The following is a 1009054-nucleotide window of genomic DNA, read 5'->3' as shown; positions in this document are numbered from 1 at the left end:
GTATTGTGTGTAATGTAGCAGGGCCAAAAGATGAGAAGGTGCGTAACTGACAAGGCTTGATTTATGGCTGTGTTGCTTATACTTGGCCTTGCTCTGGTAGAGTCTCTGCTCTTTTCAGTGGGTCAAATCTGATGCTGTCATGACAGATCTTACCAATATATCTAAGTTTAAACCTGGCAATGAAATTGGAAATGCTTTCAAAAGAGTAACAGGCACATGGGCATGTCATTTTACTGTTACTAGGGGACTGGTGGGATAATTTACACGCTGTAGTTTGGTTGCATAAAAGTGTTGGGAAGATTTAAATTTCAGTTTGTGTGAGCACAGGTTGACTTGATGCATATTGGACTATACTATCTAGGGTCAGTCCACCCATTTAACAAATCAGGGTTGTATCTAGAGAAAATACCCAAAGATATTCAGTGAGAATGTGAGAAGTTTTTCTGTGTCATGTGTGTTACAGAAAAGCTTCACATTGAGAAGATACAACCACTGAATATTTGGTCTTTATACTTAAAAAAAAATGCTTAAAAAAGATTATTTGGTTATCAGAATAGTTGTTGATAAATTTTCTGTTGATCAATTAATTGGATAAATTCAATTGGGGTGCATAACACTGCTGCATAGCCTTCATAATAATTCAGTCAACACTTATGCCCAAACACCTTGGCAGACAGAGTGAGTCAGGTCAAGCACTATTTAGTCTGAATTGCCTCATTTTGAGTCCAATGAACTAAAAAAAAAAAAAGTTGCAAAATTCTCTTTTTAATTTATTGTCTTGAGTTACACAGCTGGAAATGGATTTTGCAGGTCTCAACTTTAAGGTGACATTTAAAACTTCATCCACATACCCCTGCAGATCTGAAAACTTTGAATATAAAGTTGTAATTGTTTCTGTGATAATCCAGACCTAAATATTATTTAAGTCTCCTGTCAGGCATTGTGTGTGTCTTTGACAAGCACAGCCAAGACAGACAAATGAGGTGAACGTGAGATTAACACTCCCTGGTGATGTTAATCCTGGAAATATCCCCTGGTGTGAAAAGGCTGAGGTAAAGTGAAGTTTGCCAGGCTGTATTTACATGAAGGAGTGGGGAATATATATATAGTTCATACCACTGCACTATTAGTTGCTTGTTGTGGCAGGAGCTGTCTGACTCTTCTCCTTCTCCTCCTCCTCCTCCCCCTCAGGAAAAAAGCGAAGCAGAATTGGATTGTCTGGTCTTATGGTGTTCCCTAGCAACTGCTATAGTTCCCCTTCTCGTTTACAATCTTCTCAATATATGTGTGCCCACGTTTGCCTAAAATTGTCCCTGATCTGGCAGAAATGTGTTACACAATCAACCTATTTTATTTGGCTGCTCTAAGTGGGATTTGAAATTGCTGGAGAAAAAAAAAGGTGATTACATTTAAGTTGGCTGTCAATATCTCCGGACTTTTTCTCCTCTGGTTTTCAAGCTCCCACAGTCGGCGTGTTCATCAGTCTTAACGTCTGCCAAGAATGTGCCATCTTCTTATGCAAACAACATGTGAGAAGAAGTTTGTACAAGTTCGCCTTGTTTTGTCAATGCACAGCAGCATCGGCGCCTCACCCGAGGCAAATATATAAACACATTACATAACAAAAGCCACCCCTCTGAACGTGTCATCATAATTTATGAACTTACAGCAGCTCCAATAATGCAAGTCAACCAACATATAAGTCTCTTAGGGATTAGAAGTGACAGTTACCCAAAAGAGCTTGAGGAGAATTCACATAAAGTCACTTTAGCATCTTTTTACCCCTGATCTTCTTGCAGGGGTCATCTCAGGATATGTAGTGTTAAGAGGCTCATAGCCATCAGTGACAGGAAGAGATATGACCCCAAGCTGCTTCATATCAGATGTAACTCTCTGACCAAGTTAGGTGTAAACAATAATGGTAAGGAAGCAGGTATCTGGTTGCTATCAAAGTGACATTGTCTTACCATAATATATCCTGGCCTGTATAAACTGGTTTTAAAGTACACAAAACCCCAGAGAAAGTTTGGAGAAGGTGTCGGAGCCTGAAAATATAACATGATACAGCAACATGTTGAGTGTTTTGCCTCGTTACTGATTTTAGCACAAAATTGTCATGCAGATTTAAAGGGGATCATTTTAGAGAAATTGATCAATAAGCTAGTGAAATTATTAGGCAGTAGACACACAGTTAAAGATATAAAAACATGTTCAAAGTGCACGGGAGTATTTCACACTCAGCAGCGGTATGTTCGTAATGTCACGCTGTAAAAGACACATCTGTCTGTCTCCTCAATGAAAAGAAACGACAGCAGTTTACACACTGGTGCGGCTCTCCACAGATCTCTGCCAGTCGGTTAGTAAGGGAGGAGGACACACCTGCACACACAAAAACACACACACACACACACATCCTATTTGTCCAACAGCCCTGCATGAATGTCAACACTGTCTGCACTGCACAGACTGCACAAACTCTAGGTCAACATCGAGTTGTTTGAATATAAAATGCGTACTATTGTCTTTTCTAAGTTACACCCATTGAAAGCAATTATGTATTTAAATCTGTGAGATGGTGCGTAACTTTGGTCTCGGGCATACACACACATTTTTATCTCATGTTAAATCATCCATCGCCAAAACTCTTTGTTTTGGCCCCACTCTCCCCTCAGGACTTGTCAACATTATTAGGAGCAACTGCACATGACTCAGTTGTGAATACCCCTCGGCCTGGACGAGCGTTACTACATGTATTTATCACGTGTCTACCCTTTTTTCACACAGTGCACGGACAAGCCTTATGGTGAGCTACAGATGACTAATCCATGGCATGTGAAAGTGCAGCTCAGTGGTTGGATTCTTTACACTTTTCATTAAAAATGATGGTAAAAATATGTGGTCACTGACAAGGAGAGAGAGACAGAAAACAGTCTGGACGTGATGAGTGCTGTATTCATGACGAAGTCTTAATGTGTGGAAGACATGATTGGTCTGTCCTGCACTGGAACTGAGTAATGTGGGAGGGGTGAGGGGCGTTGTTCACACACACACACACACACACACACACACACACACACACACACACACACACACACACACACACACACACACACACACACACACACACACACACACACACACACACAGAGCTGTCATGTTTGTGTGTGTGATGTGGATTGGTGGGCCAGTAATGATAATGTAAAGTGCACTGGGGCGTTCGACACCAGCGCTGCTGTGTGTGTGTCTATAGGCCACCTGTCCTGTGTTGATGACAGAGAAACACCTGTGTCTCATATTGGACACTGGAAGACATCTAGAACCATCCGCTTTTATCGAAATATAAAATCTAATTATGCATATTATCAGTAGAGTATAAAATAATCCCAGCAAATTTACACAAACCATCAGAAAAAAACCCATGAACATAAATCTAATTTATTTTGAATTCACAAAGTATACAAGCTATATAAAATAAAAGTAGGCCTACTACCAACTAAACTTAATAATGATATCCATAGACTTACATGGCTACAGGTGACTATATTTTGGTTATGTATAGTGTTTTATTAGATACAATGGCAAGATCACATGGTTCTCTGCAGGGTTATTGTTGAAATTATTTCACGTCTCTGTCTGCAGGTCCCACTGCTGCCGCTAGTTAAAACGGGGTCGCTACTGTTGCAATTTTTTTGTCATTTCTGCACCGGATTGGCAGCGACTGAAAGATAGAAGGAAAATAAAGATGTCTCACTCTGATGGGATCTCTGCTTACCACAAGCAACATGCTAGGTACCTCAGTGTAGTCTCTATAAAAACTGTATGGCTAATCCATAAATTAACCTACTTCCAAAAAATGATTAGACAGTTCTCTATGTTAATTCACCAGTAAATCATCTACCACCAGTAAATACACCTAGCTGAAGCACATTATATTAATATTAATTAAGCAAATGTTTTATTCATTGAGTGAATTAATTTTGTATGCATAAAAGAAATGTGCATATCCTTGCAGGATGTTGAGCTGACACAATATAAGAGAAATTAAATGCATTTCTGTGTGTCCTATTTAAGTAATTCTTAAATAAATAAATAAAGCCAGTGTAGACTATAAATATTACCCTTCATTGCCAGATCTGTTTCCACCAAGACGGAGCATCGTCATCATAAGGTTGCTGCAAAATTGGGAGTAAAATACACCTTCATTGTTCAACTGTAAAAGCTGCAAAATGATGTCAGTTTTCACACCAAAGACAACATCCATGACACAATCTCGTGTAAGAGCGCATGCGTCGACGTCCACGGTTATCGCCGATGAGTGAACCCGTGTTCTCGAAAGCCTAATAGACGATCTTCGGTCGCTGCTGGTTTTGACAGCTGCGGGGGAGCTGGTGAGGAGAGCGAAGGATCCGTGTGGACCACAGCTTGCTGCTGCAGCGGCTGAGTGGGGGGACGGACACACCGGCCGGGAACAGTCCCTCAGACACACACACACACCTCATCATTTCCTACAGCACCAACACACACTCACCGGTCGGCGGAGGAGACAGCAACCGGTTCACAGCAGACGGTAAGTTTGGACATTCCTTTAAAATCTTTTTCTTTTTATGATGGGGGGAGATTTTTTTTTCTCTCCTGTTGTCTTCTCCATCATCATTTGTGGCTTGAGAATAATGGTGCAGTGGATGTGTCAAATCTGTGCATATTCGTCTGCCATAGCAATCCAGTGATGCTGGGTTCCTCATGATGACCAGGTGCAAATAATACAGCAATATGGAGGCGCCTGACGCCGATTGCGGTGTTTTTTATCCGGATTCTGGTGGAGCATCAAAAGGCAAAAGACCATTGCAGCCTGTGCACTCACTCCCCGCACTGCATGCACCGCATCTTGAGGAGCGACCATCAATAGAGGGAGGGAAAGCCGACGAGTTGATTTGCTGTTGTAGTGAATGATTTTTTATTCACTGGTGGCTGCAGCAGGGATTCTGCTTATTGTTGCAGCCAGGCCCGCAGACAGCGCTGAGCCGATTATTTGATGTCTGTCAGTGATGCTGCCAGCTGTAGCTCAGCTCTTCTGTGTCATTCTAAGTGTTAAGACTGAAAGGCAGGCAGGAAACCCACCTAGGCCTCGGTTTCTGATTTCAGATTTAAAGATGTGAATAGTCAGCAGGTGTCTATTGATCAGCGGGGAGGAGAGGGAGGAGGGGGCTTGGGGCAGCAATTCTTTTACTGCTCTTTATTTTTTTAAAAAAGAGGACAAAGCATGTTGGGAAAATCACTGTAATATTCCAAGCACATTGGAAAGGGTTCATCATCTGTTGGGTTCAATGATTTCAAGATTATTGGTGTAAACATATTAAACCCAAGATTTAAGAGAATCAGTCTCATTTGCATTCAACATACAGAACACAGTTTCTGTTTATGTGCAGATAGTATCACAGTGGTTGTATTTGATATGATGATATGGACTGTAGGGCCAAATTCTGTGAGTGTGTATGATTAAGTGTGTGTGTGATGAAATATACAGATAACCAACAGGCTTGTGGTTTATTTTCCATTGTGGCCACATGATATTCTGTTCTGTTGCAGTGCTTTTAGTATAAAATATGTTTTTGATTATGGATATAACAGATACTTGGTGTTATTGTTGGACTTGTGTAGTATCTAGGCACCAGGTATCACATTTGACTGCAAAACAATCCATGAATAGGAAGAATTATTTTGATGATAATAAGAATCCCACTATCTGAGAGTGTGAGGTTGAACGTGTCAGTTTATTTCATGCCGTGTTAATATTTACAGCCAGCATGTACTGTTGTTGTAACACAATATGACGTGATGTGTTGTGTCCATGCTGACCTTCAGCCACACCTCATACAAACAGATATATATATATATATATATATATATATATCTAGATTCTGTGAGTTTATATTCCATTTGTAAATTCTGAGTCAGTTTTGCGCCTTAGCTATTTTCTCTTAAATAATGTAGAGCGACTCTGCCGTCTTCTCATTTAGTTGGTAAATGTGATCGGTTGCTGTGAACTGGAAACCCACTGTTGTGTTGTGCGGACTCGTAGATGCGCCAGAACGCTTATATCAGGCTGTTAACCCACATTTTGAAAGTTCCAGTCAGCATTTCATACTGTATCTCTAACAGCATGCAGGAACACCGTGAGAGCTGAGATGAAACAGGAGACGTGTCTTACTATCTCTCTCTGATTTCTGTGTTTTCCTCTCGAAAAATGTTTCAACCTTCAGATGAGGCCGTTATGAATACAATACTGACTTCTCGTTTTAGTGGAAAGATAGTACTCTGCATTCATTTCATAGTATTGCTTTGCAAAAGTGGAACTCCACTACAGAACAGGCCTTTCTCATAGAAGATGTGTCAACATGTCACAGTAGGAAAAGCATGTGTAAATAATAAAATTAACGAGGGCTGAATTAACTGCTGTCAGAGGGACACATTAATGTTACAGAGCCATCGTAAATGTTATTAGTGCTACACATGCTGTGAGAAAGGCTTACTGTCGTCTATGTATCATTACAGTATTCCCACATTTTAAAAACAGTGAATATTAGATGTTAATTTTACCAAAGACTTACAAAAAGCCATTAGTTATTTCAATTTGTTTCTGCTATTAATCATTTAGTAAGATTAGGAGTGATTTTCTCAAATGCCGACTTCTCTTTGAAAATGAAACATAACATGTAATGCAGTGGCATGTCATGGCATGGCAGGTATTATGTGTTGGCACCATAGTCACCATTGCGAGTTCTTCCCCATGACACGTCACAAGACACGACTTGAGTCTCCATGTGACAACTCCCCAGACTGCTGCTGCAGAGCCAGGACTGAACCATTACTCATGCCAGCTGCAATGTCATCGTCACTCTCCCGCTCTCCCGTTTATCCACGGCCCATTAGGTCCAAGTCAGGTGATGGAGCTTATGGTCGGGTTTAGGTGCATTCTCATTTTGATGACACAATTATGAGACAAGGCAGATGATGCATGATATTGCTTTCAGACCGTTTGGGGTTGAGACCATTTACTGGAAAAGACCACACAATATTCAATTATTTAATAATAATAATTTCTAACATAAGCTTTTGAGTGAATAGTTTCTCTTTCTAAAACATGGGAGGAAACCTTTATTGAAGTGTTGATACAATATTATTCCAATATTATTTTTATTGCTGATATTTAATTAGGGCTGCAACTAACGATTATTACAATCTTTTTCTCTAAAAAAACATTAAAACAGTCAAAAATGTCCATCACAGTCTGTGGTGATGTCATAAAATGTCAAATTTGAGAACCTGAAACCTTCAAATTTGGGGCATTGTTTTAAAAAATCATTAATTGACTATCAAAATAGTGGATGATTCATTTTCTGTCAATCAATTGATCAATTAATTGAGTAATGGCTGCAGCTCTAGTCCATAGCATCCTTAATACACTGAGGAAATGCTGTGAGTCCATCTGTGTGTGCATCTTAATAATGTTGCTCATGTTTGTGTTTTTATAACAGTGCATACTGTACTGCAATTAAGGTTTGTATTCTCCAGCCCTGCACTGCTTCAGGCTGTGCTGCAACACAGAAACAATGCTTCTTTTTTTTTAAATTCATCCCCAGAGGTTGTTGAACTCTCTCACTACATAAGCAACCACCAATGAAGTATGCAGCTGCACATGTTAATGAAGTCATAATAGGAGGGGTTTTTGTCTCAGTGTAGATTTATAAACTCCTGGCTCACATCTATGTGGAAGCTGCAGCCAAATTAATACAATTAGCATCATAGATTCTTCTGTATCCTTTGGGTTAATAGCATCAGCACCCTGTGGCGATGATGGTGGGTTGGAAGGGTGGGGGTGGGAGGGGTATAAACACAACCCCCGCACCCCGCTATAACCCGCACCCTTGGCTTACATCTGGACATGTTTGGGTGGCTGTTTTCATTAAGGTAGCGGGACACATTAAATTAGCATGACTGGCTAAAGATTGATGAATTGGAAAATGGGGGAGAGTTAAGGCTGGAGTGTGACATTCTGCCACTGTTGGTTGATTTCTTAGAGAGCCGGAGAACCATGGAGCAGATGCTTTTGTTCTCTGTGCCTTCCATAGAAGACAAATGGGTGTTTGTCTTTTTTTTAAAACTCTTTTTTTGGAAAATGATGTAATTGCTTGGAGATGGGCGAGACCCAGTTTGTGCACAATGAAGGCGCTATGAGGACTTGAAGTGTTAGGCATGATTTCAGTAAAACAGTTTAATCTCAGGTAAGATAAGGTCCTCCTGGAGGTTTTTCTACCAATTTGATTTGGTAAAGGGGACATATCATGCTTTGTGATTTTCTGTCATTTATATATGTAAAAAAATTAGAGATGTATTTTTTTTCACTTCCAATCCAATTCTGATACCTGAATTTGGATATCTGTTGATACCGATACCAGAGCTCTTTTTTCTTGATTATGATTATGATTATGATTATGATTATGGTCATGATTATGATTATTATTGTTGTTGTTGTTGTCGCTGTTGATATTATGTGTAATGCATTAAATTTAAATGTATTCCAAAGCAATTTATTTGAACTGTAGGTTAAGTAGGCTTCACATACAAACAGATGTAGGAGTGTGACTTGCTATGGCAACTCTTTTAATGTTTTGAAAAACTTGAACAAATCAAGTGTACAGCAATGCATTATCAATTACTAGTAAGTAGATATCCATACTTTTTTCTGTACCAGTTGTGTTCGGCTGTAGGGCGTTGGCTAGTGTCTGCCATTTTAGCTTAGCTTCTTAGCCAGGTAGGGAAATACAGGGTTTTTGGGGTTTTTTTGCTAATTGTTCTGGTTTATTTCAACGTTCTTTCACCGTATGGTCACCACTTCCGCTGCTTATTCTGAATGTGAGAGGTTCCCTTCATGGTCAGTGTTAACCTTTCCTGCTTCAGCGTCCAGCCCGTAGGTGGAAAGCACAGGGGAGACTGTGTTCTGCACCGGGGTTGAAGTTGTCGCTAACTTCGGGGCTAACCCCCTTCACTTAAACCAGCAGGTGGCAAGCACGACACAGGAACTTGGCTTGGGTATTGAGGAACTGTAGCATTTATTCATTGACAAATAGGCTAAACTGTACATACATTGCTCTGCTACATCCACTGCTATACTGCTAACTTCATACTCTGCTCCGGTCACCTGCCTCACCGTCACATACGCTCTCTCTCTCTCTCTCTCTCAAGCGCACACTCGCTATGCACACAACCTATGCACTATCCCTCAAAGGAGCTACAGTACTTGTAGAACACTATGAAATCTGGATTGGTATGTGGATTGGTACGTGGATCGGTAATGTCAGTCCGATATCCGATGAGTGAATTATGTCAGTATCAGCACCTGATATCGATACTGGATTGGACATTCCCAACTCTAGTAAATATGCTCCCTGAAAGTCAAAAGCCGAGGCTTCAGCCTGCTCTGAACACTCCGTTTGCAAAGTTACCTCTACTTCCTCCTTGTCATGACATTAGATTGTTTGCGTGTGCCCACAAATGGCCGTTCGGTGTGTAGTCTTTTTTGCTAAGGTTGTTCCACAGGTTGTTTGCATTGTCCACTTGCACATTTTGGATTGGATTCAGGCTGGAAAATGTGCAGATGTATTTGAGAAGTTTATATTTGAGTAAAGAACGCAAAAAATAAGTGAAATCCTACTACTAATGTTTGTTGATGTATCCTCTGGAACCACCATTGGTCGAGGAGCAGCTTCCAGAAGCTAACCAATCAGAACAGAGCAGGCTCATCGGGAGGAAGGCCTTAAAGAGAAAGGATCTAAAACAGCCTCTTTCAGACAGAGGCTGAACTGAGGGGCTGCATAAAGGGCCAATCTAAAATAAATAAAGAGTTTTTTTTAACAGTAAATCATGGAAAGATATTCCAGGAGAGTCTTTGAATAAGAATATGAACCTGAAAATGTGGACGAACCTGTACAGCACCTTGAATCTACTTCTGTATATGAAACGTGCTTTATTAATAAAACTGCCCTGCCTTGCCTTGTCATGACACGTCCCCTTAAAACACTAAAGTAGAGCTGAAAAAATTAGTTCACTAATTGACACTGGGAAATTGTGGCAAGCTTTTTTTCTCGATTTTATAGACAAACAATCAATTGAGAAAATAATGAATTGACAATAAAAATAATCATTAGCTCTAGCCCTCCACTACACACCTAACAGAGTGTCTCGTGATAAGAGTATATACAGTTTAAAGTCCTTCATTTAACTGTCTTGATTGAGTCATTAACTGAGGTTTATAAACCAAGAGAGGAGAGGAGAGGAGTAAAAAATGGGAAACTAGATCTGCAGTGAAGAGGAATAAAGTGAAGAAGAATGGAGAGGAGAGGAGCGACGTGCTGCTGCGATCACCAGCTGTGCTAGGCCACATCTGAAGTAGAGCAAGAGACTGGAGATTAATAAAAGGAGACATAGCGTGTTGTTATACCACATATACTCATTTGTGTATACACTCGCATGATAAATAAGCTCAGTAGGTCTACATTCCCACTTTTATTCACTCCTTTCACCTCTGTTTTATTAGGGGATTGATGACTTATCAGACTTTTTATTTCACATGTAGGCTTGAGTCTATTTGCAGGCCGCAGAGGATTTGTTTGTGTGGATCAGGTGGGCAACAGATGGGAGAGTGGGTGAAAGCAGAGGAGCTGCCAGACTGGTAGTAGCTGTCACTTGCTGAGTGTAAAAACAAATCAGCATATCTGTCTGAACAGGCGATTTAATTTTATATACTGAGCCATATGCAGGCATAGATGTTTTGTTTTGACTGCAGTTTCATTTGAGTCTTGGCTGGCATATATTTTCTGTATATATTATTCTAAATATCTTTATGTGGTTGAATTTTTCAAAAGAGGACCTCACATCTCGCTATGTATTTGGATGAGAAAGAAAAAAAAGTAAACTTATATTGAGGGCGTATATGGTCATATATATCCTCTTTTTTAATCAGTGTTAGGGAAACAAAGGAGGAATGTTCAAATCCCAGTGGAGGGAGCTTAATTCATCGTACAGTAGGCTTAAAAACAATATTACCCCCATCCACCAGAATCTTTGTCACAGCTCTAAAATGATTAGTGAGGATTTAGGTCAAAGAAGCCATTAAAGAGCTCCTCTTATCACACCCAACATCCAATTGGTTCAAGGCACCAGCATCACATGATGGGTGTGAACCAACCAGCTTTAACAATAATTATCAAAGTTATTTTTTACAGGGCATAATTGAATTTGTCAGCTATTACAGATTTTCTTTTTTTTTTACTTTACTTGCTGCCATGGAGAACCACATCATCACTTTATATGGGAGGATAAAAAACTAATCTTTAAGCTCATTTTTTTCATAGGTAGATATCTCTTTTTTCTAACCCCCAACCATAAGGAGAGATAAGTTGGATGGAAAATTTATCCAAGGGCTTTCACACATGATTTGTAGAGTGTGTAATTATGTATTGGTTTTTTGAGCTATTGCAATGGCCAGAAGCAGACAGTGTTCACACCTCACTTACACAGGACACTAATACTCCCTGTGGCAACACTGGTGTCATTTCAGGTGCAATATTCTGGCAACACTCATGATTGTGTGGTTGCTGTGGAGTATAGTGATCATTGTGGGAAGAAAGGGTATGATTTGTACATGTATGTATATTCATGCATAAGTGTCCAATTTCTGTGCAATTCAGGGATCTCTTAGAAACAAGACTTGTCCGGTCTCAGTTGTTCAGGGGACACTTTGAATCGAGCATCTGCTAATCATCAATATGTGTATGGTGTGGGAAGAGCGGCTCCAGTTCAATGGAGCCTGCATGTGTCCTCGGTCCTACTCGTCTGACCCCGGAGAGAAGGCCTTTCTGAGGCCAGCCCGCCCTCAGTAAGAGCCCTCTGGTTGTACTGAAAGAATGCCTTTGTAGAAAAAGATAAACTGTCCATCGAGCGGATGAGGAGGACGGAGAACAGAGCCGGCCCTCAGTGTGGAAAAGTCATCTATCAGCTTAAGATGTGTCTGTTCACTGATAAACCAATTAGACAGACAGACCCTCGTGTTTACAGGCCTTGAAGCAAGAAAGAGAGGCATCTAACATCTGTCTCTTTAAACATGTTTTGTTTATTCCGACATTTAATTTTATTTGAACCGCTTGACCCACATGCACACATGTCCAGAATGTGCAGGGTGTATGGAAACCACCCTTATGCAACAACTCAGATCTTTCATTATTACACTAGCAATAGTATTTTTTAATGTGTATAAATGCTACACACTGTTCAGTTTATCAGTATTGCATACTGTATTACATAGAGAAATACCTAACTCTTTCAACTCTGAGACATGTAAGTAATGTTTAAGCATTACTTATGTATATTTTGCTAAAAATATAAAACTTTTATCTGTTTTTATAGTTTGATATTTCAATAATAAAAGGCTGTAAATCTGTAACTTTTATGATTTTGTCAACATCCTTTAAACATGTATAAGTAATGGATAATTGATTACAATTTTGTGCTATCAGTCTTCTTGTGTTATTTAGGATGTTGGAATCCTCATTTGAAATCACATGTACATATATAAGATGCTGCTCTAGGGGATTATGATGAAATTTTCAATGGGTTATATAAAAAGATGCACATACCGTGTGTGTGTGTGTGTGTGTGTGTGTGTGAGCATTTACATTCTAAAAATAGGCCAAACTGTGACATTGTATAACACACATCTCCCCTGGTGTACTAAATGCTTAAAGCAAAAGATATGTCATCAAATATACTCAGGAAATTGCTAAATATTAACTTTTTGCCCCAGATTACAAGGAGAAATCTGGCAGGGATGCTGTTTTTAGCTATAAAGATAACCATGTGAGGAAATGCTGAGATACTCACTTTATCAGAGGAGATACATCTTATATAAAATTTTTACAGCTATCGGGACGAATAGATAATGAAGATTACTGAATACATTTTAGGGTAGAATACTCCTGTAAGTCATATCTGGAACTATACTGGCCACTACAAATGCAAGTGTTTGGTTTATATGTTAAAAAGGGAATTTGATGATCATTTGCCCTTTAGATGTAAACAGTAGGCTACATTAACCAATAGCATGTATTTCATGTCAACAGACTTGATGCAGACCAGGCTCTGGGGGAATGTGACTTATTGTAAGAATAACTCATTTTCTGTTTGTTCTTACTCAGCATCATGGACGTCGGCTGATAAAAGTCAGTGGTGTTTTACATCAGTGTTAACGCCCCACCCTGCCACTCTAGCCACTCTGTCCTCTCTGTCTCTTTCACCCTTAAAACTGCTGAGCTGAATGTTTTTTTTTTGGGTCGCCGGATATTCTGCATTGTCCTATCAGAGCCAGGGTGCTTTACTCACCTTGCCTTTTTGCTCCCTGACGTAATGCACCCATGGCTGCTGTTGTAGCACTTTAGCTTATCGCAGTTGCACGTGAGGTATGAGACTACTGCGTTCTAGATATAAATGTCTCATAGAGTACGTAGAGGAAAATCCAGCATATGTTACAGAAACAAGTGTGTTTTTTCTCGATTCTATTAGTTATTTTCTCAGTTATGATAATGAATATCATCATAGTATGAAACAAAGTCTGAGTGATTCTCTGTAGCTGGTACTGATCAAAAGGAGGAACAGATAGCGGTCAGGCTTTTCTATCAAATTGGTTAATGTCTCTCCTACTCTGCTACTCTGCTCTCCTGGTCTGTTTTGAGAGGAAGAGATAACCTTGGTGTCCCTGCTCAGATTGCTAAGATACACAGTGATGATACACTCAGCTAGACTGAAATCAGGCACACTGAGCATGTACATGCAGACATGTAGGGTCAAGATTTCTACTCCGTGTATATTCAGACATCAGTCATCACCTTGTCATTTGTTGAGAGGTTTTTGCTATTTTTGGTCGTCACTACAAATTTCCGGCTCAGATGCAAAAAGAACTTAACATGACATCTTCCATTTTTGTGATCATGTATCAGATCAAAACAAAAAAAAATTCTTTAGTTAATATGTTATCTGCATAACCCACTTCTTAATGATGGCACTGTTTCCTAACATCGTATTGCACTAGCATGCAGATAATTAACTGTTTTAATGACTTGGCTCGAAGCCAGTAAGTACAGTTTTGGCGAGACAGCCATATGTCTCACTAACAAACGTCTGTTATATAGTTTTTCCGCTCTCGTAAAGGGACACAGCAAAGGAGGGAAATTGTTGAGTGTGTGACTCTGTTGAACTCTTTGTTGTAGCTCAACTATCTTCACCAGCTAGTCGCTAACTTTGTCTGTCTGATGATAGGTGCTAGTAAGGTAGCATACAGTGGGTATATTAGTGGGGTTTTTTTCAGAAAACAACTGACACACTGATGAGAGCTGTAGTGAATCGAAACAGTAAAGTTGCAGGCCATAAAACCAAAATAATGAGCTGAAAGATGCACACTTCGTAGAGCTGAGGGAAGCTGCCAACATTATGACCCCTTTCACATTTCACATAGCCATTTTATCCATTGTAAATATGAAGATATTGATTTTGTTTTGCGGTGCAAATGCTATCCAACATGTCATTTGAATGCATTTACATTCTTTAAAATCGTAATCACTTCCTTGCCTGGGAGGGCCGCACACTGCTCTGCGCTATGCCTATTTACCCAGCTCCCCCCCGCCCCAGTGTTCTCCCAGCATTTTCCCACCATATGCACACTGCTGGTATTGACCCTCAACCCACTCCATCTCTCCTCCACTCTCTGCTCTGATCCATGACTCACAAAGCCCATTTAACCTTTACCCAGCTAAATGCGAGCCAGCACTCAGTTACTACCCACTGGCTGCAAGCATCAAATATCACTTTTTTGTAGTTTCTGCTATTTTTTATTGAATTGTTGAGAAATATTGCTGTTGGTGGACCTGATATTTTCATCTATGTCTTTATGTATGCCTGTCATGTGCAGTATTTATGTAAATTTTTGTTCATAACATATGTACCTCTTAAACCCTAATATTGTTTTTTGGGAAAATACTGTGTATAAGAAAATAAAGATTAACCCTGAAAGAAAGAAGAGGAAACTGCCTCATAGAGTTGGTATTGATGACTGCAATGTACCACTCAGCCCTTTCTGAAGCATAGGAAACCCCTTTGCTTTGTTATTTATTCATTCAAGCCACTCATCCATTACAGCTATGTGATACCTTAGCTACAAGATATTTACTCTACAAAAGGTCCATTAATAAGTGGAAGAGCAGCTACTTTTCTAAAATAGGTATCACATACATTTCCCACGGTGGTTTCCTCTTTGTACATACTCACATAACCAGGTAGCACAAGCTATCAGATGTCAGGGGAGTGTCCCGTAACTGTTGGATCACATTAACTGTCACATGTTTGGTCAGCAATGATACAGTCAATACTGTCATCTCCTGTTATTTTCCTACAGTTTGGAGCTCTATCTATCTATCTATCTATCTATCTATCTATCTATCTATCTATCTATCTATCTATCTATCTATCTATCTATCTATCTATCTATCTATCTATCTATCTATCTATCTATTTGTCTATCAATGCATATGTCTATCATCTATCCATCAATGTACATATGTATTGATCTATCTGTACACCAGTGTTGATCAATATTTCTGCTCATTTCCCCCCCTGTTCCGATAACTGAGGAATACATGCTGGCATACAGGCTGCTGTTAGAGTGGTGGTTGCCCACCACTCTATCAGTTATCTATCAGACCCACCCTTCCTCTCCATCAAGAGTCTTTGATGATTTCATAGAAGATCTGAATGATGTTTAACCGCCTTAAAATACACTATACATCAAAGAGAATATAATATAGAATACATTTCTTTGTGCCCAGGAGGCTGATAACAATGGAGAAATACTTTTTCCATGTATGAAAGAATTTCGTGTCAGAACTGTTGGTCATTTTTAGATCATAGATTGTTTTGTTAAAGTGTTAAGTATCTTCCAAAAAGTACTGGTGAAGGTCAGGTTAGTGGCCATTTTTCCTCTTTGGTAATGCAGTTTCCCTCCATGGTGACAGTTTTTGGACATATTTGTCTTCCCATATGATATAATTTTGCGGCGTTCAGGTAGCAACTTAACTCACAATCATAAATCACAGCTACAGAACCTCCTACTTAATGGAATATTTTTTGACAGCAAACTGGCCCCAAACATGGGGCTCCATAAAACAAACTTTGAGTTTCCCTTAATTGCCATTTACTCCTGGGCTGTTACATTGAATTATATCGTACTGTGTTTTTTTCCCATCCAGACTCTTGTAAGTGAAATTCTGTGGCAGTAGGGTGCACATTTGCCTTGAACTTTGATGAGTCTTCAATCAAGATTATTTTTGCATCTGAGAAACGTTGCTGTAGCCTGCAGCTCTAAACTGATCAGGCTGCTCCTAGCTCACACTCTGTGATGTGAGTGGGATCAAGGTTTAGATAATGTAGCCTGTTACACTCTTGACTAGTTTGCACCACAGGTGCTGTGCTACAAGTTACCTCCTGTAGCAAGATTGATCTTGAGGTTTTGTAGCCGTAAGAGATGACTCGTGCTTGAATAATTGATAAAAATTCTCACAAATATATGCGAAAATATGTTTCTTATCTTTTTTCTTAGAAGCACCACCACTGCTTTGGTGTATCAAAGCCAGGCCACAAAATACTATATTGAATCCTTTTCCTCTCTTGGCAGGGTCGTATTTGAGATGATTGGTGATATACTGCACTTATTTTGTCTGAGAAATAGGGGAGGGATACAAGATTAAAATAAAGTTTAGGATTTGTTTATGGTTGTTAAAAATCAGTCAATGAAACCAAATTGAAGAGATAACAAATGCGTCATTCAAATTAACTCATTTGTTCAAACACAGGGTTTTCACACATTAGACCCAAACCAGAACATTCACATTAACACACTAATTGATAGTGTGTATCAGGTATCACCGATCCATAAGTGTCAGCACATGAGAGTTGTATTGACACCGAGATTATTGATCCTGGGATTAGGGTTGGGGACCCGGAGGGCATCAGTGTAGCTGAAAGCAGACGCCCCTGTTTTTAGACAGCTGTGTGATCCTTCACAGACTCATTAAAGCAGACTGGATGGAGTTGAGTGGGTTAACTCTGTTTATCTTGTTTAGTCAAAATCCCAGCGGTCAGATGAGCCTTTTGTTAGACACAATCTCCCCTAGCAAAAGGACAGAGGTTCAGTAATCTTAATAGACCAATGATTTCCATGGCCAGTCATGTACGTTATGTGCTTTTTTTTCTATAACTATACAAACTGCAAACAAAATACACCAGGGGAGGCAAAAGATGTGTTTTTCTTAAATGAACAGTGAGTTAATAGTATTATGGAGACCACAATGTTAATATCCCTCAAAGAGGCGCAGCATTTAATAGACCAGTAAATAAAATAGACACATTTGCACAGATGGAGTTGTGGACTGTCCCAGAGTAAACCCTGGGCTGCTTTGCTGTGAGGTACATTCATTAGCACAGACAGCATGTTTTTAAAGCACCAAAGTGCTGACAGCAGCCTTTGTATAGAGATAGCTGCAGTCTCTCTTTTACAGCTGGGTCCATGCTGTCTGGCGTGCCACGAGCTCAGCACCGCTGGCCAACAAGTCTGTAGAGTCCCACGGGTTGCAGTGAATAGCCTGTGTGTATGTGTGCAATGAGAGATTGAGTGATAGCAAGCTGCTAGGGTCTGCTACTTTGGCAGGTCCAGTACAGACCCTCCCTGTACATGTGATATTTTTTCTCCCAGTATTATTGATCTTGGCTCAGATTTTTGGTGAACTGTCATAAGATTTTATTGGACCACTCATCTTAATGGGTCATTTAGGCTAGTGCTGAGGCTTAAAAGATGATGTATTTTCTGAAAGAAAGTGCCAATGTGGTTGGAAAATTTTTTGTTAAAATGCATATTTTATGATCTAAAGGAAGTAGAGCTGAAACAAAAATCCCCTGGTTCAGCTTTCCAAATGTGAGGATTTTCTGCTTTTATATCAATTTATATTTAATATCTTTGGACTGTTTGTTGGACAAAACAAGATAATTGAAAACATTATCTTTGGCTCTGGGAAGTTAATGGACAGTTTTTCATTGCTTATTGACAAAATGTCAAAAAGTAATTTGTAGTTGCAGCACTACAGGAAATACTTGGAGCCAATTCAAGGACAAATGTCTTTGTAGATATAGGGTTATGGTCTCTTGGTGACATATTTTCATATTGATCACCTTAAGTTGGTCTGAATTTTTGGTATGGCACCCTTTGTCCCGCAAGCATAAGTCTGAATCTGTTTGTTGTTCATCTGCTCTCTCCTGTCAGCAAAGGACTGCTCCTAACATCATTCACATTGGCTGTTGTTTATATTGGTTACTTGACTTGAAATTGAACACCAGTTGGATCTTTAGTCTGCTCACCAGAGGTGGAGAAAGGAAGAGGTGTTGACTAGTTTTTGAAGAGCTGTGAGAAATTGGCAGGTGTGGAAGGAGCAACCCTTGAAATATTGCTTTCTCCTGCTTCAAAAGCCATGTAAGGGTGTCAAAGAATAGACATAGTGAGGCCTCCTTAATTTCATGATTGGTGTCAAATAATGAGGTTATTGGGACACACACACAGACAATTTTCTCAGCGGATTCTCAGCTAAGGTGTCCAATTAGCACAAAAGCAGACATTTTCATCTGAAAGGTTTTACTATAGCAAAAGTGTGGTATTTGCTTGCATTAAACCTTTGAGCCTTTCAGACTGACGCAACTGATTTTGTTGTTTGTTTTGTTCACTGGATTTGACTGCAGGTCACCAAATGTTGTTTCATTGTGAATTTGTTTAATGAAAATCAGGGCAAAGGTGGGAACCAAATAGATTTGTGTTCACGTGTATGAACTGCAGTATAATAGATGCATGTGTGTCCAATTCATGCTACAGTGATCCTACGAACCGCAGCAAGGAAGCAACAACATCACTGCATTACTGAACCATGACAGCATCCAAATAAGTCTAACCGAGCTCATTTTGCTGCTCAGGTAAGGTCATGAATCACGTTCAGTCACATCATTCAGGAAGTCCTCAGGAACATTTGCATGTGGCTTGTTTTGCTTTATTAAGGCTTCTTTTGTTCGCCCACAAAATGTAGCTGCATTAACAAAGTTGAGAGCTACATGAGCGAAAGCCATGCGATTGAGCTATTGAGTGTTTATTTGACTTCTAGGGCCATTAACAAATACAGCACTTAAAAATGCGAAAGCACACAGGCATGTTCATTCAGCTAACACGAGAGCCCTGGTTACATTTAGATTAGAGCAACTGTTTTGTCTGTTGGTATAGCCTCAAGTCCTTTTTCAGAAGTGGACTGTTAATGTCAAGTCTAGCCATTCTGCTGAAGTGCTTGTTTTAGAGCTTTCACATTCAATCTAGTGGAACTGCAACGTGGAGTGTAATTAGTCACTTTGTGTTAAGCGAGTGCTTTCACAGACACGCAGGGATTATCACATCTCACACCAATCCTGTACACCCTACTTATTAGCAATTTTACACTCACTGTTAACTTATGGTCCCCAAACTGTTCATGCTGTCCCATCTGAAATGTTGAGAACACGTTTTTCTTTTAACGTTGATATTAAAATGTATTGGTCTGTTTGTGCATTTCTAAATACATTTAGGAGGAAATGTAATTGCTGCCTGGTTTACAGTTGCTAGAAATGTTTGTTTTTTTTCAATCCTGGAAGTCTTTTTCCTGTACAGAAGTCAAAGGGAGGCAGTTGGAGCAGTTGATTGGTTGTCCAGAGCACAGAACATAGACATCAGAGATTGGGGTTTCTGTTCTGTGTCTCACATGTTGTTAGGTTTAGGACAGGGGTTAGGGGTTAAATACAGAAAAAGTCAACATCCTGTCTGTTGACTTTTTCAATACTTAACTATGAGGATAAGCACTATGATGATACAATGTGGATATTATGTATATTGCAGATTTTTTCATACCATTTATACCATGGCACAGTAGCTATCCATTCAACGTCTGTGGGTATATGAGGCTATTGTGGGCAATGTTGTAATTAAAGGAACAAATTTCTATATAATTTTTGAATCAATATGATGAAATAACTTTGTTTATTGGTATTGAATTTGCTGAATTACACTTGCTGATATTCCTGTCTGGTTATTTAAGTTTTGAACAGTTTCTCAATTGGTTTTGCAGAAAATGTGCTCCATCATGAATTATGGTAAAAGTGTTTATACCTTAATGGCGGATTATCATGCTTTAGTTGCCGGGTGCAGATATTGAAGGAAAAATAAATTGAATACATCGGCATGGAATGTTTTGCAGATGTGTTCACTACATTGTGTGTTGGTTACTGCAGTTTAGTTTTATGTAAATGTAATTTTTAGGAGACAGAGTTGAATATTCAGGTGCTTTCACCTTTGGTGGCAGGGCTGGTGTGTCTGAAGTATATCAGCAAAACCACCTCAGTTTCAGTGCATTTAGATGAGAATACTGCATAGGTACATATTTAATAATGGTGATTGTTTAGGATCATAATTTATGCAAACATGCTACATTTTTCTTGATTGGGTAGACCTAGCAGTAAGAGAGGTCATACGGTATCTGAAAAATAGTTCATGGTTGTTCACATCTGGGTTAATCTTTGTCAAAGTGCACTTGGGTTGATGGTCAGAGCATCCCTTCAAGCTCCATCAAAATATTTAGTTGAGAGTGACATGAAATATCATGTTTGATATGCTGTGAGAAGGACATATGTCCATACTAACATACACACAAGCACCCTGAGGGAGGTTTAACTTCAGTCCTCATGTTCTTTGATCTTTTCTAAAAATAGCGGATTTAGTAATGTCATCTTCTGTCATCACTCATTTCTAGTTTTGATCTCCTTTCAAAGAATCTTGTGTCGCACGATTGCTGGAGGGTATACCAATTAAACAGCCGTGAGATGCTTTGTTTGTCTGCTGTGAGACGAGCAGTGGAGTGAGAGTCACGAGTCAGTGTTGTCTTTTCTCAATAACGATAAAGCTACAATCTGCCATCGCTCTTCATACTGTGGCTTTGTTGAACCATTAAGAAAAAAAAAAAGCGATATTCCATTTACAGCAATCTCACTTGGTTACAGCTGCACTGCCAGACAGAATGTAGTAAGTGTAATATGTGCACTTCACTGTCATAGTAAGCCGTTGTGCTGTGACTGTGCAGCCTTTGTGTTTGCTTGCCGCCTCCTCATCACAGCTTTAAGCCTGAGAACAAGGTTTTGTGAAGAGTCCTAAATTAATGAGATCACACAGAGAAATCCCTCTCTACTGCTGTTACTAATATTAGGAGGCCTCAATCCTCATCTACTGTGTTAGGTGGAAGATATGCAGTCAATATTAGGTGTCTCCAAGGCATCCTATAGGTCTATACCCTCTACTGTTTGCCCACCCTTGTCAACAGCTCTTTGTCTACCTCCCTCTCATTTCCACATTTCCATTTCTCCTCTCATTTTCACTCTCATTGGTTTCCCTCCATCTTTGTCTTTCCCTTGACTCCCTTTTGTGTCATTCCCTTAGATAAGATGGTCTCTAGGGTGCCGGATGACATTTTTCCAGCGCGTCTTTGACATGTCATGTCACTGATGACCAAGCTCTGCTCGGTTAAGCGCTCTGGGTCTTATTCTGCTTCTGACTCTCTCCATGGTGATAAGAGTTACAGCCTCTCAGATCTTGGTGGATTTTTAGCAGTGTTGGTCAGGCTCAGGTCTTTTTGGGAGGATAGTTTCCACTTGTACTTAATCATGTTTGTGTTAGTAGTGTGTAAGTATTAATAGGCCTGTTTTTTTTTAATGAATCATTCAGCATCGTTACTACATATGAAGGCTTTCCTCTGTTTTCACTTCTGTTTACTACATCATGCGCAATGCCCCAGAGGCCAGATGTTGGGTTTCATTATGTTGGCTAAATCAGTATTAGGTTCACATTAATCTTTTGAACCCCAGGCAGGTTTTACTCGCTTTTCACTCCTGTTATTTATAGACTTATGCTATAGTCACTACAATTCTTAGCTAGGCATGCCATTCAAATATGTGTTTCAGGATAAGAAATAATAATTTAGTAAGTAAGTTTCAATGCATCAGTTGGGCGATGTTAAACTTTATACTCTTCTGTGATTGTAGATAATGATTCAGGATACAATGGTCACCTAAAAGGTTGCATGAGTATTTCTGCTTCTGTATGCTTTGGGGAAGTTGTTTGATTTAAACTTAACAAAACCTATTATAGCTACATAATATTTCTTTGGAGATGTTTGATTTTACATGACAGAAACATCTATCCAAATCAGTATCAGATGTATTGTTTTTCTAAAACCCTTGCGAGGGTATATCATCAACATCCAAAGGTTGGATAGCATAATCTAAAATATATACAGTAGACCCTTTTCACAGCAGACATTCTCACTTGTCATAGTAGGAAAAGCACAGGTGTTACTAATAACATCAACGAAGGCTCAGTTCTATTCAAATGTGACAACGAGCCAGTGAACACACACAACACTAGGACCCTGACACCAAAGCAGTTAAATATAACTCAGCCATCATTAATTTGTCAAAAGGAATTCTGTTTAAAAGGCTTATTGTCAGATTTATCTGGGTAAAAATAAGTATCACATAAAGTGTTTATTATAGAATAGATAGCTGTTCCTGTTTCATGTTGGCTTACTTTAGTTCATTCAAATTTATCCAAAAGTATTCTTACCAGATACAGATCCTGCATTTCTGGACTGCTCTTTGGTCTTATTGGTCGATTGGAGGTTTGGTTAGGGGTCACAGGTTGTATCCATCCTCAGTTTAATTATATGCAACATTCAGACTGTTTATTTACTGAAAACTGTGGTGAGAGTAAATTTAGGTCGCTAAGAGATTCACAGTGTGAATTAAATACATTTGGTTTGCTGTACATCCTTATATGTACATGTATATGTAATCCACAGCCTTTTTCAATATTGCATTTGTATTTAAATAGAGTGTAAGATTAACCACAGCAGCTTTTATCTCTTGTGGAGCGCCAAGGTAAATCCAAACACCCTGCTTCTTAGCATAGGGCTGCTTTCTGTAAAGTTGAACAGTTCTTTGTTCTATCTGTGTGTGTAGGAGTGCATGTTTGTGTTAAATGAGGTTTTCAAGTCCCCCCATGTAGCCCTGGGAGGCGTTCCCCTGCATAGCCTGCAGAAATCCTGCATTAACATAGAAATCAAACTCAATGGCAGGCCCCTCTCTCGCTGTGACTGATTGAATTGAGCCAAGTGTCACAGGAGAAGTATTTCATCTGCGCTGATGCTGGCCAAACTGCCCGTATTTTTTAGCTATCTCACAAATCATCTCCTTTTCTACAGTCTGTTTCTTCTTCTGTAGCTTCAGACCTCCCACTCCTCTGCTGGTCCTTGTCATGTTCATGTTTCCTCTCCCTCTCTGCCTCACTCTCGCTTTCATAAACTCCCTCCTTCAGGGCTGCAAAATGAGCCTGATGATTGGATCTAGTCCCCCGAGAGCTCTCATACCTGGACGTTTTTACAATATGCTCCCCTTCAAATCCAGAACGCTTAGCAGAGGATCAGCAGCAGAGGAATGCTACTTCCTACTGTTTCCTAATCTCGATTTATCTTTCTTGTTCTTACCGTCTCCGTGTGCATGTTTGACATTGTTGATGACTCCATTGTGTGCATTGTGTGGTGTCGAGTGGGAACAGCGGGGATGGGAGAGTTGTCCCTTTAACCTCTTGAAGGAAGGAAAAAAAACTTTCTAGCGGCAGTAAATCTCTCTGATTAAACTCAGCTCTGTCTGACTGCTCTTTTTGTATGGACTGGACTGTGTGTGTGTGTGTGTGTGTGTGTGTGTGTTCTCTGTCATCTGAATGATGTTCACAGACTGTTAAAATTAAAAAAAACATTCAAGTAGCCATGGTAACCAAGCTTCCTTCTTTGGTTCTGTCTCTACACACACATACAAACACTTCAAGGGAATGTCTGGGTTTGAACTGTTCAAGAGACTTAAAAGCAGCTGGAAAGGCCAACCTCACATACCTTGAGAAAAGTGTTTAAAATCACACTATTTCTGCTACATTTGCTATTTTTGCCGAGTCACTGTCCAAATAAATCCATGTTCCAAATGAAATTTGGTGATTTTTGACTTTTCAGATAAACTGAATTGTATAAGCATTCCTTTATATGTTGAGAAAATCCACTTACTATTTTGGCTAAATTGGATTAGCTGAAAAATGCATTGTCAAAAAAAGAGCTATTTTTCATGAAAAGCTGATGTTTAGGAGATACAGTAAAAGCTGAAAACTGTTTTCACCATTGAAGAGTGAAAACGACTAGTTTTAACAGTGAAGGAGCACAGTGATAGATCAGTGATTTAGTACTTTCCAACCCCAGGAACTTTTTTAAGTTCTCAGATACTTTATCATTTTAACTGCACGAATCTATTTCCAGCTTCAGTTCCTCAGCTTTAGTGTCCAGAAACAGAACAGAAGCCTCAAAACGGCAATAATTTTTATTTAAAGAACAACATAATGACACCTTTTAGTTGTCACGTTGCAAAAAAAATATTCATGTGGTTGCTTTTTAATGTCTTGTGGTGCTGTTTGGCTTATTCACAGATGCAGTGAAAATGCAAAAACAAATTCTTCATGCTTCATTCTACATGCCAGGTGGTTTTAGGACATTGTATCTATATGACAGAATGACACGGTGCACTAAACCCAACCTGGCAACTATTTTAATGAGGTCATTTGTCATTTTCTGTGACTATAGGAACATGTAGACAGATGTACGCCGGCACAGAACACACACACACACACACTCACACACACACAGTGTAATAAACAACCTCTAGGCCTACCAAAATCTTGTCACACACAGATGTCTGATACTCGATGAGCAAACAACCTTCAGGCTCTTACAGACAGTCGTCACTGTCCAGGTGCTACTGCGTTCTTTTTTTTTTTTTTGCTTGTTCTGCTGATTTCATTAGAACCAAGTCACTGTGGGCACACTTCTTACCATCGGAGTGTGTGGCAATTTGACACTGCACAACTCTGTGCTTTTAAATATGCAAGATAGTTTTCTCAACTTGAAATAAAAAGGCAGTTGTGAACACCTTCAACCTCTTGTCTTTGTTGATGTGGTTGTGGATTTTCTGTGGTTCACATTTACCAGCTCCAGGGCATCTGCTTGCTGGAAATCAAATGTGTTGAAAACACACTCATTCATACATACACATTCATACGTGGCGGTTTAGATAGCTACTGTCTCCTCTGGTATTGTTAGTGGGAGAGAATGGGCAGATAAATGAGGACAGAGACACTTGGATGGAAGCTTACACCTGCTTTTGTAATGCAGTTATAATGCTCCAGTTGTACTGTTAACTGAAAACTTTCCTCAACAATGATTGCAATACCATCAAGCCTGCAGAAGACAACAGGCAGTAAAGAAATGCTTTTACATATAATATTGGGATGGTCCACACTGACTAAAACTTCACAGTTATAAGATATTGGGGGAAAAAAATGCTTATTTTCCACATGGACTTTGATGTAATTTTAGGATGGGGTTTTAACAAGCTCCATGATTGTGTAATACTATAACTTTTTGTCCAAATATCATCAAATTTTCCCTAGACATATTTATTTTGATGTGAGGTTGAATGAGTTGACACTGTAGTTTGGGCCATAATGCCTTCACAAGCTGGTTCACAGTACAAATACACATAGTGTAGTGAAAGCTAGATAGTGCATCTGGTACCTCTTTAAAAAAAAGTATGTAATATTTATATATATATATATATATATAACTCTGATTTAAGAAGTGCTTCACACATCAAAAAGTATTTTTGATTTAAAAATCGAAAAAAAGTCAAAAAAGTATTTTTGATGTCTGCTTCAGATATCAGATATACCACTGAGCCACTGTGTGACACTGTCAATGTCTGACAGCAGACATTGCTGCAGCACTGTGAGGCTCCTCCACCTGCAGCTGCTGATGTTCTTCTTTAGATGAGAATCATTAAGGTAGTGAGTATACCTGCAGAGAAAAGCACGGCCTAGAGAACATCTTTCCATAAGCTGTGGGAGGCTGCTTTCTTTGCAAGTCGAGCAAAGAACTCTTTGATGTGAGCCTGTAAAGACTGCACAATGACTTTTTCCACAGCTGGATCGTGTAGTAATATCACAGACTCCAGCAGGTGCCTCCCACAAAACTTCTTTGCCAGGTCTGTCAGCACAGTCTTGCAGACTTTCTTTGTGTTCTTCACGTCCGGGCAGAAGCCTTCAGTTACAGCGAGTCCCTCCAAAGTCTGGTTCACCAGCCTCTTTGTGTGGGTGACCCACTCCTCCTGGCTCTGGTTCTGGAGAGCGTGACACACTCTCTGACCGTGAGCAGGGTAACGAACAACCAGAGCTGGTTCTCACTTTCTGCCTCGGGTGTAGACTCATGACCTAAGAGACAATGTATCGGAAGACTCCATAGTTGGTTGTTGTTGGTCCACTGTGACAAGTTGTTTTCCTTCTTGAGGATTTTCTCTGAATGTATAAATACTGTTTCAAAGCCTGCCATGAAGACAATTTTAATGCAAAAATCCTGAATCCTGCATAGGACTGGGTAATGACTCATACTTACTCAATACTTTCTGAGTATAGAACAAAATGTGTCTGTGGCACCAAGTATCAAAACATCTCATTTATCGAAAGTAAGGTATTGAATGTCTTGTTTTAAACTGGGTGTTTTTTGGAGCTGTAGAGTCAGAGGGAATATTTCCTGCACATAAATAGGTAGCTGTGGTTGCTGAGGCACTTCAGCACCAACCCCGGATTCCAAATACTAAAACTTACTATGAATTAGATCTGGTGGTGTTGTCATAGTTAAACCAATAGTTAACCATCATAGACTGTATATAAAGTATTATAGATTGTTATATTGGTATTTTACTTACGTAACAGATCTGAAGGAGGTATGGAAAGGAGGTTATGGGGGTGAGGATGGTGGTGCCATGTCTACTAAATATTTTTAGTTTTAAGTATTTCATTTTTTTGTTGTTGTTTTGTTTTGTTTGCACGCATGCGCTTTCGTGTGTGTGTGTTAATATTGTCTAGGAATTAGGAAGGTAGAAGTGGATGTACAGGCCAGGCAGTCAGGTTAGTATCTTAAGTGTGTTTTTTCTGGCAGCTGCTACTGTCGCTGATTGCTGAGGCCCCTCAGCCTAGGGGATTACAGCAGGCACACACACACACACACACACACACACACACACACACATTTCTATTCACGCCTGGGGTCAGTTATTTTATCAGTCTGCAAAATACCCCACACCCCCCGCGCCTCGACCCCACACCATACACACACATACATGCACACACACACACAAACATTCACTCGCGTGCAGTGTGTTAGTTCCCAGTTGATCCATAAAGTCAGGTAGCTAATTGAAATGGAGATAGATAGTAAGTTTAAGTGGTATTGCACTGGGCTCAGCTTTACTAATCAGACCTACAGTATAGTTTGATGATACTTTAGTTGATATAAGGACATCTAGGGAAACACTGGACTTCATCACCAGGGAATGTTTAGATATTCAGAGTTTACATTTCACATTCACACTGTTGTGATAGAGATATTTGAGTTCCTTGCTGAAGATGTGAACAAATCAGATCTATTTTTGTTTCATTAGTTCTTTGTGTAACAGTGTTCAGGATTCATGCTATTCAGAATTAAAACAAGGACTTTATATTGTGATATACTGTAAAAGACTTGCCAGGTCCCCACTGTATTGGTTGGTAAGCAATGCCATCAAAATCTGTTCAAAATGGAGTCAGCATACTGGATTTTGCGGTAGCAGATTCAAATAACACCCAGTGTCCACACATTTATATATTTTACATTATGTTTTAAATCATGTTGTGAGTGTCGAGACCTTACCAGAGCATCTGCCATGTGAGCAAAAATATTGTAGCCTTTGTTATCTTTCTCATGTTCCACTGAAAAACAACACATGACCATATATCAAATTAGGTCAAGAAGAATGACGATTGTTTGAATGGCTCCGATTGGACTATATATATTTCACACTTTGCTGGCTCACTAGTTCCCAACTTTGCAATGGCTGATTCAAATAAACTGAAGGCTCCCATTTATTTTTATATAAATACATTCTATGTTATCAGGACTGTTCACTTGGTCATTTTAAGTAATTTTTTGGATCCTTTTGACCAGTACACCTGCAATTTGGACAAAGAGGTTGTGGCTTTTCTGTCAGTTTTCTTATGTTGCTTTAAAAAACACAAATCAGTTCTTTCACAGCTACTAACAGGCCCTCAACGTAATTTGACTCACATGTATTGCAGTGAAGTTACTTACGATGTTTGTCCATTAGCTCTTTACATCATTTTGTCCACTCTTGTCTCTTACTTGCATACACATTTTTGTTTCACAGTTTATATCTTCATATTGTCCAACCCCACCGTGATGTGTGATGGTATCGATGCTCTTGGCTCAGCGTGGTTTATTCATACAAAAAAAATAAGAAATAAGAATGTCAGTGGTGCCATTTCGTTAAATATACAATAGAACATATTAAATGAAGTAAATTGCATTTTTGTTTTAGTGCCCAGGATCTCTCTTTTTTCCGTCTCCATGGTAATGTGTTGGAGCTTAGGGTCAGGTCTGCTAGCTTTTCTCTCCTTCTCTCTCTCTTTTTCTACTCTGTCTCTGTATGTCTCCTCTACCCCCCCCTTCTCTTTCGCTCTGATGATAAAGCGCTTTTAGATTTGCCCGTTAATAATGCATGTTTCTGATTCCCACTCGCCTTTTCACTTTTTCATGTCTTCTCTCTCTCTCTCTCTCTCTCTCTCTCTCTCTCTCTCTCATTCTCTCTCTCTCTCTCACTCTCTCTCCCATCATCCTCACTCTGCCTCTCCTGCCGGGGTTTTCTGATGTCTCGGTGCGTTCCTGTCTCCGTTCGTTAACATCTCCCCCTCTTTTTCCCTCTCTCAGCCTCATCTGTGTCTGCCCTCTCCGGTCTCAGTTCGGCTCAGTTCAATTTGCTTCAGTTCAGCAGAGATCAGATCAATGCTGCTCAGTTCAGATCGGTTCAGTCCAAGTTATTCAATTTTATTTAATTCAACTTGATGTATTTCAATTCAGGTCATTCAGTTCTCTCCTTCATTTCAGGTACACTTGATTAAATTCAGATTCAGTTAAATTCCAATGTGCTGATCTTATGTAATGACAAATAACATCAAATAGCTGCCGTCTTCCCTGTGTTTGGCTCCCTACCTCTTTATCGTTCTGTTTCTATGGTAACGTGTCACAGCTTGGGGTTGGGTTGGGTCGTTGGCGTTCCTCCAATCTCTCTCTCTCTCTCTCTCTCTCTCTCTCTCTCTCTCTGTGACAGCAGCTTCTCACCCATGTCATCGCAGGGAGTTAAACAAAAAGACCCCTCACTCATCTTTTACATCATCCAATGAGTTCAAACAGCTCGACCTCGGCTTATTAATGGCTACTCGCATCTCTCACTATATTCACTATCTCATCTGAGCTAACTACATTTTTAATGGCTTCATGTCTAAATGGGCTGGCGTTCTTTGTCTGTCACATTTGTTTTGCTAATGTGAGATGAATGGAGAGGCTCTCTGGAGATTATGATAATGCATTCACGGTCACGGAAAGAGGCCTGTTTGCAGGAGGTGGGGGTCACTGTGTGTGTGTTTGTATTAGTGGGTAACCATTCATTTGTGCATGTCCCCTGCTGGAGGTAAAAGTAATAAAAATGACTGGAGACATTTCGGTTATTGATGGAAGAGCTTGTGTTCAGCAAGACGCACTCATTTACTGGGTATTCCCTGGAGAGCTAGGAGGTTGTGCCCATGTATTCATGTAGCGCTTGTGTGTGACACCTGCCTGATATGATGAATGAATTGAAGTCTGTTAGCTTTGAGGACCAAATATGTCCCTTTGTCTATTTCATTACCTGCTCTCATGAAAAGAGCTCATTCCCAAAATAATGGATACATCTTTTGAAAATCGTATTATTTCTGTCAACCAAGGACAGTTTTTACATGTTTCACCTTTACACCAACCCATCATTTTAAGTGAGCACTATTTTTTCATCTGGTAAATGTTTCATTGAACTGCTTGGTCATGTCTTTCCATCTTGCCTGATGCTGATCAGGGAAGGAAAGACACTCATCCAAATTTGCATTAAAGTAAGCTGTACAAGTATTTCTTTGCCAAATGAGTTGCAATAAAAACTCCAGCATTGCATAATATCAAGGGAAATGGAGCAGTAGTAGCACAGTCGTTAGGGATGTATCAAATTAGATTTAAATCAAATGTGATTAAAGTTTCAGATGGAAATAAGATTAGGCGATTTTGTGGACTTTGCATCAATATAGTATCATAAGTACACAGAGTTTTAGTCTCATTCATTAGCATGTGTGGTGATGCCTGATATCCTTCATTCTGTTGCAGGTTTGAACCATCTTCTGGAGACAGACTGTACAGTAGCAGGACAAAGCTGAGATTTAATCCTCACAGGTAGGTAAAAAATTGCTCATGTTAATCCACTTTCTCTTCTTGTTGGTAACCCCTTAGGTGATTGTAATCGGTTCCGGGTATGGCTAATGCTCTAATGCTGTATCACTGAATAAGTTGGCCTATTATCTGTCAAGTTCTTACTCACTCATAATGCCACTGTAGCTGGTTTTGCTTTTGGACACATTGCTATCAATGAATTTGTTGATCAGTCTTTCACTCCATCACCCCAACCTCCTCCTTTGTAGTTTTTGATCATGTCTGGCCTTTTGTATTTTTCATGTACAATGTCTGTATGTATTCAATATCATCCTAATGGGATTATCACACTATATGCAGAATCTTACACAGTTGCCTGGATCCATATATGCACTAAATGGTCATCGATTATATACTGTGTCTGTAGGGCTGTGACGGTATGGAATTTTTCTTACTGTGATGAAAAAGCAATATATCCTCACAGTTTGGTGGCTTACCACGCGTCTGCTTACTCAGGCACTGCTTTCGGCGTCCCCCTATGTGGTCGTTCTCGTGTGGTGATGCAGAGGTCTTGTGGCCTGGTGCCTGGAGCAAGCCGAGGCAACACAGATTCTCCAGTGTATCTCTATCCGGTTGTGTTTTTAAAAACCATTTTTAAAAAAAACGGTGGTGATGAGGTCAATTCTGCGGTATGCATCACATGACCACGGTATTGTGGTAATGCAGTTATCGTCACAGCCCTGTGTGTCAGTGTAAATTGTCACTGACAGTGCTAAAAACATCTTTGGCATTTTGTCAGTTTTTCAAACACCATGGCTGTACTTCAAATAAGAAGGTCAGTTAGCAGGTATGAAAAGCGCTGAATATTGAGGCATGTCTTACAGCTGGCAGTGACTGATGTATAACCTGCAGTCTTGACTGTGCCTACTTGATATTTGCAGCTTGCACACTCACCAGGTGGTAGGTCAGCAAACCAAGGACAGCAGCATGATGCTTTTTACAACTGCCTTATTTAGATGAAGTTTGTTTTGTGGCTTGCTATGAGGATGATAACACAAAATAAGTACAATTCCTCGATGCAGAAAAATAACTCATAAGTTGACAGGTCAGGCTTGTGGTTTGAAAGACTATCCTGTCGGTGAAAGAGGTCAGGATTAATCCAATGTACTGCTAAAAGCCATTTGTGGGATACAATGAAATATTAAGACACAAAAATCCTTAAGCCCACCTAAAAACACTGAAAGTAACAATATACCCACATAGAGAAAAATGAGAGCACAATGTCATTGCGTAGCTTGTGTTTGGACAGAGGAGTTTGCTTGAATATGATTGGGTAAATGAGAGCCACATGTCCTGGCATCACCTGCTGCTGAACATGCGAACACACACAAACAGAGACAGGAGGGAAGTGCTCAGACACCATTTTATACACCTAACTGAACAATGCAGTGCAGCTTTATTTCATATTTAATGGACATTTATAGAAAAAAATATTAGTTCAGAGACAGAGAATGACAAAAAATATATACAACTGATTATATTTTGGGATACAAAGAATTACACATACACAGGGAGCTTTCCCATCACTGTAAATGATACAGCTGGAGGTTTGGTACTACTTTAGGACAGCAGCAGCATACATAGCTTGTATCAATGAACACAGATAACAGGACTAGTATACTGCATGGTGCATTTGCCTTGTGGAAAGCCCATAAAACATATTTGTCAGTAGGGAGCCATGGTCCCTAGTAAGTAGAGCAAGTCAGCAGGCTCTGCAGCACAGTATTACATAACACACCACTACAACGTTTCTATCTCCTAGCACTATCATTGTTACCTAAATAGTCCCATGAGAACACTCTACTGTATTGCCTATAACATAATTTTTACAGTGACTCATCATTATAGCAGTTTATTTTCCTGAAAAGATAAGATGGAAAAGTGGTTTTGAATGCGGTTATTGTTGGTGTTTGATTGTGAAGATGGATCTCCTCTCCTGTTGTCTGTGCCCTCCTACAGTTTCTCCATCCCTCTCTGTGAGTAATTCTGATGAACAGATGGATGGAGGAGGGAAAAAAAAGGGGGGGCATGCCAGCTTGTTGCGCCACTATAACACCGTCCATCTCACCTCCTACCCCCTTCCCATCATGCCCCTTTCTCTCCTGTCAACATTGCAGCCTGCTCTCCCTCAGTCTCCCCCCTCACACTATCTCTCCTTCATCATTATGTCCTCATATCTACCCCGCTAGCTCTTACGGTGTTATCAGTCAGTCCATCGATCGGTTTGACCATCTGTCTGATCGTCCATTTCTACCATCAACTACTGGCCAGTTTGCCATTCCATTTACTGCATATTATCCCTAGACAACCACTCTTGACTCTCAATGAGCTTTCCTCTACAAGAGGCTCTAAGAAAAGAAACATCATGCTGTGAATCCTGTACACCACTTTTTAAGGGTGCAATGAACATTTTCACCATCTATGCAGGCCTAAATATCATGTGTCTATCTGTTAGTTGTATTGAGAGAGAAGAGAATGCAAGTTTGACTTTCTTTATGTGTGTTTGTGTACAAAACAAGGTCTTCATCAGATGGATCAGGCCTAGTAAATTGGTAAAGACATGTAGGTCCCTCAGCTATAAAAAGGTATAGCATTCTTGCCCTGAAGGACATACAAACATAAACACACACACTCATGCACATGCACTCACACACAGTCAGTTAAGTCATAGCCCAGAGTCACGTACCAAGGCCACGTGCATCTATCTGCTCATCAATACCCGTTACCTAGCAATAGCACTCAGGAATACCAATGAGACTTGGCCAGTTTACAAGTCCAGTTGGATTTATGTGGTCATGCGCCGTCACTTTGTCACACTGTATTACAACGAGACCGACTATTGATTTTAGCTCCTTTTTTATCCAACATGCATGCTCATTGCATTACTCTTTTCAAACAGACTTTTTCACACTCAGGTGAACAGCTGGTTTCTGATAAAAATTGTAGTTGATACTTTCTGTAATGGTTTTGCATGGTTTAGCCCAGTTGTCCGTATTTTACAGGTGGTATTCTTTAGGAGGTTGGAAGAGAACAAAGCAGGATGGAACTCAACTGTTAGTTCAAGCAGTTTAATGAACACACATGAAGGTGAATACAGCATTCATACACAGCATTTGCAAAGAGTCCACAGCATTTCTCCACACATATATTCTGTTTGTGTCACTGTGGATGCATGATTGTCTATTCATTGGTCCTACGTGTCTGGCAGCAGTTCATCAATGGAGCCCAAAAGACCTTTACCTTAGTTTTAACAGTGTCAGCAGATTTTACCCATCAGTCTAGTCTATAGAATACTCCCTAGACAGTCTTTGTACCTTCCAAAACCTGAACAACAATATTACTTTCCCTATATGTATTTTAATATGGAAGGTTAATAATGAAAATAAATTCTATCAACAGAAAATGAGGGGAGAGGGAGATGGATAATGATGCAACAAACAAATGTTTGTTTGTTTGTTTAAGGAATGGATTTGGGAAAATAGGGATATAAGCAGATTGGTTAAATGAGCAAATATTTAAAGAGAGAAATACACTGATTGGATAGAGGTTGTGGTAGTAGAAAATGAACATAACGGGATCAATGGAGAATAAACTCATTGGATAAACCTCAGTTCCTTTCATTAAAAAAGACTGAATAGGTGATAAAATAATTAACCACAAGATTGTGTTGCCTAAAGATATTTTTCAAGGATATTGTGTGTCCTGTCTGTGTGTGTGCGAGCATTTGTGTGCATTTTTGCATAGAAGGACACATACACATATACACAAAAACACATTTCCTTATGGATTGAGCCGCGTGGCCCTCTGCTCTGGCTCAGCCCACAGCTTTTGACGAGATGACCTTAGACAGGCGAGACACGCACTCACAAACACACACATTTACACACATACACACTTACATGCAGATGGGCACACACCCAACACCCAGCCAAGCCGCCTGCAGCCAACAAACCAGTCCATACGCCTGGCAAAACGTGTGCAATTGTCCAAATATCACAGCGCTATAATTGGATGTCAGATGAAACGAATTGTAATGGCAGCTATCAGAAATGGCTTTTGATGAGTTACACATGGATGAGCTTTGTTTTTAAGTAATTATGTTCTCACAGCTATTGCGGTTTAATCATGTACTCTCGGTTTATTAAACCACAATATGCAGTATTTGAAGTAGATAAACCACATTGGATCTTTGTTACACATATTTCAACATAATCCTTATTTTGTCAAATGCCAGTATTTTTAATATTTATTTTGTATCATTTTCTCAAAGCAGGTGTTTGTTTTTCTTTTTTACAAGATGAATACAGCAGTTTGTGTTAACAGACCTTTTATCAGGCTGCGGGTGTGACTGTCTGCTCTTCCCATTTTCTCACCTTTTGAGAGAGGATCACTCCAAATGTGCCCGGAGCAAAGCAGTTCATGAAAAGGCGGGACTGCTCATATTCCCTTAATAGAAAAAAGGAAACAGGAAATGACAATAAGACACTCTTTTTTTGTCAGGGTCAACCTATTCATATCATGGATTTGAGGGAGCTGTGAGATGCATGGGAATTCATTGCAGTGGGGTTAAATTTTGGGTTGGTTAAAGGGGGAGGGTGTCTGCAGAACCCTAGTCTGAATGGGGTCTAAGTATCCCTTGATAATAAGAATTTTAAAATGAACCTCAAGAGACAAAGACATACACATTCCTTCATAGTTTAAGTCTCCTTTTTGTGTGAGAAAACTAGCGCTCCATGTCATCTGCCGCATAGCGTAGTCACATAAAACAGCAGAAGCGAAGACTAATGCATTCATAGGATTTATCGACACAAGGAGTTAATGGGAGTTCTGCCATAGATCTGTATGGTGTAGGTTTTGATTTATAACTGAGTGTTGGATTTCACCCACTGTACTGTACATGTATTATACATGATCAGGCTGTATCGTACTTTAATCATCTTTCCCACAGTAGCTGTTTACATCCTGTGATACACAGTAGTGTGGGCTACACACATACTTGTATAACTGGAGTTATATCCATGTAACTTATAATGCTATTTTGCCACGTCTAATGCTACATGTGTTTATATTCATTCCTTTAAACTGAGGGCAGTCATCATAAACAGGTCTGCAGTGTGATGCTTTGCTAGATCTTTTTGTGGTCTCAACTGTCCATCTGCAACAGAAAACTTGAAGGAGAAAACACTGCTAACCAATCACAGTTCTTGTGGATTTTCCGTTACAGCCATAGCCACGATGTGTAGTTAGATTTTTGCCTTAACACAGAAGTATAAATCCAGATTAAATTCTCATTTGTTTCGGTTTCTTGAATGCAGTTACTACTTTTTTTGTAGTTGAAAAATATGTGATTAAATTCAATGTTTATGGTGGTTAATATGTCACCAGACTGCATTTCCCCTTGTAAAGATCTGGCTAGCGTGTGCATTTGTTTTGGAAGTGAGTGAAAGAAAGATGCAACTTATTTTTAATACTATTTTTCTTTTTTAAACACAGCTGTTTGCAGGATGCATAGTGATGAGATTAACGATTATTATATGATGATGGTGAAGCAAAGTAAACGTCTGATTCACTACTTTGTTCTCGCTAATGCAGCTCCCTCTCTTTATACACTCTCTAGCGCGCTCGACCAATGCTTCTCTCTCTCTCTCATGTTCTCAGCTCGCTTGCTCTCTCTCTGTTTCTCTCATCTTTTTTAAAATGAGTTGGGAAGCCAACAAGTCTAACTTTACTTTTAACGTTATCAAACAAAGAGAAATGTCCTCTCCATGTCTTTGTACTCCCTCATGCTACAATGCTAACATGTCATGTAAACATATGCTCTTCCGGTCTGCGTGCCATACTTCGTTTCGTCTGATTTTGCAGGGAATCTGACCCAGTGACAGGCATTTAGAATAACTATATAGAAATAGCCCATCTTCTCGCTGATTGTCTCATTTGCTTATGTAGGTCATGTAGAGACATCAGTATTAAATTGAGACTGTTTCAAAACTAATTAAAAACTCCTTGTAGTAACTTTTACTGCTGCTCTGCACTTGAACAAACAGACTCAACCTTACAGGATATGTCTCATAGTGCCCTTGAGCAAGATGTTCAAGCTTTTCATTGTATAGCGCCCTTGGACAAGAGAGCACCATCTAGGTTTACTTTTCGGTTTTGAGACCACCTACTACTGTAATTAGCAATTAGTCATACTTAATATTTTTTTCTAAATATGCAAATGACACTGGCCCTTGCCTGTAAGCAATTTTTGACAACATATAATTGGCTAGAAATGCATTTTAGAGCTGAAATCCAGTCAAGTGATTCACTATTTATAAACCAAACAAATAACTGAGGAAAATAACCTGTAGATGAATCAATAATGAAAATAAATGTTAGATGCATTTTAAAATAAATATTGCATGAGTTTCAAAACCAGGATTCAAGATTCAAGATTCAAGATTACGCACAATGCACATGTGCTTTTCCACTATTACTGCACAGCTCATATTAAGTAAAGAACTACACCCAGTCAAGCTGTGGCCACATCTTTTATTGCTGGAGGTGTCACCTTGTGCCCTAGAACACCCCTGCCGTTTCAGCGCTATCCCGGTGGTAAACAACACAGAAGGACAATAGCCCCCGTGGGGGGGTTGGAGAGGTGCGGAGTGGGTGGAGGCATGGACTGGCGCATGCTGACCATCAGCACTTCACAAAGCCTCAGAGAAAAGCAGGCAGTGGGGGATTCTGCGGATGGTGCTAGAATAACTGACCCCAAAAAAGGAAAGCCCTGTGTGTGTGTGTGCATACGAATGTGCACGAGCAAAAGAGGCTGAGATAGTTTGTTTTGATTAGGTGGCTGTGTGTAATCTGATTTAGGGGCTATTGGAGACAAAGAGGCTGCCAGCTCTGTCTTTTGACTGCAAAGAAGTGGTGTTAGTGTAGGGAAAGCTTCTCTTACAAAAACTTCCAATCTAGCGGACAGCTTCCGATGATGTCAGCAGTCAAATTACAACGCTCTCTAAAAGTAAACAATTGTAATTTATTCCAATCCTGACCATGAAATCTGGGCAGGAGAATTGAGGAAAAACCTGCAGAAGTGCTCTTGATACTGGCAAGAATATACTGGCCATCTTCCAGGTATGCATGTTTGTAATTTGTGTGTTAAGCATACAGTGTTCTCCTTGGTTAATGGAATCAAATGTACTAACTGATCCATGGAGGATACTATGTAAACATATCGCTAGAAATAACAAGCCATAAGTCTACACCTCACCTCTGCATTTCTCAGTATTTGTTTAACCGAAAATACACCTTGAACAGTATGAGATAATTTAGCTTCACTTTGGTTTTAGAGTGAATGCTTTATTCCTATCCCTCCTACCTTCCAAGGTAATAAAAGTGCAACATTATTCACTATTGTCTGCAGCATATGCGCTTCAGTAAATAATACTTAACTGTGTAAAAAGATATGAAACGAGCATGAAAAGCACCCCGTATCTCTCAAAACGGATTAGTAAGGCAATGCGTCCCCTTGTTTCCTTTATGATCAAAAAGTACAGTCAAGGCATTGCCCCAAAGAAGTAGAGCCGTTTTCTCACCTTACAATGGGCTTTGTTCACGGCTTTATGGGGTTTGTCAAGGAGGGGGAAAAAAAAGAGAAAACGAGAACAAGAGACAGTGCAGCCACGCCAATAAAGTTATCAAATTGACAGAGACAGAGAGCAGGTTGGAGTTTTCTACTCGGGGTCAGCCCTTTCTTCAGAGGTTTACACAGAACTGGCATGTTAGCTAATGGTGTCTACTCTGGTATCCACTGACAATGCCCTTCATTTTGCATTCCTTCTCTGCAGACACTAGAAGTGTCTTTTTTGTGTTCAGGCCCCAAACCTGGCTCTTTAATGTTGTGTGAAAAAGCTTTGAAAACTGACTGTTGTTTGGAGCTAGGCAGTTAGCACACAAAGTTAGCTGCCAGCTGGTGAACATAGTTTAGCATTTAGCAGCTAAAGAGCCAGACATTTCCCTCGGGAGTTAATGGAGACTTAAAACAAAGCTGAAAGGAGAATGAATATTGGATTTATATTCATCAGGTAGCCAGAAACACGACGCCAAATGAATGTTAATGTTGCTACATATCTGTTAGGTGCAGAAACAGGCAACTGTTTGCCAACAATTTTACCGTTTCATTCTAAAAGTATGTCAATGTTCACAGACTGTTTCTACTGCCCCCAAATGACCCAAAAATTAGTTCAGTCTCCAAGATTGTAGTATCAAGGGCTTATGCTAGAATAGTGGATATTCCCTGCCAGACTTCAACAAGCACCTACTTCTCACACATGATTGCAGAGGTGGTTTTAAGAATACTGTTAGACAATGAGGTAAAGTTCTCTCCTCAGGCACTGGTTGCACAAAGGCTTTGTTCAGTGTTATAAGCAAAGGTCTGTGTGTGGCCTTGCTGATGTATTTTTTACAGGAGGTTGTCTCAGTCCTCCGTTTTCTTGCCCACTGTTGATTCAGAAGCAGGGCTATTGGAGTTTTCAGTTTTTCTATCCAGCTTCAGGTTGGTTTTAGCTTATTCTAGTCTCAGTTTTAGAGGTTCAGATTACACAGTGGAAAAGTGTTAAATCTACTTTCTCAAATGTCAGCAGTTACAGTGGCTTCACATTTAGGCTGCAGTTCCTTTTCCTTACCCACTTCATTTGTGAGAACTCTCATGGCTCAGAGTCCCTATTCTAGTGACCTGATTACTGCAGACACACAGATTGTAAGAAGGCCACTGCAGTTCAGTGTAGTCTAGTCACTATGTCTGTTCAAACAAATGAATATAATGGTAATGTAATTTCCCAGACAAAATATTCTCAAACTACACATTTAATCGTGGCATCTATGCGTTTATGTTCAGATACTGCAGATGAGAAACCCTGCATGCACTCCAGTCCAGAAGCTGAAAGCGGTCCGACTCGGTCTATTGTCTCAGAAATGTCTCTGTCACTGTGATTTGATGTGACTGAGGATGACTGTGTTTTCATCCCTCCCTCTAATGCTTGTCCTTCCTCCCTTCGCTTCCTCCCTCATCTGTCTAGTCAGGCTGTCACCCCTCAGTGTCTTTCAGTGTGACTGAAGGCTGTGGAGTGACCAACTTAGTAAGTTGCTGCAGGGTTTGCAAACTGAGAGACGGAAACACTGTTGGGGTTTGTGTCAGCAGTGGGCCTCACATCATTTTTTTGTTGTTGACGAAAATGTCACAGAGAACAATATATTTTAAGAGTGATTCAGAAATCCCTTTCACTATTGTAACTTTACATTATATTGAATTAGGACTGTACTTCCCAAATCTCAAGGTCATGTCTTCAAATTTCTTTTGTCTGAGGTAAAACAAATATTTTCCATTTAGGTATAAAACTGAGAAAAATAGCAGATCCTCACATTTGAGTTGTAACCAGTGCTTCATAATTGACTGAATGATTAATTGATCAATTGAATAATTTCAGCACTATACTGAAGAGTCTAACCAAAATTATTGAATGGACAAACTGGTGTCTGCAGGGATTGAACACATTATGTAACAAACCACCATCCCATGTTGCTGCTAGGAAAGTCACACAACAGTGTTGCACACTGATTTGCACACTTAAAAGAGTGAGTTGTTTCAGGCCATAATCAAACAGGATGTTGTTTTCTTAGTTGCAAATGCAAAGAACAGCTGTGTGCATGAATTAACAAAGCACATAATAAAAGTAATAAAATTGTTAAAAGTGAGGAAGACAAATTTATTATTCTATAAAATTATTTTTTATTAAAATCAAAGGCAACTCATATGGAGACAAGTCATTCCTGTGCCAAACTCCACCATCAACTGACAAAAGAAAGACAAACTTGTTTAATAAAGAATCCTTTGTAACCACAGGTTTCTTTGTTCACGGGCCACATAGACACCATCACTTATTATAAATTCAGTTATAACTGACACATTGTTTAAATTTAAATCCACAGCCATTTACTTGAATTCGCCCATTAAATGTCGAGTGCTCAGCTCAGTCCACACACACAGTTGATTTATTCAGAAACTTTGCTCTTGAACGACTGCACCACTGACTTTAATTTTTATAGGTGCTTATATAATGCTGCAGTCTTACTATATGGGATTGTGGAATATTGATTGATTGATTAATGAAAACTCACACTATTGAACTGAAAATAGTGACAGAGGTCAGGCATTATTTGAAGAATGTGTGAGGATATAAGGGTTCTCATTGACTCTTTGCGGGTGTACTGTATCTAGGATGGGATAGTGGACTGAAACAGTCAAAATTTCAACCTCCATATCCGTCATTATGATTTGTTAAAATGTCCCTCTAAAACACTGAGCACTTACCTGCTCACTCGTGCACTCTGCAGTAGATGAGTGTCAGCTACTGTAAATGCTAAAAACATCAAAAATATAATTTTGAGGTTTATATTAGCATGATCAGTTTGATGTCCAGACTGCACAGACCTCATGGGCTCTTTTCAAGGAGGCACAATGACACAATATGATGATAGATAGAGAGGAGCAGAGGAAATGAAAGAAAGAAACAGACAAGGACAGACTGATCAAGACAGAGTTGCAGAGCTCGAGGGTGACTCTTTGACCTCTGGGCTCTGACCTCTGAGTCAGAGAGGAGAGGGAAAGAAGAGGATGAGAGATGACCTACCCACAAGCCAAACTCATCCCACTCCTCCTCCTTTGAGTCCTCTTTGTCATCATTATCATCATCATCATCATCATCTGTGGATTTTTGTCTGTGGCCTGTGAGAAAATAGGCAACGGGAAGTGATTTTTGCCCATTTAGCTTTAGGATGAATGCTAGACTGTGTGTAACTGTTGTTCTGCGAGAGCCTCTCTTTGGATAATATTGCTGCCATAGAAATGTCTTCCACCACACTGCACAGTACAGCCTCGCAGCACAGCCTTAAGGTAAACTAATTCCCTCAGACTTCAGACTACACATAACATATTCAGTATTTGATCGTGCTACAAACAGGTATGAAAGAGTCTTTGTCCTCTGTATTAAAAGAGGTTAAAAGTTCAGTTAAATGGTGCATGATGATCATGCAAACCAAAAGTGGTGATGAATTTCCAACGTGAATGTCTGAGCAGTTTATGCCGCTTAACGCTCAGTGACATTCTGGTTGTTGAAATATGGAGATGTTGACATTTTGCACACGGCGGCTAATTTTGTGTATGTGTGTGTCTGTTTTCTGTTTGGGTCCACACTTGGGGAGTCATCTGTGTTGTCTACTGATTTTTTTTTTTTTTTCATTTTTACCCTGGGGCAGTTAATCCCTCCCTGCCTCTCTGGAGATGTGACCCAGGTCAGATATAAAAACAGACAAGGACGAAAACCAGATGACAAATTAGATTAGAAATATTATAATATTTCCATGCTGCCAGAAATGTTTTTTCACAAGTTAGTTATTTTATACTCATCTGTGTTTAGTAGTCTGTCTTTAAAGTAGAGCCTGACTGATATACAGTATTGGTTGGCTGATATACAAAGGAAATTTAAGAGCAGTAAACTGCAGTAGTAATATTTTACTGTCAGTATTTTTATGTATAAATCAGTTAGATACTGTATACTTATGTCAGCCAATACGGTGGAAACGCCAAACATACCGTATGTGTGAGATCATTTCAGAAAAAGGATATGATTGAGGTGATGCAGATATCAACACCAGAGAAGATTGGCAAGATTATTTTTCTTAGTTTATCACTATTAGCCTAAAAAAAATCCAGCATTGATGCAGAACGTCATACAGTATTACACTTTTCTCTCAGGCTATGTGATTTCACTTTCACTTCCCTCCCCGTCCCCTGTCCTGTCTTGAATATCTTCTTCATTTCTGCTCGTTCTTTCTAGTTCCCATCATCTGTCTCCCCTCCTCTTTTTGTCACTCATTACCTTTTAGACAATAGTCCCACTTATAAGCAGCCTTACCAGGTGTCACTGTCTCTCTCTGTGTGGGAGAAAATGGCCTGAGGTCCAGCAGTGCTTAATATGGCCACTGTCGCGGTGGAGGAGGCCAATTCTGCTGTAACGGCACGGAGCATTACTGTAATTAATCTAAAGATGGGCTATTACATTTGCATAATATCACATTGCATTTTTCACAATGAGATTAGAAGATTTAGCATGCATGGCCTGCATTCAGTTGTGTTGCTCTCTTTTTCTCTCTCTCTTTTGTCTTTCCTCTCGAACTAGCGAGAATGATATCCAATAGGACGCGTCGGCGTAATTAGCTGTGTCCTGGGGTTGTATTAGCTCCCACACTCTGCCTAGCACAGCTGGATAAAATCTGATACACTACTTTCTGTGTGTGTGTTCATGACCATACTCTCCCTATGTCATCAGACATGGTTTGTCTCCAACAGACAAGAGGTGCCCTGAATTGAGCAGCGAGCTTGATAATTTCACCTTCAGCTGCCTCTGAAGACTTCACTCCCCTGTGTATGTGTGTGTGTGTGTGTGCCGTGCCTGTGTATGCACATGTGTCTGTGTGTCTGCAATGATCCATTTACCTGACAGCAGCAAAGTGCTCCACCACGAAATTCATTTCAGCCTGCTGACAGGAGTTACTGTCACCCTTTGGCTACTTTGATTCAGCCAGCTTATACAATGCAAAAATACATCCATCTCAACAAGTCATTTAGTCTGGCACTGAGTATTAAAGTCTAGTCTTTGTCAAAGCATGAAAAATATGCCAGTTGATTTAAGAATTTAGTTGAATAAAATTAAATGTCAATAGTAATGGAGCTGGAACCTTGCAGACATTTTAAGATTGAATATTCCATTATATATCGCAGCCATCTACCTGAATTATACAAGCTCAAATATATAGTGTTGAAGACAGAGACATTCATCAAAAACATTACAGTGTCTTGATGCCATTGGTGAAGTGATATAATGCCAGTTTGCTAATAAATTAATGCCAGCTAATGCGACAGGACCACACACCCTGCAAGATAAAGGACATAAAATGAAAAGAGCACACCCACACACCTTCTTGCTCCCCGTGGTGCAGTTTACAAGAGCCCATTAATGCCAACATGGTTCTTTGTGTTTGTGACAGCTGTGCATATCAATCTGTGTCCCCTTGTAACGGACTACGGTATGCACTCATGTAGAATTCAATCCAAATGACACACTGATAACAAGGATGCTTCCTTCTTCCTCTAATATGGTGTGTTTGTGTATGCATGTGCCAGTCTGTGTGCAGCTGAATACGCAGCTGAGTTGTGATTGTTCCAGCCGAGTGCACTCACCTGGCATATGTTTACAGGCAAACACGTGGGATGTGCTTGTAATCAGTGGTTACTTTAGCTATGTGAACTCAGCCGGCACCAAATAACTCCACAAAGACTGCCTGGACATTCTTTCTGGAAGACAAAAACCTTAAAAGAAACAATAAGGACATGGATGTTGACAGCTCCTATGCTTAGAAAACCTAGGATGCAGTGAGCTGCAGGCTAACACTACAGTGTACAGCTACACAGCTGCTGTATTGTTATGTGGTCTTGAACACCGGAGAAGGTACATAACAGTCTGGACAGACAAGTGCACAGTCCTTAAGTTGTTTAAAATACAAGGTCTGAAATCAACTTTGTTTTGACTTCTCCTCCTGCCAATTTTTTTGTGTTGGCAGGATGAAGAGCTGTCCAACAGACAAGCCTCTTGTGATCCATGACTTACTGTATACACCCTAGTTTGGATACTTAACTGTGAGAATGTCAGCAAACTTTGTAGAAAAATGCAACAGAGTAAACTTTCCATTGTGGTCCAGATTAAATATTTGTGTCTGTGTACTTATATAGTTCTTTTTTATGGACTAATCTGTTATACATTACTTGTATTTGAGACCTTTGTGTGTACGCTTCTCATTTTATTACTGTGAAATATATTGAGACCCTATTTGGTGAGCATATGGTCTACATAAATCAATGAAATGAAATCAAAACATAGTACCGTATTGACCCAAATATAAGACGATCCTGAGACGGACCGCCCCTTTTCAAGACTCTCTCAGACTTACTTTATTTTTTTTTTTTTACTCACAAAAATTTTATTGCACACACACACACACACACACACACACACACACACACACACACAAATACACAGATAGAGAGAGTGCTCAGCCCCACCCGCGGTGAAACAGAGGAGAGGAGAGAGACTTGGTGCGACCATAAATGACAACAAAACGCAGCAGAGACTATGTTTATTTGTGTAATTCACCTAATTTATGTGCACTCGTTTCATTTCAGCTCAGTGTGAGACTCTATTGCATTTTGTTGTCATTTATGGTTGCGCTGAGTTTCTCTCCTCTCCTCTGTTTCACCGCGGGCGGGGCTGCCGCTTCACGCACGCATGGAGCTCCACGGAGCAGAGGAGAGACAGTGAGGTACAATCGTTACGTTACTGTTACTCAGTTGTTGGTTAACATGGTCAGCTATTGAGCCACTTTGTTGGAAACGATCACTGTGTCTCTCCATCTTTCACCCCCCCCTGGCATTGTAGGCAAGTTGTGAGGGATGGTGGCTTGCTTCAGTCTGGAGGGGAACACTCGTTTTGCAGATTTTTTGCACCATCTGTTGTTGTGATTGTATATTGCCATTTAAAAGTCTACACCCCGGGAAAACCCCTGTCTTATATTAGGACCAATGCGGTATAGTGAGCCTTTTCTTTTTCTTCTTTTTCTACCTCTCTGTAGTGTGGATCCAGACTTCTTCGCCCAAACATGGACAGGAATAGGGAATGGGTGCCGGGCATCACAGCTGTGCTATTGATACTCTTCAGTCACGTGACTTCAGCGCTGGAAGTGCCTCTTGATCGTAAGAATTATCCTTATCAATAATGTGGAATTAATTTTAAACCAATTATTCCAATTATTGCATTAACACTTCATGTTTTATGTAAAACTGATGGAAATTCTATTCAACACTTTCATATTGTGGGGTGTAATGAAGATTACAGTTTAATTATATAGAAAAGCAGCGGTTTACTGGGAAAATGTGGTTTTCTTGTTTTTCAGCTTTGCATGTTTCAGCATGGGATTGAGTTTGCGGTTTTCAGTTATGAAATGCAATAAACCTCCGAGGAACCCGTTTTACCTGTATATCACACATCAGGTGTGAAGTTATAATGTCTTCAACTACTTTTTTGGCATTGATTGCGCCTGCCTGACAAATCCAAAACCATTGATATGTTTTCTAAAAAGTGGTTAAGCTCATCCATGCCAAACTTTTGGCAGGCTCAATAAAATGCTTTAAAGTACTTGACAAGTGCAACTATTTCACCTGAACCTGTGGTTTACTCCCTGCAAAAACTAACACCTTTCCTCAATATTCTGTTACTGTGGTTCGACATGTCATGGTGGACAAAAAGCTAAAGTACTGGAAGGATGTAAGTTTGCTGCTGTGACTTCTAGTGTGCAGTTTTTGCTCTTAAGACTTGTTTTAACATGTTTTTGTGTGGATTTGAGCAATGTTAGATGTGCATGCAGTTATCTCATAACAGTGTTAGCACACAGAGTGACTTGCTTGTTTTGGAGTGGTGCTTGTGTCAGTTCGTCGAATGGTAAGTTGTCTGTCATTAGATCAGGGCTCTGTTTGCAGTGAGTGTTTCAGCTCCAGATGGTTTTACACTTGATTGCCAAGTTTGACTGAATGTGAATCCTTGTTGCATGCATATCCTTGCTTGAATATATGTAAGCTCCAGTATGTATATCTGTAGCTGTGTTTACATTGCACCATGTGTGTGTATGAACTATGCTTCTATTTATATTTTTCCAGTGCCCCAACCCCCCACTATAACACTACAGTCCCCAAAGGATTACATCTTTGATCCGCGGGAGAACATCGTCATCAACTGTGAGGCCAAGGGGAAGCCTCATCCCAGGTGAGAAATATCACCCTGAGCGCATGTTTGTTGTCTAAGCTTATTAATTAGAACATATGCAACGAAAGGCCAAAAGTGTGTGTTTCACCCCTGTTAAATACTATTCCAACATATTTCACTGGTGTAATTAAGGAATAAAAGTTGCTGAAGTGTGCTGAAAATATGCTAAAGATAAACAGCATTTGACAACTTGCTGAGAGTTTCAGTCATCAAGAAGAACAAACTGACCTCCTGTCAGTTTTATCGTCCTTACTGTGAAATTATAGATCTGTTCCTAAGGACAACCTAACCTGGAGCAGTGTGGAAATATGAATCGCCATAGTGACTGTTGTCATGGGGACCAACAGGCTGAGAAAAACACCTGGCAGAGTGAATGAGCCACAGTTTAGATTTGCCAAATGAGTTAGAATAAGCCAAAACTCCCTCCTGCTATGAAATCAGTGATTTAAATCAGTCTGCATGACTCTTAATGATATACTGTCATTTCCTTTCTTTTGTAAGTTTCCTCATGGCTTCTAGCCTAGTAAAACACAGTGAAAATGGTTGTTTTTCTTGATCTCAGCTTTTCATGGACAAGAAATGGGACCCACTTTGACGTCGAGAAAGACTCCAAAGTTCTGATGAAGCCCGGTTCAGGAACTCTGGTCATTGACATCAGTGGGGAAAAGGCTGAGGCTTATGAGGGAACATACCAGTGTACAGCTCACAACGAGCATGGCACAGCTGTATCCAACAACATTGTCATTAGACAGTCCAGTAAGGCTTTTTTATTATACCTCATCTACATTATATCCAATAGTTTTTGTAAAAATGAAATTATCTCTAATGTTTTGAGCTGCAGCTACAGTATAATACGTTTTTCACACTTCAAACGTACTCGAGTAGCTGAGTACATGTGTAAAGTTCATTTTGTAATGGAACTCTTCAAACAAAACAAAAAACTGCTGATTCCTAGTTTCTACATTCCAACTGGCGTACTTCAAACTTGCACAATACTAAATTCTGGGAAGCCTTCAATACCTTTGTTTGATGTTTGTGACTCTCAGGGTCCCCCTTGTGGTCGAAAGAGAGAAATGAGGCCATCACGGTGCAGATGGGGGTCTCCCTGGTGCTGCAGTGCCGACCCCCCGCTGGGCTGCCCCCTCCCGTCATTTTTTGGATGGACAACAGTGAGTCATTTGAACATGTAGATATCTGCAAGAAAAAGGCTTATGTTCCATCCGACAGGACAACACAAGACAAACATTGTTCCTTCCTTTTGCGCATTATAGTGCACATGATGAAACTATATCGGGTATTTTCGCATAGAACTAATGGAAAATGGGCTTGATTGTTGACTCTTGGAAGGGTTAAGTTGACTTTTCTTGTAAAGTTAATCCAAATGGCTCTACTAACTTGCTTGAATTTGCTTTTACTCCAACTCTTTGGGTTTCCATTTCTCTCCATATCATTCAGATTTCCAGAGGCTGCCGCTGGATCAACGAGTATCCCAGGCACTGAACGGAGACTTGTACTTCTCCAATGTTCTCCCAGAAGACACCCGGAGTGACTACATCTGCTACGCCCGCTTCCCCCATACACAGACCATCCAGCAGAAACAGCCCATCTCAGTCACCGTGCTGGAGAGTAAGTCAAGACACTGAAACTCCTCAATTGCTTAGATTGATTTTTGGACTTCAGATTATATAACACAGTTAAGTATTTTCTCATGATTAATGCTTAACTGACATTTTCCATTTTACAGTCTCTTATTTCACAGATGGGATCTTGTTTTATAGTTAAATGCATGAGATGCTTGTGTAAAACTGTCTTAGCCTTTAATTAATTAATTTTTGTTGCTGTTTTCTACCTTTCCTTAGCTTCTGAGCTTCTAGCAATATTTTACAATGGCCATAACTCAGTGTCACAGTGGTGTTACAACATTATTTATTTTTTAAATTAAGTTTTTGCAGCAACACATTTTTCTGTTCTCACAACATATATCCAAAAGCTAACGCATTGTTTAATACACTGGGAGAAAAAGCCATTGTAAATGATAGAATTGCCTGTTGTCTTTCCTAGTTTTGCATGCTTTATGATTTTCTGTTATATTACAGTGGATACAATGAATGAGACTCTGGCTGCTTTATACAATATCACTGATTTCTATAGTGGTGAGTGCTGCTGGTTTATTCCCATTCAGTTCCCTCAGTGTAAACCCAGACCTGTTTTTACTCCCTGGCCTAACCATACCTGGCATACACACTCACCTGTAACTCAGCCTCAATCCCCTACCCATAATATAAAAACTTGTCTGGTTTCCTCCCTTTTTTAATTGGGGTTAGGTTTTTGTGGGGCATTCAAAATAAGGGTTAAGTATAGAGGGTCATATAACTAAATTGGCTCGACTATAATGCGTTATACAATATTTATTACATGTACTTTATGTATTAAGGTTAGCCTTAGATCAAACATAGCATTAAATATCAGCCAACGGCATCTTCCCTGAAATCATAAATCCACATACAGTATAATTTACTCACATATTCATCATCTGCTCCATCAAGCACATCCATAATGATTCTCCAAGATGGCCAGATATTAAGCATGCCTCATGGCTTTATTCTAACATGCTGGCATTGGTCTTCTTCCACCCTCTGACGTGGTGGATGATCATTTGACATCTATTTTCTGTTGCTTCTGGCAGATGAATGATAAAGAGAAGTTGATCGTTCCTTGAGTAACTTCTGAGAGGGGATGTATGTATTGTATGTGCGGCTGGGGGGGGCGAGGGGGGGGTCTTTGTGAAGAATTGCTGCATTGTCATAGCAACAAACTGATAGCTATTACCCCTCTCAGGGAGATTTCACCTGCTCCCTATTTTCTCTCACATACTGCTCATACCGTACAGTATGTGATGGGTCTTTCTATTACATTGTGTTTGGTCACCACTCACTCATCTTCCTTCCCTCCTGCTCACTTTCAAAAATCACTATTCATGACTCTTTACTTGATAATCTATATTTGAGTCTGTCCTTAATGAGAATATGAATGGTCCTCTGAGCTCATGGCTTTACTTCCTAAACTCTTCCTGGGTAACACTGTGGCAATAGGAGCCTTCAAGTTTTGATTTAGTCTTGTGTCCTCATGTGTTCAGACAGCCCAGTGGGGGAGCGCCGTCCTGGTTTCATGACGCCTCTGGGCATAACCAGCACCAAGATGGTTCTGAGAGGGGAGACTCTGGAGCTGGAATGCATCGCTGAGGGCTTGTAAGTAGGCATCTGCTGGAGTTTGTATCATAATTTATTTCATTTTCAGGGTTTGTGTTTAGGTTTTTTTGTATATTAGTTTAATGTTACAGTTACAGAATGAGAAAAAAGTAATCAACTATATGGGTAATCAAACTTGTGGCAGTGGTCTGATTATTACAGTTGCTGATTTAAATAGAATCAAAGCTCTCTTTCTCCTAAATACAGCATGCCGTTATGCCCCATGACTGCTAGATTAGCTTATTATATTCATAGAAGTATTTATATTATACAACAATGTGCTTAATAAGAAATTGCCAGGGCATCTATAAATCTTAAAATAGGATAAAATAAAATGCAGAAATAGCACACACAAACATCCTGTTGTAATTGTTTTCACGACAGGCCCACTCCAGAGATCTCCTGGCAGAAGGATGGTGGTGAGCTGCCGAACAGCAGGAAGACTTTCCATAACTTCAAAAGAACGCTAAAGATTTCTGACGTGAATGAAGCCGACGGTGGCGACTACCGCTGTACAGCCACAAACAAACTGGGCACTGCACACCACATCATCAAGGTCACTGTCAAAGGTATGCACTTCAACTTATTTTATTGTTTCACTCTATTGGTGCAGTGGAGTCATTTCCTTTTGTCATTACATCAAAATGTTATTTTTCTTTATAGTTTTGGAGTTTAAAGTGCATTAATTCGAGTTTGACAACCACAGGTATAAAAAGAGTCAGTCTTGGTTTGGTCTGCTGCTGTGTTGAGACTCAAAACTGTAGACCTGGGTGTTGATTCACAGTGGGATTGGTAGTGCAACCAACACTTAACAATTACAGAGTCATTAGATTCAGAGTTAATATAAAGATTTTTTAGTGAGTCAGCTTTAACTGACACCTTTTTAAAAACTTACACAATGTACAGTACAGTTACATTAATGCGAATATTTCTGTATCCTTAAATCAAGTAGCAAAGTTGGGTTTTTTTTGCTTTAAAAGAAAACCAGTTTTGTTTGTGTCATTCTCAAGAATCTCACCCTTCTCATCTTCTTCATTCTTGTTCATCATCCCCAGCGGCCCCTTTCTGGATCAGTGCTCCCAGGAACCTGATCCTCGCCCCAAATGAGACTGGCATCCTGACTTGTCGAGTCAGTGGAGAACCCAAGCCAAAGATTAGCTGGTTTGTCAATGGAGTCCCCATAGAGAGTGAGTACACATTTCTATTCAAAGCACCAGACAGCAATAAAGTGTATAAATCAGCATGCAGAGTTGCAATGAGAGTTTTCTACTGCATGTTATTCTATAAGGGTTTGCATAATACACCAGCATTCTTATGTGCCGATTTCTACATGCACAGACTTCTAATAGTGCAATTGAAAACCTCAAACTACAAAAATAGATGGTTTAAATATCATTTGGACCATACGTCCTGTCTCTCGTCATGTGATAGATGCGCCTGAGGATCAGAGCCGCAAGGTGGATGACGACACTGTTATTCTCAGCAATGTGCAGCCAGGGTCCAGTGCTGTCTACCAGTGTAACGCATCTAATGAATTTGGCTACCTGATGGCTAACGCTTTTGTCAGTGTTCTTGGTGAGTAAAAACATCAATTGCAATTGCCTTTTACAATTTCTTATTCACTTTACAAATGTTCACTATGTGGATTAAAAGCAGTTTTGCAAATTACTAGCGAGTTCAACCTAGCATCATTTCAACGATCTATTTTAATCTAGCAATGTGTTTAGCTGAAAATATAAAAGAACGTGATAGGGAATTTTGAGTGTGCAGGCCAGACAATAAGCACTGATCAAGATACTGCTGTGCTTCTTCCCATAGCTGAGCCACCAAGGGTGCTCACTCCACCCAACAGAGTGTACCAGGTCATCACCAACAACCCTGCCTTACTACACTGTGCCTCCTTTGGCTCACCAATACCAACTATCACATGGTAAGATTCAGATGACTTTGAGTCCATTTTCTATTTGTAAAAATGAGAAGTTTAAAAACCATGTTGGAAAAAAATTGTCTTGTTTTTAAATTCTGCATTTTGAACAAAGGGTTATCAGATTAAGACGTCAGAACCGAGACATGTGTCAAAAAACAACTGTCTTGTTTGCTGTTTCCAGGTTCAAAGACAGTCAGACCAGCATTAAAAATGATGACCCATATGTGATTCATGAGAATGGTACTTTGGAGATCCATGTGGCCCAGCCACTTAACAGTGGAAAGTACACCTGTATTGCCACCAACAACTTAGGCATCAAAGAGAACCATGTCTTCCTGGAGGTTAAAGGTCAGATATGGATCAATCACAACTCATTTCACTACAGATACAGATATCTCAGATACATGTTTGTGCTGAAAGGGGATTTTGACACGTACTAAAGAAGTAGTTGTACTAAAAAGCATAGAATTGATTGTATTGTGTTTACTAACCACTATAGTTGAAAGTGACATGCAGACTGAATTAGGATCAAATACACCTTTAATTGGCAAGTTTCCAATTTGCTTCAGCTTATAAAAGAGATATATTAAGCCTCTTGAGGTATTAGGTCATGTGGCCATCAATATATTATTTATTAATAATATAAACTTCTATGTTTTTGTCTCTTCCAGAGCCCACTCGTATCCTGCAACAGCCAGAGTACAAGGTGGTGCAGAGAGGCATGAGCGCTATGTTTGAGTGTAAAGTCAAACACGACCCATCTCTCATCCCCACGATGATCTGGCTCAAAGACAATGGGGAGCTGCCTGATGATGAGAGGTACAAAGTCTTTGAGATTGGACTCACATTTTTTTAATTAGAGATGAACTTGTTATTTACACTAAAAACATGACAGGATTTTGACAAATCAAGAAATATCAACCAGCTTGGCGATAACTCTGTTATTAGGTTTGAGGTGGACACAGACAGTCTGATTATCAAAGATGTGACAGATGAAGATGAGGGCACTTACACCTGCATCATGAACACCACCCTGGACCAGGACTCAGCCAGTGCCATGCTGACTGTTGTTGGTATGTTCACACCTTGTGTGCAAAGGTGTTTGTGCACTCAACCTATTGACAAAGGTCAGAGATTGTGAGTGTACAAATCATAGAAAGTGCTGCTGTTTCCAAATGTTGTGTCCCTTTTACAGAAATAGTGCAACATGGTAAATTATCTCACCCTATTGAAAAATATATTAATGCTTCAGATTCAGCACAAGCTCACACAAACAAATAAGTGCATTTTTCTCCTATCGTGCTATTCTGATTACTTCTGACTATTTCTAGTAGATTGACCACAGCAAGCATCAGTTCTATTTTAACTTTAAATCACATTACTACAGTAGTTTTCCTGCTTTTCTGCTGTTTCTAAAATATCTGTCACTAATACTAACCTCTTCTTGTACTCTACTCTTGCTTCTTGCTGTCTCAGAGGCTACTCCTACTCCAGCTATTGTCTACGGTAAACAAAAGCTGTCTACAGTGTAGTATTTTGTAACAATTTCTCTTCTCCCAGCCATTGACTCTGTAGAACCTGTAGCTTCCATTTTGTCTAACAGTTATTTTTCAGTATGTGGATTGATCTTGTTCTCTGTATTACATATTCTACCTATAGGACTAGTTTAGTTTTGTTTCATATACAGATATTTCATATTTCATGTATAGAATTTAAAGAGTTTTATTTCATGATTAAATACACAGCCCCTGCACACTCACACAGGTGTTTTCACTTAATCTGACTGATTAGACCTCTTGGGCTCTGCTCTCTAACCTGAGCAGCTGCCTAATCAGCCAGAAGTGAAAGCACCTGCACTTTAAAATGTTTGATAGCACAAAATAACACAAATAACACTATAAAGTATTTCACTATAAAATATATGATTGAATAAAGATATCACTGGATGAACATTTAGTACTGATTTGTCCATAGAAAAAACAAACAAACAAACAAAAAAACAACCTTGCTTTTCTTTCTTATTTTAGGTCATTATTACAAGTAGCCATTAAGAAGGATCAAATCCTAACTAGAAAAGCCCATCTTATGCTCAAAAGCTACAGTATGCATCAAAGTAGTGGATTTACTGTGCATCTTCATTTACTTTAGATCTGTAGAAATGTTTAATTAAGGAAAAAATACAAAAACATTCTATAAATTTCTTGGATGTCAAGTATTACAGTCTGCATCAGTAAGTACTAGATGTAACCAATAGCAGATGAGCAATTCTCGTTTTTCTTTGGTCCTGAGCTGCTTCTTGTGTTTGCAGAGAAACCTGACCCTCCGACTGCTCTGGAATTGACTGACCAGACAGAGAGGACCGTTAAGCTCACCTGGACCCCCGGAGACGAACACAACAGTCCCACAGAGAGTATGTCATGTTTTAACGATGATGCTCGGTTGTTTGGCAGCAATGTCTTCAAACTAAACTACATTTTTCAGACGCTACATTTGAAATTCGACACTGCAGTTGCTGACAACAGAAACACATTATGAATTATTTCCACAATTTCAGAATGCATTTTCACATTGGTAAATTATTATATTCTGTAAAGGAATTTGGTACTTTGCATTAGTAATGAGCCAGCAAAGCTAAATGCACACAGACAGCTTTGAACTACCTGACAATGACATAAATCATAAGTAGAAAATGTTTGCCCTGTTTCTTTGAATCAAAGTTTACTCTACAACAAAGTCTTAAACCTGGAATCATCGTTTCCCTTATCTTTCTCAGGGTTTCTGATCCAATATGAGGATCTGCTACACCAGCCAGGTGTTTGGGTCAACCTAACAGAGGTTGATGGTACAAGCACCACAGCACAGCTGAATCTCTCCCCATATGTCTACTACTCCTTCAGAGTGCTGGCTGAGAATCAGGTGGGCCACAGCCAGCCTAGCCAGCCATCACGCCAATACAGAACCAATCCTGCAGGTAATGGTCATGGTTAACCCCCCAGAAAAAAACAATAGAAATTTACTGCAAATATTCAAAGCACTGATTGATTCTTTCCTTTTCCCAGCTCCTGATGAAAGTCCATCAGATGTGCAGGGAGAGGGAACAGAGCCTGACAACTTGGTCATCTCCTGGACAGTAAGCCATCTTTGATTCTTTGATTGGAAATCTGGGTTAACTATGAGCCTAATTCTAGTTTCTGTGCATGATGTTATCAGCACATGGACTGCATGTAATTGTTACTTTTGTTCTTTCAGCCATCTGGCAGGGTTTTAAATAAAAAATGTCCCTTGTATTGTGGATAGAATATACTGCAGAGTCTGATGCCTGTATATGATACACCCATCAGTATAATTGCTAAGGTTTGGATTAAGATACTCCAAATTATCCCTAACCCTAGCTTTTTGTGCTGGAGTGAACTTTTTGGGCTGGAGTATTTTCATTCACCACGGCAAAGTCAGAATACTGCAGTTTTATTTTTCAGCAACTGAGGAAATTTAAAAAGAAACTCTTGTTAGCCACTGACAGGATTTCAAGCCAATGGGCCTGGTTTGGAGTACAAAGTGCAGTGGAGACAGAAGGATGTGGATCATGAGTGGTCTTCAAGGACCGTGGCCAATGTTTCCCAGTGTGTCGTGACTGGAACTGCCACCTACGTGCCCTACGAGATCAAGGTTCAAGCTTTGAACGATTACGGCAACGCCCCAGAGTCTGAAGTGGTAATTGGATACTCTGGAGAGGATTGTGAGTGAACTTTTTTATTTACTTTTTTGATTTAGATTTTTGTTTTGTAAAAAAAATATTTTAAAACACTTGGTCACTCATGGTCTCACTCATGAAACAGACAAATGATGAATGTGAAAGATGATGCAGATAAAGCAAATTCTGAGAGAGAATTCTGCATTTGTATGTATTGTATGAGGGTTCAGTCAACATGTTTTGCCATTGTGTTTTCTGAGAGGGGTGAAAGTCCACATTTTCCATTTTCGACTACTGAATCTGATCCTTTTTAGTCATCTAAAAATATTTTCATGAACATGCAGTAGGTAAGGCAGAGGTAAATTTGTAGTTTCACATCATGATACTACTGTTTGTGTATAGATTTTGTAGTTTGGGAAGACAGCACTCCATCACAGCAGTGACTTGAAACTAGATCTTGACTAACTCTTTCTCTTCCTCATTGCTCTGCAGCTCCTTTGTCTGCTCCCGAAAGTGTGCAGGTCACGGTTCGCAACAGCACGCTAGCAGAAGTTCAGTGGGAGCCTGTGTCTCCCACCACGGTCAGAGGAAAACTACAGGGATACAAGGTATGTTTTGGCACATGGTTATTTCTATTACAAAAGTTGTTCGCACATTATAATTCTGTATGATTTTTGCATTTTACAGCTTGTGCACTTTCACGCTATATATGAAAGATAACTCAGCAGCACTTTCTCTTCAACCCCCACATTTCAGCTTGTAGTCTTTATCAGTGTTTTTTACAGGAGGAGTGAAAGCACAGCCTATATATACACACTACAAGATGGCCGATTCTGTATCTTTATTTAAAGGGAGAAAGTTTTATGTCAGTCTTGGGGATCATGTGTCTGAGGAACATGACAACTGCTTTGGGGTTCTACAAGCGAGCTGTCTTGATCAATTATTATTCTCACTATACATGCTGCCACTTGGTAACATCATCAGAGAGCACAACTGTATATCTCCACTGAACCAAATGATGCTGCAGCTATAAACTCCATTACTACCTGTTTTCTGGCAATAAATGAATTGATGAGCAATCATTTTTTAAAGTTAAATGAGGACAAAACTGAAATCCTTCTAGTTGGCCCCAAAACAAAAAGAGAAATGCTGTTTAATAATCTGGGGAAATTAACTCCCTGGATTAAATCTGAGGTTACAAGTCTTGGTGTTGTCTCAGACTCAGATCTAAGCTTCAGGTCCCACATTAACAAGGTGACAAAACATAATTTTTCCACCTTAGAAACATAGCTAAAGTATCACGACTTATAAATCAAAAAGATGCAGAAAAACTGATTCATGCCTTCAATTCGAACTCACGAGATCACTGTAGTGCACTTTTTACTGGCCTCTGTAAGAGACTGGAGAGACTCCAGCTCATTCAAAAACTCTGCAGCTTGGCTATTAACCAGAACCAAGAGGAGAGGACACATTAGTCTACTTAAGCTGCTCTGCACTGACTTCCTGTGACATTTAGAATTGATTTTAAGTTCCTCCTCCTCACGTACGTTAATTGGCTAGGACCTAGCTACATTGCTAACTCCCTTGTTAACTATTTGCCTTAAAGAACACTGAAAAAACTATGGAAAACACCACTGATAGATATCAGGGAAGCCAGTTCACTAAATATTTTTAGAAGAAAGCTAAAAACTTCACTTTAGCCTTTAACTAGCTTTTCTCTCAGTTAGCTTCACACTTATGCTTAATTTTATTTGATTTTATACTTTCTATGTATCCTGTTTTAACTTATTATTATTATTATTATTATTATTATCATTATTATTATTATGTATTCTATCTTATGTCAGTGGGTTTTATCTTCCATCTTATGTTACACATGGCAAAATACTTTGAGTTTTCGCTTATTTAGTGTCAAATTACCACCACTGAAGTACACATTCTGTGTATTGTATTTTCACTTTATTTTATCTTATGTTTAACATTACCAAAAGGGTTTTATTTTCCCTCTTATGTACATTTACATGTTTTTATGTTCATTTTATGTCTTTTATGTCTTTCTTGACGTGAAGCACTTGGTGCATGTAATGTAATAATTTTTCAATTTTTTAATTTGTTATGAAGCACTTTGAGCTGCATTTTTCTTTGTATCAAAAGTGCTCTACAAATAAAGTTATTATTATTATTATTATTATTATTATTATTATTATTATTATTATTATTATTATTATTATTATTATTATTATTATTATTATTATCAGTTATCAATGAGGAGTAGACACATACATGCCCACCTCTCAGAATGTTGTATGTCCAACTCAGAAATGTCAAAACAAAAGTTCAAATCAAGAGGCTATATAATACACACTATAAATACAACCAGAAACATACAAGAAATAAAAATAACTATGAAATGACAACAACAACTCTAATTTAGCTGCTCAGATGAGAGAATGCATCAATTCAATGAAAAGGGAAGACATAAAACACCAGTTGGTTTATTTTGGCATCTGTGTTGGGAGGGAGAATTTCCTTAGAGGTTGGCCTGCTATGTGTCTACTCCTCATTGGATAATTGACAAAGAGTCGGCCATTTTGGGGTGTGTATATGTAGGCCATGCTTCCGTTCACTCTGTAAAATCTGTGCTGAAGGATGTGTGTTGAATTGCAGTTGTTGGAAGAGAAAAAACTTGAGTTCAACAGTCGTTGCTGAGTTTTCTTCATGAATTTTTGCATGTTTGTCCCATTGTGTGTGACTTTTGAGGGGGGTATTTTATAAAGCAAGATTCCCAGTTACTGAATTGAAACACAGTGTTTTATCCAGAGTTCCTCCCATGTAGTCCCTCAGTCCTGCTGCACTGTGAAGATAGAAGTCAGAGTGACATTGCCACACATGTCAAATGTATCTCTACTGTAGGATAATGTTGTTGCCAACCTAATATGTAGAGCTCAGACTTTTAGCAATCTTAAGTACTCAGTATTCTAGTCAAAATGTAATTATGAGTGAATAAAATTAAAGAAATGAAAAAGACACCCAAGAGTCTTATAACTGCAAATACAAGAAGGGCAGATAACCAGTCTTAAGACTATTTAAACAGTATTTTCCCTCATACAAACCAAGTAGCAAAACATTTTGTACAACTTAAGTTTCTAGAAAATGCAAATTCTTTGTTGTGCTGTTTTGTGGCCTGAACCATTGCATTTTTCTCTTCTTCATTGAGAGTTGATGTGGTGATGTCTACCCTACTTACATACATGAGGGGGGGTCAAACTATAAAAACACCTTTTTAAATATAATGCACTCCAATACAATACCATCACCTCAATAATAAACAAAGTACAATTATGACCTGTCTGTCAGTATCAACAAAAACTGAAAGTCTATTTTTCATACAAGTAGAATGAATGGGAGAGCTGTTGAATCGGATAGCCTTACATTGTACAGGTGTACCCAATGAAGTGGCCAATGGGTGTATGAGACAGATAAACATCAAATCCTGGTGTGTTTCCTGTAGGTGTACTACCGTCGCGAGCGGGGCTTGCAGGAGACAGAAACAGAGGAGACAGAGGAGGAGGAGCAGGTTTTGACGTTCACTGGGAACCGCAGCGAGGGACGTCTGCCAGGCCTCCAGCCGTACAGCCTCTACAACCTCTTCGTCAAGGTCCTTAACAGCAAAGCAGAAGGACCCCCTAGCCCTGGCAAGAAATTTGAGACACCTGAGGGAGGTGTGTAAGGATGAAGTTATCTGACATGGTTGTCCTGCAGGCCTAGAACTTTCAGCCAAAATAATCTTCCCATAACTCTAGCACAGGTTTACGGATAATTTGCAATAAAGCTGGGTTTTCTTTTTCATTACAAAGAAATGGGTTGAGTGACATGCCTACACCCACTAAACCCCAAATTATACAACTTTGTCATACTTAAAGTTTAAAACTACCCCCAAATGTTAAATGGGTTACCACACTTTCTTCTTATAGAATTTATTTTCATTATTATCAATGTCATTATGAACTTAACTTTTATGTCATATTAATCATATTAGACATCATGTAATCATATTGTGTGTTAAGGAGTCCTGACTTTGTGACTATTAGAATATGGGTTCGTTGAGTTCAGAAGAGCTCTGAAGTAGATGTCCTTGAGTGTGTGAGTTCTTTGAGTTCGTATCAAGAAAACCATCCATATCAAAATACATGTAAAGAAAGGAATTTTGTTGCTCAGGTTTTGGAAGGAATAAAGACTGTCTAGGGAGTATTCTATAGACTAGATGGATGGGTTAAATCTGCTGAAACTGTTAAAACTAAGGTAAAGGTCTTTCGGGTTCCATTAATGAACTGTTGCCATACACATAGGACCATTGAATAGACAATCATGCATGCACAGTGATACACACATAGTATATATGTGGAGAACTGCCGTGGAGTCTTTGCAAATGCTGTGTATGAATGCTGTATTTGCCCACACATGTGTAAATCAAGCTTCATCCTACTTTGTTCTCCTCTAACCTCCTGAAGAATACCACCTAACAACTATGATAGCTTCTCCTATTAGTGCTACTTCTGTGACAACACGCTAGCAGTACTCACTCAGAACTGCCCAGAATCACCCTAGCCACTACCAAAGCTATCCTAGCAACCACTCAGAGCATCCAAAGAAAGCATCCTAAACAACTTAGCAAACAGGCAGCTACAATCCAGCAACCACCTTGTAATACCCTAGCCTGGTAACCCCCTTGCAACCATCTACTTTAGTGACCATCTAGTTAAATCCCTGAAAACTCATTGAACACCCTAACAATGATGTGTAGGAGCCCTATCTCTATCCAGTGAATGTTTTGTGTGCCACGTCCCCATTGTTGACTTTGGCTCTGGTTTTGTTTTCAGTCCCAGGGCCTCCTGCTTTTCTGAGCGTCATCAATCCTAGTTTGGACTCTCTCACTCTGGAATGGGGCGCACCACTGAGGGTCAATGGACGCCTCGCTGGATACACATTAAAATACCAACCAGGTAGACTTACCAGCTGCTTCACAGACTGCCTGTTGTGTTCTCCACGGAGTTGTCTGTGTGGCATTTGTGCATAGGAAAAACTATGTTTTGCATGATGAGTTTTCTCATAAAACATGATATCCCTCTTCCTAACTTCAACTATTTCTCCTTTCAGTTTCCACATATAACTCCTTTTCAACATCCTCTTCATCCTCTTTTTCTTTTTTAATCATTCACCTTTTCTCTTTTTTCCCAGTCTCTGCAGTGAACACCACCACTGAACTGGGACCAGTCAAGGTCATGACCTTTCTCGGCAATGAGACCACCATTACCCTGGGCAACCTGAACTCCAGCATGCTGTACAAGTTTTATTTAAGTGCAAAGACAACCAAAGGCTCTGGCCCCATCGTCACAGAAGAGGCTTTTACAGTCATGGACACAGGTGAGTTCTGTGTACATTAACTTACAGTTTAGCTTTATCCATACAGGTAAATAGGAAGAAAAGGTCAAAGTCTTATATCAGAAGCTTTAAAGCAATGAAAATAAGGAGTGCAAGGGTCAGAATCACAGTACCCTGACAGATATTAGGGGATCCCTGTGAGCTGAAAATTACAACCATGCGGCCCTTCTGCATTCTTCACTCAACCTCTTATATCCCCTCTATCTCTTTCTCTTTTTTTCTCTCTGAAGCTCGTACTCAACCCACTGTAGAGACGGGCAAAGGTAACCCAAGTTTGCCAATGGAAGTACCTGCATGTTGCTCATACCATCAGATATTAGAAACAGAACTTAGCATAGATTTTGTCTTTTTTTTCTTGTATTATCCCTGCATGTTACTAAGTTAGCATGTCTGAAAACTCCCCATGTGGATAAATAGGTAACAGACTTCCATGGCATCCACAAGCAATCAGGCTTGTGTCCTATTCTGATAGAATAGGCTGCATTTACTGTAACATAATCTAAGAATTTTAATGTATTAAAATTAGCTATGCTTCAAATGGACATGTTTTCATTAGAAGCCTCATGCATGATGCTTGTGAATGTGTTTCAGTTCAGTACTAATACATTTTGTTTATCTGCTGATGCTTTAGACTGATGGATCATGTGTATAAATTAAGTGGAATTTGATTTGAACTACATAATATGCATGCTGCAGTGCTGGGACTCAGAGTTGGTCAATAGAAAAAGGATTGAGAGGCATTGCAATCAGTTTTAACCCAGCATGTTGGGGGCAACTTTCTCTGTAAACATTGGCTCTGCAGCTGTTTTTACTGTATGTTGTCTATAGTGCTGTGTATGTGTGTTGTCTCACTCTTGTCCATATTCTTTCAGGCCCCACAGAGCCCCCTCACACAACCTCCCCCATCACTCAGTCTCCGCATCCCCCGTTTCACAAGGGTACAAGCACTCCCTGTGTCCCTAATACCTCCCTAATGCTCTATCAAGAACTCAGTACTGCAAAAATGGTCCATCTCAGCAAATATGTAAATCTAGCGTCAAAGAAGGTCTTAAAAATTAGAAAATCATTACTAAGGTAACAACATCGCATGCTACTCTATGCCTCTGGCTTTCTTAAGATGATGGTATTGAAGTATAGTATGTTTGCATATTTTTACTTCAAGAAAAGTTGATTTCTCTTGGATTTCGGTCACCTAATTGGCACTGTAAATCCTTACTGAGATGGAAATTTTTGTGGCAGTGAATGTAACCAATGTGTTTTCTTTGTTGTGGCAGGATCTGACACTACACACTGAAAGTTCTTTTGTCATGTAACCAAAAACTGTGTAGCCCTGTAATGTATAGTGTGAACGTGTTCTTAAACTTTCATGCTAGTTGAGACAGTCAGCAAGCAGCCAAAAGCCAAATCCTGGAAAATGTAGGCTCTGACCTGCTGTTTTTCTACCATCCTCTAACTGGTTGAACAGATATGAAGGTTCTTGTTCATTCTTGACTTGAATTTGACTGCTGGAAGACCTCAAGTCACAGTAGCTGGTGAAATGTTTTCGTTTTTTTTTTTTTTGCCCTGACCCTATGTGTTCAGTATTTAACCCAAAATTCAATAGAGTGAGTTGTAGACACTGTTAGACACCATCTTTATCCTACATACTGAAATATTATCACGGAGATGTTTATTTTTATAAAATTCTATCTCTATTAGCTCTTGTACTTTAGCTCCTTTGCAATATTTGAAAGGTTTTTATTCTATATTAAGGTGTTTTAATTGGTTAAGAAATGTAGCTTGCTTTGTAAAATTTTGTAAAAAAATTTTGAATTAAAAAAAACATTTTTCTTTCTTCTGTATGCTCAGTGCCTCCTGTAGGCCCTGCGTTTGGAACGGTTAACACATCTGTATCAGAAGACGGTGCAGTGATCAATTGGGAATACTTTGGACACCATAAGAATGTATATGTGGAATATATTGTAGAAAACAGTAAGGCTTCACTTTGTATTTGTAGTCATATGTACTATAGTGCTACTACTATATACCATTTCAAATGTTTTAAGCCCTCAAAATATACATCATCTCTTTTGTAACCTTCAAAACTAGTGTTAAAATATCATCATCCAAGTAATTATTTTTCCCAAAACCCCTTTTCCCCTGAATCTCATTCCTCTCCATCCATAACTCCGATTTCAGGTAAAGAGGACTGGAAAAAGGAGTTGGTAAATGGTTCTCACTCGCATATGATAAAAGGTTTAAAGCCGGGGACATCCTATAGGGTGCGTGTGGTAGCTAGAGACCCGGCTGATCCGACAGTCCACAGCACAGACGAAGTGTTGGTTACAGTGCCAGGTGAGGCGGCATGCCTCAGGATAGATGGTCTTTGTATTTTTTTTTTTTGTCTCGTTTTTTTCCATTCGCCATCTGTACTGTCTCATTAGAGATGCAGTGTAACATTCAGACATGAATATACAGTAGCATAGTTTCCTAGTTAGTGTCCAAGCATGTCAGAAGTTACCATCAAGTTGGTCTGATGCATGTCATGTAAAATCATTACTAAAAGGTCCATTATTTTACTGTTGTGGTTTTTGTTTTTCTGTCTTTTTGTTGTATTTCTTGTGCCTGCACAATCATTACATATTAACCCATTTTAAAATTCAATTTCAGTGTTTACAGCCTCTGTTAATCTCTGCTGCCCTCAGTGTTTCTCGGCATGAAGAATACAGATTTCACCATTTTAGCAGCATGGAATGAGATTTGGACCAACCATTACGCTTATCCTGTCTCCATCTTTCTCTCCCGACCTCTTTCTTGGTATGGTGTGTGTGTGTGTGTGTGTGTGTGTGTGTGTGTGTGTCCAGCTGTACCCAGCCGGCAGGTAGACATCGCCACCCAGGGCTGGTTTATTGGCCTGATGTGTGCCATAGCTCTCCTCATCTTGGTCCTCCTCATAGTGTGCTTCATCAAGAGGAACAAGGGTGGCAAATATCCAGGTAATGCACACATTATCAGTATTAGTATATACTGTAATTTGAAGGTTACTGACATGGATGGATGGAAATTTAAAAAAGAAAACCATTGTAATCTATAGTGAAAGAGAAAGAAGATGCTCACCAAGACCCAGAGATCCAGCCAATGAAGGAGGATGATGGGACATTTGGAGAATACAGGTGAGAGAGAAAACACAACATTCGTCAGTCAGAAGTCTAACATGTCTGAGATAGGAGCATGACATAGTGTGTGATTTTTTTTTTTTTTTTTTTTTTCTTCTTTTCCACTCATTGTGTCCTGACTTGACTGTCTGTATGTAGAACATTTTGCGAGGCTGCAGAGACACTCTCCCCACCAGACTCCATTACCAAACACTCCATAGAGGCAAGGCAAAATCCACACTACTCTGTGTTGACCCTTATAATGACCAACTCATCTGCAAACTGCCCATCTAATCAACAAAAGCTTTCTACAATACACAATTCATCCATTTTAACAAATAATCTCATCTCCTGTTAAGTCACAAATTGTATGCTTATTAACAAAAAAAGTTTTGAAAATGCCATTGAGGTGACATTGTTTTAGTTTTTTCATCCCGTTTTCACCTTTTCACCTCATACCGAAGATTTTATGACTAAGGCTTCTCAGGAATTTAGAGGACTAAAAGTTGAAATAATGTTGTTGCTGTGATGTTTTTTTTTAACTCAATGTGTGAATGTCATCATGCTTTAAATGTTTCCATATGCATGCTTTGTTTTGTCTGTGTCTGAAACAAGAAGTGCATAAAAGAATACACCCATTGTGGCTCATGAATTGTTTTTCATGTGTACTCCATTTTTATCTTTGTTTTTTGGGGGGGTTTAGGTCTATAGAGAGGTAAGATGAGATGTGGTTAAACAAGCATGCAATTCACACAACTTTTAGTGTATATATAGTACATCTCAGGCTGACTAAAGGTTTGTGTTTGCTATGTTTCTGACTTAAGTGAAATGAAAGGCACTGGTGAAAAAACGCACATCAACTGATCCAACTTGCTGTGTCATCATACTCAATATAGTCAACACCATAACCACAGTGACAACATTATCACTAAAATTTAAAACTAAAAATAACTGCTTCTAACTCTACTCTGGCTTCCTTCATTTTTTTCCTTTTAAACACAAATGCATTGAGCTTGAAAGTACAGTTGTAATGTATGACCTGGACTGTAGAGCTTGCAAAGTATAGAAAGGGCATTTTTAGATGGATGGAGCATACAGATAGGAGGTAAATGGTAACAGGCTTTATCTTTTGAAAATGGGACTGTTTGTTTGCATTTTTGATTAATGCATGAAAAGTGAAAGCATATTGACTGAAGTCATTTCAGAAATTGCAATATTGCAAAGGCCTGAGCAGCACGCATTTACAAACTCTCCTTTAGCAGTGGTCACTAACACTGAATCTTTGCAAGGTTAGTGACTGGCTTAAACCACCACAGCACTAACACTATAGATAATTATGTGCTATAGGTGTACCTGAGCTGCTCCACTGGATAAGTACCATGAAGTATAATGTACCAGGCTTTCCATTGTTATTGTGCATTATATAGTGAGCAGCTTTATATATGTGTGTGTCAAGATGATGATGCTGCCAAGGCCACAGGGGCCCTACCAGCACATTTGTCGTGCACCTTATCCAGACTAGTATAAGCAGTAGGCTACACTTGTGCAGTGGAAAAGCCAGATTACTAAGAGTCTGTCCTTTTTGTGGCCCTAGGGTTTCTGACCACTGCAGAGGAAGTTTAACAAACTGAATAAAGTATTTTCTGAATAACCTTTCCGCCAATCTTCTCCTCCCTTTATAGTGACACAGAGGACCACAAGCCGCTGAAGGGCAGCCGGACACCGTCCAATGGGACGGTGCGCCGTGACGAGAGTGACGACAGCCTGGTGGACTACGGGGAGGGCGGGGACGGACAGTTCAATGAGGACGGGTCCTTCATCGGTCAGTACAGCGGCAAGAAGGAGAAAGACACACACGAAGGCAACGAGAGTTCAGAGGCCCCATCACCTGTTAATGCCATGAACTCATTTGTCTAACAAAGGGCCACGGCCTGGCTGCAACGGGTTGCTATGGCCACTCCTTGTCACCTTGGCAAATGTGACCATGGGGGCCCATCTCTGTGGTGACAGTTGCTAAGGTGACAGTTGTTACGGACACCTTACTTTACCATGGTGGCTGTCACTTAGGTGGCCATCGCCATGGCTACCTGTCACCAAGACTGCTGACACGCCCTCATCTCCACACCCGCCGCCCTGACACCCCCCCCCCCCCCCTCCCCTTAGCCCCTTGTCACACTGTGACCTCCTCCAGATCAACACACAAACACTCAACATGGCAAAGACGGACACCACATCCCCCACAACCACTGCAAGAAGGTGTTAAACGAGGGATGTGAGGACTCTGAGAAGAGGGAAGAAGAGAGGAAGCAATATAGAAAAGCAGAAGGAATGTACCAGAAGTTTTACCACTCAGACTGAGCAGAGCAGAGTGTGGCTAAGTTTATGTGTGTTAGTGCCATTTGATATCCTTTGCAAACATTTCTATACAAAACATAATGTATCCAAATATATATTTTATCAAAGTACATGACCCGCAGGCAGGCAAATATGCATTGAGTCACATTCATAAACATCTGCATGGAGTAAATCATTGTAAGCATTGTACCATCGTCAGATTTGCTATTTGTTGCAGAGGTGAGCTGCATTTTGAGACTGTATACTGTATGGTGCACGCCTACTAGCAACTGGGTATGCCATTTTCCTTTTTCTTTTTCAGTGGTCAGAAAGTGTTATATGGCGTATGATATATAGAGAAAAAAAATAGCAGCAATGTCTTTGTGGACACTGCTGTGAAATGTGTGACTCAAAGTAGAAGCTAGCATATGTCTTTTTGAGACAAATGAACTGTTTGTACATATGTAATAGATTAAGAAAGCTATATTGACTATTTTAGGTCAGGGATGTCCATTTGTAGTTATTGGAAACCCGGCAAGAAACACTTTGAACTCAGCGTTCGGTCACTCCTTTATCACACCAGCCAGCCAGAATTCCCACACTGATTTGAATCGGCCTGTTTTTAGCCTCATGTTTTCTCCAGCTTGTTCTTTGCTTGCATTTTTTCTCTTCCCGATCTGTTTCTTAACACCGAGCCTATGCTTCTTGTTACCGAGCACTAACTGAACACAAGTGGAAGTGTGATTGATCCAGTGTCATTGTCAAGTGCTTCCGCCCCCAAATCGTGGCCCCTGTGCAAGCCTGTCTTTTAGATCATTGTGGTATTGTCACTGCGTCCAGAACTAACCAAACCCAACCCCAACATTGTTTCCAATAGCATTTCCACTTATCTGCAGTGTATAATAGCAGAACAGAGAATGGATGCAGTTGCATACAATTTAATGCACATGAACAGGGCACATACTACAGTTTCTGGATATTTATGATCAAGAACCTCTCAGCACGGTTTCTAGTGCCTTTGTAGAGAACAGTGACTTCAATCCATATAATTACATCCCTCTTCATTGACGGGACAGACAGTGTAGTTCACATAGTCCATTAATACAGTACACACAGAATACTATCCCACTTTACGCTAATAAGAAGTGTAAAGGATACATGAGTATTAAAAACACACTAAACGTTTAAGCTCTCGAGGTTTCTGCTGATGTTTGAATATGTGTTCATAAAGGTACATTTAAAGTACTGTAAGACTCCCTATTGTGAGCTATATGGTCACTAAGTTTCTTAAAACATCCATGTGAGCTTATTGACTCTAAATAGCCTCATTGTGTCTTATTTTTGGGTTGAAAAGGGGCTTAAAAGTCTCAAAAAAGGAAACTCAAAAAGACCTTTTCAAAGTTGTTCACCCACTGACATCAGCATCAGTTGTGAGGAATCATTTTCAGCTATAGACCTTGTTGACAATCATATTACCCAGCTATCACCAGCCCATAAGGTACATAAACATTGACCGCCACATCATACAATCCAGCTAAGAATTTAAGGAAAAATATCGTGGAATATTAAAAAAAGGAAAATGTGTAGGAAACCTGAGGACAGAGCCTCATGAGATGTCATGTCTTATGTATTCATTTGAAATACTCTCTTCCAAACTCATTCATGCTGAGGAGGAGCCGCTGCTCACTGTAGCAGCACTAAACTACTGCCAACCTACTCGCCAGGTAACTGCCAACGGAAACCGGACTCACTCTCTGGTCTAGACAGTTATGGGACTTACTGTTACTGGTAGCACTTAAAGAGCTGAAATGAAGGGGTCGGAAATATTCGTAATGATACTGAATGTGGAAACAAGTGGATTTATCTGTTTATGTGAATGAAAATATTGCTTGTTTCACTGCAAGTGGTATACACACTGGTGACTTTGGTTTATGCATTTAACCTTATATCTGTGTATGTTGTCACGTTCTGCTGTAACTCAGAGCGCAAAGTGTGTACAGCAAGCACTCAGTGAGTTTTATATTACTGTAAATGAATGAAGCTTGTGTGTGAATGTTTGGGTGCATGAGTGTGTGAGTGCGTGTGTGTGTATGTGTGCAGCACATGCATGCTTCTGTGTTAAAGCGTGCGTGGTGTATACTATCGCTTTCTATTTCCATGGATAACAGTCTGTAATTCTGATGTGTGTCGAGCAGTCTACTCTCAACAGGAGACTTTTTTTTTTTTTTTTTCAAGAGAACATTTCCATGTCTTAGGTTTATCATAACTTGCATCAAGTTTTTAGGTTGCAATGTGTCAAGCTTTCCATGTGTAGATATTTTTGTAGTAATTTTTTTTTGTAAATAATGGCTTGAATTGAGCGTAGACGTGTTGAGGTCGGAGGTGAGAGCCTGACCTCGATCAACCCTGCTGAATTATGGGTAGGTGGGGGTATAATGGTATTGTGTGAGATGAGACTATTTACAGTTTTCACTCTTTTTATTTGCTGTGACGTTTTTATTTTATTTCTTTTTAATATTTTTTTTGAACCTGTCAGGTGAATTTGCTAGCTCAAATGTTTAGGCTATCAGGTATCAAAGGAGATTATTTAACTTGTGACTGAGCTCTTGTGACACCTGTATTGTTTCTGTCTCTGACAGTTCATGCACCTTTTCTGTATTTTTTATAAAAAGCACAGGCTTTAACAGGATGTATCATTTGAAACACATCTAGTTAAGGACAACAGGAAAGTATACTAATGTGCATTGTCCTAAACCAGACATCTACTGAAAATGACACATCCTTTTTAAGTGTGCAGTTAAAAAAACAAAAAAACAAAACAAAACTGTAATTTGGAGTATACAGAAGGATGGCCGGCATAGACAGATATGCAGACTGGCACATTGGAGTGTGGAAACAACGTTCTAGTGACTGGTGAACATAGGATATACAGTATATGATATGATATAATATGACATTCTGGTTAATGTTGATGCTACATGAGAAGCATGAAAGGCTGTCAAAAATGGTTTACTCTACAATATAATATTGCAAAATATTTTGTATTTTAAATGAAGTTTAAAAAAAAAATCAAATAAATGTTGGTTTCAGGATTTCAAGACGGCACTGTTTTTCTTTCATGCATGCAGTGCAACATGCAAAAGTATATGTGGGTATGTAGCGCCACCCGGTGTACAAAAATGAGAATGATGTTAGAGTATTTTCTTATTTGGCAAATAGCTCACAGAGATAAACCTCAAAGTTAATCCTCGGAAAGATTAACATACATCTGGTGTGTGCATGCATGTCAGTCTGTCTGTTTTTTAATTCTCATACTGGGAGAGTTTCACTGGTAATGTCTCCTTTCAGAGGAATATATCCACCTAAATAAAATACAGTATATGACACCTGCAATTTAAAATGATCATCCTGCAACCTGCCTTCAAGCATCTATTCCAAAAACAGTCACACTGTAAAGGATCAAATCATGTATTTCATTTTTTTTTATACATCTCATGGTATTGTAACTTGTGTGTGGAATCTGTCATTAATAATTGATCTGAAGGTCATTTATTATGCACAGCACATGGTTGCAAAATGTGGACAATGAACTTTATTATTTTGTAGTCCTGCTGTATTTGCCTAAGCTCAAACTATTTTAATATTCCTATTAAATCCTGTGTGTGTCTGGGTATGATTTGTGGTAATATTTGTACTTGATTGGTCATAATAGATGTTAAAATAATCCAATACTATTCTTAAAATGATTCCTCCTTGCTGAGCACAGTTTCTAGAAAGAAAAGGAAAAAAATAACAGCACGTCAAAAGATTTGCCATAAATTCAATATAAGGTTTTATTTCCTCTGGCCGGGATGCGCAATATCCCTCCCATCCTTCCTGTCTCATGGACCAATCGCAGCCACATCAGCACAGCCACCCAGAGGTGCCACTCACACGCTTTCCTCCAATAGAAAAGTTCAGTTGAACGGGACGCTCCGGCGGGTGGGCTGTGGGATGATGCGGTTCGGGTCCAGGTGTTCCATGCGAACTGTGTACTGATATTTCCCATTCTGCCGCAAAGGTAAGAAAGAGACCACATGAGAGTGTGTGCATGATCTAATTAGCTCTTATGTCTCGACTTAAGTGAGGATAAATCGGGGGTATGTTCAGCCCTGTGGCGCTGAAATGGACCGGCACAGGAGTACCGCAATGCAGAGCAGAGAATTACCGGTGCCGCTCAGTCGTCATAGGGGTGAAGTGATGTAAGGGGCGCTGCGCAGTTTCTTTGAGAGGATTTCCGTTTTTGGAAGGACTGCGACAAAGTCAGTATTGTATGTTTAAAGAAGGCTTTAGATACCCACTCTGCAGTTTTAGTCATAGCAGTACATGCAAAGACAAGAAAGTGTCTCTCTGTGGATGCAGGGAGGAGACGCAAGGTGAAAGTGACAAATACTGAGTGCGTCAAGGGCGCAGAAAGCTGCAGGGTGCTCCGTGACATCGACCTGGTGAAGAACTAGCTGTCCTTGATGGGAAAGAGGGCAACTCCCATATTAATCAAAACTATTCTGTGCTCTGTAGGACTACTTATTCAAAAAAAACTTGCAGCTATGGAGTCCAAATCTAGTTTTTGATTTGAAAGAAAGTGAGAATTGCGGTGATATAGATTCACATATTCACTCCTTATACTTTGAAAAATATCTGTATCTGTAAAGTGTATCACAAAAAGGCAACATAGTCAGTTTAGTAATGTGCTTCATTTGGGATTATCACCATCCCGTCTTCTACTTTTTTTCTCTTGTATCCTGGAATGTGACAGAAAAAAAAGCGAAACATGTGGGCTGATAGAACAATTAAGCCCAACCCTTTCCAGATGTGAGCAGATTCAACGTTGTTACAAGATGGCCAGAAAAAAATGGGGTGTCTCCGCCCCTCAACATTTGATCCAGAACAACATGTTCACTCAAACAATTCAAATGCAGTTCACTGCAATCAATCCACCACTAACATAGTAACCTCTAGATTAAAACATTGTTGGGTTATTCCTTTTGTTGAATTCATTACTTTGCAGCCACAAAACTACAGCAAACATTATTCAGGCAGTCACTAAGACACTGGACATAATACATGTGCTGACCTAAATTCTGCTGGTCTGTCCAAAGAGGATCTGTGATGGGATTACTGCCAGGGGAAATGCATGAAAACACACTCTGACAGATTGATCAGAAGTAGAGGTGGAACAGATTGCTGCAACGATAATGTAAGTGTTGCGGAAGCTTGTGAGTTAGTTTTGTTAAAAAAGGCCCATTTACATCAAGTCTCGCTTTCTACCGTTCTTACCCCACCTCATAGACAAATAGTTTGAAGAAATGAAGCTGTACAAATGCAGGATAGATGCAGGGGAACGGTAGAATGGTGCTGATATTACTGTTGAGTCATCAACAGTGCACAAGAATGCTGCAGTCTCTGCATGTGTATGTGCTGTATAATGGGTGTATGCCTCTGTTTTCTGTCCCTCTCAGTGGTTGAGGCAGGCATGGCAGCTGACAGAGGCACATAGGAGGTGGCTGTCCGGCAGTGTTTTCTTCTTACATTGTGCCCTCTCATTCTCCTGCTTTCCCTTTCTTCTTCTCACATTAATTTAATGAAGAACTGTGAATAGATTTGACTTTTAGCTAAGTGCAAGATTTTTTTTTTTTTTTTTCAAAATGAGAGGCCCATCATCAGCAGTGTCGGAATGGGTGGTACATTAAATGTTTGTTTTTTTTTCTAGGGAAGGGCTGCTGTTTGATTTCCTCCTGATTTACCATCCCTGCTCACAGCTCCACGGCCTGTGACATTATAGGAAGATTATCTGCTGCAGTTTGAGCTTTAAGCTGACTGTTTGTTTGCTGTGGTTTTAAAGGCAGTTTCGCGCATCTCTGATGCATTTTGCAGCTCAAAACACGACTGGTGGCAGAAAGAGCGTCCGATACTGTAACTCATGCTACTCCCATAACAAAATTAGTCATACTTAAAGAAAGCCAGGCTGTTCCTACAGTAGTGTCTACTGTAAATGCCTGAAATTTAAACCTAAAATGTAAATGGAACAACTTGACAAGTAACAAGGTCATATAATGTGCTGGAGGTGTTGGTGATTCAATGTGTTCATGTCATGTTGGTGAAGTTGTTGCTACAATGTGCAAGTGTTTATCTCATTAGAATGCCCACATCTAAAATAATTTTGATGTATTAATTTAAAATTCAACATACTGTAAATGGATTTTAGCAGCTTTCATTCTATAAGTACAGTTGTTGGTGTATAATACAATGATTTTGGTCTTTTGGACTGCTGACATTAGTGTATTCAATGTTTGCCACCTGATTTTGCACACTTGACTCAAGTGGGAGATACTGACTCCTACAAACATTTCCCCTGCTATGCAGCTTGCCCTTATGTTAGGCCAGATATTATACAATGATACACACTGCTGCAGTGTTTACTTGATATAACCAAACCCACTATTTTCCCCTCATATGGTAAGATCAATGCTCTCTCTCTCTCTCTCTCTCTCTCTCGCTCAATCTCCTCCTTTAACTCTGCCTCTCTCGGTATGCCCTATTTAACTATGAGAGTTAAAATGCTGCAGTTGATCACGGCAACACTGCCATGTCATCTTGCAGAAGTGATGTGTAAGCATGTGTGACGGATGAGCAGGAGCTGTCCAGGTACTGCAGTGCTACCTTGTGTTTTGTGTACAGGCAGTCGTGGTGTTTCAGCGTGTTAGAGAGTGCTCACACGGTCCAGTCTTGTGTTTCTCTGCAGGTGCACTGTGCATGTCCTTGTTGATGTGCGTGCACTCTGCCCGAGTATTTGCAGTGTTCTGCTGAGTCATTCACATTCTGAATCATTTATATCCACAGGGAAGATTCCAGCCAGTTGCAGATATAACATTTCTGGTGTGGGAAGTCATGCACAGTCATCAGGCTATTTTATCTTTAGGTTCACATAAGTATTTGATTATACACTACACTGTGGAGATCATGTTAAACAAAATAGTATTATAAATTATTGTTTGTATTGTCCCAAACACAGATATCTACATTTCCTTTTGTCTTCCTTCCTTGTCTTTTCCAGTTCATGTTCTGTCCGTCAATTTCTTGTCTGTGTCCTTCTGTCCATCCGTCTAACTCACGAGGCTTTAGTGAGTTAATCTATCGACTGTGATGGCTTTCTCGGCTTTACTGCTACTGGCCCTCTCCTCCTCTGTCTCCCTCACAGGTGAGAAATACAGTGATTCCTGAAAATATACCACCTGGTCCTTCAAAATCATAAAAAAAAATGTCAGTGGTACTGTAGGTGCTTTTGTCATGCAGTGTAATTCAGGTCAGGTGTGAACCGTGCACACAATTAGCTGACACAACTATGTTCCCGTTTTCCAGTGGGAGTCCTGTTTGGTGAGCCCAGAATATATGGAGGTGAGTCAAGTTTTTCTAAATGAACTATAACAAAGCATGCTGCATGTAAACCATGATGTTTCAGGGTAACAGTATGCAATAGTGGGGTATATTTTTATGTTAGCTAATTGTTATTTCAAATGTTGAATTTGTCAGAGGATGCTACTGGCTATGGCCCCATCTTTGAGGAGGAGCCTGTGGATGTGGTCTATACTGAGGACTCACCCGATGGGAGAATCTCCATGAACTGCAGGGCACGGGCCAACCCACCAGCCTCATACAGGTTACACAGTGCACTGCATCACATCTTTGTATGTATACAAATTCACAAAATGCACAGCACAAGTACTGTATATCAAGAGGTGTGATTTCATATGCAGGTGGCGCCGTGATAATTGGGAGATCAAACTGATGGAGCAGCCAGACGAGCACTACAGCCTGGTGGGGGGGAACCTGGTTATCACCAACCCTAAACGCAAGAAGCACGGTGGAACTTACGTCTGTGTGGCCCGGAACATCTATGGCACAGTCATCAGCAAGGAGGCCAGGGTCAAGTTTGGATGTGAGCATGGTGCAGCTTGGGCATTGTGTGTGTGTGTGTGTGGGGGGGGGTTCTTGACATCTTTTATATGTCAGTCAGATCCATCTCAATTATTTTTTCCCTAGAAGAAACTAATATAATGCCCCTTCATTAGCCATCATGCATATTTTAGAATAAGACATGACTTATTCATCTCAGTCCTTACCTGAACTCAGTTAAAACAGGGAAACTTGGAATGAAACTTGACTATGCTGTGCCTCACGACATCCCTTGTTAGAAGGGCTGAGGCTTATATTAGTCATCCCTCTTATTGTTCTTTTCCTGAAAGTTGCTGGGAAATAAAACTGACAGAGAATATATCAAACGCTCTGTGTTGAAAGAAGAAACTCCCACTCTGTTGACTTTAAGGTCCCCGAATGACTAAAGCTGATTCATCTCTTGGAGTGTCAGGTGATATTGAATCAAATTATGTACAATTTTGCAGTGCAGGCTGCAATGTGTTGTATAAACAGTTACACTTGCCACTTTTAATAATGTACCACAATGTTGTGAGGAAAATGTTCTATCTTATCATTTTCCTCATGTTCTGCTGTTTAGATGTGGAGGAGTTTCCCCAGGAGGAGAGAGACCCTGTGTACGTCAAAGAGGGACAAGGGGCAGTTCTGCTGTGCCGCCCTCCAAAAGCCTGGCCACGTATGTACATTTCATCATTTCACCATCAGACATCTGTCCATCTTTTCCCTTGTATTCTCAATGGATTATCACTGTATTCTTGATCCATACCTGGTTTCAGTCTGAGGGAGGAATTATTTGGAAACAAGAACGTTATATATTGTATGTTTAACATTACAATGCAGAAATTTGAATCTTTTCTGCGAGAAATTTGTTTTAAAGAACTGGTGACTTCCATCTGTTCACAATTTCAAAATGTATAGGGACTTAAAGAGCCCTGGATACATTGCATGAATTATAAATCATAGGTTTTAGTCTAGAGTACAACTACATGTTTTGCTTTTCTTTATCTCCATTTAGAGGAGGTGACCTACCGCTGGATCTACAATGAGTTCCCAGTGTTCCTGCACACAGATCATCGTCGGTTTGTCTCTCAGAAGACGGGGAATCTTTACATCTCCAAGGTGGAAGCTCAGGATGCAGGAAATTACTCTTGCTTTGTTTCCAGTCCCATCATCGGGAAGAGCGTCTTCTCCAAGTTCATCCCCCTCATCCCATCACCACCCGAAGATGGTTAGTGACTGTGGTGACGCGTATTTCCTCATCATTTGTCTAATATCTGACATTCAAAATTTTCAATATAATGAGCTTTTTTTTGCATCAGGTGAGGAGAGAAAATACCCAGCAGACATCAGGGTCAAGTTCCCAGACACGACTGCCATGCTTGCTTCTAATATTACATTGGAGTGCTTTGCTCTGGGAAAGTAAGTTTTCATTCATTTCTGCCTTAGGTTCACCATCTAGTTACGATATATTATTTCACTGAATCCAATCAATTACACTTACACTTCCAGTTAAATTCAGTCATCAGAAAGCAAAGGGCGGAACTAAGAGCAGGAGAGCGAAAATGGCGTAAATCCATAGAGCCCACTGACCTCAGTGACTATCAGGGTCTCCTAGCATCATTCTACTCCAGTTTAAAAATTGCTAAGTCCACTTACTATCAGAACAAGACCTGTGGCGCCACAGACGCGTGGAAAATGTTCTCTGCTTTTAACTCACTCCTCAATCCGCCTCCTCCTCCGCCCTCCACTCTGCTCACTGCAGATATGTTTGCCTCATTTTTTACTGACAAGGTCTCTGTAACCAGTTCTCTGAACCTGAACCATTTCCCCCGCACTTAACCCCACAGTCACACACATCATCAACTCCTCCCTTACTAGGAGTGTTTTCCTTGTGTCATTTAAGCAAGCTCGAGTCACCCCGCTGCTCAAAAAACCATCGCTCAAAAAACCATCACTCAACCCAGCCCAGGTTGAAAACTACAGACCGGTGTCACTCCTGCCCTTCCCATCAAAAATACTTGAGCACACAGTCTTTAACCAAGTCTCTGAATTCCTTTCTGAGAACAACCTGTACAACCTAAATCAGTCTGGCTTTAAGCAGGGCACTCTACCGAGACTGCACTCCTATCGGTTACGGATTCACTACGCTCAGCTAGAGATGCTGGTCAGTCCTCAGCCCTATTGCTTCTAGATCTGTCAGCTGCCTTCGACACAGTTAACCACCAAATCCTCCTCTCCACACTCACTGATCTTGATATCTCAGCATCCGCCCTCTGCTGGTTCATGTCCTACCTCTCAGGGAGATATTTTAGAGTATCTTGGAGTATCTTGGAAGTGTCTAAACCGCACGGCTTGTCCACAGGGGTTCCTCAAGGGTGAATGCTTGGTCCCCTTCTTTTCTCAATATGCACCACCTTACTTGGCGCAATCATCCTCTCCCAATGGTTTCTCATACTATTGCTATGCTGACAATACCCAGTTCTCCCTGTTCCCACCGAAACCACACAGTCTCGACTTGGATCTCGTCATGCCTTGTCAATATATCAGCACGGATGAAAGAACACCATCTTTAGCTAGACCTCTCTAAGACCAAGCTCATTGTCATCCCAGCCAGTCCCTCTATACAACAAAACATCAGTGTCCAGCTCGAATCAACCCAAATCATGGCCACAAAGTATGCCCAAAACCTGGGTGTCATGATCGATGACCAACTAATCTTTAAGGTTCATGTGGCCTCAATCACTCGGTCCTGTCAGTTTGCCCTGTATAACATCAGGAAGATCAGACCCTACCTGTCTGAGCATGCAGAACAACTCCTGGTACAGGCTCTTATAATATCATGCATTGACTACTACAACTCCTTACTGGCAGGACTCCCCACATGTACGTTCAGACCTTTACAGATGATCCAGAACGCGGTGGCATGGCTGGTCTGCAATCACCCCAAAACAGCATGTCACCCCGCTGTTCATATACCCCCACTGGCTCCCAGTTGCTGCCCGCATCAATTTCAAAACCCTGACACTTGTTTAAACAGCTCCTGCCTACCTGAACTCCCTCATTCAGGTCTACACTCCTTCCCCCTTACTACGTTCTGCCAATGAAAGGTGCCTGGTACCACCACAACAATAGAGCCCTAAGTCACTAGGTAGACTCTTCTCTTCTGTAGTTCCCCAGTGGTGGAACGAGTTATTGAACTCTGTTCGATCTGCAGAGTCCCTCTCAATCTTTAAGGAAAGACTAAAGATCCAGCTCTTTCGCGAACACCTCTGCACAGATGGACTGAAGGAAGAGAAAAAACAAAAATACAAAAATAAAAAAAAATATGCTTTTATGCAATCTATGCATTCTATGCATAGCCTCTGTGCACTGGCTGTTGGCATCTATGTCCTGTCAGACTCAGACTTAGCTTTATAACAATTACTTGTGTTGTGCTCTCCTGACTAGATCCTTACTTGTGTTGTATCAGCTCTCAGATGTACGTCTCTTTGGATGAAAGCATCTGCTAACTGAAATTGTAAGAATTGTAAATTTTTTGGTGTGTGTCCGTTTAGCCCCATTCCTCATATTGTTTGGAGAAAAGTGGATGCCACTGACCTCCCGCCAAATCATGAGATCAGTGAATCAGGAGCTGTGCTTCACCTGTACAATGTACAGTATGAAGATGTGGGAGCATACGAGTGTGAAGCCATCAACACTAAAGGAAAGGACTGGCACAAGGCTTGGCTCTATGTGGAGTGTAAGTGAGCTCATTTGAGTGTGCTTTACCAACATTAGATTGTAGAGTGTATACTATGAAACATTTATACTAACAAGTACGGAGACAAGGGATATTACTACTCACAATAAAATTTGCCGTGGTGTGAGATTATTACAAGATAATTCATCATAATTTTCCATAAATAGTTATTGTCCATTATAAAGAGCCCTGGAAAGAAGTGGTCAATGCACTTCCAGATCATGGTTTGCAAAGTTCTCCGTAAAAAAAATGTTTTCTCAGAAAAAAACAAAATTTGTGAGAGATGGAAAACTTTTGCGAGACAGCACAGTAATTCTTATTTTTTTCTCCATATATCTTTCGGTCCTTAGTGTTGCAGGGATGGGGCAATTGGACATCAGCATCATCACATTTATGCCCATTTTGTTTTTTCAGCTGCTCCAGAATGGGCAGAGACAATCAACAACACTCAGATCGACATCGGCTCAGAGCACACCATGCGCTGTGTGGCATCAGGGAAGCCCTTCCCTTTCATCCGCTGGTACAAAGATGGATATATGGTAAAAACTCATACTTGTCAGTTACCATTAAAGCAGTTGGGGGGTATGTGGTATCAACTCTGCTTTTGTGGTGTGTAAGTATCCTTAAAATAAAGTTGGAATTGTATATTTGGATTGTGTGTTTTTTTCCAGTATGGGAAAGGGGAGCTGAAGTTTTCCAGTCTGACTTTCGATGACTCTGGGATGTACCAGTGTATCGCTGAGAACTACTGGGGCATCAAATATGCCAATGCTGAGCTGCGAGTGATTGGTGAGCCCTCTTTAAATGGTGTTAGAATACATTACATTCTGTTGTACAATACTATGATTTTCCTTCCGGCTGGAATGTACAATATCATGAATTTGGGGTCAATGATGACTAAACTCACACTATTTAATCTGCCTCCAGCCTGTGCTCCAACATTCGAGTTTAACCCTGTGAAGAAACAGCTTCTTGGGGCTGAAGATGGCCGTGTGGTGATCGAGTGTAAACCTCGAGCAGCTCCTAAACCTCGCTTCACCTGGACAAAGGACAAAGAGCTGCTCTTCAACAATTCACGGTCAGAACAACTTACAATATACTCAACAGTAACTTTAAAATGACCATGAAACACTGATGTATTGTATCATTGGAGGGCTCGTCTATTGACAAGCAGCTTCGCTTTGTTAATTCTGTTCACTTGCAGCATTTCCATCATGTATGATGGGAGTCTGGAGATCCTCAATGCCACCAAAAAGGATCAGGGCCTCTACACCTGCTTTGCTGAGAACGACAGAGGAAAGGCCAACAGCTCAGGCTATCTCAAAATCACAGGTCAGGCCAACAAAGTGTGTTTTTGGGGACGTTCTTATGATTCACAATCTGTGAAAAAATTTCTTAATTTTCTGTCCCTGAATTTTATTTGTGATTTTTCCTAGAGGCGACCTCCATCACAGTGGCTCCTGAAGACACTGAGGTTAAGGTTGGTGATGAGGTGATTCTTAGCTGCACAGCTAAATTCGACCCCATGCTGGACATCACCTTCATCTGGGCCATAGACTTCAGAGTCATTGACTTTGACTCCGAGTGGCAACACTACGAACGCGTTGTGGTAGGGTGATGGTTTATCTTACAGGTGTCTCACAATCAGTCAATTGTCAGTTAATGAAGGATACCTCAATTATTTGATATTTTCTGACTCTGCCTTGTGCTCTGATTCTTTTCCTTCTTCCTTTCTCTCTCATTTCTCTCTGTCCTTTTCTCATCTCTCCTCTATTTCCTCTTTTATCTCCTACTTTTTGCTACCTGTTGTAGAGTGAAGACGGTAGTGGGGACCTGAGAATAAAGAACGTGCAGATCTGGCATGAGGGTCGCTACACCTGCACAGCTCAGACTGTGGTGGACAGCGATACAGCATACGCCGACCTCAAGGTTGTAGGTGAGTCCAGCAATTTTTTGCCTGAGAAGTGACCGCTACCACTATATCTATTTAAAGCTGCTGCTCTACATATGTACCTTCTTTCCATGCATCTATTCTCCCTGTCCTAGGTGTTCCCGGGCCTCCTGGTGTGATCCGTGTGGAGGAGATCGGGGACACGTGGGTGAAGCTGTTGTGGACTAAAGGAGCGGAGCATAACAGCCCCATTCTCAACTACACCATTCAGACCAGGCACTACTGGGCTCTTTACGAAGATGACTGGAGGGACGCCAGCACCTGTGAGTACTGCTTATTGCCAGTAGAGGGCCAACTCGCTCCACAAATCTGATCAAGTTTGACTCGGGAGCCCTTTGTGTCTCCTTCAGCTCCAGCCTTTCTTGATGGCAGTGTGGAGAGGGCAGAGGTGACAGACCTTTACCCCTGGATGGAGTATCAGTTCAGGATCATTGCCACGAACGAGTATGGCTCTGGAGAGGCCAGCATCCCCTCCCTCAAGATCAAAACCTGGGATGCACGTAAGGAGAGAGATAGAGAGCATTCATATTTTCCATACCATAATATATATGGCAGAAAAAAAACTGATAACCTTTTCTGTTTTTCCAGCTCCAGTAACTTCGCCCACAGATGTGGAAGGTTATGGAGGTAGAAATGGCGAGATCGTCATCACATGGACAGTAAGTAAGCCCTCGGTTGTTTACATGACAGTCATCAAATCCCTGCAGCAACAAAGGCTGAATAAAGTCCTTTCTTTCCACCTGTTCTCTTCATTCCTGATCCTTAGCCTGTGCAGCCATGGTATTTCTACGGCAAGAAATTTGGCTACATCGTGGCATTCAAGCCTCATGATGCTTACGACTGGTGGTACGAGACCATCTCAGATCCAGAGACGAGGCGTTATGTCCACAGAGACTCCTACTTCATTCCGACTGAGGAAGACTTCCAGGTGCGAGAGTTTCAGGTGAAGATCAAGTCCTTTAATGTGAAAGGAGACGGACCCTACAGTCTCACCAAGGTCATCTACTACCCACGAGATGGTGAGGATTTTTTGTTGTTGTTGGTGCTTCAGTTTTAGAAAAATTCAGGATGTGACATTAAATGTTTTTTGTCATTTTTTTCTCATTCATCTCCTCCAGTACCTACAGAGTCTCCGACAGACGTCTATGCCAGGCCAGTGTCTTCCACAGAAGCTCTGGTGTGGTGGCTGCCAGTGGTCGACACTGGAACAGGCCTGCAGCAGTACATCGAGGGATATCAGGTAGAGAGCTTTTACAAGTTCCATACACCAACTGAGTATTTCTGTCTCAAAAACTTAACACATACTATGCAAACAATACATTTTCTTTAGCTTTAAACATAGGCATACTAGCACTATAGTCTATCCATGGGTTTATTAGATTCTATAGCCACTCAAAACTATTAAAAAGTATTAAACTCTTAACTTAACTTAACTCTCAACATATTTAATGGCAGAGATAAATTTGCATTAACATTTTTGCCCATTATGGACAGCCAATGACTCAAGATTCTGCCCTTAAAGGCGTATCATGACATGTTTGCAGTTTTATTTTTCTTGTCAACTACATTACACATTATTACTCTTGCTACCACATCATCACCCCATTTTGGCTGATAACAGAATATTGTTTCTTGTTCATCAGGTCAAATATTGGAGAAAATACGATGACCCCGAGCCAGGAGCCAATCGTATATTTGTTTCAGCTAAAGTCAATCAAACCAGGTTGGAGAACATGCTGCCAGACTCACACTACCTCATTGAGGTCCGTGCCTTCAATGGAGCCGGCCTTGGACCCCCTGGTGAACACTGTGAGATGTTCACAAAGAGACCACGTAAGACCAATCCCAATCTATGAGCAATAAACACCTGCAATCAAAAGGTATCTCATTATAATGATACAGTTACAGATTTTGTCTTAAGTCATTTTGTTTCATTTACAGCACCACCTGAAGCTCCCAGGGTGTGGCGCTATATCAGCTGGACCGGAAAGTGGTTGTACGTGTGGTGGGATCATATCCAGTACGACTGGTTTGGCAATATTTCTTTCCCACTGTACTACAAGGTAGGTGTGGAAAGCTTTGTAAAGCTTTGCTACTATCTATTTAGCCTAATATTTTTTTTCTCTCTGAGTTAAAGGGGACATATCATACTTTTTGTGATTTACTGTCATTTATATATTGTTATAATGTCGAATGTCTATGCTAAACATGGTCAAAGTTCCAAAACTTGAGGTGAACGTATGTAAAAATACTTTCTGACAGTCAAAAGCCAGGGTTTTCATCCTGCTCTGAATGCTCTGTTTGCAGTTACCCTTACTTCCCCATTGAACTACTGTTTGTTTACGTAGCCTCCGGAGCTGCTGCAAGTCTGCTGAGGGGCAGCTCTGATTGGCAGCTGACCAATCAGAATAGTGATCATTGGGAGGAGGACCTTAAAGAGAAAGGAGCTAAAACAGACTGTTTCAGACAGGCTGAACTGAGGGGCTGCATGAAGGGCCAGTATAAGATAAATAAGGAATTTTTAAAACTGGAAACCATGCAAAGATGTTCCAGTAGAGCCCTAGAATAAAAACATAGACCTGGAAATGTGTATGATATGTCCTCTTTAAGAGAAATTCCACAGGTCTGCCTGCTGTACATGACAATAAAAGTTGAAAATGTTGAAAATCTCCCATGTTTCTTGTTTCTCAGGTCATGTTCAGAAAGACTGGCTACATCTATGGGAAAGTCTACATCACTGGTTGGCACTTCATGGACTTCCCCATGCCTCAGCTTGAAGACTATGAGCTGATGGTGCGCGGCCGTTATGAAGGAGGAGATGGTCCAATCAGGAAGATTAGTATTCTGGGTAAAACTAACAATTTAATAATTGGTTAAAGATGAAAGATTTTTGCCCTCTATCCATTTGACTCACATTGTTTCTGCTTCCTCAGGTAAAGCATCCATGACCACGCCCACTCTAAGCCTTGTGTCTTTGGTGCTGCTGGCGCTGTGCATTGTGGGATTGGAAATGTAAGCCTGCCACACGCAACATGTATATAATAGACTCTGGGAAACAACTGTGTGGACCTAATAAAAGATCAAGTTTTCACCTTCAAACACTTCAATTGGTGCATCCTTCCTTTGCACTGGTAGTTATGGTTAAGATCCCACATCCCACATCATGCATGTGTCCTGCGTTTGTTCTGTTGTTACACCACACTGGAAGATGTTGCTCCACAAAAATAGAATTGGATGTTGGCCCCACCACTTTTTATGGACTTACTTTATCCTTTAAATGAAGAACAGAACAGTGCACAGGACTGTAGGATAAATGCAGTCAAACATGGGACTACTACATTGGACACAACTGTTAAAGAGAAGATTCAAAATTCCCTCTTTCAAATCCAGATGTTCTTTATCCAAGTCACTCCAAAGTCAAAATGAATGAAGACAGATGTTAATTGTTGGATATGATGATAAGAAACTTCATTCTGTGAACAAGCTCTCCACAAAGTCATATAGGGATAAATGCATCAAGAAAAGTCATTTTTAAGTTATGTTTGTTAAATGACAGTACTATCACCACAGCAATATACCCTGTCCTTCTCTCGTCATTCAACTTTCATTATTTTCTAATTGCTCTTGTTTGGAGTTGAATTAAGCTGGACATACAGTACACCATGGTAGAATTAAACCCAAAGATTAGGCAAATATTATTTATAATGAGCACTAGCAATCTCTCAGATGGTCCAAGCGATGAATAGTATCTAAAGAAGTATATAATAATCACTGCATTAGGTTTGAAATGAGCAGAGGAGGATGAGCGATTTGTGTGTGTGTGTGTGTGTGTGTGTGTGTGTGTGTGTGTGTGTAGATTTTATGAAGGTGCAATGCTTATTTGCAAATTCTATCCTTGAAGTCCACTCAATATATGAAATATTTTAAATAAGATTATTCTTCACAACCACAAGGACACTGCTGTACATTCTACAATTTCCCTTTTTGTTTAGTGTTTTTTAGATTTGAAATTTTCAAAAGGTGCTGTGTGACAGATATATCACTTTGATCAAATCTTCCTTTGAGAGCAATGATGACATTTGACAGTCACAAAATGGTACATTTGAAGGAACTGTGAGGCCAGGGTTGGACAGAAATTGCTGTATATCAAACATATCTGTATGTTAATTTCCTTTGGTCTGTCAGGCTGTGAAACCATTAAACAGAGTACAAAAAGAATGTTTGAGAATTATTACTATTTTTCTAAGTTTTAATCCATTCCTGATTGGCCACTTACATATACATCTTTTACCTAGTGTTTAACTTGTAAATCCATCTTGTCCATTTCTGAAATTGGCATGTGTAGATGAAACCATTTGACTCTTTGGAGTCAGTTTGGAATCATAAAACTTTCCTTCACAATGTTAGAAAATATTTAATCCACCTTTAGATTTCTCTAAAGCAGCAATAGTATTCATTTAGCCCTCTTTTTTTTTTTTTTTTTTTTTTAAAAAAAAAAACAATTTAAAAAAAATGGGAATAAAAACTGTTGTTTCAGGCAGCTTTTGCCTGGGCTTTGGTGTTTAGTCTTACTAATATTTAATGTTAAATTTGGTGAACAAGTAACAAGCTTGTTCTCTTGGTTTTTTGATTTCTCTCAGAGCCTGCAAACTAAAGTGTGATGTGGGATTTTATTCAGCAGATGGCAGTATATCCTCATGCCTTTAAACAAATGTTTGCGTTATCCATCAGTCCAAACAACAGTCACAAAAAATATACTGTAGAACTGTTGTTAACCTGAATTGTTACATACTCATCTTATCATCTATATTCCTATATTAATTGCAATAAAATCCAAAATGTGCTAATTAAAAATAGATTTTTTTCTGTCTGTATGGGTTCTTCTTTCCCTTTGTTTACCTTGCACTTGTCTAACATCACAGCAATATTAATCATGTCTACCATCAGGTTTTTTTCACAGTGCTATGTGCTATTCTAGTTTTGGTTTACTCTGCCCTTGCTCATTCCATATAAGGTGAATAGAGCATGATGTCCAACCATAATTTCTTGTGAGGCTTTTACAGAGAAAAAGGAGGGGTTTTTATGCCTCCACGCCGGCGACAGCCGTGCCCATGAACACGATATCTCAGGAACACCTGGAGGGAATTTTATTACATCTGGTCGATGAACTGATTAGAATTTAGTGGCCAAAGATCAAGGTCACTGTGACCTCACAAAACATGTTTTTGGCCACAACTTAAGAATTCATACGCTAGTTATGACAAAGTTACACATATATGTCTAATAAGATAAAATGATGACTTTTTATATCAAAAAGGTCAAAGGTCAACTTCCCTGTGACATCATAACGTTCTGCAAAAACACTTTTCTGGCCATTATTCAACACCGTAACTCAGGAACAGAAGGGGAGACTGTGACCACATTTCACATTTGGATACTGTATTGGTGACACTAATCTTGGGTCTCCACCTCGAAACTGTGGTGATTGTATAGATCTTCTGTGCTGCTGGGTTGTAGATGTGCGTGAAGCATCCATGTTTCAGAATTTGTAGCTTCTTTGCAGCAACACCCATATCTGAAGCTTTGTCTACTGTCACGGTTACAACTTTGTGTTCTATCAGAATCAGCTTTATTGGCCAAGAATGTTAACATGTACAAGGAAAATGCACTTAACACCTTTTATTAAATTCCTTCAAAGTCTTAACGACAAATATTTTGACTCTGGACAGACATGGATGTAAGCTGCAACTTGACTGGTTGGCAGAGGCATACAACCGCAGGGCAGCATTTCTTGTTTCTGCTTTGTTTACTGTATAGTAGTCTCTGTGTGGGTGGCTTTTATCTCCCCTGTTTTACACCTCCATTACCAGTATTTCTCCTATTTTACCTCCTTCCCTTCAAACAAATTACAGAGACACAGAAAATCCCATGTGAGGCTGAAATCAATGCTGCCATCATTTACAAACAATCACAGCAGATGCACAAAGGTGAATCTTCCATGGCAGGGGAGTGATTCTTCCTCCAGAGAGGGATATTGAAGGGTCTGGTTGTTGTGATAGACGGTTCCCTTTGCTTTTATTTACAAGCTCCGTCTGTCTCTTCTGTGGATGATGAACAACAACAGCATAGTGCTACTAATGGCTATGGCAGTGGATGATCCAAATCTTTGAATAGGATGAAATCTCATATTTTTTAAATGTAGCTCTGTCTTTATAAATCAGATTTATCTGAAAGCTGAGTTTTCTTGGAGGTACATGGCAGTGGGTTTGTTTTGCCAGCATATTATTTTCTTACACAGATTTATGTTGGAAGTGAATTTAAGATTAGACATTTGTCAGATCTAATGTGCCCAGAATGTGATGTAAAGTACCCCTCCTTCCAGTATTTCAGAGTGAGATGCCATTTAGCAAGCCACTGAACCCCATATTTGATCAGTAGCCTGCAATGTAAAACCAAGCAAACCTTTTCCAGGTGTGTACAGTTAAGGCTTACTGTGGTAGTAGAGTGGAGTCAGTAGCAGAGAGGACTTTGTGCATGCAAAACGTGGAATGCTGCTATAATATGATATTTTATCAGTGTGTGGATTTTATTTGTGGTGCGTCTGACTGATATTGTGGATTCCCTCTGAATTCCCCTGGGCCATTACTGTAAATAAGGAAGGTGATGTGGTCAACTCGCTTGAACAAGCATGAGTATGCAAACTAAACTCTGGCACCTTCTTACCTGGAAAAATAAAAGAGAATACATTTATGACAATTATAGCTTTCAAACACATATATGCTCTTGGAAAGGTATTGTAGCCTATATAAGAGTACACTTCAGTAGCCCAGCCTATGATATGTTAATAGTTTGCATTTCAAATCATAACATTGATTACATCTCATTTGTCTCAATTGTCAAGTGTAGTCCCTGTTACATTAACATACTAGACCACACATGTGGCATCTCCTTTGCATATTCACTGCATACCCTGCTCGAGCTGTCCTGTGTCTTTGAAAATATGACACTAAGGTGTACATAAACCCAATAAACTCACTTGTTTTCATCACACACAAAATATAGTAAGCCCAGGTGTCAGATACAGAAGATCATCATGCAGTGGAATGCAGGTGATTATTTACATATTAGATATTCCCTTTGCTGTTTTCCATTTGATCAGAAGAAGCTCTCTTGCTGTCAAGTTGGACCTGTGATGGTGGGAGCACATAAATGGGTTTAATAATAGAGCTGGGAGCCCGTGCTCAAAGCAGGTTCAGCCTGTGTGGTTTCCTACCTCTCACATGCACCCATTGCATTTTTATAAAAATCCTCTCAACCCTTTTAGACCCATTTCCATTCCCCCAAATTATCCCCATCGTTATCCATATACCAGGGGATGTATTTTTACACAACAGTGCACTATTAATTTAGGGAATGCTATAAATACTGTAGGCGTCAAAGGTATGAAAAATTTTGAAATAAATTCTGGATAGCCAACAATGAGTCAAACCAGGACAGCAGCCTGCATTAGCCTTAGCACTGGCCCATAAATCATACACGTACATTTGGCAGAGCCCCCCTGCTTGCTAGCTAGTTATCCCAGACTAGAGAAGCCACTCCTGCTGGTCCCACAGAGCAGAGTAGCCTATTGAACAACATCAGATGGCTCACGGGGTTTGGAAAGAGCCACACTAAATCTCCCAGACCAATTTGGCATGGCAGAGCTGTCCGGTGTTAGCAGCGCAGCTAACCAGGTTAGCAGCCTGTAAGACCACAGTTGGAGGCCCCTCCTGCTGTTCGATTGGCTGAAATGGGTTACTGTGTCAGATCAAGAAGTAATTGCCTCTTCTATGGATAGTTTATGACCCTGTTTACCCTGTGAAGAATAGCTCCTTCACATATCCCTGTTTCTGGTGGTGGTACTTTGTCAGGCTGGTGGTTGATGTAGGTGTTCCCTCACTATTAGTGAACAAAAAGAATGTGCACCTTGAGGCCAAATGAAACAATTTTAGCTGTATTGTGTGGCATTGAGGGGGAGTTGATTGCTTACTGTGCATTGTATGCTCTCACAGAAAAGGCTTTTCCTGTCCATTGGCTAAATTGGGAAACCTCATTGTAGAAATATTCCCTAGATACGCAGTACCCGTCAGCGGTGTGTAAATTCTGAAATAACATCAGACAGGTTGTACTATTGTGTGACTTGGTTTTGTGTAGCTCACCAGCCCCCTGCCAGATTTCTGCTCCCTCTACACCAGGACCCCCCAGTCTACTTTGGCAATCACACCAAATCCTCTTTCTTCTCTGTCTTCTACTGGCAGACCTGATGCTTGTGAACGCTGATGCCAGAAAAACAGTTTTCAATCCTCTTTGAGTCCAATTAAAGATTAACAGCAGTATGTCCACAGAGCCAGGGAACCTTTCCTGTTGTAAACACCTTGTCAGCATTTGCTTTGGAGATGTTCACTCAGTGTGATCACTAAAATGGCTGAATTTGCAGTGCACACAGAACACACCATTGAAAGTGTCATTGTTTGACATCTGAAGCAGAAATGGTAATCAGAAAAGACAAGGATGTGATGAACTAGGTAAAATTTATTCCAAGATCTGGATCAAATACTGTATTAATGTACAAGGTAAACAAGGACAATGGAGTAAAACAAAGAAATATTGTTCCTCTTTATCTGTGAGGACATCTCCTCACTTTTTAGCCCTTGAAGCTAATGTTAGCTAGCATACTACGGTTGACAGATATTAAAACTGACAGTTAAAATCTCCCCAACCATTTTTTCATCCTGACTCATTTAGTATTCTGCTTTTGTGTTTGTTTTGCAAAGCATTACTAAAGAAAGTTGTTGCACCATGTCAGTCTCCAATTTGTTTACATCTGCTTCCCCATGAGATCAAATGAGGTGGTGCATTGCTCCCTCTGGCTGGATAATCTTAATAATTTCCTGTAGTGTGTGATGCACCATTATTTTCAAATCTTGTAGTGTGTGCATGTTTGAGATTAGAGAAACAAACTGAATCTGTGAAGGTTCTCCTTATGTGCGTGATGCAAACCAATTTCAAAATCGGTTAGGATTTTAAAACTCCAGAAGTCTGAGCCCGGATTAAGATGGTGAACATCTTAAACATACCTACAAAATATCACCATGTCAGTATTGTCATGCGAGCATGTTGCTATGCTTGTGTTAGTGTTTAACTCAAAGCACCACTGTGACTCACATAGTAGCTGCTATGACTGTAGACTCTTAGTCATGTTTATGTATTATCAATATGTGATCTGACTTAATCTATCATTAATAATTGAAGAGAATGACGCAGTACAAGGTTGTCTGTGCTTCTAATTACTGAGGAGCATGACTATCAGTCACCAGCATTTGCAATTATCCAGTTAATCAGGAAGAGAGTTAAGGAGAAAAACTGGTCATATTATTCATCACTCTTCTTATATTCACTTTCAGTATAACATTTTCTTAACAAGTGAAACCACTGGTATGAGATAAATTCATTCAATTATTTGCCTTATCCATACATAATTTGTATGTGATGAATTAATTTCTGATGTCGATGAAAGAGAAGGACTTCACTTTTAATTAAAAATATGTATATTGTTGTATCAACAAGCCAAAAATAAGTGTGAAATGAGAAAATCCTTGAATTTCCTTTTCAAGAAATAAATATTTAATCATTTGATAGCACAGTGACCTTGATTGTAAAAAACTGTTATGACCTGGTTCAAATGGCCACAACAAAGAGGAGACACTCTGAGGCTGAATAATACTTATATTTGTAGATTAAGACAAATAAGAATTTAAGATTCCAATGTTAAATAGGATTATAAGATTTATGTATTTTTGCAGAGTTTTAAATATCTGCTCTTGATGCTGCCCTGGTGTAGACAGGAGAGAAACAAGTGTGGCATGCTCTCAGCTGTCACACAGGAGGCCTTGCAGTGAAGGATGGATGTCAGGTTGATGAAAGAGGAATGTGATACGTGCACTGTCAGGAAGGGGAAGCTGGAGGAATTGAAACACAGAGAGACAGAATGTAGAGAAAGACTCCAGCTGGGGAAAAAAAACAGAAGACAGTGAGGGGGAAATAGAGGGATAGAAGGAAAGAAAAGATAGCCTTTGAAAGACGCCGCAAAATGATGTGGCATCACTCAGTGCCCGTGAGGCAAAATCATCACCTCCATCCTTCCTCACACCCTCAGAATAATGGCAGGATTCATCACATGGAGGATTTCTCCAACAGAGAGAAGATGAAAATACTCAAATTAAAGTTTAGAAGATGCTCGCAGCATGAAAGTACTATTGCTGAGCTACACCCAATAAAAATATGCTGTTCAAACTCCCCCTGAAATGCTCCAAGACATCTGTTTGGCAGCCATGATGAAAATGTCAACTTCAAAATTTTGAAACATTGTCCTCATCTGAATCTGAAGTGGGAACAGATGCATAGCAACATGGGCCCTCTGTGGTATCTGTCTATGTCTGCATATGCATCTGCACTGTATGTGTACTGTGTAGTCCTTTGTCTCAGATTTAAAGCAGTTCAATTGGGAATTTGCCTTTTTTTTTTTTTTTTTTTTTTTTTTTTACTCCTGACAGGAAGCTAGACAAAATCCTTTTCACGCACACACTCTCACATCATCTCACACTGGTGTCAGTAAGGCTGGCAGATTGCGTCAGGTGTCACAGGGACAAACGGGCTCAGGTTCAGCCACAGAGACAGGCTTTATTGTCAACACAGCACTTACGTAAAGAGTCATTAGTGGTGTTGCCTTGTTTAGCAAGGTGACAGATCCAGTCTGTCATGTGTCTTCTTGTGTTACATGCATCTGTACACAGCAGAAATTGTCCACCTTAACAAGAAATTTTATCCTCTATCCACCATAAAAGTTTATCTCCACAGAAAAGCAACACAACAGTAAATATGTCATCCCATATAAATGATGACTTCCCTGTGTCGGCCAAACAGTAACAAAGATATCACATTGTGAGCTTTAACAATGGTTACCCTTCTTTGTCTGAGTATGTGACACTGATAGCAAACAGGTTGGGCTGATAAGTGTGACGTGAGCACATGGTATTATGCTATCTAGGTAATTTCCTCTAAGTTTCTGCAAAATCCAACAGATATGGTAGTGTAATGCCCCCCTTAAACCAAGCGGTGTCCTTGTCAAAATAATGGAAGAGAAACAGCAAAAATGCATCAAAATTCAGGCAGAAATTCCTACAAGAACACTTAAAAGTTAAAGGGACACTCCAGATATTAAGAATTGCACTTCAAAAAGTTGAGGGACTCTCAAACATTTAAAAAAGAAGGGTCAAAATCATGTGACGCTCCTCACGCTGTCTATGAAGCTGCCCTGAATTGGCTGACAGTGGAGCATCGTCAGTGTAATCTGATTCACCTGGACCTTCCAGGCTATAAAAGCTGGCCCATGTGGTCACTCTTTCTCCACCCTCCTCCTGCTGATACTTACCCTGTGTCTTTTTTTTTTTTTTTTTTTTTTTTGGTTGTGCGCCTTACTCTACACAATCTTTTGTTTATTTGTGTCAGCTTTAGTTTTCATGAATTACATTTCTTTTAAGTATACTCTTGCATGGACTCCTGAGCCAGTTTGTAACAATCAAAATACACTGACTCTGGATCCTACACTCCTCATAATGCAACTAGACAGCATCATCTTTTGTTAGATCCTCCTTGCCTGGTGAACACACACATATTTCAAACTCCCAACACTCAGTTTGTAACTCAGAATTTCATGAAGAATTTGTTGTTTCCCAGCCCAAAAAAAAAAAGCCAAAAACACATATGATGTTAATTTTGGTATTTCCTCAGACTTGACAAAGCTCTTCCTGAGCCACAGAACACATTATACAATTGTTTTTACAAGCACTGCCTTTAATTAGTAAATTCACACTCTAACATGATCATACATACATACACACAAAACAACAAATGAAGCTACATGCATAACACCATCCAAATAACAGAAACAAACATTTCTTTCTTCCACAGAGGTGAAAGTGCCTTGTATAGTAAAGAGTTAATGTGTTATCACCTTAATTGAGGCAGATGCATTTTTAATGACCAGTCTTAGCTGAAAGCAAGAGAGGCGTCAAATTATGCTAAGTAAGGGAAAAATGCTAATGGCCCGGCTATAGCTCAGGGTGGCTACTGAAAGACGAACTTTGCAGTTTTTTTTTATTGTTCTCTCCCCCTTGTGAAATCCTTAAACCTGCATTTGTTTTATTCCTGAAAAGCTGAGAGGATTCATCTGTAATTTAGAGGACACTGATGCAGCATTGTCAGTATTCCACCCAAACACATAAAGCTAAGACATATGACATTTTCATACTTCTAAAAATCTGTTTGGTGTGCTTGCTGTTTAGCATGTTTTTTTTTGTTTTTTTTCTTGACACAAAGGCTTTTAGTATATACAAACTGTACGTGGTTTCACAATATACAATAATATTCACAATCACCAAACAAAACATCTGTTTTCCTCCACAGTTCAGCAGTGTTTATCTCTAAGCTTCAGCTCTGACTGCACTCCTGAGGTAGGATTTTAACTCTGTTGCAACACCTGGAGTGAACCAGACAGATATCAAAGTGTTCCAGGGCCCAAGTGTGAGACACACACACACGCAAAACATGGTTATTCAAACACAAGTACACAAATTTGTTGGCACATATGCAGATGCAGAAAAATGTGCACATACCCATAGAGGCACGTAGACACTGACACAAATAGACTGATTTCCTTTCCTTTCATCTCTGAGTTGTAGAAGCCTCAGGGGAGTTCCAGTAGGCTGCAGACTGTGCCACAGTTGGGTGCTAAAATGAACAGTATAGCAGATGTTTGGGTAGCTTTTTACTAAGTTCCTTTACCCACCTCCACAAGCAGACTGTCACATGAGGACACATAATGTTACTTATTTAATGACACCCCCACAAAATGGTTGGAGAAACATCTGTGCTCTGTTTATGACTGTCTTTGTGAAGGACAGGCTGCATAAGCTGAAGACAGCTATGTCAAGACCTATGGAAGACAACCCAGCAAAGACAAAATGTTATTTCCACACTCACAAATGCTACTTCCATCTGGAATAAACCTTTGGATCACTTTTGGATTGTTCTTATATTAAAAAAAATATTCTTATCACTTTTTTTTTTTTTTTTTTTTTTTTAATAAAACTGATACATGCAGAGTGTCCTTATCCACAAAATGAAAATGTGACTCTTAACTTATATCTATGAGATTTTGATGTTTTTTCTATGTTGCTGAAATACCAAATAGCAAATTTCTAATGTTTTAGAGTATTTGTCCCAGTAGCAGCTGGCCAAAGACCACTGCATCTCAAATAAGTCCCCAAAAAGAGCTATTAAACCTGCATTCATTTAATTTTGGCCACTTGGGGGCAGTGCAACAATCTGTAAACATAACACTGACATAATATCTTACTAAGTTGTTGAGGCAAACCTGATAGCTATCTCTTAGCTAGCAGCTTTAACATTTTAAAACTAATCAAAATTATTGTCTGCTGCAATGTTATGATTCTTCCAAATGGTGAACCACTATAATTTTGCCTAGAATTCAAAAAGACTTGTGACTTTGCTGGTGGTCCATCATTGTAAGGGGGGATGGAGAATAATGATGTAGCGAGAAAAGGTTTCACAGGTTTGACTTATATGCATACACTATGACATCACCACCACATTGTTAAGAACATCTCTCAGACAATAGGAACCATGCCCTATCAATTCCCGGTAGCAGTGATTCCACAGCATTGCATTAGTCATTGATGGATGACATAGTGAAGCCCCTCTCTCTATTGTTCCTGAACATTACATAAATTAGCTGAGTCTCTAAGCTCACTCGCTGCTGACGTTACCAGCGTTCCTCTGTGAGAGCAGATTAGTTGCTAATAACATCTGTTTGATGGAATAAGCCCTTAATAAGCCTTAGTGATATACAGTTCTACTTTTTGATCGTTCTGTTTGGATAAAAAAATCGTATGAAGCTTGAAGTTGTCAAAGAGTGGGGGGTTCTTTACTTTTTAGATCTGGAATTTAGCTGTCAGCCTGATCCAGACTGAAGTGGAGTGTATGAGCAAGTAGGGATTTAATGTCTTACTCAAGGACACTTCACAAGGACACATTGTGATTTTGAATTATTTTCCATGTATCTTGGGAAAATTGTAATATTCAATTCTCAAGTCCTTCAACATCTTGGAACAAAAGATCTTTACATTAGTTGATATCTCTATCTATAAAATATAGACTATCCACTTTGTAAATATGTTCTGGTTTTGTCAAATTAAGTAAGTTGCCCACTGACTTTCACTATACACCATCTATCTCGATTTTGTGCTCAGATATATTTAAGAGGAGATTGTAAATCTGTCTCAGTTTGGAAAAACATCTTCAGAAACACCAAACTGTTAATGGATCAGCTCACAAAAGCACATTGTATGATGTGTTATGAATGTTTCAGTCCATGATTGGGTTCACATGACTATGTTTTTGTCTCACCTCTGCTGTCATTCTCTACTGTACACTGTCTAACATGAGCAAAATAAATCCTAAAAAGAAGAAATGTACAATTCCCTGTCTCAACAAACCATTAACCCCTTGCACAGTTAGGCTTGCCCATCGATCCCTGACTACCTTTTGTCAGGTTTGATTTCTGAACCCATTTCTCACTTTCTTAAAATGTACAGGGGGCACTGTGTGGATCAACAGACGTCGGTCAGAAAGAAAAGAAAAATAATCAAAAACTGTCAAAAGGGGTAAAAAAGAAACTAAATTACTCACAACAACTTTTCACTATAAAAAGACAGGCTAAACAAATAAAGGTTAACAAGCGATGCTTGTCAACCTCCTGTGACCAGTACATGGTTTCCTTTCCGTGCAAAGGTTAGAGGAGTGACAATTGTGGACAGAGAGCATGACCCTGGTGTGTGCGGGAACGTCAGGATGAGGTTAAGGGTCAGAGGGCAGTGGCTTTGGAGCAATAAGGTCAGACAGTGATACATTACTGTAGCCTCTTCAAGACTTGATAGGACCAAAGACAAGCTGGGAGAACTCATATTATCTTGAGAGATACAGGTCATCAAAACAGGTGATCCTCAAGGTTTTCCTCTGAATGAAAATCTGCTTCTCATTAATTGGATGTATATTATGTGCCATGTTTATTCATCATACTTTAAACTTTTGGTTTCAGCATTTATTTTGAAGTATCGACTCTTTTTCAAATTTTGTCCTTTTAGTTATTTCTGCTGTTTGGAAAACAAGACGCCATAATACATAAAACACTTGCAGAAATCAGTTTTCATTCACCTTTGACAGATAGTACTACATAATTGCTATGTTGTTTCCCTTGTTTCTTACCCAGAATGCAACATTATCATTCAGCTGAACAAAATCTAGAATCCCTGAGCATTTGCACTCTGTTAAATCCCTATTTGCGTACTTTTAAAAATACATGGATGTCAATGGGAAAAGAAGCTTTTGACAGATGTTTGTTTTTTGTTGTGTAGTCATGCAATCACATATTTCAAATTCTTTCAAGTTGTATCATAGCACATGCTTCATTCACAGTTTCTCCTTCACTTAGAGATGATACCCTTGTGGTGTGAAAAGGATGCAAAAATACCAGCGGAGCATGAAGATGATTTAGTGACCTTTTAACCTTTTAGAATGACCCCAATCAAAGCTGTGTGTAATAATAATGAGTAATTATGGTTGTTAGCATTTGCTAGAGAAAGAGAGAAGAGAGAGACACCTAGCCACTGATCCATCTTTCATGAATAGTCTGAAGTGAAAAGGTGAAAAAGCTTTAGCATGGTAAAATACACAAAGTTATTATTTATCCCCAAACTTCTGCTTAGCAAGCACAATCTGACACACTTCACAGGTTGCTTTATCTTGTTGTTTATGCCTGACACACTGTCACACATAATTTGTAGATTTTTGTTTGCAGATAATGGCACAACCTGCCAAATACAACGTGCAGAGCTTGTCACTGAAAATCTGACATGGCACATAGCTGATGGATCCCATTTGGCTGCTTATAGGTACAAAGCCGCTGCGGTGCATCTGGAGCTTTTTGAAACAGTTCTTAATTAGAGGTAGCATCTGGTCTAACCAGCCTGGAAAAAAATAAACCATCAGGAAGCTATGACATCTTTTAAAAAGCTTTACTTACCAGACAGAATTTTGACAGATTAGTGTTTTTGGTGTAGAAATGTGCATTGGTGGTGAACAAAAACTTTTTTAATGCGAAACACAGTCCGACCTTTCATTCTATAATGAATGACATTTGAAACCTCTGCCTCAACTAAAGATAGAAAGAACTGTTCAAAGGGGAGCATTTGCATGTGTACTGAAGAATAAAACTGTGACCTGAAGACCCTTAGACTGATGAAAGTACTGAGCTCTGGTCTGGTGTGGGCAGCCAGACTGCCAAGCCTGCGTATGAGAACTAGTTCCTCACACAACAAGGCATGCAATTATCTCCACCGCAGGCCAATCAGACACACTGCGCTGAAGCAAGAAGACCGCAATCAATCTCCAATGCTCCAATGTAACATATTTTTCTCTGCCAGTGAAAAGATAATCAGTAGCTGAACAGAAGGGTCAACAGGTCCTCTCTACAAGGATATAGCGAGACAAATAACACAAATCTCTATCAGCCTCAACAGCTCCATTGCTGAATCCTCAAACAAGGTTACCTTCAAACCTGCAGACCCTTAACACAGCTGCTGGCTGTGGTATCGATCAATGTGGGTATGTGCATGTGGGTGTGTGTGTGTGTGTGTGTGTGTGTATGTGTGTGTGTGCACAGAAGTATCTGAGCAGTTCTCATATGTACAGAATCTAAAGTGTGCATTGATTTGAATAGGTGATATAATACCATACACTGGTTCACCCTTAATAATTTTCAATGTTTCTGTCTTTAAATTGCACACTGGTGCGACCGAGGAACAGAATGAAGGTTACTAAATGCTGTCAAATGTGTTGAAGGGAGTCATACATTTTTACATAATTACTAGGATTAATACATGTACAACATTTCTAACAAAATCTCCACATTTTGGTACAAAAAGCACTGCTTTTAAGATTGACTGTAAGGGAAAATATTGTAAAATTATTCAAGGGAATACATTAGAGCCACATGTTAAAAATCAGTGTTTTGGTTCACTCATTATTCTGTTCAGTGCCTTTTGAAGTACATATGTGCGTATGGCTACATAATTTAATACTTTAGGTCATTATACGAGTACAATCAGACATGCTTATTTGTCTCAGTGAGCTCTTAATGAGAGATTACTTTTCAAAATGTGCTTTCTACCATAATCTTAGGTATAATACTGTAGTTGAACACATTTTTCTATATGTCTTGTACTGTTATGTCAATTACAGCTTTTCAGTTGTGTTTGAGTATACTACCTTCATCAGATACTGAAACAAGTAGCCACCCATTGAATCCTACTATGCTGTTTAATTGATGATCTCATTGCAGTGTACACATTTCTTTGTATTATTTAATATTTGAAATAATTACTTTAATTTGTAAGGTTATCTCATCCCTGTGGTGCATCTCCGCATGTACACACCTGCTGTGCATGTATGTCTGTGTGGATGTGTGTGTGCCGATGTGTGGTTGTTAATGGAGGTTGTTTTATTTTGTCATTGTTTGTGAGATGGAGGTGAAACCAATTTCAGATAATTGGAATCAGTAATTGAAATTTATGTTGCCATTTAAATTCCCTTCTACAACTTTTATTTGCCCAATTAAAGGAATAATTGGCTGCCTCCAAGTTTGAAAGTGAAAAACATTAAATCATATAAAGTCAAGCAGAAAAACATGTTAAATAATACAACAAATCCATTCATTACGCTCTTGTGTTTCTTTTTTTATTGGGTGAAAATTCAATATCTCATTTCTCATTCCCTGCTGTGCAGCCTTTGAAGCTTATATACGTTTTACTGCAATTGCAAGGTGGTCTATTTCCTGAACAATTTTAAAGAGTCTTCAACTGGGCTACTGGAACACAAAATCAGAATTTTTCCTAAAATAATCTTCCAACTTTTTATCTTTGAAATATATCATCAGAGATTTTTTTTAAAGTAGAGATAACTCCAATCTGTACTTTTCTGGGGACATGTTTTATGTGTAGGTAGTGAACACAAACAGTCACATATATTGCGACAAACATTAGATGTAGATGGGATGTGACTTGGGGTGACCTCAATGTTGATTTGACCTCTTGTGACTTCCAGTTTATGACCTGTGACACCACTGAAAAGATACAGAGGCTTCTGACCAGAGACATAAATCCATATTAGGCACTGTGTAGGGGATAATTGGACCAACTACATCATTCATTATTGAAGGTTTTTGAGATGCATTTGACACTTACTACATAGCCAGGACAAATAGCTCTTGCATGTAGATGCATTAGCAGTGACAGGGGTTAAAGACCAGTGAACACCTATTTTCTCAATCACTTTCTTATTATGAGCAATGGGGTCTTACACTGACACAAAATTTTCTGCCAAAGTTAGAACAGTTTTGGTTGTTCCACATAAGAGATTTTCTGTAATTCTGTTTTTGTCCTCATTTTCTCACTGCTGTGAAGTGGCACGGACTTAGTTGGTCTCTGGTGATGTTACACAATCAAAGTTCAGCAACATTTGAGCCTAATGTGACCGCAGTTAATGGGTTGTTTGCTTATGTTGCTTATTTATTTATTCAAGAATATTTACTGTTGAAGGGAACTACTTAAGATTGGAAAGTTTTCAGTTGTCTCTCTAAATCTCTATTACTCCTTTCCCATGTTATAAGTGGTCTTACACATTATTGTTTTGAGTATCTTAAAGTCCCCTGAAAATATTGTTCTTGCTGACCTCCAGTGATGCACAGTTGTACTCCAGTACACTGTGACATCACTGATGGGTGTGGCTTGAAGCTTTCAATCAGAGAGAGAGTGAAAAACAGTTTATTAATCTGGAGTTAAGTTACTCCTTAATGATGGAGGGATAATAAGCATGTACACCAAGCCACTGTGATGCCCGTACATTGCAGTCACTCTGACACCAAATCTTCAAGACGAATTGCTGGCACAAAGCCCTTACTGACAGCTAAAGTTTGTGCAACAATGTTGGCATGGTGTCATCTCATGGAGCCTTGTTTTTCATTGTCCATACAGTCTGGAGTAGGATTGTTATGCATTGGAAGCAGGGGAGCATGACTGGCACAGATAGACACAGAGACACACCATATATATACTGTAGTAGATACTGACAGTGCTACTGTCATTTGTCTCACTCAGAGTGGGATAAGCCAACCCTATCCTTTTGATCCTGTTTTTTGATCACTCTGCCTCTCTCACCTTTACCCCTCACATAGCCTACTGTCTGTCCCTGTCCATCTTTCTTTCTTTATCATTTAATTTTGTCCCACCTTTTTTTTTATTCACTATGTCCTATGTCTTCTCTCTTCACCTCTTCTCTCTTTTTCTGCAATTCATACAATATACTTTTCTTTCTAAAGCCTTTGTGCACCACCCACTGACCTGGAAACCTTTATGCCAGCTGTTATGTGAACTATAGTGGTCAGTATGGTTGTAAAGTACATAGTGTACACACAGTGTACAATCAGGGGGTCCCGGTCCTGTGGGCAGTACTTCCAAATCAGAATATAGTCATGTATCAGCCACTAGCTAATACTAGTAGAAGTATAAAAGAACATGCGCGTTTGCATTTTTTTTTTTTTTTGTGATACAAGGACTGTGTAAGGACATTTTAAATGAGAAACTAATTTTAAACTAAATGAGTTCACATTTATTGGACTTTTTAAATATGCAGAGAGAAGTGGCACAGAAATCAAATGTATTAATTAATTTGCCTATATTTATAAATTGCAAAAATTTGAGCAGTTGTTTGCTACATATTATGTTTACATATTTATCACATTATCATATTTGTGGCATTTTGGCATTTATACACAAGTAACTTTGTATTTCAAAGTTTTGTTGTTCTCTCTTCAGTATCTTGCATTTTAATTTGTTTGCTATTAGGGCCAGCTGTCAGACCATCAGACTATGAACCTATGTAAATCGGTTGATTGAGTTTTAAGAGTTTTCACAGCTTTTACACAGTGTCTCGCCTTCAGAAAGTATGGACCAGAGAGGCCTTGGTTCAGCTGCTGTGCTGGTTTCTGTCCAATGACGTTGAAAAGCGTTATGTGGTAGCTTCATAGACTGTATAAAAATAATGGACGTAGCCACTGTGACGACACCAATTAATTTGTGGACTTGCATTTTGAAGCCTCAAGTTTGGCATTTTGACTGTCGCCATCTTGGATTTTTGGAGCCAGAAGTGATGAGAAGTGACCATATTTGAGTATGAGAGGGTGGAGCTGACTCTATTGCTAGCTGCTAGCTTGATGTTACAGTCTGTGATTAACTGTGATAATGCTAATACTAAATTTCACTAGCTTAAAACCATTAAAACAAAATGAACTTACTGGAAAAACTGACATAGAGGGTCTTTTAGTACAATCAAACGCTGAACAAGACTTTTTTAGGTGACCAAAATTTTACAATGAACTGAAAACGCACTGAAATAGCAATGACTAAGGCTACGCCTACTCTGAATCTGGGGTTACGCCATGTTGATGTTACTTAATCAACGTTGTCACCATGGTAGCGACTTGTCAATCACAATGTAGCCATGCCCTAAAGCATACCCTGCTTAAATTAAATGGGACCATAATTTACAAAATGAACATCATGCTGTATTGAAGAGGACTTAAAACTAGATATTGTGACCATAAACTCATTAGGAAAGTGTTTACTGAAGTAATAAATCAAGTGAGAAGAAGGGTCATGTTCTCATAGACTTCCATACAAACTAACTTCTTTTTGGAGCCAGTAGAGTCGCCCCATGCTGGCCATTAGAAAGAATGCATCTTTAAAGCATTTCTGCATTGGCTTCACTTTTCAGACCTGGAACTTCCTGCTTGGGTAAAAATTTAGTGGCATTTCCCGCTGAATGGTAGCTTGTGCTGTGTGACAGCGCGCCACAGTGGAGCCATTGTATTGCATTCAAATGCCGTAAATGCTTTGGTTACAATATATTTTTAAGGTGTTATTTAAGAAACGTTTTAAAAGATTTTGAAAGTTGCATGAAAATAAACCATGCTGTGTAGATAAATAGAAAAAAATCAGGCAGACTTTTGAGATCCATCTAAAAAAAAACCCAGGACCATTTGTATTTCACGCACTGAAAGTACATTATACAACCCTCTAAATCTGAATTTTAAGTGCCAAGCCATTTCATACTAAGTCCTTTGCTCAAATGTTGGTCATATATGGTACTACTATACAGAACATAGGGTGTGATAACATGTAGTGTTACAGAGAGGAAAGGTTATGATTACCTTTTGAGAAACTTGATTATATCCATGATTGGAGCCATTAAATGTTTCATTAGTAGACTGACAATGGTGATTGTATTATACTGAAAAACAGTCAAAATGTGCAGGAAATTCAGTCTTTGTATCTGATGTTTTTATCTAAGGCAACTCACGGTTAGAGAGCAGTTGAGTGTTTTTCAGAAGCATATGTCTTTTGACAAACAGACATTAGATGAGGTCTTAAGCTCAGGCAACATTGACTTTGAACTGTAGACTGAGAATCCATTAGACATGGGTAATTTCTGCATATTGAAGCCCTTATTTTGTCATCTGTTTGATTTTGTGTTCAGATTGGTTGTAATGTGTCTTGCTAAGATTAACTGGTCAGCTATTCATCTGGCCGTTGTTTGTTAACATGAAGACCTAATAAAATTACATTTGCTTCCTTACTTTCTTTGTCGTTGTTGTAATGGGCTGCTGAGACCAATAACCGTTAAAATACCAAGAGGATACAAAAATACCATGAAAAAACAAATATTGTTTGTTAAATGGGTGTGTATTAGGATGCAGAAACAGTTGGTTTTTTTGCCTCTTGGGGTCCAATATTCACTCTCCTATCTCTGAAAATGAAAATGAGAGCTGTATAAACCCAAACAGTAAAGTTGCAGGCCAAAAAACCAAAACAATGAGGTGAAAAACTTTAAAAAATGAAGAGGAAAGCTGAGGAGAACTGCATAGTCGGGTGATAATTACTTGTGGGTTTGTCACGATGAGCGACACCTTTCATGTACACATTGTTATTTAATCCATTGTTAGTATGAAAATAGTGATAATAGCAGCTTTAAGTTCAATTAGTCTAGGTACTATATCACCTGTAACATTTACCAAAGATACACCCAAAACTATCCATCTTCTTTCTCTTTCTTTCCCTGTTTTCTAGCAAGATGTGGCTGCAAGGATATTTGTGATGCAACTCCTGCTTTATGAATATGTCATGCCTTTGACAGGTAACTGCATATTAAAATTGTTGTGATCTGGTTACAGCTCTAGTCCTGAGGTCACAATCATGATGAAAAAATATTAATCTAAATTAAATATATTACAGGTGTTTCTATTATTTCTGTCATCATATGACATCATTTCATTGTGTCCATTTTTTCTGTCTCTGTTTGTTATGACAAGTAACAATTTATTGGGAATGGCAAGAGCAAGACCTGATGGATGGATGGATGGAAGCAAAGAAACCTGAGCATAGAAGCGCCCTGTTAAATGCACCTAATATTCTACCATTAAGACCTAATACATCAAGCTATGGTTATGTTTGGCATCACTGGAAGCTGGGACCTTTAACAGGGCTCTTCATATTTTTATCCCACATGCTCTAAAAGCTTTGAGTGGTCTTGGTTGCCATTGCAGCACTTGAAGACACTCATGAAAGCTGCGAGTTCAGACCGAGTTGAAATTATCATAAAACCCAAACATAGCCTCTCAGGTCAAGTAACGACAAAAATAACACAGATACTCAGAAATGTGGCTTGAACAAGTTTCTAAATTTTAAGGTGCTCCAAACCTTGTGATTCACTATTTATAATTGCTTGCATCATATTGTTCACACAAGTATTGCTATATTTTCTCTCTTATCTGAGAAAAAAAAAGTTATCGGAGCAAAAAAGGTCGAGATGAGTCGGACCTAGTTCAAATACTGTGCTACACTTGCACTGCAATGTCAAATATGTCTGAATGTGTTAGTGGCACACTTCTTGTGTTCCTGTACTCAACTGAACTGTACACAAAACATAAAAGGGGAGGAAAAAAACTTACTGCATTGCACCACTGTTGCTACAACTCAGTAGACTTGTATGAAATGGAAAACACAGCAATAAATCCTAGAGTGATGGCTGGTGAGAGGTTTGAGTCTGCAGAGAGCTGTGGAGTCAGTCCTGTGACCATGAGCTATTTACCATTCTGGTAGATTTACCCAAGACGCCCATACTGCGTGAATACATCCTCAGGGCTGAACTTTTTGGAATAACTCTTTCTCTTCTAAAAAAAAAATCACCTGGTGAGATTGTTTGCACAGAACTTAGTGGAGGAAGAAAGAAAACTAAAAAGAAAGAAAGAAGGTTGAGTGGTGCCTTTTGAACTCTGACACTTTACTGACCTTGTGGCATCGTGGATCCACTGAACAAGTCTTCCTCTCATGAGATTAAGCCTCTTAACCATTTTGATCTTTTTGACCAAAGAAGACCCCCACTGGGACACAGGGTGACCCTAACCCGCCCTTATGCTTGGCTCTGATGAATTGACCACTAAAGGTCAACAAAGAAGAAAGTGCCTCTTCATGACAAGAAGGGTGCAGATTTATCTGAAAATGCTCAAACGCGTGATCCGATATGTCATCATCACTTTAACTATATCACAATTTTCTATGCTGTTGAATCCAAAACGTCTCCTCACATTGGTTTGGTGTCATGGTTATCCGTTCAGCACCGCTATGTAATTTTCCATTAGCAAAGAGAACAACAATAGCCCAATTTATTGATAGGGCAACAGGGTATGGAATGGGTCCAATGGACAGTGCATTCTTAGGAACGCCCCCTGTTGTAGTATAAAGGAAAGCCTGCTGTGCTCATGGACTGAATTTTGAATTCAATAAAATTTTAATTAGCGACAGCCCTGATTTTTGGTTGAATGAAATGAGTGTGTAGACATCAACAACATGCAGTTTTACAGTTTGCAATGGAAGCTCAGTCAATAGATTCAATATGCCTTATTCATATGTATGTGACTACCCCCAAAAAGAAGCTCTTGGTAAGTTGACTAAAGAGTGAGCACTAGTAAGTACTGAAAAAGAAATATTAAGTAATGTTGCTTTTTTAAAAGGTTTTTAAAGTCTTTCTGCAGGTTACTTTTTCTTCTGGTTGGTCTCTCAGTCAAGTACAACCAAACTGAAAAAGCTTATTCTTTTTGTGTCTGCCATCAATAAATGACACACAATCCAAACACACATGACATCGGCCCTTTGTCATATTTGTGATGAGAGGAGAACTCCCAGGTCAAATCAAACCAAAAAGATTTGGCTTTTCTGTGGACAAAGCAGAAGAAGAAAAAGTAATGGTACATCCATGTGTGTGTTGATTTTCACACAGACTCACACACACAGGTACACACATCATTATAGCATGGCTCCACCTTATGAGGCCATTTCAGTGACAGATCTCTGCTTAGCACTCCTCTGTCATCAGCTCTGTCATATTGCATGGTTGCTATGACAACCACAGTACGATGTCAAGTCAAGAGAGGGAGGTAAAAAATAGGTCTTAGTGCCTGGCGCCCGACTATTTTTAAAGACTGATTTGATTAAAACATGTGGCACATGCTGTACGTTCAGGTGAGACACATTAATTCATGAATATGTGACAAGTCCATTCATATCTGACAGGGTGTCTTTAATAAGCAGTTAAGTGTTGTAAAATGCTTTTGACAGCATTATGACTTTCACCATTGGTATGTACCAATAAAAACCTACACTGTGACCTTCTGTGCTTTTCCCCTGTCCAGGGTGGCTGTAAAAAAATGGCTTGATATTGGATCATAAACAACTGACAAGCTGCTGCTGTATTAGAGAAACAAAGGATTTCATAAGACACAAAGAGAGCTTTAAACCAGTGTGTGGATGTTCTTGTTGCCCTGTCCTTGTGAGAATAAGACTTTTAGATTTTAGAGGTGAATAAGGTGAATAAAATTATTTTGACTGATCCTCACTCCCTTTAAGAACTAGTTTAAGTACGTTTTCAAACCTATAGTTTCTCTGGTCTGAATCAGTGGATGTTTTCACACACACAGAACATCAATACTGGAAGAAGGTCCTGAAAAAGATCCTCTGGCCAAATGCAATGTTCTTCATTGCATTATTCCAGGTCGGACTTCAACTCATTATCTGGCCACTTGCTAGCAACTGTTGATTTTGCTCATCCACATCCCAGTACACAAAGCACACCTGGCTACAGGAGCTGTTTAGCTCAAATTTGCAGAATACACCTATTATTTGGGTCGGATCGATCACGTTCCCACCACAAACAAACCACTCCAGAGTTCATCTAGGACAGGACTGACACCACATCTACAAAGGGTCTCAGTATGGTTGTTTTGTTCCTCACCCAAGTACGATTACTGTGTTCAGACCTTCCCAAACAAATTTGCACCAAGGGGAAAAATGAACTAGAGTCCGATTCAACCAGACTAAACAGCGCAGGTCTGAAAATGCCCAAAGTTTGAGCTTGGGTTCAGATTTGAGTTTTAAATTAGAATTTTTTGCTTAAAGTAGGGTGATGAAAGTTTGGGGTCAGTAGAAGATCCTCATTGAGCTAATAATACAAAAATGTGTGTGTGTGTGTGGGTGTTGCAATACCCGGTCCTTGTGAAAGAGGGGTCCTCTACAATCCTCATTACCATTGTAAAGACTGAGGCCATCTGATCCTTACATCCCTTTGACCTCTGGGGTCATCATGGTGCTGGTGTTAGAGCTTTGTGTGTGTGTACCAAACGGTCTGTGTTCAGGCTGGTTTGAACCATGTCCCATCAGTCTATAATCTATGAAATGACCTATACCTCAATGCTAAACAGATGGTTCACAATGTTACATAAAAAGCACAGACCTATGCTTTTTGTCTTTGAATTTGAATTCAATTTTATGAAATTGTACTGTATGAAATCTGAAAAATTCATCCTCAATTAAAACATTTAACACATATCACCTCTGACAAAATTATTACAGGCACGCAAGTAATACTTTTCCTGTTGCTGTTTCATGTAGGTAATTTTGGGCTTTCGAGATCTAAATGGTTTGTTGTTACAAATAAATCCAGTATATTGCAGAACGAAATGAAACCATTCAATTGGACTGCGATGGGTCATCTTCTCCTTGTAAAGCCATTTTTCCCTCTGTTGTACAGCCATCAAGGGGACAGTAAATTTTTTATTGGTCACTTTGGGACCAGCAGGGTGCTAAAGGCATGCCTAGTCAATCAAGCAATCAATCACATTTATTTGTGTGTAGATCATTTCTGAGGGGAAAAAAACCCATTCTGTCTCAAAATATCTGGCAGTTGTGTGAGCATTAAAAAGCAAGCATGCCAACAGGGAACATTTGTAGACCCAGACACCTTGTGGCTTTACAGCAGATGCAACCAAATAAAATGCACTTCGGGATAGTTTGGTTAACAGACCGCTGTGATGCAGGGCTGTTTAGATGTGTTTATCTGGTGATTTTTGATGAAGCACCAACAACTTGAGCAATTTGTAGTTTCAGGTCTTCTTGGCTACAATGAATTGATCTTGCAAGGCCACAAGATGAGCTTTCAAGACTATCAATACACACAGGATTAGGCCTGCTATGTTTTGTGATTACATACTGCAGGGATCCATGTTCACTTATGTATTGCACCAAGGTGATGTTTCGAGAACCACTGCTCTTCATCGGACTAAAGTGACAATGCACGACGCCATCTTAAATATACACATGATACAGTCACATGACACAATCATACATATAACATATATATATATATATATATATATATATATATATATATATATATATATATATACATATATATATGTGTGTGAACAAAAATGAAGCAGGACTGGTAAAAGTTAATATCATCCTTCTTGTGATTTCTGTTTTTTTTTTTTTTTTTACTATTATGATGTTGGACATCTATGTTAAACATAGTCAAAGGTGAACATATGTAAAAATACTCCCTGAAAGTCAAAAGCCTAGACTTCAGCCCACTCTGAATGCTTCATTTGCAAAGTTACCTCTATTCCCCATCAAAGTGATGCCATATTATTCACCCATGCCCACAAACGGCCAACTGTTTTTTGTTGCTAAGGTTGCTCCATGGGTTGTTTGCATTGTCCATTTGCATATCTTTGGATCAGGCTCACACATGTATTTGAGAAGTTTATATTTTGTGTAAAGAATGGGGAAAGACGCAAAATCTGACTACTATTTTTTGTTTATGTAGCCTCCAGAGATGGTGGAAGTCTGCCAAAGGCCACTTTCCAGGAGCTAACCAATCAGAACAGAATGTGCTCATCAAGAGGGGCGCCTTAAAGAGACAGGAGTTAAAACAGCCTGTTTCAGACAGAGGCTGAACTGAGGGGCTGCATAAAGGACCAGTACAAGATAAATAAGGACTTTGAACTGTAAATCAAGCAAAGATATACCAGTACAACCCCAGAATATAAATATAGACCTGGAAATGTGCATGACACGTCCCCTTTAAGGCTCCGCAATTGTATTTGGTTGCAATATTATAATAATCATCAGGGTCAAAATGCATACAGTAAAACAGTGATATGCACATCATTGGTTTTAAGTCCCACTGTGATTAAATAACTGAAGAAATTACTAGATGACATGTTAAAATGGACATTTATGTCTGTGTAATAGAAAGCCCTCGCTGACCTGTGTATAGATTTGCCTAACATATGTAACTCTCTCGGTTCCTTGGGATTCATCAAATTACTGTATGGTGAACAATCTGCACTTTATTGAGCATATTGACTCTAAGGCCAACTGCTGCCAGTTAGCCAACCACACCCTCAGCCACAGAGGGCCCCGAATCAATACTGTGTGTTTATTCACTACATGAGCTCTGGCCCCTGTTGTTATGGATGCAATGTAGCGCACACAAGGCATTCAAATGGAAACTCAATGTGGCTCCTCCTGCCACGTAAAGGAATTGATGACAACAAAATGTGTGAGTCCATGAATAAATGAATGCCAACATTTTCTTCATTTCTCCTGTTACTGGATCAGAAATGTTGCTCTTCTGCTGGTCATGGCAAGCATTTTTCCAGCAAATGAACATTTTGTAAGGTAAGCCATGATCAGAGGTAGGGCGGATAGAAAATTATTAATTCAAGAATTGAAAGTGAAAAGGCTGCTTTCAAGGGGAAAAAAGACAACTCATTAATTGAAATCTACACAAGTTATATTCTTAAGTGAAGGATGCATCTCAGGGTTTTTAATACAGGTTATTTTCTGTGATGTGTAGTTTCATTTTCTCCCTTCTGTCTTTGTAGTAGGTCTTTAAACATGTGTCTTATCCCTTTTTTAAAAAACTTTTTCTTCCAGATGGAACCTTTGTGTTATCTGCCTTTCTTCTCTGACCACACTTCAAGTTAGCACATTGATGTAAGTAACACCATAATATACAGACATAAGGAGGATTAGGGAGACAATGGACACTTCCTTATCTTCTGGACAGGCAGTAGCGTGTCCTGCAGTCAGGATTAGACAGGAAGGGAGAACCAGCAGCTGGAACCAGGAAGTGAGACGGCACGCGACATTGCGGGCCCCACTTCGAGCTCAGTGGCGTATGACTAATCTTGTGTCCTCTGACCGAACACGGTCTGTCTCTTATACTGCTTTATCACCGTGTGTAGGGGGCCAGATTAAGGCCACATTAATTCACAACAGGGAAGCCCTTTTAAACCCAGCCGGTGCACTGAAGGAGTATGCTCTGTCAGGGGAGGATGTGCACGCGAAAGAAGAGAAAGCAGACATGTGAGAGGCAGAAGGAAGATCTAGTGACCTAAAGTCTTACAAAATAATGAATGGCATTACGGTTAACAAATTATTTTGTTTTTTTGTTTTTGTTTTTTTGCATAGCTGGCAACTGTGCATAATTCATAAATGCTCTGTTGACAAAATTACAGCACTCTCACATATTTGATACCATGTATCATTACATGGTAAACCACAAAAAATCGATTGCGGCCTCTGATAGCATCATGAATTGTGCATCATTTGCAACCGCTATCTGCCCTGTCTCAAGGTCCGATTCACAAAAGATATGATATGACAATGCAAACACGCCCATAAACTTTTGCAGCTGAATGCAATTTGCCCTTGTTTTGCATCTCAGTGAGTGGAGCGGTTTCCAGTGTTTCAGGCTTTTCTCCACATTTCAGCAGAGCACAAAATCTTCAAAGTCCTCAAATTGCTTGATTAGCAGAGGTGCACACACACAGAGCTCTCTACAACCACAAACCAACTTTCATGTATTTTTTTTTCTTTTACTTCTCTAGTACCCCCCCATGTCTGACTGAAGATTTTGCCCTTGATATTATTCCATATCAATTCAATATCATTCAATGCCTCACAAGCTTTAAGATTTGAAGAGAGAGAGAGACACAGAGAGAGAAAGAGTACAATTCAATTACCACCAACTCTCTGAAGATACTAATAATTTCACTCTAACTGCATGTGGCTATTAGTGCTGGTCTTTATGAATTGGACCTTTTTTTTGCAGTAAGGCTCATTTGCATAGAAAGGGGCCAATTTTGCGCCAAATGTATGCCTATTACCTAATTTAAATACATGCAAATAGCAAAGGGGCACTGAGAACACTATTTGCTTGGCAGCGCAGTTTGGGGTGCAATTCACCCTTTGAGGGTGCTTTGTGAATTATAGTATCTTTTTGTCTCATTTGCGCAGGTTTATCAGCCACCAAAGCTGCGCAATCCTTTTGTGAATTCGCCCCTTAGTTTCTTTAAGTATTATAATTATGGTAAACCTCAGTGAAGAAGGTTAGATGTTTACACCGTCATCAAGAGAATAGAGTATTTGTTCAATATAAAGCGCATAACGACTCCTTTAGGCCTTGGCACTGATACAGATCAAAAGGGCTCTAGCCAGGCAAGACTTTCAGGACACAAAAAAGAAAAACAACATGAAAAGAGAGAAAAGGGTTTCATGCTGTTGGGTCAGAGGGAACCACTACAGTACACTACTCTAGTGTAGTGAATGGTAGAGGTAGTGAATCATCACACTTAAATATTTTTAACTAGAAATAATGAAAAGATAAATATTGAATGCACAATCAAATGACTGAATTTTAATTTGTTGTATATATTTTGCAATGATGTATTTTCTTGTGCTTCTTTACACTATTTCTGAAACACTGAGCATCCCAATAATACAGTATCTGCATGCTTCGCCAAGCATGGCTCCAGTCCTTGTCCATAAAGCTGAGGGATGATGTGTCCTAGTGCTTCTTGGTTTGCCTTTGAAGTTTTAGGTCAAGTCTGTGTGTAGAAGTGTCTGTGCGTGTGTGTGTGTGTGTGGGAGGCTGGCCTTGTGCCCCCCCTGTAATCCTGTTAAGCACCTGGACAATAGAGGAACAGCTGGCTTGGCCTTCCTGCGCTCAGCAGTGTGGAGTGGAAGAGAGGATGATGTGCACGGCATTCAGATGGAGAGACGGAAATAGAAAAAGAACGACAAATCTATTGATCTACTTTTCTATCTATCTATCTTCTATTTTTATCTGTCTATCTAGCTTATCTATCTTGTCCCCTCCCTCCCTTGGGTGTTGCCGGTGACACTGTCTTGGCCCTGGTGCTGCATCCATCCTCATGGTTCAATACTGGCACAGTTGTTGTGGAAAGTTTAAGAGGCCCACTTGTGCCATTAGTCCAGCAGCAGGGCCTGGGAGCAGCAGGGGAAGACTTCTCTAATCAGTTTTATTGGAGCTGTGCTATTGGGTTAACACAACAGGGTCAGGCCCAGAGCCCAGCAGCACTCCACTGTACGTGTGTGTGTGCAGACAGGGGGTATCTGTGTATGTTTAAACCCTGAGGCTATAAGCACAGATTGTAATGTCTCTCTGACTCTCTGTCTCTTTATGCACACATATACACACATTGGTCAGGGTGAAACCTGAGACCCAGCTGTGTGGCAGATGAGGTCTAGTTTGTTCAGATGCTGTAATCAGACAACTGCATGGGATGGCAGCTCTCTGATATGTTTTTGTTGGTTTTGATGATAACCATACTACTAGTATGAATGAGCAAAAGGCAACAAGACTAGGCTGCATTCAGACCGAAATCAGCTCTGCGTTAAAACAACAGTGGGGGCTACGTTGGTAGTCAAATACAACATTCACATTACAAAGTAATCCACCAGGAATGATGATAATGTTGACATAATCTTTAGCAAAAATAATGTTTACCATGTTCACTATATGAGTTTAGCTTGTTAATGTGCTAACATTTGCTAATTAGTACTAAACACAATAAAACAATACAGCTAAGACTAATGGGAATGTCATTAGTTTTACAGGTATGTGGTCATAAGACAAAGTACTGGACAAATTTTGACCCGATGATGGCACTCAATTTAAATAAAATATCCTGAGGGGGACATAACTGTACCAAATTTCAAGACAATCAATCCAATAGTTGTAAAGACATTTCACTCATAACTGAAAATGTCAACTTTATGGTGGCACTAGAGAAAACGTGAAGGGATCATCAAAGTCATTAGGATACTTTATCAGGGAAACATTAATGTCGGTGCAAAAAATTTGTAGCAATCCATCAAGTAGATGTTGAAATATTTCACTGGAGATGTGAAAAATTTGACCTGCTGGTGGCGCTGGAGGAAAAGTAAGGGGATCACAAAAGCCATTAGGATTCTTCCTCTGTGGATGATAGATATATGTACCAAATTTCATGGCAATCCATCCGATAGTTGATATATTTCAGTCCAGACCGAGGCGGTAGACAGATTGACATGCCATGCCTAAAGCCACACCGCTTCTTGAAAAAAATGGTTTTGGTTTTGAGCTATGAGTCATTTTGTCACGGTAACTGCCACTTCTTTCAAGAGTGAAATGTCTTTCAGTGGAACAAAGCTCCTCCATGCTTCATAGGCTGATTTTGTGTCAGTGTTGTGTATTCAAGCTGCTCAATAATCAAAGTAAAGCTGCTGAGGGGAATCTGAACCTGTGCCCAAGTGCCTGAGGACATCTCCACCCTTATGGGGTACTTGACCCAGCACGGCCAACATGGTTTAAGGTCAGCTGGTCAGACGCCAGTTTGGCTGCTAGATTATCGAGTAAAGAGGCTGTCACGGTTTCATATTACCCCTGGTCATGCTGCAGAGGTGGTAAGTTGAATAGTGAGCTTAACCAAGGAGGGGTTAACACAGCCTCTGGGTGTCTGGTCACAGTGTTTCAGATCCTGAAATGTTGCCATTTGCTTTCCTAAACAGCCTTGTTCAATGGAGCAATGAAAACGAAAGTGTTAGAGTCTGATTCAACAGTAATTTGACTTGTTTTAATGGCTGCCTCAGTCCGTCTGACGCCAAGCTCTGGATGGCTTCATTGTCACACACACATTGTCACACGCATGCATCAGACTCACTTTGCCTGTCTGCTCAAAGGGGACATAACAAAGATTGGACATTAAAGCACACTGTTTCTACAACAACTCACTAATGAATGATTTTTGCCCAACTGGCAGTCTGCAAATTATGAACTAAAGGTCCCTCTGTGTTTTGTTGAATAGATCCCAGTTTAGTGGTTTTGTCTTCTCCTTACTTTTGTGGCCTGACTGCCTTTTGTTTCTCTTATAATTTTGCTCATAATTTGATAATTAAATCATCTCTTTTTACAGAGTCAGTCATTTTGCTTCAACAATCAGGATGATTGGCGGAGATAGTCATTATGAGAACTGGATCTGAATGTTGGCCTCCTGCAAAAATAATTAGACAGTAATGAATAGTTACAATGTAACTGCTAGAACAAAAAAAACAAAAAGGACGCTGCTTTTCAATTACCATCACGTATTATCATTTCCCCTCGGCCTTTAGCTTCGTGCTGTAGGTAACACTCTAATCGTGTTTTTACCTTGATGAATGGTTCAGGGTGTTAAATAATGTATGGGTTATGGCTATTGAGAGCTGTGTGTGGGTCGCCCTGGGGCTCTTCTCACGCCACTGGCTTTGAGACGTCTAGCTGTCTATGCTAGCAGAAATGCTTCTTTGTATTGATCTTTCTATACATGGCATGACATATAAAAGTCACATTACAAGCAAACTTTTATTACTAAACACCTACAGATGGTTCAGAAATGGTTCAATCTTTTGCCAAAACAAAAAACCAACAATACCACAGAATAAATCATAAATTGGTATCTGATTGTCAAGACAGGCATCCGTCCCTGTTTTTTTTCAACTTTGGTAAAAAATGCACAAAAAGCATCACAGTTCTCTGCGACTTCTCCGCTGCTTTTTGCACATCATAACTGTCATCTTAAAGACTCATAAATGACATTGGATAAAGGACACTCTCAGATCATCATAAAACCAAGATTTATGAGCCTTGGAGATGTTTTTAGTCTGCCTGCGCTAACATTAAAGTCACACCCCTCTGTCGTGTCTACACTGATGTGCTTCAAAGCAACTTTGTGGGAGAAACAGAGAAAAGTTTGCACGTATAACTTATTTAACAGCAGTTTGTTGGTATTCTGCAATGCAGGCTTCTGAGCACAGACCGAATGCGTGATCATTGTTCCTGATTAGATCGACTCTGACGCACTGCTCAGTCTGTCGTCAAGGATACTGTGGCTTTTGAACATCTTGGTGAAGAATTCACACAGTTGTGATTACCAGCTTTACTTGAGAACTTTACCTGTTGTTTATGGAACGTTTCTTTTTAAAGGTTTACACTCAGATTTAGATTCAGCACTGAAATGGTTCAGAGCTCACCTAACTAGTTTCTTTTTGCAGAGAGAAACGTGCAAAATGGCCCATTTTCTTTCAATCACAGCCATATAGGACATTATGCAAATGTTGCGTTTCAGGCTTCCTTTGAAGTGCAACACTTTCTCCCTGCAGCAAGCTATTTTTGGTTAACCTTTGACTGACTGGCATATCACACTGACGGACATTACCATAAAATATAAATGACCAGTACAACTGTCTGAACCCACCTCAGCCTACCTCTTCCTAAAGTTAACTAGTTGTCTAAGAACATGCAACCTTGCAGGTATGACACCAAACTGCTGCCTTATTGCCAGTCCAGTTCTCGAACATCAAAGACGACGAAGAACAGTTTGTGCAAATATGCAATATTCCTCATACGGTTACGGATTTGTAGGGTTCAAATCCCACGTCTCTTAAAGTTATATGAGACTCTTCAATATTATATGAGAACATGAGCCACACATCTGTCCGGTGTCAGTGTACAGTGCACACGGGCAATAGAACAAAATGATGAAATGGAGAAGGAGAGATGATGGAAAGCGGTTGATATGAACAATATAAAGGATGGCGATAGGCCATAAATGACCACAATGATGATGTCACCTTCTGCAGAAACACCATGAATTTCAAATTTACTTCCCTTTCAGTGAAAAGTGGGGGAATAAGATAGAAAATTGTAGGTTTTCAGTAACTGTATATGTGATGTGCAACTGTGTGTGTTTGTTTGTGTGTTCTTAGAGTATCTGGACACACTTTAGTGCTCTATGTGTGCATGTCTGTCAGCAAATCTGAGCTTATGGGTGATCATAGTAGCGGTTTAACCAGAGCCCGCTAATATTGTTAATCCCATACTCAAACTGTGAAAATCAGCACTGGAAGAGAGTGAGGAAGAAAAAACAACCAAGAGAAAATAATGGAAGGAAGAGAAGAACCTTAAAGTTCATTAGTTGGTGATGTCACCCCTGAGAAGTCACCTTTAGGGGTCAGCAGAGACAGCGGTGACCTCATCAGAACACAAGAGTGGTCGGAGAGAAAGGGTTAAGCGTTATCTTGGGGGCTGTATCTGGATCTGCACTGACGCCCTTGACTGAACCACTATGGTCCTTGTACCTGCATGACTGGTGATAAGGAGGATGACGCATCTGTGTTCGCTTCTTATAGTCTTAGCAGTGACGGCTATTCGTCATGCAGACGTATATATATGGTGTTTCTGCCTCTTAACTAGAAGTTTTCAGTTTACCATAACTGTTTTCATAAAAAATTAATTAATTATATATATATATATATATATATATATATATATATATATGCTGCAGTATGAGCTGTGTTAGCCTCTTGTAAAGAAAGAATGACTCACAGTTATAATGGAAAAGCTACCACTAGAGTTTAGAATATATTGTTACAATATGTTGTTCAGCATTGAGTATGGTCCATGATGCCTATTGTGGCGCTGAAGGTTGTCCTTGCAAACTGTATACTGAACTGCTCTCAGGTTATTGTGCACGCATAATAATTTCATCCTGCATGTTCAGTTTATTTCATTTATACTGTCTCACTATTACTTTCAATTTATCTGCGCAGCATGTGTGGTATGAATCTTCCATCCTTTTCTCTCCTCCTCTTTCCATCACCCTCTCCGTCCCTCACCCCCATAGAGAGGGGCCAGTTGGGCTGGAAGCTAATATAAAGCCAATCAATACTAGTCTGTGTTTCTTCCTGTGTGTCAGCCCAGTCCAGTGCCCTTGTCTAACTGCCGGCAGAGAGAGGGAGCATCTGTTTGGTGACTATCGCTCTCTGACTGTAAATCTATGGCAGCCACTAAACACCACTTCTCCGACCATTGTACTGAGTGCAAAAGGCTATCTGATTGAATCCAAATGAGATTGATTTCCATGACAAATCCAGTTGTCAAACGTGCGCACTGACAAATAGCCCTCACGGTAACTTGATTAACTGTGGGGAAGGCATTTTCAACTCCTGTTTTCTTGTATTGAAATGTAGAGATCTGGGATTTTGCCTGTTGTGGGAATGTGTACACAAAAACACTGAGCAGACAACAAACAGTTGCACTCATGAGCATACAAATACAGATAGAACCACTAGTGCATTCACACACACACACACTCACACACACACATATATGCAGCCTGTCCTTCACTTCGCCTGCATGCAACAACACTGATGTTTAGATACTGAATCTGCCTAAGATAAGACAAGTCCCCACCCTCTTCTCCCAGCCCCTTTCCTTAAACAGCCAATGAGGACTCTGTCTATTCATGAGCCAGAGTAGGAGCAGGCATGTGTAGGCAGCCTGCCACAGGAGGAGGTGTGTCTCCCTGAGCCAAAAGTGTGTGTGCGTACGAGTGTGTGCTCACACTGAGAGAGGAGGTGGTGGAGAAAGAGAGTGGAGAGTGTATGTAGGCATGCAAGTGAGAAACAGGGCAAGGAGTGACAGGCAAGAGGGAAAGAGAACCCAGGTGCTTTTACTCATCTTACCACTGATACAATCCCCACAAACACACACACATACACAGACACTGAAGGGACTACATCCACAGCCTCTACTGAAACAGTGAACTGATACACGTGTGTGTGTGTATGTATGTGTGTGTGTGTCTGTGTTTTGCGCTCGGAGCGACAGAGGGAGATCTCTGAGGATACACGGATGAGAAAGAGTTGTGGGGGAGCCAAGGAAAAGGAAGCCCGAGTGTGTTTTGCCCCTGGGGGAGCTCACACACACCGCAGACAGCACACACACTCCAGCGGGCACTCGGCACTGTTTCCCTGACAACTAGAATGGGCTGCAATTTGTGCACCTTGCAGAAACGGGAGGAACACTACAAACTGCTATATGAGATCGCACAGGTAAGTGAGACTTAAAGGAGGAGGAGAGGTGGTTGATGGTGAGCTGTGATAAACTTAATGACAGCAGAGGCAATGATGGGAATGATTTGGTCTCTGAAAAGAATGTAATTTCTCTCCGATGAGCAGGGAAGGTAAAAGTGAGACTGAATAACAAGAGAGGATGACAGTAAAAGAGCAAAGTCAAAGTAACAGAAAAAGAAGAGGAAAAACCGCAGACAGTTTTAGTGGGAAACCAGGAGAAAAATGGGAGAAGGACATGTGAGAAATGTACAAAAAATGAGTTACTTCCAAGCAGGCAGGCAGAAAGCCTGTGTGTGTGTGTGTGTGTGTGTTTCTCTCTCCATCAAAGTGAGTGCAGCTAGTTATTTCTCCTCAGTAGCAGGAGATGTGAGAACAAGTTCAGCTCTTCTTCCCGCGCTGGCTCCAGGGGAATTCATCACATCTCCTCTGCCTGCGACTGTCTAGAAGCAATACAGTTCAAAGAACAAGCAGCAAATGTGTTCTGCTGTTTTCTGCTCTGTTGTTTGTCAGAAATGGGATTTGTTTTTTTCTTCTCCTGACCTGATATGACGGTTTTCAGATTGCTGCTGTCACATCAAAATCTAGCTGCAGCAATTTTGATGCCTCTTATTGAAATTATATATTTCCATTGATTTGTTGAATGATTTTATTGACCACTGGTGAAATTTCCTAAATATATAGGCAGTCATGAAACATAAGAATTATTTTAAGCGTTGTGTTTACACTTCTTTTAACAGACAACAACCATATATTCTTATGAAACTTCTACAAACGATTATATTGTCATTATGAGCTGTGAAATGAGGTGAATGTTTAACTTGTCATATTGTACTGGGCTTGGCTGGAATGTGTTGATTAGATAGGAAGTGTTAGGAAGTGTGAATCTACTGAAAAAACACACATATCTCCTCATAATGTCATTCTTTCTGGATAGAAGGAAAACAATGTTTATCGTCTTTGACCGCTTTTTGAAAACTGTCAGCTATTGATGCAGTTGTTAATGTGAACTTTAAATTTAAAGCATGGAGGAAGATAAACATGTAAAGTGTGGTTACATGGCTCTTACAGCAGCGATACGGCTATGTGCTGTGCTGAATGTGGGAAACACGTGCTCTGGGTTTTCTCTGTTGTTGAGTATCGCACAGGTGAACGCCCGGCCAGCAGCAGCGAGGATTCATTCATCATTTAGTATCTTACACGGTTACAGACAGCAGGGGAACTGGATACTGCATAATGAGAATGAGCAGTTCTGCTGAATACTTCTCGTTAGTTGTGAAATGTAAAATATTCTATCATCCAAAGTGTCTAGTCATATATCTTTTGAGCACTGATGGAAAATAAGCTAAAAGATGGGGACAATGGCTGCTTGTTTTCTTCTTATGGAATCTAACAATGTAAGGAATACATCACCCTAACCTTTCATTGCTGCTTTTATGAATGTCATTCACAGTGCTGCAGTCACAAGCTCATTACACTCTCAGACTAAATGCCCCCATGCTTTAATGAGACGGTGAATGTCTGAGTCGTCTGCCTGGGTGGAGTGCAAGAAAATTAGCCATGTCAATTAAAGGAAACCCTAGGAGGCCATGGCTCTGTTGAGGAAAATTATATATACCAAGCAAAACAAAGGGATGTCTACAGTATGTTAACCTGCTGAGCAATTTAAATTGTTTAGCTATTTAAAGGCATCCAACAAGTCTAGCTGACTGAATTACGGTGATACTAAATATTGTTTTAAAGTTTAAAGGAATATTTTGGGAAATACACTTATTTCCTTTCTTGGCAAGAGTTAGATGGGTTGATTGATATAACTGTCAAGGTAAATACATAGCTGGAGCCAGCAGACATCAGCTTAGTTTAACATAAAGACTGGAAACTGGGGAAATAGCTAGTCTGACTCTGTCCTACCAGCCTTTAAAGAGGACATAACATCCACATTTCCAGGTTTATATTTTGTATTTTGGGGCTCTACTGGAATGTCATTGCATGATTTACAGTACCAAAAACTCCCTATTTAACTTATAGTGACCGTCTATGTAGCCCCTAAGTTCAGCTTCTGTCTGTTTTAGCACCTGTCTCTTTAAGGCCCAATTCCTGATGAGCCCACTCTGTTCTGATTCGTTAGCTTCCTGAAAGTGGCCTTCGACAGACTCCACCAGCTCCAGAGGCTATGTAAATGAACAATAATAGTAAGATTTTGCTTCTCTTACCCGTTCTTTACTGGAAATATAAATTTCTCCAATACATGTTTGAGCTAGAATCCGATCCGAAAATATTCAACCGTAGCAACAACCTTAGCAACAAAGGCTACAGTGTGGATGGCCTTTTGTAGGCATGCATGATCTGATGTCAATTTGATGGGGAAGTAGAGGTAACTTTGCAAACAGAATGTTCAAAGCAGACTGAATTCCTGGCTTTTGACTTCCAGGGAGCATTTTTACATACATACATACACTCACCTCAACCATGAGTGTCATGTTTCTGGACATTTTGGAAAAAAAATGTAACGTCATGGTGTTGACTGTTACCATGACGAAGAAGGTTGTGTAACTTTAGGGAAGTATAAATCACTTTTCAAGTGATCATTTTAACCAAAACCATGATCTTTCCCTAATCCTAACAAAGTGTTTTTTGCACCTAAACCTAACCAGACCTTAACCACGGCATTGTCACACCATAAATTATAACTATTTTTTAACAGTGGTTTGTAACGATTTAGAAAGTAGTGTATTATGGTCCTGTGGGTCATTCTGGAAGTCCTCTGTTGTTCTTACTATGGCTGCTAGATGGTGTAAACGTAATAATAGGTCATTTTTTGATGGCTGAATTTTAGACCTATATTGTCATTTAATTAAGAGGATGTGCTGATCATAACGCATGGCGTTTACAGGGAGACTGGCTGGAACATCAACCAAAAAAAGACCCTTATGGTTTCCTCCTATTTCCGCATTACACTGTTGGTGTCCTGGCACTGTGGCAGACGTCCAAGAATATTGAGTGTGTGTGTGAGTGAGCACACCCGCTTACTGTTAAATGCTCTGTGGTGTGTATGTGACAGTCGGTGAACACCTACAGTTCTCATTACCACTGCAAGAGAAAGCAAGAAAAAGGAGGAGAGACAAAGAAAGAGAGCTCACCAGGCAGTAAGTGTGTCAGTGTGACTTTGTCCCGAAACTTGAGGCTGAGGGGATTCTGCAAATCCAGAGAGACTCCTCAACAATCCCTCTGTCTCTTTTTCCTTTTATCATCCCAGACTCATTTCTTCTCCTTCCTTTTTCATACTTTCTCCTTCTCTAACCTTCATTAGTCTCTCTCTCCCTTTGTCTTTGTCCCTCTAAGCAATCTGTTTCTCCTCTTTCTCATTCTACTTTGGCACGCACACAACACTACAAATTCTAGATGTGCTTTTGTACTGCTGTACTTCCAACAGTGCTACACAATAGGACACCACCTGCTCATTATACAAGTGGAAAACTCAAGGATGCTGATACTGTACCACAGAGCTAAAGCTGTGCAAGAACATGGATTTTTTGGCACTGGACTGGTGCTTTGGAAGAACTGCCACCCTTTCATTTGTCCCTATTGCTCTGGTGCTGTATGCTTTGTCTCTCACTGGCTTGTTTCTTGTTAGATAATTCCTGACCAATGTGAAAGCCACAAGATATTTTGACAGTTTAATGTTACTGACATTTTTTCAAATAGATACAGTTTGATTTTGTTAATTTGATCAAGTTTCCCCCTTATTCTGAACAGCAGAGAAACAGTCGCTTAGTGGCATCATCAATTCAGATCTTGATGCTCTGACTTCCAACTTAGGGAATTGCCTGAGTGTGTAGACATGAACTTTACTTTCCAAAATCTAAAATGTCTCTCAGTGAAATCTTTTTATTCTAAAAAGAATCACTGCAATTAGTGGATTTGCTTGTGGTGGCAAAGTAACATTTTTCAACTTTAATAAACTTTAAAGGGGACCTATTATGCTTTTCCTAATTTTCAGTCGTGTATAAAGTTACAATGTTGGATGTTCATATTATACATGGCCAAAGTGTAAAATAATGAGGTAAATGTATGTAGAAGTAATTCATGTGAACAAATAGCACTGGCTTCAGACTGCTCTGAATGCTAGGTTTCCAAGGGTTTTTTCTACTTTCAGCCTGAGCCAACATCAGCTCGCAACAAAGTTCACTGCTCCACTCCACGAACATTATGGCATTTTTCCACTGTTTTAGGGCTAGTCATGCTGAGCCATGACTCGAGTCGAGCTGACATGCTGTGAGTATTTTTCCGTTACACAGCACTGCAAAGTAAAATAAGTAGTTTACCTGTTGGAGGTGCACTGGTTGTCTGCAGCTCTTCATCAAATATCATCGTCTTTGGCTGTTTCTGCTTGTACTATTTGTCCCGACATTATTTCCCACTGATCCGTTGAACAAAGAGCCCCAAATTTCTCAATATCTTGTTGTGTCGACTCGTTAGCACTGCTAAGAAAGCTCTGCTAATTCAGAGTGTAACACGTTATATTTCCTGTAAAATCTTCCCATTATTTAGTCATTTAAAAGCTTTTAATATGAAACAGTAAAGTAGTAGTGTTTAGTTTGCATCGGTGATAACTTAACACCACTCTGATACTGCTGCACCTCGGCAGAATCAGAATGGAGTGGGCTCATCAGGAGGGGGTCCTTAAAGAGACAGGAGCTAAGACTGCCTGTTAGAGACAGAGGTCGAACTGAGGGGCTGTATAAAGGGCCAGTATAAGATAAATAAGGAGTTTTTGAACTGTGAATCATGCAATGCTACTCTAGTGGAGTCACAGAATAAAAATATAGAGCTGAAAATGAGCATAATAGGTCCCCTTTAACCCACAAATTTGTGGCGTTTACCAATTTTGCTTACGTTTGAGAGAGTGGAGAACCGGAGAGTCCAAAAAGTAATTGTACCTTATTATCTGTGTTGCGCTATTATAATCTGCTCTCTCAGAGTATAAACTGTTTCACAACTGGTTTGCAGACAGTTATGAGACATGAGTTGATGATATAAATACATCTTTTGAATAAACTATAACTTATTGTCCAAGCTAATAGCGACCAAGCTAATGAGGGGACTCATAGCTTGGGGAGCTTTTTTACCTCTTCAATAAAACTCTACTGAATGATATGTACAATCCTGAGAGTAACATGGGGAGTAGATGGCACAGTAGAGAGAAAATAGAAGCTCTGGGAGCTATTGTGACTAGCTAGCGCCAACATGTTCCTGGCTGGCTAGCGTGTTAGCAGTTAATTTGCCACACCTGCAAGTAGTCACTACATTACTTCTAGAACCACATATTTTGCAAGATTCATTTCACTGTGACACTTTCTGGTGTGACCAGGCCTTAAGGGTTTTCTTTTTTGTTTTTTTTTTAAAGATGTTAAATGTCTTGTGTAGATGAAACAAGGACACTTCTACAAAATGGACTTCAGCTATTTTGCAGTTCTGGGAATGTTTTTCCCCCAAAATGGGATACATAGTATTTGAAATAAACCTGTTCAGCACATTTCATTTTGAAAAAGTAAATGAGCATTTCAGAGGCCAATTCCAGTTTTCAGCCTGCAGGCCTGCCGTGGTGTCTCCGCACACCACAGCGGCTATCTCTGTTCTCACAGCTGCACTATTCTGACAGGACTGCTGGCTGCCCGAGCCCAGCTGCCCAGCGGCCACTGAGAGATTTATGACTCTCGTCAGACCATTTACATTCAAAGTTTCATCTGTGATGACGTGTGTGTGTGTGTGTGTGTGTGTGTGTGTGTGTGTGTGTGTGTGTGAATCTCTGTGTGAACACTCACACTCAGCCCGTGCATATGTGTGACTGCAGGGCTCCATTCTGGCTGTAGCCATTGCTGTTCCATGTATTTTGCTTGTGGCTGTGTTAAATTGTCACATAGCCTCTGGCCCTCAGAGCCTCATAGGACACATGATTTGTCCTTTCAGGTGTACCAAAGTCAGCACTATTGTACACAACACTATACAACAGTCCATATCAGTCCATCAGCCACTACCCTTTGTGGAAACTTCCTCTGCATTCTGCTAATAAAACAGTATTTGTACTCTAAAGAATCCCCAATTAATCAAAATGTAATCTAAACAGAAGCATGGCTTGTTGAGTGCAGTTTAGTCAAGTCTGGTACATTTCATCGTGTGGTTTCCTAATATGCTCAGCTACTCAGTATATTAAACCTATTTCTTATTGCTCTCTATGGCTAACATTTTTCAACAATATGTATTTTTAATTGTACAAACTGCAATTAGTGTATTGAAGTAGATTTTTCATGTGCTTTCATACCATATACATAATGCACAGTAGGGAATTAAAAACTTTTACGTTTAATATATACCACTTTCACCTCATACATATGTGTGTGTGCGAATGGGTGTGTGGGTGTGAACAAGGCCAATCTCTGTGGTGAGGCTCTGTCCTCCGGAGACAGATGCTTTGCCACATGTCCAGCCTGTTAGACAGCATGAAGGAAACCCCTCCATCCCGCCACCACTTACAGTGTCCAGCGAGTGCCACACAGAGCAGGGGTAGCTGTGGTCAGACCCACACAGCCGTCACCTCCATATGGCCACCTCAGACCTGGACCATGACTTCATCTAGATGGGGATGTAAGATATATTGGGGATATCGGTTATATTGGTTGAAGTTGGGTGGAAAAATCACCTAACTGCAGTTATCACACAGCAACAGCAAAATATTCCTGTGATCCTAGAGTGAGCATGCATGACAGAGAAGTCTGGGACTTTGAGCATGTGGGAATGGTGACAAATATAATCTTCTGCTCCCAGATCTCTCCTCTGACTGATGTATTTGGGCCATAAAAATGTACTACAGATGACCAACAGGGGATGAAGGGAGGTGGTATTACCTGATTCAACTGTCCACTTATCAGAGAAGCACAACACCGGTCTAGAACTTGTTTCACTCTCTGTTTGTCTCTCTGATGGGATTTTGAGCTTTGCAGAAAGAATTGAATGAAGTGACCTTTCCTTTTTTCTTGCATTGTGCGGTCCAACAAGTTGTCTGTCTGTCAGTGAGTTTGACCTTTTCACCTGTGAGTGTAATTCCACTTGACAAGTCTCTCTCTTTCTATCTCTCTCGTACACACACTCACACACTTGCTGTGTGTGGTCTCGGTTGGCAGCTTTGTATTGCCTGTCAGAAAACAGAATCATCTTTTTTAAATCAAACTACTATTGTAGCATTGTAGCATCACGAGTTCCCTCAGATAGACTAAATTTATCAAAACTTATGCATATCTTTATATTTTGGAATGAAAAATGGAAGTAAAGACCATTTTTTCCTACTACAAAATATTTAAGAGGTGCTAAATAATAAAACAATCACACTTTCAAAGCTTAGAGGTGGTGAATAATGACCTTAGGTAATGATTTTTCCCCCTTAAAAATGTTAATCGAGTGATATGGAAATGAACTCTGTTGTTGAACACTGATCATCTGGTGTCTTCCATCATGGTTACAGTTGCTCGTTGGAGCACAGCATGGTGATAATACCCCATGATTTAGAGGTGCATATGGCCTCGTCACCGGCACCGTGGGTAGCACGTCTTCTGGTCGCCGGCCAAAAATGGAAACAGGATATGGTTGATTATTTAGTGACAGGTTAATGCCAGGTTAACATGGAAAACTGGTATTGCTGTGTATGTGCTTGTAATTAAAAATAGTGAACACAATTGAAATTACACAATTACACAATTGAAATAGTGTATTTGTTTGTGTGTGTTCCTTCATATGAGGGAAAGAGCTGCTGGGAGATTGACAGATAGACAGATGATGACAGAAAGCTTGTCAGTCTGTACATTGATGTCCATGTTTCACTGTGTCTTTCTTTGTGTGTGTTTGACTGCCTGGCTGTAAGCAAACATACATACACACCACTTTCTGGTTGTGTTTGCGTGTGTGTATGTGTTGGGAGGGAGGGGGTCAGGGGAAAGACAGGTCCAGCATGGAGGGGGGAACAGCAACAGTCGCCGTTTCGCTCCACCAGCCAACGATCTCCCCCTGCGTTGGCTCTGATAAGCCCAGGATGAAAGCCCTTTCAGTGGGGAGAGTGACACTCCTCACCCACCCACCCCCCACCCCTCCTTGTCTCCCCTCCAGACAAGGCAAAGGATGCAACAGCACACATGATGCATGCACACACAACAACATGGAAATGTTAAGAGGTAGATATGCCTATTTGCACATACTAAGAAGTCACACACGCGCTGTCCATTCATCAGCTTTATGGCATGTTTTCCTTTTTTTATGACTGTGTAAAAATGTCATTCAGGCTCTCAACACCTGACAAGAGGACTTATCAGTGGTTATCAGCCTCTTGCTGATTACCATACTCACCAATTGGCCAAGTGGCCTGGACAAGATGATAGGAGGCAAGAGAGAAAGAAAGAGAGAAAAGGGGAAAGAACCAGTTGGGGGGGAGGGGGAGGTCAGTTGGATGAGAGGGAAATGGAATGGTAGAGAAGGTGTGAGACAGAAAGAAAGCAGAAAGAGGAGATAGTACAGTAGCAAAGCAAGAGAGGAGAGAGAACTGGAGCAAGGAAAGATGAGGCGTGTGCCATCAATAAGTCTTTTAAATCCACCTATTCTCCTGTTTTTTTTCCCCTTAACAGAAAGTCTCGCCCTCCTCCTCCTCCCATCACTTATCAGTCGCCAGACACTGTTCCAAGTCCGTTCCATTTCACTGCCCCTGTCTGTCTTTCTGCCTGTTTGTCACTGTCTGTCTATCCTGTTCATTAATACACTTTGGCGTAACCCCGCCCTCTGAGGTGCCATGGATTTTCCCTGTGCGTCAGAAAGACCCTGGAAAGAGAAAGATAGTGACGGGAGACACGGAGACAGGCTGTCATTCAATATGCACGAGTGTATATCTGTGGGAGAGACAGACACACACTAATTTCGTCTAGTCTCAGTGTGTGCGCTGTCAACCAGTGACTGTTATATGGTTGGAAGCCAACCTTGTGCCAGAATAACCCAATAATATACCTTATGGCCACACGCTGCAGGCTATGTTTTGTCAGGTTAGACAGATGTTATGACCAACCATCTGGAGCTGTTATGGATATGTTGTATGCATTTGCTGCTACACACTACAGAAAAAATGCACACATACACACACCGCACATAAAATATGCACAAAAAATTCCCCAGGATATTTAGTTGTTGCAGGGTAAAAATTCTAAAACACAGCTTCTGAGACATAAAAGCTCCTTCACATTACCATAAAATTTCTCTCAGTCAGATCTTTGGCTGAGTTCTTTGGCAGCGAAGGTGCAATTCTCATCTGAGACCAAATGTCAGTTAAGCTATAAAAAGAAAAACCTCCACTTTTTTCTTTTCTCTTTTGTCTCTTTGCCAAGAATTTCTCCATCATGCATAATCATCTAGTGGAAACAGGGGTATTTGTTACAACTATTTTTCAGAGAACCGCAGTTCTGACTCTTAACCATTGTACAGCTGGTTGCTTGTAATGTCAGTGATGATGTTTTTCTCTGACATCTGCTCTGCAGTATGTTGTCAAAGCTGAACAAGTCTGCATATGGTATGTGTCTTGATATGACTAAATTCTTAAAATGCACATGTACTGTTGTAGTGACACTGCCAAGTGCGTTTTAAACCCACAGGGTGGATCCTGGGTCCAGGTGGTCTAAAGGGAGATTAGGTTACAGCAGGACGCTGGTGTTGGATTCCCACTTAACCAACTTGGGTTTAGGAGTCATTAGGCCCACTCAGAGCCTGGCGTCGAGTCCGGTTACAGATAGAATAACACTAAACCATCTGCATAGTAGGGGGGATGATTGCATTTAGAGCGGGGTGTAACCATAAGCCTTGTGCTGATATGGGAAATGCCCTCAAGATGGAGAGTGGTCCAAGCACTGTGGATGGGTCTTTGTTGTTGTTGTTGTTAGTGTAAAGAAATGTATTAGATTGTCTTTTCTGTGGCACAGTTTCATTAAATCATGTTAGGGTAACTTGTTCAAACTCACATCGCACAGTCTTGCACTGAACAATAAAGTGCTTTTTCTCAGGTAAATGTAAGAATTGGTCATTTTAAGTATTTAAATACATGACCAATGGTCTCATTTTTTGGTTTTTGTGCTTCAGTGTTGTATCATCCTATGGTTGTCCAAACCGGGATCACATTTTTCCCCTTCAAAAAGATCAGACGTGGGCCACAAAAAGTAAAAAAAGTCAGTCTTGTCTTTCTGAATACATCCAGCCTCAGTCTGTCATCATCATTACAACATGCTTCACGACCTTGTTACGTGGAAACTCACACAAATTGGGCCTGTGACCCATTTTGAGAAACAGTGGTCTGATTTAACGAGTCAATCTGTGATATAGTCTGAAAATTACAGAAAGGCAGTCACTAATCATCATCTGACTGATAGTATGTCAGTAGCAGATGTGATTAGCCATTCACTCCGTCATATTCTAGACTATTCACAGTTTCAGGCAGCAAAGAAGAAGTGTTGTTTGAAGCGGGTCGAATGGGTGGTAAATTGCACCACAGTGTGTCTCTCACTTAACTAACCAACCATGCCTTTGGATGAAGGTATTTTTCATTGCAGGAAGAGCTCTTCTCACCCGCTTACAGGCCCGCTTACAGTTAGTGGAGTGTGAAGTTGTTTTTCTTCTCCACCAAAGGGCGGACTGAGGAAGCTTCGTGTTATGAATAATGCTAATGGGTTAGGTGCTTCCAGTGAGCATAAACATGCATCACTTTAAAATGAAAAAGGCAAAGGTTTGGTGGTAGGAGAAAAAAAATGTTAAGTTCACACTCTAGGCTTCTTAATTTTATGCAAAAAGCAGCACATAAATCTTTTATTTTCCTGCTTCCCAGTAAAATGTTTTCACTTTCCAAGCTTTAGCATGTTTTGCTAATTATGCCCCTGCATCCGGAGATGGCTCTTTTTGCCTTGAACCAAATCTGTGCTCATGTGAATAACAAAGATTCATAGCAAGACTGCATCCCATAAGAATGTCTATCTCTTACTCAGATTATTTAAGGTAAACTTTATTCAACTGATTGATGATGAAACTAATGTAGAATAGCTGATTTCTGAATGATTTAAGGTCCGGCATCCAATCATTTTCCCTCTCTCAATTCCTGCCAATACAAAGACTAAAAAAAAAGATCAAGAACTCAAGAATATCTTGCTGTTCCATAGTTATGAGTATACAAAGTGCTCCAAGCAATGAGAAGCTATGCTAATTTCCCACTGATGTTTTCGGTTAGCATTTATTCAGTCTCAGGCAACCTTATATCTCTCTTTGTCTCTTTACTGGGGTTTGTCATGTGGTTTCACTTTCATGACACTGTTCAACTCCCGTAGTGTGTCTGTACAGTTTAGCCACAGAAACTGAAACTGTATACATAATTATCTGAGGTCTCTCAATACTTTCAGACTCTTAACATATAGTGTAATTCCTCAAAAAGAAAAAAAAAACTACTGGGCATGGCATGGTAATGAAGTCCAACCCAAAACTGTGACTCATTGATGTGTTTTTGGAGCACAATGGAGCTCTATGACAAAGAAGAATACACTATATTCCTCTTATAACTCTACTGCACTTGTTAGTAGTATCATATTGTTGGTTTTATTTATTTTTTTAATGGGATTTGTTGACTATATGAAAAATGCTGTCAACCAGCCTTATTGTTTAAGCTACAGTACAAGAATAAATTACATACTTGGATGGAGATTGTATGTTGTTCAGCTTTCCCATATAGAGGAGTAACACCTAACCTCTTTGTGAACTCAGCCGTCTGGATGAATTATGTGGGTCTAATCGGTGACCCCCGAGAGCCTAATTCAAACTCATTGCTACTATGTGTCGGGGGGCTGGAGGAAGGGCCACTCTATTGTTCAGCCCAGCTCACTGGCTGTTGTTTTAATGGCAGATGAGAGATTAATGGCGATCTAATGACTGTGGGGAGGACACAGTGCAACAATAGAGTCCTGGTACCGTGCAGACCAAGTACATTAGTCAGTCAAGACAAGTATCTGCATGAATGCACACACACACACACACACACACACACACACACACATACAAGCATACATGCGTAAAATGTACACACAAAACATTCTATTTATCCCAGGACACACAAATACATTGATATGTACAGATGCATGCAGAGTGAAAATTACTTCTGTTAATTTGTCAGTAAAGAAGTTTTTCAGTCATCTGCCACCAGTGCACCCTGTCTCATCACGAGCAAAACAAACTGAGCTAATTCTCAACCCGCCAACCCCCCAATGTGACAAAAGAAGGCTAATTTATGCATTGGCAACATGGAGTGCAAGGAATAAGAGTGTGGCAGCGGGGCTGGATGCTCACTCGTGGATCGCGGTAATTGTGATTTGGTTGCTAGGATGTTGAGGGTAATGAATGTCTTGTTGATGCAGTTTGTCATAACCCTTGCCATCCATGGCTGCTTGAGGATACAGAGCCTATTAGTTAAACACAGACACATTGGCCTTGCCATGATGTATGAGACCACCAAGCTGAAGGCATTAGTCATTTTATGATGAAGGAAATGAAGGAAACTGCCAAGCTACAGTAGATGTTGAATATGATTGTGGATTAAACTAGGCAGTATGATGCAAACCTCTTGACTTTTGCCATCGGCTTAATTTGAGTTCATGTGCTTTGGATTTGGTTACTGTAACCTCAGTGTAGATACAGTTGGAGGTTGTTTTCCCCTTTAAAGTATCACTAGCACATACACTGTTTGGGTTGTCTTATGAATAAAAGAACATACCCATATTGTATTTCCAAAAAGCAGAATACAAGACAAATCATGTTTCATTCCAAGGCTTTACCAGTGGGAAGGATCTGTATTCATGAAGCCTAATTGAAAGGCAGCCTGCCTTGCATATGGAAGTGGTACAAAGAGCAGGAAATGAGATGGTTCTTAATGCGTTCACTGACAGATGATAACCTTTGATTTCCCCTCACTTACATCAGAAATGGCTGCTTGGAATGACAGTCACAAGTCAACAGTCTCTGATGTCTGCGTGCATGTTTCAACCGCTGGCGTTGTTATGCCAGGGTGGGGAGAGATAGACATGTGAAGAGCGAGAGGGAGAAAACCCTTGAGACACACATAAAAAAACAGATAGGTAGAAACACAGAGAGATGTAGTGTCTGTTTTTAGAGTGCTTTGGCAATATAGAGTGTTTTTTTACAGACTGAATCAAATTGAAATGGGCTGACTTACAGTGACAATTACAGACAAAAAGGTAAAAAACAACAACAAAAAAACCCCACCTAGACAGCAAGACAAAGAAAAACACTCCACAGAGAGGAGACTGAGAGAAATAAAAGTGCTCATAAGATCCATGAATAATTTTAAAGGAAATAGAGACATATGCATGCTGTCATAAAATATTAGCAGGAAACATCACAATTCAACAGAATCAGAAGTTCAGTGGTGTCCATCTGGCATCCAAGTACAGACACACCCAAGTGTATGAATGTTCTAGAGATTCTTGGAAGTCATTCTGGATAATGTAGGAAATGATCTTTTGTTTTAGCCCTCTGCAGGGAGATAACAGTGTACGGTCAGCTGCAGAGCATCAGAGTCAATCTCGCTGAAGGCCACTTCAGCAGCGCAGATGCTTCATGATGAGGGGCTCGAATGCAGGATAACCAGTTGAAGGACAGTACACCAGCCTGTTAGTTCAGCAGGTATCATCGGACAGGGACATGTGGGAAGCGCTGGCCTCTGCTGTTGCTACGAGACTGTGCAAAACATTTGAAGCATGCCACTCTGCTAAAAGTTCATACATTTTTTAACTTTTAACACTCTCTCTGAAGCTAAGATCTAAGAGCTGAAACAAGCCAGCCCTGTTAGAAGCGTTTCCTACAGGAAACACAGTCTAATCTACTGCAGACAGAGACTGTGTGATGTAGAAGGGATTGACCTGAGCGTGCTACTTAACTTCCGTCTCGACAGAAGCTATTTAATCCATGTTTCATGTTGTCATGCAGTCTTCCTCATGCAGCACTAATTGGCTGTTTTCGTCTGTTGTGCAGGGGCCCATGTCTGTGAAAAACTGTGAAGGACACTCATTACAACTTGTACACGCACTCGCGGGCGTGGACATAGATGCAATCACGGGTGCAGACGAGCACATAAACGCAGGCAGGGAGAGCTGAACTCAATTCGATGAATGAGGGACCTAATAAGAGCACTGAGTGGAATCTCCTTGAACCTGTTGCCATAGCTTATCAAACATCCTCGTAACACACACATACGCACAGCCCAAGTCGCCGCCACTACTACCAACACGAACACACATCTCCCGCTCCCTTTCCCCATCTGATTTGCATTTTGGTTAACACTCTAATTGCCTCTCATTAAATACCTTGTCACTTTGATTAATTGGTGCGATACAGAAATGTAAAACAGCAGAGCCTTACAATGCATAGTGAACAGTTGCTGATTAGAAAAGAAGAACACGCCTGGCTAAAAATGCAAAACAGAGGTGAAATTTCTTTCTGCTTAAAGTTGAGTCAGGGTATTTCTAATCCTGAAGTGAATATTTTAAAATTTTCAGTAAATTGCACAGTAGGTAAGGAGAGCTGAATTTTGCAGATTGGCTAAAGATTCAGATTCTTAGAATGAACTCTCTGCACCTCACAATTTTCCCCTCCTGCAATCTATTTCCACATTTGAGGAGAAGATAAATGCTAAAGTTCCCATGAACAGATTCAGCCATGAAGGTAATACTCTCAGAGATTCAAGGCAGTCAGCATCAAATTGATGTAATGACAGGGATTAGTACAGATTAGCTATGGCTCTTTCTCTCTGGTTTCTCGTTCTGAAGTTGGGTAGTGGCCTAAAGGTTACTAAAAGTGAGATGTGACTGAAACTTTTGAAACAGTGCACCAATGCATGCTGTCTCCTCACTAAGGTGTCCACAAGCAAGCAGAGATGCCCTTCAACTCTTCCTCAGCTGCTCTAGCAAAGTTGGTCAACACAACTTAAGGCCATGGCTTCTACCAGCTCTAAATGAGTGGGATGTTGCTATAAAATGCTCAGCAAATCCTCTTTAGCTAAATATAGGTTAAAATGATTGCGATCACAGCATGACAGCAGCCATTTATTCCAGAGAGTCATCTTAGTCAGCTTGAAAAATTGCTATAATTGTAGTGAATTATATATTTCAAACATTCTCAACCACATCTTACATAAAGCTATGGGATTCTCTATCTCCTTTGAAATGGCAGGTGCTGTAATTGTACAGTAAATGAGAGGTATTAGCAGAGTTGGGCTATTTTTCACTTTCTGACTTTAAAACACTTCACAAAAACATTTGAAAATGTTGCTTGCAACCTTACAAAACTGTAATGTTCAAAATTTCTTAACCTTCATCCTACCAACACATTTAACATACAAGGATTACTGACTGGGGTCCATGGGGACCCCAAGAATAAACTACTGTAAGAAACAACCATCATAGCAAAATGTTATTTCTTCTCAAAACATTATTAGTTATGTAAATAATGAAATCTGAAAAAAAACACAGATTATTATTATTTTAGGGTTAGGGTTAACCCTTTCCCAGTGCACCCCTGGGAAGAGCAGTATTTAGGGTCCTCAACAGAACACATGAGGAAATCTGTGTTTGCTGCGTCTGTGTCTGTCTCCTTCAAAATGACTGACAGAGTCCCCCCCCCCCCCCCCCTTTTAATTTAGGACCCATGGCAAACATGAACTCAATAATAGTTCTATCTATTAAAGCTACATAGGCGGAATTGGGTGCTTTTGACTGGGGTCTCCCAGGACTGTAATACATTAGTATTTTTAAAAAGCACTAATTAAAACAGAAACAGAAAACAGTGATATGAAATCATTAGAAACAAATTGATTGACAAAGTCATGAAAAACCGGAATGATAGAATAAATGACATGACCCATTGTTGTTGTCATAATTGTGAGAAGTTAGCATAATATGGAAAATGCTAACTATGAACTTGCCACCTCTGCTGAAGAGATTTTGGAAATGCCAGCAAAACAACATATAGTGGGCAGCACAAGCCCTCTAAAGCTTTCCAAATAAACTTCACTTGTGTCCTATGCCAACTGCATAGGAAACTACTTCCAGGGAAACATGATGGCTAAACAAAATGGCTGCCTTTAGATCCCTAATTTACCATTTGCAAATAGTTTTATGGCAGATATATAATGCTAAACTTTAGTTGATGGTATAGGAAGTTTTGAAAAGACAGTCTGAAAACAAAGAATGGGGCGAAAAAGGCTTATTTCAACCCCCTCCATTCTGTTTTGCTAGTTCGCCCTGGGTGCTTGTCACATATGCATCAATAGCATTATGGTCTTCTCATCCTGCACAAGGCAAGGGTCAATGTGATTCAGTTGACCGAGCATGGCCCACCAGTTGCACGGCCTGCCACTCAAATTTATGAAACCATCATCTTCTTTGCCGCTGCTGCACAAGGTGATATTGGATGTCAGAGACTTTTATTATTGAAATGAGACATTTATGACAGTGAGCCCTCGCCACATGAGAGCAGCCTACTGAGTCATCTCAATGCAGCTAAAGGAGGAAGAGAAATGAGATTTGGCAGATTATTGGAGCACGCCACCTGTGCTTCCGCACTCATCACAATATGCCAATTTCCATGAATGTAAAAACAATCTTATTTGTATTCTACTAAAGTTCACAAAAATCATGATCTTGTGGATTGTAGAAAAATGCCCTCCGATGATGTTGAGCACTGTGATTTCTCAGGGGCAGATGGGGTCAGGTATTGAATAGCCAAGGGGGGTCTCTCCTCTGCAGCTTATTGTTTCGTGGTCCATTGTAAGCCTATTCAGAGTGAGACACCGGCATTATGCAGTCAAACATGGTTAATGCAAACAACTGCATTGTAGTGCTGTTTTAAATCCGTCGGGAGCTGATGTAATGTTTGAACTGTGTCTGCATTTGTGTGTGTTTGCTTTCATTTGCTCACAATGACACCATATCTGTCAGATTTAGCTGTGAGGTTGAGTGGTTTCCATCACGCTCTTATCCATGTGCAACAAACACACCAGTTTACATCCCCCACCCCCCCCCCCACCCCCCCACACACACGCACACACACACACAAATACACACAAACAAACACTTGCTCTTATCTCTGGGCTTTCCTTATCGCTCCTGCTTGTATTCAAAAGTGGAAATAACATTTAGCCATGTTAGTGGCTAACTGATAAAACCCTGTGACACATTTAAAGGTTGACATGGGCCCTCTCTTGAGCATATTGAAAGCCTCAGGCCTGGCACTGATTGGCTTTCACTGTGCTACTTTCAACCCTGTCTCAACACATGTAATGGCCATTTCCACACCATGATCTGCCAGTAACCCCCTCATGGTCAATGATGTGTGTAATTGGTGCATCACAGGCAAACGTTGCATTAGTAGCTGATAGCTAACCTTAAAAGTCTGTATGCAGCCATGTCAGGACATCAAAGCACATTCAAAACCACTGGACTTCAGAGCAGAAGAGGAGAGAGAAGATAGTGCTGACATTGAATGATTAACTGAGGTTGTCTACCACAGTATTCAGCCCTATAAAGTCAAAATGCCGTAACCCAACGTTTGTTTTACCATATAAAAATGAGAAAATGTGTAATGTTAACATTTACAGTAACTGCAAATCAGAGCTAAAAACTAGATGTACCTACTTTTTCTTAAATGTTTCCTGTTAGTCAGAAATCAGTTGATCCAACATGTTAGTAACTGAGTATGTTATACAACATAAATTAGGGAGTGGCTAAATCCAAACGCGATGAAGAAAAAAGTGACACCAGCTAAAAGCTCAAAGGTAACTAGCCTAGCTTAGCTTAGCAGAGTAGCTGTAAATACTATCAGCTACTGACTCCACAGGGGAATCTGTGTGATTTGATGTGGTAACCTTTAATCATATATTTAAATATATTAAGTTGTGCTAGTTAATTAGTTCAAACGGATAAGAAAGCTAACAAATTTCATTTGAAGGTAACATTAGTACTACATTTTCCCTCTGCCCTTGAGATTGTCCATAATTTTTAGATCTTGAGTTCTTTGACATTAAAATTCATAACATTAAGGTATTATCTGTTACACAATAGCCTCAAAGCTTCAGGCCCTCTTCACTCATCTGCTTCTAGTTACTGCTCTCTGCTTTTTGTAGGGCAGTATAGATAGAAAAGTCAAAAAATAGGCATTTAGTATCTCAAGGTGTCATACTGAGAATACAAAGCAGCTGATAACAAGCAAATGACATTTTTACTAAAGGCTGTAGATTGATGACATGCACACACTGCACTCACTGGCCACCCACAGTAGGAAAACACATTCAGTCCTCCCAAACTGTAGCACTTTGAACCTTGACCTTTAGGAAGGAGTGTATGGACAGACAAGAGGCTTTGGTTTAGGGCTACTGGGAACCATTTTTTTATTGGCAATAGTAACCTTTAACTTGAAAGGTATATGAAGGCTGTGCTAGATTGTTGGTTCATTACAGTCATCCCTATGGACCGCCATGAACTCTGACTATTTTTAGTGTTCTCACGGAGCTTCAGTGGGTTATATCAGATGATGAAATGACTTGATATTGTTTCTCCGTCAGCTTGGTCACGGGAGCGCAGTTGAGTAATGAGAAAGGGAACTTGTAATCAAAATGGAATTACTGTTTGATATTGATGGAATCCACACACCTACACGTCTCTGAGTATGTCTATAGTGCACATGCACACATACTGACAGAAATAAAGATCCCGTGCAATGATAAAATGAAACTACAATCCCTATCAGGAGACTTTGCAAGAGTAGAAAATAAAATGAAATGGCAAAGATGAAGATTCTAAACAACATAGAAAATGAGCATATTATAATGAAAGATATTGAAGGTATAGTATGTTACTGAACATTTAAACCAGATTATATGTGATTAGAAAAAACATACCAACTATGGTTTACAGAAATGTTAAATTAGAGTTGCAGACCCTTTTGCACAATCCACATCTTAATTGTCTTAAAGCTTTACAGCTTCTTCTTTAATGTGTCTGCTTCTCTTTATCTCCTCATTTGTGGTTTAATTATCCCTAATGCTTTGTAAATTCAGTGTATGTGATGTACAAAATGCGTGAAACACACGAACACATATTCGCACACATAAAACCTGCACGTTCTGAGCCATTATCCCCAGTCACATCTGCTGGCTATTAATCAGCCCCCAGTTAGATCATCAACAGCCAGATTGAATAGAGGGACAACAGCAGGTAAACACGCTGGCAGGTGTACCCAGACAATCACTTCCTGCCTTCCAGAGCACTCCTTCTGATTGGAGATTAATGTGTCCATCTGGGCCTCATTACAACTTTAAAAAAAGTTGTGGAACTTTCTCGATACTTTTTCAGAGATGCACGTAGGTTCAAACGTAATGGTAAAATGAAGTTAATCCGTGTAGAGGACAACTAACTAACAAAAAATTAGCATGGGTTGGATGCAACCATCAGTTAATTGCCATCAGCTGCAGAGGGCAGTAGGGTGCTTGCTGGTGTGTAGCCAAAGTTGTTGCAACACTTTCTGGACTTCTGCCACTCATAATTTCAAGAAACTTATGTGAGGGTCCAACATAATGGTATATTTGTTCACATACCCCCTTTCAGAATGTAGCTCTTTATGTATCTAAGTTGTTCACTCAATATTGATGCTGACATTAGGGACATGCTTCCACATTTTAAGCCCTTGACAAACACATGGACTCTCTCTGACATCCAAAAATCAATGCAAACAATCAATTTCAGGATGTGACAGACTGAAAATGAACTTGAGCACAGGCTTGGTATAGGGAGATGTTGTAATTGGGTTAGCCTAGGGAGCCAGAGATGGAGTAAATGCATATAGGTGTGTCTCTGTGTGTGTGCATTTTCACATTTCCGTAAAGGTTAGTTGACAGCTGTCAGTGTGATATCTTAGGCAAGCATACTTCTTCCCCACTTATTCCCTTGTGGCACAACCTTTTCTGATCTTGCAAATTGAGTGCTGCTTACTAAAAGTGATGCTCCCTATGGAGCAAGATCTACCTCCTGCTGCTCCTCCCCACTTTGCCACTCATTTGCCTAAATCAGAATTATTATTCCTCTTCATCTAATGGGCTATATGGCATTGTGTAGGAAAGAAATGTAAATAATGCATCCAAGTTAGATTGATTTGAAAAAAATGGAAGTAAAACTGAATAAGATAAAATGAGCTCATTAAAGCATGCTTTGGGAGTTTTCCTCCTTAAGCAAAAGCTGTATTCTAGTACATTATACAGTCTCCATAAATTTGTCAGTAGCCTAAAGGTTAGAGAAGCACATTTGTGAAGAGCTGGTCAGCAGTTAAAATGTCTGAACCTGCCTGGAAAGTGTACTGTGTAGGTTAAAAAAAAGGGAGAATATGTAATGTGCTCCCTCCATCGTGAATTACTGCAAAAGTGCCCTTTATAGAGGCACTTAACTCGTAGTTGCTTTACTGGAAGCTATTCAGTGCCTAACAGTGGAGATGTGGAGATGTACTGTGAGGCTTCCAGGGGTAAATGTGGAACAGGTTGTTGCTGAAAAGAGCATGCATGTCTGCTAGATTGTCCCTGGCAAAATGAAGGTTAATAAAAGGCACCGTGATCTTTAATAAGTGTGCAAGGCCTTGTTGCACTTTCCACTGACTAGTCTCTTTTCTTCCTTAGTGACAGTACATTTAATTGTATATTTTGTCACTGACATGAGGGAATTCAGATGTTGCAGAACAGAATAGGGTTTGCATCTTTCCACCATAACATCATGGAAGACAGTATGTCCAAGTGAAAGTTCAGTTGCCAAATCTCTGTCAAGTGATACAAGCAACGTTTCAATTGCAGTATACTCAAATCGTGATGAGGCTCTCTCTGCTGTTTGCTTCCTCCAGGTGAACGGGCGTGACTTCTCCAAGGTTGAACATGATGAGGCAGTGGTGGAGGCCATCAGGCGAGACCCCATTGTTGTCCAGGTTATCCGGCGAACCCCCACCAGAGGCATGACTGCTGTAGCACACAACCACAGTGGCACACCACAGGAAGTGTGTGTGGTGGACGTATGCACGCAAACGGACATCACCTTCGAGCACATCATGGCACTGGCAAAGCTTCGGCCAGAGACCCCACCCGTCCCTGACATCTGTCCTTTCCTTTTGTCTGACAGGTAAGGTGCAAAAACTTCCAATTGTTGTCACTAGTAGGCTGAAAATCATTACTCTGAAGCGTCCCTAAAGCTGCTTGGTTGTTCTCCTTCATTTCACGGTAGTTATAAAGCAGCTGTATCATAGTGTGGAAACCCCCAGCATAGCTAAGTACTATGTCCCTGTGATATCATTATGCAGAGCCAAACCTGCATGCAATAATTGCTTCTGTGTGCTACATCCATTTTCTTTAATGGGAGCTTTTGCTGGACGATTAAAAGCCAATGGGCTGATAGAGCAGGCATTCTGGCACTGTGTCCATTCTGTGGCTATTTATAGGGCTTTGCTGGGCAGCAAATGAAATCAATTTGTCCTATAAAACTACAAATCTGCCAGTCTTGGTCAGTGATTACAGCGAGGTACTTATCATGGTGAGAATTTAAAGAGGTCATGCCTTTAATGGGGGAATGGTCGATGTCTACATTGCTTGTTTGGAGTTTTGTAGCAAAATGAGATAACTATTATTAAGAAATGTGACACATATACAGAATAAGCATCAATAGCATGTAACTTCCCTTGCCACAAAATGATACAACTTTGTTGTACAGGTAACATATTGTAACTGCTCTTTTCTTTTCTTTGTAGCTGTCATTCAATCCACACCATGGAACATGAATTTTATGAATGTCCAGAGTACCTGTCCAATACCCCAGCAGAAGTGGAGAGGACTGAAGAGTATGAGTATGAGGTATAGTTTTATATTGATCTGATTTTCTGCTGCATAAGTATACTGTTCTGCACTCATTACTGGGACAGAACAAAATATTTTTGACCAGTCAGTTTGTCCATCCAGCACTTTGGTCCAGAGTACTGGAGCATTATTTCCATTTTTTATATTTTTTTATGCAGGAAAGAGTTCTATTGTTTTATTGTCCTCTGTATAGATTATTTCCAAATATGAAGGTCAAAATGTTGTTGCCTCTCCACCAGTAGGAATAAAATTTTTTGGAGACATACTGGATTCTTAATTTTTGGGGGCTTAAAAAGTCAAATTTAAAAGTACTGAGGCTAAAAATACAGTAACGTGCCTAAAAATACCCATCATAGGTGAATTTTTTTAAATTGCAAAATGTTAACTTCCTCCCAGTTGCTAAAACTCCAAATTTCTGGAATAAAGACAGAAGGCATGATCTCAGGATCTGTCAACATAGCTCCAGTCCTGCCTAGTCCTTCCCTATGTAGTGTCAACATCAATAGAAATATCAATATCTAATGGCCTTAAATCAATCGATCACATCTACAGTCCCGAGAGGATGAGCTTTTTGCATTTTGGACACTCTACAAACTTTCCTCTGGTGCTTTACTCTTGCTTTCTTTTAATGAGCGCTGACAAAGATGTCTTCCATGTAATACTGACATGCACGAATCAAAATGATCATTTGGCTGTTTGTGGCTTCAGATTTCCAAGCTATTGTAACTACATTGAGTAGGTTTACATTTTTCTATTGACGCAGTTGGACACGTTGTGACAGTATTATTCAATTCCAGGAGATAATCCAAGGCTAGCCTGATGTATAACATCCACAAGACAAACAATAATGCCAGAAAAACTGCCTACAGTATCACAATATACAAGAAAATTGGCCACCCCTTGTGAAAGCAGCACCTACTCTTTATATTGTTCAATGTAGCATAGCAAAGTCCCTGAGTTTTAAGATGGAAGGCCATTCTTCACATAATAGTACCAAAAGAAAATCCCACTCTGAAAGGCTTCTCTGTTGAATTACCAGTGTTTCATTCACAGGCAGTTAGTTTCTCTTTCATCATGCACTGTCCTTCAGAAATATTTGCATGCCTTCTCAGACTGCCATTTCAAGCTCATTAGAAATTGTGAATATGTTATGTAGAAGAAGCAAGCACTCACTGAATCAGTGGAGGAACTGACACGTGGCGTCTAAATTCGAAAACAGTGATAGTGATGATATCACAATGGCTTTGTTGGGGATTCAACCCATAACATACACAATAGTTATCGACAAGACTAAGAGTTTACAGTCAAGGGCTAGCGGCTGAGTGAGGCTGTCGGACACAGTGATGGTTTAAGCTAAATGTTAATGTAAGCAGGCTAACATTAACATACTTGCAAAGACAATGCTAACATGCTGATGTTAAGCAGGTCTACGCTAAGGCTAATGAGAATTAGTTTTGCAGGTATTCAGTCATAAACCAAAGTACAGTAATAGACATTGAAATTAAAATTTTGACCTGATGATGGCACCAGATGGAATATTAGGGAATCACTGAAATGATTACAATTTATCCTGAGGGGGACCAAATCATCATCATCATGGCAGTCCATCCAATAATTGTTCACACATATCACTTAAAATCCAAATTGTCAACCTCATCGTATTACCAGAAGGAAAACCTGTGAATCTCCAAAGTCAGTAGGATTGAATATCTGCTAACCATGAACGTCTGTACAAAATATTGTGGCAATCCATCTCACAGTGTTTCAGTCTGAACCAAAGTGACGGACCGACTGACCAACCAAATAACATTGCCATCCTTAGAGCAATAGTGCTAGCACGGCTAAAAAGTAGTTTGGTTGAGCAAGGTTACTGAATGACCTTGCATTGATTAATGAAGTTGGCTAATGTTCAGGATTTAGCTGTGATTGTTGGATCATTTTGCCATCTATAGTATGTGTATGATTAGTTTAATCTAGACCTCATTCCAATTTTTGGTAGACAGGACTCAAAATATTGTATATCACCAATACAGCAAAACCTCAAATCTAAATAGGAAACTTGGCCAGATTGGTAGTGTGGAACATTACAACTTGTGCTTATTTCCAATCCAGGATTTTTTTATTAATATATTTTATTACCATGTTTTGAAATTCCATATTGTCCCTTATTAGATGCACAAATGTTTTGAGGATATAATTATAAGTTTCAAGATTTATGTTATTTCAAGATATATGTTGAATACCTTCTTGTTTGTAGCCATACTACTATGAAAGGGAGAGGAAAGATACAGTGGGTGTTAGTCAAGGAATGTAAAAGTTATTGCTTAGGTCTAAAAGTAAAAACAAACAAAAAATTAAATCTCAAGTGGTTTATTCCAATGTCAAACAACTCAAAGTAGTTTTATCAACACTTTACTTGTCTTTTTGAAACCATCTACAGCTGAATGACATATAAAAAAATATGCATTGAATTTTGTCATATCAGTGAAGAATAATGCCAAACTTTGTTTAAAGTGTTTTTTTTTTTCAAACCGATGATTTTTTGTTAAATCTGGTAAGTCAGTAAGAAGCTCAGGTGATGTTTCTGGAAGTGTGTGCGTGCCATAGGTTACTTTAAGAGAAAAATTTCAGACTAAAGACCGGTTAACTGGGGATGGCTTGTCCAATTGGGGACGAAAGCTGTGTCCCTAATATAATTGGGAGAAAGCTGATGTTTGGGTTAGTGCCTAAGGTTAGGGTTAGGTTAAGGTAAGGGTAAGGGTTAAGGTTTGGCAAGCCGTGGTTATGGTTAGAGTAAGTCTCCAGGAAATGAGTGTAAGTTGAGGAAATGTCCCTAAAAGTGAGCCAGGACACTGTGTGATCTAAAGAATACATTATGTGCTGCGTGCATGTGTGTATGTGTGTGTGTCTTGTGAGACACTGGTCTGTGTACCCACAAGTGTCTCGATTGAAACAGATGCACTATTCCGGTCAGACAGTGGACCTCTAGGTCATGCTAGGTGACAGTGATGGGTGATGTTTGCTATTGTCAGTGGTCCTCCTTGGTTTAATAGGCACTTCCTGGTTCAGCGAACTGCATTGTGGGTCATTAGGATTCCTCTGCTGCCAGCTGTGGCCCACCTTACAGTGTCATCTGGATGAAAGATTCTCTGGGTGTGTGTTGAGGGTGAGGTGAGGGTGGAGGGCTTGTGTGCGGTAATAGCAGTAGAATCAGAACAAGGTCAGCTTTACAACATACACACACAGACACACAAACTCCCACCCCCCACCTGCCAGACGTACACACACCAAATCAGCCGTCCTCAATTACCTCTGTTCATCCATGTGTATCTACTGTAACAGAAACATGAATGGCTTTCCTCTTGGATGAAACCGAATAAGGCTGCCATTCCCAGGAACATTACTTCTGACTGACAGGTTTAGCTTCACTTCAAACTGATTGTCCACATGGGTATTCCTGCTGTCATAATACTCCTGCCGAATCTGTACCACACAATAATATTGCACAACTGCAGACATATAAACTGAGTTTCAGAGCCATTGGTTACATTTAGAGACACTTTGATTCTTAGGGTAAAAAATAAAGTTCAGAGTAGAATAGTAAACCAGTCCAATTACAATCACAGTTCCCCAAGTTATGAAAACTACTCTAAAGAAAATGTGAGTTAATAATGTTCTCAACAGTATGGATATTTATCTACTTCCCAGACAAAGTAATGTTGAATAAAGGCAGATTCTAATGACTGCTCTGTTTGGACACCATACAGTGCGGTTAATGAAGTGGCAGCAGTCGGCCAGAAAGCAGCCAGTTATCTGTTTGCCAAATTAGTCAAAATAAACATGTCTTAATTATGGATCATCAACGAGTGCCAACCATCAAAGGCTGGATTTTTTTTTTAAATCCTCAAACCCCAAATAGTAAAAAAAATATTGGTATGCAAAGGATGGTACAAGAATAAAGAGTCTTAATGAGCTTTGTCTGTGCAAGTATATAATTAGATAAAGATAAAATAAAGTGACAAACTCATAAGTGACTCTACCATTATTGCCAATACACAATAATTTGTATTAATGTGCTAAGAAATTGGTTGGCATAGAGTAGTAATACCCCAACTAGGGGTATTTGTACCCAAGGGGGTGCTTCGGCAATTACTGGAGGTACGTGAAAAGATTGTGGAGGAGTCCAGCTAGGTTGACACAATAAAAATAATTGGATAATTTACAGAATTTTCACATATAAACACATAAATATGATTACAAATTGGTGTGATGATGATTCTTAGTATATTTACTGTATTATCACCTACAAAATACCAAATATGGTCGATTTCCCATGAACCTGAGTCACTTGTAACATCTTTAAGTGCCAAAATCCAGCCATATCAAAAATTCAACAAAAAGGATTATGATAAAATGATAAATGGTTGAAACGTCCAGTTTCTGCCACCCTAAATGGTGTAGTATGAATGCAAATGTGACTGACTACTGAAAAAAGAAAAAGACACTAAGCCCCATAATTCCAGGGTAAAAAAGTCACCAGAGCAACTGTGAAATATCAAACAGCTCCATAAAGCTATCCATCTATTCAAGGGTACATTGAATGTCTACCATGTAAGCCTATCTGATAGGGCTGGGGGGTGGCAAGTTGAACAAAAAAAAGGTAAGAAGCAAAAATGTTAAACTTAAGTATCATCACTACACTTGAGAAAACTTTGCTAGAAAACAGTGACAGCTGAAAGGATGTCATCATCTGCAATGTGGAGACAATGAACCAATGAACATTAGGCACATTTGTTCTGAATGAAATGATACTATAGTATAGCAGATGTTTAATGTGGCTCTAAAAGACAAAAAGCCACCTATACTCAATGTGTCTTTATTTCTCATATGCCTTAGTTACATTTGGTAAATGTGGTGTTTCCCATTTGAAGAAGTGTTACCACATACTGTAAATTAACATAAATCCCATCAGTCGTCACAATGCATTGCACGCCCGATGTCACTGCTGTGCCATAATTTAAACTCCATAGTGGCACAGATTATGATCCAATCATCACTAATCGAGCCTCTTTGCAGTTTCAGCACCCACAGCTCCACACATCTGGAAACCATTCACTAGTGGGCTTCACACCAAGATAACTGACTCTAGTAATCCACTAAAGGCAAGCACACCACCCAATGTGCACTGACATAAAGGTGTTAGTGCTGTCTGATCCTACTGCATGCAGCTGTTATTTCCCTGTCAGGGTTTGTACAAATCAGCCAGTGTACTGAACTAGTGAGGAGAGTGGGTAGTCAAGACTAGGGCACGGTGTTACCATATGATAAACCCCTTGCACCACTCAACCTTTGAAGGTCAGGGCTGTCTGCAGGGGGTTAAATGCCACAGAAATTAATTATTTCCCCTGTCAATCTCTGCTATCGTTGTTTCCCATGACAGAAAAAAAGGGGGCTGGGGCTTAATTCTTGCCCCCCACCCACATCCCCATTTTACCCCACGTTCTATCCAACACTCCTTCTTTCACGACTTCACAGCGTTGAAATGAATTTGGCAGCATGGGGTTAATAAAGATTACCCCTGGAGTTATCTTTATGTGATTACCTTTATACACAGCAGAGATCAAAAGGAGCCAGTAGCGACTCTGGCTAAATTTAGAGAAATCTCCTGTGGGAGGGGCTCAGCGAGTGAAATATCATCACTATAGCCATCAAAGACCTGCCCTGTATGTCGCCCCATGCTGGGTTCAGTTTGATACTGACAGCCTTTCATTTCATTGATGTACAGAGCTCACGCTGGGCCTTGTGTTTGCGTATGTATACGTGCTTCTATATTTTATTTACATTCAAGGTTAAAAAAAAAAACAGTAAGGAGTACACTTTCCCAAAGCCTGCGGTCCTCGGACTCAGGACTGGTCTCCATCCCCCGCACCTACCGACGCACTTTTGGAGACAGAGCTTTCAGCGTGGCAGCCCCCACCCTCTGGAACTCTCTCCCCTCCGAAATACGCAATGGTCCTACCCTAGACTCTTTCAAATCAGCCCTCAAAACCTACCTGTTTACTCATTCTTTTGGCCCACAGTTAACCTGTTAACCTCTCAGTTGTTTATTATTTAAGCTCGGCTTAGTTTTCTTTTTTTTTTTCCTTTTTCTGTAAAGTGTCCTTGGGTATTATTATTATTATTATTATTATTATTATTATTATTATTATTTACATTATTGTACTTTACATTGTGCTGTGTTGCCTTAGGTCCAAATCTAAGTGAAGTTGGAGCAGCAAAGTGTGTGTGTAGGCGAACAAGTAGACCAAGACTCAAAGGAGACTAAACCCATCTGGAACTGAATATTTTCTCAGTCTATGTTAATGTGCACACTCGACTAGAAGTCTTCATCCATGATCATTTTATTTACTATAATCTTTCGAGTATGGCCTTCTTGAGGGCAGCAGCTTTGTTCTGGTCTTCATTGAAGTAACAGAAGTTTAAGATGAATGTGCCAAGCTTATCTTTTACCCAACCTTAAAGCTGCACTCATAAATATTTTTAATTTTTAATTTTTTTTTTTTTTTTTAAAGTGACTGAGTAATGGGAAAGATGTTGTTTCCCTCAGCTTTGCAGAAAATGAACGTCTTTTAGCTAATTGTTTTGCTTTCATGGCAAGCACCTTTTTAACTTTTTACTTTTTAAAATCACTATCAATGTTCTCATCAACCCCATTTCCACCACAGCAGGAAGCTGTTTTAATGTAAAAGCTCTGATAAACAAACTGTGCACTACCTGCCCAGCACCAAACTAACTGCTAATTGGAACATTTAGCAGTCAAATAGCTGAATATTTCTCTCAGGAGTTTGGTGGCATGTAGTCATTGTCAATGTTAGGGATGGGAATGCACTATGACAGTAACAGTTAGTGAGGGAGGTACACAGTCCATCCAGTCCATGGGGAAAAACTCAGCGCATAACAGGTGTACCATGGGAAAACATTAGTTTAACACCTAATATTTTGTTTGTATGTATTTAACAGGAGGTGGAGCTGTGTAGGCAGAACAGCCAGGAGAAGCTGGGCCTGACGCTGTGCTACAGGACTGATGATGAGGAGGACACTGCCATCTATGTCAGCCAGGTAGGGACAGTTGTGTTAAACCGCGTTAACACATTTAACTGTTTTGATGTTGGGACTTGATGGCAGTTTCATCTTCTCCTCACTTGTTTACAGACCAAAAATGCATGTTTACTCTACTGTAAAATAAAAATGTTACACTTTGAAGAAGCACTGGAGTGTAATGAGGTCTAACAGAAACAAAGCAGGCTGTGCGTTAAATCTAACTCATGGTCCCATGATCAGTTACCTTTGGAGCAGGAAGTTATTAAAAGATTGCATGAAATCCTATTTGAATTGCCATCTTTACATACTGGAGCAGAGAGCAACTCAGACTGAATTAGGGGAGGAAGAGGAAAAAAACTGTTTGAGTATTTGCCAGTGAAATATCAACTGAGAGTGAGCCACGCATGGACAAAGAGGAAGTCGGGTTTGAAATGTGATTCCCGTCCTGCCATCCTCATTCCTCCTCCTTTTAACTTGTTATAATTGAAGGTTTTAATTAGCTCTGAGAGACAACCTTCTCTTCCCCCCTCCACAGTATGTTAAATGACATATTTTCCCCATCTACTGCACCCCGTCTGAATACCAAACACACAAAACAAAGAGGGAGCATTTTACAGATTCCTTTTAAAATTCAACTTATATGCAGCTCGGAGAAAAAATACTTCCTCTTGCAAAATTGTTCATGAGACAAAATGAAAACAAATTATTGCACTTTGTGAGACAAACCCCAGTGATTGATAGAATTATGAGGGGTTTAAGCACTACAAACTGAATTAGAAAAATGTGTAGTCTGACTGCAGGTGCAATTTCAATCCCATTATGAACACAAAACCAAGGGTGTGAAAAGTAAAGGCTGCTATGAGGACTACAAGGCAGCCATACGGATATAAATAGCAGGATTACAAAGACATGCAGTATATTTAGCTCCTATGAGATTTTATAAAAATGACTTGTATAGTATAAAACTCTTTCTCAGCTATTCCTCTGGTTTTTCACCTGTTCTTCTTGAACCACATGGGGGATCTGAATGTTAAAACCACAAACAACACGGGCACCTGCTGAACCTCAACAGATTGTGAAAACAGTCACCCACCAACTAAGCGCATCTATTTTTGTATGTTTGATAAAATGGATAAAAATGCTAATTTACCTCATTAAAATGTATGTATGGATAGTGTTGGTGCAACTTTGGGAAGTGCGTTATTTTTTTTTCTTTTCAACATGTTGCAATCTCTCTTGATCTTCAATGCAAGAACAACAAAGTTTATCAAATGATTGTTGAGGGATTGTAGTGTTGTTGCAGCTTCTGTGCATATCCACTGGGATACATTTTGAAAAATATGAGGTGTTGATTCATTCAGCTAGAATAGAATCATGTCTCCGCCATAAATATTTGTGACTTTTAATGTCTTCAGTTGTTTTTTTCCCCCTACTGTCTCTCATTGTCTTTCACTCATGTTTCTTATATGTCAAAGACTTACATGTTACCTCAGTCAACGTCTTTCACCAGCTACTACTGTAAGGATGAATGTGAAGTACTGACACATACCAGCTCCATGGAACTAATAAAAACCCAACTGTATCATTAAAAAAAGACCTTGCACTTTATCTTCATGAAAAGGCAGATGTCTAACTTATTTTTACCTGACAGCAGAGAGGAGAGGACAGTAGTGAGAGAGTGATCGCATCAGTAGTGTTATCTCCTCTTTTGGAGAATATAGAGACACACAATGACCAGATGTCACTGTCAATTCCCATTTCCATTTCTTTTGTGCAGGTGGAGCCAAACAGTATAGCAGCAAGAGATGGACGCATCAAGGAGGGAGATCGTATTCTACAGGTGAGTAGTTTCTTCTCAGTGACCAAAGTACATTTACACCACTTTATATTATGAATTCATTCCCATGTCTGCCTCCTTGTTATTTATTTTTAACCCTTAACATACTCCCTGCCACCAGCATTTATTCCGAAAGAAAAATCATACATTTCCTGTTTCTTTTTTCAGTGAGGGACAAATATTCATAGATATATATGCTCACTTGGCTGACTTTTAAGAGGGCTGCTAAACTGCTGGTGTCCTCAGACCCGGACAAGCATATGTATATTTAATCACCACATTTTACCAGGGAAATTAAAGTCCTTAGTCGTAGTCACACCAAGCACTACATCATCTCTAGCACTGCTCTTTGTCTCAGTCTTGCTCTGTTTCTCATTATGCAGAAACAGCTATGGGGGTCACAGATTGTGGATTGCTCTCTTTCTAACAAATGTCCCTCGTTCTAAGTCTTACAAGAGCTATAACAGTAGCATAGTCTGTGCCTATTGTAGAGGGCTGTGGGGCAGATGGGGTGTCTGCATGTGTTTGCCTTGTGCATAAATGTGCAAACAGAAACAAATGCCAGTAAATGTTGTAACCTTGCATACACTTTCTGAAACATACATACATTTTCATTTTTTTTTCTGGCATTGGATTGTATCTGTACTCACTCTACTAGAAAAACAACATAGCTTCAGTACCCATTGTTTTCCCATTGGAATACTGAAATAACAATGTGGAGACGTTTGCACTCTTAATTCCAGACTTTGCTTAGCCAAGGTGAACAGCTGCTCATTAAGTCTTAAAAAGGAGTTGTCTGTTTTTATTTGCTTTTTGTAACTTTTGCCTAGAGCAAGAGAACTTTTTGTGGATATTACCCTCAACCCTGTGGTCTTCTGCTCTCCATGTTGCCAGCTCTTTCTTGCTAAATATACTTTATTATTATTTTTTTATTATGTGAACCATGTCTAGGATATTTATGTAATCCAGCTCATCTAAACATGTATATGCAGCTATTTAGTTATATATGGGTGTGCATATGCGTAGGAATGTGTACATATATTGTCTATGTATTTATTAAGATGACCCTTCAGGTCTGACTTCCTGACTTCACTCAGCTAGCTGATGAGTTCATTGAAAACACCTGCTGCCTATTAGCGCCTCCCTCCTGACTGGCTATTGCTGTTTCCTGAAAGCCAATTTCTAGTGCTATATAGGCTGGAAGTTGTGCTGATGACTCACAGATCATTCTGCATCTGAACAGCCTTTTCTAGTTCTTGACATGTTGGCAAGTGTAATTTGTTTGTCAGTGTATCATTTACAAACATCGTGCATGCAACCAAAAAGTGTTGTCCCTAACAAGATTAACAGAAAATATAAGTTTGGTGTGATCCTACATTCAGTCAGAAGTAAAAAAACAAAATCTTAATATGCAATATTTTTAATGTAAAATGAATGTCAGGAGTGATAGATAAATGGTAAATGGACTGCATTTATATTGCGCCTTCCTACTCTTCCAAACACTCAAAGTGCTTTACACTACATTTCAACATTCACCCATTCACACACACATTAATTCTAGACTTAGGGGCTTAGCAAAGGTGAACAGTTGCTCATTAAGTCTTAAAAAGGAGTTCTCTGTTTTTATTTGTTTGGAGTATTTTTTTTGTAACTTTTGCATAGAGCCCTATGTGTACACAGCCCTCAATATTGTGGTCTTCTGTAATTCTTTGTCTTCTGCTCTCCATGTTGCTCTAGCTCTTTCTTGCTAGATATACTTCAATATTATTTTCTATTATGTCAGCAATGTCTATGTGAGCCATGGCTAAATAAGCACATGCATACACTGATGGCAGAGGCTGCCATGCAAGGAACCAACCTGCTCATCAGGAGGAGTTTCTAATGCTCATTCACACACACATTCACACACCAATGGCACAGCCTTCGGGAGCAATTTGGGGTTCAGTATCTTGCCCAAGGACACTTCAACATGCAGACTGGAGAAGTCAGGGATCGAACTTGCCGATCTTCCAATTAGTGGACAATCTGCTCTACCTCTGAGCCACAGACGATGAAAACCATAATGCACATTTTTTAAAAATGAAGCAACATTCCAACTTGCTTCCAATCTGAAGGAACAAGATTTACCAACTATATCTTTCCATATTTATTGTATATGGCTCTCTCCGAGTACTCCGCCACTCTATAGTGTTTGTTTCCCAGTTCTGTGAATGGTTGTGAGGAGAAAGGCCTGCTGTACTCCTGGCCCTATTATCTCCTTCTGACAGCCCCATTACTCTAGTGAGGAAAAGATGAACGCCACCTGTCAAAGAACAGTTAATTGTGTGTCTGGATGTGTGGTGAGAGCAGACTCTCGTGAGGTCGGACTACACACTCGCAATTGACTCCCCTTACCTTACCGAGCGAGGAGCCTGTCCATGCCTTTCCTATGGATTGTGCGAATTTGGAGGAAGCGATGGCAGAAAAGAGGGAAGACAAATGGCAGAGACAGATGGAGAGATCTAAGAAAAGTGAGAAAAAGAGACTAATGGGGAGAGAAAAACAGACAAATAGGAAGAGAGAGAAAAATGTGTCAGAGTGACTACTCAAGGTGTACCTTACAAAATAGGAACAAGGGTTAGTTGTATTATGCTCCTGTCTTAGTCCTGTCTTGGGTATGTGGTATAGAGTACAATTTTCTAAAGATCACCATTTACACTTGTTTTTGATGTACAGATAAATGGCTGTGAAGTGCAAGACAGAGAGAAGGCTGTTGCCTTGTTGTCAAGTGAAGATGCAAGGAGCATCATACTACTGGTGACAAGGCCAGAAATGCAGGTAAACACACGTACACCCACACAGGCTCCCTGCCTTATCTTGACAACCTATGTCATGTCAAATAACAGCTACCTGCTAAGTGCCTTTTTCCTTCCTTCCAACTGTAAGCGTGATTGTCTGGGACGGGCTACACCAACTGGTCTTTACTAAGCCTGTTCCTACCCGCTAAGTTGGTCTTTGTTAAGACCGGTCCTTTGAATGGACTTTATGTTGGTTGCACAAACCAAACTTAGGCTTTGTCTTAGTGATGTGCGACTATGGCTATTGCCTAGCAGCATGCATTGCTAGGATACATTGTTAACAATCTCCCGCTGTCTTGCTAATTTGTAGCTAATCATTTCTAATTTGTGGCAGCATTATGGAGGATCAACGAAAAAGAAAAGGTAATTTCACGGACATTGAGACAAGAAAATTAATAGAGCTGTACAGTCAGCACCAAGATAATGCTGACTGCCAAGCAGTCCAATGTAATAACTATTAAAACGAAGCAGTCAACTTGGAGAGAAATAACGGAGGCCATAAATGATTGTTCAGACTTGGGCAACCTTCGTTCAGAAAATGATGTACGGAAAAAGTGGAAAGACCTCCTGAGCAAGGCAAAGACTTTGACTTTATGCTTGCTCCTGACTAGGCGTAAGATTTACACCCAGTCTTAGCAAGAAGAAGGCTTAAGCCCACAGTAGATGGTGCAACCGACGTAACCATTAAGTCAGACTCAGAACACCAAGTTATGACTGACTTAGCTTAAGACCAGGTGCAACTGGCCCCAGGGGCACACACACACACACACAATTCACACACAGGAGGAGACAGGTTTCTGACAAGATGTTGTGATTTCAGCTGGAGGAGGAGGTATGGCTTGATGACGAACAACAGGAACTTGTGGAGGAACTGAAGATGGAGATCCTGGAGGAGAGGAGGAAGCAGAAGGAACATAACTTTGACAGGCAAGATGAGGTAAGAGCGAATAAGCTTAAGAGAATGAAATCAAAAGGAGAGACAAACATGTCCAAATAGAGGCAAAAGGATACAAGGGAAAGAGAAGGAAGGAAGACTAAAGAAGACTAAAGAAAGGAAAGCACCAGAACAAAGTGAGGAATAAAAGGTAATGGGGAAGTGAGGGATAGTGAGAGCATTTGATTTACGTAATTTCATCATCATTCTCTCTTACACAAGTTACTGTGTAACCAAATCATGAAGAGTAACAAACATAAAAAGCTTGTGCAAGTGACTGAAATTACCCCTGAGGAGGGCTAACTGTTCATCTTTCTACATTCATCAGAATCAAGCTGAAGAAGAGATGACAACAGACACTGCTACCTGTTCATCCAACAATCAAGACAAAGACAGTGGGTTTGGACGTAGTACAGACAGTCCAGAGCACCAGCCCCTGCTGGCCAGACTCCACAGGAGGAGTCCAGCACATTGCCTTAGAGAAAGATGGCGGGCAGATCATCCACACACGAGGCGAGGGGCTGTAATGCCACAGGACACCCAGAGTCAAAGGACATTGTCCAAAGGCCAGGGCCATGAAGGTGTAGTGAGTATTCGCAATAGTGGAGGTGGGATCCTAGGTTTAGAGAATCGCTTCCAGCAACTTCTGGAGCTCAAGTGTCAAATCCGGAATGGAGGCGAGTGCGGGGTGTACTCCATTCGACACAGTATAGAGTGTAGCCTTACAGAGCAAGGAGGGGGGGATGGAGATGCCATAGATGGTGTTGGAGGAGGGGGAGGGGTGGAGCAGGAGTTGAGGATGCTAAATGAGGAACTGCGCAGCATTGAGCTGGAGTGCCAGAGCATCATGCAGGCCCATCAGCTCCGCCAGAGCCACCAGCTGGACCCCTCACAGCCCGCGTCCTGCACACCAGTACGGAGCCCCAAGGACGGACACAAGCGGCACGGCAGGCTTGCCGACATCCACGAACACCCAGAGAGGTCGGACAGCGATAAGATCCGAGAGAAGGACAGCTCCAGTGCCTACAACACTGCGGAGAGTGCACGGTCAACGCCGCTAGGTATGGAGAGATCTCCTGACCACTCCCTGCAGAGACACATCAGCATCACCAACCAGAAAAACCTCAGACTGGCCTCAGCCGCACCCTCCAGCCCCATCCCTATCCCCAAGCCACAGGGCACACCCAGCCATGGCAGACCAGCAGACCCAGGCCCTGTTATCTCCAGCAGCCCAGACCAGAGTAACCCTTCCCGGTCTGAGTCGGACCCTGCCCTACCTGCAGACGATGAGAGGTGTGAGAAAAAAGGGAGGTCCAGAGATTCAAGAAGAGGGCTTCCCTATCCCTCTTCATACCAAACAACCCCATATCAAGGCCAGGGAGGATCCAGGCAACTTCAGGTAGATATAATCAAGAAGAGATGTCAATTGAATGCTGATATGCCTTTGAGTAAGGCATTTCTGTGCTAACAATATTTTGTGTGTTTCAGAGCTACATGCAACTGCTACAACAGCACTCATCCCTGGAGTATTCCCAGAGCCAGCTGAGTCTGCTCAGTGTCTGTCGAGATCCCATGCACCGTAACGGGCGCCCTGGGGAACCCCGTCTAGAGTGGAAGGTCAAGGTTCGCGCTGACGGCACACGCTACGTGGCCCGGAGGCCTGCTCGCGACCGCATCCTGAGGGAGCGGGCGCTACGAATCCGAGAGGAGAGGAGTGGAGGCATGACCACAGATGACGATGCTATGAGTGAAATGAAGATGGGCCGCTACTGGAGCAAAGAGGAGAGGAAGCAGCACTTGGCACGGGCCAGGGAGCAAAGGAAGAGGAGGGAGTTCATGCAGAAGAGCCGTCTTGAGTGTTTAAAGGAGGGACCAGCTAGTGGAGCTGAGGGCAGGAAGGAGATTAACATCTTGGAGCTTAGTCACAAAAAGATGATGAAGAAACGTAACAAAAAGATCCTGGACAACTGGATGACCATCCAGGAGTTGATGAGCCATGGGGCAAGAGTTCCTGAGGGCTCAAAAGTACATAATGCCTTTCTTTCTGTCACGACTGTCTAGCGGACGCATACAGTACAGCATATTTTCTAAGTACTGTACACGTTTATATCAGGTAGCCTGTGTTTCAGGAACTACTGCTTTGTTTAAAAAAAGTGTCAGTTTGTGAAATTTAAAAATGTCACTGCTGAGGACTTGTAGCATTCCTCTCCACTTGAAGAATGATAATCTCTTTAAATGATTCTCAGACTATATACAAGAGCTCAGCCATTCAAAACATGACTTTTTACTGTGTTTTTACATTGGCTTTTCGTAATGCGCTGGATTCTGATGGCAGATGAGTTTGGTTAGCATGTTGGTTTAGATAGATCCAAGCAAAAGTAATGAACCAACCTGATTACTTCATGTATACTATGTATTGTGTCTCCATACTCTCCATTCTTCTGTTTCATTGCATATGAAGCAACTTCACTTGCCTCGTTCAAGGTGGCATTTTTTATAATGGGGAAAATACAATATTTTTCACACTTTGTAAACTCAGTAATTTTTGTAAGGGACTTTTTACACTGAATGTCGATGTATTGTTAACATTTTATTGTAATTTCCTATTTATGTTTGTACCACCAAACCATCAAGGTCAAGTGGTGACGCTATTTGATTGTAGCCCATACTGTATGCCAGAGCAGCATGGAGAGGAATGAGAAACTTTGTGCAATTCTAGGAGGACAACACATCCTCCATCTCATAAAACACCCTCCTTTCATCTTGTTTATAATGTCACTTGAGTCAGTTGTCAGAAAAACTTAAAAGCACTCAATTAAAAGCACTGAAAATATCAATGCGCCTTCTCAAAGACTCATATTATTCATGAGCTTGGAAGGCTTTTTTTAAACAGTTTTACCTCAACTTACGATATTGGCTAATTGAATCACTGGAACCCTTAAGTCAACCCCAAACCCTTAAACCATAAATGTGTGAATTATGTTAAAAATGTTAAATAGATTCATATTTATATTGTTTACTGTTATTTCTATTTATTGTAAATTTTTATGGTCCATCTGATAAATGTTTCACATTATGTGGCTACCCTTTAAAGGCCAACACATTTCAAGGTGTTGTCAATAAAATGTTTTCAACTCAAAACTTCTGCTTTTCACAAAGAAGAGGCTTCGAGCTCAGTATTTGTTCATTGGGGGGGGGTTTCTTGGTTGACTGCCACGAAATTTGATAGATAATGACCATGATGACGTTAGTGATACCCTTATTTTTAATCTAGCACTACTAGCAGGCAAAGGTTATCACTCATCTAGTGAAATATCTCAACATCTACTTAAAGGATTGGCACAAAATTTGGTGTAGACATGCATTTTTCCCAGGGGATGAATCCTAGTATCTTTGGTGATCCCCCAATTTTTCATCAAGCGCCATCATTAAGTCAAAATTTTAATATGTCCAAATACCTGCAAAACTGACATTCATAATGCTAAGATGGCAGACATGGTGAATATTACCTGTTAAACATTAACATTTTGGAATTGTCATTGTGAGCATTTTAGCATGCTGATGTTTACCTCAAAGCTCAGTAGCACCTAAGTGCAGTCTCACAGAGCTGTTAGCGTAGCTGTAGACTCTTAATATTCTATGCATTCTATGTATTAATATTCTATTGAGTCTATTTATTGTCTTGCTTAGGGAATCCCCATTATGAGTGGACACTTGGCAGTTGCTGATGACCTTATCTCTTGTGGAAATACAAAAACTTTCCTGGCAAAATCCATATCAGTCAAATTGTGTTCCTCCACACAAAGCCCAGAAGTTCTTAGTGATTCAGTTTGAAGTCAGTAGTGTTAGATACTGAAGTCTGCATCTTACACGCCTTGCATTAAAATAAATAAAAATCTACTCTTTGTGAAGAAAATGTGTTGTTTCCTGCAGACACCACACATTTCTTCCTGCGTGCACATAAGTAGAGTCAGACAAGGAATACATGAGAGCAGGCAGACAAGTCTTATCTAAGATACATAACACAGGAACATCCTTGTGGTAAAGTGCTACTGCTAATCAATACTGCGCAATCAACTAGACCCTAAAACATGGAGTCTATTTGTGAGTGATTATAAAGAAAATGATTGCTAATTGAACACATGGGAGTATAAAATGGGAGATGCATTGATTGCTGCACCTGGATTACAACCGCATCTGCCTTCAGACTATAACATACCAAGCCTCCTGATCTCCATATTCACACTTGCAGGAAGTCATAAAGTACTTTGATGTTTTGTGGCTTGATAGCACACATAATAATTTACCATGTCACTACAGTTTACAGTATTCATGTATTCACAGTGGGATGACTGACTGGCTGTGTATGTGGGGGTAGGGATATGGGTGCAGGGAGGGTGTGTGTGTGTGTTGGGGGGAGGGATGGGGGGGGGGGGTTGCATGGCCATTTAGCAATAGGAGGCATCAAAGCTAAACTATACTCCCATTTCAAAGCATTAAGGAAACGGTGGTGAAGTCTCCTCATCCCCTGTCAATCTGCTGTGTCTGTCCACAGCCCACTGAACTGAAGAATTAATGAGAGACATCAGACTGGCATCCCCATTGCTGGCGCCTTTATGCATAATATTAAATCAGGTAAGCACTGCACCCACTTTTCTCACAGCTACCCATCTCCCTGTATAATATCCAACCAGTCACTATATCTTGTGACAGAAGTGGCACAGGAACTGAGGAATAATTCGTTGCAGTCAACCTCATATTATAAATGATTAATCCCAATGTGCATAGCAAAGATAATTGAATGTATTTGAATGTTGATCTGTTTCACACCACTAATATCATGTGGTAGCATACACTGAAATAGGCTTGGATTTCCATACATCTATAAAACACAATGGCATGACCAAAATACTCCATAGCTTAATGCTAAGGCATTGAGGCTTCAGGCTTACAAGACATGATATAAAGAGAAAATACCACTATAACCCTAGAGAATGTGGAATAAGCTGGATCCGAGGACCACTGGCTTGGCTTCAATGTTTCATAACTATGAAGTTAACACAGAATATCCACTCATTTGCTGGGGCAAAGCAGAATATATGAAATGCTCTACTGATACATGCTGGATGGAGGAAAAAGCAAACTGCTGGGTATTTGCCTGATTGTTCTGGTTCAGTTTGTTCAGTTAAAACAAATTGGTGTGTTTTCCTGTTTAGGCTGGTGTGGAAGCTGTTAATTGAACTCTGGTGGTCCAAACAACCATATTCATGCTCTGAGTGGACTCTGGTGTGTAATGATGTAGCGATCCCACTGCAAGCCCCCTTGTAATATTGCCATACAAGATGCCTCTCTTTCTTTCTGTCTCTACCTGTTGGACATTATTCATAACGTGTTGCCAATTTGCAGTCTAATGATGCCAATAAAGCTCATAATCAGTTATTTCTTTGTGAACTCTTTGTGACCCCAGACAACATTATAATAAGTATAAGAAGCATGACTCATTTGTGACATCCTTATAGTGACAACAATGTAAGATGGCCCTGTTACCTGTCAGTCTGTATAACTTCCATATTTACAGCTCTTGGTCTGTTTCTAAAAGAATAGTGTGAACACAAACCAGACCACAACTAAACAATATATGATTTTTACCTTGGTCCAGACCACAGATGTGCCCTAAGACAACTTTGGAGGTAGTTGCATTTCATCTCTTCCAGTAGAGGCTAAATGCAATGTGTTACTGCCCAGCACTGAATCTGACATACATAGACTTTTTGAAGACGAAAATATGAAGAAACTATCAGCAGTGCCAGCACACAAACAAACAAAAAATACTAGTACAGAACATTACGTGCAAAAAAAGTGGGATGAGGTGTTCTATCCAGCTATTGATTTCTCCTCATTAAAAAGTGTACAGTGCAAAGGTACTGCAACTCTCTGAGGAAGACATCTAAGGGATTTTTTTCATTCAGTAATTAGTGTTTGTGGTGGAGTTAGATGTTTATCGGTAATGTTAAAACTGTTAATTCCAGCTATCCTCACAGCGGTATATGCCCGAACACATAAATAAGAATATGTGAGATCCATACATCCTGACTTCTCTTCAACCATTCTTCTCATCTAGATCTGTCTCATTCAAATTCCAACAGCTGAAGTGAGCAGAGCAGGCCTAGTGTTGCAGTGAAGCACAGATGAAAAAGCATGGTATCCTGGCTCTCTTTAATCTAATGATGCCTTTGAAGCAGCAGTGAGTGAGCGGGACTAGAACAAAGTCAGGTGTTCTGAGACGTCAGTTTAGACGACGTGACGGGAAGTGGGTGACACTTTGGGTGTGTGCGTGTGTTTGGGTGTTGACTGTGTGTGTGTGTGTCCTTGAGTGTGATCATACCTACTGTGTCATTATAAATAAATAAATAATACAAAATAAAAAAACTTGGCGAATGCTCCATAAGAAGAGAAAAATACAATCTTTGTGAAAAAGCATCTGTTTGTGGCTTAATTATTGAAGATTTGACCATTCACTAAACCCCTCCCCTGAACAGCAATGGTCTAAATATAGTTTATAGGTGGTGGTAGGCAAATAGCGGCCCATGGGCTGCCTCCTGCAAAAATATTTGGCACCCTGATGTCAGCTTCTGTCACAAATCAGACAACAAAATAAATACATGGCTCATGTAAATCCCAATGAATATAACTGTGCTTTTTGAACAGTGCATGCTGCTAAAAATTAAGTTTAATTAATACCAAAAAATACATTTTAATGAGTGAATTCTTACCCCTTTTTAATTCCACAACTTCAGCCTGTTGGACCAGAACAGATTTGTTTTTCACAAACACAAATAGATGGCAGTCGAACAGAATTGTTGATGCCTTTTTTTTTCTAAGACAACAACAGTACTTTCAATCAATCATAAATTAAGCAGGCTGCTGTTTATTATGTGTGAATAACCAATAAAGTATGTCTCTAGTCTCCAAGTGCAACAAAGAACATACATTCACTTATGAGTCATTTTTTGTCAAATGAGTATGAGTTGTAAGTTGTAACTTACTCTCCAATACAATCCAAAAACAGTATATATCTATTTTACTCTTAAATGAGTTAAAATAAGTAAACTAAACATATAGGCCTGTGTTTCCTCTGCACTGGCCCCCAAATGAAAAATCCTGAAAAAACTAACCGATGGTTGAGCCTTATTGCTGACCCCTGGCTTATAGTAACCGTAACTATAGGCACAGCAGGCCTGCAAAGCTTTGGAGTTCTCCATGTGCATGAGGTGATACTCGACATTGAAAGACTTTCAAGGGTCATGTCTTTTTTCATTTTTTTAAAAATCTATTTCAAAAAAACAAACACTCAATTAAACATTATGTTTGTCTGCTCAAACATAGAATGCAAAAGTTAGCAAGTCTGGCTATTTAGCCAGCTATCTGTAGTGATGACCATCTGAAGTGTTTCCAAAGTCAAGGAGCGCATCATGAACTAAGTGTATTAGTTTGTTACATGTTACATTAGAAAAGAAGCCCTGTTCAGGTCTAGCACATTCACTGTATTGTATTTCTCCATGGTGTGAAAGCTGATGCTGGATGCTACTGTTTCAGAATAGGGTAACGTTAGCAGGTCTTGACTGGATTTAGGGAAGTTTATACACTTCAGTAACCCCAGCCAATGTTACGCAAGATAGCATTATCTGCCAAAGACTGATCCTCAGTCTAAAAGTCCCCTTTGTTAAAAGTGAAGACCTAGGGATTTAAGCTAAGCAGCCCAGTAGTCTTTTAGCCTGGTATGTAAGTATGTAGCCATCAAGTGCATTTAAGCTTGTTTTAAAATCTTCTTATTTTAAAATAAATCAGCTGAAAACATTAAAAAGTCAGTCAGAGTTTTCACTTAACTCATGGGGTTAACTGCAGCTGATAAAATCTGCAGCAGCAGTTGTCACTTCAGCCCAATCACCACTTAGAAATGAGAGGCCTGTCTAACTCTATCTTAGATTTCAGACGCATTGTTTGAAACATTTCTAAGAATTTCAAGTTGTAAAACTGCTAGATTTATCTTTGTAAACTGCATATATGCTGTGGGAGAATAGGAAAGTTCCATAAGCAACCTAGGGCCAGAAATCGCATTAGCAGTATCTCTAAAAAGTGTTTTGAGAAATTAGTGATTGATCTAAAAATGCATAAAATTTTACCTTTAAGAGATGCTGGATGATCAATGAATGAAATAGTCCTATAACATTTTTATAATCTTGCTTTAGGTGACTTACAGATAAGGATGTGGGTGGGATATTGCATGTATTTCATTTATACATCCTGTTTCAACTAATCAGGGTGAATGTAGCCTAAAGGTTGGTTAAGCATGCCTCTATATGGTAATTTGCCAATTTGAATCTCTACACCTTTTGGGAAAACCCCATGCTGAATGAGTAATCGTCCCTCCTACCTCAGCAGCTACTGTACCACTCATTTGCCCTTGAGCATGGCAATTAGCCCCCAATTGCTCCAGTGAAGTCAGTAAGTAGTAAACAGTGTAAAGCTGTGGTTATACTGGGTTGCCTCCAGGTATTAATGTGTTTCACTGTATAATGTGGGGAGGGGCAATGCAGGGGAAAAAAACAGGTGTGCTCAGCAAAATAAGGGGAAACAAAAACACTCCCTTTCCGTCACACTCTGTGTGTTGTGTGTAATTGTAGAATGAATGACTTGCAGATGTAGATTTGATCAATCAGTGTTGTTTGTCGTGCCAACAACAGCCAAGTCTGTCATATATTATACTATGCAGCACAATCAGGAGTTATGTCTTATTATGGAATAAATGACTGATTGGGATGGGGTAATGACTGATAATTTTCCATTCATTAAACCTCTATTCATGGCCTCAATTATATACTAATGGCTCATTCAGACTTCTAATTAACAAAATGGATATTTTTCACTGTCTTTTCCCCATGAAGGACAACTACCTGTACTCCTGCGGAACTTCAGCCAGTTTCAAACGCAAATCTTTTTTTTTTTGGCTTTGCTGGTACGATAATTACTCTTCTCCCTTTCTGTGTCATGTTGCTTTTGCACAAAGCCTTTACTTTCTGAATGTCTTGTTCTTTTGCATAATACAAATTAACCTTTTGGAACTTTTGTGTTCTATTTTATTCCCTTCAAAATACAGCAGAAAAGTTAAGCTTCATGTCGAGGTTATGAACCACCTAAACATGAGGAATGGCATTATGAAAAGGCAAAATACAAAATGTTACTAAACCTCTAATCTTAATCCTAAAAGGTTATATTTCTCTGTGGATCAGTGGTCAGACAGATGTAGTGCTCCTTTAAGCATCCTTAGTTACAATAATCAATATTTAAGGCTTAAAATCTAACCTTTCACAAGATTACATCATGCGTATTTGCCTATTCACATGATTAAATGTACTATAGGTCATAAATGGTTCATTTTTAGTCATGTGTCAGTGCCACTTTCATCCAGACCTGCCACATGTGAGGAAGTAGATGTTCAATGTCTTGTTCAAGGTCAGTATGGCAAGAAATACGGTGCTGATGGGAACATCGGAGGGAGGAGGGGGCATCTGGGACCAACCCCTGTATCTTTTGCCTCTAAAACACCCTGTCACCCTATTTCCACTTACTGGCTTCTCTGTTTGACTGTAACAATTTGCAGTTTCAACCAATAAGCTGTTGCTTTATTTTAACCCCGCTGTCTGTAAACCTCTGTATTCAGAGCCTATGCAGCATAAAGAGCTGCTATTTTAGACAAAAATCAGGGGCTTCATGCAGAGCTGTAGGAGCAACAGTATACTGTAGGTGGCTTAACTCATGGTGAATGAGCAATATAAAATATTTAAGATAATTGGAACAGAATACGTATAGAAGAAATGGGCAACAGAAAGGTTGTAACTGTTCCTCTGTGGGATGATGGAGGGAGAAAAAGATGTTATATGAATGAGGTATGAGAATTGCCAATGAATTTTGGAGAGTATTGCATTCATGGCTGGTATAGCAAATTAGCAAATGGTGAGCTGTCAGCCATCCGTTCATTATTTCATTTCTTTCTACATTAAGTCCCCCTCCACTCAAAAATATGTTTGGCTTATTGTTACTTCATCTGGATGTTTGGTATTCACTGTGCACATCATGTATGTGCAGAGTGTGACACTAGAAGGGTTTTTTTTCATATTCATCTGCTGAGAGTGTCTGTGTTCACCTCAAATTGGAGTTTAAGGTGTGTATCTACCAGCAGGATTTGTGACATCACAAATGGAAGTAAGTGATTCATGTTCATCTTTTGGTTATTTTCATGTCAACTGAAGGCATCTTTGTGTCAATCAACACAAACTAAAAAATGTATTGTAATATGCAGGGGGTTTTTTTTGTTTTGTCCAAACTTAACCTTTACATTCTATGAGATGCCAAATGAGAAATACCTCCTACATAGTGATTGATTGTTTTCATGTTATCAACACTAATGTTGAATCCCGTTAACAAAATGAACATGTAATATGAGTAAAAACACCCTTTTCAATTAGTTCTTCTTCTGTATCAGCAGTGATAATGGTGGATGGTTGCAGAAGGTTTCATAAAACAGCAGATTTGGCACCTGGTTCATCCTGAGAGACAAACATATTCTGTTGCAGTCTCTCCTGTGGGATGAAGGCTTTGATTAGCCAGTGATGTGCTCAACTATTGATCTGGCTGACTGCTCCTTATCTTGCTCACTTATTACTGGTTTTCTGCAGGCGCCCTGGTGGGCTCAGTGGTTTAGATTATTGTGCTGGAAAAAATACTTTTTCCGCAAACTAGTTTTCTCTAAAATATCCTGTTAAAAGGCAAGTTAGAAAGGACTGTCTCTTTTTTGCATATATCAGGTATCTCAAATATATCCAGGACAATATCTGTTCTGTCAAACAAGGACTAGGCATCCATTGTACTTTAGATGATAAAACCTCCCTTTAATTCATGCTCATTAAAAGTTGAAAGCAACTGATGTATTTCCACATGCGGAAGCTAATACTTTGTCTTTTTTCTACTGCTTTTGTTTTGCCTCTTTACTGCCACCAAACGAATTTAACAGTGTGAATTAATGGAGAGGGTGAAAATAGTTCCATTAAACATGATAATCTGCGAGATGGAGTCATGTTCGGGAAAAACTGCAATACACACACTGTTCAACGCGATGTATTACATTAGTTGAGGCAGCAGTACATCTCCACTAGCTGTTTTAATGGATTTGTTAAAACAATGGGAGTCTGTGACTTCCAGGAGTTAAGTAACAATCATTAATGGCTTCTCACTGTGGCAAGTACAGCAGCAGGTTTGAGAATTTTGCCATTCATGGTGACAGGAATAAAATTATACTAGTTACACTACCATTCTATTTTATTTTATTTTTAAACTTTTTTTGTAGTGAAGGTACATGATTTCCATTATCCTGTTGATTAGCATTCTTACAAATGTGTTTTGTACAAATGCATCTAATCTATAAAATAAAGTGTGTATGGAAGCCAGGAAAAGGAAAAAATATATACGAAAAGTTAGTTATGACAAAAAAATAAGTAAGCAAGTTAAACTGATCAAAAGTCCAAATTTTGACTTATTGTGAGCATTTTTATTTATCATCTTTAACTTTTTATCTTTTTCTTTCTTTTCCTGGCAAATCAGCTTCCATAACATGGTTGCAGCTACATTTTATAGAATACACTAAACAAATGAGTTTCTTGAACATTAAGGACAACGTACAATTCAAATAAATAAGTAGAAACATTGGTAAATAAATAAATATTCCTTCAATGTACAAGGGATGTAATCTTTTGGTTTTAAAAGCAGCAGAGATAGAATTAGGGATGGCAGTTCTTTGATCCTTTGAGAGAAGTCTATTGACCATATGGATTGTTGGATCCTTAAGTTACTTTATCCTCCATGAATAGCTCCCTGAATGGCCTGCTCAGGAATGGGAGCTCTAACCAAGTGTCATTAAGCCTGATGAAAGCAAATTGATTTCAATGGCAAGATGATTTCCAGAAGAACAAGTGCTTTCATGAGATTATCTTAAATACAGAAAGGATGTGTTTCTTTTATTTGTTTGTTTGTTTAGGCAAAGGGACACAGATGGTGCTTCTTGTTGTCTCTGTCCCTGTAAAGCTGTGAATATTGAACACAGGAAATGAGACAAAAATCAGGTCACACTAGGAGCGATTGATCTGGCTTTATGAGAAGCTGTCTGTGATGTTGTGGTTAAGTCACTAGGGCCAGTGGGCAAATCATGCTGAGAAGAATTAAGTGAAAGGCTGCTTAATTAGCCTGTGAATTAACAGACAAGCAGTGAAACCTGTTTGGTATCAGCTTGCGCTTCATTTGTGACAAAGTACATGCTGAAATAAGGAAAAATGTATGTACATTATGTAAAAAATATGTGCATTCTACATATTTAGTGATGTAGGAAAGAATTACAATTTCTTTGAAGTGTCAAGCTGTGCTCCGGACTGAAAGCCCCACAATGCTCTTATAGTTCTTACAATGCCATGACAACCAAACTTTCCTTTCCATATAGTTTCTTTCTGCCAACTTTCATTCATAAGGTTATTCAACAATAAGAATGTGTTATAATAAGATGTGTTATATACTGTCAATACTGCTATATGTTGTTGACTTTTGTGTACCATATATCTTATTGAGTAATACATGGTTGAAAATAGGATCTTATTTTTCAAAACATAAAGTACACCTCTAGACTTTGGCAGCAAAGGAAAGACAGTGTTTTGAAGGTTGAAATCAATAAAAGATTCATCTAAGCAAGGAAAGTTGGAGTGCAAAAAAAGAGAAAACACAAGAAACAGGAATATCAATAAAAACAGCTTTAGACCAAAGCAGCTTATTTGACAGCATGACAAAGAAGTGTATGCTTTGGGATTGATTTTGCTAATTAACTGTTTCACACAGCAGAGCTTTGTAAATATCAACTGAACAACCAGTCAATAAACACAAACTGAGTACATTTTACGTGTTGAATTTGTCTGACTTACATTTGCTTCACACACGAACGATCGATTGAGCCACTATTATAAGAAAATTTGTCATGTAAGTCATCGCCACTCACTTGCATCAAATTTCGGTTATTGCTGAAACGGGCCCTCTCATGATCTGATGGAGTAATAGTCCCGTAAGTAATTGCCTTTTCTCAAGGTGATGCTCAGCCTTGGCTGAGTGGTAAAAAGAGACCAAGTTTGGCCTCCACAGCTTCATACGTGGAGTGGATCAATTAAGTCGCTCTTGTGGTTTTCGGGAACTTCAGACATGCACCTCTCTCATGTAAATGGAGGATGTCAAATTATATATTATTATGGGATAACTATGATTATCAGTAAAGGCTTAGGTTGAGGTTATCACTCCCAATGTTCTAGTGGTTTGGTAACTCTAAAAGTTATGGTTAATAACAGTTGGAGAACAACTGAGTAATTATTGACTGAACCAACTGGAGGAAATACATGTAGATTCATATACTGAAAATTAAAGGTGATTTAAAGATTCAAAAGAGACAGAGTGCACGAGAGGTGAAAAGGTTAGAGGTCTGCCTTGGTAAGCAGGGAAAAGCGGGCCTAATGCATCACTACTGTATGGCCAATTTGCTCACTCATGGTGTAAAACGTCCAAAGCGATGTAATATAGTGAGTATATTCACAGTAACCTGAATATTGGCCATTGATTTGTATGTTAGGAAGATACAACACAAGCTTTTAAACCATTTACTGGGAAGCTAAAAGGATCTTATTTGAAATGCTATGTAAAATTAAGTGCACTCAACTGTGGTAAGAACATTTGGTTTAAGTTGAACCAAAACCAGGAAGTAGCTAAATAGATTGATAGCATCTATGTAATCTGTCTAGATATACTTTTGTCATCCTGTTTTTTCATGTCGGATTATTGTTCTTTTGCTATCTGGTCTATTTTCTACACATAACATCTATTGCATGTCTGTCCGTCCTGGAAGAGGAATCCCTCCTCTTTCTCATCCTGAGGTTCTTTCATTTTTTTCTCTGTTAAAGGTTTATTTGGGCAGGAGTTATATTGCTGTACAGATTGTAAAAGCCTCCTGAGGCAAGTTTGTGATTTGTGATATTGGGCTATATAAATAAAATTGACTTGACTTGAAAATTAGCTTGCTATGCAACATTGATATAACATTTAATGTGGTTTATATAATATGGATTAAGTGTGGATTTTACAATCTTAGAGCCACACTAATCAATATCTTTATTCATAAAAGGAGTGAAAGAAGTGACAAACCTACAGAGAGTTATCACCCAACTCTGCAGTTCCCCCCAGCACTACGGAGTGTTTTAATGTCTTTCAGCTCATTGTTATGGTTTTAAAGCCTGCATCTTTACCGTCTCCAGCTGTTTTTAGCTCTGAACATAGTGGAGTGTTTAGCAGCTGAGGAGTTTCACAAGTTTGACATATCAACTTACTGCAATAAGGTGATAATATACCAATGTTTTGTTTAAAGCTTGTTGCACTGCCCCAAAGTGGCCAAAATAAATCAATGAACTCAGGTTTAAAGTCTAAAAGTTTAAAATCTGTGAGGTTGTTAAGCGAAATGTTATTATAACCAATAGGAATGATGGCCAAAACTATATGAAAATGAGTTATCTTACAGTATGGTGAGAATACATGCCAACATAAAAGTTTCAAGGTGTCCTCCTCCTGTCTCTCCTCCTCTGCTTTACTGTATTTTCCTGTTTTTTGCATTTCCCCAGCTGGTTGCCTCTACTAACATCAAAGTCTCCCTGCAGGGCTCTTCATAATCATGTAATCCATCCATTCACTAGACGGAACCTCCTTAAATCCCTCTTATATTTACCTCCATGTTCTCCTCAGGGTATTGAGGCCTACTAATAAGCAATAAGCTACAGTGGAGCTTATACTACCAATCCTCCAATCATTCATCACTGATATTAGGGGAAAGACCTGAGGAAAGCCATGGGGGTGAGAGATACACATGGCTATTAACACTGGACCACCTCAACCGAACACAAACACCCCCATATGCATAAACTCACACATAAACATACTCCGGGCCCCCTTGTCTGCCTCTGCTTCTCCCCTATGTCTGATTCACAAGGGCCATATGTCTATATTGTGTGTCAACACATAATCTAAATGCAAATGGTTAATCGTCTCGTCTGTAGCCCTCAGCATCCCAGGAATCAACGATTACCCACCAACAGACATTCATGCTGTTATTGGGTTAGCAGGGAAGCGATCACAGGTACGATCAAATAATTAAACCTGCATTTTTAAAACCCTCTATTTCTGTGCCTTGCCTCCAAGGGACACTTTTGCTACATTTCTGTATACACCTTACCTCCGATAAGGCATGCTGTTGTGCAACTATTCATTTTGAAAGCCTATTACAGTACATGCTGGTGTCTAAGGATATTTTGTGTTGTATTTTGTGCTTTTTTTGTCTCTATAACTAACTGCATTTGTAGCAGCAGTGTAAATAAGTGTTATTCAATACAGGTCTGTGTTGCTTTCCTTTTTCCATGTTGGGAGAAAGGCTTAATTACATTGCCAGTGCAGGCATTTAACCTTTTCTGACACCAATACATTAGCTGCTCCCATTGTTCACTATAAGCATCAGGGAATAGATCCTCAGAGCCAGAGCAATTATTGGTGGGTAGTTTAAGTCTGCACTCTCTCACACATTGTGGGAAGAGGAGAAAGCCTCACATACTGGAGTCTACATGATAATGAGGAGGGCAGAATGCTACAGCAGCTGCTGCCTTTTGGTGGGTTTAACATCAAATCATATTGATATCTGAGGCAGAAGTTTCTTTATATGTAACCTCAAACACTTGATGCTCATTAAAAGTAGTTTCCATTACACTGGACTGAAGGATGATGAGTCCAACACTTATAAATATTTTATATCCTCAGTATTTTGGTGAATGTATCTTGACAATAACGAATCATTCATCGTGGCTTACTCTGAAAGTAAGCACGCTCCGGCCTATTATGAGATGAATAACTGAATAATTCTGTGTTTCCTCTTACTGAAATCACTTTAGAGAAGATCTGGGAATATAACAGCTATCTCCTTTTGCATATCCTTCTGACTTATAAAGGTTCTTGTTAAGGGCACATCATGCTGCTAATAACCTACATTTTTCCCAGACAATTTTTGGCGAGTTGAGAGGTGGTGAAGTGATCTTGCAGGGGAGGGGAAATGAGTTTAGTGTTCAAAAAAATTCAGTTCTTGAGCAATCTCTTGTGAACATATAGTACATGTATATCTCAAACTAAAGGCTTTAGTATTCAACTTATGGCTTGCAGCCTTTTTCTTTTTGAATAATTTCGCCCTTCCTGCATTAATTATTGCTTCCATGGTTTCGCTGGAAAAAAGTGCAGGCTATCATAAGGCTGTCGTGTCAGAAAAAACTCCCAGCATTTGTCTACAGCTGATGGGAAAGTGTTTTCGAAGCGATATCAGGCTGTTTCAAAAAGGCAGGGAGGCCACCCCCTCCTGTGATGGTGTTTTCTTGCATTTTGGCTTGAATCCCTAAAGACTGCGAAAACTGCTGGCTTAGTTAAGGAGCTACCGGAGGGCAAAAGAGAATTATTGTCGAGAGAAAGAGACAGAGTTTAATGTACTTTGAAGCACACAGAAAACAAACCAGATTGCTGCTGTAAAATTGCTGAGACGCCTCGCCATTAAGCTCCCCGCTGCTTTGTTTAAACAACTCATCGCATCACAAAGACGACTAATTCACCTCAAGGCGCCAAAAGCGTCTTCCAGTCAAGGCCCCGCCCTTTTTTGTGTATGGTACACATTCTCATGCAGAGCATCTGTCAAAATACATATTCTCCCCGAAGCATTCCCAAACACCTCATCCAAGGACAAATCAATTAGCAGTGAACGACAGGCAGATGGTTTTGAAGGACGGCTGTGCCTCTGCCTCAGGTGAGAGGCATCGGATGGCAGCGAGCAACTGTCAAGAAGAATACTCGTCTGAGTGATTCCCACATGTCTTCCACACGCGCACACACACACACACACATACATCTCCCTGAGAGCCACTGCCAATATCAGACACATGCTGCCATAAAGAGGGAGCTTGCAGCTTACTGTAGGATGCAAAAATCAACGCGGTGAAAGGGAGAGAAGTGTGAATATTTCATATACATATTATCAAACTGAATCATAGATTAGCATTCCTTCAAAATTACCCCTGGTGATGATAAAGAGGCTCTGTAGGAGAAGGGCAGCTGAATTTTTGTGCACCTAGAGAGACAAAATGGGAGATCAGAATGTAAATAATTCAAAAAGATAACAAAAACACAGAAAAAATCCAGTGTGTTCTTAATCCAGGTTTTGAACAGCAAGCTAATCTTTTTGCTGATCGTATACTTACAAAGGGACAATACATCAAAGTGGCTAATTAGGTGATTTCCCAGCGTCTTTCATTTTACTTTCCGAATGATGAGATAACAAGCTAACTGAATTAGGGTAGCTGCTTATCTGCAGGTAACCAGTACGACCGTTTGGTTTGTTAATAATTGAGGTATGGGGGGAAGCAGGTACAAAAGCAGCCATTTTGAGAACCTGTGGCGAGGAATGATAGAGAACCTGGAAGCGGAGAGAAAGGCCTATCAATTAAAAGGCCCATTGTCTCCAATTCATCCATAATTAAGGCAGACAAAGAGAAGAGGATACAGTACACAGTGGCTAGCATGAAGAGACAAAGGGCTATAGACAAAGCGGGAAAGATAGGAAATCATTAATTATAAGACAAAAAATGCAACAACAACAGCAGCAGAAGCTCAGAAACAAGACTTTTCTTCAACAGTGAAGGTGACAGAGGAGGGCTGATTTAGTATAAATTCAGTCCAGTCTGTAGATCTTATGATGTCTGCCTAAATCTCTGAGAGAAATTTACTTCCAAAGTGAAAAATGTTGGTTATTACTAACATTTTTCCTAAGTTAAATTAAAATGTCATGCAAAATAATATACTTAATACTATTTCAAATCCAAATTAACATGTTATCGTTCATATCTCATATTTTCTCTAGCAGTTTTCTAAATATTTATGCAGTATGTTAACTTGGGTTGACAGACAGACAGCGTCCAATCATGGAAATGGACCCCGCATAACTGCCAAAAAGATCCTAATGCTTGCTAATTAAGATTCATGGCTTCAAATACCAATCAGATAAAGTGATTAAGTCTTAGCTTGTCCAGATCTTTAAACCATAGCTTCCTCCCAGCGCATCATCCTCTGATAGCCCATGTCTCATCATTTCATTATTAATCTTTCTTTGTTTTGGAGCAGTGTTGTTCCCTTGAGAGCTCAGACTTGGCACAATTAGAAGATGTAATTATTCCTCTGCAGAGCTGTAAATCTAAACAATCTATATCTGTCTCTTGTCTTCAGTAAGCTCGCATCATGTGTCTGAGTGCCACACAATACAGTGGTGAGCATGTAGTAAGATCACTGTGGAAATCTTGCCTGTGTGCATATTTGCAGCATAATTGCTCAATTTTGAGTGAGATATTTGACTATTGTCACACAATGCAGCATGAAATGGCATTGAAGACACAGCTGGGAAACATGAATAAACACTTAAAAAAAAATGGAAGAACAAAGTAAGAAATCCTTGAGAAAAACATTTTTGTAGTTATTTGTGAGGACTGACAAGATCGCACACTTTGTATAATTCCATCTTAATCCTGAAATTTTAATTCATTGTATATCCTTCCAGTAGTCCTTTGTCAACATTTCTGTAGTGTATACAACAATATAAGGCTGTACATGATGAGATGAGACACAAGGATGAGTTGTACTGAAGTATGTTTTGTACTGGCAACATATTGTAGGCTTTCCAAAGCACAGACTGGAGCAACTGCATCACAATTACATGCACAACAAACAGAAACAATCATTGACTAAAGCTCAGCTTTCTGTTGTGTGTAAAAGCGCTCTAAATGGAAATATGAACATCTGTATTTCCATGACAACTTGGCAAAAACCACTTGCTGATGAAGATCATGTGATGTGAATGAAAGTGCTAGAACAGCTACTAAACTGACAGTGCGGTGAGATTATTTTGTCTGCTGTGAAGAACGAACTTTGAAGCTCAAATAAAATACTTATATCTGTGGTTATGTTATGTTATGTTTTAAAATGAGAAAGGCTTTTCTTGCCAAAGCGATATACCTGAAGCACTGTTCTTCATATGGTTGAAAAAGAAGACACGTTCTTTTTATGATGTGCACTAATGAGGCAAATCCAGATAAAAGCCAGTGTACCTTTCTTGATTACTGTCATATTTTGATATTACATTCTTGGCATTTCACCTCTATTGGATCACAGAGGTGAAGAGAAGCAGGACAGATTGCACAGGGATGACATTCAGCAAATTTCCTGTTCCATATTTGGACTTACATTCCTCTTATTAAATATGCAGCAGTAACAACTGATAGGCGGTTAAAGAAAATGGCTCAAAAATGTCCCTCATGTTTGTACATTCAGTATATTTAATACATGTGAACTAGTTGCCATTAGATACTGAAAACACATAAACAAATGAAAGGCAGTCTGCACTAGGAAAGCGGAAATGACCTTGCCCTGCAGTGATAGCTTAATCACTGTTACCAATATTGAGTGCTTCAATCACCAATGATCAAAATTTAAAGCTTTAATTACCATTAGCCAATATAACGCTGACAGTAAGCCAGTAGCCGCACTGACAACTGAAATAGTGCTCACTTCCACAAAGAGTGTGTCTTTTTATGATGGCACTGAATCAAAAAGGAATTAACCACTTTGCAAACACAACATCGCTGTGATGAGCTCAGAGTAAATTATGATTAGAAACTGTCATTGTACTGTGTACATGGATCATTTTAGTTGCCATCTGGTTTTATTGCTCCCCTGTGAAAGAAGGAATGGAAGGATTTTTTTAGTTACCAGTGCAGTGACAATAAAGGTAGTCTTCCACTAGCTGTCAAGTGTGGCTTCATATATGGCTCAGTCAAATAATATAATCATCTCTAAGTCAAAATCTCTGAGCTTTTTTATTCTTACTTTACCACATCCATAAATACATCTCAGGCCAGCTGTGCTATTGAAGACATGACTGTCTGTTTGGTTCCAAAATGTTAATTAAACCATGAATTGAATCTGGCCATGAAAAAAGCAACAGCCCATGTATGATAGAAATGGAGATCACGAAGAAGGGAGGGGTCCATTCATCTTGACTTTTAAGAACATTAGGCTGATGGCTGAGTGCAGTCCAACCCTTCTCATACACACTTACAGGGAATGTTTCATTGGACGTTAAATTAATTTCAGATTTCGAGTCATTAACCTCTTAATGAATGAGTCCTTCGAAAGTGGAATCATTTCATTGGACAGCTAGAGTATTCAGGACATTTATTTCACTTCCATTTCACCATCACAGCAGCAGCACGTACAGATTTAGAAGTCATCGCTCTGTGAATGACCTTGACTGCAGCGTGACTGTGGTGTTATGTTTGAGATGTCCGAGACCTCTTCACCAATCTTCTTCAATTGAGATGTTCCGCTCTCAAAAACCCAAAAATGTGTCAGTATCTTATTCTTTTGCTTTGTTACCCATTCTCACAGTGTTGTTTCCACGTCTGCATACTCGATAGCGTGAGCCGTTTCTTTCACCCAAAGTGGCGGTGATGTGAGCGACAGGCTGGGTTCTGCTGCTTACATAAGCTGTCAGTGCTGGGAACTCTGTATTCCCAGATCAAAGTGAGGCCTGTCTGAGCAGCTGAAGTGCCCTTAATATGTTCACCTCAGCAGGAGGATCCACAGGCTGGTTCTGCCTGCCTCACTGCCGCTGGTTCCATGACTCGGAAAAAGAGACTTTTTTCATCTCAAGAGGGATAGATTAAAAACCATAATAGTATTTCCTTGAACGCTTTCCTGAGTAAATAGGTAATTCATAGTAAAGTTTGAAAGGAACTAGAAAATGCAATTTCTGAAGAAATTGCAATGTGAATGCTGGCTTTTGAAAGACTGACTCTAAATTGGACTGCTGGCTTTAATTTGGATAAAGAAGCAGCTGAAGGGGTATGAATGAGTTGGAAAAAGTGGGAAATGGGTGGGTCAAATTAGGGAATCTCAATCAATATTTTCAAAAAGTATGGATAGGATTTAAAAGTTGAATAAAACTCCTAATGTATGAAAGATGTGGAACATTTTAAGGTTTGAATGGAGTATGAATCAGTAGATAAGAGTTGAAAATGCATGAAAAGGCAGCTGAAGAAGTGTGAAGAAGTTGGAAAAGTGGGAAAGGGATGAAGCATGCAAAATATAGAGTAAGTAATGAAAGAAGTTCAAATGGGAGTTTTAGAGCAAGGACTTAAATGAGCTTAAGTGCACTGAGATGAAGTTGAGGTTTACTCTAATTGTGTTTGTTGGAATAAAGATAAAACATCAGCTGAGGTCTAAACCCTGACAAGAGTTGAATTATAAGCACTTTTATTTTTGAAAAACCATCCCTGTTAACACATACAAATGACACTGTGTGTGTGTGTGTGTGTGTGTGTGTGTGTGTGTGTGTGTGTGTGTGTGTGTGTGTGTGTGTGTGTTTATGTGTCTGTATGATTTGAAATAAAGGAGCTGTGATAAATTATACAGTATATCACCATCATCTCTGTTTTTGACAAGTAGCTTCAGAGATGCTTCAGATAACATGGGCAATAGAGACTTTTAGACAGCACTCTCTACCCGTTTAGACAATTTATTCAAAAACCCTGAGTCCTATTTCGATGGAAGAAAATTGGATGAGAGAGGACAAATTTGTCTACATTTTGATGTATAAATTGTGCTTGTGAAGTGGAAGCTGTGGGAGTACAATGATAATGTGTTGAAGATTTTTGATAAAATTTGAAGGCCTGGACCTATAGCACATACTCTGGATCTGAACATTCCACCCAATACACACAAATATGAAGATCTGAGAAGGGCTATAAACTTTATGAAACTTGAACTGCCATTGTGTAAAAAGTATGAATGATATGAAAATGCTGAATTAATGTGAGAAAGTCCCAAGTGTTGTGAATTGTTTAAAGCTTGAATGAAGTTTCTACGTGAGTGTATGAATGATTTGGAAGAGGTTGAAAATGAATGTGCTTGAATGTTTTTCTGATTGACTTCCATTATAACTAAGATTCAAACAAAGTTGAATATTTTAAAAAGTTTAAATGGGATTCAAAAGTTGAATAATACCTTCAATGTATGCAAGATGTGGAACATTACAAAGTTTGAATGACGTTTGTAGCTGAAAGCATGAATGAGTAGATAACAGTTGAAAATGTAAGAAACAGTGTGAAAATGCATACATTTTGAACATTCCGTCCATTCATGATTTTTATCAGGTATGATGTTTACTATGTTCACCATCTTAGTTTAGTGTGTCAGCATGGTAACGCATAGCTGCAAATGATGGGAAAGTCATTCGTTTTGCAGGTATTTGGTCATAAACGTATTAAACAAATTGAAATTTTGGGACATAACTGTCTGCTGCAAAGTTCATGGCAATCCAATCAAAAGTTGTTGAGACATTTCATTCAAAAAGGAATGAGGAAAGTGCAAGAGAAAAAGTAACGGGAACACCATAGTCTGTAGAATTCATCCTCTGAGAACCATGAATGTCTGTATAAACTGTGAGCTAAACCATGTTTTAGATTTTGTGAGACATTTCACTGGATGAGTGAAAACTTTGACTATCTGGTGGCACAACAGGAAAAGTCAGAGGACCACCAAAATCATTAGGATTCATCCTCTGGGCACCATGAATGTTTGTACCAAATTTGATGGCAAATCATCCGGTAGCTGTTGAGACATTTCCCTAAAAAACAAAAATGTCAACCTCATGATTGTATTACAGGAAAAGTCAGGGGACAACCAAATTCAGTCAGCTTCATCCTCTGGGGACCATTAATGGCTGTACACAATCTCATGGCAATCCATTCAACAGTTGTGATATTTTAGTTCAGACTGAAGTGATAAACTGACTGGTTTTTGGACCCACCTCAGTATTTCTAAAATCCTGACTATGGCTCTGTAGACACAAGAAATCCTTTGGGATCAATATGTTCTATCTTATAACAGACAGCAGGTAGACCCTCAGTTGTCTCTCTAGGATTCAGGATACATGACTTTTGATGGACAAGTCAAAGTCAAACCAGTGAATATCCTGTCACCAATAAATCTTTCTATCCACTTTGCTGCCTGCTATTGCTATTGACCTTTTTATTTCACTTCTTCCTCTCCTCACTTCCTCCTTCCCAAGTCTCCCCAGACAGTATGAATCCATCTTTGGAGGTAGATAATCACAAGTTTTCCCAATTATATCCTATTTCCATGTTCCGTCGTTAGGAGACCTTGTTAGTCCCGTGTGATGCTATCAGTGATTGATCACAACCATCAGCCTCATGTCCTGTCTCACATCCTCCACCCGGAACATCAAGAACGCTAAGCCCGATAAACACGGCTGATAAACTCTGAATGCATTTGATTACGGTGACTTGGAGCCCCGCCAAGATGCCTAACCATTAGTCGCTATGCATTTTCCTCATTGACATCATTTGGGAGCCACAAAGCAGTCAGTGATAGAACGTATGTGACGACAAATCATCTTCATGCGTCACTGATTTTACCTGGGGAAATAACAGAGCTGTAAACAGATTGAGAGACAATGGAGCATTTATAGTCTTCCACTTAGTACATCACATTACTAAATTATGGTATTTGTGTTTATGTGAGTGTTTGTCGGTGCGTTAGTGCATGTGCAGTATGCCTAATGGAAATGTTCACACTTTAACCTGTCCGTCACATAGCATAACCAAGATGTAGAGGGCTTTAATTAACGGAGTAGATCCTTATCGTCATGGGAACAGATGTGATAGGGCGTTACTGACGTGTTTTGCCACCTTTAGAGATTTGAGAATTATACAGTGTGAAACACTGGACGCGCGTGCACACACACACACACACACATGCACATATGTTATGCTGCCATCAATTCGTAGCAAACATTTTGCCTTGTCTTAACAGAGCTTTAGAGCCTTACATGTGTGTCCAAGCAGATCAATAGGTGCTCACTATAAAATGGACACAGGCGTAAATTAACACACAAGGGAGCTGCCAAGACACCACCACAAGACCCACCAGGGTGTAATTTGGACAAATACATATCTGCTGCCTGAATGGACAACAAGTATTTAATGGTGCAATTTGCTGTACTGTTTTTTATTTAAGACAGAAAGTGAGCTTTTATTTAATATGTTGAGTAAAGAGTGCATTATCATTAATTACTAGATTCAGTCTTACAAGTGAGCACAGTTACTGTATCATGTAAAAGAGCACAAAATAAACTCAAAAACCTTTGTTCTTTCCTGGTACATCTTAACTTTGCACTTGACTGTTATACATGTAAGTATCATGGATTATCAAAACATTTAAAACATAATCCTTACACTTCATGGTATTTGCAGAAGGTAACTGGTGACAAATTGCAAAGCATCTTCCACTTATTATAATTACTGTAGATATAATGTTGACAATGTTCGTGTAAGCTTCCACTACACTCATCCAATGTATTTTTGAAACAAAGCCAACACATTGAAAGTGACACATTTAACACCAGACTTGTATGTCTCAAGCAATGACATCAAGAACGCAACTAGTAGCATCACACTACACAATTAATGCAAAGGGAGACAGCAGGCTTTCACATTACCTTTAAATTTAAAAAAAAGCGATGGATGATGGTTTTATTTTTTTTATTTTTTGGTTTTATAATTTAGTTACATTTACTAGTTATGCTTTACATCAAATGAACAGTGTATACCAGCTCTAAATATGATCTGAGAATTGGTAATGAACCAACGAATAACAAAATTAATCCAGGAAGGAGTTGAGCATAAAGCAAACAGTAATAGCAGTATGAGAGGAAGATATGAGTTTTAGGGACAGCAGTTGCTGAATGGGACAAACTAGTAAACTTAACAACTGGCCATATTAATGGTGACTGGGCCAATCACAGGCTGGAAGTAGGGCTGCAAGCAACGGTTATTTTCATTATTGATTAATCTGTCAATTATTTTTGTGATTACTCAAACAGAAGATGGCGAAAAATCTCTGTCACTGTTTCCCAAAGCCCAAGGTGACGTCCTCAAATGTCTTCTTTTGTCCCAACCAACAGTCCACAACCCAAAGATTTTCAGTTTACCAGAAGGCTAAATAAACCAGAAAATCTGTTCTTTCTATACATTTGAGAAGCTGGAATCAAAGAATTTCATTGTTTTCTTAAAAAATGACTCCAAACAATTAATTGATTATCAGAATAGTAATAGTGATTATTTCAATAGTTGGCAACTAATAAATAAATCGACTAATTGTTGCAGCTCTAGCTGGAAGCAATCACTGACACAACTAATCACCACAATGCAAATAGCTAGCTATAGCAACAGAACAAATACAGCACCACACAGTGACATGCGTCAGATTTAAAAAACAAATAAATTTAACTATTCTCCCCTTTTCAATCTTTCCAGGACTTTTAACATTTCTATTGAGCATAGCTCTTGCGGCCTGGTATATAAGTGTATATAAGTGGGAGCAATTTCCTCAAAGCATTCTGTAATCACTCCAAATCTTCTCTTTGCCTCTCTCCACTTACTCTCTTCTCATGCTAAGAAAAAACCCACTATGGTTTGCTTCATAGCAGCCCTTAAAATGTTAACAAAGTGTTTAACAATGTGGTGAACGTGTCATGCTCATAGGAGGCAGCGGTATCTTAGCTGCTCCAACCTCCAGGCAAAATCCTGCTGCTCCACTCCCACGGCACGTCGCTTACATACCCTGAATGTAGCACAGGCATTTAACATGTACAATGCACATATTCACGATGAAAAATAGGTTGAAATTATACCGGTAAACATGAGCTCAATAAAAAACTAGACTTTCTAAAACTTCCTCCATTACTGTCACTGAATATGATTAATTAAGTGCAACCTCGTCTTGAACACACACATACACGCACACACAATGGACTCTTTCATGCTGCAAAGGGTGTGCGCACAAACACACCAGCTTAGATGCACATACTGTACAGTACATGCACAGGCTGAGCTGAGACATACAGACACAGCCACGGATTCTCACATACACACACACACACACACACACACACACACACACACACACACATTTATATGCACACAGACAATAGCCTGCAACTCCCCTCCAGCCTGGCAGGTAATTGCTGTCTATGGGGGGACAGGTGCTTCTACAATAGAGCTCTATTCACTGCCACTGTAATTACCTAATTGAAAAGCTCACAGGGGAAAGAGAGAGTGTGTTGGTGTGTGTGTGTGAGTGAGGGACAGTGGAGAGTGGGGTAAAAAGAGGAGAAAGGGAAAGATAAGCTCTGGGCTTTTGGAACACAATGAAGCTATACACTTCACACCACACACACATATGACTGTACACATACCCAAATACTGTACCCGTAATCGTACATCGTACACATCCGTGTTTCTATGACAATATTTTTGCAACCATGCACAAAATGCTCATATGACCAGACACAGAAGCAGATCACTCTGGGGGTAAATATTGTCGAGCTGTGATTGAGGGATGGAGTGAAGGAGGGAGCGGTAATGGGAAATCTATTGTTGTACGATGAGGATGCAGCAGGGAAAAAGAGGAGGAGGGTCAGGGTACACTGGGATATAAAAGCGGCAGGGTCACTTTCATTTCTGATGTCAGCCCCTCTATCTCAGTGCCCTTCTGCTTTGGCTTCAAGTTTTATGTGGGATCTATAGACAGGGGAGAGCAGATGGGGTCTGTGTGTGATGCGTGTGTATTGTATGCATTTCCTGTGTGAATGCATGCTGTGCACATGTGCATCTGATTGTATTCCCATAATATATTTTTCTATTCTATGTTACTTTATATCACATCAGCGTAAAGCGCACATTTAAAGAAAGTCTTAAAACAGGAGTGACTAAAACTCTGTGGAGAATCATCTAGCTTTGCTCTTTTAACACTGATGCTAGTTTTTATAATAGCAAATCCAGATACTCAAAGCACTTCAAAACCCCACTGAACATCCCATTTTGTTGCAACCTGGCAAGCAGCAACTCAATAATCTGTCATGCTTATGAAGACAATAGCGTCTCGTTATTGTCCTTGGATACATTTGCCTTACTGTAGCAGCCTTGTTTTGGCTCTCATGTGCGCCTGCGGTCTAGTACAAAGGTAAGGAGCTCATATCCCCAAGGCTAGCATTTCTAAGCAGGCACAGCCTCACATTGGGCGCTCTTGAAATGTGTGGAGGTGAGAACTTCTGCAACAAAATCCCTCTTTGAAATCATTCAGATGCTGTTTCTCGAGCAGCAGAAAAAATATGAGCATGTTTGATGAGCGCATTGGGTATTTTTGTATTCGCAGTGTGGTTTGTCTTTGAAAGTTTCCATGCCCTCTGATGGGTGCGGGGAAAAAAAAAAAAGAAATGCACATCAGGTATGAGAAACTGGGTCAGACACTGAGGTGGATTTCAAAGGTGGATTCTTGTGGCAATAAAGTGTGAAGATAGGAATTTAGGAATGTAAAAAAGCAGGCAGGACAGAAGATGAAAAGGGGGTAAAGAAGGAAGGAACATGCAGACAAAAACAAGGACATGGACCGTATTTGGCAGACGGCCTGATAATGGTGGGAGATTCCTGAATGCTGGCTCCCTTGAAAGCAGCAGGATTTTGCAGAGAGCTGGACAGACATCCTTTGGCTTGGCTTTGTGGCATCTGCAGTGTCGGGTCTGACAAACACACACAGAAAATAAGCTGTGAAGTAAATAAACCGATCTGTTGAAATACCCATCACTCTCTCTCTTTCTCTCTTTTTATGTGACGTAACGAGTGGATCACTGAAGCGAATTCTGTGTCAGTGTGAGCAAAGATGTCATATTCCATCTCACTGGGCATCAAACGTACCCTGTAGTCACACTCATGTAAATAAGAAGCTCTGAATATGACATTCTGTTTGTGAGGAACACTCAGGCCTTCATGCTTCTCTCTGTCTCTCTTATCTCCTACAGCAGTGATATGTAGACCCTATTACAACATGTAAATGACCCCCTACTGTGCAATCTAGAAGTACGATATGACATACATGCTCAAATGTGCGGAGAAGAAGTTGTATAAAGTATGAGAGTGACTGTGTGTATGCATGTTTGAACACCTGTGCATTATGCATCCATATACAGTACTGTATGTGTGTTAAGACTCAAGCTGTCATAATCAGACAGATGCTGTCTTGTCTTTTTATATAGGCAAGTCATTTGAAGAGGAGGAACATATGATCAAAGCATACACTCACTATAAATGACAAATATATACAAGCACAGCCAAAGCTCACAGAGCCCATAGATGTACAGAACCAATCAAAAGTTTGGACACAGCTTACCATTCATTTGAATGAGAAAGTGTGTCCAAACTTTTGACTGGTACTATCTGTACCACTTTCTAATCCGACATGCTTTATATTTGGTTAATAAATAATTTATTAATGTTTTGATCAGTAATACGCTTCAGTAAGGAACATTTAGATTTCTGGATTATGAAAAATCTCTTTTGGTTGGTGTTATGTCTTGGTACTGGCTGCAAATCATAGACCTAAAGAAAAAGTAGATCAAGGTTTTTTACGCCTACATCGGGTGATTACACCCCTCATGATTTATGTCCAGTGCCAATGCAGGAAGTAGTGTGCGTTTTACGTAGTGAGGTGGAAAATTTGTGTGTGGAGGTCGGGTTGATGGATGGGCATGTAGCACATATCTGACCCTAAAACTCACATTCACCTTTTTATTAATTATGACCGCAATCTTTTCTAATTTTAACCAAGTGTTTTAGTTGCCCAGCACTAACATATCTTAACCATAGTTTGCCATAACCGTGTGTGTTGTGTGTTTCCCTAACCATAGCATAGTTGTCATGTGCAGATATTGTAGAGGCAAGATTTTTAAAAATGTTGTGATTAGGCATTGAATATATTCCAGGGTTTTGGGGAAATGTCCAACAATTGACATTCATGTCTGTCGATAAGGGTTAAAATTGGTCATACAGGAAGTTCTGGACAATGGACAATTCGACAACCAAAATCAATTCAAGAATTTAATTAACATTAGTTACAACTCATAAACTTTTTATAGTGTATGCCTTATACACTGTGAAAGTAGTGAATTATTAGTTGTGAATCTATTTAATCATACGAGCAGATGTTGCAACAAAATGGCTGGAGGGATGGTTTGTTAGTCCATCATGCATCAAAACTAATGACATTCCCAATTAGCCTCAACTGCACTCTGTGTTTAGTTGTAATTAGCAAATGTTAGCAATCCAACATGCCCTCCAAACATCCAAATATAAGCATTGTCATTGTGACCATGGTAGCATTTAGGTCAAAGTGCCGCTGGACCTCAGTACAGCTTAGCACAGTATAGCATAGCTGTAGATGCTCGTTTTGTTATCTCACTGCATTTAGAGGCATAGCATCAATGTAGCTCGTGTTGATGGATGCAGCAAGTTTCCCCTTGACCTGTGATCTAAAAAAGGATTTATCAAGCTTCACTTATCCACCTCTTTAGGTTCTTGTGCTTTCAGTTTATCTAAAATCCTTGTCCTTCTGTGAAAGAGAAAATGAGTTCCTCCATATTATATTTAAAGCCCTCTCTAGCTCAATAGGTGTTTTGTGGCATATATCCCTCATGGTTAAGGTTGTTCACCCTTTGTAATCAATGAATACAGCTCATAATCATCATCACTATATATTTACAGCTACAATATAAAGCACATCTATATGAGCTTCCACCATGAATATTTTTCTGTTTTCTCATGATGATATCATTGTGAGGTCTAACTGTTTTCAGGAGAGCAATATCCAAAAGATAGAGAACCGAAGCAACAAAATGCCCTAATTGCTATATTGGCTATGACAGCCTTGTTCTTTCCATTGCTAACACACTCCATCAGCCCTTTCTCTGTCCTCCTACTATGAACTCTTCAACATTATGCCCTGTGACAATGAGGAAAAATCTCCAACCTTTCCTGGAATTTTTATGTCTCCCTTTTTTGACCCTCACAAACACAGACACACACACACACACACATACATTTAATTATTCTGTGATGTCCCCATTTTTCCCCTCATCTTCCACTCTACCCACTCGAACTCGCTCTAAATGCTGGAGGTCACGTATTTATTTTAAATAGTTTCTCTTCCAGCCGTGGTGGCACAAAAGAAATAAAAATCAGAGTTATTTATTATGATATAAAACATGTAGTTTCAGGAAAATGAAACCTTGGAAGGATGGACGATATTGAATTTTTCAACATGGTGCTCAATTCAAGCCATTGTCTCACTCTCCCTGGGGACCTGGCCTGTTACATGTTGCATTTAAGCACACAGGTCAATAAAGGTAATTGATAAGCTCTCATATGGATATATAGTGATGAATGAAGGATATTTCTGGTGCAATGAATCAAACTACCTCAGGAGCCATAAACGGATGGTTGTATCCCCCACCTAATGGGAATAAGCATAAACTCATTCCCTATAGTCAATGCCATACAGTGTCACAGACAAGCAGCTGTATACTGCTGTGTTATTGGTCCATCACTTACACTTTATGAGCACCAAGAGCTGAGGCAGAAATGGTGTAGCACCTCGGGTGGGCTAGTCATACATTATTGGCAAGTCCATTGATCTATCCAAGGAGGCGATAGAAACATAGCATCAATCTTCAAGTTGGAAAAAAAAGGTGCCTTATACTGGTTAAGATAGAAAAATCAAATGTGAGATGTTTATATTTGGCTGATCCAAAACCATGTGACAGCAAACAATGTAAAAATAAGTGGAATTTTGATTAAAACCTCAGAAATGGCTTATTTGTAGAATATCTGAGAGTTTTATCTTATCATATTTTATCTTTTATAATAAAATAACATTTTCCTTCTTTAAAATACACTTGTATAAATATAACAAACCTTTTGAGAATAAAGCTAAAAAGATATTTTCTTCACCCAGCACTAGTGGACATATGAAAAAACGCTACCCTCTGGTGGTTAAAAATAACACAATCTTACAAAACTGAAATGATCTTTAATATAAAAAAGACACATTTTTTACACAGACATATAAACCAGTAAACATGGAAATGTAACAAAGGATATTCTAACAATACAACCATACAATACATGAAACTGATAATGATAACATTTTAATTTCAACCCTTAGCGTCCAAAATACATTCAAAGGTGCAAAAACCAGTTACAGTAAAAAAAAAAACAAAAAAAAACAACACTTTGGTATCAGGAGAGGAATTTGTAGCTTATTCTCATGTTCAACAGCATTTTTCTGCACGAGTGTATGCTGATAGACTGTGTATCAAAACTAACTAAACAGGATTTTAAGCATACTTGTGTGTCTTGATTGACACAACACATCCTTTAAAAAAAAAAGTAGTAGTTAATATCTAATTATGATCATAAACATTCAGGCTCAAACCGACAGATGAAAATGTAAAAAAGTTTACTTAGAACCTGATATCACAAAAATGTAGACCAACATAGGACATAAAAACAATATTTTCTCAGCAGGGATGGCACCTACAGTACATATGTGAACAGTGCAGTATGTGAATCATCCTGTTTAGTCAAAATATGAATTATATAACCTGTGCACCAGTACTCTAATAGAGGTTTTATAAGGTTATCCCCTACTACTGTAGAAATAACATGAAGAATTGCAGAAATCATTTATACAGTCTCTTGAAAATTCACAATACAGTACCTTATTTTTACATGCATGACCATCTTGTTGCTAATCAAGTGGTTTCTGAAGGTTGTAAAAGTGGTCCAGTGCATATATCTAAGAAAACGGGCCCTGGAGAAAAAGCCCATTGTCCAGTTCTGATATGGTTTTGTCTCTTTTAATAATAAAAGTTTTTCACATGGTTCAATAAATTCTCCAATATGGAAAGTCAAGAGCTCCTCTTCCAAACTTTTACAGATCTTTTGCAGCACAAGGAATGATCTCCTTTAGTCAATAACCAAAGGCACCAGAATACAACGACACAGAAGAGAAACTGTTGGTTTAAAAAACAACTCCCCAGTTCTCAGTTAACTATAAAAATATTCAAACTCTGTGACAGAATTGAGCCAAATCATTTAAAAGCCTGCGTGTACACCTGTAGCAAACATTTTTGTGTTTGCTAAGTTTAGTACTTTGCTCCAAGGCCAACTGGCCTACGCTTCATTTAGATCACGCTCTTATCCAGAGCAATTTACAAGAAGTGAGCAGTTAGTCTTAAATCAGTTTGTCAGATAACAAACTGTTTACTAAGCTATAGTGGTTGTGTTTCAGTCGAAAAAAAATGTCCTGCTGTTCAAGCAGGGTTTCAAGATTAGATGTTAGGCATTAAATTTCTTGATCAAGGACAGCAAGTACGTATGGCCAGCCACAATTAGCACCGTTCCTTGTCTTGGCAACGAATCTTGTAAAACTGAGGCTAAAAAGAGTCTGTTTTTGGGCCTCTATTCCATCATTGTCATTCATTTTTGTCACCGTCCACTTGGGGCCTTCATGTTGATGTTTGCCAGGCTGTGTGCCAGCTTCTTGGTGAAGAGCGCGTGGGATTTACCACAGTAAGTATGTGTCGTCTTCAACAGTTCGTCCTCAAGAGGAGTCAACAAAGAATTCAGTGGGTCCGCGCCAAATGAATACTGGAATGACAAAACGAGTCATAGGTTAGATTTAATGTAGCGTAAAATATTAATTCCAAAGCAAAGAATATCCAATTTGAAAATCCTACATTTTTTTATTTCTTATTTCTCTGTCCCGGAAATGTGATTTCAGTGGAAGTGCAGTCCAATTCCTCAGGCAGTGCTTGGAGCATTCACACCCTCCTGAATGATGATGTCAAGGGTGATGTCTGTGAGGATTTAGGGTTTAGAGAGGACACTGGAACTGGCCTGGAGAGTGGCTGCCCACCACTAATTTATATGGACCCTAACCCTTCCCGAAGAGACCAAGAAGTTCTCTCCTGAGTGTAGTCATCCACTGATAATGAAGAACTTTTGAAATGTGCTTCAACAGTGCAGAGTATCAGAATATTTAATTCATGTTCTTTTGTGTGTCCAACTAGTCTCACTTCGCCAGGCAAGTTGACTTATATTTTTCTACCCCTTCATGTTTTCGGAAAGCTGAAAATGTGGGTGGTGGTAGCCTAAAGGTTGCAGAGCTTAAACCGAGCAGTAGAAATCCCAAACTACTGTCAAAACAGCAAAGTAGTGCTTTGGGCAGCATTTGGGCGTGGAAGATATCTCTCAACTGGATAAATTAAAGACTAAATCCGCAAGGCATGCTGAACTCAGATGGGACTCCAAATCTAATCTGATTGGTCAGCAGGGCAAAACATAAAGCAGTCAGCACTGTTGAAGTCACTTTTATGCTATAGGCTTACCGTCCGGTGATAACCGAGGATTACAGAAGAAATTTCATGTCTTCCCAATAATGAAGGAGCCTTTACAATGCTCTGAGGAAATCAAAGGGGAATTACCATTTTTATGCCGGCTCATTTGCTTCTGGTTGGGTTCCTGATATTGGGTAACAAAGAGAATGGCGTTTTTATGAGCACATACTTACACGCACACACATACACACCCGCCGGTCATAAAGTTGCATTTACAGTTTGTGTATTGATTTTGTGTGGCTGATGGGGCACTGTTGATGTGCGGACTCCAACTCTAAGTGTACCATCGGCTGTAAAATTTAACTACAGCTTCCTGGGCTCAGCTTTTGCAGCAGAGGGAGGGCGGAGATTCTTAATGACGGACAGACCGCTGCGGTCTGTTTGAGACGCACACATACGAACAGACAGACAGGAGCAATACTGTTTGTATTCTCATTTCTTTGTGTGAGGGTGAAGAGCAGAGCCACTGATTTACATTAGTCACCAGTTTATTAAGAGTGAAATTTTAATTTTAAAGCTACAATTAATAGCTTATTTTGACACAAACATAATAAACATAATGCAGGGTTGAAACAGTTAACTAATCCTTAGCCCTTTTTCACAATTTAATTAATTAATCAGAATAAATTTAAAGGATTAACCAAAAATGAATATAAATGGACATGTTTATTAGCCTTTGTCTCACTGTGGTGTGTATTGGTTTTTCAGTGACGAGTATGACATTTTAACCATTTTCAGTGGGTGAGCATTATGTGAATTTGGTAAGCAGCCAAGCAGGTTGGGTTTGTTTGTTTTGTCCCCTCTGTCATAGACTACATATAGATATGTGTTCATATACATGAGTGACACATATCAAACTGTGAATAAGAAAGCTGAGGAAAGAGGAAATGCTACTTTTTGCAATGGTTTCATTCATCATCAAGTTAATCATCCCCTCGCTGCGCTTCTCCTGCATAACTACCATCTCCTGTCATTTTCTCAGCTGTCCACCAGTTTTCTTCAAGTGTGTTTCCCTCAACATATCACCTTAGCAGTCACCTGACTACACACCTGCTCCCCATTAGTCATCAGCTCCAGTATATATGTGCTCTCCAACCAGCATTCACTCTTTTGCTAGATTCCCTACGTAACCCCAGCTTTGAACATGCCTCCCTGTCGGACACTTATAGACTTGCTTGCCTGTCTGTTTAGTTTCTAAATGGCTTCTGTGAAAGTTGAAGTGTTCTGCCTTTGCAAACTTGCATATTAGATGAAGAGGAGTTGAACTTTTTTACCCAATTAGACAGTAGATGGGAAAATAGGGCAGGATTGCACATTGGGTCATTACTACTGTGTCTGTCCCCCACATGTGGGTTAAATCATGAATTACTATAAACACTCTAAAGTTGAATTACTTCTTGAGACTTTTAAAATGTCCGAATAACTAGGATATATTTCAACATGGAGTAAAAAAAGTACCCGTAAAGACTGTTTTAATGTTACCACTATGTTTTCTGTGTGAGTCTGTATTTAAATCCTCTTTCCTGTGCCACTTTTTTGGACCATCACACTTTTACCAAGTTCCCAATGTGTTACTGTCCTTGGTTATTCACTCCACACAGTAAACTGATATCCTGAGGCGCTGCTGCAGAGGAACAACAAAGAAATGGATGATATGGTCTGTCCAGTGAGATTAAACACACAGACGACAAATCTATACTCCTCCATCCTCCAGGCAAACCAGACTTAATCACATATCTATAAAAGCATCAATACCTACTATACATAAACTATTGGAAAAGCAGTGTACATGCATGGTGTGTGTTCATGAATGCTATGGGCCCTTGGGTGGGGTTAGGGTTGGTGTGCCAGTGCATACAGTGCAGGTACATATGTGTCTACTGCTGTAATTGATCTTGCCCTATAATGCTGTAGTCTTAACTGCAGGCCATGGATAAGGTATGGATCAGCCAATGCCTTGATCTATGTTCAATGCTTTGTTAATAGGAAAGCAATGAGACTCCCAATGTTGATGTCTTCATTAAGTAAATGCCACTCCTGTCGTCAATATCATTACACTGCCGCTAAACAGCCCATAAACATCCTCACGGGGGGAATTAGCTTTCCCTCCAATCTTCTGCCAATGGTGGAGATTTGTGTCTTCCAGTGCAGACAATCAGGTGTCACTGACACTTAAGGTGCCCACACGTGATCAGCAGTAAAACTGCTCTGCGCTGGTTGTGCCATTGTTTTCCCACGAGGAGAGCGGTGTGCCCAACTAGGCTGAAGTGCTACCCTTCGTGTGGTGCACCACTCGAAACTGCCACCAAGCACTGTGCTCAAGGTTCAGATTATTTCAACTTTGACCGCCGTTGCCACTGACCTTCCAAGGCCCAACAAATGAGAACACAGCTGTATGTGACTTAGCCAGAAGTGACACATGCAAGCAGGGGAGGTAGAGAGTGATGGAAGAAAAGCCGCACTATGCTCTATGCCCTACCTCGTGGTGAGCAGAGAGCAAATTTCTTATCATCCGAAGGCAGCTTTGCGGCCTTTAGGGTCAGCACCAATCCAAGATCTCATCTTGGATGGTAAAGAAACAGCAGAGGTGTGTCACTAAGGGTTATAAAAGGCCTCCATCCATCAGATGTTCCTCTAAATTACACCTGCAACACTTTCAAAAGGCTCAGCATGCCTTTTTTTAACCTTGATTATACCCGAGAGACATTTAATGGGGTGCACTTGTTCCTTTTCAATCACTGCTCTGGTGGACAGCTAATTTTAAACTCAGATCTGAACAATGTGCAAAAATCCCAAAGATGTGGGCACAAAAATAACCAGAGTCCTGTAATGCATATCATAAAACCTAAATATGGAGGAACCACTCAAGCACTAAAACACACTGAGGCATGCTCACCTTTCGTATGGCCTCATAGACGGCTCTGAAGGCAGGTTGTTTGTGGTCGTGGTAAACCCCTCTGTTTCCATGCAGTATGTAGATGCCATCTTCCTCAGCTGAGGCACAGTTGCTGCCGTAGATACAATGGTCTGGACGATAATTCCACTGGCACGGAAACTCCAGCAAGCTCTCTGGGGATGGCGATGCACAAAGACAAACAATTTAGTTGACAAATGAATGCCACAAAGTGGGGTATCCTGTGCACTTTTACAGGTGTGATAAACTAGCAAATTTGGAACTGTCAATGACAATGAATCCAACTTCAATATATCTATGGGGGCTGAAAAGCATTATCGATCTCTATGCACATATGGACATATAAATGCAATATATGCACTTACCAGGGTTATGGTGGAAGATTATATTAAGAAGGTCCTGGTCTCCCCAGGTTATGTTGAGTTTGTATTTTTGAAGTAGAGGCATCAGCAGCTCCTCCCAACGGAGCCCCACCAACGTCATGTCATTCTGTCAGCACACACACATTTATACATAAGTCACACTTACATCCTGACACATAAGTGTCAGGATGTAAGTGGTTAAGCATTGGGAGCTTTGCATTGCAACAGGATCAAACTGAATCCCTTCACAAACCTGCAAAACAACTGCAGCAGAAGGGGGACATCCTGTGGCCAATAAGGGTAGTACACTTAAATGCCACTACATAAATGTGTCTTCATCAGTCCTGAGTACCTTAAAGAACATATTCCTCATCCTTGTCATGTTCATGATCATGACCCCTGAGTTGATGCCTGTCCTGCCGTAGAAGGGGTGACGGGCGAAGCGGGTGTACCAGGCGATGCGGGGCTCCTCGTGCTCCGGGGCCATGGCCGCCAACTGTGAGGAGTTAAACTGGGACAGAAACGCCCATAGCTTGTCTACAGGCTGCAGGAAGAGGATGTCTGAGTCCACGTACACTATCGAGTCAACATGCTTTAGGATCAGCTGCAGAGATGGCACAAACACAAAAGGACATTTGTCACTTAATGGAAAATATGTAATTATGTGAATGCTCTCGAAAGGGTGCATTATGATGTTTGCTGACCTTGCAAAGGTAATATCGGCCAGGATAATAAAATGTGATGCATCTAAATTTAAAATGTAGCTTTTTCTTTCAAAAAAAGCCTATATTACATGATTTGAGAATGTCATGTTGAAGACTTATTTCTGCTGAGTTTTCTATCTATAGGAAACTCACAGGTAAGAAGAGCCTCTGAGAAGCGCAGGGTTTGAAGAGTTTTTTCCACTCGGCTGCGTTCTCACTGGGGAAGCTGATGGAGTACACTGTGTAATTGAACCTGGAGCGAACAAAACCAGGCCAGGACTCCAACTGAAACACAAATAACATTAGTTTGCTGGTAGTAGAGACTTACAGTTTTGCAGTTTAATAGTCGGTTTCAAATATTTCCTACTCACAGCTTCCATGAAGCTGGCATGTAGCTGATCTTCAGCAAAGATGTGCAGGCAGAGGCTTTTGATGCTGAGAAGCACAGCGGATTTGATCATGGTGAGGGTCTCCTCCAGCCTCTCACCACAGGCCACCACAGCCAAGTGCATGGGAGGTTCAGGTCTGCTCTGGGTGCTGCCACCACCTGCCTCGACCTGACCTCGCTGACGCATGATGTACCTGAGTGAGAGGACAGAGAGTCGGACAGATTATTTTATAATAAGTGAAGAGACCAAATTTAAGAACATTAGTCCTAGTGTGGCTGATATCAATTCAACCTTCCAGACGTTCAAGTTTTCATTATGTTTTTACCTCTAACTATGCATTTTCTGAGTCGGATTCATTGATTCAAGACCATGGTTGCATGAGCCAGAAAAGATTAAATTCAACATTTCCTTTTTGTTTTAAATTACTATACTGGGATTAGTGTTTGGATACAACACCACCGTGTCTTTTGTCCTCCTGATATAAATCACAACTTATGAGATAGAACTACAAAAATGTTGGAGAAATTCAAAAAAGTGCAATAAAGTCACTATGACCTGATCATTATGCAGTAATATCCCCTATGGATCTCAACTCACTAGAGGAAGGTGCACACAGGTGTCAGGTGTGGAAAACAGATCTGGGTTTGCAACTGCATCATATGTTGAAGTTTTGACTATATTTGTGAAATTATGATGATATATGGACTTCAAATATACCTTCATGGTTTTTAATCGATTTTTAAAATGACAAATTGTATGACTGATTTGGGCTGTAGGAAAAGGCATGTTTTCCTATGACAACTGTAGCGTAACCTTGGTGAAGCAGACATACTCATTAATAAATCTCTGAACTTGCAAGCAGCACTTGAGGATTTTTTTTCCCAGGATGGCAAAGTCATGACCCGCCCTACTCTGCCTCTGATTGGCTTACCCATATTCTTACCCTAACCCTAACCAATCCCAGTCCTCATGCCTTAAGCTAACCAACCCAACCAACGAATGCAACAACTAATAGTATCCAATCAGAGGCAGAGTGGGGCGGGTTATGCCTTCACCATCCTAGGAAAAAAGGCATCCAGTTATAGCTATATATTTTGCCTGCACAGAGCCAGCCAGCGTCACATTCCTACACACCACACGAGGATGAGAAACCCACATGTGTGCCCATGCCTACTGTATGAAATGCAATTATGTGACCTGTTTCGACATTTAAAAGCGGGAAAAGACGTGAAAACCCCAGACCTACCTATTGTACCAGTGTGGGCTTTGGGGCCCAGTTTTGTCCGCGGCCCCTCGCCTGGCTCCGGGGGCTCTCGGGGGGATGAAAATCCTCTTCGCTCCGTTTCCCCCGTTTCCGTCCGAGTCAAACAGTTTACTGTAAACATATAAGCCCGAAAACACGGCGAACACCGTGCACAGCATTAGTGCACGAATGTAACGCCGCATTATGGAGTTTGAAACCGCAACTCGGAGGTACAGTCATGACACAGAGGCGAATAATAATAACCGTGAAGTGTGACGCAATGGTAAGGCGTTTCCGGTCAAATTTAAGAAAATAAAACTCTTGGAGGTTTCGCAGTTGTAGAACTATGCCCTCTGGCGGTCGCAATATGTACTGCATTCATTTTTCAAGCTTTAAAGGTGCAGTATGTAGAATTTAGTGCCATCTAGCAGAACGGACTTGGCAGAAGTTGAATATAATATTCATAAGTATATTTTAATTTTTTACTCAGCTGTACTTGTCCTGCAAACTCTCTGAATCTGCTAAGTTATGTTCCCTGCATAATTGCCTTGCTGTGGTTAAGGATTGGATGGCAGAAGATTTTTTTCAGCTTAATTCTTCCAAAACGGAAATCCTTATTATAGGCCCTGAGCACACTCATGGCCAAGTTCTGCCTGCTCTTGGCTCTCTAGCTCAGCATGTGGTACCCACTGTTAAAAACCTTGGAGTTATTTTAGATCACAACCTCATTTTCGAGTCCCATGTTAAAAGTCTAGCTCAGTTGTGCTTTTTCCATTTGAGAAATATCTCTAGAATTAGATCTTTTATTTCTTTTAATGATCTTTTAAGAGTGATTCATGCTTTTCTCACTTCTCGTCTGGATTATTGTCATACAGTGTTAACATGCCTTGGCCAAAACATGATTGTATGGCTTCAGGGTGTCCAAAATGCAGCCTTTTTACAGACTTTTAATCAAATCACGAAAGCATGATCATATCTCCCCTATTTTAGCTTCCTTTCACCGGCTGTCTGTCCATGTTAGAATTGATTTAATTTGAATTTTACTTTTGACCTTTAAGGCCTTGAATGGTATGGCACCGAGCTACTTGGCAGAGCTTTTAAATCATTACTCACCAGCATATAGCTTGAGATCCTCTGATAAGGCTCTGCTAGCTATTCCCTGGTCAAGGCTGAAGACTAAGGCTGACAGGATTTTTGCTGTCAGGGTGCCAACCCTTTGGAATAGCTTACCAGAGGAACTAGAAAATTCACTGTATAATTTTAAATCTTCTCTCAAAACTTACTTCTACCATAGGGCTTTTTATTATTTTATCTGTTTTTTTTAATTTATCTTATCTGTTACTCTAATGTCTTACTCTATCCATTCTTTTTTATGATTACTTATAACTGTTTTATGTGTTATTTTGCTTGTTGACTGTGAGTTTGGATGTGATTGTTTTCTTTTACTTTTACTCATTCTTGTTTGTGAAGCACTTTGTACTATATAAAATTTATATTATTATTGTTATATAAGTACCGTATGCTCGCAAAGACTTTTATGGAGCACAAATCAACTGAATAGAAATGGCAACTAAAAAGTTGTTTAATTACACTACACTACACTACACAAAGCAAAAATGGTGAAAAGGTAGTCCTGCTTACTGTTGACTGTGTGCTGCTATATTGCTGTGGCTTCAGGTGTCTTTTTGTCAGCAAAATCAGGCTCGATGGATCTTGCCTGAATTTCCGACTTAAAATTCCAAATTGAATGACCGCTCCATTGCACTGTCAGAGGTCGTTTTTTTCTGAGTTTGGAGGACAATGGATTGCAGCAATACTGTAGATAGAGAGTGAGGGGTATTCGATTTGTTACAATCTACAACCCCACCACTAGATGCCACTTAATCCTACACACTGCACCTTTAAAAAACAAACAAACAAAAAAAACTTCAATTATATTTTTCTTTATTTACTACCAGTACCTGTCAAAAGTTTGGACACACTTTAATGAGAAAGTGTGTATGTATTTTAAGTGTCTCTGTTCAAAAAATATCGGTGGGGTAGAAGAAACTAAAAACCATAATTTGAATAACAAGATTACTTGGTCTATGTAGTCACTTATGACTTTTAAGACCCATTTGTGCAGGTACGCACAATAAAATTTTGCCTTTTCTCATACATATCTACATCTTTTTCATTTGCTTTCATGATAATACTTGAAGGCAAGTCTCTCAGCCTGAGAGACAGATCTCAGAGATGGCACACGTTATCTCAGAGCTGCTGAGATATATCCTGTGTGCATTATCAGTCTTAAGGACTCAAATATTGAAGGGAACTATTTGTTATAACAGTTTTACTTTAGCCCTACCCTGTCAATTCAATAACTGACACTTTACAAAATCACTCTCAACTGCTCTTAAACAGATGTCAATCCTGGGACTGTAAAGTAATAATTCAGTTTATACTTGATTTTATTGTGTGTAATAATCTTACACTTTTATAACAAAATGTCGTGTTTTGATGCTTACTTTGTTTAAGGTGAGTTTGGAGGCGCTCGGTCTCTGCAGCTTCTGTGCTTTTTTTCAGTGATTTCCAAACGTACAACTTCACGCTTTTATGTTGAAGGCGATAACAAATGTCCGGATGTTGTCTTTGTTCTCTAAGTTTCACTTGACGCAGATCATGCAACAGAACCAGCAGGTCGGGACCCTAAATGGGGGGAAGGGTGGGAGCGATAAGCAAAGTTGTCCCCACTCCCCTCCCCTCAGGCTCTGTCTGCTGCAACTTTCAATTGATTCCACCTCTGAAAAGCCCCATTCATGGCTTTAAGTGACTAGTCGTCTTTTATTGAGGTGGCTGCTCCAGACAAACAGATAGGATAGGATAGAATAGAATAGAATGGAATAGAATAGAATAGAACAGAACAGAATAGAATAGAATGTCCATTGCATTTTCATTTAGTGTGGGAAAACTTAGGTTGTTGACTGATGTAGTTCATTAGCGTGTTAGCAGGCAATCAGTACTAATGTTAAGTAATTTGATAATTTACCCTCCCATCCAGGTACATGCCGGAGCTGACATTTTTACTAATGAAGCTGCAACTCGGTGGCAAGAAACACAATGCAGCCTCCATGCCATGTCATGAATATGGCTTGCCCTGCTCAATGTAGAGCACCTAAACTGAACTATTAGGTGGGTAAACACTACACAATTTTCATGCATAATTGTGCATTATAGACTTAATCTGTACCTGCATGTATTGTGGTGAATAAACAGTAGTTATTGAATCACTCACCAGATGGAGCTAAAAGGTGCAGCAAAAAATACTCACTCAGCAAAAGGCTAAATAAGCAAACCAGTGTGTAAGCATGTGATCGAGAACCAAGGAGGTGGCTCATGAAAAAAAAGTATACCTGTGCATAAGAAGAGTTGTTGTTTTTTTTTTTTTCTTTTTTTGAATTTTGTTATTTTCTTATTCAGACATGTAATAAACAAGTTCACACATTTTAAAACAATAGAGCATGGCAAAGCAAAACAAAACAAAAAATTATCAACAAGTGACACCAACACATTTTTAAGTGTCTTTCCATATTTGCCACAACCGGATAACAAAATGTCTCTCTAAACAGTTCTCACGAGCCCACACACTTAGTCCCAGCTAGTGTAGTGAATCTATGAGAATACGTCTCTGACACATTAAACGATACTAACAAACTAAGAGACATAGCCTGTCCCACATTATACCGAGACCATATATTATCATGCCATGACAGTTCTCAGGATCTGTGCTAAAATGTTAAAAGAATCTTGACAATAACACTGGTATGATGGATAATACAACCACATCAAAACATTGTAGTACAATATTTTAGAAATATCCATTTTATCTGTGTAATTCTACAGGTTTTTATAAGTTATTGTGTAGTTAGGTTGATCTATAGTTGTTCTGCTGGGAGTTTAGTATATTCTAAAGCTCCTCCACTTTGCTACATCAAAATGGAGGAATTTAAACAGTTTCTGAAGTCCTTCACACTGTAAGCCATCGCCTATACAGCAAATAGATGTGCATGTCCATAAGTCACAACTCTTATTTCCATTGTACGAGCACCACGTTGTATCCAAAAACTGGGTCCACTGTGGGTGCAGAGCAGTATCAGCACCTCCTGGGTTTCCACTGGGACGCTGAGCAGGTGTAGCCCTATTTGTGCAGCAGAGACAGAGTAAAAGGAGAATACCGGTGTCATTTACAGATACAGCCCCCCCCAACTACCTTCTATATTTAGTTGACATTTCCTCAGTCATTGTGCAATCTAAAGAGTTTTTCAAAATGTTTCTTTTTTCATCGTTTTAACTAATTTCACTGTCTTACACCTGGCTTGAAATTAGCTCTTGAAAAACAAAGTAAAAACAGAGACATGATGATACACGTTTGTGAGGACTTGTGAGGAAGTTTTTGAAGACTTATTATAGTATTTGCAGAGACTTGCATTTTGTTCCGCAGGTGTCAGCCCTGAGATACTACCAAATTTAGCTGTTAAGGCTAATGTGTTTGCTATTTATTGCCTATGTGCATATATAGCAGACACATACCAACCTAGGCATCTCTTAACATTTGTGTTTCTTGACTTTTAGTTCCTGTTGGGTCTCTACCAACGCTACTAGTTTCAACTTTAGCACCTACTAGTTTACTTTGACCCTCTGTTTTTTTGGGTGGTAGCAGCAATAATACCATACAGTCCATGTATAGGCCAGAAAACCATATCAAAGAGCTCAAAGATGTGTGGTAATTCTGTGTAGGCTCAGCTTCTCACATTAAACTAGGTCATTTGATTCTATGTTTATATAAAACGTTACTTAATGCAGATTTATGTCTGCGGTAGTTGTGTATATACTTAAAAAAAACTGCAGCCAATATAGAACAAGACCAAGAGTCTGCTGCCACACTAGCAGTTCTGTGTAGCTGCACTTAGGCACACTGGAGATATGAGCTAATTGCTAATGTCAGCACGCTAACAGGCTCACAATGACAATGCTAACATGCTGATGTATAACAAGAATGTTTACCATGTTCATATTAAGTATGTTAGCATGCTAACGTTTGCTAATTAGCACTAAACAAAGTATACAGTAGCTGAGGCTGATGGGAATGCCATTAGTTTTAACGTATTTGGTCATAAACGCGAGAGCTGGACAAATTGAAATTTTGACTTTATGATGGTGCCAGATGGACTGTCAGAGGATCACCAAAGTTATTTAAATTGATCCTGAGGGGGACATGAATGTGTGTATCAAATTTTATGTCAATCCATCCAGTGGTTGTTGAGACATATCACTCCAAGCCACAATGTGAACATCAAAGCCCTATGACTGTATCACCAACTTGCTGACAAAATAAGAATAATGTAGCCTACATTACTGGCACAAACTTAAAGCAAAAAAAACACCGGTATTATCCTTTTAGAACCACATACCGTAACTTCCTGCACTATTGAAAGTGGGCTTTTCCAAAAACTACCAGAAGCCTTTATGTGGCCAAAACAAGCATACCTGCACTTAACAATCTGCTCCAGACATTATGGATAAACACCAAATGGTGCCGGTAAGAGTACAGCACTTTATGCTGTGTCAAAAAAGTCACTCTAAAGTTCTACAGCAGAGGCAGTCCAGAAGTAAAAGCTTGGGAGTATCAAGATCAGGAGTAAAGGTTCGCTGTGAGGTTGAAGGTTCAGTGTCGGGACACTGACTGTAATATATGGTTCAGGTTTATAACAGGTAGGTAAAACCTTCCAGACGGAGGCTGAAAATTCCACATGGGGGAGGAGTAGGTCACTCTGCCGGCCACTGAGGATAGCGAGGATAGGGCTGCACATTTCATTTAACAAAAATATTGAGGGGGGAAAAAAGAAAAGTCATGAAAGGCAGGTGCATCTGAAGGAAACGATAGAGGATTAAAAAAAAAACTGAGACGGTCCAACACATTGTCCAAAGCTTGTACAAACATTTATTCATCTTTCTCAGGTCCTCAGGTCAGCCCTGAAGCAGATTAAAATCATCTTGTGAGTAAATATACTCACAAGCTTTGGACAGTGTGTGTCCTTTCCACTATACAAAATATCCAAATGAAAATGTGGATTATCACAACTTCCAAGATGGAGCAGAGGATGATTCATATTGCTTTCTAAATGATGAATTCCAGAGGTGTGGAGAATCTTTCAACTGATTAAACTGGCCAAATATGATGGGTTGGCACCTCGCTCTCTGACAAATGGGTCACAATTCCTATTGAAATGGAAATATCCGTAAGAGCAAAAAAAAAAAAAAACATTTGTTTGCCAGTATTTTGCAGCTCTCAAGTAGAGGCAGGATGTTCCTCCAGTAACCTGTGGACTTGCAAATGAGATGTGTGTGGAGGCCGGGGGTCTTGGTGAGAGGAGGTGGGGTTCGAGGGGTTGACTCAGTGGGACTCTCCGTTTACTGAGCTGCCCTCTCCTCGGGGTGAGGAGGAGCGGGAAAGCCCCTTCTCTGTGTTTTCTGAGCTGGAGCCGTTCTGGCTGTGGTGGTCGGCCGCCGACGCGGAGCTGGAGGACGTGGCCGAGGTGGACGAGGGCTTGGCCTTCTCCTTAAAGTCTGTTATGATGACTGTCAGGTCCCCAACCGTCACCTCCAGGTGCTGGGCGCTGCTCCGGTCGATGTTTTTTAATCGCGGCCTGATGTGTGGGCAGAAAGTGAAAAGTGGGGGGAAAAAAATAAAGCTGAAAAAGTATATAAAGAACCATATCGCTGCCACAAATAAAAGCAAAATACTGTCTTAATTTCCTAGCTAACTCAAATACCGCAGCAATTTTTTTGCTACAATGTCAGTGAGAACTCCAAAGAACATCTTCCAGACACTACTTTGAAAGTTATTTCTGGTGTTTCCTAGTCTCTTCACTTTAATCTTCTGAAGTGCTTTATGAAATATGACAACACATCAACCTAACTTCAGGTGACAACATAAACACCATCTATAGTTTCTAGTGTTTATTCATGCATCCCTGGAATATCTGATTCCTGTTGATCCTCCACCCCACCCGCCACCTTGGTGTCAGCTTGTTTACCTCATCTTCTTGTGACTGTTCTTCTTGAGCGCCGGCTCTTTGTCGCTCTTCTCCCTCTCTACTCTCTCTTTCTTTTCCTTTTTGGGCTGCGAGGGCAACACGAACTGCTGAGTTACCTGCTGCTGTGAGACGAGCTGGGAGACAGGACGAGGTTTCCTGATCAAGGGAGAGAGGGAGGAGGGGAGGGGGGTGGGGGGGGTGAGAGGGGAGATTGGAGGGTAGGAGGGAGACATGAAGAGGGAGAGAGGAGGAGAGAGTGTGGCAGATTAATGAGAGGGAAAATCACAGTGAACACATGGCTTCATGCTAGCGTTCCACCATAATCAAGAGCCAATAATCACTGCCAGTGCTGGTTACGATGGCATTACTGCAGTGTTCTTTACACTGGCAGCCAGTGACAACACACACTTGGTGCATTCCAAATAAAAACCTGGTCTGTGAGATATGTAATATACCTGCACAGGCTTGTTTTTGCGCTGACAGGGATACACATTGACAAGATGAGATCTGTTTTGGTGAACACAAAGATTTAGTTGGAATTGTAAGTGTGCAAAACATACTGAATTTTTGTGTGCATGTTTGTACTGTTTTCTTTTAGCTGGGTGTTTTTTTTTTTTTTTCCCAAAAGCTTGAGGCTTACACACAAAGAAATGATGTGGGTGTTGCATAAAAAGTAGAAAGGTGATGGCAAAGAGCTTCACAAGGTGTAACACGTACAGCGGTTCACGCTATCTGCTCCAGATTCCTCTCCATTCTGCTGGCGCCCCGACTGATCAGTAGCAGTCGTTAGAGCAGTAACAAGGACGTGATCCCTCACTGGCTTCCCACCGTAATCACTGACAATTGTATGGTGGAATATGTGACCAAGGTGAGTTGCCTGCATGCAGGGACTGGACTTGGGTCTCAAGAATTTAGTCCACCTGGACCCACAAGGGCTTAATTCATTAATATGTCTTTTTTTTGGACAATAAAAACATTGTCTGACGGCATGATTATCTGTCAAACCAGGATTATTCACCTTCATACACTGATTCTACAAAATGCTAAAGATTGATCCAATATCAAATATGTTGTAACGCAGTAGAACATGGTTTACTAAATGTTTCTCATGGTCACATTTCCATCCTCCATGAGTATCTGCTGTCTCAAAAATGATGCATTATGCAATTGGTCTGGCAGCAGTTTGCAAGCATGAAGGCTGCAATCATATTTCTGTGCAGGAGTGTGTGCGTGTGTGTGTGTTTTGGGGCTGGCAAGAGCCCTAGCCGAGAGGCAAGTGTGTTGAAAAGGCCATCTGTTGAGAGAGTCTACACATCTAGTGCCTGATTGTGCATGCACGCACACACCTACACACACAGTTATAGGTATGAATGCACAACCCAGCATGCAGATACAGTACCAAAATCCGTTTATGTGTATACAAATCAAAACCTGGTACACATGAAACCGTATGCATGCTTTATAAAAATGCAATCAACAGACCACACATACACCGAGGCACATAAAGGCTCATGAAATGACTTCACACATGCATGCATGCAGACACACAGACACAACAGTGAGCAGATGAAGCATGAGGGCCTGATGAGAACAGCAGAAGAGCACAGTGTGTGGGTTTTTTTTCTGAGCCCTAATCAGATCTGAAACTTAACACTGAAAACAAATTTCATAATTCATCAGCCAGTTTCACTGTTTTACTAGTTTTGTGACGTTATTAATAGATTGGGACCTTCCAACAGTGGTCGGCTGCGACGAGACTGAAATACATCCTGTTTCTAGTCGCCTACCTTTCCTTGCTCACAAAACATAAAAAGTATAAATGCTTCAAAAGCCCTGCTGGTAACACTATACAAAAGCTTTACTCAAGTGTACTAACCTGTGTATGAACCCTTTGAAAAGTACTGCAATTATCAAATATTGGCCTCCAGGTGCATCATGAAAAATGGCCCTTTGCACTTGCCTAATGTAATTATAAGGGTGTGACACAGTACACGTACAGAGTGTACAAATGTACTGAGCTCAGTAGAATCCATCCACAAAATGGGTTTGAGCACCTGGTCAAGTGTTGCTGTGCAATACGCCAACATTTTCCCTCAAGCCTCGGTGGCCTATTTAGTTTAATTTAGAGGAAATGCATAAGCCAGAGCTGCTGGTCTGCTGTCTTGTTCTGAGGGCAAAGCTGTTGTTTAACAATTCTAGGATGACCTAAATTAGGGCCCTGCTTCAAAGAGTCTCTCTCAGAGTCGGTTTTTTTTTTCTGAATTATCATTGCCTTCACAGAACATGCAGTGATGCTAGCAAGGCTAAAGTGAAATGCAAATGGGTCTCTTGGCCTACATAACTGTCTGATAGTGAGGAGATGTAGAGATCCTCTAACATATCTGTCTTGTCAGCAGGATGCTGCAGAACCGCTGACACCTTTTTTAAATAAAATGCGGAGGCCTCTCGAAGTCCTCTGTTCCCAGCTGAAGTAATTTGCTGCTCTCCTTGACATCTTTTACCCCGATACTCGTCCCACAGCAACAAAGCGCTGTCTTGTTTTCTGGATTGCGTTTACTGAAGCACACACAAAACACAGACTGTCGCATCCAAAGTGACTTTCCTGTCCCGAGGCCAAATGTTACCAGCTTCCAAAAATAAAAACAAGACAACTGGCCTCCTCATTCATAAGCTCCTTTTAGTTTGTGTTTTGGCTGATGCCTTCAGTCTAGGATGTTATGTGCTTTATATATTTGTGGGTTCCTGCTTGATTTACTGTGTGAGATGAATAAATTATTTACTATTGACTGATTAATGCAGCAAACGAGCTCTGTATGTTTTGCTTTTGCTGACAATCCAGAGGAAATGTCACCTGAGGCTAATTATGATCTTTTTCTATTTAAATATGAAAGACTGGCTGTGCCGGAGAGCAACGGGGGCAAACTATAAACATATTTTGTACATCCTATCTTCCTCATGTTTTACAATGAAGTCATTTTCACTAATAGAGCCAGCTCAATAACCTGGAGGTGAAAGAGGAGACAGACAACCTAATATTACGGTGAGGCAAAGCAGCAGGCCTAAACAGAGCTGCCTCTGTTAACCCAATCAAATGGTTATTATCTTAGCACTTAGGCCTTCACTAGTGGCCTCCATCTGGAAGCTGTGTGTGTGTGTATATATGTGTGTGTGTGTATTGATTCCAACAGGAATTTCTGTGCCTAATGTAACAGCCTATTCTTTCTGACATTAATACTGCGTGTTGGAACTGTTGTTCCAATCGATATTTGCTCCACTCATGCCATCTATTCTACAGCAGCTAATGGAGTCCCGCACTGGGAAATTAGGACGTTATGAGCAGCACTTAAACACACTGAATTCTATTTGCTTTTTAAAAAGGGAAGAGCAAAGAAAACAAGTGAATATTAATCACAGTTTCTTTGTTTTTGGCTTTAATTCACTAAATGTGATCAGGACGTCTTAGAGAAACTAAGAGGAGAGAATATATAGGCGTGTTTGTTGGTCCGTAACTTTAACTTTAGATTAAACAAACAAAATAAGCCTACATCACACTCTCACCCTCTCCGGCTCACAATCTTTTACAGCTTTTGCTTTTAACCTTAAGCATTAGTCAAGCTCGTCCCATCCTGCGGACTCAAGGGGCTGCGAAGTACAAATGCTGCCACTGATCCCTCACACATACACACACTTCACTGACAAGGGAACTCTGGCTGACCCCTACCCAACTACAGTATGTCATAAACACACACACACACACACACACACACACACACACACACACACACACATACACACAGCGTCTATCGCCATCTCACTCCTCTACCCTTTCACACTCTCTCTCCCTCCTTCTGATGCACCCACTGACCTCACACTCCTCTACCTCTGGCCTGCGCTCAAAAACAGAGGAAAAAAAAAACAAAAAAAACCAAAACAAAACAAGAAAGCAGCTGTGAACCAACATGACCAGAAAACACGTTCCTCCGGTTCTGATTTTTCACAAGCTGATAGTGAATGTTTGTCCGTAACGGATTCAGTAGATGGCGGAACTGTGAGTCACAATGGCTTGGCCAGAATGTCATGTTTCTGCCACAGTGGACAAACAGGTCATCGACACCACTGCTCTGTGACTCAGCAATTAGGGGCGGTAGTGTGTATGAGCCAGAATCTGTTTATGGACAATTATGATAATAATAACACTACTTCGCCACCATAAGAGGCTATGTATGGTCTACTGAAACTTGTAGACTAGGTTTTCATTCATTTCCCCATCAGGATGAATTGTAATAACTTTGGCAATTCCTTAAAGGAGACATGTCATATTTTTTTTGTGATTTTCTGTTATTTTTATACTGTTATGACGTCGGATGTCGTTGTTAAACATGGTTAAAAGTCCAAAACTTGAAGTGAACTTATGTCAAATGCTCCCTGTGAGTCAAAAGCCAGGGCTTCAACTACATCTACTTCCTCCTTGTGAGGAAAAATTGTTCGTGCACGCTCACAAACAGCCGTGAGTTCCGTAATCTTTGTTGCTATGGTTGTTCCGCAGGTCGTTCACGTCGTCTTCTCGCATATTTCAGGCTTGAACATGAAAGAATGTGTTCAATAAGTTTCCATTTTGAGTGAAGAACGAGAAAAAAAGAAGTGAAATGCTACTACTGTTTGTACTGTTTGTTTACGTAGTCTCCCCAGCTGCCGGAAGTCTGCCGACGGGCCAATCAGAGCGGAGTGGGCCTTAAAGAAACATGAGCTAAAACAGCCTGTTGACCACTGAGGCTGAACTGAGGGGCTACATAAAGGACAAGTAGATAAGCAGTTTCTTGAACTGTAAATCATACAAAGATATACAAGCAGAGCCCAAGAATATAAATTACATGGCACCAGGTCAAAATTAGAATTTTTCCAATACTTAATATGTCTGAACATTTACAAAACAAATGATACTCTTACCATAACAATGCATGCATTGACAATACAAAATCTCCGCTGCAAAGATTTCCACAGGAGTGAGTGTCGAGGTGCATTGATGAATGCGGGTTTCATATTTCACCTAGAAAAGCATTTATCGATTGATTCTAATTTCCTCAAATCTATCTCGAATGTAAGATTTTCAGTGCTTGAAAAGATGTTCTTAATCATAACATTGCAGCTCTGGCTGTTCTTGCAGGCATTTGCTCTTTTACAGTTTTAAACTGGTAATGAGCTAAATCCCACAAAGAATTCTGCAGATGTTTGGATTGCTTGCTAACATTCGTCAAGTACACTGTGTGATGAGCAAACAGCCCACGGGACTGCTGCTGGACTGCAAATACTCACTGGAGTGCACTGCTATGAACAAATCTCATGTCACTGTTCTGTGATGATTGTAAGATCATTGTGAAATAGCTTATTTTATGCCCTGTTGAACACCCTCAGTCCAGGTGTGTGTGTGTGTGTGTGTGTGTCAGGTTTTCTATCAGCAGTTAGTAGGCTGCTCCTGGGGGCTCCTCCAACCTGATGATTAATGTCTCTCCTTGCCTGTACATGCTACCGCCGCGTGTGTGTGTGTGTGTGTGTGTGGAAGAGAGAGAGAGAGAGAGAGAGACAGATGGCTCTCTACGTCCTGTGGTTTATGACACCTTCTACAGCCCGCTAGCCACACTATACCACATTTTCCTCTCTCTCTCTCTCCGCACAGACCCTCTCGCGCACACACACACACATACACACACGGAGCAGTATGTCATGCATCAGTGTCACTGCAGTAATTACAGGCTTATCACGTAGCCATAATCTTGAGCCACAGTGACGTGATAACAGCCAGCTTCATTGTCCCTGGTGTACATTCGGCGTTTGTATGCTGTGTGAGCTCTAAAACCAGTAACCCGCACAACCGAGCAGACTGCATGACTTATAGAGGATGTAATAACTGCGACAGGCTGATCAAACATTGATTGGTGATATAAAGCCCGTTTTACATGCGCGATACCTGTTAATGGATGCCATTTGTATCAATCATTTCACTTACGTTTAAAAAAATGTCTGACTAAATAAAAATATCCTGTTTATCAGAACCTGCTGAACCTCGTATTTGACATAATCGCTCATAACCCAAGTAGAATTCCCAAACTAAAGCATCCACATGACCAAGATAGGCTGGAAAAAATGAGCAGCTGGGTGAGTTTCGCCATAAATGACTCAATATTTAGCATCAAAAGGTGTTGCGCAACAATACTAACGTAGCCTTTCAGTTATTGGCACATAATGGTGGATGATAACACATGACTCTCAGGTGAGAAACAAATGTGTTGCTCTCTGCTTGTAGAAGGTTTTGTGTAATCAGATCAGGGAAATGAACACAGCAGCCAAATTAGGATCAATTTTGGTTGCTTTGCTCTCACACAACTTCAAGGAGTAACTGACTGACTCTTGTATAAATGTGAACACAGGCGGTGAAACGATATTCCCCGGTTTACACTCAATTCCACATGGATTCGTTTTTTTTTAAAAACAGGGTTCTTTGCGCATCTTCCAGCAAAGTGCAGCTGAATCAGGTGCCTCTCAGTTTGAGGACAGCAAACTTCCAGAGAACAAAAGGGACTGGAGCACACCGATTAATTCACAGCCTTTTAATTGTGCAAACAGCTGTTTGCACAATTAAAGGCTGTGAATTAATCAATGTGCTCCAGTCCCTTTTGTTCTCTGAATTCATTTTTTTTTTTTTTGCTCAGGCAGCATTGGATGTATGCATATTTAGTATTGTATATTACTATTCCATGCCGGTTGCACACATTTTTACCAATGCAGCTGTTTTGAGAGAATAAACAGATTGAAAGGAGAGATAATGAATCCTTTCTTTTTTTTTTTTTTGCTTTAGAAGAGATTCTGCCTGCAAGTTTTGGAATCCACCATCCACACAAACAGCAGGCTGATCAGTATCTTAGATTTATAATAGATTATCATCTTAAACCAATCATTGGCTGAACTAATAAAATTCATGCATAAGCTTTACATGCAACTTTTCTTAACACCCTGCCTCTGTTTTATGTACAAAAATAACTCTAAAAATGTTCAATTATTGTACCAGATATCGTCGACTGAGTCGTGTTAAAAGCTACGTTTTTATAAACGACTGCAATTGAGCAAACTGGCACAATTACAGCTCAGTTTTGATGTTTGCACTGCACATGAACTGTGAGGGAGAGCTTCAGCGGAGGATGATAAAAACAACATCTAACCAGTCAAATGCTGACAGGTTCCCAGCCAGCCAGAATGGCTCATGCTTGTTTATGCGGAGCTGATGAAACCTGCGCATCATTCAATCTGTCACCAGAAGACGCCCTAGGTTAAGTTCAACTGCCGGGGAGAGCGAGGGAAACACGGGAGAAAGGAGAGAGAGCAAACAAGAATTGCTGAGACAAAGTGAGAAAGGAGGGATCAAGGTATGGAGAGAGCGACACACACACACACACACACACACACACACACACATGCAAAGAAAAGCCAAAGGCAGAAGTAGAACTAATAGGAACATGATCAAGCTCACTGTCCTGACCTGTAGAAATATAATGCCGCCAAACAAGCTCCTGAACACACAGAGCATGAACATGGTGAGTGTTTCCCTGGTGGGCTTGACTTGTCAGAGCTCACCTCAGTGAGCAGATGCATGTGGTGTAGACTAGACACCAGAGAAGGTCACACACACACACACATTAACACACACACACACACACAGAAAGCTCTCTTACACACAGTAGCACTTGGCTATTGTTTAGGTTTAACGGCTGTCTGTCAGCGCCGCTCCACACGACATTTCACTCCGAACAACCAGGTAGCAGCGTTAACGTTTCTGATCTTTCGTCTTCTACTTTAAACGCTAAGATGACACTTTAATCCAGGAGAAGTCGTAATAGGCGCACCGGGAGGCGTTGGGTGTCTTGCTCAAGGACACTCTGACTGGGTGTTTCAGCTGATTTAAGAAGCAAACCTGTGACCTTGCACTTATCAAACAGCTTAAGTACCACATTGGACACTGTATCGTGACTTTCATCGATCACAAGGGTTTTCAAAAGGCTGGGACCGAGCCCAAAGAGTCACAGGAAGATAGAATAGCTCACCCACTTTTTTTTTTTTTTTTCCTGCTGCAAAGTACTATGCTAATGAGGCTGCATGATGTGTTGTGATTCCAAAGCTCCTTCATGTCTTTCTACAGACAGCTTTAATTAAATACTGTAAGCTATCAGCTTCCCGTGCACATCAACCTATTTTTCCATATTAATCTGCACTAATGCTTGTGTCAGGTTTGTGGCAAAGAGCGATGTTTTTAACACGTCGTCGAAAATGTGGGGAATATGCGATATGACTTTTTGCTAATATGGCCTCGTGTGTGGACAATGCAGACAGGCTCGTCTTTTGAACAGAGCGCTGGTTCCGGGGTTGAACTCAACTTTTCAAATTTGACTTCCCTGGCTGCACGAGTTTCAGAGCCGCTGACAGAATTAGCTGAACGCCAGCCAGCTTCCCCCCCAACCCCCTCACCCACCACCTTTGTCAATCTTTTTCTCCTCTAATAAGTGACTACAATCCTGCTGATGTATCCCCGTCTTCAGTCAAACTCGCAGCCACGATGGCGTGCTTTCAATCAGCTGGCGGCTTTGGGCCCCTGCAGCAAGATCATCTCTCTCCACATCAGAGGGGATCTAGGCGGCGAGATCTGCAAAAACCTCTGCATCATAAAACATTGATCTTCGTCTCCTCACGGCTATCTACATGCAAACTCTCTCTTTCCTCTTACCTCCTAAAATATTTCTCCTCCTTGTCATAGGATGTTCCTTTTTTTTTTTTTTGTAGCATCCATCATCTCTAGTACATGCCAAAAAAGACATGGATCCTGTCAGAAAAGGTGACATTTCATGCATTTGGTTGGCGCTTGAGGCTATCTCAAGTGATGAGATGATTTAAGCTACTTTTCGAAGAGCGCACACGCCGGCTGCTGTTGGCTGTCAGATCCTGTGACCTTCAGGTTATGGGACACTTCCTGTAACCGCTGGACAGTACATGCCTGTGTCACGCTTTTATTCATTACTTCACAGCAATGGCTCAGTCATGCTTGTTTAGTAACCAGCGAAGGAATGTGCTGTGCCCTCCATTTATATTCTACATGTCGTTTGCCCTGTAGCACCTTCGTCTTGCTTGCCGAGAGATCCGCGTGTCTGTTTTGTTCGGTCGTTAACAGCTGCGACCACCTGTGTGACCGTTTTGCTGCAGTATTAGCCTGTGTTTGGCATCTATATGTGTGTGTGTGTGTGTGTGTCCCCTACTGAAAGCATGACAACTAATACTACAACACTTGTGCAGCACTGCAGTTGGGAAGAAAGGGGGTTATTAACAATAAATAAGACCTTCTCCTTTTCGAAATGCGTTGCTGAGTGTCAGGGATGTAAGCGAGGAATTCTGGGTACTCGCATCCTTGCCAAGTTCCCCCCCAAAAAAATGCCCAGATGGGGAAGACAAAGGATGTCATAGCTTTTGGTGACGTGAGGACTCAGACGGGCTCTTGGCAAAGCTGCAGGCCGCTTCTTTCTACGGGAAGCGCGCAGAGTCACTGGAGTGTCCTCTGAACAATCAACGCTCAACTGCAATAATCTGGACCCTATGACAACAGCATGCCCGCTACTCAGTCTCTTTGTTTGTGCAAGCGGTAACTGTGCGCTCGAATGTGTGTTTGTGTACAAATGTGTATGCAGCCATGTGTAAAATTGTTGTCACGTTGAGTGCATCTGCACGTGTGCATCTCTGATGACAGCAGGCTGATTAAGCTGTTGCATAGTAATGAGCTACGGCTGTCTGTCTGGCAGCTGCTCTGACAACCTCTTTTCACAACTAGCCCTCCCACACACACACACACACACACACACACACACACACACTAACACACAAGTGCACAAACGTGGAGGCATATACTACAAGCTAAAGCCGACACCAGAAAATGCCACATTTCTAAAAAAAAAGGTATCAAAGCTAACAGCTGCATGTTTCTGTTTTAGTTGGGGAAAGTTGCGCTAATGCAGAAGAGGATAATTGGTGATGCATTAAAGAGTGAGATCATGTAACAACACACACACTGTTTCCCAAAGCCAGAGATACACGTCCTCTCGTTCACCCTTTGTTGTGTTTTCCTCCTGATACTGACTGTCACTCAGGAATAACACTCATTTCCTGGCTCAAATCGCTGATGTCAGGACAAATATCAGCCACAGCACAGAGGGCAATGAGTGAATGTGTGTGTGTGTGTGTCAACCTACATGCTGTATATTTATATGCTTGAGCACCTGTGTGTGAGTTTGTGTGTAAGAGGCATCTAGTCTCCCCCCCCCCCCCCCCCCCTCCACCCTCACATTACAAATATCTCTGGGGCAACAAGATGGATGTGTGTGCTTAAAAGAGCAAGCCATCCCTCTCCCTCATTTCACTGAGGTCAGTGTCAACACCCTGGCAAGAACACAGAGACTAATGCACTGCTTACAAGATACTTGTAGTTGAGGAAAATACTGGCTAAGTATGTCATCTTTTCTCTACAACACAAACATACATAATAAATGCAATTATCACCAGAAAACTTGGGCTGGGTAATATATCAATATATTGTGATATGAGACTAGATATCCTCTTAGATTTTGGTTTTCGTAATATCATGATATGGCATAAGTGTTGTCTTTTCCTGGTTTTAATGGCTGCCTGAATTACAGTAAAAGTGATGTAATTTTCTAAACTTACCAGACAGTTAAAGCTGTTCTATTATTTGCCTTTACCCACTTAGTCATCATACCCACATTACTCATAAAATTACTCACAAAATCTCATTGTGTAAATATGTTGTGACAACACCAGTAGCCATAGTAGCCTACAATATTGCAGCAATATCGATATTGAGGTATTTTCTCAAAAATATCATATTTGATTTTGTCCATATCACCCAGCCCTAGCAGAAACTACTATCTCAGCTCAGCTGTAGCTATATTCAACGGTAACATTGCAGAGTCATATAGCCTACAGTAGTTATGGGAATCAATTGTTTTATGGTACAAAATAAATACATGAGGGAGGGGGGAGGTTATAGTGAGATTAAACTAACTCCTCAGTCCCTAAAGACCCCCCCTCCCCTCCCCTCCCCAACACACACCCCCTTGGGACCCGCTAATATCCGCTAACAGACCAAAGGTACAGTATCCATCGCCTTACCTTGTTGATGTCCCTTTCCTGACATCACACATCATGCACTTAAAAGCCTCTGCTGTGTTCTTGTACGTGCACACGCTGCAGTCCCAAAACCCCTCGTCGGAGGAGGGCTTCGGTTGACGCTTCGGCCTTTAAAACAATAAATGGAGAGAAAAGATTAAAAAAAAAAAAACACAGAGAGAAAAAAATAAAAAAAATTAACGCAAAGAGAATGTGGGTGAGAAAAGGGGGAAAAAAGGGGGGGCGAGAGGAGACAAGAGTGAGTTCAGTTTGCATCCACGAAGGCTATCGATGGCAAACATCTGGGGTAAGCCTATAGGATTTAGGAAATCATCTGCAAGCGCGCTGTGATCCGACACTGTAATTGGCGATGAGGTTTTAACACCCGCGCGCGTACACACACACACACACACTCACAAACACACACACACACACACATACACACACACACACACACACACGCAGAGAGAGAGAGAGAGAGAGAGAGACAGAGAGAGAGAGGGAGAGAGAGAGAGAGAGAGGGAGAGAGAGAGGAGAAAACCCATTTTTTTTCCGTGCGCTCGCCGATGTCCGTTCCTCCCCCGCCCCCTCAGCTTGAATATCTAGGACGCTTCAACTCGGTCGTTACCTTGTGGGACTCCTCTTGTCGCCCATGCCAGACCAGGGTTTATCTGGAGGTGCGGAGACGAGCAGAATTGTTGTTATTTCTGGTAATTTTTAGCAAAGAAGCGATGCGCCTGTGCCGCACGGCTTCCAGCTGTCGTGGAAACTCCGCTTGGGAAATAGTCACGTGATTTGCTCTGGCCAATCAGAGGCTGGGTTACTTCCCGAGGCTGACATTCCTCTTGATGAATCCATGCTGCCTTCATCACTTCCTGTAAACTCGACACTCCCGCACATTCAGGGTGTTAAATATGCAAATTATTGAGGTATTATGACAAACATGACCTTATATGTGTAATATACGGCCAGATATTCAAGCAGGTTTTCACTAACCAAATGATTATTTCACCTATTCGATGAGGGAGGGAGTATTTACAGAAAATCACATTCCCATTAAGTGTTTAATTTAAATCATAATAGTTAATTGTCTTCCTGGCATGTTATTGATTATCTTTATCTCCAGTTATAGGGCAGCATATGCACAGCTTTTATCTTTTTTTTTTTTTTGGAAAAAATAATGGAATATTAAAACAGAAATTACAAGAAATACACGAAGCTAAACATATGATTGATTAATTAGGACATATATAATTTAAGTGCATGATTTTACTATCAGTTGTCACATTTAAGAGAAACATGTTTCTTTACAGCCAGTAGTCTATTTCTCTGATGAGCTTTTTAATTTCCGACAGCACTTAAACGCAGCAAAAGACACAGTAATGTTGCGTCTTCAGCAGTGTGCTGACAGGAGTCCCACGCACATTAGCTCACCGCACATCCTTTCACATGTATGCCTCTTCGCCTTTGGCTGGCAGATTGCAGAAATGTCGCAGCTGTTTAGATCAAAGGCGCATATCATCGGGGAATCCCTGGCTTTATTTGCCTGCTGACGCAAGAAGCGACCATCAAAAATACAATCCTAACAGAGCAGACTGAGGCAACCAGGGATTCCCAAAGCTTTTCATATGAAGGACAACCAACTGGATCTGTATTTTCTCCCGGCGATGGGATCTTATAGCTGGAAACCTTAAATGCAGCATGCTGGCTGTTGCATGATTTTGTGTTGCCAGCTGAGCCACTGAAGGTGGTTTAAAATTGGTCGTAATGATTTTGATAGTTTGACCCTGTAAGAAAGAGGTTACCCAACATTATTACAAAGACAATACGTTACTTCATTTTCTATCTACTGGACATAATATTATGAATATCACCTTCTATTGTGTTGATCATATAAAATACACAACCTTAGACTCAACGGATTATTACTGCAGGAACATGTTATAGAGAAAATAATCATCATATTATATAAAAATCTTAACAGTAAATTATACAATGATAAAAATTAATTTCCAAAATCAGTTGTTTGCTAATTTTCATTCATAGACTTAGAAAAAAGTTACTAAATAAACCTCTTTTTAAATGCTGATGAAGATCATTTGATTGAACAGCTGCTAAACAGCCCATGAAGTGAGTTTGTTTTGTCATCATCTGTTTCAAGGATCAAGACTGAAGTTTGAGACCCTCTTTTCATTTCAGCATTCCTTATCTAATTTTCCGGTTAACCCTGGAATAACCATCACATTATCTGGTCATTAAGAAACAAGGTTTTATTAACTGACAAAAACACATACACACACACAATCCGTCCACACAACAATCATACTGTGAATCTAGAAACATAAAAATGACTCAGCTCTCTGTACAAGAAATAAAAATTCATCAATGTTTAAAGAAGAATGTTTTAACACCCCCACTGTGACAAAACCAGCTTACAAAGCTAAATCTGTATCTGTGTAGCAATTGTTGCTGAAGTCCAAATTGTGTATTATTACACATTAGTCACTGAGTTCTTCTTCGTCACTGAAGTATGCGCTCTTTTTGATCCTTGGTTTCCTGGAATCCGAAGATGTAGAGGGATGAGCCTCTTCCTCCTGCGACAAAACTGCCTGCCTCTTCTGCTTCCCTTCCTCTTCCTCGATACGAGCTTGCTGGAGGGATACAAAAGAATAAAGAAATATGTCAATGCTAGAAGAGTGCAAAATCATCCATCCTCTTTTTGAGGTAATATGTATGCCTTTGAATACTGATGCTGCAAGTTATGGTTTGGCCACATGCATACACATAAGATGCAAACTTTCCAGAATATAGTTAAGTAAATCATAATGCTATACTTGTAACAATGTAGACAAAAAATGTCTACATTGGCTATTTATTTACCTGAAAAGCTATCGCTTGGCTTAGACTATCTAAGGCTGGGTCCTCTCCCTCTTCTTCACTTTCTTCTTCACTGTAAGAAAAAAATAAAAGGGTAAAGATGAAGGAATTAGAAATAAATGACATCTTATTATAAGGTGATTTCTCACAATATCTTAATACTTACATCTCCTCAGGTTCTTGAAGCTTCTTCTTCTTCTTCTTTTCTTTCTTTTTTGGAGGTTCCCTCTCTCCCAGCATGTTTTTGGGGCATGCATAACTCAGATGTCCTGTATCCTGTGGTATTTTGTTTAAAAACACAGAAAGAAATCATAAAATGTCCGAGATACATCTGACAACTCTCTGTAAGTGGATACAAAATGAGATAACTTATTTAGCATAAATGAAAAACTGAGACTCTTACTGTTTTTTTATTCAGGAAGGACAGTTAGACATTACATTGGGTTACATTAGCAAGCATCATTTTTTAATGTCTCACAGGACAAAGACTATTAAATATGTACTCACCCCACATTCATAACATTTGGACTTGTCTGTGTAGTTACGTCTCCTTATAAACTCAGCTGCTCGTCCGTTGTCGATGGCAATACTTGCTTTCACCGTTCTGCCAAACAGCTGGGAGGCAAACACAAAGGTAGAAGTCCTTAAAAAAAAGAGTCACTACAGACAAAGACATCTCAGTGTTTTCAAACTTTAGCTTATGCTCAGTGAAATGCACTATTTGAAAATCAATTAGGATAACACAGACTCACCTGTTTGTTATTCACTGCTCTTGCACAATTGTGAGCTGAGTCTCTGTCCAGGAACAGAACGAACGCAACCCCTTTACTCTTGTGAGTGTCTTTATCTTTTACAATTGTAACCCTGAAATAAGCATGACACTTATTAATATCTGTTTTACAAATTGTAAATGATATTACTGAATTTAAGTGTTCAGAACCTAATTGTGGGTTATGTGTTCTTGTTTATGCTGCGTCATAGTCTGTTTCCCCCAACCATTCATCTTTGTGATGTCTTACCATAAACTTATGTTAATCTAAATAAAACCCTAACCCAAACCATCAAGGTCAGCACTATGAAAAACACTATTTGAAGGAATAACATGCTTCAGCACAAGATATGGTTTACACATTATAATAACGATATAAATAGGTTATGACGGAGACATTACTCACTTGACAACTTTTCCATATTTGGTAAATAGCTGAAATGAGACAAAGTGGTCGGTTTCAGTTTAGGTTGCTTCGATCCGGGGTCCATGGTGGAATTTCTCATTTGTGGGTTTTTTTTGGCCATACAAGAGCAACTTTCCTAACATTTCATTTAACATTCCTAACTGTTAACCAATGCAGATAGTTAAATTACCTTGTGCAGGTCATTGTTGGTCAGAGAGAACGGCAGGTTGGACACATACACTGTGCTTTTGCTTGGTGCCAAACCCCCGCTCATGCTGGATTCATATAACGCACTGGAAGACAAAATAAGACAAGTGATCATAACAATATTTTACTAGTACAGGAAACTAGTTAGCTAGCGAGTAGTAATCTCTACTTAACATTGCTTCAACCAGCTCAGTACGGCAACCAAAGGACTTACCACCACAGCCTCCACCGTCAGAAAAGTATCTATAATCTGTATTTTTTACATTTGCATGAAGCTAATGTTTAGCGAACAGAGACAAACGCCATGTCTGCACGTCGCAATGAGATGACGCATTTGTTTCCTCCAATAAAAATGCCGCTGTCCATGTAGCTACCGGGGAAAGCTAGGCTAACTAAACGATAGAAGAAGGTAAGATTGTTTTGGCATAAATTTCACGTTAATGTTACAAATGTTTGTATATATACGGCTACAATTCACAGTAAATATTTATTTGGGATTTTTTGTGGCAGTAACGATTAGTTAACCTCTCCCCTCATTAAATAAAACGTGTCTTTGCAGCATATATGAAGGCTAGCTAATTAGCAACGCTAGCCATCAGCTCTCCACGGATCTACATTAGTTTATGGCAAATTCGTTTAAACTCAAAATGCTGTAACTATTTTAACTTATGTAGTGGTGTTTGGGTGCTACATAGTTGGTGCTCTGTTGAGTATTGTTGGTCAACTGGATTTTCACCCGTAGGTCAGTCTAGTCTGCAGAAAGTAACCTCAGCCAGATAACATCTCATGGTTAAAACGGTGCTCCTTATCTTACTTTTTTTTTTCATACATTGTCGAGTCTGCTTTTGTTTTCCACGTAACTGACAGAAGACACGTTTTTGTATCTTATTTTTTTTACCTTTTTAAAATATGAAGGAAAATATTATCAAATCAGTTGTCTGGAAACTTTAAGGGTATAGTATTAACACTATTTTTGAAATCTCTTTACAGATTTTGTTGAAGATCTTATTTTCTCTATATCAAGCCGTTTCAGAGAAGTCAAAAAGTAAGTTACTGACTGACACTTTACTATATAGTGCACTAATGTAATACTGCACATCTAAAATGAACACATTTACCTCCTATCAAATGGCACATGCAAATAAACATTTTATTTTACTCATTGTAAAAGTATTTTAACAAGAGAAGTTACCTTGAAGCCAAAACTAGAATCAATATGCTTACACTCAAGGAATGAGTGCAAATAATCGAACACAAAATTGTGTAGTGGTACTCCTATGTAATCAGCTTGAATATACAGTATGTAGTGATTTATGTTTTACTGGAATATTGATGCTCAAAGAAGTTTGCTGATTACCTCAACAAAGACACAGCCAATGAATACAGAAACGTTTTTGTATTATTTGTTTTGTGGCACCACCCTTGGATGATGACATGTACAACGCATACTGCATCTTTTACTCTTTCCCTTTTGCAGTGACGTACAGGAGAGAGAGGAGTATACGAGAGGTGTATGATGAACGCTTTTTAACGGAGAGGCCGGTGAGAGTATGTTTGTGCATGAGTATATAGTTTTATTGTTTCAGTGAAAGGTCATTTCATGGTATTATTTTCTTCTCTTGATATCACTGCTGACCTTGTATCAAATTCAAAAGTACACAAGTACAAGGACAACTATAAAGAATGTCTGTCTACCAAGTAGCTACTGGGTTCAATTTGTTTCACTATCATCCAGAAAAATAACTAGAAACAACTTGATACTAGCTGAAATGAACATCTCATTAAAATGGCTCCTGCCTACCTGAACTCTCTCATTCAGGTCTACACTCCCTCCCGCCCACTACGCTCTGCCAACAAAAGGCGCCTGGTACCACCACCACAACAGGGCCCTAAGTCACTAGCTAGACTCTTCTCCTCTGTAGTTCCCCGGTGGTGGAACGAGTAACCAAACTCTGTTCGATCTGCAGAGTCCCTCTCAATCTTTAAGAAAAGACGAAAGACCAAGCTCTTTCGCGAACACCTCTGCACTTGATGAACTGTAGGGAGAGAAAAAAAACCAAAAAAAACATACTTCTATGCACTCTTATCATTGCCTTGTCGCACTGCCTGTTGACATCTACGTCCTATCAGGCCCAAACTTAAGCTTTGTGGCACTTACTGGTGTTGTTGTCTCCTGACTAGATCCTTGCTTGTGTTGTATCAGTCTCATATGTGCGTCTGCTAAATGAAAAATGTAATGTAATGTAAATCTATTTACAGTATCTACTTTGGTTAGCAGATGTCTATATATTATGTAATTTTAGTTAATCATTCCACAATGAAGCAGTGCAGACATCAGTTTGCAGTTTCGTCAGCATTACCGTCAAGCAGTTGATAAAAAAAATAAAACTGGGCATGATGTTCACTGTCCATGACATCGGTTGCATCATTTGGAAAAATCTTATCAGAGGTTCAGAGGTCAGACAGATTTTCTGGCAGAAACATAACTGAGAAGTTAGCCCAGCCCAGCAACATTTTTAAAAACAGTTAAGCTGAAAATGTCAAATCATATAATGTACCCACCCTGTGTAGGGACCCTACCCACGAGGAGCTGGAGGGGTGGAGAGGAGGGGCCCCTTTGGCAGGCCAGAAGATGACTACAACCGTGGCGGGTATGAATACGAAGGAGGTCCACGCTTTTTCCCGAATGGAGGTGGTCCTCGCAGTTACCATGGCGAAGATCAGAGGGGCTACCATGGTGACAGCCTTCATTTCCCAGCTGAACGCAGAGGTGTCCCGCCTTCAAGGAGGGTGAGGACATCGATGTCATACAATTAGCATTGTTGTTTAGCATATAAACTAAGTGGATGAAAAGAATGGTAGATGATCTTAAGAACTCCCAAGGACTGCCTCAACTCTGAAGAAACAGCCACAAACAAAAAAAGAAATTCAATTTCATCATTTAACAAACTAAAATACAATGAAATGAAAGAAATAGAAGCACATGTTCAGTCACTGTTTGTCCAAAATTTGATATGGGCTAAAGAGTGAGTTTTAAGGTCAAATCTCAGCACAAGTCCATTTTGATATTCAAACTTAAAAACTTAAAAGTCAAGTTACTTCAACAAACGTAGTCATATGTTTTTTTTAATTAATAAAGGACACTATTATGTAGTACTTCTTCGAGTACAACCAACTTTGCAACAGTGCACACAGGTATGATTAGTCCATAGACCTCAAGGCAGTGCAAAATGTACATAAGACTGACTGACTGAAACTTTTGATATAGTAGATAGCTATGAAAACAAAGGTAATGCAAGTAAGTATCATCATACACATGAACCACTGTGTATAGTTGCAAACATTTTGCAACAGCATAGAATAATGTTGTTTAAATGTACACATGTAATTAGCCAGCTGAGGGCGCTATAGTTGATGGTTCAAGTTGAAATATTTTCAAATCACATCTCAAACACTGTGTATGCTGCATTACTAGTTGATTTTTCTTTATAGCTAATGGACATTTTCCTGAGAGTAAGTGTGTTATGAAATTTAGGCAACCATAGGTGTATTCCAGAAAGCGGGTTTAGTGAAAACTCTGACTAGAGGGAAACTCTGGGTTTTAAATTCGAGAAAGAGAGGTAACTAAAACTCTGGATTAGTTACCATGGTAACGTACTCTGTGAACCTGTAAACCTTCACATTCATTAGATTCATTAGCAGAGGTTTAATGTCTATCAGAATCAAAATCCTGGTTGGATATGAGTTTTAGTTACTCAAGAACTTTTTAAAGTTACCGCTTTTTATGCGCATCAATCATTTCTTTGAACAGTGGTTTTTGCCCTCACATTCAAATATTACACATCGTGAATTAGAATAAAACATCTGCATGTCCTTTTATAACACTGTTTTGTAACACTCTGTGCACACAAGACAGCTGTCAGTTTGTTAGAGCAGCTCCTGCACTGAAATGTTTATTGCACATAATGTGTAATCCCAGTTTAAATTTAAAAAATTGGTATGAATAATTATCTCTATCACTCATGATGTGATTGGTTGTACTTAACATAACATAATTCCTATAATGTTGGAGATTATATGTTAATATTTTTGAGTGAGCAGGATGGAGCAGCATCACTGAATGCTGTTGAGCTAATATACAAATAGATGTCTAAAATGTTAAAATCTACTGTATTTTAACCTTGACGCCTTTTTTAAGTGCACATCACCAAACACATTAATACTGGATCAGATTTCTATGTCTTTGATTTATATATCTCTTAAATCTTTAACTATATTTTTCATCTTCAGCTGCTGCCTCCTGTGTTTTGCCCCCGTCAGGTTAAAGCAGAACAAATATGTTTAAAATGTGATGTAGGCTACAGCCTGATACTGTCAGATTCCACTTATCATCCATTAAGGAAATGCAAGTCCGCTAAATTATGAATTAATGGACAACACTGAATAAAACTTTGTCTTAACTTATTGACACTTTTCTCCACTCTGACTCAGGCTCTTTTTTTTTTTTTAAATATAAATGTACAACGTCCACATACACATGCATTAATATCTCTATGCCTTTTATTTACCTGTTGCCATTGTCAATTGTGGTTATTGAATCTCTATTGATGATGGCTTTTTTTCATTCATCACACAAGCGTTTAACTCAGACTGAACATACTCAGAGTTGATTGAACTGACTCTGATCAGCTTTTCTCGAACCGAAAACTCAGAGTTTCCCACCTCAGGGTTAATCAACTGAGAGTTCAGGGTTAGACTCAGAGTTTGTTGAAGCTGCTTTCTGGAATGGACCCCATGTCTTGACATTCACATTTAATATTTTTCCAATTTGTTTGTTATTATTAGAGCTATTATTACATAAACTGCAGGGGAGTCATTTTAGATTTTTGTTTTATATTATTATATTATATCCTAATATTGTAGGACTCGACCAAATCATATGAAGAAAAAGTGTCAACAAAGGTCACTTTGACTACTTGTTGTATGTTTACATTTCTTCACTCTGTGTCACAGGAGGACTATCCTTACAGAGTACCCAGGGAGGATCCACACACAGGACGACCTATGGAGTTTGGGTAAACTGCTTTTGCCTCTCCTCTATTGCTTGCTATGCTGTTTTTTTTTTAAGGGAGCTAATGATTTGTGCAAGGTGTACTTTATAAGTAATATCACTCTTCTCTGATGAGAGAAGAGTGATATTCTGATGTTACCATTTTGGACAGCCAGGTACAATCAAGGAGCAAGTCCTGTGTTGAGGCGGGGGGGGGGGGGGTCCCTGTTTACATGGTAGTAATCATAAATCACGGTCTGCTCTGAACTATATTGCCCTGTCTCGTATTCACAATTTTTGCAGTCTCAAGGCTCGCCTGGCTCTGCACTGTTACTGTTGCAGGTTAGACGACTGTTCAGAATTCTTAACTGAACAGCATCCGTTTTTAGGCTACAGATTTGGTTGCAGAAGTTTCAGTTTCAGATCTTACTCATAAGAAATCATTGCCTTTGGTTTCACTGTTATTTTGGTACAAGTATGTTTATATTGGGGCAAAGCCATCGCTAACTGACCATAGATGACATTAGCAAACCGCATTTATTTCACCTGCTTGTAAAGTTGGTGATATAAAAATTTCAGCTCGTCACTCTAGAAAATGGTGTCCGCTACATCAAACTACAGTCAAATCAAAACAGATGATGCTCCATATTTTCATATCATTTGTTGTTGTTTTTTTATATTAAATCTGTAGAAACTTGGAACAATTTGGAGAATTTTTTAAACATGATTTGGGAGTTTTTCGTAATTTTTATGAATTCCATATACAGTTGTAGTTCAATGTCAGCAACATGTAAAAAGTTAATTTCAGCTATTATACCTTTTTGATAGTATTGGCACTGGAAATTGGTAGGGGGTTACAACACCTACACTTAGCATGATTTTATTTTCAGCTGTTGTATACAGTAGCAAAGTCATGATAGGAAGTAAACTGACCAGATTCACCACTCAGTAGGGAGACAGGGAAATTAAGTCTTTCAACTCATGATAGAGTGAGGCAGAAATGTTTATGCCTTCATTTTAAAATATTTGTCTGGCTATTGGATGAGCTCCACCTCTACCTATAAATAACTCTGGCAGAACTGTATGTTCACTAATGGTATTATGAGACCAAATTTGATTGTTGTGTTAAAAAATCTGTTTTTGTTTGGCTACCAGTAACTGAGCCGCATTTTCTATTTTTTATCCCCTCAGCACCCGTGCACCACCTCCTCATAGTGTGCGAAACCAGGGCATCTACCCAGCACCCAGATCGCTCCCAGAGAGTGGGGAAGACACACTAGTGCAAGCCATCCTTAACCTGGACAGAGGGTACGGATGAAAAAATACTTTTATCGCTGCTTAGGGCATCATTATCAAAGCATTCTTTGCCCAAGTGTTTGCAGCTTACTCATCAACGTTGCTTTAGACATACTGAGGGTTACAACAGCAATACAAGGACTCACTTGTGTGTCGTTGATTCTGCACAGTGATCTTAAAAATGCTAGATGGCAGCATTGTGCTTTGTTAGCACAGAAATAGAAATGGTTGAAGACCTTGTGTTTACATTCTCTGAAATGGCAAAGTACCAGCTGTGGAGAATATTGCCTTGGAACTGGCTATGTCAGATAGGGAAGAGAAGCTAATTTATCATTCATACAGCACCTTAACTTTTAGACGCTTCTCACATTCCCTCTGCTTTTTCAGGGAGGACAGAGACCATTACAGGAGAAAAGCAGCTCCATTCCCTCCCCTCAGAGAGCGTTCTCCTGTCCGCCGTGAGGTGGCCCGCTCCCCCCACAGTCGCTCCGGCTCCAGCGTCAGCAGCAGAGGCTACTCACCAGATAGAGCCAAAAGCCTGCCATTTCCCTCACAACAAGGCAAGAGTATGTAGAATTCTTACAGCTTACCCTCCCCTGATGCAGTGTGGAGCTCTTTTAAAACCCCTTTGTGCCCACCATGGCACAAGAGGAAATCCAAAACTATAAATTAGCCTGATAATTGGTTTAGATTTGTAGGTGCAGTCGGCACCTACAATAGTCTTAAAATGGTACAAGTCAAGTATAATTTTTTTCACAAAACTTAACACACAACAAGTGCTGAAAATATCAATTAACATTGATCACAAAATATTTTGGCTATTGATTTAATGCATAAGTCATGTATCTCAAATGGCTGACTGGTTCCAGTCTCTCAAATGTGAGAATTTATATATCACAGAAATACTGAAAATTTTTGTGTTTTTGGCTCTTACTCTTACAAAATAGGTCAACATTTTAAGACTCTGTGGGAAATTGTATTTGGCATTTTCTTTTATGATTTTTAACATCTTATAAACTCAACAAAGTAACATAAAATAGAATAAATAGTTGGTTCTGGTCTCTCTAACAGATGGACTAGGTTGCAACCTGATGTATGTAGATGTATAACTAGAGTCAAAATAGTCTTATTCATGACTCATTTCTTTTCTGACAACTCACAAAGAGGACACACACTGAGTGAAACTAGTCATTTTAGAAATTAGTCATTTTAAAAGCAGCACCTCATGCAGATGATAAACAGCACAAAAATAAATAAGAAAAAATTAAAAAAAGATCAGGTAGGCCTTGCTTCATGTGTGTGTGAATAACCACCCTTAATGTAAATCCTTTGTTTAGTGCCAGGTCTCTTATTTTTCATCCTCTATTTATTATTTTCTGTCTATCCATGATTGATAATCTGGCTGAATGGCTTTTCAGGTGTGGACGGTTCAGAGGGACACGCAGGTGTTTCTGAGCACCTTTGGGGGGCGCTCTTTCCTCAACAGAGTGGACATGACACTTTGGGTCTGTACATTGAGCCGTGTGAACAAGCCGGGACCTGGGTGACAATAGCTGATCTGTTTTTACTCGCATATGTCCTTGCATCCTTGTCAAGTCAGAAAAATGTTGGAAGGAAACGATGTCTCCCTGCACTCCAAAGATGTCTCCATAGAGGAGTTTCTTGAGAAGGATACAAGAATAGATGACAAGAAAAATTAAAACCTGTAGACACTTAAAAGTTTGAACATACTTTTCTTATTAAGCAATTTTAAAACAAAAAAGGCCATACATTTTCCAACCACAATAAACTCAAGTGTCCTTTTTGACACTGATATTCTGTCACCCAGGTCCGAATGAGGTTCCCTCATGAATTTAGTTTCTTAATTACCCTAGAGGTGACTGTGCTGGGATGGGTTTCTTGAATGCTATTTTTACTACCTGTTTGTGGAGGTACATTAGCACTTTCAACTGTTCCTACACTGATCTGTAAATGTATTACATTGTTTTTATTAGGTCCAAGGAAATATGTGAAGTTTTAAAAGTTATTGTCAAGATCAAATGAGGAACACACTGGTGTAGTTATGGATCCATGATCTATATTGTTCTCAGTGTAAATAAGGATAATGTGTAGGAACAGTGGATTTTACAGTCCAGGTCAACATTGTACAATAATGTACTTGCATGCAAGCATTAGGACATACAGTAAATCTACACTGCTAACTAAGAATAACACCTCCTTTTTAATGCCTGTTTTATTTCAGATTTATATTTTATATTTTTGATACTGGATATATACTGTGTGTCAACTTTGCACAACTAATTTCCCAGCAGACCAACAATAAACCTTAGATTAACTGGACTGTAAAATATGGAAGTGCTGAAGTATCTCCTTGTTTACCGCATGTTGTTTGTAGGCTTTGTAGATCTTAACCTCTCAAGCTCCATTTTTTTTCACAATTAGTACGGTTTCATTTGGGTATGTTACCATGTTCAGTGCTGGTTATCTCCTTTCTTAAAATCTCCATTTTGAGTGCTGCTTTTTCCTCACGAAGTGAGCTCATTGGACCTGGGAATGTCATCATGCTAATGTGGCAAAATGACATGAGTTGTTGCATGATTGTAACTTAAAAACAGCATAATGTTAGTCATATTTTTAGAGAAGCATCAGGGCAGTGAGTTTGCTTGCCAGACTGCTGTGAGATCAGAAAGGCCTAGTTATTGTGATGTATACAGCCAGTGACCTTAAGGTTTGGTCTTCCTACAGGGTATGAAGAGACTTATTCTCAGAGCAAGATGACTGGTAAGTACAGTTCAGCATAGTTGTTTGTCGACAGGTTAGAAAAGTTAGCTGCAGTCCAGCATGTGGTGACTTAAAGGTGGTAAATATTACTTTGTTAGCCACCTTGGCTGGTAAACAGCCATCATGTGGTGGTGGATTTCTACTTTTTTATCATGTTAGCTGGAGAAATGGACGATTTTAGCACTTCTCTCACCTCATATTATACATTGTTATTGTATTGTCTCTGTACCTTTTCCTCCAGTTTTTAGTAGAAATGAATAAAAGCAAGATGAGATGACACGCAGAGAAATTGTTTCAGAAATATATAAAGGTTACAATCGTTAAACTTAACCTATTCCCAGTCTGGGTAACCTGAGAGAGACAGAGAGCGTTTCTAATGTGTCCAGCAGCCAGCCTTCGTCCCTGGTCTGTCTGCCACTTTGTCAGGCCTCATAAAGATGCCACTAGGTCGTGTGTGGAAGAAGAGGGAACGGGAATTGGATGTCTGATGGATATTCCTGAAGGGGAAACCCTCCACATCAACAGGGTGTTTTAGTTTCATGGCTGGGTTTTAGAGTTCATAATTTGTTAGTAGACTGGGTTAGTTAGTATGAGAGCCGCCAAGTCTCAAACTATTGTTATTGTCGATCTTTTTTTTTTTTATTTTGCCTTTTTTGTTGTTGTTGTTGTAGAAACTTCATTTCAGTGTCTAAACTTACATATTCTGGAGATTTATGCTATTACTTTTGTTTATTCTAACATGTTTCAATGATAATTTTTTAAATTATTAAAATTTATAATGGAAGTCTATGGGAGGAATGTTTAAAAGTTGAAATCTCAACAACTGCAATTGCTGAAGTATTCATACTTCATGAACAGCTGCCCCCTGTGAAAATGCTTAACATATTAAAACAATATACCAATAGCGCCACCATGTGGTCAGCTATCACATCTTTTAAAGTTTAGGTTAATAACTTATGAACAATTTCATAGCAAAGCACATTTTGCTTCTCTTGGCACATATTTCATCTAATCTTCACTAAACTTGGTATATTTTGGTATATTTAGATGACCCCGAACACAACTTATGAGTCCGTTTTTGGGTATCACTTACTATTTGTCTGTAATTGGTTACAAAAAATATGAAGGCATGGCCTGATGCACTTAATGGACCATAACTCTTTAATGCTAAATTCGATTGCAACCAAATTTGGGAATGTTCTGCAAACAGCAATGTTGCATAAGTGTTTAATATTTCATACAATTCTGCCCAGAGGGGACACTTAAGTAATATTATAACATGACATTTCTGCAATTCTGTTGTCTTTAATAAAATGAAACATGGTACACAAGTTCTCCACAGCACAGCAAATTGAAGCATGGCACCAATAGCCCCACCTGCTATTAACCAACCAATGAAAACGGGGTCAACTAAGACTTTTCTCATAGACTAATGGTTTGGTTGACTATTAGGGGGAAGCTCTAGTAGCATTCGATACAGTTTCATCTGTTGGTCATGCTAAAAGATTTCAAAAATTGCTGCTGGAGCAGCAGTGTGCAGCAGTGGCAGCTGGGAGCAGCAGCTAACAGCTTCCAGCTCTCACATGCATTTTCTTCAAATGCACATTCTAGTTGGCTATAAAGCCTTGTGTGGTGCTCATGCTTATAGCCTGTGGCAGGCAGGACTGCTAGAGAAGAAGTTAGAACAAATTGAAAGTGAGTGATTTGATGAGAGAGGATGTGGTATCTCATTGATAAGTGGAAATCTGCAGTGAATCCACTCACTGGAGTTTGGAGCACGATAGTGAAGCATCTGTTTCTTGATTGTTCCAGATGTTCTAGTCTAGGTACCTGTCTGGATCCTGGAAGCAAACATCAACACCTTTACAGAGCTTTGATTTCTAAAAGCACACACAGTACATACTCACTCACTTTCCAGACATACTAATTGACATTTTTTCCCATCGAATTCCTGCTTCCTGATGTTATCCTCCTCCTTTCTAGTTAATCGTTTTCTTTTTTTTCTCACATTAATTCTGCCCCTCACTCAATTCTCACTGTGTCAAACTTTGTCTGTTTTTCATCTCTCCAGACAAAATTCCTGGCCTGTCAAGAGAAGGCTCTCCACACAGTGCAACCTCAAACAAGGTGAGCTCACTTGGATGAAAAGAACGACTTTATAATCATAAATATCTGACTGCAATATTGTGTTGGGGGCTTTTTGTTAATTTTTAGCCGACATTTTACTCAATTTGTCTGACAAAATGTGCGTTGTCATACTACATCAGATTCGGTGAGAATATAACTCAAGCATTGGCCTCAAGTGTGGTTTTTGTCTTTAAAAAGCATACAGTCTGAAACATACCATTTATTGTATACCATGGACTCCGCCCTGTCACTGTACAGCAGAATGCATCTGGAACTTCTTAAATTCCATCCTTCTAATAAGTGTTTAGTCCCATTGAAGTATGTTAATGGGTTTTAAAGTGGCCCTCACGCAGAGCATAAAAGCCATAAGGCCTGTGCTTTGTTTACCTGTGGTATAAGCAAACTTCAATCAAAGAACTTGTAATGATGGAGGGAAAAGGGCTCAAGTGTCACCAGAAGTACCTTAAGTGCTCTTGTTTTAATTGAAAGAAAAAAATTTTTTTACTGTCTTTAGTACATATTGAATGTAGATATCTCCTGTCTGCTTTGTAAATAATAGTACGTTTTGCTGATATCATCCATCTCCATCCATGCAAAGGAGTGTAAATAGAATCAGATGTGATTAGGCACACTGGGTTGGGGTACGGCCACCCAGGAGTGAAGAGGCTAACTCAGTAGCCCGAGTCATAACTTTATCACAAGATCTTAGCCGCAAAACTAGGAGAAGTCCCTATGGAACTCATTGGGATGTGTTTAGACCATTAACAATGAACAATCGTTTCCTTTCTCTGTTTAAGGGTACGACTGACTGTGTTTGGTAGCTGAGACTGGTAGATGTAGCAGGTCTCGTGCTTTTGAAAAATTGATGTATAACATAGGGGTCATGGGAAAGGCCTTTATATATGTATCAACAGCCAGCATGTCATGTCCAAGTAACAAACTAACAAATGTCCTTCAGCAAATCCCTTTCTGGTTAGTTACTGTGTTCCATCCCGAATAAGCACATCAGCTCATTGCATATTTGGTCAAAAATGAGTTAAGACTGGAAACTGATTTCTTGGTGTTTTATATGGTGCTAGTAACTACAACCTGGCTTGGTAATCTCGTAGGAGAGATAGCCACAGCTAGTCCTAGCTAAAGCTAAAACTAAATTTACTTTTTATTTTTCCCTAGCTGTTATCTATAATTGAAAAATATCAGTTTTAATTAGCTGCCATCTTGATAATTTAGTTTATTATTCCACATAATTTAATGACGCAACAGTTAAATCCAATCATGAGGAAAAATTAAAAACCCAGCTAAACTCCTGCTAAAGGTAGCTAACTTCACAATGTAGCAGTTACTGACATGTCAGCTTTTAAGTCCAGTTGAATACATGCGACTTGGTGGGTTTAAGCTACTTTCAAAACATGCATGTAAATCTATTGAATTATGAATTAATTACATGTTGTTTTGATTTCAGTGTGTGTGTGTGTATATATAATTGACAAATAGACATAAAATTAGCAAAAGAGAGATACATTGAATCTATGTGAACTGTAAACCAGTTTATTTTCTTAAAATAAACTAATTAAAATGCTTTTGGTGGTAAAATATGCACATAACAAGGTTGTAAGCACTTTAGGCTGTTATGCTGTTTACCAGCCCTTTTTTTTTAACCCCCTCTTTTTTTCCCCCTCTCATCACTGCTCCTGTAGTTACTGTACTTTGCCTTTGTAGGATTTTTAGATTTGCCGAAAATGAAATGGAGAGTCAATGACACAAGGCATTCTTATGATGTGCCTAACTTGTAAATTTCACGCATCGATGAAAACGCCTTTAGACCTGTATACTTAAATGCTTAAATGTCCAACCAACCAAGTCTTGTTGCTTAGTTCATTAGCAGATCCTTGAGATAGCCTAATTTTAATGTTTCCATGTTTCACTGGATCATCCTTTTCGTTTGGCATCGAGGGCACTTGGATGTCTTTGTACATGCTTATACATCACAAATTACAAGATAAAACATTGAAGTCCTTTCCTTCCCTCTTAATGTGCATGTCTGTAAGAGCCACCCAATCAACCGCTGTGATGAAAGTTGTACAAAGCGCTCCACCCCTCCACACACGCATACACACTGCTGCTTTTGCTTGTAGTGTTTGATCTAGCCTGTGGTGCATTGTTTCTCTCTGTTCTGGGGGCACAAACCCATAACCTTGGCCAAGATGAAAGGCCTGTGCTGTGCCCCCAGTAAAGCTTGCACTAATGGCCCCAGCCACTGCCTGCTGTGGAGATTCAACAAACACACACACAGGCTTTCTGGAGCCATCCCAGACAGAGAAGACCAAAGAGGGGACCCAAAGAGCAGCTCCGGCTCTGGCTGCGAGCCAGGGTGGCCTACAGGGTGGAGAGCATGTCCTGTAACCGAAAAGGTCACCGAAAGGTTTCATCTCTGCCCGAGGCAACAAATTCCTGTCAGTTACGATAATATTTTACCAACCAAGATTATTGCTGCAATCTGGTGATGTGGAGGCATTGCTACAACAGTGTCATGGTCAGACGATCACACAAGTTGAAAACCTGTTGTGACATTTGTTCCCGTATTGTCCCGTCCTAGTTGGATATCACTGATTTGTGATATTTGGCGTGTTCCAGGAGATATTTTACTTTTTTGGTGTATCAATTTCTACGTCTTACAGGCTTACTTGAGTTAATGAAGACATAGGCATATGGCCAACTAGCTCATAAACATTTATTTGTTACTGGTTGAGATTGTCACTGGGCAGATTGGTGCCTTTTCTACTCTACTGTGGATTTCTTCATCTATGGTTGTTGACTGTTAGTGCAAGATAATGAGCCCTTGATCCTGAGGAAATGACCCCAAAATACTTCTTTTTCCCTGTTGTGCTTGGTTGGTTATCACAGGGAGACAGAAAAAAGGAATGCCACCAAACAATAAAAAATACTGGTTGTTCAGTGGGTTTCTCTTCTAACATAACACAATTTTTAAGAGAACTTTTAAAAAGCACTCATAAATTTAAATGCTAGTTTATGGTCCAGCAGTTAAAACTGGTAGGAATAAGTACTGAGGGCCTAATAACTTTTTTATTCGATTTTAGTTTTGCAAAAAAATATCCATACTTCTAGATTGACATAATTTAATAGTAGTCCAGTTTCTATAGAAAATATCTGCCAAGCTTTGTATTGAGATTCTAGCATCCCTTCCAGGTTGAGTTGTGCCCAGTAAGCTGAAGTGAAAGACTCAGACAGGGATATTTTTTTTTCGCTGAGACCAAGGAGGCTGAAGACTGACAAACCAGATCCTTCATACGTGCACAAAGCGCACACACTAGACTTTTCCCAAGCATAGCTTCGGGGAGGGAAATGGAAGGAGGCATAATTGGATGATGCTTTATGAGTTGTGCTTTTATTTTAGACCACACTCGGCTTTGTGATGTACCATCTCCTGTAATTTCTTTCCTCAGTCATCTAGAGATTTAATGTGACTTAATGTATGAGTGGACTTTAGTCATGGCTGGGCAGTTCTGCTCCCTGGCCTTCAAACTCTAATAGTATCAGGAAATGAGCAAAAGAAATTGAGCAGTGATCCAAGTTGGCCTCGTTTCTCCCCTTTGCTCTTTCTTTTGGCGTTCATAGTAATACTTAAGGGTACTAGAGTTTCCAGTCTACCCATTAGATGGCTCATCATGGCTTGTCTGGCTATACTTCCTATACTCTTAAGTTATAAAAACAGCTGAAATGTCCATTTCTTCAATTTTGCATTTAACTGATAACTTAAGTCAATACACAGGATTTGATGTGTGCTGTTTTTGAGAATTCCTATTTCCAGTTCCTTGACTAAACTGCTAATCTAACTACAAGTCCCGAGCACCCAGGTTCCACAAAGTATACACTGGCTTTGTAGCTTTAGCCACTACTTCAGTATATCTTATCTTCATCCTTTGACATGCCTCATCAACCATATCTTTCCTTTGAAGTTAAACAGTCAGTAGGTCAGGTCATAGTATTGTGCTGACTATCTGTGATGCTGACTCATGTCCTTTCACATTTCTTGGTCTCTACATCATGTCGAATAGCACTGTGTTACTTCATTTTTCATCATGGTTTATTGATTTTGTTCAGGAAATGGTTTTGAGTTGGCTTTAATCAGCAATGGGCACTAATGGAGTTGGCCTTCTCTGTATGATGGTATTGATGTATTCATACAAAGCATTTTGTAACTTTGTCATGAAAACAGTGAGTCCACCACTTTGGTCCTGATTAAATAGGGCTGCAGCAATTGATTAATCTGTTAATTATTTTCTTGATTAATCAATGAGTTGTTTGGTCTATAAAATGCCAGAAAATGGTGTCAATCACTGTTTCCCAAAGCCCAAGGTGATTTCTTCACTACTTTTGTCCCAGCCAACAGTCTACAACCCAAAGATATTTTACTATCATATACAACTAAAGAAACCAGAAAATATTCATATTTGAGAAGCTGGAACCAGAGAGTTTGGACTTTTTTAATAATGACTCAAAACAATTAATCAATTATCCAAATAGTTGCTATTTAATTTAATAATTGGCAACTAATTGACTAATGGTTGCAGCTCTAGACTGAAATATCTCAACTACAGGGTGGATTGCCATGAAATTGTGTACAGACATTCTTGGTCCCCAGAGGATGATTCCTAATGACTTTGATGAACCCCTGACATCCTCTAGCGCCTCCATGAGGCTGACATTTGTGGTTTGTAGTAAAAATATCTCATCAACTATTTGATGGATTACCTTGAAATTTGGTGCACACATTCATGTTCTCCTCAGGATGAATTATTATCACTGAAATGATCACCTGACTTTTCATTTAGTTCCACCATCAGATCAAAGTTATTTTTGTCCAATACTTTGCTTTAGGACCCAATGCCTGCAAAACTGACTTTCCCATCAGCCTCATCTGTACACATCATGTACTAAAATGCTAAACTAAGAAAACAATAATAATAATAATAATAATAATAATAATAATAACCACCTTTATTTGTATAGCACTTTTCTTTAAAACAATTTTTACAAAGTGCTTTACATACAAGAAAACCCAGGGAGACAGTGATATACCACAATTAAATAAATAAAAGCAGATAACGAACATTGTAAACATTATACCTGTTTAACATCAAGTTAGCTTTGTCGTTGTGAATATATTAGCATGCACTCATTAGCATTTAGCTCAAAGTATTGCTGTTCCAAAGTACAGGCTCAGTACGGATGCCAGCATGGCTGTAGACTCTTTAAAACTGTTTCATTAACTGTTGTTTAAAATTTTCTGTTGTGCCCACTTTACTTAACTTCTAAAAGCTAGCACTCACCTTTCCTCTCGTCTACCTTCTAGGAGGAGAACCATCCTCCAGAAGGAGAAAAAGAGGAACTGTTGGTGGCTCCTGTCGTGGAGGACAGCCAAAAGTCTACGGACAACTTTCTAGAGCGACGAGCTCTGGCCATCGCAGCTAAAGCCCAGGAGATAGAAAAGGTACATTTATGTTCACTGGATAAAATGTCTCAGATTCTTTACAGGTATTCATGTAGCATTTGTCAAGGAAAATGTATAAATTAATGTTTTTTGTCAGTGACACCCAGTTATCCGTTTTGGAAAGCTTGTTGCATTTACAGTCTTCTCTTTTACAAGTTTGTAATTTGTAAGACTTTTCTATAAATGTCAGCTTGGTGCATGCATGGCATACACTGTAACCTTGGCATACATTTCCAAACATATGGTGGCCTTGAGTTCTTTGACTCACACATGGATCATTTTACTGGATAGGCATTACTGGAACAACCACCTATTATGTTGCTAACAAGACAGGAAATTAACTTTTCTGTCCACCAGTCACAGTGGTAGGTACATCCTAAAACACACCATCCACTCTCACTGCTCCCAGCCAGGTATCAGTTTAAGCACATTATTTAAATGTTGGTTAATTATCTGCCAAAGTAGCTAGTTGCCAAATTAACCAGGATTTTCCTGTTGGCTCTTGTAAGTCTCCCATCCTGATTCCCTGACTGGCATAAATTCAACTCCTCATTTTGCCTAACACCAGCTTAATATCCCACATGGCTCAGACATCACAACTCTCCCCTAGTGTGACTGATCTAAACAAATGCACACACATATAACAGGCCAGCATGCAGGGTTATGGAAACACTTTTCTAATGTACATGGAACAGGAACATATAAACAAAAGCAGAAACACAAGCGCACAGCTTAGACAGCACATAGGTTTGTGCGTACAATAAATTGGGAGGTCGACAGAGCTAAAACCACCCCAGGCTTGAGGCTCCAGCTCTGCTCAGTTATCTAATGAGAGCCATTCCTGCACCAGTGAGTGCTACCGCTGCTTTACTGGGACCATTAAACCTGAGCCAGTTCTACCCTGGAGCACACACTCTGTGCTCTCTCATTGAGCTGCACCACAGAGCCTATAGGCTGTCATAATAATGTTGCTGACGCGGCAGCTTCTGGCCTGTTTTATAGCCTGTGTCTTTCTATCCCATCTGTGTCTCACTATAACTATATAGCATTTTAGCTCTGTTGTGTAAGCTTTAGTTTGTATATCCAGGTATGAGGAAAAGTTTTAAAAGTTGTCATTGGGTACATATTTTTAGAAATGTCAGATGTAATATATTTACATCTGACAAAACATCTTTTTGGCTACAGACATAAATGATGAAGAATAGTCCTACAGTATCTTAATATGGCCTTATTGATGATGTTGTCTCACCATTGTCAGTATAACTCATGCACTCCTGCTATAACCTTCAAATATAGTCATGAAATTAATGTCTGGAAAAAGTATAATAGTTTAAAATGAAAGGGATGAGAGGGAACAGTGTGTGCCATTTTCAGAGGGATATGAGTTTCAGGTTTTCAGGATTCTTACGGGACTGAAAAGCTGGAATTGTCAGTAGAAATGGATGGTTATCTAATTTCTGTCTTTGGCTTTTATGATATCCAGATCACATGCACTGTATGAATTTTATTTGCGACTTGGCAGTCCTCACTCTGTCTTTCATGAAAGGCTGGATTGTTGAGTCACCACATAGCATTGTGAAGTGAAGTCAGCCTTTTTTCTGTCACAAACAGGTCAGAAAAAGCAGTAATCAAATCTATTCGCATATACAGGTCTAAAAAGAGAAAGATGGATTCAAATAGTCACAGTTCCATAAACTCTTATTTCTTAAACATTTTAACCTGTTAGACACTAATCAAAACCTGAGAGAATTGCTTTCACATGACGGTTGGTTTCCTGCCGGAGTGGCTCACAAAGTAGACAAACCAACCAGCCACTGGAAAATATATAAGAAACTGGCTGGTATTAATTTCCCATCGTGCCCAGAATACATAGCCGCAGTCTTAAGTTAGCCTTTCTTTTTCAATCTGAAACAACAAAGTCATTTTCACATGTGCTCTGAGAGGTCGCAGCAGCGTTTCTGTTGCAGTAGGCACTCGTGTTTAGCTGCTTGACAAGTGTGGGCCAGATGTTTGGCTTTCTGCACCCAATCTGGTCTAGCCATCTCTTCTATACATACGGACACAAACACACACAGTCCAGTAGCTCCTGTAAAGCACACTAACTGTCTCTATACTTCTCATATAGATCACAAGCCGAGCTTTCCATCATCGGCCAGACATCGTGCTGGGCTGCGTTATACCATGTTCCTCAGTGTGTGTTTGTGTAGTTAAGTGAAGTTGGTCTGCTGAAATTCAACCTGAACCCGTTCTCATTGTCCAAGTTGACTTTGGCTGCAGTACAGACTAACTGGTTATAGTGAGTGACAAGGCATGAGAGGCAATAAAGGGTATTATGTTTTACTCCTCACGGTGCAGGCTGTGATACAAAGGGAGTTTTATTTCATTTGTCGAGGAATATAAATATATTTGGCTACAAGACCGAAAGCGAGACAGTTCCAGCCTTACTCACCTTTTTTTTTTTTAAGATACAAATATGGCAGAGGCACCAGCTCTTTTATCCTTATTCTGTTTCTCTCCCTGCCTTAGCATAATAGTTTAAAACCCAGCCACAATCAACATACAGTTTCAACAGGCTAAAATGGATTAAAAGTCTAAAAAAAGGATAGGTTTAGAAATCGTAAAAAACCCATAGATAGTAGCACTTATACCAGACTGTCCCCACCCAGTCAAGAACTGTTCCTTTCCTTCCTGATTGGATTACAGGGTAGGGCTCTCAGGAAGTACGTTCAAATACAGGAAGTACATTTTCAGCACATTATTTAGAAACAACTTTCCCTGTATTCATAGAAGTTGCTGTCAGCACACTAGATTGGATACTTCCTCCAATAAATAAATTCACTGTCATCAGCTGTTAAAACATGACCATAGGACATCAGTTAAAGATTAAAAAGACAATGTGTTGTTTCTAAATTCAGCACAGTGGCGAGAGTGGCTATCAAGAGTTTACGTTTTGTACAGATTTGTTAGTCTGGCTGTTGCGCAACAACATCTTCCACTTGATCATTTATTGTACATGAGGAATGTACAGTATATGTGCTACAGAAACGCCCAGAGGAGATGGCGTGTTTGTTTTACGTTAGCACAGTTTCCTGAAATTGTTTGTGTCCTCACGTTCACTGCAAATTGTCCTATAAATTGGTTTAGTCTATTGTTAGATTCAGGTCAACTAAGGAAGAACTAAAAACTGGTTGCTGCTGACAATGTGCTGATAATGTTTGCTGTAGGTCAAGAGGGAGGCAATTAAAAAAACAAAAACCTAATGATCATTATATAAAGACAGAAACGCTCTCATTCACTAGAAATCTTCAGTGAAGTCTCCTGATTAGTAATATCAGGAGAAAATGACTGTGCTTAAGAAGTATCATTCACTTTTGATGAACTCACTATTTGCCGATACAGTACGTTGCTTTTGTTCAACAGCGGAAATAATTTTGTTTAATGCAGATTTTGGAACATTGCCGTCAGCTGTTGCAAAGCACATTAACTCCGTTTGACAGCGGCAAATCTTTATTTGTGGTCTCTCCTCTACACCAACCAGGCTTTCGGCTCGAGCAACATTGTGAAAAGCTATAAATAAGCCAATGAGTTAGAACGCCCTGCAGCAGAGAATCCACTGTTGGTATCCGGTGAATGACTGAAACTCACTCCTTCCTGTCCTAATTTTACACACACACACTCACACACACTCACACACACTCACACACACTCACACACACACTCACAAATTAACATGTGTAAACACACATCCGGCCTGCACACTACGGAGTCAGGACAGAACATGGTATAGAGAGACTGACAAGAGAATGAAATGTAATGAAATAGTGGAGGGACAGATGGAGAAAAATGGGAGAGAGGAGAGAGCAGCGTCGCTCAGTGAAACTGAGGTGCAAGTGTCCCTGAGGTCTTTCTGTGTCATGTGGACTTCATTTGTTGAAAAATGGGACATCACACTGTTAATTTGGAAAAGGTCCTTATGTGGGATAATGTGCATATCTAAGCCTCAAAGATCTTTTTAGGTCAAACAATATCCCTGCATTTGTAAAGAAACACTCATTTGAATATTTTTTTTTTCTTCAATCATTGCTAAAGTGTAGCTTTTATTCCTGATAGTGACCCTCAAACCACTGCACCTGAATTTGCAAAATTCATAGGCATCAAAATGTTGTTCTAGCATGACTTGGACACATGCACATTTAGATTTTGAAGCCGCCATCCACAGTATGTCTGGACCTTTTACTTCTTTTACAAGATGTAAAAGGACACCAAAAAATTACCATCAGTTGAACTGAAATGCAATCCCAGAGGGGTAAAATATCATTGTAAAGGATCACATGTTCACTGTTGGTATTTTGCAAACTGTCAAATCAAACCACTTTGTGTGGAAGAGGCAGGCTCTTTCCATTGTTTGAGACATTTGAGGCTCGGTGTGAAATCGCAGCTCCCAAACAAGGTTCCAGCACCTCTTCCTCATTGTGCCTCTAACACCTGTTATAAGCCTCTGAGCCACCACTAAAGTGGAGTTTTTATTGCTTCTTCAACTATAGTGTCCTATATAAAGGGCCCTTATTAAACTGAAGAGAAGATGTGTTTATCTTTTCACACTACATGATGTGTGTTAACACCAGAGTGATCAGCTCAGGCGCGTTGACACTTGAGTATTTACACCTAGGTGGCAGGTAAAGCAGGAAGGAAATAACTTTTCATCTCAAATTTAAGACCTTTTCTCTCATGGCTCATGAACTTATCTTGTCAAAACTTGGTGCTGGGGAAGGCAACACACTTTTACCTTGTCTTTTTCTATATTTTTAATTTAAGTATGTAATCCTCTATGCTTTTTTTTTTTTTTTTTTTTTTTTCAAACTTGTCCACTCCCAGGTGTACCGACAGGACTGCGAGACATTCGGCATGGTGGTGAAGATGCTGGTGGCAAAAGATCCCAACTTGGAGAAGCAGCTACAGGTTCCCCTCAGGGAGAACCTCGGGGAGATCCGTGAGCGTTGCCTAGAGGACCTCAAACACTTCATCAGCGAGCTGGATGAAGTTGTCCGGCAACCAGAACCCTCCGTCTGTGACTCGACCACCCCCTCTGCATCCCTGACCAGTCATAAACTTTCAAAGACGGGGGTCAATCACAGCTCAAGTTACTGACACGCTGGCCTGATCTGCTCCATTTATGCGAGACTGAGCATCATAGGATTGACTGCTGAACATGATGGATACCTTGGATTAATTTTGGATTGCTGGAAACTACTCTACAACCTAAAGACCAACTCGACCTGGATAGAGGAGGTAGTGGTGCGTTGTATGTGGGGATAAACAGTGTTAGTTTTGAATAGATCATTTTACCTTCACGTTCTCTGTTGAAAGCTGTTGATTATTAAATATTTAAAATTTCTCAACTAGAAATGATGTTAAAAAAATGGCTACCAGTCTCGCATCACCATGGAACTGGTCAACATGGGTTTCACTCTCTGACCTTTCCTCAGTTGAGAGAATAGACTTCCTCCAGTCCTCCAGCATGATCATGATCATTTTTCAATAAGAAAAGCCAGATAAGACAATATTTTTGTTGTGTTTTCAGCTATTTAAATTTAATTTTGTAGCAGTCAGATATGACTTGGTGCTGCTAAAATTTCAACAGTTCCTAAGTTCTTGTATAAATTTGTACTGTTTAAAAGTGCCAGTTCGGTTCCTTTTCATTGTGTTTTGCTTTTCAAACTTTATATCCTGACCCCCCCCCCCCACCCAAACCCAAACTTTGGTTATTTTTATGACACTGAGAAAAAGCTTTGCACAAAATGTGTCTGAAGGTTGTAGTAAACATGATTTCTGTTAACTTTGTTGGTTTTATTGTGATCTATTAACACAAGTTAAATGTAAATATAACATTAGCATCATAGAAATCAGATACTAAGATAACTTAGTTTCATTGCATGTCTCAACGAGACATGTTTATGTTGATACTTTTAGTATGGTATCAGACTCTCATAACCATGAGACAAATGAGTTGCAACTTCTTGCAGGGTTTGTATAGAAACAAATAAGTACTCCTAAGATGTACATGTTACAGATCAAGAAATATAAAGGGAGATTTTGACAATGTCCAGGTTTTAAACGAATGCAGTACCACAAAAGTCGTCGATGCACCTTACTGTATGTAAAAACACCACTAAATCCGAGGGTTACAAAATATGTAATTTGAAAATGAATATGTCAAAACTCAGGGAAACAGAACGACTCCTGAAGCTTTGGAGAAAAATATTTATTACAAGCGTCTTTACATCACAAAGCAATTGGTTATGACAGAGCAAGGGTAGTGAATAGTTTGGGCTGAATATGGAAAATGCGGGTGTTACTGCCATTCATATAGTGAATAGTGAGCATTGTGGAATACATGTTATAATAGACATTGTTACATGGCACTTTACTGTGAAGAACACAGTTTATGAAGTGGCACCTTCTTTGTTGTTTCTCATGAAATATTAACGAGGTCTGTTTGTTTACAACTGCCATTTTCTTTTATCATACACTTCAAAAACAATTCTTTAAACCACGGATATAAAAATACCAGTATTCAAATCTTAACTTAGTATATACAATGTCATTATGCATTATTAAATAATTATTTGGTTAGTTTCTATTTTCTACTTTAATTATCAACCTCTGTGTACAATAATATTGCCATTTTTACTGTACACAAAGGTATTGCTGCAAAACTTTTAACTGATCATAAAACATTTTTAAAAAACTTAATGGCAAATGCTGAATGAAAAAGTTAAATGTCTTCACTCCGACAAACTCTGTGCACAATTTCAGTCTGCACTGTCCAAAGGAAGGCCTCCAAATTTCCCAGTCCATGCATCATATTAGTGCTAAAATTCAATAAGTCCCAGTATCTAGGCCAAATTTGCACAAAAAAGTTACTATATGCACACATCCTATTTTCTCTTTCTTTCTTTGCTGTTTCAACAGTTCAAATCAAAGATTTCTTCTTTCCATAGATGTGGGCCTAAAATATGATATGAATCCTGAAGTGTTTGTAAGGTTGTTTTGTGTAGTTGTTTTGAACTGTCTTTCAAAACCTAGATTTTATCTGTGTAAACTATCATATGATAAAAAAACTTAATTGCTTAGTGTGGTGTGGGTTATAATGTAAATATAGTCTGAGCTTTTAAGAGATGATACAGTTTTTGGAACGGTGGCTCTTTCGGCGACCAGTCTGTGAGCCATGACTGTGGGGCGAGAGGGCTGTCACCCTAGTTGGGTAGTCCTCAGCATAGTAGCGCCCAGCAGGTCGAGGTTGGGGGATTGGCTGGCCCAGGAAATAACCCTCCTCCTCAGAGTCCGATGATGATGAAGAGCAAGTGGAGCACCACTCATCTTCATCTCTGTAGAGACCCATGAACTGGTCGACCCGTGGGTCTCCTTGAGTTGAGCCCTGAAGCATATAGTCCGATCGAGTTTGCGAGTAGGCCAAAGGCAGCCTGTGTGGGGGATGCTGTAGGAGCAGGGCACCACAAGGAGGGTTTACCAGACCCTGCTGCTGGGGCTCATATGGCCTCTGGGCCTTCTCCAAAGGCACCATGTGAAGGGCGTTGTCCGAGCGGGTTTTGCGACTCCTGTGGTGCCTGCCTTGCCGGCGGTGCTGTCTGTTGCGCCCATGGTGGCTCGTTGGGCGGCTTCTTTCTTTGCCCATCTCATCTGGGCAGTAGGCCCTCCGCTGTGGCTTCTCACTCATGGGATGCTTTCTAATATTGACCTCAAATCCATCATTATATCCATTGTCCACAGTGTCTTCTGAGAACTTGACCATCTGAGGAGGCCTTGACTGTGACTTACTCCTCCTCAGAGCTGGAGCATGGACAAAAGAGGGAGGGAGGCCATCTGAATGTGGGGATAATGAGAGAAGTCCTCCGGCTGTGCCACCCCTCATTGCCAATGCTGCCTCCTCTTCTCCCTTCTCCATGTTAAGGTTGAGAGAGTTGGTACTGTGGTGAATATGGGATGAATTAAAGGTTCCCATGTTGCTCATCTTCTCACAGTCTTCTGCCACCAAAGGATCCTGCATGGCATGAAGGGAGTAGACTATAGGTCTTTCTCTGTCATCTCCGTCCACTGATGCACCTAAGGAGAGTGAGCAAGAAAGACACGTTTTAAACAGATGTTGGCTATAAAAAGAAAGCACATTTTCCACTAAATCCATGTAACCAATATTGGCCTTACCAGTGATGTTGGAGAGTGCCAGGGAGTCCATGGAGTCTCGAACACCCTGCTCGGCCTTCCTCAGCTCATCAGCAATACACTCTAGCGAGTCTTGGTACCACTGCCTGGTGTCTGGCCATAGGCCCTGCCTTCCTGTGCCAGATTGGTCCTGATCTTGGTCCATCTCCAGCTCTTGGATCTTTCTGGCACTGGCAGGACCTGGATGACTCCCATAAGCTGAATCTCCCAGCCCATCTTGGGACTGGGCCCAGTACATTTCAGGCAGGTGCTTCTTGCTCATCAGTCCAGGGCTAAGGCTGTTGGCTCGGGATTGATTGGAAGTCTGGCTCTGGGTAGGACTGGCAGGGGTGGGTGAGGAGGGGGTAACCCCCATGGATGTACTATCAGGTTTTAGCCAGGGGTCAGAGACACTTATTAGCCTGTTTCTGTCACTGCTAGGGCTGGGAGATTTTAGGGGTGGCTGCTGAAGTTGGTGCAACATCCCGCGGTCACCAAACTTAAGCAGGAGCTGAGTCATGTAGTCCTCATGCTGGGCCCACTCCTCTGGATCCTCCTCTCCCCCAGCATCCTGCTCCTCCCGCTCCCTCCAGAACCTTTCCTCCTCCAGGCCTAGATGGGCCAGTTTCCGCCCTACAATATCAATGTCGCCATCAGCATCTCCATCACCCTCGCCGTCCCCAAACTTGTACTCAAATGAGGGGACAGTAGCAGGTGGGTTAAACAGCTGTGACTGTCTCCACTGTTCTGCAGGCCTGCTGCTCTTCCCCATGCGGACACTGCGCCGTGACTCACGTGAGCGGGCAGACTGGAAGGCAGAATCGGATGAGTCAGAGGCATGAATATCTTCCCCCTGGCTGCAAGCCTTGGAGCAATAGATGCGGCCTTGCTTTGGGAGGAAGGGACAGCCCAGCAAGGATGTCTTACACTGGGCACAGCAGAAGCACTGGTCTGTAGCATGCCAGTGTACTCCTTCGTAGGTCATCTGGGCATGGTCAACACCTAAAGGATGGTAGGATAAAGACAAAAGGAGCATAGTATTAAGAATAGTAATTTTACAAAAAATAATCAGTCAAAAAATCACTTCAAAGCTGGAACATGTTGGTTTGTTACACAAGAACCATCTGAAAAGTTGTTAGGAAACTGGAAAAGGACAGGCACTTTCAAAAAATACTTGGCAGGTGATCTGTCTATCACTGTCTATCACCGTCTTACCTTGTGAGGCAGCTGGATTCACAAGATCACTCAAGAAATCCTCATAGGACACTGATTGGTCCGAACTACCAGTGGTTCAGACACAAGCGCATAACTTAAAGCCTGACAAGATGGATTCTCTCATGATGTCGCGAATCCAGCTACCTTGCAAGGTAAGGAACATGGGTCTTGGGTATAAAAACTTTTGTTCTTGAAACAACAGGGTGAAATCAAGACCTCATGCACCTCACGACTAACCAAACTAATCATTTACAACAGTGGGTTATCTGACAACACAAAAGAAGACATTGACTCACCAATATTTTCACCACAGGCCTCACAGTACTCTGCATACAGTGACTCAAAGCAGCCACAGCAGTAGGGCCGGCCATCTTTCATGATGTAGCGTTGCCCCCCAAGCAATGTCTCACACTCGAAACAGGCAAAGTGCTTCATGTGCCAGTGACGACCCTCTGCTTCGGTGCACTCGTCCGCAAAGATGATCTGAGGAGAAATTCACACAGAGGGTTGACTTTGACAACATTAGCTTTGATTTGGGGGGTTAATAAGCAAGTTAGCCATAGTTGGTACTCAAGACTGCTACTGCTACTTACCTCGTCACAAGAAGAGCATCGTGGTTTGAGAAGCTCAGCGTGATGTCTCCCACAGATGATCTTCCCATTTTGGTAGAAATAGATCAGATCTACCAGCAGTTCTTGACACGTGGCGCATACAAAGCATGCTGGGTGCCAGCAGGGGCTCGGCCCTGCCCTAGAGGCAAAAATTGCCATCTCCCCTCCATTGATGCCTCCGCCACACTGACAATCAAACACAAACAACAGATGATCCATGAGATTTATATTTTAGGCATCTTGTTGATGCAGTGCCTTACAGTGAAAAGCCTTTAACCTTGCTTATGGGATTATTAATGAATCTGGTGATAAGTATGCTGCCTTGAGAATGAAACTAAACAACAGTGTGGAGACGAATGCTTAAGGGAATGACATTGGAACATAGATGTGTGATACAGTTGATGCCTGTGACACATGAGGAATGCAACACAAATAAAAGAGAGCTTATGGAGATAAAAATTCAAAATATATCATGTATCGCCTGATGTTTCATTGGCAGTGATGCTAAAACAAAGAAGGCTAAACAACAGGTGATCATACTGCAAGTGCCAAAGGAATATGATCCATTCAAAACACATCAGTGAATCCTGCAGTGATTACAGTCATAGCAGAAATACAGAAATGGATGATAACATGGGCACAATGCAATGTAATCTTTTCACGGCAAAAAATAGATATTATGGCTTATGCTGTGCAACACTCACTACACCAGAGCTTTGCTCATCTAAACACTGAGCTTCCTACACGCCTTACAGTTATGTTCTGGCTATTCAATTACTTTTGTATTCTAACTATGTGATCTACCATTTTGTTGCCACCTAAAGCTTCACATGCTTACAACAAACAAGTAAATGAAAGGCTAGAAGATATCTCCATGTCTTCTTGGAGAAATGATGAAGCGTTTCAGAGAGGATCCTCTATTTAAAGGAAGTTAATGATAAACATCAATTACTACTTTTCCAAATGAATTAATTTGAGAAGCACTCTTTGTTTTAACAAGGGGGTAGATATAAATCACGTTAAGTACCAATCAAGGGCTCATTTGGAAGTAATGAATTTCAAAAATACTTAAATCTCAAATCTAACCCTCAGAGCATAGCTTCTGTACCAACAAAAGTCATAGAAAAATGCTAACCTAAATTAAAAGTGATTAATGTACGAGTATGTGTTTGCATTCCAGTTGGTGTTTGTCCCACGTTGGTATAAAAAGTGTGTCTCTGAAGAATTGGTCAGCATTTTTGTCTTGTAAGCCTAAACATAAATCACTAGCATTGGTTCTGAGTCAAAAGATCATATGACTCCATGGAGATTGTTAAAGTGTGTCTGAATGTGCAATCACAGGTCTTTATATAACCCAGCAGAGCTATGAGACACCCACAGGCAGCTATGGGATGCCCAGCTATTAACCATTATTACCGGGTTGGACAGACAGGGGCCTTGGATACAGGGGTGTTGTGTGTCCCTGGGAGTTATGGCAACAGGAAACTGGAGCCTGACAAATTGTGTGTGAATGTGTGTACATTCGTGGGTGGATGTTATATCCTTTTGAATACATGAGCATGTGTGTGTTTTGCGGAGCATAAACTGTATGAATATACATGCATGTCCAGTACGTGTAAGAATGTAAGTGTGTTCCTGTTGGTGTTCCTCTTTGTCAGTTCGGACTGTGTGACCTTGAATGAGTGGTGACAGGCTACATCTGCCTGTCCAGAGGAATTAACATAGCTGGCCTGTTCTTCCTGGATGCCTGACAGAGGATGTGGTTTGCTCACTGGTCAGGGCTGAATTTGCCGAAAGCCACATAACACTAATATTTATGTTTATTGTATTGAAAGGAAGTTTTTCGGAAATATGATTGAGGACGGCTTGAATGCCAGTAGATGTTGTGTTTTATAGCACCATCACCAAATCAAAATAGGAAACAGAGGACAGGTTTTAGGATAGTTTCCAATGTTGTGTTTGTTCGTAGCTCACAATGGCTTTAACCAGGATCTCGAAATGGAGGCTAGATGTCAGAAAAATATCCTGTATCTCGAAAAAACATTGAGGATTAGGATACTTTCCCTTGATGGCACATATTTACATTACACTGTTGGTGTGTTTAAAAGTCTGTACACTGTGTATAATCCAGTTAGAGTTTCTATTTTCCCTCTGGGTACATCTACAACTTAAGTAAACCCACTTAGTGGAAGAATTTTCAGAGCCAGATGAAGAATCTTGCCTTATTCTATAATTCGAGTTGTTTCCAAAAAAGGTCTTAAAACAAGCTAAATGCGCTGTGCTGCATGCAATTATGTGGAATCATCTGCCACATACTGTGACCTGTTTGGAAAAAGTTGGATTTTAAGACTCCGAGCAAGAATTACTTATTAACCTGTACATGTTTTTTTTCTGCAGTCTGTCATGCTGAGATATAGATGGGTGGCAGGAAATTGGCCGAATTCCTCCTGGGGAACTGACTTCTCCGCTCGGTTTGAGCATGAGCCTCCCAATTTCCCTGCTTCCTCCCTCGCCCTAATGAGGAAGTTTATGTCCATGATTAAAACCCTCGCATTAGCCAATCAGATTTGTGCCTGAGGCTGCCACGTGCTGGGATGGGAGAGTGGGTGTTAGCTGCTCATGATATAAATAACTTAAGATCCACCAGTTGGTTTCCTTGTAACTACTAGCGAACCTTATAGCTATATGAGAACTAAATGACGCAAGTACTTTTCATGAGTGCATATGTGTGTGTGTGTGTGTGTGTGTGTGTGTGTGTGTGTGTGTGTGCGCTCATGGGTATCAGCACCTACATTTTCACAGCGAGTGTGTTGCAGAGCTCGGGGCAGGATCTTGGGTGTTCCTCTCCCCAGTGCTTCCCTCTTCCTCTGGGCACTGAACGTATGCAGCTCCCTCTTTTCCTCCTCAGTCAGAGAGTGGCAGTAGCGCACCTGGTAAAGAAAGAAGAAGAGATGAGTGGAGAAAAGAAAAGAACAGAGAGGCTGATTTATGACTAAGAGGGAACCAGTTGAGGAGAAAGCGAAGCAGCACTTAAAAACATCCACCCATTACCGCTGATGGTTCAGCTTTCATCTTTGCATGCAACTTTGGGGAAGTGAATCAAAAGAAGTCCATATATGGCTGGAAAATTGTTTAATTAAAGCTAATTCCCCTCAAGGCTGCGTTGAAAGGATGGCGTGAGTGATACACAAACCCTTCCTCTGTGTTTAGAGATGGTGATGAAGGCTCAGATAAAAAACCGAGACTATCCTTACAACCAGCTTGCTTGTTCTCTAAACAACAGTAAATGATGCCGGCGTGTGAGCTCGCACACACACACACACACTGTCTCTGTCTCTCCCTTTCACACACACAGAGTGCTTATCCTTCCTAACCACAGTTACGCAAGGAATCCTCCTGCAGTTTGCTTCCTCAGCCACCAGGTCTGCCGACAAACATCATAAAACCGCTCGGTCAAACACTCTGTGTGTGTGTCCGTTGAGTGTTCTTATTGTGTATCTTCCATGTGTGTATTCAGAGACCACCTCTGTCAGACAGTAGCCCCCCACCCCCTCCCTCTCCTCTGGTGATAACCCCTCTACCATATCTCCTAATGTAAACTCTATTAACACAGACGTGAAAGGAGTGCTGGTTTACACACCATAAAACTATTATACGGAAGAGGCTGGCATGTGCTTTACTGTCACAGAAGGGTTTTTTGTTAAAAGGCTGAGGGAATGTGGCCATTGTTCTGGTTTTACTAGAAAAGGCAGGAAAGCTTGTCTTCACTTTACTCAGCTGCTAACTTAAGTTTAGTTAGAGTTGGGTATCATTTGAAATTTGTTATTGCCAATATGATCGCTTCATAGAATAGTTTCAGTACTGATACAAAAACTATACTTTGAGAACAAGTTGTCCTCTTTTTTTTTAAACTTCTTATAAGTTAAATGTTTGTCTAAGTACAAGCAGCCTTTGCCTGAGTCTAAAACAAGAAAAGGCAATTTTCTGTGTGCTCACTTTTGCTGAAATTTGAAGGTTTAAAGACTGTAAACTGGTTAAAATGTCTTCAAATGTTAATTGTTTGCATGTGGGATGATGTGTGCAGTTGAAGCACTTAAAGTACTTAAAGTAGTTGAAGTTAAAGCACTGATAAAGTGTCTGTTGAATTTTATGAGTCAAAAGCAGTTGATATCAGCTGATTTGTAATTAGTGAAAGCATCAGAAAGTTGAAGCCCTGTAGGCAGTTGAATTGTCTGCAAGAACCGAAAGTAGCTGAGGAGTGGAAGAACTGGAAAAAAGGTGAACTGTCAGCGTAAGAGATGAAAGCAGCTGTAATGTCATTTCAAGAGTAATGAAGAGATGAAAGCACTGCTAGAGACAGATGGAGTGTGTGCTGCAGACACATTTTGGACCGTACCAAAAAGAGAACTAAGACTTGATACTGAGCCCTAAGTTCAGCTGAGTTCAAGTCGACTTTTTCTTCTCAATCATTCGTCCTTCAGCTGCAATATCTCTGACACAATGATCAGATTTCGACTCCTTTGCCTTATTTAGTCTAGATTAACTGTTTGTATTGTCAATTTTTAAATGTTTATTAGCTTAATTTAGCTTTTTGTGATTATGTGAATATTGTAATATACCATTATTGTTGAAAATTTAAGTTTAATCTAGTGTTGCAAATCTTAACTCCATGGTACAAACTTCTGCCTCTGTCTCTACCACAGACTGTCACTTTCCCCATCTCTCTCACTCTCTCTGCTATGCTATGCACCCTGTCACCACACTGTCTCTCTCATTATCTTTACCTCGTTGTCGTGTGGCGGCAGCTGGTAGAGGAGCTGTCGGATCCTGTGCTTCTCTCCGGGGCTGTTGACATATGGCACCTTGTCCTCTGGCAGACATGAGAAATACATCTGGACCTGCAGATGAAGACAGATGAATGAACTTTAGATGACATTTCTTGCAGAAACAAATATCAGACAGATGGTTCTTTGAACAATAGATATAGAGAAATGTATTTTTGTGTCTGTCTCTCATGATGTAGCATTTAGGACTCTAATGGCATTTTATTTTGTTGTATGATCAGTTAAATCACATAAATCAGTGTAATATGTTGCAGTCAGGAGGGCAGCAATGTTATCAGTATGCTTGAGAGGAAGGGAGGAGGGGAGAAAGTGGGAAGAGGAGGAAAACACAGGTCCAAAATAGAGAGGAGAGGAGAGGAGAGGAGAGTGTCTCGTCTATTGCTCTCAATCAGGCAGAGGAGAGGCAGAATGGATATCAGTGGGGAGTGACTGCTGCTATGTGTGTCCTTATTTTGTGACGCTGTGGGCCAAACATGTCTATCTCAATCCAGTCACAGGCGCCCGACTGTGACATCTCTTCACACACAAGAGACAGCTGGGGGGGGACTGCAAATGTTAAGCTAATTCTCCCTGATAGGAAAAAAAGGAAACATGAACAATTTTTTTTTTCTTACCATGCATTTCTCTGAGAAAATATGGAAAAAATAGGTGCAACCTCACAGTCATTTCTGCCAGAGATGTGCTGCACATGTGTATCTTAAATACACACTAATGAATGTGAAAAAAAAAAAAAAAAAATCCATAGCCAGATGTTGGGCCTTAGCCAGAGGCCAACATGCGGTGCTACTAATCCGCTAGTGTGGCATAGGGAACAGAATGTCTGCTTATTTGAACTAAAGCCCCACGCTGTTAGCGTACAGGTTTATACTCTTATCCTCTGAAGAAAAATTCCATCTTCAGATACTCTGACACCAAACTGTAATGTGCAATAAATTTATTTTTTCCAGCAAGTTATTTTGTGCTGGAATTTACATTTGCATCTTCCCATTACCTTAAATTTCTTTTCTACTCATACAAATGGAGAAAATGTACTGAAATATACTAGCATAAAAACGAAATGGAGTGAGTGAGCTGAGGCCTTACCTGTTCAGGTCTGAGTCCTGGTGGCACCCAGGCATACTCCTCCAATGCACACCCGGAGTCATCATCTGAGGTGGAGCTCCTCTGGAAGCCCACCGACATCTTTCCCATCTTTCCCCCAGCACGTGGCTCCATCTCCGGGCCTCGATGCAATGGACGCTCCCCTCTCTCACTGCGCTCCAGGTTCATCACACACGGGCGCTGTGAACAAAAAGGAGGATTTAAGAATTTACAGTGCCAACTTTTCATTTTTTCCCCTCTGATCCCTCCTCTGTTTGCTTTATACTTTTTTCCTAATTATAGCTAAAGCTCTGGCTTTTACCTTTTCACTCCTTGTCACTGATTGGTTAGTATACTGCTGATTTAGGATTTTTGCGCTCACTGTTAATTCCTTTGCATTTTGTAAAAGCCTACAATCAATCAATTACTTTAAATCTCTAAATTTCTCCACAAGATAACTGTTTTGATCCCAGCAGTGTTATAACAGTTAGACATAGCAGCTACAAAAGAATAGAGCAGGGATTGTTCCTCTGTTGGACTGGAAGGGAAAACAGGTTTCTCTTACCATCACACCACAGACTGCCATCCTTTCACAATTCAAGTAACATATGTTATTTTCCACCCCATTAGTGCAGCATGTCATACTTCCTTTGTTTATCCATTACAGAATCATGCTTGATAAGACACCGAAAATAACACTTTCCTACTTCCAAGAGGCACTTAGGATGATATATAATGGAAAATCATACCAGGCTTTCTCAGTATGTTTGCACTTATTCAACAGGCAACGTGACTTTTCCCTGACTTAACTGTACTTATCTCACATTGTGAAGATACAACTGCAGCATACAGAACATCAAAGGCTATGTATTTCGGTCAAAATTCTATTATCTGCGTACAAAGGTACATTGGATACAATGAGACAGTTATTTTAAGCTAGGATTGTAATACTTTGACATAACATGATGCAGCAGATGTTTCCAGCTGTTAACCCAGCAAACATCTGTGATGCTTATTCACTGTGCTAAAAGCACTGAAGGTTGGGAAACAAACTCATGCATGAACGAAATTCAGGGAATCACTATTGCATAAGTGGACAATGATGATCTGGAAAATGCAAAAAATAACAAAACGGTGTAAAAGTCTTACCAATTAAAAGGTAGCCGCAATCTTAACAACAATCCACATATGTCCACTCAAACTGCAGTGTGAATCCTACTACTGCATTTCAAAGTGCTTCTTTTTCTTCCCTTTACAAGCTGATAAGAGTTGGACTGGTGGACATGAATAGGGATTAATCAGTCTGATCCTTGCGTGCCCGCCTTTAGCAGTAGCCCTCTTATCTCTGACATGCAAATCTGGACCGGGTGGGGGGGTGAGGTGGGGGGTTGGCAGTCAGAAACTTCACACAAGTTCTCCAAACTTCATGTAGGTTTGATCTATTACACAATAGCAGCACTATCAGGGTCATTAGGGTCCTGATGGCATCTATTGGCAAAACATTATTCCAGTTAAGTGACTGTAAAGCAGTCAGTTGAAATTCATTTAGAGCAATTGCTGTGCCAGGTGATAGCCAGCAACTTATCAGATAGTCTGTAAATAGAACATTATATCAGTTGTTTGGGTTGATTGTAGCACTTTGAAACTTCTAGTCATAATTTGTGATAATGTACAGTACAGATCTCCAAAGAAAGACACTACCCCCCCCCCCCCTTCAAAGGTCAAAGGTCAGTTGCAACTGAACTGAGAATCCAAACACTGTTGGAGCGCAGCCCCATCCTCGTAGAAATGTCAACCCTCAAGGCTCCTGACACTTCACCATGTAGTCAAACTCCAGAACAAGAATGTGGAAATATTAGCATTCCGCTATTAGCATACAGTTGAGTTCCATTTAAATAAAGCCCAGGGCCTCAAAACACTGACTTTACAGATTAGAAACGCTGTTAGAAGTCAAACTAAAGCTCTTATCAAAGGGAACAAAAGCGTATTTGGTTGTTGCTTTGTTCTTCAGTGACTAATCTATCAGGTTTTATGGTAGGACAGATAATGTTATCACCCACAAGCTTTTCTTACCTGTCTGCTTTATCTCACTTAACCTGGTTAAGACCAGTAAGTGGTGCAATTAGATGAAGTCTTTTTTTTTCTCAAAGATTTTTTTGTGCCACCATATCAATGGCACTGTTGGTGTAGTTTGAGGTTAAAGAATAAGAAGCCAGTAATGTTTTTTTTTTTAACTGACAACTTGGACGCAGGTACAGTTTCAGGGTCACACACAGTAAGTTATCTGGGATGTTTGATAATGCACACACGTGTGCTTTTGCAAGGGATGCAACATGTCACGTCCAAAGCTATAAAGTTACCAAACATCATAAAAGACCTGAACTATCTGATTTATTTCACATATTTTTGGTCACATCAGCACAATATTAACTGCAATTCTTTGTCCTATTTAACGTAACATTAGGAAAGGCATGTTCCCACAAAATCTTGATTTTTCAAATTCCGGGACTAGCACTTGAAACTTTTGGTCTCTGTCCTCCTCTGCCCTTCAGCTCTCCAGCTTCTCATCTCACAAGCTGCAAGGAAAAGGTGACTGCAGATTCCTGAGCCAACATACACAGCAACTCACATTACACCATGTCACCCCTTGGCAATAACACAATGGCCGTCTTTGTCAAAAAACAAAAACAAAATGTCTACCCGTTCCTCCTCTCGACCCGGGCCGCGGTGGAGACGTGACGGGGGGGAGTTTGGCAGGGGTTAAAAAGGGAAACTCTTTTTTGAAAAAGGCATTTAAAGAGTCACAACATTGGGTCCTGTGTAAACATGGGGCCAGATGTAGCCAGCTAAAGGTTAACCGTGTGCTCCTCCCCCGCTTAACTGACACTTTTTTAAAGGGGCTCTCCTTTACCAGAGAGGCTGGAGGAATTAGTAAGTCAAACACGTGTTTTTTTCAAATGAACACAACTTCGGGCGAACTAAAGGAATACATCCTAATCTACTGGAAAGTATGACTTTTACAGATTGAGCCAAAGTGTATCAAATTCTCCCAATGTGAGGAGATATTTATTAAAATATCAAACTGGTGGTGGTAGTGAAATAATTACAGCTTTAGTTGCCTGCAATGAATTTTGGGACATATTTGGAGAGTGTTTGTTGGGAAAAAAATAGTTAATATAATGTTAAACTGAAAAAAGCTACATTTTTTCTAAATGTCATGTGATTTGCTTTAGAAAAACCATTAAATTGTGGAGTTCAAAGGCCGAGGTCATCGCTCTTTGACTCGCTAAGAGTGTTATTTTAAGGCCAAATGGGTGTCAGGGGGTGCACAGAAGACTTAACACAGCTGGAGCAAGACCACCTGCACACACACACTATCACCTCACTGCTGTCTATACACACAAATACAAGACCTAGATGTACCACCTCTCAGACACACTGCACTTAAATCTTCAACCATTCATTCTCTAAACCCAGGTAATGTCCCACAATCCATTGAACGCCTACTCATCTACAGATCTAAACTTTAGTTGGTGCAAACATTTTCCATGGTAAAAATGCGAAAGCGCTTTTCATTCAACAACATCTTTCATCATTTAAAAGGTTCACAGAGTGCACTTTTTTTTTCACTCTTACCTCCAGGAAAAGCATCTCTCTTTCCACCTGCACATAAAGCTCTCATTCACTTCCACAGTCTCCTGGTCACACAGCGCTGCAGCTCTGGCTACATGTCTGCTGCATCAAGCTCAATGGATCCTTGCTCTAATCAGATCCAGATCCAACGTCTCAGCCTTTGGAAGTCAACGTCAGCTGTGAGGGAGTCCGAGAAGCCGCAACTCTCACTCCACAGCTGAGGAGCACCTCATTTAGTAATCCAAAATTTAGAGGTCTAAAGAGCAAGGAGGAGGGCAGAGAGGTGACGTCTCTATCTGGAGTGTCTCCGATCTCAGTGAGTGTGTGGGAGTGAGTGGGTGTGTGTGTATGTGTGCTCTTGTGGCAGCCAAGCCTTGCTTGCCCCTCCCTCATTCCTCCCCTCCAGAGCAAATCGCCTGCCACTGCACTTCAATCACACACATATTTCAGAGTCAACACCCCCCCCCCCCCCCCCCCCCCCCCCTCCATCTCCACACCCTTTCCTCCACCAGAGTGACACCCAGCCCCTCCACCCTACCCCCCTCAACTTGGCTGCAGGATTCCTGAGAGCCAGATGACATGTCTGCTCTACTCTCTCACTCCTTCTCTTTGTCTTTCTTTCAGACTCTTTCCCTCTTTCACAAATGTTTTGTTCTACAAGCCAGACAACTGTCTCATAGGAGAGCAGTGGAAGACAAAATCATCTCAAATTCAATTTCAAACTCAACTTTAATTGCAGAAAAAAAGATTTGCTTCCTTCTGAGGCAGGCATGTGTAAAAAACTGATTTGCATAATTATTTTGACTAATTTCCCTAAAATTAAATTTCCATCTATTATGCAAATGTGTGCACGCTCTGCTCACGCTTCGTCCGTTATTCTGTCATTAAATGGTTCCTGGAGTTATCCAGGCTGATGCATCTCATGCCATTTGCTCTAATAATGTCACATTAATTTATTTGTCACAGATGCAAGTGTTCATGGCCCAGCTGCTCCATTATCTCAACAGCAAAATTTATCATTTGTGCACAAATCAATGCAAAATTATAGTATTGTAAGGGTTTAATCTTACATGCTATTTGAAAATGAGGCATTTTACAAAATGATGACAAGCACAAAGCTGAGACAAATTATGGTATGTTTTGGAGGTTTTGAATTATTTAAAAGCAGCTTTCCTTTTTCTGTTTAAATATTGACTTTGCATCCTCCAAAGTCAACCTCATCCATCTCAGGAAATTCTCCCGAATGGGATCTGTCTGCTCACCCTGTTACTGACACTGCTACCCCCCCTCCCCCCCAACTTTCTATTTTGGTGATCTGAATGAATGGAAGGAGAGAGAGGTCCCCGGTTCTCATCCCTCACATCGCCAGCCACACTGATGTCATTGTCAAAGAACACTTCACTTAAAGAAACGTCAGACAAGCAGTCAGTTACAGAAGTGAAGAGTTTTTTATAAAATGAGATATCGATATCTACATTATTAATTACAAAATATAAAAAAAGTTGCACTTATTGTCTAGAAAGAGTTTCTAAGGCCAGTGCAGAAAAAACTGCCTGATACAAAACAGTGGACAACATACAAGAATTCATTTGATATGCTGGCAAAGTTTGATGTGATTTATTTGGACAAGGTCTACACCATCCGTCATTGTGAGAAGCTGAAAAGCAGCAACGGCTTCATTTAAAGAGTCTAAAATGACAAATGAGTTTGCTCAATTGTCCAGCAGACAAAGACGCCCTCTCCCCTGACAACCCCACAAAGTGACTTGCAGAGAGGGCAACAGAGCTGTTTGTCACATGCCAAATTACCTGCTACAAATGAGAAACGACTCAGTTAGCTAACTAGCTTAGGAGAGTGAGATAGAGCTAAAGATTCTGTGTGCACATAGAGATGGGAACGTCTATGTGCTTTGCCAACACGACCTTCTTTCCTGGCATGCCAGTGCATATTTGAAATTGAGAGAGAGAGAAGGGAAGCTTGGCAGTCCAGTCAGAGGGTAAACCTTTCAGAAAAGCTCTCAAGTTTTCCAGGGGTCTTGGCGCCACTCTGCAAAAGCCACTTTGTATTTAACCCTCAGAATGATGTGCATTGAGTTTCCTGAGATATTTATCTGGATATGCATTCAGAAAGCTCTGGAAAATTTCTTCGACAGGTAGACAGGCAGAGAGCAAAACCTCTATATTTGTGACAGATAAGTACTTAATTCAGATAACGAAAAGTGACAATGAACGGGTAAGGAATGCTCTGGCGTGAATAGAGGACAGGTCCGAGGATGAGTGGCTTTATCCCAGACAATAGGCAGATATCGGCCTTTCAGATTGGGCCTGGGCTTGTGGCCAGAGATCCACGGTTCTTTAGAAAACACAAGAGGAAAGTTGACCTTGCAGTCTCCTCTGCTTCCTCTTAGAGGAGAAGGAGCGACAGTGCAAAAAGGTTCAGGAAATTCTTTTTAATAAGCTCTTGTTGTTAGTGTTGTAAGTGTCAGTCTGTTATTCCTTTAAAGCCAAGGAACATAATGGAAAGAGATCTTTCACTTGTGTTTTTATTCATTTTTAGATTCATTGAGGCTTTTAAATTTGTAGAATTATGACTTCACTGCAGTCCTTTAAGTAGACCAGATCACAAAAAGACAAAGAAACAAAATGTCGCCCCCAAACTTGACAAGCGATCATCCTGCAGCTTCCTGCCTACACAATATAAAGTAGGTTTTTAACGGGTCTTAGCCATTATAAGGCAAAGACATCATGTATCAGCTCTCTGTAGAGCCATTTGGACATGTGCTGAATGGATGATGCCTTGGTTGCTTTCACATGTCTGAGACTGATGAGCAGGAGCTAACTAATGGAGGGTTTATGCAGTGACTTTTGACCCCAGCGCTCACAAATAAACACATGATGCACACACAGTGCAAGCACACAGTTCCTCCAAAAGCTGGGATTTCTTACATTTGACCTTTTTAATGTTAGAAAATGGCAAGTATTTAATGTTATAATTATATCACTTTTCACAAGCAACTATTTAAGATTCATTCCCACCACATATTCTATGACAGAGAAACTGTAAATGGATGAATTTACTGCAAAACAACAACTGAACAAGTAAATTTAAGGATAATATTGGCCCAAAATATCAGTCTAACCCTAAACTCAGTAAAGTCAGAAGTAATTTGGGAAGAAACCTTTTGATAAAGTCTCTCAAAGAACTTTCTGAGCAGTTTTTTTTAACTTGGCAAAAGCTTTGGACTGAGGTTCTGACAAGATCTAGTGGCCTTTTCTATTCTTGAAATCCTAGACCAAGTCTAGACAACACATTTACTGCTCACACACCTGGCACACTTACTCTTTCTGGCCACACATTTCATCTAACTGAGAACTCAACTGGTAATTTGGCCTTTTCTTAACCTTTATTGTGCAGGGAAGCCTTGCTGAGTACTCTTTTTTTCAGCAGCACTGTGCTCTATTCTCATTTATGGCAGTAATTCACACCTGGACTCTACCACTAGCACTGTGTTTCATCCCCAGGAGGCAAGAAGGGGGTTTAACTGATCCCTTACAATGCAAATATCAGGGAGACATCCCTCTGGTTGTTCAAAACAGAAATCAACATAGGACAATGACATGTCTCAACTTGTCGCAGGACAGTTCATCATAAAAAGCTAAAAAGCCAAACTCAAACAGAGCATGGAGGCCATTCCTTATGTTAAAGTAGCGTAGAGTGCAAAGACATGACAAAATATGCAAGATTTTCCAAATAGCTTTTCAACAGACCCAGTAACCCAGAATTCTGTTTCCAATATGCAACTATTTTGCACAAGTTATCCGCTTTTCAGAGCCAGTCACAGGGCACAGAGCTGCAGACAGAAATTACTACAAAGGAGATGGCACACAGTGATACAATTTTTGACGATATACAACCTGTCTATGCCATTTGACACTAACCTGCCTCAATTTTTGCCACACCACAACACAACATCATCCAGGAAGGTGTTGGGTTGGCCAGACATGCAAGCACATTCCTGGTGGATTACTCTTTAATGTGAACACAGTATATCTACTGTTTAGCTCAGGATCGTTGTTGATTGATTAATTAATAGTTTTCCAGAGTTGTGATTTTCAGTTTGTTTACACTTCAGACTTAGTGTGGGGGAAACAAATGAGATACTATTTATACAGCGTGTCCTTAAAAGGCACTGGTACTGGCTAGCTGTTTCTCTGTGTTTCCAGTCTTTATGCTGAGCTAACTGGCTGCTGGCTGTAGCGTCATATTTAGCATACAGACATGAGAGTGGTATCAATCTTGCGTTTACCAAAATGTTTTACTACTCTGTGAAAAGGCTGCTCCTCTCCCTATTCACTAGGCCTTATTCCCCAACATTATCTTTGTTTTGTGTGAAATCATTGTTATTATCAGTCAAATATTTCCATAATAATAATAATTTGTTAATTCAACTGTTTTTTCTAAAATAATTGAACACATTGGTTCATATGTGTAGTGTATTTTTGTTGACAGGTTTATGGTCTGTTAGACAGGGCAGGCCATTCCGTACGTTTCTTTGAGTTATTGTTCCACCTGTGATGTTGGGGGTAGATCAGCTGCTCAATCAGGGATAGTGGCAACAGGTTTGCATCATTAGTTCCTCTTAGCAGTGAGGGACTAGGCATTGTTAGGGTGTGCAAAGATAGGTAAAACTGTTCTGTAGTGAATTACATTTGGTTGAACTTGGCCCACTTTCGACTGTTTGTGTGCCTATGTGAGATTGGGATTGTCAGCAGTAACAGAAAAATCCAATGTTAATAATGGTGTGGTGTCTTGTATGCCTCGTATTTGTTTAGCTCACCCCCATACTTACCTGAACAGATGGTAGGTTCCAGTAAGGTGAGGCTGAGAAGATAAAAAACCACTCAGTGGTCAGTAAGGTAGAGAGTAGGTGGCAGCTTGCTGTGAGGCTGCAGATTTGATCTGTTTGTCTTTTTGCTTTGCTTAAGTTATTTTTGCTGAATTTGCAGGGGTTCATTTTTGCCTCTGATTCATTAATTTTTTTGTTAATAAACATCCCCTCCTGCCTGCTGACCTGCTTCATTAACATCCCTTTAAAAATATCCAGTGCTAAACATCACGACCTTCATATTGGGTGGCAGCACTATACTCCTTCAAGCAAGACATTGAACTTCTTTGAACTTGTTGTAAATTCTCCTGAATAGTGTGAAGAGTATTAGCTTGAAAAAAATACTGACAAGTAACACAACTGAACCAAAGTTGGCAAGCCCAGACAAATAAAGCACCATGGGGGCATTTCAAACTCTGAAAGTGAAACTTGTTTTTCAAATGAAAAAATAAGTCCTCTGGTACTTATGATGCACATGATTATAGCTAAGAATGTTTTAGTTGGATAATATATAACCTCCTGTCTCATGTATTGCCATGCATCACATGGCTTAATCTGTTGTTAGACTTGCAAAATAAAGAGACACTGTATCCATTTCAGATTTTAATCAGCAGTGTCCTGGGCCAAATACACAATGGCTGACAAACCAGCTCGCACACAAATCTGCTTGACAAAAAGACCTCAGATCCACGTCTCAATTCACATCCATTGTGATTCCCCATTCAGCCCCATTCACACTGACAGATGCCTCTCAGCAGCCTTTCACACCAGGAAATGGATCTTTAGCCCTCTCTAACAAGGCCCACCAGCTTGACTTGCTGCCTCATATCAGCTCTGGTGGAAGTTCCGCTCGGTGGTCTTGTCAGTTCAGTGTTAATATTCCTTGACACTCCTTGGACAAGTGTGATTTAAGTTTCTGGTCATAAAACCCTCTGCTGAGATTTGTTAACCACCACAGGGTGTTACTTACGCACCTCTGGGACAATAGGAACAGCAATAAAAGTGCTGTAAAATGCAGGAAATTGTCAGCTAACTGGGATGGGAGCTTCAGCAGGGATTGGGTTGGAACTGCTGGCCTCAGTTTAGATTCTTCTTGTTCAGAGTTGTACAAATGATCTCTTTGAACATGGAGCTTCTGTCTGCAGTCAGTGTGATTTCTCACAAGATCAATAAAGCTATATAGGTTTGCTTTGGGTTTAGAACGAGAAGCTGGCTTCAGTTACCAGTGGCTGGTATTTCTAAACTTGTAATCTGGATCAGCATGATCCAGATAATGAAATCTTTTCTCAGTTAAGGATCAAAATGATCTCACTGACTTTGTCCGAGTATTTCAAAACATTGGAGGGTTGGATCACAGTGATCGCGATATGACCAGATAGGGTTTTCCAAATCTCGAGTCCCGGCCCCTGTATCTGAACAGAAAAAAAACATGGTGGACCATTTCATGAAAGAAGCAAGTGGTAGCACAGTGTTGGCGTCCAAATTTAAGTAAACTCCAGGGTGTGATTTGCTGGGGAAATGGTGCAGATTTGCCCACCTCTGGTCTACATATCCCTGCCTCTGCTGAGTTATTTTTATCCCCCTCATTGTGATTTACGCTGCTTCACCAATAGACCATATAAAATATCTAAAATAAAAATAGGCTATTTAAAAAAAAAAAAAAAAAAAAATCTATGGAAAGCGCTACAATGTGACAACAGTCTATCGTGCAAACAACAATAAAATCACATAATGAGATAATCCATGTTGCTGAAATTACCAAACTAGTCTAAATACCTCAAATGGACAATAATGAGCCATAATAACAACAACAACAAACAACCACACAGACAGCTTTCCTGCACTTCAGGCACTTGGAGAAGGTTTTCTGGTTTTTCAGTCATTATCCTCTGCTCTTTTTATCATTTAATTATGACTTGACGCAGTAGTCAGAGCACTCCGATGAATGCCATTGCACAAGAATGTTTAAACATAAACCGCAGGAAAATGAATGCATTTCATATACAGTTACATTTTACCTAGTGGCGGTTATAGGTATAAATGCCCATGTTTTCAATCTGGATATATCTTCATTATTTTTAACAATAGGGGATGCTACACTATTTTAGGAAAAGTCAAAGACTGGGGGACATGAATAGTTCATTAAAACATTGTAATGTACAATTGGAAAAACCACTATGGGTAAATTTTACCCTGTGGCGGTTCTAGTGTTAAATTTTGAAATACTCAAATGCAGCATTTTGTCAGGATTAAAGGTAGGATTGGATTACCAAATCTGAATCCAAATCTCCAGGATCAGAAATCTTTGCATCTGCTTTGAAATACCCAATTTTAAGATCAGATCAGAATTTGATCCAATCCAACCAATATAATCCTGTGAGATCATTTTGAAATACTGGCCGCAGATGATGCCACAGATGCTAATGAATGTTGTTCTGTAAAAAGCATTACAAAATGGAAATAATCGCTGCTTCAGTACAGCTACTGTTCAGCCTTACATGTGTATCTGTCAATCTTTGTTGTGCTTCTGGTCCTGTCTGTATCCCTGCATATGTCGACAATTATTCTGATGTTGAAGCGGATTTTCAGTAAATCCCTTCACTATTCAAAGGCTGATTGGCGTATGTTGAAGAATTATTCTATTTCAGGGCTAAATAGGGCTGTCAAACAAAGCACAGAGGCTTCTCCTTATGCATGTGTAGAGGTACACTCTTTTATTATTATTGTTTTTTGTGATTTTGGCAAAGTCTACCTCACTTAAACCGCTTAATACATGTCGTTACCTGAATCATGAGTGCAGAACAAGTCCAAGATGTCCCTGTAGGCTAAAATGCCTTGCCAAGCCAGAGTATCCTCTTGGATATAAAATGTTTCATCAGACAATTGAGGGATTATAAATCCACTGTGGAAAAACAACTGATAATAGATGATGAAATGGGTTACTCTGCATTTCAAAAACAATGATAATCTCAGGTTAGATAATGTTCTGCAGAAAATGTTAATTGCACAATATTTATTCTTGCAGTACTGCATTATTTATTGATATGCATTTAAAACAAGATAAGCTCCCATACCTGTATTTTTTGAGTGAATAACTGATGATCCCCTGCCCATTGTCCTGCTAGGAGTATTTTTGTTGTTCTTCAGACCAGACTTCCTCAGTGAAATAACAATATATGGTGCTGATAATAAATGATACACAGTGGGAGCAGTGTTCTTCTGGCTCTGTTTTTATCTTGATCGAGCATATTCAAGGATTTCTGATGTGCATGTCCCCCCGCCCCCAGGACAAATTCTGGCATACGCTTGACCTGCCAAATCAAATTCAATTTTGATTTTTTTTTACTTATATTTTGCAGATTAGCCTCCTCCATCTTGCCCTCAATGTTGAGCGAAGTTCAGTGAGCAGAGCTAAAACAGGCAGCGACATTAAACTCACCACAGTGTGAAGATCCTTTATAATACCAGAAATTAACATGAAGTGAGAGAGTACTTTCACACACTCTTACCACTTGAGTGAGGAACTGGAATATAAGTGAGAAACGCACCATCACAAAACTGTAATACCTATTAGGAAACAATAGACCTATAGTCATTATAGTACTGTGTGTGTGTGTGTGTGTGTGTGTGTGTGTGTGAGAGAGAGAGAGAGAGAGAGAGAAAGAGAGAGAGAGGAGAAAAAAGAGTCTTGTGAATCCCATCCAACGCTAATTTGATATTGTTAAGTGATGCATTCCGTCTTTAATAAAAGCCAGGTCACTGTAACCAGCATTGTGAAAGAATGTGTGTGTGTGTGTGTTTGAAGCTTCCTAATAAAAACCCAGGCCAATGCGATCACATTTCATCACACAGTATCTGCGCTTTAAAATGATCCTCTACAGGCGAGAAAGAACAGGCAGATATTTACAGCTGGAACAGAGGAGAGCAGTGACAAAAATGGAAAAAAAACATCAAAAACCAGATTGTCTTGTTCTTGTTGACAGGGAGAATGTATGTACCACTTCAGTTTTGCTTCACTTGAATGGTAAGAAAAGCAGAGGGTTCATGATTACGTCAAATATTGAAGGCTTGCAAGCTGTAATAATTTAAATAAAAGATTAAAAAAAGCTTGCTTAAAGTGGAAATAATGAAATATTAAAGCTGCTCTTGTAAGAAAAATAAATGCACAAATCAACTCATGTAGGCTGCAGATGAAAAGCAAACAGACTGCAATAAAAGAAGAAAGCAGTTTCTCTTGCTGTTGTTGTTAACAAGAAATAAAAGTGACACACTCCAGCTGCACCTGCTAGGAAAAAATGTTCTTTATTTTTACTGGCCTCCATGATGATACTTCGACTGAACTAAGAATGATGCAGCATTGTCAACGACTTTACTTGAAGTAGCTCTATCAATCTAGATACCTGTTTGACTTACAGTAAGTCGCATGTTTCAGCCAAAAGAAACAGGACTTTTAATGAGCTGTGCCACTCAAACTAGATGTGACCGACGGGTATGAATAACAAAAATAACAAAAAGAGAGAGAGGCAAATGTAAAAATGGCTACATCTGATGACATATCGTGCAAGACGAGCAGGGGTGTTGCATCACATTTAGTATGGGAAAGCTGTGGTTGTGTTGTGTGTGTATGTGTGTCTATGAATCCCCCCGTGAATTTTGTATAAGAGATAGATGTAGGCCAGGGAGTAGGGTTGTGTACACAGAGGCGTAATGACAGGACCCTGGGGGGATGGCACATCAGTCAAGCGGAACAGACACACACACACACACACACACACACACACACACAAACTGGCTATGTATTACACAACGGGTACCCTCACTTTCCCATAATTTATCGCTGGAAACACAACATGAGCTGGGAATGGCGGGTCTGACCAAGTTTGCAGCTCCGGGCACTTTGTCACACTTGGGCCGCAGTTTGGCCTACATGGCCTGGCACAGTTCTCAGGGCAGCAAAGTGACGGAGAAGGGTGTGTGCATGAAACCATATAGCCTCCCCAAGGCGCTTTTTGTTTAGTGTTATATGGGTTACTGAGCCAGCGATAGAGGGAGAGATTTTGAAAAGGGACAGATAACAAAAACAGCTGAGTGATATCAGCTTAGCTCAGCACGGCAGCTGTAACATTTTGGTGGCGGGTTTGGATGCCACGAGGGCGACAGATATCGAGGCTATGTGTTATATGAGAGTCACTTTGAGCTTGGCGCTCAAATAAACTAACTATCACAGGGAAAGTGGCGTGACTGGCCATTTTGCGGGGTGTTTGTCTCCCTCCACTCCCAGGGACTGTGGTTGAATTTGGCCAGGCAGCCGCTGTTGGCATTCCACACCGACCCTCGAGTAGCGGGCCTGAGGTTCATGGGTAAACAGACAAACCGTTTGGTGGGCTCGCTGTGTAATTTTGGAGCCTGTCTCACCCTCACGCTGTCTGTCTGTCTCTCTCCCCCAACCTCCCCCCTTGTCTTTCCAACCAGCCATATCCTCAGTTGGCCTCTCTGTTAATTCAGACCTACCTGACAGTTCTGACTAAAACCTTCTGGGTTTACTATCAGTCCCGCTCGGCGACTGTCTCAGCTCTCTCTAAACACACACTGAAGACTAATCTGCAACAGATGGGAGAAGGACCAGGGATGAAGTAGTATAAAAGGATATACAGCATATTTGTACCCCTCTGAACCAAACGATAGGGTTTCAGTGAAGTTCCAAGAAAAGCCGGAGGAGGGTTGTAATGATGTGCACAGCGGCGGCTCCCAGGGGCTTAACTGGACATATTACTTGGAGAAATAAGCTGTCCATCCGCAACCAGATGTCTGAAAGGCCCTGAGGGGGATTCCAGGAGGGCTTTCACTGAAGGGAACATGCTCACACGCTCATTCACACACTCTAACAGACACATGTAAAGTGATGAATAAATAAAAACCCTATGCAAACAAACAAATGCCTATGTGCACGGATACATACAGTACATGTGCACATGTTGGATTTCACGGGTGGCTGGTTAGAGATAATGAGCGCCTTAGCCCCCAGTTTACTGTCTGGTTTTCAAGGTCATTAGTATAAACACAAAAGACGTTTATTTACTACCTCATTAATGCAAGTGTCAATTTAAACTCGCTTTCACAAGGAAAAAAAAAAAAGGGGGGGGGACGAATGGATCTCACAGCACCCAGACAACAGTCAAATCACTGTTTGTATTGGTTTTGCGTCAAGCACTTGGAAAGCCCCGAGCTTTCATCAGCTAACAACTACCGGTGAATATCTGTTACATTCTCCTGCTCTTGGAGATGAAATTGTCCTAGCTGAAGGATACACTGCTGCTTGATTACATGCCACAGAGCACAAAAGGCAGTTGGGGACTTGTTTAAGGTGGTTATATAAGAAGACGGTACACCTCTTATTAGAATGTGCAGGTTTCGCTTTGAGGATCACTCACCATCTAGAAAAACCTGGTGAGGTTTGTGCATGAACAAATTGATTTAAACCTGCATTAACAGATTTTTTTGGCCATGTGGGGGCAGTGGAAACAAGCTGTCAACACAGCACTGACATATTATCATCTTTAAAAAAAAAGGCAACGTTAGAATTCATTTGGAGTTGTTAAAAGTAAGTTGGTCAGTTTCTCCATTAACTCCTAAAGGAAATATCTGGATTTTAAGCTGCTAAATGCTCCACTATGTTCACAGTCTAGGTGCTTACTTTGTCTTTCTGCCATTTGGTGATGGACCCAAAGAACACCTTAGGTTTTTAGAGCTTTTTTTTTGCCCCAAACAGCTGAAAACTACACTATGAGAGCATCGACAGTCGACCAAAACAGTAATGTTATGTTCTGAAAAACCAAAATAATTAGCTGAAAGATGCTATAAAGCTCTTTATATCGTCTTTCAGCTAACTGTCAACTCAGGTAATCATTTTCTGTGCGTTTGTCACTAAGAGTGACCATTTTCACATAATCATTTGGTCCATTGTTAACATAAAAATATAGATTAAATCAGCTGTAATGACCACTTCCTGCTGGGAGTAAGACTCACGCAAGTGCTCAAGCAAAGAGCAAATGTGCAGCTTTTGGTGAATTTAGTCAGATTCGGGTCTGTACTTTGCTCCCCACCCTCATTTACACAGAATTTATCTCAACAAGCCATTTCCTGACTCCGGGTGGCATCAGATTGGATGGAATCATTTCCCTTCTGGGTGAATTAAGAGGCTGGTATTCCTCGGGGATGGTGTAAGGCAACATGGAGATAGATAGGGAAAGTCTCCAGAGACCCCTACAGAGACAGGCGACCACCCAACAGCCATTCGTGCCATAGAAAGATTGGGTAAATGTTAACTAAATATTTCATCATACAATTTGTTTCTTAAATGAATCTTCTGTTTACTGGAGAAAAACATATTGACAATGTTTAGAACACGGAAAAAACTGCGAGGTGCATCTATGAAAACATCCTGTGCCATCTGATGATTAGTACATATTGGGGGAGAGTTGGAGAGGTTAAAGAAAGGGGGTAAGCATGTGCAAAAAAGGAGAGAAAAGATGGAATTGCAGTTAGAAGAGGAAAAGAGCAGACTGTCCCAAATTAAGACCAAGTTTAGACATTCAGCTCAGGAGCTCTTCTTCGCCTCAGGAACACAATGTCCAACACATGAGACCACATGAGACCAATTTAAGGAGGGGAGGCAAGAGCTAAGTCATGAAATCCTGATGCACACACCCAAATGTTGTTCCCAAAATCACAAAGAAAAGGTTTCCCTCTATATCCATTTTGGAATATTCATGAAAAATGACATGGTTCTTCCCTTTATTAAATATAGCTATTTTTAGCCAATGGTGTCTCCATAATTGTTATTATTCATTATATACTTAATCTTCATGACAAAAAAGTAGGTGTCACCTACATTTTAGAGCAATATTTTTCAAAAATAAGCTTTGCATGATGCAAACAGTTGCAAGTTTAGCTGTTTTCATGGAACCATGGAAAACCACATTTTGATTTTTATTCACTAGGCTCACAACATCCCTGTTGCATGTGAACCACGTATCTCTGAAATGTCATGACATTAGATCTGTGGCAATGCATTTTTGACATTATCCAATGGATTTAGAAAAGGGTTTTATGGGCCCCAGTGGTCTGACAATCTTCTCAAACTGCAGCGCAGCATGTGATTCTTCAACTGAGGTGAAAACATCAAATCACGAAAAACATCCAACTGTGTAACACGCAGCAAAATTGGGATTAGGAGGTTTTCACATCACAACAGCAATAAGAAAGGCAAATTGTGTGAACGATGTAGCACCCAACAAACCAGAATCTGTTATGGAGACCTTTTTATGTTTTTTTTTCCCAATCAAAAACAAAACTGAAAGCTATCATTTGTGTAACTTCTGCCTCAGGGTGGTCATTTAACTGAGAATAATTACGTGGTTGTTGTACAGCGATCCTGTCTTCCTATATAAGACTCTGCTTCTATCTATACTGTTTACCTTAACTAGAGCTTTAAAGCCTTTTAATTATTATCATCTAATAATCATCACCTTTAATGTCTCCATAACTGCTGCGACTGGCGACTGGCAGTGTCTGGGCAAGTGTGTGTGTATGTGTGTGTGGGTGTGAGTGGCTTTAATCATCATCAAATAGAGCTGTGTGTACAGGTAATTAAGCTGGTGCCAAATCGACTCTCACTCGCAGGCACGAGTCGGGAACTCTCAACAACACCTCCGCTTTGCATCGCTTAGCAAGTGCTGGGGGCAACTTTATTTAAGCTCCACTGCAAGTTTTGACACAGAATTCAGTTCAACTCCCACTCTGAGTCCATTACTCAGTGTCTGATATTCTTCTAAGCTCTGAATTACTTTTCCTCCCCACAAACTGACCATAATACTAGGTTTGTAGAGCCAGTGCGGCCTGCAGGGTTTGGTCTGTAACCACTCAATGAGCACAAGGATCACGGCTAGTGTTCGTATATCAAGGACTGCTGTCCTCACCCCTACACCCACACACACACACTTTTACACACCGCACCCTTCACCTCCTCAGCATAGCCATGGTTTATGACTACTGTGGGCCAACATTAGCTTCCTTTTCACCATTTATAGAGCAATATTTACATCCAGCATGAATGACCTGAAAAAAGCTGATGCTGGACGAACATTTCCATCAAATGTAGTGAAAAACCAACAACTATTTGCATGTTGGGCCACAACTAATGTATCATTTGGTCTATAAATTGTAAGAGTGTTGGATGTTCAATACGCAACATGCTGCAACATTTGAGAAGCATTTGTTTGATAAATGACCTAGATGATTCATCGAAATTTGCATGTAATCTCCAACTGCACCATTTATATTGCTCCAGGTTACTGGTAGTTTACTGGTGGTCCTGGGTGGTTCACATATAAAATGAAGAATATTACCTTGAGACTTGTTTTGTTTCTGTGCTTCCAAGAAATGTCTGTTTTTCATTGTGCACTGTTCTGTTTCTTCCGTTCAGTGATTGGCCCTTCACACACAACTACAGGGGATAGCTGCTTGGCAAGCGTGGGTGTGTGTCTGTGTGTGTCTGTGTGTGTGTGTGTGTGTGTGTGTGTGTGTGTGTGTGTGTGTGGGTGTGTGTGTAGGTGTGTTTTCTGAGGTTTGGAATGATTTACACAACCCCACACTCGATTAATTCCAGTATGACAGCACAAACTTGCCTGTGTGTACACACGTTGGTCTGAGGTATTAGGCTGACAGAGGTGCACAGACAGAACAGTGTTGACTTACTAATAACTGGAGGTCTCTCTCTCTTTTTTTTTTTTTTTTTTTTTTTTTTTTTACAGATGCACACACATATGCAAACACACACACACACTTCACATTCATGTTTATGTTTCTTATTGGTTCCATTTACTTAATCTGATGCCAATCTTTGCTCCAACTCAAACACCAGGACGCAAGAAATCTGTGAATGCTACACAACCCCCCTGAACCACAGTCAGCCAGCAGCAAGCCATCCTAAATGTATACACCACTAGTTTATATTTATAAAATTACGCACTGGAAATGTGAAGCAATGCTCCAAAACACTATATTTTCATTTTCAACAGGACAAAAAAACATTAATTGAAGTCCAAGAATTTAAGTCATTAAAAAGTTCCAAAATTTGTCTTCACGTTGTTTTAAAAGCTGTTAATTTTCATCTGGACTGAACCTCTTGAGCTTCAAACAAAAAAAGGTGAAACATAGCACATCTTGAGCTCTTCAAACAGTTTTTACTGCCGTGATCAGATGAGGTGTTTTAGCTGTGGAGCCAATGGCTCTAAATCCAGAACACCCTTGGTCGCTGAGCAAAAAGGTTTTCCAGGAGAGTGTCCAACAATATCAAAACAATCTCTAGGCTGGATTTCCTCTCTGGCACTAAAACCCCGCTGGAGAATGAGAATCTGGGTTGCATATGAGAAAATGAAGAAGTGTAGGATGAGGCCTTGTGCTTCTAATCTAAAGATACGGTTCTGAAAAAGAAAAGATCTGCATACATCTTCTGCCAAAGCTAGAGTCATAATAGTGTGACGTTAAATGTCGAGTCACTCTCTGTCTTTTGTTACATCCTGAAAGGTCATCTCTTCAAGGGCTGCTTCACATCTTCCCCTCTGATTCACATCCTCCTGAGAACATTTTCCTCCCCTCTTCGCTTTGACATGTTTAACAAAAACAGCCTTTTCACCTTGGCTCTCATTTGTTAGGCTAGGAACAGCATTCTATCAAACTTTATCATTATGCAAACAAACACTTCTACTGTGTTGACTTTAAAATCATTCCGCTGCACACATGTTTCTGCGGGTGACGGCATCAATAAGACACAAAAGACACTGTTCAGCATCCATTAAATGCATAGAATCAATGTTATGTCCCTTAGCAGTCAGTAGTCAAGCCAGGCATACCAATCATTTCAGCTACTGCTTGGCTTGACTCTCCTGTGTGGCTCAAATGGCTGACCAATTAACAGCAGCTTAACTCCTGGGTCCAAACACCTATCTGACACACAGGCACACACACACACACACACACACACACACACACACACACACACACACACACACACACATATATAAGCAAGGACAGACACAGAAACACACATGCATGCACACACGCACACAGGAAGCTCACAAAGAAATAGACAAGCAGATGCACAAGCACACCAACACCTAGTACCACACACAGACAAGTACACACACACACACGCACACAGATACATACTCATTAACAAAGGCTTAGCATTGCAGAGTGTATCCCCCCAGCAAAGGCAGACTGGCCTCCCACAGAGGGGGAATACACCTCAGTCATCTGATCCTCATTCTTGGCTGCTCTGATCCTGGATCAGCTAACGGGAGTTTGCCGTTTATTTCCAGTGACCCAGTCTGCACGGCATGACAACTCCATGTATTGACACAGGAAAGTCTACTTCAAAATATCCCCAATATAAAAATGTAAAATTTAAGCCACAGATCAGAGTGAAGAAAATGAAGTAAACAAGCTTCCTTCAAGTATTAAGAGTTTATTCTGAGTAATGCTCCAGGATGCTTTTGAAATCACAGAATTTGACCATTTATAATATATAAAACGCAAACAACAGGATCCAAAAGCCTGCTGCTCTCACTGCAGCATCTTCACAAATCTCTCCCACCACTAGGTGCCACCACTGGCTTCAATACAGATCACACCACACTGAAAAGTCACTAGGGCTCTTATTCAGTGTTAAAACATTTTTCCTTTGCTATCTACATTTATTTTCAAGCAATTTGATGAGTGTCTCAGAATTAACCCACGTAACTGAACTTATACGAAGAAAAACAAATAAATCTAGAAGCAATTTCACCACTCTGGAAAAGACCAAAATTAACACCCTAAAGTTTTAACACCTGTTTTAAAAGTAGACTAAAGTTTGAAGCATGATTGGATATGAGATAATGAATACAGACAGTCTTCCTCGCTCTCTTGCTCTGTGTGGCTGAAGTGATGTGGCTTCACTTTGTAATGTTTCTGTGGATTTGGGCTGTGGTCTGTCAGCACTGATGTGATCCCGAAGAGTTCAAGAGCTCGTAAACGGAGGAAAAAGAGGAGACGGAGAGAGGCAGAGAGAGGGAGACCACCTGAGTGACAAGCAACAGCTGAGTTCACACATCTGGAAACCAAAATGCAACCCTCCATTAAGTGCGTCTTTACACACTCTCTCCAAATCCCCCCGACTCAGCCGCAGTTTCACTTTTTTTTTCTCTCTCTCTCTCTTTCTCCCTTTCGGATAAAATGTGTCACAGAGCCTCAACTAACTCTTTTTCTCCTCGCTTTGGTGTGTCTGGTCATGAAGTAACGGACAGACAAATCATCTCTTGTTGTTTGGTGTATGGTCGTTTCTAGAAGATGAAGGCAAACAAGCCTCTCTAGATTTGAGCTTCAGCAGATTTTTCATAGTCTTAAATGTAATGCAAACCCCTACTTTCACACAGTACATTTAAACAGCATTTAGAAAATAATAAAATATTCGCAGTTTTTCTGAGTCAAAAAACTCACCAGAGGCAACAACTTGGTCCGGAGTCGGGCTGAATATTCCGTTTATCAGAATAAAATCACGACTGTGGAGGCATCCGGGCGTGCGGCAACCATCAAATACAACTGAATGCCTTTTGGAGTCCGGAATCAGCTCAACAGATGGGTTCTTTCAGTGCATGATCATGGATAGAGGGAGGGAGAGAGAGAGAGAGAGAGGGAGAGAGAGTGACGCTCATCAGGGCTGAGCGCTGCGCGGCTCTGGCACCAAGTTAAAGCGTCGAGAAATGACATTTGCGCTGCTCCATGCCTATTGGCTTAAACACGAAGCTCCCCCCCTCCTCTCTCCCTCCTCCACACGCACACACATCTCCCTCTCCCTCTTACTTGCAGACAGTATGCAGTATTGTGTACATCTTTATGGATATATGTTTGGAGACAAAATAAAGTCAACTTCATTTGTTTTTCTAAAGGATATGAAGTTCCCATTAGAATATGAGTGTTATGAATACAGTAAAGCATGATGAGGTCACTGTAAACTCATTAGTGACAGACAGAGGGACACTGCAACTGCCCATAGGAATAGTGCAGCAATTATGTCATAAAATGTCCTTTGGGTTCACCTTTTCCTCACAAATTATACACAAGAGTTTTAGTCCTGGGTTAACTGAGAAATGAGCAAAATCAACAACATAACAATTTCCTTTCCTGGCTTTGACATGTGTGACATACTGTATGCTCACATACTGCATGATTGCGCCACACAGTAGCCTCCTGAAACTCAAAACTGACAGATTGTCATGATGCTTGAAGGTGTTATGTACTGTACAGTATGTCATTTCAAGCTCTGCTGGACATATGAGACCGTGAATGCGTTGTACTTCAATAATCCAAAGTGGCTTCCTTTATGTACAGTATCTATGACCATTAGTCAATATCCAAGCATCATAAGTTAACTATAGCTGCATTCTTCATCTTCATCAGTAGCTGTTTGGTCCTTCAGGATGGTCCAGGGGCCAACAATGGGCACAGGAGAGTTCAGGTGGAGAATGAAAGTGAAGGAGGGAAATGCTGGATATTCTGAAAATCCCTCCCTGGGCAGAAAAAGGTTAAAAAATAAGTTTGTCCTGCCAATTACCCTAAGAAGTTATATCGTGTTTTACCCCTTGATCCACTAAAACATAGCTCTCAGCAATTTATGATACTGAAACGCTTAGAATGTGTTCCCTTACTTTCATATATTTTAAACATTATTGGGTCACGGAGACATTGCAGGGTGGGTACAAAATAGATGACAGTGTAGTACATATCAGGTGCAATTGACAGATTTTGGGGTGATGGCATGCATTTTTTTTTCTGTTTCCAAAGAAGGCCATGACAAAAAAGTTTGAGTGAGACTGATCTACAGATCAACAATAAATGAACCATATTCTCTGAGAACGTCAGTAAAAATGCTTACTATTGAACCTTTAACTTAATGTTTGGAGTAGAACAATAAAGCTGCTGTTTGCACAAATATATACCCACTGGAGGTAAAAACCCATGACCCATTGTGAAGCCAGAGTTATAAAAAGTGACTCCTACTGGCACAGAATGGACAAAAAACAAACTCATGACATTTATTTAGTTCACGGTTGACAAAAAGGTAACTCTTTTGGACGCAGCGGTGGATAAACCTCAAGTAATAAATGGCAAAATGGAGCAGATCCCTGATCTGTGGAGCGGAGCATTTGGATTGAACTTTAAGTCTCAGCTGTGGAGTCAGGGGAGTGAAGAGAGCCGTTTGAATGTCCGTGAACCTGGCAGTGGGACAGACAGAACAGGTCAAACAGTATGGCTTATTGTCCCTGCCAGCCAGTCGGCCCACACAGCGAGGGACTAGGACGCCCTCGTTCACCCTGCTGGCTGCTGCTCTGACACTCTGACAGCTTGATTTACAACTTACATTTACATTTCACATTTTAGTGTTTTCGCTACGCTCTTATCCTGAGAGACTTACAAAAGAGTGCAGCAGTAGAATAAGCTTCAATTCATCGATCACCAACATTGAAAATGAGTAAGGGTATGGCTGCTATTGCCCTAGCAACAGATGTAAACAAATATTTCATTTGTGCTTAGATGTACAGAAATAGCTCTTAGACCAGGTCTGTTTTGCCTGTTTTCTTTGTGTAATCATCTGTTCTATGCCACATCATATACACATATATATGCAACCACACACCTTAAACACACACATAGTTATAGAACTTTTTAAGGGGAAATCCGATCATCTTCTGTGTCCTGATTGCTCTCTTTCCACCTGTTCTCCTCGCCTAGACGCAGAATAGAGCCCGTCTCTGTGCTTGGCCTCGGCTCTTTGTGCTCGCACACAGACATCTGTAACATTAAGCCTATTTACAGCAGACAGAAAGAGAGGGAGAGGGGTATAAAAGGTAAGCCTATAGGCCTACACATGCAGCCAGAGAGGAAGCGAGGATCAGTGCAGCGTGGAGAGCACAAAAGGGGCCTCTGGGTCAGTAAATCCTGCCCCTGTCACCTTCTGGTGCATGAAAACACGGCACGGTTGATGAAAGTGTCAGAGCCAAGCACAGCACGTTGTACATCCCTGATCCCGTCTTTTATCTCTGTCCTTTTCTCCTCCTCGCTCGTCTCTTTTCTTTATGGAACACCGCTTTGAAAACAATCCAGATTGATGTGGGCCTGCGCGCTTTGTGAAGGCAGCTTAGATGTCATGAGCAATGAATGGCAAACTGCTGCACGAGGAGGTTATCTTCCTATCAGTGTATCTGGTTGTTGGAGACAGTAAAAGGCATCTTATCTGAGCTACACTGTAGGCTCATCTGACATGCGGTGGCCTGGTTAGTTATTCCAGATATTGTCATAACTGTTGGAATTGTTCCTACATGGGAAAATATTGGTGGATTTTGTTTAGTAGTGTATTTTAAACATATCAAATGTCCACATCATCCATATAATAGGATAGATGTATCTGAGAGTCAAACTAAAAAAATGTGGAATATGATTTCAAGACTCGTCTGAAAGGTGATATCTGACCATTAAAAAACTCCACACACCGTGTCGTTAACGTGACTAATGAATTTCTGTGTTTTTAAGTGGCATTTAACCCTTTGACACTATGTCAGATCAGATAAGTTATACCTGGGTCACGACCAGCTGGAAAACCTGCAAATAGCCATGAGCCAAGTGCTGTGAATCCAGAAGTTTGGCAATAAGCTAAAATTTAGCTTGCTAGTTTATGGTAAGTTCTGGGATTCAAAAACTACTACTACTATGAGAAGGGGAAAAAATCCTTTCCTGGTCATTACCCACCATGCCAGATTTGATTCCTCCTTCTCTCTGTGACCCTATATAACCCAGCTCCAAAACCTCCAACCCCCTTTGTGAGAATGAGGTAAGTGGTTCCAGACTTGGCCTAAAGGAAAACTGTCAATCAAGCTGTGGGAATCTGGGCTGCGTTTCGTCATCGTCCGGCGGTCCCCAAAACATCACCTGGAGGAGACAGTTATCAGGAATGTCGTCTGAATCATCCTCTGCTTTCTGACTGTCTCACTAAAAATAAACTTGGGCCAGAGATCTTTTTTCTCTTTAAGATAAAAGCAGATGAATGTTTTTGGAATGCCCTTTCTTTGGATTATGAACCTGGATATTTCATGGAAATTCCACAGAGGATTTCACAATGGCTGCATGTCCGCTCACCCACTGTCACTCATCGCATCTATCTACCTGCAATCTGTTGTCTTTCTCCCCTGTCATTTGTCTATCTGCCTGTGTCATCTCTGTCATTACCACAGGCAGAATGAGGGTTGGGGGGCAATGTTATCACTGTGCTGTCATCAGATGCGTCAGTTCACTTCAGTCAGAGAGGATTTGGTTACATTTACTGGAAGGACCTAATGGTAGCTGCACAACACGGTCGTCCATTTTTCACATTCTGTTGTGACCACACGTACGTGCATGCATGGGCTGTTTTTGTTGGGGGAAACAAACTTTTTTTCTCTGGAATGAAGAAAGTAATTTTGTATTTTCAACAGTCAGGTTAAATCATACATTGAAACAAAGTAAATATAAGTGTCACTTAAAAATAACAATTGTGGAAAAACGCTGACAAAACTATCTGAACTCCAGGTTCACTTATTCAGAGCAGTCTGTAACAGCAAATTGGGTTTTCTCAGCATGGAGCTGTAGATGCTCAAATTTTTCATGATTCTGAGCGTCTCATCTATGTTGACTTAAAAATTAAACAGACAATATTTAAGCTTGATGAAAATTGCGGTTTTTCAGCTTGTACTTCCAAGGCAAATTTCATAATATGGCATTTATTAGCATCTAATTTTTCCCCAAACTGGTGTGAAATCTGTATCTGGTCATGGAAATAGGGGGAAACAACTAGCCTGGTTCTGTCCAAAGGTAACAAAATCTACCCAGCAGAACTGAGCAATTAACATGTTATATCTTATTTGTTTAATCCGTACAACAACCCAAGTAATAAAAACACATTTTGTGGTTTTACATGGGGTTTTGTGCCAGACTACAACATGTCTTTTTTGGACAGAGCTAGCTATTTACTCCTGTCTCCAGGCTTTGTGCTAAGCTAAGTTGAATGGCTGCTGGTGGTGACTTCACATTTACTGTGTAAACATTAGAGTGATATCAATCTTCTCATCTAACTCTTGGCAACAAAGCAATGAAGTGTTATTACAAGCATATTACCAGAAATGCCAAACTGTTCCTGTGTCAACCACTTTTAAAATAAACATCTTAACAAACAAAACAATCACCTAATTTATAGAAAGCCCAGTGGCCTGTTCAAGTGTAACTGAGCACAGCACCTCACCCCTACCTGCACATAAGTCACTTTACAGAGAAATACATAACTCAGAATGACAAGTAGACCTTCAAGGGTGAGATGTGGTATGACACGAGAGAAGCTTAGCCAACTAATTCAACTAATTCAGGTATTTTTATGAGAGGAAAAGCTCTGAGTGAATGGAGTGGAACACAATCTTTCCTCATTTCTGGAATTCCTGCCACCTCCAAAAGGTAATTGTTGAATGAAGTAAATCAACAGTTGGTGCCCCCCTGCAGGGACGCTCACATATACACACAGTTTCCCATCTCATTGGTGTGGGTTTTTTTAGACTGGTGTGTGACACGGACTGAGTACACTGGTTAAATGTTAATCCCATTAAGTGGATGCACATCTAACCCCTCCACTCACACACAGAGGCACACACAGAGCACAACTCCTATGGTGATACCTCTCAAACAGTCCTAATTAGGCTAAGGACACACATCACATCCGGCGTGCTACCTCCAACCTGCACAGGACCTCCAGCAGTTAAGCTTCTATTGCCGGCATACCTGAGCACTTTGTCAGGCACTCAAACCCCTGAGAGCTTCGTTGTTTAACTCTTGAGTCTTTGACCATATTAGGTTGGGTGGTCGTTAAGCTCAACTCAAGTGGATGGAAGTCGCCACATCACTGCCTGCGGCTTCCTTCCGCATCCCCACTCCTGAACACAATTACTGAACATGTCAGTCACTGCCTGGCCAAGAGACACTTACATAAATAATAATAACACATTTTATTTATAGAGTGCTTTTCAGGGTACTCAAAGGATCATAAAAAACAACACACTAAAAGCACAAAGTAATGAACGACATTAATCATGCATTAAAAGCAGTTCTGAAAAGGTGAGTTTTGATTAGTGATTTGAACATGGACAGATTGGTGCAGTCTTGGATCTTTGTAAATGATTTAATGGCAGCCCTTAAGCAAGGTGTACACTCGTCTGTAAGTCAGCAACATTTCAATGTAAATAAATGATGCTATCACTGGTTGATGTATAAATGCTTTTGCTTTTAGTGCTAATTACCACTAAATCTAAGGCTGAGGCTGATGGGATAGTCATAGTTTTGCAGATATTTGATCATAAACAAACAAAGTATCAGACAAAATTTGACATGATGATAAAAAAAGAGGAAAAGTCAGGGATCACCAAAGTCAGTAGAATGGGGAGCATTAACATCTGTACAAAATTTCATGGCAATCCATTCAATAGTTGTTAAGCTGTTTCAGTTTGGACCAAAGTGGTGCCAACTAACTGACCAACATTGCCATCCCTAGAGACGTGTGGTTAGCGCTGATTATTAATCAACAAAACATGTTCTGCAATGTCAGTAATACCTTTTCACACTTTAAACATTTGAGTGATGCTTTAATTCATAGTGAAGTGCACATAAAAGTTCACCCGGGATCAAACCTGTCATCATTTAGAGTCACACCTCTGGTCCACATTTCTTTCTGATCGTGTGCCATTATATCCAGTATCCACCGCCAACACAGTCAACACTTTACTCCTTAGCTAGTGTTTGGCCCTTAGAGCAACTTCATCCACATCCGCAGAGCCATTTCATTCACATCTGTGGTGTAACACCTGACTGTGTTTATGGAGTGGAGTTTCCCCCTCAGGGCTGTACTGTAAGACAGTGAAATCCCAAACTCAGCAGAATGTGTTGGTTTGTGATCCAAGAGATCATCCTGTAACTCGAGTTAGGGTTTGGATCCTATGGCGGCTAATGGCAGCACTCATTTCCCATTGTTGATAATGAGGTTTAGGAAAACGAAATACAGTGAACAGATGGGCAAATCAATACAGTTTAATTTTGGAGGTGATCTTGACCTCAGATGACACTGTTTTTGTAACTATTATTTATGACTATTAAACAATAAAAAACCCTCTCCAAATTCCAAGTACAGTATATATTTGCAAAGTATAATATATACTGCGCATTGTTCTTCCTTGTCAAAACCTGATGCCTATATTACTCACAATGCAACTTGACTGCTGACAGTTCAGTCAGAGATTCGGGTGTGTTATGCTAGTAGCAGCTAATGGTAACCTAGCCTCAAGCTGCTAGCCTCAGGCAGAGATGAAGAGTGGGATACAGAGGTGTGATAACCTCACTTCTTTCTAACTCCGCACTCCTTGATTTTTTTTTTTCAGTTTTAGACTTGTAGTCTTGAATCCTGTCAATGCCGCCTCACTTGATGTAATTCATCAGGCTTCGCGCTGCTCTCTTGGGTGTCACAAAAGACTTTGTACAACTTTTTTTCATGTATGCAGTGGTACTCCCAAGACCTGTAAACAGACTTTGATGTGTAAAATGGTGGGAGACATATTTGAGTGCAACCGCTCTCAGATGGTTGTTTAGCGTTGGTAGCGGTTTGAGCTTTGAGACTGTGGGGAGACAATTTATATTTATTTTTTTAAGTGTATCGTCACAGGACGGTTTCAATTTGTTTGAAAAAGTTAAACAACTTATTTTATTAAAATTTCAGATGCATGTACTAAAATTCCTCCTTTCTTAGGTATATCAGAATTGACATTGACAGATCTACCATGCATATGTATTAGCTGTTGCCTGGATCCAATCTGTGACCATGTGCTGCTCCCTTTCTACTCCATCTCTCGATCTTAAAGTGATTACCTCACTCTTTAGGTTAATGCTAAACTTCTCTTGTATGACATTGTCTAATCTTTAAGCCTTTGTTGGCCCAAACACCACCATACATGATCAACTCTCCAAAGCACTAAAAATGAAAGGGTGTATTTTAAATGGGTGCATTTTAAAGTTGCAATATGTAGCTCTCTGTATATCTGCACGACAACACAGATGACAGATTCATTTTATTTACAGAGGTGATGAAGTTAGATTACAGTGACATTGTCAAGTGGATCAAAGAAATATAACCAAAAGCATCATGGATTTCAGCTAAACTTTATGTATACCAGCAGTAGTCATGCACAAGTATGTGAAGCATGTGAGCGATGAAGAGTGAGATGATTTCAAATTCAAACTCACTTCTCTGACAGTTATGTCATTTATTTGTTCCAACACAGTTTACGAGAAGCAGCTATCCATTCCTACAAGTACACACTAGAGTCTCTCTCTGTGAGTGCATTGGGGGGGTTAAACAAATGAGCCTTTTGGCTTAGAGCTTACTGAGGTGAGCTAAAAAGCAAACAGCAGGCATTTAGGCAAGTCGCAAACACACACACACACACACACACACACACACACACACACACACACACCTAGCAGATAGAATGACGAGGGGTGGGCCTCACTGGTATGTTTCAGTCTAATAAAGGAAGTAGCTTGTCAACTGTGCATGATATCACATTGCCAATCTTTAACATTCATCAAACACTTGTGCTCGCTGGAGGTTATGTTCAATTCTACAGTATATGTGCTACTGTGGATGCTCTGTGGATGGACAAAGGTTTTGCAGTTTTGTGTGTATACCTACCTGTGAACATTTTATTCATTTTAAAACAGTATTTCAAGTACAGAACCAACCTCCCTCCTCCATCTCCTCCATCTCCTCCTCCTCCTCCTCAGGGTTCTGGCCTCAGGGAGGAAGTGTGTGACAGCACGTAGCTCCTGGACCATACTGAGGAATGTCTCACACAGACACACATGCGTATGCACAAGCAAACTCACACACACAATCCGGGGGCTATGTCAGCCAAGGGCAAGACAGGAGATCGGAGGGAGGAGGCGGCAAGCAAGGAGAGGAGAGGAGAAAAGAGACCTCGGCTTGCACTCTCGCCTTGGGAGGCCAGGGAGAACAAATGTCTTTGACAGTCCAGAAATGAATTTTCCTGCCGTTGTTGCAACTGCAGCCAAATACGTCAAACCCTCCCTTCAGTCCCCAGACCACAGCACGTCAAAGACAGATAAAATATTGGGAAAATACTTTATTTGAAATCTCTTTGAAGGTTAGCAAACAGAGGTGTCCTATGGGACTGTGGTGTCTTTCTCTTTCAGATGAAGTGTTCACTTCCAAACCGCTACATAAAACATTTGATTTGATATTCACTTGGTAACAGTACAATCATTTTGTCCATCAAAGACTCATCAATTAAAACAACTTTTGTGATCAATCATTGAGCAATAGCTGGACAGTTTTGTTCCAAAACGGTAGATTATCTCCTTTTTGCCTGTTTGTAGCTTAATCCCTGACCATCTTTTTGTCTCTGCCCACTTAGAAGACTCCACTGGGTGGTCAAAATATGGTGAATACTCCTCCAACGTCGCTGTCATGCGCTCAGTCATACCTACATACATGTGGTCAGAAGCATTACATTACTTTTCTTTGCATCTACCAGGTCCTGTAACATTAGAACGATCTATTTTCCAACTTTGTCTCATATCTCCCTTTGCACATAAACCCACAGGCTTTAGAGGTGAGAACCTGGCTCAGATAGGCAAATGAAACCCAATGAGAAACACATGTTACACACATGGACTCTCTCTGTCTCTCTTTCTCTCTCTCTCAGGCACAAATGAACGCACTTAACCACACACACACTCCTCATAGCTGTGTTATGTTTCAGATGATATATGCACAGAATGTGTATACACACGGTGTAATCAGCAAACCGGCCCTCATAACATATAAGTTATGATCTATACTGTGATGATGCAATGCTTTCCTGTCAAACTACGCCCAGTGGAAAGTGAACGGCCCTTAACTAATGTGCGCACAACGTTGTCCAGCAGAAAGCCTGGCTCCCACAGGCTCAAGAGAGAAAACAAGTGCAGATTTCAGCCAGATAATGCGGTCATTATTTTCTTTGAGAAGAAACAAAACACTTTGAGGCCGCACAAATGTGTCTGGCAAATTCACAGAGCCCTGTACCAAATCATATTGATTTAATATGTATGGTTTGGAGTTCAATGAGTTAGTTTGATTCATCTTTTTCTGCATTATGTCCATTGCTTAACCGTACCCCAGAAATTACCATTGGCTCCAAATATTTTTAAAAATATTTGCATTGTGGATATAAGTTGCTTGATGACAGCAAACTTATTAAAAAGTCCAGGACTTTCCAGTGTTTGTGTGTTTAGAGCTCAATAGTTTGAACCTATTGCTCAGACTTGGTCTGTGCCTGACGCCAAAGGCAAAGTTACAGGATATAATCCAGATAATGAAGAAAAAATATTCAAAGAGTACTATTTCTCTCATCTGCATGATCATATTATCACAAGGGGACACCCACTCTCCGAGCAACATGAATCATAGAAAAATCTAGAATGTAGAAAAGAGCTCAAAACCAGATGTATAAGCATTAGTTGCCTCATTACAACTGCTTTAAAACTGACTAGGGACAAGTTTAAAGCTGCACAGCTTTGACCCTGTCCACACATGGCAGTAAAATGCATTTTGGAGGATCCATTAACAACTAGGAAAAATTTTTGTTTTGGGCATTTTTTGCCATTATCTGAAAGTGGACAGCAGAGAGGTGACAGGAAATGAGGGTGAATGACATGCAACAAAGGTCCCACATTATCACAGTAACTTGATCACCAGGCTATCAGAAGTCCCACCACTAGACAGCCTTGAACCCCAAGATTAATACCTTGTGATCAGATCATAGACATAATCACATATTCATCAGATATGCATTTGTTCACAGCTGTAGTGTTATGTAAATGTAAATACATACCTCAAGGATCGCCAAGTCAGCCTTTTAGTTACAGGACAGTATCTTTACATGGTTGTATTTTTCATTTTTTAGTTTGTAAAGATTTATCAAGTTTGCACAGACTGACCTTATTCTGTCAGTTTTCTAGCTGTTTGTGCATAAATCTGCATTTTTTCCCGGTTTTATCTGATGCCAATATAAAGCTTCAGCCATCCAAATTAGTCAAAGTGATGGATGGGTATCTTTCAAAGTTGCGGTCTTCTTAGCACCAAATTCCCTCTTTTTAAAGATCCTTTCACCACAGCTGAACAGAGAAACATAAAGAAATTTCACATTAAAAACTGTTACTTTGGGAGATATCCACTTGATTTGACTGACTGTGACGGCTGAACCCTCATATTATATTCAGATAAACTTTTAAATGGACTTTGGCACAAAACAAGAACTGCAAATCTTTTAATGACCAGTATAAACAAGAGGAGTAATTACAGAAAGCAAAACTTGTCTCAATTTTCATATGGGCACCTGACCATTGTTTTGGAACAGACAAGTTTTGGCTTGATTTCAAGGTTTCATCTAAGGGCCACAACATGCACAGAAGTGAAAATAAATGAATCATTCTTTATGCTAAGCTAAGCTAATTGCCTTGGCTATGGCCTCATATCTAGCATGCAAACATGAGAGTGGTATTAATCTACTCATCCAACTCTTAGCAAGAAAGCAAACTAACCTATTTTGCAAAATATTCCTTTAACAGGAATTTGTCTCAAGGGCACAGATACTCTTTGCGTTACAGGACAGAAGGCCACCCTGCTGCATATTGACAGCTAATGCATCACTACATATATATGTTACAGAGACAGCAGGACCTCACAGGGACAGAAGGACCTCACAGAAAGGCAGTAAGGAATCTTGCACTGTAAGACATGTTAACTGACTGTAGACTCTACTATACTATATGTTCCACCGTCGTCTCTTCAGCCCAGGTGGGTATGGTAAGCTTGAATTAATCCATTCAACATGTGTTCTGTGTATGAGTGTGTGTGTTGGTGTGTCTAGAGGCTCTGGAGGTTTATCTGCGCAACACGTGCCAGGGAAGTTCTGTCATCACCTCTGTGAATAGTGGAGAAGAGAGGGAGAAGAGGGGAAGGAAAGGAAGAGCAGAGACAGATGGAGGGATTTCAGGGGAGGGAGAGCTATAAAAAGAGTGAGAAGGAAAGAGGGAGAATACGAGGAATACGGCTGGGACATACAGAGTCGAGGGGAGGGGCTGAAACTCTCTGGGGGGGTGGATCTGAGAAAGCTCTCCCTGTTGGGTTTTAGCCCCTCGGACAGAAATCTTGGCTTGTATCCACTTAACATGCCTCCTCTGTGCCTAGCCCATCTATCATCCTGTGTCTCCCACTTTCTCCCCCTTCGACTGCTGCCTCTCTCATCCATCTCTAGGAAGCATCGAAAGCAGCATTAAGCCAAGTCCGGACACCCGTAATCAGACTCTGAATCGCTTTATTTGCCAAGTGCAATAAATGTGCAAGAATTTGTTTTGGTTTAGAGACCGTTGGAGAGACACATCAACAAATAATAAATTAGATCGAGTAAATATTGAAACACTTGGCAGGGGGGCATCCGGGTAGTGCAGACAGTGTGCTATATATCACTCTAAAAATACAAACTTAAAAATTCAAACACTGTTCTCATTTAGTCAGTAGTTGTGCAACTGCAGAGAGGAAAGTAAGTGTCACAGGTAGCACTGGAGATGATTTTTTTGTCATTTTTTCCAGCAGCGTTGCCTCTCTTGAGATGGGAGCTCGTCTGTGTTCTCTTGCATTTTACCAACTGTGCACTGACTGCTCTAAACTCTTTAGGTTAACATACACACAAACAGAAAGGCTACTTCAGGGATGAGGGCTAAATTCATTGCCCATCACAGCTGCAATAAAAGTTTTATTTTACTCTGCAGCAAGCCAACTTTCTTTTTATAGGAATAATATATAATAATAGAATAATAGATAAGACCCACCCTCCAGACATTGTTAAATTAGATTTAATGCCATCTATTCTCCCCCAACCTGCACACGAAACATTACATATCACCATACCACAGTTTCATAAGTCAATAACATTCAGAACTCAACTTACAGTGAAGTAATACCAACTCAGCAGAGAAAGAGTAGAACTTCCTAAACAGTGATTAGTGTGTAGAGAAGCACCACTTTATCCTAATGAGCTGTGGCTAATGGTAAAGTGTGTCAATGATGTAATGCTACACCTGCCGGAGCTCTCCTGAGGCTGCCGCTGGGTGTAGAATAACACACTCAAAGAGCGGGCTCAGGTGTGTGTATGTGTGTGTGTGTGTGTGTGTGTGCATGTGGAGAAGCAAAAGAGACGGAGAACTGTTCGAAAGGCTGTTTTTCATTCACCCACAGTCCCATAGAGCACTTCCTGACAAACTATCTGTAAGTAAAAGGGCCACCCGCGGGAACCCATATGTTGTTTACAACCTCATCGCTGCAGCACAAGGAACACAAAATACTTATTAAACTGACTCTACATCTTGTTGGATCATTTAACGTCAGCTCAGCGGGAATCAAGAATTATTTGCATTTGTACCGTGGACGTTCTGCTAAAACTCCAATTACAGAGATTTACAGCGGATGAGCAAAGTAGCCAAAACAGCTCAAACTGAGAGTGAAAACTTGGCTCCTAATGGCAACAAATGGGAAGCTGTATAGCTTGAACTTGTGACCTGTACAGTACAGTATGTCACAGGAGAGTCTGTTTGACCATTTGTCCACATAAATTCTGATTTGCCATTTGTTATTTAGGTCAGGCTATTTAAAATGTTCATTCATTGCTCAAACACATAATGATTACAGCCTCTAACGTGATATTTACTAATGTCTAAAGCATACATACTCAATAGATGTACTCCGGTCCATATCTGGCCTGAATAACAATTTACCGGGACCGAAATTTAACCGCATCCTCACCCTGACTGCTTTTGAGTGACACATAGCTATCACATCACCTCACCTGTCATCAGCTGTCATCATTCAGTCGCAAACTAGTTGCCACAGTTAGCAAGGCTGTTGTGGAATGTAGGAGCTCTAGTTGTTAAAGTCAAATGGCTTCTTCAAAACTAGCCGATACAAAAAAAGAAAAGTTAAGAGTGAAAAACATGCATTTTAGGATGACTGGAATGACATAGGTGTTAATTTTGTTTGTTTTGAACAAAACTATCCCAAAAATCTGGAGGTAAGAACCATTTAAGTGAACTTGTTGAAGTTATGATATCAAGGCTCCAGCAGGATAATTATAAAATCATGTTCAACAATGAATACAATGAAGAACTCTGCAGTAGACTCATCAATAAACACTGATGTCTCCAACTGGCCATCACATCTTTTTATGCTCAAGTTTAAGGACTTGTTTAGAAAATGAAGGTGTCACCTCTCACATTAACACAGACATGCTGTTCATGTAAATAACATGGATTTTTGTACTGAAATATCATATAATGCACCCTTACTGGACCTTTGATGAAGTGGAAATGTATTAAGTGGATCTCTAAGACTTGTATTTGAGTACCACTGGTCTAAAGGGTTAAAAACAGTGGACATTTTACCCATTAATCACAATTTTCAAATAATGACTATCTGATTTCGTACAAAAGTTCTCCATTTGTGATAAGTCCATTCCCACTACACGATCTGCACCGCTGCTAATTACGCTACATTAGAATCCAGTGAGGCATGTAGCCACCAGAGCAGTGCCATGCTGATCTTTGCTAACCAGCTGTGCTCCCCTCAGCTGATATGTACAGGTTGCACAAGCTCTCGGGAACAGACAATGAATGGAGAGAAGTCATCAATTCCTCCATCTAATCATGTCTCCAGATCATTAATGGGGGCTTTTAATGCAAACGCTGACGTCTGCATGCAGGCGCACAGACATAAACAGACGTATTTATGCATGTGGCGCGCCACCATCAATTTCTGCACCCAAGCACAGCCACCTCCACCACCTCCTCATGTATGTGAAAAAAATTCACAATGAGACTAAATGCTGCTTCTGCTGAGGTTATTTCACACGCGGTTTGGTTGATCATGCGCCCGACTTTTTCTATTTTATGAAGGCAAAACTGGGTTGTTTGACAATGCTGAGGCCTGGTGTGAGATGGCTTTTGTGTGGGTTTGAAGTCATGGGACTTTGAAGTGAGCGCAGATGAAGAAGCAATAAATACAGAGAGTGAGAGAGAAATATACAAATAGACAGAGATCGAGAGGAGGAAAACCCATCAGAACTAATGAACATTCTAACTTGAATCAAAGAAACTACTGCATCTGCACTGCACCTGGTTTCTTCCTTGTCTGGACCCCTGGTAATGTGTGTGTGTGTGTGTGTGTGTGTGTGTGTGTGTGTGTGTGTGTGTGTGTGTGTGTGTGTGTGAGTGTGTGTGTGTGTGTGTTGTAATGACTGGGTGCCATGGCTCCTTGCTGTGTTCTTGCTAGCTATGACTCACTGTCACTGCTGCACCAGTCTGCTGCCTTTGCATCACACACAGTCAGCCACCATGGCAGCCAACTCCCACAGAGTCTTTTGTGTGTGTGTGTGTGTGTGTGTGTGTGTGTGTGTGTGTGTGTGTGTGTGTGTGTGTTGTGAGAGTGAAAGATATAGAGAAAATGAATTTACACAGAAAAAGGAAAAGAACTGACAAAAATTATGTTTTTCTTGTTCAACTTTTATGAAAGGTGCTTTTTAAATGAACCTTTTAAACTCTTTGAAGGAACATAACCATCTTTGTGCAGCAGCAGGGAGACAGGAATTGAGATAAAACCTGCTGCTCAGATCAATGAGTCCCTGAGGACCAAAGGTATTAGAAGACGCCCCTGTAGATAAGATCTTAATTTTGTCCCATATGCTATTCGGTCTCCTGCACCCTTTGGTTTATATCTAATTCTGGTTCATTTCCTTGAGAGGTGTTTAAATTTTCAGAATCAGTTTGTATTTTTTTGAGCAATCAACATGAAAGGAGACAGTGCAAATAGTTAATTTTATGCCAAATAGAAAGGTACTTAATTAAGATGCAATCATGAAGAGAAAATATACTTAATTTTTGCACTGAAACCGTAGATTTAGTAATATATAAAAGAACAGCTTGAAGCACAGCTTGAAAAAAAATAAAGGTCAGAGATGGTTCACTGCAGCAGCAGGACTTAATGATTAATTTACCAACAGATGACAAGCCTACAGGATATACAAGGATTACATAAGGTTAGAGATCCCTCTGACTACACACAAACACTGAGAAACACATTGCGTTAATGATGAACTGTTGTGTTGTCTGCAGTTAATTAGCTGCTCTGTACCGACAGTGCGTGTGTGACTGAGAGACTGTTTGCTGAGATCTGTCATGCCACTGCAGACTCACTGTAGTGTCATGCACAGGCAGCTAAGCAGCGCATGTGGGCAGAAAGCATTGCTCGTATTAACATTTCAGTGTGATGTATAAATTAACATTTTACAGAGGAGGTTTTGTATAATATTCATGATTCATAGTAGTATTCATGAGGAAGGTGGCCTATAAAAAGATGCCTCCATACGAAAAATAAATGAGAAATGTGCTGTTTGAAGAATGTGACACCTTTCCTGTAGTTTGAAATAACTTTTGCTATATATGAATTTCTAAACTTTTATGAGGATTTTATGACAAGATGAAAAAGGTGTGCAAAAGCCATGATTAGAAGATATTCTCAAGTCAATTAGTCCAGTGTGGAAATGTGCAAATTTAGGTCAATCTCACTGGTTAACATATCATCAACTTGTGTAAAAATGGCATCCATGAGTTAGTCTGGATAAATATGAACCATAAACTGTATATAAAGATGGACGTAGCGATGTGTGATGTCACCCATTGGTTTGCATTGAACCTGGTTTGAAGCCCAGAGTTGCTGCTTATGGTCGGCACCATCTTTTCCATTTGGAGCCAGAACCTTTCAAATAAGGAGCGCAGGGTGTTGCGTTTCACGGTCTGAAATCACGCCCCGCTACGCCGGAACATGGAGCAGTGCACACTCCTTTTTATCAGATTTTGATTTTTTATCATCTATTATAAAGCTGGACAAGGTCCTAATGGTTGGGCATTTTAATCTTCATCTTAATAACACTACATGAAATGCTGCCTCTGAATTTCTTAATCTCACTGAGTCCTTTTGATTTTACACAACATGTATCTGGCTCAACACACACTGGTGGGCACACTCTGGACCTTGTTTTTATACATGGTATGGATGTTGAATCTGTGGGCTCTAAGGACTTTTATGTCAGTGACCATAAATATATCTTATTTGACATTTGCTCTACATTGGACTCTGACCCCTCTTGCCATATGAGACACACCCGTATCATTAATGAGGCTGTGGCTGTCATTTTTTGCAGTGTTTGACAGAAACATTGCTTTAACGGACGGAGACGTGGGCACCTTAGTCAAATCATTTAACACTCACTGCTCCTCAGTATTGGATAAAGTGGCTCCTCTGAAACTCAGAAAGATCTCAAAAAATCCATCCCTGTGGATAAATGAAACCATCCGGACATTCAGGTGCAAATGCCGAAAGACTGAGCGCCTGTGGAAAGCTACAAAGCTGGAAGTTCACAGACTGTATCTCAAAGATCTCATGGGTACCCTCAATAACATGGTGAAGGCTGAAAGATCCTCTTATTTTGCTAATCTCATCTCTGTCAACAAGAAAAACGTCCTGTTTGATACTGTAAATCACATTGTCTCTCCCAACATCCCTAAACTTCCAATCCTATCAAACAGTGACTGCAATAACTTTCTCAAATACTTTATAGACAAGGTTGCCAATATCAGGGCAAACATTTCACCCATGCCCAGTCTGCTTACTAGTGGCCCCTCAGATCCAGCCATCTTGGACTCTTTTTGTCCAGTGTCCATGGAGGATATAGCAGCCCTGGTAGGACAAATGAAACCCTCCTCGTGCCCAGTAGATGTCCTACCAACCACTATGTTTTTAAAGGTCTTTAACTGTATCGGACCCTGCATAGCCAATATTATAAACAGCTCTCTCCTATCAGGGTGTGTCCCCAGTTACTTTAAGCAGGCTATTGTTCAGCCTCTTTTGAAGAAATCAAACCTGGATCCCTCCCTGCTGGAGAACTACAGGCCCATTTCAAAACTCCATTTCTTTTCCAAAATTTTAGAAAAGACTGTGGCGAAACAACTGGTTCAAAGACTAGAATTGCACAGGGTGTTTGATACATTTCAATCTGGTTTCCGTAAACTGTACTCCACTGAAACAGTTCTCCTGAAGGTCTCAAATGACATTTTAATGGCTGCAGATGCCGGAGACTGTTCTGTTCTAGTACTATTGGACCTTAGCGCAGCGTTCGATACTGTGGACCATCACATTCTGATCCACAGGCTAAATCACCTGGTGGGCATCTCTGGGTCTGCATTGGAGTGGTTCTCCTCATACCTCACAGATAGGTCTTTGTCAGTCTCTGTAGGTGAATTTGAGTCGGACACTGCAGCTTTGTCATGTGGTGTCCCCCAGGGATCAGTCTTGGGACCCATTCTATTCTCCATATACATGCTACCACTAGGACAAATCATCAGCAGTTTCAAGAACATCTCCCACCATATGTATGCTGATGACATCCAGTTGTACTTTTCATTTAAAGCTAATGAGCTTCACAAACTCTCTGTACTTAACAACTGTTTAAATGCAATTAGGAATTGGATGGCAAACAATTTTCTGCAGTTAAATGCAGACAAAACTTAAGTCCTGATCTTTGGCCCTGACAATCTTCAGTCAGCAATCAGGCAGAACCTCGGTGCCTTGTCTTCATCCTCCCGGTCTTGCCTGTGCAATCTTGGTGTCATTTTCAACCAATCCATGAGTTTTGAAGCACATGTTAAGACGCTAACTAAATCATGTTTCTTTCACCTGAGAAACATAGCCAAACTCCGGTCTGTGGTATCAAGAAATGAAATGGAGATGTTAATACATGCTTTTATCTCATCACGTTTGGACTACTGTAACTCTCTTTTTACTTGTCTCAACAAATCTTCCACACAACATTTACAAACTGTCCAAAACGCTGCTGCTAGGCTTTTAACACAATCCAACAGATGGTCACATACAACTCCAATTTTAATCTCATTGCACTGGCTCCCAGTAAATTTTAGAATTCATTTTAAAATTTTGGTGCTCACTTATAGAGCCCTACATGGCCAAGCTCCACAGTACATTAGTGACCTTCTGCACCCCTACACCACTAGTCGAGCTCTTAGAGCCTCCACCCAGGGCTTTCTAAGTGTACCTCTTACACATTTTAAGACCCGGGGGGATCATGCCTTCCAGTCAGCAGCCCCTAAGCTTTTGAACACTCTTCCAACAAGCTTAAGGTCCTTGGATAATGTAGACTCCTTTAAAAAGCAGCTAAAAACCCATTTGTTCAGACAGGCATTTGGGCAGTATGTGCTATTTTATCTTAGCTTGTCCATTTTATCTGCTCTACTTGTGTATTTTATCTGGTGTCTTTGCTTTCACTTCATTTTATTTTATTTTATTTTATTTTATTTCTTTGACTGCAAAGCACTTTGTAACTTTATTTTACTTCTTTGACTGTGAAGCACTTTGTAACTGGTGTTTGTGAAAGGTGCTATATAAATAAACTTTGCTTGCTTGTTTGCGTGCACACTTAAGCTTATGTTAGCTACTTCAATGTTAGCTAAATTGTGCTAAGGACAGCTTAAAACTTTATGTGACTTCATATGAAACCTTTGGCTGTCTCTGTTGACAAGGTTTGATGCGGTCTGGTCTTCCTTTTGTCCTCTGGCTCAAAGAAAAGAACATTTTCTGTTTAATTTAAACCTAGTTGTTGTTTCATGGCACAAATTGTGTTGTTTCTTAACTGTAAAACACACAAATGTCACAAATATTGCGACAAGCCGGGGAGGGCAGCAGGTGAGCAAACTGTCAATCACAGCTGTTGATCAAAGCCCACATGGTAGGTATCAATACCATACAAAAGAATGAACCAGTATGACCTATATCAGACATGATGGAATAAAACAAGCTGAGTGTTGTTTAAACTATGCACAAACTCATCTCCATTGTTTGTTTCTGGCTACAAACCTCTTCTATGAGAGTAATCATTTACAGTTTACAGTAAGTGTTTATAGGAGTACATTATTTACTGGAGTTTGATTCAAGTTGGATGAGTACACCACAAACTGGCTGACATCTGAGAGCACTCAGGGCAAAAATATTTAAAATAAAAAAATGAAGTAATTATCATATTCACCTTGTAAAACATTATTGTGTAACATCACTACAGAGAGGCACATTGCACTTTCCCAGGCTATTTGTGAAGCCGGGGAGAATCATCAAAGTGAAAAAAGCATGTAATGATGAATCAATTGGATGCAGCTTGAGGACATGAAAATATGTAAAACTGGTACACATAGGTAAATAAATGTGTTTGAAATGGGAAAAGGGCAGTGAAAAGTCATGCATGGTAAAGAAGAAATGCTGCTTGTGTAACGTTTTGAACTTCTACTTCCCACAGTGAAATACGAGTTCAGCTCTTATTTGAAGGTTTGGTGGGTGAACGTTTTGGAGGGACAAATGACAGAGAGGTTAAGATGACAAGAAGGGAGAAAACAGACTTGGGTTGACGGATCTTGTTGCTTGTTACTAAATACAGAAACCCTGATGAGAAGGATACAAACAAAGCTAAATAAAATGGCACAAATATACAAGCATATGCTACCACAACAACACAAACACAGACACGCACACATACACATGCTTATTATCCTCGCACAACCAATCCTCTCAGATTCCTAATGAAAGGTTTCATTATGTGTATACGGCCACTACTTAGAGCGTCTCGCAGACTAATGATACCTACAGTATTTTCACCACTCTAAACTCTGACACCAAAGACTTCGGCTGTAAATCACTCGCTACTTGTTGCGCTAATTAATAAAGTCTTGCCAGACTTTGTGACTCTGGGGGAAACTTAATAATGTGCACAGAAAAAAACCTTCAAAGTCAAACTTGATTATTAAAAAAAAGAAGGAGTTTGTTTTTGCTGACTCAGCGGCGGAGCACAGGAGCTTGGTGGTTGTTCTGAATGTGTTTGTGCTTGCGAATGTGTGCATATGTTTGTCTCAGTGTGTGTGTGTCTGTGTGTGTGTGCGTTTGTGGCTTTGGGGGTCCAGCCCTTCAACCTTCTCAGTGGGAATGCACCCTTGTAACTACCGAGGTCAAAGCATGGTGGCCCCTAGGCTATCAGGGGGTCAGAGGTCATTTGTCCTCAGGGGAACCGGTGGCGACACCCAGACCTACAGGCTCGACTTCAGTGTTAACAGTCTGATTGCTTCATCGAACTTGACAGCCCAAACTTTACACCAACGACGTCCAAGGAAGAAAAAAAATAATCATTTCACTCATCCCAACAGATTTATTAATTGCATAAATTGTATCGTGCTGAACAATCAGCTTTGAGACCCCTTCAGACAGACTCTTGCCCTCTCTGCAACTCGCCAGGCTCATTTAGCCCGCTATTAGCCCGAGGACACAACACAGACTGACCTCAGTTCACCGCAACCAAAACAAAGACATTCACAGGGTCGCGTGTGTTACATTAAACGGTTCTGAAATGTTTTGGATCTAACAGAGACTAACATAGAAAATACTGAGGTAGCAGTTTCCTGTTTCTTGCCAACAGTTCTCAGAAAAAGAAGAGATTTAAAGGTCTCATTCCAAAACTTTGGAAAGCTTTGGAAGACTTATTGCTCTTTATGTTAACAGCAGAAAAAGTGTTGCAAACTTCAACTGACAAAATGCAGAAACACAAAAGAAAGCTACTTAACAGCCATCACGTGCAAATTTGATTTGGTATCGTCCTTTCACAAGTTAATCAAATTAAGCACAATTTAAAGTGTTTAGTCAGAGACTAAATAAGTTGCCTGTTGGTTTGATGGATGAGCATTTCCTGCCAGCAGGCTCCTACTCCAACGCAAAACCATACATCATGTTTGATTATGTCTCACTTTGTGTTCCCTACATCTCTGACACCTCAACTACTTAAACTGATTGATACCGAGAAGCGTCACAATCATAAGTCTGAAGCTTTTAAAGTCACATTTACGTGCCGACCAACAGTCTGGTAATTGCATCACAGCCTTCTAATGTTGTTACTGGGCTCCCTCCAAATCCAGTTTTCAAGGCAATCTGAAACAAGTTTCCTGCTTTATGCATAGCTAATCTCGTCCTTTTGAATAAAAAGACAAGATTTCAGGTCTATAATTCACTTCTTCTCCGGTCTGCACTTGAACCGAGACCACCTAGGAGATATTTTTCGAGTAGATCCTTGCTACAGCCATCAGAGCGGAATAAAGACACTATTCATTGACTTACTGGCCCGATTACTGTTGACTTAGGCAGAGGGGGAAGAAAACACGAAAACATGTGCTGATTTAGACTGCTTCATGGCCTCCAGCCCTGCCTGAATGAATTTAAATGTGAGTCTCACTCAAAAATAGTGAACACTATCCATTTAAATGAATGTGTAAAAGCATAATGCATAAAACAGCATTTCCTAATACTGAAAAGACTTAAAGAAGAATGGCTTCTGGCTGACACAAAACCCAAGATAATCCTTTCTTCTCTGACCTCTCTACTGTACAGTGTGATCTTTAATTATTGTGAAAACCTCTCCAGTCTCACACAGTTTGTCCCTTGCACCCTCTGATCCATTGTTTACCGCCAGATCATCTCTTAATGCCCAACCGTGTCCTGGCGAAAGCCCATGCGTGTTATTCACACCCCATTGACTCACAATGAAACCTAACATCAGGCCAAGCACACGGTCCATATAGCAGCAAAGCCACTCTCTCCAAGCACAGTGGGGGGTTAGTTATGGAAAGAAGGAAGGAAATCACTGTTGTGGATAACGTGAGGTACAGCCCCCTCTAGTTTCAAACTATCATACCCCTTTCTGTCAGGTGGTACAGCTCGGAGATGAAGAGGGCCTCTTGGGAAAGGAGTAATAGAAGATTGGTTACAGAAACTGCCTTGTAATCTAAATGTAAAAGTATTTGCCAGATGCTCAATTGATAATGCATCATTCCAGGAATATATGTGTTGTAATTATACTTCATTGTAATCTGAATATCACATCGCAAGTCTGTGAAACAACCACAAAAAGGAAGATTGAAGTATCAGCTCAATTTGTGAGGTGTAAATATGCAACTGTGAAGAAGAAGGCACTCAAAACAACTACAGCAGCTGAAGGGGGGGCTGAATCATGCTAGCTTGATTAACCTCGTTTGCTTGAGTGACCATGAGTTTGTGCACACACATACATACATACATACGTGCATGTGTGTCCTCTTTGTGTGTAGCCTATGTATGCCATCTTTTGTGTACATGCATGTGTGTATTTGTGTAGGTGTGTGTAACTGTTAGTGTTCATTAAAGCCGTACTGGTGGCGTGGCCTCCTGCAGCTCCAAGTTTAATGTAAATATTAGAGCCAGGGACTAACAGGGCTGTTTTACTCAAGCTCTTCAGAAGTCAGCTGAGGTGCAATGCACGTAGCTAACCGCACATCCATCACATCAAGCCAGGTCACATTTATTTATAAATCATTTAAAAAATAAACGGGTTAATTATAAGAAGGTCCGCAGAACTGCCTGGGGGACTCTGCCGGCCAACATTAACCACATTAAGAGAGTTTTTGTAAGTAATGTGGCTGAAGGTACAGTTGTGAGAAAGTAGTCGCAGTGTTGTACAGTAAGCTCATTAATACAAGGAGCTGCTGTACATTAACCAGTGATGCTCCCCATTCTGCAGTGTCCCAGGATAAACCAGCCCTTTGTCTTGTCATCTTTGCATTCAGGATTAAGTGTGACACACACTCATTATGTGGATTTACTGTACATTGAGGACACAAAGACTTAGTTTGTTTTGATTTTGTATTCATCTTTACAGACAGAAGTGTTTACGTATTTCCCACCAGCAAAATAGGTCACAGCCATGTGGTGGGCACTACAGTTAACTTAAATGAAATGTGTTGATTTGGTAACTATCAAGGGTGTTGCGATATGCCGGTATTGATGATAACTGTAACATTTTAAAAAAAATGAAATATTGATATCATGTTTATAATACACATATGATATTGTGTAAATAATCCAGCGCCTCTTAAATTATTTCCGTTTCTTTCTGTTCTTGCTTTGTCTTCCTCCCCCGATCCCCCACACATACACACACACACACACACACACACCTTGTGGGTCTTTTGTTTTTCAGTTCATCTGGTTGCCTTTTGTGTAATTGTACTTTTTGTACGCTTTTGTACAGTTATGGTTACAGGCTCTCTCCACCTCTCTACACTTGTATTTTGAGTGTAATTCATTTGCCAGAAAAGAAAAAAAAATCACGATAAACATAGTTAAAGATGAATTTGACTTAATGTGATAATATCATTATCCTGAATTCTTTTAGCCATGATAAATCTGATATCATGACAGCCCTGGTAACCACAGAAATGATAAGATCAGCTTCCTTCCAAAGACATCCTGTGTTTGAAAACAAAAAAATCATACTAATTGGGTTACTGATGGATTTTTGCATTTCTTTTCAAAAAATAGTACATCACTTAAAGTAATTTTAAAGATGTTGAATATAGAAATGAAGGTTTAATGTACGAACTCTTTGAATCAATTGAATGAATTGTTAAAATGCCTAAAACCACCAATGTTTATATTTTCCTGTCAAGGACCTCTGGTGGCCATGCAAATCATGACTGTTGTTTTTCAGAGGTAATAGAGGTCATGTGATATTATGCTGCCATGAATCTTCCTATGACCTCGCTCTACCTAACATTAAAGGGGACATGCTTTTTGTGATTTTGTCATTTATATACTGTTGTTGTTACAGGGTCGGATGTCTATGTTTGATATACAGTAGTCAAAGTTCCAAAACATGAGGTGAACATATGTAAAAATGCTCCTTGAAAGTCAAAAGCCAGGACTTCAGCCTGCTCTGAATGCTTTGTTTGCAATGTTACCTCTACTTCCTCATCGGGATGACGTCAGATTGTTTGCGCATATCCACAAACGGCCGTCTGTTAATAGCCTTTGTTGTTAAGGTTGATCCATGGATTGTTCACGTTGGCCACTCACATATTTTGGAATGGATTCGGGCTCGAATACATACAGATGTATTTGAGAAGTTTATATTTTGAGTAAAAAAATGAGAAAAAGAAGTGAAATTCTACTACTACCAGGCTAACCAATCAGTTTTATCGTTTAGTTTGGAGGGTTTGTTGATCGTAAAAGCTACTTTATTTGCTTTATTCCAGCAAGGTTCTACTTTCATGCAACACATTTACATGTTGGATTGAAGTGTCCACCATGAGGAATGTGTGCTGTTGAATGCTTTCAGATGGGCAGCAGTGTGTGTGTGTGTGTGTGTCAATAACATGCTTGTTAAGATCAGATAAGTCTATAGTATCACCATGTGAGCTATAAGGCCAATCAATCAACTTAGTAATGTCAACTCAGGGATGATGGAAACAGGATGACCCTATTGCTCTATGTTGCTGGCCTGCAGAAATGAGTATTAGTAATTATTAGGGGATATATGCAGACTATCTGTATCTGTGTGTGTATGTGTGTGTGTGTGTGTCCTTGACAGTCTTGCATCAGTAATCATTTCCTCCACCGTACCCAGTTATTACAGTCTTGCTGTGCCCAGTTGCTGCTGTTATAATAGTCAGATAATCACATCTTGGATTGGCAAAATGTCAGTATCACGCCATGGTGTTTGCATTCCCGGCTCACCACCTTCAAACTATTTCTGGAGTCATGCTGGGTGTGCTGACATTTATTCCTTTCCTGTGTTAGCTGGATGTTTGTCTGGACAGGAAGGGGACTAATTGGGAGAAATATTTTATAAATTTTCTTTCCAACATGATATGCATTTGTAGAAAATATAATGATCTAAGTTTCATCACGTCGTATTAAAATATGCTCATTGAATATCCGGTCTTCAAAGCTATTCTAAGAGTATTCTCCTTCATATTTTAATAATCAATCAAATTAATTTGCATTTCATTTTCAATTCATTTTATTTCTAAACACAGTGTCTGACATATTCTCTCTTCTCATGTTGGTACTAAATATGACACAGTTTTTAAGTTTAGTAATTCCTCAGAGGTTGATAGAGGTCACACCAAAAATATAAATGACTTCTGCCATTTTACATTCTACAGAGTTTTCCTATTTAACCTTTTCAGCCTTTTTAATTCGGGTGACCTTAGTGGCAGTTGAATGCCAAAATCCACAATATCAATGCCACAGTGGCAGACACTGAGCTTGAAGTTTAAAACCTGGTTTTTCACGTTCAGCGGTGCCCTTTCTGGCTCCCTCCACTGAGATTTTCACATTATGCAGAAAGACACTTCACATCGATCAACTGCCAGACAGACAGACAGATGGATAGACATGCAGCTGTGTCTGAACTCTGGGTGACTTTTCATTCGTCCTCAAGCAAAAGCCAATCAGTCTTAGCTTGTAAATGTCAAACTGCAGCTTCACTCGACCTGTCAGACGTTGAAGTACATGTGCACCTGTGGCAGTAATAGTTTATTTGAACATACCTTAACCTATTGGTACAGTTTTATCCTACTAACTTACCACTTTTATGGATTTAATGGGATTTATGTCCAAATACACACCTGTTGGTTTTGTTAAGATTAAGTAATGCACATATTTTACACTCTCATTCCCATATTCCCACTTCATTGTCTCAGATAAAACCACTGGTACTGCAAAAGACATAAAAAAAAATGTGCCCCAGGGCTGATGGCATTTTATTCATAACTGTATTAAATTTTCAAAAACATTTTCTTTCATTGAGTGTGACCTCTTTTCTTTGAATAGACTTCCTACATTAGGATAATGGGCTGGCTAGTCTGACCACACTGGCCTCTATACAAATGATTTGTGACAGGTGCACCAGCCTCTGCTTTACTGATTACTCATCTCATTACCATGTCCTGTATGGTAATTCTCAAAATATGTGAAATGTGGGCAAAAATACCTGAATTTTATTTATTTATAATAACAAATGTTACCTGAACCATGTAAGTCAGTTGCTACAGATCTTCAACTTCATCTCAAGTAACAGAAACAATAAAACTGAAGATGAAATGTGTTTTAATGAGTTTGAATTAAAGCGCAGGCAAGTAAGAATTACACAATCATAACATCATCAGATAAAGACCAATTGAGATCAGATCAGGGCAGTGACTCCTCAGGTTCCAGGTCACCGTGGAGACTGTATGACTGTAATTATGTATGTAACAGTGTGAGTTGGCATGCTATTGACACTGTGGCAGCGTGATACAGGAGGAACAGGCCTGCGGCAGAGATCAGAGCTGTGAAAGCAATTATAGGTTTATGTAAAGCACATTTACATTTACAAGTCAGTCATGATACTGCGCTCACACACAGCAGAAAAAAATTCAAACTACAGCCTAATGTCAAAATCATGGATTATTTTTAGAACAGAGGTTCTGACAAATACTACTTTTTTTGTTCATGCCAGCATGTAAAAACGTCAAAAGCAGCATTTAGACCATAATCTACGACTTAAACGTAACCATTTCAAGACTCAATTCAAGAGACAATAGTTTATTGCCATATCAACATGAGGGATTGGAATTTGTTTTAGTGAGCTCACTTAAACATAAACAGAAAAAGACGAAAATAGTAAAACCACTCACTCATAAAGCACATAATACATTAAACGCATAAAGTATAGTAGATAGGTAATATCCATCCCATAAAATAATCATAAAAGCATCAAACAAATGGGTAAAATAAAATCCAACACATGAGAACACCATAGATAAAACACTAGCATCTGTAGGGAAATTAGCAACAACATCAAACGACCCACTAGATAAAGTGCCTCAAGTGCATTAAAAACATCTGCCCTATTGCACAATTCATCTAAACCTGCTGAGTGGCCTGCAGTTCTATGTCTGGAGTGTTAAGGAGGCGGACAGCTTCAGGATGTGTGCTATTCTGGAACCTGGATGTTCTGGTCTTAATGCCTCTTAGTGTTTTGTGAGGAGGAAGGAAATTAAAAAGGTTGTTAGCCATGTGAGGGGTCTTTTAGAATTTTAAGGCCATTCTTTTGTATTCTCGATTTCTGCTAGGGGTGGGAAATCTATGAGGATAGATTACAAAAGAAGAGCCTTAGGTTAGGACATTAGGTGAAATTAGAACCATGGGTGAAACTCACAGACTTTTAATTGATTTAGACAGCATCATTTTAAAACTACAAGGTGTGAAGAAAATTACAAGGTTCAAAGAATGTTTTGATGTGGCTGATAAACTGGTTTAGTCTGCGTGAGAACTGTAATGGTTTAAAAGGGATAAACCCTGAAAATAAAGGAAGTAGTCCATGTTACTTATGCAAGGGGGGAAGTTTCCTGAACTTAATACCCATTTCCTTTTTACATGCAAAGAGAAGAGTCCCTATTAGTCTCTGGGGATTTGCTGTCAGACACGGCTGAAGCAAAAATCCATCCACAGGCCTGCGTCTGCTGGGGCCATCATGGATAAAAATGCAAATGTGCATTTACAAAATGACTTTATGTGTATCTCCTTATAATCACATTTTACATTATTAGACATTTTGCTGATACTTTTATCTAAATTCAGTGTTTGATGACATGTCCAAATCTTGCTTAAGGACTGGCTGGATATACATTGAGGACAGTCTATCTAATCACTAGACACCCCCTCCCCATCCCTACATTATTATCTGCCCTTCATCCTAATAATATACAGACTAAGCTTTAGCCTTATTTTGACCCCACTCTCATCCCAACCCCCCACCCACCCCTGTCTGCATGTCCAGATGATGTGGGACAGCTTGAGAAACAATAGAGAAGTTCTTGAATCCCTGTCAGCTTAACAAATGTAAAAAACACATTTATTGGTTATCAGTCATGTTTTAGATTAACTCCCAAGGCTGGCTGGCTGTCAGTGGAGTTTTGACAAGTCGTTAATGGTTCATAAAAGGGATCGTGATTGTCTGAATAATTAATTAATTCAAGGGTCCATATTTCAAACTGACACTTTATTTTTAAATTTCCCATTTACGACACAAAACTGTCAAACTTGAATGCATCATTATAAAGCAAAGTATGATACATTAAGTTGCTGCAGGCTCTTTTAAGATAATCTTATCGAGGAAGTAAACAGTCTACCGAGGGGAAATGGATGATTTTAGTGCCTGTGTTCTCATCCCTCAACAGTTACGCTGACCAACCTAAGCATATTTCTTAAACGCAGACATGCATCTCTGCAGAACCTCTGAGGACTGGAAATTAACGAGGAGAGAGGTTGAGTCGGAGAGGTTTTGGTGACAGGGCTCTCTATCTCCATCTCGCTCTACTCGACCCCCTGGAGTCTCATAAAACTCAGAAGGGCCTCCAGCTGGGCCCAGGAACTCGCTTGAAGCCATACAAGCCAGACACACATACTGTCTTTTTCCTCTGTCAGCTTTGATTTTAGTTGGCCACTTTGCTCTGGCCAGTGTTCATGCTCTGCCTGTTCTAGAAATCAATTACATGTGTGGAACATTTGTAGCCTAATCCTCCAATGATCCACTTTACAAATGTGTAAATATGGGATTTCAACTGATCCCGGGACAACTTTTTTCTGTCTTTAGAAATTATTATCAATAGTAGGAAAAAGCATCATTTGGGGGGCTGTGTTACATTGTACTGTTGGATATAAACTTTTGAAATATTTGTTGTATTATACAACTTTTCCTATATTGAGTTTAGCATGATATTAGGATTAGTTTTGTAAAAATGAGTCTACTCACATTAAAATGGGGCAAGCCATCCAGACAAAGTGTAAGTACAGCGAAGCGAAGGGTGGATGAGGAGTAAGGGTTAGTGTTGGGCTCCCCACTGGTGGCTTGTTCTCTTGATCTTTCCGGGTGAAAGCGGCAGTGTGTGGGTGTGGAGCAGCAGCGGAAAGGATGTCGCTCGCAATTACAGAGCTGGGATTGGACTTGGAGAGAGTAGCTTGTTGACGGAGTGACTGCTCAAGAGAACGCAGCAATGAACTTGCAAGGGACTCTGTGCCATAAACCTCTATTTCATTTATTTATTTATTTATTTTTACCTTTTTTTATCATTTTCACACAAGGCCTTGTTTTTATGTTGCCACTTTTAGTAACCTTGCATTGTGCATCATAGTATTTATTGGATAATTTGTGAATAAATTATTCAACTTGAGTCTGTCTTCCCTTAGGTAATTTCTACTGCTCATCCCTGTTAGACAAACACATGAGTCCTAGGCTCTCTTCTAGTTGGCATTGTCACAACAAACCTCTTTTCGGTCCACATTTTTATTGTACATTTGTATTGTCTACCTTTCCAGAGTTATTTCACTTTGCCTTTTCTTGTTTAATATATTAATGTAATTTTAAATTGCTGTTTGTTTTATTGTTACTGAATAAGAACATTGAAATATACCAGAAGACTTGGAGCCAGTTTGAAGCCCAGAGTTGCTGCTTATGACATTGTGTCATTATGTCTGTTTGTAGCCAGGAGTGTGGGATGTTGCTTTTCACGCTCTGGAAATACGCCCTGATACCTCGGACCAAAGGCTACATTACTGGGACACAGAGCAGTGCACGCTTGGGCTGACGTTAGCTTCTTTAGTTAAATTGTGCTAACGGGGCAGGTATCATAATCAAGTAACATTTTACTCACCGACATATTGCAACAATAGTCCGACTCAGTGTGAGTCCCCAAGTCAGGGAACAATAATTTTCAGAATGACCACCAGCACACTTATTAATGGGCCCAATTTAACAACTGACAGCATAATGACTCATTGAGAAAAATATTGACTTAGTATTTCTAAAGAGAAATTGATGTTTTTTAAGTGGGAGTCAATTGGAGCCAGGCATTTTTTGGAGCCAGCATCTAGCGGCCGTCTGTGGCATTGCACTTCCGCATTGGCTTTAGCCTCAAGTTGTGGTAGTTGCCACTTGGTGTGTAGTAGTAGTGGCGGTAGTATTAGTGGTGGTAGAATATAACATATAGTATACATTCCTCAACCCCATCACAAGACAAAAACATCAATATCGGGCAATTCTGCAAAACCTCAGATTATATTCAGTGATGTTATTTACATCCAATGCAAAAATTTTAAACTGTTGCTTTAGCTAGGATATGGTTATGGGTAGGCAACTAAAATACTTGGTTAAGGTTAAGGAAAGATCATGGATATGGATAAAAGAAGCAAATATTAATTGCAGATTTTTGAGAGGATGAGAACTCTTGCATGAAAGCCATCTATACCCTAACTTCCTGTTTTGCTACATACAGTGCACACTACTTTCTGCATAGGTACTGAACATTGGTTGGAATAAACACAGTTCCAGGGGATACTAGACATACTGTATGTATTCTTGTTTAGTACTAGAAATAATAGCAGCAGTGGAAGAGTTAGAGGAAAAGTCACTGAATGTGCAGTGAACATGTATACAAGTTTATGGTGAGGTCTACGTACATGGATTTGTTCCTGTCCATGTGCTTTAAGTGCTCGGATACAGAGAGAGGCTGTTCTCAGGCCCCTCCCCATTCCTCTACAAGTCCACATGTGTTTTATTAGCAGACAGGCCCATCGGACTGTAAATTCCAACGGCGTTCTGGCCTGGGGATACGCACAGCCCGAGGTTGAGAAAGAAAGATCACAGAAAAAAAAAAAAAAAAGACAGGCATGTGAGGAATCACCTCGCTCTTGTCCTCTTTCCCTTTTCCATCTATCTTCCTGCATCTCTTCCTCTTTGTGTCTCTGAATTTTCCTTAATTTTAACTTGTCTCTGCCCTTCATTACATGCAGATTCTCTCAGTGCTTTAAATCTCTCTGTATCTGTCTCTCATTGTCTCTTTGTCTCTCTTTTTCTTATTTCCGACTCTGGTTTGCATGCAAAGTCTTTATGGCTCTTTCTTTCTGTCACCGACTCTCTATATTTCTCATGTCGTCTCTTTTCTCTGCAGCTCTAGCTCTCTTCTTCCCTCCATCTCCCCTCTTTCCTCCCCACTTTGTTTCTGTTTCTGTTAGTGTCTCACTACGTTCTTGTTCTGTGACTCCAAAACCGCAGCATTCCCACAACAGCAAACACTTATGAGACAAGAGCTGTGGCTTAAACAATGGTTTCCGTTTGCCTCAGGACAAAATAACTCACTCTCCGCCACCCCTACACACACAAACTCACTCTCTTTCTCTCTCTCACACACACATACACACACCCTCAGAAGAATACAAACGGCCCAGTTCCTATCATTAAAATTTATGTTAGCTTGCTAATTTTCCAGTCTCTTTCCCCTCCATCAACATGACAATCACAATTAGAGCGTGACATGATGGGTCATGACCTGCACCCCTCTGATGCCCCCTGAACCCTGACACCCTTCTCAAGGGTGATTGGCTTACACACACACTGAGAGCCTTGAGGTGCAACGATGGGCTCTCACTTGGAGTAAGGAGGTGGAAAGTGAAAGTGATACAGTTTAACCCAAAATGACTTGTCTATTATTTTGACAAATTCATAGAGGGAACATTTGATATTGATATAATGGGGGACATTTACAGTTTTTACTACTTACCCCAAACAGAAAAAGTCATGGGTGTCTTTTTATATCTCTATGTACAATTTGAAGATACTGAAATCATCGACCTTAGTCTTGCTTAGCTGAATTACTGGGATGTCTGTCTATTCAGAGGTAGCAAGTGGTTTAACTAAGCTAAACGTTGTAATTTACCTATTTAAAAAAATGAATAATTTAACTGTTAACAAAGAAATGAAATCAAATTGACTTCATCCATTCCCTGTGTCCACATTGCCTCTGTGAATATATATTACAATATAGTATAACTCTATTGCCCACCTTGGTGTAAATTTATTAAAATTGGGTGTAAATTTATTATGACATATAAAACACTAGAACCTTAAGCAACAAAGACATTAAAGCTGCAAGTTTTTGCCAACTAAGGGGCTGTAGAATATTTCTGTCAATGTATTAGCAAACAGTTGCTAATCTAGTAGATACAGACCTACATTAGCATTCACTGGTGTCATGTTTCTGGCCACCTGATGAATGTAAGTCCAATATTCACTCTCCTTACAGCTCTGTTTTGGTATTAACCAACTCTTGACAGAAATATCTGGCTCTTTAGCGGCTAAATGCTCCACTATGTTCACCAGCTATCTTTGTCTGTCTACCTTTTGGTACTAGGAAGGTAGCATATAGTAGGTTTATCAGAGCGTTTTCGATGAAAGCAGCTACCTGCTGCATACTTGTGAATATGTTTATTAAGAAAAACTGTAAAAAAAAAAAATTAAGCCATCAGATCAAATATTACTCTGCTGATATTCAAAGCTGCTACTTGACATCAAGCCCCCAGGAACAGTGCTGGGCTGTGAAGCCAATTTGACATAGCGGCCGAATTTGATTTAATTATGTCAAGTGATGCTATTGGGCCTATGGGAATAAGTCTAAGGGATGAGTCTATGGGAAAAGACTTTTTCCCATAGACTTATATTGTGAAAGATATGTCTGTAAATCAGCGGATAATTTTTTTGAGCATCACAACCCCTAAGAAATGACTCGTCTCACTATCAGAATTTGATCTGTTCGGTCCAATCATATTTCAAAAGTCTAGAAGAGTGGCACGATTGAATTGTTTTATCCCCATTCAAGTTAGCTGGAGGGCTAAACTGGAAGTAGCCAGCTTGGCCAGCGAAAGTCACTAGTGTGCTTGCTCTATGGGCCCCACAGATGCAGAAGCAATGAGGAAGAAGTTGAACTTTTTGGGCTTTCATAGGAATGAACGGGGCCCCGCCTCCAACGCTGTATCCAGTTCTCTTTATACATCCATGCTTGACATGCTATATAACTTTACTAGACACTCACTAAGCTAATTAGATGAGTTTAGTATTAAGCTAAACTCGACTAATCTCAACCTCAAACATTATGCTTCCAAAAACTAAATTGCAAGCAGAGACATTTAAAAACAGCATCCATGACTTCTGACTTACAGTACACAGTAAAATGAAAAACCAAAGTATCTTTTTAGGCTCTTTATTGGAAGATATTTGAATATGTTTCCTCGTTTTACCAAAAAATAAAATATGTTGAAAAAATATTGTGAAAAATGAAATTCTATAGTGGATTTCACAATATTAAAGGGCTTAAGGTGAAGGTTAATGTTAAGTATTCTACAATTTGCATATGATTATTTACACATCAAAGATATCTTCTAAGGATGATATATCTGACGATCTGATATCTATATTGTGAATGTCAAGAAAAATTTAAATCAAAAACAATAGCAGTAGAAGTGGACATCAAGCTAAACCTAAATTATTAGTCCAGGGACATTACGCTTGTTTTTCCAAACTAGTTTTGATGATAATGAACTTAATCCTGTCACCAAATTCAACTTAACCACTTTTTTACAGATGCTTGGATATACAGGAGTTGATAGGAAAAGAAAGAAGAGTTAAGAAGTAAAAACTTCTCTTGAAGAGTTTATGAGTGGTGACGCCATTGAGCTGTGCAGTTTAATTACTTCTCTACCAGCAGGTCTGGTTCCCATTATGTCTGCTAACAGCCAGCTCTCCTCTGCGCTGCTTTCCTCCCTATTGCCTTGTCCTCAGTTGGCATCTCCTTCACCACAAAAAATACTCATCTCAACTAGTATTTCACTCTGGCATTAAGAATTACAGTCCTGGTTTCACTGCAATAAGTGAAAATGTTTGCCAACATAGTTATAAGGTTCTTTCAGTTCAATTCAGTTGGTTTGAAGAGAATGTCAGTCACAACGGGATACCTGCATTAATCAGAACCGTGATACTGGCTCATGAGTGTTTTTCCATATGACAACCTTGGCACCGGAAAAGGCATTGCATACCTTAATGCTGTGTTTGAAACTTTGACAGTGCTCTGGAACCGACCCAAAAGATGTTAAGATGGACAGTGTGTGGCTCCAGCATTCATGCATGTGGTACTGAACGGCATCTTCATCCATCTTTTTCTTTCTCTCTCTCGGTCTCAGCTTCAAAGACAGGATGTGGACACAGTGTTATACCACTAAGCTAAAGACAAACAGCAATGAGGGGTAAAGTCAAGCTGAGGGGATTTAACACAAGCCTTTACTGATGAGAGGATGTGGTCACAACAGCCCTTCTCTAAAACAAAATGGGATTATTGCATACAATATCTGAATGACGTGTGCATTGACGTATATAACACAACACTCTACAAAAGGGTGCTTTTGTTTTCTGTAGTGTGGGACAATGCATGTTTGTGTTATTTTTCAATGCATAGACCTGTGTTGTCTTGCATCATGCTGAGTGTGTGGGTCTACAACTTTGGTCCAGACTGAAATATCTCAACAGATATGAGATAGTTTGCAATAAAATTTTGTCAGCCATTCATGGTCCCTAGAGGATGAACCCTACTGACTCAGGAGATCTCCTGACTTCTCATCTAGTGTCACCAGCAGGTCATTGTTTTGACTTTCTGTGAAATATCTCAACATCTACCATCTACCACCTTCATGGTCCCCAGATGATGAGTCCTACTGACTTTGGTGATCACCTGACCTTTACTTTTAATGCCACCATGAGGTTCACATTAGTAGTTTTGAGGGACTGCAACTGTTGCATGAATTGCTATCAAATTTAGTACACACATTCATGTCCCCCTCAGGATGAACTGTAATGACTTTGGTGATCCCTTAACTGTTAATCTAGTGCCATCATCAGGTCAAAACTTTAATAGTCCAATACTGGTTCTTTATTCTTCAAAACTATTGACATTCTCATCCGCCTCAGCTATACTTTGTATTTAGTGCTAATAAGAAAATGTTAGTATGCTAACACACTAAACTAAGTTGGTGAATCTGGTAAACATTATAGCTGCTAAACATCACCATGTTAGCATTGTCATGGTAGTCATGTTAGCATGTTTACATTAGCATTTACTATGATACAACTACAACCTCACAAAGCTGCTAGTATGGCTGGAAATGCTTGTTTTTCTTTACCCTTTTCTGATTAATAAGAAAAATCTGAGTTAGAGGATATGTAAACTCAATTGATTAGGTTTAATACATTTTCCAGTATCAACTCATGTGTGTTTAATATTCATGTCATGGCACAGGTGTTGCTGGTAAATGTTTTGTTGTTAGGTCTAGAAGATTTAATTACCGCTAAGCCTTATGGCTGCATAAACTACTAAAAGGCCACATCATACGATTACCTGAACAACGGTGAACTCGATTAGCTTTCTGAGGATGCTGGGATCTGCCCTCAGACTGTTTTATATTAGGTAAAACCTTAAACTAATCAAAAATGACAAATGACAACCTGTGACCGTGACATTCACACTGAGGGATGAAACTGCCATTTTAGGTAATCAGTTGTAGGCTGCGATCACTCACTCTCACATGACAGTAACTGGATGCTCAGTGCTTCTGTAATTATGTGCTTGCGGCTACCCAATCATGTTCTCATATTCAAACAAGTGTCGTCGCTGGCAGCATTGTCTGCATGCTTGAATGGAAATCAGATTTGAATGAAGTTGATTGAGCATCTTGATTCTGCAGCTGAGCACTCACATATGCATGCAGAGGTAGGGCTGAACAACTGAAGCCAGCATTCAATTGGATGACACAGACCACAGCGCTCCATTCAGCATTTGTGATAACACACATGCACAGAGTAACTGTGTTTCTGATTAAGGACTTAGCTCTCAGCTGGGGGCATCCAGCAAACAGTAAAACTGTGTAATTACAAAACTTCTCCGCAGGTTAATACATAGGTTAATTAACTGGAATAAAGCCACCAGTTAATATACTGTAACAAATAGAGAATAAAGCCCTTGTCTTTACAAGTTTAAACATGTGTACTCTGCCAAAAAATTCTTCATATAGTAGGAAGGGATGTTTGTCCATGCCATCTCCTGCTGCCCCTTTAAGAGGTAACACCCCCACAGTCTCATTACCTGCAGGGCTTTAGGGTGAAGAGGATGTGGTCTGCTTAGCTAGGATTTACTAATGTTTTCCCCCCAACACAGTGTGCAGACTCCAGCTGTGGGCACAGACACACAAGTTCATGCACTTCTTCATGTACACACACACACACACACACACAAACACACACACACACACACACACGCACACACACACACACACACACACACAAGTTTGCATAGCTATCCCTGTTGGGACCTTGCATTGACTTCCATTTATTGTGGACAGTCTAACCCAAAACCTAACCTCAACCATAACCAATTCATGCCTAACCCTAACCTCAACCTAACCTCAATTCACACCTGACCCCTAACCTTAACCTGGACCTCAGAAATGATGTTTTGCCTCATTAGGACCGGGCTTTAGTCCCCATGAGGTCTACTGGTCCCAACAAGGTCGGTGTTTATACCAGAAAAGGCCCCAAAGAGGTAACAAAAACGCACACACGAACACAATTAGTCCAAGATGACCAATCAGGCATTTGCATGCCAAACAGTGACCTCACAGTTACCTGTGGAGGAGGTAAAAAAAAGAAAAGAGAAGATAAAAACCAGAGATAGAGAGGGAGAAAGCTAACGTGCCACCATGTCCTGTCCTATATAATCTTATCACAGGCAATCTCACACATCACAGTACATTATTATTCATCTGTGAATGTGCATTTAACACTAAGTGTGAGTAGACGTGCATGTGCTGGCAACCATTAGTTGCTGTACCTTTACATTACAGTATGGTCATAGTGGGGTCAGCCAGCAATGTGTGGGCAGACACAGGGATATAACTCATATACCCACATGAGGGGCTGCTCCTATAACAAGAGTTACTGTGAACAGATAGATTTACACCGTGAGTCAGGGTGTCACAGGGCATTTCCTGGCTCTGTCTCAGCTAAACTGAGAGTGGGAGAAAGACACAAAACACATGAAGGAGGTAAAAAGGGCAAGAGAGGACCGGAGCAGGAGCGTAGGATGTGAAAAATGGGACAGAGAAATAAGGAGTACAGTGTGGGAAGGAGAGGGGGAAAAAGACACGGATATGATTAGTGCTTAGCCTTAGCTCTCTCTGTAGCCTGTCCAGGCCGTCCCCTTATCTGGGTCGATGCTACATTCCAGACAAATGCAGCACTGTGTCTACTCTCTCTGTCTCCGAGATGCTGCTAATGTAGCCATTATCTCTGTGATTTGGTGATAGTGGATGTCCAGCAACACTCTTTCCAGTTAATTACTGGCCAGCGAGCCTCTGCCAGGTCAGTGTAACTCAGCTGTCCTGTCAAATCCATGAATCTGAAGAAGTTTGCCACAGACGTCATGAAACTTTCCTAAACAAACAAATACTCAAGTAACTGCTATAAACTCCCTGAATATGAATTATTAGCAGCAATTTGTATGAGACACCATATATGCTGCCAAATTTTGATAAAGGTCAGATGTGCCTAAGGCAGAATTCAAGAGCTCATCACTCATTTCCAGGAGGTGAAATGAAGCCATGGGCAGAAAGACCAGCTTGGCCCTGCAGTCGTCTGAATAATTGCCAGAGTGAAACATGTCTGGCTTGATACTTGGGATGGAGGGGGACAAATTATCTATTGTATAAAAAATGTTGACTAATGTCACAGAGAGAAACTGTGAGAAAGAAAGAATGAGAGGCAGAGAAAGATAATGGTCTAATGGAGTGGGATGGGCTCTAATAAGTCTGCAGGTAGGGCTGATACTATCTCTCTGGCAGGCATTTCCTCACCGCAGTATACAGTAAATGACTCATGCTGACTCTGAAATGCCTGAGGAGGATGGACTTTCACAAAAGTTAAATCTTTAACAATGCAGTGTGTGTGTACAGTGTGCTATATGTGTAGAAATTGGGCATACTTCGCTGTATACATTAAAAGTGAGTTTCAAACAAACTGCAATAAGCATCTGTAGCTCTTCCCTTCAAATATTCACTATGTAAAACTGTTTTTTTGGGAAAATACACTTTTGATGAGGAAAGCAATTCCACTCTGAGTTTGTTTGAGTTTGACAGAAGATGAGGGGACGATACTGCTGAAGACACTAACCTGCTGGATGACGATGGCACAAGTTGCAACATGTGACATTTTGCTGTCATGCATGATTCAGTAGCCTAATCCAAAACACCCCAAACAAACAAACAACCCCAAGCAAGTTGGGGCCATTCTACTCTGAGTTTGTTTGTGTGCTAAGTATAGAGCTGAAGCCAAGAGATGGTTAGCTTGGCCTAGCATGGAAGCATATTTCCCAAAATGTCAAACTATTCCTTTAATATACTGTCTTCACTAAAGGCTTTTATTGTGAGACACCTGCAGCAAGTAGTCTAAATCAAAACCAGGGTGGTTCTATTTTATATTACACTTTGAAACAGTCTTAACAGTCTCTATTAATGAAAATATGTAATTGTCTAAGTAAACTGTACATGCTCACTGTCATAGAAAAGTTCTCATAGTTTTAATTAGAGTGCAGTGTCAGTGAGACTGTAGTTTTTCAAGGGAACTAAAGCCTTTCATGGATGAAATTAACCTCTAATCTGTTTTGCTCTTGTACCAGAAACAAAATCATGCCAAAAAGCAAACCAAATCAGATTGGCCGTGTGATTATCATGAAAAATTCCGTTTGTACCTGTTTTGTTTTTTTTTCAGCTGAACTTGTTAATTGTCCACACATTGGCTGAGTTTCCCTGGTCACTCATCAGTAGGAACTTAGTGGACTTCCGCTGACTTGCTGGTGGTGTTGCTTGCACCGTGAACATGGCTTGCTGCCTTGTGTCCATCATCAAGCACCTCTTTTTTTAGCTTGCAGTGCAGATGCTTGTGGGAAGTGTAAGTCGATTCTTCTTGTTGCAAAGTGCCAACTGAAAATCTGTTTGAAGAGTAGGATTCTGGTTAAAGTTGTAAAATAATATTATACATGACTTAATTTTGTATATGCTTTGTGTTCAGTGTTTAGGACTGTCAAGAACGAGCAAGTGTGCTTACTTTTGATTTAAAAAGAAAGGGGGGGGGGGGGGGAGCTATAGCACTGTATAGACTCCTACAGTCTCACAGGGGTTTATCCCACCACAAGATTCTGGCTTCGAACTGGTTCTCATTGTAACACATAAGTGAATAAGGACACAGTTGGGTGACCAACATGTATGTGTTTTTTCAAGAGCCATGACTTGCAGGAAAGAGTTGTGAAAATGCTTTTCACGTTGGCCCGGACCTCCTGCTGATTTTCTGAGTAAGTGTGGAAAGGCTCATTGCAAAACACTTTGGAGGGCAGTATTTCTTCCTTTCAGTCAGCTGTAAGTGCTAAACTTCTGGCCAGAAAGTTCCAGCTTGTGTGCAAAATTAATAAAGAAAGAGGGAGGGAGATGGGATGAAGACAGAATAATATAATATAGAGCAAAAAAAGGAGGAAAAAACTGACGTGAACTGATGTGGAAAATACAAGGAGCAAGACAGTCAACTTTTTATTGCTTTGATTTAAGAGGCGGTTATCTGTCCAATGGGAGGAGGATGTGGTTTTTATAAGACAGAGCAGTATAAGTGAGCTGGATACCTGAGAGCACTTTAAATCAGTAAAGTGATGTTTGTTACAGAGCACAGAGGATGAGGGGACGATACTGCTGAGGACACTAACCTGCTGGATGACGATGGCACAAGTTGCAACATAAAATGTCACATTTTCCTGCCATGCATGATTCAGTAACCTAATCCAAAATACCCCAAACAAACAAACAACCCCAAACAAATGGGGGCCATTTGGTGCAACTTTCCAACTACAAATCCCTAAATTCGCCAACAAAAGCCATGATACAGAGGAAACTTTTGTGAGGAAGAAATGAGCCAGTGAAATAAGCACGAACCATAAACATTGCAAGCCCATACAGAATGATCGTGGTACAACAGAAAAACACCATCTGATTCATGTAACACGGCAGTAAGCACGTAGCAGGGCTGGGTAAGACATACAATGTCAGCTGCGCCTTCCCTATACGTTGTTTTATAGCTTCACCATTCATCTTCCCGTTCACACAACTATGCGCTGCCATTTGTCCCTGTTATGTTGGAGGATGTCATAAATCTCACCACTGGGAGTCTGTGCGCTCATATAAGTGTGTTTGCATCTCTGGTTTAAGTTACAAAACAGACACGATAGGACTAAAAATGTCTTCTTGGATGTTTTGAGATCCTGTTTTCTTACATTATTCCTATCAATCAGTTGCCTAGCAACACTTTGGATGAAAAAAAAAAAACAAAAAACAGGATTATGCTTATTTGTCCATTCAAACAGCTCATTTTTAACGCTGAGGCTCATAATTATTTTAAGATGCTCTTGTTCTTTCTGGCCATCTTGAGAGGCTTAACAATGAATATCCTGTGAGCTTTAAGGAGCGCAGAGGGATTTGGGGAATGAAAATGGAGGGGTTTTGTTGGAAATTAGAGAGCAACCAAATAAAGTGCTACAGAATGGATTGATTTGTGGCATGAAATATAACCATACAGTATATGCTACTTCGTGCTCCTCAAATCCTTGCTTGACAAAATTGCAACACTTGCTTAAATTCTGAGTAGGCAAAAGTTTTTAGAGAGAACATTGTTGTCTTGAATGATGAATATTTGGTCATCTGAATCTTCTCTCTCTGAGGATTTGGTTTCATCACCAATCTATCATGTGTTTCCTCCTCACTTTTTTCTTTTTTATCAAACATACAGTATCTTAAGCTAGACAATGAGATGGACACGTTGCCCGCTGCAGAGATCAAACCTGAGACTTTCAAGTTAGAGAACAGGCGGGCTCTTTAACCGAGCTGATCTCTCCCGCTCCTTTTTTCTCCCATCACCTCTCTACTCTACTCTCTCCCTCTCTCTCTCTCTCTCTCTCCCTCCTAGTCTGCGTGATCGTCTGGTATGGCAGGAATGTCACACATCACGCACGCAGACGCAGCAGCCGTCGCGGCGACCACACACTCTTGAGTTTACGGTCAGTTGACAAGTGGATTATCGGACCTTGAGGTACAGGGACACCAGGCACGTACACACACACACACTCACAGTGACACACACACACACACACACACACACACACACTCTCAAAGCTATATATTGTGATGGGATCCATCATGCAGTTAAAATAATGTGTTTTTGTCATTTGGATATAGGTGTGTGTTTTATGTAAAGGTTCCTTATGGCTTTATTCGGACATGCCAGCCACATGCTCACATAATATTTAGCACCTGGAGCTCCAGAGGAAGTGGTATCACTGCTGGACGACAGTGGTGAGCTGTATTATGACAGAAGAAGAGTGTTCTCTGTTGTCTCAGGCTGACGCACTGATGAGTTTTAAACCTTCTTCTTTGCTGTTGAAGTCTTAAGTAATTATCGCTGTGGTTGCGAGGGACACTCAGCCCAGCCATGCTTCTCATCAGTTTCATCGTATAGATGGAGAATTCTGCTGCCTGAAGTCTGAAAGTGCTAAGGCATATAATGACAGGGCCTTAAGTTGGGACTCTTGTTCAACGCTATTTGCTCACATGCTTTATGTAAAGCGTTTTGTTGGATATTCATTTATTCATCCATGCACTCAGAAGAATCTCTATAACAACGTAAAATCGGCTCATTCACAATGTTTTGCAGTTTATTAAACCAATGTTAAGCATAGGAGATGATGCATATGCAAGAAATATATTACAGTGACCTTAATGTTGTTTATACCAATAAGTCCTCCACATTAAGTGACATAATACATCATCTGTTGACTGGAAACCCACATTAAGTCACGATAAAAAATCACTGATGGAAAATAAAACCACTGTCTGATCTGACACCACTATGATTAAGGTTTGGTTAAGTTTATGCACAAAAACAACTTGGTAAGTGTCAGGAAAAGATTGTGATTTGGGTTAAAATAATGACTTGGTTAAGGTTAGGGAAACATTGTAATTTGGGTTCAAATTACTATTTTTTTGGGGTTAGGGGACCTTTGTCGTCTTAGTAGAATAATAACCACCTGGTTCAAATTACAGCATCATTGTGGCAATGTTTAAAAGAAACTTTGATGTCAGTAGGAAATGGGAAGCCAACAGTGGTCTCCCATGTCGAAGTCCACCATTTGGTTGACCCATCCAACCACTCGCGCTTCTTCCATCTGAGGCTGCTTGTTAAATGTAAAAATATGTCAGTAGTAGGCATTTGCTGAAATGCCAGATACTGCAGTTTTTCTTAGAACAGTTTCATTTATCTCTGTCTTGCTGTAGCTTTTACTTAAATCTGCTAGTATTTGCCATGTTAAAAATGTTAAGCAATTGCTCCTAGGTCCGACGTTTTAAGACTGCTGTCATGACTTTTACATAAAAGTAACTTAGATGCTTATTCAGACATGAGTATTACATGTCAAATTGCCATCACATTTATGTATAGAGTTGCATTTCTGAAATGGCCTTTAGTCAGCCACACTTGAACACTCACCATCCATCACGGCACACACAGATCCAAAGACCAACAATCCCTTCAGCCAGACACTTCAGATGATAACTATCTTACTCTCAGTGTGCTGTTTGGCTGTTAAACCCCAGACGCACAACCCTTGGAGCAGGTCAGCAGACAGGGGTTAAGGTTCAGTCTGTGAACCGAATGAGAGACGAAGACTGATAGAGTGACATTTATCCAGAGTTTTACACAGTTTTACACACGTTGGGATTAAAATATTTACTAAAGCATGGACATGTTTTAGGTTATTGTAGATGTTATTTCAGGCTATTTTAGATGTTCTTTCTGTGATGGGACAGTCTGTTCAAAAGGCCACCCAACTGGAAGTCGAATGTACATGTATTCAGCCGGAGGAAATGTCATAATGATTAGTTCAGCTTATATCTGATGAGGAGGTGTGTCTAGCCTCACGTATTAGGTTAATGTGATTTCAAGAACCACTTTAATAATATGGAAGTGGACAAAACCATCACAGCTGCTTAATTGAAGAAAGATAGAAATGTATTTAATATAGAGAGCAAATTTAAAACAGTAAGAGAGGGAGAGATCAAAAGGGACCACAAAAGAGAGAAAACAAAAGACAGAGAAGGGAGAGAGAATTAAGTGACATGAAATGAATTCAAAGGGACGGTCAGAAACTACAGCAGAATGACAAACTGTGGCTGAAGCCGCAATATGACATTTAGATGAGACTATGAAAATGGTTTACCCATTCAGTTCTGCTTTTATGGCTTTGTCTGATATTGCATTGCATATTTCCTAATTCCCCCGTCTCTTTTTCCACTGCAGACAAACGACTTAATGTTTTTCACACCAGACATGCTCCTTTAAGCCATGAGAACATCATCATCTTTGATGCAGAGTTTCCATTGTTGGTGCATCAATTCAGAAGAAAGGGACTGCACTTGGACTAAGATACACACAGTTGCATACTCTCCTCACCAAAACACTCCATTGATGAAGATAATGATCATAGCTGCACTAGATGAAGTTAGATGTTAAAATGTGCATTGTACAATATTCAGGGTCCCTAGAGAATAAATTCTAATGACTCAGGTAATCCCCTGACCTTTTATCTTTTGCCAACATCAGGTCAAAGTTTTAATTTGCCCATTACTTTGGTTTATGATCAAAAACCCAATGACATTCTCATCAGCCTTGAGCTATACTTCGTGTTTAGGGCTAATTAGCAAATGTTAGCATGCTAAAAAGCTAAAGGAAGATGGTGACCTGGTACAGTACATATACACAGTGGTGCTGTGCACTAAATGATAATCTTGCCATGTGAACATGTTTCCAATGCAAACATGCTTATGTTTAGCAGGTATTTACTGTAGAGCCTCACAGAGCAGCTTATATGGCTGTAGACTCACTGTCTTGTTTTTCCATTTTTAATAATATTCTTTCCCCTCCATTGGAGACATTTGTCATTTCAAAAAAGAAATACCCTTTTTAGGATAGTTTGGTGCAAAAGAACTACAAAAGCCACAAAAGTAGCCAACAAGATATTAAAAATGATTAAAAGATAATAGTTTTTCTGCTGTCCTTGAAAAGGTCTTATAGATTCCCATTCTACCTAAACACATGTACAAACTGACACAAATGCAGGTATGCATTTATTTGTAATTCATATAGCAGCAGAGAGAGATAAAAATGCATCACTAGGAATATTTGTAAGGACGTGTCTGTTTGTAGGTGGATGTGTGTGTCTCTGCGAAGACCTTTGGTCCTAATAGGAAGTGAAATACAAGTATAAACACACAAATTAAAACTGATTTATCACTAAGAATGTTTTCATGTTGGAAAGATGACAAAGGAAAACATTTTCATTTAACATAACCATTAACAATATCAGTGATAATATCAGCCATCTATTAAAACACAGCCATGCTGCTACAAAGTTATTGTGTCTGCCACTGAAATAATATCCAGTGTCTAAGCTCATGGCGGATTTATGACAATGGAAAGAAAAGGTTTTCTGGTTCACCCGGATACGAGGAGGAGTGGAAAACTGCATTGTCGTTTATCTGCATATCATATATGCTCACACAAATACATACACACTTGGGCCTCTTTCGGTGAGATCCCTCCAGTCTGTCTGTCACGGAGGAATGAGTTTAGATTGATGAAAGTGGAAGAGAAACTCACATTAGAGGGCTTGTCATTATATCACTGAGGGAGACACAGGAGAAGAGAAGAGACAAGGAGTGGGGAAAGTTGGGAAAATAGTGGAAGGCCTGGAGAAGAGGAGACTGAAATAGCCTTGGGGCATTCCTTAAACATCTATCATGGCAGCAACACATGATTCACAGCATCGCCAAGAATCTCTCCCACATTAAACAAAACCCCCAGCAGCTGCCCAGGAAAGACACTAACAGACAGGCGAGCCAAAACCAGTTGCATGGAAGAGTTTGACAGGCAGACTTACAGACAGAAATGGGTTAAAGGGAAAAAAAGGAGTGGCAGCGGTTAACAACTGTACAGACAAGCTGACCAAATTGACTGGCAAAGAAAGAGGTCAGACAAATAGAGAGCGTCATGCAGAGATTTACAGTTCAAATGATGACTGATGAGATGACAGATGGAGAGGATTCAAAAGGTAAAGAACTTAACTTTGTTATTCTCATCATGTGGTCGTTTGTCAAACATGCAGAATACTGCAAAATTATACTTTCTTAAAACCAATTTGTGTAGAATGTTTGTGTGATTATTGCATGAAAAGTGAAACAGTATGTGCTGCTTGAAACCCTTCATTTAGTGGCTTTAAAGCTGCTTTAATCATTTTTTTGTATATTAGCAATGGATCAAATGACTATGTGTAATGAGAAAGCAGTCGCTAGTAGTGATGAACCCACAGAGAATTATCACCCAACTCTGGAGTTCCCCTCAGCTCAGCTGAGCGTTCTAGCGTTCAGCTCATTGTTTTGGTTGTCCTGTCTGCAACTTTAACTTACTATTTTTATTCACTCCCACTGCTCTCCAGCATAATTTCCAGATGCAGTAGGCAACTTTTTATAGCGAGAAAGCTCAAAAATTCACTTTACCTGCCCAACACCAAACAGCAGACAGACAAAGTTAGCTATAGCAGAGACAGGACAGCAAACCAGAGCTAAAAGGAGAGTGAATATTCATCAGGTGGCCAGAAACATGTACCACTCCCAATGAACGCTAATGTTGCTCCGTGTGCCAGATGTGTAAATAAGCAACTATTTGCTTGTCATATCAACTTAAAAAGGTGATAGTATGTCAGCTGTGTTGTGTTTACAGTTTGTCTCCGCTGCCCCCAAGTGGCCCCAGAGATTAGTTTATGTATCTTGCATGTCAAAATAGTGATTATAAAATGGCATAGCTACAACTAAAGAATGATGATTAAAGGATAAAAACTGTTATTTTAAAAATGTTGGTAATAAATTAACAGAATGATAACAGCCTTGATAGCAGGGTTTTTGCAGTTTGCCTGAACAGCTAATGTATTAACTGTACAGATGTTAGCTGTAGCTAGCTAGCAATTTCCATAGCAACCGTGTATGTGTGTTTGTAAGATCTCACATCTCTAGTCTAACTTTTTTCCTTCAGCCTCTCTTCTCATTCATCTCATCCACATATGTTCCTAAATTGTATAAGCCCCTGAATAGCAAACATTTTTAGCTCAAACTGAAACATTTTCAACAATTGAGTATTTGCGTTACCCCAGGGAACTCGTGACTATTTGCACCCACTAGCATCTTTGCACTGAACTCATAAGCAATTGCGTTGACACTAAAATTCCTTTTGTTTTCTATCTTAACACACATTGAGAAACAAAAGTTCTGAGCAAATTATAAATGAACAACTCATGAGTGGACATATCATTCTGCATCTGACTTCAGTATGAAGTCTTTCCGTTGGGAAAAGAGAGTTTCTGGTATGCTTATGGCTTCAGAGACCTAGGCGCCGATTTACAGATTGTGTACACATGGTGAAATACTTTGAGTTTTCGCTTATTAAATCTCAAATTACCACCACTGACATATGCATTCTATGTATCATATTTTCACTTCATTTCATCTTGTGATTATTAACATTTTCAAATAATAAATAAACATCTTATGTACATTTGTATGTTTTCATGTCCATTTTATGTCTTTTATGTCTTTTTTGATGTGAAGCACTTGGTGCATGTAATTTCTTTTGTTGTAAAGCACTTTGAGCTGCATTTTTTTGTATGAAAGGTGCTATAAAAATAAAGTTATTATTATAATTAGTCAGTGATCATGTTGAAAGCAAATCTCAACTGAATTGGATAAATGTTCAACATTGAACACAAAACCTAGATGTACTAGAATGTTGCAATGAACACTGTGAAAAAAAGTCTTTGTGTGAACTCCTGCCAGTTTTTTCATTAGGCCCTACATTTCATGCAATTCATTGCAACTTTGTATTATTTATATAAACATTTACATCTAAGCCATCTCCCTGATGCTCTTATCCAAAGTGACTTACGGTGAGAGCAACAATAGAGTGAGCTTCATTTCCCAGATCACTAAGTTTCTTGCCAGCCAGTGAGCTGAAAGTAGACAGAATAAATAGCCCTGTTTCTCTGGAATGATGAGGAAGGCGATAAAATAGATTATGGTAGAAGTGGATATTGTACATCAAGAACATATAACGATTAGAAGAAACCAAAAATAGAAGAAAAGTTCAACCGAGAGAAAGTGATGAAGAAGAAAAGAAAAGAAAGGAAAACAAAAGAGGAAGGAAAAAGAGAGTTAAGCAGAGCTGAGCCACAGTCAACACAACCATGTTGAAATGATCAGATAGACCTCTCAGCAGACATCTTATCAATCAAGGACAGGAGACCGCAGCGTGTGTGTGTGTATAAGAGAGAGAGCGCATGTGATGTGATCTGCCAAGAGATGTTTGTCTTAAGGCTGAGTACAAAGAAATGCTAACAAATGCTGTGGCAGAGGTCCGAGTTGAGTGTACACAGAGAGTGAGGCTGAAGACACACACGAATACAAACACACACACAGAAAAAACACACACACACACACACACACACACACACACACATAAATATGCAGCCTGTCCTCAAAAGAAAAACGACAGTATAGGTCGAAAATTTAGCCAGCAAACACGACCTATAGTTACGTTTGAGTGACAAACGCCATCTAGTAGCCATAGTAATTATGACCCGGAGAAATGACGCAGTTCAGATAATGTCAGTGTAAGGTGACAAATTTCCATAATTGCAGGTGGCTGGTTGGATGGATGGCTGGATAGATAGATTGCAAAAAGTGGACTTAGCTGGAGGAGACCACTGTTCGCTTCCTGCTTCCAACTGCGAGTGTCATGTTTCCAACCGTGAGTTGGGACAGTTTTTTAAAAACCGTAACTACGATGGTGGAGGTGTTTACTGTTGCCATGACGACGAAGGTTGTCTAATTTGAAGGAAGTAGTGAGTTTAACCCACACCACCTTTCAAATGATCATTTTAACCCAAACAATGATCTTTCACTAACCCTAACCAAGTGGTTTTTGTGCCTAAACCTAACCAGAACTTAGCTGGAGCATTATCACACCATAAAACATAATTATTTTTTAACAGTGATTTATAAAGGAAGGTTTTGGAAAGCACCAAAAGAGACGGCATGTTAGAAAATGCTCCTGTGGGTTGTTCTGGTGTGTGTGGCAGCATATTAGACAACACTCCTATGGGTTGTTCTGGAATGGATGGTACAATCAACCTATGTGGTCGTTTAATTATGAGGATGTGTTGACATATGTGCACGTGTAATCACGCTGAGAAATTGCTCTCTGTAGGTCTGCAAATTTGATAAAGATCTTGCAGATTCAGGGCACTTAGCCTTGGCAGCTGAACAGACAGAGTGATTGCATCTGTGTGTGTGTGTGTGTGTGTGTGTGTGTGTGCCTTGCTGAAGACACTTCAGAACAGGGAGAGATGATAAAGAAAAAACAAAAAGATAGATGCTCAGAGTGATCTCACAGCTGGAACAACGCATGAAGCCAAGGACAGGCCTTCACTCGAAAAACATCTCTGCTTTTCTTTTTCACCGCCTCCGTTCAGGTCCTGCAAAAGTCCCGTCAATTTCTTCCATTAAATGCGTCATCTGTCCTTGTACCACTTGGAGGTGAGCGCACAGAAAGAATATGTCATCCGCCAGATCTTGCCAAATGCTCTCTACCACTTTGGGAATCAGTCACTCTGACACAGCAAAAACAGAGATATTTAATCCTGGGATTTGGGGTTTTAACTCAAAATCCATGGCTTCAATTTATCCCAGTGTGGAGCCACACTTGGCCAACCATTCAACAAGGAGCCCCTTCTTCATGAAGAGGAATATTTTAAGAGTGGATGTCTGAAATGCAATGGATAAAACTCATCCACCTGAAGATCGTTATTCGGTATCTCAAAATAAAGACCTACACTTAAAGGGAAACCTTGTTATTTTTCAACCTGGACTCTATTTCCCATCTTTTATTGTCTAAGTGACTAATGGGGACAACAATTTTTGAAATTGGTCCAGTATTGAGCGGGAGTGCTGCAGCCAGCAGCTGCAAAATGGGCTGCCCAACGGGGCAATAGCACACCATCAATGTATGTCCATTAAAAGTGCTTGTTTTTGCCACTAAGATCGTTCTTTTAAGTGTCAACATTATAGAAAGGACCCTACAGCGAAATAAAATCAACCTTTTGCTTGATCTGGTCTGTTTGTTACTGTGTCCAACCAAGTCTCGCTCAAGGAGAAGTCTCGTTCTGAAATCTTGCGAGAGTTCAGTTGTTGAAATCAGCTACATTTTCAGCCATGTACATGTACATGACTTTTGTACAGTCTACTGTAACTATTTTATTTTGTGCTTCTTAGTTGCTTACAAATAGAAATAGTCCCATCATAAACGACAAAAAACCTCCATCCTTTTTGGAACTTTGTCTCATGTTAAAACTTATTCTTGCTTATTCTTGTTATTCATGTAAGATTTTAAAAGTAGTATTTTTAAACAATTCAAAGAAGTGAATGTGAAGTAAAACATGAAAAGCAGGCGTGGTATTATATTCATTTGTATATTTTCTACTCTAGGTAAAAGCTCCCACCTTTTCAGATATTGTCTTATCTCCGTTGTCAATTTTTTTTCACCATTATTGTTATTTTTACCAGTTTAATGTTTTTCTTTTATATGAATTCTCTATTCCAAAAATTAAGTTTGTATATGTGAAGATATATAATGTTGAGATTCTGAAGTACTAAATAATGGAAAGTTTGAATTGTATGATATAAATAAAAAGTTCCTTTAAGATAAAAGGCGTGTACACCATCGAAGAAAAATAGTTCCCTCAGATGCAATGAATTTCATATCCAGAAGGTGACGATATGAAAGGTCAAGGTGAAGGATAGTGTGTGAAGATGAAGTATACACATGTGAATAATAAAACAAATGAATGCTGATTTCAGTTTCATGCTGTCGTGGCTTACAGGGACACATGAATGAAGCCATCGTTAATCTTATTAGTGACACCTGTGCTCTTCCTGCTATGACAAGTTGAAATGTTTAATGTGAAAAAGGCCTGTTATTGTTTTCTCTGTATGTGCTTATACATGTGTGGACATGCAAAATATGTATTGGTGAATACATATGTACTGGTGAATGTCTTGTTTGTTTATGTTTATTCAGAAACACATGTATTCCTTTTGAGCACACCCAACCATTTAATGAGTTAATTGAAAACACCTTCTGCCTCCACCACTTTCCTTCCGCCTGATTGGCTGTTGCTGTCTGTCTGACAGCCTATTTAAGTCCCCAGGGTTACATGGTCTGTAAGTTGTACTGAAGACTGTCTAATGACTGAAACAGTCACTTCCCTCCATTTGTCATGTTTTTGCATACGAAGTTAACTGATCCTTGTATGCATCTGAAGAGCATCTTCCAGGTTCTTTTATGTTTTTGAGGTTCTGTCTTTAATTATGTAGGGACTGATCACATTAGCCTTATACACCTGATATCACTTCCTGATAACCCTTGACTCAACAGCATCCAAACCTTTCCTCATTGTCAGTGAACTCAAGGAGAAGAAAACCCGTAATCTACTTTGTATTTAACACAGCATTAAAAGAAAGTTTTAACATTTCACTCTCATTTGTGCAAGTTAATGGGTAATTTTTAATTTGCATAATCTCAAATATCACTTTTAGAGCAAGCATGCCAGTGTTGCCAAGTCATCAAAAATAAATCTAATTTCCCATTAGCTTCAATCACCTTGAGATGATTTGTTCCACCATTTGACATGTCAAGCTAATTAAATCAATTTTTCTTCTCTCTCAGCATATTTTGTCAGCATGTCTGACCATGTCTCACCTGCTGCTGCTGAGCAGATTGATTTTTGCTACATAGCTCGTCACCATGGAATCCATACTAAATAGATGGACTTAATGTAATCACAGGTGGCCTCTGATGTGCTGTTTATTATGGAGACAAGCAGCTGTCATGGATGAATATTGTGAAAGCCTCTATCAAAGTCACTGATCCACCTTTAAAGCAAAGCTGCTCTACATAATTGATGTGGTGTGGTTATCTCATCTGGCTGGTCTGATAGCACACTAAGCCAACGGCATGAATGAGGAAGAGGTTTTTCAGACAACTGGACAAGGAAGCAGACAAATGTAGAGTAATTACCCTGAAAAAAAATGGCTCTGTTTGTGCCGAGTTACAAATGTGTGGAGAACCCCGGCCACTTCCAGCCAGGATGCCACGGTTTATTGAGGCCTGAGCTGTTGACACAATACAGGACTGTGATTTGACCATCTGCAGATCAGACTGTCTTTATTTTCCAGCACTCACGTGGATCCAGCGATTCTCCACACAGCTAAATGCACCCTCATGTTCCCCCAAAACAGAACCATACTCCCACCACATTGTCTGTTTCTTTCTGTGTCGCTCTTTTTTTTTTCCCCCCACATCTCAGAAAATTGCAGCCATATGTCCGAGGGGACCCCAGGTTCAAACACACACCTTGAGAAACAACGCTATTATCTACAATTGACTTTAAACTTTGGAGTGTATAAAAAGAGCAAGCAATCGTTCAGAGAGAGAGAAAGAAGGGGAGGAAGGTGGCAGAAGGTGGATGGAGAGATTAAAAAAAGAGAGACAGACGAGGTTAAGAGGGGTGATCTCTCAATGTGTGTTTTTTTTAATGTGTGTGTATGTATGTGTGTGTATGTGTGTGCACGCTTTGGCCCCCCTGCAGTCGTCTAAATCCCAAGGAAGATTGATTGCCTTCCAAGGATAATCTGTCCCAGACACTTTAAAGCATTTCCTCCCCTCCTCTTTCTCCTCCTCCCATCCTCTTCATACGACTCTCCTCTGTCTCCCCTTTCTCACCCTTGTCTACCTTCCTTGCCCTTTGCTCTCCCAGTTGCCGTAACCTCCTCATCCTGTCTGAGCACCCTGAAACCTTCTGCCCTCCCTTTTGCCACTTTTCTACCTCCCTTATGATTTTGTTTTCCTCATTTGCACACACAAACATTTACAAAAGAGGAAGTGTGAAAAGCACAGTCCAGATCTAACAACGCACCTAAATCTTTAAGTGAAACAAAGATTTATTATGTGACAGGTTACATGGCCAAAGGAAATGTATCAACTTCTCTCTTTTTCTCTGCCTCTTCTGCTGTCTCAGAAGAAAAATATCACACTCTCTCTCCATGGTCAGTGTCTTTATAACCCTTGAATTCCCTTCTCTCCATGCCCAACCCGAACCTATGTCTCAAGAATTTATATGACAGGCTGCGTAACAAACCTCTTCCATCTGGCTTTAAGATACAAAATGAATAAAACATCTGACAGACAGAGAGGCACCTCCTCCTTTTCTTGTCCTCTTCACCCTACCACCAATAAAGCAGTAAAGAAGAGAAGAGAGCACCTTTGGGTGATACATAAAGTTGAGATAGCAACTGAATATTTGGGGTAAACAAGACTAATCTACAGCCATGCTAGAGGCTCTGTGAGGCCGTACACAGTGCTTTGAGCTAAATGCTAACGTCAGCATGTTAACATGCTTACAATGACAATGACTTATCAAGTTATTTAGCCTGTTCAGTCTTTGATTAGCATATTAGCTAATTAAGTAGAAGCTGATGTTTTGCAGGTACTTGGTCGTAAACAAAAGCATTTGACATATTGATGATGGTGCTGGAGAATAACTTAAGGGATCAGTTATTACAATTCATCCTGAGGAGGGCATGTACCAAGTTTCAGGGCATCAAATTTTATTAGAGTTTTTGAGATATTTCACTCAAAACCACAAATGTCAGCCTCGCAGTGGCACCAAATGAAAAGTCATGGTACATCAAAGTCAGTAGAATTCATCATCTGAGGACCATGAATATCTGTACAAAATATTGCACCAATTCATTCAATAGATGTCGAACTTTGACTGGCTGGTGGGGCTAAAGGAAAAGTCAAAGTCAGTAGGATTCATCCACTGGGGGACATGAATGTTTTTTCATGGCAATCTGTCCAATAGTTGTTGAGATATTTTACTCTGGGCCAAAGTGGTGGACCAACTAACTGACAGACATTGTCATTGACATTGTCATCCATATAGCCACAATAGCAGTGGGAAAAAATAGAATGATGAAAGCACACTTTCTATGCTTTATCTAATTAAAAATGCTACAATTTCTGTGTGTAAAACGCCAAACACACAGTCTGTCACAAGTAAACACATGCAGATATGCAAGCACACAAACCACCTGAAGCATAGTTTAGCCTATCATTAAGAAATTAAAGAAATTAAGCAACAGGAACTGGTCAAACCAGCTCTGATTCAGTGATAATGGAGCTAATAAACACTGAAGTCAAAACCCAAAGCCTCAATCATGGCAAGGGCCTCAGTACTTACAGCAAGGCTAATTGTGAAAATGATGCCCTGCTTCCCTTGAACTTCTCCTGAACCTTTCTTACAGCATCCAAATGATGCCCCTGTATTTGTGTTTGACCTCTGCGTGGAAATAACCTCCTCAGTTATCCTTGGAAAATTGCAGGGTATGAGCAGAGCTAGCCGGGAGCGCACATGGCTATCGGCTGCGGAGGCATCTGCAGGGAGAGAAAACACATTGTTGCTATTAGCGTGTGACTCTGCCTTTTAACAAATGGCTGATCTGTTGTGACATGCTCTTCCTTTCCCCAGTGGATCTGTGACAGCGTTGTTGCAGAGGTAGGCCATTGTCGGCTTGGCTCGGCGAACCACAAACTGTTGTCATTGAGATTTGTTAAGGAGGAATTTAAGCTTGGATGATTATCAGTAAGCTTTAGGTTTTGTTTGACAAAATTACAGCCACAAACTCAGTCGTATCCACTTTCTTAAGGAAGGAGTGGAGGAACTGAGTCTTTGTGCCTCTTAGGTTAAGTTTACTATTGTCCAGTGGTGTAATGTAACAAATAATACTTTGTTGCAGTACTTTTTTGGAGTATCTGTACTTTACTTGAGTTTTTATCTGTCTTTATCTTTCTTTAACTTTTACTCTACTACATTTTCTAAACAAAATGTATGCTGTTACTCCAATACATTTACCCTATGCATCTCCGTCACTTCATTACTGCAAAGTAAAATTTGGTAGCCTAATGAAGTTAGAACAAAGACTGCAAGCAAGCAGGTTTGGTGAATCAGTGGTCTTAGCTTGCAAGTTTGTTCACAGTGGTTAATCACGTCAATGGGAAGTGCAATCAAGTGCTCTCAAAGCCACGGTTAAGTTTCGATTTCCACTCAAGCCCAGGCATGTCAGATGGTAACAACTACATGAATACAATTCCGCTTGACGATGAGACTAAGCAGGTAGTTTCGGGTCTGAAAAGTGAAGCCAATGCGGAAGTGCCTTAAACCTGCATTCTCTCAGGGGGCAACTCCACTGGCTCCAAAAAGAAGTTCTATTGTATAGACGTCTATGGGAAAATTACCCTACGTCTCACTTGATTAATTACCTCAGTAAACACTTTCCTTACTTATGGTCTCAATTGTTTCAAGTCTTCTCCAATACAGCATGATGTTCATTTTGTAACTTATGGTCCCATTTAATTACAAGTTGATGGTAAAACAGGGTATGTTTTAAGGTGTGGCTATATTGTGATTGACAAGTCGCTACCACAGCGATAATGTTGGTTAGGTATGGTAAACATGCCATAACCCCAGATTCAAAGTATAGGCATAGCTGTTGTTATTTCTGCCTGTTTTTAGTTCATGAAATTAATTGTAACATTTTGGTCGCTTAAAAAGTCTTGTTCAGCGTTTGGTTGTACTAAAAGACCCTCTAAAGAGTCGGATGTTCTGTTTTTTCCGTTAAGTAGGTTATGTTTTGTTTTGATGGTCTTAAGCCCGCTTTTTGCCAGTGAAAATTAGCATTAGCATTATCACAGTTAACAATAGACTAAATGCACCGTGCTAACCAAGCCACCAGATAGAGTTCCACCCTCTCATCCAAATATAGTCACTTCTCATCACTTCTGGCTCCAAAAATTCAAGATGGTGACAGTCAAAATGACAAACTCAAGGTTCAAAACGCAAGTCCACAAAAATGGGTGATGTCACGGTGGATACATCCATTATTTTTATACGGTCTGTGGATGAGACTGATTTCATGATGGAAGCAGAAATAGCAACAGCACCTGCTACCCCAGCAACAAATGACAGTGGTGATGAAGACAAACACCAGTGGCCATACTTGCAAGAAATGTTTTCTCATGTTGGAGTGAAAGATTCTTCATACAGGACGAAGTGCCTCTTATGCTTACCCAAAGATACAGAAATATTGGCATTTAAAAACTCCCCGTCCAACCTTAAAAAATTCATTGAGGTAAATTAAGATTAATCCCATGAAGCTACAGTATTAATGTTTAGTTATAACTAGCATTAAGCCTGGTCAGATATCTGGCTAACGTGATGGCTAGCTAATGTTGCTGATTACATCGAAATCACAGATATAATGTGTTCCTCTAAATTTTATCTGAATTAATTCAACTCAGCTTTCCCAGGTTGTTCAAATGTAAACGCCCACTCAGTCGTTAGCAAAAAGCAGTGACGTGGGGAGCACTGATGCTGCCCATACTAGCTTGCTCTATGTTAGAGCATAAGAAATTGTCCAGATATACTACGAGCGATGTCGCAGTGCTGAGTCTGAGTGTGTGAGGAGAGAGCCGGGAGCAGAGCTGGAGCTTCAGGACAGATAACACCCACTTCGGCCAAAATTAGAATTTTCAGATTTGAATACATACGGAACACTACTGGGAAGCTACAGATTGATATAAAAACCTCAAAAATAATGGACCTGTCCTTTTAAATGTACGTCTGTTGCTTTCTTGTACGACTTTTGGAATAAAAGGACAGTCAGTGTTTTCTTTTACTGTAATAGCTGCATATAGTAGTTGTATAGCACACTGGCTTCCCGCCGGTGTGCTAGAGGAGAAAACGACATCACCTTCATGACTCATGAGCAGAAATCTAGCTTATCGCAAAAAACAAGGACCTGAAGTAAGTTTTATTTTAATGATGATATTATTACCTTGAAATTGAATTGATAAAGTCATATTTGCGTCACAAGAATACGTCTATGATAATATGCTTGGCTTTCAAATGTTCATTATGTGAACACTGTTGCTAGGAAACTAACAACAAAATGGATGTTGCCATGTTTCTTTTTTCTATCTGTATTTCATTGTTTACGAATGGGAAAAGTACCAACAGCAAAAGCAACTAGCTAACACATTAAGACAGTGGAAAACAAAAGTAACTTTCAAAAAGCAATGGTAAACAGCATTTGAAGAGAAGAAAGACACTTCAATATACACAATACACAACCTCACCACTGTTTTAAAAATGTAGTAGCTCATTGAAGTTACTTTTGTTTAACACCAGAACTGTGTCTCAGAGGTCCATTGACAAAGCTGTCGTGAAGTATGTGATCCAAGAGCTCCAGTCTTTGTGATGGTGAACAAGAACCATTTAGAGGTTTTGTGAAGGAACTGCTGCCTAATGCAAAAATTATGTCAGAGCTGACCCTGTGCTTCATGACTGAATCCTCCAATGGAATGAAGAAGGCAGCGATTGAGGCCATGCGGGCCATATCGCCACCACCACCGACTGCTGGTCTGTCAGAAGGTGGAGCTTCATTGGTTTTACTGCCCATTTGATTGATCCTGACCGTCTCCAAAGATGCTCAGCAGCCCTAACCTGTAAACAACTAAGAGGTTTGCACACATTTGATGGGTTGGCAAGCACCCTGAATGACATCTATTCTGAGAACAACAACAGATAGCAGCTCTAACTTCATAAAAGCTATCCATGTTTTTGGTGAAGATGAGAACAACACTGCAGTCAGAAGTGATGGTGATGCATCTCAACCAGGAGAGGATGAAGTGGATCAAGAGGGGGGTGAAGAAGTGGAGTTTTTTGATTTGTCAATGCTTCTGATTGAAGATGATGGTTTCAAATTCCAGCTCCCAAAGCACCAGCATTGTGCTCATCACCAACTCAACCTAATATGTACAGTTGATGCCATGAAAGCAACATCCAATGAGACTTGCTAAAGGTTTACCATACAACATTTGGTAGCAATGCACCCTGGAACAAATGTGGAAGATCCACACTTGCAGCAGAAACTGTTGAAGATGCTTGCTCCTTCCAGCTGCTGTGCCCAAATGCTCCCAGGTGGAACTGGTTGTTCCTGGCCATGGAAAGACTAATGTAAGTAAGACCACTTATCCACTTATCATTGGGCCATTTTAGTTAATTACTCATCCAGCAATTTTTTTGTTGAATCCAATGAAATGGTTATGTAGTGTTATAAAATGGTGTTGTTTTTGTTTTCATCACAGGTTTAATCCAGCTGAACTCTCATTCCTCACAGAGTGTGCCACTGCTATGAGCCCAGTCATCCAGGCAGCCAACATCTTGCAAGCAAAAGCAAATGCCCTGATGGGGTGGCTACTTCCAACAATCAACTAGGTGACCGGTTTGAAGTACTGCAAGCCTCTGGTGGATGCTCTACATGTGGGAATAAAGAATCGTTTTGGCCACATGTCAGGAGACCCTGAGTTGATTGCAGCTGCGATTCTTCTTCCACAATTCCAAACAACTTGGACAAAAGATGATGCCACAATCAGAATGAGTAAGACAACATGGAGATAGTGAAAAATAAGTATATGGGAGTACCTTTTGACACTTTTCATAAATTCACCTTTTCACATATAAACCTCAAATTAAAACAATATTTAGTACAAAACCTTAGGTTGGGGTCATGACAGGATTAATACACCTTTCTAACATATTTATGTCTTCATCCTTACTATATTTCGGGAATGGACCACATCAGCACATGGAAGAACCCTCCCTGCAGCTAGGTGATGCCACCAGCTCCAGTTCATTTGATGAAGTTGACTTCTTCTCTGCCCTGCAATTGTCTCAAGCTCAAGACAGCTCCAAACAACTGGACTTGGCCTGTTCAGCAGATCACATGGACTTTCTGAAATCCTTCCCAGATGTGTGCAAGCTGTCTGTGAAGCTGAACACGCCTCTACCTGCCTCAGTGGCCCGTGTAAGGCTATTTAGCATTGCAGGACCTGTCTTCAGCCCAAGAGGAGAGAGAATGAATTCTCACAGTTTTGAAAACCCACTTCTTTTGAACATGATCAGCAAATCTTTCAGTTCCAAGTAATGACTGGGTTGTTACTGTTGGGAAGGGAAGGAGGAAGGGAGGGATGGATGAATGAAGGAAGGAATGGGAGGGAAGGAAAAACTGGATTTTGTTCTTCAAATCCTTGTTGTGAAGAACTTGTTTTTCTTCAAGTGTAATGTAGGCTAGATTTTTAAGGTGGTGTACATGTTTAATCGAATACACTTCATATTTCTCAAAATTCTAACCTGCTGCTTTTTTAAATTGAGATTTACTCTCAATACTTAAGTACACTTAATATCAGAAAATTAGCTTTCATACTTAAGTACAGTAAATATCAGATACTTCAAGACTTTTACTCATCAAAATATTCTAATAGGTGACCAAAGTCATTTTCTGGTAACGTGTACTTTTACTCAAGTGTGGCTTTCAGGTACTTCATCCACCACTGCTATTGTCTGTATATCCAATTTACTAGTTTTGGACAACATACATTATACTGTATGTCTTAGTCACTCATGACTACATAAGCTATGTCAATATCTCATATTGAAAGAGTTGCACACATGCATATATATACATATGTATGAGAGATATATGAGATATATATTTAACTTTCACTTTACTGTTTGAACATTAAACTCCGCCTACCAGGTGTGCAGGATGAGCCACCTGGAATGCATCTTCTGTCATGAAAAATCCATTTGAGGAAAAAAAAAGTGACAGGTGCTCTTTCAAAATGATTTACACTGTAGCATAAGTGAAAAATACACTGAGGTTACTTAAGTTGACAAACCAGTGGTAATTTTTATAGGTTGATGATAAAAGGTTCAACAAAGATTTCCTTAACAGGAATGTTAATGTACACACGTGTTTTCAATCTAAAGGGAAGATGTTGGACATTAACTTTAAAAAATGCGTTCTTATCTCAAGTGTCAAGTGTCTTCAACCACATCGTTAACTAATTTTACTACAGCAAGCACTTAAATGCCACAAAGTATTTTCAAGTGTAGGTGTCACTTGTCAGATGGAGGATATCTCGGCTTGGCATGAACCTGGTTTTGTCTAAAGCAGACAGGCTCAGAGGCTTTGAGAGTCAGGAGTCGGATCTCAAGATAAAGCTTTGTTTTGGCCTCAGTCTGGGAAGCCTGGAGTCTGGATACACTGTAAAAAAATTTAAAAAGTGAAAATACTATGATGAGGGTAAGGTAATTCCATATCTGTTCAAGTCAAAACAGCTTTTTAAATGAAATTTACGATTATTAAAAACATTATCATCTTTAAAGTGTTATTAATTGATTTTATTTTATTTTTGACTACTTTGGGGGCAGCGGGACAAGCTGTAAACCAAACGCTGACATTTTGCCACCCTATGAAGTTGATATGATGTTAGCAAACGATTTCGTACTTACACATCCAGCAGACATAGAGCAATGGTAGCATTAATTTGGAGTCGAGTTTCTGACCACCCCAACCAATGTAACTCCTGAGGGACACATCTGACTCTTTAGTTGCTAGATGCTCAACTATGTTTGGCAGTCTGTTGTTTAGTGCTTGGCAGGTAGTGCACAGTGGGTTTATCAAAGCATTTTTTGTTGAAAACAGCTGCCACCTAGAGACACACTTGATGAGAGTGGTGAAAGGAAACCAAAACAGTAAAGTTGTGGGCTATAAAACCAAAACAAAGAGCTGAGAGAAGTTAAAAAGCCCTGTAGAGCTGAGAGGAACTGCAGTTAGGTGATAAATTACTGGGTCTTCGTCACTACAAGTGACCTATTTAACATTACACAAAGTTCTTTGACTCATTGTTAATATAAATATTATTGACTGGTGCAGCTTTAAACATCTGAAGTGATATACTTTTGCTGAAGTATAATCACTGAAACTGAAATGAAACAGTTTTGGGATCAATTTAAATCCCCTCCATCCCCGGATCCATTACATGATATACCTAAATACTACTAGACTAAACTACTAAGTAAGAACAAATATTAAAAATATTTTTTTGCAGTGTATGGCAGGTATCCTGCAATAAGTTTCTGCCCATCCCAATTCTCTAACACATGATAGAGCTTGGCAGTGAATTCTCATATTACTTAACAATAACATCCATTAGTGACGGAACTATCAACCTGATCCAGTTTGTATTGGCTGGCTGCACCTTTCACATGGCCAAGGAGGAAAAGAGCAGGAAAAAAATGGCAAAGAAAAAAATAAGTCAGAGGCATTAAGGCACTATCACACGCTAATTTAGACGCATTTCACTAAATCCTGTCGTACGGAGTTTAGTCTGAGACATTGCTCAAGCTCTTTAAGGAGGTTTAATCCAGGCTAAAGGTGATGGCCTGTGACACTAATGACCAGCCACCCAGTGACACAGACCACCACTTTGAAAAAATGTCCATACACTTTTTCTTAAATTCTGTCTGATTTTTTTGCGCCAGCAATGTTTGCCAGCAAGTGAGATCATTTCATTTGTTTTCCAGTGCAATTTGACTTTCAAACAATGGTTCCTCTCCATGGACAAGAGGCTATTGATAGCCCAAGACCAGACCACCATCTAACTGCTCTGAGATGAAGCCATGGGTGGAGGTGTGCAATCAGGGTAGCAGTCCCTTCGGGTTGACGAGGGTCTGATGGCCAAAAATATGGAAATTATTGTTTTTCATCACATATATCCCTGAAGTCCTACTTAATGTGGGGAATGTAAAGTTAGGCAAGTAAGACGGATTCCACGCCTCAGGACTATACAATACAATCAGTGACATATCAGTAACATACAGCCTAACCAGCTCCTTTGCCATATTTCCAACAAAAGCCAAAGCCCTTGTGCTATTTTAACAACAGTTGGGCTGTCTTTTTTTTTTTCTTGGATCTTGTCTATTGTTACAAGCAAATCTGTCCTTAATCAGCACTGTGCTCTGAGGGGTGGTTCAACAGTACTTTTTCATGATGAAATTGTATGCTCAATGCTAAAACCTCAAGCCAGAGACGATAAACATCACAAACACATGTTTGTTTACTCGCCAGCCAGCGCTGAGCATGTGGATGTGGTGTCGTAAACCGGTGATACTGAGATGTAGAGAGCCTGATGCATGTGGGAAATGGATTAGTTACAGATTTAGTGTAAGTCCTTTTTTTTTCTCTCTCTCTCTGTCTCTCTCTCTCTCTCTCGCTCACCCACACACACACACACACACACACACACACATACACACAGTGACTAAAGGCAGCTAAAATCTACCCTCAAAGGTATGTGTGAAGCTGTTCTTTCCGACTGTAAAATGTCAGTCTATTCACGTGACAGTGCTGAACTCTGACGCGTAATTCTCACCCGTTACTCCTTCGACCTGAGGAATACGAGTCCCATGGGGGTGTTGTAAAAGCAATAGGGGGGGGATTTTTTTTTACAACGAAGGGTCACAGTGGGAGCATGAACATCACAAACGCTTCGCAAAACTCAAGGACCTCACAGCAGTGTGATCAGACATGTAGTCCATCACAGCAACCTCAGTGTCTGGGGTTAAAAGTCAGTCACTGCTTACACTGTCTTGAAGTCTGAGCGTTATATCTTCTCTGGTGCTTTTATCCCCCTCTCTCTCTGCCTAGAAACCTTGTTGCCCATTTTCTCACAAAGATTTGATAATCATCTTAATCTGGTCGACAGCCTGAGCTTGTCTCGTTTCTTATCTCATTGTACATGTATGTACAGTATGTGTGCGTGCTTTTCCATTTCTTGCATATTTTGCACGCTGTGTACACGTGAGTGGCACACACGCACAGGGACGTCAATGTGGCTTATCTGCGTAGGTGTCTGCATCCCTGTCTGCTGTATATGAGCCAGTCCTGACAGAGGCAGTGAGGCACGTGTGAGGCCAGATATTGCCCACCCACCCTACACTCTCTCCCATGCCTGACTGGGAGTGTGGGAATGTGTCATCCGATATCATACCTCCACCAAGACCTGTGAGGACAGGGAAGGTAATCCAGGGGGAGAGGGGGAAGGAGTCAGAGAGGGGAGTGTCCTGATCTGATCTGATCTGATCAGATCAACACAGCAATGCAGATGGGAGGGAAGTTAAGGGAGTGATATATGCTGCACTGCAGTGCAATAATTCATAACGTTAAAGTGCAGTTAGGTCTTGTTTTAGCAAGCTGAAACAAAATATGCCCAGCAGATGATGTAGGAACTTGGACTATGCGTCAATTTAAATTCTTCACAAAGGGATAACAGCTGCTCAGGTGCTGCAACCTGCCTTTTTCAGCTGCAATGGAAATACCCTCAACCTAAATGAACACCACTGGGATAATTTAAATTAGTGTCACACCCTTAATATTGAATCAAGGCCAAAGTATACTGAAGCTGTTTTGCCAGTTTATAATGAGTCATACACACGTATGTAGGTTTTTTCTTTAATTTAGGGATTTCCTTCAGTCCAAATCAGGATGTAACACCATTAGTTTTTCCATGGTGTAAGTGTTGCATGCTTTACGTGCAGTCTCACGTCAGTCTCTGTATAGTATGTTTGTCATCAGAGTGACCGTCAACCATTCTGGTCAAAGTGTAAGTGAAAAACGTCCGGCTGAAGACTTTCATATCAAAAACCAACCTGAATTAATTAAGAACATACACAAAATATACAAAGTATAAGGACAAATCTTCAGAATTGAGACACTCAGACAACTAGATTGAAGTGAAAACCCCATTTTGTGGATTGAATCGCTGAATTATTCAATATTCAGTATCTACATGAAAAATATTCCATCTGTTCGAGTTTGGTCATTTTATAACTTGGGAACATTTGTGTCATAATGAAGTAAAACATTTCTTTTTAGATGTCTTACAAGAGTAATAAAATCCACATTGTAGTTGCATAATGTAGATGTGTGACAGTACCTCAAACGCAGCCTGCCTGACCATCACATGGTCTCCAAACCACAGAGGTCTGGCTTTGAAAGCCATTGAAACTCTATTAAGTCATTCGCATAGCAGAGGGGAGAGGAGAAGGGGGAGAGCAATAGGAAAGACAGACAAACAAGAGAGACAGAAGAAAAAACTAAAGTGGAAAAAAAACAGAGACAAAGAGAATCTATTGTGAGTGAAATTCTACAAGAGAGAAACTAGAGACAAAAATGTGGAAAATTATGAATAATTTACTATAAAGTTTTGAAGGCATCTTGAGTTCTTTGGCTGTCCCTTATTTTAGTTCATAAACTAAAGTTTGAAAAGAATCTGTATACTTTTTTTTTTTTTTTTTCCTCTGAGGCCTTCAGCAGCACTAATTCCAATTGAACTGTTCACAGGAGAGCAAGGGAATTAAAAAAATTAAAGAGTTGAGTTATGAAATTGCTCATAAACCTACTGTTTTCTTTTTCTAACCCTTATCGGCCACATCATTTAGATAATGTTTCTTTAACCGGTGAGTCTAAATATATACCCAAGTAGGGTAATTTCCTTCTCTCTCCTCCTCTGTCTTTGCTCCCAGTGGAGATACAAGAAAACACATGAAAAGGTTGACGTAATAATCCAGATGTGACAGAATTAAGGAAAGCTTGTATTATACACAGTCATACTGATTCATGTCAGAATCTGCCTTTCTGTTCCATGAGTGCTGGATATTCCCACACAGAAAGTGTTGACTAAAGAATGTTTCCTTGATCTGCTCTGACAGATTGTGCATTAAAAAAGAAAAACAAATACCTAGATGCAATAGATGACTCTACACAGCCACTCAGCCCTTATCTTGATAAATTGCACAGACTTCACATCAAATCTGTGTGTCAGAGTCAAGAGCATCAGCCTAGAGTCATTCCTGAAATCCTGGTGAACACAATATGAGCAGCTTTTTTCCACTGCCATACACATGATTGTACAAAGTAGTACAATCAACTGTGCTTTTGAAATAGTCTGATGAATTTCACACCGTGTCCTCTTGCTAGTGTGAACACATCTACATAAACAGTCAGACATTGGAGGCATGGATGGAGTTTAAAGAAGCACAGCCATTTTCTTTTTGGGGGGGAGTCATAGGCCCCCTTTACGCCTTGCATTAAAATGCGTTTTGGGTCATTGGAGTGCAATCGGATAGTGCTTGACCACATGAAAGTACAGGTGTAAATGCACCCAAGATGCACTGAGGATGGATTGTGATCCAATAGGCCAAATCACCTCCAGAGGTGGTCAGGGATACATTGTGACCACATTGAACACAAGTGTAAATGCAATTGTGTTGTCAATCCATATACAACAACCACGTGGGCAGAAATATGTAATTGCACTAGACTGTTCCAAACCAGTAAGCTAGCAGCCATTAGCAAGTTAGCGAGTTAAGCTACTAGCAAGAAAGCAGCATGAAAGTTAAGGATATTCAAGACACTCGTGGATGCAGTCAAGACAACACCAAGTGTCTGCTTTCAGTTAGGTCCCACAAAAGTATACAAGTGAAATTTGGCAATTCATATCGCAACAGAGCCATTTATGAAGCAATCGCTAAGCAAATGGTGGAGAATGGCTACAACCAGTCTGGCTGCAATGTCGATGAAAAATTAAACACATGAACTTGTTTTATAGAAAAGCCAAGGACGACAACAAGAAAAGTGGCAGGGGCAGGGTAATTTGTGACCTTTTTAATGAACTGGATGCAGTACTGTGTGATCGACCCATGTTTTGCCCTAGTGAAGGGGATGAGGAGGATGTGACGTTCGGTTGTTTGAGCTGGACAGAGCGATCGGAGAGCGATCTCAATGTGGACACTAGAGAAACATATAGTACCAGGTGTAAATGTAATCAGGTTTAATCATATCTAGATACAATCTGGATACAAGACACATTTGAATGCAAGGTATAAAGGGACTCATAGTGTTTCAGCAGTGCCAGCTTGTTTCAGACAACCTACCGGTAAAATCTGGAGCCTCTGCTGCCCTTTCAGTACAACAGTAAATAAGTAAGTAAATAAAGTTTATTCAAATTCAAATTCAGTATAGTCAAATGCTCTGGGTCACCAGTTAGCCGATTCCAGTGCTAACAATTCCAGATTGTATGAGAGGACTTCATTTCCATTCTGACAGAAAAAAAAAATGGCCTACTTCAACTAATCATTTAACAATCCTGGAGCACACAGTGTATCAGAATCATCTTTTTTTGTCAATTATAGCGTATTTAGTTTTCGGCAATAATAACAGTAAATAGAAATGATCATACCAAAGTAACAAACCTCACAGAAATATATTAAATAAATTATAATAGATAAATGTAGAAAGCTACAAAAGTAAAAGACAAAATAAAAATAGATTAGTCAGTTTTACATACTAACCATTTACTATTTGTAAAAAAAATTAATAGGATTTTATCTGAATAGATGAGTCTTTATAGATATCTTGGATAGAGTCCCTTTCCTCTTGTTTGTTCTTATCTTTGATGTAGTTCACTTCAGTTCAGTTCATCTAAAAAAAATACATTCATTTAGTCACCTTATCTTTTTGGTATTATACAAACTGTCTTCACTTTGAGGAAACAGTGCTTGTAGATAAACGGGATAAAGTGTCTTCAGTTTGTGTTAACAATGGAAACGCTGGACATTTTAGTCTCTGAACAACAGGGCAAAACCCTTCAGCTGAGTGGCTTATTCAGGCCATGAGTCATCCTCGCGTTTTGTTTAGCAATTCCAGAAATATTTCACCATTCTTAGTCCTGCGATCATGAGCCTTTTTAATGCTGGAGCAGTGAAAGTTTTCCTCCATTAAAACTGCATTTCTCCCCCTCTCATACACACACAAACACAAAGGCATGCGTGACTACTTTAACTCAAACATCCAGTCAAAAGTCAACCCCGAGTCTTGTACTCTCCCTCAGACGAGACTTCTTCTGACAAGTTGATTGTGTTGACGTAGGAGATGAATCCATTTGGGATAAATTGGCTGCGACAGATGTTCTCATTTTTCTATCTGAATGTGTTGAATTCTCATAGGAGATCAGTGAGACATGCAGGCTTTTTGTGTTCTCCCAAAGAGCCATGTCAGTGAATAAAAGTGAGAGCATGGTGGTCCATTGAACCTGTGTGTTTACACAAATCATAGCAAGGAGCTGATAACAGAGTTCAACAATAGAAAGAAAATGGTTGAGATGTTTTGGATCACTCATGGTATAGTTATGTGGCAACAGAGTAGATACGTTTTATCATTTCAGACATCTACAAAAAGCTATGTTCATATCTCTCTTAATGACCTAAACGTATCTCAGACCAACCGCAATGCATGTCATCCAGTCTGTTGTGCTTGGTTGTTTCTACTGCGCTAATTCAGTATTTTCACGTTCATTTAAGATGATGACTGATTTTTTTTTAAAAATACAACCATCCTTCCTCGGCTAACCTTATGTCCTTTCAGTTTAACTTTGTCTTCACAATCCTATCTTCTTCTAACTCAATCAAAATCATCATTACTGCTGCAATGGTTTTAAAAGAACCACACACACACACACACACACACACACACACACACACACACACACACACACACACACACACAGATGCATGTCAGGTTTTTCCAGATGCCCCAAACAATGGCCCAATTCAAATGGCAAATTCCCCTCATAGTAAATTTGATTTTACATTCTAACTTTATGTCCTTGCTTCTCAACCCCTTTGCCCTTCGCTGTCCCTCCATCTGTCTCTGAACTCCTCACTGGTAGTTGGTGTCATTTGGGTTTAAGGAAAAGTCAGAGTGCTTGTTCAGTTTTGTGAATTTAACAGATATATGGAGGCTGACAAGAAAGAAAACTATGAAAGCCTGAGTAAAGTTTCACACTCTGTGGCTTGGGTCTGGTGTAATTTTATATGTTACAATATATTGTAGGTCATATATGAGTATCAGTGTCCATACTCTTGCTCTGGAAACAAGCCCTGCTACCTCGGACCGAAGCAAAGCTTAATGGCAACACTGAGCGGGGCGCATGGAGTGGTGCCGGCTAACACTCACTACTTCAGCTAAATTGTGCTAACAGGGCAGGTATCATAGTCACATAACAGTAAACTACAGTCCAACTCAGTGCAAGTCCCGGAGCCAGGGAGAACAAGCAGGTGAGCCAACTGTTGATCACAGTTGTCAATCAATGCCGGCAGGCATCAAAGTGTTACTGTACTGTACTTACAGTGTTACTGTAAGTCTTCAAATCTTATCAATGGAGCAGTAATTTCCAAAATGACCACCAGCACACTTATTAGAGGGTCTGAATTTAGCGCTTAAGATCGTAATGACTTGCTGAAAAAAAATGATTGACTTAGTATTTCTAGAGAGAAGTTGATGCTTTTTGAATGGGAGTCAAATGGAGCCAGCATCTAGCAGCTGTTGGTAGTATTGCAGTTTAAGGTACTTAAAGCTTCAGCCTGAAGCCGTGGTTGTTGCTGCTTGGTTTCAAATTTTAAGAAAAATGGGCTTTGCAAATGTGTTATGAGGAAAGAAATGCATTCAACACATTTGTTAGACCTCAAGGATACACACATTGCCTTTTTGTTGGGTAACCAGAAACTTTGTTTGTTTAAAGGAAACTCCACAGGGTACCTTTTTAAAGAGTTCTGATGTAGATTATTCTGGGAAAACAAGTTACAAACTTTGTCTTAAGAAAGGCAGCTCACACAACTACTTTTTCAGGTAATGACTCAACATTCAATGAAATTTCTGTGTCTCACTACATGGGCAGACTGTTTTAATGTATGTCAAGACACTGGATACTGTAATTGTTTGTTAAAAGAATAGTTAAGAATAGCATAAAGACTGGAAGCAGGGGGGACAGCTAGCCTGGTACCAAAAAAACTGTCTGCCAACACCTGTAAAGCTCACTAATTGACCTATTAATTCAGGTTTGTTTAATCTAAACTCAAGGAAAGTCACTGTACATGTCCAAGAAATACACTAGCAAATAAACCCCTGCTTGCGATCTGTATGCTATGTTAAACTAACAGTCTCTTGGCTCTATCTTCATATTTAGCATACAGACATGTGGTATTGATCTTCTAACTCTTGACAAGAAAACGAATAAGCATATTTCCCAAAATGTCAAACTATTCCTGGAAACCTTTGCTACAGTGTAGACATGGGACAGAAAAGAAAAAGTAGTGAGAAACAGAGAAAAAGAAGGAGAAAAATGAGAGTGAATCTGGAGGAGAAAAAAGAGAGGGAGTAGACAAACACAGGCGAGATATACTAAGTGCCATATGCCCAATGCTTGACTGTTTGTATGGACAAAGAGAGAATAACAGCAGAAAGTGTATGCCATATCCAACTCTGGCAGGCTATAAGAGTGTCTGTTAGCCCACAACTTTGATAAATAGTGCTTTTACTTTCCTCAACATATTATCTAATGGTCTAAGCACGACTGGATGTGAGATAGTGTATAGATAATTTGGTGTATGGAGATATCAGCAGTCCGTATGTAAACAATATCTGTCATTCCTCTGTAAAACAAGAGGGAGAGTGAGGGGAATGGGGGATCTGTTGAGAGGAGGGTGACGGAGTGAGAAAGTCAAAGCCGGGGTAGAAGGGAAGGAAGAAAGAGTCGGAACAGGATATTTAGCAAAATCTGTTTGTTTTTTTTAATTTATTTATGTATTTAATCATATATTTCTGCATCCATTTATTTATTTATGCTCCATGTAGGACAGGAAGCTGCTCCGTCAATCACTATGAGGACAGCTCTCTCTCTCTCTCTCTCTCTCTCTCTCTCCTCCTAAGGCATTGTATCCGACAGACGCACTGGTGCAGCTGCTCCAAAAGTGGCCTGCCTCCCATTTTCATTCCTATCTGTCTATGAACACAGACACACACACACACACACACACACACAGCTGGGATTTAGTCAACAAGGTAATTACAGGACTACAGTCAGGCTCCAAACTAGCTACACCACTGAGACACTGATTGATGTGAATAAGAAAGGTTGATGGCAATGAAAGGATAAAGGGGGACAAACTTCAGCTATGTGTGTGTGTGTGTGTGTGTGTGTGTGTGTGTGTGTGTGTGTGTGTGTGTGTGTGTGTGAGAGAGAGACAGAGAGAGAGAAAATAAAAAATCTCCTTTGACACAGTAGACTAATCAGAGAAAAAATAAATAAAAATATATCTGTGAAGATATGAAGTGTTTTAGCTGAAATACATGTCATTTATATAAACAAAAAGTAGATGAGATCCAGGCCTTCTTTCAGCCTTTCACACTTTCTTAATCTTTATCTGCAAGATAGTATTTGGAAATCATGTTAATGTAAGACTACTTTAAAGATAGATAGATTCTTGTACTGGTGTCTTAACCAGTGGTTGAATGTAACTAAATACATTTACTGAAGTACTCAAGAACTAAAGTAAAATTTTCATGTAACTGTACTTGTGTATTTCCATTTGTGCTACTTCATACTTCCACTCCACTACATTTCAGAGGGAACTATTGTACTTTTTACTCCACTACATTTATTTTACAGCTATAGTTAATTTTCAGATCAATATTTTATATGTAAAACATGATCAGTTTGTCATGCATTGTGATAGATTAGACTATCCAACAGTTATAAGGTGTTAAAATTAGCTCCACCTTGCCAACATTAAAATGCTGCGTACATGTACACATCAATGAATCCGTATCAAAATTCAAATAATATATATTTTATATATATTGTACATTTTGCATAATGAGTACGTATGCTTTTGATACTTCAAGTACATTTTGGTGGCAATACTTATATACCTCTACTTAAGATTATTGAATGCAGAACCTTCACTTGTAATAGAGTATTTTTTTTCATTGTGGTATTGCTACTTTTACTTAACTAAAAGATCTGAGTACTTCTTCCACCACTGGTTTTAACTGAATAATATATATATAATTTATGTGAAGTGTAATTCAAGTGAACTAATTGGAAATTTAATCTTAGGCACTATTCATTCTGTCAGTAAAGAGATGATGGCAATGGAAACGCATGGCAAGTACATGTTTTTTGTTTTTTGTACAACAGTACAAGCTCGCATAGAACTCACTGTTGTAGTCTGGACCCAGCTTAGGTAGTATTATGGTCCATCTCTCTCTCGCTTCCTCCTTCTCTCAACCAGGGGAGAGATGCCATTAAAAATAATGAGCTTTCCTTCACCTCCCTGTGCTTGCAGCCAGTCAACAGATTCTTCCACTCTGGCACAGAGTGCTCACTGTACCCAGGCAGGGTTTAACAGTTTTTTTTCCCCTCAACTTTTAACAGTGTGAGAAAAAATCCCAGTTGTAGCGAGTAACCCATTAATGGCTTATGCGTAGGCAGTTTTACCGCTATCCCTCTGGTGTTGTGCCTAAGAGTGTAAAAAGTTGGGTTTTTTTGTTGGGTCACAAACAGGGCAGGAAATTAAGTTTTTCCATTGACTGGACATGGCGCCTGATAGGATCCAAAATACGACAGTCACTTCTTATATTTTAGCAGCCAGATGTTTTATGGCTTTTTATTTATTTTATAATAGAAAGGAGCTGTGTTGGATTAGTGCTTCATTCACAGCTAGCTACAGTTTATGGTTTTAGCATCGGTTTTCCACCACATTGTGCCACAGTTGCTGTTTGGAACAAACTATGTTTGTGATCTAAGACAAAATTTGGGGCATCCTAAAGCTTTAATTGGGCTCAGGCACATACCACAAATTAGTCATGTTTTGGTTGATCATGACCTTTCCAGTGAAGGCCGCCTGAGCATGCGCTCTGTTTTTAACCAGCGTCTGATTCAAACTCATACAGTAAGACATACTCACACCTGGGGGCTTTCAAGTGCAACTACAGTTTTTTTAATGAGGGACATGGAGCTGCTTTATACTGTCTTATCTGAAAAAGTGAAATAAAATGTTCTATATAATGTTGTATAATGTGCTTTAATCTAACAGAGTGGACCAAAATGATATTTTTTTATTTTGGTACATGAATTTAAATGTATCATTTCACTCTGACACATGCACATTATGGATTGACATCATGGGAACATCTCATTTCACTTTCACATGCTCTTTTTCTATCCTATGGATCCAGCAGCTTTATAGGAACCAGCAATGCTCCAAACGCAATGCAGCACAGACTCAACATTAACTTTATCCATTAATCAATCTCATTTCACACAGACATAGTCTTTTTTTCTCTTTCCGCTTGTCAATAGCTTCCCTGCAGTTATCAGGTCAGTGTATTTTCCACATGCAGGCCTCTCGCATGTGGGACACGGACTGGAGTACGCTAAATAGGTGACAGAGCAGCCTCTGGGCAGCAGAGGTCCAGTAGTCCAGTAGTTTTACTGTTGAATGACTATCCCATAATGAAAAGGTCACATGTCAAGTCTTGGACATGGCTCATGTGTCCACTCATGTGCTTTTCTAGAGTTACAAACACCCTGTCAGCTCATTGTATGACACTTTAGAAAAGCTTAAAAAATAATAAATGTGTTCCCTTCACAGTGACACACTTCTTTAACACACAAAGTTTATTTTTACCTTATGTTCTTATTGCATTCATTTTTGCATGAAAGTAAAGTCAATAAGGAGTTACTGCAGTGACAATTCTTACAATCAGTTCAAACAAAAAAAAGTTCTGTTTTCCATGAAAAGAGGCATCTGTGTTAAATGTGAACAGAGTGTGGTAAAACCATTTCCAAGGTTGATTTCAAACTTTTCCTTTAGTTTCATTCCTTGCAATCAAAAGTAACTGAATCTAATCCAAGTGCCTTCTTGCACCTACTGGCAAACTCAGAGAATGTCACTTAGGTGTGTCGGTTAGATAAATCACTGAAATAAATGCCAACAAGAGCTCTTAAAAAAACAGGCAGCTTAAAAGTAAAAAGGCACATACTGTAAAAATAAGTCCACAACAGTGAAGGCAGTTGTTTTCTTTTACCGAGACTAGTCAAAATGCTTTTTGACACTGTAACAACAGTATTGCTTATGCTTATTCAACCACTCTTGACCGTGCTCAGCCACCTTGTATACACAGACTGTCACGTCTGGACAATACTCAGTGGTGACTCTTGCAACAACACGGTTGACAGGGCCTAGAAAACACACACACACACACACACACACACACACACACACACACACACACACACGCATACTCTATTTCTCTTTCTCTTTCACAGGCACAGACAAGCTCATAAACAGACACATACATTTTCAAAATTTCCACACGCACAGTCCCATATCGGTGTCTGCTCTTGTAAAAACACTGAGCTACTTGCCAATCAGATGACAGGAGGAAAGACAGCTCAAAAAAGGTCAAAGGCCGCTGGAATGTTTATATGTCTAATCAGAAACTGTGGGCCGGCATGCATGTGTGTGTGTATGAACCTCTTAGTTGGAAACACTTGACTTTAAGTCCTCCTATTTAGCATTTATAATCAATATACAAACTTTCTATCAATGGTTACTCTTTAAACACAGTATAATGAAGCTATAAGTAGATATAAGGACATTTTAAATGTTTATTATGTACAGTCTGACAATTATAATTTCTCCTATGAACACACATTTTATATTACAACTGTGTTTTACTAAATTGTCATTCATTATCTGATTATACACCAGCCTCCACTATGGAAATACATTAATAAACACTTATATCTGTTATAGTGTGTGTATATAAACATTTATTAACTGTTTATGAAGTGCTTATAAATGTTAAGTAGAAAGGTTAAAGTAAAGTGTTACCTCCTAGTTTGCCATAAGCACCAAATAGGCTGGTTTAATCAAACCAGAACATACTAGTGTGCATTGCAAAAGTCACAACAGTCATCACATTTTTAAAATGAATGAGAATGTAGGAATTTGGTGGTTTGGTCAAGGATGTTCTGGCTATACAGCCTATTTTGCCTCTTGCATCTCTATCTCCATTTTTATCAGTTTCACACGGTCTATACTTCTCTCTATCCATTGTTTTATCTTTCCTTTCTTTTCTATTCTTCTCCCTGCCTCCATTTTCTTCTTCCTCAGTATGACAGGTGTTGCATGACTACTAACTGCAAGCTATTATTTACATGCACTTTTATGGCTCCCACACAAAGTTGGTGTTGCATTATTCGTTTTTCTCTGTGACGTTAAATATTCATGACTGATAAGCAACAACAAAAAGTTAAAGTTTTGAAAATAGCCTTCTTAATTATTATTTATCAAGGTTTTAGTGTTCAAAAACTCAGATAATCTGCGAACTGAGCACCCCGCCCACTTCAAACTAGCGAGAAAAACACAAAGATAGAAATCTTGTAACTGAAACAACCAAAACTGTTCAAACTTTGCCAGAAAACTTTGTCTTCATGTAGGACCCCATCACTCATAGTAAGAAGCTGATTGAAAAAATATGTTTCTTTAAAGGGCTGAAAAAAAAACAGGGGCATTTGGCCAGAGAAAGCTATACAGTTCCTCCATTTCATGGTAAGTGTCTTTCATAACCCTCGGTTTCCTCCTCTTCCTCCGACTCTCTTTCCAAGGAAAATACATATTACGGTACGTGCATGGTGAATATCTTTCATAACCCATGACTTCCTTTTCATTCTCAAGCCTTTGCTCTGCTTTTCAACTAAGCGAGACATGTAGTAAAGTTGTCATCTTTGCCGCTGAAGTGGGTCAACATTTATCTACAGCCGGCTGGAACGGGAATCAGCCTAGGGATGCAGAGAAGTCATTCACCCATGTCTGCCTGTGTAGGGGAGTCACAGATGACAAGCCAGCCATTAGGAATTATGGACAGGGGGACAAAATTTTCCAAATTAGGCCCCTCATCCACACCCATTCCAGCACCATGCTCTGTTTTGCATACCTATACTCAATATGATTATAAAGCACAAAGAGTAAAGCCAGTTAATTCAAAACACAGAGAAAAAAAAATCAGGTTCTTATAGAGGGTGATATCATAGGAACAGTCTGATTATTTTCTTGCTGACTTTAGGCCAAACAATTTTTTAAGTCAGGCTGCCGTTTGCTTTACATTCGCGACACATGTTCTGCACATCTGACTGCACAAGTGTTTTGACCACGCCGTTTCCAAAATAACAGCAGGGGGTGGGGTATCAGATAACAAGCTGAAATCTGTTTTAATGATAACAAGACATTTATTTGTCATGTAAATATATATAAATTGTATTGTCAGTGATATAAGTCAGTAAGTAAACTATTGTACTTGATCCCATTTAAGGGTCAACCATAGACCTTTCCATGGGTCCCCCTTAGGCCTTGGGCCAGGGTCTCCCCCCCCTCTCCCCCCATGGCAGAGCTGATTGCTGAGCAAGATACAGCCCTGTTCTAGATAGATAGATACTTTATTATTGCCACACAAAAATCTTGATGGTAATTATTTGGTAGAGCATGGTAGCTCATTTCCTGTGTGAAAGAATCTGCAATGTAGAATCTGACAACTTGAAAGTACCATGTTGTTTCCTCTGCAAATGTACTGGGCATTTTTTCTGTCTTCTGCTGGGTATACATGATCACTAAAAGTGTGATGTTAATATTCACATCATTCCTACTATCATCAAAGAAGACACTTGATTCAATAAAACTCCTTACACCAAAATTATGTTACCTGCTGACAAAAATTTTCCCTTGTTTTACAATAAAATGTTAGGACTTCATCCTTGACTTAGTTAAGATAGAGCTAAAAGTGTGAAGCCAGTTCCTCACTATTGATGCTTCACAAAACATGTAATTGAAAAATAACCGTGAGTGATAGAGAAAAGGTATGAATGTAACCTCGGTGACAAATTAATTGCGTTTGGTGTGGCTGCTTAACAATAAAAACCATCCTATTTTTCGCTGGTTGAGTGCTGTCAGTGTGAAGCAGCAGTAGAAAATGTTGGCTTTGCATTAGCAGTAGAGCTGCAGCAACTAGTCAGTTCATTGATTTGTTGTCACTTATTTTAAAAATCGATAAATGGATTTGAGTCAATGATGTGACATCTATGAGTTAAAATCAGTACGTAGTTTGATGGGAAAAAAGGCAAATGGAGAACATGAAGGAAGTGCTGTTGGGATGTTTTCCTTAAATTGCGTCAGATTAACAACTAACTGCCAAACGGACAGAATGACTCAGACACAACATGACAGGCTAAACTGTCACAGTAACCACATACAAAATTGAGAGAGACCTCTTAATAGAGGTGCAATTCACACAGAGTCTCATCCTTTTATGGTTAAACATCATGGTTTTCTGGGATAAAAATTGTTGCTTGAGACATTCTGGGAATGTTTTTAGTCAAAACATCTGTAATATTCCACCTAAGCGTTGAGGATGTAATGAGACTGTAGAGAGGCCAGAGATGCTCAAAACTACTGTAGATGTTCACCTGGGGGGGAGGGATATGGGGAGATATGTGAGAACTAACAAAAAAAATCATTATATTATTATGAGTGTAAGAAACTCAAAGCATCATTCTGAACATAAAGAACAAGTCATCTGTCAAGGTTTTAGTTTGATTCCTGAGGCATAAAAACATTAAAACTCCTCTAATATACAGTGGGATTCAATCTGTAAGTGTTACAAGGATTTTAATTATCCACTCTCCTTTCTGGTGGATAGTATGTCATTTTGTAACAAAACTCTTCAAAAAGTGGAGAAACTCATTATTACTAATGGTTCTCTTTGGCAGACAGTTTTGCTTAGAGGCAGGTACTTTATCAAACAGCGCTGATGACAGGTTGCATGTCAGAACCCACCTCCAACCAAAACATCCATACAGTTACTTTTCACTTTGCTTACAGTAACAGGTATTAAAAACAGCCCAGTGGAATCCAATGCGAGTTATGCATGAGGGAGGAGGTTTTTATATGCTGCTGTCTTTAAACATCCTCATCAAAAGTCCATAAATTAGTCACAGGAGGAATAGCTGGCTCAATTTTAATACAGATCGAATGCTGCCTCTCAGCAGTATAATTACACCGTGGTTTTATGCTTCATTATATTTTATAGTGGTTCTTTAAATGCCTCTCCTTCTGGTGTATAGTTCGTTTTTACACAAGTGTGTCTCATATGAACTGGCATGGTGGATTAAGTCTCAGATTAGGAGTGTGATCATCGTTAGTCCTTTAGCCATGAGGCGCAGATGTTTTCTCTCCGATAAGGAACTCAATATCGTGCCAACATGACCAAGGGTAATTTTTGTGGGCATTTACACAAGTAAATAATCACACTTTAACAAATTAGTTAAAACTATCTTTCTATGTGACACTTGGAGCAATGAGTACCTGTGACATGTGCTTGACAATCTTTGCCTGTTGTCTCCACCTAGTTGTGATTAGTGGAAAGTACATTAACCAAACACGAGTTGTGTCCAATTTCAACACCACACACACTTCTTGTATTCTTAACAGGCTTTGAGTATGAGGTGTGTTCACAATGGAAAGTGACTAAATTAAGTATAGTGAAAGCAGTCACTAAGCACACGAAATCCATTGAATTTGTCCCACAATGCAGCACACAAAGGAAATAATCACAGCTGGAAAAAAGGCAGATGATGAAAATTGCAATGATGGCGAAACAACTCCAGGGAGCTACTAGGATACCAAAATGTAGCATTTTTTTAAAAAAAGATTTTGATTTAATTTTTCTTTAAAAGACACAGAGGAGCACTTACAAACACCACACCTGATTACTTATTTTACAAAGTAATGTTTGGTCTTATCTTGGAAGAGAAATGCTCATGGATATTATCAAAATTTTTGCTATGTGAAAAATTTACCATAGATAGACAGTGGACATATTTTTGAGGATTTTGGGGTCCTTTTTTTCATATTTGGAAAATTTGCAGTTATGGGGACTTGTAGATTTATCCAAATGCGCAAATTGTTAGGTACCTTTCATTCTAGTTTAAACAGTTGTTTTGTTTTTGGCTTTTTTTTGCTTAAGGATTTGTATTTTTTATGTGACAATACATACATATTATTAGTAGTATTACTAGATAACTAAATTTATGGGTTTTTTCGTTCTTTTCCCTTTTTTATTTGAAAAAAATCTGAATGTTGCTGGACTATTCAGGAACTTTGTGGAAATGCTGAGTCTTAGTATCAATTATGAAGTTCCTTTTTAAAAAGCAGAGAACATTGATGAAATCTACATCATTTCAGGGGGATGGAGTTCAAACTACTGTTTTGAGTGGGAAAACTAAAAGTATAGAAAGTTAATTAAAAAGACAGAAAAAGAAAAAAACATAGTACATTGATTCCTTACATTCTAAAAGTTTAATTAATGGCACAAAACACAAATACAAACTTTGCACACTTGGAAGTAAACAATGGCGATGTAACTTATTGGCCACAATGTAACACAAAGCTAAAATGAAATGTTTCTTACTCAGGAGTTTTAACCAAATCCAAGCAGCTTCAAGTGCTATCTCATTAAGACTTGTTCACATTTTGTAGTGCCGTCTTTTTATTATGAGTTATATCAACTAGACTGTATGTTTTCTCCATGCAGGATGAGTCTTGTGCTCAGTACTTTAACGACAAATGCTACTGACACTAAATCACAACCACCATGGGGTCAACTGAGGTACAAAACAGTGTCGGTAGATTACAAAAAGCTGTCTCTTTGAAAAAGAGAAGAGATTCTCTTTTCTTTTTTTTTTTTGAAGTGTATACTAACACAACTGGGAACATGACATCTGACCTCTAGGGATCACACTTCATAATCTCTCTGAGGCAGATAGTGGCATAGCAGGAGGTGTCCAGGTCGAAGTTTAAGGTGAGTGTGAGCAAGTCTGAGTCCTGCTTTCCTTCTATCGCTGTGACATTCAGGTGGTTGTCACTTTTTCTACTGCTGTTTCCTGTCATCTCTCCCCCTCCCTCCCCACTGGCAGCCGCTCTCTGTAGCTGGTAGCTGAGGTTGTGTAGAAAGGCCAGCAGGGGGCGGTAGCAGCCTGGCAGATTCAATTTGAGGCTGCTGACTCTGAAGCGACAGTTCTCCAGTCCGTCTCTGGCCAGTCTTTCCTGGTACCAAGTCCCCATGGCATTTTCTGGATACTTCACTGTGTTTCCTGGCATCGGTAGTAATACCTGATGATAAAATAATAAACACTCAGTAGCAACAGTAGTAACAGAGAAAATAGTAGCATTTTTGCACATGTATTTGTCTAAGCTCCATACTTGTCCCAGAGAGTAGACTCCCTCTTGTTCCTCTTGGTCTGTCACCACATGTATCTGGAAAAGCAAAGAAAGGAAAGATCAGCAACACTGATAGGATGCTTCCTCTGGTTAACAGCAGCTAAAACGCCCAATATGAAACTATACTAAATACTGTGTTAGAGTATAAGTAAGTGTTAAACTGTTCCTTTAATCGTTGATGGCTGAAAGATAGTTGATTGACAGTTTGTATCAATAATCTTGTTTCAACTCCCCTGAAATATGAGTTCAGCTGCTTGTTTTTTTCTATTTTCTATTCTATTTTACCTGAGCGCTGGATTCCTCGCTGTCCTCCAGTTTGTTTTGCCCTGACTGGATCCACACCAGGTCTCCTTGCCTGGCACTGTGGCCCAGAGTAGCCAACCTGTGTGCCACCGCCTCGTTCCACACTCTGTCAACCGCAAGCAGATGGATCAAAAGTTGGCAGCTAGCTTTCATTTTTAAAATGAAATGAATTCAATTGATCATGACATATTTAATGATAGTTTTTCATGATTACATCTAATCCTTAAGAAAAAGAAAGAAAATCACAAACTCAAGGCAGGATTTGTTTATGAATTGAAAGGATGAAAGCAAGTGATGCTGGGTTAAACCCCAAAACTGGAACAATCTGATCAAAGTCTTTATCTCCCAGTTGTGTCAGCAAACAAAAGAGAGCCATGTCTGGTATATTCTTGCTGCTGACCTGCTGCAGTAGGCATGTGGGTAGAAGACTCTCATGCTGTGGGGCAGACTGAGCCAGGCTTGGGCACAACCATCTGGACCAGTACCGTAGCGGTTCAGGGCCCGCAGCATCAGCCGCTCCCTCGCTTTGGACAAGGGCATCAATGCCAAAGACTCCTTAGCATTATCTGTTATGGAGAAGCAGGAAAGACAATAAAGAGTGAAAGAGAGATTAAAACTCACTTATGTTATGTGAATTCTTACATCAATAAAATTGCTATTTGTTGTTCTGCAAAACAATGGGGTTTTCAACAAAAATCTTTGGATTTCAGCAGTTTCTTTGAATCAAATAGAGGAACTGAGTATTAGCAGCAAGGCAGAACAACAGGAAGAAACACATAGTTCCTCCAGTTCCAGACAAAAAAGTTCATGGGAGGCAACTTTCACATCATCTTTTATCTCTTTCAGAAAAAATGAAGCTGAGACTGTCCATGTTGACCCAGCTCTGACCTGTTTGAAGGAAATGTCTCTTCGCCTGGCTCTGAGGATCATCGCCGTCTTCCGGAGTGAAGAACAGACGCACAGCATTCACCTGACCCACGAAGAAGAACATACATCACAACGCAGTACTGTACAGCCTGATAGTGTTCCCTCTGGATTTTCAGGAACAATGCAGTGAGCGATGCCAACTTTGAAATGCAAATGGTCTGCAGAACTTACCATGTCTTCTTTGAGTAGAGCCAGCCCTACTTGGTCAGACTGAACACTCTGCCCACTCCCAAACCTCTGAGGCCCATAGTAGTTGACGAAACCTCTGGCCTGAAAAGAAGAACAACGAAGGTGAACGTAGCAGTGGCTGTCTACTGGTATTGTAGCTACTTTGAACATTAAAAGTGAGACAGAAACAACAGGTATCTACTATTTTAAAGATGAGGCTGGTGGTGTTTTATATTTTCCTTACTGTCAACAAATTACATGAAAAGACCAAAACCAGCAATGTGCTTCTACTGAAGATATATACATATAATTCAAGTTTTAAACAAGGCTCAACGAAGTCCTCAAACAGCTGGGCACTGTAGTTTTTAGCAAATATTACTCAAAAAAGAGGAAATGGTGCATTTGTTGGGGACTATTTTCAGTTGTGCATTAATATACATTTGGTGCTCAGGTGAGTATTTCTGGCAGTAGGACAGTGTATGTGGGATTTACTCAAAATAAGCTACATCATTATGAAGAAACATGTCTCCCTGTGCAGCTGTGTGGCTCATTTATGTGCTTTTAATAACTTTTGGACAACAATGGAGGGCTATGTTACAGAAAAATAAGCTGTGTCAGGCTTTGGCTACATAGGCAATACTTGTTAGTGGGATCAATTCATTGATGGTTGTGGTCTTTTCATGAAATAAGAAAAATATAAAATATCACATCGTTTAAAATTATTCTCATTACATATTATATAATATAATGATGTGATATAAATGGTGCCTTGTTCTGATCCTCAAGTTGTTAAGGCTGTACCACTGGCCTCATCACAACCGTCAAGAGAAGAATTGTAAAGGAAATAACAGATTTCAGCCTCATATGTAATATCCCTTTTATAAATTTATTAGAATTTATTTTTATTTTAGGATGGGGCCAAATAAATGCAGTACATATAGGGATAGGCAGGACTTAAAAGGAGATCCTTTATGGTGGTTTCTATATAAAGAATTCTCATTTGTATTATAGTAACAAGAAAAATACAGGAGGTAATGTGTCTTGTCCCAAACTACAAAGAAATAAAAATGAGTAGTACCTTGACATTCTCCACTGCTTCCTTTACCAGCCCTACCAGGCGAGTGTGTGTGTCTGCACCAGAGGGGTGTGTGTCACCGGCCCCGTGTGGCCTCAGGTGGCGGACCACCAGGTCAAAATGGTTCCCCTGCAGTCGTCCGAGCCTCAGAGGCTCGCTGACAGAGCGGACCTGAGAGACACACATCCCTCTCTTCTCGAACTCTGCTGTCTTCTCTTTCAACCTAATGAAAAGAGACATTAAATGAATGTGTTGGAACAGATATTAAATGGCTTTAAAAGGAACATAAACTGTGAATTTCAGTATATAATTCCCAAACCAGACCCATGAAAGAAACCCAGCACTACCGTTGAGGTGAGACCTTCTTAACCACCATGGACTGGTAGGTGATGGCTCTCTTATCCTTGATCCCAGCGTAGGTGAAATCTGATGGTAGGACGCCGAGCGCTGCTGCCATGTAGCTGATGGCCTCCAGAGTCTCCAGGTTCTCCTTACGCAGAGTGAACGCTAAAAGGGAGGACATGTGTGGGACAATAATGTTTTTCTTTATAAAAACCCTTACTTCCTACATTATTTCAACAAACTAACTTCCTATACCTAATCAGTTGGTGTGTGACTTTGTTTGATGATTTATGCTGAGTCATCCTGTGAGAGTCAACTGACTGAGGGCCTAAATGAACAGTAAATGTGTTCTCCTGTGTTTACAGAAAGTAGCTTTTCCATTTTTCCAGATTTATGCATATCAGAAGTGCCAGCAGAAATGATCAGAGACAGAACAAATTGGCAGATACAGTGATTTTTCTGATATGATTATAACCATACCGGTGTAAACTTCCTCTTCCTTACGGTCCTCCGCTGTCCTCTTCTTTGGCCTGCCTCTCTCCCTCAGTCTAACCGAGATGGCTGTCCTCTCCTGCTCGTTGAAGCTTTTTGTCTCCACCAGTTTGCCAAACCGTCGGCTCAGGAAGTGGTGGACAGCAGTCCTGTGCTCCTTATTATCATCAGGTTGAAATGTGTATGATGAGTCTCGCACTTTGGCATCTATGAACCTGAAGAAGTCCTCCGCTTCCTCCTCTGTAACCAGCTGGGAGAGCTCTCTGTAATCGGGGTCTTCTCTCACCCTGATCTCAGGTTGTATGGTGACGGTCATGAGGAAGGGGAAGCGGTGTCTGACAGCACGGTGGACATTAGCTCTCTGGTGTTTGTCGGCAAAGTATCCCAGAGATAGCTCCTTGTTGGCCGGCTTTTCATCTTCTTCCTTCTCATCTCTGAGACTCACCACAAACTGCTCAAGCTCCTCACTGACTGACTGGCCTAAAATCATGCTCAGGTCAAAACTGCCTGGGCTAGGTATGGTGACATCCACCCTACAATCAGCTGAGCCATCAGTATCCTGTATGACCTGGAAATCATAGTGCTGCTTCCATTCTGTGCTGGTTTCACTGGTCTTTTCTGGAAATGCACAGTGTGGTGTCTGAGGAGCGTGTGTTGCTGCTGGTGTATTGACTTGCTGTCCATTTATGTCTATTTCAGTCACCACAAAGTCTCTGATAAAGTTCTTGATGCTTCCAAGAAAGCCTTCATGGCTGGATATGAAGCATGCAGGGACGTTCACAGCATCACTGTCCTGCTTCATGGTCACTTCATCCACACACTTAGTCCTGTTGCGGAAATGGACACAAATCAAATGTTACTAAGGACAAACGTAACGTTAGGAGGATTAGGAAGATGACAAATGCTTATTTCTGCTGCAGAATAGGTATTACATGTAAAGATAGCCCGCACAATAACAACAGCGTCCTACACGTTAACTACCTCGAGTTGGCGACGCAGAGAGCTGTGCAGAAAAGTAAAGCGCATTTCTCTCTGTAAAAGCGAATATACAGTAGTTGTGAATGAATAATGACAACGTAACTGCTTGTTTTCGTGATGAACCCGCCTGTAGCATTTAAAAACAACCACGCTGAAACAATTCAGTTTACTTCCGCGTCACGTGACGTAACCCACCTGAGTGAGTTTTCTTAAAGGGGACGACGAGCGTTTTCTTCTTCTTCGTGTCCCTTGAAAGCCTTAAACCCGTGTCCCTTGAAAGCCTTAAACCCTAATACAGTACAGTACAGTACAGTATATTCTTACAGCTAACAGCAGAATTCAGTTCAAGTTTTACTGAAGTTGCATAGCCTGATATCACATTCGTTTTAATTTATTCACATTCAATGTCAGTGTGTCAACAGGTTAATACTGTCCACAGTGGTTAAAAATTGGATAAACTCATAAAGAAATAACAATAACGTCACAATAATAACAAGAAGAAAAAGAGGAAGAAGAAGAACTCTTCATTCATACACATTCATTCATTTGCTGGAAAATCTTTCCAGCAAAGAAGACAAAAAAACAACTTTATTTAAACGAAACAACAACAACAAATGTTTATTATAATTATTATGTTATCAATTGTTAACACACAAAATGGCTTTACTCACAGAAGGCTGTTATTGAGAGAAAATATCATGAAACATATCAGAAATTAACCAGATCCCATTCCTTATCCACTATTATTTGTACAAACGTGTCCTTCATTTCAAAAGGACAGTTGTTTTAAAGAATTTGAATGTGTCTTGATATTTGTAGAATGGGTAACTTGAGGCAAAAGAGACACATGGTGAGTCATGATGCACCACAGCTCATCTTTCTCTAGAAACAGCTTGAGAAATTTCCATAAATACTTTATCAGTATTTAACAGGATGTGATGGTGTTGAATCATGTTGAGTCATACCCTTGTATATCACCACACTGCTGTCTGCTACAACGAAGCATCTGTACATAAAGGATTATCTTGGCTACATGTAAGCCCACTCTTAAATCATGTACAGTTATAAGCAAAAGTTTGGCCACCTCTTGACAAATAACATATTTTGGTGATTTTTTTTAATTGAAAAGATGTAAACAGTGTCTCTAGGATATGGGGAAAAAACATATTATTTTCAGCAAACAATAATGCATACTTACTTTTTATGCCGTAAATTAAAAAACATCATTGTAGCATTTGCAAAAGTTTGGGCACCCTACATAGTCAGTAACACCCCCTCTGGCAGGTATCACAGCTGGCAAACGCTTTTTGTAGCCAGTTCAGTTCTTGTATTTGGGATTTTCTCCAATTCTTCCTTGCAAAAGACTTCCAGCACTGCAATATTCTTGGGCTGTCTTGCATGCACAGCTCTTTTAAGATCTACCCACAGATTTTCAGTTATGTTTAAGTCAGGGGACTGTGGGGGCCATTCCAAAACCCTCAGCTTGTGTCTCTTGAGCTAGTCCATGGTGGATTCCTAGTTATGTTCCTAGTTAGGTTTCATTATCCTGTTGTAGAAGCCATCCTCTTTTCAGCTTCAGCTTTTTTACAGACAGCGGGATGTCTGCTTCCAGAATTTGTTGGTATTTAATTGAATTCATTCTTCCCTTCACCCGTGGTGAAGGCAAGATGTTTTCATGAAATGCTACTCCTTTTTTTCTCCAAAAACCTCTGATTGTGGCCAAAGAGTTCTATTTTAATATTATCAGTCCACAGCACTTCTTTCCAAAACGCATCAGGCTTCTGTAGATGTTTCTTTGCATACTTCAGATGTTTGATTTTATGATGAGGACACACGTAAAGTTATCTTCTACTGACTCTTCCATGAAGGTCTTGTTTGTGCAAACATTGTTGCACAGTGGAACAGTGCACCACCACTCCTGTCTGCAAAATCTCCCTGCAGATTTTTTGCAGTTAAATGGGGGTTTTGATTTGCCTTCCTGACCAGCATACAAGCAGTTCTCTCCGAGAGTTTTCTTGATCTTCCAGATCTCATCTTAACCTCCACAGTTCCCTAAACTGCCATCTCTTAATTACATTTCACACAGTGGAAACTGCTGACTGACAACACTTTGCTATCTTTTTGTGGCATTCTTCTGCATTGTGGACATCAATAACTTTTATTTTCAGAGTCTTACATAGTTGCTTTGAGGAACCTGTGGTTGCTGAGTGTTCACATAAGGTTTGAGTCAGACTATTGGTAAAGCTTTTATTTGGTAAGCCCTTCTTCCCAGAGGGGGCAGGGTAAAGGGCCCAGATCATTGCATCACAGAAAAGTCAATGAGCAGACTAAAAAGGACCCTTCATTCTTAAAAAGGTGACAAAGGTGACAAAAAATGCTTATCCCCAAGATTTTCTCAGAAATACAAAGATCAGAATGACTGAACAAAACATACAAATTGTGATTTGTTAGTTGGACTAATAAACAGTTTGTCTGGAGATCACTTACTATCATGAGTGACTGTGGTGGTGTGGTTATGACAGCCAATATCTCAATTTATAAAGTGTGGTGTATTGCAACTGTTTTCCTACACCATTATCACTCTCCTTTTGCATCTACTATAAAGACTTTAAGTGTGCAGATAGCATTTTTGACCAAAACATCATTTGACAGTGCAGAAATAGGAGGAGGAGAGGGATTTACAATCATACCAATTATGTGGAAACCTGACTTTTCACTGGTTGATTATTAATGGGAACATGGGGTATATAGAAAAGTAGAGGGAATGCATTGAATATCAAAAAGGTCAAGTGTTTTTTTTTCTCATAATCACTGTTAGCCTTTTCACAGTTATGGTTACATCACTTATTAATGTATTCATGACTTTATACATAACATTCACACACGTAGACAAAGTGTTCACTGTCAGTATAACATATCCCAGTGCCGGCAGGTCAGTGTTCTCGTTTGTGATGGTTTGAAGCCAAGAAACAATGTCATCAACTTGCCAGGAACCTTATTGGACATTAAATGTTATCATCACCTTAAACTAATGCCTGCAAATATAAACTTGAATATTACAGGCACATTTATAATTCAATGCAAGAACCACTTACAGCTTTTGCAGATACTTTTAATTACATAGTGATATGATACATTTCATATATCTGTTTTAACCAATCAGAGGTATTATGATTGAGACTAGAAGTTATTTATTTTGTAATTATATTCCATTATAGGTCTGTGCAAGGATAATCTAAGCCATTCAACAACTTTCTCTCATGACGCTACATTCCTACATTCATTTTTTTATCCTTCATTAATATTTCTTGAAGTATTCCCACATATATTGAAGATGTTGCTCCATGAGAATAAAAACCACCGAATATTTATCTCAACAAAAACAGAATTCGTCTTAGCATCTCCAGTAAAGGTTTTTGGCCCCTCACTAGTTCCTTTGTTCTTTCAAGACGACAACAGACAAAAAGTGCTTTAAAAACACACACAATCTAAGAATTTGATGCTCCTCCTTCATATTTCTACTTCCTCTGAGCTCAAATTAAGCTCAGTCTTCTTTATTATCAGCACTCCTATCAGTCTCAGTTTCCTCCTTTTCCTTTAGTTGGATGTTTGAGCTTCACTGTGCAGAATGATATATGTGACACATGAAGGCTGTTTTTACATAATTGCATCTGCTGAAAGGGGAAGGTTTCTCTGAGCTCTGAGCTCTGAGCTCTGAGCTCCTGCCAGTGAAGTAGGAGACATCATGCATCCAGCAGTTAAACTTTCCAAATGAACAATACGTGCATAGTCACAGATTCTGGACTGTTCAATGAGAGAGAGGAGTAGATGTAATTTTAAGAATTCTTAACAAGGTATTTTTTTGCAGAATAAACACATCAGACACAAATTATTATTCAATGCAGGGTATTGTTTTACTTAAAACATGTCTGGAGGGTATCTTTAACACACCTGTGACTGAGAGCAAAGGCGCTGGAGGTAAGGGGTCCATGGGGCCATTCCATATAGATGGAAACGCATTTGATTTGTCACACAAATCAAATGCGTACAGGGTACACTGCAACCAATGAAATTGTTTCAATGATGTGTGTTACATTGTTTAAGTCTGTTTCAGCAGTTAACTTAGCTAGCTGAACTAAACTTAGATAGGATCATATCTGATGTAATTTGACAACATGGAGCAACCACCCAAGCCTATGTCACTGGCACAATCAGATACTTTGTGTAAACTTTACATGTCAATAGACAGAACGCAGGCTGTGGCAGCTGTGGCAGTAACACTTTACTATAGTAAAATGTAGTTTACTATAGGAAGTTATAGTTTGACTCATATTCACACTCTAAACAGGAACAAGAGTTTCACTGAAAATGAATGATGTAATTTTAGACTTAGAAAGAGGTGTCAGTCACAGTGTATAAACCTAAGACTGCTTAGTTTTCAGCAGCAAGCTTCCCATCTGTGCTCTGTTTATTTGCTGCATTCTGCTCATATTCAAAAAGACAACTTGGAAAATTAAAGTGGCAAGTTGATTTAACCCTAACCCCCCTCCATCCCCACTAAACATCCATTCATCAACCCACACACCCAGCCCATATTCTCAGATGGGAGGGCCTTTCACCAGCAAAAGCAGGGGTCCTCCTTCCCACATTTATAATCATCAAGGTGCTGAGTGCAAGAAGAAGGGAAGTTTTTTCTAAAACCAGGATCATCTCTCTTAAAAGAACTTAAGTAAGAAAGCTTTAAATATAGCCTATTGCTGCGAGTTCAAGCGACACAAAATGGGGAAATTGAACATCTATGTGAAATGGAGTTACATTATCGTGGCGAGTTTGATGGCGGTAAGTGATTTCCTTTGCTGCTTCGTAAGACAGAAAGAGTAACAATGAACTCAACCTGGAAGGAAACCCAAGATACCAAAAACATAAGCACAGATGTTAGCCTACTGTAAAAAAAATACAGTTTTGGGTTGGTAAGTGAGCCGCCAGTGGAGGAAAGCAAGAGGAAAAGGGTACCAAAACAAAACTCTCTACAACATGATAAACAAAATGATTATTAATAATAATGCATAAGCAGTAAAAGTCCCTTTTTGTAATAACTCTAACATTTGATATTATCGTGTGATGCAGCAGGAAGTTGGCATATGTGTATGTGGTTTCCTGCTCAGTATTATGAATTACCAATAACCCAATTACACTTGTCCTAATTATAATAACCAAAATATTTCACAGTATTTTCAGCACACATTTAAATAAGATTCTTATATCAACTCAAAGTTTAATTTTAAAACTAAACAAGAACAAGAAAAATAGAGTGTTTAAAATCCTATAACTAGTAATAAATTCCAACCTCTTCTTCTTCCTCCTCACAATTGCACAATGTAGATGGGAGCTAGGTTATGCAATATGTGGTCACTTTTAACAGTTCCTCTTATTCTAAGATGGTTGCCATCTTGCTGTTTAGCTCAGTCTGACTTTATGTACATGCTGTGTGAGCAACACAGTTCTCCTCATGATTTGGCCCGAAGCCCTTACAGTAGAAAAAGACTTTGTGATGCCTCACTAATAGCAACACTGGCACTGAGGTAGGCCTGTAACAGCTCAAATGGAATACATAGTCAGTACAGTGTACAGGAGAATAAATAACTTATTTCTCAACAAGGTAAAGCAGTGATGTCTATCATAAACTTTCCCTGTATCAATAGTTAACTGCAGTAAACCCCTTAAATTAGTTTTCCAATTCCATGTTTTGATGAGCAGTGGTGGGGCTACCCCCTAGTTTATGTTTAGGTTACAGAGTTTAAGGCCTTAAAGTAATGAATAATGCATAATGTGTTGCTGATGTTGCAGATCGTCAGTACCGTGATATTGGCAAGGACTCTGTTTTACCACGGATATTTACACAAGCATGAAGAGGTAACACATTTATCTGTCTGTCTGTCAGTCAGTGTATCTATCTTAGCAGTTGACAAACATCTTCTATCATCATTTTTTTTATCACAATATTGAAATATGTATTGTGAAACAAGCAATTCGAGAAAATTCAATTGAGAATCCATTGGATGAAAATATATAAAATAAGCACATGGAAGTGATAACTGGGTGGACACATCAAGGTTCCTCATTCAAGAATCCAATACTGCTGCAAAGCATTCCTGCGAATTGATATGCTAAACTGTCCACAACGATCTAATACAACCACAGATATTTAAGTATAGCAAAATCTCTCATATTTCTGAAATTACTGTTGTCTCACGGTATAGATCTTATATCACCCAACTCTGACCTATCTGTTTGTCCTCTCAACTCATCCATCTATATGGAAATGATCAAATGAAATCAATGAGGCATTGTCACGGAAAAAATGGAAGATATAATTCCATGTCATACAGTATATTCATTTTGCAAAAGATTTCCTTTCTTAAGATGCCTCATACATGTACAGTATACTCATACATGGTGGTAATTGTTGTTCTCAAATGAGTAATTTGGCTGACTTGGCTTTTTTTGTTTGTTTTCTCCACAGATAGACAAGATGCTCCCAAGTTTCATTGTGATGTATGTTATTTTTATCATAACCCTGCTCTTGCCCATCATTGGTGTGTATGGTGCCCGCAAAGAGAAGAAATGGGCGCTTATTGTGGTTTGTAAAGAAAAAAAAACATTATTTTATTATTATTATTAGTTTTAGTAATCCTTAGTCTTTTTTCCCCAAAACTGATTGCCCATGCCTGTATGTGTGTTTCAGTTTACAGTTGGAATGATCCTGTGCACTCTGGTCATGCTTAATTCTGAAAGGCAACAACTGACTATACGACCAGAGGTATCACAAAGTTGACTTTGAAATGTGTTGGTCTTTTCTGTGATATTTCTCACACACAATATATAAACTTCTTAATCTCAAACTATTCAAAGATAGCAAACTGAACAGAAACATCACTCTGGGAAAGGTTTTTATTGTGGTCAAGTAAATCAACATGCTTGTCTGTATGTGTCTTTGAGATAAAGAAAGCAGCTTCCCAGTGTCTAATAGACAACCTCCTAACCAATGCCAACACCTTCTTCTGTTCCAACAAAGTAACATTTTTAAATTGCTACTTGGCAAATGTTTTAATATGTTGTCATCAGACATTTCTTCATTTTGTTGTTCAGGTAGCTGAGAGAGTGAGGGCCAATTACCTGGGATTTCTGCCACTGAGTAATGCCAGTATGAATGACATAGAAAACCTCAAGTATATACAGATGGAAGTAGGTAACTTCATGTGTATGTGTGTGTGTGTGTGTGTTCGTGTGTTCTATGTTCAAGTTCATTTGTAGAGCACAATCTCATATAAAAAACTAAACTAAATGAAACTACTTAAATTGGCTCCCTGTGATGCAGAAAACCCTTCACAGAAGTTTGCCAGATGTGGAGGATAAAACACATGCTCCCCTGATAATGTGAGCACGTAAGGCTCATTGTTCAGCTGCTTGAAGGACATCATTGGTTGTCACAAAATGCCCCGCAGTTGAACAAAGGAAAGACTGAAATTCTATTGTTATCGCAGTAATTTAGTCTGCAGATGACAAAGGCATGAGTGTATTCTGAGGACAAGATTTGACCAACAAATGTTTGCAATTTTGGTGACCCATTGATGGCAACTCATATGTGTTGTGACACACATGTTGATAAGAGGCTGAATATATTAGTAATAGGAAGAATACAGAGTCAGCAATCAAAGTCGAAATTTGTTTTGATATATTCTAATTATTTCTTCTGGGTTCCTTCTCAGTTGCAGTGTTGTGGACTGGATCAGGGCTACCAGGACTGGGGCTACAACATCTCAGAATCTTGCCTGTGCCTCCAAGACTCCACAAATCCATGTGTGAGCATCAAAGCTACTCTCGATTTACAAAAAGTCAGAATTAACAGACGCTTTGTGATTTCCACCAAACAGCTCAAATCCAAACTGCACACCTCCATCACTGTGACATCTGCTCCACTCCAGGTAGAGCGGCACCTGTTACTATTTGTTAGTCACTGAACTAATGATTCGTGTCTATGTGTATTGTAGGTGGAAGCTCCTAAGAACAGCAGTCTGTCTCATCGGAAGCATGACCAGCCCATCATGATTTATAAAGAGGTAAAAAAAAATCTTAAAATTTTCATTCCTAGGTTCACAGGTTGATGTATAAACTGTAACTCAAAAGCTTGCAGCCTTTCATACTCTAGTGATTTTGCTTGTCATGTTCATAAGACAGCAGTGCAATTGTTGAATTTATTTGAGCTGATTATAAAAAAACAACAACAGGTCCAACAAAGTGCTGTTTTTCTGTATGTCTGCATAGGGCAAACCCTACTATTAAAAAGAAGGGTCATATTTTTTATTTAATCAAGATGTTTCCCAAGTAATATCCCTTCAGTAGTCTAAAAGATATTATTATACCAAGCAGCGAGATCAACCACAGATCTTCCCTGCTTACTGAAGCAGTCTGAGAACTTCCCTACATCGCTTCTAAACTCAGATGTCTTCTGTAAGACATAAAGTATGTGAGTTATCAACCCAGAGCAGCAGCTGGTTTCACGAAGTTGTTCTCTTCTTCATACCCATATTAACACATTTATTAAATCAGTTATAATTTAACATTAAGGTGTGATGACTTAACCCCAGATGTCATAAGAATTCAGTCTTGCGGATGCTTGCGACAGACAAGGCTGGGCATTTACAATATCCCCGCTTTCTCTTCCTGTTTTTCCTCTGGAAATCATCTGCAAGAACTTTTTTTTACTATGTTTTTGTCATGAAGATGACGTATGAAAATGTGTTCCTAATTACACTAATGTAGTATGAGCTGTTCATTGTATGATAAATTGCAGTGATTGATCCTCTTCTGTTTCAGCCATGCCTTCGATACTTGATCCAGTTGGCCTTGGCTGCCATAAATTTGGTAATTGGCATAGAGTGGGGACTCATATTAATCTGGGTATGTGCTCTCTGTCTGTATGTCCATTTTTATTGTGTGCACCTACATGCCTCCATCTTCTATGCTGTATCTTCACTTACACTTGCTTTTTGTTCATCCTTCCTTTTTCTGCTCTTTCCACACACAATATGCACTGATTGGTCATGACCGTCATTCTTTATGCAAAGCCTACATTCTGCTGTAAACAAAATTGGCCTTTGAAGCTCTTATTAACAATAATTCACAGCTGTTTCTGTTTTTATAAGTCAGAATCATTAAAATAATTTATCTTGTTATTCTTTATTTAGCAATACTTTCTATCATCTCTGCAACTCAGTGTAACATGTCAATCTGTCACTTGATTTTCATTGTCTTTTCCGCCACCTACAGTCTCTTTCTAAAATTGCAGCTCAATTTAAAGCAATTTATTGGCTGAAACAACAAAAACACGAATGCAAAGTATATAATTGTCTCTTTCATTTTCCTCTAGACGTTGTCAGTAGTACTCTGTATTATCATCCTGTGCCAGCTGAGACAGAAGGGAGATACCCCTCCAGTGGTCTACAGTGCAGAGGCAAAAAGTGGCAACTACAGCATCCTCACAGAGACTGCAGACTACACCTGAATTCTTTGTGTTTTTTAACTTTTGGTTGCTCTTCACTATGGTGAAGGTCACCATGTCTAATATCCCCCTCCACTCAAAAATGTGTTTTGCTTACTGTTACCTCACCTGGAAGTTTGACCTTCACCGTGCAGGATGACGTATGTGCAGAGTTTGATGCTATGGTGCTCCTTCTGTGTTTTCCGGTCGAATTGGATCATTTTACAAGTTTATACTATGAAAAATGTAGTTCATTTAATTAATTTTGATTGTCATAAGGTTCCATGACTTTGCTCACACAGGGCATCTGAACACAAAAAATAAATTTTGATAATTTTCATAACATTTTGGGTGTTTTATTTAACTTTTGTACAGCTGTGGTGGTCCTGGTCAAAAATGACTGGTCATTAAAAATGAATAGGTGAGACTACAATTAGTGTATAAAATTGAGCTTGGGCCATGCCCATTCATCAGATGGACACACTCCCTCTCCTAAACCCCCACATGCATGTGTGTTTGAACACACACACACACCTCACTCCCCTTCTTGGCTTCCATGGCAACCCCCACGGGAATCTTTCTCCGATAGAATCTTTCCCCCACAGGAATCACAACTGTTGGCATTCTCACAAATAATCACCACATTGACTTCATTTACATGCACAAAAAATTCTGGGCTATTCTGAAAGAGGCAATATTCCTACTGAGCTGTTGACATGGTTCATGAAAATGAATATTCCACTAATATTCCCATTTACATGCAGAGGGTTTTCAGGGTTTCCCTCTGCTCCAGTGGGAACAGGAATCACAAGATCTTTGTAGTTGATATCATAAATTTATAGTTACAGGCATATCCAGTATCTAAGTTGTCCAGTGATGTTAACTACACTGCAGAGTGTTTTTGGTGCATCACAGTGAGTCAATCACCGTCAGTCAGGATAGTAACCAAAACCTTCCGTCATTCATTCTGTGGCAGCACAATAACCAAAAGATATACTGTATGTGGGGTTCTTGATCATATCTTTGATCACGACACTGGTGTGGAGGAGAGAGGCCAGGAAACTGACAATGAAGATGAATTAGAGAAGGAAGTGTCAGAAGTTGAAGACAACACAGAATATGATCCAGACCAAGAGTCAACTGATGTGGAACAATCCAGTGATGAGAAGAGGGCCCTGCTGAGGTTGTTGTTACATTCTAGTCAAAGAATGGGGATTTGTCCTGGTCTTCATCACCACCTAAGAGGAGAGGTTGGCTGTCGGCTGAAAATGTAATCAGGATGACCCTAGGGCCAACGAGATACGCCATATCCTGGGCTGATGACATAAAATCTTGCTTCTGTTCCTGACAGAGTCAATCAAAATCACAATGATAAACATGACCAACTTGGAGGGGAATCACGTTTACAAAGACAACTGGAAGAAGGTAGACTGGACAGACGTCCAAGCATACATGGGTCTCTTGATTTTGTCTGGTGTGTACAGATCCAGAAACAAATCTACCATCAGTTTATGGGGTGCAGAGTCTAGACAGGCAATTTTTTGTGCCGCTATGTCACTCCAGACATTTCACATGTCCCATGAGGAGATAATTTTAATCTTGTTATATATGATTTTTGTGGTAGGCTATCATCACTAGACACTCTAAGAATTTTACACCCTCATGAAACCTCTTTACTTTGTTCAAAGCAGATTTAACACAAAAATCCCATTTAGAGTGGTGGCATATTTCTGACAATTTGGCCTGACAATTTGTTATGGTTCTGTTCTAATCTGGCTCTATGTTCCTTAGTTGCCATTATCCTACAGTCCACCAGAGGTCCTCAGGCTTTTCTCCCTCTCATTGTCCTCCAGTCCACCAGTGACCCTCAGCTTTTTCTCCCTGTGATGTTAAATCTAGAATGAATGGGAGAATTACAAATACTTTGAATATTTAAATGAAATGGCTGTTTGATCCTACGTTGTGTGCTTTTATTGATGTGTTCACTATCGATATTCATAGATAGATTGAAGGGGAATCTGTAGGTGGACAGAAGGTGAGTGTTCTATAAATATCTAACATGCTCAAATGAAGCAACAGTATGTCTGTCAGATTTTACTTGTTCCTTATGTTTGTTTCACTTGTATGTTTGAAAGTTTAAATGTTAGTGTAACATATTGAAGAGAGGATTTTTGGTTCGCTCTGTGTTTTTCTCCTGGTGTCCCTAGCCTGCTGTTCCCTTCACATTTTCCCTCCACACCTGCCCTGCATTAGTCTCGTTAGTCCTGCCCTGCTCCCTGTGACTTTCCCAGCCTGTCAGCTCCTTTCCTGCTCTCCTGTTCCACCTGCACCTCATCCCCTCGTCAGTTTAGTTTGTATTTAAGTCCTGGTTTTCAGTTTAGTGGCGTTGGATCCTTTGTACTGCATATTTCTGTTTTTTTCTGCCAGCTTTGCTTTGCTTTGCTTTGCTTTGCTTTGCTTTGCTTTGCTTTGCTTTGCTTTGCTTTGCTTGTACAAGTCCAGAATAAAGAAGTTATTCTTCAGCCTTGCTCTGCCTACAGTCTACTGTATTTCGGTGGAATAGATGCTGGAATAGATATTTCTTTCTCAAATTCAAATTCTACCCTTCTCAACAAACCTGGATATTAGAAATTAAATTCTTCTTTCTTCTGCAACAACCAGCTTATTGCTTGGGTATTAGGCAAATTATTATTAAATTCCAGTCAATGTCTGAAGTTATGTCCAGTTTAAATGGGGAGGCATTTAATTATGAATGTCAAAGTTTCTCAATACAATTTGGGAAGCGGCATTTAAAAGATCAAAAGAAGGCTTATGACAATATAAAAGATTTGAAATATATACTAAAATATCTTTTACAAGCAATGATGATAAAGAGAGGTTACAGTCATTAAGGAAAAAAATAGATCTTTTTTCCAGACAAAAGCAAAAGGAGCTTTCATAAGATCTCGAACCAGATGGTTAGAACATGGGTAAAAACATCTTTCTTTTTTAATCTGGAGAAAAACACGGTGATGCAAGGAACACTTCTGCATTATATATTGATAAGTCTTTCTAAGAATGAGAAGGCCATCTGCTCATTTATCTCTAACTTTTGTCAGAAGTTATACACCTCCTCCTTTGACCCTCATGCTTGTTGTTACAAAGTAAACCCATTTATCCCAGTAATCTCCAGAGAAAATTGTGAGCTCTGTGAAAGTCAAATTTCATTAGAAGAACCAGAATCTATTACAAAAATGCCACTGACGAAAAGTCTCGGTCCAGGTGGTTGCCTTATGAATTCTGTATGACCTTTTTGGGAGGATTAAGAACACATGTTGTTGTTGTTAACACATGTTGTTAATAATAATAATGTTTATTTAGTATAGCACCTTTCACAGAAATATAATTCATAAAGTGCTTCACAAGAATAAAAGTCAAAAATAAGACCATAAAACATACAAACAATAAAAACATAAGCCACAAGTTAAACTTAACATACAAACAAAACACAGGCAATAAGGTGCCCCAAAAGAAACACACAAAAGAACAATCACTAGACATCTTAAGGTGAGACAAATGCCAATTTGAAAAGATGGGTCTTCAGTTGCCTTTTAAAAGCTTCTACAGAGACTGCAGAGCCCTGGTCAGAAGACCTGAGTGACCTACTGGTGATATAGGGATGGAGAAGGTCACAGATGTACTCAGGTTTCTGTCCAGGCAGGGCACTATATGTGAAAACAAGAACCTTAAAATGAATCCTAAACCTGATTGGAAGCCAATGTAAAGAACTTAAAATGTGTGTGATGGGAGTCATTCTGCTGGATCTGGTTAACAGCCTTGCCGCAGCATTCTGGACCATTTATAGATGGTTCAGAGATGACTTGCTGAGACACGTGAAAAGGGAATTACAATAGTCCAGCTGCGATGATATGAAAGCATGAATAATCATCTCTGGCTCCGGTTGTGGTACGACAGACGAGATATATGGTATTCCTTAGCTGGAAAAACATGTACAGGTCAATGATTTAATGTGCTGACCGAAATTCATTTCCTGATCAAATATAACACCAAGATTTCTTAAATTATACCAAACAGCTTAGGAAAGGGACCCAATACTCTGAACAACCTTGGGAACTATACTGTCTGAAGCTATGATAAGAACCTCCGTCTTGTCTGTATTAAGCTGTAAAAAGTCCTTAATGGCAGTTGGACAATTGTGCAACACAGACAGTTTGTCGGAGATATCAGGCTTAAAGACATAGAGCTGAATATCGTCAGCATAACAGTGATAGGATATATCCCTAAATTAGCTAATAACATGACCTAAGGGAAGCATATATAAAGCAAATAACATAGGACCCAAGACGGAACCTTGAGGCACACCACAGAAAGGCCCACAGTTTCAGACATGTAAGGACCAAGTGACACAGAAAAAATCCTATCTAAGAGGTAGGAGGAAAATAAATCCAGGGCGCTCCCTGAGACACCCACACACTGCCTAAGCCTTTCAATCATTATTCTGTGATCCACAGTGTCAAAAGCTGTGCTAAGATGCAGCAGCACCAAAACGGAGCACTCACCCACATCAGAAGACGTCATTATGTCATTGGAGACTCTGAGAAGAGCAGTTTCAGTGGAACGCTTCTGACAGAAACTTGATTAGAACTTCAATATTCGTCAAGACGGCAGTGAGCTGTTTGGCAACAACTTTCTTTAAATTTTTTGAAATAAAACACAGCTTGGATATAGTTCTGTAGTTAATGGGAACGTACAGATCAAGGTTCTTTTTTTTTCAGGAGAGGCTGAACAACTGCATGTTTGAAGCAAGCTGGGACACAGCCAGATTACAGGGTGCTGTTTATAATAAATTCTGTATTCCAGATTGTTGGAAAGCACCTGTATGCCAACTCTGTTTAAATGGAGACCATCTGCACTGAAGAGATGACCATGTTTCCCGAAAAGGTTGAAATTGTGAACAAAGTGCACGTTGTTGGTGTTGCAGGCAGACGAGAACCAGGTGTTGAGGCTGAGCAGCTGCGTGAAAAGTCCTATGCCGCAACCATGAGCGGGGGTTGGTTTGGACATGTAGACATTGCTGTGTGACTGTTTGAGGATGTTACGGAGATGGGTGAAGTCTTGGTATAACAGCTCAGACTGCTGTTTTCTGATGTCATTTGTATCAACATGAACAAGGAACCTGTCAACCTCAGGATAGGAATTTAAAATGCCTGGGACTTTGTCTTGTACAGTACATAATGAGAGTTGATGGGGGAGACAGCACCTGCTGATGGGGGCTGTGGGAGCGGACAGCAGCTATGCAGGTTACTAGACTGGTTACTGGCTTGGTATGACAGTGGTTGGATGAAGCCTGGCACTGAGACCTCCATCACTGGACAGCAGCTGGTCCTGGCAGGGCAGCCAACTCCTCCCCCAGGGCCTCCAGACCAGCAGAGACATGTCGGGATGGAGACAAAGCTGCAACTTTATCCCTGTTGTGAGGCAGACGTGCAGTGAAGATGCCCTGTGCTGGGCCTCGAAGACTATTGTGTCCAAGAGTTTTTTTAGCCTCTTGGATTATGTAGAGGTTGTGAATTCTTTGCTCCAACTCAGCGATCTTCTCACTGAGACAGAGACAGTTTTGAAGGTGAGGTAAGTAGAGTCATGTTGTTTGCTCAGCCTGTTGTTCTGAATAGCCTAAAACCAGGATGTCCAATGGCTAAAATCCTATTATCCAATAAAAGATATTGTTAAAAACAACCAATATCTAAAAACATGAGGTGTAAAAAGTAGCTCAAAGCCTGATAATTCTGTTTAAAAGTCAGTTTTTTTGAGAGAGCTTTCAGGTGGCCAAACACAACACCAACAAATGCACAGTTCAATCCAAATATGATACCAAAATTAACAAAAAATGATAATAAGTTATTTAATATATATGCAGGACAAACTTAATGCAAAATTTATATTCTATATTCTCTCTATATATCATATTTTCATCATCATGGCTGCCAATTTATTGAAAAGGTTCTTTAGATTTTATGATTTTTATGACCACATTTTGGCGCAGCAACTTCTACATTTCAGTAGTTGTTGGAAACTTCTCACTTTGACAGCTGCCTCTGTGTCTCTCTGCAAGTTTCTGTCCAGTGTTATCTTGTGTTGCAACATCACCTACCGTAGTCTAATATTTTCCTCTAATATCTCTGTGATTGTCACATGACCCCCTCCCATCAGGAAGGGCTTTTCTGTAGAAAGATGTTTTTGGCTTGACCGCAACAGCTGAGCCAGCCCTATACAGGAATGTCTGTCCGTTACTCACTGACTGACTGACTGACTGACTAAGTTGCTGACTGATGAAGTTGGACCATTGGTCAGCTGGCCGAGTGTTGGAATTTTCCCATTGGCCCATTGACACATGATGCACAACAGCTCATCTTTATCTAGAAACGGCTCCAGCAATTTCTATAAATATTTAACAGCAGAGGGATGTGATGGTGTTAACTGCTACACTGCTGTATCCTACAAAGAAGTATCTGTACATAAAGGATTGTCTTGGCTATATGTATGTCCACTCTTGAATCCTGTATATGGTTGCTACAAATCACAAATGAAAGAATGCCACAAACAAACTCATCCACATTCTCTGGCATTTTATTTGGTAAGCCCTTCCTCCCAGAGGGGGCAGGGTAAAGGGCCCAGATCATTGCATCACACAAAAGTCAATGAGCAGACTAAAAAAGACCCTTCATTCTTAAAAAGACCTGCTGATTTCAGTGATCGCAGACAAATAGACTGACCTCTTATCTAAGAGCTTTGAGCAACATACCAAAGATCTAACAAAAAAAACCTTTTCATAACCCTAAATGTAAAAAAAATAATAATTCAAAAGTGATACTCTTTCTTCCTCCAATATAAACATAATAACAAGTGGACTAGACAATGTCCTTGCTACCTAGGACGGCAAAAGATTATCTGCAATTTGTACAAAAAAAAACTATAGTAGTATAGTAGTAGTAACTATACTAGTCTTGAATGGAATGAAAAGAGTGAGACCACATTACTCCAAAGTGGAGGTCCCTTTTCTGCCTGTTGAGACCCAGAGCACTTACATAATTTCCTGCAAAATGTGGACCCAATGACACCACACTACATGTTGCTCATATTTATGGTTTTTAGAAATGGTGTTGCTCCCAGCTGCTTTGGACCAAGACCCTGAAAGAGTCGTCCCGGGAACAGGGCAGGAATTACATCTGCTGAGACTTTGGAAGGCCATGTTTAAGGCAGAGAATACCTGTTTTTGACTTTAGTTTTTCACAGATAGGGTGCCGAAAACCCTTGTTTCTACAGTAGCCATGTAAATACACTTCTGTATAAAAACTTATTTCATAGTAATTGGGAATAAATGAAAAAGAAATGAAAGTTGGTGACATAGTTGGTGACAAAAAATGCTTATCCCCAAGATTTTCTCAGAAATACAAAGATCAAAATGAATGAACGAAACATACAAATTGTGATTTGTTAGTTGGACTAAAACAATTTGTCTGGAGATCACTTACTATCATGAGTGACTGTGGTGGTGTTCATGATACTCTGATTATGACAGCCAATATCTCAGCTTATAAAGTGTGTGTGTATCACTCTCCTTTTGCATCTACTATAAAGACTTTAAGTGTGCAGATAGAATTTTTGACCAAAACATCATTTGACAGTGCAGAAATAGGAGGAGGAGAGGGATTTACAATCATACCAATTATGTGGAAACCTGACTTTACACTGGTTAATTATTAATGGGAACATGGGGTCAAGTGTTTTGGGTTTTTTTTTTTCTCGGGATAGTGCAACAAAATAATCACTTTGAGCCTTTTCACAATTATGGTTACATCACTTATTAATGTTTTCATGACTTTATACATAACATTCACACATGTAGACAAAGTGTTCACTATCAGTATAACATATCCCAGTGCCGGCAGGTCAGAGTTCTTGTTTGTGATGGTTTGAAGCCAAGAAACAATGTCATCAACTTGCCAGGAACCTTATTGGACATTAAATGTTATCATCACCTTAAACTAATGCCTGCAAATATAAACTTGAATATTACAGGCACATTTATAATTCAATGCAAGAACCACTTACAGCATTTACAGATACTTTTACTTACTTAATGATATGATACATCAACAACTTATAGCTGTTTTTAACCAAACTAAAACCAGAGATATTAAGATTGTAGGAGACTCAAAATTATTTATTTTGTAATTATATTCCATTATAGGTCTGCACAAGGATAATCTAAGCCATATAACAACTCTCTCTCTACACTACACTACATTCATTTTTATCTTCCTTCACTAATATTTCTTGAAGTATTCCCACATATCCTGAAGATGTTGCTCCATGAGAATAAAACTATGCAACATTTATCTCAACAAAACAGAATTTGTCCAAGCATCTCCAGTAAAGGCTTTTGGCCCTCTGCGTCTTTCCACCCACCAACATCCTCTGCACCACAGAACGTCACTGTGCATTGATTTCCTGTGTGTGTGTGTGTGTGTGTGCGTGTGTGTGTGTGTGTGTGTGTGTGTGTGCGTGCACCAGCTGTGCATATGTACACATATGTGTGACACATTTTGTGTCAAGGATGTGCACTAAAACATTTGGAAGCATGGAACTAAGAAAGCTGTATAGATATGTGTGTACAGGGATGTCTGCATGAGCGCATGATGTGTGTGTGTGTGTGTGTGTGTGTGTGTGTGTGTGTGTGTGTGTGTGTGTGTGTGTGTGTGTGTGTGTGTGTGTGTGTGTGTGTGTGTGTGTGTGTGTGTGTGTGTGTGTGTGTATTCATCCTGCTCACCAGATGTTCGTATGCTCCAACGGGAAATGCTCCACTCTGGATCTGTTTTAACAATTGAACCTTTTTGTTCTTACAGGGAACTCTAGGGATCAATAACATTGCAGCAATGTTGTGTGTATGTGTGTGTGTGTGTGGGGGGGGGGGGGGGGGGGGGGGGGGGGTGAGATGGATGGATGGATGGATGGATGGATGGATAGATGTATGTGTGGAACTCTGAGAGGTCATGTGATGCAGCCCCTCACTAGTTCCTTTGTTCTTTCAAGACAACAACAGACAAAAAGTGCTTTATGGGGACTGAGCTGAAGGCAAGTTCAGTCATACAAAAACACACACAATCTAAGAATTTGACGCTCCTTCCTCATATTTCTACTTCCTCTGAGCTCAAATTAAGCTCAGTTTTCTTTATTATCAGCCCTCCTATCAGTCTCTTTCTCTCTTCATTAGCCACATTGTCGGGTTTTGTAAATCAATCTTTCTCGCTCACACACGCTTAAGACAGCAGCATAGTAAGTGAGCTCATCCATATTAATCTATTCTGGTTGATCCAGAAAAGCTCCCCACCACTCAAAAATCTGTTGTTCTTCCTTTTCCTTTAGTTGGATGTTTGAGCTTCACTATGCAGAATGATGAGCTCACCTTTAATCAGAGTTTGAAGTGTGTACCTACGAGCAGGATTTGTGACATCACAAATATTTTGGAGTCAATCATGTTCCAGTATGCAACTTACACAAATGTGATGTGGGAAGCTGAAATTTCCAGAGACTTCACAGTGAAGTGAGAGACATGTTGCATCCAGCAGTTTAACTTTCCAAATGAACAATATGTGCATAGTCACAGATTCTGGATTTTTCAATGAGAGAGAGGAGAAGATGTAATTTTAGGATTTTTTTTAACAAGGTGATTTTTTGCAGAAGAAACACATCAGACACATTATTATTCAATGCAGGGTATTTTTATGTCTTAAAATATGTCTGGAGGGAATCTTTAACACACCTGTGTGTGGGAGGTTTGCAGTGCTAGACAGAGACAGTCCTTCAGGAAAACTTTTACTGCATATATGACATTTATCTCTCACTTCTTGGATCAAGCCTCAAAATCTGTCTGTGACCAACAGAAAAAAAATATAATTACATTTTAAAATCCCTTCTACAGATATTTCTGAACAAACTGTTTTCCCCTCCAAAAACGACACTCATTATTCCCTCATCCATTCTCACTACACACCCACCCATCTACCCACACATACTCGGCCAGTCTGCCCAGATGGGTGGGCCTTTACCAGCAGAACAGCAGGGTTCCCTCCCTTCCGCATTTATAATCATCAGGCTGCTGATACTTTCTAGCAGGAAAGTTTCTATGTAAAACCAGGATCATCTCTCTCACAAGATCTATGATTTCTTAAGCCTGGAAAATATTGCTGCGAGTTTAAGCAAAGGAAAATGGGGAAAGTGAACATCTGTGTGAAATGGAGTTACATTGTCGTGACAAGTTTGATTGGGGTAAGTGTTTCTTTTGCTGCTGCTTTAGACAGAAAAAGTTAGAAAGCTGAATATCTACTTGTATTATCAGCCACACTCTAAAAAAATACAGTTTTGGGTTGTAAAGCAAGAAGAACAGGGTGGTGTTGTAAATTCAAAAACAAACCTCTCGTCAATATAATAAAAACACATTTTTTTAGTAATATTAGTCCCCTTTTGTCATAACTCTAATGAAAAACTCCTCTTGATAACATTTGTTATTATCATGTGATGTAGCAGGTTTCCTGTTCAGTATTATTAGTTACCAATAACCCAGTTACACTTGTCCTTATTACAATAACCCCAATATTTCACAGTATTTTCAGCACACATTTAACTGAGATTCTTATATCAACTCAAAGTTTAATTCTAAAACTAAACAAGAACAAGAAAAGTAGAGTGTTTAAAATCCTATAATTATATAAATCTCAACCTCTTCTTCTTCCTCCTCATAATTGCACAATGTTTATGGGAACTAGATTATGCAACCTGTGGTGTTTTTTAAATGTTCCTGTTATTCTAAGATGGTTGCCCTCTTGCTGTTTAGATCATTCTGACTTTATGTACATGCTGTGTGAGCAACACGCTCCTCATGATTTGGCCCGAAGCTCTTACAGTAGAAAAAGACTTTGTGATGCCTCACTAATAGCAACACTGGCACTGAGGTAGGCCTGTAACAGCTAGAGTACATAGTCAGTACAATGTACAGGAGAATAAATAACTTATTTCTCAACAAGTTACAGCAGTGATGCTTATCATAAACTTTCCCTGTATCAATAGTGTTGGGAGTTAACTGCAGTAAACCACTTAAATTAGTTTTCTAATTCCATGTTTTGATGAGCAGTGGTGGGGCTACCCCCTAGTTTATATTTGGATTACAGAGTTTAAGGCCTAAAAATAATGAGTAATGCATAATGTGTTGCTAATGTTGCAGATCATCAGTGCCCTGCTGTTGGCAGGCACTCTGTTTAGCCATGGCTACTTCCATGAGGATGAAGAGGTAACACGTCTATCTGTCTGTTTGTCTGTGTATCTATCTTAGAAGTTGACAATATTGATAACATCTTCCATCATGGTATATGTCATTTTATATCACAATATTGAGATATGTATTGTGAAACAAGCAATTCAAGAAAATTCAACTGAGAATCCATTGGATAAAAATATATAAAATAAGCACATGGAAGTGATAACTGGGTGGACACATCAAGGTTCCTCATTCAACAATCCAATACTGCTGCAAAGCATTCCTGCGAATTGATATGCCAAACTGTCCACAATGATCTAATACAACCACAGATATTAAAGTATAGCAAAATCTCTCATGGTTCTGAAATTGCTGTTGTCTCATGGTATAGATCTTATATCACCCAACCATAACCAAACCCTGACCTGTCTGTCTAGCTTGTTGTCTTCAAATGAGTTATTCAGTATATAAGTTTAACCCGTAAGTACAGTTCTGGCATGCTGACTCAGTGGCTGGACCAATCTGGACCCAGATTTTCTCCTTTTCCAGCTGAACTTAGCCTGCTGACTTGGCTTTTTTGTTTGTTTTCTCCACAGATAGACAAGATGCTTGCAGGTATACATTTGATGTATGCTATTTCCGTCATAACCCTGCTCTTGCCCATCATTGGTGTGTATGGCACCTGCAAAGAGAAGAAATGGGCACTTATTGTGGTCAGTAAAGAAGAAAACATTACTAGTTTTAGTAATCCTTAGTCTTTTTCCCAGAAACTGATCGCCCATGCCTGTATGTGTGTTTCAGTTTACAGTTGGAATGATCCCGTGCACTCTGTTCATGTTTGATTTTGAAAGGCGAGGACTGGCTATGCGACCAAAGGTATTACAAAGCTGACTTTTGAAATGTATTGTTCTTTTCTGAGATATTTCTTGCACACAATATATAAGCATTTTAACCTCAAACCACCCAAAGATAGCAAACTGAACAGAGACATCGCTCTGGGACAGTTTTTATTGTGGTCAAGTAAATCAACATGCTTGTCTGTATGTGTCTTTGAGATAAAGAAAGCAGCTTCCCAGTGTCTATGATCATTAGTTTTAGTCAAATGAGCCATACAACTGTTGAACCTAATAGATAACTTCCTAACCAATGCCTAATCTGTTCCAACAAAGTAATATTTTTAAATCACTAATTCTTCATTTTGTTGTTCAGGTAGCTGAGGATATGAAGGAGCATTACCTGAGTTTGCTGCCGCTGAGTAACGCCAGTGAGCATGAAATAGAAGGCCTCAAAGATGTACAGATGGAAGTAGGTAACATTGTGTGTGTGTGTGTTCATGTTCAAGTTCACTTGTATGTATGTGTGTGTGTGTGTGTGTGTGTGTGTGTGTGTGTATGTATATGTTTGTATGTGTGTGTATATGTATATGTGTATATATATAAATTGGCTCCCTATGATGCAGAAAACCCTTCACAGAAGTTTGCCGGATGTGGAGGATAAAACACATGCTCCCCTGATAATGTGAGCACTTAAGGCTCATTGTTCAGCTGCTTGAAGGACATCATTGGTTGTCACAACTGCCCCGCAGTTGAACAAAGGAAAGACTGAAATTCTATTGTAATCGCAGTAGTTTAGTCTGCAGATGACAAAGGCATGAGTGTATTCTGAGGACAAGATGTGACCAACAAATGTTTGCAATTTTGGTGACCCATTGATGGCAACTCATATGTGTTGTGACACACATGTTGATAAGAGGCTGAATATATTAGTAATAGGAAGAATACAGAGTCAGCAATCAAAGTCGAAATTTGTTTTGATATATTCTAATTATTTCTTCTGGGTTCCTTCTCAGTTGCAGTGTTGTGGACTGGATCAAGGCTACCTGGACTGGGGCTACAACATCTCAGAATCCTGCCTGTGCCTCCAAGACTCCACAAATCCATGTGTGAGCATCAAAGCTACTCTTGGTGTTGTGTGACATGATTTACAAAAAGTCAGAATTAACAGACGCTTTGTGATTTCCACCAAACAGCTCAAATCCAAACTGCACACCTCCATCACTGTGACATGTACTCCACTGGTAGAGCGACACCTGTTACTATTTGTTAGTCATTGAACTAATGATTCGTGTCTATGTGTATTGTAGGTGGAAGCTCCTAAGAACAGCAGTCTGTCTCATCGGAAGCATGACCAGCCCATCATGATTTATAAAGAGGTAAAAAAAATCTTAAAATTTTCATTCCTAGGTTCACAGGTTGATGCATAAACCTGTAACTAAAAAGCTTGTATCCTTTCATACTCAGTGATTTTGCTCATCATGTACATAAAATAGCAGTGCAATTGTTAGGCATGGGCTATGTTCCACACAGCCCAGCTGATCTTGCACCTAACCAGGTTGGGGTTTGCAATCAACTGAAAGTAGAGCAGCCCCCAGCCACAGGTGGAATATCTGGGGGTTGTGCTCAACTCATGCAGACTTCTGTCGAAACTCAGCCCTGTCACAAGGAACACCACTGGGACGAGTGACCTCTTACGTCACTGTGTTCATGAATGTGCCCCTGACGGGGTGGGGAGGGACCTGCATGGGGAGAGAGATAGGTGGAGTGTGGCCTCCAATGGAGGTTTGACACATTAACCTCCTCAAGCTCCAGGTGGTGTCTTTTGGTCCTCCAACACCTCAAGCCCCGGGTACAGGGGAACCGCGATGGCCTGCATCAATAGGCAAGGTGGAGTTCGATCCACTCCTCTGTTGAGGATGGCGAAGAACCTGTGGATGTGAATGTCAGAGCATCCGTTGTCTCCGAAGGCTCTCTATGTTCCAGGGCTGGAAAACAGGGGGCTCAACCTCATGTTGAGGGGCGGACACCTGCCAGATGACTGAAGGCTTCACCCCGAGGTGGTGACACAGATTTGGACCCAGTTTGGGGAGGCAGAAGTGGATCTGTTCGCCAACCGGCCTAACACCCACTGTCCACTGTTGTTCACTCTGATGCCACAAGATGAACCACCTTTGGAGGTGGACACGTTTGCACGTGTGCTATGGCCAGGAAAGCTGCTTTATGCCTCTCCACCTCTCCGTCTCATTCCTCTCCTGTAGGAGAGAGTGAGACAGGAGCAGTTGTCAGTCATTCTGCTGGCCCCAGGTCGCTGCTGGGCACTGTGGTAGGTAGAGATGACTCAAATGCTGGCGGCCCAGCCCTGGACCATCCCCCGGTTTTGGGGGGCTCTGTCTCAGGAAGCAGGGGGAAGTGCATTGCCCACTCTGGGCCAACCTCTCCAGGCTTGGCTCCTGAGAGGGACAAGCCGATGTGGGCTGGGCTGCCTGTACAGGTTGTACAGACTATCCAGGCAGCAAGGGGCACCCCTGCCTGTTACAGGGCAAAGTGGTTGGGGTTCCAATGCTGATGCGAGGAAAGGAGGTTAGATCCCCTGAACCGTGCAGTCGGTTCTATCTCTCCTTTTTGCAGTGTTTGCTGGATGGGGGCTGTGTCATGCCACTATTAATGTGGCAGCATTAGCAGGAGGAGACCCTCCCATTGTGGTCCGCGCACACTACACAGACCATGGCAGTGTTGGCGGCCTTACTTAGTGGATTGAGTGTTGAGGACATATGCATGACGGCATCATGGTCTACGATAGAACTGTCTGTTCATAGAGTTCAACAGTTCTGTTCCTTGAATATGTCAGACTCCTTTTCATGGTCTGTGGAATGACTCTGGACCGGTGAAAGGGGTAGGTATGTGTCAGTTGTGTTTCACCTGACCCCCCCTAGGCATGATTGCCTAGGGGGGTCAGGTGAATTGAACCCATTGAACCCCTGTGAGATTAGGCCATGGCTTTACCCAGTTCAGTTGCATACTACCTGGGTTGGCTGGGACCCCCTGTTTCTCTGCTGAGGCGGCCTAGGTTATAAAAGATAGGTGGGCTGTGGCGACTAACCTTTTGCCAGTCAGGAGATAGAATGAAATAGAGATAGATGATAGATGAGATAGAATGAAGGTTACTATTATATATTATATCAGATATTGTAACTCTAGTTCTATAAGCACAGCAGGGCCTTCCACCTACAGGCCCTGTTGCTCCTACACCACTCAATAGAAGAGGTTGTGGGATGGCAGACAGTGGTGATGCTGCTGCCTTATATACTGTGGGCTCCACACATATTCAGGTAGGCCTTTCCTGATTGCCCAGCTACATTTCTGCAAATTTCAGTGAGAGTATTACCCATAGAGTCCAATGGAGGGCTCCGCCTGTGCCTATAGAACTAGGTTTACAATATCGTAACCTTCATTATAATTTAATGTTAACGCTTGATGACTTAACCCCAGATGTCATAAGAATTCAGTCTTGAGGATGCTTGCAGCAGACAAGGCTTGGTGTTTACAATATCCTTCTCATCCTGTTTTCCTTTGGAATCATCTGCAAGAACTGTTTTTCTACTACAAATATGTTTTTGCTGTATGAAAAAAAATGTGTTACTAAGTATGCTCATGTAGTATGAGTTCTCCATTGTATGATAAATTGCTGTGATCCTCTTCTGTTTCAGCCATGCCTTCCATACTTGATCTCACATGCTTCAATGGCCATAAATTTGGTAATGGGCACAGTATTGGGACTCACATTAATCTGGGTATGTACTGTCTGTCTATATGTCTATTTTGATTGTATGCACCTACCTGCCTCCCTCATTATCTTCTATACTATAGTTTCACTTACATTTGTTTTCTTTTGGTCTTTTGTTTATCCTTCTTTCTCTCCAGTTTCTGCCATTTCAACACACAATATGCATTGATTGGCCATGACTTTCATTCTTAATGCAAAGCCTCCATTCTGCTCTAAACGACATTGGCAAGTGTTTTTACCTGTCCAATGCCTTTGGAGCTCTTATTAACAATAATTCACAGTTGTTTATGTTTTCATAAGTCAGAGTCATTAAAACAATTTTTAAATAACTTCTTTCATCTTGTTATACTTTATTTACCAGTACTTTCTGTTATCTCGGCAGCTCAGTCTAACATGTCAATCTGTCACTTCATTTTCTTTGTCTCCTCCACCACCTGCAGTCTCTTTCTAAAATTGCAGCTCAATTTAAAGCAATTTATTGGCTGAAACAACAAAAACACAAATGAAAAGTATATAATTGTCTCTTTCATTTTCCTCTAGACATTGTCAATAGTGCTCTGTATTATCATCCTGTGCCAGCTGAGACGGAATAAAGACACCCCTCCAGTGGTCTACAGTGCAGAGGCAAAAAGTGGCAATTACACCGTCCTCACAGAGACTGCAGAATACACCTGAATTTTTTATTTTTTTTTATTTTTGGTTGCTCTTCACTATGGTGAAGGTCACCATGTCTAGAAGAGTTAAAGCCACCCCTCTAATCAAAAATGTGTTTTGCCTCACTGTGCAGAATGATGTATGTGCAGAGTTTGACACTAGCAGATGGTCCGTAAATCTGAGTTTGATGCATGTATGTATGAGATGATATTGTGACGTCACAACTAGTTTGGAAAACAATTGTGGTCCAGTTTGCAACTTCCACAAGTGTGATGTGGAAACTTGAAACCTCCAGTGCTGAGAATAGACTTTTCAGTAAATTACAAGACATCTTGTGTCAAGAAGGTTGAAATGAAAGCTATTTTCCATATTCATAGATTATGTATTTTTCAGTGAGGACAAAGGAGTACATGTCATTTTAAGAATGTTCAACACCATAGTTGTAAGGTGACTTTTTGTGCAAAAAACATATCAGAAACATTTTAAATTACTTAAAGCAGAGTTTTTTTAAATTTGTTGTAATACATTTCTGGAGGGGATCTTTAAGTAAAACATCACTGAAGGAAACAAAGTGTATTTACAGCATGTCTCTTTACTGTTCATTTCTTAAACAGTCCACATTGCATCAACAATAAAAACATGGCTGCATTTTTATTATTTCTTAAATTATACTTAAAATATACCGTCTTTATATTAGGGTTGGTTCTCTTACATCATGAACATCTTTTTGTCATCCGTGCAAATACATTTTTTTGTCTCACAATGGCAAAATTGTGGGCTATGCAAATTGGCCACAATTATTTTTATTATTTCCCTTACTTTGCGATAATCAAAGAAGATGATGGAAAAACTAAGTTATACAAGTTGCATATTAAATCTGAGACCAGTTAAGGCAGAATGGATAATTATGTAATCAATAAATTACATAAAAGTTGCTTCACCCTCACACTCCTGCTGTCTCAAAAAGGTGGGATATAGTATTGTAGAACTGTTGCCTCCACTGTCTTCAATAGGCAGCAAAAAGCTCAAATAAATGTCATTTTTTCATATGACGTGTCTTAGCTAATAAATACATTTTTAACTTTCTTGTCATATTTTCATCCCAGAGTCTAATCATGAGCACATTTGATTCAAGATTGTAAGCACTGATGAGCTGCAAACTGAAGCATAAAGTATGGAAAATAGGCATTAAAAAATGAGATGGTTCAAGAAACCGCACTGATGAAGATATGACTGTAGAAATATTTACAATATGTGGTTGCAATGCATATTTATTAAGAATGTTTGATATCTGTGAGGGTTTTTTTTAGCTTTCTGAAATGTTCTGTATCATATTCAGCCAAATGTTAGGGTAAAAACAAATGATCAATCACTTTTGAATTTAAGAAGCTGCGTGAGTGATTACTTGGGCACAGTTTTATGGTCCTAGTATTTCCAGAATCAGGTGCTTGTGTTCATGGCACTGTAGCAACTTAGGAAAAGACACCGGAATACAGATGAGAGGAATGGTGCGACCAGTGAGCTGACCTCTGTATGTTTTGGATGCAGTTGCCAATCAATACCGGTCTCTTCTTTCTTAAGCATTGCCGTGTCACAGCATCCTGTCACTCCCTTATCTCTCCCCCTCCCAATCAGGTGTCAACTGTAACCTTCTGTCTGTTGGTACTTGTAGAGACAGTAATGAGAATTCCTGTGGATACTTTGAATTGTGTAATAAAATGGTTGTACTCATTGTCATAATTTGAAATGCACCACAGAAACTAAACATCAGGACATTTTAAAACAAACAAAATGGACTCAATATACTGTCATCAAGACAGGAGAGGACATGTTCAGTCACCCAGTATCCACTGACTGTTTAAAATCATGTTAAGCTTCAAATGAAAACAAGTAGTGATATTTAGATGTTTTCATTTTCTGCTCCTGATTTGGTTTCTTCAGAGCTCACTGAGGTTATGACGACAGAAACTGCTCTTTCTGCTGGCCAAATTTTCCAATTAGGGGGAAAAAAGTTGTCACCTTTAAGTTGCACACTTACACATCTATTGTCAAGATACTTGCTCCGACCCTCACAGCCTATATAAACCAAGGGATCCCTCCTATGTTGCTCTTTCTTACTTCCTATTTTTCCTCATTAAAGGGATTTATGGTAATTTTTTCTTATCTGAACAGATTGTTAGAGTGTATATGCTTCACACATTGTAGGATAAAATTTGTGATTTTGGGCTATTTAAATAAAATTGACATTTACTCTTGTCATCTGTAGCCTCCATACTGTATCACACCATGAATTACAGGGACGCAGCTTTAGTGAATGCAAAGTTTCTAAGCTCTCGGAAACGACAGTATTTCAAATGAAAAACTACGACATGAAAGGAACAATTATCACATTTTTATTTTTGCTATTTACAATATATTACACAAGTTCATTCCACACACTGAAATAACAGTATATGACAGAAAACAAACAAACAAAAAAAACATACATTGCAAGAACATATTATATTAGGCATTAATGGTTAAAGTGCACAGGTAGACATTGGATCTGCCGTTTCAGATGAAATTAATTTGACAATTTAGCCAAGGAGCCATTTCAACTGCTGGCAGCTCATGCAGCGAGTCATATTAGAAGTGATGTGGCATAAAGGCTACTTTGGTGAGAGTGGCATTACAGTCAGAATTTCTGTAAGAATATAGATGATCCATTGTCCTACACAAGCCTCTCACAACCTGTCTGGCCTTGACGAAAGCTCCCCAAACCTTGACATAAAACTATATATGAGAAATGAGACAAAACAAATGAGGTTTTACTGCATGTCTACTGTATGTGCAACCAAACAGAATCCCCTTCAGAACAAGTGGAGATGAGCAAACATCGTTTACTCAATGAATGTGCTTTTAAGAAAGTCTGAATGAGGTTTCAAAATATACAATGTGCATATAACAAGGCATCAAGACATTCTGGTGTCCCAATATGAACTGTGACTCATTCCTTTGTCTAACCTGATTATTTACCCATGAAAATCCATTGCTTCATAATAAATAGATATCAGTTTTTTTAATCAAAGTACTTTGTAAACACAGTTTAAGAAAGGTGCTACATAAGAGTTGTTAATATTATTATTTGCTTGTTCAAAGATTATTAGTTGTTGTAATGCTGAAAAGCTTAAGACAAGTACAAATATTTAAATATGTGAGTTCAGATATTTAATTACTTAAACCCATTAATTGAGTAACTTCCAGTGATATTTTGTGTTTTCACTTATGTGGAAATTTTAGCATCAATCGTTCATGTGTTATTGTGATCATTACACATGATGCTGTGATGTAATGCAGCTGCTTCTTCACTAATGTCAGAGTTGAATTGGATACTACAGAGTCATAGTACAGATTTTGTGAAACATGATGATGGAGATATGACTGTAAAACTAAATGCAGCGCTACATTCAACCCAAAAGAAAATAAATAAACTAATAAATAAATTTGTGCGAGTGTCTTAAGTTTTTCTGTACAGATTAATTGGATTAATACCTGTCTTTTAAAAGACTCATTGAGGTGTGAAGGAAATGTGGATGAAACATAATAAATAAGACAACACTATACAATAAATAACAAGTGTAAATGGGGCCAGTGTATTTAGCCCTCAAAACAAACTGGCGACCTGTCTGGGCTTTTACCTTGCCTTTTACCCAATGCATGCTGGGATTGGTTCCAGCCACTAAGACCCTCGACCCCAAACAGGAATATGCAGTTTAAGAAAACAAGCAGTTGGTTAATGCTTGGTAAGATATTCTTTTTAGATCATAATTTTTAAGTGAAAAACTGTGAATCAGAGATATGACAAAAGCATGTGAAAATGTGACGATTATTAAAGATTACTTCATTTCATTAATTTGAGTTTTCACAGCAGTAGGCAAAAAAAGATTAATCTGAAACTGATCTATGCATGTAGAGTACTTTGCAACATCAGTTACATGCATTAACATATTAATAGAAAATAATATTGTCAACATATGTTGCTATAGCACAAAGTATCCAGGTTATGGTATACAGCATCATGTGTGCAAATTTAATCAAGTTACGCCCAATAATAATTTGCAGTGTCTATGAAAATATATTTTGAAGGTGACTAGAAGGCACCAGGAACATATCTGTTGGATTGAAGAAGAGCCATGAACTCCTGTTTCCTTTCTATCTGGATCATCAGCTTGATGCTCATAACAAGTAAAACCACCTGGGAATGAAATCACAAGATTTCAAGATCACAAGTGTGTCATGTGCAGTAATAGTTACAATGATTTTCTGCTGACCTAGTATCATATCTGATCATATCTGAAGACCGGAGCCCTTTCTCTAGTATCTATAATAATATTTCTTCTTAATTTTAACCTTAGCAATTTGGTGTGTAAATACAATAAACCTGCAAAAAATGTGTTAAGTGCTATATATTGTATGAAATTTGTGTCCAACTTAATAGCTGTATATAGTCCTGTCAAATGTATAGATGGGTAAAAATGTAACATACAACAAATGTGACATGGAAAAACACATACCCAAAACACTCCACTTCCAAATTTTATACCCATCGCCAGAGAGAATCCACGTTTCAGTGCGGAAACATAGATCGGTAGGCAAGGCTGTAAATAAACATGTAGGTTTACTTTACAGGTGGTCGCAAAATAATTACACTGTGAATATATGTAGTAATACTTGATCTAAATATAGTTCATATGGACATTTTGTCATCCTATGTGTCAGACTGTCTACTGGTTCACAAACGCTATGAGTTCTTGAGATCTTTTACCTCTTGATAAACATACTGGTTCTTTGGAGCCCCAAGTGTTGCGCTGCCCCGCAGTCGAATCTGAAGAAGGATACAAAATCCCATTACATTTTGACAAGTATGCCATATGACAATGAAAATGAAGTTGCAATAACATTTTTTAATTTTATCAAAAATCTCAGAAGAAGGCATTATAGCCTAATTTTTATGTCAAATGTGTTTTTCCCATTGTGGAGAAAGGTGGACTATTTTTACATGATTAATATGACAGGCCTAGACCACTCGAGAATTTTGTTTGTACCTTAGAGAAAATTGGTGAATGCTGCAAGTTCTCTTAAATCGTTCGCACATGCCCCTTCAAAACAAAAGTGTTGGTATAAGTGGTTCTTGCATGAGGCCCAGTGTGTGGCTTTAAGACCAGTAATCCTGATGAGTCACCTTCACTGGTTATATTCCATTTATATGCCAGTGAAATTAGATACTTACACATTTTCCTGGATATTGACAGTGACAGGAAGCAGGGAGTGTGGAGCCCCAGTCTTTGTAGCCTTCAACAAGACCACAGCACTTAAACTGGGGGTGACACACACAGAAACACACATGCAGGCCAAGTGAAAACCTTAAAGATCTGGTATTATGGCCTTTTTTGACTCATTTTTTCTAAATACTGAGTGTATATTAAACATATCTGTGACATTTTATTCACCAAAGTTGTTTAGATTTCTCTAAATCCATCTTTCCTTACATCCCAGATTCCTCTCTGTCCTCCAGCAGGCTGTTTCGGAAACTATTTACATAAAACCAGTACTATTAATGACAACCTACTCCGATTGGACTGAGATGTGGTCCCCACCTTTACCCCAGCCAATCGTAATACTTCCTAATGAATAATACAAGTTCCCTTACACCTCATCTTTACCTTTGAGTAATTCCTGCAGCTGTCATTTGAACTGGACTCTAATCCTGAATGGGAAGGGGAAGAGCCTGCTATTGCAGAGTTGAGATAAAGTTGTTTCAGAACGGGAAAATCGTGTCTAAGTTTCCTAACAAACTAAGTCATTTTTTCAACATAAAGAAACAATGATTACAAGTGTTAAATCTTCATCCAAAGACTGAAGATGAAAAAGTTGAAACTCTTGAGAGGTTCTGAGTCTGGTGAAGGAGACAGTCAACTGTAAGAAGTGCGGAACAAACACACAACCACTTGCCGGAGGGAAGATTGTCTCCAACAATGAATTTCAGCCATTCCTGGCAAAAATTTCCATTCTCTGGAAGGCTGAAAAGACTTTTTAGCTAATGAACAACCAGCAACACTTCCAGTGCCCTGCTTTGTTTGTCATCCAGCTGCAATGCAAACTCCGACTACAGAAGTTACAGCAAGGGTGGGGTCATGCTAAAGCTAAAGCTAGCATATTTGATTTGACTTTCTTGTGTGACGTTTTAGTGGGTTCCACCTCAACACCACTCCCTCTTGAGCCATGAATTTCAAAATTTCAAATATTTTAAAAAGACCAAGGAGATAGAATTGAGTGATTTTACAGCACAGGAGGGCCCCACTATCACCCTAATCCATCCCAAAGCTCATTTTTCTTGTTTTCCACAATGCCAGCTCTTTAAGCCATCCCAGATCAACAAATAAAACAAGACAGAATGCATTGCACAATATAAAACACAACAAGCACATCTGCTTGCATGAATGACACATCCTCCCTTTGGACCATTCAATAAAAAGTTGCACAATCCCTTCATCACCAACAAGTGTAGCAATCACACCCTCGTTTGTGACCTATCACCATCTTCTCTCATTTGAGTTTCAATATATTCTCTACTATATCTACAAACATATGCATTACATATTCAATATGTATGAGGAATGACTCCCCCACGTTAAGAATAAGTGGATACTTCTTTAAGATAAGACACACCTACTTGTTAAGCCACGCCTCAGAGGCTACATATACTGCAGGTGTGGCTTCATCACTCTTTGTTTGCCACCTGAGTGCTATGCGTGACAACACAGCATGAATCCACTGACTGTTTTTACTGTCTTTTTTGCTTTTAATCTTCTAAACCTGCTGTCTTAAACCAGCCGTGCAGCTCTGCTCCTATGGCCTCCTGCTCCTGCTGTTTCTGCTGGCTTCCATTTGCCTATTTGCTCCTATCTTTAGCTGCCGTTTTCCAGTAGTGTTCCCAGTTTTAAAATGTATTTTGCCGGCAGACACCTTGAAAGAAAAAGTTCTAAACAACCCCTTAGATAACACACTCAGTGGAAGTCCGTGTTGAACGCGGTCAAAGTCAGCTAACACCTGACCTGAAACTGTGTAAAGCTAAGCTAACCCCACTATGCTAACTGTAAACAGAAGTCTTTAACAGAGCTGTCAAGTATGAAAAGCCAGCAGGGATAATCTGGTGTGGGTTTTGCTGTTTCAGTACCATAGTAAAATGTGTGTCATGTAGGCCATCAGCAGCTGAGGAATAAGCAAATAATCCCATCCCACACATACATGGACAGCCTTTTCTGAAAATGTTACCTAGCACATCATGGATATAACAACAGTGTGGAGAAATAGTCTCTTCACTGAGAGAACCACGGTTAATATAATAACCCAATGTTATGGTGTTGGACTTACACATTTTATTAACACCAGAATGTCATGTGACAAGGCCTCATCTTTCTAAATCCATAGATATTTATAGACATTTTTATAGATGGACAGATGGTCACAATGCATAGCTGCATAGGTAAACAACAGTATGGACTCGCAGTGATCCAATGTAGTGCTGAAATCATAGAAATAAGAGCTACTTCCATGTGGTAGAAATACTACTCCTCTTCGGAAAAACTTCCCCTTAATCAATCAACTTAAAAGTAAATATCAGTTGCTTACATGTGCTTGAATACTGTACAGTAAGGTCCTGTTGGCTTTATTGGTTCCAGTAAGTGGCATCATGGCCAGCAACTTGGACTCCTCCCGGACCACACCTGTCTGAAGAGAGAAATCAGAATGAGCACTGCTATTTTTAACAGTTTTTAAGGTTATGTTTACACTATCAAAATGAAATGAAATGCTGCAAAAAATTAGATGTTGCAAATGCAGAATACTGAAGTACTGTACCTCATAAACATCTTGGTAACTTAGTGCTGTTTTAACAATTATTGTTTGACTGGCTGCCGCCATCCCAGCTGCAAACTACACACACACACACACAAACGACTGATAGTAAGTGAGAAAGAAACACACAGTGTCCTACACAAATAAAACATCTTGCAGGAATTGTACACAATATTTTTTTTCTCAACACATTCCTCCTGACCACAAAGATACAGAAATACATGCACAAGAACACAAACAGACACAAGATTTTTTTTTTTTTTACCAGAATCAAACACCATCTCTTTCCTCTACAGGCTCCAATCACACCAAGCACTGACAGCAGCAGACAGCCAATTTCTAGGATGTAGAGTATCACTACAGAGACATTGGACACCAGCTGAGGAGAAAAATAACACTGATGTTAAAAGCAATACATTGACTTTTTTGGGGGGCATATACCCTGACCAACTCACGTAAAGATGACAATTGTTCTGCTATCATTATTCAATGTAAAAAATAATCTAAGCTCAAACATCCACTTAGTTATTAACTCATTTATTTACATGTATTGTATCGTGATTACTTGTTCTCAAGGATGGAGCAGGATTGCCATGATAACATGGCTGTAAAAAGGGTCAAAGGCCAGGGTCAGCTACAGAACGGTACCCTTAGCACCTGATGATAATTCACAGTCTTGTTCAAGGACACGTCACCAGGCAGATGCTTGCCGACATGAGTGGGCTTGAACTCTTGTTTTCCAGAGAAAGGACAATATAAAAAGGTGCCGCTGTAGTGGGTGGCGGCAATACTGATGGAATACAAAGTATGTAGGTCTATTAATTATTCCCTGGGTGTTCTTGGTTATCTATTCACTTCTATTATCTATCATTATTTTCACCCAGTGAGAAGTAGAAGACAATCTTACTTGGCCAGCTTGTAAGAGGTCCCTATGACCAGCCACTGTCATTGTCAACATGAAGAAGCACAGTGCCTTTGGAGGAAAAGAACACAAAACATTAGGTCCACAAGTTAAGACATGAAAATGCTCAAGACTATACAGACATTGAAAGAAAGAAATATCTCTGTCACCACAAATGTTTTTACATTTGTGCTGCCTTTTGGTGAACTCATAGGTGTCACCTCTTGCAGGAGGAGGAGTTGATTTTGGAGGAGATTAAATGGTAATAGCATGCCATCTAGGATGAGCCAAAACACTGAAATAACTATGCTATTACATGACAGTTACATCACAGCCAAGTCCAGGCCTACTGAATGTGAGTCTAAACTCACAGATGACAACAAAAACATACTGACAACATTAGCACCATCAGACAGTTTGAAGAGGGAGGAAAAGGATGCTTGTCCTTTGTGTAAATGCAAATGTATACGCATTTTGGCGGCTTTTTGAGACACAGAACCATGATTGCATTTCTCATATTTTTATGTGGAACGTTAAATTATCATGGTAGCTATGAATTGGACTGCAGACGTTGCAACATCATACATAATTCTGATAGAGGAGATTCGTCACCATCTCTGTCTGTTAGTCGGTCATAACATCTTCTTAATTGGATTAATTATAAATTGAGTAGTAATTTAGGACAAATTAACAGTAGCAAAACACAAACAAGTATTTAATAAGGAAGACAGACTCTATAAAAGGCAAACAGATAGGCCTCTTTGGCTTAACTTGCATTCATAACCAATGAAATCTACCTACCATATTCACAGCACATGCGAAAATAAACGGCCTTTTCAGACTCGTTTTATCCGCCACCACGACCACTGCGCTCCGCTGCATTCTGCCGCTGCTCTGCCAGGCTCTAAAACGCCCTTTTAGACACAGAAAATATTACGGCTATGTAGACCTGTGATTTTAACAGTAGAGCATCTATCCGCACAGGACGTCACTGTGATGTACAGGACGAGGGGGTCTGTGCCGCCTTCACGTACAGTCGGAAGTGTTGGAATTCAGGGGATTAGAGCACTGGAATGACGATCAGGTATGATGGCTGTATGCAATATTAGCAGGGTACCCGACACACCCCTCACGATCCTCTGATTTTTTTTTTTTTTTTTTTACTTTATTTTTTATTTTTCATTAGTCATATTTTAATTAAACATTTCAGACATGTTTATTTCCCGACATGAAGATGTAGATGTTGTTTGAAAGTATTGTCAGTAATAAAATTGAACAAAAATTGTAGAACGTAAACAGGAAAAGACACAAATTCACAGACGAACAAAAAAATGTAGACATGACCCCAGTTTCCTTGAGGCAGTCTCCCTCTTTTTATGCAGCTCAATGATTTGGTTGTCCTATTCCTTTCATCCCTTGGTTATTAGACTAATATGAGCATCAGTTAATCATCACTGGGCCATTCAGCCAAAATCTCTCCCACCCTGCCTGCTCGATTGTTTACATATTCAAACCAAAAATGTTACTCATGAGTAGGGCAGCTACTCATGTTGCATTCTTCTGAATAAACAACCTAAGATCGTAAAATGAAAGCTACAGCATTATTTCATTTATCGACATTCATCTGCAAAATATTAGCGATGGTTTCACTGTGTTTTCAGTGGGTTTCTCTTCACAAACATATGTGTGGCCGTTTGTTCAAAGCCGGATAAGTTCACTTTAAATTCTGGGTGAGATCCCAAAGCTTCTCTAATGGTGTGTTACAAGGGAAAGGAACACATAATGATACTCAAAACATCTAAAATAATTTGCTTTAATGGTGCATTCATACTGTATAAAAACGCAGATGCAGAATGTGATATTATGCAGCATGGGAAAAAATGTTGTTTTAAGGGGGGGGGGGGGAATTTAGTTTTTTTCTTAGGGATGTTGTAACATCCCTAATGATAGAAATACCATGTGTAAGCAGAAACTCTCTATTGACATTAAATCTGATTTCTAACTAATGTTCATCATCTGTTCGTAACCTCCTGTTCCTTGTTGGCTGTCTGAGTGGGGCTTTATTCTGCCAGACCACGTGGGGGCGTTGCTTAGGTGTTAATACTACATATTGTACATTCCTTTTTCCCTTAAACTGCAGCATCACCGATAGCAGTTTTGCCCTTAGAATCTTGTGGTCATTGTTGTCTTGTTATTACTTGAAACCTCCAAATAACATTTTCCCCTACTGACAAAACTTGTACATATGCAGGTTCTATATCTGCTCATTTATTATTGTTATCCTGAGTGGAACATTGAAATCTAAGTTGCCATTTTATGACTATACCACTATTTAAAAACATGTATTGTCCCAGAGAGTCTGTGAGGTCTATGAGGTTAACTGAGATCCTTATAAACTGACTGCATTTCCCACAATCCCTCAGCAGTAAAGGGGCTGGGCCACTATTCCAGAACAGGTAGGGCAGGATTCTATTGTTTCCACAGGTGCTTTAAAGAGAGGAAGAGAGAGAGAGAGAGAAAGAGAGAGAGAGACAGAGAGAGAGAGACAGGAGCCTACTATACAAGTCAATAGGACCAGGAAAGACCGGTGGGGCAAAAAAAACTGAAATGTGTGAAAGAGAAGCAGGTGGATCGGACAGCACCCTGGAATTACTGATGAAACAGCAGTTTTTCATCCTTTTTTACTTCCTGTTTTAGTTAAAGAAAATTCCTCTTTTCATTGACAGACAGCTCACCAGAACCCGTGCAGGAGGCCAACAGTGATGGGATGTGTATTCACGCTTTCTGTTGCCAGGGGCTATGAAGTGGGTCAACACCTGAGAAGGAGCTGAAAGGAGCAGCAGCAGCAGCAGCAGCAGCAAAACTGAGACAGTTTTTGTCCTGCTGAAAGAGTACAAGAGGGGAGAGGCAGGCAGGCTGAGCGAGCAGGAGACACAAAGCAGAAAGAATTGGAGAACACAACTGAAATCAGGCACACTTACTTACTGTTGCTTTTAAATTTTGAGCAGCACCATTTTTTTTTTAAAGGAATTTGCATCTCGACAAACTTTCCCACAACTTCAAACTGGTTTTACAAGCTACATGTGGACTAACCTAACTAAATTTACTCTGCTGTTAGGAATCTAGCCTGAATGAATGAATGAAACTTCTCAAATAATAGCATTTTGGGTTCCATTTCCCATCCTTTAAAATTCTTATTCAAGCTCAAGGGTGACTTAGCATCTCTCAGCTCAAAGGCCAAACATTCCTTGTGATCTACAGGAGAAGTCATTTCCTCTTTTCTCACACGTTCAGAAACTCTGCTCTACCTCCGCCATGCAGACCCCAGGACCTGAACATGACGATTCTTTTGATTTCCTGTTTAAGATCATCCTGATCGGAGACTCTAACGTAGGGAAAACCTGTGTGGTTCAAAATTTCAAGTCAGGGATTTTCTCAGAGAAACAACAGAACACCATTGGGGTGGATTTCACTGTACGAACCGTGGATATTGAGGGGAAGAAAGTGAAGGTTAGTATGTAGTGTGTTTAAGCATTTGTGTGTGTGTGTGTGTGTGTGTGTGTGTGTGTGTGTGTGTGTGTGTGTGTGTGTGTGTGTGTGTGTGTGTGTGTGTGTGTGTGTGTGTGTGTGTTTGTGTGTGTGTGTGTGTGTGTGCAGTGGATTTTGTGGACATAAAAACATTGATGTCAAAGAACATATTTGTATGTGGGGTCTGTCAGGGTGTGTGTGTTTGTTGCAGTGATGTTAAAAACATCAAGCAGCCAACAGTAAAACCCTGAATGCCAAAATACAAAGCTGCATACATCTGTGCAACCAGCCGTAGGGGGAAGTAGAATTTCAGAATTTCCATTTTAAAATAAAGTCAACAGAGTAGATAAAAAAACAGCTTTAAAAAGAGTTTTGACATCTTTATACATTTCAGAATTGATAGATTTCAGAAACACTATCAAAATTGAGCATATACCTGCATGTGACTGCAGTTTAATTTAAATGTAAAGATTTGGCATTCAGAAGGGCTAAAGAAGGACCATAAGAGGCCAGAATTCTCCAGTGTTTACTGCTAAATGCCTTGATCATTATCATGGAGACTTGCTGGTGTCAGTTGGCTCTGACAATGACAGGCTGCTCAACATGGTTGCAGGCATTTTGGTGAACTTTTGAATGGAAAGTATGAGAACAGTAGGAAAGTAAAGGTAATTATTTGTCTTTAAGAATAGCAATATTTTCTGAGTGAAACTCCTGTCAAAGATGTGAAAGGGGCCAATCATGTGTGATGGACTTTTCAGGGTTTAGGAGTAAATCACGCTACAGTGTTGTGTCCCTTGGTTAAAATGTCAGTTAGACTCCGTCCAAAACAAGTTAGACCAGCTGTCAGCATGAAGGACCCGTACTTCAGGTTTCTCCACTCTGTGTTTTGTGCTGACAAAAACAAGCCTGGAATAACTTTTTTTTTTCTGTATCGAGGCAGGAAAGGAACTAAGTGGTTTAGGTGCACTCTGATTGGTTCTGTATACATCAAAAGTCAACATGTCACCACCTGATTAGTGGCTATTTACAGTGTCATGTATTCACTACTAAAATCGGATTAGTCCCACCACTGCTCACTTGTTTGGGAAAAACAACAAGGAGGAAAAAAAACTACTTTACAAATAAAATTAGGCTTGAACGCATTTTATTTCCAATACTGAGAACGAACAGAAGGGCTTTAGTCTGAAATCCATTCAACATTTACTTAAACATATTCAGGCAAATGGTTTATTTTCCTATCACCTCTCACTAATAAACTGTTCGTTTACTGTCAGGTGTTGTGTGTAAATATGCCCAGAAAAAGCACTTTCTGTAATGATATATCAAAATTTAACACAAAAGTCTCACTGTTCTCTCACTAGGTTTATTTGTAAATTTGTTATAGCTATGGGCAAGATAGAGTCTGTTACACAACACACACACACATACATACATAGAGAAACACACGTATAGTAACTGTATTGTTCTGTGGATCAGCCAGTTAGATGGTTGCAGGATAAAAATTCATGGCACACTTTATTAAAATCAACACATTATCAACTGAACATAAATGTGGGACAGAATATTCCCTCTGGTCTTTCTGTCTTTATGTTTAACATAAATATAATGTCAGACCGCAGGCAGGCTGTTAGCTGCATCTAACAGTCTAGAAGCATTACATTTTAACTTTCGAATCAACAAATCACAATCATTTTAAGCTTGTAAAAGTAACGTGATGAGTTAGATTACTTGGTAATTTTAAAGAGTTTGGGGTTCAAGCAAGTCAAACAAAATGACAGTTCCTGTTTCTGTGTTTAACTTCAACCCCCAACTAACATTTCAAGCCTGAGGCTGTATATTTGAGCCACCATGTTTAAGACATTTCACTTCTGGGTTTCTTGGGTAATCAGCAGACATTAGTGTGCAGGGTGATGGTTTCCTTGAATTTCTGGTCAAAATGAAGGTGAGTTCTTGTAAGTTTCTTTGTCTGTTCAGTTTAACAAAGTGAATCAGTCCACTCCCTGCTGTTTTTTTAGTTTTTCTGTTTGTACATGAAGGATTAAGCATCATTAAACAGGGAAGAAAGCACAGGACCTGTTTAGGAAGATGATCTGGTTTAGAAGCTTATTCAGTAAAAGTAGACGTGGTTCAAACCCTTCAACACTGCTGCTGAAAACAAACAGGTTGAGCTGACGAGTCTGAATCAGTTGCTATGGTAGCCGTTACCACACTAACACGTGGTCTGTGCTGTCAGATGCTCAGGGACTATTCTGCAGTGGGAGACCAAGGAATCACTATTTCCCCAGAGAGAGTGTGTGTGGTTTGTGTGTGTCTGGTTTTGCGTGTGTGTAAAGCATACATCCAGTCATTTATATTGCAGTCATATAGCTGTGTGGATGTTGAAGCTGATTCATTGTTTTCACGTGTGTGTATGTGTTTAACAGATGCAGGTGTGGGACACAGCAGGACAGGAGAGGTTTCGTACGATCACCCAGAGCTACTACCGCAGCGCTCATGGCGCCATGATCACCTATGACATCACACGACGCTCGACCTTTGACTCGGTGGCCGAGTGGATCCGAGAGGTGGAGCTTTATGGGGCAGCCAATGTGGTGCTGGTTCTCATAGGTGAGTGTGGGTGTGACTGTTACACGTGAGTGCGTGTATTTTTGAGTGACTTGTGCACAAGGACATGTGGTCAAAATAACAGGAACATCTGAGAATATGTTGTAATAAGAGTGCACCAAACACAGTAGGTGTGAGTTTAACTCAATGGTCATTTTTTAGGCTGTTTCTGGTGTTGCTGTAGTGAATTGGCTCATATTGTCAACTTTCCTGGTTCAGATTTTTTTTTCTGTCTATCCAAGTAATTAAGTGCTGAATGATTTTTTCCACTAGCTGAGGTGTTTCAGTTGTCAGGGAATACTTTGATGTTACTAACACTGAACAAATGATTTCTTCCCAGGACACACTGGATGTTGTTAGAGGTAATAATTTGAACTTATGCTCACAGGTGTGGTTTTTTAAATGCCTCTAATAGCATAGGTGGCAGCAGTAGAATCAATATTTTGAGAATGTGGTGGATATACGCAAAGCACTAAATGTAAGAATCAAACCAGGGTTTTCAAGTCCACTCAGCTCTTTTCACTCTTGGTATGACAATTGCACTCAGCCATGATACTTTATATTGTTTTGTAGACCAGTCCAAATAAAACCTCATAATCTGTCAAACAGAGGGAAAGAATTTAAATCAAAATTTAATAATTTTCTAACCAGCTTTTGTGTGGTTAAAGTGACTTTAAGCCCAATTTGGTTTCTTTGGGTCTGTGACTAATCCTGTTGTGCCTGTAGAAAATTTAAATTTTCAAGTCAATGGATCAACTTTGTCTTTTTGTTTACACTGTTGGGACGATGGAATTAGCATGTAAATTGAGTGCACTGGTAACAAAACTTTAGCAATACAGACTCTGGTTTGGAATTAAAGTTGATTTTAAGTTTAACTGGTGTCTTGAGGTGTTTGTCTACATCTCCTAGTTCCCTGTTTCTCTCATTCTAGGTAATAAATGTGACTTGGAGCAGGAGCGCGAGGTTCTATTTGAGGAGGCCTGCAGTCTGGCAAAAGACAGAGGCGTCCTAGCTGCTCTAGAAACATCTGCTAAGGTAATGAGTATACTCATGCACATAAAGCACTCATAAGAGAAATTGGGTTTGGTTGAAATTGCAAACTAAAGTTCCCCTTTCCTGTGTCTAGGAGAGTCAGAATGTGGAAGAAGCCTTCATGATGATGGCGAGGGAGCTGCTGTCTCGTAATGGCCTTCACGTCCAGCAGGGGGACGTGGAGAGCAACAGCAGCACACCCAGAGTTCTCCTCAGGGCCAACTCTCGGCCGGTGAATGGTGCCGGGGCCGTTTACGCAACACCAGAGAAGAAGTCGTGTTGTTGAGGAAGAAAAGTGATGGAATATGGAAATAAAGAGTTGACAGTGGATGGATGATGAGACGGGGGGTAAAAAAGAGGAAGATCTTGAGGATACATAGATGCATGGATATGGCTGGCAACGCCTCAAGAACCGAGGAATTCTGGGCCATTCATTGGAAAGTATTGAAAAATCTTGAAAAAAAAGAGTACTATTCTGTGGCTGATGACTTACCTGGTGCAAATAGAATTGTTTTGTACCACAAGGACATAAAAGTCAATGCAACAACCAGGCATGTTTACTAATGGGGGAGTAAAAGACAGTGATCAGTGGTGATGGGTGTGATCAGTGTAAGGGGAAGGTTACATTAAGCAAATGTCATTTATATCAGCCTTACCTGCACTGTTTTATTCCCCTATTTAATGTCATGTCATCTGCACAAGATGCTGTGAAACTGTCACTACTCCTATTTTGGAAATGTTTGCACTGCCAAAAATGAAACAATGAATGAATGTAAGCAATCTAATATCAGATACAGCATATCAGAAACATTTACAAACTAATGCATTAATACAGCAGTTAACACAAAAAGTAACATCATGTGAAACAATAACAATAAAGTTATGTGCTGTTATCCTTAACACAATCAGTGCAATTAAGTACAAACACAAAACAGCTCAATATCTGGTGTGTTTTTGTCAAAATGCTGTAGTCATAAAACTTATTATGAAGCAATTCATATTATTGTAGTTGGGTGAGTATTTCACCCAGGTGAGTTCATGCGGTGCCTCTGTGATGAGCTGTGATCCTCTGCTGCTCTGCTCTGGATGAGACTGTCCTGGAGAACCGGTGGGCTCAAACCTGCTGAAGCCAAAAGACTGTGAATTATTACTTTTTTGTTTGACTTTCTCTTGTTACAGTTATATGCACAGTGATGTCTCACATTGTTATAAATGTATTTATAAGGGCGGTTAATGTGTTATTACATGGATTCCCTGTCTGATCAGCTCATACAGTATGATGAAGGAGCAGAAGCGAGGAAACTGTTGGCTTGCTTCCTTGCTTTTCCTTAGAAATTGGTGTTCCATACAGATTTTGGTGGAAAATTAAAGGAAAACCCAACATGAAGTGTAAGGTTTTGGGCCACTGCGTGCTGTCAGAACAGTGTCAATGCACCTTGGCTTAGGTTTAACATGTCTTTTAAGATATTACCGGAGAACACTGTCTAACATGTCAGTCCAAAATCCTATAGGTGTTGAACTGTGAGATCTGTTAACTGTGAAGGCCATAGCATCTAATCTGTTCTGTCACACATACTCTGTAACTGCACGTCGATGCTCATTGGCTCAGACAATAAAGACCAAATTAATTTAAAACATCTGAGAAGGCAACTAAGAAACAATCAACTGCTTCCTGTTTGCATGCAACCCAGTAAACAGGAAATGGGTCTAATCACCTTGAAGGCCAAATCATGCCAAGCTCACTGTAAACACAGCAGCCAAACTAAAGGCTGCTGTACTAAACTAACTACTAAACTAACTGAAAAGGCTTACAACATATAATCTTTCTTGGTTTATTGCCAAGTTTGCAGGCATTATCTTAACACCAATCTAGAGGTTATTTAGCTGAACTCAATCTGCCTCAATATTTATTTATTCGGGGCAGTGCAGTCCAAGCTAAAAAGCAAGGATTAGCCAGGTCAGTGATAAAAAATGAAAATGTGGCTCCATCTGATAAGCAATAAATGATAAATCTGTGACCATAAAACCATTTTATTCCTCATTAGTTAATTCATTTGAGTGCCAAAGAGTAAATTGTAATCTGGTCTGTCTTTCATTTCTTTTTGATTTGAGTACACATGACATTTGTCTTGGGCCCCAAAATATAAAACACAGACAACTAAAATATAGAATGTGCATCATAAGAGAGATTCAAGTTTCAGAGAAGGAACACGGCCATTGTGCATTGGTTTCCAGTCCACTGGGTGGCACTGACTGATCAGTGAAAGCTGTGTTTTCCTGCCTTTGGCTTCCAAAAATATAAAACCTCATCCACAGGACCTCATCCAAATTCCTTGGGTGCATGTAATTTCTTTCTTCTGGTGATATGTAGCCTGTGAACAGCTTTGTTGTGCAATTTTAGGTGTCAGTCATTTGTTCACATTCCAAAAGGAAACAAAAGTCATGGCACACCTCCAAGTAAAGTGAATCTGAAACTTACCCAACTTCATGAAAACAGTGGGTCACTGTATGACACTAGTCATCTGCTTTCTGTCATATTTTGTGGCTAACTGGTGGCACTTGGAAAACAAGTTCTGTGTGTATGTGTGTGTGTGTGTGTGTGTGTGTGTGTGTGTGTGTGTGTGTGTGTGTGTGTGTGTGTGTGTGTGTGTGTGTGTGTGTGTGTTCCTCTCCATCCCTCATGCCTGTCCATCATTCAGTGAAACAAATTTTCAGAAAAAATAAACCCAGTTTTATTTCCATAAATCAGGTCGACAACATCATACATTAATTAACACAAAAAAGACCAAAAACTAAGTATATCCTGAACTCAATATCAAAATGACTAACAGAAAAAAGAGATCACCTGCAGTCAAACTCAGAAAGAAGTTTTTTTTTTGTTGTTGGGGGGTAGGGATGCTGGGGTGCGGGTAAGGTAGATTAGATCTGATACAGACTAGATTAGGGATTTTCTGCAAAAAAGATAAAACAAAAGCTCAAATACCATCTCCTAACTCACTGTGTAAAGGTTAACTCAGCAATATGACATTGCAACTAATTATCTCTGAGGAAGATGTTAACATCCCAAAATGTGCTCCTCTGTTATCCACACAAGATTGAAAATACTGATTACTAAAAAGACATCTTACGACTGAATAATTATCCCAGAATTGTACTTCAAACTGGTCACAGTGGCATTTTTAAACGTAAAATCACTGAGTCTACCTTTATTAATCCATTCTTCAGCCTGTCCACAGACCTCCATTTCAGTCCAACACTCTTGCATAAATTTCCCTCTATACTAAACCATAACAATCCACAGAACTACCTCCATTCTAACTCAGCCTGATGATCTCAAACCTATTCGGCCTCTTCTCCTTCAGGGGCCTCGGCAGAACCCCCTCAGCTGTCTCCTCTCCGGCCTGTGCCTCATTTTCCGTTCCCCCTTGTTCTGCCTGTCCTGTATCCGTCCCTCCTATTTGTTTATCCTTGGGACATTCCCCGTTGTAGGTCTTCACGTAATCCACAACGCGCCAGCCCCGGAACTCCTGCGGCTCGGAGCAGATCAGGCCGGTGTAGGAGACGCCAGGGTGGTGCTTTAGCCAGTAGGTCAGGTAGTGGATGTTGTAGTCGCAGATCCAGGGGTTGTTGTCCAGCGTGAGCTTCCGTAGGAAGTAGAGGTCCTCAAGCACACCGTACTGGAAGTAATGGAGGCTGTTGTTGGACAGGTCGAGCTCATGGAGGTACAGCAGGCCTGCAAATGCAGCTGGGAGGGGGAGAAAAATAGAACAAAATAAGTTTACATTGCATTGGTTGTGTGTTTTCTTTAATATAATTTTCATTTTTGTTTATTCTAAGAGCATTGAATGTACATTTTTGGGATAATGCACCTTTTATGTTATATTTTAATACAGAATGTAACTCCAGTACTCATTTGCAATATTCTGTTCAATTAAAAAGAAGTATACCCAAAGCTTTTCAGGAGTTAAAAAGAAATAGTTTTGACTATGACTTTCTTAATTCCAAGACGTCATAAAATGTCTTCAGCACACAGAGAAGCATGTTGTCCTTCAAATAAAGTGAGAACATCACCAAAATGCATGGTTTTAGCAAGTGTTTTAGCAAGCGCTGAAAATTAACAAAAACTTTCTGTGGACTATTTACTATGAAAATGATACCTTCTTTCAAAGATTATTGGGCAGTTGCACCTGCTGAATGCATCACATGTAAATGATTCAAGTGGATTTCATAGGAGAACTTAAGAATGGATCACAGATTTTATCTGAATTGAAATCATTTTGATAATAATTACTTTCAGTTGTCTCTCATACAAGTTCATATGAATCAGCTCACATAAACTAGAGTAAAATTGGCTGACACTTTTAATAGGTTGCAGACATTGTTAGCGGTCTGCACTTATGTGTGCCTGTGTGTGCGTTTGAGTGGGAGTAATGGGACAGTGGAGACTGTTTCACACTGTCCAATGGCCTTGGGCTTCACTTTGATCTTTACACCATGGAAGAGTGGAGGGGAGGGAAACAGGACAAGGAGGGAGAGGAGGAGAGCATGTGTGGAACATATAGGAGTTGACAAATATGGTGCAAATAAAGAAATCACAGTGATAGAGACAAGAAGGGAAAAGAAAAACGTACACTATGAACAGAAATCCTTGCATTTCCAATAACTGTAACAGATAAGTTGCTGACACAGATAGGACACCAAGGGGGGGGGGGGGGGGGGGGGGGTTCATTTCCTTTTTTTGAGCCACAGCCAAAGCCCAGTGTGATCTACTTTCATCAAAGTGAAGCAGAATGAGCTTGGGAACTGTGTTCAATTTGCAGATGTCATCAGATTATTAAAAAGACAATACTCATACGAACATAAAGTTTGATGGTGCTACCAGATGTTGCCTTAATGACAAATCTTTCTTCAGCGAGTTGGTGTGAAATATCATTTGTTTTTTTTCCATCTGTTCACCATCATTTGAGACTATTATCCATCTTTTTTTTTTTTTTTTGGAATAAACAAGCAGAGAACTCTAAATAACATCCTAATTTCCAAGTATTTTCACCAGCACTCCCATGCAATCCGCTGAGTCTGCAGTTTTTAGACCCTGTCAGCAATTTTTCCAGCTGTAACACATAGACAGATTAAAATTATTTGAGCTAACAAAGAAACAGACGGTATGGCATGAAAACACAACCCCATCCAACTCCGGCAGAGGTGATAAATTAAGGATTTATCCCACTCAGCTAGTCCCACTCTGGGCTGACCTTGGCTACATGCCTCCATAATAAATAAACAGAATTTCATAATTTCTTTTCACCATAACTAACAGATATCACTGTTGCATGAGTCACACTATTACATACTTGTCTGCTGCTCCATTTTTGCTTCACTTACAGTAATGCTGATGAAGGAAAGTTGGATCTTCTACCTTCTGCTTTTTTTTCTTTGGAGTCGCAGATAGGTGGTGCCTCCACACTGACAATTCCTAAAATTTCAAGTCGTAGGAAAGTGTGCTAAAATGACTCTCAAATATACTCTTCTTTTGTGACTGTTTATATCATTTTGACTACTTTTGGGTTTGCCCAGCGTGGAAAACCACAGGCGTCTGGCACACAAATTCGCTAGAACCAACAACGAAAGATAATTGCACATAATTATTACTATTATTCCAACTGTACTGGAGTCTGGAGTTTTGCTTTCGTTGTTCATGTTTTTTTCTCACTCTGGTCATCTCACAAAAGAACAACGCAAATAAACAACCTCCTGAAAATGATTTTTAACATTTTGTTTTAATTTTACACCAAATGTGAGCATGAATAGAAATAGCGACCATGATTGAGACCGTGTGTCATTGGCTGTCACAAGCTCTCAGAATTTATTTTTCAGTTTCCAAACACTGGAGCAAGCTACAGGAGATTGTTTTCATGTGTTTCTGGCAACACCCTCATAATTAAACAACCACATAGGTCTATTGTACCATGAACTCCAGACCAAATCATAGCAGAGCGTTTTCTAATATTCCGTCTCTATGAGTGCTTTCCAAAACTGTTACAAATCACTGTTAAAAAAGTAATTCTGTTTTATAGTGTGACAACGCTGTGGTTAAGGTCTCGTTAGGTTTAGGCACAAAAACCATTTGGTTAGGGTTAGGGAAAGATCATGGTTTGAGTTAAAATAATCACTTGAAACGTGGTGTTGGTTAAAGTTACTACCTCTTAAAAGTTAAGCAACCTTCGTTGTCATGGCAACAGTTACGGTATTTAAAAAACTGTCCCAACTCATGGTTGGAAAGTCCACTTTTTGCCATATATCTATCTAGCCATACACCCAACCCGCTTCCGCATTCCGCGAAGACCCACCCTACTCTGTTTCTGATTGGTTGGTGCTCATTGCCTTCGTTGGTTAGGTCAGTTGGGTTAGGCATGAGGAGTGAGATGGTTAGGGTTAGGGTAAAAATCAGAGTCAGAGTAGGGGCGGGCTTTGAAAAAATAACACCAACCCGCCACCTCCAATTATGGAAATTTGTCACCTTATATAGACGTCATCTCAACTGCGCCACTTCTCTGGGTCATAATTACTACAGCCGCTAGATGGCATCTGTCACCCAAATATAACTACCGGTCATTTTTGCTGGCTGAATTTTCGACCTCTGCTGTCATTTTTCTTTCGAGGACAGGCTGGTTTCTAGGTAATGAAAACTACAGGTTTTGTAAAGGGCTTCCCTCCTGGGCAGGAAAACATGGCTGGAGAGAGTAATGAGTCTGCACTTTTTTAATGCTCCTCTGGTGCTGAGTAGAAAGAGAGAGAGAGAGATGTTCAGAACAGCTGTTCTGCCTCAGCAAAAGTGATCTTTCGAACTCTAAATTGTGTTTTTTTCCCCTCGATAAATGGAATGGAAGTTTTTCATGCAGCCTTCGTTAATCATTGCTCAGTGTTGAGATGTGTATTTGGTTACGTGCGTTCTTAAATGCACTACATGTTAACTGCACCTTATGCATCTTGCCTGGTGAGTTGAATAATGATACAGCCAATGTGGGATGACTTCAACAGTTTAACCTTGATCGACATGAATGTCAATGATGAAATGAATCCCTACATAGGAATAACACGTCAGTGAAGCTAAGAGATGAGCCGATGAATCACACACATCTTCTGTTGTCTCAGGCAGTCCTCGGAGTAGTGGTGTAGAAATGTGTTATTGTATTCACAAGTGCTTCTGCAAGGTTTTTGTTATGGCAATGTGTCATCTGATAGGCATTTTCTCCATCATATCATCCATGTTTTTCTCCCTTCTACAATGTGTGCTTTCAACTGCAATCTCTTCTTATAAATAATCCTGGATTAATGGTCGACCTCAGAAAATGGGTAAACATAGATTGTTACCATGAGTACGCACATGTCAAAGGGTTGTATTGCTAATATTTGTTTGTGGCTGTGAGTGTAGGTTCATACACAACCTGTTGTGCACAGAGTGGATGTGTTTGCATGACTTTTGTCACCAATGAGGTCTCAACTTGAGATAGAAAAATCCTTTTTATGTATCAGGACATGTAGTCTTATTTTGGTCATTTATCACAGCTGAAAACAGAAGCCAATCTATCATTTAAAAGCTTATTTGTAGTCAACCCATCGTTAGACTAAATTTATCAGTAAGACTCAACTGCTTATGTCCCAGTAGCAAACTCACTTTATAGTTTAACTTTTTACCAGAATGTTACCAAGGACCCTGTTGTGTGATTTTACACAGACACCTAACAGCTCATCAGAAACAATGTGACCATGGTATTAAGTATTTGTTACACCAGATGTATGTGCACAGCTGTGTGAGGGGATGTGCTGTTACCTGTGTCTATATGCTGCAGGCTGTTGCTGCTAAGGTTAAGCAGCTTGAGGTCTTTGGACAGCAGGAACTGCTTGGGCCTGAGATGTTTGATGGTGTTACGGGACAGATCCATCTTCACTATGTCAGATGGCAGATCAGATGGGATGTTATTCAAATCTGCAGGAAGAGAAAGACAGAGAATATGAGTTATTCCACTCTCAGGGGAGCTGGCAGCAGAGAGAATGAGGGAAGAGAAAAAGTGTCAAATGTAAAACTTAATTCTCGCCATGAGGTAACTAGGTTTTTGCAAAGATTTCAAATAGAGAGAATTAAATACAGTGCTAGTATTTATAATATTTGCATAAATATTAGCAAACATATGCATTTCCGTATTCCTGTTGATAGTTTTATATGTTTGAGGCAGATGTGTGTTATAAATGAAATCAGAATACAGAATGTAGAGCACCAAAATCAACAGGAGCACTGGAGATCCAATCTGGCTACATCGTTATACATTCTCAAGATGTTGTGTGGGTTGTGTACAACATTTAACATTTTCAAGAGGATGGAGTCAGCTGTGATAACAATATTTGTATGTATAAGAATTTTTCACTTCTGTGCCAGGTACGAGGGTTTCCACTCATTTTCAGTGTTTCCAGCCTCATACATTTCCCTCCTGTAAGATTGTCTGTGAAGGTCCTAATGCATGCAACAGTGATTCCCACATAATCCCATCTCGATAACAGATCCTCTCAGGAGTTTTAAGCGCATTTTACAAATGCTGTACCATCCCTGCAAGATTTGTCAATGTCCATACATTTTATCCCAAAGCAAGACAGTTGAAGCTAGAATCTGGTGTCAAATCAGTGGAAAATACCTGGAGTTTCTTCACAGATGATAAATGGATCCAGATTTATAATAAGTCAAATTCTGCTTCTGGGAGTTTTGCTGTTGGATCAGTGCCTTTTTAAAGTAAAAAAAGGCATTTTAATGAGTTTTGAACTGTTTGTGTGGTTCCCACAGTTATTGGATTTGTTTCACCTGTCATTGTCTGTAAAAATATGACAATGATGTAAATTGGAGGTTGCATCTGCTGTGCCAATCATGGTGTAGTTCTGTTTAAAACTGTGAAGGTGGCCTCCTCGATACATGCAGACCTGCATCATCAAAATGAACATGGCTTATCAGTTTTGAAGCAGTTTGCAAAATGGTTGCAGATGAGAGGAAGTGAATATTTATTTTGATATATAATCACTTCTTTATTTTGTCCAACAAAAAAAACAGATTGTGTACGATATGTGTGCACACACATACTAAAAGAGGATGCATACATGCATCTGGACTAGTTTCCTGTATTTATTTACATGGACTGTCTAATTTGGTCCGAAGAATGTTTATGGCTACTTTTACAGCACAGATGTTGCAGTCTTTAAGCACACACTTAACTGGCCACAACATCTGTAGCAGTAATCATGGAGGTATGGTGCCATAAATCATTACTGACTTTAAGAAAATATAATTACACACGCACGAGGACATGGATAAACAACATGCTTACAGATGTAGCTGATACACTCAGGACATGTAATTATTGTTCAGTGATGTGATTAGGTGATGGCTGATGAGTGCGCAGCAGGCAGAGACATTTACAAAGGAAGTTCCATTTTACAAACCGTCAGTCCTCAACAGAGAGAACTTGAAATTTGAAGAGATTCCCACTCTGTTTTAGGTGTACATGTGTCTGCATCTCTTTCCAAACAGCTTTTCACATTTAGCTGGAAACATCAGACTAAAATTCCCAGGCTCTCTTGTGAGAAAGCAGACATCAAGCCTTTGAGCCAAATCCTCCCTGTCCAAGAGAGATACATCTGTGGTCTTCGGTGTTTTACACTGAGCGAAGATAATCTCCTACACAGTGACAGTAGACTGGGTCATTGGTGTCTGTGACCAGGAGAACCTATGCTCTCCTGGATAAAGGAGAAAAAATAACTTCCTTTAACAATCCTTTATTCAGACTTATGTTGTGCCTCTGCTCTTTTATTGCTTCCTGTAGCTAAACGTGTTGCCAGGAACAAGCATTTCATCAGGAGCCTTTGGGGTATCTTTTGATTTTTAATGGGGCAAATCTTTTAGATAAAGTGTTAGGCTCTCTCCCATTTGAACATCTGTGTTATATGCCTCTACAGAGACAGCCGCTGAATGAAGAAACATACAAAGAGAGAAGGGGAGAGAGAATATGTCAGGAAAAGTGAGAGTAATTCAGTCCTAAATGGGTTTGGACTGGATTTTTTGGGGTTTATCTTATCTTATCTTTTTTAGAAATCCAAGTGTTTGACCTGATTGCAACAGCACTGTAAAAAAATATTCCATGGACATTAACGCATCTGCTACATATCAAAGTACCAGCTTTGAAGAACCTTTTTACAGCCATTAAGTTGCTCATTTGCAAAAATATCCTATGGAGGTTCCATTATTATATAACACATGGATCTTGCATTGAAGTGAATGTACAACAGCTGAACAACAGGTCTTCAGTATTTACTTAGTTTAAACAGATAGAGCTATAAGCCATATCCATGATTAAGTAGGGGTGCAAGGCATTAATCTGGATTTTCATCTGCATATCCCACTCCAGAGGCTACGGGTTAGCAGTGAATGATTTACAGAAAAAGTAGTCTATGGTCTAATTGTTTTTCTCTCCTTTTCTCAACCATATATTACATAAGTTGTCTTGCAATGGTGCCATTATCATTCTCATTTTTCAAAGGGAAAAATATACATCTCCATCTGCAGGATATATTTCATCAGAGCATTAATACTGAGTCTGTTTGGAGCGAGTGGTTCTATATTTTTATACTGTTTAGACAGTAGAAGGGGAAGCAGTTAATTTTTTTACTGAGCTGACATGATTACTCTGGGGTCAGCTGTGCATAGTGCAGTGAATTTTTGCGGTTTGGACCCACGCCCCAGGCTTGACAGGGGGAAAGATTTCTTGAAGTGTTTTCTGTGTGGTAGTATTAGATAGAAGTACTGTATATTGGCTTATATGAAACCTGTTGCCCTCCAAAATTTAACCATATTTTAGGTAAGATGTATTGTGCACTAGTTGCCCAACATACAGTGTATGAGCCACGACCAGAGACACAGGCATAGATTGGGGAGTGGACAACCAATGTCAAGGCACTACTGAATTGTATCTACCAATATTTCGAAACCTTGGATGATAATGTGATTTTAACTCTGTGTAACATCTATGCAGAGTTTCCAGGTTTGTAGACTCCTTTAATATAGAGTTATCTAAGGAGTTCTTAACTTTATCAGGAAAATTCAGGTAGCAGAAACTTGACCAGCAACGAGGCACACAGACTAAGTTAACAAGCTGATTAAAAAATAAATATAAGCTCAAGTTTTTGAGATAGTTAAAAAATATACTGTAAGGTGATGTTTGGGCATTGCATTGGCTCTGTCATTATGCACTACTTTATTAGCTGCTGGAAACTTTTTGAGTTGTGTAGTCAATTTACACCTCAGGGAAAGAGGTAGGACTATTCTGCATACCTGTTTCAATCCTAAACCCAGGCTGAAGCAAAAGTCTGAATGAGTTGGAATCACTTCCATCTCTTCCTGTCAGCATCCACTGCGGTTTCCCCCTGTGTCTCTAGGGTCTGGATTTTGCATGCAAGTAATATTTGGACTTTACATAACACAACACTTTGTCATCATTCAGGCAGAAGATAAAGATGCTGAGGTGAAGCCTTTTCTAAACATGCTGACAGCCCTGTTTATATATCACTATTACAACGACCAGATTAGTGCAAGGAATCATGTCCTCCCTTACAGTCATAGTCTCAGTGGTTTAAGTCATACTTAAAAAAATGTTTATTGCCTAACAGCTTTAACTTACAGTAATAGTGGATGAATTAAAGAAAAGTTTCCAGTATTGGACTAAATTCTGAGGTGTGCAGAGAAGCTGCTTTGTGTCCCAGAAAATAAACAAGGTCTTTGTTTGATTAAGGCACATTTCAGACATCTTGTCGTAGAGGAATAGTTGTTCATTTTGGGTGAGAGTCAGATGAGAATAATGATACCACTCTCATGTCTGTACACAAATATGTGAAGCTACAGCCAGCAGCTGGTTAGCTTAACAAACCCCTCGTAAAACCTTGGCATGTCATTTTAACTTCAGTTTTTGTACAGAAATAAACAAACGAGATATTACTTCTTAGTTAGTGAACTTAAGCCAGGCTAGCTGTTTCTCCCTGTTTCTAGTCTTTGTGTTAAGCTAAGCTAACCAGTTGCTGGTGGTAGCATCATATTTATTTACTTATTTATTGTGGGGGTACATGAAGTTTTATCTTTGTTAACATTGATAAAAACAAGTATAAAGCTTGTAGTGACATATGTGAGGCAATGCCATATGCTAAGCATTGTGGCAGTAAAAATGTTTAGCAAACGTGTGATGTGTGGATTTGCAGTTAAAGATGCATTTATAGTTCCCAGTAGCACTCCCTAAGCGGCTCTTCATGTTGCTCCTTAAACTCACAGTTGATGCTTTGAAGCTGTTTTGCACACATAATCTGTGCAAAAGGGCTTTTCTCTATTTCTGTCTTGGCCAGGACTCAGTACATGAAATTGCCTCTTTTTGCCCTTGTCACTATGACAACAGTGTCTTGGGGAATAACAAGATAAAGAAAATCATCTAAATATAATCACTATAACTGTTTTCATCCAAGCTACTGCAAATCTTGTGGTTCAGTAAGGGCCAACTTGCCGACAATGATACCATAATAATTAGTTTAAGTGGAAATTCTCAGTATCCCATGGTCTGTTCTCACAATGTTTCGTTGACTTTTTCACCTCAGCATGAAAAAATGATTTGGGAAACTCTAAACCCCAGTAGTCAAACTCTGGTTTCTTAACAGTTGCACAGTCCTCAGCGTAAACAGGACCTGCAGGGAAACTTCTTGGCACCTGGCAGAGTTACTGTTGCTGCTAAATCCAGCTGTTAGCCAGAATGATGTTTGATACTGTCCTCTTTCTCATTCATGCTCTCTTCCTCTCTCCGTCTTGCTCAAATGACATTATGGAAGATATTTTTTTTTCTGCTGACTAACAGCCCACTGTCTGTGATCCAGGAAGTCCTGTGAGAGCCTGACATAATATCATGCAGGAGTGTGTATGTGTCTGGGAAGTATCCAACTCACCATATACATGAGTCACTTTTCTGCCTGCTCCAATGGCCTGAAGTTTTTATGGAGGATTTATGTTACTTCTGAAACCTATGATTTCTTCACCTTATGAGTCACAGATGCCCAAACAATCCAATACCAGCTTGTTTAAGATTTATTTTTTGGTTTAGAAGTCTTGAAAATATTAGTTTTAATCTAATAACTTCACTACATTTCCAGTACTGAGAATATATTCTCAAACATAACTCTAGTGTAGTGTTATTCCCATCTATGAGAGACGCAGCCTTTAAGAACTCACATATTGCCTTCAACCACTCTGTATAGCACTGATCTCCAGTGAGAAAGATGTGGAGCCTGAAATCTGCTGTGGTTCACCTCAGAGAAACAGCCTTCAAACCAGAGGAAGGGGGACATGGAGACATGGGAAAAATGGAGAAAGAGATAGACAAGAGAAAAATATAGGGTTTGGAGACAGAGGGAACAGAGTAGGTTTCCACTCTGCTCTGGGTTTTCTACTTCTTGCTGCCTGCTGGCTTTCCAGTCCTGTGTGAAGAAAACCATGTTCCACATTTGTTGCGCCTACCCACACTCATGTCCACCCTCTCAACAGTTTGTTTTCACTACATCTTTATATTCGCATGTTTGTCTTATTCTTTGTTTCTCTTAAAGTCTTAGCTAATGAATTTTTAATGCTGCAAGTCCTGTTTATCTGCACAGACCCAAAGGGGCCCCAAAAGCCCCAGGTTCATTGCATGTCAATTTGTTTTGGTAATATTATTAAATGCAAATTGCACCACTTAAGTAGAATATCAAGCAAGGCAGGACCAACATTATTTGCTAATTTTGTAACCATGTCTTGTAAAGAAACCCTGTGTCAAAGTCTAGTTATAATGTAATATATATAATATTTATTTTTTTGTTTATATTGTGCTCACATAATGCATATTCCTAATCAAATTACCATATTCCATTGTGGAGTTTGTGACCTCTAGTAAGGCTATACACTATCCTACCAATCATGTCACACTATTCCACTGATCTACACGTGGCTGTGATGCACCGAGAAACACAGCAATGCACCAACAAAGGTAGAGAAGAAGAAGACTGCAAGCTAGTTTAAATGGATGTAAACAATGCAGGATTTAAAATGCTTGAAAATCAGTTGTGGAAGGAAATGGATTCAACACATTTGTAGATCACAAGGTTACACACAATGTGTTTTGGTGAGTAACAGTGACCGTGAACATAACTTTTCTTTGTTTACAAGAAAACTCTACTTCCATCACAGGAGCACTGGTTGCTCTTGATTTAATGAGATAACAGGAAGCATAAACGTGGCACAGAGGGCAATAGGTGGGGCGTCACAAGGGGCCCAATGGCAAATTTCTGTCCCGTGGCCGCCTAAAGTCAATTCAGCCAGGTTTCACATTATCTGAAAGACATAGAGGGTCCTCAGATAGTAATGAAGGTTGACTAAAAGAATGCAAAACAATATGTGTTTGGGTTACTTCTGCAATGTGATATCCAAAAGTTTTCAAGGCTATATCACACAACAGCGTATCAAAGTCTGCCAGCATCTGCATGTGTTCAGATTGTTCAACAGACAATGTAGAGAAAACCTGAATGCATAATGATATACTCTACCTGTGATTAGATTTCACTGTGACTGACAGCTTAACAACCAGTGCAACTAATGAAAACATTGGTGCTGAAAACAACAAAATGAAAAGTCTCCACGTCTCAACTAGTATCAGCTTACAGCAGCAATATGGGCGTCTTTACGAATCAAACCATGTATTGAAGGTAATGCGCAACAGCTGTAGTCTATTAAGCAGCATTCACACACATCACATATCGCTTTCATGGTGGGGCACAATTTAGGAAGTAGGATGGTGAGTTATTAGTGTTCATGAAAAAAAAAAAGATGGAAAGATGGATGGGAGAATCAGCCAGTGAGAAAAACATAGAAACCTCATAGTGGTTCAGATAAAGAATCAATTCAAAAGTTCTACTGTAGAAAAAATCAGGAAAATATGCAAAAAACGTCTTCAAGCATTTGCACAACACAGTCGCTGCATTGTGTGGTTTTGGCTTGTCTGTGCTCTGTGAAAGATTGCTTTCTCTGGAGGGCATAAGCTCTCCATTTATAGATGCATCCAATTTCTCATTTAAATCTGGAATCTCACTTGTTCTGAATCATGGACACAGACAATCCTTCGGTGCTTTGAGGAGGACGGAAATAGAGGAGTTTGTTGGACAGACAGATGAAAGGGAAGAAGATGAGAGAGCAAACCAGATTAAAGAACCCACATAAAAGTAGCAAAAAGTGATCTGTCTGCACAAATTCAGAAATCATCATCCTTTTGAAAAGCAACATTGAAACAATTTTCTATGGAGAATTGGGGACATTACAGCCACTACGATAGCAGCTGCATAGTGGCATTTTTACTCAGAGAGAACCAGATGTGAAAATTGGAAGAGGTAAAAGAAAATTGGCAAAATTGTCCCATTCCCTCCCCCCTTTCTCTTTCTCTTCTCCTGTTATTTAGACTGATAGCTGCCTGTTTTCTATCTTTACTGCTGCCTTCTACCCAGGCAGTTTGAAAACCAAAAACACAAACAGATTGAGATGCTAGTCATTACCCCCTTTTAAAAGGAAAATTACTGAATGCAGGATTTATATTGGAATCAAGGTTTGACATTAACTTTTTTACTCACCAGCCACTGTGGCTAGAGGTTTTTCAAAGTTACGAGCCACTCAGCATTTTCACTAGCCACAATTTTGTTTGATTAAAGTTGACTATGGTGTGCAACAATTTACTTGAAGAGCTATATTTACAACCCTTTTAAATATAAATGACCACCATAAACACCCAAATCAAGACTACATAAAAATTAAAACACTACAGTCATCAAATATTCAGCTCTGATAAGGTTCATATAACTGTTCATATAACATTACCAGCAATTCTCGACCTGACCTCCACTTTTCATTGAACAGTCTTTTCTTTTTCTTTGTCTCTTCTTCCTTTTCAGTTTCATCATCAAGTTTTCTCTTGTGTTCTCTGCTCTCTGGGCTTTGTTACAGTTGTTATGTGCTGCCACATCATAGCCTATGTTGGTCACTGGCGCACAAGCACAAGGCAATAGGCCTAACACGAATGAACCGATAGAATGAGCAAACACTGTGTGCAGGTATGTATAGGTATATATTCTATCTGCATTTGGCAGGTGGGCTGGTGCTAATGTCAATTCCTAATTAGAATACAATAGAGATGTTGCAAAGATTAGAATAGTGCTGAGCGCCACAAATAACCACACGAAGAGCATAAATAAACTACCCACAATGCAGCTGATCAAAATGCCACACATAACTTACACAATATGATACATTGCAACAACAGCAAGTAGCCTGAAATATGATAGAATAAAGTGAAATGAAACTACTACCCCAGCTTTAAACTAAAAGCTTCTTGGTGCCACTTTGGGTAAAAAAGAGCAAGAGTTTGAAATCACAGACTATGCCCAGCCCAGAGCTCCTGGCCGTCCCGCATGGCAAATTTAACAAAAACAAATACAATTCTACCTGTTCAGCCTAGTTGTAATCAAAACATCAGACGGCAAAATTAATTCTGGCACCCAGTTTTACTGAACAAGCGAGTCTAAGTTTAGACTGGAGAGAGTCTGTGGCTGAGTGTCCACTGGGCAAACCTAACAAATGTACCTTTTTGTATGCAAGGTACATTTCTGCCAGGCCTCTCTATTGTGTATTTGCCAGTAAAATTAAGTCTCGTCACACTTGACAGCCATCAAACAAGTGGCAACGCTTTTAAGTAGCTAACTATGATTTCACTTCATAGACCAGAGTTTGGCTGCAAATGAACTGAGGAGATGTAAATAGAATCTTTGTATTTGTTAATGTTTCTTCAGTATTCGGTTTGTACCATGTCACCACTTTTCTGTGGACATAGTAGAAATTTGATTTCACTTTACTTTCTCCAGGAAGAAAGGTTGGGATGTTGGATTGCTATGTTTGATTATTACTTTCTGAAATTCAGTTTATAAAAAATACCTACTACTGACAAAAAATGTTCACATGAAGTTGTTTATGTGATAACCACTGAACCAACTCCGTGACAACAAAGTAACTCCATCCGCTTGAGATGGAGATGTGTCTGAAAGATTTGGATACAAGCAGGCTAGGTTTACCGTGTGTTGAGAATTTATTGTTTCTGAGGTCAAAAGGGAGCCAAATTGTGTGGTCAAATTCGCATTTTCCATTATCCTGGAATAGCATTCAAAACATGAAATTTGTGCTTCAGAGTTTGTGTTAAGTTCACAAATTATATGAGGTTGCATTTTTAGCATGACATGAACAAGATAAAGATCCAGAAATACAGAACTTGACGGTCTCACCTTTGTTGCTGCAGTCCAGCTTAGGTTTGGGGAACATGTAGGTGTGACACATGGATGTAGCTTCTGGCTTCACCTTGATTGGTGGAGGTCTTGGTCGCCCCTCCTCTCCACTCCCCGGCCTCCTGTCCACCTGGTTGTCATTAGCGCACAGCGAATCCACATTCACCTTCTTCAGTTTCTGGCCCCTCAGCGAAAGGGGCTCTGCGCACTTGGCGTAGTTGCCCAGGTTGCGGTTGCTAGGCACCTGCAGGGTTGTGACCAGGCTGTCCAATGAGCAGTGGCAGCTCCAGGGGTTGTCATAGAGACGGAGGTAGGTAAGTCGGGGCAGAGGGAGCAGGACCTCCTCGGAGGCTGTTTTCAGTCTGTTGTGCTGGAGGAGCAGGGTGGTGAGCTGGGAGAGGCCGCTGAACGCTCGCTCCTCCACCATGGAGATGTCGTTCTGCTGGAGGTCCAGGCTCCTCAGCTGGGTGAACTGGGAGAACATGTTGTCCCTCAAAACCTAAAGGGGGAAATGTGAAGCGTTAGTTTTGTGGGTTTGCTGTCATAAGATATCTTCGGCCATGTTTGTAATGCGTTGTTTCTGATAACTTGACAAATTTAAGTTCAATATTCACTCTCCTTAAAGTTTGTTTTTGCATTTTAACAACTCCTGAGGGAAATATTTGACTGTTCAGGGCGTGTGTCCATATAGCGTTTTTCTCTGTCAGGGCGCTGGCAAGCACAGAGATGAAGCGCATGTGCAGTGAGAGAAAAAAACACTGTGCGTGAGTTTTGTGTCTATGACAACAATATCTTGGCAATTTCTATGACAACATATCACCACTCTAACTGCTGTTGTAAGATAGACTAGCATCACTAGCAGTTTTTCTGTCTGCTGGGCAGGTTATAGGCTTTTAAGAGCTTTTTTAGCTGAAAACATCTGCCAGCTGTTTGTGGAAGCTGGGCTTATGAGAGCAGTGAGAGTGAACCAAAACACCAAAGTCTGTGCTGTAAAGCCAAAACAATCAGCTAAAAGACGCTAAAACACTCTTTGAAACTGATGATAATTCTCTGCGGGTTTGGAGCTATGAACAACATATTTAACATTTCATGTAATCGTTAGACCCATTGTTAATTCAAAAATATTATAAATAAAATTAAATAAGATTGCAGGTTGTAGCTTTAATACTCAAATTGCAGCTTTAATTCATGCATTTTGAATATTTCATGATTTTATGCCAAATCCAACAAGGTCAATGACACAGCTAAAAATAAAACATAATGGACTTTCTTCATTCTTTCCCTCACTGCTAATTCATTCAACAATTCAACTCTTTGAACCTGAATGGGAGAAAGTAAAGCGTAATTATACTCATTTTTCACTAATTTGTCCAGTGTTTATAACTCATTTGTCATTATTTATTACCTTGCTGGCAAAGCATTTTGTTTTGCTGCTCTCAAAACCAGAGAACACACATCCTGTATACTTGCTCAAGACATGGAAAACCCTACACACACACACAGCAAAAAATTCTGTCTTTGATCCCGACACCAAATGAATAGTTCACAGATGCTGATGGTATCAACAAACTGGCTGCGTTTAGAAACTGGGTAAGAGGCTTGAGACACTAATTTGCAGAAAATTGATGCAGACAGCCTCATTTGTTACAAAACGCTATACTGGACATTCTCAGAATCTGTTAGTTATGGTTAGTTGAGTCTTATATCTGGACTGTAGCAGGTGGTCTGTGTCTTATATATTTATATTTACACCATGCATGTCTACACTTGCCTGAATCTTATTTCTGGCCAGCAGCAGGTGGTGAATATCTTTGGGCCAGTCTTGCATCACGGTGGTCAGCTGCCTGTCTTGGCAGTCCAGGTACTTCTCTCCTGCCTCCATGTACTCCTTACACTCCAGAGTTTGACGCCTCATGACCCCGGCCCTGCCTCTGCCCCGTACACGGCCCCTGGTGCCCCTCTCCACAGCCCTTGACCTAGGGCCTCTCCGGGGCTCAGCTGACCGGAGGAGCAGCAAGAGGAGGAGGGTGGTGATCAGACGCATGATGGGAAAGGAGAGATGAGGAGAGGAAGGGAGGCCTCTTGGTAATCAGGTCAACCTTTGAAGACTGCTGTCGGAAGATTGGTGTCACAGGACGTAGGAGGCCAGTCACAGCTGTTTGTATGAGGAGAAAAATAAGGGAAGACAGAGAGGGATGTGAATTTTCAAAGGTTGCCAGTAGCCAATTAGCAGAAATAGACTCAAATTTATGCTTGCAATTTAAACATTTGCTTGACACTTGAACCACTGCAGGTGAATTGTTTTATGCTTTGAGACCTTTTGCAGGAATAATCGAAAAACATTTTATTCACAGATACAATGAGGGATTTGTCTTGGTGACATGCTGACAACTAAAATTGTAAAACAAAGCACATGTTGAAAGAATTAGCAGAGAGGTACAGAGAGAGGAAAGTGGGGAGAGAGGGACAGGAAACAGGAAAATGGGTTTGGAGGAAAAGAGAGAGACACATTTGTTACATGTTTAAATGTTATATTATGGTAAAGTTCTTTTTTCTGGTTGAATGTTTTCTACATTCGACTAAACAGACCCTGATGTTTCCTGTCTCTGCCTCTTCCTCCAACCTTTTAAACATGCTATCTTTCACTACCTTTATGTTTCTCTACATTAACTCTTCCACCTGTGTTTTTCTCTCTCAGCACCTTCCTCGTTTCATTTCTCTCTCTCTCTCTCTGTTTTTTGGTTGTTTTTATCGATTAAAACATTCACAAACATCCATCCACTTGCAGGATGTTTACATTTGTTTGCGTTTGGGAATGCTTGTGTGTAGTGTAGCTTATGTTTGAACCAGTAAGTTTTAACATGTGTTTCAGTACATCCCTTGCAAAGAAGAGAACGTCAGAAAATCGTGTTTTCCTATGTGAAATATTGCATTTAGCCTATAAAATGTCCAGGATCCACATGTGGTTGTGGTATAGTTAAATGTAGGCAACAAAGAAACTAGGGAAAGTTGGAGGAAATTAATATCAACTGTTAGTAGGAGACAGGATGCAAACTACCATCCTCAGTGTCACACCCCATCCCATCCTACTTCCTAGAGGTTTTGAGGTGGAAAAACAACTTTTACTACTGAGAGAGGACAGCCAGTATTTGCATGACCACAAGAGGCCATTTGTCCATAAAACCTAAGCATAGATTGCTCAAAGCATTTGAACTAACATCCAGTATCTGACTCCTCTTTCCTGATATATTGCCTGTATCTTTTCTCTCTCCTCGTTGCAGCCTAGCTGACCTGCCATTTGTGTGGCCATGTGAAACTATCATCAGCTGAAAATATGAGAACTCCAAGAATGGAAATATTAATATTTATAGCTTAAGAATAATGGCGATTGTCATTTATTTTTGCCATACAGCCACTTGTTTTGGACTCCCTGCTCCTGCTGCTGACTATGTGAACACTGTCTGTGAGTGTGTGCACATTTTATGTTAAAATAAGTGAGTCATGGGTCTCTTGTGTGATCAGAGGCAAAAAGGCAAGGCCCACAGGTCTGCCAAGAAACACCGTGCACACACACACACACACACACACACACACACACACACACAGAGAGAGACACAATGTGCACACTGACTCATTCCAACTGTACCAAACCACAGCCCCCTTACAGTCTTCCAGTGTCTCACACAGTGGAACAAGCCTGTCAATGCAGATGGTGTCGTTCCATTGAAATTACAGACTGGGCATGTTAGCTAACTACAGACAGAAACAGCTGAGAATGTATCTGGGGACGCACTTTCCAGTCATTGTGCGCTCTTCAACTGTCCAGCGATCAATCATCTCAAATGAAGCACACATGAAAGTTCGATTTACTTGACTGCAGCTGACGCACGCAATAAAACATTTCTAGCGAGCTGTTACTCCAAACCCAATAGAAACTGAATGAATATGTTATTTTCAGTCACTACTGTAGCTGACAGGGTGTGTATATTTATTTATATTCAAGCATGCCTTAAAAGATTGCGTGTGTGTTGTCGTCTTTTTGTATGCTTGGATACGGTACATGAAATGCAAGTGCATGTTCTTGCGCAGCTGATGAGAGACATGTTTCAACACAAGGTCGATACTTGTGCCAGCCCAAACACCAGACTAGACCAGACTCTGAGGTGGAAAACATGGGGAGAGGTCTTGAGTAGACCCAGACACAACCTGCTCTCAGTTCAAGTACTTTTGTCTCATAAAGGTGGTTGATATACAACACTGGGATCCTCCTGTGCCAATTTGGTCCTGTGTACCTCATTGAGTGAGGCATGGCACTAACATAGAGATTCAGCTCAAAGCAAACACTCACTCCAGAGCAGCGTAGCCACATCCTCCAAAATACCATTAATGAAGAAAGTATTATGAATGCCTGGATGACAAATTTAAAGAAAAACCAACATAAAGTTCCTTAGTAAGGCATTGAGCCACCACCAAGTGGGTAGCTCCCAGTCTGAAAAGTGACAGGGGGTGACTCCACTGGCTCCAAAAAGAAGTCCAATTGTATGGAAGTGTATGAGAGAATGACAGCACTTCTCACTTGATTTATTACCCCAGTAAACACTTTCCTAATGAGTTTATGGTCTCAATTGCTAGTTTCAAGTCTTCTTCAATACAGCATGATGTTCATTTTGTAAATGATGTCCCATTTAGAATAAAATAGACAATAAAGCAGGGTATGCAGGGTGCCTACCTTGTGATTGACAAGTCACAACTACGGCGACATTTATTACGTAACGTAACCATGGCGTAACCCCAGATTCACAGAGTGTAGGCATAGCTGCTGTCGCCTAAAAAAAGTCTTGTTCAGCATTTGGTTGTACTAAAAGACCCTCTAAGGACATTTTGTTTTAATGGTTTTAAGCTTGTTTTTTTGCCAGCAAAAATTAGCATTAGCATCATCGCAATTAACCATCGACTGTAAATGCACTGTGCTAACCAAGCTAGCAGCTAGCACTAGGGTCAGCTCCATCTTCTTGTCCAAATTTGGTCACTTCTGGCTCCAAAAATCAAAGATGGCAACAGTCAAATCCAAGATGGTGAAGGTCAAATTGCCAAACTCAAGGCTTCAAAACAGCAGTCCACAAACCAATGGGTGACATCACGGTGACTACACCACCACTGGCCACCACAAGCCTCCTGAACAGCTTCAATTCTCCTCTGCAAAGATTCTCAGAGTATCTGGAATTCTATTGGAGGGATGGACACCTTTCCTCCAAAAGATATGACCTCATTTTGATGGTCTGATGATAATGAAGAAATGTTTTCATTTATACAGTAATGTTGTGTTGGTGTAATGGAAAAGGCAGAATTCAACAGTGAGGATCATAATCAGCTTTGCATTTTTCCAAGATTTTGTATACTATCGCCTAGACACTAATGTTCATAAAACTGAGCACCAATTTAAGCACTTGTTGTGTTCTGTGAGTTGTTTCATATTGCAAATGGATATGAGTGAATAGTTTGGCACACTATTTTATTGAATTTAGAATCTATTTTGAATCATGTCGTGACACCAATAATCTGAATCAATTCAGATCATGAGAGTCCCAAGGATTCCCACACCTGAGGGAGAGCACTCCAAAAACATATTACTCCAATTGGGTCCAATTAGATGGGTTGAGATCTGGCCACTGCGAAGGCAATAGCATTTAATTGACATAATTTTAATACTGATTAAACCATTCAATGAGCCTTTAGATATAGTCTCTCTTCTTGATACCAGTGAGGAGTCTAGCTGCTGCATTTTGAACCAGATGCAGGCGAGATAGGGCTGAGAATTGCAGTAGTTGAGGCGAGAGGAAATCGGTGCTGGTACTCCTCAGCTCTTTTCTACATCATAGCTGTTAAGCAGGAAAAGTCCAGCTCTGTAGAAAACTATGGCCACGGTCAGGAGACAAATTCCAGCTATGACCATAACAAACTCCCACAGGCCGAACCCAACCCTGTGGTTCACCTCATGCCCATACCGACCTGAATTAGCCATTCCAGTCTAGTATTATGTCTTCTGGTCAGTCCGGATGCCAACCCAAAGAAGTCTCAAAGAAAAACTGTCTCCCCAGCATCTGCAAATATTTTACTTGGGTCAGTTATTTCCTTGGGGGCATTGCCCTAAATATCATACAGACAGTGTTTTTCTGCCACTGACATTTGGCCTGAACCAGCGCAAAGTTCAGTGTGGATATAAAATGTGGTAGCAGCATGTCTCTCCTCTTGGACCATGGAAATATAATTTTAATTTTATAGGAAGAATTTTAGGCCTTTTTGAAGAAAAGATGGTGAGTGATTTGTCTCCGCATGATGTGTTTTTTGGGGTTGCAGAATAAAAAACTTTGATGATGAAATACATGTCCACAAAATGTAAACGATGTAATATAGTATACTGAATTATACAAAATTTTTAAACTACTGCAATGATCAAAATCCTCTCCTCCTCTTGAGTTCTATTTAGCCATGCTAGCTGCAGGATGCTAATGTTAATGTGTCCATTGATCCACCGTGTTTGCTAATTATCAAATGTTAGAGTGCTAACACAGGAAACTCAGATGGTGAACATTACAACTGCTTAACATCAGCATGTCTGCATTGTCATTGTGAGCTTGTTGCATGCTAATGTTAGCATTTAGCTTAAGGCTAAAGCTAATTGTGCCTAACTACAGCCTCAAAGAGATGCTAGCATGGCTGTAGACTCTAGTCTTGTTCTTTTGAATGCTGTGATCTATCTCACAAATACTGCAAAGCTTCTATCGCTATTTTAACATGTTCACCATCCTAGTTCCATCATTTGATAGTCATCATTTAGCTACTGTAGGTGTTTCTTAAACTCGATAATGTTTTCATTGTCTGGACTCCAAATTAAATAGACCAGACTGAAAAAAGTGAAAGTTACTCCTGTGTGTCAAAGAGATTTATAGTGCCACATTTTTGTCAGTTTTATCAGTTTGTTCACAGTTAAGTGAAGGTCCTGCATATTAACCAGTAGTTTATATGCCTCAGGGTAACACAGTTAATGGTATGTTGTTTGGTTTTTATATTGGGTGCTAATCATTAGATATTCTATTTTTGTTAACGTTCCTGGCTCAATACTCAATACTTTCACATTTCAACCACATTAGGTGAATTTTACAGCGTAACCACAATTCAATAAATCTTTATTGTCTCCGGAGGACAATTCTGGTGCAGTTTAAAAAACATGGGGGAAACACACTATCAACAACAAGTAACAAGAAACATACTGTACAGTCAGCAACAAAAAAATACTAGGCTATAAATAACAAGTAACGGCAAATGTCAAGTTTACAAAGTGCAATGAGTAAAGAAGTGCAAGCAGTAGAATGTACAAAGTGCAACAATAAAAGGTGGACTTTAGTTCATGGTTAATGCCAGCAATTGCCTTATGAATGAAGGAGCGTTGAGCTCTGGAGCTCCCGAGCCAAAGGACCCAATACCTCCACCCACAGGGCAAAGGTGGAACTCCTCGTGCAAGGGGTTGGGATAGGTTGGCCAAGATGGAGGTGGCCTTTCTGACCAGGTGTCTGTTGTACAGAGCGGAGAGACTGAGCTGGGACACCACTGTGATCTTAGAGCAGGTGTTCACCACCCTCTGTAGCTTTGTTTTACTTCTCACTTTAAGATTCCCAAACCAGCCATTCAGGACGACAGTTGAAATTGATTCAATAAAAGATCTATAAAACAGAGTCATAACCATTTTGTCCACATTAAAATAGTTAAGCTTCCTCAGTAAAAACAGTCTTCGTTGTGCACTGGAGTGGATGGTGCTTGTGCTATCTTCCCATTGCAGTTTGTCATCAGTGATTGTGCCCAGGTATATTTGTAGGTACTAACAATCTCAACTGTGTTGTCTGCTATGACAATCTGAGAAGGAGTGGGTGGGTTTTTTCTAAAATCAATCAGCATGTCCTTCTTTTCGCAGAGAACAATCAGAGAACACTGCCAGTAAAAACTCTTTAGAGAAATGTAACAGCAAGAGTATGATTATGTCATACAGTTGGGATAGATATTAAATTACCAGCATGCACTGAGCAGACTACTACTGCACCATTGTTTCTGAAACTGCTGAGCAAATGGAAGAATCATTATTTGGTCATTTGCGTTAAACCTTTCTGATGGCTGTGCAAACCAAAACAATTTACAAAGTTTGAAGACAAATAAAGGACTGAGTGCTGAGAAGAAGTGTGTTCTCGATCAAAACAAACTACTGAATAAATGCTGAAATCTGTGGTGTTTCTCTGTGTGGAATTTGTTTTGGGAAACAGTGTGCAGGGAGTGAAGACTTAAAACTCCTCTCCAGCTGAATTTAATAGTGCGTGTCTCCCTATTGTACCATCTTTAACAAGCCTTAATGTCGAAATAAAACAACTATTTTTCATTCTTTTAAGTCCTTACTCTATATTTGCCGTTGTAATTTTTGTAATTACTCATTGTAAGTTAACGTTTATGCTAGAAATATAACTGATTTAGTTACTACATGCAGTAGCACAGTAACACATGTATAATACATATATAATTCAGGGTAATGTGTGTGTTACATAATGAAATGGAAAGTATAATTTAATCAGGTGGCTTGGCAGGAGTTCAGTGTCAACATTAGCCAGAGAATTAGGAAGGTCTACTGCTCTGCCAAAGAGCCAGAGGTCAGAGTGTAAATATGTGAATGAAGCAGCAGAAACATCCACATAGCAACCACACATAAAACATTACATTATAACGATTTTTATGCAGATAGACCCAAAGACAGATACATACATGCATACTGCAGGAACGCTAACACCCACACAGGGACAGAAGACAAAAACAGACATCCCAGCACACGTCGCGTCTGCGTATGTTTTCTGAAATGTCTGTGGGCTCAAATGGGTCATTTGACCTCAGCAGACCAGGGGAAACAAAGACAGGATGGTCTCTAACACCATCACATACCACCTACATGAGGAAAAGGGGGTGGTAAAGAGACAGTGACGAAGATTAAGAGAAGTACAGATGGAGGGCACTTACATATCTGAAAAACCATTTTCAAACCATTTTTCAGACTGTCTTGGCTTCAACAAAAGAGAGCTATTAAAGGTAGAAAGACAAGATTAATGTCAGAGGATGAACCTGAATGAGACAGAAAATATCATGATGTCAGCAAAAATTCCATATGGCAAATAGAACGGGTTGTTTATTTGGAGGTGTTGCTGCTGTGCTTCTGCAAAGCCAGGAACACACAAGAATATTTTTAATATTTTTATTTTTAAGGTAATTTAAGTCCTATCAAACTGGGGGAAGATGCAGCACCACATATAAACAACAGCCCCTTTCAAATTACAGTTGGGGGTCCATCTAAAAAAGACACGATCACTTTCAGATTTGAAAGCTGAATGAATCCTAAACTACTGGTGACCTCCCTTATTTTTGCAACCACTGCAAGGTTATTACATAATCAAGCTAAAACATATGTATTCCTGGCTTAAAGCTGCACTAGTCAATATTTTTATATTAGCAATGCATTGAATGACTATGTGTAATGTAAAAGGGGTCACTCAGGGACTATCGCAAAGAGAATCATCCAACTCTTCAGTTCCCCTCAGTTCTATGGAACCTTTTAGCATCTTTCAGTTGATTGTTTTGGTTTTGCAGCCCACACCTTTACTGTTCTGATTCACTCTCACGGCTCATTACCTTGTTTTTAGTGAAAAGGTTCTTAAAAACTGACTGACTGTATGCAACCTGTCCAGCATCAAACGACACACTTACAAAGTTAGCAACTAGCTGTTGAACATGCCTTACCAGAGCTAAAAGGGGAGTGAACGTTTGATGTACAATAAACCAGACTGAGGAATAAGCAAGCAAAAGCTAAGCAAATCTTATCCATACATCACAATGTCACAGCCTCTCACCCAAAAAGCCATGAGGCTGCACAGTCTCTACCTGCCCACAGAGGCTCTTCATGCTCCAATAACACTGGACAGAGCACTGGGGATGGAAAGAGTACAGACCTCCAGAGGAAACAGTGAAGAACACAAGGGCCACTCTGTTGCAGGATAAAAGTGAGAACCAGCAAGAGAAGCTGCAAAAACAAGAGCGAGAAACTGAAAGAGCCTTTTCTCCTCAATAGAAACATCTGAAAAATTCAGCTTCCATCCATGCATTTATATGAAGAGATAGAGGTGGAACGTCAGTCAGTCAGGCAGGCAGTTAATTACAGAAAAAACTGTAACAGAGAGCTGGAGAGCAGGGAAAGTTTAAAGGTGAGGGTGTTTTTATGGCACCGGCTACGGAACCGGTGCAATAATTTACCGACTATTGACACGGAACTGGATTCCGTGTCAATAGTCCCCAGGCTGTTGGTCCGGACTGGTTTTCCATGCCAATAGTAGTTTGTTCTATTGGTACTGAATGGGCTTCAGGAATTTATTGCTGGACCTCTTGTAGACCACTAACCGATGTTTTTTACCGTCACGTCAACATTTTAGTGTCGCTAAACGGGAAATTTTTACCGGACATTTTGACCATCACATCGGGCATTTTAGTGCTGTTAAACGAGACATTTTTACCAGACATTTTTTACTGTCACGTCGAGCATTTTAGTTACGTTAAACGTGAATTTTGACCGGGCATTTTGACCATTACATCGGACATTTTAGTGCCGTTAAACGGGACATTTCTACCGGACATTTTGACCAACACGTCAGGCATTTTAGCGCCATTCAATGGGACATTTTTACTGGACATTTTTTACTGTCACATTGGGCATTTTAGTGCCATTAAACGGGAAATTTTTACCAGACATTTTTTACCATCATGTTGGGCATTTCAGGGCAATTAAATGGGACAGTTTTACCTCATTTTACTGTTTTAACCCAAACCATGATCTTTCCCCAACCCTTACCAAGTGGTTTTGTGCCTAAACCTAACCATTTTAACCCAAACCATTGGAAGGATTGGCGTATTTTGAAGTTGATCACGTGATCTTGCATAATCAATACCAAAGTGCATGCATAACAATTCCGTACCAATAATAAATGGACTATTGACACAGAGGAATCCGTACCAATAGCCACTTCCCTTTTTTTTTATTTCCGCTGCCAGCCAGCCTTCCAGTTAACTGACCTTACTTTGTTTCCTTTGGGCTGAGTTTCCAGTATGTGTGTGTGTGTGTGTGTGTGTGTGTGTGTGTGTGTGTGTGTGTGTGTGTAGAGAACTGTGTGCTCCACCATCCAGCTGTAACACAGACAGAGATGAATACAAGAAAAGAGTGACAGTTCAAACTATGGGAATGTAAAGAGACTTAGGGGGATATAGTCTAACCACAAACCTTAAATCCTAAACTAGAGGATGAGACTGTGTATAGAGAGAGCAAGCGAGAGAGAACACTCACACATCCCTGAGAGCCTAATTGAAACCAGACCCGTTCATTTCTGCAGAACAGGAGAAGCATGAAGGACTTTAGAGAAAGAAAATGACACTTGAGTTTTTTTGTCAGAGCGGGTCAGAGGTGGTGAACTCAAAAAAATAAACATTAGAAAGAGAACCTTTCAGTTGGAAACAAGCCAAATTCTGTGCATTTTTGTGTGTGCTGTATGCATGTGAAATCAGTGTTTTTCTTATTCTCCAGAGTCCAAACAAAACCACCAGAATAGCAACAATGACTCGAGAAAAAAGAAAAAAAGGTCACTGTCTCATGCAAGTCCTATATGTGTTTCCAGCCAGCTTTTAGATGGTGTCATGCAGGCATCAGTGTGGTCTCCCCCTGTTTCTTGTCTGCATCTAATCATGTCCTGAAACTTCGAACGACGAAACACTCAGCCCCATCATAAAACAATACTTTGGAGCTGAAATGTGTCAGGTTTATAAACTTGAACCAGGTTTATAAACAGAAAAATTAAGAGATGGGGAAGCAATTCATTTAACTGTTATGCAATTTTCTATTGTTTTCAGTTTTTTATTCTTCTCTGCATCTGTTCCATGTTTCACACAAATTTTCACAAATCTCAGTAGAACTTGGGGGTTAAAAAACATTCATGAGATGTGTAACCCACCACCCACCCCACACCCCCCTGCCAGCCAGCTATGTTGATTGGCTTGGATTGGCAGCAGACACAAATTAAATACATACACACATGCACACACACACAAGCAATCCTCCCACTCACACACTCGCTCCTCTGACTACAAAGTGTTCCACTTAAACATAACTGCGGCAAGCTGAAACAGCAGAAATTTAAGTAAAAGGGACCCATGCACTTTGTAATCAGAGTAAACTTGCAAGTCAAGCTTTTTTTTTTCTTCCCCTTTTTACGGTGCAGGATTCCAGAGGGAAACCGCACGCTGCTCCGCTCCGCTCCGCTCTGCACTGCGTGAGTCTGAGGAATTTTACTGAAACTTACACTTCTTTGTGCAGATGTACATATAGCTGCACACACATATAATACAGATGCCTTAACCAGCAGCAATTATACACACAACCTGTACACAAGCTGTGCTGCTCCTGCTTTCCTCACAGCTAACACCAAATAGCGGGTCCAAGTGGGTAAATTAGCCCCTCACTCTGGCAGAAGTGCTGCTTAACTCGATCCAGTGCACTACATACAGTAGGGAACTGAATGCCTCATCATGGCAGTATAAGTTATGGTGCATGGAGCCACCAGACCGTTACATAACAACAGCAGTAAGGAAGCGTCTAAAATTAGCAGTTGAATGTTTACATTGCTGCAGAATGTATATATGCCTTTAAGAGGAAATCAGGATCAACGTGAGGGTCCAATAACTCCAAAAAGCTTACTTCAGCAATTCCTCAACTACTGAACTGTAACAATATTCAACTTCAACACAGTATAACAAAAGAATAGTGTGAAGTTTTTTGCATCTTCAAATAAGTGCCAAAAAGCCAATGTGTGTGATGAATTAATAAGCTTCTACATGTTTTGTAAATAAGCCTCCTATCTTGTAGCTCTGTTCTGTCCATTCATTCATCTACTGTACATACATGTGTGTGCAAGCACATCTTTGCAGTGTCATCATACTTGTGCAAAAGACGTACAAGCTGCAAATAAAATAATACCCCATATGTTCTGATGTTTTGCTGCTTTTGCTCTTTCAATTACTCATCATAAAGCACTTAGCAAGTTTTACATGACCATGTTGTATTCACTCTTTTTCTCTATATATTGGACTGTCAGCGCATGCCTATAATGTCTACGGAACAAAGGAGTAAGAAAAGGGGGGAAGTCATAAATAAAACAAAAAAAATTTAAATGCAGAAATAATCCTTTGGTGGAGTTTATTACAGCGCACTCTCTAACCTTATAACCCTCACAGCAAGATAAAAATAATATGATGTAATCTTTTCCAAGTCTTCAGGGAAACAGATTTTTATCACCAAGGAACTATGGTGCCAAACTATACTTGCCAAAATACTTCTTGCATATTGAATATTGTGTCAAGGCGGATTAGGGATTTGCTGTTGCTTTCGTCTGAATAATCTTTTGTAGATAGATGGAACTGATGTAGGCTACTTTAGTGCATCAGATGTGAAGGTTCCAGTCCTACCTGTGCAGGGAGAGAATCTGGCTCGGTCTCGTCCACTAGGACCTGCAGATCTCCGGTTGGTCCCGCGTCCCCGGCTCCTAATCCTGTCATGAGCGCTGCGTCCAAGCCAAGAAAATCTGCCTGGCTGCCTGTAAACTTAGCCAGGACTGAGGGAAAAACGACTAGCTGCTTCTCCAATCTCTCTCTCTCTCTCTCTCTCCCCCCCTCTTTCTCTCTCTCTCTGCACTGAGTGATTGACTACTGCCTTATACAAGCTGCCTCTCTCTCCCTCCCTCCCTTGTTTTTCACCCACTCAGCTGTATCACACTGAGAGTGTGAAGTGTAAAGAGAGAGACATGGAGACTGAGCAAAGTAAAACTGATTCTCAACAGAGCCACAAGGCTGTGTCTGGTTTTGCATTACACACACACACACACACACACACACACACACACACACACACACACACATGTAGGAGGGTTGCAACCCTGCACTGGTCCCCTCTGTTAAAACCAGTGGACCTCCTCCAGGATGTGCTGCTAACATTGGACATCTGGGTGGCACGAAGGCAAAACACTACCACCACCACCACCTGGGTACTCGTATGTTTGTCTGTCCGTCTGGTTCTGTGTGCTGTCATATGCTCCGAGCAGACTGGAGAGCCTGAGAGATGTGAATCTTAGCAGGTTTGTTCCCAAATGACCTTGGTCCACTTCCAACATCTGCCTTTGATCACTATTTCAGTGGAATATCTCATTCATGTCCCATTCAAGATGAATTGTAATATCTTTGGTGATCCCTTTACTTTTTATCTAGCATAATCATTAGATCCAAATTTCATTATGTCCAGTATTTTGGTTCATGACCAAATATCTGCAAAATTAATGACATTCACATTAACATCAGCTATACTTTGTGTGTAGTGCTAATAAACAAATGTCCTAACATGCAAAACTAAGATGGTGAACATTATAACCGTTCACCACCATTATACCATGGCTGTCAACTCTTGTTCGATCTTAAAAAATCATTTTAAATTTTTTATTAGAATGATGTAAATTAGTTTTGTGCTGTTTGATTTCTTTGACAAAATCAGGTTTGACCATCAGGTCTCATGTTGGATAACATAATTACTTATGTAGCACTGAAGATTCCCACAGTGGCTGGATACTCTCTCACACTTGTTGCTAACGTGAACCATTCGGTGTTACTGATACAAAACAGCTCCCAAAGGAATAGTTTCATCTACTAGTAAGGGGTATCCTGTGTAATTTTATGGTGCCAGAGGACATCCCTGCTAATCAACACAATGCTGCCTCCTCCTCACTTCTCTCCTCTCCTCTTCTCTTCTGTTCTCTCCTCTCCTTTCCTCTGAGTCAACACTGAGTAAACAGCTCCATATTAGGACCACCACTCTGCTCTGTCTTAAATGGATTGTTTACTGCCAAACCCTTCAAATGGCTTAAGGGCACTTACACCAGAACAGCTGTTTTAAGTAAGTAGGATGCGCTGGGATGGAGACCTTGGGGCTTTTCTGCAAACACTATAAAACAGTCAACCTGTCTGCTTAGCAGCAGACAATGGAACAATGGACATACAGTAGCGCCACCCCCAAACCCCCTAGAAACATACAAACTCCTATTGTATACAAACATACATCAGACATTCAGTACGACTGAGATAAAAAACAGAACATTAAAAATGCAGTTTCTTCTATTAAACCTAGCATGCATGTTCCTGAGTGTGTGAACATGTAATGCTGACTTATGAGAGGGGCTGTTCATATATGTCAGGCCAGCTGTGGTGCTAGCGGGGAGAGGAAGGATGTGCCTTGTTAAAATGCTTCAGACACATTCTTTAAAGAGCCAGGTCAATGTTTAGACCTAATGCATCCCTTTAAGACATTTTTATAGCTGCTTTGTATGATATAAATGTCTGATCTGATTAATTTAATCTTTGATGAAAGAAAAATGTGTGAACATGTCTAATTTGTCAGACTGGTCAGTTTGAATGCTTGTTTTTGCTTTGTTATATCTTTAAACATCTACAATATCAATTGTGGATCATATATCTTTGACAAAAGAACAATCTCAAGCAAGTGAAGTCTCTGCAAGTTCCTGCATTTAAATGTATGGAAAAACAATGGCTTCCTGGGAGGTAGAAAACCCATCTAGATGCCATACTAATTCATTCTAATTGCATGCTTCAGAGACTGTTTGGCTGTAATGTAAACATGAAACACTTTAATTAGGCTAAGGATGCATTTCCTCCATTTCCAACCGTTACCCCATTGCATTCATCACAGAGAAGATAAGTTGTGAATGGTGGCTGCAGTGCTTTCCTGCCCCAAGAGTCAAAGAATAACTCCCTAAATACTCTTAATGTATACTTCATCATTCCTTCAGTCTTTTGGTATCTCTGTTCTCATTTCTTCTCAAGGGAGATGAAATGAGAGCAGATGGGTGTGTGCAGACTAGATGTACTGCAGATTTGATGTCAGACGTGGAACACAATGGACCAAATTCTTGGTTTTATATACATTTTGCAGTTTTATTCTGTCTTATGTCCTAACCCTCCTTAAAGCTGATATAATTCGTATTTTTGTATTAACACTGGATGAAATGATGTTTACAGGCTGATCTCGGAATCTAAATTGACTGTTCTGAGTGAGATGAGATGAGAAATTTTTATTTATCATATCATATGTCTAACTCTGCTCCTGTTTTTCTTGTCTCTTTGATTGTGTCGTGTCTGTCTGCATCTCTTTTTCTCTGCGTCCCAGCGGCTTTCTACATGGCCACAATCCATAGCAGACTGGAAAAGCATTGGAACAGCACATGTACACACAAACACAGCCATACGGATGCAACTATTTAGACAAACCAGATGACCCCAATACCTCCATCTGCTAAACGTAAATCCTTTTTAATCAAAGCATCGTACACTGAATCCCTGAATCAGTCTACAGCACTGATTCAATCCATGCTCTACAGGTAATTACTCACATAAGAAAACCAGCATTAATCACAAGATCAAGAAATCATGTCATCTTTTTTCCTTTCTCTTGTCATGCTGTATTTTCTCAGCCTTTTTCTTCTTGCTCTAATATTTTCAAAGTTTATAGTGTTCGATCTTGCTGTCTGTGTGTCTTTTTCCCCCCTATTTCCACTCCATTTGGTAATTTATTTGTTTTTCATGATTTCTGTCTCTCTTTTTTTATTGTCTTCTCTGCTTTTCTGCTCCAGAAGTACGACTAGACACTGTGAAAGATGCAAACTGGAATAAGAGTTTATCATCTAACTGTGTTGCAATCTGTCAGAGTCTCATGTTACGCTGTGTACTGTGGAATTTAATGTATGTCTGGATTGTGTCTGTGGATAGACAAATTAAGGATGGAAGTATGAGAAGAAAAAAAATACATGAGGACACAATCAGAATTATCTTTGTGTCTGCAGGATCAATTATGTATCACATAATAAAATGGGTGTGTATTACAGTCTGTTTGTCAGGGTGTCATGGTGGATTAAAGGATCGTAGCGTAGGACTACAGTGAAGAGCAAAGACAAATGAAGGCTGGTTGTAGAAACAATAAATAGAAGGAGACATTAAATATATCTGAATAGATGTCAGTGAATGAATACCACATGTCTGCTTGTATTTCATTCAACTGTGATGACTAAGACTTTACTGTAACTATGTGTTTAGATTAATAATGACCATTACTCCAGGCTGACAGGTGGGTGGAAAGGAGGATAATAAACAAATAAGAATGGAACAGAAGTGATTCTGTTGCGTAAGCCCATGTAAATGAGAAATGTACATACCGTAAGGCTTGCAGTTGATTTAAAAGGCATTTTATATTGGAGAGATGAACTTGTCTAACATCAGATGAGCTTGTGGCCAAAAAAATGTTGTGTTTCGAAACTTAAAGCTGCTCAAAACAATATTTCTACATTAACAATGAATCTAATGACTATGTTAAAGAGACTGTTTGTAGTGAGAAACCCACAGAAAATTGTCACCCAACCCTTTTCTCTTTTAGAATCTTTCAGCTCCTCGTTTTGGTTTTACGACCCACAACTTTACTGTTTTCATTCACTCTCATTTCATTCATCACAGAAAAAAAACAAAACCCCATAGAACACCAAGACAAATTATGCAATACAGTAGTTGGTGAACCAAGTGGAGCATTTAAGTGCTAAAGAGATCCCCTCGGTAATTGGTTGAGACCAAAATAGAGCTAAAAGGAAAATGACATCATCATGAAAATTCGTCAGGTGGCAGAAGCACAATCCCAAACTGATACTAACATTGCTCCATTTGCAAACACTTTCACCATCTCTTCCTTATAAAGAAATATGTCAATGTTGTGTCCTACAATATATCCATTGCCATCAACCACTGTATTGCAGTTCAAATAAATCAGTGACTAAACCGTTCATGCTCTTGCTTGTTCCTCATGAACATATTCCATTTCAGAGTCAGCATTAGATTGCTCTTCTCCCTACTGCGATAAAAAATAAACCAGAGAGAATGTGTTCATCTGTCTTATCTGTGCTTAGACATTTTTCTCACTAAAGTGATAAAATTATGCAGAACAAGAACAAGCTCACATGGATAGCAACATCTTAAGGCAGTACTGGGGGTAGAGAGGAATTTCCTCTAGGAAATTCTGGCTACTGCCCAGCTTTGCTGTACAGCAGTTCTTTAGCATTAGATGTCATCCTGGTTTTCTACATTGACCTCAATATTTGAATCAACAAACTACTGGTGTGTGTAACCCTTAGCGGACAGAGGCTATATAGCTGTTGCCCCTGAGGGGAGTGCAGAGTGAGGTCACCAGGACAAGTTATCCTGCACCGGAAATTTCCCCTGCCAAGCAAACGTTAGTCTAAGGAAGCACAGTGTTTTCAGTGGCTGGAAAAAAAACAGAGATGTATTCATGTAAAACTCATTTACATAGAACATTTGGCAGCTTCTGGGACTTTGTGTTGAGCTGTTGAGTCTGGAGGAGCTTTCTTTAAGAATAGCCCACCAGGAGACTTTGCAACACAGCAGGGTGTGAAACTAATTCACTTTATGAGTGTGAGAGAGCTGCTCAACAAATTAAAATCAAGACAAACAAGTGTGTAACAAGTTACATTTGCTGTAGTATGATCACCTGTCTTCTGTTACTGTATCGACTCCCCATCAGAGATCAAAGTCAATCAACCAGGAAAACAAATGCACTTACAATTAATTGCAAATGTGTACTCTGGAAATAAGCTGTCTTTATTGTCCCATTTCTTCTATGTTTTATAACTGTAGTTTTCAAACAGAAAAAAATCAGAAGAAGATGCTTATGTTGGCTTGATCTATTCATCTAATATTCTGTAAGAGCAACTGGGTTTTTGATGAATCCAGTGGTGCAATTTTCTGAAAATAGATGGCTTTGTCTTTGAGGCAATCGGGTCAATTGCTTAAAGATGTTGAAATAAATTTCAGCATTGTTGTCTAGTGTAATTACAACACATTAAATTGTTTTAATCAGTAGGAGAGTGGATAAATGTTGCTTTCATGTTGTGTTTTAAGTACCCTTTACATTGCGTAATGAATGTGGAAATATTATTGAGATTTTATTATTTGCTGTGGTTTTGTGTATGTAGAATGTTTGCGTCTGTAGTCTGTAGAGTCTCCACAAGCCTGGCCTGTGAGTGGTCTTCATGTTTTATTAATGTTGTGAATGTAATGAAAGTTGCAGCCACACAATCTTCAATCCACTTCGTAATTGTCTTAAACTTTAAAAATATATCTCTATGAGGATTATGTGTAACCCACATTTTAGCTCAAGATTTAAGCCTGTATGATTCTGCTGGGAATACTTTTTGCATAGTTTATGTATTTTCTGTGTAATGGAACAGAAAATACACTGAAAGACTGTGAGACAAAAAAGAAAAGAGACAGGAGATTCTTTTGAGAGCAGAGACTGCAAGTGAATGAATCCAACAAAAACACATTTATATCATGCTCTGTGTTGCTCTTCTGTCCTTCTGTCCCATCTGTTTTATAAAAATTATTTTTCTCTGTATCTAATTACTCACACAAAACTGATAAACTGACCATCCGGACACAGTAGTTTCATACAAGCTTTTCTGCGTAGTGTAAGTATTGTGGGCCTGAGTAACTCAAGATGACACTACTGAAGGTTTTTATGGGTTGTGTTGTAAATATTTACCATGTATTAAAATGCTATAAGATATAGTTTCCAATGCTGAAAGAAATGATGTCATATATGCCAGAGTTTAATTGTACCATCAAGGTAAAGAGGTACTCTGAAGGCACAAATACGCCATGTTAGACCTCAACACAGGTAACTAAAGATCAGGAAAGTAGGCAAGACACACAATAGAACAGGGGTACTCAAATACAAGTCTTAGAAGGCCACTTACCAAATTTCCACCACATCAAAGGTCCAGTAAGGGTGCTTTAAGTGATGATATTTCAGTACAAACACTCCAGAACCATTTACATGCACAGAATTTCTGTATTAATGGGAGAAGTGACACCTTAGTTGATTTTACAATTATTCGGCTGAAGGCTTGATAGGACGACTTCAAATGTTTCAGTTTTGTGGTTCTTATTTCGTGTTTTTGAGATAGTTTTGTTTAAATTGGGCACATTTGGTGTTGTAGTGGCGTTTTACGTTACAACTCTTTATGGCCACTGTTTCATTGCCAATGAAGCAAATAAGTCTCGTGCTTCCCTCAGGCAAAATTAACGTGTATGCACTGCACGATTTGCGCCGTCAGCCTCTCTTTTTTTATATTGGATAGTTTTGGCCAAGCCATTTTTCTTTTTCTTCCGGAGCTCCTACATCCAACAATAACCTTGCTAACTGTGGCAACTAGTCGGGGGTTGTATGATGACAGCTGAAGTGATGTGATAGCAATGTGTCACTCAAAAACTGGCTGGATCAGGTTGCAGGGGAATTTTGTTTCCCAGTCTGGATTAAATTGAGTATGTATGCAATAGAATATGTGTGTATCATATAACATGTGGATCATGAATAGCTGGTTTATTATTGAATGAAAAAGAATGCTGTCCATTTTGCCCTTTAGCGTAAATATTAACTTTTATTCAGCTGACTCTTTGTAATGTGAAATGGTTGCCAGTACTGCTGATCCCACTGAGAACCAACAAGCCACTGTGCAATTTTCTGTTGTTTTTAAATCCTTGTTTTGGATTGCTGGTCTGGAATGGGTGAGCCTTATCAGTTCTCACCGTCCATTTCATTCCTAGCACACTAGCTCACAAGAATTCAATGTGCACTATCATCCCAGTGTGAAATTACAGAGAGCTGAAGTACACAAGTCGCCAATGAAGACTGTGGAAGAACCTTAAACCTGCCAGTTTACTGACCTAAACTGTGAAAACTTTACCTGGTTCTGCCCATTAACTTTAAAAATCAGATTATTTCAGCAGCTCCGTCTCAAAGAAATGTGTGATTGCTAATATCCTATCTGCCCCTATTACTTTTATTACACATCTGCATACAGAGTAAACCCACATGACAACATTCTGGAAAGAGTGAAACTGTAACATCTTGGCAGTTTCTCCCAAGCATAATTGCTTTGACTAAAGAATATTCTATCCCTCACTGCAGCAAAAGATGATGTGTTCGTTAGGTATGAGTCTGTATGGAGAATATCAGGGGTAGATTGGATTGAATTAGATCTATAAAAATTTCCAATACCTCAAGTTTTTCATCCCACGACCCATAGTCAATTTTTCTTATACTAAATGTATCCAAAACTAGTTTGGATATCTACAGTGTAGTCTTTGTCACCTACTGGCTGAAATAATGTGTTGCTAGATAGGTTGCTAGGTATTCTATGTCCAGGGATTTAAGCAGGATTTGGCTATCGCTACCTGTAGTCATGAGCGCCAGGCTACAGAGTATCCAGTATATACAGATGTGCTCTCTGGCACTAAATTGTCTTACAATTAAGCTGAAAATGTTTCAGTCACGTTGAGGATCCTAAACTTTCTTCAGACCCAATAAATTCCCTTATGTGCTAAATATCTTGTTTCGTCTCCAAAGAGTAAATCTAATTTAGCAAACGACAAACTGTCAGTTGTGTTACTGTTTGTGAGGATCCAGTTAAAGAAATCGTGTGACCCATTAGAAGAGACATGAACCTAAACCATTTGCCTGAGCCCGTGCAGTGCAACAAATGGAAAGTGATGTCATTTTTCTTTTTTTGACTGGAAAATGAATGACACACAAATTTAAAATATTGAATTCTATGTAAATGTTACAAAGCAGAAAGACACAACTAATTGGGATCTTGGAAACCAAAACTGAAGCTGGATAATGTTTGGATCAGAGAGGGATCCTCTGATAGTTATGAAACAGAGACTCAAAGTACTCTTTAGTCTTTAAAAGCCTTTTAATCCCTAACACAATCAAGCAATATACTGGCAGCATGTTGGAGTGGAAAGCCAGTGAGGAATCATCCCTTTTTTGTTGTAATACTTACTCCTATTTTTTGGCCAGGATGCCTGGAGAATAATGTAAACCTCCATTTCTGACTTCTATGAACCTCTATCACTGACTAAAGGAAGAACTAGGTTTCAGATAATTTACAACAGCATTGACTAGTCTGTGACATGTTATAGTGGCTTGTAACAGACAAAAGTAATAAAATCACGTTGTTTAAATGGAGAAAATGTGGATTTATAGATGTTTAAACGGAGAGAGTAAGCTAACAAAGTAGAGCAGAGCATCTAATGGAAACTTCAGGTAATATTGGATGTTAAAACAGAAAACGGGTTCAAAAATTTCAAAGTTGTGTGACAAATGTTGAGTAACTGGTATCAGAAACTTAGTCACATACCTGGAGATTTACTATGTTATGGTTGCTTTCATCACAACCAACATCATTTAGCTACCTTTATGATAAGAGTTCTCACGTTACTTCTTTCTTACTTCTTTGTAACTATTGCTAATGTGAATAATAATTAATAATAATTCATTCTTCTTGGAGTTAGCCAAGGCTTATTAGCTGCGTTTACATGGAGCCTAATATTCCAGTAATAATTGAAATAAAAGCCCAATCAGAATAAAAAGGCCTCATGTAACCACCTCAATCGGAAGAGACTGGCCTCATCCAGCCCAATCAGTAGGAATTTTCATTTTCATCGGGTTGTGAGGGGTGGTGTAAACCTTTGATAATCCAATAGGAAAATATTAGCACTTAATAACCATGTAAACACTTAATCAAACATTTCTCTCTGGTAGGAGTAAATATATTGTTTCTGCACATGTTTGCCTCAAGTGGGGGTAACATCAGATGATGTAAACAAGTTTCTGGCAGGGACAGAAACATGGCTTGATGAGCTGTAAAGGTCCTCTTGCACTCTCCTCCCTGCAGGAGAAATATGTGCTGCTTAATTAGAAAGAACAGCAGAAATGCAAATATTGTTCCCAGGACACGATGCGGGTCCATCTTGAAAACAGGCGGAACACATGGCGGAACCACTTCCTCTTCTTCTTCTGTTATATTTCAAGCAGATTAGACGCTACACAGCAGGCAGAACCACTTTGTATATGTCAAAAAAGTCATTTTGATTAAATGCTTTGGGGCATGTAAACGCACATCTTATCGGATCACTTGATTTAGCGTCCATATAAACAGTTAAGTTGGAATCTCTAATTAGAATGATTTAAATCGAGCTTAAGAAATATTGTCCATGTAACCGCAGCTACTGACAGGGCTAAGACCTTTTCCAGCAGCTCTCCTGTTACTAAGGAGACCGTAATGTGAAAACTATTATTACCACTCTCCAAAACTGTTGCCCACAGCTGCTCACACATCACAAGACTCCTCAGAACCCCCTGCCATTAATGGACAGAGGGGGAGACTTAAAGAGGAAGAAAACTGCTGTAATGAAAGTGGAGCGAAGAAACTGTCACCACAGAAGTCTGTCAGGGAATAGTACTGATAAATGGTGTTGGGCTTGGCAGAAGAGCGAAGTGTTGATGAAAGCTATTGTCTACTCAGATAAAACATTGATCAGCCTTGTGTTATGGAACTATTTTGTTTGTTAAATAGTAATTTGATTCATGAGTGACAGTAATGGAGCAACTAGTTTGGATTCATTTTTTGATTAAATGCTTCCCATCTCTGGATGTCTGTGAGTTTGAAAAGTGAATATAAGATTTTGATAAAAAAAAAATTAAACACACCTTTACATATCTCTGCATGTCCATATTTGATCCTGTGAGCCATCTGGCCATTCCCAAATCTTGTCTCCTGACCAAAAGACGTCACTATCTGCGCCTTTTAGCTGTGCAAAGCGCTGTATTTTGAGACGTATTCCATAAAAATGTCTAAGTTTATGATATTTTTGGCTTATAAAGGTGAGCAAATTTGATGTGTTTTCCTTAGTTGCCATTTGGAAGTAATGTCACGGGAACTTTTTCTAGCAGCTGTCACCATTACCAGTACTTTTCCATTATACTGTCAATCCCCACAGACATCTCTGGGCTCTGGTTTTGCCCCATTTTCCAAATCAAATCTCCATTTGTTGCATCTCCATTGCCTCAACAAGTTAGTTATGATACATCCGTAGTGACTTCTGCAGGACTAAAATTAAAGAACACATAAATATAGAACTACCAGGTGTCCCCATAATCACAGATCACGTACAAATATGCATGCATGCACTGACCTGCTAATAACAGACCAGACTCAGGCCTCTCTCTCTTTCCCTCTCTGTTTGTAGCAAATATTTTGTGATGTATCACTGCCCTGGAGAAAATTATCTATTGTACAAGATATCTCATATGTCATCTTTACCTGAATTTTCCTGGAAATCCGCACGAACACACACACAGTTTTTGGAAGGGAAGCAGTAATAATCATTTGCAAATGTAACAAGATTCTTTGTAACATCACAATCATAACTAGCACTATAGTTTCTGGAGTAAAAACTACACTTGATATTTTGCACATGTGTAAAGCCTGTTTATTGGAAATGAAGCAAGACTAACCTTGACAGATGTTTCTTAGCAATCCATTGTGATATGCAGGAAGGGGTAATGAGGGAAAAATCTAATACAGTCTAGCTTTTTTCTTTGGCCTTAATGTACACAAGCTCTATCAGTGTTCACCATTTAAACTACGTAACACCTAATAATGTGTTTATTCTAGTTTGTGACTATCAAGTAACATTTTCATAGTCTTGTCTATCCTCATAACAAGTACAGCACTAATAAAACAATATTTAGCTTCAAAATGATGGTCGATTGAGCTTCACTTTCACAAAGCAAATACTGTAGTCAGTTTTATTAAGCTTTAAACTGATCAAGTCAAGCGGGTATCTTCCAAAGTTACCGTAATTTAGTACAAAGAAATACAAAGTTCTTTCTTTGTTTTTCCAGACAGTGTTTTCTTGCAGAGCTACAGTGGAGGGATAGTAAAACAAACAAGGAATTTGAAATTAAAACAACTGTAACTTAGGAGGATACCCATTTGATTTATCTAACTCAGACTGCTGAAGCCTCATATTAGCTACAGCTGAACTGTGTCATGCATTTCTGCACAAAAAGAGGACTGTGGATTTTGTCCCAGATCTCTCACACTGAAATACCTATAAGAAGGGATTTGTTCAGGACCAGCACAAACAAGGAGCAGGATCAATTACAACGACCAATACCTGTTTCAATGTACATATGAGCCTGTGAGTTGTTTTAAGATAGACTTGAAAAATGTGAACCTATCCTTTGACTTGAGAAAGTTGTTTAAGGATCCACATGATTCAATCTATTTTAATACACTGAAGAAGAAGACTTTCTGTGCTAAAACAAATGCAGTGGGGGAGGCTTGTTTAAGGTCAAATGTCGGGATCAGATAGAGAGCATCATCTGAAGGATCAGTGTCTTCAAGGTTCTTGTTCTCAGTGGTCGGGGGTGTAAATGGAGAAGAGATTTAGTTATTATTTGGGAGAAAGATTTATATTTTGCGGTTAAGTTTCAATGTGTTATTTCTTTAAAAAAAGAAAAAGGATCTCGAGGTTTCTACAATGACTTGGATGTTCTTTGTTGCAGCCTCAGTTTGTGTTTCAGACTGATAAGATTTAGATAGTTTTAAATCTAGAAATACTAATCTGATCAAATAAAACAAAGTCTCTCTCCACTAAGGTTAACTGGTCAACTCTATTTAATAACTTAATTGCAAGGAAAGGTTGCATTATTTCACTGAAAACTCATTACAGACTCATAGATCTTCTACTTTTGATGAGTTTTCACATCTAAATCTATCTTTAACCTGTTTAACCTACAAATAGAGTGTCTCCTAATTTCTTTTGCAGCTTTGGGATGACCACTTGCCTTGGAATTACGAGTAAGCAAAGTTCAATATCCATTTTACTGCATGTTTCTTTAATTAGATCTTCTCTTTAAAGCTGCAGTCTTTGATTTAATGGGATGACAGCCCCATAAATCTCAGCCGCTAATAGAGGCTGCGGTGTGTCACTCTGCTCTGATGTGGTGCCACTCTGTGGGCCAGTTATTATTGTCGGCAGCTGTTTATAGCAGCTGTCACACAATACTGCACCAACAGATACAAATGAACTCATGGACAGATATGCACGTCTTCTGTCAAACTTTCCGGTGCCCTTTCATTTTGATAATGTCTCTGACCTTCATGACAGTAAGTGCATTAACTGACTGTGTTGTCAAACTGTGATAGTGATTCAGGATTAGAGTGAGTCCAGTCCCTTCCCCTGGCCAAGCTTTCCATCCTTTACCTCCCATGTTCCTTCTCACCCTCCAGAATTTCTTTCACAATTTATCCTCCACCTTTTCTTTCACATGTCTCTCATCTGTCAGCCATCTTCTCATCATGCTCTCTGGAAAAGACAAAGTTTTACAAAGAGACAAGATAAGTTTTTGTCAAATAGGCATATTGTACATGTATGTCTGCAGGTCCATCCTTAATTCAAGTAATGTAGTAGTTAGTTCAATAACAGGATGATAAATGATTATCTACAAACTAGAATGAAAATGTAAGTGGAACAGGGACATCCCAAGGACCCATTTCACCATTTTGAACAAATCAAAAGAAACAGTATACTTTCAACCCATGCATGAGCATATGAAAGGATCCCTGTCCAGGATTTTTTCATTTTATATGGTATTGACTATAAAACCAGTTTGCTTTGGGAATTACAGCTCCCAAAAATGTCCAATTGCCCTCCATTAAAACAATGACAGTACAGAGTTGCAAGTGGGTGGCCATTTCAACCGCAAAATACAGGAACAGCAGCCAGCGGTTTGAATGAATAATGTGACATTTTTAATATATTTCAGTGACATTTTGCATTGGAACCACAGCTCTACGCTGCAGCTGTATCTTAAAAAGTATGTCGTGAATGCTGTGTTTGAACGGTCTATCTGATCCTGCCCTCACCGTCCTGCCACAGCAGATCCATACTGACTTTCTCCAGCTAACAGATCATATTGTCATAATGGATAGCTGTTCACCTGTTAAACTTATCTAAAATACATCACTGATTTAAATGCTTTAAATGATTGGCAAGTATTCAATGTAAGTTGAATAATGTAGATCAGATACTGATAATATCTGTACCTCAATCCAGAAATTACTTTGTGTAAACTGTTTTGACAACATGTGATGAGTTGCACTAAAAACGGAGGGTGATGTTGAACGATGATGAACATGATGATGATTAACATGTTGCTAACATTCCTGGACATGTGAAACATTTATGTTTTAAAGGTTATGGTGGTTGGGAACAGTATTTTGCACATGAGGGTTTATTGAATGAGCATGATGATAAATGTGCTTGAGAATAATACAAACCATTAGAAAAGCAGCGCAATCCTCTTTGGCCACCAAGGCAAAGTCAACTGCATCATGTTGTCAAACAACAAGAACTGTAATTTCATATCATAACTGTAATGGACCCTATAAAATTCACTATTATTACTACACTATTATTATTTATTGATTGATGTATTGATATTTTGATTAAATATGCAGAGTAATTGACAGTATCCCTCTCCTGGACTGAATGATGTCTACATGTCTCCATGTCACTGTCCCAATAACATGCACCACTGCTGCTGCTGTTGTCCTCCTGACTGCCTCCCTTCTTCTTGTTCTTCTTTGATCCCAGGATGAGGAATATATCAATTCTGCCCCACACTGAAGGCTGCTGGGAATTTCTCTGGAGTTTGCAGCTGCAGAGTTCAGTCTGATGTTGCTGCAGCTCCTCCTCCATCTCCTCTTCGGCATCCACAACACAGAGATTCTCATCCATCAGGAGCTTCTTCCTTTTATTCTTCTTATTTATTTCCTTCTTCTCCTTCTTCTTATTCTTCAATCCCCATGTGGGAAAACCTCCTTCAACCTCCCACATCGTCCTTTAATTGCTTTTCCTTTGTGTGCAAGGACCTCATGAAAAAACATTTATTTCTGCTTTTCCAATTTACTACATTGTCTCTCTAAATCTTTTAACAGACGAGAGTTTAGAATATACAGACAGGTTTGGACAGCTACTTCTCCTTTTTCTTATTCTTCAATTCCTGTGTGAGAAAATTTCCTTCAACCTCCCACAACATCCTTTAATACCAGTTCCTTTGTTTGCAAGGACCTCATTAAAAGAACAATATACTTCTGCTTTTCCAATTTACAAATTTGTACCTCTAAATCTTCTAACAGACAAGAGTTTAGAATATACAGACACGTTTGGACGCATTCCTGCTCACACATAAATACACACTCTCATCTATGTCATAAAGTCTCTTGATAGTTGATCTTTGAATAAATGCATAGTGAAGCTAACAAATCCTGCTGTTTCATAATGACCATAAAGCATACATCCAGGTCTTTGTGATTTATGGTGTTCTGTACAGTGTAAGTGTGCATGACCATGTGTTTAAATGTTGGAATGAAAAACGTTGATGGTGATTTACCATGAAGGGTAAGCTGTCATTGGAACATCTGCTTCCTACACATTCCTACACACACTGCAATAAAGACATATATATATATATATATGTGTGTGTGGGGGGGGGGTGTGTATGACTTAAGTCATTTTCAGGGACACACATCAGACTTAAGACCAGTTAAATGGGGATGGCTTGTTGGAGACAAAAGCTATGTCCCCAGTTGGTAAAACGCTGATTTTTGGGCCAGTGGTTAAGGTTAGATTAGATTAAGGGTAAGTGTTAGGGTTAGGGGTTAGGGTGTTAGGGTTAAGGTTAGGGTTAGGGTTAGGGTTAGGGTTAGGGTAAGTCTCCAGGAAATGAATGTAAGTCTATGTAATGTCCCCAAAAGTGACCATGACCTGACATGTGTGTGTGTGTGTGTGTGTGTGTCTGTGTCTGTGATGTCATCCTTGACAAGTATTTAAAGGAATATTACCTTTTTTTTTTGCAATCATCTGACTGCTCATGTTACGTGTTCTGCGGTGTTGCTGTGACAGAATTTGTTATACAGCTGGTAACTAAAATGCTATGACCTGTTACGACCCCTCCCTTTCTGCCTGCAATGGTTTACCTGGCCACCTCATGCAGGAGCTGGCAGTCAGGGAGGGCCGTTAGGGTAATGCAGGGACACCTGGACATCAAGGCTATAAATACCACTCTGATTCATTGTCTCTCTCTCTCTCTCCTAAGATCCACATCTCTCCTGGTTTTGGTTTGTTTTGGCATTTTTCTTTCACATTCAGCAGAAGCATATACACGTCTCACTCATCCACACACTACATATATGTCTGATGCAGTTACTCTCCACACCTCCCGCCTTTTGTATATAGTTATGTTTGTTTTAGTTTCAAATAAAACAAATAATTGGCACCTGAACCTGATTTGCTTCCCCTCTTTGTCACATTCATTGAGCCTTTTTGTGACATGACCAATGACACTGATGGGAAAATCTTTTGATTATGTTCTTTATTAGAATACGAATAACAAACAACGTTGTTATCATGGACGCAAACTTCACCTTACCCTCGCCAACAAATAACACAAGATTAGAAATGGCATGGAATGGATTTTCGTGACTGATGCTGATGCACGCTCACTTCCTATTTATTGTATCAAGTAAGGTAGTAAAATTACTAACGTTTTCCTCGAGGCATAGCGGAAACATCTGTGTAATTTTTCCCTTGTGCTGAGCTTGCATGCAGAAAACTGAAGTAAAGGAGCATAAAGGTTGCATGCCACCTTTTTTTTTCTTTTTTAACTTTTTGACTCTTACATGCATCCCAGCTACTTTTTTTGTCTTTGGTTGAGTAGCAGGTTTTTCTCTTCTGCTTCTATTTTAATAAGACTGGTAAGCAAATAACCTTCTGGCACTTTATTTCCAATCCCCCCAACCTTGTGTTCAGACTGGGTCCAGATTGTTCTTTAAAGCCAAAACAGTCCAAAGACAGTGCTGGGTCAGAGAGACCTAACATTCCTTTATACAGTAATACAGATGCCTCCATATTTGTGGTCGATCAAAGACACCACAACAGAGCAGCTGATTGGTCAAAGGTCACAACTGTGCCATCACGCAAGTTTCAGAACAAATAACAACTATATATGAAGTCCAGTGATCCTCAATAAAGTGCTGTCAGTTCATAAGTCCAGTATGTTCCAGGGGAGGCGCTGAGATTTATCCAGACTTTCCACATGCACCAATGGAAAGAGATATAAAGAGGAACAGAGCAAGAGAGACCAAGAGCACTGGTGATGAGTACCAGTCCTCTTGGTTTCTTCGCCAGTCTCATTTTGTAGGCATCATTGTGTCATCATTGTTTAAAAAAAGAGGCCCCATCATTTAGTGTGCAATTCTTATTCATGTGTCACTGTTATTCATGTGAGTAAAAAGGAAAAAAAAAGAATGAACCTCAAACAAGAGAGCTAATTTTACAAAACAATCTTTCAGAGGGTTAGTAGCAGTAGTTAAACAAGACTCATAAAAAGTGTAACTCATAGAATGTGTTCAGTTCTATAGAGGCATAACAGACACTACCACTGTTTATAGTTTTATAAGGTTGCAGCCTAAAAAGTCTAAGAACTGAAATGATTCTATAAAGTCTCTGATCCGAGAGTGCAAGCCAAGAGATGAAGAGAAGTTGAAAGTTGGATTCTCCAAAGGGTTTTCACAGAGGATCTGCACTACAAAGAAAAACAGTTTTACAAAGATTCCAAGAATTTGACCCATTGTCTCAAGAGTTTTTTATTGAGTTGTTGGTTCCAAACTCATATCCTCTGACAACGTCATCAAAATTACAGTCTTGCTAGATTTAATTGAATTTGTGAATACACAAAAACAGACGCACATGCACACAGTAAAAGTTTATAACCTCTGTCTGCATCTGCTGAAGCAGTGAAACTAGGTTATTGTTCATAGATGTGTGATGTCATCTATAACTCTGAGACTCAAATTACAGACCTGATAAGATTTACATTTTTGTCCTTAAGAGACATGTAGAGTTTCACCGTAAAAGTTAGAGAAGTGGACCTGTGATCAGCAAGGGTAAACTGGACAGAAAGTGAGTCAGAAAAGCAGATATGCTCTCCAGAGACTTTACATAATGCAATAATAATGTAGATCTAGACATGCTTGAATTTGTTTTTACACTAGCCAACATACCACACAGCTGACTGAGGGTTCAAAGGTCACCAAGGGAGCCTGTGGTCAATTTTAGAGCTGCATATCTTCACCATGATCTCAGCGTCTGCTCGTCCTCACTCACCTTTACTAAGCACATGTGTTAACTTGTTGATTCACACATAAGCTGTGTTTCTTCCGTTAACATTTTTTCTGTCTTTATCACTGTCTTAAGTCTTGTTGGTTTAAATCATCTGATCCAGTGGCAGGTCTGTGCCTCTGTTCCATTTCTCATCACTTCCTCTCACTGTGGAGAAGTTTTAAGACCTCACTAAACTGGCAACTAAATAGTGGAGTCTGGAGGATTTGAAAATGCATGTAGCTAAGGGAGGACTGGGTCACTGTGGGGGGTCGATTTCCAGCTAAACTGTAATGGTGCAGAGACCCGTGGAGACAGAGAGACACAGTGAGTCAGGACTTCCCTTAACAAACATTCTGGCAAATTCTCGTTCTCTTTGTTCAGAAGTTTGGGACTTTCTTGAAGCCAATCTGATTTTATTTTCCATGAATTTAGGATGGTTTAAGGACCTTAATTGTCCTTTAGAAGGTCAGTTGTTTGCCTCTCTGTAGTTGTACATTTTCTCCCTCTCCCTCAGTCTGAGCTCTCTGCTCTGTAATTTTGGTTTTGGGGTGTAGGCAAAACTCTCTGAGGACCAAACAGAAAACCTTCCATACTACATAGAAACAGTTCCAGCCTTTTTTCTTGACCACAGGCGGGGGAAAAAAACACACAAAAATAAGTTGTGGATAGAGCATATCATGCAATAAAACTGAACTGTGTGTCCAAGATGGCACCACCATCCATGGAAAATTATAGCCTGTCTCTGTGGTTTGTACATCTAGTAAAATAGAAAGAGAAACAAAGGAAACTAGTAGTTTGGGGATTCTGGATGTAAAATAATTTAAGTTAAGCTGAGTGCTAGAAGAAGGTTGCTGGTAGGTATTTAGTTAGGAAAGTGAAAGAAAGTGAGCAAAAACGTGTACTGCACACTGTTACACTGGACACCTGAGAGAGCGGCTATGACTTGGTCAAGTTAAAGGTATTTTGTTTAAAGGTATAATGTATAAAAAAATTAACATGACAAAACATTCTAATTTCATTTTTTTAAACTTAAGACATTGGTAGTAGTAGAAGTAGTAAAAGGAGGTGAGGGGGAAGATGCTGTTCTGTGATTAAAATGATATCATACACATATATATAAGTATAATCATATGATGGTATCCTTCCTTTAAAGCTGCTATGATCAATATTTTCATATAAAAATCATTGCATTACTACCTGTATGTGAAAGGGGTCACTCATAGTGATGAACCCATGAAGAATTATCACCAAGCTCTGCAGTTTCCCCATGCTTTCGCATCTTTGGGCTCATTGCTTTGGTTTTCTGGCCCACAACTTTATTCTCATTGCTTTCATCAGCATCATTTACACCTGCAGCAGGCAGCCATTTTCAGCAAAAAAGCTCTGATAAACCCACTGTACGCTACCTGTCATAGCACCAAACAGCAGACGGACAAAGTTAGCAACTAGCCAGTGAACATAGTGAAGCACATAGCAGCTGAAGAGCCAGATATTTTTCCTCAGGAGTTAGTGGAGACTAAAAAAGAGGCAAAATGATACTGAATTTCAGACTTAAATTTGTCTGGTGGCCAGACACCCGACTCCAAATGATAACGTTGCTTCATCTCTGCTGAATGTGTACATAGGCAACTGTTTGCTAACATATCAACTGAGAAGGTGAATATGTCAGTCAGTCTTGTGTGCCCCCAAGTAGCCAAAATACAGTTAATGAAGGTTTGATGTCACTGGTTCAGTAAAAACCCAAGGGCTATTTAATGCTGTTCTACTGAAAAAACCTCATAGCACACTATGATTTCATTTAATGAGAGGTATTACTGTATCACTGTGCAGCCACTGTGCTGAACACACACACATATTTCCACAGAGCACCAGTTTTCCAATAAAAACATGGGTTTTTTTAATGTGAGCCTAATATAGCTACTCATATGAAATGCCTCTCTCTCCCTCAGAGATTATATTACTATTATCATTTATTGGTGGTGATGAGTGACTAAGTTCACCAGATGTCTGTGTGTGTATTAGAGACAGACAGACAGAGAATGATATATCATGATATGTTCAAAGACACAGAAAAAGAGAGAAAAACAAGATAGAAGGTTCAAGATAACAAAAAGACAGAACATAGTAGACCAAAATAGAATGACAGACAGAAACCAAACCAGAGAAAGTCAGATTTGATTTTTCTCATATATTCGTCTCGTCTTAACCATCTTTACAAGGGAGGTTTGCAAGGATGTGGCTGTCCGTGGATGACTGTGGTTGGGATGAAAGGGACGGAAGCAGGCAGCCCTGGAGGATCCCTTCCTGAATCTGTGAACACACACACACACACACACACACACACACACACACACACACACACACACACACACACTCACTGAACATGTATGTAAATAAGAGGCTATCCTCTGGATCTGGTGAACAGATGATGTTAATTGTTTCCATACTTCTCAGCAGGCAGTGAGCAACTCTCAGAGAAATTAAATGGCACCACACTGACACACATCGAGGAGTCTTTCTTTCTTTTTCCTTTTCCACTCTTTCTTTCTTTCTTTTTTCTGTCTTCCTCTCTTTCTTTTACCAGACATTCCAGTGTTGTCCATAAAATAGGTTAACGCCCTCAAAGATGGGTCAGCTACAGATGTTTGGTGATGATTAAATCTCCTGTGACATGATGAAACCTGCATGCATGTCTTTATTTTCCAATAACTTTCTTTTTTCTGTTGTTCTGTGTTTTCTTTTATTCATTACATTGTAGTGAACAGACAATGATCCACATGTTCCCTTCACACTGAAACTTGCATTTTTATATTTATTTTTTATATATATTCATATTTAGTTGCTACTTTGCTGATTGCAAATGCAGTATATGATCAATTTCTGTAGGTTAGACTATCAAAAACTATATAAAATGATTAAAATTAGCTTCGCCTTGAGCAGCTACAAAAGAAAAATGCAGCTAATGTCAGTCATAGTAATTCAATTTCCGTTAAGGCTGCATCAAACTGAAAGATGTTTATGTAACTTGAGTTTGTCTCTGTGAGAATCACTTGTGACAGACTGATTTGCCTTTGCAGGAGTGCGGTAAGACAACCTGACCTGGCCTGTTTATTTGGATTCAACTTTTTAACTATCCTCTTTAAAGTAATATGACCTGGACGACCTTTCTAAGGTATTCCAATTTACCTCCAAATCCTCGACCATGAAATCCACAGAGGTTTGTGGAAAGCAGTAAAATGGATACAGGACTCTCTATCTTTTCATCACTAGAAACAGGAAGGTGCTGGTAATTTAACTCTAATCTCCCTGGACATTTGTTGGGTGTCCTTGGATAAATTCCACCTGAAAGGTCTTGGAAGGTCACATACCTGGAATCAATTAACTCACTGTAGTCCGAGTTTAACCCACAAGTTTTCAATCTTTAAAGATACCAGCAGGAATTTATCCGAATGTATTCAAACTTATAAAATACTTTGTTTCTCACTTGTTGTTAACAGTGTTTGGTGTTTGCCACAATATTCTCCTCTCTAAAGACTTTTGGGCTCCACTTACTACTTATGGCTCAACTTTCTTCTAATAGTGGCAATCCAATATCATCCATGCGAACAAAGACAGTGATTCAGTATGTTCCAGTAAAGTATAATTGGACTGGGCGTTGAAGGTGAAAAACATTAACTAATGTTGACTCAGTGTTTCATTTAGCATGGAACTGCTGGTATTTCTTCCCAAATGATTTGTAATTATCTTTTAAAGAACTTTTTTTCCCATTTATTTTTTCCAGGGACATTGGATACAAATACAGTCATTGTTTTATGTGTCAAGAGTAAGAATAAACTTAAATATCTCGAATAAGCTAAAGCATACTGTAAAGATAATTAGAGCTCTTAAAGTAGTCCTTACGCTAAAAGTACATGATAAAATGTAATTGTAACTGAAACAGCTGAAGCGCTCATTGTGTATTTGACAGTGAAGTATTGTAGAGGCTCACTGTCTCTCAGCGTGCAAGTATAAATGCAGCATGTTATTCATTTTATTGGACATCAGCCTGGTGCACAGGCTCGCCACAGATGATAAGTTACTTGGTACATGAGCAGCACGACATGCACATGGGTCCAGCTCTGCAAAATAAGAAGAAAGACCATATTAAAGTTAGAAACAGGAAAAGGTGCCTTTTTAAATGGTTTGGTCTCTAACTTGGGACAAAACTACCACTGATACCATGGAGAAAGAGAGAGATATGAGTTAAGTACAACTTTATCAGAATTTTTATACTACTATGTAATCATTTTCATGACCTTTGCACCTATTTCTTCTCATATTCCTTTTAGGACACAGCTATGTATTGTTTGAATACCATTAGCAAAACTACCCCAACATTTTAGATAAAAGACTCTGATTCTTTTTATGTCCTTGTCAGATTTCCTGAAAGAGGGAAAGTATGAAAACATTACTTCATCCAAGAGGCCTGCCCTGGCAACAATCAAAGGCTTCAAATATCTAACGTCAGCCAAAGAATTTGCCCCTACATACACACATGGTCACAAAAGTACACACACCCTATTTAGACCAGGTGTTGTTCCAACAATGGTGAAAGGAATATCAGTCTATAAACCTGAGGAAAGCAGTAGAGCAGATTGTAAGTTTGATTAACTTGCATGGTTTGACCCAAACAAACCAGAATGGACCCCAGTACATCCTGCATGACATATTGTTATATGCACAGTAATGTTATCATAGAGTGTGAATAACAATTGCAAAACAGTTGAAATAGTTAAAGTGACCCATAAATAGCTGAAATAGTTAACTAAAAGTGACAGATAAACAGCTGAAATAGTTAAAGTGACAGATAAATAGCTGAAATAGTTAATTAAAATCGGAAAAGACTCAGACTAAATACTGCAGTTGAATTGTATGAAATATAGCAGGGTTAACAAGATCCACTTTTATATGATTAATACTGTTAAATAACATTCAGTTTAAAATCATTCATCATCAACTGAACACATTTGGAACATGACGCGTGGTGCCAGCGACAGGTACTTGAGTTAATCTGACAGGTCTATTGGAGTACATCAGACAAAAAAGAACCACTGCTCCACACACCTCATTGTAGTCAGGCTTGTAATCCTGTGACTTTGCACCCTAAAATATGAAATATTTATCACAAGCATATGCATCTGAATAAATTGCTTTGAATACAAACATCTATTGTTCAAGTTATTGATGATTTAGACACTCTTCAAAGATCAGGATATGTTCCAAATGAGGCGAGATCCTTCAGAAAATGTGTACAGCTGTTGCTGGCTTACACATATGGCTTTAGTTGACATTTCTTGGAGACATGGTTAGTGAAAACACAGACATGGATACCCAGTGTGTTTGGTTTTTTGTCTGAAATAACACGTACAGTGGTGTGTGTGAGAGGAGCCAAGCTGGAGGGGGTCCTACAGTCAGCATTAAAGTAAAAAGAGTTTTCCTCTGGACCTCTGGTGTGTACACTGACACAATGAGGAACAATGCCCTGGATTCCCCACAGAGATCATGTAGAGACTCTGAAGAATGACTCACAATAAGCCAAAGGCAGTTCTCAATTTCTGATGAGTGATTTATGTTTTAGTAGTTCACTAAACTCAGATAACTCAGATTTGATCATGCAAAATATTTATACAGAAAGTCGACTGAACAGTACGGAGTCTCCTTTTAACTCTTCTTAGATCCCATTCTTTCTTTTGAATGAAAAGTAAAATATTTCAAGGATGCACTTTTGATTTTAAAAGTGCACAAAGCATTCAGCCTGAACTTGCATAAAAGCTGGTTTCAGGGTTTTAAGAGACTTTAAACATCTGTTTATGAACTGTCTCCAGACACTTCGTCTGAAGGACAAAGTCTTTGACGGGAGAAATTGTAACAGCAGATTACGTGTATGGAAAAACAACACAGCACAATGTGTGTGTGTGTGTGTGTGTTTGTGTGTGTGTGTGTGTGTGTGCCTGCGTTTTAATTAGAGCATTAAAACAGTCTCCTAACACCCAACCACACATGAAAGAGAGGAACCTGAAGGTGGGGGGGAGTTGTAAAATTACCCACAATCCCCAAGTTGCGTTTGCTGTGACTACAATACAGCAGTAAAAACAGAGATCTGGACACTACATGCAGAGAATACAGTAACTTTTTCCAAAGGCCTGATTTGTGCATGGCCTGGTGAAGCAACAAACACATGATGGACATTCACACACGCTGTGTGTCACTGGGGTTTTTGACCTTTTTTTACACTGAGTTCACAAAACCAGGGTCACAATCAGAGCAGTATAGAGGGTACCCCTGAAATCTACATCTTTATAGAGATAAATGGTTGCAATAGCACATAGTGGGCAAGTATTAAAATCAGTACAATACAATGTGTTTTCTGTTACTGTCAGCAATCATTTTGTTAGGGTACATTTCACATTTTTAAAAGGAGGATATCCATTTACTCATTTGTAAGTTCAATGGATCTCTGCTCTACTAACCCAACTAACCCAAACCATAAAACCACATAAATCCCAAAAATGATTTGCTAATAATAGTATTTGTGCAGCTGAATTTTAAGTCAACCAGAACTTGAGCAAATTGTTATAACATTTATTCCAAGATCAAACAAAACAAGCAAATGAGTCTAATTTGATCTTGACCACTGACACCCACCAACCAATCAACATATTGTATGATCCCAATTTTCTGTCCTGCTAACTGTCCCTGGAGGGTGATTCAAAATGCATTATGAACATCTGTTGTAGATTGTTAAACTTTACAACACTTACTGTGAACTTCTGCATGCCAGAAAATCTGGTTGGGTTGACAGGAAGACATGGTGAAACAGATTTTTATCCACATAGAGTCAGCAGATTTGATCCATTTGCATGGGATGAAAGGCTAAAGCAATATCTGCAAAATATGAAGATGGACATGATGGACACAGTTTGCATAATAACAGCTGACTCAGCAACAAACATTAAGAGGGAATAAAATCTCTTTTTTTAACTCTCAAAACTTCATGATTCACACATACGTTAGCAATCTTGACTTGCTCTTCCCCCAAAATAGCTATGAAACTGGGGCTTATGTTTTATTTAACCAAAAATGGTAATAATAAGTGCACATGTAGAGGCGTATTTTCATCAGAAAATAAACTGGAGTCTGCCAGAATTGAGAAGTCAGCATATCCAGACTGTTGGAGTGGATTCAAGGTTAATTTGGGAATCTGGCTTCCACCAAATACATCCATCCCAAGGCGCCGGGGGATTTGTTCAGATTTAACAAGGGGTGGTAAAATTAGATCTACATAATTAACAGGTTTAATTAGAGAGTCAGTTTAAAAAGCCTCATTTGTTCTTACAAGGAGGATAGGCCTTCATCTACCCCTTCTTTTTATTCATCCTGACTCACATGGAAAAACAGAGGGTTATGCTTCCATCCCACATTAACTTTGGATCTCAAAAATTTACCCTTATCATGTTGTGACTGATGCTCTCACTGGAAAAATCGGTTATTTCAGCTATTGACTTTATGTACAAAAACTATTAATGTCCTCTGCCAAAATAACGTGATAGAGTCAGTTGGCCAGAAATGGTTAGAGTGGCATAGAGCTGAATAATACAGAGAATATACAAATCCATATGTATGGTAGGGGTTGTGTGAGCATGTGTGCTGTCATAGCTTTTGCATACAAAGTTACATAACCTCATCATCACCACTAAAAGTGGAACCACTTTCGAAAGAGTCATGGTATACAAATACCTTGGTATTTGGATTGATGAGAAGATATCTTTCGGTGAGGCAAAAGATTGGCTTTTTCTTTAGAAATAAATCCTGCTTTGTAGAAAAACCCTTGTTTTTTTAACTTCTTAAACTTTGTTATCGGTTTTAGACTATGGTGACATCTTGTACAGGCATGCGTCAGCAGTGACGTTAAAGCGCCTTGATGCTGTCTACCATTCTGCACTTAGGTTCATTACTGGTGATGCTTATAACATTCATCACTGCATCCTTCACAAAAAGATTGGGTGGTCTTCTCTCTCTGAAGGGCAGGATTTGCATATGTATTTGTTTATTCACAAGGCCCTTACTGGAAAGCTGCCTTCTTATATTACTTCCATACTAGTTTGGTCCACTGGACCACATTAAACTAGGACTAATGACTGGCTTATGCTCTATGTCCCTTGTGTTCATACAGAGCTTGGAAGAACTGCTTTTGGCTTCTTTGCACCGTCCACCTGGAACACACTACAAAGCACTTTAAAAATGAATTCATCAGTAACTCTTAATCATTTTAAATCCACAATCTCAAATCTTTTGACTTCTCTTTGTATCTGTTTTAACTGATTTTGTTGTTACTTTATTTATTAATTGTATCTATATGTTTGTTTCAATTGATTGTCTTCTTTCTTGCTTAACATCATTGTCATGTTTGAGTTTAAATAAAGACAAATATACATACCTTTCTTCCTGGTCCACTTAAAAGGTACCCAACCTGACAGCATGTTAAACTATATGGTTTTGTGAAATTTTGTACAAGAGTTAAGTAACACTGAAAACAACCTTTGAGGAGGAGGTTATTTGTATGACAGTGAGTTAACCACAAAGGTGAATCAGGAACATACCACAGAGGAACACACAATCTAAAATTGTCTCCCACAGTTCATCATACACAGAGCTTCAGTGCCTGAGATGCAGTGACTGTACGATTAAGGAGAGGGTTAAAAGTAATTCTTTACACTATTCAGCTGACCCCTGAGTAGTGTTTTAGGAGTTATGTCATGTTAAAGTCTACTTTTACTACCTAATGTTAACACTATGTTCATACAGATTTTGTGCACACACAGAGGCGCAGAGAGAGAGCGTGAGAGAGAGCGTGTGCATATACATTACTGAGATAACCCATCTCTGCAGCTGTCATGGATGTATGGCAGCTGTTCCAGGGAGAGAGTAAGGTAATGGGCCATGCCAGCTCCCAGAGTGCATTGTGAGAAACAAGCTTATAACAGAACAGCAGCATTGCATCACCATCACCATCATTTTTTACCCTGGATTAAGGTCAGTTGAACCCAGTTTCATTTAAGTGCTTTCACTGAAAGCATTGAAAACGTCCAATGCGTGATGATGATTATCTGCTGTAAAACCTGCAGTAAATTATTATTTCCCGCCATCTGCTGGACAATCACTGCAAGTGTAAAATATGATTTTGGCCTGTGTGAGTAAACATGTTTAAAACCTTTACATTTCTGTATATTATTAACTGAGTAACTTTAAAAAGCTAAATAAAAATATAAACATATACATAAACAATGTGAAAATAAATATTTATTCTTGGCTTTACTGAGGACGTAAGGCGTGGTTGCTATGGCAACCACAACACGCCATTCAACCAATCGGAGAGAAATCTGTGATTGGGTTTTGCTCACTTTAGCAGTTTTTAAGTTGGTTGTGACGTTTATTTTTGCTGTTTTGCAGGATAAACGTAGGAAGTCTTGAAAGACGAGAGAAGACTGAAGTTTTTTAAAAGGTAGGACAGTTTCACAGATGTGTTTGTTTCTTTGTTTAGGAGACAAACACTGACACTAGAACCACTTATCATTTAGCTAACTAACCAAGTGTTAGCGTAAATGTTAACTCGTTAGCTTCTGCGTAGGTTGTATGAATGGGCGATGTTTTTAGCGTCTTCAGCACACATTTCAACCGTATGTATGCATATTATACCATATCCAGAGAGCTTCATCTAATCAAATCGCGTGTAATTATAGCTAATCAGCTAACCTGGTTATTGTTGGCTTTTTGAAATGAGCTAATTTAACCTGAACTTCTTAAATGTAAACGAGAAATCAGGTTATTTGGGGTGAGAGATTAAGAACAACAAAATTTATCCCAATTTTCATTTTCGATGGGGATGGGAGGGTTGCTAGACACAGCTGTAATCTACCATCAGCTAAAACTATGACTTCAGGCCAAACCTTATCATTTATTACCTCTGTTTTGAGTAGTATCATTTTATCACACATCCTATCTACTGAAAAGCTCTTTCTACCCCTGCTGTCTCCCTTTGCTCCATCCGTCAACTATCTGTCTATTAGTCCATTAGATTATCTGTTGTGCAAACAGTATCTCTCTGTTTTGTATCAGTATGAGTCTACCCGAGGAGCAGCAGGCCAGCAGACCTCCCAGCAGAGAAGAAGTGGAGGCAGATGATCAGGAGGACGAGGAGGAGGAGGAGGGAATGGAGGAGGACACCCCTCTAGTGGCCATTGCACCTAAGGCTTCACTCATAGAGGAGCTGCCCTCTGTTGGTACTGATGTTTCTGCTAGTCCTGCATTCCAGTGCCTGGATGAGGTAAGACTCATAAATGTCAAGTGTTTTCCCAGGCTGTTAAATAATCATATATCTTGTGCAGGAGCACGAGGCTTCTTGGTGGCATTTTAGAGGTTTCATCGGAAAGGAAAATGTCATATTTAGAAATTGCAGTGGTAGTATTTACTCTACCTGCTTAAAACATACAAGAGAAGATTATGAATGCTTTCAAACGTTTATAGAGTCTATTGTGATCTGATGTTTTTATCTTCAATCAACAAAGGCTTGTGTAATAAAAAGGAAAAAACTCTCACTATTTATTATACTATTTTCCAGGAAAACTGTTTTCTTGATTAGAAATTGGTATTGTAGATGAATTGTGTGCCTTACAACCAAATACAAATGAATACTGGGAGCTTGAAACTGCCATGTGGATGAGCATGAATGTTTTTTTTTTATTATTAATTTAATCATCATATACAGTAAACAGACAATAAGTCACAAGTTGGGAATTTATGTAAGCATGATATGAATCTCATTCTTCTATTGAATTACATGTACACCTCATTAACCCATTTATTATGGGCAGGCAGTTTGTCCCTCTACTTTACTGGCATCAAATAACCCTGGATTGTAGACCTTAGTGGCATAAAGTGTGTGATTATTGTATTTCTTTGTATGCGAGACATGTATACAGTTTTGTATACATTCATTGTAAGGTGCTTTAAATACAGAAGATGCTTTTAAAGATGAGCAGGCATCAGTATGATTTTAAAAAGGGCCAAAACACTGCAATGTACACAGCCATGTAGTTGGAACTTTATTCTTTTTTTTTTCAATATAAAAAGTGCATCATTTGGCATGACAGTTGAATATGAATGATAGAAAAGATCAATATTGTACACACACACACACAAAGCTCCAAATACACACATAATTACTATGAATGGTCACAATAATGCACAGTCTTTATCATTGCTCAAATATCAACAATCATCAGACCTGGTACTGCATGACCTATCTATTATATAAAAGCTATCATACCTCCACAAAGTAAAATAAATACTGTACACGTCCTTAAAGTGAAACATTTCTTTCCCCATCCTTCCCATTCACAGTGTGTATAGAATGGATTAAATGATGCAATACAGTTTTTTAACATTAGGTAGCAGTATTGTACAAGTGGTGAGTCAGAGAATTTTTTTTTTTTTTTTTTTTTTTTTTTTTTTCCTCTGTGTATGGCATCAAGAGATGTGCAGTAGTCCAGTGCACCCAGAGCTATGGGTGGAAAAACAATTGGAGTTTTTTTTTTTTTTTTTTTTTTGCAGCAGTGTCCTGCTTCCTCGCTGCTGTCAGGTAGAATTTAGGAAAGCATCAATAATGCTCAACACACTTGGGTACGACCCAATAGAAATTTATCTCAGGTTGCATATTTATGCAGGGATATTTTATATTTTATAGGATGATGATACATTACCAAAGTGTCTGAGTATAATTAATTTAATTAAATAAACAACACAGAAGCCATTACTTGTGCACTCCGGCCCAAAACATGAGTACATGTATGACTACCTATACATTTTTTTGACTGTGACCCCGGCAATGAAGTCTTTCACAATAAATTTCAGACCCACTCAAAACTGTATCATCAGCTCTCGTATACCTCACTTGAGTGGCTGCTGTTAATTATGAAACCACTTAGAGCAGAGAAATGATAGCTCATTAGTTTTTACTACCACTGTGTGCTGTGCTCTGTCTCAGCTGGTTTTATAGCAGGAGGCAGCAGGACAGAAAGTGGAGAAATGACAGAAAAACAGTGAAAAATCTCTCATAGTAACCCTCCGTATAATATTATGGCCACTGCAGGAGGCTGGCCTTTACATTGCATGTGTGGATTTTTTTTTATAGTCCGTCATTGTTCATAGTCCATTGTCCTTTATTGTGATCATTTAAATTCAACATTTTGAAGGCCGCACTCACTACAGTGGAAAAAGCAATAGCACTGTTAAAGTTTTCTCACAATTATTTTCATTATTACTGCATTCAAACTGTCTATAGGGCTTATAGTCTTTTTCTGTGTACACGTATGCATGTGTAAATGTGTGCAAATGCATGACTATGTGCATGTGTGTCTGAGTCTACTGTCTGTGTTTATGTTTATCTGTCCATCTCTCTACAATCATGAATATTTACCTGTCCTCTTAAGGAGCGTAATTCTTGGGCCGTATCATCATTTTGACAGTTTTGAAGGCCTGCCTGTAGTTGGTGGGGTAGTACTCTGTCGACATGTTGTGCCATGTTCCCCAGAAGATCCCGTTCCGGACTCCCTTGTACCTTTTGTGGTAGTACTTCCCGTTGAGGTTGGCTGACATGCAGGCATCAAACCACCAGCCGGAGCTGTAGTAGGCGCCGCAGTTTCCAGAGGGGTACATGTCGTTGTCGCGGTCAGGCGTGGAGAAGAATTTCTGGTCGTGGTTGAAGTGCTTGTTGAAACTGATGGCGTTCCCAGCAGTCCCGCTACAGTGACACATTAATATATTCAATGTAATGTTCAAATTCAACATGCAGTAGCACCATACTATAAATATTTGATCATACTCGCATGCACACACAGAAACGAATATACCTGTATCCACTGACAGACAGCCGGTAGCGGAGAAACTCATTGGCCACGTAGAACTGGTCGTACTTTGCATACTCCCGGACACCCTCAAAGTCCTCCAGCTCGATACGCAGGACCATGTCTTTGCCTTTTGTCAGCAGATGGATATGGTCATTGCCCAGCCAGAACTCACCTCTACAGCAGAGGAGAAGATGGTAATAGAGGAAGAGGGTTGGATTGGAGCGAAATGGAAAGAGAGATAGATTATAAACAGGCTCATATACTTGTTCACTTGATTAGAAAATGGGATACAGTTACTCTAACTGAATTTATATATCCCCACAGGGGTGGAGATGAAAGGAGGAGATGCTAGGGGAGAGTATGAGACAATAAATGTAGGACGAGAGGAGAAATCTTTTCAGTGGGAGGTTATACTAGATCTGTAGGTTTGGCTATCAACTGGTAACCATGGTTATTTCCCATATAAAACTCATTCCTACAGGCGCAGAGAGGAGATGAGAGAAACTGAAATGAATTTTGAACCCAGTTATAGTGGAGGTGCTGTGTTAAAACACTGTCACTGTGAAATGGCTGCTTCCCCGTGTCTTCCAACATTAACTTTTTTTTATTGCCTTAAATCATTAATTTCAGCCCACAAAGTTTCTAATCTGTTAAAATTACCATCCCTGTTGTGGGATGCTTATGTTTATTTAGTTGTTTTACACATGACATTCAGTCATGTAGTAAAAACAGGTGGTGAACAATCAGTGATAGTGAGAGCAGGTGTGCATTGTTAGGCCCACTAAACAAGAGTGACTGGGCACTCTCAAATGGTGGAAGGAGGGATAAAACTATTCTGTAGCAAATTAAATTCTGTTAAAGTTGGCACACTCACGGGCGTGCATGGGTGCCTGTTGATGAATTGCGAATGTCAGCAGTAACAGAGGAATCCTGAATTAATGCTCTGTTTCTTCTTGTGTATTCGTGGGAAGCTTTGCATCAGTATAACTCACCCCGCGGTTAACTGAGCAGATGGTAGGTGCCAACTAGAGAGGGTAAAAGGCCAGTCACTAGTCTATTTGTAATGTAATGGCAGAGAAGATCGCAGTTTCTTGTGAGGCTGCAAGTTTTGGCTGTTGAGTCTTTTCACTCTTCAATTTTGAATTGTTTTTGTTGAACATTTTGTTTTTGCCTGCATTTTATTAGTCTATATCTGTATGTATATATATAAAATTGCCCGACTTTTTTGCACTGACTCCTGTCTACAGTGCTGCTTTTTTTCAAAATCCAATTTAAAGTTTTTCAGTGGCGCATGACATCTGCCCTTTACATGAACAGATGAAACTCTGATATAACCTCTCTGTGGTGGTAATTGAATTCAACCCTCTTATCTTGTATACCAAATGGCAGGATTTTTTTGTTTTTTTTTCACTCAACTTTGACTTTCACTAACCTCCTTATAAATCCATACATTACCCAGTCATCTCCACTATTTTACACAGATAAGACCCAGAAATACCAGTCAGTTATAACTGGTTGTCTATGCAACCCTCTAAGCAACATCCGAGCATTTACAGGCTTTAGTTTCCAGCAGATGTTTTATGTCCCCATCTTGTATGAGGAAGACAATAAAACATGTTTAGAGAGGAACCCAGGAGAGATTGATGTCCAATACCTGGGGTTTCCGAAGCCCGCCTTATATTCTGTCCAGGTGCGGTTGAAGCTGACAGACCCATTGAGTCGTTGCTGTATGACCGTCCATCCACCTCCAAAGGACTCCATGTCACAGAAGACCTCAAATGTCCCGTTCCGGGGATCAGGGGTCACGCGATACACACCGTTCTTCCTCGTCTGCAGCACATTGTAGTCTGAACAGTCCCGAGGGGCTAAGATGACTGCTGGGAGACAGGGAGAAAGGGGAAAAGAAGAGAGGGTGTTTGTAAGGGGATGTCACAGAATGATATTCAATAATCTTTTACTTTGTGGCTGGCTTTCTCTCTCTCTCTTTCTGTCTCTCTGTCTCTGTCTGTCTGTCTCTCTGTCTGTCTATCTCTCTGTGTCTCTGTCTCTCTACCCAGCCAAGAGACTGTAATAGAAACAGCCCCCAAGGCTGATGAAGGCTGAAGAAAGGGAAAGAAAATGAGATAAGTTAGTGGGGAAATTCGGCTTTAACCACCGTGGAAGTTTTCATTCCTGCATTAATTTCTGGGGCAGTGTATTCAAACACAAAACAGTTCACGGTATTCTTAAGCAAACCTGTTACAAGGCGTTTTCCCATAACTTAACAAAACAGTTCCTCATGTGAACCAAAACTAAAGTTTAGCACAAAACATGAGATATCTACAACAGTCACGTGTTTATCACTGAATACCTGCTTCTCAACAATGTGTCCTCTATTCTGGAAATCATGTTGAGAATCAGGACTCCAAGGACAAAGGCCACTGTCAAGAGGATAAGTCAGTGACCTTCCTCTGTGCTTGCACCACAAGCCCATTTTATCCAGCTCCAATACTTTCTGAGCTCCCCCCCCATTTCTTTCTACCCACTTATTACTCCAACGCTTTCTCCAGTCCCCCGTGTTGCACTGCATGCAGCTGTATAGAGCTCTGTTGTGTATTGACCCAACCCAAACCAGGGTCCGAAAGCCTCTGCCAGTTAGCATTTGGGAAATGAAAGGAACAGACTTGTCAAAACGTGGGAAAGTGTAAAACTGGATTAGAGAGGCGTACCCCCTCCCTGCACGTTCGGCACCTGGGGCCTAAATCATCCTGACACTGGGCAGGCAGCATGTGGGACCCCTCCTGAGTTTGTTTGACGCACTCCATTGCTGATACAGTCTTGTTGTGCTGTTAAATCTTTTTAGTGGTTTGGTAGATTATAATAGAGAAAGAATAAGGGAGACCCATGCTGAGTACAGAGGGCCGGACATCAGGTTTCTTGAGCTATAGGGAGGGGAAGTCTAGACTGAATAGTGTCTGTGGAGTGGAGTGGAGAAATTTTCAAGACTCATGGTACTTCTTGGTACCATTAGCGCAAAGTTAGCCGTATGTTTGCTTGCTTGATGGTGCACACTGTGTCGGTTGCTTTGACTCTAAAGCAATTTTCCTGTCAAATTACACGGAATCCTTCAGGTGCAAAATGGCTGCAAATGGTAGATCACTCCCTATGGAAAGAAGTGAGAGTAGAGTGTGAGGTCAAAATTTATCCTTGTCACGTTAACAGTTCTGTCTGCTCTTGGCATTGAGAGTATTGACCTGTAAATTCTTTCACTGTCTCCTTCACTTTAAGTGTGCGGCTGTGTAGTTTCTCCACTTCACCTCCTCCACCTCCTCCTCCCCATCCTCCCCCCCCCCTTGTCTGTCCCAATCTGTCTTTCCTGGGCAGCCGGTGTCCCTAGACAGACAAGAACCATCTCTCTCATCTCACTACCTCTGGCTCTGTGCCTGACCTAAATAACTCTAATATCAGTCACTTAACTGAAGTCAAAATGACTGGTGGCTGATTGGCTGTCTGACTGTTGAGTCAAATTAACCATTTATATCTGGCTGATTGTTTTGACTGATTCCATAAGTGGCAGCCTGCTCTCTTATAGGCTGATGAGTCAGATGACAGACTGACTGACTGACAACCACCTGCTTGAATACCACAGTGCCTGTTTTGACTGACTGCAGCTAGATAAATTATCGGCATAAAAGGAAGATGTCTGTTATCACAGAATGCTGTGCCTTGTGACAACCAGTCCTCATGTAAGATTAGCACCTGTGATGAAAGGAAATGTGTTTCCAAAGTGATAGGATAGCCTCTGCCCACAAAAACAGCTTACTGCTGTCAGTTTTGACAGAAAAAAACTCATCAAAAAGCAACACTCTTCCTTTAGGAAGTTGTGTGTTACTATATCGCAGACAAGCAGTTCCTGACAACAGAGGACTAGGCATCTATTCTTTTTGTTTATAAATGAGTTAATGTAGCTGAACAGCTACATGAATCTCTGTCCATTCACCTCGAGGCCCCGATACGTCTTGCAGGAGTGAAAGTGAAGGTTAGTGCTGGCAGCAGACATGGACATTGGCAAAGAGGGTGAAATAAATGCTTACACTGTGAGCTGCAAGTGATCAAAGCATCTAAACAAAGCTACTTGATGTTGAAATTGCAATTCTGTATTAGATTATAATGTCTGGGTATATTTTTTTTCCAATATTATTTGTATGTACAATAATTTGGGGGGGAAAAATGGTGAAAAAAACTAGAAAATGTACTTTTAGAGTGTCCTTAGATGCCTTTTTCTAAACCACAGGGTATAAATGTAACTGTGTAGTTAGTGTAGTCTAATGAGCTGTACCAGTCCTGTATGGTTGGTTTCTAAATCCCTGCACACTTGTGAGAATTTCACATCTGCTTGCCAATGCTTGCCAATCACCACAGCTTCTATATAGATACAAACACACAACATACACATCTTGATAAGGTTTTCAGATGATGTGGTCCCCTTACAAGTCTGTGTTTTGCATTGGTTGAAAGCAGAAGTGGAATTTTCTTCGTGAAAATATCATCAGGGCTTTTCCCTTTTTAAAAACCTATAACAATTATTCTGTGACTTACAATTTGGCAGCTGGATAGTTTATTCAGCACTCAAGGGAACCATGTAACCATGAATTGCTTCACAAAGCACTTTTGACTTTGTCAAAACAACCGGAAAACATGTTTTTCACTAAAAGTCCTTTTTATTACTAGGAGTAGTGTTAACAAGTGGAGGACCATATTAATGTAGCATAGAAGTATTGTCACTAAGTGCTAAATTTGGATAGGATTGGTGTTTATATAAGAATAAGGAAAGCTTTCCAAAAAATCTATCAGTTCTAAATTTCTTTTTAAAAAAACAAATATCACTTGATTAAAACAACAATTAAGACATTATTTATGCCCATGTTGGGAAAGAAGTCGTATCAGGTTTTGGTCTATTGCCATGGTAACAACAGCTGTGACTTGTCTGTTTCTTTTGGATTCAATTCAGACACCATCAGGCACAATTTCCTAACTTGCACCAGAATAATCGGCTGCTTCTTGAGCTTGACATGACAGATTGATGTACAAAGACAAGTGTTACTGACCTCATCTGCCATCCGTGACTAATGTTAGGAAAGCCGCCTACATTACTTCTTGTGTTGTTGGCAAGGGATAATAAGAATTAGTTGTTTTATGCAGGAATGAGCACTCAAGAGCATGACCTCAAGAGGAAGAGAGAGGTAGGGTGAAAGGCAGACAGAAATGGAGAGAAGGCACTGGGAAAGGGGATTAAACAGAGAGGGAGGCAGAAAAAGTTACAGCAAAAGAGAGGGGGGGGGAGAACTGTTAAACAGAATGGAGGACTTACTGTGAGAGATGAAGTACAGATGCACTCTAGATAAATGTGTGATGGGGGAAAGAGGACGGGATTGATGTGGAGTTTGAAGGAGAAAGAGGCAAGAAGAGAAAAATCTGGGATTCCCTTCACACCACTGTCCCAGCTAATCTACTTAGAACTAAGCTCACATCTGTTTTCCACATAAAAGCCCCAATACAGTGTCACATTCTCTTTCACTCATGCAATATCGGGATAAAATTCCGTTTCAGACTGAAAAGTGGCCCGCATTTCAACTGTGCCATCATCCGCATAAGCTTTTGCATCAGTGTAAAGTAGAATGTTTGTTATGCTTAGCTAGTTTGCAGTCCCCATTGATACGTTTTTTTTTTTTCAGTCTCCATCATGAGATTACACTCTCCATAACCCCTATCAGTCTCCGTATGAACCTGTTGCCTTTTTAAGCCAATGTTTTAAATGTTCATGCTATCTAGAAGTAAAGACGCCAAGTATGTGTCCATCTTTAACTCCCCCCCCCCCTTTTTTGAGTTTGTGCATATGGAGAGTAGTGAAATGCCAGGGCACTTGAATTAGTTATATAAGAGGTCATTTGAATTCTCACTTTGACCCTAGTCTTCATATTGCTTCACTCATGTACAACATGATCTCACCCTAAAACTATTCTGCTATGGGGTTGTTTTTTTTGCTGTAGCTACACTGAGGCTGAGGCTCATATAGAGTGAACATGGGCAGCTTTTAAAAAAAAAAAAAAATTTGGCACGGTGCTTTCACTACAAACATTTGCCATATTGATTCATCTTGAGCACCCTTTTGTATTAAAGGTGATGGAAAATCCCTTCTCTCATGATTACATAAATCTCAACAAAACACACAGTGTTGTTCATGTTGGTAAGGGAGGAGGCATGTTGCAACAGAACCACTGCGTTTTGTCAGCAAGGTCATTGTCACCCTGGAAGATTTCATTTCCCATTTCCCAGAAAGAAAAGCCCTGCTGGGTGAAGGTGACCACCCAGACTTGGGTTGTTTGTAGTGATTAAAATTCGCCATGTCCACTTAGGCATGATTGGATGGATCCTAAGCCAGAAAATTCACCTCACAACGACCTAAACCGCTGGATGCACTGTGTTTTTCTGTGTGTGTGTGTATGTGTGTGTGTATGTGCTGTTTTCATCTGTGCTGAGTTAAAGGGAACAGAAGAGAAGAGAATAGAGAAGGGACTTTTTGATCAAGCTCAGAGAGATTACAGCAAATAAGATACATGAGAGGAGAAGAGAAGAGGAGAGGTATCTTTGAAATAGCAAAGATGGAACAGAATAGAATATTCTACACATACAATAGAAAACACAAAAGGTTTTCAGCCAAAAAAAGAAATACTCTATACAAGCAGCTGAGATGATGGAGAGGAATTTCAAAGGACAATATAAGAAAATGGAATAAAAATAGTTGGAGAAAAAATCTTAGTAAAAGCACGCTCACACTGAGGGGTGTTCTGCGCTGCACAGTGGGTCGTGCAGGAGCTCAGTTTGTTGACCACTCCAGTGATGTTCTCCACCCGCCTGTCCACTATAGCCTGCACGTTGTCCATGTTGAGCAGGTTGAGGCCCTCCAGACGACCCTGCAGAGACGTTATCTGGCTCCTGGCGTTGCGCAGACTGGCTGACATCCTGTTCAGCTTCACCTGGGAAGGGCCAGAGCCGGGGGAAGGAAATTATTTCTGTGCACAGAATACAAAGCAGGTGGATTACCGAAGTCACCAACCTCCTTCATCGTTTTTACCAGCCAATTTGAATTTTAGAATAGAAAGAGTCTGCGTGATGGTTGGCCGTCTGCCAGAGTAGCTGTGAGAGTCAACACGCTTACCAGACAGAGCAAAAATTTACCGCCATTTGGCTGGTGTCTAATGCTGATTCCCCACCCTGTTTACAGTACCAGGAATTTTCCCTGGTGGATTGGTGCCAGGTAGGACTTTCCAGGTCTTTAAACATCTGTTCAGTTTACGTTCCAGCTGGTTAAATTTGACATGGGCATATTTAGGTGCAATTTTTCTACAGTGTTTATAAAGCACATTTTAAATCAGTTTTAGACCAGATTTCACTATGATTTTCACAAAGCTTTGCAGGTTTACTGGAAATGTTACAAGGTTTTGATGGAAATACACAAATATGCCATGTTCTCTTCTCATCTGACTGTTGCCTACCCGATTTTAAACTGGGCTCACACAGCATACCCTTAACTATTACTGACTTGAGTCATGAGAAATTCTAAAAATGTTTCCTGAATATCAACCTGGAATTTTCATCATTGCACTGAACTAAGTGTTTTCAGAAAAATAGCTTTCATTCCTTGGTAAAATCCTGAAATTTCCACTTAAATGTGATTTTATAAAAAATTGCCTCTTTAAACTGAAATGTGCCTCTTACCTGCATATCCTGCATACTGTTCGGGCTTGGTGTGATTTTCCCAAAATTAGAACCATGCGACAGTCCTGTACTGTCCACAGTAGCACCAGGGACCATCCCATCTCCCCTCTGCTCTCGGCTGGAGCCACCTTGCACCTCCTGTGCTGTCAGGTCCTGTCCACCTATCGGGACCTGCTTGTGTCCCTGGTCAGCTTGCTGCTGTCCAAAAACTCCACTGCCCCGTCCACCGCGGCACTCCTGGCACCCGCTCTTCAGCTTGTTCACCACCTCCTTCAAGCTCTGCAGCTCCTTCATCGTCTTCTCCAGCAGCTTGAACTGCTTGGGCAGCTGGATGGTGAGGGGAGGCAGGGTGAGCTGGTAGGGACAGTCCTCACCCTCCTCTGCTCCGGAACTCCCGCACTGACCTGAGGGTCTTAGTTTCATGGGACAGGAGACGGGGGTACCAGATTCAGATCCCAACGTGTATCCTCCTCTAGCGTCCCATCTCTGGTGCGAGTTCACGGGGAAGTCCGCTGCCCGGCTGGTGCGCGGCACCAAGGTGGCTGTAAGCAGGAGACTGGCACAGACGCAAAGCACAATTGTCCTCATTTTCTTGCGTGTGATTTGTAAAGGAGAAATAAGTGTGTGTAAAGTGAAAGAGTGTCCGCAACTGCCTCTGATGTGAACTTAAAGAGGATGCATAGGTGTGTGTGTGTGCAGCTGCAGATTGTAAGTATAGGAGTATGTGAATGGGTGTCCAGTATCCTACTGGTCTAAAAGTGTGTTTGTGTGTGTGTATGTATGTATGTGTGTGTATGAGCGCTGCCTGCAGGAGGGAGAGAGTGCAGGGAAACTGCCGCTGCCTCAGATAGCTGTGTCATTAATATCAGGACGAGTGAGGGAGAGAGGCAGAGAGAGAGAGAGAGAGAGAGAGAGGGAGGGTGCTGAGTTAGGATGAGGATGGGAGGGGCAGCACTATTGCGTAATGCAAAACACCATATCAGCAGCACTGTGAAAAACTAGAGAGATGCAGACGGAGATTATGTGTATGAGTAGGGGGGGAAAGAGAAAGAGAGGGAGAGAGAAAGAAAAGGTTGGTTCTTCGCCTGCAGTCGGTGCATGATGCCGTCCTGCCTCACTCTGAAGTCGGCTCATTTCCCTGAGGAGTGAAATGACTCAGTACATAAGAACTATTCACTCAGCTGACATTTTTTTTTTTTTTTTTTTTGTTCCACGCATTTTTTTTTCATTCACGCTTTGTTTTCGGGGGGTTCAATTCCCGCAAAATTTAAAAGTCTCATCCTCTGACCCAGTTCAGTTTCCAAAGCCTTACTGAAAACACATGAGCAGCTCTACCAGTCACTTACGTGGGTGCAATTACTGTAAAACCCATGATTAGGCAGCAGCCACATGAGAAAACATTTGTTTGAATTAGCACTAACAAGTTGTTTTTCCAAATGTCTCTGATGTACAAGGCTTGCTTAAGGATGTTGCAAATTTATCCTTAATCCTGATCCACGTCCTTGGACATTGAGCACTTGCTGACGTATTCCACTCCAATATTTATGTTTTACGTAATACAGCTACAGAGTGCACATGTAGCACACACATTAAAATAAGTAAAGCCAGTCAAAATTAGATATGTTTTGACAGTTAAATAACAGTTTAATTAAGAAAACAAAGCTTGCATTTTAGTTTTACTTTCATGGTGGTCTACATTTATTTGCTATGATGTCCTTTGGTGTTTTTGTATGTGTGGAGAGACGAGTGAAAGTTTCAGGCTGGATTTAGACAGCCTCTCTTCTCTAACATGAACAAAATATGGAAATTCAAATGCAATTTTAAAGGAACAGCAGGCGAGGTACACCTGCAACATGTCACTGAAAAACAATCCTTTTTTTTTCCCTCAGAGTGGCTCTACTCGCCTCACTTGCTGTCAGTGTGGAAGTCATTAATTGAAACTGCTGGCTGCTCTTTATTTACTTGTGCCGCTTAATGATTCTCTTGCATTTAACCGCTGTATGCTAGGAATGGGTTCTGGTGTTTTTTAATGAAGGGAAATGGGATATTTTAGCAGCACAAATTGTTACAACAAACACATTATAAGGAAGTCAAGCTTCCTAAATCGGACGCTAATGTACTCAGCAAAGCCTTGTTTTGGCATTTCAGCAGACGTTATGAAGAACTTTATGTGCCTTGCTCACAGAATGGGGCAGATGTATGCTGACAGGATAATTTAAGTCCTCTGAGTGACAATAGGCTCATCCTCGCTACTCCATTCTACATCTGCAGCTGTTAAGTTGCACAATGGTTAACCAGAGATTAAAGTCTGCATTGGTTTTTACACTTTGTTTAGATTTAACAACCAAACACATAATTAATCAACAACAATGCAGTTGTTTTTGCATTTGATGATGATGTGGTCATTTTTTTTGTGGTTTTTAGATTGGCAGGATTCAAATTTTACTCATATTTTCCCACAAACATTATTCAAACATTATGCAATTTCATGGAGCATCTCATAGAAAGTCTGAAGCCATACAAGCTATTAAAATTGTTTATTCTCTGGAGTTGGATCCTCACCCAGTGACTTTTGCAGTCTGGATGTTACCCTACTTAGACTCACAGTAAGCTCATTAACTTGGAACTGATGATTTGTTTTTGGGGCATAGTTATTACTTCAGTGTGCTAACAGAATCTTTTGTGATTCATAACCATGGGTCACGTAATTAGGAGGCCGACGCTCCCTGGCATCGAAAGTGCGAGGAACCTATTGTTTTTGTTATTCTTGTACGACATTGCATTTTTAAGGGCTTGGGATGCTCGAAAACTCATGAAAATTGGCACACACGTCAGAACCGGCGAAAATTGCGAAGTTCTGTAGTGACTGGGCTCAGCCGTGGCCAGCAGGCTCTATAGTGCCCCCAAACACAGGGCTATGTTGGGATAAATGTTACTTTATGTTCATGAAATTCAGTGGGATCATTGTTCTCATCATCAATACATTTTTTTGAATTTTTTTTCACCTGGCAGGAAGTCATTTTGGATCTTGTGTGTCAATTCTCATTTTACGAACACGTTTTAAGCCTTAAGAGTGCACAAAAACTCACAAAACCTCGCACCCATGTTCAAACTAGTAAATATTTCTATTTGATATCGCAATTGGGCTGGGGGCGACAGTCTTGTACCACACATTGGCTATATAGTGCCCCCTAATTAGTTCTGGGATTTTTGAGGTGCTAGGGGTGCTCGAAGACTCACAAAGCTTTGCATGCTTGAGGATTTCTACATTTTAGTACGGAGTCATAGTCATTGCACCACCTACTGGCAACAGGAAGCAAGCCTTATGTTACAAACTTCCTTTGATTTGTGTACAATAATAATAATTATTTGATACATGTTTTCTAGCACCACATAGTGGACACAGGTAGTGATATTTATCTCCGACATGCAATGTCCAATATTCATAAAAATGTATATCCATGTCAGCTGCCCTCTGGTAAATGTATTGCTACATGTCATAGTTCATCAAATGTATACACAAATTCCAATATGTCACCTCCAGCACCACATACTGGCACCTGGCAAATAATATTTTACCCATTCACACAGTGTTCGATAATCATGAAAATTAAAAGAAAAACTACGGCTGCCGCTCCCTCCGACGCACGATAGGTGCGAGGGCCCATTCATCGCTGCTTGAGCAGCTTTAATTAGATTTCTTTTTTTTTTCTGGGGCTCCAATGGCTCCAACACATGTCATATTTCTAGAGAAGTGACACACTTTCGTATAATTGATTTCATCTCCAGAAGTGGCGCTCAGCCCTGATAGAGGAGCACTCCAGAAAGGAAAATATTACCGCACAAAACATCCCCTTACAAAGTGATTCATTCTGGCTGTCGGCTCAGCTCCAATTCAAACAGTCAATATCGGGACATGATGGCAGAGATACACACACACGCGCACACACACACAGGGAGAGATGGTGATGCAGTGCTGTGCCTCCTAGCGATGGTCATTATTTTTCTCCCTGAGGGTGCAGAGTATTAAAGCCCAGAGCTTCACTTTGTTACACATACCTGCTGCACTACACACTCATATGACTGGAAGGTTTTTAGTGCTGTTCTGCAGTACAGACCTGTCACATTTGCATGCGTGTGTGTGTGTGTGTGTGTGTGTGTGTGTGGGTGGGAGGGAGGGGGAGTAGACAGACAGTTACTGTATGTGCTTGCATAAATATATTTCAGTGATTGTCTCTATCTCCCTTCAAAGATGGTCCGCCACATGTGAGCCTCAAGCAGCCATGCCATAAAAAGCTTCCAATACTCTACTGCTGAAGATAAATCTTGGCACCAGAATTAGAGAGGCTGCCTGAAACAGCTTCAGGCTATTTCTCTCGGATAAATGTCCTGTGTACGGCCAGGATGTCTGTCGCATCGCTCAGGATGTCTGTCGCATCGCTGATTTGGCATCTGTATTGGCATCTGTGTTGCTGAAAACACAAGGCTGACCTGATTTGATGTCTCATTTAACCCCACATTGCTATTTTTGTTTCAGAAAGATGAGATAATTGCACAGGTTCCTGTAATTTACTGTTTTTTAGGAGTGAATATTAGATTACATGACTAATGTTGTATCATTGTTGCAGTTAGAGATCAATTAGGACCAGATGAGCAGCTTAGCACTTCAAGATGTACTGTAAGACTTAATCATACTTTAAATATTTTAAGCACAGATTGTGTAATACTAGTCAGGTGTTTTTGCTTGTAGTGATGTGACCTTGGGTGACTGCTAATGCACAAACATCTGAATAAATTTTTATTAACAAGAGCCCTAATCTGCATCATTCACAACATTCATATCTCTGTCCTTTCAGCCCTTGGAACGTGGTCGGACAGGCACTTGCGAGCACATTTGACAATAACCCAGATAAACAATATAACGGAATGAATCTAAAAACATAATCGGCTATCCCTAATGTTTGAAGTCAGGGGAAGAGATATCGGTCTGTGTTTGTGTGTGTTCATTGCCATTAGATTACCTGCTACACAGTCCGACCTGAGATATATTCAGTCCTGCAGCTCTTTGATACAGACAAGGCTATCCCTCATTACACCCCGCTCTACCAACCTGGCTCTGAAGATAAGAGTGTGAACACCTGTCCTCTGTTTCTATCACCGTTACACACACAGAACTACCTCACCACAGAGAAATTTAACAACTCTTACAGATGATTATTTTTTTTTGTTGCAGTGCCGTTCACCTGATATCTTTTTTCTTTGCTGTTGTTTTTTGTCTTTTCGCCAAGGTTTCACAGCTGCATACTGTATCTTTATCAGCTTTTTTTAATAAATCATTCATGGCTAACGGTACCTTTTTTAATCTGGAGAACTGTAGTTGTTGTTTATGGGCCATTGTCAACAATTTTTCTTCTCCTTTTGCGATTACAGATAGCGGGAGGTTGTTTTTTATACTGATCAGGATAAGGTGTTCTGATTCTGTGATATGTGCTGTGACGATAAAAGTTTATTCAGACCAACTTGGGTTAAATCCCATTTTCAGGCATCAGGGAGTTGGGCTTTGTTGTGCTCGATCACACTTTGTCGTGGCAAGTCAAGACAGATATAAAGGAGCTTTTTGTTACAACAGTAACTGAAATTTGAGCAAATTACAGCAGAAACAAAACAATTTTTGTCAAAAAGTTTGGACTATTATAAAATTTGAAACTCTGTCAGAGTCTTCAGGGATTTAGTTTTCAACTTCTGGAACTTAATTTTGTCACTAAACAATATTACACAAAACTGCTTACTGGTCAGAATTGTATCTGGTTCCTAGCAGTATTGCCTTATTGAATATTCTATGTGGCGGGAAAATGGCAACAAGAGATTTCCACAGTCTGAGATATTCTATCAATATCTTTAGCTTTTTATACAGGCAGCAGCTCTGGGTCAGATCAAAGTGAAACCTGAGCTGGCAAACCCATGCAGGAAGACTTGTAGCCAACTTAGTTGAATAAAGCCAAAAAGTTTAGGATGTCTGGCTGTAGCTGGACTCTTTAGATGTGGATGATTGACAAAGGGGAAAATAGTAAATCCCAGCCACCAGTCATGCTGATAGGATTTTGGAAATGTGGGTTAAGTCTGTCTACCATACAGAAACAGATCCCACACACTTGAAGTTGTCATAAACTATGAATAATCTTTTTTACAATCTGTTTTTCATGTCTATATAATTGGTAATATTCCTTTTTTGTGCTCCCCAGTTGTTGTCATTGGGCAAAATCAGCAAAACCAAAGTGGCCACATTGAAAGCCAGCTACAGGCAACTCCATGACACTCTGAAGAGGTAAGTTTTCCTTGGTGCAAAAGTTATATTTTTTTAATGTTATATTTTCAAGCTATATTTTGACTGCAAAGATCCTGACAGCACAGCGCAGCAGTGAAGTGGGGAGACATCAGACTTGCGTTCAGTCCTTGTGACAGCCGGAATCCGTCCGACTGACGTGTCCTTGAAAAAGACTTCTTATCAGATCCAGTTCAGTCAACCACTTGCTTCTGAGGGGACATTTTGAAGCTTGGACTGGGGTTATTTCTCAGTTAATTGAGCCGAGAAATCCTAATTTGAGAAAAAGGGGTGAAAGCAAAGATGTAGCTGAGGTGGTACGAGGAAGTTAGAACCACTTCAACTGGCTGCCCCAAGCTGTACTTCCCTTTAAGTTTTAACACTTAAGTCTAAACTTAATTGAACAATGAGTCTGAAAATCCTTACCAAAGCACAAAGTAGAAGTGAAATTAACTTGAGTCTAAAAAAATCTAAATGTGCACATTGAAATTCATTGGCTCAGTGCTTAGGAGTCAGAAAGATAAGTGGCTATGATTACACACGCATGATACAACAGTCTTTGTGGTACAATCCAATTCAGACAATAGTTAAGACTCTTTAGACTATTTCTAGTTACAGGATTTGTATATGTGGCTTTTTGCCGGGCAGTTAGTATCTGTACATTGCATACCGCACACTTAAACCATTGTTCCATCCAACAGTACTCAGGATTCAGAGATCCATCTCTTGGGAGAGGCAAAGAGGTATCGTGCTGAGTTGGAGAAGCTGCAGGCCGAGGTGGAGAGAACAGAGGAGCAGAGTACCTCTGAGGAGCCTGAAAGTGAGGTCAATGAACTGAGGCAACAGCTCCTGCAGGCATACAATGAACTGAAAGCAGCCGAGGACAGAGAGTACAAGATGCAACACGAACTGAAGTGGTGAGCTGTACAGGATGTTAACAAACAGGAAGCTAACGATCATGAATATTGCATTCACTCATGCTACAACTTTCATTTTCAGACAGATATTAAATTAAATGTCAGATGAATCAAAACAAAAATGGCATTTGATACAAGAAAAGAAATATATCTACTACAAACATATAGTTACTGACAATACTACAAACTAATACAACTGTAGCTTTGTCTATGTAACGCACACACACACACACATATCAGCTCATGGTTACTTTTGGGGACATTACATAGAATTACATTCATTTCCTGGAGACTTACCCTAACCCTAACCTTAACCACTGACCCAAAAATCAGCCTTTTTCCACGGCTTTTGTCCCCAGTTGGACAAGCCGTCCCTAATGAACATCCCCAGTTAACACACACACACACACACACACACACACACAGGCGTGCCTCACACCACAAAGAAGAGCCCAAGAGACAGAAGAGAGTAAGGACAAAACACAGAAGTGAAACAGGAGCGGCAAAGAGAAAAGTTGTGTACAGTAGCAGATTTTACGCGTGCATGGACACATACACACTCATGGGTATACGGGTACACACACACACACACACACACACACAGTCACAGATGAGTAACTAGGGACCAAACGCTGGGGTGAGCTTCATGAGGCAGCATCTTCACAAGTTTTTATTGACTTTAGAGGGAGGTGAAGGTGAAAGAGTACAAGAGGCGCGCGCACACACACAGTATTGGCACAGTGTGTATTGCTTGGCCCTGCAGAATTAATCTTGCCCGTTGAAAGTAGTTCTTTCAATAAGAAAAAAGTAGTCACAATGACTGAAAGTAGTCACAATGATAAGCAGAAAAACTTTTGTCACTTTCAGTGTTAACGTAAAATAAATGTCGTTTCTGTTTCAGTAGCCACATTTCTTCAAAATCACGTGTTTGCTTGTCTGAGCTTTTCTGACGTCAGCACTGGTATTCGTTTCTTTTCCTCTCCTCTAATCCTTTCCTTTCGCTCCCATGAGCCTCTTTTTTTCATCAGAACCAATTTTCCTCCTTTCTGCTGCAGGTTTCTCTTTTCCTTCCTCCAGCTCACTCAACACTGCTATCTGTGTGTCCAAAGGGTCAAGCACACCCACAGAAATGGAAAAGAACGCACTCACTCAAGTATCTCCCTCTATGCTGTACACAAACTCTCTTTTTTATCAAGGGCCAAAGGGAGTTTATTGGAACATTGCTAAGCAACATGATAACGTACACCATGACCTTTTTTTTTTTTAAAACAAAGTAATGTCTACACTGGTACCCTTGCATATATCCAAGAGTTGCAAGCAGTTCAACTAAAGAGCAATTTTCAGAAGCCCAAACAGGAAGCACAAACTCTGTAAACAGGTTAAAATGTCTTCAAATGTTTTCATAAGCATTGACAGTATTTGAAATGTCTTTTGGAGTGTTTCAAGTTTAAGCCCTGTAGGCAGTTGAGTGGTCACTTTGTATTTAAGCACCGAATGAAGTTGAACTATCATTCAAAGAGCGAGAGATGAAAGCAGGTGAAATGTCAGTCGAAGATGAAGCACCAGAGATAGTCTCAGGGTGTGAACTGTAAATAGTTAAAGTGTCAGTTGTTATGAAAGCAGTTGAAATGTCAATTAGAGTATTTGAGCTGTCAGTTGAAGAGAGAAAAATGATTTGTTTCACTGTCAGCTGATGTGTAGAGGGCTGAGAGGAGCTGAAATCTCTGTTGAAGTAGAAGCGCTAGAAATAGTTGAGGTGCGTGCAGTGTACTGTAAATACTTAAAGTGTCAGTCAGTTCAACAGCTGAGAAAAGTTTGAGGGCGGAAGAGGGAGAGAGTGCGTGATGAAAATTTTGAGAGGGTCTGAAAAGAGCATGAACTCTGATTACTTAAGAACTATGAAAGGCGGAAGCATATGAGGAGCTAATCTGGTGACTGGTTTTAAAGTGTAAATGAAGTTTCGGGGTGAAAAATGGGAAATGAATATGAAGAAGAAGAGTTTTAAAGGTCTAAATGAGAGGAGAATTATTTAGCTTAAACTCTATGCCCAAGGATCATTTCTAGAAAGTCGAATATTCCTCATACTCCCTATTTACTCAACAGTTTAGTCCTTTAAACAGATCTCTTTTTTTAATATCTCCTCTGAATTACATTTGACCCTGGATTGCTTCAGCAATATTAAACCACTCACTGCACATAAGCTCACAACTGTACTGCAACGATATGATCTGTAGGATACAGTGTTTTTTTTTTTTTAGTGCAGAGCACACACGCTGAGGCAGGGAGTTGGAGGCCTAGCAGTAATTGAAATATTAAATGAAAACCACTTACAGAGCATTCTCCCAGGATGCAGGAATAGACAGTATTAGACGGTGAGTGTGCATATTATTTGTGACAGTAGTGAGCTCTCTTGTCCTTTCATCATCTCTGTTTCTCCCTCTTCTCTTTCATCTCCTCCAGCTTAAATATCTCCCCCTCTTCCTGACTTCTGTTCTTTTTTTTCCGCCCCCCTTTCGCCTCTCCCTTTGTCCAAATGGCTGACAGTCCGCATATGACAAGCAGATGCTCGCCATGCAAATGTGCTTTTTTTAAAATATCTTTGCGTCCTTTATCTTCAGCCAAACAGATACATGGAAATTCAGCTTCCCCCCCCCCCCCGACTCACATACTTTAGCATTCATGCAGTTTAAATATATCCGTTAATATCCGATACATCAACTTGTCAGGAAGATAAATATCATTTACTTTGTGAAACGTGCAGCTGTACACTGTACATCTGCTATTGTAAGGTTTTTCACAATGATGGAGTTGACTTGGAATTATTTCATGCAAACTTTAATCAACTGTTTAAAAAGCGCCTGCCGCAGGGAGATGAAAAATTCATAGAAATTATGCTTTTAAATGCACATTTATACTGTGTTGGGGTGATTTTCTGTGTTTATGTATGAGGAGCATATAGGTTTTTTAATTCACTTACTATAAGGTTCCATACCTTTTTTTTTTTTTTTTTTATTCGAACTTTTCGATAATAAGGGTTCTTCATCCTTGGCTTTTCAATGTATTTTTGTTGCAGTAAGAAGAATTTATACCATTTAACAAGAGTTTGGTTCACAGGAAAGTTCACATCAATGTATTTTTAAACACCTAAAAAGAGGTTCCGCTGAATGCATTCCTGATTCTGTCGAACAAGGAACTGAAACATGTTGTTTTTTTTCTCTTCATAACTTCATTAGTTCGGTTTTCTTTTTCACATTTCATTCACACTTCCTCTCCTCTCCTCACCTTACCTCACCCCGATGCAGTCTCTGGGAAGAGAAGCGGTGTCTGGAGAGAGAAAATGAGATTCAGCCGAAACCTGCTGTAAGTTCATCATTGCACCTTTCCGGTCTAGTCTCGGGGACGTGGATTACAACTGCAACAATGGTTTTCAGAGAGGATAAATATGAGTTTCACTTTAAGCCTCCATCCAGGTTTAATCCCTCAATATGAAGACTTGCACTTGGCGGATAGAACCATGTTAAGAAATGTGAAGCTAAAACATTTTATATAACAGTCTCCCATTCAGAAGAACAAGTTTTAATCCTTGTGTCAGATAGAGAGAGGGGTTTTTAACCTTTGTTTAAGCGGGAAAATCAAGTTAGTCAATAGTGGCTGGTAATCATCCACAAAGGTTACTGATAGCATGAAAACATCTTCACTTTCACATTATAGAAATACACAACAAAGGAAGTAAATATATTATTTAAACTTGGTAAAAAATACATCATAAAAATCTACACTCAGACTCTCAGAGCCAAATATGTCTGGTCAGTGGGCAGCTGTTGGTAGCATACTTGATTCCTGTATGAATGTCTACTCCCACTCCAACTCAAAGAATTACATATACTGTAGTAGTGCCCACACTATATATAAGTTATATCTCACGACTAGCCGTGGGAGGAGTATTGTGTGGAGGGCCGACAACCCCCTTCTCTGTGATATAATCACAATATACCACAGCTAGTCGTGAGATATTGCTTTTATATAACAGTTACCAAATATTACAATACAGAAATTATAGACACAATCCAATAAAAAACAGTTTTATTGAGTAACAATTACATGACAAGAGTCATTTATAAGGAAGTAGTTCCTGCTGCCTGTGGTTGCTATGCAACATTAGTAAACTGCTAAACTAATGTTCAAGCTAGTCAGCAATCTAACCAGAGTTTATTTATTCACATTAATTTGAATGTTCCCATTAATTGTACAGCCATGGAAAAACGTCCAGCATCATTGGGTCACAACAAGTGTTTGCAATTAAGTTAGGCTGACTAACTTTGTTAAGGGAGGCGTTGCTTGGTGTGGCGAGGATGCTGCTCCACCTTCTCTGGACACTGAGCTTCGGTGACCAATAGTTCTGGAGAGAGCTCTCACATTTGTGCCCGTTGACAAGGCATCCGAAAGCTTTTGCGCCGTGGTGCTGCAGAGACAGTGGTTGGTGGAGCTCTGCGTCGTCCCTGCTTGCTTACAGATTGCGGGCAACATTTTAACGGTAGCCATAGGGTGATAATTAAAAATAGAACTGTAAAAAGGACATTAAATGTCACAGCTGTAGTATATGTTCATTATACTATGCCTATCAACCAATCAGATTGCGAGATGTTAACTACCAATTTTATAAATAATAATATACATGAATCTTTGCAAGTTGCTTTAGAAGGAAACACAATAAAAATATGAATTTTCAATTCACACTAAAATCCCAGTATCTACTTGATGCTGTGAGATGTCTACAGTATTATAATGCTATGGGTCATTTTAATACTATATTACTCTGTAATGCTGTAGGAAATTTCAGCACTGTATTACTTTATTATTTACTCAATCAGAAGTCTGCACCACCACATTATATAGTTCAGTTTGAGCTTTTCTAACACATGGACAGACATGGAACACTTAAGTGGCTGATGAAAAGTCAGCACTAAAAATTGTGTTGAAAATCTGATTAGAGGAACAAGAATATGCACATAACAACGTTAGAGTTGTCTCAAGGAGGATTGCATCAACAATAATCCACTTATCAAACTTAAAATTCTGTTGACTGTGCCGCTAATGGCAAGGGAAGGTTAGAGTTTGTGCTTTGTAGAACTTGATTCATTAATCCAGCAGCTTGCATCAGTGAACTTTTGGATTTTGGATACTTCTTGGCTCAACTATGCAACTACGGATTTATTACTGATTGCAGCTACAAAACATTCCAAATTTGCTACAACTCTGCTTTTGTACCTCTGGTTAATGTCATTTCCAAAACTACAGTGTCCATGAGTCAGTATTTAGTTACATTCAACAAACCAAACAAACAGGAAAAAATGTGATTTTGAAGAAATGAAGCTAAATTATCAGTGGCTATAACATAACCAAATCATTTAGTAGACCCACATGAGCCATTGTGTTGAGTAACATAAAAGGTAATCATTAAAAGTGAATTTACATCAGCAAAATACGCTGTAGGGAGCCGTTATTGCAGTAAACCAGTTGTAGCAATTGCTTAAGTTCCACAGTGTAGTATTTTAGTAATATTTATAGAGGTACTTTGTGGATAAAAACATTTCACTTCCACTTCTTTATGAGAACACACAACCTTAGGAGACAGATGAACCAGACTTAATATTTACAACAGAGAGAGAAGTGGTACTTGTTGTTTGTTAACAGTCAAATAACATTCAAATACCAAAACACAAGAAGGTATTAACAGAAGCTACTGCATTTAACAGAACAGTTCAAGCCAGTGATTATGTTAATGTAATGGAGTGTATGTATGAAAGGGTCATTTTCTGTACAAGTCCTTTTCCCATTGTTATGGAAACAATGTGTCTCATTGGATTGGGCCTTCAATCTAATGAGTCATTCAAAGGCGGCTGGGAGGAGTTTGCATTCTTCTCTCTCTGTCACACACAAACACATACAGCCTTGTCAGACATGATTAACAGGGTACAAAAACAAAAACTAGCTTTAAAGGAGATGACATTTATAAAATTGAATTGAGGACAGCTGGTTTACAACAGTTGCAATTGAAGTTCATATTCATGCTTGTAAAATGATCTCAGTGTAATCCAACATTTTTTCCAGCAATGTTTGAGTGTCAAACAAGTCTTTGTTTCATGGTAAGGAGTGATGACGATTCAATTTCAGGAATCAAACTAGAACTTGTTATAAAACTGTAAAATTCCCCTAAAACTGAAACAACGTAAGGACTTGACTCAAGCGTCATAATAATCTGATTTAAAATCTGAAATACGCAAACCTCACTCAGACACAAGCAATACAGACAGATTGGAACAAAAATATGTTCATAACTTTCAAGAAATAAAAACCGAAATGCAAAGGTTGAAACCTACTCTGAAAAAATAGGATCAGATACTAAGAAAAGAGAGGAGGGGGGGGGGGACAAATGGTATTTTGGCTGTGCAGCCTGTGCTGAATTAAATTCTCATCATTGACCCGATATTCTTGATATATGATCTAATATTCATACTGCTGGTTGATCCTCCAGGAGCTGGAGAGCAGAACAAAGACCCTGCAGGACAAATATGAGGATCTGAGAAAAGAGGTGGCTCAGAGACAAGTGGAAGTCAGGTATTTCAATTTCAATTATCCAGTTGGTGCACAAGGAGCACATATGTAGTTTTTTTTTTTTGCATTGCCCTGTATACTGATACTCTCTTTATGGCGTTGTCTTTATTTATGTGATTCCTCAGAATTATTAAACTGGCTCATTTTAATAAGAAGCACTGCAGCTGAATCTAATCCCATTTTTTTTAGAACACAAATGTACTTTAATGTGTATCTTGCACTCATGCCCTGCACAGAAGTCTGATGGAAGATGTGGAAACCCATGAAACGCAGCTATTGAAGGAACAGAAAGAGCTGGGAGACAAGAAGAAGATCATAGAGCTCAGAGAGGTCTGTGTGTGTGTGTGTGTGTGTGTGTGTGTGTGTGTGTGTGTGTGTGTGTGAGCACAGCTTACAGCACACCATCAATAAAATAACAAATCATCTGCTTTCTTTCACATGTTTGTGTGTCTCTGTCTCTCTTTCTGTGTTACAAGGATGAGAAAGCACGGCTCATCAGCATACCTGACCAGATTTCAAAGGAGATAGAAAGGAAACGCTCTAAGAGGGAGTAAGTACATTCAACCCCTTAACAATCTGTATTTAAGAAGCGCAGGAAAGTTAATGTTCCAAACATTGGGGATAAAAGCCCAAAATGAGCTACTTAAGGTCCCTTAGTGAGACAACACTGAGAAGAAAAGACAACAGAAGTACAGTTTGGAAATTAATTCACTCCCTGATTTGTACAATCCTCCTGTCGGTTAGCTCAAATCCCTCTGTAATCTGTCTCCTCCGGTTCATCTTGATCTCTAATACAAGAAAGTAATGGATGAACTGAGTTAACATACTGTAGTTTTCATAGCAGAAACAGCATGTGCTGTGATTTGTTTTTGCTTAGTGTAACTTAAGGTCAGACCTGATATGAAACAAACAGAATTTGTGCAAAACTGAAGCTAAAGATCAATTTTTTTCATTCAGTTTCCTGCAGGAACCATCGTTTTCCAGATTTATACTTGTTGTTCACTTCTGCAAATTATCTCTGCGCTCCTCTGGATGTACAGTAGAGTTTGCGACTCTGTGGCAAGGCGCATTTTAGTTCAAATGAGGAACTAAAAAACAGACTACTATTTGTTTCAACATTCAAATGATTCACAAGGATTTGAAGATGTCCAGCCTTTTTAAATTAATAGAAATTGCGACCACATGCATCAGCCATCATTCATTTCATATTCAAGTGCAGCCTCGCTGCAGTCTCTTTTATGTTTATTTCATATTAACATTTGGGTTGCAACTGATGCAGTGAAATTGACTGTATGAGCCACGCAACTTGAAATTCACAAAGCTGAGGGGTACTGGGGGGATGTATGTAAAAGATTGATGCATATGCTGTTATTTCATAAGACATGCACTTTGACAGTGCCAGTCTGGAGTAATAAACAGATACTGACACTCTTCCTTCTGTTTTCCCCCCACAAACACACATCAGAGCTGCAATGAAGAAGATGGAAATGATAAACACAGAGATTTCAGAAATAGAGCAGCAAGTGAAGGAGGTGGAAGAGCGTAATCATTCCCTCGGATCAAAGAAGAAGGAGGTGATGAAGGAGCTGGAGGGTGTCAGGGCCCGGGTAGAGACCGGTCAGAGGGAGTGCAGGCAGCTGCTGAAAGAGCAGGAGGTCAAGAAGGAGGAGGAGGTTGAAGTCATGGGGATCAGGTATATACTCTTAACAAAATCACAGTCAAAAACAGACACTGGTGAGGGCAAATGTGATTTAATGAAATAAACTTTTGGGTTGTTTTTTTTTGTTTTCACTCATGTCGCTGTGTTTTTCATCACCAGGGGTATCCTGGAAATGAAGCTGCAGAACATCATGTGTGACAGAAAGTACCTGTATGAGAGTCAATCTTTGCAGCTCAGGGAGAAAAACAGGTACAGAATGTTGTCAAACTGAGCATCCATCCCACCACTAAATGAGTCCCCACATACCAATAAAACTTTATTACACACTGTCTATGAGAAGGTTTTGCAAACCTAAAATAAACAGTATATACATCGCGGCAAGAAACATTCAGCAAAAGAGCTTATTGTTTTATACCTTAATTACTACCAAATGTCATTCTTGCCAACTTGTTGCCGCACTCTTCAGTCTCTGTGCATAGTACTTTTTAAACACTTTTATTATTTATTTGAACAAAGAGTTCCCAAGCAAGAGTTCAAATCATTTCTTTAGTTGCATTCTACTGTTGAAAACTTGAATATTTGACAGGAATCTGTGTATAATGAGCCTAATTTGAGAAAATACATTTCCTGAGAAAAGTGTAGCCTTATGATGATGATACACATTTCAAAAGGTAGCTGTGTTTTTCCTCAGGCAGATGCAAGCCCTCAAGAGGATGGAGCGCGCGTCGACCATGTCTGCCGAGCAGCTCCAACACACGCAATCTACCTACGTTGAGTTACAGGCACAGGTGATGGTGATGTTACTTTTGATGCGTAAAGAAAAAGCATCAGCTCAAATTTGAAGCAATTTGAGTGTTCTTGAGTGATCTGGCATTTTTTTAGCATCTGGAAGCTTTTGTTAAGTTCCTGGAAATCTGCTCAAATTATGTGAAAAACTTTTTTACATGTAGGGTGTCTGAAGACATGCAGATTTTACCGGCAAATCTCATAATGTTAAACATTAAATATAATCCTTGTGGTTTGCAACATTATGTTTTTACTGCTACTGGCGATTGGTTCGGAAAAGATTCCAGGCTTAACAGGTGTGGGAACATTTTCAGTGTAAATGTCAGCATGCCAGTAATCGAGAAGTCGATAATCGCCATTACATCAGGAGCATTTTTTTAAAAAAAATAAAAAGTCCTGTAATTTTACTGGTGTGCAGTTTTTAAAGAGAAAGCAGATGGAAGAAGAAGAAGAAGACGCATAGGTGAGTCATGGGAAATGTGTCAGCACATTTCACAAGCACACAACAGTATGAAAGGAAATCACTGTGACACATTAGAGATTTCCCACATTTAGGAAATATTGAAATCAAAGCAGCTCTAAGAAATGATTCATTCATTTCCATTAAACTGCCAATCATTAATAACTCTCACATGAGCTATTACTCACAATGAATGTGACTGTGAGGGCTGCTTAGATGAGGATTCACCAGTGTATGAGTTTACCACAAAAATGTATCTCAAAGAGGATGTGATTGATAGTTTTATTTACACAATATGTTGTTATGAACTTAACACAGAATGAGAGCTAATAAGGACTTGAAATAGTGATGGTATTTGGTGTAGTGCTACATACATATATATATATATGTATATATATATATATATATACATACATATACATGTAGCTGAAGTAAAAAAACGTGGACTTGCATCGTCTCTTTAAAACATCTTAAATATATTGATTTAGTCTTCTTCTTCTTGTGACTAACATTTTTTAAATATGTGGCAGCGTAGTTCTATCACTGAGCAGAAAGCCTGGCAACGCTGCAGTGAGGGGCGATCCTCCGCCTAAAGGAATTCATTCTTTATTAGTCTGGGTGAACACTCTCAGTGTCACAAGATCCAACCGCGAGCAGAGAGGCCTGAAGAAATTTATGATATATAGTACTAATTATTTTGCATTCAATGTTTGATGTGGGATTGATTATGCACTGACTGAATTTAATAAGAAGTTGTGGTGATCTTTGTGCTGGATCCTCATGGTCTTTCCTTTCTCAGTATGTAAAGTCTAATGGTAATTTGATTTTTGACATTCTGCCTGGTATTTCCAGTTGGATGCCGTTCCCAAAAGAGAGGCCAGTATCCAGCGGAGGATGGAGCTTCAGAAAGAGGTGGACGCTCTCAAAGTCAGCTTTGAAAAACAGGTGGGGACGTGTGGGCACAACGTGGGTGGATACAATATCATTAGTGCCTGCAAAATGCAATGCAGTCTACTGCCGTAGCCCCTTAGAGTATGTTTACGGAGTTTGTGAATTAATTTTAATTTAGACTGTGATTGCAAAGTGTGCATCTTGTGTAAATAAATGTCAATTTTATGGATAAGATTTCTCCCTTTGTGATTCTTTATGCTCTTTTGGGGGAAAAGCTTGTGAGTTGTGCCCCCGTAGTTTCAATATCCATCCTCTATCCATCTTCCTTGTAACACAATCAATAGCACATCAATATCAGTCAAACTGGAATCAGGAGACTTTTCAACTGAGAACATTGCTAAATGTGTTCCCTCCTAGCTATCAGTCACTGAGGAGGAGAGCCAGAAGAAGCAGCAGTATGAGATGATTCAGGAGCTGCTGAGGGAGTCAAACTGCCTCCGAGAAGAACTCCACAACCTCAGATGTCTGACACAGATCAAAGCTGAGGAGAGGGGCCAGAAGCACCGTGAGCTGCTCAGGGCTGAGGTGCAACACACACACACACACACACACACACACACACACACGCTAAGGCAAACAACAGCAAAAGGATGTATGGAAAGATATAATTTCACCAGGTTTTGATGTGTTCAATGGTGCATTTGATAACATGCAGACATGCATATTTCACACATAAATATGCCAACACATCAAAGAGGGACTAAAGAAGTTTTATATTTTGGGCACTCTTGTAGTTACAGTAGCAAGAACACAAATTCATGGAGAGTAAATGTCAGGACTTTATTGCCTCTAACGGTATTGCTGTGAGTGATCATTTCAGTGTGATTTGAAAAAAATACTGTATATTGAGAATACCATGCAATTTTAGTTCAGCCAAATGGAAAAAAAGAGTCTAAGGGGGGCAAATTCTGGCAGACATGACATTCATAAGTGGTTGTGGACTTCATTAAAATCAGATAAACTTGCATTTTTGAAAAGGTTATGATATCACTAATGACTACACTTAAACCCAAGTCATCAATATCCAGCTCCAAAATGAATTAATGACTTCAGAAAACTCCTAAACATCAACACCAATGTATAAACTGACTGCTACTCTATGGATGTATTTTTTTCTTTTGTTTTTTATTTATGCAAAATATCAAAAGGAAGGGAAGCTGCTAATACTGAAAAACGTGTCCCCTCAAATATGTTTAAAGGTTGCACTCACACACACTCACACACACACAAACACACACCAGCAAAAAGGTGATGATACTGTAGTTTCTCCCTGTGTGAACCTATCTGCAGCAAATGAACCAAAACATCCAGCAGGAACTGCGAGAAAAAGCCCTGATCATCATGGACCACAACAAGCTCAACGCTGTGCTGCAGCGCAGGTGTCACTGTTGTTTTCTCTTCTCTCTTTTCATTGTCAGCCTCCTTTCATGAAACGCAAAGGTGCGTGTCATGATAAAGAGGATTTCGGTTACAGAGAAGCTGCTAAGCTGTTAATAGGTAGTGTTAGGGAAAATATAATTACCTCATCCTCTGTCACTATCTTCCTGTCTCCTGTCCATCTCTCTGTCTTTTACTTACTTTTTCTTTCTCTTTGTTTAATATTGAGATTATTCAATGTCAACAAGTATCTGTATAATAAGTAAAGCAAATTAAATTCTGTCTTTGATTTGGTAGAAATTCATAAGATCATCCTCTGCAGTAATTACCAAGCTAACATTGCTGTACGCCTGTATACAGTACATTGATGTTAACAGTTTCACAACTGATAATTGATTCCCTGGTTATTTGTTTGGCTCCTCTGATGTGTGTAATGGCTGGGAGCACAATTAATTCAGACATCTGCACATGTTGCCTGGGCAGAAAACCTTATCTCACTAATTGGTCATACTTCAGTGTTCCGAGTTAGACAAATGCATCTGGTACCACCCAGTACGACAGGAGGCTCTCAAAATACATTCAGCTAGGTCACGACCACACACCGGAGTCTGCCCCGAAAAAACTTCATCTAGTCAAGCAGCCACAGGGTGGGACGGTAGTTCATTATTGTGTGTCTTCTCACCATGTAATTGCAATATGAAAAAAAATATCTCATATTTAGCTAGCATTGTTAACAACTCTAATGTATTACATGAATGATAATAATTTGAATAAACTCTTGGTGACACATTTTCTAAAACAAATGTAAACAATGTAGAAAAGAAAGCTGCTCTGATTGCAACCAGACTTTGTAATGAGCACCAAGTTTGTTTATGCTAATCAGTGTGTTTCTTTTTCCTTCAGAATATTACAGTATTGTAAACTGTGCGACATGATCATGGAAGAAAAAAATAAGTATGTCAAGCTCAAGCAGATCTCCTCGCACACGGTCACGGAGTTGATGGAGCAGGTTAAGGTCCTTGAAAACGAGACAGAGATCCAACGCAGCATAGTCATCAACAAGGACAGGTGCGTGTGCATGTGTGCAGTGGGGAGAAGGTTGAGTGTATGACATGTTAGTACAATGAAATAATACATCCTGATGCCAAAAAGAAGACATAGACATCCGTAGAACAAAATACTTTTAAGAACATTGCAACAAATGCTGCCTTTGTGAAGTTGATGATGCTCAGTTTTTCAAATAACTTCATACTTTTTCTCAACCAGTGCGTTTGTTAGTACGTATCAGTGGTGCCAAATCAGCATTCCTGTCAGTATATTTCTCTTCTAGCAGTTTCTTCTTTGTGTGTGTGCCCATTCCAGATCACTCACAAAGGCTCGTATGAAGATCTCCAACAGCTGCAAAACAAGGGACAAACTACACAACGACATGTCCAAGGTCCATCTCGTCTGCTATAAGCTAACACATTTACGTTAACAGTTTACAAAAAAACCAGTATGTTACAGAGAAAGCCTCAGGGGTCCAAATTTTAACAGAGAAACTTGTTTAAGCTGGTTCGAGTGAGCTAAAAAAGTTTCTATCTGGGTACTTAAATGTTGTTTTTGAGGCTTTGTATTTATCTTTGTGTGTTTCATAACACGACAAGCCACACACAGTTCACCACAGTTTGTGTTGTCTCTTGTAAAAGTCACATCTTAGGGCTAAAGCCATTTAAAAGAATAAACATATGCCTTAAGGCTTAAGTGGTTGGTTTGAATGGTTTGGTTGGTTTAAATACATGTTTGTGCATCTATATTTAACTGTTTTTCATCCAACATATCCCTACATCATTCATTTGTGTCTTCTTATAAGTCTAAAAACATATCTCGTAGGCTGCTTGGAAGCACCGTCAGATCAGTCAGGAGTATGAAGACAACAAATTGGAGTTGATGAAGCTCACACAAATGAACAACATGCAGGAGCAGGCACTTCTGGAAATAAACAAGAATCACGAGACGGCCATACAGCGTCGCAATTCCCTGTATGTTCCTAATTTGAAGCTTACATAATGTTGCCTTAGTTCAAGTTAACTATTAATGTCAAATAATGTGTATATGCGCCTTGCCGTGTGTGTCACTTACAGTGGCATTCAGCTCCTGGAACACGAGGAAGTGTTATTCAACTACCATGAGAGGGTGAACATCCAGGAGGCAGCAATCACGAAGGGTAACATGACGCTGGAGACCCTGGAGAAGGAGATGAAAGACTTACAGTTGGCCATTAGCGAGGAGAGAAGACAGATAGACCTGAAGAAGAAGGAAGTGCCCATCAAGAAAAAGCTGGAGGCAGAGATCGCCATGCTGCAGATAGAGGTGGGGGAAGAAATATGCATATAAACCAGCACACTTGGCAGTCTGTAGTTCAACCAAACTTGCAGAACTGCATACTGATTTGTTAGCTGTAGGTGGAAAAATTGGTGTGTATTCATGAGAATGATTTCCTTAAAACCTTGGATTTCATGGAAATCATTCGTACTGTTTTGTAAACACTGATGACTGTGCCTGAGTAACTCCCAAGACCCACGTCTACTTCTTGTTTCTTCCCCTTATTTCTTCCAAAGAAGAAACTCTTTCTTTTTCAAAGTTGATTAACTAATATCTGCTGTGAACAGAGTCTACTGTATAGTTACTGAAGATTACTGCGTAGTTGTTTTAGGGCCTGCATTAGGTATATTCTGGTACTGAATGAGCATTGCAGACAGAAGCTCGTTTTGTAGGCTTCTGTGTTACCTCTACTGTTCCCCTCAAATAGCTTTGCTGATATAGCAACTCATTTATGGAGAATTTGCCTCCAGTATGCTGCTGCGCACATTTCCCCAACGTCCAATCACAGTGTGACCACAACTACATCAGGGTGTAACTCGCCTCATCAGATTCAAAACGCTATCTGGAATCAGTTAGACCTGTCAATTAGCGCTTCCTGGTGTGATCACACGATAAAAAGTTGCACTCAGGAGACAGGATTAACCACAGGCTTTGTGTACACAAGCTAAGCAAAGTTTTCCTTGGAATCCTCTGGCAGTTTTTGTGTTTATGTGTGTGTTTGTATGCATGTCCATAAACCAGTTTATCCAACAGTGCTGCAGGCCATTGTCCAGCAATGTGTGTGTGTGTGTGTTCCTCTACCTCCTCATGTGATCATGTGATGTCAGTAGTGGAGAGTCCTTGTAGGATCGTGTGAAGCATGTAACAACACAGACAGAAAGATTCACCACAAATGAGCAGACGTCTCTTTTGAAATACTTGAGACTAGACTTTCTTGAATAGACTCATTATTTATATTATACTTGGCTCTTACACTTAATTTCAGCAACAAGTGTGTATTTTGACCTTCCTCTGTGTGATTTTACTTGTGCATTTCAAAAAAAAAAGTCTCTTAACCCTAAGACAAAGTTTTTAGAAAAACAACATTGCAAAAATCATACTCTGCTGTCTTTGATCACTTATCAAAAGTGGTCATTTCAAACCTGGTTTTCAGAGCTGATCCTTTCACTGCTGAGGTGAACCAACTGTTGTTGAACACTCTCAGAAGTTCGAACAGACAGAAGCAGCGAGTTCGCTAACTAAACTCCGAAGACAGACGTGCACAAAGAAGATGAAGATCTAAACCAAGAGAGACAAACCCAAACAACCAGACACCGCTGCGAGTTTCACAGAGACAGACGTAGACACACATGAATAAATAAAATGAAAACACAAACATATTCAAGCAACTTTGCAATGCATATTGACAGACACGTAGAAGGAGAGAGATTTGAGCGACACCTAATACACACACACACACACACACACACACACACGCACACACACACGCATACACACAGTTTCCCTGCCAGCGGCTGCGTTGTGGGATTGGGTGTGTTTCTGCTGAGGATCAGAGCGACTGGTTTCGAGTTGCTGCTGGACCAGACTCCTCTCATCTGAGCCTTGTGCTCTTTTGGATGAACGCAGTGTTGGAACAGACTTCATCATGTGATGCTTTCGGAAGAAAAAAAAAAGCACCCCTTTCCCCTTTTTTCCTCCATCTGTTTACTCCTTCTGCTGTTTATCATTTTGCTACAGTGGGCCTCTGTGTTGCTTTCGAATTCATTTCACTTTTATTTTCTATTGTTTTCTCTCATTATCATCATAAATTCCTTCCCTCTTGGACTCTTCACCCCACGCACCCCGCCTTTGCCTGACCACACTTCCTCCCATTATTCTCTTGAGCTACTCTTAAGGTTTTTGTTTAATTGGAAGTAACTCTATCTGATCATCCTCCCTTCCCCCTTCCACATTTTTTCCCCAGTTTATCTCCATTTCCCTCTTCCCCTTTCTGTCTGACCTTGCATTTGGCTGTACATGCAGCCTTTAAATTCATAAATTCCTTTTTCCTGTCCTTCCTTCCTCCTGTTTTTAGCATGGCTTTAGGGATGGCAATGTCAGCCTTATGGTCAGTCCACCACATTTGTCAGGACTGTAATATCTCAGCAACTATTGGATGGGCTGCCAACCTTTGTAGAGACGTTCATGGTCACAGAAGATGAATTCTACTGACTTTGTTGACCCTTTTTCCTTGAGCTTCACCATGAGGTTGACGTTTGTGATTTTGAGTGAAAAGTCTTGTAATAACTTAGGTGATTATTAACTTTTCATGTAGCATCATCATCAGGTAAAGTTACGTGTAGATATATTGTTTGTTGTTTAATTGTGTTGTCTAGTAGTTATTGGAATGTCTGTTGATATTTGATGTGGAAACAATCCTACATTTTCCTGTGGATAATTGGTTTCTGCTGTCTTTCTTGTTTCTAGAGTGGGTGCTCACTGCTTGTCATGTGTTTGATTACCTCACCAGGTGCAATGCTAATTACCTTGAGGGGACTCACTTGTGTGTCTGCTACTTAAAAGGCAGCTACACTGCATGACTGTAACACTGATGATGGCTGGACAGCCGAAAATGTTTTGTCTTCTGTGACTAAAGGCATCTCTTGTCATTGAGAGCAATCCTCCTCTGTCAGCATCAGACCAAACTTTTAATTTGTCCGATACGTTGGTTTATGACAGAATACGTGCAAAATTAATGACAGGCCATCAGCTTCAGGTGTACTTTTTGTTTAGTGCTAATTAGCAAAAACCAAGATGGTGATGAAGTTAAACATTAAACCTTCTAAACATCAGTAAGTTAATATACTGATGTTAGCCTTAAGCTCAAAGCTGTGTTCAAGTACAGCCTCACAGAGCTGCTAGCGTGGCTGTAGACTCTTACTGTTGTTTGGATGCACATGCAACTTCTGGAACTTTCTAACAACCAACACTTACATCCCTGATTGGTGCAACAACCCATCTGTCTGTTCATCCACCCAGTCATTCCGTATATTCTCCTTCCTGTGTAAATAGCAAATCATCTTCTAAATCGCCGTTTTCCCTCATACAGCCGTATAGCTCCCCTGGGTGCAAAAAGTGAAACACAGGGGTCTCTCCTCTTGCAGGAGGCTTGCCAGCCCAATTCATTCTCTTTGCAAATTCATCCTCTGAGCGAATTCAATTTCCATGCAACTGCTTTGCTGTCAATTTATCATATATATTGTATATTTGTATTCATCTGTGACCAGTTTATCTGTTCATTGCAGACGGACCCCCCCTCCCCCTCCATTTGATGGGGAATTTTTGACAAAGATAGATCGGACCATCTGTGAGACTATTGAAGTTCAATATACTCTGAGGCTTTCATTTGCTCTGAGGAATTTTAATTGCCGCAAAATAAACAGAGGTTGTTGTTGGATTCAGGATTTACAACTTGTTTGAGTTGCTGGCACATTGACATCTCAAACACATACAGGCACGTACACATGAGCACAGACACTGACATCAGTGCAGCGTTTGTGAAGTTGTGATAATACCCTCGCAGCAACAACTGAATATTGTTCAACAGTCCTCTAATGACTAGCTACACTTGTTATACTTACCCACATGCATGCAAAATATCACAAACATACAGACAGTGAGATATTTACAGAACACAAACAGAACGATGGAGTGAGATTCATGACAGGATGGAGATGATAACACACTGCATCGTCCCTATGGTAGTGAGTCATATTGTTTGTCTGTCCCTCTCTTAAATCTTTGTCCAACCTGTCTAGAACTTATTATCATGGGGAAACCCTCTGTGAATTGTGTCTTCTGAAAGACAGTGTGTGTGTGTGTGTGTGTGAATGTGTGGAAGTGTATGTGAATTGTACTGTACGTGAGAGACTAAAGGCAGACTGGTAGAGAGCAAGAAAGAAAATAAAACAAACAGAAACAGAAACAGGCTGATAATACTGTGACATGCTGTAATTTCAATTGTGTTGTGTGTGCGTGTGTGTGTGAAACTTCATGCTACAATTCTTAAATTCGTTAACTCACCTCTTAAATCTGACCTCTCTTAAAACACTGTCTTTTTTTTGCAGGACTGACTAGAAGTTAGTTTTGCTCAAAGTTCAGCACACAGAGAGCAGATCTCAAAAGCAGATCACACAGCAGATCTCAAATGGAAAACAACTTTTACTCAACAAAATATTCTCTTTTTTTTTACCATATTTAAAGCACAAAAACCTTAAATAAAAAGATGACATTGTGACAGACATATTTTACCACGACCAACTAAAAGACGAGGCCTGCGTTGGCATTTCTTCATTAGTTGCCCGCTTTATAATTGATTTTGGGATCTTACTGATTACTTTTACCATCCTTTTATTGAGGTCCTGAATATCGTCTTGTTAATTCAAAATTTCTATTTATAACAGTATTCCCAATTAGCTTTGCATTCCTAATTTTTTGCACTGTCCACCTTAACTGCTAATACATTATGGGAACAGTAACTCCAAATCATATCCAATTACTGATTATGTCTAAGGTTACGCGTGGCCTCAGTTATCTTTCTTTTAATGTCTTATGGGACTCTGTGTAGCCTGAGCTTCTCTGCATGCAGGAGCCTTAATTTATAACCATTCCTGTCTCCCAGGAAGAGACTGAAAGGGAGGGAAATGGTTGTCAGGAGCTTGAAGGCTGTTAAATGATTTGAGAATCACCATCATCTTTTAAATCTCCTCTAGAAACATACCTACATAAGATCTTTTATACCCTTAAACTTGTGATCATTATGTGCCCCAGTTGCCTTATCTGACATTGTGTTTGCAATGTCTGTATTTATTTATTTATTCAATGTTTTTATTCATTATAATTGTTGTATTTATGATTTGACTTTGTTCGATTTTACGAGGTTGTGAATTAGATTTTTTTCCATCATTGAACACTGAAAATCCGCCCCATTGCTGGTATTGCTGTCACTCGAAGGAAAACCAACAGCTGACATGGTTTTTCTCTGGAACGGATCAATTTGACATCAACAGTGTGAATCTGTTTACTAATATTACATGTGTGTTTTTTAATATTGTGTGCTGTTAAATTCTAATTTTGAAGACAACTTAAAAATGCACATTTCCAAATCAAATTAAAATTTATTCCTCATTTGGGGCTTCTGGAAGCTTAAGTTCAGCTCATTTGTTCACATGTTCTGGTAATTTAACCTCACATAACCTTATTATGATTATGATTTTACTGCTGTTTTACTTTACTGACCTTTCTGCTTTACTGATCTGTCCCTTTGTCTTTTGTCATGTGAGGCACTTTGTAACCTAATTTGGCATGTGGTATATAAATAAGGTCATTATTTTTTTATTATTATACTGTTAATCACGCAGTGTGCCATCCATTATGTGGCTTTTTAAGCCATCATGTCAACTGCTAACTGAGCTGAAATAATGTAAATTAGATGCAAATTGTATTCTGCGTGGAAGCTGTCATATGTACAATGCTTTACAGCATTCATGAGCCAAGAAAGAAGCTATTCTTTGTGACTGTCAGATGAAGAAAACAGAGGCAGGCAGGCAGGCAGGCAGGCAGAACAGAGACACTGACACAGAGACAGATGAATACAAAGAGAAAGACAAACATCAGCGCATACGAACAACAGAGAGAGGACGGGTATAAAAATGTTAAGAGCAAGGGCACAACAGAGGAAAAAAAAAAAAAGATTGATTGAAGAGTGGCAAGAGGAGAAGGAGAGTGACAGAGACGCGCTGTACCACATCCATCATGCAGTGTTTAAATGGCTTAGAGTGGTTATGTATGAGGGTGGAACACAGATCAATCAGACTCAGAAGTGAGGACTGGGCACACACTCCTCTCAGTCGGGCATTCGCAGAGTCTGACGTCTGCAAAGTTCATCTTCATTTAAAGCGTTGAAATTAATCAAAACATCTTTATGGCCAGTGACAGGTTTCTTGACGCTGATGTTTTTTTCTTTTTCCAACCATTACATAATACACTTTAATACACTTTCATAAGAACAGGTAAACAAAATTAATTTTTCTAAGCAATCAATACATGTATCCTCGATGTTTACTTTGACTTGTGTAAAGTTATTACCAGAAAGAGGGCATTTATTTATAGTGCAATTAATTTTTCTGTCATGACAAAGAGGTTTACATTTTTCTACCAACTGACAATATCAGCTCTTGTTTAATTTGTGTAATATCTGTGTGGGCTGGTACTAAATATAGTTTACTAAAAAAACTACAGTTCCAGCAGCCACACAGGCGTTTAACCAGCAGGAGGGCCGACATGTTGACTGTTGCTTCATCCACATGTCATTTGATGTTACCCTGTGACTGACTGTTACTCTGTGTTGTGATCCGAATCACAGAGTACTGAAGGAGAGACAGCTGTAATGCTAGCTTGACACCCCCTCCCCCCCCCAGTGTTTTGTGGTGTCACCATGATCACACATGATCCTTTACAGTTCCATGCCCTCATTCGTATGTTCAAAAAATAAACAGAATCATTTTTCCGGCTTCGTCGCTTGATTTTGACTTTGAAACGATCCTAATCGTGCATTCGACTGCTCGCGCCGGGCTTTTGTTGTCAGTTATGTTCTCTGTGAAAACTGCAGATAACACTGGTCTGTTGCAATTCCTGTTTTTCAGCATTTCTTGTCTGTCTCCAATTCAGTCTTTCTTGTCTGCTTTCACATCCTATCGCTCCCTCCTTTTCTCACGCTGGTCCTCATGCTGTCTTTTCTGCTTTGCTTTGCTCTTTCTCACTGTATCTTCCTCGTCTCAGTCTTTTATCATTCTCTCTGAATGCATCTCCGCTCTCATCTCTGTCTCTGCTTTTCAATCCATCAGCTGCTTTTACTGTATTTTCTGCCTCTCGAGTTTTTTTTCCTCTACTTGAGTATCTGTAACTTTACCCTTACAAACACCTCCATTCATCACATGACAGGCTTACTATTAAGTTAAAGCCGAAATCATATGACGGTGAGGGAGAAGCAGCTCTATTTAAGGGGCTGAACCTCTTTTTAAAGTCTGTTTTAACCAGGCTTGCTGCCTGTTTGCATGAGCGAGGCTTCATTAATCTTGTCCGTGAAGGGAAGGGGGAAATGGGAATCATCACTTTGTTCCACGCTGTCACACTTTCACATTAGATACCAACACGTAAACATACACAGGTGCATGTACGTACACACGTATGCGCTACATGGTTGGATGGAGAAAAGCTGCTGTTTCATAAGCGAGGTCATGTCAGGTCACACCCTGTTTTTCTCCTCAGTTCATCCTCACTCCTGTCTTTACTCTTTGCTGGCTATCCAATCACTTCTTCTTCACTTTCTACTTGTCTCCTGCTCCGATCTCCTCAGGCATCTATTAATATTTTCTCCTGTGGTCTCTTTTTTTTCACTTTTTTCTTTCTTCTGTCATTTGATCTGTGTTTTTTTTCCCTCCTTTCTATTTTCTGCTTACATCTTTTTTTATGGTCCCTGTCATGGCTCCTTGATCATCTCAGCTACATATATTTTTATATATAGACTACTTTTATTTTGTTGTGAAGGGTCCGTTGGGTATTTGCATTAACTTCCCTGTCGTAGCTACAGTATCATTTCCATCTGCAGTCTCTTTTCAGGTGTCTTCGTAAATCGACATGAAATACTATTTATTATAATGATCTGTATTTTGCATAATGATTTGCATTTTCATCTTGACTGACATGGTCAGTAAAAGTGAAGCTGTCTCATTTAGGGCTGCAAATAACAATTATTTTCATTATCAGTTAATCAGTTGCTTATTTCTTCAATTGGCTGATTAATTGTTTAGTCTATAAAAATCGTGGAGCAGTTTGAAAATTCCCAGTGTGTACAGCTTTTTTGTGGATAAACAGTCCAAAAAAAAAAGAGATTCACTTAAATCAGTGTCCTGAATATTTTAGATGTTTTCCTCTTCCAACACACCTGATTCAAATGATCAGCTCGTCATCAAGCTCTGCAGAAGCCTGATAATGACGCATTCATTTGAATCAGGTGTGCTGAGAGTGAATATTAAACTTACACTCACAGGGTGGCCAGAAACACAACTCCAAAATGAACGCTCATGTTATATCAATTTATATCAACTTAAAAATGTTCAATGTTGTGTTTAGCTGTTTCTGTTGCCCCTAAGTGGCAAAAAATAAGTGAATGTAGTGTGAACACATAGTTTCCATGAATTTTCCCTAAGGGTCTTTTAAAGGTGGGAAAAATAACTTTATTCCACACAGTCCCTCAGTATCACATGAATATTTCACATCAGCTAACCTTACATTAGCTGTACCGTAAGTTACCCTCTCTGTAAGACTTTTTATTTCTTCACAATTGTATCAAATGCAGTCATACAGGATTCCCCTAAAATTCAGCCTGAAGTAGTTGTTTGGGATTTCAAGAATTAAAACTAAAGTTCTGTGCTTTGAACCATCAATCTTCTGTCATTCATCTAATTAATTAATCAACTAATCATTTCAGCACTAGATGTTTGTACGTGGCCTCTATTTCTTCTGTTCTTTAAGGCAGCAAGGCAGCCTGCGTAGTTAAAAGAACTCATAGCATTACCAAATCTCACAACAGCCAATGTACTTCAATGAAGTATCCTATCAAAAACTCCTTTAGAATAAGAATGTCAGCTTACGGCATGAATCTAAAATGCCTTCGCTCTCCCCTCACTTAATTTTAATGTCTTCTCTTATCCTCCACCCCGCCTTTTGTCTCTCTCCGCTCTTTTAACTCAACGCCTTTGTGCTTTCCTTACCTCACATTTTATTTCTGCTGTCTTGCGAGATGACAGAAAATTAAAAGAATAAAAACCCCAGTCCCTTGGAGGGATCCTGTGGTGTTTTTTTTTTTTTTTTTAAATTTTGGTTTCTCTTATCACATTCTACCACTTACTTGTCACCTAGCGGGAAGTGGCTCCTATATAGGCACTACATTTAGCTTAGACATGTCTCAGGTTGGGTTTTTTTTAAAATCCCCAGAGCAGTAAGTAACTTGAATGCCTGGAGGAAAAGACACTGGAAACACAGGCGGTTTTTGCTTTTATGCTTTAATGTTTGTTTACACATTCATTTAAGTGAAGAGTGCTGTCCTGTGGGAAATAACTTGTATTATTTTCATTATGAGACATCGATGACAGTGACTTGAATACAGTCTGGCCTGTATCTACAGTATAAATGTCTATATTATATAACTGAATACTTTATCTGCACTGTTTTTTCCTTGTTTTTATGTTAATCCATCTCATACTCGTACTCTTTGTGTCTCTCAGTTGTCAGAAGCCAGAGATCAGAGTCTAGAGGGTCTAAATCGAACAGCTGATTACAAAGAGCTAAAAGGCACAGACCCTTCAACTGCGGAACTGGTGAAGAAGATCGAGCAGGTACACTGTAACATTACAAGGTGTTAATGCTTGCTTGTGTGTGCAAATGTAGCAACATACATGTTGTCTGTTTAATGAATTTAGATCCTCTTTTTGTCATTTTTAAGCAAATATCGCAACAGTTTTGTGGTGAAAATGTGTGTGTCCCTATACGTGTAGCTGGAGATGAATCTAGCAGAGCGTGAGAGACAGTGCCTGGAAAAAGAACTCCTCATGGACCAGGTGACCCGGCTCTCGAAGCCGCTCAGAGAGCAGGCAGACAACTGCCAACAGGACCGACTGTCACTGGCAAAGAAGGTAGATAAGAAGATCCACTTACAGTACACACAGACAGAGATAAGGCTCAGCACACAAGCGCACACATCAGACAATACGGACACAAACACACGCTTCCACACAAAAGAATACACACTCAGACTAACTAACATACACAAAGGCAATTGTATCATTTTTCTCTCCATTTACAATCACACTAGTGTCTCTTTTTCTGTTTTTCCCCTCTATAAACACACTGACACGTCGGTTGCAGAGCATGTGCGCTCCATGTGAGGAGCCCCGCAGAGTGGGCATGAAACAGTTCACTGACCATTATAAATGTGTCTTACTCTCACTTGCTGTCTATCTTCTTCTCTCCTGGGCTGTCTTTATTTGTCTCATAAGTTGTAAATAGTGTCAGATGTGTGCAAAGAGCTACAGTGATTGAATTGCATTGTAGAGTGTAGCGGAATTCATATTGAATCATCAGCTTCACAAAATGTATGTTAGTTGCATCACAATGTGTTTGTTTTTTTTCCAGATCAGTGTGAGAAGTTGAGATTTACCTAATCTGTGTGTGTGTGTGTGTGTGTGTGTGTGTGTGTGTGTGTGTCGTCTGCCTCCAGCTGAATGAGCTCCGAGCTCATATAATTGACACCAGTCACCGTATGATGGCTGTCTCAGCGGAACTGTCGATGAAGCAAGCTGCTGCTTTGTCTCTCCAGCAAGAGATCAAAGAGAAAGAGCTCCAGGTCAGAGGTGGTCCCAGTCGCTCATGCCTTCACAGCACATACCGCGCACAACAATGTGACTCTGGAGTCCAACCTGCGATTTCGGTTGCACATTCTGCCCTCAGCCTCCCCACTGTCTTTCCCATTATTCCTGTCACTGTTCACTGACCGCGATCGAAGAGTGAAAAGTGTCTTCGAAATCATTTCTCACTATGTCCCATTTTTTGCCTCAAACTCATTTATTTAGCTTATTTGCAGAGTAAAACAAATCAAGAGGTAAACACAGGGGACCAAAATAACATTCAGCCATTTATTTTCATAAATAATAGAGGAAATGAAAGCATCAGGGAAACACAGTTATGTTTAGCAATTATGTTAAGCATTCACAGGCACCACTGGTCCTGCTATTAGAAGTTAGCAGACTTTTCTGAAACAGATTGTCCCTATGCAGTTATATTGTTTGTTTACTAGAACTGAAAAATAGCTGTGGCAGCTAGCAGTTAGCCTGTTATGAACTGCAGTATATCCATAGCAACCAAGAGGAGTTCCATTGCTGTTCTTTGTACCAGAAGTATCACCTGTTGAAAAGTTTAAATACTGGCTAACTAACTTCACTGTTCATGTGTTCAAAGGACTTTTAAAGACTTTTAATTTGCATCAACAGTAAGTAAGTAAGTCTTTCAGATGGTGGTTTTACGTAGTCTTAACTTCCTGTTCAAATTCAAATGTTACATCTAGTTGTGTAGCATTCTTCTGTTGATGTTTAAAACTAAATACTGTATTTATATTTTATACTTTTGCCGATATGTGAGCTAAATCCATCTCTGCATAGCTATGCTCTTACTATATAAGGTATTTACCTTTTAATACATATACCTTTTACTTTTTATTTCCTATCTCCTATCTGTAGACAAGACAACTAGTCAAGCTAGCTAACTCCTGGGTGTAATGTTTGGCTCTTTAGCTGATTAATGCTCTACTATGTTCACCAGCCAGTTGCTATATTTGTGTGCTGTTTTGGTGCTGGGCGGGTAGTGGGTAACTTACAGTGGGATTATCAGAACTTTTTCACCAAAAACAGCTACCTGCTCCAGCTGGAAACGACACTGTTGAGAGCTGTGAGAGTGAACCAAAACAGTAAAGTTGCAGGCTGGAAAAACCAAAACAATGAGCTGAAAGACGATAAAAATTTCTGTAGAGCTGAGAGGATGATTACCTTCTGTGGCTTCATCACCATGGCCGACATTTCACATTATGCATAGTCATTCATCCATCGTTAATCTAAAAGTATTGATTTGTGCAGCTTTAAGGTAACATTATTTTTATTCATTTAATATTGTCAGTCATATCTTGCATAACTGCACTGAGAAAAAACAGTTCACACCACCATCTTCAATATAACTAACAGAAACATATATGTTTATTTACTTTGTAAAAATTATATATTTTGATAGCTTCACGCTTTTTCAGTATTAAGTCCTCCCAATTCCAACACCAGTCTGCCCAACACCAGTCAATTCAACTTTGCAAGCATCACATCCAAACATACATTTCCATTCAGATATGAAGTGACAATGCTTAATCATTCATATTACATGTTTTTCATTGAAACCTTTAATGGTTAACAACTCATGTATAGAATAGAATATTCAAGCTCAATGGTTTTGGGATCTAAGAGAAAAATGACAGACATCAGCTAAACCATCATTTAAGCGATACACTTTGAATTCAGAGACTGATTTGAACAGCTTTTTGGCTCAATAAAAAATACAAGTTCTGAGCAGATACCCCACATGCGTTCAGAATGTTTCAAGATATGTGTGTTAATAACCTGAAGAGCCCCTGCAGCTGATGTATGCCTGCAGCAAGACTTAGAAGTAGAAAACGCAGGGGCATAACTTTGCCCAAGTTCTGACACTAATACGACCATCTGTTTTCGGGCGCAGTTTGAATTGAATCAGGCCAAGAGAGTGCGAAGCGGACCGAGTGATAGGAATGCAAAGTGAATATTTCTCGCGCTGCCCCTGTGTTTCCAGATGGACAGGTGCCAGCAGCGGTTGGAGCAGGACCTGCCACTTTACCCTGATATAGAGGAGGAATGGAGGAGGATGCTCCGGGACAAGAAGAGGAGACAAAGGGACAAAGAGGAGAGAGAGAGGGTAAAGAAATACAGACATACACAAAGATCACTGGTCAGGAACTGATTAAAGCACTGAGGGGCAAGAAAAGAAGGAGTGACAAAGAAAAGAAGCGGAGCGGGGGGACATAACACGAGGCCGAAATCGATTAATATTCGGAGGCACAAAAGGGCCGCTGTATACCTGAACGTGCACAGGCTGAGACAGTAGTGAATAGAAATCCTCCACACACACACAGGCTAGGCAGGAAATAGAGTAGTTTTGTCAAAATGCACAAACACAGGACAAGAAGGGCAGACAGGAGTCGAGCCCGTTTACACAAGAAAGGGATCAGTTGTGTCTAAAACCAGTCCAGCTGCCTGCAGCTTGTTGTTGTACCCAGTTTATTCCTGTTAAGAGCCCCAAAACACACCATAATACTCTACATGCACAATGCCAAACAAAAAATAGGAAGAAACTTGCACAATCAGAAGTTACATTTGGAGTCATTGTTAATCATCCGTTTTAAGCTTTTTCCATAAAATGTACTGTATTTGTTTTTGTGAACTTGATAAGAGAGATATGTTCTTTCCTGTTTATTTGTTGGCAGTTCTTGCATTTTTTTTTTTTTTCTTTTGCATTCAAAGCCATTATTCATTGTTTTGTGTGCACCCCTTAGATCACATGCCAGGGTATAAACTACTGTTCATATGCATGAGAAAATCGCCGTCTCTTTGAAGTCTCTGTGAGATTTAGGCACAGTTCATTTGCATGCCGTTGTGAGGTGAAAGTCAAAGGCGTGACTGTAGTGTCACGAGGACGTGTGCACGCTGGAAGAGGTTGTTTTTTTTCTCTCAGCGGGAGTCCGCCATGGTTACAAATTGATCCATCAGCCGTACTGAGTTCAAATCAATTTTGCCAGTCACTGTCCGTATTCTACAGGCTATATTTTAGTTTTATTAGAGGAATTTTTCTGGATTTTTTTTCCAGCCACAAATAAACTGTATTCAATTATTTAGCAGCTGTAGCTCAGGTCATAGAAAGGGACAGATATTAAAGGAACAGTCCGACATCTTTGGAAATACACTTATTCACTCCCTTGCCAAGTTTTAGATGAGAAGACCGATACCACTCTCATGCCTGTTTGCCAAACATGAGGCAAGAGCCAGGAGGTGATTAGGGTTAGCTCAGCATATTGGAAGCAGGGGGAAACGGCTAGCCTGGGTCTCTGCAAAGTTCAACATCTCTAAAACTTAGTAATCAACATATTGTTTGTTTAATCCATAACAGAAATATAAAAACAACAGTTGCCTGGTAGTTGCCTGGCAACCACAACGAGACAACTCCTAGATGACGTAACTCCAAGTGTTCTTTGAGCAAATAACTGGCCTCCAAATCGCTCTTGATACTGTGTGTGTTGGCAAAATGAGGGGAAAAGTCTTTCAAACGAATGTCACGTAAATTAGCTTATGTTACAAAAGGTAAGAGAATTATTACAGAGAGAAATACGTGTACCTAGTCACCTTTGGAATATAAATAGTGGCACTTGCATTATCAATTGAATTTTAAACAACACCTCTATGTTCACCGTCTTAGAAACGTCTTAGGAGGAAAAACACTGAACATCATGTCAGCGAGTCGTCTTTGTGTCATAAGCTGCATCAGATGGATTCACAGGTGCAGTTTATTGTCTATAATCCTGCACATCACATCCTACAGAGCATCACTACTATCAATAATCTCTCTAATGTGTATTTTCAAGTCCTGCAGATAAAAGAATCAAACTCTAGTCAGCCTTGTGATTCTGAGCTCATGAATTCTCAATTGTTCACGCTGCCCTATTTGTCTTGAGATATAAAAAAATAAATAACTAAAATTAATTATTCCATTTACATGATTAAACTTTGGGAAAATTAAATTTTAACTATTGAGTCCAAGGTCATACATTATTATATATTACATTAAATATTAAACCTGCTGCTTGGTGTGTGTGTGTGTGTGTGTGTGCTTATGTGCTGCAGCTGGCTGAAGAAAACGAGTGGAACCAGTTGCCTAACGGAGAGTACACCACAGCTGAAATCCGTCCCAACGCGTACATCCCCCAGTCCGACCAGCTCCCCCTGCCCAAACCCTACGGAGCCCAGGCCCCCTTCAAACCCTCCCAGCCAGGAGCCAACATGAGACATTTCCGCAAACCGACGCTCAAACCTTTAGAGATATAAAGAGCAATATGCATACATTCAGATTAAGACCACTGTAAATTCATGAACTTGTGGGTGTTAGTATGGATTTATTTTTGTAATCCACACAGTTCACATCAGTGTCCTTCAGGAACATTTCATCTCCACTTGAGGAATCAAATAAAAATTTAAAAGCAAATGCGCATTTCAATTTTAAAAAATATTTTCCTGTGCATTTTCACTGACTTGGCTCTTTCCTATCAAACACTTATTGATCTATCTGCTCCTTCCTCCAACTTCTCTCTGCTTCTCGTGTTTGTTTCCTCACTGTCTAGCTTACCACTGCTGTTTTGTCACGTGTGTGTGTGTGTGTGTACTCCTGAACTGCATCTGGTTGTAATCTTGTTTCCTGTTTTCTTTTTTCTTTTTTTTAATTTACTGGAAAGAGCTTGTTTACACTCTGCTTGCAGCAACACCAAATACTGTAGAGGAGTGGAAGGGAAAACAAGAGAGCACACAGGAAAGATGGAATTTGTAAGTGTGTGTTGTTACATCATGTCCACCAATAAAACATTTTGTTTATTTCTGTACCCAGCAACATATCATGATCGTTTAACTGCTTTTCTTAGATAAATCCATTTCTCGGGGACACTGGAATATTTTTACATACTCTGCCTTGTTGCCATTTTAACCCTCACGCTTCTAATGTCGCTGTTGATGAATAAATTGGATTGGGTTTAAGCTCTAAGCTAGGTTAAGAGTGTCTGCTTAACGCCTGAAATGATAAATGTAAATATAGAGGGGAAGATGAGGCAATGAAAGAGCATAGAAAATGACAAAGAGAGAAGAGAATTTAAATGAGGAGGAACGAGAGATAGATGGCAGTCAGAAAAGACGGCAGAGGAGAGTCAAAGGAAAATATGGAGCTCTAAATGAGGTGGAGAGTTCAGAGTTGGTTACTTGTGACAAAAAAACAAAGTCACATGCTTTCAAAGCTTCTGGAGCTCCATCTGCTGATCTAGCTTGATATCAAAACAGTTTTCTCGTCAGTAGGCGTGTTCTGCTGCTCGTAAGCGTGTGTGGGTTTGCATACCAAGTTTATGTGGGGGCCATTACTGTGTACAGCATGATTCCCAATTACCTCATCTACTTCTGCAGTATAGCCAGGGAGTACATGGAAAGATTTTGGAGTAGCTCGACTAATTTGAAAGCATAGACGTCATGATTTGATACAAAAATATATCCACGTTGTGTTCAGGAGAAAAATAAACATCCATAATAAAATTACATATTGGTGTCATAGTGAATTTATTGTCACAGCACTACACAGAAAACACCTCCCACTAGCCTGAATTGGTTGTAATGGATGAATTATGAATAATACATCTGTAGTTGTAATAACAAATTACTGTAAAGCCACATGTTGCCACAGAAAGTGTATGAAAACTAGTTAGCAAGCTAACAGAGGTCGAATTTGTTAGCTAAAAGTAATACATCATTTAAATAGTTAAAGGATAGAGTAATTTATAAACATGAAATAATGAGCTAAAGTAAATGGCTAAACAGCTAAAAGCAATGGATAAATGGTTGAGCTAATCAGCCTACCTAACATTGATGGATAAAAAACTGAAATAGCTCAAAGTAATGGATAAACAGTTGAAATAATTAGCTATAGACATACCTAAAAGTTTTAGATAGATAAGTAGTTAGCTATGAGTAAGGATAAATGGTTGAAATAATTAGCTAAAAGTTGGACAATAGATGACAATTCTCTGGCTCATACAGTTCTTTTTTCTGTTAACAAGCATTGTCCCTGTCAACAGATGAAAATATAGCTAATGGATAGACATAATTACCTAAAAGTTTTAGATAAATAATTATCTAAAAGTAAGGATAAATGGTTGAAATAATTAGCTTAGCTAATCAGCATCTCGCCAGGGACAATAGATGGAAATGAGCCTTTTAGGCTAACTCTGGCTCATTTAATTCAATTTTTTCTGTTGATTAATGAGCGTTGTCCCTGTCAAATAAATAAAAATAATAAATATATAAAAAATAAGTAATTAATAAACAGTTTAACATAATTACCTAAAGGTTATTGATAAATATCGGTAGTCAGCTAAGTAAGGATAAAAGATTGAAATATTTTGCTAAAAGGAAAAGATGAGGGTACCAAGTGGTAGAAGTAGATACTCAAACTTGACCACACCGACCTAAAGGTTGACAGTTCAATTGTATAAGAAATTATTTGAACAAATGTTACTTATGAACTTTAAAATCAATTGAAATTAATACATTTGGAACATGACGGTATTGATGAAGGGGTACTTGAACTAACAATAGGGATGTTGGGGTACAGACAACCGAACCACTGGTGTATACCGCGTCAAGCTTAGTTTGTGATACATGCTGTGTGAGTCAACTTCTTAAAAGGTTCAAAAAGGCAGCAGGTTGAGTTTATCTGATTCTGAGCAAAACCCTGCCTACCCATGTGGTGATGTGTGTGTGTGTGATCATCAATTGCAGGCTGATGCTGAGAGCTGTCAGATTAATTTAGCCCCTCACTGTTTGTGCTTTATTAGTCGGCTGCATAACACTGTCTGCATAACAGAGTGTGGAGGAGGCAATCAAATGGTGAATGAACAATTTGTTCACATTTTAAAGAAGCATACCCAGAATAGAAATAGTGTGAGCTGATTCCACCCAGGTGGTGGTCAAGGTTTTGAAAAGATTTTGGCATTCATGTAGATAATCCAAAATAAGCATGTATGTGAGCGTGATGGGTGTGTTCCTTCGCTAAATGTGACTCAGCGTGTGATGACTGATGCTGACATTATTTCCTGATTTCTGTGGAACTCTGCTGAGTCTGTCCAAAACACTCTCTTCCACCTCTGCACTAGTTTTTCTATTTGAATGTGAGTTGAGATCATTTCTAAAGTTTTCTCCAAGTTCCACATTGCAATTGGCTCTCAACAAAAAGATTGAAGGAAATTCATTGGAAATTGAGTTAGCCAAGGCCTTAGTGTTACCACAAAACTTGTCAGTGCACCATGTTCTTCAAAAGTATGGCAATAGGAAAGAAAAGTACAGTAATCTTCAAAAAAAAATCTCTTTATTTACAATTCATCATACAAAACTCTTTATGTAAACATAAGAAACGAGTGATTAAGAAATCCCTTTATTTAGAGGAATGTTTTACTTCTCAAATCATATGACATGACATGTAAATATGTAGTATTTAGTCTTAGATGGGGCATAGGGTGCCAACATTCAGACACTATAAGAAGGATTATGAACGAATACTGCACACACACACACACCCCACTGTAACTTCACCACTTACAGTAAAAGCTCCGTCATGATTGAGGGCACACGGCCACCTTATTTAAACCAGACATTTGAGTGTGTGTGTGTGTGTGTGTGTTTGTGTGTTTGTGTGCAGACAGCTAAGCAATGTTGGCGTCTTTTCTTTTTGTTTTTTTATTTCAGTTCACATTATTAACCCTGCACTGTCTGGTTTGGTTTCATGCTTTTTACAGCATTTTGTAGATTGATTTTTGCTATATAAACAAAGTCCACTGCCTTTTTCATTATTTATAACCTAAATTATAAGTAGGGTTAGTAATGGAACATGAATACCTTTTTGATACCAACTAAAATGTGTCAGCAGCACAGAGTATTGACAGCTGTCAACTACCAAAACCTGGTATCATTATCAGGCAATGCATTTTGTTCCTTGATTAGCTAGTTTCTGTTTAAAGTGAGCCTGTATAACTTTTACTGAACAGCTGCCACAACCACAGGTGACAATTACAGGATAATGGTAAATGCTAAAATGCTAAAACATAATGTAACACTAGCAAAAGTAGAGAAGAGTAGGCTCAGTAATGCCATTATAGACGAAAAACCCCTGAGTGTGTTGAGTCAAGCGAGAATGTGTTTTATTGCTTATGAATTCCACTTTTTATGTATAAGAGTAAGAATATTTATTCTTTATAAAGTTTAGTCAGTTTAAATCAGAATCTTAGCCAAACTTCATACAACATTTAACATTTGAGAACTTTGGCTAAAACATTTCAAACGTTTCAAAGTCAGGTATTGTTTGTGCTGTACTGAAACTCAGCTAACATATGTGATTTTCCCTCATACGAATGTCAACATGACATCTTCATAATGATAAATTGCAGTCAGTTTTGCTTAATCCACATCGAAAATATGTCAAATCTTGAAAATCCGTCTACCTCATCTGCTACTCATCACATAATCTCATATATATTTGGTACGAAGTATTAATCAGCGTATCTGTTCATTTGTATATTCAGTTTACAAAAGCTAAATATCCGGCTGTAATTTAGCACTTTAAAAGTGCCAGTTAGTCCCGCTGAGTTATCCCTAAGCCCCTTTAAAAAGTCAAAATCAGATTTAATGCACAGCAGCCACCGAGCAACTGAATCAAGCTACTGTGTCTGCAAAGCTTTTGTCAGCATGTAATCAAGTTGATGGGGTGCAGCAATACAGGAAGCACAGGAGGATAAACAAGTGCGTTTTGATTTATAAATACCGTTTGCAGTATAAAACACCAATGTTCATAAATTGTATAGGAGAGAATGTGGAGAAGTTGCGGAGACATGGGAGAGAATTGTTGCTGCTACAGAAATCGAGTTAATATAAATAGCTGCAGTGAATAGCTACAGTTATTGATTTTCAATAAAAAAAAACAACTTAAAAGCATGTTTCCTTAAATTGAAGATCTGTGTTCCCTATTGTATTAAAGTTTTGGTAGTTTATAAACGGTCTGAAGCAGGGTGTTCCTCTCCGCCTTTCCTTTTTGGGTGTCTCCATCCATCTATCCCTTCATCTCACCCTAATTTGTCAGCAAACAGTGAAAGCTTGTTTATGAGCGCCTTGCCTTTCAATCTTTCCATTCATCTTTCACTCCTCGCCCTCCGTCATCCACCCATCTGTTACTTGTCCTCAAGGCCCAGTCAATGACTGCTCTCTCAAACACATTTTCCCCCTCATCTGTTTCTCCCCTTCAATCCATCCATCCTCTCTCCACCTTTCCTCCCGATTCTTCATTTTTCCTCAAAGCCCAGCAGGATAAGTGTCTGTTTCAGAGCCGTCTCCTCCACAAACCTGGCGTCCACGTTCTCCTGCTCCTCGAACGGGTTCAAGGCTGGAACACAGGAAGAGGAGTTAGACGGAGATATGCGGCATCTTTTTAAAGGATATAACACCAGAAACATCAACAGACACACTTCCTTCCGAGACTGCTGCATTTTGACCAAGCACCCACGCAAAACGTGCACAGAATACACACATTCTGTCTTAATCCTCCAAAGGCCTCTGTATCTAAACCAGGCAGGATATATACAGACACGCGTTACCTTGTTCCTCGATATCAGAGAGCATTTTCGCCAGGTAGGTAAGAGGCAGAAACTCTGGTCTGAAGCCTGGCTTGTCTCTGCTGGTGAATGCAAAGCCCTGAGGAGCAAGGGAAAAACAAAAACACAATTCTGCAGGTTTTTTTCCGGGATACACTCAGTCGAGACAAATCTGCAGCAAAATCCAGAAACTAGTCACCTTAACTCACTTGTCTCCTCTTACAGATAAAGTTGGCCTGCAATTAAACTTTCAGGCAGCCTGCCCTTCCTGTCACCGCACAAAATGCCACTGGCTCTCCACGCCAGTCTGCTACCCAATTAACTGACTGAAAGCAGCCAATAGCATAATGAAGCGGATAGATGTTATGTTAGCTGGGGTCACTGTTTTAACATGTTTAATCAAAAAGGACAAGTAAGACAAGGACAAGGAAGAAATATAATGATTTCTGGAGTTGTTATGGCCGTGACTATTATTCTTATTGTTGATTAATGTTTCTGTTGTCATCATTTAGTCTATATGAGAAAACATTGCAATTCTCCAGAGCCCAAGATGACACCTTGAAACGCACTACATCCTCATATTCTTGCTTCAAAAATGACTTATTGATCAATTAACTCATCATTTAAATTCTAAAAATTTCTGAAATGTCTTATTTTGGAGGATTTTCATGTGTGTCTGGGTGATTCCCCACATAATGGGGTTATTCAGCCACATTGTTTGCTTTTCCTGTAGTGTTTCACGTGTGTGTGTGTGTGTGTGTGTGTGTGTGTGTGTGTGTGTGTGTGTGTGTGTGTGAGAAAGAGAAAATATGTACCATCTTACCTTGTTTTTGTTGCGTTTCTCAAGCAAAGTCTTAACATAATCTCTGGAGATCGAAGCTGAACTGACAGGATGATCCCACATATGGTAGATCCTCTGCTCCATAGGCTTCTCACACACACACACACACACACACACACACACACAAAAACACAAGAGATTACATTTTGGGAATGCAGCTCATGTTGTCTTAAAGCATTATCCCTGGAGCATGTGAACATCTGTCCCTCTCTATTGTGCCAATTGGAACTCCAACCCATTATTGAGGAGTTGACTGCTAATGAGGGATTCCAGGGAGGTCGTATCCTGTCAGTGTTGCGAAATTCACACCGCGGTTATAACAAACACTTACTCAAACAGATTCGACAGGCGTGACCAACAGTAAGAAAAAAAGCAGCTTTTTCCTTAAGTCTGTCTTGCTCTAAACATACTGCCAAATTGACACAGAGCTGCTGGTTTACTGCAAAGATTATTCTTGTATCAAAGGTGAGAAGAAACAAATGGAGCCAGCAACTCACAGAGGAATTTAACTTTTGTACCTCAGCTCATTAATACACATCTTTTCACACTGCATCATCAGGGCTAATATAACTCTGCCTGAGTGTTTCTTTAGGTGTCAGCGTCAGAGTTGAGTTGTTCAAGAGCAACAGCTGTTTTAATTAATGATGGTTACTGACAGTGGGAATCTTATATGTAATTATATGATGATATACAATGTGATATGGTTCTTTTTTCTGGAAGTTAAATAGAGAGGCCATTCATAATTGTGATATTCTATCAACATGTAACAATATAATATGTGTTTCTATAAGAAACACTTTCAAAATCGCTTGACAAAAAAGCTTAGAGATTAGGGCCGCAACTAACGATCATTTTCATTATCAATTAATCTGTCGAATATTCTTTCCATTATTCGATTAGTCGTGAAAAATGCTCTTTATAAATTCAATCTTCAAATGTCTTGTTTTTTCCAAAGACATTCAGTTTATCATCACAGAAGACAAAGAAAACCATAAAATCATCACATTTGAAGAGCTGGAAGCAGCAAATGTTTGGAATTTTTGCTTAATAAACAACTTTTTGACTATCAAAACAGTTGCAGATTAATTTTCTGGCCATGAGATGTGAATGAACTTTCCAAAAAGTAAACAGACCTTGTGATTAGAATTGTTTTGTCATAACTGCTATTTCCAAGGTCAAGAATAAACCTTCAGAGCTCAACTTTGTAATAATGTGTGCAGTGAATATGATGATCATATTGTGCTAGAACATTCAAATAAGCTAAAAAAAAAACCATTTCAATACCTCAACTGTAACATGGACTAAAAGACCTGGAAGAAGCAGGAAGACATTTATGATATATATCGATATTACAATAACCAAATCCATTGCTGTGGTTCAGAAAACTGACAAAACTACTGTGAACTTTTGCAGAAATGTGATGAAAACTTATCATGGGACGATGAAGTATGAATCTCCTACAGTGGGCCGACATCTCCTGTTTTCAAATTCTTGTGTGTGTGTACCTGCTAAATCTCTCCTGCCTGCCAAACTCACCCAACAAAGGTCTGACGGGCAGGAAACAGAACAGAGACACTAAACACTCAACATTCCTCTGATCACAATGCGGACGGAACACACACACACACTCATCAGCCGGTTACACAAGTGCTTTGTGATTGGCTTGAGGGGGGCTTGAGGGAGATGAGACCTAAAATAACTTCGAACTCTTAATTGGACTAGAATGGGAAGTTTCGGGCGAGAACCATTCGAGAGAAGATCAAAACTTCCCCCTCACTAATAGATGGGATTATAATAGCCTTGTGCATTGTTTTTACTCCTCATAACATCCAGGTTGAAAAATTCACTCCAGTCGAGCACTGGTGCATTTCAGCTCAGTCCTCCAAGTTTGTCCACACTGCATGTCATTATCTGGATGGCTGATCTTGTGCGAAGAGTTAAAAAAAAAAAAATTGGAGTAATTACATTGGATAGAAAAGGTTGAATGCTTTTCTTTTTCCTTTAATCATTTCCTCTTAGACAAAATCTAAACTACTCCCAACCCTGCATGAAAAAACTTGTTAGGACACACACACACACGGAAGTACCTCAGGGAGCCTCTTGAGTATGCTGAACTTCAGTTTCTCATTGGCATCACTGTTGTCCAAATCTATACGCAGAGAAAAGAGAGGAGACATGGTGCTAATTACTCTTCTGACCAAAAGTAACATCATTTGGGACATACTTTCTCTCTGCACTTGTATATCTAAATTAATTGCTTAAAATACTTGGAAAGGAAAGATCAATAAAAAGTCAGTAGTTGCATTTTCTGAAAACACTCCTTGAAAAATACAATCAGCAAAATCCCAGATTGCTTACTGGTCAGCAGAGAAAGGTTATGTTTGTAGTGGGCAGTTCCTAGGTGTTAAGAGTGACCTATAACTGCTATTAGCAAATGCTGCTGCAAATGAGATAATTATCTTGATGGATTTCCATGAATTAAAAGAAGCATTAGAGTAATATTTCACTTGGACAGTGTATTGGCGCACAAAGCTTCATGATCAACCATGCAAAGAGGACTATGAGTCAGCACATGTTTCTTGTCTTTACGTTAAAGTCCAACTGAAAACATCATTTAATTATCACTCTTTGCAATCAAAAATAATGTTTTTTCAATGTATTCCAATGTAAGTTCTGGAAAAATATCAGAAATGCTCCTTTTTGTCTCAGCTGCATGAGGGTCGTGACATTCAGTAATTGACATTAGCTGGCAGGCTAGCGGTGTTTCACCATACAGAAGAGAGACAAAGTAAACAAACTGCTGTAGCTACAAGTCATGAACAGACAGTGTGTCGCTAAAAAGGATTCTGAGGAGCAATGATCAAACCAGCATCTAACGGGTCCAAAGCAACATTTGCATGTATGTTTACATGTTGTTTAATGTGCTGCAACTGAGCAACGAACTAGCTTTCTAGCTAACGTAAGTTAGCAGGGCACTTTTCTCAGGTGAATGTTTGTGTGGTAGCTCGTTCAACAAGCTAAGGTGCAGGACAAGATGTGCATTCTGGTTTGTGAGTTAAAGAAGAACGAGACTTTAGCAAGAAAGCTAATGTGGGTTGTTGCTCACAGTCTGTGGCTCTTGTGTTGTGTAGCAGGATGCTATCAGGCTCAGTGTGACCACATGTTCTGCCTGTGATTGAATGCCACGTTATCGCTTTATGCAAGACTTGATTTACTGTATTTAGATAAAGACAACAGGTCACCACCCCCCACTTTTTGCCACACCATGAGAGTAAATTCTGCCTGGCAAATTTTGGCCTGACACCAAATAAAACAGACCAGGATCTTGCTTCAGCTCCTCTTGGATGACTCTCAAGTGCTCCTAGGGCATACTGGGAGATGTAGTCCATCTAGTATTTCCATCTCATTTCTGACTGTATCCTTATGAGGAGGAGAATCTGCCTGAACTCATTCCTCAATATATGGACCAACAGAAGATAAACTCAAAGTTCTTCCAAAACTTAGGCACCATTACTGCAGCTGCTGCACCTAATCATCTTTTTTGCCCATTAGTACTTGAACTAGCACAAGTTGTTAACCCATTGTTGGATATCACAGACTGAATTACCATTTAGTTTTTTTCTTTTTCATCATTTGTGGGCAGCATTTCAGACGTCTGGAACAAGGCTAGGGATTATTTGGAAATTCTAGATGAGAATATATGTTTGTGTGTGTGTGTGTAATGAGGCAGAAAGTGTACACCTATCCAGCCAATTACCCTGGCTAAAAATAAAGGAGAATTTTAAATAGATATATAGATATTTGATTAATCCCCAGGGAGAAGTGACGCATGAACCCTTTCACTTCAAAGTCCGAAACATCCTTTTCTCTCACTTTGAAGTTTGAAACTATTTGGATTCAGTCCCTTAAATAATCTTTTCATCTTCGAGGATCTTTGTTTGTCCTGTCCATGAGAAAGAACCTCGTAAACTACAACAAGATCAAGAATGTCAAGGAAGGCCAGATATTTTGGTTCGGTTGATCTCCATGCCAAGTCATGATTTTTGGCCTTTGAACAGTGTATTGTCTGTGGTATGAAATCCACACCAAGGCATACAAAGTATTTTAAGCAGGACATAAGAATTTACAGGTTCCATGACATACTGTATCTTAGCATGTATAGATGAAAATAAGTGTCATATTACAGTAAATTACATATTATTAACTGCGCCAGAGCCGTTCACATCTGTTCATCACAGTTACCATCCTGTGGGTTTGGAGGGTTTCCATTTTCTGGGGTAATTCTGAAAGTAGTTCATTACAGGTGATGTATCATAAAGTATGAGCCATCTGGCTGACTGTGGTAATACTAAAAATATCATATGATTTAGAGCAGTTGAAAAAAACAACTAATTTCTTCTATTACTAAAAAGAAATACAAATGTGTTATTTTTTGATTGTGATTTAAAGGCATCAACTAAATGGAGAGTGTTTAATTAAAATAGTTCATTTTCATTTTAAATATAATTCTGTTATTGCTGCGTATTTGCAAGTAAGATGCCTGCAAAGTGACGCTGAATCAGAAACAAACTTCTCAGGCGTCTATTTTCAGCACATCAGAGACCCAATTTCCACCAAAATACCAAGAACCAACTTTGCACAGCCTCATTTTGATGAACCTCTCACCACTTTATCGTGCTTGTCCTCATGCAAACCAAATTTCAAAGTCAGAAAAATACAAAACTCTGCGCTGGTCGTTGAAATGAAAATAGGGCCCTAACAACCACACTAGCTTCTCTGTGAGGCAATACTTAGGCACAGCAGAGCTTTGCATGCCAACATGCTCACAGTGAAATAGATAGATTCTTTATTATCCTTCAAGGAAATTTGTTGCCACAGTCTGTACAGAGCCTCACATGAATACATAGATACACAAATACAGTACACATCCACAACATAACTACATGAAAGACATAGCAGAGGGGACAAAACTCCTGCCATAACTTTTCCAGCCCATTTCCAGGCCAAGGATCTGTATCTGCGACCAGATGGAAGCAGTATGAAGAATGGGTAGAGGGGGTGCATGGGGTCATGTACGATGTTGTGTGCTCTGCATGTGATAGCTTTGCTGTTGAGGTCTGAGAGGTTGGGGGTGGGGAGGCCAATAATTTTGGAGGCATTTTGTATGATGTGCATGAGTTTGCACATAGACACAACACCATGGTCATGTTCCTAGAAACTCTGATTTCAGTATTGATCCTGATATTTCATATATTCCAAAAAGTGGGAGTCAAATGTTCACAGCAGGTATACTGTAGTTTTGATAGAACTGAAGCTGACTTCTTGGAAACAGCAAACCTTCATACACACCAAAACCACAGACCAGTAGAGTGTAGGTATAAGAGCTAGGTAGTGGGTGTCTTCATCTCAGTCACAGAAAGGGAAACCAGGACACACAGCCTGGGCTCGACACAAGAGGAGGCATTACTATCTTTTTAGATTGACTTCAGTCTCGTCACTTCTTCATCTTTTTCCATCACTCCCCTTCCACGATGACCGATGACGGCAGCTTCAACACCTCTTTCTCCATCTTCTGTAACTCCTCTACCAACTGCTCCAACTCCACCTCAGGAATACCTTCAACCTCCGACCTCTATCCCTGGTACACTGTTGCTGGTGTGATTATTGCAGTCAGTTGCCTGTTGGGTGTGCCTGCTAACATCGCCATAATAGTAAAACTCTGCCACCGTCTGCACGGCTCATCCATCTCGCAGCGCCTCTTCTTCAGCCTGGCAGTGTCGGACCTCCTCTGCCTGCTCTGCCTGCCTGTTGCTGTTGTCATTTTCTATAATGGACCGCATTTGACACATGAAGTCTGTCAACTTCTCATTTATTTCTTCTTTTTCTGCATGACCTCGGACTTGAACATTCTGGTGCTGATAAGCATCCAGAGGTACTACCAGGTATGTAGCCTCCAATCCCACAAGGTTTTTTCATTTGTAGGCACAAAGACAGAAGTAGCACTATGTATTTTTCTTGAATTCTTTTTAAATGTCTGATTCAAGATGTTTCCAATCAACGGTGATTTTAACCAAAAATCAGTCAGTACAGATATATGTAATGACAGAGACATGAAACTAAAACTGTCCATTTTATTTGCCAGGTTCTTCACCCCAAAAAGTGGGACGAGCTTCGCCGGAGATGGCAGCGGGTTATACTGTCCAGTGTGTGGCTTCTCGGAGCCCTTGTAGCTCTTCCTGTTGTGTTTTCACTGATAGACGCGAAAACCGTGACAGAGCAGAACGACGGTCGTTCCTGCAAGAATCAGAGGATCACACCTGTGCTCGAAGCAGTGTATATTTTATTCATAGTTTTCAGCCACCTAGTCTTGTTGACCTTCTACCTGCTACTCGTTAGAGGGCTCAAAAATAATCAAATGCCTAACAAGAAAGACCCTAGTGGTAGATTTACTAAACTTTTCATTCGAATAATCGCCGTCTCCCTGGTTGTTGCCCTTCTTCCTCTCATTCTCCGCGTGCTGTATGTGGCCGCGCTCTTCACAGCATCAGACGACCTGATGCTTATTAGTAGGAAGTTGACGTTTGTGGAATGTTTTTACTTTTTCGGTCACTGTCTGAATCCATTCCTGTATTTCTTTTCCTCACGGCATCAAAAGAGAGACAGCGACATGAAGAGAAAGACTTTTATTGACCCTTAATGACATCTAATATCACTCCTGTATTGCAGTATCATATTTTAAACTTCTTCACACTCTGTAAACTGAATATCTTTGGATTTTGGAATGTTGATCAGACAAAACAAGACATTTAAAGACATCGCCTTGAACGTTTTTCTCTATTTTCTTATATTTTGTCGGCAAAACGATGAATTGAGAAAATAATCAGCAGATTAATTGATAATGAAAATAAGCAGTTGCAGCCCTACTTCAGACTGTGGTGTCATAGACATTGAAACAAGGATCTAAATGATGGACTTGGAAATACTGAATGCAGTACATCCCTTTTTGTATTTACTCTTGTATAGAAATGTGTTATTTTCCGGTTTATTGCAGCTGCCTCTGTTATCTGTTATATCCACACTGTGTTATTATCTCTATACTTTTAATTATTACAGCATAACTTATTGTATATCCTCCATTTTCACTATGTATTGCTGTTCATTTCAAACTAATAATATTTTACATCATACTCTCTTTGCATCCATTTTTCTTTTCCTCTATGTACAAAACACACATGATGTACAATAAGTAATACAACCACATCCACTGGCATAAAACATTTAAGCAATGATTATTTGATTGAAGTATTTCAGAGGAAAAAGCTCTAAAAACCCACTGTGCACTATCTGCTCTGTACCGAACGGTAAAAAGACACAGTTAATGACTAGCTGGTGAAGCTAGTGCAGCATTTAGCAACTAAAGAGCCAGATATTTCCCTCATGAGTTGGTAGAGAGCAAAAACAATGCTAAAAGAAACGTTATTTTCACCAGAAGGACAGAAATATGACTCCACATGAATGAAAATGTTGCTAGATGTGTAAATAAGCAACTGTTTGCCAACAAGTTCAACATATCAACTTAAAAAGTGATGATATGTCAGTGTTGTGTTCACAGCATGTTTCCGCTACCCCAAGGTGGCCAAAATGCTTAATGCAGGTTTAAAATGATAAACATTCTACAAAACTCAACAGATTTAATTGACTGAAGAAAATAATTAGCGTGTTTAGTGTTTACTGGGTATAGTTTTTGTTGGCTATACAAGTGGATTTTATGCTGATGTTGCTGCATCTGCCATCTGTGTGTGTGTGTGTATGTGGTTTATGTGGCCACTGTGCCAGGCTATGTTCAGGTGTCATTTTTAACATTACTGAGCATGGTCCTGGTTAACCTCTATCCATACACTTGATTAATGATGCTGTTGCGTCTGTTGGCTGATGGTGTGTGCGTGTTTGTGTGTGCGTGTGAATATGTGGTAGCCGCCGTGCCAACCTATGCGATGCTGTTAATGTGCGTCTCGGTATCTGTAACATCACCAAGGCTTGTATGATTAAACTGTGGTGCATTCAGGCAAGTATAGTTGTACTGGCCTATTTTGGTTAACATGCGTTTCAGAACCTATTAACAGCCTATGATTGGTCTTAGACAGGCTAGGCCCACCTGATTTTCTCTATGCCCTCCCACCCTGTGATTATGCTACAAGCCTGTGCTACTGACCAGTACTCTTTTCTTCCATTTCCATATCAGGTTCTCTGGGAGATTCGTAATAGCCCTAAATAAAATACATTACCCAGGGGGCACTACGTGATGCTCACCTGTTCCCACCTGCGTGCTTTTCTCTGTCGGCACACAATGAAGCTAGTTTACATAGTCATTTTTTTTTTACTCTAATAATTGAAATGGTCGTCCCCTTGATTAAATAAATATATGTTGTGAACATCAGCAATATTTCCTAGTATACACACGCCAACATGTAAATAAGGGGAGCACTGAGACTTATTTTTTTCTATTTCAAGCGATGCATGCAAATATTTAGCACTGTGTTCATGTTTACCTGTCATGAGCCGAGACACAAAGGTTTCAGTGAGCTGCAGGAAACCGTGGTCTATGTACTGCAGGAAGGTGTGACGAGGGAGGCAACGCACAGCAAACACTGCTAACAGGGTGTGATAGCCTGGACAGAGACAGAGAGAGATAAAGGTAGGGCAGAGGCAGAAAAAGAAGAAGAGACCGAAGCTTTTCATTTTTCCTCAAAACATAAATAACAAAAACCAAAAATAAAATAAAGCCACCACCCCCCCTTCTGTACTGTTAATACAAATGTACACCTGGCTGCACAATCTCTGACAGCAATGTGTCAGAGATTGTGCAATTTATATTTACCAAAGGGAACTTGACTCAGCTTGCCTGCAGTTCGTAGTGATGAAGCTACTGAGAATTCACACTCACATTTAACTTGCCTTTCTTCAGGGCATTTCTCGTTTCCTTTTTTCAAACAGTTTAGGATTTGAACCCATAAAACTTTTACTCATGAGCAGCTAAAATTCAGATAAACTGTCAGGCAACGTCATGGGACTGCGTTACAGGGGGTTTCTTCCGCAAATATTGGAAAATGAATTCAAATTTTTGAAAATGTATTCACACTCTGCTTTACCCATGTCTGCACTATGCTAATGTTTAACATATTTTTGGTTATATTAGTGTTGAAGAGAGCAAGTCTGTTGTCCCTCAGTGCAACAAACACACATTGTTATTCTGGCTGAGATGGAGACAGACTGGATTATAACAGCTAAAAGCGTGTGTGTGTGTGTGTATGTGGATCGTACCAGGTGGGAGGGGCAGGCACAGACCCCTCGTGGCTTCCAGGATCCGAAACATGAAGTGAAACACGGACCATTCTGCTGGACTGCCCTGCTGTGTGCTGTAACACGCACGCACACACACATACACACAGAAAAATTCAGGATTGTTACATAACGATCACGAGAAGAGGGGTCGTGGGCTATCTGCACATGTGGACACACACACACAGCGGGGAGTGCGCACACATGCATGAAGATGAACACACACATTCTGTCAGCGCTTTATACATTACATTACGTACATTAGTTGGAAACATGACTGAAGGACTTTAAAAGGAGGCGCACACTGATGAGAGAGGGCTACTCACAGGCACAAAACACGGGGGCCCAGTTTGTACTTCAGCCAGACTGACTCCAGCATGTGTCTGATGAGCTCCAGCTAAACACACATACACACACATTAGTGGTTTGGAAAGGAGATGCTCCATTACATTCAAATGAAACATTTTCTTCGACTTGCAGCTGAAGGCAAAAGCCTGGAAATTTTGCACATTTTGCATCTTATCTGAAAGATCTGAAAAAAAAACACATAACTTATTCAGTTTTCTGGCATTTCTGTTGGTAGAAATGCACACTTGTTCCTCACTTCCCTCTTTTTATTTTCCCTACTTCCCATTTTCATTTCCACCGAACAAGAGTAACGCAGTGGATCACACGTTACGGCATGCACACGCTCGACCACATCGTTTCACCACACATCTGTCAGCATCCGGGATCATTCGACTGCACTTGACTCATCTGAACCGTGCCCGCTGCATGCTGGAACACACACACACACACACACGCCTCTTTCCACGAATGACCACTCTTTCATCTCGTGTAGAATAACAGGAAGACGATCTGCCTCATTCACATCCTGCACATCAGTGGGAAACCCTCCTCCTGCCCCCTCACAACTCCCCCCCCCTCCCCCCTCTCCCCCCTCACACCCCAACACTCTCCAAACGTCGACAGTTAAGTCCTCCCGTGACCTCAGTGGGAATTTTAATTAGATTCACTTATGTAACAGACTTGCATACAAGAGGTGTTGAAGGCAGAGGTAATAATAGGCTCCTCTGGGTTTTTTTTAATTCTCCTGCACAGATGCATGTCTTTACATTTTTTACATTGTTTCAATATATTCTTTTTTAAAGTGCATCACTGCAAAAATCACAAAAAATAATCTTATTTCACACTGTCTGTGTTTAATTTGTCTTATTGACTGTACATAAGAGAGGGAATGGATCCCCAAAACACACAGCAAGACACACAGATGATCCTGTATCCCTCCCTGAAGTCTTAACTTTGTTAATGGTGGTGACAGGCTGAAAAACTATTAAACAGAGAAAGTTTGGATTTGTGATATGTATGTCAAAGTATATCCTACTGTAATGATCATACTGTATGTTTGTAACTGTGCAAACCAATTTCCCTCTCAGATAGACATATTAATCAATATTGATTCATTTATTTTTCTGTTTAATTGTATTTTTGGTTCTTTTGTCATTATATTTTATTTCTTTTTTCTTCAATTTTTATTGATTACTTATTATTTATATTATATATGTCTCTATTATTATGTTACTTTTTCTTATACTGTTTCAAAAAATCCATGTGTGTAAGTCTTCATTACTAATATCTGTGATTTATAAAGTTCAATCTTTAAGTGACCTGATTACATAATCAGTGTAATGAGTGGAGCCAGATGTTGCTGTGCAGATTCACATGTGTGTGGTTGAAACTTATGTTTATATTCACTTTGTCTGTGTGTGTGATTGTTGGACCCTGAGGAAGACCAGAGTTCGGTCTTGTTTTTAATAATCTAGCCACAATAATAAAGGTTTTTTAACTTATGTGCTCTAACACAGCAGTGTTCCTTGATTTTTCAGGAGAATCCATCCCGTCTCTCATTGACAGTGGTTGGTTACCTGTGCCTACCTCCCTTGTTTTTTTATTATTTGTCATATTGAATTTGTCACAGGGATTTATTTTGGCTGCTCTACAATCAAGAAAGTAATGCTCCAAGAGTCAAAACTTGCTGTTCAGTTCTTCCACTGGTCTGTTAACAGGTAGCGACTTCTCAAGCAAAATAAATTATTCAAAGTCTGATTTGATTCTTTTTCAGCTTACATCTCTTGTGCTTGTTGCTGATGTAATCCGGATCCCTGAAGATCAGTGAAAAGGATAAAAATATGTAGCTGAGATGTTTTTCAGCTGAAAAAAAAAGGCAAACAAAGGGCAAACAAGTGATTTAAAGCCACAGACTAATACATAGTATTCCCCATGTGGCTTTCTATTAGAATAAAATCTAGAATCAGTGATTTCTCTTAATGAGCCTTGGCTCCACAAAGACTGGATTTACTCAGTGTGGGTCCCCTGCTGAGGAGAAGTTTAATAACCTTGGGTATAGAATAACTAATTAAAAATATTCCATCCTATTTCAATTCATTTCATTACTTTAAATATATATTCCTGCTTTCAGCAATTCATATTCTGTTATTAACAGGTTGTTCTTTGTCCTAACATCGGCTGTGTTATGAAAAGGGATGTATCTCAGTTGTCTGTAGCAACAGGGAGAAGAAATAAATAACTATGACGATAATGTACTGCGGAACTGTAATCTATCATAGCAGAAGTTCCCTGGCTCTTAAAAGCTGTAATCTATTTCACCTCCAATTTCTCCCCTGTGTCAACGCAGCCATTAGTCTCAATAAGCACTGACAAGAGGGGGAGATGTTCTTTATTTGTGGAAGGGAAGTCAGCCGTCTTCACAACAGTACCACCCTGAGTTTTAAAGTATGAGTCAGTTTGATGTGGAGGCACATCACCCGGCCGGTGGGTTAGTCGACTGATCTTTAAGTAAAACGTCCCTCAAGGCTGTTTCTTATGGGTCCTTGTGTGGGTATGTTTTAATAAGTCTGCCTCCCAGGATGAGAGACTTTTTTCACTCTCACAGGGCTGAATAAATTTTGAAGGCTGAAGGCTGAAGACTGAAGGTCTGAAGGCGCAGGTTCAAACTCATGATCCTGTCACAGCGAGCTGAGCCATCGACTGATCCAGCTGTGGGCAGGGAGGATTTCTTTAGTCTTTTTTTTTTAAAACTCTGTCATTTGCAATTCCATAAAGTCCCCAAACGTGGTGCATCCTGCTTTCTATTCAATTCCAGCCTTACCCTTGGCCTGATTTAATACTGTTGTGTTGATATATGCTCTACGTCTGCTTTCAGTGACTCCTAGCTGTGAGGGGATTTACCTCCCAGGAATACTAAAGACAGGCTTTACAGAACCGACAGCCTCTATAGGTTACTGAGACGGAGAGTGGTTACGTCCTTCTACTTGGTTATGTATCCCACCTGCTGCTCTTAGGGCGGATACCAAAGGCACAGGTTTAGCTAGAAGTAGGGACATAATTCTAAAACCAAACTATATATACACATTTAGATAGTATAGCAAAAAATATGTTTATAAATGCTATGTAACCATCTGTATTGTTAAATGAATGGTTCAATATTTTGGGAAATATGCTAAATTTGCTTTCTGGCAGAGATTTAGATGAAATAATAAGTTAATATGAAGCTACAGCCAGCAGCTGTTTAGCTTAGCATTAAGACTGGAAACAAGGGTAAACTGCTAGCCTGGTTCTGTCAGAGGGGAACAAAGTCCAACTTTTAGTTCCTTCAAAGCTCACTAATTAACACATTAAATCACATCTGTACAAAAAGTAAAACAACAACTCTCTGCCAGAAAGCAAATAAGTGCATTTCCCAAAATCACTGCCTTAACTTGGACTGATGCTTGATTCTAGCATCTTTTTTGGAGAATATTAACTGAAAATAAAAACAGTGATGATGATAATTCTTACAATAATGATTTTTGCCCACAAAACACACAAAAGTACTTGTTTCAGTACCTGCCTTCTTCCTCTCTGGATACACACCCTAAAACTTAAGGCAGGACAGACTCTATGTAGCCTGAGAGGCGAAACCCACAGCTGAAACAGTCGCTGCATCACTTGCTGCTGCTCTGAACTCATGGTGATAATTGAGGGTATCTTAGATGAGCATTTGAACAATTTTATCAGCTGCTCTTCAGACAGTCAGACCACACTGTTCAGAAGGATTTTAGTGAGAAAAAAATCTAACTAAATTAAAGTGGGTGGGAACAAAAATAGGAATCCCCCTTGTGGAAGCCATGCCCTTGGTGGACACACAAAGCTAAAAAAACAGAAAAAGAAAAAGTCACTGAGTGGTTGAGGATTCCTGTCAGAGCACTGATGCCTGTTTTACAGGTCTGAACCAGAGGCAACCTGCTGACTTCCTGCAACCTCTCTTAGCTGAAGAGCACACATCCATCTGTGAGCTCTGTCAACCATTTAACTAAAGTGGAAAACCTGCTGCCTTTTCCACTGACTGATCTTTGCTGAGAGCGTCATTTAACCTTCCCGGAAAAAGAGCAAGGGGAAACATTAAATAAATATAACTTGAAGAACTATGTGCCTTTAAAAGAAAAATTGCATAGGGATATAGAGAGCTCCTGGACCTCTCTCTATCTCCTACCAACACACACACACACACACACACACACACACACATACACATACAAATACAGTGTACCAACCAGCTTGGCTACATAGCTGACAACCAGGGAGTCGATCTTCTTCTTCCCCAATCGAGGCACGTGTCTGTTGAGATGCTCTCGCAGCTTGTCCACTGTCTAAAATGCAAGAAACACACATAATATTTTTTTTTTTTGTACATGTATGTGTGTGTGAATGTTTTTAGCATACTTTGCTGTGCACTCAGCAGGGTCAAAATGAGTTCACCTCGACTTTTCCCTCGACTACAGTGTCCCAAAATTGATTTAACCATGGAGAGGAAAGAGGAGAGGAGAAGGAGAAGAAGAAATCTGTGGAGAGGACAAACAGAAAAGAAGAGGAGTGAAGGTCTAAAAACGGTGTCAACTTGACAGAATGACCTGATATCCTTCAGGGAGGAGGAGGAGGAGGAGGAGGAGAGGGGAGTGAGGATAAGAGAGAAGGAAAGAGAAAAAGGAGTGATTACAGAAGAGGAAGATGGAAGCAAAGAGAGGGAGGGAGGGGTGAAAGAAAGATGGAAGCAGTAATGGAGGGAATAAAGAGAGAATGACAGGAGGACTGGGTCGTTCTAAGAATAGCCAAGAGACTGCTACCATCTAGACTGAACTCCATTAAATTGAAGCTATCCGCTCTTTAAAAACTATGCTGAGCACAGGGAAAGCTGGAAGATATGAACATGTCCATCAAACGGCATACAGCAAAAAAAAAAAAAAAAGAACGCAGGACAGGGACCTTAAGATGCCCTTTTTTTTTTAAAGTGTCGACTCATCTGAAGCATAACAGCAGTTTCACCTTAAAAGGTGACTATGGAGAGAAATAATCGTCTGTCAGCATTTCACCCATGAAGATGTTGTATATCAACAATCTGGGATGGTTGACTATTCACACACTTTCTTTTCATTCTGCCTCATCTACCTCTATTAAAGTTTGTGATACTGGTGTCAAAGTAAGATCTGTATCTTACAAGCTACTGATAAACAATCCAGCCTCAGGCTTTGTTTCATTCTGTTCTGTTCTGGCTCTTTGATTCTGAGCAGTTGGATGTTTGATGTTAACGACTGACTTTTTGGAAAGTTTCTGCTTTTGAAATATCAGCATGTTTTAGTCATTTTTACATTTTTAAAGGGAAAGTCCAACAGTATTCTATAGTTTTTCTTATCAAAAGTCTAAAATCAATAATGTCTTTGTCCATCTCTCAGTACTTTCCACCTGCCCCACCCTCACTGGTTCCTACTAAAGACATAAATGTTTAAGAAGAGGGCTCAAAAATAAATAGTTTCATGTCCAAGAAGTTCACCTATTTCCTAAAACAGCTGGACACTGTAGTTTTTAGCAAACATTACTCAAACAGGAGTAAATAGTGCATTTATTGGGGACTACCTCCAGCCACAGATTAACCCGTATTTGCTGCTTAACCCTCCAATTTTGTCGTGTTTTAGATGTGTGAAACATACCTTTTTTCTGATCAAAACAAGCCTTCATTACATCCTCTACCATGGCCTACTGAATACAATAAAACATATTTTGATCATTTTTCTTTTTTTTTTAAATGCATATTAAAAAAAAAAGTTACATCTGTTGTGTTATGTGTCAAATTTGACCCAGTAGTAGTTATGGGTTGTTTATGCAGAGAAATACAAAGATAATGTTTTCCAAATATCATGAATAACAAAAATTTAAAAATTACAACAAAACAAAAATAATAGTGATACAATCCTAAAATAATAGTATAATAATATTGTGTAATTATACAATTAATAAAATAAAATAAAATAATAATTATGTTTCAGAAAAGAAGAAAGCATATAGACTTGAATTCAATTGTAGAGTGGCATGCAGCAAATATGATCCCAAACACACACACACCACTCTCTCTTTAACTCACCCCCCCACCCCCCCACAAACACACACACACGCACATGAGTTGACCTATGTCACTTTTTGGGACATTACACAGACTTACATTTATTTCCTGGAGACTTACCCCAACCCTAACCATAACCTTAACCTAACCCTAACCTTAAGTACTGACCCAAAAATCTGCTTATTCCCAGTAGGGGACATGGCTTTTGTCCCCAGTTGGACAAGCCATCCCTGATTAACTGGTATCTAGTCTGAAATTTGTCCCCAAAAGTAGCCTATGACATACACACACACACACATGCACACACAGACACAGACACACACACACACAGACACACAAACACACACACACACATCTCCTGTTTCCCAGCTGTATATCATTATAGGTTGGGGCTTTCTCGCGCTTTATTTTTATTACTGTTGTTTTTGGAAATTAAATTGACTTTTCTTCTTTTTTCATAGGAAAGTATATGCGGTCAATTTTGACCCATAATACAACAGATGTAACAATAATTGCTCATTTCAACATATACGAAAATACAAACAAGTTATTTGGGGAATTGTTTTGTTTATCATTAGTCTCTTATGGTCTTATAATATATTTGCCTGTTCTGTTCATCATAAGCAGTAAAATAGATAAATTGTGCCTATTTTAAACAAAAAACGATTTGTACATTGTAAGTTAAATGTGGTCTAAGATACATAAAATATAATAATAAGTCACTTAACATTTTACTCGATGATAATTAGTGCATTTTTCAGTGCCTGTTAATGTATTTAAACACGACTCAAATTTGACCCGCAAACACTTAGGGTGTGAACCCTTTTTGAACACAATAGGAGGGTTAGGTGACTATTTACAGCAGCAGTATGGTTTATGCAGGATTGACTCAAAATAAACTACAGTGCCCATGTTCATGGTAATGTAGGAAGATTTCAGTCAGTGGAGTGATGATGATTTGTTTGGTTTCCTTTGCCTGTTCTGCCTCTGTCCCTTCCTTCAGCCCCACACTCTCTCTTCCCTTGGTTTTACTGTTCTCTACCTGTCCACCAGATACCCCCGGACTTTCTTGCTTGGTTCCCACACCCACCTGCTCACCTGTTGCCACTAACCAATTATGCTCACCAGCTGCTCATTACCTTATCAGTCCCAGAAGCTTATATACCAGTCCTCTGGCATGCATTCCCTGCTAGATTGTCAATGTTGCTGTGTGTCTTTGAATTCAAGCCATCCTCTTACCTGTTCCTGATTTCCCTGCCTCACCCCTATGTTTTTGTAAGCCTTTTGAATTTTACTTTGACCTAATAAAGTGTGTTTGGGTCCTCCCCCTGTTGCCTCATACACACAGTCATGACAGCTGGGAGGCTGATTTTGTTACCTTTGGACAGAGCCAGGCTAGCTGTTTCCCTTTGTTTCTCGTCGTTATGCTAAGATAAGCTAACCATCTGCTATCTTTATATTTAATGGACAGACATGAGAGTGGTGGAGAACTCTTCCCTTAAAAGGGAGCCTTCACTCCTCTGGGAAGGTTTCCACAAGATTTTGGAACATGGCTGCAGAGATTTCCTCCCTTCAGCCACAAGAGCATTAGGAAGGTCAGGCACTGATATTGGGTGACAAGCATTGGCATTCCTCTTGTTCCCAAAGGTGGTGGATGTGGTTGAGATCAGTGCTCTATGCAGGCAAGTCAAGTTCTTCCACAACAAACTACAAAAACAATTTTTTAACAGAGCTTGCTTTGTGCACGGGGTCATCATCATGTTAAAAAAAACCCTCCCCTTTAAATGTTACCACAAAGTTGAAAGCACACTATTGTCTAATCTATCATCACTGTACTAAGCAGCTTGGCCCAAACCATGAAAAACATGCTTGTGTGGTGCAGTCATTGATTTGTTACTGCTTCTCTCTCTCTCTCTCTCTCACCAGGCCTATGAGCACCCTCTGTTGGCGGTCCTCCTCTTGGAAAAGTGGCACCAGCTTCTTATCTAGAGGAGACCAGGCAATAGTGAGAATACGCACATAAAAGAGACGTTTGAAGAAACCTTTGATGCTGCATCTACGCTAGACTGAACACTTCAGGTAGCCTCAGGTATGTCAGTGCAGTAACATCATTAAACAGGCCATCAGTAGGAATGGAAGACTGACTTGTTTACGACTTTAATAATAATAAAAAAAGGACCAAACCTATTATAGATTCTTTTTGGGTGACTTTTCACAAAGCTTCGGGGTTATAAACCTAATGTGTGTGTGTGTGTGTGTGAAAGAGATGCTGCGGTTTCATGTCAGTCAACCAAAAGTGGTCTGCGCTTCAACTTGGGTGCTTTAGATTAATTATTTCACACTTGCATATCCAAACACACCCCATCTTTTTTATCACTTTTACACATTTGCAAGAAGCTGGCTTTTTGATGGTACAGCGTAATATGTAGCAGATAAATAGCGTTTGCAGGGTGCAGCTAACTGACAGACTGCGCTGGCAGATTCTCTGTATGCCTGTTAGCAGTTCAAAGTTATCAACTGATTTAAATTTATGTATTTTAGGCATTTCGCTGATGCTTTTAATCAGAGTGAGCAGGTAAATGTCTCTTCATTCACATCAACAAGACACAGCAACTGATGGATACACTGGCTCTTAACATGTATTAACCAAGGGCAGCGTCACTAAGGAACTACTGTGAATTAGTCAACCACAACTTTGATTGTGATTCATTGTTTAAGTCAGTTACCTTGGAAAAATACCAAACTAGTTCCAGCTACACAAAAGTGAGGATTGCTGGACTAAACTTTTAATTGATTAACTGAAAAAAACTGAAAAAAATACAAATAGAAATAACTGTTGATTGCAGCCTTAAACCAAGCTCCACACTTTCAGATGGCAGAAACAGATAAGTCTCACATGTCTGAAGTCTAAACATGGATAAATTACATGCTAACAAGACTATAGCTACGCTAGCTGCCCTACGAGATTGTACATAAGCACAGCGGTGCTTTGAGCTAAACGCTAACACCAGCATGCTAACATGCTCACAATGACAATATTAACATGCAGATTTTAAGCAGGTATATACTGTGTTGACCATCTTATTTTAACATGTTAACATGCTAACATTTGCTAATTATCACTAAACATAAAGTACAGCTGGGGCTGATTTCATTAGCTTTACAGGTATTTGGTATTAAACCAAAGTGGACAAATTAAATTTTGACCTGAAGATGGAACTGGATGAAAAATCAGGCGATCACCAAAGTGTTTACAATTCATTCTGAGGGGAGATGAATGCCTGTACCAAATTACATGCTAATCCATCAAATACTTGAGCCATTTCACTTAAAACCATAAATGTGAACGTGGGTAGCGCTAGATGTCAATAGGATTCATCCCCTGGGGACCATAAATGTCTGTACATATTTACATGGCATTTTCATCCATCAAATTTGAAATATGTCAGTCAGGGCCAAACCAAATCTCCACACTTTAAGCCATTTTAGGCAATGCTAGCAGCAGACGAATGATCAGGAAGTCTGTTCATGGATTAAAATACATAGATATCAGCATCTTCAGTACAAAATAGCTTGTTTTAAAATGTCCATTCAGTCCATTTTACCCTAACATAGCTGCAAAATCCCCCAGCCTCTTATTACTACCAATGAAATTCATGTGATACAAAACCACATAGCAATTATGAAATCAATAATTCGCTTTTTGCATGAGTGCTACCATCTGTGAAAAAGGGGCTGGTGCAGGGAAAGTGATCAAAATACTATGTGTGTGTGTGTGTGTGTGCGCGCTTTACAAGTTAATGTGTGGGAGGGTTTGGGTGTATGAGATCATCCATGTGAATTAAGTGAGGTAAGGGAAGATCCCATGTTGTGGTTGATACAAAACAGCTTCACTGTAGTCATGAGAGAGACGGACAGAAAAATAAATAAAAGGAGGGAGAGAGAGGCGAGGAAGTACCAAACTCCCCGCTGTTATATAATTGTAGCATTCTTCACCTCTGTGTCTTTGACTGTATTTTTCCCTCTCCCTTTTTTCCCCCTCCATTCTCCCTCTGCCTTCCTTCATTTTCTCTCAAACTCTCCCTCCATGATAAATTAGTGTGGTGGTTCTGTTCAGCTGAATTCTCCAGTGGGCATAAAGAATGCAACCTCAGAATAACTCACAAACACACAAAACCCAATACACTTGCTCAAGGTTTTGTTATTTATGGCAATCACACTCTGTGTGTGTGTGTGTGTGTGTGTGTGTGTGTGTGTGTGTGTGTGTGTGTTCAGTGTGCTTATGCCGTCTTACCAAGACACCAGGTGTCCACCATTGATAGAACTCTACAAAATAAGAAGAAAAAGCTTTGTGTGAAAACAATCCCTCAAGTCAGCATTATAATAAGAGTCTTACTCCTCATGCTGTAAGCCAAGGCAGTATAATGTTACACTGCAGCAGTCGGGAGCAAAAAACATATCAAAATTATAAAAGCAAAAACTTTGTAAGCAGGTGCTGGAGTTAAGCCTGGGGGAAGAGAAGCTAATTATGAACCAAACAGGCTGTTGGTTTGGTCCCTGGCACAACCAGGACAGAGTTCATTTCAATTCAGAGCAGGTATTTCATCAGTGGTGCATCATCAAGTCACTTGATCATAAACTGTCATCATAAAATGCAGCTATAATCTCATGTTAAGGTATTTCAATCGAACGTGGTTATTTTATATTCAAGGAACAACCGGGTAACTGTATTCAAAAAAGAATGAGAACTAGATTTTGTCTACTTTTAAAAGTTGTGGGAGTTTTTTTGTGCATGTTGAAAATCAAAAGTTCAAGTGGTATGACAGAGAGCCAGAGAGATAAGCCTCCAAGCTCAAACTAAGTGAGCTGTGACATTTACACAGTAAGAAGACACTGAACAGATGTCTCTGTCCCGTGTAGTCTCTGTTTTCCTGAGTGGTTTACACTGACTTTGGTTATAAAAACCTGTGATCACTCTGCCATCCACAATCCTTTACCACAGTTATATTAATACCACCTTGGGGAGAGTGTGTAAGGACATACTGTATTTATCAAGTTTTCTAACAGGTTGTGAAATAAAGGGAATTAGTTTTATTTGAGTTCCAGATTGGATACATCAAGATATTTGATGATGTTTTACAAGCATCAGAGGGTTTAATTAAATGTCTTTTCATAGGATGCATCTGATTGTACAGTACTTTTAAACTAGTTTCACAAGTTTTCTTCTTCAAGTGATTTATTATTCTTCAGATTTTCATTCATTTAAACATTTTTTGGGTGTGAATACACTGTAAAGGATAAGGCTGATGATATTCTATGTTTTTCTTATTGCTAGAACAGACCAAAACCCACCAACAAGTATTGTTTGTGTAGCCTGATATATCTTATTTCTCTGTGCTATGGACCTTTCTTTGCTGTGAGCCACACCGTTACACTGGATGAAATACCATTATCATAATTTATTTTAAGTCGATCCCTCATATACCATCATGCTGCTGTAAAATGTGTATTAATTTGCAGCTGAAAATAGTTCCCAACAAATGCAAAATTCCTGTTTGAGTAAGGGCTGCTAAAAACTGCAGTACTCAGCTGTTGATTTGTTGACAGTAAGAAAAATATAGAGTACCACCAGCCATACCTTTTAAGGATGGATACAGCTCAGTGTGCTTCACAGTCAGTTTTAGACTGACTCAGTCAGAAGAATATAGACAAAGAAGTTGTGAAGCAGCTCAATAGTTCCCCTCTTTAAAGTGTACAAATTCAAAGCCACTGGAAACCCAAATCCACAATAGCCTTCTAACTATGTAATGTAGGGTCTTATGTACATAATAGTAAGCATCTAAAAAGTATTAGAAATTAGTTTCAGTCCTGATACTGGGTTTGAAGTGGGTGTAGTTATGCTTGGACATTTATTGCAAAAATTGCCCAAGTAATTCCACGAACCCATTGCTTCGCACCCCCCTTCCACCTCCCAATGCCCTTTGTGTTCTCAGTAATGTGTTGTGAAACACAGAGAAAGTGGCCCCTGAACACACAGCTCACAACTCTTCTTTTACTGCGTTGCCTATTTGCTGCCTCAAATGTTTTCAGAAGCATATTTTAGTGTACTGTTAAGCTGTAATATGAGAAAGTTTGTGACCCGGCCGCCATGTTGAAAACAGACGAGCCAAAACCGAGCAGTAGCCAAGGAGATGTCAATCAAAACTTATCTGCTACCCTATACAGTCTTGAGAAATGGTCTGAACAGCAAAATTAGCAGTTTTTTAACTAGGTTTTCTAATGAACGTTATGAACGTTTATTTTCACTTCTGTGGATTCTTAATGAGACACTCAACTTTGACTTTATATATGCTTTTTTACTATTTCAAGCCAAATTTCCAGAAGCTTTAAGACTTTTCTAAACCTGATTTTGACATCTAATTACTTTTAAAAACTAGTACACAGTGCTAGAGGGACTCACTCTTCAAACATTTATCAAAACACAATCAATGATGTAATTTGGACACCATACCACCCTTTTAGAATAAATAGTGTAATTTTCCGAACACTGGAACACAGTGTAGTGGTACAGTCATGCCCTCCCTCCCTGCAGTTTCAGGACTGTGTGTCTGTTGTACTTTTCTTAACGAAGCTCCAGTGGGAGGCAGACCTACTTCTTTGTGTTCTCTTCCATGTGATTCATGTGGCTGGACGGTCTCCTCTCGGACCTCTGAAACAAGCAACACCATCATGGGAGGGCTGAAAATATGCTGCCATTGTTTGATCAAGACCCACAGGTATGCTGACAAGGACACACATACAGTAGAAAGACACACATATTCTCCCCTCTCCCGCCTCAACTAGCACAGTCAAACAATTGCCATAAATTGATTGAAATTTCCTGTATGGAAATTTAGATTTGTGTCCATTAATATACATGGAATGTTCTTGCTGTTGGAAATACACACTGACCAGTTTATCCCAGTCGGCCTGTATGTGGGAGGTTCTGTATCTGGGGTTGGGAACAGCTTCCAGATATTTTGTCCTATCCGTGTTCCACTGCAGCTCTGACCAGAAACCCTGGAGACTCCTGGCCTGCATGCACACAAACACAAACACACACCCAAACACACACACACACACACACACACACACACAAACAAACAGTAACACCACAGTGACACAGCAAGGACGTTGCTGCTAAACAATTGAGGATAATTGTGTCTGAATTGTATCTAAAATCACACTGTTTTACATATAAATGCCTTTTTAATGTCTGAATGAAGTCGGCTACAGTCATTTCCCACCGTTGTATCACATTACCGAGCATCAATGTGAGACAGAGTTTTATTAACATGCTGTGGAAATACAGCAGGAAACAGACTAGGAGGAAGACTCTGCGTGATTGCGATGAATAATAATCGCTTGCAAGCACTTTTAGGGTAATAAATGTGTTTTAAAAATGGATGGACATGTTACCTTGTCTTTGAAGACAAACTCAGTATGCATTTCAGTCGTACACAACACACCAGGTACCTCCGATAGACATGTTGGTACCTCCTAGAACACACAAAGACATATTGAAGAATGTGTGTATGTGTGTGTTTGTGTGTGTGTACTACTTAAGGTGCAAAGAAAGAAATTGAACTTCAAGTGTGTCCTCTTTGCATTCAAATCCATATATATGGTTTATTTTCAATGCATTTATGGGCGTGCAAATATATGTAAAAGTGTGCTTGGTACCTTCTTGTCGAATACAGAGGAGTAAGGCAGGACTTTGTCCATGCTGAGCACCTGCTTATAGCTTATTCTGTACAAAGAGGCTGTGTGTGACAGAGAGAGAGAGTGTAGTCAGACTTTTATTTCCTTGTTTTAAATCACAGTTGTAGAATTCTTATCTTAATGCGGCAGTTCAGCCAATGTCCCACCATAATCACTATGATATACTAGAGAGCACAGGTTACTGACATATTATTTATTAGGTTAACATAATTGTCCTTCAGCAACATCTGTATTAATATCTGTATCCAAACTCAGTATTTTAAAGCAAGTTAAAGTAGCTATACAATGGTGATTTAAGGGGGTGACCTGGGGTGGTCACGACCACCCCTGAAATCTCACTGGCCATCCCAGATCTGATAAGTCGTTCATCAACACAATAAGGCCGGTCAATCACTGATGACAGCTAATCACCTGATATACGGCCAGTTTGCCATTTCCCTCTACTATAGTTATTGTGGGACTGAGACTGTGACAGCTGATCTCTAGTCAGCGTACTTTCGACCTTGAGTCAGAAAAAAAGCAGGTCTTGAAATTGTAAGTATGTGCTGGCCATCAGGACTCAGGCAAGCTGAGCTAACGCCACAGTGTTATGAATAACATTGCTGACAACTGTTTTAAATATGTTTTGCACAGGTAACCCCTGTAAATAAATGTGTCGCACCAGAGATTCATTCTGAACCTGTAGCATAACATTTACTACACTGTAGAGAAACGGCTCTTAGAAAATGTGTAGCTCATCCTGAACAGAATTACTGATCGAAAATAGACGTGTTTAAATAACCACTGCTTCCCAGAGACTGTGATAGGTAGAAATGGAAAATGTAGCGTACATGGAATAGAAAACTGAACAGAATGGTAGCTGCATGTTAATGCTGTTCTAGGTTATTAACTTTAGTTGCTGTAGGTGGACAGCGTGGCACCTTAAGTTTAATGCTATATTATAAAATGTAAAAACATCAACGTGGCCTTGAGTACAAACATTACAATAGATGCTAACATGAGTTTTGGAATTCAATTATGATTGATCTGTGCATAGGTTGAAGCAATGCATTGCACTGAACATCTGTATTGACATCACAATTTGATCACCACGTCCTGGATACGCCACTGTAGCTATAGCAGCACCAAAAATGTGCAAATTTAGGTAGCAAGGTGCAATGTGATCCTATACTCTCTAGGTGATGGCTGTTTTCCTAAATACCAAATTAATATCATGCACTGTGATGGAGTGCCAGATAGACATGCTGGGACATACAAATGTGTTGCTATGTTTCTACTAGGACCATATTTTTCTGTGCAAGCTATGAGTCTCCAAGGTCTCAAAATAATCAAATTTATTTTCTAACTTTCCAGATATGCGTGGGACAATTGGCACAAGTCAGCGAGAAGAAATTTGAGAGCCGAACAGAGTTGAGGGAAGAATTTGGCTTTGTGCATTAGTGATGTAAGCAGCTGAGAAACCAAGCACAGAAGGGGACATAAAAAGGCAAAAGAGAAGCCGCACTCTATAAGGAAGAAGAAGTGATACTCAAGAGGCTTGTGACCCCCTGCTTCAGCTGGCACTGACCTAGAATGAACTCCTGGATCTGATCAAAGGATTCAAAGGTGTTCACATTGTCACACAGCCATTCAATAATCTAGAGGCAGGATAGAAACACACAGAATATAGGTGTCATAGTGCTGGGAGCTCAACATTACAGCTGTACTTCAAGCTTTTTAAGAGCTTTCCTTATAATGTGGATAGTTCACTCAACAAAATTACTGAATTAAAAGACTTGAGTTTAGCTTTTACCCTTTACAGAAATAGTTTGACATTTTGGGAAATAGTTAGCACCAGGAAATGGTTAACCTATATTAGCATAAAGACCAGAAACAAGGGGAAACAGCCAGCCTGTCTCTGTCCAAAAGAAACAAAATAAAAGCACTTCTAAGTCACTAATTAACACCTTATATCTCACTTGTTCAATCCAAACAAAAGTGCAAACGCAACAACTTGTGGTTTTAGGGGGGGTTATGTGCTGTACTACTTCTTGGCCGGGTGCAGTGACTTCCTGGAGTGTCCTTTCCTGGCAACTTCACATTGACAACAAAAACAAACTAAATTTAACCTGTTAATTAGTGAGCTTTAGCGGTGCGGGTATGGAGACTTTTTATATTTGGACAGACTAGACTAGTTGTTTCCCTGTTTCCAGTATTTATGCTAAGCTAAGCTAATTGACTCCTGGCTGTAGCTTCATATTTAGCGCACTAACATGAGAAAGGTATCGTTCGTCTCATCTAACTCTCAGCAAGAAAGTGAATAAGTGTATTTCTTAGTATGTGGAACTACTTTCAGTTCAGTTCAGTTGGACCAAACTAAAATATCCCAACAACGACTGGATGGATTGCCACAAAATTTGGTAGAGACATTCATGGTCCCAAGATGGTCATTCAAATGACTTTGGTGATCCCCTGACTTTTCATGCACACTCATATTAACATTTAGCTCAGGTACCGCTGTGCCTCACACAGCCCCGAGCATGGCTGTAGACTCTTGGCTCAAACAGTGGATATCTTGTTATAAAACAGATACCGATAAGAATTTTTGAGATGATGCAGGTTCGATGGATATAATGTTTGCATTACAGAAATGTGAAACATGAATGATGCCCTCACAGATAGGCTTTGCGAATCTAACAGCCACAATGCATCAGAGTGAAAACTCATTTTCTGCTGCCAATAGCAGCACTGTTTGAAAAAAATATCTCTTTGCCAGAGCCAGTTTGAGTCCTATATCCAGCAACATAAACACAACAATGACCATTATATGGGGGGGAAGAAAAAGAAGCAAAAGTAAGATTGGAAGAACTGAATTTGCACAGCATTCTCTTAAAGTTGCAAACTGCTGTGAACAAAGCGAAAAATGTTAACAAGCAATCATCTTTATTAAAGTCAATACTTTTTGTGCTGTTGGCCCCATTAACAGAGTCTACAAAGGATACAAAAGTTATGTCTGGCGTCCAATTTCCCAGCTCTAGCTGCACTAATGAAGCTGGTGACTCATTTAACCTCTAAAGAAAGAACTTATTGCAATCTATCAGAGCAGCTGGAACATCTTAATTTAGGTGTACTTCCAATATAGTATGACTCACAGTGAGCAGTCTGCCTTAACAAAATATCTGTCCTTTTCTTTTTGTCTTTGTTTGATCTGTCCAATTGTCGTCTCTTTTCTCCTGTTTTATTAGTGTCCTGTCTTTTCTTTTTTTTGTCTTCTTCCCTCCATCTGCTCAGTGCCATCTCAAGGTTGACACCTACTGCATTTACAAGGAAGTGCAGAAAGGCTGTCATCTATCTTTATCTATTCACTTCTTCTTAGCTGTACATCCATTTTCCTACAGGAAAGTACCTAACAAATTGCTGCATTTTCCACTTTTTTCCGTCTTTATCCTTCCCTTGTTTCTTGTTTCAGTCTCTGCCTTCCACAAGGAGAACTTACTGATCTTGAGAGTTTGTGTGTGGGACATTGATAACAACTTATTGATTTTATGCTCTACGAAAAAATAATGATATATTGCTGTATATAAATGCAAAACTGGATCAAAGAGTATGTTCTGTGGGTCAAGATAGTGTCTTATGTCTATTTGGGGGGGGGGGGAACTCAGGCTAAACTTTGACACAAGAACTCCCATTAAATGTGCTTTAAATGTCAAAATCTCTGCCTCCTACATCTATTCCTGCCTCCATCTGTATTGTACCTTCAGCTCCAGGTTTGGGTCATTTCCCATGTAAACCAGCAGGCAGTGAAGGGCAGCCAGGCGCTGAGGGTCAGCCTTACTGCTGGGACACCTTGTGGGGTGGATGTGACATACAGCAAATTTACTTTTATACAACATAAGCATACACAAACAAAGAGACACAGAGGTAGAAGGGCATGTAGAGAACCAACAGTCAGTGGTTGTACTGTGCTGTATGCGCCCTTTCTACCAATGAATAATGCTTTACAAATTAAAAATGAATGAACAGATCAGACATTATTCGCTAGAAAAATTTGAGAAAAGAATCACGGATGCATTTCATTTGTGCAGATTGGTACAATCCAAAGACTTCACTGGCAAGTATTCAGGTTAAAGTTGTTAAAATTATTCCCAAACGACTTGCAGGTGTACGCACTCAAAAATAACTTTTCAAAAAATAACCTTTCCTTTCCACTTGTCAGCTTTCTGCCTACCTATAATCCCCCATGCTATGTATATAAACACGACCCAAATAATAAGCCCTATATACACAGGTGCTTTATTTCCACATGGTGAAAAAGTTATAAATCATGCTCACTTAGAGGGTGTGTCTGATCGCAGTATCTGCAGCAAGTAGGCAGGGCTAAGCTCAGCAGTGTGGATCTTCCCACCGGCCAGGTCCAACAGAGCAGTGCTGGACTCCTCCTCTGCATGCAACACTGTGATGTTTACTGACTGAGACTGCAGGCCCAAGTCCACATCATAACCTTGAGGTTGAGACAGACAGACAGGGAATAAGACAAGGAAATGAAACCAAAACCCACGAAAGCTGTACGTTTGTACAGATCATGTGTCAGGAAAAAAGGAGAACAGGATGTATTGTAGCTGAAAAGCAATGTAAACAAACAGCTTTATAGCCATCAGTCATCTTAGACATAACCTTACCAGAGAGAAAGAGGGAGTGACAGAGCATCTCCTGCTGCCTGGTGTTGATACAGTGGAGAAAATAACCCTGCAGATATACCACGATGTAGTAACCTACATACAAAAATAACACAGTGTCACTGTCAGGGTGTATGTTGATATGCTGTATGCACATCAGACATTTATTAGACTGAATGAGGAAACACAATCTCATTTGTATTTGTGTGTCTGTGTTTCTGTTTTGAATGCAAAAGCAGGAAATTGCATGTTTGGCAGTCCAACGTGCAAACCCACACACTTGCTTGAATTCATAAGCATGCTGATATGTGTGTGTATGTGGGTGCTATGACCTATGGGGATGAAGAGCGGATGGAGATGCATGGCTTTCTGTGGTGACTCGTCACTGCCCAAAGTTACTCTGAAAGTCTTGCTGCAGTCTGTAGAAAGTAAGGAAATCAAAAATTTGTCACCATGTGCAACACATTTAGGTACTATATATATATATATATATATATATATATATATATATATATATATATATATATAGCAGTTTGAATGGACAACATAGACAGCAGTAGGTAGCGCACACACACACCTTTGTGAACTAAAACCACGCTGTAGATCAGTTCCTGTTTGTCATTAAGAGGTTGGCTGTAGCAAACACACATGCTCCCTAAAAACAAACCACAAGACAGAGCAGCTGTGATGTCAACATATCACAAAGAAATCCATGGATATATTAAAAAAATTGTTGAATTATTGAGAATTTGTATTTAATTCTGAAATTACAGATTCAATCAACACCTTAATTAATCAATTAAATTACAGTATCATTCTAAAAATGACACACCCCTTGTATTATGGTGATGAATTACAATATGCCTATAGCCATGATTTTTAAAGGCTGATTCCTCATTAAGCACTGGTTTGTGTTATATAATAAGATATTATGTTGCATCATTGCATACAGCAGATTATAATATAGTTTGTGAACCGCGAGGGACTTACTTTCTTGTTTTCATAAAGAGAAATAAAAAACAAACAAACATAGAGAATTAGGGAAACTGAAATGTCAGCTTGTTTATATCCATTTTGTGTGAGACAATATATACAGTATATGTTACCTATTCTGTTGGTGAACACTTCCATCCTTACAAACTCCTTCTCTGGACTCTCGATGTGATAATGGTCAAAACCCAGATTTACAAACCTGTTTGCCACACATACATCCCAATAAGAAATGTTACTGTGAAGGATATTTATACATATTTGTACATAGGAACATACTATCAGAATGTTTGGGGAATTTTCAAACAAAGAAATACTTAAAATGTTTACAGGGATTCACTTCTTTTTTTTTTTTTTGATTTGCAGGTACATTTCGACAACGCACAAAGAAATGCAGAATACAAAATGAATTGCCTGCTGAGACGACTTATTTCTGTTTTTATACTATATTAGTAGTTGCCTTACTTGACTGTGCGGAAAGGATTAGCAGGCAGCTCTAATGGGAGCTCCAACTGTAACATAAAACAACATAAGTTATTGTCAGGTGTAAGCACAAATAACCATATACAGTGAATAAAATGCAACAATGCAACATTTTATTATGAGACTGTGTGCAAAAGACTGATAATGTCTCAAACTGTAGGGCATAGGGATGACTTACCATAGTTTCACAGTTGCGGTTGGGGTAAAACTGAACACATCGCAGCAGGAACTTGTCCTGAGAGAAACGTGTGATATGCATTTTGTATTATTCTGCATATCCTGCCTTGAGAAAATTAGTTTTGTGCTATTGAGTTATAGAGCTTATACCTCTGAACTGCTCATCCCCTATTCCACCTGCAGAGCCCTAACATCTGCTGACAAATCACTTCTCTCCAGTCCACACACCCAATTAAAAACCAATGGTGATCGAGCATTTTCAATGGCTGGCCCTAAATTATGGAATAGTTTGCCACTAACAATTAGACCTTTCCTCTCTATTGATATCTTTAAAACCCATCTAAAGACCCATCTCTAGCCTCTTAACTGTCATCTTGAAGACATGCCTGGCTTTTATTTGTTTGTATTTTATTGGTCGTTTGTGCAATGCTGTTTGTGTTCAATATATCACCATATCCTGTGCTTTTATTAATTTACTTATATCCTCTTATTTATGTCTGTGTTTTTATTTGATCCTTCCAGTGTTTCTGTTTGATTGTAACCATCAATCAAATTCTATCAACACTTGCTGTTTTTAAATGTGCTCTATAGATAAATTGACTTGACTGTAGCTGTCTTTGCATGAATAAATGTAAGTCAATGCGATGTCTTCACAAGTATAATGATACAAGTCTCTTGTGTGTTACCTTGTGTGTGAGATAGTAGAGTCTTTGTGTGTGACCGTCCCACTGGACCCAGCAGAGGTCTTCTACTATTCTCTCTACTGTTTTGGACAAACGCTCAGGATTCGCCATCACCTGGTTCACACAAACACATTCATATTCAGCTTTGTAGAGGCACTGAATTCTTAATGTAAAACTCCCCAGGAGGATAACAGTATAGTTTATGGCTTGAGAACGAGGTCGAACCAATATATTCTTTTCGTTGGGTTATGTAAATATATTCCAACTATTTTACTTATTAATTACTAGATATGTGCACTCTGGCAGAGGATTCATACATCTAGAAAACTGCACAAATCCTCTATGCAATTTATATTTTAGCTGAGGCCACAGACGCTTCCTTCAAAAAGGAAAAAGAGCAGGAATAGAGAGCTAAAGCCAGCAATGCGGTGAATGTAGAGTCCAGCTTACCACTCTATAACCTTCCTGTCTGGTCAGTAGAACATGGTACAGATCCACATCTGAAACACACACACACATAACTGCATAACTGTAATCACAGTACATCTGGTAAACCACTATAGCGGTCGAAAATGAGTAAGAAATGTTGTTTTGTTCTCTACAAATGCAAGGATTTGTTCTCTTTTGTAATGGATGAAAGAAAGATCGCCTTTACAGATAAACATAACACACAGACTCACATCCATCTTCAGTCAGCAGCAGCAGGTGGCTCTCCAGCACTGATCTCCTATCAGGTTCTGAATGGAGGAACTGCACAGAGAAACACAAGCTGGTGTCTAAATGAGTGGTTTATAACAGTACCCAGATGGAGAATTTGCTGATTTTTATATTTTAATGCAATGATCAAACATTCTTGGCAGATCTTTACATTTGTGGCTTGGCAATATGGCGAGCAACAAACAGTAAATAGTACTTCAGTCATAGCCACAGTGGCTTAATACCATATACAAACCAGTTGACTTTCAGCACAATAAACACACTGTAAGCTCTGATGCTCCATAATTGCAACGTCAGCTCGTGGTCGCAGTAAAAACCTGCGTGACAGTGGCCAAGACAACACACACCTACACACACCTTACCTGCACTTTGACCCTGCAGTCCACTGCCTTAAGGACTTTAGTGTTATTAATAGGATAGATCTCAATCAGGAGGGTTAGACACTTGGATACTGCAAAGACAGGCAGGGTTGAAGAAGAAATTAAATATAACCAGAGAGATGAAAAATGCAATGCTTCAAGTATCTGAAACAATTAATGTTATAGTATAAATGAAATAGAGAGAAAGAGAGCTTGTGTAAATGTGTGTTACTTGGTTTGAGGTGCGCCTCTTTGCTGGTATTTTGTGCCAAACTAACAGCTGAAAGGGAAAAAGCAAAGGCAAGGTGTCATGTGACTTAATTTTCACAGACACTAAACTGATAACATTCAATCAGTGTTTCTTTAACTATGATTTGAACCAGTGAACTGCTTTCTAGACACATGAAAATGTTGTTAATTCATCTCTGAGTCTTACTTAATTGCCTCAGTTTGGGTCATGAACACAGCATTGTTACTGTAACAATGTCTGTTGCTGTTAATCATTATCTGTGCATTACAAAGACTCACCTAACAGTGTCTCCTCCTTGTTCAGCGAACAGCTGCTGACACACACCTGCTCGTCAAACGTGTACAGGAGCTGTTGGAGAGAACACACACGGCCGCACAGGGACGGGTGTGCTGAGGTAAAACTGTGCACAAAACAAACACCAGCGCGCGCACACACACACACACACGAAAAAAGAATCTGCAGTATTGAAGAGAAGGTGACACACACACAATACCTTGTTCTGCTTGGTGTTTGAGTCATATTTCCCAATTCTGGTGGTCCCGGTTGCTCCCTATTAGAATAGAAAAGCACAGAATCCTTTAGTTAGGTCATTAAATCAAACTACAGAGATGGATAACCCTAATCTGTCACAATCAAGTAGACCTACTTTCCCACTGGGGTCTTCCACCACACTGATATGTGTGGAACGTCATGCTTGACCTCTTCATTACTCTGGCTGACCTTGCCTATTATTCCTGACTTGGCCTGCCTCACTTCAAACCAGTGATTCAACACTCTTTTTAGTTCAAAAGATTTAAAAGAAAAAGTGTATTCTGAAACCCAAGGCACAGGCAGGCATGCATAAAACTGTGAACCCAGCACTAAAAAAAAAGAGATTATGTTCTCTTTGCAGGGTGCACAGTGTCTTTAACCTCCTAAACCCACAGGCTCTTTGGCGGGTGTATCATTAAAAATGTATGCTGTGCAGAGAGGCACGATTTAACACACAGAACTTAATTTCACATTCTTGTAAGGATCCCAAGGTTTCGAAAAATACCAAATATGTCAAACAGAATTACAGAGAAATCTGTATAAAAGAGCATAGAATTTTCTGTTTGATGGTGTCCATTTGATGATGAATGCTGCAGACGTATCAATGGCATCTGGGAATATTTTGAATTTCTCACTCACTATACTTTGTATAAAGGACTAAAAATAAGCAGCAGAATAGTACAGAGTAATAAAATCCACAACACGTATATGCATAGACAAAGTTACACTGAACATATGCAAACTCAAGGTACATTATAATGGTGAAATTACAAACATGATGATGTTTAATTATATGCACATGACATGGTGGTGACATGTGAGCATAAGTGACATGCGGTGCATTTAGTATGGATTTACCTTCCAAGAGTAAAGAATGCCCCCATCTTTCTCAATGTTCAGGATACGAGCGTCCACTGCTCCAGAGTATTCTGCAGACACAGCATCATTATTATGAATCCATACAGCTTATCACAACTACAGTAACAACAGTGTGCCCTAACAAAAAATGGTTTTAGTATCCCTGTCAACACTCATGTTGAACATGACAAGTGTGATACTAAAAGAGTATATAGTGTTTTCTCACTGTACAATAAGATGTTATTACATGCAAAAAGTGCCCACACAAGAAGCTGCTTTATGGTTTAACACATAATGATATGTCTGACGCATTGCGGAGCTACATAATCACAACTTTCAACACATTTTTATTGTATATATGTGTATTCTGTGACAGTTTATAGTGAAAATCAGGGATGCACCAATCTGACTTTTTCAGTCCCGATACCTGGGGTTTGCATATTGGCCGATACTGAGTACCGATCCGATACCAGTGCTTAATTAATGCGCTGTATGCCTCACTGTGTGTAAGAGACTGGGTTCATTCTTTTATGTGTAAGGCAAAATCAGGCTTGACTTAAACATTGTTTTCCTAACTTTGTAAAACAAAATGTAACAAATAAATACATAGATATAAATTTACTGACTTGTTATTTATTAAAATAATTGTATCTGATACCAGATTGGCCCATTGTCACCGATACCTGATCCAGCTATCTGAGTCAGTATCGACCAATGTGAATATCGGTATCAGTGCATCTCCAGTGAAAGAGTGTTTACTGCATCTTTTCTGTAAACTAATGTTTAGTAGTTGCATGGTATTTGGAAGACTCGCCATGATATTTGATCCTTCAAGAAATAAGCAGTCTGTCTTTTCAGTCTTATGTTCAACAGTAACTGGTACTTAGGTTATAAATATATTGACAGGAAGTTAGATGAGCACGGAAATTATGTATATTTAGGAGTTTTCTCTCCTTCGTTTAGATCTATCTTTAGGACGTTTATGTAGTCATGCAATCTGTTTCAAAGTTAATGGCTTTCTTTATGTGGCTACAATATTTAGAAAGGAAAGTGAAAGGTGAGTAGCGCCGTCTGGTGATCAATATGTAAACACCTTCATATCACTGTAGGAATTCAGATTTTTCTACTTACTAGCTAAAGTTCAGCTCGGAAATTCATTTTTTAAGGACTATTATGCAGTTTCATCCACACTACACACATGTGTAATACAGATAAATGCACTAAACGCACAGATAGATTCTGTAATAACGATGAAGGGCTGAACCTGATAGTGTTAGCTAGCACTGTGTGCTATATATTGGTCAAAGCTATTCGTTAGCAATAAGAAACACTGAAAAAATGCTGCTGACCGTGAACGCCTCACCTTTCACCCTGCAGACCGACGCCTCCTTCCTGAGGATATCACACACCACATCTCTGTGCAGGTCAAACTGAGGCTTTAACTTCAACATGTGTAACTTACAGCTCAGTCTGCACCTTTTTAGATTCAGCAGCTGTTAAAAAAAACTTCCAAATGTATTGTTTCCTTGAGAGGAGGCAGCACCTTGCAGCTGATGTCTCTTCAGGCTTGACATCATGTGACCGAAACTCTTCACATGTTACTTTTGGGCACTTGTATAAGTGAAACCAGTAGAGCAGCCACCAGCCACATATCCACATTAACCATCTTCCTCTTGACTTCACAAAGTTACTTTTATTGACATGCGGAAATGTCACGTTGTCCCGCAGTTATTGTAGCTCCTCCCTCCTCCGGGATTTAACAGCCGACAGATTCGCTACCATAGGCCGAGGAGAGGATCACTCCAGCGGGGTGGAATCTCTCACCCTCCCGCCGAAGGAGTGCGCCATCCTCACTCAGCCAGGCACTTCACAATGGAGTGTCATAGTTCATATATCACACCTTTTTTTCATACTGTAGGTCCCCCTGGTTGGTATCAGGCAGATAACTATCAGCTGCTGAAAAATTTGTTGAATTAGAAGCCTTTAATATTTAGTTTAAACTTTTTATGTATAATGGAAATGTGCGACAAGTTTAAAGATCCCCTCCAGACATGTTTTAAGATATGCAAAAATACTCTGATTGGAATAATAATTTGTGCGTAATATTTCTTCCCCCCAAAAAAGTTCAATGTTAAAATCCTTAAAATGACATCTAATCCTTCTCTCTCATTGAAAACTTAAGAATCTATGAATATGTAAATATTTTTCATTTCAAAAGTTGAACTGCTGGACACAAGATGTCTCCTACTTCACTGAAATCAGTTCTCAGTCTAGCCATGGCATATGTGCACTAGAGGTTTCAAGTTTCCACATCACACTTGCATAAGTATTGGACCATGATTGACTTCAAACCTACTTGTGATGTCACAAATTGTGTGCCTAGGTACACATCTTAAAATGAGATTTAAGGTGAGCTCAGAGAAACTTTTCCTCTTGATGATTGCTTCATTGTTTCAGTAATTTTTCATTTAAAACCCCAAATAATGTGAGGTTTTGCTGCTTAGACTCTGGGAAACTGTTTCTTTCCATAGACTAAACTATTAACTGATTAATTGAGAAAATAACCAAAAGATGAATTTAAAAAAAATTGTTAATTGCAGCCCTATAGTGCATATAGAAGATTATGAAAATCCATTAATGTAGTGCAAGTTTAGTAGCATGCAGAGTTTATTTTCTTGGTTCCAGTCAGCTACTTCAGTGACACCTGCAGGAACTTCTAAAATACACTGATCTCCGTCTCAACAGTAGGAAAAGGGGAATAAAAGAGGAACAACTCTAGACAACATACCACTGACAAAAACTACAGAAATTTCCAGAGCTGCCAGACATTCATCATCTATTTGTTTAAAATAAAATGTGGAGAGCTCTCTTGATTGTGAAGAAATGACTCAATTGAAATTCATCTCAATCAATCTCATCAAAATAACCAATTTGGAATATCACTGAAACCACACAATGTTTCTGTGGATACTAAACTTGATGCTATCACATGTTATAACCATATCAGTTTCCTTCCAGTTCAGTAAAAACTGTACGTGTCATGACATTTGTGTTCCCTCCAGGAAACAACCGAGTAGGAGTGCCACTTCCTCTTTGCTCGTTTTTATTGCAGTAATACTGTACGCAGTAATGGTTTCATCAAGATCTAAATCTATCTGTTGAGCTCCAACAGCAACATTTTGTCATAAAACAACACACATATTACAATATACACATACATTCATGCAACATCCCAAATTTAGCAAATAATCAAGGAACATATTAGCAAAAAGAAATGATGTCTGACTGTTTTAAGGGTGTAAAAATGGAAACGGTCAGTGTGTGAATTGGCACATTGAGCAGTTATAGCATCTTACAGAAATACACATTTTTCTGATACCACTTCACAAATAAGGCTAAGGCTAAGAAAACATTTTTAAAAGTTATTAATAAAGACTTCTCTGACAGTTTTAACCATTTATTAATGAATAACTCTTGAAATCTCTTGAAAAAGGAGTCTTGCAATGCAGACCATGCTCCATCAACACCTATAGTAAGTTCTTAAATAACAAGACACTGTTAACATATGCTTGTCGACAGGCAGTGCACCACCAATGAGCCTCTTATGTGCCATTTTTGATGTTGTAGCAGCATTTAATGACCCACACTGCCCCTGTCTGTTGAGCCTGAGAGCTGCACATAAAGGAGCTGTTCACTATGCATCACTTCTGAGAGGATATTGAAGCAAAGAGCTCCCACTCTGACCCTACTTCCTCATGATATCATAAACTGGATAGATAGATATAATCTTCATTGTCCCACAGGAAATTTGTTTTCACAGCCTGTTCATAATCCACACAGAAACATACAGATAGCCACACCGCAAACATACTGATACACATAACATTCATCACCCCGCCTGTATCCTAACACGTATACATATCCGCATAGACACTCACAGATGACTCTGGATCTATACACTGTGGCAGTGAGGTAGTTTGTTCAGTGCTACTATGGCAGAAAGGACAAAACTTCTGCCAAAGCAAGCCCTTCTTCATTTTAGAGCCCTGTATCTACAGCCTGATGGCATTAGTGGGGGGTGTGGGTTGAGGGTGTCATCAGTGTCATTCGCTATTGTGATTGCAAGGTGTGTGATTTCTCTGTAGCTCATGTCTGAGAGATTGGGGTGTAGGGGAGTGGGTGATTTTGGAGGCAGCATATGTGAGATCCTGGTAAACTGATATGTTGATCAAAGCTGTGGATGGAGGTGGGGTTCAGTCCAGTTAGGGGTTGTGTTTGACGTGTTAATGAACGGTTATTTTCATTTAGTCCACGTTCAGTTGGAGATAGTTGTCAGTGCACCACTTTGTGACATGAGAAATGTAGTGTTAATAGGCTGTGATGGAGTTGTCACTGAGTAGTCCCAGTATAGCAGTGTCGTCAGAGTATTTGTAGCATGCGGTGATGGGTGAAGGGCTGATGCAGTCATTTGTGTAGAGGGTGTAAAGGACGGGGCTGAGGACACAGCCCTGAGGGGCTCTGGTGATGACGGTTGATGATGTAACTGTGCCTATTCTTACAGCCTGTGATCTGTTGCTGAGGACGTTGTGGACCCAGTAGATGAGGAGTGGCGGGATCTTGAGGTGGTGGAGTTTCTTTATCATCTGGTGGCATTGAATGCATCTGTGACTACATATTATAGTTATATATATTTAAAGGTGCTGCAACTGTTTTTAAACACCAAATAGGTCCTTAAATCTTTATGTGTGTTCATTGGCTGGCTGCCTTTTTAGTCATTTTCCCTGTCATAAACTAATTCAACCGTTTGCCTGATGGCACACAGGTACAGACTGCCAGTCCAACAGTGTCATTACATTGCAGTAATAAATGTCTCACAATTGACATGATGATAAGCTTATATGGCTGCTTTGTGTTGTACCAATCACTATTTCATGTATGATATGTCATTCTTGGTGGGCCTTGCACTTTAAATAATCACCAAAACATTTACACTTGCTACACTAAGTTTATCTACAAAAAATATGTTTGTGAATATTTCATCTAAAACAATATTCACAAATATTATCTCCTATAAATTATAGAAACACTTGGAATTGTGACAAATCCATTAGGGATGAAGAAAATTCAAGAAAATGTGTCAAAAAACATGCAGATATTTTACATATCATTATACTATATAGTATTAGCCTATATATAAATATATTTTACTATATTATTATATCATACATTATTACACCGATGTATGCATTTAAGTATCCAATTTGACAATGTCAGAAGTCATATAATAAAGAGTTAATTATGTTAAATCTGAATTTTTTTGTGATGGGTAGAAATTTTAAAATCTTTATTGACCTTGGTGTCTCAAAAAAGACTGCGATCCATAAAAACCTCTTTCTTTCCAGAAGCTGTTGCTCTACTAAATAGCTGATCTGTTCTGTTATCAAACTGGACTTTACATGTCACGCCCCTCTCTTAATCCCTGCACTGGTCACTTTAATATATTTCATAAAACTGGACTTTAGATTGTGCATTGCATTCAACCTCCACTACTACATAATTTAATTATTTACTTACTTGGTACAGTGGCTTGGCTAATAAAGAGATTCTGAATCATTGTTGAGTGACTCATCTTTTTTATTATATACAATCTTCGTTCAAACTGGTGTTCCTGATTGGCTGTTTGGTTTACAGTCTATGCTCACGATGTTATTTTTCCTAGGATGTCGAAGTCATGACCCGCCCTTTTCTGCCTCTGATTGGCTTACCCTAATATTCTTACCCTAACTCTAACCAATCTCATTCCTTCTGTCTAAACCTAACCAACCCAGCCAACGAAGGCAACAAAAACTAGCCAATCAGAGGAAGAGTAGGGCGGGTCATGACTTCGCTATTCTAGGGAAAAAATTGGCATAACGTAGCCGAGTAGAACCGAGTATACCCGGGGGGCGCCGGAATTTTGATGACGAACGTCCGCCCGCCCCTTCCCCCGCCCGGCCCCCTTCGCTCGTCCTTCCCCCTTTGCTCAGCTCCACTACCAGGCTGGAGTCCCGGCAGCACGGCGCGCAACACAACACACTGACAGCTGCGACTGACTCACAACCAAGGGGGGAAAGATGGAGCACAGAGACGCCGACTTCAACATAATGCTAGCGACGGATTCATACAAGGTACCGTGCGAATGGCGGTTTCAGACGGGGGGTTGGGAGGCTGGCTTGGGTGGAGGGGAGCGGCTGATGGATGAAAATTGATAAAGTCAAGGTGGTTTCATCATCAGTCCCAAGGCCATCACACTGCTCTGTGTGGCCGGGTCTCCGTCGGTTCACAGCAGGCCTGAATGAGCTGCTGGAAGAGGAGGAGAGGGCTGGCTCAACCTAAATTTAGAAAGAAAGCATCCGTCTTTGAGCTGGCTAACTCACACCCAGCACCGCTGATTATTACGGAGCCAGTTTCTCACCGGCTTCGCTAGTCACACTAGCTGAGTTAGCTAGCTTGCTAGCTCACAGACAGAGGGGATTGATATTAAAAAAAGAAGCTATTATTAGCCACTAGCTAGCAAGTGCTCTGTGGGTAGTCGGGTGAACTGCACATGGGCAAAGTCTCATTCAGTGTGCGAGGAAAAGCATCACTTTCGAAAAATCAAAACCGAAAGTTAAAAGCATTCCGGGTATTGACCTTCTGTGACACAGCTAGGTTATCTGGTACAAATTACTACATTGATTTTACTCGTTCGGGGGCCTTTAAACGCCATTTAAAAGTTAAACACCGACTCTTAAGCATCGGTGTAATTGTAAATATAACGTTATCTTTGAGACTGACTTCTTGGAGAGAACATAAACACACGGTACAACAAATGTATTTGCAGGAATGTATTATGGCACGTAGCAAGTGGTTGCCCGGGACGGTTGCCAGGTACAGCGGTCATGTGACAGCACTCAGTGATGGTGATGATGGGACAGAGAGGCAGCGAATATGGAGGGACAAGTGGGAGGGAGGGAGTTGGGGGATACCGGAGAGGTTGAGTTGAAAGAGAAAATGTAAGTGATGAAGATTGAAAGTAAAAGGTTCAGACTGAGATCATATTACAGCTCTGTACGTGTACAATGAATTTCAGATCCCCTCCAGACGTGTTTTAAGACATATATAAAATAATCTACTTTGAATAATAATTTATGTCTGATATGGTTTTTCCACAAAAAAAAAGTTCAATTATGTTGTTAAAAGGCTTAAAATTATATCTACTTCTTCTCCTTCAATAAAAATCCAGAATCTATGAATATGCAAATATATTTCATTTCAGACATTTAACTGCTGGACACATGATTTCTCCTACTTCACTGTAAAGTTCATTCTCAGTGTTTGTGCCCTGGAGGTTTAAGTTTCCACATCACACTTGTGTAATGGCATATTGGACTAGGATTGGCTTCCAAACTAGTTGTGATGTCACAAATCCTGCTTGTAGGCCCGCCCCATAAAATTTTGATTTTCAGTGAGCTCAGAGAAACTTTCCACTCTCAACAGATGACTGTGAAAACAGCCTACTAGTGTCAAACTCTGCACAATCATCATTCTGCACAGTGAAGCTCAAACATCCAACCGTAGGAATAAGAGGAAATACAGATTTTTGAGTGTAGGGGGACTTTAAAATGTAGTCTGGTGTAATGAGGTAAAAGTAGTAATACAGATAAGTAGCAGATTAATCTTATATTGTTCTGACCTTCTGTAACTCGGCACATCAGTATATTTATACTATGTTTGGAATAATTGATATATAACCATAAAGCTCCATTATAAACATTAGCATTTTGACCCCATTATAAGCTTAATTATCATAGAAACTGGAAATGATCCTGTGCACAACATAAAATTTTTGTATTGTGTGGATAAATTAGTTTTCATAAAAAGCCCACTAAGAAAAAAAAAAGTGCCCAAATAATAATATGGTTTTTATTAGGATGTAGACATGAAGTATTGCACTATCATGTAATGTAGCCACTTACAAGAAAACTACTATATCTTTCTCCCAGAATCTCCTTACAGGGTGTAGGTAGTTTGAGTTTTTGAATTTGACGTAGCACTTAGATTTTTTTAAACTGGAAATTCCTAGTTTTCTTGAAAACGTCACAGTTAAAAATGTCAAAGTTATGACGAGTTTCACACTTACTCAGTGTTTCCCCTAGGTTGAGTGGTTTGGCCTGGCACCAGACCAAACCTGCTAACCTTTTCCTGTGCTCCGCACGCAGTCACCGTCATTTTCTGCCGCTTGCTTAACCACTGATTGCTTACGCGCTGCCCTGTTCCTTTAAAGGAGTCATCCTACCTGCAGTTTCCTAGGCAACGAAACAGACGTTAACTCACGTTTCGAGACAGCACTGCTCAGCAGCTCCCAAACGCTATTGATTTGCAAATGAATGGATATTTGTTGTTATTTTTGACATTTAAAAAATTATTTTGTGGCCTGGCGGGGGTTCTTGTTGGCTGTATTATTATAGGGGAAACACTATCACTGTTTTAATTTAGATTTGTACATTTGGTTTCAATTCCAGGATACAGATTTTACCGCATTTCTATCCATTTTAGTTCCCATTTTTTTGGAAATGATTAGTTTTGGTTTCATCTATTTTATTAGTTATAGTTTGTGGTTTTCTTTTCCATGGTAGAAGGCCTTTCACAGGGAGAGCTAAGAGCTCAAAACGTATCTTTTCTTATAACGATCGTCTGTGTTTCTTATCTAGACCGTTCAAGTCATGCACACACTATTGATCGTGAACAGTCAATACCGTGTTCACATCATTCATGGTAATAACACTGAGTGGTTGTGAAGGGAGGTGGTTAAGAAAAAGGGACTTTCACAGAAGTGCTCTTTTATAATCAGGTGACATTGCTTCTGTTCTTCTTCATGACCTTGTTTATAATTTCGGTGGTTTGAATTATTGGATCATACCGTTGTAGCCTAAGGAAGCAAACACTATAAACCTAAAAAAATACAAAATGTAGACACAGATTAACATCTATCCTTAACAAATCATGTGTCAAGTATCTCTGTGTATTATCACTGAACGATTCTTGTGGCTGCTTTAGAATAAACGCCATAATCTGACCTGATTAAGAAGCCTTGAAGTGTGAAAAGCAGCTACATTGTAATTAATGTTATATACTGTAGCTACAACATAACTATGAGCCCTGAGCAGCATAACAAATGAAAATTTCATGAAATACATCTCCCTTATACAATGGCTCAACCAGCATAATCTACTTTTGCACACTATATGTCATGTTAAGATTGTTGTACACAACAAATTGTGCAAAACTCAACCATCACCAAACTGATACATATCAATACCACTTCTCCCCTGAAGAGCTGCTCAGTGGCAAACAGAAGAAGGCGGCGTTTGCTCCTGGTAGCTACCGGGTGTGAGCGTGTCCAACGTAAAACAGATCATTGCTGAGTGTGTTTCTTCTCAAGTCCAGATACTTAAAGGCTCATGAGAGACAGCAAAGGTCAGTTAAATGAGGGTAAAGACAAAACATTTGAGCCGACACTGATCCAATATCATGTTACGTCTTTGCCAGACGAGGTGCGTCTGTGTTGACATACCGGGCTAAAGTTACTGTTGTCGTCTCTTTAAACAGCCAGTCGAGTTACACAAAAGGTGAACCAAACAGTCCTGTACTGACCCTCTTACATCTGTGTTTGCCATATATTCGGGTGTGCGCTGTTGTTTAATCGAAAGCGAGTTGTATGTGTGTTATCTTGTCTGTGCGTGACTGTGTAATAACCTTCGTCGTACATGTCTTGTGTGTTAAAAGAGTGACTCACAGACCAACCAGAGGCATACACTTTGTTCACAGGATATAAAAACAAGCTGCACCTGAATGCCTTTGTGTTTTGTCTGTTGGGATTGTAAAGAGAAGCTCAGCCCCAAAGCCAAGCTTGCCTATTGTCTGGAAACACACAGACACACACACACACACACACACATGTACGGGTTTATTGTTGGTATGAGGAGTCTGTCAGGTTTAAGAATACCATGGCTGGAGGTGTACAGCGTGTCATTGTTAGGTTTTAAAGCAATACCACAACACAAGTTTGTATGCCGTATGACCACAATTACGTAACATGACATCTTCTGACCCTTAAATCCAAAGAGAATTACGGTGAGCGAGTAGGTAGGGGTCTAGGATTTTGTTGGAGGGGAAAAAATTCCCAGAGCAGAATAACTATAGTGAGGGTGGCATTTAGATAATGGGATGGCCCCATTAGGCATTATAATGCCACACTAACAGCTGTTGCATGCCTCAGATGTTGTGCTGTTTGAAGAGAGGGGCAGCACCTGCGTTACTGGTAGCCAGGTTTGGGTTTTCTCTGTCAAAACCCGAAGTCTGTAATCTCTCACTATTCACAGCAGTTGACAAGGTTCAAAAAATTCTGCAAATTTTGTTGATTTTATTATCCGTGTAGTTGCTTCCCCCACTGTCAACAGCTGGTGTTCGATACATACATAGCTGATAGTCTTGACAGGGCAACCATGAAATAACTTGTTTTATAATGACAATCTGTGTGCTACAATGTATTAATATACATAACACACTGAAATATATTATATACACATAGCCAAAACTGTTTGTATCTGCACTGCACTCTCAAATTCTGTATCTCTCCACCATCAGCGTTTGAGTGCAGACAAAAGGAGGAAGTATGTGTTATATCTCAGTGAAGAAAAAAAACACCTCTTTACACATATCATTGTGTCAGATCAAAGACTGAACTGAACATTAATCTGTAGACTCAGATACACTCAGGGCAAACATTAAAGCTGTCAGTGAGTGTGTTTCTCATTTAAAACTTAGCAGAAATTCCCATCCAGCAGACACGGAGCAGCATTAGGATTCATTAAGAGTCAAGTTTCTCGCCACCTGATAAATGTAAGTCCATTATTCAGTCTCCTTGTAGCTCCATACTGGTCTCCACCAACTCCCGAGGGAAATATCTGAATCTATAGCAGCAAAAATGAACCATTGTGTTCACTTGCTAATCGCTAACTTTGTCTGTTTTTTACATGCTGGGTAGGTAGTGTACATTTTTCCATAGATTTTGTGCCAGAAATTATTGAGAATGAGCCAAAACGGTAAAGTTGTGTGCCATAAATCAAAACAATGAGTTAAAAAGAGGCTAGATGATAATTCTGTGTGTGTACATCACTACAAGCATCCATCTGATAAAAAGAAAATGCTCACAACTTCTAATATTTGCATAACAGTAGTGGATGGAAACGCAATTCACAGCATTTTTTTTGCAGATGATCTGGAAATTTTGTAAGAATTTGCGCTACATTTAGATGGAAACTAGACTTCAGTCTGTGGGATCATCAAAAGAGGGAGAATAGTGTTCTGAGTCTTGTGGAAGAAACGTGAAGAAAGTATGAATACACTGAAAAAGATGCTGACTACCAGATCTCCTTTTGATAAAACTATATCATAAAGACTAAATATAAAGGTTTCTTTTTTATGAACAATACGTTTGCCGTCTTTGTAATATTAGAAATGGTTAATATCATTTTAATGATGAGAGGTTCAGGTAGTGTGCCTTTTAAAAAGTTGACTGATGCTGGCTTTGTGAATTTAAAACTGTATTTGTGTGTATTCATCGGCATGTCTGGCAGTAAATGTGTACACACACGTGGTCGGGACTAGTGTCATGTGTGTCTTGACTCTATTTTGAGTCCTCGAAAGCTCAGAGGGAAGGACAGAGATGGGGTCAAAGAAACTGAGTAGGTCATTGACATTTATTTCTTCTCCTCTCACCTTCTCTTGTCCGCTTTGTTATTCTGTCTATAGATAATGTTTGTCTTTCTTGATTTATGATCTAGCCTTAAGGTAATTTTCACACGTAATTATACCTGTTATTCCAGTGTAACCTTGGCAACAATGGCGAGAAATAGTTTGCCAAGGTTGTTGTCAAATGAGAGACAAGCCCTGTTAAATGGGAAATGCTGTTCATTTTTTTATTAAAATGCCATCCCTTACCCTTGAGGGAACTGTAACTTAATTCTTTTTTTAGAATTGATTGACATGGACCAACGCTTTAACCACAGTTGTCAGTGAGTGACTGACTGAGTGAGTGATGAAATTACACCATTGGTCAACTGCCGCTGTTTTGGCGTTTCCTCAACAGCTGACGCTCTTTCAAAATGAACCTAATACCAGGACGCAAGCTTTTTTTTTTTCTCTGACGTTTTCACATCACAAACAATGAACAACAGCATTAAAACATGAGTCTTGCAGGTAAAACACACGACTCATGTAGCTGTTATATCAGCTTAGCGTGGGGGGGGGGGGGCTGCTCTGGTGCCTGTGATTTGACTGTAACTGCAGTTACCAGGCGGAGATAAGCCTCCTGAATTTGCAACCAAAATGCTGTTGTCAAAACCCTTTATTCACAAGTTCCACCGCAGCCTCCGTGATCATCGACCGGGAAAAAGGCAGAAAAAAGGCACATGCACAGTTAAAGCGCTGCAAATAACAATCATTCTGACAAAATACTCAACGCAGAGTGAAAACAAGACATCCGCAGAGTCAAACAGATGAAAGAGCAGGGGGCGTTAAGAGATAGAATAGTTAAAATTAAAATAAAGTCTCTTTCAAATCAAACATCCTCAGATATGAGTGGAATGTATTGTTCTTGCAACCGCATTTATACCTGTTTTATGACCATACACGGTCCAGCCATATACTAGGTTTTAACCGAGTCTTGTTCCACTTAGAATAATATTTCCTGAAGTCATCTGACAAGACTTCCAGTGCTTTACATTGACATTAGCTTATTTCACAGACGTGGGTCAGATTGAACCTGTGTTATCCCAAGACTCCCATGTAAATAAGTTGATTACATTTTATATGCATGTTGAGAAGACAAGGTCAGAAGCTACAGTCAAATGCTGCTTCATTTCTTCCCTAATGTCATGATACATGAATTGAATAGATAGAGCACAGTGATGAGGGTTACATCCTCAAATGCCCTAGTGTTCCCAGTGGAAATCCCTGGAGTCATCTGGGATTTAATTGATGGCCGGATGGCTACAGCTGACACTGTATCTTTTCTTTGAAGCAGTTTATTCTCTCTGTGTGTGTGCGAAACATGCCTGGACATGCTTTCAAACTGTTTGCCCTATTGCACAGTCTTGATTTTTAACTGTCAATGCTCCCGGTGTCCGTCAGCTGACAGCAATAGAGTAGACGATCACTACACACACACACACACACAACAGTCGTAGAATAATGGAGAAACGTGTATCTGTGGGGAAAAGTTTGGCATGTCTCACCCCGATTGTGACATTTTAGTACTATGTTATTTGATTTATTTCAATAGATGTGAAATGTCACACAGAATTGATTGGTGGGTCTTTTGTTGAAGTGGAATGTTTGCTGTAATCGCAGATAAAACACCATGATGGCAGCGCTCCTTTAACTTTGGGTTGTGACCCTGAATAACTCAGACTTTGTGTGTAGGCTAAACTTGCAGTTTTCAATTCCACACGTTGCCTAGCAATTTTAAAGCAAGACTTGCCATGCAATAGAAAGGTGTTTCAACATTTATCTGTGAGATTTCATCAGTTCCCCTGAAAGCTGGGGCTATCCAGTATTTTACAAGTATACACTGTGAAATGGCAACCACATAGCAGATCCAGTTGCTCCTGTTTACCAAAGCCATGATATCACAAGACCTGGATTCATCCAAAAACCTGCACATGCGATTCAACATGAATAATTGTATATATCTGTAAGAAACCTTGTTCGGGAAATGGACCTAATCTTGAAAACGTGTGTGTGTGTGTGTGTGGTGGGGAAGGGCTCAACAAGAGTGATGTACTCACATCGTTTGGTGTATATTAACCTCATTAAGGAATCATGCATTTTTAAGTCTCCTTGCTTGTGGACATGGAGAGCTCATTTCCTTTAATAAATGATTTGGCACCAGTTCAGTAAGAGCAAACAGATAATGATTATGAATTTTCTCACAGTTGTGTGTATGGAGGTTGGAAGGCATATAAAGTACGAGCCCCCCTTTTTACACTTAACTCAGTTTGAGGCTTAGCCATTTAAAAAAAAAAAAAAAAAAGGTCTTGTGACTCTTCACACACCACACTGTGATGTGTGTCTAGGAATTATGTGACGTTGCCTTAAGTTGTGCTGTTAGTTTAATGTGTTATTTTAGCATTAACTCAACTCATTTGTCTCCATTCTCCGCAGGTAACACATTACAAACAGTACCCCCCCAACACGAGTAAAGTGTACTCCTACTTCGAGTGCCGTGAGAAGAGGACAGATCCCACCAAAAGCAGAAAAGTCAAATATGACAAAACCGTCTTCTACGGCCTACAGTACATCCTCCACAAATACCTAAAAGGTAAGTCTCGACTCAGAGTTGAATCACGTTCCTGTGGTAGAATAGAAGTGCCTTTGACTGAGTGACAGTGAAGCTCCGACCCCCAACCCAGTAGGAGCTTCTCGCTGGTAAACACTGCCAAGCTGTATGACTTTGCAGCTGGCAGGTTTGATGCTGTGAAGTCACCACCTCTGCTACAGCCGTTTGTGTAAATAAAAATGTGTTTTCAGTCAACTTACCAAAAAAAATAAGGGTGAAATTCCAGTACTTGGATTGCGTAACTCAGGCGTAGACTTTTTTTTTTTTATTCTTTCATTTATTGAAGTCAACTATGCATGTAATGTTTTCATCCTCCCCTACTGTGGGAGCTGCACAGTACAACCACTGTTCTACTGTTATCCAGTTGAGGCTATATATAAAAAAATATTTTCAACTGTAATAACCAGGTACTAAGTAATTGTAGGTAAAAAAGTCAACACTGCAAGCTTTGTAGAGCTGTTTCTGATACTTAATTGCACCCTGTGGGAGAACATTTATCTTTTAGCTCTCTCCCTTCCAGAGCGAGGTTAGAGTACAGAGTCAGCTGCAGAACAGCGCGCCTGGAGCTGCTCAAGATTCAATGCATTGCTCAAGGACACTTCAGCAGTGCAGGTGTTTGCTATTGTGGCCTGCAGCAACATTCTCTTAACCCACAAGGTTACAAGGTGTTTCACAATGATTAAACCTTACAGAGAATAACACAAAGCCAGCAGGTTAAGAAGAAAAAGAAGAAATTTAGTGGAAAAAGGTTGAAGTAAGACAGTGTAATGCATACAATATATTCTGTACCCTAGTTAACTCAAAGTTTGTAAAGGTAGCTGTTTAAGTTATTTAGTGTGATCCCGAAGGCAACGAAAGAGAGAGCGACATAAAGAAAAAAAGAGAGTGAAAGAGAGAAAAGAATTCATCTCCCTCCTGTCTCTTAAAAGGATTTCATGGTGCGGTAGCAGAGGTGCGGGAGGGATAACAGAGAGGGGGAAGACAAAAGCACAGCTGCTCTTTCACCGTATGAGGGAGAAAGGCCAGCTGTCTGCGCAGAGCGTCCCTCTGAGCGTAATGATTAGACCAGCTATCAGAGATGCATCCGTGTACCTCGAACTTATGAAGCCTAAGTGTACGTCATGAGCGCACTTAAGTCATAAATTATCATTTAATTGTTCCAACTTTACTTTTATTGGGGGAGTGATACAGCAGAATTATTAAAGCGAAAGCATCTGTTTACCCAAACCAGTCTGTCAGATATGAAAGGAGACTTTTTGGACTTTTAACCATATATTGTGACATTAAATGAGACCTTTTTTTAAAAAAATAATTTTCCATTAATTTTCCCAAAATGTATTTCACTGAAATCAAACGGCTAATATAACTCAAGATATCCTCTTACATTTATACTTTTTTTTTTTCCTGTTATTGTTTGTTGTGTACAACTGTTTCTATGGTCTTGAAACAAGCCAAACTTGAAATGAGACAAGGAAGTGGCTTCTTTATGTGTGTGTATGTGTGTGTGTGTGAGGACAAAGACGCCTTGTCAGCACGGGATCCTTCTAATTTAATTACAACAGCGGACAGTAATGTAGCATTCCAATGCCTTCTGTTTAACGGTGTGTGTTTCTCCAAAATCTCTGCCTGTACATCACATCCTTCTGATTTTTTTTTCTTCTCCCTCCACTCCCCAACTCCTCCCTCTCCCTCTCCCTCTCCCTCCCTTCTCCTTCCTCCTCTCCAGGAAAGGTAGTGACTCCAGAGAAGATCCAGGAGGCAAAGGAGGTATACAGAGAACACTTCCAAGACGATGTTTTCAACGAGAAGGGATGGAATTATATTTTGGAGGTAAGAGACTGCTGAAAATGTCCAGAAAAACTAATTTTCAACATGTTACTTTTGTAGATGTCCGTGCATATTTTTAGTACATACCAGGAAGTAGTTGCAAGGAATATTTTCAAGGAATGCTTCATGAGGAAAAAGCTGAAAGTGGAAACAGACACATAAATACAGGCATCAGCACATGCTTATGTTTACACATGAAACATGTTGAAGGTGATGCCTCTGTTATCAGAGAGACTGAAGGTCTTTCTTATACATGTATACACACACTAACGACACACAGTGTTCTCCTGGTAAACACACATATTACACATAAATCAAGCTTGCAATCTCATTACTTGGCGGATTGAATTTGTTGCAAGATTTGAGTTTGAAGTGGTCTGAAGATCCTCAAAAATTGTGAATGGATAAAACCAAACACCATAAGAGGAAAGACAGGCTCAGCTAATTCAGATTCAGTTACAAGTCAGATTCAGCAACTAACCAGCAATTAATCACAGACAATTTAAGGTTTCTGATTGTTGAGAGGTAACTGTTAGCTTCAGTTTCAGCACCTTGGAGAGAGCACGGCGCTCTGTACTGACACTTTTCCTCAAGTGAGAAGAAGTGTTAATAAACCTTTAGAACACATTTATACGAATCAGTTATTTCTCTGTCATCTCTTACCACATTGCTTAATCAGGTCTCGACGTGCCAGCTTTGTTTTTTTGCAAATCACTGCAGAAACCCGCATCCACAGTGTAGCGGAGAGAGATGAATGTACAGTGTTTTTCCCAGTTTCATTGTGTTATAAAATCTACCAATAATGTAAAGATTTGATCATGATCATCAAGATCAAGCATACAAATGATGCTCAGGTTTTGGCACTAAGGTATGGACTATGATCTACTAGTTATAGATTACATTTCTTTCATCTAATGTGCAGTTTGTTTTGTTAGTTTTTTTAAATTTAGTTAGTAATGCAGCCCACATATTTGCTCCAGACCAGTTAAAAAAGCATGCAGGAATTCTATATGTATGTCTGTATTTTTTTTTGCAGGTCATCTCAGTATAGATAAAGATATTAACACTCTGCACAAGCCACACAGAAGAAGCCGTGACAGTGTAAATCTGATTCTGAGTGGGATATTTGTACCTTTGTGTTTGCAGAAATACAATGGACATCTGCCTATTGAAATCAAGGCAGTGCCAGAGGGGAGCGTCATTCCTCGAGGCAATGTTTTGTTCACAGTGGAGAGCACAGACCCTGAATGCTACTGGCTCACCAACTGGGTGGAGGTAAGTCTGCTTTGTTTGTCCTCCGGGCCCAGAAGCCATTTCCTGTGGGTCCTGACGTGATACAAGTGTATAATTCAACTAGAGCGCTCTGGGCTTCAGGCCCACTGGTAGATGAAAGTAAAGCTTTTTAATCATATTTTATATTATCTTGAAAGTGTTGCTTGTCACAGAAAGCTTGTGCGGGAAGGATCTAACTCAAAGATACTGTTGGTTGAATTCTGGGAAACGTAGGATTTTATTTTATTTATTTTTTAAAATGTGTCTCTTGTGAGTCTCTCAGCTTTATGAATTGCAATACTAAATCGCTGGGGTGCCGCTTTTAATGGCATCAGTGTTCAGTTCTTCGACATGTTAAACACCATTGTGAATTTGGCACTGCTATGACCTCATAGCAGTTTCATGTGCTACTTGTCTTGCTACTAAAACTACACAGCTAGGCACATCATTAGGATTTAATAGTTTGCTTTATTTGATTATTGATTAAATACAAAAGATATTAGTAACATTTATGCCCTTTTTATTACAAGGGAGAGCTAACAATTTTATAAAAGCCATAAAGAATTAAGCTTGGCAGCATGCCCCATGGCACCTCTCACCTCTTCTTAAATCTTACTGAACTACAGTCCTGTCATGGCTTATTGCTTAATCACTGCAGAGAAATGTGCTGTGACTGCAGCAAAGTGATTCACACAGGTTGGCTGAAAAGGACAAGAGCAGCTAGTCAAGTACCAGTAAAATCCTTCAGATGCTTGTTTGGTGTCTCTATAGATGACAACATGATTGAAGTCCTAAATCAACTCCTTGCCCTGACCAATGTTCTGTTCCCTGAGGTATCACATCACTGAAATTATTCTCAACAGAGTAGAGAATGTCTGCCGGCTTCATTCGGTTACAGTGTGATTCACTTTAAGACTGTATCAAAGGGTGAGGACCATTAGTTTCACCTTTTAAGCAATTTCATTTCAAAACTTCTGTCTTCTGAGTTGTGGTTTTTACATCTTTACACGGCACAGATTAAACGAACCAAAAATAACGTGTTAATTAGTGAGCTTTAGAGGTGCTGGTAGGTGGATTTTTTCTGTTGCCCTTGGACAGAGCCAGGCTAGCTGTTTCCTCCTGTTTCCACTCTGTATGCTAAGCTAAGCTAACCTGCTGCTGGCTCCAGCTAAATATTTACTGCACACACACAAGAGTGGTATCCATCTACTTATCTAACTCCAAGCAAGAAAGCGAATGAGTGTATTTCCCCCAAAAAATACTGAACTGTTCCTTTAATCATCACACTCATGTCATAGTAATCAGATGAATATAAGCACCTTTGATGGTCTGTCATTTAAAAGCAACACAAAATGTAACAGAGTGTGTGTTGTGTGACAGGAAGTACAGCAGAATTTGATTGATTTTAGTGATGTGAGCAGGCAGTCTGGAGTTTTTAATGGGGCGGCCTCAGTAGCTAATGCGTAGTGTTGCTCCGCCCAGAGATCAGGAAGATCTCATGAACTTAATGCTGCATGAACAGACTGTCCGCAATGACTCGGCAGAACTAAATTCATTTACCATGAGCAATATCCTCACTCTGACTCCGTCTCTCTCTAAGTCACTTCCACTCATGCGCTCTCTCTCACCATGTCGGCCCCATTCATAAATACGTTGTTTCCGTTGCTTCCACAGTTAAACCATGCAGTGTTTTCTAAGAATATGATTAAAGCAACACCACAACATGCTTTCTTTGTTTATGTCGTTTGACGCAGAAAGAAAGCAGTCAGCTTTTGAAAGTATCTGAACAGATTTATTAAGTCCTATGTCTTCTGAATGGCACAGTGACCCCCCCTACACACACACACACACACTCTGTCCTGATAAATTTGGATACACCACACATACACACACTTTGCCAGTCTCCTCAGCTGATATAAATACACGCATAAACACACACACGCACACATGTTCATTCTTCACGGCTGATGTAAAATTAGACATTCAGCCTGGTGTCCTTGAGCTGCGTCATTAGGTTAAACTCTGTTTCTCTTTTCTCCCTCGCTCTTTTTACTTTCCGTCACTTTGTCATACATTTGTCATCTCTTTCACATCCTTTTCTTTCCAGTCTTTATCGCTCTCTATTACTTTCTATTACCCCCTACCTTCCTCATTCTCGTCCCCCTCTCTCATTCCTTATCTCCCTCCATTTTGTTCTGGGACATTGACCGAGAAGTTATGTTGGCACGTGTGTATGTGATTGTATGTCTGTGCGTGCGTGGGTGCACACATTCTTTCCCGAGTGTTGTTTTTACCGTTGTGCGGACCCATTATCCCTGACAAACTGTCACATGATCATCACAAACTGTCACATGATCATCACAAACTGTCACATGATCATCACTTACTGTATTTTAAATCATATAAATGTCACAATCATCGTAATTCTTAGACACTGTTTGATTTTACACATTTAGATTTCTCTAGATCTCATGAAAGTAGAACAAATTGTGCAACTTTGAATGTGTTTATATCTACATTCAATCATGTTGCAGTTATTATATATGTTAAGTGTTACGTATAGATTTCCCACAAAAAGGTCGACATGCAAATAAGGCAAAGTGTGCGTCTTTGTGTGCGCCCTGCTCTTGCAGTCACATGAGTCCATATTATGGTTTAGATTATGATTAGTCTGAGGAGGCATGTGACCCGCTCAGGGTCAGAGGGAAAACACACACTGCATAGTTTTGAAAATCATGTTTACTCATTATCTGTCTATTGCCCCTGAGTTTTGACACACGTTTACTTACTTTAGCTGTCATTCCTGTCATATTAGTTGTGATGCAAACACAATGTGTAATCACAGTAAATATCTGCTGTTTATTGTAGTAGGACAAAGTGGTCTCTGTGTAAATTTGATTTCTCTTTCTAGGAGTAAATGAATCAAAAAAATCAGTGTAGAATATTAAGCTACATGTGGATTTTATACCTCAGTGCCTTTTCCTAGAAATGAGTGTTTGTACAGAAGCATAGATAGGCGGACCTTCACAAACATGCACTGTCCACTTCTGATTGTAGAAATGGTGCATTCATAAAATTTTCCAGGTGGCGGCGAGTACAGATAAGCCACTTGTTTTCATATTGAAATCTATGACTCTGGTCCAGAGTTGACATGGGGCTTTGAGGAATGTACTATTCCCAGAGTTTGCTTGAGCCCTTTGATCCCTCTGAGCCTGTTAGCTTTAGGTTTTAGTACCAGTTGAATACTTAAAAAAAAACAAGAAAGTTTGGACCAGTCATTCACTTGTCTTATCAGCGCTTAAAAAAACCTACTTTTGGTTCACTTAAATTGAATTTTCACATATGGGACTTTATAGGCATTTGCAAGACAGTTTTTCCTCGTCTTTCCTGAAAAACATTAGAAAACATTCCATTTTTTTAATCATAGATGCGTTTGGGAAATTAGAGGAAGTGAAGCTTTCCACTGAATATCACTCTGATATAAAAACAAATCTGTTCTTCCTCCATCAGACCATCCTGGTGCAGATCTGGTACCCCATCACAGTGGCGACCAACTCGAGAGAGCAGAAGAAGATCCTCGCCAAGTACCTCCTAGAAACCTCTGGGAACTTGGATGGACTAGAGTATAAACTACATGACTTCGGCTACAGGGGCGTCTCCTCACAAGAGGTATGAAGTAAATTACAGTAGACGTAGTAAACAACTAAAATAAAATATCTTAGCGAGTTAAAAATAAATAGATGGATTAATAAGTGATGTCTTTGCCATTTATCCCCCATAACCTTTCTCCTTCCTGTTTGCAGACTGCAGGTATCGGGGCCTCCGCCCATCTGGTCAACTTCAAGGGCACAGACACGGTCGCCGGCATCGGAGTCATTAAGAAGTACTACGGCACCAAGGACCCCGTGCCAGGCTTCTCAGTGCCTGCTGCAGAGCACAGGTACCTATCATGCTTAATAAGAGATAGAGGATCTCGCTGTCTAACCTACTTTTCTTAGCTTTGGAGTGTTTCCTGGCTTTTACAGAAGGTTAAGTGGCATTGTTTTCAGCGTGATGTAGGGCACTAGTTCACCACCTACTTTAATTATTACACCAGTAGCATAAGACCTCCAAGTAATGATGGGTGTCTGCCAAAGTGTCCAACACTCCTTTTAAGGGATGTACAAGGTTCACAGAAACCTCAAGCATAAAATTGAGTCCCTAGAGGTTTCTAAATTCCTGTGCTCAATGTTAATTAACATCATAGGCCATGCATTCCCACATATTCCCAGAAAGCACAGCGCTACAGAAGGCACGTCTATTCATCTCCAGGGCTCTCTTTAGTGAGATAGTCCACGTTTTGGCCAAGAGCCAGGTCTGGAAGCAAACTTTTTCATCCACAAGCCAAATTGATTTCCAAAGTAGTAAACTTGCTCCAAATAATAGTTGGTTATCTGCCAAAAGTAGATGGATTTTATCAGCCGGAGTGAAAATGTACCCATCATTTGGCTGAGATTGGTGTTAATTTGCTCCCCTGATTAGAGCGCGGTCACCCTCACACTCATTATGTGCTTCATCTATCTCGGTTTCATGGGGCTGTGATCGGCTGGAGGTGAAGATTTGGATTGGCTGCTGCCCTGACTCACATGTCCCTGGCGTTGTTTTATGGAAATGATCCATTTATCCTGCATGCACACACACACACACACACACACACATAGTCACCATTTCTGTTTGGCTCTCATGCACACAGAGTCGCCTCTTCCTCACCACCAGGGCATTTACTGCTGCTCCAGCGCACCCTTCTTTCCCGCGCCAGTGCATTGTGGGATGGTGGCAGTGGTTGTCATAGCAACCGTTATGTAACGACCCCCTCTTACAATGTGTTTGGTTTTTACCTCAGAGGGGAGGAGTCACAGTGAAATTCCACTTTGATTTCCATGTAGAGGAAAGGGAGGGAAGTTGTCGTAGAGCAGGGGTGTGTCACCTTCAAACCTTGTGTGCAAAACTTTTGAGTCTCTTCCAGTGTTTATTGTACGCTTTCAGTGAAACAGAAATGCCCTGTCAAGAAAAATAAACACTTTTCAGAATTGATGTAGAGAAGCTAATGTTGAAATAAAAAAATACCAAGCAGTAAATAATCAGATCTGCTCTGTAAAGACCGAATTATAAGTACAATTCAGAGCAAGTCTTTCTATTGTGTCAAATAGTATTAAAACATACCATCTTTCTGAGTTTGTTTTGTTCTTGATTGAGTGCCAGGCAGCTTTGGTTTACTCTGTGTGGGCTGTGAACAGGTTACACAAGGGCTATTTCTTTGGAAGAAGTACTTCCAGTGAAATTGGGCGGCAGTACAAATCTCAGAAACCTCAAAACAAAAGTATTCAGTATCAGGCTGGAAAGATATGTTTTTTGTAGAGTGGGTGAACTAACCCTTTAACTTAAAAATCATGAAGTAATTGAACATAGTCTTAATGCATGCCCTAATGTCTTAACTAATAACATAAATATGCATGTATGGTATCTAACTAGGCTAAAACAAACCTATTAAAACCCTTAAAAATATAATTTGGCCCAAGGCCGGTTTCATCAAAGACTAAAACCTTGGTTGGACTGCCCTCTTCTGGACAATTTGTGGAATTGCAACATGATGAATGTCTTATGACTGCCTTCAGCTGTTCGTTTCCTTATGTTGCGCAAACATTTTTACCTGTTTAATTTCTCTTTTGCCCTCATAGGCTTCCTTTAAAAACTACTTAACCTCAAGGTCTCATCAGCCTTTCTGATTTTCTCATTTTCTTCATGTTTTTAATGGATGGTGGAAAATTATTCACGTTTATTTGCTAGTTTAGGTTTTCATTTCTAAAATCAACCAAAGAAGCTGTGTATAATATGTTAAATTGCTGATTAGTCATATGGGAAGAGAAAGTATTGTAATATCTCTGCTGCTCTCTCCACAGTACCATCACAGCGTGGGGGAAGGACCATGAGAAAGATGCCTTTGAGCACATCATCAAGCAGTTTCCCAGCGTGCCCGTATCCATAGTCAGCGATAGCTACGACATCTACAACGCCTGTGAGAAGATCTGGGGCGAAGACCTTCGGGGGCTGATAGAGTCGCGCAGCGCAGACGCCCCACTGGTTGTCCGACCAGACTCAGGAAACCCGCTTGATACGGTTTTGAAGGTGCGTTCAAATGACGTTTCAGGGATCTTAACTCAAACCAGGAAACTTAGATATGTGTGATGACCATATCTGTCATCTCTTCCTCTTTTATTTTACTTCTGCCAGGTTTTGGAGATCCTGGGTAAGAAGTTTGCTCCAGTGGAGAACTCTAAAGGTTTTAAGGTGCTCCCACCTTACATTAGAGTCATACAAGGAGATGGAGTGGATATCAACACACTGCAAGAGGTATAGACACACAAACACACTGTTCATTAGGAGACTAGATGTCTTGCTTCTTGTTTTGACTGTTTGTTTTTCCACAGATAGTGGAGGGTATGAAGCAACACAGGTGGTCCATTGAGAACATTGCCTTCGGCTCTGGAGGGGCTCTGCTGCAGAAACTGACCAGAGATCTGCTCAACTGCTCCTTCAAATGCAGCTATGTGGTCACTAATGGCCTCGGGGTGAGGACTGAGGCGCTGGGATTAGAATCTGTTTTAAAGCATTGTAGTTACACAGAGTAAACCATGCATTTAGTTTGTTTTCAGTCTCTTTATATCTTTAAATGAGTTTATTTCTGACGTAACCTCAGATGAATCTGTGCAGAACTTCACCTCAACTCTTTGTCTAAATCTTCTATTTTTGTGTATTTTTAAGTACAGCGCTTAGCATAACAGTGATTTTAAAATTCCAATTCCCATGTTTTAATGTGATATTGTTTTTTGCGCTGCGGTTCAGGTGAATGTTTTCAAGGATCCAGTGGCAGACCCCAACAAGAGGTCAAAGAAAGGCCGCCTGTCTCTGCACCGGACTCAGAGTGGAGACTTTGTGACCCTGGAAGAGGGCAAGGGCGACCTGGAGGAGTATGGCGTGGTGAGTTCAGTAACCCACAGTAGCACACAAAGTTTTGTTTACAGTACCAGTTAAAAGTTTGGATACAGCTTCCTGTTCACTTGAATGAGAAAGTGTGTCCAAACTTTTGACTGTATTGTATATAAATGCTTTAGCACTCAGGAATGAATTTCATCAACGCTCACCTCCACATTTTCTGTTTCCTTTGCCCCTCTCTCTCTCTCTCCCTTGTCACCTTCCTATCTTCTATACTCCCTTTTCTCTATATTCACCCTAACTTGTTTTTCTGTTCATCTCCAGGACCTGCTGCACACAGTCTTCCAGAACGGGAAGATTGTGAAAACGTACACATTCGACAAAGTCAGAGACAATGCGAAGCTCAAAGACAGTGAGCTTGAAGAGCTGCTGCACTGAAGCACGGCGCTATGAATCCCTTTCCTACCACCCTATCCTCCAAACTACCCCTCCCTGTCATCCTCTGAACCCTTCACCTTCTGGCCTCCAACGTCACCCCAAAATACGGAGGTAGCGTACACTGCTAATAGACCCCACACCCGAAGCCTGAAAACTCCCCCAAAATGTTCCTAAAATCTTAAAATTCACAGAAATTCACCCTCAGCTCATAGTTCTCCACCGGAGTGGGGAATGAGAGATTTGGTAACTCACACACCTCTGATGAATGGCAAAACACCTCAATGAGTTTGAAAGGGGGGAAAAAAAGAGAAAGAGAAGATGTGTGAGAGGTACAGTAAGCGGCAAGAATGACAGACGTGTAGAGGGAGAGAAGCTGCAGATTATGACGATAAACCATGCGTTCACATCCCCGTGCTGCTGCCCCGCCGTCAAATCCAACTACGACATGTTGCACTAGGCTGGACATATGGCAAGGTAAGAATGTGTTTGGCTGCTGATAGGCAATGTGTCAGCAGACTTTTCCATGCCGACACACAAAACAAACAAACAAACAAGATGATTGTAGGAGTTTCTGGGCGCTGCACGCGGAGTGAAGCCATGGTGAGTCAAAAGCGAGACATGTCGTGAAAGAAAGAGACGAAATGAGAGAAATATGAAGCCACACCCACACCAATGACCGTGCCCCGTGTATTGTGTACAGAAGTGTTTAGAAAAAAAAACTACATGTCTGAATCTACTTAGCTTTGTCTTTTATGTGAAGAAAAGAAAACGATGATCACGGTATATAACGGTGCACCGATAACATTGACTGACCACAGCTAATATTGTATGTTGCTTCTACTTTGAAACAGAAAATTATGAACACTTAACTTAACTATGTATTTTACCGTAATTATGGGTGATGAAGGTATTCTTTTTTTTCCAGCTCTCTTACTTTTTAATCAGTAGTTATGGCCAAAATTATAAAAGGCCAAAATGTATCAAGTACTTCCTGAATATTTTGTACTCTTACTCTGCCAAAAAAAAAAAATGTTATTGGTGCATCTCTGAAGGTATAGAAATGATCATCTGCTTGCCATTATGTTGCCCGCAGAGCATTCACATCATAAATGCCCAATCCACAATCCAATCATACCACAAAATCATAAATATCGTACATGGAGGAAAGGTTTTTTCATTCTCAAAGTGATGTGAAAAGCTCAATTTCCACCAATAATTTCAGAGTCCTGGAGAAGCCCATAATCTTAACAAAACTACTGTAAGTGAGTTAGAAAGATGAGATTTTTCTGGTTGACTAGGAAGAGTCAAAATTTTTGGATTGGGTCTTCATAGTGGCGAATGCTCTTGAAACCAGTCTTTGCTGTATAAGACCAAGAGTTGATGTAAAAAAAAAAAAAAAAAAAAATACATCACAGAAATTGTCTTCACTGGAATGAAGATGACCTAACTATGTGTTTATGGAAGATTAAATATGTGGCTTCTGGGCTGAAATGTATGTTAAATGTTGGTTCTGATGTGTGTGTGTGTGTGTGTGTGTGTGTGTGTGTGTTTGTGTGAGTTTGATTGGATTTGTGTGTGTGTGTGTGTGTGCTGACATCTTCTTCCTTTAAAGGATCGTGTAGTATTCCTTTATGCAAATGTACTTGTCGATCGGGGGAATAGAGAAACACTTTTCCTTTTACTTTACCGACTTTTCATTCTGGAGGGAAACGCAGTTTTGTGACAAACAGGGAGCGATGAGCCGTGTTTCTCCTGAGCAATATTGAAAGAGGCAGAAAAGTAAGGCTCTGCATTAGAAATATTTCCCGACAGCAACATGTTCCTTTGTGATTAAAAACCAGCCATGCTTTGGCAGTTGGTGGAGCACAGTTTCCCTTGGTATCACTGCCTTAACTCATGAAAAGCAGGGAAACTTTCAACAGAAGTGCTTCTGGGGGAAAAAAGTGTGAATGTGCCCACGGATGGCACCTTGCACTCTTGCATGGATTTTACAGTAGAATTTACTGCCTAGGTTTAAATGGGATCTTACTGATGTTGATGCCTTTTTGGAGATAATTATCTTCCCATTCAGAGCATCTCGGTTGAGAGTCACTCCTGTTTCCAGGTGTGTTTTCGTCACATTGCTGAGCTGGCCTTTTCAGAGTGATGGAAATTTTTCTTTTGCAGAGCTAGGACCGACTTAATGAGGAGCTATGAGCCAGTGACATCACAGGAATTTTGTCAAGAGCATTGGCAGAAGAAGATGCTCAATGGATGCAACATTTCTCCCATTTAAGTTTTGACAACATATACTGTAGACAAGCAGCCAGTACAGGATCACATGTTGCTGAGCAGCTTCAAACATGCGGAAAGATAAAGAACCTAAAACGGTTCCTCCTGAAAAACCGTTAAATCAGTAGTTTAACCTGTGTTATATTTAGCCATGCTAGCATCTTGGCTCAAGGGATAGCCTCATTATTACATTTGTGGTTTTTGGTAAAAATTTCTCAACAACTATCAAGAAATCTTCTCCAAGAAATGTAGTACTGACATTCACACTCCCTTTAGGATGAACATAATAATTTTAGTGGGGTTCCCTGGTGGCCTAATGGTCAAGGCGCATACTATATAACCGCAACGTTCATGCTGCAATTCACAGCCAGGGAACCCTCGCTACACTGACTCTCAAATGAAAAAAAAACTTCCTCCATTCATCTAGCATTTCTACTCTAGCGCCATCATCAGGTCAAACTTTTAATTTGTCCAATACTTGCAAAACTAATGACATTCACATCAGTCTCAGTTTAGCAAACATGCTAACACGCCAAACCAAGATGGTGGTCATAATCAACATTATACTTGCTTAACAAAAACGAGTTAGCATTGTCATTGTGAGCTTGTTAGCATGCTGACTGTTAGCATTTAACTCAATTAACCGCTGTGCCTAAGTACAGCCTCACAGAGCTGCTAGCCTGGGTATAGATGCTCAGTCTTTTTTTTAAAACTCCAGCTAATAGTTTGTTTTCTGGCTGCGCAATATTTTCAGACATTGTGCTGCTTTACATCAACAGCATAACAAGTTGTCAGCTGGAGTTTCCCCAGTGCTACCACAACCTGTGATGTCACTGACTCCCATCCCCTGCCTCTGGCTCAGACCATCCACCTTGGACACTGACAAGCTGATAAACCTCACAGCCAGTCACGTACGGAAACAAATGTCACGCTATTGTAATTCCCCCCCCCCCCCCCCTTTTCTGTTTTTGCAACTGTCACTAATGTTACTGTACCTGTCAAAATCATTTGTTATCCAATTGTTCTAGACACAGTTTGGCTTTTTCTTTTTCCAATTATGGGGTGCATTTTAGTAAAAATTTTGATTTTACTATTTTGATACTGTCTCTGTTCTTACCTCAGAGAAATATTATTTTGTATGACAAAGGAGAAAAATAAATGCCAGAAATATTGCAGTAAATATCCTTACTTGCGAACAATGCGGCCATACTGCCTTCTCACTTGTACATACAGCGACTAGTTTGACCGAAAGCAGAGAGGGCAGGTTAGGGAGATGACCACACTAGATAATATTATTATTATTTTTGTCAAAACGACCATTTTTGTACCAACAGAAGAATATCCAAAACTGCTTGACTGAATTGGCAGTATGAATGTTTTTTTTTCGTTTTGTTTTTTTTTGACTGTCAAGCCTTTAGCTTCTGTTTGTGTGTGTGTGTGTGTGTGTGTGTTGTCATGTGTGAATGCCTCGTGTGTGTGTGTGTGATGGATGAAAACGTGTTTGTGAATACTTTTTTTTCTTTATGTTGTTGTTGTTTTACTTGTATGTATATGTTGGTTGTCCCAAATTCTCTCCCAACACAACTGATATTTTAACTAACCTAACTTGCTATATTGTCAACAATACATCAATTAAAGATGCCACCCTGTCAGTTTGAAATGTTTGATTCATTTTTCCTTACGCTGGTGTATTTGATTTTAAAATGTCATTTCTCTTGTTCTGTATTGACCTTTTCTGACCTTTTTCCAGTGTTTTTGACAACATGTATAAACTATACACATGTACCAAAATGGCAAAGTAAAATCCAAATAACATTTAGGTAACATGTTATTTTATGGGTCTGTAATTACCTAATAATTTCATAGGAAGTTTAGAGAGTTAACTATGTAATTTGGTGCAAATTATAGGAAAAATAGGAAATTCTTTTAATTATTTACTTCAGTTAAATAGGAATTTAGAATTCACAATTATTATTCATATATTTGTTGAAGCGTATGCTCACTTCACATTTTTACATGTTCAGCTTCACTGCCTAAGAGACTCTCCAGGTTAAACTAGCAGTAAATTTAAATGAAAGTGTACTAATTGAACACTGTCAATATTTTTGTCCTGATTAGTACCAAATTACAGAGTTGATTAAAAAATTACAGACCCATAAAATGAAGCATTACCAAGATTTTGCCAGTTTTTACTCATTACTTTGAAAGACATATCTGAAAACATGTAGAAACACTATTAGGAAAATGCAGGTAGTTATGATTTAATCAAAACAATCTTTGTTGTTTTTGTTTTATTGTAACCATATTTCTGTGTTGCATTCACACAGTCAACACTTTTGCAGTCCCTGAAGTCCATTTCTATGTACTGTTTGTTTTCATCAGACAAGTCAGCCTGCTGTTGTTTAAGAAGTTAATCTGGATTTAATATTGTACTTCAATAAAGTTTGGGGGATTTGCGAAAAACAGGTTAAAAAAAAAAGCAGAATGCTCAAAATTGTTCCAGCACAGACCGATATATCCTGACTATATCAGGCTAAATAGCATTCCTCATGAGGACTAAACTAATTTTCATGTGTAAAATTATCAGAATGACCCGTTAATCTATTAAGATGAATTTAATTTCTGTCTTTCTTATGGAGAAATGTAGTGTAATTTTTAAAATAAGTGCAGTAAGGATAAATTTAACTTTAAGCTGTCTCATGTTAGACACGTAGCAAGTCAAGCAGTCTTGTCTTTTTGGGGTGAAATGACCCTTTATTAATTTTAACTGAGTTCATGGCTGCAGCTGGTGTTTGAGGTAAACCTCTTTCCTTTTTCTGCGTTGAAAGGATTTTTGAGAAACTGCTGTGTGATCTGAATCAGTCATATGACCCAGTCAGCAAGCAAAGAGGCGTCACACACGCAGTAACTGCAGCCTGGTCCAATGAAACCTCACTGTAGGACACTTCCGATGCCTTTTGCCTACTCGAGACTTGTTAGAGTCCACTATAACTTTCATGTGGATCCGAATCCCCTTCTGCGCATGTATTGTATTTGGTAATCAACTGCTTACATAGTAGCTGCGTATTATTTTAAGCTGTCTTACTGGTATTTGACAACTGGACTAACTTTTTTTTTCCAGTCCAGTAAAAGAAAAGACAAACTTTCTTGCAATAGTGTGAAACCCATTGGATAAGGTGACGCTTTTTCATTTAGCATCCCTTTCCTGTAACTAAACCTACATGACGCTTCTCACCGAAAGCAAAACGCAAATTTGGCACACTTTCCGCGCTTTATCCGCTACATCGCCTGCGCGCATCACCAACCAAGCAGAGCTTCAGTTTTTCAAGCTACACTGCAAAAAATATCCACCTACCACTTATTATTTTTCCGTTAACATCTTTTATGAAAAGTTCTGAAACTGTATTTTCATGAAGTGTGGTGATTTCACATTCATAGTAGACGTTTTCAATCTATTTGGCGCAAAGTTGGACTCTAAGACTCACTTTAAATAACTTAAAGTCGTCATTTTTTGCAGCGTTGGCAGTAAAACCACGTCATTCTGTCAAAAAAAAAAACCTCCCCCTTTTTCCTCCCTGTTGGACCAACATCCACAGTTAAGAACAACTGGATAAAGATTTTGGACCTGAAGCAAAACCATGATGACCGGATTTCGGCTGAACTTGTCACCGCTGAAGGAGCCGCTGGGCTTCGTTAAACTGGTGGAGTGGGTAAGTTAGATATATATGAGTGTGTGTGTGTGTGAGTGAGTGTATGTGTGTGTGTGTATATGTGTGTGTCATACCCAGAGGACAGGGAGGTCCACTTCTTTTCTTTTGGTCTTTTTTCCCCTTTCCTAAGCGATTTTCATCACATTCCTTCAGAAAAGTCACTGAAGTCATCTGTGTTGGGGGTATTTGTGAGAAATAAAGATGGAAAAATTGTTAGTAAACACCCCAAAAATTAAAATAACTTATATCACACTTTCATACAAAGGATAAAAGCTTTTATATATCAGCTTACAGTTTTCTGCAAAACTATCTATGACCAATTTAGGATTTTCTCAAAAATATTTTCATTTATCTTGACTTGTCTGTCTGCATCTGTTTACTACCTTGAACATTGTGAATTTAGAGCTTTAATATTCATAGATTGAATTTGGTTGGACGAACAAAAAGTTAGGGTAAAGGTAAAGTGTGTCCACTGCAGATGGATTTGCTGGTTGCATGGGCCTGCCCTTCAAATAACAAACAGTTATAGATTAATGCGTCTCTCACTAATAATTTACCTCTGAATAACTGTGTAGACAGTTGATATATTTTGTCTGCTGACACACACACACACACACACACACACACGCACACGCACACACACACAGTTCATCTGTCATGAGAGAACATGTAACAGTTTCTCACTGAAAGTCCAGTAATCAGCAACTGGGTCAGAGGAATCCAGTGTGGGTAATGCAACTCAGCTACAGTTTCTCTCAGCTGTTCTATTTTCTCATAATACACACACACACACACACACACATCCAGAGCTATAGAGCCACAGAAACACCCAGTCATCTGACTCAGGACAATGCTCTGTGTGAGTGAGTGAGTGTGTATAACTGTGTTGGCCTTATGTAACACTTATTTAACACAACTTATTTTCTTATTCAAAAGGGCATAGATGATAAATTGTGTGCACACATCCGCTCATTTAATGCTCGTACTGCAACCGTTAATTGATTGAATCGATCGAATGCCAGAAATTTGCTTGTTTCTGCTTCTCAAATGTGAAGATTCAGGGCTTTTCTTTGTCATACATGATAGCGAACTGAATACTTTTGGGCTTTGGACTGTTGGTCAGACGAAACAAGATATTTAAAGATATTGCCTTTGACTGAGAAATTATGATCTTTTTAAAAAATATTTACTGACATTTTACAGACAAATGATTAATTGATTAGAGAAGGAAATAATCAGCACATTCACCGATAAGGAAAATAATTGTTAGTTGCCGCCCTACTTGGAATGTCCTGCTGTATGTGCTAATACAGGGGTCCAACCCACACAATAGTGCAATAGTGTGTAGTAATATCTACTGTATATAAACTATAATCAAGCACATCCAAGAGTTTGAAACATCAGCACAGATGGATACAAATAAATAGTTGAGCAAACATAAACTTTTTATTGGTACAAAATATCGCTTTTAAAAATATGAATTCTAGACTTGTCTTATTTTTGTTAGTCGGTTTATCCAACTGATAAAAATTTCTTAGAAAATGTATTATTTAAAAAATGTATTTTATTGCATTATCTAAGTTATAATCATCACATCTATACAACAACCTAAAGGCTGATTAGCTACTATTAGGTTGCCATGCCATATCTGAGATACAAATAATAATATAGATATAAAAAAGTGATGCATGGGCACATTTGTTTCATTGCTGCACTTCATACTTTTTTTTAATATCTGTACACTTTACTTTCAGTTACAAACATTTGAATATAATCTTCAACGTAACCAAGATAACAAGCTCAACTTGTCACTGCAAAGTTTTTAAAATGAAGCAGGTGTACACATGCCTAGCAACACTTTCATTAGTAAATAATGTAACTGTAATAATGTTAAAATAATGCACTACTGTGGAAATGGAAGTTAATGATATTATTTCTGAGTTATGGCTGAATGGTTCGCCACCTCCACACTGGATCACTACGTCCATCTAGCTTGTACATTTCTGAGTGACCCAAATGAAAAAGCTTGTTTACATGGCACAGAAGTGGTTTGGTTTAAACATTCATACCTCCAGAGATACTATCTTAAACAGGAAGAAGGGCTTTGGAGTAACAAACGCTGTGAGGCTGCGTCCTTTACTCAACATGCTGGATTGTGATGATGAAGCTGTTTCTCTGTTTTTTGGAGGGTGAGCCAGGTTTTTCTGGGTTTCTGAAGGAAACTTAGTGGCAAAATGGACACAAGCTCTGCTGGATTTTTGGTTTGGTCGGACTGACCTGGACTCAATGACCTCTGTGTAAGAACTAGAGGGAACACTGCTGATTATTCTGGTTGTTATATTTCAGTTAGATGAGGATATTTGTCTTTTTTTTTACAGCTAAAGTCAGATTACAGGTCCTTATCAGAAGCTATCCACACATACCTCTAACTTCTATCACAGACTAGTATTGGAAGCATGACTGAATACTCTAGTGTCAGACACTGTTTGTGCTTTCTGTTATTTATGCTCAGTTTAAAATCTGTGTGTGTGTTTGGTTGCTGCATGCTTGTTACAGTTGTTCATGCTGTGGCTCCATGACCTCGTAATGGAAGTGTTACGGTGAAACAAGAGCGCGAGCAAAGTAGCTTACTGTGGTGTCTCGCCAGAAAAACAGGAAGTGGCAGCCAGTGACATCTGGAGAAACATCTGGAGAGAGGCCTCGAGGTGTGGGTGTGTGTGTGTAAATGTACAGTATGTGTGTGTGTGCACGTGGGTCTTGTGGTGTAAACCTTAAGGCTAAAAGTTGAGCCGCCCCTTTGTAAGCATTTTATGAGTATGTGTGACACAGTTGTGCTGATGAAACAGAATTTAAGAAGCCGGTTGAAATGTGTTTTTTTTTTTTTAGAGATTATTTTGTGTGTGTCATCACCTTTCAATGTGTGATCTCAATCAAATATCACAACCTTTGTCATGCTATGTGATCTTGTCCACTGCCTGCTGTCTGCTACAGTATAATAAAAATACCTTAAAGCATTTTCAAGTGTTTAGGTGCGCATCGTGTCATGGTAGCCTACTAGTTAAGACACATGCCACGTAACCGCAACATCTGTGGTTCCATTCCAGCTGTGAATCTTTGCCCTGACTTTATTTCCTGTTATCCCTCAACTGTCACTGTCTGATTAACACATAAAATGGCCAAAAATATATATTTAAAAAAACATTGTTGCAAGAGTTTTCGCTGGTTTCCTGGCAACCTCACAGTGACAACAAGACTCCAGGAAGTCACTGCCTCCAGAGAAATAGTCCTGCTCATAACCCCATGTAAAACCACAACTTGTCATTTTTACACTTTGGTTTTTGTAACAATTAAACAAACAAGATATAAAATGTTAATTTGTGAGCTTTAGAGGTGTCAGTAGGCAGATTTTTTTTACCTTTGGACAGAGCCAGGCTAGCTAGTTTTTCCGTCTTTATGCTAAGCTAAGCCAACTGGCTGCTAGACCCAGCTACACTCTGCACCAACAGTTATGAAGACAGTGTTAATCTTCTCCTCTAACTCTTGGCAGCGAAGCAAATGTTGAACCCATCCTTTTTACATGATCAGAGACACTCTTTTCAGTAGAGTTCTCAAGGCAATGTGTTAAAAAGAGTTCAAGATAGCTGCTGACTTAAGCAAGACAGTTGCTCAGTGTTTGGCTCAATTCTGTGATGGTATCTTTGAACTAGTGTTGCTCTGTAGTGCAGCTGTCTGTTGCACTGATATGAAGATATGAAGCAATATGAAGCTGTGAAAACTGTTGACAACTTTAATCATTTCTACAGAATACTGTAAACTAAGTTGCACATTTTCTTGCCAGATCTTCTTTTCTACTCTTAAGTGTGAGGAAATCGATATCGGTGTGAATCGGACTGAGGTTAATACCCATCAAATTATATGATCAGTGTTTCACCCACTGCAGCGTGAGGGTTAAGCTTAGTCGCAGCCACTCTGACTAAAAGAATTCAGCATGTGTTGGTTTTAAGGAGAGTATTAGTGTCACATGGCCTACACGCTGAATCAGATGCTTTTCTGCCCCTGCAAGAAAAAATTCAATAGCTGAATGGCAGCATTAGAGTAGCCACTCTGCAAGCCTCATTTTATTGTGTTTTATTTCAATAGATTTGTTTTTATCTTCAGACAGTAAAAAGTTAATTCATTGATTCACTCATTAATCAGGATTTATTAAATCCTTGAAAATGTTACCTTCCTATAAACAAAAGATCTTTTCAGTTGCCGTCTTTGTTCTGGGTGTTAAGTTCTGGTGAAGTTATACTGTGCTTTCAAACTGTGCTGTCCAGTACCTTTGTGTAGTTATGATTTGCTTAAGTATGGTTTGCATTTAACAATCAGTCTGTCGTCATAAAATCACCCCTTCCTGTTTAACAAATCTCCTTATCTCCTGCCCTCTTTTGTCTGTCCAAATAGCTCACAGCCATATTTGCTTTTGGAAGCTGTGGCGGGTTCTCAGGGAGGAACATCATATCTCTCTTCTGTGGCGATGGCAGGAACGAAACTCTCAACGCCAACTTTCACTACCCATTTAGGTGAGAATTCCAGCACGTTCCGTCACGTCGGGCTCAGCTTTGAAATGTCGCTAGTCATCTGTTAACTGATTGATTTCATCTTCACAGATAATAAATCAATTCTAGGGCAGTGTGTGAAGGAATGACCGTTATATCACAACAGTAAATGATTATTTAAATCTTCCCCCCTTGTGTTGTGGTCAGGTTAAGCCAGGTCCCACTCATTGAGGGAAACACCACTATTTGTAATCACTCCGTCACGGCGACACACATGGTGGGAGACTCGGCCTCCTCGTCGGAGTTCTTCGTGGGCGTTGCCATCATCTGCTTCCTGTATAGCATGGTGGCTCTGTTGGTTTACTTGGGCTACATGCACGTCTACAAGGACTCTGACTTTGGACCCATTTTTGTGAGTATTGATCTAAATTTAAATCAAATCCTGAAACGGATGAAGTATTAAATCTGAAATTTCTCACGCATCCACTCTTATTTCCAGGATTTTATGATCACAGCGGCCCTGGTGTTCCTGTGGCTGGTGTGTTCATCCGCCTGGGCAAAGGGCCTGCAGAACGTGAAGGATGCCACGGACACCGATGGCATCAGCGCCACGCTGGCACTCTGCAAGGGGAGTAACATCACCTGTGAGGTCACGGAGTTCGCCAACATGCGGACGCTCAACATCTCAGTGGTGAGAAGAAACAAAAAAGATTAATTCATTTCCATTTAAAACCAATGCTGATGATGAGCTCATCTGTTTGGTTCTAGCCTGTGAATTTGACCAGTTGAAATTATAGAGTCATTGATCATCTGGCAGTGTCTCATCACCCCAGTTTATGTAATAGTATGCTAGCAGACTGCATCATAAACATCAAGCAGCCTGACTCGCAGTCATGAGACACTGAGCAATAACAACTTTCATTTTCCTCAGACACTATTGCTGTGCTCTACTCGGTATTTCCTGTGTCACAAGTCCAAAGCAAATTCATTGGAATGAACACAAATGTGGCCACAGTGTGAGTCCACACACTGTCGGATATATTTTCTTTTTGTTTTCAAGAGTTCAAAAAAATTTTTTTTTAGTATTATTTAACTATACTTTTTTCCTGTTCTCATTCTTCTAGGTGTTTGGCTACCTCAACATGTTTGTGTGGGCAGGCAATGCCTGGTTTGTGTACAAGGAGACCCGCTGGCACTCTCAGAAATTCTCCTCCCCACCCGGACCTGGAAGGCAACAGGTCCCTGCGCCCATCTAACAACACACACTGCAACACACACGCACACACAAGTAACCACAGACACAGAGGAGACAGACACAAGCAGACTCGGAAACAGACACAGTTAGAGCACAGGTACACACACACATGCACACACACATAATGCTCTGTGAAGACAAGGAGATGAAAGATAAATTGGTAGATGATCAATATAAAAGCTGTTGTCTTGGATTTGGACCTTTTCAGCACAGTAGCAGCTGTCCTACAATGCTACAAGTCATAGAAGAGTTGAATTGGCATTTTAGAACCCATATCATGCCCTGCACATTCATGGTACACTTTAACTGTTAAGAACAGTTCTGAAAGACATGTAAATTTCCCCAAAAATATTCTCTATAGGGCGAAAGCAACCCTGCAGGGGTGGCAGTACAAGGAGAAGGAGGCATGATACCTATATTTCATGTGTAGATTAGCTTTTATGTTTTATTTTTACCTGTTCCATGTATACCATAGCAACACCAATGCAATTAGTATGTCAAAACCTTTATTTGTGCCTGCTTACAACAACACCAAGATGGTTTCTTATGCTTTAGTAAGCAGATAGACGTGCAGAAAATGACCAAATGTGTTCACAACTTGAGCTTTATAGCAGCGTTATGGCTCACAAAGTCTAGCGGTTCTCTCACTTCCCTGTTCCCATTTTAGAATACTGGTTGAAATTGTTATGCTTAATTATATGCTGATGAATGTAAGGTACTTTGTTGATTTAATTTTCTGTCGCAATAAGTATATAAATGTGATCACGATTTTCAGGGTGACAGAGAGGTAATGTTGTCTGTAGTGCACTATGAATCTCTATACCTTATTATCATATCAGAAAATTACATTCATTGTACTGTATTTTACTGACATACAGTATATTGCATAAATTTGATATTGGCCTTAATATTGAGCCATACATTGCGTATGTCTTAAATGTGTGGACTTATTGCACGTTTTGTATGTTTTTAGATTAAAAGCGTTTGTGTATGCACTCAAATATTCATTCATTCATTCATTGACTCTCTCACAGTTACACCGTTTGCCACCTAGTGGCTAAAACAATCACATTTTTTAATTTTCCTCCTGTCTGCAATAGTGTGAGTGCAGAAATGTATACACTGATGAAGGCATTATTCTTTACTCATTAAAATAAGTATATATCAGCTAGCACCAAGGATGAGATGTAGATGAAGAAGCAGACAAGTTAGTGAAAGATGTTGAAGTTGTTCCTCGTTTGTACATTCTGCTCTCATATGGTGCTTAATATGCTTTTATGATGCCACTCAAAGCACTGTGAGTGTGTAAATTTCTAAAGAATACTTGATTGAGAGTTGGGAACTTAATTAGTTCAGGAAAATCTTGCCATGTGAGTGCCTCCAAGGTTTGAAATCTTCCAGTTTCAGGCTTTGAGTTGTTTAGTCTCTATTAAGGTACCAGCTGAAGGTTAAATCCTTCCATGATTTAAAAAAAAAATCTTTTTTTTTTTTTTTTTGTCATCATGTTGAATGTATTAGTGACTTCTTTACTTATTTTCCATTACTGTTAAACACTACAATCTGCCAAAGCTCTATTCTTTTCTTCCCAAATTAAACTCATTAAATATCGCCATGTGGTATTAAATGAATTATTTTGTTGTCATTCAAACCAGTCCGTCTTCATTTTCCGTTGGTATTTTTTGTTGTTTTACTTTTCATTTTCAGTACATAGTATGTAGAAGGTTAGTTGAAGTAATTCCTGATTGTGTTTTTCTTTTATGTCTGTTGCCTTTTGATATTGTAAAAATGTAAGCGGGTTGATGTAGATCCATTTAACTTTACCCAAGGACAAAGTTAAATGAAGCAACGAGCATGCGGGGTGTACTGGTTATGCCTCTGCACTCTTGTAATCATCATCCAACCAGCTATAGCTTTGTCAATGATTCATACGCATTTAACCTGCCAAACCGTCTCATTCAAGAGATATACATCCACTCTGTGACATGCAAAATTTCAATGTGCCTTTGTTTTGTTTTTGCAATAAAAATGAATGATTTTTTTTTCATTGATCTCTTTGGTGATTTCCCTGTTTGTGTGTGATTGTATGTACTGTATGTGTGCACATACATGTATTTTATATTTGCAGATTTAAACATCTAAAGTTAAATATACAGAATTATAACTATTTGGATTCAACTGGTCTGTAGTGATCAAATCTGGTGGGAATAAAAGGTTAAACAAGAGTGAAAGCATTTAAAGGTGTAGAAGCATTTATGATAAAAAAAAAAAAAGATTATTATTATTAACAGTACTTTTTATTTTTAGGTTTGTCAGAACATTGTGGTCGAGTTATTCTGTGCATGTATGAGAGTGACAGAGAAAGAGAGAGCTGAAGAATAGATAACTGCTGGTTTGTGTACAATATGAGGAAGACAGGAAGCATTGCCTTCAACCACAAATGATTATAAGTGTGTATGGACTGGTGTGTGTGTGTGTGTGTGTGTGTGTGTGTGTGTGTGTGTGTGTGTGTGTGTGTGTGTGTGTGTGTGTGTGTGTGTGTGTGCGCACATGCGCAAATATGAATCAGACCTGATTTGACACAACAGCATAAACTAATCAAGGTCATTTCCTTGCCCTAATTTAAATCTATCATTTCCTCTGTACTGTATCTTCACCCTCATATGACTCTCTTGCTCTCATTCTGATAAAGCTAAAAAGAAAATGTGCTTGTTGTGTCATGTGATCATTTGCGTTTATGCATTAGATTCTTTAGTTCTGTTCAGGGTTTATAACACCAGACAGTAATGCATTTGCCATGAAGTGGGACATTTACAGTATGTGAGAGTGTGAGTGAGAGAGTGAGTGCTTAATCCCACCTGGATTTTTTTTTTTTCCTAGATTTGTGGTGATTATCTGCACCTGTGGACGTTTCATTCAGATGAGGTAAAGATATGCAGCTGTACAATATAACTGCTGTGGTGCATCTGTTGAATAAAAATGGTATCCAAAAGACCACTTGCTTCAATATTATCAGAGAAACATTGTGGTTTACGTCAAGTTTCTTGAAACGTAGATGGTTCCATGCGCTACCACCATTCAGCCTGATTTTGCACATGAAGTGCAGCTTCTGTTTTCAGCCGCAAGAGGGCAATGTAGTGCCATGCGCTTTACTACTCATGACACTCAAAGAAGCCTGCTGTATAACGTCTTGGGGAAACCTTGAGCTCAATGAAACTGATTGATCAGGAGAATTCAGAGAATTTAGTTTCTCAATTAAAGTCATTTGTCATATCTATACTTTTTTATTTACTTCAACATCCTATTTATATGACCGCAATGTGTGGTAGGATTTAAACACATTTTGACATGCAGCAGTAGGGAAATCACAGGTGTAAATCATATAATGAATTAACGTTGGCTGGAGCCTATTTAGCTGCTTAGTTTTAGAGTCTTGCTATTGTGCATGCTGACTCACTGACACACTGTCATGACTTAAAGACCTATTTTTTAACAGAATGCATCATTACTTGTCATAGCAGGAAAAGCACAGATGTTACTAATAGCATTATCGATGGCTCTTTTCCATTTAGGTGTCACAGAAAGCCATCCAGCGTGCACAACACGAGGGTTCCTGAAACCTGCCCACATAAATGGAATTCAGCGATGACTCATGTTATGAATTGCGCCTGTGCTTTTCCTGGTATGACGTTAAAAAGGTCTTCCTTGAAAAGGGTCTTTTGGGACACTTGAATAGAACTGAGACATTGTTATAAGGTCTATTGACATGTCCCAAGAATCCCCATTTAATGCTGTTAGTTATATTATATAAAGTTATATTTTGGAAGCTACAATTAAAATCAAACTATACATTTTGTATGGGATTAAACTTGTGTCATAATTTAAAAGAATATAATCCCATACATTTTGCTAGGGACATCTTGTAGCTTCTTGAAAGACCCCAGTCTCTGGGCACTTGTGGTGTCCAACCTCTGACCTCACATGCACAATGTTGCTACACAATTCAGACTTCACTTTTAGTGAATTTTTAGTGACATTTTAGTGAAACTAGCATAAAACAATAAACTTTTTGCTGTGTGCACAACTGAACAAGTCACTGTAATGCTGCAGCTTTAACCTTAAAATGTCATCTGGGCTACTAACCCCGTAATGTTGGTAAAGCAGTTTTACTGTTATTAATAGCTTTGACCTCCTCTTTCCAAAATCCATTATTACTTTGCAACATTCTGGCAAGCGTAATAGTACTATATTGTTTTAATGAAGCAGAAAGAAGAGTTAAATCTAGCACTGGTGCGTTTCTTTCTTTCTTTTTTTTTTTTTTTAACTCAAACAAGGGCCCACGTCTAATGTTTTCCGCCTCAAGACACACCATAAAAAGGCACAGCAGTGTGCAGTTCATTCACATGTTAATTCCAGCCACTTCATATTTATTTTTATATTTATTTAAAAAAAAAAAAGGCAAATTGCCACCTTATTTCACAATAGTACAGATAGCATAGATCCCTTGCAAATTAAGGACATTTGCCTGGTATACTGTATGCTTTGTGCTGAGACCAGACCAATTAAATCAATACCAATATTAATATTGCTACCTTCATTAAATAACAACATTTTCCAGTCATAGCAACAGGCATATGGCCTGCAGTCTCCATTCTGTATAGTCATCATATCCAGGGATGTGCATAAGATCTGTGGACACAAAAATCAAGCCATGATGCTGATACTGTGCCCTACACAATGTTATGCAATACTATCAATTGTGTCGTCAATCCTTCTTCACCTACCAAGCATGTATTTTCATAGAAAGATCATAGACATCAGAGCCAATGTTATTCAACTGACTTACACTGTCTCTGTTGTACCTTCAAAGCTGCCAGTTTTCTCTAACTTTGAGCTCATGTCTGTTGTGAACTTAAAGGAAATGATAAGAGGGATAAAATCAACAACCTGCAATCTAGATGCACACCTGACACATGATCTCAAATAGATTATTGATCCTGTGAGTCCCTCCACTGTTTCTATTATTAATAGCTCTCTAATCACTGGAAACTTTCCATCCAGTTTTAAACATGCTGTGATACAACCCCTCTTAAAAAATCTAACCTTGACCCTGTTAATCCAGCCAACTATAGGCCTATATCTAAGTTGCCATTTTTATCAAAAGTTTCAATCAGTTTAAATTTCAATTAGGCTTTCATTTTAAATACAGCACAGAGACAACTCTCCTTAAAGTGACTATGACCTTCTTTTAAACACAGATGCAGGCCTCTGTTTGATTTGAGTTCTTCTTGACATCAGCTCTGCTTTTGATACAATAGATCATGAGCTTTTCTCTTTTAAATCATTTGAGGGATTGAGTAGGTATCTCAGGTCATGCTTCTAACTGGTTTAAATCTTATCTTTCTTATAGAACACTCTCAGTACTGCTTGGTAACTCCTCATCTTTCTCTACTTACATTACTTGTGGGGTGCCACAAGGTTCTATTCTGGGTCCAATCCTTTCCTCAATATATATGCTCCCATTAGGTCACATAATGCAAAGACATAATGTGTCCTACCACTGTTATGCAGACAATACCCAGATATACTGTATATACCCATCACCCCAAATGACCCAAATAGCCTAATCTACCTGCAAAACTGTTTAAGTGAAATTAAAGAGTGGATGTATCAACACTACCTGCAGCTTAACAGTAATGAAACAGAGGTACTACTAATTGGTCCACGCTGCGCAGCTGAGCAGCTCAAGTACCAGCTGGGCTCTCTAGCTCCCTATAAAACACATTCTGCTAGAAGTTTAGGGGTTATATTTGTCTCTAACCTCACCTTTGAGGAACAGGCCAAGAAAGTTGTCCAAATGTGTTTCTTTTTACAATTAAGAACCATCTCCAAAATTAAACCTTTTCTGTCCTTCAGTGATTTGGAGAAGGTCATACATGCTTTTATCGTTTCCAGACTTGACTATTGCAACTCTCTGTACTCGTGCCTTAGTCAGAAGCAATTGTCACGCCTACAACTGGTCCAGAATTCAGCTGCCAGGCTTTTATTGGGTATTAAGAAAGGGGATCACATTACACCTGTTTTAGCATCATTGCACTGGCTCCCTTTACATTTCAGAGTTGATTAAAAAATTTTATTACTTACTTTTAAAGCCCAACTTGGACTGGCCCCAGAATATATAACAGACCTCTTAAAATTCTATGAACCTGAATGTGATCTTAGATCATCTAAGCAGTTACTCCTCAATGTTCACAGGTCCAATTTTTTAACCAAAGGGGATCAGGCTTTTGCTGTCAGGCCCCCCGAAACTCTGCAATGCACTTCCTATAGACATCAGACTGTGTTCAAATCTGTGAACCTACTCTTTTAGGATGGCATTCTTGTAATGTACCAATGTTGAGTGTGTGTGTGTATGCTTCTACACACATATATTTGTTTCTGTGTAGATATGAATGGGTGACAAATTAAAGGAAAAACTGATACAGGTCTGAATGCTTGACCCCTACAGTGAGGGGATTAGGTGGCTCTGTTATGCTGTGGGGGGCATTTTGCTGGCACGGTTTGGGTCCACTTGTCCCCTTAGAGGGAAGGGTCACTGCAAATCAATACAAAGTTGTTCTGAGTCATCACCTTTATCCTATGATGAAACATTTCTATCCTGATGGGAGTGGTCTCTTCCACGATGACAATGCCCCAATTCACAGGGCACAAGGGGTCACTGAATGGTTTGATGAGTATGAAAATGATGTGAATCATATGTTATGGCCTTCGCAGTCACCAGATATCAACCCAGTTGAATACCGATGGGAAATTTTGAACTAACGTGTTAGACAGCGCTCTCCACCATCATCATCAAAACACCAAATGAGGGAATTTTTTTTTGAAGAATGGTGTTCCTCAACCTTGACATTGATTCAACAAGTCTCTCAAACTCTTCTGGAGGGATGAACACCATTCTTCCATTATAATTTATATTTATAAATGGATTTTATCACCTTGTTTCACCTAAGTAATATTCTACTATTTTATTTGTTCTTGATCTACCTTAGCACTGTCTTAATAGTTATTCTTACTGTCTCTACTCATTTAATCTGTTCTATTTTTATTGCCTTGTGAAGCACTTTGTAACATTTATTTTGACAAGTGCAATATGAATAAAGATATTATTATTATTATTATTATTATTATTATTATTATTATTATTATTATTATTACACACAGGCCAAGTACATTATGACTGTTTTTGTATTCTTCTCTTTTTATTTTATTTAAAAAAAATGTAATTTTTAATCTTTCCTAATGTGCTCTCATGTGACCTTGTTACTGTCCGACGGTGAGCACCCTGTGTAATATTAAGAGGCTTTCAGCTGTACCTGCAAACTGAACTTTTGAACTCGTGAATAGCCGCCCTGTGTCCGACCGATGCCGAACGAGCCCGAAGCGTGCCGACAGTGACGTCAGCGTATCTCGTTCTTTCGTTTTTCGCCTGCTGCTGCGTGCGAGAAGGAGAGAGAGGAAAAAACGGCTCTCAGCAAAGCAACAAGAAGGAAGAGCAATGGCGACACTGGATCGCCAAATACCAAGTCCGGATACCTTCCTTTGCGAGCCTTGGTCTTCCTTCGTCAGTGCGGCTAAATTACGTTTTGTTGACAGTAAGTTCGCACGTCGGTAGCGTTGTTGTTTTTGCGGACAAACTGTCGGGAAGTGCGTGGTCCAACTGTCTGTGATTGAGTTGAGTTAAGCTCCTCCACCATGCAGGGTCTGTCAAAGCGCAGCAAAGTAACTGTCAAAAAATATCACCACGAAATGCAATATTAATAGGTTGCTTTGGCAGACATGCACAGACGGAGTGGACAAAGCTAACCGTTACAGTGCGGAGTTTGTGCGGTTGACGCGAGCAGTAAAATGAAACCCGCAACTGTCCAGGTGTAAGTTTGTTAGCTTTGACAGCTCCACTTGATTCAGGAAGCCAGCTCAGGCGCTAGCAAGCTAATGCTAACCCGACAGCCAGCCTCAGACCAGCATGGCTCCAACGCATGGCCCCAAAGTTTGTTGTGAATGCTCCTGCGTGTTTGTAAGTGTCTGTTTTTGTCTACCCAGACGCAGACACGTCCTTGGAGAACAGCGACAAAGAGCTTTACTGCCTCGGTGAAGCCGTGAAGCTCCGCAAAGAAGGTGAGGAAGTTACATTAATACACACAACGCTGTCACGATGATGGGTTGTTGTTGTTGTTGTTGTTGTTGTTATTGTTGGGAAGAAATACCACCCATGCGCTACAGTATTAAGGATGACAGGATATTTCTGTTTTAACTACTTTTCACATATATTACCAATTATTAGTGCTGCCATTCGGTTTTTCTTATCAGTGAGGTCATACGTATTAAATAAACCTGTAATGAGTGTTGACAACTACGATAGGTATCCTCTATTTAGGTTGCAACTAACAGTTGTTTTCTGTATCAATTAAGTTGGCCGTTGATTTCTCTATTAATAATTTTGTGTACAAAATGTCATAAAATAGTGAACAGTGTCCATAATAAGTTCTCACAGCCCAAGGTGACATATTACTTGATATGGTTGACCTCTTGTTCAAAAGCTAAATATATTCAGTTTACAATTATATGTGACAAAGAGAAGCATCAAGTCTTCACATATAAAAAACTGGAGTCAGTGAATGTTTGATATCTTGGTGTGACTGAAACGATCAATCGATTGTAAAAAATAGTTGCCAATTAATTTGTCGACTGCCAATCAACAGAACAAAAAAAAAAATACTGTTCATTAGAATGGCATCAAATATTAACCAGTAGTTGTTACATACATCTTGTGATGTGCTGGGATATCTTAAATATCATGGAGCAAGTGAAATGTGATGAATAGGATGATGGAAGTTGCGGCTCTATCTTTGAAGCAGAAATTGCATATTTTTCCTTTTTCGGGTGTTTTGCTGGTGAAAAAGACTGTGTTTGTCACTGCTGCTTTGCTGAATTGCCATTTGTGAAAGAATTGTGCTAGTTTCAGTACCAGTCTATCATAGTTTCAGCAGAGGGCCAAGTAAAAACTAGTGGGCATCAGAAGTATATTATTTTTTTTGTTAATGTTGTATGTTAATGTAACTTTAATTAAGCTATTGTGCAGTTAGCTGGAGAATAGAGGTGGTTGAATTCTGTTTTTCAGTGTTACCTGTTGTCTAAGACAAACTGTAGTCCCGTGATCTCTGGATATGTTATCTACATGTGTTTGATTGGGGAACGTTATCAGAGTATTTTTGATAATTTCAGTCAGAGCCTGAGACTGAACAGACCTAATGGGCTCTGCACGTGACTGCCCGAAAGTCTTTCTTGTTTTTGTCTTAACTGTGTTGTGTTAGGGCTCTTGTTTAAAAATTCAGTTTATGTATTTTGTTTACAAGGAGGAGGTTGTGGGGTGTGGAGGATTGTCCTTAAGCAGTGAGTGGGTACCTCCGCCCCCCCAACCCCTCCAGGGACAGAGCCAGAGGAGTTCCTCCTCACCTCACCACGTATAAATACCCACAGGAGCACGCGCCGCACGGTTGAGTCATTCCTGAAATTTTGAGCGTGCTGCAGCCCTCGTACAAACGCACACAGCTAGGGAAACTCTTCACACTCTCACTGGTCGAATACCAACCCCTCCTCCCACACACACACACATACGCACACACACACTCACATGCCTCATCTTCCTCTCTCAGAGCCAGACTGGAGCGCTGTTTCCAGAATCGCTGATCTGTTGGCTGGCAACTTGACACTAAGGCCTGCTGAGAGTGATATACACACGCACACACACACACACACACACACACACACATAGACAAGCCTAGCAAACACACGAGGACACACATTTTAAATGCTTTATTTGTATATTTGTATGTAGCAGGAATAAAGCGTGACTCATATATTACATGTTAACTCACTTGACACTTCAGTCCACACACATACTGAATATTTGTAGATGGTGCAACCAGGTTGGCAATAATTGTTGTGTGTGGTGCAGGATGTGATTGGTATCTCTGTCTTTCTCACACACGCACACACGCATACAGTGGAGATGTTGACAGCCAACAGCAACATAGTCCGACTAGACTGGCAGCCACTGTCATCGTCTCACTAGAAATAGGCGGTGCTGTAATACAGCTATGTGTATGATGACTACTCTTGTTAGCAGGAATAGGGATCAGCAGAAACTTCCTGATATGATAGTGATTCTTTAAACACAGATTCAGTATGTATTGATATTCTTTGAGTGTATTCTGAAGTATGAAAAAACAGCTGATTGATACTTGAGTGATAGTCTGTATCAGCTATATGAGGTAAGGTAGATTCAAATAACATGGTACAGTGCATTATTACAGATTACTTCAATGAAAAATGCATTAACAAAACAGCGTAAAATGAGCTAAGTAAAAAAACAAATGAATGAGCCAGTACTTTATATTGTCAGAATTGAAGCACAATCTGGAATAAAGGCAATTTATGGCAAAAAACTAACTTTAAGATAAGTGTACTCAGTGAATTGAGGTTTTGTTGCCTCATGAATAGAAAATATTGAAGTTGAATTGGCTTGTTCTCGCAAAGGAAAACTTAGAGTACACTTGATGTGAATGCTTGATTGTAACGACAGTATCGCCTTCTGTGATCGGTCACTGAAACCACTCTTAGGGTTTATTTAATAAATGGCCTTGTGCAACAGTTTACCTGGCAGGAGTTCACTTTTTCAGCTTGGCTTTTTATATTGAGCCAAAACCACTACACGATCAGATGACTCTGATCTTGAAAACATTTTGCAATGAAAGCCCTCTGATAACTGGAAACTTTATACAGCGATCAGTGTGTGTACTTGGCAAGCAAGAAGAACAGTGGGTTAACCTTTTAAAATGATGAATATCACATCATCCCACAACACGTGTTGCGTTTCTACATGTGACATACCGTTCTAACAGCTTATTGTTATTTTGAACCACTTTACCTACAAGAAAACCCCTGCTGCCTACTTTTGGGTGCCGACTGCAAACCCTAACCCTAACCCTAACCCTTGGGCACCACCATCTTCAAGTAAAATCCGAGAACTAGCTTGAACTCTAAGAGTTAAATCTAGTTTTGTATCTATCAATCATTATTATAGATGTCCATTATAATCGTGCATGCTGGCACCAATGACATCCATAATCAGCAGTCTGAGCTACTTAAGTCCGACTTTGTGCGCTTATTCAAAACTCTAAACAAATCTGGGAATCACATTTACATATCCGGTCCAATCCCCACTTAGAGCCGTGGTTACGGATGTTTCAGCAAGCTACGATGGCTGCACACTTGGCTCTCTGCGGCCTGCAACTTCCATAAGGTCTCCTACATTGACAATCTTAACCTTTTATGGAAACGCAGACAACTGTTCTACATTAAAATATTCAGGGGGCTAAAATGCTGCGTGCAAACATTTGATACAGTACTGTCCACCCACGTGTTGCTCCATCAGGCAGCCAAAACAACCCCCCTTCCCGCTCACAGTGACCAGTCCATCTACTATTGACATCCCCAGTATCCTGTCCCCAGTGACAGTGGTCTTCCCTGGAAGTTTTCTGCTGCAAACATGCTAGGACCTGTCATCTGTCCTCTTACTCTCCCTTCTTTTTTTCACAACCATTTCAAATAACTCCTACACTGGACTCGACCATCCTAACCCCCCTCCTACGTTATGTGAGGCAATGTCCAATACTCATTTGGTCAGTTCCCTCTCGCCATCCTCTCCCCCTGGTGCCGTCCCTTACTCCCCCTGCGGGCCATCTGCTATTTCCACTCTCTCTGTGATTTGCAACAACAGATCCCCCCGCGGTTTTTCTTGAAAGCCTCGTAGGGGAGCAAATATGTGCAATTCACGTCCTGTTTGCTGTATGCCCGTTTCCTTTCCCTCTGCCCTGTCACCAAACAATTTTGGCCTCTTGAATGTGAGATCTCTTAGCAATAAGTCCTTTATCATGGATTATTTTATTGTTTCTAATAATCTGGACTTTTTTTATGACTACTGAGACATGGCTGTCACCAGGGGACACTGTTCCTGTACACTGTGATTTAGGCTACACCCCCTGATTTGGCATATTCTCGTATTCCCAGGTCTTCTGGAAGAGGGGTCTTGCTGTTTTTTATAAGTTTAAGTGCCATCCTGTTACTTGTGATGATTTTCTTTCCTTTTAAGTGTTAAGTTTCTTAATCACTAGCCTTGCCCACTTATTCTGCATCTTAATTTATAGGCCTCCTAAATCAGTTTTATTTCTGAGTTTTCTGAGCTTTTATCTATTGTTATGCCTAAATATGCCAGGGTGCTTATTGTTGGTAATTGTAATATTCATGTATGTTGTCCCTCCCAATCCCTCATCTCTCATATTTTAGATCTTATAGACTCTTTTAACCTCATTCAATCTATTAAAGGGGCCACACATTCTATGGGTCACACCCATAGACTTGGTTCTCTCATCTGGTTTCTCTCTCAAGTGTCTTAATTTAGTTGATATGCTAGAAACTGGCCATGAAGCTGTTGTTTTTTAAAGTTTACCTAGCTCTCTATTCCTAGTCACCACCTTACAGCGCATTCTCAATGCTGGTTCTGCAGCTAAATTTTATGATGCTTTTAATTAATTCTGCTTTAATTCCACCATATTTCTTCTCAATCCAGATGCGCTGTTAAATTCATTTAACGATCAGTGCTTATCCATCCTCGACCAAATTGCAGTGCTTTCAAACGAGGAAACAAAAATCAAATAACCTCCCCTGGTCGAACGATCACACTCAAACTCACTTAAAACTGTAGAAAATTTGAATGTCATTGGAAGGTAATCGAGTCCAAATGAGCACATAACACTCTTAAAAACCGAATGTTAATTTATCAGGAAGCAGTTAAGGATGCGAGATTGACCTATTTCTCTGAATTGATATCCAGAAATCACCACAATTATCATTAGTGGTCCCTCCACTTCTCTTTCTGTACTTGATGGTGAGCTGTCAGAAAAATTTCTCTCTCATTTTGTTAATAAGGTGGAGAATATCAGGTCCCAAATCCAGCCTGATCCTCACACTCTTTTTCTCATGTTAGTTCTGCCTCTTTTTCCCAGTTTCAACCCATCACAATTTTAGTGTTAGAGGATACAGTCTCCCATATGAGCTCCTCCTGTATCTCAGATATCATCCCCACTAAACTGGTCAAGGAAGTTTTTTCCACTGTTGGCCCTGTTATTTTGCAAGTTTTTAACAATTCCCTGGCTTCTTTTTCTTTTCCAAACAGTTTCAAGCATGCTATTATTCACCCATTGCTAAAGAAACCTAATTTGGACCCCCTGTCTTGAAGTAACTACAGACCAATCTCTAAATTGCCTTTTGTCTTTTTTATCTAAGGTTTTTGGAGAAATTAATCTCATCCCAACTGATAAATTTTATGAATGATAATAGTGTTTTTAACTGTTTCCAATCTGGTTCTAGAGCACTTCATAGTACCAAGACAGCTCTTGTTAAGGTTGCTTATGACCTACTGCTGACAGAAGTGACTGCTTGATTTGAGTTCTTTTAGATTTAAGTGGCGCATTTGTTACAGTTGATCATGTTATCCTCTTACATCACTTTACAAACTTTCTCTCAGCTTATTATACTCATAGCTCTCCAACAGAACTTTTCTGTTGCTCTGGGTAATTCTGCTTCTTCAATGGCTCAGTTGAGTTGTGGTGTCCCTCAAGGTTCCGTTCTTGGCCCCCTTTCTGTTCTCTATATACATGCTGCCTCGCAGCCATGTTATTCAGAATCATTATGTGCTTAACCATTTTTATACTGATTATTTGCCATTAAAACCCACTGATCCTAGCAGCCTAGCAAATCGTACTGCTTGTATCTCTAATATTAAATCCTGGATGTCCCGAAATTTCCTTAAATTTAATGATGATAAGTCTGGGGTCATTCTGTTTGGTCCCCCGAATTCCATCAGCTCTTTTGGTGCTAATCTTGGTGATCTGTATAATAATATTGAACAGGCTCCTAGGAATCAAGGGATAATATTTGATGCAAACCTCTGTTTTGATGATCAAGTCAAAAATGTTTTTCAGTCATGTTTCTTTCAGCATAAGATACTCTAAAATTAAGTAATTTTTATCAATTGTACATGCCTTTTGTCTATTCTCGGCTTGATTAGTGCACTTTACATACTTAACATACGTGCTTCACTCAGGTATCAGCCAGGGCTCCCTTCCCCGTCTCCAAATGGTACAAAACAATGCTGTTCAACTTATTACCCCGACGAAAAGGCATGAGCACATTACCCCCAGTGGTTGTCTCCCTACACAGGCTCCCTTTTAGATTTTGCATTGATTTTTAAAATTTTATCGCTCACTTCAAAAGGCTTTAAATGGCTTTGCACCTACATACATCTCTGATTTATTGACCTGGTATATGCCCTCTTGGCCATTAAGATCTGCAGATGGAGCCCTGCTGGTTACTCGTAGGTCACGGTTTGTGACTTAGGGTGATTGGGCTTTTGCTATAAGAGCTCCCATACTATGGAACTCTCTGCTTGCTGAACTCAGACACACTAAATTGCAGCTTTTCTCTCTGTGAAAGCTTTTGGAAATGTTTGATATATGTTTTTATTTATTTGATCTATTTCATTTTATTGTCTTTACTTACTTTTTGTCTGCCTTGTCTGGTTTTATTTCCTTTTTGTTAAGTACTTTGTAACATTTTTAAGAAAATTCCTATATAAATAAAGTTATTATTATTATTATCATTATTATTTGTATAGTGTTTTTTGGGGGAGGGGGTGGGGTAAATTGATGCATGGATGATGGACATGAAATGACAACAGTTGCACTATTACTTTGGTGTTGGTCAACCAAACCTCAGTTTTTTTAGAGCAGGGCTGAGAACACTTACTGTTCACTTTTTCCTCTCGCATTGATGGTTCGTGCTTCCAAACCTTTAAGTTCTTCTAAGTCGCTTTCAAAACACTAATCCCGCAATGGGAAGTTTTTTCGCTAACTCCAAATGTAATCAGTGCCCAGTGATAGATTGTTTTAGTAGTTCTAAACATGCTTATTCACCAGTGACTGATTGTTTGTGTAGTTCATTTTCTGGCCTGTCAGTCATTTGGCAGGCTGCGGCAGTTGGCTTGAGACACACGCACACAATTCAGGCTGCAGAAATAGGTTACGCACTTAGTGTGCATTTGCCTTGGCAGACGCAGAGGAAATTGCATTCTTGCTTCTTTTTTTTTTTCAGTATTCCCACTAAAGTCCATTTCTGTTTCTCTTACCCTTGGAATTTGCCATTTGACTATAAAACAAATCTTTTCCCATCATACATTTGGATGGGGTTATTAACAAGGAAATATGCTCATTTTCCTCTGAAAACAATCACAGGAATTACACAGGCTTTGGTGATCAATTTTTGGCTAACCTGCCAGCAGTGCTCCTAGTCTCTGTTAATTGTTCTCATTACAGAGTTATTAATTCTTACCACTTCATAGCCTGTTGACTGCAATGGCAATATACAAAAGTTGTTTTTCACACCGAGTCAAACCTTTCTGTTTGTGTCCATTTTTGCAGCTTAGTTACAGCTTAAATCCAGGATCATGCCTGGGAAATATGGCCATGGAAAGTAGATGAGAAAGTATCTCATCTGTATTGACAAGGTGGACTTAGGAAAAGCATCTTACCACTTACTGCTTCAGTGGACCTGCCAATGTAGTTCTGATATGATGCCCTTTTCCTTTTAAGTTTAACTTACATTGCTCATATTTTATGCTAATACCAGTTTTATGGTGCTGCATGGTACTGCTTTGGTTAATACTATATTGACCTTAATTAAATTCACTTTCATTACTGTTGAGTATTTACAGTATTAAAGGGGACATCAAATGCTTTTTGTGATTTTCTGGTATTTTGATACTGTTATGATGTCAGATATCTATGTCAAACATGGTACCAAAACCTAAGGTGAACATGTAAAAATGCTCCTAGAAAGTCAAAACCCAGGGATCGGCCTGCTCTGATGCTTTGTTTACAATATTACCTCTACTTCCTCCCTGTGATGACATCAGACGTCAATAGATAGCCCTCGTTCTTAAGGTTATTGCTAAAGTAGTTTTGTTTGTGTGTCCATTTCAAGGAAAGAATGAGAAAAAAAGTGAAATTCTACCACTACTGTTTGTTTATGTAGCTTCCTGAGCTGCCAGAACTCGGCTGAGATGCAGCTTCAGAACTAACCAATAAGAACAGAGAGGGCTCATCAGGAGGGGGGGCTTAAAGAGACGGGAGCCAAAACAGCCTGTTTCAGACAGAGGCTGAGCTGAGGGGCTGCATACAGAGCCAATATGAGTGAAATAAGGACGAAAGTGAAATAAGGAGTTTTTTTTTTCGTTTACTGTAAATCATGCAATGATATACCAGTAGAGTCCCAGAAAATAAATATACAGTTAGACCTGGAAATCTGCATGTGCCCCCTTTAATACAACTCAATGAAATATCTAGTGATCATGACAACCCCAGTGTGCCAGTGTGCAAGTGTCCTTGGAAGAGTTCATGAATGAGTAACGGTACCAACACACATTCTTGAATGTCAGATTCAGCATTACACACACATACACACACTGTATATCGATGTGTATAATGTATAATGAGGTGTACTTTGACTTTGAGTGACCTAGTACATCCTTTTCCTGCACACAAACACTCTGATGGGCACTAAGCGTTACTGTCAGTCTGTTCTGGATGACAGAAAACTCGCCAGCAATGCAAGGTCATGACGACATGCACCCATACGCAGACACCCACACATACTCAGATTTTTTTTTTCCCCCCTCATGATCTTACACAAACACACACATCCCACCTCCTCTCAGTGAGTCTGGTTAAGCTCCTTGCTAATAAGTGCTGTGATTTCTGTCAGCGGAGCTTGTTTGGGTACAGGAAGATTAGCTTCTCAAAGCTTAGCCAAAAGAGATAATAGCTGTTTTCCATTGGACATATTGGTTTTTCTCCATATTTGTATTAATCATGAATATTTGTTGAGTGGGCGGGGGTTGTCTAGTTGCATGCATGTTTATTAACTCAAGGCACAATGTTTGCAAGCACACAGGATGCTAGCTAGTGTGAATAGATTGCCAGTTTTAGTTGTCTCTTTCTGACTGTGTGATTATAGCATACATAAAGTAATCATCCATGTGTCTGTAGTAGATTGTGCTCCAAGCCAGTGATAGTAGTGACAACAGTGTGACAACAAGTGATATATTTTTGCACCTGAAGCAGCTCTAAACCTACATTTTGATATTGAGCACCATGCCACTATAGCTGGCAGTTGTGTGTAGGAGTTGACATCAAATAGTATACACAACATGAAACATTGTAGACTGTTAGTCTGGCAAACAGGATATGTCAAGATATTCCGTTTAGGAAATTGTGATCTGCATTTGTTTACTACTTTCTGCAATTTAAATAATCGATTCATTGAGAAAATGAAAAGTTAATTAATTGAAAATGAGAATAAGTTAGTTGAAAGATACTTGTAATAGGGACCAATGTAAATAAATTTACTTTTAACTGTTTTCCATAGTATGTGAATGTGCTTAGGAATGAGAGACTGTACTTAAAATGACTTAAAACAATGAATCCATGACTGCTCACCGGAAAGAGTTAATAAGTAGCAAATGTTATCCAGCAAAAAAAGTTGCATTTAAGGAAATCCTCTCATTATGTATCTTTACGTTGCATAATGCTAGTTCCTCATTGTGTTAGCATGAAATAACTGAACCAATGATCTGTCTGATGATGTAAACAGCTAAACTGACCAACATGCCACTCAAAAATATGCTCCATTCGTCTCTGATTATGTTTGTGTCTGTTCTGGAAATAAATCTTGGTCTCTGCTCTTCGTGTCTGTTTCAGAGATGCTCATCCACAGCCAGTTTCCAGCGCTGGAGGAATTTTGTCTTGTTGTCTGCCATGTCTGCAATCAGGTGGTCACTCCTCAGGGCTTCCTCACACACTATGGTAAGAGATGCATATGGAGACCCCTCGGGGCATACTCACATACAACAGGGTTACATCATACACTTCAGTGAAATACATATAGACCCACACAAACCTCAGAGAATCACCAGTCGTCATGCAGAGATGTGGAACAAGCATGCTCAGACACATTCAAATCAATACAATACTTCCTATTTATCCCTGCAGGAGACTTTGAAACATAACCTCCCGGCAACTTGTACTCAATGTAAACAAACACTGCACATTGATGCCTGAAAATACTCAGGCTGAGAGCCGGCTGATAATAGCGGGAAAACACTAAATAATTTATAGAATATTCAACCAGATGTAGAATTGTGCAAAAGCCTCTTTATCTAAGATATAAGTATATGAACAAAGCCAATTATGAAAATAGCCATCGCTTCTCTCGGGATAATGTAACAAAGCTTTGAAAATTGGAGCTCTTGTACTCCTAAGCTAAAAGAGAACAAAAAGAATTTTTGACAAGCTGTTGCTGCAGAGTTTTTACGTAGAATTGTTGTGAACATATATATATATATATATATATATATATATATGTATATATATATATATATATATATATATATATATACAAGATATTTAGAAAGAAGAGTAATTGTGGACAAGTCTTCAAAAATGCTTTAAGGGACAAATATACATATGATACACACACACTGCTCAGCGGTATATACTTATACACTTATTTATATGCTGATATCTTACACATTGTGACATTTGTTGCCATGGAAACTATAATCTTCAGCTACAAACTTAATTGACCTAGTAGACGTGTTGCTCAGACACTCATCAGTGGTTATCCCTTATATTAAATGTCAAAGCAAAAGTACTAAAATTAAAATTTAGATTAAAGTATGGATTTTTAAAAAGGAAAATATGTAGGAGGCATTCATCTTTAAGAGTGTTTGTTGTTGAAACGGTTGCGCTGTTATCCTGACTCTCATTGGCTCTCCACCCTGTCCGTCTACCTCTTGTTTTTGCTTGATTGTGGCTCCACTGAGCGCGCTCGCATCTGCCTGCGAGCTGCTGCTGCTGCTGCTGCTGCTGCTTCCTTCTGTTTGCGGCACGTGCACCAGTCTGAGCCGTCTGTTTGAGCTGGGGGGGCGGGGGGACGACACATGGTCATGCTTTAATGAAAACGCACACACACACACACACAAACACACTCTGCTTCTCCCTGAGAGAAGAGAGGCCAGCGGAGTTGCATGCACACACATTCTCACTTTCTGTTTCTCAGCAGAAAGAGGTCAGTGGTATTGTGAGACTCACACACACTCACAGGCTCCTGGCAGCCACTGTTGTTTTGTCTCCCCCCCCCTCCACCCCCCTTCTCTTGTTGGCAGCATTTCTGCTAACTGACACGCACACAGTCGGGTAACAACAGGTCTAAAACATGCACACACTAATACAGCCAGTAGTAGTGGGAGCTCCTCATAAAACAAAACAATCCTCAGGCCACAATAAGATAACAATCAAGCATTGCATGCCAACTAGTTGAAAAGTTTCATCACATATTTTTATGTTTATTATCATTTTAGTGCAATGACCTAGAAGTCATAATGTCCATCTACTATAGTTGATTCATTCTTAAATTTGAAGCATTATATGCAATACTACTCTGTGTCAAGACATGATAAAAGCTCCTCCTGACCCCTGCTGAGTGCTTTGCCGCTAGGAACTGGCCCTGCCAAGATATTCTTATGATGATTTATGCATTTCCTCCCATTGTTGCACATTTCCATCATGTCACTGAAGCATCCTCACAAGTATAGTGCCATTGTTCCCCACTGGGGATTTCACATTAGATGTTGTGACCCTGTGTAGCATTTTTATTCATTGCAGTGGCATTTGTGTGTATCCATCATGAATTTGCTTTCATGGTTGACCTGTGCATCGAATCCGCAGTGAGGCCTTACATATACAGAAATGCATGCATGCACAAACTCACACAGACACACACACACACACACACACACACTCATTCAAGAGGGGGTTGTAGGTGCCTCAGGGGGTCAGTGGCTCCTAGTTATACATGCCCAGTTTGCTGCTCAGTGTGGCTGTGTGTGAAGAAGAGGGTGGTCCTAACTTGAAGCTAGGATTTATAGCAGAATAGATGTTTAATATGTGCTGTTCAAAAATGTTAAGATATATGTTATACATCAGAGACTTGTCCCATTTAGTGGACTTGTTTATTTAAATCTCCATAGAGTAAGGGGAAGCATTTATATTCTTAGCATAAGTTGCCCCAGTGGGATGCCAGATAAATCCCTCACCCTGGCAGTGTCGCTATCATGCTCCATCCAGTGAGTTTGTAAAGAGAAAGTGTGCAAAGAAGTAGTTTTTAATGCTTGTGAGTGAACCTCAAAGCTCATTATGGACAGACTAGGATGTTATTGTAACAGTTTACCAATGTAGATGTATGATGTTTGTTACATTGAACAAATTGCAGTCAAGGAAAGATGGATAGTACCACAACTTTTGAGCAATACGTTCAAATGATTTTCTCTTGCTTTTGAAGCCTTGTGTTTGGATAAAGCAGCACTCCACACCATGTTTCACATATTTCAGCATTTCCTTCCAATTCTCTCATTTGCTACGATTTCCTCTCTCCGGTCTCAGTCTGTCTCTGCTAAACACTCTCTGCTGGTGGCCTGCTGCGTGCGAGTAGGTCCAGCACATGATGAAAGGGTTGCGGTTTTGCTCGTTGGTAGGAGTGTCTGCCTCTCTCTGCTCGACCTTCAACTTTTCTCTGTAGCGTCGGATTAATTGAGCTCAAAGGCAGATCGAAGGCACACTCGGCTTCCTTTCAGTTTCGTTTCACTCCTTCACTAACTTATAAGTGTTTGTGCCGCTCGGTGCCTCCGTGTCTGAGTCTGTTGTTGTGTAAGTACGTGTGTTGTTCATTTTCACATGATGTTTAGCTGTTGTTGGAAAGTTTTGCTCTTAACCACAGAAGTTCTGCTCAGTTTGGTTTGCTGGTGGTAGTGTTACTCATTCCACTGTTGTGTTATTGTTATTGTGGTTTGGCTGTGTCTGAACCATTAGTTGAGGGTAGGGGCCAATTATAATGCCAGCTTCTACTGCACATCAGAGGTAGTATCTTTACTTTTTAAGTTTGTATTAGTTTTAGAATGGCAAAGTAAGTAAAATGGCACCAAAATATTTTATTTACCTCATCTCACTATCAAAGTTCAGTCAGAACACATAATATTTTGCATATATAAAGAAGAAAATGAATATACAGGTGATAGTGGAAGGCCCAATTAATGAGCCAGTGACTGAGAACAAAGCAGGCCTTATTAGTAGTGTTTATATGGATCCAAAACCCTTTTTTTTCTTTTTTTTTGCTTAAAAAATGATAAGCAATTATTTATAAGTACATGATAATAACACTGTAAAAACTCTGCTAAAGTTTTCACTGCCATGTCAATTGCACATTGAACAAATGTGAGGCTACTGGTCTCTTGTAAAATTTTGAAGCCTATGCATATAATGGCAGCAATACCAAACTCAGAACAAATGTTACATAGTCTCTTATCTGCAAATATTTCCAAAAATATTGTTTACCTGTAAGGCCTCAAGGCAAACATACTGTCTTTGTGCAGATAGATTTTCAATAGTACCACTAGAATGCTCCACTGCTCACAATACACTCTTGTTTTGCCAGTACAACTTGCAGCATGGATGGCTGAGAGTTTTCATACACGTTTCTTTTAATTTTCTCAGATCTGTTTTTTTCTCTCTTCCTCACTCCCCTGCTCCTCTCTCAATGTAAACAAACCCAGCTGAGCTCTGAGAGCCTCTGCTTTCTCCTCATGCGAATAGTCCACACACAGGATGAGCCAGCAGCCAATCAGCAGCCAGCTGGGCTGTCAGCATTGCCATAACGACAGGCAGGCAGGAGAGCGTAGTAGCAAGGGTGCCCTTGTGGTCGAGTGGCTTAGTGACCTTGCCTGGGCAGCCGTCCATGTGTTGTAAATCAGTATGGTTAGCTCCCAACTGGCTCTTTACTCACTGGATGAGGTCTGTTCCAAAACACAATATATCGGTGTATGTATGGGGGGGGAGAATAACTCTCCCATCAGAAGTTGTTCAGAACAAACTGTTCTAACCCTATCAATACCTGAACTTTTATATTTTGTCATTTTGCAGGATCGCAGTCTTCCTCAAATAGCAATTTTCATTTTGGAATATAAGTCATTTTTCAAAAAGCAATTTCTGCTTTTGTGCTGAATAAAAAAGAAACAGTAACAGGAATCCAAATGAAGCAAAGAAAACAAAACATGCAACAGAGGTTGACTTTGGACCCAAAGTCACAAGTACATGATGTATTTGGCATAGCCCTTTAACCACAAGAGCACATTTGAGATCATATTTCTTTAGATTTATTGTTTACCTTGTTCCTAGCTGGCAAAATATGGAAATGCTGAAATCACACACATACAGGAAAACACACACAGGCAGTTTTCCACAGTCCATTTCTACAGTGCAGCTTCATTGAACTGTTCAGCTGAGTTGACTAAAACGGTGTGTGTCTAACGTGTGAAACTGTGTGAAATAATTTGTGATTTAATGTGTGAAATTGTCACCATTGTAGCTGCATACCTGCGAATGTGGCTTCGGACTTTGATCCTGATACTCTGTATACAGCTGCCTTCCAGTGGCCTATTTACACACCTGCCCCACACACACACTCACACACACACTCATACGCAAATTATCCTCTTACAAAGTGCTCTTACATAGACGTACTACACACAGAGACAGGCACGCATATACAAAAACACACGTACACTTACAGTATATAAGTTCTCAATGTGATATCATACCCACACACACCTGTTCGACATATGCATGCATCAGCTAATCTCTTAAATACACACAGACACACATTGTACACAGACTGTCTTCCAGTCACCTGCAGCACACTTTCATGTAAACTCATGCACTCAGTGCAAACACACGGTGTCGGTCAGTCTGTCGCCCAGCCCCTGCTGTTCCAACAGGCTTGCTGTTAGTAGCCTACTACTACACTCATTAACAGGGTTGTACGACATAACACACGCACACACTTTTAGTCCCTCATGCTGCTTATTGGCTAAGCAGGACATCAGCGCTACTTGGTCAGGAGTTTTTTACATTACAGTACACTTAGGACACCCGTATTAAAATTATACTGCAGGTGTTTTGAGTTTTATTAATCTTCTCATCTAGCTCTGCAGTAAAAGATATATAGAGACTGTTTTTTAATTTTTTTTTTACAGTTATGTAAGTTTTCTGTGAGCTGTATGGAGGAGTCTGTTTCCACAAGTGCACATTTGTATACTACATAGTTTGTCAGTGAATGAGCCTCCATGTACATATATAGTCATGTACAATAATATTTGCATATATATCTTTCCAAGATGAATGATAATGACCCAGACACAGTTATCTGCCGAATGACACGTAGCTGCATTTGGTCTGTTTTTCAAGGTAAATCTTCAGAGTGTCAGGACTTAAATCTGACCAAGTTTTTAGTGACTTTTCAGTTTAGCTGTCTCTATTTTCTACCTGAGCTCTTATCATTTCTCTGCTCCTCGCTGTGTAAGATTTGCTTCTTATCAGCGGGCAGGAAATTCAACATACCACAAGGGCCGGTCTCATCCCAAAATTAACAGCTACTTTTCACCGCTTTATCTATCAGTTGAAACTTGCTAGGTCTTGCAGCTGTTAGATGATAAGAAAGGAGCCATAATGTTTGTTTTGAATCATGAACACAATTATAAATAAAGTGTTGCATATGATTTGTGTGCACTCTTGCAGAGTTTTTTTTTTTTTTTTCCCCCTACCTCGTTTCTCTGTGTTTATGACGTGTTCAACCCTCTGTTTTCATTCAGGTAGCCGGGGTGTAGTTTCCCTGTGAGACAGACAGAGAGAGAGACAGACAGTCCTGGACCACAACCCCCACCCCCCCACATTCCCTCCCCACTTTGCTCCCACAAAGACATGCATAGCAAGAACCGTAAGTGTGAGCTCCTTTCCTCTCCTCCTTTCTCCCCGTAGCCTCGTAATTTATTCCCTCTACGTTTTCCCTTCTGCTGTGTCTCAGCATCCGTTCACTTGTGTATTCTGATCAGATCTGGGTCAAAAGGTATTTATAATTGTTGGCTCTTGTTAGAACGCGCATAGTAGCAGATTGGTGGATGTCTGAAGTTTCTCAGTCATCCAGGTCATCGTTATCCAAGGAGGGTAGGGTTAGGACTGATGAAGTCCCTCGGATGAGAGGCGAAACACCTTCAAGTATCTTCAACCAAGTCCAGTTGCCCTCGATTCAACCCTCCTTGGACAGATTAGTGGAGTTTATCGGACAAGGACACCTCAGATGGTGTCGGGGAAGTTGCTAATTAGAGAAAAGTACACTTAATTGATTTGTAAATACTTAATAGCTTTTTGTGAAAAAGTTCTGGCACAGATTTGCTCTCTCTTGCGCTACAACACATCCATCTGGCACCTAAGCAGAGTACAAAAAAACAAGTAGTTGTAAATACCAAACTGCATTACACTCATTACAAGGTGCTAATCAGATGCAAATGAGTTCCAAAAAAAGTACCCAGATCCAAAACGGACCCATTAGCATTGCATGATCTTGATATTAGGGGTGTGTTTTGATTATTTGAGTGTGTGTTTTTCAGTGTTGGTATGCGTATGTGTGTGTGCCTTGCAGGTATGTGAGCTGACACATAAGTATGTATTCAGATATGTGACTCTGTTTCTTTCTGTATTTCAGAGAAGCGCCACGGCTCCCCCGTCCCCTCCAGGAGCCCCCTGGTGCCCATGAAGCCCAAGACGCCCGCAGTGGCCCCCGCTGTGGCTCCCAGTCCTGGGGACACACTGGCCTTCAGGGTCCCTAAAGATTACCCTCACTCCCGGTTCAGCAAGGCGCCACTTGCTGTCTACCCACCAAAGGGGGCACGGAACAAGACATGGTGGGTACATACTTTTTTTTTTGTTGTTGTTGTCGGAGTGTGCTGCATACTGCTTTCGCTGCTCCCAGAACAATTACGTACATACAATGACACGAAAATCCTCTTCCTTCCTTCATCTCTCCAGCGTATCACTTCCAGTCGTAAGCCTGGAGAAGATGCCCTGCCTCAGCCGAGCAGACTCCGCGTCACACGTCCGCCTCACTTCCTCCTCCTCCTCTTCCTCCCCCTCTGCCTCCTCCCTCAAACCCCCGTCCCTCACTCCCCCGGCCTCCCAGCGTTCCGGCGAAAAGCTAATGAACGGTCGAGGCACCGGCGGGCCGTCCACACCGCGCTCCACTGCGTCTCCATCCTCGCTGGACGGGCGGCCCAGTCCGGCACGCTCTCCGCTGGACAGACGGCCGGCATCTACACCTTCTCCCTCCCCGCTGGACCGAAAACCCTCCCCGTCGCCTTCGCCTTCTCAGCGGTCTGGAGCTCTGCCGTCGTCGTCGTTGTCGTCGTCGCCTTTGGAGAAGAAGCAGCAAAACGGAACTAAGGCTGCCTCCAGGTCGCACAAAAGACTCTCAGGTCAGTCATAAGAGATGTCCATTTACTGTCCTGGAGTTAGTTTGGGATCTTCATCTTCCCATCAACCTACAGATCACAAAACTGATTGTATAACTTTTAGCCAACTGAAATTCCTGTGCTTGAAGAGTTAAATATTTCTTTCTTCGCTCCTTAAATTACTCTCTTAAGCTTTACATAAGAATTCCTATGTTTATTCATGCATACACTCTCACAAGCTCACACACTCACTATTTCTTATCTCAGTATCCTTTGGAGAGCTTCCAGGCTGAATGTTTGGCTGCAGACAAGACAGTGGTGGGGTTAGACTGTGTGTTTTGGAAAGGCAAAGACTCCTCCCTATAGTTTTAACAGCATTCTCTCTCTCTCTCCCTGTCTCTCTCTTACTTACTCTGTTGTTTTCTCTAGCCCTTCTTCCTCATTCTAACTTCCAAACACTCAATTGTTTGTTTTTTCCTTTTTAAATTAACATTGAGGCGCACAAGGAAACCGAATGCTAATCTCTTAAGTAAGAGAGGTGAAAAAAAAAGATTTGTGATAGATGCTTCAGGGTCTGGTTGTTGGTATCATATCTCTATCTTCCATCTTTCCTGTCATTCCACTCCTCATTTTTCTCTTCTTTTTCTTTGTTTGTGCTGAGTCTTGCTGCGCTCCAAGCCACTGATTGACACCCTCTAATTCAGTAGCTCCCGCTGCCAAAAAGCTGCTTGTCTTTAAGAGAGATTTTCCCCACCTCCTGCGTCTCTATATTTCTTCACCCTCTCACACTCCACCTCCTGCCTCGACCTCCTTGTTTCTCTCTCACACACTCATACTCTGTCCTAATTTTCTCCCCCCCCCCCCCCCCCCCCCCCCCCTACACTCCTGTCTCCCATTTCACTCTGGCTTTCTCTCTCTATTCATCATCGTCTTATTTATTCACTCATCTTGTACTTCTGCTTCCTGTGTTGTTCGGTTTCCTTTTCTCATCTGTGTCTTTCTTCAGTCTGCAGTCAACCGCCTCATCTTTCTACCTCTCTCAACTTCCTTTTTTACGTTCGTGTGAACTTGAAATTGAGCACATGAGTTTGTTTATGTCTAAGCGCATGTTCATTGCTGTCGCACGTTTGCATGTTTCTGTCCATCTGCATCCATTGAAGCTGTCTCATACTGCAAACCCAAAAAGATTACAGGGATTATAGCAAAGGCCAGCACTAGATTACAGCCCTCTGACAGTAACACTGTTTAAGATGACCTGCTGACTGGAGGTTGTTGTTGGCCGTCTAGTTTGCGTGGAGCAATGAAGGTCTGTCTGTGTTTCTTAGTGGTGCTTTTGCTATTAGTATCAGCATAGAAAAGTCACAAAAGTTTGGTTTGAAAGGTCTCCATGACTGAAGATATTTTCAACATTCAACAGTTGACACAGGATGTAGAAAATGCAAGCTCTACATGATTGAAAATCATTATTATTTTTGGCATCTAAAATTAAATGTTTTTTTACACCTTAGTACTTATTTCTGTACTGCTGTATTACAGTAGATGCAGCTTTATAAATGAGTGCATTATGGAAAGCAACAAGAACAATCACACAATTTTTAAACACAGGTCTGGTGCAACCATATTGTATTAAAGTGTTTTTTGAAAGAGAAACATCCAGATGAAAGGTAAAGGTCATTAGCTAAACTGAATCTTGTGAACATAGTTCCTGGATCACATTTGACCTACCATACTTACCACAGCAGACATCATTTTACTCTTGTATTAATGAACAAAGCTCTGTTTGACAGTGTTGTTGCCACCCATCCTGCAAGCTATTAAATGTGTGATTTAAATTGTTATCACATCAAAAACTGAAAATAGGAACCAGGTTTTAAAAAAAAAAGTATATTTCTCTTTAACTGGTTATCATTTCAGCACTTGTGAGAAACCAGCAGACTAATTAGCATCTGCTTGTTTTATTTGCTGTTTACTTACTTTGAAGATGTTTTAATTGGTGAAATGGTGACTGAACCTTTTAAGTCCCTGAAAAACTGTGCTTTAAATCTTCAGTTTTTCCCTATAACATTAAATATTCATGACTTAATATAAAAAAAAACTCTTTGTGTAAAATTTATTAAGAATTTAACATTTAAAAAAATCTTCATTAAGACTGTGTGAATGTGGTCTGATCACATTTGATTTACAGTGACCAAACGACCCCACCAGCTGTAATCACATTCTGATTCAAATGTTGCTGAATCCTGATTGGTCCGTGGAAGTATTCAACATCACCTTCTTCCAACTGAGCCCCGCCGCCTTTTTAAACCAGTGAGAAGATAGCAGAGAAAAAAAAAACAAACTCACAAATCTCTCTTGTGAAATAACCAAACTTTGGCAGAAAATATCGTGCACATGTCAGTTCCCATTACTCATAATACAGAAATGATTGAGAAAGTAAGTTTTCAGAGTCTTGAAGAATGTTCGTCCGCTACTTCCAACACCTGAGTATTTTTCTCACGTATAACATTCTTACCGTACAAAGAGGCTTTTTTACTTTGGCTGCCACCCGCCACTGTCTTTTAAAGTTAATGGTTATCTTTCATCTTCAAGTGTATTTTCTCTTCAGATTTGACTCTTTAAAGCAGGAGAGAGTTTCCTGGGCTGTCAGTCACTGTTGACTCTTGCCAAGCTGCCAGTATCTCCTGTCTGGAGTGATTTGTCACAGCGTGAGAGATCTGTACAATTTATCCATTTGAAACTGGAAGCATTACTAATAATGTCACACAGAACAGCACTATTAGACTGCGTTAGCGTTAGACCACGACTGAATGACTGAAAGAACAAAGGAATATGTGAAGAGATAAATGTCAGTGAATGAACAGCTGCCTCAAAAGGAGACAAATTAATGCACTCGTGGCATTGTGAGGCTCCCACTCCCATCAAATGTGATTTCATACTGAAAACAGGGAAAGAAGAAATTACCAAATGATAGTCTTTCAGTACCAGACTTGTGTGTGTGTGTGTGTGTGTGTGTCCATGTTTTACAGGGAGGGTGTTTGATCCAAACAAGCACTGTGGAGTCCAGGACCCAGAGACTAAACGACCTTGCACACGGTCTCTCACCTGCAAGGTAACGCACGCAAATACACGATCACGCACACTCTCAGAAGAAGAAGAAGACAGAACTCACCACCTTTGTGTAGTTTGTGAAGAGACAATAATAGTTTCCTAGTTGTGTCATGACTCTCCTTCCTGCTTCCTGTGTAAGATCGTCTGACCAGGAAATCAGCTTTGTTTGTTTAGTAATAATAATTGAAGGGTGCACTGATGTCACTATCGCAGGACTCCAGCTACAGCTGTGACTCTTGTCTGCCTCTGTGATATCTCTGCCCTGCCCATTTTTCAGTTAATGCTGGGTAGCAGTGCTGAAGCATTACTGGGCCTACACTTCCCTTGATGCGGTAATTATAGATGTTGGATGAGGCCACAACATCTTTCAGCAGTAATAGTCCGTTTTACTGTCCTTACCTCCAGCAAGCTTTACTAATCACTTCAAACTGGTTATTAAGCAATTAAGGATGTATCAAGCTAATGTGTTGATTTTTATTTATTTTATTTTTTTTAGAAGTGGATGGTGATAAAAATCATTTAACTCTCTACCATGTATTCATTAAAAACAATGAAAACAATTTAACCTTAATTTATACCGTCCCAATGAGATCCACAATTTTAAGACAAGGACTGGGCCCCGTTTCCTAAAAGCATCTTACGGTTTAGCTCTCCTGGCAATCAGTTTTCATATCTCCGTTTTTCTTTTTATCTATGTTATTTTATACATGCAGCAGAGCTAATACAGAAATGACATTTACAACAGGTGACCTGCATATTCATGAAACTCTCAGGAGCGATCACTGCTTGATTTTACGTTGAACATGTGCTTCATAGTGACATCTGCTTCGAACAGCTGCTAAATCGATTTAAAGGTTAGTTTCGTAAACCGACTTCCACCCACTAACATAAATGACAAAAAGTATCGAGCTACAATCTGGAGACATTTAACTACACATTTAGCTGTTTTCATACTTAACAATTCGAAAGGGACGCTTTGTGATTCATTTTGAATACGGCACAGCTCAAGGTCGGAAATTAACTGGGGCTCGGGGCAAAATGCCCCTAAAAGAATGTAAAATTGCCCTTGGGATTGGGATCGCGGGGTCTTTTTTAATTGCCCTCGTAAAATAAACAGTTAAACAAAGACTTAATGCTTTTTGCAAAGTGTGTCTGGATTTTGCTCTGTATTCAAAGTGCAACTCAGATGTCTGGGACAGCTAGGCTTCCATATCTGCGGTAACGGTAACGTTGCCAACATGGAGCATTTTTTAATTCACAAACCTGTCGCACTTTCAGCTGAGTCACTATCAGTTGGAAATGAAAGTAGGTTAGAAATCTGGACAGCCACTGACCCTCTCCCTGTCTGGCCTGTGCCTAAAAAATCTACTGAAGCTGTCACAGTGCATGTTATTTTAAACCATAGAGTGCCGTACCTAACATGACAGCAATGTTGAGATGTTGAACTGTGACATTGTTACATAACGTCACGTTTATTGTTCATACTTAAATAAAATATGCATTAAATGGGTAAAAATACTCACACAGTTATAATCTGTAACTGGGATTATAACTCAGTGTCAGTATTTACACATGAAATGTTCTTGCATTATAAGTTCAGCTATCGGTCTGTTATGCAACGTAGAACTAAGGTATTTCCCATAATTTTCAAAAATTGCCCTGGAAATGATCCAAAATGCTCCCAAAACATGTTTCATGAGGGCAAAAAAAGCTCTAGTAAAAAAGGGTTAATTTCCTACCCTGGCACCTCTTACAAACTGTTAAATATAGCTCTTAACAGAATGCACATGCATTTACTCTAAAGTGCTGCTTTGGTAGTAAAAATGTAATTGTTCATAGAAATACTCTTACAACTCATAACTTCTAGGGAAGATTGTTATCATTTAGTATCTTGACAAGTTGCAGCCAACATGGGCAAAATTACAAAATGTTGCAGAAATTACTTCAGGCAAACAGCAGCTCACATTTGTGCATGTTTTCTCCTGCTGTCAGTGTGAGTGTCTGCTGTAGATTCTCATATCAGGACATGAAGACAAAGTGCTGGCATTGGCCTTTTTTTGCTTCAGCTTTTAAGGGGAACTAGTGATTTAGTATTGTACTTGCATACAATTGGGGAAACATAAGAGACAGATTTTAAAAAAAAAAAAAAAAAAAAAAAAAAATTTCAACTGGTCCTCCATTAGATCCTCCATGCCTGGTAAATACTCATTTAATACTTATATACTCATACTTTAAAACTCCACATGTCCAGTTTGTAATTCAGGATTTCTGTTTATCCAAGATAACCCTGGTGACATCACTGTGACATCATCAGGGTTATTTTCTCAGCTCCCTCCAGAGTCACAAAGATATTATACCACTGTTTTCACAGGGTGGTTAGTACTCTCATTCACCCCAACATTACAAGTAAACTGAACTTCTTGTGTAAAACTGGTGGAGTGCCCGTTTCAATTGTTGACACTCTTATTCAGCAGTCAGGATGTGTGTTCATGATCAGGATGTAAGATGCACATCTCAGGCCCTTAAAGCATTTGAAGAGGCCGTCACCCTCAATATGACCTTTGAATGAGTACAGGAAACTCTTTCCATAGGCTATTTTAACCTGTTTAAACCAGCAATTCAGCAGCCTCAGATTGACATTTTTTAAAAAACGATTGGAAAACCAAATGTTTGACAGCTGGTTACCTTCCAAAGTAGTTGGAAGGGTAGACAAGCTTACCATGCACAGGCAATATTTACCCGCGTTAGTCTGGTGTGACGTGGGCAGCAGCATGGTGCAGTGATTATGGAAACTTTCCTGAAACCACAAAGCCATGATTTAAGCCCCCGAGACTTCAACCATCGGCCCTGCTGAAGCATGTTTGAGCTATACTCTGAATTCTTCACAGATCAATACTTTCATTAGCAAAGTCTCTCTGGAAATAACCTAATATCTCTTGACACTCAGTGCTTATTATCCCACAAAAAGGCAAGGATGAGATAGCAATTAACTTTTTTTTTCCCCCCGCGTTTCTTGCCGCAGACTCACTCCTTAGCCCACCGCCGAGCCGTCCCCGGCCGAAGGAAACATTTCGACATCCTCCTGGCCGAACATAAGGGGAGGGCGAAGGAGAAGGAGGGAGCAAAGGAGAAGGAGAAAGACAGGGAGGGAGTGCAGGGAGGGAAAGAAGGCGGCGGCCAGAGCATCGCATCACAGGAAACCACATGTCCCAGCAAGCCTCACTGCCCCAACGGTCGACCCCTGTCCTCACTGAAGCTACGGCTTGCTAATGCGCACATACCCAGGTAGGACTCACACACACACACACACACACACACACAGTATGGACTGTGCATGTCAGTTCAAGTCCACAATTCAAAATTATCCAAAACCTATGAGTCAGATGTTTTGCCTTTTTTAAATTACTACAGTAGATAGTTTTCCTAACTGATTTTGTATTTTAAGTATTCAGTTTCTTTATGTAAGTTGACTATTTAAAGTTTAATCTGTACTTCTAAGGACTTCTAATTCGTCACAATTTACATTTATTTTGGATAATTTAGCATTTTTTCATACACAATAATTTAAGCATTTAAAATTTGAGCAGTCATTTTTCTTTACTTTTACTTAAATATGAATTCTGCAGACTTTTCAAATCTGTACTGGACCCAGACAGATACATGTTAAAAATCTTTGTCTGTTCATGTTTTTCCCACCAGGGGATGCTGTAAACAAGAGTGCAAGGAGTGACAAACAGAAGTAGACATGATAGTAAAAGGATGGCAAGTCTGCCCTTGAGAAAGAATGAGAAACTCATTTCCTCTTCCTATTTGGAAGATGATCCTCTGTTTGAAGAAGGGAGTTATTTGGGGCTTTGCCTCTGTGGCAAACATTAAGCAAACATTGATTGCAGTGTGAGCACAGATATGACATAAGCTTTTGTGTTCACAAAGTTTTCTGTGATTCTCACACTTTCTTCCTGTTGCCCTTTTTATTTTTTTTTTGCCTCTTTCTCTCAATCTTTTTTATTTGTTTCCTCTCACATTCTTTTATCTTGTCTCTATCACATTTCTATTTCCTCCTATCACTTCTTTCTCTTTCACACTTTCTCTATCTGCTCACCTCTCTCTTTCCTTCTCTGCGTCTTCATATTTCTGTACAAACGTTTCTTATATTCTCTCCCTTCCTCCTCTTCTCCTCATTATTTTTGGTTTCTCTTTCTCTCCACGTTCTTATGTCTGTCTCATCTATTCTCTGCGATTTCACTCTCTTCTGTTCACCCTGATGTATTTTTTAACACATCCACTCCAGGGTTCCAGGCTCCACCACCTCCACCTCCAGTCCTCTGACTCCAGCACCAGCGCCTGCCACAGCCCCAGCCCCAAACCCAGAGCCATCTCCCCACATCTGGGTGACGGCGGCGGGAGATGGTGGTCGGCTTTCCAGTGACGAGGGAGACGCAGAGACTGCAGAGGACACAGACAGACCTGGCTTTCACTACTCCAGTCACCACCCACAGCCTTTAGGGGTAAATAGTATGACTAACGTTGCACTTGAAGGCATTTTAGCAGTTCATAACCCTGGGAGACCAGTTTGAACCAATATAATAAAATCTCTGCTGTATCCCTCAGTGTCTGCTTTTATATGCCATATAGAGCCTTTTGTTGTTGTTCAGCCTTAGTTGTTGGTCTTTTCTATTGTTTTCAGTGCAAAAAAGAGGTTGTGTGTAAGTTTGATTTCAGAATCAGAATAGTTCAATATGTAGGGGAATGCACTTATTTGCTTTCTTGTCAAGACTTACATGAGAAGATCGATGCTACTCTGATATGTTAACTTTAAAGATGAAGCTACAGCCAGGAGATGGTTAGCTGAGCTTAGCTTAGCATGAAGACTGGAAGAAAGGGAAACAGCTAGCCTGGCTCTGTCCAAAGTGAAAAAACACCTCTAAAGCTCAGTTGCTAACACATAGTATATTGATAGTTTAAATCCATGTAAAACCAAAGTGTAAAAACGACAAGTTGTTGTTTTATAGGAGATCATGTGCCAGACTGTATTTCGTGCCAGGAGCACTAACTTCCTGAAGCTTTGTCGTTGCTGTGAGGTTGCCAGGCAAGCAGCAGAGACTCCAAATAAGCCAAACCTTGTCTTTAAGAACGGCAAACAAGTGCTCACGATATAATTAAAATAGATGGACACTTGTTTTGTATATAAACAGCTAAGGCAACTATGTTTAAATTTTCATTGCTGTGCTTTCTGCAGTTAAAAGCCTTTCTTGCCAAACTTCTTTCAGCCAGAACTGAACACCTCACCGTACAGTTTCAGCTTCTGTCTGAAACCATTTGGCTGATGGAAAAGATGTTTTTGTTCAGAGTCTGTTAAGACCGAAAAAGTTAGCACAGGAAGGATGTATGACTCGATTTCCTGTCTAATTAAACTGTTCATTACATATACTGCATTTATTGCCATTATGCCACTGAAAATCAGAGTGAACTGCCCACTCACGGTGGATAAGCATATTTCCTCTTCAAATCTAAAAATAAGCATTGATTAGTAATATTAAGCTCGATTTGGAGATGGTTGGGGTTTTTTTATTTCGCGATGCCTCATCTTGCATTCCTCTCACTTTCACCCTTCTTTCTCCCTCCAGTTTTGCGTATTCAGCAGCAGGCTCATGGGACGGGGCCACTATGTGTTCGACAGGCGATGGGACAGGATGAGGCTGGCGCTCCAGAGCATGGTGGAGAAGCACCTCAACGCACAGATGTGGAGGTGAGTATGTGCTTTTGTGTCTTGGGATAGAATCAATAAAATCAATGTGTGAAAATGATACAAGTACCAAAAAAAATTTTCCTTGTTGTTCCAGGAAGGTGCCGTTGGCCGCTGAGAGCCTCCTCTCCCTCCCCTCCTCTGGTACCTCCTCCATCACTTCACAACACCCTTCCTCTCCCACCTCCATCACTTCCCCTCTCCTCACCTCCCCCTCCAACACCTTCTCCTACACTGCCACTTTTCCTCAGTCCGCATCCAAGGCTGGGGTGTTCAGTATCCGAGATGCCCAGCAATCCCTCGCCCCGGTTTCCACGCCAGGAAAAGCCCGTAACGGCACACATAAAGCAAGCCGACCATCCAAAGAGATAGAGGACTCTGTAGCGGGCTCTAAGAAGAGAAAAAACCCTTCCTCCTCCTCCTTTTCTTTTTCTTGCTCCCCGTTTCCGCCTGTGGATAATCACAAGAGGAACGGCAGCAGCTATCATCCGACATTACAAGGTTCAGGGGGGGCAGCTGCCACTCCAGCCAGGAAAAAGGGACTTGGCCGTGGGGGAAGCGGACGTGGAGGAAGCGGGCTTTGGAGTAGGGACGAGGACTGGTTATCTAGAGCTGATGGATCTCAAAGCCACAACTTGCAGAACAGGTGAGTCCAGGGCTGCAGAGCTCATGCTCATGTCTGGAAAGTTAAGAAAATATCTGAAAACTCATTTGAACAACCACAGATCTTTCATCATTATTGTATCTTTGAGAAGATCCTGAAAGAAGAACTTGTTAGAAGTCTATTCCAAGAGCATCAGTTAAATGTGTTCAAGATAATGGTGTCAAATAAAAAGCTTATTTAATTCATATTATCTTTATTGACATTTTGATTGTAGCCAGGGCTACAAAAGGCACTGTACAAGCTCAGCTCAACACATGACATAGAATGTAGGCAAAACACATCAGAGCATGATTGATTAAAAGTACAGCATTGTGTAAACAGAGTGCCTGCAGTGCAAACGCTGTGATGACAGGTGTTTGGCTTTCTTCTAAAATACACAGCACTATAAAATGTGTTGTGATGATTTTATACCAGGCCAAATAGATCCCGCTGTACAGTGAGGGTTCAACTAGAGTGTATTATATATCACACTTCTTGTCCTCTCCAGCCGCGATCTTGGCACCACCAGTATATCCCACTCACCCAACAGAGAGCTGTCCTCCGCCCCCCATCAGTCACTGGCTCCCCCATCCGGACCCCTGGCTTATGGAGGAAAAGCAGAGGGGAGGAAGAGGAGGAGCCCCAGCTCTTACAGAGGCAAGGCCAGCAAGCTTAGCAGGCCGGGCGGACTGAAGAGCCTCTTCGGGAAAGGGAACGACAGCGGGGGGATACTGGCCTCCGCGCCTGAGTCCCCGAGACAGGTAGCTGATACATACAGGCTGTGTTTCTTTATTATCCAGTACGCTGATTGGTGTGCTCAGTTCTAAATCATCAAACCAGCCTTATAGTTAACTGAAAGTCCATTTTTATATGCACCTGCTGTTAAAGGATCAGTGTGTAAGATTTAGGGGGAATCTACTGGCGGAAATGGAATATAATATTTATAAGTATGTTTTAATTAGCGTATAATCACCTGAAAATAAGAATCATTGTGTTTTCGTTAGCTTAGAATGAGCCCTTTATATCTACATAGGAAGCAGGTCCTCTTCCATGTAGCCCGCCATGTTGCACCGCCATGTTTCTACAGTAGCCCAGAATGGACAAACTCTAGAGGCTCTAGAGAGGGCAAGTTTCACGGTCACTGTAGGTTCTCCAACATGCTTGGAAGGGGAAGGTGAGGGTATTCAGTTGGTTGTACAACCTCAGTGCTAGATGCCACTAAATCCTACACACTGGTCCTTTAACTATGGTATATAGCCTATTGTACTGATAACTGATATTTCAGTCTGACAACAAAATCCTAACTCAAGGTCTTCTTATTAGCTTTTCTTGCGGCTTTCAACCACAAGAATGAAACTCCGGCAATGTGATAACAGGTTGTTCTTGAACAGAGACAAGGGTTATGTTATCCCCCTACATAGGACCACCTGTTATCACATGAACTAACTTTTGTCATATGATAATAGTTGAACCATCCCCATGACAGCTGAACACTTCATCCACTGATGAACACCATGACATGTGGTTGAAAGTGCCAGAAAAAGCTATTAAGTGTAAACATTTTTTTAATCAAACTACTATGTCCAAGGTCAAGAATGAATTTTTCTCAGGTAAATGTCTGTAGGAGTGTTTATTGCTGAAACTACAAGAGCAAACACTTGTAAACTCTCAGCAGTCTCTGTTAGGGTTGCAACTGATTATTTTCATTATTGATTAATCTGCCAGTTATTTTCTCGATGAATCATTTGGCCAATGAAATGTCAAAATCACTGTTATAATTTCCCACAGTTAAATGCGATGTCTTCAAAAGTCTTGTTTTGTCCAACTCACAGCTGAAAACCCAAAGATACCAGTTTACTATCATGTATGACAAAAAAAGCATTAAATTATCACGTGAGGAGCTGAAACCAGCAAATCTGCATTTTCTGTCAATCGATTAATCGAGTCATCGTTGCAGCTCTAGTCTCTTATAACAGAAATGATGCTAAAATCACAGAGCTGCTGAAGAAAATAACACTCTGTTTTTGTCAGTTTTCTCAGGAAACCATTTGTACTATTCTGTTACTGAGATTTAGAAAATAAAAAGGCAAAGTTAACTGGAACATGAACTAATCCATCACTGCTGTAAAAAAATCATATGAATTAGGGCTGTCATTTAAAAAAAAAAAAAAAAAGCTTGAATGAAGTCACATGTCACACATTTGTTCAATTGCATTTGAAAGCAACCCACATAGCTTAATCTTAAACTCACCTGGATGACAAGCTAACAGGCGACCCCTAAGATTTGTTGCATTTTATACAGTCGCCAAACAGCTTTAACTTTGTTCAAGATTTTTGGCATCTCTCCTGTACAATCTAAAATGCCTCCATTCATTTCCTCTCAGGTGATTTGCTGTGCAGGAAGCCTCACTAGTTTCCTTCATTTTGTTATGGGCAGAACAAACAACAGTCTAATTTACTAATAGGGCAAAAAGGCATTCAATAGATTACAATGACAGTGCATTTTACAAACATCCCCTGCTGCATTTATACACAATAAATCATTACAGAAACATTCAAAAGATAATAATAATTAGATAATAATCTACTTTTGAATAAAATGTGGGAAAAGGCAGTTTAGGTTCAAATCTTGAAATAAGTATAAGGGGTAAAGAGCAGTAAAGTATCTTTTCTGAAACTACTAAAAAAAAAAAAAAATCTCTCAGACATCAAAGCAATCATGAATGGAAGCAAAAAACAAAACGTTTCCGTGTTCCTCTCCCCGCAGGCCAAGTTGCATCACTGACAGAATGTTGGGCAGCTGTGCGGGCCACCACCGTTTGTGACCTTTGACCTCACCACTTCTTCCACTGACAGCACCAATCAGACTGCTTCATCTCGGCGATGTCACCCCTATTTACCCAGTGACAGTTCGGTCAGACAGTTCCTGCTGAGACATCGGGGGCTCTGGGGTCTTTTGGCCACATTTTGGACCGGCAGTTACTTACGCTCTCCACCCCTGATTACGGATGGTTTTGATGGAAATCTGCTGCGTGTCACGGTTGCGGTCGTGGTCTTTTCAGAACAAGACAGTGGAATCCAAAAACTTCTCCTCTGAAAAGGGAATTTGCCTCAAGTTTGCAAAGTTTTTCAAGGCATTGTTAATCATACCACCACAGTACAATTTTGGGGAGACTTATTTTTAACAGTTGGAGTTTAATTCCGGTCAGCTGACAAGGAAAAAGTCTGATTGTTTTTGGAAGTTAGATGGTTGAAGGACCTACTGACACGACTACTGTAGGACTCAGACTACCCCTATTTCTGTCTTTCTCTCGATTTTAGCTTTTCCTCTTCCTCGGTTATGGAAGAGACAGCAGCAGCTTTGGTTGGGTTTTATCCAGCTTTTTCCCCTCTCTTTCCACCTACTCCTTTCTCTTTGTTCCTCTCACTCTTTTCTCTACCCCTTTTTTTTATATCAAACAACTTTATCTTTTACCTATCCATCCCTTTGTGTGTACCCAGCATGCCTGTGTTCAAAGTGCACTTACTGCCCTTGCCTCCCCTTACTCCCGTCTCCGCTGACTCCAGAGCAGTTTCCAGCAGTGCCACACACACAAGGACCTGTCTGCACAAGGGAAGAAAAAAAAAAAAACTTCTGTGTTACCAACGACGCCGCTCAATGCATTTTATTTCAATATAGGAAGAAATCCGATTCTTATTTGAAGATTTTTTTTTTTGTTTTTGTTTTTTTTTCTCTGCGTTCTGGTTTAAATGTTGCAAGAAACACAAACTCCTGTCTGTGTGTCAGGACTTGCATCCAAAATGGAATTATTACTACGGTGTTGGATGTGTTTTTGTATAATAATTTATCATTCTTAAATTTTTTTTTTTTCTAATTGACCATTAAGGTTTGAGACTTTTTGAGCAAAAAAATAATTTCTATGGCATTTTGAAGAAATGTTGAAAGTATTATGATGTTGAAAATTTGTACATATCTGTTATTATTTTTGTATTTATTAATAATTGTCCCCATTTACTAAATATGAGCTAAAGAGGGAGTGTTTTTGCCCTGCTACCTTGGTCTGTGTTTAATAGTGTTGATGAGATTGGCCTGGTTTCTCAAAACCTTCAAGAATTTGTTCATTAGCGTGTTTTTAAATTAATACTCACACTGTTTATCATTTTGATTATTCCAGATAACAACAGCTAGTGGGCACTTCTAAAAGAAATATTTTATTCAGTTTAGTTAATTCTAGCTAATTATGTTGAGAAAAAACCACCTCAACATACACTCGCTCGCTTTTAACCACCACTCACACGCTGTTTCCCGATTCCATAAGCTACTGATTATGTATACTATATACTAATCATTACGGTATACAGTTTTTTTGCTGTTGGCATACAAGACATCAACATACTTTACTATTTTAACTGTTAAAGAGGAAATGATACAATGCATGTGTTAACATGTCAATAAAACGGTCACTTTCTACTGCTAGTTAAACTTCACAAAAAGAAAGTAAAGTGTTTTCACCAAAGATCTAATACTTTGGATAAAAGATATTTCTTTTTCTTTTGGTTTCCAAAACCTCTCTGAATCTTTTTGCACCACCTCTTTCATTTCCTCTGTGCTTAGTGTTCTGTGACAATTGTGTCACGTCCACAGCACACTCAGAAATACATTTTTTTACTACGCTTGCTGACTTTTTTGAGCCTACTTAATTTAGTCACTTTTCCAGTGTGAATACACTACACACTCAAAACCTGCTTAGAACTAGTATTTAGTATGGAGTCGGGACAGCAGGCATGTGAGGTCATGTGATGACAACATTGTCATTTGTCAACTCATGACGTAAGTATTTCAGTCATGTGATAACTGGTGGTTTTATGTGGGGGTTTCTTTTTTGTCAAACCATTATTTCATTGTTGGGTCAAGAAAGAACCTAAAAGCCTATTTCGTATTTTGAAGTGTTTCCTTCCATTAACCCTGCATAGCCTACGTCACATTGTCAGTATGCACTATTGTTCTATCTTTACACCAGGAGCGTGGAGGTTCCCCTCATCACAGAAGCTCTGTGGTTGATCAGGATACAACCAATGAGAAAAGACCCCAAACTTATTTATCCCTTTCAATCAGTCCAAATATATCAAGATATTTAATATACATGTGACCATGTAAAAATATGATTTAGGTATCTAAGTAGGTCATGCTGTGAGCCTAAAAACTGTCAAGACTTAATCATTTTTAGATCTTGTCTGACTCAGTGGACAGTATTTCTCATAGGTACAGGCCCCGTCGCACACTGTGTATCTGTCACAAGCTAATGGACAAAAAGTAGATTTTGTGACACCAGGCCCTGGTGAGTGTTTTCATATAAAGGGCCCCACATTCCTGTTTAACTGTGGTTCCGGCCTTTTTCATACTTCTTCCAATGTTTGAAACTAAAGCTATATTTTGAAACTGCCTTTATCTTCCAAGACCAGTGTATTGATTCATGCTTGGTTGCTCTGTTGTGTAAAATCAGACCAGGATCAAAATGCTTTCACTTACTTCTCAGCTGGACTCAGAAAGCCACCGGTTAAAATCCAGTGTTGCATTACAATGGATAAGACCTTGTTCTCAGCAGTTATTTAAAATTCTTTGGTACCATTTCTTCTTCTATGGCAATAGTTCACTGTGATGTAAAAGCAGAATACTCATTCCTGTGAGCCTGTGATGTCTTTAAATATTTATAGATTTATACATACACCATCAGGTAAAAGTGCTGATTGAACAGACAACATGAGTTTTGTTTTATGGGTGTAGATTTGGGTCTGGATGGTAGGGACATGCCCCTACCAATATTTTTATCTATCTCAAACAATCGAGCTGCTTTAACTCCACGTAATGTTAACGGTAAGATCTCTGCAGAGTTGCCAGGTTTGTGTGGTTTTCTGCAAAAAAGGGCACTATTATGATAAAGAGTGACAGAGCAGGATATGGGGGATACTCAACCTGATGATCTGGCAACCCTCAACTTCAAGCTGTACACATTGTTGACTTGCAGCAGCCTGACAGCAGCAGCAGCAGCAGTAGGGGAAGCGGTTAGTATTTATAGTTTAAACGTTCCAAACGTCACAGAATTGTAAACAAGGTTAGGTGTCGTTAGCTAATTTGTGAATGTTGCTCAGACATGCTGTTTAATTAAACAACTTTATTACAGCTGGTGAAAATTCCTCCCAAAAGCAAATTAAGACATCTGGTCCTTTTTAAAGAAGAACCGCAGTGTCAGCAACAGCTGAGCTCAGTTAATAAGAAGGTTCTGTAATCAATCCAAACATTAATCATTGAAATTAGTGGGAGAAATATTTACCATTTAATGTAATCAAGTGCAGAGTTATTATTGCATATGTCTCATTAAGACATGGACATTATTTATAAGCTAAATTAGCCACAGCTTGTCCAACTGATCTGTTTGTGACTGTCACACATCATTTTATTATGAAAATCCTGTCAGCAGTAGCCTGAGCAGCACAGAAACACACAGACAGGTGAGCTGCAGCCTATCAGGTGAGCTCTGATGTCACAGTGAAAGATAGCCAATACCAAATCCACAAACTGAAAGAAGGACAGAATCTCAGGTGAGGTTTGAAAACCTTACAGCAGTGAGTTACAGAGCAGCACGTTATCTACAGGTTTCTATACATTTACATGTTATTTTTAAATATCAATTTTAGTCTCAGATTTATTGTTAAGTAGCCTATCAATAAAACACAATGTAAAAATCAGAAAAAAAATCATGATACAAGTGTTTCAGGCAAGTCAGGAAATGCATGTTCAGTAAACATTTTGCAGAGTCAGGCTCTTTATGTGTGTATGTGTGTGTGCACATGTGTGCAAGTACACATACACAATTATTTTCGCCGTCCAACAAAAAATGTCCCTACCAAAGTTAAAACCAAACCTACGCCCTTGGTTAAAATTCATTATCAAAGCCCCCAAATTTTATGACCAAAGGGACACGTGATTAAACGTAAGTGAAGACATCACATAGGTGCAAGAAATTGCTCTGAAAAGCGTTGGTCATGAAATGTGAGGTGATTTCCTCGGCTTCAAGTGGTGACTCATGAATGTAGTACCTTTAAAAACACCTAAGGAGGTTGATGTGGCTGCCGTAATACGTTAAAAAATACCAAATGATAAACCCTTAAAAAGTCCCGCTAAAGTATATGAAAGCATTTTGATTCGCTTGATGGCAGCATAAAGCTGTGAGCGATGCTCCCATCTGGTACTTACCAACTGCTTCAGTGGGAAAAGTTTCAAGGATTTGTTTTTGTTTGTTTGTTTTTTGTCTCAAAAGCATCTACGCACTAACGATGAATGAATTGTACATATTTAGTAGTATTTGTGTTACGCTTTTCCAAGTACTCAAAGTGCTTCCCATGATGACACTTTATTCATCAGTGTGTGAGATCGTCTTAACAGCTCTTACTGTAGATCAGTTTATTGATGCCGGTGTTACACCGTATTCTGTGACCCGGCAAATTCTGTGACCTAAACAGGAATTTCAGCTGTATTTCCACACCAGATGTAGTTATCATGCATAAACATTGTATTTAAATAGTGTGACACATTTTCACAGTTGTTAACCAAAACCTGTGAGCCAATATATTCAGATAATATATATGAACATTCTGTTTATACATATTAAACTGTAGTGTATAGGTGTGTGTAGAGCACTAAAAAGCTCACCTATAAATCTTGACGTGTCACAAAATTTGAACCACAGCCATCAAATTCTGTGTTCTTATCCATATAAATACAAAGGGGCTTCATGTTTGCTGACAGTTATCAAATAAAGCATGCCAACAAAGTATTATAAAAACATTTGCAGTGGCAATCCTGCAGAAACTCCTGTTCAGGTCACATTATCTGATGGGTCACAGAATACGGTGTGACACCGGCTTGTTGGTCTTTATTTTTACTGGACATACACATGTGCTCAGTGTACAGTTAACTGTTGGTTTACAGGTTAAAATGTATGGTTAAGGTGGGAATTATGTTCAGGGGACAAGACTTTTTTCTTTTTTTTTTTCACGTGTACATTTACAGAGCAAAGTGACGATCTTAGTGCTAAGATGTTTTTGGGGAAATGCCACCCCTGACTTACTGTTTGTAGTATAGGAATGGGAAGTTTCCGTCTGTTGCAGCTAAAATCAAGACATGGATGTTGATTTTCGGAGCAGTTGTATATTGTCTTTGCTGTTAAATTTTAAGGAGGTATTAACAGTTTCTTTTTTAAAACCCTCCCCCCCTTCCTTTTTTGCACTTTGTTATAAAGCCCAGATCTTTAATCAACTTCTATTTATATAAATATTTGAGATAAAAAAAAAGTCTATATCTATATATTTGTAAAAGTGTCTCTGGCAACTACAGCAAAAGAAGATGAAGAGTATATTCTTGGTGAGTCGGTAGAAGGCCCTGAAAACCAGCGCGCTGTTGTTTGTTACATCTGATCCAAACCGTGGTGAATGTTGCCTTGTAAGAGTTGGAGTTTATTCAGTCTCACCGCAGTTGGATCAGAAAATGGATTTCCAATCAAAACAACTGAACACTTGCTGTAAAAAAAAAAAAAAAAAAAAAAAAAAAAAGAAAAAGAAAAAAAAGGTCTTATATCCAAGCTTTTATTAAATGATTGAAAGTGGATGTTGTGTTATTTGTAAATCAGAGGTGCAGCTTTTAAAATTTTGGGAAAGATCCCACTTCTGCTGAATGTTTTCTGTATTTTACCTGTCAGCAGTGCATGTTTTCTGGCTAAACGACTCGTCAACTGTCAATTTGCAGAAGCTTTTTGTGTATTACGTGATATTTCTGTTTTGCCGGAGAAGAGTAAAAATGTCTTCTGTGGCTGTCACTGTTTCACAAAGAAGTTCAATTATATATATTTTTGTAACATTTGTAATATTTTGACACATCTCAGTGCTGTAATTTTACAATGATGCTTCTGTATTTGTCATTTTATGTATTGAGAAAGCTGAACTATACTGAGCCCTGTCTGCTCCCGAGGCAAAATCTGAACCCAATATTTTCACTTCAGCTCAGTTTTAATGTTTTTTTCATTTTTATCCATCACTTATTACCCAGATGATTAAACACTTATCACATAAGTTAGTGACTTGCACAGTGGTGGATAATAACAACTTATATTTACTTGAGTACTGTACTTAAGCACATTTTTAGGTACTTGAATATTTCCATTTCATGCTACTTTCAACTTCTACTCCACTACATTTTTCAGATTAGGATTTTACATAAAAAAAACATGATAAGCTTGTGGTTCCCAACGTTTTTGCCTTGTGACCCCTGACACAAAAAGAGTGATTGTTTGGGGCCCATTGTCACATGTTTGAGAAAATGTGTACAACTTCTCAGCAGTTTTACCAAAGAGACGTCTCTCTTCTAACCTTCTGATATGGTTTCTAGCTGTTTTAGGACCGAAGACGTCAACTTATTCAATAAATCACAAAAAAACAGCAAATAAACCAATTTTTCCTTCCCTACCTCATTAATCACGACCCCTCAGATTCATCTTGTGATCCTTTGGCGGGAGCCGACCCCTAGGTTGGGAACCACTTGACTAAACTACCAAACTGTATATAAAGTAGTTCAAATTAGCCGTAAAATGCTGCTTTTACATTGATGCATCAGTATTGATCTTTTAGTGTCATATATAACAATGTATTTTTCTGGAGAATGAATACTTTTACTTCTGCTACTTTACTGTAAGTATATTTTGCTGATAAATCTTGAGCAGGAGAGTAAAGGATCGAAAAACTTTTTCCACCACCGGACTTCCCGCACCAGTCAGACCTTTTGAAAACTCTCCGTTTCTACTGATCAAGGTTAGTGGACAACTCATATACAGTATATTCATTTCAAGACACCATGTGTAAATATGTGATTAACTTCTATTTTGGTGTATGCCGACCAGATCCTTTTTAAATTTAGAGTAAAGAGCTCTCTTGTACTTTGAAAGAGGATCTTCTTCTCCACAGCTGGGTGACTTTCCAGGTTAAAGTCGGACTCTAAAGACTGATAACACAAAAGCCTTATTTGTTCTCTTGACACTTGTCACTGCAGGCACCTATGTTGGCAAGGAAATTAAACCTAAACCAAATTTTGTGGAGCACCTAATTAAATACATATCAAGTGATCTTTCGAGAGTCCCTCTTTGTGGTTGTAATAAGAGCTACGCCAATTCTTTCTTCAATCCTTCATCAACCCCTTTGGCACTGCAGACTAGTTTATTAGTTATGGGTTTAGACTCCCGTGTTGCTTAACATTCACCATCTTTGAGCAATATGTTAAATCCCAGACCAAGCCCCAATGGTGCTGACCTTTGACCTCCCTGGAAAACTGTTAGAAAATCTCCCTTTGGTGATAAAGTTTTTCATGATTCAACAAAGTCAAGATCATCTGATAATATTCGTCTAATGTGTAAGTATGATGAAACAGGAACCCATGATTGAGAACATTTTGTGGTGCCATTTTACTGCCCTTCTCCCTTTATAGCACTGATTTGATGTTGTTATTGTTCACAGTGGAAAGCAGATTATTGTGACATCATCTCTGCTCCAGCCAGTCATTCAACAGAATCCCCACTCAGCCTGAGAAAGGACACTGCGGACGGGGATCAGACATTTTCTCAGCACTGAGCGTTCACTGTCTCCTGTGCTTTGTCCTTACCTGTGAAGCTTTGTGAAAGAGTTCAGGAAAGTGATAATAACACATTGTTTTTTTGTCAATGATACTGCCAGCAACGGTCTTGACCAAACTTTAGCAACGCATTCCTTCTGTTCATCATTTACAGACTGTGCCAGACCATTGTGGTCGACTCAAAGAGTGCACTTCTGTAAATTCACTCAATCAATTTGGTATCCAGTTTTTCTAGTTTTGTTGCATCTTTTCTAGATCAAGAACCTCAAGATGACAGTGTTAATCTTGTGTTAGAGTTCACAGATCAGTCAGAACTAATTGAGTAAAGGAGAAAATCAATTAGATATAACACAGATGTTAAAACAGAGGCTACTTCTGGTCTTATACTGATTAAGTAAATGATGCGATTTGTAACTCAAGAAAGATATTGCAGAAACATAGATTTTTTTAACCATATTTGCAAGGTTTATAGAGCCTTATCAACGTAATTCATCTACATTTATTTCATGGTCATTAGATTGATTCAAAAAGAGCATAACTTTCTCTTTGATTAATCTGGTTAGCCATTTTTATACATATATTTTCAAATATATGGTAAAATAAAAAACATGGTGTTGAAGTGATTGATTTTTACCAAACATTCCTAGCATAATTTGTGCCTCTGATCTTTTCTTCCCTACATTTTCTCAACAGTAATGACTGAGAGTTTTTTTTTCTGTTCAGGCCTTGCAAGGTTGTGGAGAACAGCTAATCTGTCCTCAAGACTGAGTCAGATGTGACTGTACACCCCAGAGAGACTAGAGACTGAATTAAAACAAAAACAAAAGGGAAACACAATGACCGTGAAGAGACTGCAGATCACCATAGAAGATTGACTAATGCTGTCCCCCAATTTTTAGCACTATATGACATTTTGTAATAAAATCTAAAGCAGAAATATGTTGAACAGCAGTCAGTGTCCCTGCAAGTTAAAGCACCACAAATAGAAAAAGTAAAGTGAACTGACTCGGTTAATGTAGATTAAACATCAACCTCATTAGCTGACATTAGCAACCATCCGCTACTGGTTATACCAGACCAAGTAAGAGTGTATACAATTGGGGAAAAGTGTCTTATTTCTTATGAATTCAACTAAATGGATGATTATGTTATTTCTTCTTTGAAAAGTTATATAGTCTCACTTTAAAATTTCAAAATTTCCCTCCAAAAATGCCATTTTGAAAACATATATAGGTAGGTTTTAGAGGGATCCTTAAGTCTGCCATTCAGAGACAAAGAGTATACTTTAATTCACAAGATCAGATCAAACTTCAACATTTCACATAATGCGCATAATGACTGCAACCTCTTGAGGGCTATTTTCATGTAGCAGCTTTTCTGAGTTGTCTGGATAACTGGGCTGAGAGACAAACTGGTCTTTTTTACGCCAGGTTTTAGTCAACAATGTTATCCAAATAACTTGTGTAAACTTGTGTAAACTTGCTATTAGAGCAGGCGCATGGATGGATGTCTTGATCACAAAGTCTCTCTCTCAGCTGAAATGTGGACATTTTGCTCTGGTCAGCATGTGTATTTTCGCTGTAAGGGTTTCGTCTAAGTCAAAAATGTCAGTGGCAGGCTGCAAACTTTAAGCTACTTTGATTGATTTTACATTAACAGTCGGTTCGTCCGCAAGGTCTTGCGGTTCAAGTGAGCTAATTCTCTTATCGGAGAAAAGGAGACAGCTTGTGACAAAGTTCAGAACGGAGCAGAATCTCAGTTGGCAGGAGAGGAGTGGGGGGGGCGAAAGTTAAATTACACATGGAAAACATGAAAGCAAACACTGCATGAGCACGGCTGCTGCCTGGATGTGTAGCCCCACAGATTTGCGTCTTGGAATGGAGTTTGTGAGGTTTTTTCTACAAAAGGAGCTGCTGCATTATTTTTTCATGATCACTGTTCTGCACAGCACGCCATGATCTCACTTGTAATGCTCACCCCATTTCCAAACATCATTTTTCTTTTAAAAGGAGAGATTCAGCCTTATACATACCATATGTATTGTATCCTGTTCCTATGATACTGGGCAGTTTAGTGTATTTAATTATGATTCAATGTAGTATGAAGCTATTCTGACAATAAAAAAGTAAAAAAAAAAGGTGAGGGATCTATAAAAGAGTAAATAAATTTCAAGAAAATAATTATGATTTGATTGTGATAGTGAGCCCTCACTCCTAAGGCTGAAAGCTAGTATGTAAAGCCTGAAATACAGAAGTCTGTGCACAGCACTGAACCAGTGTACAGATGGCTCAACTATTACCGCTCTCCAGACGAATCGCTACATCCAATTAGATTTATGTGAGCATGACATCCAGCAGGCATTTCTGCCCACTGTGTCTCCTCAGTGCTTTTTTACATTAATGGACTGAAATGACAAGACAGACATTCCCGACAACATTGACACCTTGTGGTCAGTTACCTAGAACACGAACCCCCAAATCTCATCAGTCACGAATCAGATCAAAAAGCACTCAGAGAGGCAACGCGGTGCAGAACAAATTGTGTTAACTGCAAAGTAAGGAGCTGCTCCTATTTGTCCTTATTTATTCGGATACTCCTGCTGAGATGAACAATTACTGCACAGGTCGTCTTCTGAATTCATAATTACAGCAGCTGCCAGACGACTTCCAAGGATGTCACATCCAAAGGAGGCTGATTGGCAACGTTGGTTAGTAAAATAAATATTAAAAAATGTGAATGAAAATACTTTAATTTTTTCACTGATTTGTAAGAAATATAAAAACATAACCTTTATAAAATGATGAGTTAAAGTATTTGAACCCTAATCCTAACCCTAACCCTAACCCTAATCCTAACCCTAACCTTAATATTAGATCCCCTATAAGTGAAACCCAAAAATTTTAGCAGTCTAATCTATTCATCTTGTTTGTCTTTTACTAAGTGGATCCTGCGGGAGTCAAGTTGTACCCTAATCTCCAGCATCTTCCCCCAGTCCTTCAAAAACAAGGCCCACTTGTAGCTTCTGCTGTAATTATAAACAGGCTATTTAAATTACCAGCATAAACAAATTATTTGTCATGCACAAAAAGTGTCCAAACATGTCAGTAGGTGGTGTGATAAATGCGGCCTGCATGTAATTGAGAAGATAAAAGCTCTCGGTCTCTATACGGCCACATCCATGAATGCCGAGGAGTTTCTCCCCCCTTTGCAAAACAGCATTCTTATGATAATGGAATAATGCTGGTGCTTTAGTTAATTGTGTATAGACGATAGTGGTGGGCACCTTTTGTTGTGAGCTCTCATGAGCCTCAAGGAAAGAGCTGGCAGGGATTATAACTCTTATAGAACTTGAATTCTTCCAACGACCACACTTTGCTTTCAGTGAGTTGAGTGTTTTTTCTTTATTTGATGCGGTATAAGATTTTGTAGGGTGAATTTAGGATAAGACTGTGTCAGACTGTGTATTTTATATTTTTCTGTGATATCTGTCAAATGCTGCCTAATCTGGTGGCCAAATTAAATATGTTTAAGAAATGTTCAAGATGGTATAAAAGTCCAAATAAGACAGGTACAACACTTTAATCTGAGTGTCCAAATCAAATTTTGATCTTGTCGCAGGTAAACAAGAGCAGCATTTTAGCATAAGTGGGACACTTTTATACCTAAATACTGAAACTCAAGCTCTTATTCTAAAACAAAGTTGATGGATATTTATTGTATTTACATTTTGTGTTTTAAGCCACTTCGGTTTTCTTGTAAAAATGAGTTACCAGACGTGTTTCACTGTCTTGCTCAGTGGCTGGTTTGAAAGGATCTTACCTGACATCCTTTTTAATGACCTCACCAACTGCTAAGGACATACTGCTGTCCTGAGTCAGTAAGCCCATATCCTAGACTTAACAAACACCAAAACAAAGAAACAAGCAAATTTAAAATACGCAAAGCACACTATAGAAAAATAACATATATATAATAAAACTTAACATGTAAAATTATTAAATTACTGCAGGCATGCACAGTGTTTTTTGTATGAGTCCTGGCTTCAGGCCACCAAGGTTGTTACACTACTGCTCAATACTAATCTATTATACTGGACTCTTATCATGTTACACTACTACACTATGGCACCACTTTTACTATTTATATTATACTTAAGTACTATAGATAAATAGGTTGTACTAAAATGTTGAGTAATACCACTTCTACTGAACAAGAGTAGGCATTTCCATTAGGCTATAATAACCCTATTAATTCACTTAAAAGTAAACTTGTTTTGTCACTTAAAACTAAATAGTTATTACTGCTAGACCTAACAACTATTGATACTAGGACTATGCAAAGATTAAAGTATACTATACAGAGTTGTATCACTACATAATATCCCAACAATTTACAAATAATTTAGTACTTCTGTAACAACCTATTTCATTTTCTGTAAGAATATGAGTAGTAGTCAATGAGAGGTCATTTTAAACGACCTTTTGCTTCCATTAAACTGTGATAAAACAGAATAATAAGGAATCCAAATAAGTCTTTTAAATTTAGCTCATTACTAATGCACTGATACACTATTACAGCTGTATTATTTTACAGTGCAATCTGTTTATTCTGCATCCCTACCTCTCTTACTTCCAAAACTTTTATCCAGTTGTTACTTGTATCTCTGGCAGTAATCATATTGGTTAAATAAGCATATTTGTCCTCTTTTCCCCCCCCCCAAGGTCACCCAAAGACAATCACAACCTCCCACTCAAATGCATGTAGGCTGCACTCAGTATGTTTGTAATAGTATTTCCATCTCCTACTTGACCTTCAGCTTCATCTCCACACCTGCACTGACTCACCTGCTGCACCATACAGTTATTAACCCACAATATGTGAGCCAGCTGCTGCCAATTAACTCAATCATCTGATACTTTCTCATCAAACAAAGAGAGCAAAAGTTAGTTAGTAAGCTGTCTGGTTAATTTTAGCCAAATAACCTGGTTGCTCAGGAGCCTGTTTACTCAGGGTGGCTCATTAATATTCATCTAAGTTGTTATGAGGTGAAAAAGAGTTAATTTATTTGACATTTTACAGATTTTCAGTGTTATTCTGTGGGGGAAAACTCATGGCTCGAACAAATAGGTTACTTTACAGCAGTCTGGAGGTAAGGTAGGTTCAGGTAAGTAGGCTTAGCATCCTAGAAAAGAGTATTTTGTTAACATTTACTGCATTTATTAGTTTATAAAATATTGTTATTAGCTATATGTTTGAAAAATAAGCCACCTCTCGATGTAAAAAATTAGCTAGCCTTATATTAAGTTGTGAACAACTGTCAGACGTTGCAGAGCTCTATGCTAATCTAAGCTAGCTAGCTTTGGTAAGAAATAGCACAAAAGTTGACTTTTTTTCTGCTAAAATATCCACCACACTTTTCATTTTATTATGAGAAAGGATAATACAATATTGGGCGCCACCACTGTTTGGTTCCCTGGGTTGTTTATGAGATACTTAAACTTAAACGTAGCCAGTTATTTGACATAAATTAGCTAGCATTACTTTTGCTGCTGCCTCTGAGCCAGTTAAGAGATTCATAGAGTTAATTACTGTTGACATTAGTAGAATAGATATACAGTAAATTAGGCATTTTTTAATTAAGAATACGTGTCTTTATCACTGCCTTCTTTTGCCAAACAATATAAAACATTTAAATATGTTTTTGGATGTTTCTACCTTTGTTTGCTCGGTGATCAAACTGTGTTATCACTAAAATATAACCTAAAACAAATAGTCAGTAATAATTAATAATGTTCACTACTGGCCAAAATGAGTCTGTTTTGTCAATAATTGATTGTCTCATGAAGTTAATTGGCTTTCCATAATCAGCATTAATGCTTATGGGGTTTGGCAACTAGATTCAAAGCAACTGAAATGATCAACGTGATGAAACGAAGTTATGAGTTATGATACCAAAGTGTGGTCAAAAGGTCATGAAGGATAGTTTATTCACACTCAGCGCTGAAAGACCTGTTTGATAAGTTTTTCATGATATGTTTAAACAAGGAAAATAAACTTTGGACATCAAATGTGGCTCCTAAGAAAAAATATGACTATACGTAGGCTCATGTGTGTAACTGTGGATTTTCCTCTAAGAAAATTGTGATTTCCTGGACTATATAATGTGCATTTTATGAGCCACACAATTCTGAATATCGCGTTTTGTTTGCTTCTTTAGTTGTTTTTTGTCCGAGAATGGTAAAGTATCTTATTAAACTTGTGATATAAAGTATTTTATCTGTGGCATTAAGTTTTGGATGGGTGTATCCACCCCTGTTTTAATTTGCGTTTTGCGTCGTGGACTTGTGGAGAGCTGTGTGTCCTCAAAAGGTTGCGCGTTTTGGGGGATAAATCATCGCTACAACTGTGGCCTTTGGTTAAAAGCTGGAATATTATGAAACGTTTCTTTGTGAAAAGAGGCCATGTCCTTCCTTTTTTCGCAATGTCGACCTAAAGTGCCGGCATTTCCAGCTGAAATTGGACGTAGAGGGTGCACCTTTGCGCAGAGACTGGTTTAATGCTGAGAGGCTCCTCTGGGTGCACAAAGACAGCGGCTCGCAGAGGAACTTGCTCAGAGTGAACCGGGGACGCTGGGAGGCGAAATAAACAACCTCCGGACTCGAAGTAGCCACGACCGCGCAGTTTCACCCCTTCAAACACACTATTCCACCCCCCGTCCATCAAATAAAAGGTAAGGACTTGTTTTTAGTACGTTTCAGCGGCGCTGGAGGGCTGCGGAGCGGGTTGAACCTCCTTCGCGTTGGCTTCCCGAGCATGGTTGTTTTTGCAGAAAATGGCGTCATCGCCCTCTTGTTTCTGCCTGGTCGCGGTGGGGAGAGGAATAGTTTCAGAGACTTGTAGCAGCCTCTGCGTGTGGCGTTTACCTCCTCAAAGACGCAGTCAGCTACGACAATGTGTTTTATTCAACAATAGATCGTCAGAATATGAGATAGTTCTTGATTTGGCTCGGTAGAAGGACGCGCAAAGATGGAAGGGTCACCGGTCCTGTGCGCCAAGCTGCTTCTTGGAAAAGGTGGCACGGAGCCGCAAAACGCAGCGTTTAACATTCATAATAATGCCATCCTCCCCGGCTCTAGGCTAATCCAAATGACCGAGGATGGTTTAGTGTTATTACCAGCGTGGTGATGGACGTATTTATGGGAGTGCTGCACCTTGTCTTTGTGTGTATTTTATTCGGGTGAGCTCGTTTTTACGCCGCACTCCCCTGCCATGCTGCAATCGTTATGAGGGGCCTCTTTTACGGCTTGAAAGGTGCATTTTGTACTTGGCTTTTCCTTTGATCAAGTTAAGCTGCCCCTTTGTTGCTCTAAATAGTGGCGTTTTTAGGCTGACAATATAACCGTGTAAAAAGAGATTTTCGGGGATAATGGGGGCGATGCAAATCGTGCCATGAGAACGGCGACTGCCCTGCGCTCTGGTTCGCTGGTTGCCAGACGAGGAGAGCCTGAATAAGATAAAAATAAAAGTCTTTTGGACGAATCACATAGTTTGCACAAAACTGGGGAAGTCCGGCGCTGCGCAATGATTGTGCTGCTGCTTTGCGCAGAGCACAGTGGCAGCTGCTGTAACCGCCGCCACCATTTCGCCGCGATATTTTTTGTGTGTGTTGGCCAACCTTTTGTAAATAGTTGGGGACTCTTGGATAAAAGAGCACAATAGTATTCATGCGGGCCCTTTATGGCCTGTGAATGCGGTCCTAAGTCCCTCTCCGGCTGTCCTGTCTTTCCCCGTCAGCTACGTGCATGCGTCCTAGCACTGGCCACTACACATCCACCATAGCGAGGCCACTCGGTTCCCTGTATACGCTCTGCTTGGTTCCTCCTGTGACCAAAAGTCGAGGACAGATCGCGTGCTGAGTGATATTGTACAGGCCGTCACGATCAAATCGAAACAACCACAAAACATCAGCCACGGAGACTGCACATCGCTCGCTCCGTGCACATTTTTATTAAGTTTCCTGAGTTATGCAACCGCATCCCCGTAGAGCGAACTGCTCATCCGCCTTTATTTACTCGTCACCCACCATCGGATGGATATATATGCGTGTAATATCAGGTGAATTGGACCAGTGCCTGCGGCGACGACACTGAATTAGGAAGATATGTCATTTGCAAATCACCCAGTGCCATTTGCGTCACAGCCCGCGGCCTCGCACGCCCATGGGGGGCGATGGAGTTGCAAATGGAGACTGTGTGTGTGTGTGCTGACGCTGCCCCAGCTGAAAGGGAACCAATAGACACGGACCCGGGCGGTAACAATCGCCGTGCGCTTCCACTCTCCAGTGCACCGACTTGGGATTCTGTATTAACACGGACGACCGCGCGGTTTATTCGGGATGGTTAGGTTTCCATCGCCCTGCCTGGGATGCGTAAGTGGATGCGTACACACACACACACACACACACACACACACACACACACTGGTGAAACCTGCTTAAGGGCTCGACAGGCCAGCCGGAGAGGAGATCCGTCTGGTGCTTCCCTCATGGTGCTCGGTGCATGTGGCTATTGTGCAGTCGCTCATGTGTGGATAAATGTCTTTTTCCACCAGATCGTGATGATATGGCCGTAAAGCTTTATTAACAGCGCACAGAATAAGGTTGGATTACGATTCGGACATTGGATAAACACTCGCGTCGGTTTTTGTTACATCCATAGCGCGCCACGCGTTTCTGGTTTGGAGATGAGCAGGGCGTTTATCCAGGAACGTTTTATTTGTTGCTGCTGCGCTTTTGGGCACCGTGCGTGGTTTCACCCACCAGAGCTCAGAGAACTTATTCACAAGGCAGAAAGTCCTGAAACTCTGAAACTAGAAAGTGCAGATTCAGTCAGGCCCATGGTGTTGGCAACAGATGTGATTTATATTTTTATCGATGATATCTGATGATGTAGACCTCTAATGATATAATCGTAGCAAGCAGGTAGTAAGTATTACAATATAAAAGTAGGTTTATGGCTTTTAGAGGATCTAATATGACTAAAACAGTTGAATGCTGCAGCATCGTTGCAATATTTTAATAGGTTGAAATGTTAGAATAGTGTGCAGATACATAGGATTTTAGTGTGTGTTTATATTGACATTTAAAATAATCTTGACTGAAGATGCTTTGGTGATATCGCCAGGCTTCGGCTATGTTTACATGTACTTTAAGACAAATGATAGTGTCCACTTAGCGTGCTTTGTTTATCACACTATGCTATCAAGTATTGTTAAGGGTGCAGGTGTTAAACAAATCAGGGCAAAGAGACCAATACTTGCACCCTAGAACATGTTCCTTAAGGCAGATATTCACCCTAATCAGACAACCCTGCTGCTATGGACTATTTTTATCTTTGATAGTTTAAGGTTCCCAAATTACTGCACAGCATGGTACAACTTTGAACCTGCATGTGGCTGTTTAGTATGTGATTGTTCAACTGGAAAATTATTTTGCCATTGCATATTGACCGAGGACCTGCGGTCCACGTTTAGATGCAGGGATGATTCTGCTGTACGCACGTGGTAAAGTTCATCAAACATCAATTCAGATTAGGCCTAATTACCATCACCACCTCTGAAAGCTACAACACTGTACCTGAATAGCTCAATAGAGATGGCCAGTCTAACCTTGAGGATGAATATGAATGAGTAACTAGGACATTAGAACAGATAACAAAGTGGGTTATACAGAACAAAAATAAAATGGAGAAGAAAAAAGATTGGCCTGAAGTTGACAGAATTGCCTCTTATATTTCCACAAAAAAGTTGCATAGCCTTATGACAGATATTATTTCTAAAACATAATATATATTTTTCCATATTGTCCCACACATTATTATTACTGTCTCTGTTCCCTGATAAAAAGTGTTCCAGGTATCATTGGCCTTTACCAGAGTGGCTTTTAAGTGCAACAGTTTAATGATGTCACTGTATGATTCAGTCAGTTTAATGATGTGTCACTCTATTCAGTCACTGAGTCAGCTCGTCAAACCAATGTGCAAGTTTGGTCAGTCAACAAACCCATTACCTTGCCAGTCATACAGCCAGTCAGGTGGCAAGATATCCATTCAGTCATTAATACATCCTGCAAATCAGCTAGCAAAGTCAGTCAGTGATTGTACAGCCAGAAAATCAGTGTCAGGTAGTCAATACTCAAGTTAGCTAGTTATGCAGTGATTCTGTGGACAGATATGTTAACGGAAGCCACGAACCAGCTATTAAGTACACCTGTCTTAGCTAAACAGATGTCTTGCTGTGTCAGTGGTGAAGGTGAACGCCATGAGTTTCCAGCACAGCTCGAGCTGTCAACAAAGGCCTACTTTCTGTATTTTGTGTTATAAAAGGCAGTGACGATGTACAGAGGATCTCTTCAATAGGTTGTTATCGTTACAGTCGTCCCTCAGCATAGATAGGATGGGATTAGATGATTGTTTTTTCATCTTTTTTCAAGGATTTTTGCCTTGCTGTTTCATGTTGACATCACCATTCACTGTTCAGTGCCAGTGTTCAATTATACGTTTACATGTGGTTTTAGAGACTCATATGCTACGCATCCACACCTGGCCTGAAAATGCCCATTATGCATCTCCCATGGCTATATTTATTTAAATCTATGTTCGTGTCCCTCTTCCACACTCTGCTGCTGCTGCATCTCTTTACATGGCTTTAATGAGTCTGTGTGCCTGTAGTGTACAATGCAGGATTTACTTTGACATCTGGTTTTGAGGATCCAGTGTCAATTTTAGCCAAATCCAATTGTTGTGTACACTGTGTGCTGCCACAGGGCGTGTTCTGGCTTGATTGGGTGATGAAAGTTATCACAGCAAAACACAAGTAGAGCTTATTGCAGACCTTGAAACAGCATATGTTTCAGTCCAGTAAACTTTGTTGGGCAATGAAATCTGGGCAGAAACTGAAATGTTGGTGTTGGTAGACTGAATGGTATTTTTATAAGTTGGTGTAAAAAAAATCTGTGTAATTTGTGTGTTGGTTTTCACCTCTCAGATATTTCTCCATTTGCAATCACGTATGTGTGGAAAATGATTTGTCGCCACAGTGATTAATGTTTGGGAGTTATCCTAATAAGGACCAACTGGTATGTGTTTGTAAGTGAGATCACATGTCTTTTCATGGGCACATGCCTATTTATATGTTGCCACATAGGACATTACAGTCCCCAACAGTGAGATTAAACAGTTGCCTTTAAAAGTCAGTGTGGTGCCACTGAAAACTCTCCTGAAGTGGTTAAGTCCACCCATTTTATTTATGATTACATTTATGTTTTTACAGGTAGTCATCTAAGTTAAGCATGCATAACTTTTTCAAGTGTTGTTTGACATTTGTATGTCATTCGCGCTGTGGTTTATCTCAGGAAGTCAGACCTCAGTCCTGCCAAACTCATATTGGTGTGCAGAAAATTGAGAATTGGGATAGTGAAGCCTTTTCAGAACATGAGGCAGCCAATTGATTGGATGAAAGTTTTAAAAATGCCCGCTTTTGGAAACAACTAATCGGGTTGTTTTTTTGTTTGTTTGTTTGGCACAGAGAAGCCATAATGTAATTTCAGTGAATGCAGGGTAAATTTGTTTAAGATGAGATGGATATGCAACAATGCGTCAAGACTTCACCTTGCTCTCCGTTAACCTTTAGCATGTTTTTTGTGACACATGCTTTTAATGCTGAGTTGAAGATTTTACATACTAGCACATGTTAGCAGAACTTACACCATCTGTTTTTATATTTCAGTTTACTACAGTTTCTAAAATGTCAGTGTGTGTATGTACTAAATGCTAAAACACTGGCATTTTTATCATGTGTGACTGAACACTGACAGAGTACAGTAAGCTTAATTTCCTAGATTGACAACATTAGGAGAACCAGAAATCACAGCACATGAACATTATCATTCAGTGATACTGTGTGTTGAAAATGCCCTAAAGAACAGGTGAAAAGGTACGTTTTTAACCACTGGGGAACTCTGTCAGTAGGCCACATCATTGTGCACATCCTCTCTTGTGGTCAGGTGATATTACTGGTGTGTCGACACAGCCAGCAGTCAGCATCATGTCCGAGAGTGTGGAGTCCCTCCATTAGGAGGAAGTCCTGTCATACCGCCTCCGTACAGCCATCAGAAATAACTATGAGAAAGCAGTGGCTGGTTGTAGAGTCAATAGGACTGTGCTGCATGTAGACATTTGTTGTCATACATATATGCTTACATACACACATTCTTATAGGGTGAAACATGACAGACTAATGTTTCTTTATTGGTTGAGCAGCAAAGAAGCTGAAGTCTGACTTCGTGACAGATGAGAAAGTTTCGCTCTTTTGACATGGATTTAGCTCATCTGTTCCCTCTGAAAGAGCAAATGAGGATTTGTCTCCAAAAATAAGAGTTGTTCCCATATGGGAAAAGCTTTGATAAACTGATTGCTGTCTGGTACAAACAGAAATCACTATGATTTATCACTGAAGATAGAACTTAAACATATTTGCTTATAAAATATGTAACATGAGAGAAGATATCATCAGGTGCATTTGTGAAATATTGCACTATATTACAGCAATGGATGTTGAGTATCATTTGTAAGGAATGTCAGGTGGTGTTTTTCGCTGAAAATGGCTTTTATGTAAAACTCAACTTTTCAAACATGACAGGACTGTGAATGTTTTCTATGGGAGAGGAGAATATGATGCCTTATTATCAGAATTTTTGAGATATCAAATTCGGATTCTTTTTCAATGCACTTAAGTATTTTGGTCACATCTCCTCATTTCATTTTTTAACAGAGGTTCATATTCATATTTTTTCTGCCGTATTAGCAATTGTTGCAGTGTTATGCTGATCTGCAACAGTTGTCTATCAAGTATTCTACTGGGAGGTGAGGAAGGAAATGTCATTTTCAGATAATATTTTTTTATTGATCGTGTGAAATTGGTCTCTCAGCTTGTGGAGATCAGGCAATAATTTTCTTTCTCAAAAAGTGCATCATGGGACATCCAGGACTGCTGTAGGCCTCTCTTGTCTGTGAGATGAGAGGTCAAAGTGGATGTGTTGATGCTTAAAATCAGCGGTCAGGATATCAGTAATTTCTGTTTGCTTGATTCTTATTTAACACCTATACAAGAGTAAGTTTAAGCATGGAGCAGAATATAATGGATATTCCATTGTCCACAGAAGACTTAGGCACATTTTGACATTTAGTTTATCTAGAATAACTAGAAAACCACACAGAAACAGAGTAAAACTTTAATTAATGATCTGGCAACATTGGAAGCCTCCAGCAGTAAGCAGTAAGTGAAGTGTAGATTTGGAGGCTGGACCGAAGAGCCCCAGGACACCTTTGCTCTCATTACCTGAGTCAGAGTAGAAGTCACTTCACAACTACGTCTGTCTGTTGCCACGGAAACGGGAGAATCCCTGGTGCCAGTGTGTTATTTGTGCATGTGTGTGTCTTGTTTAAGCCCTTGTACTACATATAGCCTGTTTAGGAGTAAGTGAAGAAAGTGGTCTGTATATGTCAAGATAGTTATGCTACACTGGGGTTTTTAAACCCGAGTCCACACTGGCAGGTTTTTCTGAAAGACTTCTTAACAGAAGTAATTAGGCTGCTGTTGGTCCTGGATTGGGATTTGCAACCGTCTAGATGCCATAGCACGCTTTAAATGAGACTCAGAATCCTAAGAGAAATTTAGTTGTTGATTACCCTATAAAACATAGACCGTAGATGTAAATTGAGGCAGTAAAGAAACTTTTGTGTTGTGACTGTGACCTATACAGAGTCATTCACCTCTGTAAAAGCTCAGTTTAACTGAGATTTTCCCCTAATGCATAGAGCTTTTCATTGGCAGTTTTTCATGTATTCAAGGTAATCAATTGTCTAAAATTACTGATCTGTATGTGTTTCCCCTTCCCTGCTTATTTCTATTCAGGTTGGCAGGGTGCTAGGATGCATCCCAGCATGCATTAGGTGAAAGGGCCCCAGAGCTAACAGATGAGCAAAGATAGACTGTCAATTTCTCTCAAGCTCACAATCACAACTAATTCCAGTGTAGAGCCTTCACCACAGCTAGATGTCTTTAGACTGTGGAGGGAAAATCACACCAATAATCAGGGAGAACATGCAAACTATACACAGATTTACTCTTTTACTATGAGAAGAGAGGGGTAAGGGAGGGATGAGTACACTTGAGTTTAAGTATTATACCAACTAAAATTAACATAACTTTCTTGAATGATGGAATTGGACCTTTTAAATGAGGTTGTTTTCTGGCTTCAGTAGTTGCTAGGCTGGACTGACTTTCCGGTCCCAATTTCCCATTATAGTTAATGGAGAGTGTTAATCTTTCCCCCTGATAAAAATAGAACCTGGAAAGGTGGCAAATGCATTAATATGGATTCTCTTAATTCTGGTTGATTATAACTTATTTTTATCTAACAGCTCTGTTTCAGATGAATTCTGTCTTCATGACAGCTAAATTTCAACAAGGAAAACATCATGTGTTCAGAAAAGGTTTAGGAATAAAGTCCCCCAATTATACTCCACCTGTAGCTTACTACTTCATCTTCATCATGTCAGCCCCTAGAAAAACCTAGGAAGGATAAACACAACTTCTTTACCCATATTTGATTTGGACTGGTTTTGTATTCTACTCCTGACAGACTGATGTTCCCCTGTCTATTTGACTGCAGTTTGGCTCGTCTGTAAAAGCTAAAAGCAGCATCACAGCAAGTCGCCTCTGCTTTATTGCGCAGTTCTTAATTGGTTCATTGTCAAAAGAAGGAGTTCAGAAATGTCAACCGGAGTTTGAGGATAAAAGGACTCGCCAGGGTTCTTACAGAGGCCTGGAAATCTGGAAACGTTTTTGTCTAAATTCAGGAACAAACTATGCAGTTTGAAAACGTGATTATAAACCTGATTTGTCTACACAGTCTGCACTGGTCTGTGCAAAACAGGCAAATCATTACAGTCGGCTTACATCTGGTAGTACAAGGAGTCTGATGATCTCTTGTGTATTTGTGCCTATAACTGTCTACAGTAATATCAGACATGTTCAAAATTTTGACTTCAGTTTAGGAAAAGTCATGATCCTGTAGTTTGAGCTGGTTAAATTGATTACAGTGTATTTGCCTGTGGCTGTGCTCTGCAAAGGCCAGTTGTTAATTGTGTGATGGTGAGTGTTTTCATACTCGGCAAGACTTAAAAAATCTACTCCTGGCTTTCCTGAATATTACTGCAAACATTATTAAAATTATGCAAAAATATTGTTGTTTCAACTTGATTGACAGTTTAAATAGAAATAACTTTTTCCAGTCTAATTGCCTTGCTACTATGACTGAAGATCATGTTGAACACTAACTAAAATCGTCAACTTCAGTCAATAGAGAAGCTGTGAAAACCAAAACACAATTTCCTTCAAGTGACTTTAGTGAAGAAGATGTGCGACCCATAGATATGTTCAGACAGACAGATCACTAAACACAGGAGCAGAAGCTTTGTTTTGCTTTTAATTTCACGCAACACCCTATCTAATCACAGTGATACCTCTGTATTCAGGCCCATACCTGTGTGATAACACGATTTACACAGCTGTTACCTTGAAAGGTATTTAATTTCCCATTACAAGGCCTTAAGAGCAATCTGACCTTTGTCTCTCACACAGTGGCTTCTTGTTGACATTGTTAAGGCAGACAATCTGGTTAATGAAGTTGTTCATGTTTCGAAATATAACCATCTCACCTGTGGCTCTTGTTTTGAATACTTTAAATACCAAGCAGGACTCCATTTATGTCCCTGAATGAAACCCAAATCACATCATTTTTTTTATTAAGATATGTGTTATGTTGGGTCAACCCTTCTGTGGCCTCTTTTCTATGTTGCTCTGTAACCGATGTCTTGTTTTTTGGAGACATCACTAGACTACAAAACTTTTCAAATAGAAAAACATTTTAAGTACAAGCTTTGTCTCCCTCTGCTGGAGTTTCAGTGGAACTACAAATTTACTCATGTGGGCAAACACACTGTCGGTGTTGGTGTAGGCTCAGGCTCTGCAGATCAGTTTCTTAAACCATGAATTAAATAGAGGCATTTTTTCTATTTCTCTCAGATTCTCTGATATATGAAATTTTAGGTTCCCCATAAGAACATCTTTTCTAGCGGTTAGCCTGTGTACTCACTACCCACTATGATAGTTTATCATAAAGTCACAAGATAAACAAATGTTTGTCAGCCCTAGGAAGATGTTAGGATGAGATGTGATTTAATTTCAATCAGATAGCAATGCTTTACCATCATACTCTCATGTTCTGTCCAGTTGTTTGGTGTCTTACTGTCTGCTAAGTGTTGTCTGCTTGTGCATAAGTCAGTCCATACATTTGGGACACCCGCGGCATGTCGCACCCAAACTGCATTAAGCAACTATCATTTGCAGCTCTTCATCTTACCAGGTCACTGTTCCACTCTTGCGATGATTTAAGCTAATTTACAAACAAAAAAAGAACCCAAACATGTCTATATTTTGAAGTTTATAGGTAATAGTTGTTTTTTTTTTATATTGGTCACAAGTAAGGCTGCACGTATTGTATATAGTAGATATATCAAAGGAGAACAAATCAGACAACATTGAGGCTGCTCTGCATTTCTCAGTGCATATGATACATATTATACCGAGCTGGTGGAATGGAGCAGTGTGGTGTCAGGTGCATGAGGCCGAGTTGGACCAAACTGTTTTAACTTAGATCACCACTAGAGGGCAACAACAAATGTTATTCCACCATTGATGCTGTAATAAAAAGTTAATATTAAAATGAAATAAAGAATATAATTTCATGCATTTTTTTACTTATCAATAGTTACATATACAATACTTGTTACATGTGTTTTTAAATGCTGATCCACATGCAGTATAGGCTATATGCAGTAAAAGTGTGCCTGGCTCTGTAAGGTGTTGTGGGAAAAGCATATATCCATCAGCATAAGCTGTGTTAGGGAAGCCAGAGCACTCGTTTTACATGCACACAGAGACAGTGTGCCTCATGCAGAGTAATGGTGCAGGTAACATGAGTTTAATTGTCCTGCCAGCTGAATTAATATTGTGGGAAATGTGTACGAAACGTTACTGTGACCTTAAAATATTCACTTCTGTTTTATATTTAGGTCCAGGGTTTGGCCTTGTGGTTTCTCAGCACTCTACAACCAGAAAAAAACACACAAAGCTGTAATGTTTGCTGTGTGTCTTCTCATGCATTATGCATGTGTCAACATCGCATAGAAATGTTGTTGTTGATTTTAGTGATAGTTCTCCATTTCATCTAACTTATCAATTTTATCTTTTTAAACAAAAAGAGATCTGGTTGTTGCATTTATGGGTGTTTAAAATATAATTAATACAAGGCAATTTTTATTTTGTATAGTCCAATATCACAAATCACAGATTTGCTTCTGGGGGCTTTACAATCTGTACAGCAATACAACATCTTCTATTGTTAGACCTACAATTCGGACCAGGGAAAACTCCCCAAAACTCCCCAAACTTCCATGACAGACGTGCAATAGATGGCGTGCACAGAATAGGCAAAAATAGCAAAATTACAGAAATACAGCATGGAAAAAGTAACAGAGCAAACTAAAACTTTCCCAGTTACCTGCAGTAAGCAAATCATTGTATTGGAATATGACGTACGTGCTGACCAACATGCAAGGACACTCACCCATGTCTGCACAATATTTCCAATCTTTGAAGTTTAGGTTTGCTACATAGTTCTATAATATCTTCTCTATTGCACAAAGATATGCATGTCCGTTAGTATTGCTATTGTCAAAAAGGATCTATGTGGGGCATTACTTAATTGTTGCCTTATACTGTATGACCATTATTATTCTCTTAACTGTAAGTATGAAAGTATTGATGCAGCCAATGGGTTGTGTGTACATTCAGTTAGAGTGCAGCTACATGAAATGTACAGACAGACTGTCTTTTAATTAAAGTGATGTTGTTGCAGGTGACAGCAGGTAAAAACTGATGCACACAAATAAGCATTTACTGTATATACATCCAGAAGAAATGGTGCTTCATGCAGTGCAGCCCTTGGCTCATGTGGAGTGTTGTTGCAGGTTACAGCTGTGTGCTGGTAGTGAACGTGTGGTGCAGCAGGCCAGTCTTGGCAGCATGGTGAAGGCCCAGAAGTCAACTGGGAGGAAGAGCACTCACTGTCTCCGCAGAGAGGTACTGAAAAAAAAAAAACCCATCAATGCCTGGATGTTATTGTCCAGTCTTACTGCCTTCATCGTGAGATTGTGGAAAACACATTTCCTTTATGTTAAGACACAACTTGACCCCCTGTGCACTTTGTCATTTTAACATCACCATCAACTTGATGCTCAGCTGACCAGTATATCCCACTTAACACATATAATGTTACTAAAAAGGTATCATCTGAATGCCATTATCCTACTTTACCAGGCACTTTGCTTTCTATTAGCATAAGAAACCACTAATTCCAACCACCCACATGTATACTTAGCTCATTAGTAGGTGGTCGGAAAAACAATCTGTGACCAGTTTTCTGGACAAAGACAAAGCCTAGTCCTGGACTTTTGACATTTTTCACTGGATATCTCCATGGAGCTTTATTTAGTCCAGCACTAAACTTTATCCCTGTCCTGCAAACCTACTCTAAATGTCTTACTTTTATATGCGCAATGCATTTTGAACTGTAATATAATAGAAACAACAAATAAGGAGAATAGTTTGATATATTTAGATATGAATATGGATGATATATCATGTTAAATAATCAATCATAATAATTATAATCCACCTCTCTTTCATCCATGTTTCCTTGTCTAATGCACTGATCAAACTATTCATTACACTTAGTTTTATAGAGCACAGAGTGGAAATTCACACCTTGTCCACCTACTCTAATCAGTCCCCTTTCTCCTGCTATAAGCTCACCTCTTCCCAATGAAATATGAAATTGATTCATGAATAGTTCAGTGATTGATTGACTGTTAAATTGTTAACTGAATGCTATTTCTTTTTACATGGTGTTTTTTCTGGCCACAGTCATATAGAAGTTTAGTTTTTAATAACTTTTTTTTCCTCCCATCTCCTCACACTTTCCTAGAGGGCATGACCCACTGGTTGAGATAAAAACAGTCCTCTATGGCTGTAATAGGTTATGTGTGTGTGTGTGTGTGTTGTCCTGCACAGATGGCTTGTGATGACATGTGTAACACTATTAAGCTATTTTTTGGTCATTTGATTATGCTGCAGTATGCAGAGTGTGTTAGCGTGTGTGCATGGGGATAACAGAGTATCCAAGTGCCCCACTTGTCCTGCAGTGATGTGCTATAATGTGCCTGAATAGTGGAGTCATTTGTCCCTCTTCAAGGGCAGCAGGGACACGCGGAGTGAGGGAGACAGACACAGACAGAGAGAGAAAATGAGGATAAATTGGTGGGCGGAACGGGAGAGAAGATTGGGGACTTAGAGAGGAAAGGAGGTCTGGTCAAGAGACAGAGCTACATACACACACAACACACAGACAGATGTATGTGCACACACTCAAGGGTTGGTTTGGAGTCACTTATCTGCTTGAGGGGTGTGTGTGTGTGTGCAGAAAGGTTAATGTTCCCCTGTAAAATCTCTGAAAGCTCAGGAGACATGACAGCCACACACACACACACACACACACACACTATTTCCCCTCATTCTGTCCAGCAATATGAGCACCAAAAACTAATTTTATTACAGATGGTTATTGTTTAGTTTAGAGTTTATTCCATTAGTGCTTCATTTCTAATCAAGTTTCCTTGTGTGTGTGCTTTTTTTTAGTATTTCTAGTGCAATAGTCAGTCAGTCAGGTAACCATTTCTTGTACAGATTTACTTATTACAGATGTCGTTTTAAGTAAGTAAGTTAGTAATTTCCTGAAGTGAAAAATCAAGATATGTTTTTTTCTTTAAGTATTATGAACCAGATTGTTCTTGTCCTTCTTCCTTAATTTTACTTAATACAATTAAGTAATAGTAATTTTTTTCCTCCCCTTTGTTGAATTTTTCTTGAGCTTCCATTTTCATTTCTGGTTTTGGTCCCACAGAGTGGTGGTCAGACGGAGATGGAGGAAGGCCAGCTCCAGTCAGACACCCAGCCCTCACCAGAGGCGAAGCCCCATGGAGTGGAAGAGTCCCCTGATCAAACCCAACTCCAGACTTCGGCCTCAGCTGAGGAGCTGTCTGAGAACTGGGATCAGACAGAAACTCCAATGGACATCCAGGAAAAGGGAGATTCTGCTGCGCAGCCCAAGGGCAAGCCTCTATGGAAGCCCATCCCCCCTCTACTGGAGCCATCTGATTCCAACAGGAGCACTACCACTAAGACCAGAGACCAGAGCTGCCAGACTGAGGAGCAGCTTCAACAGTCCAGCGCCAGCTGCCATGGTCATAACACAGGTGGGTAAAGTTTGCTTCCCTCCTGCTGCTTTGATTCATCCACCTACAAGCTAAAACTGTCTGTCACCTTCCTATTTAGCTTCAGTGCCAATAGCACTGCATTAGGTCAGCACTGCTGGTTAGCCTTATGATTTTTTTTATTTCAACGTTAATATATTACTATATACTACTAACTTATATTTCTCCCACTTTAACTGATGGTTGGGTTGGCATTAAATGAAGCAACCAGTCACTCACAATATGAAATTGGTCCTAACTGACCCAAAAGTTTCAAAAAGGTTGTACCCAGTAAGAATAGGATTAAAACTTCAACTGCATTAACTTGGAAAAGAAATCGTTTATCTGCCAGTATTCTCAAGAAAGGACTCAAGAAATGTCCATATGTCTGTTTCTTGGAGTTTTTGGTTTGTAGCAAATTACATGGAACATGCACAGCCTGGGAGGCATGAAAATATAGAATGTAGAACATTTTATATGAAAAAAACAAACTATATTGTGTGTATAAAAAGATTTTCTAATAGTTTCTTTCTGAGATGGAATTGTTTCATCCACAGAAATTTCCTGGCCCCAAGTTGGGCGACAGCTCAGGTTGACTCCTGAAACCACAAGCACGCAGTACTGCCAATTTGGGTTTATTACTTAAGTTGACAGCCAGCATGTTTAATGACCCTAAAGCCAAGCTAACACGTTGATACTGGATTGTAAAATGTACTACATGGCCATAAAAGCTGCCGTTATGATGTTAGAGTTTATGCATAGTGCTGACATGTTTGTTTCCTTCTTTCCCTCCATCATTTCAGCTCCCTCGCCCATGTTTCTCTCTGCCTTTTCATCTCCTTAACTTTTCTGCTTCCTTCAAAAACAGACGCAGATTTATTGATCTAAATGTAAAGTCTGCTACTGTGAGTTAATTTCTAACTTGCTAAGAAAACAGTTGCACCACTCATAGTAAAAAGAAGCTGTTTGTGTCAACTGATGTTGATTGGTTGATCTTCGACCTTCTTGTAAGGGGGGGGTGTGGAGGTCGGGGGGGGGGGGGCATTGACCTGCCCTGCTGGGATTATAGCAGTTTGCCTGAGAGAGGTGTGGGGGGATGGGGAAGAGGAAAACACATTCTGTCACACATTAATACATGCTCTCCTTCTCTCTCTCTGTCAAAACCTCTCACACAGTTGTCAGTCACATGTCTAGCTTTCTTTCTGTGTGTGTCTTTCTGGGTGTGTCCCTCTGTCTGCTGGCCTTTTTTACTTTCTGTCTTTCCTTCGGTCTGTGTCTCACGGACACACACACACACACACATCTGCCACTTTGCACTACTTACAATGTAATATGTGTGTGTGTGTGTGTGTGTGCCAACAAGGCCAACTTTAAACATTCAAGGTTTCTGCCTCTAGTCTTGTTATCTGACTAGAAATAACTTAGACATAACAAAACCACAAACAACCAGAAAGGCTGTGTGGTTTAAAAAATCAAACAAAAACACATCTAACATGTATATCTATTGTCATGAGTTATTTTTCTGATTGATAACAGTGCATCTTGGCAAACATAAATTGTTTCTGGGCTGCGATTCAAATGCACGCTTCACTTTGCAAAACCCGGCCAAACTGTGGACATTTGTCACAGCTGGAGACATTGATAATGTTTTATTTAGAGCTTTGTCCCTGTCATCGCTGTTACAAAATGCTCTTTTTGTTGCAGCAGAAATGATGTTCTACCTGTCACCTTCTTTCACATCAATATGATGTGAGAAATTAGACTTAAGCAACAAAAGTGATTACAGGGTCTGCAGTGGCATTTGTCAGTGTAATTGGTCTGCTCTGTGGTTGTTTACCTCCTCTGTTGTTATGCCCATTACCATGAAAAGTTAGGATTGTACTGATGTAAAAAGTTATTGGGGGGAAAAAAAAAAGAATGAAATCAGGTACAGTGAGAGCACACGGCCATCTTGCATCAATAATGTAGGAAGCAATGCCTCACTTCTGTTTTATATTTCATGGTTTATACAAACAAAAAATAAAGTTGAGATTAATGAGTGAAATTAATACTTTACAGGCTTATTATATTGTTATTGTTTTTTTTCAGTGTCTCACTCTTTTCCAGGGTAGAAGCATGTGCTTTGGACCTCCTCTGTGTTTTAGGAAAACAGAATGAGTCTGTTCTCTGCAGGATTATAGTCAGTATTGTCAGATTTGGCAGAGGAAAAACCAACCTGTTTTGTTTAGAAAATAGATTTAACACAGATTTGAAGTTAAAAAAAAAAGTCTCTCTGATCTAAATCGCATTGACTTCACATTCAGTATATTGTGCTACATTGTGTTACAATGAGTGCATTAGTAGAATTTGTTGAAAAGAATAATGAGAAGGGTGGATGGGTGAAAGATGGCTGCCTTAGTGCCCCTAATAGCATTCCTGCGACAATCTAATGATTAAAAGTAATAAAGAAAAAATACTGTAGAATAAGAACAGGCCAGTAAATCAAGCAAAACACTGAATCCCTACAAGCATCAGGATTGCTGTGCTCTCGCTGACCCTGCACTCCCCGGTGATCTGGAACACTTTCCAATACACATCAATAAATATCCTCCTGGTCACGTTCCTGCTTTGGCTGATAAAGTGTCACTGTGTGAAACTCAGGCTGAAGTATCCGATGCTGTGCTGGCTCCGACCACTGTTGGACTAAGCACAAAAATTTGTCATCTGCCCCCCCCCCCCCACTGCATTTTTTTCCTTTGAGTCCTCTGAGCAAGCATCACTGAGAGATATCATTTGATTTTTCCTGTTATGGCCTGTGTCCTCATAGGCATCCTTAAACATGTGTGTGTGTGAGAGTGTGTATGTGTGTGTAATGAGGTCACAGTGGATCACTGTCCCATACAGACCTCATTGTCTGACTCTGATTGTGTGTGCCCTTTTAAGGACACTGCGATATACTTTATGTCTTAACGGGTCCCCAGAATTCCCAGGTGATGGTGTATTTCTCAAAGACTATCATACTGTGATGTAATTATATACTCGCTTTGATAAAATACAATCTCTCTCTTTTTCTCTCTCTAGGTCACTGTGTGGAGCCTGGAGACCCTCCTCTGCTCCAGCAGCCTCTGCAGACCTCCAAATCTGGAATTCAGCAGATAATTGAATGCTTCCGTTCAGGTTTGTGTGTGTTTTGATTTCACTCATGTCATTCATTCATTTCTTATTTACCGCGTCTTGTCATATCTTCCTGCCTTTATTTTGCATTTGTGAGTCGATTGTTTGCTCCATGCTGTGCCGCGAAGCAGCAATGGCTGCATCTTCTTTTACATTTTCTCCCTTGATATATTAAAACTGAACCACCAACGAAAACTAGAGAGTGCTTGCCCTACAGTATATGTGAATTAAATGGACTTTTTGATTAGATTTTGAGAGACTTTATCTATTGTTTTGCCTAAAAAAATGTAGAGGACTATCCAAATCTAGATGTAGACCAGATTTTATCAGACCAGAGTTTCCAGTCAGGTTGGGGCATACAGTCATGCCACAACACATCACGGCTGCATCTATACTGAGCCGGTGGAAAAAGAGCAATAGATGCTTTGGGTATACAATTCAAGAGGGAGAAGGCAACACGGGGGGAAACAAAAATGCATGTTGTATGTGTGTGTGAGAGCACACAGCACAGCTCCATTTGTGCTTCCACTTTAATGACAAAAAAGCAAGTCCCAGTAATGTAAGTCATTAGATTTTAGTTTGAAAACTTGGTTTATGGTCAAGGTTAGTTTAAATCTGCAGGAAATGAGTGTAGGCCAATGTAATGTCCTCTGAAGTGATGGAAAGGTGACTGTGTGAGTGTGTTTTTGTGTGAGAGCCAATTGTACAGCTAGTGCCTTTCAGGTGTGAGTCAGCCTAAGAGTTCACCAGCTAATTTTGCATGAAGTGTGTGTGTGTGTTTGTTTGTGTGTGTGTTTGTTTGCGTGAGTAACATATTCAACAGAGAAATCAGTGTTTTTGTCATGTTGTGTACAAATATGAGTCAGATATCAAACAAAGCACTGAATACTTCTACAAACAGAATTCAGTTCACTGAATGAGTCACTATGTTGACAGCCATGACGCAAAAGTTGCTGAAATGGACAAAACATTTTCATTAAGATGAGGCAAATCTTCTCTGTTTACCTACCTGTCCTCATCTCCTGTTTTCTTAGCAATATTGATGAGATCATATACATTCCTTTAGTTTACAGTTTTTTTTTTCAGATTTGAGGCATTTTAGCAAAATATTGGTGCTTATACATTTGTGTTTTTGAATTGTGCAGCCTGAAACTGGGCTCAACACTACAATACAATGTTGAAGACTCCTTTTCAATAACCACAAGACTAAAAATATGAATTGCGCTTTAATGCATTAATTTAATTTAGATTTTTGCAGTGAATTGTACATACAACTCCATGCAAAGAGCATGTCTTTAATTTCCATGGTAACCTGGAGCCATCGGGTCTCGGGGGTCACTAGATGGGGCATCAGAGCAATGTGACTCTGTGTGCTTTCTACTGCAAAGCATCTCTGTAATGGAGCCATGATTGGGTTTGATGGCATTTTACCATATGCTGTCTTCACACTGTGCATGTCTTCTCATTCTCGCTGAAATCAATAAAGGTAATCACTGCTTCTCTTTGGCTTGCAGGCACCAGCCAGCTGAAGCACATGCTGCTGAGGGAGGTGGACACGATCTTCGAGTGTAAACTCTGTCGCAGTCTGTTCAGAGGCCTGCCCAACCTCATCACGCATAAAGAGTACTACTGCTTATCACGGCTGCCTGAGTCCGACGGTTAGTGTCCCAACACATTAGCATGCAGACGCGCATACACATATAAACATGGCTAGAATATTTATACATAACCTGTTCTTAAAAATGATAAGTGCTGGAATTAAAGCACAAAAAGACATAAATGTAAAAAAAGAATCCCCCAAAAATCAATAATAAAATCAATAGAACAGGTAAAACACAAACTCCAAGAGCTGGGGCCAGAGCTTTCATGCATTATCAGGTTATGCAAATGCAAACTTGTACAGATCACACAAACAAACAGAGACTCCCTGAACGAGGCAGGAATCAAACTGGCTCGAACTAGACACACCCAGTTTAGTTTGCACACACACGCACACACAGACACCGATGCACAGAATCATTGATTACTTCAACCTCTCCTAAGGCTCCTCCACATTTTACTTTACATTCTGTCGCTCCAAGATGTCTTCTCTCTCTTTCGCACCATCTGCCTCCTGCTCATTATTCTCCTCTCATCTCCTCTGTGTACACACATGCACGCACACACACACACATACTCAAATGTATGTTGTAACATGTTAAATCCATCCATCATTTCCTTTACTCAGAGTACAGTTTCTCTTCTGCTCTCATATCACGAAGGAAATTGACTTTGATCTCGCAGCATTTTTGTTTTATCTACTTCTCATTAGCCACTCTATGTCTCAGAGACCGCTTAGAAGTGTTTTAAAAGTTGTAGGAGACTCATGAAAATGATGAGACTCCAGTTCTCTTGGCCTCTCCCTTCCTTTTAAGAGAAATAAATCTTAACACAAATGGTCAATTATGTTTTGCTCATTTTTATCCACTGTAATGATTGCTTTTGTAAAAAAAAAAAGAACTTTCACATCACAACCTTCTTTTCATCTGCTTGTGGTCTTAATTAAGTTGTTCTGCGCACCAATTTTTCTCAATCAAGACTGCATTACCAGTTTCTGAAAGTGTATTGTATTGTTATTTTGATAAATGAGTTAATTTGTGTCTATTTCTCACCATTGAGACTCTGGGCATTAATTGTGTGGTTACTGGATAAATTGAGTGTTTTTCTTTATAAACACTCAATTTTTCACCATCCACCTGACAGTGGAGCTATACAATCTCCGATGGCAGTATGATGATTTGTAGTTAATTTCTAAAGTGCCTGAAATTTAATAGCTCTTTCTCAATCTCTTCTTTATCTCCCATTGTAAAGAATTTAATTAAAGAAACTTATATATATAGAATATACACATCAAGGAGGCAAAATAATTACAGTACCGTGTAGTTACTGGTAGTGTATTGTCACTGTAAAAGACACTCTGTGTGAATTAAAAAAATGTGCCAAACTGAGAGCATTCAAACAGAAAATGTTTTGTAGACGTAAAACCTTCATCTTTTCAGTTCATAGACAGAGTTACCCAACCCGTCCTCATTCTAACCATATTAAGCATTTTTCCGTTTTATGTCTTCTGTGAGCTTTTAAAATTTGTTCAGTAACACAAAAGGAAATTGAAGAGAATGGGTGGCTGGCTTCTGTGAGATGATGTTGTCTGTTTAGATTTTTGGGCTTTTATCTATTTAGACATCAGTAAAACATGACTCTGCATAACCGAAGTGGGCCGAAGACGCATCTCTCTCGCTCTTGCTTTTGTATAATGAGCTGCTCAAGCGGCCCACAGAGCGACCTGCCCACTGGGATTTCTCCCGGTGCTCCTTATAGCCAGTCCAACTATGCCCTGTAGTCCCCTCCACCTTTCAAATACTACACTAGTGCAAAGCAGGCTATGGGTAGTTCAGGGAACCTGGGAGATTAGAGCATCCCAAAAAAAAGTGAACTGGGCTGAGTCTGCCTGTTTAGAAAGACTGAAATCCCAGCAGCCATTAAAATGATAGACATATTTGGCATTAATCAGAAACTCTTATGATAACCTTGTACAAATTACAGTGGTTGTTTTTTTTTGGGTTGTTCCTTTCTAGGTTCACCGGGTGATGACAGACAGAGTGTAGCTATTAAGGATTTGTTGGATGCCATCTATCCCAGAGTCGACCGGCCAGACTATGTGGTGCGACTGGAGCCCATCCAGACCACCACCAAGGCAGTTTTTCAGTACCTCACCACAGAGGAGGAGCTGGCTAGATATCCATCGCACACAACCAGGTAGTATAACCTTTAAAATGTAAATGATCTCCTTAGTATTTACATTTCTCTCTTTCACAGAGCAACATTACATTCTTCATCTACACAGGGTGCAGACTTGACTTTGTGTTTTGTCCTGATCCAGTCACTCTAGCCCCTCACTGGGGTTTTCAACTACTTCCATCCTCCCCTAGTCTCTGACCGTATGTGTCAACATGCTTCACAGTGCTAGAGAGAGCCCGGTAGTGTGGGAGGGAGAACCAGTGGAGGATGTTGACAACAATCAGGCCAGCCAGCCAGGAGGGCCAGAAAGCCCAGGACACAACCAGGGACAGAGAAGATGGGAGGCTGAAGAGGCAGCTAAAGAGGAGACGCCACAGCCTGAAGATGAGGGATCCACTAGTGGGGTAGGTGGCTTGGCAGGTCAGGAATCACAAGTGAAAAAAGTAAAGTAGGGTGGAAGTCAGTGCATGTACATCTTTAAACTCATTTTGAAAATACCTGTCATTGTTGAGATGCATCATATTTTCATATGCTAACTGTCTTTGTTTTTACCATCCAGGTTGAGGATGTGACAATCTCTTGTTGTCTGTGCGGTCAAGACTTTAACTCACGCCGCAGCATTAGGCGTCACTGCCGCAAAATGCACCAGACTAAACTCGAGGAGCTCCGAAAGTTCACAGAGACACGGACAGTTCCCACAAGCCTGCTCTCTATGGTGAAAGGTGAGAGTTGACTGAAAAGTTACGGCATAGACTTTCCAAGAGAAACCGCCTGAAATAAACAAAAACAAAACTGTCTTTCAGTATAACAGTTCTCATTTCTGTGCATGCACATTGGATGTTGGGGCGGTGCAAATTTTGGTTATGCATGAGTTGAGAAAAGATGACAATTCTTTTTATTAGTGGTCCATTTTTATAAATAGGGTGAACTCTATATAAGTGTTCATTTGCTGTTAGTTGGTCCTTTTGTAGTATTTCACATTGGTCTTTTCAAAGTAAACATAAAATGACAATTTCTCTTGTTGTCATGAAGGTCGGCAAAGGACTCTGAGCACACCTACTGGAAAATCCTGCCCAGTGTGCCTCAAAACCTTTGCTACCAAAGCCAACGTACGCCGTCATTATGATGAGGTGCACCGTGGTCTGCGGAGGGACACCATCACACCCAGCATTTCCTCGCGACCTGGCCAGCCCTTCTCTCTGGAGGTCACACCCCCCAGGAAGAGCAACAATTCCTCTCCGACACGCGGCCACCACTCCAAGTCCACCCCTGTGAACTCTAAAACAACGCCTTCAAACCAAAACCAAGCCAAACCTCAGAGTCCACTTCCAGCCTCTCCACAGGCGAACCCGGCTTCATGTCGCTGCACGCTCTGCAAGAGGAACTATAGCTCTCAGGTTTGCTTTGTTGCCCCACTGTTATCTTTAGACTAATCTAACTGTGGGAAATTCATATAGGGAAAGGGAATAAAACCAGAAAGTATTAGAAACAATATTTAGCAGTTGATTAAATTAATATGGAAACTGTCTTTTGTTTTGGTCTGTATTTCAGCTCATGTTGAAGAGGCACATGCGTATCGTCCACAAGATCTACAGCATCAAAAGTAACAGGTCTGCCACCACGTCAACCTCCACTACTACAGCAGCCACTCCTAACAGCAGCAGCGCCAGCTTGGGCCCCAGCAACAACATCCGAGTGAAAGAGGAAGCGGTCGAACCCTCAGAAGAAGACGACGATGAGGACATTGACAGCAGCCCGGCCCCGTCTCCCAGTGACAGCACTGGCACAAGTAAAGGTGTTTCTGTGGCACACAACGCCATGAAGGTGAAGGAGGAGGAAGCCCCGTCGAGCCCAAAGCTGACATCACCCTTATCCTCATCCACCTCACGTGCGGGCAACACGTGCAGCGGGGGAATGGTCAACAAAATGACTAAACTGTCTGTGGGTTTTGACTTCAAGCAGCTCTTCTGTAAGCTGTGCAAGCGACAGTTCAGCTCACGTCAGAACTTATCTAAGCACATTGAGCTGCACACGGATGGCAACGACATCTTCATTAAGTTCTACCGCTGCCCTCTCTGCCGCTATGAGTCACGTCGCAAACGTGACGTCCTGCGCCATGTGACTGTGGTCCATAAGAAGTCATCTGGGTACCTAGCCAAGATCATGCCCAAGCTGGAGAGCAGGGCAGTGAAGAGGCTAGCTGAGGTCGTCCTCAACAACACGAACCCTAAGCGAGCAAGCGGCACCGTCAAGGAGGAAGTGAACGGACGCCACACCTCATCGTCCTCTTCCTCCTCTCCCTCACCTCCTGTCACTCGCAAGCAAGAGTGCGCCACAACCGCCCCAACCGCCGGATCAGCCTTGACCTCCTCCTCTTCTTCCTCCGCACCGCCGCCAGCTCCCGTCACTCGGAAACAGCAGGACCTCTCGTCCGCAACGTTCACCCCGTCCCCTCCTGTAACCCGTAAGCAGGAGAGACAACAAACCCATCAGCACCGCCCCGTCACCCCACCAATGACCCGCCGCAGTGATAAACACACACACCAGCGCAACTCCTCCTCTTCCTCCACCTTACCCAGCAACCAAACTCCACACACCCGGCGGCATGACACCCAGTCAGAGAGCAGCAGCACCGGGACGTCCTCCACTGAAGTCAGGGTGACCAAGAATTTCTCCCTGCACGCCTGCGACCAGTGTGGACGGGCCTTTGCTAAGAAGGTATTGGATTTTAAATTCATGACATCAATTTTCTTTCAGAGAAACACCTTGTAGGCTTTTCCCAATAAAGAATAATACAAGTTACAAAGGTTAAAAAGAACTACAAGTCATCGTCAGGGCATACAATGTGATGGATAACTATCTTATTCATCACACTGTATGCCCTGATGAAGACTCTACACAAAGAGCCTGCCTTAGATTGCTTGATTTATGTGACATTTGACATTTATTAACATCGATTGAGTAAGCTGGTCACTTGCTCCCTAATTTCTTAGAAAAAAACACATAGTTTACTGAATCTATGTGAGAGAAGTCATTGTAGGAATCCCATATAATAGATGTTTTTTTCATGGTTCCTCCACTTAAGTATTTGTCTCACTCTCCCTCTTCCTCATAACTGTCATGCTGAAAATACTTTGAAAGCGCAGTGTCAAAAGCTAACATCATATTTGCATCCAAACCACTGATTAGGATGTGTTATAAACTGTATATGTAAGACATTAGGAAATAACAGGGTAGGAAGGAGTAATTCTTATTTACTTTGATAAATTATTATCTTTAGTTTGTAGCTGCATACATCTGGCCAAACACAATTTGTATCAAGTACAGATTAGTGGATTAGTGGATTAGTTGATCAACAGAAAGTTAATTGGCAACTATTTTGATAATCTATTAATCCTTTCCTAGCTTTTTCCATCTCTTCAAATGTGAGGGTTTGTTGCTTTTATTAGTTTTGATATTACTGTAATTTGAATATGTTTGTGATTTGGACTGTTGGTCTGACAAAGAAAGACATTTAAAGATGTCACCTTGGACTCTTGGAAATTTCAAGAGGCATTTTTCACTATTTTCTGATGTTGTAGAGAGCAAACACTTGTTAAATAATCAAGCAAATTATCTGTAGATTAATTTATAATCAATATAATTTAGTTGCAGCCCTATTATCAAGACACATTAGCTGAATAATGACATCCTGTATTTACATCCAACCAGAATCAGGTGTTCTCATTATCTGCATTCTGCCTGCAGTGCAATATTAAAGGTATCCAAACTAGTAGTTTAACTCCATGTAAAACTTACTTCTTAAACTTGTATGTAAATTATCTTTTCTTTCAATTTATTTTCATCAGTTGTACCTGGAGTCTCATAAGCGAAGCCATCGTAACGCAGCAACGGCAGCAGCCAACAGGAGGAAAGGAGTCAGCACCCGCTCCAAATCCCTGGTCTGGTGAAACAACACAGTGTAAGAATTCAAAGGGTTTACCTACAGCACAAGGACTCTGCCACTTCATCGCTATCTTCTTCTCCTGCTCTCATTTTGCATTTCTTTTTGCTTTTTTCTCCCTTCCTGTGAGTTGCACTGGATTTCTTCCTTTCTTGTTTCTTCTCTCCTTCTCTCTTGGCTGCTGCTGCATATTCAGAAACCACAAAGACGCGCTGCTGTGTGGTGTGTACTTGAGCAAATTTGTGAATGTCTGTGTGTGTGTGTGTGTTGGCTTCTGATATATGAGTTTCCTTTTTTGCCAAGAGAGGTGTGTGTATTTGTGTGTGCTTATGTTTGTGCAGAAGACCATTCCCTCGGGCAGAGATGAGAAACCACCGTCATTCTGCAGCCTTTAATTGACCGCTCAGCACGTTTACCAGCTGTTTGCTACGTTCTCCCTCTGGCTGATTTCTCTGTGTGTCTCTCTCCTCATTAGAAATCTTCCTCTTGTCTAACTGTTATTTTCTGCTTCTTGCTTATCATTACCTCTTTCTTCCCTCCTGCTTCTCTCTCTTGATCCTTCCTCTCACTTACTCTGTTCTTTCTTTTGTTCTCCTCTTTCCTCATCATTCTAATCTCTCTCTCTCTCTTCCCACAGGTCCACAGGGGATGATGGGCGAGCGAGCCACTAACAATGAAGAAGAGAAAACTTTTCAATCGGAAAAAAAAACAGACGGATGGAACAAGCACAGACAAGAGATGAAGGAAACAAACAAAAAGGAACAATGGAGCATGATAGAGGAACGAAGGAAGTATGAAGGATTTTCCACCTTTTTGCTTAAGAACCAAATATATTATTGGAGATTTTTGTATAGATTCATTATGAAGCCAGCCAGCTGTAGTGCACAAACTGGCCGGACGGTGGCGCTGCTATCCACGGAGAGACTGTAGTGAAAAGTAAATTCACTACTACTGTATATATCTGTATTTACTTACTACAGTATGTAAATATAGATCCATACACAGATGACTGACTTGTACTGCTTTGCTCTTGGTAAACAAAGTTAACAAAAAGGATGAAGACATACTATGGATGTGTGTGTGTGTGTGTGTCTGTCTGTCTGTCTGTCTGTCTGTCTGTCTGTCTGTCTGTCTGTCTGTCTGTCTGTCTGTCTGTCTGTCTGTGTGTGTGTGTGTGTGTGTGTGTGTGTGTGTGTGTGTGTGTGTGTGTGTGTGTGTGTGCATGCGTGCACAAGTGTGAAAGAAGGAGGGAATCAGAACTGGATTGTGTCCTCCAAAAAACTGACTGGAAACAAACGTTTTTTGTTTTTTTTTCCCGATAAGAAAAAGCAGAATTTGACCCTTAACAATCCCACACCGATGCAGAAAACCTTGGGTCCTTAGCTATTAGCATTTCAAACCAATTAATTTTCAACTTGTACTGTATGTATAATCCCACCTTAAATAGTGTGCTGAGAGTGAAGAATACAACAGAATATCAACAGAATATACATATTCATCCCCTACTTTTCCCCTGACATAGACAAGTGTTTTCCTTCCTGTAATTCTTCAGGAGGGTAGATTCTCGCCTTAGAGTGGAAAATCACTTTCATCTTCTCGTGTAAGAGCTTCCTGTTGACACAGAGGAGCAAACAGATCGCTGCACTGTAACATTCGTCATGCTAGCAGTCCATAGTCTGATTTAGTCACCTGTTGTATTTGCTTTACTGTCTGACCAACAGCAGTCTTATAAAAGAGGATCAAAAAGTTCATAAATTACAGGGTATGGTCAAAATAAGAGAAAACCAAAAGTGCATTTTGCAGTTTTCTTTAAAAACTGCTGTTTCGTATATCACTTATTTTCTGTTCTTTTCTGCTGGACTGATTGCATGCTTGTGAAAGGTATTTCCTTTACTTTGACCGTATCCTCTTTTACCTTCATATATCAGACAGGTGATCAGCCTCAGCAATAGACTGGTTGTAAAAAAAAAAAAAAAAACCCGCCAGACTATGGTCATCAGTCTTTTTTTTTTTTTTTTTTTTTTTTAATCGATTATTTTCTTGGCATTTCTGCTTTTTTCGACAGCGACAGCCAAGGGTGCTGGTCGCAATTGAACCCGCGCCACTGCGGTAATGATACGTGGTACACACTCTACACAGTGAGCCACCGGAGCGCTGCTATGGCCATCAGTTCTGTGTAGGTTTGCTAGGACTAAAGGAGTTATGCTCTGAAATGAAGCAAAGTGTCACCTTTGCTCACAGAATAATCAAAATCCTACAAAAGGCACTAATTATGATGATATAAAACAATATGTGGTAGCACAATGATAATACGTCTATGTTACATTAATTTTCCTTTAAATATGGATTATTTTGGGACATAACAGCTCAGTTCAACTGTTAACTCTAAGGTACAGTATGCTACCACTGGCGAAACATTCAAACTATCAAATTAATACAATCATTAAGGCCTACATGGCAGATCATTTGTGTTAATGCATGAGAATCCAATTAACAGTGAGCAGGAAAGATAGACCTGCCCATTGATTGAGTGGTAATGTGTGAATGCACATTTTTGCAGACAGGCAGCTTTTGGTTTTACTGTAACAGCCGTACTGCTTCAGACATTACAAACCATTAACTGGAAAACTTCAATTTCTGCATCCAGCGACATAATTTTGTCATCTTGCTTGTTACAAACTTTCAGAAAGCAGTTGCAACACAGCATCACTGCACTGTACTCCACTTACTGCTGTAATCTACTGTTGGTGGTGCTAGTCATGATCATAATGGGCCAAAATATGGGAGATGTAAACACACACACATAAAAAGGAAAGCTACATGCCTGAGTAAGAAACATCATTTAATTCTCCTAACGTAGAAGTTTACATTCAAGTTTTTGTTCCATTAACAAAATATGCAGGGGCTCCTTAAATCAACTTTTAAACTATTTTATTTTTAAACCCGTATAATCGCCATTTATTTGAACTACACTAAATGCTGCATCAGTTCCATTCAAAATGTGCTTTCATGTACTCAAACTTGAGGGGGGCTGCGCTTGTTGGACACACCCCGAGGTAGTCTTTGAAACACTGGCACATGACAGGAGGAGGGAGGAAAGGAACGGAGGAAGACCAAATGTAGATATGTCTTAATGTTCAAACAGAAAGCCATGAAATGGAACAAAACCAGAAAAAAGGAAAGACCAAACTCTATTTTTATAACTGAAAACGCTAGTGCAACAAGGTCTTGAAAACGTGTATTGATTCATCCCACACGGATGGTATAAATAATAGTTATAATAGTCACAATAGTTATTGACTTGTACTTAACTGTTGGTTGACCATATGCTTCAAACATGTCTGACTAGTTACTACTCTGTCAATGTTTAATACTGAGGCAACTTTGCATTGTTCCAGGATTAGTTGTCTTTTTTTTTTTTTTGTATCTCATTCCTTTTGAAGGACATGTTTTTTGTTTTTTTGTTGGAATGTGTCAGGAGGAGAACAGGAATCAAACCTCAAGAGATTCTTAAGCCTTTTTTTTTTCTCCTTTACATCTTGTCATTTCCTTCATCGTCAGTTGTAATATGTTATTAAGCTCACCTTCTAGAGAACCTGAGAGGAGTTAGAGAAGCCTTTCAAATGTGACAAGAATGTTAAAACCAACCACTTATGTACTAAATAAAAAATGTACTGCTTCAAAACCTCGCAGGGGAGTTGTGTGTGGCTCCGTTTTTGTCCTCAGATATGAGTCATAAACTTCAATCAATCAATCATATTTGTTTACTGCATTTGCAGAGAGGAGATTTCATTTGCCTTCTCAGGAATTGCTTTTTCGGGTATTTACAGTTTCACTTATATTTGTGAGATTTTTCATTTCCCTTCCCATGTTATTTCCTGTGGCACAAAACGTCATTTCTTTTCATGTCTCCAGGAACGATACTAGGATTCATCTTGATGACGTCAGTAAGAGACACGTATAGTGAAAAAGACCAGTGCAGGATATATTCCTGTGATATGTTGGACTCCAAAACAGCTTACGAACAAACAATAAACTGATCCTACTAACTGGTGTTGTCTGCTGCCATAAATCCGTACGGTTCACCAAATCCAAAGCTGCAAATAATCCCCAACAATTACACTATTTACTTAAGCTTTAAGTAATGTTTGCCAAAAACCAGAGAAGCCAGCTGTTTCGGAAATAGTTTGGCCTTTTTAAAAATGAAAGGATATTTTCGTAACCTGTTTCTGGTTGGAACAAATGGGTTTGGGGCTGAGTGCCAGAGATAAGTCAGGTAAGTTGAAAAGTATCACGATTTGGACTAATGCACCATTGGTTTTGGTCTTTTCATTGTTATTGTTGCCAATAACAAATATATAGAATATCACCAGCTTTATCAATTAAACCACACCTCTGTATTTATTAGGTAAATATCTCCTTTGAAAGGATGCTGGACTCTTCAGTCATATCATTGTTCTGGGGACCCTGGAGACCTCAAATGACCCTGATAGTCCAAATACCAGATGCCACTGCAGGTAGTCCTTTGGTCCAGCATTAGCAGCTCTGATTTCCCCAAATTTTAAAACCCCCTTATGTGCCACAAAGGACAGTTCTTGCATTGGCTTTTTTTGGTTCACAACAGTTGAAAGACCACCGCCTCCTATTCCTCTGTTGCAATGACAGTATATTCGCCACGAGATGGCGCCATTGCTCCGCGTCCCTACACGTCGCCGCAGCGCTAAAGCCACAAATTGGACATGTTGCGCACATCTTCCACATTGTCACATGAGAGAACACCCTGGTCTGTTTCGATTGCCTGGTTCCTCACTCCACACACACAGCTTATCAAATTGTTATTACACAGCAGATGGGATGCGGTTCATTTATTTAATCCCATTCACCGCAAAGAGCCACGGCGCTTTGGTTTTACAAGGGGGGGAATCAATGGGCGCAGTAAAAATGGATTGAAGTTCAGGCAATTAAGAGTGCGGCGCAACGCCTGTGTGAGCGTATTTTTGATGACTTATTAATGTGTTGAAATAACCAAAGCCCTCTATTGTGCAAACTATCGATCCGATTGATTGGTAGTAAACTTGATTGAACGGACTGCCGGACCACACTGATGCAGTTAGACGATGATTTGGTGCGGGCGGGTTACCTGAAAACACACACACACACACACACACACACACACACACACACACACACACACACACACGTCTCTCGCGCGGAGTGTTTTTGCGCTTCATTTGGCTGTGGAAGTCGCGCGCTGCCGCTGTCCCTTTCAGCACCGAGGAGCGGTAGAGGAGTGTACGTGTGTGTGTATGTGTGTATGTGTGTATGTATGTGTGAACGCGCGCGCGTCTGTGGAGCACTTCACGGGAAGGGTCCACGCGCGATGAGCTTAAAGAGAGGACTATGGATAAAAATCAGGTGGGTTTTACCAACATTATTGATCATGACTGACAGATTCCGCGTATGATGAATTCCTCTGCACCTCTCTCTCTCTCTCTCTCTCTCTCTCTCTCTCTTCTCTCTCTCTCTGTGAATGTCTCTCTCTCTCTTCTCTCTGTGTGAATGTCTCTCTCTCTCTCTCTCTCTCTCTCTCTCTCTCTCTCTCTCTCTCTCTCTCTCTCTCTCTCTCTTCTCTCCCTGTGTGAATCTCTCTCTCTCTCTCTTTCTGTATCTCAGACTCATTCTTGGGAATCGACTTCATTACAGCCAGCCTCCCTCTATTGTCTCCTTTAACAAGTGCGGGGTTAATAATTGCATTTTCTCTTGTATTAAAGAAGCTCTTCTGGTCACGACGGAGCACTTTTTTCTATTGAAAAAACCTCCACATCGGCTTCATAGCTATATCCTGTATTCTTCTCTCCAGCTTGCGGATGGTCTCATTTTCTTTTTAATTTTGCTGTTGTGTGGTAGTGGTGGTGGTGGAGGGAGAAATAAACTCACCACTCTCCAGGAGGACTGATATTTTTTTGGGAAGGGGGGGGGGGGAAGGAAAACTGCTGAGCTCCGCAAGGAAGTTGCCTGAGGCGGGCAAGGACCCCCGAGGAGTCCGCGGGAAAAGAGGCTGGAGACGGTTCTTCTCACACCTTCACACACTGTCGGATGAATTAGATTTTCTGAGGTATCTCATATACTATCATCCCGTTTTCTCCATTCACACTGAAACGCTGTTGCCTCTTTTTTTTCTCAGCGGGTGTTTTGCGTCTCTCTCTCTCTCTCTCTCCCTCTCTCTCTCTCTCTCTCTCTCTCTCCCTCTCTCTCTCTCTCTCCCTCTCTCTCTCTCTTGTGGCATCCTCACATTCCTCTGGTGATGGATTTCGGGGGCAATCTTGTCTTATTTAGGCTGTTGTCTTGTTTACTACCGACTTGTCCTGCTGCTTATTTCTTCTGTGGTTTTTATTGATCATCATTTTTCATTTCACATGGATTCTGTGCGATAGAGAGGTGAGTAAAATGTCTTAGCAGCACATGGGAAGAGATATGTTTCACTCAATAATGCGTGGGTATGGAGTGTTTAAAAAAACACAGATCAGATGAGGAAAATAAGTAATTTTTCTCCCCCTGAAGAGATTCTTCTGTGCATGGCACTGTCTTAATTAGGGTGCAATCTGAATACCACCACCGCTGTGCAGAAGCCTATAGGGCTGCATAATGAGCATACACCCATAGACTTTGATCTCATATAGTCGTGTTTCTGAACCTGTGGGCTGTGAGCTTTTATCACCAGACACATGACTTTATCACGTCAGAGGCATATGTTATTTAAAAATGAGGCGTCTCGTGGCAATGTGAGCTGTGGCTTTATGCGTTTATCCATATATGGGGACAATCAGGATGTGTTCAGAGATGTGTTTAAAGATGACAGGGTGAAAGTGTTTTGACATGGCAGATTATTTGAAAATGATATGATCTGCATGTGTGCGCCTGCACATTTAATATTTATTTATTTTCAGTCTGGGTAAGCCCATAACACTGAATGGAGGGTGAATCCAGATTGTGTGTGTGTGTGTGTGTGTATGTATGTGTGTGTGTGGGAGGAGGGAGTTGTACTCAGGGGGATATCACCATCCGAATGCATCTTTGGCTCATGATCTCACAAAATCAAATGTCATATAGTTTGAGAATGCTGCTGGAAAGTGGGAGCTGTGAGATCGGGGAAGGTTAGGGAACAGGTAGAGAGAAAAAATTCTTGAACGAGAGACTCTGAGAAACACCTACTTATGGAGGGAGAGAGAGAGAGAGAGATAGAGAGGACGAGGAGGAGAAGGCTAGGGGAGAGAGGACAGGGCGGCATGAAAAGCTATCACTTTCTGAAAAGAGCAGTGCGCTCCCCAGAGAGAAGTGAAGGCCTGCAGAAGGCGATTTGTTAGAGCAGAGAGAGAGAGAGGGAGAGAAGGAGGGAGAGGAGGAGAAGCAAAGGAAGGTAGAAATAAAGGCAAAGTGGAAGGTAGAGAAGGCAAAAGAAAGGATGAGGAGGGGTGAAGGAGTTGAGGAGAGAGGGTGAAGAGAGGGAGAAGATAGGAATGAAAGAGGAAAGGAGAGGAAGATAAAAAAAAAAACCAGAGTATAAGGAGTGGGCAACACTCACCTAGACAGCCAGCCGTGGGTGTAAATTAAAAAGAGTGATGAGCCAGTTGCAGCCTCTTGGGGTCTAACCCTCTTCATCTTTGAGCCACTAACCAGCACAGCAATGTCTGCGGCCTGCTTTTAGGTGTCCATGTGGGAGAAGAAATCTGGTTTTGAGCCTTTTGTGAAGCGTCCTAAAGGACAAGGACTCTTATGGGAGCATAAAAGAGTTCAGATCAGGTGGTAACTTGTTAAGAATAGCATGTGTAATACAACATGCAGGCAGGGGTGTCACTTCTTTTCGCTCCTTCATGAAACTTTTAATAACCTCGGGGCCTCAGCTTAGTCACGAGAACGGAGAAAAGACATTCACACATTGCCCTTATCTGCTTTTTTTTGGGGGGGGGTTTCCCTCTCGAGATGTTTGCATGTAGTTACATCTTGCATCAGGCCAGCTTAAGTCCTTGTGGTCGCTCCCAGTTTGAGATACAATTTGCCAAATATTCAGAGCACCACAAAGATGAAATATGTAGCAAAAGCAAGGGAGATGATCAGTAGAAGCTGAGTCTGTGAGCTTTACTGGATCTTATTAGACTATATTCAGACAACGAATTTCAGTCATAGAGAGATTGTGTTAAAGGCTTCCCCTGTCCCCCATGGGACCTTATTTCAGAAAAAATATGTATGGTAGTCAACAGCGAGGGACAAATTTTTGATCCTGTTTGAATTGCGCCATTAATTATACATAAGATGTTTGTCAATTTATATCTCCACAAAAAGTTCCCTGTTTAAAAAACTTAAGTGCAAAAACAGTAAAGTACCATTTAGTTTTGGGTGAAACTGCTCAGTGAACGACATCTCTCATCTCGCACAAAATATGCGTCACCAACACCAACATGGTTGTCACCATTTTATTCAGCGACTCCTGGTCCTCTTATCAGCTGGGAAGCAAAAAAATGAGCAAGACACGTTGCTCATGTGACTCCATCCCGCTATGAAACACACAGGCATCATGTCAATGTTAGCTCCAGCGGCTCTGGGAAGCTTGTGGAGACACTTCTGAATTGATAAACATCATATGTGTAATTCATAGCACAATTCAAACGGGATCAAAAATTTATTTTTTAGTCTCTTGCCTGTCACTACTGTGTATATTTTTTTCTGAAATAAGGTCCCATGGTGGTCCAGTGGAAGGGGAGAGACTTTGTCTCTCTATATTGTATATATATATTTATTTGTATGTATTAAAGCTTAATTAAAGGGGCCTCAAGCTTCATTTGGACCCTTTCTGCGCCTGAGGGAAGTGGAGCTTGAATCCAAGGAAAAAGTGTTGAATAAACAATATTGCGGGGAGTAGAATACATGGTGTTAGCAGATGAATCAGAGCTGGCTAACCAAAGCAGGGTTTTTAATCATAGCGGGGGCTTGGCTGTGTATGAGTGGCTTTGACCTAATTCCATTTAGAGTGGAGAGAAACTGATGAATTAATTGGAACAGAATCGAATTATAAATGGATTCATCGAGAGAGCAGTTCATGCTGTGTTTAGATCTGAGCCTCGCAACCTGTTTGAGGCCCTTGTGGGTGAAATCCAGCCGGGCTGGTGAATATTTAGAAAAGTTAAAGTTTTGTAAATGATGCTTTACTTATAATATAGATAGTCTATTTTTGTTGTTGTTCCCTTTTAAAATCATCAGTTTTACCTAATTCAGCATCATATAGGCAGGACGGGACAGAAAAAATGAGCCGTGAGAGCGAGTAATAATGCAGGTGTTGCCTCAAGGCCCTTATCATATCAGTTTATAATGTGATTTAATGATGCATATAGTATTGACAAACACATCTGCTATGGCTGATATTACCACAAACTAATTAGCCACACGTTGAACCTGGAGCCTTTGGGGCCCCTGAGGGTCGAGGGCCCAGGGGCAGTCGTCCGCTTTGCCTGGTTGGTATTCCAGCCTTGAGTATAGTTTTATAAGTGGGCTCAATTCCACATTTAAATGTTAGAAAATGGAAGCTGAGTGCATCTTCGGGATCAATACGTGGACATATCTTCTCATTTGCTTTTTCGCTAACAGTTAGATGAGCTCTGTATGTTTTTGAAGTAAGCTAGATTCATAAAGCTCTGCGATATGTGTACATTTTTCACCCAAGTTGAAACACTTTCAACTCATGGGGACATGTCTTTGTGTCAATTAGCGCTGCTCCGGGCGAATTCGCGTCCAATCAGGTCTTTCCATCGACTTTGTATATAATCACGTTGTGTCCAGAATCCTCTTTCGCATTCTGTTTAAACACACAGTAAAGTTCACTGATTAACACATTATTTCTCATTTGCTTAATCTATGCTGGACTATTTCCTCGCAACCTCACAGTTATGAAAAGACTTCAGGAAGTCACTGCTTCCAGCCAAGAAATAGTCCAACACACAACCCCCCGTTAAACTTCAAATTTGTACAGATTAAACAAACTAGATAAAATGTGTTAATTAGTAAGCTTTAGAGGTGCTCACAGGCAGATTTTGTTACCTTTGGGCAGAGCCAGGCTCGCTTTCGCCCCCTGTTTCTAGTCTTTATGCTAAGCTAAGCTAAAGAGGTGCTGGTTAGGTCTATATGTGTTGGAAAATGATTCTGAAAGGGAAAATAAGCAATTTAATGAACAACAAAGCTAATAAATAGGCTAAACTGTGTGATATGGGCCATCTCAATAGCTAAGCTTGTGTGTATTGAGGTTAGCAGGACACCTATAATAAAGAGAGGTGTTTCAGAGTGATGGCCTAAATATCTAGAAATGATATCATAAAATGAATACTGACCAAACAGCCTTGAACAGCATTATATGGTGCTGAATTTAATGCAATATCTGATGTAATTTCTGTTCAAATTTCAGTTTCTAGGAGCTTTGCATCTTTACTAAGACGGGCTAAATATCCCTTGATAGCAAATACACTCAGACACTCTATTTGTTAACTACGTTTCTGGGGAAAAAGGTGAGGAAGAGGCAACAATTAACCCGCCTTTAAATACTTATTTAGAGATCAATTTCCTCCTCCCCCTAAACAGCTTCCATGCAAAAAATAAAATCAGGGATTTCAGATCAGGGGAGCTAAATGAGAAAATAAATCCCCGGGGTCTTGGCTAATGAAAGCACATTAGCAATCGTATCATGTTGGAGCCAACCAGTTTGTCACGAGCAATTTTCAGTCCCGGCCCAAACCAAGTTATAGCACTTCTCAAGGATATGGCTGCTTAATGTGCAGCTCAGTGGGTAGAACATGACATTATAACTGCCAGGGATCGAGGTGCAACCTCCCTGCGGTGGGTGATGCAGAAGTGTCATATCAACATTTAATACTGTAAACATGAAGAAACAATGTTCAACATTAAATCTACCTGTTGAGATTTCAAGTTCTGGGTGTGTGTGTGTGTGTGTGTGTGTGTGTGTGTGTGTGTAGAGTGTAGTGGATTTAATATGTTCATTTAGCTGCACCAGAAACAGCAGGTGTTTGAATGATGCAACACACTTGCTCCAAGGCATCTCTCTCCCTGTCTTTTCACTGCTGTCTCTGTTTCTCTCCCCACTGTCTCACATGCTTTGACTTTCTGTCTCTCCTCCTTCTCCTCTGTCTGTCTCCCACCATCTCTCCCTCCCTCCTCCTCCTCCTCCTCCTCCTCCTCCTCTTCCTTGCTCTGTTCATTTCACTCTCGCTCTTCCTCATCTCCACTGCAGCAGGTAGCGTGCGCCTTCGTGCGAACAGCCTGAGGAGCTCGCCAAGGTTCACTGCTGTCATTTTAACAGCTGTTCCACTCATTGATATGCCAAGAGATGAGTGTGTGTGTGTGTGTGTGTGTGTGTAGAGGTGATTACAAGCTGACAGATTTGGGTTTTTCAATTATAGAATGGTAGTGCAATTTTTGACAGGTCTACTGGAAACACCATGCCTATGTGAGTGTGCGCTTGTGCAGCCGAATGAGCATGTAGGTGTGCGTATTTGAAACTTGTTATTTGTATGCTCGGTTACATTTCTTGCCTTGCCCGTGATTGGTTTACACATGTTTGTCATGTGGACCGTACATCCCTGCATCTCATTGGCACTGAGGCATCCTCTCTCTGTCTCTTCCCAACAGGCTCTTCTGAAGATGTGACTTGCGGATTACAGGATCTACTCCCTGACTAGATTTCTGCTACATCACTGCCACACTTCCACGCAACCACTCTCTTTGTAACGCTGTCTCTTTTGGAATATGATTCGTTCCTGGGGCTCAGCTAGCTCCACCTCTGGGGTCCTTTACCCCTCCCTTGTTGACCAATAGGAAGGCTTTCATCTTTAATATTCCCAAAAGCGCATCTTCAGTTTTGGAATACCTAACCCTCCTCTAAGATTACCTTTGTCTCAATCGCTGATCATGGAACCTCAGTGGAACCCGACTTCTTACCCCCAGTCTCCTTCTGCCATCTTCCTGCTCGTGGCGACTTCTTACACTTGGCTCCTACCCGTCGCCTCCCCTCAGCGGATCCCGACAGACCCCCAGGCAGCGCCAGAGTACGCCCACTCCATCCGACTGGATGGCGACATCATCCTCGGCGGATTGTTTCCCGTCCACTCGCGGGGGGACCGCGGCACCCCTTGCGGGGAGCTGAAGAAGGAGAAGGGTATCCACCGTTTGGAGGCCATGATGTTCGCCATCGACCTGATCAACAAGGACCCCGAGCTGCTGCCCAACATCACGCTGGGGGCCCGGATCTTGGATACCTGCTCCAGGGACACGTACGCGCTGGAGCAGTCCTTGACTTTTGTGCAGGCCTTGATAGAGAGGGATGGCTCTGACGTCCGCTGCGCTAACGGAGACCCTCCGATCTTCACCAAGCCGGATAAAATTGTAGGGGTGATAGGAGCCGCGGCGAGCTCAGTGTCCATCATGGTGGCCAACATCCTGCGTCTGTTTAAGGTAAGATTTGACTCTTTAACCTCACCTCAACTCTCCTCTCCTCTCCTCTCCTCTCCTGAATGATTGCCACGTAAGGCACGTTCACCCGCCTCCCCTCACTCATCATCGCTGGCAAGATAAAGTTCAGTGATGACAACCAATTAAAATGTAGTCAGTCTTCCTGGAGTTTTCAACAGAGAGAAAAAAAAAAAGGAGTGAGAGATTACATTTTTGCCTGTGCGTTTGCTTTGAGAAGCCTAAAGTGTGATTTTAATCTCCCATGTTCTGATGTGTGTGTGTGTGTGAGAGAGGAGATGTGTCAAGATGTGTCAAGTCATGCTTGTAAGGAAGGCTTTTGTGTGTGTGTGTGTGTGTGTGTGTGCGTGTGCTGTGGAGCTTAGATCATTCCTGGCTTGTGGTTGAGCCAAATAAAAATGGCTGCCAAACACGGGTATCAATTACTGCTGAAATCTGTCAACAGCCACTTCATTCACTGCGGCGTGCGCTTGTGTGCGCGCGAGTGTGTTGCGCCTGTTAGGACATTTCTCTGTGCAAGTGTGTTTCCTACTACATGTGTGGGCCTAATTGAGCATCCTTATGAGTGCTCATGTGTATGCATGCGACAGTGTTTCTTCTCTTTGTGCTGCTCGTGTTTGTGTCCTTGCAGAGGCACTCGTATCTGTGATAGAATACTTGTGTCTCTCTAGGCGTGTGTGTGTGTGTGTGTGTGTGTGTGTGTGTTGGCGTTGTCATCATTAGCTGAACAGGGCTGATGGATAGCCGTATGATTATGAAATATGAGCCCAGTAATGACGCCCATGGCATTTCACATCCACATCTATCCCACGCTCTTTCATAATGTGTGTGTGTGTGTGTGTGTGTGTGTGTGTGTGTCTTTGTGGCCACACATTCTGTGCCTCCCTCTGTTCAGAAATCTATACCCTATGTGTGTGCATGAGAGCATATGGGAGTTTGTGCATGTGTGTGTGTGTGTGTGTGTGTGTGTTTGAACGCACTTGTTAACAACTAGCTTGCGCTTTGAATGGAAGATTTGCATATTAAACAACAACAACTAAACATGATTTATGCCAGGATCTGTCACAGCAACAGCACTCGAACAGAGCGCCTTTCTGGCTCCGCGCTGCCTCGTTCTCATTTGCCTAATACGATTTAGTGTGTTGTGTACACACACACACACCGTTTGCACATGTGTCTACATGTGTGTGGATTGCATGTCAGTGTGGGAGTGAATCTTGCGCGCGTTCACCGATATACTGTATGTTTGGGTAAGTTTTCCAACAATTGTTTGTGTGTGTGTGTGTGTACGTGAGTCTTAAGTATTTAGTGTATGTGTGTGTGTGTGTATGTGTAGGTATGTGTGTGTGTGTGTGATGATATCAACCAGAGGCCTGTGGCGGTGGTATTATATGACACAAGACGGTATCTTTCTCTGCATGGTTTAACATGAATAATGCAGCATGCGTCACAGTCTGAAAATAGTATGGAGGATACACATGTACACACACACACACATACACACACACACACACACACACACACTGCTATAAACATATGTCTTTTTTAAACAGGCTAATCTGACAGTGGCAGTCACAGCCAGTCGCCCACTCAACACAAGGGGCTCAGAAAGCAAATACAGCCAAGAGAGGGGTGTGTTTGTGTATGTGTGTGTGTGTGTGTGTGTGTGTGTGTGTGTGTGTGTGTGTCTTTTAATCTAGCAGCAGACAAAAGAGATTCAAACAACAGATTGTGTGAAAATTCCACATCCAAATCCTGAAGAAAACAGCCGCTATTTTTATTTATTGATATGTTCCCTCCTCGTGCTCAGCCGTGGAAGGAGCCTTGTGCTGACAATCACAGCTGAGAGAAATCGAGTCGAACAAAAGTTGTTGGTATTTCTTTTGTCACCGGCTCCTCTTTTGAAGATTATCTTTAAACCGTCTCTGCTTTGTGGAGTGATACGGAGAGGACAGAGGGGATGACATAAGATATAATAAGATGAAACTTTGTTAATCCTCGTGGGTGGAAAGCGAGCCGCGGCGGCAGCATATTTCAGAGGAAATTCCAAAGGAGTTTTGTATATAAAAAGAATAGAGCAAAAAATGGCTGTCATCTAAACGCAGTAAAACTGTCAATTTCACCACTGAGTCTGACGGAGCAAGAAATGAGGGGTCATACGCTCGCAGAGGTTGTAGACAAACCAACAGTTTAGCCAGATAATGTAGCGGTTCGTCGGGTCAGAAGATATATCTGAGGGGTCCAGACTTGCCTCTGATCTCTGCTTTTATGTGTGAATTACTGAATAATTTAAGGTTTTCAGTTTTTTTTTTTAAATATTCAAATAAAAAAAAGGAAAAAAGGCGAGTAGACATACTGTAGCTTTGTTTTACATGGTCAGGGGCTAAAAAGATAGTACAAATGGTAAAACCATAAGAAAAGGCACCCAAAATAATCCCTCACTGCTCATTTTACTGTTCACATATGTGTTTTCTTCCACATAAGTTTTGCTAACTTTAGGCTTGTTTAAAACCTGTAATGATCATCTAGCTTTTTGCGATTCATGCTTCCTTGTTTTGTTTGTTTGCTGATGTTGACGACGGCTTAAACTACTAAAATATGTCTCAAGTGCTAATAAACAGAATTATCCTTTAAATAGTCATCGCTGCAGCTGTTTCAGGATGTGTGATACAGCAGCTGCAACACTGTCTAATGAGTTCATAGTCAAACATTGTGTTTTCAGTGTGCATTGCTCCTTGGATCTATGGGGAATTTAATTAATGAGGATGCTGTGGATTCATAGGAGGAAGAGCGGGTAGGTCATGCCTGGGAGTTTCACAGATTGCAAGTTCAACATGGAGAGCACATACTTTATCTGAAACATCCTTGCCATCGCTAACATGTTGTCTTTTTTTATATTTTGTCTGTATTCATCTCTTTAACCACTCTTCCTGAAAGAGTAACTGTTTCACCCTTGAATATTGATTGTGTTTGTTCATGGTCGGTAATTACAGCGACATTATGGATCGGTGAGCCCCTGAGACTTTTGATCACCTCTTAAACCACCTTGAGGCAAACCTTGGCTACAGCTACAATCTCATCTTTGCACTGGAAAACCTAATAACACATATAGATACCAGACCTGTAAGTTAACTCTATCAATTGCAGGCACTAATAAAAACTGAACTCTTTTTTTTTTTTAATAGAAAAGAGGTGATAGCTGCCTTCACATCAGTGCTATCGCTAATGGATTGTGTGTGTGTGTGTGTGTGTGTCTTTTGTCTGCGCCGTTCCCAGGAAGTCCTCACTGTCGTACAATGAAGTGAAAGGCGCCTTTCACCCAGTGACACCCGCATGCTGTGTGTCGGAAGCCAAAAATGAAATTCAATTCATAAATTGATAAGTGGTGGCTGTCCCCCGTTGAGCGCAAATGGAATGACTTTGCCTCAGGGAATTTAGGAAACACTGCTATTATGCACACACACACACATACACACACACTGGAGTCTCTCCCCTTCATTCAATCAGCTTCAGTTCCACTTGATTCCGCTTGAGGCTTTCAAACACACACTCACACACTCACACACACTCACACACACACACCCTCTTGTTTCCTTTGAGGAGACAACTTATTATCTGTGTCTCCGCTGGTGGTTTTTATGAAGTTGTGTGTTCCAAGGCCAAGGTCAGAAGCAGAAGTCTTTCCCACGCTCCTTCTCACACTGTCTCACATATGTCCAGCTGTGCTCGAGCTGCCGCTTGAGCTGTGTGTTCACCATAACTCAAGGTTTAGGATGTCAGTAAAGTGCATCTTACATATGCGTATATGTGTGGATAGACGTATGCATGCACATGTATGAGGAAGAGCAGCCGTGGTCGAGCCTTCCCAATTGCTTCCATAATTCAGCCTCCTCTCCTCTCCTCTCCTCTCCTCTCCTCTCCTCTCCTCTCCTCTCCTCTCCTCTCCTCTCCTCTCCTCTCCTCTGCCTATGTGATATATTCATCTGCCTGTGTATTACCGCCGCCGTGATTGCTTCCCCGGGGATGTCTCTCTCTGTTGTTTCTGGTGGATTTCTGCACCATACATTGTGTGACATGAACATCCCAACTCCCAGGAGGCACTTAGTTAGACTGTAGTCTGCACAGTACATAGATGTATGAATCTTTCTTTCATGTGTACACGGCATGTCTTCAAACAGAGCGCACACGTGCCCATGCAAGTAAAATCACACACTTTACTGTTAAGCAAATTAGCAAGAGCAAATGTTTGCTCAAACCCTTGGAACATACAGTGGACTGCGGCTTTTTACGCACTTACAGGCTTTTTTTGTTGTTTTTTTTACAATTGTTCACATGAATTTCTCTATACTGAGCTCATTTTTTTCTTAACACAGTCGGCACAATGTAGAATAAACATTGTGCTGACTGCGTGGATAATTTTTGATTGCTTTGACACAAAATGCATTCAATGCATACATTTCATGCACTCTTTTCACACTCAAACACAACCACCACCAAAACGCTGCGTTTTTACAGTCCATTTTGCATGTTTACATATTATTTTAAAAGCTGTAAAAGAACATGTTCTATAAAAAGAGACTGCAATTTGCTGCACTCTGCTACATCTAAAAAAAAAAAAAAAGGAGAAGATAATGCATGAACTCCGAATTGGGACATACAACACTCAGCGCCTCATTTCATTCCTTGATGACCTCTGTGAAAGACTTGGAGAGGGGTCAGATGAGGTGAATCCAGAACATGTTGTAAACGTGTGGGATAACGAGTTTCACTGTTCTCATCCCGGGATGCTCTCACTTTTCCTTCTGCCTCATCCTCCATTCCTCAACCCCACAGAGGAACTCTTCTCCTCATGGAGGTGGAAAGTTTATGACCACCAGTCACATGATCGCAAACTGTTTACAGTAGTTTATAGTATGGTATACACACATGTGTGTTTTGCATAACTGGAATTACTCTAGCTTCATTTTGTGCACTTTCCAAAAACACAGCATTTCAGATGTGAGATGAACTGTTGTGTCGAACTGCATTTTTGGTAAAGAGAGCTATGTGTACCATTGTGAAAAAGTGAACTGAGTATAGAGAAATATGTGTCAAACGGTATAACCAATGTCTACATGATCTGTGGTCTCTTCTGGATGCAATGAATGCTGGACTCCAGGACATATGTGCAGGAAATGTATTGCCAGGGATGTATCTGGCATGCAAAATGATTCTTCTCTACGTGTATTGCAACAGAGGATATGAGATGTGATGTGAACTTAGCAATACTATTGGTTGGTGGTGTTTTTAGGTCATTGTGTTATGAGTTTTCTTGTTGGAAGACAAATGTTATAGCACAAGAGCTGACCCTGAGACGTATATGATGTGTTTTGGTTGTATTAGTGCATTTCAGATGTTGGATTGACTGTTGTGCTGAGAAATGTGAGAAGCCATTTTAAAAAAAAAAAAAAAGCCATACTAGAACAAACTGTTTTTCCGGCGCAGGAACATCCTCTGAATTACAAATTAATTTGGCATTTAAGCTTCACAAGGATGACAACAGCTGCATCAACATACAATTAAGAGGATATGCTGTGCTTTTTATTCAGACGCCAATTCAGACGCGATTGTGACGGATTTGCTATTATCCTCAAGGTCAGGCAGAGTTTGGGCTATAGTCCTGTCCTAATCCTGCAGACTGTTTGATGGAATAATGACAGGAGAAACAGCAGAGAGGAGAAACTGTGTGAAGGAGACATTGCATTGCGAGAAAAGAAATAGAAGCTGCATAGAATAGAAGAGAAAGAGGCAAAGCAACAGAGTAAAAGAGAAGGGATTTAATAAGAGTCCGGGGGTCAGAAATAAAGACGACAGGACAATGACACAGAAGGAGAAAGACAGAAGGATAAAGGCACAAGAGAAAGATAAAAAAAAAAAAAGGCGAAAAAGCTAAAAAAGACAAAGCGAGCAGGAGAGACCGTGGCATCCTCTAGACTATAATGATGTGGCGTTGATTTCTTTCATGGAGGCATTATGCATTAAGAGGGGGATGATAATGAAGCCACAGAGCACACTGAACAGCAAGTAGGAAAACTCATTAGGACATGAGTGGGTCTCCATTTTGTGCCGACTTGCGCGTGCCAGCACTCCTTGTTTGTGACTGAGCGCGCCTCGTGTGTTGCATTGCTTCACTCCAAATCGTCTGCAGCAGGGAAATATCACGGCCGCCACAGACGCGCAGGACACGATCATCCAACCTCAACTAACGAAGGCAGACTTAATGAGCAAATGGTTAATGAAGGGAGACTTAATTGTCCTTCTGAAATTATTTATTACTTTCATTTGTTGAGTGTTGCCTGGAGATGATTCATTTACAAGAGCCATATGTAATGTGTGAATGCCGACTTAATTGGATTTGTTAGCAGCTGTGTAGTGCAAATCCTTTGAACCGGGTATGAAAATAACAAGCAGGACACATAAAATAGCAACAGTAACCAGTTTTTACAGGTATTAACCGGTAAAATATGTGAACGTAAAGCTGAACATTACTTCAGTATAACTGATCTTCCTGCAGCAGGAAACTCTTGGGTGCATGATATATAAGATAAAAAAGTGTAAATTGGTCTAAATTGATCTGCTTCTTTGAAAGATTTGGGATATTTACCAGAGAAAAAGTGTAAAAACCAAAAATGATGAACCTCAAGTTCAAAATCTACCACACATTCACACACACGGTCGCAACATACATACACACATACATTATGTGATGTGATAGGAATTCAATTTAAAGTTTAATCGAGTTTTCTGATGAGAAACATGAGGTCATTACAATGGTGTTTAATGAAACTGCTGACTGTACGTGTTAATGTGTAGATTTATTTGTGCCCACTTGACCATGAATGTGTGCGTACTTGGAAGAGAGGCTTGTCCTGAAATGCATTAATTGAATGAACGTGTGTGTGAGTTTGAGAGAGATGGAGAGAGTAAAAAAAGAGATAGAGGCCGGTGTGAGCATTATCTGCACGTGTGTATGTGTGTGTATGAAGAGAAGGAGAGCATTGTATAGAGTACATTACTGTAAAGTGGAATGAGATTCTATCTCACCGCTTCCTTTCATCAGGTTTGTGCCTGAATGGAAGCCCCCAGATAAGGGACAAGTGAAGCCAATACACACAGGTAACGGTTTCACACATCACATCACAGCTGGACAGTGCAGACCTTTTCCTATAGCAGAAACTTACAGGTGTAACTAATAATGTTAAATGATGACTCTGTCACACAAATGTCATGTTATACTTTATAGGTCAAACACAAGTGTGACTGATGACATTTTTAATGGGTGCATGGAACATCTTAATGGTTAGTTACAAGTCAAAATGTCCACTGTAAGACAGGCTGGTTCCTCCCTGTTTACTTGATCCACCCTAAATATTAAGGAGCAGTTGGCAGCCACAGTTCAGCGCCTGGGGGTTCAACTCCAGGCAGGAGTACTCCTAATACCTAACATGCATGTTTTCTTTGGAGTGGAAGAAAAACCTATGTGAACACGAGCATAACTCTACACATAAAGGGCTGCACTAAGCCCTGGGGGGGCTTTGGGTTTTTCTGTGAGTTGCCAATGCTTCCACTGAGCCAACACCCTTTGGTAATTTAGGTAGCATTGCCAGGAAGCCGTGTGAGTGGAGCCAGCACACACAATACCAGAACCCAGACTTTATTAGTGCTATTAGTCACACCTCGGTTTGGCGAGACACAATGTCCCCCATATGATAAAGTGTGAAAACATATATTGCCTGCAGAAGGAACAGTATAAAAAATGTAGAGTTTTGTGTAGAGTTATGGACTGCAAAAAAAGGAAAAAAAACATCCATGATATTTGTCAGTACCTTCCATTTGTGTGCTGCTTATATGTCATAATCTTAACGCTACACTTGCATGTATATTAAGGACTTAATCACGGTGCAGACAGTGCACCTGGGTCTGTGAAAGGATACGTGGTTCAAACACCAGGATGAGACTTGGCTCGTCATTACAACACGAATTTCTGTTGTAACTTTGGCTCCCTGATGAAATGTTTTCAGCACGCATGATTTCACCACTTCACTTCGGAAGACAGTGTGTCTGCGTTGGGATGATGCCGCTGTAATGGATTCTCTCATTTGAAATAAATGAGCTCGACAAGGAAAGAAAATGAGATTGAGGGAAGACTCGCAGGGTGGAAACCGCTTTCTAGAACTGAGGAGTTTCATTCCAAATATGAGAAATTCACCACTGCGACGCCTGTTGTTAGTAAACGGTTGCTGCCCTGTGAATAAAGCTCATTGCAGGCTTTATTGAACTTATGTATTCAAGGGAACTGTGACAATTGTGGCACTTAAAATGACGTTCTCTCACAGGAAGCAAAGACTCTGTCAGTGAATAAAAACATAGCTATCACAGCTATTTTTATTTTAACATTCATTCAGTTATTATTCTTCACTTTTTATCGAGATTCCTCAAATGGTGACGCTGATTGAGAAGTTAGTATTACACCATCAAATGAGGTCAATGTCAATGCTTTATTCAAAACTGTGGACGGACAGCTAACTGGAAAAGAAACATATGAGTGAATTGTGAAGCCAATCTGGCCTCAAAATGCACAAAAATAAAGTCAACACCATTTAAATGTAAAAGATAAAAAAAATAGCTAATGTTAGTTTTCCTGTTACTTTGTTGTTGTTGGACCAGTTTTAGTTGGCAGCTACAGAAGTCTGTCGAGGGACATACAAGATTACCACAACATTAACTGCGGGTCGCTGCTGGATATTGTTGGATATGAACCATTTCACGTCAATGAGAGGAAGGATATGGGCTTCGACGTCAAATACAACCCCCCCGTCTGTCTGCATCTATGTCTTTGCTTGCTGGTTTCTGTCATGATGGTTAAATGTCTTTTCATAGCTGTGTAGCTGCTGCTGTTAAAGGCGTTATACATACAGTACTTGGATTGAAACTGTGTGGAGTCTACATAGACAGTTTCAGAGACAGCAGTTGTGCATTTCTACAGCAGTTCAGTCACCTGTTTATGTGTGCATAAGGTCTGCTACACGCTTGTAAGAATTTCTGTATTCTTGTGATGTTTTCAAGCTGAGTTGTACAAACAGTCATTAGCTTAAATTAATTACTAAAATGCTGGAGCTGCTGAAGCTTATTGAAACGAGTGTTAAAGTCATGTATTTTATGCACGTATTATGTAGGGCTGCGACAAATGATTATTTTCATGATCAATTCATCTGCTAGTTGATTTCTAAACAATTTCTTGAAGACCAAACTTTTGTCTGACTTACATTCCTAAACTCAAGGAAGTCAATCAACATGTCCTCATGATGAACAAGCTGGAATTAAGCTTGGAAAATGATAAATTGATTAACTTATTGCCTAAAAATTACTTGTTTCAGCTCTACTTTACATGCATTAATACTTTCTAAATCAAATTTGTGATTGTTTTTAGTATTTAATTCTGATCTGTACCTGTGTTGGTGTAAAGGCTTTGTAGTACAGGATATTTTTGTATGCTAAAGGTTAGACACAGTCATGCATTTTTTCAGGGATTTTTTTAATCAGTCGTCTAAATGTCATCCTTCAGGTTACTAATTGAGTGTTATGAACGTTGGAGTATTCCTCTGCAGTGAAATGGTATTACAAACCTGAATTTGCTGGTAAAATGACCCTTTGTCCTACTTAATGCCTTATTTCTGTGACTTGGCTGTTGAACCATGCCACGGCTAAAATGAGCACTTAGTTTCAGTAAGTTAACCGGTCCTGCTAAAACAACCGCTGGCCCCAGTCTGACCCCTGTGGTTTAAATTACACCAGAACCGCCACTGGAAGGGAATCCAATAATAAAACACAGCTGGTGAGATCTATGTGGCTAACAAGTGTGTGACTATTAGTCTACATGTGTGTTTCCTGTATTTTGGCTCTATTTTGTTACATTTGACCGTCAGAGAGTGACAGTGAGACACCAACTCACAATTATGTCACGCTGTAAGTAAGGAGCGTGTGTCGTATTTGCACAGTGAGAGCGCTGTGTGTTACATGTGGCAAAACTATTTGGGTCATCTTTCAGTCCTGTTAGAACAGCCTTAACAGATACACACTCCACAGGTGTGAAATTTGGTGTTTGAAACAGGAAAAAGAGGTTCGGTTGAATCTATTACCAACAGTCCAGGAGTATTGACTCACTACTGTGTCTGCTAGATGTGTCTGTTAGTTAAAAAAAAAAAAAAATGTTCTTGTTGTTCGTTACAGCATTTGTTAGGACTCTGTGCTGTAGAGCTGCTTCTTGATTTGCTTCTACTCTTACAAATAATCGGATTGGTTCCTCGCTGGTGTCACTGTTATTGATCTGTGCGGTTGCTAAATGATCTTATTGCTTTGTGTACGAAGGATGGGTTGCCACTGTAAGTGACAGAATGAGCACTTTGGTGATAAGTTCAGCACTGTACTGTGGAGCGACACGGGTGGGGACCATGTTCATTATTAAAGTTCAAACTCTCTTAGCTGTTAAGTAGGTTTTGATACATTTTAAAAGGGAATATATAGAGATTTAAATGCAGTGTAATCTGTATCACAGTGTAAAACTAAAGAATACAGCATGAGGTCTTTAAAATTGAATGACACATGGATTACTTCTCAAGTCTGTTACTGGCACATGGGGAGGGGGGGAATGCATTTGAATTCATTTTTAATATTTAGAATTGAGGGGGAAAAAAAGCACCTCATTAAATCTGATTTATCTTTCAAGCAGCATTTCCAATGTCGAGGCTGGGGACGACTTAGGGAAGTTAAAACAAGATTTGAAAACATATTCCAATAATAAAGTAGCAGGATGAGCGAAAGTAGGACAGATAAGAAGAGGAATTGAGACTCGGGGGTGGCTAAAAGAGCAGGAAGACAGGCAGTAAAGATGACCAGACAGAAAGACGGAGTGCAGTAAAGACCATAGATAAAGAGAGGGGGAGGCAGTAAAACAGTAATTGTCAGAGTAAAAGAGTTCAGTAGAAGAGCAGCGGGAGACTCGAGGGAGAAAGACGGGTTGCAGGAGGGTGTTTTTACATCTTGCAGCGATGTTACATTAGATCAGAGAGAACAGGTGGGAGGAAGGAGGAAAAAGAGGTTAAGTGTTTGGCGTTTCCACATCCCTGCTTTCCTGCTCTTGGCGTGCCTCAATCTATCTTTCTTCTTGTGATGCTTTCTTCTTCTCTTGCTCGCCATCTCCTGTAGCCTTTTCTGACCATGTTAATAGCAGCGGCATATTATTTATGAAAGACAGGCGAGAAGACACGGAAAGAACATTAGCAGAAAGCCAGGGTCTCCCTGCGAGAAAAAAAAAACAACAATATCTTGTGAGGGGGCATTGACAGGATGCGTGTACGCCTGGGTGTGTGTGCGTATCAGTGTTCGTGTTTTAAAATAGATGTCCTCCTTTGGAGATTTATATAGAACATGACATATGCTGGATATGACAATTTTTCCCTTTCTCATTCTCTCTCTCTCACACACACAGTATTTCTACCCCCTCTATCTGTTTGTCTATTCAAATGGCTGTGATTGACACCATTGATTTATTGATTGACAGAGAATGAAATTGGAAATGGGAGCTTATTTATGGGATAATGGTGTTTTTTATGTTGTCTGTGTTTTATTTCTGTGTGAAATTTGTTTACACAGGGTTGGACGTATGCGTGTTTGTGTGTATGAGAGAGAGAGAGAGAGAGAGAGAGGGGGGATGAAGGGGTGGGGGGACAGAGAGAGAGAGAGTGCATTACTTGCAGGGTTTTGCCAATTACCCCCCTAAGCTTGAGGTCAAGGAGGAGAGAGACAGAAAAAAAAAATTCTTTCTTATTTTCCCTTAATCCATATTCATTGCCTGCCAGGAATAGTCTCCCTTTCTCTCCTTCACTCTCTCCTCTCCTCTCCTCTCCTCTCCTCTCCTCTCCTCTCCTCTCCTCTCCTCTCCTCTCCTCTCTTCTCCTCTCCTCTTGAGCTGTTTTGTGATTTAGAAGTGCGGAGAGGTCACACAGAAGAAAGATGGAGGGGATGATTTTCATGAACTCCAACAAAGAGGAATGAACTGGAGCCAGAAAGTGAGAAAGTAGCCATTAGCTGAGTTTGAACAATGAGGACACGTGTCGTGGTTTGTAAAACCAATGTGAAACATTTTGTGGGTGCTGATATGAACTCTCTGCAGGACATTATACTGCATTAACTGCCTTTTAGGACCGCACATCATGGAGAATATATTGTTGCATTATGATTAGCTAATTAATGTTATATTCTGGGACATTTAATTCAGTTTTTCTTGACGTGATTGGATAAGAAAGATACCAGTTTACATATATCACTGTAAGTTAATGTGGGTAATAAATAAATACTGAGAAGATGATTCTTAACAGTCCGTGAGAACGATGCTGCAAATTGTAGTTTGGTTGTGTAATTCACAATAGAACGGTAACTGTAACTCCGACCTGAGCTGGAGATCTCACTGAACCACAGACCACATGCTGGAGCTTCAACTGAAGTGAATGGGAAGTTAACCATACCTATACTTTGTTTGTTCTTTATTTCCTCCCTTTTCCCACCTTTTCCCCCTTCCCCCCTCTCTTCTCATCCTCCCTGGCTTTTACTCTTTCGCCCCGGCTACTTCATCTCACCACCCATCCTCCCTCTTCCTTCCCCCTTTCCCATCCCTCTCTCTGCCCTCGCTGCCCTAGCCAGTGGCGCTTCTTTTCCGAGGTAAGGCAGCACTAAACGGCCTCGGCGCAGCGTCCCCATGTATTTTTAATGGCCACGCCCGTCATGCTGGAATCTCAGCTTGAATTATGTATAGAGGATGAGTGAGAGAAAAGAGTGAGGGGAGGGAGGACACAGGGAAGAGAGGGATGAGTGATAGAGGGAGTAAGAGAGAAAGGAAAGACGGGGATAAAAGGGGGGGGTGGGGGATCAGTGAGGACAAAAAACACGCCGGGAGAGCGAAAGAGATGGGATGAGTGAGTGATGCGCAGAGAGAGAGAGAGATAGAGATGTGTATTTTGGAATAATCACATCCCTGACAGAAGAGAGGAGAGCGCGACCTCTCACCTCCCTCCATCAAACCCTCATTTTATCTCTTCCACCCCTGGATCCAACTTCACCTCCACACCCCGCATCCCTTCATCTCCCTCTCTTTCTCTCCAGGGTTCCTTTTCTTCTCTGTCTCGCTATTTCATCACCTCTTCCCCCCTCCCTCTGTCGCTATCTCTCTCTTTCACACCCTCCCGCTCTATCTCTTCTCCACCAAACTTATTACTCCTCTTAGTCCTCAACCCTCTGTCTTTTTTTCTTCTCTTTTACTTTTTCACCCTTTTCATCTCCCTGCCTCTCTCTCTCTCTCTCTCTCTCTGTCCTCTACCCCAAATTATTTTTGTGTGTGTGAAGCCGCGGTAATGGAGCGCTTGAGGGAAGGTGGGGGTGAACAGAAAGGGGAGAAAAGTGAATGGAACTAAAAGAGAGAGGGAGTAAAAGGCAGGCAGAGATGGATAAAGTAAAGTACAGGTGTGGCAAGGACCTTAAAGTATTGATTAGCATCGTTCACTCTTCCTTTCATTTGCACATTTCTTTCTTAGTACTGGACATTGGAGGGTGGGGGGGACATGCACACTATTAGTTAATGGAGCAGATCTGTGACTCAGCTATTCCTCTCCTTTATTACTTTCTCTCCCTCTCTTTATTTAAAATAGCTGAAACCTTCTGTGTGTATGTGTGTTTATTCAGAGCGTCTTGTGTACAGTAAAGGATGCGCATCCAGTGAAAAGGCCAGTTTTGTCATTAGTGAATCCAACAGAAGCCATTACAGTCCAAACCGTTTGTCTTCCTGCCTCTACAGTCGGAGGGAAGGTCAGCTGTAGTGCTTATAGGTGGTGCATATAAGTGTGCAGTGCAGTCAGTTACACAGTGCTATTATTTTATGTGCATTCATATTATTTTTATTAGGACAATATACTATTATATGGTCCAGAGCTATATCATTGGTAGTAAATGTTTAAAAAGGAATAGATTAAACAATTCAGTCATTATCTGCTCATTTCAAGTATGTAGAAGAACCCAACACCTGCACTTCCATCACAGCCCTCTCCTGCACTATTATGTTTAATGAGGCTATCTTGATACAACCCGCCCCCCAAAAAGAAGCCTAAAATCAGGTTTTTACAAACATTTCATGTAGCAAAATCAAAGTGTTGCAGTCTGGGGTCCAAAAAATCACATATTATTCCCTCACTGACCATTCATACTATGTACAACAGTACTATAGATAAAGAAAGAGCCAAATTTTAGTTGGGGGATTAATTATTCTTTTTATGGAACTGACAGCCCTCCCTTTTTAAAAAAAATAAAGGTGCATTCTGTAATTTTTCAACAAGTTAATCTTAAATTAGATTCATACATAATTGAAGAGTTTCAAAATGTAGCCCTGGCAAACATTAATGATGTAAACAAACCTTGTAAAGCATCAGAAAACATTAATAACCTAAGATTTGGTTGGTAGGTAGTTGTCTAAAGGCCTCCCACACCTACACAGGTGTTTTTAGTTAGTTTTTTCGGTCAGGTTTAATTGGGAGTCATGCTGGAAATAGACATGTGTTACTAATAATGTTAACAACATCGTTTTCATTAATTGTCCCAGTAAGCTATGTCAGTGAGCCAGCATGTAATGTACCAGGATCCTGGAACTGGCTTACCTAAATGTAACGCAGTTGTTCCTGATGTTATTTATTCTACCTGTGCTATTTATGATGCTGTGAAAAAGGTTAAGTGCATCTGTTGGCTGTGTCTGAAATCATATATGGCTTGTAAAAATGAATTTGACACTACCTAACTCATTATGTACAGTGCATGATGGTAGTTGACTCCCAGATAATCGATTGTACACTACCAGTCAGTTGAGTCCACTATATAGGATGTCATAATTCTCACTAGGCATTCAAACAACACTACAGTATAAAATGGCCAACAGATTATATTGGACTGTATAATGAATGGTGAACAAATGTCTTGCTGTTTCATGTGATAATTTTTTCAGTAGAGCCCCCCGGTGTTTAGAGAAAACTGCTACGGACAAAAAAGCCTCTGTGTGAGCTTGTAGTGCTAGCATAAGCAAAGCTTTAGGAAAGTATTAATCAGCTACAGTCCGTACACAGTGTCCTGAGAGGAGGTCTAATCAGGAGGATTAAGTGAAAACACCTGTAGGGAGGAACCGTGGACATGTAGGATTAGTCGGTTAGGGTAGAGGTATCCAACCCCTGGGCCTTGGCACATTTGGTGGTATTTGGCAAAAAGAGATGAGTAATAAATGTGTATCTTTATAAGTTATTATAGGCTATTTCTGTGGTAATTAACTTGAATTTGATACAGTCTGTGCTGCCGTTTTCATCATCCCTCCCTGTCACATCCCCAACAACAGTATAGGCCACTGATTTGGAATTAGTCATAAGTACATGAGACCTCATGTACGTATCGTCACCTTTCAGTGTTCAGCAGTACATAAAATCTATGTGAGGACAGTAACTCAGTATTACTAAAATGTATTTAATTTAGTAAGTAACCCAAATGAAATACTGAGCAAATAAATGTAAGTTTCTGTTTAAGTTTTTATGCTTGCCTGCTCTCTCTTCCTTGTGTGCTTTTTTTCCCTCTCTCTGTCATTTTCTAACTCGGTATCAGGGGCTACAACAAAATTGTCAATATAGAAATGGATGATGAACAGATGAAAGAAAAGCCTTATAATGCAGGTAGCATTAGTTTCTTAACAAGCCTATTAGTAATGGATGTCGTAGTAATGGTAATACTAGAAGTAGTAGGCATAGAAGTAGTTATTCTTTGAAGTCAGCAAAGTTTTCACCACTGTCAGTCTGTCTGTCAGTCAGATGTGAGTCACAGTGAATCACAAACACTCTCTCAGCCTGACTTCCTGTTGACTTCTCTCCAGCTATGATGTGGCTCTGAGAGCGGAAGATAGACTTTGAGGGGTTACACGATGAGGAAAAACCTCGAGGCTTTGGTATTTTGGTATATTTTTGATATTTCAGCACGCCGTCCATGATAATTAGGATGACATTTAGAAAAGCGTTGATATGTTCTGGTCTGTCAGGAAGCACCAAGAGGAACATGTGGAAACAAAAACTGTTTCCAATGTCTTCCAGTCATTCCAGTAAAGTCCATTTTCTGGGCTGACCTTATACTTTTTATGGTTTGTGGAACTGGTGATGAATCATTATCTTTTCTGCAGTATTTTTACATTACAAAATATTAAGAGCTCATAAATAGGTGCCTTGTCAACTCATTAAATTACCTCATGCAGTCTTAACCTGTCTGTAGGGAAACATTAGCAAAACTAACAAACAACTCCGTCTGCTGCAGCGTGTTGATTTGTTTTCTTAGTTGGATAAATGAGCCAATATTCAAGCCAGAGATACAAAGTACAAGCAGCCATCCCTGGTGTCAACGACTGATGTGGAGAATCTCACAACAGTGACTGCGAATCGAATTTTAAAAAATTACAGTGTCAGGAGCGCGCTGAGCGGCTTCATATGACCTCGCGTAATTAATTACAATCTGTACTATTAGTTTCACACCGGGCGGTGTGAGAAGAGGAGGTAAACTGATGAGTAAAGCAGAGGTGGAGAGAAAAGAGGAGAGGAGGCAAAATGAGACGCAGATCAATTGCAGTATGAATGCAGGAAGATGCACACACATGTGGGATAATAGACAGAAAACTTTAAAGAAGGACAGATATCAAAGAAAAAACGCACACACAAGCAGAGAATACACACAACAGTTACCAGATATCAGTTCTTAGATATAAATATCTTTGATAGGATATCTACTGTGTCACATTAAGTTCACTCTGGTGTTTCTATTTGTAATTATTTATAGTTTATTGCACTTCTTTTCAGGATAGCTTCGTCCCAGCTGCAAGACTGTCAATCACAATACAACAAAGACAACATAATATGATGTCATTGCAAAAACCATAAGGTTTGCTCAGGCCCAGGAAAAAATACATAAAAGACCAGTTTGGAAATTCTGCTGTAAAACAGTGAGACTTCTAATTTAGGTGACGCTTTTGTTATTTGCATGTGTACACAAGGAGGCCGGACTGGTGTTTGTGAACACACCAACGATCACACCTGTTAATAACACACAGTTATCACACCTGTTAATAACCTGTTGGCATCGTCCAGAGTTACTGGGAGGTTCAATTACTTTTGTGAGACCTGTGATTAAATGTGTGGCGTAAAAGAGAACATTTACACTAGGACGATTAAATCTGTCGAGCGATGATCCTTTTGATTTTGATATTATGGGACATCGTGTCCTTTCAAACCACATGCTACCAGCTGCTCTGAAAATTTGGACTGGTGACATTTTGATCACAGGCTTGCTCTTCAAACCACGAAGGTGCTGATGCCCCCCATTCGCCCGGTGTTAAATAGGAGTGTTTCCTGGTGTGATTGTTTGTTTCAAATCCCTCTATGCTTTAGCCTCTCCTTTAGTCAGGGTTAACCTTCAAAGAGCATCCTTAACAGCAACGACTCCCTGCTGAACACCTGTGTTCTCTCTCTTTTAAACACACACACAGAGCCTGAAATTTAAACCTTTTACACCTGCCCAGGTGTCTGTAAGGCTATTTATTTCTTAATAAACACCCTTTTTCTTTAAATGACTTTTTGTGCTCTACCTGCTCTACCCACCTCTAGAGACATATTGTTTAAAAGTCCAGAAAATGATGGTTAAATAGCTCCAAACTTCTTGTGCAGCATAACTGTGTTATAAAGTGTGTCATAAGTGGTATGACACTAAACAACATGTTGAATATTTACTTCACCAGCTTTTGAATTTTCCCCAGACACAAGTCCCTCCTACCAGGAATGTGCTGGTAGAGTGCTGCTATTTGCACACACTCCTTGTAAGCTTTTACTTCAACGCTTTGAAGTCCAAAACACAGATTGCCATGTCATCAACTACTAGTGCTGTACCCGACTCAGAATTTTGCCAGTCAAATCAGATTTTGCTTTTCAATACAAAGATTCGACTATTTGTTCCTTTTTTTCATATCTGGCAATCAGAAAATCCATTGGCATGAGTTTCAGTGATGATTTCAACCACATTAACATAGTCAAATGCAACAGAGTCATGGGAACATATTTTTGAGCATTTAAAAATCAATGAAAGACAGCTGCATATGATGCAAGATTTGAATTGTGACCTATTTGAATTGCGGACATATACTGCTGGGCTACCATATGGAATTGATGGAATAATGAGACAGGCAACACACATGTATTTCTGTTTAAATCAAGCTCTTATAGCCATTTAAAAAAAAAAAAAAAATTACTTTAAACATTAAAAACAATGTGTAAGTGAATAAACAAATGAAACAGTTTAATATAAATTCTGACATCTCTTCAACATAATAGGCCTACTTCTTTTTTTTTCTTTAAACATAAAACCTAATAAATAAATCGAAACAAGAATAAATTAACAAATGAAATAATTTATGATTAGAATCATTTTTAGATGAAAATTAAAACAGTAGGCCCGAAAATTTTCAATAAATTCATGCATCGTACACTTTGAAATCATAGCTTCTCGTCTTCAACAGGATAGGCTTATACTGTATTTCTCTTTAAACATAAAATAAATACATATTTAGTGTAAATGAATAAATAAACAAATTAAACACTTGCAATTTAAGATTTAACTGACATAAAACAAAAACAATTAAAGCTGCCTCCACGACGCAATCGAAGGCCTTCTGTCACGGGCATGTAGATGTCTTCAGACCCGGGCTGTTTTCAGACAATGCAAGGAGATAAACAACCTCCGGGGCTGCAAAATGAAGCCAATGCGGAAGTGCCAAAAACCTGCATTCTATCTAAAGACCGGCAGGGGGCGACTCCACTAGCTGCAAAAAGAAGTCCGATTCCATGGAAGTCTATGAGAAAATGACCCTACTTCTCTCTTGATTTATTACCTCAGTAAATTGTTTCCTAATGGGTTTATGGTCTCAATTGCCAGTTTCAAGTCTTCTTCAATACAGCATGATGTTCATTTTGTAAATTATGGCCCTATTTAGAGTAAAATAGACAATAAAGCGGCGTATGCTTTAGGGCGTGGCTACGTTGTGATTGACAAGTCGCAACCACGGCGACAGCGTTGGTTACGTAACGTAACCATTGCGTGTAGCTGCTGCTAGTTTAGTGTGTTTTCAGTTCACTTAAGGTAATTGTAACATTGTGGTCGCCTAAAAAAGTCTTGTTCAGCGTTTGGTTGTAATAAAAGACCCGTTAATGAATCGGATGATCAGTTTTTCCGGCGAGTACATTTTGTTTTAATGGTTTTAGGCCTGTTTTTCGCTAGCGAAAATTAACATTAGCATTAGCACTAGCACTATCACCATCACTATCACTGTTAACCATGGGTTGTAAATGCACCGTGCTAACCAAGCTAACAGCTAGCGCTATGGTCAGCTCCGCCCTCTCGTTCAAATATGGTCACTTCTGGCTCAAAAAATCAAACATGGCAACGGCCAAATCCAAGATGGCGATGGTCAAATCGCTAAACTCAAAGAAGGATTTCTGCTGTCCAGGCATGGATGTATCCAGGATGGACCGGCGGCGGGACTAAGGTGGCGTGCTGCTACTCTGAAGTGAGCTCCTCTCGTCAACAATAGAAATTTAACAACATAATTTAAATGAAACAAACGGGAGAGTTAGCTTGCTTGTCATCGTTGCTAATAATATCAGACTGGTTAACATACAAACAAGATGACTAATAGCCACAAATGCAGCGGGGACGTTATGACGTGGATACTTCATCTCCATGAAAGAAAGAAGACATCAGATAACGTGAGTCAGATACAGCCTCTCTCTCTCTCTGTCTGGTCGCTAATTTCTTCTCTGATGGTGAAATGTTTCACTGTGGCGTGTTATCTCCTTAACAAGAATGCAGCAGAGATCATATAATGTGCTGTAATTAATTTGCTGGACACTGAAGCTGTTGAAGAGTTAACGTTACAATGAGCTGTCTGGACTCAAGCAAAGAGTCTGATTCATTTGGAATTGATCCAGTTTTTAATTGAGTTGTTCAATCACCTGTTGATGTTGTGTGATTTGTGAATGAGTGTGCAGGAGGTCTGGCTGCTTGCTTGTGAGAATTTCTTCATTGTTTGTCCTTAAGCTGAGTCGTATATTGAGTAATACGCTTAATTTAACTAGGATTAAGTCTTTTTAAATACTAAAAGTCACTAGACTAACGCGGTTAACATGTCAGCTTTGTAGACTGTATTTTGTATGTCATGCATATAGATAAGAGTGCATTACATGCATTAATACTTCTTGATGTGAACCTACACTTTTAGATCTGTGAATGTTTTTAGTGTTCAGTCTTTCTAGTATTCCTGTATCAGATTATAAGCTTTGTGGCACTTTATATATTTCTGTATACTAAGAAAATACTGGGTGGGGGACAATGATATAGTATGATACGGTTTGTTGTAGTATTCCATGTTAGATTCTGTTTTAATACGGGATGCTATAATTCAGCAGGTTATGCTATAAATTATGTTGCTGCCCCTCTAAAGGTCTCTGCACAGCCCTGCATTTCAACATAAGAACATAGCATAACTTGAAAATAAGAAAGTTGAGCTAAGTAGCCAACTAGTGTAAAATAAGACACCGTAGGTTGGTTTTCCTCCTGTCCTTCCACTTTTTTGAGTCAGTCTTTATTTGTATTATCAGACTAAAGTTGGATTTCAAAATTGGAAGCATAGTTAAGGGATAACATTAAGGAGATAATGAGAGAACACACAATCCCTTGCTTCAATAAGCTTTCATCATGTTAAAACAAACTATTGGCCACTCATTACTTTGGAAGAATGGCTATTATGGAAGTGTGCGAACCTGTCTGGGTATATAAGAAAACATTTTTATTTTTTGGTTGAACTACTCCTGTCAGTTCTGGGGAAAATGTGAGTGGTGCTGACAAGACTGTGTTGACTGATGTTGTTTACTTCAAGCAGAAATCATCCTCTGCTTCAGTCTAATATTTATGTCCCGCAAAAACAATATATACTAACCCTACACAGGTAGAATACACAGAAAGAATGAGGAAAAGATATTCTATTAAAAAAACTTCTCCTCTTCTTTTAAAGTTATTACTCTATTAACTGCTCAGATGAGTTCATGTAGAGCCAATTTAAAATTGCATTTGCATAATTGGAATTGAAATGTACGTAATTCTGTGCCAATAATTGAATTTGCATGCATGCAACTTATAAATGGACAGATAGATTTCTTATCTAATTTATTGAGTGTTTTGTTCAACCAATCCTAATGTAGTATGGCTAATTTAATTTAATGGCAATCGCCTAATCCTCTGCAAACAGTTGACATAGCATTTCTCCTGATGGTCTGACAGCAAACTTAAGCCTTTGTATCATAATACCTGTTGGCAAGGCGATTGAGAAAGCCTTTTGGGGGTGCTTACCCCTGCTTAACTCCATAAAAAAAGCAGCTTCGTAACAATACATAAAACTCTCGGAGCGTGTTTCACTCGCCGTCTCAGAGGGGATTTAACCACTAAGACAAGACAAGTCTTTCCCTTTCTCACACTGAGCTCTGTCCAAGTGGAGCTGGACACCTGCCAAGGTTTATGCACGGAAAAATGTGTTTGGTGCACGCATACAGACACACACACACACACACACACACACACACACACAGGCAGACATGTATGCACGCTCGGGCAGGGAGACACTCAGACACACGCTTTTGCCGTTTTGTTGTGGTTATGGGATAGTTATATAGAGAAGTAAAACCTCTTGGTGCGGCTCCAGAATCTTCACTAGGTTTATTGTTTAATGGTCCAACTGGTGCAATCCAAACAGTGCCGGCTGTCATTTTGTCATTTTATTTCTCGGTTTTGTGTCAGAGGCTCTGCAGATGGAGGCAACGCTATGATAAAATCACATCATATTGCCTGAATATCCAAAAAAAAAAAAGTGCTGTGCTCTTTATCTTTATTTAAATCTATTTTAAAACTGCAGCTCACGACTCAGGGAACTTTTAGGGACTTTAGGAGAGATGAAAACTTCCTATTCAAGAGCCATAAACTCATTAATCCAGTGAAGGTTAAGTGTTCAGGGTTATCTTACTAGATAAGAACACTGCACATCTAAGCCCTACTATTCTGTGAGAAAGTCGCTGCGAATCCTCAGGAATAAAACACATAAAACAAACACCGCTGAATGAAGGGCTTCCTAAGGTTTTGGACTAATACGCTCAAAGACAAAGGTCAAAAAGTCAAAGCTAATATGTAGATTAGAATTTGAGAGAAAGATGTGATTTCTGCATACGCCATAACTGGCAGCACCGGCTATATTTCATCATGTTTCCATATATCCTGCATTCTCTGCCTCCGCATAACGGCGCCGCTGCTGTGAACGCTGTCAACTAAACATGATTTATTTTGAGGATGAAAACAAGATTTATTTATGTTAGTAGCATGCCTAAATGTTTAAAAAAGGGCTGTAAAAAATCGCAGCAACCCGATTTACTTTTTGACGCACACATAAAACTCAATTGAACAAGCTATGGGAATAACCTAAAAAGAATCAATTTCTGGTTCGGGGAGCTAAAGGTGGTGCTCAGTGTCAGCTCAAGTCTGCTACTAAAAGACTGCTAAGAGGGGGAAAGAGGAAGTAAAAGCCTGTCTTCAAAAGACACAGAAACATGCTTTGAACTCCTGTGCGTCCCATTGGGGGCAGCTCTGTTGGCTAGCTTAAAGGGAATTCACGCTTTAAAAAGAAGATATTTGTTTGGGGGGGGTGGGGTGGCAGTGTTTTGTTGGTATGTCTATTCCCCGCAGTGAGGGTTGCATGTTCGTTCAACTGTTTAAAATATTATTTTTGCCCTTCACAATTGAACCAGTGTTTTTTAGTATTCACACTTGATTTTTGCAGGGGCAGTGGGTCAATGGAAAAAAAACAAAAAAAACATTTTGAAATATAGTATTACAGAAAATAATCTGAATTGAGCACTAATGTAGTGTATATGTTGATCCATTACCACTGTGGTTTATTCTGGACAGGTTAATATAAACACTTTTAAGCATTGATCAGGCTGAATTCTACTTATGTTTCAAGGTTTTGTAGTACCTCCATCACCTCTGTGCTCTATTAGATGGGCCTGTTGTCACCAACATGCAACATGCATCACATAGAAGCTATGCAGGCTGCAGAAGTTATTACCAACCTGCTTAGTCTACTTAGTAGTTCCTTTTTATCATTTCTGTCGCCTGTAGCGTTGGTGAAGGAAACCAGTTGAAAGATACTCTGCCATCTTCTAGTTATTCAGCAATCTAGCAAAGCCATTTCTGGTGCATACTGTGTCACCACAATCACATCACTCTCTACCAATAAAGCAAGTACTTCCATCTGGTGTTGTGCTTGTGCTATGACAATCAACAGGTAAACTCCATCTCTATATAAGGCACCCTGATGTAGAAATCCAGTCTGGCTTTAACAGCTCTGTCAAGCTGCTCATGTTGGTGTACATCTTGTAATGTACAAACGTCTTCCCTGCTAACTAAGGATGGTCGTTACAGCCTGGAGGCTACTTTAAAGCCTGTCTGTGCATATGCATGCGTGTGTCTATTGTGCTACTAATGGACTAGGCCCATTATGCCTAAGTGAAGAGTTGGTTTTAATAGTTTTAAACCACATGGCCTTTGTAAACAACAGGGCGTTACTGTGAAGTCTACTGTGAATAATGTCTGCTATTAGCACAGAGGGAAGCAAAGAGGAAAGCTGTATAGGGGAGATTTTTCTCTGCACAGGTACTCACTCTGAAACGAATGTATAGGAGGATTTTATAGTGAAACATGTAGCTGTCATGATAAATACATAATAAGCTCTCTTAAGACCAGACGCACACTTTTCCATCCACCATAAAAGTACCAAGTTGTTTCTGGTAGTTCACGGCACAAATTTGTACCAATTCAGCCTGATCTAAAGTACACTCATTAAAGTTTCTTAAGGTAGCACATTAACTATGTTGCCCAGATGGTGCAAGGTAAAAACTAGAGACGGTGATTCAGTTCCTGGCAGCTGTGCTTTCGGCTCAGCCCCATGAAACACGTTTGGCAGCGTTGGCTGGTGGGAGGCTGGTGAGGGATCACGTGTTTGTAGACTAGCAGCTCCTTGTGATTTGTTTATCTACATCACTGTATCTGTCTTCGCCCACGGCTTTCTAGTAGTGGGAGTTGGAAGTCCATGTTGGGGAGAAAACAGGAAAAATGAAAAGAAGTCTGCACACTGATTTTTCTTAATGGTACATGTTTCGTTGTAAACTGCCATCAATCAATAATTCTTATATTAATAGTGAATTATATTACTTTAATGTGAAAGGGTTCACAAATAGTGCTGAACCACCTACTCAAGAGTGATCATATTGCAACTTGGTGTTGTCGTGGTGGCTTTGTATCTTTCAGCTTGTATTTTTCTCCCCTAGTGGCCAAAAGAAGGTAAATGCAGCTTAAAAGTTACATAATCGTCGGGGTAGGTGTACTTACAGATTGTATATGTTTGTTTACCAAAAGGTACAATTCAGCTGTGCCTTTTCCTCAGTGTGTTTGTGTGTGTATTGGTACTGTAAGTGTTTTGTGTATGTGACACTGAACAATGTACTTTATGAGAGTGAGGATATTTGAATTGTTTTTGACTCTTTGGGGGCAAATATATTTGTGTGCTTTCATATATCTGTGTGTGTGTGTGTGTGTGTGTGTGTGTGTGTGTGAAAAAGTGAGAGGGAACAGGAACGGGCGTTTCTCAGTCGGAGGTGCCATTATGGAAATAGGAATTAGATTTACACTGCTGCAGTGTGTGTGTGTGCGCGCGCACACAAACACGTGCACGCACACACACACACAGATTCCACAGTAATTTCCTCCCCCTCTGTGCTGGTAGCAGTGGTAATGTATTCATAACTAACCTAGTGACATGTATTTCTGTTCTCCACAGAGAAAAACACACATCACACACACACACAAGAATACTGAAACACGTGATAACTGTCTACACACACTTGAATATTTTTTGCCTATACAGTAGAGGCTCTTTCCTGTCTTTCTAAGTTTGGTCTTATGCTTCTTTCTTCTTTTCTTGCTCAACAATTCATAGCGAAATAATAAACAATAAGTCTGTTTTTTCTTTTTCTTTTTTTTTTTTTTTTACAAAGTTAAGCTTCAATTCCTGTGTGTTTGAGTCTGAATGCATTTGTTTATGTGTGAGTGTGTGCGTTATAAATCTCTCACCTGTTCTCAGTATTTCTCCATGGGGTGCTGTTGGGGCAGTTTGACTTAGTGAGTGATGCCTCTGCAATATTGTGAAACATATGAGTGGTGTGTGTGTGTGTGTGTGTGTGTGTGTGTGTGTGTGTGTGTGTGTGTGTGTGTGTGTGTGTGTGTGTGTGTGTGTGTGTGTGTGTCTGGGGTCTGATCAAGAGGCCTGAGGGGTACTGATTAATTTAACAGGCTATTGGTGATAACAGACTGCCTTGAGGTATGATTCTCTGGGTATAACAAACACACATACACACACACACACTCTGATGAAATGTGCTCATACATAAACAGACGTTCATCGCAATCAGAGACAGCAACACGTGCTTATACACACACATTCGAGAGACATATAGAGATTGAAATGTCGAAATAAACGGACACACACGCTCACACGCTTCTTTGGTAGGCAGCGCAGTGTTTGTGTGTGTGTGTGTGTGTGCATCCTCCTTTGAGAGAGACATGCCGAAAAACAAAAAGAGAAACGGAAGGAGAAAAAAAAGAGAAAGGAAGACATGTCAAGTTGAGCCCTTGTCAGGTTTCTGCTGCCATAGCAAGTTTTTGGCAGCCAGAGAAATCAAGGGTTGAGTATGCGTGTGTGTGTGTGTGTGTGTGTGTGTTTGATTGTGTGTGTGTGTGTTGCCATAACCAACATATTTCACTGCTCTTACAATTTCACATTAGCTGCCACCTCATTCTAACCTCTGCCAGGAAGGTTTGCATATGTTAAAAAAATAGTAGAGTGAATATAAAACAAGTCAATTCTCTGAGCTCTCTGTGTGTGAGAATAATAGTGTCAATTCACTTTCAGTTTATTTTAGCCCAAACCAATTTCAGTTCAGAGCCTGTTATATTTATTTTTCTCAAGATGGTCAAATTGCTAGATTTTGCTTCTTCAAATCACCAGACACGCGTCAGAAATTGAATTAATGAAGTAGTTAAGAGTAAATGATGATTTAAGAATGACTTTATCAAAACCGTACATAACTTAATCGTCAGTGTCCACTGGTAAACTGTCGTTCCATCAAACAACACTTCCAGCATTCTGGTAAAATGTCAACTTTTAATAAATGGATTCCTAGTTCTCGCCGCCGCCCACACGCTGTATTTTAGCGGAAGAAGACTACCCGAGATTATGCAGCCAATTTATACAAGTTGACATTTTACGGAAATGAGTGCTGCCTGGCGGATCTCATCCACTGAATGCTGAATTTACCCCGAGCATTCAGAAAATGTCTCGAGTCATGTCGTCGTGAGACATGGCGACGGTCATCTGTAGTATTTCACAGTGGAGTTTGGCATGGCGTCTCATTTAAAAAGAGTGAAAGAGAGAGTGGCGTAAAGATGAGACAAAGACCACCCACCTGTTAGATATCGGTGACGGTAATTGTTTTCAGCTCTTACTAGTATTTACCACCCCTGTTGTTTCTTACTGGTGCACTAGTATGTTACAATAAACCAGCTCTGCTTGTGGTGAGGACAGAATAAACACTGTAGAGAAGAAAAAAACAATAGAAGTGCTGATTATACCGCAGCCACGGATCCGAGGAGTAATTAAGAAACTACAAACGGTAAATCAAAGAAGTTTTCACAAAGCGTTTCATTATCATCTGATGTCCACCTAAACTTTATCCTTCATGTTTTTTCCCAACAATTTTCACTAGTTTTTTTTTACATTAAATAAAATGTGACACATTCCTGGATCCTCTGGACATGTTGATGGGTCTTGTGAGGGTGAGCCATCAGACGATACAGTGTAACGGTAGAAATACTGTCATAACATTATGAAGGTGACAGCATGGAGTGGACTTTTTTTATAGTTCAGAGGAGCTGGAATGTCAAAGTGCTAATTGCATAAAATACATCTTGCTCAAGGACAGCTATTGATAGACACACTGACCATAACAGTTAATCTATGACCTTCTAGTTTCAGGGCTGTCACTCCAACCGCTTTATTAGCCTGGCAAGGTGCCTAATTATATCTATAAAGCAGATAAATGTTCAGTGTTTATATTTCCTCTATTTTTGGATATTTTGATATTTGGCTCCGTGTCTGTCCGTGTTTTGGCTGCGCAACAAGCACTAAATGTTTCTCTGGGGATACTTCAGAGAAATAGCAGTTCCCACACATTACTGCCTCACTTGGTTTCATTTTGAGGCAAATTAGTCGAAATTATGCTGTTTTTTTTTTTTTAAATCACCAATTTTCTCAGGGTGAGGTGGTGACATTCTTGCTTAAGTGTTTGCCGCTAACTCTCTTCCTCCCTGTTGCTGTGTTTTCTAGAAAAAAAAACACAGAAAATTAGACGTGCACTCAAAGAAATAGAAAGTCCCAGCGCAACATCTCCACAGCCAGTATGTGCACTTACTCATAATGTAGCTGTACTCGCATTAGTCCATGAGGTTTGAAGGATTATTCATAATATTTCCTTTTTTTTTAATGCGTGTGTGTGTGTGTGATGCATGAATTTTTAATGGTTATGTTGCTTCTTCTAAATTAACTACTTCAACAACATAAACACCCATTAAATATCTGCCGCCTCCTCCGACGCACTCTTTCCCTCCCTCTATCTCTCACACGCATTTCTAATTTGCTCCTCTCTCTCTTTCTTTCTTTTTTCCTCCCTCTACGTCTCTTCCCTCTCCTCCGCTCTCATCTCTTCTCTCGCTGTCTGTCATGTTTAGGGACGTTAATGCAATGAAATATCTAGTCTGGGTTAAAAAATGGATGCTGTTTTCTATTCCGTCCTCTCATTCCTGTCTGGCAGTAATTATGGGTGTCTAATTGGGCCTATGGAGGCTCTGAGAGAAAATGTGTGTGTATGTGTGTGTGTGTGAGGGAGAGGGAGAGGGAGAGGAGAGAGAGCACTGAGAGCGGGTCTGTGCATATGTATGTAAGAGAGGTTGTGCATGAGTGGAGCAGAATACAAAGCGAAGCCGCCTCACGACCACAGAGAGGGTTAGTTTAAAATCAAGAAGTGTCTTGTATCAACATATGCATATCGAGCATGAGATCCAATGAGCAGACAATGAACAATAAGTAGAAGCCCGTGTGTGAGTGAGCTCTTACTAATTGCCTGATAAGTCTATTATTCATTTAGGTGCAGCAGACTGTTGTAAGATGACATAGATGGAAACGCGGACGTTTAAAACGCCTTTTTGTGTTTGCACAAATCGGACCTTGACTTCAGAGACTTGCTTAATTGGCACAGACTGTAACATTAGCTTACGTTTCCCTTTATAACACTCATTTCTGGCCTCTAGCGTCGCTTCATAGGTCGCTGGATGAGTGGGTGGATGCGGGAAAGTGGCACGTGTGGAAAGGAAGGAAGGACAACACATGCTTTTTAAAAAATTCATCAGTCGTCCTCGAGTATAGTTTAACCTCACCAGAAGGTAAAGACTCAAGGGGAAACGGCTTTCACATGCTACGCCCGCTCCCTCGCTCGTTCGTTCACTCACCGGGTCTGTTCTAGTCTTGATTAGTTAGTGTTGACATTCAGGAGATAAAATAATACAGCGTGTGGTGTTTAAGGATTCTAATAATTTGCTTTTTTAATCCAGTGTCTGCCCATCTGTTCATTATTTTAAAAGTGTTTGATTTTTATTACTGGTTTTCAGACCGTCCAAACGTTATGTCTATGTGCTGAGATGATAATTATTTTAAAATCCAGTTCATCAGGTTTCAGTGCAGAGCTTACTTGTACTTTACAGTCCCTCTGCCAATCCACCATCTTATCCCAAATTTTGTGTTTTTCCTTAGTTTCTTGGCTTTTTTTTGTGTCAATTGCAGTAAAAATTAGCAAGTCAGGGATTGGATGCTGATGTCACTTTATCGTAGTCTAGCTGTTGACCGGCGTATTGTCTTCTAGATTCACTCAGCTGTTCAGGACATGCTCTTATCTGACTGTCAAGACTGATAAATCTGTGTATGGTGGCGGCAACAGTTGTGAGAATAGGGTCTGTTCCCTACATCGGATTTATACAGCAACGTAGACCAGATTACCATGTTGTTTCCCACCCGGATCCGAATTTAAACAAAAGTTTTATTAACAAGAGGAGAGTTTAAAACTTCTGCCGAACGAGTTCACACAGTGCTGATTAAGCCTATCATTGCCAGATAAATCTCTCTGTATTTCACAGTACACTGAGTTTTTAAAATCTCATGTCAGGTGCGACGTTCCCTGTGGCTATTTGGCCGTTAATCGTGCGGCTCTTCTAGACTTTCCAAATGTTATCGGACTGAATGGATCAAATTTTGAAAGTGAAACGAGTCATTTCGCGGGGGTCGTGTGACGCTCAAAACAATTTATCCACTGTTTTACAGCTGCAACAGTTTTGGCATACTGGGACCTGGTGGGCCGCCAAAAAATATGTTTTTGGGCTGGTGGACTGTTAAAACATATCTGTTTTTACTGTCTTTGTACTCACAGCTAAGCATCCTTCTTTACTCCCACTACCAGAGGGGGGAGACAAAAGTCCTGCACTCCAGATTTAAATCACGTTTTTGACATTTCAGCTCAGAACAACATGAGATTAGAATAAGAAATATTGTGGGAGTGAGACAGTAAGGAAGTAATCCATGTGGGGCTGGTTTGGTACGGGAAGAGCTTGTTCTAATAGAGTTGGCGTGCACACACACACACAAACACACACCTACACACACACACACACACTCGCATTTAAACTCTCTGCTGGACGGTAGTATACGCTGCCCATAGGCAGGCCTCCATAAAGCCAAAGGGCCAGTACCAAAGCCACCCGTCTGTGACACTAGTCTGGAGAGAAGGTCAGTCTCTGCAGACACACACACACACACACACACACACACACACACACACACACAAACACACACACACCCCATTGGTATGTGAGAAGGTCTCTTGGCGCCCACGGCTTTTAATTCTCTCCTCCTGTCATGCCTGACTGGCACCACCGAGGCCAACACACAAACAGATACACACACACACACACACAAAGACCCTGAAACACATCCATACACAGACGCAAAAACACTAGCATATAGACCTCCTGCACACACACACACACACACTCAAGCAACCTCACTTCTGTCACTCAGTAATAAATTGGGTGATGGTTATATAGTCCAATCCAGGACAGATGTGCAAGTACAAAACGCACGCACACACACACACGCACACACAGAATTTGACATTGGCCTGCAATATTGCAGTTTTCTATCTCATACAGATTTTAACACACACATGCTTGCTTCACTGGTTCCTAAGTCGGCGTGGCATTGAGCCTTCAACCTTCAGGCACTTGAGTCCTATCAGCTCCTGGTGTCTTCATTCTGTCTTTATTGTTGCCCCAGACATGTAGTTAAGCTTTAGAGGGGTAAGTAGATTGAGTGATAAACTTTAACTTCTGTCTCTGTTAGAAACCATCTGAGCCAGATAGATAGATAGATAGATAGATAGATAGATAGATAGATAGATAGATAGATAGATAGATAGATAGATAGATAGATAGATAGATAGATAGATAGATAGATAGATAGATGGATGGATGGATAGAAATGTAGAGAGAGAACTTCATTTATCCTCAAAGGAAAGTGTTACAGCATCTATCATATAAATGACAAAAAACACACATAGCTTAAAGTAACACATGAGATGTGTGTGTGTGAGAATTACCAAAAAATTATATATAAATATACAAAAAGTACTGTACTAAATGAAAATAGAATTTTAAACTTTAAAGCAAGCTATTGCTATTAAAGTGCAAATTAAATGTAAAATGTGTATTGTGCATTGTCATCCAGTGGAGGAGTCTCTCTTCTCGGCACAGAGGGGAGTCATGTAGATGGCTGTTGTGGTGGGCAGGGATGACCTCCTGTAACGGTCCTTGCTGAAGGAGCCTCTGACTGAAAGTTGTGTAGGGGGTGTTCAGTGTTGTCCATTATGATATGAGGTTTTATAAGATAATAGGGAGGAGGAGGGAAGGAGCAAGAAAGACAGAAATCAGAAAGATGAAAAGAGAAGAAACAAAGTGAGATAGAGGCATATTCATCTAGTCGTCTGCATTTCTATTTCCAACCTAAGAACAAGCAATATGGTACTTTTCACTACTGCAGTATTCTGACAGGATTAGTTTCACTTGAGAAGGTCCTGTTTTTTAAATCTTTAAAGAACAGTTGTGGTTTATTTCAAGTCTTGTTTTTATTAGTTTTGGCCATCGTTTCTATCAGTCATTATAATGTATTCAACAAAGTGAATTCTTAGATCTTGACATCACTATGACACATTCCCTCAGGGTAAGAGGTCAAACTCAAACTGTGTATGCTCACAACTACAGCAAGTTAAGTGATCTGTAAATATGATGGATGTTTACAACAGACAATTTGGGTAATAATTTCAACTATTGACTTTATTTCTCATCCAAATAAGTTTGGGTGATTGGCTGTTCCTTTAAAACCTCTCTGACCATCTGGCTGCTTGTGTTAAGTGTGTTAGATGTCAGGAATGAACTTGATTAGAACAGTGTTGTTATCACTGAAACAAACTATGGCCCAAACTACAAAAATAAGATAAGACCACTCTCACACGAAGGGCTGCAACTAACGATTTTCATGAATTAATCTGATTATTATTTCCTCGATTAATCAGTTTAGCCGCTTGGTTGTAATGGAGATGAAAATCCCTGCCGTGCTGGACTGATGTGCCGAGTCAAACCGAGTCAAGCCAAGCCAGCACATGTGTAAGGAAACCTCCCATAAATGAAGCTACATTAAGGAAACGGTTAGCATGAAGACTGGAAGAAGCTAGCCTCGTTCTGTCCAAAGGCAAAGAAAAATCTGCCTTTTTAAAGATCACTAAAATTATCTAATTTGTTTAATCTGTTCAAAAGCTAAGGGGTAACCAGTCAGCTTGCTGGTAGGTGTATTTTGTTAGCTTTGGACAAGGGTTTAAGTGGGATTTTGCAGGAACCCTAAGATCCAGTGTAGTGGTGCAGCCGGGAAAAATGAATCACCTCAAAATAACTCCGAAATTGATTTGTACTGTGAGCTCTGGTGGACTTGTTTTCTTTGTGGACAGGCTGTGTGATCCTCTGACCTTCTTTTAAGCACCATTTCTCGACATATTTTTCTGGATCCCACTGGTCCAAACGAGGCCCAACCAAAGAAATAAACGTCAGTGCTGAGAACTTCGTGTCCGTAGTGGCGTTACTATATTGTTCATTTCAGAGAATCTTCTTTCGCAGTCAACACTGCTAACGGTCAAGACAAAACACAGACAAGCAAAATAAACGTGACTTAACTAAAAACAGCTTTAACAAAATAACATTGCACTATGAAATAAACACAAATGCATATTTACTTGACGAGCAGCATCAGGTCCACTGACACCGATCTCTTGATGATGTCACAGAATTATAGACGTACCCGTTCGCTGTGATCACAGAGAACCTTTCAGTACGGATCAGCTGTGGAAAAAGCATGATGCTGAACTGAAACTGAAACTCACCCAGTGTGCTATCCTCATCCTCATTGTGGAGCCATCAGACCTGGAGGATTAGAGGCCCGAGTGAAGACCGCTGCTGCGGGTCAGAGGTGATGACGAGAAGACTGAGCAGGTATCTGCTGTTTCTGTAGCTGCAGCTGCTTCATCCTGCTGTCTGTGACTCTGCTTTTATCGAGAAAACATGTAGTCACAGATATAAAATACATCATACATTCACAAACATATTCGTCAGTCCTGCTGCTCCATATGCTGCCTCATAGTTCTTTAGCAGCTGAATGGGTTTCAGACAGAGAAAGGCAGAACTAAAGAAATCTGGATTTACTGAACTTGCAGCCTGTTATCACAACACAGAAGACAGACAAGATTAGAGGGCAGGGTGTAAGCATGAGAGAAATGAAATGAAAACAACACATTTCAGTGTAAAAGGTCAATAACTTAATGAGATCTCAGTGTGCATGTGTATTCCAAAAAAGGAAAAATAAATGAACTCTTCTGTCTTGCGTCAATATCAGTCTGGAGAGATTTCAGATCCGTTTCTGACAGCTCAGACAACAAGGTGCAGAATTCCCACACAAGTCATTTATATAACTCACACTTCAAATATCACTGAGTCATCATTATCATTTATTTATTCAATTACATCGTGCACATCTGTGTCTCCTGGTTATCAAACCCTGGTGTGGCTTTATTGACTGACTACATCAGAGACAATAAAGCAGTGCGGTCATTTATACCAATTATGTATACCAGTTAATATTACCAGTGTTGTTGTGTGGAGAGATTATCAACTATGTTACATTATGAATATGACAAAAATTCAGAGATAAGACGATGTTATCTCTTACCGTTCATCCAGTTCCACAGCACAGAAACAGCTGAATAAATGTCAGGAACAAACTAACTGAAGGCCAAGCAGATGAATATCAGCTCTAACAAAGAAGAGACTTCCAAGTTTCATTCATCACAACCAAACCAGAACATGAATATGTCATATTTTGGCTCATATTTTTCATATTTTCAGCAAAGTTAGTCTTTGAATTGGTGCTTCTGCAGTCTTCACTTCCTGTGGAGTCAGTCAGTCAGTTACGTATTAATTGAAGGTGTCGGAACATCGTTCTGGATTGTTCCGGCCCATTTTAACCCCCGCCTTTGGTTTCCAATCTTTATGCTTTAAGCTAACCGGCTGCTGGCTGTAGCTTGAACTACTCCTTTAAAGTGGTCTCTCATTTCTCGTGGAATTAGTAGTTCTATAAGGTTGAACTTCTAATTACAGGACTTCCTTTGGCAGAAGTTGGACAACAAGTTCTCCAAACTGAATGACAAAATGCATTATGTGTAACGGACCTTTAGCACGACATAAAGTGTTTTCTTGATCTGGCAGCCATATCAGCCACATCGTTAAAGTCAGAGAACGATCGTGGTCATGGTTACAAGAAACCAATGTTGACAGTCAGTAGGAAACAGGAAACGGTGGCCTTCCGAGTCAAAGTCTGATGTTTTCTTCTCGTACGTAACTGCCCTGTCTCGCACCCTGTAGTATACTTGACTCTCCTCAATTCTCTTTTAATCTATATTCGTTCTCCTCTCCTCTTCTCTTCTCATGATCCCTATTTCCTCTGTTTACTTTGTCTTCCACTCCCCTCACTATTTCTGTCTATGTCCATATTACAGATGATATTGGCAGGCTGTCCTCCTCTCAGAGCTGAGGCTGTGTTTATCTGAAGCTGTTAGGCCGTGAACATCAACATCACCCAGAGCAGATGAGCCTTGAAATTCATTTCGGAGGAACAAGAAATAAAAAGTTTTTTTCTTCTTGTTCATTTTCCTCTCTCCTGTCCTCCTCTATACCTCGCGCTTTGTCTTCCTCTCTCCCTTTACCCCTCCGTTCACTCGTCGTACATTTCTTGTTTTGGCAAATGAGAACGCCCGCTCCCAGAGATATATACGTTTTTTCCATTCAGTGCGTGTGTGAATGACAGTGATGGCTTTTTGTGTTCTCTTCTTTTGTCACAGCTAATAAATTTGAAATGGAGAAAGAGAGAGAACTATGGAGAGATAGGACAGGAGGGAATGGAGAGAGGGAAAGGATGCAGGAGGAAGAGAGAAGTTGAAGGTCACCTACACCCTGTGCAGATGTAGGTTTAGGGTTGGATATTAGATCTTGGATATTGGATGTATGAGAAGGGCACAGGGGTATAATAGAGGTACACTTGGGTCTACCAAAGTTGCACTTACATGTAAATGGACTGCATTTATATAACGCCTTTCTAGTCTTCGACTTCCGCTTTTACAATACATGTCATCATTCACCCATTCACACACACATTCATACACTGATGGCAGAGGCTGCCATGCCAGGTTAGGATCTAATCTAATGCACATTCACATGCACGTTCACACACAACTGACGCAGCCATTGGGAGCTATTTAAGGTTCAGTATCTTGCCCTAGGACACTACAACATGTGGACTGGAGGAGCTGGGAATTGCACTGCTGATCTTCTGATTAGTGGATGACCTGCTTTACCTCCTGAGCCACAGCTGCCCCACTGCTGTACTAGCTCCATTTTAATAGGTGATGCTTCCAGTGGGGCACTCGGCCATCGTAGAGGGGCATCTTAGTGTCCCAGAGGGGGACGTGTGGACTTACTAGAGGGGAACTTGGGTGTGCCATAGGTGCACCTGGGTGTCCCAAGGGGAGGGGCTTAGGCGTACATGAAAGGCACTTTGATGGACAAAGGGGCACCTGGGCTTTTTGGAAGGAACTTGGGCATACAAGAGGGGCACTTACATTCCAAGCGGTACTTGGTTGGGGGGCATTTAGCTTGATTAGAGGGTCATTTGAGTGGCATCTGGTCTGCCCAGAGTTGTATTTCCTTGGGTTGACCATAAGGGCACATGGGGAAGACAAAGGTTGTGACAAAAATGAGGAAAAAAGAGAAACGAGAAGAATGGAAGTTGGAGCACAAACATAGATAAAGGTTTCAAATAAAGAGGGCACTCATAGCAAAATAAGAAGCACCACCTCAACCCCTGTGTACAATACCGGGAGGTTTCAACAGAGATTCAGAGGATGCACTTGTGTATGATTCTGTTTCTCTACCTCAACGTGTTGTGCATTGTGCCGTGGTGACTTGAGAGCTGCTTGCATCCAATCCACAGTTTCTATTTATGCAGCTACACAGGATGGAGGTGAGAGTTGAAGTACATTTGTGTGCTTGTTTCTGTGTCATCCTGTCAGAAGGGACTATGCACACGTGCACAAAGTGCACATAGTACACATACACACACACACTCTCTCTTCCTTTGTCTCTCTCTGCATCTGCAATCATCCACAAACATGCAAAAATATGTTACACACACAAACACACACGAAAGGCCATCGCAGTGTTGCCAGCTAACATGTGGGCAGTGTCTCTAGGGGGTTCCAGTGTTGATTATCTCTCCAAGTCAACACATCACAGCTGCTTGCGTTAGCTGGAAGAAAAGTGGATGGGATGCTAACAGGATGGTGTGGGTGTGGATGTGTGTTTGTGTGTGTGTGTGTGAGCGAGAGAGGACGAGAGGCTTTCTCCACGTCAAGTGTTTGTGGTCAAGAGTAAGAATGAGACTGCAAGTGTGTGAGACTGAAAAAGACAGCGTGACAGAGAAATGGAGAGAGTGAGGATCTCATCAATTATGTATGGTTGAAATTTTGGCTCAGTTTATGCTGTAAGTGCGAGGCCAGAGGGTGTATGAGAATCTGTTTTACAGTGCGCATTTACTCACTGTCAAAAATAAATCAAGCAAAGAAGATGAAATTGTTTTAATGCAATACGCTGTACCACCCCGAAACTGAAGTCAGTTATTTAAAGGAGCACACCGGTGTTTTTGGTAGAATGATTAGTCAAATGATGCAAACTGAGACACAAATGTCAAACATGTGTCCACACAGCAGATCATTCATTAATTCAAACACTTCAACATACAATATCTTATCAAGTGGTAGGTAATAAAAAATGTAACTGTAAATTCTAGGTGATCTATGTAGCTTTCAGTGAGAGACTTGTAAACAAACCACAACCAATACCAGCAATTTCTACTTTGGTATGTATATCTACTTTCAGACAGTGCTACTCACTTATAGCTGCTACAGGTTTTCATAAATGAATGTTTTCCTGCAAAGATAAGGTTAATTGCATATAGCAGTCAGTAGTTAAGCAAATTATCTACAGTGGACATACTTTATTGATCTTTATGGCACGTTAGATTATAGATACTATTTCTGTACCCATGTTTACTCAACCTTTATATACTGTTCATATACTGACCCTTCACAATATCCCTTCTATACCCAACTTCTCAACTACAAATCTATTTTTCATTCATATTTACCTCATCAGTCATTAATCAATGGGTGATTAATCCTTAATTAAACTTTCAGAGAGCAGAGAAAGAGTATTATTTAGGCTTTACACTATTTGTTTATGGAGAAAAGAAACATTTACACTATATCATGGTCCTATCTTACATATACCAGAGAGAAAAATAACAGCCATAATGATTTCAATGAATGTTATTGAATGTGCAGAATACAACATCTTAGAATGATTTTTGAATAAACACAGGACAGATTTAACCCAGAAGACAATATAACAATGTGTATCAGCTGCACAAGATGAAACATTTCTATTTTTGACCTGAGCAGCGTGTAAGGGTTAAAATAGACATTTGCATAATACAGCGAGAGAAATATGAACCTTGTCAATAATACGCTACAAGCAGCCCTCTCGCATATTATGTGGCAGAGTATAGAGTGAAAATCATGAAAAAATTGGAGCGCAAAACAACACTGATACTGACCGATATATACCCATAATTTGATCCTTGTGCCTATGGTCACAAAATGACCATAATTGAAATGACAAAAATGACTCGGTTACGCTCGAGTGCGCTCGCACCTCGAACGTCTATCCACATCGCATTCTACTCCCAGGCTGTATGAATTTATCAACACCTAAAACATGACCTTTTTAAAATGTCAAATCGAAAGACATAATGGATTTATGTAACTTTTCGGAGCATGAGTTTACAGGCTGTGATATCACTGTTGTACATCACTGTATATTGTTAAGCCAGTAGTTGGAGAACTAACAGTATAAAAGCCTTTGACCTATTCCGATCTTCAACCGTGGTTTGAGAAAGCATAGTCAAATTTCCATCTTGATATCAGAGAGAGATTGAACAAACTCTCTGCGGTTTTGCGCGTCTAGGTTTGCATTCAGTACGCTTGTGAGGGGATTGTTTTATATTCGACTATCTGCGTCTGTATCTGTGTACGCACACAGAGGCACCAAAGTACTTAGAGATATTGTGAAGATTACACATTCTACTTTAGAAAAAGGTCGCTGTCAAGTTCACGGTGGCAAGTGGAAGAAAGCAGACAATTATTTTTCCGTATTGCCAGATTGTGAAGTGTGTGTCTGCATGTGTGTGTGTGCGTGTGCGTTTTCGCACGCCGGGGTTAGAAGTAAAGCTGTTCATTTCGCAGGGTTCACATGTTTTGACCTCTACACTGCTAATCACCTGCAAAGAGGGAGAGCCAGAAAATGAGATGGAGCGAGTAGGAGGAGGGAGGGAGGGAGGGAGGACGGAGGAAGATTTCAAGAGAGATAGGAGAAGATAAAAAGGATGAGAGGACTTGAAGGTGCACCCTAAGGTGGACAACAACCAATAGTAGCAGATAGAGTGTGGGTGAGAGAAGGGTGGTAAGAGATTCATTTGGATGAGGATGGTTTTAGGCATAGAAGGAGTGGAAGGGGTGGAGGTAAGAGGGGATTGAAGTGCACTAAACTGATGAACAAGAGATAGAGGGAAGAAGATGTAGAGAGAGAGAGAGGGAGAGAGCAATTAAAGATGAGCAAGAGAGAAGAAGAAGAAGCGATGAGGGAGCTGGAATGGAAAGGAGTGAGTGAGGGAGGGAGGGAGGGAAATTGAGAGAGAGATGCTGAGGAATAAACCTTAGCTGTCAAGATCTCATCAGAGGAAAGTACAGCCTCAGGGCATCACCACCTCCTACTAGTAACACTGGATTAATCATTAGTACACACACACACACACACACACACACACACACACACGCATACTCTCTCGCTCACACACACACACACACAAGTTCATAGAGAGTGGAACAGTTTATCTACCAGCACATTAAATGGGATCTGTAGGCTTAGTGGATGGATATAGCTGCTTTGTGTTTGCACGTGTGTGTGTGTGTTTGTGTTTGTGTGTGTGTTGGCCTTGATTCATGAGGGCTTTAGATTTGGCACCCCTTTCTGTCAGCACACTTGGCTAGGGCTGTGTAATCAAACCTTTAATACTTTTTTTTGGTACTTACCCAAATGTGTCCTTATCGCCGAGTATTGAAAGCCGTCAAGTATCCAAAGCTGGCATCAAATATCTGGTCACTTATTCTTTGTCTAGATAGTTAATTTAGACTATTTGTTCACTGTTTTACGTAGGAAAAGTTCTTAATTGGTCTTTTTAGAGTTGATATTTCTACAGATAATCATATCAGCACTAGTATCTAACAATTTCAAAGATCACAAGTATTTGCTGGTTCCAGCTTCTCAGATATGAGGATCTGCTGCATGTTAGCATATATGATTGGTTTTTGACTGTTGGTCAGATGAAACAAGCAATTTAAGGGCACTTTAAGGGCTTTTAATTGACTAATCGAGAAAATAATCTGCAGATGAATCAGTAATGAAAATAATCATTAGTTGCAGCCTTAAATGTCACCCAGCCCTCCACTCAAGAGTCACGGGTTGAGACTGTCTATTCACTTCTGCACTGTGGAATTTAAAAACCCCTTTTGGTTCAAGCTTTTCTTTTTTTTCCCCCCTTCTTTTATCATCACTGAATGTGGCAGTATATCTGCAGAGAAGGCAAACTAACCTAAACCACAAAACACACCCGGAAACACATCGCCGCATACAAGTACGTGTATCTACCTGCTGTTGCTTTGTATTATTTGTTTCCTGACACTTCTCACCACTTGGCGCAGATAAAGATTTATCTAGCACGGCGCGAACACAGAGGGGTAAAGAGAGGCGGTCAGCCAGAACAGGGAACGGAGACGCTGTCCCACAAGGCAACAACAACAACAAAAAAAAAAAGAAATTGTGATATTTTAGACCAGACGTGCACTCGCTGAGGACACGTGTTCGAGTTTTTATTTTCCACAGTCAAGCCAAAATTAGTTCCCGCAGTAGGCGTACCTGCAGCTCCTGATGTCTCTCTCCCTGCTCACTTCTTTTCACTAATCTGTCCTCTCTACTCCTTTAACATCTCTTTCATCCTCGCTCCCTCACCGCCACCTCTATCTCTTTGATTATGTGTGTGCGTGCACGTGTGTGTGTGTGTATTACGGATTGCCACTTCTGTTGAAACGTCCCACACTCTGTTGTATTACAAGCTGAAAGAGAGCCTCCATACCTGGGGAAAGAGGGGAGGCAGCTGCACTCCTCTCCAGCAGAAGTCATATTGTCACCAAAGACTTTGAAGTTATAAATAATATCTCCTGTCTTTGATTCTCTTCACGTCTACTTGCCTTTAATTGGCTTGGCTACACCCTTTAGAATGTGTGTATGTGTGTAAGTTGAGAAAAAAAAAGTTATTTTTGCGCCATTTTTCTCAGAGCCTAAGAATAAAAGTGAGAGCTTTAAGCAGGTCTGTCTAAGTGCAGTTGGTACTCTGAGGAGATCTAGGTGTGTGTGTGTGTGTGTGTGTGTGTATGAGAGCTTCCTGTGTATGAGTGAGTGTGTATGTGAATGAAGGATAGGACAGATTCTGACGGTAAATCCGTTCATGTTTTGAAAGGAGGGATTTGTCAACTGTCAGCCTGTGATTTCTGCCTGGAAGTTAAGTGACTTTTTTGACAAATGTAGTCTGTCTTAATGGAAATTCTTCCTGTCCATCAATGACTTGGTGTCTGCCCACCTTCTTGATATATACAGTATACCCCCCCCCGCCCGCTCACTTTGTTTGACACAATCTGCTCTGTGGCTTTTTGATCGTCAATTTTGCAATAAATGAATCTCCATTTCTGGCTTTTCTTGACTCCCTTTCTCACTTTGTGTGTTTCCTCAACACCGCTTCAAACAATACATATAATTTAGTCTTCTTGCCTATAAAATGTACTCTCACTATTTTAGTTTTAAGTCTTCAGTAAGTTTCTAACTGCACAGACGTTCTAGCTTTCTGTGTTTCTGTTGCATATCCACATGGACTGCCTGTATGTGCTCATGTCTCAACCGTATATGGGTTTCTTTCAGAATATCTCTGCTTGTATAAACAGGCAGTATATTGAAATTTATATTGGCTCGTTCTCATAGGCAACATGTTTTTTTTGGGAAAAAAAAGCCCTACATTGGGCTTCAATCGCTGACAATTTACTGGATCCAAGAACATTATAACAATGCTAATGCTAACTGTATATTCTAAAGTTGACAGCAGATAATCCCATTGGCCCATTTATCATGGCTGTACATATACAGCAGAGACATTAAAGAACAATGGCAGAAAGCACACAGTCAGTAGCTGTACTACACATTTCTGGTAGCCCAGATTGTGGAAAATTATCGGTAATCATGCCACACATGTACAATACAAATGCTGAAATTTAGTGTTTCCATGCAAAAATTACACCACATTGATTGAGTCGGGAGTGTTTTATTGCTTTTTCAGTGTGATGGATTCTTTGTTAAACATGACTGATGCATGGGACAATAATTTTAATGAAAGCGGGCACTCATTTTGGAAGATTATCAAACCTGCTGGCGCGTATTCACCTCATCATCCATACTCATCATCTGCTGCTAGAAAAGAATAATCTTTCAATCTCTTCTCTTTCTTTGGTTACGGGAACAAGCATACCATCTCCTTTTTAACAACTTTCTTATTTGACTTGGCAGCAAAATGGTAAAACTGTATCTGTGATTTATTTGTGATGGCTTGAGAAATTTGTTTTCTTCTTTGGTATAAGTTGTATTTGATGTAAGGTGTCTTCATAGAAGATTGTGTATGCCATTTTAGTATTATCCTGACTCACATTAATACAGGCTTTTATTTTTGCAGCCACCTTTTTACTTTTTTACTATCCAACTAGTTTAATGCACATTTTGGATTTGCACATAACTGCCTGATTAAAAAAAAACACGTGTCAATCAATTAAAACATTTAATTGCAAATAATCGCATCACTGTCCGTAATTAACTGTCAATTAATCACAACTTAATCACACATTTTTTATCTGTTTAATATTTACCGTAAAGGGACATTTGTGTTAATACTCTTATCAACATGCTTGCTTTATGCAAATATATGCATTTATTGTTGGAAATTGATTAACAACACAAAACAATGACAAAGATTGTCAGAAACCCTCACAAGTACAGCATTTAGCTTTTTAAAAATTAACTTATGGCAAACTCAAGCTCAGTGGGCAACAGTTGGGCACATTGGCCAGCTAAATTTTCCATTACTTGAGTACTGATTAAAGATCACTCCCTGGATCCCTCACTTCAAAAGCAAATCACACAATGTAATGATGTCCATTAGCTGTGTGCTTAGCCAGCAAGTGGTATTTAAGACTAGATGTACTCTGGTGGTAACTCAGTTCACATCGACAGTAACTACAAATGACTTTGGTCTCGTCGATCATAACAGAACCTGCATTAATGGCGTCAAAAAAATGAGCGGTGTTCAAACAAACTTGCGTTATTATGGCGTTAACTTTGATAGCCCTAGTTTCAAATATGTTGGTCCCGCTGTATTCATATACAAGCTTTCCAGTTAGTTTTTTCATGTTGATTTCTTTTTGTACAATGAACAAATTTCGAAACATACACCGAAGCAAACTCTGACATGTGTGTGAGACGTATTTTAGTAGTATCGAGAGCTCCTTATCTATCAGTGTATTTCCCAGAACGATCATTGTGCGAAGCAATTAGAGGTAAAAGACTCACACAGGTTTATAAATCTGTATGCAAGCGCTGGATTCTCTTGTGTATGAATGAAAGTGTGTTTGAAATATGCTGGATTGTATATATACAGTAGATCCAAAAAGCTGTCTGCAAGCTATATATGTGTGTGTGTGTGTGTGTGTGTGTGCGCAGTGCCAGAACCCACTCAATTAGCCTGGGCCTACATCAGATACGGGACTGAGTTCTGCCCTGAGAGCACCTATCGGGTAACACATAGACACAAAAACACACATCACCATCACCCTGCTGCTCACACACACTCATACAGCCACACACACACACACACACACACATATCTTGCAGCAGAACTACCAGGTGTGCTGGGGCTTGGCTAATTGAAGAGACCTCATTGATTGGTTGGTTATCTGAGATGGCAAGTGCTTGGAAATCTATAACCACTGGCCACAAGGAGATGGTGTGTGTGTGTACGTGTGCAGTACAGGGAGACAGATGTGTGTGATTTTGGACACTGACAGTGAGACAGAAGTGAGCTGAGTGTGTGTGTGTGCATGCCTGTATGTCTCCATTCCTACCTATTAATTTCAACTCTTGTTTACTTGGGAGTTCGAAAGGCAGAAGTATTTTGTAACAGCTTTACTGATAACAAACACCTGTGCCAACCCGTGTGTGTGTGTGTGTGTGTGTGTGCGAGAGTGCGTGGAGAAATCATTAAACTGCTGTCACATTGTACCACCCTGTTCACGGTGTCTGTTCACGTTCTCGATGTGACTCATTCCACCTCCAAAATAGAATTTGAAGTATTTTTCAGCCCGGGTTCTGAAGTTTTCAGATTAAACCTACTTTACGGTAATGGAGTGATGACAGCTTGAATCCGAAGACCATCCAAATGGTTTAGGAGGCTTCTCCTCTCTTATGCTTCACACTAAGACACAGCCCTACTCAGCTTAACTCCTCTAATTGTCAACAATCGATTGAACGTGTACAGGACAGCCCTCTGGTGTGAATTTATGGAACTGTACTAACTTCTCCTTAAATAAAGTTTCATCTAAAACCATTCCTTACAAAGAAGTACTCCATTTGCAGACTTCAGCAGGGCATCCTACTGCCCTCATTGCAGTGTGATATTACCATTATATACTACACCTTTTAGATTATCCAGACAATCCTATTTCTTTCTCCCAAGGGGAATAAAAATTTAGCTGTTGTCCTGGGACCGAGTCTCAGTGGGATGCATCTTGTGGGAACCCACCAGAAGTAGGTTTGTGTTCTACCACTGAGAGCTTTTGCCACATTTGCTTAAAACAAATCTTTTTTTTTCAGTATCACCAAAACGGCTGCTTAGCATCGTTGCGGTTTTTCAGCAAAACCAGTAGAGGTACATACAAACTTTTCCACCCAGTCCTTCTCCTACTCGCTCTGCATTATGTGAATATATCCATGGTGCTGTTTTTATTTGTCTAAAGAGATGATATAAAAGCCACTGGAGGGAACTTCCTCCTTCCTGTTTGGTGACACAGTAAAAACATTCACAGCAGGACACACACATACACACACATATCTACCTACCCCCAGGAGCTCAGAGAGACAGATAAAAGACTATCTCTGTCTAAGTATCCGGAAGTGTGTGTGTGTTTGTGTGTGTGTTGTATATATGTGTTTGTGTGCGAACGAGTGGGTGGTGAGCTCCGCCGATGGGAACAAGGGATGGGAATGAATGAACAGAGGGGTTGATGAGAAGCATCTCTCTGCAGATTAGGACAGATTGTTTTCCCAATAAAAAAAAAAAAAAAAAAAAAGGCAAGAACATTCTCTTCTTTCTCTGTTATTCTCACTGGGAGATGGAAACAGACTTTGAGGGTTAGCTGTGGGTGAGGGACTGCAGGCAGCGTGTGTGTGTGTGTGTGCATCTTTGTGTGAAACATCTTTTGCATATTCAAAAGGGAAGAAAAAAAAAAGTTGCTGGAAGTCTCATCACTTTTGCAGTTTGACTCATACACATTTTAAATTCTTTTTTTTAAATGAGCTAATGAATACTGTATTGACTAAACAAGAGTCAGAATGCAGGAGATTCACAACAAACATGCTCATGCACGCGCACTATTATCACAATCTCTATGTTTCTATTATTACCCAGATAATCCATATTATCAAAGGAGGACAATGACCCTGGTTATCTCAGTTGCAGGGCACTGGGGGTCGTACATGTATGTGTGTGTGTGTGTGTGTGTGTGTGTGTGTGTGTGCCCCCTAGGGTCTCCAGGTTTAGTATGCAGGATGTGGTCCTCAGCTTTGATCGATCCTGAGGCCTCTGTATATTTTTGATTATTCTCTCAGTTACATGCAAACACACACACACACACACATACACAGTGGTCTCTGCGGCCATGATTACTCTCTCCTCTCCGTTCTTTTCCTGTGCGGTGCTTGGGGGTCACGATACATGATCTCACCCTCCCTAACAGAGCTTTAATCAATGCAGTGATCAGTGTGTGTGTGTGGAAAAGACAATGATGCATAACAGTATGGACAAATACCTGTTTCCATGCACACACAGTTATAAGAGTGTAAAACTGACAGAAATTGCAGCCTCACATCAAGGTGCAGCGTGCTAGGAGGGAGTGCTGGTGTACTTTTTCCATGTCCTTGTGGGACTATGGGATGGACACGGAGACGGTGTGGGATTAGGGAGAATCCATTATCTGCATTATCAGTGGGTCACATCAGCTCCTCTCATCACCTTTAAAAGCAGCACTCTCCCCACCATGGCATACTGACAGTTTGGTAATGGAGTATAGAACCCAGAGGAGCTTCTCCTGAGAGGAAATTAATATTCTCGTAGGGGGAGTGGAGAGTCACAACTGCAAATACGCAGCAGATTCACATTTCTGGACATATTTAAAGTAAAGCCAGTCACAATAAAAGTGGGAAAAAAAAAAATACTATTGTGGACGTTTTATTAACAAAACTAGTGAGTGATCAAGTTTTAAAAGCATGTAAAGGGCAGAGTCAGATGTGCACGACATGTTTTGAGAGCAAGCAAGGACAGAATTAAAAGCGGGAAATGTTTCGAGGACACAAGAGGAACGCTATCTGTGGATTATAGCAGGCAGCGGGGCTCCCTTTGCTCGGTATCTTCAAAGTTGTGCTCGCTCACTTTTGTCAGCTTAATCATGCAAACTCAAACCCAGAGCAGAGTAAACAACAGGCTCTGTGTGTATGTGCATGTGTGCCTCGGTGCATGTCCTATACTGTATCCTCAGTGTGTGTGTGTGTACTGCAGGTTGTGATATAGGATGTACTCGCTTTTAACCGTGTGTTGGCATGTGCGTGATGGCTGCCTCGTATGTCCTGCGTCCGTTCGGAGCGTTGGTTGTGCACGTCCTCGGAAATGAATGCTACATGTATGCAAGATGCAACACGTACATGAGTGTTAAGGGAATTGTAGGGGCGGTATGGGGATGTGGCAGGGTCAGGGGTCAGTAAGCAAGGCATCAGTAGCATCAGTAATAGACCAAGTCCGCAATTACCTGCGTCTGTACGATGTGTTGTTGCCGCTGTACAGTGACAAATAATGGCGCCGCAGTCACGTTTTCTGCCGTGATCTCAGAATTAACAAAATAGGAACCTCCTTGAGTGTCGCCATGTCTGTTGTTTACATTATGCAAAACCAGAAGTTCTATTTATATCCTTAGATCTCTAGTGCGCTCTCTAGTGGAATCCTCCAGTAACACGCAAACTAACAGGCAAGTATGTGAACAATTCTGTTCACGATGCAGCTGGTTGTCTTTGCGAACATGTAGTTATAGAGCAAGTTTATCTCCAGCCTTATTTTTATTGTAGTTAGTGTGCTTAGTGATTTCCTACAGATCCCAGAATGTATTCCCTGAGTCCAGAGAATGACTTGAACCTGATACATTCAGCTTTGGTGCTAATACCTTTACAGCAAAAGCAGAAGTGCAACAGTTTTTTCTGGTACACATCAAAGCTGTAAGTCTGTTTCGGTAACTGATTGTATCTCTAACAATATTCCCCCCTGAAATGTGAAATGCACTCTCACTTTTTGTGCTTTTTTTTTTTTCCTGTCAATGAATTTTTTCATTTCAGTTTAGCCTTTGAGATGTAATGAAATAATTCTAATACATAAAAGGATAGAAGGAGCAGGTTGTATTGTGTGTATTCAGTCGTTTCTACCAGGAGCATCATGTGAAGCAGCGGTGATATTGATGTTTATATCCTAACATCCTGCCAACTCTGGAATATCGCTCCAACTGGGCAACGCTTCTTCTTTGTGTACTCCGAGTAAAGCCTCTTGCCAAGTGGCAACTGCACGAAAAGCATTCAATCCCTGGTAAACAACTCCTGTTTCAGTGCTATTGAGCAAATGGGCTCCCACAGAGAGGCCCATTGGAGCAGGTCAGCAGCAAAAAAAAGGAAGACTCCATTCTCCAGACATGTCCACGTTTCAATTTTTTTTTTTTTTTTTGGTTTTCCTTCCTAGTTCCAGCTTTCTAGGATGTAGTACTCTCACTTTCTCACATTCATATTTTATCAGTATCCATCAAAAATGAATGTAGTTTTCAAGACATCACTACATGCCCACAAACAGACCCACATCCATTCTAGTGCCAAATCAGTGTCAACCTGTTAGCACGTGTTCCCACCTCCACACATCTCTTTGTAGAATTATGATTTTTAATACGGTGAATGGAAACACACTGACTATTTGAGCCCTTGATACATTTTTAAAGTTATTTTACTTTCTTGGCCTTACTCTTTTATTATTTCTCTACAATAGACAACCGTTCTAACTTTATTCTCCATCCATCCATCCGTTTTCTGCCACTTATCCAGGACCGGGGTCGCCGTAACTTTATTTTCTCCCTTTATTAAATTACACTAGATCAAATAAAACATAGTGACAGTAGACTGGCTGCAGTGGAATACCAGCTCTGTGTGAATGGCGATTTCTTCCACCCGTTTATAAATAAAATATTCCCTCACTTTATTTTGATTGAACGCTTTTATTAGAGTTCCACATACAACATAGCAAACTGTTTTCCCTCCCTTGTGTCTGCAATTTCTGTAATATCCCCCTAGATGCCTGAGAAGGAATCACTTATTAGTACTTTTTATTGATTTTCTTTATAAAATATTTAATTAGAAGTGCTTGAACGCTTGTAGACGCATCACCCCAGAATGTTTGCCAAGTTGTTCCCCCTTGTTATTCTTGCCTCTCACTATGAACACGTTCATGTTTTTCTATATCACTTCGCTTTACCCGGTACGCAATTAGACGTGTTTATACGGGCACAAGCGCACCGCTGCCAACTCTTCGCCGGCTCTCCGGTGCCAATATGTCAGAGCCAATCTTCAGCGATTCCCTCCCCGCTGCCATCTTTGTGAACAACTTTATTAGTTTTTTTCTCCTACTTTATATGATTTTATTTTAACAAATATACAATTAGGGCGGTTTGTTACAGGCTTATAAACGCAGCACTGGCATCTGTGTACCGACTCTGTGCCAGGCTAGCGGTGCCAAACCACTTCTTGTGATTTAGCCCAAAAGAATATGTGCATTTCTCCCATGCCAATATCGTGCTTCAAATCCTTTTTTCTCCCCCTCCTCTATAATTTTTATACCTCTCTAAGGAGTTCATTTTAGTTTTAGTTTTCTTTATGTACCTACTGCGTAAGGTAAAGTGTCTTTGAGTATCTAGAAAATTGCTTCTTAAGTAAAATGTGTTATTATCACAGTGTTTGCCTTTTTTACCTCTTATATTGATTTTCTTTTCAGTGTATTTTAGTACGGTACAGACATATTTAGCTCATATTTCCATTTTCTAAGAAATCTGTTTCCTAAAATGGAAAGAAAAAGAAAAATCCTTCATATGCACATGTTTGTAACTCATTCACAGCACTTCTAGTCTCCTTTTTTAAAAGCTGCTCTGCATCTCTTGATTCATAATAATTTCCCATCACCTCGTGTCACGTGAACAGTCACCAAAAATAGAAAAGTAGATGTGAAATAGATAATTTGTCTCTCTCTATCACTTATCTACAAATAAAACAGTGTCTGGTTGTTTTTCAAAAAGAATCTGACCTCATTTAGCTGTTTATGAATGGAACTGTGATACTCGGTTTGTAGTCTGTGTAGTACTCGCTGTTTCGGATAACAAGAAAAGAAATGCCACAAGCGAACACTCAATAGTAAAAGTAGCATATTTATAGACCGTTCACATTGAACGTCATGCAGCTTGTGGTTACTATGTCGCCTGGGACCGTTTTAACCAATAGGAATTGTCAGAAAATGTAGCAGGGTCCGAAATCTGGGAGCCACAGACTGAAGTCATAACAAATGAAGTTAAACAATGAGACAGAAACAACATTTAGTGTTATTTACTCTCTCTCGCCTCTGTTCTCCCATCTCCCTCCTCATTCATGCAAGCAGTGCTCGGGTTCTGACTCACTATTATACCCTCTCCCCCGTTCACAATCTCCCCCTCATTAATTTCCCTCATTCTCTGTGCCGCCCCTCTCGAGGGGGGCCCACCCCACAGGTGATTAAGAATCTCTGGTGGAGCTCAGGTACTCCCGCTGCAGAGGGCTCCGCAGGGCTGCTCTGCATGATCCGACTGTAGATCTACTGGAAGATCCTCTTCTGTTACGGATGGTTGTACATTTTGAATTCACGGTGTGGCCGAATCTTTTTCTAGTTTCACTAAGAAGCAAGAAATAATGTCATTGAAAACAGAGAGCTATTTCCACCAATATTATTTTCAGCTTAACAGATTTTTATTGCCTGTGTGTGTCCGTGTATCATCGGGTGCCAACTGTTTACTCTCCGCGGTGTTCCCCTGTGTCGGCTCTGTACTTCCTGTGTCACACACTGAGGGCGGTGTGCCAAGGGGATATCCAGCTTTTGCCAGCTCAGTGACCAGTCAGTTATTGGTCATTCACCACAGGGTTGTCCCCGTATTTGTAGCGCGTGCACACACACACACATGCGCGCTAACCACAAAGTTGTGTCAAAAGCCATAGGAGGTGCAGACACAAACACACTCCGTGGAGCCGGATGCAGCTCATAAAGAGCAGATTTTCCGCCTGTTGAAATGAACGTGTGTGGGTGGGTGTGTGTGTGTGTGTGTGTGGGGAAGCTCTGAGGGTTTTGTCATACTGCAGTGCGGCTGTTGTGTCGTCACGATGTGTGGAAATGTATTCACTGTACTGCCACATTGTACTGTAATTGTCTTTCCAATAACTATACTATCCATTTGAGTGTGTGTGTGTGTGTCAGTGCGTGTGTGTGCGCGCGCAGTGTGTCCCACTCATGTAAAACCCCTTCACAGCAATTTTAAAAGAGAGAAAATCCAATACGAATATTGTGTTCAATGCTCCTCTCTTCAGCTTTAGGAGAGGAAAACAAACAAATAAAAATAAAAGCAAAACAAGAGCCAATGCATCCTAATGCCTGCCCTGAGTAGCCGACACGCACACACCGACACACACGCACGTACACACTCATTCACTCTCTCATTCCCTCTTGTCTGCCAGCCTGCCGGCAGAAGTGTTTGTCTGCAAAGGAAATGGAATTTGATGATGAAAGTACCCTTGAAGCGGAGAGACACACACGCACACGCACAGATAAACACACACACACACACGGCTCCTAAATTTCACTGACATGGCAATATGACAGAAAATGTGTTTTTTCCTCTGCGTGGCGGCAGGCATCATTGGCTGTGCTCTCTGAGAGAAGAGTGATGGAGGGATAGAAATGCTGTTGGAGGAGGGAGATGCTGCTGGAAGAGATATTGAAAGGGAGAAAGAGGGTAAGAGATATCAGTAGAGAGAGAGGATAGAGAGGGAGAAAAGTGGAATAAATGGATCGGTCTGACAGCAAAAGACTAGAGGAAGGGAAAATTGGGGAGGTCAAGAGGGTTGAGGCAATGTTTAAAGAAAGTAGGAAGGTATCTTAAGTGAGGAATAGAAAGAGGAAGATGAGGTAATGAGAGATGAATGGTGTGAGATAACAGCGGTAGTTAAAAAAAATCCAAAGGCTTTACTCCAGTGTAACAAATGAAGGGAAATACTATGTTAGCACTTACGCTATCACATAATGTACTTAGAGAAAAAGGATCTATATCACAATGAAGGAACACAGTGTACAAATAGCTTTCTGTCACAAAATCATCGAGAGAGAGAATGTGAAAACGTAGCGATGATTATGTTTGACAACTAAATGGGCTCTGAATAAAGTTTGGCTCGTTTGTGCCAGGAAAAGAGTTGCACTGTGAAGAGATCGCTTTAAGGACAGCATATAGGAATATTAGAGCTGCAATGATTGGTCGACTGATGATTAGGCAAGTGACGGATAATTAATCAACTGTTTTGATGATTGATAACTCAACATTTTTCAAGCAAAAATACCAAACATTTGATGATTCCAGGTTCTCAAATGGGAGAATTTTGCTGCTTTGAGTGAAATATTTTTGAAATTAGATTTGATGAAAATTTAAAAAGAAACAGATTTTGGACTTTTGTTTAGACAAAACAAGTAATTTGACAACATCAGCTTGGGCTCTCGGAGCACTTCTCTGTTTTTACTGTATTGTCAAATTAAACAATAATGAAAATAATGAGTTAGTTGGAGCATTAATTACAGTGACCAATAGCTCTTTGAATGATCATAATACTGTGTTGAGATAGACTTAAGAAAATAGCAGCCACTGTGGCCACAAGTAGCAATTACAGGATAATGGTACATGCTAAAATCAGCAAATTGACTCAGTAACTTCCTTTATGCAGCAATAGCTAGCTAAAGTTCGCTAACATGAGCCACCAGCTACTAGTCATAAGAGACCATGACAGTCTGTAGCAGCAAAACTCATCAGTGTATTGAACTGAACAAGACTTTTTTTCTTTTATTAACGTAACTTTTCATCTATAAGAGGCAGAATGTGTAATTTATTCTTTCAAAAGTTCAGTGTCACAAAAAGTCTTGCGCCTATTTTAAGTTATGTTATAGCGTTTTTCTGGCCCACATTATGTTTCCACACCCGTGTAAGTGCATATTAGCAAGATTTATATGAAACGCTTACACAACATTTTTATGCACTTACATCCCGGCAGATTAAGACTGAAGATAAAACACTAGAATAAGGACGGGAATCCAAAGATAGCAACCCTCTGAGACAATGAGCCAGAACCCCCTTAGCATTCAGATCACCAAGTGGTAATAACATGTTGCGCCGAAGGCAGACTTCTCTCCTTCAGTTGGAGGATTACACCACTCGCGTGTCAAGAGCAAACTTCAAGTGGGCAAGGTGATGTGATGTCCGGCAGACAGATAAGACCTTAAGGCAGCAGAGATTATTTTGGGCTTCAATTGTGTCCAAGACAAAACCTTTCCCTAATTCATTTTATTTCTTTTCTATCACTCTTAGTGCTTCCCCCTAAATAGCTTTTACAATGAAAGCTTTCCCATTTTGATCAATAATGCACTGTTGCCTTTTTAATGTTTGGCGGTTAAGCTCGAGCCAATAAAAAAGACCATTATAAGATGTAATAAGATGTAAGTGTTACCGGAGGGAAAAGAGGGGAAAAAAAAGGGAAGCTTTTTGGATAAGAAGGGGTGGAGTCAGAGAGAGGAGAGGAGAGGAAGAGACAACTAACCCGAAGAAAAAGATAGATGACGAAAGAAAGCAACACACACACACGCAAGTATGCAGGGGACAGGAGGTGTTATTTTGTACTCGATCATAACACTGTGTACTAGCCGCCGGCTTAGCCTAACTCTCCGCAGACGCATCTGTTTATCTTCTGTCTCTGTCCCTTTATCCCCTCTTTCACCTCTCCAAGACCATATGCATCTCTTTTATCTACCCTCTTCTGTCTTTCCTCGCCTGAATCCATTTTTGCTCACTGTTCCTCCTTCCATCCTGACAACCTCTATAGCCTTAACCCTTAAGCACTCGGTAATCGTAGCCAAACACACAAGAAACACTATCATTTTTCAGTGAATGTTCAAAATATTAGCTGCAAATCCCCTAGAAATTCCTCCATGTCGTCCACATTTCTTTTTCTACGTCTCCTAATTTGTAACTGATTTTACCATAATAAAGGAAATCAATAACGCGTGGTGTCATTTTCCTGAATTGACCTCATCAAATAAAACGACTGCTGCATAGTGCCGCAACCGCACTGTCCTTTTTTATCAAAGTGAGTGTATGACGTTGCTGTTGGCCTTTTCATCAATAACAGTATCAGCAGGCGTGTTACCGTTGGCTCTCCCAATTATGAGTGTCAGCTTCAATTAGCTGAGACAACACACTTATTGATCAGAGTCCGCCGGCTGTTTGCACTCAGACATCCACGTCCTCAGAGGTCACTCGACAAGCATCGCTTCAGCCCGAATTAAATACTCCCACACGACTACAGACTAATTTCGGTGCACTTACGTCACACTCCTCATCCGAAACTTATGGTTTATGATAATTCTTCTCATTATCGATCACGTTTATTGATTAACTGATAAATTGTTTAGCCTATGAAATGTCAAAGAGATTGAAATGTTCACTACAAGCAACTAAATGTTTCAGCACCAATGAAACATGGAGATTCATTCTTGACCTTGTGGATAAACGCAAGGTTCATTCACTGAAACTTTCAACCATCACCAGCCTTACATGACCTTAGTAGTTTGGTCATGTGATGGTCAGGTGGTCATACAAGGGGGCGGATCATAACCAGGTTCCAATTCCACCTGCTGAAGAAAGCTGTAAGATATGGTTGAAATCTCAGGGAACAGCTAAGTAAGTGGACCTTGCGTTTAGAATATACAGAGCATTAATGAAGCTGAATCATCTTGTCACCTTTAGAGATTTGCATAATTTAGTGAGCCCCACCTGTATGTGTCACAGTACTGTTGCACACACACACACACACACACGCACAGAAACACGCTACAGACTCTCCTTTCTCCCCCTCTTCCTCCACCTTCCTCTGTCTCTCTCCAGAGGTCAGTAACATCCTCCGATCCTCTCTAGATCATTAGGTCATGTCATTACGCTGCCGGTGGAGTTTCAACCACGACCCAGCACAACCTCTCAGGACTATCTCTGCACACTAATGACCACAAACGCACACACATATACACACACACACACACACACAACTTGAGGCTATATTTCGTCTGCTTCTTTCAACGTACATTTTTCTGTCGGAGTTCATGATAGGTCACACTAATGACCACGCATAGACACACACACACACACACACACAAAAATAGGGCAGTGTTTTGTTCGGTGAGACCATTTTCACTTTTTAGCTCGCGCATGTCTAGACGAGTTCACCACCAGTCATTCAGTGATGCTGACAGCACTGGGAGTCCACAGGACCCACTGGACACATTTGTTACATTTTTCTATTAAAACGTGTGCTTACAATGCAAACAGTTTTAGGTAGTTTCAGTTTGTAGCATCACCTCAGATCAGATTAAATATTTTGAAAATGTGACTCATAAAAATGTAGTAAAATATCCGACTGAAGTAAATATTAATAAAGTCAATATTTACCTTGAATGACTCAGAATGGCTGCACTCTGAAGCTGTGACATTAAGTGCCAGATTCGCACAGTAAAAATTTATAAACCGGTTGCTTTTATTTAGTAATAATTGAGTAGCAAACAGACATTTCAGATGGGACTCAGTCTTGTGACTGTAAATTAATTTTATACTCACAGAGCTTCCCATGATGGCTCTGGGTTTGTTAATTCAAGTAGAAATAAGAAGGGGAAGGAAAAATATCAAATGAAGAGTTTCTTTCATGCAACAGTGGAGATAAATTGCGTAAAAGGCAAAAACAGTTTCATTGCCTGTATCGACCCTTGGCACTGAGTTCAGATGCTGAATGAGAGCGTGTTTAATGTGGAAATGTTGATGTTTAATCCCAGTGCTAAGTTGTATTAATGTTTATATCCATGCTGATGAACCGAGAAAGAACGGAGGCAGAGGCGGGGAAAAAACAAGACGGACGGCAGCAGCAGCAACGTGTCAGACAGAGGTCTCGCACGATGCGCCGGCGTGGGTCCGCGAAGGAAGTTTCTGCTTTTTAAAAGGTGTTCCAGCCCCCTCCCTGGAGCAGACTGAGGTTAGAGGGGTTTCTGCTGGGGGAATCACCAGCCAGGCTGAACTAATGGCCCCTGACAGGGAGGAAAGAGGCTGAGAGGAGTTGAGAGAGGTTGAAAAGGGGTTGCGAGGGGGGCGACGAGAGGCGTAAGGGGGGCAGGGGAGGGTTGCTCAGATGGGAGAGAGGAAGAGGATGGATGGAAAGAAGTGGGTTTTGAGTGGAGAAGAGAAAGTAGAAGATGGGATGGATTGATGACAAAAACCGGTAGAAAGAAGAGTAGGAGTTAGAGGATTTTTTGCGAGAGAAGGAGCATCACAAGTGGTTAGATTGGCAGTTTGTTAGCAGAGATGGGGTAAGAGGATTTGTGTGGGTGAGACACTGAGAGAAAGTTTCAGTCATTGAAATTCCAAGAAGGATTTTGCATCTTGCGGCGTCATGCCTCAGTGTGCCTGAAGAAACAGGACAGAAAGCAAGTCCACCCCACTGTGCTCCGCAGTTTACTTGACTACATCTGAAGATGTTCGCCCGGAGTCTTACAGTACCGCTCCGTTTTTTTTTATCTCTCGCAGTCTTGCCGTCCTCTCGGTCTTCTGTTTGCTTTCAGCTGCAACACAAAAATAAGCACATTATCGGGGGGGGGGGGGGGAGGCTTGTTGATGGCGCTGAGCAAGTTCTGTGTTTTTTTTATTTTCTCCCATTTCCCCTGTTGCTGACTATATAATCCCATCCCTCTGTCTCTCTCTCTTTGTATCTCACTTTTTCCTGCTCTATGCAGATTTCTTTTCTTCACCGCGTTTGACAGTCAGCTCCGATGACGCAGCGACCTCTGATCTGCCTCCAGACCTAAGGGCCATTGTACTGCATGTTTGTGTGTGTGTGTTGATAGAGGAGAGAGCCATGCCTATCCTTTGAAACACATGTGTGGTTGTTTTGTGTATGACACTCAAAGAGTCTGTTTCTTGTCACATCAATCACCCTGTCGCTGTGTCAGCTGAGCTCTCTCTCTCTCTCTCTCCCCTTGAACCACCACGCTGGGGGAAAACACAGTTCCATTTCTCACATTTTACAAAATTAACCATAGCTTCTCCTGCTATTTGGTACAGTACATTGTGCTTGTGGTCAAAAGTTGTGGCATCAACTGCGTCGTTGACTTTCATGGGTTTTAGTTTTAGCCAGGTCAGTTAAATCTGACGCTAGTTTCATTTGAAGTAAATAATACATGAGGAAGTAATAAAAGAGATGCATTCCTAAAGGTGGATAAAATGCTGAAAGGCTGATATCAAAATTTAATTTAACCTATATGGGCCAGCTTTACATACCTTATGAAACACCTCCTTCAATCCATGAAAAAAAAAGTGCCTTATGGCAAGTTTTGCATAAAAAGTAATACATCTAATTTGAGTTATTTTAAGAAATATCTGTCTTCAACATGCCATTCCTCGCCTTCCTAACATGTTACACATCGCCATCCGTTTCGTGGCGTTGTCGTCACTTTTTCACACTCCTCTTCTTCTCATCATTCATCGGACTTCTTCGAAAGCCTGTATCAAAAGTAGCACCTGTATTGTTTTGTATTGCTGTCTAGTGTTGCAGCGCTAGACAGCAACATCTGTATTACAGAGCGTCACTCTGCATTGACAGCTGTTTTAAATCTGTGCTGTATGTTTGTATTCAAATATGTTAGCGGTGTGTGTGTGTGGTTGTTGAGCATGACAAAACACTTTGTGTCGTGATCCATCCTGATAGACAATATCATGAAAAAAACCTGCTGCTGCCCTTGATAATATAATAGACGTGGTCAAGCTATGTCTGTTGTGTTGTGCGTGTGTGTGTGTGTGTGTGTGTATTCTGTCCATCACCCATCCTGAAGCGTTTATAGTCTTTTTCTTGTATCTCATCCTCTGTCATTATCTGCTCCTTCCCAAGAAGCAGATAGAGCCGTAGGAAGCCGAGAGGATTGCAAGCTGTGAGGCTGCAGGCAAAGATCTTTGTCACTCAGTCCCCTGTCGCTGTCTCTTTATGTATCTCTCAGTCTCTGTCTTTTCCCTTGAACTCCCCCCCCTCCTCCTCCTCCTCACTATCTGTCTCTCTGTCTTCTTGCTATTGTTCAAAGAGATGAATAAGAATTCCAAAACATAGAAAACAGTCATCATTTATTAGGAATAAGCAGGTGTTTTCAGCCCCCAAAATCCCTAAAGGAAGCCAAGTATGTTTATTTTTTCTTTGTATTCTTTGATTTTTCTCTCAGTTTAACTTTATATGCTGTTGTGGTGAATAAAACGTACGTGTCAGCTTACAATCCCAATAACCAAGCGTCCTTAAAGCCCTCAGCTCATACAAAAGTTTCCTTGTAGTATAGCGTTCATCGAGGGATCACACATTAAGGCGTCTGTCATCATCATTTTATATTGATTTTAAGAAATGTCACATTGACCTATACCCGGAATGAATAAGTACTGCAAATCCACAGCTGTTCTAGGAAACAGTGACAGGCCTTGGCACTGATGAAATCTTAAACCGACAGGCATTTGTCGTACGATAATGACAGAACCGTCTCGGGGTTTAATCCACGCTGCAATATATTATATCGACTTGACCCAAAAATTTAACGCTGACCTCAGATTATCACAACGGTTCGTTGCTATGACCTGGCAACGAACTGAGAGCTGTCATCTCGCATAGAGCCAAACCGGACCCAAAATGAGTACTCCTGCCCTGAAAAGCTTGGTTCCTTTCCATCTTGGCACTGATATGAGAGGAATCAGTAATAAGTTATTGACAGAGATATCTCATGCCAGACTAAATCCCCTTTCAAGCAGCTAATATTGACCTTCAAAAAGGCAAACTGGCTGAAAATGAGCGCCTCTGTTTCTCGCAAATCTGATGTACTCTAGACTCATTGACCGCTGGTGTTCATCCTACTGAAGTGTCCTTGAGCGAGACGTTGCGTCTCTGCCAGCTCGGAGGTTACATTGACAGCTGGCGTTAAGAACAAGAAAAAAGGTGAAAAAGACAAACTTCACCGTACCTGTGAACACCGCCTGACTTTCAAATACAAGAAGAAGAAGAATTCATTTATAGCCGAGCTGCGACAAATCTGCCGCGAGAGTTTGATAATTAATTTGTAAAGAAAGGATCTGGTTTTGCAGAGACATTAAAAAAAAAAAAAAAAAAAAAAGTCACATCTCTCCTCATCAGCAGCAACACCTGGTGAATTAGAGGTTGCATTTGGAAATGTGACAGCATCATCATTGCACACATGGAGGGTATGACACAGCGGTGTTTGCAAATTCTCACAGATTATGATAAAAATGTAGACGTGGCCTTAACCAACAGTTCAACAAGGCTGTTATGCATTGCCTTTTTTAAAAGCCCTCTTATAAATAACTCTTCATTTAGCTTCTATTTTCTTTCACACATTTATTTCCTGTCACTGTTCAGTCACTTTAACCTGGTTTTGTTTCTCTTTCTTCCACTATTCTCCTTCTCTTCTTGCATTCATTTTTTCACCTTTTTCTTATTATACCTAGCACTTCCATATCATACAGCCATTCTTTATCAGCACATACATCTGGTAATGCATATAATGACGCTTATTTCACTGTTGAAGTGATTCTACTTTGCCTCATGTGGGTAAGTCAGAAAGTCAGACAGTGACACCTTCTCAAAACTCCGTTCCTTTAATATGCACTTTTCCGATTTAATATTTTATATGATTTTTTTTCCACATTAGGGATTAGTAAACAACTTTGGGCATCCATTCCTATTTGATCCTTCTTCCTCCTGTCTTGTTTTTTGCATTCTCACCATCTGTTTCTCAGATGTACTTCACACAGCATTCCCTCAAGCCCCTGTTTCTCCTTCCTTTGTGAAGGACTTTTGCTTCAAAAAAATATTCACTACGTTGGGGAAAATAATAATAATAAAAAAATCAACAACACAGTAAGCCCTGTTGTCTTTCTAAAAATAACTCAAGTCACGCTTATGAGCTATGCGTGATGCAGAGCAGTTGAGGTATACATGCATGAATATGCATGCATGCATGTGGCTAATGTGCTGGAAGACATATGTCAGAGTGTTTGAGCGTGCGTGTGGGTGTATGTGCAGGTGTTTGAAACGTGGGAGTGGGAACTTTGTCTTGGCCTTCGTGTAACCTTTTTAAGTATTTGGCATTCTTACCATCTCCTGTACAGTGCATTCTGTTTCACTTGCAGTAAAGGATGTGATGCTTTTCCTATACAGTCAAAGGCTGGATCCATTCTCCTTGCAATATTTTCTCAAACCCTCTCAAGTTTTTCTTTCTTTTTATGCATCATGACATCTGAACACAGATGCTTTAATGAGGCCTCGGGCCTGAATATTGACTCTCCACACAGAAAACCCTCACGCTGCTATGAGCAAAAGTCAGATGTGACATGCTCTGCACACTGCTGTCTTTAGAATAAGTTCCACAATGTAGAGATACAAGACAATAGTATTAACAATCAAACCAATGTATGATTTTTTTTTTTTTGTACTGATATATATTAGGGGTGTAATGGTTCATGTATTTGTCCCGAACCATCACGGTACAGACAAACAATTACTGTCAAAATAGTTTAATAATCCACTTCCTCCAATGTGAGGAACAATAATTCTAGAGCACAAGTTCCACCCAGAACATTTTGGCAGCGCGCCACTTAGCTATAGCATGCTCATGGATGTATGCTAGCTGGCATACATCTGTTGATTGAATAAATAGAAAGTATGGAAAAAAGTTAAAGCACCATGGAACGTACTGTATATTCCTTAGAGTAAGTTTTTATTTTGGGTCGGGCTTACAGTAGGTAGTTGGATTTAAAGTGGCAAGGAGAAAGATTTTCAGCATGTGGGTGCCAGCTGGAGACACTAGCTACTGTATAACTGTGCAACCGTATAATGGTCTGCACACTATTATAATAAATAGTTTCCTTGGTCTGTTGACTTGTTCATAAATATTGATGGCAAGCAGCAGGAGGATACTTCCTGATTCCAAGCTGGCGAGGCAAAAGATTTCGAAGATGAGGATGGCAGGTGGGAACAGGAGCTAGGTTTGCTTAGTCGGCACAATATTATAATTAGTATCTTCGGTTTGCTGATATATTCTCATAAATATTCATGTCTGTGGGCAGGTGCTGCGGAGGAGACTTCAGAAGGTTTCTCGGTGCCCAGTGGAGCCGAGCTGCCCGGCAACATTACAGCGGGGCGTAAACCAGTGTGAAGGGTGCTGGTCGTAGGGAGGGTGTGCACCTGTACACACACACACACACACACTTCACAGACTGTGATTAAAAAGGGGTGCATTCATCATTCATGCACACACAGAAGACACAGTAGAATCTGACAGAACATGCAGTACACTTTCAGTCTTTGACCTTCACTCCGCTGTCCACACTGAGATGCGGTCAAAGGATGATACCAACGGCGCCATGTACTCAACTTCTTTGTGTGTGTGTGTGTATGTGGTTAAAGGTCAGTCACACAGGTGATTCATCCCACTTTATCGCAATTCTGCACCTTGTCTGTGCAAACACACACACGCACACACAAACATTTGCAGGTACGCTTAGGAACACACAGATGTACGAATGCATTCATTGGTACACGTGTGTACAAGTGTAATTCATACATACACGCATAGGAAGAGCTCAGAAAGGTGCATAATTTGTCTCTCTGATTGTGTATCTCTTTCTCTAGCTCTAATGCACACACACGCACACACACAAAAATTGTGACCATGAGAAAACATTAAGAACATCTGAGGCCGAGGCCATCTCTCTTCAGCTTTCAATAGGTCACCTTGAAGTCGTGCGTACGAGTGTGGGAGGGGTGTATTTTTTTTTTACAACCATTTTAATATCAGAACAGCCCGACTCACAACAATACACAAATTAATGATCAGATACATAATTATGTTTACTACGTACTGAGCAAAAACCCATAGTAGCATAATTATTCCTCTTTCTAATGCAGTATAAGCTATTTATTTATAATTAGATTGAATAAAACCCTCTTAGTACACTACATGATATGGGTTACTGCATTCAGGAGAAGTTACTCATAACATTTAACTAAAAAATATTTTTTTCTACAAAAGAAACAAAACAAAAAAGATTTGTAATGATGATTTAATAACAAATTTTGTCCTTCAGTTATTGGATGTTGAAGTATAGTGGCCTCACCTGCGGAGTAGCTTTCATTTCAGTAAAAATGTATATCTTGTAAAAGGGTCTGTCACGGGGCTTTTTTTAAACAAATTGACTCAATAAATGTGTAAAGAGGTGGACTGTTTTGTACTGTCCTATTTAAATTTAGTGTTGATATGATTACATGCTGTTATGGTATCTGCAAAAGCCTTGACTTTTGATAAAACACATTTAAATATAGAATGGTGTCTTATAGTAATGAATTACATGCTGTCAGCTATACAAACTGCCTGCTACATGCACTATAAACACACACACACACGTACACACATATCCTTGAAAACACGTTCCTGAAACAGATTTCCTTTGCCTTCAAGTGAACATTTGTGCTCTTTCGTTGGAAGATGTTATCTTTGGGGAAATACAAACGCGCGCGCACACACATTTGTCTCCCTGACATGTCGAAGGCGGTAGTCCGGCTGAAATCATGCTCACCCAAGGGCATCTCCTTCCAGATGTCATGTTTGTATGACCCCCTGGATATTGTGTTGTGTGTTTGTGTGTGCGTTTTGTTTGTTTTTTTTTTTTTTTTTTGCTCACATGCCATATAGATGTTGCAACACACAGGACTGTCACACACATTTTACATTCCTCTCCCATACACACAGTATTCTGCGAAGCAAACATGCAGTGAACGTATTTGCAGTTTGTAGCTTTCCTGAGTCTGAACATAGCCTACTTTCATATGTGTGTGACAAATTAATTTGAAAACGTACATCATGTGTCCCCTAAACTTAATGCATTGAATAACTAACATTCATCCCCTCTTATCCCTCCTCACGTCTCCTTCACACGAAGATTGTCTCTTGCGTGACTTTCTCCTCTCTGTGTTTCAGTATTCAAGGCCAACCTGAATTACACATGCTAATTCAATATTCACTTTAAGCGGTATTTCGGTATAACATTTGTAGTTTGTTTGCAAGCATAATCCCATGTGGCATCGAGAGCTATCACACAAGAGATGTTAGCTCTCTCAGCTATCAGTAGTCCTCAATTATTTGTGCATTACTTAAAAGGTCTCCTTGTACCTTTTTGTTCAGAGTAAAAGCAGAGTAACTACAGTCGCCGTTAGCTCACATCCATCAAAGTGACAGCTGTTCTTTTGGGGTCTGAATAATCCCTGTCGAGGCTGAGCGGAGTGTGAAGGAAAGTTTGAGAAACATATGAAAGAAGAGTTTCTAATCATGTTAAAAAATTGTTCTTAAAAACACCACGATCAAAGTGAAAACGCTTAATGAGCCGAACCGCAACTTTTTTTTTAAACGATCTGCTCGTGTTAAGTATGAGCTGCTCTGAACTGTAGCATGTGAGTGTATGAACGTGTGTGTGTGTGTGTGTCGGCTGTAGAGCTTCAAATATAGCGAGCTCGGCCTATAGGGCAAAGGATCACACCTGCCTCATCTATGCATGGCTGGCATCCATGTGGTGGATCAATGAGGCAGAGATCCATTGATTAATCCTGGATGGCCCGGGGGCCTGTGGGGTTTGGGCAGAGATGACTGCAGCTCTACTTCTTTCCTTACAAGTTTTCTGTGTGTGTGTATGTGTGTGTGTGCACATCAGCACTATGTGATACTGGTTTACCCTTTTAAAATAGACTATCACACGCTTCACACTGTATCTTATTATCCAGCAGAGCTCCAGAAACTTTGCTGATGTTACAAATGAAAATAGACGTGCAGATGCTCCTGTGAACTCACCTCCCTTCGGCTTTGAATCTGATGATTCTTGTACACTACGGAATTGTTCAGGACCTCCGTAAATGCCGAGTCGTAGATATCAAAAAAACGTTTGGTGTTATCGGTGCGGCTCAGATCAGTCCGCATGACGGGGGTGTGTGTTTAAAAGTAAATCTGCGAAACCCGCGCGCTGCCAGATCATCATCATCAAGCGACAAATGCTCTGAACCGGTCCAGTAATCTTCTACTATGTAGCAGCTGTAACCTAAAGAAGAATCACAGCTTTAAATCTCTGCTTCCTTAACCGCGTAAACTGAGAAAATCAGATTTTCCTGAGATGCAAGGTTTCCAGCTGACAGCATAATGCAGGTGACAAACCATATAACACTCCCACTTAGCGCAGAATTGAGGTTGTCAGCGTTGACAAACACACACACACTGCGTCGTCGGTGTCACACACACGAATACATATGTGAGTGTACTCTCTCTGCCACACACACACACACACACAGTCATCAATTGGCTATATCGTGCACGTATGCCACTGTCAAATCAAAGAAATGCACCTTGAACAGTCAGTCACGCGCACACACACACACACACCAATCAGTCACTTACATTGAAGCGGCGCCCCGCCACTTGCTCCACAATGGTATTACAGTGGCTCTCAGCCTGTTATGATCTCATTCCAAAAGCATTCAGCAGTGCCACAAAGCAATTCCAAACACATTTCCAAAGCACATTTTGCAGCGCCACAAAGTGTTACATCCATCACTGGGGGAATAAGGCGTAATGACCGACAGACACTTTAATAGTTGATTCCCCTGCCAGAGAAATGTATGTGTGTGTGTGTGTGTGTGTGTGTGAGAGAGAGAGATCTCAGTAGATCCATTGTGCTAGTCAGAATGATCTCTCCCTGCTCTAATGCTCATATATATTTAATGAAATGGTGAGGGAATAAATTAAACATCCCTTCCTCTTTTCACCCTCCCTCTCTCACTTCTCTGGTTTCTCTATTTTTTTTTTCAAGTCCCTCCAATCAACCTTAATCCCCCCCTCCTCTCTTCATCAAACAGTCTCTTTTTCCTACATCTTGTCTTTTACCATCACACAACATCTTTTACCCAAACTCCTTACCTCCTACATTTACAATTACAGAAGAAGACTGTTAGTTTGTCCAGTAAAAGGACAGCTGCCTTGTAATGATGATGGAAATGGAAAGGGAGAGTGTGAGAAGAGAAAGTGGCACCAGGAAAGATGAAAAGGACCAAGTGATCAAAGGAGGAGACAGAAATATATAACTAGAGGGAGAGAGAGAGGAAAAAAAGAACGTTTGTGAGGAGGAAAAGAGACTGTAGTTGTGTGTAAGTGGAAGAAAACGGTGTGTAAATATTTGTGTGTGATAGTGTGACAGAGATTTAAAAAAAAAAAAAAAAGCCAGGAAGGCTGCAGACAGGAAGATTAGACAGAGAGGAGATGTGGGCCGCCAGTCAAAGTACATACACTGAATAATAGTGGACAACTCTAAAATGTTGTTAACCTCACCGCAACCCTGCTTTCAACCTCTTTCAACTGGGAGTTTATGTGTGAATGATGCACGTAGAAGTGTGTGTGTGTGTGTGTGTGTGTGTGTGTCAACATGAGTAGTGTAGGTGTCTTTATAGTAGGTTCATGCACAAAAGTCTGCTTTGTACTTTGCATCATTTGTCTACCTGGATTTGTATATTTGCACACATATACAGTAGAGTAACGAGTTTGTGCGCGTGTGTGTGTGTGTGTGAGCTTGGATGCAGCTGGCTGCCAACAGAGAGCTTCAAAGCCCTCAAACACACACACACACACACGCACGCACGGACACATGCGCACACAGATGCTGCCTTTCCTCTGATCTTTTGATATCCATAAGAGGAAGAGAATACAAAAGAACAGACATGTAATTACTTCAGTCAGTGCGATTTCAGCATCCACGCTAGCAGCCTTTCCTCGGCCACGCGGGACATATATTGACAAAAGTATGTTTATATATAACTTTTATGCATTTTGTGTCGTGGTTATTGTAAAAACCCGTTTCTTCATTTTTATGTCGTCATGTAGAATAGAGGGGCATGTGAATGTAGGAAAGACTAGAAGATAAACTACATTAGAGGAGGACAAAACTAGACAAGTGGAAAGTAGAGGACGGAAGTACCAGAAGGAGAGAGATCAGAAAGAAGTGATGTGAAGTGAAGAGGGGTGTCGTTCTGCATATCGTCTCTTTCTGCGTCTGTGTGTGTGTTTTCTTTTGGAGCCCGTGTCATTGTGAGAGGGTCACGGTTGTGCATCCCCCTTTTTTTTCAACCTCTTGTTTTGTTTTGTTTTTTCACAGTCCAGAGGAAAATTGCTGTGTCATACGGATGATGCAGGATTGCTGATTTACATAAAGACAGGCAGGTTTGTATGCAGAAAGACAAGACAAGCAGAGAGAAAAACGTGCCTGCAGATTGACCGGTAGACTGACAGACGGACACTGAGACAGGCAGCTGTTGACTCTACTACAACTTATCTTATCTTGATTGATCGATTAGTCATTTGGACTATAAAATGTCTGAAAGTTTCTTGAAGGCCAAGGTGACGTCCTCAAATGTCGTCTTTTGTCCCAAACAACAGTCCACAACCCAAAGAAACTCAGTTTACTATCACAGAAGACTAAATAAACCAGATATTGATATATTCACATTTGAAAAGCTGGAATCTGAGAATTTGGATTTTTTCTTTAATAATCACAATAGTTGGCGATTAATTTTCTGTCAATCAACCAACCAATTAATCGACTAATTGTTGCAGCTTAAGTTTTCATAACAGGGCTGATTTTGTCGACTTTTCCTGCTGGATATACTTATATTTCCTTTGCTTTAAAGGAGCCTCATGAATGGCCTGGAAACTATCTAGTGCCATTAAGTCTCATGTACTGTGGATCTCCTGTACAGTACTTCTACATCAGGATATACACTATGTTGGCTAACCTCCAATTGTGATTTTTACAGCACAGCAGTGAGCTGCTCAGACGCTATTCTATTTGCTCATACAGAGCAACGATTTAACAAAGGGGACAACCTATAGAGAAAAAATCATCTGTTGTCAGACACTGCAGGATATGAAAAGAGACCAAGAGGCACTCTCAATTTGCTCTGCGGATCAACTACAGAAACTTTAATGCCACTTGTGTAATACAGCCAGCTGTGTGCTGATCCACTCACACTATTGACTACCTGCAGGGTTCCTCCAGCCCTGTGATTGGTTGCTCGGTACCACCTGCCAATCAATGTCAAGCTGGCTGCTTTAGATTTCCTAAATGACGTATTTGGTGGCCTGTGCTCTCAGTAAAGCACTGCTTTCCTTAAGTTAATGCTGCTGGTAATGGTTCAGTTATATGTGAGTTACTGAGTTGCAGGGCAGCAATTATCTTTTATCTGTCAAGATGACAAGTGGCATTTTGAATATCTGTCAACGCGCATCTGTAAAAAAAAAAAAAGAAAAATTTGAACAGGTCCCATGACCTCTGCACTAAAACAGGCAGATGGAGAGACTTTGAAGCAGGTAAGAGGGTGTTTGTGTCCTGGGACAATATTGTGTTACTGTCCTCCTCACTAAAAGAGACAGATTGACAGAAACCCGTAGTCAGTCAAAAATTGCTGTGTCCTATGGTAGAAATCATATTACTGTCCCTCTCAGAAAGAGACTGACAGATGGACTGAGACAGACGGCCGGAAATAACAGAAAATAAACCGAGTCATCAGTCCCGGGGCAAGATGAGAGCGAAGAGAGGAACGATGAAGCAGTGGAGGGTTCTAGGGTGCTTTGGGAGACGTGTATTTCTCTGCTGAAAATGCTTGTGGAAGTTTTTAATACTTTGAACTTCACATGCAAGTAGTTTGAGTGATTTCTACAGCTCAGTTTTAAATGTGCTGACATGAGATACCCATGGACATGAACGGGACATTACACTTGACAGCAGCATGCAGTAACCGAGGTTTTCCTGCTGACTCTTGATTTGACATTTTGAATTTTAAGAAATTCAAAGCTCCAAGTAATTGGTAGCAACTCACTGCCAGTCTCAACTTTCTCCCCCTCACTTCACTGTACGCTCCACTCTCATTGGCTGTCGATGGCTGCAGATGTAAATATCAAACATGATTTGCGGTGACTGAGATAAGTCTGATTCAATTTGGGCCAACTCTTCCAACTACTAGAATAAGTTTGTGGACCAAAACCCCAATAATGAATTCACCTCTCATTGCAGAGTAGAAAAAATATTCAGTACATACATCCAGTATTCCTGTAAGTAATCCAACCAGCATGCAATGTGTGTGTTTATGTCTGTCTCTGTGTGCTAGACTTGGGAAGCGTGTCCAACCACAGTTTTTCTGCCTACTTAAGGAAGGTATGCGCAAGTGTGTGACAGCAACTCCATCACTTTTCATTACTGTCATCGTTACGAGAGCGAGATGCAAAATGATGTAGAAAGTTCCGGGGAGGGAAGGGATGAGAGGGGGGAAAAAAACACACCGGCAGGTCAACAACCGGTCCACCAGACCCCTCTGTGTTCAGTTTGTCCAACAACCAGGTCTGAACTTCCACATGCTACAGCCATTGATACACATGATAACTGATGCTTACTGTATGGAAAGTAGATTCTTGTATATAGACGCTTATTTATGAATATTAAACCTGCAATAGCTGACTTTTTTGGCTGCTTGGGGGCAGCGGAAGCAAGCTGTAAACACAATTATGACACTAAAGAATGCTATAAATGGGATATATACAGTAATACATGACCAATCTATCTCAATGTCTGCTTAAATGTGGCTTTTCAGCAATGTTGGCATGTCCTTGGATCTACATGCATGCTAATTTTTGCTTTTACACAAACATCTGAACTAGCTATCAAGGATTCAAGATGTTTATTGTCACTCTGGTTATATAATCGTGTAAAATATTTTGGCTGGGAGGCTCTATTACAGAAAAAAGGATTCAGACAGTCAAGTGCAAGGAAGTCAGATGGCATCAAGAACATGTTCAAAGCAGCAGGAAATGACAAAACAGCCAGTCTGTGCTGCTAACACACCAACACTTAACATGAGAATTGCTACCTTACAAATGCATGTTGGCTTTCATTGTCTGCTTCATCAGGCAATTGACTTCAATGTTTGGTTACATGTCAGCAGGTAGACAGGTCATCAAGATGTGTGGCAAGTGAATATGATTGAAGGTGAAGGGGGGTGAGACTATCAATGCATTCTACTCTTTACCCTCTCAAGGTAAAAAGTTATATATCGACGTCTACTGTATGGCTTTTCCCACTCTCCACAGATTTAAAATATCTCTTAAATTCCTTTTAAGTCACAAAAGCAAAACTGTACCTAAAAATTGAAGCCCGTCCTCCCAAGAAAAACAACACAATAGCTCATAAATGTCAGTGGGCAAAAACAACCTATATCTACATTTAAGTGACAGATACCATCTAACGGCCGTAGAAATTATGACCAGAGGAAAGTAGGAAATTGGATCTTGTCAGCGTATAGTGACAAAGTCTGCATGTGGAGGATGTCGGGTGGATGGATGGTTCAACAATACATTGGACTTTGCCACTGGAGGGGCAACGGTTCTGGAAAGCACAGACAAATGATGTTGTCCTGCAGATGACTGACGACAGAGCCACCAGATTAGAAAATGTGCCTCCGTGTCGTTTTGGAGTGCATGGGAAAAAACGACCTACTTGGTCATTTCGTTTGGAGGACTTGTTGAAAAATTCAGTGAAAATGAGGTGAACAGTGGAAAATGTACCCCGCTTTGCTCTTGGTTTCAACTTGAGTGTGAAAGACACACTTACAAAAGCGATGTGGTATAGAGAGACAGAGAGAGTGGCACACAGGAACAGAGCAACAAAACTGTGTGACAGAACAAGGGAGATTGTTAAGGGAGATGTGACCGGGGGAGAGAGGGTGAGAATTGGTGAGAATGACATGGGGAAAATGGGACATTATGATGAGAGGTGGGTGGGAGAGGCTGGGAGAGAGATGGTGAGGTGGACCATTGACATGTGAAGTGGTGACTACGATCTCGATTGTTTTTTTGTTTTTCCCCTCAGTCAGCTGCTCTTCCTTTGTGTTTCTGTCAAATGTTCAGACAAAAAACAAACCAGACTGAGATGCAGAGAGACACACAAAGACAGACAGCGATATTGAAACCCTCCACTCAAACAGAACCTGAATAAAAAATGGAGGTGATGCAAATGCTTGTTAAGTCAGAGGTAAGAAAGCAGTAAACAAAATGACACGGATGAAAGCTGCTCTGAGTGGTGAAAAGACTTGTTTTTTTTTTTATCCATTTTCTTAAAATGTACCTGTAATTACAATGTAACCGCAACATAACCTGCTTTCTGCAGTCGCACACTAGTTTTGCTCACCTGCTTGTCAAGTTAAGCAATCAAATTCCTGGGCTTTCTGTCTGAATGGAGACAGGTAGGGGAGATGCATAGAGGCGGGGTGTGGAGCTTTTAGGAGAGACGGGACAGGACACCTGCAGGTGGTGTTGGGACAGAGGTGTAAATAAGCGAAGAGAGGAATAGAGGTGGGGAGAGACGGCAAAGGAACAGAGATGAAAAAGAGGGAGGAGTGAGAATGAGGTCGGGGGAATGATACGGAGGCGGCGGCGGAGGACATTGGCACCTTTTTGATTGCTGAGAGACCGATGAGAGGGAGATGAATGTGTCATTTTCATATCAGCAACGTGTTAAAATGCTTTTTATATTCTTTTTAATTAGCAGCATACAGTATTTGACACTGAGCCCTTATTGCTCTTGTATTTTTTCACTTACGTGTAACCAGTTCTGGCAATAGAATAATGTTGTGAGTACTCTAACACCTTTTTTTCTTAAATTCTCTGTTGAAGAAGTTTCTGATGCTCTTTTTTTTGTCCTTTTCAGCCAGAAATTCTATCATGCTCATGATATAACTACCCAACTCTCCTGCAGTGTTTTTTCCAAACAAGCTGCTGGTGGAAACATAAAATGCATTACCTCATGCTTATCAGAGGAATCTCCCAGTAATGAGATGTTTGGAACTATAGAAGTAAAGTGAGGTGAACTGTTTAATAGAGTCTCCACTCTCCTCAACTCTTTTTTAAATAGATCATCTTCCTATCTCTATTCTGCTTCCGTATTTCTAACTTGCCGTCTACAGCTTCTCAGGTTTGTTCTTTCAGCCTTTTCCTCTCATCTGTCTTTGACAAATGTCACATGTTTAGTTAAGGTCAACTCATTTGTGCTGCTGCCAACAAGTGTTTAATTAATAATCACTAACATTTTTGTTAACAATACATGAACACCGCTTTTGCCAACTAATACAGTATCATACAATAGCGATTTAACCATTATGACAGAAAAAGGATATGTGTGGAGTCAAAAATGAAGCTATATAGTGTCTAGAAAGTATGTTGCAACCTCACAGAGAGACAGAAAGAAAACATAAAAGAAGAAAGCATGAATAGAATAAGTCAGTTGGTAGTCAGTTAACTGAAAGTACTTTCCTGATGACAGGTTTTGTGGAGTGAGTCAGGGTCAGTGCTGAGCAGTTAGGGTCATGAAAAGCTTTTAACAAAGAGTTGGTCACACTGTCAACTCCCCAACAAGCTGTCTTCCAATCTATTTTTGCATTGCCTTTTAATCAAATTTTTCCTGGAGGGATGCATAGGGAGAGCTGAAATCATTGTCACATGTCAAGTCAAGTCAAGTCAATTTTATTTATATAGCGCCAAATCACAACAGAAGTTTTCTCAGGGCACTTTTCACATAGAGCAGGTCCAGACCACGCTCTGTAATTTACAGAGACCCAACATTCCCCCATGAGCAAGCACTTGGTGACAACGGGAAGGAAAAACTCCCCTTTAAACGAGAAAGAAACCTCGAGCAGAACCGGGCTCTAGGTGGGCGGCCGTTTGGAGGAGGAGAGAGACACACAGAGAAGCACAGCAATAACAACAATAATATTAATAGAAATATGACTAATGATAATAGCAGTAGCAGTGGGCAAACATGACTCATAATAATAGCAGCAGCAGCGGTGGGCGTCATGCTGGACATCTGTCAGTCAGCAACCAAAGGTCACCTGTGAGATGAGAGACTCTATGAACCACAAGTAAGCCTGCATTCTGGGAGCGCAGTGTTCTAGTGGGGTAATAGGTACTATGAGCTCTTAAAGATATGATGGTGCCTGACCATTAAGGACTTCGTAGGTGAGGAGAAGGATTTTAAATTCTACTCTGGATTTTACAGGGAGCCAGTGCAGTGAAGCTAAAATGGGAGAAATATGATCTCTTTTTCTATTTTTTCTCAGTACACTTACAGCTGCATTCTCTATCATCAGTTTTTAGAGACTTAGGACAGTCTGATGATAAGAGATTGCAATAATCCAGCTTAGAAGTAACAAATACATGGACTACTTTTTCTGCATCTTTTTGAGACAGGATGTGCCTGACTTATGCAGTTTTACGTAGGCGAAAAAAGGCAGTCCTTGAATATGTGGGAGTTAAAGGACATATCCAGATCAAAGATAACTCCCAGATTCTTTATGGTGGTGCTTGAGGCCAGGGCAATGCCATCTAGAGTAGCTATATCATCAATCATATCAATCAATCTGATAAATAGGACTTAAACCCACTTAATGCGGTTCCTTTAATGCCAGTTAAATGTTCCAGTCTCTGTAATAGGATGTGATGGTCAATAGTGTCAAATGCAGTACTAAGATCTAAAAAGACAAATTCAGAGAGAAGTCCTTTGTCCGATGCAATTAGGAAGTCATTTCACCAGTGCTGTCTCTGTGCTATGATTCACTTTAAATCCTGACTGAAAATACTCAAATAAACTATTGTTATGTAGAAAGTCACCCAACTAATTGGCGACTGCTTTCTCAAGGATCTTAGAGAGAAAGGGAAGGTTAGATATAGGTCTACAGTAGGCTAAAAATGCCTGAATCAAGAGCAGGCTTTTTGAGAAGGGGTTCAATTAAAGCTACTTTAAAGGACTGTGGTACATGGCCTGTAAGTAAAGACAGATTGATCATATCTAATAAAGAAGTGCTAACTAAGGGTAAGACTTCATTAAGCAGTCCAGCTAGGATGGGGTCTAAGAGACAGGATGATGGTTTAGATGAAGAAACCGTCGAAGTTAGTTCAAGAAGGTCGATTGGAGAAAAACATTCTAAATATATATCAGGTTTTAAAGCTGTTTCTAAGGTTCCTGTGTTTGTGGATAAATTGGTGGCTGTTGAGGGCAGGAGGTGATGAATTTTGTCTCTAATAGTTAGAGTTTTATCATTAAAGAATCTCATGAAGTTGTTACTACTGAGAGCTATAGGAATACATGGATCAATAGAGTTATGACTCTTTGTCAACCTGGCCAAACTACTAAAAAGGAACCTAGGGTGTTTATTGTGTTTATTCTCCTCTATTAATGATGAATAATAGTCAGCTCTAGCATTACAGAGGGCCTTTCTATATGTTTTAAGACTATCTTGCCAGACTAAGTGAGATTCTTCCAGTCTGGTGGAACTCCATACCCTTTCAAGTTTTCATGATGTTTGCTTTAATTTGCAGGTTTTTGAGTTGTAACATGGAGCTAACCTCTTTTGTTTTATCATCTTCTTTATTAAAGGGGCAATGGAGTTGAGTGTCATTATCAACAAGATGATCAATTTGAGAGGGATTTAAGTTAGCATAAGAGTCCTCTGTAGTATTGAGACATGGCATTGAATTCAATGCTGATGGAATTGCTCTCTTAAATTTAGCTACAGCACTATCAGATAGACAGCTAGTGAAGACATTTTTCTCTAATGGCATGTAGTCCAGTAATGGGAATTCAAAAGTTATTAAGTAATGGTCTGATAAAATAGGATTTTGTGTGAAGACTATTAAATGTTTGATGTAAATTTTGATGCCATATGTCAGAATAAAGTCAAGGGTGTGACTAAGACAGTGAGTGGGTTTATTTACACTCTTAGAAGAAGCCAATTGAGTCTAATAATGAGATAAACACAGTGCTAAAGCTATCATTATTGACGTCCAGATGAATATTAAAGTCACCTACTATAATTGCTTGATCCGCACTAAGGACTAAGTTAGATAAAAACTCAGAGAATTCAGATAAAATTCAGAGTAGGGGCCAGGAGGGTGGTACACTATGATAAATAGAATTGGCTGTAATGTTTTCCAGGTTGGATGAGAGATATTAAGAACAAGGCTTTTGAATGAGTTATAATTAAGTTTAGGTCTAGGGTTGATCAATAGGCTTGAGTTGAAAATGGCTGCAACCCCACCTCCTTGGCCGGTGTCTCGAGGAATGTGAGTATTAATATGTCTGGGGAGAGTAGATTCATTAAGGCTAACATATTCTTCATGAAACAGCCAGGTTTCAGTAAGACAAAATAAATTAGTGATGGTGTTAATTTTTATTAGATTTTTATGTGTAACTCCTCTTCTGTTTACTTTATATTTAATTGATTGAAGTGGTTGGGGGGCAGTTTTTTATGTGGTTTTTGGGCGGGTATCTGCAGAGAAGCGTATAAGACTGCAGCTCTGCCTCCTGGTCTCAACTCTGAGTTGTCATGGTTTTGGTCTACTAATAAACTCAGCCATATTTTTAGATATGAGAGCAGCTCAATCCAAAGTGGGATGTATGCCGTCTCTCCTAATCAGACAAGGTCTTCCCCAGAAAGTCTGTCAATTCTCTATAAAGCCCACATTTGCTGGACAACACCTCGACAGCCAGCGGTTGAATGATGACATTGGGCTATACATGTCATCACTTGTCAGATTTGGCAGGGGCCCAGAGAAAACTATACAGTCTAATGTTGTCTTTGCATATGTACACACCGACTCAACATTAATTTTAGTGACCTCCAATTGGTGTAATCAGGAGTTGTTATTGCAAACGTGAATACCATGTTCAGACTGTGCAGCGTGTGCGCTGCGTTCTGGCACTGGCGCGGCTGCTGGAGCTGAACTGTGGTGGTGAACTGTGGGCTTCTGCTTGGGGCTATGCTTTCTTTGGACAGTCACCCAGCCACCCTGGCTTTCTGGCTGCTCGGGATCTACTGCAGGAACAAGAACTGTGCTGGGTCGCCTGGCACTAGCTACTGGGGGTTGGCTAACTACATAGCTAATGATTGGTTTTCGATGGTGCTGAGCCGCACTTCCAATTCGCTGACCCTTGCCTCCAATGCTGCAAATAAACTACATTTATTATATGTACCATTATCAATAAAGGAGGCAGAGGAATAGCTAAACATATGACACACCGAGCAAGAGAGAGCAGGAGAGCGAGAGGGAGAGAGAGAGAAGCCATCGCTAACTGCTAAGCTAAGTTAGCTCCTAAGCTAACTGCTGAGCTAAAGTAACTAGCAATTGTGGGATTAGTGAGAAAGTTGCTAAAAGAAGGAGAGAGCTAAAAGTGCTTGAGCTGAACCAGTGTAAGTTTAAATGTACAGTGGGTAATTATCTGCAGTAATGAAGAATATAGCTAAATTAACTCAGTTGAGAGCAGCAAAAACATTATCAGCAACCTAAAATGAGACAATATGCTTACTGCAGCACATCAGCAACACATCTGATATGCACTGTAGTCTGAATGTTTTTCTTAAAGTTTCAAAAAAACACTTGCATGGTTGAAGCCCATGGTTTTGAGCTTGTTTTTGAGACGGTGGATCTGTTAATAATGAGCCTTTAAATCCTCATTTTTCATTAGAAATACACCAGTATGGAATTTCAGGGTTGATAATGATAATTATCAGTTTGTTGTGGCAGATACTGATATGAATACTGATAATATTAATCTTACAAATGCAAAAGTGTAAAGAGGACACTAAAGGCTATATTTTTAGACTGACTAGATTATTTTCCAACAAGACACACCAATGTTTATAGATCCTTCACCATTATAAACAATATAGTTTACTTTTTAAATATGTAGGCTAATTAACACCAGACCTTCTCTCAAGCATGTACTGCATAATCTAAAAAAAGATTAGAACAAGAAGTAAATTTAAAGATATGTGGCTAATTAGGCTACACAGTTACATAAGTAAAGGTTCATTTTTAGCTTGTTCATTAGCATAACAAGCTCCGAATAGCTGTTTAAAACACAGAGGCTGTAGATGAAGACGGATACCAGGAGTTGAGTCGAAGACATCACATTTCTGCAAGTTTATGTTCCACTTCCACAACAGGTGTCCCCCTTAATATTGGATTTTGTCACACTTATGTTGATGAGCATCGTGGCGTGAAATTTAACCTTTCTTTTCTTGGGATTCAAAGATGATGTTGTTTACTGAGCTGCATGATTACCAAACAACACTGGACAATAATTCATCACACATTTTCTATCATCTTCCCCAAACTTTTCTGTCTCGTTTATCACATTATAAAAGGCCTTTACAAGTTGTTACATTAGAGCATTTTTCTATCTATCTTCTTCTTTGCATCAGATTATAAATATTTTATATTGATCTGAGTTTTACTTCTCTGTAGCACCCATCTCTCCATTTATCATCACTCAAATTCTATCACTGCCTAACTTCCACATCCCTCGATTTGTTTTTCTCCCTCTTTTCACCTTCTCCATTCCCCTCCTTCATCCCCAGAGGACTCCCTCCCACCCATTATATTCATATAATCCCTCCATCCCTCTTTCTTCCCTCCCCTATATTCTTGCCCTCCATCCTCCATCCCTCCTCCCACCCCATCCCATTATATTAATAGGCTGTTGAGAGTGTGTGATTTCAGCAGTAGCTCTTTCTATTAGCCAAGACTGCATTAGTGCATTAAGTCTGTGTGCACACTGTTACTCAGTCGGACACATTAACAGCATGTGGTCAGATTGCTAGCTGCATTCATATGCTCTGAGGTATGCACGCATGCGCACACACATAAGCATGCATGAAACCAGTGAGCGGCACTATAAGAATCAACATTCAGAGCCAGAGTCCAGTACATCACATGCATGCTAAAGGAGCAACGGATGAGTCACATTGTTTACAGCAGTACAGCTTGTTAAAGTGACAATGCAACCCAAAACATGATTAAAAAGAAAAGATCGATGCGATCTGTGAGAGAAAACAAACTTTCTGTGTGTGTGTGCGCACATGTAAAAACTTGTGAGACCGCATGTGTGTAAAAGGATGTTGGGGGAGGTAGATTGGAAGACACAGGGGGTATTCAGAAATGGAATTGCTTCCTCTCAGCGGGTGTGTGCGTGTGCAAGCGTGAGCGCGTTCTTCCCTAAAAATAAAATGATACCGCTTCCCTCGAGACCATATGGTACAGATAACGAGCTGGTCCTGCAACACTCTTGACTGTGCTCTCCCCAGCGGCTTGAAAGAGCGGTCCATGTTGGGAGTTTTCTTTTAATGAAGTGAAGTTGGCGTTGGGAAACTTTAGAGTGGGGAAACATTGTATCCATTTCCCATAACCTTGTCTTTAAAGGAACACGCAGGTGAGTTATTGAACTATAATGCTGCGGCTGTTTTTCAGCTGTGCACCTGTTACTCCGTGAGCACAATAGCCCTTCATTTGTAAGCTTGAACTCACAAAACTTACTTCCTGATCTTTAATGTCAAGGACTATTTCGGCCAAGTTCAGTTGATGTTTTCCTTAATTTACTCTCCATTCACCTACACTCACCTCTTCTGTCATTTGAGTGCAGCCAGCCCCTATATCAACCGCCCAGCTACTATTTGAACAAGTCACTTTGTATTTGACGGCATTAACCTGTTGGTGGCCTGCATGAATGGCCGTTTAGTGATGCTTGGGAGCACAAGAAATAAATGAGCCTAATGTCTCCCCACCTGCTGCTCTGTTGTTTCAAGCCTCAAACAATAGTTGAAATGTCAGAATACATTTGTGCTTCTTCCTGCTCCTAGAAGGCACTGAGACTGCTGTGGCAACAAGCTGTTTGATTCTCAAAATTAGAATTGCTTTAATCAGCGGCACAGTAAACATTGAGGGGTTTCATCTTATCAACGCTGGTGCAGAGACATTTTTAGAACACGAGGGGAGCTGCTACTGGCACATACAGTGTGATACAAGAAACTATATTCACTATAAATGTGTGTTTCTATGCCTGTAAGGCTTTCTGCTCTCGCACGGCATATGTGCAGTTTACAATCATGGTTATAATGGGCAATGGTGAGAAATTCACACTCACTGAATTCACATGGAAGTAAACAAAAGCAGACATCTTGTATCAAGCCTAACACCATGGATTTTGTTGGATGAAATCCATCTGTTGCCAGCAGAATTTATCAGCTGTAGCTAGTTAGCAGAAGGTAATGTTCAATCAATCAATCAATCAATCAATTTTATTTATATAGCGCCAAATCATAACAAAAAGTCATCTCAGGGCACTTTTCACATAGAGCAGGTCTAGACCGTACTCTTTAACTCTTTACTCGTTGTAATATTCATTCTAAAACTCGAAAACTCAGTCTCTAGCTGGTGTTTTTTAATGTTTCCAGCTGATTCGTCTTAAAACAAAAACCCAGTAAAAGGGTCTTGTATGAACATGGTGGCTACATACTTGATATAATAGTAAATGGCTAAAGCTAAAGCTAGTTTGTAAACTTCCCCAAATCAAATAAAAAGCAGGACAGAGCTGCTATCATCACTCTAAACACTCGTTCCAGTCCTGAACAGGTGTTTTTGTGATTTAACCTGTAACCCTATTAAATAATGTTAGCTAGCTTTAGTTAGTTAGCTTGGAAATAATGCTAGGTTACTACTGTAGGTAGAATACACAGTTAAATCCATTCCTTTACAGTTTCGCTTGGTTTTTTGGTAAAGGAAAGACTTTAAATAATACACCACCCTCCACCATGCTGACTGTTTCAGCATGTGGAGAATTTCATAGCTTGACAGGCTTGCCTTGCCAAAAGTAGTGACAGTTGCTATTTTACAGTCGCTGCTCAATATAAAGCAATGCCTCTATCATCATCCTTACTCTCCTGAATATTGGAACGTCACCCCATGGATTTAGAAGCTTATGTTCTCCCTTTGACACAATAAGCGCGGTCAAACTCTACAAGGAAAGTACCGAACACACACACACTCTGACCCTGAAGCTGTCACTGTATCTGCTGCTTTTTCGAGGGCAGACAACAAAAGCTAACACTTAATACATTACATCCTGCTCTCTAACCCACAATAAAGGAACCCTCCAGGGATTCGCCCTTTCACCCAGGTTATTTTCCCTCAACAAAAAACCATTTCACCTTCGACAGTGGCTCTGTCATCTAAAGGTAGACGGGCGACTCAGACACCAGTCCTAACAATGATGAAATTCAGTATTGTGGGCAGGTAAATTGAGCAGTTAATAATCTCCTACTCAACACATCAAAAACACAAGTTTCAAGAGCGGCTCACATCCACCGAACCCACATGCTAATTTTTCATGAGCTCATATCCATCACAGAGTCATTAAATTTTTTTTGGAAACACCTCATCAGCAAAGAAATCCCTTTTAAGCTCGTGGAGCCACGATCTGCACACGCTGCACTGAAAGCCGACTCCACCACAAAGCCCTGACTGTGTGGTCATCTGAATCTGAGAATTTATCGTGTTAAATTTCTATTGACAATGTGTCAGCGAGGTATTGATTCAACTCCATGGTAATTAGTGAGAGCATATTTTTTTGGTATTAATCTAATCCGATACAAGTGTGAGCGTCATCGCCTAGTTTTTAATGATTATTTATTTATTTGCACATTAGGAGAAGTAGGAAATAAAAAAACTTCTCCAAGACATCTGATGTTATTATCAGGTAAAGCAGTATTAAAAAAACACCTTACAAGATGCTCCTCATTCAAAGCGCATGCTGTTTGTGGGTTAACCACATCTTTATTTCACATTATTATTTTGTCATGATGTAACTGTCAGTATTATATGCTGTATTGTCGAAACAATTTGTGCGTGTGGAGCAAAATCACTTCTCAGGTTTAAAGCCGACCCGACGGTGCAGTTACAATCATCAACATCTGTGCTGAATGATTTCAACGACACACACACACACACACACACTGGCGTACACACATGTTTTGATATATACATAATGTAATACACAAAACATGACAGTTTTGAAGTGGTCGCCCGCTGAGCTGATGATGGGTCTCTTGTGAGAGGTTATAAGCTCACACAGAGAAATAAATCAGAACGCACACACACACACTGTGGCAACCGAGGAGTACACAGTCAAAGAAAACACACACTCCTTTCAGTCACGACAATAGCTGTGCGTGCTGTGCGCGGTGATTTGGACCTTCCCCGGGGGGAGTAAAATTCTCATCCTTGTGTGTTTCAGAGCACAAACTCACCAAACACTTATCCAAAACTTATTTCATAACCAGGACATGCACGCTCAAATGGTTTTTAAAGACTTTCTAGCCTCTAATTTGCCGCAAAGTTGTTTTTCATTAAACAGATTGAAAATGCTTTCCGTGCAGGTCTGCTGGCATATTGCATGATGTATGAGGCTCATTTCCAAGTCTAACAATGGAAATATATGCCTAATGAGTTTGATGCAAGGGAATACCTGTTTGAAACTCATAATTCTGCGACACTGGCTGGTGCATATACTGTATCTCTCTCAAATTGTGTGTCTGTACTCTGCCTACATTTGCGAATTTAAAAAGAACAAGACTGGAATACGTGTAAGTTCGGCGCCACGTGTGTGTCTGTGTGTGTGTGTTTGTGTTTGTGTGTGTGTTTTGAGGAATTCTTGACATTTGCAGCTACAGTCACACAGCGGGGACACAAGAATGCGTTACAGGAACACCGAGCACGAATGCCGGCAGGTGTCAAGTGTTCACGTCGACGCACGCACCTGCCTCCGTGCACACGCACACACACATGCACGCACAATCCCGCACAAACTCACAATGAAACACTGTTGGGAAGCACTTCTGTGTAACGGCAGGGAGAGACAAAACAGAAGAGGAGAAGCTGCAGGTGGCTGGCTTGCATCAAGTAGTCTGGTGCCTTCCTCCTGCGTGTGTGGGCGGGTGTGTGTGTGTGTGTGTGTATGTGTGTGTGTGTGTGTGTGTGTGTGTGCCACCGCTCATGAGATTTAGATTGCTGAAGTGATGCAGCTATCAGAGGAATATATTATTCAAATAACATACCCAAACAGAGGTAAATGTAGAGGATATTTGAGAGGGAGCGAGAGAGAGAGCGGACCGAGGCGTTTTGAGAAAAAGAAAAGTGACAGGATTTTATTGGAGAGATGAAGTAAGAGCTGAAGAGATAAGAACGGAGGAGACACTAAAGTGAGTGAGAGATAACATCAGATTAATTATAAGGCAATACAAGTAATGGTTTCTACATGTTATTTATTTATTTGTTTGATCAATCTCTTGTTAAAATTAGTCATTGACTAGATTGTTTGGGTGAGTTATCAAATCAGTCTCTAATCATATTGAGCACCTGCTTCCCTCTATTTCATCTAAGATTTATAAAAGAAAAACTATAATTTGATTTAAGTATAATTAGACAGAGACGACCCCGTATTGATGTCATCGCCTGGGGTAATAGTAGATACCAGATAATGAGAGAAATAAGGAGGCTTTCTGTCATAAATGATAAGAGTATTAATCCACATGCTTGAGGGTGTTTGTCCCTCTTTTGATGTCAATTTAGTGCACTAAACCTACTACATGTCATAAGGCTTTGTAGTAAGTTAGGCAGCTCACTCACACAACTTTATTTTTTAAATATTTCTGCCTGTAATCATGAGTTTTGTCGTTAAAAAACGGTTCGGATAGCATCAGTTTCTCTTGTCAAAACGTCCAAAATGAAAAGAGGATGCACTCGGTGCTGCTTTACCTGTGAAAATGTCCACACTGAATCATTATATGTGATAATTAAAGATACGATAAAAATAAAAGTTCCTCATCTGTGTGTGTGTGTGTTTGTGTGTGTAAGTAGTTGGCTTGTGTGCCTCTGTGTTTATCGTGTATCATTACTAGAGTGGAGATTTGTATTCAGGACATTCAAAGGCAGGTGGGGACAGATGGCGGTTTGTTCTGTGTGTTACAAAGTTTGTGTTGGTTCCAAAATGTGTGATACAGGGCAATAGAGGTGTTTGTGTGTGTGTGTGTGTGTGTCTGTGTGAAAGAGAAAGTGATAATGTATTGACAGAGATATATTAAAGGCTGTAGCCTTGGGTCCCTGGACTCCGGCCCTCTGGCCATCCTCACCTCTCTGATATTGGCAGAGGTGTATGTGTGTGTGTGTGTGTGCATGAATGCAGATGTTACCCCAGTTAAACTTGTATCATGTGGCTGCACATGCCCAATCTCAGTGCAAACGTTTCACCAAAATTGGCACTGTCTCTGTGTATAATGTGTGTATTCATGTCTGTATGTGTGTGTAACCGTACTGATATGGCCGCCACCACACCTCAATCATGTCACACCCTGTCCTCCAGCCAACCCTCTGACCTTCTCCCAGCAGCAGGTGCAGATTCATCGCTACGATTGTAAATCTTTTCGACCTAAGTGGAGCCTTTAATAAGGTTTCTCTTGAAATTTAAATTGAGTGAGGCAGAGATGAGTGTGTAGCACAGCTCATGCCTCTCCGGCAGAGCTCTCTGTCTCACCACAGTTAATTCATGGTCACCCTGAGCATGTAATACCTGCAGGGGGAATGAGGGTTCAACCTTAGGTTCTGTCCTGTATTTTCTATGCATGTTCTCACTTGGTGTAACACCGTGAACAGAATGTCATACATGAAAACCTGAACTACATTTGATCCAGTACATTTCTACAGCTTAATAGTAATATTATTGAAAATGTACTCCATTGCACATACAGTAATAGGTAAACCTACTTCTATAGAAAACAAGTGGTTTGATAGCTATCCAAGTTTAGATGGACAGGATAGAAGTGTTAAGCGGTCCTGAAGTAAATCTATAATCAATCAATACCTTCAGTTTACTGACATGTAATCCAGGCCTCCATCACGTCTCTGCTTCTTTGCTGCAAGGCGTGCTTTCCTAAACTCATTTATAAATGTCACCAGTAAACCTCCAGATTACAGATACCATAGTTGTGACTGGGTGCCAGACTCAAACCAGGGACGGAGCTGATATATATTTGCTACACAGTAACCGTTGGGCTACAGAGGTTGTCCAAACAACTAATCCATTAATCAAGAAAATAATTGACAGATTAATTGATAATGAAAGTAATCGTTAGATGCCACCCTAGTTTGGTGTCTTATTTGGACTTGTTTTTTTTTTTATATTGTTGCTATGTTTGGATCACTGATATAAATGTGTGCATCTGTTGTTATTATATCAATTACCTGAAGCATTCAAGTATATCTGTGATATTTCTCTGAGACTCAGAAATAACTCTTTGTGCAGAGAGGCTAAATGTTCAATTTTTCTTCTGTTGCAAACACGTGACTGTTAAGTGATCCTTGTTATTGGTCTATTTTAAGGGCACACCTCGCTTCCCACAAAATATGAAAAAAGCTGTTATATAAATATAAATGTTAGGGATACACCAATCCCACTTTTTCTCCTCTGATACCTTTCTTACTGTCAACAAATGTGCAGAGCCAAACCAAAAATGAATTCATCCTGCTGTGCTCAAACTCTTCTGGGCCAAGGAACATGTCAGCCAGTGCAGCAGTGGGGCTCACTGACGTGTTTTTAATAGTTTTTGGACAACAACAGAGGTCTGCGGTACAGAGGAATAAGTTATATCAGGCTTTGGATACACACAGTTCATTGTTGCATCCTTTTGACGGATCTAACTAATAGCAGAAACATAGGTGACTTTTCTAATTATACTGATAAAGAAACGATATTTAACATGGATGGGTCACATGCACAGCTTGCATAAGCATCGGTACGTGTTGGTGCCACATGGAGCGTGTTCAGCCGGTAGAGAATCAATAATTCTCTGAAACAAAGCAGGCGGGAGCGAGCCTCCATGGCTTCAGCAGCGAGGACTTATTACCACCAGATGAACACCTTCACTGCTACAGTGTGCGCAGGGCTGCTAGGAAAAACTCCAGGGAATTAATGGTTCACTGGAAATGCTCACTGCTTCGCTTTTACTTGGTACCTCCAGATAAACTTGAGGTCTATGGAAAGCTTGGGAGAATCAATGAGTCAGCTCTTCCCCATCTATCAGAGGTCGAAGTCTTTGTGATTTCCGGAGGTAGATGCACCTATTTCTTCGGGTTATTACCGCAGCTTTTAGTGGGTAGATTGAAATACGTGACAGCACCAACATGCCAAGACTGAATAAAACTAAATGTGTCTTACTTTAATTTTTTTTTAAAAGAATGACAAATGTGGACAATAAGGGGGTTTTAAAACTCGTCCGCTCGCCTTGCCTCTCTTTATTTCCTTCGCTCTTACCTGTATCAATCTCATCTTTGTCACTTCTGTTCTTTTCATTTTCATGCTGCATAAGAGCCTCTTTCTTACTCTTTTCTTTGGTTTTTCATCTTCTATCAGTGACACCGCTCCTTTTTTTTTTTTTTTTTTTTTTTAACATCTTGGCTTTTTAAGCACTTTTCTCATTTCACTCCTTTTGCTTTCTGTTCCACTCAGATCTTCCCTGTTGTGCCTTTTTTTTTCTAGCAATCTGCATCGCTTTGCCTCCTGTCTCCATTTGTTGTTTCCCATCAATTATCTTAGATTCCTTCATTCATCTTCTTTGTCTTCTCTCTCTCTCTCTCTCTCTCTCTCTCTCTCTCTCTCTCTCTCTCTCTCTCTCTGTCTTAGCCTCCCTCGCTCCATCTTGTGCATCTATGCTCCCGGAGTTTTCCCTCTCATCCTCTCTTTCGTTACTCTTTTTCTTTCTCCTCCCTCCTCTTTAGTCTCTCATACTTCTGCTAAACATACCCTCTCTCATCTCTCACTCATTGTTTCTCACTTCTCTTCTTCGTTCTCCTTGCTCCCATTAAATGTTTCTCTGTCATCTTTCCTCTTTGTTTGTGCTTCTTGCTCATTGTCCTCCTCCTCTTTCTGCTGTGGTTTCTGTTGTTTCTCTTCTCTCTCAGCCTTTTTTTATTTATTTATTTATTTTTTTGCTATCTCCATCCACCCGTGAAGTAGCTTCCTCTTTACCTACTTTCCCTCACTGCCTTTTCTTTCATCTTGTCTACCGGTTTTTGTTTGCTTGTCAACAAACAAATTACAGACTGCTATTCTATTCTGCATTTCCTGTGATGTGGGGAGCCTGCACGGGGTAAAACCAAGAGAGTAAAGGGAATATCAATGTTGTTTAGTAGCATCTCTGACCCAGAGAGAGCAAGAAAGAACTGCAATAGAATGAAATTATACTTTTTTCTTTCTCTTTGTTTCTTTGTGCAGTCTTATCTCTCTGGCTTTCCCCCAAATTAGTTTCAAATGAAGTAAGAAAATGTGTCCAGATATGCAAGAAGAGGTAACTGTTGCTGCTTCGTATTGGAATTTTCAACCTTCAAGCCGTCATGCTACCATTTTGAGGAAACCTGCAGCTATGAAATAGCCGTTCCAGTTTACCGTTCTCAATCGATGAGGGTGTAATTACTAGTTTCTGTGGTAGAATAGGTCTGAAAGAAACGGCAACATGGAAGTAAATGTGGAACAAAAAGGACGGAAGGTTTGACACAGGCAAAAGGCCAAACAGCGAGAAGAAAAGGAGAGACAGATGGACCCAGACAAAGACGATGAGGTTAGACGGAGCGAGAGAAACCCAACTCTCACCCCCCCCAACAGTCCTGATCGCGGTAAATTAGCTTGGCGAGGTCCCACTGTGCCAGTCCTCTCCTCATTAGACACAGACCACGGCTGACTGTTAGAGGGCTGAGTCAAATTTTCAAGCAAGTAAACATCTCTCTAGGCTGACGTCGAATATGAGGGCTCCAGACAGCCTGATCAGTTTACAGTCCATGCGCTGTCCTCCCCTCAGTTTCCATGCTCTGATAACTTTCAAAATTGTTCCAGCTCCTTTTGGAAAAGGACATTCTGGCTGAAGCTTTATTTCGGCTACCGAAATAGTATTTTATGATTTGTTGAAACAAAAAAGAACAAAATATAGAAATGGACTAATTTAAAACAAGTTTAAAAACAGAAGTTCATTTAATGATTATCCAGCTTGTGTATATACTCTGTGTGTGTGTGTGTGTGTGTGTGTGATTGACACAGCCACTATACACGTCATTCACAATGTGTGTGTGCAGCTCCTCCAGCAACCGATACTGGCATATCCACTCTATATGTGTGTGTGTGTGTGTGTGTGTGTGTGTGTATGTGTGTAATTCAGTGGGGTTAATTAGCCTCAGACCACTGCCATCTATCAACCTAATGCTCAGACTCTGGCCCCGACAGCTCCATTATCGCCAGACACACACACACACACAAACATACACACACACACTTGCACACACTCACGACGTGTGCATACACACATGTTGGCCACAGATACTATTATATATCTATATGTACAGATGCATAACAAATGGTTGCACTAATAACAACAATTTATTATTAAGATGCACTCTTAGATAAGGTCTGGATTAGCTTCACGTTCGTCAAGCTATGGTTCAAGACCCAGTATAGGTCAGAGACACACCTCTGTTAGGTCTCCACATGACGAGGAGTTTTAAAGCCTCTTTTCAAAGATTTTAAACTGGAAGCCTGAAATGTCTAAAGATTTGCCGTAGACTGTCAAAGTGGCATTTCAAAAGGTCACTTTTAGCTGTTTCGGGCTAAAGGTTTCTTCAGCTTGAAAGCAGACGACATAACATTTCTCACCATGTAGCAGTTTCAGAAGATACATTTCCAATAGTTTCCAGCATCATTTGTTTGATATTGTTTCTGTCTTTTTGGATCCTCCGTGAGATAACTTCAAAGAGTGAACTTCTTCAATTTTGGTCTCCAGGCTATAAAGACACACACACACACTCACACACACATATAAAAAGCCACTGGCCCGGATCATTAGGTCTGTTACGGTCCAAATCCGGCTGTTAGTTATCTGCCCAGCTCCCCCAGTGGGATTCAGCCTGATCTATAGTGAGGGATGAAACTGTTCCTCCGCTATCGCCAGAGCCATTAAAGAATAGATGGGACAGACCGGGCTGTCTATAGGTGGCAGGCATTGTAAGATATCGCCTCATACTGGTTTCACTCTCGACTCAGCAGATACCGGTGAGAAACGTGAGTGGCTATTAAAAGTGTTCTCAAAGCTAACAAAATTTCAATCAAAAATGAATTTTCCACCTCTAAGAAAAATGAGACATCATCAGCCTACTGGTGTGCATTGATTGTTGTCATGGAGGGAAAACATATTAGTTTGCGCTCTTTCAATAGTCTTTGCTTGGAGGGGACTTGAGTTCAATTAATAATTAATCTCTGTTATATTTTTATGGCCGAGGGAAGTCTATTCTATGTTTTCATTGTAATCAATTCTCTACTTAAGCAAAAGAACCAAGATTTAATATGTTTGTTGGATTTTCCAAATTGACGTTCAATGACAGCCACCAGACATGAAATAGATGAGCCTGTATTTGTTCTAGAGGAGAGTTACGGCTGAGTGAGGTTCACTTGAGTGAGGTTCAGAGACTAATTCAGAACAAATCAGGCGTTGCGGCACACCTCCGCAGGGTTGTGTGGAACTGTGGGGTGGGGGTGTGGCCGTGTTTATTTGTAACCGCTGTGAAACAATCAGAAAATAACATTTTATTCCCCTCATCCGACGGCTTGCTCGCCACCGCTGCTCGCTCTCTTCGTTCACTCTCTAGCTCAGTCGACCACCTCTGCTCTCTTTCTCTCTCTCTCTCTCCTGCTGTGGGGCCCCTGCGGCAACCACCCACCCACCCCAGTATTGGAAAAATACTTTTTGAAGATACATACTTTTACACTTGTCCTGTTAGGAAAGTTTCCTTGAGATACTCCAAGAAGAGTACTCATCCCTGAAGCCTTTCCTCCATTAAAAGACAAAAAAAAAAGTACTTCCATTAAAGCAGAATGTAAATCCCACATTTGTGTATCTCTTCAAAGTGGTCAAAATTAGAGCTGCAATGATTAATCAATTAATCGATTACTTGCCAACTATTAAATTAATCACCAACTATTTTGATGACCAACCAATTAACTGTTTTTTTAAGAAAAAAATGTTCAAATTCTGTGATTCTAGCTTCTCAAATGTGAATAATTTCTGGTTTATTGAGTCATCTATGATAGTAAACTGAATATCTTTGGGTTGTGGACTGTTGTGGACAGAACAAGACATTTTGAATACGTCACTGTGGGCTCTGAGAAACAGATCTGGTCTGATTCTGCAGTAAAGACGTCGGGAGGCACTTAGGACTTTTCCACTGATCATGAATTTATTTCCCTAGCGGCAGAAAAAACCTTCAGACACCCTTGTAGGCTAAACTGAGCTAACAAAACACTTTTAGGGCTGACTTACCCTAAAAGAGTAGCATAACAACATTAAGGCTACAAACAGCCCATAATGCAACACGCTCTGTAGGAGCCAGAGTTATACTGGTACGCTCTCCATTCAAAAAAAAGATCTCTTATCTTGTGATCACGTAATTGTTCAGTCCTCGAATATAAGACGACCTCCGCTTTTCAAATGTAATGTCCAGAATAACATATTGTCTAGAAGTGTACCAACCCACTGACATTACCAAGACATAACCTGGAGACAGAAAGACGGCAAGAAATAGAGGAAAAACATCTGAATGAGTTTTGAGGAAGGACGATTTGCGTGTTATGTGCAAATTGACTGAAAGACGTGCATAAATAAACTGAAACGACACATTATCCCCTTGATAAGTGTGTGTGAGAGCAGGAAAGTGTTTCTAATGCTAAGTGAAACTACATTTGGCAGCAACACACATACATCCTTTCACTTTTTTATCACACACACTTGCATTTACCCCCTCTCTCTCTCTCACACACACACACACACACAACACACACACACATATTCATTAGAGCAAATGGAATTAGGGGGATTGGAGGCATAATCTTCTTCCCCAGCGGTGTGGGGGAACCAAGCCGTTAATTTCCCGCCTCTAACTACAACTCCAACTCTGCTTGCTTTGAAAAAGGCTGGAGTCACTCGCAACTCACAGCACATGAATGATTTACAACACTCGAATGTCACATGCCATTAGACATGCTCAGTCTAAGTAGGTTTCTGTGCCTTTACATACGTGTCTAGGGGATCTACGTGTGCGACTGCAGAAATGTCTGCAGCTATATTTCAATCAGGAGAGAGAAGTGAATGGAGTAGAAGATAATTGTTAATTGTACAGATGATACTGATAATTAGTCTTGTCAAAAGTCTTTGGCGTTTAGACTCTACAGGGAGATTTTGTAATCAAAGGACATCAGTCCTGAGCAGCAGCAAGATAAATCCCACCATGGAGTCCAGACACTGGTGGTGGCTGATGACTTCCGCTGAGACTGATAAGGCTGATGAGGTTGATGAAGCGATGCACTGATGAATCTGCGAAGACTGGGCGATGATGGTTGGGTGTGCGTGACAGCAGCATGAAAGCACTGAGGCAGAGAGGGAGAAAACATTTAAAAAGATAGCCGCAACATGATAGGCTGACGACGTAGGTGTGTCGCCGTGCTATTGGAGATATGTGAACAGCTGATAGCTCAACTGACAGCCCCCGGATGATGACAGCAAAGGGAGATTATGAGCGAGCATGCGTGAGAGATGTGAGAGGAATAATGGTATGAGAAATAAAACTACAGGCTCATGCATGCATTAACTTTCACTATAGCTCCATTTATATTTAGAAAAGTAAAAGTATAGTTATGGAAGACAGTATTGGGTCTGTGCCCGCAGCAGACAGTATTATATGTCACTAAATCTATACGTAGCTGCGTCTGCATTACTCTTTTTCGTATCTGTGCTTTCCCTCCTCTTTCCCAGTAATGACTCAGGGAAATATGACAAGAGGATGACTGTGCAGTGCACACAAATGTGTGTTTGTGTCTGCGTACGTCTCGGTTTCCCAGCTGTACAGGTAAAATAACAAAAAGATCAAAGTAGCAGGTTTGCCCAGGTCACAAGGTTACTTTCCCGTTGCTGTTGTAAACAGATGAATATCTCATATTCTCGCAGCTGTGCATTTGTTTCTCTTTGAAATGGATATGCACCTATTTCAATGGGCAAAAAGAGTAGAAAGGACAAGAGAAACAGGGGAGTCACGCACCGGCATGCACATACAAAGGCACATATACCAACTGTTTTGTTCAGCAGACCATGCTTTGATTCTATTCTTTCCATTTCTCTTTATTTGTTTATCTGTATCCTCTATGAATTATACATAGACATCCTGAAATTTCATGAAAGTTTCCGGTTGTACTCCCCAAACAGAAACGACCAACAACAGTACTCAAGTGTCCCAAACATGAACTCCCACCAAGCTCACCAAGAGAAATGAAAGGCTATTAAACAATAGAAAAACAAAAGAACAATAGTTTTGTTCCAAAATTAGACAGTCACCTTCTAAAAAATTATACACCTTCCACTTAATGGCATGCATTGATCACTGTCATGGAAGTATAACGTATTAGTTGTTTGCTCTTTCAATACTCTTCGCTCGGAGGTGAATGAATACAGCTTGGGTCAATCCATCCTTCTTTTTTTTCCTTGTTTTGTTTTGACAAGCAACTTCCTGAATGAAAAGATAAAAGTTTTTCACCTTTTTTGCTGCATTTCTTGAGCTCTACCGACGAGGAGTGAATTTAGAAGATCCTGCAAAACTCAAGATAGATCACTGACCTTTTAAAATGGCAAAGACAAGTGTAGATGCAGGGTGGCAGGGACTTCAGATGACGCTCAAAGGGAATGAAGACAGTGAGTGATGGGCTTTAGAAATATTCTAGTCACACAAACACACACACACACACACACACACACACACAGTGTCCGTTTTAAATCTCTCCATGTAGTACCTGGTTTTGCTGTGTTCAGCAATTATAGACATTTGTATTTGCGTATGTGTGTGCCCGTGCAACAGACAGACAGCTGACACACCTTATGTTTTGGGTTAGATTGACAGTGAAGTCTTACTTCTAACGAATGCTGATGAGACGTATGTCCAACATCTGTGTGTGTGTGTGTGTGTTTTTGTGTGTCAGCAAGTACAGGGTCTTCCCTCTCTGCGCCCCTGCATCAGGGGAGAAATCAATCTGCCTGTCGGCCTTCTAACACCTTCGGCCTGTTACGCTACCTATCACTAGTGATACCTATATATATGTGTGTGTGTGTGTGTCCTGTCATTCTGTCAGCCTCTCCATCCTTCCATCTGCCTGTTGTGCTTTTTGTCTGTCTGTCCTCCTGTCCGGTCCCTTCTGTGTCTTTTGTGTTTGCCTTCCTTGCGTCAAATCTTCTTCTTCTTTGCCCTTAATCTGTGGCTTTGACACTGGAAAAAAAGCACCACCGGTCTACCTGTTCCTTACCTCTCCATCTCATTCAGATTCCCAATTATTCACCGTGTCTGCTTCTCCCCTCCATACCCGCTCGCTCTCAAATTGCTTGTTTGCTTCTTTTGCGTCTCTGAACCAAGAACAAGTCTGCAGCCTAGCAGTTGAATTTAAACATTCCTTGTGACAACTTCTCCTCACATCCCAGAGAATTATTAATCACAGGGATCCCACAGGGAGCTGGAAACATTTATAAGTCTTTCCTACGTATATATCTCAGTAAAAAATATGCATGAAGGCACAGAATTGATGGGAGAATTATAACAACGTGACTCATCTCTTTTTTTTTTTTAAATGTTTTTTTTTTCTGTCAGTGGGCGAAAAAAATTTATTGCGATGATTAAAATGAAATGAAACAATTCATTTAGAAATCACATCGCCCTCCTACATTAAATATTTCAATATGCAGACTATAAAACATGACACTATTTTATGTTCATACAATCACCTCATCTCACCCTTCCCTCACTGTACTCTCTTTCCTCTTCCCTCTTCTCGTCCAGATCCCCCAGATCAGCTACGCCTCCACCGCCCCAGAGCTGAGCGACAACTCCCGCTATGACTTCTTCTCCCGTGTGGTACCGCCGGACTCCTATCAGGCCCAGGCTATGATGGACATCGTCACGGCGATGGAATGGAACTACGTGTCCACCCTAGCATCAGAGGGCAACTACGGCGAGAGCGGCGTGGAGGCGTTCATCCAGATCTCCAGAGAAACTGGTAGGAGCTCTGCACTTTTTCTCTTACTTCGTTATATATGATATGATAATAGTGCATATGGCTGACTTTTTGTGACAGTTTTACCGTTTTTACTTCTGACAAGAACAACGTGGATACAGGAATCTGACCCTTCAATAGCAGGTCATCTACAAACCTTCCCATATCTCAGCTGATGCAGCAAAATGACATCAAAACTGACTCTATACTGTAACTTAAAAGACGTGTATCAGTGTTTCCATGATGTTTAAAGTGTTTGAGAACTTGTGGTGTAAGGAGAACTATAGCGAGTATGGTGAGGAGGTTTCTTCTAGTCGTCCAGATAAACGTGGTTGAGGTAAAGCTTTACAACTCTATCTTTCCGTGCTGTGTCACACTATCACGGCGCATTTGCTGCTCTGTCACTCTTGTGTAAGTTATAATTTGAATGGACTTCAGTGAGAGCAGAACGGAAGACCACACTTCCAGAAAAAAAACCCGTCGGGAGGCAAGTTCGCCACTTCTCTTCCGCCATCAGGGATAAAATAACTATATGATGCTCATAGCGCACTTTGGAGTGTGATACATGATCAGTGGCTTTAGCCTATAATTTGAGCAGAACGGTAGCAAGAACAGAGCAGAAACCTGTTGTTTAAATCTCTAAGGAAACTCCAGTGAAAATTCACTCTTTGAGTAAAATTGCAGGCTGTAGATTGCAGACTGTGGCGAATGAACCGAGACAGAGAGAGAGTTTTCACAGCAAGCATTTGACGGACAAGCGCAGCTCTGTTTTCTCAACTTTCTTTTGGTCTCTATATGTATAGTTATATAGAGTTTAACATCATTGCTGACTCTTGTCTGAGCATTGAGTAAATGCCAATATCTGTGAACCTATCAATGGAAAGAAGAACCACTGGATGGTCTTTGTAAGTATGTCTTGAAGAATTACAGGTGGATGATCAATTAAGAGGAAAAATGGCAGTCTAATGGTGAAGAAACATTCATCCGGATTCATTTTGTATGGGACAGGAAGGAATCACCTCTCAAAGCATTGTGGGATAGCAAGTGATGCCCGACTAATGAGAAATGCACAAAAATAGTAGGACAAGAAAAGACTTTTTGAAGTTGAAATGCATCCCACAACATGCTATGTTTTATCTCATACGTTTGGCCTTTTCTGCATATTGTAATAGTGTGGGAAGTTGACCACGCAGAGTTTTTGTATGTATTTTGTTGCAGAATGTAATCATCTGAGAATAGGGTTTACAAAATATTTTGCACAGATTGTTTGAGTCGATGGATTATCTACTTCACACAGAAGATTTCTTATATCTGATTTTCCTGGAAGCTATAAATATGCTCTTGTCATGCTTTAACGTAACAAAGGTTGTTGTATCTGTTTTCTACCGTAAGGTGAAAAAAAATGTAATTTTATCTCAGCGAGGGTGAAATTGGCCTCGAAGCTCCGTAGTTGTTTGCAGAAAAACTGAAAAACAACTGATAAGGCTTGTGGGCTAGGAAGTTTAATTTTGACCTTTTTTTTTATAAATGTCTGGAAAAGTAGATTTCTATTATAGTGTCTGTCCCTCTTTTGCATGTCCCTTGTTGTTTAAAGACTAATGCAAAGAGTAAATTACAAGAGTCAATTTTATACTATCGCTCCTTCATTAAGTGGCGGAGTTGCAAGAGAGATGAGAGTATGTTACACTGGAGTAAATGAGAGTGACACAGGAGGGGAGAAAAAGAGACAAGAGAGAGACGGATCGCTTGTCTGTTTTGATGTAAGATTTAAGAGCGTGGTCTCTGTGGTCCTGAGAGCATCAAGTTTGGGCGAATGCCGCCTCAAATCGGTTTATGAAAACCTCCAAGTGATGTTGACAGATCAAAATGCTGTCGGTTTCCCTGTTTATGTCTCCAATGTTTATTGAAAACACATCACGTTGGATGCTGACAAATATTTACAGACTGACAGGGCTAAAGACATGTAAGGAATCCATCAGAGAGAGAGTATCAGTTAAGATCTCTCTATTTTTATTCCTCTTTACTCCCAGTCTTTCCCTCTGTCGCTTTTTTTCTGCATTGTTTGCGTGCTGATGTGGAGATGACAGCTCCGCGTATGTCTGTGCCGCTGTCTATCCGTCCATCTCTGTCTCTGTGCATGTTTGGAGAGCCGGCTCGCCCAGGGCTGTGTGCTGTGGCAGTCAGCACATAGATGTTTTCTGCGGTGTCAGATCAGTGTGTGTGCCCGGACGTGTGTTTGTGTGCCATTGGAAAGGGTAAAGCAGTCCTCAGCAATGTGTGTGTTTGTGTTCTGGGAGTCAGCAGATAGTGCACTCTTTTGCCCTCTGTGCGTGTGAGCGTGTGTGTGTGTGTGTGTGTGTGTGTGTGTGTGTGTGTGTGTGTGTATATGGGTGGGCTACATGCTGTGACAGCAGTCAGTCAGTTGTTTACTCTGCGGCTCTGCAGATGTGAACAGAACTAAGAAGATGAAGGGAGGGGAGAGCCAGGAAAAAAAAAAACAGTGAAGAAGAAGAAGAAGGCTGAGGAGGGGAGAGAAAAAAAATGACCGACGAGGGAGAGTCCACAGTGTTTGCGTGTGTGCTGTTGTTTTGAATCAAGCTGTAGAGTTGGGGAAATACACAGGAAGAGACAAAGAACAGTGGGAAGAATGGGACAAGCACAGTGATTGAATAATGACAGAGGTCCTAATATATTGTAGATGCGCAGTATGGGGGAAATATCTGTGTTCCCCTGGTCATTCTCTGGTCATTTTCTTTCCTGGAAGCAGCAAGTCATGACCTGTCTCTTTCAGAGCGGTTCATCTCTCTGTCTATTGAGGTTGGCTGGGATAAGCAGCTGTCTTGATAAGGCTGCCTGTATCCTATGGTAACCAAGGTCAGGTGGAGATATGCTGTGCTTTGTGCAGACGGTCAGATTGGTCTCCTCTAAGAAGGGATTGCATGTGACCTGTGTACAGACTACGTGACTTCAGTTAACTTTAGTCAGTATAGTATTTTGTTTATAGTTCAATACCCAATGGAGGCAATGATAAGTGAAGAATAACCTTATTTGGACAGGTATTAAGGGTAAGGATTTGGTGAAGTTTTTAAAGGATTTTTTATCCACTTTTAAGCTGCATTCTTAAGATACACTCCTTGAATTTTGGTCGTTTTTTAACTATATCTTTTAACCTGATCAATGATTTTAGTCATCAGATGTGGAAGTTGTTTTCATGTATTGTTCATAGAAGACAATGCGACTCAGTCACAGCCAGAATTCCCACATAAGCTACATTCAGCATAGCATTGTGTGGCTCCTGTGAACTTACCACCTTAAAGCTGAAATTGGACATTACTTGCCTAAAAGACTAACTCGAGGAGAAGGGTAAGTTGATCCTGGGGTTTTTCACTGTTGCAGCAACCCAGTCATAACATCTCTCCATCCTGGGCTCAGCTGGTGGCGATGCTCCGGTAGAGCCCCACTGACCTTGCTTTCCGGTCTGTTGGAATAATGATACCACTCTTCTGTGGTCAGGCTCAATGGCAGCTGGTGGTGACCTAGTCTCTGCATGTGTTTCACACCTGAAGGAAGAGCCTTCAGGTGCCTTGAGCCTCGGAGTGAAACCGGAGTTTCAATCCTGCTCCGCTCCATCAGTGCTTGAGCCTTGGAACTGGGTAAAGGGCAGAAGGTCCCGTGACTCTTTCGCTACTCAACCCTGCACCTCTGAAGTCCTGCAACTTGAAAACAAGTTCCTGGCTTTGGGAAAACTTGGGCTGGATGCTTGTCCTCTGGCTCAGGCGTTACTCTGGAAACCGCCCGCCCCTTTCACTGCAATCAGTGCAGTGAGGGCAGGGTTCAACATCAACCATGGCCCGATGGCCTGTGGCCACAAAAAGTTACTCTTTGGCCACCAAATATTCCATGTAGGTGGCCCCCCCTGGCCACCAAGTTTTAGCCCCATACTGTGAGCCTTCGCCAACACAACTGGGAATCCACAAAGGAAGCGAGATGTGAGCGAGTGCGGTAACCATTCAGTCCATACCGACTCTGATTGGTCGGCTAAAATGCCTTCACCAGGCTGACTAACAGCAGAAATTTAATGCACCAAAATAGTTTTCTTGTCAGCTCCACGGGAAGAAATCAACAGTGTTTGTATTTATTGATTCATCAATTTTATTTCTCTGCCCACTGTAAAATTTCAGCCTTTTTTTTTCATTCAGTGTTCCATTCTTTTTACAAAACTACCAGTAATTCCAGATTTCATCCCATCAATTGTCCATCACAATGCAATTCCATGTGAGATCAGCCCCAATCATGTGATATCAAAAATTGCTGTCCTGATCAGAGACAGTTTGCACAATTATCAAACCTAACTCTTATTCCTCGCCAACAGACAATAATCTCTGAAGCTGACTCTGACACAATACATTTTGCTCTGCTGAATGTAAGATCTCTGGCAGGCAAGTCTTTTTTGATTAATATTTTATTACAAATCTGACGGTTGATGGTTGGATGAAAACAACAGGGCAGCAGTTCTTATTGAGTCATTGCCCCCTAACTTTAACTGTCTAGATGTAGTTAGGGCAGGAAGAGGAGGTGGAGTAGCTGTCATATTCAAAGATGTGTTCTTGTGTAAACAGATATCATTTGGTACATACAACTCCTTTTAATTTCTCTGTTATAATAAAAAATTGTGCAAAAATTATTATATTAAATATATATATGGTCCACGGAAATATTCAGCTACATTTTTTGATGACTTTGCCGATTGCATGTAAAAGAACCTACTCACAACAAAGGCCATATACTGGACCTGGTTATCTCCAAAGGTCTTAATATTTCAAATGCCATGGTCCTTGATGCTGCCTTATTGGATCATTCCTGTGTTTTGATTGATATGACTGTCATAGTGGACACTAGAATTAGGTCTGAAACAGCCAAAAACGATATATCAGTGAATACAGTAGTGTAGCATTTTCTTCGGCAATATCCATGATACCCTCTTCTTTGTCAACGTCAGTGGATGACCTTCTGGACAATTTCAATTCCAAAATCTTAAATGTCATTGATGAAATTGCACCAGTTAGAGTTAAAGTCACTTCTGGTATGGAAAAGGCACCATGGAGAAAGGCCCCACAGGCCAAACTTCAAAAAAGAATGTGTCGAAAAGCAGAGCGTAAATGGTGAAAAATTAAACTCCAAATTCACTATGAAAATGCAAGACAGTCATTCTTATCTCAGATTATTAATTCAGAGAATAATAATGTACGCAGACTGTTTGCCACTGTGGATGAACTCACCAACCCATGAGTACCAATGCCTTCTGAACTCCATTCTACAAACTCATGTAATGACTTTGCTTCTTTTTTCATAGAAAAAACTCAAAAGATTAGGCAAATAATCAGTGCTTCCTCATTTAATTTAAATGACACGCCTCAACAACCAAACACAGCAAATCTAGTAAAAATGACTCATTTTGATGTTATAAACCTTACAACTCTTGAAGAAATTGTTTGAAATCTCAAACCCTACACATGCTGCTTTGATTCTCTGCCTAAATATTTTTTAACAAAGGTTTTTAGTTGCCTGGCAACAGATGTATAACAAATAGTCAACAGTTCACTGCTGTCAGGGGTCTTCCCCAAAGCCCTGAAAACTGCAGTAATCAAGCCCCTGTTAAAAAAAGCTCATTTGGATGCATCAGTACTAAACAACTACAGTCCCATATCAAACCTTCAAACTATCAGTAACTTTATTGAGAAAGTTGTCTTTAGACAACTCTGGTAAAGTCTCTGTCCTTGTGTTATTGGACCTTACTGCTGCATTTGAGACAGTTGATCACAATATATTAATAGACAGACTTGAACACTGGCTTGGTCTCTCTAACACAGTCCTGAATTGGTTCAAGTCCTATCTTCGAGACAGAGACTATTTTGTATCCATTGGTATCTGTACAGAGCGTCTCCCAACAATGTATGGAGTGCTGCAAGGGTCGATTCTCAGAGCTCTGTTATTTAGTCTTTACTCAAAGCTCAAAAATGTTTTTCAGTTAAATGAGGACAAAACTGAAGTCATTGTTTTTGGGGCCAATGAAGAAAAACTTACTGACCTCAACAGTCTGGCCTTGAAGAGTTAAAAATCAAAAAATATCACAAGATCAGAGACTTGATGTCAAAACAAGATCTAGAGAAACTTGGACATACTTTTATCTTTAGCAGGCTGGACTACTTCAATGGACTGTTCACAGGTCAGTCTAAGACGGCGATCAGACAGATTCAGCTGATCCAGAATTCTGCAGCCAGGGTTTTAACAAGGACCAAAAAAGCTCAGCATATAACTCCAGTTCTCACATCACTACACTGGTTAGCGGTTTCTCAAAGAATCGACTTCAAAATACTACAGCTTGTCCATAAATCACTGAACAGTTTAGGTCCAAGATACATATCAGATCTCCTGACCCAGCACGAACCCTACAGACCTCTAAGGTCGGTTGGTTCTGGATTACTGGTTGTTCCCAGAGTCAGAACTAAATATGGTGAAGCTGTCTTTAGCTTCTATGCTGCTCAAATGTGAAACAAATTGCCAGAACTAAGACTTGAGACAATGCTGACGAGTTTCAAATCCAAGCTAAAGACCTACCTGTTTAATTATTTTTTTTAAATCAAATTTATTTGCTTGTTTGTTTTATTGTTTTATTCTGTGTGCTTTTGATTGTTTTATTTTTATTCCATGTGCTTTTACTTGCTTGCGTTTATTGTTTTTATCATTTCTTTTTGTTTTGTGCTTTTGCTTGTGTACTATGTAAAGCACTTTGGGTTGCCTTTGGGTATGAAATGTGCTATATAAATACATTTGTCTTGCCTTGCCTAAAAAAAAATTGCCTCTTGTCCGGAAGTGGAGTGCAGAATTGAGTGGCATTACACAGTGTTTTCACTTGCACTGTAACTCTGTCCTCCTCGATCAAACTTCAATAGATGTTCCTGCATAAGACATTCTGGTCTCCTGACAAGTTCTTCACTTTGGGTTAACCAGCTCTCCGGTTCCTTTACACACAGCACTACTTGCCACTGCAAACATACATTCTCTCTCTCTCTCACACACACACAGACATAATATAGAGATACAGGTAGATGTCTTACACACACAGAGAGCCACAGGGAATTTCTTGGTGATTATTTTGTGATTGCAGTGTAATGATTGCAGCTTACAAGGCACTCTGCATACTGATACCAAACATCCATATTAATTGGTGTGTAATCGTTCACTGATGATTCTTGACAGTGTGTGTTTGTGTGAGGGTGTGGGTGTGCATGCATATTAATTACCAAGATATAAGAGTAGGTGCTCACATCATGTTAGCATATGTCAGGGGTTACACAGTGTGTGTCAGTGCGGACAAGGGGACCAGTGCTGGTTATAGAATCATTTTTCTCTGCCCACTCATGCCTCTCTCCGTACTTTTTTAATTCAACACAGTGAGTAAGTTAAATATTTACTTCTCCAGTGCAGACTTTGAAAATGAATATGTCCTACTTATGTTTGCTGCTCTACAGCTGCTGTGTTGCCCCACTCCCAGGAGGAATCGTGTAGGAAATGTATGCACAACTAATACTTAAGCCAAGTCCACGTGGCAGTCAGCAAAATCTTTTTTTGTTTCAAAAGGACTGCTTTAGGGAAAACTTGAAATAACTTTCTATTTGAAGTTACAGCGACGGAGGTATGCAAACTCTGGATGCTGGTGTTGGAACCCCTGAGTGCCACATTGTTACTGTAGTGAATGCAGTTTCGCTGAGTGTGATTGACTTGTCTAGCGGGTGAAAGTCTCAAAACATTAGTCTGACGTTACATATGTCGGAGGCTTTGGAAGGAATAATAACATTAATGCTACCGCTTCAGTGCAACCTTGTGTGGCCCTAGCTGGCATTATTGTACAGAATTTTTGCACTGTAATCATGAAATTGTAGAAGTGTGGTTCTAAATTTTTAAATGTAGCACGGAGATTTCATAGAAAATAAAACTGGCAGCCCAGTAAACATGGTTGTTGTGATTTTCAGGTGAAAAGACATCCGGAAATCCATTAAAACTGGGTTAAATCCGGTTGAAAAGACTTTCACAGTGCAGCCTGTGTGTTGTCACCCCCAGTCATGGCTTCCCAGTCATGCAGAAGTAGTAACACACACAGCTCAATGAGCATGGGCTAAACGTGTTTACTCATCATTAGTGACTGTTCACAAACTGGGCACATAATGCAGCATTTTTGCTTTTGCACACAAAAAAATGCAAAGGTCAAACTTGGTGGAGATTTATCAGGGAGTTGTTTCAAAGGCCGTGCACAGAGGCGGCGCCCCGTTTTCAGTGCATCATGTCACATCTTACATTCCTTTCCCTTTTCTGACACTCCGTTGATTCCCTGAAGAGGATGGAGGGCTTCTCTCCCACAGAGAGGCCAGAGAGCAGAATCAGCTGTAGACCAGTTTGTCAAGACCTGGGTTGTGTTTCATTTTATTGCTCAGTTAATGAAAGCTCCACGAAGCAGCTGCTCCAGCCCAGGTCTTCCAGCTGAAGGGCAGTCTCCCGACTCATTGTGCCACCCTGCCATTGACCATCGCTGTGGAAATTGCAGCATATGCCGCTGAATCTTGCCATGCCTAGAGACTTACAGCTTCCTATATGGAGCTGTGTTTGGAACATATGGATCCCTGTTGCTATAGAACAAGAGGTGGCAGTGTACTTACCGAAACAGGAGACATCTTTTAAAAATCAAGTCACGGCCCTTTCTCCTTCCAGTACCCTTCCTTACTTCCCCATGGAATCCATCTGGGATTAAAAAACCACCACATCTACATTCAGACACACTGCAGACAGAGAGAGAAAGGATATGTGTGTGTGTGTGTGTGTGTGAGAGTTACTCGTCAGTGAATTTGTGTCAGTGAGAGCGGCTGTGGGTGAATCTGTGCAGAAGTGTGTGTGTATAGGAAGCTGTAAGTGAAGGAGCAAGAGAGAGAAAGTGTGTGTGTGTGTGTGTGGACTGAATTCACTGGCTCAGAACAGTGTGTCACCCCCCCCCCTCCACTTCCCCCCACCCACCGCTGCCCTCCCGATACTGGCCGCTCAACAGAAGCTCTGGAAGGCAGTAATGAAGGAGGCGAGAAAATGAGCAGGAGAAAAGGGCTGAGAGAAAATAATTAAACGTTTATCTCCAGATTCATTTAATTAGTTCTCTGGCTCTAAACTAATCTTCCGCCTTTTTGCTTAGCTTCGCCTCTTTAGTTCGCTTTCAGTCCACTCTTGCCCTCCACAATGGAGGCGGTCCCTGTCATTATCCGAGTCTTGCTACTGGCTTATGTTGTTTTATTCAAGGAAGAGGAAACGTGCGCTAATTGAATGTCATTTTGATGCATTCTACACATATTATACATATGCAATATTTTTAGAAAATGACTTAGCTTGCATTAAAGTATATATGATTATTCATGAGGAAACTTGTATGAATTAGTCACTATCTTATACAATTTCAGCACCATTCTTGCAATATAATGATCTTAGGAAATGACTTAAATTAGACTACATTACATCATGCAATAGAAGTATAATGATATGTGATAACTGTGTGTGCTCAGATGGTTATGGAAGACATTATTAAGTGACTCTGTGATAACAGTGTCAGAACACACAAAATTCTGCAACACAAGCACACAAACACAAATAAATGCTCAAGAAGAAGAAGAGGAAGAAGGACAAGCCACACACTCCCTCTAACTCTCACTCAGCTGACAATGCCGTACCTCAGGTCGATTTAGCTCTCTGTTTCGTGTCCTTGATTACACTCCCCTCACAACTTAAGACTGATACGATTCATCATCACACACACAGGGAGCGCGCAAACACCGACCCATCCATTTGTAACTAATTACACCAGCCTTGGTTCTCATCTCAAGGTGAAGCTGTCTTTGTTGTCTTTGTGAAAGCCCCCCCCCCCAAAAAAAACTCTCAGTTGCATGTAAGCTTGTATATGTTCTTGTCTTTATAAAGACCTTTAAACATACTATATTTGTGCGTATCTGTGTGTATATTTGTCTCCTGTGTATGCCTTGTTGAAACTGGTTTATGCTTGTATTTAAAATACTGCATGAATCTAAATGATCTTGAAGAGGTCATTAACATCCTTCTAAGTCTAATATTCTATTATAATGCGGCTGATATTAGCCTTATGTTGCCAATCCCTCACCTGGATGAAATTGGCAATAACTATTAAGAGTTAACAGCCCTCTGCGGATGACATCGGTATTGCCGGAGGACATCTGGAGTTGATAATTATTACCTGAGCAGCTCTGCGTGAGTTTCATCCCATCCAACTGAAACGGCCATTTTTAGCTCTTTTCCCCCCAGATATCCCAATATGAAGTCCAACAGAAATTACCCACTGATTCCCACAAAACTGTTGCCTGTGATGCTTAAAACCACCTCGGTATTTTCTGCCACGTCTCAGCGATTACTAGTGGTCGGGAATTGAAGGAAGAATTACATTTGCTTCCTATAAAGCAATTTTTCTGATGTGCAGTATGTTGCAGAGTGGATTTTAGGGCCCTGTGGCTAAAAACATGAATTTTCTTGTTTGAGCAGAATCATATCAGCAAGTTAAAAGGGGCAGTATAACACATAGTACGGTTTGCATATGCCTTTGTATGGTGTTGGCCGTGTTGAGATACAGTATGCTTTAGCTCAATGCTGTCTATTAGATGTATAGTGTCCATTTCAGCTTCAGTGACTTTCTTGACAGAGGTGAGAACTCCTCAAACTCCCTCAGCGATGGAACAAGAGAGGGTGCTTTGCAGACAGACGTACAGATACAGAGAGAAATGGGGTATTGGTGTGTGTGTGTGTGTGTGTGCCCTTTATTCTCTGTCCCTATTTGGCCTCTTGGAGTCCACCAAGAGATTCAGGAGAGAAAAAAACTCCAGCCAGTTAAGCCCCAAAAGTAATTTAAGCAATATTACTGCACCAGTTGGTACACATAGGTTTGTGTTTGTCTTTGTGTGTGTGCATAATGTCCCGGAGTGTGCGGCTCATGTGTTTTCACTGTGACCGTGCGGTAGCGAGTTTGGTTTATGTGTGTATGTAAGTGAGTTTATGTGTGTTTATGCGAGCCGGTACTGTATGTATGTCTGTTTGCTGCTTTGATGTGTGTGTATATGTGTGTGTTTTGTGTTTTTAGAGAGTAGGAATCTGCTTGCACAACTTAAAAGCACTTTCAAGCCTCCTCACCGTTCTGCTCCAGTAACTTACGATTTTTTTTTTCTCTCTCTCTCTCTCTCTTTCCTTCCTCATCTATTTTTTTTTTTTTTCTTTCAGTTTTTCATCTCTGTCTGCAGAAAGGCTCTGGGGTCACGGTTAAAATAAATGACAGGAACCAATGTTGGCTGGCACACTGCAAAAAAAAATAATACTTGTTAAAACTACCTCAGGGAGCTTTGAGAGTCCCATCCCAGAGCTCACACACAAAATACATTTCCTTTTAAAAACGGAAGGGTTAAATAATTTAATATACTACTATTCTGTATACATATAATAATAACAATAATAATAATAAATACATTTGTACCGCACTTTTCATAGTGCGACAGTATTAATAACATACAACATACAACATAAAGAAAATAGTAATAAGAGTTATGATGATGAAAAAGCCTTCCTGAATAGAAAGGTTTTTAGGCCTTTTTTTTAAAAGAGTCTAGGGTCTGTTCTGCCTTCAGATGGTTAGGAAGGCTGTTCCACAAGTGTGGTGCAACAGAGCAGAAGGCTCGGTCCCTCATGGTGCGGAGCTCAGTACTGGGGGACCCGGAGGTGCAGGCTGCTGGCAGATCTGAGGGCGCGGGTGAAGGTTTGTGGTATGATCAGCACATATTATGCACATATTTTGCACATATTATGTTGGCATCAAAGAAAAGTGAAGGACCAAACCAAATATTTTAGCATGAAGGAGTCACAGACAGAAAAAAACTATATGTCTATTGAAACCGCAGATTTGAAATGATGAAAAAGGCATAAAGAGCACACACACACACACACACCGACAGTATTATATACAAATACAGGACATACACACACAGAGAGACAGACACACGCTGTCATAACTAATTAAAGCTCACATTATTTCCATATCAGTTTTAGTGAACTTAACTTCCTCATCTAAATTCAATCCTCTTTCTTTGCATCTGCTGAAAGAAAAAACAACAGTTTCACCATTATGCAAACTGTCACTTGGATGATTTTAGGAAAAGGCTTAGCGTAGCTTAGCGGCTTTAAGCTGGAAGTGTCATTTGTAGGAAATTACATTTACAGTCAGCGATCAAAGGAGAATTTAACTTTGATGTTGTCAGCGTCTCACGATCACATCCAAACCATTGTATGTTGATGCTGAAAACGCCGAGAATATTAGACTCCCTTATTCTTGTTCAGGAAACGGATGGAGGAGACTGAACACAAGCAGTGAAACCAAACGTAATAATGAACATTGAAAACATTCCAAACAGAGGAGAGGCCGACGCCGTCGCTCTTTTGTACATTTCTCAATGTAAAATGAAATGAGAAACCAATTAGAAACCAGTATTGGGTAATAATAACTCATTAATGTCTAATCCATAATCCAAATTTGAACTGAAGGCATGCCACAAAGAAATCCAAAAACCCAGAAACTGACTGAATGTGAAAGCTGCAAAAAAAAACCTGTGACACAGTGAGCCAAAAAATTATTGAGCTAGAGAGATGCCCGCAAGGCAGTCTGGCAGGTAAGCAACCATAACCTCTCATTTTTCATCGTTATTATTTGGTGCTAGATACTTCACCTGCATCATATCATAAAATGCATTAGTCTTTTACTGGTTTCAGGCCATTCAAGCCTCATTTAATCTTATTTAGAGCTGTACATACCGTACCCCAATGTAGCTTCACTCAAAGGATCGGTGTGTAGATGGCTGTTTGCATATTAAGAAGGAAGCAGCAGTTAACAATGCTGCAAGCAATATAAGTCAGCAAGTCAAAACTGAACAAATAGCTGAATTTCTACAATTGCTTTAGAAAATTAATGCAGCACATGGAATTATGTTGAATGGAACATGATAAACTACATTTCAGGTCCATCCATGAACCTCCAGATGTTGTTCCTTTTGGTATTTTGTCCCATTTTCTTAATGCTCATGTTCGCCTTGGTCCCTCTGTGAGAATTCAGGTCTGTGCTTTAAATGCATTGGTCCATATCAGAATTTGGTACAGATAGTCACAGGCCCTTGCTTTTGCTTTGGGTACATTTTTTGACCCATGAAAATTCTCACTCTACTGTAGCCTTTTGCTGTTCCAGTTCTTAACATTTGGTGACGGATTCATCTTTACCAGCACGAATCAAACAACAGCAGTTTGTGTGGAACAAATAGCAGACAGACTGGGTGATGAGCATGAATAGTGATTATTGCCTCAGGTGAAAAGACTCTTGGTTTTGCATTTCCGTCAGGGCTGAAACAATTACAGTAGTTGATCAACAGAACATTAATCTGCAAAAAATCGATTCATTGTTTCAGTCATTTTTTTTAATGCAGACATCCATTAGTTTCAGCTAGATGATTGTAAAGTGAATAACTTTGGTTTGGGGCTGTTGGTCAGACAAAAGAAGCAATTTGAAGACGTCATCCTGAGTAATTTTACGGATTTTTTGGTAATGAATATTGCAGCCGTAATTGCAATTACAAGGATTCCGCTTTATGAGCAGAATAAATTCCCGCTTCAAGGATTTCTGCCTTTTTTCTAGTCAACGTTGCTACGATACGGCCTGCCTTTCTCTTCAGCTGGACCAGACCAGGCACGATGCACAAGGCCTCACACACGGAGGCAAATGAGGCCTGCTGTCCTCCACCTGGCGCGACAAGCGAGCGGAGAGCTGATGAACTTACTGCGGATGTCTTTCATTACTCTCAGCTTTGCAGCACATAAATCAAACTTAGATAAAAGTGCACATGCATACTCTCACAGACATCTGCTCGCATCGTCCCTGTGTCTTCTCCTCGGTTACAAACACACACTCTTTCCTCAGACACACATCGCCCAAACAGGCTGATGGATGTGAGCTGGCAGAGGCTGATTAGCTGGGAGTGAATGGGGCAGAATTACAACTCTGTCGGTACCGCGATTGCATTGTTGCTTCGACAACGATCCATGTCGGATTGCTGGGATGCCAGGATGCAGGAAGAGTAATCAGAGCTCTCCATCTGTCTCTTTGTCTGTTTGTTTCTCTCAAACCGTTCCGAGTTTCTCTGATTTCTTCCTTTTTTTTTTTTCTTTTTCGGTTGCTCTGTGTTATCTTGTCTCTTTTTCTCCGTCTTTGCTGTGCCATCCTCTGTCCTCTCCGCTATTGTTTACCTGCAGAGAAGCTAGAGGCTGGTGTACGAGTTCCATAAATCTCAGTAAAAATGGTCTAGACATGCCTCTGTACTTTTCTTCTTACCATATAATTTCCTTTTTTCTCTTTTTCACAGTTCACCCTCTCTCCTTTTGGCTTTTTCACACTCATCCTCAACCTACTTGTCCCCCTTCTCGACTATCCAGCATACAGCATGTGTCATCTTTCTCTATTTATTCTCAGACTTTAAAGGGAAGAAAATACCAAATATCAGGCAACCATGATCATAAGATAACCCCCCTTTTCTAACACCTGTTTTTGAAAAAATACTCTTTGAATATAACTTATATCATAGTATAGTTACATATTCACACACTCTCCTACCAGGCTCTTGGAAGCGATCAAAAATGATTTTTCTTCAGGATTTATAAGACTGCCTGTTTATCTTTTTGAGCTCCTTATCATCTGTCACGGTGGTATTTGGCGGCTCGATATGTTCCGTTTCTGCAGTAGAGACGTTGGAAGATAATTTATACACATAGATATCTACATACAGTGTAAATTTAAAATTATATAAACTCACCAGCATTTAAGGTGTTTGTTATTGATGACAGCAGCTGAGCGGGGTGTGCGACTCCAGTGTTAGCTCCGGCTAAGTTAGAGTGAGAAGCGAAAGTGGAGATAAATCGATTCTTAATCCCGATAGTTTAAAAAATACACTCCTCATGCCGGTAAACAGCTCTGGATTAGAGCAGAATCCAGTGTGACTGGTGTGGTGGTCCATTGAATGTTTATTCCTCCTGAAATCATCAGCAGCTGCACCAATATGCTCCCCGTCTCTTTCCTCCAGCTGGTTGGCTCTCAACAGCTGTCTGTTGGCAAGCCGTGGCTGAATCCCCTGGTCCAGCCCTGCGATAGGTGCAAACTTTTCACTCGAGATTAATATTTTCAACTCGCGTGAATACATGAAAGACACGACTTTTGTGTGATTCGTGTCATGTAATTTGTATCTTTGCATTGACTTTGTATGTAATCTCATCGCACGACAAATTTGCCTCATGTGAATCACATCTGAGAGCCCCCTTTGTTGACCTCCAGCCTTTGTTGGCATCTGAAAACGCCTCTATTATCCCATCAAGTTCAACTTCATATTCAGTAGTCCCCAATGTTGATGTCTGGCACAGATGGAATAATCAAGTGCAACAAGCTGTAAATTCATATTGTAAGCCAAGAAAAAAATCACAAAGAAGTCTGAAAGTTAAAGCGCTGGGAGAGACGTACAGTATGCTGTTTGAATACAGAGTGACAGAAGCCATTTTCTCTTGTGAACTCCTGACAGTGTTTGGAGAATCAGATCCAGATGTTTTCCGGAGTTGCCCTTTCACACATGTAGCACACAACAGGAGATTGTCCATGTCAGACATGTCTCAACTTCTGGAAATACTCTGTTTGGTTTAGGTAAAGGGTGGCCGCATGATAGAAATGTCATCAACACGCCCACTCGCTCACAGTGAATTCTCCGGAAAATGACCCGCTGTACTCACACGTGGGCTCAATCGGACATTACACGGACATACAAGGGAGCTAGCAGGGTAAAGTCTGTTAAATGTATAGTTCAACTGAATCAGACATTTGTGTTCTCACATAGAGCTCCTCTGGGTAATGTCTGGATATTTTCAGAGTTGGAGACGGATAGATGACGTACATTGTCCCACAGTTTCTTCAAGGAAAGCTGAACTCTCTTCATCTGATGCAATCCAGCTGTCTGAACCTCCCTTTATTTACCGTATAATCCCAGACAGTGCAACTGTTGAAAAGAAGAAGTCAGTAGAGTCTTACTTATCAAAGTTCTGCGCTTTTCTTACACTACCTGCCCTTATATTTACATCTAAATTACTCTTGATGATGACAGACATAGTGCAGACCCAATTATGCAATGGAGCTGGCAGTGGAACCTGACAAATGATGGGTAATGGCTTACGGTTGGAGGCATTTCCAACACTCTCCACTTTAACTAACGTAGCTGTGTCTCCATAGTTCTGATTCTGACAGAGTAATTTATTCCCACTCCGCCAGCATGGAACCACGGATTTAAAAAGTTTCACCACTTACCCACCCCTTCCCCCCATTTTTCACTCCAGAATGAAACTGTTATTATTCAAAAGAGAAATGGGAATTCATGCAGGCTTAGACACGGCCTTATATCTTCACTTACTTTTTCTTCTTTCCCTCCTTTTGTATTCCCCCTTTTCCCTGTTTTTTTTTTTTTTTTTTTGCTTTTGTATTTTTCATTATATGAGCATCTTTCGTGATGCTGCAATCGTGCAATTCATCTCGGGTGAAGCGCTACCTGCCTGTGTCTGCATCTTGAAGGTTCAGACGCTACAAACAAGACATAGATCAGTTCTTATTGATTTGACAGACACCGGCATCAGCTTCGTGCGCATTTAATGCAGAGTTAATTTACAAGGATGACACATTGTGTGATTTTTAAGATCAAGAGTTGTATAATTTTCTTAATAAAATATTTTGAAGTCTGGCTTTAAGGATGTGCGCCTCAAAAATCATTTCACATCAAGTTGTCAACCTCATTAGATGCCTGAACGTCTCTTTATTTTAATCTTCTTGTTGCTGCTTCACATACACGTCTAAAATTATCTGCTGTTCTCTCTTTGGTGAGAAGGTCATGTGCTTTATGTAATTTTCAGGTCATTAATATGTGAATATAGTTAAAACTATATGCAGCGTTACCGCCACATCTTTTTTTTTTTTTTTTTTTTCTGCTCCCACTTGGCTGCGTGCTGTGACTTTGCACTCACATGTTGTGAATGGTGTTGAGCTTCAGCAGCTGGTGGCGGCACCTCAAAACATATCCAAAGACGTGTTTGAAATGTACAAAGACAGACGTTAAAGGGCACAGACATCGGTGAAAACATGCGCACGCACACACACACACACACACACACACACACGCAACTGTAACACTGATACAACTTGATTTGGGTGTGAACTTCTGAGCAAGAAAGTCGGAGATGGAAACTTAGAATTCTGTCACTGTTTCATGTGATGAGAGAGAGAGAGAGAAAAGATGGTAAAAGGAAAAAGAGTGGAAGGAAGGAGATAAAAGTAGAAGAGAGTGAGAGAAAGAAGATGAGATGAACGGAGCAAGCGGGAATGATGATATAGAAGAGGAGAAAGGAATGGGGAGAGGAAGAAAGGGGAAGCATAAAAACTAAATGACATGAAGGTCGTTTGTCGCTGTCTTCCAAAATGACACGTCTTTTCATGTCTACTATATCAGTACTTTACTAAAACTACTCGATTACAGTTGGGTAAACATTGTGGTCATGGTTAAAGAAGAACTACTTAGTTAGTGTTATAATGAAATAGTCTGATACCCGTAGGAATTGCATCCATATCGGACGATTCTGCAACTCAAGGTTTATTTAAAATGCCAACTTTCACTGACAGTACAGGAAGTAGTGCGCTCTATATGTAACAAAACAGGAAGTAGAGTGTGGAGGGCGGGGAGGTGGATGGGGGTGTAGTTCGTCAGATTTTCATGCCTTTTTTTTTAATTGTAACCACAATCAATCAACCATAATCATACCTTAAACATAGTTAATGTGCGGAAAAAAAACCCTAACTCTAATCCATACTGTAGTTACCATACACAGATACTTTAGAAAGTGTGAATTTTAACAGTAGCATTGGACAAACATTTATTTTTGAAAAGTAATTTAGTGTTTTGCGGAATTGCTTATATCAAATGTTCTTGTCTGCCGATAAAGTTGTGGTTTACAGAAACTAAAATTGACAGTTGGCCAGGAAATATGAACAGTAGGAGTAGCTTTGTTCGCCCAAGCATCCAACCTGACCCCTTCCCGTTTACGTCACTAAGCCTTCTGCCTTTTTGGTCATGTTTGAAACAATGCTGTCGTCTCAAAAGAGCCGAACTCTATGAAAGGAGGCACTGAAACAAGAGGATGTGAAGAAAAGAAAGAGGAGAAATTAAGAGGAGCAGGCGAGAGAATGATGGAAAATAGAGTAAGGGGACGAGAGAAAAATGCAGAGGAGAAGGTGGAGAGTTTCAACCCATGCCCATGTTAAAGGAATCATGCACCCGCACGGCGCCTGATACATTGCCACATTCAGCATTATCACTTAAACATTACAAGTCATGAAAATGTCACCTCAGGCTTAATTGATTGCAGCTTCATATATATGTTAACTATTTAAATGTGGTTGAAAAGTCGAACAGAGGTGAAAAAGAGGTGAACATGAATATTACAGACCTATACCGACACCATCCCCCTCCTTTCTCCAAGAATATGTGAAGGATTAAACCTTCACATATTCTACAACTCTCGCCTGATGTATTTGTGCGAAGAGCATTTCCCCATCAGCCTTGTTAAGTGGAAGAGAAGGCAGTAAGAAATTCATAACGTGTTAAGTCATCACAAACGCTTAAAAAGGCTCAATTTACTGAACGACCACTGTATTCAAAGGAGAGAATAGAGCTTCCCATTTTCATTAACATTCTAAATGGGTCCAGGTAGACGCATTTGCTCACAGCTGACAGGAAGTAAAACTTGGACCTAAATCACTTCCTGGCGACACAATCCCAATTAAAACGGTCCATTCAGTTACTCTCATTGTGTTCACAAGCTGGTGGGAAGTTCCAAACATCTGGGACCTCCAGGCTGGATGCCAAACCCGGGAGACAAATGATAAACAAACACCGGTGCCCTGCAGCTTTAACTAATTTAAGCAATATTCCTCCAAGAATCTTTTGAAACACACACACCGTCTGTAGGATTGAAAGACGGCTGATTTTTTTTTTATGTTAGTATTAGCTGTTTCCAAGGTAATATTTGTTTAGCTGTACATTGTATTTATATTGTTATTTACAGTAGATTTCAGAAAAATCATGTAAAAGTTTTAATGTAATCTATGAAAGGAAGAACTTTGGCTTTCGTCAGAGGCCAAATATTGTTGTTGGAAGGCAGGATTTGGCCCACAGGCAGCTATTTGCCTACCTCTGCCACAAATAATGTCCTCATACTCTGGTCTGCAAAAAAAAGAAAAAAGCCACTTGGTCAACATTGTGGGACATCAGTCAATAACAGCGGCAAACTGTCGTCCTGTTGCCAAGGTGATTTTGACAACAAGAATTTAGGTCTTTCCATAAACTGGCAGTTGAATTTCAGCAGCCGAAAACAAGCATGACCTGGCTTATTCACTACTTGTTTGATTATGTTTCAGATAATTGCATTGAATATTCTTTATGTATACTGTCTGTTAAATAAGAAGGTGTTTTTTTTCTCTCCTCCAAACTTTCTCTTTCCTTTTTATATTTGACATTTCAGTTCTAATTTATGTGTGAATTTCTTTTTCTGGCTTTCCCTAATTCTTTTCTCTCACACACTCACATATACTAAATTGCTGTTCTTTGATGTGCGATTTTAAGGTTAATGTGTTAATTGATGCAGCAATTTAATTAAAAGAATACGTGATTCATGGTTTTTTTTTGTGCTTCTTTCAAGTTATTTCATGCACAAAATGCAGGAGGGTGATATGAATACTTGGGCAGCAGGGTCTTCTCATTTAAACTTTGGGTAAATGTGTTTTCTGGTATATATCAGTTTTTTTTTTTAATTGGACAGATGGGCAACCAGAGTACCTAAACAGAGACAGACATCCGGTAAAATATCTAGTTTAAATGAAAGAGGTGAGCATTACTCATGCATTGATTTTTAAATCCATTCCTCACAAATAATTTATTTAGTCGTTTGGTTGAATTCATTACTTGAATGTGTTTTTCGGATACCGGTTGCTATGGTAGCAGACGGGAGAGGTAGAGGGATGCAGGCAGGGAAGCGGGGATGAGGTGGAGGTTCTGCTTGTGGAGGAGAAAGTTTATGGTGTCACATTTGGTCTCCAGGAGATATTCCTCCTTGCTTCTCAATGTAAACTCTTTGTTGTGCAGCAGCCTTCAAGTATCACAGGACACTAAAAACTACACTTACCCTAACTTTGTTTCCAAAAGTGCAAAGTCAGACACACTGCTTGCTTTTTATTACAGCTTTTGGGTCCATTACTTTCATTAGCTTCTTGAATCAGGCCTTTTGCAATTAAAAAAGAAGCAACAGCATGTGTTATGTCTGTGTGTCTTTTTACTTGTTTTGTTATATGGTGTAAAACTAGAAAACGCCGACGGGACAGTTTGATGTCGCGGCTTTTCTCTGAGCAGCTCCCTGCTCGCTTTGCTGGTGGTCGTGACTGTAAACATTTGCACTCCGCCTGCTCTGTTGGGTGACCGTGTTTCAGGTAATGAAATAAGTTGGCTGCTGAGCTGTCGCTTTCTTCAACCACACTTGAAGTTCCCTCTGAAGGAGCGCCCGTGTCTTTCATGATTCTCTTGTATAATCAAAACAGTAGCATGTGGTTTGTTCAGCTAAGTGAACCGACCATGCTGGGGGGCATGGGCTGTTTAAAATACTGCCATATGAGTAAATAGCTTTGTTCCTGTGATTTGATAGGCTGCTGTGCGCTTTCAGGCAATGTTTCCTATCAACAGTCCGTATATAAGTGTATATATCAAGTGTATATATCTTTTATATCACCCAGCCTTACTCTGAAGGAGGTTTCTCCTTAATTTGCTTCCCACACACAGAAGCATGGTGGCAGTGTGGTCTGAGTGCACACAGACAACTTTTAGACCCTCAGAGAAAAGATATTTTGTCCCGTTCTTTCAGGACTGAGATTTAAGGTAGAATTAAAAGGTTCATAAAAGTTATACTCATAGTTCTGCATTGATGTGAGAAAATAGCTGTCTAGTTTTGTGTATGTATGTATGTATGTGTGTGTGTGTGCTCGGGGTGGTTGTTGCTGGACTCACAATGCACACGCCTCCGGCTGTTCTTCCGCATTCAGCAGAATGCAGGAAGCTTTTAATGAAAGAGAAAAATATATGGCTTTGTCTCTCTCTGCAGTCCCATTTTTTCGTTTGAGTCACCCTCAGTTCTTTTTGCTCTCCTGCAAGTCGTTTCTCTCCATCCTGCGGGCTGCCTTCCTTTGTCTGTCTCTTGATCTCTCCTTCCTTCTTTTTCTCTCTCCTGCACACACACACACACACACACACACACACACACACCGAAACATGCGTCTTAATGTAATAATGTATTAGTGGCCTATTATGAGAGGCGATGAGATCTCATCTCAGCAGGTCACGTTATTAACTCTCTTCTGTGGAGTACTTCAGGCTATTTACATGTGTGTGTCTGTTGACAGTATATGTGTACTGCAGGTACAAGTGCGTGTGTTCTGTATTTGTTATTTGTATGCATTTAAATAGAGATTATACTGATTACTCCACACAGTTGCAGATTCTGGGTGACATTTCTGAAGGATTTGCTGCCCTTTTGTTTTTTTTTTTTGAGGGCGAGGTGTCAAACATTTGGGAGGAGGGAATAGCTTTCTGTTTCCCGCAGGTACCTCCTGACATTTTTTTTTCCCTGACTATTAACGGCTCACATTAGCTTTTCAGTCCAGCACGATATAATTGAAGCAGCCAGTAATACTTATTAAATAGGCTGTGATATTATCTGTTTACAGCAATAATCCCATCAAAGAAGTTTTAAAGGTTTTTTACCAAAAATCTCCCACTGATTTTTTTCATAACCCGTTTAATTAATCACTGATCTTTTTGTTGGGTTGTCACCGTGAAGACATTTAACTAATATTTCCTCACATATAGCCTCTCTTCTCGTGAGCTTACAGTTCCAAAAGTGTCTTCTGCTCAACCAATATTTAAAGTTCGGCAGCACTTTCTTTTGCTTTCCAGACAAAGCACGCTAAAACAGCCCGTATTACCCAACAGCACTTCATTTAAACCACACGAACTGCCGCTGTGCTCATTTACATCTTCATTCTTACTAAATAATCCGCTAAATTAAAAAATGGCAGCGATGCAAAATATTGCGCCTGAGACAGTAATTTGCGACAGACTTGCTAAATCATCCCCTCTGTTTTTTTTAAAATGTCAATTTTAAAAGCCTGAAACCCATAAACCAGATCTTTCCTCTTGTTTTCACTTCATATCACACCTACAGTTTGCAATGGCGTACAGCTTTGGAGTTTGTGTTTAGTTTTGAACTTGTAATCGTATTATAAACCATGTGATGTGGATGACTTGCTTGTTTTGAAACCCTTGAATTCTTCCCCCCCTCCTCAAACTTGTTTTCCGAGCCTGAGAGATGAAAAGATGAAAATGACAGAATGAGACAGATGCGAGGCAACACTGTGGTCATGCATATTTGTGCACATGAAAGTTGTGAGTGTGTGTATATCTGTGTCTCCCCGTGCATATTTTGATGTCCTGATTAGCAGTGTTTATATTTAGATCATATTAATCCGCTCAAAGTCTGCATTCCCCAAGGCGCTGTCAGACACACACATACACACATACACACACACACAAACAGTCATGCCCTCATCCTACTCATCAGCTTTAGGACAGAGTGAAGGAGAGGGTGCATATAGGTAGAATGATAATGAGTAATAATGAGTAGAGTGATTGCAGAGATTGCAGGTGAAGAAATTGTAAGCATGCACTGCAATCCTAATTTTTTTTTTTGCAGCATCTTTTGCTAATTTGCTATCTCCTCCAGATGTTTTGGAAGATTCCAAGCTCACAAGATCATAAAAGCATGTTTTACCAATACTTTTTGGCCTACAAGTTTTATCAGGAGACACTTGCATGGGTTTATTAGGAGCTTCTTCATGTTCTGTATATGAAAAGGCAGATTGGACCACTTCGGCAGCAGATGGAGTTACAGTACGTTGCAGGAAAATACTGACATGGAATTTGAGGGATTTTACTTTGATTGTGGTTTGAATTTAATTTCATTCAGCTGGTTGAATTTGTCTTGAATGGAGGTAATATTACCAAAAGATAGATAAAAAGATAAAGGATTTGGTTGTTAATACATTGTGATACATTGAGACATCACCTGTGAACCTGTAAACTCACTTTGCTGATGGTTGTATCTCTAGATGTGTGTTTGTGTGTGTTTCCATGTTGGTGTGTTTCCCCTTTTGTGCAGGTGTCTCTTTATGTACAAGTCAATATGCGCATGTGTCGACGTGCGCGCGGGCCCGTGTGTGTGTGTGCGCGCGCACCGCATGTGTGTGTAACAAATCCCCGCAGTGTGATGGCCTTAAGCCCTGTGTTCCTTCGGAATTGCTCTGAAGAGACAAATCCACAGGCTTAGGCAAATTTCACACGCTTACACCTGCACTACACACACACACACACACACACACACAAACACACGCACGCACACACACACACAGGCTTTCATACTTCCATATCTTCTCTGTCACTTTATCCTTTGCTGCCTCTTACACACACCTGGGTCTCTGCAGCAACACTCTCCTCTCCTCTTCTTCTCCCTCTCTCTCTTCCCTCCCCTCTTTTTGCTCATTCTTTCCTCTCCTCTCCTCTCTTCTCCTCTCCTCTCCTCTTCTTCCCTCTCTTTTTCTATCCCTCATTCCTCCCTCTCGTCTTTTTCTTTCTCCCTCTGCTCTGCTCTCCTCTCCTCTTCTTTTCCCTCGTTCTTCCTTCTCCTCTCTCCTCCTTCCTCCACACTTACCCTCTTTCCTCTCTCTCTCTCTCTCTCTGTCTGTTTTGCTGGTGGTGCAGTCATAGGTTCACTGAGGCGTAAAGGCAAAATGGCCTCCTCATGGAATGGTAGGGTCGATGATTTCGGCAACACCACACTGAGCGCTAAGACACACACACACACACGCACATACACATGGATAACATGTATACTCTTGCCAAAGCTTCTCTGGCTTATTGCATTATACTTCCTCCCCTATGTTGGGAATGACCATATGTCTTCATGTGGCTACACTCGTGGGTTGTGTGTGTCGGTGCGCGTTGGCACACGCGCGGCGTTGCGTATGTGTGTTCCGTGCCGCCCCGCAATGTGTCATTTCCTAGTGTGTGCATGTGTCCGTTCAAGCAGGGAGAGAGGCTGCTGGCAGGTTGCAGTGGAAGGATTGTAAGCTGTGGACATACGAGTAAAACGTGTTCTCGCCCCGGAGCTCTTGGCTACTACTTCTTTTTGAAAATAAAATGTCCAATATTTAAAAAAAAAAAAAAAAAATGTAACAGCTTTTCCTTCAGAATGATATGAATCTAATCCTGATTATCAATTAATACTGTTGAGGCAAGAGATGCAGTAATAAATATAGTAATTCTTTTTAGATAATTAGGTTTACAAAATGGCTCAATTTTATAGGACGTAATCAGAGAAATATTGAGCAGTTAACATTACTGTAGCTAATTATTGTTTTTCACATTGGATGTTTCAGAACGAGCCCCTTCAACAACTATCCTTCAACTAATTAAACTGCCTGCTTTTGAATGAGCTTAATTGGTAGCGCAGCTGTCTGTCCAACTGCCAGGCAGAGACAACTAGATAATCACTCTGACTGGAAGCCATAGAGATGTAAAGCACAGGATCATTATCCCACTCCAGTATTGTTCACCAGGCTCACACAGAAGGCTGTCAGTGTTATAGTTCTTTTTTTCTTTTTTTTTTTTTCAATTTTTTTTATAACAAACGGAGCAAAAAATTATATTATAAAGTCGAAACTTTCTGAATCTGCTTCATTAACAACTGCAATGTGGAGATAATTTTTTTATGAATGGTAGTCTAGGAGACCATATGTTATGCTGGCATGAGTAATTGCAACTTTTAGTGTCATTAAACCCCAAAGAAAGAGCAAGACAACCACACTCTCTAATTTTCTGCTTGAACCATGACTCTGGGCATCACATAAGATATTCTGGGATTTTTTGGGGGTGTATTGTGTGTCTTTTTATTTGATTTTGCTCTGTTTATTCTCCTGTCATATGTGTTTTATCCCTGTTTGTTGTGTCTGCGCAGGTAAATTGCACTGAAGTGCAATATCTCAATTTAAATAGCAGACTCTATCAAAGAACGTGCTGTATTTTTTGCTGTTGCCTTGATCCGCTTCCTCTGTAGGGATCCTCCAAATTTCATCCTATCATAAATACAACCGACCACACTTGAATCCACAATACATTGAGCACATGGTCCGCACCCCCGGCCCAATTAATCACCAGAGCAGCCCCTGGCATACAAATGGAGCGGGTCTGATATATTACCTGGAGCAGAGGGATGTGGGTAGGTGTTCGGTTTCAAAAACACCTGTGGTTTGCCTGCTGACGCTCCTGCGGGCTGCTGCTGCATTTTGTCTTACTAAACCTGTAACTGTGAACCTGAAATAGAGAATCAAACTTGAGTGGAAGAGAGCAGAGCACATCAGAAAAGCAGATGTGGAGTGAGAAAGATGAGCGATGTTGGGAAGGGAATCGAAATATCATCAGTCCCCTCCATGTTTCCACTTTTCTCTGGCTGTTTTACCAGCAGTGGAGACAGACTAACCCTGCAGTCAATTGCAGGTGTTAGTCGGACTATAAATGGAGCGAGGATGTAATGTTCCCCCCTTCCAGGAGAATACCAATGAAATTCAATTTTTGTAATACGTTGAACACACCACAAACAATGAAACTGTCAGACTACCAGACTCACATCTAAGACCAGGTTTGTCTCATTGACCTCTAATGAAGTTTTGTCACTTGAAGTTAGAATAAAACGGGCATTTCTCTCCTTGAATAAACCAAAAATGTATACCATTTACAGAAACATTTAGCTATAGTGGTGAAGAAGACAACAGGAGAAGGTTTGTCCCACTCAGCAACTAAGCTGAATTCTTGAAAAATCTTTATTTAAAATTTGAAATTTCCGGGCTGGAGGTGTATCATCCTCTGGAGGCTGGTCATCCATGTGTCTGGCTCTCACTGGATAATTGATTGGGGATTCAGCCTGGTTGTAGAGTGTATATTTTTATCATTGATTTTTTTTTTAAATTTAAAAACCAAGAATTCAACAAGTAAAATCAATAAACACAACTGTTTTCTTTGAAATACAACAACATGTAAAATTTTTCCTCCTTTTCACCAAACCTTAAGTCCCCTTCCACTCAAAAATATGTTTTTCTTCTTGTTCCCACAGTTGGATGCTTCACTGTGCAGAATGATGGATGTGCAGAGTTTGACACTAGAAGGTTGTTTTCACATTCATCTGCTGAAAGTGCAAAGTTCGTCTGCGCTCGCTGAAAGTCGGATTTTAAGGGACGGGCTTACGAGCAAAATTTATGACATCATAACTATTCTGGAAGCAGATCTCGGTCCGGTATGAAACTTATACAAGTGTGATGTTGAAACTTGAAGCTTCCTGTGCACATACACTGATAATGGACTTAACAGTGAAGTAGGAGACATCTTGTGTCCAGCAGTTTATCTTTTGAAAATGAAAATATGTACGTATTCTGCCTTATCAGCATCCAGAAATGAAACGCCAGTAGAAGGTGGGATTTGAATGCGTTGCACCCGGTATGTGCAAGAGTCGGTGTATATTATCAAAGGCAAGCTGTCACCTCATAAACCCAGATTGATCTGGATTTACTAATCCAATCACCATCTCAAACCTGTTTGATTAGGCTGGTTTTTTTTTACACATTCTATAAATCACCCTGATTATCAGTTTTCGCTACTTTCTATTAAATAGTTGCTATGAAAACTGTTGACATTAAGGTTTTAAGGAATTAAGGAACACTAAGGAATTATTCAGAGTAGCCAGGTTATTGTCTCTGGACTAATGTTTGTCTTTTTTAAACGTTTTTTTTAACGCTTTTAGTGCTAAATTGAATGTGGGGTGGAGGCAGAAATCTTAGAGACAGAAATCTATATCTTTTTCATGCAGACTGAGGTGAACTGTCCATTTGAGTTAGAATTAGAAAGTAACTGACATCAATAACAGTTTTTATGTTTAGTCTTAAGTGTTTTTCAATTAAACATTCAGGTACAATGGGCCCGTTAAAAGAAAATGGAATCACTTTGTCTCACTTATATTGCATGAAATTAGTGCTGAGCTATGCACTTAAATTGGATGGAGCTTTTTCTCTTTAATCTCACAGTCAAATAAGGCATTCAGTGTTGACTGTCAGTGGAATTAGATTTGTCCTTGACTGACAGCCAGATTAGTTTTGTCCAATTGATCTACAGCACACTGCCCGTGGTAGGAAGTGCTCTATGATATATAGAATCTCCTAAATATTGTGGACACTTAAAGTACACTCGAGAGATGATTGTAGGTAAAAGCAATTAACCCTGACAAGGGGCGTTGGCTGAGCCCAGATTCCTCTCCATCAAAAAACATTTAAAAACATTCCTCTAAACAGACTGTTTAGAGGATACACATTGCTTAAAAAATGTGAAAATTGGAGAAGGAAGGAAGAGTTTGGATTTGAATTACCATATAAATCTGCACATGAATATTCCAGCCATTTGAATGTCTCAAACCAAAATGAGCGTCATATCAGATACCTACTACCATCACTACAAGGCCTACATGATGGAAAATCCTCAAAACTCATAATACAATGGCAGTTTCATGAATGAGAGTTGAAAACTGCTAATTAATCAAAGTGACTGAGGAAAATTTCATGATTTAGTTGCAAAATTTGAGTGTTGTCACTGTTTGTAGGACTATCAGACCGATAAAAAATATGAACTCTAACACGAGACTAGGTTAGTTTAGTGTCACTAGCTAATGGGAGGCACAACTAAGCTATCATTGCTAATGGTTTAACTGGCTACAGTGCAGTGCAGAGTACATTAGCTGTATATAACTTATGCTCTGCTCATATCATGTTCACATAACTTTGAACTCATGTAGACATTTACACACCTTTTTTTCCTGGTTCAGCCTGAGAGGATATTTGTACCACTGCTTTGCCTTCAACCCCTTTGTATATCCATTCTTTCTTCACACTGAGCTAGCTAGACAGTTAATAAGACACGAGTATGTCCATGTATTTTCCCGTAAACCCTCTCTGATTGGTCTTGCCTCCATTCCATTCACTGAAGATACGAAATTACAGCACTGCTGTCTTCTTTAGTGACAAACCGCTTAAAGTGGAGAATTATTCAGGGCTAAAGAAAAAATTTGAACGCTCAGGCCAGGTGACGCCCATGTCCCTGACTGATGTCACTTATTGGATTTACATCAAACACAGAGAAGGAGACAAGAGAGGAGGAAATGCTGAAGAGGGATTTTTTAGATTTGGGACAGCCAAGATGTGAATTCTACAAAAAGGGCTTAATACAAGGAGGATGTCCCCAGATTTAGTAGAGTCTGATCTGTTTAAAATCTCTTTATGATCCCAGAGGAGTGCAATGACTCATCATCACCACCCCATCTCTGTCTGGTGGACTACAGGTGTGAACCAGCCTATTAATGGCATTGTCGCAGGCCTGCTGTTCCCACCATCAATGACAGAACATGACATCATGCAACGACTGCAACGCCTGCTCAGCTGTTTTTCACGCTGGAGTCTCTCTTGCTGCTCATGTCTTTCAAGTTTTCACAGCTCTTAGTTGCTCTCGACCCTCTCACTCTGCTGTTTCCTTTTTTACCTCCCTCCTCGTCTCACTTTCTCTCACTGATTTCTTTTTTCTTCCTCTCGACCTCACTCTTTTCTCACTCTCACAACCTCAGTGACCCTCATGAAATTTGCTGCCCTATCTCTTGCCAGCAGTGTAATGTCGAACCAAAGATAGTGCAGTAGACTCCCAGAGCAGTGGAGTCAAGTGCCAGGTCCTACACTATATTAAAATGCCAGCATGTCTCAACGGGTCAGCAGGTATGCCAAGCTGAATGAAGTCGTAACACAGACACTTCCATGCTGACTAAAAATGTCCTAATGGGGTCATCAGCGAAGAGACAGTTTAGAAATGGAAATAATGTGTGTCTATGTGAGTAAATATGGATGTAAAGGTGCTTTATGTTATTGTATCATGTGAAAAAATTAAAATTGTGGGGCCATGAAAAATAAACAAAGGTTTAATATGATTTTTGGTAGCTTCCTCCTTGTAAAAGGCTATTTTTCCTTAATAAATGCACAAATACAAGTGTAAGATGTGCTCACAGAGCAGCCTGCAGAATAATTTTTAAACCAAATGGGGTGAAAATTCAGGATGTAAAATCATTAAAAAAATGCAGGAGTGAAGAGGAGGAAACAGTAAATTCACTGTTCTGGTGTCAAGAAGTAAAATGTACACAAAGTATTGCATGCAGGTTTGTTTAGAGATCAGTCTCAAACGTCCAGATTTTATAGACAAAAACAGGTCATGGCTGACCAACCCAGTCTCATGCAAGTTTGTAAAATAGTCATGAAATATAATCTATAAATTTGTGTCTCAAAATTTAATCAGGACATTTTATCCTTGTTTTTATTTCTTTCTTTTAATTTTATCAGTAGTCAATGGTCCGTGTCAGTGTGCTGGGGGAACTGGAGGACTCACAAGAAAAAAATAAGTTTTGTCTGTAATGCTGCCCTACTTGTACCCATCTTAATATGATAAAGTTGCAAAACCCCTTAAGACTACACAAAATATATACAGGATATACAAAAACAGACATAAGCATGACCTCAGTAACTTTCCACCACAGGTCCTCTTTACTCTGTTACTCTGTCTCCAATCAGACTGACAGCACAGCTATATGGCAAAACAGCTAAGGGGGAAGCATTGGTGTGGGTGTTTTGCTTTCGGGCACAGGTAGAAGATAAAATATGAACCTGGAAGTCCAGGTTGAAGGTTTAATCAAACTACAAGGCGGTGATAGTTTATACACCTTCAAGGCAGGATTGCAAACCTTTGGAAAGTTGTCACAACAGCAATAATTTTCCATCTATTTTTGACACATGTTTGGCAAATGGTAGTATTGTTTTTTTTTTTTTTTTTTTTTTGCTGGAGCCCTTTGTTTGGCACCTCTTTTGTACTAGTGCATCATAATGGTACAAGTAGTTGTCAAAGTATGGCAAACAAGATGGGACAAACTTAGGGAGCAAATGTAGTAAAATGACTGTTATCATGCTCTCCTGTACTGCAAGACAAACACAGTTTTACCACAGAACAGCTGAACTTCCAGAAGTCAGTATTTGTAGCTTCAAGCACTTTAGTCATTATCCACAGTAAAACATATAAAAAAGGAAGATTTATTTATATAGCACCTTTTTATAGAGCAGATGTCACAAAAGGCCTGACAGTAAAAGCAAGACACACGACACATTCAGACACAATATAAGACTGATAAATAATGTATAATAAGTCTAATATGATAATAAATAGAAATAAATAAAACAGAAATAAACGGTACTTGTTTGGCTATCGTGATGAATAATGAATGAGATTTTACAGTCGTGTAGATTCCCTAGTGATAGATGTCCCCGTACCGTATGCGTCAACACCACAGCCACGGGGAAGAATGACACACCCTCGGAGCGTAGATAATCAGCGTGACGACAGTAATGCATCAGCGAGAGAGAGAGAGAGAGAAGTATGCCCACTGTGGCTTCATGTCGGTGGTGGTGGTGGTGGTGGTGGTGGTGGTGGTGATGATGAAACTGTTTACTTTATGTTTTTTTTACACAATACTGTCTGCAATTTTCCTCCAGCAAATCCGTTTGGCCTCGGCAGCTGCAACAATGTCACTGTTGTTTTGTTTTCTATCGCTTTCGCACACTTTACGGTATAATTGTTATTTCTGTGAGAACAATACAATTTACCTCTCATACTTTCCACTTATGCATTCCTAAAGAGTAGCAAATTACACTGTGCAGTATGTTACCATATGCCAAGATTGTGCTTGTGTTTTTATTTAGAATTATACTATAATTTCTATGTTAAATGCTTGGTTTGAGACGCTAGTCGTGTGCTTATGTTCTGTTACCTTCCCCACTCTATGCTTTCCTACACTGCAATGACCTCATTTCTTCAAACGGATCAATAAAGTTCCATCTCTTCTCAAATAGGCTGCTCTACATCTGTCCGTGCCGCATGTGTTTGGCTATTTGTTACAAACACTGCCTCTATTTTGTGTGAATACACCAAGAGAGATGGTAACCAGCTGCATTTTATCAGTCTCAGTCACTATTGTTTGGTTTTGAACAGATAGATATTACTGCAGCCTGTGAGCATCTTTGTCACCGGCTGTTTTTCCTTCTCAAAAGAGACGCAGACAGGTTGATGCAGAGAGAGACGGGTGAGACGCAGACGGATGGTCGTAGAGCTACGCGGATAAAGAAATCATCAGGTAGGGGAGGGATGTTTATCTATACAACAGAGAGACGTCAGTCCCCTTAGGGTGGCATGCCTGGGTCGCGTGGAGGTCACAGTCTTTATTGCAAGGTGAATGTGATTCCACGGTTGCCTAGTTTTGACAGGCTACATAAACAGTTATGCCACCATGGGACATTTGATTTGACAGGGCACATAAACAGTTGTAACACCAGCGCCGTACCTGCAGGCCTTCTGAGGTGCACTGAGCCGGCACATAATGTGCATCAGATTTTTTTTTTAGTTTCACAGTATGTATACTATACACACACACATTCACACATACACGCACATACAGAAACAGGCCATACCGCTGCCACTAAGAGTTAGACCTTTGTGTAACTTAACATACTCTGATATTTGGTAGCATGACAGTCTCTACCTTTTGGAAAGGCCTTCACTCACTGTAAGCATCACACACGCTTCTCAATATAGGATTATTGTATTATACTTACAATTCTTTGGGTTTGCTTTGGGGTTTTATTTCCATTTTGCAGTAAAGTACAGTAAAAGAGGGAGAAAAAAAATCTCAATATCTATGGCAGCGTAAGAAGCTTTGGATGAAAGCGTCCATCAAATGGAATGGCGTTCAATAATTAATAAGGTATGAGTGTGGATTAATTCCGAGATTGTGTTTCCCTCGGAATGACAATAATGTGATTAGATTATGCTTTTGATTGCTTTGAATGCCTGATCAACACTGGAAATGAAGCCACTTTACTTCAAAAGCACGATGGCATCTTTGAAAGGTTTGATGTGTGGGTTTTTTCTTCCTCATTTGGGAGAAACTGCATAATTATTTGGTGATTCCTCATCACTGGCTTTCAAGTGATACTCCACCTAAGGTTGTAGTTTGCTCCTCGGTAAAGAAAAGTGCCTGTTGTCAGCTTGAATTCATGCCGGTTACATTTGATTACAATGGTGAGAGGAGTTTCTATGAAGCCTTCTATCCATTGGAATCCATTGTAACAGACATGAGGAGGGCTGTTTATCAAAAACAGATTATGATGTCTGTCGTCAAATGTAAAGACATGAAAAAAGAAAACAGATTGACAGATGGAAGTTGCGCCACGTGCAACTGTGCTGATTGTTGCTGATCTCTAGCTGTCATGTTTATGATCAATATATTGACAATAGTGTCAAGGCTGTTTTGCAGTGAAATGAATCCTATAGTTTCGGTTTGTGTGTGTGTGTGGGTGCGTGCGTATGTATGTGTATATTCATATTTGATCTTTTGAGACATCGGGGTCTGCCTGTTAATAAATATCTAATTGCCTCAAGAGTTTGCCAACACCAGCGTTTCTGCCTCCGTAATTGGCTGGTAGGATCTAAAATGTGTGCGAGGGAGAGGCAGTGAGAGAAAGAGAGTTAACGAAGGCCCATAGCAAAGTCATTGATGTAATCATTTCTTTAAGTGTTTTTCAGGCATTTCTAAGAGACACACTGTAAATAGGATCTGAGCATTTTACAACACGAAGCCTCGGTGCTGTCTGTGTCAGTGTGTGCATGCGTGTTAGTCGTACATACCTCGTGTGTATGTGTGGTTTGATGTTTTCTTTGAGCGTGTGTGTGTGTGTGCGCGCTCGTTTATAACCAGTCTGCTTGTATTGTCAGTTAAAGCCCGTTGTGACTACAGTCTGGCTAGCCTGCTTTTCTTTCAGCCAGTCACAGCTTATGTTGTCCTTTCATGGCGTTAACAACCAAGAAACTGTGTGTGTGTGTGTTTGTTTCTGCATATGTGTGCATGCTGGGGAGGATTGGAGTTATAAAAACACTCACGAGAAAGAGTGTGTAGCTCGTGCGCACGGCCTTCTAGCACCGTCTTTTGTTCATGCAGGTGCAAAATACACACAAATCTGGCACCAAATTAAAGAGGGCTTTTGTTGATCCTTATATGCAGATGTTCACAAATACACACACACACAAACACACAAGATTGGCACCTGTTATCATTTATTTTCCTTCTGTTTAATGAATTCCCATGATGCTCTTTGCCACTGTTGCTTGTGGCATAACATATACCTGTTAAGAATATTAATGGTGATGACGAGAGGATGAAAAAAAGATGCAGAGAGAAGGAAAAGATGAAAAAGACATACTTGTAGGGAAGAAGGACAAGAGGTAATATAGCACAGAGTGGAAAAACAGCAGACAGACACACACACACACACACACATACACATGCACAAAAGCAGAGCCACAGTGACAGCTATAACAGAATGGACTGTTTAACATAGCATCAGGCAGTTCTCCTGAGAGTGCTTAACCAGAATACCTGATCATGCAATTACCATAGAAAGAACAACAACACCCTCCGGGCCTTCTGTATGTGTGTGTGTGTGTGTGTGTGTGTGTGTGTGTGTGTGTTTGTGTTTGCATTAGTGTATTTGTTTCCTTAGCCGTCTCTGTACTAGCTGCATTTTCCATGGGAGTTATGGCAGTTTGGTGTGTATATATATGTGTGTGTGTGTGTGTGCAGCTTCTCCCACAGTGAAGTATACAGGTCACCTCTTTAAAGTCTGTGTATCTGTTTTCAATTGTACTCTTAGGTGTATTCGTCGGTGTATAAAGATGTAATTCTTCATTGATCGTTCTGTGTTTGTGTGTGTGTTACGCATCGACTCCCACACGTTTTGTTCTTGATAGCAGCCTTTATATTTTTAGTGCTCATACAAGACACATTTATAATTCAAAGAAAAGCTTTGTAAACTACAGTAGGCCTTAGTTTTTATTAAAGCTGCTACATACAATACGATATCATTGTAAAATCAAGATACCACAGTGAATCACCTGACACATGATGAGTATAACAACCAACATAGACACTTTTTTTTCGTCTTGACAGTTAAAAAGAAGCACATGATGAATGAAGAGGTCAAAACAGTGGATGACAGGCACTGTAGGACCGTGCTTGGGTAACTCCCTGCATACATCCATCAAAAACATCCAAAACTAACTTTTTCACAGAAGACATTTTGACACGTCACAGTAGGAAAAGCAAAGGTATAAATAATGAAATCGCAGATGGCTGAATTCCAGTCAGGCGCTGCAGTTTCAGGGTCAGTTTTAGTAACACCTGTTCTTTGCACGGTAAAGATAAAGAACAACAAAGAAGACAGCGATAAGGACTTTAGAAACCAGAGGTGATGAGGCCAACTTCAGCCGGGCTGCAGCTCTACAGTTAAACCCAATAAACCAGGTTATTAAATAGTTCTCAGTACGATGCACTGTTTTACTGTTTGCTAGCCGTTTTCTGCTATCATTAATATTTCTCCTGCTTTATGAGAAATGGTCAACGGTGTCTGTACACACCAAGTACGTCTTGAGAGGAGGTGTAATCAGAAAGAAAATGTGAAACACCTGTGTGGCTGCCTCTAAATCATAGAAAAACCACATTTTTATAACCTTTTTTTCCTTTCCTGTTTGGCTTAGGTCTGATATGTTTACAGTAATTATACAAATGTGGTAAATTTCCTGATTAAAATGCTAAACTGTAAACACTTCAACAGATGAGACATCTGTATACCTGTTATTTTGGTGGTAATGATGTCTCCCCCTGCTGTGGGTGTAGCCGTTTTGAAATAGACTCTTTGATTCTCCCGCAGCTTTGACATATTCTTTAATCTTGATTCCTAGACCTGGTCATCGTGCGACCGATTGTGCCCGCGGGCCCGATATGAAATGATCACAGCTTATTGTTTTCATGCAGCTTTAAACCCTGGGCATTTTGGAAGATAGACAAACATTAAATGCAAGGACAAAAGCACCCCCCCCCCCCCCCGCCTCTCTGTTTTCTCTGATTCAGTGAAATGTAAAACGAGACAGAGAGATTTGAAGAAGTCGGAGAGCGAAGTTGATGGCCTGTGGAAAATAGAGAGGGGAGAAGGTGAGAGAAGAGACGAGAGGAGAGGGAGATCAGAACAGGGTGAAGCATTTTTTTTTTTTTTTTTGCCGGATAGTAAAGACAAGAGGAGAATTATTAGAGAGCTTGATGGCTTTTGGAAAGCGAGGGCAGAGAGAAAAAAAGCGAATGAGATGTAAAATTAGGAAAAGCGTGGATTTCGGACAGAGGATGATGGCCTTTGGAAAGCGATTAAGTGGCAGAGAGATGAACACTTTTTTTCTTTTTCTTTTTTTTGAGAAGGAGAGAGCGAGAAAGGTGATGAAGATGAGAGAGAATAACTAATTTATCCAGCTGCCGCAGACGAGACTGAACAAGGAGGAGAGATGGCATAAAAGAGCTGGAGATGAAAGAGTGATTAATTTGAAACTCAGATAGTACTAACTAGACTTCGGAAGAGAGAGACATGAAGAGAGAAAGAGAAATATGAAATTCATTTGAAACCGAGGTAACGCCACTTTGACTAATTAAAGCTCTTGACAACCTGCAAGCTTTTTTTTTTTTGACATCCTCGTCCGCTGTTCATCAGAAAGGTCACACGACTCTTGTTCGCACTCTCGTGTGGGTTAAGTGACTCTGACATGTAATCTCTTTCGTCCTTTATTCCCCCCATCTACTTTCATTTTACATTTATTTAACTTATTGTTATTCAAGCAGGAAGTTTGACTGGGAGAATAAATGGTATAAAACAAATATAAATAAATAAGAAGCACTACAGTAAGTAAGAATTCTCTTTTCAATCCCCTCTTCTCTTCTGTGTGCTCAGTTATTACAACTGGAAAAAAAAAAAGTAGTTTATGCATATTTCATACACTATGATGTTTTCTAAGGGCTTAACTTCTGGGAAGCAGAAAAATTCATTCAATTTAGCATGATGTTACCATTATTTACATATGGAGGTTTAGCATTTTGTAGCTACTAGCAGAGGCAGTCTGGTTTCCTCCCAGGCAGCTTGTTGCAGGTTTTTTTTGGGATTGAGCTCACTGATTAGACCTCATTATTTATGGTACAGACTTGTAGCGGTGTGGTGGTTTAAATGTGATGGATCGGACGATGGGGGTTCTCGGGTTTCGGAGGACAGTTAGATTCAGAGACTCGGGTGAAAAGCAGCTCTCAGTCAGGCGCAACGCCGATCAGTCAATGAAGAGCCAGAGAGGCAGACAGCAGGTCAATATCGCATAGACGACACAGAGCGGCATGGATTCAAATGAGTATTCCAGAGAGCGTTTTAATTACCAAAACAACATTTATATTTGTTTATAGTTCACTCAAATGTCAAATGATAGCATTTCTGAGAGTACCGATACGTTGCGAGAGGCTAAAAAAAATACAACAACAATGATTAAATCTACATTTGTTCAACTAAAACAAGATGCAAATTTAAAAAAAAAGTCAGCAGAGCCAGACAGCTGTGACTCATCTTGACGCTGCGGTGACAAGAACATTACGTCGTTATGTAATTAATTACATAACCGCCCTCGCTCATACCAGAACAGCTTGTGTCATAGGGATGGAACAAAATGCTGACTAAGTGGCTGACTAAAGCCCGTGACTGAGGATACACTAATTCTTTAAATAACCCCTTTTCAGATCAGTAACGCAAATTTGAGCGTCTGCGATTGGTCGGGAACGTCATAGGATGATGTCGCCAGTTCAGGTGATGATGAAACCAGACTATGAATAAAAAAAAACAACCCAAAACAAAACAGTTGGGGGAGGGGGGGGGCTGGTTGGGCCACACACTGCACACCTGTTGCTTCACTGCAAATCTGATCTACTGAGTCGAAAGCACATTGAGATTGAAAACTGAGAAACTGAAGGCGACAGAGAGAGAGAGAGGATAGAACAAGACTGAGAAAAGAGAGACAGAAGAAAAGTAAAAGAGGACAAAAGTAGAGAAAAAATGTTTTTTTTTTTTGATGCATTGACACTAATGCTCAACTTTGATATCAATGAGCCAGATTCAACTGGAAAAAAAATGAAATAGAGGAAGGGTCAGAGGTGCTTTTGATGCTTTATCCAGTGATACCAGTTAAGCTCATTGAAATAGAAATGTGGAAAAAAAAAATTGAAAGTTAGAGAGATTCAGAGAAGAGGGTGAAGGGCAGAGAGAAAAAAAAAAAGAAGAAGAGAGATAGAAGGAGAGAGAGAGAGAGAGAGAGAGAAGCTTTTGATGCTCTGCCAATATTGTTCAACTGTGATGCCAATGGAGGGCATTGAAGTTGAAATTGAAAGAGAGGGAGAGAGAGAGATCACACAATCCCGAGGGAGGGAAATCCTCAGCGGGTGAGAGCTGAGACCTCTCCGCATTCCTGTCATGGCGGAGGGGAGGGAGGGAGGGAGGGAATGACAAGGGAAGGAGTAGAGAGAGGGAGAGAGAGAGAAGTGTATGTCATTTGATGGAAATTATTCCAAGCATTTTTCTACAGTATATTCCCCTGTCACCAGAACTCATATTCATATTCATAGTCGCGGAAGCAGCCGCGTTATTGACATTCATGTGAATTCCTTCCCATCTCTCTCTCTCTCTCTCTCTCCCTCTTCTCTGTATTCATCTTAATGTTTTAAATCTCCTGCTTTCTCTTTCTCCCGTCCTTTCTTTCCGTCTTTGACTTTGGCTCGGCGCAACACCCGATTTGTATTCTTTCTCCGGTCACATAAAAGGCACAGAAGAAAATGCGATGCAGCAGAAGAGAGCAGAAAAACAAAGGTACACGGAGGGCAGAGCCGAGAAGATGGAGGAGAGGGAGAAAGAAAGACGGGGGGGGGGGGAGGTGAAGTGTAGCTCTTTCCTCTCTTGTCTTTCTCTTATCAAACAATACAGCCGAAGTTGTACAGTAAATATTTTTTCTCTCCGTTTCTGTCTCTTTTATTGCCTTTTTGTGTCTCCTCGCTGAGAGGAAAAGCTGCAGCAGAGAGGTGATTTAGCTCTTCTGACTGAAGCTTGTGGCTAGGCATAAAAACCCAAAACAATGCCGGGAAGTACACTTAGAATGAAGACAGTGTTGTAGAAACCATATGTGAGAAGGGAAAGAAGTGTGAAGTGGGGATAAATGTAGTAGGTGGAGGCAATAATTTGACATTTTGGCTTTTTTTTTTTACCTAGAGCATGGTAAATATAGAGCTGCAGCAGCCCTTTAGCATAGCTTAGCATAAAAACTGGAAACAGGGGGAAACACTTAGCCTTGCCCTGTCCGAAGTTAACAAACCCCGCCTACCAGCACCTCTAAAACTCACTAACCAGACTACAAAAAGTGTAAAAACAACAATTTGCTGTTTTATGTGGCCTTATGTGCCAGACCTTGGAGTCTCTCTTCTGGTCTGTGATTTCCTATTCCTCTCTCCCACTACTAATCCACCCCCCCCCCCCCCCCCTTCATTTTTAGCTCTGCATACTTCCAAACCCTCCCTCCTTTGATTTCCCCCTCTTCTCTTTTAGCTACTGTGTGTCCTCCCCTCCATCGTTAACGCTGACACTATTTTAATTATGTGAAATTTAAGAGCAGGACATAATTGAGTTAAAATGAATTAAGAATGTGTGAGTGTTCTTTGTCCTGTTCATGTGTGTTTCCTCTGTTCATGTGAGAGCGTACCTCTCTGTAGCTGCATGTGTACATGGATACCAGTTTACTAGTGTGTGTGTTTGTGTGTGTGTGTATATGTGTGATCCGATGCTCCCCTCTTGTTAGCTTTGATAGCCGTTATGGATCTGCCTCATAATCTTTTACTGGGGCTGCTTTCGTCTCCGGGTTTCGCCTATGAAGTGATTAGGAGGAACCAATTGCGATTCACTCCACCCGGAGAGCAAAAGAGGGGAGGAAAAAAAAGAGAGAGAATGAGAAAAAGATGGAGGGATGTGGAGATAGCTGCGGCGATGAAGGGCGGTGACAGAGATGGGCACACGGGGAAAGAGGGATGGAGAGAAATAACGGGAATGTGGGAGACATATAAAGACTTACAGGAAGGATGGAGAAAAAAATGAGAGTGACAGGTGGAGTGAAAGTGAGGTAGTTGGGAGAGAAATAGGGGAAATAGGAGTGAATGTCATAGTTAAGTGGAGAGAGACAGGGACGTGCAGAGGATGTTAGAGGGGCAGCGGCTCTGATTCATAAAAGGTGAGTTTTGCAAATAATCAAATAAATATATGCTCGGAAGGACTACTTTTGCGACTGAGGCTGGTTCAAACACTTCTACATGACAGTTAATTAATGATACATGCAAAGAAATGAAGTGTATTTCAGTACATCACCGCTCGCTTTCACACACACACACACACACACACACACGCAGACACACGCGCGCACACTCATACACAATAACTATAAAAATGAGCTGATGGTGGCAAGGACTTAGAAACACTGTTCATTTTTCAAAACTATGTACCTGCTATGCCTTCCTGTCGCAGTAGAGGGAAGGGGGGGAGGGCCTGTCTGTAGGCTGTCAGTGATGAAGATCTATGAGCGTAGCCTACAACAATCCAGTAGAATGAACAGGTATTAAGTTAGATGCCTACAATCGAAATGATGTTGCTACTGTTGAAATCCATTAGCTTGTATGTCTACCAGAAGACCCCAGTCAACATGTGTGATCTTAATGATCAGTTATGGAATTAGAGAACATTTATCTTCTTTAATAGGACTGAGAGAGAGAGAGAGAGAGAGAGGGGGGGGGGGGGGGGGGGATTACATAAACTGACTTGCTCTCGAGACAATGAAGCAACATTAAAACTGCCGTGGTGCAATGGGACACAAGAACTCGACCGTATTCCAACATTACTAGCAAAAGGTTTCAATGCTGTCGATAGCTAGTTGGCACATTTCTTCAAGCATAGATAGATCCTACTTGCCAAATAGTGTCAAGCAATTCCTACAGCGCATCATAATCAATATAAAACGAAAATGTAGAGTATGTTTATACTTTGTTTGGCCACATACCTGATGTCTGCCTCAAAGTAACTCATCACACTGATTGACCCAGGCTGACTGTCGAGTGCCTATGCATGTGGCAATCTGGCGTGCGTGCGTCCTTTCATCATAGAAAGGCTCGGTGCCCACACGGTGCTCTGTGCTGCGGCAGGAAACCAGGAGGGAGGGTAGTGGGCATCGCCCAGGAGCACCAGTCTCCCGACCTGATATTTTGATTCAACCAATATATCTGTTTGGAAGGGCACCCCCCAAAAATGGGCACTTTCGCTCTAGGAAGCCAAATGACAGATGCTCAAGCCCCCTTTGAGGTCTATCTATGCATGAGCCTAGAGAGAGAGAGAGAGAGAGAGAGAGAAGAATCAGCAGAGCCGTAAATTGATTTGAAGGGCCCACAGAATTTAGTCAGATATCCCCCGAGACAGTGATGGAGACAAATAGAACAGGGCATTCTCCTCATAACTATATCTCATTAAATCAAATTATGATTGAGATACCACTCCACTCACTTAGCTCTTCAGAATTACTCATCTGAAAAATGTACGCCCAAAGAATCACAATAATGAAAGCGCTTCTTGAGTCGTGTGTTAACTTCTTGACCAAAACAACAAATTAGTAAATCTACAAAATGAAATCTAAATGACGAGATAAAATGCCGACACTTGTCTTACAAAGATCGTTTCATGTAGTGATGACTTCACTATCGAGATGACAAACATTATGACATTACATTACATGGCAAAGATGATTTGTCCTGATCAATTCGATTCATCTCTCAGTCAATCAACAGAGAATTAATCAGCAGCAATTTTCATAATCGATCAATAATTTAAGTCATAAATCTTAGGTTTACTTATTTATATCATTGTAAATTGAGTATCTTTGGTCTGGTTAGACAAAACCAGTATTTTCAAGATGTCACTTAAAGCTCTATGAAATCATGACTGACATTTCAAACTAATCATGTCATAATCTATAATGAGAGCAAGAGTTTTTCCTGATTAAGCTGTGTTAGCACTGTTAGCTGTTGCCAGAGTGCTCAATGACTACTTAGCATGTTAAAGTCTCGACTTAACCTTCAGTTTTCAACCTGAAGTGTGACCGTGTGTGTGGTGAGATTGTACATGTGAGATTAGAGCAAGACTCTGTTAGACAAGGCTGACACCACCAACAGCCACTTAAAGAGAGAGAGAGGGGGGAAAACGCCTTCATGTGTGTGTTAGAACGTGTGAGCAAGCCCCGTGTGCTCACGTGTGTGTGTGTGTGTGCTTGTCATTGCGAATCCATTACCAGAGAGGTGCAGTCCATCGCATTAGAGTTAAGACCAACCTTATTAAGATAAGAAAGACTGAGACAGACCTAAAGCCCGTGGGAACCAGAGATAAAACCAAACAGTGTCAGTCACCACGCGTGTGTGTGTTTATGCGTGCATGCGTGTGTGTGTGTTTGCGTGTCAGCGGGGCATGTGTGCGCATGTATTATAGCCCTCGATCAGTCCCCGCATCACCTTCCAACTCGGTATGGAGGAAATAAGTGATTAGTGAGTTAGTGGGTTGAGTCTTTTCCTTGTGAGGTTTCTCATCGTTCCACTGGGCTGAAACTCATGCATGTACTTAAAAGCCACTGTCCTGGTGAGGATGACTAAACCCTATTTTCTTTTATCAAGGACGGTTTCTCGAAGTAATTATGGGTTAGTTACAGTCTGTAGGGAAATATAGGTTCTGTTTTTAGCAAAGTTATACCTCATTTATACCTGAGCTCCTCCAGCACATCCAGTACAGTTAACTAACTTCTGAGATGAGATTCAGGACGGTTAAGCATGCAAATGTGAAACAGCATGGAGTCTTTTTCTTTCCTTTTTTGTATAATTTAAATGATGTAGAAACAAGTTATCCGACTTCAAGTAGAGTACCGGTAGCTTTGCATGTTTAAGAATAATAAGTTGTCAACAGGTGCCTTCCTCAAAACTCTCCTTGGTGCTGCACGCAAGGATGCTCAGACATCTGAAAACTGATAACAGGCTGCCAAAAAGCATTTCAAATGAGTGATCTAATAGGAATATTTTGGAAAAGAGAATGTGTATAAAGGTTTTTTTTTTTTTTTTCCCAGTGTCTGATTCTTAGATCTGAGACGTCAAACAGGTACCCCCCCCCACCGCCATCACCATTCACAACCACATTACCACACAGAGACAATGTAACTTCGACAACAAAAATAAAGGCAATGAGCTGTTCAGTGTGATGGATTACCTATTTCAAGCAAGATTTAAGTCTCTGCGAGTTTATTTCCGCTGCCTTTCTGCTCGGGAACACAGAAATCCAGTGGAAAAAGTTTGGTGTAAAATGGTCAGCATTGATTTTGAAATGTACTTAAAATTCATGCAAAACTAATATGTGTATCTTTTTTATCTATTCGTCTATCTATCGGTCCATCCAGATGGGAGATTTTAGGAGGCTGGAGAATAAAACTAAACTTTACTTTAGAGTGAACCTGGCAAGACTTTTTAGTATGCATGCATGCGTACACACAAGCCTAGGCATCATGCTGCGTCGTACACACACACACATGCACACAAGTGACCAGTAAATGTCGCTATCGCTAGCTCATAAAGACCTGGAGAGGAGATCCAAGTAATCAGTAAACATGCTGTAAACTGGGGGGAGGATTGTGTGTGTGTGTGTGTGTGCGTGTGTGTGCGTGTGTGTGTGTCAGGTAGCAGACACAGTGATAACTCAAAACAGGGCTGTGATGAGAGGAGAGAGACTGCAGTGGCATACAGCTGGCATTTTATGGCACTGCAAACACTCCTGCCTGCCTGCCTGCCTGCCTGCCTTTCTCTCTTTCTCTTTTTTTTTTTTTTGCTGTCTCACTCTTTCACTCCACCACCGCTTTGTCCCTTCAGTCCAGCTTTCATCTGTTCACTTTCTCTCCTCCGCACACACACCCTCCCCGTCTCCCTGTTTGATGTCTTTGAGTCCGTCTCTCTCCGTCTCCCCGTCTGTCTTTCGCTTTCTTACGCAAAATCTCCTCTCGTCTCCTGCCGCTTCTCCACCGTCTTTCTGTTTGCTCTTCCCTCCGTTTTTTTTTTCTGTTCCTCCCCCTCACTCTCCTCTTTCCATCTCTAATCCCCTCTCACTCTTTTACTGCCAGGCGTCAGGGCTCTCCAGTGCACAGTGTGAATGCCTAATGAATCTTATGTCTTTTACAAGCCTCCGCCCTCACCCGTCTCTGTCCCATCTTACCTCCTTCTCCCCTCCTACCTGTCTTCCACTCTTTCACCTCCTCTCTTTTGCTTTATTCGCTAGCCAGGAGCCATCCAGCTGGGTACAAGGAATAAGAGCTGCCCAGGGGACGCCAGAGAAAAAAACGGGGGGTATGATCACCCCCACACACCCCCCACCCTTCCTCACATTTTTTCTTTTTATGAGTCAGGGGAGGGTGTGTAAAGGTGTATGTGTGCTTCTGTTACTGCGCGCCATCAGGGACATACGGTGCTTAAGATGTCGTGCCAGCTGATTGGTGACATCTCGAATTTAAGAGCAAATTGCAGATGCACTCACATGGTTGCCGTTAACCTCACCACGTTTCTCTGCGTGTATGTGTGCATCCTCTCACTTTTTGTGACCGTGTGTGTGTGTGTGTGTGTCTCCTGGCTTTAGCTGAGATAGATTGCCTATCAATTGTTTTGTGCTGAGAAGAGTATTGCTCATCCTGCTCTCATGTTGCCAATATCTTCCCTGATCATTCTCCCATCGATTCAGGCTGTTGCAGAAATGGCTGGGTCATGTGTTTTCCTATAGCTCAGTCTCCTGATGAACAACCTTTACCCAGACCACCAATAAACCTCAAAAATTACTTTCTGATCAAGTTATTTATTTGTTTATATGTTTAATTGGATTCCCATTAGTTGCTACCAGGTATTCTTCTTGGGGTCCGCACATAAAAATACAAAATCAACATATAACATACATGAACACTTAACAACAATACCCGATCTTCCGATGAATGGACGACCCGCTCTACCTCCTGAGCCACAGCTGCCCTGAGTTCAGAAAATGACATCAGTCCGCCGTAATGCAGTTTATGTATTGGAATCAGCAAGAAAAAGTCAGATCAGTCCCAAACTTGTCGACAGTTACATTTCTATTGTCTAAGCGATTAATCTACTAATCATTTGACCACAATATTGTTGCACTCATCGTTTTAGAAGGATAAAGGTCGGGCTCTAGTAATCAAGGGTTACATGATGGCAGGGGGCCGTAACACCTACCTCTTGATTCATTACATGACGGTGGTCCAACCATTCAGTCAAGTGATTCTGCCACGAAATGAATCAATAAACCATGCTGGAGAAAAACTTAGGCCTAAGAAGTGAGTGCATGGAGGTTGAGCGCACACACACAGTCGGCCAATTCCAGCAACATGGCAGACCCGGACCAATAGCAGTTAAATTTCTTCATTTTAAAGACAGACGGTTCATCCTTTGTGTAGTGAGAAGGCTAAAAGGAACTAATATCTTTATCAATGAAGACTTTTCTGACAGTAGAAAAAAAAGGAAGAGAGACCTACTTCCTAAGCTGTAAGAAGCCAGAGAAAGAGGAGACAAAGCCAGCCTGAGGTATGACAGGCTGGTTATTCAGCCCAGGGATCAGACCCAGGCTAACTGAACGGACTTGCTTTGCTTTTAACTCGGGTGGACAGTGTTTTTAATATGACTGTATGAACAATGTCTCTGAGTTTACCTATGAAAGGCTTAAGGATTGCACACCTTAACATCTGTAGTCTAAAGCATAAAGTTCAAGATCTCTTGATACCACCCAGCAATGATAATATAAATTGAAGTTAAATGAAATTAATTAATTCAATTAAAGTTAATTAAAGTAATTGCTTTTACACATTTAACACATTTAGATATCTCGGTTAATGACTCTGAAGTAGCTATGACTGGTTATAGTATTTCAGACATGACAGAAATAAGCATGGGGGAGGTGTTGCCATATATGTACAAAACCGCATCCCAGTTAAGGTCAGAAATAATCTGATAAATCCAGTTATAGAAGGTCTTCTTCTAATTCACCTACCTCACGTCAAACCAGTGCTAGCCCCCCTAGCTCTAATGTTCTCTAATGTGCACTGTTGATAAAGTATAGTACGTGCTATGCTTCAGAAAGCTACAGATGCAGACAGAGAGATATACTTTCTTGGGGACTTAAACATTAACTGGCTTTCTTTGTCCCATGCTCTGAAAGAGAGATTACTAGTCGTGAGCTCTAACATATCTGGAGTCACCTCTGCCACATGCATTGACCACATTTACACTAATGCCAGTGAACTCTGCTCTAAGTCCATATCCATCCCTGTTGGTTTTAGTAAATAATTACTCTTTTATAATAATACGATAAGTGCCTAAACCACCTTTTTCAGAGAAGAGGGCTTTTATCAGGGCCATATCTGTAATTATACACCAAATCGATGCCTGTTAGAGTTTTTTAAACAGAGCTACAGCGTGTTGAATCTGCCTTTCTGGTAGAAATATTAAACTCAGAGTACTTTATTTGAACACTGCTGAATTAATTTGATCGATAGAGAATGGTCTGACATGCTGGCATATAGATTGGACACTGGAAATAGATGCACCTTCTCTTCATTTCTGTTCTTGCTGCTGTCTTGTTAAAAAAGAAATCTGTCTCTTACTTGTTACAGAACACTTCTCTATCTTATAATCATTATTAGGAAACTGGGAGTATTTCTTCCATATCTTGTATTGAACATAAAGATCTGGCCTCTTAACAGCTCACTATTGTTGTCATTCGTGAAGGTGAAGCTTATACTTTTGCTGCAGTCATTGTCAGTCGCTGTGTGTAAGAGTAAAAATGTAAATGACAGGAAGATCAGAAAGTGGAACCTTGTAGCTTTTGTCAATTATGCTGATTCTTTCCCTGTCAACTTAGACCTGTTTCTGCAGTTTGGCTGACAGAATTATTAATTTTCTATTTCCTCATATTGCGCCCACACAGTGTTTTTTTTTTTCCATCCATCTCTGTCTATTTGTTATTACATAGAATACTTTTGGATGCAGCTCCAATTTCGGTCTTTTTTTTTTTATTTCCTGAGTCTCATCCAGAGTGATTTAATGCAAGTGAAACAGCAGAATTGGTTTCATATTCTGTGTTGTTAAATTTTTAAAAAAAGATGTCACAAGCTCACGATGTTAAATGTAAATCTTGTCTGTCTTGAACTTTCAGCGCTTTAAAGTAGACTATAATGAAATGGTCATTGGCATTACCACAGTTGCTTCCCATTTGAAAGCATTTAATAGGTCTTCACTGCTGAATTTTCCACTTTTGCAGCACTTTGTAAAATATGACAAATTGACAGAACCTGTGATTGTTTTGCACTGTCCTCATTAAACGACCTGGGAAAAATTCTAACTCCTTCCCCCCCCCCCCCTCACCTGTCATGGGCATACAGCCAGATTGCTTCAGGCCTCGTCAAAGGACCCCTCGTGGATGTCCGGCTAGATTGCCTGCGGTTTCTCTGTCATCTTCATAACTGAAAGAGAAACAGTTGATATGCGGCCATGTCGAGCTGTCATACGCCTGTCTCTCTGTTAATGTAATGTTAATAGAACGTTACCCTCTGGAGGAAATACCTTCCAGGTCTGCCTGGTAATGATAATGCCTGATCCTTTTCTTGTGCTCCTGTGTGTGGGGCTTCATGTGGGCGCAGACATGCATTCATGTAGTTTATGAGAACGTTTGTCTGTGTGCGTGTTTACCTCAATTTCACAGTGCTTACTGAGTGTTGACATGTATCATGCTTGTGTGCTCTGCCCTATTTGTCTCCATGATGTGTATATGACATCCTAAGTCAATACTACATCTTTATATAATATCTCAGTAACTAGATTTACACACTGCGTGTTGACATATGCTGCAAATCCCCAATTTGTAAACAATTTCACATGTCAATATCCCTCTGTGTGTTGTGCACACATTCAATATTTTAGACCAGTGGTTCTGAAATCATGAAAATTGTGTTAGATAACATATTTATTTGAAACTGCATGGCTCAGGGAAAAACCATACGTACACCACTGTGCTCTAAGTTTATCAAATAACTGCTTAAAATGTTAGTGCATAGCGGAGTGCGTAGTTTCTGCAGACAGCAGAAACCAACAAACTGGCAGATGGTTCAATCTGATTTCTGTGGTGTGAAGGCATGATATTACACAAATTCAGAAAAACACATTTTGACACTTAAGTGGGATGACTGAACAGGTAAACAATGTCTCGCATGCTAAGTCTGGGTTGTTACGACCCTCTAAAAACAGCTCGTCCACTGAAGGCGTCTCAGTGGTTTTGATAGAGTTTGTCAAGAGAGAAAAGATTTCTTTATTTGTTCTCTCAATCCGTTAATGTAATTTTCTTTTTAGTTGTGAAAATTCACTTTTGATACATGGAAATGTGTCTCGTTTGAGATCATACGACTGAATCTTTGCAACCGCATGAAGGTCTGATGCAAAATAGCAGTAAAAGATGATATATAGCTGTAAGCTAAAGAAAGACAATGCAAACCACATGCTCCCAGCGACAGAACAGTTACAGTCTATTTCTTTAAGAGCAAATGAACCATCTCGTGACTTGCCCACAAACACTCTGTGGTAAGGTATATGAGAAACAGCTCTTGGAGAGCGGCATGAGAGGCACATGTGGTTTGACAGAATTACATTAAGTTAAGGTCAGGGGGTTATTGAACGTACCTCTAGAGGTGCTGCTTACACTGAAATGGATGGATGGAGAGAGGCAGAAGGATGAAGGGAAACTGAGAGACCAACAGAGAAGTAGAGTGTGTATAAACCGAAGGAAATAAAAGAAGGAAAAGGAGAGAGAATGGAAGAAGCTCAGAAAGAAAGGAAGGCTAAACAGTAGCAGAAACAAGGACATTGGAAACACACCATTGAGCCCTTGTTTTCCCCTGTTGCCGGCTGTATTTTTCCTCTCTTAGTTCCTTTCTGACAGCTTTAATCAACACAATAAGGCTTGCTGAGATTTCATTATGGAGCCTTGGCCGCAAGGGCCTTTGAGGAATGGATAGATGGATATAGAGTTTCTAGAGAGAGGAGGGGGTTGTGCGATCGGGACAGGGGGAGGACAGGAGGGAGATATTTGGTAGATGGAGGTAGAGAGAATGCGATGGGGCGAAGTCGATAGCGGGAGAGAGCGAGAAGGAGTTAGGCAAGCAGGGAGGGAAGGAATGAGCGAATGAGAAAGCAGGGGGTAGGCGGTGAGAGAGAAAAGATGAATATAGAACCCAGGATTAAAGAAGGGAGGGGATCGATGGATGGGCACTGACACCCCTGCGGAGGGAGAGGTTGAAATAATGGTGTTATGTGGCCAGTTGATTGGCCCCGAGCAGCATGGGGGCCCGCAAAGGAGCAGATCAGTTTCACACTTCCTGGATTATAGGGTCAAAGGGTACTCAGCAGAGAGATGGATCACTTTTGATGTTCTTTAATGGAAACAGAGGGAAAAGAAAAACACCTTAACCCCCCACAACCTCTCACATACAGTACTCAAAATTACAGTACTGTATAGACTCTCACAGTGAAAGGCAGAGAGAGAGAGAGAGAGAGAATAACACACACACAGCTTTAATCACACATGTTCACGCACACAAACAGCAGGGAATTGATGCCTCCTTAATATTAACATACCTTCACTATGTGTGCAGGTGCACCGCTACGTAGCAAGATAAACACACTTCCCATTACAGCTGAAGATACCAGTTGGCCTTTGAAGTTGTTACTAGGGGCAATTTTCAAACTGTGAAAACAGTTCAAACACAACAAATTCTAGTGATTACAAATCATAAAAAGATGAGATACCATAAACAAGAGTTAGGGAGAAGCAGTATGTGTCGCAACTAGCAACATAACGTTTGACGGAGATCAGCAGCTGGTGGCAGAATAACACAATAGACAAATCCTCCTGACAAGATAGCGCAGGAATAATGGAAAGAACATCAGCTTGTATTCAAGATTAAATGTATCACTGCACATGTGAGAGGTTCTTTTTTACTTCCTCTAATGTTTGCCTTTGCCGTTGTGAAATTATTGTTTCGCTTTGAGAGCATGAAGCCTGTAAAATGGAGAGTGTTTTGGGAGTTCTTCTGGGCGTTCTCTTTCTCAGACACGTTGCCCAAATTTGAATCCTCTGTGTCAGAGATCAGTAAACTTTTACTCAGAAACATACAGTATGAGTAATATCAACAGTGTTATACTATTTTACAGTCTATGCAGACCCGGTGGGAGAAACAAATTTGTGGATGAGCATTAAATTTTCTTGGTGGGGGCACATCAATTTTTTTTCAATGTAACTTTTTGAAGGATATTTCACTAATAAAGCTTATTAATTTCATTTCTTGTCAGTTCAGATTATTTCTTTGCTTAGGCAAAACATTTTTTGTTAATTAGGGTTTCTCTGCAACAGGTTCCCTTTCATCTCTGTTTCAGTACACTGCTGCGACAGTGACACAGCGGCGCTGTCCGCGGTGCTGAACCGGACGATGACAGAGACCCTGACAGCTTACAGGCGACTGAAAAGTCTCATTTCTCTCTCTTAAGAACATTCAATTTATACACAAACAAAGACTGAAATGTATATCTTCGGATTTAACTTGACTCAACGACACAGGCAACAGTCTGAATCTTCCGTCAACAACGTTATGGCCTATCTGCGTTACAGAATCACCACGATGTCAGTGATTGATCATTTTTAAAATATCAAGTTGGAACACTGTGGGCTCAGTGGCTACAGCCTACGGCACATCGCGAGTTGTATTCAATAAAATTCAAAGAGGTCCCGTTAGAGAAAATTTCCTCAAGCAAAGGTCCGGAACATCATAATGTCTAACTTGCGTTATTATTTAGAGCCATATATATTGAAGTAGCCTCGTAGTTGTATTAAAAACAGTTCAGTAATATTTCAACTATATTTATTTTCAGTTTTCACATCAAACTGGAGGGATTATAAATAGTCAGTCCCAATAATAAATAAATGTTCTTTTCTGATTTCATAAAATAAGGGCTGCATTTAAAAATAGAATACAAATGTAGCCAGAGTTTCCCTTTTTCTTCTTTTTTGTTAACTCTATTTCACATCTTAACACTCTCAACCAATTTTATAATAAACAGTCTCAACACAGCTTAACTATTGAAGAGCTTTAACACCTCCTTTGCTCTGTCTTTCCCTCTTATATCCCACTCCCCTACTTTCTCTTGTTCAGTGACAGAAGTGAGCTCTAGCTTGTCCTGCCAGGATATTAAATCTGAAATGCGTTTGGATTCTGGTGGATCAATCATACTGGGCTCTTCCATCGTTTATTTTCTGTGCCCTCAGTTTTGGATTTGAGCGGGTTTGTTTGCTCAAAAGATTTGTGATTTGTCTCACAGTGTCGCTTCACAATCGCCACGGTCTCGGAACATATGAGACAAACTGGTTTTGAACTGCCTGTGGGAGGAAGGAGCACGTAAGAGGCAGAGGTGGGAGTAAAGTCACACATGTGCAAGTCTCAAGCAAGTCACTGTGGTGAGAATCAAGTCAAGCAAGGCACGTCAAGTCATACGAAATTCTGATGATCTACCCCAGCTTCCACATTTAAATCAGTTAAAAGACAGTGGACCTGAAAGTTAAGTTTTAGTTTAATGAGAACATTAATGAAAAGTGTTGCAGCCTGCTTACACCTTATAAATCTTACTGATATTTGACATTTTGTGAAAATCAATAACAAGCCTCCTAAATGAATAACAATGGAGAGTGGGGCTCTGAAATTATAATCTAGCCCCATAACTCTAAAGGTCTCTAAAGTGAAAACAGAAGTAAGACACAAAAAATTTACATCGCAATGTTAAACCTCCTGCCTCATTGCCATATATTATATCCTTTTATCATTATATTATCAGCATCTGTCTAAGGTGCTTCTCATTAGACTTTTAACTACTTAAAATTAAAAAAAGTCCTGACAGCTCTGATGGAGCCCAGGATTTATCCATAAGGGCTGTTTAATTACACGCTGTTTCACTGTACACTGTGTACTGTGTAGCAGAACACAGAACATTAATTACCGCCCTGTTGGCGTGTTAATGAAGTTGCCACTGCTGTGCCACTCGCCACGTGCGTAAATGTTCTCACTCTCAATTTAAAGACAGACTTACCATTTCTGCTGCTGCTGTGTGATGCTGCAGGTATTTAATAAAGCCAGAGGAAAGAATCTGACACACACAGCAGCTGTGAGCAACAAACAACATCAGTACTGATGTTTCTCTAACATCCTGGATACATTCAGTGACACCTGAACGACATTATTGTAAGATTCAGACATTAATCTAACACTTTTTAGACCTGCCTGAATCACATAAATAGCTGTATTCTGATGGACATTTCAGTAGATTGTGTTATAGATGTGAAGTAAAAGAAGCTGAATAAATTTGATTTGCGATGTTGCAGAGCTCTGTGTGTGCATCTCTGCTTTCTGCACTGTTCTTTATGGACCGATCTCACTTTACTCAATGGGGACAGAGGCTCGTCCAGAGAGGGCACAGGTGACTCAGTAGGCGGGCCCGTCAATGCCCGTCCATGCTGGCGGGTGTGAGTCTGTGGCCCCCTTTTGAACTGAGATCTCACCAGATAATGACCAACCAAGACTCCAGGAAAACTGACTGCAGTAGATGTTGCAGTGACAAAGCCTGACACATCATCTGGTTGGCCTAAGTAGAGCATTCACACATAATGTACTTCATCATATTTGACACAACACAAAGGAAACAGTGCTTCCTATTCTTCTCCCACAAACACTTAGTGTTTAAAGTTAGTGTATGTATTGTTGATGTTCAGGTCTAAGCTGGTATTTTGTGTGTTATATTTATATATATATATATATATATATATATATATAATGAGTTTCTGTCTATCCTTCGGACAGTCAGGCAGACAGACATATGACAAATAGAGAGAACGATCACAGATTACCAGTTACGCAGAAGAAAAACCAGATTGATCTGCTGTCTCTCTCTCAAATAGGGAATCTAATGTTGTTTTTGTGTGTGTGTGTGTGTGTGTGTGTGTGTGTGTGTGTGTGTGTGTGTGTGTGTGTGTGTGTGTGTGTGTGTGTGTGTGTGTGTGTGTGTGTGTGTAGGTACAGCAGTGTTTTCCCTTTTTTTTCTGTCTCCAAGGGAACTACCAGCTGGTGGAACCTTCATAATTTTGGCTCAGTATTCTAAAATAATAGGAGTAAATTTTTACAACCATATAATTGGAATGTTCATTTCCATGACAACATTATTCAAATTATGAAAAGAGGTCCCGAATCCATCTCTGGAGAAATGATGTTAATGATCCTTCTCTCCTCTCCTCTCCTCTCTATCCAGTGATCCCTCAATAATCAGGGTTGAAACTGCTTTAAGTTCTCTCCTAACTGAACTGTAAAACCATCATCATTGACCCCTTTTTCTCCAGTCAACATGCTTGACTGGCTGCAGTTGAAAGTGCAAGTGTGTGTGCGCGTGTTTACCAGGGTTTTCCCTGCCTAACTAACTAGAAGGCCTTTGCATTACTGGCTGCCGCCTTTTGTTGAAAACTCCAGCATGTGATGTTGACAGAATGGAAAAAGGCGGCACTCATCTGTGAGGGCAGTGCAGCAACCGGACAGTTTACAGCGTGCACACACTAGAGTTATCTTGTAATTCATCTTCAGAAAGGGCAGTGGTTGCAAGCATTTTTTGATTTAATGACTAAATAATTACCCATGTGAGACCGACGTTGAACTATATTGTGAACTTTCTATGCCGTCACCCAGAGACTGTTTGCACAGCGGAGCAGTGAACTCCAGCAGTAACAAACCAGACCGGCTGTCTGACACACACTGCAGCATTAAACAACTTAAACCAACTCTGAGGTGAAGAAAATAACTCGGTGCTCAGTCTGTTTCATCTCAAAAAACTCTGCGCCCGCTCAGTGTCTTGGGCAGCGATGGCTTTCCCCGGAGCTAACAGTGAAGGAGAGGCTGCTCTGCGCTGCTGGAGACATGACGTTAATAACAACACAGCAGAGCGCTCCTCCTCCCCCTCATTTTGTTATTCTGATACAGGCAAGGAGACTGTAAGATGCTTTCAAATTAATTAATTAATTAATTAATTGATTAATGCAGTTAACTTTTTAAAATAAAAAAACGCTACGGACCATTTATCTTAATTGCCAGTGTTAAAGTAGCATGAAGCATTATGGATTTACCATTTTTAATTCTGCTGTTTTCTTTACTGTGAAAGACTACATGACTCTGTCATACATTAACCCCTGTCAGACTGCGTGCACTGTATATGCTGGACTTGGATTTCATGCTGTCACGTGTAAAGAGGACACTGACCCTAGCAACAAGGCTAGAAGTAAGCAAAAGAACTGATTCTTTGGTTCTCTCATAGGATCATTGTCGAAAAACATGATGTTGAACTGTCACATGAAATAACATATATCTAATAATAAGTGCTGTACATATTCGGATAGGCTGGCAGCTTTGGTAGACAGTATCATAATTATGCTATCTCAAAACAACCAATCTACGCAAAGAGGTGTGTCTGGCTGTAAAGCATAAATTGTGAATGAACCTGTATCTAGAGAGAGAGAGAAGGTAATCTCAGGTAACACTCTCTCCAAATATAATATACATTGAATTTTGTAATTATACTTCACTTCCTGTTAAAAGTGTTCTGTGTGCATCTATGTGTTTAATCCCTGAGAGTCCAGAGTGCTTACAGGCAAAGTTTCCACGACACCAGTTACGTTTCTTATTGTATTTTAGTGGACTAAGAACATCAGTGAATGGTTTTGCACACAGTATACTGGAGCAAGAGACTGAAAATAGTGCGGGCTTTCCTATTCATTCAATCGAGAATCAAGTCTTAATCAAATCAGCAGCCGAGTATCGCGATAGTATCCAATCAAGAGATAAGCACATCGTCCCAGGCCTACAAAATAAACACTGTCATTTGTCAGAACCTTTATTTCTCATCTCTTTGTTCCAACTTGGTATAAAATTTTAATCCCTATGGATGCTTTTGTCTGTCGAATCGTGATTTTTTTCACTTAAGTGCACAACACTCTAAAGGCACGTGCACAAACCGTGTACGCCACAACACGCACGTCCTCCAGCCTTATCCGCCTTTGTCTCAAAAAAACCCTGTTCACAAATGCTTCCCCCAGTGTCTTTTTGTATAAACAACTTTTGTGTTAATGTCTATGCCTCATATTTGTTTGGCAGAGAATATATTTCTGTCCTCTGTCCCTGTTTGTCTGTGACACGCTCACCTTATTAAGTACTTAGTAAATGCCAAAAGACTCTTCTCTGTCTCTACCCTTTTTCTACAAGCCCCTGCTGCCCTTCTCCACAATTGAGTGCAACCGAGCTCTCACTCGGACACATATACACACAATCAAATGGCATATAATTGAGCAAACAAACCGAAGCGCAGAATCCAGTGAAAGATTCTGTTTGCTGATTTTTGTGTGTGCATCTATGCCTGCGTGTGAACATTTATATCTGTCTGTCTATCTGTCTTTTTAGTCAGGTGTCAGCAAACCACTATCTTGAGTCTCACCTTAATGTCCAACATGTTTTCCAGTGCATGTTCTGACTGCTGCCTCCACTCCCCAGTAAATAGAGACCTAATGTTTTCTACACGTTGGCGATATAGATTAGATGGATCAACCGCACAGTGTCTATTTGAGTCTCTCTCTCTCTCTCTGTTGACTTTTGTAGTGGGAAGTGTAATTGAGATGGAGTAAAGACAAGCCACATGCTACTGATATTGCTCTCTGGGAGCACAGATGGGTGGAAGGGCAAAAGAGAGGAGGTGCACAACAAAGCCTGCCGCTGAGAGTTAAGAGTATACAGACAAAGTCAGAGAAATAAAGATAGACAGACACGTACAATAGATCCTGCACTCTGACTACCTGGTAGCACGGAGGGAAAGGAAGGATGATGCATGTAGAGAGGAGGGATGAAGGAGAGAGCAGAGGCACAGTGTGATACCGATGGCACGGGGAGAGAGGAGGGCGGTGAGGACGGAGGGATGGATGAAATAATAATAGAGGCAATCAAAGGGGCAGTGGACAAAGAAAGGCGCGTTTGACCACCATTAGCTGTCGTCACCTAAATTGATGAAGGCAGCTGAATTTCCCCGCGGGGATCGGTGGAAGTTTTTCTGATTTGATTCTGGGGGAGAAAAAAAAAAAAAGGAGCGGTAAAACGAGACAGACGGACAGATACAAAGACAGAGAGAAGTTCGAGAAGTTGATTTGAAAACAGAAGGAAGTATATGAGTGGTAGGCAGGGTGTTGCTGTTCACATCAGGGGGTTGAAGACAAGTGTTTTTCCCACCTTAAAAATAGTCAAATATGTATAAAAATAGCAGTGCCATCAACTCTCTAGGCTGTGTTTTTGCACATGGATTGCCCACTGCACTGACAGTCAGTGTGCACACAGATAGTGGCAAGTATTTTTTGCAAGCTAATTAGCTAGACTCAATTATGATGCAGTGGTTTTGGATGATGAAGAATACATTATCAGGAGGTTAGCATCACCTCTTCTTCTTCCCAGCACTTTGTCCCGTGTGCTTGTTACATAGAGCAGATACGCAGCGCAAAAGCCCAAAAACACTATTATACTTAACACCAAAATCGCTCTGCTGCATTATCGCCACCAACACACCCCCTACTGCACCTCTCTTCCTGCTTAGGAGCAAGTCAAGTTCAGGGCAAGTCACCAAAAATATCAAACGATCTGGTCGAAAACGCCACTCCTGTGGTGCAAAAGCCCTTATGTGCTCCGTCATGAAAACAGAGCCCTCTGTCATGTGGGTCTATGCAGCAGCTTTAGCTTTTTTCATCTTGTCGTCTAAGCTTTTGGCAGTAAGCGCTGTGTCCATTGATGCTGCAAGAAGCAGAGCCCTAGGCCAACAGAGTGCACGTCAATACCTGAAGAATACTTCATGTGCAAGACATATTGATCTGGTGAAATCTATGCACGGGGGTGACGTCGGCCAAAGCAATAGTGCATCCACAGCAGCTGGCCAAAGAATAAGGCGTTTTTTTTTTTTTTTATATTCAGTGTGAAGAAAACAACATACTGCATGGGACAAGACACTATGAATGAGAATCAGTGAATGCTGAAGAGGCTGATATTTTAGAATGTAGTTAATATCAGTGAGAAAAAGTGGATCAATTCCATATAATTGCTTATTTAAAAGAAAGGTGTAGCCTTCATCTCATTCAATTTGATTAGACATCGATTCTGCCATAATGTTCCATGAGACATATACATAACAAATGCGGTTGGAAAAAAAAAAGCCCACTCATTTTTTTCGTTGTGGTAAGCTTCTTTGAAGTATTGATTGTAAATGTCAATCCAATTTTTAATGCAATTCATGCAATGTCGCTCCAACCCTAAGAGGATTTGTCAGAAAAACCATGTGGATTCATGCATGATATGTTAAGGAGGAGTATGTAGGAGGTGTTTTACCAAAGGCAGGAGGATAGAGTATGTATGGATGGATGGATGGATGGACAACTATTAAAGTGCTGCTGCTAGAAGGTGGACTATGCTTGCAGTTCACAGTTGGAGAAGGCCTCCCAAAATCCCAAGAGAATCACTTACTCTTAGAGAAATATTCCTTTACGGGAGGCAGAACAACGCAACTGTTCATCGGATGCCGATTAATGCCTCGACAATAGAAACAAATCCTGTTTTTCCTCAAGAAGATCCTCAAGATACAAGCAACAGATACAGCATAGCGCACAATAGCCCCTGCCGGTGTCAGGTGTATGTATGTGTGTGTGTGCCCGTTGGACACGAGCACCCACAGACATGCACGTGCACACATACAGAGTCCATAATGTATTCACCGACAGCCGAGCTTTTTCCTTTCATTGCCATTCAGGCGTCATGTTTGCCCACACAGATGCTTATCAGCAGCAATAAGCCTGCGTGCTCATTGCTATTCACGAAGCATAATGTCGCCCATATATTCTGTTCATTGGCAAATTCCAATAGGAACAAATTACAGGCTGAATTTTGTATGGGCCAGCTGATTAGTTAGCCGCGTGCGTGTTTTGTGTTGACTTATCGATGAAGTTCCTATTGAATATTTAATGTCTATATGAGCGTCTATTTATTTTAACACTGTAATTGTCACTTACGGATGACTACGTTCACTTGCTGATGCACAATTTTCATTTCACAGTCAGATCTCTGTGCATGCACCGCTCGGTGACTGATTCTGTTGATTTAGAAGAGATAAACATTGATAAACTGATAAACAAAGAGTGTGTCAGTGTGTGTGCTCAAACACGACCGCTCTGAATTAAGTTTCTGGCTTTTTTTTTTGTTCCGTGGCCCGGCTGAATGATTAGTGAATCTCAGCTTATTGTAGACTGATGCTAATAAAATGTACTGTCTGCTGTGTGTTTGTGAGAACTGTTAGAAACATCAAGTACTTTGTCTGCATAATTATTTAACAGTTTAGTTTCTGTTTCTGTGTTATGCTGAACATTTGGACCATCCCACATAGGATTACAAGACACTGCTATATATCCAAATTCTTCTGGTGTCACATACAAAACAAAAACAAAATCATCAGTTATAACATTATGCACAGAGCTGAAATGATTAGTCGATCTACTGAAACTATTTTGATCAATTGTTTAAGCAATTTTTCAAGCAAAAGTATTGAACATTCACTGGTTTGCAGTGTGAGGATTTGCTGCTTTTTCTTGAGTTATATCATAGTAAACTAAATAAATTTGTTATTGTTCAGACAAAAAATACAATTTGAAGATGTCACCTTGGGTTCTGGGAAGCTTTTATGAACAATTTTCTTTTTTACAGACTAAAAGACTAGTTAATGAATTGAGAAAATGAACCAGATTGCAGCCCTATTTTTGAAGTATATGCTTAAGTGTAAAATTTCAAATAAATTGTGCAGCAATTAGAACAAAACTACAAACTAATCCCGAACCTTTTGTGGGGGGATTAATATATTTTGCTTTGTTATAACCAAAGCCGGTGTCTCATTCAGTGACATGATAGTAAAGTAAAGCAGAATACTATTATATAAGTGTACAATAATAATATTGATATACATCTAAGTATATATCCTTGTAGTTCTGAATGTGGATGACAAATTCAGTTTTTTTTTCTCTCTTTTCTGAACTGTTTTCCAAACTATAAACTGTTTGGTTGTCAGAAAGGTCATAGTAAAGGTCAACAGTATCAATGACATTTCTGGTTCTTGGTTCACTAGTCTCACTGTGGAAAGCGTGATGCCACAGTAACACACAGAGGAGATGGAGCAGCATATTCTTGCTCACATGTGTGTGTAGAAGTGTGTGTCAACCTGCATGTATTCACTTAAAGGTGTATTCTTGTATGTTTTGTGAGCGAGTGCGTGTCTGTATTTACGGTATTTTCTGATTTTGTACATGCTTTTCTCTGTTTGATAACATATATGTAACATTTTTGTGTGTTTGCCCTCTATCTGTGTGTGTGTGTATGTGTGTTTGTGTGTCCACATGTGAGATCCTTCATCCCAAGATAAGACATGGGCTGGAGGACAGCGGGGCATCCCGGCCTGGGGAGTTACTGGCATCAGCAGGGATCTGACGCTCTGTTGGTGTGTGTGTGTGTGTGTGTGTGTGTGTGTGTGTGTGTGTGTGTGTGTGTGTGTGTGTGTGTGTGTGTGTGTGTGTTCAGAAGAAAAAAACAGCAACGCTTCAACACATATATTCACACATACACACACACGCACGCACATAGCCCTAGTCCGAGGGCACTGCTGTAATTGGATGTCTGATTACTGTCAGATAGTGTGTGTAGTAGAGAGAGAGAGAGAGAGAAAGAAGAGAGAAAATGCCATAAAAATGCGAGAAAATTCTTCTCTCATGGAAAGAGAGAGAATGTTAGCAACAGTAGAGTGGGGAAAAAAAGAGAGAGATCGGCACTCAGAAGTCACACAGAGAAAGATGGAGGGAGGGAGGGAGGGAGGAATAGAGACTAGCAGACAGAGAAGCGGACATGTTCTCTCTTTGTGATCTCTGAGCTTAACGTTGACCTTGTGCTTTTTATCTGCGCTCTGACAACCAATCTTCCCTTGCTTATCTCCCTCCTCCCTCGCCTCACACCCTACATTTTTTTTTCATCTTTCCATCTTTTCCTCCTTTCTTCCTTCCACCCCCCTGATTTTACTTTTCTTCCCTTTTTGCGTCTATCTCCGCCTCTCTCCGTCTTATCCTACTTTTCATCCTTCCATCCCTCCCTTTTCTCCATCTATTTCCTCCCCGTCTGTCCCACCTGATTCCACCTCCGTTCTCCCACCATCCAGCAGAAAGTCGGTGGGATTAACTTGATAGATTGGAGGTATCGGTGATGTGTGACAGGTGGCAGAAGGTCAGAAGGCTCAATGGAGACATTAACTGACTCTCCTGAGGACTAACAGAACTAGCCTGCGGTCGCACTTATCAACTCTCATCACCGTGCTCGTGTTTAACAGTTCATTTAAAAGCCTGCTGGGTTCTCTTTAAACTTGCTGACATCACAGGGTTAAAGCAGGAACATGTTGATCGGAGATGGTTTTTCTTAATTGTGCAGATTTTGGGCGTAAGATCCAGATCCAAGTAGACATTTACGCATATTTGCAGAAGTGCAATTCCTGCCTGCATTAGTCCATCACAGAGAAATTTTTAAATAATCTGCGGATGTTCCCTTTATTATGGTTAAAATGAAGTTAAAGTGCCAGCATGAGTGAGTAAAATGTGATCTCAAGTGACTGTTGCAGTATTTATTCTTGTATTTATTCATTTATTTCAATATTAAAGCGGCTATAATCGATATTTTTTATTGTAACAATACGTCAAATGACAATCAGTGTGTTTACATGGACCTGAGTATCCTGTTTATGATCGGATTTTTGAAGTATCCTGTTTTTGTGCTTGCGTATATGTAAACATCGCATCTCAATTTCAGAAACCTGGATAAGTCCTTATCCCAGTTTTGAGAAACCGGATTATGCTAGCTGGAGAACTCCAAAAGAAACCAGGTTACTGCTGCATGTAAACATCTTATCCCGGTTTCTGACTGCTGCTGGCTACCTGTGCAGGCGTGGCTTCAGGCGAGTGACGTAACAGAAACACAAAAAATGGCGGCGAGGAGAACGTCTCGCTTATGGAACGATGAGTTTTGTCTCTCGGTGATGAAAGAATTAAATATACTTGGCAGTTTAGATGGGAGAAAGTATCAAAATGCTGACCTATTCAAATCTGTAGTTTACAGGCTACAAGATGCCGGTTTCCCAACACGTACAGTGGAGCAAGTCACGTCAAACATCAAAACAAAAGAAATGGCTCCGATCCAGCAACTTTCAAATTTTACAAAACATTCACTGCTCCCTTGTCCTATGTGGACAGCCTGACACCGGTCAAAGTGGAGGACACGTTTAATATTTCCTGTTGCTCTCTTCTCCTGTCGCTGGCAATAAGGTGGATAAGCCAAATCCGCAACGCAGTGTTGGCATTTAATAGTGCTAAGCCCGCTATAAGCCGAAGTGGTCTCATTTTCAACAGTCAAATTAATTTAAGGTTGTCAGGAAACAGAGCTGGTTTGTGTTGTAAACATCACAGGCACATGTGCAAATAGCACACAGTAATCAATAACCAGAGTACTAGTATTTATCATGCATACGGGGATATGAATAACCAGATTTCTCTGTGTTCCATGTAAACACCACATACCAAATATGATCAAAACCGGGATAATCAAGTCTATGTAACCGCAAGCAACGTGTAATATGCAGCGATGACTCTGCCCAAGTGGTCGAAAAACCCGATAGCTCAGGTTTAAATCTTGAATCTCTGGTAATGAATTCTTTTCTCAAAAATGGATACAATTGCATTAACATTCACTCTCCCTGTATCTCTTTCCCATTTACAAACAAGCACAGGGATACAAGCGACAGGTTGGTCTCTCGTTTTACAAATTCTTGTAATCGATAATACAAGACATCCACACGTAAAATTAATTCCTCCCCCTCTTAAAAACAGGCTCTCTTTCAAACACGCACACACACACACACCTGACACACACTGCTCCATGCAGCCGGTGTCCACCTGTCTCTCCTCAGACCTGAAGAAGTGCTGACTTCAGCTAGACTGTCTGACTCCTATGGTGAAGACAGACCTGCCACCCCACCCCCTGCCCTAACCATACACACACACACACACACACACACACACACACACACACAGGATGGTAGGTAGAGTGAGATGTTAAAAGGCCAATAACTTCTGTCTCTCTCTGTCTGTGTCTTTTTCTTTCTTGCTCACTCACTCTTTGTCTCCTTTGTGTGCTTCTTTTTGTCTCTCCTCTTTCACTCCCCCTACCCGAACCTCCAAATCTCCCCCTTTCCCTCGCTTCAGACTCACTATGTCCTCCCTCTCTCCTGCACTCACACAGGCAGGCAGACACACCCAGGAATAATGAAAGATGTCTGTGTGAGATCCAATCTGTTTTCCCTGTGCAAGCAGACACATTTAGATATCTGTATACTAGAGAGCCGCAAAGCCTGTTCTCTGTGTATAAAATAAAGATGGAGCAAAAGTCAAAGTCCTGCTTTTTAATTCAATCGCTCTGCAGTGCTGGCGCCCTGAAACTTTACCCCAGAGAGGTAAATTCTATTGACATTCAAATTTTCAGCTGTCAGAGTGACAACACAAAATACTGATTCACATCAACCCCAGTGTTAATGGAGAAAGGAGAAAGGATTGAATAATTTTACCCCACTGTCACCGTATGGAATACTAATACAAGACAGGTACACAATATAGGATGACTACAATTGTTATTAATGTGGTATATTATGAAAATGCACAAGCAGGAATGGGGCTTCACAAAATATAAAACAGATGCTGTGTATATATATAGGGTACATATATAGGTATATATACTGTATAACAAGAACAACATGATGATGACAATAGTGTTATGATAACAAGGATGTACTAGCATCTTTCCAAACACCATTTTTGCCTCTTAAATATGAAGACATGTCAACAGGCCGATAGCAGGCAAGCTAATAGTGATGCCTGACAGTTATAGCTGTTAAATTCTACAGCTGTTGAGACCTGTTTCAATAGAGTGGGCAGCGCAGTCACTGAGCAAGTTTAGCAAGTTCTTCAGTACCAACAAAACATATTCTTGGCCACACAGAATCACCAGAAAGCTTAAGCAAATGCTTCACTGAAAATCCTTGGTTCCAGAGATAAAGCTGGCTCATTTACATTATTCAATAAGTTGATCCCTCCAATCTTGTACAATTACTGTTTAGAGATCAAAGTTTGTGACCCAAGCAAAATGAAGGTTGAAGGTTTCCTCAGCTTGTTAGACCAATAACAAACCTTGATGTCAATGTTAAACATGGTCAAGTTCCAAAACCTGAGGTGAACATATATAAAATGCTCCCTGCAAATCAAAAGTCAGGGCTTCAGCCTGCTCTGAACACTTTGTTTGCGAAGTTACCTCCACTTCCTCCTCGTGATGACGTCAGACTGTCATCACGTTAAGTGCTAAGGGGATAAAAATGCACTCTGTGAAAGGACTTGAGACCTTCAGTGTTTCCATGGAGTTAAATTGGAATTCCAGACCCTGTAACTCATTTCAAAGTGTTTTTCTGGAGAGTTCTTAATGTTCTGATATGTGCAGGTCTGCTGCTTTACTCTCAACACATCTGCTCAGAATGCTCAGTCAGATTTTCCCTTTACATGAGCTACTAAACACTGCTAATATTATATTCACATTAAATCCTCAACTGAGCACCTTCACATTGTAGACGGACAAAAACCAACCTTTGCCCGTCTACTTTAGCAGATTATAATAAACAAATCCTAGTTATTAAGCCTATAAGCCTATTATTCTGTGTACATTATGCCTCATTACAGCAATTGATTTATACAACAAAAGTGAGCAAAGCAAATGTCATCAAAAGTATTAAATTGTAATGTAAATATTTTACATACCCTATTATTATTACTATTATTGGTTTTTATTATTGATAATAACAATAACTAGTTATTATTTTCTTTTACACTGTCACTTTATAGCCTATATTGTTGCAGGATTATGGGTAATTTTCCAAGCAAAGTCTGGTGAAGTCTGCAACCCAACCAGACTGTCTTGAAGTTTACAGAAAGTCCAGAAGCTGGCCAATCAGAACAGAGAGGGCTCATCAGGAGGGGGGTCTTAAAGAGACAGGAGCTAAAACTGCCTGTTTCAGACAGAGGCTGAACTGAGGGGCTGCATAAAGAACCAGTATAGGATAAATATGTTTTTTGAACTGTAAATCATGCAAAATATTCCAGTATAGCCTCAGAATATATAGACCTGGAAATGTGAATGATACATCCCTCTAACGGTGGCTCGTTTAAAGGCTTTTCCTTCTTCCTCTTTGTTACGTTTACTATGAAACAAGTGTTCTGCTGCTACCACTGCAGTATAAGTGCAGAATCCAGGGAAGGAGGATATCTGCAATGTCTAGAATTATAATAATAATAACAGAAAGTAGATGCAGACTGAAGGATAAGTCCAGCGGCTATCACGTATTATTAAATTCCGCCGTAATGTACCGAGGCTAGACTGTGAATTAGCTTTCTAGATAGATAACCAAAAATTATTGTATTTTGTCTGAGCACCACTTGAAACATTTTATTATGTGCACAGTAGATCATTGCAAATATCCAATATCCATGCGCTGATGTAAACTGCTGCCTCAATTTATACTCTGATAACACACAGAGCTGTGGAGACATCGCCCATAATTTTATTTCAGTGTGTATTCGTAGTGTGCTAATCAAACAAACATTTACCAAAAGTACGCTGTGTTTTTTTTTTTATAAACTGAAACTTTGCCCATTTTGCTCATACCCTTATCAGTGTTTCATTATCAGCAAATTATAAGCAATTTCAGGCTTCACACTGTTAGGCTTTTGCACCTCAGGCTTGGTTCAGGTCTGAGCAGCATCTTTTTGGGTTCGGGTTAGGACCGTCTTAAATTTTCAAGCCCATTTGAGGCTTTAGGTCCTGTGTCCTTAAAGGCATATTTTAATGGGAGGATGTAAATTTCCTGGGACAGCGGTTCCGTGGGTGTTGTCAATGATTCATTAGCAAGCCTGGGGAGAAGTTTCAACTCAGAGTGGAAAAAATGCAGAACACAATATTTACCGCACTACCAAGCAAAAAAAAAAAAAAAAAAGCCAGCATGTATGTTGTGCACATAGTTACTGGAGTGCACACAAATACATGCATGATCATTGGTATGCTCACACAAGCATATGTGAGAGGCCACACACACACACACACACACACACACACACACACACACACACACATTCACAGACACATAAATCAGTGACTTCAAAGGCCCACGCTGCAGTGCCCCAAGCCAAGAACAAAGCATAAAGAAGCAGAGGGCAACTTTTAATTTTAAAGCAGTGCTAATGAGGTTTGGAGAGAAAGAAACTGTGTCAAAATTACAGTGTTTTTGTGCGTGTGTGTGTGTGTGTGCGTGTGTGTGAGAGAGAGAGAGAGAGAACTCTCCCCTGGTAACAGTACATTGGCAGGTATTTGTGTGGGGGGGTGAATGCAGTGGGCGGTTGTATCAAAGAAATGCTCGCTAAGCTGGAGAAAGAAATTAATTTCTTCCTGTGTGGATTTATCGGTCACGCGGAACCTCACATTTGGTCAACACATATTGAATGTTGTGCTAATAGTAACACTTGACAAGGCGTCTGTGTGTGTGTGTGTGTGTGTGTGTGTGTGTGTGTGTATGTCAGAGTTGCAGGGATACACACACTTGGAGGGAGACAGTGATGGTGAAACAGTTATATCGTTAATGGAAGAATCATGGCAGGCAGGAAGTTTGATTTTATTACTTCATTTTGTTACACACTCACATTACACTTCTAACATAGAGATACAGAGTCACATGTATGATACTCTATGGTAGAAATAGTCACTTCCTACCTCCGTTCCCTCTTGGACTTGAGAAAAGGCTGCTTTCTAGAGGACTGCACACAAACGCACCCACCAGTGCCAGTGGAAGCAAGACTGCTAGCTTTAAAGTAACTCTCATTATTCATCTTGAACCACATTAATGTCTGTGTGTCTAAGCTGTAAAACTGGTATAAATACATTACTGAATGCATGAGTTTATCAGTGTGTGTGTTTGTGTTTTTGTGTGTGTGTGTGTGTGGTACTCCAGCAGCGCTGAATGGAGGCTTTGTGCAGGGTATGATGAGCTGTATGGGGTGATGCAAATGGTTGCTATTGGAGTCATCTCTTCAAATAACACCATTAAAAATGTTGTTAAAAACTGGGAGGTGCAGCCGACTGTAAAAGAGAAAAGATAAGTGTTTGAGTTGAAGACAAAAACGAGTAAACAAAGCTGAAAAGGAGATATATGTTGATGATTTAAAGGCCGAGATTGAACAACAGGTGAACACGGACACAGGAAAGAGTGTCTGGGTAGACATGAATTGATGATTATTACTTCCACTAAAAAAAAAAAAATCCATAAGTCAGTTGAACGTTGCATCTCTATCTTGTCATCATGGATTTCAGTGAGGATTCAGGTGTTAGTCACACAATTACATGTCTGTTTCAGGCATATAAATGTACCAAGCTTCCATATACTGCTGCTTTCCAGCACTTAGCACTCAGTATAAAGTAAATGCAGCCACTATTTTCTTTTTTCTTTTGTTATGTTTCAATCCTTTCAAAGAATCCGTTCATATTTTTTGTGTCTGAGAAAGTTTTGTGCAATTTAATCCCCCCTTAATAACTGTATTGTAAAATTGATCCCAGTAAATAAAACTCTATGGGTTGTGTGCTTCATTTTCTTTCATTGCTCTGACTCCCCGAAAAGTTTGATAAGCTTATGGTGAAAAGAATATGACAGAACCGAGACACACACACACACACACACACACACACACACACACACAAAGAAAGATGAGTAATTCCTTCCCCCCTCCCCATTCACGTCTCTGTTGGTTAATAGATGAAATGGTGCAGAGAGAGGATAGTAGTGTGGGAGGGAAGCAGATTGTTAATTAAACGTTGAGACAGTGGTGTTTTCCCATCCTGAAACAGAATGAATTTTAATCTCAAAACAGAATGGAGTTAATTACCGACTATAAGAGTTTCATTTAGAGAGGCACTGGACACACTTAACATCGAATTTATCATCACAACTTGAACCCTGCATCTTATGTTGTTTTTTTTTTTTTTTAAACAGCTGCGGAGAGGACAGACATGCAAATGCACACACACATACACACAAAAATTCAACTCTTCTGTGCGCACATCTGCACCGACAGCTGCACACATTCAAGCTCACGGGTTGACACCTGCGCGCGCGTCCGGGAAAACCAAACATTTAGCTTACACAGAAATCTGCTTCTTACCTACTGTATATTCTGAGAGGTAAACAATGTAGACACACACACACACACACACACACACACACATAAATAGACACAAGGAATTAGGATTCAGTCATATTCCATTCCACATTGAAGCCTCAATAATCAGGTTATTAGAGATAAACTGAGAGCTTGGTGTGTTGCTGTGCAGCGGATGAAGAGCCCGTAATTCAATCATCCTGTTGTAGATAAATGTGCTACAATTGCTGAATGATGTAATAAACTGGCTATTACTGTGATCCAATACAGCTGAGACCATTCTTTTATCTGAATAGAATAAAGAGAATTTCTGACTGGTCTCACATTAGTATGCTCGGCGTGCGGTGTGATGCCTCTAAACAATTAATTATCCCAGTTTTTCTAAACAATCAGCTAAATTATGAGCCTCCAGATTGGGCTTTTTTTTTTCTTTTTCGGGAGGTCGAGGAGAGGTGAACCGGGGCCCGTCCGTAACAAGCAACGCCGCGACTGAAAGTTGAAAACGATTCGCCAGCTTTGCATACTTTTGTTGCTCTTAATCTGGTGACTTATTTAGACTTTATCTATGCTCTCTGATCTATATATTTATATGCATATTAATATCTGACATCATCAGGCAACAGGCGCTATTTTTCTCGGAGAAGACTTGGCAGCAGAGTAGTTATTTGATTCTTCCAGCAGAGAGATGTATGTACCCCTCGATGCAGGTGTTTTAACCTGGATCTTCACCGAAATCAATACAGGCGCTTGTAGTTCACAGGAACACCTTTTTTCACATCTGACCTGAACTTTTTTCTCGGTGTGGAAGCTCCCGCTCAGCCACACAAGACAGCGCAAAAGGTGTTGTAGTTTATCATCTTATTTATCATCTTTCTTTATGTAACTTTGCAGTATAAGGCATATCCTCTATCTAAAACTGTGTGATGTGTGAGGGTTTTGATGTTATACCTCTCTCTTCCAAAGACCCCTTATTATTCAACAGCTCCTGCTTTCAAAAAAAAAAAAAAAAAAAAAAGGAAAACAGATGTTGATGTCTCTCCTGACCTAACCTCACAACTTTCCTTTCAACAGAGCAGCCAAGGTGCGCACTAATAACTGACGTTCGCTTTTAACGAGCCGCTTTTTGGCACCATCAGAGACGAGAAGTGTTATAAGAGTAGTGGTGAAGTTGGCTGTGACAGCCGGGTGTGTCTTCAAGTGCGTGCACAAACGCTTACACACAGACTTAATTTGATATTGTCTATCCGGGAAGGCCGTTCTCCATGGAGACACATATTGATGATGGGAGTGAGTCTATAAAAGAAATGATGATTTAATCACCTTTATACTTCTCCAAGGACACTGGAGAGAGAGTGAAAACATCAGCGCTTGTGCATATATATATATATATATATATATATATATATATATATATATATATATATATGCACATGTGTGTGTGTGTGTACATGCTGTGAATGCTAAAGTGTATGTCAAATTAGTGATTATCATTGAGAAAGTATTCTGTACTTCCATATATTTGTCTTATAGTGTCTTGGGAGTGTATGTGTGTGTGTGTGGGGTAGATGTAGGTGCCTGAGCAGATTTTGTCACTTTAGTGATTATCCTTGAGAGGCTTTTAATTTGGGGCTAATGAGTATTTGTTTTAGCAGTCATGCACGCAGGTGTGCGTGAGTACGAATGTGTGTGTGTGTGTGTGTGATTAAGGGGAATGATGTAGTGAAAGCGACAGACTGTACAGATGTTCAATAAATCGGCTGGAACAGGCAGGGAGGAAAGGGGACATCATTCACTCTCTTTCACAAACACACACACACACACAAGACATGGATCCACGCAGTCAGTCATACATTGTTCACGTAGAGTAGATGTAATGTGTGTGTTACACTGACATAATCCTACACGCGTACACACACACACCTTTACACCTTGAGCTGGGCTAATAATACAATAAAGCAGAGCTAATTAACAGAAAAGAGCTTATTCATAAAGTCTGGATTAGTGCATTTAATATGGGACGTTTGAGTCTGTCTGTGTGTGTGTGTGTGTGTGAGAGATTTATTTTAAAAGTTTGTTCAAGACAAAGATTATTACTTCTTTTTTATGTCCATGTTTTCAAGCTTGAACATGCATACATGTGCTTAAGAGTTAAAGCAAAGCAGAGAGAAAGAACAAGGTAAAAAATAAATTTTCCTCATTATCCGACACATTCTCACTCCCAACTCGTCACATACCGAAGCTTGGTCAAGACCCCTTGGCAGTCACTGTTAAAAAATAATTATGTTAGGTTTAGGCACAAAAGTGTTAGGGAAAAGGAAAGATCATGGTTCGGGTTAAAAAATGTCCCAGCTCGCGGATAGAAGACATCCAGACCCGGTGTTAAAAAACCAAACCAACCACCTCAGAATATGGAAATTAGTCACCTTATATAGACATCATCAGTCTCATGGCCTCTATTTCAGACGCTGTGGGAGTTCTATAGAAGTCTATCCTACTACCTTGCACCTTGAAAAATGACACTAAAGGGATACCCAGAGTGTTTAAAAAGTGACGCCAAGGAGTCCTGACCCAGCTTCGCAATGTGATGAGTTGGGAGTGAGAACGGGTTGAATTATCTCATATTGTGAGTGAAATAACTAATATTGCCGTGACTGCTATTCTTGTCATTCTCAACAATGGGAAACGGGAGTGTGAAGTGGGTACAGAGGATATTTCCTGTCACTCACGCTGTATGAGATGTGGTTTTGAATCATAATCTTACCCCATTCATCCCTCTTCCTTGTTTTTCCTTCTTTTTTTTCTCTGTTTTTCTCTTGCTGCTATCAACACCTCCCACCTCCACCGTTTTCTTTCAGCATAGTCTTCACGCTATCTTTTTTTTCCTGCCCTTGCTCCTATGTTTCTCTGCTTCTTTCTTTTTCTCTTTCTCCCTTGCCTTCACTTTCTTTTCCCCCTGTTGACCATCATGCCTTCATCCCTCCCTGCGTCCTTAACTTCTAATATGGCAATCTTTCTGCTTGCTGGTGTGGTCTCAGAAGTTACTCAGCCAGTAATACTACTTCTGTTTGGGTGGATTTTCTTGGATATTCTTTGGTGGCTGCAGCTAACATGCTAACCATCCATTTATTCTTATATTTATCTCAAAACGCTGATGCTGTTTCAAGTGTAAAACCATATCATTCCTGAGTGTTTACAACCAAAGTTTAAAACTGTGTAAAGGCTGAATCAAGGCAGAGTGACTGAATCTGAATGTTGAGTACAAAATGGAAAAAAAAAAATGCAAATCAGTGACTTAAAAAAAAAAAGATAATAAATTCTGTTCCCTTTCTTGTTCTCTCTATCTTTCTATCCCAGGTGGTGTATGCATTGCCCAGTCCTTGAAGATCCCTAGGGAGCCCAGGCCAGGGGAGTTTGACAAGATCATCAGACGCCTGCTGGAGACCTCCAATGCCAGGGCCATCATCATGTTCGCTAATGAGGACGACATACGGTACGTGCTGTGCACTTCAACAAGTGCCTGCCTGCCACTGCTCAACAATTCTCTGGCTGCTATCAGTTGTACTTTTGCTTTAATAAAATGTTCTGTAACGTTGTAGCCTTATCTGACAAGAAAACCTAAATACATGCACATATAAATGGACACTCAACTCCTCCACCTCTTTTTTGTTGACTTTCCCAGGCTACAAAAATGCTTTCATTCTCTGCTTTTTTCCTCAAACAGACGAGTTCTGGATGCAGCGAAAAGGAACAACCAGACGGGTCATTTCCTGTGGGTGGGTTCAGACAGCTGGGGGTCCAAGATCTCTCCTGTTATTGGCCAGGAGAGAGTGGCTGAAGGAGCCATTACAATACTTCCTAAACGAGTGTCTGTGGATGGTAAGAGTGTGTGTGAAAAAAGTAATAGAGACAATAACATAGCAATGACGTTGAATAAAGCGTAATCTCATAAAATAATAGTTCAAAACTTTTATCTGCTCTGTGACTTGCTCCACTTACCTGTGACCGGTGTGATGAATGAAACAAAGTTGAGTGTGTGTGTGTGTGTGTGTGTGTCTGTGTGTGCTCAAAGTCTAATAGATCAAATTAAGGGGATGGGTGGGGGGGGGGGTCCAGACACAGAAAATGAAACGCACTCATGTTCCCTTGCTCTTGGTCCCAGCGGGCAACAAGTTTTTGCCATTAGGCCAGGGAGGATATCCTCATTTGCTCCTGTCAGAGTTCCCTATTAGATAATTGACTCCTGGAGGGACACAAATGGTACAAGATATAAACTGTAAGCGAGGGAGAAAGAGTCTATGGAGAAGGTTAAATGAATCAAAGTCCACTTTGGATAGTCGACATGAGGGAACACGCTAGGGGTAGATGGAAGACTTGTGAGTCAGATGGATATATACATTGACTACACCGGGCTACCAGTTAATTAGGTACACCTGACAATGTGATGCAATCTAATCCAAGAACTTTGCAATAAACCCCACCTTTGTGAAGCTTAAAATGTTCAACTTTTGTAGACATTGTCTCAGAGAGGTCATTTTTTAGGCTGAGGAAGTACAGCATTATTTTGAATTGTGTTTCTAAAATTGTGTCCACCACCGTTCACACTCCTGAAGGGGGCATTTTTATCAATTTTATTGCACTAAATATTGAAAAAGCACAAAACCTCTATTACTACTTCTCCCCTTAACGGCTTTTATCATTACAGTTTATATTATTGTGTTCTCACTTCTCTCAATGAAGAAACCTGCAACTTGTCTTTTTAAACAACTGAGATGTAACATGTTAATTGGTGAACTTTAGAGGTGCTGCAGGTGGATTTTTTTCTCCCTTTGAACAGAACCAGACTAGCATTTTCCCCTTGCTTTCGGTCTTTGTGCTAAGCTAAGCTAACCGTCTCCTGGTTCCAGCTTCATACTTAGCGTAATTTTCTTTCTTAATGTGAGAGACCTAAACTTAATGTCGTCAACTGTGCGACAAGTGCGTATGTTTTTTTTTTAATTTTATAAGCACGACATCTGTAATCACAACAAGAAACATGTGATCCCTGTTGCCGTATTCTTCCTGTTGAGCCACACAGGGAATAAAACCCCTGGCCCCCCCCGCAGTCTAACTATTAAATGAGCTACACAGGTGCACACAGGACTTATTTCCCTGGCAGCAGAGGAGATTAATCAAGGCAGCTCTTGTCAGCCTTTACAGCGAGTCAGGCATGACACAGACTGTCCAAGTCAGTCTGATAGTCCCGAGGGATTTCTCCATCCTCCACGGTTTGTTTCACATGCGCCGTGTCGCCCCTCTTATGCAGTCCCGGTGGTGCTGGAAATGACACCTTCTTTTTATTAGTGAGGTGTAAATGCGTCTTTGCAGTCTTCCTGTGTCATACCCGAGGTCTTCATGAGCAATCAATAGCTCTGCCTGTTCTCAATCTAGCAGAAACCACTCCAGTGATGGTGTTGTGTTACAGGAGGGGCATCTTGTCTTCCTAACATGCCATATTTCTCTCATACACAACAAAACAAAAGTGTGGTTTCCCAATTAATTATGATATGAACAAAGTAGTACAAGGAGTGTGTTTTCTTTCAGCCATCTCTTCATCTCAGCCTGCCAGCCCCTGACAGGTATTTCCATTCCTACGAGTGGAGAAATGTGTTCTTCCCTTCTCTCCCCTCCTCTCTACTTATTAAATTGGACAAGTAGCCAAGCATATTGTGAAAGCTCAGTCTAAAATGTTGGCTTTTCCTTGCTCGCGGCTTCAGTATTTGATAGGAGTTTCAATACTGAATGGTTCTGCGGAAATGGCTTTTCAGCCATACTTTATTTCCATAGGCAATTCATAACATATGCTTTTGTGAGTCAAAGCCGTATTACGCTGCCATGGACACATGAGACAGCCTTAGTATCCTCCTAATAGTACAACATTAAACCAAATCTGGGAGGTGTTGATATCAGCTCTTATAACCAGAATAGATAGCTAAATGTATACAGTACAGTTTCTAAAAGACATAGAAAGACATAGAAAAAAAGAAATAGAAAATACTAAACACCATCTTTAAAAAAAAAAAAAAGATTTATCTCTTTTTTTTTTTTCTTTTTCACAGCGTTTGACAGGTATTTCCGTAGCCGCTCACTGTCCAACAATAGAAGAAATGTTTGGTTCGCTGAGTTCTGGGAGGAGAATTTCAACTGTAAGCTGGGGATGCATGGCAAACGACCCGGTAGCCTCAAAAAATGCACAGGTAAGACTCCTACACCTTAACTTCCGACATTATGAGTTTCTCTCCATTATGGTTTCCACCTCTCTGTCTTTTTGTTCTCTTCCTATTCGAGCAGCCCATAAAAAAACAAATCTGGGCAGATTTACCACATCGCATCTGGCCCTGAAATTGTCAACAGGGAGAAACACGGGGGTTTAATTAGTATATATATTGTAAAGAGCGCTGCTGGCTCTAATAAGTACCCTTAAAGCACAGATCACACTAGCTGTTAGACTAGAGTGAGGAGCAATACGGCTCAACAGGAACAATTGTTTGTAGACTGGAAGCTAAAAGGAAAATTAAATAATTGTAGGAGACTGTAAACATGGTCATTCAGACTCCTGTGTGTGTGTGTGTGTGTGTGTGTGTGTGTGGGGTGGGGTGGGGTACACACATGTATTTATGCTGCAATAAGCACTTCCTCCTGTCATTTTGTGCAGTACATGTGGTTTGACCTGCATTTTGCTGTCATATCAAAAATGCTTGCAGCTTGTTATTTTACACAAGGCCGAGCACCGCAACTGATGTGTAACCTGTGTGTCTTGTGTTTTGTGTGTAAGATCAAGGTATGTCTGTGTGTGCACTTTCACAGTACCTACGCCTGCAAAAACAAAAAAACAAACAAAAAAAAAAAAGTGACACACTCACAGCAGAGTCAGTGATGACATCACCCGTAAGTTTGTTCAAAACATAAAACCTTTCCGGTACCGGTACTGTATGACCTCAAGCTGCTGTGATTGAGTCTGCATGTTTATGTGCGCGTCTGCGTGTCACAGTGAGTATTCCCCAGCTGATGCCCGTCATTAGTTCACATAATTAGGTTTGTAAAGGCTGCGACTCTCCCATTGACCGTCTATTACTTGCGCTGGCATCTGTGTATATGGGCGTGTATGTGTCGAGGGTCCTGTAGTGGCGCGACAGAGTCCATTAATTCCAAGTGCTGGGGTTCGCGACCTCCAAATCATCAACACAGAACCCAATCAGCAGCCTGCTGCTCAAGGTCGCCGGGATGACACAGCTGATGGGAGGATGTGGAAACGGGTGTGATTATTGCATGTGATTGGGCTGAGGGGGACAGACAAATAGAAAGAGAAATTGTGTCAACAAGCGCAAATAAGAAAATTAACAGGAAAAGACGCTGACAAATATATTTTTTTAAAAAATCGCGTGGATGCACAAATTAGAAACCAAGAGGCGAAGAAATAACAATGAAATGCATGAATAGGAGAAGAAGAACATCAAATTTGAATGGACAAACAAATAAGACACAGAGCAAGAGAAGGAAATGAGAATGAAAGCAGTTGTTTCTGACATGACTTGAGCCTAATCCCCTGCCAGGTTTGTTGAATACACACCCAGATAATGGGTTCTGAACCATAAATGAACAGCACCCGATTTTTTTTTTTTTTTTTGCAGTAATATTCATTTTCCCAGATTAAGTTTTAAATTCAATATTCAGACAACGGTCATGGTTTATCCTCAGTGACTTTTTTATCAGTTTTCTCCAGATTTGTTCGGCGGTGCAGGATAAAGCTTGACTGATGTTGCGGAAGTGTTATTTCTACCTCATGATCTGATATCGGTCAGATACGATTTTGAAGACCGACACCTTGCAGAGTGTATGTAAAAATGGCCAAGAGAGCTTTTCAGATTTTCCTATTTTCATCTGGACCCCCTCCTGTTGCAGCAGGCTAAACCAAAAGACACAGCAAGCTATTACGGCCTGATTTATCTTTTTTATTCATTAATTTTTTTGTCAATAGTGTTCTGATTTTTGTTTTATCACGGACACCCCCGACCAACTTTACACACATCTGGGCCTCCTTCCATTACATACAAGCCATTTGAATGGAAAATCATACAATATGGCCCAATGAAATTCTGACTTGTATTTTCCTTCTGTTAAAACTTCCTCTTCTATTTACAGCCTTTATTTGAAAGTGGGGTTCAAATACAAATAATGCTTTATTATTTGACTATTATGTTATAAAGGTTACTCTATAGTCTATGGGCAGCTAAATGCATACATATTATGAGTAATATAAATGGCAGTGGAACACAATTTGAACACAGAAGTCAAAGAGCACTCTATAATTGATATCCAAGCAGTAAGAAAGGCCGCCCCAAGAAATTGGAACTTCACGTTTGTCAGAAATGTTTCTTTTAGTCAAAACTCCACTCCATTTACAAAACAAACGACTCTCTACTGCTCTAATTAATGAGAACATCTGCTATATTAGTTGTAAAGTTTGAAAATACATCAAATGGTATTGATGTATTTTCAAGTATTTACAAGTGGTGGTAATCTCTCAGATAAATAAAACATATGGAATCAACATTTTATAGGAACATCATATGAGCTTTTTTAACATTTAATAGTGTGACATTTTGTTTTCACACTGAAAACACTGCATTTCTTCTCAAAGATTATGAGCCCGGCACAGTGCTGTAAATCAATGGCGCCTTTATTGGCAGTGCAAAAAATATGTTTTGCTTGAGTTAATTTAACTCTTTAAAAAAAAAAGACCACTAACAAACAAAGAAAATGAACTTCTAAATGTCAGAGTGCACGCCGAAACAAGGTTTTGAATTCTGTCTCGCAATCTGTAGCAATTGTTTGGTTTCCTCTGATGCTGATTGAGTGCATCAGTGTTTCATCAGGCAGTTGTCAGCTGTTGCTCTCTTTTAACCACATGACTCACATATCACATTCTCACAAAAGATATAACTTCTTTTGTTACTGTCTTTCATTCTAACCTGCAAGATATTCTTTTAACTCGATTCTTCAGTGCGAGACGAGTTACATGAAGCCAATGCATATTTTATGGAAATCTATCCCAGTATTCTGTAGAAAGTAAAACTACAAATACAATGTTGTTATTATTTTATGGTTGTTACTGCTGCTTTACTACCACCAGTTCTGGACATTTGGCCTCCAGTCCAATAAATGCATCTTAATGATTTATTTAAAGTACATTACAGCAACTTTCATGTTTCATCATTTCATCTTCCATCAAGTCTAGCACAAAAGAAAAAAGGTTACGTTTCTGCTGTGCTTATAAACACATCAACCAGGACAACTCAGATACTGGAATAAAACTCTGTTGAAAGAGTGCAGTCAGGTAAAACAGATGCTTGAGGGGAAGCAGACTGAAGCAGACATCAGATTTGCAGATAAGCCTGCACACTTTACATGCTCACAAACGCATACACACCCAGTGGCTGCCAATAAAATCATGAATGAGTACACAAGCTCTGTCTTAATTAATGCGGCGCGCTGACACCTGATCTGAGTCTCACCGGCCTTGTTTTTCTTAAGATACAGGTGTGCATACGACTCGCAGGCATCCACACATTTCTCAGTAAAATAAAATATTAGTTTTCGCTTTATTAAAGAATATAAACCGTCTTCATCACACTATTCCATTAAAGCTGGTAAAATCAGACCAAACACCGACCGCCCGGCATTAAAAACGATGTCTTTAAAAATTTAAATACAGCTAACAGTTTGTTTTTACGGTTGTAGGAATTTGGCTTCATTAGTTCCCGGAGCTGGACCTGCGTCCAACTGGAATAAAATGCTAGTAAAATAAAAGGCTGAAATATAAATCTGTTCACATTAAATGCACAAAAGATCTCAGATGCTGCAATTTTCACAGCCACAAAAAATTTTGCCCACCTATTGTCGCTCTCTGTTTATAATCCCATCATGCTCTGCAGGAGGGATTCACAGCTCCTCATAGAAAATGAATGGGAGGTGGCAGCTCCACATAACTCGCCGCACCGTGACTCCGGTTGAAACTCTTAAATCATTACATCCTTGTTCTGTGGAACCAGCATTGCCCTGGGCTCTCTCACTCTCTCTCTCACACACACACACACATACACACACACAGTCATGTTTCCATCACTTCAGAGGACATTACATTGACTTACATTTGTTTCCTGGAGATCCTAACCTTAACATATCCCTAAACTTACCATAACTTTAAACCAAATCTTCACAATTGGAGGCGAGTCCCCACAACATGAGGAATACCTGGACCGCACGCACGCGTTTTCTGTCCACACACTTCTCCACCTGGGCACATGAATGGATCCATTGCACCAGTGAATAGCACATTGGTTGTGACAGAAGCTATAAGCCTCAGGTACACACAGAGGAATTAAGGTGCAGTGTGAGCAGGAAACAAGGTTGTTACACTGTTGGGTGTCGTTTTTTTTTCTCTCTGTCTTCTCTTCTGTGTGGGTTGCGACTTGTAGCTCTCCGGGGAATGACACCAATATTTTATCTTTCCTTTCCTTGACTCCTGTGTTCTTTCTTCACTTTGTTGACTGTCAATCTTTAGTCAAGTCTCTCTCTGTCTGAATTTGTGTCTCACCGTCTTTCTATGTCTTTATCTGTCATCTCTTCCTTTTCTCTTACAGTAAAATCACATTTAAAGGTCTTTATTTGATACAGTATTGACATTGCACTGTATCACTATTGGCAAACACCTACAGTATAATACATTTACACAAAGAAAACAAAATCTATTTGATGCATAACTTGAACATCAGAAACTAAACTTATATTGCTACAGAAAACCTCACACAAATGTCTCTGTAGTTATCAGGACCAAATTTAGAACTATTTCTAAACAGAATATTTTCTCTCTTTCATTTCATTTTGTCTCAGTAACTCATTTCACTCCCACTGGTGTGTACTCGGTCAAAGCTCAGATTCTACACGCGGCCACAAAAAACTAAACTGCTGTATCATTTTGTTATACTTCATTGTAAATGTGGCAAATAAAAGTAAGCTAGGTCTATAAACAAGGCATATTTTTACATCAGTGCTTACATTTACAGTAAATAGTTAGGGTGGGATAGTTCTCGTTGAAGAGCTATTTGCAAAGCTATTTGTAATAATATATATTTTATGCAGCTGTATATGGATGTAACTAGTGTTCCAAGCCTGGTTTAATGGGTCCAATAACACTCATTGAGAAGTGTTTCCCCCCCGACTAAATGGAGGGAAACACATGCTGCAGATACAGGCCATGAATAGCCAACCAAGCAATACAGAGTGTCTTTGATTTGATCACTAGATACAATTAATAAAGAGATATTTTGAAGTTGAATTGAGGACGCCGGTGCAGATAAACAGTAGATGAAAAGAAAAATCAAGTAAATAAATCAGCTCTGCAGTGGTTCATACTTTTTTTGGTTTAATTTCAGGTCACACCTATATGAAAAGCATTAGCGTATTTAATAATTTACTAAGCGAGTTAAAAACACTCAGTCAGGTGAGAACGACACTGTGGAGGATGTGTGGAAGAGAAAATCCTATCTTAACAGTTTTAGCTTTGCGGTCTACTTTCCTTGATTAGCAAGATTAGCATCAGAATCTCATTCTTTTTGCAGCTGCCTAATGATGGTTCCTATTTAATGGGAAAATACAGAAGATTATCAAATGCTTACACACATGCATGCACAAAGCTTTACATTTCCCTAGTTTAATATAAAATATTAATACTTTACAGACCGTTATTAATGGGAGAATTATCTTCTAAAAGCTACTGAGCGATAGTTTGATGCCCTTGCTTTCCGAACATGAGGCTGCATTTCTTAGTTGATGAAAAAGTATGCTTTTGAAGATGCAAAGTCTTCATCCAACACTAGTGATGTGTGCATGGATCTGTCTGTGTGAGATGCACGCTACAGTTCCAAGAGTTAATTAGATCCCGACTTAGCCCAACATGCACGAATTTACAGTACCCTCGCGCACAAACACATGCTCACTCGCTGCAAATAGACCATATCCTAACAAGGTCGATGGGGAAGGAGAGTTATAAGGTTCGCGGGCTGGATTAACTGTTCCCTCCTCTGTGAAAAGGCCTCAGGGCCGAACAGACTGGAAATATAGAGACAAACACAGATGGAGAGCTTGATGGAGAATTAGAGACAGGCAAAGAGAGAAAGATTGCAGACTAGGAGACAACGACAGACAGTGCTTTATGACTCTTTATAGCATTCGTTTTCAGTAGGTGAGATTGTGAAGCGCCATTTAGCTGCAGTGAAATGATCCTTTTTCGTCTTCTTGTAGAGGACATGGTTTTTAACTGCTCTCACAGATGACTCTTTGTGCGTATGTGTGTGTGTGTGACTGATTGATGAGAGGCAGACATAGAAAACAGAGCATAAGTATCCTCTGTGCTTTCTACAGAGAGCACATGTGCACATGAGTGCTTGTTGCCATCGCAGGTAGTACTGTGTACTTGAATGCATCGATGTTGAACTGCCCATCTGTCACTGTCACAGACAGACACATACGCACGCACGCACACAGACACACGCAAAGTAATCCATCTTGAGCAGGCCCTGTCACACACCACTCTTTGTCATCGATACACACCCAAAGGCACATCCTCATATAAACTACTGCAGCACACAAAACAACAAAACATGCACTAGTGAAGAAGCCTTACACACGGAAACAATAAAAATGATATTATATGTATTGTACACATAGATGTATTTGATGTTATGAACTCTAAATTCAACACTGACAAACTTTAAAGTTGATATGGTGAATGTGTTAGTTAACAATTGCCTTTTTACACATTTAGCAGATAAAGAAGATTGTTAGCATTCATTTGGAGTTGTGTTTCTAGACATCCAAGGGATGTTAGTCCGATGTTCACTCTGCTTTTAACTCTCTTTTGGTCTCCACCGACTCCTGAGGGAAATATCTGGCTCTTTAGCTGCTAAATGCTCTACTATGTTCACGAACTAGTTGCTAAGTTTGTCTGCCTGCTTTTCAGTGCTGGGCAGGTAGTGTACTGTGGGTTTATCAGAACTTTTTTTTTTGTTGCTAAAAACAGCTGCCTACTGTTGCTGGAAGCCACAGACAATGACCTGACAGATGATAAAATGCTACAGAGTTGGGTACTAATTCTCTGTTGGTTTGTCACAATGAGTACCCCTTTCACATTACACATGCTCATTTGACCCATTGTTAATTTAAGAATATTGATTAGTGCAGCTTTTAATGAAATCACTTTGGTAATAAAATCATTCTATTAGTTGGTTGATAAAATGGCGCACTATTTATGTACACACAAGCATCAGCATTTAAACTGTAGTTATTGCGGACCAAGTTTTGGTTTTGTACAACCTAGATCTTATTTAGGTTTTGACCATCATTCCTGTCAGTTGTGTGCACAGATTTTCTGTCTGTTTTGACCAACATCACTGTCAAATGAGTCCTCAAGTTAGTGTTAGGGTGGGGGTTAGGTTTGGGGTTCGATTGGTCTGATTGTCTGACTGCTTCTTGCCCTGTTGGACTCTGTTCTAGTGATGTTGCCACATCTCCAGATCTCAGCAATTAACAGCCAATTCCAATGGCCAAATCTATGAAAATTAGAGCCAGGTTATAAGCAAACTGCAAGTTTTTCCTATTTAATATCTCAGATGCTAAAGTGTTTTTTAACAGTACTAAAAGGTAAGATGATAAACACAGTTGACTGTCATACAAGCCAGAGCCAGATTTATCATAATTTTTCTCCATTCTTTCTTGTCCCTGACTGTGCAAAGCTAAAAAAAAACAAAACAAAAACAAAGATTCAATGCATGTTGTATATGAATGTGTAGCATTAGACCAGGTGTGTGTTTCTGTCACAGCATGTATCCCTGACTGTGTACATGTATGCATTCACACATAAAAACACCTTACTCACAACTGCAAATACACACACATTTCTGTATGCAATGCTGGGTTGTTGCAGCTTGGAGAGAACAAGTGCTGCTCTACTAATGTGATTTTACGGTTCATCCTCTCTTCAACAATGCCTGTTTTCTCAGCTGAATACCTCCACATTCTCCCCTTCTTTTCCTCTCTTCTCTCCCTCATTCTGTTGTTTTCATTTGTATGTTTCCTTTGCGTCTCTAAACATTCCTGACATGGACTTGTCTTCTATTTATCATCTCTCATTCCTCCTTTTGTTTATATTGTGTTTTTCCAATCCTTCTGTCTTGTTTGATCCAATTTTCTAACTCTCTCCTCTCACTACCTTTATTGTGTTCATTCTCTCCCTTCACTTGTATCTCCTTGTGTTCCATCCCTTTTTTTTGTGTGTGGGTATACGTGCTCTAGAGCGGTACGACGAGAGGCTGGCTGACGTGAGTCAGCATAATATGAATAATGACGAATGAATAATTTATATTAGCTCTGTGTACTATCAGCAGTAATATATACCCCTAATAATGTAGAGATGTAATATATATTAGCCACATATGTCAGAGGCATCACATTATTCATGAAAAGGTGGTGTTCTGCAGCAAATTGCTCTTTATAAAGCAGAAAACATTCTTGCTGCAGTTTGACAGTAGGTCTGAGGAGAGAGGGGAAAGAGGATGAAAGACGAGGATGAGAAGGCAGAAGCAGGCTCAAACAGAGCACTTTCACTCAGTAAAGAAACCCACCAGGCAGCCAACAAGAGCCATTAAATTATTACATCTGGGGTCTTGTTTCTGCAGTTTTGGCCTTAATTTCTATACTTGGTAAGTTAATTACTGAGATCTGGAGATGTGGCATTATTGTCAAAAAAAGTTTGTGGAGGCAACAAAACAAGCAGTCTGATTATCATACAGGTTTTACAGAGTAACTTACCTCCAGATGGAAAAGTAGTGTTTCACTGTCCTCCCTGGTTGAAAGTATCAAGACCTTTGACCTAGCCACAGGCAACAGTGATGTCACAGAGTACTGACACACCTTGTAGCGCACCTCTACATCACTGCAGTATGTTGAGAAGTTAACCACCAGAGGGCAGCAAAAACAAGATTTTTCAAGATTTTAAGCTACTTGTTAAACAAACCCCCAGAGGCCTGTTTCACCAAATTTGCAACATGCAAGCTGCAACGTTAATGTTAACACATTGAACTAATCAAAAGAAATGCCAGACTTGCAACAGCTGCATGAGCATGCAAGAGCACTGGAGGACTCGCAAATGTATCTGCAATTTGTGAGAGTCATTTGTGAGGACCTATTAGGCTCATTTCAGCTCTAAATATGTGTTTTTGGACTCCACTAGAGTAGCTTTCATGATTCACAGTTCAAAAAACTCCTTATTTATCTTATACTGGCCCTTTATGCAGCCCCTCAATATACACAGTTTCTCTTTACAGGTCGTTTTAGCTCCTGTCTCTTTAAGGCCCCCCTCCTGATGAGCACACTCTGTTCTGATTGGCCACCTTTATGTATCAGAGTTGTGTTAAGTTACCACCAATGCAAACCAAACATTTCCTGCTTTACTGCTTCAAATTAAAGGTTTTAAATGACTAAATAATGGTTGACCTTTATTGTGAAGAATTCACAGGAAGTGAAACATGTTCCTCACTAAAGTAGCAGAGCTTCGTTAGTGGCGCTAAAAAACAGTCGAAACAACAACATACAGAGATGTTTGGAACAATTTGTTCAGTGGATCAGTCAGAAGAGCTGCAGACAACCAGCACACCTCCAAGCACACATTATATATATGTCTGAAAATAAGGAAAGCATAACACGTCCCCTTTAAGGAAAGCAGTAAAATATTTACTCAACCTGTCAGTTGTAAACATAGACATGTTGTTTCCATCACAGTTTACAGACCTACTTAGTTGTTCCACCATGCTTTGACACAGTTGTGCTCACGCAGCTTTCCTGTGCAATTATGAGTGAGCTCACTTTAGAATTACATGGTTTAGATAATGTACTTTACCTATTGGCTTCCTCCTAATAAAATTGATTATATAATCTTGCTTTACTGTTGTAGTGCTGAAACTATCAATTATTTTCAATATCGATTAATCTGTCAATTATTTTCTCAAGTAATCAATTAGTAGTTTGGGTCATGAATTGTCAGAAAATGATGAATAACATTGATCACTGTTTGCCAGAGCTCAATATGATGTCTTCAAATGTCTTGTTTTGTCCACAACCCAAAGATGTTCAGTTTACTATCATAGAAGACTAAACCACCCGGAAAATATTCACATTTGAGAAGCTGAAATCAGATAGTTTCGACCTTTTTCTCTTATGATATAACTCAAAACGATCGATCGATAATCACAATAGCTGGTGACAGTGTTGGAAATTACTTTTTTGTTCCACCCAAAGTAGCTGGTGCATTCTAAATTATACCAGCCACTCATATTTTTTACCAGCTATCGTTTTGTAATCGCACTTTTGTGTGTAACTAACTATTATATAACGTTCATCTTGTTTTAAATAATACACATTTTCCCAATTAAACACGTATTAATTTAATATTTATTCACTTATGGTTACACATTTTTAATTCTCTCTCCCTCACACACACACACACACACAGTCATTACAGCTCTTTTCTCTGCAGCATTTAGAAGCTTCGTGGTCCTTGATAGCTACTAATTTTTGAATTTTTGCTGCCCACAATAAAGCTGTTGTTTATAGGGATGCACCGATCGATCGGCCACCACTGCACATAGCCACACAATGGTTCACATCGCACACACAGCAGTACAGAGAGTAATGTCACAGTCACACACACTTAAAAACTAAACAACATAAACTGCAGCAGAGACTTGCGTTGACTGATAAAAAACATAACCCATAGAAACAAGTTATAATAGACTAGATATTCTGTTTGAGAAAGCTGCCCAATCAGTCATTCAATCATCAAACCAGGCTTTTAACTAAGTCACCCTGCCTTTCAATATTTTCAAGTTAAAAGACCTATACCTCATATATTGCACCAACATTTTCAGAAAATTGATGCTTGACTACTTGATAGATTTTTTCACACTTTTATGTTATTGATCTGACTGTCGGCCCGGGCACATATACTGTACATATTCTCCAGCTGAATGTTATTAAAATGATAGTTGACATTGATCTCTGATTCTAGACACAAAAAAATTTAGGCACCAATTACAGAACACATGGACACACATATGCACATATACTGGCACACGGAGTTAAATCTAATGACTTGGTATTTGTGCAGCAGTGTATTGACGTAACCCTTGGCTTCAGTGCTCTCTTGTCAAATCATGTAGAGCAGAATCTCTGTCTGATGCTCATTTCCTATTCTTTCCTATTGATTATTCATTTCTTTCTTGGCAGATTAGCCCTGAAGCTAGCTCAAAGCCAGACGAGTACAGTTATAACAAGAGAACTATGTATTTGTGTGTGTTGTGTTTGTGTAGGCGGATGGGCAACTTTTTCCTTGCTTCATGTTATGACATATAAAGCAAAAACTTATGAATACTGTAAGCAAAACAGGTTCATTTGTATTGCCATGACAATGATTTATAAATGTCTATGAATTATGATGTGTGTGTGGGCTGCATCTTCCTATTCTGTCATCTCCCTGATGCCTTTCAGACATGTTTGATAAATGAGAGAAACGCTAATTAAGCAACCTTTATGTAAATGTATTCATCACCATCTGAATTGAGTTTGCATTATTCTGAGGTTTATAAATAAATTTTCTCACTTAATTATCCCCAAATTTATCTCATCTGCATCTTTAAAAAGGGAAAATAGATGTATGTATGTGAGCCCGCCTGAGAAAACAGAGAACAGGCAAGAAAAGAAAAGACTTCTTTTAGGGGAAGGGAGTGGAGAAGGAGGGAATGGAATGTGTTCCTAATTGATGTTTAATTAAGGAGCTTGTCCAAATCATTAGTCTGTCTGTCATCCGTGGTGCCATCAATCACTCTGTGTGTAAAACCTGGCTGGCACACTGGTCCATGAAGGCATCCATCAAGGCACTTAGCCAGTCAGCATTCATGCATTAGCCTCACCTCACTGCTTTAATGTATTGGTTTGTGTTTGTATTAGACACAGCGTCGGCTTCACTGGCAAAGCAGTAAAGCACATATATTAGTGGCTTCAATATCATTGTTGAGCCTCCTGACAAATGAATACAACTTCGAGTTTTGGGGCTGAACCAGTGTTTGTATAACCTAATACCATGATGATAGGAGGTTTGTAGACACAGTTCTTAGCATTGAAACATCCTTTCTCAATCAGAATCATGTGTAGCATGTTTGTTCAGATATGTATTCTGCTGACTTAAAGGACCATTTACCGATTTTCAACCTTATCTCTAGCTATCCAAATTAGGGATATAGTGTTAAAAAGGCCTGCAGTTGTTGCCGAGAGTTTGGAGGAGGAGGCGACCGCCGGAGCTATGTTACAGCGGAAGCCGGAGTAGCTTTTTAGCATCGGCCAGTAACAGGTGAGGATGGTCAGAAAGAATGGACTCAGACTTAAAAACTCTGCGCTTCAACAAACTTTGCAGTGCTTTGGTAAACTTTGTTTTCTGACAGAATATTATATCTGACTTTGACTCTGAATACAACAGCACAACAGCAACTGTGTTACCTGTAACTTTTGCGACTGCATTCAACTTTGAGCACAATCTCGTCCCGGTTCCTCGTCGTCCAAAACAATGAAAGAAACAGCTTTTGCTCACAGTTTTTCACCTCTTCATCTACGATTGTTACCCAACCCAAGCTGAAATGGAGACAGCAGACTGGGAGGTTTTTTTGACTGTGCACCGGCAGCTCTGGCAGTATTCTGGCTTGTGTGCATCTCTTGGTAAGTTTGCATTGATTCACATAACTAACTCCAGTGCGCCGTTTGTTTTATGATCCTTGCACACCGGTACGATATATCCAGACTTGATGAGGAAAAACATTTTGTAAATGATGATAAGCCTCAGTAAAGAGATGTAATGCTGCTCACCTACTTTGTCTCTGCAAACCGGCCCCTTTGCTGCAAAATGTACTCGCCGCCTGTGTTCTGTAAACACACTGCATTCTGTTTGTTGTAGGATTCCCCCTTAAGGGTGATATGGGGACTCTACAGCCTTTTTTATGTAGATATGACTGGGGATATGTGGTAAATGTGGAGATGAGAAGTGCAGCAGAAGAAACTGTGAAAAAGAACTCAAGTGTAATCAGTTTTGGGGGGGTGTCATGAGGCATGGATAGCAGGCTGTCCAAAGAGAAAGAAATGGAGATGGAAATCATGAGGATCAGGTCCAAGAGAAGGCTAAGCCACGAGGAAGCGGCTAGGAATGGACAGATTCAAGAAGTAAGGGGGAACAAATCAGGTAGGAAGCATGATGAATATTGTTTTTGTAAGGACAAGATTAAGTTCTTAGCATTTCTGGCCATGGTGATTTACTGTGCTGCTGAGGCAGAAAGGAAATCCGAGAGAATAGAGATAGTTGTTGATGCAGCAAGAAAGTTTTTCGATATTGAGGAAATTACTGGAGAAAATGTGCAGGGGCTGTTGAGAGAGGCTTTCAGGCCCTCTCAGAGCCTAGGTTGAGAAATTATATTAGAGAATGGGATGAGGAGTGAGGAAGAATTTTATTTATTTTCATTTTTATTTTATTTTATATATAATAATTTAGGGTAAGTAGGAGAATTGAGTTTGATTTTCAATCCAGTAGCAGGCGCTGTAATATTTTGGATGCCACCACCTCTAAAAACCAATGAAGAAGAGGTTCAGCCTTTTTCTCAGTTTTCTCTAGTCATAGCCAAAAGGGCACCAATTTCAAAAATAAATGTACATTTCTACTACAAAGGTGACCTAGTTTTAAGATATTCATAGAGATGAAGTTTCCCTTTAAGGGGGATTTAGAATTCTGCGTCACTTTGGAGTTGCAAGAACTGTAACTGGTCAGCTTGGTTTCTGATGCCGTTGGAGATGCTTAATAATTGTGTTGTGTCAAGTTTAAACACATCTTTACAGGAAAGAAGGAAAAAATAGAGGAGACAGGGTTTATGACTGGAACATAGATCACTAGTTGGAATCCCTCCACTCGTAATGGAAGTAGCCTTTAACAAGGCACTAAAGGTGACAAACGCTATCAGACGGATTATCAGACGGTTCCCAGATTTGAATGTGGCTTGATGTTTGAAGGTTAAAGGACCATAGTGACAGTTTTGCATATTTATTAAAAGTCTGTACACACAACCGTTTTCCAAAGATTAATAGATAATGGGACGTTATTAAGAGGTAACAGAAGTTATTTCATTTACGGTAGAAAAAGCAACTTGTAGAAACTTGAAAGTCAATTGCCTCATAGTAATATTTTTTCCCTTCTTTTATGCAAAATTGGCCTAAACCAATTGCTGCCAAGAAGGTAGGAAATCAATCTAAAATGTATGATATGTTAAATAAAATTAGTCAGCACAAACATACATGTAAATACACAAATTGTATTACCGGACTACAACATGAAAAACCATCTATAAGGTCTGATAAATACTATAGACAGTAGACATTGCTGAAAACAAGACTATGTCAAAACCTGGTATGGCTAGACCGTGTATGGTCAATGTGTTACAGGGATCGTCAGTGCTTGTGTCTATAATGTTAATTCCTGGATATTAAATGTTTTCTGTAACGGTCTCAGTAATATTTGCTGGTAAAGTGTACTGACATTGTTAAGCTACATTTGCAGTTGCAAGAGCAATACTTTTCACTCATATCTTGGGATGTTTGATTTGAAAGAGAACTTTTTTTTAATTCTAATTATAACTATTCTGATTATTATTAAGTCCCCCTGCTCTTTCATCTGTTTCACTCTGCAGATGTCTCTCATTTTTCACTCTGCATTGAGTGTTTTGTCAGGAGTGTTTATCAGTTATTTGGGGAGCTTTAACTGTGAGCTCTCCCTCAAGCCTCTATGTGGCTTTTTTCCACTTCTTTCCTGCTTAAGGAGGCTACGGTGGAAATTATAAATGAAAGTTATGACAGCATTTTGGGTTCAAATTCAGGAGGCTTATCTTTGTCCAGTTACCACAGTTACAGTCAAATCACCTGCAGAGCAGCCGCCCCACACTAAACTGATATAACAGCTACGTGAGTCGCATGTTTCACCTGCAAGACTCGTATATTAATGCTGTTGTTCATCGTTTGTGATGTGAAAACGTCAGAAAAATAAGAAGTTTTCGTCCTTGTATTATTTGTTATAAAATCCAAATGCACTGCGGAGTGTCTCTCCTGCCGGCTCCTGACAGCGCTGTCAGCCGGAGAGTTGATCACACTGGGCAGTAGAGGAGGAGACACGGAGTCGCTGGTATGCGTCTGTTTAAACAGTTTAACCAACTTCACTACATTTAACACTGGAGCTGAGAGCATCAGAACTCGGAGCAGAAACACAGTCACTCTGCATTGCTGCTGTCCTCCACTTCCATCATCTCGCGCCGATTCATTTTGAAAGAGCAATGACCAATGAGGAAACTCCAATGTGACTGGCTGATCAGTGGTCTAACTTTATCACTCACTCACTCACACACAACCGCGGTTATAGGGCTGGCCCCACTGTTGCGGTTAATTATGCGGTTACATAATTAAACATGATTGTAATATTTCCCGATTGTGAAGTCTGTTACTCTCTGACAGTTAGTACATTGTATGCTATATTACTTTTGTCACTTCGACAGTTTATTTTATTAGATTAAAACTGATTCAACAACAGCCTTTCGTGAATTATTTGACGATACATCTCAACATTAACAGTTGTTAAAATACTTCAAACCAACGTGTGCAAGGCTTCATAGAAACATAATGATAATGAAAATTAGTTAAATGGTAAATGGACTGCATTTATATAGCACCTTTCTAGTCTTCCGACCACTCAAAGTGCTTTACATTGCATTCCACATTCACCCATTCACACACACATCCATACGCTGATGGCAGAGGCTGCCATGCAAGGTGCCAACCAGCTCATCAGAAGTAGTTTCTAATCATTGACACACACACTCACACATCGATGGCACAGCCTTCGGGAGCAGTTTGGGGTTCAGTATCTTGCCCAAGGACACTTCGACATGTGGACTGGAGGAGCCGGGGATTGAACCGCCAATCTTCGATTAGTTGACGACCCACTCTACATCCTGTTCCACAGTTCTGATTTACAATATCTCAGGGTTACCATGTTTACAATATCTCAGGGTTAGCTTGTTTACAAAATCTCAGGGTTAGCTTTTTTTTACAAAATCTGAGCCAACCATATGTTCTCAGGAAAGGTCAGAGAGTATGCATTGGTCTTTCATCCTCTTTAAGACTTCAGGTCGGAGTACAAAGTTAGATGTTTAGCTCTTCAATTCTTCACTTATATTTGGATCACTGCTTTCTTCAGTAATCCTGGTGTTCTTATCAGAGTGAGTCATAGTACCACCACCTCTCCATTTATGTTGAAGTGCCAGGTTGGACTATTCAAGTGATGTGTCATTTAGTTTAAGAGATACATGAAGAGGTCTGTTTGAAAATGCAATATATAACAGTGAATAATGAAATGATGAAAAATACCACCGTGACTTAATCTTAAAAGATCACTTTAAAGCACTGGGTCCCGTCTGTGAAAACTCGTACCTTTCGTCGACCTAAAACTTTAGAAACTACAAATGGCTGATTATCTCAAAATCAAACAAAACTTTCATCATAAAATCATTTTTGAACAAAGTCTTGCCATGCCTGTGGCTTTTATTAAACAGAGCCTGTTGCATGCCTATGCAACAATAACAAATAATCAACCACAAAATATGAAAATGACTCAGGGGCAGATATGGAGATGATTGTGTCCTCATGCAGTTTTTTGCTTTGCAGATCTTTTATGAGACATGAAAGTTACTTTTCATCTGTGCTTCAGCCTCTCAAGTCTTTTTTTTTTTTTTTTTTTTTTTTTTTTTCCAGAGCTCTCATTGAAAATCCTCCCTTACCAAGCAGCCAACCAAACAAGCTGCCTGTGGTCTCCGATATCATTAACAGTGAGCAGAAAGGCTGAATTTGATTTAGCAGATGTTGGCTGGAATAGCATGTAAAGTGTATAAGACAGACAGGGTGCATATTAACATGCAGACATTTTGTCCATCCGTCTTTGTGTCTCTGTCTCCATCTCAGCCTTTATCCCTGTTTATCTCCTCCGCTCTTCTATCGTTTTCAAACACACAAATAAGCAAGAAGGCACTCGACTGAATATATCATTTTAATGTGTTATAGACTCATTTAAAGATGTCTTTGTATTTTGCACCTGTATATGTATTATGCACAGAGATAAAATGATTAGATCTGTGGCCAACTAATTGAGGTGACAAGCTGTTACTGACTGCAGACAATGGGTAGACAGATCCAATAAAAGCTTTATTGTATTATACCCTTCACACACACTCAGACACACACACACACACACCCCTTGCTCCGGTTACAACACCTGACGCAATCCCGGGAAACACAGACAGTATGTTTCCCCAGTTACCCCCACTCATAACAGCACCGGTCGTTTAACTGTCTCAAGGCAGGATTGCGTTTTCTTGCGATATGCTGATTAATGATGCATCGTGTCGTTTCACATCTCATAAGAACAGCAGAGAGAAATTCTCATTATCTCATGACACGTTGATCTATGGCTCAAAGTAAAACACTTTGTCGTACTTTTTCCCTCGATGGGCATGTGCATGAATGCAAACACATCACCTCTACGTACAGTTATGAAGTCACAAATATGGTTGTAAAGAATGAGTGCCCTCGGTAATCTTCATGGGTCAGCATTAAAAGATCAAGACACATTCCTATATCAATATTCCTCTATTGATATTCATATGCTGAGCACATTTGGAAAGGATGTTTTTCTGGTTCCTCCTCTCCAATTTGAATTTCCCTTAATTATCATTCCAAGTTCTAGTGTGCCTTTGCAAGTTTTACATTAACAACGAAGCAGCTAGTTGCCTTCATTAACATAGCATTTATAAACACTTGAGCGGTGCTGTTTAATGCGATGAACTGTGATTGCGTGTAACAAACTTAAGCAGCTAACTACACGAGCTTCAAAGCTACATTTGGAAGCAGTGTGTTTAGCCATATTCTGAAAGTATGTGTACTGGATTTGTGTGGGCGTTTTGATACTTTTTTTTCCTTGGAATTGGAAATTACTCAACGGTGAACTGTTTCCCGTGATGGATGAAACTGCAAACTTTTAATAGCCATTGTTAAAGCCTACAGGAGGAAAGTGTTTGTTGCTAAAAAGATTGATTTTCAGGTGTGGTATCACTTTAATGCCACCCATGTGTTATTTGAAGGTGTTTTGCTGTGAAAGCACTTGCTAATTAATGTCTTGTTTAGCTTTATTTATGGACTATTAGCATAATTAGCTCTGTGATTATGGTAGGACATTAGGCAGCCAGCTCAAGGGCCTTTTGTTGATTACTGAGACTGTATGGAGATGTTTCAGAATGCTCTGTTCTCAGACACTAATACAGTATATATTGCTTTCTGGTTAATGTTGCACAAATGACCAATTAGCTGTTGCTTGAATCTATATTTTTTTCACTTCGCTGTGATGCAGTGATGGAAGTAAACTATATTATCATTTAAGTAGTTTTAGAGATCATGGCCCTTAACTACATTCTGCCATGCCCTCTGATGCACAGGGAGCAATACAATAGATGATGCACATAATCATCCATTGTGGATGTGAGTGTGTGTGTGTGTGTTTCGACAATAAGCCATATGGCCATACAGGAAAGTCAGTTGTCTTTCCTGTGTTAACGTTCATATTAGAAGTTAAAGAGTCCCATTAGAGAAAGCAGACCAGAGGCAATCAGACTGCAAAAGGTGTATCAAACGGTATGATTACAGATTTAACTTCTGATTCTTTTTGCACACACGAAACCAAAAGCAAATCTTTTCATTTTAATCCTAGTGCAGAAATATCCACTCAAAATTCAAACACCTCATTATCAAGTGCACCGTGGCTCCCAGCTAGCCTGTATCATACACCACACTCTTGCATCATGTTATTATGCTCACAATAACAATGATAACATGTTAATGTTAAGCAGGTATAATGTCTACCATGTTCACCGTCTTAGTTTAGCATCTTACTGTAGCACGCTAACAGCCTGACACTATTAAAATGTCTTTAGACGACACCAAATCTTTTTGGGCCAGAGTCAAAAACATGAGAGATTTGTGTGTGCATAAAATACATAAAGAATCATTTACACTGCAACATTTGTTGGTGACTAACAGAAAATAAGGACAATTATATATAGATTTGGCTGTGAGGTTAGAAAACTGGGCTTGTGGCCAGGTTTTTAGAAGTTAATGAGAAAAGCGCTCCCTTCCCTCAGTGACCACTGAGACATGATTGTGTGTAATTATGAATGCTGAGCAGGTTGTTGGCCAAAAGGTGCCTGCCTTCTCTGGATAAATAAAGGTTACTGTCATTTGTGCAGCTGGTTTTCTAATGAAATGTCAAATTAAAGGCAATGATACACAAAACAGCATGTTTGATGAGCAACAAGTTGTAAGATGCCTGGTGCTAGGAAACAACTTAATAGATTTGACCCTCAGTCTCACTCTGTTGCCTTAAGCAGGCAGTTTTTCAGGTACTTTTAGTTATGCATTTTGTTTAAACCGTGGACTGCTGGATCACCACCCTATATGTGCTCATGAAATCAATACTGCATTGCCTCACAGCAACCAGCTGTACAGCCAGTTTTAAATCTCTGGACAGGCTGGGAAGAGTTGCTGCAGCTCAGACGAATGTGGTTATACTGGGCAGAGGCAAGGTACTCTGTTCACCCTCAAAACACAGAGAATACAGAATGTCTTCCATACAGTGTGTTGCATCTTGACATGAATATGTGTGTGTGAGGCTGAATAAGAGTTCGCTGTAGGAAAAGTTGTACTTTCCTATGCAAGCTCTGTTTCTTGTTCTCTACTTCTCCGTCACACACACACACTACTGTATTTGTCTGCCTTTTCTCTCTCCACACACACACTTACAGGTATCCAGTTAACCAGGGATTGAGAGGAAATGAATTGCATTATAAGTTTAACATAATGATCAGCTTCTTAGTGGGAGCACATAGCATGGAGACAATGCTGACAAACTTCCTACTGGAGCTCTCTCTCTTTCACACACACGCACACACACCACCACCACCACCACCAACAACAACAACCAGCAACAACAAACACACAAATACAGACAAAGCACCCGACAGGTTTCTATAACTGCGGATTGGATTTCATTCTCAGGACTCCGTTAATTCCTTATGGAAGCTCATATTGATGGAAGGGCATCTGGTCTTGTTAATTCAACTCAGCCCAGATGGGGTTTGATTCAGTTTGTGTTGCCTGAAGGTGACTGCTACTTGTAAATGGGTGAATAAAGCCAAGGAAGGGGAACGAGACACAAGAGAGGAGGATGGAAAGAGGGAATATAAGAAGGAGAGAGAGAGAGAGAGACATGGGGGGAGGAGCAGCAGGAAGAGATGAAGAGGGAGAAGAATGAGTGAGTGGGGCAGAATTAAGAGGCAAGGACAGAACAATGAGATAAAGATGAGAAATATGTTAGAAAAGGAGAATATTTGGAAGAGAAAGAACGGTAATGACTTCTAGATATTGGGACTTTGTATTCATTTGAACCTTTTGATGAAAACCATAGAAAATGAATGTCATAATCAATTACTGATTTCCACCTTAATGGATCAAGGAGGTTTTATTTTCACTCTGTTCTTTTTTCATGAGCTAATTATGCTAATGAGTCGTTACATAAACCCTTTTAATAAATTGCAGTCGGGAGGTTATTTGTGTGTTTTGCGTATGTGTGCATGCATGTGCACTGCACACAAGCATGAAGCTCAAAGGCAAATGGCGAACTCGATGAACTCAAACATTACGCTGCAGTAATAAGATAAGCCACGTAGCTTTATAAAAAGATCTGAACGCACTAAGAGTCATACTAGAGAGAACATCTAAATGGTGCTAATGTTTTAGCAATTAATAAAATATATATTGTACATTGTGATCAGATGTATAGAATATACAGTCCTCAACACAAAGCCATTTGACATTGAAGAAACAGGACACATTTTTCGTCTTCTTCTTCTTTCTCTCATACAAGGAAATGCCATTATCAGTAGTTCAAAAGATGTAAAAAAGGAACATGTTCTTTCTTCTGTAACTTTGCTACCAGGGCGAGAATGGACTGAGAAAAGTTATTTGTCATTGTAAGGCTGAGTGCCCTGCTACCTGTCTGTCAGCCGGTCCTTTCCTCTCCTAATCTCTCTTTTTTCTCTTTTTTTTTCCTTTATTCCATCTCAATTCGTCTTTTTATTTCTCAGGCTTTGTCTCTCTTCTACTTCTCTTTCTCCACTTTCTCCTAAGTCAAACTCGATTTCCCTGCTTTTTTTGTGACTTGAATTCAAAATGGCTCAAATGGCATAATGTGCTACTTCTAGCTTTTTCTATTTTCTTCCTTTGCCCCCTAACCCCCTGTCTCATCTTTTTCTCTCAGGTTTGGAAAAAGTTGGTCGTGATTCCAGTTATGAACAAGAGGGGAAGGTTCAGTTTGTGATGGATGCAGTGTACGCCATGGCCCATGCTCTGCACCGCATGCACAGGGAGCTGTGCTACGGCTACCCGGGTCTCTGCCCGCGCATGGCCAACAACATCGACGGCAAAGAGCTGCTGAGCTACATTCGTGCTGTCAACTTCAATGGTGAGACTTACACTGGTTTTTGGTGAATAGAGTTCTACATAGTGGTTTCACTCCATAGATGCTATTCTATATAAACTCTAACCATGTGTTCAAGGTACACACTCTACCTTTAATGATGCTTTTTGAAGTAAAAACACAGAATACTTAATTTTAGGATGAACTTTTTACATTTAAATGCATTCAAATGCCGTTAGATGCATACTGACACATTCATGAACATATACTGAAAGATAAATGGATGCAATAGTAACTTAAAGTAACATAAAGTATTGCACATTTCCCTACTTTTGATCCAAATGTCCATTGAATGCCATGTACTATACTGAATAATAGAGGATATTATATTATACGTTTAAAATTCTGGGTTATTCCTGCAGCACACAAGTTAAAAAAGGACAAATTAGGGCCAACAAATGCTTAAGTAGAGTACGGTAATCCTGTAGTGTTTATCCACCCTGACTGGTCTAATTCAGCTCATACTTTAACAATGCTAAGCCAGCTCCTCTTCTGATTTGTCTAATCCTTATCATAAAGGCACGTCATATTGCATTTCACCTTCAAAATGAAGTTAAGCTCGTGGCGTTTCCCAAACATATTATCTAATTACATTGTGTTCGCCGCAGATGGTGATTTGGTCTTGTATCACTTTGAACCTGTAGTGTGCAATCTTTCATTTCCCCTTTCTGTCTCATTACTTCCTACACCACTGACAATTTTAAGTGGGTAAAAAACATTTACTCATTTCCTTCTAAATAATATCAGACACCTCATTTGAATGTTCTCTTATTAATCCCTTTTTCCCCCCTGATGCGCCTGTACCTGCTTTTCTGTCTGCCTTTTCATTTCCTGTGTTCCTCTATCAAGTATCGTGCGGAATGCATAATGCCTGATTGGTAAGAGAGTAGGAAAGGAAGAGATAGAGAAAGTGAGTCCTATTGTGAGGATTATAGAAATGCTTGTCTAGTTTAGTTTTAGAGGTGAGATTGAAATTGCCTGAAATGTGCGTCTGTATCCATGTGGGAATGTGTGCAAAAAATACGTGACAGTGTTTCTTATCCGTCTGCCATCGCTGCAAGTGTCAAAAACCAATTCACAGTCAAGTTGCTCTTTCATACTTCTGCAGCAGGTTTGTGCTCAGGTGTGTTTCTCTGTTATTGCTAGAGGGTAGAGAAATCATCCCATAACCACAAGGTCACAAACTTTATCGCCGATGAATCACCGAATGCTTCTCATTTACCGAAAGCTGCCCGGCAAAAGTATACTGTAACTGTCCCTTGCAGTATTTTGAGAGAGCATAAAAAACTAGATTAGATTATAGAGCTAAAACGATATGGGGATAATGGTTGGATGTTGAAGTCATCAAGAGGGCACCTGCCATTGCGATTAGGTCCGATGGCTCACCAGAACATGTATAAGAACATCAACTACAATCAACTCCTGAATTTTAATGTAATGCACATGTAGCTGCATCTACCAGATTATTTTTTTGTAAAAATTAGATCTCTCTAGATGTATAATTTACTCATCAAAGACATGAAAGTCTTAAAATAACTAAGGTATAAATAAATAATCATGTACTTCACCACTTCCCCTTAGAATTTAGGAAGAGTGAAGGAAGAATAAGGAGTAAGGAGGCTGCTGTATGGCAGCCGGTACTCAAGTCTGACATGTTTCCCACCAGCACATGAATGTATCACATCGGCAGAGATCAAATTGGATAAAACATGAAAAACAAAATTCAAGATTCGGCCTTGAACATTGATGTAAAGGATACAGAATGAAGACGAGGAGGCAACAGATTTTACCGGAGGGTGGGAATTAAACATGAAGTAGTCAGACGGTGTATGGCTTCATCACGGCAATATGTTAAGTACCATATTTCCATATTCACTCATGTCTTACTGAAAAATGCACTGTTGCAGTTTTATTAATGCTGGTTCATAATAGCCAAACAGCAGTTACAGGATATCTGGAAAAGCATAACATCTGCAGCCAATCATTTGATTTTCCGAAAGTATAGTTGCCTGCCTTGAATTACTGTTGCTCCAGTTTCCAATAAAAAGTTTGCTCAGTGATCTGATTTGTTTGAGCAGCAATGAAATAACACTGATAAAATCCACAAGGAACAAATATTGCAGCAGAAAAAAGTAGGAGTTGTGTTATATTCATAATTAATTTATTTTGCTGATGAGCTTTGACATGATGATTTATTGTAAAAAGGAACCCCGGTGGCTTGGCAAATGTAGGCTTTTCATTAAACAGCTTTTAACTACATCGTTGGCACCTGTATCATCTTTCTAATGACAGTAGTCAAAGTTCAGATGCATTATCTTCTTAAGGTTACTTAAAAACCCTCTTTGTCTTTAAATATTTTATAGACCTGGGTCTCTGCTGTATTAGTCTAAGGGGCAGAAGAAGAGTGATGGGGTTTGTTGTGGAGGTGGTTGCCGTAGTTACACTTATCTGGGTTGTTTACATCGACAGAAGCCTGCAAGATTTAAAGCTTTTAAGCCACTACAACTACTGTGTGTCTTGTGTCTTCCAATTAAAAGTAGTTATGTCATCGATCTGTTTAGGGTCCACATGACGGAGGATGGATGCAGGAAGTTGGAGGGTAGCTCTGTCTCTCTCTGTATGTTTATGGCTCATAAAAGGAGGGGAAGGGAATAACTTAAAGTTGCTGGAGCCTCTCTCTGCTCTCGCTGGATCCATACCAATTCACCTCTCCAGCAGCTGCAGCGAGAGAACAAGACAGAGTGAGAGGGAGGGGATCATTTCAAGTTGTTAGGGCAGTGATTGTTCTCCTCTTGGATCTGCACCAAGCCAACTTAACTTACAAAGTGAAACCTAACAGGCAAGAGCGACAGAAAAGAAAAAGAGCAGTGCAGGAAAGTAAGATGAGGAGGCAAGAATTGAGACAAAGAGCTGATCAGAAAGTTTTCTCCTGATTGATCTCGAGGTGGACAATGCCCAAGAATTTCTCTACCTCATGTAGCATTGTTGATATTCATTTATATTGATGTCAGATTCCTTCTAAATTCAAAAAAGTGGATCCATCATTAAAATATGATCCTTCCTGTTTTTTAGAAAGGTTTAATCCCCTGTGGTAGCAAGACAGTTCTTCCCTGCAGAAGTATCTTTTAGCATTCAATAATGTATACAAACAGTGCTTGCTGTGCATTAATGTGGCTGCTTTTTCCTATTACACCTAGAAAATTGTACATAAAAATATGTGCAATGAAACATATTTACATATTTATAATTATTTTATCATGTTTCCATTGTTAGACCTATTGAAGTAATATATCTTTATATACTATATATATATATGCTGCGCTGTGCTCAGCGCTCTGTATATTTTCCTGCTTTTCTGTCCTTTGCCAATCACATGCCTGACACCACACACAAATACAAACAAACAAACAGAGACTGGTGCATTGCAGAGCGAGTATAAGGAAACAAACCCTGAATCAGCTATGACACACCATACTGTCCAGGGTTTATTTGCTGGCAAGTTTATTGGCTTATACAGGCCAACACACACATTTGTGCACATAAAAAGCATGTGGAAAAACTAAGAGGCTAATGCACACACACAACAAGATTATGAGGATCAGTGGAATACAAAAAAAACAGCAAAAAGTTGTATTCATAAAACTTCATTTAACTTTTTCACTTGAGGGTAACTTTCAAACTTTTTCTGAGCTTTCAGTCGCATTATTTTACTTAGTATATGTTAAATCAGAAAAGTAACACCAGAGTAGCCTTGTGGCAAAAGTTCAGACAATATCTTTTTAATTTAAATCAAGTCTATGCAAGAGTCTGAACTGTCCATATCTATCTAAGATTGTCATAAAGAGAGAAAATGAAGAGCTTTAGTCAACAGACATCATGCTGTAGTGAGCAGATTAATTAGCAATCAAAGTATAATAGCTAGAAAACTAACCTGATGTCCTCAAACAGTTAAAGGTCATTTGAAAAGGTGAAACTTAAACAACCTCAGTACACACAGCAAACAAAAGAATTTCACCATTGTGTGTGTTGTTGATTACTTGTCGAGTATGTTTGTTAGTACACACCTTTCTGTTTGCTCACGTCCCGTCCAGAATACTAACTCACAGCGAATATGTGCAGTAAAACACATTCAGATACCATTGCGGTCGCCCACACAGATAAACTTTGTCAAGTCACATTCAGCAGGCTTCATTGGTTATGAGTGCATCACAAAGAGGCTTTTCAAATGAAGACCTTGCTTAGGTTTATTGCTGCGTCACTCTTTCTCGCTTGTGCTCTAACTCTCATTTTCTGTTTCTTTCTTTTCCTGTCAAGGCCCTCTCCTTCAGTTGTCTCCTTCCTTTTCCACCTCACTCTCTCTATTGTCTCCCTTTTACCATATTTTTCTCCTCCCTCTCTCTCTCTCTCTCTCTTTCTCTTTCTCTCTCTCTCTCCACTTAGTTTTCTTTCAGACTCTTCGTAACTCCTATGCTCTCTTTTTCCTCCTATCACTTCCACACCCTAAAGCCACTGACTCATCAACTGAAGACTACAGTTTGCACATGTTTTCTTAAGCCTTATTTGTGAGAAGATTGAGCTTTATGTAAGTAAGGCTTGGCCAAAAAAAAAATCATAATGTTGGTCTTTCTAGTCAGCAAGACCTCCTCTGGTGAGACATTATTAGTGTACAATGTGGTCTATGATTTTGCACAGTGATTTGATAATTTGACAAGCTGAGAGGATTAAATTACACTTACATGTAAGTTTATATTATTGACATCTGACTAATGGTGCAGTTACACTGGATCCATTGACGGATGTCAAGTCGACAGATCCCATTAATTTTCTGTGGAAAGCAGGAGATCCGGCTGCGAGTTGCATGATGGATACTGTACGAGAAGTTGACGGACCAACCGACGTATCTGAACTCGCATAATTACGACTCAACCTCAACTTTATGCAAATTAGGTCCACACTGCATGACACTGCCGGGTTGCGAAACTCAGATCAAACTATCAATCTAGGCAGTGCTGATCAAATATGAATCAAGATTCTGTTACTGCACTGCCTATTTTATGCCTCAAGTGTTTTTTTCAGAAACATACTTTAGTGTACCGTTTAGCTGAAAAATGAGAAGGTTTGTGACGCGGCCGCCATGTTGAAAACAGCAGAGCAAAAACCAAGCATGCGTCATCGCTGTGGGTCTGTGTGTCTGCACCATAACACACTGTTTTTGTTCCTGAGGAGTCAAAACACAAAGAGTGGTGATGGCAAAAAGTGTGTATGATGAAAGAAAACCTTCATTGTGATCTCGTCATGGCCAGGTTATTTCTCCTGCCAGGAGACAAGATGGACATCACCATGGGAACTGACTTGCACTAATTAGAACAGCTTGACTTTGAGATGATGAACTCCATACCTGGCTGTACAACCCTGGGGAAAGAGAGAGAAGTATAGGGAGGGATTGTGATGGCGAGAGACGGATGAGAGAATCAGAAGATTTACCAGCTGGGGGATGATGAAGCTCACCTGCTTATGGTGACCTCAGAGAGACAGAGGGAGGAGAACGGTGGTGGTGGAGAAACTTGCTTGGAGATGATGAACTTGACCGGCTGCTAATGATCTTGGAGAGAGGAAGAGTGAGCAGAGGAGACAGAGAGGGTTATGGGAGCAGAGAGTCTACCTGGATATAATGACCTTGGAGAGGGATGGAGGGATGAACATATGGAGTTGAGGTGAGGCTAGGAGTTGGAAGACAAGAAGAGAAAAAAAGATGGACAACTGGCTAGACAAATTCCCTTTTTTGTGTGAAATAAGTTTGGAGAGACAAAACAAGTGTTAACAACAAGGAGAACAAGGGTGTTTGGGGGTAGAGCCTTCAAAGAAAGATGAACTTTGCATGGCTGATAACAACTTTGAATAGAAGTTAACAGAAAGAGAAGAAAAAGTCATCTACAGTATCCAATTGGCAAATAAAGAAAAATGGAGATAAACTCAGTGCATACAGTAGTAAGAGTGAAAAATGGTGGCATGTTAATACTTGAAGACGAGTAACATGACCTTCAAAAGAAGGAGAAGAGAGAGAGACAGAGAGGATGTGCTGAATGGGATATATCAAACGTACCAGGGCATGATGACCTTGAGCTGCAAGAAACTGGCAGAAAACAATGAGAAGGATGAATTTTATATTATATCGAGTATGACATTAGAGAGAAAAAGATGGGGGAGAGAGAGAGACTTTAAAAACTTTAAGTGAGCATATCCATCCTTAAGGAAAGATGGTAGAGGAGGCAGACAGACAAATAGAGAAATAAATGGTGAAATATGGGTCTTTGAACTCAAATGCTAAACTTTCCTGGGTCGTGGCAACCTTGGTTAAGAAAGGATAGAGAAAGAAGCAATATCTGACTTTCATCCAGGACTTAATTTAAGAGGACGAGATAGAGGGGAGGAAGAGGAAAGGCACTATGTCCACAATAATGTGGTTACATTGCAAAAATGCAAACCAATCATAGCGCAGAAAATATAATTAACTTCCTGCTAATTTACTGGCTACTGTTACCATTAACCTTGCCTAAGCTAATACCTAATGCTAACTTTAGCTTAGTTAGCAAGCAAGTCAATATGAACCTGATACTAGCTTCACATTTACAATGAAGCTTCTGTAATCTCACAGGAGCTAGACTGTCCTTAATCCACAAAATTGTAAATACGAAGGAGCAGCCTAGCGTTCATGTCTAACTATAAGTAATTATGATTCATGTCTTCATTCTTGGTTTGGCTTCAGCTTGAAAAGTTCCTTGCTAGCATTTTTGCTGCTACTTTGGTAACGCTAGCAGACATTTATTAGCATCCTAAAACTACATTATTGTTCTATTCTGGGTACATAAAGCAGCCTTCCTGAACTTGAAAATATGCATTTTGACAACTGTGTTGCCTTACAATAACAGCAAACTAACTGCAAGCTAAATACACAACACATTAAATGTTTACCATTATTATCTATAGCATCCTCAAGTACAATTAAACCCACATGGATCGCAGGATAGCCTGCGCCGTTGTCCATATAAAAAAAACGACTAGATATTTCAGGACCTGCAGGGGGATGAACACAAGGGAACCATGATTGGACAGATTGACTCTACGTTTAACCAATCAGGTTCAGCTGTAAATACACGGTCAAAATTTGTGCTTGTAATGTGTAGCTCGTGTATGTAGCTTGTTATTTCCCTGTATGTCACTTCCTTTAAATTCTGTCACAATATCACAATAACCCAAGTATCAGATAATACCAAGTCTCGTACCTTACAAAGTTTTTATAATAAACTATTGTATGCAGGGCTCTTGTGTGCTCATTACAGTCACTCTGTCAGACAGACACACACATAACTGCTCAGACTCACATATAATCTCCTACTTACTACCTGTTGCTTACTTACAGGCAGCAGGTAGTAAGTAGGAGATTATTGAAATAATGTTCATCCTTGTACAGGTGGTATCACCTTGCCTCACCTGTTAGTACTCCCCTGTGGTGAACACTCCACAAGAGGCAATTTATATTCACGGCAAACCGAAGCTGTATATTGAGTTGGTTGGTGAATAAGGCCAGTGCAAGCTGTGGTGAGAGACTGGCAGGCAGACAGACCAAACAGCTGCAGTATAATAGTAGAAAGTCGAAACGTATACTGTCAATATAATGACACATTGAATGACAGTTCATATTTTGAGTGTTTTTATACATACTGCATATAGCCTGTATTCCTCCATATAGACTCTTCTAGTCTTGTATTCTTCTCATTCTCCTCATTCTCAGTGTTACACATTACCTTTCTGCCACTGCATTGGGCTAATTTCTGCAAGGGGATCATCTGCTGAATACAATTTTAGATAAGAAAACAGAACAAGACTCGGCAGATATAAAAGGCAATCAGACAGAGAGCTAAAATGAATACAGTAGACAGGCAGACATGCATTCACACAGACAAAAAAACAAACCCAGAGCTACAGTTGATTTGAGTTTGAAGAAATGAGAGACGGGAATAATAATTTGTTATTGCATATTCTAAGACACCATTAAATTTCACACCTGTGCACCTTCTTTTTGGATGTCAAATATATATGTATATATATATATATATATATATATATATATATATATATATATATATATATATATATACATATTGTCAGGAATGTGTTGTCGACAGAGATTAGATTTAACCAAACAAATGTGAGTCTGTCAGCTCTACAGCACAACTAATATGTTGAGAGACGGCATTGTGCAGGCAAACACACACATATCTGATGCTGTGTTTGTGCTGGATGTTTGACGGTAGGGACAAAAGGGCAAGGAGGAACAATTAGTGATGGATGGAGGACTATATTGACTATATAGCTGCTGTCGTGTGTGTGTGTGTATGCACATTCAAAGATATGTAATTTGTGCCAAAGGCCCTTTAGATGCCAATCAACAGCAGAGATAAGTTCAATAAGTCTGGAAATTAGTTTTATATCCGTGATGCATGTACATACACAAACAGCATGACATCCCATAGGACTACTGAATGGAAAAGGACTAATGGGTTACTACATTACACTGAAACCAGTCTCATATCATTATCAGCGCTACTCATGTGTTGTCTTTCACCCCTCTTTGCCCCCTTTCCTCTTCCAAGTTTGGTAATGTAACTCCCCGTTTCTTGTTTGGTTTGTTTTCTCCTCTCGCTCACTTTCATTCGCTCCAAATTGTATTTCTATCCGCCTATTCAAGCTGTTTTGTGCCTCTTTTGATCAACAATAGTGGCCCTTTCCACTCTTTTTTTTTTTTTTCTTTCTCCTCTCTTTTTTATTTTCTCTAAGACCACAGTGAATGCAAATCATGACATAAATGGAGGCCTCCTTAAATTAGTTCGGTGTAATTACTGGAGATTGTCGTACAAAGCTTTCTCGCGCTCCGCATGCGTGTGTCAAGTGTGTTGAGTGTGTCTCTTTAGTAAATATCCTATCTTTTTTTTTTTTACCCTTTCTCCACAATCTTTCCTTTGTTCTTTCCCTCCCTCTCTCCATCTTTATCTCACTCCCACTATTTAGCCAAAGTGTTTCATTCTTATTCACAGTGAGGACCATTTAGATCTGGATCTTCTTCAAACATGTATTGTTTCTTTTGCCTGTTCTATTATCTGTTTCTCTCAGACAAACTATCTCGTTCCTGGCTTTTTTTTTTTTTTTTTTTGTCCCCTGTTCAGACAAGGCCTGGTGATAACGGAGAGGAGATGGGAGATGACTTTAAAGGAAGGGAGGGATAGACAGAGCGGAGGAGGGAAAGTTAGAGTGCTTTAGAAATGCACAGAGCAAAAGGAAGGGAGAAGTTTTTTAGATGGAGAGTGGTGGGATGAAGCAAGAGTTAAAGAGGGAGAGAGAGAGAGATGGAGTGGCAAAAGAGGCTTTTGATAAGGAGAGGGGAGGAAGGAGAAACAGCTGCTATGGAAGGAGGGGAGGGTTAACCGTAGGGATAGTTTTTATAGCAAGAAGTGAAAACTGGCTCAGAAAAGACTGCAAACAACCTGCAAAAAAAAAAAAAAAAAAGTCTATTTATGAGATGGAAAATTCAGAAAAGGAGGAGAGAAGAGTGCAGAAATAAGCAATGAGAACTAGAGTTAACCAGCTACTCAGTTTCAGTTACCTCCTCCGCTGGAGACTGCTGTGAAAATGACAGTGTTTTTGTGGAATGAGTTCAGGCTTCATTATTTTTTTCTTCTGACATTTTCTTACTCGCTTTTTTTTTTGTGTGTGTGTGTATGTGTGTGTTTCTTTCTCTGTCCATTTGTGTCTCTCCGCCTGTTTCTGTCTTTCTTTCTCCCCTATTAGTGCTATCGATGCATAGCACACAGATGGGAGCCTGTTGGCAAAAAAACTCACACAGACACATGTTTTATTAATGCGTGCTGCAGTTTAGTTTTTTTTTTTTTTTTTTTTTTGCATTTCCCCGTCATAAACATTTAGTCTCTGGTGAGAAAACTTGCTATTCATCCTTAGTGTTTCTAAAGTGAACCAGGCAAGGCTGAGGGCTTTTTTAACAGCCCTTCTTCTTCTTTCTTTCTCTCTCTATCCATCCATCTCTTTCGCTCTCCTTTTGTCTCGCTGTTTCTTCAACTCCAGCAACAGAGACGGGTCTAAGGCTATTCATACATTCTCTCTCTCTCTCTCTCTCTCTCTCTCCCCTGGCCTTTCTCCTTCCATCTGCCTGTTTCTATCTCTGTCAGCTTGGGATGTTTTACGGCCTATATGCTAATTGATACTCACACCCCCTCCAATCTTGCTTTCTTTCCTTTTCTGTCAAGCTAAGAAAGTTTAGACTCCTTTTTTTTTTTCAGCTGCCTTGCTACGTGATATTCGCACATATTCTCTCATGTCATCCTCATTTTCCCTCTCTCTCTTCTTTTGCTTTTAAGTCTATCCATGTGTCTCTGCGTCTATCCGTCAGATAGACAGGGTTTGATGCTTTTCCCGCAGATCTGCTTACTCTCCTATTTTACTTCTCACTTCCTCTGTCGCTCTTTTTTTTTTTTTTGATCTTCTTCCTTTTTTCTCCTCCACTGTCTCACTGTGGCTGTTAAGCTGGCTAAGGGTTCAGGCGTTTCTGCTGTCTTGCTCGGTTTTATTCTCGCATTCCTCCTTAATTTTCTTCCTTCCTTCTCTCCAGCTCTTTCTCTCTCTCTCTCTTGGATTAGTATGATTCAGATGGGTGTGAATGTATTTGAACTTAGTGGCAAAGCAAATCAATTCTTCATCTACCTTCCTGTTCCTGTGTAATCGTTTCGCTCTTATTCTCCCTGTTTACATTTATCTCTGTCTGCAAGTCCGTTTCAGTCAGACTTAAATTCATACCAGCTTTATTGCATGAAATCCCTCAGTCATTATTAGATGTCCTATTACATTATTGAAGTAAGAGGTTGTGACATGTGAGCTTTCCTTTGCAAATTGAGAAGAAAGTTGTGAGAGTTGCAGGTTTCTTGTGATATTCTAATTTTGATCCCCAGTGGAAAAGCCTCCAACTCAGCGGGAAGAGCTACAGAGCGGCGCCTCTGGCAGGCAGGGAAACAGTATCTTGCTTGAGGGAACTTCAGCAGGGCTTGCTGCTGCTGCTGCTGCTGCTGCTGCTGTGAAAAAACCTGGAGAGTTAAATGGAGTCTAAAAAAACGACACTAACAAACACGCACGCACATGCACACTGACACTCCCGGTGCCCTCAAGTAGAGGTATAGATTAGCCATTCTCACCACGCTCAGGCCCAATCTTACACCTGGGACATACTGGATGCGTGAGCAGCGCGTGTGCGTCGCTGAACTGCTGCGTCCACACTGGAAGCGTGTCTGCTGCGGCACTTCTGCCACCGGCAGCCCTATCTTTCTCGTTTTCCCTGTCTATTTCTGCTGAGAACCGCACGCGTCACGTGGAGAAAATAGGCGAGACCTCGAATCTCTAGATGAAGCGACGCAGCAGCCTCAGTGGCTGTGTGGCCGCTCTAACCTGTTAACATGGGCGCCGAAATGAAAAGCAAGAGGTTCCGCGACACGCACGCGCTGCTCACACATCCAGTGTGGCCCAGGGCTTAGCACCCAAACTCCCATGAATTAGAAACTCAAACTCAAAATTTCATTGTTATTTCCCTAAATCTGAGCAAGTTAAACAATGCAATGTGTTAACATGCATCTGCTCCTTGGCCTTGCCTGCACTTTCTGTGTCATTTAGAAGCTGGTCAGCTTGCTCTAGGTTATGCAGAATGAATGCAAATGAAATAAGAAGAAATTAGCATCTTTGTCCTCACAGAACAGGAATGACATGATCTGAGGTATGACACAATGTTGGCATCATGATCAACAGAAAGCTAAAGGTACAATAAATGTGATTAAAGGGTTTAACGTATAAAGATGTACAGTATATCAACATGCATTTTTCATAATATTAGTTTGAATTGGTTTGATTTGGCCGATAAGCAAGAATACTCCACATAAAGTCTCTTTTACAAATGTATCTACACAGATCATTTATTTTACAAAATTGTCCAATCAAGTTTATGTAAATAATGTGCTTGTTTGTTTGAGAACAAGTGTGTTTTCAAGGCTGAATATTGAATTAAATTTCAGGTTGTGACAGAAACATTCTCACTAGAGCATCACCTGCCTTTGAATAACACTGAACATAATAGGTGTCACTACAGGATGAGGTGGAGGTGTGTTGCTAGGGCGACAGCTAAATCTTTTATTTTTCAAGGTTGCGCCAACTAAAGCAGGAAGTTGTGAAAATCTATATGTGGATATGTCAGTGCTCCCACACTGATGACACACAATGCAGCCAGAGTACATTAACATTTTCATGTTTAATGTGATTTTTTTTTTTTTTTTTTTCCTTTTGTCTGATTACAATATTTGGCTCTTACTCACCCAATAGATATTAAATGATAAAATGGGACAATAAAAGAGTACATACATATTTTAAGTGAGTTAATTTGAGATTCATTTTAATAACCACAATAGCTAACCAGTAAAATTCTGCACGGCCCTGTTTCACATATTGGTGATTAGCCAGTTTGAGCCTTTGCTATAAATGTTATGTTGAATAAACAAAACAAAACCCAAATGGAAATTCATTAGGCCAGAAAGCTTGTCCATGCATCTCTTAAACCAAAGCATTAATCAGAAGTGATGAGGGGTTGTCAGCTACCTGTTTTTCCAACATATTGGGTAGATGCTGCCAGCTCCTGTCATCCCTGTTGTGTGTGTGTGTTTGAGGTAATTGCCGCTGCTTTTAAAAGTGTGCTGTCTTTATCCACCTTACCCAGAAATTGCCAACAAATGTTGCAAACACTATGTGATTAATAATCATTTTCTACTCAAGGTAACCACTGCTTTCACAACGGTGTGCTTTTGCTCTGCATAATTTGGAGTACCTGCCAGCACGTCTCTGCTCCACACTCAAACTGTTTTAGCTGCTGTTGCATCCATAACGAATTCTAAAGAGACATCTGTGCTGATTGGTGAAAAGGAAAAAAAAAAATTAGAAGAAACTCCGCCAATAGGAGAGTGTGTAGGGCCAGATGACATGCTCATCACTGGGTGAGAAATATGCCTTACTTATTTATTCATTTATTTATTGGCGTCACCCGCCGACTGGCCAATCAGTTTGCTAAAATACACCGGTCAATCCTTCCCAACCTTGTTGGTGAGCCATGCATCTTCTTTGATTTGGTTTATTACTTTATTCCTTCACTTTCTATTTGATCCTGCTAAAAGCACTAGGAGGAGAGGAATAGAGGAAAATTTAGAAATGGATGCAAGGGAAGAAGAGAGAAAATCAGTCACTAGATAGACAAAGTAGAAAGAGACAGGGTAGAAGGACGGTAGGAAATTTGGGAAGAAATGAAAAAAGAAATTCTTATAAAAAGGAGACCAAAGGGCCAGGATAAATGTACACTGTAGTTAAAGAAAGCACAAAAGAAGATGGGAAAGAGGGAGGAAAGCAAATCTGGTGGTCGTAGTATTCAGTCTGATGGGCCTGAATATTTCCTCTGGCTTAATTCCTTCTTGCTGGGATGAGGTAACCAGAGAAACCCATTTGTGCTTCATGTACGCTCAGGGGGAAGAAAAAGGGAGGAGAAATTTTGTTATATGGAGCCATGGAAGACTAGAGGGAGGGAGAAGATGAAGGAAAGAGGAGGAGAAATATAGATAGAGGGATGAAGAGTGCAAGGGTGTTGCTAAATGGGTGGCCTAACACTGCTATGTGGTTGCTCATGTGTTGCTATGTAGGTTGTGAGGATGTCACTAGGTTGTTGCTAGGTGGTTACAGTGGGCTTTAACGGTGCATTGAGTTTTCACTAGGGTGTTGGGTAAGGTTTCTAGGGAAACTGGTCGTATGTGTTTTTTAGGGTGTTGCAAGTAGTTTTTAGGACTCTGCTAGGTGGTTGCTATGGTGTTCTTGAGTTTTATAATGTGTTTGGGAAGGTTTCTATGGTGAATCTGGGTGGTTTAAGGTGTTTAGCAGGTGGTTATAAGATGTATTCAGGGCAGTATCTGTTTTTATTCCACACACTCTTCCTGTTTCTTTACATTTTTGGCACAAGTGTTTTGTCTGACTCTCAAACATTGTCTGTTGCTATTTTTGCTTTTCTTTTCCAATCTCCATCTTCACACTGTGTCTCTCCTCTTTGCTTCAAACAGGTAACCCTTTTTTTTATATATATATCCCCAGCATCATTCCACAATATCAATGACTTGTAGTACACAAGTGGAATTTCCATAATGCAGTACTTTCTCCACATGTGCACTGTAATTGGATTTCCTTTATGCTACGGATTCGGCAATTTGATTTGATTGTATCGCTACATAAAAGGAAGAAGGTGAGTAAAACAGAAAGAGAGAAGGATAAAAGCTTTGTGTTAAGTCTTATTGGTGGTGAGAAAACCAAAGCTTAGAGGACATATAAACTTGTCCATGCATGTGCGTATTGAGTCACACCGCACTTTAGCTCACACACACATAAGCAAGTACAACACAGCCTTGATTAAAGACCAAAGGTGTAAATGCCTTTGTTATCACGACTCCAAAAACACTGCCTGAGGAAATATTACTTAATTAAATGTATATGTATTTCATATATGTTATTTGTGTATTTAAGCCTTTCTGCAGAGGCATGGTGTGTCATTTCCTATATGAATATTACATATTAAGGAAACAGTATATAGATAATCATATAACAAAACTATTACAAAAATAATGTAAATGTTAGCATGTAAAATATTATAATTTCTAGCGTTTCTTTTCTCCTTCAAGCAATTTGCCATCTCAGTGTGTAACAAGACATATATTTTTTTAGCTTTTATGTAAATTTCTGCAAGGTTACATGTTTTTACATACTTCTGTATTTGATTTTAACATCTGTGAAAGTCTTAGTGGTTTGTGATCATGCTGCTTAGCTCTATCTTTGTTTTTTAAGAAGTATTTTGCACTGTGTTCCCTGTCAGCATTGTAACCTCTTTTTTTTGCCACATTAACAGAGTGATGACATCATTCCAACTTCTACTGTCTTTTTCTATTCCCAGAATATGCAGTTACACGAGGATACATATACTTAATATACTTAATATACTAAAGATTTGTCCACCAAATATCATTTAACCTTTGTCCTTTTTACATCTTAGGAATTGTGGTCACTCCTGTGGGGATCAGTACAAAGTAGAGCCACATGAGGAGAAACCCAAACGTCAGTCGTACCAGATTAAATGACTGAGTTGACCCTCTTTCCAACGTCTGCTGTTCTTTGTTCCAGGAAGCGCTGGCACTCCGGTGGTGTTCAATGAAAACGGAGACGCTCCGGGAAGATATGATATCTTCCAATACCAGATCACCAACAGATCTACTGCAGAGTACAGAGTCATCGGCTCCTGGACCAATAAACTACATCTCAAAGTGAGCTTTTTTTTTAGACATGCACACAAGGAAATGCAATGAAGAAATTATACTTTAAAAACTGCCGGTTGAAACTCCTTTTTCTAGTCTCCAGTTTTTGTAGTTACCGACTTTTGTGTAATAAAGGAAGGAAAAAAGCCTTTACAATAATCCAAAATGTATTTAGATTTTAGTGTTTTATTGAAGCTTCTGAGACTTTATAAACCAAATGCCTTTGCAGAATGAAAGTTCAACATCACTGTGAGCAGCTGCCATGAATTGAAAATCCCCACTTACCGGACTGGATTTGTTTGAGTTATTGCTCTTGTTCAGAAACAGAAGTTGGAAGCTGGAATAGAGTATTTCACAAGAGAGTGTGTATCTTCCATTCAGGAAGTCTTGTGCAGGGAAATATTCACATTAACACACACCCACAAAGGTCACGCATTTATATACAACCTGTATACACAAATGCAGAAATTAGAGTATACACCTGAGCATTACATACACACAAAAACACACAAGCAAACAGTCTTTGTCTCCTCTTCTCACTCCATGAATTACACGCACACACACATGCATGCACGCAAACTCCTTTAGCGCCGTGGAGTGCTTGGTGTTATAAATCCACACAGGACTTCATTAAAAAAGGCCAGATGACAGATGAGAAGACTAATAGACATGAAATGCTTTCTGCCTGATGGACGGCCTGGCTGACTGAGGGAGAGAGAGAGTGAAAGAGAGACTGCAGCAACACACAGGACAGCTCATAGTTAAGACACACACGATTGGGCACTTTGACAGTTGACAAATTAACAGATGTATTTGATTTGTTTAACAATCCATTTGGGTTCGAAGGCACAGACGCAGATGTTGTGATGGCGGCATGTGAAAGTTTTTCACGATCAACAAACTGTTTGGATGCTCATCAGTATAAAGTACGACTCAAGCCAGAGTGATTTTATGGTAAATGTTTGGCAAAGTACTTGGAGTTATTTGTATTTTTAGTATAAATCACACCTACATTCACATATACACAGTTAAGTTGATGTTAATCTTTGTTGCACGATCCTAAAACAGTGTAAAAAGTTTCAAACAAGTCTAATTTGCACTTTGTCACAAACATACATTACACTTTTTTACCCTTAGATCATTCCTCCTGACAGATGTATTTGCAGCACCGAGCTGTGTCGATGTTTAAATGGTGCAAGTGTGATTGTTTCTATATGTGTGTCAGTGATCAAATCAAGTCCATTTTCCCTGTCCCCGATGAGTTTCTCCTCCTAACTAGTTTTTGTTGGACTGGCACATTGTGTGCCTGTTTAAAACAGTAATGCTCTATTTTACTCACCACCCTTGGCAACGGCTGAACCTAAGGGACTCAGTATAATGGCAGAGTTTATTACAAACACTCGCACACATAACAACAAATGAAAACGCACACACACAAACTTGTGCATTCCAGACATACACACACACACACACACACACAAACACATATGGAAAGCTCAGGGATTCACTATAATGCCAGCATGACACAAACAAACAAAATGCACACATGGAGGAACATATGCACACACACACACACACACACACACACACACACACACACAGAGAGAGAGAAGGAAATACAGATGGCCTATTTGTGCCAGATTTGATTATGGTCTGATTGCTGGCTTCCAGACTAGCTGGTGTTAGCTTTGTGCTCGGCAGCGCTCAGGAAAACGATCTGAGGATCTGCTTGAGCTAATTGCTCTCCGAGTTGCCCTGAAGACACACTTTCTGCAGGTACAGAGAAAACTCAGTGTTAAAGGACTGTGTTAACATACAGTTATGTCAGCTTTAGCAGATGGTTGCCAATATTTGTGCCGCATTATGTTTTGCAAGGAGGTGTGATTTTTTTCTCTTCTCTTCCTCTTCTTCTTTTCTAGGTTGAAGCCATGCGTTGGAGGACAGGTGACCCATCTCTCCCGGCGTCTGTATGCAGCATCCCATGCCGTACGGGTGAAAGGAAGAAAGTGGTTAAAGGTGTACCCTGTTGCTGGCACTGTGAGCGCTGTGAGGGATACCACTATCAGGTAGATCTCTGGAACAATGCCAACCATTAAGACTTGGGGGTTTGATCCAAAACAAGGAAATAAGCTGTGCACACTGTGACTCATATACAATAAAGTCTCAGTTTAATTCATAGTATTCCTTATATTACTGTACACATTTTTTTTGGCTTATTTAACACAGACAGTTCACATTAATAAACTTTGCTGCAAATGCACCAGAGTTAACCAAAATTGATGATCAAATCACAAAAGTTATCATAGTTTATGCAAGACCATTTACTTTTAGGAGCCTTTTTTTTTCATTTTTGCTTTAACATTATCTAAAGCTGTTTCCTGAGACTTCCTACCAAATTTTATGCTGTCTGGAAACTTGCATTACACGGTTCACGGGATGAAGGTAGAAAAATACACCGAAAACATAATTAACTTTTGTCACTCAGTCAGAGACGATGTAGTGACGATTTACAAAACATGTGCTGCTGAAACTTTTCCAAACAATAAAACCAAACAACAGTCCTGTGTGATATATTCTGGCGTTGCATCCTGGCAGTCACTGGCAGAGTGATTTTGTGGAATCATCAGTAGTAGATTGGCTTTTTGCATCAATGCTTCTTCACTGTAACTCTCAATTTTCTGTCCTTCTTTTTATCTGCAAAGTCACACCAAGCAGAGTGTTTTTCATGACTTGTAGCTTACTTGATGATTTTAAAAGCGGCGAAAGCCACCAGTTCTTACGTCTTAGGCTTTCCAGTTTAATTATTTAAAAATGTCAACAAAAAAACATGGTGAAAATGAAAATTTTTATCAACTAACTTTGGTTGAATGCCCTGTACCCGCTTTACTAAAGCATTTATTAAAGCCACAGTCAGTTTTAGTTGTTGGGAGACTTTTACAATGATTCAACTACAAGATCTGTAGCATTGTATACATGCTGGTTTATGCATGCATATGATTTATGACAGTTGTTGCCTGTTTACTTTTGCTCTAAAGCAGTTTTGTCCCCCTGTGTAGCAATCAGGGTTTTTGTTTCAACTCATTTCGGGCAATCAAAAAAGTGAGCCACTCAGGTGGCCCATTTTATATTTATATATGCAGGAAGAACCCCACAGATGCTATTATATCAAATGGAAGTACATAATTTGAGGTAAGGGAAAAGGGCCTGATCACACATTATAAAGATACATCCCCCATGTTAATTATATCACGGTCGGGGACAATTTGGCAACCCATCATCCTTCCTATTAAGTTAGAAAATCCATGAGTGAGTAAGTATATGTGCAAAGAGTTCCCTTGTTCAGGAATCAATAGAGGCAAAAGAAAATATCAGCCATAGCAGCAGCAGGCGACGCTTGTCAGAGGGAACAATCAATACTCATTTTGCAGATGCATGCAGTTGCTGTAAAATCAATAATCTGTTGACACATTTACTGTAGATTTGGGATTTTGGCAGAATGGAAGAAAGTATAACAGCATGACAAAAAGAAGTATGCGACTTTAGAGCAAGTGTACAAAAATGTGTTGAATGTTAACAGGTCACTTCACAGAGGTAGATAACATAGTTTAGCATCAGCTGCGTGGTAGTTGCATGAATTGTCGCAATGTTTTTGGATGGAAGCACAGGGGACCTACAGTAGACTTAACATATATGAGAAATATACAGATTTACCACACTTCTGTAAAGGGGAGAAATTAGCTGCATAGGCTAAAAGTTTTCATCACATCTTGTCTGATCCATAACAAAATGTTAATGCTGTTTTATTTAAACTTTTTAGCTCAAGTTACTATGGAAAGAAATATTTCTGATTATATGACAAACCTTAAATGTACATTTACAAACTGTCTCTCCACCAGGCGTCAGAGTTTACCTGTGAGCTGTGCCCATACGAGATGCGACCCGATACCAACCGCACCGGCTGCGTCCCCATTCCCATCATCAAGCTGGAGTGGCATTCCCCCTGGGCCGTCGTCCCCGTCTTCATCTCCATGCTGGGGATCATCGCCACCTCTTTCGTTATCGTCACTTTCGTTCGGTACAACGACACCCCCATCGTACGAGCGTCAGGACGAGAGATGAGCTACGTGCTACTAACGGGAATCTTCCTGTGTTACGCCATCACCTTCCTGATGATCGCGACGCCGGACGTGGGGGTCTGTTCATTCAGGAGGATTTTCTTGGGCTTGGGGATGTGTTTCAGCTATGCAGCACTGCTCACCAAGACCAACAGGATACACCGCATTTTTGAACAAGGGAAGAAGTCTGTAACAGCACCCAGGTGAGGACAACACTTGTCTTTTATTATGCGCCCACTCCTGTTTGCCCTCTGTGTGAATGTGTGTTCAGCACGTGTCGATTTCTCGGGTTGTAGTGGAACTCAAGGTTTGTAATTTTTCTGTGCACGTGTGTATTCATATAAAGACTTAACCTCTACTTCTTCCTTATTAAGCTGCTCGCAATCATTATTCATCATTATTTTTTTCATACATTATTTATCAGTCATGAACTTACACTCACCTATTGTACTGTTTGCACTCAGTGTGAGTGACTCTGGGAGAGAGCATCAACTAAGTGGCTAAAATGTTAATGCAGGATTTAATAAAACCCAGGTTAATGTCCCCTCTACCCAGATGGCCATCTGCTTTTTGTATCCATCCAGCTGGGCTGGAGTTAGTATTATTGTTTTGCTATTACTCATATATAATGGGTTTTTTTTATAATAATTAGAATTTTGTTGTAGTTGTATTTTACTTATTTTTATTTTGCACAAGCAGATTACAGTAACTGTAGTACATAAATTAAACCAAAACTACAACACAACTGAGGTACCAGCAGTATGACACATAGTATTAGGAAGTTAACTTACAATGACCTTCTGCAGAGGATTTTAAGGCTTTGTTCTTTATGGAGAAAACTGACTGTAACCTGGTGACTCAAGTGCACATAAACACACTGTATGATAATACAAGTCAGAATTCTGCTAAACCTCTTGCTTCTTAAAGTACCATGATGGCTGATTACCTTAGTATTGATCACTCCCCACACAATATGAATCTTAACATTCGCTACAATTAGATGATCTCAATTATTTTGGTCCAATTTATTTTCATTTATTATTTTTTATATTATTTAGTTAAATATTATTTAAATTTCAATATATATATTATTTTTGTTTGTTTTACAATTGAATTATGTTGAAAGTTCAAGGAAATCCACTGTTAAAAAGACAAGTTTATTAAAAAGTTGCATGTTTCCAAAGTCAACGAGTAATCATGTTAAATAATCGTGATCTCAATATTGACCAAAATAATGGTGATTATGACTTTTGCCATAATCGAGCAGCCCTACTCTGAGCATCCTCTAAGCCTGGGAGCTTGAAGGAGGGAGCAGGTGGTTTCCTCACCAAGGGTGTGAGTGAAACTATAACTCTTTGGGGGATATTATTTTTTCTGCCCTTCTATGAGTGCACATTTTCTAGCATTGGCTGTCCCAGTCAGAATAAAACCTCTAACCCTCAGTAACCCTCTCCTTTCCAGGTTCATCTCCCCCGCCTCCCAGCTCGTCATCACCTTCTCCCTCATCTCGGTTCAGCTGATGGGCGTCTTCGTCTGGTTCGCGGTCGACCCGCCTCACACTGTTGTGGACTACGGTGAGCAGCGTACCCAGGACCCCACGGCAGCACGTGGCGTCCTCAAGTGCGACATCTCGGACCTGTCCCTCATTTGCTCCTTGGGTTACTCCATCCTGCTGATGGTGACGTGCACAGTTTACGCCATCAAGACGCGAGGCGTGCCTGAAACCTTCAACGAGGCCAAGCCCATCGGATTTACCATGTACACCACCTGCATCATCTGGCTGGCGTTCATACCCATCTTCTTTGGCACATCACAGTCTGCAGAGAGGGTAAGTGTGTATGTTTTTATGAGTTTTTTTATGGCAAGCTTACTATTTTCCCAACCTGCATACTTTAACCTCTGTTTTTGACATTTTATTTGTGAAGGCAGTTTGAGTATAAGATGTCTGTACTTCATCCCCATCATCTTTAGGATTTCTCGGTCTGCAAAGAGGATGATACCATGATGTGTGTGTCTGCTAGCCCGCCCAACTATGCGTTGGATTACCCTGTATATGACCTGTTTGGGATTTAAAGCAATTTTCTTTGGGGACATCATCTTATGAAAGATGAGTGCAGGTTGAATTTGTGTGTTTCACTGGTCTGTGTGTGTGTGTGTGTGTGTCTGACTCCGTAGAGAGAGGGCAATGGATTTAGATGATTTTGTGTGAAGCTGTATGTATATTTTGTGTGATATCTTTTATAAGATAACAATTCACTGACACGTGGGTTGTTATGGTGTGGTTTATGGGCTTTCTGTGAGCATGGCTAAACTCTCCTGAGCCCTGTTTGCAGCATTATTAAGTTTTGGAATCACTTTTTTGAGTCATAAATTTGCATGTATTGCTATGGCAGAAAGCTTTCTCTCCCTCCCTGCAACTTTGTTTGGGAGATCAAACCACATCTCTTGGCACTGGGAGATATGTTTTACAATTGCAGCTATACTAATGGCTCAGACTCCTAAATCTCCTGACAATCTCCCATGAGTACAAGAGGATTTTCTGTCTGTCTGATTGACTGGATCTATGTCTTGGTCCAAGTTTTTATAGAGGGTTGCACTGTACAGCTTATTCCTCCTTCCTTTAGTCAATTATTGATGGCTATATGATGTGAGTAAGATGTAGCATTGTAGTGAAGTTGTCTGTGTGTTAGGGTTCATCTAATAAATGTTATAGTTGCATTATGAATTTATATTACATTATTGGATGTTTTAAATTGTATAGTAGCAGCTTTCACTGTATTGCACAAATACACAAATAGAGAAATATTCGCATTCCTTAAGCAGTGGTTCCCAACCTGGGAGTGTCTTGAGAAAAATCTCAGGGGTCACAAAATTATTAAATGAATAAAAAAGAAAGAAAAAGTCAAATTCTTTTTGTCTTTTGCTTTTCTCATTTGAAAGGCTTGATACTTTAAGCTCCTCAAGTCTGTAAAAATCCTTCAAATAAAAGAGTCTAAGAAGGAAACATCACTTTTTTGCTCTAACTCCTCATTGTCCATGTCCACACTGAGGCCATGTGTGGGGTCACAGGTAGCTATTGCTTGATTTTAAGCTATTATCATAATCATGTATAAAAGTGATTATGTGAAAGCCTGTGAGAATGTGTCTTTTAACCATATCAGTTTAGAAACAGAGGGTTTGACAGGCATGAACACACACACAGACACCAGACAGCTAATCTGATTCGAACCATTGTATTTACCAGAGCTATTGCGGCAGTGGTTTATTGATTCCATTTCTCGATGGTGCAACTATTCTGTTTTTAACAATAAAATACTTCATACAAATTGAAATTCAAGGCAGGTCATCGATTGCAGATGTCATAGGTCGAACATCACAATGCTAAACACGTGTGTCTTTGAATACTGTAAAAGTGCTCATACAGTGGATAGAGATGCAGTAAACAGACATATGTAAACAGACACAATGTTATTCACAGTATCCACATAAACACACTCATACACAGTAGAGCTACAAATCATAAACCTCAAGCTGTTTAGAAAACTATCACATTGATGATTGATTGACGTCTCTAAAGAACTTGCATTTAGTTTGTGTGTTTTAGGAGAAAACAAGATGTGTCATTGCGAGTGCTTCACAATCTCAAATGTCAATATTCTGTCCCATTCTGTCCTTTTCTACGTATCAATTGTGTACCTACTGTATGTGTCCACTGGAGGTTTAAATCCTCCCTTCTTCTCCCTTAATAAAATACTTGCCTTTTATAGTCTCTCCATATTTTGGTGTTTAAGTCAGACAATTTTCATTTCCTCCTTTTCCTTGCGTCTCAGCCCATTTTCCTTTCAAGGCGGGTGCCTGCCTCTGTTGCATGGCAAAAAGCTGACATCAAAGTGATCCCGTCTAATCACACATCAGGGAAATCATACTCTTGCTGGATGTTTCATACTGTTTTTCCTTCACTCGCTCTCGTTTTTTTTTTCCACAAGAAACCACCGAGTTTTCAAATAGTGCAGGAAGTTTCAAGTGAGTCAGTGATTTTATTTTTCTTTCTCTTTTTTTAGCAATGACCTTTTTCATTCTGCCATATTTATGCAAATAAGACCTGGCTATTACAAATATAACCTAACAAGGAGAATTTTGCTCATTCACTTTGCCCCGACAGAAGCTCCCATCCCCTCCAGTTTCACCCCGGTCCCAGTCAACCAAGGTGTGCCCCAAGGCTCTGTGCTTAGACCCTTTCTCTTTACCATCTACATGTTCCCCCTTGGTTAGATCATCTGCCACCACAGTCTAAGCTTCCACTGCTATGCTGATGACACACAGCTGTATTTCAGTAAACCATCCATTCAGCTTCCTCCACAGTCCCTTGTCAATCGCCTACACAAAATAAAAAATCTGGATATCATCTAATCTACTCAAGCTAAACTAGCAACAAAACAGATCTCATGGTTGTGTCTTCCAAGGCACTGCTCCAGAAGGTTGGATTTTCTCCTCAATGTGGAAGGCTGCTCCATCTGCCCATCCCCAGAAGTCCGCAACCTGGGCGTCATTCTGGACTCTACCCTCTCATTCCAGTCACACATCAAATACATCACCAGATCTGCTTTCTGCCACCTCAAAAACATCTCCAGACTCATCCAGGCCATCACTCTCAAACTCTGTGGCAGAGAACCTCATACATGCTTTCATCACCTCCTGTCTGGATTATTGCAATGGAGTCCTGTCTTGGGTACCCAGCAAAGCCCTGGACAGGCTCCAGTATATTCAGAAAGCCCTGGCAGCACATCACTCCCACCCTCATCCACCTTCACTGGCTCCTGGTCAAGTCCCGTATCTCCTACAAAGTCCTCCTTCTCATCTACAAATCCCTCTATGCCCTTACCCCAGTACCTATCAGACCTCCTCCTCCCCTATACCCCGTCCTGGAATCTGTGGTCCTCAGACAGGGGTCTACCCTCCACCCCCCACATCAGCCTGCGGACTTTTAGGGACAGGACCTTCAGTGTGGCAGCCCCAACCCTTTGGAACTCTCTCCCGGCAGAGATCTGCAACGCTGCATCTTTGAAAACTTACCTGTTTACCAAGGCCTATGGTCTCTACTTAATTCTGTCATCCTTGGCAATTATTGCCGCTATTATTTTCTGTTCTTGTATTATTTGTTTTGTCTGCCTCAATATGTGTAAAGTGCCCTTGGGTCCCTTGAATGGTGCTCTATAAATTAAAGTTATTATTACTGTTATGAATCCAGTCTGCTGGCACTTTCTCTAACTTTGTGTGTGAGTGACAGTGAAACAGATTATGTTGTGTGAGTCCCTGATCTCACATATATTGTGCCGAAGTATTGTGTGTTTGCATCATGGCACCTTTAGAGCGTGTTCATGTGGCTGCAGAAGTCATTTGGGTATGTTTTATGTCTCTATAAGTGTATTTCCATGTGTGCGTCCATGCGTGTGTCATATGTCTGTGTGTGCATACCTGTGTTATGTATGCGTGTTATGTGACACACTGAGGCATCCTGTCTTAGTGGATGGGCTGAGCAGCATCCATGCCATGTTTATTCAGCTAATTAGAATGTCCACCAGCGACTGTATGTGTATTTGTGTTTGAGTGTGTTTGTCTGGTGTGTTGTATTTAATTGGAATATCCACCAGTGCACATTTGTGTGTCTGTGTGTGTTGTTTCTAATTGGAATATCCTCTGGAGTGTGTGGCAGCTGGCTGGCTAACAGAGAGAGCAGAAGAGAGGGAGGAGAGAGAGGAGTGAAAGGAATAAACAGGTAATGATGTGACTCGCTGATGGGGCTTTAATGAGGAGAATTCTACCAAGGGCATAGGTTTGGTTTCAGAAGGGGGGAGGGAGAGGGGGCTACAGTGATGTAGGTTTTGGTTTCAGAAGGGGGGGGAGGAGGGGGGAGCTACTGCGACATAGATAGACTCACATTATGACTCACATTTTCATTAACTTTGCTGTCTGTCAAAGGGCCATCATATTCTGTCCAATCATTCTTCAATATTAGCCGTATCCTTATATAAGAGTTAAAAGGCTGTACTAATTTGTGCATGATTAATCAAAATTAGTTTCAGTCTTATATAACTTATATACTAAGCATGAGCACACCTTAAACATCAGATGTTCTTGTAGGTCAACAACTGTGCCCCACACAGTTACATTGTTTATGTCCCATGCCTGCTCTGGAATGCTGAAAAGTATTGAGATGCTCACAGCAGAGGTTCATTTGTTAATGACACTTGGGCTTTTGATGAAGCCCCCTCTGAAAAAAAGCATTTCTGTTGTATGAGGGCCTGGATTTTGTAGGTGGCATTCAATCAGACTCCCTCTGGTGTGCTTCCTGTGTTTCTTTTCAAGGTAGCTGTGGAAGGACGCACCAGTGTAGGATATAACCCGACTGATACTCGATTTTTAAGGCAATGCTGATATTGATATTTAGGATTTTCAAAATCCAACAACAATATATCAGCCAATAGTATTTTTTTACAACATAAATGTATAACAGAAGCAAATAATCTTGATATGGTTATTGTACATTTGTTTTTTTAAATAATTGTGACTGAGATACATACTGAGATGGACCTGGACAGTTAAAGAATCAACTAGTCAGCGCTCCCTGGTAAAAACACTGTTTCTAAATGACCTTAAACGTAATTAGGCATTTCTGTATTGCGATTTTTGTTAGTATTCTACCGATATACACACCAATAACAATAAATCTGTGGATATATCAGCCTAGCCGATGTATTGGTCCCGCTCTGATGGGGGAGCATTTTAAACTTCTCTGAGGTCAGATGTGAACGGCCTTGTTGATCTTTCTGCTGCCATCCACTGACTCCAGGTTGATGATGATGAGTTTTGGTCTGGTGTTGAAGGACAGCTGATGTTGTTCCCTACAGTTGTTGCCTCATGTCCGTCAGTCTTCAGGTGTTATACGGTTTGTGATGATTGGACAATGATGTGGCTTAAACCTCTGGAAAGAGCTAGTGAGTTGACCTTGAGTTAAGATTTTTTTTTTTTTTTTTTATCATACTACTGTTTACACAGTCAACATCTCTGTGCATCATTATAACTTCCACTTGTTGTCATTTTCCTTGTTCCTGCCCATGGCCAACCCTGGGTGTGTGTTTGAGATACTGTCTCAACCTTTTATAAGTGAGAAGGCCGTCAGCCTGCCTCTCTCCAGGTCAGGTTTTACAAGCTGAAGAAGCAGGGATCTTTCTGTGTGGTACAGTGAGATCAGAATAAAGTGGTGAAGCCTATAAAGCCCATTAAAGGGCACAGTCTGAGCTCATGTAACAAGGATTACAATGCATTACTTTCCACCTAAAGAAATACAGTATTCCTTCATAGCTTCTGCAGTGAATAAAATCCCTGCAAATGTAACACTGAGACCTAATTTTCTTTCTGTATGCTGTCAGCTACACATAACAATTTAAATTCAAAAACACCATGACCACTGCAGTGTAACTATATGGATATTAGTATATTTTGGATTCATTCATGTGCTTCCCTTTTCCTCTCATGTACTTAAATTTTTTAGTCCCTTCCACACCACCTTCTCCTGTGCTTCTCCTATGCTTCCTTTCTGCCCCGACACCCTTCCTCTCTCATCCCTCCCCATTGCTCATGTCCTGTCCCTCACACTCCTCTCCCCTGAATACTCAACATGGCTCTGAGTCACAGCAGGCAGACAGAGACAGAGAGAGGAGGGGAAAAGACAGAGGAGGAGAAACAAAGCGAGAGAGATAAAAATTGAAAGGGAAAGTTACAGCGAGAGATAGGGACATATAGTGAGACACAGAATAAGAATGCGAGCGATATATCAAGAAAGAGGGAGAGAGGGATTCTTAACCATCACCGACCAAGGAAGTATTGTTTTGAAATAGGTCATGCTACCACGCAGAGGCTGCCGGCTCCAAACAGCTTCTGCTGCACCCTGCAGAAATGGGAAAGGTTGTGTGTGTGTGTGTGTGAGTGTGTGCGTACATGCTTTTGTGCTTCCCTCTGCCTCTCTGCTTGTTGTAAAGCCCTAACCACAGGGTACATCTTCTCTCCTGCTACCTCTCTCTGTGTCTCTCGCATCACTCCTTTGCCTGACACTATGAGCAAAGGACCATCTTTCTTTTTTCTCTTCCTTTTTTTCCTTTCTTCTCTTGTATCTCTCTTTCTTTCTCTCTCTGAACCACCTCTCCTGTTTTCAAGATGTCTTAAATATGGGCAGCTTGTTATATCCTGCCTCCAACTGAGGAAGAAGCATCCACCCTGCTGCTTCCCACAAACCCTCTCACTACGTGCGTGTGCAAGTGAGTGTGTGTGTGTTTTTAACAGCATGTGCTCTTTTGATACGTTTGTTCTTGTGTCCACATGTGTGGACCAGTAGCTCACAGATGTATTTGAGTCTGTCAGTTTTTTTGTTTGTGAGTTATGTTTGTATATCAATGTAGGAGATTTTCGCATCATGTGCAGTTAAAACCTGAGATTAGTGTAGAGCAGCCGTCCTCAGTCCTTTGGTAAATTTGCCTTTTTTTTATGGAAATCTTTCCATTCTGACACATGGATAAGAACATTTTGGTCTACATTAGTAAGTACAGAGTGAAACAATGAGGTATACTGTACAGGCTAAGCGTGGGAACAGAATGCATTCTGCAGTGTCGTAATGGAGGGACAGAGCTGCGTGTTCTGAACAGTATGAATCTGCAATTTCAGTCGTTGAAGCGGCTATTCATACATACATACATACATTTTGTGTCTCTCGAGGCCTCCCATTGAAATTATTTCTCTGACACACTCCCATTCTCTCTCTTTCGCACGCACGCACACACACACACACTATCTAACCTTAGTCCAATGTGAGACCCAAGGGTCCTAACCTCAAAATAGCCCCTTTAAGACGTGAAGAATGGAAAATGGACTCACTTTGAGTAACATTCCTCATTTTTTTTCCCTTTCCCCGTGATTGCGTTAGATCCTCAGGAGTATATATAGAACACACACAATCTATCTCTCTGCCTCACAAATCTTTCTCTGTCCCTCACAACACACACACACACACACACATATACACACAGAGTGTCACTGCTCACCGTCTTCAGACAGATTTATGGCTGCGACTGTGGTCCCGGTGGAGAACCGGTGACCGCCCAGACCCTTACCGGGAGTAACCGTCGGTTATCAATCTGCAGTAATCTGAAGAGGTTGGGAGAGAGACAGGTGGAGAGAGTAAGGCGACATGATGAGACAGAGGGGACTGAAACAATGACGAAAAAGATGGAGGACAAAAGAAGGAAAAAGGGAGCTAGAGGAGAAGAAAAGGAGGCGATAAGAGTGAACATGCAAGGCAATAACGCAGCAAAGAAATAATGAAGCAGAGTGTGGGAGTGTAGAGTGAGAGCGACATTAACAACTAATAGCAGACGGAGAGGCAGAGGAGGGTGGGATATACAGAACCATCAAAAGCTTAAGATGAAGAAGAGAGAGTGAGGCAAGTAATAGAGATGTAAATGTAAACCAAAGATGAGGAAGAATGAAACTGAATCACTGACAGGGAGATACAAAGAGAGACTGACAGAGTGATGGAGAACATGTCACAGCCTTTTTAACAGCCCATATATCCGTGATATGTGTACTATATTACAGTAAGACTAAACAGCTGTCTTTAAAAATATGAGAGCTTTAGATAATGATGTAAGTCTCAGAAAGACAGACAAGTAAATAGTTAACTGGTTAAATAAAAATTGGTTAATTACTTAATTTCTTAACCCAATGTACATTGAACACTAAAGTTAAGTGGTCGGCAATCCAAATGCTGTCTGCTAATTGAACAACATCTCAACTTGTTTTCTTCTAAGTAAAGGAAGCGAAGTACAAAATTAAACTGCCCCTTCATTCAGCATGCGATTACTTGAGCATCAGCTGTTACATCGGTTAAAACAGGCAGCCAGGATTTATGCATCCACAGGGGACATTTTGCCCTAAATTAAACCTATCAGGTTGTGTTTTTACTTCGCGGCCCCAAAAGAAGAAAATTGGCAGTCATTTGTAAAATTTACTTTTCAAATAACTCTTTGGGTTAGACCATTTTGATGGAACTTTTGTGAGAATTACACAAAATTGTTGAAATTCAAAAAGTTGACATTAGTTAAAATTGCCTTTCAGCAATCATAGCAATCACACAGTGAATGATTGAAGGGACTGTTTAAAGCCTCTCGTTACACTACAAGTACACAGCACCTGATTGGATTACCCTATATATGGCACAGCATTATTAAACCAGGATGATCATTTAATCAGAAACATACAGTATAGATTATGGTAATTTTTGGAGTGCTTAAGGGAAAAGCGGGTAGGTTGCTTCTTTTGTGAAGTAGCTACTTCTCATCACAGATGTTAAATTCGATTCTTACCACATCCACAAGAATCAGTAATGCGACATCCTAGAGGAGAGGAATGTGACAATAAGTACAACAAAGTCCCACATCCTCTAAAATAAGTGTAGATTATGTAAATATGACATTCCTGCACCAGTGATTAAAATTTCACTGATCTAATTCAACTGATCTAATTTGTACCACCAGGTTGTTATTTTCTAGGTATGAGTTAGAAATCTAAAACTTATTGACAGTTAATTTAAATGCAATGTAACCAAATTTTTTCAATATTCCCATACACATACACTTATAACTCCTAGCATTGCACAGGGATCAATGGAACACATACAGAGAGCAGATCACATCTGAAAAATGTTTCCTTCCTCCGCTGGATTTAGATTTCATGTCGTCTTTATTCTGACAGAATTTACCAATCCTTGGGGTGATTATCTTCAACAGTCTGTGTGGGGGGGAAAAAAAAAAAAAGAAAACCTTTCATTCATTTTTTAAGGAATGGGTTTTGCAATCTTTTGCAGGATTCTGGTGGGATTTGGTCGTTTGACTGAAAATGGGGAGAGACAGACAGCGAGTGTCAGATCCTGACATCAAACAGTGAGAAGTTGAAGGATGAGGGGGACGCCCAAGGGGGACCTCACGTGGAGACGCTCGCAGTCACACACGCAAACACACACACACGCACAAAACATATGCATACACACAAGCATGCTCTACGTTCACATAGTGGAAGCAACACACATTCAGTGACAACCCAACACACATACACAGAGAAACTCTCCTCAGGGGAGCAATAGAGCAAAGTCGAGCTAAGAGCACTATAAATCCAAACTTCTCAACAACAGTCCCTTTCAAGGCCTGGTGCAGCATTTCCATCACACTTACATCTCTGTAACAACACTAGAATAACAAACATCAGGTTAGCTGTTGTTTTCTACCTCCACTGTAGCTGCCATCGTCCCCACATATATAAGACCGTAGAAATACTGCATGACAAAGCAAAAAATATCAAATAAATAAGAAGCTAAAGCCTCAACACAGGCATTGCAGCTGATTAACTAGTTGTGATGAGTCTCTTTTTGTGCCTATTAATATTTCAAGATACATAACCTTTGAATTCTGATTATTTTTTTACAGTCTATTAACTGAAAAAACTGTAGAACACGTGAATGCAAATGTGTTGCATTTAAAGCAAATCGTGCAGTATTAATTAACCATGAGGAGGATAATTTAGGCACAATGAAAAACATTGAAAAATTGATAAATGATGCCATTGTAGATATCCCAATTTAATTAGTGCTTGTACCGCTGATCCTGCTGGTCCCAAGAGAAATTTAAAGTTTGCTGCATTTCAAGCTGTTGCTGTGCAGACGCAATAACCTGGCATCCAGTGGCTGGCAATGAATGGGAAATAGTTGGCTTGACAATTTTGGAGCTCACTCACTAAAAGTGTCAGGAAGCATTCGGGTTTGAATTAGCAATAAAAAAGTCTAGCCAACAAAGAGTTGTGGGGTGCAATATGTTGCTGACTTTGTAAGGCCGGGGGGGACTGGTGACATTTCCTTCACCAGCAGTTTGTAATTTTAAAACAAGGTTGAACTGGAGGAGGTTGAGGACTGTTTTGAACCAAAACAGAATTAAAAGAGGCAGAGATTTATGAGAGTACTGGCCACAAAATAATGATTTTATTAGCTTCATTTTTGCTTCATTTATTAATTTCATCAGAATTACAAAATAGGGTTGGGACCACTGTATGTAGTGCAACTCAGTACTACTGTCGGAAAGTGTTTAGTATCATTTCCAAACCAATTTCTGTCAAGATTGCATAACATCAGCCTCTGAAATAGGCACATTTAACATCCATGACAGAAAAGCAGAGATCCGTTTTACATGCCGGTGGTGTGACACATTTTTTCCTACAAGTTAGACAGCAGTCTGCTGACTGATGATGCACCATGTAAGTCCTTGCTGGGTATTTTAATTGGCTGGAGCTGTGCACAGCGGGCTACTATCATGCCAGTTAGGAGAGAGAGAGAGAAAGAGAGAGCAAGCCTTTCACAACGGGGCCACTCTCACAGCATGCATTACAATGAGACCTCTATGCACAACTCAAAATTTGTTTGACTTGATACTAGTGGCCAAACCCCGTACAGATCTGCAAGTCAGTAAGAGCTACACTAACAAGCTGTGGCAGAGCAAACACAGATGTAACAATACTTTAAGAAATACCCCGGGCACTGTTACATGACACACAGACAGACCTTAGACCAGTATGGATTAGATGGAGAAAAAAATGTCTCTAAGCGCTGTTTTTATAGAAGATAATGAGGCACTTGTGGACAACAGTGACCACGCTTGGGCCCATTAAGCTGCACTGACACAAAGTTAAAATATTATGGCGGAGAATCCTACATCAGAGCTTTTTTTAAAGAGCTTTTCATCACAGTGACATATTGGAAAAATGTGTGTGATGGGCGTTGTGGAAAAGTCCAAATTGGAGATTTAACAAGCTGTCAATAAAAAAAAAACATCATGAAAAATTGAGAATAAAAAACTACAAATGTTAACTTTTTCATGCATACGGATTTTAAAAGCCACCTACTCCTCTCGCCTTGAAGTCATTTTTGAGCAAAAATGGGTTCCTAAATGATACCCTTCTCAACTGGCACAGCTGGTGGTTTGACCTGAACACTTGCTGTAACTGGTGTAACCATTGTCTAGTTGTTACTCTCCATTGTGGCCGTTTTTGAGATTATTTCAAGACGCCCAAACTATGTTACCTCGCGAGGCAGCTGGATTCGCGAGATCACGCGAGAATCCATCTCGTCGGGCTTCAAGTTTTATGCGCTTGTGTCCGAACCGTCGGTGGTTCAGACCAGTCGGCGCCCTACGAGGACTCTCGCGTGATCTCATGAATCTGGCCGCCTTGCAAGCTAAGACAGTGATAGACAGATGGTTCATCCAATCACCTGCCAAGTATCTTTTGAAAGTGGCAGCACTTTTCCAAACAGTTTCCAAGGACGACTTCTCAGATAGTTCTGTGTAACAAACCATCTGGCGCATCAGGTTACAAACTGTGAGCATTTTTCTCTTCCAGCTTTTAGTGCGGTTGGCAGTAAAATCTATTTCACATAGATGGATGATGGATGCAGGAATAAATACTTTAACAGAGTGAAGCATAATTACATTGTGATACATAGTGAAATATTGACATTGACATTTGAATACGTGTCCTTCTGTTACATGGATGGATAGATAGATCACTAAGACATTATAAAACTGGCATGACTAACAAATACTCCCAGTTCTTCAGGTCTTTTGTTGTCCATCGCAAAGCTGTACTGCTAAGCAACTTATTATTGTGGTGATCCATGCGTGGTGATGCGTTTCACTGCCCACTAGAAAGTTGCTCAGGAGAACAGCATCAGGTAAATGAAATGAATAATGAAACTCAGGTTGCAGCAAGTAAAAATGAATAAAAGGTAGAATCTTAAATCTAGAAACACTTAAAACTTAAGTCTGACGTGTTGGATTACTCAGATAAATCAGAAAAAAAGACACTGGTTCGGTCACAACTGGTCCCATTTTTCAAATTAAATAAAAATAAAACCTCCTCACCCTCCTGTGGCTCTGGTGATTAAAATGATGAGTGGTCCCATGGTGTGAGTGGAGAGGAACAGGAGGTGTCAATTAGACACACTGAGAGTCTCACACACACACACACACACACACAACCAGGAGATTTTGACTTCTAAATGTGAGTGTGAAGTTAGCATAAGACCCTAAGGCAGTCTGTAAAATCGCCCACTCATAAAAAGGTTCTGTTATCAAGGACACCTAAACTCATTATCAGCATGTGCAGACGGTAGCATGTTTAATCATGCAGAGAATGATGGAGAGATACGCTAGACAAATAGAGAAAGGAGGGTTGAGAGGGCGGAAAGATAGAATCAGAGAGAGTTTGGAGAGACTAAGAGGCAGACATAGAGAAGCGAAGAAAAAAAAAATGGGAGCAAGGAAAGAGGAAAACCTTTCAAAGGGAGTTTGGAGTGCGGCGCAGAGTGCCAGCCAATCATTAAAGATAGCTCGATCACTGTGTTACAGCGAGGGAATGACGAGGAGATGGAAGGATAGAAAGCGTCTTTGGGTATAGAAGATGTCATGCGCGATGCTTTTCTTGTCCTCCTATTTTTCTTATACCCAATCTCTCTTTTTTTTTTTTTGCTCTCATGCTGACTCGAGACATGAAGCAAAGCAGCCAGTAGCCATTTATTTCAAATGAGAGCAGAGAGACAAGAAGCAATAGAGAGCAGAGGGACGTCTGGCGAGAGATGTCAGCGACTCCGCGACAGCAGAAAGTTGAGCGCGAGTTCAAGTTTATGCAAATGCCCGGCGACTCTTTGCAGCAGTGTCCAAAGTGAAGGGCAGATGTTCTTCCAATGTGAAACTTCTTCCTATCAAGATTTTAGAGAAATTTGCGGCGTGATACAAGTCTTTGTTCCTCAGTTCAGTCCCCGTCCTTCTGCACTGCTTTGTCATTGCTGCATTTCTCTTTATCTCTCTCTCTCTCTCTGTTCTGTCCACTTCTACTTCCTGTCAGCGACTGCTTTCTTTTTTCTTGATTTTCTTTCTTTTATTTCCTCATTTATCCTCTCTCCCACTTACACACACTGTTTTTCACAGTCACACCATCTGTCTCTCTTTCTCCATCTTTCTATCTCCCTCGCCCTCTCTGATGTCAGGCAACGTTGGGAATGCTACTGGCCAGAGCTCTTTGAATTCACCACCCTTGTCTTACTCTGTGGTACGTTTGAAAGGAAATGCAATAATCACAGAAGTAGTGTAATGACCGAGAATGCTTTGTGTCTTGGCTCATCAAGCACGAGAAGCCGGGATTTGTGTGTTTGATGTGAGTTTCTCTGCTCACGCTTCTCATTCAAGTTTAAATGAATACATGCTTGTCTGTGCGTGCGCATACGGCAGTTCCAACTGCTTCAAGCGTGCACATTTCACTGCGTAATGCCTAAATAAATCCCCTACAACCCGGTTTCAAAAGCAGTGATAAACACCATTGCTACCTCACTGTTACTGCCATTGTTTTGCAGTGAACATGGTCCTCAGAAAGCTAAAGTTTTGGTAAAAGGTGTATTGGAAAAGATAAGGAGCCCACAAATGGTGCACAGCATCCATGATAATGCTTTTCTTTATTGATAGAATAAGTTTTAGGTCTTAACTTAATGTGTGCATGTCACATATGTCTCCCTTCTGTAGAAATCATTGTGTGGAAATTGCAGTGTCTGCAAGAGGATAGGCTAATTAATTGGCTGCTGATCTAGTGTCCAGAAGCTGTACGTTCTATTTCAGACTGCCATTTATAGTGCAGCCAAGTCGACCCAGAATAGACATCGACAGTATCAGCATCAGCTATCATATGGGTTTTCTCTCTCTACACTTAACTTATTGATGGGTGGCCTAACTACCATTCTGCCTGTCTGTCAGGATCAGTCATGTCTTCCAGGAATTACATCCTAAAGCGGCTATTATATTAAAGCTTTACATTCAGTGTGGCAATGTTGGCTGCCACTGCAGATGACTCATATATATATAAAGAGAAACATGACCAAGAGAGCAGCACAAATACGACTTTTACACACATAGTTGGTTTAAGGCCTATAAGTCCTACTTTTTCCTTGCTTTTTTTTCAAAACTGACAGGCCTATCGCATATACCTCCGTGTTGTGGATAAAAAGTGGCGCCAGGACACGTGTCTGAAATTGAACAAGGGAGAAATGTAGTAAATACCAGAAAGCAGAAACCAGGACTATTGCTAGAAGAATCCTCTGTCCATCAGGAGGTTCATCAGACACACTCCACTCTTCCATCTACAGACTGGTCAGATACAGACTCTTTCCCTCCAAAAATCTCCCCTTTCAGAAAACCTATTTGTCATGAATGGCTTATATTACTCTGTTTAAATCGTCCTAGATATGTGCTGTTTAATGTTGAACAATACCATAAATTATTACTGTTGTGAGAAAACAAATCTCATTATCATATCCGGTCAAATATACCAGAAATATACGATCTCCAAATGTATAAATAACATCATCTGATAATAGAGGTGTATCCGTAAGCTTTGCATCAACACAGTTATCAACTCCCCTACGGCCTGCTCCTTTTAACCCAAATCTGTATCTTGTTTTGGCATCCTGCTCTCTCATCTCTCAGGCCCAGGCCTCGCTGACACCTGGATACATCTGGCAAACCGAACCAGCTCAGCTGACTCGAAACCTTCCCATCTGCAGCAGAGTGTTTCTCTTCCTGTCTTTTCCAAGCATGAGCCTGATAATGTTCAGTGCATCCTCCATGCGCTGCTGTCACCCTGGCAACCAACCAAAACAGCCACCACAGTCAGAGTAATGTGGGATCATCACAGCAGTTTCAAATATGCTACACTGGCTCAAACTATATTCACATTAAAAACTGCTTCCATAAACTCTCTTTACGCTTTTTGTGGCTTACGAGATCTGAGGGGAGCAACAAACTCAGTAAATATTGTCACAGTGAAGAAAACGTTAACCTGGACAAGCTAATTTTTCGCAAATATGCTCAGTATGGATTCTCTTTCAGATTCTGCTCATGCAGAATATACACTGGTTACATTTTAAGTTGCTCGGGAAAATAAAAAGCTCTCAGCAAAGTTCTGCTATGTGCAGTGATAAATGATGGTGATCAACATTGTAATAAAGCTGAACAACAGTGGGCTTATCCTTTAAGCACTAATTGAAAAATAACAAGGTGTCCAGCAGACAAAAATCCTTAGATGAGCAATTTCCTTATGAGCAGAAAATAGAACAAGTCCCCGAGAGATGAAATATGAAGATGAAGATAAACAATAAAACACTCCTGTGTAATCAGTGCAGCGCTGCTAATTTCACTTCCTGACACCAACCAACAATTTACAAAAGCATCACTTTCTTTAACCGTAAGAATGAAAGTAAGAGCAACAAAAAGCTAAATATTTGTCCAAAAACTCGTGTACATTTCTCTCCTCTTTCAGTTTTTTTTCCCAATCTTTTACCTCTTCCTTTTCTCTCCCCAGGTGTTAAAAACACATTAGCCATCACTCTATCCCCTCACCCTTTCTCTGTCTGGATCTCCTCCTATCATAGACCAAAGATACTGCGTCTGTAAATGTTTTAAACCTTAAGGGAACACATTGTATGCAGCCATCCGTAGCTAATCGTCTACTTTCCGAGTCTGACTTTTGGGATAATAGAGTGCTTCGACTGATGCTTACATTTTAGCCATTATCTGTGGACAGGCAAGGTGGTGGAGAAGGAGAGTTTTCAATCTTCATTGTGTGTATGTGTGTGTGTATGTGTGTGTGTGTGTGTGTCTTTGTGTAAACAACAGCTGGAAGCCACAACTTTGAACCAAAGGCTAGATGTAATGGAAGCGGCTATCAGCAAACTCGATGCTGTTTTTGATAAGAACAAGTTCACTGCTTAAGGGAATCTCTCTTTTCCTCTCGTTTTCTCATTTCCACTGTTATTCTGCCTTTACTTTCTGTAGTATTCCATTTTCACTCTCCTCTTCATCCAATCTTTTTTACTCCATCTCATTTTCACTCCTCTTTCTCTCCTTCTGAGAACATGTTTTCCTGTCTCCATCTGTTCCTTTCTGATACAACCACTTACTGATCCTTGTATCAGTACAGTTCAGTCGAGTGCAATTTGTTGGCAGGAAATATGAAAAAGAAGATCCACAGATTCCCTCTTGCATCTCTCTCATGATCTTTTCCCTCTCGCTTAATTGGCGATCTGTCTCAGACAACTGTAAAGTTCAGCGTTGTGTCTGTTCTTTGTGTGTATGTGTGTGTGATCTTGTGGTCAAGGTGAAAGTCAGCAGATGGGAGTGGATTGTTAACTGCTTTCAGAGCCTGTAGAGAAGCTGCAAGTGGAGCTCTTTACCCCTGGTCAACACACTCTGTAATGCAATGATAGGAATATCATCCAGGGAAAGAAAATACATGCAAAGTCTATACATACAGGTACTGTTTGTATACTGTTATGTGCAGGATATATTATTAATGGTAAATGAAAAACACCTACATACTGCAGTTTGTCTTTAGGGGTTTGTGTTTCTGTGTGTTTGTCTATTTGCCTCCAATTTATTGGCTCTGCACCCTGCTTTCCCTTTGGCTATTGTCATAGTTATCAACTTACACCTTCAGGCAGATATGTGTGTGTGTGTGTGTGGTGTGGGAGGAATGAAAACCCCCGGCCTGAGTTGAGCGTGAACTGTGGGTGCTCACTCTGCTGCATGTGTGTGTGTATGTTAGTCAGAGTAAGAAGGAGAGAAAGACATGCAAAGTCTATCTGGATGAAATCACCACAAAGGTAGAACTGAATTTACAGTCAAATCAACCGGAACAACACAGCTTAACAAAGTGGAGCTCTCGCAAAGCATTTAACATCACAACATAAGCATGTAGCATACAAACTATATTATGTAGCATCAAATATAAGCATCTAATATCAAAGCATCAGCATTTAGCATCAAATAACGCACATTTTCATAACTAAGTCTGTCCAGAAATCAGCCCTTACTTGAGAGTCGCTCTAATAAGCGATAAGATGTATATTTTATCTTTTTTCACTGAACTGCGTCGCGTTAGTCTAACGATGGGACAGAATTGATGGTCCCGTTATCCTCAGATTGTCAGGAGGTTGGTATCTGGCTCTCCTCGGTCCACGTGTGCAGCGGTGGAGGGAAGAACAGAAGTGTCGACATCGGAGGAGTAATAGGGAATTGATAATCTATTACTCTTCAAAGGAACAGTGTGCAATCTGCAATTCATGTGGTTGCAATCTGCAACCACATGAACCCCCCCCCCCCCCCCCCCCCCCCCCCCCCCCTCCCTCTTCCAAGAATGTAGGAGAACCTACGGTGACCGTAGGCCCTCTCTAGAGCCAGTGTTTAGTTTGTCTGTTCTGGGCCACTGTAGAAACATGGCGATGGGCTCTGTGGAAGAGGACACGCTCCACGCCCCCGTGTACGCCCGATCGACGGACGAAGACTCAGGTGTGAAAACCTGAGGGACTGGGACTAGGTTGAAGGCCATACATTTATGAGGACGAAGTTGAGTTTGAGACCTTGAGAGTTTGGATATTTTTGGTAAGGGAGGACTTTCTGGCTTTTTCAAAGATCTGTTTGAGGGCTCTTGGTATTTGTGTTTTACGTATTTAGAATTAGGATTAGATTCCTGAACTTGTATTCTCGTAAGGAAGGTCCTCACAATTATACAAGTACAAATGTGTATCTGTGTCTGTGAGTCTCAGTCTCAAGAGCAAGAGTGATGATTTAGTTATTTTTGCCCATTTAAAGTGATATATTATCATAATATTCAGTTTTCGTAAAATTCTGTCAATGTGACGGCTTATTATGACTGTTTTATTTGTAGAGCATAATACCATGAATTTCTGGTCTGGTTAAACACAGTCTTACCCAGTGTCTTCATATTCAGTTAGCTCAGGGCTATTATTGATTGAGAATCCTCAGGTCACATCCGCTTTATTTATTGTTATGTCCATTTACAATTTCCAAGTTTTTACCAAATAGACCAATGTGTTCTCCAAATGAAAGATTTTCTAGAGGCATATTTACAGACTACAATAAATTCTTAATTAAATCAGCAAATTAAAAATTGAAAATTGAGCATATGCTGCCCTAAACTCTGTCCCAAAATTACCGTGTTGAGTGTCTTTATACAGTATTATTATTGTTACTCCCTCAAGAATGCTATCACCCGATGTTTCTATAGTTGCAGATATCTAGTTGATATTTTATGTATGTACATTTCTTCTAATTCACTGCAGAAGTTTGTAATTCACGTTAGCTTGTAAGAAAAGCAGGTAACATAAAGAAGATAGCTGTCTGGAATAGAGGGATTAAGTCAACAGTGGTGGATAAAACATTACCCCAAGTAAAACTGCAGCCCCAGTGTGATGTTCAGAAACTGTCGGTCCAAGCTGTGCAGAGTTAATAGTGCAGCTTGACTTTCCCTCTGTTCTACTCTCTGCTTCTTGTCAAGCTGTAGTTGCCAGCACTGCCTCAATCAGTGTGTCTGTGTACTTTTTGACAATGTCACGTTACTGCAGTTTCTCTCACTCTCTTTCTCAATTGATCAATGTCTCCACGAGTCAAATTCTTCTCCTCTTTTCTCCCCTGCTCCGTCCTATAACATCTATTTTTGTTTCACATTTCTTCCCTTCCTTTCTTCTCGCTCCAAGTCTTTGTATAACTTTCCCTCCCTGGCTTCCTCCTTCCATTTATACTATTCTTTCCCTCATTTTCCCTCCTCTCCTCTATCTGTCTCTCTCTATAAACCGTAGACAGTGCTCGCCTGATAAGCCCTATGTCTTGAGAGCTTGTCAGCTGTGTCAGGGGTGTGGGTGAAGCCTGTCATTACGTCTGTCCTCCTCCAAACTACTCTCTGAAACTCACTAAGGACCCGAGGACTAGTGCTCAGTCCACTGCAGTGTGTATATGTGTGTGTGTGTGCGTGTGTGTGTGTGTGTGTGTGTTGCCTGAGTGTCTTAGTGTTTCATTATCTGTCCTCCAGCTTACTTGGCAGATTTGATGTGGTCTAATAAAATAGTCTAATTTAGTCGAGAGTACATAACAATTTTGACTGTCTGCCTACAGTAGGTGTCATGATATCTGTCCCTCAGTCTGCTCACTGTATATTTTCACTAACCCTGCCACCCATCTATTCCAGCATTGCTATGTTATGTGTGAAAAGGCGCAAGACGGAAATTTTCCTTAATGTAGCTGCATGTGTAAACAGTCAACATCACTAGCGGTGCTTGAAAGGTTATCCCATTAATTTACTGGGAACTATGTGTGAAAGAGACTTAAGACAGTATCTGTCTGCTTGTCATTCAGCTCACTCCCAACTGAATAAATGCAGAATCACAATGACATTTTTTGAGAGGGAAACTGCAGTTCACCAACAGCTCAATTTCTCAATAAAAACAAAAAAACAAAAACAAAAAACTTTTTCTACTCAAGCAAGTTTCCCTCTAGGCTAAATCTCTGCCATTAGATACTCAAACACTCAGCAAAACATGTCTGAAAGTCAATTTAGTGTAATTTCTGTCTCATCCAGCTAACCCAGAGCTGTCTAAAATGTGCTGATGCAATAAACCACACCCATCTGGTGGATCAGCCGACTCAAAAAGTACATAGGATTATTTCAGATTCTTAGACAAAGAGATGAGCTCTCTGGAGCACGCAGACAATTAAGCAACTTTATTGGTGCCATCATTTCATATACAGTTTGATGTACCTGCCTGTGTCTCGTTGTAGCCGTCAACACAGAAAATTTTCTGCTAATTTTGCCCTTGTTAGATCATCCTTTACTTCCTGTCTTCCCATCTGTCCTCCTCTCTCCCACGTCAGACATATTCTATAGTTGGACGATTACCCAGACTAACTCTGACAACTTGAAATGTGATAAATGACTTTCTTTTTCTCTTTCCCTCCGTCTCTTCTCTCTTTCTAGATGTATATCCAAACCACCACCCTGACCATCTCTCTCAACCTGTCTGCCTCGGTGTCTCTGGGAATGCTCTACATGCCCAAGGTCTACATCATCCTCTTCCACCCCGAGCAGAATGTACCCAAACGAAAACGCAGCTTCAAGGTGAATTAGTTTGCATGGTGAAATAATCATAGTCTCATGCGATTATGTAACATTTTCCAAGTCGAATGACTTTCTAAATGTGATGTATACTGATTGCAGTGAGGATGATAAATTTAACAATACTGAGAAATGGGACTAGAACTGAGTAAGAAAACCTAAATAGGCTCATACCATGTGAATAGTATTCATTTACAATTCATGGATTTCTGAATGGATGCATGATGATACAGGCCATTGTGACAGCTGCCACCATGTCGGGGAAACTGACACAGAAGGGAGGAGACCGGCCCAACGGAGAAGTGAAGACTGAACTGTGTGAGAGCATGGAGACCAACAGTGAGTAAGAGAACACCAAAGTTTTATAATTATACATATAATAAACAATATAAAACTATTTCATCAGATATATAACAAAAAGTCCTAAAGGTATACTTAGTAATTTGCTGCTTTCACCTGCAACTTTATTTCATATTAAAACTCATATTTTTATTGCAGAATACCAAAACTCAAGTATATGAGAGCTAGCAGACTAAAAGTTAGTAAGGTTTAGTAATGTGATTTAAAAGGAAAAAAGAAAAAAAAAACAATAACAAAAGTTTTGTTGTGCACTATAATGTGTATATAATAAACAGTACATGGACATGGGTGTGCTGTTTAAGTTGGTAGGAATCACTATAGAGCTTACTTTAATTGAAAAACATCAACTAGTTTGAGCATAATAACATTTTATTATTATACATATAAACATATAATACTCATGCACAATAATACACATTTTCTAGAGAGGTTCAAACTGAATAGTAGTGAATTGGCAGCATGTATGTTTAATTATGATGCAGTGTAACCGTATTCGGTCTCTCAATCAAGTACACCCCACTATATTTTCACTTTATTTGTGTGTCATGATGGGGTAGCGCCACAAAACAGATGTTTTCCCTTGTGTACATTAATGCTTAGATATACAGTTGTTTTGCTTTAATTAAATTGAGTTTAATTTCAATTTGAAAATTAATTTCACGCCTGACTTTTTTGCACTGCCAAACGGATGCAACAGTGACAGTTTTTAAAAAGCCTGGTGTATTTTCACATGAGCTCTGACAGCGACGTGCATCCACATCCATGTTACATCCACTTCAAAGCTCTAGTTTGTGTTAAGCTGGTTCCCCTATGTCAGCAATCTGTGGATGGAATGACAGGAATGTTTGTGTGTGTGTGTGTGTGTGTGTGTGTGTGTGCATGAGCGTGCGTGCCTAGGTGTGTGTTCATGCATGATTATCTGTGTATGTGTGTGTACGTGCATGCATGTTTTGGTCTCCAGCAATCTACACGTAGACTCAGGTGTCCTCTGGTGTGTGTGTGTGTACTTATCATGATAGTTGTGTGTGTGTGTGTGTGTGTGTGTGCATGTAATTTTGTGCCTGCTTATAACACTGTATGCAGGTGTGTAACAGGTTACAGAGCTGTGAAGGCAAACAGTGTTTTCCTGTCAGCACTTTATTAGCATCAGTGAAGGGAGCCGGTCACAGTTCATTCATATAACTAGCAGTTTCAGTGTTTTGTCATCTCCTCACCCACTTCACTTTGCAAAAAGTTAGCAAATTAACAAGGTGTGTATGGAGCAGGCATGTATTTAACAGCGAGGGGCAGAATGCATGTTTAAGAGTCTCTGATTTTTTAGTATCATGATATTTTGCTTACAAATGCTCTTCAGAAAATATCAATAAAACCTTTGGACATTATTCAAGTCTGAAATAAACGGAAAAGAATCGCACCTCTTTCCATTTTTCCAGCGGTGTGATGGCAAGTGAAAGAGAGAAAAAAAATACAAATAAAAGGGTTGTATGAAAGCATCAGAGTATAACAATAGCGCAGTTAGAGGCCTGCGGTTGCTGCAAAAACATTGACATTTACCATGGAACGCTTGAGGGGACACAAGACATAATGGGTTTGACAAAAAGCCCCTACAACTCAGGTGGACTGTGGATGTGACACAGTTACATGACCGTCTCTAGCAAAATCTGCTCTTAACTGCTCTTTCCTCTGTTTCTTTTCCTCCTCCCCTCCCCCTCCATTCCTCCAATGTGTCTCTTTTATTTTCCTTCTCATCCTTTTTTGTCCCTTTTCACTTCACTTGTTTTTCACTCTCACACACTTGGTCTGTCTTTTTTTATCATCATCTTTCTACTCCACCTGTACTTCCCATCGCTACTCATCTTTATATACCTCCACCCTCCCTTCCCTCTTTCTCCCTTTCCGTATTCACGTAGCTTCATCAACTAAGACGACATATGTCAGCTACAGCAATCATGCCATCTGAAGGGACCACAGAAGATTCGAGAGGGGTATTGGACGGGAGAGGAGGCGTGTCTTGGGGCAGGGCCAAGCAAAAAGAAGGAGCCGTCGTTCTTAGCCAATCGGCTGAAGAATTGGCGGACAGACAGAGCGCCCAATGGAATCCAAGCATGAGACATTTTGTATTGTTCCGCATCAAACCACAGAGAGGTGGGACCACATAAAAACAGCCAGTCAGTGTGCCTGCTTTCCTGCTGCTCACAGCTCATTGGTCCTACCATGAACTTACCTGTTTTAAAAAAAAAAAAGAAAAAAAAAGAGACAACATGAAAAATGTGACATACCATAGGACACTGTGGTGGACAGAGTAACTATTAAAACTTACAAAAAAAAGAAGAAAAAAAGAGAAGAAAAAAATAAATAAAAACACTCAGAAATCATGTAGACATTATATCTAAAAGGGCAAAGGTGGGGCCGGGAAAGAGATTTAACAGATAACATTTTAAAAAGATATTTAAAAAGAGAAATGTAAGAGAAAATCTATGAGACTCAAACATGTTTGTTGTTATTCTCTACTTGTAAGTATTTTTGTGGTCGTGACGATTTTTTCATTCTTGTCTCACCGTTGTCTGATGGATCGCCCTTGCATAATGAGATGAGTGTGTTTCCTCCTGCTGTCTTGGCTAACTGGGTTGTAGCCTTGGGTTGTGAAACTGTAAAATGCCATGGTTGAAGCATGCCAGTTTTTATACAAAAAGGAGATTTATTTATAATAAAGGAATGTTTTGCAAATGTGTAGATTGGTGGTTGTGCTTTTGAAAAAAAAAAAACTGAGGGTGACCTGTTGAGCCTGGAGAGTGATGACTTTGCAGATTAATTTTTAGGTCCCATCTTAAATGATCTATAGATTGATGGATGCATACATTGACAACAGGCACATCATTTACTAGTTAATGAAAAATGTTAATTTTGCAAATGAGGTGTGAATATATATCTTCTTAGATATATTTTTACTTTATGATGGCAATCCATCATCCTTTCAAACATCAGCACTACTGCACATACAAATGAATACTGGATCCTGCTTATTATGCCTCACTGTATATGACTTATAGTAGATTACTTTGTGATTTTTTTTACATTGTTTTCCCCACATTTTAGTAAATTTGTCCACCACTTTGGTCCAGACTGAAATATCCCAACAACTATTGGATGGATTGCCACAAAAGTTGCCCCAGAGGATGACATTTACTGACTTTGGTGAACCCTCCCCTTGTGCCACCATAAGGTTGACATTTTTGGTTTTGAGTGACATGTCTTGACAACTATTGGATGAATAGCCATGAGAAATGATACAGATGTTCATGTCCCTCTCAGGATGAATTGTAATAACTTTGCTGGTCCCTTGACTTTCCTTCTTGTGCCATCGTCAAGTCAAAAACTTCAATGTGTGCAATACTTTTAACAAATGTTGGCATGCTAACAGTCTAAACAATTACACTTGCCATGCCAAACATCAGCATGTTTGCATTGTGAGCATACCTTTTAGCTCAAAGCATCACTAGCACAGCTTTACAGAGCTGCTATGCTAGTCATAGGGAAAAGCAGATACGAAATATCACACCACTAAATACTTTAAAATATCTGTATATTTGGAAGAAAGCTAGTTTCATGATACAAGGCTGAATATTGCACTGTTGAATCATACACAACAGAGTCTGGGGGAAGAAGTGACCACCGGAGCAAAGTTACAGCTAAGCTAAACTGCTAAATTTATCTGTGATTCATCCAGAAGAGCTGAATCTAACGCAAAAAACAACTAGCTTTACAATATAATGTCAGAGCAGAGATGTGGCGCCACTATTACAACTTATGAGGCCATATATAGTGCTGTAGAATGAGACAAAACAGAGTGTGGAGAGGGCGACCATGTGAGCTGTAACGGCGTCAGCCGAGTGCCAAGAGAAACGCGCCTGCAGCCGGGGAGGCGGGTGCGATTTATCCAGACTCAATGAGAAAAAACATTTTGTAAATGAAAATAAGCCTCAGTAAAGAGATATTATGCTGCTGTTCATTAACTTTGTCTCTGCCGATTTTGTCTTTGGTGCTCTGCTGGAACGTGAATACGTATATATGGGGAATCTACAAACCTTTTCTTAGTTTTCTATAGTCATAGGGTGTAAAATTCAGAAATAATTGCACATTTCTACTGCATAGGTGACCTACTTTAAAGAAATCATATATTCACAGTGGTGAATTTAATTTCTTTTAAGTCTCCTCTGCCCTCTTCTTCAACCTCCCTCAGTAGATCTCCCCACAGAGATGTTGCTGAAAGAAACCTGCCAGAAAGAAAACGCCTGGAGGGAGCGTGAGAGTGAATGAGAAAGAGACTGATATTAGAGAAAAGTGAACAGAATTCTCTGTACACCTGTAACAACTCACAACCCACCAAATGTCCAACCTTCAGAAATACATGAGAGCCAAGAAAGAAACAGTCAACTACATCAGTGAATCCATTCTTGTTGGAGAGGAACAATCGATAATGCTGAAGGCAAAGTGAAAGGGCAAATCACAGCATTTACTGGAGGATGACGTGCCGTACACATAGATGTCAGATGATAAGGTATAATATTCTGTGACTGTGTGTTTGCAGTATGGATGTTTGCAGTCTGTTTTAGATACCATGAAATGTTCCCTTGTTGGAAAAGTTGGACCATCAATATACCACCAAATTTTATATTTCCAGAAAGCAACTCTCATCTTTTCTTAACGCTCTCACTCTTGAGTTTTCTCGTCACTCATCAAAATTCACTCTGGGAATTGCAGGAAACCCCCACCTGAAGCAGATGTTTGCAACTGCAGTTTTCTGTCAGGCGATTGATTCATGTAAACAGAGGTTGGATTAGCTGTCTAACAAATGTGATGAAATGGATAACTGTCGAGGGATCCAGGGCTGCGTCCTTTGACACTTGTTTGTCATCACACATGTAAATCTGTCTGAAATCCACCCTGAGTGCTCCAGTGTTTGCTGAAAGAATCCAGATGGTGGATAGTTTGACCTTGTTGTCATTTAGTCAGTGAGTGATACAGCTGGTTCATGAGCAGGATGGATTTAGTGTGATTAATTAGCGGTGAATCAGACTGACAAAAGTGACAGGGCGCAGGTGTGGAATACTTACAATCAGACAGCCAACTTTAAACCAGCTTTTATTTGATTTTTATTCAATTCTCTTTAATCTCATGTGTTAAATGTTATTTCTCTTATTCAATTTAATTATTCAATGTCACTTATTTTCTTTATACAAGACAGACACTTCTCTTGGGCATTCCTGTAGGTTGCTTTACATTGAATGATAATACCTTAGGTGACTTTAAAAATGAAACTTGATGAAGGTGCCAGCTGATATGACATTTAAGGGGTCTTATGGATGAAATCTCTTATGATCAAATTTTAATTTAAAAAATGTCTGACTGAAACAGATTCCCATAATCGCATAGTTGTTCTAAAACACCCACAATGTCTCTATGCAAGTTCTAGACCAGATGTAATTAAAATGTTGCTGGTTATTTTAGGTCAGAGTGCTTCAGGTGTGATGCCAGCTTCCCAGGGTTATGAGAAAACAATCAGAGCATCCAGAATGTGTGGGCACTGTATACAGAAGAAGCAGGTTTGGTTATATTATTATTATTATTATACCATCAATTCATGATGATATAATGTCATTTCCAAAAAACAGTTTTTAGCATTATGTATTAATTTCCATTCCAGCACATCTAGCACATAGCAGTTAACAATGATAACAGTGGCAGATAAGCTTGTTAAGATAGGTTACTGGACATGCTAACATTTGCAGCCTGCATTAAAGCAGATAAACACATTGTTTTATTATTTCCTTCCACTTTTGCTCCTATGTTTTCGGTGTTGTAAAGGTAAAAAAGACACTATAATCCAAACCTCAAATCCTTATTTGAGTATTCCTCTAATCAGAGCCCCATGTATACTGTTTGGGCATATGGAGAAATTCAAAGCTTCATTACGCCTGCTGTGTAGTTGCAATCGTTAAGTTTAAATTACAGGTTAGCGAACTTTAAGTTAAGCTTCTTAAAATGAGCCAAGCATCTATTTTTCTAAACATGCCATTATGAATGTACTATCAAAGACATGAGATTTTTATAAATAAAAACGTGAAATGCTCTCAATACCAACAGTAAGAAAGAATGAAAGAGCACTTTAATAACTGAGTCCAAGACAACCCACATTCAAGTCATCACCAAACACACAGGAAACAAAGTGTGCCCTTTTCATACACTGGCCTCAGCTTTGAATTATGGTCTTTTTAAAGGTGACCTGATTAGGCATTGTTCCAGTGGGACCTTGTTAGGTAAAAGAGCACCTAATGACCTTTCTTGTTAGGAGAAAGTAACGCCTCGCTGCCACAAGCTGTAAGGCTTCACACAGGGCTTAAAAACTAAAGAAAACACCAACTATTCCCATCATTTTCTCATTCATGAAGAGGTTCTTTCTTTGATTCCATCAGTGTATTTTGTTTTGTTGTATTGTTTAGACACTATTCACTCATTTCCGGTGCAAACTGTACTATAGGCAGTAGGCAGGACATGCTTTCCAACAGAGGCAATAATCCATGTTGTCCCCAGCCCATTAATTCAATTACCAATCTCAGACTGCTGCCAGTGTGACCAATGAAACAGAAAACCGTGGGTGGCTGAAGAAAACTGCTCTCTTTGCAAAATCACACCTCTTCCCACTTGAAATAAGTGTGTATAAGTGCCTGTGTGGGGTGTTTGTATTGGAAGAAAAAAAAAAAAAACAGATCATCCACCATGTGTGTCTGTTTGGATGGAGAATTGAGGCTTTGATGCAGCAAGGCGATCTGCTTGCTGGATACTGTTACCATGGTATCCAGACCAGATGTCACAGTCAGTCAGAAGGTCTTGATCTTGTTCATATTTATCAGGCATCCCAGAATCACTGCTAGAAATTATATTGACAGTAGTATTTGAGTTATTTATGAAGCTTCCTATAATCACAAGCAGTACAAGTTCTCCTTTGAGGTTGACATCGCCATTTTACAACACAACTGTCAAAAATGAAATTAATAATGATATTTCTAGTCTTTCTTGAGCTGGTAGTAAATTATTACCATCAAAAGACAGACAAGTTAATCAAGCTACAATGTGATACCAAAAAAAAACATGTTACTGGAAGTTTGCACAAGTAAATAATGAAACTGTTAAAAATGACACTCAAATTACTTTCTTACATTGCTTGCACCAGTTGATTCTTCATTGCACTTATTTCTATTCTTACTTCCCTTGACAATTTCATAATTTTCATATTGTTTTGGCTAGCTTAGCGCACCTTCCTCCATCAGAAATCAAAGAAGTAATCAAAATTTATTTTTGGTTGTTTTACCATAAACAAAATAGCAGAAATGCTCTTTTGTATTCCTTGTGCTCCTTGTTTCTGCACACTAGAACTGACTGTTTGTTAAGAACTGCTGCCCTGTTGCTACACCTTTCAGTTCTCGGACAGTATACATGCAATCTATGATAATAATGGAAGCAAATTTGCAATTCAGAATTCACCATAATTTTTTGACACAATGCATCCTTGATTTTTAGACAAAAGCAGCCTTCTCATTTTTTGTTGGTAACGGACACATTTTCCAGCTAATTAAGATAACGTTAGCTCCATGAGTTTGTTGAAAATGCTTGGCTGCCACTGACTTGTTTTAAAAGAAGAATCTCGTAAAAGTCATAAATATAATGCCTACATACAGTCATGATAAAATACTAAAAAGGCCAAAAGGGAAAACTGCATGTCCCAGGCAAAAAAGTGACATCTTCACCACTTGATCCATGTAGAAGACATGTAGCGCTAAATAAAAAAACAGCATTGTTCTTGTATTGTAGTGTAGTACTGGTGTAGTACTACTTAGAGTTAGTGTTGTATCATTAATTCATATTGTCAAACAGCATGTTTTCACATTTAATGTTACAGGAGAAAAGGAAGAGGACTAATGTGTGTGGCAAAATTGATCATATTTTGGACAATGGTAGCTAGGGTTGCTTGAGTGTGAATTTTCCCATATCGAATAAACAGAAGCACAGAGCTGCTAACGTTAGACTAATGTTAACGGCTTCCACACAGCGGAGAAATAATACACAGTGGATGTGCTAGTTGTAAACAATTCTTTAAAAGTAGAGTATTGCTCTTATTAGAGCCCCATAAACAACATGCAAAAAAACCCAAAGCTTGACATGCCTGCTGTTCCTAGTTACAATTGCTAAGTTATGATTGAACAATGATTGTTCGCGGGAGGGTTAAGTGATCAGTCACTAAATAGTATTGTATTTTCCTGTAAAATTATCTCAAGTTAGTTTTTTTTTCTGTTTCTTTAGTCCTATAAACTTGACATACATGTTTCATGACAATGTACATCCATAAAAACAATCCAAGTTACTCCTAAATTGTTACTTTGCCAACAATTTTTGCTACAGTACAACAAAAACTCTGTGTCATCTAGATGACCTGTGGTTGGGTTAACGTTAAAGTTTAAATGACTGTACTCTTCTCTCCTAAGATACTTCATAACAGAATCATATTGCACCATACAGATTTATTGTATAACTCTCCTCCATATCCCAGACCTTGAGCCGATAACCATGTAATCTGGAGTTTAGAGGAAGATTGTTTTTGTTATTGAATTTATTTTTTTATCCAAATATAATTTTTACTCAATTTTGCCCAAGGAGAAGCATTTTGTCTTATTTTTTTTTTGGTTTCTCCTCTATCTCATCGCTAATAGGATTTACTGGAACTGGAGAATCAAAAATAGTTTTTCTAGAGAATTTCCTTATTTCCAGTTTGGTATTATATTCAATAAAAAACTATGTGAATAGAAGTGAGTCACCCGAATGATAGGGGTGAGGTGGCCGACAAGTTTAATTTATAAGCTGCAGCAAATGCAAACTTTCTCCACTCAACCCAACACAAACTCTGGCATCATAGTTATAAACACAATATATGCGGATATTTTATGTGTGTCTTGTCCCTGAACAATGGCAGCTCCAACATATTGACAAACATACACAAATCCTGGATCAAAATGAAACTGATAATAATTGAAATGCGGTCTTCCAGCTATTTGCAGCAATGGCAGCAACACTCTTTACAAATATCACACACCCTCCGCCTATTATTTTTAGTTTCCCGTCATTTCTCAGTTCCCATTTTTCACAGGTTGTCTTTTGGGACGTGTAAATGCATCAACAGCCCGGTGGCAGTGTGTATGTCATTGTGTTCGTTCCTATTTGTGAGAATGTGTGCACAATTGTTCCTCTGAGCATGTGTGTGTGTGCGTGTATAAACATAACCTGGCGAGGCAACAGGACACCTGGGAGAGACAGCAACCACAGAAATGTCTCACCTGTCAATCAAGCGCTCGAGAAGGTGCAGAAGGAGGAGAAGGAGGAAGAGAAATCTGAAATGCTTCCATCCTCTTAATGACGAAGGCCTCCGTTTGGGAGTTAAGAGTGCTTAAGGAATGGAACAGTGATTTGAGAGGGAAAACAAAGAAAGAAAAACAGTGAGAAACAGCCTGTTTCTCTGTGTTTAAGGTTTCCCAGGCAGCGTGCGAAGCCTCCCAGCCGAGACGTTATCGTAATTAGCTCTGTCAGATGGCCTGTGCCAGGGGAAGCTATTACCTTAAATAGACTCACCAGTGATACGGATCCTGGTTCTTACAGATGTTTGCATGCCTGTTGAAGATACAGCTGGCTGGCACCGGAGTGGGCACTTTTCCAGTTTTGTGAGTCTGATTATTGATGCAGAATTAAAACAGATAAATTGGGAGTTTTCAACAAAACCAAGTATTTCACATGGAGCTCAGAGTACAACATATAACATAAGCTTCATCCGAAATGGAAAAAAGAACACACAATTTCTGTTCAGTGCCACAGAAACATATATATATATAGAGAGAAAATAAGTTAAAGAGTAACAATCAATGAAGAGTTCTGTAAGCTACTAGAAACCCTTTTGATCTCATAGACCTTTCGATCTGTTTTTTTTTTAACTAGCTATACACCTGCTAGTCTTACACCTCATAGATTTCTATCAACTATTAAAATAATTATTTGATGCCTTTTTTAGGTTGTCATGGGATTAGTTTCAAAGTTTTCTATAAGTTAGAATAGGTAAAGTGAGGTGAATATGGTGTTAGTGATCAGATGTGTGTATCCTGTACCTACAGGATCATATCCTGTCCCATACTGTTTTTTGTTATGAGCAAGTGCAGTAGAAATAAAATGATTCAGTTTTGCCAATTTTGAAACCTGACACACAGTATGTGAGACACTTTTACAGCACAGCAACAGTGTTTTTGCCTTTACAGATGAGAGTCAGTCCAGATTTAAGTGTTGGAAAGTTCAAAGTCGTGCTTTATCTGCAAATTTTGCCAATTTTAAGCAGCTCCTATTAGTTTTCCACATCATTTAGTCATTTGGCAAACTTATTTTAACTTAAATCACTGGGCCTTAATATTTTATCAGTTTTCTATTACAGTATCAAAAAGTAGACCAGATTTTTTATACTTTCATACTACACACAGTAGTCTCATCAACTCATTTCAATTAGTCAAAGCTCTTTTTGTTATACCCACTTTACTTCCCACTTTACTGTTGTTGTTTGACCAGGTATAATTTGAGAACATGGATTAGATATATTTGAAGAGGCCACAAATTAGTTAATTTTACCCATAAACAACTACTTCCAACAAGTGACAGCCTGTCAGCTTGTTTGCAACAACAACCCACGATTTCACTGTTTCTATGGGTCTAAATACAGTGTTATTTGTTCTGCATTTCTAAGTCGCTTCATAACACCATCTGCTAACAGCGCATAGGTTAGGAAACCTCTTGATCTCTCCTCCTTTATATTCATGCAGAGAAGACCATGAATAAGAAATGTTAAGAGCCTTATTTATATGCAGAGAAAAATTAAGACCATTTTGTGCTTCTCCCTTCATTTGCAGGTACATATAACAGGCGTGACTCAACCGTCGTCACATACCGTATTGTAAAAAAATGCTTTCGAAATAGGTAAAGAATAACCTAATTTCCCTGATTTTACCTGCACGTACTGCATGCACATAAATTGAGCCCTAAGACAAAATTCATCCAGCCAATGATGTGCTCCAATTAAACCTAAAACCTTGGCTGCATGTGACTAATAGAGGAACAGGAGATAACACTATAATCCCATGTCCGTCTCTTCTGGTATCATAAGAGGACATCTGTCGCTGAGGGGCAGATTATTTACACAACTCTAAGGTCACATGTTGACAAGATTATGAGGTACAAGGGTGACAAATCTGTGGCTAACACCTATAGAAGCAGCTGCCGACTTGACTCACAGCTGTTAATAGATACTGTGCTGCCTGCATGGTGTTAGCATCTGGCATACGGCTCAGTAGAAGATAGCTACTCTAAATCTTGTGAAGAGATGCAGGGACCTAGAATATCAGAAATAGGAGCGAGAGGAAAGGCAGAGGAGGGTGTGGAGAAAAGGGGGAGGACAACTGGAAAGAGGATAAAAGGTGGAGCAAGGTGGGATAAAAGATTACATGTTGAAAGGATTTCTGGCTTCAAAGATATATACTAAAACCATACAACTGTTACTTCGACGTCCCTCTGTTTATAGCTGTCTACACGTGGCTTAATGCTCCCTGAAAGGGCATGAAAATGAGGTGATGGCAGAAGGATGGAAAGGAGGAGAGAACTCCTCCCGGTTTATAGCTCGCTACATGGTAGCATGCTTTAGCCTCTGATTAAAGCTTGCTACATGTGGGTAACATCTGCTGTAGCATGTGGCTGTATAAATATTAGCTGGCAAGCTAAGCTGTGAAGAGGGAGCAGTGCAGGAGGAGCAGGTGCTAGAAGTGGCTCGCTCTTTATCGGGCATTAACACACGCTTTCAGTTCACATCCAGCTTTTGTGCAAAACAGATTTAGCTGGATTATATTTACACCTTTGAAACATGCCTTCAGTATATACTTTGAAAAAAAGGTTCTCTAATCCTCACAAAACACACATTTCTGTTTTAGGTAAAAAATTATAAGCCTTAAAATACACAGTAACCATGTTGGAACTTTAACATTTGCTCTTTAAAATTGAATAAGTAAAAGAAAAAAATGTCCACAAGAGACTGATCTGTCTTGGTCAGGATTTTTGTTTTAGAAAAGCTGTAATCGGTGGTGGAAGAAGTACTCAGATCCTTTACTTAAGTAAAAGTACCAATACAGAAATATAAAAATACCAAATACTAAAAAGTATTCCTAGCAAAATTAAGTTAAAGCATTAAAGTAAAAGTAGTGGTTTGGTCCCTCTGACTGATATATTATTATATATGACATCATGAGATTATTAATACTGAAGCATCAGTGTGTAAGCAGCATGTTACTGTTGTATCTGCTGGAGGTGGAGCTAGTTTCAACTACTTTATATACAGTAAGCTAGTTTAGTCCAGTGGTTCCCAACCTAGGGGTCAGGCCCCTCCAAAGGGTCACCAGATAAATCTGAGGGGTCGTGAGATGATTAATGGGAGAGGAAAGAAGAAAAAACAAAGTTCTGATGAACTGTTTTAAGTTTTTGTACTTTTTCTTTTTTTTTGGTTTTTTTTGGTGAAATACTGGATCATTTGAATATTTATAGAAATGAAACCATGTGAGAAGTTTAGAGGGAAAAACTTTTACCGTTAACAGAAACGGTTGTATATGGACATTACTTGTGTATATTTCTGAAGATTGTTGCATTGTGTGTAAGTACATTGAGAGCCATAAAACGAAATCAAATTCCTTGTATGTGTAAACATACTTTGCCAATGAAGATGATTCTGATTCTGATGAATAGAAGGTTTAACCAAGCAAACAACTTTAGTGAGACACCTGTTTTTGTAGATGCTATAAATAACAGCATCTTACTGACACTGACACATTACATGTGGCAGTAAAAAAAGATCTGACTATCTACTTAGCAAATCTCAAGTTTAAATGTAACTTACATTATAAAAAGTCTCTTTTCAAAGGCACAGATGATGGGACAAAAACGATAATAGGAATGGATGACAGAGAGGATAAAGAAATGGAATAGAAGGTAAGAGGGTTCCTAAAAACATGTCTGATTTTTTTTGACGAGTGCGGCTGTGGACTCTGTGTCTCGATGAGTCAATCCGACGGGGGAGAAAAAAAATCCGTTCCCCCCTTTTGCTTGACAATAGGAATTAATTTCAAATCATGCGTACGTCTCCCTGATGAACTTAATTGCTTTTCAGACTGCGCTTTGCCAGAGAGAGCCTTGACAGTGGAAATGAAGCTGACACACAATCTTGTCCCCCATTGTACTTTGGAGTGCAATACACACAAGGTTTTGTCAGTGATTTGTCACAGGCCTTTGTCTCTCAACAATGGGTGACTTTGCTGTTGTTACTGGTGCTGACCTGAACATTGTCTTTACAGTTTAGAAGAATTGGAACAGCAGAGGAAGGTAGTAAGGAGGAGTCTGAGGAGACAGACAGAGAGGAGGAGTCAGCCAGGGGTGTCATATGTTGTCACATCACATATTAGTAGGATTGTTTAGAACGACTTTGAAGCAGTTTATCAGGGTTATATTGAGCTTTTATGAAATTGCACATGGCTGTTTTTTTTTTTTTTTTTCTGTGAGATCTCCCCAAACTAAGCTCTTTGTCTCTACAGTCATACTGTATGTTACAGAGGACACAGTATGTAGGGGCTTGTCTTTTTTCCATCTCAGCTGTTGAACAACCCAAATAACAGCTTGCTGTTTTTTCAAGGTTGTATTTCAAAATTCCTCCTCTTTATCCTTCCTATATATGATTGATATGTGTAATTTTACTCATCAAAATTAAAATTTCCTTGAAATTATGAGGGGTGGGTCAGATGACCCAAAAATTGCACACATTCCTAGATATTCTGTGCTGGACATCAATAGTCATCATTTGGAAGCCAAATTGGGGTAAATCTGCCAAACTCTGGCCTTTAAGAGCTCCTTGATCAGTGAAGAAGTCAATAGTACTCATTTTCATTAGAGACTGTTAATCCATGCTCTACACACTGCTCAAATGCTTTTCCACCCGGCCAACCATGAAATTCTTGGGGGAACCTGGGAATCCAAGACACTGAATATTAACACAAAACATTAGTTTTATTGCAAAAATGTCTGTATTGGCCTTTAAAGGGGATGTATCATGCACATTCCCAGGCCTAGATGTATATTGCACAGGGGTTAAAGTGGGATTTGGCAGGTGGTGTAAACCTAAGATCTGGTGTAGTGGTGCAGCTGGGAAAAATGACTCACCTCAAAATAACTCTGAAATTGATTTGTACTGTGAGCTCTGGTGGACTTGTTTTCTTTGTGGACAGGCTATGTGATCCTCTAACCTTCTTTTAAGCACCATTTCTTGACATATTTTTCTGGATCCCACTGGTCCAAAGGAGGCCCAACCAAGTGGCGTTATTATATGGTTAATTTCAGAGAAACCTCTTTCACAGTCAACACTGCTAACAGTCAAGACAAAACACAGACAAGCAAAGTAAACATGACTTAACTAAAAACAGCTTTAACAAAATTACATTGCACTATGAAATAAACACAAGTGTATGTTTAGTTGACAAGTAGCATCAGGTCCATTGATCCAGATCTCCTGATGATGTCACAGAATTATAGACGTATCCATTTGCTGTGATCGCAGAGAACCTTTCGGTTCAGATCATGCTGGATCTATGGTGACTGTAAAGAAAATATGCACAACCCAGTGAGATTACTGGCACTCATCAGTACAGATCAGCTGTGGAAAAAGCGTGATGCTGAATTGAAGCTATGTACTCACCCAGTGTGCTACCCTCAGACCTTGAGAATTAGAGGCCTGAGTGAAGACCACTGCTGAGGGTCAGAGGTGATGAGCAGGTATCTGCTGTTTCTGTAGTTCCAGCTGCAGCTGCTTCATCCTGCTGTCTGTGACTGAAATATTGGTACCACCTTTTTAATAAAAAAAAAAACGAAATTTTCTCTGTATTAAGTTGAAATTGACAGAAGTACTTGGTATCCATCATTCTTTATTTCACATTGAATATAACTGAAACTTTGCTTTTGATTTACAACTTAACATATTATTTAATACAGTAGAACAAATGAAAATGGCATGGCCAAAAATATTGGTACCCTTAACTTAATATTTTGTAGCACAGCCTTTGGAGGCAATAACTACAGTCAAGCGCTTTCTGTAACTCTGAATAAGGTTTCTTTCTTCTTGAGCAAACTGCTCCAGTTCTCTCAGGTTTGATGGATGCCATCTTCCAACTGCTGTTTCAGCTCTTTCCACAGATGTTCAGAAGGATTCAGATCAGGACTTATAGCAGGCCAACATTTTCTTCTCATCCACTCTTGGATGCTTTTTGACATATGTTTGGGGTCATTATCCTGCTGGAAGATCCATGACCTGCGACTAAGATACAGCTTTCTGACACTGGGCTGTATGTTTCACTCCAAAATGCCTTGATAGTCTTCTGATTTCATTGTTCCCTGCACAGATTCAAGGCACCCAGTGCCTGAGGCAGCAAAGCAACCCCAAAGCATCACTGAGCCTCCTCCATGTTTTAGGGTAGGCATGCTGTTCTTTTCTTTGAAGGCTTCATTTTTTCTTCTGTAAAAATAGGGTTGGTGTGATTTACCAAAAGCTCTAATTTTGTTTCTTCTGTCCAAAGCACATTCTCCCAGAATGACTGTGGCTTGTCAACATGCATTTTGGCAAAGTCCAGTCTGGCTTTTTTGTGTTACCCTCTTAGAAGTGGGGTCTTCCTGGGTCTTCTACCACGGAGCCCATGTTCATTCAGACAGCGACGGATGGTGTGACTTGAAACTATTGTACCCATAAGTTGAAGATCAGCTTGGATCTGTATTAAAGTTTCCTTGGTTCTCTCTCTACCATTCAAGCAATTCTTCTGTTCAATCTCAGGCCAATTTTCCTCTTGCGACCACATCCAGAGATGTTGGCTACAGTTCCATGGACCTTAAACTTCTTAATAACATCAAACTCTTTGGAGATGGTCTTCTAACATTTACGTTGACCATGCTTGGCTATTACCTTTTTCTAATGTCTTCAGACCACTCTCTAGTTTTTCTTCTGTTTTCCATGTTCAATGTAATGCACACAGTGGCACCAACAGCAGAGTGAGTAATTTTCTCCTTTTAAACTGGCTCCATGAGTGATTATAAGATTGAAAACACCTGTGATACTAATTAAAACACAATAGTCTGCTTAAAGTATCACTACAAATCAATTATTTCTTACAACTTCTAAAGGGTACCAATAATTTTTCCAGGCTATTTTAGAATGTCTTTGTGGAATAAGCATGAATTCAGTTATTTTCACAACTTTTTTGTTTTGTCCCACTGCAAGGACACCAATAATTTCGGCCACATCTGTAATCACTTATATAAAATATATTAATACATTCACAAATATATCTACCAATCCTGCTACTTCACATGCTGCCTCATAGTTCTTCAGCAGCTGAATGGACCTGAACTGCACTGATTTCAGACAGAGAAAGGCAGAACTAAAGAAATCTGGATTTACTGAACCTGCAGCCTGTTATCACAACATAGAAGATTGGGGGTAGGGTGTTAGCATCAGAGAAATGAAATGAAAATAATACATTTCAGTCTAAAATGTCAATAACTTGGTTACATCTCAGTGTGCACGTGTATTCCAAAAAAGGAAAAAATAAACTAACTCTTCTGTCTGGTGTCAGTACCAGTTTGGAAAGATTCTAGATCCGTTTCTGACAGCTCAGACAACAAGGTGCAGAATTCCCACACAAGTCATTTATATAACTCACACTTCAAATATCACTGAGTTACATTGTGCACACCTGTGTTTACTGTTTATCTGACAAACCCTGGCATGGCTTTGTTTATCTGAATCAGTTTATCTGCCTGACTACATCAGAGACAATAATGCTGCAGTGGTTTACTGTCAGTCACAAATACAGGAGGCAGAGCAATACGGTCATTTGTTGTTGACTGTATTAATATGTATACCAATTGATATTACCAATATTATTGCGTGGAGAGATTATCAATAATGTTATGTAATGAATATGACAAAAAATCAGAGATAAAACAAAATTGTCTCTTACTGTTCGGTTCCACACATCTGGTTCCACAGTGGAGAAACAGCTGAATAAATGTCAGGAACAAACTTACTGAAGGCCAGCAGATGAATATCAGTTTGAACAAAGAAAAGTCTTTTGTCTTGTGAGTGGGGGATTATACACAAGGGTTTATCTGGAGTCTCCCTGTTCTACAGGCAGTAGCCAGACCCCTCTCCATTAAAAATGAACTTGCTTGACATTAATATGTATGAAACTGCCAATCAGATTTATTTATTTATTAATTGAAGGTGCTGGAAACACTGTTCCAGATCATTCTGGCCCACTTTAACCCCTACCTTTGCATGATTTACACTTATTTATCTTATACTGGCCCTTTATGCAGCCCCTCAGTTCAGCCTCTGTCTGAAACAGGCTATTTTAGCTCCTATCTCTTTAAGGCCACCCTCCTGATGAGGCCACTCTCTTCCAATTGGTTAGCTCCTGAAATTAGCCCTACGGCAGACTGCCGGCGGCTCTGGAGACTACATAAACAAACAATGGTATTTGGATTTGACTTCTCTCTCGTTCTTTACTCAAAATGGGAACTTCTCAAATACATCCATACATGTTCTAGCTGAAATCTGATCCGTAATATGTGACAATGCGAACAACCCATGGAAGAACCTTAGCAACAAAGGCTACCAACGGATGGGCCATTTTTGGGTATGTGTGAACAAGCTGATGCCATCGCGAAAACAAAGTAGAGGTAACATTGCAAACTAAGCATTCAGAGCAGGCTGAAGCCCTGGCTTTTGACTTTCAGGGAGAATTTTTACATACATTCACCTTGAGTTTAGGACCTTTAACCATGTTTAATATTGACATCTGACATTATAACAGTACATAAATGATAGAAAACCACAAAAAGCATAAAAAATTTAAAATATATTTAAAATCACTATAACATCTATTTTATTTTTTGTGCACATACAATAAGAAGGGGAAAAGATTCAGAGAGGTGATGAATAAAACTGCTTCTCAACTCATCTCAGCTAAAATGAACAAGCAAATGAAAAAAAAAGTCAAGTTGGCAAACAATTGAGCTGGATGAGAAAGTGACTGACTGACTTAAATGTGTTTGCTGTGTGTGGTGGAATGAGGTAGAGTATTAAACCAACTTGTCTTGGTGATAGGAAATCTATATGGTAAAGGGGGAAAAGAGATTAAATAAGCAAAAGAGAAGGAGTAGAGGAAGAAGAAAGAAATTTAAAGTAAATACAAATTACCAAATCATGTCATGTAAAAGCATACATTTTGTTTTTCATTTTACTGTTGCTTACTGGAACTGTCTAAAGCAGAAGTTCCTTTTAAAGCTATTCACAACATCTAGACAGTGGAAGTGAGATTTCAATGTGTACTGTTTTTTATATCATTTACTGACTGAAGGTTTTCTTCTAATTTTTGAAATCAACTGCCTCACCCAAGGTACACAAGGATTTGGTTTGTGATTCATTTTGAAAGTTTAATATGCCTGATTAATAGGTGACAAGAACATGAGGAAAAGCTGTTTCCTGTATGGTGTTTCAACAAGGAAGTGTGATCATATTGGGCAGATTTCCAGCTAGCCAGAGGCATTTTTGTTACTCATGAGCATGCCTTCACAGTGTGATTCAAAAGAAAGACATTTGTTTAGTGCAGAATATGTTGGCGAAGATTCCTACAAAAGAAAATGTAATGAATAAAATAAAAATCCCCACGCATGCAGGTTGAGAGCAGGCGAGTGGATGCTGTACTGTTTGAGGATTAGCTACCACTGTGATGATAGGTATCATTTATGGAACATTATCAGAGAGGCAAATGGACCTTTTCTTGGACCTTTAAATCAGCCCATTCAAAATAATTATGGACTATTCAAACACAGTGTGGGCAAAGTGCTGGAGTAAAACCAAGTTGTTCCACAGACAAGAGAATCATCAAAGTATAGCTTATTACGATGCCTTTGAGTTTTTAATGTATTTATCATTACCAATGGCAGAAGATTTCTTTGTAGTTTTTACACTTCAAAACTTATAGAATTTATCTTTTTAATATCTTATGTAGGGTATAGCTCCCAGTCAAATAAATGAAAGCCTGGTATAAAGCTGTTCATTTAGTTTTCCTTGCATTTCATTACACCAGTGTAAGAGCTAAACAGAAACAAAAGACAAAATAATAAATTCAAATTCTGTAAGACCATAATTTCGTTAGCATGTAACACTAATGGAATTAATTAATTAATTAATCAGCAAGTAGTTAGCACCAGATAGTTAGCAAATATAACTAAAATAAACTCAAAATCATTAGACACAAATAAGTGCAATTAACATACCTTGTTGCCACTTTGGACTGGAGCTAAACTCTTGATTATATTCTCCCTGCTCATCCTTATTACTCATTTATCTCTGTTGAGGTTACTGTACTGTTTACCTTTCTGTTATCTTTTTTACTGTCACTTTGTCCTTCCAAAGTGATATATTGTGTTTGTAGGGAAATACAAGCCATATAACAAAATACATTTACAAATGAAAACTTAACACATATTAGTTGTGAACCACACTGTATTGGGGTCATGTACAAAGGGTATTATCCAACCAGCCAGCTGTTTGTTTACTAGTGGCTCTGTAAAGACATGCCCTTGTATGATATTATGCAATAGTCAACAACATCATACTTAATCTTGTCTTGGACGGTGATAAAAACCTGCAAATGGTTTTAGACTTCAAAAAGGCAAAGCTTTAAGCATAACAATATTGTGTTGAAAGTGCAGGGTCACTAAAGCACAACTTGCTCTTACTTCACACACTGTTCTAGTTGTCGTTACTGTATTTCATCTATTCTGCAGAACTGTATGTATCCACCACAAAACATTAACAATGTGTTATAGCTTGCAAATTCCCTTTTCTCAATTACCATCAACAATTGAGAGGCTAAGTGTTTGGCTTTTCAAGTGAATTAGTATGCAAGTCAACATAAAAAGTAATTGACTATTGAAATTATCTTCAGATGGTCATAATAAGCAATGAGGTTGAGGCAGAGCTCAAAGGCAGAGTTAGGCCAATCAGTGTAGTATAGAGTTCATTTTAAATGGGTGCTTTTGTGTGTGTGCATATTTCCGTAACCATAGTTACATTATATAGTGACCTTCTTGTGATATTCAGAGCTATTGATCTTAAAGCTGTTCCGCGGCTTTAGGGAGGTTTAAGGGAACGCAGAGCTTTTCAAGCTCCGAGCCAAAGGGAGAAGGGAATAGCCATTGATAAAAGTGTAATGTCTCTTTGTGTTTCACAGCAATCAATTGGAATATGTGGTTTCCCCATCTCTGTAATGCACCTTGGCTGCTCAAAGTCTAAGTTGAAAAGAACAGCCATGGACTTTGCTTTTCCAAGTTCCTCCCTCTGTAAAAATGCACAAACCTGTCCCCATGATACCATGCAGCTATATTTCCTATTATTGCATTGCTCATTGAGCCCAAAAGGTTTGATGTACTTTGGTTCAACCTGAAAACTCATACATAAACTCTTATACCTGATGGATGTATTTGTACATATAGATTTTTCTGAGATTAAATGTGTATTATTTGTAAGCACATGGACATAGAAAATGTATTGTCAGTGTCCGCATGTTCACCTTCATCTTAAACCACTCTTATCCACTGATGCACACCCATAAGGTTGGGGAATGAGTCAAAAAGAGAAAAAGAAATAGCAGAAACATTTTAGACATCAGATGGGTTGTACCTTTAAAAGCCATAACCCATTATCGTAATGGCGTTTGATTCTGAAAAATGGATGCCACTGAAGAACTACCCATTGTGGGGCCACAATTTTATACATATAAACCCCTTCCTCTGCCCCTGCCACGTCAAAGCTTTTCATCTAATGGCTGAAATGGCACTCCTCCACTCTCCTTTTCAGGGGGACCATTCAGAAAGTGCCAAAAGGCATCTCGCCGCGGTCCTGATGATTGGTCATGTCATGCTATGCCCATGGGGTGTGTCATTGACGTGGCTGTTGAGTGTGTGAGCTTGAATGCACAAGAGCACAAAAGGGTTGTGTCTTGCTGTGTGTGTGTGTGTGTGTGTGTGTGTGCGCACATATGCATGTTTCTGATTGTGTAGATAAGTGGCACGTGTTAAAATTTACAGGTGTGCAGGAACAGGGTTACATGCGTTTTACTGCAGAAACAAAAGGACATCACTTTCTTTATACATTTCTTAAAAGAGATGCAGAATGAGTAAAATAAGCCATTTACACCCATCAAAAAAAACAAAAAAACTAACAACCACAAGAAAAAACTGATTTCTTTAAACGTGCAACATGTAAGAATTGTCGAATTCATACTCCAAACCAACTGAGAGCAGAATATCACCAGAAAGTTGGGGTGTCCATTACATTACGCTACGTTAGCACTGAATCAATAATGCCTTATCAGTTCTCTCTTAGCTAGAAAACGTATTAACTAGGACTTTGACTAAGTATAATAGCAATATCAATTCAGTACCAACACTGAGCTAACATTTGCTTGAATAAATCTAACCGAGTAAGTGCTACTTCTTCATCCTCTCATGTCGGACGCTACAGTGACTCACTATCACCTCTTGAGGTACAAGTAGTATTACAAGATAGATGTATGTGCACGTGTATATATATACATATATATATATATATATACATATATACATTTGCTACAATGGCTGATACCCATTTGTGTAAATAAAGCATGAAGTTTGAATTTGAGAGAGAAACAGCAAGAGGACGGTTACGTTGTAGTTTTAATGAAGCTCTTGGGTGTTTCAGGTATGAGAGAATGTGAAAAGTTTGTTGTCTTGAAGATATCAAGACAGGAACTAATCAAATCCCACATCAGCCGAAAGACGGACTGACCTGAGCGATGCTTTGTGGTAATTATGATACCTTATATTGTTTGTGCGAATTCAGGATGTTTATGACCTGGATGGATGACTGGACCCTCTCTCCATCATGTTGACATTTTACAGTTTTTGTTTTGTGGGGTTTTTGTACAGGAAATTGATATTTTAGTGAATTAAATCCAACTGGACTAAACCTAAAAGCTAAAAATGTTTTCAGTGGTCTCTTAGCAAAGAAAAGCCACAACCATGTTTCCCTCCAAGCATTATGTTTAGTGAGTAAATAGGTGCTTGATGGATGCAGACCTTTGGGGTTAATTCATTGTTTTGCTGGAGCTCTCTCCATTGGCAGCAGCACTGCGTCGACAGACTGGCCCCATTCAAATGAATGAGAGGGCTGTGTTTTTTCACACAGGGTTAATGATGGTCTGAACATGGCCTTAGTATTAATATATTTGACTTTATGTAATACCTTTGTAGATTTTTACTCATTACATTAGCTAATTCTGTCACCACCATTTTCACTACAATTTACTTTTCCAGTCATCCCACTCATAGGAATTGAATGTATAATGTATTTATCATATTTTGAATACATGATACAAGCATGACTCAGGAGTTGTTAGTGGTAGATGAATAACTGGCATAAAAAAAAACAATTTCTGTAAAATACAGGATGCCAGTAAGTGAACAGTTGTAAAGGGAAAAAAAATATATCTAAATTATACCTCGCAGATTTGCCTTGATACCAATAATTTTTTCAGAGCAGATCTTCAGAGCCATGCATAGCACCTCAGGGCATTGCAAAGCACTTTGATGTTATTTTACAGGCGTCACTGAGCTTGAGCTTGGCTGAGAGAGGGGAATATGTCAACTCCTATTACTTTACAAGTATCATCACAGACACTGTGAGAGCAGCTCCCGGATCAGGCATTTCCATGGGAACTTCCTGACTCAAAGTATTTGCCTTAAACTTTTATTTTTTATGCTTTAATATGTAAAAAATGTTTGTGTCACCACACATATTGCACAGTAATGCTGTCGGGTACAAAATCTGCTATACGCATCATAATTCTTTTTAAAGCTTTAAACCTTCAGTTTTAACCTTGTTTGAAACTTGATTTACCCAGAATAAGTTTTGCTAAGCATTGGTACGTACTTCCAGGACCAAAAATCATCTTATTTGTAGTATTATACCAAAACCTGAGAGCTCCCCTGTACACCCACAGCCTCGCATCGCTGATCACTGAAATGATAATAATAAAAGATGTTTCTTTGCTTATCAGCCATCCCCTGGGATGCTGCCAAGAGTTATGCCAAGAAGTCACACAGCATGCTGATGTGTCAAAGTTAAAGGTAACATCAATAAATCATTACCCAATTATTTTGAGACATTATGTTGATTACCATAAACAAACAGGACCGATGTTGAGAAATTTAGCTGCTCCTACCAGCCTCTGTGCAGTGTCAAGTCGGGTACGAGCTGCACCACAGTGGTTGGTTAGTTAATGGCAATACATAGTCACTTCTTCTGCCTCTTTAAAACTAACAGTATCATCTATATTGATATTGGATTTGGAAGCGTTCTTTATTTTAAGAAGTAGAAAATATCACACATAATATTCATCCCTCTGAGCCCACATTCTCACAGATCCACAGTGGGACCAGCAAGGTTTTTGTATGCAACCTGTGTGGCAGGAGTTTAAAAAAAAGCTGCATGTATTATTCAAGTTATATGACAACTAAATGTATGCATAATATGCAACGATTTATTAGTGATATCTGCCCATTGGTTTGTAAATTAGAAGCTGGTCACCGTATAGTTTTGTATAAACATGATTCTTTCCAGCTCATAGCATCTTCCAGTGTCTTCATCCCTTCTTCCTTCTTATCTCTTCTTTATAACATTTCTCTCCCAATCCTGGTCATTCCCTCCCCCTCCTTGTTTTTACTCTCTTTGTCCTGGTCATTTCTTACACTCATGTATCATAAGCCTCTTATGTTCTTCTGTTGTTCCTCTCATAAAGTCACTCCCCTACATCACTTTCATTCCCTCCTGCCCCACTTTCTCTACTCCTAAACCCGCTCTCACAGACACACAGACACTCTACTCCTACCCTCTGTAATCAATAATGGATAGAGAAGAGAGCCACATAGCGATAGGGCCCCTCTCCACTTTTTGACCGACTCAGATTCTGTGTGAGAGGGCAACATCTATCAAGACTGCTATGGTGCAGACACACTGGATCCGCTGATGGATTTAAAGTCGACGGATCCTGTTCATTTTCTACGGATAGCAGTAGATCCGGCTGCACGGTGCGTGATAGATACGGCACAGCGAGTTGACGGATCAACCACTGTGTCTGAATTCTGCATAATCACCTCAACTTTATGCAAATGAGGTCCGTCCAGCGCAAAGCGGTCAGCTCAGGAAACTCAGATCAAGCTATCAAACTAAGCTGATCAAATATGAATCAAGATTCTGTTGCTGCATTGCCAATTTTACACCTCAAATGCTTTCAGAAACATACTTTGGTGTACTGATTAGCTGTAAAATGAGAAGGTTTATGATGCAGCTGCCATGTTGAAAAAAAAAAAAAAAACACCACCCAACTCGCAGTGCGTCACCCACCATATCACCCACCAGCCAGAGCGTTCAGTGGTCCGATCAGTGCATCCAGATGTGTCCTCGCCAGAGTCTGTGTGTCTGCACCACTGCCAACCCCTACTGCTGATGCAGCAACGTGATAAGAAGGTCTGAGTCTGTCTGTCTGTGTGTGTGTGTGTGTGTGTGAATTTGCAAAAGGGCAAGAGGAACAACTTGATAACATCATGTTAAGCCGGGCGCTCTACATTTTTATTCATAACCCCCCTGGGAGACACGACTCATGCACAATACACCCGCTACACACCAACACTACATTACAAAATCTGAGTAAATGCTACAGTGATTACAGCAAAATCATTATACTTACCACACAGCAGGTGGTGAAGCAGGACTAAGACCTGAGCTAATCCGCATACTGCTATCTCTGCTCAGAGGGAAGAATACAATTAGTCACCCCTACTTTTAATTACAGGTAGTCCACCTGATTCAACGTTCAGTCCAGGCCGCTGGTCATGTAGTAAACATTCAGACACAGGCGTCAGTAATAGAACGCCGTTTATTCAAATATATTATTGCATGGCAACAGAAAATACTTGTTGTAGAGTAGTAATACTTGTAAATAGAACTTGTTTTTCAATGGCAAGTAGATGTCTGTTAAAAAGTGTATAACTGGAACTGCCAGTAGTAGAACATACACACGTTATGGCTACACAAGCATTTTTGGTTTGAGGAATAATCCTCACAGACAGTTGAGAAAATTCAAGTTCATCAGTGCTGCAAAAGAAACGGAGAATTGTGCAAACTTTCATCTTCATTGTTATTGGATTGTTTTGATTTGTTGGTCAGCCGATTTGAGCCTTACCCATCATCAAAATATGCCTTTAAAAGTTAATTACTGTTATATTCTCCCAAAACACTGACATGATGAGGCTCAACTCCTGTAGCAGCAGACTGATTGGAAGTAGGTCCTAGTGACTCAGGATTCCTCTGGACTTTCTCTAACTTCTCTCATACTTAAGAGCTACTTTTAGTGCTAAAAGACTTTGTGAATTACTCTTAGACCTCATACTTGGGAGTCCTAAAGTTACAGCTGACATGCTCTTGTCTCGTAGAGTTTCTCCTAACTCAGCCAGTTAGGAACTACTTTTTAGAATACAACCCCGGGTCTCTATCAAGGACTATAAACGTAATTTCAAGTAGGTTTAGTGCACTTCTGAAACAAAACTTTTGGCCCTCTTTACCCGGGATAATATGCTTGTATACTTGAGGAAGAAGAAAAAGGAGAGGTACAGACAAGTAGAGAAGGACTTTTTAAAAATTGAAACCTTTTGGAGTGTCTGGTTCAGTGGTGAGTGGCACATCCGTTGTTGCTGTGTCATTGTCCTGTCTCCCCTTCCCATCTCTCTGTACTGTCTACTGTTCAGTCATATATACCATAAAAATTAATCTTTAACTTGAAAATGTATCATTATAGGACTAGATTGTGACATCAGATGTGCAGCTGTTATGTTATGTTGAATATATGTTGCACTTACCTTAGTTAATGTAGAAGATTAATAAACTTGCAGGCTATAACCACTTTGCTAAACACTGCCATTGGAGGATTTGCCAGAGAAAAAACAGCATCCATATCATCACAGAGAAAATTAAATACATTTTAGCTATTATCATCATCTCAAGGCAAGTTTATTATAGCCCTTAATCACTCATATAGTCCAAAATTCCTTTACAATCCGCAAATTATATGAAACAAATGAAAAATAAGCAATCCTCTACTTGAATACTGACTGTAAATGATAGCAATATGTCCTACTTAATTAAAATAGGCTGTAGATAAAAAATGAAGAAAAAAAAAAAGTCATAATACTTCCAAAATTGTATTTGTGTGTATCTGTGTGCATACAGCGTGTGTTTGTTTGCAGATTTTGCAATGTTTTCTAATTGTCTGCCAGCACTTTCAAATCTGCAAATGATCAGCAGCCAAAGACAACGACGCTTCACAATAGAGTTGGGTGAGAGTCTTTAAAATCTGTTTTTAAATTTCGAGCATGGATTTTGTTTCTTTCAGATCTCAGTCTTCACAGATCCACTTACCTACACTTGAACTCCCTGAGTCCTCCACAAAGTGTCAAACTAGTTTTATCACTACATCGAAATGTGGCTGTCTTAATGTCTGGTTGTCTGTTGTTGCTCATCTGTCTCTCCGTGTTTGTGTCTTTTCCTGTTTGTGCATATGTGTGTAACTTTATGTGTGTATAGGCTATTAAGCCACCAATGGCGGGTAGAGAAGGTGTTACCCTCTGGAAAGTTGGCTTTGTCCTTTTCCTGCTTTAGGTGTCTGTGATAGCACTCTACCTGAGGCCATGATCAGCTGACACCTGGGAGGCAGAGAGTGTGGGATAGAGGGTTGCAGAGTTTGCTTTAGGACAGTCAAAATGGAAGGGAGAAAGGATTAAAAAAAAGAGATAAAGATAAGAGGATGGGAGGATGGCACAGGATAAAGTGTTAGCAAAGATAGTGAGAGGGAGGATAAGGGAAAGGAAGATAATGTGGAAGGAAGTTAAGAAGAAGGAGGGAAATCTGAGAAAATAAAGGAAGGATGTAATAGAAATGGAGAAAGGAGGAAGAGAAAGTTTAAATAATGCGAGAGAAGTGAAGGGAGGAAGAGAGAAAGAGAGCAAAACACTGGAAAGGAGGAAAAGCTGGCAGGAAGGAAGGACGAAAGGAGGGTAGTGAAGAGACATGAGCAGACAAGCCATGACGGAAAGTAAAATAGAGAAAGGAGTGATGGAGAAAAAGAGAGATGGGGATAGAAAAGTGCATTTGACAGAGCAAGAAAAGAAAAAATTAACCTGTTGAATATGGTTAGTATGCTGTCAAAAAAAAAGAAATGCATGCAATTGACCTACTGTCCTGCCACTGTATAGAGGAGCAGTCAAAAGAAGCAGCCAGGCTGAGCATCCTTTTGAAAGAATCTTTTTGCTTCAACTCTTCTCACGTTTCTTTTTCCTATACTATCTGCAATCATTCACCGCAACCTCTGCTCCAATGGCTGAATAATTCCTGCATGGCATGTGTGTCTATCTGCGTGTGGAGAATGTGTGTATACACCGTATGTATGCACAATTTTGTGTGTGCATGCTTGACGTGTGACAGGCTGAATGAATATTTCACATGAGGTGAAGGTGAATGGTCCTCCCCCAAATGTCGGTAAAATTTGGCATGCAGCTCATCATGTGTGTGTGTGTGTGTGTGTGTGTATGTATGTGTGTACACATGTGAGACGAAGTCAAAGGGAAACTCACTGATTTCTACAGCTGTGTAGCATGCACGTTGCGTGCATTGTTAAATCATGCAGTTGGTATGGAGATGGAGGAGAAGAATGAGGAAAAAAGACAGTATACTGTAGAATAATGAAAAAACAAAAGTTTTTTTTTTTTTAGAAAGAGGGGAAGAAGGAAATTATGATTGAATGCAGAATGCAGTGAAGTGGAAGAGCGAGTAAGATAATGAAGAGAAATAAATGGAAAATAGGAGAGCTGCAGTATTAGTGTAATATTTTAAATAGATAAAAAGGGGGTCTAGGGTATGCCAGGTTAAATTATATTACAACCTTCCATCAAAACTGCATTAACTCACTATTAACGTGAGCCCTGGGCCAAGCTTCTCTGAGTCTGTGAGTGAGGCACATAGTGTGCTGTATGCATGTAGTCTGTTCAGGAGCCTCACACAAGTATAAAGATTGAACAGGGTCTTCAGCGTCACTGAGGCAAGTTCAAGGTATTCTGACCTCACTTAAATCCAGACGAATGGCACAGAAAGGGATGCTAATTAAATTTTTTAATCCATCATTTTTAGTTTCAGCTGTTTGTCTTTGTGTTACGTCGCCAGGGATGATGATTCAGAGACAAACGGGTGACTTAATGAATTCATTCTTTTTCAGTACTTGGCTCCTCTGCACATGGGAAATAACACTTCAACCCCTGCTGAGAGTGCAAGCAGGTGATGATGCATAAGAGTTGAAAGGTGCTGGCAGTCAGTTTCTCTCATGTAGTGCATGTACGCAGGGAGCACAGTGCAGTTCAACTCATTCTGCCCAGGATTCCAGCTTCTGCTTTGAAGGTGAAAGAAGAAGTTCCCTTGAAAATGAATGATTGAGCTTGTTGAGAAGTGAAAATGGACACTCTAAAGATGAAGGGTTATTTTACTGCTATATGTTTACCTGACAAAAGCCTCACCCTGGTCTGGTGAAATGATGCCAGTATTGACATGGACATTGATGCTTACTTTTTGAAGCATGTCATCGTTTAAGAAAGAAAAAAAAATACTGTATATATATATGATAACATGGCCTTGAAAAGCTCTATTAGTTTACATGCCCACCCAGGATACTCTCCTCAGTTTACTGAACATGTACAGTATTCATCAAAGGCCCTGAATATTTCCTGTCATGTTGCCTTAGTTGGCAGCAGTATAACAGAAAGTAAATCCTCCTGGAAGTCCTCTTGATAGATGTATATAGATGTATCACATTCTGACAAGTAAAATTGCCTGGTTTCCTGCATCTGTGGACTCGTCCACTTGAATGGCGTGCCATGGGGACTCACTAAGCCTCTCAAACAATTGCCTCTCAACATCCTCTGCAATTTCATCTATTCCCCTCAATTGTTTTAGCAGAGAGGGCAACATGCCCAGCTTTGTTAGCTGCCATTTCCCCAAAACGTTTCAAGCATTCATCCTTTGCTGGTGGGAGAATTATCTTCTTCATGATGTTAAAAGGCTCCTTTTTAGCTTTGGCGAGTCAACTGACCACCAAACACGAGACCTACAGTAAGTGAGGGTGCAGATTTCAACATTTTCCTCTGGCTATCTTGCTCACCTTTTTCCTCTCACAATGTTCCACTGGCTTGTCCTAAAGAGGAGGATGTTTGTTCTTCAAGTCCTGAACTAACTCGATTGGCATCCTGGCCTTTTAAGCTACTTTCTCCCTGCTAATAACACACACACACACACACACACACGCACACACACAAGCCGTTCAACAAACCCACCTTGAATTCTCTGGATTAACAAAAGACTGGAAAAAGGATAAATAAACAAAGAAGACAAGGAAGGACTGAGAGAAAAAAAATAGGAAGATGTAGAGAAAGAGTATGCGCCTGTATGACAATACATGTGAAAGGGATTGTTTTCGCATAAGCAAGTTACAGCAGTGGAGAGAGGAGGAAAGAGACAAAGAAGACCATTGTTACGGATTGCGAAAACATAGGAAAAGAGATGAAAATGTCTCAACTTTTAGTGGAGGTCAAGGGGAGAGAAAGAAAGAATTTGAGATAAATTGGAGAAGTCATGTGCTTGCAAATTGACAAGTGAATCAGGAGACAGAGGAGCAGTGTGAATAGGCATTGTGGTATAGAATATAAAGTGATTGGAGGGAGCTGGGTGAGAATATGGGATTGTGAGGTGCAGGTTTGCAGTGAGTTGTGGGATTGTGAAAGAGATTTTTGCTGATCTTGAAGCTTAGCGATGAGGCTAAATTGAACTAGCTGCATGTTTTACTTACAGTAGACACATATGCATCACCCGATCAAAGCCTTTGACATATGTTTGTGCTGTCACATGCCACAGACAACATACCAGTTCAGTTATTCAGCTGTTTCTTTCAAAAACAAGTTGGCTTTATAAGAACCAAAAGTAGCAGGATTCTGCTGCCTGGCTGTTCTCTACAACAATGATATCGTGATACCTGCTGTTTCCCTCCACTGCTGTCCGCTAACTGAACTCTGCTGCCCCTTACTCACAATTTATTATTTATTAGTTTTATGGTGACGTTTGACTTTGCATAAACTCCAAAACCCTTGACCCTTTAAATAGTGTATAGTATGCATGTGTGTGTATGTGTGTGTGTATAGGGTTTAGCAAGGTGGTGGTGTGATAAGAGAGATAATCCCCTGTTGGGACAGCTAACATTCAAGCCTGCTGAAGTGTCCTTGAGCAATACACTGAATCACTGCAGGGGTCACTGACTGCAGAATTGTATGATATGATGTTGCTGTCAATTTCAAAATGTGTTTTGTTTTTGGTTTTTTTCTGTCAAATTCCATGCTAAAATTGCAAAATGCATCTACAACTGTATCTGTAAGTGGCGTGAGGGTGATGTTTCTTTCTTTTTACAAAAAACCCTGCTATACCAGTTCCTGAGGTGCTGTTCTGCATCTTGTAGCTGTAGCCTCATCTCCTGAGAAAGAGTCATAATTTTCTAATGGGGAATAATAAAGAATCCCACTATAGCTGTCCTGATACATAAGCTGTTATCACATAAATTGTTCGAATACGTCTCACACAAGCACTTCCATGTTGGTTGTCCATGGTGTTGATGCTAATTCTATTTAATCACTTGTATAAAATGATAATCAATCAATAATTACATGCAAATAACGCACTCTTAATGTCCTGACAAATGTTATGAGTCACTAATGAAAATATCAGCACAAAATGCAAAAATTGGATAATGAGCCGACCTTGCATGCTTGCTGAGCTCAGCAGTAAGCGTTTAAACACAATCAATTATTTGTGCATGTGCATGCATACACATATTTTGTGACAGATGTATGCCAATGCGTGTTTATACTGTATGTACTTTTCCATTAGTGCTCGTGTGTGTGTGTGTGTGGGGGGCGGTTAGGTAGGGGGGTGGATCTATATGACTGCCTCAAGTGGTAATAGCTAATTGCCTATTTCACAGTAACTAGATATGTTACAGACGCAACCATAATTGTGCAATTGTTGGCAATTAAAAGTGATAACTGTAGCGAAACGCTGACAGCACAATGCCAATGTAGGAACAGAGAAGTGCTAACTGACAGAAACTGAAAGAAAGGCCTGTATGATGTGAGCCCCTTTTTTTAAATAATGTGTATATTAGTGAAGGCATATATTGTGCTCAATTATTTAGAAGCAAAGAACTATGAATATGACAACTTTGATTTACGACTTTAAAGTAATTAGTTCATGTGGCTTTAGTGGCTAATATAGAAAGCCCTACATCACCAGATTCAGTCTTCATAGAAGAAGAAATACTTCTGAGCTTGACTGTGAATTATCAGGTGGATTTTGTTCGGGAAGATTTACAGTGCCAGTCAAAAATTTGGACACGCTTTCTCATTGAAGTGAATGGGAAAGTGTGTCCAAAATATATTATGTCAGATTATGTTCCAAATAGTTTTACTGATACAGTCCCCTCCAAAAGTATTGGAACAGCAGGGCAAATTCCCTTTTTTTTTATTGTTCACTGAAGACATTTGGGTTTAAGATCAAAAGATGAGTATGAGACAAAAGTTCAGACTGTCAGCTTTTATTTCCTGGTATTTACATTTAGATGTGTTAAACAACTTAGGATATATCACCATTTGTATTACACCACAGCATTTTTGGGTGAGAAAAAGTAAAGGAACAAACAATCTTAAAGTAAATAACATTTAATATTTGGTGGCAAAACCCTTGCTTGCAATAACTGCCTCAAGCCTGCGACCCATCGACATCACCAAATTGTTGCATTCTTCATTTGTGATGCTACTCCAGGCTTTTACCGCAGCTTCTTTCAGATCTTGTTTGTTTCGGGGGGTTTCTCTCTTCAGTCTCCTCTTCAGGAGGTGAAATGCATGCTCTATTGGGTTAAGGTCAAGTGATTGACTTGGCCAGTCTAAAACCTTCCACTTTTTTCCCCTGATGAAGTCCTTTGTTTTGTTGGCAGTGTGCTTTGGGTCATTGTCCTGCTGCATGATAAAATTCCTCCCGATTAGTTTGGATGCATTTCTCCGCAAATTGGCAGACAAAATGCTTCTGTACACTTCAGAATTCATTCTGCTGCTACCATCATCAGTTACATCATCAATAAATATTAATGAGCCTGTTCCAGAAGCAGCCATGCACGCCTAAGCCATGACGTTACCTCCACCATGCTTCACAGATGAGCTTGTATGCTTTGGATCATAAGCAGTTCCTTTCTTTCTCCACACTTTGGCCTTTCCATCACTTTGGTAGAGATTAATCGATAAGATTGTCCATAAGATTGTGTTCTTTTGCGGCTCATCTCTGTACTTCTTTGCAAATTTCAATCTGGCCTTCCGATTCTTAATGCTGATGAGTGGTTTGCATCTTGTGGTATGGCCTCTATATTTCTGCTCTCGGGGTCTTCTTTGAACAGTGGATTGTGATACCTTCACCCCTGCACTGTGGAGGTCGTTGGTGATGTGACTTACTGATGTTTTGGGGGTTTTCTTTGCAGCTCTCACAATATTTCTGTCATCAACTACTGTTGTTTTCCTTGGCTGACCTGTTCAACGTCTGTACACCAGTAGTTTCTTTCTTTTTCAGGACATTCCAAATTGTTGTGCTTGCTATGCCCAATGTTTGTCCAATGGCTCTGATTGATTTTCCTTCTTTTCTCAGCTTCAAAATGGTTTGCTCTTCTCCCATAGACAGCTCTCTGGTCTTCATGTTGGTTTATTCTCTTTAACAAGAAATGCAGTCTTTATAGGTTTAAACCCAGGCCAAAAAGTAGACTAGTCATGCAGAGCTATTTAATGTTTGAACAATCAACCTTAAAGGCAACACCTGGTCATCAAGAAACACCTGTCAGTCACATGTTCCAATAGTTTTGCTCACTTGAAAAATGGGTGGGTTCAAACAAAGGGTGGTATGTCCTGAGTTGTTTAACGCATCTAGATGTAAATACCAGGAAATAAAAGCCGACATTCTGAACTCTTGTCTCATATTCATCTTTTGATCTTAAACCCAAATGTCTTCAATGAACAACACAAACAAGGGAATTTGCCTTGCTGTTCCAATACTTTTGGAGGGGACTGTACATTGTAATCCAGGGAAACTTTTTTTTTTTGATCCACATCTCCTCAGAGGCTCACATTGCTTAAGAGATTGTGCTGAACATCCCCTCTACTTATTTATGATTTCAATAATTACACTGCAGATATGCAGACTTAATACTAACACTTGATATCATAGTGGCAATAAAGACTAGCATTCGTAACAACAAAGAACTGCGAAATATAACACAAATCTTGTTCCCTGTCATCAGATCTGCATAGTTCATGCAATTTGCAAGCATTGCTGTTATATTTTTTGTTTTTTACTGCTTCTGTTTAACAAATTATGCAATAACCTTCTCATCATAAACATATTGGGTGTCTCAGTTTATTGTATATGTCCAGTGAAAAAATGGCTTCCATTATTATCAACCAGTGATGAGAGGGGAAAAATCGTGGTCTATTAAAACTGCCATCTCTTAAATCATGTACAGAATGTGAGAGATTTGGACACACCACTGGAGATAGCTCCTAATGGCTTCAGATGTGCAGAGGTTTATGGTAATCATTGTGAGTGTTGATAGCGCAACACTTCTCAAAGCTGAGATACAGAGTGCTTCAGAGACAATGAAACAGTGAATGTGGAGGCGATAACAGAATCGTCACCCAGTCGCAATGGATTTGACTGTATTGGATTTTCTGAGATGACACTAGATGGTGGCTGATATAAAACCAGGCCGGTGATAAACACAATGATATAAACTGCTATTGTATTAGAGTTGCACCAAACAAAACTAACCTATTTGTTATTATGGTGGATATTGGTTGGCGTGTGTCACAGTTTGTTATCATCAGCAGCAAATTTACTGCCCACTGTAACCTTGAAAGGAGGTTTGAGCGTAATCTACCAAGCGGGGACCACATTTTTTAAAGATTTTCATACACAAGCAAAAAAGGAATAGGAAATGTTGTTTTAGCTAATTCTTTAACATGTACATATAATATTAAATACAAACCATGACACAGTTATACCTATCAAAGTGGCTTGCACTATTAAATTGTTGATCACTGTCACAATATCTTCAGAGCTGGTAACATCTCCAATGGAGAAATAGACAGAAAGACATCACTTCCTATGCATTCATTTAGTTTCTTTCTTTTACTGTCTTTCTTTTCAACTCATCATTGATGCATCCAAGAGGTTTTTTTTGTATCTTTATTAACACAGCCACTGTACTACAATCATTCATCACAGCTTGAACAAAGAGTTGGGGGATTCCTTATCAGAACAGCTTTCAAGATGAATGCAACTAAACTACTGAAAAAAACATGACAGAATGTATCATGTGATGTTTGGCAGCACTGTTTCTATGTGCTTCCATCACTACCTAACTCTTTTATGCTTTTAATTATTCAATTTAATGAGATAATACAAACAAACAGCTCTGAAATTTGGGGCCATATACTTGGATATTTATAAAGATATTTATGTATTTGGAATTTGCCTGACAACATAATCAAATAAATTATATCTTTCAGAGAGGGAGGATAACAACCAAAGTAAGCAACAATGCCTTTGTTTCGTAACTGTATTCTGTAACTTAATTCATTTGTATATTAATCGAAATCTTTCCAAAACTTCACTGTACTTAAAAAGTATAGAAAACATATTCTTCTGTCTAACTATGTTGGTAAATCTGCATCTATTAGAGGGACATATTTTGTGAAGGAGCATCCTAGAGAGTCACAACAGTCCATGCCTCCAAAATGATGGCACAACCAAAGCCCTGCAGCTAGCTCCCATGCATCTGGCTGTGGTTGACATTTTTGGTTTTTGAGTAAAATGTCTCAACCACTGGTAGAGGGACTGCCATGAAATCTTGTACACACATTCATGTTTCCCTCAGGATAAATTAGAATCATTTTGGTGATTCCTTAAGGTTTCATCTAGCGCCACTATCAGGTCAAGAACAGCCTCTGAGCCACATGGATAGTCTTATTTAAAATGCAGGTGCATTGATACAACAGCAGTCCTCTAATTAGCGCATTTTTGGAGCAACCTGCTGGTCAGGTTCACAAATGCCAAAAACAGCTTCACTGAATGCAAATACATCTCTTTTTTTCAGGAAAATGTGAAAACATTCTAGGGAAATCAACAAGGGACAATGACTCTTAACTCTTCCCAGCCAGTGTATTTTTAATATTCCTTCAGCACAGGGGGAAATCAATGCATCTGGTATCTGATACAGACGTTTCTGCGCCTTGCTGCTTGTTAAATTTCTGAAGTACACACACACCAGACACACTTGCAAATATATTTTGGTTGTCAGAGGAGTAGTGGCATAACTTGAGGTTGGGTGTTTATAGGCTTGTAAAAGAGAACTGCAGGATAAATTATGGTTGTTTTCTAAATCTGTAATGGGGAAAAGATAACGACAAGCATGCATACTTCGAACTTTTTACATCAGTGGTCCGCAGTGAACACAAACATAAACGTGCCAACAGAGAATGAAGCATGAATACACATGAATGAACAATGAAGGTGAATATTAGTGGGTTGGGACTAGTTTGAACTCCTCACTGGTCAAAGGTTTAGTGAGAGAATGGATAGGTTTGCGGAGGACAGCTTACACACACACACCCCTACCTCTGCATCAACTCTACTAAGATGACCCTTAGGCGGCTCTGATGGCCAATTTCCAATGTAAATTAGCCGTCTCTACCCTGAGCATGTCTGAAATGCCATTACTCATGCAGATATTGTGAAATCAGCCATTAGCGGCAGAAACCTCATGAAAGGTTGTGAGGGTCTGGACTGGAATACTAATTATGAAAGAGATTCATTTCTGAAACAAGGGGCAGGGACTTCAGTAGCCAGTGGTGACCAACTAGCAATTATAATAAACATCTTGAATCCATTCACTGCGCTATACTGACAGTGTGTGCGTGAGCCTACTCTGTGTGAGCTTTCTGTACAATGAGGTTACACACATGTCTAAACCCAGCTTGGGTGTGTGTGTGTATTTTCAAGGCCATCTCTACAGAGAAGAGAATATATTCCGGGCCATTTGGTTGGTTTGATATACTATAAAAGTAACAAAATGGAAAATATACAGGAAAGTCAGACAGAAGCCCACTTTGAAAGAATCACAAAGCTAACAGCTCTGCCATTTGGGTTGTGCGTCTTGGGAGTTAGGAATCTGGGACATGCACAAACGCTGTGCTGTGTGATTCTACTAGTGCAACTGAGCAGCGGGTAGATAGTACAATAGTAACACTGGTGGCTTGAAATACATTTTTAATTTGACACCAAACGTTGCAGTGTTGAGTGCAAATGAAAATACTGTAATTACACCCATATGAAAGGAAAATTTTCCACATATAGGATGCAATTTTTTTTGAGTCCTTGACTGAATTTCCAGTTGTCTTTTATGTGGTAAATTTTATATCTCACTATTTTATAGCAGTGTTACTCCACCGGTGGTGGGAGGAGTATTTAAATATATTATAAGTGGAAACACTGATATAACAACAATACAAGTAAACTTCTGTATTCAATATTCTACTAAAGTACATGTTTTTGAATATTAGCTGCAAAATGTACTAATGTCTAAATACTTACAATGCTAAATGGCTCTTTTATAGTGTTATATTACAATATAATATGTATTATTAGATAATTGTTACTGATGCATTAATGTGTATCCAACATTTTAATTTTGGAGCTGATCCAGGAAAAGCTAGTACAATACAATACAAAACAACATATTTTCTAAGACTATTATATTATATTTTGAAAGGATGTTTTTATATGAAGTAATTACAGCTGTCAAAAGAATCTAAAGGGCGGCATTTCCCTTTGAAATGTAGTGGAGCAGAAGCATCAATGGATATAATTACTATACTGTATGTACACGTACCTTAAAATTTGATTTAAAGTACAGTAAAAATGTACTACGTTGTCCCAACTCATACCTTGATGTAGTAACTCAAAATTTTGCATATGTTTCCTCTAAAAATGGTTGATACAGTATGAGAGCATCATTAAGTTTATCGATACTAAACATGAGCGCTGAATTCAACAGATGGATCCCCACCAACCCAACAGCAATGTCCCTGCCGGTCACATCAGGTAAAAGGGGCTTCATCTGTGTATGTGAACATTTCATAGCACTAGTTCTGACTTGGGATTATAGGATTTAATAGGTTGGCTACTCACTACTGTCTGGCGTATATGTGTGTGTGTGTGTGCACATTTAGAGCACTATGCTAAATATGTCCACTCATCTCTCGTGTCACCGGGAGCCCCGGGCTCACACCATGATGTTAATAGTTTGACAGGCCCCACTGCTCGTCTCGCTTTCCCTCCCTCCATCTGCTCCTCTTTTTCTCCCTCCCTCTGGCTGCTCACCCCTGTGTCTTTTTATCACTGTGTGTTGCTTACTCTCTCTCTCTCTCTCTCTCTCTTTCTCATCATCCCATCGTGCCTTTCGGACAAATGCAGGTTGCAGCCATCGTGTGACCTGCATGGAAAAAAAAGTTTTAGAGAGAGTCTGGACTTTTTTGAGAGAATGTTGGCAAACTGTGCCTTTGTATTTTATATAAAGACTGTGTACTTACTGTCTCAATTTCTTTGTTGCTCTCTCTTTCTGTCACACACACGCGGAACCCATCAAAACTTTGTGTTTGATATTTCCATTAGAGTGAGAATTGCATGTGGTATTAGGAGACAAATGGTAATTCATGAGCAGAAAAAGGGTAGATGGGGTGTGTGTGGATTTATGTATATGTATATATGTATGTTTTATTTTTCCATTTCCTTTTGATGGCCCCTTAGTTGTTAGCTGTTTGGCTATTTTTGATTGAAACTTCATTCTTCTCTGATAGTATACTTGTAACAGAAAATGAACTTTTCCAGAACCGTCCAGGAACAATTAATTAGTCAATTATTATATTTGTTAATTGCTGACACAGTGTATGCGCAATTAAGTAGAACCAGTCAACTCAGCTCTAGCCCAACCTAGTCTGATTTGTTTATGCCGAGAATTGGTGTACTGGAATTTTGAATCCAGTGTTGTAATGTTCTTTCAGTAGTTTGGTGGTCGAATATTTTAAGTTCTTGCGTAGTTGTTGTTTACTAGTACACACTGTGTACTTTGGGTACATGTAGCAGTTGAACTGCACATATTGCTAAGGCATGGCATAGCTTAATGCATTTGAGCTGAAACTTTATGGTCTATGTTTCACTGAATAATCACAACTTGAGGGAATCTTCCCTTATTGACATTTGGGTATATGACCCAAATAAGAACACACACGTGTGGACTCGATGTGGTGTAGCTAATACATCATAGACAGTATTAAGAGCATTTAAAGGCAGTGTACGTGGTCCAGCTTAAAACATAACAGCCTCACAAAAACTGTGAAACAAATATTATAACTAGAGAGTCTGGAAAACCAAAAGATAGACTTGTCTGTACAAAAAGTAGGTTCACTCTATAACACTAAATACTGTGACCATTATGCAATTGCTGATAAGAGTCTGATACAAAGGGTGGTAGTAAGAAGCCGTGGCATATTAAGCCAGTAGTAAAATCTCAGTTATTATGATTTTGCATGCATAAAAGTTGTCAAGTTAACATGAAAATGGGATTCTGTTGATGTGAAATTTGTATTTAAGATAAGGCTGTTGACACAATCCTACATTCGTGTTCCTGTCCATAGTCCTGGAACCTCCTCCTCTGATGAAGCCACCGTAAATGTCTCAATCATTTTATACTTTGCTGCCAGTAGCCTACTCACCAGCAAGTCACCATTTATCTCTCCACCAGCATGCTTCTTAGCTGCCAGCAAGAAACTCACTGGCAAGTCACCAGTTCAGAATTAAACCTGTCCCCCCAAGTCCCCTCCAGCAGTCCAGAGTCCATGAGCAGATTACTTTCAGAGAGTGTCCTATGGAATAGATGTGCTTTCAATTGCATCAGCTTTACTTTCCTGTTGTATCACAAAGAAAGTTATTTTAGTGTTAGTGTGTGGTTTGGTAATGATTGCATTTGTGTGAGTGAGATATAAAAATGTCCCCCTATAGACACTGTATTACAGTAGCTTGCAGTAATTTATGTTTACCTAGAAATGGAAAGATGCACAGGTGGTTGCATCCTTGAATCCTCTGTCTCCTCTGGGTAAGGAGTGTATGTATAGATATGTAGATCAAATCTGGACAGTTGACTTTTAGTCTGTTTTTTAAGTCTCATTTAACTTCATTTATCAGGAGTCTTTTATGTTGATGTATCTCAGCCTAATGCCAAAAAATGTCTCTGGCCGTATTCACCCAGCAATTCTGAACCTGAAAGGGCATATATTTACATAGATATTAGCATTTATAACTGTTGTGTTATATTTTTAGGATCATATACAAGTTGGAGAATTTGTAAAAGAACAAACATTTGTATTAGGCAATATTTGGGATATTAACATTGAATTAAATGATTACTGTACCTGTGAGGTAAGAGGCCACTTGAAAATCCCACTGAGAATTAACACAGTCTGCAGCTCTGTCAGCTGTTAAATAAGTTTTTCAAATAAAACAAGAGTAGAATGTCTGAAGCAGTGTAGCCTTGAATCTTATTTGTCGGTTATATTGTTTACCTTGTTGTAAGGCAAATTCAAGAATATTACAGCTGGCCAATCCCTGTCCCCATGGCTGACTTCCATTTCATTAGGCGCCTTTCATACCAACATGAGCTCTGTGTGGAAAAAATGCAGCCATTCATTTGAATAGAGGCAGTGTGTTGATGCAGCAGGGATGCCAACACAGAGAGCACAGTAAAACAACAAGGTCGTCCAGCTGTTTACCTCATGATTGTTGTGACGAAAGATAAAACGGTTGCCGCTACGATAACTTGATCTATGAGTAAAACTGCTTTGCTGTTTTGGCATCTGATAAACGCATTAAACTGTAGCTCCAACTCGACTTTCTGGATCATATTTTGTGGTCTAACAGATACCTTAAATAACACTCCCCCACCAAAACATGTAGGGTTGTTCTATTCCAATGTAAAGCTAAATTTATTTACCAATATAATATATCATATTAATATAATCATTATAATCATTTTAATAATAACTATAAGAATGACTTGCTAGCATTAAATATCTGTAATTCCCTTTGGCTTTTTTAACATGCACATGCTGCCATTAACTTGATTGTAGTGATTTTTTAGTATTTAAATGGTAGAAAGTAATCACTTAAAGTAATCAAAATAATCTCCAGGTTTTATTAATACATTTTGGGGGTTATCTCTGCGAAATAATAACAGAATACAGACTGTTTGGCTCTCTTTAGGCCTGGTGTGGCTCTGGTTAAGTTCTGGACTAAAGCCATCACCAAAACTCAGCCATTCAAGCATTTTGCATAAGGACCAGGTATGCTGCTCACAATTGGCTCACTCCTGGTGGATGTATGATTGTGTTACAATTCAGCTCTGGCTGTATGGACTAGTCCTGGGTTTGGGCTGTCATTCAACTCCAAATGGGGCCATATCTCAGCCTGTTATTTGGTCCATATCTCTGCCAAAAAAAATTTGCTGCTTTTGCACCAAGAAATGTGCCTGTCTGCAAGACAGGATCCTCAGTGGCTTTGTGATTTATGCTGTGGAGAAGTGTGCTTTCTGAGAAGCTCTGATTCTTCTCGATGAGCTATGATCACACACTTGTACACGTACATCACATAATGGTCAGAGAAGTGAGCCGGGCAACAAGTCAAAAGAACGTCTGTTCCCCTGGAATGAGCAATGATCAAGAGGCCTACAAACACACACACACACACACACACACATATTCGCACCGTGAGCAGTATGATGAGTTATAATGATGAGTGAAGGTGTGACAGATTGAGCCTTCATTCTAAGTTTGTCCACAGTGTGAATAATGACCTTGGATGTTGTCCAGTCTTCCTGTTTTTTTTGTTTTTGTTTTGCACTTTCTCTCTCCTTCTCTTTCTTCTCTATTTTTATCCATCTGTCTCAGAATTGCATGTTTTAGCATCTACCTGCGTTTTCATCCCCTCGTGTAAGGCACTATTCTGGCTGTTGCTTATCATCTGTCTATCTTTCCTTCCACATTTTGTTTTTCAACTGATTTCTGCCTCTCCACTCATCTCTAATCTCTCCTCCTCTCTCCTGCTGCCTGTCTCTCCAATCCTATAATGCTACCCTGACTCACCTCCTCCTCTTTTTAACTGACTTTTTATCTTTTCTTTCCTGAACCAAACTCTTTTTGGAGTAGTCATTAGAATAGACTGCAGAGTAGACGTTTCTCAACTGTCCTGATGCCCAACCCTACACAATTGACTCTCTTGATTGATAACTTTTTGTTAATAGTGCTTTCTCTCTCTGTACTGTTTTGTTCTCTTAATGTCCTTCACTTCATTGTTTCTGGTGTCACAGCTTCCTCCATCTTGTGTTTCATTTTAATGTTGTATTGATTAACAGAGTTTACACGTAACTGAAGTCAAATTACACCTAAAATGTCCTGTGACGGTCACTGACTCTGTTAAACAAAGGCACAGTAGCATTACTACCACCTTTGTGCTAGAACAAAATTAGAAGGCCTTTGATTGTCTCATTCAAAACCACTTATGATTTAGAATTTTGGCCTTGCAAACAATTTACCTTTATTATCCAATGACACTGGAATGCAAACACGACATCCACAGATACCAGATGGACATAGCAAGAGGCTGTGATAGAGATCTGATGGCAAAGAAAGAGACGCTTACCTTAATAAATGCAAATTTAGAAAATGTGGAGTGAGGTGAAAAATAAAAATGAAAACATACTTACACAGGCCTAGAAGGTGTTAAACTGTTTATCAGTCCTTGATAATCATAGCTATAAAATGCTACAGAAGCTGCAATTAACATATTGTAATGCAAAATCTAAGAAATATCAATAATAGTATCTTGTGATAATGAATACACTGAAAGGTTATTATTTGGCAGTGATGTGTTGTGTATTTGAGACAGGGAGATTCATTTGTTTATGCATTATGTAGCATTAATTAGCTCATGACAAGATTCCCACAATATATATTTTCTTTGATTGCAAATTATGTTGAGGTGCATTCATCCAGAAATTTAATTCTAACACTAAACAAATCTCACATGAAAGTGTTGTGGTCACAAAGAAATTTAATATAAGCCATACAGCAAACATTCAGATCCTCTAGGTATGGGATGTCCTACAAAATACGCTACAATGATTTCTCTTAATGATACATAAACAGTATAATACAATAACTATAACTTATGGATTTTAATTATAGAAATGAAAATGTCAGTCATCCGATATTGAAGCACTGTCCACATAACAAAGACTGAAAAAAAAACAAATATTCTTGAATATAACATATTTTGAGTTGAGTTTAAGTTATAAATGTAAATAGAAAAGTAGAAATAGTATTTTAACTATTACTGGTGAAAGAAGAGCCACAAATAGATCTCAAAACTAGGTTTACCTTCAATAATTTAGAAATATTAGTGGTAGCACTTGATGTGACACACTGGGACTGAGTGAGTTATTTCACAAAAGTCAACAGTAGGAAAACAGTCTCATTACAAAATTGTCATCACAAAATAAATGAGTTAATTTCCATCATATGTTTCCACTTTTGTATATAAAAATCATTATTTACAGGTCACCAAGGTCAGCTTAACTATAAACATATGATTGACTTTATATAATTGCATATATGTAATAATACATACGGTATATATATGCTGACAAATTTATCAATCTATAAATTAATGTAAAAATAAATTTCAGACAATTTTGTACCAGCTGAATTTGAGAACAACATACATGAAGAAACAGAGTGGTAAAGTGAAATCTCACATTGCTGAATTCATGATATGGTATCAACCCCAAATTAAATCCACAGTACAATACTATCTATGTTATATCAACAAAGCCTTAAAACTATTAATTATTTCTCCATGAAGAAAATCTCCTCCTCACAAAGAAAAGGTAGCTGTTGCAAGCAGTTTTCATCACTCCAACTGCCGTTCTTGTAGATGGCACCACAGCGGTTAGACAAGGGTGGCTCAGGCTATTTGCCGTCCTTCCACTGGCTGTAGTACGCTGTCATGTTACTCTACAACCAGAATCCAAAGGCTCGACTCTGCCTCAGACCGATCCAGAATGGACTGTCAATTTTAGTGTAGTTTAACCATTGCATGACAGCCGTCTGATCTTCTTCATCCTCAATCCTCAGTGGGCCAGTGTGGTTGGCTTCGCAGTAGTCAAACGCCTGTTCCCAAGTCAAACTTTCATCGATGACTTGAATCCTCACATAACCTGATATAAAACCAGATGAAAAACAGAAGTAAGATTTACAGGTAATAACATAACCACAGAGTCCAGAATGTTTTAAAGCCTTTTGCCCAGTGTCTGCTGGGAACTCGGATAGCACTTAAAAATACAAACATTCATGGAGGAATGATTTTATGCTGGTGATACCTAGTTGCATTTTTACAGCATCAACTAAGACTTTAAAAGGTCTTTTTAGTCTTGCTTTTACCTAGAATCAGTCATTATCACTCCACTGGCATGTTTTTAAAAATATGTACAGTCCTGCTAAATTTGAGAATTTTACAGTTATCTTTTTCACCTGTTTTTACTATTTTATTATTGTTGTACTTCTTTTGATATATTTTAAAAGTCTAGCTGTTGTTTAAAGTGTCTTTACAACAACAATTTTTAACATGGAATGTTTAATATAAAGTGCCATGTTGCAGTAAAATGTATACTGTCATAGTATCTACGGAGTCATTCACTCAGCAGCTATAGGATTTTTCTCTGAATGCCATAATGACCACAATTTGTCTCTCATGCTGTTAAGCTTAAGAGGTGTAGGTCTAATAAGATACAGTGTTCTGGAAATAATGTGGCACAGTGTACTATATTTGAATAATAACTCTATGTTAGGGTTATAGAAATAAAGTTTAGCTCTACTTATTTATTACTTACCTTTGGAGCAAAGTCCATTTCTTTCATTGTCACATTGATATGGATACAATAAATGTGACCCCTGATGAATTGTACAATCTCCATCTGAACCATTTTCCTGTTCCCAATCTCTGAATGTAGAGCAGCCTCCGTCCAGCCACTCCCAATCATCATGCAGGAGTCCAATCCAAAAGCCTGTATTTTTCCCTTCTTTAATCACTGTTTGGTTTTGTATTTTGTTACTGATGTTGACTAAGTCAGTGTAATATTTTCTGCAGTACTGATGAGCCTGACACCAGTTCTTCTGATGTTCAATCAGGGCGTACTTCTTATCTACAAAAACAAACATGTTGAAATTATTTTGTTGGGGGCATATCACAGTAAATGAGTAATTCATCATATTTTATGAGGATAACCAAAAAAAGATAACTTAATCTAAAAAAGCAAGTATGTGATGTGTCAGTTGCCTTCATTCAGAAGTTAGTGAATAAAAAAAAAATCCCCCAAAACCCTAAAACCGACCAACCCAAGGAAGATGAGCTGGAGGCCTCAAAATCCAATTATTTTTATTTATTTATTTTTTATTATAACAAAATAGTCTGCACACCCATAGGTTTTGTTATTTTAACAAAAAGAAAAGTAAAGGTTGATATCACACAAAAAATGGCTGAAAGCGGACTTGTCACAGTAATTTAAAGGGCTGGTTTATGTCATTTTGATATTTTTGTTTTATTAATGCAAGTTTTTGTTTTCAGCTACAAATGTGCACCATCAAATAAATTCTAATATGTTGAAACTTAACCTTTGTAGCACATGAAAGGTTTTCTTTCTGAACAACTAAAATGTTTCAACATGTCATTTTCTATAGCTCCACATATTTGCTCCCTTTTTTGTACATTTACATCTTCTGGATTGAATATGACAGGAGCACCATCTGACCAAGTTGTACATTTTTTTCCTGTTTTTTTTAATCAGACCAAGCCAGACACCTGTGTCTTCAGGCCATAAATTGTATGTTATTTTGGCATCATCTTCATCATACAGAGTTACTAATGAGGAGTTTTTCTCGTCACATTCTTGCCGTAATGATTTGAAGTACATCTCGTTAGTAAGTTTACCGAAGACTCGTAGACGGTTTAATGCAAATGTAAAGTAAGGAAATCCTGTGAAATGAAAGACAAAACATTATTTATTATTCACTTACTTTACATTTAAAGGTTGGAAAACATAAGAATGAACTGCTGAAATTAAGAGTACTTGGTTAAAATAGCATACAGATTGTAACTACAGAACTACAGTATAATGTGTGTTTGATTATTGCATTTTAGTGCAGTAACTAAGAGGTAAGAGTGGAGGTAGATTATAGTGATATATACATAGTAATATACAGTATACTGATAACAATACAGTACATACTGGCACTGTCACACTAGCATGCATACATAGACTGTGTATACACAACACCCACAATATATCTGATGCCCTAAGGCTTTGAGAGAGAGCCGCATGCCAAGAAAGGGACCCTTACCTGAACACAGCACTAACAACACAAGGACAACTTTCATTGTCATGGCAACATTAAAAGCTGTTTTTTGTGAAATCAGGAAAACACAAAAGTACACAGTGATTAGCATACTAGTCAAAGAGGGAAAGGAGTATACTGTCTTTGCCTTAATAACTTTTAGAAAAATAATTCAGTGTATCCTAAATACTGCTAATGAATTACATTATTTCTTTTAGCATGTGAGTTTAAAAGGTGTCTTACCTGCTGATGTCAGAGGCAGAGTTTTTCTCAGTTTGTCAAATTTGTTTCAGGGTTAAGATATTTCACCTTTTATATCTTGTATAAATGTGTGATTTACTGTAAGCTCAAGCCTTTTTTTTGTACATGTGTACAAAGTAAAAACAGAGATGGCAACAGATTAATGATTAACTAATGGTAGTCAAGTACAGTGTGGTTGGATGACAGACAGACCAGGGTCAGTGTGTTAGTCACTTAGTAACTGAGAAAAACATATTATTTTTCTCCTTTTAAATTTAAGTCCCACTCTACTCAAAAATATGTTTTTCTTCTTGTTCCTACAGTTGGATGTTTAAACTTCACTGTGCAGAATGATGTATGTGCAGAGTTTGCTAGAAGGCTGTTTTCACATTCATCTGTTGAAGGTGGAAAGTTTCTCTGTGCTCACTGAAAATCTGAGTTTAAGAGGTGTACCTACGAGCAGGGTTTGTGACATCAGAACAAGTTTGGAGGCTAATCGTGGTCCAGTATGCAACTTAAGTAAGTGTAATGTGGAGAATGGACACTGAGAATGGACTTTTCAGTGAAGTAGAAGAGATCTTGTGTCCAGCAGTTCAACTTTTTTTTAATGAAAAAATATTTTGCATATTCATAGATTCTGGATTTTTTAATGAGGGAGTAGAAGTAAATTAAATAATTTCTAACAATATAAATTAACTTCAAACCATATCAGACACAAATTATTTTTCAAGGCAGGATATTTTATATGTTTTAAAACATGTCTGGAGAGTATCTTTAATGTTTTCATACTACACAAAACACACACAAACAGAAAAACTGAAGGGTACTACAATGACAATACTTTATGGTACATTGTGACAATAGAAAAAAGGGAAACCATACTAGTCTTTGTGTATTGAAATAGTTTCCATGATTACTGCTGATTGGCAAACCATTTTAATTAAAGGGATACCAAGTAAAGCTGTCTTTCCGTAACTATTACTTTATATTTCAGGTACACAAACCGACACAGACTCAAAAGATCAAGTAAGATGTCACACATGGCAAAAATAAATGCAGCCAATTTGACTCTATGTGTCATGTTAACTTTGCACCCACCAGCTCTGTTTTAGGGATTCAGGTAAAGGAGGGCCTGTGCAAAACACATTATATCAGGACAAGCTGTGCAAGCCTCCTGAAGCTTTCCAAATAAACATGATTTCTATGTGAATCATTTCAAATGCCACCATTTCAAGGGAAATGGCAAAGAAGGGGGAGAGTCAAGCCTACCTACCTCCCTAAAGTGGTTGTTCCCCAGTCCCCATTTGATTTAATATATATATTTTGAAAACATAATTCTCAGTGTTGATTCAGTGGCATTTTTTTCAACATATAAACTGTGACTGCTGTAAAAATGTTGATTCAAAGTACATTTTTCAATTTCAGCTGTATAGCAACCTTTCTGACCATAACATAGTATTGATTCAACACCTTTTGCCATCTGGGATTAGCTGGGAATTAGCTGAAAGTAATGGATAAACATTTGAAATAATTAGTCAACAATAATAAATAAACTTTATATATATATATATATATATATATATGTATATGTGAAGGAGCATTGTGTGCCCTTAAAATATATTGAATAGTAATATTTCAAGTGCTCTATACTCCATTTGGGACACTGTACATTTCCTTCAGATCACCAAAACTGCTTCTGTGCATGCAGACATGTATGCTCACTACTGCAAACAAGAGGAGTGACCTCATCATCATTCACATCTCAGTACTGTCATGCCCCATTGGTCACCTCCAGTGCTTTCATAACACTCTGTACATATAAATTACCATTTGTTGGTTTACTCAATCACTCACCGGCCATCTCAGATCTCTGTTGATGCTGAGTGTATGCAGGCCCTTCTACCTCATAACATGTGATGTTGTAACAATGCTGGATGGATGGAATAAAACCCAAACAAGAATAACACAACAGCTTTGAACCAAATTAGCTTAGAGTTTAACTTCAGTTTCAAATATTTAGGGCTGTAGTCTGCTGGTCGACTGGTCGATCAGATAGTCGATATGCTCTCGTCCGACTAAATTGTCATTGGTTGAATAATCTCCATGTTATTTTCATAAGGAGAAAAGTTCTACATCAACAGCTTTCCAGTAGTAATCCATTATTTCCTGCGGCGGGATGGACAGACTAACAAACTACCTGTGAAAACAGGGGTGTATTCGAAACACCCCTGTTGTTTTCACAACTTTGAACTTGCTCAACCTAATGGAGACTGCTGGGTCTAACTGTTCTGACTGTGCTGAACATTTACTGAATGGTAACGAATTAGGTAACGTAACCATGGAGTAACCCCATGGTTACTTAAGACACCTTAGACACTGTCACTGGGGATACTGAGCTGCATTTGTTTAGTAATCAAATTATGGCACGAGGGTTGGAGTCACCAGGAACATACTGTGGGCATCGACTGTATGAATAGCCCTGTGTATCGGGGATGATATACACATTCATTCAGAAATTTGTTTTTGGTGAATATTTACTTTTAGACTTGCTGTTTTGGCTTGCTGGGAGGGTTTTTAAGGTCACAGTAGTGTCATTTCCTATCTTTATTTATATTAAACCCAAAAGTTAATCATATCCAGACTTTCCTATGTATGTTTCTACACAAGTAGAAATGCTACTCTACATGCATTAACTGTTTTGGGACAAGCATCTGTACAATACTTTCTCAATCCTCTAAAAATCTAATTAAAGCTTAATTTAAAACACCTGCCAGTAATAAGAATAGCTGGACTCAATTATGTAAGTTTCCTGTACACTAGATATTGCATTCGTTGCTAAGTGATGCATATACAAATAATGAAGTGTACAGTGCATTTAGTGTGATTTACAATACTATTAAGATTCTGGGCCAAAAAAAAATGTCTTGGTAGATTTAAAACATGACCAAACTTTAAAACAATGTGTGTACATAAGGAGGGGTCAGAAATAGAGTTATACTTGTTCATCTGCACACAGTCTCACATTTGAATTTCAAATAAGAAAACACTGTGAATTTGCAAATGTATCTGGCTCTCTCCCGTTCATAGCAAACAGTGACATTGATGGTGTTTGGGCTAGTCACATAAGGTCACTGATTGGTGTAAAGGGGAACAGGGTGTCATTAGAAACATATTATAAGGACAGACACTCCAGTCCTCAAGCCAGTGTTAAACATAGAGACGTATTACAAGGATCTAAAGAATCTTAACACACATTTGATGTATTTAAGATCTGAGAATAAGCTCAAGTGGGGCAAAGTCATATGCAGGTCACAAGTATTGTGTAATAAGGTTTGTTCAAACGGATGGTTGAAAGAATGGGTATATACATCATTCAGATCCTTCAATTATACAAAATACTTGTATATTGTGTCTTTAAAGATCCCGTTCAGATATGTTTTAAGACATAAGAAAACAATCTTTGAATAATACATTTTGTCTGATGCGGAGTTCAATTACCTTGTTAAAACTATTAAAATGACATCCACTCCTTCTCCTTCATTGAAAAATCCAGAATCTATGAATATGAAAAGAGATTTAAAAAAAACAAAAACAAAAAACGCATGTTAATTCAAGGTGTAAATGCACTTGGAACGCATTGTGATCGGATCAGCCAGACCACATGTGAAGGTGTTTGGGTTTGCATTGTGATTGGATCTCATTCAGGTGTAAATGCAATCCACACAGCATGACCACTTTCATAAGAAAAAAATCAGCCCAGTAAGATGAAGGTCAACCACCTCCACCTCTCCCTGTCAGCTAAAGCAAGCCCCGCAAAGTTTCAAGTAGTAGCAGTAGCTATAAGTCCTCCCTCACAAAAATTGGTTTAGAAATTAATGACGTCCTTTAGTTTCCTCAATTTGGGATTCCTGGTATTTGTTAACAAGTCCACCAGCTCCGCCTAGCTAATTTACATATTGAGATCCGATAACAATGCGGGCACAATTGAGAAGACAAGAACACATTTCATTACCAGGTGTAAATGCAAAGACCCATAAATCAGATGTCATTACAATGTATTCAGATACAGATCACATGTTAATACCAGGTGTAAATGGGGCCTAAGTTGCATACTGGACCACAATTTGCTCCACAAATCATGCTTATAAGTGCACATCTTAAACTCAGATTTAAGGTGAGCACAGAGAAATTTTCCACTTTCAGCAGATGAATTTGCCAACTGTCCTCTAGCGCCAATCTCTGCACATACATCATTCTGTATAGTGAAAGCCAAACATCCAAAAGTAAGTAACAACATGCAAAACACATTTAACACATTGACACGTCCTCCCCTCTCTGTCCTCTTGTTGACTTTAACATCAGTACTTGTCATCAGGCCACACAGAGACCAGAAGTACTGTATTCCCACAACTGAAACACTGTCTTGCTGACACCCAGTGTCATGATGAAGAGGACACATTACCTGAAGTCACATCAGTGCAACGTTAGCGCAGTAATCTACTGTAAATTATCCTCAAAAGACAGCCCACATCAATGATTCAAGCCCTATCCATTAACATTTAATTTCCTGGTACTCACTCAACATCCTCCCTGTGCCATCTCGTTTTATGATGCCTTAAATATTGAACAGCCTCAACATCATTATAACTGATATGATTGTTTTATTTAGTGTCATTCAGCCACAAATAAAGAGGAACAAAGAAAAAGTGACACAGTAGTTATGCATACAGCTCAGGTCTGAGTTTGTTCTGAGGCTTTCAGGCATTCATTTTCTGCCACCAACCCAATACAATGGAGATAAATGGAATTTTACTTGTGGTTTCTTTAAGTATTCAAAAATGACACTCAATAAGATATACCAAGACATTAAAGAAACAGTCCTAGTTACACTTACTTATACACAGAGTTTCAGAGGATGATATCTCCAGTTCTTACATAACATAAAACCAGAACTATTTGCATAAAACACCAACAGGGATAAGTGATAAATGTGTTTTGGGGATTGAAGTGAAATGCCCCTTACAAGATTTATCCAATTTGATACTTGTTGCAAGGTAAACTTTAACAAATCCATAACTCATTTCCAATCTTTGCAAATATTAGTATGTAAAAGTTTGTTTTCTCTTTTTGGAAATGGATAGGAGTGCATTTTCATGCAGCAGAGAAGGCTTGTGAAGGACACGTTTCCAAGTCAGGTACTGCATCATTGCTTGACGCATACCATTCAAGCAATGCACTCAAGTGCATGCACGGCACTTAAGTCAAGGCCTGAATCAGGCTCTTTGTGAGTATTTATGTGTGTATGCGGCCGCAGATTGCATGTGTGTGCTTGAAGTGAGGTTGTAGTGCATTCATGCTCTCTCCCAGGGTCCAGTATATGTGTCAGTACACACACACATTCATGTGCCAACTCCCTTGTGTAGGTGTGAGGCGGCAGTGACCGAGACTACTGATGAAATAGTGGGGAAAGCTGATAGATAAAGGGAGATGTCAACTGGATTCAATTGCAGTTGAAGCCATTTTACCAACAGTGCTGTGAGACATTTAACCAGGCCTGTGTCTGGCTTTTAAGCTGCATGTGCGTTTGTGCAGTGTGTCTGTGTGTTTGTGTGTGTGAGTGAGAGAGGTGTCTGTGGCTCAGGAGGTAGAATGGTTCATCCCCTAACTGTAAATTGTAAAGTACTTTGTCTGTTACGGTAGGACAGCAGTATATAAGTGCAGTCCATTGGCAGTGGCTATAAACTGCTGATTGCCAGCCAGTCTCTTCTGGCACCAGAACAGCAGTTGAACGTGGATTATTCCCCAGTGAAACTTCAAGTTCAAGTTTGTGTCATGTCATCAACTGTTTACTCAGTCTTTACTCATTCATCATCTTTGGTCATTTATCATATTCGTCTCTATCTCTCTTGCTGTCTGTTCCGTTTCTGCTCTTTGATATCTGATACAGTATCTAACCCAATCAATACAACCCTGTGACCTATCTCATAGCACCATCAATGACCCAAACTTTCAATTTTTAAATGGCCATTTCTCCTACCTCCTTAAACTGAAATTATGCTTCTCTGAAGATACACATAAACATCTCTGCCAACCTACACAGAGAAGGGTATTATAGGTGATGGTGGACCACAGAGGCACACCCTCCAAATCTCAAACAGAGATTTTCACATGGTTCGTTCGATTCCTATTGGGAGGTGTGTCCGAAGCAGAGATGGAAAACAAATGTTATTCCTGTTAAATACAAGTAAAAAAGCATAGACTGGTGAATGGGAAAGTGCCTCCAAACTTTTGACATGGGACCCCTTCAGACTTTAAGACTTAGTCTTTAAAGCCTAAAAATTGATGCTCCATATATTTGACTTTTCCCTGGTATTTCTTTCCCTATTACATTTATTTGTGCCAAGACTTCAGCTGACCACAAGTTGTCAGGCAGTAACTATGTCTCTATGGAAACAGTGTACTTTTAACCAGGCAGGAAAGTCTAGAGGAGGAGGAGGAGAACAAAGTAGCGAAGAGGAGGGGAAGATGGCTTAAAGCTTATTCATGCTTCATGCAAAAAAAAGACATAATTTCAGAGAAAATGGCAGGCTGTGTTGGCCATCACATTTTGTATTTCACTTCACACCCGCTGCTTTCCTTATATCACAGTACTTACACACCATGAAGAGCTGCTTACAACTGCATTATCAAGCCATGACAAAATTGCTTTGATGCAAAATATCTGTTTTTAGGAGATCTCAAGTTTCTACGAGTTGATTTTCTTTGCCAAAAATGATGAATAAATGGAAACCATTGGCTGCCTGAAATGTAGGAAATCAATCTGAATATTCTTTTAAAAAACTATGAATTTTGAAGATGCACTTCATGAGTGTGCCTAGTTGTCACCTTGCTCCCTCAGCCCCTAAAGCGTTGATCTCACGAAGTTCCCCTGAGTTTTCAGTGTAATGGAAAGGCACTTAAAGTGGCAGTGGGATTTCTCGAAGGAAATGTGCCGTCAACAAGTGTCAGAGACAACAAGTGAGAGAAACGAAAGGTGGGCCAGGAGGAGGGGGGAGAAAAGGAGAAAAAGACAAAACCTAAGGATTAAGGAGAAGGAAGTCAGGTGGAGGCTTTAGATGTAAATGAAGAACAAGAGGAAGTGAAGAGGTAGAAATAGGGAATAGTAAGGGTAGGAAAGTAGTGACGGAAGGGATTAAGAATAAGGAAGAGATGAGAATAATGAGGAAAAAGGAAAAGATGATTTTTTTATGAGGATGAGGGACAAACAGGACAGCAGTGTTAGAAAGACGGAGGAAGGGTAGAGAAAGACAGACAGTAAGATGTGGAGGAGAAAGTGGAAAATACTGCAATTTGAGGAATAGTGCTTGACAACAGAGAGAACCACATGCATCAATTAACAACACTAACTCATTCAGTTTTTTATGAACCACATTGATCTTGGAAGTTTTTATTTAGCTTTTTTTTTTTCTGTGAGGCAAAACATATTCGCCTCCAGACTTTACTCTCATGCACTGCATTATATCAAAGGACAGGAGGATCTGGAAATTACCTGTTGCCTCCACAGTAATATAGACACAGATGCATATATTACATTTCACAGGAGAGTTATTTACATCAAGGTAATATACAGTAGTTTACACATTTCTCTTTCTGCCAAACAATGTTCCTTACCTGCATATTGCACAGGTGATAGAACAAGACTGAACACGATTGCAAGAAACCCTTTTCCATTACTTAAAACCAATGATGAAGTAGAGGCAGTAAGAAAGCATTGTTGATCTATGAATTTTATAGTTCTTTTGAGCTAGTAAAATATATTTGGCTCACCTTTGGTAGCTCCTTAACAGGCATTAAAAGGAAGAAAATGAAATTGAGCAACACTGTTGAAACAGTGGAACTCTTACAGTATCTGCACACTATTTTGAGCCTCCAGGAGACAGTTTTTACTAAAGGAAATGAACTTCAAAATAATTACTGCTGAGAAAATACAACCCATCACTAGTCACTCATAAATGTATGACTCTTTTTGAGATATTTATTGCAACATAGTTATGTCTTTGGGGCTGCTGTGTCTCGGGAGGCAGAGCGGGTCGTCCACTAATCAGGAGATCAGTGGTTCAATCCCTGGCTCCTCCAGTCTGCATGTCGAAGTGTCCTTGGGCAAGATACTGAACCATCAATTGCTCCTGATGGCTGCGGTGTGTGAATGTGTTTGTGTATGTGAATGTGCATTAGATTAGATCCTGATGAGCAGGTTGGCACCTTGCATGGAAGTCTCTGCCATCAGTCTATGAATGTGTATGTGAATGGATGAATGTTGACATGTACTGTAAAGTGCTTTGAGTGGTTGGAAGACTAGAAAGATGCTATATAAATGTAGTCCATTTACCATTTCATGCTGATGTTCCACTATTTGTTTTTTTTAAATGCATAGACACAGAGGTAAACATAAATTGGGCACTTCATTTATGCCACACATCAAAGACTTCAAAAATTGTATCGATGGAGTTTGCTCATGAGTAAAAGACTGTGCTAGAGAGCAGATATTGCACTGCTGAGGGGTCCTCTGAAGGGTAACAACTACAGGTCTTGAAACTGAAGCCACTGAGGCTGATGTCACATGTAGTCAGGATTCTCCTCACTCTTTAAGTCCCTCACTGACATACTCTGTCATTTTATTTCTGTTTTTTTTTTTCTTTTCTATATATCTCACTCTTTCATTCTCTCTCTGCCACTGTTGTGTTTTTCTTTTCTCATCTCCTCGCTTTCAACCCATCTTCTTTTTCAGTGTCTGGCTTCATTCTTAGTCATTCCCAGTATGTCTCTGTCTCTCTGACTAACTTTTTGTCTTTCTTCCATATATATAGTCTCTCTACTTGTCAGTTTTCTGTAGAATGTCACATATAACCTTTTACCTCTCCTGTCTGCCTGTGTTTTTCCTCTTTCTTTGTTTTTTTCTTTTCTCATGCATGCAGACAGGAAATAAAAAATTTGATTTATTAACATGAACATGCAGGGAAATATTTTCTCTGATCCATGTGCAAATTTACTGAAATTTCCTTAATCAGTAAATTTGCAAGTTTACTGAAATTTCCTGGTATTAGTAATCAGTATAATCCTAGACTGCCGGGGGACTTCCCATGATACACTGAGCTTCTCTCTCATCCTCCCCCTCCCCATCTGTACACATTCATGTCCCATTAATGCATGTTACTAACTTAGCTTCTTCCCCGGAGTTTTTGTGCTTTCTTGTCTCGCAGGTTTCTATGGATTGTGGTTGAGGACATATAGTCATATTTCTATTTTTATTATAGTTGTTATTGTTATTATTGTTGTTATTGTTGTATATTGCTATGCATCTCTGTATCTCTCACTCTGTCTATCTCTCCCTTCTCCCCCTCTTTCTCTCTCTCTCTCTCTCAACCTAGCCGGTCAAGGCAGATGGCTACCCACTTAGAGCCTGGTTCTGTTTGAGGATTCTTCCCATTAAAGGGGAGTTTTTCCCTTGCCACTGTCGCCAAGTGCTTGCTCATGAGGGAATGTTGGGTCTATGTAAATTAAAAAGTATGGTCTTGACCTGCTCTATATCAAAAGTATCATAAGATAACTTTTGTTGTGATTTGGCGCTATATAAATAAAACTGACTTGACTTAAATTTGCTGATTTACAAAGACAGCACCTCATTATGTAATCAACTCTTGACTTGAGCTCAGCAGGTGCACCTCAGTGTTGGGATTTTATCTGAAATCCCCAAGTTCGGAAAAGAAATGATAATAGTGATCCTAACTCCAAAACATTTCCACAGCCTGCAGCTCCACCTAAGAATAAAATATGCTATAGACCAATATTTCAACAAAATTATATTATATTGTAATGCAATTAGAATCATTACATAGAGACTGCATGGAGAGATGGAGAGAGCAGGTGGAGGGTGTTCTGTATGTGGTATTGACACAGCCGATGTCTCACGAGAGTACTCAGGTAAATGCCAAATGCACACTGTAAACATCTTAGTGCCGTTGCTATCCTATGGTGATTTCACAGCACATTGAACACCACGTTCAAATTCAAGTGACTGAGCAAATAATCAAAACTCCGCACCCTCTGTTTGCTGCTACAAAATAGTCACATTGTTCATTTATTCATTCATTCTATTCTTTTTAAATTTATTTTGAGTGAACAAATGCAGTTCAGCTTTCTACATTTTTGCACCTCATTTTTACAACACTCACCCTACTAACACCTGCTCTGCAGTCTGAGATTTTTCCATGGAAACCTGGCTGCTGCAAATTGAGTGAACTTTAGTAAATCCAATGTAATTTATGATGAAACCTTGTTAAGAGAATGGTTAGGGGTTTGTGTGATTCACCTTTAAATGCATATACAGTAAGGAGGGAGGCAATTTCACTGCAATATCTGCCTTTTGCGCCTGTTTGACACACAAATTGTTAAGGGTAGAATGAATCACATATGCACCTGAAAACTGTCATAAAAGCGTTACATATACATCATAAATGTTGAATATCACTTGAAACAGTCATCGGTTGACCCTGGAATAAATGACTAGTGATTCAACTTGGGTAGGAGCCATTCTTCTCATCAGAGCTCTGCTTTCTCTTCTCTTCTTCATTGATTCATTCCTTGATCTTTCCAACCTTTAACTTTCCTTGACACAAATTCCTGTTGAGGGGGTCGGTTTGGCGAAATTAAATGAGATGCATGTGATTTTTAACTTTGTTTGATTCACCCTTGCTGGGATGGTCACAGTGAATGGTCGTGCTGAATAACTTGCGTATTGAACACAAATTGTCTCTGGCTGTGAAATCGATGACAGAGGACTTATTGGAGTAAGTGTTTGCATCAGCACTAAATAGATCATGTTTTTTTTCTTTTCTTTGTGTTACTCGGTTACATTTCTTGTCTAGTGCATTTTCTATCTGCCATCGGCTGTGTTTCTTCCTGCCCGACTGTCTATCTGCCTTCCTGGTTTTCTTTTAACCTCTCTTGCTCTTTTGTCTGTCTTCTTGTCTGTGTCTCTAGTTTTCAAAGCAAGGTAAAAAAAAAAAATCAATGTTTCCTGTTGTGTTGCTGCCACTGTATATGTGTTCATGACCAGATTATACTTTTCTTAGTCAAAGCAATATTCTCCGCCTGCCTAGCTGTAAGGTCAGGATCTACATTGAATGGCTCAGTAATCCTCCCTCAAAACGAATCTCTTGCTCTCTCTCAGTTTTTTCCCACTCTTGATGAATGCACCTCGCCCACTCTGACTTTATCATTCTGTTTTTATCAACATCTTTCTTCAGTCTTACCCTGTATTTCCACCTGCCTCTGTGTCTTCCCTCATTCTCTCAGCCTCGTTCTCTCTATGCTTATAATAATTCAGGTTCTTCTTCCATGCCTAGCTATTCATAAAGCGCCAGTGATCCAGGAAAAATGCTTCAGAGGCATTGTTGCTCTGGATGTTGAACAGTAGCTTTGTGCCTGTTCTGCCAGTCTGGGCTGTGTTTCCTTCTGCACAGTTGACTGGGCCAGATCTGTATTGGGCCCAGCTAATTTTGTATAAAAACAAATCTGTGAGCCTCTCTCTCTCTCTCTCTGTCTCTCCTCACCCTTTTCCCTCTTGTTAGCCATATCAGCTTTATAGGAAGTGAGAGTAAACCAAAACAGTCGAGATGCAGGCAGTAAAAAACGATGAGCTCTGTAGAGATGAGGAGAGCTGGAGAGTTGGGTGATAATCAAATAAATTAACTCTCACATTACATGTTGTCAGTTGACCCATTGTTAACATAAAAGTGTTAACTAGTGCAGCACATTTCATATATCATATCATATCAAGCACATTTCCAGGTCTAAATTTATATTCTGGGGCTCTGCTGGAATATCTTTGCATGATTTACAGTTTTTAAAAAGTCCTTATTTATCTTATACTGACCCTTTATGCAGCCTCTCAGTTCAGCCTCTGTCTGAAACAGGCTGTTTTAGCTCCTGTCTCTTTAAGCCCCCCTTCCTGATGAGCCCTCTTCTTGTTCTTAACTAGCCAGCTTCCAGAGTTGTTGTTGTATTGTATTTATTGGGACCACGTACAGTGTTAAACATAAATGTTAACATTTGATGTACTGCACCAGAGTTAGCTTAAAGTTAATTTTCGTCTGCAGTCCCTTTAAAATTAAAACAACAGCACAATAACAAACAGTTGCCCCTTCACTTCTTTTTCTCATTCTTTACTCAAAATGTCAACTTCTCAAATACATCCGTACATGTTCGCGCTGACATCTGATCTGATGTCATGTTTTGGAGCTTTGACTATGTTTAACATAGACATCCAACATTATAACAGTATATAAATGACAAGAAAGCAGAAGAAGTATGTTATGTTCCCTTCAAGTGAAAAAAAAAACTTCTACTACACCCTACTAGCTGGTGCTAAAACTGAAAGAACATATTTATCAGGGTCTAACCACACAGATAATCATTATAATTGATCTTGTACCTGACAGGGTTACAGAAGTAGCATGAATATCCCAGATACTGTCAAGTGCTTAATTAAGCAACAATAAAGAATAACTCAGAATTAATGAACATTTGTGCAAACGTCAGAAAGGAAAAACAATATCCACATTCATCATGCTCCCTGTGAGCTTTACTTCATGTTTCATGCAATGTGGGTGCTTATCTGGAAACCAGAAATGACAAGTTTATTATCTTAATCTGCCTGCCAATACAGCTCCTCACAAAATTAGATTACTTCAAAGGATTTCAGATTGTGGTGAAAAATTCAGTTGGGTCTTACCAGATGGAACATTTTGAATTATTATTTTTAGATAAGATTTGGAAAACAACCTGTTCATTACAGTTTGTTAAGAAACCTTTCTAATTACTGATATTTCCATTATTGAGAAATCAGAGTCTGATCATGTTGTGTGGCCTGCACGCATGTTTCATGTTTCCTGCTGTGACAGATATATATATGTATTTTTAATACTGGCTTTGTTATGCTGTCTTTACTATTATTTTAAGGTGTTTTAAGTGGAAAATGAGCCTAAAATGTTAGATCATTTTAAAAATGAAGTGTCATTTGTTGAAATGATTCCATACACAATATTATTGCTTCTTTTTCTTGGTTTGGCATTTCACCCCTTTTCTCCTCATTTTGGATGGCCTATTCCCCCTTCTCACACTCATTATTTTAAAGACTGAGGCTCTGCTCAACTCATGAGCAGACACAGGGAAAGAGATGACCGGCTGTGTTTGAAAGCGTTTTGTTAAAACCATTTTCATCCTTCCCCTGCAGTCCTGTTGGAGTCTGTGCATGGTTGGTGCTTAGTTGGCTCTGCTGACTCACAGGGAGGCAGAGACAAAAGTCCAGAGCCTCGCGGGGAGAACAAAGATGACCAAAGTCTGCCGGAAAACTTTGATGCATGTTCTTTCATGTTGAAACTCCAGAATCCTTTTGGAAGTGTTGGAAATAAGACGAGTGAGAATTTTATTTCAGTTGCATTCTTGCTCTCTTGTTCACTCTCATTCTCTCTTTTGCCCTTTCTCACTCATATTGACTCAAATGTGGGGAAAAAAAGATGGAAGTTTTCTCCTTTCTTGATATCCTTCTCTCCCAGGATTCTCTCTGTTCTGCTGAGTCATTTACTGTTGTGCCACAGTCAGTGCTGTTTAGAAGCCACCGACAATGTAGCATGGCTGAATTCCTTGCTGGGGAAAACAAGCACCAACCGATTTTCCTTTCCTTTGAAAATTTAAAACCCAAATCTAATCTTGTCCCTCGCTATCAAATTAGCAATTAAAATTGCAAACAATAGTGTGGCTGGTTTCACTGTTCTCTGTGCCACCCTGGGGCGAACAGGCCTCGCATTTCCAAAGATTTTTAAATGTCACAGTGAAAGAAGTTGAAAAAGACCATTACCAGTGACATTTTATTTTGTATGTGTGTGTGGCATTAGAGAGCACAAACACACTTACACTGAGAATGAAGTGCATTTTCCCCAATTCAAATACAAGACCTTAGGTTGTATGAGATTAGTGCCTATTCATCGCTTGTTTTGTACTCCACTTTCTGTTTAGTGTAGTGTCTCCTTTTACCCTCAGTTTCACCCGCTGTGTTAGGCATTTTGTTTTATGAAAAATGCACCCTTCACTGCGTCCTTTACAAAAACAGAGACATAGAATTAGGATCACAGCTTCTTCTGCTAATGTGCATATGTGTGGATATGGATATTTTCGGGCGTTGGAGATTTCTGTTGGATCATATTCCTAATATCTCTCTCGTTTGGAGCTGCAAAACTTGCCATCACACAACTTGTATTAAATCATGTTAATAATTAAATAATTCCTAGAACAGATGCCATTTTTAAGCCTCTACTTCTGAGTCAACATAGCCATAATGTTCTTTTCTGACCCTGCTCACACTGTTATAAACCTAAATGTGATTTGAGGAAGTGATACTATCCCACAGGCACTGGTAGGAATTATAGGGGCCCTTAACAAGATGTGACTCTGGGCACATTAAAAAACTCCATCAATCTCAGACTTTATGGGTCCCCTCCTCTGGAGCTCAGGGCTGCCTGACTCATTACCTCTACTCTACTCACTCCACTTCCTTTATGCATTGCCTTCAACCAACTGAAGCCCATTAGGTAACGTACTATACGGTATGACCTGTTGTCATTGGGGTACAGTTTTAAAGTGTTAGACGGTTAAATTCAAACATAAATTGAGATTTTTAACTCCAAACTGTTATATAACAATGTGTAAATCCTATCTGAATAATGTTACAGGTAGCGCTGGGGCAGTAAATTGAAACCATGTTACCAAATTTCTAGGCTTTGGAGAAAATAGATCCTGGGGGATCCTGAGGCATTCCCAAGCCAGATTGGATATCTAATTCCCTCCAGCGTGTTCTGGTTCTGATCCAAGGTCTCCTCCCTGTTAAACGTGCCAAGAATACCTCCACACCCAGGTGTCAGGAGGCGTCCTGATCAGATGCCTGCAACACCTCATCTTGCTCCTTTTAATACAAAGTAGCAGCATTTCTACTCTGAGGTCCTTCCAGATGTCTGAGCTTCTTACCCTGTCCCTTGGGGGTGAGTCCAGACACCACGAAGAAATATTATGACAAATCCACAATCTCATTCTTTTGGTCACTACCCAAAGCTGATGATTCAGGGTGAGGGATGGAAAGTGCTCAGCTCCCTCTTCTTACAACAGTATGGTTTTCACATCACTACAATATGGCCTGAATCAATTTGCATGATGATCTTAAGCTTCATCTTGCTCTGCCTCAAGACCTATATCCCAAAATATTTGAACTTATCGCATCACATTCAACTGTATACCTGGTGCAGCCTTATTGAATTTGGCAGAATGTCCTTCCCTGCGGCTTCCTAAACTCCTCCAACACCAAAGATTTTGCTTCAGTGATCACATAGTGTGAAGCTCTTCAGGCCTGCCCATACTGTTCTACTGATATACTTTTTGTTGAATACAGCTTAAAGGAAAAGTTGGACATTTTGGGAAAAATATATATTTACTCTTTTGCCAAGAGGTAGATGAGAAGAGCAATACTTTTATTGCGAGTGGTATTTCCCCTAAAAGAGAATAAGGATAATTCCTGAACTTAAATTTTCCTTTAGCCCACAGATTCAAATTCATGCATTTTTAGTCACAAGGGCCATGCAGTACCCTGCATTTGATCATAAACTCTAGCCAGAAACTAGATTTAGAGTTTTCACATCACTACAGCTTTGTATTTACATCTCAACACAACAGTGACCAGCTGTTGGTGATACCGCTATAGGTAGACTTATAGAGCGCAGTCATGATCCTCTGTCAATCATAGCGAGGATTTACGGTATATCCAGTAATAAGCCCAGTGACCCAGAGAAAGATATGTCAAACCGCAGTAATAAACCTGTAAACCACCAATCATAGGAAGAAAAAAACAACAGCAATACTGGGTTGCATCAGCTGTGAATCAACTTATGGATTTAAAGCAGGAGGCCAAGAGCTACGATGCAGGGTATAAATTCTGCAAATGAAAATGGACAACATGGGGGTGGATATGAATGGTTGGGCTGGTGTGCGTGTGTGTGTGTGTGTGTGTGTGTGTGTGTGTGTGTGTGTGTGTGTGTGTGTGTGTGAGAAGCTGTGAATAAGGAAAAGGAGGATCCTTGGATGACATCGGGACTGCTACGAGTCATCAGTTCCCGATACTGCTATTCATGAATCACTTTAACAAATGGCTAAGAGTGTGTGCATGTGTGTATATGAATGTGTGTGCATGAACGTATATCTGTTGGCAAAGGAAAAGCAAAACAGGATCCTACATTGAAGTTTACAGATTATAGGCATAGCTACAGAATATGTCAACACCCTTGAGTTATGGATTGGCTTTCTCTATCTGCCCGCTCATCTGACTGATCTGTCTGTCAAAAATAAAATATCTGATGAAAACTCACAGATTCTGACAGAATTTAGTAAGTCTGGCAGTGTCGCTTTCTAAATTTAAATATTGCAGACATACAGTAACTAGTCTGATTTTGACAAAGCATGCAACGATGATGCATCGTGGTTTCCACCCTTTAAAACTGTATACTTCTTATACTTATACTGTATACTTATATTTTATGATGTCTGGTATAAACGGTGCATTAAAGTTGAATAAAGATGATCTGTTATTTTATTAAATTTGTTTTTTATATCGCCATCACACACAGATTCCGTGTATGGCATGGATGTGACTTAAATTAATTCACTACCTGTCTTGATTTTGATTAGTTTTACTTAAAAAAAAAGGAAATCACTGTGGAGAAGAAAGCACCTTCCTGATAGATACAAGTGAAATAAAAGAAGAATAAGAAGAGGAGGATCCTTCCTGTCCTGGAGAATACCAATTAAGACTGGGCTTAATTTGTGGTGAATCTGCAAACAATGTTAACTTGTTCCTTTGTTGGATTAATTAGGTGGCTCTTTGTAAGTTTGACCCCCAAACATGTCTGAACCCTGTAAAGGTCACTGCCAAGTCTTTTTATTACAGGTCCAAAGAAATCCCTGATGACTCCTTAATTGCCATATTACCAATGAAAAGACTGGCAGCTGAGCTGACATTATGCCTTTAATCACTACATCATGTCAGCTCTTCAGAGACTTTTCAAAATTTTCTCTTTTTTTAAAATTTCTTGAAACAGTGTGCAGCTCATTTGACCCACCCTTGGGTATATCAGTCTTTGGATGTTGTGTAGGTTTAAGTGGATGGATGGATGGAGGATAAATCAATGCAAATATGGAGGCAGATGGAAAGATGTGTGAATTACAGGAGCACTGGAAAGAGAAGTGCTTAAGCTGTTATGTGAGAGACATAAGATGTTTCTATCTCTCTCAAGTGCCTTTTGGCTCTCAACCATCATATGGTGCATGATGTCTTCAATATGTGTTCGGAATTTAGATATATATCAAAAATAATAGCAATGCTCAAATGCTGAGGTGTAAATTTTAAAAGAGTTACATTCTTTTTTGTGTTTTGTTTTGCTTTCTACCATCATTTCAGCTGCACAGTACAATGGATAATTTTTATATGATTGTCTTTATTAGGTTGTGCTTTACTGAGTTATACCTTAGTAGTGGGGTAACAACAGCCTAGAGCTTATAGAAGCAGGCTTGTAATCAGAACGTTGTTGGTTTAAATCCCCAGAGTGACTTTGTAAAAACTGGGTGAGTTAAGTAAATGAGCTCTCCCTTTTTCTCAGCAGCTATTAGAGACACTCTTGAGAAAAAAAAAATACTCTAAACTGTTCCAATTCAGCTGGTTAGTGTTTAACAACAAAAATGTATTTTATGAATGAGTAAAAAAAATGATTTTATTTATCTTAATTTTCTGCCCAGATGCAGGCTTTACTGTGAAACTGCCGAAAAAGACTCCAGTCAGTTTTGAGAAATCAGATTCAGAAAAGTCACAGTGTAACATACACACACACACACACACACACACACACACACACACACACACACACACACACACACACACACAAACTGGGTCTGTATGCTGAGGCAGAGATAACCTTCTGCAGTGCCTTTAGTCACAATGAAAAAACTGCATCTAATTGGAATTCTTTAGAAACCGTTTCTCAACCTGAATACTACTTTGTACTTATTTTTAAGTAAAGTTCTAATGGAGGGGAATGCCAACATTTAAGACTAGTGCAGACTTTACCATGTTTTAAAAAGACCACACAGGTTATTTCTTGGCATGGCATGTGGGCATTTGGAGTTGTTAATTTTAAGGATAATTCAAGTGACATTTTACAGATGATTGACTTACAATAAAACTAAAAGTATACTGTGTATAGAGCACAAAGACAGGAAGATGATAGCTTGGTTTGGATAGTGTGCGTTTCTGTGACATATCTAATGTATCAACATCAAATTTCAGCAACCGACTGACTGTATGTTTATCTTTGATGTGAATATCCTGACAGAGGAGAAGGTACTCATTGTGCGATGTGACAGTAGCCAACTAATGTTTAGTTGTTGTGAGCTGTTTTGTATTTGGTACTGTAGGTGGGTGTTGTTTTGCCCTAACCAATCAGTAGTGACTGACGTGTACTGGTGTATTTGTCCTATTATTTTCACCTGACAGCTGGCTACAGTAGTGGTTGCTGGGAACAGTTAACTTGACACAAGAATATGTTAGGAATTATTATTTCTCTATTTCAACTCACAGCAACATGATCTCACCCACGCTTGATGCCATTTTTATTCAAAATGCAAAATAGAAAGATGATGTCCACATACCTAATCCAGCCCACAAAGCTCTGATTGGCTCAGTTGGTTTTCTAACAGAGGAAACAGCTGCCAGTGTGCATGACATCAGACCTGTTAGAATCACTTAAAAAAATGTGGAGGGCTATTCCAACATCTGGACACAGGTTACCTTGAGTTAATGGATGTTACTGTATGTTACTGAATTATAGTTTTCCCTACAAGATCCACACCTGGCAACTAAAGCAGGATTATCCTTTTAATGGTTATGCTTAAGCAACTGAAAGCACTTGTTTAAGATTAAGGAAACCAGAAACCAGGATCTTTCCCTCACCCTGAACCTAACTCCAGTCACTGGTCTCCAGTATGAAAGTCATGTGTTTTGGATACCCGATCATCAACCTTGACTTCTGTGCAGCGTAAGGATGTTACACTACCTGGATTGAGAAAACCATTGCCAGTGAACGTAATCTAGACTGCAATTTGCCTGAAAACATATCTGGCAAACATAATTAGTTCTTTGGAACGCAATATGGTTGCCTGGATACACCTATAGGTTGGACACAGGCATGAAAGCATGCAACCTACACACTCTTACAAAGAAAGCCAACACACACACACACTGATACATTTAAACCACAGCATCTAAAGCTGTCTTCTCTGCCTCCGAACACACCAGGAAATGTTTTTCTTCTCTGAGGCGGCCTAAGTGGAGTGGTCCACTGAAGCCAACCCTCAGTAATTAACTGTCACAACGCTTCAAAACTAACAAATGGACTTTGTGTCAAGGAGGGCCCATTAATTTACTGGCCTGCACTCGTCGATCCAGAGCCTATTATCTCCATTATGGCAGGCTTTCATGTCTGGGCATCCTCTCCTGCTAACCCTCGATTTCTCTCTCACTTTGCACAGATTCCCAGGAACTTGCAGAGAGGGCTTGTGGACAAAGTGTATTTTCATCATGTATGGCACACATGTGCAAACACACAACTTGCATCAAGAGTACTGTATGAACCCACACAGATGATTCTGGACACGAGGACACACTCTATCTCTCATAACTGCTTAAGTAAATCACAGAGGCCTGACTCGTATAATAATGTAATAAGCAGTGATGCCGGGTCCAGAAATATGCACGGACCAATACACTTCACATGAACTCACACAAATTATCAAATTCTCATTCTCACATTCCTTTACTCCCAGACACGCACTCCACACAGTGCTGTTTCCCTTCCGGTCAAACATATTTAAAAACTCATACTGCACTTCCACATTGGCATGACAACCTGAGGGAAGAAATCTTCCATATGTGACACTAATAAGTGCTGCTCGGAAGGAATGGAGAGCCATTTCACCATGAGGCATAAATAACTAAATAACACGCAGAGTATGGGATCCATGTGATTTGCGATACAGCTCACATTTATTGCTCTTCAAAGGTAACGTATTACCAGTGTTCTGCAGAGAGGGAGAGAAACTGAGAGACTGTACTTTAGTGGCAATAAGATCGGGTGGGTCTTTCCTACTGAGACCAATGCATTTTTGATGCTCTTCAATGCATTATCAGTGGCTCACTGTGCTCTCAGGCTTTGGAAGCGTTTTCAGCTCATCTGAAGTAATTTCAGCTGCCAATTGCAGCTTTAAAAAGGCAATACTGCACCTAGACTCCATTTTAAAGGGGTGTTTCGCTCAAATTACATGCATAATGTCACTTAACCTCAGTGGTATCTGGCCATGCAGATGGTTTTGGTTTTATTTGCACAGGTTTTGATATATCCATATTAATGCCAGTAAGGTGGAGGGTTATGTTACCTTCAGGTTCGAGCTCTAAATATATTGAACTTATGAGTTTTTTTTGGTTTATTAGCATTAGCTGACAGGATGGAGGCTGTCTAAGACTTAATGTGTGACAATCATCATTACCAGCTCTAACAGCAGATGTAATGGGAGTGATCGTAGTTAATAATTCATAATTTGCATCTCAACAGAGAGCCAAACTTCTGCTGCATTCTACTGCATTGGTGGTGATCGTTTTTGGTTTCCAGGTAAATTCAAATCAATTGTAAATCCATATTTTAGATTCAGAATCCAGATTTCAAATTATTACCATTTACTATTTTTTAAGTTCAACTGGGGGGCAAAAATAAGACTAAATGGAGCTATGAAGTAAATTCAATATGTGCTGCATTTTGAGCAAAATTAACATTCCATATTTAGTGTGGAATTTCTCTCTTATACTTGAACAGAACTAGTTGGTGCAACTTGTTGTGTGACCGCGTCAGAAGACAAAAGTGCAGTACCAAATGACTACACCCAAAGGTGGAGTGAGAAGGAGACACGGAAATCATTTAAATATGGGGATAACGGTGCACATTTTGCAGCCAGTCTCTCCTGGAAGGAAATCGCTGTGTTATATTCATTCATGAAAACGGAAATCGTTATATAAAAACTGACAAAAGCTTTTGAGACAAACCCTGCTTACTTTCTCACTTCCTCACACCTGGCCAATCGCTGCACAAAGTGTGTGTGAATTTCGGTTTCGGAAAGACAGAAATTGTGGGAGGAATCTGACATTGGGAAAAGTGTGGGAGAGGGGGATTTCAGACAAGTACTCCAGCATACTGGCCGCATCAAGGTAGCTTACTTATCTAGCAGGCGCATGTGCATTTTTATGTGTGTGTGTGTGTGTGTGTGTTAAAGGCTGTTCTTTCTCGCTTAAATAACAGTTCCATGATTGGCTGTGCGTGGGAGGAGAAGGGCATCTCAGGAATTATACCGACTAGGCAGAAGCGTTGTTGCACAATGTTGTGTGTGTTCCTGCATACATTATACATCTGTGAGTATGTGTTAGTGCGAGTCCCTCAGTCAAAGTGAGTCTGGGTTTGAACTGTGATGCAGATCACTCCGACTGCCCTTTTAGAGTACTGCCCCTCAGGCCAGGAGGCTACGGCGAAATCTGCTTTGATGTGTGTCGAGTTTTCCTATTTGCACAAACACACACAGGCATATAGACACAGGATGATGTGGGTTTCACACACTATGTACACACGTCTGCAATATGAAAATGTCATAGCACTTAATAAATACTAAAACAAGATGAAACTCTCCAAACTGAACTGAATCACTAAGAAACCTGAAATGTACTTTGCCTGGTCGACATACTTCGGATCATTTGCCTCTTCATCTTGCTACTAAAAAAATCACCTTCCTCCCAAATTCACAGGGTTATTATTATCATTATTATTACTGCAATGTTTATTTAATTAGCTTTTATTTGTTTATTCACAACTAAAAATATTGAGAGGATTGAAATATAAATGTTGAAAAAAGAGCAACTTAATGTGTTTATTTTGTTTTCATAGCAAAACTATTCATAGTAATTATTTTCAGTATTAAGGAAAAATGTGTGCGAGTGAATAAATAGATTTTACTATCTGCATGCTGTATTGTGTGTGTTGTGATATTAATGTGATTTTATCAGTGTGCGGATTCTTAATGGAAATGCTAGACTTTAAAAGTTTTCAAATAGAAGTTATTTGGAGAGTAAAGAGTTCAGTCAACAAGACATTTGTTCTTTTCAGTTTCAGTCTTAATTTCAGGTTGGCTTTGCAATGTTCTGGCCTAAGAGATTGTAGTGGTGCAATCACTGTTCATGTTAAATATAGAAATGACAGCGTTCTGTGCTGTCTGCATTCATCTCTCCGTCGCTGCCTTTGTGACTCTCTGTCAGTGTTTCAGAAAGTTAAGACAGAGTTAAGGAAGATGAAAATACCTGAAGCTCTTCTCCCGTTCTATTTTACAGAGAGATTATAACAGTAAAAGCAATATTCTGTCTGCATAGCTGTCAGGTTTGGATCTATGTTGGATGACTTGGCGCTGGGGATGTGACAAGGATACCAGGTAATCCTCTTTGAATATGAATTCTTTCACCGACTGCATCTCTCTCTCTCTCTCTGTTTCTTGAGTGATTCTTTAAAGTGGGTCTTGCACTCTGAGGAGTGATCACATCTCTCCTCTCCTCCCCCACCACTCTCTCTCTCTGTTCGCTCTCTGTTCTGCCTCACTTTCTCCCTCTCCCTGTCTCTTTGTCTCTGTCCTGTTCATCTATCCACAGGTTCATCAGAGGATAGTAGGGAGCACGTGCTAAGGGATGGAAGTTAGAGAGGGAATAGAGAGGAGAACAGAGGAAGCGGAGGAAGAGGTGGTGAGAAAATGACAGATGGAGCAGAGAAATAATTGTATGTAAGGAAGTATAAGAATAAAGATCATGCTAATTATATGTCACTTTTAGCCTCCTATGGCAGCTCTTACTGTAGCTTCTGTGCTTTCATTTGCAAGAAGGAGTGACTTCATCATTTATGTGCCAATGTGTTAATGTGACTGAAATATGCCACACTTTGTGTCTTTGTATGTGTTATTCTGGAGATTTAAAACACAGATAACTTCTATTTTATTCAAGAAAACAGTGCAAAATAAGAACACAAAGGCCAGAGAGTAAACCTGCACTCAGGAACTGTCTCCATAAAACAGGGACATATTCTCACACTAGTGTATCTGTGTGTGCGTTTCCATGAGAAATGATGCCTAACAAACATTGCTACTTCCTCCCTCGTGCCCATTGTTCTTTATCTGCTTCATTAGTTGTTGTTTTTTTTTTTCTTTTTTACATGGCAACAAAACTAGTTGCTCCCATGCTTGAGGAATCAGCAGCAGCTTCAGCAGCTATGTTGAGAGCCTGGGGGTTATGTTGACGAGAGAGGTGGTTAAGGATCAAATGTTATTGCCACTTTCTTTCTTCTTCTCCCACCCCCTCTATCTGTGCTTTTTTTCTCTCTTTCAGGCTTCCCTGCTGAGAGAGAATTTTTTGGCTCTGTCTGTTCCTGCTCTCACCTCTCTCTCTGCCTTTTGTTCTCAGTTTACAATGTGTCTCTCTCTCTGCCTCTCCTCCTCTCCCCCTCTCGCTTTCGAGCTTTCGACTTCTCTCTAACCCCCCGAACCTGAAACTGCTCCTCTCTGGTTTCTCTTCTCTCTTCTTCCTCCTCCCTGTGTCACACAATCAGAGATTCTCTCTCACTGTCTGCCAGGCAGAGAGCCAGAATACCAATAGACCAATAGACCAGAGCCCTCTGTCTCCCCATTATCCAGACCCCGTCTTCCTGTCTGCAACACACATGCACACACAGACACTGCAAGCACACTCATAGACATATATGACTTTACATGAATTCATGCATGAAGGCTGAAAGACGCACACGCACATCTGTATCCAGAGAGTTGCAAAATCAGACACAATCATATAGAAACTGCTGCAGGAACACACGCATTCACACTGGTGCAGGGGCACACTTAAAGCCAGATACTACATAATAGATACATACATAGATAGATTATACTGATAGACACTTGATAGACATAGGCATGAAGACGCTTAAATACTGAACACACACATACATACACATATAGACTCCCAACACACGCACACACACACACACACACACACTGAGCTTCTAGCCCTTCTAATCAATTTGCACTTTAAAGAGAGTTCCACCTTTCCCTTTGGTGTCTTCAAGCCCCAAGCTCCTCTTTTACTGGTCCCTCACTTGTCTCTCTCTCCATCCTTCTCCTTTTGTTACAACAGTCATTTCTCTCTCCCTCTGAGAGTATCTCCCTCTTTCCCCTGCTGCAACCACTCTTTCTTTATTGCTCCCTCTGTCTCCTTCTCATTCTGGCAGTGTTTCTTTGCTCTCTTTTATCACTATTAGAGCCGCATTTCTACATTGGAATTAATGGGTTACGGTGGAGCGACACAGGCTTGACACGCACATTCTCAAAAATGTAATTTAGGCTATGGTGGCTGCGGATCTACACCATGTGGAGACTGTGGAACTGTCTTTTGTTTTCTCCGTCAAGTTTCTGATATCAGTGGTTGACAGTGAAGGCCACTCGGACCTCGCTGAGGACAGGCTCAGTAATCGTCTTTTTTAGTAACACATTTAGCAAAGCCATCTCTAAGCTCTCCACTCCATCTCTAAGCAATCACTCTCACAGTGAATTGAAGAGCGTATTAATGATTGCGCAGCAATAATCTTTATTCAGTGGCAAGACAAAACAGACTTACCTGTTGTTACTCTATATTAAAAGGTGAATAAAAAATCCAGCCGCATATAATTAAGACATGATTCAGCCTGATAAGCCTGATAAGCCTGGTAAAACGCTGAATTACAAATCAATTCCTATAATTCCACTTAAAGTGGAGAGAAAGATTGATAGAAAGACAGGATGGAAATATGAAGGAGAGCATAATGCATAATGGTTGGAGGACGAAAACAGTGATGAGCATGGTGTGGCAAGAAAAATGACAAATTCAAATTCAGTCATTAAACCCTCTCCTACACAACTCTCCAAATATCACAAATATATCAATGATCAGGGCCGGACTGGGACTTAAAAAATAGCCCTGGACTTTTACCATTAGGCAAGGTAGGCAACTACCTGGGGCCCCCAACTAAAAGGGCCCCAAACAGATTTTTTATGATGTTTAGATATGAAAAATATTAAATTATGTTACTATTCTAACTCATTGTACCCTGAAATAACTTACAAAAGGCCCCCAAAGCACTTAAAAAATATCCAACTGTATATTACTTACTTACTGTGTACATCTACTTCAGAGGAACAATGTACCACTATATTTACCTACAATAACATAACCTACACATAAGAGAAATGTTATGTTGCAGATTCAGATTTTACTCACAAAATATAACAATTAAAAGATAAATAATAGTTTTACTTCATAAATAAAAAGTTTTGAATACTTCCTCTACCACTGCCAATACCAACATTCCCAGTTAGAGAAAGGGTGAAAAGTAAAGCAAGACAGTGTTTGCCTGGCCCCCAAAATCACTAAATCCAAAAACAAGCGGCACACTTGCTCTTGTTTTTGTATAATGGGCTGTTTGAGCGGCCCACATAGTGCTCAAGCGGCCCAGCGACCGGCCCACTGGGATTTTTCCCAGTGCTCCCGTTGGCCAGTCTGACTCTGTCAATGACTGTGTGTTTGTATGAGTATGCAGAGATAAAAGCGTGACAAAAACAACTTTGAGTGCTTCACGCTAGTCACGATAAAAAGTATTTTACCAGCATGAACTTCAGAGCTTCATCATCAAAACACTAAGCAGCCACCTCTGGCAGCATGCTCGCTAACATTTTCTGCTTACTGTGAAGAAATGATGTATTATGTATGGTATATGTAATGTATGTTGTTATTTTTATGATACTGCTTTGTTTGTGGTTGTTTCACTGAGAGATGTGGAATGCATGGGGCTATCTATCTATCATTACTTATGATGTGTAACCAAGCAAGTAAGCTCGCAGGGTGGTTGGCTCATGTGTGGGAGTGCATAGTGATTATATATTGTAGTTGTGAGGCTGAGTGTTTGCCTGTGTGAGGATAGTAGTTTGGTGAGTGTGTATGTGTGGGTGTCGGACAGGACAGCTGACCATTCTGCACACTGGCGAGACAGACAACCGGAATGTAGATCCAAGAAAAAATCTCCCGACCCAATCATATCAACTCACCCGTCTTCCTCCAGATTTGTTTTCACAAATTGCTTCTACTGCTCCATTTAACTCTTGATTAGCCTTTCTCCAGCACTTTTCCTTCAGGGCCATTGTAGTGCCGATGGGATATTGAAAAGACACGATGGTCCTGATCTTTAGTTACTTTTAACTGTAGTGAGTTATTAAGATTATTCTACTGAATTTCAGGGAAAAGGGAATGTCATGCAAAACTTAAGCTAAGCAATAGCATATCTATGATCATATGTTTAATGAATAGCCATTTAACTGTCCCATAAATCATATTTAGATTCTGGAGAATGTGAGAGAGCAGCAGTAATGTTAAATTCTGATTGTCAGGGCCTGAAGCCCTGTTGGTTTTCATTCCAGTCATCTTGTCAGCAAACCACTTTCACCCAGGAAAGAGGAGCAGAGTTTTTGTATCTACAACACTGACACAGACAGGACTCAGTACATGCTCTCTGGCTAATCCTTTTTATTCATTCTTCTGATTCAAGCAGTAATTTGTGACAGGGGGCAAAGAAGCAGTTAGAGAGAATTACTTCCAGAACTTTTGTATTGATACTTTTGATCTTTTACTCTTCTTGTCCACTAATCTCCTCACATCCACTTTATCTCTCTTTTATACCGTAGGTTTGGTTTACTTGGTCTGAACCAAAGGAAAAAAATATACATTGTTGGATTTTAGTTCTTCTGTTATGTCTTCACACTGACTTATCACAAACCAACTTAGAGGAGTAAACATGAAGTCATACAGGTAACTCATTCATTGGGCAGGTTATGTTTTTGTCACACACGCCTCCATTTGTACCTCCCCATTTTATCTCTTCTTTCTCCTCCCTTCATTACCTTTCTTCCATCCGTACACTGTTCCTCCCTTTTCCACTCAAAATATCCATCAAGTCAAGCCTCTGACTTTCATATCTGCCATTTCCCTCCCTCAAAGGTTAAGTTTAGTGGCTCATCCTGTGGTTCTTGCTCTGTTTTTACTTTCAAAAATATCTAATCCATCCCGCCAATGTCTCTCTAACTCTGTCCCCCCCAATGGCTGCGGGGCTCTGTTAGCATTTTGTTGAGGTGCACCCATTAAATGTCACCTAGCTGGAGACGGAGAGAAAGGGAGGGACAAGTTGGTGAGTTCATTTTCTTACTTCACTGTGTGTCTGCGAATGTGTACAGATTCAATACTCCTCTCCGACTCTCAGAGTTTGACTCCTTTGACAGATAAACATGCGATACAAATAACACACACACACATACACGCTCCAAAATCCCCTATCCTTCAAATCAGCGTATACCAAATGTTATGTTTTGAATTGATTTCCTGCTCCATTGCTATTCTGCGTCTGTCTGTTTGTAGTTACGCTCATGTTTTAATGGATTGTTTATAAAGTTAAGGTTAACATGAGAGTTGATGTGTCCAGACAGATGGTGCGGAGCTAATGGAGAGAAACTGACCTTTCAGCTAATGGAATTACAAACAGTCCTCTGATCTGTCTACTACTGCCATGTGTGAGGGTGTGTATGTCAGATACAGAGACAGGCAGGAGTATGTTAAGCTTACGGTGTGTATACTTGTGTCTTGTGTTTAAGTATAGCCATGACTGACAACATGCTGACTTTGTGGTAGAACGTGACTGCTGAGAACACATGAAACAAGTGTGTGTGTGTGTGTGTGTGTGTGTGTGTGTGTGTGTGTGTGTGTGTGTGTGTGTGTGTGTGTGTGTTTGTGTGTGTGTGTGTGTGTTGTGTTCGTGCACACTCACTGGGCTTTACACCAGTGTGTGTTAGTAAAATGAGGACATTTTAGCAAACTAAGATAATAATGGCTGGTCAAGGAATGGATGTAGTACTGTAAATGGAAGATCTTCACACGGGTGTATTAGTATGTGTTTGTGGGTTGGTGTGACTAAGTCATAGTTGACTTAGCAAGCAAAAGAAAAATAAAAAGAAAGGAAAGAAGCATTTCTTCCATTTTGCACCCACTACTTTCTTTTCCTGCACAAAAAAGACAAAAAAAATGATAATTTGTGTTCACACTGAAAAAGAGCATTCTGAAAATACATTCAATGGTGAAAAAAGCCTGAATCACATATACACATCTGTCTCCAGGAAGTCATTCATTCAAAAATCAATCACCACAAACCTCTGTTATCTTAAATTGAACTAGGAACGCATACGTGCTGTGATAATGGAATTTGTTTCTACAGTGATTTGCTAGGTTTTGTTTGGACCTTTCATTGTCATACTACAGCATGGTAATGACCCGAAGGCATCCTTGCATTGAACACTGTGGGGCCCCAGCAGTAGCCATTATAGAAGTCTCCCATCATGCATTTGTCTTGCCGTAAAATTTTAGTGTTTTTCATTGCTCTCAGCCCCTCTACATCTCACATCATCTCTGTGTTATTCTCCATTCTATCTTCCTTCTATCGCTCCCTCTATTTCCTGTTCCTTCCTATCATGCCATCTTTATTTCTCTGCATTGCAGCAACCACCAATAACATTTAGGGATCCATTTTACCAGTTCAACAATAAAGACCAGCGCTAGTGCTTATCCAAACACATCTCCTCACCACTTCTGCTCATATTGGTACATTGTGCTATGTGCAAAAGGGTTGAATGAAGCAGAATATAAATGTGATCAAAATGTGATTAAACCTTTCTTTTCAGCTACGAGTAAAATACCTATATTTTAAACGGCTGTTTTAATCTCTGTCTTGGATGAGGAAATTGGCTCAACAATCAGAAAGTCCAGATTGGCTTTAAAAAAAACAAAAAAACATTGATGTCCAGGAGTTTTAGAGTGGCAACACAAGTGTTGCAAAGGCAAATAATTTCAGTTTTAAAGTTAAATTTATGGGTAGTGATACACTAAAATGGTAAATCTTTCAGACATTTTACAGAAAGGGGTTTGCAATTTTGTACAAATTGTAAGAAAAAACATTAAAAAGTAATAGGTTGTTTCTTAAAAACCCTATAATGAGTGAGCATCCATCAAAAATTTCGGTAACACTTTATTTTATGGATCCCTTACATTCCTACTAATTTCCAGGATGTTTTTTTTTAATTTTTAAAAAATAAGAATTTCCTAAAAGTAGCTGCTGTGAAACTGTTAATTCTTTGGACATTTCTTTTTAAAAAAGGGATATGTATATGGTAAATGTGCTCATTATGGAGTTTTTAGGAAAGAATGTAATATGCTAATATTAAGTTTGACTCACAAAACTACACACTGAAAACTAAGTATTTTCTGCCAGTAAAGGAACTGAAAGAAAGAATATATGAAAGAAATAAAGAATTTTTGCCAATTAACAACTACATATAAACTCAAATATAATGAGTGGGTACTTAAAACCTTTTTTTTTTTTTTTTTTACCAAATTGCACTACCATCTCTGTAACACGTCCTAAAAAATTCACTGTTAAATACCTGAAAATTACTAATTGAGGAGGCACTCATATGAACAGATTTGTTTTTAAGATGCAAGTATGAATAATTTAAGAACATGTATGACATTCATCTTTTTTTTTCTTGTACGAACAAAATTTTACAAATTGTCCAGATCTGTCATATGTGTCATGAAAACATCATCTCTGCCTTTCTTCATAGGGGAGAAACACTTGTTTGATTTACAATTATAATGAGTTTAAATATGATACCGAGATAAACAAAAAATAAATATATAACTGAAACAAACTTAATGCAAAATTAATATTCTGTGTAGGATATTATCATCATCATGGATATCAATTTACTGAAAGTACTTTTAGATTTTATGTTTTTTATTAGGATATTTTGGCGCCACAACTTCTACATGTCAGTAGTTGCTAGGAAACTTCTCTCACTCCAACAGCTGCCTCTGTGTGTCTCTGCAGGTCTCTGTCCAGTATCATGCTGTGTTGCAGCTGACAGTGTAACATCACCAACTATAGGCTTGAATATTCTTTCATCTAATATCTCAGTGACTGTCACGTCCCTTGACTGCCTCCCATCACGAACCACTTTGCTTTAGAAAGATGTTTTTTAGCATCTAACTTCATGTCAAAGCATTCCCTTTATTTCTGTCAGTGCAGAGCTGCTCTGGTGACACAGCAGCTGGATTCATATTTTCTAATTCTTTAGGTTTCCTACTACTGACACTCCTATGTTTTTTTTCTACTGATTTCTGAAAGCAGGACTTCAAGCTGTGCAGTGTTTATACTCATGAACAGGTGGCATTCATCAGGCTGAAATGAGTGATTCGTTACAAGTTCAGGCAGTTAAGAGAGTTCTTCCATGAGACCTAATGTTGCATTAATTAATATTTGGTTATTTTTATATGCAACAATGCCAAGTGATGTATATTCACAGTAAGCCAGGTAATAGAGTTCTTTCGTTATGTCTTACTGTCCTTACCAGTTTGATCAACCTGCAATAGTGGATTTTCTACTCTTCCTAAAGTCAAAATGGGGTTGGTAAAGGGTTGATGTCCCATTTTTTTGCTGTGAAATCCTCCGGGAGAAGTAGAATTCCATCAGCATGTCGCAGAAGTGTCAGACAGAAAGGTGACAGAAAAGATCTTTCCTTTGGTGTATGTTCAAGACTATGACAAAAGAAAATGCTCTTTGTTTCACAGCAAAGGAAGCAACAAACTCTTTCAGCTGTTGCAAAAAATATTGTTTAAAAAATGGTGTCCTTGATGAAGTCTTAAATTGGCGTTCACTGGATTGATTTATCATATTAATTATTTTTTCTCTAAATTACAAACAAGTGCATCAGATCACCATGGCTGCCATCCGTAGCGCAAACAAGGAGATCATTTACATAAGAAATTGTTTCTACATCAGCCACAAGCTTCTGTAATTTTCAGATAACTGGGACTAATCATCTCAAGTGTGGCGTTATTTGACATTGTTGTATCCTGCATGACATGTGTGATGTTACAGCCATGATTGATGCATGGCTGCTAAACAAAACTATACAATGACATCTGGACAGATGAGTATAAATTATGGATTCAACAAATCTTCTCCACCACCTGTTGTAATCTAATGTGTAGAGCCACATGAAAAAGCAGACAAAATTATCAGCTTTGCGTCTTAATTGTTTTCATGCTCCGTGTCAAGAACAGTCTATGTGTTTGTGTTGCACTTACTTTTGAAAGAAAGGTTAGGAGAGATGTGATGCAAGTAGTGGTGTTTCAAAAAGGAAGCAGGTCTGTCATTTCACTGTTGAAATAAAATGGTCACACACCATTTGCTTTACTATATAAGACCACCGGGGTCATAAGGAACTTGAATGAAAAGAGAGTTTTACTCCACTAGAAAGACTGTAAATTTAACCCACCACTGAATTTAGTTAAAATTTTGATTCTGTGACTCAACCTATCCTAATGTATGGCTGTGGAATTTACTGAACTGCGTAAACATGAGACCAAAAGACATGAGGGTCTTCAAGTTAAATTTACAAAAGAAATCATCCTCAAGGTGCGCAAAAATTGCTAGTAAACAGTCTTAAGCTGTGTTCAGAAGGAATGCAAAGCAATTTTTTGTCACGCAGCACGATTTCATACAAAGTCAATGTAAAGACACTAGTAGGCACAAATTTGCCCCAGGTGATGCGAACTGACACGAATTCACGTCCACGCGAGTTGAAAATGTTTCAACTTGGCCAAAAAGTTTGCGTGTATACTGGGTCTTTTATGAATGTACTTCATGAACACACGGAGACGAGAGGGGAAAGGGGAGAGAGACATAACAGAGAGAGAAATAACAGAAAGAACTAGAGTTCCTGGTGAGGTCTGAGTTGAGTCAGAGGCTGAACTGAACACAAACACACAGAAACACTTCCACAGACCCGGTCAGTGCTTTCTGTTGCTAGCTAGCTTAAAGCTAATGTACAGTAATGTATTTTGGCTGCATGGGGCAAATAAACACGCATGGTCCAGTTGTCAAACTTGCACGAGTAATGTGAGGTGAAAATTCACTTCATATTCTGTCTGAGAACAGCTTAATGATGGTAAGAGGAAAACATGGCTGTCCAGAGAACAGAGAGTTTGCAAACAGTGTAAATTGTAAAATTCTTGGAAATAGGAAACAGAAACAAAACAAATGTGTGCAGATTTCTCATCTGCCAATAGCTGTCTAATTGTAACCCTGTAAACCACAGGCACGGTATGTGTGTGTGTGTGTGTGTGTGTGTGTGTATTCTTAGTGTGTATGAGTATCATCTGTATGTAAATTTTATGTATATATGCATTTATGTATGCTTTCCATTCCATTTAATACTGTCATTAATTATTTATCATCGGATTAATCAACGTTGGGTTTGTCACCTTGTCACCTTGCTGCTTCTTTGTCTTTACATTGTGTCATGAACTTCTGCAACAATTGCTATCAACTGTTAGCATAAAAAGTGTGTTTGAATTTGAGAGAAGCAATGTGCAAAAGAGTGAAAAAGAGAGCGAGAGAGACTTTACAAGCCATCGTCTTTCTCATACAGGAATGCAAGCATGTTCATCCTATGTTACCATAGCAACAGCAGTGGCAGGAGAGTGAACGAATGAACGGGCAGGCACGCGGACAGGAAAGAGAGAAGGGGGAAAAAAGAGGGAGGGAGTACTGAGGAAGCGGGAATGGAGAGATGAAAGATGAAATCACATAAAGAGAGAAGATGGGGAAAGTAAACATGAATTGAAGCAATTGAAGGGGGAGGAGGGAAGGGAGTAAGGAAGAGGAGATGAATTAGAGGAGAAAATAATGGTGGGACGCTAGGAGTCAGGGTGAGGATGGGAGAGGGGGAGGGGGGGTAAAGGTAGAAGGAGATGTGGATGACAAAATGGCAAGAAAAAGAGTGACATCAAAAGTCGGAGGCAGCATGCGTAAGAAACCTGTGTGAGAAGGTTGCATGCAATGTTGCCTGGTGCGTCATTGTTCTCAACTTTCTTCATTAACTTCAAATACAGCTCTGCTCCAGCAGTGACATCCAGAGGTTAACTGATTTAACCGACCTCCTCTCCCTGCATCACACCCACTGTTTTTCTAACGCACCTGTCTTCTTTACTGCAATTACTTTAATTTTTCCCTACATGAATATCTGTGTTGGAATATAATTACGTGCTGATATTTTTAAACTAATCAATTAAAAAAAAATCACACTGAGTAACTTTCACACACACTTATTTGCCTTTAGACATGTGCCTCTATTATTCATCAAATATTCAGTGTTTTTTCTTCTTCTGTAACTTCATTAAGTGCACCAACACCCTACATGAACTCTTCTATTTGCTTTATGAATACTATAAATGTCAAAATGTGAATGTAATTCAACACGTTATTATCTTGTACTGTATCTCTAAGAATAAGACTGGTGATATTCTATATTTTTGTTAATGTTGACACATCCCATTAAAATACCAAAACCAAAGAATTTGTCCTACTGTGTAATCAAAGCCTGATATACCTTATTCCTCTATGCCATAGACCTCCACTATTGTCCAAAAACTATTACATTTCATTTATATACTGTTACAATGTCGGATGACTATGTTAAACATGATCAAAGTTTCAAAATTTGAGTGTATGTAAAAATGCCACCTTCAAGTCAAAAGCCTCAGCTTGCTCTGAACGCTCCGCTTGAAAAAGTTACCTCTACTTCCCCATTGAAATGACATCAGATTGTTCGTGCATGCCCACAAACAACCGTCTGTCCGTAGCCTTTGTTGCTAAGGTAATTCCACAGGTTGTTCATATTGTCCACTCTGTCTGTATATTTCGGATCGGATTCGGGGCTTGAACACGTATGGATGTATTTGAGAAGTTGACATTTTGAGTAAAGTAGTGAAATCCAACTGCTATTGTTTGTTTACATAGCCTCTGGAGCCTGTGGACGTCTGCCAGGGGATAGCTTCCAGGAGCTAACCAATCAGAACAGAGTGGGCTCATCGGAAGGGGGGCCTTAAAGAGACAGGAGCGAAAACGCCTGTTTCAGACAGAGGCAGAACTGAGGCGCTGCATAAAAGGGCTTGTATAAGATAAATAAGGAGTTTTTTTTAACCATTAATCATGCAAAGAAATACCTGTTGGGCCCCGGAATGTAAATATAGACCTGGAAATGTACATGATACGTCCCCTTAAAAACAATTTCAGTGGTTGACATGTTACTTCATCATGATAAACACAGGCACTGTAGTTTATTTTGAGTCAATCCCACACAGTCCAAACTCCATAAATACTCACTAGAACACCGAACATGAATATGTCCACAGTTGACAGTAGTGCCCTACAAATACGATATTTACTCCTGTTTGAGTAATGTTTGCTAAACACTACAGTACCCAGCTGTCTTGGGAAGTTACTGATCCTTCATTTAAAAATAAAACTGTTAAATCCTCTGTACATAGGGACAAATGGGCTTGGGGCAGAGTTCCACACAGAGGGTAGGGTAATCAGAAAGTATTGAGAGATGAACTAAGACATTGTAGCTTTTTGTCTTTTCATGGAATTGTTTTACAATTAAAAATATAGAATAATGACAGCCATATCCTTTAACTTGCAGTATAAACAACCTGGTTGCAATCAATACATATTCATACGTGAGGACGATTTGCATCATCTTGTCTTTTTTTTTTCCCTCGTCCACGATAATCCCTCCTAGTTTCCCCTCTACCTCTCCTTCTGTCCATGTGTACAAATGGCACTGTGTTATTAATACACACATCCTGGAAGGCAATGGAATAATCAGACAACTGGCACAAAAAGGATAGGACAGGACAGGAGAGAAGAGTGGAAGGAAGGGGCAAAATGACAACGGAGGAACTAGGAAAAGAGAGACAAGAATGAGTGAACGTCAGATGGGAAAGTGGAAATAAAGGGGGTCTAAGAATGAAAGACTGTGAGAGGAGAGATAGTGGAGAGGGGAAAAAGGAAGGTGGCAAGAAATAGAGAGAGAGTAGAGGAATGGAGAGTGTGAAAATAGATAATTGGAGCGAGGATAGGACAGGATGAGCGAGGCTGACAGAAAGCGAAAAGTGTCAAAGCCGAGAGGAGTGTGGTGGAACGGAGGGGATATGACAGCGGAGTCTTTCATGATGGCTGTAGAGCAGAAATGGGTATTCAGATCACTCTGCTGCCAATTTACATGCCTGTATGCCACCTACAGGCTGTAAGGAGGGGAAGAGAGGAGGAGAGAAGAGGAGAGTTGGGAGAAGAGATGAGAAGATGTAAGGGATGCAAGGACAGTGGAGCGGGAGTAGAAGGAAAACTGACGAGAAGCAGTTAATCTCCTACGCACTAATAAATAAAGGGAGGGAGTCAGGTTGGATGATTGGGTACCCAAAGCACAAGACTTTGACACAGGAGACTGGAGTTTACGTCATTCATCTCGGTTAAGTTTAAGCTCCCAAAACACTTGGCTAAGGTGAAGGAAACATTGTGGTTCTGGTACAGTATTGAAAAGGTCAATGCAACCTGTCTTGAGCATCAAGACAGCCTTTACTTTTTCACAATTTAACCAAGACCATAATCTTTCCCTTACATCAACCAAGTGCTTTGAGTTGCTGGAACTCACCATAAAGGTGTTAATTATGCTTTATCTGCTGATATAAGAGCAGAAATTTTGGGGGAGAAACATAAATATGTTGGCAATGAACAGTTTACAGATACATTCAGTTTAAAGTTTTTTTGATTTTTTGTTTTTATAAAAATACATGTCCTTACATTATATGTATGAACATTTTTAGGAGCAACAAGCCTTCTAAATTAAAATGACAAAATACACTTTGTAATTTCCCTGCAGAATGAAACTTATGATTAAAATAAACCAATGTTTATTGCTGGTAGGAAACGGGAAGAAAACAGCAGTCTCCTATATCCAACTTTTTGTTAACCCATCCAACCAACCTGACATCCTCCCTCTGTGGCTCCAACAGTGTCACACTACAATACTTCCATTTTTTTTTTGCTCTGGATGGACACAAATCATAATTCCTACTGCTGCTAGAGGGCTTTGACACTTGGAAAGAAAATGTCATTATTGGACATTTGCTGAAATTACTTTTCTGCTTGGCTGTTGTTTTTCTTTGTAGGAAAGTTTCTTTAAGAGACAGGACTGTGAGGAGAGGAGAGAAAAAAAAAAGAAATTTGGATAAATAAGCAAAGACAAAAATTACAAGAGAAACAGCCAAAAAGCTCAGCAGTTAACTGAGGAAGAAATATAACGTGGTTAAATTGAACCCAAAACTTAAAACCTCCTCTCTGCCTCAAAGTCTAATCAAAACCAGGGTGATGACCACACGCAGCGCTGCTTCCCTCTGATGAACCTCCCTGCCAAGCCCTAACACTGGTTCAACATACTGTACTCAATATAGTCATCACAAATGAGACGCCAGCAAGGCAAAAAAAAGAGCAGCGTATCTCTTATTTTAGAGTCTTTTCTTATGTAATTGTCAACATCTGCGCGTAACAATGTAATTTTACACTTTGTCCCTTGAAGTGTGGCGTGTGGCAGAGAAATAATGTTAAGGGTTTGATAATTTGATGAAGTGCTCTCTCATTCTCTCTATCGCTCGCTCAGTCTGCTTTGCATTTGTCCTCTCTCTCTGTCTCAATCACATAACATGACTATCTCTGTGTGCTTGCCGCCTGTGTCTCCTCTGCCGTTACCCTCTGGCTCCCTCTCATTTTGACAAACTAGGGCATGAAAATAAGCCTCCACAGTGCCAGGAGAATGCTAAATACAGGGCCTCTTTTCTTTGGCTGTGTCTCTTTAATCAACTTCCTCTTATCTCTGCCTTGCATCCCTTGTTTCTCTCTTTTCAGAATGTAATGGAGGAGAAATCTGTACACCGCCAACGTCTTCTCCTCTCTACACCTCTTCCTCCTCCTCCTCCACCTCCATCCTCGCTCGCTTGTTCATTCGTCCATATGTTTCTCACTCTCTCCTTCAATTTCTGTCATTCTTCTTGCCACCTTGCTTATTCATTGCTTCTCTATATCTTTTTCAGTCTCATTTCCCTCATTCTTTTCTTGCTTTGTCTTTTTCGCCCCTCGCCTATCTCATGCTTGCCTCTCTGTTTTTCTTCTTGTCAGTGTCTCACCCCTCCCCTCCGGTTTGTGCTCCTCTCCCTTTATATACTTCTTCCTCTTCCATCTCTCTCTTCTCTTTGCCTCTGAAGTTGTTCTCTCATTAAGAGTAATAAAGTGTACTAGTCACCAGGCAGTATAGTAAAAGCTGCACAAGCATTAGCCAGCTCCTCACAGAAAATAGCACAGATTTAGAGGAAGGGTCTGGTCACACCATAACAGTGAAATTTCATTCTGAATATCAGGTAATTTCAGTGAAATCACTGCAATCAGTGAATTCGCTCAAGGGCCAAACCTGTGCTGAGCCATTCTATAACTTTGTGACTCCATGCTGTTGGCCAATTGCAACCCATCTTGACAGTGGTGACCTATGAGAGGAGAAAACTGGAAAGTGCAAGAACTATTACAGTAACTGCTTCAAAAAAAAAAGAGATGGGACATGGTTTGCAGTTATGAGACAGGTGCAGATTGTACAAATATGCTCTTACTTACCATCCAGTTAGCAATTAAGGGTGCAAGTGGTCACTATGTGTACGTACATGCACTGTTACTTCTATAACTTTTTACAGGACTCAAAGAACTGCACAAAAGAGACTGAACAGCTCTGAAAATAGGTCACTTGATAGCTGGCAATCATTAAATCCATAGGTAACAGAACTATGTGGCCTCTTTTGCCCATTTATATCCTCTTTCTTTCCCATTTACTGCTCCTCCCTTCCATCTCCCTATCTTTTTTCCTTCCTTTCCTCTATGTTATACTCTAACTTTATTGCATCTGTCTTTTGTTCCCGCATATTAGCTTCTGGTGTTTCCACAGTGATATTAACGCATCATTGTACAATTTATGATCGGCTCTCACCTATCTTAAGAAGACAGAGACATTGACTACAGTTTATTTTTAGATGTATACGTTCCTATTTGAAACAGTTCATGTAACCTTTCTCCTCTAATTATCAATCGAGACACTCTAAACAGCTGTTTTTTTCTGTTCCTGTCATCTCTAAGTCTATTGCTAAGAAAGCTGTGTAAATATTTTTGATAAATATCATCTTTTCACTCGTTTGCTCTGCTCGGAGTAGGATCTCCTCTCATTATTTGATATGTACTCGTACTGTTGAATTACCTTGTAGTCATTTTTGTTTTCTGATAAACGTTTTGTCTAATTGTACTTTTGTACTTGTATTAGTAATTTAGTACCCCCTCGAAAATGAGATGGTGTGTGTGTGTGTGTGTGTGTGTGTGTGTGTGTGTGTGTGTGTGTGTGTGTGGTATTTATGTATTGGCTAATAAATCTCTGTTGAATGGATGCAGGCCAGACTCCTGTCAACTCCAGCATGCCTGCTAAGCATCAATTAAGTTTGCTTTAGACTGCAGGACCATTTTCTCTGCTGTTATTTCTGTATTCTCAACCTCTGTCTGAGTCTTAGTGGTTTCTACTGTTTTTTTACTTTGCTTTTCTTTTATGCATCACTTCTTAGCTTCCTCTCTGTCTTTCTTTTCTCCCTCTTTCATTTCTGTTCTTTTTTCTGTAAACATCAATGTTGACCCTTCTCTCTCCCTCATGCACTCTCTCATTGATTTGACCTGTGTGTTCTCTCAGGACTTTAAACATCACGGACTAAACTTTTAACTTTTAACTTCTAACTTTAAACTCAATTGTTGGTGTGCTCAAAGCAGACCAACTACACAGTTGTGTAATAGTGAACATTAGAAACATTTGCATGAATTAAGAATTTAGGTGGTGTCTTCTGATCATAGCACCCTTCAAGCAGGTTCTTGCATGTATAGTTGTGCAAATCTCATGGTAACAGATTAGAACATCAGCATTTATACAAGGGGGCTTTCCACTGATACTGAGGGAGTGAACATGAGTTTAAACAGATGTGTTGTGCTTAAAAGTGAGTAAAACTTTAGTAGTGCCCAGAATCCTTGCAACAGTTTGTGTTACAAGACAACTTTTTTTCAACCTCTCTTTAGCTGTCAGTCATTATTTATGACAGTGGAGGTCAAGTTGCAGGTTTGACTAATGATGCTCATAAACACTGATTTCTTTGCGAGCTCTTGTCACCATTGAAGAAGATAATTAAAGCTTTCAAGTGCAGTGAAGCGCAGTATGACTTGCTGTCAATCACTGGATTTTGTCTGATGTATTGAAGATGCCGGATGATGGGATCACTCAAATGTCCATGATTTACCTGTCAGTTTGTGTGACTTCATGTTTACAAATTGTTGGTTTATAGCAAGTCGACGTGAACTCAAAATTGAATAAAACTAAAAACGAAGCAATGGATTTAATCAAGGTGTGAAAATTCACCAAATTTCTCAGGTTTACTTGTATTTGGAGGTTGCAGAGCATCATGTCTGTCACTATGTGTTTACTGTTAAGTGTTGTGTACTTGGTGTTGGCCCTGGTGTGGGCTGATTGGTATATGACATCTATTATTAATGGATTTTTTTTTTTTGTTATTCACTTTCAGATATTTTTTCCCTCTTTTCATTTCCTTCATTTTTTGTAATCCCCCCTCCTTCAGTCAGTGAAGTCTCCTCTTTTTTTTATTCTGAACCCTTTTTTACTGCCTGAGTAGAGCTAATATTGGCTCATTTACAGGATCTCCTGCAGCGTGGCTGTCTGAACTGGCCATTACAATAAAATCAGCAAAAAGAGAAGAAAGTTAAGGCTGATAGCATAATAATCTGCAGATACTCTTTTTCATTTCTCCCTCCCTGTTGGTCATGCTCAGATATCTTTTTTACTGTCTTTTACTTCTCTTTTTTCCTCTGTTTTTGTTTTGTTTCTGCCTATTACTATCACATTTCTTCCACCCTCATCTCTCTTTGTAATAAAAGGGCAATTACTCCCTGAAAGGGGTTAAATTCATGTCTTCACACTCTCACTCAGCCCTCTCATATGGTGTAAAATATGAGTAAATAACATGATCAACATTTATCATCTGTAGCTCTATTAGTCCTGGATGATCAGAGTGAGGTTGGTTATTTTTGGCAATATAGTATGCTGTTCTGAAGACATTTGACATTTATGAAAGCTTGATTCTACAGCTTTCTGTGTGTCTTCTGCTAGTTTGTGACTGTGCAAGACAGTGTTCATTTATTTTCTTTCTCAAAGATTTAATTTGCTTCTCATTGTTGTTGCCATATGGGTGTACCTCACAGTTCTGCCGTTCACTGGAGAATGTATACCTCAGTTTTCCTGTTCTCATTGCCCCAAGTGACCCTGCTTCCTTGCATAATTTGCATCCCAATTTTTTTTTATTTTTAACTATAAGGAATGAGTGAAAGTCTTGGTGAAATATTCAAATTGATTTCTATTCCAGCAGTTAGGTAAGTTCTCATTTGATGCTCCTACACTGCTCACCTCTCCTGTCCAAGCTGCTCTGCTCCTCTCTCAACACCTGCCCTGTTCTGCTCAACTCTGTATTTAAATGAGGAGAATTGATGAAGGAAAAGGAAAACCTTAATATTAAGTGAAAGCACTGATGGCATGACACGATGATGACAAATCTGAGAACAGATTGAAAATGCATCAGGAGACTACAAACTTGAACTAGCTTGGCCATTCAGTTTGGTACTTTTACATCAAGAAATTAAATCATGATTGGATTACCTAGTGAACATACTATAAAAGTGATTTTGGCACATGTGCCTGGCTAAGCTAGATTAGTAGTGATGTCTGACATGCCTTTTGAAGAAGTTTGTAAGCTTTCACCATTTTGCTTCACTCATTTCTTTCTCCTGTCCAGGCTGCTCTGCTCCTCTCTCCTGTGTTCCGAAAATACACACTTTTAACCCAAACCATGATCTTTCTCTAACCCTAACCAACTGTTTTTTTGTGCCTAAACCTAACCAGACCTTCACCACAGCAGTGTCACACCATAACACATAATTACGTTTCAACAAGCATGTCAAAATACACGAAGATATTAAGGGCAAAAGATGACAAAGGAAGCCTAATCTGAACGCCTAACCATAAATAATGGCAGTGTGTTATTATTCGTTATCAGACACTGATGATGTTTATTACCTGACCTGTCGGACCATCGGGAGCACTGTGAGAAATCCCAGTGTATCGCAGGTCATCCTGCACAGATGGAGGGGGTGGTCACCAGGTGGCGCTAGTGCCTCTTGGCATCCAAGCAGAGACTGGCGAACCACCTTTGCAGGAAGCGCATGTGCGGTAGCCCCACATTTTTTTTGTTTTGTTTTGGGGTTTTTTTTCTGGTCCACCCCATCTCTGTGTGCTGTGGAGGCATACCTATCAAAAAGTAATAAAAGTTTGGATGATATGGCCATTTAATTTGGTCTAACTTTAGCAATTATGGGCTCCTTGTATTTTTTTTTCCTCCAGAGGCGCAGCTCAGCCGAAGAGGGCAAATGGGCTGTTGCTCGGCCAACTTTAGCCCAGCTTTGTGCACGTCCTTGAAAGAACCGGCCAGTTACATGTCAGGTCGAGCCCTCTCTTTCTTGCTTCCACTTCTGTCTTCTCCTCCCTCTTTCCTTCCATCCCTCTGCAGTACTTAACCACTCTGTGTCCGTCTCCGCTGTGTTATCCTTATCATAATGGAGGGATTAAATAATGTATTAAGCTGAGCTATATTGCAGATGTCCAAGGGATGTCACGGAGTGGCTTAAACATTGCCTCTATGAATGAATGTTTTAAAAAGGGTAAAGGATCTCTAAAATCCTAGAGGCACCCTGCCAGTTTGGGAGCATGGATAAGTCCAGAGGGCAGGAGACAATTAAACCTGAGGATTTGATCCCTGTAGCCGACGTACCAAGGTAGATGGGGAACTGAAGAGACGAAGAAAGACTAAGCGGACTGAGAGAAAAGACAAAATAGCAGACATCTGGGAAGGCAGAGAAGGACACAGATTGACAGACTCAACAGGTTTCCTTGACACCTGGCTTTACTGTAAAATGCATCACATACCCAGAGGTGATTTAGCTAGATTATATTTAAACCTGGGATTAAAGTACATCTCCGCTATACACACTGCAGTCTGAGTTCTCTGACTGAGCACAAGTGTCACTTCCTCTAACTCAAACTTGCGTTGTGACTAACTGAATAAGATATGTAAGAGTTCAGATTTGTTTGAGTAATATAGCCTCAGATCTTCAATGCATCTTATGTACATGTAAATCTTTATTGTATGTGTTTTTTTGTGCAGTTGCAATTAAGTCAATACAGCTGTAAAGTGTTTAAATACCGTAAAGCAGACATAAAAAAGACAGACGAGGTTGAAACAGTAGCAGACAGACTAAATGTGAAGAAGAGGGTAAAAAGGGTCATCTTCTCTTTCTGTCCTCATGTCTCTTGATGCTCATTGAGGAAATAAAACATAGATAAACTGAGAAAATTATCCCTGTGGCGCAGACGAGAAAAGACAGCGTGTGTTTACACCGTCACAAATTGTTTTCGTACAACAGAACAGCTTGTTTTGCATTGCGTCTCTGCTTAATCAGTAATTGTATCAGAATATAATAAGAGTCAAGAGACCTAACCTGCACTTCAGTTAGTTAATGCTACAGTCAAAAATACACAGAAGGGATGATGTTAATTTTTAACATGGGTTCAAGTCATTGCTAAAAACTTAATAAGGCTTTAATCATTACATATTTTGTGTTTTTTATAATGATTGAATTATAATGATAATTTTACCATTTAAAAACCTAGATGAGATTTCTAACATGCTGGTTATGACAAAATAATCAGAAGTTGTGCTTAAATTTCTGCAAAATAAGCTCAATATTTATTTTCATATTCATGATCAGGAAAAGTGTTGTGTTGAGTCTTTCCCATTATTCAGCTTTAGGAATTATTACCTCACATAAGTTTAGAAATAACTGAAATATTGCATGCATGTGTTTGATGTGAATTAGTTCAAGGTGAATTTAGCCTCTATAGACAAATTTACCAAGCAATGTTATGTTAAATCATGTCCCTGCTGTTTTCTATTGAAACAATCTGCACCTCTCCTGTACTGACATGAATGCATTCCTTTAACTTCAGTTTCAAATGTGGCATTAAATTGCCCTTTTTAGTTCTGGAGTGGTATAAATGTCTCATGGGAATTTATGTTAATATTTGATATGTTAATATTTGTTTTGCTGTCAGTGAATGAATAATGCAGAGAACTGAACTGAGGATTGGCACACACTGGTGTTTTCATTGCTGGATTCGTAATGATTGTTCTCTAAAGGCTTTTATTTCTCCCTATGTGGCCTTTGGTTTTTTGGGGGCTCTGTATAGCCATTAATACTGCTGTTAGCTTCATCACTTATCCAAAAGCACATATGCGCGCACACTTTTATGCAATCCAGCAAACACGGGGTGCACACACTAAACACAGGCACACATTATTTTTATGGAAATAATATGTTTATTCCTAATATCACAGCACCATTCTCTCTCTCTCTCTTGGCTCTAAACACAAAAGCATCTCATCAAAACTCTGAAGACCATTTTTTCGCATAACATAGAACACACACAATGGACTGGCAGGTTTTCAGTCTACATATGAATGTTACAGCTACATATTCTACTGGGCAGATCAAAGCGCGCAGCAAACAATCTGAGCTTGATTGTAATTCTGTGATAATTTCCATAATCAAAATGATAATAACACACTGCTAATTCTGTATACTTTGGCCTTTATGCTGCAATTAACAATAACAATTGTGATTATCATAATCACATTTGAAAATGCACTGGCCTCAATATTTCACATTTATGCACCTTAAAATGATTTCCACACTGCCTGTAATCTGAACAGTGTATCTGATATTTCTTAGGCCTCAATTGCATGTCCAAATCTTTTTATTTTGTACTTATTTTGACTCATGACATCAGACAGAGACAAATATAGAGGAAGCAATATGCCCAACAGGCAAATACTAAATCGGTGTTGATATGTATTTATTCTATCCCAATATCCTTAGGAATTACATATAAATTGGAGGATTCTGCACTTCACCGCACTGGATTTAGCACCAGTGCCAACATTCAGTGCTAATGCAGCAAGCAGCATGCTCTATAGGCCAAAAGTAATAGTGTGGAGGTCGAGGTAGTGGATGGCCATGTAGCAAGTCCACAATTTTTATTAACTGTATTCATACTCTAAGTGTTATAGTTGCCTAACTCTAACTATACCTTACTTAAGATTGAGATTATGATAACGTAACCTCAATCTTTCTCTAACCATAAAATGTTTTTCTTCTTGTTCTTTCAGTTGGATGTTTGAGCTTCACTGTGCAGAATGATGTATGTGCAGAGTTTGACAATAGAAGACTGTTTTCACATTCATCTGCTGAAATTGGAAAGTTTCTCTGTGCTCATCTTAAATCTCAGTTCAAGGGGCGAATCTATAGGCATGATTCATTACATCACAACTAGTTTGGAAGCCAGTCATGCTCCAGTATGCAGGCCAGCAAATGAAAAATATTTGCATCTTCATAGATTCTGGAGTTTTCAATGAGTGATATTAAGGATTTTAATCAGATAATTGAACTTTTTGTGGAAAAACCATGAGAGACACAAATTATTATTCAAAGCAGAGTTTTTTTATATGTTTACAACCTGTCTGGAGGGGATATTTAACCATATTGAAGTTGCTATGTGCATACTGTAGAAAGTATGGATAAAAAAGTCATTGAATGTAGAAGAAGACGTTCTTGTGTTACGATAGTGTCAATTTAATTCATCAATCATGTATTGATTCAGAAGATGTTTTACAGCGGGGATGGAGCTGCCAATTACCACAGTAGTAATCATGAAGATCGATACCTCCACCAAGAGCAATTAATTGTAGTTATGTGCATTCTAAAGATGGGGAGTGATACATTTAAAGGTTTAATTGTCACATATGCAAATAATATATGTAGTATAGCAATGCTGTGCTCCCATGTCCTATGCTAAAGTCTAGTCTGAAAAATAAGGATTAGAATATAAAGAACAAAAAACCAGGGTTGAACATTATAAACATGTAAAAGAAGTAAAATGTACATATGTCTCAAGTGCATATATGCAATGTGCAGGGAAAGACTGTCCTGGACGTATGCATGCACACATGCACTTTCCAACATTTAAATTCAAAGAAATACTATTAAGCCTCATAAAACCAGCCCAAAAGATAAACGTTGACAGAGCTGCCACATTTCTTTCTTGTCACCAATCCATTTACAATATAAAATATTAAAAACAAAGATAATTACATTACTCACACATTTTGTTCATCCTCTAATAAAGAATCAAGGCAAATAAATTGCTGTCTACCTAAATTGCAGATTTATACCCAGAACATAAAGCAGCTTCGCCCTTCATATTATGAGTTGTGACTGACCACTGTAGCCACATTAAAGTTTGATAGATCTTTGTCTAATGAGGATGGAATATATTTGACCCATGTGCATGTTCTGAGCCTCCTGTTTAGACTCAGTTGAGCACCGTAAATAAACACTTATTAGCACACTTATTTTTAATTAACAGGCTCAAAACAATAATTTGCATATGATTTTTATTAATATGGAAGTGGGCCACCAGCATCACTCATTAAGTAAATTGAATTCTGACTTGTTTGCTGTTCTCGGTCTGATTTGATATGACATGATAGACCCAGAAGAAAAAGAGGGAGAGAGAGAGAAGGTTAGATATGCAAATAAACAGCTACCACCGTGTAATAAATAAAAACAAGTATCCTCCTGGAGTATGAGGCTTACTGATTTGTTTGATGTTTTCAGTCTCCAGAAACTTAAAATTTTCAAGTATGACTAAATGTTTACATAACTGTAGTTCTTGAAAAAAAACCTTTATCATTAGTCTGTTGCTAACACTCTTCTGTATTGACAATATTTAAATCTAATGTCATGCCAAATAGCAGACAATGTATTGATTTAAAATTCTGGTTTACAAGACCCTGTGCAATAGTTAAGGACACATTAAAGGAGACATATTGTGCTGTTATTTAAATACTGTTATTTACTGTTAAATACTGATGTTAGATATCTATGTTAAATATAGTGAAAGTTCCAAAACTCGAGGCTTTGATTTGTTTTGAATGCTTTGTTTGCAAAGGTTTTTTCTACCTTGCCAATGAGCTGATGTTGGTTGGTCATACATGCCCATAAACAGCCATCAGTTCCACAGCCTTGGTTGCTGAGGCTGTAGCTCAGGTTTTTTAATGCGTTGTTCACTCTCCGATTTCGGATCAGATTTTGGCTTGAACATGCATGGATGTATTTGAGGAGTTGACATTTCAAGTAAAGAATGAGAAGAAGCAGTGAAATCCAACTACTATACTTTGTTTCATGATTTTTTTGACGTAGCCTCCTTAGCAACTGGAAGTTGGCGGTGACGCAGCTTCTGGAAACTGGCCGTTCAGGACAGAGTGGGCTCATTGGAATGGGGGTCTTAAAGAGACAGGGGCTGAAACGGCCTCTTTCAGACAGAGGCTGAACTGAGGGGCTGTGTAAAGGATCAGTGTAAGATGAATAAGGAGTTTTTCACTTGTCAATCATGCAAAGATATTCCAGTAGAGCCCCAGATTAAAAATATAGACCTGGAAATGTGCATGATATGTCCCCTTTAAGAAGTTAATGCAGCCAAAGTTGTCAGCTATGCAGTATTTGAACCTCTGATTTCAACAGTAAAAACTGTGCTTTTGCTGCTCTGCTGAGGCGCCTCTCCTCTTTTTATGTTTTTCAGAGTTTAGTTCAATTAGGTTTTGAACAAAAAAAGCTAATAGATTGCTGTAATTCATGAATACCTCCCATATCTTTCGTATAGCTGAGGCAATTATAGGAAACACTGCTAAATCAGCTGAATTCTGGAGGCCTGGTAAGAATATTATCAGGTCGACTTATGCTCTCAATCCTATAGCTGTATACTACTAAAAGTAGAAATTATATTGTCTCAGACAGATGATAAAGAGCAGCTCGTAAAGGCAGCAGAGCTAGATGTATAATAGTCTGGAGATGGGATGGGAATTTGCAAATGGGATTAAAAATCCAAAATTAATCCTCTACATGATAACGAAAAGCTAATTTGAATATTGCTTTTTATGAGGATAGTAGACAAGTATGGTGGTGGAAAACAACTGTTACATGCAGCCTGTTGATTGGAGGAGCTCTAATACTGCAGCTGTGTGATCACGGTGACATTGGTTACATGATCTTGATTCCATATACTGTACTGTGTTTGTGTTTAGTGGCAAGTGACTGTTGTAATGGTACTATAACGGCCTCAGCAGCTTGATTTAATAATATTGTCTACTCAGCCTATAAAAACATTTTTGTATGTGTTTGTTTACACAGCAGACTGGAATTTTATTCATGGGTTTATGTTGTATTTTGGTACAGATTTATTATATTTGGCTCACACTTAAACTAAAAACATCCAATCCAAGTACAACAATGCTGTTATATTTTCTCACACAGTGAGACACTTAACCCTTAGTTCACTGCTAAAATGTACTAAGCAGTCTATGCTAATGTGCATGGGATACTCCGGATGGAAACTTTTGTATTGATTCACCTGCACTATATTACATGTTGTTTTCTGCCCCATGATATTTGTAAATGTAGATGTGCAGATGAAACGGTAGTGTGTTAAGGTTGGGTTGTAGCAGACAGTGTCGGTGTGTTTTACCCATTAGGGTGAAGAGTCTCATTAAAGATATGTAAGCTAAATGGAAGACACTTGTTTCATACAGTGACATGCTGTAGATTTTTGTCTGTTTGAATCATAAGGAAATAAAGTATAAACAATTAAATGCATTTAATTTGTTTAGTAGAATGTATAAGTAAATTACATTTAGAAAACCCAATTTTTTCCCCAGTTCATTATATGAAATATTGTAGCTTATGGGACTCCCTGTCCACAGGAACAAAGGTTTGACAAACCATGATCCAAGAGTGCAACTTAAATGGTATACTGGCTGACCAGTTTATATTTTCAGTTCATTTTACAGTACACAAATTTATGCTCCACATTTGATGAGACTGTCTTGTCTTTGTAGGGTTCAAATTTAGTTTAAATGTGAATCCGATACTTTTGCAACTTATATAATATTTAGCAATGTAATGATGAAAAGGCCTTATCATCTAAATAATAGTTTTTGATATTAGTTAAATGTGGGAGCGTGTTTAACAGTCACATTCTTCTAGCATCAATAATGACTGAATGGCTTTCATCGTGTTTTAACTCCCTTTATGTGTCCACAGCAGCAGGCAAAAAATCCACTGAAAGCTTTGTACTCCTGTGTATACATTTTAGCCCCCCCCCTTGTGTGACCAAGGCAGTGTGTGTATGCATGTTTGTGCAAGTTATTTTGTGCTGTGCATCGATGTGTGTGTGTGTGTGTGTGTGTCTCTCCTTGTGTGCGTGCATGCGAGTGTGTAACTGTTTCATGATTGACAGCTCTGCGCTTGTGAGGTTAGTCCACCACTGAGAGGGGACCACTGGAGAGAACAGAAATCAGCATGAAAGCAACAAATTACACACATACATACACACACAAACACAGTTCTATACAGTACGCTGAACTTGATATATACCTCCAGGGGCATACTGTTAGCACACACAAGCCCATGGAGTTCCAGCCCTATAAAATGTTTGCAGTCAACATCATATTCCCATGCAAATGTGCACGCCATACACAGTCACATTTTACACAACACAATATATTTAGATGTGTAAAACTCAATGAAAGGCACCACTGAAAGTCTGAAGTTCCTCTCTGATGCTGGAAAACTCAAAAACTCTGCTGACATTTGTGTTTTTTTTTCACTGCATCTTACCGTTTATTTTAAACAATGCTGTCTCATTCATACTCACTTATTCAAACACACACACTTGTGCGCACACACACGCTTTTTCTCTCTCTCAACCCTGAGGTCAAGTGTGTAATAATGATGTTCCTATGAAACACTCAGATTCAACTACAGTAGCTTTTACTCAACATTTAAAAGCATTCAACCAGCCCATTTTAATTAGCTAATATACTGTTTGCTCATGTGGTGAAAGTGCTCATGAAGCCCATACAATACATTCATTTACAGTCTTCACAAGCAGAATGCACATGCTTTTTTCACCCTTGTTGTCTTTAGAGTTTGCTGCTTGTCACATACTTACATACGTGTTTATAGAAGTGATAACATAACTGTTAATCTTCTTTGATTAATGTTAATGCAATAAATTACTTGAATGACTTATTTTTCCATACATTCTTACAAAATGACATGAATGGTTTTGTTATTGTCCTTGTTTTGAACCACAGAATTTCCTCATATCTGTAAAATCAACTCAGTATATTTCCACTATTTTTGCCACCAACTCTTGGTGTTTCGTAGGTTTTTTATTCTGATTTAAAATTGCCTTTTCAACATCTGGCCATCGACAATGGATGAAAATTAGCCTTCTAGGCTAACTCTGGCTCATTTACAGTTCTTTTTTTTTGTTTACTAATGAGCTTGGTCACTTTCAAATAAATAAATAAAATTTTAAAAAATTAATAAAAACATGGAGTGAAATATACAGGCATTACAAAAAACTGGAAAGACACTTTCCATTTATAGACCGTAAAGTTTAGGCACAAAAACCACGTGATTAGGGAAAGACCATGGTTTGGGTTAAAATGATCACTTGAAATGTGGTGTTGGTTAAAGTTACTTCTTTCTTAGTAGTAGTAACTTAGTAGTTACAGTTTTTAAATGACTGTTGCAACTTGCTGTTGGAAATGTGACTTTTGTGGTTGGAAGTGGGAAGTGAACAGTGGTCTCCTGCAGCTAAGTCCACTTTTTGCAAGTTGGGATCTAACCAGCCACCCAACTTGCCACCCCCGAATATTTGTCACCTTATATAGACATCATCTGAACTGTCATCTCTCCAGGTCATAATTACAGCAGCAGCTAGATGGCATCTGTCACTCAAATGTAGCTATAGGTAATTTTGGCAACTGACATTACAACATATAGTGTTGTTTTTCTTGGGAGGACAGGCTCCATCTAGCAGCTGTAGTAATTATGATCCACAGCAATAGCGCAGTTCAGATGACGTACGGTATACAGTATATGTTGACAATCTTCCCCATACAGAGAATGAGGGGTGGATGGAGGTTTTACCATTCTACCGTTCTATACCTTGAACCCACACCACACATCTCTCTAACCTTAACAAAGTGATCGTTTTAATCCAAACCATGATCTTTCCCTAAACCTAACCAAGTAGTTTTTATGTCTAAACCTAACCAGACCTTAGCATTGTCACATCATAAAACATAAAACATTTTTAACAGTGATTTGTAATGGTTTTGAGAAGCACAGACAAATGATGTCCTGGCAATTACAGCCAGTAGGGGCACCAAATCAGAAAACACTCCTATGTGTTGTTCTGGAGTACTTGGTCAAATAATGTATTTGGTCCTTTAATTTGGAGGACTTGTTGAAAATTAAACGTACCATATCTAGTTGCCTCCTCAAAGGAATTTTAAGATGAAAATGTTCTTTTATTTAGCAAGTAGATCTTCAGAGGTCTGTGGAGGTAAAACTGGCAGATTTTTGATATTCATTAAGAATAAAGCCTTTAATTTGCATCTGTGAAGGTAATATCATTCATGGTAATGAATACCCACAGAGGTCCACTCCCTGTATCTGTCCTTCAAAACATCACAACCAAACACATCTCTTTGTGTCCAGACAATTTGTATTTAATAACACTATGCTTATGCTTAGTTGTTGCTATGGAGATTTAAAATAATCAGGAATATTTCATTTGATCCTATGATTTGTCTATGTATGGGTGTCAGTATGTGTAAGCTCACACTGTATGTGCACCCACATGCGTGGGAACTTCAGTGTTTTTATTGCTTCATTGCTGTGCATGTGAGAATGTGAACAGTGTGTGTGGAAGCATAATGTAATATGAGAAAATGTGTGTTTGTGTCTTTGTGTATTTGTGTGTGTGTAATGTGCATGTGAGCGTCTGTGCTTCCCAGATAAGAATATGGTGTTATTGCTGAATAAAAGCCCTTTAGAATCGGCCCTGTGGGAAAAGTGGACACAGTTATCAAGGAGCCAGAGACCCTGACAAGACGTCAAGACTGTAGAAATAATATAACATGAGCATGAATAAAAGAAAACCTTAATAACATTATCAGTGTTTCTTTCATTAATTCTCTCGCTTGCTCTCTTTCTCTTGCACACACTCACTCCCACATGCTTATGACTTATGGCTTTCATACAATACCTATCTTTGACACTCTAAATCTCTTCTTGTGCAGCACTTAAATGGAATCAGAACCTGGAAGAAATGCTTAACTGAAGTCGCTGGATTTTTTTCTGACAACAATCTGAAGGTTTTTAGTTTGAATGTGTTTTCCTGCCCTTACAAGAACCCAAAATATTGGGTAAAAAAACAACAGGATTAAACAACAGGCCACAACTGCTCTTACAGTAGCTAATTCTTTAAAATCAGCTATTTCCAATGTTACACTTAAATGAATCCTACTTTCAGGTATGTATGTGTGTTACATAAGCAATATACATGGCAAGGAGGCAGACACAGAGTGTATTACCATGCCAATACCATGGCCACTTAGAAAAAGGGTTATGTGGTAAGTTTAACCATTTAGGTCTGTTTCACCCATGGATGTATAAAGAGAACTGGATACAGTGTCGGAGGCGGGGCCCAGTTCATTCCTATGAAAGTTGCTCAGGGCGCATTAAGCCAAAAAAGTTCGACTTCCGGGTATAAAATTACCTGGATCTTCTGGGATCATTGGGCCCATAGAGCAATTGTGCAGCTCTTCTAGACCATCAAAATGTGATCGGACTGAATGGATCAAATTCTGATAGTGAGACAAGTCATTTCACCGGGGCTGTGATGCTCAAAAAAATTATCCGCTGATTTACAGACGTCTCTTTCGCAATGTAAGTCTATGGGAAAAAGTCTTTTTGGGCCCAATAGCGTCACATGATGTTGTAATTACACAGTTTTGCTGCTATGTCAAATTGGTTTCACAGCCCCGCGCTGTTCCTGGGGGCTTGGTTTCACCAGTGAGCATTTGAAGCCCACAGTAGTCTGCGCCATCCTTTCCGTTTGGATCCAGGACCTTCCAAATAAGGAGTGCAGGGTGTTGCCTTTCACACTCTGCGGATACGCCCTGACACCTTGGACGAAGCAAATGCTAGCTTACTGGGAACACCAAGTGGTGCACACTTGGACTAACGTTAGCTACTTCAGCTGAAAAACCCTAACAGGGTAGGCATTACAATCAAGTAACATTTAACTTACCAAAATATATTATAATCACAGCTTTCCATTAACACCCTCACAACAGACATCAAAACTGACTAATAAGTCTTCAGATCTCATTAACGGAGCAATAATATCCAAAATGACCACTAGCACACTTATTAGAGGGCCAAAATATAACGAGTGAAACCATAATGAATCTTTGAAAGAAAATGATTGACTTATTATTGCTAGGGAGAAGTTTTTGAAAACTTTGAACTTTTTTGAAAGGAGTCAATTGAAGCAAATGATTTATTGGAGCCAGCATCTAGCAGCTGACGGTGGCATTTTAAGGTGCTTCTGCATTGACTTCAGCCTCAAGCCATGGCAGTGGTGCTTGGTTCAGACAGAATGCAAAGCTTATTTTAGAGGTGGGTCGATTGCTAATAAAGTCAATTGAAAGACACAAGTTGAAAATGTTTCAACTTGCCTTGTATCCTGGGGCTTTAAAGAACGTGCTTCATAAACTTACATAGATGAAAGGAAAAAGGAGAGACTGGAGGGGAATAATTGAAAGAACTGGAGTCTGGCGAGTTTTGAGTTCAGTCAGGTGCTGACCAGAACACAAACCCACAGGCACGGTCAGTGCGTCCGTTCGTAGATAGCTTACTGCTACTAAACTGGAATGGCTGTTTGGGGCGAAGAAACAGATGAACAATCACAGTCCAGTGGTCAAATATACATTTGAACACACCTTTAGAAAGATGGTTAAACTGCTGACCAGAACTATGTTTGAGGTGTCCTATTAAATTATTTGAACAGACATCTTCCAGCTAATCGGAGACTAGTATTTACCATGCCCCTGGTATAAATAGTAATAGTAAGCTGGAAATGTAATGTGTGATGAAATATTGTCTAATTATATGCCATTGTGGTACAATGTATGTATGTGATACGATAGTATAATGTATTGCATGAGATGTGAGACATGTCTGTGATAAAAGGCTATGAATAAATTTTACCCGGTTTTCATTTTGTTTTGTTGTTTAGAAGAAGACCGTTGGAGGAAGAGGAATATTCATCAGAACAACAGAGGCAACAGAAAAAGAGATGAGATGCTGAGAGCAGCTGGAACAGGTTTGGAAGTTCTTGGAAGTTTTTTTAACCTTTCATTAAGCCGAGACGCACAAGCTGCCGAGTTACCCATGCTTGCTGCTACCATGTCAGCCCCATATCCTCTACTGCATCCAACCATGGCTTGTCTTCTGCTGCTGTCGCTGAGTCTATCCACACTGTGAACATTACATCACATTATTTACTCCATGATTCTTCGTATCGATTCGAATTCCAAATTTGAATTCCCTCAAGCAACAACTTCTTAATGCCTTACGAAATAATGCCAAACAGGCACATGGTGAGGCAAGCATTGAAAATGTGCTGTTTACCAAAGGCCTTGTACAAATTCTTAGAAATTCATCAACTCCTTCATGACACAGATTTTAACTATAATGTTCTAAAATACTACTTTTTTAAGTTAAGTATTAAGGTAAATAGATCAAAAAGATGTTGAAGCCCAGTATGAACAGATGTTCAGAGACTGGTTCACTCTGTCTCTCTGGCCTGCGCGTCACCACTGTCACATCCTCAGTGACTTTTGGTAGCACAGCTGCACCTACTGCCTCTCCAATAAGAGGATACTTTATTAACACTTTGAGCAGTCTTTGGGGAGTTTCAATGAACTCTGTGCCCTCCACAACCTTTTCAAATCAAATGTTCCCTTTTTGTGTCAAATAAAGTGCAGTAGAAGAATTCCAGGGTGTGAATAGAAATAGTTTTGGCCATGCACCTGTGGGTTTTCTTATGTAACGTAATTATTTCTTTTGTGCCATACAAAACATTTCTTCACAAAAATTCCGATTCAGTACTTTTAGAATAATACTGAGGGATAATAACCCAATCATCTGTGGATGGTGAAGTGCATCTGAATTCAGGTTTAAAAGAAATGTTCAGGAATTTTTGCTCAAGTTTGGCTTTAACTGAAAGTGTGTCTCATTCTATAAAAACTGTATATTCTAAACTTATAAAACATATTTTGTTGATTATCTCTGACCATACCACCATGAAATAATAATAATTAGCTATACTTTTTTGGGTACATCTTTAAATAAGTCTTTTTTTCTATTGTCCACGGTTCACATTCTAACATTGAAATATTAAAGACATACTGTTTGGTTTGGCTTTAAAAGAAAACACAGATGGAGCATTTTCAAAACAGCCTGACCTTACTCAACTCCTGAGAACAAAATGATAACTCAAAGCAAAAGAAAAGGACACTGAGATGGATTTCCTGTCTCAAGCAAGTTTCAAGACTTAAGTTGCCTTTTACAGTATATTGTACTAAATAAGATGGAAACCAGGGGCAGCCTGGGAGGTAGCAGAAAAGTATTTATTAGTTTAGGTTTGGTCTGCTTTGGGGAATGGTTGGCATGAGTTGTCTACAGGATGCTTGTAGTGTGTCCAAAGGCATTTAGTCTACACTATTTTTTTTTTTACTAGAAATGGTTTTAAATAAAACTTTGTAGCCTAAAGCCAGCACAATGAGAAGTGGTTCTTGGTTTAAAAATTCCTCTTTCTCCACAGTTTCAGCCATTGCCCAGCTGTTTTATCACGTTCTACAAAAATGATGGAAAAAGTAATTTAACAGTTTTGATTGCCCTGCTATGATATGATTCCTTAACTCTTGAATGTGAGATCCATGCAGGTCAGCAGCGGTGTGCACAATAAGGTGAGGGAGCCCATGTTCAAGTTGTTTCTGCTGGCAGATCTGCTCAGCGTTAACAGCACAACAGCTGCTGGAAAGCAAGGTATCTGGCTGAGCAGTCTGATTCACTTACTGGAAGCAGCAACTAGTTTTCAGCTCAGCAGCATCTTGGTTGCAGGAGACAAGTCTCTAGTGAAGGTTCAAATAATGCAGCTTGTGTGAGACCCATTGGTTTCTCAGCGCTCCACAAACTATTTTTTCTTAAGAATTTAAGAGCAAGCATGCTTTTAAGAATCATAAAATCTACATTTTTTCATTATTATTCTTTTGGGGCATTTCATGCTTTTATCAGACAGAAATAGTGGAAAAATGCAACAACGGACCCCAGTAGGACCAAGCGGCAACTACTACAGCTTGAGGCTGAAGCCAATGCGGAGGTTCCCTTAATGCCACCAATGGTGCTGGCTCCAAAAAATCCCTGGCTGCATTTGACTCCCATTCAAAAAGCATCAATTTCTCACTAGAAATACTAAGTCAATCTTTTTTTTTCTCCAACAAGTCATCATGATCTCAATCACTAAATTCGGGCCCTCTTATAGGTTTGCTGGTGGTCATTTTGGAAATTATTGCTCTGTTATTAAGATTTGAAGACGTATAGTAGCTCTGATGTCTGTCGTGTGGGCATTAATTGACAGCTGTGATTGACAGCTGACTCACCTGCTGCTCTCCATGGCTCTGGAAGTCGAGTTGGACTATTGTTGCAATATTTTTGTAAGTGTTACTGTTACAAAATTACTTCACCTGCCCGGTTAGCACAGTTTAACTAAAGTAGCCAGCATCAGCCCAAGAGTGCAGCACTCTGTGTTCCCAGTAAGCTAGCAGGGCATGTTTCCAGGGCCTGAAAGGTGACACCTTGCATTCCTTATTTGGAAGGTCCTGGCTCCAAACAGAGATGATGGCGCCGACCACAAGCAGCAAATTTGGGCTTCAAACCGGCTCCAATGAAAAACAATGGGTGATATCACACCTTGCTATGTCAATCTTTATATACAGCCGATGGACAGGACTCAAACAAGGGACACTGGCTCATGATCAGCGCCCCAAAATCTACATTTTGAATGAGTTAAAGTCCTTCAAGGGTATCTAGGATAATCTTAAATAAAAGACTGGAAATCTGTTATGTGACAGCATAAGTGCTTTATGCTAATCGCATTGTTAGCCTGATATATACTTATTAGTTTTCATGCTCTTATATTAAACTGGCAATATCAGTTAGAAGCTAGCCAGCTAGTTAATTAAGATGACTTCTTGCATCAATGTTACACTGCAGAAAAGCTTCAGTGATGTGGTATCTGATTAAAGACTGAGACTGAACCATTAAAACCTGCACAAGTCACATGGAACCGAAATGATTTGTGCATTCATTTAGTCACTCTTGCAGTACATATTCTCATAAGCTCATATTTACAAAAAACAATACAAAAAGGGAATAATGCATATGCAACTAATCTGCATTAGCAAAACATATTTATGGGGAAATTTAATGTAATTCAGATTGTATTTATCTTCAGCCAGAAATTTTATATTGAATATATCTGCAGAATGTTTGCTGCCAAAGACTGCCAGCTGGTTAGCCTAACATTGACTAATTGAAACCTAAGTGCAGTTAAAGGTAGAGTCAGTGATTCTGGAGAAAGATTGTGTGCGATGAAAAAAAATCTGGTGTTCATACACAGGGGGAAATCGTCAGAGCAGCTGTCTGTGTGAGGACATGACAGTCTCCCATCTCCAGCACCTATTGAATAGCGGGGGAGGGCTGGTGAACTGGAGAGAGCGAGGTCATGGCCAATTCACATAGAAAGTGTTTTCTCACAGCACAGATACGCTTCCTTTTTTTTAATAAATCAATCCACACTGAATCTGAGACAGTCTCACAGAGACCCCCACTGTTTCTTTACTCTCTGAGTCTGTCTCTGTCGCGTTTAGTGAAGCGTAATATGAGCAGGCAGCTGTTTAAATCACACAAATATTCTGCTGTATGTGTGTTTTGAACTTATTAACTGTACCAATGAATCAATAAATACAAACACTGCTGATTTCTTCCCGTGGAGCCGACATACAAACTATTTTGGTTCAATAAATTTCTGCTGTCAGTCAGCCTGGTGAAGGCAGTTTGGTCGGCTGCTGTCCTCCCAGCTCTCCAGGAGCTGCTGCTGACAGACGGCTGCTTCTGTGGACAGAGATGCTGAACACAGGTTGAGTGAGAAGTAGGGAGGCCGCAGAGAGGTGGAGAGTGTGGATGGATTGTTGTGCTCACGAGACAATTTTTTTTTTCCACTCTTGACAATGTGTGCGAGGAACAAAAATGACTCTGCAGCTGACGCATCGCTCTGGATTCCACCATATTTCTCTTTTGGTCGTTGCCTTGGCAATACACATCCATGAATTTGAGGGGAATTCTGAAGGAGCACAAAGGGAGGTGTGTATTTGTTTGTGTTAGTTAGTTTAGTTCAAATACCAACAATCTTTCTCCAGAATGGCTGACTCTACCTTTGAGGTTAGACAGCTAAAGCCTGCTCTTGGTTAAGGGTTTCAGAAAGAAGATGTTAGTGGTTAAATAATAAAAACATCAATGCTAAGTACTAGTATGAGACACAGTCCTAAGCTGCTGATGTCAAAGGCAAGTGCTTAATCCACCACCAACCTCCACACCTTTATCTTTAGCTGTAGGATACTGTATGAATGACACACTGGCACAGAGGGCTTGCTGTGAATCAATAATGCAGGATAACTGCATATGAACTTCATTTGAAGGAGACAGGGCTGGCAAAAAGACAGGTGATGAGAAGTGTTTTAAGAACTGAATTTGGGGGTACACATCCCAGAGGGCTATTTAATGATCACCGCAAATTTGCTGAGCCCTCTGCTTTGCCTGTTATTTTTGTTATTTGTGTTCATATTTCCTGCCATTTTTTTCCAATCTATACAATTTTAATTCTTTACTTAGTCCCCTGGCTACTATATCAAGCTGTAATGTTTTCATTATTCACTCAGTCTCTTTCTCCTAGAGGCCTCTCTTTGGTGTACCGCTGCTACAATGGGCTCTCAACGAAACAGTTGAAAAAAATGTTCATCTCTTATCATGAGGCAGCAAATTAATATTCCAAAAGCCTTCTGTGTGTGTGTTAATCTTTTTCATTCTGTCAACATGTGTCTTATGTGTGAGCGTATTAGCATGTCTGTGCAGAAATTGTGTGTGATAATGATGCAGTGCTTTTGGCAGCTATTTGCCTCATAAAATAACGGCCATCAAAGGTCCTCTTGTGTCATTTATTATTGTTTTCCCATCAATTTTGACTCATTAACTGACCAAATGAAATTCATTATTATAAAGATTTTGTATTCACTCACCTGTACCTAGACATACATGCATATTTACATATTAATTTATTATTGATAGCCTATTACTGAATGAATGCAGTGAATACCATACCGTCGGCTGGCTCTGCTGCTGAATGCTGTGCAGTGGTCTGGCTTGCTTCTATTTTTCTCTGTTTGTTTATCCTGATTTGTGTCTCTGTTTCTTTCACCTTCTCTCTTGCTAACCTCATGTCTGCTGCTGGCTCTCTTTATCTGGAATCCAGTAGCAATGTTGGCGGACAAGCTGATTTGGTTGGCTGACAGACCGGGTGAGGGAATGCCTGGCCCGCCAAATATTTGGGTGACTTTTCCGACTGGCTGAATGGGATTTTTGGCTAGGTTGTTGACTGGGAGCCTGGCTGACCACCAAATGACGTAGGCTGCTTTGTGGCTGACGGAGATGCTGGTTCTCATCGGGCCTGCAGCATAACTGGGTGAGTGAAAGCCTGTGTGACACTCACCATGTACTGTATTGAATAAATTAGTATTTGTCTGGCTAACTCTATGGCTAGCAGACTATGTACTGTAGTTTGCTGACTGCGGCTTCTTGTTCATATCTGAGTAAATACTAAGTGGAAACCTTTTAATAGAATAGCTCACAGGTTATACAGTGCAGTTGAAAGTAAAGTGTCATTTCCACTTCCCTTTAAAACCTAAAATATATTGTGTAAGTGTTTGTTTTAACGGTCAACTAGCTACGTCCACAATCCACAGCGCTGCTTTTGATCTTTTACAAGTTTGACATGTACTTGACACGAATGCACAGTATTACAGTATTTGTTAATAGTCATAATAAAATGGTTCCTACTTTCATGTAGAGATGTTGCTTAGTCATTCACAATTTCATTCTGTGGCAGAGGCTTTCTGCTCACTTTGGGGCACCCAGAGTTTAGCTTTCCAGCATCTGACTGATACAGCCAAGTGTTTACGCTATAATAACCACTCACTGATCTCCAGCAATGTGTCTTTCCAGCTTAAACTCTACTTAGTGGTATGACTGGGTGTCAGAAGTATTTACATTATTTTAAGCGATCATGCTGACACAAATGTGAATGCATCAATAATCATCCGAGAACAGCTATAAAGTGCAACCCACTCATGATTCTTACAGTAGCACCAGTTTTTTTGCAAGAAAATGTATGGTTTAATCTGTTTTTTACAAGTCAGTCAGGGTAATTTTTTAAGACAGCCTAACTGGAAAATCTTTGTTTGTCCTGCAAATTGGCTTTCTCTGCCAGGTGTATGCATTTGATTTAGCAGGCGTTGGATCAATAACAGGCTTTTGTTGTGAGCATTTGTCTCTCTGCTTTTCAGTTAGTGAAGAAATGCTGAGTCAAGAAGCAAATAATGCTACTTAGGATTGTTTCCCCAGTCTGCAGTTGATTGAGCCACTTACGTGTGTGTGTGTGTGTGTGTGTGTGTGTGTGTGTGTGTGTGTGTGTGTGTGTGTGTGTGTGTGTGTGTGTGTGTGCGCGCTCATGTGCATGCATGCAGGCTGATTCCATTTAGAGTCCTCTTACAATCTAATGAGTTGTTTATCTCTGTGATGACTGGATTGTTCAGGTTAAATGAATGGGTTTTGTTCTTTCATTCTCTATTTGTCTTTTTGCAACACCTTATTTTTATTTTTACGCAATTCACACAACACTGCCAACACCAGTCTTCTTCAAACACACCTCCAGGGCTGTAAAATAAATCCAAAGTGGAAGTGCCAAAAACTGCAGTTCCTCAAATGGCCACTTGAGGCTGGCTTCAAAAGTGAATCAATCCCCATAGACCCTCATGTTAAAATGCCCAAATTTACAGCAGAAATTAATATGTTCACAACCTGGTAGAAAAAACAGTTTTGGTATCTATAGCTAATTTCCCTGCTCATGACAACAATACAGGGAGTGAACTTTTATATAACTCACCCGTTTAAATTTTATTAAGGCTTAAAGTTACGCATAATTAAGTGCGTGGCTGCAAGTCACTACCATGGCAACAACATTAGTTGGGTAACATTGCACTACTGTTATCTCATCTTGAAAATGAAATTGCTGAAAGCCTGCAACAGATTTACTGTCTTTGCAGTAAATTGCCATTGTGGCTCCTTTTTCATACATATACAATACCATGAGATTTTATAGGAAAGGGACTTCTCTTCTATGTCTCTCAGTTTCTTCCTTCTTTTTCTCTTAAATTATACAACTTCAGGTCACTCACTGCCTTCTTTCTGACAGAATTTGGGTTTGTATTAACTGGTTAACTCTGAATATACTCTATCTTTCTTTGTAAATGTGTAGAGTTGGAGAGAAAAAAACAAATACACTTAACAACCTAGAAGAGCAACTCTGGTGAATTGCCTTTTTCTTTTTTCTTTTTTTTTCTACAAATGTCTTTGCACATAAGCTCTCAAACTCTCAATTTCTACTACTCCTCAACATGTGGAAGAACATCCGGATAACAATACTGCTGTTTAAGAAATCTGTAATTTCCAATTGAGTCAATGTCTGGAGACAGGCTTTATTTGTCCTCTGTAACAGCATGTTTTGCAGAAGGTATTGCAGTGAGAGTATTTATCAGTGTCCTGCAGCCTTGACACAATTTGTATAGACAACACAGTCCTTGGGGTTTTTATTCATTACTGTTTTCTTGGTGCCAAAATATGTTTATGCCCATAGGTGTCATTTGCACTGGGAACACTGGGGACTTGTCCCTACAACTTGGCCAACTTTGTTTGCTTTTTAAAAGCATAATTTGTTACTAATGTTCTGAAACATATATTGCACCAAGAAACGTTAACTAACAAATGAGAACACTTAGAGAAAGGTTTATTTGCACAATAAGAAAACATACAATGCAATGTAAATATAGAAGAAACAAATGTGCATTGTCCAAAAAATGTAATGTAAGTTAAAAAAAATCCCATTAGTTTACTGATTCTAAAATGACCCCAAAACGTGCATGCGCCTATCAGTAACTTCAGTAAATTCATGACACAGTTTCTTCTTGTCCAAGTTCTCTCTCTGTGAACATGACAAACAACCACGCTGTTGAGTGGGGCTTGTGACACTGAAGAGCAAAGCAGGTCTTCAGGTGTCTGAAGGCACTGAAGCTTCTCTCCACCTCAGCAGATGAGGCAGGGACAGGAGCAGAGCTAGACCCTCAGCACAGAGGGGGCTGAGCATTCTCGAGGGGCCCTTCTGATAAATTCATTTTAAAATTCACAACTGTAAAATAGCAGATATATCCTATCCATAAACAGAAATTGTCTCTCATTGAGCCAAGCAAACCTATGTCAAAGAAAATATACATACAAACAGACAAAGCCACTTTGTCAGACAAGCTTGTTCTGAAGAACAAAAGAAGAAAACAGGTTGCCAGTCGCGTTCAAATGTTTCAGCACCAAGGACAGCTCACAGCACACTACGTGCATTGATTTATAAACGGTTCAGCACCACCGCCGATAGATAGCGACAGGCCAGGTACACTGTCTCAGTGCTGTGTCTGTGTCTTTCTTACACAGGAATAACATAAACATAAAATAGACACTGTGGTCTACAACACTATACAAGGCCTATTCATTCAGTCATAAAGCAGACAGTCTACAACAACTCATCTTCAACACTCAGCAAAGTGAGGTTGGATAGTCCAGCCTCATCCATGCACAAATGCAAATAGCTCTTAATGAGCCTCAGATGGCTGAAACTCCATCCTGCGAGTTTCATTCACTACAAACTTAAGAGGCCACAAATATCTCATATTGGCTTAAGTGAAGTTAGTCGTAAACTTTGAATCACTGCTTCTGCAGTCTTCACTTCTTGTGGAGTCAACGAGCAGAAATGTGGACAGCACCACTCTGCAATTGCAACCCACATAGTGGTCAGAGGAGGGATTACTGTGGTGACTGACGAGGGCAAACACGCTTAACTTAAAAAACACATGCAAATGGACTGATTAGCTTGCTAGCTAGCTAGAATAGCCTACAGTTTGCAAACATATTAAGATCATTGCATCGTATTTGCCAGATTTTACGGCACATAATAAAATAGTGACTTACAGTACAGTGCTGCTTGCTTAAGTAGTTTCTAATGTCTCTTCCCTTTTTCCACTTGGACATTGTGCAGTTTAAGTTGTTGTAAATTAGGCTACTGCACTTTTTTTTTAAAAATGTGTAGCTAGCTACTGTACTTTGATTATCATGTGGCAATTTATGAATTAATTGTGGAATTTTAAAAGAATGAATTAAAAAATAAGTGATTTGAGTTTGTTTTAAAATTAATATAGGTAAATAAACAGAAATAATCTAATCCCTGCTCTAGTTTAATTCATGTTCTCACATATCAATATTTAAACCTTATGCTTAGTATGAGTCATGATTGGTTGAACTTGACTCATGAACTCTTGTAGACTCTGTTTCTCCAATTTTAAAAAAAGTATGCAGCATCAAAACAACATGGCAGTTTAACTAAACAACTAAAGGTAAGGTTGATTAATTATATTTAACTTACGTTGTTAACATTATTCCTTCAGTTGATTCTATTTTGTCATATTGGATATTGTTATCGCTGGGCTGCGCTGATGCTTTTTCTGTTCAATTGACATGGTGTTGCAGCTGTGGATGTGATGCATATGGATGACTGTTACTTGTGTGGTTGATGTGCATTTTATTTTCATATTGTTGACTCTATGCCCTTCTGATGCGCTGTTATACATTTTTTTTCTCACCGTAATTATCTACTCTGACCTCATATTGATCCCAGCATTACATTGCCTAAAATTGCATATGTTTAAGACCGTTTAAAAATGTTTTTTCATCTGAGCCCTTATGTCTCCACCACTTTTCAACACAAAGTGATGTCCTTGTTTATGCCCAAGGCCTTCTCAGCATCAGGTCCCATCGCCTCTTAGTCTTTGAAGTATGTCTTTTCCTGAAATAGGAGGGAAAGAACCCTTCTTGTGTTGTGTATGTGTTCTGTTGATGTGTCTGCTTTTCTTTATTTTCAAGTAAGGGGCAGTATGTGTTAGATTGTTTCTCAGTTGAATGTGTGCATTGTTACAGGTAGATATGACTTGAAAATAGTTGGATACAGGAATGTATCCATTGTCCATCCTCCACTTGTGTCTCAGAAGGATTTATAAGGAAAGAAATTTCCAAGCGTACAGCAACTTTTTCATGAAATGACATTTCCCATTTATCCCCTATTAACATAATGGAGTTGGGAAAAATGGGAAGACAAAGTGATGGATGGTGGAGATTATTACATCATGCATATGCAATACCAAACTTAATAAAACAGGAGAGATAGAGGAGGGCTTGAGCTTTTGCACAAAGCCATAGAATACTTAACGCATAGGCCTTGCCCCCTGTAACCTTGCTTCAAGGTACATAGTTGGCCCAAAGGGCTTCTGCTTTTCCTGTTTACAAAATATGTATGCTTTACTGAATTTTTGTGTTTATTCTTTCCTTTTTTTCCTCACCATTTTCCCCCTTTTCACATGCTCTTACAAAGTCATTTCCCTCACTGCATGCATTCATCTTGCTGTTCTGTCCTTCCTCCTTCCTTCTTTTCTCTCCACATTCCCATTCCTCCTCTCTGTCTCTGCACAGTTGCATTAATTTCCCATCGGAAAATTTACAATGCAGACACACCCCGACAGTGACCGAATCGGCAGTGTGAGCCAGAGAGATATCAAGTAAAATACACTTCTCATTACACCGTAACAAAGCCAGGTAAGAGGAGGTGTATTACCATGCTCCCTGACAATAGCAGATATATGTTTGGTGCATCACTAAGCTCTTGCAGCAACAGGCAGACAAGCATATCAAAATCTTATTAAGAGCAAGACATGAATTTCTCAAACTAATCCATTCTCACCCCTGGTGTTCTGTTTCTGTGAAACCAAATTTTAAATTACTCAGCTGTTGGTTCTCACACCTCCACCCCTCTTTCGGTTTTCACTGCAGTTTGCTATACTAAAATATTTCATTTTTATGGTTTCTTTCTCTATATTTTCTCATTCTCTGTCTCCATTTCTCTTTATCTAGTTTGCATTTTTCTCCCTTTTGCACTGAAGTACTTACTGTCTTTCTGTCTTGTTGTATCAATTAGCTATTTTTTTTTCTCTGTGTGTGCATTATCTGTTTTTTCTCCTTCCATCAGTTTTCTTTGTGTTTCCTCTCTGTACAATCTTCCGTTTATTTCTATTGGCTCACCCCCTCTTTCTATGCTCATTTCTGTCTTTCTTTTTCTGTCTTTGTAATGAAACTGCCTTAAGTGCCCATGAATCTGATTTATCACTTTGCTTTCCACTTTTTTCTGAGCAACTTAGTTGACACAGAGCAGTGACAGATTTCTTGGCAGTGCATCAATTAGACTTGTCACACAGCTGAGCTTGGCTCTTCTCTCCATGAGATGTCAACCTCTCTGTGATCTTTCTGTGATCGTTCTCACACACACACACATACAGACTAGCTCTTGTCCTCTTGGATTTTTCCTGGTCAAGGCTGTGTAGCTGCTGTGTAATATACCCAGGCAAACTGGCACGTAGCCCTGGCGATCAAGCAGAGCAGGATTCACCAACAAGACATGTGACACATTCTCACAGACTGATACATCGAAATTCACAGACCAGCTGTTACATACCAAGCACTCATAAATGTATAGTATGTATATATTTTAAACTAATTAATACGTAAATGGTACTTTATACGGCTCAAAAGTAAGACTATGACTGCTCTAGATTATTGTGTTTTGACTGACCTGCACAGGAGCTTTTAATTCTGAACTTGATTGATTTTAGCACAGAATCCATAAACCAGAGCCATGGAGACAATGGTAGATCCCCATTTCCTCCATCTGTGAAGACACCCCACACAGGATGACCATTTCCACCAACATATACTGTTTTTTCCAGTCTTAACTTCTAAGTAGCAGCACATATTGAATGATGAGTAAATACAGAGGACATCTGAACAATGCAGCCAACCCCTCCAATTCCCTCAAGAAAGCAATTTCTTTTGTGTTCCTGTACCAAAACAGAAATGCACATCCATCAAAAAAGGTTTACTTTGCTAATGTATAGTGCAATTTTCTTTGAAAAGGAGAGGAAAGGGAGGAAGCTAGATGCTAAATTTGGTTAAGATGGTGGATAAAAAGAGACAAAAAGGGCACAGAGGACTGTTGGGTTTGCAAAGACAGCTGAAGATGAATGAGGTGAGGTTCAGGTGAGCCGTGGCTCTGCACTGACATTTTTTAAAATTATTATTTCTCCCATTACATGTGACTTGGCATGGCAAAAGATTCAAATCATAAAAGATCACAAACTGCACAATTATATCTCCCAAATGTTAACACCAACCAGCCCAGACTGTAATGGAATCAGACCAACTTGGTTGTAATGGGCAAATCTTTAAGTAATGTTTTTTTAATTTTCTATTTCTTGTTCGCTGTTTTTCTTTCACTACCACAGAGACTCTTTCCCTCAAAAACATACACACACACTCTCACACACACACACACACACAGAAATACACATCAAAGAGTCTCATGAGGGATTTTCAATGCTTTAGGCTCCTCTTTACCCTTGGCCTCAGAGCTCATTAGAGGCACACTCCTGCTCCCTACACACACAAACACACAGTACACATGTACTTGAGGTGAATGCACGGGCACAGACACCCATACGCAGACATATGCAGAGGTATGCTCAGACACACATTTACTTGCTCCCTCTCTTTTTCTGTCTCTCTCCCTTCTGACAGCCCAGCTTGTGTTAAGAAGTCTACAGAGAGCGAGTATGAAAACAGCCAGGCGAAGAGTTAAATGACTGTGGGATTTCTCCTAACGTCAGTTAGAAACCCCCACCGGTCAGCAAAACCTGCTCACACATGTCAAACTGTCTTGTTAGCCAGCCACCTGTGTGTGTGTGTGTGTGTGTGTGTGTGTGTGTGTGTGTGTGTGTGTGTGTGTGTGTGTGTGTGCATGTGTGTGTATGTACATGTATTGGATATAACTGTCTGGTCATGTAGTCTGCAACATGTATGTGTGTGCAAGAGTGCATGGTAGTGTTGTGAATGGGGTGGTTGGATGATTTGTGGTAGAGCAGAGAGAGGGGCACTCAGGTACATGTGGGGTTTCGAGATTTACTCAAAGAAGAAACTCAGGGTAAAAGATAAATGAAAAAATAACAAAAGACTTCAGCCAACAGGGCTGACTAAACCTCAAACTGCATTACTAAAGTACAGATATAAAAAGGTTTTAAGTGCTTAGTCCAACAGAGAAATATTAGTCAGTTATACTGTGTGTTACCCTCAGTCTTGATCTTCTTGTGAATCGTATCCATACGTGCAACAATTGTAATTCACACTTGGCACAGCTCACCTTGGATTTAGCAGAGCTGTGAGGACAGTGCAAAGGTGATTTATGTAGGGTTTTTGGAATTCCATATGTGTGTATCATGTGCCAAATTTCTAAACAGTCATTCGAGACACAACAAAGGGGTTCGCAGACCCATATCACACAGATATTTCATTTTTATTTTGCTTAACGTGTCCAATACAAGCACAGGGGGGAATAATGCACAGACGTTTCATGTGCCTTCATAGGAGGTAAAGCCAAAACGTGTGTTCTCCCCCCTGTGCTTAATAGACAAGTTAAATGAAATAGAAAAAAGATATCTAATTGATTCGGGTGTGCGACCCCTTTTCGATTGTGATTTGGACTTCACCTTTGGTTACATGTACCCCAGCTCCCCCATGTCTTTTTAGTTAGGCATGATTTTTTACTTCTACTTTGTAAACAGTCATTGAGCCACTGCTCCTTTGCAGTAAAGTCCATACAGCGTCGGAAGTAATCCCAACTACATGTGTGGTTAAATTTTAGTTCATTTGAGAGTCACTGATAGTTATGATACAACTGAATTTCTTAAAATGAGCTAAAGCTGCATTTTTGTTTAGTGTTTTGAATATCTCTTAATGAATTGAACATAAATGTACCATGGGGAATAGAATACTTCAGCAATTTAATATAATCTCATAAGAAATTAAAAAAAGATTTTTAATGCAGTAATGTTGTGACTTTTAGTCCCTTCAATGGGTCAAGCTCCAAAAATCTTGATCCTATTTCCATAAAGCAACTGATAGTGTAGTGTATAGTGATAGTATTTCTTAGACCCTTCCCACCCGATAAACACACATAAAACCCTGCACCAAGCTCTTGATTTGTAATGCAGGCTTTGTGTTAAGAAATTATCCAAGCTGAAGCTGAGATAACCCTGATGACATCTAGTGTTATTTTCTCAGATTTTTCCTCCAGAGCCACAGAAGACAAATTGTTTTCACAGGCTGAGTAGTACTCAGCATGATTAGTAACTGATCCTATATAAAATTGGTGGAATACCCAAATAAGACAACTTGAAGTAGAACTCCAAGAACACTTAAAAATGAGGCTCCAGTGTTGCTCTGCTCTCACATTGAGGATAAGAAAAGACTGGTTGTACCAGGCAACTATTAGGCAAGGATTAGTGTAATAGAAATGGAGCATGTTGCTCATGAAAACCTTCACAACCTTTCCCCTGGTTCCCATGTGAGAGTAGAAAGTAAAACAGTTTACATTAAATCTAATATGCCATACCACTGTACAATAAGGGAATATTCCCTCTTCTGCAGTGTATAAATAATAAATAAGCACAGTGTAGCATACAACAGCTGAATGAAATAATCCGAATGAAAGAGAGGATGTGGGCTCTTTCTGGTATAACATTTGATTCCACAGACAGATTCTATACAGCACTTATTTAAATTTACATATGGATGAACTTATGGCTGCAGACTGATTATCATTCTCACCCTTCATGCAAACCAGGAGCAAACTTCTAGAGATGCTTGATTAGACAGATGGACTCAAATCCATCACTAAACAGATGGCATAAAATTGTTTATATTTGTAGCCGCTGAAATAGCCCACAGACATAAAAAGGCCATCTGGGTGCACGTTGGGTGTCTAACATCAACCCATCTTTTCATTTGTGGTTTACTATCACAGAATCTGTTGCGGCGATTCCCTACGGTGTTTTCAGTTACTACCTACTGTTGCTTGATGTTTTCAGGAAAAGGGTTGAATATGATTAAGGTTAAAGGGTAATTCTGATTTATTACAACTTGGGAATTTAGTATTTTTGGGCATGATTTCTATTGGCCATTATAAAATTGTAATAATCAAAGTCCTTATTGATATCTGGGAACACGCCATCATCACTACAGTGAAGTCCAATGGGGCAAGAAAGACAATGAAGTCTGTAAACTGTGATGGATGTTTACAATTGACAGTTAACTTAATAATGTAACCTGACAGTTCATTCAGTCTCAACTTAAGGTCCACTTACTCGCTTGTTCTGGAGCTTTTGATCATATCACATGGCCTTTGTTAGCATATACACTTTGCTCAGTTTTAATGAACTGCACGTTAAAACTTTGAGGACCTTTAACAAAAGTAATGATTGTTTTGTCAGCTGTTGTTTCTAAGGTCAAGAATGAATTGTTAAGGTCAAATGTTGAACTAACACACACAAGACATCCTACTAGTGCTCAGAATAATGGAGAATTTGAACATCTACAATTCTGTGAAAACTGAGAAAACTAGCCAAACATTTGTTGATTAACACCATGAGATACAGTCAAAAGCTCCCAAACAAGTGACTCAGTGGACCTTGAGTTGAAATTGTTTTGTCACATTTTATCTTTGTTTGTCTTGTTTTGTTTTGTTTTTTTGTTTTTTTTTTTACCTCTAAAAGAGTTTGGCTAACTAAGGGTTTGTTTAAAACCTGTATGATCTGACTGCTCATGTTTGTTGTCCTGTCAGACTTATTTTTAGTAACATGGCCACATTCCCAGATCATAATGATCAACTTTAATGAGTATTATGTTATTAAAACCAAAATAAATGATGGCATAAACTGCAAAAACAAGACCCAAGTTGTAATAAATTAGAATTATACTTTAAGTAAAGTGGAGAGTGCCATAAAAATGTTTCATTTAATTAAGCCCAACTAGGAACTACACACCTGTTCTGAACATACACGGATCTTCACCTATACTACCATGTATCTGCAACTAGCTTGTGGTTTTATGTGCACTAGTCACAAAATTCAGCATCGACTGCACAGGTTGATGCTTTCAGCCTGGTCACCAGTTCAGAAATGGTAGTGTTTCAGCAATCATATTCTTAAGCACTAGCTGATCCTGCAGTTCAAAAGCCAAGTCGTACTAATAGACATATAGGAGAGCTTATGGGAAACCTGATTCTGCTGGCTTGAAACATCCCACTCCACAGTTCACAAACTAAACTGCTTCAATAAACATGAGCTTCATTACACTGAGTAAACACTTCAGACAGTGATTTGAATTGCCATTGCTTTTGAAATACATTCTAGGCTAACCTGTTTTGTTTTGGTCAGCTGGGTGTTTTCATATAGAGAATATTCAGTCTGATGAAGTCTCCTTTGATGTGCCTCCCATGTGAGAGGATGACTGACTGTTCAGAGAAGCCTGACTCATCGTCAGACAGTTTGTTGTGTGTGTTGGAGGGGAGAGAAAGAGAAAGAGCACTATAGCATCAGGTCCACCATATGGCTATCTGATCTTTCAGCTTGGACCAATCTGCCGAACCTGTGGGAGCTCGGCTGTGCTCACTGCATGCTCCATTTCAAACACCTCAGATATGAATGAGTCAGTGGGCTAAAGCATACCATGTATCCAGCAGATTCTAGGGCAAGACCTGTCATAGATGCCATCACTGTCTTGCATACACCGAAATATCACAAAGAAAACTTAAATGGACATATTATGCACATTTCCAGGTCTATATTTATAATCTGGGGCTCTACTGGAATATTGTTGCATGATTTACATTTCAAAAAAACTGTCTGAAACAGGCCATTTTAGCTCCAGTCTCTTTAAAGCTCCCTTACCCATGAGCCCACTCTGTTCTGATTGGCCAGCTTCTGAAAGCTGCGTATTAGCCAACTTCCAGCAGCTCAAAAACAAACAAAGAGTAGTAGTAGTAGGACTTCTTGTTCTTGTTCCTCACTTGAAATTGA

The 1009054-nt window shown here is 39.9% G+C and overlaps 24 protein-coding genes and 5 long non-coding RNA genes across 63 annotated transcripts; 18 read left to right on the top strand and 11 right to left on the bottom strand.

Moving 5' to 3' along the window:
* The first annotated feature begins 4295 nt into the window (after positions 1–4295).
* On the top strand, positions 4296–69483 carry nrcama (neuronal cell adhesion molecule a). Of its 8 annotated transcripts, XM_044343509.1 has the most exons (33): positions 4296–4567; positions 30594–30659; positions 45423–45543; positions 46097–46114; positions 46504–46609; positions 47172–47365; positions 47656–47778; positions 48065–48235; positions 49746–49857; positions 50242–50426; positions 50913–51044; positions 51289–51432; positions 51676–51787; positions 51966–52132; positions 52456–52603; positions 52733–52857; positions 53261–53290; positions 54093–54194; positions 54558–54755; positions 54844–54914; positions 55295–55520; positions 55968–56083; positions 58987–59197; positions 60356–60478; positions 60714–60899; positions 61148–61180; positions 61790–61870; positions 62766–62888; positions 63096–63251; positions 63761–63892; positions 63991–64069; positions 64755–64766; positions 65734–69483. In XM_044343509.1, exons 3-33 carry the CDS (start codon positions 45450–45452, stop codon positions 65966–65968), a joined length of 3945 nt encoding a protein of 1314 aa, XP_044199444.1. In that variant the 5' UTR covers positions 4296–4567; positions 30594–30659; positions 45423–45449; the 3' UTR covers positions 65969–69483. The 8 variants fall into 8 exon arrangements, with proteins under 8 accessions (XP_044199444.1, XP_044199439.1, XP_044199440.1 ...); XM_044343504.1 differs by lacking the exon at positions 61790–61870; XM_044343505.1 differs by lacking the exons at positions 61790–61870; positions 64755–64766 and having other exon boundaries at positions 4297–4567.
* Positions 69484–70334: 851 nt separating this feature from the next.
* cntn1b (contactin 1b) lies at positions 70335–84916 on the top strand. Of its 2 annotated transcripts, XM_044343947.1 has the most exons (24): positions 70335–70445; positions 73479–73622; positions 73784–73819; positions 73955–74081; positions 74179–74360; positions 74937–75032; positions 75372–75584; positions 75676–75775; positions 77911–78095; positions 78510–78634; positions 78767–78884; positions 79023–79173; positions 79300–79427; positions 79532–79704; positions 79908–80031; positions 80142–80309; positions 80397–80546; positions 80635–80705; positions 80813–81065; positions 81165–81286; positions 81690–81879; positions 81988–82109; positions 82738–82894; positions 82980–84916. In XM_044343947.1, the coding sequence occupies exons 2-24, from the start codon at positions 73568–73570 to the stop codon at positions 83060–83062; spliced, it is 3129 nt and encodes a 1042-aa protein (XP_044199882.1). In that variant the 5' UTR covers positions 70335–70445; positions 73479–73567; the 3' UTR covers positions 83063–84916. The 2 variants fall into 2 exon arrangements, with proteins under 2 accessions (XP_044199882.1, XP_044199883.1); XM_044343948.1 differs by lacking the exon at positions 73479–73622 and having other exon boundaries at positions 70344–70445.
* A 31903-nt stretch (positions 84917–116819) lies between these two features.
* pdzrn4 (PDZ domain containing ring finger 4) lies at positions 116820–154771 on the top strand. Its single transcript, XM_044344173.1, has 9 exons — positions 116820–116888; positions 137796–138184; positions 138807–138909; positions 145933–146031; positions 147791–147853; positions 150566–150667; positions 151508–151624; positions 151950–153020; positions 153110–154771. Exons 1-9 carry the CDS (start codon positions 116820–116822, stop codon positions 153680–153682), a joined length of 2586 nt encoding a protein of 861 aa, XP_044200108.1. The 3' UTR covers positions 153683–154771.
* Positions 154772–182798: 28027 nt separating this feature from the next.
* Positions 182799–191093, bottom strand: gxylt1b (glucoside xylosyltransferase 1b). The gene is made up of 7 exons (XM_044344089.1): positions 190805–191093; positions 189541–189751; positions 189323–189454; positions 188818–189069; positions 188469–188592; positions 188086–188258; positions 182799–184440 (listed from the first exon to the last, which is right to left on the bottom strand). The coding sequence occupies exons 1-7, from the start codon at positions 191002–191004 to the stop codon at positions 184279–184281; spliced, it is 1254 nt and encodes a 417-aa protein (XP_044200024.1). The 5' UTR covers positions 191005–191093; the 3' UTR covers positions 182799–184278.
* A 1668-nt stretch (positions 191094–192761) lies between these two features.
* On the top strand, positions 192762–196155 carry LOC122975384. Its single transcript, XR_006400645.1, has 2 exons — positions 192762–193972; positions 194079–196155. It is a non-coding gene; the product is annotated as an uncharacterized LOC122975384 (long non-coding RNA).
* A 978-nt stretch (positions 196156–197133) lies between these two features.
* yaf2 (YY1 associated factor 2) lies at positions 197134–209891 on the bottom strand. Its single transcript, XM_044343806.1, has 4 exons — positions 209720–209891; positions 209095–209220; positions 197878–198033; positions 197134–197487 (listed from the first exon to the last, which is right to left on the bottom strand). The coding sequence occupies exons 1-4, from the start codon at positions 209743–209745 to the stop codon at positions 197235–197237; spliced, it is 561 nt and encodes a 186-aa protein (XP_044199741.1). The 5' UTR covers positions 209746–209891; the 3' UTR covers positions 197134–197234.
* Positions 209892–211340: 1449 nt separating this feature from the next.
* Positions 211341–213674, bottom strand: zcrb1 (zinc finger CCHC-type and RNA binding motif 1). Its single transcript, XM_044342783.1, has 8 exons — positions 213565–213674; positions 213334–213436; positions 213144–213172; positions 212721–212832; positions 212476–212583; positions 212135–212244; positions 211972–212041; positions 211341–211742 (listed from the first exon to the last, which is right to left on the bottom strand). The coding sequence occupies exons 2-8, from the start codon at positions 213415–213417 to the stop codon at positions 211590–211592; spliced, it is 666 nt and encodes a 221-aa protein (XP_044198718.1). The 5' UTR covers positions 213418–213436; positions 213565–213674; the 3' UTR covers positions 211341–211589.
* On the top strand, positions 213671–235952 carry pphln1 (periphilin 1). 7 transcript variants are annotated; one of them, XM_044342777.1, is made up of 12 exons: positions 213671–213759; positions 214341–214395; positions 214828–214892; positions 215922–216140; positions 218364–218425; positions 219592–219708; positions 220084–220262; positions 221115–221201; positions 222442–222477; positions 224549–224604; positions 229979–230116; positions 234992–235952. In XM_044342777.1, coding segments are annotated over exons 2-12 (1233 nt in total). In that variant the 5' UTR covers positions 213671–213759; positions 214341–214394; the 3' UTR covers positions 235265–235952. The 7 variants fall into 7 exon arrangements, with proteins under 7 accessions (XP_044198712.1, XP_044198713.1, XP_044198711.1 ...); XM_044342778.1 differs by having other exon boundaries at positions 214828–214898; positions 220084–220256; XM_044342776.1 differs by having other exon boundaries at positions 214828–214898.
* Positions 235953–236357: 405 nt separating this feature from the next.
* prickle1b (prickle homolog 1b) lies at positions 236358–267374 on the bottom strand. 2 transcript variants are annotated; one of them, XM_044342774.1, is made up of 8 exons: positions 267145–267374; positions 246090–246287; positions 244947–245060; positions 242955–243092; positions 240145–240348; positions 239848–240034; positions 238340–239338; positions 236358–238240 (listed from the first exon to the last, which is right to left on the bottom strand). In XM_044342774.1, exons 2-8 carry the CDS (start codon positions 246273–246275, stop codon positions 237288–237290), a joined length of 2781 nt encoding a protein of 926 aa, XP_044198709.1. In that variant the 5' UTR covers positions 246276–246287; positions 267145–267374; the 3' UTR covers positions 236358–237287. The 2 variants fall into 2 exon arrangements, with proteins under 2 accessions (XP_044198709.1, XP_044198708.1); XM_044342773.1 differs by lacking the exon at positions 267145–267374 and adding an exon at positions 249723–250030.
* Positions 267375–322760: 55386 nt separating this feature from the next.
* LOC122975214 lies at positions 322761–326165 on the top strand. The gene is made up of 3 exons (XR_006400597.1): positions 322761–325032; positions 325164–325456; positions 325661–326165. It is a non-coding gene; the product is annotated as an uncharacterized LOC122975214 (long non-coding RNA).
* A 10585-nt stretch (positions 326166–336750) lies between these two features.
* Positions 336751–351854, bottom strand: LOC122975518. The gene is made up of 3 exons (XR_006400694.1): positions 351758–351854; positions 341363–341367; positions 336751–336761 (listed from the first exon to the last, which is right to left on the bottom strand). It is a non-coding gene; the product is annotated as an uncharacterized LOC122975518 (long non-coding RNA).
* On the bottom strand, positions 345155–350586 carry pus7l (pseudouridine synthase 7 like). 2 transcript variants are annotated; one of them, XM_044343989.1, is made up of 10 exons: positions 350487–350586; positions 349394–350232; positions 348919–349078; positions 348575–348794; positions 347500–347598; positions 347290–347371; positions 346802–346967; positions 346384–346507; positions 346081–346134; positions 345155–345990 (listed from the first exon to the last, which is right to left on the bottom strand). In XM_044343989.1, exons 2-10 carry the CDS (start codon positions 350205–350207, stop codon positions 345607–345609), a joined length of 2103 nt encoding a protein of 700 aa, XP_044199924.1. In that variant the 5' UTR covers positions 350208–350232; positions 350487–350586; the 3' UTR covers positions 345155–345606. The 2 variants fall into 2 exon arrangements, with proteins under 2 accessions (XP_044199924.1, XP_044199923.1); XM_044343988.1 differs by having other exon boundaries at positions 350387–350577.
* A 3173-nt stretch (positions 351855–355027) lies between the features above and the next one.
* LOC122975640 (tetraspanin-8-like) lies at positions 355028–360269 on the top strand. 2 transcript variants are annotated; one of them, XM_044344167.1, is made up of 9 exons: positions 355028–355222; positions 356231–356296; positions 356907–357023; positions 357129–357203; positions 357533–357628; positions 358153–358245; positions 358435–358503; positions 359261–359344; positions 359814–360269. In XM_044344167.1, the coding sequence occupies exons 1-9, from the start codon at positions 355163–355165 to the stop codon at positions 359946–359948; spliced, it is 795 nt and encodes a 264-aa protein (XP_044200102.1). In that variant the 5' UTR covers positions 355028–355162; the 3' UTR covers positions 359949–360269. The 2 variants fall into 2 exon arrangements, with proteins under 2 accessions (XP_044200102.1, XP_044200103.1); XM_044344168.1 differs by having other exon boundaries at positions 355060–355112.
* An 8655-nt stretch (positions 360270–368924) lies between these two features.
* Positions 368925–378767, top strand: LOC122975416 (tetraspanin-8-like). The gene is made up of 9 exons (XM_044343849.1): positions 368925–370253; positions 371206–371271; positions 371835–371951; positions 372040–372114; positions 372448–372543; positions 373088–373180; positions 373382–373450; positions 375782–375865; positions 376399–378767. The coding sequence occupies exons 1-9, from the start codon at positions 370194–370196 to the stop codon at positions 376531–376533; spliced, it is 795 nt and encodes a 264-aa protein (XP_044199784.1). The 5' UTR covers positions 368925–370193; the 3' UTR covers positions 376534–378767.
* Positions 376914–386413, bottom strand: LOC122975417 (tetraspanin-8-like). The gene is made up of 9 exons (XM_044343850.1): positions 386111–386413; positions 385316–385381; positions 384674–384787; positions 384412–384486; positions 384184–384282; positions 381782–381868; positions 381317–381376; positions 381066–381149; positions 376914–380746 (listed from the first exon to the last, which is right to left on the bottom strand). Exons 1-9 carry the CDS (start codon positions 386189–386191, stop codon positions 380642–380644), a joined length of 771 nt encoding a protein of 256 aa, XP_044199785.1. The 5' UTR covers positions 386192–386413; the 3' UTR covers positions 376914–380641.
* A 1075-nt stretch (positions 386414–387488) lies between these two features.
* LOC122975119 (ras-related protein Rab-19-like) lies at positions 387489–394622 on the top strand. Of its 2 annotated transcripts, none has more exons than XM_044343345.1 (5): positions 387489–387765; positions 388036–388819; positions 391261–391444; positions 392373–392476; positions 392568–394622. In XM_044343345.1, exons 2-5 carry the CDS (start codon positions 388625–388627, stop codon positions 392757–392759), a joined length of 675 nt encoding a protein of 224 aa, XP_044199280.1. In that variant the 5' UTR covers positions 387489–387765; positions 388036–388624; the 3' UTR covers positions 392760–394622. The 2 variants fall into 2 exon arrangements, with proteins under 2 accessions (XP_044199280.1, XP_044199282.1); XM_044343347.1 differs by lacking the exon at positions 387489–387765 and adding an exon at positions 387778–387935.
* Positions 394623–395352: 730 nt separating this feature from the next.
* On the bottom strand, positions 395353–423816 carry lrrc17 (leucine rich repeat containing 17). The gene is made up of 5 exons (XM_044344135.1): positions 423476–423816; positions 411660–412043; positions 409889–410387; positions 400305–400460; positions 395353–396218 (listed from the first exon to the last, which is right to left on the bottom strand). The coding sequence occupies exons 2-5, from the start codon at positions 411930–411932 to the stop codon at positions 395788–395790; spliced, it is 1359 nt and encodes a 452-aa protein (XP_044200070.1). The 5' UTR covers positions 411933–412043; positions 423476–423816; the 3' UTR covers positions 395353–395787.
* Positions 423817–450596: 26780 nt separating this feature from the next.
* ccdc146 (coiled-coil domain containing 146) lies at positions 450597–499369 on the top strand. Of its 3 annotated transcripts, none has more exons than XM_044342824.1 (24): positions 450597–450746; positions 451362–451571; positions 468153–468235; positions 468934–469149; positions 472452–472509; positions 475685–475767; positions 476001–476094; positions 476241–476314; positions 477230–477457; positions 477584–477673; positions 478116–478212; positions 479523–479615; positions 479979–480146; positions 480912–481000; positions 481902–482066; positions 482361–482436; positions 482871–483019; positions 483122–483350; positions 492689–492799; positions 492959–493096; positions 493681–493806; positions 495822–495944; positions 497499–497579; positions 497924–499369. In XM_044342824.1, the coding sequence occupies exons 2-24, from the start codon at positions 451365–451367 to the stop codon at positions 498122–498124; spliced, it is 2979 nt and encodes a 992-aa protein (XP_044198759.1). In that variant the 5' UTR covers positions 450597–450746; positions 451362–451364; the 3' UTR covers positions 498125–499369. The 3 variants fall into 3 exon arrangements, with proteins under 3 accessions (XP_044198759.1, XP_044198758.1, XP_044198760.1); XM_044342823.1 differs by having other exon boundaries at positions 450597–450749; positions 451364–451571; XM_044342825.1 differs by lacking the exon at positions 497499–497579 and having other exon boundaries at positions 450597–450749; positions 451364–451571.
* On the bottom strand, positions 452327–462757 carry fgl2a (fibrinogen-like 2a). Its single transcript, XM_044342826.1, has 5 exons — positions 461911–462757; positions 460967–461168; positions 455807–456026; positions 454156–454326; positions 452327–454046 (listed from the first exon to the last, which is right to left on the bottom strand). The coding sequence occupies exons 1-5, from the start codon at positions 462496–462498 to the stop codon at positions 453731–453733; spliced, it is 1497 nt and encodes a 498-aa protein (XP_044198761.1). The 5' UTR covers positions 462499–462757; the 3' UTR covers positions 452327–453730.
* Positions 499370–501636: 2267 nt separating the features above from the next.
* LOC122975096 (gamma-secretase activating protein) lies at positions 501637–539319 on the bottom strand. 2 transcript variants are annotated; one of them, XM_044343306.1, is made up of 33 exons: positions 538928–539319; positions 537565–537635; positions 536669–536725; positions 536454–536523; positions 536158–536205; positions 535929–536017; positions 535530–535599; positions 535300–535349; positions 534853–534963; positions 534168–534224; positions 533972–534018; positions 533623–533708; positions 533507–533509; positions 533094–533171; positions 532849–532935; positions 532520–532612; positions 532173–532341; positions 531596–531686; positions 529429–529498; positions 527823–527902; positions 527559–527639; positions 527052–527174; positions 526754–526809; positions 524395–524426; positions 522024–522085; positions 518260–518355; positions 513973–514043; positions 513629–513723; positions 512857–512976; positions 506395–506456; positions 504290–504394; positions 503470–503566; positions 501637–503258 (listed from the first exon to the last, which is right to left on the bottom strand). In XM_044343306.1, exons 1-33 carry the CDS (start codon positions 539013–539015, stop codon positions 503158–503160), a joined length of 2616 nt encoding a protein of 871 aa, XP_044199241.1. In that variant the 5' UTR covers positions 539016–539319; the 3' UTR covers positions 501637–503157. The 2 variants fall into 2 exon arrangements, with proteins under 2 accessions (XP_044199241.1, XP_044199242.1); XM_044343307.1 differs by lacking the exon at positions 533507–533509 and having other exon boundaries at positions 538928–539318.
* On the top strand, positions 506469–511115 carry LOC122975097 (G-protein coupled receptor 183-like). The gene is made up of 2 exons (XM_044343308.1): positions 506469–510249; positions 510450–511115. Exons 1-2 carry the CDS (start codon positions 509839–509841, stop codon positions 511002–511004), a joined length of 966 nt encoding a protein of 321 aa, XP_044199243.1. The 5' UTR covers positions 506469–509838; the 3' UTR covers positions 511005–511115.
* LOC122975098 lies at positions 520807–531490 on the top strand. The gene is made up of 4 exons (XR_006400568.1): positions 520807–521375; positions 522027–522189; positions 526732–526876; positions 529215–531490. It is a non-coding gene; the product is annotated as an uncharacterized LOC122975098 (long non-coding RNA).
* Positions 539320–543562: 4243 nt separating the features above from the next.
* On the top strand, positions 543563–566426 carry nampt1 (nicotinamide phosphoribosyltransferase 1). Its single transcript, XM_044343519.1, has 11 exons — positions 543563–543731; positions 551812–551968; positions 553713–553816; positions 554960–555088; positions 558596–558754; positions 558889–559025; positions 561025–561250; positions 561356–561475; positions 561553–561693; positions 561968–562102; positions 562382–566426. Exons 1-11 carry the CDS (start codon positions 543678–543680, stop codon positions 562493–562495), a joined length of 1476 nt encoding a protein of 491 aa, XP_044199454.1. The 5' UTR covers positions 543563–543677; the 3' UTR covers positions 562496–566426.
* A 1294-nt stretch (positions 566427–567720) lies between these two features.
* On the top strand, positions 567721–576500 carry sypl1 (synaptophysin-like 1). The gene is made up of 5 exons (XM_044343520.1): positions 567721–568476; positions 572923–573041; positions 573225–573429; positions 573517–573708; positions 574142–576500. The coding sequence occupies exons 1-5, from the start codon at positions 568405–568407 to the stop codon at positions 574271–574273; spliced, it is 720 nt and encodes a 239-aa protein (XP_044199455.1). The 5' UTR covers positions 567721–568404; the 3' UTR covers positions 574274–576500.
* A 5243-nt stretch (positions 576501–581743) lies between these two features.
* Positions 581744–615857, top strand: atxn7l1 (ataxin 7-like 1). 2 transcript variants are annotated; one of them, XM_044343518.1, is made up of 12 exons: positions 581744–581921; positions 582370–582444; positions 592203–592307; positions 599095–599293; positions 599418–599860; positions 602863–602945; positions 605967–606229; positions 607236–607452; positions 608572–608693; positions 608788–609336; positions 609842–610094; positions 612101–615857. In XM_044343518.1, exons 1-12 carry the CDS (start codon positions 581825–581827, stop codon positions 612116–612118), a joined length of 2424 nt encoding a protein of 807 aa, XP_044199453.1. In that variant the 5' UTR covers positions 581744–581824; the 3' UTR covers positions 612119–615857. The 2 variants fall into 2 exon arrangements, with proteins under 2 accessions (XP_044199453.1, XP_044199452.1); XM_044343517.1 differs by lacking the exons at positions 581744–581921; positions 582370–582444; positions 592203–592307 and adding an exon at positions 598221–598329.
* A 9024-nt stretch (positions 615858–624881) lies between these two features.
* On the top strand, positions 624882–652071 carry znf800b (zinc finger protein 800b). 8 transcript variants are annotated; one of them, XM_044343449.1, is made up of 12 exons: positions 624882–624950; positions 638161–638272; positions 640152–640503; positions 643561–643656; positions 645168–645311; positions 647268–647448; positions 647654–647834; positions 647990–648152; positions 648463–648827; positions 648982–650148; positions 651279–651391; positions 652011–652071. In XM_044343449.1, exons 2-11 carry the CDS (start codon positions 638216–638218, stop codon positions 651378–651380), a joined length of 2808 nt encoding a protein of 935 aa, XP_044199384.1. In that variant the 5' UTR covers positions 624882–624950; positions 638161–638215; the 3' UTR covers positions 651381–651391; positions 652011–652071. The 8 variants fall into 8 exon arrangements, with proteins under 8 accessions (XP_044199384.1, XP_044199382.1, XP_044199378.1 ...); XM_044343447.1 differs by lacking the exon at positions 624882–624950 and adding an exon at positions 624957–625157; XM_044343443.1 differs by lacking the exon at positions 624882–624950 and adding an exon at positions 624957–625162.
* A 4538-nt stretch (positions 652072–656609) lies between these two features.
* grm8a (glutamate receptor, metabotropic 8a) lies at positions 656610–960801 on the top strand. Of its 6 annotated transcripts, none has more exons than XM_044342700.1 (14): positions 656610–656788; positions 663062–663883; positions 754842–755058; positions 825437–825572; positions 825804–825958; positions 828178–828315; positions 849669–849872; positions 865194–865333; positions 867244–867390; positions 869221–869642; positions 870901–871267; positions 891403–891543; positions 891774–891879; positions 893811–894633. In XM_044342700.1, the coding sequence occupies exons 2-14, from the start codon at positions 663341–663343 to the stop codon at positions 893858–893860; spliced, it is 2766 nt and encodes a 921-aa protein (XP_044198635.1). In that variant the 5' UTR covers positions 656610–656788; positions 663062–663340; the 3' UTR covers positions 893861–894633. The 6 variants fall into 6 exon arrangements, 4 of the variants coding, with proteins under 4 accessions (XP_044198635.1, XP_044198638.1, XP_044198637.1 ...); XR_006400439.1 differs by having other exon boundaries at positions 656617–656788; positions 891787–891879; XR_006400440.1 differs by having other exon boundaries at positions 656617–656788; positions 891787–891883.
* Positions 935102–937945, bottom strand: LOC122975092. Its single transcript, XM_044343293.1, has 4 exons — positions 937903–937945; positions 937493–937537; positions 936396–936707; positions 935102–935723 (listed from the first exon to the last, which is right to left on the bottom strand). Exons 1-4 carry the CDS (start codon positions 937943–937945, stop codon positions 935521–935523), a joined length of 603 nt encoding a protein of 200 aa, XP_044199228.1. The 3' UTR covers positions 935102–935520.
* A 31047-nt stretch (positions 960802–991848) lies between the features above and the next one.
* On the top strand, positions 991849–1002992 carry LOC122975276. Its single transcript, XR_006400608.1, has 3 exons — positions 991849–991929; positions 997313–997407; positions 1002469–1002992. It is a non-coding gene; the product is annotated as an uncharacterized LOC122975276 (long non-coding RNA).
* Positions 1002993–1009054: the final 6062 nt, after the last annotated feature.

This window comes from Thunnus albacares, chromosome 23, assembly GCF_914725855.1.
Source record: "Thunnus albacares chromosome 23, fThuAlb1.1, whole genome shotgun sequence".
Classification (NCBI taxonomy): domain Eukaryota; kingdom Metazoa; phylum Chordata; class Actinopteri; order Scombriformes; family Scombridae; genus Thunnus; species Thunnus albacares.
The sequence above is the reverse complement of the archived record's forward strand: the minus strand, read 5'-3'. Positions and strand labels throughout refer to the sequence as shown.

Excerpts from the sequence above, each read along its gene's own strand:
- zcrb1 (XM_044342783.1), bottom strand. The coding sequence starts at position 213,417 with ATGAGCGGGGGTTTGGCACCAAGCAAAAGCACAGTGTATGTGTCCAAC. Across the intron at positions 212,833-213,143 it reads AAATATGGAAAAGTTGTCAA|GGTTACAATTGTAAAAGATA; the intron begins GTGAGTAATGTC and ends TGCTTATTTCAG. Across the intron at positions 211,743-211,971 it reads GCCAAGCGATAGCTTTTCAG|CAAGCTCGTATCGAGGAAGA; the intron begins GTAAATAAATAG and ends GTATCCCTCCAG.
- LOC122975640 (XM_044344167.1), top strand. The coding sequence starts at position 355,163 with ATGGGGAAATTGAACATCTATGTGAAATGGAGTTACATTATCGTGGCG. Across the intron at positions 358,246-358,434 it reads AAGACTCCACAAATCCATGT|GTGGAAGCTCCTAAGAACAG; the intron begins GTGAGCATCAAA and ends TGTGTATTGTAG. Across the intron at positions 359,345-359,813 it reads GGGGACTCATATTAATCTGG|ACGTTGTCAGTAGTACTCTG; the intron begins GTATGTGCTCTC and ends ATTTTCCTCTAG.
- sypl1 (XM_044343520.1), top strand. The coding sequence starts at position 568,405 with ATGATGACCGGATTTCGGCTGAACTTGTCACCGCTGAAGGAGCCGCTG. Across the intron at positions 568,477-572,922 it reads TCGTTAAACTGGTGGAGTGG|CTCACAGCCATATTTGCTTT; the intron begins GTAAGTTAGATA and ends CTGTCCAAATAG. Across the intron at positions 573,709-574,141 it reads GGACGCTCAACATCTCAGTG|GTGTTTGGCTACCTCAACAT; the intron begins GTGAGAAGAAAC and ends TCATTCTTCTAG.
- ccdc146 (XM_044342824.1), top strand. The coding sequence starts at position 451,365 with ATGAGTCTACCCGAGGAGCAGCAGGCCAGCAGACCTCCCAGCAGAGAA. Across the intron at positions 480,147-480,911 it reads GTGAGCTGCTCAGGGCTGAG|CAAATGAACCAAAACATCCA; the intron begins GTGCAACACACA and ends ACCTATCTGCAG. Across the intron at positions 483,351-492,688 it reads TCGCCATGCTGCAGATAGAG|TTGTCAGAAGCCAGAGATCA; the intron begins GTGGGGGAAGAA and ends TGTGTCTCTCAG.
- cntn1b (XM_044343947.1), top strand. The coding sequence starts at position 73,568 with ATGGCTTTCTCGGCTTTACTGCTACTGGCCCTCTCCTCCTCTGTCTCC. Across the intron at positions 78,635-78,766 it reads GGTACAAAGATGGATATATG|TATGGGAAAGGGGAGCTGAA; the intron begins GTAAAAACTCAT and ends GTTTTTTTCCAG. Across the intron at positions 80,310-80,396 it reads CTGGAGGGACGCCAGCACCT|CTCCAGCCTTTCTTGATGGC; the intron begins GTGAGTACTGCT and ends TGTCTCCTTCAG.
- nrcama (XM_044343509.1), top strand. The coding sequence starts at position 45,450 with ATGGACAGGAATAGGGAATGGGTGCCGGGCATCACAGCTGTGCTATTG. Across the intron at positions 47,779-48,064 it reads CATTTTTTGGATGGACAACA|ATTTCCAGAGGCTGCCGCTG; the intron begins GTGAGTCATTTG and ends CATATCATTCAG. Across the intron at positions 59,198-60,355 it reads ATTTGAGACACCTGAGGGAG|TCCCAGGGCCTCCTGCTTTT; the intron begins GTGTGTAAGGAT and ends TTTTGTTTTCAG.
- pus7l (XM_044343989.1), bottom strand. The coding sequence starts at position 350,207 with ATGAAGCAGGACAGTGATGCTGTGAACGTCCCTGCATGCTTCATATCC. Across the intron at positions 349,079-349,393 it reads GGAAGAGGAAGTTTACACCG|CGTTCACTCTGCGTAAGGAG; the intron begins GTATGGTTATAA and ends CCTCCCTTTTAG. Across the intron at positions 348,795-348,918 it reads AAGAAGGTCTCACCTCAACG|GTTGAAAGAGAAGACAGCAG; the intron begins GTAGTGCTGGGT and ends TCTTTTCATTAG.
- fgl2a (XM_044342826.1), bottom strand. The coding sequence starts at position 462,498 with ATGAGGACAATTGTGCTTTGCGTCTGTGCCAGTCTCCTGCTTACAGCC. Across the intron at positions 461,169-461,910 it reads ACAGTATGCAGGATATGCAG|GTGAAGCTGAACAGGATGTC; the intron begins GTAAGAGGCACA and ends GGCCCTTCCCAG. Across the intron at positions 454,327-455,806 it reads GCGGGCTTCGGAAACCCCAG|AGGTGAGTTCTGGCTGGGCA; the intron begins GTATTGGACATC and ends CCTCTGCTGTAG.
- LOC122975119 (XM_044343345.1), top strand. The coding sequence starts at position 388,625 with ATGCAGACCCCAGGACCTGAACATGACGATTCTTTTGATTTCCTGTTT. Across the intron at positions 388,820-391,260 it reads TTGAGGGGAAGAAAGTGAAG|ATGCAGGTGTGGGACACAGC; the intron begins GTTAGTATGTAG and ends TGTGTTTAACAG. Across the intron at positions 391,445-392,372 it reads TGTGGTGCTGGTTCTCATAG|GTAATAAATGTGACTTGGAG; the intron begins GTGAGTGTGGGT and ends CTCTCATTCTAG.
- pdzrn4 (XM_044344173.1), top strand. The coding sequence starts at position 116,820 with ATGGGCTGCAATTTGTGCACCTTGCAGAAACGGGAGGAACACTACAAA. Across the intron at positions 146,032-147,790 it reads CTGCCATCTATGTCAGCCAG|GTGGAGCCAAACAGTATAGC; the intron begins GTAGGGACAGTT and ends TCTTTTGTGCAG. Across the intron at positions 151,625-151,949 it reads ACTTTGACAGGCAAGATGAG|AATCAAGCTGAAGAAGAGAT; the intron begins GTAAGAGCGAAT and ends TACATTCATCAG.
- LOC122975416 (XM_044343849.1), top strand. The coding sequence starts at position 370,194 with ATGGGGAAAGTGAACATCTGTGTGAAATGGAGTTACATTGTCGTGACA. Across the intron at positions 373,451-375,781 it reads CCATCATGATTTATAAAGAG|CCATGCCTTCCATACTTGAT; the intron begins GTAAAAAAAATC and ends CTTCTGTTTCAG. Across the intron at positions 375,866-376,398 it reads TGGGACTCACATTAATCTGG|ACATTGTCAATAGTGCTCTG; the intron begins GTATGTACTGTC and ends ATTTTCCTCTAG.
- yaf2 (XM_044343806.1), bottom strand. The coding sequence starts at position 209,745 with ATGGGCGACAAGAGGAGTCCCACAAG. Across the intron at positions 209,221-209,719 it reads GACAAGAGGAGTCCCACAAG|GCCGAAGCGTCAACCGAAGC; the intron begins GTAACGACCGAG and ends ATTGTTTTAAAG. Across the intron at positions 198,034-209,094 it reads AGGAAAGGGACATCAACAAG|GAAACCTCGTCCTGTCTCCC; the intron begins GTAAGGCGATGG and ends TCCCTTGATCAG.
- prickle1b (XM_044342773.1), bottom strand. Across the intron at positions 245,061-246,089 it reads CAGGACTCAGACCTGAACAG|GTCCAGATGTATTTCTCATG; the intron begins GTAAGGCCTCAG and ends CTTCATCTGCAG. Across the intron at positions 239,339-239,847 it reads GGCCTGTGGTGAAAATATTG|GTGTTGACCATGCCCAGATG; the intron begins GTGAGTCAATGT and ends ACCATCCTTTAG.
- lrrc17 (XM_044344135.1), bottom strand. The coding sequence starts at position 411,932 with ATGCGTCTGATCACCACCCTCCTCCTCTTGCTGCTCCTCCGGTCAGCT. Across the intron at positions 410,388-411,659 it reads TGGCCAGAAATAAGATTCAG|GTTTTGAGGGACAACATGTT; the intron begins GCAAGTGTAGAC and ends TTCCCCCTTTAG. Across the intron at positions 396,219-400,304 it reads CCTGCAGCATATAGACACAG|CTGCATTTGCAGGCCTGCTG; the intron begins GTAACAGCACAT and ends TCCCCCTCCCAG.
- atxn7l1 (XM_044343518.1), top strand. The coding sequence starts at position 581,825 with ATGGCGACACTGGATCGCCAAATACCAAGTCCGGATACCTTCCTTTGC. Across the intron at positions 582,445-592,202 it reads CGTGAAGCTCCGCAAAGAAG|AGATGCTCATCCACAGCCAG; the intron begins GTGAGGAAGTTA and ends TGTCTGTTTCAG. Across the intron at positions 602,946-605,966 it reads CACGGTCTCTCACCTGCAAG|ACTCACTCCTTAGCCCACCG; the intron begins GTAACGCACGCA and ends TTCTTGCCGCAG.
- LOC122975417 (XM_044343850.1), bottom strand. The coding sequence starts at position 386,191 with ATGCAGCGGAGCGCAGTGGTCGTGGTGGCGGATAAAACGAGTCTGAAA. Across the intron at positions 384,788-385,315 it reads ACCTCTTACAAGCTGGCCAA|CTGGTGTCCAATGTCTCTGT; the intron begins GTAAGATTGTCT and ends TTTTCTCCTCAG. Across the intron at positions 381,377-381,781 it reads GTCAATATCCAGGAAAATGT|ATTCGACTGCGGGGCAGCGC; the intron begins GTAAGTATCTAA and ends ATCCTTCTTCAG.
- pphln1 (XM_044342776.1), top strand. Across the intron at positions 214,899-215,921 it reads TAACGGAGAGGCCGGTGAGA|GGACCCTACCCACGAGGAGC; the intron begins GTATGTTTGTGC and ends CACCCTGTGTAG. Across the intron at positions 222,478-224,548 it reads TTCTCAGAGCAAGATGACTG|ACAAAATTCCTGGCCTGTCA; the intron begins GTAAGTACAGTT and ends TCATCTCTCCAG.
- znf800b (XM_044343442.1), top strand. The coding sequence starts at position 638,069 with ATGCACACAAATAAGCATTTACTGTATATACATCCAGAAGAAATGGTG. Across the intron at positions 648,153-648,462 it reads CCTGCTCTCTATGGTGAAAG|GTCGGCAAAGGACTCTGAGC; the intron begins GTGAGAGTTGAC and ends GTTGTCATGAAG. Across the intron at positions 650,149-651,278 it reads GACGGGCCTTTGCTAAGAAG|TTGTACCTGGAGTCTCATAA; the intron begins GTATTGGATTTT and ends TATTTTCATCAG.
- gxylt1b (XM_044344089.1), bottom strand. The coding sequence starts at position 191,004 with ATGCGGCGTTACATTCGTGCACTAATGCTGTGCACGGTGTTCGCCGTG. Across the intron at positions 189,752-190,804 it reads AGCCCACACTGGTACAATAG|GTACATCATGCGTCAGCGAG; the intron begins GTAGGTCTGGGG and ends CCTCTCACTCAG. Across the intron at positions 189,070-189,322 it reads CTCAGAGGCTCTTCTTACCT|CTGATCCTAAAGCATGTTGA; the intron begins GTGAGTTTCCTA and ends CCATCTCTGCAG.
- LOC122975096 (XM_044343306.1), bottom strand. The coding sequence starts at position 539,015 with ATGTTGAAGTTAAAGCCTCAGTTTGACCTGCACAGAGATGTGGTGTGT. Across the intron at positions 527,175-527,558 it reads AGTTTGTCTTCAAAGACAAG|GCCAGGAGTCTCCAGGGTTT; the intron begins GTAACATGTCCA and ends GTGTGCATGCAG. Across the intron at positions 503,259-503,469 it reads CTCTGATATCGAGGAACAAG|CCTTGAACCCGTTCGAGGAG; the intron begins GTAACGCGTGTC and ends CCTGTGTTCCAG.
- grm8a (XM_044342700.1), top strand. The coding sequence starts at position 663,341 with ATGGAACCTCAGTGGAACCCGACTTCTTACCCCCAGTCTCCTTCTGCC. Across the intron at positions 663,884-754,841 it reads ACATCCTGCGTCTGTTTAAG|ATCCCCCAGATCAGCTACGC; the intron begins GTAAGATTTGAC and ends CTTCTCGTCCAG. Across the intron at positions 867,391-869,220 it reads GTGAGGGATACCACTATCAG|GCGTCAGAGTTTACCTGTGA; the intron begins GTAGATCTCTGG and ends TCTCTCCACCAG.
- LOC122975097 (XM_044343308.1), top strand. The coding sequence starts at position 509,839 with ATGACCGATGACGGCAGCTTCAACACCTCTTTCTCCATCTTCTGTAAC. Across the intron at positions 510,250-510,449 it reads GCATCCAGAGGTACTACCAG|GTTCTTCACCCCAAAAAGTG; the intron begins GTATGTAGCCTC and ends TTTATTTGCCAG.
- LOC122975092 (XM_044343293.1), bottom strand. The coding sequence starts at position 937,945 with ATGACAATGAAAGTTGTCCTTGTGTTGTTAGTGCTGTGTTCAG. Across the intron at positions 936,708-937,492 it reads AAACCGTCTACGAGTCTTCG|ATAAGAAGTACGCCCTGATT; the intron begins GTAAACTTACTA and ends TTGTTTTTGTAG. Across the intron at positions 935,724-936,395 it reads AAATGGACTTTGCTCCAAAG|GTTATGTGAGGATTCAAGTC; the intron begins GTAAGTAATAAA and ends GTTTTATATCAG.
- nampt1 (XM_044343519.1), top strand. The coding sequence starts at position 543,678 with ATGGAGCACAGAGACGCCGACTTCAACATAATGCTAGCGACGGATTCA. Across the intron at positions 551,969-553,712 it reads CCTCCACAAATACCTAAAAG|GAAAGGTAGTGACTCCAGAG; the intron begins GTAAGTCTCGAC and ends CCTCCTCTCCAG. Across the intron at positions 561,251-561,355 it reads CGCTTGATACGGTTTTGAAG|GTTTTGGAGATCCTGGGTAA; the intron begins GTGCGTTCAAAT and ends TACTTCTGCCAG.